This window comes from Bos javanicus, chromosome 29, assembly GCF_032452875.1.
Source record: "Bos javanicus breed banteng chromosome 29, ARS-OSU_banteng_1.0, whole genome shotgun sequence".
NCBI lineage: Eukaryota > Metazoa > Chordata > Mammalia > Artiodactyla > Bovidae > Bos > Bos javanicus.
The window spans coordinates 19977287-21130719 of NC_083896.1; the positions used below are offsets into that span (position 1 = coordinate 19977287).

Consider the following 1153433-nt stretch of genomic DNA (forward strand, 5'->3'; position numbering starts at 1 on the left):
ATTTAAAAAAAGGAAAACTTTCTCATTGCAATTACAGACTAAGATTTTTCATTAAAATAATATCTCTCTTAGTTATGGGAAATAAATATATGACATATTTATTTAAGGGTTATCAATATTCCTTATTAACATAAGGAAAAAATCTAAAAAATAATTTTAAAAAGAACAAAATTCCATTTTGCAATATAAATAAACAAAATTACATAGACTATATAGGACTTAGTGGTTTACAACAAGGACAGAGAAAATTATGTAAATAAATATTATGTGACAAAGCAAATAAATAGTCACTTGATACCACACTTCTAGGGTTTTAACAAGGATAATCACAATATTTATGACTTAGGAATCTTACCAACTATAAGCATAATACAGAACTATCGAGTAATTCTGTGTATTTTTAATTAATTTGATTAATTTTGATTAATTAATTTTAATTTAATTAAGTAATTAAAAGCAGCAATATTCTTTTAGATGTGAGAAAATTACAATGGCTGCCCTCTACATTCACACCAGTATTTGCTGAACATGTTCAGTGTATGAAAGGTTGTGTATATTCAGAGGATTTTACACATATGTACATATGATCATTTTTAATACATGGACATGTGCATGAACACATGCAAACTGTTAAATACATTGTGTATATGCTAATAACTAACATTTAAAGAAGGCTTATTACAATCCAGGTATTTTGTTTTTAATATATGATATTAAAATGGATGCCTACTATAATTATATAGGCATTCTTATTACTTTCAATTTTAAAATGATAAAAACAAGGCATATAATAGATAAAAAATATTCCTATGATTACTCAGTTTTTGAATAGTTGAATTGGGAATCCCCAAGAAGTTCAAATCCAAAGCCTTTGTTTTTAACAATTATGCAGTACCACTTCTAATATATACATATGCCCTCTACATGTTTGAATATTTCCATGTAGGGTAGTAGCAATTAGATGACTGAGACTGTTGGTGGTTTAGATGGTAAAGAACTGCCTACAATGCAGGAGACCTGGATTTGATCCCTGAGTTGGGAATATCTCCCTGGAGAAGGGAATGGCAACCCACTCCTGTATTCTTGCCTGGAGAATTCCATGAACAGAGGCTATAGTCCATGGGATCACCAAGAGTCAGACTTGACTGATCAACCAATACTCTCAGCTATAGCTAAGGAGATTGGATACATTCTGAGCAGTTTATTACAAGACAGCAAATAGAAAACCATGTTTAGGAAGGTCTCTGCAGCCCTCTAATAAAAGCCTCCACCACATACCTCAAACCCAGGACAAAGACAAAATAGATCAACCTTCTGAGGTTCCACTGTACGCTTCCACTATTTATGCCATCTTAGGGAACAACTGGAGGTGTCAGATAATAAGAGGGAGAGAAATAAATGACTTGGTTTCCTACTTGTAATCTGGAGATTCTCTGTGACAATTAAACAATATACACTAGGTTTTAGATAAAAGCAAAGAAACTTTTGGTGGGTGACACCAGGGAAGAATTAGCATTTTATTCTTCAAGTTATTGGTATATATTTGACCATCACTGACTGAAATTTCAAATACAATACACAGAGAACAGGCAAAGTTTTTATGTATTGTTTGTTTTAAACAAAAATAAACACTGTTTTTACTCATAAACACACTTTTCAAAAATACATTGAAATTTTTAAACTTAAAAAAAAATAGTCCGTGCTCAGAAATAGCCAACGCTAGTACCAATCATAAGAACATCCCACCTATTGTTACTGGGGACAAATGAGATATTTGTCCCCATATTAGCTAAGTTATGATTTCTCTAATAATGCACATTCTTTTTCTAGAATAGGCATATTGTGTATCATGTGACACATTTGTTTCCTTCATTTACATCCAATTTAAAAACACCTTGGATAGAACAGGATAATATATAAAATTCCTTTAGGGTTCTATGTATATGCAGCCCTATTGGAATTAATCCACTCTTTGGGCATCCCATGAATGGCTCCAATGTAACTCCTTAGTCTGGGTTCAACTGTGGCTAAATGAGCAGACATGAAGATGGACATAAACCAAGCCTGTGGATGAGGCAGGTATTGATGTCTACATCAAACAGTAGCTTTGGTAACTGTGAAGAGCCAGCATTACTATCTTGGGTCCCTGACTTCACACAAGAATAGTATCTAATGCTTTTAGTATCTTAATATGTTGTGGTTTTAGAGTTCTTGTGTATATAATCCTATGAACAGTTAAAAAATAAAATAAAATCACAGCAAGCAACCCAAAACGTATTCCACACATACTCTTACATTTTGCTGGATGTCATTAGACATAGACACATGCATGGATATGAGTTACCGCATATGACAGGGATCAACATATATAGGCACAGGCATGTGCTCAATGTATATACTAACAAACATGAATGTACCCAAATGCAAGAAACCACAAACAAATATAGAAACACAAAGCTATGAAAATGCCCACAATGGGACTATACAGAGTAATATGCGCTCATGGAAGGAGGCATCATATATTTATGTAAATACAAATACAAGTGGGATTGAAGATTTTCAGCCAATAGATGAGATCTCAAAGAATTAAACAGATGCATTCTCGAAAGGCATGAAATTTATTAAGGAACTCAAACACTAAAAACCCTTGGAATGTTTACCCTCCTGATGAAGTGATAATGAAAGAAGAAAATAATACTGTGAGGTCAGAAGGCATGTGCTAAGTGCCCATCAAAAAGCTGTTCTGCCTCTCAAGAGGAAGCGAGAGTTCTGATTTCCCTAAACTGCAATCAATTCTTCAATCCCTTACTCTGTGTATTCAAATTAATCTGAAAACACAAATGAGCCTCTCAATTTACTAGCAGGAGGTTAAATTTTTAGAAAATTCATTTTTCAAGGAGTCTAGAGTTCATCATATTCATGATTACCTAATTTGCTTTCCTGGACATGCAAAGTTATTCTCACTTAAGTAAGGGGAAGGAATAAAAGTACAGTCTGCACTACCGGAGCAAAAATTTAAAATAAAAATTTCTTTCAAACTCACTCAATTTTTCAAACATTCCCAGGCTTTAACATAACCATGTGCATAGTTCAATGGATGGACCCAAATCCAGTAAGTAAATTTTATTTAAACTCATAAAAGCAAGTATCCTTATCCACATAAATTTCAGGAATTAAGAGTATATCTTACAAGTGTGCTGGTGTATTAATCACCCCTTCATTTACCAACATCTCCCCTACACTTCTATCACTCTCAAAATAACATGCCCTATGGCTCCTGAATGGAGAGTCTACATTGTTTGACTTATCCAGGAATAGAACCACTTGACAACTGGGCAATATGGATGTTACTAGCTTACAGAGTCAAGGGGTTGCAAAGAGTCAGACACAACTGAGCGACTGAACTGAACTGAACTGAGGAGCTCTGGGGAGTTTCTGCTCAAATATCCTTGTAGTGCTTGGGATTATTATTGAAATAGCCTAAGGGGAGATGAGCTGAAATTCATAGGATGGATGTTTATCATCTTAGATGTAGTGCTCTCTTAAGGAGGGATAAGAGTAGAGCCTGGATAGAGGTAGAACTCCAGTTTTCTTCTATTCTTTAAACTTGAACAGGACCAAGCTGCTAAACATGTTACTAGGATAATGCAGATGAAACATTCTTCTAATAGTTGTATTTTACATGATAATAGTATTAAAGACCAGTTAGAATTAGGGAGAAAAACGAGCACATGTTCTAGCTCTTTCTTCTCTGTCTTGGTAGAGATACTACACATGGAATCTAGAGATCTCATTGTGTAACCAGGAGCACACTTTACTGTTCCTGTGTGGTAGAGAATGGGCCTTGTTTGGGATATGTGCACTGCATTACCTGTTCTTCTCAAGACACTACTGTGTCTAAATGGCATAGAGAAGGATGATGTAGCCAAAGGAATTAAGCAGTTAGGTTTGATCTATGATAGATCAAGGGGAAAACACATGCCCACATAATTTTCATTTGTTTTGATGCTGTTATGGTACATAGAAACCATTCCAGCCATAGTAAATTGGTCTTCTGATGTGCACACATACTCTAGAGGTATGGTGTAGAGAGTGAGAGAGAGAAAGACAGAGACAGACTGTTTTATGCTTAATGGAATAAATCAAGTTTAAAAAGCAACTAACCCAATCAACCTTAGAAGTCTTAGCTTGCACAGACTAAGAAGCAAAGAAATTTGTCTCAAATGATGCTGTCATTCTCTACCCATCACATTTCCAAAATTATTTTTATTTGAATTCCAGAATATTACTTTCAAATATTTTAAAGTAGTATCTGAAAAATTATAAAATTTCACTTTGGAGGTTTTGAAAATCTACATAGAATGTTAGTTACGCTTTAACTCAAAGCCCTTTTCCTCAGTGAAATGAGACAACTCAGACAAGTTCTGAGCTCTTAGTGCTAAAATCTTAATGCTTTTCTTGGTAGTAGTTACCACTGTTTCTAATTAGATGTTTAATTGCATGCTATGTTGTTTAATGGCTATCTCTTCCACCAGAATGTACGCTGTGTAAAGACAGGGCTCTAACTTTTTTTTTGCAGATAGTAGGAGATATTGATTAAACACACAAAGTCCAGCAACGTATTACCAGGTCAGAGTCCCAGTTCATCCTCTTACTGCAAGTGTAATGATGGACAACTTCTACAACATCTTTGTAATTATTTCCTCCTCTATAAGGAATAATATAGTATTGACTTCCCAGGATGCTATAAGGAATTCACAGGTAACACATCTCTTGAAATCCCAGTTATGAAAAAGACACATTAGAGTATGCTGCAGTGTGGTTCCTTCATTAATTTAAGCATAGATAATTACAATGATAAAATTCTTTGATCAATCAAACACTGTTCATTAAATCTGAAAATTAAAGAAAATGACTGATGACTGGATATCAATAAAAACCTTGTCTAATACCTTGATCTTACTGATAAAAATATCTTTGTCTGTTTCTGAGTGTGTGAGCTTCTCAGACTTAATGAAAACTTAGTGAAATAGTGTTCTTGAAATGTTCAATGTTTCTCAGGGAGAAAGGAAGAGATAAGCCTCAAATAATTATAACTTGCAAGTATCATGCTTTAACTATCTTATCAGCCTTGTAGTTATTATAGAAATGGACTTTCACTTTACAGGAATACAAAGTGGAAGTGAATCCTTGATGGAATTCTCTGCACCTTGCTCACATTAAAATAGCATTCACCCTACCTTGGCAGAAGAAGAACCACAGAAAATAAACCAGATGACTGCAAATGCTGAAATCAAAGAGAATTGCCCCTTTTCCTATATTACAGTTTAAAAAAAAACAAAAAACAAAAAACAGTCTTGTCATAGTATGAATAGAACTTGGCTTGAGAAGTTACCCAAGGAACAGCATTTCCTCTATGGAAACAATTTTATCTGCAAATAGTGTCAACAGGGTTTGAATGGAAACCTCAGCTGCACTCTAGGTCAAAATAGCAGAAACTGAACTGTCAGTGGCCCCAAAACCCAATACATAGGCCAGCCCCATAGAATGTACAATGCCAAGAGTGAGCATACCACTCTGGTGGGGGATGCTGATAAGGGTGCAGGCTATGCATGTGAGGCCAGGAGGTGCATGGGGAAATCTCCACATCTTACTTTCAATTTTGCTGTGAACATTAAACTGCTCTAAAAATTTTTAATAAAAAATAACCATCATGAAATTAGTAATAGAAGGAAACCTTCTCAACTTTATGAAGAACACACACATACACACACAGAACTCTTACAGGTAACATTATACTTAAAAGTGAATGCTTTCTCCCTAAGATTAGGGGTGTATGTGTGTTAGTCATTTGGTCGTGTTGGACTCTTTGTGACTCCATGGACTGTAGCCCTCCAGGCTCCTCTGTCCATGGGATTTTTCGGGCAAAAATACTGAACTGGCAGTGGCCCTCAAGCCTAATACACTGGCCAGACCCATAGAATGTACAATGCCAAGGATGAACATACCAATCCGGTGGGGGATGTTGATAAAGGTGGGTTGCCATTCCCTTCTCCAGGAGATGGTCCTGAGCCAGAGACTGAACCCAGGTATCCTACGTTGCAGGCAGATACTTTACCCTCTGAGCCACCAGGGAAGCCCAAGATTAGGAAATGCAAGAGCAAATTCCCATGGACAGAGGAGCCTGGTGGGCTGCAGTCCATGGGGCCGTGAAGAGTCGGACACGACTGAGCGACTTCACTCTCACTTTTCATTTTCATGCATTGGAGAAGGAAATGGCAACCCACTCCAGTGTTCTTGCCTGGAGAATCCCAGGGGTGGCGGAGCCTAGTGGGCTGCCGTCTATGGGGTCGCACAGAGTCGGACAGGACTGAAGCGACTTAGTAGTAGTGGTAGTAGTTAACAGAATGTTGCAAGTTCTAGCCAGCACAGTAAGTCAAGACAATGAAATAAAATGGTTACAGTTTGAAACAGTACTGTCCCTAATTGCAGTCAGCATGAGTTTCTATGTAGACAACTCAAACTTAAAACATTTAAAAATGAATCAAGTGCGTTTGTCTGGAGGATAAAATGTACATATATCTCATATAAATTGTATTTAGAGTTCAGAGTAGCACTAAATGTGTGGCCACTAACATTAAAAAATATAATACCATTTATATAGTCCCAAATGAAGTAATTAGCTGTCAGTTGGACAACAGATTTATCGGACTTGTATGGTGAAAACTACATATATGGAGAGAACAAGATGGTGGAGGAGCAGGTAGACATGGAGTACATCTTTCTCCGTGGATACATCGGGAATAAACCTTCAGACACAGAAGTGCTTGCAGAACACAAGCTGAGAACAGACAGGAGTACCTGACCAGCGGAAAAGAATATATAGAACCATGCAAAACTCAGTAGGACAAGGAACAAGGGGGAAAAATAGGAGTGTTAGGAGGACTGGACTTGCCCTCAGTGGGTGGGGGAATTGAAGCAGGGGTCTAATCCCCACATCAGGGCAATTGTCTGAGCCAGAGGAGAAACACTGAAGGATGAGAGTGAAACAGCTGATCTGTAGCAGCCTAAATGGAATGAGAATCAGAAAGTCCTTGCTGCAGCCATACATACCCTGCACAGGGATGCAGTATCCTGGAAGGCAAAGCAGCTGGGAGCTGGAGTTTAGGGATTGTGGAGCAGTCCCAGGGCGAGGACTGCTGTTGACTGTGGAGAGACGGATTGAGGGGGTGTGAGGGAGGAGACTGTGGTGGGAAATGCTTGTGGAGGAAAGCTGGGCAGCCATGGAAGCAAGGAGATACTGCTGAGTCACAGGTAGGGGGTGGAGCCTTCACCGTAGCCTCCCTCCCCCACACACCGGCATCGGCAGATGAATATCAGAGGGGCTGGCCCATCAAATGCCTGACACACTGAACTACAGAGCAGGACCCCACCCAGGGTGCTGCTCCTTTAAGTGAGTGATGTGCTGAACTACAGAGTAGAACCCCATCCAGGGGGGCCCCTCTATGTGTCTGAAGCACTGAGAGAGAGAAGAACCCCAGGCAAGGGAGCCCTGTAAGTGCCTGAATGGGCAGAGCTACGGAGAAAGACTGACCAAAGAAGCCTTCTGATTGCCAGCTACAAGAGGCTCAAAAAAGACACTGATAGGGCCATAACTCCTGTGGTAGAGCCAGTCTGTGTCCCTGCACACTTGATGCTGCCAGAGTCCCTGCAAGTCCCCAACACAGAAAAGGAAATAGTCAATCAAATCCAAGAGGCGCGAAGAGTCCCATACAGGAGAAACCCAAGGAGAAACACACCAAGACATATACTAATCAAACTAACAAAGACTAAACACAAAGAAAGAATATTAAAAGTAGCAAGGGAGAAGCAACAAGTAACATACAAGGGAAACCCCATATGCTTAACAGTTGATTTCAGGAGAAAGTCTGCCAGAAGGGAATGGCAGGATATATCTAAAGTACTGAAAGGGAAAAATCTACAATCAAGATTACTGTCCTCAGCAAGGATCTCATTCAAATTTGATGGAGAAATAAAAAGCTTTTCAGACAAACAAAAGTTAAGAGAATTCAGGACCTCCAAACCAGCTTTACAACAAATGTTAAAGGGACTTATACAGTCAAGAAATATAAGAGAAGAAAAAAGAGCTATAAAATCAACCCCAAACAATTAAGAAAATAATAATTATATATCAATAATTACTTTGAATGTAAATGGATTAAATGCTCCAGCCAAAAGACACAGACTGGCTGAATGAATACAAAAACAAGACCCGTATATATGCTGTCTACAAGAAACCCACTTCAGACCTCAAGACACATATAGAGTGAAAGTGAGAGGATGGAAAAATATATTCCATGCAAATGGGAAGCAAAAGAAAGCTGGAATAGCAATCCTCATATCAGAAAAAAATAGACTTTAAAATAAAGAAGATTACAAGAGATAAGGAAGGACAGTACATAATGATCAAGGGATCAGTCCAAGAGGAAGACATAACAATTGTAAATATCTTTGCATCCAGCATAGGAGCACCTCAATATATAAGACAAACACTAACAGACATAAAAGGAGAAATTGACAGCAACACAATAATAGGAGACTTTTAATACCCCACTCACACCAATGGACAGATGATCAAAATGGAAAATTTATAAGGAAACACAAGTCTTAAATGATACATTAGATGAGATGGATCTCATTGATATCTTCAGGACATTCCACCCAAATGCAGCAGAATACACCTTCTTCTCAAGTGCACATGGGACATTCTCCAGGATAGACCACATCTTGGGTCACAAATCAAACCTCAGTAAATTTAAGAAAATTGAAATCATATCAAACATCTTTTCCAACCACAAGACTATGAGAATAGATATCAATTACAAGAAAAAAAAAACTGTAAGAAACAGAAACACATGCAGATTAAACATGTTTCTAAATAACCAACAGGTTACTGAAGAAATCAAAAGGGAAATAAAAATTTCTAGAAACAAATGATAATGAAAACACAACTCAAAACCTAAGGGATGCAGCAAAAGCAGTTTTAAGAGGGAAATTTATAGCAATACAATCCTACCTAAAGAAACAAGAAAGACATTGAACATAAAACCTAACTTTACACCTAAAACCACTGGAATAAGACCAAAAAAACCCAAAATTAGTAGAAGGAAAGAAATCATAATGATCCAAGCAGAAATAAATGCAAAAGAAATGAAAAAAGCATTAGTAAAGATTAATAAAAGTAAAAGCTGATTCTTTGAGAAGATAAGCAAAATTGACAAACTTCTAGCCAGACTCATCAAGAAAAAAAGAGAGAAGAATCAAATCAACAAAATTAGAAATGAAAAAGTAAAGTTTACAATAGACAATGCAGAAATACAAAGGATTATAAAAGACTATTATGAACACCTGTATGGCAATAAAATCGATAACCTGGAAGAAATGGACAGATTCTTAGAAAAGTTCAATCTTCCAAGACTGAACCAGGAAGAAATGGAAATTATGAACAACCCAATTACAAGCACTGAAATTGAAGCTGTGATTAAAAAAAAAAAAAATCTTTTTTTTTTTTATGGCTTCACAGATGGCTTCACAGGAGAATTCTATCGAATATTTAGAAAAGAGCTAATGCCTATTCTTCTAAAATTCTTTCAAAAAATTACAGAGGAAGGAACACTTCCAAACTCACTCTATGAGGCCACCATAACCCTAATACCAAAACAAGACAAAGACAACACAGAAAACGAAAACTGCAGACTTGTTGGGAGAGGAGAGAGCATAAGCAATAGTGATGGGATTGGTTGAAATGGGGAATAAACAGATGGCTAAAGCAGGAAAATCCATAAATATATTTACAGGCTAAGAAGCAGCTTTTTTACTGTTATTAATAGCTATTCCATTTCATTGCATTGTAAATATCACTTCAGAAATGTGCCTAAATGCACATGAATTTTCACAGTTCTTTTTCTATGTTGGGATTACGTATAGCCCCAAACAGGAATCTATAGAGGTAATTACATAATTTATTGCTCAAGAACTCAGTCACTGGAAATTATTCAGGCTCACTGAAGGATTTCTGACATTCCACATTTTTAGACTTTTTTCCCCCTTCCTCTATCATGAGCAGATTCAGTCTGGAAATGGCATGGACTTGTCAAGGCAGCTCTCCTTTCCCCATTAACAAAACGAAACTTGACTAAATTTGTCAGAGTTTGTGTTCACTGAATACTCAAATTATTGGAGTTATAGTTTCAGGGTTCAGTTACTGAACTCACTTTAAGTTCTGTTTTATAACTAAATGAATAAAAATACAAAATTCCTTTTCCAAGTAAAACCTCTTTCTTTTCATGTGTTGTTGTTTAGTCACTAAGTCATGTCTGACTCTCTTGCAAACCCATGGTCTGTAGCCCACCAGACTCCTCTGTCCATGGGATTTCCCAGCCAAGAAAACTGGAATGGGTTGCCAATTCCCTCTCCAGGGGATCTTCCCAACACAGGGATCAGATCTGGGTCTCCTACATTGGCAAGTGGATTCTTCAGCACTGAGCTACCAGGGAAGCCCAAATATGTATACATGAAGCTTCATTTATTCTCCAACCTATGTTTTCCTCCAATTTTCTCCCCCACAAACTTTTATACACTACAAAAGATTAGGAAAAGGAATGTATCATGTACTCTTATCATTTTAATGTTCATTTATCACAAGACAGGAGACAGTCTATTTTATAAGTTTTCCCATTAAACCCTCTGAGCAAAAAACAGGGAGAAAGAAAAACAACCCCAAAAATAATTTATTCAGTTTAATTTGTGCCTACAGATTTGCTATCACATTACTCTAAAATGAAAGCTTTCTCTTAAAGGTAGAACATGAACGTTCTTGGCAATTACAGAAGGCTGTCCTTCAGTGGGCAAAGCTGTAAACAATTTTATGAAACTAATTTTAATACCCTGAGCTACTGCATCTATTCTCTGGCTCTGGATAGATGAGACCAAGTTCATTGGTATAAAGTCATTTTAATTATAATGTCACTCATCTCTCAGGTCCTGCGGGTGTGTTAGCAAGCCCTCCCTATATGCATTGTGCTCTGTTCTCTGGAGTTCTCTCTTGCTGTTGTTGTTGTTTAGTCACTGAGTCGTATCTGGCTTTGTGACTCCATGGCTGTAGCCCACCAGGCTCCTCTGTCCATGGGATTTCCCAGGCAAGAATACTGGAGTGGGTTGCCAGGCCCTCCTCCAGGGGGTTTTCCTGATTCAGGGATCAAATCCTAGTCTCCCGCACTGGCGGGTGGTTCTTTACCACTGAGCCACCACCAGGGAAGTCTGGAGTTCTCTTTGGCTGCCTCCAAACTGGATGACCTTCAGTCATGCTACAGGTTTTGGGGGCAGCTTCACAAATGCAGCTTGAATCTTCTAGAGAGTTCTAATGATTTGAGGATGGGTTGAGATTGCTGCTGCTGCTGCTAAGTCACTTCAGTCCAACTCTGTGCGACCCCATAGACGGCAGACCACCAGGCTCCCCCATCCCTGGGATTCTCCAGGCAAGAACACTGGAGTGGGTTGCCATTTCCTTCTCCAATGCATGAAAGTGAAAAGTGAAAGTGAGGTCGCTCAGTCGTGTCTGACTCTTAGCGACCTCATGGACTGCAGCCCACCAGGGTCCTCCGTCCATGGGATTTTCCAGGCAAGAGTACTGGAGTGGGATGCCATTGCCTTCTCCGTGGGTTGAGATTGGGGAAGATTAGATATTAATGTGCTGTCAGCCAATGTTTATTTTAGATTCTGCTTCTCCTCTCACTTTTGAAAGTCTTAGGTTAGCTCCCAGCATTTCACTCCCAAACTGTTACATTAAACCCTCTCTTTAATCTATCCATCCAGTCCAGTCAGTTCAGTCTCTCAGTCGTGCCTGACTCTTTGCAACCCCATGAATCTTAACACACCAGGCCTCCCTGTTCATTACCAACTCCTGGAGTTCACCCAAACTCATATGCATTGAGTTGGTGATGCCATCCAGCCATGTCAATTTCTGTCATCCCATTCTCCTCCTGCCCCCAACCCCTGCCAGCATCAGAGTCTTTTCCAATGAGTCAACTCTTCACATGAGGTGGCCAAAATATTGGAGTTTCAGCTTCAGCATCAGTCCTTCCAATGAACACCTAGGACTGGTCTCCTTTAGGATGGACTGATTGGATCACCTTACAGTCCAAGGGACTTGCAAGACTCTTCTCCAACACCACAGTTCAAAAGCATCAATTCTTCGGTGCTCAGCTTTCTTCACAGTCCAACTCTCACATCCATACATGACCACTGGAAAAACCATAGCCTTGACTAGACAGACCTTTGCTGACAAAGTAATATCTCTGCTTTTTAATATGCTATCTAGCCATAGTCAGCCTGTAAAGACATTTTTCTAAACCAGAGATTTTATCCGGTTATGTAATACACAAAATTAAATCAAAACAAGACAAAAAGTAATAACTTTTTGACCAAAATTATGACCTCCCATTTTACTATAGGATAACATGACTTCATAATTCAGTTTGTCTACATTTAGAACTTTTTATCCAAGAACACCATTGCTCAGTCCCCATAAGGTGCACTAAATGCAATAAACTCAGTTTGTTCTTCTCCTATGATACCCTGAAGGTTCACAATTTCCAAAACTTTGCTCAGCTCTTTCTAATGTGGTCCCATGGCTAATGACTGTCTTTTAATGATCAGTTTAAAGGACAAATCCCCAAGGCTAATAAATTCTTTGGAGTTAAAAGGTTATAAGCATGCTTTCTATCCTGCTATTTCCTCTGCTTCTCCACCATGGAACATAATCACATGACTTCAAAGTAACTAAGTCTAAATTTGTCTCCCACTTAAACATTCTTGTGTGTATAATACCAAGGAATGCAATAGATATATATGTATTCAGATACAGTGGGTAATTGATTAAATTTATGGAGAAACTACTTTCTAATTAAAGGAAACAAGAAATGAAAATGGTGAGCTTAAGAATTAAATGAGAATACAGTGAAAAAACAGGCACAGATCTTCAAAATACTTACCTTGATTAGTTAAAAATTCAGCCTGATTAGAAAAAGTATCTGCCTTTAGAAATTAGGTAATAAAATATGCTGTTTCATCAGAAAATTATGCACAAATTCAGCTGCTTCAATATGCGGTTTGCCCATTTAATTACACAAAAGACTGAGGGAGGAACACAGCTGGGTCTGTAGATTATGAAATGGGATGAACCACAAATTCATCTTTATTAAAATGATTAAGCATCATCTCACTTACATACAAATCCATCAATACTATCCAATAATCTGTTTATTTCTCTGCTTTCCGACAATAATCTACCATCTGCCAAAATGTGATAATCTAGCAGCAAAGTCATGCAAGATAACACCAAATCTATGTAGGTAAGGCAATCCAGCTCTAATTTGTTACCTCTTTGCATGAAAAATAGCACACAATTTATGATGGGAGGAGTGTTATACTGGTATGTTTCCAAATAATCAGCAGTGAAAAATCTGCCTGCAATGCAGGAGACATGGGTTCAATCCCTGGGTTGGGAAGATCCCTTGGAGGAGGGCATGGAAACTGACTCCAGTATTCTTGACTGGACAATTACATGGATAGAGGAGCCTTGCAGGCTACAGTCCATGGCATCGCAAAGAGTAGGTCAGGACTGAGTGACTAACCCACAGGGAGAAAACAGGTTTTGATCTGATGTGTCCCAACTGTGTCTAGTACTAGTTGTAATGAGTAAGTTAAATAACATACTAAACATACTAATCTAGCAATACTTATGGATTCCTAAAAGTTTGTATTGTCTCAGTTCAATTCAGTCGCTCAGTTGTGTCCAACTCTTCGCGACCCCATGGACCGCAGCATGCAAGGCTTCCCTGTCCATCACCAACTCCCAGAGTTTACTCAAACTCATGTCTATTGAGTCAGTGAGGCCATCCAACCATCTCATCCTCTGCCATCCCCTTTTCCTCCTGTCTTCAATCTTTCCCAGCATTAGGGTCTTTTCAAATGAGTCAGTTCTTCGCATCAGGTGACCAAGTATTGGGGTTTCACCTTTAGCATTGTATTGCCTAGGATAGTGAAATTAAGCACCAATAACAAACATTGAGATTACTAACTACAAAATTTGACATTAAAACAAACTAAAAAAAAAAAAAATCCAGCTACCATCTTCTACATTTGAATACTGAAAACACAAGAAATATCCAATATCAAAATAACTTAGCAAGCTTTAGATTAAGAAAGAAACAAGAAAATGATTCATGGAAAAGTCAATGTTTTTTCTCCTTATTTTTTCATTCCTTCAGGTTCTTTTTATGTTTTGGAGTGTAGAAAACATTATCACAAACTATTCCTTGTTTATGGATTGGGGTATTGGGGAAATACAGACAATCTCTACTGGTTTCTTTCCTTTTTGTAAAAATGAGTATAGTGATACTTATTCTTAAAATGTTGACAAGGGATCAAAGATATTAGGTGCAGCACATATTTGGGGAATGCATAGAAGGTACAAAACAAATGTGAGTTAATTCCTGGCCTATTTCTGAAAGTCACGATATAGTTGAAAAAGAGTTTGCATATCCCAGATTCAGATTTCTTTACGACTTATTGGCTGTCTGAACTTGGGAAATTATCTTTATCTGACAGCTGTTCTGAGTCTTTTTCTGTAAAGTAGATAAAATAATGTTTATTTTAAAGGGTTGCTGAAAGACTAGAGTGAATACAATATATGATGTCTTCTCATAACATACATTGCCCAAAGTAGGTAAGCTTAAGATTATCTTGCTCCCTTCCTGTTCTTTTCTCAGCCTTCCTTTCTTTCAACCAAAATGTCTATATGTTGACAATAAGTGCATGGGTCCCATAAGGGTGCAAGGAGCAATATTTATATTAATTTTGCTATTTTTGGTGTCATCAAATTGGGTAAAAGTAGCTCTCAGATCAGACTAGACCTCTGATCTACCATTTGGAAATTTAAAAACTATTTTATATGTACATCTTTGGTTTCAATGCAAGTATCCCATCTGGAAATTTATTTTTGTTGAATCAAATATGTATTAAAAAGGATATGTGCCAAGGATCCCTATAACTGAGGCTAGCAGCTTATTTGCTTGAAATGGCTTAAACAGGGCATGGCATCTCTTATTTTTCTTACAGTGATTTATTTTCTGGAATTAAAAAGAAGTGAATGTAAATAAAGCCAATAGAGGGATCTAGCCTCTGCAATGATTAACTGACAAGTCTTGGTTGAATTTGAACCTATGCTTCCTGTTGTTCTGTATTGCAAGACAGGCTTATTAAATTGAGTCTCTGAAGACTTTGTTCCTGTAAAAACCCTTAGAGAATATAGCAAATCAAAAGCAAATGCACAATTGGCAAACAAAAACTATAGCAAATGGAGCTAACTATGACAGAACAAAATCCAAATCCCCTGCCTATTAAGAGATAGATGAGGATAGACACTGAAATTAAGCATTTATTTTTCTAAGATAGTACAAAGGAGAAAAATTGCAATTATGTTCTAAGATATTTGGAAACTTGTATGTTGGAAGAATTTATCTGTGATGTTACCAGCATTTGTTACATTCATTACAAGGGACACTTTTGTACTGGTTAGCTATTGAGAAATCCTCAGACACTGGAATAAAAGAGAAAAAGCAAATTAAGAAATTACAGAAAGGAAATAAGATTCTGAATCAAAGCAATAAATATGAGGCCAGTTGATGGCAACAATAACAAACTGGGAAGGAGTACATGGGGTCTTAATACCAATCCTCTACTGACTAATCAAGTGACTCTGGGCAATCTACACTATCTATTTTCTCAAGTTTGTATGCAATTTATTATACTTGAGATATACATTCCCTCTAGCTTTAAGTATATGTAATTTCATTTGATAAATACTAAACATTTGCTGTGAAAAGTATTTTGATAGGTACTAGAAGGGAGTGCAATGATCTATATTGTCTTGTTCTCCAGTTTATTTCAACCTAAAGCAAAAAGAGACTATTTAGAGGTAATTAAATTACAATTAAAGTTGTATTTATGAAAATAGGATGAAGACCTATTTTCATAAATTCAACTGTACTCTTTGACTACAATGTAAGATGCCATGAAAGGAGAGCTCTGACATGTGGGAAAAGGAAGACAAATCGTTAGAGACCTCAGGATTGAGGGGAAAAGTAGTAGCAGGTAGGGTGTCCTATGACACCCCCACAAATAAGACACCCATTTCACTAAAGTAGTCGTTAATATGCTAACCTTACCTCTTTGGCTCTGAGCACTAAATAAATTAGGTATCCCTTTTTCTTTATACTTACCTGATAAGTATACTTACTTTATACTTATTCACTTAGTTATGGAATACTAATAGATACACTACTATTCCCTTTTCCCTCCTCTGTTTTTTGTCTTCCTTCTGCATGTTTGTGTTCTTTACCTGCTCTACCTCTAAACGGGAAAACAATTAAGCCAATCAAGCTTCACATCAAACTTTGGAGTTGATCTTAGTTAACACACAGGTCAGCAGACTGACATAGATGCAGATGGTGGATCCTTGAGGAGAAATGGGTCGTCCTTGTCTTCAGAGAGATGATATCTGATTTCACTTACATAAATGATTCCAACACCAAGCAAATTAAATACTGTAAAAGAGGAACAAGCAGAGTTGTGTGCTGAACAAAAAGGTTGAGAGCAAATCTCTCTGGGATTGTAAGAAAAAGTATCTTGGAAGGATATTATTTGAGATAGACTTTGAACGATAGGAAGAAATTTGACAGATTATAGCAGCAATGAGACAGCATAAATAAAACAATGTAAGTGAAGACAGGGAGGTCGGGGTTTATAATCACAATCAAGAAACAGTATGTCAAACAATTTGGCTACTACTAATAGAGGAGTAGATAATAGAGGGAAGATAATACTTGAGAGGAAGGAGATTCCAGTATTTGGCCAAGAGTGTGTTTACTATTAAATATTTCACGTCAACACTGCAGCAACTTGACCATGCGCACCTGTCACGCACACACATGTGTGCACACCGTCATTACGTTCCTGCCAAGATGATGCAGCTGCCGTTAATGAGAAGTAGGCGAATGGAAAAGATGTCCGCGGGGCAAATCCAGTTAAAGGGCTACTTAAGATCCTGAGGAGATATCAAAGGTCTGAACTAAGGTATTAAAAGTGGTCATGTGACAAAAGGATACTTCTCTTAAAAAAAAAATTTTGGAACCTTCATAGTTTGGAAAATTCAGCGGAAATAGAGATGAAAGGAAAGAGTATTCAGTTTAAATACAAAGCGTTTAAAGCATTTACAACTCTCACAAAAGATGGAAGCAGTAAAAAGCCAGAGCATGAAAAAGCCTCGAAGAAGCATTTATTCGAACTAGTATTTATTTCACATTCAATACACCCCTCCCCACCCTATGGCTGAAAACCTCTCTGTAGGATATAAAGCTATTGAGAACTGAAGCTGCTGCTGCTAAGTTGCTTCAGTCATGTCTGACTTGGTGCGATCTCATAGACCGCAGCGCACCAGGCTCCCCCGTCCCTGGGATTCTCCAGGCAAGAACACTGGAGTGGGCTGCCATTTCCTTCTCCAATGCATGAAAGTGAAAAGTGAAAAGTGAAAGTGAAGTCGCTCAGTCGTGTCCAACTCTTAGCGACCCCATGGTCTGCAGCCTACCAGGCCCTCGGTCCATGGGATTTTCCAGGCAAGAGTACTGGAGTGGGGTGCCATTGAAGAGGCAGAAGCAAACAATAACAGAAAAACAAATCTCTCCTGACCTTCACGACAAAACCTTAGCTACAAATAGGCTAAGTTAGGGAACGGAAGTCAGTCATATCAACAGGCAACAGAGCAATTTTAGCATGCTTTATTTTTGTTGAAATAATTGCAAATTGATTAAGCAGCCCAACTTAAAGTTGTATTTATTTTATACTAGTATAATTACTGAATCAAACGAAATAAAAAATAAAATTTATTTTAGCATTATTTTTTATTTCTCCAGGTTCTCAAATTCCTTGCTCATATCTTTATGTGGGCATATTTTACAGTTAAAATTACAGTGCCTGTACTTTTTATATTCTATTTTTCATGTATATAAATTATACATGGTTTTCATGTTGCATTGTGGGTTATACATTTATATTTTACGTTTCTGCACAATACTTTATTGATTAAATTTGTCAAAAAAATGTAAAATTATTCAGTGGTTGAAGTGTTAGGCTCTTTTTAGATTTTGATGATCAGAGTCGATAGCGTCAGTCTGTGTGCCATGAGCCTCTATTCTAAATCATGTCAATTGATCCCAGGCACCTTCCTATCTTTCAGGCTAGGCTATTAACTCCTGCTGAGAAGACATCTTGCATTATTTCCCACTGCATCTGTTGAAACTTGCATCTATTAAACCCTCCAAGTACATATTTGTATAATGTGTTTTTTCCTTTTCATCATTTATTAGCACAGGGAGAAGAAGAGACAGAAGCATGGAATGGGTAGCAGAATAAGGTCAAAATGTGGCAATTTACTAAAATGTGGCAATTTAATTTATTACAAAAGTATGAGTCCAAAAACATCTAATTGCCAGCAACTATGTGACAACATTATGGTAGGAACTTGAAATTTAAAAACTGGTCCTCAAAGAACATACAAACCAATTAATATTTCTTTTTATTTCCCTTCTTCCTTCCTAACAGTCACTGATACCTTTCAAGAGGTTTACTGCATTCTCATGAGATAAACAGTGTTCAGTTCAGTCGCTCAGTTGTGTCCCACTCTTTGCGACCCCATGAATTGCAGCACGCCAGGCCTCCCTGTCCATCACCAACTCCCGGAGTTCACTCAGACTCACGTCCATCGAGTCAGTGATGCCATCCAGCCATCTCATCCTCTGTCGTCCCCTTCTGCCCCCAATCCCTCCCAGCAGGAGGTAAGCAAATACACAGGCATCCTATGAATATATGGCATAATATATGCCCTACTTAATTTGGGGGCAGGTATATCAAGACGAGTTAATTGAACACTCCCTATCTGGAATTTGAGTATTGAACAAATTATAGAACATCTACAAAGGGTTGAGTACATTCATTCCAGTAAGGCATTGCCCTGATTCTCCAGCTACAAGACTTTTTTGTTTCTTTTCCTTTCCTTGCCTTCCAGGTTTCTGGAACAGCCTTTGTTCCAGTCCATTCCCAAGCTTGTCTCTCCTGTCCTTTCCTTGGCACTGTAAAATCCTGATGTTTGGTCAGTAAACTCCCTTGGTTTAACTTGTTCAGGATAATTTGGTTTGCTGGGAACCAAAGAGGTCTATTGACCTCAAAGAAAAAGGCTGCTCAGTGGTACAAGTTTACACAGGAACCACAAGAGGGATACCTAACCCAGCTCAGAGAGGAGTCGTAACCTCCCCAGGTTGGATGGTCCGTTTCAAAATATTTGCTAATTTAATATATACATGAAATACATATAATTGTTTTCATTAGCTTGTTTATTCATTGTATTTTCTTCTGAAAACACTGTGCATTTAAGGTAATCAACCTAGCTTTTCACAGACTGGGAGAAAAATAAATATGTCCAGAATATAAGCTGACATGGAGAATTAAGTGGAACCAGAAGTCACAGAACCTTCCAGAGCCTATTGAGCAACTCTGAATTAAATGGAACCAAAATTCACAGGCCCTTCCAGAGACCCCTGAGCAAACTCTGAATTAAATGGAAACAGAACTCACCGGGCGGCTCGGGACTGACAGCTCCTCCAGAAGTCCACTGTGCACCTTTCCCCTGTTAGGTTTGGTCCTCATGAGTGGTCACCGCTCCTTTACTGGGTTGCCCTCACCCATCCTCACAGCCTGGCTGCTCTGACCCCTCCTGCAACTCGGAGGCTGCAGACGCCAAACGGTTTTGTGTTGCTGCCTGTCCTGGTAGTGAAGGTGGAGCCAACTCCTCCTCCTCCTCCTCCTGGACCACCCACAGGTCTGCCCACTGGTATCACCTGGGCCTTGTTAAAGCGCAGCATTTTAGGCCTTTGGAGGTGGATTGTTAGTGACTCTGCATTTAACAAAGTTTTTCAATTATCTGTAGCTATATATATTCAGGAAATCAATCCTGAATATTCACTGGGGATGCTGAAGCTCCAATACTTTAGCTACCCGATGCAAAGAGCTGACTTGTTAGAAAAGACCCTGATGCTGGGAAAGATTGAAGACAGGAGGAGAAGGGGACAGGGTTGGATGGCATCACCGACTTGACAGACATGAGTTTGAGCAAGCTCTGGGAGTTGATGATGGACAGGGAAGCCTGGTGTGCTTCCGTCCAGGGGGTCACAAAGAGTTGGATACAACTGAGTGACTGAACGGAGCTGATATACATTTTATGTTGCTCCTTTCTTAAATTCTATTTCCAATATCTTTTCAAATTGGTAGGTGTAATTCAACATTTTTTTTAATGTAGAATTATGGTGCTATGGTACCATGGACATGACTGAGAGACTGAACAACAAATAGCTACATAACAAATCACTCGAAATCATAGATACTAACTAAAAAGAGTAGACATTTATGATCTCACACTGTTTCTGAGGGTCAGGGAACAGCTTTGCTGGATGGGCCCACCTTAAGTCCTTCCTGCTGCTGCTGCTGCTGCTAAGTCGATTCAGTCGTGTCCGACTCTGTGCGACCCCATAGATGGCAGCCTGCCAGGCTCCGCCATCCCTGGGATTCTCCAGGCAAGAACACTGGAATGGGTTGCCATTTCCTTCTCCAATGCATGAAAGTGAAAAGTGAAAGTGAAGTCGCTCAGTCATGTCCAACTCTTCACTACCCTATGGACTGCAACCTACCAGGCTCCTCCGTCCATGGGATTTTCCAGGCAAGAGTACTGGAGTGGGGTGCCATCGCCTTCTCCGTTAGTCCTTCCTAAGGCTGTAGTAAGATCTGGGCAAGGCTTGCCTGAACATTTAATGTGGTATGGCCAAAGGTAGGGCCTCTGCTCCCCATGGGACAACTCGGGTGCCCTTACAACGTGGCAGCTGGGGCCCCACAGCAAGTGGTCTGTGAGAGCCAGCAGGAAGTCCCAGCACGTCTAAAGTCACCAGTGCTGTTTCACAGGTTGGCCTCATTCAGGCTGGGCAGGAGGACCAGGGCCATGACTGCCAATGGGCAGGCTTATCAGACCAACATCAGTCTGCCGACCATTACATACCCATTATGGTTGAGGAAGCACTAACTTTTCGCAGTGCTCTCACCACCAGTGCATGGGGCTGGGAAGGTTTTTGAGATTCACTGGTGTTGGTGGCACAGGGCCTTCTTCAGGGCAACAGACTGCTTGCACTGGCAAGTCCAGGAAAAGCCTAGCCTGTCCCCTGCAGATGGCCGTGGAAAGAATGCATTACAACTCACAGACCCACTGACAAGTGGGGCTATTTGAAGAGGGGTGTGTGTGGGCTGGTGGGTGAGTGCCACTTCCTTCACAAGGAGTTGAAACACCTTACTCTCCCACCAGCATCTCCATTCCCCCACATCCTGTCAGCACTTGGTCTTGTCCAGTTTCTATTTTTTAACCCCTTTGGTGGATGTGAAATGAATCTCAGAGTTTTCATGTGCATTTCCAAGATTACTAATAAAACTTATTAGCCATTTAGATTTCCTTTGTGTGAAATGCCCATTTTTCTTCTACACTATTTCTTTTTTGACCATTGTCATCCTTCATATATTTTGGATATTAATCCTTTGCAGTTACATGTGCTACAAATAAAAAAAAAATTCTAATGCTGGGTAAAATTATCAGACTCTGAAGGAGATGTAAATGGCTGTTTAACTCTTCCCTGCTATGAGTATTCAAGCCCTAAATGGTGATTACTTGGGTTCACTCAATAGCCATAGCCTTGGAGGAGACTTTTCTTTATGAAAAATTAATAATGTATATTGCTTCATTGTAGAGGATTCTAAACACCCTCCAAATTATGATAATCTAAGGCAAACAGGTAGTCCTTGCCAGTGAAAGTTGTGTGTAGGTGTAGTTGTATGTATGTCAAATGTGTTTGTTGCTTAGCAACAGTGGCCCTTCTCATTTATGTGAGTTGGGGAGATCCCTTGTTGGGATGTGCTGAGGTGGCCCCATGTAGGAGAAATGAACCAGGATCTCTGGGTAGGGAAGACTTACTCCTGCACCTCAGGAGGCTTGGGGCTGGGTGCTTCTCCAGAGCAGCCCACCTGGCACTGTGCTAAGCATTAGTGGGAAAAGGCTGAGCATGTACTGTGTTTAGTTGCTCAGTCATGTCCAGCGCCTTGTAACCCCATGGACTGTGGCCCACCAGGCTCCTCTGTCCAACTGGAGTGGGTTGCCATGCTCTCCTCCAGGGGATCTTCCCAACACAGGGATTGAACTCAGGTCTCCCATATTGCAGGATGATTCTTTACTGTCTGAACCACCGGGGAAGCTGAAGAATACTGGAGTGGGTAGCTTATCCCCTCTCCAGGGGATCTTCCCAATCCAAGAATTGAACTAGGTCTCCTGCATTGCAGATTGATTCTTTACCAGCTGAGCTACCAGGGAAGCTTCCCTGATGGCTCTTATGGCAAAGAATTCCTCTGTTACTCCCCAATAAACTGAATTTTGCTGGCCACTGGTCTAGCCTTTAACTCTTTATTCATTAATAGGCTGAGCATGATGTGAGTGTGATCTAAAAAAGAAGCGCCCTCAGAGCTCAGAGGGATGCTGCTGGGATGATGGGAAGAAATGAGCTGAATCAGTAAGAGTATTGTAGCAAACATGAACAAATGTCCTGCCCTCAGAATGTGCAGAACCACCTGTAACCTCACATGGCAGAGAACCAAACGACAGCATTAGTGGAGTGGTCACGCTTTCCAGTTTTCTCACTCTTCTTGGCTCCTTACAGCAGGATCGATCTTTGAACTAAGTCTGTAGTGTTCCTGCCCAAGTAGGATGGTTGGGGGAGACTCTGGGAAATAAGGGAACTTCCTGTCACTGGCGGCAGGTGGGTGCTCCAGCAATAAACTGAATAAATAAAAATGAGTTAGTTGTGTTTGTACTCCAAGCTAGTAACGTGAATCATTCCAGATACACAATTCATTTCCACCAAGTGAATCATTACCCTTAGGGTCTTTCTCTAAATTTCTCAAATGTAGTCCCACCATGCCTGCAGTTAAGTGCAGTGTTTCTGGGAATATGAGAAGCAAAGTACACAGCCTATGCTATCTCTGAGAAAAACAGACCTGAAAGGTTGTAATGAGAACTTTGAGAAAGGAAATCTGCAAAAAACAAAAAGTAACTTTGTCAGTTTATCTAAAATTTTATTTTTCATGCTGAGATGCAGGCCCTTGTTAACCATATTGAGGATTAAGAGGGCTGTCTTAATGCTGCTGCACAGAATGGGGCAGCTGTGAAGAAATGACACCGTAACTTTCCAATTAAAACTGCCCATTAAGCAACTGGTATGCCTGACTTTTTAAGAGCACTAGAATTATCACATCCATTTAACTTTAAAAAATGTGTAAAATATAGTGACTACAACAGTTCACAATACTTTATTATACAATTGAATTTTTCCAAAAGAGTAGAACTTAACTGTTTCATCAGAGGGGAAAAAAAGATAAGTATATGTGAGTGATGGATGTGTTAATTCACTAGATGGTGGGAATTCTTTCACAACATCTACATATATCAAATCATCATACTGTACACTTAAACTATCTTATGATTTTGTTAGTTACGCCTCAATAAATTGGGATAAAAGCCACAAATGAATTCAAACAATGAGATTAAATAATTGTATACCACTTCTCTATTCTCACATCTTCTCCAAAGCATGACAAAAAAAAGATAAAAGTTAATTTTCTTAAATTTTAAAGTATTTTGTTTAAAGAATGACTTTAAAGAGTGCAAAAAATGAGCATGATCTTCAAAACTGTTCTTTGTTTAAAATGGTATGGCTAATTCTGAAAAGAACTTATACTGCTTTTGATAGTTTATTACTAGAATGAGATGTCAATGACCCTGGGGAAGTAGAACAAGTTTTGATGTCAGAAAAAAATAAATTCTGACCTTCACTTAGCAGTTAAAAGCAATGGTACCCGACTCAAACTATATGACTTCTCAGAGTCTTGTTTTCCTCATCTGCCAAATGGGGGCAATAATAACCTCAATGTAGGGCTTTTGTTACAAATGGAGAAAATAAGCATTAAATGCCCAGCAGCTATTAAAATAATACATAGGAGCAACTATTATTTGAAGACTGACTTCTGCAAATAAGTTTGTCTGAATAGAGATTTGTACCTTCCTCTGGGAAGGTGTAGGCCAGAGGATTTGAACTACCTATTCCAGTAATTTAGAAACATTTTAGACACTCAGTCCCTGAACTTTGAATATATCCTAGGACTCAAATCTAAGCTATATATTTAAATGTTCCATTAGTAATGTGTCTCCGGGTTTTACTTGCATTTTTGCTGAAAAACCCAAAGCCAGGTATTTAAATCTGCCTTGGAAAACATGTTAAATATTCTAAAAGTTTACCTTAAATGTTTTATAAACTGATCAAACTAGAATTTATAGTGAGGTGCTTGTCAAATCCAAATTTCTGGAAAAAAAAATGATACCTTTGCTATTTTCCATGTTCTTCAGTAGACTGCAAAGTATGCAACTTACACAAGTTATTTTACTCTAATTTTACCTATTTTTTGTTTAGTACACATTTTTCTACCAATTAAGTGAAACGTTATAAATGATATCTGAAATTCTTTATAAGTAAGTCAGTCATCCCAGTTGCTCAGTTGTGTCCAACCCTTTGTGACCCTATGGACTGCAGCATGCCAGGCTTCCCTGTCCATCACCAACTCCTGGAGCTTGCTCAATCTCTTGTCCATCTAGTCAGTGATGCCACCTAACCATCTCATCCTCTATTGTTCCCGTCTCCTCCTTCTAAGGAAGTACCTAACCTTCTTCTAAGGAAGTACCTAACCTTATAAGGAAGTACATAGCAGCAGCAGCAGCAGCAGCAACCTCATTAAGGAGAAAATATGTGAGACAGCGAAGAGAGCTGTGAATTTCAAATAATGACCTGTGTTGGTTGGAAAGGCAAAGCTGAAAAATTAGTTCTAACTCAGAGCTCCCAATTTCATCATATGAATAATATACATTAAATATTTATCATGTTCCAAATATGCTTATAAGCCCTTTAATGCAAACTTTCACTTAATTAACTCAAAACTCTGTAACAGAGATCAAGATTCAAAGTGTTTATTTGTCTACGTTCTTTAATCACTCATTCTGCTGCTTTTCCACTTTGCTACATTTGTTTAGTCACTCAGATCATCTGTTTGTGATCTTGTAAGTTCCAGTTTCCTTGCTACATGCAGGACCAAAAGAGATAAGATATACAGTTGATCCTTGAACACTAGGAGTTTGAAAGGCATGAATCCACTTATATGTGGATTTTCTCAATAATAAATACTATGGTATCATGGGACTCATGATTGGTTGAATTTGTGGATGCAACAGATTTATACAGCTGCCAATCTTTGTCAAAACTCACCTACTCGCTTACTCAAATTGGGTGCAATGCATATTGTCAACCAGGAATTCAAGGATTAGAAAATGATTATGGTATAAGTAGAGCTTTCACCAAATAAAAGTGTTGGTGAAGGCCATTGTCCAGCACGGACATTGAAATATTTCTTCATAAACTTGCTTACTATATCAACCTACAAGGTTTGTAGGTCTTCTGGCAAGGAACACTGTCTCCAGATATTGACAAAGACCACTAACTAGGGTAAGCAAATCACAGGGTGAGTACCATGAAATTATTAGCTCCACAAGGCACTTTTATTTAAATCTTCCAAGATCAATAAATGAAATGGAATTTCCAGAAAGCCAACCAAACTATGGGCAGCCCAAGCTGACTCCTCTTGTGATGAGGAACACAAAGACGAATGCAATTACTGAAACTGTGATATGTTAATTGATTCATCTCAGGAGTTCTCACTGAAAAAACTGTCAGCTTTTTCAGGGCAAAAATAGTGTCTCTTTTATCTTTGTAAACACTCCTCTATGGGAAGGGCCATTGAAAGAGATCCAGCTGCTCAGGTTAGGCATTGTCTGGAATGGGAACTCGTGTGTATTGTCCATGCTGCTGCTGCTGCTGCTAAGTCGCTTCAGTTGTCTCCGACTCTGTGTGACCCCATAGACGGCAGCCCACCAGGCTCCCCGTCCCTGGGATTCTCCAGGCAAGAACAATGGAGTGGGTTGCCATTGCCTTCTCCAATGCATGAAAGTGAAAAGTGAAAGTGAAGTCGCTCAATCATATCCGCCTCTTAGCGACCCCAGGGACTGCAGCCCACCGGGCTCCGCCATCCATGGGATTTTCCAGGCAAGAGTACTGGAGTGGGGTGCCATCGCCTTCTCCGGTCTATTGTCCATATTGAATACTAAATTACTAATGATTTAGAAAATAAAAAATGTTTCTTGTAATAAATATTATTAAGCACATATGAGTATATATTAAACTTAAGATATATTGAATTGTCCTTAAAAGGTCCATAGTGTGAGTGAAGACAGAGGTATAAAAAAGGAGGTTCATATCAGGAATGACTAAAAAAACATTGCATTAACTCTGACTAAAGCATTTATGATTGAAATACTCTTTTTTTCCTACTTTCTGAAGATATAGCTCTTCCTTTTGACAAGTTTTAATCTAAGAAGATGAGGTGTGTTTTTTTTTTTTTTAAAGGTACTGCAGTGGTTAATCATAGGTCTTTTCTATATACTCAAACTTAAGAAAAGGAAAACATAGCCAAAAAGTAGCATTTTCTTTAAAATCATGTGAGTGACTCTAACATCTAGTAATATCCAATGATACTGTGATCTCATTTCATATATATCTAAAAGGAAATAAAATCATACAAAAGTTTAATTAACACTTCTAAGTCCTTAGATGAAAGGTACTAGCAGAATATAAAGTATTATAATTATAATCCTAAAAATACAAGTTTTAATATGCTTTTCTATAGTTAAAGATTTAAGATTTGAGACTGTGTAATACCACACATCAGAAGGGCTGGCTATGATCAGGCACAAAGAGATAGTTCAAGTAAAATTGGTCACACTGATTCTGAGTTTAACTAGTAATGGAATTTATGAAAAATTATAAAAATCACAAAATGTCTTTTTGTGCTGAACTCCAAAAAATATGCCATTTGATGTTACTGTCTCAGGACTCTATTTGACTTACACTGGAATAAGAACAAGAAGGTGAGGAAGAGGAATACTGATTGTTTGGAATTATATACACTCCCTACAAATAAATAACTAATTTAAATTAAAATGGTACTTATAATGAAGGATTATTAGGTAGCAAAAATTTTTTTATTGATTCTGAAGATTATGTGAAGGCAAAACTTTATAGATTTATGCATTTTTAAAAGTTACATTTCAATAAGCATTTATTGAAAGCTGTTAGTGAGCACTCTGCTAGGTACTAAAAGGGATATATATTTCCAGTTAAAACTTCATTACTTTAAATTTGAAGGAAAGGAGAATTTATCATGTATTAACTATAGTAATTGCTTGTTAATAGTTGCTATACCAATTTAAGACATATTTTATTTCTTAATGTAACATTTCTTTAGATCACAACACAACTGTGGAATATTCTTAATGACTGAGGTTACTAGGTCACACTACCTCCTTTCTGAGAAACCTGTATACAAGACAAGAGGCAACAGCTAGAACCGGACATGGAACAACAGACTGGTTCCAAACTGGGAAAGGAGAACTTCAAGGCTGTATATTGTCACCCTGTTTATTTAACTTATATGCAGGGTACATCATGTGAAATGCTGGGCTGGATACAGATTCCACAAGCTGGAATTCCACAAGCTGGAATCAAGATTGCTGGGAGAAATATCAATAACTTCAGATACACAGATGATACCACTTTGTTGCCAGAAAGTGAAGAGGGACTAAAGAGCCTCTTGATGAAGGTGAAAGAGGAGAGTGAAAAAGCTGGCTTAAAACTCAACATTCAGAAAACTAAGATCATGGCATCCGGCCTCATCACTTCATGACAGATAGGGAAAATGTGGAAACAGTGTCAGATTTCATTTTGGGGGGCTCCAAAATCACTGCAGACAGTGAGTGCAGCCACAAATTTTTAAAAGACGCTTGCTCCTTAGAAAAATAGTAATGACAAACCTAGACAGTGTATTAAAACACAGAACTATCACCCTGCTGACAAAGGTCTGTATAACCAAAGCTATGGTTTTTCCAGTAGTCATGTATGGATGTGAGAGTTGGACCATAAAGAAGGCTGAACACCAAAGAATTGATGCTTTTGAACTGTGGTGCCGGAGAAGACTTTTGAGAGTCTCTTGGACAGCAAGGAGATTGAACCAATCAATCCTAAAGGAAATCAACCTTGAATATTCATTGGAAGGCCTGATGCTGAAGATGAAGTTCCAATAGTTTGGCCACCTGATATGAACTGGCAACTCATTGGAAGAGACCCTGATGCTGGGAAAGATTGAGGGCAAGAGGAGAAGAGGGTGACAGAGGATGAGATGGTTGGATAGGCACCACTGACTCAATGGACATGAGTTTGAGAAAACTCCAGGAGATAGTGAAAGACAGGAAAGCCTGGTGTGCTGCAGTGCATGGGGTCGCAAAGAGTCAGACACAACTTAGTGACTGAACAACAACAGTATTTCTGTATCATAATTTTAAAGCCCCCTCAGTCAGTTCAGTTCAGTCGCTCAGTCGTGTCCGACTCTTTGCAACCCCATTAATTGCAGCACACCAGGCCTCCCTGTCCATCACCAACTCCTGGAGTTCACTCAGACTCACATCCATCGAGTAAGTGATGCCATCCAGCCATCTCATCCTCTGTCATCCACTTCTCCTCCTGCCCCCAATCCCTCCCAGCATCAGAGTCTTTTCCAATGAGTCAACTCTTCGCATGAGGTGGCCAAAATACTGGAGTTTCAGCTTTAGCATCAGTCCTTCCAAAGAATACCCAGGACTGAGCTCCTTTAGAATAGATTGGTTGGATCTCCTTGCAGTCCAAGGTTCTCTCAAGAGTCTTCTCCAACACCACAGTTCAAAAGCATCAATTCTTCGGCGCTCAGCTTTCTTCACAGTCCAACCCTACATTGTATATAATTTAATGCAAAATTCATCTGCTACTGCTGGTGCTAACTCGCTTCAGCCGTGTCTGACTCTGTGGGACCCCAGAGATGGCAGCCCACCAGGCTCCCCCATCCCTGGGATTCTCCAGGCAAGAACACTGAAGTGGGTTGCCATTGCCTTCTCCAATGCATGAAAGTGAAAAGTGAAAGTGAAGTTGGTCAGTCGTGTCCGACTCCTAGCGACCCCATGGACTGCAGCCTACCAGGCTCCTCCATCCATGGGATTTGCCAGGCAAGAGTACTGGAGTGGATTGCCATTGCCTTCTCCAAAATTCATCTGAGTTCTTTTTAAAAAGATAATAAAGGAAGAACTATTTCTCTCTCTCTCAAAAAATTATTTCTATCTTTCCTAATATAGATGAGTAAGTCATGTTTGAGGACTAGTACATCATTCCCAGAATTTAGAAACAGATAACCTGAATTGGAATCCAAGATTCAATATTTAGTTGCTCTTAATAATGTTTCTCGAGGTACTTTTTCTCTGTGCTTCAGTGCTCTCATTTGTAAAATGAGGATAATAATAAAACATATAATTTAATAACTATTAGATGAGTTTACTCATGAAAAGTAATTAAAGTAGTACTTTCTGCACTGTAGTTTCCAGCAAATAATTATTTTAATTCATATTTAACTATTAAAATTATTAGGCTTTTAAAGGGATAAAACCTATTTTCTGTGATGTAATATGTAAAATACAAAGGCAGTTGGACATTTTTTGAGAGAGTCAGTGAACAAACGAACATAAGTACTAAGGAACGTTCATGCAATAGAAATTCAATTTTAACCTATAAAGGTTAGTTCATAAACATTAAAATAAATGTAGACTGCATAAATTAAAACTCATGGAGAATCTCCCTCAGGCTATTAAGATGGCACAGTAGCAGTTCCTGGACAATTAAATTTGGTGATTGAGGAAGAACACTTTATATGAAAATGGATTTATAATAAACTTGCTCTGCAAGTCAATGTCTTCCAGAAATTAATTCACTCTGTTTTGGATGGTCAAATTGAGAGAATAAAATAATTAAGGTCCTTAAGCTTGAATGTTAGTAACTTATACTTAGGTGTGAATGGGGAAAACTGTAAAGGGGACTGAAGGTAAGGAATTATTAACTAGGAGGGTGGATTAGAGGCAGGTTGTAATGAGTCATATTTAGACGATCTTGTAGTTGCTGAGGAATGGCTGGTAGTTTCTGATTGAGAAATAATGTAACACAGATTTGTGACTTAGACCGCAGAAGCCAGAAGAGCTTCCAAGGGGACTGGAGAGAGGGAAGAGATCAGGAGAAAGAGAAGTCAGGCATTCTGGAACTAGACTAAATGATTGATAAGCAAGACCAGATCTCATCCTGCAGCAATTGGAATAAAAATGAAAATATGAATTTAAAAGAAATGAACAAAGGTCATGGATAAGCAAATATACACTCTCTTCAAAGAAGTCCTAATTATTCCAAGATATCTAAGAGGTTCCAATTCTTCTAAGAAGTCTTATAACTTGTAGGACTTGGGAAGATGCAGGGACAGTTACTGGAAGCAAAACCTTGAAAGTGTGAGGCTCCCCTTAGATTGTGCCCACAAGGGATTTTAATCTCAAGTTAATCTACACTCAGCTTCCAATATGTTACTTTTGAAAGAAAAATTTCAAATCCTAAATCTAAGGTTTCTAGGACTCACTCTTCTGGTCTTCTTAGTCCTTTGGCTCATCTTCTTGGCTTTTAAATGCAGCAGATTTTGAAAACTCTGCCCTGGACCATTGTACCTTCTTGGTCTACACTCCTGCTTTCTGAGCCATCTCATCCATACCTAAAATCTCCACTACCCATCTTTACACAGAAACAAACGTATATGTCCTACCCAACTTCCTCTGAGTCCAGGAGGCTTGTATCCAATTGCCTATTTGCCATCAACTCTTCCCCACCTCCTTCTCAGGCTTCAGGTCTCAGGTAAAATTTTACCTCCTCAGTGTTGCCTATGTGACCATCATTTATGCAAGTTTCATTTGATATTCTCTATTCTAAAGTTATTATTCTTTCTTTAAAATTATACAAGAATTTACAAGTTTTCTCTACTTGTTTTTAAATCCCTAATGAAGAGTCAGACATGACTGGGTGACTGAACAACAACAGTGAAGAGAATAGTTGCCTTGTCTAGTTTTGTACCATAACAGTCTCACGATTAATTGTGTGAACACCTAGTTTCTAAACTATAGTTGTCATTAGGAAAGCCTTTTTTGAATGAATAATCAGTGTGGAGAAATTAATCATTTGCTAATGAGAAACATACTAATTAGGTGATAATTATAACATTTTGAGATAAGAAAGATTCAGATAAACAAATAAAAACCTGCTAACTTTCTGTCCAAAACAACCTACCTTATTAAGTATGCTTCCCTCAGCAATGTATACATTTTATTTGGATTATCCTAAACACCACTCAGTTTTCCTATGTAGTAGAATTTTGTTATCTCTGATCAAACTCTGATACTTATTAACTCCAACTTCCTTGGAGTCTTCCTGGAAGACAGGAATTAATATGATGTGATGGTAGTAAATTATAGCAATTATTAGCATTCACTCATTTTTACATGAAAAATTAATAATATGCTAAGAATCTTCACATTGAACAATGATTTGCTCCTTTCAAACAGCTGTAAATCTGACATGATGGTTAGAGTTTTACATGTGAAAGTCCATAACTCAGAATTTCACACGGATAAGTTTTGAGTAAGGCAGGATGAACTAGGGCAGACAATCCTTTAAGATCTTCTCTACTGCCCAGCTCCCACTATTAAAAATATTTCAAAATGCTGATAGAATATAACCAAATATAAATCTAAGCACAAGTGAAAGTAAGTGAAATCCTAAGTGCCAAAATAAAGAGGGACATAAAGGAACAAGGGAAAATGCAGGAGTTTGGGAGCAACTTGAATGACTCGTTAGCACTCATTCAGGCATGGAAGTTGGAGGTTTGGGATAAGAAAAAGATGGAAGAGGCTCCTCGGACCTGGGCCTGAATCCCCAGCACAACGTGGGACAAAGAAATGACCCCATTATTGCACACACTGCATCACTGAAACCATAGGACTAGTTTCTCTGTTTGATAAAATAATGCATCAAATTGTAGCCCTGCTTAAAATGTACCAGGGGTAGATTTCTAAAACACCCTCTGTTAGCATCTTTTAATAAATCTTTTCACTGTGTGGATCACAACAAACTGTGGAAAAATTTTAAAGGCATTGGAGTACCAGACCACCTTACCTTCCTCCTGATAAATCTGTATGCAGGTCAAGAAGCAACAGTTAAAACCAGACAATGGAACAATGGAACAATGGACTGGTTCCATACTGGGAAAGGAGTGTGGTAAGACTTATTTAATTTATATGCAGAGTATCATAATGCGAATGCCAGCCTGGATGAAGCTCAAGCTGGAATCAATGTTGCCAGGGAAAATATCAATAATCTTAGATATCCAGAGGACACCACCCTAATGGCAGAAAGTGAAGAGGAACTAAAGAGCCTCTTGATGAAGCTGAAAGAGGAGAGTGAAAAAGTTGGCTTAAAACTCAACATTCAAAAAAACAAAGATCATGACATCCAGTCCCATCACTTCATGGCAAATAGATGGAGAACAATGGAAACAGTGATGGACTCTGTTTCCTTGGGCTCCAAAACTACTGTGGATGGTGACTACAGCCGTGAAATTCAAAGATGCTTGCTCCTTGGAAGAAAATCTATGACTAATCTAGACAGCATGTTAAAACTGTTGGTGGGAATGCAAACTAGTACAGCCACTATGGAGAAAAGTGTGGAGATTCCTTAAAAAACTGGAAATAGAACTGCCATATGACCCAGCAATCCCATTGCTGGGCATACATACCAAGGAAACCAGAATTGAAAGAGACACATGTACCCCAGTGTTCATCACAGCACTGTTTACAATACCCAAGACATGGAAGCAACCTAGATGTCCATCAGCAGACGAATGGATAAGAAAGCTGTGGTACATATACACAATGGAATATTACTCAGCTATTAAAAAGAATGCATTTGAATCAGTTCTAATGAGGTGGGTGAAACTGGAGTCTATTATACAGAGTGAAGTAAGTCAGAAAGAAAACAACCAATATAGTACATTAACGAATATATATGGAATTTATAAAGATGGTAACAATGACCCTATATGCGAGACAGCAAAAGAGACACAGATATAAAGAACAGACTTTTGGACTCTGTGGGAGAAGGCGAGGGTGGGATGATTTGAGAGACTAGCATTGAAACTAGTATTTTACCATATGTAAAATAGATCACTAGTCCAGGTTCAATGCATGAGACAGGGTACTCAGGGCTGGTGCACTGGGATGACCCTGAGGGATGGGATGGGGAGGCAGGTGGGAGGGGGGTTCAGGATGGGGAACACATGTACACCCATGGCTGATTCGTGTCAATGTATGTCAAAAACTACTACAATATTGTAAAGTAATTAGCCTCTAATTAAAATAAATAAATTAATAAAAAAAAAAAAGCAGAGACATCACTTTGCCAACAAAAGTCCATCTAATCAAAGCTCTGATTTTTCCAGTAGTCACATATGGATGTGAGAGTTGGACCATAAAGAAAGCTGAGCACCAAAGAATTTATGCTTTTTAGCTATGGTGCTGGAGAAGATTTTTGAGAGTCCCTTAGACTGCAAGGAGATCAAACCAGTCAATCCTAAAGGAAATAAATCCTGAATATTCATTGGAAGGACTGATGCTGAAGCTGAAACTCCAATACCTTGGCCACCTCATGTGAAAAGCCCACTCATTGGAGAAGACCCTGATGCTGGGAAAGATTGAGGGCAGGAGGAGAAGGGGGTGACAGAGGATGAGATGGTTGGATGGCATCACTGACTCAATGGACATGAGTTTGAGCAAACTCTGGGAAACAGTGAAGGACAGAGAAGCCTGGAGAACTGCAGTCCATGGGTCACAAAGAGTAGTGTACAACTGAGTGACTGAATGACAACACATTCTCCACTTAAACAGCCAACTTCTTCAGGGTTAAAGTCATGACAGAGATCAATCCCAGTCCCTAGTGTTAGGTTTCTAATCAGGTTTGGCATGTGATTTAAAAAATCCTTAAGAACAGCTGTAGTGATAGAAGCAGCTGTTGTTGTCACTAGATACTCATTAGACATTGAACAGATGTGCTTTTTCTTCTCACTGACGTTGCCTTGTCAAGTTATCTAAAACAGTGTAAGAATCTAAAAAAGATGGGATAGAAGCATGGTGAAACATGCTAGGGAGAATGCTAAAGTGAATGAAAAACACATAGGAACTGATTGATTTTCAAATAACACTTGTACCTTTTTACATCATAATCATTCATGTATTTTCTGTTAATAGATATGAATACAAACAACTTGTCTCTGTTTCAACACTGTAAAATCAGCATCTACCTCAGTTTCTGAAACAAAGAAGGACTCAAAGGATTTTCTCAATGAATGATTTAACATACACGATTGATCTTTATTTTTTTTTCTTTTGTCTTTATGGCAGTGAAAGAAAGTTATATGTTATTTCATAGGCAAAGAAACATTAAATAGATCAGATTACTGTTTCTGTGGGTATCACTTTGAAACCTCCCTCTCCTTCACGGCTGGCCAGAAAGTCACAGATTGCTATGTCAGGAGTGATCTCAGTCAGCTGGTACTGAGTAATTTATTCATGTTCTCTTTTTTGTATATTGCTGTGGGATATTAGGGGGTAGAGTCACTGTGACAGAGTCAAGCATGTCCTGGACAGGATCCAAAGATGTGTTTTGAAAAGCAGACATGAAATGGTCAGATCAGTCAAAGAACAATGATGATTATTTTTGTCCAAGGACCACATTTTTATTTATTTATTTTTAAATTGGATTATTTTATTTTAGTTTTTAACTTTACAATATTGTATTGGTTTTGCCATATATCAAAATGAATCCACGACAGGTATACATGTGTTCCCCATCCTTGGCTCTTATCACATCCCATATCAAACAGTTTTGTCTCCGAAGATATGTGCCTGTGTGCATGTTAAGTTGCTTCAGTCATGTCCGACTCTTTGCAACCCTATGGGTTATAGCCCATCAGGCTCTTCAGTCCGTGGGATTCTACAGGCAAGAATACTAGAGTGGGTTGCCATGCCCTCCTCCAAGGAACCCCCAAACCCAATGATTGAACCTGAATCTCTCATGTCTCCAGCGTTGGCCAGGCTGGTTCTTTACCACTAGCACCACCTGGGAAGCCCATTCTAAGGAATAGTGTGCTTTAATTGATCTATCTTAAGCATAGATTAAAGAAAAAAGATATCACTGTACTCATATTGAAAACAGCATGCACTACTCAGGCTTGGTTTACCACGTCTCTATGTGTACGTGTGTGCTAAGCTGTTTCAGTCCTGTCTGACTCTGTGTGACCTTATGGACTGTAGCCCTCCAGGCTCCTCTGTCCATGGAATTCTCCAGGCAAGAACACTGGAGTGGGTTCCATGCCCTCTTCCAGGGGATCTTCCTGACCCAGGGATCAAACCTGCATCTCCTGCACTGCAGATGGATTCTTTACCACTGGGCCATACCCCAGTCCCTATAGCAGGATTTGAACATCTATTATACAACCTAACAGAATAAAATGCCCATTTCATACTGTTAGGTAAAAGTGTTTGACTCTTTAGGTCACTGTTTACCTTGAAATTCACCAGTATCAAATGCCATCTGATGATATGTGCTGTAAACTTCATACAATCTAATTTACCCAGGATTTGCAACCTGCTCCCCTTCCTTGGGGCAGTCTCGTCTTTTGAATGACCTCCATATCCCACACCAAAACAATAAATCCTTCCAATCTGCTTAGCAATTAATACTGAATGGCATAAAATAATTTAAATAAAAATTAGGAATTAAATAAATTAAATAATATTAAAATCAGATGCAATTATTAAAAAATCTTGTATAATCAGATCCCAACCATTTTTCAAATGTTATCTTTTACTCACTCTGTTCTTGACCATATTATCCTTTTTTTCCATATTCCTCAAACACAGTAATCTCACTCCCAACTCAGAGCCTCTTATTCTCCTGCCTGCAATGGTCTTGCTGCTGTAATTCACATAGCTGTCTCACCCTTTCTTGCTACTTTACAGTCTATGAGACTTCCCTTTTTCTTAGTTGATGTCTTTTATAGAACTCATTATCACTCTGCTTTATCAAAAATATTTGTGTATTTACTGTGCAATTTTGTCCCATAGGATATAATTTATATGCGGGCAGGTACTTTGTTGGGGTTCCCTGGTGGCCCACTGGCAAAGAATCTGCCTGGAGTGCAGGAGCCAAAGGATATGTGGGTTCTATCCCTGGGTCAGTAAGATCCCCTGGAGAAGGGCATGGCATCCCATCCCAGTACTCCTGTCTGGAGAATCTCATGGACAGAGGAGCATGGCAGGCTGCAGTCCATAGGGTCACAAAATGTTGGACATGACTGAAGTGACTTAGCATGCATACAGATACTTATTTGGGCATACTTCCTCTATTTCCTTCAGCAGTGATTGGCAAATAGAAGGCAGCCAGTAAATCAAAGAGAAATGTACTGAGATTGTTTTATTTAAATATCTATTTTTTAACTTTTCATTTTATATTGAAGTGTAATTGAGTAACAATGTTGTGATAATTTAAGGTGTACATAAAGTGATTCAGTTATACAAATGTGTGTATCTATTCTTTTTCAAATTCTGTTCCCATTCAGGCTGTTAAATAATGTTGAGCAGGCTTCCCAGGTGGCTCAGTGGTAAAGAATCCACTCACCCAATGCAGAAGACATAGCCATGGGTTCAATCCTTGTGTCTGGAACATCCCCTTGAGAAGGAAATGGCAACCCATTCCAATATCCTTGCTGGGAAAAACCCAAGGACAGAGGAGCCTGGCTGGCTACAGTCATGGGGTTGCAAAGAGTCAGACAAGAGTGAGCACTCATGCATGCATAATATTGAGCACGGTTCCCTGTGCTATAAAATATATCCTTGTTGATTATCTATACTAAATATAGCAATGTGTACATATCAATCATAAACATCCTTACTATCCCTCCCCGACACACCATAACCATAAATTCTTCCTCTAAATCTATGAGTCTATTTCTGTTTTGTAAATAAGTTCATCTGTGTCATTGCTTTATAGATTCTTCTTATAAACAATATCATATGATAGTTCTTTTTCTCTGTCTGACTTCACTAAGTGTGACAATCCCTAGGTCCATTCATGTTGATAGAAATGGCATTTTCATTTTTTAATGGCTAGTTCAGTCAGTTCAGTTGCTCAGTTGTATACGACTCTGTGCGACCCCATGGACTGCAGCACACCAAGGATTCCCTGTCCTTCACCAACTCCAGGAACTTGCTCAAACTACTCATGTCCATTGATCCAGTAATGCAATCCAAACATCTCATCCTCTGTTGTCCCCTTCTATTCTTGCCATCAACCCTTCTTAGCATCAGGGGCTTTTCATATGAGTTAGTTCTTCGCATCAGTGGCCAAAGTGTTGGATTCTCAGCTTCAGTATCAGTTCTTCCAATGAATATTCAGGACTATTTTCCTTTAGGATTGACTGGTATGATCTCCTTGCAGTCCAAGGGACTCTGAAGGGTCTTCTCCAACACCACAGTTCAAAAGCATCAATTCTTCGGCACTTAGCTTTCTTTATAGTTCCTTATAGTACAACTCGGAAAAACATCTATTTCTGCTTTATTGACTATGCCAAAGCCTTTGACTGTGTGGATCACAATAAACTGTGGAAAATTCTGAAAGAGATGGGAAGACCAGACCACCTCATCTGCCTCTTGAGAAATTTGTATGCAGGTCAGGAAGCAACAGTTAGAACTGGACATGGAACAATAGACTGGTTCCAAATAGGAAAAGGAGAACGTCAAGACTGTATATTGTCACCCTGCTTATTTAACTTATATGCAGAGTACATCATGAGAAACGCTGGACTGGAAGAAACACAAGCTGGAATCAAGATTGCTGCGAGAAATAGCAATAGCCTCAGATATGCAGATAACACCACTCTTATGGCAGAAAGTGAAGAGGAACTCAAAAGCCTCTTGATGCAAGTGAAAGTGGAGAGTGAAAAAGTTGGCTTAAAGCTCAACATTCAGAAAATGAAGATCATGGCATCCGGTCCCATCACTTCATGGGAAATAGATGGGTAAACAGTGGAAACAGTGTCAGACTTCATTTTTCTGGGCTCCAAAATCACTGCAGATGGTGACTGCAGCCATGAAATTAAAAGACGCTTACTCCTTGGAAGGAAAGTTATGACCAACCTAGATAGCATATTAAAAAGCAGAGACATTACCTTGCCAACAAAGGTTCGTCTAGTCAAGGCTATGGTTTTTCCAGTGGTCATGTATGATGTGAGAGTTGGACTGTGAGGAAGGCTGAGCGCCGAAGAATTGATGCTTTTGAACTGTGGTGTTGTAGAAGACTCTTGAGAGTCCCTTGGACTGCAAGGAGATCCAACCAGTCCGTTCTGAAGGAGATCAGCCCTGGGATTTCTTTGGAAGGAATGATGCTAAAGCTGAAACTCCAGTACTTTGGCCACCTCATGCGAAGAGTTGACTCATTGGAAAAGACTCTGATGCTGGGAGGGATTGGGGGCAAGAGGAGAAGGGGACGACAGAGGATGAGATGGCTGGATGGCATCACTGATTCGATGGAAGTGAGTCTCAGTGAACTCCGGCAGTTGGTGATGGACAGGGAGGCCTGGTGTGCTGCGGTTCATGGGGTCGAAAAGAGTCAGACACGACTGAGCGACTGATCTGATCTGATCTGATCCGATAGTACAACTCTCACATCCATACATGAGTACTGGAAAAACCATAGCCTTGACTAGGTGGACCTTTGTTAGCAAAGTATTGTCTCTGCTTTTTAATATGCTGTCTAGGTTGGTTATAGCTTTTCTTCCAAGGAGCAGGCATCTTTGAATTTCATGGCTGCAGTCACCATCTGCAGTGATTTTGGAGCCCAAGAAAAGAAAGTCGGCCACTGTTTCTATTATTTCCCCATCTATTTGCCGTGAAGTGATGGGACTGGATGCCATGTACTTAGTTTTCTGAATGTTGAATTTAAAACCAACTTTTTCACTCTCTTCTTTCACTTTCATCAAGAGGATCTTTAGTTTTTCTTTGTGTACTGCCTTAAGAGTGGTGTCATCCGCATATGTGAGGTTATCGATATTTCTCCTAGCAATCTTGATTCCAGCTTGTGCTTCATCCAGCCTGGTCGTGTCAGTCGTGTCCGAGTCTGTGCGACCCCATAGACAGCAGCCCACCAGGCTCCCCCGTCCCTGGGATTCTCCAGGCAAGAACACTGGAGTGGGTTGCCATTTCCTTCTCCAATGCATGAAAGAGAAAAGTGAAAGTGAAGTCGCTCAGTCACATCCAACTCTTAGCGACCCCATGGACTGCAGCCTACCAGGCTCCTCTGTCCATGGATTTTCCAGGCAAGAGTACTGGAGTGGGGTGCCATTGCCTTCTCCGTTGCATGATGTACTCTGCCTATAAGTTAAATAATCAGGGTGACAATATACAGCCTGGATTCACTCCTTTCCCAGTTTGGAACCAGTCCATTGTTCCATGTCCAGTTCCAACTGTTTCTTCCTGACTTGTATACAGATTTCTCAGGAAGCAGGTCAGGTGGTCTGGTGTTCCCATCTCTTAAAGAATTTTCCACAGTTTACTGTATCCACACAGTCAAAGGCTTTGTTGTAGTCAATAAAGCAGAAGTATATTTTTTTCTGGAACTCTCTTGCTTTTTCAATGATTCACTGGATGTTGGCAATTTGACTTCTGGTTCCTCTGTCTTTTCTAAATCCAGCTTGAACATCTGGAAGTTCTCTCTTCATGTACTTTTGAAACCTCGCTTTGAGAATTTTGAGCTTTACTTTGCTAGCATGTGAGATGAGTGCAATTGTGGGGCAGTTTGAACATTATTTGGCATTGCCTTTCCTTGGGATTGGAATGAAAACTGACCTTTTCCAGTCCTGTGGCCACTGCTGAATTTTCCAAATTTTCTGGCATATTGAGTTCAGCACTTTCACAGCATCATCTTTTAGGATTTGAAATAGCTCAACTGGAATTCTATCACCTCCACTAGCTTTGTTTGCAGTGATGCTTCCTAAGGCCCACTTGACTTTGCATTCCAGGATGTCTGGCTCTAGGTGGATGATCACCATTGTGGTCATCTGGGTCTTGATGATCTTTTTTGTATAATTTTTCTGTGTATTCTTGCCACCTCTTCTTAATATCTTCTGCTTCTGTTAGGTCCATTTCTGTCCTTTATTGTGACCATTTTTGCATGAAATGTTCCCTTGGTATCTCTAATTTTCTTGAAGAGATCTCTAGTCCTTCCCATTCTATTGTTTTCCTCTATTTCTTTGCATTGATCACTGAGGAAGGCTTTCTTATATCTCCTTGCTATTCTCTGGAACTTTTCCCTTTCTCCTTTGCCTTTAGCTTCTCTTCTTGTCTCAGCTATTTGTAAGGCCTCATCAGATAAACCATTTTGCCTTTTTGCATTTTTTTTTTCTTTGGGATGGTCTTGATCACTGCCTCCTGTACAATGTCATGAACCTCTGTCCATAGACTTCAGGGACTCTATCAGATCTAATCCCTTGAACCTATTTGTCACTTGCACTGTAAAATCATAAGGGATTTGATTTAGGTCATAGTTGAATGATCTAGTAGTTTTCCCTACTTTCTTCAATTTAAGTCTGAATTTGGCAATAAGGAGTTCATGATCTGAGCTACAGTCAGCTCCCAGTCTTGTTTTTGCTGACTGTATACAGCTTCTCCGTCTTTGGCTGCAAAGAATGTAATCAATCTGATTTAGGTATTGACCATCTGGTGATGTCCATGTGTAGAATCTTCTCTCGTATTGTTGGAAGAGGGTGTATGCTATGACCAGTGCGTTCTCTTGGCAAAAGTGTTAGCCTTTGCCCTGCTTCATTTTGTACTCCAAGGCCAAATTTGCCTGTTACTCCAAGTATCTCTTGACTTCCTACTTTTGCATTCCAGCCCCCTAGAATGAAAAGGACATCTTTTTTTGGTGTTAGTTCTAGAAGTCTTTTAATGGCTAAGTAATATTCTGTTGTATATAACTACACATCTTCTTTATCCATTCCTCTCTTGATGGAAATTTATATCTTGGCTATGGAAAACAGCTTTGCAATGAACATTGGGGTACATGCATCCTTTCATGAAAAGGTATCCAACATTACTAATTAATAGAGAAATGAAAATCAAAACTACAATGAGATAGCACCTCACACCAGTGAAAATGGCTATCATCAAAAAATTCATGAACAACAAATGCTGGAGAGGGTGTGGAGAGAAGGGAACCCTCCCACACTGTGGGTGTGAATGTAAATTGGTACAGCTACTATGAAAACAGTATGGACGTTCATTAATAAAATAAAAATAGAGCTACCATACAATCCTTCAATTCCACTCCTGGGCATATATCCAGAGAAAAACATTGTCTGAAACAAGATTGTTTTAAATCAGATGCTGAAGAAGAGTTTTCATGTGGTTCTATATTTTAAATTTTATAAGCAAAATTTGTATTCAAACTAGAATAAAGCTGCAATGTGTACTGTAGAACATGTGTATCTTATAAGCTATCGTAAATTGTATGCTGCTGCTACCGCTAAGTCACTTCAGTCGTGTCCGACTCTGTGTGACCCCAGAGACGGCAGCCCACTAGGCTCCCCCATCCCTGGGATTCTCCAGGCAAGAACACTGGAGTGGGTTGCCATTTCCTTCTCCAATGCATGAAAGTGAAAAGTGAAAGTGAAGTCGCTCAGTCGTGTCTGATTCCTAGCAACCCCATGGACTGCAGCCTTCCAGGCTCCTCCATCCATGGGATTTTCCAGGGAAGAGTACTGGAGTGGGGTGCCATTGCCTTCTCCGATAAATAGTATAAGCTATCATAAATAGTATAAACAATCATAAATAGTATAAACAAATTTTAAATTCACATATTAAATTTTCTTGTGCTGTAGACATGTCTAATGTGAACAGTAGTTCAAGAACCAATGTGATAGCCAAAAGAGAAATATTAGAGTAGAGGATTTTCATCTGGGAGAGACAACAGCTTGTTTATTTTCTAAGTTATGGCTAAAGGAGATCCAACCAGTCCATTCTGAAGGAGATCAGTCCTGGGATTTCTTTGGAAGGAATGATGCTAAAGCTGAAACTCCAGTACTTTGGCCACCTCATGCGAAGAGTTGACTCATTGGAAAAGACTCTGATGCTGGGAGGGATTGGGGGCAGGAGGAGAAGGGGACGACAGAGGATGAGATGGTTGGATGGCATCACTGACTTGATGGATGTGAGTCTGAGTGAACTCCGGGAGTTGGTGATGGACAGGGAGGCCTGGTGTGCTGCGATTCATGGGGTCGCAAAGAGTCGGACACGACTGAGCAACTGAACTGAACTGAACGGAACTGAAAATATACCATTTGTGTGGGAATAAGTCATCCATGACCCTAACTCCCAAGTTTCTACAAAATGGAAATCAATATATAGCAGAACTAATTTTACCTTTAACTCTTTAAGTGATTGCACACATTCCCCACAATGACTGTGCAAACCAGCCACTGGCTATGGAGCAATGGTGGGCAATGGGGATTGGAAGACTTTAAACTTGGATGCTGTGGAGCTCAATGTTGGGGGCATCGTGGCAGCTGTCTTTGTAACACTTATTCTCCTGGGAGCCTTGATTTTTGGCATCTGGTTCGCCTATAGCCGAGGCTACTTTGACAGAGCAAAGAAAGGGACCTCCAATAAGAAGGTAATTTACAGCCAGCCCAATGCTCGAAGTGACGGGGAGTTCAGACAGACCTCGTCATTCTTGGTGTGACCCTGGTCCAGCTTCTCTCCTGTCCTCAGTGCTTGCCTTACTCAGGTGCTACCAGACTCTGGCCCCTGATGCCTGTAGTTTCACAGGATGCCTTATGTGTCTTCGAGCCCCCTCAGGGGCCCCCACTTTTATCTTAGGTTGTGTTTTATAATAATTTCAGCAATGTGCACCTTCCTGCCTCCCTTCCTTTCCCACCACTGCTGAGTGGCCTGGGACTTGTTTCAAACCTTCTTGTCCCAGCCCTACAAGGGATCAGAGAGAAGTCCTGACTGATGCCTGCTGACCACAAGTAGACCACAAGAGCAGTGGGGTACTCACTGCCCCCTGCATGTAGTGGTTTTCAGATAGGAATCTGGAGTCTGGCTTCTTGACTCCTTCCTGCCGTGCTGAGGCCTGGTGCAGCTGTTCTAGAGTGGGGGCTGGAGACTGGAGCAGCTGGAATGGTTGTTTGGAAACGGTGTCGAGTCTCTGCCACCTCTGCAGGCCACTTTCTTCTGTCTTCCATGGGAAGTGCCACTGGGATCCTCCTGCATCATCCTCTTCCCGAACACAAGCAGACTGACAACTGTGTCTGTAGGGAAAACAAGACGCTGATCTGCAGATAAGAAAGCTGGAGTGGGTAGCTCAAGCTATCACCCTTCTCTTGGTTGGAAAAACTCGACCTGCCCTTTTAAGATATGTCTGCAGGGTTATGGAAATTTGTGTAGCAGTCAGTTCTGCTGAGCGTGTGAGTGTGTGTGTGCGTGTGTGTGTGTGTGGTCTTGGCCCTATGTTGAAATCTAGTGTTCCAGAGTCCTCTTGCGGTAGGAGGCGAGCACCTGGCTGAAGTGATGCTGTGCTCCAGGTTCTACTTGATCTGACTCACCCAGTGAAAGAAGACCACCCTCCCACCTCTGCCAACCCAGATGCGCTAGTACACTTCCCAGAGGCTACAGGAAAAGCTGCTCCAGGGCCTGAGGCAGGATTTCTCAAATCCTTTGGAGAACCACTTCTTTACTAGTAGTTTAAAGTAGTACTACTACTTTATTTAGAGGATAGGCGTAAGTGAGAGCAGGAGTGAGTGGGCTAGGCACGCCGGGCCCTGCTTCCCTCATCCCATCTGGACCCTTCTTTGCCCTTGAATCTATTTCTCCCTTTACCCAGTAGTCTATTTATTAACTAGCAAGAGGGCAAATAAGGGATCTTCTAGGATTGATTTTGCTAATTTTGTGGAGGATACTGAGCACCATTTCACCATATTCTGCACCCTTATCTGACTAACAGCCCCTCCCAGAACTGAGTTTTCTTTTCATCCAGGGTCCAGGAGGAAAAACAAAAAACAAATCATATTGTCATGCACCAATAAAAAATAAGCTTTCCAGATGGAAATAAAATCTAATTAGGCAATGAAAGTAGAGACTGTGAAACGGTTCAGTAAGAATGAAAATATCAAAGTATGTTTCAGCTTCCTGGTTGGGAGACAGGGTGGGAAGGAGTAAAGGGAGCAAAGGGCACAGGGAGGCAGAGGTGAATCATTGCTCTTGCAAGTCTGGAGCAAATGGTTCCTCACTCCCTAGGTCACTTGAGGAGTATGAGTCAGTAATTACCAGCCTTGGAATTTACTTCTCCAGCTAACAACAGCCCCTTTGAGCTGGAAAACACCTCATCTGCTTTCATTTTAGAATGTTAAAACTAATTTTTGTAATAAATGTTTATTTTTCACATTGAAAAAATAATAATAATAAATAAATAAACTTACTTTATCTCTTTTATTAAAATAATTGTATGAACACTGGACAGTCATTTAACATGGTGGCTCTGTTTTTAGAACATATGTTAGATCCTTCCAGATTTAGTTAGAACTAATCAAATCGTTATTGCTGTTCATTTGCAATTCATGTGCATGCAGTTATAACTGTGCTGTTCCTCAGTATCCTGTTAGGTAGTGACTGAGGAAGAAAGAGCTAGAATTTCACACCTCTCAGGTCTTATGAGTCTGTGTAAGTTGTCTCACTTCACTGTGTTTTAAGTTCATTATCTATAAATGATTAAGTCAATGTGAAATGTGAACTTTTCTGGCAAGTTGGTATGAGAGTCAAATGTTTTTAAAATTTTTAAAGTATAATAAAGAAAGCTGAGCACCGAAGAATTGATGCTTTTGAACTGTGGTGTTGGAGAAGATGCTTGAGTCCCTTGGACTGCAAGGAGATCAAACCAATCAATCCTAAAGGAATATTCATTGGAAGGACTGATGCTGAAGCTGAAGCTCCAATACTTTGGTTACCTGGTGCAAAGAAATGACTCATTGGAAAAGACCTTGATGCTGGTAAAGATAGAAGGCAGGAGAAAAATGGGATGACAGAGGATGAGATGGTTGGATGGCATCACCAACTCGATGGACATCAGTTTGAGCAAGTACTGGGAGCTGATAATGGACAGGGAAGCCTGGCGTGCTGAAGTTCCTGGGGTCGCAAATAGTCAGACAAGACTGAGCGACTGAAGTGAACTGACCAGAAAATTTCAATAAATTCAGATAGCTTAGGTAACCTCTGGGTAATCAAGATTTCTACACTGATGATGTTTCTACTGTCCTAGTAGCTAAGGCAAACTATAATTCATAAGGTACTACCCAACAAACAATTAAATAACTTGAGGAAACTAAAATCATTTTTAATTTTTTTATCTAGAGGTTAAAATTACACATATAGAGAGGTGCTGAGAAATATGCTGTAAAGTTTAAATGTTTTCATTATGTTTTGATTTATTTAATGTGTTTAAAGTGCAAATACAACATTCTTAGGAGATATACAACTAAAAAAGGTGAAAATATCTTGTAAATATGACAGAAAGACATGAGCAGACATTTCATCAAACAATAGTTTTTGCCCATCTGAAGTAGGCACAGCAATTCTTTCCAACTTTATGGCCAAAGTTTATGGTCCCCATAAACAACTTTGAGGAATTTCCTTGAATTCACTCACTATAGCAAAAATGAAGGTAAGCTCCAAAGTTTAAGAAATAACTGTTATCACAGAGGGGCAATTCTTATGATCTCATTTACTACTAATAAAGTAACTACAAGTTTATCGAGTTCTTTCCTTTGTTCTAAGTACTTTACATTTATCACATCATCTACGCTTTGCATGAGCTTTATGAAGGAGACTCCATTTTGCACTGAGGCATAAAGAAGTTTAAAATGTACATACCAGTCATTTAGTGGAAGAGCTAGGACAGGAAGGAGGTGAATCTGGGGAGGAGAAAGTCACAAATGGGAAGATGATCAAGTTAAGAGATATTTTTCCTTTACCCTTGTTCATCCCTATTCCTTATTCCTCCCTTTTCATGGCTAAATCTAATTCCAAAGAAGTCTAGTTCCTTCTTTTTCAATGAAATATTTCTTAACTAAGTCATCTCACACATAATTTGCTTTCAGAGTTAGATCAGCCTCGGGACTCAGCACTTAGTCATTCACTTATTTTCTAACGTGTAAGCATTTTCTGTGCCCACAGTTGGAAAGAGATTTGGATCCTAAGATATCTGGGTCTTTAATAGGTTGTTAAATATTAACTTACTATAAATATTCTGCAAGCTATTTTTTAATCAACATGACCTACTTGAGATTTTTTTAGTGTTGGTGTATATATATTAATTTCATTAGGTTCTGTATACAAATTCTGTATACAATTTCTTTATATGGAAAAAGAAAATATTTCAAATTTATTTGTCTTCTCACTGAAAGATATTTGAATGACTTTCTGTTTTTTCTTATTCTAAACATTGCTGCCATTAATATTCCTGTACAATTGTCTGGACATATATGAAAACTGAAAATGCCTTTTCCTCCCTCTTGGTCTTCAGGGTGGTTATACCACATAAGAGTGTTTTGTGATTATTTATTCCCTAGAATGGACTCCCCTGATGGCTCAAGTGATGAAGAATCTGCCTGAAATGCAGGAGATACGGGTTTGAACCCTGGGTAAGGAGATCTCCTGGAGGAGGGCATGGCAACCCACTCCAGTATTCTTGCCTGGAGAATCCCATGGACAGAGGAGGCTGGCAAGCTACACCTCATAGGGTCACAAAGAGTTGGACACGGCAAAGCGTGCATACATTCCCTAATATCCTGACCAGAAACATGTCATCAAAGTTTTTAATTTTTGCAATTATTTTGATTCATATTTTTCACATTTCTGGTGGGGTTGAGCATCTATTCTTTTCATAATGATTTAACTGAAACTTTTAAGAGAGAATTAGTGTGCTCCTCAATTACTTATACAAAATAATCACAAAATGTGGCAAACATTCAAATGAAAAAGTAAAACATAAACACCATGGAAGTCTCCCTGCATGACTAATTGTACTACCTCAGATCAGATCAGATCAGTCACTCAGTCGTGTCTGACTCTTTGCGACCCCATGAATCGCAGCACGCCAGGCCTCCCTGTCCATCACCAACTCCCGGAGTTCACTCAGACTCACATCCATCAAGTCAGTGATGCCATCCAGCCATCTCATCCTCTGTCGTCCCCTTCTCCTCCTGCCCCCAATCCCTCCCAGCATCAGAGTCTTTTCCAATGAGTCAACTCTTCGCATGAGGTGGCCAAAGTACTGGAGTTTCAGCTTTAGCATCATTCCTTCCAAAGAAATCCCAGGGCTGATCTCCTTCAGAATGGACTGGTTGGATCTCCTTGCAGTCCAAGGGACTCTCAAGAGTCTTCTCCAACACCACAGTTCAAAAGCATCAATTCTTCGGCACTCAGCCTTCTTCATAGTCCAATTCTCACATCCATATATGACCACTGGAAAAACCATAGCCTTGACTAGACGAACCTTTGTTGGCAAAGTAATGTCTCTGCTTTTGAATATGCTATCTAGGTTGGTCATAACTTTCCTTCCAAGGAGTAAGCGTCTTTTAATTTCATGGCTGCAGTCACCATCTGTAGTGATTTTGGAGCCCAGAAAAATAAAGTCTGACACTGTTTCCACTGTTTCCCCATTGCTCTCAAAATTAACCACCGTCTTGACATTCAACACAAGAGATTACTTTTGTTTCTATTTCATGATTTAATATATAAAATGATTTGTAATTTACTATTTGTAGCTATCACATTTGGTCAATATTGTAATTTGCAAATTTCTCCATATATTTCCATGTAGTCATAATTTATTTCAACTGCTATATTTTTATTTATATTGATATATTCTTTATTCATTAAAATTTGTATAGACATTTATGATTTATATTATTAATAATATAGTTATGTATAATACTGTTCAATGTATACTTGTTAGTTTGAATGTGCACACATTTCTGTTTCACATGTATATAAGTATATATTTAGGAGTCGGATTTACATGTAGAGGCAAAAGTATACATATGTTTTCAGTTCAGTTCAGTTCAGTCACTCAGTCGTGTCCAACTCTTTGCAACCCCATGAATCACAGCACGCCAGGCCTCCTTGTCCATCACCAACTCCCTGAGTTCACTCAAACTCACATCCATTGAGTCAGTGATGCCATCCAGCCATCTCATCCTCTGGCATCCCCTTCTCCCTCTGCCCCAAATCCCTCCCAGCATCAGAGTTTTCCAATGAGTCAACTCTTTGTATGAGGTGGCCAAAATACTGGAGTTTCAGCTTTAGCATCATTTCTTCCAAAGAAATCCCAGGGCTGATCTCCTTCAGAATGGACTGGTTGGATCTCCTTGCAGTCCAAGGGACTCTCAAGAGTCTTCTCCAACACCACAGTTCAAAACCATCAATTCTTCAGCACTCAGCTTTCTTCACAGTCCAACTCTCACATCCATACATGACCACAGGAAAAACGATAGCCTTGACTAGACGGATCTTTGTTGGCAAAGTAATGTCTCTGCTTTTCAATATGCTATCTAGGTTGGTCATAATGTTTCTTCCAAGCAGTAAGCGTCTTTTAATTTCATGGCTGCAATCACCATCTGCAGTGATTTTGGAGCCCCCCAAAATACATGTGTACATACATATATAAATATGCGTGTGTCTGTTTGCAAACTGGCTCCCAAACTCAGAGAGCAAGGAGGGACTGAAGAAAGAGTCAGACCACTCCATACTGGTAGGTGGCACGTTTGATAAGCAGGGTAATAGAAGAGTCCTGTCTTGGGCAACTGCAAGAGGAATATATCTCTGCATCAGCCAGCAGGAATCATTCAAAAGTTTACATAGAGGCCTTAATGAGGTTCAGTCATATACCATCCAGATGATCTCAACAATATATCCTTTCTTAGGCTTCATTCTTGAAATGGCTTCCACTGTGGGAAAGAGTGGGCAGAATGCATATCCCAAGGAGAGGGGAGGGTGTGGAGATTCCAGGTGACCAGATCCAGCTTGCCAGTCAATTAGCCATCATATCCTCTTGATGACTTCCTCTAATAAATATGTCTGTATGTACATGAGTCTACACACACACACACACAAACACATACACACTCCAGAATGGAATCACTAAGCCATACGTTATACATATGTCCAGCTTAAATAGATACTGACGATTTCCCAAAGTAGTTTATCTAGTTCCAATAAACTGAATTTATTGATGAATGGGTTAACATTCATATTTTTATAAAATCTAAACTTCCTCTCCATGAATTTAAATCTTTTCATGTTTACTCAGGTCTTCCATACACTTTAAGAATTACTGCATTGTTTATACCCTTTGAGTATTGATCAATATTTCTTTTTAAAGAATTCACACTTCTTATAATAGTTTTTTATTGCTGTTGTCATTAGTAGCTTTGATTTATATTTGACATTTTCTATTTTGTTTTCCAAACTAGGCTTTTATTTCTTTGAATTTTGTTTGATTCCTTTAATTTTTACTAACTTGGAACTTATAATTTTCTTCTTTTTCCTTAAGGAGCAAATATAAAATATCAATATGTAAAAGGCATGAATGTCTTCAGTTCAGTTCAGTCGCTCAGTCATGTCCGACTCTTCGCAATCCCATGAATCGCAGGACACCAGGCCTCCCTGTCCATCACCAACTCCCGGAGTTCACTCAGACTCACATCCATTGAGTCAGTGATGCCATCCAGCCATTTCTTCCTCTGTCGTCCCCTTCTCCTCTTGCCCCCAATCCCTCTCAGCATCAGAGTATTTTCCAATGAGTCAACTCTTCGCATGAGGTGGCCAAAGTACTGGAGTTTCAGCTTTAGCATCATTCCTTCCAATGAACACCCAGGACTGATCTCCTTTAGAATGAACTGGTTGGATCTCCTTGCAGTCCAAGGGACTCTCAAGAGTCTTCTCCAACACCACAGTTCAAAAGCATCAATTCTTCGGCTCTCAGCCTTCTTCACAATCCAACTCTCACATCCATACATGACGACAGGAAAAACCATAGCCTTGACTAGACGGACCTTTGTTGGCAAAGTAATGTCTCTGCTTTAGAATATGCTATCTAGGTTGGTTATAACTTTCCTTCTAAGGAGTAAACGTCTTTTAATTTCATGGCTGCAGTCACCATCTGCAGTGATTTTGGAGCCCAGAAAAATAAAGTCTAACACTGTTTCCACTGTTTCCCCATCTATTTTCCATGAAGTGATGGGACTGGATGCCATGATCTTCATTTTCTGAATGTTGAGCTTTAAGCCAACTTTTTCACTCTCCACTTTCACTTTCATCAAGAGGCTTTTTAGTTGCTCACCTCCGCCATAAGGGTGGTGACATCTCCATATCTAAGGTTATTGATATTTTTCCTGGCAATCTTGATGCCAGCTTGCATTTCTTCCAGTCCAGCGTTTCTCATGATGTATTCTGCATATAAGTTAAATAAGCAGGGTGATAATATACAGCCTTGATGTACTCCTTTTCCTATTTAGAACCAGTCTGTTGTTCCATGTCCAGTTCTAACTGTTGCTTCCTGACCTGCATACAGATTTCTCAAGAGGCAGGTCAGGTGGTCTGGTATTCCCATCTCTTTCAGAATTTTCCACAGTTTATTGTGATCTACCCAGTCAAAGACTTTGGAGTAGTCAATAAAGCAGAAATAGATGTTTTTCTGGAACTCTCTTGCTTTTTCCATGATCCAGCAGATGTTGCCAATTTGATCGCTGGTTCCTCTGCCTTTTCTAAAACCAGCTTGAACATCAGGAAGCTCACAGTTCACGTATTGCTGAAACCTGGCTTGGAGAATTTTGAGCATTACTTTACTAGCATGTGAGATGAGTGCAATTGTGCAGTAGTTTGAGCATTCTTTGGCATTGCCTTTCTTTGGGATTGGAATGAACACTGACCTTTTCCAGTCCTGTGGCCACTGCTGAGTTTTCCAAATTTGCTGGCATATTGAGTGCATCACTTCCACAGCATCATCTTTCAGGATTTGAAATAGCTCCACTGGAATTCCATCACCTCCACTTGCTTTGTTTGTAGTCTTGCTTTCTAAGGCCTACTTGACTTCACATTCCAGGATGTCTGGCTCTAGGTCAGTGATCACACCATTGTGATTATCTGGGTCATGAAGATCTGTTTTGTACAGTTCTTCTGTGTATTCTTGCCATCTTTTCTTAATACCTTCTGCTTCTGTTAGGTCCATACCATTTCTGTCCTTTATCGAGCCCATCTTTGCATGAAATGTCTCCTTGGTATCTCTAATTTTCTTGAAGAGATCTCTAGTTTTCCCATTCTGTTGTTTTCCTCTATTTCTTTGCATTGATCGCTGAGGAAGGCTTTCTTATCTCTTCTTGCTATTCTTTGGAACTCTGCATTCAGATGCTTATATCTTTCCTTTTCTCCTTTGCTTTTCACTTCTCTTCTTTTCACAACTATTTGTAAGGCCTCCCCAGACAGCCGTTTTGCTTTTTTGCATTTCTTTTCCATGGGGATGGTCTTGATCCCTTTCTCCTGTACAATGTCACGAACTTCATTCCATAGTTCATCAGGTACTCTATCTATCAGATCTAGTCCCTTAAATCTATTGCTCACTTCCACTGTATAATCATAAGGGATTTGATTTAGGTCATACCTGAATGGTCTAGTGGTTTTCCCTCCTTTCTTCAATTTAAGTCTGAATTTGGTAATAAGGAGTTCATGGTCTGAGCCACAGTCAGCTCCTGGTCTTGTTTTTGCTGACTGTACAGAGCTTCTCCATCTTTGGCTGCAAAGAATATAATCAATATGATTTCGGTGTTGACCATCTGGTGATGTCCACGAGTAGAGTCTTCTCTTGTGTTGTTGGAAGTGGGTGTTTGCTATGACCCGTGCATTCTCTTGGCAAAACTCTATTAGTCTTTGCCCTGCTTCATTCCGTATTCCAAGGCCAAATTTGCTTGTTACTCCAGGTGTTTCTTGACTTCCTACTTTTGCATTCCAGTTCCCTATAATGAAAAGGACATCTTTTTTGGGTGTTACTTCTAAAAGGTCTTGTAGGTCTTCATAGAACTGTTCAACTTCAGCTTCTTCAGCGTTACTGGTTGGGGCATAGACTTGGATTACTGTGATATTGAACGGTTTGCCTTGGAAACGAACAGAGATCATTCTGTCGTTTTTGAGATTGCATCCAAGTACTGCATTTGTAATTAGAGCTAAATATAAACCATAGCTTTAGTGTCTTTCTGAGTAATACAGGTGGGTAGAAATGCCTTAATTAACATATCCCCTTTCATCTTTTCTGTAGTCACTCTTTAACCATTTAATGAAGTGTGATGTACATATACGGAGAAGACAATGGCACCCCACTCCAGTACTCTTGCCTGGAAAATCCCATGGATGGAGGAGCCTGGTAGGCTGCAGTCCCTGCTAAGGGTCGGACACGACTGAGCGACTTCACTTTCACTTTTCACTTTCATGCATTGGAGAAGGAAATGGCAACCCACTCCAGTGTTCTTGCCTGGAGCATCCCAGGGATGGGGGAGCCTGGTGGGCAGCCGTCTATGGGGTCGCACAGAGTCGGACACTACTGAGATGACTAGTACACACACGCCAAACTTAACACATGCATAACTGACAACTAAATTAGAGATAGTCATAGAAAAACTAGAAAGGAGATCCTAGAGGATTTAAACTACAGTTTGAGAACTCTGTTACATTCTCAGTAAAGATTAGGAAGCTTTCAGCACTTTCTAACCTGAAGTCTCAAAACTGGGGTTAAGACTGCTTAAGAAATACTCGATCTGAGAGTGAGGAAAGCCATTTGACAATTAGTAAATCATTTTGTTGTGTATGTGAGAGAGTTTAATTGAGGAAGCAAAACAAATGGTAAGAAGGAAACAACCGTGATAGATATTCCAGTGCTGGAACTTGCAGGGCTCAATGATCGACGTAGTGTTGGTGTAAATGAGGAGGCATTTGGGTCTTCCCAGGTGGCACTAGTGGTAAAGAACTTGCCTCTCAGTCAGGAGACATAAGAGATGCAGGTTTGATCCCTGGGTCAAAAAGACCCCCTGGAGGAGGGCATGGCAACCCACTCCAGTATTTTTGCCTGGAGAATCCCCATGGGCAGAGGAGCCTGGCGGGCTACAGTCCATAGGGTTGCAAAGAGTTGGACACAACTGAGTGACTGAGCATACTTGTGTGTGAAGGAGGCAGAATTGTGGAATTCAGACAAGCTTTGACTTGAAACTTAGGGTGCAGGCATTTTGGTTTTTCTTTTTTTCAGGGGCAAGTAACCAACTTTCTGTCAGAAGTGAAGTTCTGGAATTCAGGAATAAAAATGTGTTATTAGGTTGAAATTAATAATTGTGTTATGAGAAGCATAGCAAAACCTGTGTGTATGAATGTGGCCACTGAAAAGAAGGTATAAAGAAAATCAGAGCAGAACGCACGGTGAAATTTTCAAGCTGTGGAAAAGTGAGTAGGGTGAGAAGCAATGAATAGGTGGGCAGATACACAAGATCAAAAGAGTGTCCCAGCTAATAACGACGAAAGAATGTCCACGAGGCAGCTGTGCCCAGTAAAAGATGCTGCAGAGAAGTCCAGGAGAAACATGTGAGAAGGGAAGTATTTAATTTGTCTTCTTAATTTATGCTTCTCTTTTATCTTTCTGCTCTTGTCTACAACTAAATTGTCTTTGAATTGTCACTTTTCCTTTCAGATATCAGGAATAGAAGCAGCTTAACAAGGTTTTTATGAAAGCAAAAGTGTTCGTTATTCAGTGGTGGCCGAGTCTTTGCAACACAATGGACAGAAGCTTGCTAGGCTTCTCCGTTCATGGAATTCTCCAGGCAAGAATCCTGGAATGGGTATCCATTCCCTTCTCCAGGGATTGAACCCAGGTCTCTGGTATTCCAGGCAGATTCTTTACCATCTGAACCACTAGAGAAGCCTATGGCTTATACACCTAGTATCAAAATTGAAACCTGATTAAAAATATGTATTGTAAACATTACCATATATTATCAGAATGAATTTACTATTTCCCTTATTTAGCAAATGTTCACTTATGTTTAATATAGAAAAATTACTTCTCTGTGCTCTAGAGTTATAGATAAGAAAGATAACTCCCTCTCTTCATGGAGCTTATGTTACAGTCAAAATACAGAAAATCACATATAAATATTAAAAGATAATAAAAGGTAGCAGTAAGTGTTATGAAGAAAATCAAGCTGCAAAAGCAATGTAGTAAGAAAACTGTAGTGGAATACAGTAAATTGATGAAAGTAAGTTTTAATCCCTCTATTTCATCACAAAATATTTAACCGCTAGGGATATTTATTGCTCTTGGGTGATTAAGGACATTTTTTCTATCAAGAGGTGAAATATGTTTCACTTTCTATTGCTCCTGAACTTGGCCACTTAATTTACATTAGCAAGTGATAGGTCTGCAGACATAATATAAGCAGATATTTCTTAGATGACTTGCATTTCGATTTTTCTATTAATATATCACCTCTGCATCAGCATAAAAAGACTTGCCTGAAAAATAAAGTTGCAGGATACCTACTATTCAATTTCAAATTGTACTATAAATCTACCATTAAAAAGGCAGCATGTGTAGTGGTGAAAGTATGGACACATAAATCAATGTAACAGAATCAAGAACCTAGGAACAGGTCCATGTAAATAGTCAGCTGATCTTTGAAACAAAAGCAAAGACAGTCCAATACAGAGTGAATGTGAATGATATTCGCAACAAATGATGGTGAAACAATTGGACACTCAAAGGCAGAACATTTAGCCTAGAAATAGGCTTTATACCTTTCACAAATATTAACCCCAAATAGATAATAGACTAGAATAAAAAATAAAAACTATACTCCAATATAAAATAAAAATTAAAAAAAATAAAAACTATAAAACTGGGAGGGAAAAAGTGAATAAACTCCCTCTGGTTTTGAGTTTTTAGATACAACATCAAAAACATGGTCCATTAAAAAATTATAAATTCTACTTTATTTCATAATTAGAAAATAATAAATTTATATACCAATGAATCATAAATGCATATTCTATGTGAAAAAAAAAACTGGCCTGAAAAGGCTGTATATTGCATGATTCCAATTATATTAAATTCCACAAAAGACAAAACTAGAGAGGGTAAATGCATCAATGGTTCCTAGGGGTTCAGAGGGAGAGGGACAGAGTTGAATAGGTGAAGCAGAGGGGACTTCTTTTAAGGAGGTGAAAATATTCTACATAATACTGTAATGGGGGAACACATGACACTAGCCCAGTGTCAAAACACAGAGAACTTTTAAGTATAAAGAGTGAACCTCAATGTATATGTTTAAAAAATCATTTAAGACATTGGGAATTCCAGCAGGGTATGAAGAATATAAGAAAACAATCTAGTGCATTATAAATATATGAAAAATGCCACTGAAGAGATTGGGTTAAAAAGATGCTGTCCTTAGTAAGTTTTGGAAATAAATGGAGTCTGTAAGACTAAAGGCAAAAGAAACTGTTCACAGACACTATACTCTAGTTGGCCAAGTTTTTTCTCTTAAAGGGGCGATTTAAGAATTATGACACTGGGATTAAACAATGAAATTAATTGATAAATGATAGTGAGATTTAGGTTTCCTCTTGTTGTGTGAGAATTTCCAGGAAATGAGTCCAGAATGATCCAGGTAGATATGCATTAGAGTTGTAGATATCAGAATGAATTCACGTTTTAAAGTATTTGCAGATAGTTAAATATAGAGATGCTTATATTTATATGTATATACACCTGGGTCCCTACAAACACATACATTTCTTTTGTTAGCTGAGTTGCACCATAAATAATGACATCTCAAGAGCAATAAATATCCCTACTGGTTAAATATTATTTTTTAATGCAATAAGAGTGGGCTTCCTATGGGGTGCTAGTAGGGAAGAACCTGCCTGCCAGTGCAGGAGATGTAAGAGATGTGGGTTCCATCCCTGGGTTGGGAAGATCCCCTGGAGGAGGAAATGGCAACTCACTCCAGTATTCTTGCCTGAAGAATCCCATGGACAGAGTCTGGAGGGCTACAGTCCATAGCATTGCAAAGAGTCAGACATGACTGAAGTGACTTAGCATGCTTGCATGTAAGCCCTAGGAGAGTATCAGAGCTTGGAGAGAAGGCAGATTCTGGGAATAGGACAAGAAATACACAAGAGAATCTTATAATGAAAAAATTAAGAAAGTACTCAAAAAAAAATAATAAACTCCTCACAATAATGTTATATGTCAAAAATATACTGGAACCAACTGAAACCAAAAGAGCTCCTAACTGCCAAAGCTAAAACAATTTGGACCAAAAAATAAATAATTTTTCTTTATAACCAAAAGTATAAAATAAATATCCATAACTTCCAGTGATAAATATCCATAACTTCCAGATAAATGATTAATGGGGAAAGAATAAATAAACTCTTGTGCATGAGAATTTAATTTACATAGATATTCTGTCTTCAAAGAGTTAGAATATAATTCTTCATTTCTTAAGTGTCAGCTATGCATGGTGACTTCTTTCCCCAAAGTAACGAAATGGGGACAAAATGAGTCACTTTATGATGTATAAATCTGAGAAACACTATCTTAACAATGTGATTAAATTCAGTATTAACAGTGGTTAAATCATGCTGATAGCATATACCCTTGACATTATGAAATAAAAATGATATTTTGCATCTGTGGTCTTTCTCTTGAACAGAGATAACCTCAGTTTAATGAGAAAATATCAGATGAATTCCATTTTAGGGGCATTTTGGAAAATACCTAACCAGTACTCCTCAAATTGGATTAGGTCATCAAAACAAGGGAAAATATGAGAAACTGTTACAGACAAAAGAAGCCTAAAAAGACATATTGACTAAAGGTAATGAGATATCCTGGATGGGATCTTGGGATAGAAAAAGGATATAAGGTAAAAAGTGAGAAAAAATGAATAAAGTATGAAATTTAGCTAATAATAATATATCAATATTGGTTCATTAATTATAAAAAGGTATAGTAATATAAGATGTTAATAATGAGAAAACTGGTTGTGGAGTTCATAGGAACTCTGAATACCACATGTCCCACTGCACAGTTGAGACCCAGTCTTCCTATCTTTGCCCATAATGACTGTACAAAACTACTTGTACAGAATCAAATTTCCCCTTTTCTCTGTCTGTGAATGTGGTGATTCCTGGGGTGCTCATTCCTTCTGGAGAGGAAGCTGAGCTGAAGATGCACCTTGGACCACAAGAACTGGCATTTAAATAGACTCTTACCATTTACTGGTTATGTAACAGGGGCAATTTACTAGCCTCTCTATGTCTCAGATTACACTTCTGTAATCTGAGAATCATGGCAGAAACCTCCTCACATGATTTTCATGAGAATTAGATTGGAAAGTGTGTGTAAAATGTTTAGAATATTAGTTGATACTTAGTATATAAAATGAATGTAAGTAAAATAATAAATAAAAATGTATATACTTTCTAGTTTTTCTTTTAAATGATGTATCATAAAAAGAGTCAAAATAGCCATCTAGAAAGCCTGTGTCCTGGCAGGGATAATAGATTCCAATAGGAATAGCAAACATGTCTTTAAAGCTACGGAGACACCAGCTCCCAGGATTTCCATTATTTAAATTGTTCGGAGCCTCAGTGAAGCTGGTTTAAACTAGCTAAGGGACTATGGGGGTTAGAACAGTACAGGAGGAATAAGTCAAAGTGATTACTGGAATTGTTGATAACATCCCACGTTGCGAAAGTTTCAATCCTATTCCTCAAAGAGTCATCTGTTTGCATTAATTCTTGCATTCGTCATAAAAATAGATGCTAAGAAAACATGATTTCAGAATGTTAAACCAACAGAAGACTCATGAGATTCAAGGGGCTTTATTATTTTTCTACTTGTTTTAAATGAAGTAAGCTAACTAAAAAATGAAAAATCCTATTATGAACTTTTATGCTGTTTATAGATTACAATATCATACAACCCCCATTCTTTTATATATAAAACTTCAAACACAAAGTCTTAACACAAATAAAAGCATAATAGGTACAGAGAAAACACAAATAATAAGATACGATATGGGCTTTGTGATAAAGATGCAAGGGGGTGGGGGGCAGGCACTTGAAAATTGCACTGATAAAAAGATCATAATGTTCAAGGTATTTGCTGTAGCTGAGTTTTAAATTTAGTTCCAACCTTCCTTGAGACCTAGTGTTTAGTAAAAATACAGCCTGTTTTACAATTCTCATTATCAAGGATAGAAAACATACCAGAAACATAGAAGGAACAAAGCCAAGCAATAAGCCCTACAAAAGGTCTTAGAAACCAAGGTCATAATTAAATTCAAGAAAATCAATTATTCCAGGAAGCAAGATATTAATAATATAATCCAGATTCATGGATCTTCTTACAAGGATAAAGCTGCAATTTTAATGGCTTTTGTCCCAAGGCACACAAAGTAGGATGAACAGTTAAAAGATCTTTTTCTCCAGTGTATGCACTGCATTTCATTCGCTCTCACTCTCACAGAGAACAGGCTGAAATACAAGCACAAGTCTGTCCTATACTTTCTCAGATGAAAGCCTAGACTATTTCTGTCATCACTGTATTCTTAACAGATGATGGCATCTGACACATAATAGATCTTTTTGTATAAATTCAACATCTGAAATGATTTTTTAAACTTCACTTGAGTAATTTGGGGCTAGACTGAGGGTATGTGGAGGTAGGCACATATTTCTTAGTACTGCCTAAATTCTCAGACAGTCTATCCATTGACAAGACTTGGTGGGGAAGAACAAAGCAATCAAAGCTAAGTATCAGCATATCCACAGCCACTTGAACAGTTTATGGCACTTTCTCCTGCTTGGAGACAATTAGGAACTGTATCATTGTAGAAGATCAAGTGGATCTGACTCTTCAAACATAGGTGAAAACAGATCAGGGGAATCTTGGTTCATTATAACTAGTGGCCTCTCCAAGTTGTAATCAAGTAATAATGGGATTTTCTCAAGATTTGGAGACTTTTAATAAAACATCTATCAGGAACTTTGGTATTGGCAGCAAGATTAAAAGAATTAAAGAGGCAGAGGAGTGAGGACAGGATCTGCAAAAAGTTTGTAATTGGCAAAAGTGAACCAAAGTCAGAAAATTCTAGAAGAAACCTTCATACACAAAAGGTTGTTATTCTGATTATTATTAAAAGCATGTAACTTGTCAGTTACCTTGGGGCCAAAAACAGTGTACAAATGTGCTTTGACACAATGATTAGAACTGTGAGCATTGTCTTCAGATTTGGTTGCAGTCACCCTAGAGGTACATAAGATTGTGGAAAGAAAATATTATACCTTCTCTTTCTTTCTATCTGTTCCTTCTCCTCTTCCTCCTTCTCTTTCTTCTTTCCTCCCTGTTTCTTTCTGTATTTATGTTTGTATATATATATACACCCACTCATATATAATATGTGTGCATGAGAGTACATGTATGTGAATAATCTGTTTATTTTTTCTATATGGGGAATTGTTTATAATGCAATAATATATATTTTATATAGAAATAATAACAATAAAGTCCTCACTTATTGAGTGGTATTATTAATATACACACAACATTGTTGTAAGCTTAACATGTATTAAACAATTCAATCCTCACAATGATGCTATGAAGTAGGTACCAATATAACCCATCTCTTAGGATGAGGGTAAGAGTGGCACCTATTGATATACTCGCTTAACCAAAGTCACAAAGTTAAGAAGTGGCAGTGCTGTAGTTCAAATGTAAGCAGTCTGTCTCCTGAGTTTGTGGTTCTGACCACTATAGGAGTATGTGTATATAATGTGTAATTAATAAAATGTGAACATATTTAGGGGTGTGTGCTCAAGTTTAGAGGGAATGACTTTTTAAAAATATAGAACACCATTCAGACTATCTTAATATACTTAAAATTAGTTATGTAATGAAGCTAATGAGCTAACAAATGGGGGTACTTAACAATGGCTGGAAAAAACGTTCTAGGATTGAAGTGCTATTATACATGATTCAGCTCCTTTATAAGTATTTATTAAGCAATGCATTCTTTTTGGCAGCACTGTGTATGCTGTGGCTAATTCTTGATATATACAGCACACATATACAGATGATCTCTGCTTGCTACTTTACCATCTTTTTGACGAGATAGAAAGTCAACTATCCCTAAACACTCACAGACACACACTAATATTAAAATCAAGATTAACTCTGACCCTCAGGATTTTTTGTTGCAGCATCTGGTGCTATCAACGATAATATCTTCTGATTAACATTGAGAAAATTGGCCTTGAATCACTAACATATGTGTAAGGAGCCAATTTCGTTTCTAAATTATGCAGAAATAGCTTAGCATAACATCTGGTTAATGTGCTACTAAAAATGAATTCCATTTTAATAGATAAAACTTATATAAGTTTTCTCCTTTGGGAGAAAGTTCAAATTGAATTTATTCAAATATAAGAAGTATGTATAATACACATTTTTGTAAGTGGAGTTATTTTTATTAAAATAGGTGTGTATTTATGTGACTTTTTGATACATAAAATATGAAAAATAAAATTTTTCTTATGATATCTTTTGTATCAATTACCTTTTTTCTTTTAAGAGAATATAGTTTTTTTCCTGTTGATTTGCTGATTGAATAATCGATTGATTGGTGTATATTGTGGGGTAATGGAGGAATTTGTTCCTCTCTTTTTCAGGGATGGATTTTGGATAAGACAGTCTCACACATACAGTGGTAGCCTATGATTTCTTAAATAGGTCAGTCTCATCTTCCACAAAATTTTCTGTGTTATGTACCTTAGAATTGATTAATTTGTAATACCTTATAGATGACTACTTTCAGACTTTGAGACACCTCTTATGCCCCTCTTTTTCTTTTAAATCAGTGGTGGGAGTATATGCATTGACTTAAGATGAATATTATATGTATACAAAGATGAGTGCATTTTTTTCTGTAGATAATTTGCAGCTTCCAAGAAATTTTCAAATGTATTGAGTATTAAGGGAAAGAAAAGAATAAATGTAATTGTTTTAGGTCAGTTTTAAATTTCTCAAAAAGTCGTTTGAGTAGTAATTAATTTTCTCAGAGTCAAAATTGTTACAAAGTCTAAACCACTTATTGAATGATTTCAGTTAACTCATGTGTAAAGTAGTTCCTTCAGATTAGGTTTGTTTTTAGTGTCCTTTCTGATGACAAGACCCTGTGTGTTTGCATTCATTTCAAAGGAACAAATATTTCCAGCTCATGTGAGGAGAAAAAATAATCTCAGATTGGAATTCACCAATACAATGGGCTATTTCAGCTTTCCACAGTCATTATTGGCTATCTATTAACATTTTAAGCACTGATAGATATTTAGAGATTGTCCATGGGATGATAGTATGGATTTCTATTTTATTATTGATGTTTTGAATAATCTGCATTTGACTTTTAGCTACTTTTAAAGAAATTATTCAGCAGAAAGATCTGGTAAACGCTGTCCCATGTAATTCCTTCTAGAAATCTGTTCCCTCTTTAAATGTATATATGTAACATGTGTATCAGATCAGATCAGATCAGTCACTCAGTTGTGTCTGACTCTTTGCGACCCCATGAATCGCAGCACGCCAGGCCTCCCTGTCCATCACCAACTCCCGATTGCATATTTACAGTGTGTTGTGGAGAGTTGGAGAAGGAAACGGCAACCCACTCCAGTATTCATGCCTGGAAAATACCATGGACCGAGGAGCCTGGTGGGCTACAATCCATGGGGTTGCAAAGAGTCAGACATGACTGAGCGACTTCTGTGTGTCTGTGTGGAGAGTATAAAATGATGGTCATAAAGTGTAGAATAGGTACTTTATAAAACTTAGTAATTTATACCTTTGCCTCCAAAACAATTTTCATGTCTTTTTCTCATCCAGAAGTATATTTTGGGAAAGCTTAAGGAATTCATTTAGCCTTTTTGTGAATTCCTAAAGTATGAAAATATTGTTTCCTATGATTATCACATAATTCAAAGAAGCTATGAATGTGAATCAAGAAATGTGGAAGGTAATTTGGGAGAGAATGGATATATGTATGGCTGAGTCACTCTGTTGTGCATCTGAAACTCTCACAACATTGTTAATCAGCCATAGTCCAGAATAAAATAAAAAGTTAAAAAAAAGAAACATGGCAGGTATTGAATGCAACTTCCTCATGATTTGGCATGAAGTACATGGGAGAAAGCTGAAGAAATTAAACTCTCAGAAGAAAGGCAGTTCATTAACCTTATTTTTTTGCATGAAGTAGAATTTTAGAACACTTTCATGCCTTTCATTTATTGAAAATGATCTCTTAATAAATAAAATGTATCCTGAACCCTCCTCCCTCCTCCCTCCCCATACCATCCCTCTGGGTCGTCCCAGTGCACCAGCCCCAAGCATCCAGCATCGTGCATTGAACCTGGACTGGCATCTCGGGGTTCAGGATGGGGAACACATGAAAAATAAAGGAATAAAAATTTAAAAAAAATAAAAAAAAATAAAAATATGATGTATATTATGGTAAAAAAAAATAAATAAAATGTATCTTGAGGGCTAAAAGGTTTGAACTCTGTAGGGCAGGCCTGCAAGCTGAAAACTCTCAGGCAGGATCTGAAGCTGCAGTCTTAAGGCAGAATTTCTTTTCTAGGAAAATAATCTGTTTTGCTCATAGAGACTTTTAACTGATAGGATGAGTTACACTCATACAGTTAAGGATAATCCACTTGAAGTCAAATTATCATGTATGTTCACATTTATAAAATATCTTCATAACACCTAGATTAGTGTTTGGTTGAATAAGTGGGTAATATAGCCTAGCCAGGGTGGCACATAAGATATCACAATTGGATTAAGTAATTTAATTAAATTGGTTTAAATTGGATTAAGTAATTTAATCCAATTGTGAAGCTGAAGCTGAAGCTGAAACTCCAATAATTTGGCCACTTGATGCAAAGAACTGACTCACTGGTAAATAGCTTAATATTAAAGGAAAATAGAGTAAAGTATATAGATAGGAAGAAATAATTCATAGATCATATTCCTACTACATTTCATTTGCATCAGAAAATTGTTGTTCAGTCACTCAGTCATGACTGAGTGGGCTGCAACTCCATGGATTGAGACTCCATGGACTAGAGCACGCCAGGCTTTCCTGTCCTTCACTATCTCCCGGAGCTTGCTCAAACTCAAGTCTATTGAGTCGGTGATGTCATCCAATCATCTTATCATCTGTCACACCCTTCTCCTCCTACCCTCAACCTTTCCCAGCATCAGGGTCTTTTCCAATGAGTGGGCTCCTCATATCAAGTTACCAAAGTATTGGAGCTTCAGCTTCGGCATCAGTCCTTCAAATGAATATTCAGGGTTGATTTCCTTAGCCAACAAAGATCCATCTAGTCAAAGCTATGGTTTTTCCAGCAGTCGTGTATGGATGCAAGAGTTGGACCACAAAGGCAACTGAGTGCTGAAGAACTGATGCTTTTGAACAGTGGTATTGGAGAAGACTCTTGAGAGTCCCTTGGACTGCAAGGAGATCAAACCAGTCAATCCTAAAGGAAATAAGTCCTGAATATTCATTGGAAGGACTGATGATGAAGCTGAAGCTGAAACTCCAATACTTTGGCCACTTGATGCGAAGAGCTGACTCACTGGTAAAGACCCTGACTCTGGGAAAGATTGAAGGCAGGAGGAGAAGGGGATTACAGAGGATGAGATGGTTGGATGGCATCACCAACTTGATGGACATGAGTTTGAGCAAGCTCCAGGAGTTGGTGATGGACAGAGAAGCCTGGCATGCTTCAGTCCATGGGGTCACAAAGAGTCAGACATGACTGAGTGACTGAACTGAACTGATTACCTTTAGGATTGAATTGTTTGATCTCCTTGCTGTCCAATGGACCTCAAGAGTCTTCTCCAGCACCACAGTTCCAAAGTTACTAGAAGGTAAATCATCCTTAAAGTCCGGACATTTGCATGTTTCTTTTCATGTCTCAGGAATTACAGTGGGACTTTTCAACAATACTTCTGATGTCCTTGTCTATATTTTCATTTATAGTAAAATGAAAACCTCAATCCTTCATCACAGATTTGAGTCAGTTGGATCCCTTCATCATGAACATTATTTATAAAACACAACAAACGAGTACTGACATCATAAAAGACGGCTATCAAAAACTTTCTGCACAATGTGTTAGGAATAAAGTTCTGTTTCATCTACTGTGGAATTTGTTGAATTCATGACACTGATAACATTTCCAGTGGGATGTCAGAAAAACTATCTAGGGACTTTCCTGGTGGTCCAGTGGTTAAAAATCTGTATTCCAGTGCAGGCGACATAGGTTGGATCCCTGGATGGGGAAACAGGATCCCATATGCAGTGGGGTAACTAAGCCCGTGCACTGATACTACTGAACCCACATGCTCTGGAGCCCATGCACCACAACCAGAGAGAAGCCTGCATTCTACAATGAAGAACCTGTGTGCTGCAACTAAGACCTGATGTGGCAAAAAACTAATAAATAAATAAGCAAACAAACAAATAAATAAAAATAAAATAATCTAAAATTAGGAAGTAGAATATCTATTTAATGAATCTTCAATGCAGTGCAGAGCTTAATTATTTATTGACTAGTCTGTTTTACACCTCTATAATGGCAAAAGTTAATATAAAAATTTTTGTTTAATGAGATATTGTGATGGTTAATTTGATTTATCAACTTGGGTAAGCCACAATGCCCAGATATTTGGTTAAACATTATTCTGGATGTTTCTGTTAAGGAACATTTCATCTTTATGGCTTAGAAGGACTAATGGCCCCTAGCAGACTGGTGAAATAGAGTTTGTCACTGTGATGTTAACATCTACCTTATACTCCTCTGGCTGTAAGACTATTTTACCCTGTGGGGTCAATCTCTTTCTGATTGCTGCAGTTTTAGAGTTGTAATAGAATATCTATGGTTATTCATTAAAAACTTTTTTTCTCTCTTGAAGAAGTACCTTTGATGAAGGTTTTTTACAAGGACTGGGAAATCTATGGATTGTTCTAGGCCTGACATTTTTTTTTTTTTTTGCTTCATTTTTACGTAGTATTGACACTACTTTGAGAAGTTCTTCTCTGCCAACATTGTTTTCTAAGAACCCTGGGGGAAACTTTATGCCTGTCTGAACATTTTCTTACTTTTATCTAAAATATGTTAAGAACTGTTGAGTCAACAGTAATCAAATATAAAACCTGGTTTTTTAAAAACTGTACAAAAGATTTGAGCAAATGATTCATCAAAAAGATATGTGAATGGCAAAGAGCACATAAAAATGTTCAACATCATTTGTCAACACGGAAATGTGAGTTAAAAATCATCATTAAATATCACCACACATCTATTAGAATGAAAAAATTAGAAAGACTGACTATACTAATTGCTTGAGAGGATATGAAGGAAACAGAAGGCTTGCACACACACTGCTGGTGAGAATGTAAAATGGTGCAACTACTTTGGGAAATAGTCATTTCATTTTTAGGTATTTACTTAAGAGGAAATGAGATTTATGTCTGCAAAAGATCTATACATAAATGTTCATAGAAAATTTGTTTTGGTTAAAAACTGAAAATAACACAAGTGCCCATCAACAGTTTAATAGACAAGCAAATTGTGTTATACTCATGCAATGCAACAGTGCTTAGCTATTCTTTTTGATACAACCTAATCACCCTTATGGCAGAAAGTGAAGAAGAACTAAAGAGCCTCTTGATGAAAGTGAAAGAGGAGAGTGAAAAAGTTGGCTTAAAGCTCAACATTCAGAAAACTAAGATCATGGCATCCTGTCCCATCACTTCATGGCAAATAGATGGGGAAATAGTGGAAACAGTGGCTGACTTTATTTTTCTGGGCCCCAAAATTACTGCATATGGTGATTGCAGCCATGAAATTAAAAGATACTTACTCCTTGGAAGGAAAGTTATGACCAACCTAGACAGCATATTAAAAAGCAGAGACATTACTTTGCCTACAAAGGTCCATCTAGTCAAGGCTACAGTCTTCCCAGTGGTCATGTATGGATGTGAGAGTTGGACTATAAAGAAAGCTGAGCGTCAAAGAATTGATGCTTTTGAACTGTGGTGTTGGAGAAGACTCTTGAGAGTCCCTTGGACTGCAAGGAGATCCAACCAGTCCATTCTAAAGGAGATCAGTCCTGGGTGTTTTGGAAGGACTGATGTTGAAGCTGAAACCCCAATACTTTGGCCACCTGATGTGAGGAGCTGACTCATTTGAAAAGACCCTGATGATGGGAAAGATTGAGGGCAGGAGGAGAAGGGGATGACAGAGGATGAGATGGTTGGATGGCATCATCGACTCGATTGGACATTGGTTTGGGTGGACTCTGGGAGTCGGTGATGAACAGGGAGGCCTGGAGTGCTGCAGTTCACAGGGTTGCAAAGAGTCAGACACGACTGAGCAACTGAACTGAACTAAAACCTTTAACATTATGTTTCCTTCTAGACACATTTTATTTCCTGGAAGAAAGCTTTTCTAAACAAGTTGGTAAGGTAAGTTATGGGTTCTTCACCCAGACAGCCCATGTGAAATCCCATTGCAAATATATACCATTAATTTCTAATTTGTGTACTAATAAGTATAGGCAAATATAGTTTCTTCATTATGTGCATTCTCCTCCTTCATTCAATATTTCAAGATTTTTACTAACAACCCATTAAATTGAACTCACTGTTAATTTACATATGCCTTTAGAAGAAAAACTTCTACCTTGGTCTCTCTGTTATTTTCTCCTATCCATCTTTCTTTTCTTTCTCCATGTCTTTATTCAGTGTCATTCTTTATTTAGCTGGAGAAAAAGTAACAAATATAATACAAAATAAGATGAAATCTCATACTTCATGAGAATCATACCAGTTAATAAACAGATGTCTCACATTTTTGCATTCATAGGTTAAAAAATAAGTATGTCTTACACACAGCAGCACACCAAAATGTATTTTGATGTTATATTTTAAGTCCCAGGAACTTCACCTTTACTCTTGGAATTTATTGTTGGAAGAGATATTTTGACCCAGGCAGTGGCCATTTCTTAGCTATTCCATCTGCTTTAAAGTAGTTATTGTCTTCGCCACTAACTTTTAGGACTAGGCAGGTAGGCAAGTCAGAATATATTATACTAAAACTTCAATACCAAGCATGTTGTGCATCAATCAATTATAAAGAGTTGAATTTTATATTGCATTTTTAGACCAACTAAGGTTGGTTCACATATACCAACTTTGGTATATGTGAAGATCACAGCCATATTGACATTTTGCTATATGCCTTGCTCTGCGTAATAGCCATTTGTAATAAAGCCACTTAGATCTTCTTTTGTCAATTGACTGTGCCAAGCTCTTTCCTATCTCAGGACCTCTGCATGGCCAGGGCTTCCCTGGTGGCTCAGATGATGAAGCATCTTCCTGCAATGCAGGAGACCCAAATTCTATCCCTGGGTCAGGAAGATCCTCTGGAGAAGGAAACAGCAACCCGCTCCAGTATGGACGAGGAGCCTGGCTGGCTACAGTCCATGGGGTCACTAAGAGTTGGACATAACTGAGTGACTAACAGTCCATGGCCATGTTTTTTCTGCCTAAAAGACTCTATGACTAGGAAAGTGTATGTGCTCAGTACTTCAGTTGTGTCTGACTCTTTACAGCCCTTTGGACTGTACCCCACCAGGCTCCTCTGTCCATGGAATTTTCCAGGCAAGAATACTGGAGTGGGTTGCCATTTCCTGCTCCAGGGACAATTAGGTATATTTACTGGCTAATCAATTCATTCTTTAGTTTTCAGGCTGTAATTCCATTTTCTCAAAGATACTCACCTCTGATCACCCCAATATAATTTTGGCATATAATTACATTTCTTTTAACATATTATATTTTTCTTCAAAGTGTGCTAACTAGGTGTATTATTATAATATGCAATCATAGCAAATTAGACAACAGCAGGCACCAAGCAATAGAATTGATGTTCACTTATGCTTGAATAGAGTCCTGGGATGCCCCTGTGAGAGAGTTTCTGGATAATGCAAAGTTCGAAGATTCAAAGGAATGTTTCAGGGTGACCTAGGTAATGACTATTTACCAAGTGTTACAGAAGCATTTCAATATTTTATGCATTCTCAATGGTATTCTGGCACATACTGTTATAATTCAAGTTTCCTTATCACAGTTTCCATTTGTCTCACTCTCTGTGTTATTGTTTATTGCCCATCTCTCTCCCTAGATAATACACTCCATCATAATAAAAGCAGCCTCTGTTTAATAACCATTTAAACTATAATAGCTAGAGATGACTAATGAATAATCAACTGTCTCTGATGCTCATGCTTCATACTCTACTACATACTATATTAAGAAAAAAAGGTTCTGTATTCTCTTTCAAAGCACCATAATTGTTTTCCAATTTGTGTATTTATAAGTAGGAAGACTCAACCTAGTCAAGCACTTGGAGAGCTTGAATTCACTCCTTAAACAGACCAGAAAATCCTTCTCTTGAAGCCATTATAGTTCATCACATAATTGACTTTATGGGAAATGGCTACACTTTCTTCTGCCAGAAACAAGAATAATGGTTTATTATGAACAATCCCACTAAGGAGCTAGGAGTAAAATGCATAACAAAATTTTATAGGTGTCAGAATTACTAAGTCAATGGTGAATATTTCCTATAGGTACTTTTATCTAGTTGAATATGGTTGAATGTGATGGTCTTCTTTACTGAAACAAATCCTCCTGCCATTTGACACACTTTTTGAGTGTATCAAGACAAAGTGTAACAGATGAACTGGATGTTTATCCCCCAAATTCTTGTAAAATGTTTAACAAAAAAATTGTCTCAAAGTCATCAGATAATTAAACCATCAAATATTAGGTTTTCAAATTCCCCATTATTCTGAAAGTATTGTTGTGTAATTGATTTTTAATAATTTAAGGAATTTTAATACATTCTTCTGCCTTGTTGCTTAATGTGAATTATTTATTTTCCACTGGGTTTACAAATGAAGCCAAAATATATACGATCAAGGAATCAAGATAAAATGCAAAATTCTATAAATTATCTGGAGCCTCAGAAATTTGGGGTACCTGGCAGAGAAGGATCAGAAAACTTATCAACCTGTGCTATGTCAGGAAGCATTTAACAGGAGGCTTCCTATGTGCTGTTTTGGATCTGTCAGGAATTCTCTGTTCCTTATTAATTCATGAATATTCAGGAATTAAGAGGAGAAGCAAGCCTCTCCCGGGGGGCTGAGGAATCCAGGCATTTCCTCCATTAGTTTTTCTATACAGTGATAAGTACCCTCTTCCTTTTTATGAACCATATGGTAAAAGTGATTATTTACAACCCTCTCTCTTTCATATGGATGACCTCATGTTTCCTTGATAACTTGTAAGTTTTGATTTTATCTCTGCTGAAAATAGCTATCTTGTAAGACAGTATAAATACCTACCCAATGTTGAATAAAACACCTTTGCTCCATCAGAGCTTTGGTCCCTGTGTCTTGCTTTCTCTCTCTCTCTCTCTCTGTCTCTCCCTCTCTCTCTTTTTCAGGCTGATCCCCTGGAGCGCAGAGGCTCTCTGAGTTCACTTTCCTGCCCGGGCTTCTAAGACCCTCTCAAGAAGGCGCTCTGTGCCTTCACCCCATTGAGAGGGCGTCTGAGGCCTCTGTGAACAGAGCAAGCCCCATGTCAGGCACTTTATTGGCTTTCTGTGTAAACCAAGGAATATCAGCCATTTTCTCTCTCCTTTATTTTCTTATTGGTCGACTCCAGACCACCACGTTCTGGTCCATTAAAGGGCCTCAACAGTGCTGGTATTTGCTTTCTTAAATAATAAATCATCTACTGTGAACTCAGTATGTTTTTCAAGAAACATATACATAGTGCTAATTATAGAAAGCCACATTTCAGGCAATTTAAAGTATTGTCACCTTTAAACCAACACTAAATATAAGATTCCAATTTTTTCTTTCTTCATGAAGTTCAAGAAGACTAAGAAGGGTATATAGCTAGTGACTTGAAAAAAACAAAATCTCCTTTTTCCCATACAATCTAAATATCCTTCTTCTACTTGATTTTTTTAAAATAACATCTATCTTTCTAATAAACCATATAAATGCATCTTTTGAAATTTTATTTCTTTGGTTACTAATCACTACCTATCTCCTTGATATATATCAAGGAGGTATATCAAGGTTATATATCTCACTTGAATATAACCATTATCAAGAAGAGATCATGTCTCTTTCATTCACAGATGTACCTTAAACATCTAGAACAGTGCCTGGACCATTAAAGGATCTCTATACATATTTAATCGAATGAACATATGATCATTACACCATACAACATATCATGCCATAGGAGGTAACTTTTAGGTTTTAAAATATTGTGCTAAAATTGATATCAAAACAGGTGCTATTGAGTTAGTACTCAATAAGTATAATATTATTATTAAAATACATAACATTTTTTGTAATTTAAGCACTACCAATTTATTTGAAACAGTTATCTTGTTTCTCAGAACTAAAAGTCTTTTCAATTCTTGGAGTCACTATTTACTGTTGAATAAGAAACTATATATTTATATATATATATATATATATATATATATATATATATATATATATAGTTTACTATATTGCAGGAATTGCAGGAATGTCAAAATGATGTGTATGTTTTGCTTGCATTTTCAAACATAATCAACTTAAACATTGATGTGTATGTTTTGCTTGCATTTTCAAATATAATCAACTTAAATACTGATTGAGGTTAAAAAAGTTTTGTGGTGTCAATAGCAACCAAGAATTATTTAGATGAGGGTATGACCTAGTATGAGTTTCTTCAGCATGTAACTTGGGGAGAGGGAGGTAGGGAATCTGGCTTAAGACTGCTGCATTCTGATTTATATATTTTAAAAGCCATTAATTTAATTAAATATTTTAATGAATAAGTGATGCTACATATTTATTTAATATGTCACATTTCCTGAGTGCACAAGGAAATACCAAAATGAAGACATTATTATTCTAGAAACAGATTTCTAGGAAGAGGACAAGGACCTGAGTTCTGATTCTGGCTCTTTTTCAAGCATGTAGACTTGAAAGTGATATTAGCTCTTGGTGCTTTCAATCATCCATCACTTATAAATGGGAATAATGATGACATTCTACATACTGGATAGGTAATACTGGTATTTCAGAATTAAGTTAGATCCTGTAAGTATAATATACTCAATAAACATAAAACATTTTACCAATATAAGGACTTTGTAAATTGATGATTTCAAACAGTGGTGCTGGGGAAGACTCTAGAGAGTCCCTTGGAGAGATCAAACCAGTCAATCCTAAAGGAAATCGACCCTGAATATTCATTGGAAGGACTGATGCTAAAGCCGAAGATCCAATTCTTTGGCCACCTAATGTGAAGAGCTGCCTCATTGGAAAAGACTGATGCTGGGAAAGATGGAGGACAAGAAGAGAAGGGGACGCCAGAGGATGAGATGGTTGGATAGCATCACTGACTCAATGGACATGAGTTTGGGGAAACTCAGAGATGGTGGAGGACAGGGAAGCCTGGTCTGCTGTAGTCCATGCTGTTGCAAAGAGTCAGACACGACCTAGCGGATTAACAACAACAAAATTAAACAGCTAAAACACGTTGAAAGTGAAAGTGAAGTCGCTCAGTCGTGTCCGACTGTTTGCGACCCCATGGATGGGAACCTACCAGGCTCCTCGGTCCATGGGATTTTCCAGGCAAGAATACTGGAGTGGGCTGCCATTTCCTTCTCCAGGGGATCTTCCCAACCCAGGGACTGAACCTGGTCTCCTGCATTGCAGACAGACGCTTTACCATCTGAGGCACTTGGGAAGCCCTAAAACATGTTAGTACATAAATAAAAATATAAATTGTGACACGCTATGCTATAGAGTTCAGTAACCACAACAATGACCTACTGCTGCTGCTGCTGCTGCTAAGTCACTTCAGTTGTGTCCGACTCTGTGCGACCCCATAGACGGCAGCCGGTCAGGCTCCCCTGTCCCTGGGATTCTCCAGGCAAGAACACTGGAGTGGGTTGCCATTGCCTTCTCCAATGCATGAAAGTAAAAAGTGAAAGTGAAGTCGCTCAGTCGTGTCCGACTCTTTGCGACCCCATGGACTGCAGCCCACCAGGCTCCTCTGCCCCTGGGATTTTCCAGTCAAGAGCACTGGAGTGGGTTGCCATTGCCTTCTCCGAATTACCTACTAAAACACACCAAAAAATGGATGAATCACAAAAACATAATGCAAGATGAAACAAGTTAAACCCAAAAGAATTTGTACTGAATGAATTCATTCATGTGAATACTCTAGAACAGGCAAAACTAACTATGGTGATAAAATCAGAGAAATATCTATACTGTTTGTGTCAGTGTTTATACAGATGTATACATTTATCAAATATCAAAAAGCTGTGCTCTTAAAAATTCGTGCATTTTTATCTGTAAATTGTTTCTTCAAAAAGATGAGATATAGTAGAAAAAACAGGTTTACGGTCATGATTACTTTAAATTGCATGCTTCATAATGAACTTAATAGTAAACATCTTTGCATTATACCATCTGAATATAATATTTCTCTGAACTTGGACAAGGCCTTTCAGCTGAATAGCCTAAAGATATGTTTCTGCAGATAGAACTTAAACCACATATAATTCACAAGAAAATTATCTGGTTTATCCCATTCTCTGCAAAGCCTGATCACAACCCATGTATTCCTACAAGAAAAAAAGCTGACACCCAAGGAAATGTTCTACTGACCCTTGAAATACTCTTCTTGAGTTCAGAGCTGTGATTTTGGCTTCAGTAAAAATTGCCCTATATAATTATAACTCCATTTCTTAGCTGTATTGCTTCCCCATGGACTTCTGAAAAGACTGCTTGATTTCCACTGGACTGCTTCATCTGTCATTGTTCTTTTCTTACAGTTAGAGAGGTTACATTCTTGAAACTAGAGCTGTCAAATAGGTTCAAAATGTTTACCTAGGCAGTCTTACAGCTGCTCATGTCAATTTTATCTCCTGCAGTTTCCATAGCTCGTAGGCTGCTCCTGTGTCATGATCTGGAATTCACACCTGAAAAGTAACAAATAAACTTCTTCAATTTGAAGTTGTTTTACTGGGCATGAGAAAATTTAAACTCCTTTTTCTGTTTAATCTGGGAAATTTAATAGATTAGACAACGCAAGGAGACTCTAGAAATTTTACTATTCCTCTTCCTCTGTTGTTGTTCAGTCACTCAGTCATGTCCGACTCTTTGTGACCCCACGGGCTGCAGCACACCAGGCTTCCCTGTCCTTCACTATCTCCCTGAGTTTGCTCAAACTCATGTCCATTGAGTTTGTGACACCATCCAATCATGTCATCCTGTGTTGTCCCCTTCACCTCCTGCCTTTAGTATTTCCCAGCATAAGGGTCTTTTCCAATGAGTTGGCTCTTCGCATGATGTAGCTTCTTCCTTTAATCATCTTTTATTCATGAATTCAGCCATCCACTTCTTCACTCATTTTTTCCATTCAGCAACTCAGCTACTTGCCAATTCATGGATCAATCCTTCCTTTTCCATTCTTTACATACCTGCAACTCATTATCTGCACATCCATACTACTGCATATCTATGCACTTACCCTCTACCTATCATCCATTTTCTATCCATCCACTCATCCACTTAACTCAGCGTCTACACAGTCATCCAACATTATTAAAACTGATTGTAACTTAGGCATTGAGTGCACTTAGAAATTGAAGGAATAAGAAAAAATTATATACACTTATTTTAGGCAAGAGCAGAGATGAAAATTTCCTTCAGTTAATAAAATTTTTGAAGTTGAAAATGACTTTCAAATAATTTTTTCAGTGTTCATCTCTTCATCTATGTTTACTTAAATCATGAATTTTCAGAGCAATGTAGCCACACAGGAAAAAACTACCTGTGAAATTTGAGGAAAATACATTGATACCCAGGCTCCACTTCAACCCTTCTGTTGCAGCATATCCAGCAATTTAACCTGCATATCAAATATTTTGATAACTCTATAAGGATTTTGGCACATAGCCCAGCACTGAGGCCCACAGGCTTCAGAGAAATCCTACAATGTAGTTTTCATTCAATACTCTGTTTTCATGGTATCCCTCAAGAGAACACAGACATATATATTTTAACCAGACTTATGATATAATATAAATCTCACATTGAGCAAAGATAAGCAACAAACTAATATAAATCAACATATTCAAAGTGTGTATAATTATAGTTCTTAAAAACACCACATGTTAATGAAAGGAGAAACAGTATGTTTTGTAACAAACTTACATTTCTTTAAAAAAGGAAAAGATTAAGTTTCTTTATCCTTAATTCTGTTTCTATTTTTATAAGAAACTCCGTCATTTTCCAGGAAGAAATAATACTGAAGATTTAATTATTTCAGGATTCTCACTTCAGATCAGATCAGATCAGTCGCTCAGTCATGCCCGACTCTGCGAACCCATGAATCACAGCACGCCAGGCCTCCCTGTCCATCACCAGCTCCCGGAGTTCACTGAGACTCATGTCCATCGAGTCAGTGATGCCATCCAGCCATCTCATCCTCTGTCGTCCCCTTCTCCTCCTGCCCCCAATCCCTCCCAGCATCAGAGTCCTCTCCAATGAGTCAACTCTTTGCATGAGGTGGCCAAAGTACTGGAGTTTCAGCTTTAGCATCATTCCTTCCAAAGAAATCCCAGGGCTGATCTCCTTCAGAATGGACTGGTTGGATCTCCTTGCAGTCCAAGGGACTCTCAAGAGTCTTCTCCAAAACCACAGTTCAAAAGCATCAATTCTTCAGCGCTCAGCCTTCTTCACAGTCCAACTCTCACATCCATACATGACCACAGGAAAAACCATAGCCTTGACTAGACGAACCTTTGTTGATAAAGTAATGTCTCTGCTTTTGAATATGCTATCTAGGTTGGTCATAACTTTCCTTCCAAGGAGTAAGTGTCTTTTAATTTCATGGCTGCAGTCACCATCTGTAGTGATTTTGGAGCCCAGAAAAATAAAGTCTGAGAGAATGAGATCTTTTTGTGAATGAGAAATTGTGAATTTAAAATCCATTGACCCTTTTTTATCTCTTCAGCAGAATTAATTGAAAGTCATCTGCTGCTTGGTGACTTCTTTTATTCCTTCCTTTGGAATTCTCTCCTGTGTAATAAACATTTTCCTCCACATAATCTCTGTGATAAGCAGAGCTGATTTATAGCCAAAAGCTTTCTTCCAAAAACATTTCTGGAACCCATCTCTCTGTCCTGCTTTCAGGATTTTATGAAAATTAGTCTGTAATTTACTTTGTAGATTGTCTGGAATCTGTCTTGCAAACCCATTTTCTATATGCAAATACAGATTTAGAATACAAAGATAAAAAATAGAGAAATAAAGTATTATATAACACTTTCATGGACTAAAGCATTCTGCTGATAAGTCTGCAAAGATAGGTAAGGGGTTGGTTTGTGGAGATCTTTGTATACCTGGTAAAGAGACTGAACATAGCCCTATAAGGTTTGGAGAGATAAGAGTGATTTGAGACAGGGGGAAATGGGCTCATTTGCATTTTGGACAGACAACCATTTAAGCTGCAGTACAGACCACACGGAGAAGACTGAATCAGAGGTACTTATGTGGTAGGCTCCTACAATGATTTGGAGGAGGTGATAAAGTCTAGAAAATAATAGTGGTTGTGGAAATGTAGAAGACTATTTAGAATGAGATGTTTATTTTACTTTCTATCATTATTTTTGTTACTGTGGTAAAGTCTGGGAAAGAATAGTGGCTGTGGAAAGGTAGAAGAGTATTTAGAATAAAATACTCACTTTACTTTCTATCATCATAAATATATGTGTAATTATTATTGAGATATATCTTACCTCTCCTACTTTTGATTTTCAGAATTAGACAAGTAAGATCATCTATTTCACTGTTTTTTGTTTTCCTATCATTAGAACAGCAGGGAGAAAAAATGTGCAAGGGATGCATTTTGACATCTGAATATATTGCTTAATCTCTAAAACTAGCAAATACTAATCTCTTCTGAGAAACATGCTTCTTGCCAGTAGCATCTGGCAGTTCATTCTGGAATATGTTTTCCAGGTAGCAGAAGACTTCGGATTTCACTGCAGAGATTTCAAGGGAAAGATTCTACCCTTGCTACTTTCAATATCATTGGCCCAGAGTCAGAACTTTGCATAGAGGCAACTTATGGACACATATGTCTCTTTTAAGTTTTTCTATATTTAATTTCAATTAAACTCCAAAAGCTATCACTACTAATGAGGAGTAAAAGCTAAGTTTTTTAAAGCCTGATATGCAACGTTCCCCAGTATCTTTAAGCTTCTACCAGGTCACGACTGGTATCTTCTGCTATTTGTTATACCCAAATTCTCCACATTCTCTCATGTCTGTATGTGTTTCTTCATGCCATTGCCTCTGCTCCAACTTCCCCTCCCAGTTCCTACATTTGGCTGACTTCTTCTCTTTGTAAATTCACTTCAAAGTTTAATTTCTCTTTGAAATATTTCTTATACACCCCAACTATTTCAACTCCTTCATACTATCCTCATAAGCTGTGCACGTTTCCAACTCTACAGTCTTTCTGTTTATTTTGAGAATCTTACAAATTTTAATGTATACAAGGTCAACAAATCAGCATATCAAGTTTGCTTAAGAGAGACTCAACAGGAAACCGGATTATTACAGCAAAAACTCTTCATGTATACAATCAAAATTAGAGCACTTACAACTGTTATTCCCAAAAAATTATAAGCAGTTGATAAAAAATATAATCTTTAAGATTTTTTTTTTCCAAACAGCTATTGGCAATGACTGAGTTAATGAACTGTATTTGGTTCTTGTTCTCAATATCCATTTTTTTCTCTAATAAATAGGCATGTAAAATCTTTACTTGGATAAAATATTCCAGTGATAATCTCATTTCAGAAAAACTATAATTGCTTTTTGATATATACTAGAGAATATGAGCTGAATCTTCTCTTGTATGGGTTTACAGAGATTTTGCTTCTATAATGTTTAAATAAACAAAACAAATGTTTTACCCCAGGTGAATTGAATAACTTGCTCCCACTGGCCTACAAAGGCAGTTATTTAACCACAGGAAAAAGAAAATGTCCTGGAATATAATTCCACATAACAAAGATTTAACAGTACAAGTTTCTGAGTTAAGAAGCTTCAACACATTTCTTGAAAGAGGAAAAATAGCTTTAAACTCAAACATTTTGAAAATTTCAAAAACTTTGACATTTTGAAAAGTAGATAGCAGTTCATTTGTAATGGAGAAAGAATATGAATTTCAAACATATTGCTGAATAGACGGTCTTACTTATGAATAGTAAGTAAAAGTGTTAGTCATTCAGTCATGTATGACTCTTTGTGACACCATGGATTGTAACCCACAAGACTGCTCTGTACACAGAATTCTGCAGGCAAGAACACTATAGTGGGTAGCCATTCTCTTCTCCAGGGGATCTTTCCAACCCAGGGATTGAACTAAGGTCTTCTGCATTGTAGGTCTCAAAGAGTCAGCCACGACTGGGTGACTGAACAACAACTCCTGAATTACAGATTCTTAACCATCTGAGCCACCAGGAAAGCCCTATGAGTAGTAAAATAATGTTTAAATGCATATACCCATAAACTCTCATTGAATCTGTCAAATAACACTGAACAACATATATTAATCAAATCCTTTACAGATAAAGTGATACACAAGCAGTTTTAGAGACCTTGCTATCTCATTTCGCAAATAATCAAAAGAAGTAAATAAAATCCACATCATCTGGATTCAAACAACATAGGTTGTATTTCCTCCAAATTGCAAGAATTGACAAACTATTCAGAAGAAAATGCTACATATATATAATGAATTCTAATTAGGTTAGTTGAGAAGACTATTTAAAATTATAAAGCAATTTTTCTCTAAGTTTTTTATCTGTCTCTTTTAGAATATAGCACAGTTCTGATCTTTAATGGCATTTTTTAAAAACTGTGGTATATTGGTTGCCTGGCTGCATGCATGAAGCTCTGATACAAAGATGTCTAACAGTTTATAAAAAGAATTTTTTTTACATATCCAAAATATATCCATGACTACACCTATTTTCAACTTCAGAAAATATTCATACTTTTAATTGTTAATATGTAGTGGAAAATGTAGGATATGTACGAATTGTGAAGTGGGTTAGGAGACAGTTCAATATGGGAGAAAAAGGAAAAGGCATCAGTGACTGTAGTTTCAGTCTGGCCTTGCCTTTTAACTGTGGCCTAAGTGCAGGAGCCCAGGATACTAACATGACCATAACAACTTCCTTTAATACTAAATTGTTCTTGTTCAGTCAAACATGTCTGACTCTTTGTGATCCCATGGACTGCAGCATGCCAGGCTTCCCTGTTCTTCACAAACTCCTCCTGGAGTTTGCTCAAGATTTTTTCCAATGAGTTGGTTCTTCGCATCAGGTGGCCAAAGTATTGAAACTTAGCCTCAGTCCTTCCAACGAATATTCAGTGTTGATTTCCTTTAGTAAACTGTTCTCTCCCTTCTTCCCATTTGCCTTTACCTCACCATTAGCAATGAAGTGATTTCTCATTTCTGCTGAAAACACAAATACTCCTGGAAATGGAAAATAAGTGCATGGTGGCCCAGAAGGCAAAGAATGCCTGCAATGCAGGAGACCCTGGTTTGATCCCTGGGTCAGGAAGATCCCCTGGAGAAAGAAATGGCAACCCACTCCAGTATTCTTGCCTGGAGAATTTCATGGACAGGGGAGCCTGATGGGCTACAGTCCATGGGGTTGCAAAGAGTCAGACATGACTGAATGACTAACACTTTCATGCATCTCTGACTCATGGACAAGAGTTTGAGCAAACTTCAGGAGATAGTGAAGGACAGGGAAGCCTGGTGTGTTGCAGTTCATGGGTTGCAAAGAGGTGGACATGACTTAGTGACTGAGAAACAACAACTCTTTCCTAAGGGATTTGAGAAACTAAACTAGGAGAACAGCGATAGAGAGGCTAGAAAACAAAACAACACAAAATGAAGCAATAGAAAGAAAGAGCACTAGGGGGAGCAGAAGAATGAGCAAAAAAAGAAGGTGATGACTACAGAGAAAAGATGTGGTTACTTCATTTATAGATGTGAGTCTGTGTTCTCAGTGGGCATCTAGAACATCAATTTTTGCCAGGAAAGAGACAAAGATTTTTTAACAGAAAGGGCTAGGTAAGGAGAGAATAGTCTGATTATGGTACACCGTCCTCTGACCACTGACATTTGAAATAATAGTGAAGGTAAATCCTTTTAATATTCTGTGTTGGCAAACTAAAAAAATAAATTTTATTTTCTCTGAATTATTAACTTGGGTTCATTGAATTAGATTATATCTTTGTAATATTACCTCCTACACTATTGTTTGATATTTGTAAACCATACTTAGCTGAATTGATGAATTAAATTCAGCACTAAATTGCTTTAACATGAGAGAAGAACCCCATTCTCAGGGAATACTAAACTTTAAATCCACACTTTAAATAAATAACTATGAAGACTAAGTAATCAATAACAAACACATTGCTGTACAATTCTTTATTAGGCAGCACTAATATATAATGTTGGTTCCAAATAGGAAAAGGAGCATGTCAAGGCTGTATATTGTCACCCTGTTTATTTAACTTATATGCAGAGTACATCATAAGAAATGCTGGGTTGGAAGAAGCACAAGCTGGAATCCAGATTTATGGCAGAAAGTGAAGAGGAACTCAAAAGCCTCTTGATGAAAGTGAAAGTGGAGAGTGAAAAAGTTGGCTTAAATCTCAACATTCAGAAAACGAAGATCATGGCATCTGGTCCCATCACTTCATGGCAAATAGATGAGGAAACAGTGGAAACAGTGTCAGACTTTACATTTTTGGGCTCCAAAATCACTGCAGATGGTGACTGCAGCCATGAAATTAAAAGACGCTTACTCCTTGGAAGCAAAGTTATGACCAACCTAGATAGCATATTCAAAAGCAGAGACATTACTTTGCCAACAAAGGTCCATCTAGTCAAGGCTATGGTTTTTCCAGTGGTCGTGTATGGATGTGAGAGTTGGACTGTGAAGAGAGCTGAGCGCCAAAGAATTGATACTTATGAACTGTGGTGTTGGAGAAGACTCTTGGGAGCCCCTTGGATTGCAAGGAGATCCAACCAGTCCATTCTAAAGGAGATCAGCCCTGAGTGTTCTTTGGAAGGACTGATGCTGAAGCTGAAGCTCCAATACTTTGGCCACCTCATGGGAAGAGCTGACTTTTGGAAAAGACTCTGATGCTGGGAGGGATTGGGGGCAGGAGGAGAAGGGGACGACAGAGGATGAGATGGCTGGATGGCATCACTGACTCGATGGACGTGAGTTTGAGTGAACTCCGGGAGTTGGTGATGGATAGGGAGGCCTGGAGTGCTGCAATTCATGGGGTCACAAAGAGTTGGACATGACTGAGTGAACTGAACTGAATATATAATACATCTAGGCATTAGTAAAAAAAATGCAGATATAATACACACCTAGATTTTATGAAGAAGTAAACATGTAATCATTCTTAACGTTTTCTCCTTGGAAGAAAATGTATGACAAAACTAGACAGTGTTTTATTTTTTTTAATATTAATTAATTTATTTTACTTTACAAAATTGTATTGGTTTTGCCATATACTGACTTGAATCTACCATGAGTGTACATGTATTCCCCATCCTGAACCCCCCTCCCACCTCCGTCCCCATCCCACCCCTCTGGGTCATCCCAGTGCACCAGCCCCAAGTACCCTGTATCATGCATCAAACCTGCACTGGTGTTTCATTTCACATATGATATTTTACATATTGCAGTGCTATTCTACCATATCATCCCACCCTTGCCCTCTCCCACAGGTCCAAAAGACTGTTCAGTACATCTGTGTCTCTTTTGCTGTCTCGCATACAGGGTTATCATTACCTTCTTTCTAAATTCCATATATATGCGTTAGTATACTGTATTGGTGCTTTTCTTTCTGGCTTACTTCACTCTTTATAATAGGCTCCAGTTTTATCCACTTCATTAGACAGTGTTTTAAAAAGCAAAGACATCACTTTGTCAACAAAGGTCCTTATAGTCAAAGCTATGGTTTTACCAGTATTCATGTATGGATGTGAGAGTTGGATGATAAAAAAGACTAAGTGCTGAAGAATTGATGCTTTCAAACTGTGATGCTGGAGAAGACTCTTGAGAGTTCCTTGGACTGCAAGAAGATCAAATCAGTCAATCCTAAAGGAAATCAATCCTGAATATTTGTTGGAAGGACCGATGCTGAAGCTGAAGCTCCAATACTTCGGCCATCTGATGCAAAGAGCCAACTCATTAGAAAAGACCCTGACGCTGAGAAAGATTGAGGGCAGGAGGAGAAGAGGACAAGAGAGCATGAGATGGTTAGATGGCATCACCAACTCAATGGATGTGAGTGTGAGCGCTGGGAGATAATGAAGAACAGGGAGGCCTGGCATGCCGCAGTCCATGGGGTCATAAAGAGTCAGACATTACTTATCGATTACACAACAACAGCAAAATGTTCAGGGAAGGCTAGATTTTTTTTTTTCTAAGCACCATGTTAGGTGAGATGCTCACACTGGAAAGACGGGAAGAAGTATCAAGAGTTTCATTTTTCTGAATATTATAATAATAACAAATTAATAGAATATAACTTCATATTATAAACTTAACTCCATATTATATTGTTTTATACCTCACACCTGAAGGTGTGTGGTAAAAAACTTAGCAGCAGCAGCAGCAGTTATATTATATATATAATAAATATAATATAATATATATTAATACAACACTAATATATGATTACTACTACTACTACTACTAAGTCGCTTCAGTCGTGTCTGACTCTGTGGGACCCCATAGAAGGCAGTCCATCAGGCTCCCCCGTCCCTGGGATTCTCAAGGCAAGAACACTGGAGTGGGTTGCCATTTCCTTCTCCAATGCATGAAGGTGAAGAGTGAAAGTGAAGTCGTTCAGTCGTGTCCGACTCCTAGCGACCCCATGGACTACAGCCTACCAGGCTTCTGCGTCCACGGGATTTTCCAGGCAAGAGTACTGGAGTGGGGTGCCATTGCCTTCTCCTATATTATATGATTATAATAATACAATTATACTATATATTATATACTTACAGTATAATATTATAATTATATAATTAATATTCATAACCATATATAGTATATATTTTATTATAATTTATTTTAAATTATTATATTTATTATATATTTTAATATAATTTCAAATTATATTTATTATGTATTTTTGAATTTATTATATTTATAATAAATATATCATACATAACAAATATTTATATTAAAATAATTTATTATAATTTAATATATTCATTACAATATAATGTATTATAGTTCAATATTATATTTATTATAATGTACTTTAATTAAAATGATATTATTATATAATATTTATAATATATAATTAATAATTATAAAATTATAATAATAAAATAATTATATAAAATATACTATATAATATAATGCAATATAACAATAAAATATAGTATATAAAACAACATAATAATGTATATATTTAATATACTATATAGTATATGTATATTATATAGTATACATATTATATAGTATATATATATATAAAATATGGACAGAGAACATACATATATATGCTAGAGGAAGCACAGGCTAGAATCAAGATTGCTGGGAGAAATATCAAAAACCTCAAACATGCAGATGACACCACTCTTATGGCAGAAAGTGAAGAGGAACTAAAAAGTCTCCTGATGAAAGTGAAAGAGGAGAGTGAAAAAGTTGGCTTTAAGCTCAACATTCAGAAAACGAAGATCATGGCATCTGGTCCCATCACTTCATGGCAAATAGATGGGGAAACAGTGGAAACAGTGGCTGACTTTATTTTTCTGGGCTCTAAAATCACTGCAGATGGTGACTGCAGCCATGAAATTAAAAGACGCTTACTTCTTGGAAGGAAAGTTATGACCAACCTAGACAGCATATTAAAAAGCAGAGCCATTACTTTGCCAACAAAGGTCCTTCTAGTCAAGGCCATGGTTTTTCCAGTGGTCATTATGGATGTGATACCTGGACTGTAAAGAAAGCTGAGTGCCGAAGAATTGATGCTTTTGAACTGTGGTTTTGGAGAAGACTCTTGAGAGTCCCTTGGACTGCAAGGAGATCCAACCAGTTCATCCTAAAGAAAATCAGTCCTGAATATTCATTGGAAGGACTGATGTTGAAGCTGGAACTCCAATACTTTGGCCACCTGATGTGAAGAACTGATTCATTTGAAAAGACCCTGATGCTGAGAAAGATTGAGGGCAGGAGGAGAAGGGGACGACAGAGGATGAGATGGTTGGATGGCATCACTGACTCGATGGATGTGAGTCTCAGTGAACTCCAGGAGTTGGTGATGGCAGGGAGGCCTGGCGTGCTGTGATTCATGGGGTCGCAAAGAGTCGGACACGACTGAGTACTGATCTGATCTGATAATTTATATTAATAAATATAAGTGCAAACAAATTTATAAATTCACATTAAATATATACATATATATTTAAATATGAATATAAATATATACATATGTAAATATATACGTATATATTTATATTATATAAATATAAATATCTATACTTATTTAAATTTATATATTCATTTAATATTTATTTATTTATTTATATATTTTATTTGAATATAGTTATAATAAATTATATATTTTATATTATGTATTTATATTTACAGAAATATATTTTATTATATTAGATAGAAATAATTACTTATTATATATAATATTATACTACATATATTATATTAATTCACATATTGTTATATTAATTTTTTTGTTATATTAATTTCTTATACTATGTTAAGATTGTATTGTTATTATTTATTTAAAATAAATAAGAATTATCAATACAATTAATAAGAAATTATTATATATTTATTATATAATTATATTAAATAAAATATAAATATATTAAAAATAAACTAATATTCAATATATTGATTATATGTTGTTGTGAATTATTATTATAATTATAAATATAATTTAGAAATGTTAATATTATTTATTATGCCATAATAATATATTATATAGTATGTATACTATATAATATATTATATATTATGCAGTAGTATATATACAATATTATATTAAACATTTATTTTTTATATATTACATTATATACTATAATATATATAATATTTAAACACATCATATATTATAAATCTATATGTTATGTGTACTATATATTATATATTACATTATATTATTAACATTAATATATTAACATATAAATATTACTATTAATAACAATATATGGATATTAATATTAATGTATTGATTCATATATTAATATATTGATATATATTATATAATGTTTCATATTGTATTTGTAATATCATACAAAAGATTTAATATATTAACATAATTAAGTAATAAATTTAATATATTGTAAGTATATATTTGAAATACAGATTATAATAATATAATCTCATTAATATTATCATATAATCATATTATCATTATATATAACAATTATATATCTTATATACAATTATATAATGTAAACAATCATATAGAGAAATACATATTATATAAATAATATGCATATTTATGTATATGTATATACTATAATTTATGTAATATTATATATATCTATCATTGTATTTAACTATATGTTATCACTTATTATAATATGTTTAACTATATATTATTACTTATAACACAATTATTAGTTATTATAATCATTTTAATGATCATATCCTTATAATAATTATATGATAACAATTATACGAAGGAAATTACAAGAAAGATATAAGAAAGATATAATTATAAGTAATAAGAATTATATAATTATATCAATGTAATCATTATAATTATATAAATAGTATAGAATTATTGAGATGATTATATAAACATTAAATGATTATATATATAATTACTACAATGATTATATTATTATACTTATTTGTTATAATTCTTAGTTATTATAATATTATATATAACTGTATATAATGTAAGATATTATAGATTTTTAAAATATATATTTTATGTAATATGTATAGTTATATATATTATTGTATATTATAAATTATTCTATAATGTCATATATTACAAGGATATATACTACAATTATATACTATGCACAAATGTATATATATGTATACAATATATATGTATATATTATATATATAAAGTACATAATATATTAGATAATACAATATAATCTACAAATATATAGTATAAAATGCATATAAACATAATTATAATATATCAGATCAGATCAGATCAGTTGCTCAGTCGTGTCTGACTCTTTGCGACCCCATGAATCACAGCACGCCAGGCCTCCCTGTCCATTACCAACTCCCGGAGTTCACTGAGACTCACGTCCATCGAGTCAGTGATGCCATCCAGCCATCTCATCCTCTGTCGTCCCCTTCTCCTCTTGCCCCCAATCCCTCCCAGCATCAGAGTCTTTTCCAATGAGTCAACTCTTCGCATGAGGTGGCCAAAGTACTGGAGTTTCAGCTTTAGCATCATTCCTTCCAAAGAAATCCCAGGGCTGATCTCCTTCAGAATAGACCAGTTGCTATTATTTTCTCCCATTCTGAAGGCTGTCTTTTCACCTTGCTGATAGTTTCCTTTGATGTGCAGAAGCTTTTAAGGTTAATTAGGTCCCATTTGTTTATTTTTGCTTTTATTTCCGATATTCTGGGAGGTGGGTCATAGAGGATCCTGCTGTGATGTATGTCAGAGAGTGTTTTGCCTATGTTCTCCTCTAGGAGTTTTATAGTTTCTGGTCTTACGTTTAGATCTTTAATCCATTTTGAGTTTATTTTTGTGTATGGTGTTAGAAAGTGTTCTAGTTTCATTCGATTACAAGTGGTTGACCAGTTTTCCCAGCACCACTTGTTAAAGAGATTGTCTTTAATCCATTGTATATTCTTGCCTCCTTTGTCAAAGATAAGGTGTCCATATGTGTGTGGATTTATCTCTGGGCTTTCTATTTTGTTCCATTGATCTATATTTCTGTCTTTGTGCCAGTACCATACTGTCTTGATAACTGTGGCTTTGTAGTAGAGCCTGAAGTCAGGTAGGTTGATTCCTCCAGTTCCATTCTTTTTTCTCAAGATCGCTTTGAGCAACTGACAAACAACTAATCTCAAAAATATACAAGCAACTCCTCCAGCTCAACTCCAGAAAAATAAATGACCCAATCAAAAAATGGGCCAAAGAACTAAATAGACATTTCTCCAAAGAAGACATACAGATGGCTAACAAACACATGAAAAGATGCTCAACATCACTCATTATCAGAGAAATGCAAATCAAGACCACTATGAGGTACCATTTCACACCAGTCAGAATGGCTGCGATCCAAAAGTCTACAAATAATAAATGTTGGAGAGAGTGTGGAGGAAAGGGAACCCTCTTACACTGTTGGTGGGAATGCAAACTAGTCCAGCCACTATGGAGAACAGTGTGGAGATTCCTTAAAAACTGGAAATAGAACTGCCTTATGATCCAGCAATCCCACTTCTGGGCATACACACTGAGGAAACCAGAAGGGAAAGAGACACGTGTACCCCAATGTTCATCGCAGCACTGTTTATAATAGCCAGGACATGGAAGCAACCTAGATGTCCATCAGCAGATGAATGGATAAGAAAGCGGTGGTACATATACACAATGGAGTATTACTCAGCCATTAAAAAGAATACATTTGAATCAGTTCTAATGAGGTGGATGAAACTGGAGCCTATTACACAGAGCGAAGTAAGCCAGAAGGAAAAACACCAATACAGTATACTAACGCATATATATGGAATTTAGAAAGATGATAACAATAACCCTGTGTATGAGACAGCAAAAGTGACACTGATGTATGGAACAGTCTTATGGACTCTGTAGGAGAGGGAGAGGGTGGGAAGATTTGGGAGAATGGCATTGAAACATGTAAAATATCATGTATGAAACGAGATGCCAGTCCAGGTTCAATGCACGATACTGGATGCTTGGGGCTGGTGCACTGGGATGATCTGGAGGGATGGTATGGGGAGGGAGGAGGGAGGAGGGTTCAGGAGGGGGAGCACATGTATACCTGTGATGGATTCATTTTGATGTTTGGCAAAACTAATACGATTATGTTAAGTTTAAAAATAAAATAAAATTAAAAAAAAAAAGAAAGAATGGACCAGTTGGATCTCCTTGCAGTCCAAGGGACTCTCAAGAGTCTTCTTCAACACCACAGTTCAAAAGCATCAATTCTTCGGCGCTCAGCCTTCTTCGCAGTCCAACTCTCACATCCATACATGACCACAGGAAAAACCACAGTCTTGACTAGGCAGACCTTTGTTGGCAAAGTAATGTCTCTGCTTTTGAATATGCTATCTAGGTTGGTCATAACTTTCCTTCCAAGGAGTAAGAGTCTTTTAATTTCATGGCTGCAGTCACCATCTGTAGTGATTTTGGAGCCCAGAAAAATAAAGTCTGACACTGTTTCCACTGTTTCCCCATCTATTTCCCATGAAGTGGTGGGACCGGATGCCATGATCTTCGTTTTCTGAATGTTGAGCTTTAGGCCAACTTTTTCACTCTCCACTTTCACTTGCATCAAGAGGCTTTTGAGTTCCTCTTCACTTTCTGCCATAAGGGTGGTGTCATCTGCATATCTGAGGTTATTGATATTTCTCCCGGCAATCTTGATTCCAGCTTGTGTTTCTTCCAGTCCAGCGTTTCTCATGATGTACTCTGCATGTAAGTTAAATAAGCAGGGTGACAATATACAGCCTTGACGAACTCCTTTTCCTATTTGGAACCAGTCTGTTGTTCCATGTCCAGTTCTAACTGTTGCTTCCTGACCTGCATACAGATTTCTCAAGAGGCAGATCAGGTGGTCTGGTATTCCCATCTCTTGAAGAATTTTCCACAGTTTATTGTGATCCACACAGTCAAAGGCTTTGGCGAAGTCAATAAAGCAGAAATAGATGTTTTTCTGGAACTCTCTTGCTTTTTCCATGATCCAGCGGATGTTGGCAATTTGATCTCTGGTTCCTCTGCCTTTTCTAAAACCAGCTTGAACATCAGGAAGTTCACGGTTCACATATTGCTGAAACCTGGCTTGGAGACTTTTGAGCATTACTTTACTAGCGTGTGAGATGAGTGCAATTGTGCGGTAGTTTGAACATTCTTCGGCATTGCCTTTCCTTGGGATTGGAATGGAAACTGACCTCTTCCAGTCCTGTGGCCACTGCTGAGTTTTCCAAATTTGCTGGCATATTGAGTGCAGCACTTTCACAGCATCATCTTTCAGGATTTGGAATAGCTCCACTGGAATTCCATCACCTCCACTAGCTTTGTTCGTAGTGATGCTCTCCAAGGCCCACTTGACTTCACATTCCAGGATGTCTGGCTCTAGGTCAGTGATCACACCATCATGATTATCTGGGTCGTGAAGGTCTTTTTTGTACAGTTCTTCTGTGTTTTCTTGCCATCTCTTCTTAATATCTTCTGCTTCTATTAGATCCATACCATTTCTGTCCTTTATCGAGCTCATCTTTGCATGAAATGTTCCTTTGGTAGCTCTGATTTTCTTGAAGAGATCCCTAGTCTTTCCCATTCTGTTGTTTTCCTCTATTTCTTTGCATTGATTGCTGAAGAAGGCTTTCTTATCTCTTCTTGCTATTCTTTGGAACTCTGCATTCAGACCTCTATGTCTTTCCTTTTCTCCTTTGCTTTTCGCTTCTCTTCTTTTCACAGCTATTTGTAATGCCTCCCCAGACAGCCATTTTGCTTTTTTGCATTTCTTTTCCATGGGGATGGTCTTGATCCCTGTATCCTGTAAAATGTCATGAACCTCATTCCATAGTTCATCAGGCACTCTATCTATCAGATCTAGGCCCTTAAATCTATTCCTCACTTCCACTGTATAATCACAAGGGATTTGATTTAGGTCATACCTGAATGGTCTAGTGGTTTTCCCCACTTTCTTCAATTTAAGTCTGAATTTGGCAATAAGGTCTGAGCCACAGTCAGCTCCTGGTCTTGTTTTTGCTGACTGTATAGAGCTTCTCCATCTTTGGCTGCAAAGAATGTAGTCAATCTGATTTTGGTGTTGACCATCTGGTGATGTCCATGTATGGAGTCTTCTCTTGTGTTGTTGGAAGAGGGTGTTTGTTATGACCAATGCATTTTCTTGGCAAAACTCTATTAGTCTTTGCCCTGCTTCATTTCATATTACAAGGCCAAATTTGCCTGTTACTCCAGGTGTTTCTTGACTTCCTACTTTTGCATTCCAGTCCCCTATAAAGAAAAGGACATCTTTTTTGGGTGTTAGTTCTAAAAGGTCTTGTAGGTCTTCATAGAACCATTCAACTTCAGCTTCTTCAGCATTACTGGTTGGGGCATAGACTTGGATTACTGTGATATTGAATGGTTTGCCTTGTAAACGAACAGAGATCATTCTGTCGTTTTTGAGATTGCATCCAAGTACTGCATTTCGGACTCTTTTGTTGACCATGATGGCCACTCCATTTCTTCTGAGGGATTCCTGCCCGCAGTAGTAGATATAATGTCATCTGAGTTAAATTCACCCATTCCAGTCGATTTCAGTTCGATGATTCCTAGAATGTCAACATTCACTCTTGCCATCTCTTGTTTGACCACTTCCAATTTGCCTTGATACATGGACCTGACATTCCAGGTTCCTATGCAATATTGCTCTTTACAGCATCAGACCTTGCTTCTATCACCAGTCACATCCACAGCTGGGTATTATTTTTGCTTTGGCTCCATCCCTTCATTCTTTCTGGAGTTATTTCTCCACTGATCTCCAGTAGCATATTGGGCACCTACTGTCCTGGGGAGTTCGTCTTTCAGTATCCTATCATTTTGCCTTTTCATACTGTTCATGGGGTTCTCAAGGCAAGAATACTAACGTGGTTTGCCATTCCCTTCTCCAGTGGACCACATTCTATCAAATCTCTCCACCATGACCCACCTGTCTTGGGTTGCCCCATGGGCATGGCTTAGTTTCACGAGTTAGACAAAGCTGTGGTCCTAGTGTGATTAGATTAGTTTTCTGTGAGTATGGTTTCAGTGTGTTTGCCCTCTGATGCCCTCTTGCAACACCTACCCTCTTACTTGGGTTTCTCTTACCTTGGGCATGGGGTATCTCTTCACGGCTGCTCCAGCAAAGCGAAGCCATTACTCCTTTCCTTGGACGAGGGGTATGTCCTCACGGCCACCCTTCCTGACCTTCAACGTGGGATAGCTCCTCTAGGCCCTCCTGCGCCCACGCAGCCACAGCTCCTTGGATGTGGGGTTGGTCCTCCCGGCCACCGCCCCTGGCCTGGGTCGTGGGGTTGCTCCTTCCCGCCGCTGCCCTTGGCCTTGGGCTTAGGGGCATGGGGTAGCCCCTCCAGCCCGTCACCCCTGGCCTCGGGCTTAGGGGCGTGGAGTAGCTCCTCCCGCCCGCTGCCCCTGGCCTCGGGCATGCGGCATGGGATATCTCCTCCCGGCCACTGCCACTGACGTCGGACGCGGGGTAACACCTCTCGTCTTGGCCCCTGTCCTCGGACGCTGGGTATCTCCTCTCTGCTGCGCCCCCTGACCTTGGATGCGGGGTAGCTTTTCTCGGCCGTTCCTACGCCATCGCAGTCTGCTACTCTCAGCTACTGCCCCTGACCTTGGAAGTGGGATAACTCTTCTTAGCCGCCGCCCTTCGGGCATGGGGTCCTCCTGGCTTCTGTCCCTGACCTCGGACATGGGGTAGCTCCTCTCGGCCGTGGTTTGGCACGCCCGTCGCAGCCGCCTGTGCTTTGGCATGAATGTTATATATCTTTGAACATAATTAAACTAATAATATATATTAATCTTATATATATATATATATAGTTATTACCCTGTACTAAATTTTTATGTGAGAAAGTCAAATAATAGATAAACATATGGAGTATAATTCTATTTTTGAAAAATACTTTGCAAAGTATATATGCATATGTTCTGCTATATGAAATTTCATAACATGAGGAAAAGTATATACTAATTTGTTAAATGTCAGAGTATATCATTGTGTGAATATATGGAAAATAATATAATTCTATCTTTAATTATAATTCATGTTTAGGTATTTAAAGATTGAGCAAGTATATATTTGTGGCCTAGAAGGCAAAATGCAATTTTACAAGAGCTTTGCTTGATTAGCTTATGTGATTCTGGATATTTTCACAGATTTATTGTTATTTATGTTACTTTATGGGCTTCCGTGATGGCTCAATGCTAAAGAATCTGCATGCAATGCAAGGCAGGAGACATGGTTCAATCTGTTCAATCAGTTAGGAAGATATCCTGGAGAATGAAATGGCAACCCACTCCAGTATTCTTGCCTGGAGATGCCCATGGACAGAGGAACTTGGTGGGCTACAGTCCATGGGGTTGCAAAGAGTTGGACATGATTGAGTGTGTGCATGCACACACACACAACACACACACAAAAACACACACAAACACACACAGACACTAGTTTGTATTATTTACAGATTTATGTCATTTTAATAGATTTTAACATCAATATCAAGTAATCTATGTATTTCAGTATAGATTTCAAACTTAAGTTTAAAAGAGGCACATGAAAAGATGCTCAACATAACTAATTATTCAGTTCAGTTCAGATCGGTTCAGTCCCTCAGTCGTGTCCGACTCTGCAACCCCATGAATCGCAGCACACCAGGCCTCCCTGTCCATCACCAACTTCCGGAGTTCACTCAAACTCACGTCCATCGAGTCGGTGATGCCATCCAGCCGTCTCATCCTCTGTCGTCCCGTTCTCCTCCTGCCCCCAATCCCTCCCAGCATCAGGGTGTTTTCCAATGGGTCAACTCTTCACATGAGATAGCCAAAGTATTGGAGTTTCAGCTTTAGCACCATTCCTTCCAAAGAACACCCAGGGCTGATCTCCTTTAGAATGGACTGGTTGGATCTCCTTGCAGTCCAAGGGACTCTCAAGAGTCTTCTCCAACACCACAGTTCAAAAACATCAATTCTTCGGCACTCAGCCTTCTTCACAGTCCAATTCTCACATCCATACATGACCACAGGAAAAACCATAGCCTTGACTAGATGGACCTTTGTTGGCAAAGTAATGTCTCTGCTTTTGAATATGCTATATAGGTTGGTCATAACTTTCCTTCCAAGGAGTAAATGTCTTTTAATTTCATGAAATGCAAATCAAACTACAGTGAGGTATCACCTCATACTAGTCAGAATGGCCAACATAAAAAATGTAACAGTAAATGCTGGAGTCAGTGTGGAGAAAATGGAACCCTGCCCCCCCCCCCCCCCACACACACACACTGTTGGTGGGAATGTAAACTGGTAGAGCCACTATAAAAAAAACTGTAGAATTTCCTTGAAAAACTAAAAATAGAGCTGCACTATTCATCAATCCCATTTCTGGGGATATATTCAAAGAAAAGCGTAATTTGAAAAGAAACATGCACCCAACATTCATTGCAGCACAAGTTACAATAGTCAGGACATGGAAGCAACCTAAACGTTCATGAAGAGAGGAATGGATAAAGTAGGGGTACATATATACAACAGAATATTACTCAGCCATAAAATAACAACAGAATAATACTATTTGCAATATGGATGGACCTAAAGATGTCATATGAAAGAAGTAAGACAAAGACAGAAACAAATACCATACGAAATTGCTTTTATGTGGAATCTTAACAAAAATGGTGCAAATGAACTTAGTTACAAAACAGAAATAGAGTCATAGATTTAGAGGAAAAATTTATGGTTATTAAGGGGGGAAAGGGGGGAAGGGATAAATTTGGAGATTGGGATTGACAGATACACACCACTATACATAAAATAGATAACTAATAAGGAATGACAATATAACAGAGAATTCTACTCAATATTCTGTAATGACCTACCTGTATGGGAAAAGAACCTAAAACGGAGTGGAGATACACACACATGTACACCCACACACATATATATGTAATCAATTCACTTTGCTATATAGGAGAAACTAACAAAACATTGCAAATCAACTATATTCCAATAAAAATAATTTTAAAAAGACACAATTCATTTAATCAGTGTAAAACAATGCTGCTGGTAACACATAAAAAAAAAAAAAAAGAACAAAATATGGAAAGGTTGAGACTGGAATGGATACTGTTGTGATTTTTGCTATCTACATTTGGGACCTGCTCCCTCATCTAAGCCCTCATCTAGGGTTTCCCTATTGGCTCAGTGGTATAGAATCCACCTGCAATGCAGGAGACTTGCTGGAGATGCAGGTTCAATCCCTGGTCAGGAAGATATCCTGGAGAAGGAAATGGCAACCCACTCCAGTATTCTTGCCTGGGAAATCCCATGGACAGAGAAGCTTGGGCTACAGTCCATGGGGTCACAAAGAGTGACATGACTGAAGTGACTGAACATGCACATCCCTCATCTAAACTGAAATTTGAATCTGTGGAGGATTTTCCCCTGGGTTTCCAGTGACAGAAATGGTGTCCTACTCATAGACTGTGTTCAACCAGTACTTGTCACTGAAGATGATTCTAGCCCTAAGAAGTGTCCCAAAATTCAGGGTCTTGGAGCGAAAGTGCTTCTTTTATTACCTTGCCTAAAAAATAACTAAACATCATAAATATTTTGAAAATCTCCTCAAATCTCTACTAGCTTGGTCTTCCTAGAATTTCTTGAAAATATACAAGAGAAAACTCCTATAATTACTATGCACTTGTATGAGGATGGTCATTCCTCTGATATCTTGAACACTCTAGAAAACCCACAGTGAATTTTAAAAATCTATTTCAATGTGCTGTCCCAGGATATTGTATCATTTAGGGGCAAATTAAATGCCCCTTCTATGGTGGTTCAGATTTCTCTTTCTTTCACTAGATTTGTTGCTTTAGTTGCTAAGTTGTCTCCAACTCTTTTGTGACCCCATGGAGTATAGCCCACCAGGCTCCTCTGTCCATGGAATTTCCCAGGCAGCAATACTGGAGTGGGTTGCCATTTCCTTCTCTAGCGGGGTCTTCCCAACACAAGGGTTGAACCTGTACCTCTTGTATTGGCAGGCAGATTCTTTACCACTGAGTCACCTGAGAAGTCCTTCACTAGACTTTATTGTTGTTGTTCAGTCACCCAGTTATTTGCAACCCCATGGAGTGCAGCACACCAGGCCTCCCTGTCCCTCACCATCTCCCAGAGTTTGCCCAAGTTCACGTTCACTGCATTGGTGATGCCATCCAGGAATCTCATCCTCTGATGCTCTCTTCTCCTTTTGCTCTTGATCTTTCCCAGCATCAGGGACTTTTCCAATGAGTCGTCTGTTCGCATCAGATGACCAGAATACTAGAACTTCAGCTTCAGCATTAGTCCTTCTAGTGAATATTCAGAGTTGATCTCTTTTAAGATTGGTTTGATCTCCTTGCTGTCCAAGGGACTTTCAGGAGTCTTCTCCAGCATTACAATTCAAAGGCATCAATTCTTTGGCAGTCTGCTTTCTTAACAGTTCAGCTCTCACAACTGTACGTGACCACTGGGAAGACCATAGCCTTGACTATGTGGGCCTTGGTTGGCAGGGTAATGTCTCTGCTTTTCAATACACTGTCTAGGTCTGTCATTGCTTTCCTTCCAAGAAGGAATTGTCTTCTGATTTCATGGCTGTAGTCACTGTCTGCAGTGATTTTGGAGCCCAAGAAGAGGAAATCTGTCACTACTTCTACCTTTTCCCCTTCTATTTGCCATGCAGTAGTGGGGCTGGATGCCATGATCTTAATTTTTTTAATATTTAATCTTAAGTCAGCTCTTTCACTCTCCTCCTTCACCCTCATCCAGAGGCTCTTTAGTTTCTCTTTGCTTTTTGCCATGAGAGTGGTGTCATCTGCATATGTGAGGTTGTTGATGTTTCTCCTGCCTATCTTGATTCTGGCTTGTAGCTGATCCAGCCCAGAATTTCTCATGCTGTGCTCAACATAAAGATCAAACAAACAAGGTGACAGCAGACAGCACTGTCATACTCCGTTCTCCATCTTGAACCAATCAGTTGTTCCACAAAGGATTCTAACTGTTGCTTCTTGACCTACATAACAGGTTATTAGACTAGCAGCCCCTTAATTTATTTCCTTCATTTTATTATTATCTTAATTCTTAGAGTTACACTCAGTGAACAGGATAAATTGAATTGTACTTGTTGAATAAATTAACTAAAAATACAATGGAGGGGTTTTAAACTCAGTCTGAGAAACTTCCATCTAAAACGTCAAATAAAGTCACAAATATTCACACCCCTGGTTACTCAGGATGAAATATAGTAGTTGTTGTTCAGTCGCTAAGTTGTGTCCAACTCTTTGTGACCCCATGGACTGCAGCATGCCAGGCTTCCTTGTCCTTCACTATCTCCCAGAGTTTGCTCAAACTCATGTCCATTGAGTCAGTGATGCCATCCAACCATCTCATCCTCTGTTGTCCATTTCTCCTCCTGCCTTCAATCTTTCCCAGCATCAGGGTCTTTTCCAATAAGTCAGTTTTTGCACCAGGTGGTCAAAGTATTGGGGCTTCAGCATCAGTCCTTCCAATGAATATTCAGGGTTCATTTCCTTTAGAACTGACTGGTTTGATCTCCTTGCAGTCCAAGGGACTCTCAAGAGTCTTCTCCAGCACCACAGTCTGAAAGTATCAGTTCTTCCGCACTCAGCTTTCTTTATGGTCCAACTCTCACATCTATACATGACTACTAGAAAAACTATAGCTTTGACTATACAGACTTTTGTTAACAAAGTTATCTCTCTGCTTTTTTAATATGCTGTATAGGTTTATCATAGATTTTCTTCCAAAGAGCAGCGTCTTTTAATTTCATGGCTGCTGTTACCATCCGCAGTGATTTTGGAGTCCAAAAAGATAAAATTTGTCATTGTTCCTATTCTTTCCCTATCTCTTTGTCATGAAGTGCTGTATATAATAGACTATCCTCTTAATTCAGATGTATTGAAAATAATACCATTAAAAAGATATATTGGAGAGTTTTCTCTAAATATAACATTCTAGAGATAGAAATATTAACAAAAATTCTACATTTGTCTGTATGCTGAATATATTTTTAACTATCTCCTTGGCATTCGGATCTCAATTATGAAGGTGAATTAGCATACTAGATGTAATGACATTAATTTTGCTCTTCTTTTAAGCATATCCAAAAGAATATAAGGTATATAAACATTTGTACAAAAGTATTTATCTTCATGTACAATTTTGTCATATAGAATATCTTAAAACTTCATGTTCAATAGTAATAATTTTATTTTTATTTATTTAGATAAAAGAATTAAAGGCATACTACTGCCTAAATGAATTATCTTCTCAGTTGATGCCAGAGGCTAAGTAGTTCTCAGGCTCTCATTATGCTTAATTTGTGTATAAAGTCCCTCATGACCCAGTTCTGTTGTGCTCTCAGGGCTCAACATCTACTTATTAAAAAATTCTCATTCATAAATCAAGGTTACAAGATTGATTAACTGTTTACTACCCACCAATAAGCATCTGATTAGTTTACAATGATTTTATTTGGTCAACTTAACAAGCAAAGTAATAAGACTGATCTGCCATATAGATGTGTTTATGCCTAAGTTGCTTCAGTCATGTCTGACTCTGTGTGACCCCATGGCCAGACTCCTCTGTCCATGGGATTCTCCAGGTAAGAATACTGGAGTGGGTTGCCATGCCCTCGTCCAGGGGATCTTCCTGACTCAGGGATTGAACTGGCATCTCTTGCATCTCCTGTGTTGACAGGCGGGTTCTTTACCACGAGCACTACTTGGGAAGCCCCACCATATGGGTGTGTGTTAGTTGCTCAGTCCTGTCCAACTCTTTGAAACCCCATGGACTGTAGCCCACCAGGCTCCTCTGTCCATGGCAAGGATACTGGAGTGGATTGCCATGCCCTCCTCCAGGGGATCTTCCTGACCCAGGGACTGAACCTTGGTATCCCACGTTGCAGGCAGATACATCACAAGGAAGCCCCATATAGATGAGTTCTATCCAATTATTTGTGTAAAATTCACATGAAATCATGCTTTCCAAAATATAAATCATTTAACTAGTCAGCTCTTGTAGAAGCCACATTGATTACCTCTTTATTAAGTTTGTATGTTTCATCTCTTTATCCTGTTTGTTATTATTATATTGTAGATGTATGCTTTGATGAGTACATATTATTCTCACAGCCATATCACAATGTAATTTTAGGATGTTCTGATTCTCTATCCTTAGTATCATATTTTTATGTAGTTATCCCATTTTAAAATTTATAATTAGCAGGGGTTTTTTTTAGAATAATTTTTAATGTTTGCAGTGGACCTTGAATACTGTGCAGTCCAATCATTTTTATTTAACTAACATGTAATGATTCAAAAAGAAAAAAAATGTCTTTCAGTTGTAGCAAAGATAAATTAATTTTCTCCTGTTCATTCTGTCAGATTCCAAGGTGATGAGGCAGCATAATGAGGGTTTCAGTAATATATATATATATATATATGTATTTTTGTAAATCTTTTAATAACAGTAAATGAAGGAAACTTTAACAGAGTATATATATTATATATACATTGTATATATACAATGTATATATATGTATATATGATATATATGCAACACACATCATGTTACAGAAAAACCCAAATGAACTTTTTAACCAAGCCAATAGTATTTTGTTCCATGTGCTTGAATTGGCCTAAGGAAGACTTTAAAGCCTAGACATGATTATCTAAATACCAACTTGCTGCTGCTGCTGCTGCTAAGTTGCTTCAGTCATGTCCGACTCTGTGCAACCCCAGAGACGGCAGCCCACGAGGCTTCCCCGTCCCTGGGATTCTCCAGGCAAGAACACTGGCGTGGGTTGCCATTTCCTTCTCCAATGCGTGTAAGTGAAAAGTGAAAGTGAAGTCGCTCAGTCGTGTCCAACTCTTAGCGACCCCATGGACTGCAGCTACCAGCCTCCTTTGTCTATGAGATTTTCCAGGCAGGACTACTGGAGTGGGGTGCCAATACCTTCTCTGAAATACCAACTTAGAAATGGGCAATTATTATGAAGCCCTCTGGCAGTCAGTAATTTTAGGTAAGTATGTAAAGCAATATATTTCCATCATACTGAATTTCATACTCAGGGATTAAGAGTTAAAGCAAAGATTCTCAAACAGATAACAACATAAGAGTCACCTGCAAGATTATGTAAACACAAAATTTCTTTGCAAAGCCCCAGCATTTCTGATTCAGTAAATTCCTGATGAGGCCAGAAATTTTGCATCTCTAACAAATGCAAAACTCTAACAAAGTTCTCAGAGAATGATAAAGCTACTGGTCCTAGGACCACACTTTGAGGAAAACTGAGTTAGAGATGTTTACTCCTTTGAAAGCTATTCAGAACTGAGCATAATTACCAGCAACCACAGCTGATCACAATGTAATTGAAAGTTATTGACACATGTAATAAAGAGGTGGGGAAAGATCTTGTCCTCAAGTCTCCTACTGTGACTTTGTTAATGCCAGCACTTCAGAGGAATAGATGGCACAGGTAAATAAAGAGAGAGGCTGACTCAAACAATTTACTAACAGAATTACACTTTGGCTGAACACTCAAATCAACCACTGAATAGTTACTGAATTGCCAAAACCAAAGAATAATGCTGATAACTGGAGTTTTTCTGGACTAAAGAAAACACACATTTCCCTCATTAGGGAAGAGATGTGCTCCACAACCCATTGTATGTGTAGTAAAAATTTATCCTTCAGTTCCAAGTCTTGGTAAACAACTTGTGTAAGCCTGCATGAACTTCTTTTTTTTTTTTCCCCATAGAAGCCCTTACCCATTCTCTCTGATGGGACACTATTCTGGGTTCTTCCAGAATCTGTGACCCCCAAATTGCAGTTCTAAGTCACCAAATAAACTGCCTTTTGCCTCTCAATAGTTCGCAGTTCTTTTGGTTGACATATACAAGTGGCTGGTAAGAGGGAGAAATGATAAGTCTGGATAAGAAGGGAGGTGGGTGAACTACCTAACACCCTCTCTATCAGATAAAGCCAAATCTTTGAAAGTGTTTAAGGGAAATCTCATCATCATATTTACACTTTAGAAAGATCAGTACTCTGGATTCTGAATTATGTATTCAATATTGCCTTTTATGGAGGACTTAGCAGTTAATTTATACATAGTGTTTATAGATAGAGAATGGGCTTCCTATGTGGCACTAGTGGTAGAGAATGCACCTGCCAATGCAGGAGACATAAGAGACGAGGTTAGATTCCTGCGTAGGGAAGATCCCTTGGAGAGGGGCACAGAACCCACTTCAGTAATTTTGCCTGGAGAATCCCACGGAGAGAGGAGCCTGATGAGCTATAGTCCAAAGAGTCACAAAGAGTCAGACATGACTGAAGTGACTTAGCACACACATACACGCATAGAGAATATTTTTTGTTTCTTTTGGGCCTGGTTGTAGTAGATTAATTGCAAATATGCTTCCAATTCTTCCCCTCTGTATTTATGCCCCTTTTAATAGCCTTTACAAACTCTCCTAAGAAGAAGAATCAGTTTGTCCACACCTCAGATCTGAGCTGGCCCTGTCACTTATTTTGGCCAGTAGGAAGCAGCAGGAATAGCTATGTGCTGGTTCCAAGAATAGGGCTCAAGACTCTCATACATTTCTACTCTTAAGGGTCTCATACCCTTCCCTCCGTCACCCTCATCAAAGCATATGCTAGTAAGTACCAGCTAGCATGCTGGAATGCTGGACAATGAGACCGTATGAAAGAGAGCTAGTTTATCCCAGCTTAAAGCATTTGAAACCAGGTAGCTCCTCCTTGCAATGGCACCCCACTCCAGTACTCTTGCCTGGAAAATCCCATAGATGGAGGATCCTGGAAGGCTGCAGTCCATGGGGTCGCTGAGGGTCAGACATGACTGAGCGACTTCACTTTCACTTTTCACTTTCATGCAATGGAGAAGGAAATGGCAACCCCCTCCAGTGTTCTTGCCTGGAGAATCCCAGGGACGGGGGAGCCTGGTGGGCTACCATCTATGGGGTCGCACAGAGTTGGACAAGACTGAAGCGACTTAGCAGCAGCAGTAGCAGCAGCAGCAGCTCCTCCTTGGCTTACCAACTGACCACATGCTCTTGAAGAGACCCAGCTGAGGTCAGTTGAGTACAGCACAGATGAAAAGAACTTTCAGTAGATAAATAGATTTATAAGCATGTAAAAATATTTCTTGTTATAAGCCATTGAAATTTGGTAGACATAGAAAGCATATCATTAAAGCAATGGATAACAATATATTGGCATTCCACAGTATTTTAGTATGTGATTTTATTTAATGCTATCTACCTTGCAAGGCAAACGTTATTATAGTCTATTTTTTAGACTGTAAATCTGAGGCTCAGATAGTTAACTCCCTTTCCTCATTGCCACTCTAGCCAACTACTGCTGGAGCCCAGGATCTTCTCTGGCAACTACATGGTCTTTTCAAATTTTCTCTTTTGAGGAAAAGAAAATGAAGCCAAGTATTTTAAATCTACAGTGTAACTCATGGAAAAATGAGCTGAATTGTAATGAACAAAACATGTATCCACTGATTTCAACATTAATGAGTTTTTATTCCAAGAAGATTACAGTTTTCACCAGGTAATTCAGTCCCTTGGGCAGACAATATTATTAATTATGTTTTACAAAGCATCCTTGTCCCTAGACTAGAAACTATGAAAAATAAATATATGATAATTAAAAAGGATTAGTAATTTCATCAGTACTAATGTTAGTACTTTCTAGTTAGTACTCTCTCCTCAGCCCACCCAATTAGGGAGCACAGTGAGTGACCACTGTGATGAAAAACACATATTTCTCTTCTCAATTTATGAGAAAATCAAATTATTTTGAAAATGTTATCAACATTATCATTTTCATTTTTTAGTTCCAGAACAAAAGTAGATGACACCACCCTTATGGCAGAAAGTGAAGAAGAACTAAAAAGACTACTGATGAAAGTGAAAGAGGAGAGTGAAAAAGTTGGCTTAAAGCTCAACATTCAGAAAACTAAGATCACGACATCCGGTCCCATCGCTTCATGGCAAATAGATGGGGAAACAGTGGCTGACTTTATTTTTCTGGGCTCCAAAATCACTGCAGATGGTGATTGCAGCCATGAAATTAAAAGACGCTTACTCCTCGGAAGGAAAGTTATGACCAACCTAGACAGCATATTAAAAAGCAGAGACATTATTTTGCCAACAAAGGTCCATCTAGTCAAGCACTAACTAAAGAGTACTAACATTAGTACTGATGTATGGATGTGAGAGTTGGACTATAAAGAAAGCTGAGTGCTAAAGAATTGATGCCTTTGAACTGTGGGGTTGGAGAAGACTTTTGGGAGTCCCTTGGACTGCAAGGAGATCCAACCAGTCAATCCTAAAGGAAATCAGTACTGAATATTCATTGGAGGGACTGATGCTGAGGCTCCAATACTTTGGCCACGTGATGTGAAGAACTGACTCACTGGGAAAGACCCTGATGCTGGGAAAGATGGAAGGCGAGAGAAGGGGACAACAGATGACGAGATGGTTGGATGGCATCACTAACCTAATGGACATGAGTTTAGTAAGCACTGGAAGTTGGTGATGGACAGGGAAGCCTGTCCATGTGACCCCTGCAGTCCATGGGGTCACAAAGAGTCCGATACTCTGAGTGACTGAACTGAACTATTTCCATGTTCACAAACAGTTGGATCCACTGAGTGACTGAAGTGATATAGTTCCATGTTCACAAGAAAAATGTGTTAGCTGTTTAAGCCACATTGATGTCCCCCATTTAAATAACAATGTTAGGTTCAATTACTGCTAATCTGTAAACATGATAAACCAAGGTCATTAGAGTTAACTTGTTAGCGGAACACCAGGCTTATTATTTTTTTTTTGCATTAATTGATACTTGCCAAAATATTTACTGCTTTGAACTTTTTTTTTTTTGTTGTTGCTAATATAATGCTTTGCTTTATTTATTAAAAATGGCATTGCTCTTTTTCTGTGCTATCCAGAGAGGGGTCAATACAGAACTGTTCTGGATTTATCTCTAAGTTTAAGGGAACCAGATCCCTTGATGTCCTACAAATGAAGGAGATGGCCTCAAACTGCTTGCAGCAGAAGCCCATTGGTACACTGAGTACCAATCAGAACAGTACATCTACGAAAGAAAAACTGATGGAATTACCTCATACAAGTAAAGAGGACATAGGAGAAGCTTGCAGCTTCTGCATTGTTGCTATGGAAAATGGGGCAGATGACAAGTGTTTTGTCCCCCGGGAATACCGGCCGGAACTGTACTGAAGTTTCTGCAGCCGACATTGCTGACTGCTTCACTGCTGGAACCTTCCCTAAGGCGATCCAGGTAGCCTTCTGGGAGCCATGATTTCCTGTGGTTTGTGGTTACTTATCTGGGCTGATTTTAAGAGCTGTCTTGGGTTAACCCACCTACCATCATTGTGTCACGCATACTCTCCTCTGCACTGTGTGAACTTTTCTATCCCTGAACAACAAAAAGGGAGCTCAGAGGATAGTTCTGCTGTGGTGGAAGAGGGAGGAGGGAAGTTCTGCGCATGCCTGGTATCATCTCGCGTGAGCGCCACATCATCTCGCGTGAGCGCCGGGGAGCAGGTCGGCCTGATCTCTGCCGCCACAGAGATGCGGAAAAGCGCGAGGCTGCTTGAAAGGCTGTGATCCAGGAGCAATTTTCGGGTGAATGAACTGCTCTAGCATTTACTGCTACTCGGCCTGAGGCTGCAGACAGGTCTGCAGGTGCCCTCTGTGCTCATCCAGCAGTTCTGTTCTGAAGACTGCAGCGCTCTAGGGACTGGACTGCAGCTCCCACTGCTTAGGCCACTAAACAGGTAGGAACGACCACAGAGTGGTCTTAGGTTGTTCTTCCACAGATTCTTAAGCAGATAATGTAAATAAGGTTGACATAAAACAAAGTTTCATTAAAAAATTATATCCCTGAATTAGATTCGATAAGATATGTATATGTATTATATGAATGTGTTTGGGTAATAGAAAAATGCAGGCACAGCTGTCATTGTATCTACCTTTTATTAATTGACACATTTACAACCGAAGGTATGTATCCCGTTTATTGACAGATTTAGATATGAGCAAATGAATAACCACAGTCACACGTTTTCATCATGCTAAAAGCTTTCTTTTTTAAAAAATATATTCTCTATATCTGTGTCTGTATTTCTACTTTTCAAATAAGATCATCTATACCATTTTTCTTGATTCCACATGTATGCATTAATACATGATACTTGTTTTCCTAACTTCACACTTGAAGTTTCACTTTCAGATTAACCTACATTGTATTTCTAATTCAAGTATGCTGCTGCTGCTGCTAAGTCGCTTCAGTCGTGTCCGACTCTGTGCGACCCCATAGACGGCAGGCAGCCCACCAGGCTCCCCCGTCCCTGGGATTCTCCAGGCAAGAGTACTGGAGTGGGTTGCCATTTCCTTCTCCAATGCATGAAAGTGAAAAGCGAAAGTGAAGTCGCTCAGTCGTGTCCGACCCTCAGCGACCCCATGGACTGTAGCCTACCAGGCTCCTCCGTCCATGGGATTTTCCAGGCAAGAGTACTGGAGTGGGTTGCCATTGTATAATGGAGTTCAAATAAGCTGATAAAACCTAACTACATAAGTTTCAGAATTCAAGTGTTTTCTGTCACATTATGGTTTATTTTTTGTTTCCCCAGGATTATTTGAAAGCAGGTTCTGGGGAAATATAAAAGCTCTCAATATTTTCCTTATTGTTTTAATCCAGAATACTAGACTTGGCAATGGTTTTGCCTATGGCATTGATTGGGGAATTTTTAGGATAAAAGTATTGTTTATCTGATTCCATAAATATGATATTAATATAGCTCTCTGAAGATGGCAAGAGACTATATACATGTTTGTTTCTCTGTGTGTAGTGCTTAGTGAATTTATTTTTCTCCATGATTTATCTTTTTACTCATAGCTATATAAAAGTTTACCTCATTTACAGTTATATTTTATGTTATTTCAATAACCATACTCTTTTTCAAGTTTTACAGCTGTTTTTACGGGACCTAGTCCTAAGGTTTATTCACCCTGATAATATTTCATGTTCATCCACCTTTTATTTAAATGTTATTTTGTTTGTATCTAAATATTTTGAAATCTTGTTACACTGTTCTCTAAAATTGATTTTTTTGAAAGGTCTCTGTGGTTTGATTTAGAGTTTACTTTCTTATAAATAGGTTTCTTATATGTCTTAGAATATGGGTTCCAAGACTTGTTCTGTGAGGAAATTTGTTTTCTGTTTGACCCTTAAATTTGCTTCTCTCTTCTATTCTGCTCACCTGTACCTGTTGAGTGGGATTGTGATTGCCTGCACCTGATTCCCATTTCCCCAGTCAGGAATTAGGTCTTGTATGAGTTTTAGGGCTCTTTATACAGGGAAATACTGTGAACATCAGAGGTTCATTCACCAACAAGTTAGTATCTCATCTTACCCACAAGTTATATGCTGTGTATTTATCATAAGTGTGAGATGTTCCTAAGTACACTTATTTTGTGTGTGTGTTGGGAGAAGGAGAAAAGGGAGGTACTTTTTACAAGTAAAGAAATCCTACTCTGGTTCTACTTCAACCTATGAATTCAGCTCTAGTGTTGTCTTGTTTTTGGCATATTTTTATCCCTAATCAATAAAAATCAATAATTTCCCTAGTTTATCAAAATTGAAATTGCAGGCTGCTCCTTCATTTTGCCGGAGAAGGCAATGGCACCCCACTCCAGTACTCCTGCATGGAAAATCCCATGGATGGAAGAGATTGGTAGGCTGCAGTCCATGGGGTCACTGAGGGTCGGACACAACTGAGTGACTTCACTTTCACTTTTCACTTTCATGCATTGGAGAAGGAAATGGCAACCCACTCCAGTGTTCTTGCCTGGAGAATCCCAGGGACGGGGGAGCCTGGTGGGCTGCCATCTATGTGGTCACACAGAGTCGGACACGACTCAAGTGACTTAGCAGCAGCAGCAGCCTTCATTTTGCAAAGTTTAGAGAACAAACTTCTGCTTTGACTCTCTCCTGCTTCTGACCTAAATAAACATTAATCTTGTTTTGTGGGGAAAAGTTTATTTTCTTACTATTCTGAAGGCTAGGAGTTTGAGATCAATATAACAATGTTGGTTTCTTATTTTTAAATTGAAATATAGTTGATTTATAATGTTTCAGGTGTACAGCTAAGTATTCAGTTATAGATATGTATTTTTTCTTTCTCTGGTTATTTTTATTATAGATTATTACAAGATACTGAATATAATTCCCTTTGCTATACAGTAGGTCCTAGTTTTCTGTGTTATATAGAGTTGTGCTGTCTTTATTACTAGTTAGATTTCAACCTGATGTCTGTTCTAATCATTCTTAATCTTGAGTAGGTCTTATAGGCAGTTTTAAGACAAGCTGCTTAGTTGTCTTTGGCTAGGAAAGGTTGAAGGCAGTTTGACACCAAAATCAAGATACCTTAATTAGCATCACACTTACAGGTACAAGCATCATCTAAGTATGCTTGCTTGTCTTATCTGCATGCTTTTGTTCGTAACTTTAAATCATAAACATACTGCCAGTTTGTCTTTTCTTTCTTAGATCTTTAAAAAGTGCATAGTAAAATTATAGTAATTCCATGCCGAGTAATCAAGTATGTTGTAAGGGGAACAGTGCCTACTTGTAGGAAACATGTTATGCTATATGAATTTTATCTTTTGAAAATCAGTTATATCAATATGAACTTCACACACGTGAATTAGTATTTCAGTTTTCCAGGCAGCATTACTTGTCTGCACAATGTTTCCACAGCATTATAAAATTGAATCTTTTAATAAAGAAACTTGAAATATTTCAAGCTCAAGGGTACCTTTCTATATACCTACACTGGCCTCTAATAGCATCTAAAATGTCACCATTAAAGTTATGTTCTTTATATATAGGTGTATTACCATACAGTCATTCATCTATTAAGCATTCATTGAGTGTATGAACCAGATATAAAGACATAATATAAAATACTTGACTGTTTACTGGAAAATGGACATAAATGGTATAATATACTAACCTGTAATAAAAGGCATATGCCACTATTTAAAAACCCTGACCTGCATGATGGAGACATTGGAGTGGGTGCCTGTGAAGATTTTTTCTTCCCTGAATACTCTGAATCTTTTCAACCTGAGCACATGGCTCACCCTTCCCTATAAGCGCTAGCATTCATCTCTTCCATGAAGGAAGAAAATGCAGTGACCTTTCCTTCATAACCACTGCTCTCTTTGGAACTTGCCTGTCTTCCCCTCCTGTTTCACGAGGTCTATAACTAGAGTTATGTCACAGCATAAACCAGCATGACAAGTGTGGAACATGATAGTGGAGGAAAAAGTCTAATACTCCAAAGGAGCTGCAAGACCTAACCAGCATGTATAACTTAGGATTTTCCACCACTCCCCAACCATAGGGACCACCTCGTTTATACGCACAAATCTACATTATGGTTGATCCAGGATAAATCACACTGTGGTAATAACAAGTGACCCTAGAATCTCAGAATCCAGTTGATTGACTGCAGTCGTGCTGGTTTATTTGCTATGCATCTACCAAGAGAAATCTGAGACTAAGCTCCATGAATTGAGCCTATGGGACTCAGTGTGTTAGAGCAGCCCCAATTGGAACAATGGTTCTCTTTATAGAGAACGTGAAGGAAGAATACACTGACTCTTAAATCTGCATCTTTAAAACTACTCACATCACCTCTGCTCATGTTTCATTGGTAAAACAGGACTCATAGCCCACTCTGCCATCAGCAGGGCAGATAGTTCAGAAGAACCAGGAAAAAATACACTTTACAGTCTGCCACATCTAGCTAGCTATTTTTAATGACCAAATAGTATTCCATGATAAGAATGTACACTGCTTAATGATTTCTCATAAGAATATTTTGGTTGTCTTACATATTTCATCATCACAAATTATGCTAAACAGAAGATGTATCAATATGTACATACTTCATCTACATATTTTTTAGGTTTGGTTTAAATAATATGAAGAAGATTGAATTCTCCTTCATATCTGAAAATCTTCAGATCGGCCTTTATATATCTGCCTTTTTCTCACATTTTTAAAAACTTTTTCTCATTTTTGTAAATAGATTCAGTCTTTCAAAAGTATCTGACAAAAATTCTTCTAAAATGTGTATCATTATGGTGGTAAGGGAGAGTACAGAACCATCTTTACCTTGGTCATTAAAAATGACCATTTTCATTACTACCAAGGATGGAGAGGAGAGGATGAAGGACAGGCTGCACTGCTCTGTTACTGCATTGCTCACCATTGTTTTATGTCTTCTCTTCTTGCAGACATAAATTATATAGAAGGTCAATTTTTTATAAGCTTTGTGACTGCCTTGGGTCTAATACTGACTTCTGATTAATTCTGAGATAACTTCTTTTCCCTCTTGTTCATCCCAAGTCCTGACACAGAGCTGATGTTTCCTGCTTAAATGGGATAATGCCATTCTTTTTCAGTTTTCAGACCAACATGCTTAGTGCTAATTTGTGGTTGTAACAGTCTATGCAACGTGAATTAATCACATCTAATATACAGGGTGAAATCACAGTTTACAGGTTCAAAATTAAATGTGTCATGTTGCTACATAAAGAATACAGTTTTTAAATGTGTTATGTTGCTCCATAAAGAATATATTTTTTTGACAGTTTTCAATTAGAAACATAAATATTCAGTTGCTGATCCTTCATTGTTAATGAGATGGGTGTTGAAATTATTTAAGGCCTTAAAGACAGTAATTGGTTGAGGGTTTCTGAAAATGAGGGAGAATGTGATGGGTATGTTTTCTTAAGCATGAGTGGAGGAATTGGACCTATATAAAAGTTGGAAAACCTCTGCTATGAGAGGAGAAGGAGAAGAAAGTGTGTGTGTGGATACTGGCTGATTTTAAGCTTTGATATAGATCAAATAGAAGTTTTCAGAACTGATAGGCTGAAAGTAACAGATCCTAATGGTTATGAATTAAACTGTAAGATAGGGATAACAATAGAATATATGTGCTTTTATTTATATATGCTTGAATCCCAGAACCACAGTATACTTTCAACATCACTTTGTGGACATGACACATATACTCTATTCCTTAGGTTACTCATTTTAAAATGGACATAATAATCTCACTTAATTATTTAGGTTTTCAGGAGAACTAAATGCTGCAAATGAAATATTATTGACAGTCAATAAATATGATTGCTTCATTGCTTTATCTTAAACTACTTTATTTTACATTAAAGATTTAATGAGCATGGCCCCACCCATCAGAACAAGACCCAGTTTCCCCTTCAGTCAGTCTCTCCCATCAGGAAACATCCATAAGCCTCTTATCCTTCTCCATCAGAGGGCAGACAGAATGAAAACCACAATCACAGAAAACTAACCAATCTGATCACATGGACTACAGCCTTGTCTAACTCAGTGAAATAGGAGCCATGCCGTGTAGGGCCACCCAAGATGGACAAGACATGGTGGAGAGTTCTGACAAAACATGGTCCACTGGAGAAGGGAATGGCAAACCACTTCAATATTCTTGCCTTGAGAACCCCATAAACAGTATGAAAAGGCAAAAAGATATGACACTGAAAGATGAACTCGCCAGGTTGGTAGGTGTCCAATATGCTACTGGAGATCAGTGGAGAAGTAACTCCAGAAAGAATGAAGAGATGAGCCAAAGCAAAAACAGCACCCAGTTGTGGATGAGACTGTTGAAGGAAGTAAAGTCCGATGCTGTAAAGAGCAATATTGCATAGGAACCTGGAATGTTAGGTCCATGAATCAAGGCAAATAGGAAGTGGTCAAATAGGAGATGGCAAGAGTTAATGTCAACATTTTAGGAATCAGTGAACTAAAATGGACTGGAATGGGTGAATTTAACTCAAATGGCCATTATATCTACTACTGTGGGCAAGAATCCCTTAGAAGAAATGGAGTAGCCATAATAGTCAACAAAAGAGTCCAAAATACAGTACTTGGATGCAATCTCAAAAATGACAGAGTGATCTCTGTTCATTTCCGAAGCAAGCCATTCAATATCACAGTAATCCAAGTCTATGCCCCGACCAGTAATGCTTAAGAAGCTGAAGTTGAACAGTTCTATGAAGATCTACAAGACCTTCTAGAACTAACACCCCCAAAAAGATGTCCTTTTCATTATAGGGGACTGGAATGCAAAAGTAGGAAGCCAAGAGTTACCTGGAATAACAGGCAAATTTGGGCTTGGAGTACAAAATGAAGCATGGCAAAGGCTAAGAGCTTTGTCAAGAGAATGCACTGGTCATAGCAAACACCTTCTTCTAACAACACAAGAGAAGGCTCTACACATGGGACGTCACCAGATGGTCAACACTGAAATCAGATTGATTATATTCTTTGCAGCCGAAGATGGAGAAGCTCTATACAGTCAGCAAAAACAAGACCAGGAGCTGATTGTGGCTCAGATCGTGAACTCCTTATTGCCAAATTCAGACTTATATTGAAGAAAGGAGGGAAAACCACTAACCATTCATTTATATCTAAATCAAATCCCTTATGATCATAAAGTGGAAGTGATAAATAGGTTCAAGGGATTAGGTCTTAATTAGATAGAGTCCCTGAAGAACTATAGATGGAGGTTCATGACATTGTACAGGAGGCAGTGATCAAGACCATCCTCAAGAAAAAGAAATGCAAAAAGGCAAAATAGTTGTCTGAGGAGGCCTTACAAATATCTGAGTAAAGAAAAGATGTGAAAGGCAAAGGAGAAAAGGAAAGATATACCCATTTGAATTTGGAGTTCCAAAGAATAGCAAGGATAGATAAAAAACCTTCCTCAGTGATCAATGCAAAGAAATAGAGGAAAATAATAGAATGGGAAAGACTAGAGATCTCTTCAAGAAGATTAGAGATACCAAGGGAACATTTCATGCAAAGATGGGCTTGATAAAGGACAGAAATGGTATGGACCTAACAGAAGCAGAAGATATTAAGAGGTGGCAAGAATACACAAAGAACTATACAAAAATGATCTTCATGACTGAGATAATGACGATGGTGTGATCACTCACCTAGACCCAGATATTCTGGAATGCAAAGTCAGGTGGACCTTAGGAAGCATCACTTCCAGCAAAGCTAGTGGAGGTGATGGAATTCCAGTTGAGCTGTTTCAAATCCTAAAAGACAGTGCTGTGAAAGTGCTGCACTCAATATGCCAGCAAATTTGGAAATCTCAGCAGTGGCCACAGGACTGGAAAAGGTCAGTTTTCATTCTAATCCCAAAGAAACGGAATGCCAAAGAATGTCAAACTACCACACAGTTGCACTCATCTCACACGCTAGCAAGTTCAGTTCATTCACTCAGTCGTGTCCAACTCTTTGCCACCCCATGGACTGCAGCATGCCAGGCCTCCCTGTCCATCACCAACTGCAGGAGTTTACTCAAACTCATGTCCATTGAGTCAGTGATGCCATTCAATCATCTCACCCTCTGTTGTCCCCTTCTCCTCCCATCTTCCATCTTTCCCAGCATCAGGGTCTTTTCAAATGAGTCAGTTCTTAGCATCAGGTGCCAAAGTATTGTGTTTCAGCTTCAGCAACAGTCCTTCCAGTGAATATTCAGGGCTGATTTCCTTTAGGATGGACAGAGTCCTCACTGTCCAAGGGACTCTCAATAGTCTTCTCCAACACCACAGTTAAAAAGCATCAGTTCATCAGCGTTCAGCTTTCTTTATAGTCCAATTCTCACATCCATACATGACTACTGGAAAAACCATAGCTTTGACTAGATGGACCTTTATTGGCAAAGTAATGTCTCTGCTTTTTAGTATGCTATCTAGGTTGGTCATAACTTTTCTTCCAAGGAGCAAGTGTCTTTTAATTTCATGGTGGCAGTCATCATCTGCAGTGATTTTGGAGTCCAAAAAAGTAAAATCTATCACTTTTTCCTTTGTTTCCTCATCTGTTTGCCATGAAGTGTTGAGACCAGATGCCATGATCTTATTTTTCTGATTGTTGAGTTTTAAGCCAACTTTTTCACTCTCCTCTTCTGCTTTCATGCAGAGGCTCTTTAGTTCTTCTTCACTTTTTGCCATAAGGGTGGTGTCATCTGCATATCTGAGGTTATTGATATTTCTCCTGGCAATCTTGATTCCAGCTTGTGCTTCATCCAGTGTGGCATTTTGCATGATATACTCTGCATATAAGTTAAATAAGCAGGGTGACAATATACAGCCTTCCCGTACTGCTTTCCCAATTTGGAACCAGTCTGTTGTTCCATGTCCAGTCTTAGCTGTTGCTTCTTGACCTTCATACAGGTTTTTCAGGAGGCAGGTCAGGTGGTCTGGTATTCCATTTCTTGAAGAATTTCCTGCAGTTTGTTGTGATCCACACAGTCAAAGAGAGAGCATTGCAAATGTCTAATTTAGAGATGTACTTTTTTGCTTTAAAGTCACAGGGGTTTTTAGCAAATGTCTTAAAGCTTTAAGGTCAGAGAGGTGTTGAACTAATTGATACACCACTGATTATGAACCTCCCTCGTTCTAGTCCCTATCTCACTGAACTTTCTGCCTGGGATTCTCTCTGTTATTGTTTCTGTCTCTTCCTGTGATCTCATTTCTTTCCAGATGTGTGACAACACATGGACTTTTAGGTCGGAGAGACACAGGTTCTGTCAATGGAAAACCAAATAATAACTCTCAAACTAAAAAGAAAAAGAATTTTATTTGAGCCACACAGGATTATAACCCAGGAAATACACTCTCAGAAGCTCTGAAAACTTTCATTGGTCTGTAGTTAGAGATGTAGCTTTATACATTCTTGTGACCAAGAATTCATATATCATATTGACAGGTTGGCCTTGTATATAAAGTTCACTGGAGAAGCTTTGGTCAGTTATGCATGTGCAGAGCAACCCTTTGGTCAATCCAATCTCCTGTAAGGGATGAAAAAGAAACATAAATCTTAAAATTACAATACTGGCATCTGATGAAAGGAACCATTTTTCTCAGGTTGATTATATGTACTTAATGCAGATGCACTTTGGGAAAGTTCCACCACAAAGCAGATCAGGTTATGTGAGGGTGTATGTGTTTAATTTTGACTTAGTTTTTCCTGCCATTAAAAAAGTCATGATTTTTTTCCTCATTCATTGTTTTACTTTTTCACCATTTATACCTTGTAAAACTTCAAACACTGTACCTTATCCTGTAAGTCTGTTTTTTCTTTTTCTTTTTGTCAAAATGAAGATAGTAATAACTGTCTTGCATGTTTGAATGATTTACAGGAGGTAAGGTATGTAATCCCATCATAATTTCCATATAGTTTCTCTATTGTGAGCAATAGAGACACAAAACTAATTTCCCAACCCTGTTCCCCTTTTGCAGTATACTGCAGTTTACAACAGGCATATAATATTGGTAAGCTACTTTTACATAGTTATTGATGATTTTTGAATAGATGCATATTGTTTTGAAATGAACACTAAAACTAAATGAAATATCTTTATCCTTATCAGTGTCATTATCTACAAGCTTTGTTAAACAACGTGCTGCATCATTTTTGCCTTACAAAGCTAGTCTCTCAGTCGTGTCTGACTTTGCGACCCCATGGACTGTATAGTCCATGGAATTTTCCAGGCCCGAATACTGGAGTAGGTAGCCTTTCCCTTCTCCAGGGGATCTTCCCAACCCAGGGATCGAACCCAGGTCTACCCGCATTGCGGGTGGAGTCTTTACCAGCTTAGCCACAAGGGAAGCCCAAGAATACTGGAATGGGTAGCCTTTCACTTCTCCAGCGGATCTTCCTGACCCAGAAATCGAGCAGGGGTCACCTGCATTGCAGGCGGATTCTTTACCAACTGGGATATGAGGGAAGCCTATAAAGCTAAAATATCATTCTATTGGTAGTCAGCTATTAGAAGAGTGTTGATAGAAAATAAAAAGTCTGTTCCACTGAAACTTAACTTCTCTTTTGTTCGATGACATTGTTGACATATCTATAAGTATGCAGGGAAGAAAATTCATTTAAAAATGCAGTGCTTCCCACAAAGACACACATTAATAGAATAGGAAATAATTAAACTGAAATGGTAGCTACCTTAAAAACTATATCATTAAAACGTATAGTCTGTTCACAGTGCTTTCTGTCTTACTTTTCTCATGAGCATTAAATTCCTCCCAGAGTCAAAGGACTGATAATGTTAACCCTGTGACAGTGCCTTGTTACCTCACCATCAAACAATCAGAGAATTGTGCATGAGTTCATCACATACCCTACCACCTCCCTCGCTCACCTTGCCTTTGAAAATGCTTTGCCAAAACCCTTGTGGGAGTTCTGGGTTTTTCTGTGGCCTGAGCCACCTGCCTCCTTGCATGGTCCTGCAATAAACCTTTCTCTGCTCCAAACCCAGACATTTCAGTTTGTTTGGCTGCATTGCGCACATGAACTTGCGCTAACATCAGGACAGGAAAAACTGAACCCTAGGGTAAATTTTGGATTTTGGGTGATAATGATATGTTCATCCTTGGTTAAAAAAAAGAATACCACTCTGGGGAGTGATGTTGAGGTGTTGATGACTGAATAATAGGGAGGCAAAACATGGGTGGGGACAAGAGGTATATGTAAAATTTCTGTACCTTTGTCTCAATTTTATTGTAAAACTTAAGTTGTTCCCCCAAGATAAATTCTTTAAGAAAATAAAGAAAAATTGAGTCAGAGTTCTGCCAGGTGATTCTCCTCCCTCATGTGGCTTTGGATGAAGTCAGTTGGACAATGAGATTGTCTGGAGCATCCAAGTTGGCTTTATTTGGTGCCATTGTTGGGGTGGCTGGGAGGGATGGGCTAATATGGATCTCTCAGTCAGAGATCCTATGCTCACTGTTCTCAAGGCACATGGACTTCTAACATCATAAGTCTTTCCTTCCAGTTAGTCTCATAGTCTCATAGAGGTGGGAAATGGAATTTGACAGTTTATTCAGACTTGGTCCCAAAACTCACACCGCCTTACTTTCTGAGCATCTTATTGGTCGAAGCAGTTAGAGAGTTATTGCAACAAAAGGGAGGAAAGGAGATCACAACTGTGGATATTAGGAGTGTCAAAGAGTATACAGAATCTTTAATCTAACTCTGTAAGACTTTATGTAGATCCCAGAGTACTGGAGGCAGTACATAGTTATAAAGCAGAACCAGTAAAGGCTATAAAAAGATGGCCATTGGCAGGAGTTCTTTGGGGATATGTAACACTGAATACATTTCAAATGTTCAGGGTCACTTTAATTCCCATAATGGCATGATATATAAATCCAAGGTGTGAATCTAAATGAGGAAGATAGTTGCTCATGGCAGGGCTTGACTGAGGTAAATCATTAATGCAGTTTACCCCATGGGGATCTGCTGACCTCTCTAATATTACACAATACTACAAGAATTCTTTTTTCCCCATTAACTTCTAATTTTATATTGGAGTTTAGCTGATTAGCAATACTGTGTTTTCAGGTGAATAGGGAAGCATATGCATATATCCATTCTCCCTCAAACTCCTCACTCATCCAGGCTACCACATAACACTGAGCAGAGTTCCATGTGCTGTACAGTAGGTCCATGTTGGTTATCCATTTGTTCGCTTTAGTCATTTCAGCTTTTTTAAAATCTTGTGAACCCACTATCAAAATGTACTTTCATAAACCTCTATGCACACCTCCCAGCATTCATCCTCAACCAGTTAAATCCTATTAATACTTTACAATCAAGAGTAACTCTTTTTTTTGTTGTCATCCTGTCTTTTTTTTTTTTTTAATTTTATTATTTATTGGCTGCACTGCATCTTTATTGCTGTGCACGGACTTATCTAGTCACACCGACTTCTCATTGCAGTCCGTGGCTTCTCTTGTTGTGGAGAACAGGCCCTGTGTTCTTGGGCTTCAGTAGGTGTGGCAAAGGGGCTTAGTTGCCCCGAGGCATGTAGGATCTTTCCAGGCCAGAGACTGAACTGGTTCCTGGTTTAATTACTGTTTTTCTGAACTCCAGTAGCTCACCAAGCCTACCTCTCTTAATCTGTCATGGGTATTGACGTTGATGTTGCAATTCCAGTCTTAGGTTTATAAAACCTCTAAACAATAGTGGACCACAGAGATGAGTATTCCATTGTTTTCTCTTTCTTAGAAGATCACTCATAGTGTTGAAAGTACTCGAAGAATGCTTGTTGGTTGAATGAATAATTAAACTGCTTACTCTTATAATCTGTCCACAGGATTTTTCAGGCAAGAATACAGGAGTAGGTTGCCATTTCCTCCTCCAGGGGATCTTCCCAACCCAGGTATCAAAACTGTCTTTTATGTCTCCTGCCTTACAGGTGATTGTTTACCTGCTGAGCCATCAGGGAAACCCTGTACTCAACTACAGAATGTCTATTGCTACTCAGTCATTATCTTCTCCTCCTGATAGCAAGCAGCTTTCCTTCAGTCAGTCCTTACTTACCTGTTGCTTTATCACTGTTCCCTCTTATCTTTTGCTCCTACTCTCACCATACCATAACTCAAAATACATAAAGAGCCCCATCATGAATCCAGGTTCTGACAAAAGACCACAGCCTTAGCCTCCTCTTTCAGTTTCTCCAGTCTAAGGATGAGTAGAGGCATCCTACTATTAATGATCCCTGGGCTTTCTTTCCATCCTTTGTTTGGCTTCTCAACTCTTTCATAACTAATTTTCTACATTAAATTACCTCCCACTTTAAGTAAATGAGGATGTTTTTACTTTCCTGTTTGTGCTTTGACATTTAAATAATTCATTTTTAAAAATCCATAACTTTCTTTGGAAATTGAAAGAAGTCATTAAAAATATTACTAAAGATTTATGCTGTCATAAAATCTGCAATTTTGAATTATTCTCAAGTCTTGAGAGCTAGATGCCAGAAAAGACTGCTTTACCAGAATTTCAGCTACTTAGAGTACTGATAATAATTAGCCAAGGAAACATTTAAGTTCAGTGACATCAATAATTAAATTTATTTTTCTTTGAATCTTGGTCCTGTGAAATATAGTGGAAGAGAATGTCTGTATAAAATATATACTTCCAATTAAACCTGTAGTCTACAGTGAATATGACGTTCAATGCTCCTCATTTCCTGGTAATTAACTAGCAATGTATTTTTTGACTTTATGCAGCATTTCTAAAAACATATGTGTATACACATATATACATATATATTTCTTTATATATGTCTATGTGTATTTTTTTTGCCTTTGGTTTTGTTGGGGGAGCATGTAATTTCCTCGGTTCTGTCTCATCACAACAAAAATTTGAAGCTGTAATGGACCAGCATTACAGCTCTTGGACAGACCAGTGTCAGACCAGTCCAGACAGATCAGTCTGGTCCTCGGACCTTCTTTTATTCTATTTTCACAGGCTTTTCCTTCCTTGTCTTTTAGCCACCACCATTCTGGACTCCATTTTCCTATTCTAACTACCTAACAGTTTCTTTAACCAAAGGTATGTACCCTTGTGACAAACATTTTAATTGCAAATATATGTTCAACAAAAGTTAAAATTGACCAGTTTGAGGGATATAATTAATATGTATGTATATTAATCATCAATGTGAATTTACATACATATGAATATATGGTATACATTATTCTTTAATTAAATAATCACTTATTGAGTCACTACTGTGTACCAGAAACTGAGCTTATAGATGAAAAGAAACAGAGACACAGCCCTTAAAGAGGCAGCATCATCTTTTAGGAGTTGAAATAGCTCAACCGGAATTCCATCACCTCCACTAGCTTTGTTCATAGTGATGCTTCCTAAGACCCACTTGACTTCTCATTCCAAGATGTCTGGCTCTAGGTGAGTGATCACATCATCGTGGTTATCTCGGTCATGAAGAGCTTTTTTTAATGGTTCTTCTGTGTATTCTTGCCACCTCTTCTAAATATCTTCTGCTTCTGTTAGCTCCAAACCATTTCTGTCCTTTATTGTGCCTCTCTTGCATGAAATGTTCCCTTGGTATCTCTAATTTTCTTGAAGAGATCTCTAGTCTTTCCCATTCTGTTTTTTTCCTTTATTTCTTTGCATTGATCATGGAGGAAGGCTTTCTTATCTGTCCTTGGTATTCTTTGGAACTCTGCATTCAAATGGGTATATCTTTCCTTTTCTCCTTTGCCTTTTGACTTCTCTTCTTTTCACAGCTATTTGTAAGGCCTCTTCAGACAATCATTTTGCTTTTTGCACTTCTTTTGCTTGGGAATGGTCTTGATCACTGCCTCCTGTACAATGTCATGAACCTCTTTCCATAGTTCTTCTGGCACTCTATCATATCTAATCCTTTGAATCTATTTGTCGACTCCACTGTATAATCGTAAGGGATTTGATTTAGGTCATACCTGAATGGTTTAGTAGTTTTCCCTCCTTTCTTCAATTTCAGTCTGAATTTGGCAATAAAGGAGTTTATGATCTGAGCCACAGTTAGCTCCCAGTCTTATTTTTGCTGACTGTATAGAGCTTCTTCATCTTTGGCTGCAAAGAATATGATCAGTCTGATTTCGGTATTGGCCATCTGGTGACGTCCATGTGTAGAGTCTTCTGTTGTGTTGTTGGAAGAGGGTATTTGCTATGACTCAATAGGAATGCAATTTAATAACCATCAGTTTTAATTGTGGAGGAGGCAATGGCACCCCACTCCAGCACTCTTGCCTGGAAAATCCCATGGATGGAGGAGCTGGTAGGCTGCAGTCCATGGAGTTGCTAAGAGTTGAACACAACTGATCGACTTCACTTTCAGTTTTCACATTCATGCATTGGAGAAGGAAATGGCAACCCACTGCAGTGTTCTTGCTTGGAGAATTCCAGGGATAGGGGAGCCTGGTGGGCTGCTGTTTGTCCCGTTATGGGGTCACACAGAGTTGGACACAACTGAAGCGACTTAGCAGCAGCAGTTTTAATTGAATGAATGAAATGATCATGCAGTTTGTTGTGTACCCTTGTATGTAGTGTATTATTATATGAAAAATCTTGCTGAAATTTTCAAACCCATGCCAGCAGTTGAAAGTTTAGCACCACACAACCTTGATAAAAAGAGGTTTTCCAGATAAAGCCTCAATTGATTAGAGGAAAAGCAGTATCAACCTGACGGAAGATGTTAACCACATTAGTAATGACCTGCAGCTTTTCGACCAACTGACAGAAGACGTTAATGTGTCAGGTACTTTATGCTGAACCTCAATTTTCATACCTTCTACAGTGAGAATCTGACTTTTATACCAACTGAAGAGTGCTTGTGATTATTGTTCTTATGGTAACTTGGTGTTTTCTTTGGAGAAAGTATATGGTGGTGTTGGCACTGCTATAAGAATAAAAGCGAAGAAAGAGAAAGTGAGAAATAGAAAAAAAAAAAAAGACAAAATGGAGAGAGAAGTTTTCTCAGTATATTACACTCAGGTATATGCCAGTTGGGACATTCTGTTTTTATGCTTGTTTGCCTTGTCTCTTCTAGAGCACCTATTTCTTCCTTTGTAATTAGCTAAATCTTATTAAGTTAATCCCTAGAAAAGACCATCTTTAGAATTAGACTTTCTGGGCTATCTCTAGAAAATTTTTCTTGATTTTTGCCAACCTCTATGAGTCTGAATTGTGGTTTCTTTTTGTACTTCCCTGGGACTGGGCTGTTTGGCAGCATTGGTAGTTTATACCAACCTGTATAGTTTATACCACTGGGCTTCCCCAATGGCTCAGCTGGTAAAGAATCTGCCTGTCAGTGCAGGAGATGCAAGAGACGTGGGTTTGATCCCTGGGTCGGGAATATTCCCTGGAGAAGGAAATGCAATTTAATAACCATCAGTTTTAATTGTGGAGGAGGCAATGGCACCCCATTCTAGTATTCTTGCCTGGAAAATTCCATGGACAGAGGATCCTGGCTGGCTATAGTCCATGCAGTCACAAAGAGTTGGACACGACTGAGCACACATGCCTACCAACCTGTATAATAATCACACACAGTCACATACATCTATTTCCTCCATGAAGCTGAGAACACCTAGGGCTCCCTTTTAAAGAACACCTGGTAAAGAATCCACTTGCACTGCAGGAGAACCCGGTTTGATTCCTGGGTTGGGAAGATCCTCTGGAGAAGGGATAGGCTACCCAGTCCAGTATTCTTGGGGTTCCCTTATGGCTCAGCTGGTAAGGAATCTGCCTGCAGTGCAGGAGACTTGGGGTCGATCATGGGTTGGGAAGATCCCCTGGAGAAGGGAAAGGCTTCACACTCTAGTATTCTGGCCTGGAGAATTCCTTGGACTGTATAGTCCATGGGGTCGCAAAGAGTCAGACCGAGCAACTTTCAGTTGCCTACTGTGGGCTTCCCTGGTGGCTCAGATGGTAAAGAATCTGCTGCACATGCAGGAGACCTGGGTTTGATCCCTGGGTCAGGAAGATCTCCTGGAGAAGAAAATGGTAACCTTCTCCAGTATTCTTGCCTGGAGAGTCCTATAGACAGAGGAGCTCCTGACTACAAAGGTGGTCTAATTCATTTCTTATCATGGACACCTACACTGCCTCATCTTAGTACATTACTTTTACACATTAATTCAACAACAACAGCAAAACTGACCACCGATTATAATTGGGCCTTGAATAAAGAGGAGGGATGCTGGTTAGTGGGTCCATCCTCACAGAGTTGAAATCTGCCTATATATTTTCAAATGTATAGTCAGTCCTTCTCTGGGTGGTTCTGCATCTGAGGAATCAGCCAAACACAGATTGTGAAGTACTGTAGTAGTGCATTTAGTGGGGGAAAAAGAAATCTGAATGTCAGGACACCTGAGAAGTTTAGTCTTGTGTTGTTTACGGGTCAAATTTATATATCAGGCACTATGATAGGCAGTGATTCCACAATGTTGACCAATGCCAGACATGTGAGTACCAGTCCTCATGACCTGTACAGATTGAGGAAAGACTCCTGTAAGCAGTGGCAGACAAATATATCACCTACACCAGCAACACCATCAATCACAATCATGAAAATCCATTTTTAGCTGTCTGGGGCTTCCCTGATGACTCAGTGGTAAAGACTCCACCTGCAATGCAGGAGATGCAGGTTCAAAACTGGGGTGGGGAAGATGCCTGGAGGAGGAAATGGCAACCACTCCAGGATTCTTGCTTGGGAAGTCCCATGGACAGAAGGAGCCTGGCAGGCTATAGTCTATGGGGTCATAAACAGTCCAACATGACTTAGGGACTAAACAACAACATAGCCATGCAGGAAGGATATCACTCATAAGCTTGATATTCTATTGTTTGGGTAAAAGTTTGCTTTCATTAAGCAAGCTCTTAAGGGCTTCCTAGATGGCTCAGTGGTAAAGTATCTGCCTGCCAAGCAGGAGATGCTGGAGACATGGGTTCAATCCCTGGTTCAGGAAGATGCCCTGGAGGAGGGCATGGCAACCCACTCCAGTTTTCTTGCCTGGAGAATCCCATGGACAGAAGAGCCTGGCAGACTACACTCCGTGGAGTCTCAAAGAGTCAGACACCACCGAGTGACTGAGCACACACACACGCATTGTGACCAATGACAGTGACCCCAGACTGGAGCATCGTAGTCAGTCAAATATCCTGAACCGTAAAGGTCTTTCTTAGGGCACAGGTGAAGAGAATAAGTACACTCAGGGTGAATTTTCTCCTATATTCATGCATGCTAACTTATAAAAAAGAAGCAGCCAAGGACAAAGTGTTTACATTTCAAAAGTGGTCAATAAAAATTGAAATAAATGCCAACCAAAGCTTTAAAGCAATTATAACTAAAGAGTATACTTTGGAAACTTCACAGGGAAGGGAGAAATCTGCCTGTTACTGTGAGCTCTTCTTTACCAGAATCTGCCTGGAGCATGAGAGACATGTTTTCAAAGATATTTTCTGCCTCTCATCTCCTAGATGATATTCATGACCCAGAGTAGCCTTAGAACCCCATGTTTACTCTGAGTCTCATGAAATCCCTCGATGACTTTTCCAGGAGGGTTTTTATGAGTCTAACTTTGTTAAGTTCCTCAATTTCAGAAACAAAGTACTTTCAAAGTTGCTCAGACTAAGATGTCAATGCTTTTCAACTTTCTCCCTTTCGCTCTCTCCTTCCCCAGAGCTCTATTTCAAATATTTCTTCCCCTTAGGACACTGTTTCAGGTATTTGGAGATTTATTACTTTTAAAGAATTTATTGATGTAGTTACATATTATTTATTGAGCACCTACTATACACCAGACACTCTTCAAGATACTGAGACTACATATTTGAGCAAAACAGATTATATTCCTGCTCAAACGGAGCTTATTACATTATGACAATGAAAAGTTTATCTTGACATCAAATGTGAATTTTTATGAGGACTAAATAACTACTTATTATTTAGAGTAAGTTTTAATAAGTTGACTTTCACATTCATAAACTAAATAGATGCAAGCAAAGAAGTAAACAAGAAACAGTGTGCAATGGGACAAGCTAGTTTGTCTGTGATATTCTTATATTATCAAGAACTTCAGAAATCTTGTCTTTTATAGTACTGATGCATAAGTACAGAGGTAACATACTAAAAGCAAAATGCTTGATGGTACCACAAACCTCATTTCTAAATGTTACCATTAATCATTTAGATCATGTGTTTACCTTTACACCTAGAGGTTATATTTATAGAAAGCTTATGTTGAGAAATCCTTATATTTCAACATGATTGTTGTAAAAACTGTTATCTTAAAAGACTGTTTATCTGCTTTTTCAATGTCTTTTATTATAACCTTAGAATAGATGGTAATTTTACAAACAATCCTTTGTTCATGTTTTTGCTAATTGCTCTAAGAGTATTGCTGTCAGGTAAGAGGATATGGACCCATTTATTGGGTACAACCATTATAACTCTCTTTATATTATGTTACCCATTTAAAGAGCAGATACCTATTTTTAACAAAAAGCAGTCATTATGTCAGATTTATTGTTCATGTAGACACCAGTTAAATTTGGCAATTTTCTCACCTTTCTCTCTGCTACCCCAAACAATCCTTTAGTGTATCTGTACACAATTTTGTGCCAACATTCTACTAGGGAGTGGGGGAATGTCTTGAGGGCAAAAGCTTCCACTTAGCTCAGTCGTCTCTACTGGATTGTGTGTGTGTGTTGTCTTTCTTTCTCTTATTTATCTCTGATTACTTGACACTTAATCCTTGGATAATATGCTGAAATGGAAAACTAGAATAGAAACTATTTTGGGACACAAAAAAAAGCATCTGTGAGTGACTAAGAGCCAGACAAACCAATGCAGTTCTAATAGGACAAAGAGGATTCACTGATGAGTGGAGAAAAGACCCAGAATCTAGGCAAAACATTTTGAATTTCAGGAAAGGACTAAGACCAATCCAACATTTACAAAGTACCTTTTCTGTATTTTTCACTGCCTTATGCAGTGAGAATTTTTAATTGAATTACACTCTTGCCCACCTAACTTCTATAAAGGTTATTTGACTTTTGTTTTTCAAAGTGCAGAAATTGAGATCAAGATCAAATATAATTATTCACCCAAGGTCACACAGCAAAGGGTTATATACTGAGCTGAAATTTGAAACAAGATATTTCTGACTCCAAAAGGAACCTATTTGATTTCCTTTTCGACTTCACTGAAAGGTGTAGTGACAATGTTTGATCTCTTAAAGTTTAAATTGAGGAAGACTCCACTAGAAAGTTCTCTTTAGGAAGCTTTACTTATCCTTGTTTAACTTACATCTGAAAACATTAAGCCACAAACACAGTATCTCATGCATGGTACTTTTGCTTTTGGTTTGGTGTTTTTGTTATTTTTAATAGCAACAGTTAAGATTTATTGACTAATATTATTAGTATGATGGTTCCTGGAATACAACAGTATAATGGTTCCTGAAATATATAACGGTATATAGTCAGTGTACTTTTATAACAGTATAATTGTTCCTAGAAAAACAATTCTATATATACATATATACTTGTTTATATATGTATATATGTATGTATGTATATATATTGGAGAAGGAAATGGCAACCCACTCCAGTGTTCTTGCCTGGAGAATCCCAGGGATGGGGAGCCTGGTGGGCTGCCATCTACGGGATCGCACAGAGTTGGACACAACTGAAGTGACTTAGCAGCATGTATATATATGTATATATACACACCTTTAATCCTAAAACATGCATTCCTACAAGACAGCAACCTAGGTATTATCTCTCTTTCATATATGAAAAAAATCAAAGCTCAGAGAGATGAAATGCTTTACCCAACTTCACACAGCTGATGACTGCAAACTGTGCTGTTGGAGGGTCAAACTGTAGTGTTTGTACTGGAGGTTAACAAGAAGTCATCAGAGCCCTCCTTGTTAAAAGCTTCAGGATTGTAGGGTAAGCCCCGACAGTTTTGTTTTTATTCCCCTTTTTTGTAAGGCAAATGTTTGACTTAAACTTTGATTGCTGAGGTATCCATTTCAAAGTGGTGTTCAGTTCTAGAGAGTCAGTGACAGGACTAGATAAAGGGCCAGGCTTCCTCCCCACACCGGGGGTCCTTGGTTTTAGAGATCTTGGTTGGTTTTGATAACTAACCATTTAGGCTCAGTTTCTTTTCTCTTACCAGGCTTTAAATACCACTCCTGCATTTTAAATTCACCAATAAAGAGTGAGCCTTTGAAAACCTAGGCCCCACCCTTGACCACAGTAAAAGCAGAACCCTAAGGAAAACCCCTGGTTCTCTCTCAGCTTGTGTGTGTGTGTATCTGTGATCTCACTGTGTGATCCCAAGTATGCCCTGTAATTTCTAGGTTTTATAAAAAATAAACTTCTTTTTTCTTAATGTACTGACAGTAATTGCTAAAGGGTGTCTTGAAATCATAATATGAATCACAAGAGCTGGTCCAATCACAGCCTTGGTTTGATAGTGCAAATATTTAATAAATAGAAGTACCAATACAGTTGGGAGACCAGAAGGGGGAGCTCTCACACTCTCCAGTAATAGCAGAGCCCCGCATGAAGCAAATCTCTTCTTTCCTGGCAAAAATTCAGCCTGTGAAAAGTCATGCTCCCTTTGTTTACGCTAACCCCCTCCCAACTGATTTCCCTTGTGGCTCAGTTGGTAAAGAGTCTGCCTGCAATGTGGGAGACCTGGGTTCAAGCTCTGGGTCAAGAAGATGCCCTGGAGAAGGAAATGGCAACCCACTCCATTATTCTTGCCTGGAGAATTCCATGAACAGAGAAGCCTGGTGGGCTAAAGTCCATGGGGTTACAAAGAGTTGAAGATGACTGAGTGACTCACTTTTACATCCCAACTGCATTTTTAGTTTAGTCGCTCAGTTGCGTACGACCTTTTGCAGCCCCATGGACTGCAGCATACCAGGCTTCCCTGTCCATCACCAACTCCCAGAGCTTGCTCAAACTCATGTTCATGGAGTTGGTGATGCCATCCAACCATCTCATCCTCTGTCCCCTTCTTCTCCAACCTTCCATCTTTCCCAGCATCAGAATCTTTTCAAATGAGTCAGTTCTTCGCATCAGGTGGCCAAAATATTGGAGTTTCAGCTTCAACATCAGTCCTTCCAGTGAATATTCAGGACTGATTTTCTTTAGGATGGACTGGTTGGATCTTGCAGTCCAAAGGACTCTTAAGAGTCTTCTCTAACACCACAGTTCAAAAGCATCAATTCTTCAGTGCTCAGCTTTCTTTATAGTCCAACTCTCACATCCATACATGACTACTTTGACTAGACAGACCTTTGTTGACAAAGTAATGTCTCTGCTTTTTAATATGCTGTCTAGGTTGGTCATAACTTTTCTTCCAAGGAGTAAGCATCTTTTAATGTCATGACTGCAGTCACCATCTACAGTGATTATGGAGCCCAAGAAAATAAAGTCTGTCACTCCATTGTTTACATATCTGTTTGCCATGAAATGATGAGAGGGGATGCCATGATCTTCGTTTTTTGCATTTCCCCCTCTATAAAAGTGTTCTCCTTCCCGTGCTGTGCAAGGACTTGAATATGGCTCCTTCTTGTTGGAGACACCAAATTGAAATTCTCTCCTGATCCTAGATAAACCTGTCTTTGCTGGTGAAGTATCCAGCATTCTATTTCTCTTAGGCCAACAATAGACTTAGACTGGTGGAAAACAAGGATGAATCTGATTTTATGAAACAAAGACACTTGATACACTGCACAAGCTAACAAGGCTCCTTCCTCATTTAGCATCTGTAAATAGATATGGCAAAAAATATTTAAGGACATGTGGTATTTCCTATGCAGAAAAAAGCTACACAATATAACACGAGACTATTTTAGGAATTTTCTTTTCATTACACTAACTCAGTTATTTAAAATAAGATGTTTATTGCTGTCTTTTAGTTTAAACATTAGAAAATGTCCAGGACACAGTTTTCTCATTCAAGGGAAATTCAATTTAGACATTTAGTCTGTGTTTCCAGGGGATTAATTTTGACCTACAAAAAGAAGACAAAATCAATTCCATTTTCTCTTTAGAATTATATAAATATACAATATAAGAATTGGACAAAAATTTTTAAGATTATCTGGTTCAGTGTTCTTCACTTCTTTTCCTTGGACCCCTAAACATGTATAAAAGGGTTCTACGTTTGGCCTAGAGAATTCTGGCCCCATTTCAATGAGAGAAACTTCTCTTTTATCTGTTCTATTTGAAAAGATTCTGTTTGTAAAACAGGTACTGCTACCGGAAAAATACATGCTGCCTAGAAAACTATTCACATAAGTTCATACACCAGATTAGACAACAGTTATTGAAGATAGGTTAAATGGCAAGAGGCAAACAGCTAGCTAGTATCAGAATTAAAAATGGGATGTCATTCTCCTATTCTTTAATTCAGTGCTCTGCCTCTGAGAGTGATACTTCATTGCACTTTTTTTGGGTTGTCTGTTTTACTAGATAGCATCATATTCTCTAATCACTGAATTAAACTTCTTGATTAAGTCCATGAAAACAAAAACACTGAATGAATTGTTCATTAGCACAATTTCTTTTATAAGCATTGCTATAATTCTCAAAGTTGGCATGCATTAGAATCACCAGAAAAAGAAATCATTAAATCTGTAGTCCTGGGCTTCCATATCTTGATATTCTGATGGAGTAATGTCAGAAAGAGCTTCGGAATCTGTGTGTGTGTGTGTTTTGTATGCACTTTAGTGTATGGGATCCTCAGTTATATTTTGAGGCTATTAATTTAAGAAATACATTTTTAATGGTTGCTGTTTCCCAAATCTGGTTGATTATAGACTCCTCTAGAGAGGTTTTTAAAATTATGGATTACTTAGCTAAAATGATTCACTTAGACTCTTTAAATCTGAGATTTGCATTTTTAAAATTTTAAAGAAGCAAACAAGCAAGCAAACTAAAACAAACAAGCAAAAACTAATCTTTGAGGAGTTCTGATTGGGGAATTGATGTTAGTTGACAATATCGTGTACCTATGGACTTTGCTGGTAACTTTCTACCAAGTAAAGCATCATGCTATGTTTTTAAAAAATTAGACATTGCAAGGTATCACTTTAAATTACATTTTAGGGCAAAGCCAATTTTTGTCTTTAAAAATAAAGTTAACATTTGTTTGGAGCAGTAACTAAGTTTACTTTCAGAATTACTCTGTAGATTTTTTATCATGCTATTTTTGTAACATTCTTGTAATTCTTTGCAGATAATAACAAATAAGTATGAGTAACTTTATAGTGGCAAGATATGTATAAACTAGGCAGCAAGTGTAAGTAAAACAGCTTTTTTTCCCCCCAAAGTTAGAGGAGAGGTTAACAAAACACTTTGTAAAATTACAAAAGAAAAAAAAAGCTTTTCAGGGCAGCAGCACCTGACTAAATATGCCACTTTTCCAGTTGAAAGTTTCATTCGTTAATATCAACCAGAATGGCTCATAGTTTGTTCTTCAAAATATGGTCAGTGCTCCATATGCACTAGAATCACCTTAGCACATTTCAGACATTAAAACTGTTGCTTGGCAACTCGGTATGCTGAGGGACAGTATAGGGATATGACAGAAGTAGGATGGCACAGGGCTGGTGAGAGAGCAACAGGTGATTCAGGATATAGGTGGTCAAAGTAGCATAAGATAGGATTAGGCATCTAGACTGGAGGTCAACCTATTTGGTTTGAAGCGCCAGCGTTGTTGTAGCCACGTGTTCCGGGAAACAGACTCACTCAGAATAACGATGCAGATAGTGGAATGCAGTTTATTACACTGGCGGGCCCAAGGCAGAGTCTCCTCTTAGCCAAGGACCCCAACCAGCATTTGTGAAAATCTTTTATACCCCATGTGTCCATGTCCTAACCCACCACTTCAAATTCCTTGAGACTTACATAAACCAAGGAAAATACAATCCCAATAACCCCATCATCCACGTGCTATGTGCTCATGTGCTCAAACAGTCAAACAATTAGCCAATAATCAATAAACCCGAGATTACACTCCAAAAGATACAGAAAAATTTATGGCCGGTCTGGAGGAAGGGGTGACTAGTGTATGTTTTCTCTTAGACGATGAGTAACCTAGATACGATCTTCAAGGTTCCCCTGTCTGGAGGGGGTCTTATCCTTTTGTTGTTGTTTTCATAGGCACTAAATGCAGAGTTCAGAGTCCATTGGAAAGGTGGCCAAGCATGATCATCATGAACAGGCCTAAGAGGGAGTCCAGGCCCTATGAATTCCTTCTTCAGCATAGCCACTTGTTACTTTATTCACAGAACCTGGAGTGAGGTGTGCGTTGAAGAGTTTTGAATCTAGTCATTCCCTACCATGAGCCTGTGTGCTAAGTCGCTTCAGTTGTGTCTGACTCTCCATGAAATTCTCCAGAGAAGAATACTGGAGGGGTTGCCATGCCCTCCTCCAGGAGATCTTCCTGACCCAGGGATCGAACCCACATCTCCTATGGCTCCTGCATTGCAGGTGGATTCTTTGCCACTCAACCACCGAGGAAGCCCATTCCCCACCATACTCTGGGTAAAAGCTAAGCATCCAGAAGTCATCAGGTACTGTTGTACCCTCTGCCCTCAAAGGCAAGCACAACTCTGATGCCTCTTTCTACGCTTTTGTTCAGTCTCTTCTCTGAAATCTTTCTCTGACTATCTGCCTGGAAATCCCTGTGTATCTTAAGATCCAGTTCAAATGCCACATATCTTTTGTTGTTCTTTTCCTTGAAACCTCTCTACTTTGCATTTCTTTAAATGCATAATTCAATCCTACACATTTCTATTGTATAATTATACTGTTGAGGAGGGGAAGTTTCCCCTCTACCTCTCTGAAGTTCTTTTGTCTGGACTAATAATACTGACAGAAGACAGATTAATAAGAGAAAAAGAAACAAATGTTTATTCATGCATACAGAGTTCCTGTAGAAATGGAACCTAAGAAGTGGTCAAACCAGGCAGCTTTTGTGCTTTTTAGGTAAAGAAATAATAAATTTGTGAAGTATTGACAGGACAAAAATTTTAGGCTTTAGGTGCTTAATTAGAACAGGATTTAAGGAAAGTTTAGGCTTGGATAGTAAATTGGTAAAGATTAACAAGATTAGCTCTGGGTGTTCTTTGGAAGGAACGATGCTAAAGCTGAAACTCCAGTACTTTGGCCACCTCATGCGAAGAGTTGACTCATTGGAAAAGAGTCTGATGCTGGGACGGATTGGGGGCAGGAGGAAAAGGGGATGACAGAGGATGAGGTGGCTGGATGGCATCACCGACTCGATGGACGTGAGTTTGAGTGAACTCCGGGAGTTGGTGATGGACAGGGAGGCCTGGCGTGCTTTGATTCATGGGGTCGCAAAGAGTCGGACACGACTGAGCAACTGAACTGAACGAGATTAGCAAGGTTTGTTTATACAGGCTTCTCAGCCCTGAATTCCATGTCTGGTGATAAAAGTGTCTTACTTTCCAGCACAGGGAGGGCACGTTTCACATGGGAGATTTTTTTTAGCTTTCAGGAAGAGAGAGATGAGGGTCAAATGATGAGGTCAAACTCGTTTCTTAATTTCCTTTAATTTGAAATAATATGCCATAAAGGTGTATTTTGGGATGGCCTGCCCATGACCCCAGCAGTATTAACCCTTGATTTTGTCATATTGAAAAGGAAAAGTTAAAATTCTACCTAACCTCCTGCTCCTTCTGCCTCTGTAACTCAGCTTGCTCCTTGCAAAGTCTGGATCACGTAGGTCACATAGTCTCAGAAAGTGGAAATTCACGATACTAAGAACTGGAGCTTATCTCACTCATCCTTGTCCTGTTCTTTGTAATCGCCCAGCCCCTGCAAACCTGCTTAATCATGCCTGTCCATGTATAAAAACTCTGTAACCCCTTTGTTCGGGGCTCAGAGCTTAGAGTGTTAACTCCTCTGGGCCCACTGGCATAATAAACCTGAGTTCTCCAGCTCTCTGAGTGTGGTGCTTGGTTTCTTGATTACTGGTTTCTGCAGCAGTATTAACTAAGGAAATTGGTATGAAATTCGTCATTTATAAAATGAGACATTTTAACAGTACCCATGTCATACAAGTCTTGGGAGAATTAATTGAAATAACCTATATAAAGTGTTAAAGTGGTGTCTGTCATGTGTTCTGCAGACACTAGCCATTAACTGCTACTATATGGCACTTACTATCTTGAACTAAAGTCATTGGTCTGTATCTGTTTTACTAACTAAACAGTGACTTTTTAAAGAAGGAAATGTGCTTAAGTATAAATGAAGAATGTACCAAGAACAGGGAGTTGTTTATAGTTGTTAGTAAATGCCAAGTAGATATGATGAAAATATAAAAGTAAAAATTCTAGGGCAATGCTTTCTAGCCTGGAATTAGTGATATGAGAAATCAGGATGATAAGGACCAAGTGTTTTGTGAGGGTGTCTTTCTAGGACCTATACCATCTAGACTGCTTTTTTGTCAAGAGTAGAAGAGTTTGCAAATCTCATATTTTGTACATAATGTATTGGTTTGCTAGGATTGCTGTAACAAAGCACCACAGCTACTGAATCCAAGCTCGGTCTGCTCACCACCTGAGAGGCCAATAATTTGGAGAAAAGATGTTGAGGTAAAGAATAGCGGCCTTTATTTGGAAAGCCAGCATCTGAGAAGATGGTGGGGTAGCGCCCTAGTGTACCAGCTTATTAGGGTCTGGATGCCAGTTTCTTTTATAGAACAGAGTGGGCAAGGAGGTGAGGAAGTAAAGTAAAAAGGCCATTAGTCTTGCCAAATAACTCTAGGCTTGGCCAGCATGGGGAGGGGTTGTGTAAATTTCTTCTTTTCTGCAGCCATTCACCGGTGAGCAGGGTTCAAAAGTCTTCCTGTGAGCTGAACAAAGGCACTTTAGAACAAAGGTACTTTATTTTAACTTTCAGGAGACTGGCAGTTTTCCCTAGGCAGGCCGTTTTGTATGCTTATAGCTACAGACAGCATCCTTTCAGCGATTATAGTAACAAAAGCAACAAAAAGCAAAGGTTAAATAAAGGAGACAGATCTAACAATGGAATCAGGTTTTGCTCTTCCCTGTGACACCACCACCTAAGTGTATCAAACAGAAATTTCTGGTCTCACGGTTCTGGAGGCTAGAAGTCAAAAATCAAGGTGTCAGCAGAGTAGGTTACCTCTGAGGGCTGTGAGGAACAGTCTGTTTCATTGCGCTTCTCTAGCTGTTGGCAACCTTTGGTATTTCCGGGCTTGTAGAAGCAAAACCTGAGTATTTCTTCATCTTCACATGATGTTCTCCTTATAGTATATGTGTGTCAGGGTCCAAATTTCCCCTTTACCTAAAGGCACCAGTCATATTGGATTAGGGTCCACTTGAGTGGCCTCATTTTAACTAATCATATCTGCAATAAAACTTTCACACTTCAACCTACAACACAGGATGGATATTTTTACACAGGATGTCCTATGTAAATTATTCTCTGTTCAGATAATGCTACGTTGGAAAAACAAATCAATTCCCAAGGCCATTCTACTCAAGGGTCATTGAGATTTCTCAGATCTAGAAGAACATACCCTATTTTCATGATGCATTTTCTTCTGTATCTTATTTTCATAAAAGCTTGAGTCTGCTCTCTGCTTTTACAAGAAGACTTAATGGACACATTAGAGTCCCAAGGAATTCTGCACAAGTATAACGAGAATACATATTTAGGTATAATGAGAATATTTGTTTCACAGAGTGGCACTAGTTTAATGTAAATTCTGCTGAATGACTAGGCCAAGGGAATTATTAAGTTGCTATTGCAGAATATGTTTGGATAAAATTTAACTCACAGTATTTACCCTGGCAGCAGAAACATTTTTCTTAAAGTTGAATTAAAAGAAAAGACATTGAAATTATGTATTGTAGTAAACCTTGCTTTTGACATTTGATGTCTCTGAGAAATGGAATATTTCCTGCCAAATCAGTAAACAAGGATGTCACAGTCATCAGCAATTCCAAGCCTCCAGGGAACTCAAGAAGGAGAATACCTGTACACTCCGGCAGCCACTGAGCTACAGCCGTTCCTTATGTGGAGCCCTGAGGAAGTCAGAATGTGAGAAATTGCCCCAGATAGCTAAGATGCATATGAAAGGAATGATTTCGGCAAGCCCAGACACTTGAATCTTCCCATACATAGAAAAGCCCTAAATTCCTTTAACTTGAGATAACTAGTTTTCTTTATTTCCCAAAAATACTTCTGATGCTTGGACTACCTGCCCTTTGTTGCAAACTTCTATTATGTATAAAATGATGCCTCCCCCTGCCTTTTCAAAGCAGTTCTCTCAAGGCTACTTGAGATGGCTGTCTCCCAGGGCTTCATATCCTAAAAATTCCCACCGAATAAGACACAACTCTTAAATTTTAGATTGTGGCTATTTTTTTAGTTGACATCTCTTAGGGACACAATGCAGAGCTGAGGAACATTAGATCAAGTTGCAGAGCTCTGCATAATTCACTGGTATCCAGTGAATACCAGTTTCAGTAGTCATTTACTCTGCAGCTTTGGTATGACATATCTGTATGCAATCCTTTTTTCTTTTTTTCTCTATTTATTTTTCTGTTAAGCACCAACCTTAATGAGTTTCTGAAAACAGTTCTACCATAGAAGACTAGGGTGATTTGGTTGAAGATTTGGACAATTGTGATGTGTTTGTCTTGTGTTCTTTTATAATATTCACAGGTGTAATCACAAAGATTACAAAGACTTTATTTTTTGGGGGGCCCAAGAATTCCGGGAGTTGGTGATGGACAGGGAGGCCTGGCATGCTGCCATCCATGGGGTCGCAAAGAGTCGGACATGACTAAGCGACTGAACTGAACTGAAATCACTGCAGATGGTGACTGCAGTCATAAAATTAAAAGACACTTGCTCCTTGGAAGAAAAGCTATGACCAACCTAGACAGCATATTAAAAAGCAGAGACATTACTTTACCAACAAAGGTCCATGTAGTCAAAGCTATGGTTTTTGCAGTAGTCCTATATGGATGTGAGAGTTGGACTATAAAGAAAGCTGAGCACCAAAGAATTGATGCTTTTGAACTGTGGTGTTGGAGAAGACTCTTGAAAGTCCCTTGGACTGCAAGGAGACCCAAGCAGTCCATCCTAAAGGAAATCAGTCCTGAATGTTCATTAGAAGGACTGATGCTGAAGCTGAAACTCCAATACTTTGGCTACCTGATGCAAAGAACTGACTCATTTGAAAAGACCCTGATGCTAGGAAAGATTGAATGCAGGAGGAGAAGGGGATAACAGAGGCTGAGATGGTTGGATGGCATCACCTACTCAATGGACACGAGTCTGAGTAAACTCCAGGAGTTGGTGGTGGACAGGGAAGCCTGGTGTGCTGCAGTCCATGGGATTGTAGAGCTGGACTCGACTGAGCAACTGAACTGAACTGAATCACAAATATGAGGATTGCAGTCATTCTATAAAATTGAATGTGAGTGTTAAAGTCATCTCCATTTTACAAATAAAGCAATGGATGCAGAAAGAATTTTTGTAAGTTCCTCAGACACCTATGTTTAACAAGTGACAAAGCCAGAACGTGTACTTCTGAATCCATTTACATGACCACTAAACTATTATAATTTTTACTGTATGAGATAATTAATCTTTTTTAAAATTTATTTACTTTTTGGTTGTGCTGTGTCTTTGTTGCTGTGGGTAGGTATTCTTTAGTTGTGGTGGGCAGGGGCTAATCTCTGGTTGCAGTGTTCAGGCTTCTCATTGTGATGCACAGACCCCAGGTTCCTAGGCTTCAGTAGTTGCAGCACATGGGCTCCGTACTTATGGTGTGTGGGTTCCAGGGTGTGGGCTTCAGCAGTTGCCCCAGAGGGGCTCAGTGGTTGTGGCTCATGGGCCATAGAATGTGTGAGCTTCAATAGTTGTTGTGCACGGCTTTAGTTGCTCTACAGCTTGTGGAATCTTGCCAGTAGAGATCACACCCATGTTCCCTGCATTGTCAGGTGGACTTCCATCTATTGCACCACCAGTTGTTCAGTTGCTCAGTTATCTCTGACTCTTTGTGACCCCATGGACTACACCATGGGAGGCTTCCCTGTCGTTCGCTATCTCCTGGAGTTTGCTCAAACTCATGTCCTTTGAGTAGGTGATGCCATCCAACCATTTTATTCGATACCACCTTCTCCTCCTGCATTCAATCTTTCCCAGCATCAGGGTATTTTTCAATGAGTTGGCTCTTCATATCAGATGGCCAAAGTATTAGAGCTTCAGCATCAGTCCTTCCAGTGAATATTCAGGATTAATTTCCTTTAGGATTGACTGGTTTGATTTCCTTGCTGTCCTAGGGGCTCTCAAGAGTCTTCTCTAACACCACAGTTCAAAAGTATCAATTCTTCAGTGCTCAGCCTTCCTTGTGATCCAACTCTCACATCTGTACATGACTACTAGATAAACCTTAGCTTTGACAATACAGATCTTTGTTGGCAAACTGATGTCTCTGCTTTTCAATACATTCTCTAGGTTTGTCATAGCTTTTCTTCTAAGGAGCAAGTGTCTTTTAATTTCACAGCTGCAGTCACTGTCTGCAGTGGTTTTGGAGCCCAAGAAAATAAAGTCTGTCACTGTTTCCATTGTTTGCCCATCTATTTGCCATTAAGGTGATGGGACCATATGCAATGATTTTAGCTTTTTGAATGTTGAGTTTTAAGCCAGCTTTTTCACACTCCTTTTTCACCTTCATCAAGAGGCTCTTTAGTTCTTCTTCACTTTCTGCCATAAGGGCGGTATCATCTGCATATCTGAGGTTATTTCTCCCAGCAATCTTGATTCCAGCTTAAGCTTTATCCACCCTAGCATTTTGCATGAGGTACTCTGCAGATAAATTAAATAAGCAGGGTGACAGTATACACCCTTGATGTACTCCTTTCCCAGTTTGGAACCAGCCCATTGTTCTAATTTGGAACCAGCCCGTGGTTCTAACTGTTGCTTCTTGACTTGCATAGAGGTTTTGTAGGAGGCAGGTAAGGTGGTCTGGTATTCCCACCTGTTTCAGAATTTTTCACTGTTCATTGTGATCCACACAGTCAAATGTTTTAATGTAGTTAATGAAGCAGAAGTATATGTTTTTCTGGAATTCTCTTGCTTTTTCTATGATCCAGCAGATGTTGGCAATTTGATCTCTGGATCCTCTGCCTTTTCTAAATCTAGCTTGTACATCTGGAAGTTCTCAGTCACATACTGTTGAAGCCTCGCTTGAAGGATTTTGTGCATTATGTTACTAGCATGTGAAATGAGTGTTAACTGTGTGGGAGAAGGAAATAGCAACTCACGCCAGTACTCTTGACTGAAAAATCCCATGGACAAAGGAGCCTGGTAGGCTACAGTCCATGGGGTCACAAAGAGTCGTGCATGACTGAGCGACTTCACTTCACTTTTGAATGTTCTTTGGCATTGCCTTTCTTTGGGATTGTAATGAAAACTGACCTTTTCAAGTCCTGTGGCTGCTGCTGAGTTTTCCAAATTTGCAGGCATATTGAGTACAGTGCTTTAAAAGCATCATCTTTTAGGATTTGAAATAGCTCAACTGGAATTCCATCACATACCATAAGGGAAATTCTAATTCCATATAATCTTAAATTGATAAATAATGTATAAAAGCTAACTTAAAAGGAAAAGTAAGCTCATCCTGAAATTTTAACCAGAAACAATTAGAGGAGTTCAACAATTATTCAGAAATGTTCTTTGAGCTTTTACCTTGTGCCAGGCCCTATGCTACTTCTGGGTTTTTTGGTATGAATAAGGCAAACAGCAGGTGAGCTCTTAGGTACCTGAATTTGAGGTCAAAGGGAAGGAACAGTAAAAAGGAAGCAAAAAAAATTTGCTTCAATATTAAAAAAGGAAGTAAAAGAGATGATATGACCCAAAGTTTCCTGGCAGAGAGATTGCTTTAAATAGGGTGTTGAAAGTTCCCTTTGAGAAAGTGATATTTGGGGTGAAACTTTAATTATATAATTTTGGTTATAGGAGACACCTAAGGGAAGAGTGCTTCAATCAGTGAGTAAAGCAAATAAAGAGGTAATTTGCTTGGTGTTTGCAACACATATTAGAGAACTCTGCATTGCTCCCAATTATCAGGATCAATTTCAGGAGACTTAAGATTGAGGACAGATTATTGCTGCTTGTTCCTTGAATGCCACGACATAAGTCTTAACAGTAAAATGGGAGGTCACCAGCTTGTGGTTCCATTTTAATTAAATTTGGGGCTCGTAGGACTCTAACTCAAGAGATCAAGCTCTCCTTGAAAACCAATTAAGGTGATTTCTAAGTAATCAATAGAGGGTCATCTTTCTTATGTACAAGTGTCTAGATATTTTGCCTACTTATAGAGCAATGTGTCATCATATAGTTACGCAGTCTCTTTATGCATATATAATTATATTACATATTTAATTTTACATTGAATAAGCTGACACCTGCACTTTTAATCTTCTAGACTCTGTTCTACTTATTCTTTTTCTTATAACATTTATCACTGTCTAACATTCAATATAATTCACATATTTAACCATTTTTACTTATGGGGTTCCATGCTCTACAGAGTATGAACTCCACAAGTACAGAAATTATCTTGCTTTGTTCAGTAATGTAGGGTCCAGAAAAAATGCTTGATACATGGCAGGTAGTTTATAGATGTTGAATAAATTAACAAATTAATAAATGAATTAAAATGGTGTTTAGAAACTGGATGCAGATTCAAAACTGTGTTTGTGTATGTACACACACACACATATATATATATACACATACACACATGGAAGGAAAATGAAAGGGATGAGTATTCTAGAGAGATTCCTATACTTGAATTAGGTCATCTCTTAAGCTGTCTTATGGTTTAACAATCTATAATTACATGTCACAACAGTTTAGTTTAATACCTACCTTTAAACACACTTAAATATATAATACATCCAAATATATATATATATATATATATATCAGTATGTATATGTATATATAAAATACTCTAGGTTAATATTTTGTTAAATATTTTTTAGTTTTACTTTAAAATATTTTTATTCTTTTCATGAAACTCTAAAATGTATCCAGGCAAAATGAATGAGCTTTACATTTTTGGTAGCAGTTTGTTCTTTGAGATTTTATAAATTCTCTGGGAATTTAGACTTAAAGAAAAATAGTTTAATTGAGTTGATTGTATTTGCTTTGTGAACGTGCAAATACACATTGCACATTCACATATTGCACCGAAAACATCATTTTATGAAAGGCAAAGTCAGCCTATACTACGTTTAAACTTGGAAACATTAGTTTATAAAGGTTATGCTCAGTCTATGTAACTGTCCATATAAAAAAAACAGTCCTTGTCCTCCTATAACAATATACATAATAAATTTTATTTCTTTATGATTAAAACTGTCCCTGCTTATATCTGAAATTTATACTTTCATACAAACTTAGCAGATCTTTTAAGAGAGAAATAATCTACAGTCAATATGCTAAAGTATTAACAACTTAGTGCAGCGTTGAAATAGGAATCAAAATCTAAACTCTAACCGAAGTCTTTAGCATGTTATTTTTCCCTTTCTTAATTTTTTCCATTTACAAAGATAAAAAATGTATCTCAAAGAATGTTTGTACTGTGCTTTACCCTCAGAATAAGTGTTACCTCCAGAAACACACATTATCATATATGTACTGTGACTCATGCTCTTTTGAAAGCAAAACAATACTCATAATTGAGGACATATTTTACAAAAGTTTCTAAAAATAAGAATTTGGTTAAGATTTATTTATTATGATTATAGCCACTCTTATTTACACATAGAAACTTTTACAGAATGAAATATTTGACTACCAACATTTTGGACTAAAAATGTCTTTTTTCTGCAAACCTGTAAATCTTTTGGAAACATCTGTATCCTGTTTCTGACTCACTAATGCTCATAAAGTAAATCAATCTGATACGTATCATGTTGGTTTGATGGCTGGGGAGAGTCTTAAGTGATACTTGGCGACATGTTTTTATTCTGTTTATATGTTTAGACTCCTTAGAGACAAAGAAATAAACATATTCTGCCAGAAATGACCATGAGAAATCATAATAATTTTAAGGCAAACCAAATTTTATGCTACTTTTTTTGTTCCAATATCAATAAAACTAAAAGATGATTAGTAAAATCACAATGATAAAAATAGTTAAAAGCAGAGATTCTGGAGCCAAATTCTTTGAATTTTAATACAGAAACAGTAGCTGCATAATTTTAGGGAACTTATTATTTCTCTCAGTTTTCCCGTCTCTAAAATGGGTTAACAATAGTACCTGTTACTTGGTGTTTTGTTGAAGAGTGAATAAGTTAAATTAGGCTTTATTTAGAAACATATCCAGGTTTTTATTAGCATATAAGACTTAGAGGAAGGTGGTTAATTAATTTCTGTAACTCCAGGCAAGCCCCTGACTTCTCTGCCTCTGAGGTTCTTCAACTACAAAAGAGAGAAGAGTGGGCTGGAATCCTTTCTCAGAGAAATGAGAAGGCTCTGTCTTAAGCAAAGGTTTCAGGACTCCGGTTCCTGTGCTTTCAAAGAGTTCTGGGCCAATATTGGAGCTGGATTGGAAAAAAAAATATATATATATATATATATATATATATATATATAGTTGTTGTTGTTCAGTTGCTCAGTCATATCTGACTCTTTGTGACTTCATGGACTGCAGCGCACCAGGGCCCTCTGTCTTCTACCACCCTCCAGAGTTTGCTCAAATTCATGTCCATTGAGTTGGTGATGCTGTCTAACCATCTCATCCTCTACCACCCTCTTAGCCTTTTACCTTCAATCTTTTCCATCATTCGTGTCTTTTCCAATGGGCTGACTTTCCACATCAGGTAACCAAAGCAACATAATACATAAAATATTTAATAAAAATATGGACACTACTGTGGCATTTTAGAAACCTTGGAAAGAGAACATAGAAGAAAAACTGTGTCCCAGTATCAAAGACAGGTATTCATATCTGAAAGAAACTCACTGAGGCTGTGAAAATTGCCATAATTACTAAATTAACTTCTCTAATAAGTAGAAAATGTATTTTGCAAGATGTAGGGAATGGTGAGACATGTTCTTCAAAGTATTTTATTTTATGCCAGCCAGAATGTAAGACATAACTAAGCACATTTTAGCCTATGCAGAAAAGTCAGTTCTCAGATAAGAATAACTCAACATTATTTGAGACCTCTCTTTTCTCCTCTATATAACTGAATGCCTATTACTCAAGAAGGCTGGCCACAGTGACCCTTTTGTGAAATATCTGTGCCAGAATAGAAAATTCCTTTTCCTAAAAATGTCAGTGGACCTATAGGCTGTTATTGATGGAAGTACAACATATACTCTCTAGAAAGACATAATAATGTCCATGGCCAGGCGAACTTGGGGAGACTGAATAAGGCAAGATTAAGCAGGTTTATTTGTGGTTTATCAGGATCTCTGATACATGCTTGACAACCATAATGCACAGTGTGTTCTGTATTTATGGAATACATCCCGTAGATGTGATCACATAAGGGAAAATGATTATAGTAAAAAGCCACTTGGCTTTTTGGCATCTGCCCAGTGTGGACTGAAGTTCTGCTTCTGTCTCTTATAACCTTGGGCAGATTACTTAACACTGAACCTCCATCTTCTCGTCTATAAATAAGAGATATGGGTATATACCTTGCAGTCCTGGATCATCATTGTCTTTTATATCTCATATGAAAGTGACTTGTAAATACATTGTTAACATTCAGAACAGACTTAACAGAAGATATTTTATGAACTTTACTGTATCAGCACTGTATCTGAATATATAACCTCAAAAGAACTTTTTAAAATTTAACCTAAGTTCTCTTCTGTGTTTCTTGACTTTTCTCACAGCTTCTGTCGGAAATCAGTTCTCTCCATTTTGACAGCTTCATATTTACTTCTCTGCTGATTACTCAAAAATCTATATCTAGAACTTTATCCTGGTCCTGCTTCATATTTCTAGAACCCTGTTCAACATCTCTTTCTGGTTGTTTAGTTAAATCTCTAAATAATTTCAAATCTTTCATTTGTTGTGCCTTTTATCACCTTCTGTATATTATAGTTACCTTGAATTCATCGTAACTGACCTGAGATTTATTTATTCATTTAAAACATATTTACTGAGGTAAAGAATCCACTTGCAATGCAGATCCTGGTTTGATTCCTGGGTTGGGAACATCTGTGGAGAAGGCATAGGCTACCCACTAAGTTTTCTTGGGCTTCCCTTGTGGCTCAGCTGGTCAAGAATCCACCTGCTATGTGGGAGACTTGGGTTTGATCCCTGGGTTGGGAGGATCCCCTGGAGAAGGGAAAGTCTACTCACTCTAGTATTCTGCCCTGGAGAATTCCATGGAGTGTATAGTCCATGGGGTTATAAAGAATTAGACATGACTGAGCGACTTTCTGGAGAAGGCAATGGCAACCCACTCCAAGCCTCTTGCCTGGAAAATCACATGGATGGAGGAGCTTGGTGGGCTGCAGTCCGTGGGGTTGCAAAGAGTTGGACACAACTGAGCAACTTCACTTTCACTTTTCACTTTCATGCATTGGAGAAGGAAATGGCAACCCACTCCAGTGTTCCTGCCTGGAGAATCCCAGGGATGGGGCAGCCTAGTGGGCTGCCATCTTTGGGGTCGCACAGAGTCGGACACAACTGAAACGACTTAGCAAGCAAGCAAGCAAGAGCGACTTTCACTTTCACTACTGAGAATCATGGTCAACCATTAAGAAGTTTTTAAAACCTATCATAAATAAGATAATTTCAGTTGGCTAATAAGATATGAAACAAAATATATGTCCATGTAAAAAGCATAGCTGGGCTGGAAGAAGCACAAGCTGGAATCAAGATTGCTGGGAGAAATATCAGTAACCTCAGATATGCAGATAACACTACCCTTATGGCAGAAAGTGAAGAGGAACTAATGAGTCTCTTGATGAAAGTGAAAGAGGAGAGTGAAATAGTTGGCTTAAAGCTCAACATTCAGAAAACGAAGATCATGGCATCTGGTCCTATCACTTCATGGGAAATAGATGGGGAAACAGTGGAAACAGTGTCAGACTTTATTTTTCCGGGCTCCAAAATCACTGCAGATGGTGACTGCAGCCATGAAATTAAAAGATGCTTACTCCTTGGAAGGAAAGTTATGACCAACCTAGATAGCATATTCAAAAGCAGAGACATTACTTTGCCAACAAAGGTCCATCTAGTCAAGGCTATGGTTTTTCCAGTGGTCATGTATGGATGTGAGAGTTGGACTGTGAAGAAAGCTGAACACCGAAGAATTGATGCTTTTGAACTGTGGTGTTGGAGAAGACTCTTGAGAGTCCCTTGGACTACAAGGAGATCCAACCAGTTCATTCTAAAGGAGATCAGTCCTGGGTGTTCATTGGAAGGAATGATGCTAAAGCTGAAACTCCAGTACTTTGGTCACCTCATGCGAAGAGTTGACTCATTGGAAAAGACTCTGATGCTGGGAGGGATTGGGGGCAGGAGGAGAAGGGGACGACAGAGGATGAGATGGCTGGATGGCATCACCGACTCGATGGACATGAGTTTGAGTGGACTCCGGTAGTTGATGATGGACAGGGAGGCCTGGTGTGCTGCAATTCATGGGGTCGCAAAGAGTCGGACACGACTGAGCAACTGAACTGAACTGAAAAAGTATAACAGAGTGCTGAGGACATAAAGAGTAATAAATTGATATAAATAAACATCAATAATAAGTACACAAAAGCAGTTAAATTATTCGTAATTATTATTTATTAGTATAGAATAATGTTATTAATTCTGTTAGTGATATATTAATAAAGATGCTGCAGAATATTCAACAGAGGAATTTAACATGGTCTGACCATCTGGTTGCACTACCCCCACTTGTTTCCTTTTCTCTGAACTAACATAAAGAATCATTTGAAGGTTTTTAATCTAATCCTGTTGCTTCAGCCTCACTGTTTAAAACTTTTCTATGGCTCATCATTACAATTAGGGAAAGCTCAAATGCACTCTCTGCTTACAGAAATATTTGTAACTTGGACATTGCCTGCCTCTTGAACCCATGTTATATGTCTCTCTTAAAAGATCTCTAAACTCCAGCTACACTAGAGCTCCTGGGGTGGTGGTTCTCCATGAAAAAATTTCATTTGTTGGTTTTGCTTCTCAGAATGAATATAACATCAATAGTGCCAATTTGGAGTGGTTTCAGCCTTCTAATTAGATACCCTATTTTTATCCAGGTCGAGCTACACCATTTGCAAATCCCAGTGTGAAATGAAAATGTAAGCTCATTTATTTATTTAAAACAAATGTCTTTATAGAAATGGACTAATGTGTAAATCTTTCTTCCTTTTCCTTGTGGTCTTTCTCTCCACTCTTGGGGCCTCACAAGTGCTGTGTGTGAACAGGGTGGCAAAGATCAGCAGATATGCACATTGTGCATCATTCCTCTGCTCATGTGCCTGCTACATTGTCCCATCAGACTTCAGTTACAAAACAAAGTCAAAACCAAAATTTTCAAGAATGTCAAGAAACAAAAGCAGAGCACTGACTAAATGCTTTGGGCCTTTTGGGGCTAAGTGTGGGCCCTTTCGAGCAAAGCTGTGCAGTTGCATGGGTCCCATACCCATGAAGCCGGCTCTTCTCCCTGCCAAACTTTAGATCGTCTGTTCTTCTAAGTGCAGTATGAGTGATCCTTTAAATGTAATTCAGGTCATAGTCAATGACCTTTCCTCATCCTAAAAAAGAATGCTTTACTCACCTTTTTATGACTAACACCTATTAAAATGTCTGACATACTGAAGATTTAATAAAGAATTGATGAGTAAATATTTAATATGATTAGGTTAAGTTAACAGATGAGTTTAAATGCAACAGTACATTGGGTTTCTTTGGCCTTTGTATTGACCAGAACTCTTGGTTGCAAATGACAGAATCCAAATTTACATTGGCTTAAGGTCCATCTAGTCAAGGCTATGGTTTTTCCAGTAATCATGTATGGATGTGAGAGTTGGACTGTGAAGAAGGCTGAGCGCCAAAGAATTGATGCTTTGGAACTGTGGTGTTGGAGAAGACTCTTGAGAGTCCCTTGGAGTGCAAGGAGATCCAACCAGTCCATTCTAAAGGAGATCAGTCCTGGGTGTTCTTTGGAAGGAATGATGCTAAAGCTGAAACTCCAATACTTTGGCCACCTCATGCGAAGAGCTGACTCATTGGAAAAGACTCTGATGCTGGGAGGGATTGGGGGCAGGAGGACAAGGGGATGACAGAGGATGAGATGGCTGGATGGCATCACTGACTCAATGGACGTGAGTTTGAGTGAACTCCGGGTGTTGGTGATAGACAGGGAGGCCTGGCGTGCTGTGATTCATGGGCTCGCAAAGAGTCAGACACGACTGAGTGACTGAACTGAATTGAACTGAAGGATATAAAAATATTATCCATCCATGTAACTATGAAGTCTTGAACTAATTTGTTTGCAAGTATAGCTGGTTTCAAAGACTCAAATTGCATACCTACACTCTCTTTCTCTTGAGTTTGTTCTCTTTAATGTTTTTATTCTCAAAAAATATTCACAGAATAGTAATGTTTGTCCCTTTTCGTTCTAGATTTTCATCCTATTATCTTTTTACTCAGTTAAATGAGAACTTTTCCATCTCAGTACTTTGAACAGAACTATTAGACCTAACTCTAGTTGACCTAAATTAAATCACATGCCTATACCTGAACGAACAACTTTGATTCTGTTGGATCAAGCTTGGACCACCATAAGTGGTAAAGTTCCTTAAGTCTGCCGTTGTTTAACCAGAATAGTGATGGGTTTGTGTATCTTCATCTTGCTCCATAAAGCCAGACTATTCTCTATGATGCCTGTACCAGTGCATCACACTAGTAACTTAATTTAGAAAAATTGTTAAACAAATATTTATAAGTATATTTGGGTAAAAAACCTTGGAAAGATATATATTTTGTTTATAGAGTTATTATATCTCCAACCTGAAAAAAGAAAATAAGCTCCTAGATTTGAGAATATCTAGAAGATCAAGGATGCATGACAACCATGTCTATAGACCACAGTCTCTCATCATAAATGGGGGTGTCAGAATAAGTCTATACTAGCTATTCAGGAAGCAGGAACACTTGATCTGTTTATCTAGATTTTCCCACTGGAGGTATCTGAGTTTATTTGGAAGTTGAAAACTTGTTGTAGAACAGGGAGTTGAAGCCCAGTTACTACGAAGGATTTAATCAGTCAGTGAAGGGTTCCTTTTCTATGCACAAGAAGTTTTGTCCCTAAAAAGATAAGATAATATTATTGAACTCTGGGTTAAGCTCATAACACTTATTAAATATTTACTATGCACCAGTCCCTATGTTTATTCACATAATTTTTCATAACTCTGAGATAACAATAGTAATCGGTTCCAAATAACAACTGAAAAACTTGTCTTAGAGAAGTTGAAGAATGCAAATCAGGTCAAATAAAGATGATGACAAAGATAAATACATTGCTTCCAGGACTATGAAAAGGATCTCCCTTATCCTTGTCCTTCTCTGTGCCCTTGAATCAGGCATATTTTCTTACTTGCAGGAGCCCTCCTTGGTGTAAATATTATCAGTCTAATCCTCTGCTGAAGGGCATGTATGGCAGGTTATATACTTTCCACCTTTAGAGTTTATTTAAAGTTGGGAGAAATTTGTACTTGAGACCTAACATAATTTTTTTTTTTTCCCTCTCATTCTAGAAGTCTCATTTTCCTTTCCACTCCAAAGGCCTAGAGCAGTTATGATGCCAGGCACACTCTCTTCCTCATATACAATGAGGAGGGCTAGGCTGCATGGTGTCATGTTCTCTGATATGTCTGTGTTTAAAAATAGAGGATGCCATAATCCACAAGAAGAATTACCAGTAGTAGAATTGGGACATGGTAAAAAGTTACTAGGAAAGATTATTTGGGTGGAACATACCATGCCAGCTTCTATTTTAAGTTGGCTCTGTTCACTGGTACTTGGTAGTATGGTTGATGACTTTTCCATGAGGAAAGGTTTCTTTAGCAAAAATGCTTCACTTTTACTTAGATCTGCTTAGGACTTCTATGGTGGCTCAGATGGTAAAGCATCTGTCTACAATGCGGGACACCCAGGTTCGATCCCTGGGTCGGGAAGATCCCCTGGAAAAGGAAATGACAATCCACTCCAGTACTATTACCTGGAAAATCCCATGGACAGAGGAGCCTGGTAGGCTACAGTCCATGGGGTCGCAAAGAGTCGGACACGTCTGAGCAACTTCACTTTCACTTTCAAGATGTCAGCTCAAAACTATTGACTAAAATTCACATGAATGCTTTCTACCCATAAATGCTGGTCAATGACTAGAGTTCTTTTCATGACTTTAAATGTCTTTAATCATAGTTATAGGTTAATAAACCTATGCTACTACCCTAAGCAATGATTTGGAGTCTTAGATATATAAGATAGATATATCTGATATTTAAACTCAAACAGGTATTAGATTTGGGCTTTATTGTTAGAGGTTCTGACCACTTCCTAGTTTGGGATCCTGTGTAAGTCAGGTAGCCTCCCCCAAGTCTCAGTTGCTTCTTTTTCACAGTTAGTATTGATTGTCATTATAACTACAGCTCAAGATTGTGACGACAGTAAAATGTAGAGCACATGAATGTGCTGAAAATACTTTAAACGCTAGATGCATTTCAAAAGAGGACTTCGTATTCTTAGCTTTTGTGTGCAGATGTTGGTGTTATAATGAAAAGGTCCCTAGGCTTTGGAGATTGCCTGAATTCAGAAATAACTGCATTTATATTCTATGATGGGCAAACCACTTTCTTCTGTAAAGCCAGTTAGAAACAACCCAGCACATAGTTTTATCATGTGCAGCAAATGAAATATATGTGTGGATCACTTAGCAAAACGCCTGGGACATAGTAGAGAGTAAATGAATGTTAGATGATGATGAGGATACTGAGAAATGTTTTCTAAGTTCTGCAGTCACCAAGCATTACTTTGTTACTTATAGGACACTGTTTCTAATAGTTATAATATATTAGCCATGCAAAAAAAATGCTTTGAATATGAAAAATATTTCAAAATCTGCCAATTTTCATCTTTTAATCATAATTAATTTCATCAAGATACACAAAAATATCCCTTTTCTGCTAAGCAAAATGCAAAGCTATAAGTTTCAGATTAATAGATAATATCTGGGGGCTTCATCATTTAGATGGAGAAAAGGATGGCAGCCCACTCCAGTATTCTTGCTTGGAGAATCACATGAACAGAGGAGGCTGGCAGGCTACAGTTCATAAGATCGCAAAGATTCGAACATGACTGAGCGACTGAGCCTACACAGTCATTTAGAATGCATTGTGGTTGATTTACTAAAGAGATGATTTATGTATATATGTATTCATCAAGGAAGACTTCATCTGTGTTTCACCCAGACAGTTAAACTTTTATGGGATTTTGTTTTAAAACCATTAGGTCAGTTTTCCTTCTTCCTGGACTGATTTACCAGCAATGTTAAACTAAACTCCAGTAAGTTAAGGGAATTAAAATCATGTTAAAAGGATTCATCACTTTTTGCAGATGTCAAATGGGTTTCAACTCATTACTCAAACCCAATTGAGACTGTCTGCCTGGATTGTGGTGCTGAAAAGAAATCTGAGTTCTTGGAAAAACTGAGTATCATGATGGAAGAGAGCTATGTGCCATGGGAATGTGGGTATCACAAGTGGAACTATGTAATCACAGATTTGTCACCTCTGATTTGTATAGCATAGAATGGATAAATGGAGGCTTAGAGCGTCTCATAACATCCGGAAGAAATAGCTTCTTGATATCATCCACAGAGATAGTCTCTACAAATGAGTTTTATTTCACAGTATTTGTCAATATTAAGCTTAATTCCCAAGGAAGAACTGAAAGTTGTAGAAATATACACTTGACATTTTTTTTTTTTTTGCAAATGGCACTGATTCTAGCAGCAACTTTTACTTTAGGAAAGTTTTTGTTATTTCTTTGTTGTTTATTTGGCTTTCTTTCCATTTTAAATAGACTTTATTTTTTAGAGCAGCTTCACATTCACAGCAAAACTGAGCAGACTATACAGAGATTTCTCATTTTCCATGTACAGCCTACTCCCACCACACACATCATCCATTATCAACCCTCTGCACCAGAGTGGTACCTATGTTACCATCAGTGAACCTACACTGACTCATCATTATCCCTCAAAATCCATCATTTACTTTAGGATTTACTCTTGTTGAACTATTAAACTACACTGTTTGTATTTTGCTGTGTGTTTGTGCATGTGTGCATGCTAAGTCGCTTTAGTTGTGTCTAACTCTTTGAGACTCCATGGACTATAGTCTGCCAGGCTCCTCTGTCCATGGGATTCTCCAGGCAAGGATACTGGAGTGAGGTACCATGCCCTTCTCCAGGGTATCTTCCTGACCCAAGGATCAAACCCATCTCTCTTATGTCTCCTGCGTTGGAGAGCTGCACAGCACTGTGGGGACTGTCCCACTTGGTCTTTCTTCTGCCCCGATTCCTTTCATTGTTGTCAGGTCTGCATTGTTTTCTGAGGTCTTTCCTCTGCCCACTCCTGCATCCTTCTTTATCTTTCATAGGTGTTACCTGTAACAAATCTCCTGTACCTCTGAATCTATCTCCGTATCTGCTTCATGGAAGACCCAAATTGACACAGTGAATCTTGAAAGGATATCAAATGACCCTGAAAGAATTTATTATTTCCAGTCTGAAGAAGGGTATTATTTCTTGGCTTAGATATGAGAGCTGACCCTTGAATAGCATGGGTTGAACTGTGTGGGTCCACTTATATCTGGATTTTTTTCAATAGTAAAGACTAGATAACTACATGTCCTGAAGCTGGTTAAATCTGCAGATGTTGTATTGTAGATATGAAGGAATTGCATATACAAAGGGCCAGCTACACATTTTAAGTGAATTTTATCTGTGTGGAGGACTGGCACCCCTTACACTCTGTGTTGTTCAAGGGTCAACTGTGCTTTATAAATTCACTGACTTAAATGTGCTGATTTATACATATTCAAAATTTTACTGTTGCATTACAGTATACAGGGATACAATGAGTTAATGTCATTCACAATATAGTATTTGTAAAACTCGATCAGCCTTGATCAAATTAAGGATTAAGTTGTAATGGGTAGATCACACTGAGTAACACATAGAATCATCTTGTCTCAGTGACACAATGGTAGAAAAAATAAATCTACTTTCTCTAAAACAAATCTACTTTATCTAAAACAAATCACCCTCATTACTATTGGTCATATATTAGTTATGTTACATATCCTTACAAATAATCAGATCTGACAAATTTGTATTGTCCCGTTCACCTTTAGGTCAAGGAGACTCAAGAATTAGTAGTGCAAGCTAAACAAGTTTTTTCCAAGAACTACTGAGACTTTCTTGGAAAATGGCAGATTTTGAAAAATGGATACATTTGACCTTTATATACCACTTAAAATTGACTGCTAGCCCACCTGCCTATCTCAAAGCATCCTTTCTGCTAATATCTGATTGTGGTTGCAGTAGTTTTTGTGAATAGAACCACATCACTGCTTTAACTAGCAAGCCATTTACAGTAAAGTGGCACCCTGGATGAGACCTTATTAAAACAGAATGTACATACACCTGGGATTTCTGTGATTGAGAAGTATGAGCACAACGACTGCACTTAAAGAACATGTATTCCCTGGAGACTTGGTGCTTTTCTTTTCAAGTAAGTAGAAGTCTGAATGTTATTAATGGGCAAGGTCAAGCAGGTTATAGACACCTGTACAAACAGCAGCTATTTGAGGATAATAAACTCCTTCACTGGAGAGTTCAAATTGATGATATCTTTTTTGGGGATCCCAAAGAAGACTTGCTTAATTTATCTATCTTGAGGAGCATTGCAAAGCTATTTTCTTGTCATAGACATTTCACACCTGAACTTCAGAGTCACCTTGTGATCTTGTCAAGACTTTAACAACTATACTATAAGACAGGAAAAGAATTGACAATGGACAGTAAAATTGAAGTTATTCTTTAGTTAAGGCAGTACAAAAGTCTGTGTACAAAATTAAATATTTTTGTGTGATATAGCTCATTTTTAAAATACTTTGGCTAGGGTAAAGAATCCACCTGCAAGGCAGGAGACAGAGGAGACTGTTTGATCTGTGGGTCAGGAAGATCCCCTGGAGGAGGAAATGACAACCCACTCCAGTGTTCTTGCCTGAATTGTCCCATGGACAGGGGAGCCTGGCAGGCTACAGTCCAGAGGGTCGCAAAAAGTCAGACAGGACTGAGTGACTAAGCAAGAACATACAATTACCACTACTAGCAGTAAGCCACGTCTGTGTTGCTAGTGCTTTACATTGTATCAAGCAAATTTTTATCAATTAACTAATGGTGTTCATAAGAACCTTCTCAAGGCAATTTATTCCCATGTACATTTAAAACTTTAAACTTACTCATAGTTTATTAATTTTATTAACTATGCCTCAGTTCTTTTCTCTATAGAGGACATCCAAACTGAATCACTGTGAGAGTTTGGTTAGACACTTCCACTTTTCACTTTCATGCATTGGAGAAGGAAATGGCAACCCACTCCAGTGTAGTTGCCTGGAGAATCCCAGGGACAGGGGAGACTGGTGGGCCGCCGTCTGTGGGGTCACACAGAGTCGGACATGACTGAAGTGACTTAGCAGCAGGCTGGAACAAAGTAATTGCATGACAAATATTTATTTTCATTTATTATTATTTATAAAGATAAGAAAAAATGAAAATAATTGGAAGAGTTTTTTAAAGATGCTAAAGAGAGACATACGAGTCCAAATGACATTTTCACACGATTTAGAATTTAAAATTAAGACAGGTATTTCTAAATCACATAATTTAAGTCATAGATACAGAAACTGCCCATTTTTTTCTAGAAACTTTCTCTACTTTTTCAAAAGGGGTAATTAAAAGGTGTTCTTTTTTTTTTCTAATTTTATTTTATTTTTAAACTTTACATAATTGTATTAGTTTTGCCAAATATCAAAATGAATCCGCCACAGGTATACATGTGTTCCCCATCCCGAACCCTCCTCCCTCCTCCCTCCCCATACCATCCCTCTGGGCCGTCCCAGTGCACCAGCCCCAAGCATCCAGCATCATGCATCGAACCTGGACTGGCAACTTGTTTCCTACATGATATTTTACATGTTTCATTGCCATTCTCCCAAATCTTCCCACCCTCTCCCTCTCCCACAGAGTCCATAAGACTGTTCTATACATCAGTGTCTCTTTTGCTGTCTCGTGCACCGGGTTATTGTTACCATCTTTCTAAATTCCATATATATGCGTTAGTATACTGTATTTATGTTTTTCCTTCTGGCTTACTTCACTCTGTATAATAGGCTCCAGTTTCATCCACCTCATTAGAACTGATTCAAATGTATTCTTTTTCATGGCTGAGTAATACTCCATTGTGTATATGTACCACAGCTTTCTTACCCATTCATCTGCTGATGGACATCTAGGTTGCTTCCATGTCTTGGCTATTATAAAGAGTGCTGCGATTAACATTGGGGTACACGTGTCTCTTTCCCTTCTGGTTTCCTCAGTGTGTATGCCCAGCAGTGGGATTGCTGGATCATAAGGCAGTTCTATTTCCAGTTTTTTAAGGAATCTCCACACTGTTCTCCATAGTGGCTGTACTAGTTTGCATTCCCACCAACAGTGTAAGAGGGTTCCCTTTTCTCCACACCCTCTCCAGCATTTATTATTTGTAGACTTTTGGATCTCAGCCATTCTGACTGGTGTGAAATGGTACCTCATAGTGGTTTTGATTTGCATTTCTCTGATAATGAGTGATGTTGAGCATCTTTTCATGTGTTTGTTAGCCATCTGTATGTCTTCTTTGGAGAAATGTCCATTTAGTTCTTTGGCCCATTTTTTGATTGGGTCGTTTATTTTTCTGGAGTTGAGCTGTAGGAGTTGCTTGTATATTTTTGAGATTAGTTGTTTGTCAGTTGCTTCATTTGCTATTATTTTCTCCCATTCTGAAGGCTGTCTTTTCACCTTGCTAATAGTTTCCTTTGATGTGCAGAAGCTTTTAAGGTTAATTAGGTCCCATTTGTTTATTTTTGATTTTATTTCCAATATTCTTAGAGGTGGGTCATAGAGGATCCTGCTGTGATGTATGTCAGAGAGTGTTTTGCCTATGTTCTCCTCTAGGAGTTTTATAGTTTCTGGTCTTACGTTAGATCTTTAATCCATTTTGAGTTTATTTTTGTGTATGGTGTTAGAAAGTGGTCCAGTTTCATTCTTTTACAAGTGGTTTACCAGATTTCCCAAAAGGTGTTCTTAACGATAATTAAACTACTGAACTTCCTTGGTGGTCCAGTGGCTAAGACTTCTTGCTTCCAATGCAAGGGGCCTGTGTTTCAGCCCTGGTCGGGGAACTAGATCTCACATGCTGCAACTGGAAAAGATTCTGCATGCCACAACTAAGACTTGGTGTAGCCAGATAAATAAATAAATTTTAAAAATAATTAAACTATTAAAGAGTATTGTGATAACCCTCAAATCATTAGCTAAAGAGTGATTTAGTTTATAGTGATTTACTTTATATGTTTATGTAAATTGCTTCTTCTTTGTGTGTCTTCTCAACTACTCATACAACTCATACAACTATTCATAAATACCATTCCCATTAATGCCAAAATCATAGCACAACTGTTTCTTATAGGAAAGTTAATTACTTACTAATCTTGAGTTACATAGTTTTGATTGAGAATATTCTGATTAATTTGTCTTTCTCCACATTTCTCTTCACAATCTATGAAGGAGTTTTATAGCAAAAATATAAAATGATGTTAGTTTGTCAAAAACTATTTATGCTGATGACCTTTCTATGCATTTCCATGTCTTCCCCTTGGGGACAGTTGTCCAAGCTCAACATTCAGAAAACTAAGATCATGGCATCCAGTCCCATCACTTCATGGTAAATAGATGGGGAAACAGTGGAAACAGTGAGAGACTTAATTTTGGGGGGCTCCAAAATTACTGCAGATGGTGATTGCAGCCATGAAATTAAAAGACGGTTACTCCTTGGAAGAAAAGTTATGACCAACCTTGACAGCATATTAAAAAGCAGAGACATTACTTTGCCAACAAAGATCCATCTAGTCAAGGCTATGGTTTTTCCAGTAGCCATGTATGGATGTGAGAGTTGGACTGTGAAGAAAGCTGAGCACCAAAGAATTGATGCTTTTGAACTGTGGTGTTGGAGAAGACTCTTGAGACTCTCTTGGACTACAAGGAGATCCAACCAGTCCATTCTGAAGGAGATCAGCCCTGGGTGTTCTTTGGAAGGAATGATGCTAAAGCTGAAACTCCAGTACTTTGCCCACTTCATGAGAAGAGTTGACTCATTTGAAAAGACCCTGATGCTGGGAAAGATTGAGGGCAGGAGGAGAAGGGGACAACAGAGGATGAAATGGGTTGGATGGCATCACTGACTCAATGGACATGAGTTTGGCTAGTCTCCGGGAGTTGATGATGGACAGGGAGGCCTGGCGTGCTGAAGCTTATGGGGTTGCAAAGAGTCGGACATGACTGAGCGACTGAACTGAACTGAATATGAATTAAGATTCCTCTTATGACCAGACAGAAGGATTCATTTGAATGATTCATGTAGCAAAACTGAAAATAGAAAAGCACATGAAAGTGATTACTTAGAACATATACCAAGTTAGATATTAAGAAATTATTCTGAGTTGATGTTATAAATTACAAGGAAAAAAAAAAAACTATCCTAGCAGCTTTAGTCCATTGTTAAGTACACAACCCATCTCCAGGGTCTTCATTATAAATTCCTTTTCTTATAGCACATCTTTTCCTCCACGGTTATCCACAATTTTATTTATTTTTTTCTTGAGCCTGAAAGACTTTCAGATACAAAACTCACTCTAATGTGGGATTCTCTTTATATTCTCTATCCTGCCTTTATGTACTTGAAAAGAAAATGAAGCATATTGGTTTATAGTTCCTTTTCTGGTAGAAAGATGGGGGTTTGAATTTCAAAAAGAAATTACATTAAAAGAAACAAAAATTGTGGTGATGATGACAAGTATAAGTACTAAACAATTCACTGAAGTAGAATTTAAATGTTGGTTGATAACCATAAGTGGGATGGCAGAGGGTGACTGATTTAAAAATGTTTTAAGATACTTTATAATGTTTTGAAGCCAGGAAAATACAGAACAAATTTATATTTCAAATTAAGTATTACATTAAATATTTAAATATCATTAATAAAATAGAATCTATAAATATCAAGGAATTAAAAAGAAAATACAAAATAAAACTCAAAACGGGATAGTGTATCAGTTGGGGTTCTCTAGAGAAACAAAAGAAATGGAATGCACATACAAACATACACAGAGAAAGGAAAAAAATAGATTTACCATAAAAAATTGGCTCATATGTTTAGGGAAGCTAAGAACTCCCAAGACCTTCAGTTAGTAGAGTTCCAATCTGAATCCAAAGGCAGAAGATAACCAGTGTCCCAGCTCAGAGAGAGGCAGAGAAAGAAGCAGCAAACTCTTCATCTCTCAGACTTATTGTTCCATTCATACATTGACAGATCACCTGTATCGAGGAGGACAATTGATTTATTCAGTCTACAAATTTAAATTTTAATCTCATATATAAACAGTTTCACAGACACACCCAGAATACTGTTTCACCAGTATCTAGCCAACTTATGATCCAGGCAACTTAACACAAAAAATTAACCATCACAAAAAGTGAAAATACCATTGCTTGATTCAGGAGGTAATTAATCATGTGTATAGGTGCATCAGAAATCAGTAGGCTATACATTTAATATTGATGTCTTTTATATATTTTATGTGAAAATTAAAATGTTAGTCACTCAGTTGTGTTCAGCTGTGTGACCCCATGGACTGTAGCCTGCCAGGTTCCTCTGTCCATGGAATTCTCCAGGCAAGAAAACTGGAGTGGGTTGCCATTCCCTTCTCCAGGGGATTTTGCTGACTCAGGGATCAAGCCTTGTCTCCCACATTGCAGGCAGATTCTTTACTGTCTGAGCTACCAGGCAATATATTGTTTGTATACCTTAATAAAGAAAATAAAGCAATAAAAGAAAACAGAAAAGGTGCTGAGAAAGCAGAATAAAGGTAAAATAAAGTCAGGTGATAAAAAATAATTCCAAATATGACAATAAATTTTAAATTAATAAAGCCCCAATTTTAAAGATATAAAGTTTGGGCAATAAAAAATCTAAGTATATAATTATTTGTAAAAGATTCTTAGGATGTAAGTTCACAACTATTTGTGAATTTAAAACTGAAAGTAACATTTCTTGTAACACAAATTAAAAGGAAGCTTGAGTAGTGGTTGACAGTGTGGACTTTGGAGCTAGACTGCCTGGATTGCAATTTTTGCACTTATAAATTTTGTTGAAATGGTAAAATTGCTTACCTTTATCATCTGTAATAATAATCCAATAACCATTGGATTATTTTGATAGTAAGAATAGCTATTCATCAGTTTATTATGAGAATTAAATACAATGATACATATAAAGCTACTAAAAAGTATTTGTCCCAAAGTAGATACTTGAAAATTTGGAGTTATTGTTATTGTGGTTAGTACTATTGTCATCATCAAATAAAAGAGACTTTATAGCATCATTAGATATAAAAGAACACACACCCACATATATAAAATGAATATTTCAGTTTATTAGAAGATGTAGAATTCTAAACACATATGGATCTCATATTCTCAAAATACAGAGCGCACATATGGACAGAATTAAATGGTGAAGGACAGATAAGCCTGGTGTCCTGCAGTTCATGGGGTCTCAAAGAGTCAGACACGACTAAACGATTGAACAACAACAAAACAAGTAAACAGTCTTATCATAAAAGTAACCATAATGTTTCTGACTTAATAGACAAATGACTAAGTAAAGTTATAGGATATTTGAGAAAAAACATTAATACACTGAGCTGTTGATACTTGTTGTTGTTGTTCAGTCCCTTAGTCATGTCCAATTCTTGGCAACCCCATGGACTGCAGCACACCAGGCTTCCCTGTCCTTCACCGTCTCCCAGAGCTTGCTGTAACTAATAACCATTGAGTCAGTGAGGCCATCCAACCATCTCATCCTCTGTCGTCTCCTTCTCCTCTTGTCTTCTATCTTTCCAGCATCAGGGTCTTTTCCAATGAGTCACTTCTTTGCATCTTGTGGCCAAAGTATTGGAGCTTCACTATCAGCATCAGTCCTTCCAATGCATATTCAGGGTTGATTTCCTTTAGGATTGATTGGTTTGATCTCCTCGCAGTCCAAGGGACTCTCAAGAGTCTTTTCCAACACCACAGTTTGAGAGCATCAGTTCTTCAGTGCTCAGTCTTTATGGTCCAACTCTCACATCCATAGACGACTACTGGCAAAACCATAGCTTTGACTAGACGGACCTTGGTCACCAAAGTAACGTCTCTGCTTTTTAATACGTTGTCCATTGACATAGAGCTATTGATATAGATGCAACAAAATCAATATAACAGAATTCATATATTTAATTAAAGCATTCCTAGAACAGTTATATGAATTGAACATCAATTAAGCTGAAGAAATCCTGTATCCACTTTAAAGAATTATGCAAATCTCATTTTCTTAACCCAATAAAAATAGCAGAAACAATTTAAAAAATAATGAAAAAATTAGATAAGTAAATACATGGCTAAATTTTTAAATTGCTCTAATAACTTATTCAAATAAATCACAGTGGAAATCAAATAAAAATGAGATAATACTGAAAATGCTTAATGCTATTTTTTGGTCTATGCTATTTTTTTTTCTGTGAAATATAGGGAAATCATTTCTGAATTCAGCGATTCATTTATTCCAGGGAATTTCTCTATTTTATCTTGAATTTCTTCCATTTTACAATTATTTATTCTTCACTCTGTTCTCTATTAAATTTTATTAATTATGGTACTGTATATTACTTTCTGTCATCTATATTTCACATCTATGCATGGGTGCGTGTGTGCTAAGTCACTTCAGTCCTGTCTGACTCTGAAACCCTGTGGACTGTAGCCCGCCAGGCTCCTCTGTCCATGGGATTCTCCAGGCAAGAATACTGGAGTGGGTTGCCATGCCCTCCTCCAGGGGATCTTTCTCACCCCAGGCGTTGAACCCTTGTCTCTTATGTCTCCTGCATTGGCAGGCAGGTTCTTTACCACTAGAGCCACCAGGGAAGCCCTTTCATAGCTATAATTTGATCAATATTTAATTTGAACTATATTTTCAATTTTTTCACTACATTTTGCAAGACTATTCCTTAGGGATCTGACTAGATGTTCATAACAATTTATTCTCCATTTCTTCTGCCTACAATGTGACTTTCATGTCCATTATGCCTTTACTTTTTTTTTTTCCTACTTATTTTCTTATGTTTTCTACCTCAGTTTTCTTTTATCTCATGAACAAACATACTTATGCTTGTTTTCCTCTTTTATAGAAGCCATATTTCTCCAACTCACTGGGAACCAAAAGGTCATAATTTTCAACCATAGTTGCTGCACAATTACTCTAATGTGATTAGTGTGCATTCTTTATTCACCTGTTGGTTCTCTATCAGATTCTATTTCTTCTTTATTTCCTCATTAATGTTGATACAGGACACATTATTGCTTATTTGTGGTTATTACTTGTACTTAAGGAGCTTTGTTTTTCTTGGTCTATTATTTATTAAAGGATGTTCTTAGTCATCAAGGAAATAACCTGTCTCATCATTAATCTTGGATTTTCATTATTATCTCTCGGCCTGTTTTAAGCAACATTTTGCTCTGTGGATATGTGATCATTACAACTTGTCTTTCCAGAATGTGGTTTTGTATTGTGCCTGTTTTCCAACTTCATCTAAGATATTGTTTCCGCTTTTTTGTGTTTTCAATTGATATTATAAAGACGTTCATGGCTGAAATCACTTACATATCAACTTAATGAGGTTCCATCTTATTACACTTGACTGCAAAAAAATTGAGTACATTTTTTTCTCTCTAAGCTTCTCACTGTGGATCAAACAAATGTACATATTTTAAGAGATTGCTCACAGTATATGAGTGTGAGTGTGCTGGAATTTTCCAAGACATATAGTTATTGAAATAAATATACTTTCAGCTGTTAGTATTTGCTGGAAACCTGTTTGTGACCAGTATGTCTAATTATAAAACTATTTTCTAAAGTTGAATTTTTTGCCTGCATTATGGCAACCCACTCCAGTACTCTTGCTTGGGAAATCCCATGGGCAGAGGGGTCTGGCAGGCCATGGTCCATGGGGTTGCTAAAAGCATAGACATGAGTTAGCAACTAAAAAACAACATACATTTCAGCAGAACCAGTATATGACATTATGACCTGGATCCAACCCTTAGGTAGAAACAGATCTTAAAAAATTGTAAAACCATCTCTAAAATTCATGATATTCACCTGCTATCTGTGTTTATATTATATTAGCATAATAACTGTTATTCAAATTGTTGTCATTTACTTTAAGAAAGTGTGTCCTTTACTGTAATAGCAAAAATAATATTTGCTTGTTTCTGGATCTTATCAGTTAATGGTGTATTAAATTTTCCAAAATGTTCACTTTTAAAGATAAATGAAATAGTAGAAATAAATTTATTATTAAATAATCATTTATTATATTAAATTTATTTATTAAATTAATATAAATTTATTTATATAATATAGTTTATTATTAAAAAACAAACCATATCATTTTTGCATTCAAAATGTTGAGCTTTATCAAATAATGTAATATTTTTCTTAAGAATAAATGGCCCAACAAATGGTTACCAAATACTCTTAAAGAAAAGAACTTAGAAGAATTACAAAAGAACAGAAATGAACAACAATAATCTTGGAACCTTGAGGTACATGGCACAAATGAGTCCAATTGTTTACTATTCCATTCATTCTCAAGTTTTTTCTTATTCTTTCTCATTATCCACTTGCAAGGTATTTAATTTTTATTAACTTTATCTTGCTTAGTAGCAATCTTATGAACAGTCATAGGATTATGGTGAGGATTCAACAAGAAAATCTCTGTGAAACATTCAGTGCACTGGCAATTACACAGGAATGGCTCAGTAAATAGTAAATAAGCATAACATCAAACATAGTATCCACAACAAGAATTAGAGAAGAGGAGGACAAGCAGGAGGAGAATTACAATTTTACCCACTCTACATTGCATAGTGAATTCTTATTTTATCTCAGAAGTTAATTTTAATACCCATCCCTTGTGAAATCCTCATGAAGTTCACTGTACAGAGGCAATCTTCACTCTGTGAGAACTAATCTCTCTGTGTTCCCTATGTATCTTGTTGTTTATTGACTTTTAAAAACATTGTGTTGTCTTATGACTATTTTTATGCATCTTGGTTTTCTCCAATAGATTGGATTATAGGAGGACTGGAAATTTGTATTATATAGTGTTTGGTCGGAGAAGGAAATGGCAACTCACTCCAGTATTCTTGCCTGGAGAATCCCGTGGACAAAGGAGGCTGGTGGGCTGCCGTCTTTGGGGTCACACAGAGTCGGACACGCCTGAAGCAACTTAGTAGCAGCAGCAGCAGCAGCAGCAGCAGTGTTTGGTCTCTAACACTTGTTCCCTGCTGCATTGAATACTCAGTAAGTTTAGATTTCTTTTCTTCTCCTGGTGAGTTTCATTCAATTCAAAAGAAAATTGTCATTAACACAATAATTCTCAAGTTAAGTATCATTGAATCAGACCAGTGCATAACTTTGGATCTGGAATATATTAAATGTCAAGTCAGAGTTCCAGTAATCTGCATACATTTTGTCAAAGATTAAAAGCAATTTTGGAATAACTGGGAACAAAAGTATAACAAGGACTTGACCTAGAAATGTGAAATCGTCTTCACCTCCTAGGGTGTGCCTCCACACCACACACCCTACCTCTTAATGTCAGTTATTTTCTCTGCCTCCTTACCTGTTACCAGGATCTCATAATTTTGAAGCCAGGAACTGCCTTCTTTTTGGACACTCCTCATATGTATCATGGAGAAGGTAATGGCTCCCCACTCCAGTACCCTTGCCTGGAAAATCCCATGGACAGAGGAGCCTGGTAGGCTGCAGTCCATGGGGTCGCTAGGAGTCGGACACGACTGAAGTGACTTAGCAACAGCAGCATATGTATCACTCAGCATCCTTTATCGACATGAAATGTGTTCTGGCACATCAGTTAAAAATTACTAATGACTTACATTTGTGTAGTGCTTTCAGTGTATATATGTGTATATATTATTGTTTTACTTGATTTTTAATCAGACTGATTAAATGTATCAGATCTTATATCATCCATACACTATCATGTGTAAAGTAGATAACTAGCAGGAAGCTTCTGTATAACATAGGGAGCCCAGCCTGGTGCTCTGTGATGATCCAAAAGAGTAGGATGAGGAGGAGGGAGAGGATATGTACATAATTACGACTGATTCACATTGATGTACAGCACAGACCACCACGACATTGTAAAGCAACTATCCTCCAATAAAGAAATCATATAGAATGGAAAAGGAAAAGGCTTTCAGAGATTTTTTTTTTAAACCATATTTCATAAAGAGGTAGCTTTAGATCAAAAGCAATCTGGTCTTCTGGCATCTAATTTTATTTTTGTTTATAAATGCCAGTTACTCTAGCCTGTATTTCCATAGTAACTTTGACATATGGCATAGCAGTTAGGATGCTCTGTTCTGTTGTATTGTTGATTATGCTTATGTTAAATGTACATGTATATCTTTTACTTACAAACAGCATGAAGATAAACATATGTTGTTTCTATCACAGTTGATTGAATTAAAATTAAAGTTGTTGACTTCTTTTAAAGAGAACATTTTCATGCTCAGCATCATTTAGCATGTGACTTATGTGGTAAACCTTTTGAAATTAGAAGATCAAATATGTATAAAACACAGACTGCTTTACAATCAAACTGGGGGAAAAAACTTACAAAAACAGTTAACAACTGCAGGCATTTATGGTAAACTGCATAAAAATATTGTGATAGGAGCTTAGAAGAAAGAGATGGATGTGCTAAAATATTTGAAACTGTAGAGATTGAGCTGGATGCAAAGATGATTAGAAAAGATTGGGTAGAATTTTTTTTTATTTTGTTTTTTTTTATTATTATTTTTTACTTTACAACATTGTATTGGTTTTGCCATACATCAACATGCATCCGCCACGGGTGTACACGTGTTCCCCATCCTGAAACCACCCCCTCAACCTGCCACCTCCCTCCCCATAACATCCCTCTGGGTCATCCCAGTGCACATCGCAGCGCTGTTTATAATAGCCAGGACATGGAAGCAACCTAGAATTTTTTTTTTAAATCAGATAAAGTGACAACTGATATGTGTTTTGGACAGAAAAGATGATTTCCCATGATGAGTAACATTCAAAGAAGGTACTTAATGTCAGAATTTCCTTGAAATTATAGAAAAACCCAACTGGGGAGATATCATAACACTTGCCAAAGAAGTTTTGAGTTTTAACAGCTTTATTGACATATTTTCATCTCTCCCACATCAAGGATTATAACTTCTGTCCATATACATTCCTTCTGCTTCTTAAGGAAATGTTCACCATAGACTCATCTCTATCTAGAGTCCAAGAATATTCAAGTCTCTTCTATATTAAAAGATAAAGAAATCAAAGCACAAATGCTTGACATCTCCACTTGGGTATCATGAGGCATGTCAATTTCAGCAGACTCAACATTTGAATGTACTTTTTCTGCCCTATCTTGTCAAAAGTCTTTCTTGCAGTGTTCATTTTTTCTGGTCAGTTTTCCTGAAAAAATCATTTGGTCAAGCCAGGAAGTTGAGCATTTTCTTTGGACACTTTTTCTCCCTCAACAATTTCTACTTCATTCCACCAGTAATCCTCTCCTTTTACCAAATGTTTGCCAAATCTGTCCACTTTTCTCCATGTTCACTACTAGCACATTTACACTAGCTCCATCCACCATTTCTTACCTGACTGCTAATATAATCTCTTGATGCATTGCATACATTTTTACTTTCTCCAATCATTTTGCCCCACGGCCAGCCAAATATTTTAAAATGCTAACCTTATTTTGATTTTGTCCCATTCCTGTGTCCATGACTTACCCATTTATTCTTCCTTTGGAGCACTAACTTACGCTTATTCATCTCATTTGCCGCGCAAACTCATTTATAATTCAGGACTCATTTTGTATGTGACTTCTTCAGCAGAACTAATTCTCATATCTTAACCCTATTATCAATACCCACTCCTTGTCAGTGTCTGTTGTTTTGTTGTTTTTGTTGTTTCAGTCTTTAAGTCACGTCCGATTCTATGACACCGTGGACTATATAGCCTGCCAGGTACCTCTGTCCACGGGATTTCCCAGGCAAGAATACTGGAGTGAGCTGCCATTTCCTTCTCCAACGGTTCTTCCTGACCCAGGAATTGAACCTGCATCTCTTGCATTGACAGGCAGGTTCTTTACCAATGAGCCATGAGGAAAGCCCTGTTTCATTAGGATTGGCTGTGTAACATGATGTTAATTGATATCATCAAGTCCCAGGGTCTGTACAGACAAGGTTTATTTTCTCACTCTCACTGTGTGTTCACTGTGTCTTGACTTTAGAGATCTGTTCCAGAAGACAAGTTAGAGACCCCAGGTGGTACAGACTGTACCATCTTCTGACTGCAAAATTTGTAACAAAAATTCCCCTAGGCAACGTTGGCAGGAAAAGTGAGGGTCTGTAGAAGGCTTTAAAGATTATCCCTGCCTAAGAATACATGGGAGACCCATCACTTTTGCTCCTATTTTTTGGCCAGAACCAGTCAAGTATTTGACCTAACTTCAAATCAACTGGGTAATGTAGTCCTCTGGGTGCCAGGAAGGAAGAAGACCTGGATACAGTTGCACATTATTAATATCTACCTCTCTTTCCTTCTGCATTGAAATATAAGCTGCTTAAGAGCAGTGACCTGGCTTATTTTTCTCACTGCTCTACATGGTACAGTGGGCTTCCCCAGTGGCTTAGTGGTAAAGAATCCACCTGCCGATGCAGGAGATGTGGGATTGATCCCTGGGTGGGGAAAATACCCTGGAGAAGGAAATAGCAACCCAGTCTAGTATTCTTGCCTGGGAGAAATTCCACGGTTGGAGGAAACTTGATGACTACAGACCATGGGGTTGCAAAAAAGTCTAACAAAACATATATTGCACAAATAAATGATGTATCAATTAATAGAACAAACTCTTGGTTCCAGTCACCAAGCCTATAACTTATCAGCTGAGTGTCTGTTACCAAATTAAATTTTCCTTGCTTCAGCAGTTATCTATAAAATGGAGATAATACTGTACCTACCCATCAGAGTTCTTATAATGATATTGTATTTTAAAGTGTCTAGGTCATTACAGGTTTATATGTATTAGCCGTTGTCACTATTTTTATATTTGGTAGAAACACAAATCATTAGTGTACAAATAAATACATATTAAAATGTAAACATAGGGACTTCTCTGGCAGTCCAGTGGTTATGCAGGGGGCACAGGTATGATCCCTGGTTGGGAAACTAAGATCCCGCATGCTTCACAGTGGGGTCTTACAAAAATGTAAATATATCTGAGCAACCAATACCCAGATTATTGTTGTCATCTACCTCTAAAACAATGGTTTACAGAGTATTAGAACTAGTATAAGCCTAATATCTTTGTGTTGCATATTAGGACACGAAGAACAAAATAAGTGGATTAATATTTCAGTGTTCACTCTACAAGTTAATGACAATAATCCCTAAAATGTCTAAATCCTTTCTTTCTTATTTCCTTTTTGAAAAGTCAGAAAAAATCAAAGAATTCTTCATCTGTTTTTTTGTTCACTAGTGACTTAATGTATTTTACCCGGAAATCCACAAATTTGAACAATTGTAATACAAATTATTTAAATGGTGAAGAGAATACTAAGAAAAATAATGATTCTGGTATCCAATTAAAAGTGCATCAATTTAGTCATTTATGCTATGATATTGAAACAAGTTTATGTTCACTTTTAATTTGGGTTTATCATATTTTGATCTTTACTCAAGAGCATTAAGTCACATGGAATTATCTTGAAAATTGGTTTTCTCTACAAAAGTTTAAAGAACCTTGAAAATCCAAGCTCTCTGAAAAGTAATTTTCATCACATTGTTCTCTTTATGAAATAGTTTTGTTATAGTTGATTCAGCCAAATATTCGAATAGTGTCCTATACTGAGCATACCCTAGCTCTGAACCAAACTTAAAAATGTTATCATTAACGTTGTCTTCATTAATAGATTTTTATATTGTACACAGTACAGTGACACTCAGGAACTTCCAAGTTTTAAAATAGACAAAGTAAAATAAATGATAAGCAGCTCAGTGAAAATTGTTTTGATTATCCCCTTGATGAGATAATTTATATTCTTGGTCTAATGTACTATTCAATGCCTTTCATGAAACCCAGCACCCAAGCTGTTTTATTAAGAATCATTATGTGAGAAGGAAGAATAGGCATCATTTGTTAATCATCATTTTAATTCTACTGTTATGTTATACCCCATGGATATCCCAAACAAACACAAATCAGTGAATATAATCCAGATGATCCAATTGTTACATCAAAGTTTTAAAATATTAGTGTCATAAGAACGTATCTTAACACCAAATGAAGAAAAAGCAAAAATGACAACTGGCCAAACCTACTTTTCAGGTGTATAATAATATTTGATTTTTTTTTTAGCATCAGAACCTCATTCAGAAATGGTGAAAAATGAATTTTCATGGTGATATTCAAGCTGATCACAGAAAAAAGAAAGGAAAATGTAAATGTATTGAAAAACTACAGTTTCTCTTAAAATGTTTTTAGATTTTTTTTTAAACATACAAATGGATCAAAATTAAAAGCAGCTAACACAAATGGAAATCAACAGTTCACTTTTGGTCTTTGATCATGCTTATTGAATAATTTTGATCCGAAGCCATATTATCTTAATTTGTGACTATACAAAAAAACCGATGATGTAATTTTATTGTTTTTGTTAATGTGCTCAAGATTTTTAAAAAAAAACTGAAGTAGGAAGATGTTTTATCCTAATAGAACAAAATGCCTAAGGTAATGCTTGTTTAGTGGTGGTGTGTGGAAGACAGAAAAGTTCAGCAAATAATTCCTCAAAGACAAAAATCCATGTAAAGTTTTTGGGGAGGGGACTTTCCTGCTGAAGTAGTGAGTGCCAGAGTCTCAGGCAGCGCTTATTTTGATATGCATTAGAAGGAAAAAGAAGGTCAATGGGGCTGAACTTAGAAGCAAGTGAAAGAGGTGTCAAGAAATAGGATTGGACACATAGGCAGGTACCGTATAATTTAGCATCTTGTAGGCCAAAGTAAAGAATTAGATTACATTTTCTGTGCAGTTGGAAGCCATTGTAAGGTTTAAAAAATACAAAGCCCTGTGCTGGTCCTTAAGCTTGTCAGATACATGTTAATTATATAATGTGTTAAACTTCACTTGGGAGAAGAAACTGTAACATATTCAAAGTTGGAGACCTTGTTCCAATTAAATGTAATTGCATCTGTAAAAAAAATTAAAAAATAAAAAAAAATAAAAACAAACAAACAAAAAAAATACATGACATGAACAATTAAGATCACTCAGAGGAAGAAATCCAATTCTAAAAACCTGAGTTGTGCCCTCATAAACAACATACATTTTAAGTAAATTAAATTACTATATTTGTTGTTTGATCACTAAGTGGTGTCCAACTCTTTGCGACCCATGGACTTCAGCAAGCCAGACTTCTCTGTCCTTCAGTATCTCCCAGAGTTTGCTCAAACTCACATCCATTGAATTGGTGATGCCACCCAAACATCTCATTCTCTGTCACTCCCTTCTCCTCCTGCCCTCAGTCTTTCTCAGCATCAGGGTCTTTTTTAGTGAGTTGGCTCTTCACATCAGGTGGCCGAAGTATTGGAGCTTCAACTGAGCATCGGTTCTTCCAGTGAATATTCAGGGTTGATTTCCTTTAGGATTGACTAGTTTGATCTCCTTGCTGTCCAAGAGACTCTCTTCTGTAGCACCACAATTCAAGAGTATAATTTTTCAGTGTTCAGCTTTCTTTATGGTCCAACTCTCATATCTGTACATGACTACCAGAAAAACCATAGCTTTGACTAGATGGACCCCTAAATAAATGTAATTATGCACCAGAAATGTTTAGGATAAATGTTCAAAAGACTTCATTCTAGTCTACTTAAATTACATTTATTGGTTCTATTATGGGCCTAGCATACTGCCTATTTAATAATGGTGTCCAATATCAGTTGCACACCTGAATATGAGACAAAGATAGGTTTATTGGTTACAGGAGGAACAGTAACTCAGCAGGTATAGTTTTTCTGAGGTATAAAGGAAAGATCTGAATTTATTGAAATTTGGCTTAAGAAGTTTGGCTTAAGGCAGGTTTTTCAATACAGGGGTTTGTGGTATGAGTTGGAGGGGTAGAATTTGAGGGCTGGGGGGTGGAGTGAAGCTATTAAGGTTGGATAAAGATCATGATATAAGAAAGAGATTCTAGACATAGAACAGCAGGAACAAACCTGTAATTGCACAAGTTGGCTTAAATACTTGTTACAGTGAGGCAGAGCTAATTCTATAGGGAATCATGGGACCTCTCAGTAAGGGGGTGTTAGGAACTCTTTATTATAGGATTGGGGAGAGTGCTAGGTGACTTATAGGTGGGTCCAAGAGAGTGGCATCGCACTAGATGACATGCTTTCAGGAAGTGAGGTTAATAATGTGAATAAGTATCTCAATAATCTTAGCCAAGAAGAGAGAAGACTAATTTGAGATTAAAATTTTCATAGGTAAAGGAACAGTAGATTTCATTTTAGATAAAAGAGGGAAATATATGGTATTTTTTTAATGCAAAGTTGAGACTCTAATTAATGGTGTCTATTAATGTAATATGGGCTTCCCAGGTGGTGCTAGTGGTAAAGAATCTGCCTGCCACTGCAGGAGATGCAGGAGACACGGGTTTGATTCCTGGGTCAGGGAGCTCACCTGGAGATCTAAAGCAGTAAGGTTTGTGCTGTGGACTAAATTGTGTTCCCCCAAAATAATATGTTGGAAGTTCTAACATGTGACTGTCTTAGGAGATAGAACTTTTGGGTGGTGCTGCTGCTGCTGCATCGCTTCAGTCATGTCCAACTCTGTGTGACCCCATAGACGGCAGCCAACCAGGCTCCCCTGTCCCTGGGATTCTCCAGGCAAGAACACTGGAGTGGGTTGCCATTTCCTTCTCCAGTGCATGAAAGTGAAAAGTGAAAGTGAAGTGGCTCAGTCGTTTCTGACTCTAGCGACCCCATGAACTGCAGCCTACCAGGCTCCTCCGTCCATGGGATTTTCTAGGCAAAAGTACTGGAGTGGGGTGCCATTGCCTTCTCCATTTGGGTGGTAATTAAGGTTAAATGAACTCATAGGGGTAGGGTCCTAATCCAATGTGACTGGAGTCTTTATATGAAGAGAAAAATCTCTCCTCTCTCTCTCTCCCAAATACACACATACCCACAGCCATACTCCCCTGCCACCCCTACCCCTCCTCGAGGAAAGGCCATTTAAGCACACAGCAAGAAGGTAGCTATTTGCAAGCCAGGAAGAGAACCTTCACCAGAAACCAGCTATACTAGATTTTGATCTGGCGCTTCTCAGCGTCCATAACTGTCAGACAATAAGTCTCTGTTCTTTAAACCACCCAACCTGTGATAGTTTGTTATGGCAGCCTGAGCTGACTAATGTAGAAGGTTGGGGAGATAAATTCCTCGTCCTGCTATCTTTACATTATAATTGATTTGGAGCAAGTTATTTAATCTCTTTGAGTTTAGTTTCCAACAGTAAAATAAAAATAATAAATGATGCTTTATGGTGTTTTTGTGAGAATCAAAAAAGACTATATGGTTCTTGGGAAATAGTGGATGTTCAGCAATTACGAAATTTCCATCAATCAGGTTACAGATGGTGAACAGGGTCTTAGGTACACAAGACACATTTGTGAAAGAAACAAATAGCTCCTGCTCTGATGAAGCTTACTGGATTCTACATTTTTCAGTGAAAAGATTAGTCCTGCTATTATGTTTAAAAATTTTTTCATGCGTAGTCCTGTGCCCAGTGTTCAATAAATGCCTGCTTAATGAAAAAGACATTTTCTTCTCATTGTTAATGAAGGTGTTTCCTATACACTATTTGTGTGATTCCATTAAGTGTAGTGTAAGAGGTATATATTACAGTGCTAAGCAAGTGTCTTCATTTTAAAGAGTAACACAAAATACTCATTCATAATTTAGCCTGCATTTGTGTATTCAATTTCCCTCAGCTTTTTTGAAGGGTTTATATTTCCTGCCCTGAATTCTACTGAAGAATGCAATGCTAACTTTTTGAATGTCCAACATTAATTTGGGGTGATAAGGGACTACAGTTGACCCTTGAACAACCTCGAGCAATGTGGGGATTAGGAACACAGACCCTTATAGTAAAAGATCCTGGTATTGTATTATAGTTGGTTTTCCATGTCCTTGGTCTGGCATTCTCAGTAGATTCAACCAACCACAGATTATGTAGTCTTTAGTATGTATGTATTGAAAAAAAAAATTTGTGTAAAAGTTGACCCAGGCAGTTCAAACCCATGTTGTTCAAGGGCCAACTGAATAAAGTTTGTCACTCAGAGAAAATAAAATTCATCAAGTTTCTTCTTTAAAATAACAACTCTCACAATCTGCAATAGGAAGCAGTATATTATGAATTAAATGGAGAAGATATCGACTGTAGTATTTTTCAAATATTTTGGCCATTGATGTTGTCTTTTTAACATGTATTCTCTTTATTGAAAAAAAGGCCAAATACAATTGAGCGAATTTGTTTACATGAAACTTTAGAACAGGTGAATCTGAAAGTAGATCACCTTTGGATGGAGGTAGGCTTTAAATAGTTTGAATTATACATGAGATAACTTTTAAGGTGGTAAACTGTTTTATATACATATTATTTTAGTGTTTGTTGCACATATACATTTGATCAGATTCATCCAGCTATAGGTCAGAAGACATTTGGTCCATGCCAAAATGTTCTTGAAATTTGGTCTTATCTAAAACATCCAGGAGCATATTTGGTTTTGAATGGAATCTTTTGACATGGACCAAATTTCTCCATGGACATTTTGAACAGTACCAAATATAACCAGATTTCAAGGACCTTTTGATATGGAGCATATGCCTTATGGGTAAAGTGTCTATGAGGTTTTTGACAGGACTAAATGTCCTGCCAGGGTTTAGAATACTTTAACTACTGTGTGGAAGGTCTGCTAAGTTTTTTTGCACACATATGTTACAAATAAATCACAAAATCCTATGCTTTCCCTTCACCCTGGTTCACTGGCTGATGTTCTGCACCAAGTAACCTGCAAGTACAGCCACATAAAATTCTGTGACATGCAAACCTGCCCCTCCCACATCTTTGGAAAGAGTTGGTTGTTATTGTTCTTTTGTTGCTAAGTCTTGTCCAACTCTTTGTTACCCCATGAACTGCAGTGTGCCAGGCTTCCCTGTCCTTCACTATCTCTGAGTTTGCTCAAACTCATGTCCACTGGGTCAGTAATGCCATCCAACCATCTCATCCTCTGTTGTCCCCTTCTCCTTCTGCCCTCAGTCTTTCCCAGCATCTGGTTTTTTCCCAAAGAGTCAGCTCTTTGCATCAGGTGACCAAAGTATTGGAGCTTCAGCATCAGTTCTTCCAGCAAATATTCAGGGTTGATTTCCTTTAGGATTGACTGATTTGATCCTCTTACTGTCCAAGGGACTCTCAAGAGTCTTCTCCAATACCATAGTTTGAAAGGATCAGTTCTTCAGTGCTCAGGCTTCTTTATGGTCCAACTTTCACATCCGTACATGACTACTGGAAAAACCATAGCTATCACTATATGGACATTTGTCAGCAAGGTGATATTTCTGTTTTATATATGCTGTCTAGGTTTGTCTTAGTTTTTCTTCCAAGGAACAAGCATCTTTGAATTTTGTGGCTGCAGTCACCATCCAGCGTGATTTTGGAGCCCAAGAAAATAAAATCTGTCACTGTTTTCACTTTTCCCCCATCTATTTGCCCTGAAATGATGGGATTGGATGCCATGATCTTTGTTTCTTGAATGTTGAGTTTTCCATCAGCTTTTTCACTCTCCTCTTTCAACCTGATCAAGAGGCTCTTTACTTCCTTTTTGCTTTCTGCCTTTAGGGTGGTATCATCTGTATATATGCGATTATTGATATTTCTCCCAGCAGTCTTGATTCCAGCTTGTGATTCATCCAGCCCAGCATTTCACATGATGTACTCTGCATAGAAGTTAAATAAGGGTGACAATATACAGCTTTGACATACTCCTTTCCCAATTTTGAATGAGTCCATTGTTCCATGTCCAGTTCTAACTTGCTTCGTTAAGAAGCATACAGATTTCTCAGGAGACAGGTAAGGTAGTCTGATATTCCCATCTTTTTAAGGATTTTCCACCATTTGTTGTGATTTACACAGTCAAAGGCTATAGCATAGTGAATGAAGCAGAAGTAGATGTTTTCTGGAATTCCCTTGCTTTTTCTATGATGCAGTGAATGTTGGCAATTATATCTCTGGTTCCTCTGCCTTTTCTAAATCCAGCTTGTACCTCTGGAAGTTCACATACTGCTGAAGGTTAACTCAAAGGATTTTGAGAATTTCCTTGCTAGCATGTGAAATGAGTGCAATTGTCTGGTAGTTTGAACATTCTTCGGCATTGCCTTTCTTTGAGAGTGGAGTGAAAACTGACCTTTTCTAGTCCTGTGGCCGTTGCTGAATTTTCCAAATTTGCTGGCATATTGGGTGCAGCATTTTAACCCTGTCATCTTTTAGGATTTTAAATAGTTAGGTTGGAATTTTTTATCTGAGGCTTCTTTGTTTTATCCAAGGACAACCTCCTTAAGATGGATGTTTTGTTATTTTAGTTTAAAAATGTTTAGAAAGAAAAGATGTGTTGCTTTTCTTTCAGCTTTAACTTTGTGTTAAAGGGAGAATTGTCTTTGTTGTATATGACCTCACTGTTAGATGAGAACTTGGTAGAAGTTGCAAATACACAATGTTGGTCTGTCAAGCTCCTTCAATTCTAATGTACCCATTAATAATAAGAGTTTGTTAAACAAATGAAAAATGTCAGAAGAAAATGCAAGACAATGTAGGAAGTTGTAACACTAGACCCAAATAGAACCAGTCCTAGTAATTTAGAATATATGGCAATGTGAAATGTGAGCCTAAGCTTTTGTTACAAAGGGAATCTTTTCACATAATGCAATGGTTGTTTTCCTGTTATAACTCACACTGTTTTTAAGCAACACCTTCAGGACAGACTCACAGTTAACCATAAAAATTCATCTTCAGATCAGTAGGTACTGTGTTGAATTTCAGTCTCAAATTTGTAAGCAGCTGGCTTTGTGACTCAGAGTTTATCATTTGTCTGCTCTGAACTTCATTTCCCTCCTTTATGAAAATAAGGGTAAAGACAAGATTGAGGGCAGGAGGAGAAAGGGACGACAGAGGATGAGATGGTTGGATGGCATCACCTACTCAATGGACATGGGTTTGGGTGGATTCCGGGAGTTGGTGATGGACAGGGAGGCCTGGCGTGATGCAGTTCATGGGGCTGCAAGGAGTCGGACACGACTGAGTGACTGAACTGAACTGAACACCATTGTTTTTGAGAAGTTTGAAATTTAAAAATTGTTTTCCTCTTTAAATTTATCAACAAAGAAAATTGATTCCTCTGTAATTTGAGCATTGTGAAATCTCTTATTTATCTTTATTTTATTTAAAAAATTATTGTACAGGGTACTGTGTTGAAGTAATTGAGTAGAAAATGACAACCCGTTCCGGTATTCTTGCCTAGGAAATCTCATGGATGGAGAAGACTTGTAGGCTACAGTTAGTGGGGCCACAAAGAGTCACACACAACTGAGCATGAGTACAGTAGGAAAAAATGTAATATGGACATAAGCAAAAGGATTTGCTATATTCTACGTGATCTTAACCGATGGAGAAATTTGTATTCTGTTTTCATGAGACTTTGAGAATTCCTATTTGTCAGAAACTATATTTATTCAATATTACTAATCTTTCTGGTACATTTTCTTCTGTTTTTGCTTCTGAATGCAAATATATTTAATGAGACATATGAGCAGTATTCTGGGACCTGTAGCCTGAGCCCTATCTGATGGATAGTTAAGCGTCACACTTTCTCTATTTCTTATTTGTCTTTTTCACTGTGGATTTGGGGAACACTCTTCTTTTCTTATCTCATTGCACTTGGGAATTTATATTGGAACAAAAGAGCAATTTCTCCCAATTTAATTTATTTAGAAAACAGTCATCTGACTTTATTAAAACACCCAGGTGTTTTCCGTTCCTATAGTATCAGTTTTCTGTAATCTACAGAGATGATGCATCTTCCCGAAACATTGGGTTTCTGTTTCCTGAGTTTCTCAAAACAGTTTTCAGAAATTAGTTTATGAAAAGCAATCCTACACACAGTGGGTGTTTAAAATGGTATTTCCAATGAAAACAGTTAAGTTAGCCAGCTTATCAGATGTTTCAAAGGAACATAATAGAAAAGTTATTTATTTGAATGCATCAGTCCTGTGCAGCATTTGTATTAGCTTTCCAGCTCATCTCATAGGAAAAATATACTTTATTAATCTATATCTGCACTTCTTAAATTTCATAAATGTTGTCTTGAAAGTGTTCATTCAGTGAAGGAGAAAGGATTTGGGTGTTTCTAAAATTGAGGTTCATGCCAAGTAATCAGCTGTTGATAAGAATGTCATCAGGCTGTATCATGATTTTATTTGAGAACAACTGAAAAGTTCCATGAAATACAGTTTTAAGGACTAAAGTAGAAGAAAACAGTAGCTTTATACTAAGTGGGGAAGGTTCCCAGGTTCCAATAGGAAGTATTAGAGCAAACTCTTAATTCCATCGTAGGATCAATACTGGGGTACTGAATCAGATTTGAGATTCATAAGGTTATAGAGAAATATGAAGTTCTCAGACTCAGAATTTAAACACGATTTTTTAAATGAAGTATTCATATTGCATATTTTGGTGGAGTTAATGAGATGAAAGCATGTTATCAAAAAACAGTACCTTGATTTGATTTTAATGGAAAAATGAGATCTTTGCAAATTTATAGACTATGCTTAATGGAGATCTTACACTGAACTATGGTGTCATAATAATGGCTTGCTGCAGAGATAAAAGCATAATTTGCCTGACTTCTGACTCAAAAGGTGAAATAAAGAGCACAGCAAGATGGAAATAGTGAGCACTCTGAAATCATTAAGATTTCATTGGATTTACATCCTGACTCACTGTGAGCTGTTGTGTGCCTCCAGAATGAATTTTATCTTCTCAATTCAATTTTTTAAGGTATAAAAATGGGAAGACTGCTACCTCCTTTCAGGAATGCCTTGAAGAATAAATGAAATGATGTAGTCAACACACCTAGGATGGTGTCCAGGGCTTCCCAGGTGGTGATAGTGGTCAAGAACCTGCCTCCCAATGCAGGAGACATAAGAGACACAGATTTGATCCCTGGGTCAGAAAGATCCCCTGGAGGAGGGCATGGCAATCCCTCTTCCAGGGAATTAGAGGCTTCCCTGGTAGCTCAGCTGGTAAAGTATCCACCTGCAATGCAGGAGGCCCTGCTTTGGTTCCTGGGTTGGTAAGATCCCCTGGAGAAGAGACAGGGTACCCACTCTGGTATTCATGGACTTGCCTGGTGGCTCAGATGGTAAAGAATCCACTTGCAATGCAGGAGACCTGGGTTCGATCCCTGGGTTGGGAAGATCCCTTGGAGGAGGGCTTGGCAACCCACTCTAATATTGGGCTTCCCTGGTGGCTCAGACAGTAAAGTATCTGCCTGCATTGTGGGAGACCTGGGTTCGATCCCTTGGCCTCAAGATCCCTGGAGGAGGGCATGGCAACCCATTCCAGTATTCTTGCCTGGAGAATTCCATGGACAGAGGAGCCTGGGAGGCTACAGTCCATGAGGTCACAAAGAGTTGGACACAACTGAGGAACTAACACACAAAACACGCATCTCTAGGCAGACATTAAGGCATTGGGTATTAAAGCAAATACCCTGGCTTCTTTGTGTGTGTATTCTGGCAAAGAGGATGGACAAGAGATAAATACAGTTGACCAATGAACAACGGGTGACATTGCTTTACAAGTTGGAAACATGCCTATAACTTTATAGTCAGATCTCAGTATCTCTGGTTCTGCATCTATGTATTTGACCAACTGTGAATCAGGTAGCACTATGGAAGAGCTTACTGGAAAAATCTGCCTATAAGTGGACCCATGCAGTTCAAACCTGTCATTCAAGTGTCATGTGGGTATAGTGAAACACCAAGAAAAACAAATCTGGGAAAGAAGAGAGCATGTAAAAGAGAGCCAAAAAGGACTCTCCGGAGGTATTTACTGAGGAGGGACTAGAAAGAAGTTAAGGGGGTGAACCCCTAGGGGATAAGGCCTTCAGGCAAAGCCAGGGAGGAGCAGCAGGACAGGAGACAATGAGACAATGTATTAGAAATGTGTGAGGGTCAGGGAGCCTGGAAAGGATGAAACGGGGAAGATCACACAGTTTTTTGTTCTTTTTTAAGGTAAATGCATTTTATTTATTTATTTAAATGTTTTGGCTGCACCATGAACCATGTGGGAAGTTAGTTCCCTGACCAGGGATTTTTTTTTTTTTTAAACTAGATAATTTTATTTTATTTTTTAAATTTTATTTAATTTTTAAACTTTACAATATTGTATTGGTTTTGCCAAATATCAAAATGAATCCGCCACAGGTATACATGTGTTCCCCATCCTGAACCCTCCTTCCTCCCCATACCATCCCTCTGGGTTGTCCCAGTGCACCAGCCCCAAGCATCCAGTATCGTGCATCGAACCTGGACTGGCGACTCGTTTCATATATGATATTATACATGTTTCAATGCCATTCTCCCAAATCATCCCACCCTCTCCCTCTCCCATAGAGTCCAAAAGACTGTTCTATACATCAGTGTCTCTTTTGCTGTCTCATATACAGGGTTATTGTTACCATCTTTCTAAATTCCATATATATGCATTAGTATACTGTATTGGTGTTTTTCTTTCTGGCTTACTTCACTCTGTATAATAGGCTCCAGTTTCATCCACCTCATTAGAACTGATTCAAATGTATTCTTTTTAATGGCTGAGTAATACTCCATTGTGTATAGGTACCACAGCTTTCTTATCCATTCATCTGCTGATGGACATCTAGGTTGCTTCCATGTCCTGGCTATTATAAACAGTGCTGCGATGAACATTGGGGTACACGTGTCTCTTTCCCTTCTGGTTTCCTCAGTGTGTATGCCCAGCAGTGGGATTGCTGGATCATAAAGCAGTTCTATTTCCAGTTTTTTAAGGAATCTCCACACTGTTCTCCATAGTGGCTGTACTAGTTTGCATTCCCACCAACAGTGTAAGAGGGTTCCCTTTTCTCCACACCCTCTCCAGCATTTATTGCTTGTAGACTTTTGATCGTAGCCATTCTGAACACCTCCCATAATATTGGAAATAAAAGCAGAAATAAACAAATGGGACCTAATTAAACTTAAAAGCTTCTGCACAACAAAGGAAACTAAGCAAGGTGAAAAGACAGCCTTCAGAATGGGAGAAAATAATAGCAAATGAAGCAACTGACAAACAACTAATCTCAAAAATATACAAGCAACTCCTACAGCTCAATTCCAGAAAAATAAATGACCCAATCAAAAAATGGGTCAAAGAACTAAATAGAGATTTCTCCAAAGAAGACAGACAGATGGCTAACAAACACATGAAAAGATGCTCAACATCACTCATTATCAGAGAAATGACCAGGGATTAAACCTGCACCTATTGCATTGAAAGCTAGGAGTCTTAACCACTGGACTGCCAAGGAAGTCTCATGAATTTTTGATTTTTTTTTTTGGTATAAATTTGAGAGAGGACTTAGTTTGAATAAGAAAGTCATATAATCTGGTTTGAAGGCAATGGCACCCCACTCCAGTACTCTTGCCTGGAAAATCCCATGGACGGAGGAGCCTGGCGGGCTGCAGTCCGTGGGGTCACTAAGAGTCAGACATGACTGAGCGACTTCACTTTCACTTTTCACTTTCATGCATTGGAGAAGGAAATGGCAACCCACTCCAGCGTTCTTGCCTGGAGAATCCCAGGGACAGGGGAGCCTGGTGGGCTTCCATTTATGGGGTCGCACAGAGTTGGACAGTACTGAAGCGACTTAGCAACAGCAGCAGCGGCATAATCTGTTTTATGTATTAAACTACCATTGTGATTACTTTGTGTAAATAGGCTTTACCACTAAGAGCAGCAACAGGGAGACTAGTTAGCAGGTTAATGTAGCAGAAGAGGTGAAAAATAATGGTGGATTAGACATAATGTTTTTGCAATGGCTGTGGTGAGATGGATTCAGTGATGTGATAGATTTTGAGATTGTAGTTGACAAGATATATGCTAATGGAATCACTGTGGAGTGTGGAAAAAAACAAAAATCGTCAAGGATGATTTCAGGTTTAAAGCAGTTATCATTTTGGAGTGTTTACTGTATGTCAGAATAGTAATTCAAAGAGGTGGGTATAATTATGATTAGTATCCCCATTACAGAGTTAAGTTTCCAGAGCCTGTACACTTACCCTCCATAATAGAATACCTTTTAGCAAAGCTAATATTACTAGCTAATAAATAGCACTCCTTAAAATATGATAAAAATAGCAATAATACAATCTGGTATTTGTGTGTGTGGCAGCTTTATAAAATTTAAGGTTCATGGAAGGCCCTATGAATATTCTTAACAGTTTAATCTGTTCTCTCCTACAAAAGAAGAAACTATCACAATTTTTACCTGGGCTGAAAGGAATTACTGAGAATGATTTTATTTATGTGTATTTTCCTAATGAGCATTTTGAGCCAAGAATAAAGACTAGTAGCTATTTCTAATTATTTTAAAAAGTATATGGTCTGCAATTTATTATTTTTTTCTTCTCTTTTTTATTTTTAATTATTTTAATTGGAGAACAATTACTTTGCATTATTGTGATTTTTTTTTTTTTTGGCAATACATCAACATGAATTGGCCACAGTTATACCTGTGAACTCCCCTCCTACTTGCCTCCCCACCCTATCTATCTGGGTTGTCCCATAGCACCTGCTTTGGGTGCCCTGCTTCTTGCATTGAACTTGCACTAGAAATCTATTTTACATATGGCAATGTACATGTTTCAGTGGTATTCTCAAAAATCATCCCACTCTTGCCTTCTCTTGTGGTGTCCAAATGTCTGTTCTTTACATCTATGTTTCCTTTGTTGTAATTGATTAACGTTTCTTCAACTGACTAAGTTATTTTTACCAATTCATTAGCTCCTATCTCAGCCCTGATATTAGACACATCCTAGCAAATACTTTCGGAGAAGGCAATGGCACCCCACTCCAGTACTCTTGCCTGGAAAATCCCATGGACCAAGGAGCCTGGTAGGCTGCAGTCCATGGGGTGGCTAAGAGTCGGATACGAACGAGCGACTTCACTTTCACTTTTCACTTTCATGCATTGGAGGAGGAAGTGGCGACCCACTCCAGTGTTCTTGCCTGGAGAATCCCAGGGACGGGGGAGCCTGATGGGCTGCTGTCTATGGGGTCGCACAGAGTCGGACACGACTGAAGCGACTTAGCAGCAGTAGCAGCAGCAGCAAATACTTTGGACAAAAAAAGATACTTAGTGCATTTACAAAAAATGCTTTTATTCCAAGTATTCCTCAGATTTCCTTTTATCAATTCAAATTAGTTCAAATCAGTTAATGTAACTCTACAATTGCTTTACTTTTTCAAACATTTATGAATTTAATAAATATACCTAATTACTTCTATTAATAAAATATACTATTGTGCATTCACAACCCACTCCAGTATTGGGCTTCCCTGGTGGCTCAGATGGTAAAGAATCTGCCTGCAATGCAGGAGACCTGGATTCAATCCCTGGGTCAGGAAGATCTGCTTGGAAAAGGAAATGCCTACCCACTCCAGCATTCTTGCCTGGAAAATTCCATGGACGGAGGAGCCTGGGAGGCTGCAGTCCAATGGGGTTGCAAAGTGTTGTGCACAACTGATAACTTTCCCTTTCATTTTCATTATTATAATATACTAAAAAGTTGTTATCTCTGAAGCTCAAACTGTTGATACCTCGGTTAGGATGTTCCAGCAGTCTGCATATTCTGTATTAACTTGATAAACTGCTGTAATTCCCTGGACCATAGATGCCTCATAATCAAATATTTCTTCAAAACTAAAATGCAGCTTTCTAAGTAGAAAGGTAACTTGAAATAAAGAATAATGTACATTTTTCAGTTGTTTACTTTCTCAACAGTGTGACTAGTCCTCACCTTGCTGCTGTTGCTGCTGCTAAGTCGCTTCAGTCGTGTCCGACTCTGTGCGACCCCATAGACGGCAGCCCACCAGGCTCCCCCGTCCCTGGGATTCTCCAGGCAAGAACACTGGAGTGGGTTGCCATTTCCTTCTCCAATGCATGAAAGTGAAAAGTGAAAGTGAAGTCGCTCAGTCGTGTCTGACTCTTAGCGACCCCATGGACTACAGCCTACCAGGCTCCTCCATCCATGGGATTTTCTAGGCAAGAGTACTGGAGTGGGGTACCATTGCCTTCTCCGAGTCCTCACCTTGGTTTCTAGTAAATCTGGACAAGGCCTTTGGTTTCCCATAGCAATGTCCTATACAAAATAGCTTTGCCGAAATAAATTCTGCTTCTAATTCAAGAAAATGAGCAGTTAAGAACTGGTGATAGGCTAGAATGTGAGTCTCTTTGTAGGACATACACCCTCCAAGTTGTCTCATGCCACACTGTATGGATAGGACACAGCCCCCAAAGTCTGTGTGCACTTATCATCATTGTAGTCATACGTGTAGAGGATTTTACCCTCATTTAAGAGATGAGAGAAATGGGTTCACATGCCACACGTAGAAGCAGTGGTCTGAGTAGCTCAAAGCTGCATTTCTGGAACAAGTTTAAAATTTTCACCTCACCATTCCCTAGGGTGATCTAGGGAAGTTCATATGCTCTCTGCCTCTGAGTTTTTCCAATGGCAAATGAGGACAACAATACGAACAACTTAAAAAATTATGAAAATTATATAGTATGATAGATATAAGACCTTTTATCATATTGTGCAAAATCAAATTATCAGTAAATGTTAGCTTTTGTTGTTCCCAGCAATTTATGCTGATGTCACAAAGTCAGTACATGGTTAAACTAGATCTTAAACTTAGGCCATTTTACTCTGTAGAGTTTTTATTGGCTCTATACCACAGCTGCTTTTACACAAATCATGTACTTTATTTTTAGTCATGACCATTATTTTGTATTACAGGAAAACTTTACTGCTACAGGGATTAAGAGATATTCTATCAGTACTATAATTCTTCTTTATATCATGCTATACTTGCTGAATGCTAGGACCCTGGCTAAAGTTGTGAAGGTTACATCCCGGTTCTACAGTGGGCTGGTAATACTATTTTAACTTCTATGCATGAAAATTTTCTCCTTCAGAAAATAGGGACAAATATCCAAAAGACTTCTTTTGGAAATTAAATGAAAAGTAGGGTACGTATATATGAATATTATATATGTGCATGCAAATTGATATATGTATACATATGTATATACATATATAAAGGGCTTCCCTGCTGGCTCGGCAGTAAAGAATTCATCTGCCAGTACAGGAGATATTGGAGACACTTGGTCCATCCCTGGGTTGGGAAGATCCTTGCAAAAGGAAACGGCAACCCATTCCAGTGTTCTTAACCTGGAAATCCCATGGACAGAGGAGCCTGGTGGGTTATAGTCCATGGGGTCTCAAGAGTTGGATACAACTTAGTGGGGTGAACTCTGGGAGTTGGTGATGGACAGAGAGACCTGGTGTGCTGCAATTCATGGGGTCGCAAAGAGTCAGACACAACTGAGTGACTGAACTGAACTAGTGACTAAACAGCAACAACAATGAACATGTATGTGTATGAGTGTCCCACATGTGAATCATGGTATGGATTTTGTATGGAATATGTTACATAAATATGAAATCCATACCATGAGTTTTCCATATATGAATATAAAATTCAAACATAATTCACATGTGGAATCCTCCTAAATCCTAAGTAATATAATCTAGTAAAATTTTTCAAGTTTTTGACATGGGGTATACTAGCTTGAACCTGAAGATCACTTTCTATTTTGGAATGAACCTACCCTGTTTTGTTCTGTTTTTGAATAAGTTTAGCTGGTAGGCTGCAGTCTGTGGGGTCGCTAAGGGTCAGACATGACTGAGCGACTTCACTTTCACTTTTCACTTTCATGCATTGGAGAAGGAAATGGCAACCCATTCCAGTGTTCTTGTCTGGAGAATCCCAGGGACGGGGGAGCCTGGTCGACTGAAGTGACTTAGCAGCAGCAGCAGCAGCAGCAGCAGCAGCAGCAGGGAAGCAAATGGATGTTGGTTTCTTTCAAGATCTCATTTATGAACTAACCTTTTCTTGATCATTGATGAGCTATATAAACAAGCATCTCAATGATTGATGAAATAAATTGATCACAGTTTTTGTGATTGATCACAGAATGATTGATCATAATGATTGATTACAAAAATTCAAAGAAGGATTTTAAGGTTCAAGAGTATATATCTTTATTTCCTTTTTATAAAACTTTTGACAGTCTTGTATTAACTATCTAATTACTCTTAAGTGTGGCTGAAATGTCATCTTATAATAAAACATACCTTCTGGTGACTTTTTGAATTTTAGAATAGCAGCTGCTTTCACTGCTTGCTTTCTCATGTGTTTTCCTGAGTGATCCTCCCAATAACACTGAAAAGTACCATCTGCATGTTGTAGGTGTAAAAATTAAGGTATACAGTAAATAATGTGACTGTGTTTTAAGTGATTACAAGAAAAATCAATCTTATGTTTTTCTAGGTTGGTATAGCACCTTTTTTCCCTATGCTAAAATTGATCCTGTATTCATATTATTATTAATTTTGAAAGCTCCTAAACTTTGCAAATCTACCATAAAGCCTTAAACAATGATGCCATTGTCTGTTGATTAAATCTACTAATCATGTGGGGCTCAGTTAAGTTTGAATTTCATTATCAGGTATTGTTCCTGGCTGGTGTTTTCTGATTAGGTCATAAACTGCTGACAAAGGATTGAGACTGTCTTGGTGTTTGTACCTCTCTTTGTGTATAGATTGATACCAGTGATATGATAATTATATGGCATGTCTTTCAAGACTGAATGAAAATATCTAGGATTGGAAAGACATAGATTTCAGAGCCATGCTAACCTGAGTTTAAATCTGATTTTTGCCACTGCTTATCTGAGTGACTTCTCATATTCTAGCTGTGTGACTTTAGGCAGTGTTGAAGTGAAGTGTTAGTTGCTCAGTTGTGTTCGACTCTTTGCAACACCATGGACTGTAGCCCTCCAGGCTTCTCTGTTCATGGAATTCTTCAGGTCAGAATACCAGAGTGGGTAGTCATTCCCTTCTCCAGGGGATCTTTCCAACCCAGGGATCAAACCCAGGTATCCTGAATTGTAGGTGGATTCCTTACCATCTGAACCACCAGGGAAGTCCATTTCTTCATCTATAAAATGTGACTAATAATCTTTTTCTACCATAGCCATTACAGAAATTAAAATAACAAATTTATGCCAAATGCCAGCATTCCTGACTTATAAAAGGTGTGCAAACATTGTTAGTCTTTCCAATTCCATCATCTTTTTATATTTTAAGATAAATTTATTTCAATAAATAATTTTATTTTCAAACCAGTGTTCTACAGAACCACTAATGCTCTTGGTTTTGGATTCAGGTTATTCAGTTAAAAAAAATAAATATGACTTTCATCCTTATAAGTGAATTTTGTTCTTTGGCTCTTATTTTCAATCAGAGTTTTAACTCTGCACTTTTCATTTAAATAATCTTAAAAAGATTTTGCCATGAAATTCATCTGAATATATAAAATATATAAGAAAAGTATGAATGAGTCTGTATACATATTGCCTTTTAATAATCATAGACCATGAATATATAAGATGGATAGCCCCTAACAGCTTTCTGAGTGATTATATAAAGCTTTTGAATCCAAGTCATTAGGAAAATGGATGGTGGACAGCAAAGAGCCGTGGGTTATTGACATAGTTGGAAGACGTATTAAAAGAGAGAGCTGAAACTGGGTGGGAGATGCAGTATATAATCCACCTGCAATATAAGCAGTATATAGCTATTTTTCTAACTATAAATTATGCCAGCGGGCTCCTTTTAAAAATCAAATCTAATCACACTAAACTCTATGCTTTCAAAACATTTCTCAGGGTTTGTGTGTGTTATCATAAATTATGAAGTCAGAGAAGCTTATTTTGAATAAAAGTCCTGATTCTAACAGAGATAAGCATGTGAAATGAAGTAAGATCCCATAGCACTTTTTAAGTGCTATATCTTAGTTTCATTGTTTGTCCCGATTTCATTGTTTATAAAATCAGGATAACATTCATTTCTAATATACCCATCCTTCAGTTAAAAACAAAACAACAGTGAAAACAGACCTCCTTTTGTGCTTTATTTATGAAATAACTTTTATAATGAATCCAGTCACCTTATCTGAGCTCTTTATTTTTCAACTTTCTTAGCTCCTGATACCACATGTTCTGTCTTTATCCTTTGCATCTTAGACTTGATGGTTTAAAATGCTCCTCAGATATTGTTGTAGTTATTTCTGGAAACCGTGATTTGAACTTGCTTCACCTGCTTCCTTTTGATCTGGATAAAACACTGGCAGACTATTGTTGCCCAGTCGTGGCCTACCAGATTTCCCCAGCTCCCACAAAATGGACAAATTCAGAAGAGATTGAAAATTGAGAAGTTGAGTCATAGCTGTTTTCAAATGAGTACAAAAGGACTCACATCCTATAAAATTTCACAGGGCTTATCTTAGACAGTGACGATGTTAATGTTAATGCCAAACCTAAATGAACATGTTCAATTGCTCAGTCATGTCTGATATAAACATGAGCCACAAACATAACTTTATAATAGTTTCCTCTTTCCTTTCCTGTGAAATGAAAACCAACAATATCCTTATCCTTGTCATATGACTTAAAAGCATAGATTGATTCCTTATAGTACTTAGCTTTTAAGCCTTCTAAGCATCAACTTTCCTTTGCTAGCTTAGTAGTTTTCTTGTAAAAATTTAGAAAATAATTTATAGTTATCATATTTGACTCATTAGGGTTTTATACTGTTTTTCTTATTCTGACTGTAACAAAAAAAATCCATATAAATCGCACAGCAAGCATATATTTATTTTATAAAGGGAAACCTGCAACTCATTGTGATGGAAACAAATAATTTATGATCAACTACTGCTTCTCCTCCATCTTATTCCTCCTCATCATCCTCTTTACAGGATAAACTTAGCTGTTAAACTAGGTCTTCTTAACGTGTACTGCCTTATTCCAAATCTCATTGTTTCTTTCTTTTTTTTTTTTTAGCTTTAGCTTTTTATTTATTTATTTTTTGATTTTATTTTATTTTTAAACTTTACAATATTGTATTAGTTTTGCCAAATATCAAAATGAATCCGCCACAGGTATACATGTGTTCCCCATCCTGAACCCTCCTCCCTCCTCCCTCCCCATACCATCCCTCTGGGTCATCCCAGTGCACTAGCCCCAAGCATCAGGTATCGTGTATCGAACCTGGACTGGCAACTCGTTTCTTACATGATATTTTACATGTTTCAATGTCATTCTCCCAAATCTTCCCACCCTCTCCCTCTCCCACAGAGTCCATAAGACTGTTCTATACATCAGTGTCTCTTTTGCTGTCTCGTACACAGGATTATTGTTACCATCTTTCTAAATTCCATATATATGCGTTAGTATACTGTATTGGTGTTTTTCCTTCTGGCTTACTTCACTCTGTATAATAGGCTCCAGTTTCATCCACCTCATTAGAACTGATTCAAATGTATTCTTTTTAATGGCTGAGTAATACTCCATTGTGTATATGTACCACCGCTTTCTTATCCATTCATCTGCTGATGGACATCTAGGTTGCTTCCATGTCCTGGCTATTATAAACAGTGCTGCGATGAACATTGGGGTACACGTGCCTCTTTCCCTTCTGGTTTCCTCAGTGTGTATGCCCAGCAGTGGGATTGCTGGATCATAAGGCAGTTCTATTTCCAGTTTTTTAAGGAATCTCCACACTGTTCTCCATAGTGGCTGTACTAGTCTGCATTCCCACCAACAGTGTAAGAGGGTTCCCTTTTCTCCACACCCTCTCCAGCATTTATTATTTGTAGACTTTTGGATCGCAGCCATTCTGACTGGTGTGAAATGGTACCTCATAGTGGTTTTGATTTGCATTTCTCTGATAATGAGTGATGTTGAGCATCTTTTCATGTGTTTGTTAGCCATCTGTATGTCTTCTTTGGAGAAATGTCTATTTAGTTCTTTGGCCCATTTTTTGATTGGGTCGTTTATTTTTCTGGAGTTGAGCTGTAGGAGTTGCTTGTATATTTTTGAGATTAGTTGTTTGTCAGTTGCTTCATTTGCTATTATTTTCTCCCATTCTGAAGGCTGTCTTTTCACCTTGCTAATAGTTTCCTTTGATGTGCAGAAGCTTTTAAGGTTAATTAGGTCTCATTTGTTTATTTTTGCTTTTATTTCCAATATTCTGGGAGGTGGGTCATAGAGGATCCTGCTGTGATGTATGTCAGAGAGTGTTTTGCCTATGTTCTCCTCTAGGAGTTTTATAGTTTCTGGTCTTACGTTGAGATCTTTAATCCATTTTGAGTTTATTTTTGTGTATGGTGTTAGAAAGTGTTCTAGTTTCATTCTTTTACAAGTGGTTGACCAGATTTCCCAGCACCACTTATTAAAGAGATTGTCTTTAATCCATTGTATATTCTTGCCTCTTTTGTCAAAGATAAGGTGTCCATATGTGCGTGGATTTATCTCTGGGCTTTCTATTTTATTCCAATGATCTATATTTCTGTCTTTGTGCCAGTACCATACTGTCCTGATAACTGTGGCTTTGTAGTAGAGCCTGAAGTCAGGTAGGTTGATTCCTCCAGTTCCATTCTTCTTTCTCAAGATAGCTTTGGCTATTCGAGGTTTTTTGTATTTCCATACAAATTGTGAAATTATTTGTTCTAGCTCTGTGAAGAATACTGTTGGTAGCTTGATAGGGATTGCGTTGAATCTATAAATTGCTTTGGGTAGTATACTCATTTTCACTATATTGATTCTTCCAATCCATGAACACGGTATATTTCTCCATCTATTAGTGTCCTCTTTGATTTCTTTCACCAGTGTTTTATAGTTTTCTATATATAGGTCTTTAGTTTCTTTAGGTAGATATATTCCTAAGTATTTTATTCTTTCCATTGCAATGGTGAATGGAATTGTTTCCTTAATTTCTCTTTCTGTTTTCTCATTATTAGTGTATAGGAATGCAAGGGATTTCTGTGTGTTGATTTTATATCCTGCAACTTTACTATAATCATTGATTATTTCTAGTAATGTTCTGGTGGAATCTTTAGGGTTTTCTATGTAGAGGATCATGTCATCTGCAAATAGTGAGAGTTTTACTTCTTCTTTTCCAATTTGGATTCCTTTTATTTCTTTTTCTGCTCTGATTGCTGTGGCCAAAACTTCCAAAACTATGTTGAATAGTAATGGTGAAAGTGGGCACCCTTGTCTTGTTCCTGACTTCTCATTGTTTCTTGCTTGAATTATTATTTTTATATTTCTGTTTCTACCTTCATTAATCCACTGTCTACATGTCCAATTTTACATCTTCTGTTTTGGTTTTTGTTTTTAAGATTCAGAAATTTAAAAAACATGTTGAAATGGTTCAAGGACCATAAAAATGACTCATATTCCTAATTTCAAAATAGTTTGTCTTAAATATTTTGATATATTTGCTTCTAACTTTGTTTATTTATATCATTATTTAAAAATGTCATTAGGGTGCTATATGAATGCAGTCAGTTCAGTTCAGTTGCTCAGTCATGTCTGACTCTTTGTGACCCCATGGACTGCAGCATGCCAGACTTCCCTGTCTATCACCAACTCTTGGAGCTTATTCAAACTCATGTCCATCTAGTCAGTGATGTCATCCAACCATCTCATCCTCTGTCATCCCCTTCTCCTCCTGCCTTCAATCTTTCCCAGCATCAGGGTTTTTTCCAATGAGTCAGTTCTTTGCATCAGGTGGCCAAAGTATTGAAGTTTCAGCTTCAGCATCAGTCCTTCCAATGAATATTCAGGACTGATTTCCTTTAGGATGGACTGGTTGGATTTCCTTGCAGTCCAAGGGATTCTCAAGAGTCTTCTTGAACACCACAGTTCAAAAGTATCAATTCTTTGATGCTCAGCTTGCTTTATAGTCCAACTCTCACATCCATACATGACTCCTGGAAAAACCATAGCTTTGACTAGACAGACCTTTGTTGGCAAATAATATGCTGTCTAGGTTGGTCATAGCTTTTCTTCCAGGGAGCAAGTGTCTTTTAATTTCATGGCTGCAGTTACCATCTGCAGTGATTTTGAATGCAATAGCTTTCTTTTAAAAAGTAGATCATTGTAAATAAAGCTGATTTGGACTTTCACTGGCCTAATATCATTTAACTGAGCACTTTTTAGAGGCAAAGTAGGTTAACCAAAACCTCCAGCTAAAATAAAGCTTTCATCAGCTTGTAACTGATGTATACAGGTAGATTCTGTTTTATGTATTATACTGTGATCCCATAGATGTAAATCCCTCTCATATTCTAAAAGCTTGCTGAATATCCATAACTAAACATACTTCTGTCCAGACAACTGACAAGTTGTCATAGTTGTCCAGACAACTTTATGTCTTTGTTCACAAAATCCTACTCTGTAGGTTCCTGAGAAATACTGTAGGAATCTTTTAGGCAAAGATGATTCTGCTTCTTTCAAGACCTCTTTATGATCCTTTCTCTGTTATGGAAGTTTTCCTAGTGTTCTGAAGTTGTGAATTCTGTGTAGTCTCACCTGCTAGATTTTGAAGACCCTGAGAGCAGAGGGGTTTTTTCATGTTCATGTTACTCCTCAATCCAAAATGATATTGGATGATGGATCTCAACATGCTTAATAGTATAAAAAGTAGATAAAATGAGGATGATGAGTGCAAAGGATAATGGATGAGGTCAGTAAAAGTTTCAGCTTGGTATTTATTAACTTATATAATACAGTTTTAGGTAAGGTAATAGGGAGTAGGGATTAAAAAGTGGCAATGTTTCACAGGTTTCCTTCAGTGCTCATCTAATTCAGTAGATTTCCAGAAGTAAAATATTTGTTCTAGAGAGGAGATACTAAGAAAATGTTCTGTTGAGAAAAGTTAGATTTTAGAATTTTTTTCAAGTGCCTTTTCAAGTGTTGATACACATTGTCCTCATAGGAAGAAAAATAATAAATGAATTGTCTGTTTCTGTAAACTATTTAGCAGTTGACAGTTCTAAAATAATTTCTTAAAATCTTGATCAAATTATACAAGAGTATTTTTGCTTGTTGTTTTCAGTTTTATGTAACCCCAACTGGAGTATTTTAATTCCTTAAAGTGCAGAAAAATGACAACTTACTGATAGACAATCAATGTGAGTTTAATATGTATGTAGAATTAACTTGGAGAAACTATAAGTAATCATGTTTCTGGAGTTATATTGATTTGGTATTGGGGACTAATTTCAATAATTAACAATACTATAGTAATTCAATTGCAGTAAGATTGATATTAATCCAGTAAAAGGAGATTCGGTTATTTTGTGCTTCTAGGTCTTTAGAATTAATTTAACTATACTCATAGATTAGTTAGCTAAAGATTGAAGGAGAGGAATTGATTGATTAGAAAAAAAAGGCTGAATTGAGGAATTTGATTAGCAATGTATGTATGTGGCTGTGTGGAAATACTGACTGATGACTTTTTGGAGAGACAGAAACTTTCACCAATAACAGAGCCAGCCTATGGGATACCAGCTGACCAGCAGTCAGGGACTTTTAACCTCAGTCAAGCCAAAAGTTTCCTTGAAGAGCTATATGGTAGTCTTACCCCTTAGATCTTCAGTACATTAAATGACAAAAGTACTTTTATTGAACTTGCCTGTGGTCTCATTTTGATTAAAAGTTCTTCTTCAGCATTTCAATGTGTTTTACAGCCTTGCCAGTTACCATCTCACTGCATATGGACTAATTTAAAAGATAAGTCACATGCTTAAATGTCTAATCCAGATAAAAGAGTTCTGATGAAATGAGTTCCAGAGATAGAATTACTTGGTGTCTCTTAAATGGCAGTATTAATCAAAAAGAAAATCTATTAAATTGGATGAAATAAAGGTCACTGTGTATCTGTCAGCTTTTCTAGGCAGCAAACAAATACAAAATTCTCATGGCTTAAGATATGCACATTTTCCCTCATGAATCTCTAGGTTAGCAGAAGTGTGATTGAGAATGTAGTTATGTTTCAGGCTACAAGTCAAACTTAGGTCTTTTCAATATGTTTTATGCTGGGGATCTGGTCAAAAGCAACCAAGATTTTTTTTTTTCCTTGCAGATTGGAATATAAATGCTCAGCACATTTTGGGTCCCTATTTCTGTCAGTTCCATTAAGAGTTCCATGGTGAAAGCAAGTCACATGACCAAGGCCAAGATCAGTGAAGGGAGGAAGTAAATTCTGCCCATAATGGGAGGAAAAAGCAAATAAATTTTTGTTGATCAATTGCTATACTTAAAATGGATAACTAACAAGGACCCCCTGAAACACACAGGAAACTCTCCTCAATATTATGTAACAACCTAAATGGGAAAATAATTTGAAAAAGAATAGAAGTATATGTATAACTGAATCACTTTCCTGTACACCTGAAACTATCACAACATTGTTAATCAACTGTACTCCAATATAAAATAAAAAGTTGAAAAATAAAAACTTTATCACATGTACTTAGTAAGTGAACTCAAAATAATAAACTGGCATTTTCAATGCCAATTTATAGGGAAAAACAAAATAAAATCTTAAAGTATTAGTTCACCTGCCCCACCTACCTGAGACCATTTACTGGGAAAAATTTTAAGAGTAGAGTAAGTAAGGTAAGAGAGATTGCTATGGAATCACTGAAGTGAAACTGCTTCTAATGTCAGAATAATGCATCTGGCCACTCTGAATAGTTTATAAGCAGAAATTGTGTTTATTATTATTACTTGATTTTTCTTTGGAGAAAATCACTATATGTAGCCAAATACCCAATATTTACTTTTAGAATAATGGAATCCTGAATATGCGGTCACAATGTACCAGAATAAAGACTGCATTTCTCAACGTCCCTTGCAGATAGACAAGTGCCAACTTTCTGTCAGTGAGATGTAAGCACAATAGATGTGTGGAAGTTTCTAGAAATTTTGGAGTTCAGCAGACATGTTCAAAGCAGAACAATCATATGAAAAAGCAAGGGCCCCTGAGGACTTTGTAAAAGAAAGCCCTGAGCAACATAACATCTTAATTTTACCTGAGGAGAAATCATAGTAGCAGCACGAACTTGGGTGTCTTGACTCTTGCGTTTTTATTCTTTCTCTTCTCTCTACTTTTCTTATCGTGAACTTGTGAAACCTTTAAGATTTTCTTGCCTGCTTATTGCTGTTAGCATGTAAGGACTGTGACTATAACCTTACTTGCATAAAATTTAACTTGTAAATATTGATGCTCCTTGCTGGTCTTCTATTAACAGTGACTTCACTAGATTACTAATTTCAAGCTAGTAACTAGAAAGTAATTAGAAACAATAAACTCACCTAAAATTCCATGTTCAGGAAATATTCACTGTCCAAAGCTGTTTATCTTTTTTGAAAACAATTGTATAAGATATATTTTAATGATATATGTGAGAGGATTGTGTCAGCCATTCCATGTATTTATTCAAATTAAAAAACATGGGGAAAAAAGCTCTCTTTCCAGTATTCTATTTTCATGAGGTATAGTCATGGGAACGCTTTAGATAGTGTTCTGACAAATAGTTACTACATTCCTCATGGTCAATATTTAATGGAAGTGACAAAATGATGTATATGCTGTGGCTTCATAAACTCACATACCACAATTTCCAGCAGATATTATAGCACCCTTTGCTGACTTCTTTTTCACCTGGTTAACTCTGGCTCACCTTTCAATCTTAGTTTTAACATCACTTCCTCTACATTTCTAAAATCTAGGTTGGATAGTTTTACTATTTGCTCTTACGGTCCACTGTATTGTTCTTGGTAAGGAAAATATTCTATTCTACTGTAACAGTCTCTTCTACCTTCTCCGTTTCACAAGAGTAGAACCTGTTTCTTATCCATTTAAAGTATTATCACTGGGATAATGATGTTTAATAATTTTACTTTATAGAATACATAAATAAAGCACTATATCAGTGAAAGCTAACTGAAAAAAAAAGGATAAAACTTTATATATACAATACTACTAAGTTCCCAAAAGAAACTATTCAGAAATTGTTTAATCTCTATTTCATACATAGGATATTGGGGATTTAAAGTAATCTACCCAAATTATTGTATGATGGAGCCACAGACATAACCTCTATTTTGTATCAAAAAGCATAGCTTTTCTTCATCACCGACTATGACCTCCACTAACTTCTGCGTCTGTTTTTCTGTATCTTATATGCTTTTGGATTTTAGCCTTATATGATTTTTTCTCCTTTCACATTCTCTATCAAATCTATTCCATAACTTCAGCCATCCTGTTTTTTCATGCCTGGTTCTCCTCATCTTCCCAGTTTTAGCCCTTCATCCTCAACTTCATGCTGGAAATTTCAATTTAAATATTTTCTTTAAAAATATGTATTTAATTAATTTATTTGGCTGTGTGGATGTGGGGTCTTTGTTGCATCATGAGGGGTCTTTCGTTGCGGCACACAGACTCTAGTTGTGACACACCAGCTTGGTATTTGCAGCGCAGGGCCTTAGCTCCTCCACCATAGGGGATTTTTGTTCCTGACCAGGCATGGAACCTGTGTCCCCTGTGTTGCAAGGTGGATTCTTAACCACTGGACCATCAGTGAAAACCTGGAAATTTCAATTTATATATCTCATATCATCTCTGGCAGAATTTAAAATAAATAAAACCTATAAAATCAGTTTTATATGATATAGAAAGATGAATATGATAAAGGGACAGGTTATCTTTATTTGTTAAATTTGGAAGCCATTAATCAAAAGTGAAGAAATTATCTTTAAATTAAAGGGATCCTCTTTCACTGCCAGTATAGCTAGATCAACAGAGAATGATTATACAATTTGGAGAGAATACACAGAGCAAATAGCAGCAAGCTCTGGAGAGTAATAAGAGGCAGGCAGATTCTGATGGTGAGTGATCTGGAATGTTTCCTTTTTTCAGCTTATAACATCAGGATGGTGATACTGGAGGGAAAATAATAGTTTCTCTGTCCTGTTACTAGGATACCAAGTCACAGCAATCATGGTTGCTGGAAAGGGGCATGGGGCAATCTCAGAAGGATAAAAAGAACTGGAGAGGGATCTTTCAAATTCTGCTTGCCCGTATCTCTGCCTTATGGCAGAAGAATGCATGCCAAGAGGTGATATTTGAAGAGATATAAGCACAATTATGGAACAAACCATGTGGTTTTCCAAAAGAACAGCATTCCAGTCAAATAAAATTGAATTGAGAGAAGACTGGACTTATTTTGAGTTTCAGAAAGGTCAGAAAGGCTATTAATCATGAAAGCGGAAAACAGTGGCACAAAGAAGACGAGATCAACACCAAATCTTTCAGTGTAAAGAGAAACCATTAGATGATTTTGAGCAAGACTAAAACATAATTTCACACATCTGGCTGAAGTTTAAACTGTTCAATATACAAGGCTAAATGCTGCAACAGAAAAAGTTTTAGAATTCTGTTCTAGTAGCCTAGGCTACAGGCTAAGGAGATTCTTAGATGCAGTAATAACTTGTTGAATTCAGAATGCACTTTGAACCTCTAGTATACAAACATGGTTTCAAACTATGCTGCAGTAAGTAACTTCGGAGAGATTACCCTAACAGTGCTGTGATACTTCACTTACTTAAATTGCATTCAAATCTAAAATCAGCTTCCTCTTTGACACTGATTAACTCTGAAGTGTCATCTTGGGAGGTATTCAATAAATGTTCATTTCTGAATGCTGTTTGTATTGTACAAGCATCCAGACTACCTGATCAGACTGACAAAAATTTAAATCCCTTCTTATGTTACTAGCTCTGTAAGTTTTGGCAAATTAAATAGCCCTCCTTTCCTAATCTTATCATGTGGGAAATACTTTTACCTTAGTCATTGTCCTCAGCATTAATTGGGACTATGTATGTGAAACGCTGGACATGGTCCCTGGCACTTGGTAGAAATTTAACAAATAAATGACTGATTATATTCAATCATTTGATACTAAGAGAATTGTCATTGAATATTCATGGCATGAATTACTTTCAAGGCTTTAATGTAAAACATTTTATGAAAGAAAGTTATCTTGATGTGCCCAGTGGTCATTTATTTTCCAAGCAACTGACAGAATGACTGGAATAAGAAGATACCACGCCATGAATATAAAAGAAAAGAAAAATGCCGTGTCTTAAATTCTGCATTATTTTTCTTAAAGAAGTACTCTACAGTGTATAAGATCTAGATTATACAAAAACCAGGAAACCATAATAAATAATTTTAACAAGCTCCCTACTCTAAAAAGTACTGTTCCCTATTTTGAATCTTTCAAGAAGATTTTATGAAATTTGACTCAGATGCACTTGAGGCATTACTGGAAGGATATGTGATAAAATTCAGGACATATTAGAGCCTCAGGCTAGACGCTGGTAAAGTGATAATGATATGGTTAGAGGTAGCAAGGAATACTACCTTTCTTCAGAGCAGAAACATATGGTGTTAGTTGGAGAAGTCAGTGACCATGGTGGACTCATCACTATGTCTCTTGGTCTTGCTTTTAGAAATTGCATTAAGGATTATTTAATAAATTGAATAGTATATGATAAAAATTTGCCATATTCTTTTATTTTCTCCTCACCAGTTTGGGGATAAATAAAAATTGTGAGTCTAGAACTCATGAAATTTGAAAGAAAGTCTCAATCATGATTATAATTGAAAAGAATCTTGAGAGGAAAAAAATCTTAGTGATTCTAATCAATTGATTATTACTTTTTTCAACAAGCTAAAAGAGAAAATGTAGATCTTTGCATTTGGATTATTATAGACATAAAGAGCACTATTAGAGGTCAGCAATTTAAACACATTAAATTTGTGTTTAAATGAAATCATAAATGACCCTTTTCTCTGTTTTAATTGATGTATAGTTGATTTAGAACCCTCCTGCCAATGCAGGAGACATAAGAGACATGGGTTGAATCCCTGGGTCAGGAAGATCCCCTGGAGGGGGGCATGGCAACCCAATCCAGTATTCTTGCCTGGAGAATCTCATGGACAGAGGAGTCTGGTGGGCTACAGTCCATGGGGCCACAAAGAGTCAGACACCACTGAAGCAACTTATCATGCATGCACATGCATTTTATCAATAAAAATTCTAATAATTTTTTTCAGCCCTTTAATGGTCTGTCTGTAGCTTCTGGCAGCAAAAACCATTGTTACAGCAGTTGTTCTACTATCTTAGAGTAATGACTGTGATAGTCCTAATGATGGTGATGAGGGTACTATAAACTAATGATTCTCAAACTTGTCTGCAAAACAGAATCATCAAAGGTATCTGTTAAACACATTAATGACTACATCAACAATTTTGATTCACAATGTTTAAGGTGAAAATTAGTATCTCATATGTTTTTTTCAAAATATTTTGTTTTTAATTTTTAGAATATTATGTTGTACAACAGAGTGAATCAGCCATAATTCTACATGTATCCCCTCCTTGAGCCTCCCTCCCGTTCTCCATCCCACTCCTCTAGGTCATCACAGAGCACTAGACTGGGGTCCCTGTGCTATACAGCAACTTCTCACCAATTACTTATTTTATACAGGATAGTGTATATGTGTTGATGCTCCTTTTTCCATTCATCCCACTCCTCACTTCCCCCACTGTGTACAAGTCCATTGTCTACATTTGGGTCTCCATTCCTTGCCTACAAATAGGTTTATCAATAACCATTTTTCTAGATTCCATATACATGCTTTTATTTTAAGAAATGAGTGGTTTTCTTGTAGCTAGTATTTAAAAGCAATGGGTGTAGATAATTTTCAAGGACTTGAGCCTGTATGATGTTAAGCATGTTTTAGCATATTTATTGGATATTCTTTTCAAACATTGTGCAATCTGCTCATAAAAAATATTCACTTTCACTTTCTTATGGACTAATTTCTTGGTAGTCCTAAATTTGAAAAGAATTAAAAATGAATTCGTCATCATCATTTATTAATATTCGATTTTACTGTAACTTGTTTGACTTAATATCTTTCAGGAAAAAATGAGAAAGTCAGAATATCTAAATATAATGTTACATAATAGTAAAGGGTAAAAAAGTTCATTCATTTTTATTTTACAAATTCTCTAAACTGAGATATTGCTAGCAAAAAATACTTTTTTTATTAAAAAATCTTTGCATTGTTACTCTACCATATAATTTAGTACTTCACATTGATAAAGCCTGTGATTCCCTAAGAGAATTAAAATGATGTTAACAGTACTTGTTTTTATGATTTAAGGTATGTAAAGATCTTAGACATAGAAGGAATTTAAGCAACCTAGTTCTTACTCCTTATTGTTTTGATTCACTATTTACAAGATGTGTTATCATTTTAAGTTAGAGCCTTTAAATTGTTTCCAATGTAAATGAATATAAGGATAGTATCAATAATTGTTTTAATGAAGTTGTTATAAGGGTCAGATATGAAAGTAAATATAAAGGTATGGTCCATGATAAGTATTTAATGAATGTTCTAGTTATTTTAATATTTTATATTTTAAGTGAAATGACTTTTGTCACTGCAACAAAAAGTTTCAATTAATGTCTAAAAAAGGCAATATGGTTAAATGGAAAAAATGTTGACATGGTATAACAATCATAACACAAGTGAGTCTGAGAAGTGGGTCTTCTTTTATCAGCTGTGTGACTTGCTTTATATATATATATATATATATATATATATATGTAAAAAATGATTATAATAATACCTGAACTGCTACCCTACCTCATTAAAGTGCTCTGAGGTTTACATCAGGGATTGCATAGTAACCACTGATGCAAACTGTCCATTATGTTTTCATGTGTTTCCAGAGTTCTCACATAACATGTTAATTGGAATAAACATCTGTCAGTACTGGAAAGTCACCAATCAAGACAGGAGAATAAAAGTGAAATGGTAGTAGCTTTCATTGAAAAAGCACCTTATGGTAAAGTTTGGAAGTAAGGTGATGTAAGACAGAAGGTGCAGTTTGGGTGTGTTAAATTGATGAGGGAAGATATAGTGGGAAGATACATGAGGGAAATCTATGCTTGGCTTCTAGCTTCAGAAAAATTCTGGAATTCACTTTTGGTTTCTAAAATTCCAGAAATCTGAAGTAAATTAAAAAAAATTATACTAAATTATTGTGCCCCTCTGATTATTTGTAATGAATATCATTTTCACCAATAATATGCAAATAAATTGCTTAAAAATTGCTCACATTATGAAATTCATGCTTTCATTTGTTTTTGTGACTCTCCTGCTCCAATTAACTTCAGGAGATCATACAGAGTAATTTATGGCAATTACTATAACCTAGATTCAAGAAAAAGATGAAATTCTTTAGCAGCCCATCACATTTATGTTCATGGGAAAGGTTTCTAATATTTGTGCCTATTATCTTGTGAAATTGTTTTTTCATGGCAAAGACTCTATAAATCATAAGTTCTAACAAATGATTGCTTTCTCACAGCATTTTGAGTCCCAGAGGTGCTCAGGGCAACTGGGTAACTGACAAGATTTGAATACAATTTTTACACAGTATTTTTGCTGTTTATAGCATGCAAAATACAATATTTGTGATTTCTCTGAGTCTATTACTGACAATATAATTTCACACTATTTCCTTGTTGTTTTATGTTTTATATTACTTTAAAATTTAGAATTCTATCAATAATGATTGCTTTTTATCTAAGTCATAGGAAATAGTGTGTTTGTATAAAATCAGGTTCCTTGTAACTGGGAACAAATGGAGTGAACCTAGCAATTGTTCACTAGGATGGAATGAATTGACCCCTAAGTTGGGCCCATGAAACACTGCAAGACTTTCATTTAGTTGGTTTTGCTGTTATGTCAGTTGAATAAAACACATTCACATGCCTGATAAAAATATGTGCATAAACTATCTCTATGCTAAGTTGCTCAGTCGTGTTCAACTCTTTGCAACCTTGTAGACTGTAGCCCACCAGGCTCCTCTGTCCATGGGATTCTCCAGGCAAGAATACTAGAGTGGGTACCCACTCCTTTCTCCAACAGATCTGCCCAACTCCAGCATTAAATCCACAATTCTTACATCTCTTGTATTGGCAGGTGGTTTCTTTTCTACTAACACCATTTGTTGTTAATATATTAGCTTATTGGATAATTGTCACCAGTCTTCAATATAAACAGTAAATCCTAAAAGTCATAGTTGAACCCTAGATTGAATGTCCTTCACTTACTTCTTCAGATAAACCTTCTACCATTTTCTGCTGAGTGGTGCTAAGGGTGGACTACATTCATTACTCCTAGGTTTCTGGTTTCTGACAGGGAGGAACAATAATATGTAGGATAGAGAGAAACTAATGAGGTCTGGAAATTCATTTCCTTAGCTTCTTCCCCTGGAGAATTTCCCCAGGAAACAGCATTTCTAAGGTCAAAGACCATAATCCTGCTCCACTTGTATCTGAATCCCCATTCAGATTAATTCTTTCCAATGGTGGTTCAGATGATTAAGCATCTGCCTGCAATGCAGGAGACCAGGGTTCAGTCCTTGAGTCAGGAAGATCCCTTGGAGAAGGAAATGACACCCCACTCCAGTATTTTTGCCTGGAGAATTCCATGAGCAGAGGAACCTGGCAGGCTACAGTCCATGGAGTCCCAAAGAGTTGGACATGACTGAGGGCCTTTCACTAACCCGTAGGATGGTCATGGTGCCCTGCTGAACTTGCCTGTGTGGTTTACCCTCATCCTCACACACCTTTGAAAATAGTCTCCTTAATATAAACTCTGTAAATTACCTAAATTGATAGCTTTTTTCCTTTTGCCATGTCTAGGACTGATACAACCCATGTTTTGTTTTGTTTTGTTTTTTACTGTCATTTCTTTAAACACAAAATGTTCATCTTCTTCTGGACTCTCTTCTACTTTCCATATATCGTATCTTGATATACAACATTAAAGAGATGAAAATATGAATTCTGAGAATCATTGTAGATTCCTTCCTCTCTTGGACTCTTACAATCAGCATCTTACTGCTGGTGGTTTATTGAATATGCCCTCAAATGTGGTTCCTTACCTTGAAATGCCTTTTCCTTATCTGTTTTCTTGGAAAACTATTTTTCCTTCAAATTGAAGATCAGATAGAAGTTCTTCCATTTAGCTGTCTTGAAAGTCTTCTCCCATTCCAAGTTCAAATAATCATTCCTTCTTTCTTTAGATCTATATTTTTGCTTTTTATTTTACTCTTATCACATCATACTGTATTTTGTTTACTTATATATTAGTTTACTCAAACCAATAAGATGGTTCCTTGAAGGTAGAAATAGGTCTTACTCATTTTTCTACCCCAGAAGATCAGCCTAAAACTTGATATGAAGTAAGTGCTCAATAAGTGTTTTCTAAATAAGATTACTATAAGTTAATATAGAGTTTATTGTCTTCTTGCCACTTCTGGGGTTGTTAGGATACAGCTGATTTCTCTGGGTGAACATCTTGACTGATACTGTTTACCCGGGGCTGGTGGTGGAGAAAGGGCAGCAATCAGGAAATCAAGTGGGTAAGAGATACTGAGATCTCATATTCCAGCATACTCTCCAAACTCCAAAACCCTGGATTCTTTTATTTTTGAATTAACTTTTATTGGAGTACAGTTGCTTTACAATGTTGTGTTCTTTCTATTTTATAGCAAAGTGAATCAGCTACATGTATTCACAGGTTCCTTCGCTTTTGTATTTCCTTCTAACTTAGGTCACTACAGAGCACTGAGTAGGGTTCCTGAACTATGCAGTAGGCTCTCACTGGTTATCTATTTTGTACATAGTATCAAGAGTGTATGTATATGGAATTTAGAAAGATGGTAACAATAACCTGGTGTACGAGACAGCAAAAGAGACACTGATGTATAGAACAGTCTTATGGACTCTGTGGGAGAGGGAGAGGGTGGGAAGATTTGGGAGAGTGACATTGAAACATGTAGAATATCTTGTAAGAAACGAGTTGCCAGTCCAGGTTCGATGCGCGATACTGGATGCTTGGGGCTGGTGCACCAGGACGACCCAGAGGGATGGTGTGGGGAGGGAGGAGGGAGGAGGGTTCAGGATGGGGAACACATGTATACCTGTGGCGGATTCATTTTGATATTTGGCAAAACTAATATAATTATGTAAAGTTTAAAAATAAAATTAAAAAAAAAAGAGTGTATGTATGTTAATCCTAAAGTTCCAATTTTTTCCACCCCCTGTCCTTGATGTCCCTATATTTGTTCTCTACATCTATGTGTCTATTTCCATTTTGCAAATGAGACCATCTAAACCATTTTTCTAGATTCCACATATATGTATAAATATTCGATATTTGTTGTTTCTCTTTCTGACTTATTTCACTCTGTATCACAGTCTCTTAAAAAACCCTGAATTCTTGTATGTTACAGAGATTGGCTATAGTAGATACGCTCTTCTTGACTTATGGAAATTTTAGTGATTCCTTTCCTTTGATAACATTTTTTTAAAAATAGCCTATAAAATGAACCAAAATATAACTATGTTGACAGATCCTAGAAAACTGAAATTAGAAAATTAGCATTTCCCAGTAAGAAACATTTATTGAATCTATTCTATTCATCTAGTTTATAAGTTTATAGAAATAATCACATTATTAAGTATCACTTGCAGTTTGAAAGTGTGTAGTGACAATATTATAAAGTTTACAAGATAGTCCTGTTGTTCCAAATAAAATCATTTTTAAAAAATTATTGATCCCTTACTATATAGTAGGCTCTGTACCTAAGGATCAGGACAGTGGTTCTACTTTTCATGACCTCATCATGATACAAGGGCAGAGGGGAAGGTACACAGATAGTTAGCCATGATAATGCCGTGACTTTAGTGATAGAGTCTCATGGATAGAATTATGGAGAAACTAAGATTTGCCATTCCACCTTTTAAAGAAAAAGATGCCATGACTTTTCTCCAGCAAAATGAACAATAGAAGTATTTCAGGAATATTGATGCTCCCAAACTTTAGACAAAGGAAAAAGCTGGTAACTTTCTCTCTTTTGAAATTATTGCTTTTATTTATTTATTGAAGTATAGTTGATGGATAATATATATGTTGTATATATTATTAATATGTATGTTACAAGTGTACAACATAGTGATTCACAATTTATAGCAGTTACACTCCATTTATGATTATTATGAAATACTGGCTATATTTCCTATGTTATATAATATATCCTTGTAGCTTATTTTATACCTAATAGTTTGTACCTGTTAATTCCCCACTCCTGTGTTGCCCTTCCCCACTTCCTTCTCCACACTGGTAACCACTAGTTTATTCTCTGTGTGGGTGAGTCTGCTTCTGTTTTGTTATATTCACTGGCTTTTTGTACTTTTTAGATTGAAGAGGCTGTTCTCCTTGTGATAGTGTTCACCTGTGTTACACCCTATCCCCAGCTTAAATTCCCACAGATACTCATTACGATCACTCCCTTGCATTTCATGCTAAACTCTTTTTCATTTATTTTTACTCCCCTGGCAAGATGACAGCCCTCATAACATTCAACTCGGTCTATTCTGAGCTGCAGCTGCACGTTTCCTGGGAACAGTGAACGGATTTCATTCTGAATTCATTATCACTAAACACTGACCTCATGTGGGCTTTAATATTGCCCACTGGCCATATGATAAGCCTCATACCTGTTTTTCCCCCTATTCTTCTAGATGACTGTTCCATTTCCTTGTCTCTTCCCAGGTTTCCAGCAACAAGTCCTCTCTCTCATTCTCAGGTGATGATCTTCTTCTCTACTTAATGAATAAAAATCAAAGCATCCTGAACAAAACTCTACCTGCTCTAACTTAGGGTTCACTTCTCCAATTCCAAAATCCTCAGTTTCTTTTTTCTGATGTTAAATTTTTTTTTTCATAGCATAAATCACCATTTGCACATCACTTTAAGAAAAAAAAATTAACTTCTATACCTCAATTGTCTAAAGCAGTTCCACACTTATGGTAATATTAATAGCAAAATAGCTGTAGAATGGATAAGGGAGATGGGTAATGCTTTGTACACTAAGATCTAGGAATCTATGAGGGTGCTATGGGCTGAGGGAGGGAGCAGAAGTTATTCTGGCCTCCACACCCATTCCCAGCAGAACAGCTTCAAATCTGTCAGCGTTATCCTCAGCTTTCAGGTGTCTGGCTTGGGTGATTCTCCCAACAGAGCATAACCTGCACAGTGTTTCTCAGTTTGCAGTACAAAGAATCTTCTAGAGGACAATAACAAAAAATATAGACTCCCATTCCCTGACTCACCAGAAATTCTAGTTTGGAAGTTCTGCATCGTAAGGAATTCTGCTCCAGGTTGTTCCAGGTCTAAAGTTTGAGAAACACTGCCTTCAAGAATTTAAGACAACATTTTAAACGGGATTTTAATTCCACTACTGCAAATATTTATTGACAGATACTGTCATTCCAGCATCACAAAGGCAACGAAGGGCCAGCATTATCACCCTTACTGTTTTTATTTTCTTTTCAAAGCCATGCCCCTGCATGCAGAGTTTAGAACCGTCTCAAATTTGGGGTAAAGGGTCAATGTCTTAAATAATTACAAAAGAAAACAAGTGATTAATCAGCAAAGTGAAGATTTCCAAATAATGAAATTTGCTACTTTCTCTAGCGTCAGGAAAAGCATCCATGCCTCAGTTTTAATTAACATTAAATACATCTGTAGTATCATGTACCCCTAATATATCATTCTTCGTAGCTCAACACTCAAACTAATTTAGGGAAAAAATAATAATGGATTTGGGAATGCACTTTCTTCAGAAAGCTAGAGTGAAGAAAAGGGCAGACTTAGCAAGAAGTCAGTTCCCTTTCAGAGAAGGCAATGGCACCCCACTCTAGTACTCTTGCCTGGAAAATCCCATGGACGGAGGAGCCTGGTAGGCTGCAGTCCATGAGGTCACTAAGAGTTGGACATGACTGAGTGACTTCACTTTGACTTTTCACTTTCTTGCACTGGAGAAGGAAATGGCAACCCACCAGTATTCTTGTCTGGAGAATCCCAGGGACAGGGGAGCCTGGCGGGCTGCCGTCTATGGGGCCTCACAGAGTCGGACAAGACTGAAGCGACTTAGCAACAGCAGCAGCAGGTCCCTTTTGATACTTAAGCATGCTCTGGTAACCTCAAATTGAGAAGCATGGATGACAAAGAGTTGATCACATCTCACCTAAGGATTAAAAAAAAAAATGAAAAGTTTTACATTCTCAGGAAAAAAAAAAGTCTTACATTCTTATGAAAAACAAATTACTTTCATTTGCATATTAGTGAGTCATCATTATTGAGATGCTAGACATCACAGGAAATGACTGAACATCATGGTTGTGACTCCAAGATGAAGTAAATCAGTAGAGGGGGCTGTAAGCAGAAGAAATCACTGGAGGAGAGAACTTTGAGCTCTTGTAGCTACTCATGACTGACTCGTTATATCAAGAAGGTCCCAGATTTGTGGGACAGGAATAGAGATGCAGACATAGAGAAAGGACTTGGGGACACGGCAAAGGAAGCGGGGGGAAAATTGGCAGATTAGGATTGTCATATAGAGATTATTTTATACACATATATGCACTATATGCACACATATACGTACGTGACACACGTGTGAAATAGATAGCTAGTGGGAAGCTGCAGTATAGCACAGGGCGCTCAGCTTGGTGCTCTGTGATGACCTAGATGGGTGGGGTGGGGTGAGGGAGGGAGGTTCACGAGGGAAAGGAGAGATATATAAATATATGTGTATATATATGCTTTTAGCTGGTTCATGTAGTTTTACTTAGAAACTAACACAGCATTGTAAAGCATTTATACTCCAATTGGAAAAAAACCAAAACAAAACAGTGAACAATAAGGCCCTACTGCATAGTACAGGGAACTATGTTCAATATCCTACAGTAAAGCATAATGGAAATAAAAATAAAATATATATATATGCATGTGTAATATACATATCACTTTGTACAGCAGTAATTAGCACATTATAAATCAACTATACTTCAATAAAATATAAAAAAAGGAAAAAAATCCCAGATGATGACTCTCAGCAAGGATAGTGATTCTGATTCATAAAAAGGCCCAGCTGTAAGAAGCAGGATAATTTATAAATGTTTCAATGTGTGAGAAAGGCTATAATCAATTTGCAAGTTGTGACAACAGTGCCAGAGGAAAAGTCTCATAATAAACAGGGAAGCGATCTAGCACCTTTTAGACACCTCTTCTCATGTCTATGTATTTCTCAAATGGTCACTGGTACTTCCGTGATGCCTCCAAAAATGCAGTACCATTTTTCATTTATTCATCCCTTTATTTATCAAGTGTTTATTAAACTTAATAAACAAGGACTTCCTTTGTGACTCAGCTGGTAAAGAATCCGCCTACAATGTGGGAGATCTGGGTTCAATCCCTGGGTTGGAAAGATCCCGTGGAGAAGGGAAAGGCTACCCACTCCAATATTCTGGCCTGGAGAATTCCATGGACTGTATAGCTCATGGGGTCGAAAAGAGTCGGACATGACTGAAGAACTTTTACTTTCTTTTCCTTTCTATTAAACTTAAAATATGACTGTATATATAACTCACAGCACTGGTACTGGCATCACAGTTCGACAACATTCTTATGATAGTCTCTATTCAAAGGAGGGATGTTTTTGCCAATTACTAATTACTAAGCCTGTTATTTTGTATATGACTCATTCAGTATAAGAAAGCCAGATTTCATTCCTTCATTTATGGTCTTATAGGCTGTTTAAATGTGTACTCCTGTGTTTCCCACACCTTCCTTCATTTTTCTCCTATTCCTCTCATACCATTCATAAGCACACAAACATATATACACATACATAAAAACAAGTGCCATTCTGTCCACTCCTCCATGTGAATATGAAGATGAATCCAAGAATCCTGCCAAAAGTTACCTAGATCTTTCAGCTTTAAAAAATAAGATCTATTTCACTTAGCATAATATCCTGCAAGTTCGTCCATATTGCCACAAATGGCAGGACTTCCTTTTTTAATACTGCACAATATTTCATTGTATATGTATATTCCACATTGTTTTCAACTTTTCATGTGTCAGTGGACATTTCAAGTTGTTTCTCTGTCTGAGATCTCATGCATGAATGTGGGAATACAGATATCTATTCAATATCCTGATTTCATTTTTTAAGAGATATATCTAGAAGTGGTATTGTTGGATCATATCATAGTTCTACTTTTAGCTTTTTGAGGAATTCCCATACTGTTTCTTATACTGGGCTGGCACCATTTAAATTCCCACCAGTAGTGTAAAAGATTCTGCTTTCTCTACATCCTCACCATTTGTTATCATTATGCTAGTAAAATAAGCCAGACACCGAAAAACAAGTACTGCATGTTATCACTTAAATGTTTAAAAAAAGTAGAATAGTGGTTGCCAGGGACAGGGTGCAACAGGAAATAGGGAGATATTGGTCAAAGACTACAAACTTTCAGCTATGCAAGGTGAATAAATCTAAGTTGAATGTGCAATATGGTGACTATAATTTACAATACTCTATTGTATACTTGAAATTAGCTAAGTGAGTAGATCTTAAGTGTTTTCACAACCCAAACAAATTTTTAAAAATAGAAAGAATGAGTAAGCTATCTATGTGAGGTAATAGCTATGTTAATTAACTTGATTATAGTAATCATTTCACAGTTTATGCATATAAGAAGACATCAGGTTTATCACATTATCTATATACACTTTTTATTTGCAAATTCTGTCTCAATAAAACTGAAAAATGAATGAGTGAATGAATGAATGAGTGAAAATAAAGACTAGACTAAGGTCCCTCTGTTGCTAGGGGGGATCAGAAGCCCTATGCCAAGGTCAGAGTTCAGTAGAGAAATGAAATGAAGGAGAATTGTATTTCTTGGGCATCTTAGATACCAGTGCACAGGTGACTGTGATTCTCTCAATCCTTAGCACCAGAATGAGGAGGAAACAGTTACACTCTCTGGTTTTTGGGTCAAGGACATCACCACCAGGGGCCTTGCTGTGACCAGCTATGATGAGTCGCCTTCGGACCCTACAAACATCCACTGTTAGGGCTCCTACTACTGTTGGATGGCATCACCGACTCAGTGCACATGAGTTTGAGTAAACTCTGGGAGTTGGCGGTGGACAGGGAGGCCTGGCATACTGCAGTCCATGGGGTCACAAAGAGTCGGACACGACTGAGTGATTGAACTGACTGACTGACTACTGATAGAAATATATTGTCTGTGTGCAGTTCTGCTCCTGCTTTCCCTCTGTCCCTGATGGAATTGGTGTTCTTAGGGACATCTTAATAAGGCATGTTCAGTTCAGTTCAGTTGCTCAGTCGTGTCCGACTCTTTGCAACCCCACGAACTGCAGCATGCCAGGCCTCCTTGTCCATCACCAACTCCCGGAGCCTTCCCAAACTCATGTCCATTGAGTCGGTGATGCCATTCAACCATCTCATCCTCTGTTGTCTGCTTCTCCTCCCGCCTTCAATGTTTCCCAGCATCAGGGTCTTTTCAAATGAGTTAGCTCTTCAAATCAGGTGGCCAAATATTGGAGTTGCAGCTTCAACATCAGTCCTTCCAATGAACACCCAGGACTGATCTCCTTTAGGATAGACTAGTTGGATCTCCTTGCGGTCCAAGGGACTCTGAAGAGTCTTCTCCAACACCACAGTTCAAAAGCATCAGTTCTTCGGTGCTCAGCTTTCTTTATAGTTCAACTCTCACATCCGTACACGACTACTGGAAAAACCATAGCCTTGACTAGATGGATCTTTGTTGGCAAAGTAATGTCTCTGCTTTTTAATATGCTGTCTAGGTTGGTCATAACTTTTCTTCCAAGGAGTGTCTTTTAATTTCATGGCTGCAGTCACCATCTGCAGAGATTTTGGAGCCCAAAAAAATAAAGTCTGACACTGTTTCCACTGTTTCCCAATGTGTTTGCTATGAAGTGATGAGACCAGATGCTATGATTTTAGTTTTCTGAATGTTGAGCTTTGAGCCAACTTTTTCACTTTCCTCTTTCACTTTCATCAAGAGTTTAGTTCTCTAGAACTCATTAGTTCTTCTTCACTTTCTGCCATAAGGGTGGTGCCATCTGCATATCTGAGGTTATTGATATTTCTCCCGGCAATCTTGATTCCAGCTTGTGCTTCCTCCAGCCCAATGTTTCTCATGATGTACTCTGCATATAAGTTAAATAAGCAGGATGACAGTATAGCCTTGATGTACTCCTTTTCCTATTTGGAACCAGTCTGTTGTTCCATGTCCAGTTATAACTGTTGCTTCCTGACCTGCATACAGGATTCTCAAGAGGCAGGTCAGGTAGTCTGATATTCCCATCTCCTGAAGAATTTTCCACAGTTTATTGTGATCCATACAGTCAAAAGCTTTGGCATAGTCAATAAAGCAGAAATAGATATTTTTTGGAACTTTCTTGCTTTTTTGATGATCCAGTGGATGTTGCCAATTTGATCTCTTGTCCTCTGCCTTTTCTAAAACCAGCTTGAACATCTGGAAGTTCATGGTTCACATATTGCTGAAGCCTGGCTTGGAGAATTTTGAGCATTACTTTACTAGTGTGTGAGATGAGTGCAATTGTGTGATAGTTTGAACATTCTTTGACATTGCCTTTCTTTGGCATTGGAATGAAAACTGACCTTTTCCAGTCCTGTGGCCACTGCTGAGTTTTCCAAATTTGCTGACATATTGAGTGCAGCACTTTCACAGCATCATCTTTCAGGATTTGGAATAGTTCAACTGGAATACCATCACCTCCACTAGCTTTGTTCCTAGTGATGCTTCCTAAGGCCCACTTGACTACACATTCCAGGATGTCTGGCTCTACGTGAGTGATCATACCATTGTGATTATCTGGGTCATGAAGATCTTTTTTGTATAGTTCTTCTGTGTATTCTTGCCACCTCTTCTTAATATCTTCTGCTTCTGTCAGGTCCATACCATTTCTGTCCTTTATTGAGCCCATCATTGCATGAAATGTTCCTTTGGTAGCTCTGATTTTCTTGAATAGATCTCTAGTCTTTCCCATTCTGTTGTTTTCCTCTATTTTTTGCATTGATCACTGAGGAAGGCTTTCTTATTTCTTTTTGCTATTCTTGGAACTCTGCATTCAAATGGGTATATCTTTCCTTTTCTCCTTTGCTTTTCACTTCTCTTCTTTTCACAGCTATTTGTAAGGCCTACTCAGACAACCATTTTGCTTTTTTGCATTTCTTTTTCTTGGGGATGGTCTCGACCCCTGTCTCCTGTACAATGTCATGTGGAAGACCATAAAACTACCTGACTACCAGAATCTGATATCATTGTCTTCCCAAAATGATTCAATTTGAGAAAGACCTGTCCCTTATAGTAAAAGATGTGAAGGTAGATTCCCAGTAAGAATGCTTGGCACGCTAGGTAGAGATTTTTGGTATGGATGACTGTCCAGACCACCCCAGCAGGTGAGCTGTACTCTATTGATCTGTGAGCTGCAGTTAATAATCTGGGTGTTTGGTTAGACTACTGACAGGCCTCAAAATGACCTATAAGGTGAGTCACCCTGTGGGGCTGAGTGAAAAGTGAAAGTCACTCAGTCATGTCCTACTCTTTGCAACCCCATGGACTGTAGAGTCCGTGGAATTCTCCAGGCCAAAATACTGGAGTGGGTAGCTGTTTCCTTCTCCAGGGGATTTTCCCACCCCAGGGGTTGAACCCAGTTCTCCCCCATTGCAGGCGGATTCTTTACCAGCTGAGCCACCAGTGGGGCTGAGACATTTGGATAAAAACCAACTTTGTTCCCAATAAATTTATTAGATTACCCATGTGGATAATAATAATTGCCCATGTGGATACTTACCAGAAAAGTGTCTACACTGAAAAAAGAAGACATAACCAAGGAATAGAACACTTTTTTAGCTAAATGCATACAGTGAATTTAAGCTCCAGATCAAGTATGTGCTCAACTCACCAATTCCAATTAGTTGCTAGATCCACCAGAGAAAATGCAGATACAGTCTTAGACAGGGCCTACATGCATGGATTGCCACTGGAGTTAGAAAGTGTCAAAATGGTTGGAAAAGCTGTTCAACCACCTAGGCCCTGGGTAATGCTAAAAAACTGTCCATGGCTAGATCCATGGAGACAAGTCTAGCACATTCTCAGCTTGTAGATTGTATTGAGTTTCTCATTCTGTCCAGAGGGCACTGGATTATAACTGCAATCAACACTTTCTCTGACTTTGGCCTAGTCACATGCATAATTCCATTTACTCTGGCCACACTGTCCAGACCTTACAAGACCACATTTGTTTTCTTTTTGGTTTCTCAGAGCATTACCTTCTATAATGACCCCAGATTTACATCTCAGATTATTCAACAATGGGTCCTATCCTGAGGTAGACAATGGATCCTCTGTGCTTCAGTTCAATGCAGAACCACAAAGGTGATTGAGTAGTGTTTAAATGAACAGAAAAGAGACAAGCTTAGGTGGCTGAAAGAAAGAGACAAGATAACCGAAGCCTGAACTACATATCTCAGGCAAGCAATCCTGAAATCCCTGAAAATCCCTCATTTGTAACTTGCTTAATCAGTTTATCTTTCCCCTTCCTTCAACAGCACACCCTCAGTCTCTATGGAGGACACTACAAGAGCCTTCCATCACTTTTGACCCCTTCTCAAAGACTGGGAATTTAGGGTAGCTACAGGAAGTCCCTGACAACCTTCACATTGTGAACTTTCAAAAATGTGAATGCACGTGTCAGCTGCTGTAAGCCAGCTGTTATACTGTATTACTGTACTTTTCAAGGTACTGTTAAAATTTAAAATGGCAACCTGTTCCTGATAAGGTTGGGAGCAAGTGGAACTACCGAAGAGGGGGTGTGGGATCTGTGTTGCTGTGGTAGCAGCTTTCTCGTCTCCTATACTGCCTCCCGTCTTAAGGTGTGATTGCCATTCCTCAATGGGCACCTGAATCATTGAAGCCGACAAAGTCGATTAATCCATTATTAGGCTGTTCTCTACCCCTGAGGACCGATCTTCCTGCTTAGGGTGATTTTAACCATCATCCAGGTCTGCTAGTGCCTCTGACATATTCACTGATTAGGCTTATACCCCCACAATTTCTGGCTCATTTGAGTCTGTGATGAGATGCCTTATGGTTCTCAGTTGGATCCTGAAAATCAGGACATAGATTTGAAGAGGTAGACTCCATGCGTAAATCCTATCTGTGATTTTTCAGACCTCATTATAGGCAAAACTTTGCCTGGAGGGCCTCATGGAAGCAACCCTTCCTACACTAGAACTGGTACACAGCTGATGCACTGCAATATTTTTGGAGGGAATTGTAATCAAAAACTCAGGTCCTGCAAACCTTGATTTGGTCATGCACATAGCTATCTTCCTAGTCCAGTTGCCTCCATTGGAATGGCTTCTAATTTGGGACTTCTGCTGAGTCAGTTTTCTCTACTCTATACTTTTTCACTTCTATTTCTTTTCCCTTTCTCCCCGCTATGTCTCTGGGTTTATTAAAAACAGTAGGCTTTTGTTCAAGTGTCCTCAGCAGTGGCAAAATTCCCCCAATTGCATTGTGTAATCTGATCCTTGCCTGACAGGTACAGTTCTATTGGGAAAATGCAAAATTCAGGGCTAGTACTTCTTTTTGCCTCTTGCTTTCACTGTGGCAGCTCTATAGTTTCCTGAAAAGTTGATAATAATAATTTTTTATTTTTTTATAATTTATTTTTAATTGGATGATAATTGTTTTCTGTGTTGCATTGGTTTCTGCCATATATCAACATGAATCAGTCACAGGGATTCATGTGGCTCTTGGACCTGTCTCCCACCTCCCACCCCATCCCACCCCTCTAGGTTGTCACAGAGCACTGGATTGAGTTCCCTGAATCATACAGCAAATTCCCACTGGCTGTCTGTTTTACATATGGCAATGTGTATGTTTCAATGCTACTATCTCAATTCATCCCACCTTGTTCCCCTGCTGTGTCCATAAGTCTGTTCTCTATATCTGTGTCTCTATTACTGCCCTACAAATAAGTTCATCTGTACTATTTTTCTAGATTTCATATATATGTATATGATATTTTTCTCTTTCTAACTTACCTCACTCTGTATAACAGGCTCTAGGTTCATCCACCTCACTAGAACAGACTCAAATGAGCTCCTTTTATGACTGAGTATATTCCAATGTATATATGTACCACTCTTCTGTATCCATTCATCTGTGGATGGACATCTAGGTTGCTTCCATGTCCTGGCTATTGTAAATAGTGCTGCAATGAACATTAGGGGTACATGTATCTTTTAGAATGGCTTTCTCAGGGTGTATGCCCAGTAGTAGGATTGCTGGGTCATATGGTAGTGATAATAATATTTTTAATCAGGAAAAACTAGTCTCTACTATACTATAATATTACTTCTAAAAGATATTGCTTTGGGGAAGTTTGAATCTGCATAACCTTAAGATAGACCATTCAGAAATAGCTCAAGTCAGCATTATAAAAATGTAATTTATATATTTTAATTTAAATTTAATTTTTCTTCCTTTAGAAATCTGGGATATTGTATACAAATCCTTTTTGTTACATGATTTGGCTGACATGAGGTAACAACACACTCATAGAAAAGAAAGCATATTTAGTTCTTTGGCCCATTTTTTGATTGGGTCATTTATTTTTCTGGAGTTGAGCTGTAGGAGTTGCTTGTATATTTTTGAGATTAGTTGTTTGTCAGTTGCTTCATTTGCTATTATTTTCTCCCATTCTGAAGGCTGTCTTTTCACCTTGCTAATAGTTTCCTTTGATGTGCAGAAGCTTTTAAGGTTAATTAGGTCCCATTTGTTTATTTTTGCTTTTATTTCCAATATTCTGGGAGGTGGGTCATAGAGGATCCTGCTGTGATGTATGTCAGAGAGTGTTTTGCCTATGTTCTCCTCTAGGAGTTTTATAGTTTCTGGTCTTACGTTGAGATCTTTAATCCATTTTGAGTTTATTTTTGTGTATGGTGTTAGAAAGTGGTCTAGTTTCATTCTTTTACAAGTGGTTGACCAGATTTCCCAGCACCACTTGTTAAAGAGATTGTCTTTAATCCATTGTATATTCTTGCCTCCTTTGTCAAAGATAAGGTGTCCATATGTGCGTGGATTTACCTCTGCGCTTTCTATTTTGTTGCATTGATCTATATTTCTGTCTTTGTGCCAGTACCATACTGTCTTGATAACTGTGGCTTTGTAGTAGAGCCTGAAGTCAGGTAGGTTGATTCCTCCAGTTCCATTCTTCTTTCTCAAGATCGCTTTGGCTGTTCGAGGTTTTTTGTATTTCCATACAAATTGTGAAGAATTTGTTCTAGCTCTGTGAAGAATACTGTTGGTAGCTTGATAGGGATTGCATTGAATCTATAAATTGCTTTGGGTAGTATACTCATTTTCACTATATTGATTCTTTCAATCCATGAACATGGTATATTTCTCCATCTATTAGTGTCCTCTTTGATTTCTTTCACCAGTGTTTTATAGTTTTCTATATATAGGTCTTTAGTTTCTTTAGGTAGATATATTCCTAAGTATTTTATTCTTTCCGTTGCAATGGTGAATGGAATTGTTTCCTTAATTTCTCTTTCTGTTTTCTCATTATTAGTGTATAGGAATGCAAGGGATTTCTGTGTGTTGATTTTATATCCTGCAACTTTACTACAATCATTGATTAGTTCTAGTTATTTTCTGGTGGAGTCTTTAGGGTTTTCTATGTAGAGGATCATGTCATCTGCAAATAGTGAGAGTTTTACTTCTTCTTTTCCAGTTTGGATTCCTTTTATTTCTTTTTCTGCTCTGATTGCTGTGGCCAAAACTTCCAAAACTATGTTGAATAGTAATGGTGAAAGTGGGCCCCCTTGTCTTGTTCCTAGAGGAAATGCTTTCAATTTTTCACCATTGAGGATAATGTTTGCTGTGGGTTTGTCATATATAGCTTTTATTATGTTGAGGTATGTTCCTTCTATTCCTGCTTTCTTGAGAGTTTTTATCATAAATGGGTGTTGAATTTTGTCAAAGGCTTTCTCTGCATCTATTGAGATAATCATATGGTTTTTATTTTTCAATTTGTTAATGTGGTGTATTACATTGATTGATTTGCGGATATTGAAGAATCCTTGCATCCCTGGGATAAAGCCCATTTGGTCATGGTGTATGATCTTTTTAATGTGTTGTTGGATTCTGATTGCTAGAATTTTGTTAAGGATTTTTGCATCTATGTTCATCAGCAATATTGGCCTGTAGTTTTCTTTTTTGGGGGGAATCTTTGTCAGGTTTTGGTATTAGGGTGATGGTGACCTCATAGAATGAGTTTGGAAGTTTACCTTCCTCTGCAATTTTCTGGAAGAGTTTGAGCAGGATAGGTGTTAGCTCTTCTCTAAATTTTTGGTAGAATTCAGCTGTGAAGCCGTCTGGACCTGGGCTTTTTTTTGCTGGAAGATTTTTGATTACAGTTTCAATTTCCATGCTTGTGATGGGTCTGTTAAGATTTTCTATTTCTTCCTGGTCGAGTTTTGGAAAGTTGTACTTTTCTAAGAGTTCGTCCATTTCTTCCGCGTTGTCCATTTTATTGGCATATAATTGTTGATAGTAGTCTCTTATGATCCTTTGTATTTCTGTGTTGTCTGTTGTGATCTCTCCATTTTCGTTTCTAATTTTATTGATTTGATTTTTCTCCCTTTGTTTCTTGATGAGTCTGGCTAATGGTTTGTCAATTTTATTTATCCTTTCAAAGAACCAGCTTTTGGTTTTGTTGATTTTTGCTATGGTCTCTTTTGTTTCTTTTGCATTTATTTCTGCTCTAATTTTTAAGATTTCTTTCCTTCTACTAACTCTGGGGTTCTTCATTTCTTCCTTTTCTAGTTGCTTTAGGTGTAGAGTTAGGTTATTTATTTGACTTTTACACATTTCTCCAAAGAAGACATACAGATGGCTAACAAACACATGAAATGATGCTCAACATCACTCATTATCAGAGAAATGCAAATCAAAACCACTATGAGGTACCATTTCACACCAGTCAGAATGGCTGAGATCCAAAAGTCTACAAATAATAAATGCTGGAGAGGGTGTGGAGAAAAGGGAACCCTCTTACACTGTTGGTGGGAATGCAAACTAGTACTGCCACTATGGAGAACAGTGTGGAGATTCCTTAAAAAACTGGAAATAGAACTGCCTTATGATCCAGCAATCCCACTGCTGGGCATACACACTGAGGAAACCAGAAGGGAAAGAGACACGTGTACCCCAATGTTCATCGCAGTACTATTTATAATAGCCAGGACATGGAAGCAACCTAGATGTCCATCAGCAGATGAATGGATAAGAAAGCGGTGGTACATATACACAATGGAGTATTACTCAGCCATGAAAAAGAATACATTTGAATCAGTTCTAATGAGGTGTATGAAACTGGAGCCTATTATACAGAGTGAAGTAAGCCAGAAGGAAAAACATAAATACAGTATACTAACGCATATATATGGAATTTAGAAAGATGGTAACAATAACCCTGTATATGAGACAGCAAAAGAGACACTGATGTATAGAACAGTCTTATGGACTCTGTTGCAGAGGGAGCGGGTGGGAAGATTTGGGAGAATGGCATTGAAACATGTAAAATATCATGTAAGAAACGAGTTGCCAGTCCAGGTTCGATGCACGATACTAGATGCTTGGGGCTAGTGCACTGGGACGACCCAGAGGGATGGTATGGGGAGGGAGGAGGGAGGAGGGTTCAGGATGGGGAACACATGTATACCTGTGGCGGATTCATTTTGATATTTGGCAAAACTAATACAATATTGTAAAGTTTAAAAATAAAATAAAATTTAAAAAAAAAAAAAAAAGAAAACATAAGACTTTAGATGAAAGAGGTGATAATTTACTTGATAGATTGTAAGATGTTGAGTCATGTTTACCAGTAGGTAGATTTGTGTAGGTTAAAAATATCACAAAGAAACAGAAACGTCTTTAGTTTCCTCCATCCATGTGTTTGGATTTATTGATGGATTGATTGACTTTTTTACACAGGCAAGTCCCTCTAAAGGACACGAAGGGTGGTCGTCTTGTCTGGCTTCATCTTCTCTTTGCCTTACATTTTGAATTAGCATCAGTAAATTTGCCCTTAGAAGTTTCCAGGAGGAGAGGACATGCTGCTAGTTTTTTATCTTTCTAGCACTCTTGTTTCACTGCCTTTGGAATGATTGAAATGATAAATTGACCTCAATGCTCTCAAGTAGGTCAGGTTAAGACATCTTCCTTCTCTCTCCACTGTTATTATCACTTAGTTGAAAACTCTTAACTTTTCAAGGCTCCTATCAAATGTGGCTAGCAGTATTTTAACATCTGAGTTTATTCCTAGAGCTGTGAAGTAGGCCCTTTGAACTTTAGGAAACTCAAGGTTATATTTCCAGGGAATTCTGCATTTAAAGTTTCAGATCATGTCAAAGTAATATTAAAATGGAACAGCCCATACTACTAGCTGGACACCATACTATATTTTTCTAGTGATTGACTTCTTCCTTCTTCTACATGCCTACTGTCCTGCTTTAATAGTGAATGATCAGTGCCATTGGCAGTCAATCCCTTCACTCATGCCCTAGTCCTATCCCCTCATTCCTACTAAAGAACTTGGATCCTGTGTTTCCTCTCGCTTTCCTGCATCATCAAGTTTATCTTTTCTCTTTGATCTTTCTCAGCAGCATAAAGAAACTATTATAATTTCCATCTGAGGCAAAACAAATCACCCTCCATGCAAACCCTACCTTTTGCTTTTGCTTTTCTTTTTAACATTTGTCCTAAAATTTGTCTGTAATCTGTATTATAGATTGATAGGTGATATATATTGAAAATTCCTTCCTTCCACTTCATATTATGTCCCTCTTAATTAATCAGGCTGTGATTCACTTATGCTGACAGTTGTCCAGGAACCCAGTGTCCTCCCTATTGTTAATTACAATTGTGATTTCTCAACCTAGGCTATACTTAGACCATCACCAGAAAAATGACTCAGTTAAGCCATCCTTCCTCCTTCAGATGTCTTTCTTTGACCCAGCAAGATCCTTTCATGTTTTGTTTGGTTTTGGTTTTTCTCCTGAGTCTAACAAACCCTTCTGATTCTCGTTTGATTTATCTTCATATCTTGTGTGTGTGTGTTAGTCGTTCAGTTGTGTCTGATTCTTTGCGACCCCATGGTCTGTACTCAGCAGGGTCCTCTGGCCATTGAATTCTCCAGGCAACTGGAGGGGTTGCCTTTCCCTTCTCCAGGTCATCTTTATGACCCAGGGATCAAAACGGGGTCTCCTGCATTGCAAGCAGGTTCTTTACCATCTGAGCCACCAGGGAAGCTCCAATAATACTGGAGTGGGTGGCCATTCCCTTATCCAGAGGATCTTCCCAATCTAGGGATCCAACCCAGGTCTCCCACACTGTAAGCAGATTCTTTACCATCTGAGACACCAGGGAAGCCCTGTCTTCATATCTTGGGTTTTTACAAATGAAAGTTTCCTGGCACTTATTTTTTTTCTTAATTTTATTTTATTTTCTAACTTTATAATATTGTATTGGTTTTGCCATATATCAAAATGAATCCACCACAGGTATACATGTGTTCCCCATCCTGAACCCTCCCCCCTCCCCATACCATCCTTCTGGGTCGTCCCAGTGCACCAGCCCCAAGCATCCAGTATCGTGCATCGAACCTGGACTGGCGACTCGTTTCATGTATGATATTATACATGTTTCAATGCCATTCTCCCAAATCATCCCACCCTCTACCTCTCCCACAGAGTCCAAAAGACTGTTCTATACATCAGTGTCTCTTTTGCTGTCTCATATACAGGGTTATTGTTACCATCTTTCTAAATTCCATATATATGTGTTAGTATATTGTATTAGTATTTTTCTTTCTGGCTTACTTCACTCTGTATAATAGGCTCCAGTTTCATCCACCTCATTAGAACTGATTCAAATGTATTCTTTTTCATGGCTGAGTAATACTCCATTGTGTATATGTACCACCGCTTTCTTATCCATTCATCTGCTGATGAACATCTAGGTTGCTTCCATGTCCTGGCTATTATAAACAGTACTGCGATGAACATTGGGGTACACGTGTCCCTTTCAATTCTGGTTTCCTCGGTGTGTATGCCCAGCAGTGGGATTGCTGGATCATAAGGCAGTTCTATTTCCAGTTTTTTTTATGAATCCTTTTCTTTTCAACCTATGCTAACTCTACTATTATGTTACATAATCTCATTAAAACATTTTTTTTATGTGAACCATTTTAAAAAATCTTTGTTGAATTTGTTACAATATTGTTTCTGTTTTGTGTTTTGGTTGTTTGACCAAGAGGCATGTGGGATCTGAGCCCCTGACCAGGGATTGAACCCACATCCCCTTCAGTGGAAGGTGAAGTTTTAACTATTGGACTTCCAGGGAAATCCCCATATTTTTTAAAGTCACCTGTATTTAATACCTGTAGATGTATATATCATCTATCTAGACTCAACTCTAGATAAATATATCCAAGTGATTACTCATGACCTTAATTTATTAACAGTCCTCTCAAACTTAACACATATCCCCTTCAAACCTACTTCACAATCAGCCTTATCATTTCTGTAACAATTCCATTCTTCCAGTTAATACTTAGAATTATTTTTCACTTCTCTTTCTTAATTGCCATATCCAGTCCATAAAAATTGTCTTCTGTGTTATCAAAATATATCAAGAATGTGACTAGTGAGCATTTCTCTTCCCTGCACTGAACCATCCTGCTGAAGCTTGTATTATTTCCTTGTGTTACTATAGAGTGGCTACCTAATTGTCCTCATTGCTTTTCCATTGACTCCTTTGGTTTACTCTTGACTGAGCAGCCCAGGTGATTCCCTTAAATTATAAATCATAATTAAATGCTTCCATTTCATTCAAAATAAAATCCAGTCTTAAAGACCTACAGAATCTGTCTCTGTTTAACACTTGGACCTCTTCAACTATTTTTCTTCGTGCTCAATCATTATGAGTGACACAGACTTCCTTGCCATTCCCCAAGTCAAATGCCTTAAAATTTTCTCCACCTATATCTTGCTTTCCCTGAATAGCTACTTGCATTGCTCCCATATTTCCTTCAGGTTTTACTCAAATGTCACCTTGCTTTCTAAGCCATTCCCAAGTACTCTGTTTAAAATTCTGTCTCCTTTCTCCAAACCTCTGTTGCAATTTCCCAATTTATTATTCTCCATAAAATGTTTCTATTAAAACACTACAGTTTATACATAATTTATTTTTATTGTTTTGTCTCACTTCTGTAGAATCTTGCATTGTCATCATTTGAGACTCAGTAAGTAAAACAGAATAGCAATCCACACCCAGATCTATAGATTCAGTATCTGCATTTAACAAGATCCATAGGTGACCCATGTACACATTTTGAAAGTACTACCCTAGAACTATCATGAAATAATGTATATTAATCTGTTTCTTTGACAGCCTGGCTTATAGAAGGTACTCAATAAATATTAAGTAAATGAGTAAATGAATTCCAGTTTCAATAACATCTCACAATTATTCAATCTCAGATTCCCCTCTGCCAGAAAGGATGGACAGTGAGGATAGGAAATGATGATACTAAGTGCTTTCAGTGTATTAGGAGAATTAACTGATCTGAATGCCATTGATTTTGATGTAGGACATGTTCTTAGGTGGTAGATTGAAAGCAAAAATCCAAAATGTAGCTTTTCAGATCAGTGTCATATCCTTATATAGTCACTCTCATTTATTTCTCTGTGAAGTATTTTAAATGGCAAAACATATAAGCAGTTGAGCTGAGAAAGTTATTAAAATATATAAGAGAAATTAAGAATTTCATATTGAAACCTCTGAGCCCAAAAGCAGCTAACCTGCAGAAGGCAAATTTTGATTTGAGCTTTGGGAGGCATTTATTGCTTTACATGCTCCAAGCTGAACCTAATTATCTCATAAATAACCAAGCATGAACACACAAGCAATGATCCTCTTAGGCCAAAATTAAAGTAGTCAAAACTGATTAAGCTGAAATGAGGAAATGTACCCATGGGCTTGTTTTTCAAAGGTGTAAACTCTTCTTTTTTATTTCAATTAGTGGTATTTTCATTTTTTTAATAAAATTTATTATATCCACCAGTTCTGCTAACTTGGGCCTGTTGATTGCATACTTTTTTTTTTTTTTTCTGGAGACTTGTAAAGTCTAATGTGGATTAGAATAAATACTTTAATGACTTATTTCCTCCTACTACTTTTAGTGAGTACTTTCCTCCCTGTTTTCCACTTTGGGTCACCATTTGGACTGGAAAGCAGCCATAATCAACGCTATCACCCTGTTACATTAAAATTTTTTTAAGACTTTGCTACCATTGATAAGAAATAATATCTTTTAAAATTATAGACATTCACATTTATTCAAAAATAAGTACTACTAGAGAAAAATATGTGAAGCTACATTTCTATATTCAAAGTTTTCAATATATGAATTGAAACATTTATAATTATATTTTGTTTGGTGCTTATATATCATATAGAACAGCAATATTGTTTACAAATGAATGAAACAGAATAAAGAACAATAAAACTCCTGTAGGTTAACACAGAGAAGATGAGAAGATCAACAAAATAAAAAGATCAAAGTAAAACTAACAAAGGAAGGCAAATTATCATTATTATTATTATTTAGGGCTTCCTAGGTGGCACTGGTGGTAAAGAACGCTCCTGCCAATGCACAAGATATAAGAGACATGGGTTCAGTCTCTGGGTCAGGAAAATCCCCTGGAGGAGGGCATGGCAACATACTCCAGTATTCTTCCCTGGAGAATCCCATGGACAGAGGAGCCTGGCAGGCTACTGTCCATAGGGTCTCAAAGAATCAGGCACGATTGAAGCAACTTAGGACATTATTATTTAACAGATCAGAGAGGATCAACTGAGAGAGAACTCAATGCCTTAAACAGTTAATAAAATTGTTAACCTTCCTAGACTTGCTTAGGATGTTACAAAGTGGAATGTATTCTGCACTAAATATTTTTTACTTTGGAGAAGTTTCTAATCAACTACGGCCTCCACTGTTTCTTCTGATCTAGAGTTTATAATCTATGTCATGAAACTCTCACTCTTTTGATATAATAGGAGAGAAGAGAAGAAATATATGAAAGTATTGTACATAACTGGATAGGCTAGATTTGTATAATGTTTCAACATTAGGGCTGGGGGAAACATGGCAAAATAATTTTGTCAGTGATTTTTGCTCAGCTCCCTTTAAATTACCTGAGATCTCAGCCTTTTGACATCATAAAAATGTAATTTGAAGGAAAGAAAAAACAAACATCATGACAATTTATTCCATCTTTTTTGTTACACAGACTAGAAAATTTAGGCCAAAGTATATACAATGTTTGCCCAGAGTTGCACTAGTGAATATGAAAACTATGATGGTTAATTTTATGTTAACCGTATCTTTGTCCTGAGGAACCCAGATAGTTGGTCAAACATTACCCTACATATATCTGTGAGAGTTTTTTAGATGCGATTATCATTTAAATCTGTAGATCCTATAAAGAAGATTGTCCTTCCTTAAGTGGGTGGGTCACGTCCAATCTACTGAAGGCTAAATAGAACACAAGAGCTGGCTTTCCTCCTAGTAAGGGAGAATCCCTCCTGCCCACTACTTTCAAATTGGACAGTGACACTTTCCTGCCTTCACACTAACACTGAAACACTGTCTCTTCACTGGTCTCGAGCTTGCTGACCTTTAGACTAGAACTATACCCTTGGCTTTCCTGGGTCCAGCTTGCCACCTTATCCTGCAAGTCTTCGAACTTATTAGCCTCCTTAATCATATGAGACAATTCTTACGATAAATCTAATGTATCCATCTTACTGGTTCTATTGCTTTGGAAAACCTGGATAATACAAAAACCAAGACAGAGCCCAAGGCTTTTGATTTTTAGAGGTTTTTTTTTTTTTTTTTAATCATCCCCTCCTCTACTTTCCATTAATTCATACTGAGAAACTGCCAGGCAGACAGCTTACCACTTTACAGAAAGGACCATTATGATAGATTAACCTTAAAAAGCACCTGATGGACTCTTTTTACCTTCACAAAACTCTTGGTCCCCAATGGTAAACAATCTTTCCTTTTTTGAAATCCCCAGATCACTTCCTTGCTTTTGTGTGGCCACCCAAAGGCTGCCAATTAGAACATTTCCCCTGCTTCAAATACTCCCAATTTAATGTAACAATCTTATGCTGGAATTTATGTTGAGTCATTGATGTTCCAAATATTTTTCTAACCTATACTGCTCCTATCTTCTGGGACTCCAATTATATACTGGTGGAATTATTTGACATTGTAAACCAATTTTAGATGCTCTCAATAGTTTTTATACACATTTTTTCTCTTTCTGTTTAGATCTGAAAATTTTTCTTTGAACTTTCTTCAAAGATCCTTTTCTTTGTCATCATTGCTTAATACATTCTCTTTTCCCTATACCTAGCAGAATACCAGAGCATAAAAGTATTCAAAAGCATTCATGAACAAATAAATAGTGAGAGGAAAAAAGTGAATTTAAAACAACCTGAAAGAAGGTGGTAAACTTTGTTATCATGAGAGGCTTTCAAACTCCTCTATATAGATGGATCTTGCAGATTATCCATATTAATGATATGTAACTACTTTTAGACATTTTATATCTTTCTTTGGATTTCTCTCACTAGATGCTGTAGTCATGAATTATGGTTGTATATTTTCCCCTCCTGAGATATGATACTCATCTAAAAAATAAAAGAGTTACACATTACATTTGTTTACTGAAGAGTGATATTTTTTAAAATCCCTTTTACTAATTACCAATAACATAAACCCAATCCAATAAATGGCACAATGGTGAAAAGTCAGATTATTAATCTATATATGAAGCCAAATATCAATTTTCCAAGCATATCTAGAAAGTGGTTGAGTACAATAAATTTGAAAAGACAAAATTATGGATGCACATTCCATACCTCCCTTCACCCTCCCTTCTCACCATGCCTCAGGCTGTCTTTCTGTGTTTTAGCTATTAAAAGGCTCTGAGAAATTTATAAGGAAGAAAATTGTTTGATGGCATTTAAGGCAGAATTTTCCAAACTTACTTAACCACTGAGTGTTTTTCTGCTAGAATATCTATTATTCTCTCTTAGTAATATAGTCTTTAAAAATATACTACTCGATGTTTGGTTGGGACTGGCAGCATAGCCATTACCTGGGAACTGGTTAGAAATGCACATCTCAGGTCCCACCCCAGATCTCTTATATCAGAATCTTCATTTTATTTTATTTTTTTAAATTTTATTTTATTTTTAAACTTTACATAATTGTATTAGTTTTGCCAAATATCAAAATGAATCCGCCACAGGTATACATGTGTTCCCCATCCTGAACCCTCCTCCCTCCTCCCTCCCCATACCATCCCTCTGGGTCGTCCCAGTGCACTAGCCCCAAGCATCCAGTATCGTGTATCGAACCTGGACTGGCAACTCGTTTCTTACATGATATTTTACACGTTTCAATGTCATTCTCCCAAATCTTCCCACCCTCTCCCTCTCCCACAGAGTCCATAAGACTGCACTCCTGATCTTCTATATGGCTTACTAAATAGCAGTTTATTAGCAACCACTGCTTACGCTAATTTTGTTTTTCACTGCTAAGTCCAACCATTGAGCTAGATGACTTGTGAAACTTTTAATTTGTTCCCAAAGGCTGCAAGATAGCAATTTACACTTTGACCGTAAACTGTTATTCATAGAGGAGAAAGGAAGTGAAGTTTCTAAGCTTCTTACACCTCCAAAATCACTATACACATCTAAATATCCTCTCCCTTAAGGTGAATTCTGCAATTTTGATTTTTGAATGGTTTGACTTTACAGTTATTTCTGCATTTCCTATTTATCTTGTCTTCTTGGAAAACAATATAAAGAAGCAGGAGTTTCAATCAATATATTACTCCATTGAGAACTGTGACAAGGACATTCAGGTCTGGACATAAAGTCAAAGCCATTTGCATACTCAGTGCCCCATATCAGCTGCTGTGCCTCCACCCTGACTGACTGGGGATGATCTTTGCTACAACATTTCCTTGGTGTAGTTAAGAAATTTCCTTGACTGTATAACTCATAAACTGAACCTTGACCTTACAAAAATAACTAAGCTACCCAACATCTTCTTAATAAAGTCTGTTTATGATTAAACTAGTCAGTGCAGGACCTATTATTTGCAAATAGAATTTTGACTGATTCAGAAGTCAGTGTCTTTCCTCACTATTTTCAAGGTCATTAAATGCTCTTCTTAAGTGAGGTATGCAATAGCTCTGTATATTAAATAATAGATTAGAACAGTGCTAGGCATACAGTAGATGATGAATAATTATGGATTGATTGATATTTACATTACTGGATTACTGGCTCTTTATAAAGGTTGTCTTCTGAGAGTAATGTTAAAAATTTCCTACCAAGTTATCCAGATCTATAATAGATTTAAGAATGTATTTGGAAAGGTGTTTTATCCTCTAAAGTCTTCTTTTTTTCATTATGATACCTTTATATCCCCAATAGCAAATGAAGAGTCTGATGTAATAAGAGACTGTGCAGAGTGTTATCACTGACGGTTCATTTCCAATTTGCTACCTATGCTGTACTTTATGTCACAGCCCTGGCATTTCAGTGAATTGATGCAGTTTGAGTGTTCAACTGGCCTATTTGCTTTTCAAGAAAAAAAGAACAAAACAGTGTCCCTTTCAAATGGTTTTAAACTTTGCTTATTGTTCTGCAAAACAGCTTATAAAGATTGCATGTGAAACTGCAGATCAGCTAAGCAGTATCTAGGCAGCGGTACCTAAACTTTAAGAGTTTGAGAACAAATGACGAGTGGTAGGTTTGGTTCAATATATCTGAACATAAAATTTGTAGATGCCACATTCTTTTGGTTGGTAAATATTGCCAGGTGGACAACTGTAAGCCCTGTAGGGAAAGGTGATGATGCTACAGTTAAACTGTATGACATTTTAGACCCTTTCCCCATGTTTCTCTACCTTTTTCTGATTCTATGGAATATATCACCTGGGGTTCCCTGAATTTGCCTTCTGTGTAGGCGTTAGCTGGTAGGAGACACTAGCAAGAGACTAGAAGGTAAAAGAGAAGCAAGAGAAATTGATGTCCCTGGTTCTGACCTCAGAAGAGTCCCTTTGCCAAGTGCCACTCTGATGGCTTGTTCTTATTTCCAGTTAAAGCTTTATTACAAGGTTTGGCTAATACCTCCTTCTTGAGATTCTCTCTTCAGACTTAGTGATGGCAGCTACTCCCCACCACTGCTAGCTTCAGGATGCTTCAGTATCACTCTAACTCGGTATCTAACCCCGTTAAGTAACTGTATTTAGTCTCTTCATGAAGTTCTGAAGTGAAGGGCTTCCCTCATAGCTCAGTTGGTAAAGCATCCACATAACTTTATTTAATCTCTTCATGAAGTTCTACTCCATCTCTTTTGACTGAGCATCTGTTTTTCAGCAGGGACATAGTCACTGGTACCAGGAATTGATCTGGGAAAACAGACCCTGAAAATAAAAATCTGGGATTGGTCTGATCATATATTTGATGTATATCTTTCATAATAGATTAACTGAGTTGTTGGTAATGGATGGCTTGCAGTGGCATTGTGATTACTTACGTTTTCCCTGCAGTTGGATGAAAAGTGAAGTGAATAGAGGGCAAGCTGCTAGAAAATAAAGTGTCTATGGCACCCGGACAGTATGACAATGGCCATTTAAGAGAAATGTGGCATTGACTCTGTTTCTATCAAAAATAGAAAACATATATAAAGGAAATGATGAAGTTTAAAGAAAATTACTGCCCAACTCAAGGCACAAGAGGAAAATCAGAAAGTCTCTACAGCAGGTTTAAAAAATTCTTTATTGCATGTAGGTACAAAGTAGATGTGACCTGTCAGTCTCAAGGCTTGAATGTGTTTCAAGGTTATAGAAACAAGTTCTCAGAATTGCCAGATCTCTCATTAAAAGTACAGCAATTGTGGAAAAGGAGCTAGCTATGAGAAATGAAAGGGGGCATTTAGGAAAATACAGACAAGGTGAACTTTCTTTGCAAAAGAGACATATTTCTACTTATTCCTATCATTAACAAGCCCTTAGAGAGCTGAATCCAACATAGATCAGAAATGGAAGGCCTTTTCTAATAGGACCTAGATTAATAATGAAAGAGTTATCAGACTTTAACAGTTTGAATATGAAGGAGATTGGGGAACATATAGAGGAATGAATTCTAAAGATATTGAAACTATAACAATAAAGGAAATCAAGAAAGCATAAGGAGAACCGAATCAAAATAATGTGATAAGACTGAATCAACATGAAATTTAGTAAGTTGGTTCAAGCACTTGGAAGTGGCTTCAGTTGTCATTTATGCCTCCTCATTCAGAAGAAGCAAAGGAAAAAGGAAAGATATACCTATTTGAATGCAGAGTTCCAAAGAATAACAAGGAGAGATAAGAAAGCCTTCTTCAGTGGTCAATGCAAAAAATTAGAGGAAAACAAAAAAATGGGAAAGACTAGAGATCTCTTCAAGAAAATTAGAGATAACAAAGGGAAAAATTCATGCAAAAAAAAGCACAATAAAGGATAGAAATGGTATGGACCTAACAGAAGCAGAAGATATTGAGAAGAGGTGGCAAGAATACAGAGAAGAACTATACAAAAAAGATGTTCATGACCAAGATAACCATGATGGTGTGATCACTCACCTAGAGTCAGACATCTTGGAATGCCAAGTGAAGTGGGCCTTAGGAAGCATCACTAGGAACAAAGCTAGTGGAGATGATGGAATTCCAGTTGAGCTATTGCAAATCCTAAAAGATGATTCTGTGAGAGTGCTGCACTCAAAATGCCAGCAAATTTGGAAAACTCAGCAGTGGCCACAGGACTGGAAAAGGTCAATTTTCAATCCAATCCCAAAGAAAGGCAATGCAAAAGAATGTTCAAACTACCACACAATTGGACTCATCTCACATGCTAGCAAAGTAATGCTCAAAATCTTCCAAGCCAGGCTTCGACAGTACGTGAACTTGGAGATGTTCAAGGTGGATTGAGAAAAGGTAGAGGAACCAGAGATCAAATTGCCAACATCCATTGAATCATCAAAAAGCAAGAGTTCCAGGAAAAAAAAAAATCTATTTCTGCTTTATTGACTATGCCAAAGCCTTTGACTGTGTGGATCACAACAAATTGGAAAATTTTTCAAGAGATGGGAATACCAGACCACCTGACCTGCCTCCTGAGAAATCTGTATACAGGTCAAGAAGCAACAGTTAGGACTAGACATGTAACAACAGACTGGTTCCAAATTAGGAAAGGAGTACGTCAAGGCTGTATATTGTCACCCTGCTTATTTAACTTATATGCAGAGTACATCATGAGAAATGATGGGCTGGATGAACACAAACTGGAATCAAGATTTCCAGGAGGAATATCAATAATCTCAGATATGCAGATGACACCACCCTTATGTCAGTAAACGAAGAACTAAAGAGCCTCTTGATAAAGTGAAAGAGGAGAGTGAAAAAGTTGGCTTAAAGCTCAGCATTCAGAAAACTAATATCATGGCATCTGGTCCTATCACTTCATGGGAAGTAGATGGGGAAACAGTGGAAACAGTGTCAGACTTTATTTTTTCGGGCTCCAAAATCACTGCGGATGGTGATTGCAAGCCATGAAATTAAAAGACTCTTGCTCCTTGGAAGAAAAGCTATGACCAACCTAGACATCATATTAAAAAGCAGAGATATTACTTTATCAACAAAGGTCCATCTATTCAAAGCTATGGTTTTTCCAGTAGTCATGTATGGATGTGAGAGTTGGACTATAAAGAAAGCTGAGCACTGAAGAACTGATGATTTTGAACTGTGGTGTTAGAGAAGACATGTGAGAGTCCCTTGGACTGCAGGGAGATCAAACCAGTCAATCCTAAAGGAAATCAGTCCTAAATATTCATTGGAAGGACTGATGCTGAAGCTGAAACTCCAATACTTTGGCCACCTGATGTGAAGAGCTGACTCATTTGAAAAGACCCTGATGCTGGGAAAGATTGAAGGCAGGAGGAGAAGGGGACAACAGAGGAGGAGATGGCTGGATGGCATCACCGACTCAATGGACATGAGTTTGAGTAAACTCCGGGAGTTGGTGATGGACAGGGAGGCCTGGCGTGCTGCAGTCCATGTGGTCATAAAGAGTTAGACATGACTGAGTGAATGAATGAACTGAATTCAGAAAAACGTGGAATGATGAACTGGTGGAATGGCCTTCTAAAATTTCTGTTAAATACCAACTGGAAGAAAATGCTACACAAGATAGGAGCATAATCCAAGGGGGCATGATATGCACCTTATATGTGCAGATAATACAGAGTTTAGTCTCTTCTGCAGCTACATTACCCATGTCTGGAAGCTGAGGAGTAGAGATGAGTGGCCACTGCCACCTCATATTTCACTTAAGGAATGTTGTTTCTTGTTATTTTAAGCTTTAGCTTGGTGACTTTGGATGACCTAGCAGAAGATAGTCATGGCATGTGATATTCCACATACATGCTGCTAACCAGAGTTGTGGAAAAGGAATCATTCTGTTGGTCTGAGTGATTGGTCCTGTCTTGAAAACAAAAATAGAATGTCGTGTCACTACATTCACTACATTCTCTATAGATAGAGTCACTACAGGACTCTGTCTATAAATTAGCAGGCTCAGCAAGTACATTTTTTGGTTCATTATTGCCTTGTGTCTGTGACTTCCTGTCATCTACAACTGCAGTGAATACAGTATTTCCCATATTCCTGAACAAGTTTAAACAAATGAGGACTTTGGTTCTTAATCTCTGCTGCTGCTGCTGCTGCTAAGTCGCTTCAGTCGTGTCCGACTCTGTGCAACTCCATAGACAGCAGCCTACCAGGCTCCCCCATCCCTGGGATTCTCCAGGCAAGAACACTGGAGTAGGTTGCCATTTCCTTCTCCAATGCATGAAAGTGAAAAGTGAAAGTGAAATCGCTCAGTCATGTCCGACTCTTCTCGACCCCATGGACTGCAGCCTACCAGGTCCTTCTGTCCATGGGATTTTCTAGACAAGAGTACTGGAGTGGGGTGCCATTGCCTTCTCCGTTTTAATGTCTGTATGTTAACAAATTACCATTAATTAAACATACATGTATAAAAGTATGTAAAAACTTATGAACTATGTGATAAAATTTCTAAAATTGAACTGGTAGCTCAACCAAAAAAAAAAAAAGACTGAAAATATTGTTCTGTATTATGGTAATATCATCCACTGAGTTGGTCATGCTAGGAACCTTGATTCCTTTCTTTCCCTCTCTCCTTACATCCATTTCATCCATGGGCCTTATTGCTTCTGTCTTGAAAATACATTCTAAATCTGATCACTTCTCATTACCATTAAATTTACCAACTTTATTGGTAACTGTCACTTGTCTCTTCTTCACACTATACAGAGCAATGCTTCAACTACTGAAATCATAATATGTCAACTCTCTTCTCATATCTTCCAAAGTCCAGCAAGACCAGGTGTGATCAGACTACTGCCTCTTCCTTTCACTTCATATGTATCAATCTTTTTACTCATTCTGGTTTGGCCACACCATTGTCTTGAAGTTCCTAGAACATTGCAGGCTCATTTCCAACAGAGCCTTGGCCTAAAAGACTGGCTCTAGGTCTTTGCATAACCTTGTCCCTTCACTTCATTTGAATAACATTCAGCTTTCATTTGTGACCTAATTAAAGTGCAAGCACTTTTCTCATTACACTCCAATCTGTTTTGCTACTTCGTTTCATAGTATACATCACTTTCCAAAGTGTAATAGATTTTTACATATTTTCTTCTTTATTTCCCACCTTCCTCACCAAAATATAAACTTTGTGAAGTTAAGCAATTTGTCTCATTAATTTCTTTTTTTCCAATAGGTAGGATGGTGCTTGGCAATTTTAGATGTTCAGTGTTATTCTCACAGATAATTTACTGTCTCTTTCATTAGAAACTTTAAGGCTCTTCTTCATTCTCTGTTATTTTGGTCAAGGCATTAAATCCCTGACCTATTTTTTACTTGTAAAAATGAGAACAATTCTCTTTTTTTGATATCTGTGTTGGTGTATGCGACAGTGAATGAATAACAAAAGTTTTACTTTGTAATTTTTACTTTTATCAGTGCTATCCAGAAATATGCAATTCTTTCATTAAACTATAAAATACATAGCCCTAGACCTTTTATCCAATTCACTTCTCTCAGTTACCGGGGTAGCTTCACCCTAGGCACCAAGTCAATTTTAGGGAAAGTACTAATGTTATTAAAAGTTTAAACCCCTGTTAAAATTGAGAATGTACATTTTGCAAATAGTCATGCTTTCCTGCATGGCCTGTCTCAACTTGGTACTTTGATTTTAGCCTAATCCATATTAAAGCAGTTTGTTAAGAAACAAAATTTTATTTTACAATGAATAGCTAAAATTCTATTGTCATTGGATTATTAGATGATACAAAGATTATCAATGAGAATCAGTTATAAAATAACTCCAGGTTTAATCACCTGCTGAGACTAATTACAACTTTATCTTAGGTAACTATCATAGTTTTTGCATCAAGTATCCAAATAAATAGAATTGATTAAGCAATTCTGTAAAGTTAACCATGTTTTATAATTTATGCAATTCATAATCAGTGAAAATGAAATGATAATTTATTACAGTTAAGGGAGCTAGATGTAGCATAGAGAACCAAGATATTTTTGATTTCGTAATGCTGAGCTCGAATTCTGGCAGACTCATTTCTGATCATGATAATGGTTAGAGGAATAATGAAGATCATCTGAGATAATATTGCAGGAAAGCCTAGCACGAGTTTTGGCACAATAAATGGTAGACATTCTCTTCTGTTACTGAAGTTGAATATAGTAAACCGTAGACTTTTAAAAACTGAAAGTCTATTTGTTAGATGATTTGCCATTTGTGAGGATCAGTACTCCTAGAACCTGAAAATAAATATGTTGCTTGAAATAACAGCATTGGAGGTTTCTTCTCCTTTCTAGTTTATGCTTATCATGGTTTTATTATCAGGAAAAGCTAAACATACATAAAAATAAATATAGATAAATTTTTCATGATATAAATATTTGTCTTTAGAGTAACTTTAAAATAGATTTATTCTTCCTATGAATGAAAACTTATTATATTGGATACAGTCCTATAGAAGATCAGGAAATCTATTATGTTGGCTAATTTTAGGTATAGGCATCCTTTACTGTGCTATAGGGTGTTCAGATATTTGGTCAAACATTATGGGTTTTTTTTTTTTTTTTTTGTGACAGAGCTTTTAGATGAGACTAACATTTAAATCTGTAGACTGAATTAAGCAGACTACCCTCCCTAATATGAGTAGTCCTCATCCAATCAATTGAAGGCCTGTATAGGACATAAAGGCTGACCTTCACCAGAGTAAGAGAGAGTTCTTTTTTCCTGATAATCAGTAAGACATTGGCTGTTTTCCTGCCTTTAGAGTCAACCTGAAACATTGGTTTGACTGATCCTCAGGGCTTTGGACTCAGACTGAAACTAAACCATTGGCTGTCCTGGGTCATCTCCAATTTGCAAACTCACCTTGAAGATCTTGTGACTTGCCAGCATCCTAACAGTATTAACCAGTTCCATAAAATTAAACTCTCTCTCTTTTCTTTCTTTGTCTCTCTCTCTCTCACTGTATGCCTGTGTGTGTGCTAAGTCACTTCAGTCATGTCCAATTTTTTCCACCCCGTGGACTATAGTCTGCCAGACTCCTTCTGTCTATAGGATTCTCCAGGCAAGAATACTAGAGTGGGTTGCCATGCCCTCCTCCAGGTGATATTCCCAACTCAGGGATGGAACCCACATCTCTTATCTCTCCTGCACTGGCAGGTGGGTTCTTTACCACTAGTGCCACCTGGGGACATATATATTTTGTTGTATATATTGTATTGTTTATATATTAATATAGCCCAATGATATACATACACATTCCATTGGTTCTATTTGTTTGGAGAAACTTGACCAATATATTTACTTATTAGAAAATGAAATAATTGATAGTTTAATTTTCTGAGAAGTAGGACCACCATCACTGATATGCAGTTTATAATAATAGCTGAACCAAAACTACTTAGAATGCATTTTAATAATGTCTGATGTACAACTTGATATGCATTATCTCTTTCAATCTCCATAAGCATCAGATCAGGAGGCTATAAAAACCTGCCTGGTAAAGATGAAGAAGCTGAACAGTAATTCATTTTAGGATACTCTGTGTCCTAAAGCAAAAAGGTTGATTAATATTAAGACTGCCTAATCAAAAAATAAAAACAAACCTACTTTTTCTTACACTAATTTTCTCTTCAGGGCCTCTAGATTCTTAATATTAATTTAGATGTAGACTTTACTTATTAATCCATTTGTCATTGGAATAACGATCTTATCAGTTCCATTTGGATACCTCCATAATCTGAGAACACAGGCATTTCTCTCTGGACTGCATGGATCCAAACATTGACTAGGCCATTGGTCACCTTTAGAAATATAATAGTAAGCAATCGGAGCTGTACTATCACAAAGTTCTTAGTCTGAAACTCCTGCCGTATATTTTATGACATTCTTTGCATGAAATATCCTCATTTGAAGCTTGTGTTCTATGTTGTGAGTGTTTTATGTCATGTGTTCTTCTACTGAATACACTGAAATTTAGTTTCAATTTATAGCATTCTTGATTTCAACAGAATAAAAGAGAATTAAGTCATGAAGTTCCATGGTTCCTTCAGTTGTTCCTTAGCAAGTCTGGATGAGAAACCATTGTTAAGTCTTCCTGATGTAAAAAGTGAATATTATAATTTACTTTGATCATGCAAGTGATTTTCTTTTCATTCTGTCTTCTTAATTTGTAAAATGCCAGTAGTGTATCACCTTTTCCAATGTGAAAGCACTTTGAAGTGGACATAAATCAGTGTTTTTCCTTTTCTGAAACATTTTTTAAACATTTTATATCATTTCTGAGATGCTTTATTGCTATAGGATACATTTATTATGATGAAGAGAAATAATAAGCTATGATACTTATATGCTACTTACAATTTCCAAAATAATTCTTACCAAATCATCACTGAGAGACTTTATTTTCTTGGGCTCCAAAATCTCTGCAGATGGTGACTGCAACCATGAAATTAAAAGATAATTGCTCCTTCGAAGAAAAGCTACGACAAACCTAAACAGTGTATTAAAAAACAGAGACATCACTTTGCCAACAAAGGTCCATATAGTCAAAGCTATGGTTTTTCCAGTAGTCATGTACAGATGTGAGAGTTGGACCATAAAGAAGGCTGAGCACCAAAGAATTGATGCTTTTGAACTGTGGTGTTGGAGAAGGCTCTTAAGAGTCCCTTGGACTGCAGGGAAATCCAACCAGTCAATCCTTAAGCAGATAAACCCTGAATATTCATTGGAAGGACTGATGCTGAAGCTCCAGTACTTTGGCCACCTGATGCAAGGAGCCGACTTATTGGAAAAGACCCTGATGCTGGGAAAGATTGAAGGCAGGAGGAGAAGGTGACGATAGGATGAGACGGTTGGATGACATCACTGACTCAATAGACATGAGTTTGAGCAAGCTCTGGGAGATAGTGAAGGACAGGGAAGCCTGACATGCTGCAGTCCATGGGGTTGCAGAGTCAGACATGATTGAATGACTGAGCAATAACATCTTCACATAATGTTCATGTACTTCTGTACACTCATGAATAGATCCCATGAACTCTTGGGAATATAATCTGTCTGCATTTAAGAATCTCAAGTTAGTGGGGAAGATAGAGGGGGAAAGGTAATTGAAACAGTGTGATGAGTGTTGTTAACTCTGAATTCTTTAATAGCACCTAGGAGGGACTTTGTATCCACATAGGAGTGTTTTTTCTAGAAGTAGAAAAAACAAAGGATTCTTTGAGAATATTATATATGCATTTGAAACCAAAATCTGACAAGTTTTACTTAAAATAAGTTGCAGTGGAAATATGTAAGGCAGGGTCAGAAAAGTGGCAAAGGCATGGTTGTGAAGAGATAGTTAAGAGTGCAGATTCTGGAGCCAGAATGTACAGGTGTGTAAACTTAGGTTGGCTTTGTACAACTTGCACAACCTTGTACCTCATCTATAAAATGGGGACAATAGCAGGATATACTTTCTAGAATTTTTATAAGTATTTTATGAATCAGTATATGGCAAACAGTAGTGACGTGACACAGTAAGTGTTCAGTGAAGGTATCCTCCCATGGGAGTAAGAGGAGGGGTATCAGTAGTGAAGAAACATGAAGCTCCCAACAGGGCGGATTTTTTTTTATTTTTTACATTTAACACATAAAATTGCAGAAAAATATGATGTCTAATATTTAAACAGTCCTTTCTGTTTTTGATACCTATTATCTCTTTCCATCCTTTGACTAAAACATAACACAATAAACTTCTTTGTAATGTAATTTAGGAGGAAACTGCTGCCTAAGTATCTCTGAGTTGCAAATAGTCTCAACTCTTTAGTGCTGTTTGGCAGTGAGAAAAAGAGTAATTTGGTCAGATCCTCTTCTCTTAGCACTTTCAGGCTACTTTAGATCCATCTGAGCATGATACAAAGGTTACAGAAGTTATACCTCCCAGACACCCAACGACTTACATACGAGGATTTCCAAATAAGGACCTCCATAAGACTCAGCTTCACAAATAACATGTTGTCATTTAAAAATGGATGCTGCTTTCCATGTGGGATTCCTACATGACCTAGAAAGTTCCCCCTTTGTTACAACTCTGCCCCTGACAGAATAGCACCTTTAAATCAGAATAGGTGTTATTTTATGCTTTGCCAATTCATTTAACCCAGCTTTGTTTCCATGCATAACATAATTTAATTTTGTGATAAATCCCTGATTCTCAGAATATTTGAAATTGAATACATTTAAATATTAAACTCTCCAGCTTATTTCATCAATGTATGTTGGTGGAAAAAAGGATTAAAGGTAAATTTTTGAGAACTTTTGAAATGACCAGAACTGGTCTATGCGTAGTAAAGACTATAAACTACACAATTTAACTCTATTTTTGAGTATGACTTTTTTTTGTAGTTGTTCGGTTTTTTTGAAATAGCTCTTGCCTTTTTCCTTCTGTTGTTCAAAGAGATAATGAAAAAATGTGAATGTTCAAGGCAGACATTCTTAACATCAGGACAGTTGCACAGGAAGGATACAGGAGAGTGATCCCAGCTAGTGTTCCACATACACTGTTAGCATCATCCACAGTGACTTTATTTCCAGGTTCACATAGCATGTCAGAAATGCTTGGCCTGGATAATCATACTTGTATTATTACTTCTGGTATTATTAACTTAATGTCTGTTTTCCAACTGGACAGCATTCTGTGAGTTTAAGGATTATAGTAGTTGGATTTATATATCTATCCTCAGTATTTTTATATGCATGTCTCATAATTGAAAAATAAGCATTTGCTGGATGAATGGCTGAATAAGTAAATGAATTAATTTACTCAGCCTCCCTTAAATATGTCTCAGTCCCCTGTTTTTTATTAGCATGGTTTTGCAACCATTACCTGAGTTTGCTTTGTTCAATTTCCTTTTTTTCTTTCAAGGCTGCTTATAAAACAATTCTGCCATTCATATCCACTTACCTCAGTTTTCTTTTTTGATTTTCCCTATGCATGTTTTTCTTTCTTTTTTACCATTCTTTCTAAATATAGCTAAATAGATTAAAAAAAAAACTGGAATGCAATCAAATTGGGTATATATTATGCAGGTGAAGTACTTCAGAAGGGCTTTCACAAGGGAGGTATGTTATTTAGAAAATGTCCTGTGATAGTTGTAATTGATGACTGTAGTTCAGGGGATGGACTTACAATTATAATAACCCTTATCCACCACTAATGGAGAAGGAAATGGCAACCCACTCCAGTATTCTTGTGTGGAGAATCCCATGGACAGAGGAGCCTAGTGGCTTACGGTCCATGGGGTTGCAAAGAGTCGGACACAGCTAAACAACTAACACTATCCACCATTAAACATTTATTCGGTTAAGTACAGTTGTGAGCACAAAGTGTATCTACCTCCCGTCTTTGAATGGCAAGCCAAATGAGTCACTGGGCATTATGGTGAAAATAAATGAATTCTTCATTGTTGATTGGAAACAAAGGGCACAGATGTTTTAACTGCACAGACAGAATTTGATCTGGGACTGTAAAAGCCAAGAGGACAGAGTCATCTTTCAAAACCACAATGTAGCAGGTTATATCAAAGTTTAAGAAGAATTCTGCAAAATAAGATTTGTTGGCTGGAGCATGTAAGGATCACTGTTTCTAGATTTTCTATTTTGAGCTAGAAGCTGAGACATCTAGACCTGTCAAAGAAAAATACCAATCCTTTTGTGAATAAATCTTCATTCTTCAGTGGGAAAATAATGTAATTCACTTTACATATATTGAGTACCTAAAATATATTCTACATAGACAGTTTCTGTACTTGAGAGCAAGAATGATATACTTACAGCTAATCAAAATATAAGACATAAAGTTGTCATTTGTTCCCACTCCCAGATTAAAACCAGGTTTAACTGTTCTGTGACTTCTGTTAGAGTACAATTTATCCCTTATTTTTCTTTGAAAAGAAATTTATGCTGAGTTTGTAACAATATTAAATTGCTTTTCCCCAAATAAGGTTCATATTATTAATTCGCAACATTCAGCCTGAATTTTTCTTCCTGAGATACAGATGAAAGTAATCCATCCCAAACTAGTAAATGGATGAATTAGAAGTTGGTAGATTTTGCTCATCCCTCTGAGAGGTTTATCTGGACAACCTTTTCCATTTGCTATTAATGGGTATAAATTAATGGAAACAAATCATCTCTTCTCTTTCCTGTTATCACCCTTAATCTTTTACAAACTTAAAAAAATTTATTGGAGTATAGTTGTTTCACAATGCTTGTTAATTTCAGCTATACAACAATGTGAATCAGCTATATGTATTCATATATCCCCTCTTTTTTGGATTTCCTTCCCTTTTAGGTCAATGCAGAACATTGAGTAGAGTTCCCTGTGCTATACAGTATTCTCATTATTTATGTATTTTATACATAGAAGTTTATATATATCGGTTCCAATCTCCCAATGCATCCCACACCCATTTCCCCTCATTCGTGTTCAAAAGTCTGTGTTTCTTCTTTATGTCTGTGTCTCTATTTCTGCTTTGTAAATAGATTTATTTGCATCATTTTTTAGACTCTACATATATGATATTTGTAAATTTATTTGTTTTTCTCTTTCTGACTTACTTCACTAGGTCTGACAGTCTCTAGGTCCCTCTTAGCTCATTTCTTAACTTTAATTGCACTACTATTTATGGACAAATCATTGTATCTTTTGTTAGCAAGAGTTTTTCTTTGAATTTCTACAGCAATATTTCTATTATTATCGGACTTTACCCTGGGTATGAAGATGCAGCTGGTCTGACAGAATAATGAATCCTTTAGGCTCCGAAATCCTTTATGTCTTTGCCTGGACAGTCTACTTTTTTTTTTTCTCTTTATTTTATACAAAGAGACAAAGAGAAAGGAATTTTTTTTTTTCCAATTCTTTGAGTTCTCCTAGGTTTGGCTGTTTCTGATAATTTGATAAAGATCATCTTGAGAGACAAATACACTTTAATATTCATTCTGTTCTTTTTCCATTCTCCATGATTAATATCAGCAAGGCAAAGCTCTTTAGAGTGAAACCTTCAAACCAATCTTTGGCTAATTCCTACATGTAATGGCCAAATAAAGGTTGAAAGCAAAGCCTTATTGGGAGGTGAGGGAGTTTTCCATATGGGTATTCAAGGGATTGAAGAGTCAAAGATAGAAGGCAAAAAGAGAAGGGGCTGACAGAGGATGAGATGGTTAGATAGCATCACTGCTTCAATGGAATTTAATTTGAGCAAATTCCAGGAGGTAGTAGAGGATGGAGGAGCCTGATGTGCTACAGTCCATGGGGTCCCAAAAAGGTGAACAGGACTTAGCAAGTAAACAACAACATTCAAGGGAAGGCTTCGCAGACACAGTAAAATTCTGGAAGGGATTTATGCTTTCTATGTTCAAACAAGACCAAGAAGGTAGTGAAACTGGAGGAAAACAAAAGACGAGAAAGTTTGTCAATGGTGGTCAGCAAAGTCAAGTCTTCTCAGCCACTGTAATGACTTTGACAGTGTATCTATCTCCTGCTTTGAGCATTTAAAGTCTTTGTTGAACACATCCACCCCCCCCAAATTTTTTTAAAATGTGGAGCTCAATGATTTCTCTCCATCCATCCTGCTATAAAGATGACACAAAGGATATATGGAAGTTTTCATGTTGATGCAGATTTTAAAGGGGTAAAATTTCTCTTCTACTTGCTCCTGGAGCTAATCCATTAGGGTTATTTAAAGGAATGAGATTGTTCTTTAGGAATACTCTTCTGTTTGAAAGTGTTGTCAATGTTATTTGCTTCCTGTAATCACAACTACTTTCTTATGTTGAAGGCACTCATCCCAAATCTACACAATAAATTTTCAAAATTTAGGGTATGTAAGATGTTACTTCTTATAATGCACCTAATTTCTCATTTATTTCTTTATTAGCTCTGTAATTTATCATGCCTGGACAACTCTGGGACCTTGACTATGGAAATCTAGAATGAATGGTTCACTATTTATACATGGCAGGAGCTGCTTGGATGCCATACATTAAAGCACTAAGCTATGTCAGTGGAGGCTGTAGATGTTTTAGAGGTAGATGAGCAAATCAAAGGCACACATTCTTTGATTGTAAACTGATTTTACCTCTGAGGTTTCTAAACCCTACTACTGTTTCTTCTTAGTGTTATGAATATTTATAATAATTTGGTTTACCATCCTCTGAAGTGAGAAACTGGTGGGAGCTTTCTACTTTACAAATTCAGTCCTGGAAAAGCCCTTTTTTATTCAACAAGTACTTTTGATAGTTATTATGTCAGACTTCCGTTCAGGTGAGTGAATGAAAGTAGCTCAGTCTTGTCCAACTCTTTGTGACCACGTGGACTGTAGCCTGCCAGGCTCCTCTGTCCATGGAATTCTCCAGGCCAAAATGCAGAAGTGGGTAGCTGTTCCCTTCTCCAGGGGAATCTTCCCAATCTAGGGATCAAACCCAGGTCTTCCACACTGCATGCAGATTCATTACCATCTGAGCCACCAGGGAAGCCCAAAACCTAAAGGCTGGGCTCATCCTTTAGGTACTGGGAATAAAACAGCAAAAAAAAAAAAAAAAAAAGTTGTTATAAAGACAATTTTTTATATTATTTGGGTTTTTTTCCCCCTTGAAACTTTCTCCTCTCCATTTTTTTAACCTATCCAGACACACATAGTAATCAGAAGTTAATGCTTTTTGGATTCAATTCTTAAATTAAGAAATTGAACTATTTTATTATTAAATTTCTGGGAGGTTTCTTTAACTTCTTTCATTGTTATTGATTTTCCTTTCATATTTTTTTAATAATGTCTAAATAATGTTTCACTTTGGATATTCCTTTTAATTGTGTTCATTTTTTCTCAAGAGTTTGCATGTATATAATCTATTATTTCTCTTTAGTATAAATTACAGTGCTTTGTTTTAAGATAATATCTTGCACAATATTTGTCTTTTTTTCTTTATTATTTTTGCTTTATATAGTGTGTTACTGTTAGAAGCTGTCCTAAAATATCACATTAATTTTTATACATTTTAAAAACAAATTTATACAAATTTTTAAACATGTCAAGGTTGTCAGGGAGGTAGAAATTTTCTACTACTATGTTCTTCCAGCTGGTCTAATAATTAAATTGACATGAGATAGGTTAACAAGAAAAAAAATCAAACAAGTTTATAATATGCACACATAGGAGAGACCCAGGAGAACTGAGTATCTCACCAGTGTGAAGGTAGTGACTTGAGACAAAGAGAGGAAGACAATTTACATAGAGTTGGAAAAGCAAACAACTGATAAACAAATGTTTACTGGGACAAACAGGGATGGTGAGACATAGAGATGAATAGATAAAGAAGTTGTGATACATATGTACAATGGAATATTAGCTGTAAAATAGAACACATCTGAATCAGTTCTAGTGAGGTAGATGAACGTAGATCCTGTTTTGCAGAGTGAAGTAAGTCAGAAAGAGAAAAACAAATATCGTATATTAACACACACACATATATAGAATCTGGAAAAATGGCACTGTGAACCTATTTGCAGGGCAGAAATAGAGATGCAGACATAGAGAATGGAATTTGGACACAGCAGGGGAAGGAGAGGATGGGATGAATTGAGAGAACAGCATTGAAACGTGTACATTACCATATGTAAAATAGATCGCTACTGGGAAGTTGCTGTACAAAACCAGGAGCTCAGTGCAGTGCTCTGACAGTGTGGCGGGGCAGGATAGGGTAGGAGGTGAAGCTGGGAGGCTCAACAGGGAGGGGATATATATATACTTATGGCTGATTCATGTTGTATAGCAGAAGTTAACACAGTATTATAAAGCAATTATCCTATCACTAAACATAAATTAAAAAGAGTTTTAATAAATGAGCTTTGCTAGGTTGCTTTCTGTCTACACATCTAGTTCGTACTATAGTTTCTATGGTGATAGCTCCCTTATTGGAAAAGATCCTCTACATTCTTTTAGACAATTGGGGGAAGGTAAAAGGAGCATCCTGAGTTTTGGTGGCCATAATAGTCATCAGCCTAAATTGACCCTCATGTCAAAGAGACGCAGTTTGGGGTGGAACATTTTGCTCCCCTATAAGATAAGAAGATGTAAAATAAAGTGCACATATATTAAATGTACTTCTCATTATATTTATACCTGTAGAAACTCATAAAACTAGTACCCACAACAATATGTGAAACATCTATAGGATTCTACATGCTTTCTCTCAAATATACCCTAAAAATATAATCCCTCTATTCTTTCTTATTTTTTAATTTTATATAAATGAAATCATGCAGCATTGTATTTTTATCTTCAGTTTATCTTGCTCATATTAGGTCTGTGAAATTAAATTAATCTATACATTTTTTAAAAAATTACATTTGTGAAGTACATGGTTGTATATGAATATATCACAAGCTTCTTATCTTTTTAACTGTTTGTGACAAATTGGACTGTTGCAGTTATTACTATACACACACACGTATATCTACTGTGAACTTAACCGGACATTCATTTTGGAGTGCAACTTTGGGGTCATAGTATAGGCATATGTTTATATTTGCAGATCAGGCCAGCAATATATGAGTTTAGAACTCACTGGAGAGCTTCATTCAGTTATTTTTATCTTTATCTACTTCAGTGCATAAATATTGGTATATCTTTGTGTTTTTACGTTGCATTTTCCTAATAATGTTATCAGAGCTTCCCTGGTGGTTAAGCTGGTAAAGAATCCACCTGCAGGAGATCCAGGTTGGATCCCTGGGTTTGGAAATTCCCGTGGAGGAGGAAATGGCAACCCTTTCCAGTATTCTTGCCTGGAAAATCCCATGGATGGAGGAGCCTGGTGGGCTACAGTGCATAGGGTCACATAGAGTTGTACACAACTTAGAGACTAAAGCCATGATAATGCTATCTACCTTTTTTCCAGGCTTATTGACAATCTGAATTTTCTTTTTTGTGATGGCTGATAAAGATCTTAACCTTTTTTTTTCTGTTAGATTATCTCACTCTTTCTTATTGACTTATAGGAGATTCTCTCTAATGACCAAATTCCTTTCTAGGATAACATGTCAGGGCCTGGCCCGCTCCAGATTTGATTCTTAGTACATGACCATGGATAAATTAAACACCCTGATTCTCAGTTTCCTTATATTTAAAATGAAATAAGATCAATCATTCCTTTTGTATAACTGATTTTTTTAGAACCAAAATAAGATAATGTATGTGTAAGTGCTTAGAAAAGTCTAAGTTCCTCTAAAACTGTAAGGGATTGCTTTGAATAATAAGTATCACAAAATATTTTTACATGAATTTTAAAATGGGTGACATTGTTTCAGTGCTTACAACTCTTACTCTAAGACAATAAAAAAAGGTCAATGAAACATGGTCTAAAGAATATACTCTGAGCTTCACTGAATCTTTGTTATCAAATCTTTACACACTGATAAAGTCCATGCTTGGAGAAATGCAGGTGACCTCTAAAGGTACACTGCTTACCCCAGGAGAGAATAAATCAATACTTCTTTGCCTTCTCCACTTTTAGAGGTCACCTGCATTCCTCTGCTCATGGCCCTATCCTCCATCTACAAAGCCAGCACGAGAGTACCATCTTGAAAACCTCCTCTTATCTCTATTATCACATCTCCTCTGACTCTGTGCTGCCTCTGTTTTATAAGGACTTGCTTGCTTGCTTGCTAAGTCGCTTCAGTCGTGTCCGACTCTGTGCGACCCCATAGACGGCAGCCCATCAGGCTCCCCGTCCCTGGGATTCTCCGGGCAAGAACACTGGAGTGGGTTGCCATTTCCTTCTCCAATGCATGACAGTGAAAAGTGAAAGTGAAGTCGCTCAGTCGTGTCCGACTCTTCGCAACCCCATGGACTGCAGCCCACCAGGCTCCTCCGTCCATGGGGTTTTCCAGGCAAGAGTATACCATGCTGCCACTGCCACTGCTGCCAAGTCGCTTCAGTCGTGTCCGACTCTGTGCGACCCCATAGACAGAAGCCCACCAGGCTCCTCGTCCCTGGGATTCTCCGGGCAAGAAAACTGGAGTGAGTTGCCATTTCCTTCTCCATTTATAAGGACAATTATGGTCAAATTGAATTCACTCAGATAATTCAAGATAATCTCATGTCAATATTTTTAACTTATTCATGTGAAAAGTCCCTTTTGCAAGACAAAGTATTATTTATAGATTTTGAGGATAAGGATATAGACATCTTAAGGGGAGATATGATTCTGTCTACCAACACATATTAAACCAACCAAGAAGATGTGAATTATTTTAACAGTGGTAATAAGAATAGACCAAGTATTGCTACTTATAGAAAATAAATATTACCTCACACCATATACCAAAATAAATTTTAGAAAGATAGTTTTATGTAAAAATTATTCATAAACATTTGGAAAAAAATATCATCAGTAACTTATCTCAGGTAGCCCAGGACTTTGAAAGCATAAAGATTAAATTTAATTGTAAGTGAATAACTATGCTACTAAATGTATAAATATATAAAATATTATGTAAATAAAATGCCAACTATATATAGATAAGAGGAAATGATAAAAAGGAAATAGTTACATTACAAATAGTATTACAACTAATTTATTAATCTTTTGCAGTCATATCTTATAAAATAGTGAACACTTAGAGTGTTCTAGTCCTGATGGAGCTTGCTTCTAGGATAAGAACTATGAAAGAAACTCACTTTTGCAGTTGAGAGTAGTTAGAGGTGATGGTCTAGGGAAATCTCCTAGAGAAGTGATATTTAAATTCTGATCTAAAGGAAGAGATCAAGACAAGAATTTGATACCTCGACAAAAGCAGGCACAGTGGACTTGAGACAAGAAATGCCTTGTTTTGTTGAGAAATCTAAAGCAGACCAGGATGGCTGAGAAGAGGGAAGAAAGTAGGAGGCTTATTTGAGATAAGAGTAGAGAGGTGAGCAGAGGCCAGATCATACAGGGCCCTGGATTATATTTAAGGTTGTGAATTTTACGAACAGTGTGATAACAATAGTTTAAAATGCTGTGGTGTATAATTTAAAAGTTCTCATCACAAGATAGCAAATAAGTAACTGTATATGGTGATGGATGTTAGCTGAATTTAGAGTGGTAATCATTTTGCACCATATACTTAAATTATTGTGTTTTACACCTAAAACTGATGCAACATGTGTTTTATATCTCACTTTTTAAAAAAGATGTACGTTTTAGTCTAAGAGTAATGGAAATCCACTGAGGGATTAAACTATAAAGTTTCAAAATACTAGTTACCTATTATAAGTATTTCTGTGACTGCTGCATTTAAAATATAGTTTATCATAGGTAATTTCATGCAAAGATGAGCTCAATAAAGGACAGAAATGATATGGACCTAACAGAAGCAGAAGATATTAAGAAGAGATGACAAGAATACACAGAAGAACTGTACAAAAAAGATCTTCATGACCCAGATAATCACGATGGTGTGATCACTGACCTAGAGCCAGACATCCTGGAATGTGAAGTCAAGTGGGCCTTAGAAAGCATCACACGAACAAAGCTAGTGGAGGTGATGAAATTCCAGTTGAGCTATTCCAAATCCTGAAAGATGATGCTGTGAAAGTGCTGCACTCAATATGCCAGCAAATGTGGAAAACTCAGCAGTGGCCACAGGACTGGAAAAGGTCAGTTTTCCTTCCAATCCCAAGGAAAGGCAATGCCAAAGAATGCTCAAACTACCGCACAATTGCACTCATCTCACATGCTAGTAAAGTAATGCTCAAAATTCTCCAAGCCAGGCTTCAGCAATATGTGAACCGTGAACTTCCTGATGTTCAAGCTGGTTTTAGAAAAGGCAGAGAGGAACCAGAGATCAAATTGCCAACATCCGCTGGATCATAGAAAAAGCAAGAGAGTTCCAGAAAAACATCTATTTCTGCTTAATTGACTATGCCAAAGCCTTTGATTGTGTGGATCACAATAAACTGTGGAAAATTCTTCAAGAGATGGGAAGACCAGACCATCTGATCTGCCTCTTGAGAAATTTGTATGCAGGTCAGGAAGCAACAGTTAGAACTGGACATGGAACAACAGACTGGTTCCAAATAGGAAAAGGAGTTCGTCAAGGCTGTATATTGTCACCCTGTTTATTTAACTTATATGCAGAGTACATCTTGAGAAATGCTGGGCTGGAAGAAACACAAGCTGGAATCAAGATTGCTGGGAGAAATATCAATAACCTCAATATGCAGATGACACCACCTTTATGGCAGAAACTGAAGAGGAACTCAAAAGCCTCTTGATGAAAGTGAAAGTGGAGAGTGAAAAAGTTGGCTTAAAGTTCAACATTCAGAAAACGAAGATCATGGCATCCAGTCCCAGCACTTAATGGGAAATAGATGGGGAAACAGTGTCAGACTTTATTTTTCTGGGCTCCAAAATCACTACAGATGGTGACTGCAGCCATGAAATTAAAAGATGCTTACTCCTTGGAAGGAAAGTTATGACCAACCTAGATAGCATATTCAAAAGCAGAGACATTACTTTGCCAACAAAGGTCCATCTAGTCAAGGCTATGGTTTTTCCTATGGTCATGTATGGATGTGAGAGTTGGACTGTGAAGAAGGCTGAGAGCTGAAGAATTGATGCTTTTGAACTGTGGTGTTGGAGAAGACTCTTGAGAGTCCCTTGGACTGCAAGGAGATCCAACCAGTCCATTCTGAAGGAGATCAGCCCTGGGATTTCTTTGGAAGGAATGATGCTAAAGCTGAAACTCCAGTACTTTGGCCACCTCATGCAAAGAGTTGATTCATTGGAAAAGACCCTGATGCTGGGAGGGATTGGGGGCAGGAGGAGAAGGGGATGACAGAGGATGAGATGCCTGGATGGCATCACTGACTCGATGGACGTGAGTCTCAGTGAAGTCTGGGAGTTGGTGATAGACAGGGAGGCCTTGCGTGCTGCGATTCATGGGGTCGCAAAGAGTCGGACACGACTGAGCGAGTGATCTGATCTGATCTGATCCTGATAATTTAACAAATTTCTAGCCACTGAGATATCCATATAGATATTTTTCATTATGTAAATCTATTTGAAAGAGGCAACAGAAATGCAACTCATAGATTATGGCAGATATCTTCTCCAAATGTTAATCATGAATTTAGGGGAAATCAAAACATCTTTTAATAAAATATTATCAAGAATGCAATACATTCAAAATGCTATATTCTATAGCCAGTAAAATGTATTTTTGAAGAACAGTTAAAAAGCAGAATGGGATATTTTTCATAAATAAATGTTACAGATTGGAAATCAGATCACAGTACTATATATGTATGTGGCAAATTCATTTTCTGAGTACATTTATGTGAGGGTACAAACACACACAGACACACACAGACACACACACACACACATATATATATATATATATATATATATATATATATATGTATGTATCTCTATCAGTCTCTGCATTTGTTTAGCCATGTATAACTTCCAACAGACTGTCTTATTGCTATGGCCAATGTTTCCAAACTTCTTTAGGGTCATTAACCATTCATCCAAATGTAGATATATTTGCATAGTCAAAATCAATTGAACATGTATGTAGCTATCCAGAAAACACAGACAAATGGTCAGAGCAAATGTGATGTCTTGGGGACTAAATGTTGATCTGCTAAAGTACCACCAGCTAAAATATAAATAGAAGAAAAGAAAGCACAGCATTTGAAAGGCTACTTTCCTCCCAGGGGCCAAGTTTTTTTTTTTCTTTCTTTCTTTCTTTGTTTTTATAAATTTTTGAAAGAGAGCTATTTTCAATCCCCCCAAAGATGTCACATAGTATTTATATACATTTTATATGATATGAAACCCAAAAATATTAAATCATTTTTTAAGGACCCATACCAGCTAGGATGGTGGAATTTTTGGAATTTGAACTTGTTCTTACCTAATGATGGTGCGCTGAAGTCTAGATTGTCTGGAAGGACAACTGAATTCTTAAAATATTAGTCTCCCCAAAAATCACAAGCAAAAAAATTCCAGGACAGGCACACTTAATCATATTCAGAACTGTTTTACCTAATTATACAAATTGCATTAAAGTTGCTTTTGTAACAGGCCTGGTGACAGCAGAAACACCCTTATCCAGGTTAGATAGACGGTAAAAATAGCACAGATGGAGATGGTCCTGAAGTCCCAAGTAGCGTGATTCAGTCTCAAATGCAGATGTCAGACTTTACTGGGATGTGTTTTATCAGCCAAAATAGAAGATATAACTGTGAAGAAATTTCTGACTCCTTCAGAACCTGTCTTTAACATTTATCCTTTGCTTTCAAATGTAAGCTAGAGAAAAAGGGTGATTAATTATGGCCAAATAAAAATTATACTGCATACTAGGCTTTGTGGGAACTTCTGACCCAGGCATGCTATTTTTCAGTTCCCGTACTAGTGTTAATCACTTTAACCATCACAATCTAGAAAAATAATTGAAAAATAAAAAGGAAAGGTTTATAATTTTGCTAACAACTTAGGATCTCTCTTCATCATTCTCATGCCTCAATTCTACATTCTGTTTCTTTTTATATGTCCCACTCTTGTTTTGCTTGTCTTCTGATTTATGTCTTCTTGTAAACAGTGCAATCAATTATACTTTAAAACCAACTTCCGTGTTATTTACATTGTGTAGTTCAGAAGAATTATAGTCTGTCTTTTAAAAACATGGTCTCAAGGGGAATGTTACCTGTTTATATCCTTGACTTTGCCTTCCAAATGCTCATTTATCACACTTTTTCTCTTTAATTTTATTTTACCCGTTAGTCATTTCAGACTCAGTCAATAAGGCAGCTTTAGGAAAAGAGCATCTGGTATCATTGAAGCTGTAAACATGATCTAAAGAGTTTTGTTCTGCAGCTGTCCCAGTCATCTATCAAATATCACTCATGGTGACGTGATGTGTCATTTATACTAATGTATGTTACAGCATTGTAAATGGAAATGCCAGATTGAACTTTTTTTTTTTTTTATTTTAGCCTTGCAAGCAATTCAGACTACCAGAAGCATAAAATGCCTAAATGTAAACTTCCACATTTCAGAGTGTAAATTTTTTAAAGTTAAAATAATACAAAGAGTCAATTTTCATAAAAGGAAAAGCAAGCGTAAACATACACATTGGATAATGTTCACGCTTGAGAATCATAAAATGAATGTTTATTAAAATAGCCCTGTTACTATTTTTACATGAGCAGAATTATTAGAAAATCAATTAAAATACACATTGCTAACAAAGTTTTAGTAAAATTGAAGCATATACTATCACTAGTATTCAAATTAGTATACATTTTTTCAAAGAAATAAGCTAGAAAGTCACAATACTTCTAAAGACATACATGTATAAATACATAGTGATCTGACCACAGAAATTTATTCTGAGGTAATAGCTTGACAATTAAATATGCTACAAAAAGATGCTTATAAATGAATCATCGATCATTTTTAAAAAACAAACTGAATGTAACTAAACCTCAAACACTCTGAAATGGTATATTAGTACCATTACTGTTTACATGGCTGTTAAATATATAATTGTTAAAAGACTAAGAAGAAACTTTTGTAATGTTACGTAAAATTATAACATTTAGCTGTATGATTATCACATTTCCCAAAGCAATACATAGTGGGAATATAAAAAAAAAATAATGAGATACTTTTGAAAGGTTTGGTTTTAATATAGCAAAATGGTACACAATGCATGTATGTTTTGGAATTTGGGAGGGAGAAGGAAAGGTAACTGTTCCTCATCTCTATTTTTAGCTCCTAAGTATAAGATGCTGTTGCTGTTTGGTTGCTAAGTCATGTCAGACAGTTTGTGAACCCATGGACCGTAGCCCGCCAGGTTCCTCTGTGCATGGGATTTCCCAGGCAAGAATACTGGAGTGGGTTGCCATTTCCTTCTCCAGGGGATCTTCTTAAGCCAGGGATCGAACTGGCATCTCCTGCACTACAGGTAGATTCTTTATCACTGAATCACTTGGGAAGCCAAAATACAACACCTTATTTCATAAGGCTATGAAGTGAGCTTGGCAAAGTCTCAAGTCAAAACCATTAAGGACTCTGAGTGAGTGGGTGAAGTGAGAGAAAGTTGCTCAGTTGTGTCTGATTCTGTGACAGCATGGACTATATAGTCCATAGAATTCTCCAGGCCAGAATACTGGAATAGGTAGCCTTTTCCTTCTCCAGGGAATCTTCCCAAACCCAGGAATTGAACCCAGGTCTCCCACATTGCAGGCTGATTCTTTACCAACTGAGCTATTACGAAGCCTTTTAACAGTCCTAAGTGAACCATTTACACGTTTAACTCTTTATCCATCTTTCTTTTCTGCTGCTGCTGCTGCTAAGTCGCTTCAATCATGGCCGACTCTGTGCGACCCCATAGATGGCAGCCCACCAGGCTCTCCTGTCCCTGGGATTCTCCAGGCAAGAACACTGGAGTGGGTTGCCATTTGCTTCTCCAGTGCATCAAAGTGAAAAGTGAAAGTGAAGACGCTCAGTCGTGTCTGACTCTTAGCGACCCCATGGACCGCAGCCTACCAGGCTCCTCCGTCCTTGGGATTTTCCAGGCAAGAGTACTGGAGTGGGTTGCCATTGCCTTCTCCGTCTCTCTCTTCTAGGGTAACCAATTATTCTGATTTGTCCGAGAGAATTTTCCTGTTTTAGCAGTAGAGGTCCCAAGTTCCAGAAAAACTTCAGTCCTAGGCAATAGAGGATGAATTGGTCACTCTAATTTTTTTCCTTATGCTAGAATCCCACCCATTCCTTTTGTATGGCAGGAGTCTCCAACCCTTCCTGAATAATAATCAGGACTTCCCAGATGGTGTTAGTGGTCAAGAACCTGCCTGCCAATTCAGGAGACATAAGAGAGGGGGGTTCGATCCCTGAGTCAGGAAGATCTACTGAAGGAGGAAATGGCAACCATTCCAATATTCTTGCTTGGAGAATCCCATGGACAGAGGAGGCTGGCGGGCTACAGTCCATGGGGTTGCGAAGAGTTGGACATGACTGAAGTGACTGAGCACACATACATGCTCAGTATCCATGTGCAAATATTATAGCCAGCATCTTTGCCCATATGTCACTATTAGAGGTAATGCTTGTTTCCTTAAATGTGCTGGACCCCTTCCTGCCAGTGGGAGTAGAATGCTAGTGGAGCTGGTGGAGTTTGGGAGATAAGAGTTGAGTTGGAGAAAAAATAATAGAGTCTTTCACTCTGTCTGTGTTTGTTTTTGTCTAAAACAAAGTAGCTCATATCTCAATGATTTATTATTTCCTCAGCCCTTCCCTGGCATATCAAGTATATGGAAGAAAATCATATCTTCCTGTTGGATAGAGTTTTACTCTATTTCAGTAAATTCATGTACTTACCTTATTTTACTAAGAGGGCATTTACCCTGTTGCAGCTGATTATTATTATTTTTTTCCCCACAAATCTTACCTTCATTTACAACTAGAGATAAGCCAAACTTGATAGTCCAAGGTCAAGGCCAGCTGAGTGACTCTTAAAGTTTTAAATCATTAAACAATACTGTTTTACCTTTGTAGATAATCATTACTAGTAAAATTCACTACATGTTTTAGGATACATACTGCTACTGCTAAGTCGCTTCAGTTGTCTCTGACTCTGTGCGCTCCCATAGACGGCAGCCCACTAGGCTCCCCCGTTCCTGGGATTAGGATACATAAATGCATTTCAAATATAATCATTACGAATTCCTCGTTTATTGCATGTATGAAATTCTTAAACTAACTTAACGATTAATTGTTTTCCCTCTACCCACCTGACCCCAGCTTTCTTTCTTCCCCACTCACATCTGAAACTTCACATGATATCTCTTGCTACATGAAAATCAGAGTTGAGGGCTAAGGGGTGAAATATGGAATAGTGAATTGCTTTCCCCCTGAAGTCAACCTTTCAACCTAACTTAGGTTACATTTTGCAAATACTCTATGGTTAATCTGGATCCCCAGTGCACGGGAATGTAGCACTTTGAGAGAACGTGTATGTCACAACTCTTGGCTCATAGAACAGTTCTATCATGATGCCATTTATCCACACACAATTAAATCAAACCTAACGTACAAATAAGAAAAAAAGTAAACAAAATCTCTTCTAGAACACAGCACCTTTCTTTTTCCTTCCTCCTTGTTGATAAGCTTTAACATTTTCTTCTCTGATAATTTGTGTTGATTTTCATAAAATGCTCATCACCAAACTTGAAAGCACGAATATAGGTTTTTATGAATAAGTGTTGAATCATTTCTAGGTATTTGATGAATGGCTCGTCTTCTAGAATGTTCATACCTGCAAATGGTCTCTTTCTCCCCTCTTTCTCCTTTCCTTTCTACTTCCTTTTCTCTCTTCTTCTTCTCTGTCTCTCTGTACTCTGTCTTTCTCTCCCTCTGCCTTTCTCTCCCCTTCTCTGTCCCTGTCTCAAAGACAAAATTCAACATCCAAGTGCAGTGTTCGAATTAGCATCAAATATTTAGGAAAAAAATAATCCACCTCCACATATTCTTTATGCATCTATAATTTTATAAGAGTTTGATTTGGTTTAAAAATTATAGCAGACTGGATTCAGGAATGTAATACAGGAATGTATTACAACTGAGCGTTTCTATTCTTTTAGCTTTCTAGTTGGCTTAATCTGCAAGGTTACTAACAGTATTACTTAGACTAACTTAAGCATACTTAACCCATCCAGCACAGTGCTGTGGAAGGCATCCTGGGTATATTTCCAAGGACATAATGACATTCATTCTCTCAGAGCTTTCCCCTGAAGGGAAGTATGTTGGCAGCCATTATTCTATTGTCGACTTCACTGGATGCAGTTGAACAGATGGCCAAGTTTTTAAGAAATTTGAATCAGAGATTCAGAAATATCCTTTGGCTCAAACAGGGGAAATGTAAACTGAGTGTTTTAAATATAGAGAAACAGAAAAAGCCTCTCTTTTTGAAAAAAACTATATGAAAGGAGTATCTCAATAAGAAATGCAGAGAAAGGGAAAAGAGATAGCAGTGGCAATTATCTGAATACTTTTCAATTTGAGATATTAGTAATAAGTAATCCCAACTCTGTTTGGGCTTTGAAAGTATCTCAGATTCCTTCCAATAGATTTCTCTTTTTCTTTAACTACTTTAAGTAGTTTCCTGTAACCTGCAATCCAAGCACCATGAAATAGGACAAAAGCCTAGAAATAGTGGATACTCTATAAATGTCAGTAAAACTGCCATCTGGTACCACAAATGATTAGCTTCTTTTTCAGAAAAAAAAATTTGAAAGAAAAAAATTTTTTTGACTGTTTTTCCAGAATTTGAGAATAAGAATTGTCTATGGAGTAGAGAAGCTAGAACACAATGTTTATGACTGTATCCTACTGTGATAATTATTATTCCTTTTACACCTTCCCACCACAACACTAGTTCCTGATGGCCAGCCGTAATGTGGAAATGTGCATGGAAAGTGATCCTAGAAAATGGAGCCGTCCAGCAGAAAAAATTGATACAAGACTATGCAGCACAACATTCATTTAGTATGAATCAATAATGGACAAAATCGGACACTTTATCAATAAGGTCAGGAAAAATGAGTCAGTTGTGGTTAAACATCTTGATGTGTTCCCACAGGAATTCCTTTTTTCACATAACACTGTGGGTCAATGTAAAGGGAATTAGTGTTTATTGAATGCAACATAATATGAGTAATTGTATTAAGAAATTTATACACTGTCTCCTGAAACATTCCCCAAACACATGCAATTGGTCATCACAGTTCCCCTTTTTAGATATATGGCAACTGAGGTTCACAGAGACCTGTGCAGTTTGCTTCATGTTCGTGTGCAGAAATAGGTATTAAATGTGTCACTGCAAGATTAAAGGCAAAGTTAAATATTTGAAATATTTGAAATCTACACCAATAACCATCTGAAACCTTCTTGCCCAAAAGACAATGATAGCAATTTAAATGTTTTAACTACAGCCCATAATATAATTCAGTGATCTAGTAAAAACCATCATATAATTAAACATCAGGGTCCATAGGCTCTTACCTTCTGGCAAAGTAATACTCAGATTATGGTATCAGACACATTTGAATTTGTAACTTGTTTCTGACATACACAAGCTGTGTGACTTTTGATGAACGATTTTAAAGCTACATTTTCTTGCCTACAAAATAGGGGACATGAATATTTATAACTCACAGATTTGTTGTGAGAAGTAAAATGAGAGGGTAGTGATCTGACTGTGCTCAGATCAAATATTAACATATTAAGCAACATAATGAGAACCTACTGTATAGAATAGAGAAATCTACTCAATGTGGTGACCTAAATAGGAAGGAAATCCTAAAAAGAGGGGCTAGCTGATTCACATTGTTGTACAGCAGAAACTAACACAGCATTGTAAAGCAACTATACCCCAATTAAAAATTTTTAAAAAACCGTATTAACATATAAATTCCAGTTATAATAATTATGAGAAAGTTTAATATATATAAATAACATATCCATGTGTAACATGAAATATTTAATATATAATAAAAATATTTTATATATGTGCACCTATATTTATATATATATGTTTATTCCTTATTTAACCTAGATTTGAAAAAAAGATAAAGTTAATGCTCAAAGGTAATAACTATATGAGCCTAGTTTTCCAGATAATCACTCCCTTATATTGCCTGTACAATTTATTTTCTGTTTTATAAGTTCTACTGTATATGTCTTTTTGTAAATTTCCACAAACCCTTTATTAAGATTCAATTTAAATTTTCAGTAAAGAAACATTGCATATGATAATACTATTTGTGAGGTAATTGTAACTTTTAGTATATTGGAGATAATTATTTTGAAATAAAAATATTTTCTGTCTCCACAATTCTATGAAATACATTAAATCCAATGAATAATTTTTCATAAAACAAAGAACAGTTCTTCATCACTTTCTCACTTAATAATAAACAGTTATTAGTTTTTAATAATATTAAATTATTATTATAATTTACTATAATTATTATTATAATATTTATAATATAATAAATATAATATAATATATATTATAAATAAATATAATATAATAAAATTATTAATTTTAAAATTAAATAAATTAATAATATTAAAAACTTCAGTTCAGTCACTCAGTTGTGTCCAACTCTTTGCTACCCCATGAACTGCAGCAAGCCAGGCCTCCCTGTCCATCATCAACTCCCTGAGTTCACTCAGACTCACGTCCATCAAGTCGGTGATGCCATCCAGGCATCTCATCCTTTGTCATCCCCTTCTCCTGCCCCCAATCGCTCCCAGCATCAGAGTCTTTTCCAGTGAGTCAACTCTTCGTATGAGGTGGCCAAAGTACTGGAGTTTCAGCTTTAGCATCATTCCTTCCAAAGAAATCCCAGGGCTGATCTCCTTCAGAATGGACTGGTTGAATCTCCTTGCAGTCCAAGGAACTCTCAAGAGTCTTCTCCAACACCACAGTTCAAAAGTATCAATTCTTCAGCGCTCAGCTTTCTTCACAGTCCAACTCTCACATCCATACGTGGCCACAGGAGAAACCATAGCCTTGACTAGACGGACCTTTGTTGGCAAAGTAATGTCTCTGCTTTTGAATATGCTATCTAGGTTGGTCATAACCCTCCTTCCAAGGAGTAAGCGTCTTTTAATTTCATGGCTGCTGTCACCATCTGCAGTTATTTTGAAGCCCCCCAAAATAAAGTCTGACACTGTTTCTACTGTTTCCCCATCTATTTCCCATGAAGTGATGGGACCAGATGCCATGATCTTCATTTTCTGAACGTTGAGCTTTAAGCCAACTTTTTCACTCTCTTCTTTCACTTTATCAAGAGATTATTTAGTTCCTCTTCAGTTTCTGCCATAAGGGTGGTGTCATCTGTATATCTGAGGTTATTGATATTTCTCCCGGCAATCTTGATTCCAGCTTGTGTTTCTTCCAGTCCAGCGTTTCTCATGATATACTCTGCATATAAGTTAAATAAGCAGGGTGACAATATACAGTCTTGACGTACTCCTTTTCCTATTTGGAACCAGTCTGTTGTTCCATGTCCAGTTCTAACTGTTGCTTCCTGACCTGCACACTGCTTTCTCAGGATGCAGGCCAGGTGGTCTGGTATTCCCATCTCTTTCAGAATTTTCCACAGTTTATTGTGATCCACCTTAGTTGGTTTTTAATATTATTTCACCTGATTTCCTAGATGCCGTCCAGGCAAACTGACCATATCAAAACATATTCAAACCTACCAAGGGCCTCTCCTTAAACAAGCTTGACTAATTTAAAAGAAGTCCCTGATGATGTATAGTGATGGTGGGAATTGCATTATATTAAAGTTAATATCAGACAAAGCTAGCAATATTGGCTTAATTTACTGTAATCCAAAGAACTTTTTGCGTGAAGTTTTCTGGTAAATTGTGTAAAGAGATTCTTGTCTAATGATGCAAGAGGATGGGAAACCTAGTCATAGAATTTCATGGCTGAGAGTTGTACAAAATCATTGTGCTTAATAGAGTATTGATTGGAGCAGGTAGAAATATGGAGAAACAGTTGGAAATATTCCCAGGACATCTGAAAATCTAAGTAGTGTTTCATTTAAGATTTTAGAAAAGCATGCAGGCAATTCTCTTAAGAGTGTTGTCGCTTCATTTCATGCTGTTCTAAAGGAATAAAAATGCTGCTGTGTGATAAGTAAAAAGAACTGGAAGCACAAGTTCCTCTCGGCTTAGCAGAGTTCAGAGAATACCAAATGGTACTTTGAGCAATATTAGTCTTTTAATTTTCCTTTGATTTGGTTTGCTTGTTTTCCCTGCAATTCATGGATAAAAATAAGGCTTTTGCTTCTGCTTCCAGTTCTTTGTATGGCTACACACTAAACACTATCCTCTTTGATCATAATTTTTTTGATCATATCCTCTTTGATCTCATTTCATGGCTGCAGTCACCAACTACTGTGATTTTAGAGCCCAAGAGGAGGAAATCTGTCCCTGCTTAAACTTTTTTCCATTCTATTTCTCAGGAAGTGATGGGACTAGATGCCATGATTTTAGTTTTTTTTTTTTTTTTAATATTGAGTTTTAAGCTGGCTCTTTCACTCTCCTCCTTTACCCTCATCAAGAGGCTCTTTAGTTCCTCTTGGCTTTCTGCCATTACAGTGGTATCATCCACATATCTGAGGTTATTGATATTTTTCCTGACAGTCTTGATTCCAGCTTGTAACTCATCCATCCTGGCATTTCGCATGATGTGTTCTGCATGTAAGTTAAATAAACAGGGTACAAAATAAACAGCCTTATCGTACTCCTCAGTTTTGAACCAGTCAGTTGTTCCATACAGGGTTCTAACTGTTGCTTCTTGACTCCCACACAGGTTTCTCAGGACACAGGTTGTTATTAGGTTGTTACTATTTGGTTGAAAGAATTTCCAAACCTGATTAAAACTGTAAATTCTTAGATCATAGTTCAGGGCAGTCTTAATTAAAATCTCAGTAGAGTTTTGATTCAAAAATTTATCAGCTTATTATAAAACTATGGTGAAATGCAAAGGATGTATAATGAAAAAGTTTTAAAGTAAAATATTAGAAGAATAATGCTACTGTTTTCAAAACTTTGATAAAGAAAATAGTATTACCATTACTGAAATAAGAATGTAAAAAAATAAGCCAGAGAGAGACAGATAAATACTGTATGATACGATTTATAAATGAGGAATCTAAAAACAAAAGACACGTGTACCCCAATGTTCATCGCAGCACTGTTTATAATAGCCAGGACATGGAAGCAACCTAGATGTCCATGAGGAGATGAATGGATAAGAAAGCTGTGGTACATATACACAGTGGAGTATTACTCAGCCATTAAAAAGAATGCATTTGAATCAGTTCTAATGAGGTGGATGAAACTGGAGCCTATTATACAGAGTGAAGTAATCCAGAAAGAAAAACACCAATACAGTATACTAACGCACATATATGGAATTTAGAAAGATGGTAATGGTAACCCTGTATGCAAGACAGCAAAAGAGACACAAATGTATAGAACAGTCTTTTGGACTCTGTGGGAGAGGGAGGGATGGGATGATTTGGGAGAATGGCATTGAAACATGTGTGATATCATATAAGAAATGAATCGCCAGTCCAGGTTTGATGCAGGATACAGCATGCTTGGGGCTGGTGCATTGGGATGACCCAGAGGGATGGTATGGGGAAGGAGGTGGGAAGGGGGTTCAGGATGGGAAACACGTGTACACCCGTGGCGGATTTATATTAATGTATGGCAAAACTAATACAGTATTATAAAGTAATTAGCCTCCAATTAAAAATATATATGAAGTGAAGTGAAGTCGCTCAGTCATGTCTGACTCTTTGCAACCCCATGGACTGTAGCCTACCAGGTTCCTCCATCTATGGGATTTTCAAGGCAAGAATACTGGAGTGGGTTGCCATTTCTTTTTCTAGGGATCTTCCCAACCCAGGGATCGAACCCGGGTCTCCTGCACTGTAGGCAGACGCTTTTACCATCTGAGCCACCAGGGAAGCTAAAAACAAAAGCTCCAACTGATAGAGAGTAGAATGGTGGTTCCCAGGGATGAGGATAGGGAAAAGGGGAGAGTTTGGTAAAAGGGTATAAACTTTGAATTATAAGATGAATAAATTCTGAGGATCTGCTACATAGCATGTTGACTGTAGTTCACTGTACAGTCTTGTGTACTTGAAATTTGCTGTAGATACCTAAGAAGACAAAAGACCTGTACTCCCAAAACTGTAAGATGCTGATAAAAGAAACTGAAGACAATACAAACATATGGAAAGATATACCACATTCTTGGTTTGAGAGAAGCAATATTGTGAAAATCACTGTACTATCCAAGGCAATGTACAGATTTCAGTGCAGCAATCCCTATCAAACTACCAATAGCATTTTTTACAGAACTAGAATAACCATAAAAAATCTTAAAATTTGTAAAGAGACACAAAAGACACTGAATAACCTAAGCAACAGGCAGAGAACCAGAGATCAAGTGCCAACATCTGCTGGATCATCATAAAAGCAAGAGAATCCCAGAAAAACATTTATTTCTGTTTTATTGACCATGCCAAAGACTTTGACTATTTGGATCACCATAAACTGTGGAAAATTCTTCAAGAGATGGGACTACCAGACCACCTGACCTGCCTCTTGAGAAATCTGTATGCAGGTCAGGAAGCAACAGTTAGAACTTGACATGGAACAACAGACTGGTTCCAAATAGGAAAAGGAGTACGTCAAGACTGTATATTGTCACCCTGCTTATTTAACATATATGCAGACTACATCATGAGAAACACTGGGCTGGAAGTAGCACAAAATGAAATCAAGATTGCTGGGAGAAATATCAATAACCTCAGATATGCAGATGACACCAGCCTTATGGCAGAAAGTGAAGAGGAACTAAAGAGCTTCTTGATGAAAGTGAAAGAGGAGAGTGAAATAGTTGGCTGAAAGCTCAACATTCAGAAAACGAAGATCATGGCATCCAGTCCCATCACTTCATGGCAAATAGATGGGGAAACAGTGGAAATAGTGGCTGACTTTATGTTTTTTGGGCTCCAAAATCACTACAGATGGTGACTGCAGCCATGAAATTAAAAGACGCTTACTCCTTGGAAGGAAAGTTATGATCAACCTAGACAGCATATTCAAAAGCAGAGACATTACTTTGCCAACAAAGTTCCATCTAGTCAGGCTATGATTTTTCCAGTGGTCATGTATGGATGTGAGAGTTGGAGTATAAAGAAAGTTGAGTGCTGAAGAATTGATGCTTTTGAACTGTGTTGTTGGAGAAGACTCTTGAGAGTCCCTTGGACTGCAAGGAGATCCAACCAGTCCATCCTGAAGGAAATCAGTCTTGAGTGTTCATTGGAAGGACTGATGTTGAAGATGAAACTCCAATGCTTTGGCCACCTGATGCAAAGAGCTGACTCATTTGAAAAGACCCTGATGCTGGGAAAGGTTGAAGGCAGGAGGAGAAGGGGACAACAGATGATGAGATGGTTGGATGGTATCACTGACTCGATGGCCATGAGTTTGGGTAAATTCTGGGAGTTGGTGATGGACAGGGAGGCCTGGCATGTTGCAGTCCATGGGGTCACAAAGAGTCGGACATGACTAAGTGACTGAACTGAACTGAAGTGAACCTAAGCAATCTTTTTTAGCCTTAGTGAAATCAGATTCAGAGTCCTACTGTACAAATTTTTATATAAGGTAGATAGGTAGCTACGTAGATAGAAAGAACAAAAGAAAGAAGAAAGAAAATAAAATGTATGCCACTTAACAGTACATTTTCATCAGCTTAATATCTCTAAGAAGAGGATCATATGTGATTCTAAGTCATGATTAAATTGAAATAAACTGGTTATATGAAGCAAATTAACTGTGATAGGTTCAGTGTTCAAGCACTTCTTGAAACTACTAGTGAACCAGTTCTTTGTATCCAGACTACTTGTGTGTGTTTTGGGGGAGAAAGGTGTAAAGTGGATGGTATAATGTAATGCCTGGTACAGAGTAAGCACTCAGTAAATGGTATCTATGGACAATTTTCATAGCTCATTTTAAGAACTTTTTAGAAATACAGGTTTTCACATCTACATTTTATTCCCTTCTCGTCACTCATAATTCCCCAACTCCTAATTTTATGCTTTAAATTTATACTCATCTGTTTTATTGAATACATTTCTTTGGAACTCAAAATTTTAGTTTAGGAAATAAAAGTATAGAAAATACATGCATATACATTAAAAAGTGTTGTTATACTGGTGATAAAGATTAAATTATTTGAATATAGAAAAAGAAAAAGCATTCTGGAAATCACACTCTACCATATAAAAGCCCAAAAAGAAAAGTGAGAAAACAACAACAAAAAAATAAACCAAAAAGTCTTAATGGAAGAGGAAAGGAGTAAAAAACCAAACGTATTCTCCTTCAAACTTCAGACACAATGTCTCAAATAATAAATGTTTCTCAGTAACTACATCAGCAGAGCTCATTTAAGCACAAAGAAAATTCAGAGATCCACCCAGATTCAAGATGAACATGGCCTCTGAGGCCATGCAGTCCAATTTTTTATGGTTTGAACATTATATTTTACTTGTTTCATATTATACTTGCCCATCTGTTTTTAAACATGAAATAATAGGAACAGGCAAGCTAAATGGTCATCACAGAACACAGTCATCAGTAAACCAAAGCTCAGCTTCACCAGGGCTTGCCCTGTGAAGAATCCATATAAATTTTCTGCATGATAATGTATGTTTCTGACCAAAAAAAAAAAAAAAGGGTGAAAGATGCCATTTGCCTGACTCTCCAGGTATGGTTGTAAAGCAAGCCAAACTTTCATCTAAATTTTTAAAAATGCTTGGATATTCATTAAGAATAATAAGTTTGCTTTTGGCAAATTGAACTTAGACAAATTATGCATCTCTACCATTTCTAGTATATCCTCTCAAATCTTAGTAAAGACTTTTCTAAAATCTGTTGGATTGGCAAATACTGAGCCTTACTATACATCTTAAATACTTACTATACATCTTACACTGAAAACATTCTAAAAATGAGCACTGTCCTTTTGCTATAAGATCGTCCACACACCATATTAACTCTAGGGATCCTTTCTTGATATGCTGTACTAAACATAACAATTTGTTCCTCTACTTTCTTTCTTTCTTTTTTTTTTTTTTAGTTCAACACATAAGCATGAATTTTCGAGTCAATTCAGGTCTTATGTCCTTCACTTAAGGTCTCATGGTCTCAGTAAACACATACTACCGGTAAGATAAATTTTTGTTGATTAGAAATATGTTTAGCTCTAAGGTACAGAGTGTTTAACTAACAGCTGCTTAAAGATATAGGTGAATTTTTCTCACCAGGAATCTTTGAAATTGTTTGCTGCAGTTGTTTGCTCTGTTTGCTGCTCTGTATTGCCAGTAGGAATGCAACCTCTTTCACTGTTTCTTCTCTACCACGCTTAGTGATTGGATTTTGTCCTCATTTTTGTTCTTTCATGGTCATAGGATGGCTGCTTTCATATACAGATTACACATTAACATAGTATGGCTCTGTCCCCTTAGCAAGAAGCAAAGCTTTTCAAGACTTCTCTCACTCTTGTTGGCAGGTTTTCAGTTACATACCATTGTCCAGAATTTAGTTATAGTCAATCATATGTCAAGAGAGGCTGTAAAATAAGGGAATATGGTTCCTGAAATTGGCTTAGAACACTAGTTTTCCATCACATAGAAGGTGGCATGAAAGGGGAAAGTGTATAGATTCCTAGCAGTGTAGTCCACGATTTATAATAAATAGTATTTATTCTATAGGGCTATTATGATAATTTTATGAGAACGTATAATTATTTGTCACAAGCTGTGTTTATAATGATTTGTAGGGCCATGATTTTAGCTATAGATTTATACCTGCTTTAACCAATCATACTATGTTCTACTTAAGGATAGGAGCTATATTTAATTCGTTTATGTATGTTTGGATACCTCACACTATTTAGAATAATGAAGATGAAGGCCAAGTATTGGCAATTATAGCTTTTACATGTAAGCATTTATTTTTTTCTGTCTTTTAATTTGTATTACCTACCACTTTATGTCAATCAATATTTTTGTAAAATTTATAATTATACTGCAAGCTTTGTGAGGTTTAGCACTATGGGTATTCCTATCTTTGTTAACTCTTCAAATTATCAATGTTCTTTGTTTAAAAAAAAGACAAACATATTGGCCAAGAATATCTCAAGATCTTGCAGAATTTATACTTGACATTTGTAAACAAAAGATCAAGTTGCTTTACTCAATTCCCCAACATTATATCACCTTTATCTTTAGGAAGACAAAGCCTCTGGTTTCCTCCTGGCCTCATAGAGAGTTCACTGACTTATTCCTTTTTCAAAGAGTTGTATCCTATGTACTTTCTCTGATCATTAAAGAAAAATACATTTTTTGTGACAGAGGGTGAGGAATTAATTACAAGGAAGAATTGACATTTTTATTGAATATTGGCCAAGTGACTACGAGCTACATTTTTTTTAAAACATTTCTAACTCAGAATAAATCAAAGTAGAAGATATTATTAAAGACATAACCTTCCTGCAATCAGAGGAGGAAAATGATAGTGATTTGTGAAGGGAAGGAACTGGCAAAACAGGTCAAGTCATAATAGACCACACATCTAATAGATTCTTTTGAGAAAATTAATAAAAACTTTTAGAAAAATTCTAAATTCCCTACCCTTTTTAATCTCTGAAATTTATTATTATGTAAACTATGAGGGCATAAATATTTATTGCGTGGCAGAGAGTAAGAACTTAATAAAAATTATTGAAGTATTAATAAAATTCAAATGTGGAAAAATCCAACTAAAACTGAGAGAAAAACGCCCACTTCCAGAGGATGATGCTACTTATTTTTTAGATCAATTATGCACGCCCATCTCTGGGAATTCTGCCAAACATATTTAGTGATGCAACTATATCAAAATCCAGAGAACGTACTTTCCATGTTTGCTCTTCCCCAAGTTTTGGTAATTACCAGTAATCATTAGAAAGTTGGAACACACAAAAGACAGTAAATGAAAACTAGTGAGTTGATGGTAAACAATATAAGATACAAATTCAGTGCCCAGAGGTTCAAAATCTCCTTGTCTTAAAAAAATAAAATGTGGTCTTTACATATATCAATTCAGAATAAGTACATAACAACAATAACAACAAAAAATCACTTGACATTTCAGATAATTCAGATAATGTAGCATTAGAGGTTGTCACTCTTGGTTCTGACCATAGAACTCATTTAGACTTAACTTCAAACCCCTATGACTTCATGGAATGCTAAAAACTTTTGTCATATCCCTGAAAGATGGACACATAGCCTCTGGCCAAACACTATGTTGAAATTTAATGATGGTCAAACCTGGTATTATTAAAAAATCTAAGTATGTACATTTCCTGTAGGATTTAGTTACTAGAGTCTAGGGTCTCAATGTCAGAGAAGGCAAAATCCAACAACCCCATGACCTAATGCTCTCTGAAAATGACACATTTCATTCCACCTCCTTCCATATTTCTTTCTCATTGGAGAGTTAAAGAGTTTAACCAACTTGCTCTTAAAAGTCCCTTAGTCCCATGATGTGTGATACACAAGAAATGAGGAACACTGAAAACTGAGAAAGAAACTTTTAACTTAAGAGACTATGAGTCATATTGACTTACAGAGTTCATAATTTTAATGACATTTATTAACAACAGATTTAACATTGACATTTGTAGACCTCTAACTTTTTAGATAACCTGAGATAATCTGCTGCTGCTGCTGCTGCTAAGTCACTTCAGCCGTGACCAACTCTGTGTGACCCAATAAATGGCAGCCCACCAGGCTCCCCCGTCCCTGGGACTCTCCAGGCAAGAACACTGGAGTGGGTTTCCATTTCCTTCTCCAATGCATGAAAGTGAAAAGTGAAAGTGAAGTCGCTCAGTTGTGTCTGACTCTTGGCGACCCCATGGACTGTAGCCTACCAGGCTCTTCTGTCCATGGGATTTTCCAGGCAAGAGTACTGGAGTGGGTTGCCATTTCCTTCTCCATGAGATAATTTAGATAACCTCAGATATGCAGATGAAAAAACCCTTATGGCAGAAAGCGAAGAACTAAAGAATCTCTTGATGAAAGTAAAAGAGGACAGTGAAAAAGTTGACTTAAAACTAAGATCATGGCATCTGCTCCCATGCCTTCATGGCAAATAGAGCTCCAAAATCACTGCAGATGGTGACAGCAACCATGAAATTAAAAGACGTTTGCTCCTTGAAAGAAAAGTTATGACCAACCTAGCATATTAAAGGTCTGTCTAGTCAAAGCTATGGGTTTTCCAGTAGTCATGTATAGATGTGAGAACTGGACTATAAAGAAAGCTGAGCGCCAAAGAATTGAAGTTTTTAAACTGTGGTGTTGGAGAAGACTCTTGAGAATCCCGTGGACTGCAAGGAGATCCAAACAGTGCATCCTAAAGGAAATCAGTCCTGAATATTCATTGGAAGGACTGATACTGAAGCTGAAACTCTAATATTTTGGCAACCTGATGCAAAGAACTGACTCATCTGAAAAGACCCTGATCCTGGGAAAGATTGAAAGCAGGAGGAGAAAGATACAACAAAGGACGAGATGGTTGGATGGCATCACCGACTCAATGGACATGAGTTTGAATAAACTCTGGGAGTTGGTGATAGGCAGGGAGGCCTGGCGTGCTGCAGTCCATGAGGTCACAAAGAGTCAGACACGACTGAGTGAACTGAACTGCACTGAACTGAATTTTCTAGAACAAAGCTTCACACACAATTTATGTAGCTATATTTGGCTCTAAAGCATTTTCTACATCGTTCAATTTAATTTTAATTAATTAGTATCACCAAAAAGTTGGCTAAGAGCCCAGTACACACAGAGGTAACTCATAAATACTAATTAGTAAACTAGCAATATCTATCAGAGAAGTTAGGAGTTTGCTACTGAAAAGAGATTCCAAATCCCCCATGGAAAGCCTAAATATGACACACCCTGTGAGGCAATCCACACCCACATTGGGAGGTTCTCAGATGGGCCCTTCCAACTCACTCTTTCTCCAGCTAGAATAACTTCCTACTAATTCATAATTTTATCAGTACTAGGATTGGCCATTCTGAATGTTTTCTCTTGACTCTGATTGCTAAAGGCAGAAGATAACCACCTGCCAGGACCTCTCTCACTCAAGATTTTTCCCTATTTTTGGAGGTCTGAATTTCCCTTCATCAAAATCCGTTATATCTAGGTTATATTTAAGTATTTTATTATGTCAGTGTCCTTGACAAGTTATCTAGAAATTCCTTGAACATGAAACATGGCTTTTCATAATCATATTCAAAAATCATATTTCATATTAAAAACTCAGTGAAGGACACTTTTTTTTTTTCATTTACAGGATTAATATTTCAGAGGTGTGAAAGAATAACAAAAAAGGTCATAAAAAAGGTCAGGGTAACTAAAAGATATTTCTCTCCAACCTGTAAAGTTTTGCTTTCTTTGTTTCTTCTAAAGCATATCTTGATGGTGCCACATCACTGAAACAACTACATGTTGATTAAAGCTTAATTCGTGCTTAATTCATGTTGGTATCGGAGAAGGCAATGGCTGCCACTCCAGTACTCTTGCCTGGAAACTCCCATGGACAGAGGAGCCTGGTAGGCTGCAGTCCATGGGGTCTGGAAGAGTCGGACACGGGACATGACTGAGCGACTTCATTTTCACTTTTCACTTTCATGCATTGGAGAAGGAAATGGCAACCCACTCCAGTGTTCTTGCCTGGAGAATCCCAGGGATGGGGGAGCCTGGTGGGCTGCCATCTGTGGGGTCGCACAGAGTCGGACATGACAGAAACGACTTAGCAGTAGCAGCAACAGCAGCAGCATGCTGGTATAAAGTGACTATTATTTCCTTCAGGAAAATAGTGGACTAAACAAAGATACTCTTATCCTTATATAAATGCCAACCAGAATTGAAAGAGACACGTGTACCCCAGTGTTCTTCGCTACACTGTTTAATAGCCAGGACATGGAAGAAACCTAGATGTCCATCAGCAGATGAATGGATAAGAAAGCTGTGGTACATATACACAATGGAGTATTACTCAGCCATTAACAAGAATACATTTGAATCAGTTCTAATGAGGTGGATGAAACTGGAGCCTATTATACAGAGTGAAGTAAGCCAGAAAGAAAAGCACCAATACAGTATACTAACGCATATATATGGAATTTAGAAAGATGGTAACAATAACCCTGTATACGAGACAGCAAAGAGACACAGATGTATAGAACAGTCTTTTGTACTCTGTGGGAGAGGGAGAAGGTGGGATGATTTGGGAGAATGGCATTGAAACTTGTATAATATCATATATGAAATGAATCGCCAGTCCAGGTTTGATACATGATACTGGATGCTTGGGGCTGGTGCACTGAGACGACCCAGAGGGATGGTATGGGGAGGGAGGATGGGGGTGGTTTCAGGATGGGGACCACATGTATACCTGTGGTGGATTCATGTTGATGTATGGCAAAACCAATACAATATTGTAATTAACCTCCAATTAAAATAAATAAATTTAAAAAATAAAATCATCCAGGGAGGTATTTTTAAAACTTAGTGCCTTGGTTGCACAACAAAGTGAATATACTTAACACTACTGAACTGTATGGCAAAAACCACTACAATATTGTGAAGTAATTAGCCTCCAATTAAGAGAAATAAATTATTGTTTTTAAAAATGAAAAAAAAAATGCCAATCAATGTATATACATACACACACATATATATTTATCTCCTAGTTTTAATGATTTTAAATAAAACATTTAAATAGGCTTATTTAAATCGTAAAAGCAATAATAGAGAACAATTAATGCATTATGTGTATGTGATCTTTTGCTGGGATCTTGCTTCAAATGCAGCCACAGCTGGAGCAGTCAGAGCTGATTAATTAGTGAGTCCAGGAGGACACAGGGCATTAGTGACTGTCACACCCTGGGATATTTTGGGGAGAGCCTCAATAACATAATGAATAAAATTTGCATATTTTTTTCTATAACTTGTAAATAAAATTACAAAGAAATTGGCCTCAAGTATTCTCAAACATATGAAAGCAAATTCAGTTGTAATTTGATAACCCAGAAATGCTTCCAAAATGTTTCATAGCCACTTCACAAAACAGAGCATTTTCTTGATCTATCAAAAAATACTAAGTATTCCCATGGATAAAAATAACATGTGTAATATCCATATAGTAAACATCTATACTAGACATTCCTGAAGGAAGGTTATTGATTTTTCAACCTGACATTTACCTTAACCAATGACCGTTTCTTCCTCATCTCCATATTTGTATTAGTATGAATAAGCATATTATTGATTTGAACATATATAGAACAAGTATTCACTGTTTAAAGCATTGTCTTGTCGATTTGAAGTAGTTCTATATTCAGGATCATGAAAAAAGTAACTATACTTTCTGCACACATGGCACTGAGTCAGACTTCTTAGCTGCCTACAGCTTTGGCAATTGGACAAAAATTATGGATCCTCTCTTGTGAAGGTATGTGCAGTCTCTCCCTGGAGGAAAAAGAAGTAGCAGTGTGTTTGTGTGTTCAGTCATGTCCAACTCTTTGCGACCCCATGAACCATAACCAGCCAGGTTCCTCTGTCCATGAAATTTTCCAGGCAAGAATACATGGAGTGGTTGGGATTTCCTACTCTGGGGATCTTCCTGAACCAGGAATTGAACCCACGTCTATTGAGAATCCTACATTAGCCAGTTTATTCTTTACCACTGAGCCACCTGAGAAGCAACACACACACATTCTACCATATAAACCCATGCATATACCATCTGTAAGAAATATCTTGGTAATTCCTGACCTCCTAAGATCCCATAGTCCCAAGTTTTACAACCTCTCATATAGGGAGGCATTTATGTTGTTTATTTTAGCAGAAGGCTAGACATCCAGTTAATTTAAAAGAAATAGCGATCTATTGTGGAGAAGGCAATGGCTCCCCACTCCAGTACTTTTGCCTAGAAAATCCCATGGACGGAGGAGCCTGGTAGGCTGCAGTCCATGGGGTCGCTGAGGGTCAGACACGACTGAGCGACTTCACTTTCACTTTTCACTTTGATGAATTGGAGAAGGAAATGGCAACCCATTCCAGTGTTCTTGCCTGGAGAATCCCAGGGACAGGAAGCCTGGTGGGCTGCTGTCTATGGGGTCGCACAGTCGGACATGACTGAAGCGACTTAGCAGCAGCAGCAGCGATCTATTGTAATTTGTGTTCCTCAGAAGTTAACAGTGAGGTGACAGTTGGGCATAAGATGCTTATTAGGTGTTTATTCCATAAAGAGTTATGGAAGCAGAATCAAATAGAAGTTGAACTGTGATGCATATCAATCAAGCGTTGGCCAGTCACGAAAGGACCTCTGGAATGAATGTTTCCATCAGAGTTGTCTTAAGACAGACTAAAACAGCTGGGGCTCTATGCCTCTGTCTCGTTCAATCACTGCATGCAGGTTGCCCCGAGAAATACATGATGTCCAGTGAAGTGAATGACCCTGAGGAGCCGACACCTGGTCGGCGAACTACAACTCCCCCTGTTGGACAGTAGCTACTTTCTTGGAGGAATATGGTACTGTCATTCTCACAGTCAGCCATGATCTTTTCAGTTCCTTATCCCCAAGAGATCTAAGTCCCTGTCTATCACATCCTTCCCAGCCTGGGATGGCTGCATCTCTTAATTTACAACTAAAATTAAACGTGGAGGTACCAAGAGGCAGCCAAGTACATCAGCTGGGTTTCAGGGGTATTCCTGTTTTCCTCTGTTGTAAAATTACAGCCCTGCCACCTCCCGAGTATCATGATCAATTACCTTTGCTATGAGATGTTTCTTATTTTTGCCTGCTGGTCCTTTGATACAAAATGCCCAGGTGATATCCATAACTTACAATTTTAGTTATAAGTAACACTTATGATTACCTCTGGAGAACTTGTTCTCCCATTAGAGAATGGGAATTTCTAGCATTATGGAAAGCAGGATTCCAGAGATGGGAAACATAATGTTCACAAATGTCTCACTGAGAATTATGGAATATAGGGCACAACTTCCTACACCTGTCGCTTCTGGGATCCATATATTCTATTAGGGAAACAGTGACACAGAGTTCTTCAATCAGTCCATGCAGTGTCAGTCCACTCTTGAAAAAGACTGCCTCTGAGATGGTGGTTCAGCTGTGACTTCAGTAGGCTATTGCAGTCTTCTACCAGGTCAGCTGACTTGGGATAATGCAATGTATGATGTCATAGAACCAGAGGCTCACATGAGCATGGGTACTCTCAGGTATCTCCTTTCCTTCAAAATACCTGCCTGATCTGAAGCAATATTATTTGGATTCTCCTGCTAATGGGACAATTATACAACAGACTCTCAGATATTAGTGCCATCTAAAAGCCCAAAAGGCCCACTGGTAATTGTATCTATTCCAGGAAGAGAGGTGATAGGGATGTATGTAATCAGCTTGGCACCAAGTGACTGCTTAGTCACATCCCAAGGACAAGCTCCGTATCAGAGGTTCCACACTGGCTCTGTGGCTACTAGTTTAGACATTTGACCGCATCCGTAACTATATTAGCTACGGTAGTAGCAGTCCATGCTGTTAGGCCAGTGCACAGCCTCAATCTTTACCATTGTTCACTTAGCTCGTTTTCCATTGTGCTGTCACCTGACTGTCCACTAATAGTGTGGCTGAAGTCACTCAGCTAGATTGTGTTCCCAGAGATATTAAGTGCCTCTTTCATGGTAGATACTCTCTGATGGGCATTGACATATGAGACAAAAAATCTTTACACTTTATGCTCATGTCCATATGTCTATTCATAAGACAGTTTTCCATACTTCCATGTTCATGATCTTCAAGTCCTTCTGCTTCAGCTCTCTGAGCAGCCAGGCAAACTATTTTCCTTCCGTGAGTGGACATGTACTCTAAATTTGGTTCTAGTTTCTTCCCAAATAAGGCAGACAAAAAAAAAAAAAAAAAAAAAAGGAAGACAGACAGATACACTGCTCATTGGGAAGATTTTTCCTTACCTCTGTCTTTCAAGGCCATTTTACTTGTGGATATGTATTTTTCAGCTTGCACACATACAAAGAGAGATCTTTATCTGTAAAATAAGTTCAGGCTTTTTCTTTCTCCAGCTGAATACAGGGGATCCCCTACAAGGTATAGGCATACGTTGATGAAGGGCACTGATAAAAGAGTAATGCGTCCCACAGTAGCCTGGGCTACCTGCTCAGTTCTCTGGAACCTTCTGGTCCTATTCATGCTTTTTAATTTCGGATATATCATTTCCATTATACAGTGTTTTGTTACTGAGCTACAAAACCTTATGATTTGGTGGGTCTAAGAAGGATGTAGTTCATGATGGAAAGTTCCAGATACATGGCAGTACATGGCTCAAAATGAGGTTAGAGGTGAAAGTAGCCACCAGATCATAGTGTCATAACCCATGAAGAGTATTTCTTGTCTTGGAAATTTGACTTGACAGCTAAAAGAATGGATCCCTTTGCAGTGGGAGAAGTATAAAAGTGATATTCAGAAGCAATAAGATAGAACCATTGCTAAATCTAGTCACCACAGAAAGGTGAATGGCTAGACAAGACTGAGAATGAAAGATACTATGAAAAGAGAAAGCTTGTAACACACGAAGGAGATAGAGTTAATAGTCGTTCCCTAAATCTACCCTGTCTCCTTAAATATTGTAGTTCCAATTCTAGTTTGTATATGCTTTTATGAAGATAAATCTAGGCTTTCTTGCTCTAGTGTGAATAAATGTTTAGAGGTGTACATGTCCAATCCAGAAGGGAAAATTCCAGCATTTAAAGAGTCAGTGCAGAAGAGGAGGGATCAGCAAGAAAGACTGAAAGTAAACAGTCATAGAGATAAGAATAAAACAGGGAGAACGTGTAATAAAAGTCAAGAGAAAAAAATTTCCTTAAAAGAGATTTAAATGAAAAGTATACATCTTTAAAGCACTCAAACAACAGAGAGAGGAGTCTAAAAAGTCTAACATCACCCAGGGAGGAGGAGTACAGATGGAACGTACTAAAGAAGGGAATTTATACTGTCGCCAGAAAGCTGAACAGCTTCAGCATCCAACCAGCAAAAAGGGACCATGGATTATTAAGATGCAGTGAAAAGAAATTTTATATGTATTAAAAATTAATCCATTGTCTAGTATGTGGATGAGATCAATGGAAAAGACAACATCAAATATTTAATGGTCATGAATTCTGTGTCAGGCAATTTTCATAGCATAGAGTATAAGAGTACAGAATCCAGAACCAGTCTGTCTGGATTCAAAGTCCAGCTCTATCAGTAACCACAGTGAGATCTTGGGTAATTTAAGTATCCTCTCAGTTTTCTTGATTTAAATTAGGAATAAAAGCAATATTCACTGCCTGTCATTGTGAGATTTAAGTGTGCTTCGTAGGTAATTCATTACATGTTGTTATTTCTACATTATGTCATCTTTATAGTAACTCTGAGATGAATAGCATCTCCATATAATAAAGAGAGAAAAAAGCTCAGGAAAGTGACTTCTGAAATATCTACCACCGATATATAATAGAGCAATAATTCAAGTCTGTGTCTTCTTATTACAGAACTTGGGTGTTCTCATTCTGTGTTGCAGTCTAAGAAGGATAGCCTTTATCCAAGGCAAACAGACACAGGTCGTTACAATATCCATGAGACATATGCTAATAAATCCTTCATCCGGGAAAATCTACCAAGAATTTCTCTAAAATGCTGTTACAAATGAGTCAAATAAAATCATATTTTCTAAGCAACTGCTATGTGCATAGCTGTATTAGACTCTGGGTGAAGATGATACAGGGTCCCCAAGGATTAAATGTCAAAGCAAAACTGAAGTATGGAAGAGAGATGTTCACTTTCAATGATATCACTGGAATAAAATTATTGGAATCCATCATCTGTTCCAGAATCCATCAAAGTGTGGAAATAAAGCTTGTGTAGTACCTCAAGAGGAATTCTGGTTTTCAAGGGCAAATCCAAAGTGATCAGGACCTGGGAACATATATAAAGCATTTCAGTCCTCAAGGAAGACTTCTTTAAAGCATTAAACTAAACTGCTGCTTAGCAGCTGAACAAAAATAAGGGAGAGAAAATGCTAGTGTTATGAATTTTATGTTATTCTCAAATAATTCCCGTTCTTTAGAAGCAAGAAGTTACTTTAAAGCTTTTCTAAATAATTGGATAACTAGGGACTTCCCTGGTGGGCCAATGGTTAAGACTTTCCTCTCTTCACAAGGCTCTCATTGAAAGACAATGCCAGAAATCTCATTCTTGTAATAGTATTTGGTTAAGAATTAAGTACAGAGAAGAGCTCAAGCAAAAAAGTAAATAAGTAAATTAAATAAAAGTCATTAATTTTTCACAAAATGTTAATGATCCTTTTTGCTAAAGGAAAGAACCAGTGTAGAAATTTTGGCATAGCTAAAAGTGAAAAATAAGAGCCAGGAGACTGACTGTTTCTGTCAGGGCAGTAGAAAGTAGGAGACATAGACATACATTCATCTATTAATGCTTCATCTATCATTATTAAAATGAAATGCAAACATACACAGTCCAGATTAGTTTTTATCATAGATAGCCACAGAATTAAAAACTGTTCAAGTCTGAATATTTTCACTTTGGGTACATGGAAGGTGAAAAGAAAGTGGTTCATACATGACTAAAATGTACTGAATCCAAACTCCTATGCTCTACGAGAGTATTACCTCAATTTTCATAAGGAATATGGTAATTTCTTTGGAGATACACCAAGTTCAGACTGGTTACAGCTAAAACATGAGATGTAATTAAACAGGACATTATTGAATTTGTGGTAGAGATGAATCCATAAATTAAAATCTCAGCTGTGAAAAAGCATTCTGAAATGTTTTTCAACTCTTTAGGTTTTAACTAATAATTTCCAAGAGAAACTGGATTTCCATCAGTGACCAGAAATTAAAAAAAAAAAAAAGTTTCTTTTCTCCTCTGACTTTGTTATATAATAATGACAGGGAACTATATTTGTTGTGCACAATTAGGAACTTTTAGAATTTTTAAAGATGTTTTTCATTTAATAATCCACAGGGGATTTTATTTAATAACATCAGGATGAGTATTGTGGCAGTTAATAGAAAAAGTCAGTTGAATCAGATCCAGGTCAGATCAGAACAATCTGGGAGGAAATTAAGAAAACAATCTCATTTATGATATAAACAAAAATAATAAAATAACTTAGGGATAAATTTCAAAGAGTCAAAAGACTTGTACACTAAAAATTATAAAGCACTGCTTCAAGAGTTAGGAAGACACAAGTAGAAAGACATTTTATGTTCATGGGTTAGAAAACGTAATATTGTTAAAGTAGCCATTCTACCCAAAGCAATCTACAGATTTAATGCCACCCCTACTCAAATCCCAGTGGCATTTGGGGAAAATAGAAAAACAATGCTAAATTTAATATGGAGCAGCAAAACCAAAACAGCCTTTTGAAAGAATGAGGCTGGAGGCCTCGCAGCTGCAACTCCTGACTTCAAATCAAAATATGTTACAAAGATGCAGTAAACAAATGAGCTCTGTGCTAGCATAAACAGAGATTGAGACCAATGAAACAGAAAGAAAGCCCAGGAAAAAACCCACACACATGCAGTCATAGAATCTTCACAAGGGTGCTGAGAACACAAAATAGGGAAAGGAGAGTCTCTTCAAAACGTGGAGCTGGGAAAAGTGGATATCCACATGTAAAAGAATAAATCCTTACAAAACACTATACAACAAAATCAATTCAAAATGGATTAGCGATTTGAATGTATGACCTGGAGCTGTAAGTTCGGAGCAGAAAACATGAGTGCATCTTCATGACAGTGATCTTGGTATGTATTGGTTATGAAACCAAGAGCACAGACAACAAAAGCAAAAATAGGCAAGTGGGAGTACATGAGCTGAAACATTTCTATATATCAAAGGAACAAGAAAACACAGTAAAAAGACAATGTGTATGCAGACGGGGAAAATATTTGCAAGCCATACATATGATAAGGAGTTAATATTCAAAATATATGAGCAACTCATACGACTATGTAAAAAAATGCAACTTGATTTTTTCAATGGACAAAGAACTGGAATAGACATATCTTCAAAGAAGATACACAGATGGCCAAGAGATACGTGAAAAAGTATTCAACATCACTAATAATTAAGGAAATACAAATAAAAGATACAGTGAATTTTTGCCTCACATTTATTAGGATGACCATTATCAAAAACACATAACAATTAACCCATGTTGGCAAGAATGTGAAGAAATCGGAACCCTTATGTTACTGTTGGTGGGATTGTAAAATGATGTAGCTGGTATGAAAAACAGTTTGCAGCTTCCTCAAAAAACATTTTTTAATTGAAATATAGTTAATTTACAGTGCTGTGTTAGTTTCAGGTACACAGAATATATACATACATATATGTATATATTTGTTTTCAGATTCTTTTCTGTTAGAGATTACTACAAGATGTTGAATATAGTTGCTTGTGCTATACAGTAGGTCCTTGTTGTTTCTCTTTTTTACATATAGTAATATATATCTATTAACCCCAATCTCCTAATTTATCACTTCTTCCTTCTACTTTTATAACTGTAAGATTGTTTTTTATGTCTATGAGCTTATTTCTGTTTTGTAGATAAGTTCATTTGTATCCTTTGTGAGATTCCATATAGAAGTGGTATCATACAACATTTGTCTTACTCTGATTTACTTCACTTAGTATGATAATAATACATAGTGTATATTCATACACTCATGCTGCTGCTGCTAAGTCACTTCAGTCATGTCTGACTCTCTGTGACCCCATAGACTGCAGCCCACCAGGCTCCCCCGTCCCTGGGATTCTCCAGGCAAGAACACTGGAGTGGGTTGCCATTGCCTTCTCCAATGCATGAAAGTGAAAATGAAAGTGAAGTCACTCAGTCATGTCTGACTCTTAGTGACCCCATGGACTGTAGCTTACCAGACTCCTCTGTCCATGGGATTTTCCAGGCAAGACTACTGGAGTGGGGTGCCATTGTCTTCTTCCATACACACATACATAATGGAATATTACTCAGCCATTAAAACAAATGAAACAATGTCATTTGCAGCAATAGAGATTATAAAAAATTAAAAATGGAACTACTATATGGCCGAACAATTTCACTTTTGAGTGTCCAAAATAATGAAAAACAGAATCTAGAAATGATATTTTATTCTTATATTCATTGCAGCATTATTCACAGTAGTCAAGAGATGGAAACAACTATGTCCATTGGAGGCTGAGTGAGGTATACACATACAACGGACTATTATTCAGCTTTAAAAAAGAAAGAAACTCTCTCTGTCATATGCTACAACATGAAGGAATATTTGAGGACATAATGATAAGTAAAATAAGCCAGTACCAGAAGACTAAATATTACATGATTTCACTTGGATGAGGTACTTAAAGTGGTAATACAAAAGCATAAAATAGAATCATGGTTGGCAGGGGCTGGAGAATAAAGGGCAGGAAGGTGGATTTTTGGTTCAGTGATTATAGAGTTTCAGCCATTCAGCATAAAAAAGTTTATATCTGCTGTACAACCACATGCATATATTTAATAGTACCATATTGTGCATTTAAAACTTGTTAGATTTTAAGGAGGCAAATTTCATGGGTTTGTTACTAAAATTTTAAAAAGCTTACAAAAATTTCTAAGGCACATTTCAACTTTCTAAACATTAGGAAATAAGTGAGTTATCAAAAGGTAATGAAGATATCCAAAATTTAAATGATATACCAGTGAAAAATATTCTTGATATAAATGTAAAGCTTAATCTTGAGTCTAGAATACATGTATATATTTGAATACAAATTCAGTTCAGTTCAGTTCAGTCGCTCAGTCATGTCTGACTCTTTGCAGCCCCATGAATTGCAGCACGCCAGGCCTCCCTGTCCATCACCATCTCCTGGAGTTCACTCAAACTCATGTCCATCGAGTCGGTGATGCCATCCAGCCATCTCATCCTCTGTTGTCCCCTTCTCCTCCTGCCCCCAATCCCTCCTAGCATCAGAGTCTTTTCCAATGAGTCAACTCTTCGCATGAGGTGGCCAAAGTACTGGAGTTTGAGCTTTAGCATCAGTCCTTTCAATGAACACCCAGGCCTGATCTCCTTTAGAATGGACTGGTTGGATCTCCTTGCAGTCCAAAGGACTCTCAAGATTCTCCTCCAACACCACAGTTCAAAAGCATCAGTTCTTTGGCGCTCAGCCTTCTTCACAGTCCAACTCTCACATCCATACATGACCACAGGAAAAACCATAGCCTTGACTAGATGGACCTTTGTTGGCAGAGTAATCTCTGCTTTTGAATATGCTATCTAGGTTGGTCATAACTTTCCTTCCAAGGAGTAAGCGTCTTTTAATTTCATGGCTGCAGTCACCATCTGCACTGATTTTGGAGCCCCCAAAAATTAAGTCTGACACTGTTTCCACTGTTTCCCCATCTATTTGCCATGAAGTGATGGGACCAGATGCCATGATCTTCGTTTTTGGAATATTGAGCTTCAAGCCAACTTTCTCACTCTCCACTTTCACTCTCATCAAGAGGCGTTTTAGTTCCTCTTCATTTTCTGCCATAAGGCTGGTATCATCTGCATATCTGAGGTTATTGATATTTCTCCCAGCAATCTTGATTCCAGCTTGTGCTTCTTTCAGTCCAGTGTTTCTCATGATGTACTCTGCATATAAGTTAAATAAGCAGGGTGACAATATACAGTCTTGATGAACTCCTTTTCCTATTTGGAACCAGTATGTTGTTCCATGTCCAGTTCTAACTCTTGCTTCCTGACCTGCATATAGGTTTCTCAAGACAAATACTCAAATATATATTGACTTAGAATACATTTTTTCTCATCTTCCAGACAGTTCTTACTTTCCTCCTCATCTCCCTTTCTAACTGGAGTAGATTAGCTTTTATCATTTTATGTGATAGAGTTCCAAGGAAAGTCCAAATGAGATTTCCTTTGATGAAGGAAAAAAAATCTGTACTTTATGAAATGATTGAAATTAGTTGGTTCTAGAACTTTCTTTTACAGATAAGGCGTATAAAATCCAGATAGGTTTTGGATTTGTTCAAGATCGTGTAACTAGTTAGTTGATTCTCAACTCAGAAACTCCACTCTTGCCAGCATTCTCTCTGTATGTAATTGATTTCACCTCTATGAAACAGAGTAGGACTAAACAATTGGAAAATCATTAAGATAAGACATTATAACAGGTTCAGTTCAGTCATTCAGTCGTGTCTGACTCTTTGCAACCCCATGAATCACAGCACGCCAGGCCTCCCTGTCCATCACCAACTCTCAGAGTCCACCCAAACCCATGTCCATTGTGTCGGTGATGCCATTCAACCATCTCATCCTCTGTCGTCCCCTTCTCCTCCAGCCCTCAATCTTTCCCAGCATCAGGGTCTTTTCAAATGAGTCAGTTCTTTGCATCAGGTGGCCAAAGTATTGGAGTAGCAGCTTCAACATCAGTCCTTCCAGTGAACACCCAGGACTGATGTCCTTTAGGATGGACTGGTTGGATCTCCTTTCAGGCCAAGGGACTCTCAAGAGCCTTCTCTAACACCACATTTCAAAGCATCAATTCTTCAGCACTCAACTTTCTTTATAGTCCAACTCTCACATCCATACATGACCACTGGAAAAACCATAGCCTTGACTAGATGGACTTTTGTTGACAAAGTAATGTCTCTGCTTTTTACTGTGCTGTCTAGGTTGGTCATAACTTTCCTTCCAAGGAGTAAGCGTCTTTTAATTTCAGGGCTGCAGTCACCATCTGCAGTGATTTTGGAGCCCAGAAAAATAAAGTCTGCCACTGTTTCCACTTTTTCCCCATCTATTTCCCATGAAGTGATGGGACCGGATGCCATGATCTTAGTTTTCTGAATATTGAGGTTTAAGCCAACTTTTTCACTCTCCTCTTTCACTTTCATCTAGAGTATAACAGGTAGTAAGAAAGAAAAGAAAACTCATGTCCTTTCTCATAGAATTCCCATTGATAAAATCTAAATGAGTTTGCTTAGTATTTTGAAAAAGATATGAATACACATTTACTTACAAAAGAATATGAAATGTTTAACTATAAACATAAATCTGAAGTATATATAAAGTGAACCAAGAATAAGGATAGCAGATAATTATTTCTACTAGAAAAGAAATATTCAGGAAAATTTTCAAAGAAGAGGTAATATTTGAAATGACAACAGATTTTTAACAGGAAGATTAGGACAGAAGGCCATTCCATGCAGATGAATCATGAACAAGTATATGTACTATTCTCATCATTACTCTGTGGTGTCAATCAGGGGCTAGGGCTCTATCGTTGCTTTTAATTCTCACAACCAGTCTGTAAAGTAAATGCTATTTGTCCTCAATCCATAAGTGAACAGACTGAAGCTCATGTAAGGTTGCTGCTGCTGCTGCTAAGTTGCTTCAGTCGTGTCTGACTCTGTGTGACCCCATAGATGGCAGCCCACTAGGCTCCTCTGTCCCTGGGATTCTCCAGGCAAGAATACTGGAGTGGGTTGCCATTTCCTCCTCCAATGCATGAAAGTGAAAAGTGAAAGTGAAGTTGCTCAGTCATGTTTGACCCCTAGCGACCCCACGGACTGCAGCCTACCAGGCTCCTCCATCCATGGGATTTTCCAGGCAAGAGTACTGGAGTGGGGTGCCATTGCCTTCTCCGTCAGGTAAGGTTAGGGAGTGACAAATAACTCTGAATGATACCCAGAATATCCAATTTGGATTAAAAAAAAAAAAAATCTCAGAAAAGTTTTTTTTTTTTTTTTTCCTCTAACCGCATTTTCTAGGTCTAGTTTCACATACAGAGTTAACAGTTTTTTTGCTTAGTACAAGACAGGCAAAGTGTCCTGAGGAAATCAGTAAGTATACAGAGAAAGCAAATGAGCAGAAGTGCTATCAGAGTTGTTGTACTCCTGTTTGCATCCTCTTCTGAGGTCCATTACTTCGAAGAGCTGGGCAATGTTTCTCATCACCTCTTCATCATGATTTATGAACCAGAAGGAACAGTAAAAAGATGAGTTCCAGCAAAAACAAGCAGAAGGGAGCAATTAAACAGAGATTATTTACATGAGAAAGAATAATTCTAAGAACTTTTATAACTATTGGCAATGGTGCAATTAAAAAGAAACAAAGAGACTGTAATTTATTAATCTCCAGAATTTATCAGAAGTTAAAAAATTGACTTCTAAATTATGAGATCAGCTGCAAAGTCCACTGTGGGCTAGGAATTCTATTGTTGCTTTAGATTCTTACATCTTGTAAAGTAAATGCTGTCTTTACTCAATCTGTAAATGAACAAGCAGCTCAGATGGGGTTGAATACGAAAAACCGTTATGTGTTTATTCATTCAGCGTATAATTTTGAGCACTTACCGAGTGACATGCATCGGTGTAGATTCTGGGGATAAAATTATGAACAAAACACACAATCAAGCATGTGAGGGTATGTATGTGGTGAGGGGGAGAGGCATACAATAAATAAGTATGCCAAATGTAGTGTTTAGGTCATGTTAAGAACTATGCAAAAGAAATGCATAAGAAAATAATTGGGAAGTGTCAGGGTGGTTAGGGAAGACATTATTTTAGGATGCCTTTTGAGTAAGAGAATGAAGGAGGAAATGAGAGAAAAAGAGGAGAGAAGATTAAAAGGTAATGGAATCAATTCATGTGGTGTCCTTTAGGCCATTATGCCATTATGGTGATTTCATCCCACAAAAAATTAGCTAATTGGTTGTTGAGGAAAAGTATATTTTTTTCAGTAAAAGATATTTATTCTGACCAGGGAAAAACATAGATGAGAGATAGATACAGATACAGACAGTAGCGTAAGAAAGTAAATCACAACCTTACCATCTTAGATGTGCGTGATAATAGCAGAAAATTTCACACATTTTAAAAATGCTTTCAATCAAAGAAATACCAAACTCATATCCTGGAAAAATCATAATTCAAAATTGAGCTGATGTACTCAGCCTAACATGGTAAATTTACAGGAAAATTGCTTCAGATAAGAATGCAGTAAATTGTGTGTAGCAATGCCTGTTCATCTCTTTTAGAGTTCCCTGTTGGGATCCAAAGAATTAATTTGACATATATCAGATAAAAAGCAGTAGAAAATGGAGACATGCCTAGCACTGTTACAGACTGTCAAGTTAATGTGATGAGTCGATGGTTAATGTAATGTCCCCACCACTTTTCCAAGGAGTGGCACATAATCTTTAGTACCTTTCATAGAGAAAGAATGTGTAAAATGTAGGATGCAACGCTTTTGCTGAACTCTGCATAGATCACTGGAGGACTGTGTTTCAAACTGAGGGATCACGCCTGAGTTCCAAATCATCATATCAAGCAGTCTGGCATGAAAGAAGAAATAACCACTCTGTGATTTGAGGTCTGACTAAAGGAATTGTAGAAAACTAGAAAATGGAACAAGTGATATATTAAATCTAAAAGGCTATCCTGAAAGAGTTTAAAAAAACAAAACAAAACACTTATTTTGATTAGCCCTAGAAGAGTTTGGGCTAATTGAATATAGGTAATAAAGATGTAGATTTTTGCCTTAATATAAAGAAGAGCTTTATAATCACTAGAGTTATCCAGTAATGAAGTAGAGTAGCAAAGATACTAGTGACCTAGTAACTGAAGATATTTGATCTTGATAAACATTTGGAAGAAATATTGTTGGGCAGAGTTTCTCAAACTAATATGCATATGCATCCCCTGGGAATTTTGTTTAAATGAAGATTATGAAACTGTATGTGAAAGCAGAGGTTGGTTTTCCATTCCAGACAAGAGTCTATGACACCCATACTTCTAGTCCACTGCTCATACTTCTGGTAGCAAATTTGTAGAGCTAGTAAATGCACTTCTTTGTAGCTTGGCATAGGTGATCTAGTTTTTCTTTTTTTTTTCTCCAGTCTTGAAACTTTATAGACATTGCTGAGCATGCTGTAAACAAAGCTGCTTTCTTCTTAGGAATTCTCTCCTTCACCCTCACCAAAGCAGAAAATCTTTTAAGTCACTCAAGGAAAGTGAATTACCTTGTCTAAAGAGGAAGAAATCCCAAATACAGTGTTTATTAACATATGTGCATTTCTGCTTTCTCTATTGACTTTATGACAAAAAGAAAGTTAAGATAGGTCTTTTTCCTATAACCTTTTAGAGATATTCTTTTAATTTTTGTTAGTCCTGCATTGTCTTCTTTAATATTGTTGGAAATAAAACCTTTTACTGAGATATTTGCATTATCTAATGCTGAAAGGCTATATGGATTTTGACAAATTGCATGTGACAACTAAAACATTGAAATATTTCTAACATCCAAATCTTTAGTTGGGATTTTTTTCCCCTCTTTCATGGCCCAGATATAATAAAGACCAATTAAAGCTTTGGCCACTTGGCTGTGGATGGGCAATGACTTATATAAATCTTATAAACAAGACCATCAGAGCATAATCCCTTCATTTAAAAAAAGAAGATTCTGTCAATTTAGTTTGACCATAATTAAATCTTTCAGTTCCCTCAAGGAAGTGAGTGGCTGTTTTTCTTCTACATGATTAATTTTGGTTATTTAACTTCACCTAAGGAACATCAAGAAACAAAAGAGTAAACACTTTAAAATAGTGTGCAAAACCTGTCATAGTATAGACACAGCAACCGACTATTCTTCCTTTCTCCATTCTAAGGCTTCAAACAATAGTTGGGAAAATATTATTGTTTCAACAGTATTATTTTCGAGTGTGAACAATACTATCCAAGCAAAGAATTCCAGTTATATTCAAAGAAAAAATCTGTACCATCCTTTCCAGAAAACTAAAAGGAGATATTCTAAACTAAATCTAAGAAAGGCTCTCATTATGACAGAGGTTTCCAGACTGTCTGCTGCTGCTGCTGCTGCTAAGTTGCTTCAGTCGTGTCCGACTCTGTGCGACCCCATAGACGGCAGCCCACCAGGCTCCCCTGTCCCTGGGATTCTCCGGGCAAGAATACTGGAATGGGTTGCCATTTCCTTCTCCAGTGCATGAAAGTGAAAAGTGAAAGTGAAGACGCTCAGTTGTGTCCGACTCTTAGTGACCCCATAGATGGCAGCCCACCAGGCTCCTCCATCCATGGGATTTTCCAGGCAAGAGTACTGGAGTGGGGTGCCATTGCCTTCTCTGTCCAGACTGTCTACTAATAGCAAAACTATAAAGTGCATTAGTTGGCTTCCCCTTGAATTACAAACAAATCATGATAATCTGAAGTAAGGAACTAAGTTTCAGCCTTTGTGTTTAAGCAAGCGGAAACCATTCTACTGCTTTTGGAATGATGAAAAGGATATTTGACTTGGGAGAATTCAGGTGACAGTTAAACTTGATTCACTTTGTAGGTGGAAAATAAAACCATATTTCCTCTGGGTTTAGATGTCAATCGATGAAAATACAATCCTTATAAATAAATAGGGTTGCATTGTGTCATTTATTCTTTGCCTGCTTCAGAAGGAGTCTGTCACAAAAGCATTGTGGAAGATCAATTGTGGAGCAGGCTTGTGAATCAGAACACAATGATTTTTCTGAAACAGACTCTAAATTGAAAGAAATTTAAACATTTATTGCTCGGAAAATATTTCTTACAGAAATATGTGTGAAAAAAGATATTTTGGAAAATAAACAAGACAGTCTTTCTACCATAAAGTATAAATTTACTTATAAATTAAAGTATGTAATTATGTATTTATATATTATATAATGTATAAATTTATACACATACACCTATGTGTACACACGTGTATGTGTGTATGTACTACAGTGTACATATATACCTACATATAAGCATCCAAATTTCTGATCTGTTCATATGCATATATATACATGTACATGTATATATTATATATATCATCATATCTGTTCATACACATTTATATATATGTGTGTGTGTGTATGTGGCTGTAGCAGACATTTTAAGGTTTAATGAAAAAATTTAAAAATCAGAATGTAATGGTCAGGCAAACACCAAGTACCATATATCACCAGAATTAACCAGGGAGGCACAATCCATGTTTTAAAGTTCTTTCTGCTCTTGCCTGGAATATCCCATGGATGGAGGAACCTGGTAGGCTGCAGTCCATGGGGTCGCTAGGAGTTGGATACGACAGCGACTTCACTTTGACTTTTCACTTTCATGCATTGGAGAAGGAAATGGCAACCCACTCCAGTATTCTTGCCTGGAGAATCCCAGGGACGGGGGAGCCTGGTGGGCTACCATCTATGGGGTCACACAGAGTCGGACACGACTGAAGCGACTTAGCAGCAGCAGTGCTGGAATCAGAGATAACAGCACACTGAAAAATCAATTTTATTCCAAAGAGTCTGTACTTTAAAAGAAAAAAATTGTTATCTAGAAAATGTTTCAGATTCAGCATTAACTTGTAATTAATTGACTTTACTGAAGATAACATCCATAGTTTAGTCTGCTTAATCTCTATTCCTACTGCTTATAACCAACTAAAGAGGAGACTATTATTAAAAGGGTGATACAGTAAAGAATCTGCCTGCAATGTGGAAGATCTGGGTTTGATCCCTGGGTGGGGAAGATCCCCTGGAGGAAGGCATGGCAACCCACTCTAGTATTCTTGCCTAGAGACTCCCCGTGAAAAGAGGAGCCTGGCAGGTTATAGTCCATGGGGTCACAAAGAGCTGGACACGACTGCGTGACCAAGCACAGCACAGCACCCAGGAGGCAGGATGACTCACTTGGAACTATCCATAATGCTCAGGACTAATAGCAAAGCCTCTTTTGACTCAGCCCTTGAGGACAGTTATACATTACTAGATTTGGCATTGGTACCAAATACAAGTCAATGATATACTGAAAATCTTCAAAAATATGAGTTTTAGAAATTTCTATAGGATAAAAATTAGACTGATTCCAATTCCATATGACTCATTTCTGCCACTTTTTTATTCTGTTCTTAAAATATACAGAGTTATCACAAAAGATTTCAGTGACATCAGAGTACATGGTTTGTTGACTAGGCTTTTGCAATTTTTATGCTGTCAAATCCATTTATTTTTCTTTTATGAGGGTTAGTGTCTCTTTGGAATACTCTCTTTGCCTCAAGACTACACTGTTATATACATGATTTTATAAGACAGTTTTAATTTTAGATATTTGATTAATACACAGTTTGCATTTTTTTGATGTAAGTAAAATAAGTTAATTGGAATTGCATTGAATATAGTTATCATTTATTACAGTTAATTCTCATTCATTATTCTCAGACACAGAGTTTAAACTCTCTTTTTCTGTCAACTCTCATTTTTAATTCTTATGATCTTTTTATGCATTTGGATTTAGTATTTAGATTATCTGTGTTTTTAAGAAATTTATATTTTAGAAACTCTAGCTTCGGATGGTGTTTTTCTGTTTGTTTTATTTGCCTGTTTTTTTCTTTCCAGCACTTGTTTCGTCTCTCTCTGGTAAAATCATCTTCAGCACACTGACTTTCTTATGTTCTAAACACCTTCCCTGCCCTAACCCTATTGCATTCAATTGTGTTGCTTCTCTCAAAGACTCTAGCCCTCCATTCACTTAGCATTAGATATGTCATAGTCCACACAGTCTTTAATCTAGGAATTTAAACTTTTATAGATTAAATTAGTTTGGAAACTGAGGGATCAGCTCCATTGCACTTGTCACATCTTGAAGATGCTCTCACTAGTTATGTCCTTCTAGATTTCTGACCCAGTTCAAGTATCATATCTCTATGACGCCAGGATCTTCAGCCCTTAATTGTTAGGCTATCCTTACCTCATTTCCTTCCAAGAAGCCCTTTACTTTTTCCAAGTAATTAGAGTCTCTCTTTTTCTTTTTTCTTGGCTGGAAACCAAATAATTCTCATAGGCATGCAAGGTATAAGCTCTTATGGCTGATTTATGTTGCTGGAATGGCAGAAACCAACACAACATCTTAAAGCAATTATCCTCCAAGGAAAAATAAATTTTGAAAAAAGGTATAAACTCTTTGTGGATTGGTGTGCATGCTGTTAGTTTTGTTTCAGCAGTGATTTTTTTTTTTTTCATATCAAGTGTGATAAGGATTCCTATTTATGCCCAAAAACTGTTTACATGCTTTTTCTTAATGATAGAAATCTGAACATTTAGTCATATGCCCACATATGTATAGTCACATGACAGTTTTAGTCAATAGAATTCAGATATCACTAATATGTGCTATAGAGGAATATCCTTAAAGGGAAGGTATTATGGGCTAAATTGCATCCCCCCAAAACTTACATTTCAAAATCCTAAGAACACAAATACAGCAAGTGTGTGTCCTTTTTTGTGACTTTTTAATTCCTGTTTGTCAAAATGTGAAAGCTATGACTAAAACTTGCATCATCCTCTTGAACCAAAAGGAGGTAGCTACATATACAGGATATATAAGGAAGAGGAATGTTGGTAAATTGTGGATGATTATTGTAATGAGCAACAGAAACTTAAAAATCTCTTTGATTATGACAGATTTGTCACAGTATCCCTGGAACTGACATGATTGGCCAACCTATTACAGTTTTACTTGAAAGTCCAAAGTCTGGTGAACACAAGTCTTGTTTCAAATGATCAGAGATTTCTGGATCCTGTACCAGTTTCCAAGCTTGAATCAGTTTACAAAGTCATCCCTTTAGAAAGAAAGGGAAGATGGGTACCCTTGAAGAAGAAATGCTGTTCTGCCAAAAGGGTATTCTTAAATCTTCCTTCTGGTCTTTCCCCAGTGCATCTTCATCATATATCAGGGTGGTTATGTATTGGGGAAGGATGAATAATGAGTTTTATGAGATTATTGAATGTTGACTTTGAACTAACACTAAACACTCAAATAAAAAAGTGCCACCAGCCAGTATAGGGTGTTATGAAAGTCACATGATTACTGGAGTTACCTTAGGACCATCACATGGTGGATGTAGAGGGACTCCGAACTCACACTATGGTTATTCAATTCTAATGTGCATCCTTGGAACAGATGTACGTAGCAATTAGCAGAAATCCCACTTTGGTTACCTGACCTATGGTAGAAGACGTATGGAAGCTCCTAGATTTGTCTCTAACTACCAAAAGAGCAAAGCAAAAGAAATACTACTGTCCTAGAAAGAATGGGAGATTAATTTCACCATCAGTAATTTGAATTATGCAGTTTGGTGATTCCAATCACATTCCAATTCCACTTGCTTATTCTCCTGCACCAAAGACAACTGGATCTAGGAGAAAGACAGTGGGTTATTGTAAACTTAATTGAGTGGTGACTTCAATTTCAGCTGATACTCCAGTGTAATTTCTTTGCTGGAGCAAATCAACACATCCTAGCACCTGATAGTCAAGTATTGATCTGGTAAATGCTTTTTTTTTTCTCTGCCTGTTAGTAGGGACACCAGAGACAGCCTGCGTAGTGCTAGCAGAGCCAATATCAAAGCTTCATTCTCTTACCCAGAGCTGTGTCAATTGTATCACAAAATAAACCATGGGGACATTGATCCCTTCTCTATTCCATATGGCATGTGTATTCATTATATTGAAGATGTTATGCAGACTATAGTTGATGAGTCAGAAGTGACAACAAACCTAAATACCTTTATAAGACTTGTACTTAAGAGTAAGAAATAAATATAGAGAGAGTCAATTGCCTTTCACATTCATAATGTTTCTAAATATGTGCATATATATGTAGTTTAGTTATACAATTGTATGTTTATTATTAATCTATCATAGATATATCTCTTCTAAGGTAAAAGGCAGCACAATACTGAGTAAGCCTCTTTGAATTTTGGAGGACTATACATCCATGTTGGACATGCTATTCTAGCCCATTTCCCAAGAAACCCAAAAAGCTGACACTTCTAAGTGGAACTCAGAGAAGGAAAAGTCTTGGTAATGGGTCTTGGCTAATGAACAAGCTATTCTGCTTACATAGCCATCATGGACTCTGGAGATGGTGATTTTTGAAGTCTGTATATGGAATAGGAATGCTGACCAGAGCCTCTTGTATGTCCCTATGTGGTGATCCTAGCACAGATCTTTAGGATTTTGCAGCAATGCTATCCCTTTCTCTATATATAACTATTCTATGGAAAAGCAGTTTCTGATTTATATGGTCTTAGGAAAGGTGGAAAGCTTTCCTTGGTCTATTAAGTTATAATGTGACTTCCTTACCCAGGTAACCACATTGCATAGGGTGCAATGTGGGGCATGCCCAGCAACCCTCCATCTAGTGGGAGTGCTATAGTTCTTATCAGGCTCAAGCAGATCCTAAATGCATTAGCAGCTTGATTCATTTCTGTGGCTGCTATATCTTCTTTTGTAATTGGTATCAACAGTGCCTATATTTCTTCCCTATTTTCAGCTGTAGCTATTGCTTGCCTAACCTAAATTATTAATCACAGATGAGTGCTAACTATGTAGATCACTTCCGCAAAGCTTGTGAGAGAATCACAAAGGAAGCAAAAGGCACCCACTTTGCATTCAAAAGGAAATACATAATTAAAAACACGAATATATAGATGCATGCATTTTCCTTTACACAGAACTAGTATTTCAAAGTAGTCAGTGTATTTTTATTGTTGTATTTTCAGCAAAGTACATAAAAAAGCAGTTGTCCCTTTTTGAACCATCTGTCTGTCCCACCAACTTCTCAAATTTTCAAGGTCTATATTATTTAGTAAAGATGAGTGCAATACAAATCAAATCTTATTCTGTAGAAATAAGCACACACGTGCCTACACACGTGTAAGGTACATGTCCAAGTATAACAGAGCTTGAAATACAGAATATTACAGATTATAGCTCAAGATATACAATCTTATCTGTAAAAGCCCAAGCTGTTATTCTATTCATTATGTGAAAATATGATAATTCATTTTGATCAAAATGTAACATTTTGATCAAGATGGAAAATCGATAAATAAAGATAAGCAGTGTGCACCATCTTGAGGATGCATTTTCCATTAACCCAGAAGGTTGTACCTCCATCCCCCACATTTTGAATGAAAGATCAGGCTGTCTGTACTGAGAAGTAACTTATATCCTGGACCTTACCATCCACTTCTTACCCAAATATAAGCTTGCATGCAAGGCCCCAGTTTTTCAGAGTTCCCCTCTAATTATTATCAGTGTAGCCAATATGATAATGTTGTCTTAGATAGAGATGGCTCAGGCATTTTCAGAGTAATCAAGGCTGGGTTACTAAGATTCTGGAGTACAGCCCAGGCATCAAAAACATCAGACATATGCTGTAAAGTGATTCAGTGAAGGTATAGGTTTGATGATAATTTGGCATCAAAAATGTTGAGATCACAGTTTGGAATATTGTTATGGTATCACGGAGGTATGAGGACAAGAAAATTGGGGATCAGAATTTTGTAGTCACATAAATCTCCCAAATACATAAATTGTTTCTAAGATGAGTACAAGAATCTCAAATTAAATTCTGTAGTTTAAAGACTTCAAAAGTATTGGCTTCCTTTGGAGTAAAGAAAATGTTTAGGACTACTATCTAATGTTCTGCATTCAATACTTTCTCCTCATAAAATTAGCTCATTTCATCCAACCATCAATCCTTTAATTTAGATGCCATTTTCATTATTCTCACTCCACCAGTAAGGAAATGAAGGCACAGAGAACCCATCTAATTTGCAAAGATTGCAAATCTAATAAAGGTATGGAGTCTGGAAGCAAATGCAAAAATTCCACCTTCATAGTGTATGTGCTTAATCACTCTGCTATTTCACATGTAACTATGGTTTCAGTGGTTAAGATCAGTAATACTTTTGCCTTTTCTATTAGATAGTACAAGGCTGACAAAAGGTTCCTTAAGATGAATGAGTAATAAATGATGAAAAATAGAGAACTTAGAGACAGAAGGGAGAGATAGATGGAATGGAAGTTCTTCCCCAAATCAGATACAGAGAAGAATTTAAGGCTATGTGATTGACCCTGTTTCTTGATAGAGAAATATTATGATACCTCAAATATGCAGATGGCACTACTCTAATGGAGTAAATTGAAGAAGAACTAGAGAGCCTCTTAATAAGGGTGAAAGAGGAGAATGAAAAAGCTGGCTTAAAACTCAGCATTCAAAAAACTAAGATCATGGCATTCAGCCCTATCACCTCATGGCAAACAGAAAGGGAAAAAGTGAAAGTAGTAACAGATTTTAATTTTCTTGGGCTCCATAATCACTGCGGATGGTGACTGCAGCCATGAAATTAAAAAATTCTTGGTCCTTGGAAGAAAAGCTTTGACAAACCTAGACAGCATATTAAAAATCAGAGACATTACTTTGCCAGCAAAGGCCTGTGTGGTCAAAGCTATGGTTTTTCTAGTAATCATGTACGGATGTGAGAGTTAGACCAGAAACAAGGCTGAGCTGAAGAATTGATGCTTTTGAATTGTGGTGCTGGAGAAAACTCTTGAGAGTCCCTTGGACAGCAAGAAGATCAAACCAGTCAATCCTCAAGGAAATCAATCCTGAATGTTCATTGGAAGGACTGATGCTAAAGCTGAAGATTCAATACTTTGGCCACTGGATGCGAAGAGCTAACTAATTAGAAGAGACCCTGATGCTGGGAATGATTGAAGGCAAGAGGAGAAGGGGATGGCAGAGAATGAGATTGTTGGATGGCATCACCAACTCAATCAACAAGTCTGAGCAAACTCTAGGAAATAGTGAAGGACTGTGAAGCCTGGTGTGCTACAGTCCATGGGTTCGCAGAGTAAGACACGAACGACTTCAGTTCAGTTCAGTCATGTCCGACTCTTTGCGATCCCATGGCCTGCAGCACACCAGGTTTCTCTGTCCATCACCAACTCCCAGAGCTTACTCAAACTCATGTCCATTGAGTCCGTGATGCCATCCAACCATCTCATCCTCTGTCATCCCCTTCTCCTCCTGCCTTCAGTCTTTGCCAGCATCAGGGTCTTTTCAAATGAGTCAGTTCTTCTCATCAGGTGGCTAAAGTATTGGAGTTTCAGCTTTAGCACCAGTCCTTCCAAAGAATTCAGGACTGATTTCCTTTAGGATTGACTGGTTGGACCTCCTTATAGTCCAAGACATGACTTAGTGACTGAACAATTAAGGTACCAATATAGACTTGCCCTCCACACTGATCTCGGTTAAAGTCATATATATGTATGTTAAATAGTTTGGTATCATAGATATTTAACAATTCTTTTAAAAACATTTTTTTATTTTGTTAAAATACACATGACATAAACCTAATGACTCTTGTAAAACTGCTTTCTCATTTTCAAGATGAAATAGGTATCTACCATGTTTAATTAAAAGCTAGATCAGATTTATGGTAAATTAAATGATTTCAATAAATGATCATTTTTTTTTCTATTTTTCAAAATGGTTTGAATGGATAGCACTATATAAACAAGTGTAACAAGCTGTCCAACATAAGCTCTTGTTTTTATCTACAGTCAAACAAGATGCTAATACAGACATAAAGGAAAATACACAAAGATGTCACATGTCTTTCTAAATTCCCTGTTTTAAAGTACAGGGATTGGTAGATGATGAGCTGTTTACTTCAGCATCAATGTGGACTGCAAAGAAACATGTAACAGCCACTTTGGCTCAGGCAGCGATAGGAAGATAGTGGACTCAAAGCCTCTGTTTACACAAATGAGGACACTGAAATCTGTAAGGCTGAAAGAATTGCCTGGTGTCTCATAGCTTGTTAGTGATGTAGGCAGGATTTGAATAGGAATATCTGGGATGCATGTGGCGTGATTTTTTTTTTTTTAACTAAATACTCAAAGTATACACCAGATAGTAACTCTCTAGGAAATAAAAGCTATAGTAAAAAATATAGAGGGCTAACAAATATTTAAATATACAAATAAATATATAAAACAAAAAAAACCAAAAAACAAACTTTTTCACATGTTGGAATACTTTGGTGAATAAACTATCTAATCCCCATGAATACTCCCTTGCTTCATGTTGTTACATACTTAGGGTCATTTTTATCCATAATGTACTTTATATGAACTGTAATCTTTATATAGACATAATAACAATAATAACAGCTATTCCTCAAAATAAAACCAAATATGCAAATAAGCGAAGACAATCTGCCTCCATATATTTACAAAAAAAAGAGAAACGGGGGCGGGGACAAAGACAGAGACATGGGGAGAGAGAATTGTGAATTTTATAGCATTATTCACAGTTCCAAAAATGTTCCATGCATTTCTTATGAATCCTTTATACGTACACTCCATTGCCACTTGTACTTGTTTGAATAAGTGGTTAACAATGCAGTTTTCCTATTTAATCGATCATAAATGCTTGAAAGTTAATTCCTCTTTGTATATTTATTTACTCATAATCTGCAATTAACACCTGAACTTCAGAGACTTTATCAATTAATCTTGGTTCCCTACTAGCTAGTGCCATGCTTGGAAACTACTAGATTAAAAAAATACGTTCTAACTGAAAAGTACTTTATAAAAGTTGAGCTACATATTGTCAATGAAATAATTTAGTTTTAGCATGAAATTAAGTATGTCAGTGTTCATTTCATTGATAGTCAATTTTATTATTATGACTAAATTGATACAAAAGTTCTTGTAACTCTAAAACAGAATTATCATGAGCTATGAACTATTACTGAAGAATTAGATTCAAACATGTGATTAGATTCAAAATAGCAGTACCAAAAGAAACAGATGAATTAATTTAAGTGTGCAATTCACTACAAACTCATTGATATAGATGCACACACATACACACAATATTTATAATTATATGTATATGTATGTGTATATAATTACATAAAATGACAAAATTATCTAAAAATGCACATATATCTTTAATTTACATTGCCCCCCTCTTCTAGACAACATTCGTACCTACATAAATTACCTGAAACAGATGTGAAATCCAGAAGGAAAAAAAAAATGTCTTCTGAAGAGTTATGAGGGCTCTACGCTAAAATCCATGCACTTTACTTACAGAAGAATTTATGAAGACACTTCAGGTAAAACCTTTTTAGCCTTTTGGTAGAAATAAGTCTAAAATATAGGGCCAATTGTTCTCTCAGTCCAGGGAAGATTAAAGTGTAGGCAGTTATACTGTTGATGGCAAGAAGTGAAAATTGACTGTGGCAGACAAACAGAACCTTAGGAGTTCCCTGGTGGTCTAGTGGTTAGAATTTGATCCTTCATTGCCATCCATGGCTGGGGTTCAATCCTTGGTCTGGGAACTGAGATCCTACAAGTAACAACAAAAAAAACACCCCAAAACAACTGAACAAACCTAATGTGGGAGAAATATAAAGAGACATAGATAGAGCAGCGACAATGACAAAGAGCTGAGAAATAAGAAAAAGGAAGGAAGAAAGGAAAGGAGGGAGGGTGAAAGTGAAGGAAGGAAGGAGGAAAGAAGGAGAAAGGAAATATTTAGGGAATCAGCAGAATAAGGTCTTGAAAGCCAAGCAGTTTGGGCCATGTAGAGAATGGCCAATAGTACTGGTGTAGGGGAGGAAGAACTTTTCCTTGATCCTTCTAGGCTTAGTTTCTGGGGGCATGTGAATTAAACTGATAACAGACAAATTAACAGGAGGAGAGACATGCACATCTATTAATTTTTAATTTTAAATATCCAGGAGCATCACAGAAAGAAATGACTACCCAAAAGATCAGTGAGATTTGAGAGCAAATATAACATCTTAATAGAAAGAAAGGGGGAAGAAAGGCTACTTAAAGGAGAGTAAGTGACATTTAGGAAACATTAATGAGTCCTTAGGAAAACAGATGAGAGCTATGATATATTTATGTCCATATCTGTCTGGGCATGATGCCTTCTTTCCTCTCCTGTGGTAAGAGGCAATCTTCCCTGGGAAATAAAACTCTAGGGGAGGGAATTTAGGACAATTGAGTTCTTTTTTGGAGAGGATCTGTTTTTAGGTAATAAGGGAACTTTAGAGAAAGCTTCTTCCTGCATTTGTTGATAATCAGATGTCTTCAGCTCAAAATATTTTTTATGCCATTGTGGCAAATTCTGGACCCATTCATTTGGCAGCCCAGTGATTCCTATAAACATTATCATTTGTTGTAGAATATATTGAAGTTCATGAGGGCCCATGTCAAGTAATAAAAAAAAAGTACTTATCAATGTGTTTTGCTTAGAAAGATGAAGTACTGGTTATAATTAAAAAGAAATTTTCAAAACCAATGTGATAAAATGTTTTGGTGATTTAACATTTAAGATGCCATTACCATCTAATAATATTTGGATATTGATGTAGTGATTAGCAAATGCACATATGTATTTTCACCTAATATGTTACTTACTGCTTATTTGTGTCTGAAGGTATTTAGCATAAGTGCAATCCTATTATAATATTTTCTAAACACATTAAAGCTTTCAAATATCATATATTAATGATATATGCACTTACCTACAACAAAAGGAAAAAGGTTATGTGTAATTAATATGAGTTATTGATGTTGTTTAGTCACTAAGTGGTGTCCTTTGTGACCCCGTGGATGATAGCCTGAAAGGCTCCTCTGTCTGTGGTATGTCCAGGCAAGAATACGTGGGTTGCCATTTCCTTCTCCAGGTATCTTCCCAACCCAGGGATTCGACCTGTGTCTCCTGCATTGGCAGGCAGGTTCTTTACCACTGAGTTACTAGGGAAGCCTTTAGTTAATATATCAATTGATAAAACCAGAAGTTTTCTGAATAACTTAAGCAAACTCAACATGGTAATCAACCTATTGAGCTCTTTCCTTAAGTGACATAAGTCACAGGTCAAACTCAAAATCCATCAATCTTCCCAGGTAGTGAAATGGATGTTAAATCCAATTGAAATAGCTCCTTTGTCTTGTTTACACATGTTTATGCCATATCTTGGGCTTCCCTCATAGCTCATTCTGTAAAGAATCTGCCTGTGGTATAGGAGACCCAGATTTGATTCCTGGGTTGGGAAGATCCGCTGGAGAAGGAAATGGAAACCCACTCCAGTGTTCTTCCCTGGAGAATTCCATGGACAGAGAAGCCCTGTGGGCTACAGTCCATGGAGTCACAAAAGTCGGACACGACTTAAGCTACTAAATCATCATCATCATGATGACATACCTTGAACTTTGTTAAAATCCAGGAGCATCTTTGAGAATAAGCAGATTTTTATTTCTTCGGCTAAAAACTGATTGCATTCATATAGTCATTTTCTTCAGATACCTTCCTTTTATCTTTGAATAAATAATGGCCTGAAATGTTAGCATCAACCTACAGATTCAAAGAGGGCTTCTCAGGTGGCACAATGGTAAATAATCCTCTTGCCAATACAGGAGATTCAAGAGACGCGGTTTAGATCCCTAGGTTGGAAAGATGCCCTGGAGTAGGAGATGGCAACCCACTCCAGTATTCTTTCCTGGAAAATTCCATAGATAGAGAAGCCCTGGAGGGCTACACTCCATGGGGTTGTAAAGTATCAGACATGACTGAGAACTCGTGCACGGATTCAAAAACTGTGCAGAGTAGGAAGTAAGAATTTTAAAATTCAATTCTGAATTGAAGATCAATGGACTCTAATCAGGATATTATTTAGAATATACTTGATTTACACGATAAGTTCACCCTTTGCAACTTGTGAAATTATGGTGTAGGACACCCTACATCCATCTGCAACTTTGTATTTCCTGTTTAACTCCTAAGAGGGTCAGTGATCTCTCAGGGTTTCATATTTATTTCTCAGGAAAGGGAAAATACTTCATAATTTTCATGCTCAACAAATTCCTTTACTGAACACCCAGAGGACTTGCCTCTTTATTTGAGCCTTGACATTCACCTTGTAAGAACACTACATTCATTAATTCATCACGAAAATAGAATTGTACTGTAGCACTTTAAAAATCAAAACTGTAATCTACAAGAAAAGAACAGGGGATAATAATATCTTTAATATCTAGAAAGATACAGTAGCTATTAATTGTTCTTTCATCACCTGGAATTGAGCTGTTACATTCTTCAGTGAACCTTTCTGAGCCTGTCACTTTGTTAATTTCTGTGTTGAGCCCTTATGGTATAACAATGAACAGAAGAATACTATTCTTACCCTCTAAGAGCTTGCAGTACAAAAGAAAGTGAGAAAAAAAATTAGATGTTGCACAAGTCACCATCTAGTTACTTGTAGCTTTCCATCAAGTCTCTAATGAGGAAAAGAGAGTCATAAGATTATGCAACAGAGTTTCTAGTTCAGAAGAATCTTACAGGAGAAAGCCAAATTTAAAGTAAGACATAATATATTTTTGTCAGGAAAAATGTTCTGGACAGAGAAAAAAAGCCCATGTTCAAGTCTTGGGATGAGAACATCTTGAGAAGATTGAGGAGCAATATTAAAATTGGGAAAACTGGATCACAGAGAATGAAGTTAGGGAGGGCTGTAGAAGAAGAAATGATAAAGCTGTTGGTCTTTAGAAGGAAAGCCGTTGGAAACAGAGAGGATTTGAGCAGAGTGGAGAAACTGGATAGAAGGAGAAGGCACCAGGGGTAGTGAGAAAAATGAAAGTTGCTCAATAGTGTTGGATTCTTTGTGACCCCATGGACTACACAGTCTATGGAATTCTACAGGCCAGACATTCCCTTCTCCAGGGGATCTTCCCTACCTAGGGATTGAACCCAGGTCTCTTACATTGCAGGCAGATTCTTCACCTGCTGAGTGGGTAGCCTATGCCTTATGCAGCAGATCTGCCTGATCCAGGAATCGAACCAAGGTCTCCTGCATTGCAGGCAGATTCTTTACCAACTGAACTACCATCTTGCAGCTATCCCTTCACCTATAAATGAGATGAGGATATCTTAGCCCTTGGGCAATAGCAGAGATGTATAATTTCATTTAAGACAGTTAAAATTGCTAGGACACGATCATTGACTAGACATTGTGGTGAGAATGTACAAAAAATAATAATATCGGTAATATCGAGGACAATTTCCAGGTTTCTAGCTTGAGCAAATGAGTGGATAATGATCATGTCAAAACAAATTTTTAAACCTGTGAGAGATAGACAAATAATTAAATTGCTAATGCAGACTTACAAGATTTAAAGATCTTAGAGCAATGTTTACTCTAATTTCATAGATACCACTAATGAAGAGGCACAGGTGAAGCAGAGAAGAATGGGATATCAACACTGTTTATACTTTATTTCTTGACAAATTAAGTTCTCTTATGCTTCTTTAACAAAAGAAGACGCCATGTATGTATATGTGTGTGTATCCCACTCAAAAAGGTTAAAAACCTTGGGGTTATGAAAGAATGAAATATGCCATCTTACTCTGATATTTAAATAGCATGCATTTCCCAGATTTCAGTACGTCTTTTTTCATTTTTTTGTTTTTGTTTTTTAGCTATAAGCAGTCCAAGATGAACCAGATATAGTTCACTAAAAATATTCTGTAGATATGGACCCTTCTGGTACTACATAGTATTGTGTCTTTACAAAGAAATCTGCCATTTGCATATTTAAGAGCTATTGACCAGGTTATGTTTTCTTTTTTGATATTCCCCCAGACGAAGGCACTCAGTGGCAGGCCTGCTAATTCTTTCTCACCCATCGAGCATAAGATCCTTAGAAATTATCTCTGTTATTGCTTTCGTAAAGAGTATATACTGGAAATAATGAAGACCTATTTAAACTTTGCCACAGCATTAAATTTTTTTATAACTTGCTTTCAGGTGTATGGTCATTAGTTGCTGCAGTAACCCTGTGCAAATGCAGTATTGTCATTTTACGAAAGAAGACTCTTAACACCCAGGGAGGTTAAGTAACTTACCCAAAGGAATTAAGGGTCAGAGATAGTGCTTAAATCCATTTCTGACTCCAAATTCAATATTCTTTTCTCTGTATTATACTGCCTCCATGCTAGTCATAGATTGTACATTTAAACTCTAAGGAAATATAAATGCAGCATTATATTAATTGGGGGATTGAATTAGATACATTTGAAAGAAAATACCATTAAGCGCTTAGTCTTATCTCATTTCAGTTGTCATTTCAAGAATCAAGAACCTGTGACTGATTTGTACACTGTAATTATTCATAATTATTTTCCACTTGCATGAAAATGGTGATGAATTTAGAACACATTATAGGAGTTAGCAAAAAAGAAAATATATGAATGGAATCTCATATGCTAAGGATTATCTTATGATGCTTTATGCTAATTGTGCAATTGCAAATTCACTTGTGAAACATCTCTAAGATTTCCATATATCATCTTTGTTACTACAAAGATATTTTTGTTTGTTTGTTTGTATGTTGTTAAGAACAGATCATTTCTATGTACCAATCTGGAAAATCCAAATACAGAGAATTCAATTTCCAACTTGTGTTCACCAGTCTACAAGCAATTTTCTGATGTAAGTGGAGTGTCCTACAATTCAGTTCAATTCTGACATTATCTACTTGGTGATAAAATCAGGTCCTTCAGGTTAAGGGCTCAGTTCTACAAAACTTCCTGCTTTCCACACCTCAGAATCTAGTTACAAGTTCAAGTTGTTACCTGGGCTTCTGACTGACCAACTACGGATAGGATAATCAGTAGTCCCCTCCTTAGTTTTGATTAGTTTGCTCGAGCAGCTCATAGAACTCAGAGGACATTTTGCCTTACTAGATTTATCCATTTATTATGAAAGGATACAACTTAGGAAAAACTAGATGGAAGAGATGCACAGGGCATGGCATGGCGTGTTGGGGAGAAAATCCTTTACCTCTAGGTTTTTTGGCTGACCTAATAACCAAATCAACATAAGATGGATTAACAAGAGAAAAACGAATTTAATTATGCACACAAGGGAGTGCTGCGAAAACAATGAGATTCAAGGACAAGTCAAACAATTGAGCCTTATATGCCATCCTGAGCATGAATGAGATAGGGGCCTGAGGCTTCACAGGGGAAGAGGGTAATTCATGGGATAATAAGAAGACCAGATGGTTGGTAATTAGATGTCTGCTCTGACATACAAATAAGTCATTCACATTAAAAAAAAAAAAAAAAACCTCTGGTAATTGCTCTCTTCTGGGGCCAAGACACCTACCTAAATTATTTTAGGCAATTAAGAAAGAGTAGCACAGTTGGTCGGAGAAGGCAATGGCACCCCACTCCAGTACTCTTGCCTGGAAAATCCCATGGATGGAGGAGCCTGGTAGGCTGCAGTCCATGGGGTCACTAGGAATCGGACACGGGTGAGCGACTTCACTTTCACTTTTCACTTTCATGCATTGGAGAAGGAAATGGCAACCCACTCCAGTGTTCTTGCCTGGAGAATCCCACGGACGGGGGAGCCTGGTGGGCTGCCGTCTATGGGGTCACACAGAGTCGGACACGACTAAAGTGACTTAGCATAGCATAGCATAACATAGCACAGTTGGTAAAGAAGTTACCTGCCAATGCAGAAGATGCAAGAGAGGCAGGTTCGGTCCGTGGGTCGGGAAGATCCCCTAGAGTAGGAAATGGAAACCCACTCCAATATTCTTGCTAGGAAAATCCTGTGGACAGAGGAGCCTGGTGGGCCTCTGGGGTCGCAAAGAGTCAGACATGACTGAGAATAGCACACATGCAAGAAACAGGTAAAATTTTTCTTGAGTTTGCAGGGTTTTCTTGCCTTTACCTCAAAATAATTCTCACGCCAAAGGGAAATACTGGGGATGACAAATTTGACTTTCCTTCACAGGGAAAGGGCTCAGAGCTTCCACACCGTCTCCGTGCATGTCACTTTCCCCAAATCTCCATGTGTCCACCAAGCTGGAAGTTTTCCAAACCCTTCATTTTGGTAGTTGGTTCTCCTGGCAACCAGCTGCCATCCTTGAGTGTGGTCCAAAAGTCACCTCCTTAACACAACAAATGACAGTGACAGTGAAAGTCGCTCAGTTGTGTCCAACTCATTGTGACCCCATGCGCTGTGTAGCCTGCCAGGCTCCTCTGCCTATGGGATTCTCCAGGCCAGAATACTAGAGTGGGTAGCCGTTCCCTTCTCCAGGGGATCTTCCCAACCCAGGGATTGAACCCAGGCCTCCCTCATTATAGGTGAATTCTTTACTGTCTGGGCCACCAGCCACAACTGTGATACCACCATAAAAGATGCCTTTAATGTTCTCAGTACCTAGGAAATACATGGGTTTGATACCTGGGTTGGGAAGATGCCCTGGAGGAGGGCATGGCAACCCACTCTAGTATTCTTGCCTGGAGACTCCCCATGGACAGAGGAGCCTGGTGGGCTACAGTCTGTGGGGTTGCAAAGAGTCAGACACACTAAGTGACTAAGAATAGCACCTGGGAAATTCCAAGAGCTTTAGGAGCTCTGTGAAAGAAGCAAAAATGATGACTATATATATATATAAATGCATATATATATATATATCTTATAAATTGCAATATTACATGCAGTTTTTTTTTTTTAATAATTCTTTTATCTAAGCAGCTCTTTAGACCAATATAACCATTAGTGACTTTATGGAAGAAAGAGCAATCAATCATTGTTCAACCATTGAACAGTCTACATTTCTGTATTTGAAATGCTGAATTGGAATACAACATTTCTGTATTTCTCCAAAAGACAGATTTTGTGTAATGTTTGACTTGTAACAAGAGTCTGGAGGGTTCAAATTATGCTTAAACTAGTTGTCTCAAGTTCTCACAGGAGCGGTTAAGAGCTCTGTTATTCTTAGTCAGTGTGTCCCAAACAGATTTCAAACTGATGAAGTCTTTTCAGTATAGATACACTTTTTCTTTATAGAATAAAGCAGACTTCCTTCTACCCCATATATGCACAGACAATGTTCCCAATAAAACACACACCCACATTGTCTCTCTCTCCCTTTTCAATAGTGTTTGTGGGGTGAGTATGTCTACCTTCACTCCAATACAAATGGATCACTCAGTTAACAAGGATCCATTTGTAGGGTTAATTCTCAGAGACACGTCTTTGTTTTGTCTTCTTTGGCTTATACTCGGTTCATGGAACAGTTTGACATTTATTTCAGCTTTGGCATTGACTGTGAGAAGACATTAGCACTTTTCTAGTTAATTATATTTTACCCCTCAGAAGTATAATTAAGATAGCAAACTAAAATTGGTGCTAGTGACTATTGGAGAAGTGAAACTCTATACACTCCAGTATTCTTGCCTGGAAAATTCCATGGGCAGAGGAGCCCGGTGGGCTACAGACTGTGGGGCCTCAAAAAGTCAGACATGACTGAGTGACTGAGCACACACAACTACTTTATTTAAGTAAGAAACCAAAAAAGCATTGAATGAAAAGCAAGAACAAGCTAACTGAACACCACTGTAACCAAAAACTGCCAGTGAATGTTTTATGTACAGATTATTGTTGTATTTCCTGTTGAGCGGTATTGATTATAATGTGGTTTAGGACATACCACGTTATAATATGACTCTTTGGCATATTGAAACTTGAAGCTAAAGGGATATAGGAAATGGTATGTGAAGGAAGGACTTTCCAATTTTCCCAAGAGGCAGGTCATAAAAACTAGGAAGAACTTTCTGATACTCTCCTGATGCAGTCATAAAAGATTCATGGGAAAGGTGATCTTCTTGTACCTGAAGGAAAAGGAGCATTCTTATCGCTGAAGATGAAGGGATAGACAAAGGAGTCTGATGACCAAGCCTCAAGAAGGAAGTTGGCTCCAGATGACTATGCTTAGCACATAATCTTTGTTCTATCACATCTTTCCAGGATGTTCCATTCCTCATCAAAACTCTTACAAAAGCATTCAGGCCTAACTGTGTCTTTGGATCTTTATTTGCTCACGAAGGCTTCGGTGTTACATAAAAATTATATCAAATAGATTTATATGCTTTTGTCTTGTTAATTGTTCTTTTGTTCCAGGGGTCTCAGTATTTAAGAGTAAAGGGTAAAGATATTTTTTCCTCCCTTACAGCGTCCGGTGACCATGAAAGAATGGCCGAGACTTGCTCTGGAGCCTGCAGTTGGGATTCTGGGAAAACTAGCAGACACTGAAAGGTAAGATCAACTCGCTTGGGTCTCTGCCTGTCGAGTCCAGTGAAAGTCAAAGGTAACAATTTTATATTGTCATTTCCTTTCAAATTTAGACTAGGAGGAAGATAATTGTAAAAAAATAGTTCTTTGGATTGTGGCTTTGGGATACCCACTGGTTGTTTTCCCTTCCAGGGACAGCTACTGCTTTCTTGACTGTGTGTACCCATGCATAGCTGTGTGTGTGTGTGTGTGTGTGTGTGTGTGTATGTGTATGTGTGTATGCGCATGCCTGAAAGTTTGGCATGTTTTTCTGCCTCTCAGGGCAGGCAGTTTGTCAGTTCTTATGTTTATGAGGTCAACCATCAGGTTGGGAACCCCAAGAATATGGTCAAACAGAGATTTGGGGTGCATCCGAATAACAGTCTAATGTACTACACATCATTGCCAGCTCTCAAGGGGGATTTTCTTTTTTATTTATTTATTTAATTATTTATTTATTTATTTTTAAATTCTATTTTATTTTTAAACTTTACAATATTGTATTAGTTTTGCCAAATATCAAAATGAATCCGCCACAGGTATACATGTGTTCCCCATCCTGAACCCTCCTCCCTCCTCCCTCCCCATACCCTCCCTCTGGGTCGTCCCAGTGCACCAGCCCCAAGCATCCAGTATCGTGCATCGAACCTGGACTGGTGACTCGTTTCATACATGATATTATACATGTTTCAATGCCATTCTCCCAAATCTTCCCACCCTCTCCTTCTCCCACAGAGTCCATAAGACTGTTCTATACATCAGTGTCTCTTTTGCTGTCTCCTACACAGGGTTATTGTTACCATCTTTCTAAATTCCATATGTATGCGTTAGTATACTGTATTGGTGTTTTTCTTTCTGGCTTACTTCACTCTGTATAATAGGTTCCAGTTTCATCCATCTCATTAGAACTGATTCACATGTATTCTTTTTAATGGCTGAGTAATACTCCATTGTGTATATGTACCACCGCTTTCTTATCCATTCATCTGCTGATGGGCATCTAGGTTGCTTCCATGTCCTGGCTATTATAAACAGTGCTGTGATGAACATTGGGGTACACATGTCTCTTTCCCTTCTGGTTTCCTCAGTGTGTATGCCCAGCAGTGGGATTGCTGGATCATAAGGCAGTTCTATTTCCAGTTTTTTAAGGAATCTCCACACTGTTCTCCATAGTGGCTGTACTAGTTTGCATTCCCACCAGCAGTGTAAGAGAGTTCCCTTTTCTCCACACCCTCTCCAGCATTTATTGCTTGTAGACTTTTGGATCGCAGCCATTCTGACTGGAGTGAAATGGTACCTCATAGTGGTTTTGATTTGCATTTCTCTGATAATGAGTGATGTTGAGCATCTTTTCATGTGTTTGTTAGCCATCTGTATGTCTTCTTTGGAGAAATGTCTATTTAGTTCTTTGGCCCATTTTTTGATTGGGTCATTTATTTTTCTGGAGTTGAGCTGTAGGACTTGCTTATATATTTTTGAGATTAGTTGTTTGTCAGTTGCTTCATTTGCTATTATTTTCTCCCATTCTGAAGGCTGCCTTTTCACCTTGCTTATAGTTTCCTTTGTTGTGCAGAAGCTTTTAAGTTTAATTAGGTCCCATTTGTTTATTTTTGCTTTTATTTCCAATATTCTGGGAGGTGGGTCATAGAGGATCCTGCTGTGATGTATGTCAGAGAGTGTTTTGCCTATGTTCTCCTCTAGGAGTTTTATAGTTTCTGGTCTTACATTGAGATCTTTAATCCATTTTGAGTTTATTTTTGTGTATGGTGTTAGAAAGTGTTCTAGTTTCATTCTTTTACAAGTGGTTGACCAGTTTTCCCAGCACCACTTGTTAAAGAGATTATGTTTAATCCATTGTATATTCTTGCTTCTTTTGTCAAAGATAAGGTGTCCATATGTGCATGGATTTATCTCTGGGCTTTCTATTTTGTTCCATTGATCTATATTTCTGTCTGTGTGCCAGTACCATACTGTCTTGATAACTGTGGCTTTGTAGTAGAGCCTGAAGTCAGGTAGGTTGATTCCTCCAGTTCCATTCTTCTTTCTCAAGATAGCTTTGGCTATTCGAGGTTTTTTGTATTTCCATACAAATTGTGAAATTATTTGTTCTAGCTCTGTGAAGAATACCGTTGGTAGCTTGATAGGGATTGCATTGAATCTATAAATTGCTTTGGGTAGTATACTCATTTTCACTATATTGATTCTTCCAATCCATGAACATGGTATATTTCTCCATCTATTAGTGTCCTCTTTGGTTTCTTTCACCAGTGTTTTATAGTTTTCTATATATAGGTCTTTAGTTTCTTTAGGTAGATATATTCCTAAGTATTTTATTCTTTCCGTTGCAATGGTGAATGGAATTGTTTCCTTAATTTCTCTTTCAGTTTTCTCATTATTGGTGTATAGGAATTCAAGGGATTTCTGGGTGTTGATTTTATATCCTGCAACTTTACTATAATCACTGATTAGTTCTAGTAATTTTCTGGTGGAGTCTTTAGGGTTTTCTATGTAGAGGATCATGTCATCTGCAAATAGTGAGAGTTTTACTTCTTCTTTTCCAATTTGGATTCCTTTTATTTCTTTTTCTGCTCTGATTGCTGTGGCCAAAACTTCCAAAACTATGTTGAATAGTAATGGTGAAAGTGGGCACCCTTGTCTTGTTCCTGACTTTAGAGGAAATGCTTTCAATTTTTCACCATTGAGGATAATGTTTGCTGTGGGTTTGTCATATATAGCTTTTATTATGTTGAGGTATGTTCCTTCTATTTCTGCTTTCTGGAGAGTTCTTATCATAAATGGTTGTTGAATTTTGTGAAAGGCTTTCTCTGCATCTATTGAGATAATCATATGGTTTTTATTTTTCAATTTGTTAATGTGGTGTATTACATTGATTGATTTGCGGATATTGAAGAAGCCTTGCATCCCTGGGATAAAGCCCACTTGGTCATGGTGTATGATCTTTTTAATGTGTTGTTGGATTCTGATTGCTAGAATTTTGTTAAGGATTTTTGCATCTATGTTCATCAGTGATATTGGCCTGTAGTTTTCTTTTTTTGTGGCAACTTTGTCAGGTTTTGGTATTAGGGTGATGGTGGCCTCATAGAATGAGTTTGGAAGTTTACCTTCCTCTGCAATTTTCTGGAAGAGTTTGAGCAGGATAGGTGTTAGCTCTTCTCTAAATTTTTGGTAGAATTCAGCTGTGAAGCCGTCTGGACCTGGGCTTTTGTTTGCTGGAAGATTTTTGATTACAGTTTCAATTTCTGTGCTTGTGATGGGTCTGTTAAGATTTTCTATTTCTTCCTGGTCGAGTTTTGGAAAGTTGTACTTTTCTAAGAATTTGTCCATTTCTTCCACGCTGTCCATTTTATTGGCATATAATTGTTGATAGTAGTCTCTTATGATCCTTTGTATTTCTGTGTTGTCTGTTGTGATTTCTCCATTTTCATTTCTAATTTTATTGATTTGATTTTTCTCCCTTTGTTTCTTGATGAGTCTGGCTAATGGTTTGTCAATTTTATTTATCCTTTCAAAGAACCAGCTTTTGGCTTTCTTGATTTTTGCTATGGTCTCTTTTGTTTCTTTTGCGTTTATTTCTGCCCTAATTTTTAAGATTTCTTTCCTTCTACTAACTCTGGGGTTCTTCATTTCTTCCTTTTCTAGTTGCTTTAGGTGTAGGGTTAGGTTGTTTATTTGACTTTTTTCTTGTTTCTTGAGGTATGCCTGTATTGCTATGAACTTTCCCCTTAGGACTGCTTTTAAAGTGTCCCACAGGTTTTGGGTTGTTGTATTTTCATTTTCATTCGTTTCTATGCAAATTTTGATTTCTTTTTTGATTTCTTCTGTGATTTGTTGGTTATTCAGCAGGGTGTTGTTCATCCTCCATATGTTGGAATTTTTAATAGTTTTTCTCCTGTAATTGAGATCTAATCTTACTGCATTGTGGTCAGAAAAGATGCTTGGAATGATTTCTATTTTTTTGAATTTACCAAGGCTAGATTTATGGCCCAGGATGTGATCTGTCATGGAGAAGGTTCCATGTGCGCTTGAGAAAAAGGTGAAATTCATTGTTTTGGGATGAAATGTCCTATAGATATCAATTAGGTCTAACTGGCCTATTGTATCGTTGAACGTTTGTGTTTCCTTGTTAATTTTCTGTTTAGTTGATCTATCCATAGGTGTGAGTGGGGTATTAAAGTCTCCCACTATTATTGTGTTATTGTTAATTTCTCCTTTCATACTTGTTAGCATTTGTCTTACATATTGCGGCACTCCCGTGTTGGGTGCATATATATTTATAATTGTTATATCTTCTTCTTGGATTGATCCTTTGATCATTAGGTAGTGACCATCTTTGTCTCTTTTCACAGCCTTTGTTTTAAAGTCTATTTCATCTCATATAAGTATTGCTACTCCTGCTTTCTTTTGGTCCCTATTTGCATGGAAAATCTTTTTCCAGCCTTTCACTTTCAGTCTGTATGTGTCCCCTGTTTTGAGGTGGGTCTCTTGTAGGCAACATATGTAGGGGTCTTATTTTTGTATCCATTCAGCCAGTCTTTGTCTTTTGGTTGGGGCATTCAACCCATTTACGTTTAAGGTAATTACTGATAAGTATGATCCCGTTGCCATTTACTTTATTGTTTTGGGTTCGAGTTTATACACTGTTTTTGTGTTTCCTGTCTAGAGAATATCCTTTAGTATTTGTTGGAGAGCTGGTTTGGTGGTGCTGAATTCTCTCAGCTTTTGCTTGTCTGAGAAGCTTTTGATTTCTCCTTCATATTTGAATGAGATCCTTGCTGGGTACAATAATCTGGGCTGTAGGTTATTTTCTTTCATCACTTTAAGTATGTCTTGCCATTCCCTCCTGGCTTGAAGAGTTTCTATTGAAAGATCAGCTGTTATCCTTATGGGAATTCCCTTGTGTGTTATTTGTTGTTTTTCCCTTGCTGCTTTTAATATTTGTTCTTTGTGTTTGATCTTTGTTAATTTGATTAATATGTGTCTTGGGGTGTTTCGCCTTGGGTTTATCCTGTTTGGGACTCTCTGGGTTTCTTGGACTTGGGTGATTATTTCCTTCCCTATTTTAGGGAAGTTTTCAACTATTATCTCTTCAAGTATTTTCTCATGGTCTTTCTTTTTGTCTTCTTCTTCTGGGACCCCTATGATTTGAATGTTGTAGCATTTAATATTGTCCTGGAGGTCTCTGAGATTGTCCTCATTTCTTTTAATTCGTTTTTCTTTTATCCTCTCTGATTCATTTATTTCTACCATTCTATCTTCTAATTCACTAATCCTGTCTTCTGCCTCTGTTATTCTACTATTTGTTGCCTCCAGAGTGTTTTTAATTTCATTTATTGCATTATTCATTATATATTGACTCTCTTTTATTTCTTCTAGGTCCTTGTTAAACCTTTCTTGCATCTTCTCAATCTTTGTCTCCAAGCTATTTATCTGTGATTCCATTTTGATTTCAAGATTTTGGATCAATTTCACTATCATTATTCAGAATTCTTTATCAGGTAGATTCCCTATCTCTTTCTCTTTTGTTTGGTTTGGTGGGCATTTATCCTGTTCCTTTATCTGCTGGGTATTCCTCTGTCTCTTCATCTTGTTTAAATTGCTGAGTTTGGGGTGTCCTTTCTGTATTCTGGCAGTTTGTGGAGTTCTCTTTATTGTGGCATTTCCTCGCTCTGTGTGGGTTTGTACAGGTGGCTTGTCAAGGTTTCTTGGTTAGGGAAGCTTGTGTCGGTGTTCTGGTGGGTGGAGCTGTATTTCTTCTCTCTCCTTTTGAAGACTTGTGTTGCTTTTCTGGGTGCCTGATGTCCTCTGCCGGCATTCAGAAGTTGTTTTGTGGTATTTACTCAGCATTTAAATGTTCTTTTGATGAATTTGTGGGGGAGAAAGTGTTCTCCCCGTCCTACTCCTCCACCATCTTTGATGTAGTCACAAGGGGCATTTTCTAGGTCTTTCTTTATGCTACCTTTGGATATGATTATGAATCTTAGGAGGATTGCTTCTTTTGTACCCTCTTTGGAGAAATCTCTTGCATCGATTGTCAAATAAATAAATAAAATTGTTATTAGCTTTGGTTTTGAGTCACTCAATAAATATACCTTAGAAAAAGAATTCAGTAGTGCCAGGAATGTTTACTGCTTGTCCTAAATACTGATTACAAGATTTTTGAAAGGATGTATGTGTGTGTATGGGTGTGTGTATGTATGTGTATAAATGTGTGTGTGTGTGTGTGTGTATATATATATAAGTCCTGTGGTCAGAAATGGACTAATTTGAAGCTGATATCCAGAAACTAATAGGAGCTATTTTTTAAAAGAATCTCTGTTCTCTTTATTTGATTCTATTCTTCCCGTGGGAAATTCCGAGTTGACTTAAACCCCCTTCTCAAACCCTTGCTCACTATGTGTTCTGGCAATTCTATCCACCTCTTTTTTGTTGGCATGATTTCACTCAGGATAAGTTTGACTTTCATCACCTTCTTTGGGAAACTGAAGATCTCTCCAAACTGAATACCCTGAGATCTCTTCCTTCTTACTGCTGCTTCTCCTCTTTCTCTCCATTGCCACCTTAGATCTTCCATTCAGTTCCTTTGAACCCCTTGATATGTCCCCCTTCAAATTCCTACCTCCCTCATCACTGGGTCTGTCCCTGCCACATCATCTCTTTTCTGCTTCAGTCCCTTAGCTTCCAACAGTCCTTTTAACTGTAGGTCCCATACCCTTCACTGGGGATTTTTAAGAAACCTCTGAACACAACTACCTGAAGATGAAAAAGAAAAAGGCTAATTGGAAATAGATTGGGTATTTTATCTTCTTAGATAGCTTTGGAGACATTCAGACAACTGCTTGGTGTCACCTCGGTCACTTGCCTGGAAGGTTGCCCACAGCCTCTATAGATTCCATCTCATGTTGTGCTCAGTCATGTCTGACTCTTTGCAACCCCATGGCCTGTAGTGTGCCAGGATCCTCTGTCCATAGGATTCTCCAGGCAAGAATTCTGGAATGAGTAGTCATTTCCTCCTCCAGGGAATCTTCCTGATCTGAGGATTGAAACTGCATCTCTTGCAAGTCTCATGCATTACAGGCTGATTCTTTACCACTGAGCCACGAGGCAAAGAGTCTTAAAAAGCCTTCTCAACAAATGTCAATAAAAAAGCATTAGCCCTGATATTAAGCAGTTAATTTTATCTTGTCCCATTAACCAGGAAAAGAATTCAGGTAACAGTGTAAAGTGTTTTTAAATCAGTGAGTTTGTATTACTATGTTGTTAAAAATAAATGATCTTATTTATTTATTATTTGGCTCTGCTGGGTGTTCACTGCTCTGCAGGCTTTTCTCTAGTTCCGGCGAGCAGGTGCTACTCTCTAGTTATGGTGTACAGGCTTCTTAGAGGAGCCTTCTCTTGTTGTGGAGCACAGGCTCTTGAGCTTTCAGGCTTCAGAGGCACATGGGCTCAGTAGTCACGGCTCCCAGGCTCCTGAGCACAGGCTTAGCAATTGTGGCACATGGGCTTTGGTTCAGACATGTGAGATCTTCCTGGACAAGTGATTGAACCAGTGTCTCTGGTGCTGGCAGGCAGACTTTTTATCACGGAGTCCTATTTTATTGACTCATAGTTGCATTTTAAAAATGAAAACCTTAGGATGCCTGTATCTGTATGTTTCTGTATGTCTCTTTATGTGTATGTTGTAGATGTGTAGTGTTATCCTATCTGCAGGTGGTATCACCAAATTAATCATAAAACCCATTAGGGGAGTTTCATTTAATTGGCTAAAAGATAAATGAGCAATTATATAAATTAAATACTTCTAGGACAGTTGGAAATATAGAAACAACCTCCATTTTTTTAAGTTCACATGGTCTGAGATAATCTGTGATAAATAAAGCTAGTTTTAAAATTGTCAGGAAAATAAGAAAACAGGTATGTCTCCAAACTTGTTAGCATTAAGTGTAATGAAGACATATATATTTTTTCTACCCAGGTAAGCTAAGCTTATGATGCCTCTGTGAGATGTGGAAAATTGTAAAGCTATAAATCCAACCTAAAAGCAAAGTGCACAGTAAAAATAAATTGCTCAATGCATGCCAAAAGCAGCCGTTAAAAAAAGAAAAAAAAAAGGAAGAACTATATGTTTAACTTTTAGGTTCCTGGCTTCTATGATATTTTTGATAACTTGCCTTATTTGTTAACAGGAAAAGTAACTGAGGATGATAACTTGCTTTGTTTAATGTCTCATGAAATTTTCTTGGGTTATTCAAGCATAATTGTTAAGAACAAGTTAATTAAATAGATATAAGTGGGATAACAGTTTATAAATGAGCTTTTCAACCATAATTATGTTTTACATCTATTGAAAGTCATCTGAAAAATCTTTTGATGACTTGAAACCTTAAAGCTCTACCAAATTAAGTTAAATAATGAATATTCATTGGATATCTAGATCATTTCTAAATAAGATGAAATACTGCAACATTAATTTCTGAATATAAATGTAAGTTTATCTACTTTTCACATTTTAGTACAGAGGAACTGAAGATATTTTGGTCTATTAAAAATACCTTCTATAGTTCACAATTGCATGCTTCCTAGTTTTCGCTGAAATTTAAGACTACTAAGAATTAAAAATGTTAATTGACAGATGTAAATGAAACCAGTAGAAACCACAGGATGAAGGAAAAGAAACTACCTTTTTGTTAAAGCTAATGAAAGTAATTTTGTCCTCGTTTAATGGTTACTTACAGGTTGTTTCAGAAAAAAAAGGGAGAAGTAAAAAGCAAAATGTAAATGGATATAAAAAGTTGAAAAGAGAGAATCTTATTTTACATGATCAAGCTGCTAAGATTGGATGGGTTTATTTATAAAGATTTGATTTTTAAAAATTAGCTTTACTGTTAATCATACTGATGCAAGATTACAATTTCCTTTTATTTCTCTGTTAAAATTGCAGGGATTTATTGACTTATTGGTATATTCTAAATAAGAGATAGTAAAATATTTTTCTTTATCTTTTGAGTTTATTTGACTAGAAAACAAATACTCTGCATTATATCAAAATAATCTGTTTCTGAGTAATCTGATTACTTAGGACAAGTGGGCATTCTCAACATTAAGAGACCTAACTTTTGTTCACAACTGTTTAACCTTCAGTATTTGCCTTAAAAATTTTTTATTATCACTTTGGTTAACTAAATATTGTTTTATAGTGATCAGTGATCCTATTTAATCAAATGTTTAAACTTCTTTGACATTTTTGATGACTTTCCCAAATTAAAATCTAAATGGAACCTTTTTGTTCTTGAACAAACTGAAATTTCCCAGAGTGCCTCAGGGATGTCTCAAAGGATTTGTCTCTTATCTTGTAAAGGAGAGATCTTAGACTGATTGGATTTATTTGGTATAGTAAATTATGTGGAAAGCATTATCAAATAAACAAGATGACAGTCCTTCTTTGAGTATGTGTGTGTATAAATGTTACTAATATAGGTATCCCAGAACCTCTGCAAAGTTTATAAAAATTTGCTGATATCCTCATTGTCCCATTATTATGTCAAAGTGCTATATGTAACAGAAATAACTAAAAAAATAAGCCAGAACTTTAAAAAAATGTCATAGTCATGATAGACAGTGAAGATGGAAAAACTCCTTGATAAGAAGAGACTAAATAGACAGAAAACTGTACTCAACATGTGGGACCCAGGATTGGACCCTGGACCAGAAAAAAAATGGCAGGAGTCCAAAAATGGGTCAAATTTGATTGTAGATGAATTAGCAATCTATTAATGTCAATTTTCTGGTTTTGCTACTTTTTCAGTGGTTACATAAGATGCAACATTTGGGAAGTTAAGTGAATGGCAGACAAGTGCTTTGTATTGTTTTTTGCAACTTGGTATGTTTGAATTACTTTTAAAATAAAAGCCATTTGCCATTTGAGAATCTTTCTAGTTTTTAGAGATGAGATGAATAATATACGAGCAGATTTAGTACATACTATTAATTTAATCTATGAATTCAAACATTAAGAAACATGCACATATGCATATATCTGTAGAAAGATAGATAAAACCAAGATACCACAATGTCTAATTTTTAACCAAATTTTAAAAATTAGCAAATTTATATTTGCTAATATAAATTTAGAATTTAGTGTTAGAATTTGTCATATAATGCAGTATTTTGATATTAAGTTATTCTCCTGTGTGTTTCTAAAAGAATCATTAGCACACATTTTGCTAGAGTGGAATCGTCTATTTTGTCTTCTCCATTTCTTTCTGGCCAAAGTAATCTCAAAAATCTTATCTCAAGTAAGTCAGCTAACCTACACTGAATACTTCTTTCTGATTTCAAGAGAGTTTTCAGGTTTAATGTTATTTATTCTCAGGAAAGAATTAGAAGAAATCTACCGAACATCAAGAAGGACTAATAAACCATCAAAATACTGCTTATTACAATGTGTTGTTGTTATTCAGTCCCTCAGCCATGTCCAACTCTTTGCAACCCCAGTGAACTGCAGCACAGTTCGCTGCTTCCCTGTCCTTAACTATCTCCTGGAGTTTGCTCAAACTCATGTCCATTGAGTCATTATTGCAATGACCCCACCACTAATATGTTCATCAGATATGCATAAGTTATCTCAGAGGAGTCATTTCTATAAATATTTGATAGGGAAAATATTCTATTTTCTTAGCAATACTTGTTAAGTGTTAAATTTGCTAAATGCAAATATTTTGTTGATGATATGTAATTATTAATGGTCTGGGATGTAGATGACAGAGTCACTGGACAAAGAATTTTTTTTACAAGATCTTCATATCCTTTCAGAAAAATTGAGACAGTGAAATTTTTATTTAAGATGAATTAGTTTGTTTCCTAAGGAGTAATACAACTAATATAAAAATACTAGTAAAAACATTGAAGTAGAAAATGCTTTGTGCTCTAAAGGGAGGCTAAGCATTATAAGGAAAAAGTGTTAGGGCCAAATGCAAGAAGTAGAGTCTTAAAATCTTTGCTAATAAGCAAGAAGGATTTTTGCCAGAGGGCAAACTACTTCTCTCCAGTAATAAATTAGGTTGTCTTAACTGTGACAGCATTACAGAACTGAAAGCAAGCAAGCAAATGTGTAAGTCAACTTATCTAATTGCTTGGTTTTATAGATAAGATATAGCCATAGAGAGGTTAACTACTTTGCTCAGTTAGGCATCAGAAACTTTGGACTGCCATATCACACAAAATAATAACACTTCTAGTTATAATGATGGTTTATAATCATCCTTTTCAAACATTTTCAGCATGCCCTCATCCACACTTCCTCAGTGGGTATTTAGTCTGTATGGCTTCGGTCAGATCTCATTTTATATATTTTAAATAACTGGCATAGAAGTGAAGTTTAAAGCTAGAGGTAGCAAATGTTAAGTATGCTACTTTTGATTTATGAAAATGAGAAAAGCCCTAAGGCTGAGAGAAGTAAAGTCTTTTTATTTATAAAGAACAGTGAGGTGAACTCTCAGCTTTGACCTTTTTAATACTCTTGTATTGAAAGCATTGTGTGCTGTTAGAGGAGATGCATTTGTGAAATTCCAAGTGTTGGTGTCTGCCTAAACTGCTTGAAACCTTCTATTCTGTCAATGGGTATCAAAACATACTTTGCAGCATCTATTGTGCCCAGAATTGTGCTAATTGCCCAAGTTATAAAAGGAAGAAAATTACACAGTATCTCTGCTCTCCTTAAGTGTACAATGTAATAGGGGATGGTAAGATAACAAAAAGTCATTGCCACAAAGCTTTATTTGTGATCTGCTATGTAAAGTACATTGTATCATTGTGTATAGGAAGGGTGCTGGATTTAGTTGACTCTTGCTAAAATAATGATGCATAACAAGCTACTGTGAAATTCTATGCCTTCTATTTATGATGGAACAATTGATTTTGGAGTAGTCCTCTCATCATAGGTACCCACAAATCTGTACGTAAAAGATAAAGCAATGTATTTTTAAGGAATTGGACAATAAAATAAAACCCTGGTAAGATCCAAGGGGAATCATAATTTGAAAATTAAATCCTTTAAACATAGAGGGACTTATGTAACATTCTAGGCTTTCAGAAATGTTTCCTAACATGATAAAACCAAGAATACATAGTTAGAAGTGATCACCCAGTAAAGAAACTGTACATTATGACAAAATCAACCCTTTTCTGAGGAAAGACATAGATTTCAAAGTCTTTACAATATAAATGAATAATGCCCAATGTACAACACTTAAAAAACCAATTATAAAAACTAACAAATACAGGGCATTGACTCCCACCATAAGCAGTTAAAATAATTAGACAAAATACATGAAATGTCCATTTTTATATCGGCCAACAGGCAGTTGATGAAATCTCTGAACTGAGCAAATATTACCTCTATGTTAGCTCTTTCTGTATGGAGGCACTTTATGCTTCAAGGGGAGGTTGTTGAAAACTAAGTTGAACATGGCAATCTTAATGAAATAAGGAAAGTATATATCAGAGTTCAAGGGAGCCAGGAATTATTCAGGAAAAATACCTGTGAGGAGAAAGCTACAGGGAGAAACAGTTCCAGAATTCTTGGATGTCTCCCTAAGTTTAGGCTGTAACAAGTGATGGTGGCTCAGAAGACCGAGTGACTAATACTTTCCCTTTGGGCTCGGGGATTGTTTTTTCTGAAGGTCTTTGAAAACAAGCAGATATAAGAATTTCTTCTTCCCCTCTACTATTTATATAAAAGCAGAATAGAAATTCACGAAAGGAAAGTTTCCCTGCTCTATTTTCTACCAAGAATGATAAAGGCTAATCCATGGAGACAAGTGCCTTATCAGTGGAGAAGGTACAGACTTACAGTCTACGAAACTTTGCTCTTTTTTACCATGCTTTTTCTGACTACCTTTCTTCCTATAACTGACCTGCCCCAAATCTTTCTTTTTTCTGTCTTTATCTGAGGGATAGTATGTACGTCTGAGGTCCAAGCCACCTCTGAGAGTCACTCATTGTTTTCCCCAAGGAATCTCTCATGCATACATGAGGTATACTGTTAACAAACTTTCGTTAGTTTTTCTTTTGCTAATCCATCCATTGTTAAAAGGGCTCCAGTCAAGAATTCATAAGGGTACTAAAGTCAGGAACAAGACAAGGGTGCCCACTTTCACCATTACTATTCAACATAGTTTTGGAAGTTTTGGCCACAGCAATCAGAGCAGAAAAAGAAATGAAAGGAATCCAAATTGGAAAAGAAGAAGTAAAACTCTCACTGTTTGCAGATGACATGATCCTCTACATAGAAAACCCTAAAGACTCCACCGGAAAATTACTAGAACTAATCAATGATTATAGTAAAGTTGCAGGATATAAAATCAACACACAGAAATCCCTTGCATTCCTATACACCAATAATGAGAAAACAGAAAGAGAAATTAAGGAAACAATTCCATTCACCATTGCAACGGAAAGAATAAAATACTTAGGAATATATCTACCTAAAGAAACTAAAGACCTATATATAGAAAACTATAAAACACTGGTGAAAGAAATCAAAGAGGACACTAATAGATGGAGAAATATACCATGTTCATGGATTGGAAGAATCAATATAGTGAAAATGAGTATACTACCCAAAGCAATTTATAGATTCAATGCAATCCCTATCAAGCTACCAATGGTATTCTTCACAGAGCTAGAACAAATAATTTCACAATTTGTATGGAAATACAAAAAACCTCGAATAGCCAAAGCAATCTTGAGAAAGAAGAATGGAACTGGAGGAATCAACCTACCCGACTTCAGGCTCTACTACAAAGCCACAGTTATCAAGACAGTATGGTACTGGCACAAAGACAGAAATATAGATCAATGGAACAAAATAGAAAGCCCAGAGATAAATCCACGCACATATGGACACCTTATCTTTGACAAAGGAAGCAAGAATATACAATGGATTAAAGACAATCTCTTTAACAAGTGGTGCTGGGAAAACTGGTCAACCACTTGTAAAAGAATGAAACTAGACCACTTTCTAACACCATACACAAAAATAAACTCAAAATGGATTAAAGATCTAAATGTAGGACCAGAAACTATAAAACTCCTAGAGGAGAACATAGGCAAAACACTCTCTGACATACATCACAGCAGGATCCTCTATGACCCACCTCCCAGAATATTGGAAATAAAAGCAAAAATAAACAAATGGGACCTAATTAAACTTAAAAGCTTCTGCACAACAAAGGAAACTATAAGCAAAATGAAAAGACAGCCTTCAGAATGGGAGAAAATAATAGCAAATGAAGCAACTGACAAACAACTAATCTCAAAAATATACAAGCAACTCCTACAGCTCAACTCCAGAAAAATAAATGACTCAATCAAAAAATGGGCCAAAGAACTAAATAGACATTTCTCCAAAGAAGACATACAGATGGCTAACAAACACATGAAAAGATGCTCAACATCACTCATTATCAGAGAAATGCAAATCAAAACCACTATGAGGTACCATTTCATGCCAGTCAGAATGGCTGTGATCCAAAAGTCTACAAGCAATAAATGCTGGAAAGGGTGTGGAGAAAAGGGAACCCTCTTACACTGTTGGTGGGAATGCAAACTAGTACAGCCACTATGGAGAACAGTGTGGAGATTCCTTAAAAAACTGGAAATAGAACTGCCTTATGATCCAGCAACCCCACTGCTGGGCATACATACTGAGGAAACCAGAATTGAAAGAGAAACGTGTACCCCAATGTTCATCGCAGCACTGTTTATAATAGCCAGACATGGAAGCAACCTAGATGTCCATCAACAGATGAATGGATAAGAAAGCGGTGGTACATATACACAATGGAGTATTACTCAGCCATTAAAAAGAATACATTTGAATCAGTTCTAATGAGGTGGATGAAACTGGAGCCCATTATACAGAGTGAAGTAAGCCAGAAAGAAAAACACCAATATAGTATACTAACGCATATATATGGAATTTAGAAAGATGGTAACAATAACCCTGTATACGAGATAGCAAAAGAGACACTGATGTATAGAACAGTCTTTTGGACTCTGTGGGAGAGGGAGAGGGTGGGATGATTTGGGAGAATGGCATTGAAATATGTATAATATCGTATATGGAACGAGTCACCAGTCCAGGTTCAATGCACGATACTGGATGCTTGGGGCTGGTGCACTGGGACAACCCAGAGGGATGGTATGGGGAGGGAGGAGGGAGGAGGGTTCAGGATGAGGAACACATGTATACCTGTGGTGGATTAATTTCGATATTTGGCAAAACCAATACAATATTGTAAAGTTTAAAAATAAAATTAAATTAAAAAAAAAAAGAATTCATTAGGGTAGAGGGAAAGTATTTTTCCTCCCTTGCAACTAAATAATGTTATATATTTGTAGACAAAGACAAGGCCGGTAAAATAACAACTGTTGGGATGATCAATTCTTTGAATTCATACAAAACCGGGAGATGTTAAACTCTCACCGGTTGAAGTGGTGATTCAAACTCCAGAATAGTCATGTCTTAATTATAGTGTTCAACTATTCTGTCTACTTTAACCCACGTAGTATAAAGATGCTCAAGAATATAAATTAAGGAACATACAAAGAGGAGAAATAAAAGGTATAAAAAATTAAATAGAAGTGTTGGAAAAAAAACAAAAAACTTTTTTATCATAGGATGGGACCAATAGATAGGACGCTGCAGACCAAAAAATAATTTTGAAGTTTGAGAGTTGAAAAAAAAAAACAAAACACAAAAAACCTGTGAGATAATACAGCTAATAGATGTGTACAGAGTCACAGTAGAAAATGAGGGAAGATGCAGCAAATATACTTGAATAAATAATGTTATTACAGTTTTTTTAACTTTCATGGAAACTGTAAATCCACAAATCCAAAACTGTTTAATAAAAGTGAACCAGGGTAAGCGCAAAGAAAAAATTATCAGGGCAGTTCAAGTTCAAAATGAGAAAATCCAGTCATAAAAGGAAAATCATAAAGTCAACCAGAGAAGAGACAAATCATTTGCAGAGGAAAAAAATGTAAGAATTATTACTTAATTTTCAGAAACAATACAAAGCAAAGAAAATGAAATGCCTATAACTTGTTAAAAGGAAAACAAAATATGTCAATGTTGAATTTTTTGTCCATGAAAACAGCATTTAGAAATGAAGCTGAAAGAAAGATCTCTTGCAGAGCAAAAACTACCTGGAAAATGTGTTTCCAGAAGACTTGCACTTTGAGACATATTAAAGAAAGTACCTTAGACTGAAGAAAATGAGACAGTTGTAAACTTTGTTATATGGAAAGAAATGAAGAGTACTAGGGATGGTAAAATACATTAAAAATATACAATTTCTTCATCTTTTTAAAAATACCTTGAAATACAGTTCAGCTAAAGACAGTATAAATGTATTTTGTGGGTTTATATCATGCGGAATTCAAATGTCTAATAAATACAGCTCAAAGGGTGGGAGGAACAAATGGAATTAATTTCATAGCATGCACAAAGTGGTATGATATTATTTGAAAGTAAACTGTGATATTGTAAAAAATGTACAACTCCTAAAAATACAGCATAATAAACGAGCTAAGAGTGGAAACAAAATGGAAGCTAAACATCTTTACACAATTAATTCAAAATAAGGCAAAACTCAGAAAAATAGATGTGTTCACTTCTGGAGGAAACATAAAATGATGCAGCAACTTTGGAAAACAGTCTGGCAGTTCTTCAAATAAACACTGTCCTAAGACACAACAATTCTGGTAGGTATACATCTGTCCTCTTCTGTCTGACTTTTAACACTTAACATAGTATTTGCAAAGTTCATCCATGTTGGAACACATCAGAATTTCTTCCCTTTTGAGATTGAATATTTCACTCCATGTATATACCACTGTCACTGGAAAAGTCCCTGATGCTGGCAAAGACTGAGGGCAGAAGGAGAAGAGGATGTCAGAGGATGAGATGGCTGGATGGCATCACACATGATTGATGTGCCCCATATCCAATGCAGTGGACATGAACTTGGGCAAACTTTGGGAGATTGTGAGGGACAGGGAGGCCTGGAGTGCTGCAGTCCATGGCTTCGCAGAGTAGGACACGATTCAACAACTAAACAACAACAATATATCACCATGCTTATCCCTGTGGCTAAACACTTGGGTTGCTTCCACTTTATTAACTATTGTGAATATTGTCTCTGCATATATAGGTATACAAATATTCCTTTGAGATCCTACTTTTATATCTCATGACATAGCCAAAAGTAAAACTGCTGAATCATATTAACTCTATTTTTAACTTTGTGAGGAGCCATCAAACTGTCTCCAATAGCAGCTTTACCATTTTACACTTCTACCAACATTGAAAAAGATTCAAATATTTCCCTCCTTGTCAAAACTTATTAGTCCCAGTTTTTTTTAGCTATCATTTTTTTTTCAGCTTATGTTCCATGTATTTTTTCCCATGTAGTTCTGATGTTAGGTGGGTGTATGTTTATAATTATTGTATTTTTCCTAAATGACTGATCCTTCTATCCCATTCTAAAATATCCTACTTTATATGTAGTTACTTTTAAATTTTGCTTGTAAACTGATTTTGTCTGATATTAGTATAGTAATTCCAGATCTCTCATGTCTGCCTTCTGCATTTTATAACTTAAAAAAATATTCATTTGCTTTCAACCAATTTTAAAGTGCATCTCTAATACAAACAGCAGAGTGTTGGATCATTGTTTATTTTATTCAGTCTTCTAATCTCTGCCTTTGAACTGTTTAATCCATATATGTTTAGGGTAATTAGTTACAAAGTAGGATTTATTTGTAAATTTGCTAGTTGTTTTCCACATGCCTTTTTTTTTTTTGGTTTCTCTACCCTCCATTGGACTTTGCTGGTAGCTCAGATGGTAAAGAATCCACCTGCAATGCAGGAGATCCAGGTTTGATGCCTTGGCCTGGAAGATCCCCTGAGGAAGGGAATGGCAACCCACTCAAGTATGCTTACCTGGATAGAGGAGCCTGGTGTGCTATAATCCAGCAAAGAGTCGTACATAAAACTGAGCTACTAACACATATAAGCATACATCCCTCCATTAGTACCTTCTTTTATGTTAAATATTTTCTAGTGCACCGTTTTTAATCCAGTTTTCATTCCTTTTACTATTTTTTTCAGTTACTTTTCTTAGTGGAGTACCTGGGGATTTGCAGTTGACTATTATAATCTAGATTAGATCGATACCATTTTAATTTCAATTGGTATACAAAAAACTGCTTCTGTAATATTTCCATTGCCTCCTACTTCCTTTGTGCTATACTCTCATAAAAATTGCATCTTCATTCATTACTTTTGCATCAACACAGATTTCTAATTCTCTGTACACCTGTCTTTTAAATAAGGTAGGATAAAATAGAGTAATAAACAAAAAATATATTTATACTATGTGATTTCTGTTACTGATGATTTTTATTTCTTCATGTAGTTTTGATTTATTGCCTACTACCCTTTCAGTTCTGTCTAAAGATTTCCTGTGGTATTTCTTGTAGGGCAGTTCTGCTAGCAACAAATCTCTCAATTTTACTTATATGTTAATGTTTTGATTTTTCCATTACTATACCCACTTTATTGCGTATAAAATTCTTGGTTAACAGGCTTTTTCTTTCAGTGCATTGAATATTTCATCCATGGCCTTCCGACTTCCATAGTTTTGATGAAAAATAGGTTGTTAATGCTACTGAAATCCCTTGAAAATGTTGAGTCACTTCTCTCTAGTTCTTTTCAAGAGTTTCCTTTTTTCTTTGGCTTTACATAGTTTGGTTATGGAATACTATGTCTGAATTTCTTTGGATTTAAACAAAACAGAGTCCATTGAACTTCTTGCTGCTGCTGCTGCTGCTGCTAAGTTGCTTCAGTCGTGTCTGACTCTGTGCGACCCCAGAGACAGCAGCCCACCAGGCTCCTCCATCCATGGGATTTTCCAGGCAAGAGTATTGGAGTGGGGTGCCATTGCCTTCTCCGATTGAACTTCTTAGGTGTTTAATATTTTTCATCAAATTTTATGCCATTATTTCTTCACATATTTTTTCTTTCCCTTTATCACTCTCTTTTCTTCCTGCAAATGTCTATATTGGCACACTTGATGATGTCCCACATGTCTTCAAGACAGTAGGTAAGGAGACATTTTAGTAAAGAGATCTGCAAATGTAGAGGCCACAGGCAGAAGCAGCAGGAGCACAATGAATATAGTAGAAGATGATGGGAGAACAGGGCCAGTATCAAAGATGTACCACTTTGCTGTGATTGGTCCATCTCAGAAGGGCTTTTGATGCTCTATGTTACTGTCATAAAATCATCAGTGATTTTTGAACAATGACTCAACGTTTTCATTCGGCATCTGGCCCTGCATATTATGTAACTAGTCTTATGGTAGAGGACGGGTTTAATGGGACAGACAGGAACTAGAACTCAAAGAACCCCTACACTGAATCTTAAAGTGAGATAGCCAGACATTGAAGTGTATAAAGCAAGGGAAAGTTGTGGTCTGTTTGTAGAGTGGCAAAGTGGTTAAGAATATCAACTCTGAAGTCAAACTGCCTGGGTTCAAATCCAACTCTGCTACTTAGTAGGTATGTGATTTTGGATGATTTACTTAAATACTTTGTGCTTCAGTGTCCTCAGATATAAAATGGAAAAAAAAGGATATAACTTATTTCACTGGATGTGGTGAAGATGGGGTTAAAACACGAAGTGGTTCAAAGAATTATAGATACCTTATAAGAACTTATATAAATGTTTGTACATATTTGCTGTTATGATTAGTAGCACTAGTAGGGTTATTGCAGTGTGTGTTGTAGGGTGTTGCCAGTCATGTTGCTGGAAGGCAATGAAAACTATAGGGAATGTGGGCAAATCTGAAATCTCCAGAGGCCAGATTTTGTAGGTCTCTGTGGTTTATAGGGAGACGTTTAGATTTCAAGTAATGAAAAAGTTGCAAATAATGCTCTAATTTGCATTTTATTCTCATATTTTCATCTCTTCATTAAAGATTTAGGGGAGGATCTCCATGCAAAGGCCACTAAAAAAAAAAAAAAAGGTAAATTTAAAAATTCTTGCTGCTTCTTTAGGGAGACAAAAGAGCTGAATTCAAAGCCAGCTGTATTCTCTAATCTTCTTTGAAGACAGGGATGGGCCTGAGGCCATCATTTTAATATATGCAAGAAGTGGTCCAAATTCAGGTTCCATAATGACCTACTCAACCTGTAAACTTGTTGAAAATATTCATATCGTAAGCCCTTTCACAATCATCACTAATGACCTATTTGTTACTCCACACTACTTCTCTAACAAGGGCGGAGGCAAACTTCTGGCTCCTACAATTCATTTCCCTCCTTAACCTCCTTTAACCTCCCTAAAGTTTTTTTTTTTTTTTTCAGGAAAAGGAAGGATTTATTACTTGTAGCAAGTAAAGAGAACACCACAGACATTTCCCAAAGCAGTGTCTCTCCCAAAAGCAAAATTGGGGAAGTTTTAAGCTAAGGGTACAGTATGTTCATGACAGGGCTTGGGTGGTAGACAGAGACCCAGCCTTAGTTGACTGAAGTCACGTGGGTCAGAAAAGGCCAACATCATCATCCCTTAGGTTCTAGCTTACCTGGTGGTTGAGTCAATCTTTACCACTGAAAGAGAACTGGAGGTCTTTACAACTGATATGTTATCTTTGCTGTTATTACTTTTCTTGCCTCCTAACAGTTGTTTGTTCCTGCCTTCTTTTGTTCCCTTAAGATTATTAATTACTAGATGCCAGTCCAGGTTCGATGCACGATACTGGATGCTTGGGGCTAGTGCACTGGGACGACCCAGAGGGATGGTATGGGGAGGGAGGAGGGTTCAGGGTGGGGAACACATGTATACCTGTGGCGGATTCATTTTGATATTTGGCAAAACTAATACAATTATGTAAAGTTTAAAAATAAAATAAAATTAAAAAAAAGATTATTAATTACTGAGGCCTTTCCAAGGGCTCACTACAGTTTTAATTTGTCCACTAAAAGATATTTGGGGGTGCTAGTCAGTTCAGTTGCTCAGTCATGTTCGACTCTTTGCAACCCCATGGACTACAGCACGCCAGGCTTCCCTTTCCATCACCAACTTCCAGAACTTACTCAAACTCATGTCCATCAAGTCAGTGATGTGATCCAACAATCCTATCCTCTGTGGTCCCCTTCTCCTCCCACCTTCAATCCTTCCCAGCATCAGGGTCTTTTCTAGTGAGTCAGTTCTTTGCATCAGGTGGCCAAAGTATTGGGGTTTCAGCTTCAGCTTCAGCATCAGTCCTTCCAATGAATAACCAGGACTGATTTCCTTTGGGATAGACTGGTTGGATCTCCTTACAGTGCAAGGGACTCTCAAGAGTCTTCTCCAACACCACAGTTCAAAAGCATCAATTCTTTGGTGCCCAGCTTTCTTTATAGTCCAACTCTCACATCCATACATGACTACTGGAAAAACCATAGCTTTGACCAGACAGACCATTGTTGGCAAAGTAATGTCTGCTTTTGAATATGCTGTCTAGTTTGATCATAGTTTTTCTTCCAAGGAGCAAGTGTCTTTTAATTTCATGGCTGCAGTCACTATCTACAGTGATTTTGGAGGGCCCCCCCCCCAACAAAAAAAAAAGTCTCTCACTGTTTCCATTGTTTCCCCTTCTATTTGCCATGAAGTGGTTGGACTGTATGTCATGACCGTAGTTTTTGGAATATTGAGTTTTAAGCCAACTTTTCACTCTCCTCTTTCCCTTTCATCAAGTCTCTTTAGTTCTTCTTCACTTTCTTCCATAAAGGTTATGTCATATGCATGTTTGAGTTTATTGATATTTCTTCTGGCAGTCTTGATTCCAGCTTGTGCCTCATCCAGCCTGGCATTTTGCAAGATGTACTCTGCATATACATTAAATAAACAGGGTGACAATATACAGCCTTGACATACTCCTTTCCCAATTTGGAACTAGTCTGTTGTTCCATGTCCAGTTCTAACTGTTGCTTCTTGACCTTCATACTGATTTCTCAGGAGGCAGGTCAGGTGGTCTGGTATTCCCATCTCCTGAAGAATTTTCCACAGTTTGTTGTGATCCACACAGTCAAAAGCTTTGGCGTAGTCTATAAAGCAGATGTTTTCTGGAACTCTCTTGCTTTTTTGATGATCCAACGGATGTTGACAATTTGACCTCTGGTTCCTCTGCCTTTTCTAAAACCAGCTTGAACATCAGGAAGTTCATGGTTCATGTACTGTTGAAGCCTGATTTGGAGAATTTTGAGCATTACTTTACTAGCATGTGAGATGAGTGCAATTGTGCGGTAGTTTGAACATTCTTTGGCATTGCCTTTCTTTGGGTTTAGAATGAAAACTGACCTTTTCCAGTCCTGTGGCCACTGCTGAGTTTTCCAAATTTGCTGGCATATTGAGTGCAGCACTTTCACAGCATCATCTTTCAGGATTTGGAATAGCTCAACTGGAATTCCATCACCTCCACTAGCTTTGTTCGTAGTGATGCTTTCTAAGGCCCACTTGACTTCACATTCCAGGATGTCTGGCTCTAGATGAGTGATCACACCATCATGGTTATCTGGGTCATGAAGATCTTTTTTGTACAGTTCTTCTGTGTATTCTTGCCACCTCTTAATATCTTCTGCTTCTGTCAGGTCCATACCATTTCTGTCCTTTATTGTGCCCATCTTTACATGAAATATTCCCTTGGTATCTCTAATTTTCTTGAAGAGATCTCTAGTCTTTCCCATTCTGTTGTTTCCTCTATTTCTTTGCCTTGATCACTGAGGAAAGCTTTCTTATCTCTCCTTGCTATTCTTTGGAACTAGCACCTAAATTCTGTGGCTAAATACAAAACCCACTTATCCTCCTGTAGGGGAAAATAAAACCACAGTTCAAAATAATTTACAATAGCTTACTAGTAAAAATATTGAAACCAGTAGCTTCCGAAAGGGACTGCTGCTCTGGAGATCTCATTATAGTCATCCTCCATGGCAGTCAGTTGGGTAAGTGGCTAGAACAATCATTAGTGCTGTCAGTAACCACATTCAGTTTTAATACATCCAAGTCAGAAGGTCTAGCAAAGCCACTGCCTTGCCAATTTATTGACTTTGTCTGGCTTGTTTATTTCTGTGTAACAAGTGGAACTGGGGAGATTAGCAATATTGTTTCATTACTGGCTGAAAGCTGCAGTATTTGGAAGATAGTTCGGACACATTTTCTTCTATGAAGACCCTGTAAGTGTACTGCAAGGAAAAACCTTAGAACAGGGAAGTTTCACTTGGTAGATCTCATATAACATGAAACTGGGACAGTTCTAGGACGTAAGGAATAGTAATTATACAGGTAGCATGTCATATATATACTACAAAAACTTTAGCTTCATAGGTTCATCTTGAATAAAAATAAAAATACAGAGTCCTCAGCTCGAGGAAAACAATCTGCTTTAATGTTTCTAGAATATGGCTGAGGAATCCTTTGTAATACTAATGTAAGATTGCAAGAAGAATGCACATTAAAAGTGGGGTAGGCATGACAACAGTGACTTTCTTTCTGATTCTGGTTTCATGAACCTTGGGCAAGTCAACTAAAGTTTTCAATCACATTCATCATAATCTGATAAACTAATTTACTAATTTATATATATATATAGGAGAAGGCAATGGCACCCCACTCCAGTACTCTTGCCTGGAAAATCCCATGGGCGGAGGAGCCTGGTAGGCTGCAGTCCATGGGGTCGCTAAGAGTCGGACATGACTGAGCGACTTCACTTTCACTTTTCACTTTCACACATTGGAGAAGGAAATGGCAACCCACTCCAGTGTTTTGCCTGGAGAATCCCAGGGATGGGGAAGCCTGGTGGGCTGCCGTCTATGGGGTCGCACAGAGTTAGACGCGACTTAGCAGTAGCAGTATATATATATATATATATATATATATATATATATATATTTTTTTTTTTTTTTGCTAAGACTCACCTATCCTTGTTTCAGATTATTTCATCATTTAGGAAAAACAATACTATTTTAAAAATTATTTATTTAGTTATTTTTGGCTGTACTGAGTCTTCATTGCTGCATTCAGACATTTCTGTAGGTGCTGTGAGCAGGGCCTACTCTCTAGTTGAGGTGCATGGGCTTCTCCCTGAGACGGTTTGCTTTGTTTTGGAGCATGAGCTTTAGGGCGTGCAGGCTGCAGTAGTTGTGGTGCATGGGCTCAGTAGTTGGTGGCTCACAGGCTCAGCAGTTGTGGCACATGGACTTGGTTACCCTCTGGCATGTGAATCTCCCCAGACCAGGGGTCAAACTGGTGTCCCCTGCATTACAAGGTGGACCTGTAAGCACTGGACCACCAGGGAAGCCCCTATGGCTATTGTGTCTAGAGTTTATTATTATTTTTTTTATCTGTGCTCATATTTTAGTAAGTAGATCTATCAGAGATTTTAGGGAAATTTGGATGCAAGAGAGTAAGTGCCAGTGCTCGCAGCTCCATAAAACCTAAATGCCCTAACACCCTTTTCTTGTTTTAAGTAACTTACCCAAAGCTAGTAGGCCAATTTTCCTCCAAGAGACAGACCCATGCTCTGCACTGAGATTTTTTTTTGTTTTTTTCAACTTTCAGATGAGTCTCATTTCACTTTGATGACAGGAAAGGATTAAAGACATCTGGGACAGTGCATTTTACATTTATTTACTCAACTTGTCTTCATAACACCTAATTGTGTCAGACTTTGGAGATATGACAGTGAAGGAAACAAAGAAAGCCCTGCTTTCCAGGAGATTACATTTTAGAAGCAGAGAGGAAGAAAACAAATACACAAACACATGTGTAAGATAATGTCATTTATTGAGACATTTTGTGCAGAGAAGAGGTGAGAATAGATGGTGATGGTAGCAGAGTGGTAGGAATAGGGGTACCATTTTAGACAGGAGAATCAAGGATAATCCTTCTTATGTGGTGAAATTTAAGAATAGAACCAAGTGAGCAGAATAAATATTCAGAGGAAAAACATCACAGTCGGAGGCACCAGCAGGTACTAAGATGGGACAGGAGCATCTCAGCAGGTTCAAGGCACAGCAAAGAGGCCAGTGTAAAGGGAATTGAATGAGCTGTGAGGCAGTGGTCAGACATAAGGCCAAGAAGGGGAGACCCAGCACTTAAGGGTCTAGTAGACCATGATGAATTTAATGGTTTTTAAAAATAGAATTCTCAGTGAACTTAGAAACTCTTGGATTGCTTTAAAAAGAGGAATGTCATGTTGTAACATCAAATTGTTTTCTATTAATAAGGTAAAAGTCACATCATATAAAATGTACTATTTTAACCATATTTAATTGTACAGTTCAGTGGCACTAAGTACGATCATTTTACTGTGCAACTCTTACCATCATCTATCTCCCCAAATTTTCACCTTCCTAAACTGAACCTCTGTCCTCATTAGATACCAACTCCTCATTCCCTCCCTGCATTCCCCAACCCCTGGCCCCTGGTATCTATAAATGTACTTTGACTCTATGAATTTGACTGTTCTAATTATAAATGGAATCACAGTATGTATCTGCACCCAGTGTATACTAGAATGCCTTTTTAAGATTAATAAATGTCCTATGAATAGACTGTACCTTCTGTTTTTCCCAGTGCTATGCACTAGGTTCTCACTAGTTATCTACTTTATGCATGCTGCTGCTGCTGCTAAGTTACTTCAGTTGTGTCCGACTCTGTGTGACCCCATAGACGTCAGCCCACCAGGCTCCCCTACCCCTGGGATTCTCCAGGCAAGAACACTGGAGTGGGTTGCCATTTCCTTCTCCAATGCAGGAAAGTGACAAGTGAAATGAAGTCGCTCTGTCGTGTCTCTTAGCGACCCCATGGACTGCAGCCCACCAGGCTCCTCCATCCATGGGACTCTCTAGGCAAGAGTACTGGAGTGGGGTGCCATTGCCTTCTCCCATTTTATGCATAGTAGCATCTATTTTATACATTGTGTGTGTGTGTGTGTATGTTCATCTCAGTCTCCTAATTTATCCCACCCCTCTTTGCCCTCCTTGGTCTCCATATGTTTGTTCTTTACATCTGTGTCTCCATTTCTGCTTTGCAAATAGGAGAATCAGCATAGACACAATGTAGTGAATAGATTGTAAAGTATAAAAACTTTGTATTTAATGAGTGTGTTCATTATAAGAATTCCAAACTTTTCAAGGGGCATTTAGGTCCACAGAGACCTTATCTCATTTACTCTTTCAAAAGAAATTTGAGGGCACATCAGGAAGTAGTCTGTTCACATACTTTCCTTTAATAAAGGGAAAATGGGAAAAAGGGAGGGTATAAAGAAGTCCACTAGGCTTTGAAGCTTTGAAGTGGGGATGAGGGAGGATTGGAAAGGAAATTTGATGCTTCTATTTCCCAAAAGAGAATAAAAATCTAATTTCAAAAAAGTAATGAATGTGTGTAAAATCTTTTCTACCATAAAATCTGAAATGAGGCTTGGTTTTGATTAATGTTTTATTGGTGTTTTAAAGGCCCAAGAAAGACTACAGCTGGGCCTATGTAAGTTTAAAACTGGCAAAGCCAAAGAACCATTTGGAGCACATGTATTTTTCTTTTTCTATAAAAATACCATTGAAGCATGTAAATATTTTTATCCATATAACTACTCACCTGATTTTTGACAACCAGTGTCCAACATCTACTGGATTATAGCCTCCCATACATCTTACTGAAATCATTATGGTTGCAAATTAGGTAAATAAACTTCTTATCCCCCCCAAAAAATTATTCATTACCTATTAAGATAAAAACAGTCTGGAAAATAACTTATGCAAGAAGAATAAAGGATATAATTACATTCTTATAAAATTCTTAGGAAACAAACAGAATCCTTTAATTAGTATTTTTTGATTCTCAACAAGACAGAAATTAGATGTTTATAGGAGAAAATTTGTTTGAGGTTATTGTGTAAATAAATGGAGAGACACTTTGTGCCACTACCCAGGGATTTTTAAAAGGATGATAATATTTTGACTCATCCATATTAATATGAGTTCAAGATAGTATTACGTTGAAAAATCCAGTCTTTTTTTTCCAATAACCAAAATAAGAGTTTCTTTTAAAAAAGACAAATCATTCCTCCTGCTAAGTCTCTCTCTCTCTCTCTCTCACACACACAGAGAGATATACTGTATATGTGTCCAATTTCAAATGCATAATAATCTTCCTGTTGGGCATTTGTGAATATATGCATGTGTGTATGGATACCTTTAAGATAGATATAGGCAGTGCTTATTAAGGGGTTACTGTTTGTCCTATTTGTATGATCACATTTAATAAAGGAAATAGCTGTGTTATCATGAGGTATGCCAACTTATTATTTCCAATTTACTGGCGAATGTGCTAAAACACACAGAGGTTAGCTAATTGTTTGAGGTAACACAGTTAAGAAGGTGAACAAAGAATTTAATGTGAAAAGCCTGACTGCAAGTCTTTGCTCATAATCATATTGTCACACTTCTAGTGTAGTTATGAGTACACTCTTTAAGGGTTATAGATATGCACCTGGTGAAGTAATTTTTGGGAATCTGACCTGGAAGTGTAGTATATTTTGAGTCACAAAATTGAGACCCAAGCTCAGAAAGGCTTCTGAGGATTTCCTAAAAAAGATTCTACCATCACCACCATGCCTGCCCTAACGCTTGGCCTAAGCAAAGCATACAGGGCAACCTTCAGAGAGCAGTGGGTTTTCCTTGTTTATTAATCTTGAAGAGAAGAACAGGCAACATTTATATCTATGGTATGTTAAAAGAACAACAGTTACCTGTCAGGTCACCTGGTGAAGTAGGAGTTTCTAGAAACTGCACAGTATGAATTAATCAGAAAAATCTATCTTTAGATTATCTGAGGAAAAAAATGTGCAAAGCACCCCAGATCTTAAGTATAAGGCAGTTAACCGTGGCAGTTGTACCATGGAGTAATTAGTATTTCATTCTGCAAATTGCACACACAATTAATTAAATTTTATTCAAATTTCAAATTAAACACATAGATAACAAAGGAACAATTCATTACTTTATTTAAAAAAAGTGAGAACAAGACAAACCTAAGAAAATATTTCCTCATATACAGACACTGATTTTTTAAAAGTGTAGTGATTTCAAAGTAATCTATACCTGGAAGCTTCTGTACCAAATTCCTGTCATAAGAGCATTCTCTGATTAACATTTGAGGTAGCTGAAATACCTCCCTCTCTTCGATCTTATGTTCTCGTCTTATTTCTCTAACAGTGTAGTGCACCTCGCTTTAGGACAGTCAGAGCAGGCAGTATAACTAAGAGTGTAATTACTCACCTCGTTTTCCCCAAATAAAAAATACTTTGGTCACTATAAGGATAGTTGGAAGATTTTTTAGAGGCTCCATACATAGGAAACCATGCAGAAAGAATTCTCTTTCGAACATCCAGTGAATAACTCCAATTCCCTACTCTAGGTCTAACTGTAGACAAATGAGAAGACATAAAACGGTACATGAAGCAAGCATCTGTATTTGAGGGATGGGGATAATTTTCCATATCAAATGACTGATATGCTAATTTGGTGTGTCCATTTGCACAACCTGGATCAGCACAGTGTATTCACTGCAACTGCACTGGCTGGTCATTAAACTATATACACTTTCATCAAGGTATGTATTTACATGTATAGAAATGTAAACATATGAGAGTATTCATAAATTGAATTTATGCATCCATGAATTAGAGTGTTCACAAGTACCAGAAATCATGAACGTATAGAGAAATTACTATATTAATGCCTACAATAAGCATGTGCAGACAGTGTGCACAAATGCATACAGTGCACATACGTGTGTATGAAAAAATTATTATTTTTTATAATATATTTTTTATATATTTTATATAAATTTATATAAAATTATATATAATTTTATAATATAATTTTTTATAATAATTAATAATTTATAATTAATATAACCCCACTATTAGGGTTCATTTAATGATGATCGAAATATCTAAAAGTTATTAGTGAACTCCAGTATCCTAAACTTGAAATGCATAACCCTCAAATAAGATGATCATGAAAGGAGAAACAGAAAGTGAGCTTAACATAGCAGAGGAGAAAAATCTGCCCTAAATCTTGATTCCAAAAACTAGTCTCTGTCTCCATTATGAGATGAATAAGGATGTGTCTTCAAGGGTTCATATTTTTCCACCATTTTAATCTCTTTAATTATGACCAGGAGTATAAAATGTGAGAAGCTGTTTTCTTTTGCAATGATCATAGTGTTCATTTCACCAATTTGATACTATCTAATTTACTTTTTTGAACATACCTACCTGATTTCTGTCCTCCTGATTCAGAGAAAGCTTGTTCTCTATCTCAAACCCTTCCAAAGTTGCAAACATTACTTGGGCTAATATGCAATTAAATACTGATAGCTACATATTCATCCTGTAACAAATGACTGGAAATGCGTCTAGTAAATACATTCAGTTTTATTTATGCCTCATCTATGCATCTACTTCAGAGGGATTTGTCACAGAGTAAATGAATGGATTTAAAATGTGCTCTTAATTACCTGTTCCTTTTATCCATAATGTCCCTATCTCTTATCCACATTGCACTGCTCCTCTTTCACTATGTTAGAATCACCTGGTGAAGGCATTCTCAGGGGGTTTCATAAGCAAAATGTCAGCAGCCTGTTTTACTCCTATTGGAAATGTGACCATTTCAAGATGTACATTCTCTGCCAAGTGTACACTAAGTTTTACAGACTGTATTATTCCAATGAAAGGTGAGGTTTGGGGATTTCCAGCCCAAATGATCTTTAAGTTTTGGGACCAAGATTAAAGATACCGGAAGTGGTCAAACTGAAATTTGCAGGAGAAAAACAACCATGTCACCTTGAATATGCTGTCACTTTAACAGGAGCCTAGCAAAGACTCATCCTCTGCTCCATTCCGTTGCATCCATTAACCTTGAGCCAGAACCTCTGCTTAGTATCTATCTCTTGATTTACTGGGTACTTCATCATGAAAAAAGTGGCAAAGATGAGGCAGAGTTAGAAAGAGGACGTGACCCACTACAGGATGCTGTCTCTTTTTCTCACCCTTGGTAGACACACTGCCCAAGGAAGTATGCCCATTTGGCAGTTAATCAGGTGCAGCAGTCACCGGATTCTTCCAGGAGCCTCACGTAAAGTGCCTGATTTTGGGGGGGAAATATATTATATTATATGACCTTCCCAAGATGCCGTTATGTCTACATGCTATTAAGTGAAACAGTGTTCTCAAAGGAAATAAGGAATTTAGGAGTGAGGAGGGAAGGAGGGAAGGGGGTACACATACACGCAGCACATTTACTTTATTTCTGATGCAAATACTGTAACAGTACAAGATAACCCTGGTCAACCATCATGATTTTGAATGTATGGTGTTTCTGACAGAGAGAGAATATAAGTGAAATAAAATTTCTATTTTTCTGCAAGAAAGCTACATTTCATTGTCATCTATACCTAATAGACTTATGTATGTTAGCTTTCAGGGAACAGAAAACAATGCTAATTTTTCCATATGATGCTTTCTTTTTTTGAACAGCGCTAATTCACAGCTGTTTCGAATACAAACATTCACTCTCAAATATTGCTAGCTAATATCTGAGAATCCTATGAAATTTAATTTTGAAGTTTCAGACATTCATGAAAAATATTATATATTCATTAAAATTAGTTCAATATCATTTTCTTAAACTGCACACAGCTATGATACACTCATACCCACATCCCACCCCATCTTGTGCTGTAAGGAGAACCTTGGGTAGCAGTCACACAGTTGTCTGTGTCCTTCCTTCATTAACATCGTCTCTTTCTCTAAAGTGTAAGCTCCATGAAAGCATTTGCAAGAGAGACAGTGTAGTGAAATAGTTAAGCACAGGGATTTCAGAAACTCAAGTCAGATCCACAGGCACTTCCTACCTCTTACTAGCTAGCTGTGTTGCTGCTGCTGCTGCTAAGTCGCTTCAGTCGTGTCCGACTCTGTGCAACCCCATAGACGGCAGCCCACCACGCCCCGCAGTCCCTGGGATTCTCCAGGCAAGAACACTGGAGTGGGTTGCCATTTCCTCCTCCAATGCATGAAAGTGAAAAGTGAAAGTGAAGTCGCTCAGTCGTGTCCGACTCTTGGCGACCCCATGGACTGCAGCCTACCAGGCTCCTCCGCCCATGGGATTTTCCAGGCAAGAGTACTGGAGTGGGGTGCCATTGCCTTCTCCTACCAGCTGTGTAGTCTTGGGCAATTCAGTTAACATTTTTCTGTATCAGTTTCCTCATCTGTGAAATAATGACTACTGTAATATCTGTTCTACATAATCCTGAGAATCAGTTCAGTCACTCAGTCACGTGCGACTCTTTGTAACCCCGTGGACTAGTACGCCAGGCTTCCCATCACCAATTTCCCGAGCTTGCTCAAACTCATGTCCAACAAGTCGGTGATGTCATCCAACCATCTCATCCTCTGTCGTCCCCTTCTCCTCCTGCCTTCAATATTTCCCAGCACCAGGGTCTTTTACCATGAGTCACTTCTTCTCATGAGGTGACCAGAATATTGGAGCTTCAGCATCAGTCCTTCCAGTGAATTTTCAGGACTGCTTTCCTTTAGGATGGACTGGTTGGATCTCCTTGCAGTCCAAGGGACTCTCAAGAGTCTTCTCCAACACCACAGTTCAAAAGCATCAATTCTTCAGCACCCAGCTTTCTTTATGGTCCAACTCTCTCAACCATACATGAGTACCAGAAAAACCATAGCTTTGAGTCAGACAGACCTTTGTCAGCAAAGTAATGTCTCTGCTTTTTAATATGCTGTCTAGGTTGGTCAGAGCTTTTCTTCCAAGGAGCAAGTGTCTTTTAATTTCATGGCTGCAGTCACCATCTGCAGTGATTCTGGAGCCCAAGAAAATAAAGTTTCTCACTGTTTCCATTGTTTCCCCATCTATTTGCCATGAAGTGATGGGACTGGATGCCATGAACTCAGTTTTTTGAATGCTGACTTTCAAGCCAGTTTTTTTTTTTTTTTCCACTTTCATCAAGAGGCTCTTCAGTTCCTCTTCACTTTCTGCCATAAGTGTGATGTTATCTGCATATCTGATGTTATTGATATTTCTCCCAGCAACCTTGATTCCAGCTTGTGTTTCATCCAGCCCAGCATTTTCCATGATGTACTCTGCATATAAGTTAAGTCAACAGGTTGAAAATATACAGCCTTGACATACTCCTTTCCCAATTTGGAACCAGTCTGTTGTTCCATGTCCTGTTCTAACTGTTGCTTCCTGACCTGCATACATATTTCTCAGGAGGCAGGTCAGGTGGTCTGGTATTCCCATCTCTTGAAGAATTTTCTACAGTTTGTTTTGATCCATACAAAGGCTTTGGCATAGTCAATGAAGTAGATGTTTTCTGAAATTCTCTTGCTTTTTTGATGATCCAACGGAGGTTGACAATTTGATCTCTGGTTCCTCTGCCTTTTCTAAATCCAGCTTGAATATCTGGAAATTCTTGGTTCATGTACTGTTGAATCCTCACTTGGAGAATTTTGAGTATTACTTTGCTAGCATGTGAGATGAGTGCAATTGTGTGGTAGTTTGAACAATCATTGGCATTGCCTTTCTTTGGGATTGGAATGAAAACTGACCTTTTCCAGTCCTGTGGCCACTGCTGAGTCTTTGAAATTTGCTGGCGCATTGAGTGCAGAATCTTGAGAATACTAATGATAAAAAATGAAAACCATGGCTAGTATATATTATGTGCAATATTAATATTCATAATTTCTACTTTTGTTTACTATTGGGCCCTCAAAATAAGTGGATGGTAGGCACATTTTAGAATCTCAAAGAATATGTAGTGAATGAATGACTGACTGACTAGCTGAATGAATGGAGAGGGAATCATTGAGATCATGTTATTCAGTGATTTTCACAACACCTTAGACTTCGACTCCTTTTCTCCACTAAAAGTATATGCAGAATGTTAGCCCAGTAAATAAATTGTATGAAAAAATATCTATTCTTCTTTAGAAATACTGTTGTTTAGTTGCCAGGTCATGTCTAACTATTCGTGAACCCCCATGCACCACAGCATACCTGGTTTCTCTGTCCCTCACCATCTTCCAGAGTTTGCCCAAGTTCATGTCTAATGAATTAATGATGCCGTCCAACCATCTCATCCTCTGTTGCCATCTTCTCCTTCTGCCTTCAATCTTTCCCGGCATCAGGGTCTTTTCCAATGTATCAGCTGTTTGCATCATGTGGCCAAAGTATTGGAACTTCAGCATCAGACCTTCCAAAGAGTATGCAAGATTTCCTTCTTTAAAATTGACTGGTTTGATCTTCTTGCTTTTCCAGTCTTTTCCAGTATCACACTTCAAATACATTAATATTTTGGTGCTCTACCTTCTTTATTGTCCAGGTCTCACATCTGTACGTGACTACTGGAAAGATCATAGCCTTGAGTACATGGACCTTTGTCAGCAAAGTGGTGTCTGCTTCTTAACACACTGTCTAGGTTTTTAATAGCTTTCCTGCCAAGAAGCCATTGTCTTCTAATTTCATGGCTTCAGTCACAGTCCCAGTGATTTTAGAACCCAAGAAGAGGAAATCTGTCACAGCTCCCACCTTTTCCCCTTCTATTTGCCGTGAAGTGATGGGACTGAATGCCAATATCTGGATTTTTTTTTTTTTTTAATATTGAGTTTTAAGCCAACATTTTCACTCTCCTCCTTCACCCTGATCAAGAGGCTCTTTAGTTCCTCTTGGCTTTCTGCCATTAGAGTGGTATCATCTGTATATCTGAGATTATTGATATTTTTCCCAGCAATCTTGATTCCAGCTTGTAACTCATCCAGCCCAGCATTTTGTATGATGTACTCTGTGTATAAGTTAAATAAACAGGGTGACAATAAGCAGCCTTGTCATACCTTCTTTTTCAATCCTGAACCAGTCAGTTTTTCTATACAGGGTTCTAATTGTTGCTTTTTGACCTGCATACAGGTTTCTTAGGAGACAGGTAAGATTGTCTAGTATTCCCATCTATTTAAGAGTTTTCCACAGTTTGTTACGATGCATACAGTGGCAGGCTTCAGTGTAGTCAATGAAACAGAGGTAGATGTTTTTCTGGAATTCCGTTGCTTTCTCTGTGATTCAGCACATGTTGGCAATTTGATCTCTGGTTCCTCTGCCTTTTCTAAACCCAGTTTGAATATCTGGAAGTTCTCGGTTCACCTAATGCTAAAGCCTAGTGTGGAGGATTTTGACCATAACCTTACTAGCATGGGAAATGAATGCAGTTGGCTTGTGGTTGAACATTCTTTAGTACTTTAGTACTATTTAAGCCCTAGGCCTAAGAGCTTAGTAACTTATACTGAAAGAAATCAAGTGACTTGTGCTAGTTCAGGTAAATGTCCCAGCTGGGTTCCAATTAAAGAAACATACATGGCATATGAGTGATGTGTATTACACTAAGCTGTATTCCAAAATTCATCCAGGAGCGCCATATCTACAAGCTTTCCCATAGATATGGTTCAGCAGTAAAGAATTTACCTGCAATGCAGAAGACACAGGAGAGACAGGTTTGACCCCTGTGTCAGGAAGATCCCCTGGAGAAAGAAATGGCAATCTGCCCCAGTATTCTTGCTGAGAGAATTCCGTGTATACAGGAGCCTGGTGACTACAGCCCACAGGGTCACAAAGAGTTGGATGTGACTGAGCACGGAAGCATGCACCTATCTACTTTGCTTAAAGTCACATCTATAGGCCCAAAGAAAAACCTTTCAGATAAAAATGCAAAAGAAAAGTAGCCCAAAATCAAAATAAACAAAAATATATTTATTGTCTTTTCCTAAAAGATGGTGTCATGATTTCCTGTTATATACTAGAGCATGCTATCTTATTTCCTTCTTCCCTGGATGCTTCAGGTTCTGAATTCATTCATTCAACAGATATTTGAGCAGCTTTTATGGAACAAATAGTTCTAAGCACTTGAAACTCATTTGCAAACAGACAAAAATCTCTGCCAACATGGAACTCTATTATAAAAAAACAAAAAACAACACTAAATACGGGTTTTCTTGGACAGAGGCAAAGAGAGATCAAAGAAATTTCCAGGATGAGATTTCAAAAAATTTCTTAGATCATGAAACACAGAAGCAAGTACTATTTTAAAAAGTTAATACATGTTTTTCAATTAGTTTATGTAGATATATACATAATAGTCTTGGAAACAAACATTTATTGAGCAAAAAATAGGCCATTTTCCGGTACCTTTTATTCACCACTTGACCATCAATATTATGTAATGTAACCCAGATGAATGAATAGTTTGGGGAAATTTAAGAATGTATACATGACTAAGAAAATGTCCCCTAAGTAGCCGTTTTCATTAGTCTCTCAGTCTGACCAGTTAACCTTGCTCACTGGTGTCACTAGTAAGTTCAACCTCTACTTCAGGTAGTGCTGATTATATATTTGTAGTATCTGAGCTACAAAAACAAAAGATTCCATTTTAGCGAAGTTCACAAATACTGTTTTAATCCAGCTATCCACACTGTCCATCTAAAACAGTGAATGTCCCAGTCTTAGCTTTTTAAACCAGTATACTTTATGAAACAGATGCTGCTCAAATAGCACTTCAATGCTAAATATAGGATTAAAGAATGAAAAAAATTCGTCATGGACATTCAGTATTCAAAGATTTGAGATCACACAGAAAACCACATCCAGGTGAGTTAATTTTTCGCTTTTCATCTTGAGAATGTTGGCACAGGATAGATATAGGCAGCTTTCATTTAGGTCTTACACATTTTAGGCACTAGTTTACACAGTTAATGCATATAAAAGGAAACACAAAATCCAAAACCAATTTCCAACTTAGAATGAGTATACAGCATTGCTTAGTTTTTGAAAATAACTAGAGATAATAGTTGTGGTAGTACCTATATTAAGTTATTCCATTGGAAAATGTGTTTGTTTCTCAATAGGAACCAATTTACATTCTGCAAAGCATATGTAATTTTTCACTGCTTACCATTACAGTACATAGTAGAACTGTACTATCTACAGTCTAAATTCGGTTACTTTTTTTTTCCATATGCAGATAACTAGGCTACAAATGTTAGCCCCTCAAAAATAACATCTATTTATATAGAAGTTACTTTAAAAAATAAGAAATGTTAACTCTCTTATGTACAAAAGCCACACGTTTGCTATTTTAAACCAATTAATGGATTGAGATAAATAAAATGCATTCATAAAGTCAAGTAATAGTACACACTAAAAAGAATTCTGTGATTAACTGTTAAAAGGATTTTCTAGAATATTTCTTAAAAATGTTTATGAAATTTTTCTATCACAAAAGTTTTGTTTTTTTAACAAATAATGCAGTGAATACACCACAGTAAACTCCATAGGATGAATAATGCTACCTCTTGTTAAAGAAGAATGTGTACATTATAATCAGTCAAAGCCCACTTGATCATGTCAGTAATTAAGAGAAACAAATTGATTATATTATTATGGACTAGAATAGGAATTCAGAGCATAGAAAAAATAATTTACAGATGAAGCTGTTGATTAATATTAAGCCAGATTCTCTTTCATTATGTTACCCTCTAAAATTTTCAGAAAAATACCAGAGTGACTCTTTATTATTTCAAAGACTTCTCAAGACATACACAGTGAAATGGTGATTAACTTTCCATAGGATCCCTATGAACTAGGACTGAAGTTGGAGCCATGGGGGGAGAAGTAGGAAAGTATACCTAAATTAAACTAAATTATCTACTTCCCTTTCATAAACCTTTAGAGATGGTTAAGAGTTTGTTGGTACAGTATGAAAATTACAAGAAATAAGACTTGGGAAACTAGCAATATTCCATCTCATCGAATCAAATGATTTTTAGAGCTGAGGAGTCGGCAAGAACTTCAGGCTTGATCACTTCTGTCCTGATCATTTCACCCCAAGACTCTACAAATCATCTATAAAACTAGTTATCTTTCTTAGGTACCTTAGACATATCTTAATGTCACATTATTACTTAGACATATCTTAATATGTCACAGTATTACTTTTACTGTTAATGATAGTTTGGCATTTCTCCAGATCACTACATTTCTTTGAATATGTCATTGTGATCAAAGTTGGGCCGTTACATCCCACAATTTAAGTTCATCTATTGATTACAGATTTTATTTTATATATATGTAGCTTGCCAGCATATTGTGCTCCAAATTAATTGTGGCTTGGCAGATCTATTCTAAAAAAACAATGGTTTTATGTGCTTTCTACAGAATGAGTCTAACCAACAGAAGTGAATATATTTGGTGCAGACAACCTAACCACATCATTTAACCCATTAATTTTAGTCTGTAAGTTTGATCAGTATCAATTCCTCTTGCTTGAGAGGAAGCAGACTATTCAAGAGTGAATTTATTTGATCAGTGGTACTCTCTGATTTTGAACAAATTCCTGGAGATAGTGAAGGACAGGGAAGCCTAGTGTGCTGCAGTCTGTAGGTTTGCAAGGTCAAACACAACTTAGCAACTGGATAACAATTCCTATGTAGAGTCCCAACGTCAGAGATTCCCACAGCCATTGATTTAATGATAATTTTTTTTTTCAAAATATACAAATTGGGGTTCATTAGTTCTATAAGGCTATTTACTTTCAAGTCTCCATTTTAAGATGTATACTATCTGCTTGCATGTTTGTATCCCAGACCCCTCTTCCCATCCCACATTCTGTTACCCAATTTCATATCTAAATTCACACTGAGCTTGATTTGTAACTTGGAGTAATCCAGCAGACAACCATAAGGGTGTGTCCATAGAATGCCAAAAATCTAATCAATTGTGTCAGTAACTTAGACATTCATTCTTGATATTTTGTCTGCATCATACTAAATGTATTTAATGAGTTTTCTTAACTGACTAAACCCCTGGCATTATTAGACATGGCTCTAAATAATAATGAGAATAGCAACTAATGCCATCAAACAAATGATACATTCGGAACAGTACAGATTCCAACCTTAAGAAAAGTGATTCCAGTTAACCAGCATGGACTAAAATATGGTTTCAAATTGTATTCTAAGGATGTTAAGGATCTGCAACATTTAGTTATTCTCCAGTTGATTAAAAAAAACAAACAAACAACTAGATCAGGGAAATACTGGCTACCCAAATTAACCAGAAATATTAAATGTTATTTTGCATTTGAGTTGTAAAAAAGACCAATTTATACTGGGCAACTTACTAATGACAATGACGACTTGTGACTGCGGATATCCATTTTAATTAGGTTATTGCTTAAGGATCATAATTGGCCTGGAATCTTTTGGAAAACTTGTAGACTACTTTATAAAGTTACATAAAATTGTGAAAAAGTTGCATGCTTTAAAAACTTAGTATTTCCATCAAGCTTGTGGTCTAAAAAGAGTATGAATACAAGAGCAAATGGATGTTTTTTAACACAGTTTCTTGGTATTTACAGTAATTTTTTTTCTCTATTTGCTGTCCCTTCTGGTTTTTTTTCCTCATCACATTCAGTACAAGGAGGCACTGCTTCATCCTGTCAAACAATATGGAAAAGATAATCAGACTAAAAAATGTTTAATGTAAAAATTAAACAATAACTCAACTATCTCAACAAACATCTTATAGAAAACCAAGGCAAGGCAGAAAATAAGTGTTAACACTTATTTATGTTAACACTATTACTTTGTGAAAGCACATAAAATATGTTTTACAAATAGAAAAAATTTCAAAAAAGTTTTGAGAAAACTTTGGCCAAACCATTCAAACTTTGATTAATCTAACCCCCAAACTGAAAAATGTTGTGTTAAGTAAAATGAAAAGACCCTGATGCTGGGAAAGATTGAGGGCAGGAGGAGAGGGGGACGACAGAGAATGAGATGGTTGGATGGCATCACCGACTCAATGGACATGAATTTGGGTAATCTCTGAGAGTTGGTGATGGACAGGGAGGCCTGGCATGCTGTGGTTCATGGGGTTGCAAAGAGTCGGACACAATCGAGCAACTGAACTGAAGTGAAATGACTCTTAATAATTGCTATGATGCAATATATTTGGTCAAATATAGAACTTCTAGATAGAGTTCAGAATTAAGCTCCTGAGTTATGTTTGTTTTGTGGCGGATACGTATGTCTTTCTACCTTCTGTTTCTCAAGTCTTCATTTATCTTCTTTGTCCTCTAAGAATGTAAGTGTACTTTTTGTTTTCTGTTTCCTTTTGTTTTGTTCCTTGGTTGCGGGGGAAGGGTAGGACACTTCCCTTGCCCTTGTTCTTCTAGGACTTCAGCTAATCAAATCAAAGCTTAGTGGCAGGCACAGTGGCCATGGAAAGGTCCAGAGGCAATAGGTGAAAAATATATCTTGTATTAGGTAATACAGCATCCTGGCTTCAGCTAGAGCAAGAGAGAAAATCATAGAACCCACGAGCTTCAAAAAAAGTATTTTCTGACAATCAAAACAAACAACCAAACAAAAAAAATACCTGTGGGACAGGTGATGATTCTGCAGTGTCATTGTTTGGAAGATTTTCATCATGCTTCATAGAACAGGCCGTGTTCTCCTGAAAAAGCTGCGATTGAAAGAAGGTCAGTGAAGTTAAATGAAGGAAAGGAACAGAAAATCTCGCTTGAAATCTTCCCATTGGTAAATTTCCTTCACTTTGAGACAAGCTGAAAGGTTAAGCGAGGGACAAAATGATCACAACATGACTGAGATCCCAGGGAGAGGGCAATTATTCACAGTCCATTTGGGGATCTCAGTCATGCTTATGACAGACAGCTACTAAAAAAGAGCTCTATTCCAATGAAAAATTCTTTCTTTGCAAAAAGTTTTTAAAAATAAAGAGTTGCACAACTACTATATTCTATTATCCCTGATGTATCTAGACTTTTAAGATTTAAATATATTCATGGTCTATATGCCTGCAGTAACATCAAGATTGCAAGCCAGAAAACAATGTAAACATTATGATCATTGTAAAAAAAATAAATAAATAAACTGAAATCACAATTAAATGGAATCAGGAGACCAAAAGGGGAGCTCTCATATGCCACAATAGTAGAGCCCAACAAGATGAACACAGACTCCTCTTCTTTCCTGGCAACAATTCAGCCCATGAAAAGCCAAGAACTCTGTTTCCTGTAGCCCTTCCAACTCTCTTTTCCCCTCCATAAAAAGTCCTTTTTCCTTTGCTTTGAGGGGACTTGGACCTTGCTCACCATGATTGCAGACGCCCACACTGTAATTCTCTACCGATTCCAAGTAAACACATAATTGCTGCAGACATGTCTGTCGGTCTGTCTGTTTTGCTCAACATCAATCTGTCTAGCAAAAAATCTTCAACACTTTAAAAAAGATTATATTTCTGCAAATAAAATCATATATTTCACTAACCAGGATATCCCTTCTTACTTACTATCTTCCATAGTCTTAAAGAAAATGACTTACTGGCAGCATATTCCAGTTGGCTTTCACTTTCATATTAACCAAGGGTTAAAAGTATTGAATTTATCTTCCCTCCATCCCTCTCTTCCTTCCTTCCTCCTCAGTCAGCCTCTTTCCCCTCATCTTTTCCTCACTGCCTCTCAATTCTCCCTTTATCTCTTCCTTTCATCATTTTTTTTTTTACTTAAACACATTTTTAAAATAAATGTCAAAACTGTTTAATGTAAGAATATGTACTTTTTAGTGATATCTCTATAATCCTTTCCCTGTAGAAAATGTATAAAACAGAGACGGGGAGTCTAATAGTTCATGGCCACTGTGTAACTCTAACCTTGAACAAGTTAGTCTCTTTGAAGTCAGACAAGGAGGATACCTGATTTGAACTGTAACTTTCCCTAAATTCTAGGAGTGGATGATAACTAAAGAAATTGTGTAGGATATTTAACCTACTCCAATTCAGATTTGAAGGCAAAGTTATTCTCACCTGCTCCCTATTATTACTCTGCATGGCTCCTGACTGAACGTGCAGCATGTGACTTTACCCTTCTGTGTCTGTGTAACATGCTCTCCCCTCTACACCTTCGTAACAGTCCCTCCTCACTGTGAGATCCTGAAGAACAGCTAGTTTCTCCCTTCCTAGCACATTATTTTCACCACTAGACAGGCTCATCACACTTTCACTAAATGTACAGTGCATTGACTATACATTGACACTAAATGATTTTATATGTATATGTATGTCTGATGCCTCAATATATTGTAAGTTCCTTGAAGACAGAGCCTACATTTTTCAGCCCTAGATCCTATTAGATAGCAAATGGTCATATGTAATCACTGAGTTAATAATAAATGAAAAAAAGGAACATTGGCTATGAAAATATTTTAGTCCTTTCAAATTTTCTTAAGTGCCTGAGTTTGTCAAATGATGAGATTTAGTTATATTTGATAAGATGGTTGTACATAGCCCCTTCTTCAAAATAAGTCTACAGTATATAGAAGAGTAGTCAAAACTTTGAGTGCCTTAGTCCAAAGAATTTTAGGCAGCTACATGAGGAATCTTCTGTACTAATTTTTCTTTTCTTTTTATGTTGTATGGGTTTGAGTTAGACCCAGAAACTAGAATTTCTCTGGAATATTACAAGTATTTTGTTTTTATTGTAATAGTACAACTGACCTTTGTTTTTATTATACTTGCCTTCAGCCTTGGAGGGGGAAAAAAACCTAAACAAATGTACAAAATCAAGCTCAAAATGCAGAAAATAACATGCAGAGTATAAGGCTTCCCAAAATATATTTTTGAATAGTGGAGTATATAAGTTATATAAGTTTGAGGAAAACTTTACTTGAACATTAAACAATGGTATTTAAGGTAGTTCTTCTCAGAGTCTTTAATACAAAATTTCTTAAATCTTTGGTCTTGAATGATCTTCTCATGGGGTGCTTGTTAAATATAATACTCCTGGGTGAAAATTCAGTCTTATGAATATAGGGCTTGCATTTTTAATCAGCAATCGAGCAATTCAAATGAACAGTGAAATTTGAAATCCACTTCTCTGTAATGTATAAAAGCACTATAAATCTCTTAGGAGATATGATATAACCATTTCCTAAATCCATTTGACCTCAAAATCAGTTTTTGTGTGTGAGGTATTACTTGAGGTCATTGTCTTGAGACAGATACCATAGGATTTATGGTGGAGTATGGTAAGCACAGCTGACTAGTTGAGACAAGCCTTTGATCATCTGAACAATGAAAACTTATTAAGTTTCAACTTTAAAGAAAATATTATGTGGCTGGAAGACAATTCTAATCTTTTTGATACTTTGATCTTAAAATGAACACAGCCTTTAAGTTTATTTTTTTGTGTGTGCCTCACAGGCATCGTGGAAACTTCGTGAGATGGGGTTCATAAAATTCCTACTGTTATTCAGAAAGACAACCGATTTAAGCACTTCTGAAGGCACAAACCTTCAAAATACTCTCAATTAGATAAAATTCATCAACCTGATGAGTATTGTACCTGTTTCTAGAAACTCAAATGGAGATTGATCAGGAAAGTCTGCACAGATTCAACTACTTCAATGTGCAGCTCAACTATTCATTATACAGGCGACCTAGCTGGGTCTGTAAATTATGAAATGGGATGAGCCATGAACATATCTTTATTAAAGTAATTACGCACTCTTTCTAACATACACTTCTTCACCAACACCTCCAGAATCACCAGTTTGTTTCTGTGCTTTGGGTACAGATTACTATCTGACAAAATGTTATATTATGGCCACAAAAGTACGCAAAGTAATAACAAATTTAGTTGAGACAAGCCCCTTTAATTATTTACCTCTGTGTGGAAAAAATACATAATCCTACCATGTTGGTGCAGACTCTAATACTGGAGTATCTTTAACAATGGTCAGGATTCTCATTTTAATGGCTTGGGAGTCATGCACAAACAAATTTGAGTCCCAACTCCATCTCCTATCTTTATAAGGAAAAAAAAAAAAACCTTTATGTTTTGTTTTGGGGTATACCCAATTAACAGTGTTAAAATCTCAGCCATACTTATACCTGTATCCATTCTCCCCCAAACTCCGCTTCTATCCAGGCTGTCACATAACATTGAGCAGAGTTCCCTGAGCTATACAGTAGGTCTTTGTTGGCTGTCCATTTTAAATATGGCAGTGTGTACAAGTCTGTTCTAAACTCCCTAACTATTCCTTAACCCCACCCTCACCCCCTGCAACCATAAGTTCATTCTCTAAGTCTGTGAGTCTCTTTCTGTTTTATAACTAAGCTCTTTGTATCATTTCTTTTTAGATTACACATATAAGGGATGTCATATAAGCTTTCTCCTTCTCTAACTTACTTCACTCGGTATGAAAATCTCTAGGCCCATCCATGTTGCTGCAAATAGCGTTATTTTATTATTTATAAAGGCTGAGTAATTCCAATATCTTTGATAATGAACTTTGAGGTTTCTGATATTTTGAGGTTTCTTTGATATTTTACAGAAAAATAAGATTAAACACCAACAACAGATTTTGACATCAGAACAAATAAACCAACAAGCAAAATCCACTGCTAGTTTCAGTGATATTGCAAAGAAGGAATAACATTTTAATACTAATATGCATAAAGGATCAAATATCGAAAGAAATTATTTTTGAGAACCAGAGAGAGAGAGATTGTCTCATGGAAAATCTACTAATATTCTGTTATTTGATATTAAATGTCAGTTTTCTACATTCCAATACTGTTGAAAACTTCATGACAGGCCAGTACTTGTTAGTGAAATGATGGATGGGAAATACCAATTTGACTTCACTTTTCCTTCATTTGTGAAATGGGGATAATGATGCATACATTCAAAATTTCTGACATCAAGTGAAATGATTTAATGAAGGTAACTCAGCTAGGTGAATGGAGTAAAGAGTCCATTGGGGTTAGAATTCCTTTAGCTCTTATTTGGTGGGTACACTGGGGAAAGTTACTTTATCTTAAGGAGGTTCTGATTCCTTATCTGTAAGGTAGGCAGAATGATCCTTACCTGACAGGAGTTTTGATGAAACAATTTATGCAGTGGTTTCTAAAGGAGTATTTTGCATGTATTAGATGCTCAATTAGGCTTAGTTCCTACCCTTTCTTTCCCTTCCTAAGCTTCTTTACGTCAAAATTTCTCCATTTTGTTGAAAAATACTTGTATCAGAATAGAAACACAGCTGTTCAGTCATTTTAATTTTCAGTCGTGCTGTCAACATAATGACCCTGGTCATTGGATGATGCTGACATTGCCAAAGAATGTATGGCTGTCCTTGATCCTTTCCTGTTCATGATTTAACAGGGCAGGAAAAATGTCAGCTTAACCAACCACCCATCTTCCTTGAGACATCTTAACCTTGGAGAATGCCTTTATCCTTCCTGAATTTTCATTTGTTTTCCTCCTCAAGGCAGAATCAGCAGATCAGTCTAACCAACTTAAGCATTCAGGTGCTTCAGAAGGTTTTCATTAAGGAATGTTCACATCTTTGGCTTCAGTGCAAATATCCCATTTAGAAAATATGGAAAGAAAATTGTATATTTAGAATGACCTTTGTTACAGGGCACCATGAGTAAAATTACTCCGTAATACTGTTGCATCGGCATCCATTGTGTGTTGTTAAGCGGCCTTCAAGGGCCTGAAGCTGACACTAGCCCCCAGCGCCATCCTCTATTGCGTTTCCTAGGTAACAGCCAGCAGAGACACAAGGAAGTGTAAGGTCCTAATGGAACTTCTCCAGTGCTGCTGGTAATACAGGTCCTCCTGTTTCTCGGCTCCTTTGCTTGTGAGACCCTTAGGTAAGAACCCTGGGAAGCTTACTGAAGCTCTGCTACTGCTCCTTTCAGTTTGAATTGACCGATCCAGCCTACCCTGGAACCTCAAGCCCTCCACACCAACCCTAACAGAGGCATATGCCCCAGGTCCTGCTGCTTCCTTTTGGCCTGGACACTCCCATGTAGCTCAAGGAGGAATGCCTTGTGTTCCTCCAGGACCTGTGATTGGCAAACCTCTGTATTTCAGTTTCCCTGAGCTTGAGGTCTTTCTCAAACCTTGGGGCACCATCTAATACCTAGGGCTTTACTTAACAAATGTTAACAAAAACCAAAACAGGCACTATGATAGAGTAAAAAAATTACTGGAAAGCCTATAAAAGAAAAGCCTCTTTTGCATTTTGTTTAAGTTACACTCCATTCTGCTTCTGAAATAAACAGTAATACTTTAAGAATTAAAGCAGATGAGATGATTTATCAGAGATTCATTTAAAGTCTTCTCTGGGTTTTAATCTCTGATTCTGTTGATTAAATTAACTTTGTTAATGGTATTGAGCACTTGGTTCTACTTCACAAGAGGCATTAGTTTTGTCTCTGATGACTTTTCTGTATACACTAAAAGAACTCAAAATACTTAATACAAATGCATTCTGGGCAACCTGAAATTCTACCTAGAAAAAATACATCTGACAGTTAAAAGGTCCAATTCGTTCTTCATATTTAATTATTATCTGGGACAAGCTGGGGGCTAAAAACAAACATGATTTTCAGAATATATAAAAGAAAAAATGAAATTAAGTATCAAGTTTTTAAGAAACATTGGCTAAATTTTTCTCTCATGCGACTTTTGAGTATGAAATGCTTTTTTTATTATAGAATGATACTTTAGTACTGTTTTAATATTTAAAAAGGCAGAAACTGGAAGAAGTTCAAAGCTTAAAAATGGAATGTTAAATCAAGTTGATGGTAGGTAGTGGAGGAACAGTGGCCTGGGAGGGAGGCAGGATCTGACACTGATGTTCTCTGTTACCAGGCTCACCAGGCTCCTCCAGGCAAGTTGCGTTCCCTCTCTGAACCATAATTCATTCATTACATGAAATAGTTCAAATTTGGAAACAGGAAGCCCTAACTTCATCATTTTAGATATTTTGGAAAACTATTTAAAAGCATCTGTTATGATTTGCATTTTGCTTGGTTCTGAAGGAAATATCAATACTTTTATATCTGTCCACAAATTGCCTATTATCTAATGCAAAATGAGAACCTTATACATATAATCACCTTGCAAGAGGGATGATGATATGGGATAAACACTCCAAGCACTATGGAGACCCAGAGGATAAAACCATTTTGTCTCAGAAAAGGTAAGAGAGGTCAAGGAGTTATCAACAAGATTAAGCTTTGTATTTACACGTCACTGTTTGATCTATTTCCTTATAATAATTGTTAACATGCTTATTAGGCTATTTATATTTACCAATTTACCAAATTATAAGTTACCCATTATTCTTATGGTTTCTATATGGCATCTGGTAAGAAAGCATACTTAAGTTTACATTTTCATGATTTAAATTAATATGTTATAGGAGGGTAAACATGGAATGTTTAATGTAAAAAGCAGAAATTTATTCTAAAGACCTTAGGTAACTGTCCTTCTCATATGATCTGGAGGCATGCCTGTTCCTTCTTAAAAAAAACCACAGGAGTACAATGAAGAATGCCTATTACGAAGCCAACCTCTTCAGATGGTCTGATGGAACGTAGCCCAGAATGACAGTGGTGCATGGTCACTCAGTCCAATTACAGCAGGGCATGACTCTCCTAGAAAATTTTTGTTAATGTAGTGTCTGCCAACAATTCATCAGGGCATCAACTGTCACACAATGAATATTGGATATAATTGTAAACTAGAACTTTTAAAATCTCCGCCAAAATTGTTTTAATATGAAAATGCTAGCGTAAGTTTCTACTAGCAGCTCTAGATTTATTTCCTACACACTTTATGCTCTCATTTTCCTAGACAATGCTGTGCTGTTGAATAAACTCCCTTTGGTAAGGGACTTGCAGGCAGGTGCAACGGCAAGATTCTGAGTAAGGAGTACTTACAATGCTAAATATAAGCCATTGTTGCCTTTCATTTCCTCAGCACATTAAGAAAAGTTAAGTGTGTGCTATCTAGAGGAGTCAGAAACATTATAAAACACACACTCCTTTTGTGAAAATTAACATAAACTGCTCAGTATCTTTAATTCTTGATATGCTATTAAACAATATGAGGCACATTTGCAAACTGCAGGAAAATGGGATAAAGCAGGTACATCCTTTGCTTTCTCCCTGTGACTACAAAATTATCATTGGAGCAAAACTACTTTCAAGGGAACTTAAACATTCCCCAAAACTTGTAGTCCAATATGTTGTTATGCTTTTGTGGATCCATTTCAAGTTTTCTACATCCACGAACAAAAGGGCCATTTTCCTAGGTGACCCTGCCTGGTTGGATAGGGCAGGAAGTAGAACATATCTAAGAATATGCATGGGCCCTAATTCCAAGATATACCTTGTCCATACAAGATATTAAGACCATGAATATGAAAACTGCAGAGTAAATTCAGACTGAACTAAGGACATCCATAATAAAACCAAACACTTCTAATTAGTTAGTATAGTTCTAGTATGGTTAATCTCTATGACTACAATCATCATGATAAACCTATAAGAAATAAACATTAAAGATTCTCAAGAATGTTTAACAGGAAATACTGATGGAAGAAAATCTAGGAGGGTTTATTCAAATAACACACATTCCTGGTCTGTGCCCTAGATCTACTGATTAATAATCTGTGGAGTGAAGCCTTAGCACAAGCAGTCTGATTTGAAGATAGTTGATCTGAATTTTATAGAAAAGGGATCTGAATAAAAAAATCACTTGCCAATAAGTGACGTGTTAGGAAAACAGCACAGTGGTAATTTCCAGGTTCTTTCTAGTATATTATTTAGTCTTGGGTATGACCAACAGAAATCAAAATGAATCACCTTTGCTATTTATTGACTAAGAAATTGCATGTGTTCCCATCAGCACTCAGTGAGGTTGCTGATCATAGAATCCTTGAATAGAAAGACATGCACTCATGATAGCTCTTTTCCTCTACTCTAAGGCTCCATTTCCTGACTACATCACAGAATGGTGGTTTTTCATTATTTAATTATATAATATACCATGTCTTCTATTCTATGCTAATTCTATTTTCAGAAATTTTTCATTGAGTTCACTTTAATATTTGACTGAAATATTCACCTTTTTATAGCTGTTTCTATTAGGTGCATCTGGATCTGCCCTAAGAGTGAATCAGACAAGGTTTTTAAATGATGGCTATTCTGACTGATGTCAGGTGGTAATTCATTGTGATTTTTATTTTCATTTCTGTATAATTAGTGATGCTGAGTATCTTTGCATGTGCCTATTGGCCATCTGTATATCTTCTTTGGAGAAATGTCTATTTAGGTCTTCTGCCCATTTTTCAATTAGGCTTTTTTTTTTTTTTTAAGGTTATTGCATTATATGAACTGTTCATACATTTTGGAAGCTAAGCCTGGTTGGTGGCATTATTTGCAAGTAATATCTCCTGGTCAGTAGGTTGTACTTGTTTATGGTTTCCTTTTCTGCACAAAAGTTTGCAAGTTTGACTAGGTCCTGTTGGTTAATTTTTGTTTTTATTTCTATTTCCTTGGGAGACTGATCTTAGAAAACACTGGTACAATTTATGTCAGAGAATGTTTTGCCTATGTTCTTTTCTAAGAGTTTTATGGCGTCATGTCTTATAATTAAGTCTATGAGCCATTTTGTGTTTATTTTAGTGTATGGTGTGAGGGTGTATTCTTACTTCATTGATTTACATTTGGCTGTCCAGCTTTATCAATACCACTTGCTGAAGAGACTGTCTAACTCCATTGTATTTTCTTGTGTTCTTTGTAGAAGATTGATTGACTATAGATGGCTTCCCAAGTGGCTCAGTGGTAAAGAATCTGCCTGTAATGTAGGAGATATGAGTTCAGTCTCTGGGTCAGGAAGTTCCTCTAGAGAAGGAAATGGTAACCCACTCCAGTATTGCCTGAGAAATCCCATGGTCAGGGGAGCCTGGAGGAGCCATGAGGTCGCAAAAGAGTCAGACACTTTTGGGTTCTGTATTCTGTTCTGTTGATCCAAATTTTAGGTCAATACCTTGATGTTTTGATTACTGTCCCTTTGTGGTGGGCTTCCCTGGTGGCTCAGTGGTAAAGAATCTGGTGAAGAGACGCAGGTAAAAAGCCAGGTGGGCTATAGTCCATGGGGTCGAAAAGACTGAGACACAAGTTAGTGATGAAACAACAACAAGCTTTGTAGCACTGTCTGAAATCTGGGAGGGCTATGCAGCATTATTTATAATATCCAAGACATGAAGACAATCTAAGTTTCTAGATGAATAAACAAAGTGTTCCATAGAGAGGAACATATGTGTATATGATATTATTCAGACATAAAGTGGGAATTCTGCCATTTGTGACAACATGGATAAACACTGAAATACAAAGAAAAAAAATTAAAATCAAGAAGGCAAAATCGACAAATAGTATACATGGGAATCCTCATAAGTTTATCAGCTGAATTTTGAGCAGAAACTCTGCAGGCCAAAAGGGAGTGGCAGGATATATTTAAAGTGATGCTGTTATTAATCAAAAGAAAGCTGAAGTAGCCATATTAATTTCAGACAAAGCCAGCTTCAGAGCAAGAAAAATATCAGGGATAAAGAGGGACAGCTGTATAATAATAGAGGGGTCAATTCTACACACACACAAAAAAGTACATAACAATTCTTAACAAAAATACATCTAACAACAGATTGTCAAGATATTTGAGACAAAGCTAATAGAACTGCAAAGAGAAACAGAACTGAACCACTACCACCAATGAAAGTTTCAACACTCTCTATCAATAGTGGACATATCAAGTAAGCAGAAATCTCCAAAAATAGAGTTGACCTGAAGAGCACTACAAATCAAATGGATCTAACTGATATTTATGGAATACTTCATCAAACAAGAATAAAATACAGATTCTTCTCAAGGTAACATGGAACATTAGACAGACTGCATTTGAGCAAATGTAGAGTATGCCATCAGACTGTAATGGAACTAAACGACAAATTACAGAAAGATAGCTGGTTGCTGTATGGAACTCTGAAGTATTGCTCAATTACTCTGCAAACCGAAAAGCTGTATTTAAAAATACCTGCTATCTTTTATTTATTTATTTTTTAAATTTTATTTTATTTTTATTTATTTATTTATTTTTTTGTGTGTGAAGGAATGGAATTATCTCCTTCTTTATTTTTTATTTTTTTTAATTTTTTAAATTAATTTTATTTTATTTTTAAACTTTACATAATTGTATTAGTTTTGCCAAATATCAAAATGAATCCACCACAGGTATACATGTGTTCCCCATCCTGAACCCTCCTCCCTCCTCCCTCCCCATACCATCCCTCTGGGTCGTCCCAGTGCACCAGCCCCAAGCATCCAGCATCGTGCATTGAACCTGGACTGGCATCTCGTTTCATACATGATATTTTACATGTTTCAATGCCATTCTCCCAAATCTTCCCACCCTCTCCCTCTCCCACAGAGTCCATAAGACTGTTCTATACATCAGTGTCTCTTTTGCTGTCTCGTATACAGGGTTATCGTTACCATCTTTCTAAATTCCATATATATGCGTTAGTATACTGTATTGGTGTTTTTCCTTCTGGCTTACTTCACTCTGTATAATAGGTTCCAGTTTCATCCATCTCTGTTCTATACATCAGTGTCTCTCTTACTGTCTCGTACACAGGGTTATTGTTACCATCTTTCTAAATTCCATATATATCTGCTATCTTTTAGAAAGACACCATTAAGAAAATGTAAAGACAAGAAACATCCTGAGTAAGAGAAATATTTTCAAATCATATATCTGGTAAAGGATATATATCCAGAATATGTAAGGAATCTTGCTACTTATTACCAAGAGGACAGACAACCTCAATAAACATGGGGAAAATATCTGAATAGACATTTCACCAAAGAAAATATGTCAGTTGCTAATAAGTATATAAAAAATACGCTAAAATTTTTAACCATTTGGAAATTAACAGTTAAGCCTGGAATGGAATTTGATTTCAGACTCCCTAGAGTTTTATTTTTAAGCAAAAATTCAGAGAATAACAAGTGGTGACAAAGATGTCGAGAAAACAGAACTCTCATAATTGCTAATTAAGGTGTAAAATGGTACAGCCACTTTGGAAATGTCTGTCTGTTTCTTAAAAAAGTTAAAGTATTTACAGTATCCTATTCTACTTTTGGGTATCTACTCAAGAAAAATAAAACATATGTCCACTTGAAGATGTTTATGTAAATGTTCATGGTATGATTAATTCATAATAGCCAAAAAAGTGGAAAAAATCCAAAAGTTATCAGCTGGTGAATGGATAAGGAAAATGTGATAAAACCATACAATGGATTCTTTTCAGAATACAAAAGAGCAAACTACTGAAATATACTATAATATAGATGAACCTCAAAGTCATTATGCTACATGAAAAAGGGAATACAAAAGGCCACATGCTGTATGATCTTTGGAAATCTATGGAAAAGGCAAACCTATAACCAGTAGAAACTAGGTTAGTGGTTGTCTTTATAGAGATTAACTTTAAAAACGGGCATGTGGGATGTTACTAGGAAGATAGAAACGTTCTAAAACTGGCCTGTGGTAATGGTTGCAAAACTTGGTAAATTAAATAAATGCATAACTGAAATATACACTTAAAATCTGTGGTTTTTACAGAATGCAAATTGTTTTTAAAAACTGTCATATTTTTCACAAGCAGTTAGCCCCACTGTGCTAATTTTTGTTCATTCTAGTTATTAAGACAGCACAAATCTCTCCTGTAAAGGAGCAAATGGACAAAAATTAACTTAAAATTTCTCCTATAGTAGTTCATTTTATTTGAGAATAAAACTATAATTGTTCCAGTCAACCAAGATGAAAATAGAGACTCATATTAGACTTCATCCTTATTCTTGTATCTTTGCTTGAACTCACAATTCTGGGGATTTCTCATTCTGATATTCTGTTTATTTCCTGCTTTCAATTATTTGTTATTGGCTTCGTTCAGTTCCCTATTTTATCTCCCCTTTTATTATTTTTTAAAAATTCCTCATTGGGTAGTTTCTAGATTTTTTAATTTCATAGAGCAGAAAAACACATTAAATGGAAAATTTATTTCCATTTGTTTTCTAACTCTTAATTTTGTCAAGTAAGGCCACCAAAATTAAAATTTAACTCAACAACTACCATGTATTTTCTTTCTGTAGAAAACTAAGTAGCACTGATTAGTTTGTAATTAAAATATTTTATAAAAAAGCAGTGAAAATACTTCAAAATACACATGAAATATACAAAACATAAATGTGAAAAAATAATTGTGTTAGGTTCTCCAGGGAAACAGAACTAACAGAATATATACATAGATATATGAGTTTTTTTTTTTTTTTTTAATAGGAATTGACTCATGCTGTTATGGAAGATGAGACATGCCATGATATGCACTCTCTAAGCTGGTGAATCAGGAAAGCTGGTGGCATAAAATTCAGTGCAAGTCTGAAGGGCTGAGAACTGGGGTGAGTGGCCTGCTGGTATTAAGTCCCTGAGTTGGAAGGCTTCATGAACAGGAGCTGAAGAAGAAATATGGCCCAGCTCAAAGGGAAAAGAAATTATGTTTCTTCTATCTTTTTGTTCAATTTGGGCCTTCTAGAGATTAGATGCCTGCCATGTTTTTGAGGGAAGATCTCTTAGTCTACTAATTCAAATGTTAATCTCTTCTGGAAATGCCCTATCAGACATACCCAGAATTAATATTTTACCAACTCTCTGGTCATCCCTGAGCTCAGTCAGTTTGATGCATAATACTAGCTATCATGAGGCCACCTCTTGTCAACCTGGCACAGAGATGCACTTATTTACTCATATTCAGTCTCCAAACAAAGACAATAAGAAGGTTATATTTTTGCCAAACACGTTAAAACTATCTTTCCTACAACAGAAAATGCAGCAATCCTTTTACCAGAAAAGGAGGTAAATTTCTTATTTTTCCTTTATGAAATTATGTTTTGATACCTTATTTGGATATTCAATTAAAGCAATTCAAATTGAAGCTTGAATCTCCAGCTTGTTGGAATCAAGATGAAGCTATTTTCATGTTGCTGTATTGAAATGGAAGGAATGCATTTCATGATATTTAACACAAATCAGAATATTTAGGGTGAATTTGGACAAGCTGAGTAAGGGTAGTTCTCATAGATCCAAAGAGCCCTTCACTTTTTCCTGTAAAGTGGAGAAAGCCATCAGAATTATTCTCTTACTATTGGGGAAAGCTGGAAAGGAACTATGGAGCTTTCTATGATTAAGATTAATTATACTCTGAGTACTATAGCTTGGGGAGATGATGGCATACTAGCTCCCTCATGGAAAGCTTAGCTATGGACAAAATCGCACATCAATTTCCTGATCAGTTTCACAGTCCTGCTGCTCTTAGATTTGGTTGCAAAATAAACAGAGGGTTCTGGGATGTATCCCCTCTACCTACTATCAAAAGTGACATCATAGACTTTTCATGGCTACCATTACAGAGCCTCATTTAGGCATTGCTGTGAAACTCTTGTTACTAAACAACATACTAAAGGCATTATGTCTTGTTTAAACCAATCTTTTTCAAATTAAGGCTCACAGACCATCTCTTTCAGAATCCCTTGGATTGGAAAGTGTTGTCAGGTCCATGTTTAAAAAAAAAAAAAAAGACAAATTACCTTTAGTCCCCTTTACTTAGAATTTACTGAAGAATTTTTCACAATCTTTATTTTTAAAAGCTCCTCAGATGATTTTAAGAATCATGTACATATGAGATACATTGTTAGTAAAACTAGCCTGCATATTATAATTACTTGGTCATCAGTATTTTATAAAAATCCTCCATATGATACTACAGGGAGGATATGGCTAAGAACTACTGATCTAGAACTGGAAAAAAGATATTCACAATAGTCTCACTCACTCCTACTGCTTACACCTGGCTTATTTCACTCCCTTATGTTATTCACTTGGCCTTTAAATGTAACTGAGCCTGCAGACTATAAATATTGAGCACTCTCTGCACTGGCAAGTGTGGGTTCTTGGAAGTAGAGACTTCAAAGACTAAAATCTAAGGAACTGGGATCAGGTTAGAGAGAGAGCCATCATGCTGGTACAGGGGGAGGAAGCTTTTTGAAGCAACCCAGTTGGGACCTCCACCAAGGTAGTAGCTGCTTACGCCACTTACTGAAGGGAGAGGAGCTACTGGTGACAAGGAAGGGCAACAAAAATAGAGTGGAACAGACAACAACAACAACAAAGAATTTATATCTCTCTCTTGATAAGAAAAGTACACCAAAAGATTGCTTTGAGGAATCTTTGCAAAACACATAGAACTTTTCAAGGTTTGCCTTAAATGGGAATATTTTGTTTGTTAAGTTTGATCAAGTCCTGGTTCTTCTGTTATTTCAGATGTTTTGGCCACTTTAATACATGAACAATTTGCTCAAGGCACAGGTATACCAGTACAAGTGCAGGAAAAAAAGCAATGGAATCCCTCCTAATCCAAAGGCTCAGAGCAGGACATTTAGGGATCAAGCCTGAGCATTACCCTGAAGGGTGCAGGCCGGAAGCTTCCAAAATTCTAATTTGTTTCAAAGTTTGTTTTTTTTTTTTTCAATCGATATATCATTGGCATGTAACATTGTATTAGTTTTAGGTATGCAACATAATGATTTGATACATGTATATACTGCAAAATGATTTTTAGGTAGTTTTAGGAAACTGTATCAAGAAAAAACAGCCTTAAAATTAACCAGTGGTCTTATCTCTTAACTGGACATAAACATGTGAAAACCTAACTATATCCCTGTGTGCTAAGTCGCTTCAGTTGTGTCTGACTCTTTGTGACCTTATAGACAGTAGCCTTTCAGGCTCCTCTGTCCTTGGGATTCTTTAGGCAAGAATACTGGAGTGGGTTGCCATGCCCTCCTCCACGGGATCTTCCCGACCCAGGGATCAAATCTGTGTCACTTATTTCTCCTGCATTGGCAGGCAGATTCTTTACCACTGGTGCCACCTGAGAAGCCCATATCCCTAATTCAAACCAAACTCCTTAGCTTGGGAACCCAGTGCCCCTCCTACTTAAGTCCCAAATTATCTTAGCCACATATCCCACCATTTTCTGTTCGATACTCTCTACTCATATTCTGATGTTTTCTTGTCTCTGATATTGACTCACACTATCAAAACCCTATCTGTTCTTCACTATAGCAAAAATAGTCCTTCCTTCCCCAAACCTTCTTGACTTCTTCTTCCCTTGGAAGTAAACTGCAGAATTTCTACTTCTCATTAACCTTATATTCTAAATTTTTGGTTTTGAACATGTTTCAACATAAGATGTGAAAGACAAATTGCTGAGAAATTAGTATTTCTAAATTTACTTTGGCAGTCGATAGAGGAAAAAGAGATTGACTTGGTTAACTTATTTCTATTCTGCCTTATTTCCTTTGCTATCACCTGATTTCTTTTTCCATGATGAATAGTTTTAGCAGACACTTTCCATTTTGTCAACTAGATTAAAGACTATCTTTGAATATATTAAATACAACTGACATTTGCCATTTTTCAAGCCCAGATATGACAGATCGGTAATTGTGCCAAAGTTCCAGAGTTTAAATTTCATTACACTTCTTAGAGTAAAAGCACAGAGTACAAATTCCTCATTTCCTGTTGTCATTTGAAGGGTAAAAATTTCCCTTCCTCTATTGTAATATCTCTGTAATTCAAGGTTTAGTTGCTTTATGGGGAGAATACTATTGAATCACATTCTTTGTTTGGAGTTGTGTTTGCTTTTAATATTTTAACAGCTTCCTGTCATGTAACTCTGGGAATGACCACCTTATCTCTCTGGCAATTCAAGTTTATGAAAGTGAAAGTCACTCAGTCGTGTCCCACTCTTTACGACCCCATGGACTGTCCATGGAATTCTCTAGGCCAGAATACTGGAGTGGGTAGCCAATCTCTTTTCCAGGGCATCTTCATATTCCTAATTGTCTTACAATTGTCTTGCAATTACACCTATTAGAATAACCACATGATTGATATCTAAAGAACATCTGCATTATCAAATGAAAAGTACAATGTTTAGAGAGCAGAAGTGAAAGAAAAGTGTTAGCTGCTTAGTCATGTCCGACTCTTTGTGACCCCATGACTGTAGTCCACCCAGCTCCTCTGTCCATGGAATTCTACAGGCAGAAATACTGGGATGGGTAACCATTCCCTTCTCTGGAGATCTTCCCAGCCCAGGAATCGAACCTGGGCTTCCTGCATTGCAGGCAGATTCTTTTTTTTTTTTTTTTTTTTAATTTTTATTTTATTTTTAAACTTTACATAATTGTATTAGTTTTGCCAAATATCAAAATGAATCCACCACAGATTCTTTACCATCTTAGCTACCAGGGAAGCCCTTAGATAGTAGATATTGCATATAAATAGACACCTTCATGGTGGCGTAAACTAGGATTTTAAAAATGCTTATGTCCATGTTTTCATGTTGAATGTTGTTAAAAACATATAAAATTAATCTTACAATTTGAGTGTCGCACTCAGGGGTACTGAGTAGAACCTCTTCCTTTGTAGTCTCAATTTGTGGGGTTTCATTGACTTCAGTAGTGATTTCTTGAGGCTGGAGAGAAAGAGAACATTAAGAGGGAAATAGTTTCATCAAAGAATTCCTAATACATTTGTAAAACATGCTATAATGGCAACCACACTGAATGAAAATGTGTACATATCAGAGACCTTAACTGTACCTTAAATATTAACTATGAAATTGAATGAAATAATTTCTATTCAATTTTATAGGAGTGCTGTCCAGTAAGACTACTTTCCTACTGCAAATATTTATTTCTTGCATAATAAACTTTTAAGGATTCTGGTTCTTCAAAAAAAAAAAAACCAGGAATCCTATCTTTCCTCTTTATTTTAACCTCATATCTATCTGGGAAATAATTAGTACACATCTTATTTTCTTAATAGTAAATATGATATTTTCTAATATCTCACTGTAAGTTACAAAAAGAATTATGTTGACTCCAATGCTTCACCTACCAATCAAATACTGTTTTATACCTCAAGAAACCCTACATATTACTCTAAATGTCTTTGTCCTACTTTCTACACAGAAATGCACATGATCCAAATTGGGTCATCGAAACCTTCATTTTTGGAAGTAAATACTGACTAGATTAAAAAGAGGTTATAAATAGATAAAAATTAATATAAAATATATTAATTTAAAATTTATTATAATTTAAAATTTATTTTAAATATATTTATTTTAATCTATTTATTTTTAATAGATTTAATAAATCTATATATTAAATAGATTTAATAAATCTATTAGATTTATTAAATCTATTAAATAGATTTAATAAACCTATTTATTAAAATCTATTTAAATTTAATCTATTTATTTATATCTATAGATATAAATTAATATAGAATATATTAATTTAAAAATATTTTAAATTTATTAATTTAAATATATTTAAAAATTAATATAAATATATTAATTTCAGTAAATTCACTTGTCCAAGTTGTTTCTACAATGAGACACTTCTTATGGTTCACATTCCCAGTCTTCTGAAGCAGCCTCTGTTTCTGTCCATCCTCAACTTTGTTACTTCTGCCTTCTCCCAGATAGTATGAGCTCCTGACGGTCTACCATTAAAATCTCCTTCATTTAACTTGGTAAGGGTCAATATTTATTGCTTGTAAACACAGATGTTAATGATACTGGGAGTCAAATCAACAAAATAAAACTGTCAGAACAACATAAGAGCTGAGATAGAAACCATTTGCTACAGAAACCAACAGGAAGGAAAACTAACCCAGCTAGGTAAGCTGTAAAAAATAACAGGTTCACCAATGATGGAGATTACATTTAAGAGTAAGTATTGAATATCTTCCTTAAAATATAAATATGCCCATATTGAAAAATATTAATGTTCATTAATTATATTTTCTTATGCAAATATTGTACATTTATGAAAGTGCTTCCAGACATTGGTGGTGAGGTTTAGGTAAGAAATATGAGCAGAATAAAAGCTTTTGTCTATCTACCTATCTACTTTTGTAGGCCTTGGCTAACTTGGATAAGATCTAAAAGGGGCTTCATTTACTATTAAGTTCACAAAGAGCAGGTGGGAAGAATGACAGTACCATTTTCCTCCTCTGCAAGTTTGCCAGAGTCTACCCTTGTGCTTCTATATTTCACAACTGGGTTGCCTGGTTTGTCAACTTCTGCATCTGTTTACAAGAGTTATTTTAACTTGCTTAAGGAAAGAAAATTACATAAATTAATTTCTTTTAACGACTGGAGGAAATTATACATCACTTCATCAATGTGAGCAATAGAGCACGAAAAGTTAAATTACTTTAAATACAAAAACATAATATTTCTTTTTAGAACTAGTTGCATTAAACATAATACATGCAATCCTTAATGTAGGCATTTGCTGTCAGTGAAATAGCTCTTTCTAAAAGAAAGAAGCCTTATTGAATCTGATGAATTAACAAAGAATGGGAACTGGCTTTGGGAAATTACAGTATATTTTGGCGTTTAAAAACATGTGAATTCTGTTCTGGATTAGCACATAAATAAATTAGGGTCTTAGACACTACATATGACTTTGGAGGGCCTGTTTTCAACTGCCATACTAAATTAGGTCAAGAACACCTAAATTGCAATATTTTTGTTGCTGTTGTTATTTGTTGTTTAGGATAGTTTTAGCATCACAAAAAATTGATAGGTATAGGGACTGTCCATAAAGCCCCAGTTCTCACACATGCATAGGCTCTCCCATTATCAACATCATTCACCAGAGTGGTACAAATGTTACCAAGGGTGAATGTACATTAACACATCATAATCAGTGAATGTCCATGGTGTATATTAATATCAGGATTCACTATTAGATGAAATTCTATAGGTTTGGACAAATGTGTAGTAACATATATCCATCATTATGCTATCATACATAGGATTTTCACTGCTCTAAAAATCCTCTGCGTTCTGCCTATTCATCCCTACCCTCCTCACCTTTGGCAAACTTTAGTCTTTTAATTTTTTCCATAGTTTTTCCTTTTCTAAAATATTCATAGTTGGAATCATACAGTATAAAGCCACTTCAGATAGGATTTTTTTCATTTTGTAATATATATTTAAGGTCTCTCAGTGTCTTTCTTATGGCTTGGTGGCTCATATCTCTTTAGTGGTGATAAATATTTCATTTTCTCCATGTACTATCATCCAGTAATAGATGGATTCACTGGTGAATTCTATCCAACAATTAAAATAGTTAATTTATAGCAATTATTTTCAAGAAATTCCTCTCAATTTCTTCCAAGAAATAGAAGAGGTGAGAACACTTCTAAACTCATTTTATGAGTCTAGCATTACCCTAATACTAAAACCTGATAAGGATACCATGAGAAAATAAAATTATAGGCCAATCCAACCAGTCCATTCTAAAGGAGATCAGCCCTGGGATTTCTTTGGAAGGAATAACGCTAAACCTGAAACTCCAGTACTTTGGCCACCTCATGCGAAGAGTTGATTCGTTGGAAAAGACTCTGATGCTGGGAGGGATTGGGGGCAAGAGGAGAAGGGGACGACAGAGGATGAGATGGCTGGATGGCATCACTGACTCGATGGACATGAGTCTGAGTGAACTCCTGGAGTTGGTGATGGTCAGGGAGGCCTGGCGTGCTGCGATTCATGGGGTCGCAAAGAGTCAGACACGACTGAGCGACTGATCTGATCTGATCTGATCTGATTCTTGATGAGGGATTCCTTGTTGACTCATTGGTAAAGAATCTGCCTGCCAATATAAGAGTCATGGGTTCAACTTCTGGGTTGGGAAGATCCCTGGAGAAGGAAATGGCAACCAGTTCCAGCATTCTTGTCCGAGAAATCCCATGGATGGAGGAGCCTGGCAGGCTATAGTCCATGGAGTTACAAAAGAGTCAGACATGACTTAGTGACTAAACAAGAAAAATAACTCTTGATGAATATGGGTTCAGAAATTCTCAACAAATCTTAGCAAATCATATTCAACAATACACTAAGCAAAACAAAACAATCTAATTAAAAGATGGGCTGAAGATTTGAACAGGCTTTTTCCCAAAGAAGTCAAACAGGTGGCCAACAGGTTCATGAAAAGATGCTCAAAATCACTAATTATCAGGAAAATGCAAATCAAAACCACAATGAAATAGCACCTCACATCTGTTAGATCAGATCAGATCAGATCAAATCAGTCACTCAGTCGTGTCCGACTGTTTGCCACCCCATGAATCACAGCACGCCAGGCCTCCCTGTCCATCACCAACTCCCGGAGTTCACTCAGACTCACGTCCATCGAGTCAGTGATGCCATCCAGCCATCTCATCCTCTGTTGTCCCCTTCTCCTCCTGCCCCCAATCTCTCCAAGCATCAGAGTCTTTTCCAATGAGTCAACTCTTCGCGTGAGGTAGCCAAAGTACTGGAGTTTCAGCTTTAGCATCATTCCTTCCAAAGAAATCCCAGGGCTGATCTCCTTCAGAATGGACTGGTTGGATCTCCTTGCAGTCCAAGGGACTCTCAAGAGTCTTCTGCAACACCACAGTTCAAAAGCATCAATTCTTCGGCATTCAGCTTTCTTCACAGTCCAACTCTCACATCTATACATGACCACAGGAAAAACCATAGCCTTGACTAGACGGACCTTTGTTGGCAAAGTAATGTCTCTGCTTTTGAATATGCTATCTAGGTTGGTCATAACTTTCCTTCCAAGGAGTAAGCGTCTTTTAATTTCATGGCTGCAGTCACCATCTGCAGTGATTTTGGAGCCCAGAAAAATAAAGTCTGACACTGTTTCCCCATCTATTTCCCATGAAGTGATAGGACCAGATGCCATGATCTTTGTTTTCTGAGTGTTGAGCTTTAAGCCAACTTTTTCACTCTCCATTTTCACTTTCATCAAGAGGCTTTTTAGTTCCTCTTCATTTTCTGCCATAAGGGTGATGTCATCTGCATATCTGAGGTTATTGATATTTCTCCTGGAATATTGATTCCAGCTTGTGGTTCTTCCAGTCCAGCGTTTCTCATTTTAAAGGCAAGGACAGTGACTTTTTCAGCTCTGTAACATTTCACCTCAAGGCAGACTGAAGGAAGGTATTTGATGAACAGAAACATCATGGAACTCTTCAGATGAGGTCACATCTGAACTCTGTGAGGCTCCACCTTTTGAGTAAAGAAAGTAAGACTAATGTCCTCCGAGTCACCAAAATAAAACAGGTAGAGCTAGTGATTTAATCTAACCTATCAGATGCCAATTTTATGTTCTTTCAACTCCATCTTAATACTTCTCTACTAGGTGTCATAGTGGTTGACAGGATGTGTCAGCCACTTACTTAAATACTATATAAGCCCCCATTTCACCCTCAAATCACATAATTTTCTGCAGGAGTCTAGTTTCTGTATTATGAGACACTGGTAAAAAGAGGATATCTATAGAGTATTCTTGAACTTAGGGTCTAGTTTTCTAAACTATGCTTTAATTTCATTAAAGCTTGCTTTTTGAACAAAGTATCAATAATTGCTTTAATAACATTAAAGAAAATAATGGATGTAAAAGTTATGCTCTACTTGAATGATACAAATACCCATATGTGTTAATTAAAGTAAACTTGCCAAACACAGCATTTTATTTTTCTACATCTTCATTAATTTTGTTCTAGTAAATATCTCCTATGGTTTTATGTATTTATAGGTTATTGATGGAGCAAATCATCAGCAGGGGTGGCATGCTTATCATCCAATCACAATCTTCCCAGAATCATTCCTTCTTGACCTTTAATTCATGGACTAAAATGAGACAGAGTGACCAGAAAAAATGTCTGTAATGATAACTAAAAATATTTTGGGAGGAGATGGCCCAGAGTGTTAAACAAGTTGAAAGGACAATGCTTTCTCCTTGCTCTAACTTCCTCTCTGTCCTGAACATAAGGTAATATGGTACAGTACACATACACACACGCACACGCAGAGCTTAGAAATTATAAACAGTAAAAGCCTAGGATAGGAATTGTGCATGAATGCACAGCTAATAATCAGCCATATTGATAATGCTCCAAACATGTTTCTATGTTGGTTGGTGGACCTATGTGTATTTGTTTTACTATTATGTACACAACTTAGGTAAACACATAAAATAATTAAATGTTATATCGGTTATGAAGTATCTCTATGGACAAGTGTCAATAGATTGAAATTGTTGAAATATGAAATTGTTCATACTTTGTTAATGTAAAATGGTTCAAAAAAACATTACACATGGTATCATCCTATTCTGTGAAAATATATTAAAATGAATATGTACTAAAGTTTCTGAGAGAAAGTATGAGTTCTTTTTTCCTACTTGGTGGAATTATGAGATTGTTTTATGCTGTTTTAAAATCTTTTGCAGTTTTATTTTTTCTGAAATTATTTATAAAATGAAAAATGCTAAAAATTATAAAATATTGTATATAAGAGCAAGATTTATTTTAGTCCAAAGAATTTTAAGCAATGTGATGGAGAAATTGAAGCTAGAGACTTGACTTGAGGACTGTTCTTATAGAATCAGATTTGACATAAGGAAAAGAGGATTTGTATCTCAGAAAAGGTAAAAAGAAGAGAGTTCTAAAACAAAATGACGTTTGTGAGAATGAAAACTAGTATATGAACATGCTTTAATGATAAAAAATAGTGGAGAAATCAGCTATGTCAAGTAGTTGGTAGATTTGACCTCCAGACTGAGGAGTGTAGACTTTGTCCACTAAGTAATAGAGAACGTAGATGGTATATAAACAATATTGAACACCTTGATAACTGTAGACATACTTACTCACAGGGTTTGTGTTTGTAACGTCAGTCTTTACCACACAATTCAGTTAAATATGTGTACACACACACAATTTTATACAGTATAAAAATAACACCTATGGAAATTGAGAAGGAAAAGTCTTCATGGGAAATTCTAAACTTAATTTCTAAAAAAAAAAAGTTGGTAATAAATTATAAAGTAAATGGAACATAATTGCATACATTATTCAAGATAATTATTCTAAATCATGAAAAATAAAATATTAGTGTTTCTGAAGTTTTGAATATGAATACTGCTCTACTAAATGAATCACTAATTATTCTACAAGTAATACATGTTTATTAATATTTCAAAATGACATATCTTTATATCAGAAGAATCATTTAACAATAATTTATTTTCTGAATAATAATCAGTAAATACACTGCTTATGCCCTGAGGTATTGCCAATAATTTTCAGATCCTAGAATAAATCAGGAACCTGACTGACCTCACATACATGGATGTGTGTGGCCCATATGTGTAAGGAATATGATTTGAAAATGGGTTGGAAGAGTGCACGGATATGTTCTGATTAAAATTTGGAACAATGGGGTTAATTTAGGTGGGAGTAAACACTTATTGATTTAAAAAGTTGAAATAAGTATAGAAGTAAGAAAATAGTCCTGTTTGCTTTTTCTTCTATTTTTTGAGGAGGTGCATGACAATAACAGTCTATATTTATAGAGTCCTTGCCATGTTTTAGAAAAAGCTATGTGGTGATGGCACCCCACTCCAGTACTCTTGCCTGGAAAACCCCATGGACGGAGCAGCCTGGTGGGCTGCAGTCCATGGGGTCGTGAAGAGTCAGACTTGACTGAGCGACTTCACTTTCACTTTTCACTTTGATGCATTGGAGAAGGAAATGGCAACCCACTCCAGTGTTCTTGCCTGGAGAATCCCAGTGACGAGGGAGCCTGGTGGGCTGCCGTCTATGGGGTTGCACAGAGTCGGACACAACTGCAGCGACTTAGCAGCAGCAGCAGCATGTGCATTACATCTCTGTAACAAACTATGTTACTTTTTAAGAATAAAGAAACTACAATTCAAAGGTTAAGAGACTTGCCCAAATTCAACAAGCCAGTAAATGATAGACTTCATTCAAATATTCAGTTTTTAATCATACTGAATCCTAATAGCCACTTTAAAAATTAGGAAAAGTTGATATTTTAACTCAATAAGCTTAAGTTTTTTAAACCTACATTTCTTATAAAATGCTTTCCAAATATAGCATCTCTATACTAATGAAAAACATTAGAAAAACCATATTTACAATACAGCAGTTAATCTCCAGAGATTAAATGGTTTGTAATTAGTAAACTTTAATTCATCTGAGACTTTCCTGTTAAAGTTTTAAATGCATTTCCTTTCATCTCATTTTATTGGAAATACAAAGAAGCTAAAGTTTACTGTCTAGCAGTATTTCTTTAGAAACACAGAATGCCCAAATAACCTTCAACTTCTCAATCTAACCTCATTTTCATAACTTTCTAAAAAGAACGTTTAAAACAAAGTTTTTTAAACTAATGTCCATTGGTATTAAATTATAGGTATTATTCTCTGTAGACTGTCCACTTCTTATATACAATTAAGAATTCTGCAAAATCCCAAATGATTAAGGACAACTGATTTAAAGTATTTACATCCCTTCACAAATAAGCATCTTTGCCACAACCATTAAACACACTCTCTTCCTTTTTAAGTTGTAAAATGTATGTTATTCATTTACTCAAAAACTACTTTTGATCATGATGTGGCCAGAATATGGCAGACAAACCATATGGAACACCCAGTCCAATGGAAGAACTGCATGTAAAATAAGTACTTCCAGGAAACTTTAATTAAATACAATTTGGATAATGACTATGAGTTAAGGGAACAGCACACAGTAGGGTGAGCTGACCCATCTGGAGGGTCAGATAAGTTTTCCTGAAGAAGTGGTATTATAAACAAGAACTGAAGGATGAGCAGTGCCTGCCTCCCCAGGTGAAGGGGCCAGGGAAAGGGTCGGAAGAGGCATGGGACTGAGGAAGGAGGACATTGAGGATCCCAAAGAAAGCAGTTGCACCTGGGAAAGGTGAAAGCCATGAAGCATCCATTAGAGTGCAAGGCGCAGATGTCTCAGTGTCTGCCTAATTCTACCTTCCAACCTAGATGTTCAGCTCTGCTTTCAAAGTCATCCACATTACCTCTTTGTTCCCCACCTCTTTTCCTCACAGATTCCCTACATTCCCCTATGTTGCATCCTCCAAAATGCTGACAGGGCAACTGTAATAAAAGCTAAGCTGAAACAAATAATGCTGATCTTCCTCCATTGGCTCCCTCCTATGTTCAGGTTAAATGAAAATTCCTGGGTCTGGAAACAGAAGTTACTATAAAACCCGCTCTTTAACCTCTTTCTTTGGTTACCCAGTTTCTCTCTCCCTCTGTCCCTCTCCTCTCTGGGTATGTTTCTCTACATTTCTTGTCTTTCTATTCCTTCTCACAAGTGTATATGAGAAACACACACACACGTGGGTTCACAGAAAGTGTTTTTATGTCTTCCATTTTCATAATAGTTCCTCTCCTGGCTCTGTCTGTCTGCCATGGTTATTTCTTCTACTTTCCCCTAAATTGTTTTCCTTATACATTTCCACTTATTTTTGAAAATATAATTTTAATATAATCTGCACTGTAGAATATTCCTGAAATCTGTCCTGTCTGCGCTTTTGTGGTATTATTCACAAAAATCCACAATCCAATCTAAGCATAAAAACACACCAGACAGATCCACAGAGAGACAGTCTATAAAATATCTGATCACTAGTCCTCAGAAGTGTCAAGATCATGGAAATATAAGGAATGAAACACTGTCAGACAAGAGGAGACTGAGACATGATGAGAGATGCAATGAGGTTCCCTGAAATGGATCCTGAAACAGGGGAAAAAAAAAAAAAACCACCAAAAACAACAAGTAGAAAACCTGGTGAAACCTCAGTTAGGTCTGTGGTTTGGTAATGGTATTATACGATTGCCAATTTCTTAGTTTTGACAACTATGTCATGGCTATATAAGATGTTAACATTAAAGGATGTAAAGGAAATATAGGAACTCTGTACTATCTTAATGTTTTTCTAAGTCTAAAGTCAATTCAAAAGAAAAAAAATTTAATGAGGATAATAAGTCTTTCTTTTAGAGACTTGTATCAAATAAGTTCATATGGGTATAGCAGAATTCAATAAAAATGCCAGCTACCATTAGTATAATTACTAGTAATATTAATTGCTAAAATTGTCATGACAAATATACATTAATTTAATAAAATAATTAACATATTATTACACATGGTTATTGTTAGGTGACCTTATGTCTTTGAACACGTAAGTATGGCAACATTTTGGCTACCGTACATATGTTCAAAATATGAGTTTATTTCAAAGCACAAGCAAATGGCAAAAAGTGACAAAAAAATAAAAGTAGGAAATCAGGCAGTCTTAAGTGAATTTTTTTTCACATATTTTAATGTTGAAAATTAAAATATTTTAGCTATTTTGTGCCAATGAAATATTAAGCATACGGAGAAGCTAGAGGAGGTCTGTTTTTAACATCATGGAAAGTGAGAGTGTTCATTGCTCAGTCATGTCTGACTCTTTGCAACCCCATGGATTGTAGCCCATCAAGCTTCTCTGTCTAAGGGATTCTCCAGGCAAGAATACTGGAGTGGGTTGCCATTTCCTTCTAAAGAGGATCTTCCCAATCCAGGAATCGAACCTGGGTCTCCTGTATTGAAGGCAGATTCTTTACCAACTGAGCCATGAAGTAAAAGCTTAATGAGACTAAGGCCATGTTTCTGATTGTCTCAGTGCCATGCAATGCAGTTTGAGATTCTACTGGGCCATTGCTGGGGTTCGGCAGCATCAGTGAGGAGGAAGTGAGGACCAACAATTCAGGGAGAGAGCAACACCTTCCTAATTGTGAAGAGTGGCTCTAGACAAGCGTCCAGCATTTATAATGTCAAAAGGGTGTGACAATTTCAGGCATAGCTGGGCAACTGTGTGGGGAGGTTGGCAACTGCTGCTGCCAAGTCACTTCAGTCATGTCCAACTCTGTGCGACCCCACAGACAGCAGCCCACCAGGCTCCCACGTCCCTGGGATTCTCCAGCCAAGAACACTGGAGTGGGTTGCCATTTCCTTCTCCAATGCATGAAAGTGAAAAGTGAAAGTGAAGTTGCTAAGTCTTGGACTCGGACTTGGACTCGGACTCTTGGCCACCCATGGACTGCAGCCTACCAGGCTCCTCCGTCCATGGGGTTTTCCAGGCAAGAGTACTGGAGTGGGGTGCCACTGCCTTCTCTGGAGGTTGGCAGGGACGGATTTCTGTCAGTCAGATGAAACAGCATTACTGGCAGCAGGTAGTGAAAGCACCATTATCATTACACTATCTTATTCAGTCACAGATTCAAGGAGATGTAGGGAGTAGGAGGATATTGCTTTTTGTCCATTGAGAGACCTGGGAAACATCACTCGGGATTTCTTAAGTGCTCAGCAAAGCAGGTTGGCATTCATGGAAGGACCCTAATTCCAGTATTAATGGGAAACTGAGTCCCTAATCTATGAAAGTAAGATGAATTCCAGTTTTAGAAACGGTCAATTTTGTAGAAAGAGAGTAGGAAATTCTGCTCCTGTGTCTTTTTAAAAGCAACCAGCGAACATCCCTGTTATCTACATCCTTCGATACCAAGGTGCCACAGGTGATACGGAGGGTTCTCCAATACACGTCTTAACTGCATCGGAAGTGATTCTGGGATAGATTACAGCCTGGTAGTAAATTTAGCCTTAGAGAATGAGCAGTGGCAAAATTAAAGGCTCACAGGGATTCAATGAATTCACTAGCCCTATTCTGTATTTTGATCAAGGTCTGGACAATAAGATTTTTTATTTAAAAAAATAAAACTTTTGTTAAAAAAAAAAACAAACTTTTTTGGTATGTCTCAGATAACTTAAATACAGCTGTTGTATCATCATCCATGAAAAGGACAGTCAGGCATTCATGGCTTTTATGTTTTATTTTAAAATAAAATTAGAATATTTTATAAACTATTGGAAACTAAATGGCCAGAACCTCCGGCTTACTTTTCCATTGACACTACTGTAGCCTCAAATGGGATAATTAACACAAGTAGAAGAAAGTACTAAAGGTAAAGCTGTTCCTATCATGGATACTGAAATTCACAATGTACTCATGACTAATGATGAAATATGAAAAGCACATATGTCTAATATGAAAATTCATAGCCACTGCTGTCATGAAAATATGTTTATTCTCCATGATAGAATAATTTTATGGATATGAACAGCCTTAGAGACAGATATGATTGCTCATGGACACATTGTAATTTGGCTAATGTGGAATCATTCTCTTTGCAAAATTCCTCATTTATTAATTTATTCATTTGTTTGTTCATCCATCCAACATTTGCTGTTAGTCACAGTATATTTTAATGAGCAAGGCTTCCCTGGTGGCTCAAGTGGTAAAGAGTCTGCCTACAAGGTAGGAGACACAGTAGACGCAGATTTGTTCCCTGGTTTGGGAAGATCCTCTGCAGGGGAAATGGCAACCTCCTCCAGGGTTCTTGCCTGGAAAATCCCATGGACAGAGGAGCCTGGCGGGCTACATTCCATGGGGTCAGGAAGAGTCGGACACAACTGAGCACACACGTGCACAATGTATTGTGATGAGCATTAGAGGAACTCTAATAATGAAGATGGAGAAGGCAATGGCACCCCACTCCAGTACTCTTGCCTGGAAAATCCCACAGACAGAGGAGCCTGGTAGGCTGCAGTCCATGGGGTCGCTAAGAGTCGGGCACGACTGAGCGACTTCACTTTCACTTTTTACTTTCATGCATTGGAGGAGGAAATGGCCACCCAGTCCAGTGTTCTTGCCTGGAGAATCCCAGGGACGGGGGAGCCTGGTGGGCTGCCATCTATGGGGTCGCACAGAGTCGGACACGACTGACGTGACTTAGCAGCAATAATGAAGATATGCCCCAGCCCCCACCCTCCAGCAGTCTGCCGCTCTGAATTAAACCATCAGCCATGATGTGACATTTAGTGGCATTATGGCAAATTTCCAAAAGCATCAATGATTTTAATTTTTTAATGGAAATATCAGCTCAGTTGATAATCTCTTGCCTACCATGAGAAGCTAACACTAACTGAGTACTTGTGAGTGTGCTGTACATCCATTATCATATATCCTATAATGGGTCAGTATCCAAAATCACTGGGTTGGCCAGAAAGTTTGTTTGGGTTTTTCCTGAAAGCTGTTACAGAAAAACTTGAATGAACTTTGATATAAAGAATTCAAACAACTCAACAGCAAGAAAACCCAACAATTCAATAAAAAATGTTCAAAGAGTCTAAACAGACATTTCTCTAAAGAAGACATACAGATGGTCAACAGGCAAATGAGAAGCTGTTCATCATAACTATAAGGGAAATAAAAATCAAAACCACAATAAGATATCAGCTCACAAGTATTAGAGAGGCTCTTATTCCAAAAAAAAGTTTAAAAACGCTAACTTGTAGAGATATATAGATATACACACCCCTAAAGTCATCACAGCATTATTTATTTACAATAACCAAGATGTGGTAACTACTTAACTTTGAGTGCTGAAGAATTAATGCTTTCAAATTGTGATGCTGGAGAAGACTCCTGAGAGTGCCTTGGATTGCCAGACCAAACCAGTCAGTCCTAAACAATATCAACCCTGAATATTCATTGGAAGGATTGATGCTAAAGCCCCAATATTTTGGCCACCTGATGTGAAGAGCTGACTCCTTGGAAAAGACCCTGATGCTGGGAAAGATTGAAGGCAAAAGGAAAAGGGGCGGAAGAGGATGAGATGGTTAGATAGCATTATCGACTCAATGGACATGAATTTGAGCAAACTCTGGGAAATAGTGAAGGACAGGGAAGCCTGGCGTGCTGCAGTCCATAGAGTTGCAAAGAGTCGGAGATGACTTAGCAACTGAACAACAATAATACAGTGCAATTTTATTTGAACACAAAATAATAAAATCTTGCCGACAAATACCAATTACCATATGATCTCTCATATTTGAAGTCCGCAAATCTTTTTAAAAAATGAAAACAAACACACTTACATATACAGAAAACAGATTGGTGATTGCCAGTGGAAGGGCATGGGGTGTGAAGATTGGAAGTTAATTGCATGGTAACAGATGGTAACTAGACTTATTGTGTTAATCATTTTGTAGTGTATACACTACATACAGGGCTTCCTAGGTAGCTCCAGTGGTAAAGGATCTGCCTGCCAATGCAGGCAACGTGAATTCCATCCCTGGGTCAGGACGGTCCCCTGGAGTAAGAAATGGCAACCCACTCCAGTATTCTTGCCTGGAAAATTCCATGGGCAGAGGAGACTGGTGGGCTACAGTCCAAGGGGTTGAAAAGAGCTGGACATGACTGAGCATGAGCAGGAGCAAACCTGAAACTAATATAATGTTATGCACTAATTTTGCCTCAATGAACTAAAAATAAACCCCCCAAAAATCTCAGTTGTCAATGACCCAGTTTTGAGACCTAAGATGGGTTACTAGCCTCCATGACCCTCAGTCTTCCTCTCTTACAACATCAGAATACTGTCAGCGCCACTTCACAATGTTTTTCTTGATTTTAACTGAGAAAATTTGTGTAAAGCTGTCAGCAGCAAGTCAGTCACCCAGAGTGCTCTATACATTTTGTGTTGTGATAACATAAGAAGCACTGCATATTTAAACATCTATTGTTTTTGTTAGCATATCTTTAAGATTCTAAGTAATGCGCATTTTTGAGCAGGCAGTTTGTTGCACTAGACTTGGCATAAGAAACCTGGATTTTAGTTGAAGTTCCCTTTTTAAGTAAAATGGTTATAGTAAGATGCGCTCTATTTATTGTGATGATCTAATAAAACACCTAGGCAATAGCCATAAAGAACTATGGAAATTAAAATTCTCACTATCATTATTACTATTGAACAACTGGAACCATAGTTGGAATCCATGCAATAGCCTTCGAAAGGGAAAAGTTAGCTCTTGGAGTATAATTGATGTGAATAACTTCCTGGTTACATACCTGCAGACACTCCAGAAATATTCTTACTTTCACAAAGAGATCAAAAACGGCCACAATATGCCAAAGGAAAGTCTAACACCAGCACTCTAGGGAACTCAAAAACACTGTCTATGATTTCTTGAAATCCTGAATATCGATGCATTTTATATAGAGATGAAAAGCAAGGATACTACTTCTAATTTTCTTTGAAACGTTTAATTCACAATGCACTGAGGGTGGATCAAAATGATAAATAATTTTCTTGTCTTTTGCCAGTGCTGGCACAAAAATGTGTAATAACTTTCAGCGAATATCAAGATGTTTCCTATTGCTTTTGTAAATTCTTTTGTGGGGATTCTTTTGATGAACGTTGAAATTATTTTCTCATTGTCAAACTCCACGTAGAACTGTGTGATGGACACTTCGGTAGAGAAGGACACAAAATAATATCTTATTAGCCCAAATAATCTTGAAAATAATAATATATAGCTTATCCTTACAACAACCTTTTGAAGAAAATGGTACTATTATTCCCATATCAGTAGGAGCGAATTGGTTTAAAAGTTGCATCTGTTACACAGCTGAGGAGTGGCAGAGCAAAAATTCACATCCAGACAATTTGGCTTTAATATCTACTCTCTTAAACACTAGATACACTACATGCCAGGTTTTATGCTATAAATTTAGCCTTTTAGTTAATTAGGCTCATTGTTTTATATTGCTAGCTCTATTTCACAAAAAGAATAACCACAGTCTTTGCTTCAGTTTCCAACATTTTACAAATAACTGGCTAAATCCAGGATTTATAATTGGTCTGTTGAATTCCAAATTCTGTGCTCTCACACACATGATTCTTGGCACTGGGTATCTGATGTTTAGTCACAGATGCCAGCACAGGTTTCCAGGACAGCAATGTTAAAGAGAGAAGCCTGCCAATTCAGGATACCCACCTAATGGAACTTGCTAATGCCTGAAAAGGACCACTGGGAAGAAGTATAGGCCTGCTAAGGATCAAATTTTCATTGGAAAACTGTAGGCCATGGAGTATATTATTCTTTTTGAACTCCTGTCCATCTACATAAAAATTCATCCACACCTTCATCTTTTCCAACTTATCTCCCCTCTCAGAAGCTATATGTCCCTACTCCACTCCACATCCAACTCTCCACCTTGTGATCATATTCATATTCCTTAATGCTGCTTCTGAATTTTAAATCCTTATTTCATATCTCAGACTTTGTCTTCATTATCTTTTTCACATTCTTCACTCTATATCATACTAAAAATGTACATAATCTTCCTGCCATCCTACTAAGTCCCCCAAAGATTTGTCCCCTCTCTTCTCAGCTAATTTCCTTAGCATAATCATCTAGTCTTCCCACCTTCACTTCCTCACATTTTCCTTAAATTTTTGTGTCCTTTGCATTTCTCAAATTCATTCCCTGTTCCTTTCCTGCTGCTACTGTCTCATTGCTCTTATCAATAATATTATTCTCCCAATAATTTTGTTTCTATTATCTTATCCTATTCTTTCTATGTTACTACTGGAATTAGCTTCTTAAAACTAGAATCTCATCAGGTTCCCCTTGTTAAAAAGCTTCTAGTAGATTCCAAGTTAATGCAAGATATTCAAGTGAATGAATTCCACCAGAGAGAAGAAAGGAAATACTGTCAATAAAATGATCACAGGAAGCTGAGTAAGGGCTTCTCTGGTGGCTCAGTGGTAAAGAATCTGCTTGCCAATGCACTGGATTCAATCCCTGAGTCAGAAGGATCCTCAGGAGAAACAAATGGCAACCCACTCCAGTAATCTTGCCTGGAGAATTCCATGGACAGAGGAGCCTGGTAGGTTACAGTCCAAGGGGTTGCAAAGAGTTGGATACAACTGAGCGGCTAAAGAGCAAGCAACAACCAAATTGATTAAATTCCATATGGATGTCCTTTTCTTTTGCAAGTGTTATAAGGAAATATCTCATAGTTTTTTTTTTTTTTTTTTTTTTAGGATTAAGATTTTACTGCATCTAAAGAGACAAAAGAAAGGTTAGATGAGAATTTCTAGTTTTAAAGAAAAAATCTCTTGTATTGATCACCAATGGACAGGAGGTTGAGGGCTGTCTTACTTATGAATACCCAACTGGTGATGAGAAGCAACACATCTTTAACATAACTTTATCTTTGAAGATACCATGAAAGTCAATACTATCTGATGAGCATCCAAGAAATTCTAATGAAAATACAGGACAAGAAAATGGAACAAGTCATCTGGTGGTTCTCCCACCATCTCTGGTGTGTAATAACCCAGCCACTCAGGCAGTTTGAGGAGTGGCAGTGGCCCTGCCGCCCAGCTCATGAAGGTTCAGGGGTATCCAGGCCTGGGGCACACGGCAGGAGCCGTCATCACCAGGATGCCCAAGAGGAAGGAAGGTCTGATCTGTCAAGGGTAGTTGTGATCAAGCCTTACAAGAGGAGAGTGATGATGGTGTCATTTAACCTTCTACCACAAAAGTGTAAATAAAGTCAAAAAGGTGGGCAGAAAGGATGAATCTTCACTAAAAAAAAAATGTGCAAAGAAAAGGATAAAGAGCCTCAAGTGACTAACCATGATAACAACGAAGATTTAGCTGTGGAAAACAGAGGAACTAAAAAGGAGAGTCCAGTATCTGATGAAGTAGGTAGAAAAGGCCAAGTCTGATTAATGTCGTGTGGGGCTTCCCAAGGATCTCACTGGGTAAAGAATACACCTGTAATTCCAGAGACACAGGAGACCTGGGTTTGATTCCTGGGTCTGGAAGACCCCATGGAGGAGGGCACGGCAAACCACTACAGTATTCTTGCCTGGAGAATCCCATGGATAAGAGGAGTCTGGCAGGCTACAGTCCATATGGTCACCAAGATTTGGACACAACTAAAGCAACCAAGCCCACATGTACTTACCACATATAATCACTGGTTCCCATCTCCCTTCTAAGTACAATCCAAGTGAATATTTTCATCAATTATTTTGTAAATACAACCTTTTTTTTTAGTAGTTCTAGAAACATTTTTTAAGAAGGAGAAAATCTCACCTCATCACTTTTTTTTTTTTTTTTTAGTGTAAGTGCTTCACTTTTAAGAGGTTAACTCATTTGCTGGTTGCCATTGGTGGTGGTTTTTGGTTTTGGTACAACCAGAAAAGAGCAACATGTTAAGTATGGGAGGTTTTTGTAGTCTTGAGTGTTAAATATCCATAGGTAGGGCAGTAGCTTTTATATCCTATAATACTTAGCATACTAAATGACAATTTGTAGTTACAGTTGTGCATTGACTATGCCTTGAATATTTACATTACTTCTATTCTCATTTTTTTTTAGTATAGTTGTTTCCTACAGAAAATCACTCTTTGATTGTGGCTCTTGTCAGAATGACATGTTCTCTATAACATCCTTGGTGGCAGTAGTCTAATTTCCCTAGTAACTTTGTTATTGTGTTGTGAAAGATTGAAAATTTGAATCTGTAGTATATATGATATTAAACTGTTAATTGGTGAGACTTATGATGTAATAGTTTATCAAAACTTGAAGATGTAGGTACTTGATATACTCTTAAGAAAAATTTGCTTTTAAATGTCAGGCTGGAAAGTCACTGCAATAACTGTTTAAAAGAAATTATAACTACATGCCTTTTAAAATTTCAGTTCATACATTAAGAAATGTGTACAAACAATAAAGTCTCAATTATAAAAGAAAAGAAAGGAAAATGCAAACTGGTGGTCATTCTTTACATAAAAAATATTCAGTAGCATTTTCTCTGAATATCAGTATGCTTTCCTAGACTTATGTATATTAACATTTCTAACAAAAATGTCTTGTTCCTATTTTAATTTCAGAAGGATTAAATGAATTATATCCTTATGGAGCTAACATGTCTTTAAAATAAGTTCATAGAGATATCCAAATAATCAATTTCTCTATGTAATATTTTATTACAGCATACATGTACCAAGAATGAAGAAGAAATGAGAATTTGGTTTCAGACCATTTCAGGGTACATATATGCACACCAGTAATAAGAAGAAAGCATTAAAGGGCCTTTGTTGTTTCCATTTTTATCTTTACCATATTAAACAATACTTTGGCCACTTGATGTGAAGAGCTGACTCACTGGAAAAGACCCTGATGCTGGGAAAGATTGAGGGCAGGAGGAGAAGGGGACGACAGAGGATGAGATGGTTGGATGGCATCACCGACTCATTGGACATGGGTTTGGGTGGACTCCGGGAGTTGGTGATGGACAGGGAGGCCTGGTGTGCTGCAGTTCATGGGGTCGCAAAGAGTTGGACACAACTGAGCGACTGAACTGAACTGATATTAAACATATGTCTTATAATTTATAGTGTTAGTTTAAAATATTTATGTGCATATGTAATATATATGTTCATACAGTAACATGTAAAACATTATATAATATAAACTTAATTTCCTTGCCACAAATATGCCACATCTACTGGGAAGTAATTAAAAAAGCAATTATGATTTCCTAAGACCAAAAATGAAACCCAAACAAAATTCCTTAGTTGTAGTATTTTATGCAAATATTTTAGACTCATGTTTTCATTTTTATTCTCACAATAACCCTGGGCATACAAAGATATAAAACATATTTCTGTAGCATGGAAAGAACATGGGCAGCTGCTTGGTATTACAGGTAACTAAATGGTTAGCTAAGGACAGAGAGCTGGTAGAAAAACAGATCTTTATAAAACTGAAAACCTTTGGGCTAGTTGGGAAATCTCTTCCAGAAGCAGCAAAGTGGGGGGAAAGGACAAGCTTACTTCTCCACTGTGTTGTTTAGTTTTTAAATCATGCCTGAGTCTTTGCGACCCCAAGGACTGTAGCCTGCCAGGCTCTTCTGTCCATGAGATTTTCCAGGCAAAAACACTGGAGTAGGTTGCCATTTCCTCCTCCAGGGATTGAACTCGTGTCTCCTGCATTGGCAAGTGGATTCTTTACAAGTGAGCTACCTGGGAGAGTCTTTTCCTATTCCTACAGTACAGATTTTAATACCTCTCAACCTTGGCTGTAAACATGAATAATCTAGGAGCTTTCAATAATCTCCAAAACTACCCTGTGCTTCTACTGGAGTACAATAGAATTGAAAATATTGGCATCAGGTGTGAGCAAAGCTCCCAATGATTAAAAAATGCAGTCTAGGTCGAGACCCTTTGTCTGGTAATTCCAGGTGCACTTCTTTGAGAGTTCTTAGAAATTACTTTGCAACAGATTTTTGGCAGGAAAAAAACAGGGAAAACAAATCCACCTTGCTTTAAACCTCCAGGCACCAAGCAGAATGCAATTTTCACTTGGATGCCTTTAAGCTCCTGAATAGGACTACTGTTTGCCTGTTGCCCTAAAATGATTTTGGCATTTCTACCAAACTGGAAAAAAAAATAACAAATCATCCTTGTCCAATTAAGTTGATGCCACAGCTGTGACCTTTACCAATGTCAACTGCAGCTAAAGTTGACTTTGAATTGCATGGAAAGAAAAACAAAGATAGAAGATGGTGACTCCCTGGGATGGGAATGAAATAATGAACTTTCATAACATAATTTCATCATTTTCTTATCTACACTGTTTTCTGAATTGCTTCTTCTGCTGTCTTTCAATAGTCTCCTTTCTTTATGACATTTACTATTGTGATCGCTGACATTAAATGTATTGTGAGGATTCATCCATACTTTTTTTTTAATAAGCCAGACTTTATTTTATTGCTACATTTCCCCCACACACAATAGGGTGCATTTGCTTCTGCCTACCTTTTCTATTAATATAATACTGGCAAGGTTTAGAGTTGTTTGAAAAACAAAAAGCAAATCTGGATTGATCCTCTCTTTACAAAATAGTTGATTTCTTTATACTGCAACAATTCAGCCCCTCCAAATACAAAGCTTCCAACAGGCAAAAAATCAGGTGTCACAAACTATGGTTTAAAAATATGCAGGCAGCAGGCACTGTACCTGTGCGTTTAATATACCTGCATTCTACTGCTACTCCAAACCAGCTACACTAACAGCAGTCCTTGGAGCATCTAGATAGAATTTTAGTCCTGATGGCAATATGTGATTGTTATAGAGTCTAACAGGATACCTGGGTTATGCCTTTGGCCAGCCAAGTGGGAAGAGTATGCAAAGACCACATCTAACTACAGCAGGTCTTCAAGCTTACTATCCTGTCACAGTTTATAAAGGTGAGGAACTAATTATTGGGAGCTGCACAGTCACAATGGCCAGAGAACAAATATACTCCTACAGTGCGTAAGATCAAGTCAACAATCTTGTGGATCCTTGATTGTCTCTGGATGTGATCTCAAACACTTGAATAGGACGTTTTAAGTATGCTGGGAGACAGTTATCAGAATGTTTAGGTATCTTTGTTCCTGAATACCATGTAACAGGGCTCACCTCCATGTTACTTCTTGCAATAAGCACAGAGGGCAACTCCTTAGAGACGACTTATTATAGATACGGAGCCTCGGAGAGTTCAAGGAGTGGGTAGGCTCAGGACCATCCAGGGCTGAGCAGAAAATTCTACAAGCCAACTAGACAGCCCTAAGTCTTATCCTCGTTCTGAGAACATTTCACTTCGGCTCCAAGTCCGCTTTGCTCCAACTGTGCGGTGACAGACATTTGAACTCATTGGGTCTGAAGTTAAAGATATCCACTAACCTGTAGGTCTCTTCTGGATCAGTGGCATAGAAGAGCCCCCTGCATAGAAGAGCTGAACTTTGTTGGCCAGGCACTGTGCCTCAGCATCATTCAGAAATGTGGAATCCATTTCTGCTGTCATTAGCACTATACTATTTTCTTCCTTAAGTTCAGGGTAATGATATAGAATCAGCTGACTGGCCGCAGCTTCCCCTGGGATCTGAATATTTATAAGTGCAGTGAAGTGGAGTTCAGTACCTGTCCATTGCCGGACAAAAAACTCATAACCTTCCCTTCTTGGTAGGCCACACAGAAATGTTGGACAGGACTAAGCCCGGTTCCAAATCAAATCAAACTTTTATTTAGGAATAACTGCGTAGACTGTTCTCTTTTGCTGCAAAATACTGCTGCCAAATCTGTTTTATTTCTTCGGCAGTTTTGTCTTTCACCATCTCAATGTTGAAGATTGAACTGAGAGTCTAGTCCTTAGTGAATCCTCGGCTCACAGGCCGTTTCCCCAGTGTCTTCTGTGCCACACATGTGATAAAGTCCCCTTGCTTGGAGTGCCCCACTGGCTGCTTGCTAAACTCACTGCGCTTCTCTCTTCAGGACTCAAAAGCAGCTGAGTCAGACCTGCACAACTGCTGGATCTTTTTGCAGTAGCGGCCCTAGAAGGGGTTGGCCTCGAGCACCTTTCCGACCCCGCTGCCAATGGCGCCCCTGGCGGGCCGGCCGGAGCTGCGGCGCACCGGGATCACTGCGAGGCGACAGGAGCTCCAGGCCCAGGGCGGGGCTGCGAACTGCGCACAGGCCACCCTAGAGGCCGGGCCCCCTATCACCGCGGGAGCCACGGCCGTTCCCACCTCCTCCCTCATCCATACTTTTATGCTAAAAAATTGTAGCTGTGCTTATTTGAATGTGTTCTTACGTCTGCACAGTGAAACTAAGTAGTTTTTGTTCAAAGTAATATCCTGCCAAAAATCTTCTCCAACTATTATCTTCATTTCCACATATATTAATAGTACTTACTTTGAACATTTATTGACTGTTTTCTAGTATGAGACACTATTACACATACTAAATGCCCTATGTTAATTTTCTTAATCTTCACAACAATTCGATAAGGTTGTGCTGTTATTGTCTTCATTTTATATCTATGGGAGCACAATCTAAGGGGTTGATCAAAATTTCAAAATAAGAAAGTCTTAGAAAAAATATATTTACATCGTAGCTTTAGAGATATCAGCATGATATAGTAGTTTTGATACTGTTATTTGCTTTTAGTATACTTTGCTTATTGTAAATGTATATAATTAATATTTAATAGTAAGTGTTTAATAACTAACTAGTACAAACTCTGAAAATTTGTGTAACCAGCTTTTATAGGTATGTATGAGCCATCTCCCGGAGAAGGCAATGGTGACCCACTCCAGTACTCTTGCCTGGAAAATCCCATGGATGGAGGAGCCTGGTAGGCTGCAGTCCATGGGGTCACAAAGAGTCAGACACGACTGAGCGACTTCACTTTCACTTTTCACTTTCATGCATTGGAGAAGGAAATGGCAACCCACTCCAGTGTTCTTGCCTGGAGAATCCCAGGGACAGGGGAGCCTGGTGGGCTGCTGTCTATGGGATCGCACAGAGTCGGACATGACTGAAGCGACTTGGCAGCAGCAGCAGCAGCATGAGCCATCTCCAGCAGACCGCTGGAGTATTCACCGTTTTAAAACCAGATTGTTTCCTCAGCAGAAACTTAAGCTGTGGGTCTAAATGACTATGCAGCAGTCATGCTCCAGAATTTTAAAAAAGTACCAACATGTAAATTATTTTTTAATCTTTCATCAGTAAATTCTCATAATATTGTACTCAATTAATGAAATCTGTAGCTTTGAAAATCCACACTGAGTATATAATTTGTATGTGAAGTGCATATGTCTATTGGGATCATGTATACACATATATACCCACATACATGATGCAATAAAAACCTGCCTACATTATCTAGCCTTCTGGGAAAAATAAAAATAAAATGACATTTTGGGGAAAATTTTGCATTTTTTCCAGATATAGGTTAAAAATTGCTTACTTGGATTTGTTTCACAGATTTCAGGGAAAATCATTCAAATACACTTTTCAAAGAAGAGGCAGATTTTTTAAAAATGTAGATTAGAACAGCCATATATCACATGTATAATCATAAGGGATTTGATTTAGGTCATACCTGAATGATCTTGTGGTTTTGCTTACTTTCTTAAAGTCTGAATTTGACAATAAGGAGTTCATGATCTGAGTCACAGTCAGCTCCCAGTCTTGATTTTGCTGACTGTATAGAGCTTCTCCATCTTTGGCTGCAGAGAATATAATCAATCTGATTTTGGTATTGACCATCTGGTGATGTCCCATGTGTAGAGTCTTCTCTTGTGTTGTTGGAAGATGGTGTTTGCTATGAGCAGTGCGTTCTCTTGGCAAAACTCTATTAGCCTTTGCCCTGCTTCATTTTGTACTCCAAGGCCAAATTTGCCTGTTATTCCAGGTATTTCTTGGCTTCCTACTTTTGCATTCCAGTCCCCTATAATGAAAAGGACATCTTTTTTGGGTGTGGGTTCTAGAAGGTCTTGTAGGTCTTCACAGAACCATTCAACTTAAGCTTCTTTAGCATTATTGGTTGGGGCATAGACTTGGATTACCGTGATATTGAATGGTTTGCCTCGGAAATAAACAGATCATTCTGTCGTTTTTGAGATTGCACCCAAGTACTGCATTTCAGACTCTTTTGTTGACTGTGATGGCTACTCCATTTCTTCTAAGGGATTCTTGCCCACAGTAGTAGAAATAATGGTCATCTGAGTTAAATGCAACCATTCCAGTCCATTTTAGTTCACTGATTCCTAAAATGTCATTGTTCACTCTGCCATTTCCTGTTTGACCACTTCCAATTTGCCTTGAATCATGGACCTAACAATCCAGGTTCCTATGGAATATTGCTCTTTACAGCATCGGACTTTACTTCCACCACCAGTCACATTCACAACTGGGTGCTGTTTTTGCTTTGGCTCCATCTCTTCATTCTTTTTGGAGTTATTTCTCCACTGATTTCCAGTAGCATATTGGGCATCTACCAGCCTGGGGAGTTCACCTTTCAATGTCCTATCTTTTTGCCTTTTCATACTGTTCACGGGGTTCTCAATGCAAGAATACTGAAGTGGTTTGCCATTCCCTTCACCAATGGACCATGTCAGAACTCTCCACCATGACCCATCTGTCTCAGGTGGCCCTACATGGCATGGATCATAGGTGCATTGAGTTAGACAAGGCTGATGGTGGAGACTGACCAAGGGGAAACTGGGTCTTGTTCTGATGGGCAGATCCATGCTTAGTAAATTTTTAATCCAATTTTCTGTTGATGGGCAGGACTGTGTTCCCTCCCTGTTGTTTGACCTGAGGCCAGACTATAGTGGAGGTAATGAAGATAATCTCCTTCAAAAGGTCCCAGGCACACTGCTGCACTCAGTCCCCCTGACCATGCAGCAGGCCACTGCCAACCCACACCTCCGATGGAGACTCCTGGACACTCACAGGCAAGTCTGGGTTGGTCTATTGTTGCACTAGTCAAGCTATGGTTTTTCCAGTAGTCATGTATGGATATGATAGTTGGACTATAAAGAAGCTGAGCACTGAAGAATTGATGCTTTTAAACTTTGGTATTGGATGAGACTCTTGAGAGCCCCTTGGACTGCAAGGAGATCTAACTAGTCAATCCTAACTGAAATCAGTCCTGAATATTCATTGGAAGGACTGATGCTGAAGCTGAAACTCCAATACTTTGGCCACCTGATGCAAAGAACTGACTCATTGGAAAATGCCCTAATGCTGGGAAAGATTGAAGCAGGAGAAGGGGACGACAGATGGTTGGATGGCATCACTGACTTGATGGACATGAGTTTGAATAAACTCCAGGAGTTGGTGATGGACAGGGAAGCCTAGTGTGTTGCAGTCCATGGGGTTGCAAAGGGTCAGACACGACTGAGCGGCTGAACTGAATTGATATCACGTGTATCAAGGAAATTAAGAAAAATTATGATTTGTAATGCTCATGTCACAACAATGACCTGAGATAGGCACTGAGGAAACTGAGGCACAGAATAGGAGCTTATTAAGTGAGCAAAGCACACACACATGTACATAAAATACAATTGCCAAATACAATCTTTTCAAATACAATATATTTGAAAAGATAAATAATATAAGCAAAAGAGACATGCCAGAGAGGCTTTTAATGCTAATTTGTAAAACAGAATGCTCTATGGTATATCAACTTAGATTTATTGAACTTTATCTTAAATAATTAGATATGTTATCATTATTTTAAGTGAGCATTTTTTAAACTACATGCATCTAAATGCTTCCTGTGTTTTCCTGTGATAAACCTAGAGAAATAATAATATATATGTATTATTTATTTCCATGACAGGATACATATTTATTAATAAGTCAGTTAAAGTAACAATTAATAAGCCAGTTAAAGTAACAATCAGTAATTTCTTCCATATATTCAGGGTCATAAAGAGCCCAGTTTTAATAATGAGCCTAATAAATATACTTTAAGTTGGAGACAAGTGTCACGTGTCCATAAAATCACAAAGCCACTTTGCCCAAAGTCACTGGACTTAATACGGTTGAATCTTTGCTTCTCCCTTAAACTAACCTGAAGTGGAGGGAGTATGTGGCTTTATGATAGGTGGCAGAGATTGTGTAAGGTAGCTGTACACTTAACCAATAATCTGTTTCAATAAATTTACCAGGTTTTTTTTAAACATAAAAATATATTAGTATGCAACTTTCTTCCCTGAGTTTAGTTGAATTAGAACAAAACAAAACAAAACACTGTTTTCAAAGGAGGATCAGAGAGATGTAAAGATGAAAAATGTTGGCCTAAATTTTTTGAGATCCTTCATTACATAATAAAAACAAAGAAGATAATATAAAATGGAAATACTTATTTCAAATGATTTTAACAGAAAAAGAAGGTTACACAGATTAACCTGTTTTTGAGAAGTCAACCTGTTACAGGAGAAAAACAGAATGGTAGATTTATTTTGTTTTACCTAATTTTGACTCTTAATCCTGAAAATAGCATTTCCCTCATCTACAGATTGGCCACACCCCCAGTCCTGTATTGGTAGGTATTTGTAACAGTGGTCCTCAGGGTTTTTTGCCCACCATCCTCTAGCTCACCATGGATTTGCTTTAGAAGTTGGACTCCTCTCTATAACATTTATTTCAATAGCAAGTGATCCTGAGGCAAGTGATGAAAGAATTGCATCTTCAAGTATACTGCCTGAAACTAAACTCCTTTCTTTAATAACAATTTCAGATTGTCAATATTTATTTAAAATTAGAGCTTGCAAACTGAAGGTTCTGATGATTGAAACAAAAGTGGAACTGAAATGCCCTCTTTTGTCCTGTATAAAGTAGAGTGATGGCAGGGATTTGCTTAAGGTGTTATTGTTTAAGTTGCTAAGTTGCATCCAACTCTTTTGCAACCCCATGGACTGCAGGCCACCAGGCTCCTCTGTCCATGGGATTTTCCAGGCAAGCATACTGGAGTGGGTTTCTATTTTCTATTTCCTTCTCCAGGGGATCGTCCTAACCCAGGGATGGAACCCATGTCTCCTGCATTGACAGGTGGATTCTTTACTGCCGAGCCACAGGGAAGCCCTCCTAATCCCCTAGGGAGCTCTTAAAACCTAATGATGACTGGAGCCAAACCAGGAAGAATTTGTCTGAGGTGAGTCCCAAGTATTAAGACTTTTTTTAAAAAAAAATAACTATCCCAAGTGATTCTAATGTACAGTCACAGTGTTGAGAACTACAGGTTTAATTTCTGAAAAATGTATCCACTTTTGTAAGGATGGTGGTTATACCCTGGAAGAAAGTATTTTCCATAATAAACCCCTGGTGAAAACTGGAATATAATACAAGATATTTTCTTATAATATTGTAAAATAATTATGATAATAATAATTCTGCCTAAGAAACACCTTGTTCTCTTATAAAGAAAATTTGTTTTCCAACATTCTCCAAGTGACTATGAAGACTTTACAAACTGGGTTACTATCTCCTGTTTACATCCTGATTTTTCAATGAATTTGCTATCTTACTTGGATTCACTTTGATGATAATACGGATTGAAGTCAAGAAAGTACCTTGGCTGTTGTGCTTACATATGCAGTCCTGGTGTCAGTTATCATGGTTGGGACTGATAACTGAGTTCGATATGGCCTGAAGGGATTCAAATGGAGAGGATGCTGATCGCGGAAAACAGTTGAGAGGCAGAGTTGCACAGTCTCTTTCATTGCTTTCAGCTGTGACTCCTATAAAAACAAGAGAGATCACAATTTTTACATGTGCTTCTGGTCATCGTTCACCTGACAAGATTCTCCCTTTCCTCCTAGCCTATACTCAGTCCCCAAATGCATATTAGTTTTAATACATAATTGCCCAACATAAATTCCATGATAACATGCCATGGAATGCACACTCAGTCTGTTTTTTAGGAACTAATGTGTTTCATGATATCTTTTGATCACTGGAATTCAGAGACATAGCTTACATTTTTCCCCCTTGAGTTGACATGATTTCAATCATGATACCTTGCTGGCAAGGAAATATACTTTAGAGTCACTCTAAATTGGATTCTTTTAGCATCTGCCATCTTTATCATAAACCTCCTTTATTACAAATCACTCCTCTTGTGATGTAGGCTTTTTCTGTGTTTCACAAATCAGCCTGTATCTTCACTCAATTAATGCTAAAACTCTTAATTCCATGGGTCCTGTTAAGTAGTAGGAGTTATTCAGATATGATTGTAAGTGCTAATCAAACATCTGTGAAACTGGCATTATTATTCCTGTTTTACTATGAATGTAACAAAATTCCAGGTTCTAGACTGTTTTCTTCTTTTTAAATTTTTACTTTATATTGGAATATATTTTGGTTTACAATGTTGTGTTACCTTTAGGTATACAACAAAATGATTCAGTTATACATATACTCTTTCATTTTCAAATTATTTTCCCATATAGGTTATTACAGTATATTGAGTAGAATTCTCAGTGCTATATAGTAGGGTCTTATTAGTTATCTCATTCATATAACAACAGTGTGTATATGCTCATTTCAAAGTCCTAATTTACTCCACCTTTCCCCTTAGGTTAGGTAATCATAATTTTCTAAGCCTGTGAGGTCTATTTCTATCTATAAAATAAGTTGATTTGTATCATTTTTATATTTCACAAGTTGTATCGTATGATGTTTGTATTCCTCTGTCTGATTCCCTTCACTTAGCATGATAATCTCGAGGTCCATCCATGTTACTGAAAATGGCATTATTTCACTTTTTTTATGACTTAGTAGTATTTTGCTGTATATATGTACCACATCTTCTTGATCCATTCCTTTATTGATGGACATTTAGGATGCTTCCATGTCTTGGCTATTGTTAAGCAGTGCTGCAATGAACACTAGGGTGCATGCATCTTTTTGAATTATGGTTTTCTTAGGATATATGCCTAGGAGTGGGATAGCTGGATCATATGGTAGTTCTAGGTTTAATTTTTAAGGAAACTCCATACTGTTCTCCATAGTGTTTGTACCAATTTACATTCCCACTAACAGCGTAGGAGGCTTCCTTTCTCTCCACACCCTTTCCAGCATTTATTGCAGAACTACTTTTTCTTTAGGTTTACATTCCAAGGTAGAGTGAACTATATAGAGACAACCATCTCCAACTGCCATCCAACCTCCAGATCCCACTGCTAAAAATATTTTAAATTGCTTATAAGGTTTTAAAATGATGTAAAGTTGAGTCCCAATGACAAAGACATCCCCAGGTACCAAAATAAAGTGAGAGACACAACCTTGAGGAAATCTCATGGTAACACAGGGGTAACTGGGGGCAAGCATATAGACCCTAGTAAGACAATACCATATGAACATCCACTTCAAGATATGAAATGTGGCCTCTGGGGCAAGAGAGAAGGAGAAAAGAGAAGAGTTGCTGGAGTCTTATCCCTGGACAAACTGGCACAATTGGCGTTTACCCTTTTCGTGTAGTTCCATGTTTGGATCATTGGGTCCAGTGGATCAATGAATCAGTGAAGCAGGAAAGTCTGTTGTCTTCTCCTGTCACAGTAGTATACTCCCAACAAAACTACTGCCTTTTGTATCTGATGTCAGGAATATATCTACAGATAGCATCCCCTCCTACTTACTGTCTCCTATACAGCCCCTGGGGTCAATTTCTTGAGAGTGACTATGGCTTTGATTTTTCCCAATGTTCTCTGTTTCCTACTAATATGTGGTATAAGATTTATCTTTAAGATGAGAGTGTACGTTGCTACAATAGCAATTTAAGAAATCTTTCTTTTTGGTCATATCACGAGATTTTTAAAAAAGGCAACAGTAAGAACAGCAACTGGAAATATACAAGAAACAGGACATACATGTATTTCCCTCACATTAACCTTGCCCTGTCACATTTCATAAACTTCTGATAAGAGGAAAATAAAAATCTGATAAGAAACAGGATGGAGGGGCTTTGTTAATTGGACGGGGGGAGTAAAGTTGAATAATAAACATATTCAAAATGGTCCCTTTTATTTGCTGAGTAGCTAGATGCCTGCTATGGCTGATTATGTTTGTTTTCTTTATATATTTTATCACTCATTTTAATTTGTTTATATATATAACTTGTCTGTTTTGTTCAGAACTGTATAGGTAACACCTAACACAATCCCTGACACACGAGAAAGGACACACAAAATTTTTTAAAAAATAAATACCTAGTTGAAAATGTTATTTCTCTTTTGTCAGGGAAAGAAGCTATCTCAATAAAAGAAATGAAGTAATGATTCAGATTACCCTTCCTATTGAGTCCTTGTTTTAATCTTGGATGGCCCTAACCTTCTATTACTGCAGAATAAGTGTGGATGCTGTTCTCTGGAGTGAGATGTTCCAGGTTCCACTGAACAATTTGAGTATGTTTTCTGTTTCTCATAATATAGTTAGATAATGGAAATAGAACTAATGTGACGACGTCAGGCAGGTCTTGGCCAGGACTCAAAGTTAACATAGCTTTGAAATGTAGATTTTTCAATGTTCAGATAATGCAGGAAGTTATTTGATAGTTATTTGATTCACTGCATTCATATCATGGCTCCTCTCAACACAGTATATATATATAAAAGTTAGATCTACGACAGGCACAAAATATATATGTATATGTTGACATAATAGACAAATTCCTGAGCAACAGGTAAACTCAGATGCCAAAAGTAAACAATGAATGGCATCAAGCTAATACTTCATTTTAAGTAAACATTCTTTAGGCAAGACAAAATTCCCAGTGGAGCAATTGATACATTTGAACGTGGGTGAAATCATCTCATCTGCTCATCCAGGCCTCCTGACATTTTCAGGGTCACCTCGGAGAGCAGAATCAACAATACACAGATGTAACCTCCAGCTCCTCACCTTTCATAGCCATTGTAGTAAGCTATCTTTCCTCTTATCTTTCAACCTATTCTTAATCTCATAGTTTTTTACTTCCTCTCTTTTTTTGGATCACAAGCTTGTGAATTGGCCTCCTATATTAGATTCTGGATTCACTCCTTCATTACACTGTAGATTTTTCCTGCCAGAGACCACAGATTTCTGTGAACAATGCTTCCCTAATTTGTTCATCTTTCTATCAAAAAAAAAAAAGCTCACATCTTTCCAGTTAGTCCCTCTAACTAAATAAAGCCTGTAATTGACACTACTCAGGTTTGGCTTGGCCCATCCATGAGCAAGGCCAAGACAATGATTTTACACCACAGTGTCATTACATTTTCATTTATACTGCTAGCTTTAGTCTGTTTTAAAATTGCAGGTAAGGCCACTGTTCACTTTGAAGTTCACTGGAACAGGATGTCACCTAATGAAATGTGATGTGACTTATACAAAGTATACTTTGCCCTAGATCTTACAACATATCCCCTCTGAGATTCAGCCTTATTTTTGCCCTTGATCTTCTTCCCACACCAAACCACATTTCCCATTTCCTTTGCCACCTGATAATAAAATGCAAAGTCTTTAAGGATATCCTGCTTGTCACAATGTCCTTTGTTTATAGTCCATCAAACGTTTCAAGTTCATTCTCATGTTCATTTTTCAAGTTCATTCTCACCTTTATACTTGCTGTTTTCTTTGCCTGAAGAACTCTCTTTCCAAATAGCTACATAGGAAACTTCTACTTAAAATGTATGCTTCAGCTCACATATTATCTTCTATGAAACATAATCACTGATTACTCTGTCAAAGCACACTTCTATCTCAAAGTCTTTATCACATAGGTTCTTAAATTACGTCTTTTGCAGCCCTTGTCATCAGTGCAAATTATGTTATTGTTAATATGTTTATTGTTTTATCTATTTCTATTTCAGTGTTGGGAAAAGGTGTTTGCTATGACCAGTGTGTTCTCTTGACAGAACTGTTAGTCTTAGCCTTGCTTGATTTTGTACCCCAAGGCCAAACTTAGCCTGTTACTCCAGGTATCTCTTGACTTCCTACATTTGCATTCCAATCCCCTATGATGAAAAGGACATTTTTTGGGGGAGTTAGCTCTAGAAGGTCTCATAGGTTTTCACAGAACTGGTAACTTCAGCTTCTTCAGTATCAGTGGTTGGGGTTTAGACTTGGATTACTGTGGTGTTGAATGGTTTACCTTGGAGATGAACTGATTTGGTCGTTTTTGAGATTGCACCCATGTACTGCATTTCAGACTCTTCTGTTTACTATGAAGGCTACTCCACTTTTTCTACGGAACTCTTTCCCACAGTAGTAGACAAAATGGTCATCTGAATTAAATTCACTCATTCCCATCCATTTTAGTTCACTGATTCCTAAAATGTCAATGTTCAATCTTGCCATTTCCTGCTTTATCTCATGCAATTTATCTTGATTCATGGACCTAACATTCCATGTTCCTATGCAATATTATTCTTTACAGCATCAGACTTTACTTTCACCACCAGACACATCCACAACTGAACATTGTTTCTGCTTTGGCCCAGCCTCTTCATTCTTTCTAGAGCTATCAGTAATTGCCGTCTGTTTTTCCTCAATATGAAGAGTATAGCATGCAAAATGTTGGGCTAGATGACTCACAAGCTGGAATCAAGATTGTCAGGAGAAATATCAACAACCTCACTCTCATGGCAAAAAACAAAGAGGAACTAAAGAGCCTCTTGATGAGGGTGAATGAGGAGAGTGAAAAAGCTGGTTTAAAACTCAGCATTCAAAAATCTAAGATCATGGCATCCAGTCCTATCACTTCCTGGCAAACAGATTGGGAAAAAGTGGAAACAGTAACAGATTTTATTTTCTTGGGCTCAAAAATCACTGTGGATGGTAACTGCAGCTACAAAATTAAAAGATATTTGCTCCTTGGAAGAAAAGCTATGACCAAACTAGATAGCATATTACAAAGCAGAGATATCACTTTGCCAACAAAGGTCCATATAGTCAAAACTATGTTTTTTCCAGTAATCATGTACAGATCTGAGAGTTGGACTGTAAACAAGGCTGAGTGCAGAGGAATTGATTCTTTGGAACTGTGGCGCTGGAGAAGACTCTTGAGAGTCCCTTGGACAGCAAGGAAATCAAACCAGCCCATCATAAAGGAAATCAACCCTGAAAATTCATTGGAAGGGCTGATGCTGGAGCTGAACCTCCAATCCTTTGGCTACCAGATACAAGAGCTGACTCACTGGCAAAGACCCTGATGCTGGGAAAGATTGAGGGCAGAAGGAGAATGGGGCAACAGAGGATGAGATGGTTGGATGGCATCACTGACTGAGTGAGTGGACATGAGTTTGAGCAAACTCTGGAAGATGATGAAGGACAGGGAAGCCTGGCGTGCTACAATTCACGGAGTTGCAAAGAGTTGGACTAGACTTTGAGACTGAACAACAACAACTTTCCCAGTAGCATATTGGACACCTTTGACCTGGGGGGCTCATCTTCCAGTATCATATCTTTTTGCCTTTTCATATTGTTCATGGAGGTCCATAACATTGTAAAGGAGGCTGTAATACAAGAAGGCAAAGTTGTTGTCTGAGGATGCTATACAAATAGCTGAGGAAAGAAGAAAAATGAAAGGCAAGGGAGAAAGGGAAAGATGTATTCAATTGAATGCAGAGTTCCAGAGAATAGCAAGGAGAGATAAGAAGGACTTCTTAAGTGAACAATGCAAAAAAAAAAAAAAAAAAAGAGGAAAACAATAGAATAGGAAAGACTAGAGGTCCCTTCAAGAAAACTGGATATATCACGGGAACATTTCATGCAAGGATGGGCATGAAGAAGGACAGAAACAGCAAGGACCTAACAGAAGCAGAAGAGATTAAGAAGAGGTGGCAAGAATACAAAGAAGAACTAAACAAAAAAGGTATTCATGATCCAGGTACCCATGGTGGTGTGATCACTCACCTAGAGCCAGACATCCTAGAATGCAAAGTCAAGTGGACCTTAGGAAGCATTACTGCAAACAAAGTTAGTTGAGGTGATGGAATACCAGCTGAGCTATTTAAAAGCCTAAATGATGTTGCTGTAAAGTGCTGTACTCAATATATCAGCAAATTTGGAAAACTCCACAGTGACCATGGGAATTTTCATTCTAATCCCAAAGAAGGGCAATGCCAAATATTGTTTAAAATACCATACAACTGCTCTCATTTCACATTCTAGCAGGTAATGCTCAAAATCTGTCAAGCTAGGCTTCAGAAGTACGTGAACTAAAAATTTCCATATATACAAGCTGGGTTTCAAAGAGGCAGAGGAACCAGATATCAAATTGCTAACACTGGTTGGATCATGGAGAAAGCAAGGGAATTCTACAAAAACATCTACTTCTGCTTCATTGATTACACTAAAGCCTTTGATTCTGTGGATCTCAGCAAACTGTGGAAAATTCTTAAAGAGATGGGAATACTAGACCATCTTACCTGCCTCCTGAAAAACCTGTATGCAGGTCAAGAAGCAACAGTTAGAACTGGACATGGAACAATGGACTGGTTCAAAACTGAGCCAGGAGTAGGACAAGACTGTATATTGTCACCCTCCTTATTTAACATATATGCAGAGTACATTATGCGAAATGCTGGGCTGGATGACTCATAATCTGGAATCAAGATTGCCGATAGAAATAGCAACATCTTCAGATATGCAGATAATACCCCTCTAATGGCAGAAAATGAAAAGGAACTAAAGAGCCTCTTGATGAGGGTGAAAGAGGAGAGTGAAAAAGCTGGCTTACAACTCAACATTCAAAAAACTAAGATCATGGCATCCCGGTCCCATCACTTCATGACAAATAGAAAGGGAAACAGTGGAAGCAATGACATTTTATTTTCTTGGGTTTAAAAATCACTGTGGATGGTGATAGCAGCTATGAAATTTCAAGACCCTTGCTCTTGGAAGGAAAGCTATGATAAACCTACAGATGATAGTAAAAAGCAGGGACATCACTTTGCCGACAAATGTCTGTATAGTCAAAGCTCTGGTTTTTCCAGTAGTCACATACAGATGAGAGAGTTAGACCATAAAGAAGGCTGAATGCTGAAGAATTGATGCTTTTGAACTGTGGTGCAGGGGAAGACTCTTGAGAGTCTCTTAGACTGCAAGGAAATCAAACCAGTCAATCCTAAAGGAAATCAATCTTGCATATTCATTGGAAGGACTGATGCTGAAGCTCCAATACTTTGGCCATCTGATTCGAAGGGCCAACTCATCGGAAGAGACATGATGCTAGGAAAGATCAAAGTCCAAAGGAGGAGAGGGAGTCAGAGGATGAGATGAATAGACACCAACACTGACTCAATGAACATGAATTCAAGGAAACTATGGGAGATAGGGAAGGAAAGGGAAGCCTGGAGTGCTACAGTCTATGGGGTCACAAAGAGTTGGACATGACTGAGTGACTGCACAACACTGCAATGTAATTTCTTTGAGGGCTGATATATTTTAATTTTTATTATATATTGGAGCATAGTTGATTAACAATATTGTGTTAGTTTTGGGTGTACAGCAAAGTGATTCAGTTATACATATATATCTATTATCAATTTTTTCCACTTATGTTATTACAGAATATTAATCAGTATTCTTTGTGGTATACAGCTGGGCCAATATTTTTTTTTTGTAGTATCACTGGTTTCTAAATAAAGAAATATTTGTTAAAATATAAATAAAGGAAATCTCCAGAGGATAAGTTTTATAGAGAAAATAACGAACTATTTTTCATTTCACCCTGTATATTATGTAATATAAATATATTATTTTGGACATTAAAATACTAGTGCTTATGCTATAGCATATGTAAAACTTGTAAGAAATTATTATTTATATATGTTTGTAGGATGGTGGGAGATTTAGAAGCCATTTTTTTTCCCATCTGTATATGAGTAGTTTTCTCAAGAAAAATGCATTTTTGTGGGGATGCCTAGATACATATGGCAAAGACACCAGTGTCCTCATTTCGTATCTCCTTTAAAAAATTCACAAGGTAATATTCATGTCTGTCTTCATTTATTTACATGATGTGAAATCCTCAGAGAGATCTTTGTGCACCAATGGCAGTTGTCTTTGGAAAAATCATGGAGGACTGGGAATGCAAAGGCTTTCCCCTTCCCCTACCTTTATTTCACCAAGAAATTATGTCTGAATCCTAAAAGGTCATTTGACATATTGACATATTTCTCTGTTCTATATACTTTGGCCCTTCTACGTAGGATGAATAGCATGTACATTAATTTACGAAGTTAGATCTTCATCTACCTGTTTAATCAGTAACAATTTATTATGTTCTTGCCATGTGCCAGATACACTGTAGCAAGAAGAGTTCTTGTTCTTTTACTATTTTGTCCTGGGAGTCTGTGCAGATCACCTACCTGTGTCATCTATGATATAATAATGCATACTTTCCTGGGTCAAATTTTGTGAGGATCAGATGCAAAAGAAACTTCTAATATAATAATTTGAGAGATAGATTTTTCACACCATAAAGATATTTTTACATTTCAGTAGCTGAGGCTAACTATCATTCATCGAATCAATGGGTCTCCTGCATTGCAGGTGAATTCTTTACATTCTGAGCCATTGGGGAAGTTCCATAACATATTGCCATAAAATAACTGATTGTTTAGAAAACAAAGATTGATTCTTGGATCTTAAGATTATTATTGCTTTTATTGGGATAGTAATCTGACACTTCTTTCATGAGAAGTATGAAATGAGAAACAAGTTAGAGTGTGAAGATACTGTTTTCAAAATATTTATTAGGTATTTAAGGCTATTTGAGGCCCAGATATAATATTCTTTGGAACTAGACACATGAAGACAATTTTAAAAAGTCTTGTCTCATAAAAATGATGGAGAGAGGTGAAGAGCAATTTCATTAAACTGTATTTTTGTATCCATTTTTGAAGTAAGCGAGCATTTCTACCTGTCTTTATGACTACAGTTTACAAGTCTCATATGTATCTTATATGAGATTTGTTGAAATCAACCTCTGGTAATACGCAGTGCTTTTATAGTTCACTGTAGCAAATGGGTGACAAGATACTGACGGCTAAAGAGAAAAATTATCACAAAGAAGCAGTCTCTCTAGGTTCTCATTCACTAATAATAGTAATTACTATGCTTACTGAATATTTTTCATGTGCCAAGAATTCTCAGGACTTAACTTTTATGGATATATATAATTTTCCCATCATCATTATAAAGTGAATTTTATTATCATTCTATTTTATGGTGAAGTATAAAGAGTTTGAGGGATTTGAACACGATCATTTGGTGAACATCATATGAACATCATATGAACATCATATGAACACGATCATATGATCTGAACACAGACTGACTCTGGAGAACTTTATTAAATATTCCAGGATATAGTCTCTCATCCCAAATCTAGTCTGGCTTAGTGAGAGATAAGCAAATAGTGGTGGTGGTAGAAATGGGGAGGAGGAAGACATAGAGTGGATAAGACAAAGGAGGGAAAATTATTTTATCTTCAAGTTCTGTGGCTCAGGACAAATTATCAACTCCGCATGTTATCATGTGACACCACTAGTTTTTATAACACATGTACTTAAAATATACGTACTCACTCTTCATGTTTCTCTGACTTTATGGCTCCACATATAATTATTTCCTAATTTTTGGTGCCCAACAAAGTTGTGAGGGATACAGTGTTTTCTGTTTCTCATAGCACCTGGTGCAGGGTGGTCACACAAAAAACATTTCAAACCCATTTAGTCAGTGAGTCACTCACTGACTAAATGGGTGACTCACTGACTAAATGGGTTATTTTAAGTCACATCATGGGAAAAGTTTAATGTTATGAAGAACATTCCAACAGTCACAGTTGTTAAATCTAAGAAGGGGGCCAGTCTGCCTCAGAGTCTTGGAAATCTAGTGTCTTTAGAATGTAAAACATACTGCAGAGATTTTGCCAGGGATATCAAAGAAAGGAAATATAAAAAGATGATCTAGTTGGACTTTCTGATTATATATATTGCTGATTTTCTGATTCTATCAATTCCATAAAGAATCAGTTCCCATTTAAAAAATAATATTATGCGGCATGAGTTGGATATGGTAAGAAATTAGCATAATTGGTATAAACTTCTTTCCTAAAGTTAAAAAAAAAAAAAAAAACAATTCCTAAAGCTGGAATCTTGGTAAAGTGAATTATATTTGAACTAGTCTACAAAAATGTAGGCAGGCTTCCCTAAAATTATTAACTATTACATTAAGTACTTGGATACATATAAAATGAGACATGTCTCTTGTTTTCTTTATATTGATCTTTATATTGATCAGATTGATCAGATTTTCTTTATATTGATCAGATTGCATTCTCTCTTTATATGTCTAGAAATATTTTTATTGTGTATAAATGAACCAACAATTCCCCATATGATATAAAGAGAGGGTCTATTTTTCTACTGTTAGAATGATTGCTAACTCCAATCTAATCAAGAATAGATTTCAGGCAAAAGATGCATTGAAAAGTTGTTTAAATGCAGATTATTCCAAAATTGGCCCTGTTGCCTCAGCATAGACTTTATATGCATCTGATTGAGAGCAATGTGGGTGTTTGTATTTCCAAGTCTGAAACACTATGATTTAATTTTCAGTCAGAGTTCCCTGTATTAATATTTGCTAGTTATATGTTCTAAAAATTAGATAAAACTACATTGGATGTTCAATAAATGGGTGCTGAGTGAACAGAGAAATAATTTCAAAAATCATTTTACCCTTTTCTTCAAGTGAACTAAAGAAAAAAAGGAATATTTACTTCTTATAGTTTTATACAGCTAATTTAAAAATGAAAGGAAGCCTTAAGAAATTTTGCCAAATACCATAAAACCAACAGAACCATAATTCTAAATTTTATGACTAATTCCTCCCTCTATATTTTTATTTCTCTTTCTATATACCCGTGCCCTATTCTCCATGTATGTCTCATATGAAGAGCATTGATAGGCAAAGGTAGGTATCAATTAGGAATTGTGGTTTCTTTCTGAGCATATATAATTGTAACACAATGATACATTGACAAAAATAAAATGAAGTAGATGAAATAAGATAAAAGAAGGCAAAGAAAACCTTTTGGAATTAATGCTGATGAAAGTACAACTTTGTGAACTTTAAAAATGTGACCTTTATGGTATGTGAGTTTTATTTCAATAAAGCTGTTATAAAGACAGAATGCTAGCTACTCTTGCATTATTTTTGCATAAACAGAGGTGCTAAGAGAGCTACATTCTTTGATGTCTCTTCCTCCAGAAACTTAAAATTTCCAAAATAAAAACCATCAGTGACTACTTTCGTTTGCTTTACAACTCAGCCATGCAAATTTAAGACATGGCATCTTTGTTGATGCTTTAAAGTATGTCTATTCATTATGTTATAGAACAAGTGTACCAGTAAGGTGAAAAATAAAACCATGCAATCATCACAGAGCCTCCACCTTAAGTATATTTACTGGAGCATCAAAAATAAGAACCATCTATAACCATCTTGCAAGCACAGCATCTGGAACTGCACTGATGAAACAAGGGAAACAATGAGTACACCCTAGCTTCATCTGCTACAACCGAAGTCGTGATGGCTCATGGGTGTAATCAACTTACCCGGTCAAGAGCTGCTTTCTCCAGTTCATTTTTTGCTACAGCTAATTTTTGTTCCAGATCAGTAAGCTGTTGGGCCTGTAAAATGAGAGAGGTAAATATTTTTTAGTAAGTTCTATAATCTTCCCTCTCCACTTTAAATATCTGTCATTCACTGCCAAAGAATTTAAAAAAAAAAGAAAAACTATTGAAATTCATTTAGAATTCAAGTTAAATATATCCTATTATGTGGTCATTTGTTTAAGCTGCAGAAAATGTTATTCCAGATGAATATGCACTAAATGCTTCACTGGATCAAAACATATAGTTGCAAAGTTCCAGCTGAAGTCTTTGAAAATATTTGTGATACAAAACCATCAGTTGTGTTTCTAGTCGTTATGGACTAAATTTTGCCCATCCCTAAAACTCATGTTGAAGCTCTACATTCCTTCCCACAGACCTTCTTAGTGTATTTGGGAATAAAGCCTTTAGGGAGGTAACTGAGGTTAAATGAGGTCATAAAGGTGAGGCCCTAATCCCATAGAATTGGTGTCCTTATATGAAGAGGAAGAGATACCAGAGATCTCTGTCCATCATCACAAAGAGGCAAGAATCAGTGGGAAGTCACCATCTGCAAGCCAAAAAGAGCTCTTACTAGAAACTGAATCTGCCAGCACCTTAACTGCAGAACCATGAGAAAACAGATTCTGTTACATCACCCATTCTGTGGTAGTTTGTTAAGGTGCCCTGAGAAGACTAATACAATAGTATTCACTTAATTTTTTTTCTTTTTTTTTTTAGTATTGCTGCTAAGTCGCTTCAGTCATGTTCGACTCTTCGCAACCCCATGGGCTGCAGCCCACCAGGCTCCTCCGTCCATGGGATTTTCCAGGCGAGAGTACTGGAGTGGGGTGCCATCGCTATTACACCAATACAATTCTATCCTACCATATATCTGTATCTTTGCAAATATCACACCTATATTGTTAAAAGAGACTCAGATTTGGAAGACCTGTTCTCAAGTCCTGCCTCCACCAACTGCTAATTACTGTATATACTAGTTACATACTGATGAGAAGATGCTCTGCAGGCTCACAAAGGGCCTGCTGCTGCTGCTAAGTCACTCAGTCATGTCCAACTCTGTGTGACCCCATAGATGGCAGCCCACCAAGCTCCCCCGTCCCTGGTATTCTCCAGGCAAGAACACTGGAATAGGTTGCCATTTCCTTCTCCAATGCATGAAAGTGAAAGTGAAATTTCTCAGTCGTGTCCAACTCTTAGCGACTGCATGGACCGCAGCCTACCAGGCTCCTCCATCCATGGGATTTTCCAGGCAAGAGTACTGGAGTGGGCTGTCATTGCCTTCTCCGCAAAGGGCCTGCAGAAGGGCCCAAATCCCTCATCCTCAGAGCCTCTCTCTGCCTCTCACTTTTGCCCATCTCTTACATTTTAGCCAATGAAAATCCTTTAAAACTGGAAGGAGCAAGGCTTGCTCTGATGTTCTTGTGAGGCAAGGGGGTTGAGTTCACTTGGGAGAAATCAGAAGAGGGGGCTTATCACTTCTGCAGTGACCAGGACATCCCCACTCTGGATCTCCATCCTGGGCACTATGATGCTGGGCCTGGAGCAAGGCTGTGTATAGCCAACCAGCAAAGTGCCTATTTGTCTGTTGCTCTTCATTTCTCTCCCTCACAGTCTGGGAAATAGCACCCTGCACCTCTGTCCTTAATTAACCTTTTTTCTTTTTCCCTAGAGTGAGCCCTAGGCAGGAGAAGAGGGTGAGGATATTTTTCTTGATTATGAAAACCTATATACATTCTTTGGGTGCATGCATAGTTTTCATCCCCTAAACTGATTTGTGCTATTTTCCACACTTGACTCTCTTGGAAAAGTATTTTCCTGTAGGCAACTGTAGTCCTTAAACAGGAACCTAATCATGTACATAAAATATACATGAGCACTTCTAAACATCTAATACTGTTTAAAAATAAATCATTCTGAGTAAGAGAGCGAGTGAGAGAGAGGGGATGAAGAGAGTTGTTTTCAATTTGAGGCACCTACAAGTGAGTGGACACTCAGACACTCTGAATACTAGACTCTCCTTTGACCATGTTCTCCTGTTTCTGATCACCTGACCCCACATCAGGAGGGCTTTGGGACTATAAGACTCAGTCTTGCAATCCTGGCCTGGTCTTGGGCCACTCTGCTGGCCCTGAATCGCTGCTGCCCTGGTTCCAGCCACATTCCTCAACCACAGAGCACTCCAGATTTGCTCTCTGACCGTGCCTGCTACCATGGGCCCTGCCAGAGCTAGCTTCTGTCCCTGGGACTGAGTCCCAAAGTAAGGAAGAAGAGTTGCCCTTCCATCCATTCCCAGTTTCTAAGCCTATGACAGAAGTTAGGGAAGACACAAGAGGGACAGTGACTGGGCCTTAGTGGGACAGTGCTCATCCCACACCCCACTGTGGCTGTAGGCTCTAGGAGAGGTCCCTGGAACTTGTGTGTGATGAGGGCAAGAGTGTCAGCACCAGCCTCAGTGCCAATCAACCATCTTGGTCACCAGCCACCCAGAAATCCCCTATGGTTTGAACTCATTACTCCGACAATGTACCTCATGATGTTTTCTTTCTTAGGGACCCCTTTGGTGGGCAGCTATCCTCCTCATGATGCTGTCATTCATTATCTGCAGTCTAGAGGGGGTCTGCATAGATATAAGTCCTCCTGCCTTCATCCCTCCCCCTCCACATGTGGGTTTCAGCCCAAATCCTGTCATCCACACTCTCACTGAAGGATGAATTCAGGGTGGACAATGATATGGTGATTCAGGGACCCTGTTTCAGAGAAGGTGGGATGAATTCCAACAGAAAAACCATATATGCCTTCAAAAGCTTATTGCCATGAGTTCTCAGGATTTCAAGTATTTACTTCTACTAAGAACTCATTGAACTTGGTAAAATCTACCCAAGAAATCTTGGGAGACAAAAGCTTAGAAAAATATTAAGAAAAGTATTCATAGGATTGCAGGTACTGACTCATATTATCATACTTTGGTCTTAGTTTTGAAAAGATCAGCTACTGGATTAGATCATAGGTAGTATTTACAAAACTATAGGAAATAAATACAGTTCTGTGAGTTTTAAATCATCAGAAGACTTAGGAAAGGCAGCAGAATTATCAGACAGTGAATTTTATCTGTTGTAAGTGATTTATTTTCTCAATTTAACTCCCATGAAAAAAAACAGGTAGGATTACTTAAGGGGAGGTAGTCATGAATCTAGAGTAGCTTTCACTTACATCCAGTCCATTGAATAAGTATCTATGAAGTGATTAATCTTTTTTCAGACTAAGAAGGAAAAATCATCTACATACAGAGGTTGAAAATACATATGAGGTAGCAAGCAGATAAAGTGAAATCATGAGATTCTAACTGCTAAGCTGAGAGTGTGTATAAGCTGCAGCAAAGAACAGCGGAGGGGTTTTTCATAGTGGCCTGAGAAGTCACAGTGTTCTCCTCATAAGACTAACACCAAACGAAACTGTAACAGTTAATTTTTATATATTTTCTCATTTGAGATTTTGTACACAAGAGGCTAGAGTCCATATAATAATTCTTAATTTACTTAAAAGTTATGCTGCACAACTTGAGTTTGTATAGACCACAAAATACTGGAACCTGGTTTGGCTCTGCCATCCAGCCTCTTAAGTCTGGAACTGTTCCTAGCTGTTTTTCTCAAGGATCTACCTTAAATTGGGTAAGATTATAAGGATGAAATGAGTGCTGTATTTACAGCAAAAATCATATATATATTTTTTTTTCTTCAAAGAAACAGACATGCATAGTCATACTGAATGAAGGAAACAGAAAGGACATGATGTTAGGGAGATGCATTTTATCTGAGATTTCAATGAACCATTTTACAAAACTTTGGCAAATACACACATCTGCAAGGTTCTAATTCATTATTCATACATCATGTGTGTAATTCAATATTTCTGGAAACTCACTGGGACAAGGATTATATTAATCCTTCCCCACTTCCTTCCCTCTAGGTTAGAAGGTCCAGTTACCTTCTTTTTAATTTTTGGTTGAATTTCCCTGAGGTTTGTGGAGTATGAAAGTATTTACAACTCAAAAGAACCTGAAACAACTTTAACACTAAATGTATTAGAATCTTAAACATAAATCAAAAACACGAGGTCTATGGAAAACACATGTGTGTGTCTTGTGAATGGGATGTGAAGGTAGATTATGAGTAGTGAGAGCAAAAGGAGGCATTGGTCATGGGGCCTATGGAGCTCTATCCATTTGTCCAGATTGTGCTGCAAATTTGCTCCAAGACTTCTGGCAGCCAGGTATTAAAAACAAATTGATAAAAAGAAAACTACAGGCCAATATCACTGATGAACACAGATGCAAAAATCCTCAAAAAAATTCTAGCAAACAAAATCCAACAACATATTAAAAAGATCATACATCATGACCAAGTGGGCTTTATCCCAGGGATGCAAGGATTCTTCAGTATTCACAAATCAATGTGATATACCACATTAACAAATTGAAAGATAAAAACCATATGATTATCTCAGTAGATGCAGAGAAAGCCTTTGACAAAATTCAACATCCATTTATGATAAACTCTCCAGAAATCAGGCATAGAGGGAACATACCTCAACATAATAAAAGCCATATATGATAAACCCCCAGCAAACATTATCTTAAATGGTGAAAAATTGAAAGCATTTCCCCTTAAGTCAAGACAAGGGTGCCCTCTCTCATCACTACTATTCCACATAGTGTTGGAAGTTTAAGCCACAGCAATCAGAGAAGAAAAAGAAATAAAAGAAATCCAGATTGGAATAGAAGAAGTAAAACTCTCACTGTTTGCAGATGACACGATCCTCTACATAAAAACCCTAAAGACAACGGCAGAATATATTTAGAGCTAATCAACAAATATAGTAAAGTTGCATGATATAAAATTAACAGACAGAAATCTCTTGCATTCCTATACACTACTATGAGAAAACAGAAAGAGAAATTTAGGAAACAATTCCATTCACCATTGCAAAGAAAAGAATAAAATACTTAGGAATACATTTACCTAAAGAAACAAAAGATCTATATACAGAAAACTATAAAACACTGGTGAAAGAAATCAAAGAGGACACCAATAGATGGAGAAATATACCATGTTCGTGGATCAGAAGAATCAATACAGTGAAAATGAGTATACTGCCCAAAGCAATCTATAGATTCAATGAAATCCCTATCAAGCTAACAGGATTTTTCACAGAATGAGAACAAATAATTTCACAATTTGTATGGAAATACAAAAAACCTCAAATAGCCAAAGCAATCTTGAGAAAGAAGAATGGAACTGGAGGAATCAACCTGCCTGACTTCAGGCTCTACTACAAAGCCACAGTCATCAAGACAGTATGGTACTGGCACAAAGACAGAAATATAGATCAATGGAACAAAATAGAAAGCCCAGAGATAAATCCATGCACCTATGGATGCCTTATCTTTGACAAAGAAAGCAAGAATATACAATGGAGGAAAGATAATCTCTTTAACAAGTGGTGCTGGGAAAACTGGTCAACCATCTGTAAAAGAATGAAACTAGAACACTTTCTAGCACCATACACAAAAATAAAGTCAAAACGGAGTAAAGATCTAAATATAAGACCAGAAACTATAAAATTCCTAGAGGAAACCATAAGCAAAACACTGTCTGACATAAATCACAGCAGGATCCTCTATGACCCACCTCCCAGAATATTGGAAATAAAAGCAAAAATAAACAAATGGGACCTAATTAAACATAAAAGCTTTTGCACAATGAAGGCAACTATAAGCAAGGTGAAAAGACAGCCTTCAGAATGGGAGAAAAATCATAGCAAACAAAGCAACTGACAAAGAATTAATCTCAAAACTATGCAAGCAGCTCATGCAGATCAATACCAGAAAAATAAACAACCCAATTAAAAAATAGCCCAAAGAACTAAACAGACATTTCTTCAAAGAAGACATACAGATGGCTAACAAACACATGAAAAGATGCTCAACATCACTCATTATTAGAGAAATGCAAATCAAAACCACAATAAGGTACCATCTCACACCAGTTAGAATGGTTGCTATCAAAAAGTCTACAAACAGTAAATGCGGGAGAGGGTATGGAGAAAAGGGAACCCTTTTATACTGTTGGTGGGAATGCAAACTAGTACAGCCTCTATGGAGAACAGTGTGGGGATTCCTTAAAAAAACTGGAAATAGAACTGCCATATGACCCAGCAATTCCACTGCAGGGCATACACACCAAGGAAACCAGAATTGAAAGAGACACGTGTACCCCAATGTTCATTGCAGCACTGTTTATAATTGCTAGGACCTAGATGTCCATCAGCAGACAAATGGATAAGAAAGCTGTGGTATATATACACAAGGGAATATTAGTCAGCTATTAAAAAGAACACATTTGAATTAGTTCTAATGAGGTGCATGAAACCGAAGCCTATTATACGCAGTGAAGTAAGTCAGAAAGAAAACCACCAATACAGCATATTAACGCATATATATGGAATTTCTAAAAATGGTAACAATGACACTATATGCAAAACCCAAAGACACAGATATAAAAGCAGACTTTTGGACTCTGTGGGAAAGGCGAGGGTGGGATGATTTGAGAAAATAGTATTGAAATGTATATTACCATATGTGAAATAGATAAACAATCCAAGTTTGATGCATGAAAACAGGGCACTCAAAACTGGTGCTCTTGGACAACACTGACGGATTGGATGGGGAGGGAGGTGGGAGTCGGGGTACAGGATGGGGGACACATGTTCACCCATGGCTGATTCATGTCAATGTATGGCAAAAACCACTACAATACTGTAAAATAATTAGCCTCCAATTAAAATAAATTAATTTTAAAAGACAGCAACAAATTGTTGCCTCCAAAATTGCCCATATCAGAGTGAGTAAACATACCAGGGACAATGGGGCAGGTTTTTCCAAGCAACAGGTTCTAATACAAAGTTATAACAAACGGATGATCCAGCGGATGTTGGCAATTTGATGTCTTGTTCCTCTGCTTTTCTAAAACCAGCTTGAACATCTGGAAGTTCACAGTTCAAGTATTGCTGAAGACGGGCTTGGAGAATTTTAAGCATTACTTTACTACCGTGTATTATACTGTGTATATGTACATAATACCTCACTACTGCACTCATCTCACACGCATTACTTTACTACATGAACCGTGAACTTCCAGATGTTCAAGATGGTTTTAGAAAAGGCAGAGGAACCAGGGATCAAATTGCCAACATCAGCTGGATCACGGAAAAAGCAAGAGAGTTCCACAAAAAACATCTATTTCTGCTTTATTGATTATGCCAAAGCCTTTGACTGTGTGGATCACAATAAACTGTGGAAAATTCTGAAAATTATGGGAATACCAGACCACCTGACCTTCCTCTTGAGAAACCTGTATGCAGGTCAGGAAGCAACAGTTAAAACTGGACATGGAACAACAGACTGGTTCCAAATAGGAAAAGGAGTATGTCAAGGCTGTATACTGTCACCCTGCTTATTTAACTTATATGCAGAATACATCATGAGAAATGCTGGACTGGAAGAAACACAAGCTGGAATCAAGATTGCCGGGAGAAATATCAATAACCTCAGATATCCAGATGACACTACCCTTACGGTAGAAAGTGAAGAGGAACTAAAAAGCCTCTTGATGAAAGTGAAAGAGGAGAGTGAAAAAGTTGGCTTAAACCTCAATATTCAGAAAACGAAGATCATGGCATCCGGTCCTATCACTTCATGGCAAATAGATGGGGAAACAGTGGAAACAGTGGCTGACTTTATTTTTCTGGGCTCCAAAATCACTGCGGATGATGACTGCAGCCATGAAATTAAAAGATGCTTACTCTTTGGAAGGAAAGTCATGACCAACCTAGACAGCATATTAAAAAGCAGAGACATTACTTTGCTAACAAAGGTCCTTCTAGTCAAGGCTATGGTTTTTCCAGTGGTCATATATGGATGTGAGAGTTGGAGTATAAAGAAAGCTGAGCACCGAAGAATTGATGCTTTTGAACTGCAGTGTTGGAAAGACTCTTGAGAGTCCCTTGGACTGCAAGGAGATCCAACCAGTCCATCCTAAAGGAGATCAGTACTGGGTGTTTATTGGAAGGACTGATGTTGAAGCTGAAACTCCAATATTTTGGCCACCTGATGCGAAGAGCTGACTCATTTGAAAAGACCCTGATGCTGGGAAAGATTGAGGGCAGGAGGAGAAGGGGACGACAGAGGATGAGATGGTTCGATGGCATCACTGACTCGATGGACATGGGTTTGGGTGAACTCTGGGAGTTGGTGATGGACAGGGAGGCCTGGCCTGCTGCAAGACATGACTGAGCACCTGAACTGAACTGAACTGAACTAGTGTGTGAGATGAGTGCAACTGTGCAGTAGTTTGAGCATTCTTTGGCATTGCCTTTCTTTGGGATTCAGAGAAGGCAATGGTGACCCACTCCAGTACTCTTGTCTGGATAATCCCATGGATGGAGGAGCCTGGTAGGCTGCAGTCCATGGGGTCGCTAAGAGTTGGACACGACTTGAGCGACTTCCCTTTCACTTTTCACTTTCATGCATTGGAGAAGGAAATGGTGGCCCACTCCAGTGTTCTTGCCTGGAGAATCCCAGGGATGGGGAAGCCTGGTGGGCCACCATGATTGGAATCAAAACTGACCTTTTCCAGTCCTGTCCAATGTGTACAATAAATTCATAAAAGAGATGTTTTCAAATGCTCAGTAGGGTGTACTTGGTATTTTGGTGAATGGATAATAATAAGATTGCTATTTTATGTATCATTCAATGCATCTGCTGCTGCTGCTGCTACGTCGCTTCAGTCATGTCCGACTCTGTGCGACCCCATAGACGGCAGCCCACCAGGTCCTCCATCCGTGGGATTTTCCAGGCAAGAACACTGGAGTGGGGTGCCATTACCTTCTCTGTCAATGCATCTATTAGTATATATATGAAGTGTATGCACCCTGCTCAGCAGCACTAACATAGAAGCTGTGGATAGTACTAAAGAGATATAACACAGAACAAAACATCATCACCATCATCTCTACCTTCCAGTTTACCACTGAGTTAAAGAGGTAGGAAGTCAAAAAGCTCTACTTGCTTCTACTAACTGTCATAAAAGTATAAAGTTGTAGCACCAAGATTATGTTTGGCCATCATTCTTTGATGCTACTCCTGCTCACTTCAACATTAATACTTGGGAGTAATTATAAGAGACTTGGAATTGAATGACTAATATATGTAAAAGGACCAAATTTAGATCTCAAGTTACACAGGTATAGCTTAGCATAACATCTGGTTAAAGCACTATTAAAAGTAAATGTTAATATGTAAAAAATTAAAAGGTTCAGTAAAGTCTTTACTGAGAAATAAGAGCAGACATATTTTTTTTCTCAAAATTAAATTTTGTAAGTATCTTAGTGCCATTATGTGTACGTGTATAGACATCAGCCATACATTTTAGGCTTACATATCTCAACACTCAGTTCCAGAGATGAGGAGGCGATTTCTTAAAGAAAACAAATACTCAACTCCCTAGCCAAATGACTGTAGTGGGTTTAAGTGAAAGTCGCTCAGTCATGTCCAACTCTTTGGACTCTTTGGACTATACATTTCGTGGAATTCTCTAGGCCAGAATACTGGAATGGGTAGCCTTTCCCTTCTCCAGGGGATCTTCCCAACCCAGAGATTGAACCCAGGTCTCCCACACTGCATGCGGATTCTTTACCAGTTGAGCCACAAGGGAAGCCCAAGAATACTGGAGTGGGTAGCCTATCCCTTCTCCAGGGGATCTTCCCGACCCAAGAATCAAACCAGGGTCTTCTGCATTGCAGGCAGATTCTTTACCAACTGAGCTATCAGGGAAGCTGTAGTGGGTTTAGACATCTAATTAATGTCAGGCCAGAGACAAGAAGATATTTACTGGTGTATTCTGTAATGAAAGCTGCCTTTCTGCCTTTGAATGAATAAAAAGTATATTCTCTTTCTCTGGATAGCATAATATGAGGATATTTAAGTCTAAGCTTAATAGGCATTATTTATAAAACAAGAGAGAACAACATAAGGTTAAAACCATCCTATAGAAGAAAGAAAAGCATATAAAATAGTAATATATATATATATATGTATATGTACAAAAATACAAAACAGGATACACACACACACAAATTCTGTTGACTTATAAAACTTCACAATCAAACCACATCTGAAGGTAAATGAACCTTGTACTTTTAATTACTTGTATTTAAAATGAGTAAATAACACTCATTTTTATTAATTAAATGATTATATATTTATATTTTTGTTATTTAAAAATAAAATGATTCAAAATGTCTGCTTCTTGACCAGTAGCTGGTCTTTAACTAGTCCTTCTTCCATAAACAATGACAAGCTAATTATGCCAGCCTGTAAAACCTGAAATATGGGAAACTCAGTAGGTAACACTCGTGACTATGGATTTCTACCTGAGGACAGTTTCCTGACCGAAGGGCCAAGGACTGAGTCCACACAGATCACTGTAGCTGCACTCAACTCTGGAGGCAGATACCAGAGTTTGGAGCAAATTAAATGCCTGGAGTATCTGGGGCAGGGCATTAGAGAAAAGCGAGGATAACAGGACAGGGCCTCCTAAAGTCAGTTTGTTGAGGAATGTTCCTGCAATTCCCTGGCTGAGAGTTGGGCTGCACTTACACAGAGCAACATATTACACAAGGCTAACCACAAAGTAACTGTTATATGGCTGACAGCAGAACAGAGACAGTAGAGACTGAGCATTGCAGAAGGATGTGAGCATTCTCTAGACATTCATAAACCTTATTAACACCACAGGCATCAAAGTGACAGCCTTTAGATTAATAGCCTTTCACTAGGGAAATGGCTGGCAAACTACAGCCCAAATTCCAAATCTGGCCTACTGCCTGTGTCAGTAAATAAAGTTTTACTGGAACACAACCACCTTCATTTATTTATGTGTGGTGTAGTTGTTTTTGTGCTACCATGGTGGAACTGAGTAGTTGTGATAGAGACCATATAAGTTTGCAATGACTAAAATATTCACTGTATGAGAATTTATAGGAAAAGTCTTCTGAGTCCTTTTGTATTACAAAGTCTACTTTAGGCTTGTCTTAAAGTCTAAATCAAAACCTAGATACAATTCTGGGAGGTGAGACTGGGGGAAATTTTTGGAGATTTAGCTCAGTCAAGTGAGAGGACTTAAGTTTTATCATGGACTCTTCATATATCTGCAATAACAAAATATAAAGCCAACTCTACATCAAGTTAAATATCAGTGTTTAGCTGTATTATTGGACAAAACTTAATTATGTTCAGAAGAAGATAAAATACAGAATCTCTGTAACACATAAATGACAATGTCCAGCACAAAATAAGATCTTACCAGTATTCAAAGAAATGAAATGTATGAACCAAAGTTGATGATGGTAGCCAAACTCTAGATGGCTCATGTGTTGGATATAATAGGAAAATACTGTAAGGCCAGTCATTGGAAATACTATCAAAAAATTAAAGGTAATGTTGATTAATGAAGGGATAGATAATCTTAGCAGAAAAACTGTATTATAAAAAAGAATCAAATGGAAATTCTAGAAAAATAATTCACTGGATTTATCAAATGAAAATGACATGAGAAAGATCTACTAAATATGAATGAAGTGATATCAACAGAAATTATCCATTCTGAAAAGCTGTGAGGAAAAAAATCTCTGAAAAGACATGAATGGTCCCAGATATCTATAGAACAGCATTAAAAATAATAACATGTTTGTGAATAATGGAAGAAGAGTGTAAAAAAAGAAAAAAATCACTTAAAACTTTGAAAAAAATGAAAAATGTGAAAAATCTTTTGGTAAACTATACAACATTACTGAAAGAAATGGCAGAAATTCTAAATTAGTGGAAAAACATTATCATATCTATTAATTGAAACATTAAATTCTGTTGAATGGAAATATTCAAGTCTTATGATATCTGTGCTCCCCATATTAATTTATAGATAAAATGCAAATCAGGTTAGCATTCTTATAAGGTTTTTTTTTTTGTAAATTTATTAAACCACCCCTAAAAACTATACTGAAACAATCTTTTTTTTTTTTTTTGAAACAATCTTTTAAAAAATCACTGGAGTGGCAGGACTTATGCTGTGTGATTTCCAGACTAACTCTAAAGCTACAATAATAAAGACCGTGTCGTATTAGCAAAAGAATAGACACATACTGAAATAAAAGGGAAGAGAATCCAGAAATCTACTCAAGCATACAAAGTCAACTGAAAACATACACAGACATTTTGTTTTTGAAAAAGATAAAAATGCAATTCAATGTGTAAAAAATAATTTCAACAAATGGTGATAAAGGAATTGAAGATTATGTAAATGTGTATGTAAAATTATGTTTGACCTTTTCTTTACACCATTCACAAGAGCTAATTTGAAATGAAATATAGACCTAAATGTAAAATATAAAGGTATAGAACTTCTGGAAGATAATTTTTATGACCTTGAGAAAGGCAAAAATTTCTCAGGTAAGACTAAAACGTCCAAACATAAAAACAATTGATGAATTAGACTATCAAGGTAAACATTTTCCTTTTCAATAACTGATAAGAAGTATTTGCAAGATATATATCAGATACAGAACTTGAATGCAATGTATATAAATGAAATAAACTCAACAATAAGAGTATGAGCAACCAGTTTTTTAAAAGGGCAGAAAGAACTGAATAAGCTGATGCACAAATGACAAATAAGCTTATGGGAACACGATCAACACCAATAATTATCAAGTAAAGCAATTAAAACCACAATGAAATCTCATTTCCTTCTCTAGAAAACTTAACCATAATATTTTGGTTAATCACTAAAACTCTCTGAAAAATTACTCCAAGAGAGATTATCGACCTTTGGGTCAGAGTTGCTGCATAATCTTGTCCACTTACTGTTTGAGCTCAAATTCCTTCAGTAAAATAAGAATTTTAGAGTAGATTATTTTTAATATATTTTCAAGATAATGGAATTTATGATTTCTTGGGTGCTTTCCAGTTAATGTACTAGAGTAAGCAAAATAACATCTGATTATATTTCCTAACTTACAATATATTGTTGTCAGTCACTCAGTCGTGTCTGACTCTTTGTGACCCCCTCAGGGCTGCAGCATGTCAGGCTTCCCTGCTGCTGCTGCTAAGTCTCTTCAGTCGTGTCCAACTCTGTGAGACCACATAGACAGCAGCCCACCAGGCTCCCCTGTCCCTGGGATTCTCCAAGCAAGAACACGGGAGTGGGTTGCCATTTCCTTTTCCAATGCATGAAAGTGAAAATTGAAAGTGAAATCACTTAGTCGTGTCCAACTCCTAGCGACCCGTATCCATCATCAACTCCTGGAGCTTGCTCAAACTCATGTCCATTGTGTCTGTGATGCCATCCAACCATCTCATCCTCTGTTATCCCCTTCTCTTCTTGTCCTCAATCTTTCCCAGCACCAGGGTCTTTTCCAGTGAACTGGCTCTTTGCATCAAGTGGCCAAAGTATTCGAGCTTTAGCATCGGTCCTTCCAATGAATATTCAGGACTGATTTCCTTTAGGATTGACTGGTTTGTTCTCCTTGCAGTCCAAGGGACGCTCAAGAGTCTCCTCCAACATAATATAAGCCATATTTTTAGTATTCTATATACATCTTGTCTAGTCAAAGCTATGGTTTTTCCAGTAGTCATGTACGGATGTGAGAGACGGACCATAAAGAACGCTGAGCACCAAAGAACTGATGCTTTTGAACTGTGGTATTGGAGAAGACTCTTGAGAGTCCCTTGGACAGGAAGGAAATCCAAGCAGTCCATCCTAAAGGAAAGCAGCCCTGAATATTAATAGGAAGGACTGATGCTGAAGCTCCAATACTTTGGCCGCCTGATGCGAAGAACTGACTCATTAGAAAAGACCCTGATGCTGGTAAAGATTAAAGGCAGGAGGAGAAGGGAATAAGAGAGGATGAGATGGTTGGATGGAGTCATCAACTTGATGGACATGAGTTTGAACAGGCTCAAGGAGTTAGTGATGGAGAAGGAAGCCTGGTGTACAGAAGTCCAGGGGGTCGCAAAGAGTCGGACACAACTGAGAGACTGAACTGAACTGATATACATTTTGCATTGCTCCTTTCTTAAATTCTATTCCCAATATCTTTTCAAATTGGTAGGTGTAATTCAACATTTTTTACGTAAAATTATGGTACTATTTTATTAATGGTTTCAGTAAGTAGAAAGATATTTGCTAAATATCAGTAATCTATGATTTTTTTTTCCCTCAAATTGCTTTCAAATTCTATAATCTCATGTTTTAGATTTCACTCAGAAATTATTTCAAAAACCTTTGGAATTCATTCAGCCTTTCTTTGATTCACTGAACCATGAACATATTGCTTTTGATAGTAATCAAATTTTATCTTTTATTTCTGGGCAACAATATTCCAAAGAATCTTTGATATGAATCAACAAACTTCACATGTATTATATTTTGCCTCCTCATAAATTTGAGTGCAGGTCTGAGGATAATGCTGATGAAATTAAGCAATTTTATGCCAGATTAATCTCATATATAACTCACTATGCCATTCATATTACTAAGAAAATAACTTCTTAAATATAAAATGGAACTAGTATTGTGCATATAGATTTGATATCAAAGAAAAATTGAAAAAAATAACTGGAGGCAGAGAAGAGGAGTGATTTTTCCACCTATTCAGTGTTTACCATTATAGATTAGACAGTTGCCACAGGCAAATCATCTTTAATGCCCAAATATCTTTTTATATATTTTTGTTCTTTAATCTTGGGAATCATGATAGGAGCCTCAAGCTACTTTCCTGAAACTCCATTTAGCTTTTTAGACCCTAACTAACATGTCCTAACTCTAAACTACCTACCTAAAAACTCTAAAACATGGGGAAAAGTATCTGGAAATTTTTTTCACCATGACCAAATAAAAATTGATGAATTAGACAATTTAAACATCTTGCTTTTCAATACAAACAATTAAGAGAATAAAAATTCAAGTCATGACTGATAAGTATTTGCAAAATATATATCAGATAAAGCACTATAATGCAAGTTATATAAATGAGATATATAATAAGAGTATGAACTAGTTTATTATTTATTATTAAAAATAAAAATGTTTACAACAAAAAATAAATAAATAAAAATGTTTGCCATCATGAAAGATGGATGTCAGGTGCTTCCTTTCTTACACTCATTGAGGAGTTTCTGTGATCTATACAAACTGGCATTGAATACACTGCTTTGAGATATGGTCTAGGAGGGCATCATTTTTCATTACTGACTTCATGAGGGTAAAACCTTTTGTAAGTTACTGTGAATCTATTTTGTCTTTGTATATACTAAGTTTTTTTAAGAAATGATAATTCCTAGGAGTGATGGGTCCAGATCATACTATCTTATGTAATTATCAATTTGAAAGATTGAGAAGAAATGATGGTTATCTGAATCGTGCCTTTCTTAGGCAGAGATCATCAAGTCAATATATACGTGCATCTGTTAAAATCCTGGATGAGAAATAGTCCTCAAAACTACACAGTTGGCTTTTGCTGATTAATCATAGAAATTAATAGATACCTCAAACAGTTGAGGAATGAGCATGAGGAAAGGAGAAAATACTTACTTTTGTTTACTGTATTTATAGGTATTTCTTATACTCACATATATTCTCTTATCTAATAATAGTCTGTTTTCTTCTTGTTCTTTCTTGGTTATCATCTAATGAAAAATATATCTTTATAATGTCTACATTGTGGAAGATGCATATAGATTCCCATACATTACCTCAAAAATTTTATCAACCTTCAGAGGTTAAATAATATTAACCACATTTCACAAAAGAGGAAACAAAATAAACAAGGGACTAGAAGGAAGTTTTGGTACCAAAGTGTCTGATGCCAAATATACTGTAGTATGCTGCTTTTGTACTAATGATTCAAAAGCTAAATTGAATAACAAGCCAACAAACAGGAATTCTTCCTGTGTGTGAAGTACATCACAAATGTAAGCTATTAATTTGGAATGTATATTATATTTAGATAAATTATTTAAGATTATAATTTATTCATTTTATTTTTTAAAAAATCTGTCTCCACTTTTAATAATGGGATGCTGTGAAAAAACAGCATACTATCATACCCATTTAAAGTGAGGTCATTTTATTTTATATTATGTGTTTTCGTACATATAATTTCTTCACTATATCTTTCTCCTCTTCCACTCAGTCTTTCAAGAGATATTTACTGTAAGCCCAATCAATTAGGGTAATACCAAGGAATGTTCAAACTACCAACCACAGTACAATTGTCCTCATTTCACATGCTAGCAAGATAATGATCAGAATCCTTCAAGATGGGCTTCAACTGTACATCAACCAAGAAATTCCAGATGTACAAACAGAATTTAGAAAAGGCAGAGGAACCGAAGATCAAATTGTCAACATCAGCTAGATCATATTAAAAGCAAGAGAATTTCAGAAAAACATCTACTTATGCTTTATTGACTACCCTAAAGCTTTTACTGTGTGGATCACAACAAACTGTGGAAAATTCCTAAGGAGATGGAAATACCAGACCATCTGACCTGCCTCCTGAGAAACGTGTATGCAGGTCAAGAGGCAACAGCTAGAACCAGACAAGGAAAGTAGACTGGTTCCAAATCGGGAAAGGAGTCCATCAAGGCTGTATACTGTCACCCTGCTTATCTAACTTACATGCAGAGCTCATTATGAGAAATGCTGGGCTGGAAGAAGCTCAAGCTGGAATCAAGGTTTTCTGGAGAAATATTAATAACCTCAGATATGCATATGACACCACCCTTATGGCAGAAAGTGAAGAATTAAAGAGCATCTTGATGAAGGTGAAAAAGGAGAGTGAAAAAGTGGGCTTAAACTCAACATTCAAAAAATGAAAATCACAGCGTCTGGTCCCATCACCTTATGGCAAACAGATGGAGAAAAATTGGAAACAGTGGCAGATTTTATTTTAGTTGGGGGGGCTTCAAAATCACTGTGGATGGTGACTGTAGCCATGAAATTAAAAGAAGCTTGCTCTTTGGAAGAAAAGCTATGACAAACGTAGACGGCATATTAAAAAGTAGAGATATCACTTTACCAACAAAGGTCCATATAGTGAAAGCCACAGTAGTCATGGCAGTTGAAAAAAGAATACTTTTCCAGTAGTCATGTAAAGATGTGAGAGTTGGACCATAAAGAAGGCTGAGTGCCAAAGAATTGACGCTTTCAAACTGTGATGCTGGATAAGACTCTTGAGAGTCCCTTGGACAGCAAGGGGATCAAACTGGTCAATCTTAAAGGAAATTAATCCTGAATATTCATTGGAATTACTGATGCTGAAGCTAAAGCTCCAATACTTTGGCCACTTGATTTGAAGAACTGACTCACTGGAAAAAAAACCCTGATGCTAGGAAAGATTGAAGGCAGGAGGAGGGGACGACCGAGGATGAGATGATGGATTGTATCACTGATTCAATGGACATGAATTTGGGCAATCTCCAGGAGATAGTGAAAGACAGGGATACCTGGTGTGTGTCAGTCCATGGGGTAGCAAAAAGTTGGACATGATTTAGTGACTGAACAACAACAAACATTTCATAAGCTTTATATGCCTTTAAGTAGAGGACCTCCCACCCTTCCTCCTTGCCTCCCTACCTTTATTCCTTCTCTCCTTCCCTTTCTCACATTTTCATTTACCGGATATTACTTTCTGTGCTCTAAGATCAGTTACGAATACAACACAATCAACACCTCTAACTCTATGAAGCTGACAGTCTAAAAGGGTACTTAAGCATTTCTGCATTCACCACTAAAGCTATCAATGTGTCTTTCACATAGTGAGACAACATTATATTGATTTTCTATGTGGTATTCCAGGAACTCCAACTTTACTAGTAGAATTGTACCTATTTTACTAAGCTGTCGGAAACAAATAGATAGCTTGACCCAATGGATGACATGATGTCTCATTAGCCTTCTTTATAGTTCACTGAATGAAGTGTATTCTTATATACCTCAGGGTCATCACATGTACCTGTTCTTTGTGCCTGGAATCATGGAACATTCCCCACTACCTTATTTCCCCTGATCAAGTCCTCCTCATCCCTTAGATTCTGGTTGAGGTGCCAATTACTCATCAGAGAGATACATTTCTGAACATTTAAGCATAATGGTAGTATCTTTTAAAATATTCTCTTGTGAAATATTATATTTTCCTTTCTATTACTTTCACTAGTTGTGATATTCAAAACACAAAATGATTGCTCTGGTACAGACATGAACCAGTAAATATGACTCTCCCCTCAGTGCTGGAGCAGGGTTCTGGGAGCTTTCTGCTTGACAGGTATCAAGCAATCAAACAGTCTGTAAGCAGCAGCATTGTGGCAGCTCCTAAGTGGTTTGCCACTCTCCCACAGACTCAGCCAGGAAAGAGACATGAGCCCAAATCACTTTGGACAGTTTATTATTCATATGCAAAGCATAAGGAAGATCAGCATGGCATTGGCAATCCACATCGTCAGAATCAGTGGAGGACATCAAACCACAGTTGCCATGTGACAGACAACACAGGCGGAGGTTCTCTCTGCCACTGTGATACAACTCTAAACTACAAGAAAGCAGTTTTATAGCTTTCAGCTTTACCCAAAGGAGGGGGATAGGTTTGATATGGAAAGTCTTATGCCTCACTGGCCTCAGGAAGGCAGACAGGATGTTATGCCTTTTGGAGTCTCCTGTGAGGTATGGAGGGAAATGAAGAGTAGTTTGTCAACAGCTGCTAACAAGACAACCTGTACTTCTGTGTTCCATGGAGGATCACAGGGCATTCCACCAAGACCTGGGTTACACTCCGATTAGCCTTTTGGGGAAATATGCAAGGTCATCAGATGGTCATGCAGAGCCATTTTGCTCCAATAAGTTTTAGTCATTTATTGCTGAATGACAGCTGTGTGTGTGTGGGAAGGGGGGTGGGGGGTGGGTATACAATTCCAGGAGAAGGGCCAAGATGTAGGAGACAAAAGTTATTTTCCAGTTATTGTCATATTCACAATAGGAACTGCTTCCATTTTGCTAAACAGATATCTGTTAAAATTGTGCTGGGTACCTGGTGGATACGTAATAAATACTGAATGAACAAAAGTGCAAATGAGTAAATTTGACATTGATACCACACACTGTACTAACATAACAGGTTTCTTACCTTTCTCCAAGCACTTATTTTTTTTTTAAATGATTCGTGTCTGAAGAGCCTCAGTATTTACAAGAACTCTCTATTTATTTGAACATTTTGAGGATTTCTGATTCTCATTTTAACAGTCCAAACAATGCTCCTCTAGGGGCCTTTTCAGTCTATCATGTAAATCTCTTATTTTGGCAGTTAATGGCCATGTCAGACAATGGCTGCACTACCTTCTAACAGGCACAGGAATTGATGGTTTATTAACATTACTGACAAGAGTGCTGAAGGGACAGTGAATTAAATCCAGCACAGAATTTTGTAGGTATCAGGATTAAGTCAGTGGTAAATATTTTGAATAGGGTTTTTTTTTTCCCTTTGAGAATCTGCCTGAATGTCATAGTCCCCTCTATTTGTGTGAATCTTCTTGCCATTTGAAGGCTGGATGAAGCCAATTGTTTAATTTTGTCACTGCCAAAGTACGGCAGCTGCTCTGCATACTTGTTCCAAACATCCTTTCAAAATGTTTATTCCACTAAGTGAATTCTGTTGAAAGCAGCAGGTACTGACATGTCTACAAACCAGCTTGTCAAATTTCCTACTCTTCAAGATGTGTACCTTTCTCCCTTTAAACTCATTTTAATGCATTTTACTAGGGATTTTCAATGTATTTCCAAGGCCTCTTTCCCAACAGATCTCTTTTGTTCTTTTCACTTGAATTTAAAAGTGGAACCAGAAGACATAGGATTTGGCAGTTACCCAGGGTAAGCTACACTCTAGGGAATACCTAAAGTCTTAGAAGTGTGTTATGCACCCTGGAATGAAACAAAGAGCTTTGCAACCTATGGCAATATCTATATATCTATTCTGTATATCATCCAACTATATATAACACGATTCATGTTTTTTTAGCACCTTTTACTTTTTAAACACATATTAAATAGTGCTCAGTATATGCAATTCAAGCAAGTTCTAAACAATTTACACATATATGTAATAGGTAAAAAGATGAACAAATAAGTCTTCTTTTCTGGTTTTATTAGATGTTCAAAAAAGTTTGTGGGGATCCAGCAAAGTATACAGATAATACATAGAAGAAAAAAAATTCAAACTCAGATTTTTATGATTCCAAAGCCCACTCTTATCTGTCTCAAATTCTTCCCCTCTTTTAATTCTTGGCTCAAGTGTTACCTGCTTAAAGAGTTGATTTTAGACTTTTAACATTGCAGACTACTTTACTTCCCATTTGAAATTCCTCATCCTCTATTTCTCTCTATTTTTTCTTTTTCCTTTACCACTTAACCTCCTAATATACTATATAAATTACTATTTCCATTTATTGGGTATTGCCTGTCACACCTACTTGAACATAAGGTCTACCAAGTAAGAAGCTTTTGTTCACTGATGAACCATATAAGCACCTGGAAAAGTGCCCGGTAATATTAGTCTGTCCAAAAAAATGTGCTAATTGAAGCATTATCTTTACACTGTAACATGACTTAGTCTTTGTAAGGATATTGGAAACACTTTTAAATGTGAGCAGGGCATATAGTTGGTGTTCAACAAAAGAAAAAGATAATGAAAATAACAAGAATTTATGTTATGATTAAAAAGAGATTTCTTCATTTTTAAGTTAAGCTACTACCACATTATTTAATATTTAGTCATCTTATTAGCAGATCCATAATTCTCCTCAATCTCAGTTATCAGTACAACTGCCAAATTGTTAACAAAATGATGACTTGTATTCAAATAAATTCAATGTGGTGACACAAATATTTATCAGTTATCTATCCTGTGCTGGTCAATATGCAAATTATGAAGAATATGAAGATGTGTAACATACAGACTATGCCCTCCAAGAAGGGGTACTGTATGGGATATGTCATGCATAAACCAGCAATTACTTCCCATATGAAACAGGGTATGTGTTACAATAGAGAATGGAATAGGTTTGGGTAGGGTATTTCAATTCTGACTTACTATTAATAAGAGTCCTGAAACATAAAATACTTCTGTCTTGTCTTTCCTTTTCTATTTAAGATTACCAGAAATACACTTATTTTTTCAAATCTTCAATTTTTTCATATGCAAAATGGGAAAAATAATACCACTGAAAAGTTATGGAATATTTACTATATGCTAAGAATTGTGCTGATACTTAAATATTATTTGGCTAAACTTTGCAAAACTCTTTAAGTATTATTTTTACAACAATTCAGCAAAGGAGGCAAGAAAACCTTAAGAAGGCTTTACCTCTGTGGCCCAAATGTGCCTTACGAGAATTTGGTGGTAGGTACTCAGATTTATCTGCTTTATTGACTATGCCAAAGCCTTTGACTGTGTGGATCACAACAAACTGTGGGAAATTCTTAAAGAGATGGGAATACCAGAGCCCCTGACTTCTTGAGAAATCTGTATGCAGGACATGAAACAACAGTTAGAACTGGCTATGGAACAACAGACTGGTTCCAAATCGGGAAAGGAGTATGTCAAGGCTGTATATTGTCACCGTGCTTAATTAAATTACATGCAGAGCATATCATGCGAAATGCTGGGCTGGATGAAGCACAAGCTGGAATTAAGATTGCCTGGAGACATATCAATAACCTCAGATATGCAGATGACACCATCCTTATGGCAGAAAGTGAAGAGGAACTAAAGAGCTTCTTGATGAAAGTGAGAGAGGAGAGTGAAAAAGTTGGCTTAAAACAACATTCAGAAAACTAAGATCATGGCATCTGGCCCCATCACTTCATGGCAAATAGATGGGGAAGCAATGGAAACAGTGACAGACTATTTTGGGGGGCTCCAAAATCACTGCAGATGGTGACTGCAGCCATGAAATTAAAAGACACTTGCTCCTTGGAAGAAAAGTTATGACCAAACTAGACAGCATATTAAAAAGCAGAGACATTACCTGCCAACAGAGGTCTGTCAGTCAAACCTAATGGTTTTTCCAGTAGTCATGTATGGATGTGAGAGTTGGACTATAAAGAAAGCTGAGCACCAAAGAATTGATGCTTTTGAACTGTGGTTTTGGAGAAGACTCTTGAGTTCCTTGGAATACAAGGAGATCCAACCAGTCCATCCTAAAGGAAAGCAGTCCTGAATATTCACTGGAAGGACTGATGTTGAAGCTGAAACTCCAAAACTTTGGCCACCTTATGTGAAGAACTGACTCATTTGAAAAGACCCTGATGCTGGGAAAGATCGAAGGCAAGCGGAGAAGGGGACAACAGAGGTTTGGATGGCATCACCGACTCAATGGACATGAGTTTGAGTAAACTCTGGGAGTTGGTGATGGACAGGGAGACCTGGTGTGCTGCAGTCCATGGGGTTGCAAAGTGAGCAGACACAGCTGAGCGACTGAACTGAACTGAACTCAGATGCTTGATTCCAAAACCTTCATGCAATTAAGACTACTGATCTGAGGTTACGTAAGATAATGGACAGCTTTCTCCCAAATTATTATGCTGTTCAGGGCTTCATTGAATCCCAAATGATAGTAAAATGTAATGGCACATTAAACTTCTCCTTCACTCTACTTGACCAAGAACAAAAATGCTGAAATACAAACTAGATTTTTCATGTGAGAAGCATTTCATGAAACCAGAATACATAACACAAAAAGAAAACAAGAAGCTTTCAAATCAATGTCTTGGTTAATCAAATTTTCATGTGAAGGATGTCACAGTCTTAAAAATTTAGGGCTGTTCAATACAAACAACCTGACAAAAATAATGACTCTAATCCTTCTGTGGGATTTCCTTCTTAGTAAAATAGTGCCGAAATAGTTTCTTCTAAAGCTTACATCAGGAAACGAATGCAAAAAAACTGACGTACAATTTTTTTGAGTGGCCTTTGGAAGAATTTTCTGGTAGAGCTGTCACTTTGGTTTCAGCAAAACGGGTCTTTGTAGCCCAGTTCATTAGCTATATTGCTTCTCTATAGACAATAAAAGAACTGCTCACATTTTCTGTTTGCCGTACTCAGATGTCACTGGTCTCTCCTCACATGTAGAGAAGTTACATGACTTGTAATTGTAGCTGTCAAAATGAGGGTCAAAATGTGTATTTCACTGTCTTGCAGCTATCACTTAGCTTTATGTACTTAGCCTCCAGGGGGTTCAGTGTAGTCCTGTGCCAGTGATTACCATCTAATTCTGAGAAACTCACACCTGGAGAATGAATGAATAAAGCTCTTCTAAATAACATATTTTTACAGAACGTGGAAAATTTTTTTCTGGGCAATCTGGTAAATTAAATGTTGCATAGAGATGTTATAAAGTTTACTGTTCCTCTTCTTTAGGTATCCCCTATGGGTCATTCATTCACTCAGCTCATTCAGTTCAGTCACTAGTCAACTCATCCACTCATCATTTATCCCTTCACTCGCACACCCTTGTCCTATTATCTATCCATGCCTCCATGGATACTCATATATCCATCCACTTATCCATCTCTGCCTTCATCCACCTTTCTGCTCATCTACCATCCATTATGCATCCATTCACCTACTCAACCCAGTAATGCAGCCAAATAGCTCAGGGTGGACATTTGAAATACAAAGAAGAGCTACATTAAGCTCATCTTAAAGATAAAAGAAGAGAAACTTAATCTCTCTTAGAGAATTGAAAAGGATATTTGGATTATTTCCAAAGATTCTAATCTTTTATACACATTTAAATCATGAATCCTTGGAGTAATGACTGCGTATGAAAATAACTGCTCTCCCACCCAAACCACCTGGGGCAGCGTCTCAAGGGTCTTAGCATGGGCTTTAGTGTTTTGAAATATCTGTGTGCAAATTTCAATTCCAATCTATTATTAAGAACCACTGTCTCTGAGGAGTACACAGTGTGGCTTTCACTAAGGACCATGATTCCCTTGGCTTGCCCCACTAGAATATGCACATTCTAACCTATGCTTAACAATAGTATAAATCCCTTACATTCCCAAGACTGAGGTAACCTCAACATCAAAATGTTACTCAAAATATTTCATAAATGTAGCTGCTTAAATTAAACCAGTATGGCCACTGGTGTTAGTGAAGAGAAAGATGTATTTTAGGAATGCTTTGCGCTATGTCTGTAAATAGAAAATAAACCCAATCTGTGTGTGTAGTTTCAGAAGGAAGTTTCCTCTTTACTCTCCAAGAGTCAAGAACACACAAGTAGTTTCCTCAGTCTTCTCTCCACTGTTTTTCACTCAGGGAATTGAGGAGGTGTGGATTTTATGAGTGATGAACTTTCAAATTTCTAAAAACTCATGAGTTTGTTTTTTTTTTAAATACTCAGAGGCTTGTCCTTTTATAGCCTTTTAAAAATCTTTCTATCTTGTGACTGTTCCGCTTTAAAAAATGAGGGCCCAGGGCACAATTTTTGCAAGCAGTTGCGGAGTCATTCCCTGCCCCGCTCTTGGGATCTTATACATGAAGATGTGTTTTGCATTGTAGCTGGCCTAATATCTGCCTCACATATCAATTTATCTTATGCAGGTGTGACTTAAGTGGCCTGGGGTGAGTGAGGGCAGTAATACAGGTTTCAGATATGGCTTTTGGTAGCCACAATCCCACCTTCTAAATCCTGGAATAAGCATGTTTTAGATTTCCATTCTTTTGATAGCTGTAATATTTTTAATTGGTTCCAACCATAAAGATAAAAAGTATCATTTTAATAGTATCTCCAGGAAACCTTTAAGTGATATCTGTATACTTACATATATATGTATACATATATGCATATTGAAACTAAAGATATATTTATATACATATATAAAATTTCAGCACTTTTTGAAATGTGACATGACCAAATAGATCATATGAGACACTTTCTCCATCTTCTCAATTTATTCTTCAACTGGAATTACTATGGAACTGTAGAAGAGATCAGTTTATCAACATTTGCTCATAAGCCTGATCCCTGCATAATCCTTCGTATCTCCTTACCCTTCACCTACCACATTCAGGTTATGGCCAAGTCATCTACAAATCACATTCTCAGTATCTTTCAACTTTGTCCATCCTCTCATTTACACTTTAGCTTCTTGGTCCACATTACTACCATTTCCACCTGGATTGCTTCAATAACCTCATGTGTAGAAAAATACTTACATGGGCAAGATTGAAATTGCTAAATTTACAATCATCTGTGTAATAGTTTGGAGATTGGATTTTGGTAAGGTTTCCACTACTCACTATTTTTTTTTTCTAATTTTATTTTATTTTTAAACTTTACATAATTGTATTAGTTTTGCCAAATATCAAAATGAATCCGCCACAGGTCACTACTCACTATTAAGAGTGGCTCTGTGAGCCATACTCTTTGTGCAAACAGTATGGATTATGCTGAAAACCTGCTTTCCTTCTGGGAGTTTGGAATCACTGTATGTACTAGGCAGAGGTGCACATGTCTATGTGTCTAGCCCCCAGTAAAAACCTAGGACTCCAAGATTCAGGCAAGCATTTCCAACAGAAAACATTTCACCTGTATTATCACACCTACTGGCAGGAAGGAAGCACGTCTATGTGACTTCACTGAAAGAGAACTCTTGAAATCTATTGCTTGTGTTCTCAGCTTTTGCCTTTATGTCCTTTTCCCCTTTGCTTACTTATCTTGCTCTGTATCTTTTGGCTTTAATAAGACCATAGTCATGAGTATGACTAGATGCTGAGTCTCATGAGTCTTCCTGTAATTTCATGCAACCCTGGGAAGGTCCTAGGGACTTCCAACTCATCTTTGAACTGGTTTTCCTTCCTCTAAGTTGCCCTCCCTCCAAAAACAAAACACGTCTCTGTGATTATTTGCCCTGTAAATGTTTTTTTTTTTTAGTAAACTTTTAATTTTATATTGGAGTATAGCCAGTTAACAGTGTTGTGAGAGTTTCAGGTGGACAGCAAAAGGACTCAGCCATACATATACATCTGTACATTCTCTCCCAAACTCCCCTCCCATCCAAGCTGCCACATAACATTGAGCAGCTCCCTGTGCCCTTTGAATATTTTGATTAAAACATTTCAATTTGTTCTACTACTATAGAACTAGGGTTGACAAACTTATTTCTATAAAGGGCCAGATACTTTGGAGGGTCATATAGTCTTTTCACATCTACTTAACTCTGTCCTCGAAGCAAAAGCAGTCATAGACAGTAAATAAACAAATGAGTATAGCTGTATTCTAATACAAGGTGATTTTTGGACATTGAAGTTAAATTTCATATAATGTTTACCCCTACTGAAATATTATTCTGCTTTTTATTTTTTAAAATCGTGTAAAAACACAAAACCCATTTCTAATATTCAGGCTATACAAGAATATGTAATGGCTATAGAATTGCCTATAGCACTATAGCATTAAGTATAGAGCAGTGTCTCCAGACCTGAGAGCCAAGAAAGAGGACAGAGTGCTAATGAGTTTAGAACTTGATTGCATAGAATTGGCTATAGTTTGTTCACCACTCTCCTAGAATTAAAGACAAAATCCTGAACATACCCTAAAAGCCCCACATTATCTCAGTACAGCTGACTTTTGAACAACAGATATGAATCTGTATAGGTCCACTCATACTTGAATTTTTTCCAATAATACGTACTACAGTACTATAGGGTCTGCAGGTGTCTGAATCAGTGGATATTGAACTCCAGATAATGGAGGGTTGACTGTAAAGTTATAAGTGGGTTTTTGACTGCACAGGGTTGGCACCCCATCCCCACGCTGTTCAAGGGTCATCTGTTCTACCTACTGCTCTCTCACTCTGCCCTCCTTCACCTTGGCTGTTACACTCACAGTAAGCTCACAGATCCTGGAGTTCCATGCTCACTCTACTTCTGGGTGGTTGGCATCCATAACCCTCTGCTTTGAACGCTTCCTCTAGTCAAATGGCATTTGGTTTTTTATTTCATCCCAGCCATCCCTTCCGAATTGTAACTCCAAGGAAACAGATAACACCATTAACTCCCTGAACACTGGGTACAGGTTTGTCTCAGTACTTCTTATTTGTTAAACCCTTTGTTTAACTTTTTGCTCAGTATTGTTTCATCTAATAGGTCATATGCTACATGTCGATAAGGTATAGCATCTGTTAGTACACTTTGTCCCTCCAATACTTTGTACAGTATTTGGCACAGGGTTTTCTCTCAAAATGCATGTGTTGGATTAGCTCATCAATATTTATGGTATGTTTGGTGCTTACCTAGTTACTAGAGATACAAAATAAAATGTAATTGAAAAGTTAACAGATATTAACTTAGGTGAAAGAAATATATAATTTAAATGTAATTTAGTAAACACTGAAATATACATATGTGTATATATTTATATGGCTCATTAAGCCTAGAGGAGTGTCTCCAGACCTGAGAGGCAAGAAAGAGGAGACAGTGCTAATGAGTATGGAACGTGATTGCATTTTGGAGGCTAAGTAGGGGTTGGTGAGATAGATGAATAGGAAAAAAACTGAGGAGCTTAGAACTTGAGAATGCAAACAGAAAAAAACAAGACTTTTAATATAATACAGGAAGACAGAATGGCCCCATACCTCAACCTAGGGATTCAGGAAAGGTTTTAAGGAGAAAATAACACCTGAGCACTAGTTTTAAAAATGAGTAAGAATTGACCAAGTTTTCCAGAATGGTGGTGTGACAAGCCCTGTGACATCTTCAATGAAATAATCATTTGACAGATGAAAAATATTCTTTAAAAAGCCATTTAAAGTCAATAATGGTGTATAGAAAATTAACAAATGAATATTTTAAAAACTGACTAAATCTTGTTCATAATAACTAGGTCTATGGCAAATGAATCACCCTCTTGTTTAGTCTCTAGCTCTGCATGATGGAAACTTAAGTGTGCTACTCTAGGAGAGTAAAGCCAAGAAGACAGAGTTCCCTCTCCCCTAAGCTAAGTCTGTGACTATGGTTTCACCCTGTCAGGAACAGGCAAACAGTGTTTCTCACCAGCCTGTAGCACTGTGTGATGAAAGCTGTATTTTGAGTATAACAAAGAAAGAATGCTGGGACTTGATCCTCCCCAAACCCCCATCTCAGCTCAGAATGCCGAAGCTCTTCCCAGGGAGGAGCAAGCCAAGAGGACCAGACGCTAACCGTTCTCAGCCATGCCCACTAGCAGAGCAAGCCACTCAGGGAGAAATGGGCGGTTGTCTTTCCCTTCAGCCCAGGTGCAATGGTACATAGTTTCTGCCCAAGGGGAGAAGCAGGCCTTAATGATCATGAGCCCTGCAATATGCCTGGAAGTGCTGATTTTAGAAGGGAGCTAAAATAATTTCATGCCTGAGGTCATTGTAGAAAACAAGGAAGGGGTTTAAAAAGAAAGTGGTGACCTCCTGATACTCCTAAGAAAAAAGGAAACCACAGAGCAGCCAGAAGTTTCACAAAGAAAACTGGGGAAAGAGACAGTCTGAAAGAGTCCTCCTGGGATTACTCACAATTCTAGGTGTCAAGACTATATACACATGTACTGGGCTCACTCACTCAGGATCAGTTAGAGAAAAGCATAGACAGATTGGAAGGGTTTCCTCAGTCACAAGCAGATTCATCAGCCAAGGGCAGAAGTCTCAACAGCACAAAGGGCTTAGGTACAACTTCTGACCAAACACCAAAAAAAACAAAAACAAAACTACAAGCCCCTCTGACCCAGGACAACTCCCAGGAAGCAAGGTTAATGAATAAATCATAATCAAGACTGATGATATGGAGAATGGAAGACTATGTCCATGCTAAAGGCTGTGATCTATTCAGATGAAGTAAAAAGGAAACTTTCAAGGTACTAGTTCCTGGATGAGTGAGTCAAACTTTTAAATTCCTTAAGCTATGAACTCAGCTTATTTATACCTTTTGAAGGTTCAACAGTAAAGGGTGAACATCTTTAACCAACAAGTTCATTATGCTAAACCAGGAGGGGCTCCTGGGTAATCAATCTGAAAGGAAAATCTGAGCAGGACCATCCAAGGCTATACAGTGAAGGAAGAAATAGGCTTCATAGATTTAGTTTAATGAAATCACTAAATAAAGAAATAATGAACAAGCAAACAATAACAGCAAGTCTCAGGAGAGGCAGAGAATCAATAATGAGATTCAGTACAATATATTATCTAAAATATCCAATTTTAAACAATAAAATTGTACAACATGCAAATAAAAAAGAATGTTTATCTAATACACAGGTTTAAAAAAGGCAAGAGGAATTGTCTTTGAGGCAGCCCAGACAGTGGGCACAAGATGAAGAATTCAAGAGTTATTATAAAACATGTTAGAAGAAATAAAGGAAACAATGCTTAAATAATTAAATGAAGATATGATAACAATGCCTTCTCAAACGAAAACAGCAATTATGAGACTGGAATTATTCAAAAGAATAAAATGAAAATTATGGAGTCAAAAGTACAATAACTCAATGGAAAAAAATCATGAGTGAGCTCAACACCATATTAAGAAACAATGAAGACCAGAAGACAGTGTGATAATGTATCCAAGAGTGAAGGAGAAAAAGCCACCCAAGAATCTTATACACAGTAAACCTATCTTTCAAAAAGGAAGATAAAATATGAATATTCCTAGATAAAGGGAAAGAAAAAAGAATTTGAAGCATTCTTTATTTGAGCTAGTAGGTCTGAAACCCTCAACTTCGTTTTTTTAGACCTAAAGCAAGTGATGAAAGATTCAAATACACACGGGAAAAAAAGGAGCACTGAAAAGGTAATTAGTGATTATAAAAGAGTATATTTCCATCTTTTTTCTTCTTTTAACTAATTATAAACAATCGCATAAACTATACAGGTATCCCTTGCTTTTCAGAATCTCACTCTATGCCACTTTACTTTTATGAAAGATACTACATTAGTATCTGCTTTTCCAAACTGAAAGAAATGTGAATGTTTTATCTCAACTCGTTTTGTGCATCCACTGGCAAGATGTGTCCTAAGACAACTGCTTTTTCACATTATTCCATATCAGCTTAGGGAAAGTTTCATATAAATGCTCTACTTTCCAATAGCAGAGGAAACTAATATACATACACACAAACAAACATATATACATTATACAAACACACACACACACATATGTGTATATTTAATGTGTGTGTGTTAGTAGCTCAGTCATGTCCAACTCTTTGTGATCCCACAAACAGTAGCCAGCCAGGCTCCTCTATCCATGAAATTCTCCAGGCAAGAATACTGGAGTGGGTTTCCATTTCCTTCTCTAGGACATTTGCTGACCCAGAGATTGAACCTGAGTCTCCTGCATTTCAGGCAGGCAGATTTTTACCATCTGAGCTACCAGGGAAGCCCAAAAGAGAGGAATATACATAAACATATAGGTATAGATATATAGATACATAAATTGCATTGTTGGTCATGTAACAAATAGAAATGTAGTATATTTGACAATAATAGCATATAAGAGAAGTGGAAACAAAGCTGAACTGTAGTAATAAATTGATAACTTTGGTAACTTAAATTCACAGGAATAGTGAAAATAAAGAGAAGCTGACATCTCAAATAAAAAGGCTAATAAAATGCATTCTTAAATTCTTTAATTGCTTTACTTTCTTCTCTCAACTTCTTTAAAGACAAAAGAGAAACATGGTTAAAATATGAATAAAAATAATAGAGAAGAGTGTGTGTGGAGAAAATGAAGCTATATAGGTGTAAGTTTTCTATCCTTCACTGGAAATAGTTAATATGAATCCAAAGTAGATACTGATAATTTGAGGTGTATTGTAAGCCCTAGAAGAAGCATTAGAAACACAGCTCAAAAAATATAGTTAATAAAAAGGAATTAAATTATTACATTAGAAGATATTTCATTATACAAAAGAAGACAATAAAATAAGCACAGCAATAACAAAGTAGTCATGAGGCACAGAAAATAAAAAGAAAGGTGACATACACTTAAATTCAAACATATACATAACACCAAGTGTGAATGCATAAAACCATTCAACCAGAATACAGAGATTTTCATACTGGATAAAAGAAAAAGAACCAAATCTATTTGACTCAGTATTATTCATAATATCAAAAAGGGGGAAGGCTATAATTTGATAACTAGCTATACTCCAAAATGAATGAAACCTGAAAACATACAAAGTCGAAGAAGCCAGGTATGAAATACCAAGTATTGTATGATTCTATTTGTATGACTTGTTCAAAATGTGAAAATCGACAGACAGAAATCTAACAAGCAGTTTCCATGGGCAAGGGGTGAAGGAGAGTATACAGTAACTATTAATGGGCATGCATATCTTTGATATTTGGCAAAACTAATACAATTATGTAAAGTTTAAAAATAAAATAAAATTAAACAAAAACGTTTTAAAATTTGATTCTGGTGATAGCTGTAGAAGTATGTGAATAAAATGAAACCCCTGAATATTTCAAATCAAATAGATTAGTTTTATACTATATTATATATGTCTCAAAACTTTTAAAAATTAAGAATTAACAAAGGGAACAAAAAAGGATGAAAACACAAAGAAAAACATCTGAAGAAAAGCATAGATAAGGTATGGAAAATTACAAGAAATGCAAGACTTCCATGATTCAGGGTTTGATGTCAATGAAGAAATAGCAGGTCAGGAAGCAACAGTTAGAACTGGACATGGAACAACAGACTGGTTCCAAATAGGAAAAGGAGTACGTCAAGGCTGTATATTGTTACCTGCTTATTTAACTTATATGCAGAGTATATCATGAGAAATGCTGGGCTGGATGAAGCACAAGCTGGAATCAAGATTGCTGGGAGAAATATCAATAAGCTCAGATATGCAGATGACACCACCCTTATGGCAGAAAGTGAAGAGGAACTAAAGAGCCTCTTGATGAAAGTGAAAGAGGGGAGTGAAAAAGTTGGCTTAAAGCTCAACATTCAGAAAACTAAGATCATAGCATCCGGTCCCATCACTTCATGGCAAATAGATGGGGAAATAGTGGAAACAGTGAGAGACTATTTTTGGGGGCTCCAAAATCACTGCAGATGGTGACTGCAGCCATGAAATTAAAAGACGCTTACTCCTTGGAAGAAAAGTTATGACCAACCTAGAGAGCATATTCAAAAGCAGAGACATGACTTTGCCAACAAAGGTCCGTCTAGTCAAGGCTATGGTTTTTCCAGTAGTCATGTACGGATGTGAGAGTTGGACTGTGAAGAAAGCTGAGCGCCGAAGAATTGATGCTTTTGAACTGTGGTGTTGGAGAAGACTCTTGAGATCCAACCAGTCAGTTCTAAAGGAAATCAGTCCTGAATATTCATTGGAAGGACTGATGTTGAAGCTGAAACTCCAATACTTTGGCCACCTGATGCAAAGAGCTGACTCATTTGAAAAGACCCTGATGATGGGAACAATTGAGGGCAGGAGGATCAGGGGACGACAGAGGATGAGATGGTTCGATGGCATCACTGATTAAATGGACATAAGTTTGGGTAGGCTCCGGGAGTTTGTGTTAGACAGGGAGGCCTGGCATGCTGCAGCTCATGGGGTCGCAAAGAGTCAGACACGACTGAGCGACTAAACTGAACTGAAGTAATAGGTAGTGATGGTCCTTGCAAACCATCTAAGGAGGCTGGACTTTATCCTATAATGGCTAGACAAATAATGATGGATTCAGAAGTGGAATATGGACAAATTTAAATTTTAAACCGACAACACTTCTTTTGACAATGTGGAAGAAACATTGAAGGAGTAACGTGTTGAAGTCAGGGAACTCTGCCACTGACTCTGCAAAGGTGAAGAAAGTCTGAACCAACACAAAGAATATTAATATGAAAAAAACATTTAGAAGGAAAATTTTACAATTACTCTTCCGTGTAGTTATAAATAAATGTGTAGTCATATTGGAAACATCTCTCTGCTTATTCTTATAGGCTTCTGAGTTCCAATTAGTTAAGTAAGATCACCTGCTTCATTCCTTGTAGGTTTCCTTATTATGAAAACAGCAGGGAGGAGCATGGGAGGATGCATTTTGACATTCAGTTATACTGCTAATCTTTGGAACTGGCAAATAGGAGTCTATTCAGGGAAATGTGCTTCTTGCCAGTGGCATCTGGCAATTAAGGCTGAAATGTGGTTTCCAGCCTGCAAATAACTTAGGATTTCTTTGCAAGATTTAAAGCGAAGAATTGGTACTCACTGCTGTCTATTACAATATGCTCAAAATCAAAATTGCATAAATGTAGATATGAGCATATGATGTGCATTAATGGTGACTCTATCCACATTAATCTTCAATTAAATTCAGCAAAGCTAATAAGTGGTAAAGTTTAAACCCCTGAACTTGGAATACAAGGTACTCCAATACCTCACTTAGATACACCTTTCTGCTCTGACTCCTTGTCTCAGCTTTTTCCAGGTTATTGCTAGCTCCTTTTACTATTTGTCAATTTCAGATTTTTCATGCTCTCTGATTCCTCAGACCATGCAGCCAAGCCTCCACATCTTCCCTCCAAGAAACTTCTCCAATTTTATACCTGCATAACTACTTCTCTTCCCAAACTCAGGTGAAATGTCAACTTACCTTCAAAATGTTTCTTAAATGCTCCAACGACAATATCAACAACCATCCTCAAAAGTGATATGACATTTTCCAATTTTTCTTCTCTCTATATCAATTGTCATATATTTCCAATCTGTCTTTATACATGACATATGCTTACTTTATAAGTATGTGTATGTGAATATATAATCTTATATATGCATAATTTAATTGCAATTCATAAAACATAATGTTTGACTGCATGGGGTCCTGGAGTCAGAATGCTTTAATCTCTTAGAGACACACAATTACTTCATCTGAAATCTGTGGTTGATAATGAAGGAATGGCCTTAAAGCAGTGGTTCCCAAACTTGTCGGTTTATTGAAGGTAATTGGAAAGTGTAAAAATATACTTTGCCCCATTTCCAGACATTTTATTTAATTGGTATGGAGTCAAGCCCGGGGCTTTGGAATTTCTTAAAAATTTTTTTTCACATGATTCTAAGGGGCATGTAAGTTTGGAAACCACTGCCTTAAAGGAAAGATCATATATAGTCATGTAAGTATGTTAGTAGCATATTGGTCAGTATTTGACATTTAAAATAGTAATTGCTATTATTATTTGTGGAATTTTTGAATGAAAAACTATACCTTATTATTTTTTAGCCCATAGCATATAGGTGAAGCAATTAGTGCAGGAACAGCAGCATGCAATTTTTTTATTAGATAAATTAGAATAAATCAGTATTAGATGAATTCTTTTCACAAAAAAAGGAGCTTTTACCTCTATAAAGAAAGGTTGCAGACACACAGATAATTACAGTAAAACCCAGCACGGGACAGCTGAACTCAGAGCACTACATTACAGTAGCATAGAAGAGAACTGGGCAAAAAACATTTTCCTTGATTGAAACAATATGTTAATGGAAGAAAAGATGAAGGAAGAAGAGGCGGGTAAGAAGAGGTAACATTTATAAGGCACTGAAGAAAGATATGAGCTCTCCCAATTTTACAGATGAAGAAATTAAGACCCAGAAGTTGAAGTTGCCTAAAATCACTGTAGTCAGTGGCAAATTTTTTGCATAGTCTAGTTTCAAAGTACCTAAGTGTTGCATTGCAGTGTAAGAGCAAGGAGTCATAGCATACGCCTAATCAATAGAGTTGTATGTGGACTTCCCATGTAGAAACCCATGAATGAAGTGGTGTGTTTCTGCACTGCTCTGGGTATGCTTCTTACCATCATTGGTCAGTTCTCAGCTCAATCATCACGATGTTAAAAACAAATTATGGTGAAACTGAAACAACTGAATATCAATATAGAAGAAAAGGTCCTCCCAATTCACCAACTCATACTTTATGCAAAACTCAAGGAAGTGGACCACAGACCTAAGTATAGGGCCGAAAAATATAAAATGTCTAAAAGAAAACACAAACCTTGCCCAAAGAGGCAACACTTTATGACCCTGGATTAAGCAAATATTTCTTAGATAGACAAAAAAAGTTTTAATATCAAAGGAACATTTATAACTGATTTAATAAAAAATAAGACATTTTTTTCCTTCTATGAAAGTCACAGCTAGGAAAATGAAAATTCAAGCCACAAAGTAGGAGGCATCACCTGCAAAATATACATCTGATACAGAACTTCTACCTAGGATAAATATATAATAACTATTAATATTCAGTTATTAGAAAACAATCCAATACACAAATAAAACACTTTTATAAAAAGAACAAAATATTTAAATAGACATTTCAAAGAAGATATATAAATGTAAAATAAGCATATGAAAATTATTCAATATCATTAACCTTAGAGAAGTGCAAATAATAAATTATTATGCTTGATGAAGATACATGATTAGAAAGGTCAAATTTAAAAGACTGACCAAACTAGTATTGGCAGGAAAGTAGAGTACATTGATACACTCTACTGCTAGGAATGCAACTCTACATTCAATTTAGAAAACATTTGGCAGTTTCTCACAAAATTAAACATAGCAATATGACCTAACTATCTTACTTCAGAATTTACTCATGAACAATGGAAATATGTGTGCACCAAAGACTCCTGTTTGAGAGTTCATAGCAGCATTATTCACAATAGTGCCAAACGGGAAACAACCAAAGTAATGATTAAATGGCAAATGGAGGGAAAAACAGTACCTCTCAATCTTCTCTCAGCCTTGCCTATGAGCAACATTAAAAAGGGGGGGGGGGCAAAAAATTTATATTTCTGTCTGTATATATTAAGAAAAAATAAACTAGAAAGGAAGATGAAGGCAGTTGCTGATTCACATACATTATCTATACGACCAACACTTCTACAGAGTAGTAATGATTTTGCCATTTTACAGCTGCAAAAACAGCTCAATGAGGTTATTCAACTCAAGAGTAGAAAGTCTGGATTCTACCTAAGTTAGTGTTAGAATCACAAAATCATGCTTATCAATATTATGATGAAAAGAATGATCCTGTTTTTTAAACAATAATAGATAATACTAACTGCACATTTAACATGTATCAGATACTATTGTATCATTAGATTCTCAAAAAAGTGTATTATATAGAAGCTATCATTAATCTCATTTTATAGGTGAGAAAAAAAAAAGGACATATGTTTACTTATCTTGTTCAAATCCATACTGAAATTGACACAGAAGCCTGATTCCAGAGTCTCTGCTACTAACTGATGCATAATCCTATCTCTTATATGGGTTGGAGATGAAGATAGTAAGAACAGTTGTGAATAAAATACAGGCTTACTAAATGCCTAAAATAGGTAAGACAGATCCAAGTGCTCCCATTTTTCCTTAATACCCAGAATATTTTATTCTACTTCTCTTTTCATAGCCTAGTAGATAATTTTAAATGAGAAAAATTTTATACCCCATTAAGTAGCAATACAGTTTCCATTTTCATTAAATTGCTTATTAAAAAGAAATATGAAAATATTAGATTGTAATGTGGGTTTTTATATTATTTTTGGTCTGCTGTCTGAGAATAATGCTTCTATATCATCAGTCTTCTTTCTTCTCTCCTTTTGTCTTATACCTACTTTGAAGTCAGAAGACATTTTTAAGTCATTAACCAGTTTAAAAAAAAACAAAAAACAAAAACAGAACCAGAACCTATAGGCCTGCTGATCAGTCAGAAGCACCTACTCAGTGTCAAGCTGCTGCTGGCATACACCTCACTGACTGGAAAGATAAGCCATGGCCCAGGCCCCATGGGAGGAGGAGAAGGAATCCGAGAGATCCGAGAGGGAAGCTGATATCCAAATACAAACCATCAGGAAATGGACCATTTTTCCCACTAACAAAGAGAAGCAACTATTCATAAAATTGTTGACACTTTCCTCTCAAAATTATTATTTTCTTTAAAAAAATTATTGGGTGTATTTGATTTACAATGTCTTAAGTTTCAAGTGAGAAGGCAACGGCACCCACTCCAGTACTCTTGCCTGGAAAAGCCCATGGATGGAGGAGCCTGGTGGGCTGCAGTCCATGGGGTCGCTAAGAATCGGACATGACCGAGTGACTTCACTTTCACTTTTCACTTTCATGCATTGGAGAAGGAAATGGCAACCCACTCCAGTGTTCTTGCCTGGAGAATCCCAGGGACGGGGGAGCCTGGTGGGCTGCCGTCTATGGGGTCGCACAGAGTCGGACACGACTGAAGCGACTTGGCAGCAGCAGTTTCAAGTGTGCGGTTATACATATACCTTTAGAGTCTTCTCCCATAGAGCCCATTACATAGTATTGAGTAGAGTTCCCTGTGCTGTACTGTAAGCTCTTTTTCTGTTTTGAAAGATTTATTTACTCATTTATTTGTGGCTGTGCTGGGTCTTCTTTGCTGTGCGCAGGCTTTCTCTAGCTGCAGCACACAGGAGCCGCTCTTCTTTGCAGCTCACGGCTCCTTTTTGAAGTGGCTTTTCTAGGGCATGCAGGCCTCAGGGGGTTGTGGTGTATGGGCTTAGCTGCTCTGAAGCATGTGGGATCTTCTCGAAGTAGGGATCAAATCTGTGTCCTCTGCACTGGCAGGCAGATTCCTAATCATTGGACCACAAGGGAAGCCCTACAGTAGGCTCTTATTAGTTGTCTATTTTATATACAGTAGTATATGTATGTCAATTCCAGTCTCACAATTTATCCCTCCCCTCCCTTATCCCCTGGTAACCGTAGATTTGTTTTCTATATCGGTGATTCTACTTCTGCTTTGTAACTGAATTTGTTTGCATCCTTTTTTTTAAGATTCCACATATAACTGATGTCCTGTGATATTGGTCTTCCTGTATCTGACTTACTTCACTCAGTACAACAATCAAAGTGGAGTTATTTTGTTCTTTTTATGGCTGAGTAATATTCCATTGTTTTTGAACTCAATGGGGTTGCAGAGTCAGACATGACTTTAGCAACTGAACAACAACAAGAGATTTTGATGATGGCCATTCTGACCATGGTGAGGAGATACCTCATTGTAGTTTTGACTCGCATTTCTCTAATAATTAGTGATGTTGAGCATCTTTTAATGTAGTCAAAATTATTAATATGCCCATTAATGCCCCTCATGATTTGGCATAATTTTGTCTTCTCAATCTCTTCTAGCTTCCTTCCACATTTACCATATATTTCAAAAAGTTCCTACGATAACTTATTAAATAGCGATGTATGTTATGCTGTTTTCTCAAGAAAGATAGCATTCTTCATTTACTGAATCTTCCCTCCTTTCCTATTTCCTTCATTTCAAAATATTTACTGAGTAAATGTCAAGCATAGACTTTGTTGCAATGCCCTCAAGATCTAACCCAATGTCACTCTTCCATGATGCTGGTCCTGATGTAGTAATTGACCTACTGATCTCTCTCATGCCCTATCTTCCAAGAGTGGTAGATAAGATTCTGTGTATTCTAATGACATAACTAGTTTTTGCTTTTGCATGGTTATAGACACTGCATGATAGTATTGTGCTGTTTGACAACTTTTTCTGTTTATAAATATGCACACAGCTTACTTCTTTTTCATATTTAATGACAATATATTATGTCACTGCACTGTTATACTTGCCAATCTTTCAGTGTGCTCCTGACTATGGATAAGTGCCTGTATCTGCATCTATGACTGAGGGATTTCCTCCACCCCATCCCCAACCACTAAAAGGCATTCTGGCCATGCTCAGGGCCAGTGGGAAGTGATGAAGAATTATCACCACCTTGGAACAGGCCCCAGCCTGTGACTCTTGGGAATCAGCATGCCACAAGCGTATTATTCTAAAGTGTATGGTCTCATTTTCATATTTTTCCCATGGAGCTGTCTCACTCTCAGTTGTGGATGCCTTGATAATGGACCCTTTACTGACCTTCTTTCCTTCCCTAACTCACTTCCCTAGTCTCCTTCTGGTATCCCTTTCACCTCCCAAATAAACTAATTTTGCTTTGGGGGCGGGGGAAGCACTTACCATACTTCAGGAAAAAAAAAAAAAAAAACACTTACCATAATGTATTAAGACTAATTATAAACTAGCCTATCTCCTTTACTGAGGGAGTCCAGTCAGTTTTGTTTCTCTTATGTCTGCTACAAAATGTCAGCTATGATCAGTGTAAAGGAGGGCAGGGGGAGGAGGACAGATGTTAAATAACAAATGCAAATACCTGCTTTCCAAGGTCCATATACAAAAGAAACATTCGTTAAGTTAACTGAAAAGTCTGAAAGGGAACTCAGATCATCTCATTTCAAATGCTCCTTCATTCTCTAACGCAATGTCTAAAGAATTTTTAAATTAAGAAAAAGAAAAGTAAAACTCTTTAACATCAGATTAATTAAATGCCCTAGGGCCTCATAGACCAATAGAGTCAGCACTGCCTAAGGTCCTGCTTGAAATGCAGAATTTCAAGCCCCATCCCAGGCCTACGGACTCAGAATATCCTTTTAACAAGACATATGGGTGGTCCCTGCATTATGTTAAAATTTATGAAATACCAACAGACCATTCTCATTCAGTAAAGCTGAGTATCATTATTAAAATAACCATAATTGAATAGGCAGTCTATAAGACTGTATTTGATTACCACCAAACTCTTACAGATTAACATTAAAATCCAAGCAGTATGCAAATAAAAGGGCTCAGATAAGTGAAAACATCACATATAAGATCACAGTTATCCACAATGCACCTAAAATATGAGCAAATTCAACACATGAAGAAAGGGGGAGTGTTATAATAATGAGTTAACACAGTTTCTGCTCAACTTGAAACAAAAAGAAAAAGACAGAGGACTAAAGTCAGTATTATTATTTTAGAAGATTTTATAGATTTTAATGAATAAATTATCAGTATATCAGCATATCAAATTTGTCCAAGATAAAAACCAAGCAAGAAACCAAATTATTTAAAGCAAAGGCTTCTTACATAACTAACTAATGAGATTAGAGTAGAGACAGTCTCCATTTATTATTCCCATAAACAATACGTTAAAGGCAGTTTGAAAGAAGAAGACTATCATCTTTCCCATCTCTGTTCCAAACAATGGTCAAGTGCAATTATATTAAGAAATTGCATCTAGTTCTTGGTCTCTACATCCCATTTTTTTAAAATAAAAAAACTTATGTAAAGCTTTATTAGGAAAAAAATGTATCCCAACAATTTCATTTCTAAAAGGCTTTATCATTTAGTATTTCATTACTATATAAATACTTTAAAAATATGAGATCTCTCTAGAATGTTCTGAAGATCCTTTTGCCTTTGTATATATGTGTATGTGTCTGTGTTTGTATACACACACATTTGCCTAAAATGAAGAAAATGAACTAACTGTTCTTCTCCAGGCTTCCCAAACAACTCTATATCATAAAGTTTTATATATGCTGTGGACTACAAACCATGAAGGTTTGAGTCGAAAAGTTATGACATAATTCTTGAATGCAACTAAGAACAATAGTTTCACTCTGAAAAAGTGATCTAGTATTATCTAAAAAAATATATTTCCCTCTGGAAATAAAAGACAAAAACAACTCATTGATAATGGAATGGTTATAAGATATTTTACAGAATTAATTTGATATACAATCTCATTTGATCCTATTAAATACCTCTGAAGTGTGTGTATTGATCTTATCCACAGTTTACTGACAGAATTGATACCCAACAAGGCTATGTGACTAATTAACCTTAATTTCCAGGTAAGAGAAAGATGCTTCCCTGATAGTTCAGTTGGTAAAGAATTCGCCTGCAATGCAGGAGACCCCGGTGTGAGGATAAGCTACCCACTCCAGTATTCTTGGGCTTCCCTTGTGGCTCAGCTGGTAAAGAATCTGCCTGCAACATGGGAGATCTGGCTTCAATCCCTGGGTTGGGAAGGTTCCCTGGAGAAAGGAAAGGCTACCCACTCCAGTATTCTGGCCTGCAGAATTCCATGGACTGTATATTCCATGGGTCGCAAAGAGTCGGACACAACTGAGCGACTCTCACTTTCAAGGGAAAGAAATAATAAAGAACACAGATCCCCTGACTGCAAGCACATACTATTTTTGTCACATCAAGCTACATTCACTAAGGAAGAAGAAATACACAAAATAAATATTCAGTAGATGATGCTTAGGGTTGACATAAGACTTTTTACACATAGATTGGTCAAAGTTGTAAACTAGTCTTAGCTGTGCTGTTTTCTCTTTCTCTTGTAGCCTGCAAAGCACTCTTAGGCCCCACAGTAAGTGTTTCTTAATTGTGCCAAGTTTTATCTAACTTGCTGCAAGAAGCACTGAATAAGCTAAAAGATTTCACCCCAAATATTACATAATCATAGAGTTTCTACACATATATAATATATCCCATATGGATTTTTCCAGCCTCAGGGATTCTTCATACTCTACTTCTAGAGGAGTGGAGTAGCAATGGTTGGGGCAGGATGGGAGCATATGCTAGTCATGATTTCACAAAAGAGAAGATTATTGGTGGTTGCTGGAGGCAGTGGATGGGAGGTGGATGAAATAGGTAAAGGGAGCCATATGGTACAAACTCCCAGAAAAATTGTGACTTTATTTTGTATTTTTAGGTTTATTGTGTATCGCTTTTATTTAAAAAGTAAATGTTATTCTATCTTATTAAAAAAATAGAACTTGAAAAAAAAAAAGTCATGGGGTTGCCATGCATAGCATGGTGACTATAGTTAGTAAGACTGAATTGGATATTTAAAAGTTTTTAAGAGAATAAATCTTCCTTAAAAGATCTTATCACACACACAACTGCAATTATTTATGGTGATGGATATATACTAGACTTATTCTGCTGATCACTTTGTGGCATATACAAATATCAGATCACTATGTTGTACTCCTGAAACCAACACACTGTCATTTGTCAAGTATGCCTCAATAAGAAAAAAGGAAGAGATTACGTGATTGGGAAGAAAACTGAAAAATGTGTGCTAGTGACTGTAAATGGTGGCTTTGGCTTAAGGAGCATGAATTCTGAGCATTGAAATGAGTTTCATTGCCTACTCAAATAATGCACCCCACTTCACCTCCCCAGGTTATTTCATCACTAGCAGTAAACTGAGTTCTACTCTTGGTTAAGAAACCACAAATATTTTTCAGACTGAGAAACAATTACATCATATAATGAAATTCTCCTTCTGAAGGCGTCTTAGTGGTAAGGGCATGAAGAATAGAAAGGGCAATTAGAGACAAAGAATAAGGAAGAAACCACAAGAGGAGACTGGGGGGGAAAAATACATAACTTTTTAGAATGAGCTTGGCATCTCTGTGGGAATCAGGTATATAAAGAAAATACACTTGAGTGTGAGAAGGGGATTCTTCGATAATCAGAATTCTGTAAGAAGGAAAACACCTGCTTTGGAATGTTGTGAACCCTAATCACTGGACATTTACAAGCAGAGTCAATGCCTTTAGGGACGTGTGTGTGTGCTCAGTCGTGTCTGACTCTTTGTGACCTCATGGACTAGAGCCAACCAGACTCCTCTGTCCATGGAATTCTTCCAGGCAAGAATATTAAGAGTGGGTGGCCATTTCCTCCTCCAGGAGATCGTCCCAACCCAGGGATCGAACCCTTGTCTCCTCCATTGCAGGTGGATTCTTTACCACTGAGCCACCAGGGAATCATTATATTAGGGATAATAGCCAATACTGTGCAAGAACTGGAGTTTGGTGTGTTATAGGATCCTTCTAATGTGAAGGCTCTATATTGTTGAAAATTTATGTAACAAGTTAATCTGATATGTTTTTCAAATGGGGTTTGTTAAGTTAGAATGACAATAGTAGGGAAGAAGATACAGAAGAAGACTCCCAGGATGCACTACTAACAGATTCTGCTCTTGCCTTCATAAGCAGCATATTCCTTTTCATAAACTATGAAGTTTATGGAGAATTTTCCTATTTAAAATTATTCTAAATTGTTTCTGTTGCAGCAGCTTTCCATTCAATTACCTTCAGAGGTAACTGTTTTCTTCTTTTTTATTATGCGTAGTTTAAGAAACATCCTAGTAACTGAGCAACAGCAGTGAAATGAAATGAAATGGAATGAAAATTTAGGTTCACAAATATGCTTCTTAAATGTCTCCTGCCACGACAAAGGAGAACATCTAAATGTCTTACCAAAAGAAGTACTCAAAGGAGAACAAAAATCTGCCCTTGTTTTCTAAAATTATGGTTGGCTTCACTGTTAAGATAAAGGATATAGAAAACAAGGCATTTAAAAACTGTATGATGCATGAAATTGCTGTGTGTTTTCTTCATTGTTCTTTTCATTTTATATTCAAAATAAAGAATTATGTTTAGCACAGAGATAGTATTGTAATTGCTTTCTATTTTAATTAGAGATGAAAAGCTATCTGGGGATGGCACATGTCCCTGAGCAGTACGCCTAATGCTCAAATTGACTCTATGAAAGGTTATAATTGCTAATCTATAATTTCAGAACTTAAGACAACTTCTGATCAGAAGTACAGGTTGAACTTTTAGACTACTCAGAAGAAACTGATGTCTCTCACTGAAAAAAAAAAATGTTTAAATGTACTTAAAATAGAAGCATTTATTTAGGACCTAAAGAAAGGAGTGCAGCAATTGCTGGCTGTTGTGCCTAGAACTGAAATAGCAGTCTCCCTGTCAAGTGCCACAGAAAAAGGTGATTTTTCCCAAAGGTCTCATGATGCCATTGTTCTATATATGATCCAAGCAGGTACCTGTGCCAAGTCAGCTGAACCTAGCAAAGACTGAGGGCCACTCACAGTGGGAGGATAGTTTGATAAACCCAGATATATATGGAAAATTATGGATAGAAGAAGAAGGGGTAGCAAAGGTCAGCAGTTCAAGGCTCATTCTAGTATCTTAGACCCAAGAAGAAATGTTCTAGGGCGGGTCTAAAGTTCATTGTACTCACTTAGATTTTTTGCAGAAAGATTCACACTTATGCCTTATTCCCTAAGTGGGCTTCCCTAGTGGCTCAGATGGTAAAGCATCCGTCTGCAATGCAGGAGACCTGGGTTTGATCCCTGGGTTGCAAAGATCCCCTGGAAAAGGAAATGGCAGCCTACTCCAGTATTCTTGCCTGGAAAATTCCATGGACCGCGGAGCCTGGTAGGTCCATGAGTTCGCAAAGAGTCGGACACGACTGAGGGACTTCACTTTCACTTATTCCCTAAATTCCTTAGCCTTTAGACCTTTTCTGTACAAAGACTTTGCAACGTGTAATGGTTGTCATTTGCTACAATGGTAGGGAAATAGTGAGCAAATACCGCAGAGTCTCTTTCTAGAAACTGGAGACTGGCTACATGCAAAATAGTTAGAGCTCATTCAGGGATGGCAGATAGATACCAACTGTGACTAACATTTAGGAGTTGCTTGGAATGAGAATGATGCCCAGACTAGATCTAAGCTCAATGGAAAAGAACCCCATGAATCATTAGCAAGGTAAAAGATAGGCAGGCACAGGGTATGGGGTGGGGACACACACAGAGATTCACTTTTTTAAAATGTATTTACAATACCTGGCTTAAGCCACTTAACGTGTTTTATTTTCCTATGTGATAGGCCATAACTTTTTATTCAAATTATGAATTAATGATAAAATGTGATTAAAGTGGTAAAATTTAAAAATATTATTTAAAGTTATAGAAATTTTATAAAAATAATTTCTAACAGAATCATCAACCTGGCAGTTATAGAACACACCTGAGTTTTCTAATAAGTGAACAAAGAAAGAAAACACAGAAACTTGGAATAAGCACAATATTCTCAATAACAGCCAGAGATGGCTCTGCTTATCACTGCCTAAACATGCTTAACGTGGTAGAAGGTGAGGGCCAGGATGTAGAGCAATGATTCCTAAACTGTTAACTTTTGGATATGTATAAATCATTTGATAATCTAATAAATTATATAAGCTCCTCTCCAAGAAAAGTGCCATATGCAAATCTATAAGAATTATGAAAAAATTCTGAGGAATCAATATCGTCCTGAAATTCATCCACTGACTTTAAATCCCTTTGAAGTGTGAAGGAATCTTGGTCAAATGGAAAAAACCCACTTTGCTCAGTGCCTGACAGATAATGCATTCTCAACCAATAATTTTAGAGGACTGAATGAACATGAAGTCTGGAACTTAGACTGAAGTTCTGTAATCACAGTAAGTCACTTTATAAAGTTCTGCATTTGGCTTCTTTTAAAGTCCTGCACTTTTAGTGACTTTCAGTATTTGGAATATAATTTTTGGAGAAAAATTAAAGTTTAGTAGACTTAAATTTGATATGACTTCTGCTAAGAAACATGCATATATTTAAAACATTTAAACATGCATATATATTCCATTATCTGGTGAACAATAAGAAAATAAGTCAGGCTAGTTGGCTTTATGTTTTAAAGCATGGGGGAGGAGCAAGTCTGAAAAGTTGGGTTGATTTGGGCAAGGTCAATTAAATTTCTCCTTTTTTAACCACAGAACATACTTTTAAAACAATACTGTAGTTTTAAAAACTAGTAGAGTAGATAATACAAATATAGGGAGTTAGAAAAGAATCTGCTGTTTTAAGCAACTACCAATTCTAAACTGAAAACATCTTATTTTTGTAATAAAAATCATTATATTTTCAAGCAAATGCATTGAATATTAGTTTCTGACAGATTATTTTTATGTGGACAAGTTATATTTCCATCTATGCATATTTGCCTTTTTAATACTTTTTAAATTTAAAATATTTTTTAATTGGAGGGTAATTGCTTTACAATGTTGTGTTGGTTTCTGTCTTGCAATAAAGCAAACTGGTCATAATTATATATATATATATATATATATATATATATATATATATATATATATATATCTCCTTCCTTTTGAGCCTCTCTACCCCACATACCACCCCTCCAGTTCACAGAGTGCCAGGCTAGGCTCCTTGCATTATACAGCAACTTCCCACTATTTATTTATTTTATATATGTCTCTATATATATTTAAGATGCTTACTCTTTGGAAGGAAAGTTATGACCAACCTAGATCGCATATTCAAAAGCAGAGACATTACTTTGCCAACAAAGATTCATCTAGTCAAGGCTATGGTTTTTCCTGTGGTCATGTATGCATGTGAGAGTTGGACTGTGAAGAAGGCTGAGCACCAAAGAATTGATGCTTTTGAACTGTGGTGTTGGAGAAGACTCTTGAGAGTCCCTTGGACTGCAAGGAGATCCAACCAGTCCATTCTGAAGGAGATCAGCCCTGGGATTTCTTTGGAAGGAATGATGCTAAAGCTGAAACTCCAGTACTTTGGCCACCTCATGCGAAGAGTTGACTCATTGGAAAAGACTCTGATGCTGGGAGGGATTGGGGGCAGGAGGAGAAGGGGACGACAGAGGATGAGATGGTTGGATGGCATCACTGACTCGATGGACGTGAGTCTGACTGAACTCCGGGAGTTGGTGATGGACAGGGAGGCCTGGCGTGCTGTGATTCATGGGGTCACAAAGAGTCGGACACGACTGAGCCACTGATCTGATCTGATCTGATCTGATATATATATTTAGTTTATATATGTCAATGCTACTTTCTTAAATTTGTACCACCCTCTCTTTCCCCCACTGTGTCCACAAGTCTGTTTTCTATGTGCCCTTTTAATTTTTGAGTACAGTAGAAAATAGTTCTGAAAAGTATAATCTATAAATCCCCCCAAGAATCAAAGTAGAAATATAACTGTGAAAAATGTGACATAGTGGAGTCACAGGACTTAGATTAGAATAACACTCTGCCACTTACTAGTTCTATTATTTCAGACAAGTCTTTTACCTTCTCTTGGTCTTGTTTTTCTGATACATGATAAGGTGACAGTGTCACATACCCTGAGTGATCATAGACTTATTTTGAGGCATGAACGGATGGCATCACCGACTCAATGGACATGGGTTTGGGTGGACTCCAGGAGCTGGTGATGGACAGGGAGGCCTAGCGTGCTGCGGTTCATGGGGTCACAAAGAGTTGGACGTGACTGAGAGACTGAACTGAACTGAGGAAACATTAATGTAAATTGTTTTGAAATGACCCAAATAACAACAAAAAGTAAGTATTGATAAATGAAATTAAATGGATTACGTTTCAAAGTAAATGTTTAAATTGCCCAGCAATCATTTTTATGGCAAATTAAAACAGTAATTTTCATTTTATAATTTCTCAAGGTTTGTTACTGCTTTATTTTATGTATTACTTAATCACTGCAATGAACTGAACTGTCTCCCCTAAACTCATGTTGACAGCCTAACCCTCAATGTGACTGTACTTGAAGACTGGACCTATAATGAGGTCATTAAGGTTAAATGAGGTCATATGGGTGGGACCCTGATATTGTAGGATTAGTGTCCTTGTAAGGAGAGACATCAGAGAGCTCGTTAGCTCTCCTCCATGTGAGGACACAGGTTTCTAACAGAAACCTGTCAGACTTACCCCAGATTTTCCAGCCTTTAGAAAGTGAGAAAATAAATTTTTGTTCTTAAGCCACTGGGTCCAAGTTACTATTTATGTCAGCCTCAGTAGACCAATATATTTACTTAAGTGTTAAGTCATTCAGTTGTGTTCAACTCTTTGCGAACCCACGGACTGTAGCCCACCAGGCTCCTCTGTCCATGGGATTCTCCAGGCAAGAATACTGGAGGGAGCAGTTATTCCCTTCTCCAGGAGATCTTCCCGACCCACGGATCCGACCTGAGTCTCTTGCATTGCAGGTGGATTCTTTACTGTCTGTGCCACCAGAAGCCTCTTTCATTTATTCTTGTTTCCTTAATGAGAATGCCCAGTTCTCTGGATATGTCCAAAAAAGCCTTAATTAAATACATTTTTTTTTCTTAATACACTGATGGGATAGGGAACTATGGTTAACAATGGGGTATTGTATCATTCAGAACTGCTGAGAGTAGATCTAAATCACTCTCTTATACATACAGAAAAACAGTTAACTATGTGAGGTGAGGGTTGTTAGTTATTTTAATCTTGATAATCATCCCACACTGTATATGTGTATCAAATCATGTTGTATCCTTTAAATATATGTGATTATTTTTGTCAGCTACCCTCCATTCAAGTTAAAAATCCAAATCCAAAAATAATGTATATCAGGTATCAATAACATTACAATTTTTCAATAACTTTAGTGAATTACTTTATAGTTGGATACATGTTCAATAAAAACTATACCTCAAGTTAAAAATAAGAAAACATTTTTCATCAAAGCATGAATTAAAATTGTAATACACAATTTTTGTCATAATACACAGTTTTAAAACTTTTCATTTTGTGTTGGAGTATAGTCGATTAACAATGTTGTGTTAGTTTCAGGTATACATCAAAGTGATTCAGTTGTATATATACATGTATCTATTGTTTTTCAAATTCTTTTCCCATTTAGGTTGTTAAATAATATTGAACAGAGTTCTCTGTGCTATAACCAACAGAAGGTCCTTGTTGGTTATCCATTTGAAATATAGCAGCCTGTGCATGTCAGTTCCAAACTCCCCATCTCTTCCCTCCCTCCTCTTCCACCCTGTAACCTTAAGTGTGTTCTGTAAGTCTGTGAGTGTGTTTCTGTTTTGTAAATAAAAGATACGTTTATAAATTATGTAAAAAAGCAGAATGTATATAATGTACATATTATGATTATTAACAGATACATATATTAATCACAAAGCAGATATGCCTAATACAAAAGGAACTAAATAGTGATATAAAAATAATATAGAATATGAATACTAAGTTAGAAAAAGTGAAAAATAAAATAATTGTTAAATATTTTATAAACCCTATAGTACATATAGAAATTGAATATAAATTACACAGCACCTTTGGTTTGGGCTACTTAAAAACAAAATTCTTTCTTAATATTTATTTAAATAAAAATTTCAAAATATTGAGTATGTTCCAAGTGATGGGTTTTAAGTGTTTGGGGCTTTTATTTGTTTGTTTGGCCTTATACATTTAGACATGTTTTGACATTTTTCTATAATGAGAAAATAATACTATAGAAATTAAAAAAATAGATATATGTAAAAGTAAAACAGAATAGCACAATGGAGCATAGGTATTCCAGAGAATGTCAACTCCAAATTGAATTAAGGAGGATAAAAAGTACTCAAGTCCTGGGCAAATAATCTGAAGATCCTCACTTCTTTCCTTAATATAGAATGTTTACTGCTGCTGGCTGCCTTTCTCAGTCAAAAGTCAGCCCTCAAACATTAATAAGGACACTGAATTTATCAACCGGCCTTGCAACTGTCAGCACATTCCATTATTTTTAAGATAAAATTCATGTGCTTTAGTGGTAAGCACTGCTCCTTCACATATTATCTTCACTAAAAACCATCAAATCTATTCAAAATTGAATAGATGCTCAGGAAACTACTTCAGGGAAATAAAATATTCTACTACTTATCTCAAGATTCAGCAAGTTATTACCAAAAATATTTTGTGGACTCATTTGAATAAGTGCATGGATAGATTCTGGTCACAAAATTATAATGTTTCTACTATCTACTGCCCTGGCCTACATATTCATGTGCATGTACATATGTAGGTATGTTTTCATTCATTCAATTAACATGTTTATACAATACCTAAAATGTGCACTGTTGATACAAAAGTTAGCAAATGAGATGATATAAATGTAAGCTGTCCCAAGATGAGTGAATGAGTACCTTACAGCAGAAATTGTCTGGGTGGTTCTCCATTAACAATTTAGGTTTCTTAAAAAAAAGCAGTTTTTCACAATAGAAGTTGAAAACACTTAAGTCTCACTTTTATACATAGATGCACACCCAAGTTTGGGGAGACTTCTTAAAAATGTACTTCCTTTATAAAAATTATGACACTTAAGGACAAATGTTTCCCCCACACCCTTTTCTTTGACTCTGTACACAGTGACATAGATCTTTAGCCACTATCATTGTACAATGAGGAATTAAAGTTTAGAACAAGTCAGTTATCATGATATGAAAAAGTCTGAAATACAGAGAAACAACTCCGGGTCCTTGCTGACATAGTTTAGCTACTAAATAAGTTAATTTAGCTAAAAAATTGCCATGCTTCTAGACCTCCTGCTATTGGATGTAATAAAAACCTAGAGATTAAATTGTTTGGGAAGGGAATATGGGATGACATTCTAATTTATGCAACTTCATGGTCTATTCATATGCAATCACCTGATTGCATGTATAAGTGTTCTTCTCAAATTGACATAAAATAACAAGGCTTACAAATAATGTCTCACATTTTCAACAAATCCTGATTTGGGTAATTTCTGAAAGTTGATAAATTACTAATCTATATTTGAAAAAAGTGAATTTGTTAGTCACTCAGTCATGCCTAACTCTTTGCAACCCTATGGACTATAACCTGCCAGGCTCCTCTGTCCATGGCATTCTCCAGGCAAGAATACTGGAGTGGGTAGCCATTCCCTTCTCCAGGGAGTCTCTCTAACCCAGGGGACTGAGCCTGGGTCTCCTGCATTGTAGTCAATTCTTTACCATGTGAGTCACCAGGGAAGCCCAAAGAGCTGTCATACAACAAAGAAGTAAATCATGGAAAATTATTGGATCTTCCTATTCTTTTCTCCAAACTTTTCTAACTCTTCAATTTGAGAATTGATATTCAAAAAATTTAAAAAGCCTCATATGATCTTCTATCTTTACATAAATCTCCCAGCCTAATACCGCAAACTTACCAGCTCTAGGGAGCTTGGAATTTTTTTATTATATTCCTAATCTTATTGTGTTGAGCAAATCAAACAACTAGACATTTCTTTGCAAATATAAACATGCACACACAGTTGGTTTTTTTCCCCCAATTTCAATTATTTGTTGTTGATGACTGCAAAAAGCTAAAGCTGAGCTGAATGTAACAGTCAAGATACCCTGAGCGCGAGTCTCAGTATGAAAGATTGATGGTACACAGGAAAACATTAATACCTTGGATTTTCCTCTTTTATCTATCATATACAATGAGCAGAGGGCTGAGAGTCAGAGAGCATTAATGAGAATTAGTTCACATTTTCCTTGGTGTGCTAAAGAACATTTTGTTATAAAAGAGGTTAAAGGAATGACAGGAAGCATGTTTATGAATGACTGAATGGTAAAATATTCCCAGATTCATGACTTGCATGGAATAAGAATTTAATAAATATTGGTTCTCATCATAGGAACACCTTTGTATGACTCTAATCCAAAAGTAAATGTGTCAGAGAAAAGTGAGAAGTTATTTTTTACTGTTTTCAACAGAAAAACTAAAGAATTTTCCAAACATTAAATAACATGAAGAATTATCTCAAATTAAACCTGAAGATAGATTGGAATGATCACTGTAGTGGAAACATTTTTGAAAAACAGATATTACACACAAATTAATTTACATTTACTTATTAAACAAAGTATTATTCCTAGTACGAAAAGCCTAATATTCTATTATTCTACTGCATTTGGGAATGCAGGTGTACCACAAGCACAAGTAAAGGCTCAGCTTCTCTGCTCAAGGGAGATAAAAGGAAGTATCTGTATTAGTTTCTTTTTGCTGCTATAACAAACTACTTTGATCTCAGTGACTTAAACAACACAACTTATTCTCTTAAGAGTTTGGAAAGTCAGAAGTTTGAAATGAATTTTACGAGCAACATCAGTGTTGAAAGGGCTGTTTATCCCAGAGGCTATGTGGGAAAATCCTTTGCATTGTCTTTCCTCCTCCAACTTCTCCAAAGGTTACATAATCCGTTTTTTTTTTTTTTTTTTTTTTACTTAAGCCATCCTGTATTACTCTTATTAAAAACGTGTGCAATATACTCAGTATACACCTAGATAACTTAGGATAATCTTCCCACCTCAAGATCCTTAACTTAATGACATCTGTAAAGTCTCTTTTGCCATAAAATATCACATTCACAGGTTCTAGGGATTAGCAATGGATATATTTTGGAGGCCATTAGTCAGTTAACCATAACCATAGTTTGTGATAGATGTCTACCTACAGTCTTGTAAAGGAAAGTATAAATAATGAAAATCAATCAACCATGATTAAATATAAAGATTATAATAAAGAGACTAATGCAGGGATCTCTGAAAGTCAAGAATGTAGGTCGCCAGTGAACCTGATCTCTTGAAAAGTGTTCAATATATGCTCACTGTAATGTAAAAGCATTCTGAAAGGCAGTATTCCTCAATGTTGAATTACAGTAATTGAAGTTTACAAAGAGACTTTAAACACCTTGAAATGAAGTCTGCCTTTGATTAAGAATGTACCCAGGAAACCATATCTGTATTTATCTCCATTAATTAAGTAGGCAATAAAATGAAAGCACCTTCAATTCAGTCAAATATAACTCTAATTCCTGTGAAAACCTGGAAATTAAATTTAAGCTAAATAGTATTATAGTTTAGGTATTGAACCAGCCAGCTGGAGGAAGTAGGGAGAAAGATGCTTACCTTAAATAATAAATCCTTCTTCCCATAACGAAGCTCCTTCAGCTGGGACTGAATTTTTTTTGACTGTAAGAACAAAAACATGAATTAGAGACTTAATTTCATTTACATTTTCAAATGTCAAGATTAAAATTCCTTTAACTGCACAAGAATGAACTTTGCAGCCAAACAAAAAAAGAGTTCAACTAGTCTAGAAGTGAAAGAGAAAAGCTTAATCTCTGCTTTGGGAGTCAGACATCCAGCTATTCTAGGCAGGAAGAAAAAACAGAAACCTGTTCAAAGAAGTGTACTGTTTAAAAGGTAATATTTAAAGAAAGTGGCTTATTGTTCCTCTCCTCAACCCTCCCCCGCAAAATTCACACACACACAGAATGAGTCATCTAGGCATACCCACTGAAAGATGAACTCCCAGGTTGGTATTTTCCCAATATGCTACTGGAGATCAGTGGAGAAATAACTCCAGAAAGAATGAAGAGACAGACCCAAAGCAAAAAACAACCACCTAGTTGTTGATGTGACTGGTGGTGGAAGTAAAAAATCTGATGCTTTAAGAACAATAATACATAGAAACCTGGAATGTTAGGTCCATGAATCAAGGTAAATTGGAAGTGGTCAAACAGGAGATGGCAAGAATGAACATCAATGTTTTCGGAAACAGTGAACTAAAATGGATAGGAATAGGTGAATTTAACTCAGATGACCATTATATCTAATACTGTGGGCAAGAATCCCTTGGAAGAAATGGAGTAGCTTTCATAGTCAACAAGAGAGTCCAAAATGCAGTTCTTGGATGCAATCTCAAAAATGACAGAAATCTCTGTTGGTTTCTAAGGCAAACCATTCAATAATACAGTAATACAAGTCTATGCCCCAATCAGTAACGCTGAAGAAGCTGAAGTTGAACAGTACTATGAAGACCTACAAGACCTTCTAGAACTAACACGCAAAAGATATCCTTTTCATTATAGGGGACTGGAAGTCAAGAAACACCTGGAGTAACAGGCAAATTTGGCCTTGGATTACAAAATGAAGCAGGGCAAAGGCAAACAGTTTTGCCAAGAAAACACACTGGTCATAACAAACATCCTCTTCCAAAAACACAAGAGAAGACTCTACACATGGACATCACAGATGGTCAATACTGATATCAGACTGATTATATTCTTTGCAGTCAAAGATGGAAGCACTACACAGTCAGCAAAAACAAGACGAGGAGCTGACTGTGGCTCAGATCATAAACTCCTTATTGGCAAATTCAGACTTAAATTGAAGAAAGTAGGGAAAACCACTAGACCATTCAGGTATGATCTAAATCAAACCCCTTATGATTATATAGTAAAACTGGGAAAATAGATTCAAGGGTTTAGATCTGATAGACAGAGTGCCTGAAGAACTATGGACGGAGGTATGTGACATTGTACAGGAGGCAGAGATAAAGACCATCCCCAAGAAAAAGAAATGCAAAAGGCAAAATGGTTGTCTGAGGAGGCCTTACAATAGCTGTGAAAAGGAGAGAAGCAAAAAGCAAAGGAGAAAAGGAAAGATAAACTTATTTGAACGCAGAATTCCAAAGAAAAGCAAGGACAGATAAGAAAGCCTTCCTCAGGGATCAATGCAAAGAAATAGAGGAAAATAATAGAAGGGGAAAAACTAGCGATCTCTTCAGGAAAATTAGAGATACCAAGGGAACACTTCATGCAAAGATGGGCACAATAAGGGACAGAAATGGTATAGACCTAACAGAAGTAGAAGATATTAAGAAGAGATGGAAAGAATACACAGAAGAACTATACAAAAAAGGTCTTCATAACCCAGGTAACTATGATGGTGTGATCACCCACATAGAGCCAGACATCCTGGAATGTGAAGTCAAGTGAGCCTTAGGGAAGCATCACTATGAAAAAGCTAGTGAAGGTGATGGAATTCCAGTTGAGCTATTTCAAATCCTGAAAGATGATGCTGTAAAAGTGCTGCACTCAGTAATGCCTGCAAATTTGGAAAATTCAGCAGTGGCCACAGGACTGGAAAACATCAGTTTTCATTCCAATCCCAAAGAAAGGCAATGCAAAAGATTGTTCAAACTACCATACAATTGCACTCATCTCACACAGTATCAAAGCAATGCTCAAAATTCTCCAAGCCAGGCTTCAACATAACATGATACATAAATTTCCAGATGGTTAAGCTGGATTTAGAAAAGGCAGAGGAATCAGAATTCAAATTGCCAACATCCGTTAGATCATCAAGAAAGCAAGAAAATTCCAGAAAAATATCTACTTCTGCTCTACTGACTACACCAAAGCCTTTGACTGTGTGGATCACAACAAACTGGAAAAGTCTTCAAGAGATGGGAATACCAGACCACCTGACCTGTCCCCTGAGAAATCTGTGTGCAGGTCAAGAAGTAACAGTTACAACTGAACATGAAACAATGGACTGATTCCAAATTGGGAAGGAGTACGTCAAGGCTATCTATTGTCACTCTGCTTATTTAACTTATATGCAGAGTACATCATGCAAAATGCCAGGCTGGATGAAGCACAAGCTGGAAGCAAGATTGCATGGAGAAATATCAATAACCTCAGATACACAGATGACACCAACCTTATGGCAGAAAGCGAAGAGGAACTAAAGAGACTCTTGATGAAAGTGAAAGAGGAGAGTGAAAAAGTTGGCTTAAAACTCAACACTCAGAAAACTAAGATCATGGCATCTGGCTCCATCACTTCATAGCAAATAGATAGGGAAACAGTGGCTGACTTTATTTTTGAGGCTCCAAAATCACTGCAGATTATGATTGCAGCCATGAAGTTAAAAGACACTTGCTCCTTGGAGGAAAAGTTATAACCAAACTAGACAGCATATTAAAAAGCAGAGACATTACTTTGCCAATAAAGGTCCCTCTAGTCAAAACTAATGTTTTTCCAGTAGTCATGTATGGATGTGAGAGTTGGACTATAAGGAAAGCTGAGCGCTGAAGAATTGATGCTTTTCAACTGTGGTGTTGGAGAAGACTCTTGAGATTCCCCTGGACTGCAAGGAGATCAAGCCAGTCAGTCCTAAAGGAAATCAGTCTTGAATATTCATTGGAAGGACTGATGCTGAAGCTGAAGCTCCAATACTCTGTCCACCTGATGGGAAGCACTGACTCACTGGAAAAGACCCTGATGCTGGGAAAGATTTAAGGTAGGAGGAAAAAGGGATGACAGAGGATGAGATGGTTGGATGTTATCACTGACTCAAGGGACATGAGTTTAAGCAAGCTCTGGAAGTTGGTGATGGACAGGGAAGCTTGGCATGCTGCAATCCATGGGGTCACAAAGAGTCATACATGACTGAGCGACTGAATTGAAATGAGGTATATCTATACATATACCTGCAGATATATATTGCTCAGTTTCACTGCTTATTTTTAATTTTATAAATTGTTAAAGATTAAATAAACATGAGTTTCAGTTGACAGTCAAGTTTATATTTGGTTGTATATTGAATATAAAGGGGAGGTAGCAAGCAAGTGTTTCAAGAGGTGAGGGAAGTAGCTAGAATGCTAAGAAGTTAAGGTGAACAGTGTTTGTTAAGATAATAAACAGTGTTTATTAGGATAATGCTTTTTATGAGGACTATTACAAACAAAAAAGTGTTTGTAAGAAAGACATATCTCCCAGCAGACATGTTTGTCTACTGTTTGGAAGACATTCTGGTGAGCCACAGATGGCCGATTAAGCATTCCTATTTTTCCAGAGCCGTCCCAATTTCAAACATTCTAACATTAGGACCTCAATTATTTGTCTTTATCCATCTAAGATTATAGGTTCTGATTCTTCAGCAGGATTAAAAAGAATACATGGAAATAGATTATCACAGTTACATGAAATGATATTTGAAAAATAGGTTAGTGGGAATGCAAAATGCTATAGTCATTTGGGGAAACTGGTTGATAGTTTCTTATAAAATAAATTAGACAGAAATTCTTTGTAGGTATTCAAGCAAGAGAAATGATAATACATACATAAATGCTTAGTACTTTTATCCATAAGAGTCAAAAGCTGGAAATAACCCACATGTCCCTTAAGTGGTGAACAGTAAACAAATTATCATACGTACATGAAATGGAATGCTAAAAAAGAGTGAGCCATGTTTTAAATTTAAATATTTTAAATATTTAAAGAATAGCAAGAAGAGATAAGAAAGCCTTCTTCAGCGATCAATGCAAAGAAATAGAGGAAAACAACAGAATGGGAAAGACTAGAGATCTCTTTGAGACAATCAGAGATACCAAAGGAACATTTCATGCAAAGATGGGCTCGATAAAGGACAGAAATGGTAAGGACCTAACAGAAGCAGAAGATATTAAGAAGAGATGGCAAGAATACTCAGAAGAACTGTACAAAAAAGATCTTCACGACCCAGATAATCATGATGGTGTGATCACTGACCTAGAGCCAGACATCATGGAATGTGAAGTCAAGTGGGCCTTAGAAAGCATCACTACGAACAAAGCTAGTGGAGGTGATGGAATTCCAGTTGAGCTATTCCAAATCCTGAAAGATGATGCTGTGAAAGTGCTGCACTCAATATGCCAGCAAATTTGGAAAACTCAGCAGTGGCCACAGGACTGGAAAAGGAACACATGTATACCTGTGGCAGATTCACTTTGATACATGGCAAAACCAATACAATATTGTAAAGTTAAATAAAATAAAATTTAAAAAAAAAGGTCAGTTTTCATTCCAATCCCAAAAAAGGGCAATGCCAAAAAATGCTCCAACTACCTCACGATTGTACTCATCTCACACGCTAGTAAAATAATGCTTAAAATTCTCCAAGCCAGGCTTCAGCAATATGTGAACCATGAACTTCCTGATGTTCAAGCTGGTTTTAGAAAAGGCAGAGGAACCAGAGATCAAATTGCCAACATCTACTGGATCATGGAAAAAGCAAGAGAGTTCCAGAAAAACATCTATTTCTGCTTTATTGACTATGCCAAAGCCTTTGACTGTGTGGATCACAATAAACTGTGGAAAATTCTGAAAGAGATGGGAATACCAGACCACCTGATCTGCCTCTTTAGAAATTTGTATGCAGGTTCAGGAAGCAACAGTTAGAACTGGACATGGAACAATAGACTGGTTCCAAGTAGGAAAAGGAGTATATCAAGGCTGTATATTGTCACCCTGCTTATTTAACTTATATGCAGAGTACATTATGAGAAACGCTGGACTGGAAGAAACACAAGGTGGAATCAAGATTGCCCGGAGAAATATCAATAACTTCAGATATGCAGATGACACCACCCTTATGGCAGAAAGTGAAGAGGAACTCAAAAGCCTCTTGATGAAAGTGAAAGAGGAGAGTGAAAAAGTTGGCTTAAAGCTCAACATTCAGAAAACGAAGATCATGGCATCCGGTCCCATCACTTCATGGGAAATAGATGGGGAAACATTGGAAACAGTGTCAGACTTTATTTTTCTGGGCTCCAAAATCACTGCAGATGGTGACTGCAGCCATGAAATTAAAAGATGCTTGCTCCTTGGAAGGAAAGTTATGACCAACCTAGACAGCATATTCAAAAGCAGAGACATTACTTTGCCAACAAAGGTTCATCTAGTCAAGGCTATGGTTTTTCCTGTGGTCATGTATGGATGTGAGAGTTGGACTGTGAAGAAGGCTGAGCGCCAAAGAATTGATGCTTTTGAACTGTGGTGTTGGAGAAGACTCTTGAGAGTCCCTTGGACTGCAAGGAGATCCAACCAGTCCATTCTGAAGGAGATCAGCCCTGGGATTTCTTTGGAAGAAATGATGATAAAGCTGAAACTCCAGTACTTTGACCACCTCATGCGAAGAGTTGACTCATTGGAAAAGACTCTGATGCTGGGAGGGATTGGGGGCAAGAGGAGAAGGGGACAACAGAGGATAAGATGGCTGGATGGCATTACTGACTCAATGGACGTGAGTCTGAGTGAACTCCGGGAGTTGGTGATGGACAGGGAGGCCTGGTGTGATGCGATTCATGGGGTCACAAAGAGTCGGACACGACTGAGCGACTGATCTGATCTGATGTTTTAAATAAAATCTGAAATATGTAACAATATGGGTGGATTTCTAAGGTCTTATACTATGTATTCACAAAAAAAGCTTTATTTTGTAAATTACCATATATATGATATCCTAGAAAAGACAAAAGACTAGGTTGTAAATCAGGTTACTAGTTGACATGGGCTGGGGGGGTTGATGGTAGAGATTATAAAATATCAAGTGGGAGGTTTAGTTGTTTTTGCTGTTTAGTCACTAAGTCTTGTCTGACTCTTTTATGACCCCATGGACTGTAGCCCGCCAGGCTTCTCTGCCCAAGGGATTTCCCAGGCAAGAATACTGGCTGCTGCTGCTAAGTCACTTCAGTCATATCCGACTCTGTGCAACCCCACAGATGGCAGCCCACCAGACTCCTCTGTCCATGGGATCTCCAGGCAAGAGCACTGGAGTGGGTTGCTATTTCCTTCTCCAGGGGATCTTCCCAACTCAGGGACTGAACTCATTGTATTGCAGGCAGGTTCTCTACCATTGAGCTATGAAGGAAGCCCTTAACTTGAATATTGGTCAAACCCTCAAAGTATATAGATAAATGGGATTAATTCTATGAAAACTATACCTCAATAAAATTCAATTTTTGTTTTAGCTCACCAAAACAGCTACATGTGAAATATTAAGTTGAACATTCTGTAACACCATATACAAAACTAAACCAAGAAGAATTAAAGACCTAAATGTAAGATCAAATACTGTAAAACTTTTGGAGGAAAATACGCAGGACATAATTCATTGCAATGTTTTTTGGATCTGTCTCCAAAAGAAAAGAAACAAAAGTAAAAATAAACAAGTGGCACCTAATTAAACTGAAGAAGTTTTGCACAGCAAAAGAAACCATCCATGAAACTATAAGATGTGAAACGATGCTTAACGTTGCTAATTATCAAGAACATGCAAATCAAAACCATAAACAGATACCACCTCACATCTGTCAGAATGGCTATCATCAAAAAGTCTACAAGTAACAAATGTTGTTAAGGATATGGAGAAAAAAGAACCCAAGTATACTGTTGCTGGTGCTTTAAGTTGGTGCTGCTGCTGCTACTGCTAAGTCGCTTCAGTCGTGTCTGACTCTGTGTGACCCCATAGACGGCAGCCCACCAGGCTCCCCTGTCCCTGGGATTCACCAGGCAAGAACACTGGAGTGGGTTTCCATTTCCTTCTCCAATGCATGAAAATGAAAAGTGAAAGTGAAGTCGCTCAGTCGTGTCCGACTCCTAGCAACCCCATGGACTGTAGCCCACCAGGCTCCTCCGTCCATGGGATTTTCCAGGCAAGAGTACTGGAGTGGGTTGCCACTGCCTCACTACAGAAAACAGTATGGGAGTTACTCAAATGAGTAAGAACACTAATTCAAAAAGATACATCTTCCTAAATGTTCATAGCAGCATTGCTTCAATAGCCAAGATATGGAAGCAACCTAAGTGTCCATCAAAGATGAATGGATAAAAAGGATATTGGTATAAATATATATAATGAAAGTCAGACAGAGAAAGACAAATACTCTATGTTACCTGTTATATGTGGAACCAAAAAAACATAAAACAAAATAAATCTAAAAAAACAAAAAACAGACTCACAGGTATAGAGGACAAACCAGCGGTTCCCAACAGGGAAGGGGTGATGCGGAGGGGCAAGGCAGGTATATAGGATTAAGATATACATGCTATCATGTATAAAATAAATTAAGTATCAAGGATATATTGTATAGCACAAGCAAACATAGCCATTATTAAATAAAATATAAAATGCTGAATGCCTGTTATACACCTGAAACTAATAAAAATCAATTATACTTCAATAAAATAAGAGAATAGGATAAATCCAGTACACTTTCAGTTTAGATGCAGGATTTAATACAGTCTTCATTTCTTGACTATGTTTTTCAACTTAGGTTTAAAATTTAGTAATGAAATGGTTGTTAAATTTTAATGTACATAAGAATTACCGGAAGGGCTTCTTAAACCACAGATGAAGTCAGTGAAACTTTTCTATATGATACTGTAAGGGTGGATATATGTCATATATTTGTCAAAATCTATAGAATGTACACCACCAAGAATGAACCCTAAACTAAACCAGGGACTCTGGATGATAATCACGCATCAGTGTAGTTTCATTGATTCTAAAAGATTTACCATTTTGGTGGAGGATGTTGATAATGGTGGAGGTTATGTGTGGGGGCAGGAGTATATGGGAACTCTGAACTTTCTGCTCAATTATGCTATGAACCTAAAACGTCTCTAAAAAATAAAGCCTATTGAAAAACCAAAAAATAAAAGTAGCTGGTTATAGTGCCTAGTAAATTACATGATCCTCATGGAATTACTATATCCTAGTAAACAGTGCTGATATGAAAATCATCTTTAATAAGTAAATCCCACTGATATTTTTGAAATATTGTGCTTTTCTAAGCATTCACTGAATGCTTATGAGTCTCTCAGTTATCAAACTGCAACTGTTATTCAGTTTACTTTTATATTCAGAGTGTTTCCAACCATGCAAAGTATTTTAGCTGGCAAAATGGGGGACTGTGTTATGATGGTGTTATAATTACTAACTCATCATTTAATGGTGGGAGCATCATTAGAGTAGAATCTTGAAAATGTTGTAAATGGCACACCCTTGAAAGGTTCAAATATTAGAAACAATTTTTCACAGACATTCCTTTCAGGAGCCAACTGAATTGATCTGCTGAATTAAGAAAATGAAACCTCTAGGAATTCGTAAATAAGAATACAGAAATAATACGTCCTCTAAGAAGCTAAGATGAAGACAATATATGAGTCTTTCTTGAACTAAGGGGCTAAAAACTATAGGTAGACCCAGGTCGTCATTGTTGGTTTTCATTCTTCTGTTTGTTTCTAAACACCACACACGCCTTCTCCTAGGACCACCTCTTTTACATGTACCTGGGTGCTGTGTGAACTCTGGGAACATGTAAATTGTCACAGAATATAGCTTCAATTCAGATGGTCCTTATTCAAAACAGCTCCACTTGCTTACCCTCTTAAAGGTAATATTCAAAAACTGCACACTTGGTATGCCATATGTCTAGAAACTTAGCAAATATAAACAATATGGGAGTCTATTGATATCCAAATAGAAAAATACAGTGGAGAAAATAAAATACACAGGCTCATATCTATATGCCATTCAGTTTTATTTCTCATTTATGGAGGATCAACCTTTCAATTTCAATGTATTTAACAGCTCTATTCATTTCATATATAATATTATTGTAAAGACATTATAAGTGGATAATCATATTGCATGCTAGACTCTCAATAGTGACTTATACATGTCCACCAAGGAGTATTCTCACCTTCTCTAATTAAAAAATCCCAAATTCTGCATGGGCACACGAACACCAACCTAATGGCCTTTTCCAGGTTCCTACAAGTTAGCACATGAACACCAACCTCATGGCCTTTTCCAGGTTCCTACAAGTTAGCTAGGCTTGTGACCTAGTTCTGGCAAATAGGATACAAGGACATACGTGCCATTACTTTCTAGATAGACTCCTAAAGATCAATGTTTATGAGTCACAAGGTAATATTTCCTGTTCCTTCTGCTAGAAGGTGATAATATCAGGAAACAGCTTTTGGAATTAAGAGGTGGCTCCATATTTAGGAGACGGTAGAAGTTGTTCACCAGCTCTGTGCCTTGCTTCTAATCTGCTATGGGGAAAGGGATAAACTTGTGTTAGACTGTTTTTCTTCTACCTAAACCTGTCTCTTTCCCCCTTCCTTTCACAAGTATTTGGTTTTCACTGAAGACTAACATGCCTGGGCCTTATCATTCATAGGCTTTTCATTATTATTTTATTTTTTTTGCACAACTAGTCTTTTTGTATGCTCCTTTGAGGCTCCAACTTAACACATTAAGTGCAGTCTCCTCTCCTTGAAGTATCACTCTACTATGACACTATTTCTACTCTCTCTTTACTGTCACTAAGGATTACTGACTGTGAGCTATGTTTCTACATTACAGATTTCATTTGGAAGATCAGGAAAAGAAAAAATGGATTGTAATTAAAGCTGAATTAAACAGAATGACGTTTTCCCCCACTTAGGGGGCAATATTGTATGAGACAGTATTTTTGTCCATCTAATAGAACCAGTGAATTTATTTGTTTCTTTCATTTTATGTTCAGTCCTAGAATCCTCATTTTGCCACTCTAGTCTCCAACAGGTACAGACATCACATTGTTGATGTTGTTGTTTAGTCCTAAGTCATGTCCACTCTTTGTCACCCCATGGACAGTAGGCTGCCAGGTTCCACTGTCCGTGGCATTCTCCAGGCAAGAACAATGGAGTGGGTTGTCATTCCCTTCTCCAGGGGATCTTTTAGATCCAGGGATTGAACCTGCCTCTCATGCACTGGCAGGAGGATTCTCTATCACCACATAGAGGGTACCAGAAGTGAAAACTTCATGGACTTGCAGGTGTTTGCTAGTAAGGAACTCTTAATAATCCAGTTAAAGAAGGAATCCAGAATATCATTTAGGAAAGTAACACTTCAGTGGCCTAACATTTTTTCTATTTGGTGATGAAATGTTAAAACATCCAAAATACCTAAAAGTTTGAAATGTGTTTTTATTTTCTTATTCCAATGTTTGCAGTTATTTTTAAGGGAACAGAGTCACCAGATGTGTTGGGTTAAAAAAAACACCTGGCACTAATACTGTTTCTATTCACTTGAAGCTTTAAGAAAGGAAAACATACTCACCTCTTCTGCATGTAGGCCACATAGCTTGTTTCCAAACAACAGTTTGTGTTTCAAGCTTTTATTCTGAGAAAAGAAACATACTTTTATTTTTAAGAAGTTATAAAATATTAACAATTTATTTAAATTATGTCAGCAGTGCTTCTGGTTTGTTCACAGATAAGTCCTTCATGATATGAGATGTAGCTGATTTTCATAAATTGAGTAGAATCTGTACTATAAAAGATTGTTTTTTTATTCAACAAAAATTGATGGATTTGATGTATTGGCATTAACACAGTTATTAGAAAATATGGAACTTTCTTTGGTCTTACATTGAAATCTGTTTATTGTTATCTATGCTGTTTTCTAAAATAATTTTGGTTTCAAATTTGTAGTTGATACTAGTTTCTGAAAGCTCCCTCTAAACAGCAAGCATTTACTTCTACCATCAGCTGGATGCGCATCAACTTGGAGTCTAGTTTAATAGAGTCACGGATGCACTAGGGTCTAAATTTCCTTTAAACAATATGGTTTTAGAGTTCTCCTGTTTCTGACACCTGTGCATTGCATGCAAAGGGCATTTTGATGCTCAGAAACCATTTCTTCTTCCAGGCCTCATAAGAGTACTCTGTCTGCTGGACTTGACCTAGAGTCATAGACAAATGTTTGTTACTTCAGAAATGGAGGCACAGTGTTAGCCATCTGAATCTAAACCCTTAGAATGTGTCAGCTACATCTCCCTCGTGACACTCGGGCTTTTCTTTGTCCCATAACTGAGTACCTTCTCTTCTTTTAGACAGGAAGGATAAAAGAGAGCAGAAAACTCTGTAAAAACTCACAGGATTTAGACTTTATACTGTTTCTACAGTAGCAAACAATGTAATGGAAAGTATATCTCATACATAACTACTCTAAAGAGAGTCAATTTGATGAGCATCATAAGGAAATTGAACTAAATTTATGCAGTGTGAATGAATAACTCAATGAACGAATACATCAAATTTAAGACTTCTTCACACACAATTCCCACCTGATTATGAACATAGTTTCCTATTTTATTTTCCTGTCATGCAGAGTGGTTATAGCTCCCTCAGTTGGAAAGAATCCTTTGTCTAACTTTTCCTCTTCAAGTATGAGTTGAAACTCTAAAAAACTTATTTCAAATTTAAATACCATGAATTTTTTTATACAAGTGAGGAATTATCTTGATTCATTTAGTAATGGGTTTTTTTTTTTTTTTTTTTTTGCAAATATCTGTACTCATCATACAGCAAAACACAGATTAAGGTTTTTTTTTTTATTTTTTTTTAATTTTATTTTATTTTTAAACTTTACAGTATTGTATTAGTTTTGCCAAATATAGAAATGAATCCGCCACAAGTATACCCGCATTCCCCATCCTGAACCCTCCTCCCTCCTCCCTCCCCTACCCTCCCTCTAGGTCGTCCCAGTGCACCAGCCCCAAGCATCCAGTACCGTGCATCGAACCTGGACTGGCAACTCGTTTCATACATGATATTATACATGTTTCAATGCTATTCTCCCAAATATCCCCACCCTCTCCCTCTCCCACAGAGTCCATAAGACTGATCTATACATCGGTGTCTCTTTTGCTGTCTCGTACACAGGGTTATTGTTACCATCTTTCTAAATTCCATATATATGCGTTAGTATACTGTATTGGTGTTTTTCTTTCTGGCTTACTTCACTCTGTATAATAGCTCCAGTTTCATCCACCTCATTAGAACTGATTCAAATGTATTCTTTTTAATGGCTGAGTCATACTCCATTGTGTATATGTACCAGCGCTTTCTTATCCATTCATCTGCTGATGGACATCTAGGTTGCTTCCATGTCCTGGCTATTATAAACAGTGCTGCGATGAACATTGGGGTACACGTGTCTCTTTCCCTTCTGGTTTCCTCAGTGTGTATGCCCAGCAGTGGGATTGCTGGATCATAAGGCAGTTCTATTTCCAGTTTTTTAAGGAATCTCCACACTGTTCTCCATAGTGGCTGTACTAGTTTGCATTCCCACCAACAGTGTAAGAGGGTTCCCTTTTCTCCACACCCTCTCAAGCATTTATTGCTTGTAGACTTGGATCGCAGCCATTCTGACTGGCGTGAAATGGTACCTCATAGTGGTTTTGATTTGCATTTCTCTGATAATGAGTGATGTTGAGCATCTTTTCATGTGTTTGTTAGCCATCTGTATGTCTTCTTTGGAGAAATGTCTATTTAGTTCCTTGGCCCATTTTTTGATTGGGTCATTTATTTTTCTGGAGTTGAGCTGTAGGAGTTGCTTGTATATTTTTGAGATTAGTTGTTTGTCCGTTGCTTCATTTGCTATTATTTTCTCCCATTCTGAAGGCTGCCTTTTCACCTTGCTAATACTTTCCTTTGTTGTGCAGAAGCTTTTAAGTTTAATTAGGTCCCATTTGTTTATTTTTGCTTTTATTTCCAATATTCTGGGAGGTGGGTCATAGAGGATCCTGCTGTGATGTATGTCGGAGAGTGTTTTGCCTATATTCTCCTCTAGGAGTTTTATAGTTTCTGGTCTTACGTTTAGATCTTTAATCCATTTTGAGTTTATTTTTGTGTAAGGTGTTAGAAAGTGTTCTAGTTTCATTCTTTTACAAGTGGTTGACCAGTTTTCCCAGCACCACTTGTTAAAGAGATTGTCTTTAATCCATTGTATATTCTTGCCTCCTTTGTCAAAGATAAGGTGTCCATATGTGCATGGATTTATCTCTGGGCTTTCTATTTTGTTCCATTGATCAATATTTCTGTCTTTGTGCCAGTACCATACTGTCTTGATAACTGTGGCTTTGTAATAGAGCCTGAAGTCAGGTAGGTTGATTCCTCCAGTTCCATTCTTCTTTCTCAAGATAGCTTTGGCTATTCGAGGTTTTTTTGTATTTCCATACAAATTGTGAAATTATTTGTTCTAGCTCTGTGAAGAATACCGTTGGTAGCTTGATAGGGATTGCATTGAATCTATAAATTGCTTTGGGTAGTATACTCATTTTCACTATATTGATTCTTCCAATCCATGAACATGGTATATTTCTCCATCTATTAGTGTCCTCTTTGATTTCTTTCACCAGTGTTTTATAGTTTTCTATATATAAGTCTTTAGTTTCTTTAGGTAGATATATTCCTAAGTATTTTATTCTTTCCGTTGCAATGGTGAATGGAATTGTTTCCTTAATTTCTCTTTCTGTTTTCTCATTATTAGTGTATAGGAATGCAAGGGATTTCTGTGTGTTGATTTTATATCCTGCAACTTTACTATAATCATTGATTAGTTCTAGTAATTTTCTGGTGGAGTCTTTAGGGTTTTCTATGTAAAGGATCATGTCATCTGCAAACAGTGAGAGTTTTACTTCTTCTTTTCCAATTTGGATTCCTTTTATTTCTTTTTCTGCTCTGATTGCTGTGGCCAGAACTTCCAAAACTATGTTGAATAGTAATGGTGAAAGTGGGCACCCTTGTCTTGTTCCTGACTTTAGAGGAAATGCTTTCAATTTTTCACCATTGAGGATAATGTTTGCTGTGGGTTTGTCATATATAGCTTTTATTATGTTGAGGTATGTTCCTTCTATTCCTGCTTTCTGGAGAGTTCTTATCATAAATGGATGTTGAATTTTGTCAAAGGCTTTCTCTGCATCTATTGAGATAATCATATGGTTTTTGTTTTTCAATTTGTTAATGTGGTGTATAACATTGATTGATTTGTGGATATTGAAGAATCCTTGCATCCCTGGGATAAAGCCCACTTGGGCATGGCGTACGATCTTTTTAATGTGTTGTTGGATTCTGATTGCTAGAATTTTGTTAAGGACTTTTGCATCTATGTTCATCAGTGATATTGGCCTGTAGTTTTCTTTTTCTGTGGGATCTTTGTCAGGTTTTGGTATTAGGGTGATGGTGGCCTCATAGAATGAGTTTGGAAGCTTACCTTCCTCTGCAATTTTCTGCAAGAGTTTGAGCAGGATAGGTGTTAGCTCTTCTCTAAATTTTTGGTAGAATTCAGCTGTGAAGCCGTCTGGACCTGGGCTTTTGTTTGCTGGAAGATTTTTGATTGCAGTTTCAATTTCCGTGCTTGTGATGGGTCTGTTAAGATTTTCTATTTCTTCCTGGTCGAGTTTTGGAAAGTTGTACTTTTCTAAGAATTTGTCCATTTCTTCCACGTTGTCCATTTTATTGGCATATAATTGTTAATAGTAGTCTCTTATGATCCTTTGTATTTCTGTGTTGTCTGTTGTGATCTCTCCATTTTCATTTCTAATTTTGTTGATTTGATTTTTCTCCCTTTGTTTCTTGATGAGTCTGGCTAATGGTTTGTCAATTTTATTTATCCTTTCAAAGAACCAGCTTTTGGCTTTCTTGATTTTTGCTATGGTCTCTTTTGTTTCTTTTGCATTTATTTCTGCCCTAATTTTTAAGATTTCTTTCTTTCTACTAACCCTGGGGTTCTTCATTTCTTCCTTTTCTAGTTGCTTTAGGTGTAGGGTTAGGTTATTTATTTGACTTTTTTCTTGTTTCTTTAGGTATGCCTGTATTGCTATGAACTTTCCCCTTAGGACTGCTTTTAAAGTGTCCCACAGGTTTTGGGTTGTTGTGTTTTCAGTTTCATTCATTTCTATGCAAATTTTGATTTCTTTTTTGATTTCTTCTGTGATTTGTTGGTTATTCAGCAGGGTGTTTTCATGCTCCATATGTTGGAATTTTTAATAGTTTTTCTCCTGTAATTTAGATCTAATCTTACTGCATTGTGGTCAGAAAAGATGCTTGGAATGATTTGTATTTTTTTGAATTTACCAAGGCTAGATTTATGGCCCAGGATGTGATCTATCCTGGAGAAGGTTCCATGTGCGCTTGAGAAAAAGGTGAAATTCACTGTTTTGGGATGAAATGTCCTATAGATATCAATTAGGTCTAACTGGTCTATTATATCATTTAACGTTTGTGTTTCCTTGTTAATTTTCTGTTTAGTTGATCTATCCATAGGTGTGAGTGGGGTATTAAAGTCTCCCACTATTATTGTGTTATTGTTAATTTCTCCTTTCATACTTGTTAGCATTTGTCTTACATATTGCGGCACTCCCGTGTTGGGTGCATATATATTTATAATTGTTATATCTTCTTCTTGGATTGATCCTTTGATCATTAGGTAGTGACCATCTTTGTCTCTTTTCACAGCCTTTGTTTTAAAGTCTATTTTATCTGATATGAGTATTGCTACTCCTGCTTTCTTTTGGTCCCTATTTGCATGGAAAATCTTTTTCCAGCCTTTCACTTTCAGTCTGTATGTGTCCCCTGTTTTGAGGTGGGTCTCTTGTAGACAACATATGTAGGGGTCTTGTTTTTGTATCCATTCAGCCAGTCTTTGTCTTTTGGTTGGGGCATTCAACCCATTTACATTTAAGGTAATTACTTATAAGTATGATCCCGTTGCCATTTACTTTATTGTTTTGGGTTCGAATTTATACACTGTTTTTGTGTTTCCTGTCTAGAGAATATCCTTTAATATTTGTTGGAGAGCTGGTTTGGTGGTGCTGAATTCTCTCAGCTTTTGCTTGTCTGAGAAGCTTTTGATTTCTCCTTCATATTTGAATGAGATCCTTGCTGGGTACAATAATCTGGGCTGTAGGTTATTTTCTTTCATCACTTTAAGTATGTCTTGCTATTCCCTCCTGGCTTCAAGAGTTTCTATTGAAAGCTCAGCTGTTATCCTAATGGGAATTCCCTTGTGTGTTATTTGTTGTTTTTCCCTTGCTGCTTTTAATTTTTGTTCTTTGTATTTGATCTTTGTTAATTTGATTAATATGTGTCTTGGGGTGTTTCGCCTTGGGTTTACCCTGTTTGGGACTCTCTGGGTTTCTTGGACTTGGGTGATTATTTCCTTCCCCATTTTAGGGAAGTTTTCAACTATTATCTCCTCAAATATTTTCTCATGGTCTTTCTTTTTGTGTTCTTCTTCTGGGATCCCTATGATTTGAATGTTGTAGCATTTAATATTGTCCTGGAGGTCTCTGAGATTGTCCTCATTTCTTTTAATTCGTTTTTCTTTTATCCTCTCTGATTCATTTATTTCTACCATTCTATCTTCTAATTCACTAATCCTATCTTCTGCCTCTGTTATTCTACTATTTGTTGCCTCCAGAGTGTTTTTAATTTCATTTATTGCATTATTCATTTTATATTGACTCTCTTTTATTTCTTCTAGGTCCTTGTTAAACCTTTCTTGCATCTTCTCAATCTTTGTCTCCAAGCTATTTATCTGTGATTCCATTTTTATTTCAAGATTTTGGATCAATTTCACTATCATTATTCGGAATTCTTTATCAGGTAGATTCCCTATCTCTTCCTCTTTTGTTTGGTTTGGTGGGCTTTTAACCTGTTCCTTTATCTGCTGGGTATTCCTCTGTCTCTTCATCTTGTTTAAATCACTGAGTTTGGGGTGTCCTTTCTATATTCTGGCAGTTTGTGGAGTTATCTTTATTGTGGCATTTCCTCGCTCTGTGTGGGTTTGTACAGGTGGCTTGTCAAGGTTTCTTGGTTAGGGAAGCTTGTGTCGGTGTTCTGGTGAGTGGAGCTGTATTTCTTCTCTTTGTTCAGTCGCACTGAGGGGAGGTAGGGAGGGATGCTGCAAACAAATAACACTGGCGTTTGCTCGCAGTGCCTCAGCCACACTGGGTTTGCCCCCAGTTCACGGCACGTGTAGCCTCTCTGCCCACGCTGCTCAGGCTCTAGGTTGCTCTACCGCGAACCATCCGCGGCCCGCCCTGGGCTGCCTGTACTTTCCAGGTCCAAGCCTCTCAGGTTCAGGCACTCGGGTAGTCCTCAGAGGTGCAGACTCTCAGTTGGGCCTGCTTTTTGTGCCCTTCCCAGATCCGAGCAGCTCAGGTGATGAGGTGTTTTGCGCGCGCGCGATTGCTGCAACTTATCGCCTCCCCGCCGCTCGGTTATCTAGTTGTGCACCGGCACACCTTCTCAGGCAGATGTTGACCGTCCAGACCCCCAAGAAGTTTTAGTTAGCAAAGAAGCCTGCTTACAGTTTTATAGATAATGTCTCTCTGGGGCTGCGATTGTCCCCTTCCGGCTCTGGCTGCCTATCACCGGAGGGGGATTGTCTGCTGCCGGCTATCTCTGTTCAGTCCTTTATTCCATGCGCTGGCCTGGCGGTGTCATAGGTTAGGGCTGGCTTTTTGCGTGGTAGATATCCCACAGTCTGGTTTGCTAGCCCAAATTATTTCGCTCAGATAGTGCTCGGGGTATTCAGGCCAGATTCTTGCGATGCAGCCCGCGCTGCGCCTCCCTGCCCAGCCCCCGCTTGCTAATGGCGTATGCAGGCATCTGCGCTGCTTCTCCGCTGGGGGAGTTACCATAGGGCTCACAATGTGCGGGTTTTAATTATTTATTTTTCCTCCCTGTTATGCTGCCCTCTGTGCTTCCAAGGCTCGGCACAGATTCGGCAGTGAGAAGGTTTCCTGGTGTTTGGAAACTTCTCTCTTCTTAAGACTCCCTTCCCAGGACGGAACTCCGTCCCTCCCTCTTTTGTCCCTTTTTTTGTCTTTTATATCTTTCCCTACCTCCTTTCGAAGACTTGGGTTGCTTTTCTGGGTGCCTGATGTCCTCTGCCGGCTTTCAGAAGTTGTTTTGTGGAATTTACTCAGCATTTAAATGTTCTTTTGATGAATTTGTGGGGGAGAAAGTGTTCTCCCCGTCCTACTCCTCTGCCATCTTAGCTCCTCCCCCCAGATTAAGGTTTTTAAAGTCTTTAATGTATGGTATTCCTGTATCTAAAAGCTCAGAAACTACAGTAAAGAGACACATACTTATATTTTAACTCCACAGTATTGCTCAGTTTGTAGGTTAAAAATTACCCTTGTTTTCCTACGGTACATGTCTATTTATGATATTTTTGACACAGGGGATGTTAAATTTTTTTATTAAATTGTCTATTTTTCTTTTTTGATTTCTCTCAGTTTTTAAATATTAGGTATATATCTTCAGTATCTCTAGAGATTTGTTGTTCAATTAGATTTTCATCATTCTAAGGCTAGAGGTCTTTAGTGGAAACACTGGTAAAATTCAATGTTAATTTTCTGGTTCAATAATTATAGTATCACTGTAGGTTGTTATATTAGAGGTTTTGGGGAAAGGTACATGAGAACATTCTATATTAATTGGCTACTCGATGTTTGTAATGTCTTTTTGGATCTGATATTTCTAACCTGCTTTAGCACAAGCAGCAATAACAAATGGGACGGCCTCAAACTAAATAACTTCTGTACAGCAAAAGAAACCATCAACAAAGTAAAAATAAAACCTATGAAATGGCAAAAAAAAAAAAAAAAAAAAGGGTACAAATAATGTATCTGATGAGTTAATATTCAAAATATGTAAAGAACTCGTACAATGCAACAGCAAACAACCAAATAGTCTAATTTGAAAAACTGGACAAAGGACATAAATTGACACTTCTCCAAGAAGATATACAAAAAGCCAACAGGTATATGAGATTATCCTTAACATCAATAGTCGTTAGGGAAAAGCAGATTGAAACAATAGAGTATTGTTTCATGCTTGTTGGAATGGCCATCATCAAAAGACAAGAGATAACAAATGCTGGCAGAAATGCAAAGAAAAGGGAACCTTGGCGCTGCTGGTATGACTGTAAACTGCTACAGCCACTATGAAAAACAGTACAGAGGATCCTCGAAAAATTAAACACAGAACTACCATATGATCCAACAAGTCTACTTCCACCAAAGGAAAAACTAACTTGGAAAAGTATCGGTACCCCCACCTTCACAGCAGGATTATTTATAATTCTGGGCCTGCAAACAACCTAAGTGCCCACTGATGGATGAACGGACAGAGAAGTTGTGGTATATGTGTGAGTGTATGTGTGTATATGTGTGTGTGTGTGGTTAAAAAGAAGAAATGCTTGTCATTTGTGAAAACATGGGCAAAATGTGAAATGAGGTAAGTCAGATAGAGAAACTTAAGACCGACCAACCAAACTCACAGAAAAAGAGATCAAACTTATGGTTACCAGAAGTGGAGGGGAGAAGGAGGAGGAATTAGAGAAAGATGGTCAAGAGGCAGAAATCTGAAATTATCAGATAAATATTATAGTACTAGGAATGTAAAGTGCAGCATGATACCTGCAGCTAACTCTGACGGATGACATACAGAAAAAAATGTTAAGAGAGAAAATCCAAAGAGGGCTGATCACAAGGAAAATGTTGTCCCTTTGATCGTTCTTTTCTTTTTACTATATCTGTATGAGAAGATGGATGCTTGCTGAACCTATTGTGATAATCATTTCACAATATACATAAAGTAAACCATCATGATGTACTCCTTGAATTTATACAGTGATATGTGTCAATTAATTTCCAATAAAACTGGGAACAATTATTTCAAAATAAAAAGTTAAAATATCTAAAAAACAGGAATATTAAATAAATAAAATTGAGACAAGCTGAGTGAAGGACATCTAAAGGCCTTGTGTGTTAATATCCATACATGAGTAAATTTAGAAAGATAATAAAGCTAATAATATATTTCTACTTAAAATTTAATACTTTAAAATTTACCATACTATTTAAAATTTACATCTTCACTTAAAGATTTTACCCCCTTTCTTCTTTTTCCTTTCTTCCTTCCTTCCTTTCTTTTGATTTTTTTTCTTTCATTTGTTCATTATGTTTAATTCTAAAGTGATACAGCAGTGAATATTTCTTTTCAAACGTGTGTGATAGACTTGGACAATGCAACTATATTAGCACAAGGAAGGCTGTCCCACATGGATACCCTGTGGCCATCCCCAAAATGAGCAATGATTATGCTGTGTATCCACAGGCTGCTCTGGCAGTTGATAATTCTGGGCATCCATGCAAACAATATGTTTCCATTAAGATAAATATCATTTCCAGAGCTTAAGAACTAGACTATTTAACTATTTTGAAATACATCCAGAACTGAGGATAATCAATTATAATCACCCATAATGGGGCCAATTGTGGGATAAAAGTAAGACTTGCAAGACCCGTACTGAGATTTTTCTTAAATGACATATTTTTCAGAAACACAGATGGCACAGAGCACTGGAGAGGGAACACTGACTCCCAGAAAATTCGCTGATTTAACCTTTTCATTCAGTGCTGGTGATCACACCTCTTTAATCTCAGAAAGAATTAAGACTTGCTATTTCCAGTAGTCATGTACAGATGTGAGAGTTGAACCATAAAGAATGCTGAGCACCAAAGAATTGGTGCTTTTGAATTTTGGTGCTGAAGAAGAATCCTGAGAGTCCCTTGGACAGCAAGGAGATCAAACTAGTCAAACCTAAAGGAAATCAATCCTAAATATTCACTGGAAGGACTGATGCTGATGCTCTAATACTTTGGCCACCTGATGTGAAGAGCCGACTCATTGGAAGAAACCCTGATTCTGGGAAAGATGGAAGGCAAAAAGAGAAGGGGGCAGCAGAGGATGAGATGGTTAGAAAGCATCACTGACTCATTGGACATGAGTTTGAGCAATCTCTGGTAGATAGTGGAGGACAGAGGAGCCTGGTATGCTGCAGTCCATGGGATCTCAAAGAGGTGGACATGAATGAGCAACTGAACAACAACAAATCATTCAGGCATTAAGAACATACTCTTTACAATTGTGTAATCAGACATGTAGCATTTTATCTACCCTCTAAACGATGGATCTCATCCCTATCAAATTGGATGATGCTTTCAGAAGGCCTAAAATAACAACTTACACATGTAATTATGCCCCAAATGCTAGGATACAACTATGAGTATGATTTGCTGGGACATAAGAAAAAGTAGATTAAAAGAATCATAAAATGTTTAGGTGTCTGTTTTCCCTGCCTATCAAGCTTATACTATCCTTTTTCTAATAACTAGATCCTGATTTTTCTTGTGAGAATCATTTTTCCATGCTAATTCTAAGTGGCTGTGTGATACTAACTTTACCCACTCTATCAAGGGAAAGGATGAGATTCGAACTCAGCCAATCAGAGGCTTCATCCACATTTGGTAAAGTAACATAAAAGCTGCTGATGAGACTCAAATATAAAATTTTATTTTCAATTACTTATGAAAATGTACTGAGGGTCATCACTACATCACAACTCAGCTGAGACTGAATATAACATAGAAAAAAGAACACATGAGTTTGGACAGAGATATACTGAATTCTGGTGATGCTGATGGCCCCTCTATTTCCCTTCACACTTATCTAAAGCTAGTATATATAATCCTGGGTTCTTCAGCTATATGCTTCTAGCTCCAGCTTCTCTGTTCACTTAATGTTGTACTTAAATCTTTTTGTCCACCCTATCTACATAACTATAATTTTGTCAATATCTTAGGATTCAGAGTGGTAGCCTCCCCTACACCAAATCCAAACATCCAAGCTTATATCTAATGCTCATGCTTGGATCAGGATGTGGGCACAGAACATATCCATCTATTTTGGCTTCACTAAATGAAATACAGACCCTACTTACTACCTACTAAAGGAAAGTCTCCCAGATGGACAAATCTGCACAAATTTGGAGTTGCTTAAAACAAATGTCCCAACAACCTTCTTGGGAACCTAGTTTCTTGAAAAACTACCTAAAATGTCACTCAATATCTCCTCTTGTCTATATGATAAAACTCAAACTCAAATATGATAATAACAAAATGTAATAGGTAGATCTGTTAATCTAGTTTTGAGTTTTGCCTCAAACGTAAAGCATCACATTTTCACTGCAGCTTGCATGGTAGCTTGGGCTTCCCTGGTGGTTCTAGTGGTAAAGGACCCACCTGCCAAAGCAGGAGACATAAGAGACCTGGGTTCGATCCCTGAGTTAAGATCTCCTGGAGGAGAGCATGGCAACCTACTTCAGTATCCTTGCTTGGAGAATCCCATGGACAGAGGAGCCTGGGGGGCTATAATCTATACAGTTGCAAACAGTCAGATATGACTGAAGCAACTAAGCATACACACACATGCTAGCTCAAATCCGACATGCATTCAACATACATACAACATACATAAATCTAGCCTACCTCTATTCATTTTGCCATAGGAAATGTAAAAATTCTAAAATTACTATGCATGTCCATTTTACATAGTACTTTCAAATGAAATTTGAATTTTTGTTTGCAAGGAACAGAAACCAATAATGGTTCAATCAGGCAAAGCATGAATTTATTTCATGTAGGATAGAGAACACTTCGGGAATGAGGCTCAGAAAATAGGCAGGAACCAAGTAGGAGGAGGGTTCTGTAATTATGAGACAGGAATAGAATTATTTTGACAATTGAAAAAGAGGCTGTACATCAGTGTACTTAATTACAAGGTAGGTTGATGAGGTCTCAATGAATTTTCATGGTGAAAGTCAAAATCTGGGAACACTTAGGTTTGTCAAACATAATAAATTATGTAAATATGCTTATCACATTATTTTCTGGATTTAAATAAAATATACCACTGCTGCCAGGCAGATGAAAACATGTGTTAATGTCTTCAATGTGCAATTAAGTATAAACCAAAAGTAAAAACACCTGCAGTGGTATTCAAACTAAAACCAGAGAGTGCTGCGTCTCACGGCAGGTAGCATCTCCTTTTTAGAAGTTTCTAAAACTGCACAAACCACTATATAAGAATGCTTGTGAGCCACATGTTTCAATTGAAATGTTTTTTAAATGCCTGAAAAAAATGGACATGTTCTTTCAAATAGAGTTGGAACTCAAAACATTATATCCCATATAAAGAAAAGTAACAGTTTCTGAGAAGTATGTGACAAATACTTTGCTTCTAAAGTATCTGCAGATGTTATAATATTTTACAAATCCCCTAAGAGTCTCTTATTGAGCACATCTCAGGAGAAGGATGGGTTACTGGACTGGTATAAACCATGAACATGTATTTCACCAATTTGTGGGATGCACAATTTTTTCACTTTTTAATGTTTCTGAAATCAGGATGTGGTCTACAATATTTGGCACTTTTCATTTATTATATTTTTGGGTCCCTCCACCCCAAGAATGCTGTCAAATCACAATCCACTCTACAACTGATGACTCTTTAAAATTTAAAGATGATTTTTGTTTTAAAATAAGGAGTGAAGAGATCAATAAAGAAGAGAAAATATCCTCCCATTTAATAAAGCTCAGCTGCATAGGAACTGCATAAAATATGAAACATATAAGGTCTATTTATTCTAAGCCACACAAAAGGAAAAAAGTAGAATTTCAAAATGGATGAAAATAAAATTGTCTATAAAATAGTTTCAAATCTATAATGGAGAAAAACGCCAAAGGGAGTCAGCCATTTCTATATAATATAAATGCAGAGCTTGGACAGCTGAAGCACATTTGGTCAAAAAAAGACTTAGATATTCTCTTTAAAATTACACTAAAACATAATGCAAGCAGCAAGAAAGATAGCTGAAAACCAAACAACACTATTTTCTCAAGTAATTTCCTTGTTTAAATGTAATGCTATGACTTAATCTGTATGTAAACTAATTGCTACTTTAATCAAGATTTACATTTTTACAGAATGATTTAGAATAGTAGACATGAGTGGCAGGATCATTCTGTAAACACATAAAACCACCCTCAGCCAAGTGACGGTAGGGACCCCAGAGAAGCTTCAGCCTCGCCAACTTGAACTCCAAATTGGTTAAAGGCATAACAAAAGTTGTACAAGTGCTCAAAGGCTTCCTCGACAAGGTTATCTCCGGAACAGGATGGCATACTGACCTTGGCTCTAATTCATTAGAAAATGTATGAGTGCTTCATGAGAATTTTATTCTTAGCTTAGCACCATACTAGCTTTAATATTCAGTGTCACGAGACAATGTTGACATATGTGAAATAATGAAGAATATCTAGGTCATCTCAGATTTCTTTCAGCTTCAGGACTATTAAGAGGGGTTATGAGTTGGTGACTTTTTCTGATGACAGGTAAAAAGATAGTTTTAATATATTTCAATTTACTGAGTATATTAATTAGATATCCTCTGAACTGGTTGGCCTCATACCTACAAGATCACTTTGCAAACAGTAGACTATAATATGGCACAGTGACTGAGTTAGGACAGAACAGCTCAGTTCTGTCTAAAAACAACTGTATTTAAATCTCAGTTTTTTATATGCTCTGTGGTTTTTGATGCCTCTGTTTTTCCTCTCATAAAACTAGATAACTGTTATGACCAATGGAGTGGTTGTATTAAGTGAGATGGCATAAACAAAACATTTATAACAGTGACTGTCACACAATAAGCACTCAATAAATATTAGCTCTTATTATTTCAATGAAGTTCAGTTTGTCTTGCAAAAAATAAGAACTACTCTTCTTGAAGATTATGACAGCACTCTAAGAAGGTTCAGAGTTTTGAAATCACAATTTTTATATATAAATACTTATTTTAGCAGGTGACATACATTTCTAGCTCTTGAGTCCTCTAATTGTTCTTAGAGATAAAAGTTTATTGTGGAGAAACACTGCTCTCAATAGTATTTCTCTATATGTCTTATTTGGTCTTCTTTTAAAATAGACAACTCTCTTGGAAATAGAACCTGCTTCTGCTGTCATTAAACACCCCCTTCCTTTACCAGACAGCTCTCATTCTAATGGGTTAAAAAGTGTTGCTAAATAAATGAGATGCCATTCATTCCAGAAATAACTTCATTAAATAAAGCATTAATACTCTTATCAACCTTTATAGAAACTTTTTATGTACCAGGAATGGAGGCAAAACAACCCCTCTCTTCAAGAAGGTCACATCCACGGAGGAATCTGACAACAGTAGCAAGCCTCCGGGGAGGCATCTACTCAGGCAATGACACTGAGCTGCTTCTAGATGTGCAAAAGTAAAGTCGCTTAGTCGTGTCCGACTCTGCGACTCCATGGACTGTCGCCTACCAGGCTTCTCAGGCGACAGTCCATGGAGTTTTTCAGGCAAGAGTACTGGAGTGGGTTGCCATTTCCTTCTCCAGGGGATCTTCCTGACCCAGGGATTGAACCTGGCTCCACTGCATTGCAGGCAGATGCTTTACCATCTGAGCCACAGGGAAGCCCTAAATGGGCAAAGGATTCAGTCAAATAATAAGCAATGGCAGGAGAGAGAGAAGAGTGTGTGTACTAGACCCTAGGATTCTCAAGAGTTGAAAGATAAGATGGGAGAGGGGCTTTAGGGTTAGTCAAACAGGGCCCTGTAAGCCACTGAAGCCATGACATTGGATGTTTAGCATGAAAGTCACATGATCAGATTTACTCTTTAGGAAAATAAAGCAGGAAGAATTCTGGATTTCAAATTCATTAAGATATCTAACAGTTGTCCCCATCTCCCCATCCCCATATAGGTCTACTTAGCAGTTAAGTTTTAGGCAATATTTTATTGGGGGAATTAAACTCATACAACTCAGAAACAAACAAACAAAAAAAAAACCTCATTAAAAATGAGTGAGGAACTGAACAGACATTTTCCCAAGAAGACATATAAATGGCCAACAGGTACATGAAGTGCTCAACATCACCAGTTATGACAGAAATGTAAAGCAAACCACAACGAGGTATTTCACACCTGTTAAAAAGGCTGTTATCAAAAAGACAAGAGATAGCAAGTGTTTTTGAGGATGTAGAGAAAAGGGAATACTATTGCACTAAGGGTGAGAATGTACATTAGTGCAGCCATTATGGAAAACAGTATGAAGTTTCCTCAAGACCATTAAAAATGGAGTTACCTTATGATCCAGCAACAACACTTCTGAGATATATCCAAAGGACATTAAAGCAGGATATAGAAAAGATACCTACACTCCCATGTTTACTGCAGCATTATTTGTAATAACCAAGATATACAAACAACCTAAGTGTCCACCAATGAATGAATGGATAAATTATATATCATAATGGTTATATAGTGATTTACTCATATACACATACATACACTTGGGAGTGTTATCCATTGATGAGAATGAAGGAAATCTTGTCTTTTGCAATAATACAGATGGACCTTGAAAGTATTATGATAAGAAAAGTCAGATGGAGTAAGATAAATACTGCATAATATCTCCTATGTGGGATCTAAGAAAAAACTGAATTTGTAAGAAAAGAGAGTAGAATAGTGACTATTGGGAACTAAAGAGTTGGAAAACTGGTCAAAAAGTACAAACTTCTAGTCAGAAGATGAATAAGTTCTGGGGATCTAATGTACAACACTGTGATTTTATATATAATGATACTGTATCATATACAGTTGCTAGAAGAGTAGGTCCAAAATATTCTCATCACACACCCAAAAAAGAAATGGTAATTAGGTGAGCTGAAGGAGGTGTTAGCTAATCTATGGTAGTAATTATATTGCAATATATAAATGTATCAAGTCAACATGCTATACACCTTAAACTTAAGACAGTATCATATTATAATTATACTCAATAAAAATGGGGCGGGAGGTGGGGGGCGTCCACTGAGTATTGAGAGTGTATGTTTAAACTAGCATTTGCCGAATGCTTATTTTGCAACAGGTATTGTACAAAGTTACTTTACATATGTTATTTCATTGATTCTTTGCAGCAACCCTACAGGCAAAAAATTCTAAATCATCTCCATTTTAAAAATGACAAACCTGAGGCTGAATGATGTTATTTAGCCCACTCATGTTCAGCAGCTACTAAGTGGTCTAGCTGGGATTTGTCCAGGTCTAATCTCTGCCAGAACCCATGGTCTTCATCATGTTGTATAGTTTTTACTCATTCTCAGCTTGGGGATAAACAGCAAATAATGAAGACAAGTCCTGGATTTCTACTGAATAATGTGTGGGCAATAACCAGAATGTACATAAACATGGAATCGGTCTTTGAGCTTTCAATTCTAGACACATACACTTTTCAGTTCAGTTCAGTCGCTCAGTCGTGTCTGACTCTTTGTGACCCCATGAATTGCAGCACGCCAGGCCTCCCTGTCCATCACCAACTCCCAGAGTTCACTCAAACTCATGTCCATCGAGTCAGTGATGCCATCCAGCCATCTCATCCTCTGTCGTCCCCTTCTCCTCCTGCCCCCAACCCCTCCCAGCATCAGGGTCTTTTCCAGTGAGTCAACTCTTTGCTTGAAGTGGCCAAAGTATTGGAGTTTCAGCTTTAGCATCAGTCCTTCCAATGAACACCCAGGACTGATTTCCTTATACTTTTACCAGCCAATAAAAACCCTCTAGGCAATAAAATAAATTATGGTTTATAAAATAACTTTGCCCCTAGAGCAGTCAGAAGGCAAAGTAAATTTGTTGTGAAATCACTAGAAAACATCAGCTAATTCACTTGGAATTACTCCTGAGTATATGCTCTTCCTGATTTGCCCACTGAAGACTTGAACACCTGCCACCTTCTCTCTGCAATTCTATTGGGAATTCCCAGCCCAATAAAGCGAGCTCATCTTGGGAGCCCATCTGAGCGACTTAGAGCAACTGAGAAGAAATCTCCCTCTTTCTTTGACTTTGTGAGAACACTGAATTCTCTTTCTGGAGTTTTACCAAAATGAATTTGACCGAAATGGAGGAAATCTCAGGCACAGGACGCAAAAAAAAAAAAGTGTTAGAATATATTTTCCACAGTCAAATACAAGCAGTACAACTGCATAAAACACAGCACCGCTGTGCCATAGCTGCCACCTCATCCCGTCAGGCCAGCCCTCACCTTCTGGCTCTCTTTGCCCCTGCAAAGGCCACACCGAAATGTGGGCACCCCATCCCTCCTACACGTCCAGGGCCCAACGGGAGCAAACTCGCACGCTCAGAGCCCAGTTGGTGGGTCCTCCCCAAGTTCACCTACGGAAACTGTTACAGCTTTTACTTCCTCTGGATAGTCAAGTGCGGCCTTGTCAGTGCTCCGCCAGGGCCTTGGGCCTACCTGGGTGGGGCCGACCGGAGGGCCTCACTAAACCACTGAATACGGAGTAGCGGGAGGCAGTGTGGACACAGGTGACGGCCCCCGCTTCCTTCCTCAAGGCTCCACGTGCCCCACTCCCAAAGCTGTGCACTCCATGGAAGACGAAGACAGAGGAGAGCCGGTCTTTGGTCAATGGTATATCAATGCTGCGCTCCCCTGCTAGAACGCACTGCCAAGCAAGCTTTGACACTGCCTGCCACCCACCTCCCCTTATTCACAGCCACCAATACATCCTGTTCATGTAAAACAAAGCAAATTTTTTTTTTCCTTTGTCAGATTAAGAAAAAAAATTATCTACACTAAATTCTTTTTGTTAATTTTATTTACTATCTTTCATAGCACTAGGGATTTTATGTATTTTGGAATTTGGTGTGCAGATTCATTTTGTATTGGGTGTCTTATTTATTCATACTTTAATTTCCTTTATTTCTGCTCATAAGTACTTGCCTAGTAGTTGTCTTGTTGGGTCTATCTGCTCTTCAGTTTCTTTCATATTTGCAGTACTAAAAGAGTATGCGCTGAATGCATGATCTTGTGGCTTAGATCAAACATGCGAAGGGTGTTCACAGAGCAGTTCCAGAGGGACAGTCATGCAAAAGCTCCCCTACTTATGATTAGCAACAGTACCTAGAGTGCCTGTAAGGCACTTGGAGGTTGCATCTGTGTTCAGAGTGCACTCTGAATGCTGTGGACAAGGAAGCTGCTCTCATGACAACACAGAAGCATTTCATGGCAAATTTACCTCTCTCCACTTCAAATTTCACTATTAAAGTCAGAACCTCGGTTTTGATTTGTCATTTAATCATTCATTTATTTCTTCTTTAAATATTAAATAACTGCTCCTCTAACCCATGTATGGTGGGTACAAAGGCATTAATATATGTACCGATGCTCTATATCATATGTCATTAGGGAATTTCAAATTAAAACATCAGTGAGATACCACTGACTATAATAATGGCAACAATTCAAAACACTGACAACACCAAATGTTGTCAAGAGTTGTAACAATAGAAACTCTCACTCCCTGTTGCTGAGAATATAAAATGACACAATGACTTTGGAAGACAGTTTACAATTTCTTGTAAAACTATATATATATTCTCTACATATGATCCAGCAATTGCATTCCTTGATGTTTACCCAAAGGAGTTAAAACTTAGGTTCACATAACCTTCACAAGGATGCTCATGCTTTACAATGAGCTTTATTCATCATTTCCCAAACTTGAAAGCCACCAAGATATCTTTCAGTAGGTGAATGAAAGAAATGTGGTACATCCAGACAAAATATTATTCAGCACTGAAAAGAAATGAGCTATCAAACCATGAAAAGCAAACTTAAATGAACATTACTAAATATAAGGAGTCAACCTGAAAAGTACACATTCTATAGCAGTCCAACAATATGACATTATGAAGAGGTAAAATTATGGAGACAGTGAAAGATCACCATTTGCTAAGGGTCTGAGAGAAGGAGAGATGAAGAGGCAGTGAAATTATTATTATTATGGGATGAAATTATTCTGTATGAGACTGTAGGAATGGATTATATAATTACACATTTGTCAAGACTCATAGAATATACACCACCACGAGTAAACCCTAACATAAGCTTTGAACTTTGGGTGACAACAATGTGTCAAAGTGGGTTCACAGACTACAACAAATGAACCACTCTGTGCGGGATGCTGATAGTAGAGGAAGTGTCAGGTATATGGAGATATAGGGTGTATATGAGTATCTACTTTTTGCTCAATTCTGTGAGACTGAAACAAATCTAAAATATAAAATTTATTAAAATAAATCTGTTCAACTTTATTAAAAACAAAACAATATCTGGTTTCACAATCTACAAAGCAATCAGATCAGATCAGATCAGTCGCTCAGTCGTGTCCGACTCTTTGCAACCCCATGAATCGCAGCACACCAGGCCTCCCTGTCCATCACCAACTCCCGGAGTTCAGTCAGACTTACATCCATCGAGTCAGTGATGCCATCCAGCCATCTCATCCTCTGGCGTCCCCTTCTCCTCTTGTCCCCAATCCCTCCCAGCAACAGAGTCTTTTCCAATAAGTCAACTCTTTGCATGAGGTGGCCAAAGTACTGGAGTTTCAGCTTTAGCATCATTCCTTCCAAAGACATCCCAGGGCTGATCTCCTTCAGAATGGACTGGTTGGATCTCCTTGCAGTCCAAGGGACTCTCAAGAGTCTTCTCCAACACCACAGTTCAAAAGCATCAATTCTTTGGTGCTCAGCCTTCTTCACAGTCCAACTCTCACATCCATACATGACCACTGGAAAAACCATAGCCTTAACTAGATGAACATTTATTGGCAAAGTAATGTCTCTGCTTTTGAATATGCTATCTAGGTTGGTCATAACTTTCCTTCCAAGGAGTAAGCGTCTTTTAATTTCATGGCTGCAGTCACCATCTGCAGTGATTTTGGAGCCCCCAAAAATAAAGTCTGAGACTGTTTCCACTGTTTCCCCATCTATTTCCCATGAAGTGATGGGACTGGATGCCGTGATCTTCATTTTCTGAATGTTGAGCTTTAAGCCAACTTTTTCACTCTCCACTTTCACTTTCATCAAGAGGCTTTTGAGTTCCTCTTCACTTTCTGCCATAAGGGTGGTGTCATCTGCATATCTGAGGTTTTTGATATTTCTCCCGGCAATCTTGATTCTAGCTTGTGTTTCTTCCAGTCCAGCGTTTCTCATGATGTACTCTGCACATAAGTTAAATAAACAGGGTGAGAATATACAGCCTTGATGAACTCCTTTTCCTATTTGGAACCAGTCTGTTGTTCCGTGTCCAGTTCTAACTGTTGCTTCCTGACCTGCATACAAATATCTCAAGAGGCAGATCAGGTGGTCTGGTATTCCCATCTCTTTCAGAATTTTCCACAGTTTATTGTGATCCACACAGTCAAAGGCTTTGGCATAGTCAATAAAGCAGAAATAGATGTTTTTCTGGAGCTCTCTTGCTTTTTCCATGATCCAGCGGATGTTGGCAATTTGATCTCTGGTTCCTCTGCCTTTTCTAAAACCAGCTTGAACATCAGGAAGTTCACGGTTCACATATTGCTGAAGCCTGGCTTGGAGAATTTTGAGCATTACTTTACTAGCGTGTGAGATGAGTGCAATTGTGCGGTAGTTTGAGCATTCTTTGGCATTGCCTTTCTTTGGAATTGGAATGAAAACTGACCTTTTCCAGTCCTGTGGCCACTGCTGAGTTTTCCAAATTTGCTGGCATATTGAGTGCACCACTTTCACAGCATCATCTTTCAGGATTTGGAATAGTTCAGCTGGAATTCCATCACCTCCACTAGCTTTGTGCATAGTGATGCTTTCTAAGGCCCACTTGACTTCACATTCCAGGATGTCTGGCTCTAGGTGAGTGATCACACCATTGTGATTATCTGGGTCGTGAAGATCTAGGCTGAAATAATCAGTATATTCACCACTTAAAATGAAGTATATTAGATCTTCCATATGAAATATATATTCTTTGAGGAGAATCAGCATGATTGTTTAAGTAGTTGGATATTACTAAAAGTTTATTAAAACTTTATAAATATTAAGTTTGCTTTATTATAAAGTGGCCTTATACCACAGATCTCTCTTTGAAATTTCCAAGTAGCAGTTTAATCAATAAGAACTTAAGATCATGTGTTAAACTACAAATATCCTTTTTGTCACTTATTAAAAATGAATAAGCACATGGAATAATGGGCTGGTTCAAAATTGGGAAAGGAGTATCTCAGGTTATATATTGTCACTCTGCTTATTTAACTTATATGCAGAATACATTATGTGAAATGCAGGGTTAGATGAATCACAAGCTGGAATCAAAGATTGCTGAGAGGAATATCAATACCCTCAGATATCCAGATAACACCACCCTAATGGCAGAATGCAAAGAGGAACTACAGAGCTTCTCGAAGAAGGTCAAAGAGGAGAGTGAAATGTGTGTGTGCTTAGTCACTCAGTCATGTCCAACTCTTTGCAACTCCATGGACTGTAGCCAGCCAGGCTCCTCTGTCCATGGGGATTCTCCAGGCAAGAATACTGGAGAGGGTCACCATACCCTCCTCCAGGGGATGTTCCCAACCCAGGGATCAAAACCAGGTCTCACGCATTGCAGGTGGATTCTTTATCAGCTGAGCTAACTTATATGCTGAGTACATCATGTGAAATGCTGGGCTTGATGAAGCACAGGCTGGAATCAAGACTGATGGGACAAATATCAATAACCTCAGATATGCAGATGACACCACCCTTATGGCAGAAAGTGAAGAGAAACTAAAGAGCCTCTTGATGAAGGTGAAAAAGGAGAGTATAAAAGCTGGCTTAAACTCAACATCCAACAACTAAGATCATGCCATCCAGTCCCATCATTTCAAAGCAAATAAATGGGGAAGCAATGGGAATGGTGACAAAATTATTTTCTTTGGCTCCGAAATTACTGCAGATGGTGACTGCAGCCATGAAATTAAAAGACGCTTGCTCCTTGGAAAGAAAGCTATGACAAACCCAGACATGCCCATTGAGTCAATGAAGCCATCCAACCATCTCATCCTCTGTTGCCCCCCTTCTCTTTCTGCCCTCAATTTTCCCAACATCAGAATCTTTTCCCTTTGATCAAATTCCAGGAGATAGTGAAGGGCAGGGAAACCTGGCATGCTGTAGTCCATGGGTTGCAAAGAGACGCAACTGAGTGATTGAACAACAGCCAAGCATACAAAAGAAAAAAAAAATAGTTTTGCAAATTGAGTATTTTTACAAATGTACAATTTTAAGCAAGCAACATTTTACAATCAATTGTATCTGTCTTGCTGTATCTCATCATTCAATGAAACCAGGGTAGGCAAGACCTGAGTAGGGAAGCTGGAAGAACGCTCAGTTGTGTCTGACTCTTTAAGACCCCATGGACTGTAGCCTACCAGGCTCCTCCGTCCATGGGATTCTCCAGGCAAGAGTACTGGAGTGGGTTGCCATAGTACTATGGACATGCATTATTAGCATCAGCAAGGCAGACAGACTTTACTCTTTAAGGGCTGATGCAGCAGCAACGACGACTGTGAAACTCAGTGTAACTCGACCTGCCTCACCTACAAGAACTTTTCAGGTGGTGCTTATACAGGACATTGCACGTGCACGCTTTTACAAACGCTCTCAGCTGTTACACAACCATGTGTTTACAACTTGTGGGGAGAGAGTGCCTGACCTCCGTAATATTGGCTAATTTGCTCTCTCCCTACAGTATCTATATTCCTTGGTCTTTATACTCATACCAACAGCCCCCCTTCACTTACTCATCCTGCCCACCTTATAGACACAGAGATAGTCAGATCTAGCTTTATCTCTGTTCCATTGTAGAAACCTCTCTTGCTAAGACATCATTTCACCTCTGTTTTTTTCCGCAAGTACTCAGTCATTCCTTTTTACTATTGCTAAATATTTTTACCAGGAATAATTTTTATTTCCCTTAAGTTAAAATCAACAAACCTTCAGCTGAAAGAATTGAATATAACTGAACTTTAAATGTGTTAACTCATTTAAGTCTTGATGTATCATAAAGTACATTATGAATATTCCAAATAATAAAACCCATGTAACAGTGAAGTTGAACAGTGAAGCTGGGCACTGAAGAATTGATGCTTTTGAACTGTGGTGTTGGAGAAGACTCTTTGAGAGTCCCTTGGACTGCAACAAGATCCAGCCAGTCAATCCTAAAGGAAATCAGCCCTGAATATTCATTGGAAGGACTGATGTTGAAGCTGAACTCTAATATTTGGCCATCTGATGCGAAGAACTGACTCATTGGAAAAGACCCTGATGCTGGGAAAGATTGAAGGTGGGAGAAGAAGGGGACGACAGAGGATGAGATGGTTGGATGGCATCACCAACTTGATGCACACAAGTTTGAACAAGCTCCGGGAGCTGGTAATGGACAGGGAAGCCTGGCATGCTGCAGTCCATGGGTCACAAAGAGTTGGACACGACTGAGCGACTGAACTGAACAGTGAAGTAAGGACACAGATTAGGTGATTCTCTTAACTCACAGGGCAAATAAAAAACAAAGCCAAGATTCAAACCCAGGTTTTGACTTCCATCAGATCTCCTGTCTCCATGGTCCAGGCTCATAAAAACCTTATCCCTGCCTCCCACCCCCAAATGCAGCTATGTCCGTAACAGAGGAGGAATTCTCACCTGTGAAGCAATTATTGGCATGTTATACAAAGCACTTTCCACAACACAGACATGTCTGAAAGAATGTATTGCTGTCTCGAGTGTTGCCACAATGGAGAAGAAAGGAGGCAGAAACGCTTCCTCTTAGAAAAAGAAACCAAAAAACCCAAGCAGCTAAGAAATGCCCAGCACTAGACAAAGCCTCAGTTACAATAACAAACAAGATGTGGTCTTTACTATCTAGAATTTTATAATCTAACCTCTATGTGGATAGCGAATGAGAGGAACCCTACGACCTTGAAAGATATCAACACAGAAACAGTTTGTTTGCTTACCTACCAAACTTTACTAGAACTTCCTGTAAGCCAGTGGGCCTCAAAATCTGTTTTCTGGATGAGCAGCAACTTCCCAGGTGGCTCAGTGGTAAAGAATCTGCCTGCCAATGCAGGAGATGCAAGAGACGCAGGTTCAACCCCTGGGTCAGGAAGGTCCCCTGGAATAGGAAACTCCCACTCCAGTATTCTTGCCTGGAGAGTCCCACAGACAGAGGAGCCTGGTGGGCCACAGTCAGGGGGTCGTAAAGAGTCGGACATGACTGAGCACCGATGCAATCAATGCAAGCAGCAATCGAATCACCTGATACTTATGGGGCCCCCAATTTACCCAGAACTAACCAAATGAGAAATGCTGAGAGTGTGGTCTGGCTGTTTTAACAAGCACTTCAGGTGATTCTGCTACTCACTCAAGTTTGAAAAGCACTGCTGAAAGCAATGTAATAACTCGCCCCCAATTTATAGAGACACAATCCAGTGGGCATTCCATTGTCTGGCTTTGTGCTCACAGCAAAATCTCTCTAGTTCATATCATGCAGACATAATTTAAGTTGACTGCTCCCATTCCTTCGCCTTCACCACCCCACCTTGAATGGTTTTAAATAATACATATTATCTAACACATGGCTACCTTCAAATGTTCCCTAGCATTGTTGCTAAGCAGCCCTCTCAAATATGGTAAAAGACACACACATAAATCTTTCTGGCTGTAGTACTGTGACGGGGTTGTTTTTCATGACGATGGGAATATGATTCAAAAAGCCTTCAACAAAAACCCTGCAATGTACACTCTCCATGAATAGTAAATCAGCCATCCAAATAACCTTTCTAGTATCCACTTTCACAGACATTACCTTTGTATTTTGTAAGGGCCTTGGAACTCAACATTGCCCCTGCTTGACTGGTGGTTATGTTTCCCAGCAAATCATCAGGGGCCTGATGCCAAACGTACACTGGGCTAGTGTTTCCTACTCAAGGTCTTATGGCCTGGAGATCACTCAAATTCCACTTAAAGTTTAGAGCTGAAGTCAGTTTTTCTGTATATCTCAGTTATTCTACTAATCTTAGCACAGTATCTTTATCATAGAGTCAGTGACTTATAAATAATGACATAAATTATTCAGTAATTAAAATCATTCAGTTCAGTTCAGTCACTCAGTCGTGTCCGACTCTTTGCAACCCCATGAATCGCAGCACGCCAGGCCTCCCTGTCCATCACCAACTCCTGGAGTTCACTCAGACTCACATCCATCAAGTCAGTGATGCCATCCAGCCATCTCATCCTCTGTAGTCCCCTTCTCCTCCTGCCTGTATTTACAAAGTTGCAGGCATTTCATCATGCAATATACATCTTGTGGTTCTTCTAATAGCCTTAGAAGGGAGGCACTAGAGTGTTCATTTTACACTCTAGTATTCATTTCACATCATAATATTTCACTGTTCTAATCCTGGGTACTTATTTGATGCATGTATTAGAACAAACTGGGTTTAGTTTTGCATGGTATGGACTCAGAAGAGCAGAATCTTACACAAGACACAAGTTTCTTTTCTCTGCCTTTCTAACACATAAGTCAAAGCCATGTGATTATATTCCTTGGAGATCTTAACTTCTCTGTTAACTTCTTTGGCTGTGTTAACCAAACAGACTGGACTGTTTGGTCCATGATGTCTGCACCACTGCATTTACATTCTACCACCAAGGAAGGGGAAAGAAAAGAATAAATTCGTTTCCTTTATGGCTACAACCTAGAAGCTATCAATATCTCTTTTCCTTATAGAACAATGGCCAGAATGAGGGCCTGGTAACATGGCTCAGCCAGTTGCAAAGGAGGTTGGGAAATGTTTATTCTGGGCGTCAATTTGCTCAGATTAAAGTGGAGTATCTTTTTAGAACAGAGACAACAGCTTTGGGGAAAAAGCCATCAATATTCGCCACATTCGATCACTCATCTCTCACCTTAATTCAGAACCTGGATCTTAATTCTTAAAATATGAAGTGAAACGTGGTAAATAACAAATCTTTATCACTAAAGTTAATTAACAGAACACATGAAAAGCACCCTTTTCAGCTGAAAACGTTAGTGCGTCTAATGCCTCACACTCTATGAGTCTGCAAAAATCAATTAAGTATGAATTTTGTTCCCAAGCCACTTACTACCCATCTTGGGAGTAAGCATCATAGATAAAGTGTTTAGTCGATATTTCGCACATTAGGATCCTCAAGTCACCTTTAGAACCACATAGAGCATTTAATAATAAATCAGAATCCTGGTTCCTGCCTAGACTGGGTGAATCAGAATCTCTGGTAATGTGGTCCAGGAACCTACATTTTAGCATTATTCTCAGAAGAGTCTCACACACACTAAACTTTAAAACCACTGCAGAGTGAGAGGAAGAAATGGATTCCAATTCTTTCTGGTTCTCTCTTATGACCTCCTATTACGGTCTTTCTGCAGAATCTCCAGGTTGGTCTTTCTATGCTTATTGATTCCTGACAGGTGTTAGAGTTCAACTATTATAGAAGGGAATTATATAGAAATCACTTAAAACAGTCAAACTTTCACAGTTATTATCTCATGCAAGCTTCTTAACAACACTGAGAGGTAGCTAGCAAAATCCAGTATTACTATTCAAAAGACAAGTAAATCAAAGTGACACTCAGAGGGGTCGAGAAATTTCCACAGTGCTACACAGAAGCAGCTGGTATTGTCCCCCTGCTTGTTTACTTACGTGCAGAGCACAGCGTGTGAAATGCCAGACTGAATGAAGCACAGGCTGGAATCAAGACTGCCGGGAGAAATAGCAATAACCTCAGACATGCAGGTGACACCACCCTTATGGCAGAAAGTGAAGAGGAACTAAAGAGCCTCTTGATGAAAGTGAAAGTGGAGAGTGAAAAAGTTGGCTTAAAGCTCAACATTCAGAAAATGAAGATCATGGCATCCAGTCCCATCACTTCATGGCAAATAGATGGGGAAACAATGGAAACAGTGACAGACTTTATTTTCTTGGGCTCCCAAATCACTGCAGATGGTGACTGCAGCCATGAAATTAAAAGATGCTTGCTCCTTGGAAGAAAAGCTATGACCAACCTAGACAGCATATTAAAAAACATATATATTACTTTGCCAACAAAGGTCCGTCTAGTCAAAGCTATGGTTTTTCCAGTGGTCATGTATGGATGTGAGAATTGAGCTATAAAGCTGAGAGCCAAAGAATTGATGCTTTTGAACCGTGGTGTTGGAGAAGACTCTTGAGAGTCCCTTGGACTGCAAGGAGATCCAACCAGTTCATCCTAAGGGAAATCAGTCCTGACTATTCATTGGAAGGACTGATGCTGAAGCTGAAGCCCCAATAATCTGGCCACTTGATGCAAAGAACTGACTCATTGGAAAAGACCCTATGCTGGGAAAGATGAAAGCAGGAGGAGAAGGGGACAATCGAGGCGATATGGTTGAATGGCATCACTGACTCAATGGACATGAGTTTGAGCAAGCTCTGGGAGTTGATGAAGGATTGGGAAGCCTGGTGTGCTGCAGTCCATGGGATCACAAAGAGTCAGACACGATTGAGCGACAGAACTGAACACAGAAGTGGATGTAAATCTTTATCTGACCACAGGTACTTGCTCTTCTGCCTCTTTGTACAACAATCTCACAAGGAATAAGAAGGTTGAGGGCATAACCCCAAGCATAATGCCCATTGGGCTTCAACTTTGCCATTTGGACCCATGAGGATGTTCATCTTGATGCCTCTTCCCTCGAAGCCTGTAATTTATCCTAACCAGAAAGCCTACTTACAGAAAATTTTAATGTTGAAAATAATAACTAAGGTTTAAAGGTTTTCCTGAGGAAAGAAGGAAGGATTACCGAAAGCCTGCCCCCAGCACTCATCTAGGCTCTTCACATAATATAGATATAACAGCTCACACAACTCGCACACCAAAGCTTTTTTCCCTCTCTCATTCTGACTTATCTCTCACTGGGCTTACAGTGCATAAATAATCAACCTCATTGACCTTTATTTTTTCTAATTATATTCAACAATGTAAAAAATGTTCATTACCTAAGGAAATTATGAATAGATGTAGGATTTCAAAATCCCTAAACGCCACTTTGCTTTCAAAGTCTGGAGAGACCTACAGCTTGAACAAATCTTTTTCCCACTTTTGAGTCTTCTTGTGGTGTGCCTGCTGTGCCCTGTGCTTGTCGACTAGGACTGGGGTTTTAAAGCATTTCAGTCTGTGGATGGGCTGTCATCACATCTGTCTTAATTGCACTTCCATCTGCTCATGTGGTGTGCACCTGTACGGGCTGATTAGAACAAAGGAAAAAGCCTTCTACTATTGCTCTTACAGTCAAAACCAAGATATTCCACTGTTTATTTGATATATTTGATAGGGTGTTGGAGAGAAAAAAAAAAAAACATGGAATGGAATTCACAAGGCTTATGTTTTAGTCCTGGGTCTCCCTTTTACAAGCTGTCACCATGGATTTATTTGTACTATGACATTTCTAAACCTCTGTTTCTCCATTTACAATTATGTTTGCCTTGTTTCTATGTCAGTATGAGAAAAAAAGGAAAGTACAAGTGCTTAGTAAATATAAAAAATGCCATTTTGCATATGCCCTATAGTCATATATCATTGAGACTGAATCAGAAATTAAAACAGGGTGCAAGATTCTCCTCAAATACAGCTTCCTGGTTAACTTAAAAAATCCATATGTGTTTCTACTGCTTTTGTATACTGAAATTACTCTCCATTTGGATAAGTATAAAATGGGGGATCAGAGCAGGAAGAGAGGCGTACTGAAGAATTGATAGGTAATTAACATTTTAAATATGCCTTCTAATCTGCCAAAATGTGTTAATCTCCTTAAATAGTTTAATAGATGCACTACTGAGCTGCTGCAGCCAGGGCAGGGAACAAAGTGCTTAGATTAAGGAGTACAGCTGAGACCGAAACAAACAGAGCAAGCAAATAGTGTGAAATCATTCCAGATGGACATAAGTACCCATAATTAGTACCGAACTTTGTGCAAAGGATATGAGAGGGAACAAGCCTCCTTCAGAATGCTACTGAATTAGATTAGCACTGGTATGTAAGGTAGATTTTCAGTAATTTTAAGTAAATACTGAGAAAAGTCTGCAATCAATAATAACGACTCAGATATAAATAAGTAACCCAGTGGAGTGATGTGGGGAAAAACTGTCTGGACACGTGAAAGGGAATCAGAACAACTTCAACATTTATTATAACAAGGAGGAAGATGGTATAAGAGTGGGAAGAGGGGAGCTGAGACAAGAAGAAAGGGAGTGGAAGGGGAACAGAAGCAGGAAGAGGAGGGGAACCAGAGAAGACCAGAATCAGATACAACTAACATGAGGAAGTCTAGGTTTCCATCATTTCCTTAGTAAAGCAGATAAGGAATGAAGAGATATTTGTATAAATACCTGTGATTCATTACAGTTTGGGAAGATTACTTCTTAAAGTAATTACACATTACACATAAAACTCACCCAAAATGTGGGTCAGTCATTTTCAAAGAAATGTTTACACTGACTTCATGAAGTTCTGAATTAATTTTTCTGGATGCTATTAAACAATTCTTAATGTGGGTTCTATAGAATACCAGCCCTATGGAATAGTAATTGTGATAACATCGCAAACAATTCTATGAGAAATAAATTTGAAAACCATTTCTCTTTACTGAAGGACAGCCTGGAATTTGATTTAAAGGGAGTCTGGGGAGTCTTCAGAGGCAGACTAGAGGTACTTCCAAGGGAAGTACACTTTTCAGGCAATTAAATTCAAGACTGAAGTATCCAGTGGATATACATTCAGGTTGACAGCACAACTTGCAGAATGGGTGGTCTTTGGAACTAAGTGTACAGGACAGCTGGGGTTGATGGTAGCAGACTGATGACAGAGATGACTAAATTTTGAGACTACTAATAACCAGATAAAAAAGGAACACTGTATTAGTGGTTTAAGGTCATAATCAACCATTTCCACAGAGGAGATTGTGGTGGTTGAAAACCTCACTAATAATCAACCTAATTCAAATTCACGAGAGACAACATTTTTATGCACCATATTTGTTTAAAAAATCAAGGGAATAGTAAGCACTCAGGAAGAGAGAAAAAGTGAAAGTATAGTGAACAAGTATTTTAAAAATGACTAAACATATAATTTGTCTAGCACTTTTGGAAAATAATTTGACAATGTATTTAACTGTCTTAAGGGTCTTATTACACTGTAACTCAGTATTGCCATTTTTTTAAAGAATTAGCCCAAACAATAATATAGGAGCAGGAAGCATGGATTAAAAAGTTGTTCATATCTAATATTTTATAATAATGTAAAACCTAGAAACAAATACTTTTCAGAAGAGATGGTTAACTGAATTAATTCATCCCTTGACCAAGTTATTTCCTTATTGTTTCTATTACATTTACATTGTAATCTGTGACACAAACAGAGAACAACCACCATTGGATTTCCTACCAAGAAAATGATCAGGATAAGGATTCTAATCACACAAAGATTTGTATTCAATAAAATATATTATATACACTAGAAAGCCCCTAAGACTTTTGTATAAATGATAGTGAGATGGGAACAAGCAGGAAGGCCAGAGGTCCCCAAGCAGCAGGAGGAAATAAACTGCAAGTGGCGGACGTTTTTTTCCCTTAGCTACACATAATTAAAAGTGGTGTCTTTTAATTCTGTGTTGACCACATGACCACACCTGGTTCTGCCTTGAGCTAACCAATGCGGTTTTTCTCATGGACATGTTTTTCTTAAGCTATGTTAATGAAACTATCTATTTGCTTTGGAATTTGCCTTTCTTCAAAATGGTTCCACCTAAGACTAACTTTTTTCTTTTCTCAAACCTTGGGCTGACAATGACTCAACAAACCAGTATTCCTGTGAATTGTTTTATGGCTGGTGGATGACACACCTCGTGCCATCCTATCTCAAAAATGCATATTGTGGGTGAGGGGCCGGTGAAACTCCGTCAGCCTCGAGGTGTCTCTCTTATCTGATTAATAGCTTTCTAACAAACATAAAACTCCTTGCTAAAAGCTAGCAAGGGGGCACTCTTTCTGTTCCCTTCTGATGTCTATGTCAGAAGCGTTCCTAATCTCTACATTACATTTTAATAAAACTTTGCTACACAAAAAACTCCAAGTAGCTCCAAGTAGTCAAGTCTCTGACCCTGGATTGAAATTCTCTCCTCCGGAGGTCACAAATCCCATAGTAACACATAGCTTGCAGCACCAACCTTTCAGTAGTCTGTGACAGAGATTAAAACAGACCAAACTTCTTGGGAATTTTTTGAGCCAGCAGCATCAAAACATAGAAAATTAAAAAACAAACAAACAAACTTGTGGGAGATTTATTAAGTTTCTTCACTCAAATCCTTACTCAAAAATCGGGAAATTCTACCTCTGAGAGACAGTTTTCTAGGTTGCAAGTAACAGAAATAGATGCCTGCTACCCTACAAAAAATGTTTGTATGTGTTTATGTACATATACATAGACGTATATATAGGAACTGCTAGACTCAAAGATTTTGATGGTATAGTATGGTTGCAGGATGAGGCTCAGAAAATATGCACCAAGGTAACACTACAGCTCGGAGAAGGCAATAGCACCGCTGCCTGGAGAATCCCAGGGACAGAGGAGCCTAGTGGGCTGCCGTCTATGGGATTGCAGAGTCGGACACGACTGAAGCGACTTAGCAGCAGCAGCAACACTTCAGCCACTCTTAAGGGAGGGGTTTCCCAGGTGGCTCAGTGACAAAGAATCCCTCTGCTAATGCAGGAGCCGCAGGAGATGTGGGTTCAATCCCCGCTTTGGGAAGATCCCTTGGAGGAAGAAATGGCAACCCACTCCATTATTTGTATTAGGATAATCCAATGGACAGAGCAGCCTGCTGGGCTACAGTCTGAGGGGTTGCAAAGAGTCAGACATGACTGAGTGACTGAGCATGCACTTGTAAGGGATCCTCCAAAATATTCTCTAAGTATTCAAAATTCTGGTAGAACACGTATGATCAGGAGGTTTAAGTAATACGATTGTTCAAGAGACAAATAGCAGAAGAGTCTGCCTTCCCTCAGCGCCTGTAAACAGAAGGCAACAGAGGCGGTAATAAGACTACAAACAAAGGAAAATTCCTCCAGATGGGAGAATAAAATGCAAATAAGATAATGAGATAGATTAAATGTGCTGAAGCCAAAAGTTGACAAAGTTTACTACAATAATCTCCAGGGTTGCTTTGTACTAACCAAGGGCAGTTACCAAAACCATAAAATATTCTACTCACAAGATGATGCTCTTTATAATAGCAAATACAAGCTTTCCTTCCCTTTATAGGAGGTCCCTGGACTCTTTCATCCAAGATTCATTATCTATTGGATCATACTTATATGACTTGCTAAATAATTCTATTTAGGTTGCTTTTTTCTATTAGGTTTTACCTGCTTATACTTGGTTTATCATTTCATTCATCATCTGGGTTATTATCTCCAGTTTTTGCTAAGCTGTCTCACTAAGAATGAAAGTCAGAGTCTATGGTGGTAATATCCTTTAAGAGGAGACATAATTTTTTCACTCTCTTTTTCTAACCAAGTAGCAAATTCTCAATATTATCTTCTTATTTAAGATATATGATGCCTCCTCTTATCACTGATGTCTATTAATAATTCTGAAAATATCTGTAAAGAGAATTTCCCTAAAAAGATAACATATTTCAAATACTATATAGATTGTGCCTCAAACTGACTTTAATCTTAATTCCTACAGCATTTTCTGTAATTCTGCTATATACTTGTTTGGAGCTTGGTTATGAAGATGAATGAGTCCTGCCATCTGACTTCAACCTACAATATACTGAGAAATACAGACATAGATTGAACATGCTATATTACTGACTCAGTAAATGGTAGTTATTGATATTGAAGGAGGAAACAGAACAGATTCCGTCAAGAAAGCAGGACTCTATCTTGGGCTGGACTAAGGACTTTGAGCTATATGCCCAGTATCTATGGAAAAGACAAACCAACTGGAAAACCAGGCCCCAGGAAGGAAGAGCCCCACAGCTCGTACCTAGACTCTTCATCGCCTAAATGAATACCCTAATTATCTGTGTAACCGAATAGAATCATAAATTCTGTTATGCTTATTGGGGTACGACCACCGGCTTATTGATAATTGTCCACTGTTAACTACCTAGGCTTAAGGCATATGGATCACAGTTAACTTTCTTTTCCTTTGTTCAGACTGCTGCTGCTAAGTCGCTTCAGTCGTGTCTGACTCTGTGCGACCCCATAGACGGCAACCCACCAGGCTCCACCGTCCCTGGGATTCTCCAGGCAAGAACACTGGAATGGGCTGCCATTTCCTTCTCCATTGTTCAGACTAGTTTCAGGGAATTTGGGGAGGTGGGTTTGGGCATGTACACTTAGGGTATATAAAGTTTTCACAAAAACTGGTTGGGGTCCTTGGCTAAGAGGAGACTCTGCCTTAGGCCTGCCAGTGTAATAAACTGTACTTCATTATCTGCATTGTCCTTCTGAGTGAGTTTGTTTCTCGGAATGTGTGGCTACAACAATATCAGCTAGGATTTGTGGAATTCAGGGGAGGGAAATTTCCATTTCTGGGAGACTGGGAAGGCTTCTCAGAAAGGTTAATACTTACATTTTACTTGAAATGTCACAGTAGACCTCTCCTTCTCTCTCTCTCCCTCTCTCACACACACACATACACAGAGCCATAATCTAAATATAACCTAACTTCTTTTTATCTAACCTCTCCTTTAGCAAGGGCAGGCTAGCACTGAAGCTGAAACTAGGCATGGCTTAGAGAGAATGAGAGGGAAATTTAGAAAAATTTGCAACCTGGACAGAAGTGACTCAGGAATTAAGAAAGTATCTGAAATGTGCAGTCTGATGAGGAAACAGTAAGAAAAAAGAACAGCTTTTTGTAGTAATATACATCTTTTTCCATGGGCAAGAGAGGAGATTTAAAATGTTTCATGTTAGTTTGGAGAAGGCAATGGCAGCCCACTCCAGTACTCTTGCCTGGAGAATCCCATGGACAGAGGAGACTGGTAGGCTGCAGTCCATGAGGTCGCACCGAGTCGGACTCGACTGAGTGACTTCACTTTCACTTTGCACTTTCATGCATTGGAGAAGGAAATGGCAGCCCACTCCAGTGTTCTTGCCTGGAGAATCCCAGGGACGGGGGAGCCTGATGGGCTGCCGTCTATGGGGTCACACAGAGTCAGACACGACTGAAGCAACTTAGCAGCATGTTAGTTTGGGGGGAAAGTAGGGATGGCACTATACTTAGATTATATAAGATTAAAACAGAGAGGGTGGGAATGTTTCCTTAAAAGAAGAAAAAAGAAAGTTTAGTTTCACACAATGATCAATGAAATTAGTACCCTTCTGTTTAAAAGACTCTAACAAATTTGCTACTCTCCAGCACTGATACCATTTTATGCTCTGCAATCCATGCTTTCCTCTCAATTGCTTTGCCAGTATGTGTGAGGATGAATGCTTTTAATTCTACATCTGCTCAACTTATCTGAACAGCTCTCAAAACTCCCAAAGGAAGACTTTGTCATAGGGTGGAAAATCTTCTGGAATAGATTCCTGAAGATGATTTGGGAAAGGCCCAAAAGGTGCTGGGCAAAAAAATAAAAAAAAAGATAAAATCAATAATATTTGTTATGTGAACAAGTTCTTGGAAGGCTGTTGGCTCTTATAATTCCCTCTATTTTGTTGTTCTGCCATTCTCCTGATTACATGTAGGAGAAAGCATCGTTAGGTAGCCAGGATCTTTAACATCCGCTTGACACCATTGAACTAAAGAGCCTCTTGATGAAAGCGAAAGAGGAGAGTGAAAAAGTTGGCTTACAGCCCAACATTCAGAAAACTAACATCATGGCATCCAGTTCAATCACTTCATGGCAAATAGATGGGGAAACAGTGGACACAGTGGCTGACTTTATTTTCCTGGGCTCCAAAATCACTGCAGATGGTGACTGCAGCCATGAAATTAAAAGATGCTTGCTCCTTGGAAGGAAAGTTATGACCAACCTAGACAGCATATTAAAAAGCAGATACATTACTTTGCCAACAAAAGGTCCGTCTAGTCAAGGCTATGGTTTTTCTAGTCAAGGCTATGGTCATGTATGGATGTGAGAGTTGGACTATAAAGAAGGCTGAGCGTCGAAGAATATGCCGTGGTCTTGGAGAAGACTCTTGAGAGTCCCTTGGACTGCAAGGAGATCCAACCAGTCCATCCTAAAGGAGATCAGTCCTGGGTGTTCATTGGAGGGACAGATGCTGAAGCAGAAACTCCAGACCTTTGGCCACCTGATATGAAGAGCTGACTCATTTGAAAAGACCCTGATGCTGGGAAAGATTGAGGGCAGGAGGAGAAGGGGATGACAGAGGATGAGATGGTTGGATGGTATCACTGACTTGATGGACATGGGTTTCGGTGGACTCTGGGAATTGGTGATGGACAGGGAGGCCTCGTGTGCTGCGGTTCATGGGGTCACAAGGAGTCAGACAGGACTGAGCGACTGAACTGAACTGAACTGACTGACACAATTGGTGGAGAAGGAAATGGCAACCCACTCCAGTATTCTTGCCTGGAGAATCCCATGGACAGAGGAGCCTGGTGGGCTACAGTCCATAGGATCACAAAGAGTCAGACCAGACTGAGCGACTAACGTACACACACACACACACACACGTACACACACACACACACACACACACACACACACACATGCAGTGCTTCATTAAAATGTAGCCAAAAGGAAGAATATGGAAAAACCAAAGATGAGAAGTAATCCAGACCATCAAAATACAAATGAAAAGTACATCTCATGCATTCCTGGGAACTTCAAATCTAAGTTTTCCCACTGTTTGGAGTCTTCTTTTATCATAAGAGAGAACACAAGTGATTTATATTGACTGGTAAAAGGAATCCTTCCTCCTTCCTTTGGTGAAAACGTACTTTTAATTTATCCTCTTAAAGGAAAAAAGAAAGACTATGGTCCATAATTTATACTATCTCTTAATTGGGTCGCCTAGTAACACTTTAACATTTTTTTTTTTTACATCAGGAGACCTTACTCAGCTTCTTTCTGTTGGCTATACTGCTTTCCTGGGAAACAGGTTTAAAGACTGGAATTAATACCATTAGCAGCAACTGTCCACCTCAACGTGACCTCAATCTATTTCTAGGCTCATCTCCCAATAAACTGCTGGGAGTTGTGAGAATCTCATTTTCTAATTAAGTATCCTAATCAAAGTATTTCTCAAGCATTGTGGTTATATTTCTGCCATTTCCTACACTTCTGCACTGACTGAAATCCTCAGAAGTCCACCAAGCTTAACAAAAATATCATTTCTATGAAGCTTTCCTGGTTTAGAGACCAGATCAGATCAGATCAATTGCTCAGTCGTGTCCGACTCTTTGTGACCCCATGAATCGCAGCACGCCAGGCCTCCCTGTCCATCACCAACTCCCGGAGTTCACTCAGACTCACGTCCATCGAGTCAGTGATGCCATCCAGCCATCTCATTCTCTGTCGCCCCTTCTCCTCCTGCCCTCAAGCCCTCCCAGCATCAGAGTCTTTTCCAATGAGTCAACTCTTCGCATGAGGTGACCAAAGTACTGGAGTTTCAGCTTTAGCATCATTCCTTCCAAAGAAATCCCAGGGCTGATCTCCTTCAGAATGGACTGGTTGGATCTCCTTGCAGTCCAAGGGACTCTCAAGAGTCTTCTCCAACACCACAGTTCAAAAGCATCAGTTCTTCGGCGCTCAGCCTTCTTCACAGTCCAACTCTCACATCCATACATGACCACAGGAAAAACCATAGCCTTGACTAGACAAACCTTTGCTGGCAAAGTAATGTCTCTACTTTTGAATATGCTATCTAGCTTGGTCATAACTTTCCTTCCAAGGAGTAAGCGTCTTTTAATTTCATGGCTGCAGTCACCATCTGCAGTGATTTTGGAGCCCAGAAAAATAAAGTCTGACACTGTTTCCACTGTTACCCCACCTATTTCTCATGAAGTGATGGGACTGGATGCCATGATCTTCGTTTTCTGACTGTTGAGCTTTAAGCCAAATTTTTCACTCTTCACTTTCACTTTCATCAAGAGGCTTTATAGTTCCTCTTCAGTTTCTGCCATAAGGGTGATGTCATCTGCATATCTGAGGTTATTGATATATCTCCCAGCAATCTTGATTCTAGCTTGTGTTTCTTCCAGTCCAGCATTTCTCATGATGTACACTGCACATAAGTTAAATAAACAGGGTGACAATATACAGCCTTGACAAACTCCTTTTCCTATTTGGAACCAGTCTGTTGTTCCATGTCCAGTTCTAACTGTTGCTTCCTGACCTGCATACAAATTTCTCAAGAGGCAGGTCAGGTGGTCTGGTATTCCCATCTCTTTCAGAATTTTCCACAGTTTATTGTGATCCACACAGTCAAAGGCTTTGGCATAGTCAATAAAGCAGAAATAGATGCTTTTCTGCAGCTCTCTTGCTTTTTCCATGATCCAGCAGATGTTGGCAATTTGATCTCTGGTTCCTCTGCCTTTTCTAAAACCAGCTTGAACATCAGGAAGTTCAAGGTTCACATATTGCTGAAGCCTGGCTTGGAGAATTTTGAGCATTACTTTACTAGCGTGTGAGATGAGTGCAATTGTGTGGTAGTTTGAGCATTCTCTGGCATTGTCTTTCTTTGGGATTGGAATGAAAACTGACCTTTTCCAGTCCTGTGGCCACTGCTGAGTTTTCCAAATTTGTTGGCATATTGAGTGCAGCACTTTCACAGCATCATCTTTCAGGATTTGGAATAGCTCAACTGGAATTCCATCACCTCCACTAGCTTTGTTCATAGTGATGCTTTCTAAGGCCCACTTGACTTCACATTCCAGGATGTCTGGCTCTAGGTCAGTGATCACACCATCGTAATTATTTGGGTCGTGAAGATCTTTTTTGTACAGTTCTTCTGTGTATTCTTGCCATCTCTTCTTAATATCTTCTGCTTCTGTTAGGTCCATTTCTGTCCTTTACCGAGCCCATCTTTGCATGAAATGTTCCTTTGGTATCTCTGATATCTTGAAGAGATCCCTAGTCTTTCCCATTTGTTGTTTTCCTCTATTTCTTTGCATTGATCTCTGAAGAAGGCTCTCTTATCTCTCCTTGCTATTCTTTGGAACTCTGCATTCAGATGTTTATATCTTTCCTTTTCTCCTTTGCTTTTCACTTCTCTTCTTTTCACAGCTATTTGTAAGGCCTCCCCAGACAGCCATTTTGCTTTTTGCATTTCTTTTCCATGGGGCAGATCTTGATCCCTGTATCCTGTACAATGTCACGAACCTCATTCCATAGTTTATCAGGCACTCTATCTATCAGATCGAGGCCCTTAAATCTATTTCTCACTTCCGCTGTATAATCATAAGGGATTAGATTTAGGTCATACCTGAATGGTCTAGTGGTTTTCCCTACTTTCTTCAAGACCCCCAAACAGCTTCTCCATTTTTTTCACATTACACATCATCTTGAGAGATGCATTCAGCTTCCCTACTGCACAGCCTCAGTGGGTTACTGTATCCCTTTTGCTCTAATCCTCACAGCAGGTAGCACAGCACTTCACACACAGCAGTGTTTGTTTGATAAACATTATCTGTTCCATCACCTCTTTCCGATAGATTTGTTAAAGAAAAATGGGGCTGTTTGCACGTTACTAAATGGATCATTAAATCTGGTAGATGTCACTTTGCTTATAAAAAAGCTCTTGAACAGTCTTCCCCTTGGAACCTCTGGTTCCAGGCTGGTTGTCATGGCCAACAGAAGAGTCACTGTAGGTTTCGACAAGATATATGTCTAATTCCCTTCCCTGATAGGGAGGTGATACAGAGAATTACCCTCATGAGATAATTTCAGTTCTTCCTGTGAACCAGGAATTGTGAAGAACTCTTTAGTTATGTCTTATAAGGATGCTAGGGGAGAACTAAGAAAGGTTCATGACAATTTGCAAAGAATAATACAAGGCAAAATTTAAAATATATCATTCCACAGGGCCAAAAAAAACTCCTAGAAGTGCGTGGTAAAGATATTTGGCATGAATGAGGGGGAAATACGAGAGAGTCGGTGGCAGCAAGGGTGGAAGTGGCTTTGGATAGTCACAGAGGCGGAGTGTTGAGCCACGCTACACCTGCCATGCCCACCAGCCTGCGTGAATGGGCTAACCACGGACAGCAAAAGGGACAGGCAAAGAAGAAGCAAAATGTCTGGATCTTTAGGATCAATCTTTAAAAATCATTATGTACTTAATATTTGCCGTGGGCAGACTGAGCAGGCCAAATGTTTATATACTATTACATGAAAGTCACTCAGTCACGTCTGACTCTTTTGTGACCCCATGGACTATACAGACCAGAATACTGGAGTGGGTTGCTGTTCCCTTCTCCAGGGATCTTCCAAAGCAGGGATTGAACCCAGGTCTCCTGCATTGCAGGCGGATTCTTTACCACCTGAATCACAATATACTATTATTCACCATTATTAAAACTTCTCAATAAATATTTTAAGGTAGATTAAATGATGGTACTTTGAAAATGAGAACAATGTAAGTATTAACTAACAGAAATAATAGTTAACAATTTAGTAAGAACTTTCCAGGTTCTTAAAATTCTTCTCAACATCTGACACCAGTTTTCAGGTGAGAATATGTTAGAGCACCTAAGAATCTCTCCCCCATGCGTGATTGTTTAAATTCACATTCTTCTGGGAGATAATGATAGAAAGCACTGCACCATAATGCTGACATTATTCTCCTCTTCAATGTGGTTTTAATTTATATTTTCTTAATGAAAATTTTAATGTCCTTATTAGTAATTTGATTATTTTCTTTGAAGGAATGCCTATTCTTTGCTCACTTCAAATTGAGTTTCCATTATCGAGTTGGAAAATCTATTTATTTATTCTGGATACAAGTCCTTTATTCAGTATGATTGGAAACAGTTTATCTCATTGTACAGGTTGTCTTTGGAGAAGGCAATGGCACCCCACTCCAGTACTCTTGCCTGGACAATCCAATGGATGGAGGAGCCTGGTGGGCTACAGTCCATGGGGTCTCTAGGAGTCAGACACGACTGAGCGACCTCACTTTCACTTTTCACTTTCATTCACTGGAGAAGGAAATGGCAACCCACTCCAGTGTTCTTGCCTGGAGAATCCCAGGGACGGCGGAGCCTGGTGGGCTGCCATCTATGGGGTCGCACAGAGTCAGACATGACTGAAGTGACTTAGCATAGTATAGCATACAGGTTGTCTTCTTACTATTTTGTTTTCTGAAGAAAAACATTTCAGTTTTGATGAAGTCCAATTTATCTTTTTTTTTACCTTTTTATTTGTTCTATATCTAAGAAGCTAAACCAAGGTTACAAATATTTACTCATGTGTTTTCTACTAATTTTTATTTTTTATTTTTAGCTCATATATACATCTACGTTTCGCTTTGACATAATGCCTGTATGTGATATCTAGCCACAGGGAATGGAGTAGTTCTTTTCAGTGTAGGATTAATGCCAAATTTGAATTTAAGGAATAAGGATGAGCTATCATACTAAGTCAGAAGACAAGCTTCCCATATGCCCCACAGTGGGAAGTCCTCCAAGTGTCATTTACATCCAACGCAAATGTGGTACACTTAATAACACAAATCTTAAAACATGGAAAACTATTGTAATCCATACTAAACTTATTTTCTTCAAAATCATTTATAGACTATAATTAATACTGCAAAAAAAAGTCACATTATTTAACCTCTGCTACTGCTAAGTCACTTCAGTCATGTCTGACTCTGTGCAACCCCATAGACGGCAGCCCATCAGGCTCCACCATCCCTGGGATTCCAGGCAAGAACACTGGAGTGGGTTGCCATTTCCTTCTCCATATTTAACCTCCAGTACCCCTTTCTCCCAATGTTCTAATTAAAACCTACATTTTATTCACTTTCAAAAATGTCTTTCACCTCCTATGTTAGCTAAATCGTGTGAGAGCAGGGCACTGAGCGAGAGGAATAAGGAAATAAGAGGGTAAAGAAATGTAGTATACGTGGTCAGATGTGGTAACCTCTACAGTAAATGCGCACATGCATAGAAAGTGATCTGGAGCAAAGAGTAATTCATCCTGTTTAACTCAGTTTCCCCCTCTTTCATATTAATTTAGGCCTTTATGAACTTTGTTCTATTTAAACGATAACAGCATGTGTAGTTTTTTTTTTATCAACTCTGTACCACGTACTTATGAAACCTATTAGCTGGAAAAAGGAAGCAGTGAGATAACCATTGAGAGTGAAGCGGTAGAAACGGAACAATGGCGAGCAGATACAGATGTCTGCATGGAGCAGGGCCATAACAACTGGGGCTCAACTGTACTGTGGCTATTGGTGGGCTTACAGTGGAGGTAGGTATGAGACACCCAATACAGTATATATAACAAGCCACAGAAATGTGACTGAATCCAGCTATTATGATTGATGAGTGATAAGTGTGTTTTATCTCCCAAGAACATTGCTTCTCAAAATGGAGGTGAGATAAGCCAAAGAGTGAAGCCCTGAGAGGGACATGCAGACAAGGATCTTAGAAGGTTTTGCTTCTTTTGTGTATTTCTTGCTGTTCTTGTTTGTCTCCTCCCCTCAAAGAGTGCAGGCTCAGATTCACTCAAACTATACCTCATCCTGCTTTGCACAGGAACATCCCTAAGGATTATACTGTTGACAGGCTTTTTATCATTCAAAAGGAAAGGATGTAGCTATATTTTCTAACTTTATACGGGTCATTAAAGTTCTTTGTATTTTGCAACAGCTCTTTAGTTTTTCCAAATGCTTCTGGTGAGACAGTCAAGACAGGGAGATACACAGAGAAATGTGACATTATTTATTATTCCAATTTTTCTAGGTGTGATAACAATTTCTTAGAAACTTTCTCCCCCAGTGAGAAATGAGAACAACTTTGTCCTAGTAAGTTACTTGAGTTGCCCTGGAAACCATTCTGCTGTCTGAAAAGAATAATTTTATCTTTAAAGAGAGCATCTTTCAAAATAGTGAATACAATCTTTCTGGGAAAAGAAGGCAGAAAAACAATTATATTTTCTATTTGGGGGATGGAATGAAGCTAGAATGACAAAAATTCATTTTCAGAAAGACAGGAAAAAGATGCTTCTCTAAAGATGTGGTGGTTTATTCACTAAGTCATTTCCAACTCTTTGCAACCTCATGGACTGTAGCCCACCAGGCTCCTCTGTCCATGGGATTTTCCAGGAAAGAACACTGGAGTGGGTTGTCATTTCCTTCTCCAGGGAATCTTCCAGACCCAGGGAATTGAACCTGGATCTCTTGCACTACAGGCAGCTTCTTTACCATCTGAACCACCAGGGAAGCCTTCAGAAGCATGCTAAATGACTTTAAGCTGCAACTATTTCATGGATTTTACTCGAGTTCACTCTTGAATGCAGCTCAAGATAATAAAATAATAATAGTTCACAGTTACCAAGTGCTTATGTTACTGTGCCAGGTACTATCCTAAGTGTTTCACATATATTAACATTGTCTTACATTTACAATTCTAAAAGGTTCTGTACCATAAAACACAGAAAGAAAAATAATTCATTTTTAAGAATTTGTAAAGGGACAGGATTCTTCTACATTGAAAATTTGGTTTAGAAAGACTGAGATATTATCTTCTGTTGTACAGCCTCAATAGTAAAATGCATGAGAAACAAGATTTTGATTCAATATAGAGAAATGTTTGATTATAATTAAGCTGTCTCACATAATTTTATTTTCAAACACTCATGGTTTTCGTATTAATATTATGCTAAAATTGTGGGGAAGAATTCACTCATTATCTATTTTCTGATTCAAGGAAAGGATTCAAGATTCAAGATTAAGGAAATGTGTTCTAATAGGTTTTGTTAAAATTTATTTCTAAAATCAAATGGGGGGGCCTCTTTTTTTTTTGCTTGGGAAGAATTCTAACAACTCAGCTTCTTCAGTGGTTATGTCAATTCCCTTTATTTCTTTTTTAGTCAGTTTTGGTAAGTAATTATACATGTCTGTACATATTTGTTTAACTATTAAAATATATTGTCATACAATTTTTTCTTGTTTTATATTTTTAACATCTTTTGAGATTTATAGTTACATACTTCTTTTCACTTATTAATATAGTCATTTATTTCCATCATCTTCTTGACCAAATCTTTAGAATCTATTTTACTAGATTTTAGAATTTATCATTGTTTATTTTCCTTATATTTCACTAGTGTCTTCTTTTTTGGATATTATTTATTTTCTTAGGTTTAATTTATTATTTTTTTTCCTTTTCTAACATGTCAAGTTGGATGGTTGGATCATTATTATTTTAACTAATCTTTTTAGTATAAAAATTGAAAAAAATTTATTGAAGTATAATTGGCTTACAATATTAGTTTAAGGTGTACAACAGAGTAATTTGAAATTTTTATTGAATATACTCCATACAAAGTTATTATAAAATATTGACTATATTTCCTGTGTTGCACATTACATCCTTGTGATCTACTTATTTCATATCTGCTGCTGCTGCCGCTAAGTCGCTTCAGTGGTGTCCGACTCTGTGCGACCCCATAGACGGCAGCCCACCAGGCTTCCCTGTTCCTGGGATTCTCCAGGCAAGAACACTGGAGTGGGTTGCCATTTCCTCCTCCAGTGCATGAACCTGAAAAGTGAAAGTGAAGTCGCTCAGTCGTGTGTCGGACTCCTAGCGACCCCATGGACTGCAGCCTGGATTTTCCAGGCAAGAGTACTGGAGTGGGGTGCCATTGCCTTCTCCGATTTCATATCTAATAGTTTGTAATTCTTAACTCCTGCCTTTCACCTATTTTGCCCTCTCCTACTCCTGTTTTATACTCTGTATCTTTGAGTCTGTTTTCTATTTTGCTACATTTTTGTTGTCTCATGTTTAGATTCCACCTATCAGTGAAAACATATAGTATTTGCTATTCTGTGTCTGACTTCTTTCACTAGGCATAACCTCCTCCAGGACCATCCATGTTGTTGCAAAATTTTTCTTTTTTTTTTCTTTTTTTGGCTGAGTAAAACCCCATTGTATATACATACCACATATTCTTTGTCCATTTCTCTGCTGATGGAAACAGGTTGTTTCCACATTTTGACTATTGTGAATATGCTGCTATGTCCAGTAAAGGATTAGTATTCAAATAGTATTCAAAATATATAAGTAATTCATTTAATAAAAACAAAACCCAATTAAAAATGGAGAGAGCACCTGAATAGGCATTTTTCAAGGAAGACATATGAATGGATGGCCAACAGGCACAGGAAAAGATGCTCGACATCACTAATTATTAGGGTAGTGAAAATCAAAACCACAACAGCGCATCACCTCACATCTGTCAGAATGGCTATCATGAAAAAGACAAGAAATAACATGTTGGTGAGGATGTGTTAAAAAGGGAACCCTCATGCACTGTTGATGGGAGTGTAAATTAAAAATTTAAATGTATCTTTCTCCTAGACTATTAATATAGCTACATTATACCAACATTAACATTGTGTTTTCATTACTGTTGTTCAGTTGCTAAGTTGTGTCAGACTCTTTGTGAACTCATGTACCACAGCATGACAGGCTTCCTTGTCTTTCACTATCTCCCAGAATTTGCTCAAATTCATGTCCATTGAGTCAATGATACCATTCAACCATCTCATCCTCTGTTGCTCCCTTCTCCTCTTGCCTTCAATGTTTCCCAGCATCAGGGTCTTTTTCAATGAGTTGGCTCTTTGCATCAGGTGGCCAAAGTATTGGAGCTTTAGCTTCAGCATCAGTCCTTCTAATGAATATTCAGCATTGATTTCCTTTAGAATTGATTGGTTTGATCTCCTTGCAGTCCAAGGGACTCTAAAGTCTTGTCCAACACCACAGTTCAAAAGCATCAATTCATCAGCACTCAGCCTTCTTTATGATCCAACTCTATATCTACACATGACAACTACAAAGACCATAGCTTTGACTATATAGACGTTTGTCAGCAAAGTGATATCTCTGCCTTTTAATACACTGTCTAGGTTTGTCATAGCTTTTCTTCCAAGGAACAAGTGTCTTAATTTTTTGGCTGCAGTTATGTGTACAGTGCTTCTGGAACCCAAGAAAATAAAATCTGCCACTGTTTCTACTTTTTCCCCATCTATTTGCTATGAAGTGATGGGACTGGATTCTATGATCTTAGTTTTTTGAATGCTGAGTTTTAAGTCAGCTTTTTCAGTCTCCTCTTTCACCTTCACCAAGGGGCTCTTTAGTTCCTCTTCACTTTCTGCCATTAAAGTGGTATCATCTGCATATCTGAGGTTGCTGATATTTCTCCTAGCAGTCTTGATTCCAGTTTGTGAGTCATGCTGCTGCTGCTAAGTCGCTTCAGTTGTGTCCGACTCTATCGGACCCCACAGACGGCAGCCCACCAGGCTCCTCCATCCCTGGGATTCTCCAGGCAAGAACACTGGAGTGGGTTGCCATTGTGAGTCATACTTCAGTTTAAATATTTTTTAAAAATTTACCATTGTTTCTTCTCTGACTAATGAGTGATTTAAAAGTATTTACTTATAAACAAAAAATATATATTTTTGTTACTGATTGTAGCATAATGGTAAATACAGTGCTTGGCAGGTTACTAAATTTAACTTAAAGTTGAAAACAATGTGTATTCTCTAATTGTTGTATGAAGTGGTCAATGTTTGCTTATTGAATTAATTTTGTATTTTTACTTAGTTAAGTGAATTAATTGAATTAAGTAAAATTTAAATAAGTAAAAATTAATAGAATATTGTATTTTTAACTGTATTTTTTAAAGTGTACATGTTCATTGACTTTTTTCTCTGATTAACTTATTACATACTTGATTCACACATGTTTGTCACTCAATCAGGTCCGACTCTGAAACCCCGTGGACTGTAGCCTGCCAGGCTCCACTGTCCATGGGCTTTTCCCAAGCAAGGATATTTGAGTGGGTTGCCATTTCTTTCTCCAGGGATCTTCCTGACCTAAGGATCAAACCTGCATCCCCTGTGTCTCCCTGCATTGGCAGACAGATTCTTTACCACTGAGCCACCTGGGAAGCCGCACTTGACCCATGAGTAATATCTTAAACTCTTAATGGCCATGCTGCTTTTATAACTTCTAAAGGTATTAGTAGCTTCACAAATGTTTGGAACTATTACATCACTCTTGAAATGTATATTTTCATATTAAATAAAGATCCTGTTAAAATGATTTCTGTCAAATATAATTTTGTCTGGTATTAACTTACTTACAACAACCTCATTTTAGATAGTATTTCCTGATATATTATATTTTTTCTATTTTTTTATTTTAAACATTGTGAGAGTTGGACTATAAAGAAAGCTGAGTGCTGAAGAATTGATGTTTTTGAACTGTGGTGTTGGAGAAGACTCTTGAGAGTCCCTTGGACTGCAAGGAGATCCATCCAGTCAATCCTAAGGGAAATCAGACTTGAATATTCATTGGAAGGACTGGTGCTGAAGCTGAAACTTCAATACTTCAGCCACCTGATGCATAGTACTGACTCATTGGAAAAGACCCTGATGCTGGGAAAGATTGAAGGCAGAATGAGAGGGGGATGACAGAGGACGAGATGCTTGGATGGCATAACTGACTCAATGGACAGGAGTTTGAGTAAACTCCAGGACTTGGTGATGAACAGGGAAGCCTGGAGTGATGCAGTCCATCGGGTCACAAAGAGTCAGACATGACTGAGTGACTGAACTGAACTGAACTGAAATATGTTGAGTACTTATACCACATATTAATATTTTAAAATATAGTTGGCATTATTCTAGATATGTTAAATGAACGTTTTAGTCTATTTGCACTCATTGTAATAATGTGTTTAATAGTGCTAGTGGTAAAGAAGAACCTACATGCCAGTGCAAGAGATTTAAGAGAAACAGGTTTGATCCCTGGGTCAGGAAGCTCCCTTGGAGGAGTAAATGGCAAACCACTCCAGAAGTCTTGCCTAGAGAATCCCATGGACAGAGGCACCTGGTGGGCTACAGTCCATAGGGTCACAAAGAGTTAGACATGACTGAAGTGACTTAACTCATAGCACATACTATACTAATACTTACTTTAAAGGCTTCAAAGTCTCAGGTGAGACATTATTATTATCACCATCACTACGTTTTTGCAACTCAGAAACTGCAGAAGCAGAAAGTTTTCCTTTGATGTTCCTTTTATTCTCAGCCTTAACTTTGGCTGTGGGTATAATTCCTTTGAGTATCCTAGCTTCATTCAAGGGCTTATGTTTAGCCGCTGGGCCCAAGGTCTAGAATATCTATGTGTCAGTTAATCCTGTATGTGGCATTTGCCTTTAGGATACTCTTGACTTCAGGTTCATCTAGTAAATTTGTTTCAATTGTTCATCTGCACTTGGGAATTGATTTTCTCTCTCTCGAGTTTGAAAAGCATCTAAAATAATATGCATTTTAATTTATGAAAAATCTACATGCACTGAGCAGAACAATTCTACTGAATATATAATTCATTACGTGGTCAGAAGTGGAATTCCACCTGCTACTGCTTCACTTCTCTTTGACTTCATACCTATAACGTCTGCCCTGGAAAAAGACCCTTCCTAACAGTACCACACACTGTGTCATTCTCATAGAAATTAAGGACACATGATGGTATTTTAAACCCAATGCCTCATTTTGCAATAAATAACTGGTGTAACTCTATTTGTTACCAACCTGAAGAAGAGTTGAGCCTTTTGGTTACTGTTGCACTGACATTTTGGTTAGTAAATATATGGCTCTTGATGTAATTAACCAGGTTTATTTAAAGGACATAGAATGAGACTTGACCCAAATATCAGGTCTTTAGAAATATGCTTTCTCTGTTGTCATTTATTTAGTACATTTGTAGGCTTGGCAAAATTATTAATGCTCTGGTCTTAACCTTGACTTATACATATGAATCACTTGTGGATCTTTATTATTTTTTTTTAAACAGTCGTTAAACCCCATCTCCAAATATTCTGAGTAAATTCAGGAGTAGAGCCCAGAAATTCCCTAGAGATTTTAAGGGAGAGGCCTAATGTACATAATTTTAAAAGGCTTCATGAGTAATTCTATTTTCAGACAGGACTAAAAATTACTAATTTAAGCAACATGCCTAGGACTTTACTATCTGCAAAAAAGGATTATAGATTTAGATAATTGTTAAAACTGCTTCCTAATCTTATACATTATGATTTTCTCCAATCCTTACTAGAGAGCTTTATATTTTGAACAAAGAGCAGAATAAGATACCATAGTATCAGAGAGCCACTAGGTTTCTTTCAGACCTTTCCTATAGGAAGCTGTGCCCCTTTCCAGTCGGCTGCTCTTACAGAGCATGCTGATATTTGTCCTGAACTGGAAGAAACCTTATTCTGATTTAAGCCCAAGTGTGGGAAGCACAGAGTTTGTAAGAAGAAAGGGTTGAAAAGGATAAGAATGAAAGGTACCAATCGGATTTTGAAAAATGTATTAAACCAACAGTGTACAGATATGGGGCCTTTAAGACTTTGCTTCTTGAAAAGACTGCTGTTTAAATACAATCTGAGAAAAAATAAAAATCACTCCTTATCCTTCCACACATATACAAGGTTCTGTTACATGAAATTAATAAATATTTGTCATTTTCATGACACTATCAGTGTATTGAACTGCAAGGAGATCCAACCAGTCAATCCTAAGGGAAATCAACCCTGAATATTCACTGGAAGGACTGACACTGAAACTGAAGCACCAGTACTTTGGATACCTGGTGCGCAGAGTAGCCTCATTGGAAAGACCATGATGCTGGAAAAGACTGAAGGCAAAAGGAGACGGAGGCAGCAAAGGATGAGATGGTAAGATAGCATCACTGACCCAACATAGGACATGAATCTGAGCAAACTCTGGGAGACAGTGAAGGACAGAGGAGACTTGCATGCTGCAGTCCATGGGGCTACAAAGAGACAGATACGACTTAGCAACTGAACAACAACAAATCAGCATTATTAAAAAGGGACAGGGAACCACTTTTCTTTTCTCTCTATGGCAAAATATGACAGGAGCCAGACATCATGAACTTTGAGCCAAAAATCAATGCAGGTTTTATGATAAGGGTCATGTCCATAAATGTTTTAATTAGATTACTGTGTCATCAGCATCAAGAAAAAGAATTAAGCCTCATTCCTATTACATTCTACCTAACTCACTACTATTTTGATTTCCTCCTCTGGATCGTGAAAAATCATAAAACAGAGATGATCATAATTTGACTGTCATACAAAAGAAACCCTAGAGTGTACAATGTCTTCAATGCTTTCTTCAGTTCAGTTCAGTTGCTCAGTTGTGTTCGACTCTTTGTGACCCCATGAATCGCAGCATGCCAGGCCTCCCTACCATCACCAGCTCCTGGAGTTCACTCAGACTCACGTCCATCGAGTCAGTGATGCCATCCAGCCATTTCATCTTCTGTCATCCCCTTCTCCTCCTGCCCCCAATTCCTCCCAGCATCACAGTCTTTTCCAATGAGTCATCTCTTTGCATGAGGTGGCCAAAGTACTGGAATTTCAGCTTTAGCATCATTCCTTCCAAAGAAATCCCAGGGCTGATTTCCTTCAGAATGGACTGGTTGGATCTCCTTTCAGTCCAAGGGACTCTCAAGAGTCTTCTCCAACACCACAGTTCAAAAGCATCAATTCCTTGGCACTCAGCTTTCTTCACATTCCAACTCTCACATGCATACATGACCACAGGAAAAACCATAGCCTTGACTAGCTGGACCTTTGTTGGCAAAGTAATGTCTCTGCTTTTGAATATACTGTCTAGATTGGTCATAACTTTTCTTCCGAGGAGCAAGTGTCTTTTAATTCCATGGCTGCAGTCACCATCTGCAGTGAATTTGGAGCCCCCCAAAATAAAGTCTGACACTGTTTCCACTGTTTCCCCATCTATTTCCCATGAAGTGATGGGACCAGATGCCATGATCTTCGTTTTCTGAATGTTGAGCTTTAAGCCAACTTTTTCACTCTCCACTTTCACTTTCATCAAGAGGCTTTTTAGTTCCTCTTGACTTTCTGCCAAAAGGGTGGTGTCATCTGCATATCTGAGGCTATTGATATTTCTCCTGGAAATCTTGATTCCAGCTTGTGTTTCTTCCAGCCCAGCGTTTCTCATGATGTGCTCTGCATATAGGTTAAATAAACAGGGTGACGATATACAGCCCTGCCGTACTCCTTTTGCTATTTGGAACCAGTCTGCTGTTCCATGTCCAGTTCTAACTGTTGCTTAATGACCTACATACAGGTTTCTCAAGAGGCAGGTCAGGTGTTCTGGTATTCCCATCTGTTTCAGAATTTTCCACAGTTTATTGTGATCCACACAGTCAAAGGCTTTGGCATAGTCAATAAAGTAGAAATAGATGTTCTTCTGGAACTCTCTTGCTTTTTTGATTATCCAGCGGATATTGGCAATTTGATCTCTGGTTCCTCTGCCTTTTCTAAAACCACCTTGAACATCTGGAAGTTCACGGTTCATATACTGCTGAAGCATGGCTTGCAGAATTTTGAGCATTACTTCACTAGCATGTAAGATGGGTTTCAATTGTGTGGTAGTTTGAGCATTCTTTGGCATTGCCTTTCTTTGGGATTGGAATGAAAACTGACCTTTCCAGTCCTGTGGCCACTGCTGAGTTTTCCAAATTTGCTGGCATATTCAGTGCAGCACTTTCATAGCATCATCTTTCAGCATTTGACATAGCTCAACTGGAATTCCATCACCTCCACTAGCTTTGTTCATAGTGATGCTTTCTAAGGCCCACTTGACTTTCACATTCCAGGATGTCTGGCTCTAGATGAGTGATCACACCATTGTGATTATCTTGGTCATGAAGATCGTTTTTGTACAGTTCTCTTGTGTATTCTTGCCACCTCTTCTTAATATCTTCTGCTTCTGTTAGGTCCATACCATTTCTGTCCTTTATCGAACCCATCTTTGCATGAAATGTTCCCTTGGTATCTCTAATTTTCTTGAAGAGATCTCTAGTCTTTCCCATTCTGTTGTCTTCCTCTATTTCTTTGCATTGATTTCTGAGGAAGGCTTTCTTTTCTCTTCTTGCTATTCTTTGGAACTCTGCATTCATATGCTTATATCTTTCCTTTTCTCCTTTGCTTTTCGCTTCTTAGTTTCATAAGAATTCATATTCTTTGAAAGGAACTGCATTTTAACAGTAAGATTCCTATGAGCTGATAAGTCATCAGGCTGTATTCAGAACATTTACAATGATCATTTAGCTGTGACAAAGGATTGCGCAAAGATAAAAGCCTGAGGATTTTTTCCTCATCAATATTGTATTGTATTATAGTACTAAATTCAGCAGCACATGCAATTTGGGATATTAATAATTCATAACTTGATTATCTTTAGCATAATTTTTCATAGTATCTCAGTGTCTGCAGCCTAGAAGGTTTAGCTTCCCAAAAATAGATCATTTCTTAACAAAAAAATGATAAAAAAGTAGAACAAAAATATTTAATCTGCTTGTATGCGCCTTATTTCTGAAAATAGTACACCATCAATGAAACCAACTTAGTGATCAAAAACCAAGTTTGTGATTAAGAAGATTTTTTTTTTCTCCAAGGATATAGAAATACATAAAGTAGAAATCCTAAAGGATCATATCTATCAGAGTTGGAGTCAGCCCTTTAATAAACTACTTCCAAGAAAATGTATATGAAAAAAATGAAACACAGTTACAGGTGAAATTCAAATATGATAACTTCAGAAAATAAATACTCATGAGAATGAAATTTGATTTCCCCATATATGAAGCTGTAATGATAACTGTAACTAATCCATATGACTATTATTAGGACAAAATCAGATATAAAATAAAGATAGTGAAAAACAGGGAAGCCTGGTGTGCTACAGTCCATGGGGTTGCAAAGAGTGGGAAATGACTTAGCGACTGAACAACAACAGCAACAGATAAAAATTTTAAAGGTTTAGAACAATGCCTGGAACCTAAAAGCTAACAGTTAAGTAGCAGCAATGGTGGTAGGAATATGTAAGGGAAATGGTTTCTGACGGGGAATCCTAGTACAGGCCTGATGCAAGCTAAAAATTCCAAAATTTGTACTAAACCTTTTTGAATATATACATTTTTTTCAAGGAGAGAGTCCAAATCTTTTTTCATGCATTAAGTGTTAGTGGTCCCAATTTTTGGTAGCAACATTCAGAAAATGAAGATCATGGCATCTGGTCCCATCATTTATGGGAAATAGATGGGGAAACAGTGGAAACAGTGTCAGACTTTATTTTGGGGGGCTCCAAAATCACTGCAGATGGTGACTGCAGCCATGAAATTAAAAGACGCTTGCTCCTCGGAAGAAAAGTTATGACCAACCGAGATAGCATATTCAAAAGCAGAGACATTACTTTGCCAACAAAGGTCCGGCTAGTCAAGGCTATGTTTTTTCCAGTGGTCATGTATGGCTGTGGGAGTTGGAATGTGAAGAAAGCTGAGCGCCTAAGATTTGATGCTTTTGAACTGTGGTGTTGGAGAAGACTCTTGAGAGTCCCTTGGACTGCAAGGAGATCCAACCAGTCCCTTCTGAAGGAGATCAGCCCTGGGATTTTTTTGGAAGGAATGATGCTAAAGCTGAAACTCCAGTACTTTGGCCACCTCATGCAAAGAGTTGACTGATTGGAAAAGACTCTGATGCTGGGAGGGATTGGGGGCAGGAGGAGAAGGGGAACGACAAAGGATGAGATGGCTGGATGGCATCACTGACTCAATGGACGTGAGTCTGAGTGAACTCCGGGAGTTGGTGATGGACAGGGAGGCCTGGCATGCTGTGATTCATGGGGTCGCAAAGAGTCAGACACGACTGAGCGACTGAACTGAACTGAAGCACTCTTTTTATTTATTTATTTATTATTTTAAAATTAATTTTTACTGGAGTATAGTTTCTTTTACAGATACCTAAAAAAACAAAATCCTTGATGTACTGACTATCTCATGATGCTATATGAATGCAATTTAAAGGGGAAAATAGACATATTTCAACTGCTCTCTTTAATAACTCAGGGAGAAAACTATTGGGTTGGCAAAAAAGTTTGTTCAGGTTTTGCATAAGATGTTATGCTGCTTCTGCTAAGTCGCTTCAATCATATCTGACTCTGTGCAACCCCATAGACAGCAGCCCACCAGGCTCCGCCGTCCTTAGGATTCTCCAGGCAAGAACACTGGAGTGGGTTGCCATTTCCTTCTCTAATAAGATGTTATAGAAAAGCCCAAAAGAAATTTTGGTCAATCCAATGCTTTGGAGAAAATGCTGAAAGGTCACATAAATTGAAAATTATCAGCCACGAAAGTGAACTGAAATGCTGTTAGCTTGTTTCCTGAAGACAACAGCCAAACGCTATTCTCCTCCTCCCACAACCTACAAAATAAGGTCTTTGTTGTTGTTTAGTCGCTAATCCATGTCTGACTCTTTTGCGACCACGCCAGGCTCCTCTGTCTATGGGATTTCCCAGGCAAGAATACTGGAGTGGGTCACTGCTTCCTTCTCCAGGGGATGTTCCCAACCCAAGGATGCAACCAAGGTCTCCTCAGTTGCAGGCGGATTCTTTACTGCTGAGCCACTGGGGAAGCCCAAAGTAATAAAGGTCTTAGTGATAAAGACATTAACAGGCAGTGGGGACAGTGCATGGAAAGAGTCAGATGATTAGATTCAGAAGACCTGAACTGTGTCTCAGCTAATCCACAATCTTGGACAAGTGGACTTAACTGTCTCAATTCATCTCTAAAAAGAAGATAGGATAAATTGAGCCATATCTCCCTTACAAGGTTGTAAGAATACAATAACTTGGAATATATATTAACATTTTACAAAATATTAAATACTGCAAATCAGCCACATTTGCTCTAAACAGTAATGGCAACATATATCCATTTCTTACAACAAGGTAATGGAGTACACTAACTCCTAGAATTGTGGGTATCAGGTAGATGTAGTTTTACCTTGGTCTACTGCATAAGAACAATGTGATCTTGGGAACATCATTTAAACTTTCTCCCAAGTCTTAGATTGCATGTTAAATGACAAAAATATTAACATGTAATAAGTAGGGTTGTGGTATTTAGGGTGATTAAGGTAGCACTTGATACATACATGCTCAATATACATTACCTGTTATTATTGTTATTGCTGTTTTACAGAATTATCATGCAACTATATCTACAGTCTACTTTCCTTGTCTGGAAGAGATTAGACTACTCCTCACTGGGGTGTTATGAAGATCAAACACCCTGATAAGGAGAAAGTACAATACTAAGATGAGGATCAGCAAGACCAATTGCCACACACTGAGCACACAGGAGTCAAACTCCAAGCAGATCACTCCAGTCTCCAAGTCATTTAGCTTCAAAACAATCCACGAGTTATACCCATTTTACAGATAAAGACACCACGGTGGTGGTAAATTGAAACAATTTGGCAAATCTGGAGTTCAAAATGGTATCTTTCTGTCCTCAAGGCCTGAATCTACTCACCGCAAAATAAATCAGTGTGTGGCCCTCTGTGTTTCCAGGCACCAGATTCCCCTTTGAGCCACTGTTGTCCCACAAGTCATTTAAAAAGTGGAGAGCAGGTGCCATGCTGATACATTTTATCCACAGTGCACATCATTATCTCATAACATCCTTACTTTTGTCCTTATTCCACGTGCCTTGGCTAATAATGGCTTCCTCTCAACAGCTTCTCAGACAACCCATAAATAGTAACTTGAAGGCACATATTCTATCCTGTCTCTTCAGAAGCCTCAGCCAACACTCTATTCATCCTGAGTAACCACTTCTCATCCAAAACATAAAAACCTCCTCTCTTGTACGTTCAGACATAAATCTCTTCTTTAATATAGTCTAATAAATTGATTAAAAATTTTGTATATAATGCCTATAAATAAAAGCACAAAAACATAAATATGGTGCATTAAAAGAGACCTACTCTATGTCAGAAATGACAGGGAACAGGGAGAGAAGGGTAGAACACAGAAGCAAACTAGATGGAATGAACACAGCAGGATTTTATTTCTACCTACCATTCTTGATCAGCCCAAAGGCTACCAATGGTTGGTATTTCTGTGAGTGTTGATGCTGTCAGTATTTTCATTATTATTAATTTTATAGTTTTAGACCCTGAAAGTAACACAGATTCCAGGTAGAGTTAAAGGAACGTTGATCTTGCTTGAACCATTTGAGAGTCGGTTGCCAATATAATGCTCATAGATATCTTAGTGTGCATGATCTACTAGCAAGGATATCCTCAAATGCCATAAGCATTAAAAAAAAAAACAAAAACTGATACATTGCTACCACCTAACCTTAGGTTCCATTCAACCTTTTTCCCATTTGTTTAAGTAATACCCTTTATTATACAGCCTTCCAATCCAGAAGTACATTTTGCATTTGGTTGTCAGGTTTCTTCAGTGTCCTTCAATCATCCTCAGCCTTTTTTGTAGATTTCATGACCTCTATATTTTCAAAGATTGTAAACTAGTTTTTTTCATAAAATGTCCCTTATTTTGGGATTGTTTGATATGTCCTCATGATAAGATTAAAGCTGTGCAATTTGGGGAGAAATATCACAGAGATAATGGTATTTTTCTCATTGCATCCTATCAGATGGCACATAAATCTGACATGCCCTTTTATGGTGATATGAATTTTGATTTCAGTCGTATCTGCTAGAATTCACTGCTATCCTAAGTAGGGATCAATAGATATTTTGAGGAAAAGTATTTTAGACTGTGTGGGCATCCTAATTCTCAAACTGCCTGTTGATTTTTCCCTTCCCTCCTTCCTCCCCTCCTTTCTTCCCCACCTCCTTCTTTCCTTCTATGCTAGATGTTGCATGGTTTCCTTTTAATGGTTTATAATCCATTACTATCATTATTGATTTTGCTGCTGGATTTTCCCCAAATCTGGACAGTTGATCTTTTCACACTGGCTTCTGTGTCCTCTTCTACACCCCAGTCATTATTTGAGAAATTTCTTATTTTCTGCTACAGTGAGGTTTTCTAGGTTCATCTTGTACTTTCCTTAATACCAGCACTGAAACTAGTTATATTCCTTCAAGCAACCTTATTTCTTTATAATGAAAAATACTATTTTGAAACTGGGAACTGGATTCTAAGGTGGGCTCATAGCTATTGAGGTGATCCCAGATCCTTCTGATGGCAGAACTCGGGATACATGGATTTATATACTTACTGATATATATTATACGTACATGTGTGTGTGCTAAGTCACTTCAGTCGTGTCCGACTCTTTGCTACCCTCTGGACCAGAGCCTGCCAGGCTCCCCTGTCCATGGGATTCTCTGTCCAGCAAGAATACTGGAGTGAGTTGCCACGCCCTCCATCAGGGGATCTTCCCAACCTAGGGATCAAACCTGAGTCTCTTATATCTCCTGCACTGGCAGACGGGTTTTTTACCACTAGCACCACCTGAGAAGCCCCACATTATATATGATATCTTTGCAAATGAACATTTTATACAAATGCACTTCCACATGGCCACACTCCAATCTTATGTCACAGGTTTTCTCCTTCCCAATCTTTATAACCTCATTCTCAGATAGTAAGAAACCTGCCTCTCTTTAACTTATATATTTAAGTGTTTGAGTGATGCTCTGTACCTAAGATTTGATATTGCTATTGCCCATCTACAGGGAAACCCTCTCCATTCCACGCAAGCTCAGTCTTGCTGCACTTTCTCCCCTCCTCTGTGATGACTCTCTTTTCTTCGCTCTGGCTCCCATCCCCTTTGCTCTCTACTTTGTGATAACCCACGTAAACTTTGTTGGTGTCTACCAAGCATGATATAATTTCAGCATTACTAGTTGGGAAATCAGTGTTTTTAAATACTACATTTCAATCTTTTTAATGTTCCTTTAAATTCTACTTGCTATAAAAACTTTATAAAATCTTGATGATACAAACAACAGTGACCACATAATGAGGGCTTCAGTTCAGTTTAGTTCAGTTGTGTCCGACTCTTTGCAATCCCATGAATTGCAGCACGCCAGGCCTCCCTGTTCATCACAAACTCCCAGAGTTCACTCAGACTCATGTCCATCGAGTCAGTGATGCCATCCAGCCATCTCATCCTCTGTCGTCCCCTTCTTCTCCTGCCCCCAATCCCTCCCAGCATCACAGTCTTTTCCAATGAGTCAACTCTTTGCATGAGGTGGCCAACGTATTGGAGTTTCAGCTTTAGCATCATTCCTTCCAAAGAAATCCCAGGGCTGATCTCCTTCAGAATGGACTGGTTGGATCTCTTTGCAGTCCAAGGGACTCTCAAGAGTCTTCTCCAACACCACAGTTCAAAAGCATCAATTCTTCCTCGCTCAGCTTTCTTCACAGTCCAACTTTCACATCCATACACGACCACTGGAAAAACCATAGCCTTGACTAGACGGACCTTTGTTGGCAAAGTAATGTCTCTGCTTCTGTGCTTACCAACAGTCTAAACTGTTGGAATACATTTTCTCATCTAATCCTCACTGGTGCTCAAACCAGATTCTGCCATTCTTGTTGACACCATCACTGTTCATATGCTAATGAGAATATTCAGGCTACCAAACTCATACATGATTACCATAGTCCTAACTTTGAAAGCTGAACAGCCAGAATTTGAACCAACTCTGATTGCAAATCCATGTGTTATGATGAGTGCCTCATGATATCTGCATATTTATCCAGAGGGCACTATGACCTGCTTAAGGTTTCTTTTTATCATTCTTGAGAATTTCAAAGTGAAAATTTATGAATAGTTTCTTGATAATTCATGAAAGTGTTTGACATAAGTTCAGTTCAGTATGGTTTTTCCAGTGGTCATGTATGGATGTGAGAGTTGGACTGTGAAGAAAGCTGACCGCCAAAGAATTGATGCTTTTGAACTCTGGTGCTGGAGAAGACTCTTGCGAGTCCAACCAGTCCATCCTAAAGGAGACCAGTCCTGGGTGTTCTTTGGAAGGACTGATGCTGAGGCTGAAATTCCAATACTATGCCCACCTCATGCGAAGAGTTGACTCATTGGAAAATACCCTGATAACTGGGAGCGATTGGGGGCAGGAGGAGAAGGGGACGACAGAGGATGAGATGGCTGGATGGCATCACCAACTTGATGCACATGAATTTGGGTCAACTCCGGGAGTTGGCAATGGACAGGGTGGCCTGGTGTGCTGCGATTCATGGGGTTGCAAAGAGTCGGACATGACTGAGTGACTGAACTGATTAGTAAGATTTATAATTAGTTTAACATTCACTTTGTAGATTAATAAATGTAAATAAAATACACACTACATTGGTATCAAATATATGGATGTGTATTCTATATTAAGGGATTTAAAGCACTGAGGTTGTTTATGCAAGGTTCCTAACAGTTACAACGTTTCTGTCCTTTCTGTGGTAGGAATACGAAATGTCAGGGGTCAGTAGGGTTTAAAAATGAGCATCTGGAAACTTGGATATTGAAGTAGCTCTGCTGATTTTTGGTTCTGTCACAGTGAGCAACATTTTCACCCTCTAAGCCTTAATTATCTTATCTGCAAACTAAAAGGTTTGAATTAGATTATGAAAGTGTATGGTAGCTATAAAAATTCAACATTTAATAAAATGTAAAACTTTAGTAAGAATCAAAGTGGTGGCACTTTTGAGAACAATAAATGTATGTGATTAACACAAATAATTTGCTTTCCTTTCTTATGGAATAGTAACTTCCTATGTTTCTTCAGAAGGAAAATGTGAAGGTAGGCCATAATAGCTGTCTCCACACTGTTAGGATTAGTGAAATTAATAGATATCAGCAGGGTCAGTCTAAGCCTACATTTAATCTTCTCTGAATAAATTAAATGCCTGTATGAGGGGGGCAGTGAGCTTTCAGTGGTTCTTCTATTTGCACAATATCATCAAGTAGGCATGTGGGCTCAGTTGCTTCACTCATGTCTGACTCTTTGTGACCCCATAGACTGTATAGCCTGCAAGGCTCTTCTGTTCACGGGGGTCCCCAGGCAAGAATACTGGAGTAGGTTGCCATGCCCACCTCCAGGGGATCTTTCCGACCCAGGATCGAACCCACATCTCTTATGTCCCCTGCATTGGCCACTAGCACCATCAAATCAAGTCAGGTGGAGTTTTTAAAAATATTGGTGTCTGAGTCCCATGACCCACAAAATCTGGTTCAGTTAGTCCAGAGGAGAGCCAAAAAATAAGTTGATTTGTATGTTTGTTTACACAAAAGAACCCCAAGTGATTTTGATTGATAACCAACTTTGAAGACCTCTGTGATAGAAGAAAAGGATCTCTGCTTGGGGATATCTAACTAGGAAACCAGATTATGAGTATCGGCCTTTGTAGAACTCTTAAGACTGAATGGCCTCTTAAACATGAAATGCAAAATATTTTTCACAACAAACTAAATATCACTTTTTGGAAACCAATTTTGTTCAGCAAAATTAATAATAGTGGTGTTTTGATTTGAGCAGTGTTCATTGGCTTGGTGAATATTATCTTTTAGAATACTCTCTTGTTCTACAATTAGTGCGCTTTTTCCCCAGTTCTCTAATCTGCAAATTCGATACGAGACACAGAGAGAGCTGTTTACAACAAAGTGTCCCGTTACTATTATTCCAAGGCACCTTTACAAAATTTTTTTTTAATCCTTCTATGTTTACTTATGCCATTGCATTCATTCATTTTTTTCTAGTAATGACTGTACCCAGAAGACCACAGACTATAGTTACAGGGTATCATGCAGGGTTCCCCTGGCTCAACTGCTTAATTTTACAGTTAAAGTCACTGAAGCCCAAGGATGTAAAGTTATTAGTCTAAAAATCACTCAAGGAGTTTGTCACAAATATGAAATCAGAATCCAGATCTCTGTCCTCCAAGTTAAGTGCTCTGTCCTTTAAGTCACAAGCATTACACAAAGTGCTAAAGTAAAATGGACTTGCTCTATTTATATTAAATAGAAACAAATGGTATTGCATACATTCAATTAAATAAGTGTCTTCTTTCTACTCTGAAAATATCTTTGAAACTTCTCTTTTAGGATTTATAGTAAGGCACTTTATAAAATGCAAACATATTCTAACTTCATTACTTTCTAATTATATATAGAATTTTATTTAAACAAGCATTTCTCAATCCTCAGTTGCTATGGATACTAATGACTTTGCACGCTTTGCCATTTTTGCATATTTTCCATGTTTCACTGTCTCTGAATGAAAAGAGAATTGATCATTAGCAATATATTACAGAAAACTAAGTTGTGGTATATAGTATTATATTTTTTATTTCCAAAGTAACTTCTTTGAAATGGAAAATACCCACTTGGAAAAATAAAAGCTGTTGTATTTAAATGTTTATGAAGTCTGTTCCATTACCTTAAAGACACATAGCAAGATGATGTTATTTATTATTTCATTTTGCTCTTGGTTGAGGGTCAGGGCTATTTCAGAGGATAAGATGATCATTTAATAAATCTACACCAAGTCCAATGATATTATCAACATTTTCCAGTGTGAAATCTCCTCTCGTATTTTGTTCTATTCATTTCTCAAGGCTCATTTTCTCAATGCTGGTTTCCATTATGCTATAGGCAGATTTGATTTCTCTTTTCTTCTATTATAAATAGCAAGTACTCTGCTATATTGCACCCAATTCTATTAAAGCAGAGCTCTTAGGAGATGAACACATTCATATTTCACTCATACATTAATTTATTAATTCTACACATATTTATTTTGCATCTAATATATAACTGCTAATACTCTAGGCACTAGGGATGAATCAGTAAATATAGCAACATGGTCCTCACTGGGACTACCTTCTCCTGGACCTCTATCTTGTTTTATTCCCAGAATCCTAAATGCCAGCACACACACAGTATACACAGTATTACACAGCAGATTTATGCATTACACACACTGCTTTAGCAAACAGAAAAAAAAGGGAAAGAAATTGTTTCACTTTGCACTTTTCAGCATTTTTGAAGCCTTCCTCTTCTCACTACAATGGGTTATTTTTTTATTTGTTTGTTTTGTTTTTTTGTTTAAAAGATAATAGATGAAAACAATAGAGGTACATTTATATATTTATTATTAAATGACATGCTGCAGTGTTCATAGAAATCAAATTCATACTTGACTCCTCTTCCTAAAGTCTTTATACCCAATATTAAGAGATAGTCAATTGCAGTGTACAAGTTTCTGGAGTATTTAAAATAATTCACAATTTTTGCAAATTTTCTTTTTTTCTCAAGGATGTGTACTACATTTCCTGTCCTTTCTTTCAAAGGTCTCTGAAGAGCAACTTGTTCTGATTTTACTAAAGCAAGCTTCCAACTTTATTCAGACATTCCATTTCAGAGATGTTAGTCACATTCAAGATGCTAATTAGTACCAAGAACAATGCTTACAGAAGTGACTCCAAAGTGATCACATGAACTCACTACAGGTTTCTACAGCAAACCTCTACAGACGAAGTTTACAGAACTGCTCTGCCTTTTGAGCTCAAGAGAAACATTGTGGCACTTGAATAAGATCTCATTTCGCTCCTAAGTAGTTTCTCCCACTACAGATGATACATGAAGTATCATCAATATGACATGGTAAGTGCTAGAGAGTTGGACTGTGAAGAAAGCTGGGCACCGAAGAATTGATGCTTTTGAAATGTGGTGTTGGAGAAGACTCTTGAGAGTCCCTTGGACTGCAAGGAGGTCCAACCAGTCCATTCTGAAGGAGATCAGCCCTGGAATTTCTTTGGAAGGAATGATGCTAAAGCTAAAACTCCAGTACTTTGGCCACCTCACGCGAAGAGTTGACTGATTGGAAAAGACTCTGATGCTGGGAGGGATTGGGGGCAGGAGGAGAAGGGGATGACAGAGGATGAGATGGCTGGATGGCATCACTGACTCGATGGACGAATCTGAGTGAACTCCGGGAGTTGGTGATGGATAGGGAGGCCTGGTGTGCTGCGATTCATGGGGTTGCAAAGAGTCGGACACTACTGAGCGACTGAACTGACTGAAGTGCTAGATAATCAGCTTTCTGTTTCTGCTGTTTGAGAAACAGTACAAACAATGGCTAAGAGGCCAGGTCTGGAAATAACTTGCTTGAGTCTGACTTGGAACTTTGCTTCTTACAGCAAGGCTTTGAAGAGGTCACAAAATCCAGTTTATTCATTTTTAAAATGAGGATAAACACTGTACTCAATTTTTAATGTTCTAAACATTAAATAATTTAATGTATTGAAATCTCATAACAATATCTGGTACTTTCCAACAATATTAGCTATTGCCATTCCTTAAGTATTTTCTGTGTGATGTGAGTCATTCACTGTACCAAATCCTATAGCCAGAGCAGTGAGGTAAACTTGGCTTTGACCCTCAGTCAGACTGTTATTCAGGCTCCCCTGGTAGTTCACATGGTAAAGAATCTACCTGCAATGCAAGAGCTGTGCTAAGTCGCTTCAGTCATGCCTGACTCTTTGCCTGACTACACCCTATGGACTGTAGCCCACCAGACTCCTCTGTCCATAGATTTCTCCAGGCAAGAATACTGGAGACTTGGGTTCAATCCCTGGGTTTGGGAAGATCCCCTGGAGAAGGGAATGGCTACCCACTCCAGTATTCTTGCCTAGAGAAGTCCACGAACAGAGGAGCCTGGCAGACAAATAAATGGTCAATTACTATCTAGTGTGACAAGTTTTCAGTTAGGAGAAATACAGGGACAGTGAAGGTATAAGATAGAGACTTAAACATAAGGGAGGAAAGAGGGGGCCTCGGGAAATTGATGAGAAGTGACCCTTGAGCTAAAACTGGATGGATGATTAAAGTGTTTTAAATGAATAATGTAACATGAAAGTTTATATCATAAAAGTAGTTTTGCAATAGAAGCAAATGTGTGGGCTTGATATTTTTTATTTTTTTTCTTCACAAAATTTATTAATATATTTGAATGATTTGAGTAGTTTCAATAATCCTTGACCAAATCACATCCTTTTTTCTACAGATTGTTACTGAGCCTTTAGGTTTATTTCTTAATATGTCGTTGCTACTCTCTCTCCTAAGAGAGGACTAATTTCCTATGAGAAAAAAGGCTACAATGAAAAACACAGTAAGTACAAGTTTCATCCATCCACAAATGTGTCTTACAGGAATTATGTGTCATCTGTTAACCCTGGGTTGATCAAATCATACTCACTGAGAACAGCAGGAAATTGTCTTTTCAAAGTCAGCCCTTTCATCAAATAAAAAAGCATACTGCCCCAAATCCCAGATAATCGTGTTCCTCTCTGGAAAGTTTAACAATACAGTAGTCTAATACTTTCATTTTGTTTGTACAATTTATCAGCATTTCTCTTGACAGATCTACATTCACTGCAGTGTCTACCCACTGAGGATGGACCTTGTCACAGCAATGATGAACACCCATTAATTATAAGATTCCAGCGTCACTTCTCCTTTTATAACTATCAAATTAAGTACTTTCAAAATACACACTTTCAAATTAAAACCCTTTGTTTATAAAAAGAAAGTTGTGCTCTTCTACTCCCTATTTTCACGATTTACTTTTGTGTGTGTGCTCTGGAGTTTTCCATTTACTTTATTTCCATCTTTTGTGACATTTCTTTCCCTTTTTGTTGATGCTACCCACTCCCAAATCTCTTTATTTTGCTAAGGTCTTGCTAAGCATTCTCTCCTCCCTCCACCTCCAACCCTGATCTTTCTTATTTCAATCCCATCTCTTCTCTGTTACTCCTACATTTCATTTTGTTTACCCTCTGAAGCAGGTTATTCAGGATAGTCTGCCTCCCTCTGCTTCCCTATTCATGGGGAATAGAGCAGTTGGCAGTGGAGCTTTTCTCTCTCAGCAGTCAGCTAGTTCATCCTGAAGGAAATCAGCAGGGTTTCATCATGGCAGGACCTCTCTTTCAAAAAGATACAGGAGGATATATCAACATCCTTGTTCTTTCCCTTTGATTTGAAGTTGAAAGCCAGGGCCACTCACTGTCTGTCCTCCTACCGAGAGCTATCTCAGAGTTTCACTTCCCTCCTACTTGCTGATTTTTATAAATCCAAAGTAAAAACACTGTAAATGGTAAACTGAAAAGGACCTAAAAGTAAATTGACCTTTCTTTATGGCCCTCTTGACCTTCTAGCCCACCCACAATTTTTTCCATCCCAGCTTGAAGGTTTCTGGGCAGCTACCTCTCCTCTGGCTTACGGAAAATCAACGTTAGGCTGACGATGAGATATCACATTTCTTAATTTTGCTTTTTCATTCATCAGGTTATGACATGTCAGAAGCTGATAAAAATACACCGACCCACTAAGCAAGACAGGTAATATTAGGAGATGCACTTTCTGCCATAGGGCTGGTAGTTGTGAAAAGTACCTGTAGAGGAGGAGATCAATAAGGAATATCAATAATTTCTTCCCAATTCCTAATTTGGAATTGTATCTTTTCTTATTTCTAAGTGTCTCTGAATGATGAATTTGGGATAGTAAACAAAGTGAGCTTTTACAAAGGCAGTTAGGCAAATACTTTCAGCTGTATGAAGCAGATTCTAAGCTGCTTATAGCCTTGAACATTGAAAACAAATCAGTCATTCCTTATTATTTATATATTTTCACTCAAATGCCTTATCATTGTGAGAGACTGAAAGCAAATATGACCTGATAGGAAAGCAGGAGAAAAAAGTTGCGGGGAAAACATAATAAACATTACTTTATGTAGCAATTATCATCAACAGTCATGAGGCAGAAATTCTTGCCTTCATTATTAAGGTTCACACTTGTGATTGTTATCTCTTTACAGTCTTCAAAATAATCATTAGGACCTCACTTACTTATCTATCATCCTATTTTTTCCTTCTTTAATTCTCTTCAGTTTTCATTCCTTTCTTCCTGTTTTTATTTTTATTTTTTTGATTCTAAAATTTGTGAAACTGGGTACCAAAACCTGTTAAGTTTCAGATCTATAGAACACATTAAATGTTGTTCAACTTGGTATAATCTAAGGTACAGTTCTCTATGGAAATTCCCTGTAGTCTAAAGTGTGGGTATCCATTTCCATCCTCCTCTGATTGTGCCTAACATTGATGGGTTATTCACAAAGCCTGGGTGTCCAAAGACAATTACTAAGGATTGTTTATAGGCCAGCACCCTCAAACATAAATTAATACAGATAAGAATGATTGGACTATTGGTTATAAGTGCAGAGCTCCAGATTCTATCCTCAAAGACACAGCCTATACCACTGTAAGTCCTTGCATGGTCTGGTGACCACCTACTTCTTCAGTCTCAACTTGCACCATGCCCCTCATTCTTTGCCTGTTTGAGTCATACTATGCTGCTATAATTCCTTTTGTCTCAAGACTTTTGAATATGCTGTTTCTTAAGAGTAACATGCTATGTTATTAATTAAGATCTGATTCCATGGCCAGAATACAAAGTCCATGAAGGCAAGAATTTTTCCCTCATCACTGTTGATGATAATTGCTACATAAAGTAATGTTTATTATGTTTTCCCCATGATTTTTTACTTTGTCTACAATTAAAATTGTTAAAAATATTTACATTATCTTGGACTTCAAGAAAGCAGAAATCTACCTGGTGTCTCTAGGTATAACCTCTGAGTTCTGATTCATTCTGCATCATTACTCTAGTTTCTGGCTAATTTATATTCACTGGTATTTAAATAATACAAACTAAGGTTCCTGACTCGAAACTATGCTATATTATATAGGTTTATAGATTAATCATCCAATATTCTGGATTATTTGTTTTAGCTAGTAGTCAAATTTACTCTTTTGCTTAATTTTACTATAATCAGCTATTTTTATCAGTCTTCTAATTGAAAAATCAGTGCCATTGTCATTTTTATTAGAGTAATTCCATATGATTTTGATATCCCCTTTTGCCAAGATATTTTTAACTTAGTGAGTTTCATATTATGGATACTTCATGTAAGCATCAATATTAGGTGTCTGGTTGGCCTAAGAGTTGGTATATTCCCATTTTCTGCTATACTACCTTAAGAAATACTATATTCCTTTACCTTGAGTCCTAAACTAAACAAGGTTACCTGTTCAGAAAATATTTTCATTTAATGCATTAGATATCATTTACTATTAAATTATTTAATAATTGTGTCTATCCATTGCAGAAATATCTTCAGGGAAAATCCAGACCCTTCAGTTTTAAGATTGTGAATATTACAATGGCAAATTGATTTGACTGTCCTATTATTGAAGTTTCTGTCAAGATACTAGTCATATGTGAAGGTGTTATTAAAGCTGTAAGAAGACTGAAAAATGGGGAAAAATAAAGTTTAATTCTCTCTTAAGAGTTTTCTAGTGTACTGCAAATTTACTCTGAAGAAGGATCTATATATATCATAGTATGTGTCTTCTGTATGATTTTTGAGAGTATAGGAAAAGCATAACATCTCAACTTACTGACAGTGAATTTGGTTTTCCTGTTCCTGTAAGACACACCATAGTCTCAAAGGGACATGACTACTACAACCACATTCATCATTTAGAAGACTATAGTTATAGTACACCAGTCTTCAGAGCCTGGTAACACAACCTAGAATGAGATAATACAGTTCAAATATTCCCAAATTATTTCCTAAGCCAATTGGTATCATAATATCAAAAATGCACTTCACTTAAAGTGTAGCTAACAAATAATAAAAGTGGGATATACTCCCAAGTGTGTAAGAATCTTTATAATATTGAACCCACTCAAAAGGGAGAGAAATTGGGGGTCTATATGTGGGGCTGCTGTGGAATATATAGGTAAGGAAATATTATTACTTTTTATATTCATGATTAGGGAAACTACTTTCACCCAAAGAAAAATGATAGTAGTAGTTGTTGTTGTTTTTTGGTAAATCTCTTCTTCATTCTTTGAGAACATAAAAGACTCTATTTCCTTTGTCCTCAGATGGTAGATATGCTCTATTGAAATCATTTTGATGTCTAGGATTTCAGTACCAAGGACAGTGTCAATTCTAGAGCCTGTTAAAGGGGGAAGGCTTCCCTCCTGGCTCAGATGGTAAAGAATCCTCCTGTAATGTGGGAGAACTGGGTTTGAACACTGAGTTGGGAAGATACCTGAGTAGGAATGGCAACTCACTCCAGTATTCTTTTCTGGAGAATTCCCATGGACAGAGGTGCCTGGCAGACTACAGTCCATGGGGTCACAAAGAGCTGGACATGACTGAGCAACTAAGCACACACTTAAAGGGAGAAGGGTGCACAAAGATACTGAAGGCCAGGTCGGACAGATTTTTCTTACTGACAAAGTGAGAAAACAGGAGGAAGAAGGATCATGAGGAGGAAGGACAGAGAAAGAAACAAAATGAAGCACAAAGTAATTGGGCTTTTAGTTCGGGGAAACTGATGTAGGTGATCTCGAAGAAACTATATTATAACAGTACAAATGACCCCATTAAGTTGTTGTCTTTAATGAAGTGAGGAGGTAGTGGGAATATAAACTTCTCTCATACTTTGATTTATTTAATAAAAACATTTCAAAGAAATATCAAATTACACTTTTTTAAAAAAAAGGAGAATCCGTATTAGAATTAGTTAGAAAATTTATATAATATCTGAGGCTAAATATTCTATTAATAGATACAACATTCTGCCTTGAATTCTGTGTGTGTGTATGTGTAGCTTAGCACATGAATCAACATGTATGTGCTTATGTGCCTAACCAAAGGATAATATATAGTAAGCAAAATTTTAATTTTTGTGTGCAAATACAAAACAATGTAATTTATTTTGTTAAATTACAACTAATAATTGAAAATGACTTATTGCTCAATATCACGGTACTGTGCATAAACAAAAAATGAGATTTTTGAAAGCATATAACTCATATATTATAATATCATAGAAAGCATTTTCTAAAATTCCTAAGAATCAAATTATATAGAATAAATATACTAAGAATATTTGAAGCAGAAACCTGCTGGGACTTATAATTTATTTAATTTCATCATATTAGAAGGCTTTAAAATTAGAAGTAAACTTTACAACCATCTAAATGAATTTACCTGATTAAACTAAGATTGGTATGATTTTGTCTCATTTCTTAGTACACTATTCATCAAGAAAAAAATAACAGCCATAACTCACGTCATCCAAGTTGTCTTCCAGGGCTCTTTCTCAGATATTACCATGTCTTTTCTAAGAAAAGTACCTCCAAGTTTTCCCTATCACAGTAAACAGTATTACTCATTTGCTCAGTCCCCAAACTTAGGAAAAAATCATTCATTTATATCTATATGTAAACATTTCCTTTGTGCCTTCAGCAGTTACCATAGATTTTTTTCCTAGAAAATGGCCAGCTCTCTTCATTTTCACTGTTGCTATCCCAGCCCAAGTTACTGTCCTCCTTACCTGGAACACCTCAATACATAAGACAAACACTAACAGACATAAAAGGAGAAATTGACAGTAACACAATAATAGGAAGAGACTTTAACACCCCACTCACACCAATGGACATATCATCAAAACAGAAAATTAATAAGGAAACACAAGTCTTAAATGATATATTAGATGAGATGGATTTCACTGATATCTTCAGGACATTCCATCCAAATGAATGAGAAGAATACATTTGAGAAGAATACACCTTCTTCTCAAATGCACATGGAAGATTCTCCAGGACAGACCACATATTGGGTCACAAATCAAACCTCAGTAAATTTAAGAAAATTGAAATCGTATCAAGCATCTTCTCCGACCACAACACTATGATACTAGATATCAGTTACAAGAAAAAAACTGTAAAAAATACAAACACATGTTTCTACATAACCAACAGATTACTGAAGAAACCAAAAGGGAAATCAAAAATTTCTAGAAACAAATGACAATGAAAACACGACAACTCAAAAACTATGTGATGCAGCGAAAACAATTCTAGTAGGGAAGTTTATAGCAATCCTACCTCAATAAACAAGAAAAACATCGAATAGACAACCTAACTTTGCACCTAAAACAACTAGAAAATGAACAAAAAAAAACCCAAAAATCAGTAGAAGGAAAGAAATCACAAAGATCTGAGCAGAAATAAATTTAAAAGAAATGAAAGAAACAATACTAAAGATAAATAAAACTGAAAGCTGGTTCTTTGAGAGGATAAAATTGACAAGCCTTTAGCCAGACTCCTCAAAAAAAAAAAAAAAAAAAAAGGGGGGGGAGAATCAAATCACCAAAATTAGAAATGAAAAAGAGAAGTTTTAACAGACAGTACAGAAATACAAAGGATTATAAGAGACTATTATGGACAACTATATGGCAGTGTTCTTGCCTGGAGAATCCCAGGGACGGTGGAGCCTGGTGGGCTGCCGTCTATTGGGTCGCACAGAGTCAGACATAACTGAAGTGACTTAGAAGCAGTAGCAGCAGCATACGGCAATAAAATGGATAACGTGGAAGAAATGTACAGATTCTTACAAAATTTCAAACTTCCAAGACTGAACCAGGAAGAAATAGAAATTATGAACAACCCAATTACAAATACTGAAATTGAAGCTGTAATCAAAAATCTCCCCCAAAACAAAAGCCCTGGGCCAGATGGCTTCACAGGAGAATTCTATCAAACATTTATAGAAGAGCTAATGCCTGTCCTTCTAAAACTCTTTCCAAAAATTGCAGAAAAAGAACACTTTCAATCTCATTCTACGAGGCCACCATCATCCTGATGCCAAAATCAGACTAAGACAACACAAAAGACAAAAACTATAGGCCAATATCACTGATGAACACAGATGCAAAATCCTCAACAAAATTTTAGCAAACAGAATTTAGCAACACACTGAAAAGCTCATACACCATGATAGAGTTGGGTTTATTCCAGGGATACAAGGCTTCTTCAATATATGCAAATCAATCAACGTGATATACCATATTAACAAACTGAAACATAAAAATCATATGATAATCTCAATAGAGGCATAAAAAGCTGTTGACAAAATTCAGCACCCATTTATGATTAAGTTCAGTTCAGTTCAGTCACTCAGTCATATCCGACTCTGCGACCCCATGAACCACAGCACGCCAGGCCTCCCTGTTCATCCCCAACACCCACAGTTCACCAAGCCCCTGTCCATTGAGTCGGTGATGCCATTCAACTATCTCGTTCTCTGTCGTCCCCTTCTCCTGCCCTCAATCTTTCCCAGCATCAGGGTCTTTTCAAATGAATTGGTTCTTTGCATCAGGTGGCCAAACTTTTGGAGTTTCAGCTTCAATATCAGCCCTTCCAATGAACACCCAGGATGATCTCCTCTAGGATGGACTGGTTGGATCTCCTTGCAGTTAAAGGGACTCTCAAGAGTCTTCTCCAACACCACAGTTCAAAAGCATCAATTCTTCAGTTCTCAGCTTTCCTTATAGTCCAACTCTCACACCCATACATGACTACTGGAAAAACCATAGCCTTGAATAGACAGACCTTTGTTGACAAAGTAATGTCTCTGCTTTGTAATATGCTGTCCAGGTTGGTCATAACTTTCCTTCCAAGGATGAAGTGTCTTCTAATTTCATGGCTGCAATCACTATCCGCAGTGATTTTGTAGCCCAAAAAAATAAAGTCAGCCACTGTTTCCCCATCTATTTCCCATGAAATGATGGGACGGGATGCCATAATCTTTGTTTTCTGAATGTTGAGCTTTAAGCCAACTTTTTCACTCTCCACTTTCACTTTCATCAAGAGGCTTTTGAGTTCCTCTTCACTTTCTGCCATAAGGGTGGTGTCATCTGCATATCTGAGGTAATTGATATTTCTCCCGGCAATCTTGATTCCAGTTTGTGTTTCTTCCAGCCCAGCGTTTCTCATGATGTACTCTGCATATAAGTTAAATAAACAGGGTGACAATATACAGCCTTGACGTACTCCTTTTGCTATTTGGAACCAGTCTGTTGTTCCATGTCCAGTTCTAACTGTTGCTTCCTGACCTGCTTACAGGTTTCTCAAGAGGCAGATCAGGTGGTCTGCTATCTCCATCTCTTTCAGAATTTTCCGCAATTTATTGTGATCCACACAGTTAAAGGCATTGGCATAATCAATAAAGCAGAAATAGATGTTTTTCTGAAATTCTCTTACTTTTTTGATTATCCAATGGATGTGGGCAATTTGATCTCTGGTTCCTCTGCCTTTTCTAAATCCAGCTTGAACATCTGGAAGTTCACGGTTCACATATTGCTGAAGCCTAGCTTGGAGAATTTTGAGCATTACTTTACTAGCATGTGAGATGAGTGCAATTGTGCAGTAGTTTGAGCATTCTTTGGTATTGCCTTTCTTTGGGATTGGAATGAAAAGTGACCTTTTCCAGTCCTGTGGCCACTGCTGAGTTTTCCAAATTTGCTGATGTATTGAGTGTAGCACTTTCAAAGCATCATCTTTCAGGACTTAAAATAGCTCAACTGGAATTCTTTTTTTTTTTTTTTTTAACTTTACAATATTGTATTGGTTTTGCCAAATATTGAAATGAATCTGCCACAGGTATACATGTGTTCCCCATCCTGAACCCTCAATTGGAATTCTATCACCTCCACTAGCTTTGTTTGTTGTGATGCTTCCTAAGGCCCGCTTGACTTCGCATTCCATGATGTCTGGCTCTAGGTGAGTGTGAGTGATCACAACATCATGATTATCTGGGTCACAAAGCTCTTTTTTGTACAGTTCTTCTGTGTATTCTTGCCACCTCTTCTTAACATCTTCTGCTTCTGCTAGGTCCATACCATTTCTGTCCTTTATTGAGCCCATGTTTGCATGAAACATTCTCTTGGTATCTCTAATTTTCTTGAGGAGATCTCTAATCTTTTCCATTCTATTGTTATCCTCTTTTTTTTTTTTTTTTGTATTGATTGCTGAGGAAGGCTTCTTATGTCTCCTTGCTATTCTTTGGAACTCTACATTCAAATGGGTATATCTTTCCTTTTATCCTTTGCTTTTCATTTCTCTTCATTTCACAGCTATTTGTAAGTCCTCCTCAGACAGCCATTTTGCTATTTTGCATTTCTTTTTCTTGGGGATGGTCTTGATTCCTGTCTCCTGTACAATGCCATGAATCTCCGTCCATAGTTCCTCTGGCACTCTGTCTATCAGATCTAGTCCCTTAAATCTATTTCTCACTGTATAGTAATTAACGGATTTGATTTAGGTCATACACCAGTCCATTCTGAAGGAGATCAGCCCTGGGATTTCTTTGGAAGGAATGATGCTAAAGCTGAAACTCCAGTACTTTGGCCACCTCATGCAAAGAATTGACTCATTGGAAAAGACTCTGATACTGGGAGGGATTGGCGGCAGGAGGAGAAGGGGACGCCAGAGGATGAGATGGCTGGATGGCATCACTGACTCGATGGATGTGAGTCTGGGTGAACTCCGGGAGTTGGTGATGGACAGGGAGGCCTGGCGTGCTGCAATTCATGGGGTCGCAAAGAGTTGGACACGACTGAGCGACTGAACTGAACTGAACTGATAAGTGAATGGTCTAGTGGTTTTCCCCACTTTCTTCAATTTAAGTCTGAATTTGGCATTTATGATTAAAACTGTTCAAAAAATGGGCATAGAAGGAACCTACAACAACATAGTAAAGGCCATATATGATGAGATTACAGCAAACATTATTCTCAATGGTGAAAAACTGAAAGTATTCCCCCTAAGATCAGGAATAAGACAAGGGTGTCCACTTACCACTCTTATTCAACATAGTTCTGGAAGTCCTAGCTACACCAGTCAGAGAATAAAAAGAAATAAAAGAAATCCAGATTGGAAAAGAAGAAGTAAAGGTATTTCTGTTTGCAGATGACATGATACTGTACATAGAATACCTTAAAGATAGTATCAGAAAATTACTGATCAGTGAATTTAACAAAGTTTCATGATACAAAATCAATACACAAAAATCACTTGCATTCCTATAAACCAACAATGAAAAATCAGAAAGAGAAATTAAGGAATCAATACCATTCACCATTGTAATAGAAATAATTAAATATCTAGGAATAAACTTACCTAAGGAGACACAGGAACTGTATACAGAAAATTATAAGACACTAATGAAAGAAATCAAAGGTGGCATAAACAGACCGAGAGATATTCCATCTTCCTGGGTAGGAAGAATCAATATTGTGAAAATGTCTATAGTACCAAATGCAATCCACAGATTCAATGTGATCCCAAGTTACCAATGGCATTTTCACGGAACTAGAACAAAGATTTTCACAATTCATATGGAAACACAAAAGACCCCAAATAGCCAAAGCAGTCTTAAGAAAGAAGAGTGGAGCTGGAGGAATCAACCTTCCTGACTTAAGATTAGATTATACTACAAAGCTACAATCATCAAGACAGTATGGTACTGCACAAGAAGAGAAATACAGACCAATGGAACAAGATAGAAAGCCCAGAAATAAACCCATGTACCTATGGGTACCTTATTTTTCACAAAGGAGGCAAGAATATACAATGGGGCAAAGACAGCTCTTCAATAAATGGTGCTTGGAAAACCGGACAGCTACATGTAAAAGAATGAATTTAGAACACTCCCTTACACCATACACAAAGATAAACTCAAAATGGATTAAAGACCTAAATGTAAGAGCAGAAATTACAAAACTCTAGAGGAAAACATAGGCAGAATACTTGATGACATAAATTAAAGTAAGATCCTCTATGACCCACTTCCTAGAGTAACAGAAATAAAAACAAAATTAAAAAAGTGGGACCTGATTAAACTTAAAAGCTTTTGAACAGCAAACAAACTATAAGCAAGGTGAAAAGACAACCCTCAGAATTGGAGAAAATAATAGCAAATGAAACAACTGACAAAGGATTGATTTCCAAAATATACAAGCAGCTCGTACAACTCAATACCAGAAAAACAAACAACCCAATCAAAAAGTGGGAAGAAGACCTAAACAGACATTTCTCCAGAGAAGACATACAGATGGCTAACAAACACATGAAAAGATGCTCAACATCACTCATTATTAAAGAAATGCAATTCAAAACTACAATGAGAAATCACTTCACACCAGTCAGAATGACCATCATCAAAAAGTCTACAAACAATAAATGCTGGAGAGGGTGTGGAGAAAAGGGAATGCTCTTGCACTGTTGGTGGGAATGTGAATTGATATAGCCACTAATCAAGACAGTATGGAGATTCCTTAAAAAACTAGGAATAAAACCACCATATGACCCAGCAATCCCACGCCTGGGCATATACCCTGAGGAAACCAAAATTGAAAAAGAAACACGTATCCACTGTTCATTGCAGAACTGTTTACAATAGCTAGAACATGGAAGCAACCTAGATGTCCATTGACAGATGAATGGATAAAGAAATACTGTTCTATACATCTGTGTCTTTTTTGCTATCTTGCATACAGGGTTATCATTACCATCTTTCTAAATTCCATATATATTGGTTAGTATACTGTATTGATGTTTTTTTTTTTTTTTCTGGTGGGTTCATGTTGATGTATGGCAAAACCAATACAATATTGTAAAATAATTAGCCTCCAATTAAAATAAATAAATTTTTAAAAAAAGAAAAAAAAAAGAAATACTGGTATTTATACACAATGGAATATTACTTGGCCATAAAAAGGAACACATTTGAGTCAGTTCTAATGAGGTGTATGAACCTAGAACCTATTATACACAGTGAAGTAAGTCAGAAAGAGAAAAATAAATATCATATTCTAATGCATATATACGGAATCTAGAAACATGTTACTGAAGAATTTATCTAAGGGCAGCAATGGAGAAACAGACATAGAGTATAGATTTATGGACATGGGGCGAGGGGAAGAGAGAGTGAGGTGTATGGAAAAAAGAAAAAAGAAACTACTGTAAAACTCATTCACCTAAATATAGGATTTATTTTTTTAAATCATGCTTACAGATTTTTTTCTCAAAAAATGGGTAAGCAGCAATATGGAGAAGTACTTTCCTAGATTTAAAACAATCACTGGGTCATAATGAATCAGAGAGGTGGACATGCTCAGATAATAACAAAAAGTACTATCCATTGAATAAGAGTCATTAGTAAAGAGAAGGCAGCACTGGAATATTAGACACTTCCTGAGACTTAAGATCTTAAGAAAATGATAACCAATACAAAGAATGGGGAATGGGCAAAGAGAGTCTCTGGCATCTCTGCCACTTAGGAAATAAACAAAACAAAACAAAACAACTTTCTCTTTGGCATAGTCCCAGTTGTCTGTTTTGCTTTGGTTTACTGTGCTTTTGATGTGATTTCCAAGAAATAATTTTCAAGACCAGTGTCACGAAGCTTTTCCTCTATGATTTATTCAAAGAGTTTTATAGTTTCACATCTTATGTTTAAGTCTTTAATCCATTTTGAATTTATTGGTGTATGGTGTCAGATACAGACCCACCTTCATTCTTTTGCCTATGGATATCTAGTTTCTCCAACATCATTTGTTGAAGATACTATCTTTTCCCCACTGTGTATGCATGCAGCTTTAATTCTGGGCTCTCTACTCCATTCTTTTGGTTTATATGTCTGTCTTTATGCCTGTAAATTAAAACAGACATACGGTTTTAATTACTGTAGCTGCTACACAGCAAAGAAAATAACAGAATGCAAAAGCACTGTAAGGAACAGAAAAAGAAATTGGAAACCATATCTGACAAGAGATTAATAACTAAGATACACAAAGACTCATACAACCCAATATCAGAAAAGGAAATTATTGAGAAATGTAAAACAAAGCCACAATGAGATAATGTGTATCAGTGAAGATAAAAAGATAAAAGGATTAAAAAAGATAATAACTAATACAATTATGTAAAGTTTAAAAACAAAATAAAATTAAATGTAAAAAAAATAATAAAAAACTAAGATAATTAAAAAAAAAAGATAATAACTGTTGGTGAGAATGTGAAGAATTTGGAACTCTTCTACATTGTCGCCAGGGACATAAAATGACATAGCCACTATGAAAAACAGTATGGATGTTCCACAAAAAAATTAAAAGTAGAACTACTGCATGATCCAGCAACCTCACTTCTAGGTATATAGCCAAAATAATTAAAATAATGATCTCAAACAGATAACCTTCTCAAGTACATCCCAGCATTATTCACAAGTTATAAAAACTACAAATTTTATAGATAAATGAATGGAGAAAGAAAAATTGTTATATAATACAATAAAATATTATTCAGATTTAAAAAGAAGGTAATTCTGCAATTTGCAATAACATGGATGTATCTTGACAGCATCATGCTAAGTGAAATAAGCCAGTACCAGAATGAATGATTACACTTACATAAGGAATCTGAATAATCAAACTCATAGAATCGGATACTAGAACAGCAACCATCAGGCACTGGGGGAAGGGAGGGAGAAATAAGTTGTTGTTCAATGGGTGAACATTAAGTTTCAGTTATGCAAGAATAACTAGTTCTGTGGATCTCCTGTACAGTGCAATCTCTATAGTCAACAATGTTTTACAATGCAGTAAAAAACTTAAGAGAGTAGTGAAAGTGAAAGTCACTAGTCATGTCCGACTCTTTGCGACCCCGTGGACTATACAGTCCATGGAATTCTCCAGGCCATAATACCGGAGTGGTTAGCCTTTCCCTTCTCCAAGAGATCTTCCCAACCCAGGGATTGAACCCAGGTCTCCCGCATTGCAGGTGGATTCTTTACCAACTGAGCCACAGGGGAAGCCCAAGAATACTGCAGTGGGTAGCCTATCCCTTCTCCAGTGGATCTTCCCAACCCCAGAATTGAATTGGGGTCTCCTGCATTGCAGGTGGATTCTTTACCAACTGAGCTATGAGGGAAATGAACTAAGAGAGTAGAGCTCATGTTAAATGTTCCTACCATAAAAAAGAGGAGGGAGCACATGAAAATTTTGGAAGGTGTTAAATTTGTCCGTGACCTTGATTGTGTAGATGGTTTCATGAGTGTGTGTGTGTATTGGTTGGCCAAAATTTTCATTTGAGTTTTTTTCATAAGATGCTACAGAAAAACATGAACAAACTTTTTGGCCAACTCAATACATTAAAACTCCTGAAACTGTATTTAATATATATGTGCAGCTCTTTGTATATCAGTTATACTTCAATAAAGCAAAACAGAAAAAAGAAGGTCTTTCACCTAATACACACACACATACTCTTATGATAAGAATACCATAATACCATAAAAGGATACATGCAGAAATAGATAAGAAAGGATGCCTAAGAATGGTATACAAATGTATGTCATGTGTGTTGTTCAGGAGGCTAAAAATAGCAACAAAAGCCTCTTAGGCTCTATTCAAATTTGGGCAGAAGGACAATGTAGGCCAGTTTTAAACATGACTAGATCATAGAAATAAAAAAGAAAGAAAGAAAATCATAATCTGACTTCAGACTTTTACAGCAAAGGAAATAATCTTTCAAGAGAAAAATAATAACCACTGAGGATCTGCTCTATTCCATATTGTGTGAGGCAATCCGCACAATGCTTTTGTATTTAATCCTCATAACAACTCTACACAGGTTACACCTTATCCTAATTATTTAAAGGAAACACAACAAAACCAAGCCAAAAAATCTTGGGAGATATTAAATAATCTGTCAATAAATGCATAACAAATTCACAGTTAAACCAAGATGTAAACAGAAGGTAATGACTCCACAATTTATATTATGGTATTAAATTAAATCACAAGATTTCAAATATCTTTATTGACACTGCTGTCGTATAATGTCATTATTTTTAATATGTGCCATGCAGTGAAACTCATTTGGAAAGTCTGCAGTCTGCTATACTTCTCTGTGACTCACCTGTAGTTTCCATCATTGTAAAAACTAATCTCATATTACTGTCTTTTCAAGGAACAAGAAAATAGGCTATTTTAACCTTAGAGGTTTTTTCTTTCTTTCTTTCTTTTTAAACTAACTATGTATAAGAGAATAGTCTGGAAAGTTTTAAGGTAGCATTGAAAGTTTTTTTTTTTTCCCTCCCCCAGTTGCCAGTAGCAAATAGAAAACTGCAACAAGGGAGGTTCAACTGAAAAAAATCATATTGTCATGTTTACTAAAATAATTCCTGCTTAGTAGCAAGATCTAAGATCAAACAGAGTGTGAGAACAGTGGGGTAAGAAGGTAAGTTCCAAGCATAAAATCAGCTGAAGTAGTGATGAACTTAATAAAATAGTTAACGAAAGCACGTGCTCATGTGTGCTCAGTCAGGCCCTACTCTTTGGGACCCCATGGACTGTAGCCCAACAGGCTCCTCTGTCCATGGAATTTTTCAGGCAAGAATACTGGAGCAGGTGGCCATTTCCTACCCCAGGGGATTTTCCCAACCCAGGGATCAAACCTGTGTCTCTTGTGTCTATTGCATTGGCAGGTGGATTCTTTACCTCTGAGCCACCAGGGAAGCCAAGGCATAGTATGGATTAATAAGGAGCCAGTATTTAGCACTCTCTTGCCTGGAAAATTCCAAGGACAAAGCAGCTTGGTGCACTACAGTCCACAGGATCCCAAAGAGCCCGCCATGACTGAGCAAGTGAGCACGTTTAGAATTCAAGACGCTGTTGATATAATGGTCTGCAGATAGCATCTGGAGAGCTGGACTAACTAATCCATTCGTTTCTGTGTGCACACATTAATTCTACTAGTAGCTATTGAAAATTCACTGTGTTTCTGGCACTTGTTAGTGATGGGAAATGTATACATTTATGTATGCCTCATATCTCAAAATGCTAATTAATGCAAGAAAGCAATAGCCTTGCCAAACAATTGGCAAATAATCCCCTGCCCCACAAGAGAAGAAAACATTTACACAAAAAAATCTATGTAGTATGTTATATTTGCTTTTTAAAATTTTGTCTTAAGACAGTATCTCCTTGAAATATGAAACAGTAAATTTTATCAACCATTATTCCTATAACACTGCCTGAAATGCATTTCAAGGTCATCTACACTTCTATTTGTTTTGCAAATAAATTTATTAGCCACAAAGTGGAATGTGAATCTGATTATCCATATTTTTTTCCCAAGCTCAAAACTTCCATTGAAATTAACACTAATTTTTGAACTTCAAAAGATTCCTCTGTCATAGATTCAATTATAATATCTGAAAAGGAGGTTGTTTTAGGTAACTTCGAAGAACTGATGCTTTTGAACTGTTGTGTTGGAGAAGACTCTTGAGAGTCCCTTGGACTGCAAGGAGATCCAACCAGTCCATTCTGAAGGAGATCAGCCCTGGGATTTCTTTGGAAGGAATGATGCTAAAACTGAAACTCCAGTACTTTGGCCACCTCATGCAAAGAGTTGACTCATTGGAAAAGACTCTGATGCTGGGAGGGATGTGGGGAAGGAGGAGAAGGGGACGACAGAGGATGAGATGGCTGGATGGCATCACTGACTCAATGGACTTGAGTCTGAGTGAACTCCAGGAGTTGGTGATGGACAGGGAGGCCTGGCGTGCTGCGATTCATGGGGTCGCAAAGAATCAGACATGACTGAGTGACTGAACTGAAGATCTTATTATTCTATGCCTTTCACACAAAAGATAGGTTGTTTTGTGTAAATGTTTCCAACTTGCTCATCTTAGTATTTGTCCTCTGGTCTTGGATTACAACACACCTCCAATCTAGTTATTTGAGCTGTCTCTGAATCATTCTTGCCTCTTTTCCCCAAATATTATCTCATTCAACAAGTCACCAAAGTCATCTGGGAAATGATTTTCAGATCTTTTTTTTTTTTTTCATTTTATTTTTAAACTTTACAATATTGTATTAGTTTTGCCAAATATTGAAATGAATCTGCCACAGGTATACCGGCTTTCCCCATCCTGAACCCTCCTCCCTCTTCCCTCCCCTACCCTCCCTTTGGGTCATCCCAGTGCACTAGCCCCAAGCATACAGTACCGTGCATCGAACCTGGACTGGCGACTTGTTTCATACATGATGTTATACATGTTTCAGTGCTATTCTCCCCAATCTCCCCACCTTCTCCCTCTCCCACAGAGTCCATAAGACTGATCTATACATCGGTGTCTCTTTTTCTGTCTCGTACACAGGGTTATTGTTACCATCTTTCTAAATTCCATATATATGCCTTAGTATACTGTATTGGTGTTTTTCTTTCTGGCTTACTTCACTCTGTATAATAGGTTCCAGTCTCATCCATCTCATTAGAACTGCTTCAAATGTATTCTTTTTAATGGCTGAGTAATACTCCATTGTGTATATGTACCACAGCTTTCTTATCCAGTCATCTGCTGATGGGCATCTAGGTTGCTTCCATGGCTATTATAAACAGTGCTGTGATGAACATTGGGGTACACGTGTCTCTTTCCCTTCTGGTTTCCTCAGTGTGTATGCCCAGCAGTGGGATTGCTGGATCATAAGGCAGTTCTATTTCCAGTTTTTTAAGGAATCTCCACACTGTTCTCCATAGTGGCTGTACTAGTTTGCATTCCCACCAACAGTGTAAGAGAGTTCCCTTTTCTCCACACCCTCTCCAGCATTTATTACTTGTAGACTTTTGGATCACAGCCATTCTGACTGGCGTGAAATGGAACCTCATAGTGGTTTTGATTTGCATTTCTCTGATAATGAGTGATGTTGAGCATCTTTTCATGTGTTTGTTAGCCATCTGTATGTCTTCTTTGGAGAAATGTCTATTTTGTTCTTTGGCCCATTTTTTGATTGGGTCATTTATTTTTCTGGAGTTGAGCTATAGGAGTTGCTTGTATATTTCACTAATCTCATCACTGCCAATTCCCTAACTTTCATTTTAGTCAAGTTTACCCCTAGTTCCCTTTCTGCCTAGTTCACTTCCCACGCAAGTATGAAATTACCCTCCTTAGAAAAAATCCAAATGCTGTACATCCTTATGTTAAACTCTGATGGCTTTACATCACTTCTGGCTCTAAACTACCTTCTTATTTCCATCTCTTATTCCTTTCCTAAGACTCCTAGGGCTTCCCCAATAGTTTAGTGGGTAAAGAATCTGTGTGCCATACTTGAGACATGGATTTGATCCCTAAGTCAGAAAATGACAACCCACGCCAATATCCTTGCCTAAGAAATCCCATGGACAGAGGAGCCTGGAGGGCTACAGTCCAAAGAGCCACAAAGAGTTGGACATGACTAAGTGACTAAGCATGTAATATTCCTTAATCCTGTCCCCTTCTGCTAACACACAAAGACCTACTATGCTTTCCTAAGCCTAACACACATTTCCACTTATCCATAGCCTCAGACATGCCCTTTCCTGTGCTTTCATTTCAGACTCTGCAAGGAAAGGCCAAAAAAGTCCATGAAAAGCTGCTCAACACTGCTAATTATTAGCGAAATGCAAATCAAAATTACAATGGGGGTAGCACCTTACACCTGTCAGAATGGCCATCATTAAAAAGTCTACAAACAACAAATTCTGGAGAGGGTGTGGAGAAAAGGGAATCCATTGGTGGGAATGTGAATTGGTACAGCCACTATGGAAAACAGTATGGGGATTACTCAAAAAGCAGAGCAAACATATGATGCAACAATCTTACTCCTTGGTATGTATCCCAAGAAAATCATAATTCATAAAGATACATGCACCCCAGTGTCCACTGCAGCACTATTTACAATAGCCAGGATATGGAAGCAACGTATATGTACATAGACAGAGGATTGCATAAAGAAGATGTGGCACATACACACACTGATATGCTACTCAGCCATGAAAGAGGGAAATAATGCCATCTGCAGCAACATCGATGGATTTAATGATTATCATACTAAGTGAAGTAGATCAAAGACAAATATCATATGATATCACTTAACATGAAGAATTTAAAACAATGATACAAATGAACTTAGTACAAAGCAGAAACATACACACAGACATAGCAAATGGTGGAAAAGCAGGGAGAGGGATAAATAAGAGTTTCAGATGAATATATACTCACTATTATATATAAAATAATCAACAAGGTCCTACTGTATAGCACAAGGAACTCTACTCAATACTCTTGTAATATTGGGATATTACCTGTAGGTTATTATAACATGCATGCCCAGGACAAAGCTGATGCCACCTCCCTGATGAAACTTTCTCTAAAGTCCACAGGCCAAGTGTTCTCTTCCTACTGTGTGTGTGTTCATTTATTATAATTTCCACACTTTATTTCAAAGGTTTCTCCTCTCTGTCTTACTAGGCTGAAGGCTCCTTGAGGGTACAAACTGGTATTTCTCTTGTGTATATCAAATACTCAGTAAATGTCAAATGAGTGAATTAGTTCCATTCCTACTCTCAATTGCCATGACTTCTTCATGAAGCTTTCCTGTCCACTCAATAAATGTATGAATAATTTTAATTTAACACCTAAATTAAGGTGGAATTATCACTCTCATTTTTATACTTAATTTCTTCTGCTGATAATTTATTCTGTTTCAGAGGAACAAAAAGAGCCACTTTGTGACAAAATTATTACTGTAGAAGCATCTCAGTGTTAAGCAACTGTACTTAATTTTCTGATGTATACTGCTGCTTACTAAAAAGCAACCATTGCCTCACAAGTCATTGTGAGAAAAAAACAAAAATATTTCTCATGACTGTGTGAAAGGAAAGTAGCTTCTAGGCAGGTGATATGAATTTGATTAACAGAGAAAATGACATTATATACTGTAATTGTTTTATGGTCTGTAAAATGTGAAAAGCAACTCATGATAATGAATTAACAAAGCACTCTAGATAAAATACAAAAAAATAGAAAAGTTTGAAACATCAGACATTATTATAAATGCATAAGAGTTTCTGGGCATAGATGTCAATAAAGACATACAAGTAACTAAACTAATACTTTTCATCTGTATTCCAGGTGAAAAGTGTTTGGATATTTGAGACCAGAAGTAGTTATTTCTTAGGAGTGTTTTATTCACACAAAAATTCAATCCTACCATTTTCTCACTTACTTTTTTGAGGTTATAAGGGATTTCCAGTGTTTTACATATATATATATATAAAGACTATATATACACACATATATTGACTTTAAATATATAAAACACTGGAAATCCCTTAGGTGGAATCAAGAGCCCTTCAGAAGCTGCTTCCTGTAACTTGCCCAGAATCTGGAATCATTTCCTGGTATTCTACACCTCACTCTCTCTGCTCCAGTCGTAGTTTTCCAAATCTGCTGTGCTAGCAGACTCTTTTCTTTCACTCCTGTTACATCTACCTCACCTTCCTTCTCAGAAATTAACAAATCTTATCTGAGTTACCTCTCCCACGAGTTTTGATATTCTCAGACACCCAGGTTTCTCCTGCCCTGTATGTCGATTGTACTTCTTAACAAAATGGCATTAATTTAATATTATTCCACATTTTCATTATTTGCATGTATGCCTTTTTAACATATTTCAAAAATACTGAACACCTGTATGAGCACTGGAGTTAAGGTAAATTAATAAAGCCACTATGGCTCCTGATTGCTGCAAGATTACAGACAATTGGGAAAGATGGACATTATGTAGCAATAGGCAAACCATTCAATATCACAGTAATCCAAGTCTATGCCCCAATCAGTAATGCTGAAGAAGCTGAAGTTGAATGGTTCTATGAAGATCTACAAGACCTTTTAGAACTAACACCCAAAAAAGATGTCCTTTTCATTATAGGGGACTGGAATGCAAAAGTAGGAAGTCAAGAAACACCTGGTGTAACAGGCAAATTTGGCCTTGGAATACACAATGAAGCAGTGCAAAGACTAATAGAGTTTTGCCAAGAAAATGCACTGGTCATAGCAAACACCCTCTTCCAACAACACAAGAGAGGACTCTACACTTGAACATCACCAGATGGTCAACACTGAAATCAGATTGATTATATTCTTTGCAGCCAAAGATGGAGAAACTCTATACAGTCAACAAAAACAAGACCAGGAGCTGACTGTGGCTCAGATCATGAACTCCTTATTACCAAATTCAGACTTAAATTGAAGAAAGTAGGGAAAACCACTAGACCATTCAGGTATGACCTAAATCAAATCCCTTATGATTATACAGTGGAAGTGAGAAATAGATTTAAGGGCCTAGATCTGATAGATAGAGTGCTTGATGAACAATGGAATGAGGTTCGTGACATTGTACAGGAGACAGGGATCAAGAACATCCCCATGGAAAAGAAATGCAAAAAAGCAAAATGGCTGTCTAGGGAGGCCTTACAAATAGCTGTGAAAAGAAGAGAAGCGAAAAGCAAAGGAGAAAAGGAAAGATATAAGCATCTGAATGCAGAGTTCCAAAGAATAGCAAGAAGAGATAAGAACGCCTTCTTCAGCAATCAATGCAAAGAAATAGAAGAAAACAACAGAATGGGAAAGACTAGAGATCTCTTCAAGAAAATCAGAGATACCAAAGGAACATTTCATGCAAAGATGAGCTCGATAAAGGACAGAAATGGTATGGACCTAACAGAAGCAAAAGATACTAAGAAGAGATGGCAAGAATACACAGAAGAACTGTACAAAAAAGATCTTCACGACCCGGATAATCATGATGATGTGATCACTGACCTAGAGCCAGACATCCTGGAATGTGAAGTCAAGTGGGCCTTAGAAAGCATCGCTATGAACAAAGCTAGTGGAGGTGATAGAATTCCAGTTCAGCTATTCCAAATCCTGAAAGATGATGCTGTGAAAGTGCTGCACTCAATATGCTAGCAAATTTGGAAAACTCAGCAGTGGCCACAGGACTGGAAAAGGTCAGTTTTCATCCCAATGCCAAAAAAAGGCAATGCCAAAGAATGCTCAAACTACCACACAATTGCACTCATCTCATACGCTAGTAAAGTAATGCTCAAAATTCTCCAAGCCAGGCTTCAGCAATATGTGAACCGTGAACTTGCTGATGTTCAAGCTGGATTTAGAAAAGGCAGAGGAACCAGAGATCAAATTGCCAACATCCGCTGGATCATGGAAAAAGCAAGAGAGTTCCAGAAAAGCATCTATTTCTGCTTTATTGACTATGCCAAAGCCTTTGTGTGTGTGGATCACAATAAACTGTGGAAAATTCTGAAAGATATGGGAATACCAGACCACCTGATCTGCCTCTTGAGAAATCTGTATGCAGGTCAGGAAGCAGCAGTTAGAACTGGACAAGGAACAACAGACTGGTTCCAAATAGGAAAAGGAGTACGTCAAGGCTGTACATTATCACCATGCTTGTTTAACTTATATGCAGAGTACATCATGAGAAATGCTGGACTGGAAGAAACACAAGCTGGAATCAAGATTGCCAGGAGAAATATCCATAACCTCAGATATGCAGATGACACCACCCTTATGGCAGAAAGTGAAGAGGAACTAAAAAGCCTCTTGATGAAAGTGAAAGTGGAGAGTGAAAAAGTTGGCTTAAAGCTCAACATTCAGAAAACGAAGATCATGGCATCTGATCCCACCACTTCATGGGAAATAGATGGGGAAAGAGTGGAAACAGTGTCAGACTTTACTTTTTTGGGCTCCAAAATCACTGCAGATGGTGACTGCAGCCATGAAATTGAAAGACGCTTACTCCTTGGAAGGAAAGTTATGTCCAACCTAGATAGCATATTCAAAAGCAGAGACATTACTTTGCCAGCAAATGTCCGTCTAGTCAAGGCTATGGTTTTTCCTGTGGTCATGTATGCATGTGAGAGTTGGTCTGTGAAGAAGGCTGAGCGCTGAAGAATTGATGCTTTTGAACTGTGGTGTTGGAGAAGACTCTTGAGAGTCCCTTGGACTGCAAGGAGATCCAACCTGTCCATTCTGAAGGAGATCAGCTCTGGGATTTCTTTGGAGGGAATGATGCCGAAGCTGAAACTCCAGTACTTTGGCCACCTCATGCGAAGAGTTGACTGATTGGAAAAGACTCTGATGCTGGGAGGTATTGGGGGCAGGAGGAGAAGGGAATGACAGAGGATGAGATGGCTGGATGGCATCACTGACTTGATGGACGTGAGTCTGAGTCAACCTGGGATTTGGTGGTGGACAGGGAGGCCTGGCGTGCTGCGATTCATGGGGTCGCGAAAAGTCGGACACGACTGAGCGACCGAACTGAACTGAAGTGAACAACAAAATGTATGATTGAGTATTAAGGGCTTATGAGAATATATTTCAGTTGTCAGACCAAGTATGGGCCAAAGAAGGCTTCCTGTGAAAGTGATGTTTAAGTTGAAGCTATAAGGATAAACAGAAGGAATGTTTCTTGCCTACCATATATCATGATATGTGGTCAGCTCACAGTAAATATTTGTTGAATGAAAAAGTAAATGATAAAGTAAAACTTTTCCTAAATTTTCCATATAATTTCTGCAAACCTGTCACATTTTTTTAACAAATGGAATGCTTAAAGTCTCAGGTTTTATCTCTTACATATAAAAATATTTTAATGCAAATTAGTTGAGAGAAGAATTCTATAATGACTGTGCATTGGATAGTGGTTATGAAAGCCAGAAATATATGTGATATATGAACTCCCAGTGCTATGCCAATTACAAAAATCCCATTTTTTTGGCTATGGGATAGAAATAAAGGGCTTCCTTCATAGCTCATATCATCATATAAATAAAATGTATCTAGTATTTTTCAACTTAGTTAAATAAGCTTAATCACTCTCACAAAGGCAAAAAAAAGCTGTTCTATCTGAATTTTCCTTAAGATGCAGTCACTTTTGTTGTCTGCCTTCTTGACACAAAGAACCTGATCATCATCTGCCTGGAAGACACATGCATCTTGTCATCTGTCTGCAAAGATTTTTGAAATTTTTGCCACTGACAGCTAACTCTGTTTTGACAATCTATTTAAAGGAATGGAGCTAAAGTTGTTTTAAAGGGCTAAGTTGCTGCCACTCAAGGTCTTCGGGGAATTTTCTAGCCTACGGCCTTCATATCTTTATTTAAATATAATGCGGCCCATGCCTGGCATTTTTCTAAAGCACTAAAGCAGTAAGCATGTGTAATCTGCCAGGAGGGACCAGAAAAACCCACTAATAAATCATATTATCTAAACATTTGGAAAAATGACTTGGGACATGTGTCCGTAACATAAACATATCACACAGTGTATGACAGGCCTCTACTTGGAAGAGGAAAATAAGCAGTACAAGAAATTGTGATGCATTTGCTAATTCCGTTTTTTGAACAAGGATTTTTTTTTTTCCACTCTGTGGTTGGATAAAACTGCCACATATTCTTTGTGCTGAGGACAGAGGCCTGGATGCTGTGCTGTAGACTTGAAAAGGTATCCATCCCTCACTTCATGGATTTCTCCAGCAAGACTGAATCTCAGAGCATCCTCAGTGATTTTGGAGAATCAACTTTGTTCTTCAAAATCTTGCATGCTCCATCTCTGTATTTTAATTAAAAAGTATGGGGGCTCTGAAGACCAAAAGGTCTTTTGAAGTTTGGATTTCAGATTTGAACTCTGTATGTATTCATCTATAATTTTTATTGCCCTATTTGACCTCTCTCAGACTGTTCCTCATTTGCACATTCAGTTCAGTTCAGTCACTCTGTCGTGTCCGACTCTTCGCAACCCCATGAATTGCAGCACGCCAGGCCTCCCTGTCCATCACCAACTCCCAGAGTTCACTCAGACTCACGTTCATCGAGTCAGTGATGCCATCCAGCCATCTCATCCTCTGTAGTCCCCTTCTCCTCCTGTGTCCAATCCCTCCCAGCCTCAGAGTCTTTTCCAATGAGTCAACTCTTCACATGAGGTGGCCAAAGTACTGGAGTTTCAGCTTTAGCATCATTCCTTCCAAAGAAATCCCAGGGCTGATCTCCTTCAGAATGGATTGGTTGGATCTCCCTGCAGTCCAAGGGACTCTCAAGAGTCTTCTCCAATGCCACAGTTCAAAAGCATCAATTCTTCAGCACTTAGCCTTCTTCACAGTCCAACTCTCACATCCATACATGACCACAGGAAAAACCATAGCCTTGACTAGACGGACCTTTGTTGGCAAAGTAATGTCTCTGCTTTTGAATATGCTATCTAGGTTGGACATAACTTTCCTTCCAGGGAGTAAGTGTCTTTTAATTTCATGGCTGCAGTCACCATCTGCAGTGATTTTGGAGCCCAAAAAAGTAAAGTCTGATACTGTTTCCACTCTTTCCCCACATTATATGCCTTCATATATATACCTAGTTATAAAGGTATACGTGGCAGAGTTAGAATTTGAAATACAATTTTAAAGATATTTCTCTCTTCTTAGTACACTTTGATAAATCTTTTAAGTTTATTATTATTACTGGTAATGTTTATTGCTTACAACAAAAATATGTATAATTAAAATATAAATAAGATAATGAAAATGGTCATCAGGGGAGTATCATTACTTACCAATATACCAAACATCAAATCTGAATCCAAAGATCTGACCTTATAGCACATAACTACTGTGCTGTAGAGTACTCAAGTAATTTGGTAAGAACTTCTCTTTTTAAATGTAATCCTGAGGGCAGAGATTATGTCTTAAAGCATATGCTAGGGTATTAAAAAATCAGTCCTTTCTTTCTTAGTTTTAGCTGAAACACTAATATAATTGTTATAAAGTGCTAAAAAAATATAGTGCTATGGAAGAAAGGCAAACTTTACTCAGAAACTATATCAGTTACATGTCCTTTTGTTACCCATTGCCCTGAAAATTTAAAATAGTGAGGGTACTTATTACTGTGGTTGTCATGAGAACTAAGGGAGATAATGTTTGTAGAGAACTTAACACCGTGCTTACCAGATTACTGAATGATGAAGTAAGCTCTGAATCAAAATGTTTGATTTCACAGTATCATTGTTTTTTTAATCCATCTTTAGTTAGGGCAAGATTTTTGTTGTATTGTCATATTTTGTGGGAATATATTAATAGCACGCTGTGTGCATACTTTGGAGAAGGCAATGGCACCCCACTCCAGTACTCTTGCCTGGAAAATCCCATGGATGGAGGAGCCTGGTAGGCTGCAGTCCATGGGGTCGCTAAGAGTCGGACATGACTGAGTGACTTCACTTTCACTTTTCCCTTTCACGCATTGGAGAAGGAAATGGCGGCCCACTCCAGTGTTCTTGCCTAGAGAATCCCAGGGACGGGAGAGCCTGGTGGGCTTCCGTCTATGGGGGTCGCACAGAATCGGACACGACTGAAGCGACTTAGCAGCAGCAGCAGCAGTGTGCATACTTAGTCACTCAGTTGTATCTCTGTGGCCCCATGGTCTGTAGCCCAGGATTCTCTGTCCATGGGATTCTCTAGGCAAGAATATTGCAGTGGATGGTCATTCCCTTCTCCAGGGGAAGTTCCTGACCCAGGGATCAAACCCAGGTCTCCTAATTGCAGGTAGATTCTTTACTGTCTGAGCCACCAGAGAAGTCCATATTAACAGCCCAGATTAACACTAATAAACCTGCTGGTATTGTTAATGAGATCAAAGTAATTTTCTGGTATAAAAATATAAAAATAAGTGCCACTAAATTTTACAAACTCTTGTCCTTATTTACCATGACTATATGTTTTAAATCTTCTTTATCAAGCTCTAAGCAGCTTAAAAACACTCACTTCCATTAATCCCACCATTCACTGCTGGAAACTTAATTTTTACCTCATTGATGTCAATAACAGAGGGATAAAAAATGTTAAAGTTGAAAAAATAAAATATGCTTACATGTTCCAGTCACCCTATTTGTAAATGGAAGATTTGGGCTCATAGAAGTCATGATGTATTTATTAGAAATAAAAAGAGAAGAGGAGAGAGATGTACAAACTAATCTCACCCCTTAGTAGAGCCCTCAGCAATCCCACTTGGCACTTAATCCATTATACTGCACTTAGCTATTAAAAATTTAAGTAAATCTGGACTTTATCCTGTGGCTCTAATTGTTCCATCTGGGATAGAAACTGAGTACACTGCCATGTTTTTATAAAGGACATTTTGACAAGATATTTTAATAACACACAGAGCATGCTGCTGCTGCTGCTGCTGCTGCTAAGTTGCTTCAGTCTTGTCCGACTCTGAGCGACCCCACAGATGGCAGCCCACCAGGCTCCCCCGTCCCTGGGATTCTCCAGGCAAGAACACTGGAGTGGGTTGCCATTTCCTTCTCCAATGCATGAAAGTGAAAAGTGAAAGGGAAGTTGCTCAGTTGTGTCCAACTCCTAGCAACCCCATGGACTGCAGCCCACCAGGCTCCTCCATCCATGGGATTTTCCAGGCAAGAGTACTGGACACAGAGCATAATGCACTTGAAAATGCATGTAAAACCTCTAGGAGGATAGTTCACTGAACTAAGTAGAGGCTGAGAGGTCTGGTGGATGAAAACAAACTCTTCTGTCTTTACTAACAGAAATGTTACTGTTTTAAGCTGCTAAAAGATGATCAGAAAGAAGCAAGAATCTTCTAGATACACTCTATCCTCAACTCTTATTTATACAGAGTTATTTAATGAATCAAACTGATTACTGATGGCTTTTTAAAACTCCTCACAAAAGGCAAGGCTTAATGTGTTAGGAAATCTAATTTACTATTCTTCAAAATGCCTAAAGCTAAACACTTGATTAAAACTTTTGGTTATCATCTCAGATATATTTTTGTAATTGCTTTCAGATGCATCAAAGTCAATATAGAAAATATTTTTAGAAATAGTAAAAACAATCCTGAGTGTAAGAATTAAAAATAGATGAGTGATTGATTTAAAATTCTTATACTTAAGTTTACAATAACAGCATTTTGTAATTAAATTACAGAAATAATGTTATAGGCCCATTGATATGTCATTTGCAAAAAACTACATGAGGGGTTTAATTATAGAGACTTGAATAAATTTTCCATTTTAAAACTACATGTTTAAATAACAGATCCTGTCCCCTACTCTCAAGCTAAGAAATCAATATAGTTCAAGAAATGCAGCTTAAAAATAACCATTGATTTTGCTCTCACATTGATTCCTGAATAATACTGAGAAATTCCCAATATACTAGAATCTAAATCTTTCTTCTTGAGCATGCTAAGCTGCAATTACCATAAGCTACATGGGGTTATGTGCTGAACAAACCATTTTAGCTCTGTGGGTTAATGAAGAATTAAGTTGAAAGAAGGGGAGGAGTTTCTCCAAAGATAAACTAAAAGGAAAACAGTTGTTCTCAAGGGAAAATTAATATCAGAAGCATTAATTATTTTTGAAAAATTATCTGAAAAATAATATCAGAAAAATTAATACAAGAAAAGGGAACATCCATATGCATCAGAAAGAAGCCAATTTTTTTCACATATGTAGGTATGTATGTATGTATGAGGACTACATACATATTCTCCAGGTGTAAAAAAGAGGCTCCTCTTCTCTCTCTGGGCTTTTTATGTTATTATATTTTGCCAAATTCCAGTTTATACATCATGTGAATCAAAATTTGCTTATTTCTTTTCTATGAAACATTTCAAACATCTGTATTCCCCTAACTTCTGGGCTTTTTATGACAAAAATCACTTGATTTTACATGTCATTCATTCCTCCTGAAGTTAGGGGAACACAGATGTTTGAAATGTTTCACAGAAAAGAAATAAGCAAATTTTGATTCACATGATGTATAAATTGGAATTTGGGAAAAAATAATAACAATAGTGTTACCAATTGCTTGCTATGTGCTGAACACTGAAGTGCTTTACAAAGATTATCTCACGTAATCTTCACGACCAACCACTGGGGTAGGTGATATTATCTCAGCTTTATAGATGACACCCTGTAAAGCCACAGAAAAGTTCAGAACTCTGCCACAAGTCACATAGTAGGAAAATGGATTTGAATACAAGCCAAAACCTTTGTTTCTGTCTACTATAGGTTGGTATTGAAGGAAGAAGTGTCTCAGTTAACAACGATTCAACAGTCAGACAAGTGAAATAGCACTGAGTAATTCAGCATGCTTGGAGCAAAAGCTCTGTTTCTGGAGTGACAGGCAAGGAAGGCTGCCTGTGCCATGTATATTGAGGATGGAATAAAGAAATGTAAGACTATAGGCCAAGAGATCGTATGGGAGATGAACACATTAGCCAATGTGAAAAACTCCAGTTCAGTTCAGTTCAGTTGCTCAGTCGCTCAGTCGTGTCCGACTCTTTGCGACCCCATGAATCACAGCACGCCAGGCCTCCCTGTCCATCACCAGCTCCTGGAGTTCACTCAGACTCACGGCCATCAAGTCAGGGATGCCATCCAGCCATTCATCCTCTGTCATCCCCTTCTCCTCCTGCCCCCAATCCCTCCAAGCATCAGTCTTTTCCAATGAGTCAACTCTTCGCGTGAGGTAGCCAAAGTACTGGAGTTTCAGCTTTAGCATCATTCCTTCCAAAGAAATCCAAGGGCTGATCTCCTTCAGAATGGACTGGTTGGATCTCTTTGCAGTCCAAGGGACTCTCAATAAGACAGTATTGATGCGACAACAGGTGATTAGCAAGATGCAGAGGAGAAAGGGTAGATAAGGTTTGGAGAGGGCCTGAAAGTGGTGAGGGGAGAAGGGAAGGACTAGAATGACTCCTAGGCATATTACCTGGGTAGCATGGTATAAACCTTTCCCTTCTCCAGGGGATCTTCCCAACCCAGGGATTGAACCTAGGTCTCCCGCATTGCAGGCAGATTATTTACCAGCTGAGCCACAAGGGAAGCCCAAGAATCCTGGAGTGGGTAGCCTATCCCTTCTCCAACAGATCTTTCTGACCCAGGAATCGCGAACCAGGGTCTTCTGCATTGCAGGCGGATTCTTTACCAACTGAGCTATCAGGGAAGCCCAATTTGTACGACAAATCCCAACAAAAGGACGACAGCTGTTTTCCAAAATCTAGATCTTTGGGTTTACTGCAATTCAGAATTTCATGTAATCTTTCCTTTATTTTTAAATTGGAAGAAAACAGCTTTACAATGTTGTGTTGGTTTCTGCCATGCAACAACTCAAATCAGCCATAATTATACATTTATCACCTCTCTTGAGCCTCTCTTCCCTCCCCACATCCTATCCCTCTAGGTTACCACAGAGCACCATCCCTGTGGTATATAGCAACTTCATGTACCTCTTTAAGATATGCATATGCTTAATGAAAGCATCACCTATTCAGAAGATATTTCTCTGAGAATGCATACCCCATTCCTTATTCCTTTGCTTGGGCAAAAATTAATTCATTTGGTTCTATTAGCAGTCTGAAAAAGATTACGTTCATCCCTAATCCATGAAAACTCACAGGAAAAATTTAATTTTACCTTTTCTTGTGTGACATTCAAGTGACCTTGCAACTGTTATATCACCAATATTTACATTAGCCCCATGAGATCTGCCAAGGAAAAATGTATTCCTATCTTTAAAGGGTAAAGAGAGGTTAAGTGACTCATCTGGGGAGCTGGAAATAATAGCTCACTCTCTGGAATCAGCTCATTATGTGTAAGAGCAACTGGCAAATGGCAACTGATATTTCATATGGCTTGAGCTGTTGGAGTCTGTCTTTATCAGAACACAATGAGCTCAGGAGCAGAAGAGAAACTGAATATGGCTTATTCAAGACAGGCATTTTTTTTCCCCTTAATTCTTAGCAAGCTTTGCCACTGACCTGTGGACTCAGTAAATAAGTTCAAGGTGATAGTCAACATCAGCGAAATAGCCAAGAAATGTGGAGAGAAGTGTTCACTATATAATACTTGATTTTTACATCAAACATCTTGTAATCCATTCCAATAAAATAAAGTGAAATATATTTTATAAGTTTCTAGCACTAAATAAAGGTATAAGGGCAAGTCTGCCATACATTAGGATAGGTTGATAAGCAACTCTGATGAAACACTGTAGCCCGCTTTCCTAATGAAGTAATTCATAAGTCCTGGGGAGAAACAAATGATAGATATGATAGCAAATGATAGATAGCTTTCTTTTCCTTGAATCACCTTTTTCTTTGTTAATTGGTTTTGTGTGGTTTCTCAGCTTCTCACACTCATTTGAATTTCTTCCAATGGTTCTGGCTCTTCTTTCTCAGTTTCCTTGGCAAATTCCTGCATTGCCAGACCTTAAAAGCTTGAAGTATCTCTTGGATCGCTGATCTTTTTTTATCTACACTCACTCCCTGTCAATGATTTTACAATGATGGTGGCTTGGGCCACAGTGGAGTGCCATACAGGGGAAAACAAAAGGCTGCATACTGAATATATTGTAAAGGTAGACCAAATAGATTTCCAGAATAACATACTATGGGGTATATATAAAAGAGAAACATCAAAGATGGCTCCATGATTTTTGGATCAACAACAGAGGGATTAAGCTGACATTAACTGTGTTGGGTAAGACTGTGAAGGAAACAAGTCTGTTCCAGCAGGAATCAGGAAGTGAGTGCTGGATATGCTACAGCTGAGAGGCCTATTATGTACTAAAAGTTAATTAGAGTCTTAACTAGCATTCAAAGAAGCAAAACCAGTACTATTGATATGGAACACAGATGTTATTTTAGGCATTAAACCTTTAGAAACATGGAGTGGAAGGTACTCTATGGAAGGCTATCACCTCTGAATCTGACAGTGAGCCTAAAATCCCCAAAGAATACCAAGGGCTGGCAGTCAGTAAAAATGCAAGAAGAGAAAGAAGGTGTGCAAGGAAAAGTAGAACTCTCAAGAACAAACCAAGACCTACAAAAAACAAATAGAACACATGTGGACAAACTGAGACCCTTGTTTATTTCTCACTGTCTCTGACTTCAACAATGAATGGTATCATCAGAAGCTAGAGTTCTCTGCCATGAAGATCCTGGTTCGGGACTCAGTAAGAGCTGTGAGACCCATAGAACCTAGTTGAGTGGCAAATCAGGGCCACTAAGCATGTGCTGTGGCAGCACGTGGCTTCCTAAGCTGACCTGCAGAGTGTAATGGCTACTGTTTTTCTACAGACGTTCACGTGGTATGCCCTTCACTTCCCTTAGATTTTTTCCTTGAGACCTTCCAAGGTCATCATTTTTAATTGCAATCCCACTCTCTCACAGTCTTCATCCCTGCTTTATTCTTGCCCTTAACACTTTTTATTTTACAATTTTTTACATCAGTTCAGTTCAGTTAAGTTGCTCAGTCAAGTCTGACTCTTTGCAACCCCATGAACTGCAGCATGCCAGGCCTCCCTGTCCATCACCAACTCCCAGAGTCCACCCAAACCCATGTCCATTGAGTCAGTGATGCCATCCAACCATCTCATCCTCTGTTGTCCCCTTCTCCTCCTGCCCTCCATCTTTCCCAGCATCAGGGTCTTTTCCAATGAGTCAGTTCTTCACATCAGGTGGCCAAAGTATTGGCACTTCAGCTTCAGCATCAGTCTTTCCAATGAACACCCAGGACTGATCTCCTTTAGAATGGACTGGTTGGATCTCCTTGCAGTCCAAGGGACTCTTTTTTTTTTATGATATTATACATGTTTTAATGCCATTCTCTCAAATCATCCTCCCCCCATTCTCCCACAGAGTCCAAAAGAGTCTTCTCCAACACCACAGTTCAAAAGCATCAATTCTTCAGTGTTCAGCTTTCTTTATAGTCCAACTCTCACGTCCATACATGACTACTGGAAAAATCATAGCCTTGACTAGATGGACCTTTGTTGACAAAGTGATGTCTCTGCTTTTGAATATGCTATCTAGGTTGGTCATAACTTTCCTTCCAAGGAGTGTCTTTTAATTTCATGGCTGCAATCACCATCTGCAGTGATTTTGGAGCCCAGAAAAATAAAGTCAGCCACTGTTCCCACTGTTTCCCCTTCTATTTGCCATGAAGTGATGGGACTGGATGCCATGATCTTAGTTTTCTGAATGTTGAGATTTAAGCCAACTTTTTCACTCTCCTCTTTAGTCCACTAGAATGAGAGTCGGTATATTGGCTATTTTGTTAAATAGTATTTCCTAATTCTGGCACATGATAGACATTGAATAATATTTATTGAACAAAATGAAGGAGCACCTGTTTTATGATTAAATGAAATAGCTTAAAAATTTTCAAAGCATGTTGACCAGGTGTTATGGAATGCTATCCAGAAAGAATGGTTCATACCTTCATGTACATCCTTAGAACAACTATGTCTATTTTAGCTCTTTGATTGAACCTTATGGATTTTAAAGTGCTTTTTAAAATATTTTACAAGACTGGCAATTTTATATGGCTCTACAAATATGCCAACTACAACTCGGGTGAGAAATTTAGATAAACCTATAAATAAAATTGATCTGTGTTATGTGCATATATGTGTGATGATTGATTTTTTCTCCTTTGACTTCCTGAGGTTTACAAACATAGGTATGAATTCCGAAATCTACAAACCAAATGGATACCAGTAACTTCATAATAAGCAAAACAAATTAACAAAAAATTAGAACTGTCAATGACCCAGGGCACAACTACTTGTAAATTTAAGTGTACCTCTGCACTTATAAATAGTTCCTTCCTTGGTGGCTCGGCAGTAATGAAACTGCCTGCCAATACAGGAGACACAGGTTCAATCCCTGGGCCGGGAAGATCCCCCTGCAGAAGGAAATGGCAACCCATTCCTTTATTCTTGCTTGGGAAATCCCATGGACAGAGGGGCCTGGTGGGCTATAGTTCATGGGGTCATAAAAGTGACTCGACTTAGCGACTAAACAAAAACCAAAAAAATCCTGGCACTCAGTACTTTAGTAAGGAAAACCAGTTGTGTGAACTCCTCTGTGCTTTTGCAGCATTTAATAGCTACTTTTACTCATGGCAAAAATATTAAAAGAAAAATTTAATATTTAAAAATAGTGAGTCAAGTTCTTATTTACACTTTTGTATTATTATAATTCATTTTTATATAGAGACCACCTAAGCAAATCCCATTGCTTCACAGGGACAAACTCACATGTACACATACACATAGACAAACCACACATGAGGAAAATTTAAAAAGTCTCTCTTTTTTCCCTTCTCACAGAGGAAAGTAAAGAAAAACATTATTTAAAACACTCATTTTAAGAATGTTAATTCTCACATGTTCCTCCCTGAGTTCATTTCCTAGCTACCTTAAGAATGGACTGTCTTAGTCTTACGTAGTCTATTTCTTCTAAACACTTAAAATATTCACAAATTAATGGAAAATGGTGAAGGAAGAAAATGTGTCCTTGGAATTTGAGGTGGTGGGTTCAGGAGAGATGCTAAAAGAGTGCACAGTTAGAAAAGAAAATCAACTCAGTGGTCACCTGTGTGGCATGTCAACCAATTGTTAGTTTGCGTCCTAGGTAATTCTGTAAGTTAAGATTATCCCCTTCTGACTCCATGTTTGAATGAGTCTGAGATTTGTATTGGAGAAGGAAATGGCAAGCCACTCCATTGTTCTTGCCTGGAGAATCCCAGGGACGGGGGAGCCTGGTGGGCTGCCGTCTATGGGGTCACACAGTCAGATAGGACTGAAGCGACTTAGCAGCAGCAGCAGCAGAGATTTGCAAAATATTCCAAGAAAATTCACATTTTTAAATTTATTCATACATTTGTTTGGTTTTACTCCACATTTTGTTAAAAAATGATTTGAAACCACTTTAACATAACACATTTAATAAATAATAGAGCTCACATGGAAACACTAGCTGTCTTTCATATCAAACTTGTTTTGCCAGCTAAACCATGCCATCCTTTCTCAATTTGAAAACTTGCTAATGACCAGGTAAGGATTTGTATTTCATCTTTCCAAAGGACCGATTTTACTGAGTTGCCAAAATAAAAGGACTGGACATCATTAGAACAATTTCTCATCTTTAATTTAAGCCAGAGTAATTCTAAATTACTTTGAACAGTCATCCTTTAGTTCTTGAGCCCTGGGCAGTTTCTTCAATGGTCATTTCTATAACTCAGTATGTCAGTGTTCATTTTGTTTCTTTAATTTTATTGATGGAAATTTCTATACAGACCTGGTTCTGTACTCTCATATTTTTCAACTTATATGAATTTTTTTCCAAATTTTGATTGTGAAGATGCTTTTTTTTTTAATAGGAAGAAGGATCCCATGTAAAACTATCTCTTTTTGTGTAGATATTTCTCAGCATATTTTTCAAATATAGTGACTCAAATATAGAGCATGACATAGGCTATATTATAGCTGTTATTACTCACACACACACACACACACAAACATGGACTTTCTTAATTTTAGAACTGATACTCAAGGTTTGTTACATGTGACAATATCAGATCAGATCAGATCAGTTGCTCAGTCATGTCCGACTCTTTGTGACCCCATGAATCACAGCACACCAGGCCTCCCTGTCCATCACCAACTCCCGGAGTTCACCCAGACTCACGTCCATCAAGTCAGTGATGCCATCCAGCCATCTCATCCTCTGTAGTCCCCTTCTGCTCTTGCCCCCAATCCCTCCCAGCATCAGTTTTTTCCAATGAGTCAACTCCTCGCAAGAAGTGGCCAAAGTACTGGAGTTTCAGCTTTAGCATCATTCCTTCCAAAGAAATCTCAGGGCTGATCTCCTTCAGAATGGACTGGTTGGATCTCCTTGCAGTCCAAGGGACTCTCAAGAGTCTTCTCCAACACCACAGTTCAAAAGCATCAATTCTTCGGCACTCAGACTTCCTCACAGTCCAACTCTCACATCCATACATGACCACAGGAAAAACCATAGCCTTGACTAGCCGGACCTTTGTTGGCAAAGTAATGTCTCTGCTTTTGAATATGCTATGAAGGTTGGTCATAACTTTCCTTCCAAGGAGTAAGTGTCTTTCAATTTCATGGCTGCAGTCACCATCTGCAGTGATTTTGGAGCCCAGAAAAATAAAGTCTGACACTGTTTCCACTGTTTCTACATCTATTTCCCATGAAGTGATGGGACTGGATGCCATGATTTTCGTTTTCTGAATGTTGAGCTTTAAGCCAATTTTTTTCACTCTCCACTTTCACCTTCATCAAGAGGCTTTTTAGTTCCTCTTCACTTTCTGCCATAAGAGTGGTGTCATCTGCATATCTTAGGTTATTGATATTTCTCCCAGCAACTTTGATTCCAGCTTGTGTTTCTTCCAGCCCAGCATTTCTCATGATGTACTCTGCATATAAGTTAAATAAACAGGGTGACAATGTACAGCCTTAACGAACTCCTTTTCCTATTTGGAACCAGTCTGTTGTTCCATGTCCAGTTCTAACTGTTGCTTCCTGACCTGCATACAGATTTCTCAAGAGGCAGATCAGGTGGTCTGGTATTCCCATATCTTTCAGAATTTTCCACAGTTTATTGTGATCCACACACTCAAAGGCTTTGGCATAGTCAATAAAGCAGAAATAGATGCTTTTCTGGAACTCTCTTGCTTTTTCCATGATCCAGCGAATGTTGGCAATTTGATCTCTGGTTCCTCTGCCTTTTCTAAAACCAGCTTGAACATGAGGAAGTTCACGGTTCACATATTGCTGAAGCCTAGCTTGGAGAATTTTGAGCATTACTTTACTAGCGTGTGAGATGAGTGCAATTGTGCGGTAGTTTGAGCATTCGTTGGCATTGCCTTTCTTTGGGATTGGAATGAAAACTGACCTTTTCCAGTCCTGTGGCCACTGCTGAGTTTTCCAAATTTGCTAGCATATTGAGTGCAGCACTTTCACAGCATCATCTTTCAGGATTTGGAATAGCTCAACTGGAATTCCATCACCTCCACTAGCTTTGTTCGTAGTGATGCTTTCTAAGGCCCACTTGACTTCACATTCCAGGATGTCTGGCTCTAGGTGAGTGATTACATCATTGTGATTATCTGGGTCATGAAGATCTTTTTTGTACAGTTCTTCTGTGTATTCTTGCCATGTCTTCTTAATATCTCAAAAATGACAGAATGATCTCTGTTTCCAAGGCAAACCATTCAATATCACAGTAATCCAAGTCTATGCCCCAACCAGTAACACTGAAGAAGCTGAAGTTGAATGGTTCTATGAAGCCCTACAAGACCTTTTAGAACTAACACCCAAAAAAAGATGTCCTTTTCATTATAGGGGACTGGAATGCAAAAGTAGGAAGTCAAGAAACACCTGGTGTAACAGGCAAATTTGGCCTTGGAATATGGAATGAGGCAGTGCAAAAACTAATAGAGTTTTGCCAAGAAAATGCACTGGTCATAACAAACACCCTCTTCCAACAACACAAGAGAAGACGCTATATATGGACATCACCAGATGGTCAACACCGAAATCAGATTGATTTTATTCTTTGCAACCAAAGATGGAGAAGCTGTATACAGTCAACAAAAACAAGACCGGGAGCTGACTGTGGCTCAGATCATGAATTCCTTATTGCCAAATCAGACTTAAATTGAAGAAAGTAGGGAAAACCACTAGACCATTCAGGTATGACCTAAATCAAATCCCTTATGATTATACAGTGGAAGTGAGAAATAGATTTAAGGGCCTAGATCTGATAGATAGGGTTCCTGATGAACTATGGAATGAGGTTCGTGACATTGTACAGGAGACAGGGATCAAGACCATCCCCATGGAAAAGAAATGCAAAAAAGCAAAATGGCTGTCTGGGGAGGTCTTACAAATAGCTGTGAAAAGAAGAGAAGCGAAAAGCAAAGGAGAAAAGGAAAGATATAAGCATCTGAATGCAGAGTTCCAAAGAATAGCAAGAAGATATAAGAAAGCCTTCTTCAGCGATCAATGCAAAGACATAGAGGAAAACAACAGAATGGGAAAGACTAGAGATCTCTTCAAGAAAATCAGAGATACCAAAGGAAAATTTCATGCAAAGATGGGATGGATAAAGGACAGAAATGGTATGGACCTAACAGAAGCAGAAGATATTAAGAAGAGATGGCAAGAATACACAGAAGAACTGTACAAAAAAGATGTGACAATATATTATAGATTAAATATTGTAGATATTCAACTTCTTGTTGAGTGGCAGAGGACATCTATATAGAAAACACAGTTAAATTTTACATTACAGATACGTTTATTCCTACAATGTGTACAATAGAGTAATTCTATATAAGAACTTTAATTAAATCAAGGTATTAGATTTTTTTTTAGTCTGGCAACCAAAGACTTTTGGAGTTTGAATTTGGGTTTGAAACTTTGTTTTTCCATTCCACAGATTGGCAGAGGAAGAATTAAATTTTCTAAGCCTTATTTTATCAGATAATATCTACAGGAAAGGTTATGTGAGTATTGGAATTTGCCAACCTTTAGAACCGAGTACACTGCAAATCTACTCAGAAGCTTAATAAATACAAGATAACATGTTAGTGACCTTCGCAGAGGCATGCACTAAACAGTATTATAATTTACACTGTGCAACCACCCCCTACAATTACTTGAACTAGTTGGGTTTAAGGACTTGGCATGGGTGCCTATATCATCTCTTTCCACAGTTAACTTCTGAATTCACAATTGGTGATGATTATATATGTGAAAGTGCTTAATAAGCTAAGAATTTCAAAATAGACATTTTAGCTTTCATTTCTATTGCTAGTGTCTTGTTTCACAACGGATCTGCCAAGCTGACATTGTAAAATGTAAACTTCCTATAAAATCACACTTCAAAACAAGGAGTGATTTGGATTCTATTTAATGAAAATGCTTTTATTTCTCTCCTGAACTCAGCTCCATTTTTCAGAGTAAAAAGTATAACTACCAGGCTCCATCATCCCCCATTGGGCTATAACCAAGGAGTGACTCGGTGTGTGGTATCCAGATCACCTCTCTTTTCCTTTTGGTCTATGTAAGTCACTCTTTTTACATTCTAATATGTTTAATAAAATTATTAATGAAATATCTCTGTTCAACTTTTATAGTTTTTTTTTTTTTTCTGTTAAGTCAACACCCAGCCTTGAAAAAACTAATTTGTGATTCCACAGATGACTGTATAAGAAGCTAAACTTACTAAAGAGAGACCCTTAAAGGACTAAGCCTTCTTAATAAAGTTTGTCTGGGGCGACTTCTTCTATATTCCACAGTCTTATTTCAGAAAACATATCTAAAGAAATAAAAACTACTTGCTAATTTAAATTGAATTTTTAAGTGTAAGGACATTGTCAATAGGACATTGTCAAATATCTGCTGACCACATACTTTGTGTCCACAATGATTCATCTTTTTTATGTACAATGAAAATTTTTATTTTAACGAACAAATCACTATCAACATATTCTTCATTTGTAAAAAGGAACAATTGGATTTGGGCAGTGAATTCCACACAATACAATGATCCCACACAATGTTCCATTGATTTAAGAACTGATGGTCTAAATAGTTTGAGAAAACTGGCATAACTGGTGATGTGTTGACAAACAAGTTCTAGGTGTGCTGAAGGTTGATTTATGACATTTGCCAATTTTTTGTGGTGTCAATATTCCCACAATATCCAGTTTCAAGCCATCAACAGTTTAGTAACTGACTCAAAGAATATTTATCAATCAGCTCCTACCAACCGATAAAAGCCAGTTTCATCATATCACTGAATGTTCCTATGCGGAAGCTACACAATCACAGATGATAGGAAAAGTCTTGGAGCACAACCCAGATTCTTCCCCAAAAGTTTCTGACCATTAAATATTCTTTATAAACTAACATCTATGTAACTCATGTTTACAGATCATCATGTTAGCCTATCCAAGTCTTCTCATCCAGGTGTTTCCATGCAAGTCTATTAACCACCTGAATCCTATTAACTATATTTCTTTGCTCTGGGGCTTTCTGCCAGAATACCGTTTTCTTGCTTATGTTGCAAGACATGAATATCATGGAACTGAAATCTCTGGAACCAGCGTCAGCCAATATCCAAGAGAATTTTTACAACGTCAACCAAAAGTTCTTCTAGGATGATTAAACTCCATGCATCTTAACTGTCTACCCTGCCTTCTTTGTTTTACTTCTTGATCCCCTCCACCATTTCTTCCACTTCCCACATTAAATGCTTAGTTTTGTATTTTTGTCTCAGGGTCTGTTTCAGGGAAAATTACAAAATAAAACACACAGTTTGGAAAATGGTGGGTTAGGAAATTTCAATGACTACTCTGGTTCTAATTTTCAAAGGTTTAAAATAACATCCAGAGATTATTTCTGACATCTTCAGACTATAAACTTCCAGTCCCTTTTATCACCATGCATGGCCTTTGTGGCCACTTAATAACTGTTTGCTAAGCTAATTTTTTTCTGAGAATAAAACCAAGAGATGTTGACAAAGGAAAGAGTATGAAGTCAGGAGGTGCTTCCTATAACTTTCCTATCTTTGGGGGACTGACCAGAAATTTAGGCTTTATCTGAACAGCTTGTGTATCTGCTGCCTCCTCACTTTGCCAATACTGGCCCTACTTCTTTGTCTCTTCTCTGGCACCTGCCTTGTGTGTGCTTCTGTATCTCACTAATTTTTTCCAACCTTTTTTTTTAATCCCAATCTTGATGGTTTCAAGTGTCAAATGATTAAGAAACATTCATTCCTCATAAATCCTTCCAATTCACCTTGAATACTTGTAGGAAAAACTTTTTTACACATACAACTATAAGGACACTTATTGAGACACTGCTAGACACTTGCATACATTATTTAATTTAGCACTTACAGAAACAATTTGGGGTAAATATTACTAAACCCATTTTGCAGATGAGCAAACAGGCTCACAGACATTAAATCATTTTCCAAACTTGGGACAATTATTAAATGGCAGAATTGGGTATTTTTCCTAAGCTCTTTTCATTAGATCACACCCTTTCTTACATTTCAAAAAATAACAATTAAGAAAATTGTGTGTATATCCCAGGAGTCAGGTAAAAATAGTCTAGTATTATATATATATAAATATCCAATGTAGCATTATTTCAGTCTTCTTCGGGAAGAAATATGGAGTTGTCCCAGAGCATCTCTTTCTTTAGCTGTGTTACCCTGGGACCATACACTAAGCCTCATTTATTAAAGAATAATATAATCATTATCATCATTATAATAATAATGACATGATATCCACAATATTATCATAACAGTTAAATTAACACATCAAGAATGTTTAACAAAATTTTCCAAGAATATAATACATCACCAAAACCTGAAAACTACTATTATCAGTGAACATATGATAGTCAGAACACATATAACAGATATTTTTAATGTTCTATATAAGAGACTTTGAAAATGCACTGAAGACTTGGGCTGTGGTGGTACTCAGCTCTATTTCTAGGGCAGGGAAATAATATTTCATTATCAGCCATAATTTTTAAAAATTACCCCTTCTGAGAATTTTTCTAGAAATTCTTTTATCAGTGGCACCTTGATGTAAAGGTTTGTTTGTTGATTCAACATGAGCAATAGTCTCTTGTGATACATAAAACCTCAGAGAAAATTGTTTTATAAATTAAAGCCTTTTTAGCAAATTTACATATTGGAGTCAAGTAAAATTAAAAAGGGAAAAGAAATGTCATGATGTAACCTGAAACAAAAGAGATTTTGGAAGGTTAAATCTATTCTGTATTTTTCCTACAGGTCATGTTGATCTGGTAGTAAATGCAAATAGAATCCACAGTGCCTTTTAGTTATAAATTTTATACTAAAAATATACAACCATAAAAGAGGTTCAACTAAACAAAGCAAAAGATGCTATTTGCAGGGTTTAAGGAAGAATTCCAGGAGGAACAATTTTGAAGCTCCTTATCAAGGAACTTTCAACCTGAGGCTGTGTGTGTGTGTGTGTGTGTGTGTGTGTGTGTGTGTGTGTGAGTCCCTCAGTCCTGTCTGACTCTTTGCGACCCTGTGGACTCTAGCCAGCCTGGCTCCTCAGTCCACGGAATTCTCCAGGCAAGAATACTGGAGTGGGTTGCCGAACTTGTATTAAAACTTGCATGATTTCCTCAAACTGTCTAAAATAAAGTTCATCCTGTCGGGTGCTGTTCAGTCTCTCAGCAGGGAAAACAATTTAGAGATGAATGGGCATATAATAGAGTTCTGCCAAAAGAACGCAGTGGTCATAGCAAACACCCTCTTCCAACAACACAACGGAAGACTCTACACATGGACATCACCAGATGATCAACACCAAAATCAGGTTGATTATATTCTTTGCAGCCAAAGATGGAGAAGTTCTACACAGTCAGCAAAAACAAGATCGGGAGCCAACTGTGGCTCAGATCATGAACTCATTTTGCCAAATACAGACTTAAATTGTAGAAAGTAGGGAAAACCACTAGACCATTCAGGTATGACTTTTTCAGCTTTCACATCATTCCTTCCAAAGAAATCCCAGGGCTGATCTCCTTCAGAATGGACTGGTTGGATCTCCTTGCAGTCCAAGGGACTCTCAAGAGTCTTCTCCAACACCACAAAAGCATTAATTCTTCGGTGCTCAGCTTTCTTTACAGTCCAACTCTCACATCCATACATGACCACAGGAAAAACCATAGCCTTGACTAGATGAACCTTTGTTGGCAAGTAATGTCTCTGCTTTTGAATATGCAACCTAGGTTGCTCATAACTTTCCTTCCAAGGAGTAAGCGTCTTTTAATTTCATGGCTGCAGTCACCATCTGCAGTGATTTTGGAGCCTCCAAAAATAAAGTCTGCCACTGTTTCCACTATTTCCCCATCTATTTCCCATGAAGTGATGGGACTGGATGCCATGATCTTTATTTTCTGAATGTTGATGCTAAAGCTGAAACTCCAGTACTTCGGTCACCTCATGCGAAGAGCTGACTCATTGGAAAAGACTCTGATGCTGGGAGGGATTGGGGGACAGAGGAGAAGGGAAGGACAGAGGATGAGATGGCTGGATGGCATCACTGACTCAATGGACATGAGTCTGAGTGAACTCCGGGAGTTGGTGACGGACAGGGAGGCCTGGCGTGCTGCAATTCGTGGGATCGCAAAGAGTCAGACACGACTGAGCGACTGAACTGAACTGAATGATTATACAGTGGAAATGAGAAATAGATTTAAGGGATGAGATCTGATAGAGTGCCTGATGATCTATGGAGAGAGATTCCTGACATTGTACAGGAAGTAGTGATCAAGACCATCCCCAAGAAAAAGAAACTCAAAAAAGCAAAGTGGCTGTCTAAGGAGGCCTTACAAATAGCTACAAAGAGAAGCCAAAAGCAAAGGAGAAAAGGAAAGACATGCCCATCTGAATGCAGAGTTCCAAAAAATAGCAAGGAGAGATGAGAGCCTTCCTCAGTAATCAGTGCAAAGAAATAGAGGAAAACAATAGAATGGGAAAGACTAGAGACTAGAGATCTCTTCAAGAAAATCAGAGATACCAAGGGAACATTTCATGCAAAGATGGGCTCAATAAAGGACAGAAATGGTATGGACTTGACAGAAGATATTAAGCAGAAGATATAAGCAGAAGATATTAAGAATACACAGAAGAACTGTACAAAAAAAAAAATCTTCATGACCAAGATAATCACGATGGTGTGATCACTCACCTAGAGCCAGACATCCTGGAATGTGAAGTCAAGTGGGCCTTAGGAAGCATCACTATGAACAAAGCTAGTGGAGGTGATGGAACTCCAGTTGAGCTATTTCAAATCCTAAAAGATGATGCTGTGAAAGTGCCACACTCAATTTGCCAGTAAATTTGGAAAACTCAGCAATGGCCACACGACTGGAAAAGGTTAGTTTTCATTCCAATACTGAAGAAGGGCAATGCCAAAGAATGCTCAAACTACCATACAATTGGACTCATCTCACACACTAGTAAAGTAATGCTCAAAATTCTCCAAGCCAGGCTTCAACAATACATAAACTGTGAACTTCCAGATGTTCAAGCTGGTTTTAGAAAAGGCAGAGGAACCAGAGATCATATTGCCAACATCAGCTAGATCATCAAAAAAGCAAGAGTTTCAGAAAAACATCTATTTATGCTTTATTGAATATGCCAAAGCCTTTGACTGTGTGGATCACCACAAACTGTGGAAAATTATTAAAGAGATGGGAATACCAAACCACCTGACCTGCCTCTTGAGAATTCTGTATGCAGGTCAGGAAGCAACAGTTAGAACTGGACATGGAACAACAGACTGATTCCAAATAGGAAAAGGAGTACATCAAGGCTGTATATTGTCACCCTGCTTATTTAACTTATATGCAGAGTACATCATGTGAAATGCTGGGCTGGAAGAAGCACAATCTGGAATCAAGATTGCCAGGAGAAATATCAATAACCTCAGATATGCAGATGACACCACCCTTATGGCAGAAAGTGAAGAACTAAATAGCCTCTTGATGAAAGTGAAAGAGGAGAGTGAAAAAGCTGGCTTAAAGCTCAACATTCAGAAAACTAAGATCATGGCATCTGGTCCCATCACTTCATGGCAAATGGATGGGGAAACAATAGAAACAGAGAGAGACTTTATTTTTTTGGGCTCCAAAATCACTACAGATGCTGACTGCAGCAAAGAAATTTAAAAAGACACTTGTTCCTTGGAAGGAAAGCTATGACCAACCTAAACAGCATATTAAAAAGCAGAGACGTTACTTTGCTGACAAAGGTCCATCTTGTCAAAGCTATGGTTTTTCCAGTAGGCATGTACGGATGTAAGAATTGGACTACAAAGAAAGCTGAGTGCTGAAAAATTTATGCTTTTGAACTTTGGTGTTGGAGAAGACTCTTGAGAGTCCCTTGGACTGAAAGGAAATCCAACTATTCTATCCTAAAGGAAATCAGTGCTGAAGTCATTGGAAGGACCGATGCTGAAGCTGAAACTCCAATACTTTGGCCACCTGATGTGAATAACTGACTCATTGGAAAAGACACTAATGCGGGGAAAGATTGAATGTAAGAGGACAAGGGGCCGACAGAGATGAAATGGTTGGATGGTATCACCGATTCTATGGGTGTGAGTTTGAGTAAGCTCTGGCAGTTGGTGATGGACCCGGGAAGCCTGGTGTGCTGCAGTCTACAGGGTCACAAAGAGTTGGACATGACTGAGTGACTAAACTGAATTAAAGTTTCAAGCCAGCTTTTTCACTCTCTTCCTTCACCCTCTTCCAGAGGCTCTTTAGTTCCTCTTCACTTTCTGCCATTAAAGTGGTATTATCTGCATATCTGAGGCTGTTAATATTTCTCCTGGTAATTTTGATTCCAGCTTGTGATTCACCCAGACTAGCATTTTGCATGATGTACTCTGTATAGAAGTTAAATAAGCAGGGTGACAATATACAGCCTTGTCATACTCCTTTCCCGATTTTGAACCAGTCCTTTGTTCCATGTCCAGTTCTAACTGATATTTCTTGGCCAACATACAGTTTTCTCATGAGACAGATAAGGTGGTCTGGTATTCCTATCTCTTTAATAAGAGTTTTCCACAGTTTGTTGTGATCCACACAGTGAAAGGCTTTAGCATAGTCAAAGAAGCAGAAGTAGATATTTATCTGGAATTCCCTTGCTTTCTCCATTAGGAGATAGCTATTATTACTTGTTCCATTTTATGGATGAGGCAATTGTGGTGCAAAATGCTAGGTAAATTTGCTATAATCACTAAGTGGGTAATTGATAGGGCTTATACTTGAACCCACTTCCGCCAGACTTGGGAGCTCAGACCTAAATCCTCTGCAGGGAAACAATGTGAAGTCACATGGTCTGAATGAATGAATAGCTTGTACAAGTTTCTTCCTTCTCTCTGTCCCTCAGTTTTCTCTCTGCAGTAAAAAGAGAGAAACTCAGAGGAATGTTGTAACAATTGAGTGAGTTCATGTAGATAAAGCTTGTAAAATAGTGCCTGGAATATTGAAAGGGCTCAATCAGGATGACTTATTTTTAGGCTGATGATAACCACATGAAGATGATGACAATGGTGGAGGACGAGGAGCAGAAAGAGAAGATGACGATGAAACACAGCTCTTGCAGTGATGAAACAGCTTTCAAGTGGGTGAAACTTGTACTGCTGTAGTCAAACTAAGCTTGTAAATTGCTTGTCCCTCAGAAATTCTTTTGCGGTTAGAAGCAATGTTAAACATACAGTGAAGAGGCTCACGTAGCCAAAGCAAGCCTAGCAATTCTGGGCACTTTTTACACTAGTGGAACTGCTTTTGCCACTCCTGCCAATGGCACCCCACTCCAGTACTGTTGCCCGGAAAATCCCAGGGATGGAGGAGCCTGGTAGGCTGCAGTCCATGGGGTCGCTAAGAGTCAGACACGACTGAGGGACTTCACTTTCACTTTCCACTTTTGTTGGGGGCCGGCGTGAGGCACTCTGCCCGTGGCAAAGGTCATGAGGAAGGAGGCTCGACATATGCAAAGGCGGGATCGAGCCTCAGGAGTCCCCCTGGAAATTCTCGAGCATCTACCCCCAAAACCAGAGTCTGCCTACTTTCCTACTTTGTGCTATCACCTATACCTCTGACTTTATGGGGGGCTGTCCCCCACCACCTCTTTCAGAGAAGGAGTTAACTTAGAGCTCCAGTTAATAATAATTCCTGGGTGTGATAGGAGTGTTTCAAACTTACAAACTCCTCTGAAGGTTCTCTAGCCTGCCTGACAGGCTTGTCTGGCCACATGTGATTGCTCACAGCCTCTCAACCGTGAGAGGCACGAGATGCTTTAAACCTTCTAAAAACAGGTTCTTTAGAGAAGTTAGAAAACCATTAGTATAAGTATAGTGGGCTGATTAGAAATTGTATTGGTGAAGGGTTTTTCATTTGTTGAGCCAATGTTTGTTGCTAAAACTCCACATCCCCTGCCCTTACACACATTAGTGAATATATAGAAGAAATAAGTATTAACCTTTGATATAAATCACGTTAGACCTTAGGCTAAGTAAATTCTTTCTTTAACTAAAACCCACTACACCCTCACTCTATAGGAATGTAACTTTATTTGGGTGGCATCTGTTTTAAGAATAATCACCCTTGGAGAAAAAAATGTTCTGGTTGACTGACCGCTGTCACAAGGAGAGGGTCATAAATTGTCAGCAGGCCCTGCTGGCCAGAAGATGATGTAACACCCCTAAGACCTCTGTATACATTTGTATGAAGCACCTGACTTTAATAAAAGTCAGGACTGCTGTCCCCATGTGACTTTTGTATAACATCTCAGTGTATAAAAACAGACTCTGGAAAATAAAGAATTGAGATCAGTTCCTCGAAATACTGGTCTCCCCATGTCGCTCTCTCTCTCAAACTCTGGCTGAGTCTCCATCTGGAGCGCGGAACCCGCTATGCTTACTAATTATGCCTGAGCTTCTAAGATCTGACCGGGGAGGCCTCAGTGTCTCCTCTCCTTCGAGAGAACAGAAGGATGCCTGCGGCCTACGTAAGTGGTGCAAACTTCTTGTCTTGAAGTTTTATTGGTCTCCCGCATAAACCAAGCTACTCAGCCTCTTTTCTCCACTGAATTTTCCTACTGAGCTATCCTCATTCTATTACTCTTTATATCTTTGATGAATATTTAAATAGTCGCCAACGCCGTCTCCCCTTCGAACACCCTGGATCAGCCGGGGCTGGACCCTGGCACACTTTCATGCATTGGAGAAGAAAATGGCAACCCACTCCAGTGTTCTTGCCTGGAGAATCCCAGGGACGGGGGAGCCTGGTAGGCTGTAGTCCATGGGGTCTCACAAAGTAGGACACGACTGAAGCGACTTAGCAGCAGCAGCAACAGCAGCCAATGATTTACAACACTGTTATTTAAATGGGAAATGCATCTTAGGTCCATTCCAGAAGCCAGACAGCTAACTCTAGCCCACAGTGCATTCTTCTGGAGCTCTAGGATAGCAATCCCAAACCCTTCTGGAACCAAGGACCAACTTAGTGGAAGACAATTTTCCCACAAACTGGGGAGATGTGAGTAATGGTGACTGACTGTTAATACAGACGAAACTTCACTTGCTCACCTGCCACTCACTCCCTGTTGTTATCTGATCCTCCTGGTTCAGATACAGGTCCATGGCCTGGGATTGCGGACCCCTGCTCTAGGAAATCCTTTCCCCTCTCCTAATGGGAAGCAGGGGATATGGACCCTCATAATGCAGGGTAGACAGCCCCAGGCTCCTACGGTTTATAAGGCCAGTCTGCAGAAGCAAGTGTGCACTTTCCATCTGAAGCTTCTAGGCTGAATGTCCCTTGTGCACTGTGATCTGGTGTTGCCCACAAGGCACATGAAAACTTAAAAGATTCCTCCCCTGTTGTGGAAAAAACTTGCAAGTTCCTCAGATCAAAGTAACATAAATATAAGATGCCTGAGACTTCAAAGAAAGAAGGTAATATATACTTCAATTTTTCAAATAAGAAAATAAACATACAAAAAACAAAGCAGCTGCATATTTCACACAGCATCAAAGCCAAACAAAGGATGTTTTAACAACACAAAACAATATAATCAAAGCCAAAGTCCGTTCATTATTACGGGTTATCATGTTTGGAAAACTGGTCTTGCTTTCAGATGTCCTCTTTACTCTGTATTTTCCTTCATGTCTTATCAGATATGGCCCCTCACTGTTTTCTCTCACTAATAATGAAGCCTTTAAAATGTCCTCAAGCAATAAACATAGATAAAGTGTAACTTGGTAAACAGTATTTAGCTTTTGCCCATAACTCTTATTAGTGTCTCATCAGCAGATTTCTAACAGATCATTAATGATTCTCTAATAAACACAACTCCTAAGCTAAATCACTGTTTTAGAGATATCCTGGGATGAGTCCTAAATGTTGTTTTATCTTAGCAATATGAAATTAAGATGCTTATGACAAAATGTTTTTCCCTTAAATTACCACCTTTTAACAAATGGGAAGCATGTTAATTGTAGACTGGCAAACTTACCAATAGGAGTAAGAGACTTCAGCTTTGGATTCTATCATTTGCTTTATGACCCTGGATAATTTTTAAACTCCCCGAGCTTTAGTTTCTTCATGGTAAAATGGGAAGAAAGAAATACTTACCTTGCAAAATTGTTTTTAGGATTCAATGAGATTATTTCCTTAAAAGCAAACCTTCATGCAGTGTGTACCAAACTTCAGGTACTCAAAAAAAGATTGACATTTTTATCACTTTCATTGACATTATCATAAACTGTGGTTTTCAAATTTTCTACTGTGACTGCCTAACAAATGTAACTGTAAATTGAGTAATCAGACTCTAGTTGCGGGATGCAATAAATTTTTTGATAAACAAAAGGGTAATTTTTAAAATGAAGATTTAAACTAATGTACAAAACATTTCTAAATAGGAAAAGCATTGAATTCATTAAGCCCCTTCTATGTTGCAGATAAAAGCTGAGCGCCGAAGAATTGATGCTTTTGAACTGTGCTGTTGGGAAAGACTCTTGAGATTCCCTTGGACTGCAAGGAGATCCAACCAGTCTATCATAAGGAGATCAGTCCTGGGTGTTCCTTGGAAGGACTGATGTTGAAGCTGAAACTCCAATACTTTGGCCACCTTATGTGAAGAGCTGACTCACTGGAAAAGACCCTGATGCTGGGAAAGATTGAGGGCAGGAGGAGAAGGGGACAACAGAGGATGAGATGGCTGTATGGCATCACTGACTCAATGGACATGGGTTTGGGTGATGGACAGGAGTTGGTGATGGACAGGGAGACCTGGCATGCTGAGGTTCATGGGGTCACAAAGAGACGCGAATGAGTGACTGAACTGAACTGAACTGATGTTGCAGTTAGCAGCAGCAGCTCCAGGTGGCTTAGACAAATTTGCCTGCAATGCAGGAGACACGGGTTCAATCCCTGGGTCAGGAAGATCCCCTGCAGAAGGAATATCCTTCTCCAATATTCTTGCCTGGAAAATTCCACGGACAGAGGAGCCTGGTGGGTTACAGTCCATAGGGTCGCAAAGAGCCAGACACGACTGAGTGAGTAACATAGTGCCATCTAAATATCTCCATGTCTACACCATTCCCTGCATAATAAACACACAATCTAAGTGTGAAAGTGCATGCTTGCTTTACAAACACAGAGTTCAGAAAATATGCACAGTTTCATCTTCGAATGTGATGATGATCCATAGGCCTCGGATATTTAGAAATTTTAGTGTCACATTTATCAGATACTAGATACTGTGCTCACAATATTTAACACTCATTGCATCCCACTGAGAAACTATTTTATAAAAACTAAATTAATACTTTCAAATGATAATAAACTTGCTCAGAGCTATTAAAATACTAGTCAAAGTGATGTAAGAATGTTAATGGGCAGACTCAAGTAAGAAAAGATACATTAGTTGGTTGTAAAGTTACGGGCAATGTGTAGCTGTGGAATAATGACCCTGTCTCTTATCAGTTTGTTTTTGTGGCAAGTAGGAAGCATACAAAAATGAGTATCAGGACACAGGCCACAAAAAAGTTATTTTAAACAAAGATAAAATTTCAGAATCTTTGATTATTTTATATTACAACATGCTAATTGATAAGGACTAATACTTATTAAGTTTCTACTTCTCAAGCACTTTATACATATGAATTTAACTCTTGTAACTACTCTGTGAATGGTACTATTGCTTTTTCCAAGTTCTTCAGGAAGTATTGAGGCTCACTGTGTTTGGATGGCTTACTGCATAGGATAAAACAAGGATACGTAGATAGCTTGCACTCTTCTTGAAAAGGATTTATTTTATTTATCTATGCATCTCATAGTCCATTCAACTAAGTTTTGCTAGATATATTCCTGGACGCAACCATAATCTGTGTACTATCTAAATCATGTCAAGTGTGAAGCAATACTTCACTTAAACAACTATTATAGGAATTTGCATTTTTACCATCTAAGGAAATTTCAGTAAAATTTGGACATAACAAAACTGAACCTAACCACAGTTTACCAGTAGCCTGATCACAAGCCAATCCTATGCTTTTTAGGCGCTGCCATCAGGGCCAGTGAGGGTTGTCTATACCTTCTGGATCTCCTCTTTTCCTACCACTTTTGCTCTTTATTTTCTCTCCCAATGCTCTTTCACGTATACACATGCATACTCATAATGGTTATCACTTCAAACTAAATAACGTTGTAGTTGTTATTAACTTTTATAAGAAAATTATATCAATTGGAAAAGTGAATTACAATTTGTTGTGGTTACTGATAAAATAATATTATGCTTATTGCCTATATATATATATATATATATATATATACTTTCTTTTTTACACACACACACACACACACACACACATACACATAGATATATGGCTTCCCCTGTGTGCTCAGTGGTAAAGAACCCACCTGCAATGCAGGAGTTGCAGGAGCCGAGGGTTCGATCCCTGGGTTGGGAAGATCTCTGGGAGAAGGGCATTGCAACCTACTCCAGTATTCTTGGAGAATTCCATGGACAGAGGAGCCTGCTAGGCTACAGTACCACAGGGTCACAAAGAGTTGGACATGACCGAAGTGACTTAAGCATGTATACATGCATTGGAGGAGAGCCAGAGAACACAGAAAAGTAGAATATGATAACCATAGAAAATTCTAACCAAATTATTAAAAATATAAACTCACGTGATCTTGAAGGAACATGGATTGCTTTGAATGTATCATTTGCTTTGAATGTATCATTTCAAGGTCTTGAAAACACCAGAGCAACTTTTAGGCCTAAAAATTATGCTTCTCCTGGTTTAACACATTTTTCACTACTCTGTGCTTTAAATGAATTATACCTGGCTCCAAATTCCAAGTTGTGCTCCAAAGTACAAAGCTTTGCCACATTTAAGAAAATTCAGTATGATTTTATGCACTGTCTAAAGCCAAGGCCATGGTCTGTGAAAAGAAAGGAATCCCTTGAGAACTTTCTGGATAGCACAGTAAGGAGTTCGGTTCATAACCACTTACAGGCAGTGGAACAAGGTCACAATTTCTGCAGAGTTGGCTCCCTGTAGCCAACCAGGATCACAGGGGCACGTACATGACACAGTGAGGTAATGTGTAACGCTGGGCTTGTTAGGGAGGAGAGATCCACAGTGCATCACACAGTTTCAACATAATTCAGTGTCTATGTTTCTCATGGCTTTCTCAATAGTCTGAGTTTGCTAGGTCCAAATTACACAAGAACATTGTAAAAATAGCGTAGAGGAACTACAGCACACTGAGGGACATATGTACAGCTCAGTAAAGAGCTCAGGTTTCAGTCTGAAGATCTGGTTTAGTTGTGAGATATGCACTAATCCCTCCCTATAAATTATCAGTGAAGTCATTTTCATATAGATATTAAGAAAACTATATGTAATAAAACTCATAAAAATGCTCTGTAAGATGTATTCTTTTTATGGTTATTGCTATTGCCCTTATCCTTTTATTCATACTTCTTATACTCTTTTAACACTATAGGTATCAAATACAGCAGTAAAAGTTAGTGAACTTTCTGTACATAAACATTTTTTTATCATCGGACTTCTACCAATTATTCCCAAGAGAAGACAATCGGAGCAGAAAACAAACACATGAAAAGAGAAAAGTATTTCTGAAGAACTGAAATCACATTTTTATATAACAAAAGTGATGACAGAGAGCACTAAATACTTGAACTCAGGCATAATGCTATGTTTCCATTTCCATATTTAAGTGATCACTATATTAATGATAAAGAAAAAATGATGAGCTTTCTTAATAAAATAGAAACACTTTGGAGAGTGAAATGGACTATGAGGTTAATAAACTGATTTTTAATTCTACTTTGTGGATGAGTTTTAATACTATTGAATTTACATCTACCACTAAATTCAGCACAAATAATCGAAGAGACAATCAAAGATATTATCCATAATCAAAATATTCCCAAATCCTAGAATCTTAGAATTAACATCTTGGTATAGGTCATAAATTCTTAATGGAAGAGGTGCCTTCCTTACATGCAGAAAAGAGGAGCATCCTTACTTCAAGGACAAAGGAAAACCAAAATGAATCCCAACAAACGGGTCTTGATAAATTTTCCCCAGTTTACTATAAACCTCATACTCCTCATACTATCATATTTCTACATGTCTGCCCACACTTCATCCAACCTAACATAAAAATGCACAGGTTATAATTGCCTCAAACTTCTGTGGACAGGAAAATTTGCCTGCCTTTTTAATAAGCTAAGAATGCTTTCTGCCATCCACGATTAAGCTCTTAGTCACTGTAATCCCCTTGAGGGGAATTTGGGTTGGAGAAAAACAGGAAACATTATGTGCTTTGGATGTGTGTGTATGTGTGTGTGTGTGTGTGTGTGTGTGTTAGTCACTCAGCTGTGTCCAAACCTTCGCGACCCCATGGACTGTAGCCCACCAGGCTCCTCTGCCCATGGGATTTTCCAGGCAAGGATACTGGAATGGGTTGCCATTCCCTTCTCCAGAGGATCTTTCTGACCCAGGGATTGAACCCAGGTCTCCTGCATTGCAGGCAGATTCTTTACCACCGAGCTACTTGGGAAACGTCAAGCTACTTGGGAAGCTCCATGCTTTGGATACTGGCCCTAGATAGTTAAGACGCATATCCCAGGAATAATTACAATGAACCTGATCCTCACATATTCCCATACACAGAAAGTACTAGGATAATGAACCTGAGGTGTCTTTGTGATTCTCAATAGTCTTTTGTGCTTAACTATATGTTTTTGGGGTAGCTTTTTTTCTATAGCAAAAAAAAATCTATATTTCCTGGCTCCTCCTTTACCTTTTTGGAGTATTACCTCAGAAGTATCTGAGAAGCTGTCTCATGGGCTGTAGTCTTCAGTAATATTCCTAAGTAAAATTTAACTCACAACATTTAGGCTGTGTGTTTTTCTTCAGGGGACATTTTCCATCTGTCATATTTGTAATGGCTGCCACTCTTCATCAAATCTTTCATTAAAAACCTGCAGGTCTGTTTCTTTGGGTTTTCATTCCCTTTAAAAGGCTCCTGTGTCAGGTAAAACTTCTATTTAATAAATTTCTATGCTTTTCTCCTGTTAATCTGTCCTTGTCAGTTTAATTTTTAGACAGGGATCCACAGAGGGTTGAAGAAAGCCTTTGCCTACCTTACTAACCCTTTGATGTTTCTCTTCTGCTGGGTCTTGGTTTAATGATACTTTCTTCTCAAACTCCATAACTTGCTAAAGGAACATGACAAGACTAACTTGGCCATGTTCTTTGGTTATATTCTTAACCTACTTTGAATCAGACAGAGATTTGACATTTTAAAAGGATGATCTTTACTACCTGTTACTTGAAAGGACAAATATGATGTCAGAACCTAGTTTCTTGTCAAACTCATCATCAGAATGAGTACTTTTTGGGTTTTCTATTAATACATGATTAATGGTAATCAAAACACAAAACAGAGAGGAGATATATGTAAGTGCAACTCCCCTGTGATTAGGTTTGAAAAAGATAAAATCTCTTTGTGCAGCTAGTAAAAACATGTTAGAATAGCTGCTATTGCCCAGAGGGTGTTTGATGTGTATTCTGGGGGTAAAATAAAGGAACGGACTTATGATTAATGAGTCATGTATTACAGGAAATAAGCCTGGCTAGACTATAGCCTTTGCATTTCCCTTAGCTTGCCTAAATTTTAGATACGCTTCCTAACTCTCTGCTCTGACCTCCTTTTACTTAGGGCATTTAATTTAGTAAGCTTGAATTATAAATTATTTTCTGCCTTTTTGAGATCTAAAAATTTTAAGAGCCTCTTTCCAGTCTTACAACTCAGGAATATCTTCCTCAGGGGCCTGAGGGCTATGTCTTTGAAACGGACTCATCAAAGAAGCCAACCCTATCTTCCACTCACTGTGGGAAGGCAGTAGCATAGTTTCTATGGGCCGTGATTAGCAAACATAGGTGGCCTAACCACAGAGAAAAACATTTGCAAACTTAGAAATAACTCACCCATTGATCGACCTCTTTCCTAACTTCCTGCCACTGTACTTCTCCACTAGTTCTCCCCCCAGAGATTAAAGGGCCTCCTGCCATTTGTCTCAGCAGAGCTGATTTCAGACTTTGTTCTGGCCTCTCTCCCCTATTGCAATAGGTTTGAATAAAGTTTCCCATGCCTGTTTTACTTTGCCTAATGCAATTTTTTTTTTTTTTTTTTTGCCAAGATTTGATCAGGAGTTGTTTTTTTTGTTTTTTTAATTTGTTTACAGCTTAAAATAGGGAGGAGCCATACAAATCTTTTCATTCCAGTCATCAGTCAGCAGAGCATATCCACAGGTAGTTGCAGGTAATGACATTAATGGATCCTATTTTGGAATTCCCTGGTGCTCCAGTGATTAGGGATCTGCAGACTCACTGCCAAAGGTCTGGGTTCAATTCCTGGTCTGGAAACTAATATCTCACAAACCGTGTGGTATGGCCAAAAAAAAAAAAAAGAATAGTATTTGAAAAATATATTTTAAAAGGATAATATTTACATGTGAAGGAACTGTCCATAAAGTAAATGTAGCCTCTCAGGAATACCCATAATTGTTTAGAAATAAATCAGAAAATTCTGTCAAAGGCGGTATATCTACAAAGCTGAGTGGTCCCATATTTTAAAGCTAACCTTTGAAACTTGAAAAGTTGAAATATCAATAATCACAAAATCAGCAATGATAACAGAGAAAAAAAAAAAAAACAATCTGACTTTGTCCAGTGTGTTATTTATATCAACACCAGACTGAATCCATTAGTGAGCATCAAAGTAAAGGACGGAGAAGAGACTTTCCCACAGTTAAGATGCTCAGCTAAAATTTAAACTCAGATCTAACAGGAATTCAACCATCAATGCAATGAAGACTATTACTTCAGAAAGTGGACCCAGCCTTCTAGGATGCAGGAAGCCAAGATCTTTTGGTTAAAAAAAAAAAATGGAGGAAATAAATTTTAAAGTGCCAGTCTTGGAAACTGCTTCAAGAGAAGCTCTCTATCCAGGTGACCTATATCTTTCACTGGAGCAGGTACCAATCCCAAGGATGCCACTGAATTCATGCAGGTAGAACCAGGGTGTGAAGTGAGTAGGAACAGCAGTAATACTGTGGAAAGGAGGGGAAAATGTGGGGCATAAGAAAATGTCAGAACTTGACTGAAGGAAATTATTGCTTAATGGTATATCTGGATTTTAGAGCCAGATAAACTTTGATTGAAATCCAGTCAAGCATGCTAACTTAACTCAGTTTCATTATTTTTTCCTGTAAGTTAGAATTTATAACATTTGCTCTACTGGGTTGCTATAAAGATGAGAGGTAATATATACAAAAAATCTAACACAGTATCCACCCCCATAGAGTAGGTTCTCAACAGATGGTACTAAAAGGTGGTACTTCCTCGACATACAAAGGAAGTCCTTAAAATCTGCCTTAACTTGAAAATATCATCAGACAAAAATGCATTTAACGTGACTAACCTATTGAATATCATAGCTTAGCCTAGCCTACCTCAAACATGCTCAGAACACTTACATTAGCTTATGGTTGGGCAAATTCATCTCAGACAAGACCTATTTTGTAATATATTGATGAATATTTCATGTAATTTATTGACTAATGTGCTGGAAGTGGGGCTTCCCTGGTGGCTCAGTGGTAAAGAATCTGCCTGCCAATGCAGGAGACGTGGGTTCAAGTCCTGGGTTGAGACAATCCCCTGGAGAAAGAAATGGCAACCTACTCCAGTATTCTTGCCTGGAGAATTCCATGGACAGAGAAGCCTGGTGGGCTATAGCCTATGGGGTCACACACAACTTAGAGACTCAACAACAACAAGGGTACTGAAAGGGAAAGACAAAATGGTTCTTTGGGATACAGAATTGGTTTTAAGTGTACTGCATATCACTAACTCAGAAAAAGACCAAAAGTCAAAGATAAAGGTGATGTTTCTACTGAATGCTTATAGCTTTTGCACCACTATAAAGTCAAAAAATTCATAAATCAAACAAACTGTAACTTGGGAAATGATTATTATAGACTTGTATAAAGTATCATATCCTTGAAAACAGAAGAGTCAGAAAGATAAGTTTCAAAAGTTAAATGAACTTTTCCATACACAGAAGAAATAATTGGATAATTTTAAAATGAAGGATTCCATTTTGAAACCTCAAAGATTAAAAAAAAAAGAAAGGAAAAAGAAAGAAGACATTGCTGTTTATTTGGATTGAACAAAGAGAAACTCACTCAGAAAGAACTTGAGCATTAGGAGAAGTCTCTGACATTTTCCATATCAAAGATTCTGCTCACTTTACTGCTTTTACTGTTTGAAGTGCGGATCACAGGAAAAATGTTTCTCCTAATTTCAAGACTCCAAATAACAGTACTATAGTTTGGAAAGACTAAAATGTTGATTCATATATCATCTCCCCCCTTTCCTACAAAAGAAAATAACTAGAAAAGTATTTATTTAAAAGGGAATAATTTAGTTTTTTTGATGGTCAATAAAAAAGTCTACTAGTAGCTACATTAATTCTACCACATCGTGAGATCCTGGAAAATATGGTTATTTAATCAGTTGTTCTTTGACCCCCTTATAACACAGACCCAAAGTTCTGGACACTTAACACACACATATTTATTAAATATGCTATTGAGCTTATCATGACAGATAATAAAATGTAAGAACTGCTTAGCAAGGTAGTAGTGATTTTCAGAAAAGAAAACTTTTAAAACTATTGTACACCTAAATAAAATTTGTACAGATTGAAAGACAAATAAAAAGTATTTAAAGAATGAAAGCATCTGTTTGTACTTAGAACAGTAAATACAATAAGTGATTATAATAAAGATTTTGGCATTGGCCTCTGAATTTTAAGCATTTTTTTCATATCATGATGCAATATTACTAACATATATTTACCAGTTATTCCCACAAATTTTGTATATATCATATAGAAACTGCCCTGGAGATATAGAAAAGGTCATTGTGTCCAACTGAAAGGTGTAGCTTTGATGTTAAATGTAAATTTATAATGAAAAAGATTCTTGAAAATGTGGTAGTCAAAAGCACAGGATATATTATCTGAATTTTGAATAAGATTTGCTTATTTAACCAAAATTGACAATAATGCAAAATCATAGATTTAGCATAGGATCACTAAGGCAGTTTGCACCTTTAAGATTCCATTATTCTTTTAAAACATTAAGAATTTCATATGTGAGAAAAAGAGTGGCATCAAAGATGATTACACATCATTTTATTTTAATAAATTCCACAGTTGAGGAAAATAGTAAGAGACATTGTTTTGGAACTCCTGTGTGTGACATGTCATTTAAACATACAAATACATATGTTAAAGAAGCATTTGTACATACATATCTGCAGTTCAAAGGAGTAGGCTGAGCAGAAAATATGAACATGGGAAGTTTATAGAAGGAGTATCAAATACTGGAACAGACAATGTGTTCTGCAAACAATTTCCTCAGTAAGTCATGAATAGAACATATAAATGGTAATTCTCATTAAAAATTACCATCTCTATCATACACTTTTATATTTGATAATATAATTTATTAAAAAACAATATTTAGAACAGTCAAAGAGATAAAGCTTAGGATTTCAGTTTCACACCATACTATGCATATATATATATAATATATATATATATATGGGTACATAGTCAATATTTATTGATTAAATACATATGTATGACACATTATAATTAAAGGGATAGACAAATTACTGAAGATAAAGAAGAGAGATGGAGATAAGATATAATTGGAGATGTAGCTAGGGATATTCCATATATATATTCAATTTCTGTTTCTCATCTCTTATTTTCACTCATACTTTCTGTAAGTCATGGTGCTTCAAGGGCTTGTGAATACATAACCAAACTTTCCTTTAGAGCTCACTGCCTGGTTCTAATTATCCTATCTTGTTTTTGAGGTTTCTTTGTAATTGGTGGAAATAACGTCTAGTTAGGGTAATTATGAATAAATCCAGGTTATTCCACTCAGGTGGTATCTCAGCCACCAGCTCGTGCAGAGATCAGGCCTTGCACAGAGGCCGGAACCAGCAGTAACAGGCTTTTGATATCAGTGATTATGCTGATGCCCCAGGTATACCATAATTAAGTATGCTGCATCAAAAAGCTAGATTCATTAGCTATAAGGGCAATTATTAAATATGAACCTGACTTTCTCATCTGTATTTAACATACTGCAAAGAAAATAAATATGAGGGAAGGACCTTGCAGAGGAAATAAATAGAGGAGGGTATTAAAAGCATAATCATGAAAACTGTGATTAAAAACAAAGAAGTTAGAAATAGTGAGCATTTTACCCCACAGTCCCATCAACTACTCATGCTGATACTTTAATAAATATAAATGAAAAGTCCCTTGGCAACAGTATGCAATTGTCTCTATTTCAGCATTAATCCACAATGATCATAATAATTATGGTGATTAGAGCAAACAATAATGAGATGCTGACTATGAGACAGTGATGGTTCACAGCACTTTCCATACATCTAAGTTTTCACTCTGTATCTGTGAGGTAAGTATAATAACTGTTTCTATTTTACAGTTGGAGGAAATAAGAATGAGCCTCCCCAAACTGCTGAATTTGCAACCAACACACATTCATCTCAATTTCTTTTAGCTTCAAATCTTAAATCATGGAAAAAAAATGCAACCAATACTTAAATATTGAGCCTGAGCTTTTGGGAGATATGAAATAGTAAAAAAAAATTTTATAGAAACTTAATTGGCCAGAGTTTCAGAAGGATGTCCAATTATAGCTGTTGAAATAATAAGTTCTTTTGTTAATCATTTAGGGGATCAAGGAGCACAGGTCAGAGCTTGTGTAACTTGAGTTAACAGGAATATCCAGTTAACCCACTTATTCCTCAATTGTGTTGATTGACTAGACCCAAATTAGGTAAGAAAAACTGTCAATCCTATTATGTTTTAGTGGCAGTCATTATTTCCCAAGTGTACAAATCCTACTAAAAAATGTACAAGCGGCATCATTATATTTGTTCATACAGCAGTTTTTTGCTGAATATTTATCAGAAAAATATCTAAAAGAAAATGTAGGTGAATATTAAACTCATTCCAGGGAAGAGATGGTCTTTCTATTAAATCATTAGTTACATAGGTATAGCTAGCTAGCTAGCTGATTGATAGATAAATTTCTTTGGGCAAGATCAAGTCAGACCAGATCAATCGCTCAGTCGTGTCCAACTCTTTGCGACCCCATGAATCACAGCACGCCAGGCCTCCCTGTCCATCACCAACTCCCGGAGTTCACTCAGACTCACGTCCATCGAGTCAGTGATGCCATCCAGCCATCTCATCCTCTGGCGTCCCCTTCTCCTCCTGCCCCCAATCCCTCCCAGCATCAGAGTCTTTTCCAATGAGTCAGCTCTTCCCATGAGGTGACCAAAGTACTGGAGTTTCAGCTTTAGCATCATTCCTTCCAAAGAAACTCCAGGGCTGATCTCCTTCAGAATGGACTGGTTGGATCTCCTTGAAGTCCAAGGGATTCTCAAGAGTCTTCTCCAACACCACAGTTCAAAAGTATCAATTCTTTGGTGCTCAGCCTTCTTCACAGTCCAACTCTCACATCCATACATGACCACAGGAAAAACCATATCCTTGACTAGATGAACCTTTGTTGGCAAAGTAATGTCTCTGCTTTTGAATATGCTATCTAGGTTGGTCATAACTTTTCTTAGGAGTAAGCGTCTTTTAATTTCATGGCTGCAGTCACCATCTGCAGTGATTTTGGAGCCCAGAAAAATAAAGCCTGACACTGTTTCCACTGTTTCCCCATCTATTTCCCATGAAGTGATGGGACTGGATGCCATGATCTTCGTTTTCTGAATGTTGAGCTTTAAGCCAACTTTTTCACTCTCCACTTTCACTTTCATCAAGAGGCTTTTTAGTTCCTCTTCACTTTCTGCCATAAGGGTGATGTCATCTACATATCTGAGGTGATTGATATTTCTCCCGGCAATCTTGATTCCAGCTTGTGCTTCTTCCAGTCCAGAGTTTCTCATGATGTACTCTGCATATAAGTTAAATAAACAGGGTGACAATATACAGCCTTGACAAACTCCTTTTCCTATTTGGAACCAGTCTGCTGTTCCATGTCCAGTTCTAACTGTTGCTTCCTGACCTGCATACAAATTTCTCAAGAGGCAGATCAGGTGGTCTGGTATTCCCATCTCTTTCAGAATTTTCCACAGTTTATTGTGATCCACACAGTCAAAGGCTTTGGCATAGTCAATAAAGCAGAAATAGATGTTTTTCTGGAACTCTCTTGCTTTTTCCATGATCCAGCGGATGTTGGCAATTTGATCTCTGGTTCCTCTGCCTTTTCTAAAACCAGACTGAACATCAGGAAGTTCATGGTTCACGTATTGCTGAAGCCTGGCTTGGAGAATTTTGAGCATTACTTTACTAGCATGTGAGATGAGTGCAATTGTGCAGTAGTTTGAGCATTCTTTGGTATTGCCTTTCTTTGGGATTGGAATGAAAACTGACCTTTTCCAGTCCTGTAGCCACTGCTGAGTTGAGGCAGGTGTTATAAATAAGAGACCATTAATATAACGTTCGCCAAAACATTTTGGTATCATGAGAAACTTTGTGTCTACACTAATTAGCAAGTAAAACATAATACAGTCCATCTACAGAGAGGTTGGGACTGTATTTGTTAGCTATGCTTATATACTCTAGCTTTTCCCATGGTAAGATAATAGAACACATTTCTATTATTTTCTTCTCAGTTTTCTGTTCCTATATAGAACACACATGCTGCTGCTAAGTCACATCAGTCATGTCCAACTCTGTGCGACCCCATAGATGGCAGCCCACCAGGCTCCCCCATCCCTGGGATTCTCCAGGCAAGAACACTGGAGTGGGTTGCCATTTCCTTCTCCAATGCATCAAAGTGAAAAGTGAAAGTGAAGTCGCTCAGTCATGTCTGACTCTTAGCGACCCCATGGACTGCATGCAGCCTACCAGGCTCCTTCGTCCATGGGATTTTCCAGGCAAGAGTACTAGAGTGGGGTGCCATTGCCTTCTTCAAGAACATACATACTTACTGTAATTGGGAAATAACATTTACCCTTTAAAAGGTCTTATTACATGTATGTAATATGTTAAATGTATATCTTTATTAATGAAATCATAAAAATATAAATCATGAAAAATATGCTTCTCGTTTTTAGGTTTCTCTGAGACACACATTATAATATCTTCGCAACTCTGAGAGCTTACATAAAAATGTATTTATGTAGTAAGTGACTTAGTACATAATGGGGACACTATATATTAATGTCCCCCATCATGAATTAGTACCCAGTGGGGGACACGTGTTCCCACCAGGCGAACGCAAGTTAATACAATGTTGTGCTCAGTGGCATGACTCTTGAGTCTACCTGAAGAGCTAGAACTTAGAGCTTCCAAACACAAACTCAAATAACTGCACTTGGAGAATGTTAACAGGATGTTATACTATGGTTTCTGTGAGTTATACAGAACTACTGTCAATTTGAAACAACGCGACCCCACAAAGCATCAGCATAGATTTTTAAGGCTCCAACTTTTCATCTGTGAAAGGAGAATGCAGGCTTCCCTGGTGGCTCAGTGGTGAAGAGTCTCCCTGTCAATGCAGGAGACTCAGGTTCTTCTCTGACTCAGGAGACTCAGGATCTTTCCTGGGAAGATCCCACATGCTCTGGGGCAACTAAGTCCATGCACCACAATTACTGAGGTTGTGAGGGGCGACTACTGAAGACTGTGCTCCTAGAGCCTGTGCTCTGCCACAAGAGAAAAGAAGAGCACCAGAAAAGAGCACAATGAGAAACCCACACAATGCAACTAGAGAGTAGCCCGTGTGTGTGTGTGTGTGTGTGTGTGTGTGTGCGCGTGTGTGTACCTAGAGCCTGTGCTGTGCCACAAGAAAAGAGCACAATGAGAAACCCACACAATGCAACTAAAGAGCAGCCCGTGTGTGTGTGTGCGCGTGCGCGTGCACGTGTGCGCTTAGTCGCGTCTGACTCCTGCCACCCCAAAGACTGTAGCCTGCCAGGCTCCTCTGTCCATGGAATTCTCCAGGCAAGAACTTGCCACAACTAGAGAGAAAGCCTGCGTAGCAACAAAGACCCAGCACAATAAAAGAAAATAAAATAAAATTGAAAAAAAAAAAAAAAAGGAAGGAGAAGGGCAGGCTAAATGCTGTCTGAAACCTCACTTTTGGTGCATATAATATTACTCAGGTAGAATCCTAGCCATAATTTTATTAGATATAAGGATTTCTTTATTTTATACAATTTTTCATCTTCATCCTAATCATATTATAATAACATGTTAGGATTGAACTGACCACAAGGATCATCTAGTCAAGTTCGTTAAACATCCTAATAAAATGTTAGACTCTTCTGCCGATATATCATTAATACTCCCAAGTAAACAAGGATGTCTTCACAGGTCACAAGCCACTTTTAATTACTCATTTCAACATTTCCAAATAAGGTCCACACTTTAGCAATTCACATAATGACACTTACAATAAAAACTGATGCACCTTTTACAAACATCATTAATCATAAATCCACCAACTCATTCATTTATTCAAACCTTAGATTGTTAACTCCTTCTTTGCACCCTGCTCCCTTCTTTTCTGCCCTGAAGAATTTAGAGTGTAGCAGTTCCTCAGAATGCAGCAGATAGGTTAACAGTCAGGTTAAAGACAGTTAAGACTGTTAAAGACAGTCAGGTTAACAGAAACTAACCAGCAATGTGATGGAATTCAAACAGAGAGGTAGTTACAGCCTGTGATGGCACAGATAAGTCAGTCAATTTACATCCGAAGTGTCTTCAAAATGGTGTCTTCACAGAGGTGTCATTCAAAAAGGAATTCTATTTACCTGAATTGTGTCTGACTGCAGGAAAGACATGGGTTTGGGGCATGAAACCTATAGACATTTGGAAAAGGCCCTACTCTTTTACTTTTACTACACTTTGGCAAAGCTGTGCAATTCTAAAAAGGATCAAGTTTACTGTTTCATAAAAAGCTGATCCCAAATGAGTTCTATCTAATATCTGGACACACAGTTTTATGCATCAAACTTATGTTAAAAAATAAATGTGACACAAAAGTAAATTTTTGTGAAGATTCTACCTTTCCATGGTCAGGAGCAAACAGTGCAAAAAGGACTACTACTTCACTTAATTATCAAATCACTATGGTCCTGTTTAGGTGGAGGACTCAGACACTCTTGAAAGGAATATGAATTTCATTAAGCCACAGTGTTTGCACGGCTTTACAGAAAGAGACTGCAATTTGTGATAAAAACAAATTAGAAATCCTGATTCATTATTGCTCAACAATGAATTCAGCTTGCTTTGAAAGGAAATGGATGATATGTTTACCTTTCTGTGACATAATCAATGAGCAACTTCCAAAGGCTGGAAGAAGAAGGTGTTTACAAAAAAATCTAACTGAGCCAACACTAAGTAAATACACTGATAACAGTGTACCCTTAGAATTTGTTATGGTCACCATTTTTTCAAAGGAATCTTCAGAGATTCCTAATTAAAAAGTAAGAAGGTTTGGGAGATAATTTTAATTTTAATGATGTAAAGTGATAAATATTTTAAACTGATGAGTGAAATACAAAGAAAAAAAAAGTGGAATTAATAGAAGATAGATGAATACCCAGTTAAGGAAACCCACCAGGAAAGCCTGCCTCTGACATTACTGGAAAATAAAAGTTCTGTATCAGCTAACACAAAGGAAGTGCTATGTTCTGTTCTATTGATTCTTAAGATATTAAGTGTGAAGTGACTCGCCTTTCGTCGCAAGCTCCGTGTCTGGGGACGTTTTTACTGTTACAATACCAGACAGGCCTAGGAACTGCACAAATGACACCGCTTATAAAATATATATTTTGTATATTTATCCTTATAAATTTAGATTTCTAAAGATCGTAATTTAGGAAGCCTCCTTCCTACCAAATTAGGTTTTACTCTCCATCTTACAGAATGTTGATCCTGAAAAGAAAAAAAAAATTCCCCTAAAAGAGAGGTATCCCTAGAGGACACAGGCAAGGTAGTCTTTAGTTATTTTTGTAAAAAGTTGCCATGTATCACGAACTAAATTAGAAACTGGGGATACATAGAGAACAAATAGAAACTTGCCCCTCTCTACCACAGACAAGTTCAATGCAGTGTGATAACTTTTAAGACGTGAGAAGTGTAGAGCAGAACCAGAGTATATAGAGCAGACACTGATCTAGTTCTGACAAGGAGTGCAGGGACGAAGCAGAGAGGTCCACAGATGTCGCAGGATAAAGATCCAGGTATGGAGACAAGACTGTGCCTTATCCCAGCACCAGTAGAAGACAAGACAGAGACAAGCTGGCAAGGTCTCTCGAATAAGGTATAGAACAGATCCTAAAAGTAAAGAATGTTTGACCTGAAAAGAGTTTCTGGACTGATCAAGAACTCATCACTTAGTTGAATGAATAAAGACAACTCCAGTTACTTGGTGAGAAAGAATTAACTATTTAAAAGAACAACTACAGTCTTCTGCTTTTTATATAGCCATGAACTCAGAGTTTTGATCATATCCACTGTCTATAATATACTCGTGTAGCCCTGACTAACTGAAAATCGTGCTAGGGGCTAGAAATGTGATACCTTGAAAAGTGAGTATGTTTCTAGCTAAAAACCATTTGTTCTATTACCAAATAAAAGACTGGGAGAATGGACATTGGTGGACATATGGTTGCTTCTACCACACTTGCCTTCTTTTAAATTCTGTTGGTGACCAGGAGAGGTAGTGACTAGAAGACAGTATGTCAATAGGATACATACATAAAGAATAAAATACATTTTTTCTGCTTAAATCTAGAAAAGTGTGAAATGCATGAACTTTTGAAATTGTCTATAAAAAGTAGTTTGAGATATACAGGTTAAAAAACTAAAATTTATCCTAAGCAAACTATCATTTAATAGCCCAATTGCAGCCACAGGAGAAGGCTATATTTTAATGTCTAAATAATTCAAAATGCTTATCAGCACAGTCATTTTGATATGAAAACTTACTCCTCAAACTTGGAAAATATTATAATTTTATTTGTAAATATGATATCAATTGATACTTGAGATTTTTGATGGTTTTATCTTTAAGTTAGTTTATTTAAAAATTATATCTAGTAACATCAGATAACTTTGAATTGTGAGTTATAATTCTGTCATCTCATTTAGAAAAAAAAAGGTAAATATAATTTTATTAAAAGCCCAGAGGAGTAGTTTTTCATCATGTCAACAGAGGTATGATTTTATCTAGAAAGAAAAAAATCCATGGAAACATAAGAGGTGTAACATCCAATGTAACAGAAACAGCTCTATGAAGAATACAAAGAGAGGTTTATTTTCTCACGGCTGTAGCAAGACTAGGGAGCTTACCTGCATGTGATATTTAGAAAGATGAAAAGAGACAGTTATTTAGGTGGTTATTTTCACATTTATTTCAAAGTCGATAGTCATGGGACTAGGAGAACTCCAAGGAGAGTGAGAAAAGCACCTTAAATGGAGAAGAAAAATTGAGTGCTTAGTTCCTCCTCCACTTTTCTAGCTCTGTGAAACTAAGCAGCTTGAAAAGTCTCTAAGAGTTCATTTTCCTTTTCTCTTTCTTCCATTTCAGAATATGTTCTGCTTCATGGCTGGATTGGGCAAAAGAACTTGCCACCAAGAAGTGCAAATACACGTGTAACTTATCAGCCATAGCGGTTCAATGACAGTGGCAGTCTTTATTCCTTCTTTGGTGAGAGATTCTTTACTGTTAAAATACGTAAATCTAGCAATAAAACAGTCAACAAGTACTTGTTTGGACTTGTTTCTTCTCCTTACCTATCATGAAAGCAGTACTTATTCCATCCTCTTATACATGCTTAAATGGATTCTCTCCAAAAATTTTTCTCATACAGGATTCAGAGTGCCAGGAGAAATATCAACAACCTCTGATATGCAGATGATACCACTCTGAAGGCAAAAAGTGAAAAGGAATTAAAGAGCCTCTTGATGAGAGCAAAAGAGGAGAGTGAAAAAGCTGGCTTAAAACTCAGAATTCAAAAAACTAAGATTATGGCATCCAGTCCCATCACTTCATGGCAAATAAATGGGGCAAAAATAGAAACAGTGACAGACTTTATTTTCTTGAGCTCCAAAATCAATGCAGATGTTGACTGCAGCCATGAAATTAAAAGGCACTTGCTCCTTGGAAGAAAAGCTATGACCAACCTAGATAGCATATTAAAAAGCAGGGACATCACTTTGCTGACAAAGGTCCATCTAGTCAAAGCTATGGTTTTTCCAGTAGTCATGCATGTATGTGAGAGTTGGACCATAAAGAAGGCTGAGTGCTGAAGAATTAATGCTTTCAAACTATGGTTTTGGAGAAGACTCTTGAGAGTCCGTTGGACTGCAGGGAGACCCAATCAGTCCATCCTAAAGGAAATCAGTCCTGAATATTCATTGGAAGGACTGATGCTGAAGCTGAGGCTTCAATCCTTTGGCCACCTGTGAAGAGCTGACTCACTGGAAAAGACCTTGATGCTGGGAAAGACAGAGGGTGGGAGGAGAAAGGGGCAACAGAGGATGAGATGGTTGGATGGTATCACTGACTCAAATTGACATGAGTTTCAGCAAACTCCGGGAGATGGTGAAGGACAGGGAAGCCTGGTATGCTAGAGTGCATGAGATCGCAAAGAGTTGGACACGACTGAGTGAACAATAACTAGTTGTAGCATCTTTACAACACTCTCCCCCATCCATATGCAGTCTGTGTCCTTGAGTAAAGACTACTTAAGGTTAAGGGATGGAACTCTTTTCAAGATAGGACATTATGATGGTTAGGCAGTAGGTTCCAGTGCTGATGTTGGTTTGGACCCTTGATGCAAAAAAGAGGGATAACAGGGTGAAAAAAAAAAAGTTGCTCAGTCATGTCTGACTCTTTGCAACCCCACAGACTATATAGCCTGTCCGGCTCCTCTCTCCATGGAATTCTCCAGACAAGAACACTGAAGTGGGTAGCCATTTCCTTCTCCAGGGGATCTTTCCAACCCAGGGACAGACCTGGGTCTTCTGCATTGCAGGCAGATTCTTTGCCAGCTGAGCTACCAGGGAAGCCCAGTGGAGTGAAGGAAGGACTGAGAAGCAAATACAAAAGAATGATGACCCTCAAAGACTGAAAACAAAGCAGTTCTTCCATTTTCTTGCAGATATAGAGAAGAAGATCATTTACTTAGTATCATGTGACTAAAGCTTCCCTAGTGTCATTTTTATTGAGAAGTTGAATGTGGCAAGTAAACATAAAATGAGAGAAGCAAAGATCCTTAATATGTTTGTTATGAAGGTGTAATTATATACAAGGGAGCATTCTTAACAAAGATATGGTAATGCAAATACATCATTCACGACTTGGGACTTGAAATGATTAAAGTATTACTTACATGCTCTGATCTGAGGGTTAGTTAGAAAATGAGCGAGGCTAACAGGGACTAATAGAAGTGTTTGATGGCTTTCTTTATACATTTTACTCTATCAGTCCAATAGCTCGTTACTCTTTTGCAACGAATCTTTCATTCCTGTGGGAAATCATCTAAATTTTGAGTCAAGTTGATCCCATCAAGAAAGGATAGAAATGTGACTCAGACTTGGCCAAAGTGCTCATTCCCTGGCCATGGTGACTGATCTGGGCATACAAACAATTTAGACTCTTTCCTGGGATTTTTCTGCTCATGCAATCTAAAAAGGCAGTCTCGCTTGGCTATTTTTGCTAAGCTGGTAGAATATTAGTCAAACAGTTTTTGGAATTCCTGTTTGCCATGTGGAGAGAGACACAATGAGAGATGGAATGAGACTGTCTATAAGTTATAGAGACAGAGTCCTGTCTTACCTTGGTATTTTTATTTAAATGAAGTATGGAATTTTAGTGTATTTGTGTGTTTAAGACTGTTCCCTAAGCAAATATTTGTCCATAGTATTGCTTACTGATGAACCCATTTTGCCACAGCACCCAATGAGAATAATAACTATGATGATGATAATAATTTCCTTTTGTTACAAGCTAAATGTCTAAGCATATGCTAAATGTCTTTCATATTTTGTTTTTTCATTTACTAAATCAATAATATTCTTAGGTGTTTAAAACTTATAAAATGATGTTTTACAGAAGATGCAAAATTAATAAACAAAACATTCCCCTTACCTGAAGCATGAGAGAATAATAGATATTCCTTATCACAGAACAGAAACAGTGACCCAGATGCAGTCAGGGGCACAGGACATAATTTCAAAGGAAAATTATTCCTAAAACTGGGGACAATGTTAGCATCTAGACAACATTCTCAAGAAGGAAGTTTGAACTTGGTGGAATTAACTGATTGCAACAGTAAATAAAATGAGATTTTAGGTAGACTGTAATCTCTCATAAGCAGTCCTGGTTTATTTCAGAAATGCTGAGTAAAAATTCTGTGTCCTTGTAAACCAGGAAGTTTGTTGTAATTGTATCTGATAGTGGAACTTTTCAGATTTATTTTTCTGTTTTTTTTTTTTTTTTACCCTGGCTGTATCAATCAGTTTGGCTGCTTCCAACCCATTTTTTATAACACATACTTACAGCATTGATTTTAGGACCAAAAAAAGTATTCTTTGCAAGTTAACTGGCCTGAAATTGGATTCATCTACAATCATTAAAAATTAACTACTTCCTTCACAGCAACTAAAAATCTTTTCATCTACAAGAAAACTTCTGAGGTATTCACCTTTTTTAAGCTTGCTTTCTTGATTATGAATAAATAGCCATAAGTTCTAAGCACTTTTCTTTTGAAACTCACCCTTCAATGATATTTTCAGTGGCCACCACACTGAAGATATTGCCTTCATCTGCCCCTTTACAGTATTTTATTGTAAAATGCTAATGCTAATTTCAATCTGTTTTTATGGTAGATAAACAAAATCCATGGCTCCTCTGTCCATGGGATTCGCCAGGCAAGAATACTGGAGTGGGTTGCCATGCCCTCCTCCAGGGGATCTTCCTGATCCAGGGATCAAGTCGGTGTCTCTTATGTCTCTTGCATTGGCAGGTGGGTTCTTTACCACTAGCGCCACCTGGTAAGCCCGACAAACCTTACATATGGATCTAAATAAGCAGTATGAAAAGTACTTCCATAGACAGATTCGCATCTAATAAAACTGTTTCTCTTTCACTATTAAAATATTGAGTAAGACTTCTACCTAGTAAAATGTTCCCTCCTTTCCTGTTCAAAAAAAAAAAAAAAAAAAAAGGCCTAAGCTGTTTACCTAAAATATATAAAATGGCATAGATGGTAGGTAGGTAGAGTTGTTTGAATTGTATCACCCTAAAATTCACATCTATCTGGAAGCTCAAGTTGTGTTCTTATTTATAAGAAATGTTTCTGTACATGTAATTAAGATAAAATCAGGTTATACTGGATGATGGTGGGTCCCAAATCCAATAACAGGTGTCCATAAAGAAGAGGAGAAAAAAAAGAGATTCACAGACAAGGCCACAGGAAGACGAAGAAGAGATTCTTGACAAGCTGAAGAACGTCAAGGATTGCCAGGAGGCACCAGGAAGTAGGAAGCAGTGAAGCACGATTACTCTCCAGAACCTTCAGATGGAGCACGGCCTTGTCGCACTTTTTTGATTTTAGACTTCTATCCTTTGAACTGTGAGAGAGTACACTCTTATTGTTCTAAGCCACCCAGCTTACGTTACTTTATTTCAGTAGCCCTAGGACTTAGTACACATGGGTTACAATAAACTTTAGACACTAGATACACAATTAACCAAGATAACCAGTTGGCCAACATCTCTCGGAAATAATCACTTTAATAAAGTGAGAAAGTTGTAATGAAATTATTTGAAAACATCTCAGGCATGTCCTGGACTCAGTACATATTTGACTCAAAATGATTAATCTGTAGGCAAGCATGAGAATCCATCTCAGAATGGTGACCCTGGAGCACTCTATCACATTATGAAATATCCCATCAGTTTCACTTGAGGGTGCTTATTGAGGCAAGAAGACAGAATAATTTATTTTACAGACACTTGCAGCCACAAGAATTGAACCAAAATGGGTTTTCTTCTTTAACTTTACTAGAGCTTTCTCTAGATCAGAGGTTATTGACCTTTATTATTTTTTGTTTCAGTCATGGACTCTCCCTGAGAATCTATATCCCGTCTTTGAAAAATACAGTATGTACTTTCACTTTTTTTTTTTTTTCCTGTTATCTAATAATCTCTGGATGGTCAGATACTCCATGATATCTTGCAGGGTCTCTAACCATCCCTACTGAAGAGAATAGCAAATTAGAGAAACTAGCTTCCATCTCCAACTGTGGACACAGTGGCCAACGTTTATTCAGTTTATTTAATTCACTGGTGCTAAGTATAGGCTTAAGTATGGCTTAAGTTTACTCTCATGTAAACCGAGTTCTGGCCCTGCGTTGTGTGTCTGAAAAAATCTGAATTATAACATTTTAGGGAAAATAAGATTATAACTTTGAGGAGTCAGCATCTAGTTGAGGAAATAATTCATACAAAATCAAAGCTAAAATCAGATGATAAAAGACAGGTAAGAGGCTACATATACACACAAAATATTGTAATATATACACATGTACACAAATGGATACTCTATAAATGTTACTTGAAGCATATCTCTCAACTACTCGCAACCCTTCAATGATGGCTTAACTTATATTCCAGCTAGTTGGCACAGACTCTAATTCTTTTTTAAGAAAAATTAATACACACACAACCACATTTTGTAACATTGTTTCCACAATGTGAGCAGTTTTTTCATAGTGTTAATCCCCTTTTCCCAAGGAAAAATTAAAGCAAACAAGTTAGAAATAAAACAAACAAATCCTGTCTGTTTCTAAAGTTCATTGCAGCTCTTGGGAAAACAAAACTTAGTTTACATTTTGCTAATTAGACATGATCCCTGAAAAATGTAGATACAGCAATTAGTTACATGGGTTAGATGTTATCCATTGTCTGATACACAGGGTTATGGTTATGCGATCCTGGAGTCCCCTGTGATGGAAAGGTAACGTTGGCTGGCAGCTTCTTAATCTTGGCAGAGGTAGCCCTGCCCTGAGAGAGCCAGCTCTGAGGTTTGTTTGTGGAGTTGTTCCTAAAGCTTAGTCTACAAACTGTATGTACACCTCTCCTAACACATTGCTGAGGTCTCTAAATGGCTTAATAAGTCATTTTCTTATCAGAGGTTGCTTTTTTTTCACATCTGAGAACAGTGACTGATACATGGCCCCTAAAAACCCATGTTTTACTTTTCCTATAACTGCATACGTGTCAATGGTTGTTTGGAATGCTTTGAAAATCCGCAGATCGGCCAGTGACTTGACCTCTAGCAAAGTTTTTTAGCCAGGCTTTATAACAATAGAAATAGATCAAAACATTAAAGAAGATTAAATCAGTAATTAGTAGGAGATAAAGAGGGCAGGTTAATATTTCAAAGTTGGGTTAAACTATATGAGTCATGTGAAAAACAAATGAGCAAAATAATTGAGAGACCAGAAAGAAAGAAAATCAGAGCCATGAAATAGTGCGAGGGAAAACCTGCTATAGAGAGTAGTGTTTTTTTTGCCACATCTAATTTCTATCACTGGACAGAGTAAGTTTCAGTTTTAGGTGTCTGACTTCATGATTACTACTTTTAAAAAACATGATTTCTTATTTTTATTCTTACCTTGAACTATCTTGAATAATTTTCATGGAAACAATCAATCATAAGCATCTATACTAAAACTAACCATCAGAGAAAAGAGTAGGGGTTGGGGGGTAAGCAAAATATCAATAATGTCAGATATGCAGATGACCGGAGAAGGCAATGGCAACCCACTCCAGTACTCTTGTCTGGAAAATCCCATGGACGGAGGAGCCTGGTAGGCTGTAGTCCATGGGCTCGGGAAGAGTCGGACACGACTGAGTGACTTCACTTTCACTTTTCACTTCCATGCATTGGAGAAGGAAATGGCAACCCACTCTAGTGTTCTTGCCTGGAGAATCCCAGGCACAGTGGAGCCTGGTGGGCTTCCGTCTATGGGGTTGCATAGAGTCGGACATGACTGAAGCGACTTAGCAGCAGCAGCAGCAGCAGCATGCAGATGACACCACCCTTATGGCAGAAAGTGAAGAGGAACTAAAAAGCCTCTTGATGAAAGTGAAAGAGGAGAGTGAAAAAGTTGCTTACAGCTCAACACTCAGAAAACTAAGATCATGGTATCTGGTCCTGTCACTTCATGGCAAAGTGAAAGTGAAGTGAGGTCCCTCAGTCATGTCCAACTCTTTGCGACCCCATGGACTGCAGCTGACCAGGCTCCTCCATCCATGGGATTTTTCAGGCAAGAATAGTGGAGTGGATTGCCATTTCCTTCTCCATTTATGGCAAATAGATGGGGAAACAGTGGAAACCATGGCTGACTTTATTATTCTGGGCTCCAAAATCACTGCAGATGGTGACTGCAGCCATTAAATTAAAAGACACTTACTCCTTGGAAGGAAAGTTATGACCAACCTAGACAGCATATTGAAAAGCAGAGACATTACTTTGCCAACAAAGGTCTGATTATGGTTTTTCCAATGGTCATGTATGGATGTGAGAGTTGGACTATAAAGAAAGCTAAGTGCCAAAGAATTGATGCTTTTGAACTGTGGTGTTGGAGAAGACTCTTGAGAGTCCCTTGGACTGCAAGGAGATCCAACCAGTCCATCCTAAAGGAGATCAGTCCTGGGTGTTCTTTGGAAGGGCTGATGGTAAAGCTGAAACTCCAGTACTTTGGCTACCTGATGCAAAGAGCTGACTCATTTGAAAAGACCCTGATGCTGGGAAAGACTGAGGGCAGGAGGAGATGGGAACGACAGAGAATGAGATGGTTAGATGGCATCACCGACTCAATGGACATGAGTTTGGGTAAACTCTGGGATTTGGTGATGGACAGGGAGGCCTGGCGTGCTGCAATTCATGGGTCGCAAAGAGTTGGACACGACTGAGCAACTGAACTGAACTGAACTCACTAATTTAATACAGAATATAATTTAATATAGTATTAATATATATTTTAATATTAATCTAATTCTAGTACTACTGGGCTTCCCAGGTGGCACTAGTTGTAAAAAAAATTCACCTGCAAATACAAGAGATGTAGGAGACACAGGTTCAATTCCTGGGTTGGGAAGATCCCCTGGAGTAGGAAATGGCAATGTACTCCAGTATTCTTGCCAGGAAAATTCCATGGAGAAAGGAACCCAGCAGGCTGCAGTCCATGGGGCCACAAAGAATTAAACAGGACTGAGCACAGTTCGAATATTTCCAGCTATGTGTTCCTTTAAAAAATTCTGAATATTATCGAACTTTCACATTTCATTAAGGAGTTTCGAACAAATCAGAAATGCTTGTCCCAATGCTTAATTCTTCCTCATATTTCAATAACTATGTATTATCCTATTTCTCCCCTGAGCCTTTCCTATGTCTAGGACCACTATGTGAAAGTCGCTCAGTCGTGCCCGACTCTTTGCAACACCATGGACTATACAGTCCGTGGAAGTCTCCAGACCAGAATCCTGGAGTAGGTAGTCTTTCCTTTCTCCAGTGGATCTTCCCAACCCCGGGATCAAACCAAGGTCTCCCACATTACAGGCAGATTCTTTACCAGCTGAGCCACAAAGGAAGCCCCAAATAACTGGACTGGGTGGCCTATCCCTTCTCCAACAGATCTTCCCGACCCAGGAATTGAACTGGGGTCTCCTGCATTGCAGGCAGATTCTTTACTAACTAGAGAGACTTATTTTATGCTATAAGAAACAACAGATAAAATTACAAAAATTAGAAGTGACAATGGAGAGAAGTTGTTTTAAATGTGCAAATCAAAGAGAATTCTAAGCTTTGGTGCAACTTTTCATATTTGTTATAACTATATAATACCCAAATACAAACTGCAAAATAAATAATTAAGTGTAAAAATGGATGACCTTGGCTCAGATCATAAACTCTTATTGCAAAATTCAGACTGAAATTGAAGAATGTAGGGGAAAAAAAAAACAACAACACTAGGCCATTCAGGTATGACCTAAAACCAATCCCTTACAATTATACAGTTCAGTTCAGTTCAGTTCAGTTGCTCAGTCGTTTCTGACTCTCTGCGACCCCATGAATCGCAGCACGCCAGGCCTCCCTGTCCATCACCAACTCCCGGAGTTCACTCAGACTCATGTCCAACGAGTCAGTGATACCATCCAGCCATCTCATCCTCTGTCATCCCCTTCTCTTCCTGCCCCCAATCCCTCCCAGCATCAGTGTCTTTTCCAATGAGTCAACTCTTATGAGGTGGCCAAAGTACTGGAGTTTCAGCCTTAGCATCATTCCTTCCAAAGAAATCCCAGGGTTGATCTCCTTCAGAATGGACTGATTGGATCTCCTTGCAGTCCAAGGGACTCTCAAGAGTCTTCTTCAACACCACAGTTCAAAGGCAACAATTCTTTGGCACTCAGCCTTCTTCACAGTCCAACTCTCACATCCATACAGTGGAAGTGACAAATAGATTCAAGGGATTAGATCTGATAGACAGAGTACCTGAAGAACTATGGATGGAGATTCGTGACATTGTACAGGAGGCAGGGATCAAGACCATCCCCAAGAAAAAGAAATGCAAAAAGGCAAAATGGTTGTCTGAGGGGGCCTTACAAATAGCTGTGAAAAGAAGAGAAGTGAAAAGCAAAGGAGAAAAGGAAAGATATACCCATTTGAATGAAGAGTTTCAAAGAACAGCAAGGGGAGATAAGAAAGCCTTTCTCAGTGATCAATGCAAAGAAATAGAAGGAAACACATAATGGGAAAGACTACACATCTCTTCAAGAGAATTAGAGATACCAAGGGAACATTTCATGTAAAGATGGCAACCATAAAGGACAGAAATGGTATGGACCTAACAGAAGCAGATGTTAAGAAGAAGTGGCAAGAAAACATGAAAGAACTATAAAAAAAAGATCTTAATGACCCATATAATCACAATGGTGTGATCACTCACCTAGAGCCGGACATCATTCACGAGACTTCAATCTTCTCCCCCAAATCCCTTTATACGCATATGATCTCCCTCACCGCTTCACATTTTGTTTAATCAATTTACCTTTTTATTTTCTTACTTATGAACAAAAATCTTCTGGGCAGTGGACATCCATATACTTTTACTGTGTAGAGTATGGATACATTATTTTGTTCAATTTCTACATAATGATTATTTGTCAAAACAATAAATCTAAAATTTTAAGGAATTCATACAAACGAGTTAAACTAAAAGCACTCAGTTTAGAAGTTCATCACTAGGTTTTGTTAGAGAAGTCAATAACTTTTTCCGGTTATCAATTATCATCTTGCAGATTTTCAATAGGATGAAAGTAAAGAGCAAATTTACTTATCAGACTTACATTTGGCAGTCATTACTTCTGAAGAGTTGTACTGCTTTTAGAATTATTCTAATCTACACACTAGAAAATTAATATTAAACTTAAAACATATCCCCTGTTTTTATTTATTTATTTTATTAATAAAATAAAATATTTTATTAATCCTCATCTGTACCTGTTATGAATAATTTATAGTTTGATTATGAAAAAGCTTCCTCACTGGTTGAATTCTAAATTAAAAAAAATTATCTATGATTAAAAGTTAACTGATAATACATATACAGAGATATAAATTAGCCCATGATCCTCTCATTATTATACAACCAAGTTTATATTTTTGTGTGTATGTGTATGGGTGTCTGTGTACAAACCCAGATGTATTTTCTTTCTGATTTTAATAATGGTTTTAATTTTGTTTTAAATATTCCTTTTACCTTAAATGACCCATGGTAACTTTTATTTTTTTTTATTTTATTTTATTTAACTTTACAACATTGTATTGGTTTTGCCATATATCAAAATGAATCTGCCACAGGTATACATGTGTTCCCCATCCTGAACCCTCCTCCCTCCTCCCTCCCCGTACCATCCCTCTGGGTCGTCCCAGTGCACTAGCCCATGGTAAGTTTTAGACTTGAGTAGTCTAGCCCTCTCTGAGCCCCAGTGAACAAGAAATTATCTAGTAAGCCCAGTGTTTCAGTAACTCTACTTTGCTGACATTTTCCACTATAAACATTAAATCCAGGAAGATTTAGACCTCAGGAAAAACATTATCAAGTTCATCTCATTAGACTTTCTTCAGAAGAGTTAGAGGAAAAAATCATTAGCAAGAAATGGAAATATAACAGAATCATAAGAAAGCCACTTAAAACTTTCCTTGTTTTCCTTTATCATTTTTTTGCATGTATGATAAATCATTTTAATGTAATAATCGGAGGACAAATGCTAAATCTTGATACCAAAACATTTATAAAGAGTGTTTTTCAACCTGGACATAAAAGTAGTATCAATTTAGGAATAATGTAGCTCATCTGTTGCTGCAATGCTTCAACAAAAAAACTGAAGAAGGAAAGAAGGGAGGGAGGGAGTAAGGAAGGAAGGAAAGTAAAGGAGAATAGTAATGGGTAAAGCAATTGACTGAGATTTAAAATTAACCTAGTGGGGTTGATCAAAGAAGATGCATGATTAATTATAGTTTAATTAATGGTTTAATAGTCCTACATAACTAACTGCAGTCAAGAAAAAAAGAAATAAAGAGGTGGAATATAAATGTGAAAAAATTTAGAAAATAAAGTAGTTGTATAACAAGATAGACAAAAAAATCAAAAGAGAAAAAAATGCACACAGCATTTTATAGGGTCCTTATATTTTAAAGACTGTAAGGAGAGTAGTTACAACTTATTTGCTTGTATTCAAGTCTCTTTAGTTTAAAATTATCTCACATAATTTTTTGATTCTAGATTGGCTTTTCCTAACATGAAGGCCATTTCTAATTAACTTTCTTCATCAGCTCCTGTGCCAGAATTATGTAGATAAATACATTTATGAAATAAACATAATTTTTAATATTGTCAAAACAAAATATTATTAGAAGGATAAATAAATTGGAGATTATGAACTAATAACATTGTCACATTTGTGATATCACATATCACACATATCACAATTAAATTAGGAATTATCCTCTCTGGAATTCTTAACCTTATAATTTCTCTCCATTAGTACACAGCTAAAGGCCAAAATCAAATGTGACCAATACTCTAAAGTTTATGGCAAATCAATATTTGTATTTGTGCATATTCTTTGACTTCCATAAAACTCCCAAAATATAAGTCTTACCTCATTCTGGAGATCTCGAATCATTTTGCTCTTTCTTTCCATTTCAGTCTTTAGAAAATTAATCTGAAAATAAAGAGGATACTATGTAGACGCATTTCACATTCATTTCTATAGCTTTTATGTTTATTTTTACAATTTTTGAAGTATAACCTAATGATTATCTCTGTCAACAAATATGGAAAAAGAACAAAGGATTAAAATTTTCATTAACCAAACTTTTATTGCCCAATTCATAAATATATCTGCTAATTATATAAAAATACTCTTTTTCTTATGTAATGAGATATTGTATTTTAATTGAGAAATGCACATTATGACTATGATTCTTTCACTGGTATAAAGCTTAATTTTTAAAAATATGGTTCCTAAACACAGCTAGAGTCTAGGGTTGGGCCTAGGAATTTCTTTTATTAAAACACTCTCCAGGTATTTCTGACACATGGCCAAGTATGAACGGAATTGCACAGTGACGCTCCTCACCTGAAGCATGGACCCTTATAAATACTGTGCTAAAGAAACCAAGAAGTTTCTGCCTATATACAATATTGTTGAAATCTATAACCAAATGGTAACAAAATCTAAATCAAATAATTTTTGATGGTCAAACTACATATAAAATAGAAGCAGAAGCCTGAGAACTATGTCCATCATTTCGGCCATAACAATTTTCAAAGTTAAGTCTGAATCATGAAGGTACTGACAGCAACCTGAAAATGTGAGTTATACTCATTTCAGTTTGATGGATAAAACAAAGTTATCACTAGAAGGACTTGATGACAATCAAAATTAGATATGTGTGCAAAGCAGTAGTATATGTCTCCCCCAAAATAGCTTTTATACCCATTTCTACTGCTCCGGGCTGGTATCAACTTACTGGTTACCACTGTTATGGGCCGGACCAACTCTTGTGGTTCTGTTTATCACTGCAAGATGCCTTCAGCAATAACCGTCAGGCAAGTTTGAAAAAAAAAATAAGGGTTTATGACTTACGAGTCCAGGAAATTACGTGGTATAGTTGGAGAGAGTTTGTGAGGAGAGAGAGCGAGAAGGAGTCCATGAACCTGGGGTTTTGCTTTTATTGGGGTGGAGGGTGGGGGCCTAGGGTTTCAGAATGTTCACTCTTTGTTGGTGACTTTAAAATATGAGTGGTGATTTAAAGTGCAGAACAGAAAATCACTAAACAAAACAAAAATCAAGAAGCCCCAAAGGTTATTTAACAAACTTAAATTAACCAAAACCTCTGGAAAGAAAAAAAAAAAAAAATGGCTCACTGGGGAGCAGAGGTGGGAGGTACAGCTGATTCTTCAAGTCAGTGGTTGGCAAAGTGTTTATTGGAGTGGTTGCCTCTTTAAGTGGCCACCACTACAATCAAATCTTTTTTTTTTAATTAAAAAATTTTATTGGAGTATGAGTCAGACACAAACTACAAAAAGAAATGCAAACCATCAGGACTTACAATACTCTACCTCAGTACTTAATGGGCACCAGAAAATTTTGGTATGTACAGATTTGTCTTTAGTTTTGGTTATGAACTACTTAAAGCTGTCTTGCTTGTATGAATAACCTGGTGTTTCAGTGATGCCATGAAAGTCAAAGTGTTAGTCGCTTAGCTGTGTCCAACTCTCTGCAACCTCATGGACTGTAGCCCGCCAGGCTCCTCCGTCCATGGGATTTTCCAGGCAAGAATATTGGAGTGGGTTGCGGTTTCCTTCTCCAGGGGATCTTCCCAATCCACAGATCAAACCCAGGTCTCCCACATTGCAGGCAGATTCTTTACCATCTGAGCCATCAGGGACCATGGGGACAGTGACTTCATACTATCTTATCAGTGATGCCATAATTTTCCCCAAATCCTCACATTTTGATACTATTTATTATATGTTCTCCATAACTAACACAACTTTAATTAACAGTATAATGAAGATATACTGCAATGTCAAGACTAAAAAAAGGACAGAGACTTGGGAATGCAATGTTCAATTATTCAGGACCTACAATACATTCAGAATATTCAAAAGTCATAGCATTTTGAAACCACTGGTCTAGAATCCCAGCAGGTTTTAAGATTCCTGGAAAATCAGAAGTGAAATAGTTCCGAGAGACAGAAAATAACACTTATTTACATTGAGTAAAGGATAGATGGCCATAATTCCTTATTCTTAATGAGAGTCAGAGCTTGAAGCTAATTCTTGCCTTCATACTAATTATGTCTCACTTAGGGCAAGTTAAGCCATAAAAATTAACAAGAGTGGTGAAATGCATCCAGAGAGCATTAATGGATTTAATTACTCCACTACACCTGATAGATCATCCTTTCTTGCTGTTTGTTAGGTTTTTCATACGGGACACAGTTTGTAAGATTTGCTACTCCATTATCTGCTTAGAGATCAAAACAGATGCTCACATGTTCATAAAAATTATTTGCAAATGGAATTAGATCAAGACAGCTTTATTTTTAATTTTCATTAAAATGCTTTTTCATTTTAATTTTCAAAATTCTGTCTTCTTTTATATTTTGTGATTTAAATGTACTATCACCTTCAAGTTTTATAACGTTTTACTATGGACTTACTGGGGATTCTCAGGTGGTGCTAGTGGTAAAGAACCACCTGCCAATGTAGGAGACAAAAGATTCGAGTTTTATCCCTAGGGTTCTGATTGCTGGGTCAGGAAAATCCCCTGGAGGAGGGCATAGCAACCCACTCCAGTATTTTTGCCTGGAGTGGAAAAAATATGGACAGAGGAGCCTGGCAGGCTGTAGTCTGTAGGGTTGCACAGAGTCGGACTTACTAATATGGGTATTTGCAACATCTTTTGCATAAAATATACAGTTTTCTTTTATGGAAAAAGGCAGAGTAATCAGATATGTAATCAAGGGCAGCACATAAGAGTATTTGCTCCTAAGTCATGACAATATTTACAATATCAAATCCAAATGTTTTCCCTCTAGTTGAGAATGAGCAGTTTAAATTTCTCACTGTCCCCTTCTTATCCAACATTAAACTACATCAACGAGAGTCTTTCTAGCAGAAAGAATAATCACTGAATTATTTGTAACAATTAAACTTATATACTTATTTAATCCTCAATAAGTAGAAAAAGCACAAACCTTTTGAGTCTTTACTAAAGTTTGGAAGTGAGGAGTCCCAGTAGTATGAAATCTATTTTTTTCTAGATTCTACCAGATATACATTAAAAAAACCCACATACTTCTACTAATTAAATATATTTTATTCCCATATTTGTTAAGCTTTCTGTCATTTATTTTTGTACTTTGACTTAGGACTTATTCATCATTCAACTCAAAGTACAAACACATTTCCTTCAAAAGACAAGTATTATTTATTTCCACAGGTGTTTGCATTCATTGATCTTGATGATATATTTTGTTAATATAATCTTTAATTTGCTCTTATAGAATTTTTACATGTACATTCATTAATAGAAAAATAGCTATTAATTTATATATATAGCCATTAATTGATTTTGGACTCATGAGTGATGATGTTCATAAAATTAGATGAAAGTTTTCAACCTTTTTTCTTTTTTTCAGAAAGTATTTGCCTATATTTGAAATTGGGCCTCAGATGGCGCTAGTGGTAAAGAACCTGCCTGCCAGTGCAGGAGACATAAGAGACTTGACTTCTGATCCCTGGGTTGAGAAGACCCCCTGCAGTAGGAAATGGCAAGCCACTCCAGTATTCTTGCCTGGAGAATCACAAGGACAGAGAAGCCTGGTGGGCTACAGTCCATGGGGTCACAAAGAATTGGACACAACTGAAGCAAATTAGTCAATATTTGAAATTAGCTGATCTTTAAAAATTGGTAGAAGTCACCTTCTAGCCCTGGAATATATGGGAAAAGACGTCTTTCAGCATAATAAAATTTTGAATGTATTCAGTTATTCAAGTATTACATTTCTTCTTGCAAAAATGTTAGCATTTTATATTTATTCATCTAGAAATTTACATGTACATTTTAAATGTACCAGTGACCTGTTGCTCATAATAACTTATTTTGTTTAATTCCTGTTATGACTATTAGCTCTCTTTTAATTAAACATTTTAAAATTGGAGTCCTTTTATTCTTAATCTTTCTCAAAGCCTATTTATCAGTCTTTTCAAATAACTTAAAAATCCTTTTTTTCTATTTTATTGTTGTCTTCACCAACTTTTATAATACTCTCTTTCTTACACTGATGTTTTGCTTTTTCAACTTCTTGAATTTTTGTTGCTAGTACTCTGTCTTTCTGGAAAAAATGCATGTAAAGCTCTGAATCTACCTCAACTATTACACTGGCACATAGTGTCTTCATTATTATTATTTCTTTACGTATTTTATTATTTCTTAGTAACTAAAGAGTTATTAGGAAATGTTTTATATATTTTCCAAACATAAGGAATTGTTTAACTATTTAAACATTTATTAAAATACATTGAAACTTTTGCTATCAGTAATTTTTTGCCTACATTATTCTTTCAATTGGAAATTTTATTTATTACAATTGTTTTCTTTCTATTGAGTAGATTAAATTTAGTTTCTATTTAAACTATATGCCAGATGACAATTTTAGGGTAATCATGCATGTTATTTTAATTTGAATTATTCCCCAAATTCTTCAAATAAGGAAACTTGCAGGTTAAAGAACTTAATTTTACAGACAATAGATGGACCACTGGGCTTCCCAGGTAGCTCAGTGGGTAAAGAAATTGCCTGCAATGCAGGAGACACGAGTCCAGTCCCTGGGTTGGGCAGATCCCCTGGAGGAGGGCAAGGCAACCTGCTCCAGTATTCTTGACTGGAGAATCCCATGGACAGCGGAGCCTGGCGGGTACAGTCCATGGGGTCACAAAGAGTCGGACATGACTGGAGCGACTGAGCACGCATGTACAGATGAACCACTAGGAATTTAAACCTGAATATTCTTATTCTGTGCTTCCCTGGTGGCTCACATGGTAAAGCGTCTGCCTGCAATGCAGGAGACCTGGGTTTGATCCCTGGATAGGGAAGTTCCTCTGGAGAAGGAAATGACAACCCACTCCATATGCCATTTCCATCTTGCCTGGAAAATCCCATGGATGGAGGAGCCTTTCTTTTCTTTCTTTCTTTCTATTCTTATTCTGTAGCACATGTTAGGTTATGAATACATTTAGGGAGTTTCTGGCTCAGTACAGTATTATGGGGTGGGAGAGGAAAATCCTCCCTCAAGATTCAATGCTGATTTTAAGAAAAGCACTAGAAGGGTTCTGAGACAGAACTTCTTCTCCCCACCTATGCATCCCTTGTCCCCATTATTCTGATACTTGGCTATTCTAGCTTTTGCTGAGCTCCTTTAAAAATTATAGCTTTCTTCTTTTGGGATGTTAGACACAGTTTGTGTAACATATTAGAGTAAACACAGGTCCATGCCTTGGCTTCTCTAAATATTAACTGTGTAAATACAAGCAACAGTTATTCACTTTCAGTAAAAAAAAATTAAAAAAAATAGTGTGCCATTTTGTTGTGAGAATCTGAGAAAATAGTATGTGTGGAAACTTCTATTCTGGTCTAAATGCCATTATTTATGACTGGGCTATGCACAAATTGAGATTAAATATGATAAGTCAAGACAGAAATGGGATTGCAGTTAGGGTCACTCAGTACACGGGGTCAGATTTTGAGGGGAGGAATCGACACAGTAGTGCTAAAAATGTGTCTGCTCTTTCATGTGACATGTGTGTCCAAAGAAGGGCTTCCTAGGTGGCACCAGGGCTGAAGAACCTGCCTGCCAATGCAGGAGACGTTAAGAGATGCGGGTTCAATCCCTGACTTGGAAGATCCCCTGGAGGAGGGCATGACAACGCACTCCAGTATTCTTGTCTGGGAAATCCCATGGACAGAGGAGCCTGGTGGGCTACAGTCAGTCCATAGAGTTGCACAGAGTCAGATATGACTGAAGTGACTTAGCACACGCATATGTCCAAAGAGCTAGACACGAGGCTGCACTCTATGTAGGTTTAGGTTAGCAGTGAGTGCTGCCATGGCATAACAGAGAAGAATAAAGGCACTCATCTTTACTGGTGGGCTGGACAGATAACAATGAATTTATTAACAGGATATAAATCTGCACCTAGGAAAATCCAGTCATTATTACAAAGACTGTCTCCAGGAAGCAGTTACTCCAGATGACAGACAGGGCTAAGTTTCAGAGGCAAAATTCTATACTCTAATTCAGATTATTCAAGGAGGCCTTGCAAAAGAAAGGCAGGCATTTCTGCCAATTCTCAAAGGAGATGGGGTCCCATATAATCAACCTGACAAACAGCCCCTATGTCGCAGAGCCTGCTGAAATCATTCAAACTGGCCAATCCTAGACCAGCTTACCTCGCTTAACCCCTTCCTTCCCACGGAAACCACCATAGAGGCTCTTGTCCACAGTGTCTCCACCTTCATTTGCCCCGGGACTGACCTGGGGCTTCCCTGCATGGTCCCAGGTCATGTGGCATGTCACCCTTCTCGGAAACTGTGGGAAATAACTATCTTTCCAAATGGAGTCATTTCCTGATCTGTTGCTCTTGTGTGCTCATGCTGAGTTGCTTTAGTCGTGTCTAACTCTTCATAACCCCACGGACTGTAGCCCACCAGGCTCCTTTGTCCATGGGATTCTCCAGGCAAGAATACTGGAGTGGACTGCCATGCCCTCTTCCAGGGGATCTTCTTGACCCAGGGATCGAACCTGTGCCTCCTGTGGCTTCTATATTGTAGGTAGATTCTTTACCACTGAGCCACCGGGGAAGCCCTTCTGTTGGTCTTACTATACCTTATAATTTTAATTTTATTATATTTATTATAATAAATATAATTATAATTACATAATTATACATATATAATATATATAAATATAAATATAATTTTAATTAATAGACTATACTTTAAAAAAGACTCAGGCCCTCAAATAAAATAAAAGCTTCAATCCCCATAAGTTGTACATAAAGGGGGAACAGGTAGAAATCTAGTTTTCAGCACTACTATCCAGACCACTCTCCCTCCTGCTTATGGGGAATATTAGTCATAAAAATTGAAATATGAAGGTCAAGTGAACATCATTTTGAGAGAGAAAATCTGGAGAGAAGATTCATTCTTAAACCTTGGGGTGTATCAGGATCACCTGTGGAGATGATTAAATAGGTAGATGGTGTAGCCCCACCCTTGAGAGACATCTATTCAGTGGTTGTAGGGCATGGCTCAGGGTTCTGTATAGCTTAACTTAGTTCAAGGTCACATCCCAAATCCAAGGGCTGCTGATATGGGGCCTGACACCAGCACTCCTGTCCTCAGTTTCTCATTCATAAATAAGGGTTGGGAATTAGTAGACCCCTAAGAAGCAAATACATATTATTTTTGGAATGAATGCTGATGAAGCACGTTTTATAATCTTGGTGATGATGTTTTATTTATTGTATTTTCATTTGTTAGAGGTGTGTTTGTTCAATAGTGATTTTGGGGGAAAAAAATAAATGAACAATTCTCCAGCTCCCAAGCAAAGGACACAAAAAAGAAACACTTACAGTAGCCTCTTGTTTTTCTGCTTTGTCAGCTGTCTCCTTAAGCTGACTTTCCAGGGCCTCCTGGAGAGCCTTCATTTGTTCTCTTGTTTAGGAGAAAACAGAGAGGAAAAGAGAGACATAATATAAATCTGTACACTATGAAATAAGATTTCACTGCACATATACACTTAGGAAACATAACTAGAAAGTATAGAGACAGAGTTAAATATACAGGATGCGTCTCAGGATTCTGGTAAAGATTACTGTCTCCCATGGAAGCTCGAAAAGCAAGCTGCATTTAAGAGCAATTGCCTTGCTCTTGTGTCTCATAAGAATCCCACTGTGAGAGCTGCATAATGTGTCAAATCATATCAATAAAATAATTAAGAGTTGGAAAGCTAATTTTAGTGACAGCATGCTAGGGTATGAATATGCTGTTCAGAAAAAAAAAAAAAAAAAACAGTTACCATAGACTTGCTGATAGGATAAAATGATCATTTCCTTGGATGCCCCAGTTGACTAAATCTAAAGCATTATGTTTTAGACATCTTGTGTAAGGTCTGAGAGTTTTTGTAAAGACAAAGAGAAAAAAAGACTTATTTCTAATGTGAAAGCTCATTTATTGGGGATAATAAAAAACACATGTCTTCACACATATGCACATTGTGTCTCAAGCTCACTAGGACATACGGACCCTGTCTCACATTAAAAATTACATACTTTCATAAATACGCAGTTCCTTCAAAGGTTTAGGATTTTCTCAATTATGACAGATTTTATTACCTTTCTGTGCCTTCATTTTATCATCTAAGCTATCACTTCAGACAGCAGATAACAGCATATGAGTGAAGTATGTGTGTTAAGTGTTGTCGTGTATTAAGTATGGCTAGAGGACTAAACTCCTTCAAAGCAACAGCAAAGACCAAATGAAAACCTAGCATACAGACTAAAATTCCCAGTCTAGAGCCAAAAGATAACTTCTGGAACAGAAATATTTTCTTGGTGTGTAACCACAATAGGGAGACTATGGAATAGGAGAGTATACTCTGAGACTCATTTTTATCCATCCATAAAATGGACACAATGACAGAACTGCCTCGGAGATTTGTAGTGAGGTTTAGAAGACAATAAGGCACGCAAAATACTTGGAAAATAATCACTCACTACACATGAGATCCGGAGAAAGCAATGGCACCCACTCCAGCACTCTTGCCTGGAAAATCCCATGGACGGAAGAGCCTGGTAGGCTGCAGTCCATGGGGTCACGAAGAGTCGGACACGACTGAGAGACTTCACTTTCACCTTTCACTTTCATGCATTGGAAAAGGAAATGGCAACCCACTGCAGTGCTCTTGCCTGGAGAATCCCAGGGATGGGGGAGCCTGGTGGGCTGCCGTCTGTGGGGTCGCACAGAGTCGGTCACGACTGAAGCGACTTAGCAGCAGCAGCAGCAGCAGCACACGTGAGATCACTGTCATAACCACTGGTACCACTAGAGGTCCCTGTGTTCATTCTTTGACTAGCACATCCTGCACAAACGCAAGCTGCTCTTTCCCGCAGAACTTAATGACGCCTCCAGTTTTCGTATCTAGAAACTCCTAGGTCACACTCTCAGTTTTAGGACTATCCGTGAAAGTCTATACGATTGTTGGAATCAATCTGGATGTTGTTTACCAAAGCAAAACATAATAGGGACAAGTTATAAAATAATTACAGTCACTTTGGTTCTTAGTTGATTTATGCGTGATTGGTTAAAACTTTAATATGCTTTCGTTTAAAGTGGATTTTAAATCTCAGTTTCCATTACAGCCTCAAATAGGTTTCATTTACTAAAACTGTTTATTAGAATGAAGCGTCACATGTGCTGACTGCTAAGTTGATTCAGTCGTGTCCGACTCTTTGCGACTCTATGGACTGTAGCCCACCAGGCTCCTCTGCCCATGGGATTCTCAGGCAAGAATACTGGAGTGGGTTGCCATTTTCTTCTCCAGGGGGTCTTCCTGACCCAAGGATTGAACCCTCATCTCTTAAGTTTCCTGCATTAGCAGGCAGGTTCTTTACCATAGGTGCAACCTGGCAAGCCCCCAAAGTGCCATATACGGATACTTAAAATCTGGATTTCCATGACTGCTTCTGATATTTTTTCACAAAGAACACTTGTGACATAATATAATATGAATGTCTACCTATATTGTAGGCTTATAGTACACCAGGCACTCAATAAACTTCACATCAAATTGTAGTATCTTATTGCAAATGGAAAACCGATGCATAAAGAGGTAGCGGAACTGTTCTGGACCATAAGTGCTCAAATTCTAGAGTCATTATAATACCTCTATTGAGGGAGAGAGACAGAGAGAAAAAGAAGGACAGAAGGATCCACGTTCTATTCCTAACGCTCAAATATTCAACAAGTATTGAATAAAAATAGAACAGGACTATCATGATCTGTGTGCTTAGTCGCTCAGTCATGTCTGACTCTTTGTGACCCCATGGACTCCTCTGTCCATGGGGATTCTCCAGGTAAGAATCCTGGAGTGGGTTGCCATATCCCCCTCCAGGGAATCTTCTCAACCCAGGAATCAAACTCAGGTCTCTGCCTTCGTAGGAGGATTCTTTACCATCTGAGCCACCAAGGAAGCCCAAGAATACTGGAGTGGGTAGCCTATCCCTTCTCCAGGGGATCTTCCTGACCCAGAAATCGAACCACGATCTCCTGCATTGCAGGCATATTCTTTACCAGCTGAGCTATCAGGGAAGCCCTAGGAATACTATATTTCCAACTAAAAACTTTTATATTAGAATCTTATAATAATTATTCATTACTTCTGGATTTTAAAATTCTCATTTTTATTTTTAAAGTGATACACATGTTTTAAATTATAAAATATAAATTTTATAAAATCCAATATATATACATATATATTCAAAAATACCCGTATACTGACATCTATAGGCAATGGGGAGTAAGAAAAAAAAAGTAAACTGCAAAAGCTGTTAACAAAAACTGGAGAAACAGAATTCTGCACATTTTCACAGCAAGGAAAGCTATCCACCAGAATGGCAAAGCAGTCCTTTTGAAACTGTTGAATATCTCCATCTACTCTTAGATTTTTCAAGCTTATTTCTGCACATTCTCACTGCTCTCATGCTTTAGGTGTCCCCAAACCCCCCAAACTTGGTGAGTTTTACTCCAATGAGAAATTCTTGCTGACTTGCTCAAGGACCATCCCTGTCCACCAAGTAGATTTGCACAGGATAGAGCTCTTCTAGGTCCCTATCTGGCACTGAACTGAAACTTGAATTCTAAAGAACTGTGACAGGCTTCTCCAATGCTGAGTATATTTCAGCATAGAATTGCATGGTTACAAGGAATTTTAAAAGGCAGCTCTTTCACACATCTTCCATTTCCAATTATAAACATAAAAATGCCTCACCCTACAGGAAGGTATTTTTTTCGAATGGTTACCAGCCTGTATTGCAGTAACATTACAGAAAGAAATCTTGCTGCTATCCCAGGCATTCTTTTCCTTTTCAGAGAACTCAATATAGTAAAATCCATTAGTACACAGAGTCCAAAACTGCTTTCTCAGAATCTCTATCCAGCAACCATTGTACAGCGTAAAATATATCATTCCTTTTTATTTTCAAGACATGCATGCATGCTAAGTGGCTTCAGTTGTGTCTGATTCTGTGGGGCCCTATGGATGGTAGCCCACCAGGCTCCTCTGTCCATGGGATTCTCTAGGCAAGAATACTGGAGTGGGTTGCCATTTCCTTCTCCAAAATACTGAGTACTCTTCTATCCCCCAGGATCTCTATTTTGTGGTTGCATAATCTCACTCCTCACACGTTATGGCTTAAAAGTCTCTCCATCAACTTGAAGATCCTTTTATGAATATTGCCTAGGCTGTCTAAATATTTTTGTAAATGTAAAAATCAAGAGTCAGTGCAACTTTCTCTCTCTGTCATGTAAAATTCTGTGTGCGTGTGTGCACACCCACACACACTCCTTTTTCTGTACCTCTTGGTGGAAAGACATGCTGCTGTACCTGGTTATTTATGGCCACCTCATATCCTCTGAGTTTACTTACTTATAATCTGGTACAGCTAAACAGAGAGATTTCATTAGTTGCTTCTTGGCACACAATTCCAAGAGGGAAATTCTAATTGATTCAGTTTTGTTTTGCTGGCCACCTTGAGCTAATTAACTGTATCCAGTGATATCAGAGTCAGATAAAAAGTAGTCTAGAGACCATTTCTCTAGGGAAGGACCAGGTAATAATCCCAGAGGACAAAGAATTACTGGGAATGGGGTATATACCTAGATGGCATCTGCAATACATTATAATCTTTCCAGCTCTGATAATACTTCTAAATTTGCAACCAGTTAATACTATTTATAGTCTGAGAAGGTTTTTCTCTTTTACTATTTATCTATCTCTCTTACTTTGGAAATGAGATACATAGCCTCTTTCACATTCAGATAATTATAATTTTTATATATCTCTAACGAAACAGAAAAAAAACCACATATCAAATGCATTATACTTTTGAGAAATCATCTATTGGTATGTGATTTATTTGAATTTTCCATTCTGACTTTGTCCATTACATAAGTTACGCATTTTAAGCAAATTTTATAGTTTTGGATGAAACTTGGAAAGCATAATTCCAAAATATTTGCTCCATTTAATCCACTCATTGAAAGACTTGGCCCATCATCTGCCATTCATATACCATGCCAAATATGATGATGACCTGAAATTCTTAATACTGCTAGTCATATTTTTCCTTGTTTGCATGGATATTTTGAGTGTCATGTAGAAGCAGCCTTAGATAACTTAAGAAAATAGCAGCAGACTAAAGGAATACATTTTTCCTTTTCCACATCATGCATAAGCCTGTCTCTTCATCTGTGTTTCTTGCGCAATAAGAAACACTGACGCTGTTGTCTTCACGCCCTGGGGCTCGCTGATGAGATCTCTCTGTCCTCTTCTCTAGGCTACCTTTTCTCAACCTGGTCTATGTCTCTTTCTTTCTGCCTTGAACGATGTTGTCAGAATAATTCCCCTAAAATTCATTTTACATGATATCATCCTTTTTCAGAGCTACCTAAATGAGCCTTCTGTTGAAGTCCACTTTCAGCCAACTTTCAAGAATGGCCCCCGTCTACGTATGACAGCCTCATTTTCTAATCTTTCCTGACTCACTCTGTCCTCTTCAGTCAGCGCAATCCCCTCATTGGTGTTGCACATGGATTATGCAGAAGTCATTTCTACTTTTATGTTTTTGCTAATTATCTTTTCCAAACGTGGGAGAGTCTGCAAAGCTAATAACTTTCAGTGACACTTGGTCTGCTTTAATTAGCTATTCCTATTGAAAATATGGCTTATAATTCTCCACTAACTCAGTGAACCACAAATGCTTATGTGTTTTAAAAGGTGGATGATTTCAAACCAGTAAAAATAGGTTAAAATTATGTACTTTTGAAAATATGCTCAGACCTATATTTTACATGAGATCTTTTTAATATTGGACTCTGGAGTGAATTTCATGTTCAACAAATAAAGATTTCATTGAAATACGAAAAGAGTCAAGATGAGATGCTCGATTTGGTATTTTTAACATGTCATTGCCTCAGTGATATGAGGTTTCTGGATCAAGAGGCAAAGACAGTGGAGAAGATACAAGACGGTAAGCAGAGGGTACATAGTGTAGTGCCTGCCAGCTTCTTAAACAGCTTTCTGCTTTGGAAGCAAACTAATAAATTTAGGTAAACTAACTTGAAAGGGTGTGACTGTAGGTAAGATACAGCAGAGCAAATTCCAATTTAATACAACTCTCAGCAGCTTGCTTAAGCATTTTGAGCAACAATTTCCCATTTATTGAATGGGGACAATAATAACTACTCTGTAATTGTATTGAAACAAAAAATGTATGTATATATATAAAACCAGCAGAGCCTCTAATAAATGTATAACAAATAACAAAGGCTAGCTCTTTTTTACCTTATAATACCTTGGTTTTTTTATGTGTTTGTTAGACAAGCAATTTCAAGTCATAAGGTTTTTTTTTTTAATTCTAGGTATAAATCTAGCTCATACTTCACTTCCTTTAAAAAATAAAGTAAGAGTAATAAAAATGTTCTAATTCTATTATGCTATTAATAAAATTACCCCATTCCTTACCAACCCAATTATCACCAGGATCAAGTTGTGATACTATTAAAAATGGCCCACTATGTCAAAGCTGTTGGATCTGTGTATTGATGGGCAGATTTATCTTATAAGATGGGCTCCATCTTATACGATAATAGAGGAACATACTCCAGATCCTTAATAGCTAAATTGAGATCTGCATATAGGTATGGTCACTATTAGCATCACCCATCATAAGGGAACATACTAGAAATACAGAACCTCAAGTGCCACCCTATATATATATATATATATATATATATATATATATATATATATAGTGATTTGAGCAAGATTCTCATATATTAAAATGTAAATAAGGTTATAAAGAGATGAATGCATTTAAAATAAACTTATGCATGTGAAGTTGTTGAATGAATTTTGGTGATGGGAAAAAAGAACTGAGAAAATGAAAGAACGCAGCCTTACCTTTGTTTCTGACCTATTTCCAGAAGCTTCTGAACATCAGTTTTAGCAGATATCTCATCGTTTTTCAAATTCTGATAAGAAAATTGGGAAAAGGAAGTCTTATTCAGGTGATAGATTGAAGCTGACTCTACTGTTGTGTTTATGGCACAAGGTGTGCCCTGAAATAAGAACGCGCAAATGAGGCTATGATGGCCCCTTGGCTCTCAGGACGCACAGTTTATGACACCAACTAGGGAAGGTGCTACAGTGAGTGAAAGGGAATGAACTGAGTTTCAGTCTTTAGAGTTTCAATGAAAGAGAAAGTACTCTCCAAATATCTAGGTGTCTTTTTAAATGAATATGCCTATCTTTTTGCTTAGTCACTCAGTTGTGTCTACTCTTTGCAACACCATGGACTGTAGCCCATCAGACTCTTTGTTCATGGGATTCTCTAGGCAAGAATACTGGAGTGGGTTGCCATTTCCTTCTGCAGGGGATCTTCCTGACCCAGGGATTGAAGTCCAATCTCCTGCATTGCAGGTGGATTCTTTGCCATCTGAGCCACCAGGGTAGCTCCATAATGGAATATAAAATATATTATCTGTTCTTCATTTGAAGTTTTACCATGTTCTCTGCAGGCATGTGAAACTTGTTTTGGCATAGTTTCTACAAACAAAGGGAGACATAAAAGACTTCTCTAAATAAGCTAAATAATAATACATTCAAAATCAAAGCAGTCAAATGGCATGTACCTATTTGGTTGTGTCTATCTATTATTTATAAGTAATGCATTAGAATACATGTAAAAAAAACTAGGACCAGTTCAAATTGTAATAGTACTGTATAGATAGTGGATTAAGGAAAAAAAATACCACCTCACTCATTAGTCTTTATTTACTCTGGCAAATTTAGCATTGATAGACTGTGAATCAAAACAGAGAACTGCACTGAGCTTTTCTAATTAGGTAAGCTGTCTTGTTAAGCCTTCCCTAAGAACTTTCTTATTTATACCCAATAAACTATTTAACATGGTAACAGATCCTTCTTGATGTTAAAAGTTGAAATAGAGACAATAATATTGTTTGTAGGAAGAGCAGCTATGACAAGTAAAACATTAACAAGAATGGCAAATGCTTTGTTTACTTAATATTTATTTAACATCAAAGGCATGGTGTCTGCCTTCACCAATTTTTCATCCTAAAGCTACGAACAATTTTCATACAGTAAGTTAAGTGTTCTGATAGGCATGTGGTAGAGTGAACTTCACAAAAGAAGAATCTTTCCTAAAATGATTGAGGTCATTATTAGGAAATAGCCAATAAAAGATGCTGTGTTTATTTGCAAAGAGTGCATGTATTCCACCTAAGTCGCTTCAGCAATGTCCAACTCTTTGTGACCCCATAGACTGCAGTCTGCCAGGCTCCTCTGTCCATGGAATTCTCCATGCAAGAATGCTAGAGTGAGTTGCCATTTCCTTCTGCAGGAGATCTTTCCAATTCAGGGATTGAATTGGAAATCGATCCCATGTCTCTTACATCTCCTGCACTGGCAGGTGGTTTCTTTACCACAGCATCACCTGGGAAGCCCTTGGAAAGAACAGCTTGATGAAGAAAACAGGATAGAGGAGGGTTGAGGGGAAATCACTAACCATCTAATTTACATTTCAAAGTGCATCATGGCCATATGGCCCGGGGCAGGTCACAAAATCTGCCTTTTAACTTCCTTGTGTGATAAATTGTGGGATTATTTCCAGAAAAACTACTTCTGCTTTACTGACTATGCCAAAGCCTTTGACTGTGAATCACAACAAACTGTGGAAAATTCTTCAAGAGATGGGAATACCAGACCACCTGACCTGCCTCCTGAGAAATCTATATTCAACTCAAGAAGCAACAGTTAGAACTGGACATGGAACAACAGACTGGTTCAAAATCAGGAAAGGAGTACATCAAGGCTGTATATCGTCACCCTGTTTATGTAACTTACATGCAGAGTACATCATGAGAAATGCTGGGCTGGATGAAGCACAAGCTGGAATCAAGATTGCCAGGAGAAATATCAATAACCTCAGATATGCAGATGGCACCACCCTTACAGTAGAAAATGAAGAAGAACTAAAGAGCTTCTTGATGAAAGTAGAAGAAGAGAGTGAAAAAGTTGGCTTAAAGCTCAGCATTCAGAAAACTTAAGATTATGGCACCTGGTCCAATCACCTCATAGCAAATAGATGGGGAAACAGGGGTAACAGTAACAGACTTCATTTTTCTGGGCTCCAAAATCACTGCAGATGGTGACTGCAGGCATGAAATTAAAAGATGCTTGCTCCTTGGAAGGAAGGTTATGACCAACCTAGACAGCATATTAAAAAGCAGAGACGTTACTTTGCCAACAAAGGTCCGTGTAGTCAAGGCTACGTTTTTTCCCGTGGTCATGTATGGATGTGAGAGTTGGACTATAAAGAAAGCTGAGTGCCAAAGAATTGATGCTTTTGAACTATGGTGTTGGAGAAGACTCTTGAGAGTCCCTTGGACTGCAAGGAGAGCAAACCAGTCAATCTTCAAGGAAAACAGTCCTGAATATTCATTGGAAAGACTGATGTTGAAGCTGAAACTCCAATACTTTGGCCACCTGATGCAAAGAGCCAACTCATTGGAAAAGACTCTGATGCTGGGACAGATTGAGTGCAGGATGAGAAGGAGACAACAGAGGATGAGATGGTTGGATGGCATCACTGACCCAATGGACATGAGTTTGAGTAAACTCCAGGAGTGGGTGATGGACAGGAAGGCCTGGTGTGCTTCAGTTCACGGGGTCACAAAAAGTCGGACACCACTTAGAGACTGAACTGAACTAACATTTAGATAAACTTGGGATTTCAAATTTAGGGCTTCCCGGATAACTCAAATGGTAAAAAATCTGCCTGCAATTAAGGGAGACCCAGGTTTGATCCCTGAGTCGGGAAGGTCTCCTGGAGAAGGAAATGGCAACACACTCAAGCATTCTTGCTGGAGAATTCCATAGACAGAGGAGACTGGTGGGCTACAGTCCATGGAGTTGCAGAGAGTTGGACACGGCTGAACAACTATTACACACAAAATTTAGAAAAGCCACAGAGGACAGTGGAGGATAGGGGTCCTGGCAAGCTGTAGTCCATGCGGTTTAAAGAGTCAGACACAACTTAATGACTGAACAACAACAGTAGATAGTTATTGGAAAACTCAAAGGGGATAATAGATGTGTGAATTAACTTTGCATAAATATGTTTATTCATTTGGCTATCTGCTATACTCTGGCATTGTAAAGGAAAACAGAATTAAAAAGTCACCACCTTTTCTTCAAGAAATCGAAAAAGTACAACATATGAGATAAAGAAATATAAAGGCAAAGAATAGGTAGACAGATGGGGCTCTGCAAAGTGTATGCAATTAAAGAGCAGGACAGCACTTAATAAATTATTTCCCCAGCAATAGTAGAGAAGTGAGATGCACATCTTGGAAAATAATTTTGATGACTTTGAGGATACTAAAGATTGATATGCTGCTGCTGCTAAGTCGCTTCAGTCGTGTCTGACTCTGTGCCCACCAGGCTCCCCTGTCCCCGGGATTCTCCAGGCAAGAACACTGGAGTGGGTTGCCATTTCCTTCTCCAATGCATGAAAGTGAAAAGTGAAAGGGAAGTCGCTCGGTCGTGTCCGACTCTTAGTGACCCCATGGACTGCAGCCTTCCAGGCTCCTCCATCCAATGGATTTTCCAGGCAAGAGTACTGGAGTGGGGTGCCATTGCCTTCTCTGAAAGATTGATATATCTAATAATTAATCAATACAATGTTTATTGACTGATGAGTATTACTAAGCCATTCAGGTGTTATGGTTACAGAGATGAACAAGACTTACAAAGATCATATCTTTATGAAGCCCTATTGGAAAATAAAATATGTACAATTAGCAATATTTACTCACTTATTAGATGTATGCCTTTGGGAAGTTTCTTTGACCTATTTGAATCTTGTTTCCTCATTTCAAAATTATAAAAAAGTTATCATAATTTTGTGAAGATATTGTTAAGGAGATTTAGCAAGAAAAAATTTAAAAATTCACCTTGTACAATGAATGGAACAAAATTTAAAAAAAAAAAAATTTTCAAGTACATTTAGGGATTGACTTGTTACTCTTTTAAAAAGGTAACTCTGTACAAAATGATACATTTCTTTCAAATAATTTCCTAGGCTGTAATTAGATGATGCTGTGAAAGTGCTGCACTCAATATGCCAGCAAATTTGGAAAACGCAGCAGTGGCCACAGGACTGGAAAATGTCAGTTTTCATTCCAGTCCCAAAGAAAGCAATGCCGAAGAATGCTCAAACTACTGCACAATTGCACTCATCTCACATGCTAGTAAAGTAATGCTCAAAATTCTCCAAGCCAGCTTCAGCAATACATGAATCATGAACTTCCTGATGTTCAAGCTGGTTTTACAAAAGGCAGAGGAACCAGAGATAAATTGCCAACATCCGCTGGATCATGGAAAAGGCAAGAGAGTTCCAGAAAAGCATCTATTTCTGCTTTATTGACTATGCCAAAGCCTTTGACTGTATGCATCACAATAAACTGTGGAAAATTCTGAAAGAGATGGGAATACCAGACCACCTGACCTGCCTCTTGAGAAATCTGTATGCAGGTCAGGAAGCAACAGTTAGAACTGGACATGGAACAACAGACTGGTTCCAAATAGGAAAAGGAGTTTGTCAAGGCTGTATATTATCACCCTGCTTATTTAACTTATATGCAGAGTACATCATGAGAAATGCTGGGCTGGAAGAAACACAAGCTGGAATCAAGATTGCCAGGAGAAATATCAATAGCCTCAGATATGCAGATGACATCACCCTTATGGCAGAAAGTGAAGAGGAACTAAAAAGCCTCTTGATGAAAGTGAAAGAGGAGAGTGAAAAAGTTGGCTTAAAGCTCAACATTCAGAAAATGAAGATCATGGCATCTGGTCCCATCACTTCATGGGAAATAGATGGGGAAACAGTGGAAACAGTGTCAGACTTTATTTTTCTGGGCTCCAAAATTACTTCAGATGGTGACTGCAGCCATGAAATTAAAAGACTCTTACTCCTTGGAAGGAAAGTTATGACCAACCTAGATAGCATATTCAAAAGCAGAGACATTACTTTGCTAACCAAGTTCCGTCTAGTCAAGGCTAAGGTTTTTCCTGTGGTTATGTATGAATGTGAGAGTTGGACTGTGAAGAAGCCTGAGCGCCGAAGAATTGATGCTTTTGAACTGTGGTGTTGGAGAAGACTCTTGAGAGTCCCTTGGACTGCAAGGAGATCCAACCAGTCCATTCTGAAGGAGATCAGCCCTGGGATTTCTTTGGAGGGAATGATGCTGAAGCTGAAACTCCAGTACTTTGGCCACCTCATGCGAAGAGTTGACTCACTGGAAAAGACTCTGATGCTGGGAGAGACTGGGGGCAGGAGGAGAAGGGGACAATAGAGGATGAGATGGCTGGATGGCATCACTGACTCGATGGACGTGAGTCTGAGTGAACTCCGGGAGTTGTTGATGGACAGGGAGGCCTGGCGTGCTGCGATTCACGGGGTTGTGAAGAGTCGGACACGACTGAGCAACTGAACCAAACTGAACTGAACAGGCTACAGGTCCAGAGAGACTGAGAACCCTGCAAATATTGTAAAGATGACCGCTTATGGCATTTCTTTCACTACATGCTTAGAAAATTCTCAGTGCCAGATGTTCTATTCCTCTAAGAAGGTGCAAGTTTCAAATATCCTTTGTTGTCTCATAAAATATTTGAATTTCCACTTAATGAAAAGGTACAGTTCTGGCATCGGCTTCCTATGGCAATCAATACACAGTCATTTTTATCCTCTACGTGCATCCCTGATGCTCCGTGTATACCTCCACCGTGGAACTGTCGTTCTGCACTGTCACCAGCACGCTACCTGTCACTGTGTCCTCTTGGAGTCTAAGTGATTTTTCTATTTTCATGTTCTCAAGATGTAATACAGCTTCTGGAATGTGAGCTTGGGTGTTGGCTTCAAAATAGCAGACCTATCTCCCAGCTGTCCTCGTGCTCTTAGTTTCCGAGCCCTTTTCTAACTCTGTTTTCTTACCTATAAAATGAGACTAATAATAATCATGCATAATTATCATGTGAAAATTAATTTTAAAAAATGAAGAAAGAGTACCTAACACAAGAGACCACATTCAATACACTGCAACCGCAGTGATTACTGACACCATCGTCGCTGTCACAGGACTAGAAAGCTAAGAACAATGGTGATTACGCAAGGTTCAGAAACGTGCTTCTGGGAAATAACTAACAGACCAGCTTTGAGTCAGACTGATTGTATTTAAATTCTGGCTTCCCTTGTGACTTTCAAGTAAGATTCCTCATGTATAACAAGAAAAATCACATTTATGATGCCTATTCTCATTGGTATTTTATGAGAATTAAATTCTATAACACATGCAAAGCTTTTGGGGTACACTGTATATTCAGTAACTACAATGTTAAAGGAAAATATTAAAATATATTCTCAGATATTTCAGAAACTTTTCTTTTCAAGTATAGGTATTGTGATTCACTGAATGTTAATCCATTTTCACAGATGACACTTTCCTTTGTGAGGATTTACCTGCTGTAGTAATGAGGTTTATCAAAGAATTTTCAGAACTATCTTTTGTGGAATTTAAAGTTCTCTCCTAGAGATCATTTATATATTCATTTAAGTCTTGGCCATAATTGCTTTTCATCATTTTGTAATATAAAACACACAGGGGTCAAGTTGATCTTAGAAGCTGTGAGAAACTGAGGGCTTTGCCAAGCACCCAAATTTCTCATTCCTGGATGCTTAGACTGCATTTTAAATGACATTTCTTTTCAAAGCTCATATAATAATAAATAATAACTCCCATGGTCAAGCCCAGGAATATATTCAAACTGGTAAAAAAAAAACATTGTGGAAGTCTTCATGTATCAGTCCACTGAGACAAACTAGGTGATTCCCTATACTTGGCTGCTGAGAAAATTAGTTTTCATCTCACCTGAAGGTTGGTTTTAATTCCATCAAGTTCTCTTGATGTCTTTGTCAGCTGACGGAGGATGGTGCTTCGCTCCTTAAAGACTCGTTTCAGCTGCTTTTCTAGCTCTTCATAGTCCTGTCTAACACAGAAAGAAAAGGCATGAGGGCCTCCCAAATTCTTCACTTGGCTCTACCCACTTTGGCCATGATCACAAACCCTTGCATTTTAAGCAAAGTCTAGATGAATTGAAACCTAATTATTAGGATGTTTTATTTTTATTAGTTCATCTAAAAAGGAATTTTAAAAAAAGCAGCTTAAAAACAAGATTTTATTTTGCATTGATAACTAGCCAGGCTAGTTTCCAGAATAACACTGCACATCTTTTGCATCTATAACATAGTATATCAGATACCACTTGTAAATACAGATATTTTCCATGACATCACCACACTTTTTTCTCAGGTCCTTCAAGCTTTACAGCAAGGCATTTGATTGGAACCAATGTAGCTCAGAGATTTAGATAGATTCTGACACTGGGGGACAAACTTGGGTAGAACCAGGACAAAACGGAGGGGGTTTTCTTCACCCTTGGTTTGTAGGAAATGAAGTCCACTGAAAAGGCATCCCTTTTCAAATTTCTACTACTACTAAAGAAGTATTGGACAAAGCAAAATGCTTCTAAAAATCAGTCAGTCACTATAGTAATTACAGTGAAGTTTGAACAGACTTGTTAACTATTATCATGAAGGAAAGACTTATCTATCATACATACATACATATGTAATTTTTTCCCTATTTTTCTCATATGGACTTTGCAAGATAACAAGGTAGGTACTTGGTTCTAATTTTGCCAATATAAAAGACGGAGCTCAGAAAAATTCACTATGCTAAGATCTTACGCAAGGAATGAATGAACAAGTATTTGTGTGTGTATCTGTATATGTCATAGCAAGTGTGTATGTGCATGGAAAAAATGTACACAAGGAAATAGTTGTCAGTGAAGCCTAGGAACTATACCTGATAGGGAAAAGTTAAAAATGATTAACTGGCATACACAGGCGGTTAGAGATTAGAGTCATGAATCCAAGGAAGACTTCCTGGTAAAAGTGATACAAGATATACGCAGTTTGATCTAGATGTCTATCAACAGATGAATGGATAAAGAAGTTGTGATACATCTATACAATGGAATAATACTCAGCCACAAAAAGGAATGCATTTGAGTCTGTTCTAATAAAGTGGATGAACCTAGAGCCTATTATACAGAGTAACATAAGTCAGAAAGATAAATATAAATATTGTATACTAACACACATATCTATATATAACACACATATATAACACACTTTTCACTTTCATGCAGTAGAGAAGGAAATGGCAACCCACTCCAGTGTTCTTGCCTGGAGAATCCCAGGGACAGGGGAGCCTGGTGGGCTGCCGTCTATGGGGTCACACAGAGTCGGACACAACTGAAGTGACTTAGCAGCAGCAGCAACATACATATATGAAATCTAGAAAGATGATACTGATGAATTTATTTGCATGGTAGCAATGTAGAAAAAGACATAGAGCACAGACCTATGGACACAGAGGGAGGAGAGAAGGGAGAGGCTGAGGTGTAAGGAAGAAGTGAAGTGAAGTCACTCAGTCGTGTCCGACTCTTTGCGACCCCATGGACTGTAGCCTACCAGGCTCCTCAGTCCATGGGATTTTCCAGGCAAGAGTACTGAAGTGGGTTGCCATTTCCTTCTCCAGGGGATCTTCCCGACCCAGGGATCGAACCCGGGTCTCCTGCATTGTAGGCAGACGCTTTACCGTCTGAGCTACCTGGAGAGAGTAACAAACTTACAATATGTAAGTTATCTATATGTAAAATAGATACCAATGGGAATTTGCTATAAGACTCAGGGAACTCAAACAGGGGCTCTGTAACAATCTAGAGGGGTGGGATAGGGAGGGAGATGGGAGGGAGGGGACGTGGGTGCACCTATGGCTGATTCTAGCTGCTGTTTGATAGAAAACAACAACAATCTGTAAAGCAATTATTCTTCAATTAAAAAATAACTTAAAATGAGCTTTGAAAGATAAGTAGAATTTAGCTATAGGGAAAGGAAATGCATGTATAAATACTAATAAAAATGAAAATACGTGTATAAATGTCAGAAGGTTTGGAGGAGGAAATAGTGGGTAATAAATCTGCTTCTGAAATGAGGATGTGAAGAATATGAGCAAAAGAATGCAAGTCTCTTAACATCATTAGGAGGATGAGCATTGTTTTGAAAACAAGGAGAAGCAACTGGAGAGTTTTAAGCAGGGACTGACCTGTCAGCTTTATGTTTTGGAAAGACTTCTCTGGCTACAAACTGGGAAATGCACTGGAGGAAGGAAAGATGTGGAGAAAAGTAGGCAGTGGAGGAAGTTACCATTGCAATAATCCAGGGAAAAGACTGTGTTCGCCTAATTTAGATTCAAAGCACTAGAGACAGAGAAGCTTGGATTGATTTCAGCAAAACATACAAAATTGAATCTATGATATATAATTAAAATTTTTGTATTCTGTGTGTATGTTACAAGGAAAGAGTGGGAAGGAGCTAGTCATTGATGTTGCCAAGCCCCTGGTTTAGGCAACAGTTAAATGCAGCCCTTCACTGAAAGAGAGTCCACTGTATAAACAGGTTTTTAGTGAAAATGGGGTTGACGCGTTCTGTATTCAACTTATAGGAAAATGGATCAAATTCTCTCTTTAGTTTCTTTGTCTGTAAAAGGCAGTGCTACATGACTGCATGAGATTGTTATATGTTACATGGAGCAACTTATATAAAACTTTGAACACGTAGGAGGTAATTCATTTTTTAAAAATATAAAATTTTTATGACTGAGGAATTTGATGAATTTACCATCTTTCTGCAGAATTATAAAGGAAATGGGTCTACCAGTGAGCTTAGTCATGACTAACAAATGAATGCCATCTACAATAGTTTTCTATTACAATTCTTTGCCTTTTCTCATTTTTTTTAAACACACGTTTCTAGCACTCTTCACTTTCTTCTTATTCAAAGGAAATTGGAATGCTCCACTGTAAGAACCTCAATATTTCTCCCTGGCTTTGAGACTTTCACTGATGAATCAGCCAGTAATAAGACAGCTATTAATGTCCCAGGTTTCCATTCAATCTCATTAGCAAAGTCAAATAATGAATAGCGAGGCACACAGTCATCTACGTCTAATTATACAACTTTACTTCATGACCTGATTTATCTTCCTGAATATCTGTGACAATAGACACATCTCCAAAATTATTTTAAGTGACCATAGTCAATCACAGTGTTATATTCCAAATATTGACAGTGTATTATATGCAAGATGGTCTTCTGTGTGTTCACTTTGCTAACCTTCAGAACTCTATAAGAAAAGCATTAATATTAATAAGTTCTAGTACTAATTCTATTTTACAGTTGAAGAAACTGAGTCACAGGAATAATAACTTCCAGTAACATATTAAGGAAGTGTATCAGTCTCCAGTATCCAATGTATTTGCCACCGCACTGGAGGAACACACTGATTGCCTAGAATTCTGCTATAATTAAAAGTTCACTGTGCCCATCACAGATCTCATTCTGTGCTATTTCTGCCATCACTGTTGCATATATAAGTTTTCAGTATTTGGATTTATTTGCCATTAAATAAAATTATAAATAGCATTCCTTTATTATTACTTTTAATCATCTTTTGGTTGGCGTATAATTGCTTTACAATGGTCTGTAATCAGCTTTGTGTACACATATATCTTCTCCCTCTTGGACCTCCCTCCCACCCGCTCCCCCATCCCAGACCTCTAGGTCATCACAGAGCATGAAGCTCAATTCCCTGTGCTATACAGCAGCTTTCCACTAGCTGTCTATTTTACACATATGTGCTAAGTCGCTTCAGTCATGTTCGACTCTACGTGACCCTATGGACTGTAGGCCACTAGGTTCCTTGGTATACGGTGATTCTCCAGGCAAGAATACTGGATTGGGTTACCATGCCCTTCTCCTGGGGATCTTCGAAACCCAGGAATCGAACCCGAGTCTCCTGCATCTCCTGCACTGCAGGCAGATTCTTTACAGCTGAGCCACTGGGGAAGCCCATCTATTTGACACAGATTTTATACATATATATATATATATATGTCAATCTTAATCTCCCAATTCATACCACCTTCCTCTTCCCTCCCTGTGTCTGAGTCTCTACTGCATGCATGCTTGTGTTCTCAGTCATTTCAGTCATGTCTGACTCTCTGTGACCCTGTGGACTGCAGCCCACCGCCAGGCTCCTCTGTCCAAGGGGATTCCATTCCTGCTCTCCAAATAGTTCTATTTGTGCCATTTTCTTAGATTCCACATATATACGTTAATATATGATATTTGTTTTTCTTTTTCTGAATTACTTCACTCTGTTTGATGGAATCTCGGTCAATCCATATCACTCAAATGACCCAATTTCATTTATTTTTATGGCTGAGTAATATTCCACTGTACATATGTACCACATTTTCTTTATCCATTCATCTGCCAATGGGCATTTAGATTGCTTCCATGTCCTGGCTATTGTAAATAGTGCTGCAATGAATACTGGGGTACATGTGTCTTTTTGAACTATGGTTTAATTCCATTCTCATATTTGGCCTTCAAGTAACTTCATGAAAAAAAGAGAACCAATTTTAATTCCTTTATTTTCTGGCAAATATAATAAGAACCATGAGGATACCACTTATCAGAAAAATAAAGCCAGAAGTGTTAATAATACAACTCTAGATTCAATCTTTCAAAGACATTATAAAAGACAAAACCAGTTACTCTGTAGAAGTAAATTACCTTGACAGAAGCATTTGTTACAATCTTATCAGATTTTCTAACATCTACAAATGAGTGTATGTTTATCTTCCAATACATGTTTTTTCCCAAGACAAAATGCAAAAAATACAATGTTCATGCAGTCATGTTTTGCAACTGACTTGTCTTGGAGCTTTTTCCATGTCTACACATATTAAAATCTGTTATTCCCATACAGTAATATATTTTGCTGCTGCTGCTAAGTTGCTTCAGTCGTGTCCGACTCTGTGCGACCCCATAGACTGCAGCCCACCAGGCTCTCCCATCCCTGGGATTCTCCAGGCAAGAACACTGGGGTGGGTTGCCATTTCCTTCTCCAATGCATGAAAGTGAAAAGTGAAAGTGAAGTTGCTCAGTCGTGTCTGACTCTTCGAGACCCCATGGACTGCAGCCTACCAGGGTCCTCCGTCCATGGTATTTTCCAGGCAAAAGTACTGGAGTGGGGTGCCATTGCCTTCTCCGGTAATATATATTACCACTGGACGTTTAAAGTGTTTTCAATTTTTCTTTCTTTCTTGAAAAGTAATGAAGTCCATATACATGGATAAACATATTTTTCCTAAAATATATGTTTCCATAAGTTGAAATATTTCACTTCAAAGTTGACATGTTAACTTTGATAGGTGTTAGTAAATTGCCTTCCTGTAAACTAGGCTTTGTTTCCTCATTATTATTTTGTGTTGTCACAATTTAAATTTTTGCAGTTCTGACAGTTCTTCAGGAAGTGGCATCAGCAGACTCAGCCTATTTTAGCATGCTCTGAGGATAAGGAAATGGCAACCCACTCCAGTGTTCTTGCCTGGAGAATCCCAGGGACGGGGGAGCCTGGTGGGCTGCCGTCTATGGGGTCGCACAGAGTCAGACACGACTAAAGTGACTTAGCAGCAACTTAGCAGTAGCAAACTAGGCTTTGGCTTCCAGGCAGCTCAGGTGTTAAGAATCCACCTGCCAATGATCTCTGGGTCAGGAAGACCCCTGGAATAGGAAATGGCAACCCACTCCAATATTCTTGCCTGGGAAATCCCATGGACTGAGGAGCCTGGCCGGGATCCAGTGCATGGGGGTCACAAAGAGTTGGACATGACTTAGTGACTAAACAACAAGGACAAAACTAGGCTAGTCTGCACTTCTCTTATCAGTGTATTCTGATAGTCTTCTCAACATGTTCACTGAAATGGAAATTGCCCTCCTTTCCTTTATGTATTTGTTGATATTATGAGTGAACATTGATATCATCTTTCTGAAATGATTTCCAATCACTTCCTCCCTGTTGGCTCAGATGGTAAAGTTTCTGCCTACAATGTGGGAGACCTGAGTTCAATCCCTGGGTCGGGAAGATCCTCTGGAGAAGGAAATAGCAACCCACTCCAGTACTCTTGCCTGGAAAATCCCGTGGACAGAGAACCCTGGTAGTCTACAGTCCATGGGGTCTCAAAGAGTCAGACACGACTAAGAGACTAAACTTTCACTTTTTCACTTCCAGCCTTATATGATTATATTGGGTTGGTGAAAAAGTGCATTCAGGTTTTTCCCTAACATTATATGGAAACCAGAACGAACTTTTTGGCCAGCCCAACATTTTCATTAATCAGTACTTTAATGAATACTTATATTTCTTCCTTTATAAGCTATCTGTTTAGGCCTTTTGAAAGTGTGAAAGTGAAAGTCGCTCAGTTGTGTCTGACTCTTTGCAACTATACAGTCCATGGGACTCTTCCAGGCCAGAATACTGAAGTGGATAGCCATTCCTTACTCCAAGCGATCTTCCCAACCCTGAGTTAGAACCCAGGTCTCCTGCATTGTAGGTGGATTCTTTACCAACTGAGCCACCAGGGAATATTCTGGGTTAGTGACTATATAAATTTTCTGGAGCTGCCGTAACAAGGTACCACAGGATGGGTGGCTCAGGCAACAGACATCTTGGTCTCACAATTCTAGACCCTAGAAATCCAAAACCAGGTTGCTGGTCAACTTCTTATGAGGGCTGTGGGGGGAGGATCTGTTCTAGGGCTCTCTCCATGGCTTGAGGATGGCTGTCTTCCTCTTATGATTCTTCACATTGTCTTCTGTGTGTGACTTCATGTCCAAATTTTCCTGTTTTAGAAGGACATCAGCCAGTCTGATTCAGAGCCCACTCAAATGATCTCATTTTAACTTGATATCTTCTGTAAATATCCATCTCTAGATGATGTTACATATGAGGGGTTAGGTACTTCCACATATGAATAACGGGTGAACACAATTCAACCCATAACAGTTATCTATTGATTTGCAGACTTCAGTTTTCAGTTGTTATCATATGGAAAATATTTTCAAAATCTGTTACTGATACTTCATTATCCCTACAATTTTTAAAATAACTATTTAAAATACATATTATTTAGAATATATTTGTATTTTCCCCACAAATAATCATGTCTGCAAAAAAAATGATAGTTTCTCTTTTTGTTTTCAATTTTTAAGTCTTTTACTAAGTTTTTTATCTTACTTTGCTATCAGAACCAAGAACCTATTCTACAATGCTCAATAGAATTGGTGACATAAATATTATTTTCTTTTTCCAGATTGTAGAAATGCTATAGACATCCTCTTCTTATTCTATATTGTAAGGGAAAGACCTTTCATTATCACAAATACGGTATTTACTACAGGCCTTTTTAGTCACTTTTTTGTGTGTACGATTAGTAATATTTCTTCCCTAAATTAGTACAATGACATGTAAAAAATTGTATGGTTTGCAGTATCCATTTTGGGGAGGTGTCTACAGATTCAATGCTTTAATATACTTTTAACTATTCAGATATCCTAACTGTCCCTGTGTAAACAGTAATAAAACACATTATTTTTAGGAATCTGTTCATTTTATTGTCATTAATTTAGTTCATGATTCTGGGGGTTAGCAATTTTGTCTGAGTGCCACTGGGCAGTTCTCTTCTTGACTGAGTTACTCTTGTTTCTTTGATGAGTTCTTGGGCAACTAAACAGCTCTGCCCTGTGACTGATATGATATTGTTTGTCAGTGAAGACAACAGGCCTATCCATATGTTACTCTTCCTCTAGCCCAGCCCATATTTCAGTTGGTTAGAGTTTTAAGAGAATTAACACAAGTAAAGGATATTTTTTTCAGGTTTAATCTTGAAATTGCAAAATGCTACATCTGCCATAATGTACTGGTCACAAAGCAAGTCACACTTTCAGTCCAGATTCAAGAGGTAAAGAAATATACTTTCGATAGGAAAAGTTTAAAAGTCATACTGCAAATTAGCATGTATATAAGGAGAAAAATGATTATGGTCATATTTGCAAATGACCTGGTACGTAACCCCATTGCTGAGTTAAGTTCCTGTACTTTATTTCTCAGGGATTTGTCCTATGAGTACTTGCCACCTTGTGCATTGATGGTTTTCCAATGTAGTCAAAGGGATTTTTTGTCTTATTTTTTTTTTTAGTTTTCCCATTAGCTCCAAAATTGTTTGACAATGAACTTGTCTATTTTCACTAAAGATGAAAGTCTGGGGGCCATTATTTAACAAACTATTGTTTTTTTAACCTCTCAAGGGTAATTAATTGCTCAACTGAATCCCACTTCTTCACCAACTCTGAATATATGAACATTTTTATTTGCAACTACCCGATGGGACGACAGAGGATGGGATGGCTAGATGGTATCACGGACTCGATGGACATGAGTTTGAGTGAACTCCAGGAAATGGTGACGGAGGGGAGGCCTGGCGTGCTGCAATTCATGGGGTCGCAAAGAGTCGGACACGACTGAGTGACTGAACTGACTGACTGACTGAATCTCACAGTCCTAGTTTAATTCTACATTATCTAAATTATTTACAGCATTATATTAGTTGATTTCTTATTTGCTTCTCCAAACCAATTAATGCACTGCTTTCAAATCAGACTTTCTAAACTTAAAGTTTTATTTGGATCAACTTATAGTTCAAAATATGGATGCTTCCCTAGGTTATATCAAGGTCAATGTCAAGGTTGCTTGTCTTCTGGCTTGAAATTATCTTCACAGTCCTTCAGTTTCCTTTGCTCAGATTTTCTTTGCTGATCTTTATCATCTTATGTGTCCTGTATTTTGCTAATTAACAACTAAAGAGAATTTCTTTAAAACATTTAAATGTGTTTTTCTTCGTTTGCATTTATATGAATAAACTGAAATTAAAATAAATTCCCCTAGTAATCATATATTAAATTCCTCCTAAGAGCCAAGACTCTCAAAAAACCTCATACTCTAGACTTACCACTTTTGATTTTACAAATGAACATAACACAAATACAACCAAAATCCTCTATATACATCAAGCCAGTCTCTTCTCTTTCTCTATTTCTCTTCAGAGTCTTATATTAACAGTATAATTTTAGATGTATGATTTATATATGTATGATTTATGTATATTTATGTATATGTCTCACCACAAAATTAAAATTTTTGATTGCACGAATACTGTCTTGTACTACTATTGCCTAGCATAATATTTTCTACTGACAATGTTAAATTGTACTTGAGCCCTGTGCTCCTGAAAACTATCAGTAGTTCAGATATTGACCCCAAACTTCTGTGTTCTAGGAAATATCTTACTGCCAAAACCAAGCCTTACCATATGACTTAGATAAGACTCACAGATGACTCCCTTGTTAACCTTTGACAAAGTCAAACATAGATCTGCCAAAGCCCTATCTTTGTCTCATAGATGATTAATAAACTGAAATATTGGCCCACACTGACCAATCTGTACAAAATGCCTGCTACTTCACCTGACCAAATTATTGCCAGGCTTTTCTCCAGCCCAAAGTCCTCTTGAAGGTTGTCTCATTTAAGAATTTAAGAAAGTACTGGAAACTTAAGCAAGCATCGGGGTATGAAACATCAAACCACCTTTCCCTAGCTTATCAAATCCTTCTGAGAATCAGGTGATGGTGAGGAAACACTGTCTGATCATACAACCTGCTCACCCTGTTCCCCCAAGCCCACTTCCCCTTTTATTTAATCACTTCATGGCAAACAGAGGCGGAAAAAATGGAAACGGTGAAAGACTTTACTTTTTTAATTTTCCTGGGCTCCAAAATCACTGCGAATGGTGACTGCAGCCACGAAATTAAAAGATGATTGCTCCTTGGAAGAAAAGCTATGACAAACCTAGATATATTATTAAAAAGCAGAGGTATCACTTGGCTGACAAACATCCGTATAGTCAAAGCTATGGTTTTCCAGTAGTCATGTATGGATGTGAGTTATGTGAACCATAAAGTGGGCTGAGCACCAAAGAATTGATGCTTTTGAACTGTAGTGTTGGAGAAGACTCTTGAGAGTTCCTTAGACAGCAAGGAGATCCAACCAGTCAATCCTAAAAGAAATCAACCCTGAATATTCATTGGAAGGACTGATGCTGAAGGTGAAGCTCCACTATTTTGGCCACCTGATTGAAAAGCTGTCTCATTGGAAAAGACCCTGATTTTGGGAAAGAAAGATTGAGGGCAGGAGAAGAAGCAATCACCAACTCAATGGACATGAGTTTGAGCATAGTTCAGGAGATAGTGAAGGACAGGGAAGTTTGGTGTGCTGTAGTCCATGGGGTTGCAAAGAGTCAGACATGACTTAGCAACTAAATGAAAACAATTATTTAACTTAATGTTTAAATTGTTCTGAATTGGGCCAGTGGAGACCTTTACAAACTGGCTCTTGTATCTTATGACTTGTTCTCATCATTTGAAAGTTTTCCTTACTCCTTCTGTTCCTTTGATGACCTACCATAACAAACATTCCTGAATGTTTATTTCAAATGCAAATACAATTAAATCAATGACATAAATGGAGTAGTCTTTTAATGTTTCAACATCATTTGAATTTTTTTTAGTTTTTATTTTAAATGAAAAAAAATAAAGCTATGTCAATGTTTTGAATACCTCCAGATTTAAACCTCATAAAATTCAAAGTTCTGAATTAGCATTATGAGATCTCAAGAAAATTTGCTTTTCCTCCAAAAAAGAACAAGAGCAACAATAACTGCCAAAATACAAACCTCCATTCAACCTGTCTGCAGCATTTCTCCTTATATATAAAGAAGCATTTATTAATGTTTTGGCAGCCAAAACTCTTCATTTTATTTATTCTTAAACTAATATCTAATATTTATTATGTACACGTCAGACATATGGTAGGTATTTCACACATATCATTAATTCTCATAATCGTTCTGAAATGTAGGTGATATTATATCCATTATACAAGCAAGAAAGAAGAGATTCAGAATAATATCTCCAAGGTCACATAGACAGTATATTATATAGGTGGTCTTCAACTCTAGATATATTTGATAACAAAATATTGCATTATGTAGTCTCATTATAATAAATGAACCCAGTAAATATTTTCTTGGTTCCTTCTACATGCAGAAAACGTTGGAAAAAATTATAAACATTAGCGATACATTATCCCCAATCCAATGGCTTGCAGTATTAGGTAAAATAGAACACAATATGGAAATGAGTATAACATATGGAAAAATGTGATAGTCTTAAGTCATTGTTGGAAAAGGAAATGGGTTGTCATTTCCTTCTCCAGGGGATCTTCCCTAGCCAGGGATCAATTCTGTGTCTCCAACATTGGTAGGTAAATTCTTTACCACTGAGCGACCAAAGGAGTCCTTGGGACTAAGGCATTAGGAGAGATCAACTTCAGGTTAATCAATCATGGAAAATTTTAAGGAAGAAAATATAATTTTGTTAGGGGTTGAATGATGCATAGGATTATTAAATGCAGTAGAGGGAAAAGATATCCTAAGCAGAGGGAGCAAAATAAATGATGACAATGCAAATGGGTAAGTGCTGAGTGCATGTAAATTGTAACTCAGCAAGTAATATAGTCTAAATTGCATACAGGGTACTTATTGGGCCATGGGGTAAAACCAGAAAAAGTTGGTAAGATTCAACTTATCAAAATTCTTAAATGCCATGCTCATGAGTTTTGTACGCTTTCTATAGGAAATTTACTGCTCTGTGAATCACCAAGGAAGGTCTATTTAGGAATACAGATAGTCAGATTTCCAACTCAAAAATATATCAAAAAAAGAAGTATTTAAATTATCCTTCCCCCAGTTGTCAGAGCTATTCCAAAATGTAGACTTTATTTATTCACAGGCAAGAAGACTGAATAAGAGTGACGTTAACTAGGCTTGGCCAGAATATTAAGCTGGCGACCACAGGGAATTGTATTCTGGGAAACGTTTGCAATGCTTTCCCTCAGAAAATTAAAGACAGCTAGACAGCTATAGAACTCCTGTGAATCTAGGCTCAAAGGCCATGGATTATTTTGCTAAGAGGCATCTGTGTTATCTGAGGCCATTCTTTTCCTATTCTTTGTATCAGTCTTAACATTCAATGTGACCACAAGGATATTTGCATAGTGATTTTCTTTCAAGGTCTGCCAATGCAAACTAAGAAAATAACCCAAAGTCCACTAGAGATCTGTGGCAGAATTCATTCTGGGTCCCTATGTAGAGAAGTCTAGAAAAGTATCTTTTAGGAAAGGAGGGACTCTCATATAAATATGGTCAAAAATGGAAGTATTGTAAGCCTTTTATCAAGATTTCTTGAAACTAAAATAGTCAACTCTTCTCCTACTAATCTTATAGGGGGATCTATTTATCTAGCCCTTAAGAGCATAAGGTGGAGGTGATGGAATTCCATTTTAGCTATTTCAAATCCTAAAAGATGATGCTGTAAAAGTGCTGCACTCAAAATGCCAGCAAATCTGGAAAGCTCAACAGTGGATGCAGGACTGGAAAAAGTCAGCTTTCACTTCAATCCCAAAAGAAGGCAATGCCAAAGAATGTACAAACGACTGCACAACTGCACTCATCTCACATGCTAGCAAAGTTATGCTCAAAATTCTCTAAGCCAGGTTTCAATAGTACATGAAGTGTGAACTTCCAAATGTTCAAGGTAGATTTAGAAAAGGCAGAGGAACCAGAGATCAGATTGCCAACACCTGCTGGATCATGGAAAAAGCAAGAGAGTTCCAGAAAAACATCTACTTTGGCTTTATTGACTATGACAAGACCTTTGACTGTTTGGATTACAACAAACTGTGGGAAATTCTTCAAGAGATGGGAATAGCAGACCACCCGACCTGCTTCCTGAGAAATCTGTATGCAGGTCAAGAAGCAACAGTTAGAACTGGACATGGAACAACAGACTAGTTCCAAATCAGGAAAGGAGTATGTCAAGGCTTCATATTGTCACCCTGCTTATTTAACTTATATGCAAAGAACATCAAGCAAAATGCCAGGTTGGATGAAGCACAAGCTGGAATCAAGATTGCCGGGATAAACATCAATAACATCAGATACACAGATGACACCATCCTTATGGCAGAAAGCATAGAGAACTAAAGAGCCTCTTGATGAAAGTGAAAGAGGAGAGTGAAAAAGTTGGCTTAAAACTCAACATTCAGAAAACTAAGATCATGGCATCTAGTCCCATCACTCATGGCAAATAGATGGGGAAACATTGGAAACAGTGACAGACTTTTTTGGGGGGGCTCCAAAATCACTACAGATGGTGATTGCAGCCATGAAATTAAAAGATGCTTGCTCCTTGGAAGAAAAGCTATGACCAACCTAGACAGCATATTAAAAAGCAGAGACATTACTTTACCAACAAAGGTCCATTTAGTCAAAGCTATGGTGTTTCCAGTAGTCATGTATGGATGTGAGAATTGGACTATAAGGAAAGCTGAGCACCAAAGAATTGATGCTTTTGAACTGTGGTATTGGAAAAGACTCTTGAGAGTCCCTTGGACTGCAAGGAGATCCAACCAATCCATTCTAAAGGAAAGCTGAAACTCCAATACTTTGGCCACCTGATGTGAAGAATCAACTCATTGGAAAAGACCCTGATGCTGGGAAAGATTGAAGACGAGAGGAGAAGGGGACAACAGAGGATGAGATTGTTGGATGACATCACCAAAGCGATGGACATGAGTTTGAGTAGGCTCCGGGAGTTGGTGATGGACAGGGAAGCCTGGAGTGCTGTAGTCCACGGGGTCGCAAAAGAGTCGGACATGACTGAGTGCCTGAACTGAACTGAGAGTATAAATTTAAAGCAGCATTAATTGGGGACCTCCCCTGGTGTTCTAGTGGTTAAGAATCCACTTTCCTTTGCAGGGAACTCGGGTGTTCAGGTTTGGTTCCTGGTCTGGGAACTAAGACCCCACATGCCATTGGGCAACGAAGCCCACACTGCACAACTAGAGAAAGCCTGTGCGCCACAATAGGGAACCTGCATGTTTCAATGAAGACCTGTTGCAGCCACAAAAAATAAATAAACAAAATTTAATTTAAAAGAAAATTAAAAAATAAAAAAGCAGCATTATTCACAGATAAATATCTGGAAATAAGAAAACTGAATAAACTATATATGTACACACACACACACACACACACACAGAGGCAAAGACTCTTGACCAAACTTCAGTTAGATTTCTCAAGCCCTCTTTTCTGCTAAGCTTCAAGTTTAGCATCATCCATCCTCATCAGATCTGCATCACCAAGATCTTACAAGAATGGATTCTGTAGCGAGAATCTTGCTAAATCAGCTTCGTCAGAACCCACTGCTCTCAGTATCTCATCATCTGATATCAAATCAAGTTCCTTATCCTCCACCAGTGCTCAGCTGATAGCTGACAACGTTGGCCTGCTTTCAGCAAGAATCCTGTCAAGTTAGGTCAGCCAGAACTCTCCCTTACCCCTGATGCTTCTTCTCGGTAATTTTCCCTCTACTTATTCCTTTCCTGCTCCTTAGCCATAAATCCCCATTTATCTAGGCTGTATTGAGGACTGAGCCCTGTTCTATACTGAGATCTCTTTCCCCAAATGCAACAGTTGCTGAATAAAATTTTTCTCTCCTAATTGCTGTCCAGCATGGGTTTTCTTTGACAACATGATGTTATTTTAAGATGAAACGATATACCAGTTAAAGCTATGCTGGATGACTTGGAAGGGCTTCCATGAAATATTTTTGAGTAATAAAATAATGATTGCTGCTGCTGCTAAGTTGCTTCAGTTGTGTCCGACTCTGTGCGACCCCATAGACGGCAGCCCACCAGGCTCCCCCGTCCCTGGGATTCTCCAGGCAAGAACACTGGAGTGGGTTGCCATTTCCTTCTCCAATGCATGAAAGTGAAAAGTGAAAGAGAAGTCACTTAGTCGTGTCCGACTCTAGTGACCCCATGGACTGCAGCCTACCAGGCTCCTCCATCCATGGGATTTTCTAGGCATAAGAATGATTAGTATAATGCATTTGTATGCTCATATATAACACTAACCATGATGAATAATGCCTGGTGTATGTACAAATATGTGTTTGTGTCTATGTGTGTGAGCATGAAAACATATTGGTTTAAGTTTAGACATTTGAAAAGGAATGAGTTAACAGAGGCAGAGGAGGGTTTCAGACAGAGGGAATTTAGGAGATCAAAGACAAGAAAACAGGAAAAAGAAAAAATAGACTGTGTTACCTTTATATAAAATTATGTGTACACACATATGTGTATAACAAACTCGAATTAAAGGTTTTAATTAAGAAATTTCAAAAATCAAAAATTGAGTTTTTCTAAATAAACAAACCAAAGAAGACATATGACTTTGATATCTCCATTCCCACACAACTGTTCCTCACAGCTAGGCAGGCCCTGTATGGATCTTTTGATATGTATTATTTTTTATGTTTTCTTAAAATAGATTTTCCTTATTAGAGGTAAACTACTTTACAATGTTGTTTTGGTTTCTGCCATACAGCTATGATAGTTAGCCATAATTATATATATATATATCCCCTCCCTCCTGAACCTTCTCAGAAAAGAAATACTTACTAGAGCAATACTTTGCAGATTTAAAATACAGGAGACACAAAAAAGGTATAAAAAATGGAAAAGAGCCACTGTCATGATGCATGTTTTAGCATATTCATTAAATATGAAATTTGAAAATATAAAATTTGAGTTCCAAATTTTGTCATTTAACCAGCTAGTCAGACATCAAGAGAATCATTGTAACTTTGGGTCTCAGTTTCCAGATCTGACATAAATAGATTAAATTAATATCACAGGTTGAGGAAAACTTATGAAAATACTATCAGTTTTGTCATATAAGGACAAGGAGAAATTTAAAATGAGAGACTTATTCTTCTCTGTTGAAAATAAGGATAAAGACCTTCTTCCCTCTGAATATTTACTTTAGAAAATTCAAGTTATTTCTGTCTCTTTGAAATACATGTAAATTGTCACTAAAGGTAAATAATCCACTAGCCAGCTTTAAAACCCAACAATATCCTTCTCAATTGCCCTGGGAACTATTTCTTTGAAATAGAACCATTGAGAAAGATTGCATCCATATCTCCCAGCTTCTGGGAGAGAGTAGGAGTCAGACTTCAGCAGGTACTTCCTTTCAAGATATAAAACTACTTCCTGTCACAGAGACGCACTGTTTATTTTTCCTTTGGATGAAGCCAATTAGCTAAAGCAGATGAATATCCCAACTACCAAAGACTTTAGGATGCACAATGTGTGACCAAGAGTACTACCAAGCCCTCTTAGTTGAGAACTAATTATTTTTCATATTGAGAAAATGAAATAGGTTGTATCTGCTCAGCTGTGTATCGATAAAAGGATGAGGGTCCTTTCTCTGTTTGCAAACTTTTAGCATTTTGTCTGTGATGCACATCACGTTCTGGTTTAGTGTTTATTCAATAATAAAAATAAGTTTTCTTTCTCTTCTATCTTTGTGGAGATGTTTTCTGGCTTGGGAAGACATCTAATTATATTTTCCCCAAAGTAGTCACTTAATCTCTCTAAAACAGGAGAGAGATAAGGAGACAGAGAATCCGATAGCGCTAATAATCACAACTGTCATTTGTTCAGCACATGCCTCGAAGGAAGTGTGAGATGGAAGGCATTGTCTCTCAGGATGTAAGCATTATGCCACACTGGATGTGATTTCTTAGAAGAATCCACCTCCTCCCTCCCCAGTGACAACACAGTCCTAAATACAAGACATTGGTGCATCAGATGTTCCACCAAAGAAATCGCAATGTATTTCTACATTTCTATTGGGCTAACTGAGATAAAAATTTAAGGATAACTTGGCCTTACATCCTAATTTAGAATTTGAATTATCTTCACTGTGATAGGTTACAAGGAATGTTTCTTAAACTTTTGTGGGTTAGTTTGTCAGCCTCTTTGATACTGGTACAGAAATATGAAGACGCTCCGAGAAAAATTTCTACACACTTGCAAATTGACAACATTGTACATAAAGATTTCACAAGGCACCAGGAAATGAACACACTGACACCAATGCAGCCTTTTGTTCATAAGCCATAGTTTCCTTACACAGGACTCCTACTCTCAAAGTACAGAGTCATTTAGGATCTTTAGTTACTTTGTTTTTGAACATCAAAACCAGATATAAGGTGATTATTGGAATCAGTGGTAACTTAAGTGGAAGACCGGCAAAGAGTTTACAAAATATTTTCCTAATGGGAAGTTGAGAAAAAACAAGAAGTACTCATCTCTGCAGAGTTTAGAATTCTGTGATGGGCAAGAGAGTTTATTCAAGGAGAAAAGATATTGGTCCCATTTCACCCTAGACCGTTTAAACGGTCACACAGAGGAAAGTTTTCCCTTACTGATGCTCCCACTGTAATGAAAGTAGGTAATGACCATAGTGACAGAAGTTAGCAACTACAGTATCTAACTGCTGCTGCTAAGTCGCTTCAGTCATGTCCGACTCTATGCGACCCCATAGACGGCAGCCCACCAGGCTCCCCTGTCCCTGGGATTCTCCAGGCAAGAACACTGGAGTGGGTTGCCATTTCCTTCTCCAATGCATGAAAGTGAAAAGTGAAAGTAAAGTCGCTCAGTCATGTCCGACTCTTAGCGACCCCATGGACTGCAGCCTACCAGGCTCCTCCATCCATGGGATTTTCCAGGCAAGAGTACTGGAGTGGGGTGCCATTGCCTTCTCCGATCTAAATAGCCATATATATACATTTGCACACATCACTAGATGTTTAGGCATGGTTGGAACTCTAGCCTGTTCTTGAGAACAATGTAGCTCTTTTATTTGACCCTACCTCCTCTCAATAAATATTAGGACGACTACTTCATTCAAGCTAACTGAATACAATTACTGTGTTGTCTTTTTTTTTTTTTTTTTTTTTACCAGTTTTGAGCTATGTCTGAAAATCAGAAACGTCTAAAACAAAGTTATTGCTGTTACTTTAATGGAATTCTTAGTCTGAAATGCATAGTTGCAATAATATGTGATACATTTATGCTAAATACATTCATTATGTTCAGTAGTAGTGAGAGGTTGGGTTGTATTCTTAACAGATAATTCAAGCAGTAGAAATCCTTTGTGATTAAGAAAATCCATACCAGAAAGGATGGCTACTTTAAAAGTGGTAGAAATTTTCAAAAGGGTTTTCTGTAACATTGGCATTGAAGGTGAGACTATTAATCACAGAGAAAAATAGCCCTGCCAATACTTGATCAATGTGTTAGGTTTTTATTAACTTCATGTATCTATACAGAAACTTCACTAGGCTTAGAGGAATCCATGGCTTTGTATTCTGTTTGATGCAAGAAATGAATCTTCTGCTTCGTGTCTCTGACTGATAGGAATTATATTGATTTTTCAAGCCTCGTATACTAAGTGGTTTCAGATGCTGCCATTCTGTAAGTTGTATCTAGTCAGGGAGAGACTCTAAAACGAGGAGAAAAAAAAGCTCTAAGGCCTGCAGGGTATCTCTGATTGTGCAGAGGGAAAACTCCAAAGGCATCTCAAGAATAATAAAATCACTACCTTTCATTTATATTAGCTTTATTCCTTTCAAGACTGCACAGTGATGCAGAAATTCCACCCTGCTGCTGCTCACTTTCACTCTAGAAGACAGTGGCAAAGGCCTGTTCAAATGTTAAATGGGTCAATCCCAGTAAGTAATAACCATAATTAACTTGGGGGCAAAAGAAAACCTTCTCTTCAGAGGAGTGAATTTCTATTATTACTTCCTGGGTAGGACTGAATCCTGGCTCATGTTTACTTAAACTTGCCCTGTTCTAAGGATCCGATAAACCAGCAGCTGAGAGAGGCAAACACTAGTGCAGGTATTTAATCCATGAGCTTCTCTCCATATAATCACTGTTGGTGGACAGGAAAGGCCACCCAACTAAACTCTCCCCATAATTCCTAATTCCTCCCTTCTGACTGCTTTTGAGGACCACAAATATAAGCTAAATGTGCAGAAATTTGAATGAAGATGCAATGAAGGCTGTGTGAGAGCTTACAGCTCTCACTCAGTAATCAGCTATATTACTGAGTGGCTCAGTGGTAAAACAAGCAGGTAAAACAAGTAGGACTCATCAGGTGGCTCAGTGGTAAAACAAGCAAACAAAGAAACAAAACTACCTGCCAATACAGAAGACACAGGTTCAATCCCTGGGTCAGGAAGATTCCCTGGAGAAGGAAATGGCACAACCCACTCCAGTGTTTTTGCCTTGGAAATCTCATGGACAGAGGAGCCTGATGAGCTATGGGGTCCACGGGGTCACAAAGAATTGGACATGACTGAGCGACTAAAACAAAACAAAACAAAAAAATCAGCAAAGGAGGATCCTACCTAGAAAGAGTTTTCCTAATGATTATTAGGAAGTTTGAAATATTGAATAGAATTCTTTATTCATAACTTTAGGCATAATTTGGTACTATATATGAACAGGCATATGATAAAAATGTAGATACATCTGGCAAAATCTGTTTTCCTCTCTCTTCAGCTTCATCTCCCTGACAGTTTCCTTCCTTACACTCTATATTTTAGTCAAAACATGTTTTGTTCCATTTCTTGAATACTCTATACTCTTTTATAATACCATGTCTCTGTATATGTTATTCTCTTCTCCTAGAATGACATTCAGATTAATTCTTAATTCTAGCTAGATAAACTCCTCCTTTTATCCTTCTAGAATGTGCTAGACATAGCTGTCCATACATTAGGCCTTCTCCCTTTTCTTAGTGGCAGAGTCAGACTACATTAGAGGTTGCAAATACCACATATATACTTTCTCAGCTTCCATTGCAACAGAGATAGTTATGTCACATGATGGATCCAGACAATAAGAGATAGGAAGAAGTCTCCAAGATCTTCAGATTTTTTTATTTCATATCACAAATAGAGATAAAAAGGAAATAGGATATGTAGTGGAGATTGGAGATGTAATATGTAACAGAGTTTAATCCATTTAGAAAATACATATAAATCATGATCTGTGTCTGTTAATCACTTAGTCGTGTCCGACTCTTTGTAACCCCATGGACTATAGCCCACCAGGCTCCTCTGTCCATGGGATTCTCCAGCAAGAATACTGGAGTGGATTGCCATTTCCTTCTCCAGGGGATCTTCCTGACTCAGGGATCGAACCCAGGTCTCCTGCGTTACAGGCATATACTTTACCATCTGAGCTATAGGGAAGTCCATAAATCATGTAGGAAATCCATAAATCATGATAACACTCTGAAAAATTTTAATTGTTCATCTAACAACATCTGACAACCAATAAGCTCTTCTGTATTTTCCATTTGGTGTTTTTTTCATTGGGATGTAATTGACAAGTAACATTGGTAAATAATTATAATTGTATATTATAATTGAAAGTAATATTATATTAATTTCAGGTGTTCAACATAATGACTTGATATTTGTACCTACTGGGATAGTATCACCAAATAAGTCTAGTTCATATCCAAATCTAGTTAATATCCAAGCCACATGATAGCTTTAAGAATGGTGATCTTCTGATGAGATGGAATAAAGACTGAAAAATATTAAAATACATATGAAAGAGAAGATCAGAAGTCTTGGCAACTCTCATATAGCTGACATTTGTTATAATAAAATAAATAATATGCTCCCAATATGCAATAAATATTATAATGACAATTTTATTCCCTGTCTTGCCTGGTCAAAATACTAGAAAAAGTGGTTAATGATCACCTTCGTCATCATCTTTTTCATGTGAGCAGATTATAAAACAGGGCATACACTTCCAGGCAATTTCTGTGCCTTAGAATATGACTATTCCTTCTCTCATCTGGGTAAGAAGTGTCAAGTGTAAGTCATTGCCCAGCTCACAGTAGAACATTTTCCATTGCCCTAGGAGCTAGTCTCACCCTGGAGGTCACAAACCTTAGTTTAAGCTTTGACACAGTACTTTCTAAAAAGGCAATCAGCAGTTCAGGACACTTTTTCTTTTTCAGCACTATGAGCCTATATTTCATATTTTACACTGCTGGCATCTTCAGTGGCCAATTTGTCATATTTCCACAGTTTGCATATGCCATTTTTATTTGAAATTATGCACATATCCATCAGAGATTAAGAACCTATTTTTGCACAGATTAAGTTGACAGCCAAGTTTGAAAATGTAAGATGTCATTTTTTGATGGTCCAGGAGCTGTAGGAGATGGTTATTAATCAAGGTGAGCAGCAGTGTCCGTGCACAACATCCCAACTGATGAAGGTCTTTTGCAATGTTGTAACTGCAGTTGTTCAGCTGCTTTCTACAAATTTCTGTTCTAACATCTGGGTAATTTACATGTTATCTTGTTGCTACCAAGTTGCTACTATAAATAGTTTTCAGCTGGCACAGCTGTTTTTTTATTATCAATATGTTTCAATAAATATACAGAGGAAAATCTAATTTCAGTAGATATTGAAACCAAATTTTTAAATCTTCCAGTCCAAGATCTTAAATACAATACTAGCTCTGTGATTTCATAAAATTTGTATTATCAGTTAGTCTTGACATCCAGATCTGTTTTATTTTTTATAAAATGATTAACAGGGTTGGAAAAAATTACAGAAAAAGACAATGGGACATTGAAATGTCTTGTCACACGTCCTCTTTCATGATTCCTCCTCTTTTGTTTCCGTCTACATCTCCTTTATGGGTTTTTAAAGAGGCAAGAACAATCTAAAATACAAAACTCTAAAACAGAACAAAATTTGCTCTAGAAAGGTAAGCTTTTTACTCTTTAATTTTCTTAATATTAGAGATCAGCTGAATGGTTTCATTTTATATTTTAATTTTAAGGAGGAAAATAATGGAGAAAACAGAGATGCCATGTATGTACAGCAAGAAAAGTTTAGTTGTATGTACATACAAATAAAAAACTGAAAGTCTGCATAATTGTGTCCCCTTTAGAAATGTAGTTGTCTGAAATTAGGGCATGTACGGATCTGAATATATGATTTTGAATCAATAATTATATTGCAAAGCACTTATTTTAAACTGCCTCATATATGCTCATTCAACTCACTGACACATATTGCCGACTCTAGTAAGGTAATAAAGTTCAAAGTACTTAATCCCACAAAGAAAAATAAAGTTAAAACAAGGTACTCATTCATAATCTGTTTTTGTTTTTTCTTTTACATACTGTGTGTAAGAAATTTTTAAAAATATATGTGGGAATAATGACTTGTGATATCTTTTTAACACAGAGAAAAACTATAGAATCTAGGATAGAAATATTGTTAATTTGTAGAAAAGGGAAAACAGACCAATAATGCACTGATTTTGCTCAGATTTCACGGCAAGCAGGGGATAGCAATAATACTTTAAAGGACATTTGTGACAAGCCCCAAAGTGCTCCTAGATGTAAAGATCCTCCCTCCATTCACAACAAACAAACCACTTGAAGAAGGCAGCAGAGACCCATCCCGAGTAAACAGCACTGAGCACAGTCTTTCAGGAGAATAACAAGAGAATGACTCTTCAATTGAAATCACACTGGAAATTGCTTGGTGAACTGAATTAGTAACTGTGTGTGTGTGTTAAGTTGCTTCAGTCACGTCTGACTCTTTGCAACCCTATGGACTGTAGCCTGCCAGGCTCCTCTGGGATGCCCAAATTAGTAGCTAGGGTCCTTCGACTCTCTAACTATCTTGAGGACAATAAAAGCTATTCCCCTTTAGTTAGTTTACTTTATGAACACCTTAGTATGGACCCTGAATGTCTGGATTATGGAACATGCCATGATTTAGCAGCAACTAGTGCTCATAGGAGCAATTTGAGATTCTAAGAGGCAAACTGTCACAGGACCATTTTGATTCTAGACAGGCAAATACTGCTCACAGTCATGAGAGGATTGGTTAAAATCAAACAAAAAAAGTAAGTTAGGTCAGCAATGATCTTCCTGAGGATGATAACACAATGTTAACGAAAAAAAAAGTATCCTCGATTATTATTATGCATTTGTTTGGGCTTCAGGACCCAAGACTGCTGTGGAGGATGGGCTTGGCCTTGGATGCCCAAGGAATAAGCTTCAGGGAGCCGCAGCCCTTGAGACCCCAGCATTCCGGGGCAGTGCCTCCTTCGGGCGCACCAGGCTGCCCTGGGAGTCCCCAGGAGCCATGCCCCATCAGGCAGCAGGGAGTCACCCTGAACAACCACACACCTCACATGCAGTGTGACTCTCCAGCTGCTAGTACTGACACTTCCACAAGCAAAAAGAAGTGTGACCAGGAAGAGGGGGTGGTCAGCCTTGAGTGTAGGGGATCAGGAGTGGTGGGCGAGCTCCCACACAAAGAGGAACTCAGACTGGGATGAGAGGGTCCTGGAGGAGGACAGCTGCTCAAAGAAGAGACGGGTTTTATAGAACAGCTGAACAGCAGAGGCTGTCAGCCAGGACCATTGTTGCAGACCTCTGATGACTTGTCCAGATAAGACTGCTTTTTTCCTTATGGGAGTTTGTTGTTGGGAAACAAAATGTATGATAACACATGGGCCTCTTGGTCCTTTCTGTCAGTTGCAGAAGCTTTCAGAGGACATTTGTGTATCAGTAATTATGTCTTTGAAGTAGGAGGCTTGCAGTGTTGATCTCTTGTTCTTATAGAAAAGGAGGTCAGCCTGGAGAGGTTGTAGAAGTTGGAACGTATATTTGTATAGCAAATAACAAAATCCTTTTAAAATTTAATCTGGTAGATGGCTTTTCTTTCCCCTGCTTAAAATGTTAATCATTTTCAATAGAACAAATCTTATATTAAAAAAAAAAATGTGAGGAGGGCAGGTCCTTTAAACCATTGTTATGACAAAACAGATGTTTAACAGCCCAGGTAGTCTGGCAAGGAGCTGAGTTTAGTGCTGGTGGGTCAGAGGTCTCTAGTTCTGTTTTTTAAAAGCAGCTAGAGTCTTCTGGGGAGAAGGCAATGGCACCCCACTCCAGTACTCTTGCCTGGCAAATCCCATGGACGGAGGAGCCTGGTAGGCTGCAGTCCATGGGGTCCCTAAGAGTCCGACACAACTGAGTGACTTCACTTTCACTTTCCACTTTCATGCATTGGAGAAGGAAATGGCAACCCACTCCAGTGTTCTTGCCTGGAGAGTCCCAGGGACGGACTCTGGTAGGCTGGAGTCCGTGGGGTCACACAGAGTTGGACACGACTGAAGTGACTTGGCAGTGGCAGCAGCAAAGCATAGTTAAATATAGGTTCAACTGTTTGTAGCTCTTCCTATAATGACCATATCATGTTTGGTTCATATATTCTCCCCTTCCCCTCTGAAGACTCCAAAGCATGGGATATCCTGACAATCTAGTGCCCACGTGCTTCAGTATTGAAATGCATGAGCATGGATGCCATGTGTATGTTTTGTGGCTGGGTGAGAAAAATACTTATCTAAGATCAGTGTTTATTTTTATTCTGACTAAATGTTATATTTATATCTAAAAGGTCAATCAGTTTGAAAAATCATATTCTCTTCTTTTCTACAACTCAAGTTACTAAAGCATACCTTACATCTACATGACTGAGCCCAGGAAAACTAGTTTCTTAGTTACAGACATAAAAAATATGATGAATGAGTCTTCACTAGAGCATTATGATGCCTGAAAACTCCTCTACGCTATCTATTTCAGTGTTGTTTATTTTTAATCACTGTTCTGAATAAAGCTTTCCAAAATCAGGCTACTCAGATGTGAAATCTCCCTGCCAAAACAAAACAAAACAACCCTCCCCAAATTCCCATGTCACTTTCTTTCTGACTTCTGTATTAAACTACTACTGAGTCCACCAGATTATTTATAATAGATACATGGATTTTTAAGATGTACTTAGTAACTGTTGGTGGCCTTGCCTGGTTGATCTCAGGTACTGGAAGTTTGTGAACTGATATAGAAATCAGTGGGACAAATCTTCCCACAAATCTGATAGACATGATAGACAGTTATATCAGGAGCAAAGGGATTTGTTTAAAAAAATACCTTCAGCAGGTTTACTGAAAAATTATGTGTTCTACCACTTCCACTGTTTCAATTATCTGACCTTGTAATAGTATAATCATGATGTATTACTCTTGAACTGCAATACTTTTTCAGTATATTCCAGGCTCCTTCTGTTTTCACTTGCTTGCCCAGCATAGATTTCATGTTTTGTCATTAAAACTTATATATTATTAATAACATACTTATTAATTATGTAGTAAATTATATATATGTATGCACATATTATATGATCCTTTCCTGTGTGGTCCAATTAACCAGTAAAACCTATCTGTTTGAACATAGATATTATCTCCTTTTCTCACCTCTGAATAAAGTATTCGGTGATGATGATATAACCAAATTGATCTTCTTACTTGAAATCAGAAATGGCAAAATCTACTTAGAAAATTCATATCACTTGACCATCTTGACACTTTATTCTTTTAAATCTCATCTTCTGGAATTACCAGTAAATTCAATTTCTTTCTTCCTTTTCCCCACAAATCTTACTCTCCCTTCCCTGGCAGCAGGTTGAAGAGTTCATTGAAGACACTGAAGACTTGGAGAAACAGCCTCATTTTCTTCAGGTCTAATCTCTACACTTGCATTCATTTATATACATCTTCTTTCCTTTTCCAGTGGAGACAGTTCCTTATCACCTCTAAGGCTTATGTCTTCACTGGTTTTAAAGACAAAATTACCTTAAACAGCTGGTTATATGCAGCCTGATTTCCTCACTTCCCATTCATTCTTAAATGCATTTCAATCTTGCATCAATATCCACTAATTCAGTAATTTTTTTTACAATTTTCAATTCCACAAATTATTGAGCATTAATTACTAATTCTATTAAATTCTAGAGTTAATTTCTTTTAATTCCTCAAAATATTGAATAGTCCAGTATGTCCACCACTGTTTAAAGTTTTAGGGTTATGGCAGTTTTTAAAATAAACAACAACAACAAAAAATTCCTAATTTCTTGAATCATATGCTCTAGTGAGGAGAGACATTTTATACACAAGTGAGTAAATCATATAATATTATGTGAGATTTTGAGATTTTGGTGAGTGTTAGGAAGAAAATTAGAGTAGGAAAGAAAATTATAGGGACTAAGGGTACCGGGTATGGTTGATTTGAAATTAGGTGGTCTGGGAAAATATTACTAAGATGGTGATTCTTAAGAAAAGATTCCAGTGAATGAAGCAAGTGGTCATAGAACAACCTGGAAAAGGGTACAGACTGGAGGAGTAGGATTGTGCCTGACACATCCCTCCCTCACTGACAGTTCCTACCATCATTTTGTTGTTGGCTTCTACCCCAACAACACTCTATGCTGTGGTTCCTCAAGAGAATTTGGAGAGAGTGCTCAAAATTCTCACTCTTTGCTTTTCATCTATATCTTAATCTATATGCTATCTTATCAAAGGGGTCATATTTATAAACTACCCACTGTCATATATTTTTCCAATCATAAAATTCCATTAATGTTATTTATAGAAATTCTTCAGTTCAGTTCAGTTGCTGTTGTGTCTGACTCTTTGTGACCCCACGGACTGCAGCACGCCAGGCCTCCCTGTCCATTGCCAACTCCTGGAGTTCACTCAAACTCATGTCCATTGAGTCGGTGATGTCATCCCACCATCTCATTCTCTGTTGTCCCCTTCTCCTCCCGCCTTCAATCTTTCCTAGCAACAGGGCCTTTTCCAATGACTCAGTTCTTCACATCAGATGGCCAAAGTATTGGAATTTCAGATTCAAATCAGTCCTTCCAATGAATATTCAGGAATGATTTCCTTTAGGATGGTCTGGTTGGATCTCCTTTCAGTACAAGAGATTCTAAAGAGTCTTCTCCAACACCACAGTTCAAAAGCATCAATTCTCCAGCACTCAGCTTTCTTTATAGTCCAACTCTCACATCCATACATGACTACTGGAAAAACCATAGCTTTGACTAGATGGACCTTTGTTAGTGAAGTAATGTCTCTGCTTTTTAATATGCTGTCCAGGTTGGTCATAACTTTTCTCCCAAGGAGTAAGCGACTTTTAATTTCATGGCTGCAATCACCATCTACAGTGATTTTGGAGCCCCAAAAAATATTTCCACTGTTGCCCCATCTATTTGCCATGAAGTGATGGGACCAGATGACATGATCTTAGTTTTCTGAATGTTGAGCTTTAAGCCAACTTTTTCACTTTCCTCTCTCACTTTCATCAAGAAGCTTTTTAGTTCCTCTTCACTTTCTGCCATAAGGGTGGTGTCAGCTGCATATCTGAGGTTATTGATATTTCTCACGGCAATCTTGATTCCAGCTTGTGTTTCATCCAGCCCAGTGTCTCTCATGAGGTACTCTGCATATAAGTTAAATAAGCAGGGTAATACACAGCCTTGACATACTCCTTTCCCTATGTGGAACCAGTCTGTTGTTTCATGTCCAGTTGTAACTGTTGCTTTCTGACTTGCATACAGATTTCTCAAGAGGCAGGTCAGGTGGTCTGGTATTCCCAACTCTTTAATAGAAATTCCTAGCATCTGCATTTATATTTTCCTTAATTTTTGGTCTTCACATCCTTAAATAATATATTTTTAAAATTTTTATCATATTTGTATCTCTACTACTTGATTCCATTACAGCTTTTCTTTTTTTTAAGTGTTTTAGGTTATCTTTATTTTTTATCAATTTATTTCAAGCCCCTACCAGAGTTAATGGTTCATGGAAGGTACACAGTAATTTTTGCTTAATTTTTCCACAACTGAAGAAATATGTTAGTATGAAGTAAAGAGAAATCAATCAAATTGTTAGGAACGAAATATACAATATTTTAAAGCATCAGAGTCTGCTTACATAAGTAATTGCAGTGACTCCTAACATTATGCTTAATGTTAACTCTGTGTGACAAGTGACGAAGGGGAAAAAAGTCAGAAATGAGCAGAAATATCTGTCTAATGCTTTAAAGTGAAAGGTTGTGTCTCATTGTCCTCAGAAGCCCTCGTCCTTGTCAGGAGATCTGTGGGTACAGTCTGACCACATCCAGTTGGACTAGGAAAAATTAGTTTTTCTTACTTCCTTGTTCTGCCCAACAGGGTCGATCTAATTTTCTTTAAATGCCAGTTTTAACAACATATAGTTCAGCCACCCCCGGAGAAGGCAATGGCACCCCACTCCAGTACTCTTGCTTGGAAAATCCCATGGACGGAGGAGCCTGGTAGGCTGCAGTCCATGGGGTCAAGAAGAGTCATACACGACTGCTCAACTTCACTTCCACTTTTCACTTTCATGCATTGGAGAAAGAAATGGCAACCCACTCCAGTGCTCTTGCCTGGAGAATCCCAGGGACGGGAGAGCCTGGTGGGCTGCCGTCTATGGGGTCGCACAGAGTCGGACATGACTGAAGCAACTTAGCAGCAGCAGCAGTTCAGCCACCCCAGCTGTGGCTTCTCGTTCTTATACACTAAAGCACCCAATCCTTAGCGTGGTGTTCAAAGTCTTTCATAACTGGGCCTCCAGCATTTCTTCCCAGAACTGAGCAATTCATAGTCATACAAGGAGCTTCCCCTCATGTTGAAGATGTGTATCTGCCATTTCCCCCAGAAACCTCTACACTGAAAGTATGCCCCAGTGTAAACTTTTCTCAGTTGCCCTATTCTTCCATTCTTCCTCCACCTCACAGGCTTTGCTTTTTAAGTGAAAGTGGAAGTCGTTCAGTCATATCCAACTCTTTATGACCCCACAGACTATACAGTCTCCAGGCCAGAGTACTGAAGTGGGTAGCCTTTCCCTTCTCCAGGGGATCTTCCCCACCCAGGGGTTGAGCCCAGAAGTGCATGCATATTTTAAGTTTCTACTCAAATGTGACCTCATCATAAAAGAGTTTGACCTTTCTCTGACAGCATGAAACCACTCATTTTATTTTCATTTTAGCACTAAAACACACACACATAATAATATTCTTGTTAAAAATAACTGAGCGATGCATAAATTCTTCTTCACATGTACTTTCCCTTCCCTGCCTCACTTCCTTCCCAAAGATAACTGTTGTCAATTTGAAGTATATATTTAGAAAGCTTTTCTTATGTATCACATAGAATTTAAAGGCAGAGGGTCCCCCTCCACACAATTAGGTCATGTCTTACTTATTCTAAAACTCACTTTAGTCACTTAACTATACACTTCTGATAGCATTTCACGGGTGAATGCATGAATTGCCCACATTAATTTAAATATTGTACAATACTCCTTAGAAAGCATATAACCATGGCTTACACCAAAGGATACTTAGAGGATCTCTAGATTTTTCTTACTACTGCTACTGCTGCTAAGTCACTTCAGTCGTGTCCGACTCTGTGCGACCCCATAGATGGCAGCCCACCAGGCTCCTCCGTCCCTGGGATTCTCCAGGCAAGAACACTGGAGTGAGTTGCCATTTCCTTCTCCAATGCAGGAAAGTGAAAAGTGAAAATGAAGTCGCTCAGTCGTGTGCTAAAATAAAGAAATACTTTGTGTGTATACCTTTTTGTATTTGTTTTTGCTTCTGTTGAATCAATAAGGTAGGTCCTAGACACTTGGAATAAATCCCTGGGAAGAAAAAAACAAAGACCATCATTGTGGAGAGGTAAAGGATGGACAGAACATGTAATGCTGAGTGGGACAGCTAAGGTAGGTCTCTTTAATACCAGAAGATTTGAGCAAAGGCCAAAGCAAGCAAACAAATTAGCTGAACAGATCTATGGGGGAAGAACATTCTAGACAGAAAAATAGGAACAAATCCTTAAGCAGAAATCACACCTAACACATTGCAGGAGCATCAAGGAGACCCAGGTGGCTCGATAAGTGAGTAACTGGCAATGAGAAGGAGAAAAGGACCAAGAGTCCAAAGAGCATGGGGCTTTTAGAACACTACCAAGCCTTTGCCTTTTAACTGGAATCTGACCATTGCAAGGTTTTGAGCAGAAACAAAAATATGTCAAATTTCTCCATCATATTGTATGACCACTTTACATTTTTCATCATTATACATATCTACCAATAATATGTATGAAAATGTATCTTTTTACCTCATTCTAAATATACTCTGGCTATTATCAACCTTATTTATTTTTCTAATCTGATTGCTTTATACCAGCTTTTTCCTGTAACTAGGGAGAGTAGACATAACTTTGTATATTTTTGGCCACTGTTATATTTTCTGTATCTGAATAACTTACTTTGTATTGATAATAGTCGGTTTTAAAATGCATTCATATATAATCCCTAAACACACTTCAAGGACAAGAAGTACAGTGAATTGGCCCTTTGTCTTTGCTTTTCTCTGATAAATTTTAGACTCCACTGAAGACCAACTACCTTATACACAATATCAAAATGAAGCCTTTTTCCAAAGGAATAATAAGTGAAATATGCTGTTTTTTTAATGAAAAACAAAGACAGTTTCCATTGAAAAATGCCTTATTAAGCATGAATATAAGATGGTGTTTCATTTTAACCAACATATAATTTAATTTCTTTCATGTTCATCAATAATCATCTATTTTAAGATAAAATATATGTGGAGGAGAAACTCAAGGTCATGTATCATATATTAGTTCTCCTCAAGTTTCCATCTTTAAAACACTTGATCCTATCAACGTTGAAGATTTATTGCTAAGACACTCCTGGGGTGGGGGAACTGTCTTTATGATCCATTATGCTAAAATTCACAAAAAATATTGTCATTCTAGTAATGTAACAGTGCAATAAATCATCGAATGATGCAGAAGTCCATGAGACGCTGTGATGCTTTTTCTTTTTCTTTTTAAAATAAAGACATTGATCAAGCATAAAGAGTGCAGGGAAACAGAAGAATGAATGAAATTAGAATATAAAATAAAACTCTAAAAATCAAACAGTATACTAAACAGAAGAAAGTCAGTAATTAGTCAGTTATTTCAATGGGACCTAGTGTACTAAAAATACAAAAAAAAAAAAAAAAAAGCAAAACACTTTTACTCACTTTTAGTAAAAAACATACAACTAAGCCTCTTTTAGTAAAATCCAGGAGAAACATAAAATGTAACTGTCACTTGAAAGTGAGTTAATGCCAATGAAACAAGTAGAAAAGCAGTTGTGAAAATCAAATAAATTCCCATTTGTAGCTATATGCAGGAGAAATGCCAAATGGTTTTAACCCAAATGCATTTTCCTTATTCTATAGATTAGAAAATAGTGGTTTAATAGTCTCCTAAATGAGAAGTTAAGAGAGATAATTAGCATAATTTGTGTTGGCTTCATCTGTATATTAGAGTAAGAAAAAAAATCATACAGCTTTAACATTTTTTGGCAACATGCAGCTAAAAGTCATGATGTGTGTTTGGTAAAATTTTTTTAGCTAGGTACTTTTACAATGAGGAAATTGTTCTAAGTGGCATTAAATGTGTTGTAGATACTAGATGAGGCTTCCTGGTGGTTCAGATGGTAAAGAATCTGCCTGCAATGCAGGAGACTGGCTTTGATCCCTGGGTCGGGAAGATCCCCTGGAGGAGGAAATGGCAACCCACTCCAGTATTCTTACTTGGAGAACTCCATGGACAGAGAAGCCTGGCAGGCTACAGTCCATGGGTCACAAACAGACACTACTAAGCAACTAACACTTTCACTTTTTCAGACACCAAATATCAAGATTTTTTGCAATTTGGGTTATACATACATATGTGTGTGTATATATATATTTACAGTGAACATAAAAGCAATATTTAGGCTGTTTTGGTTCTTTATATTGATATTGAAAACTTGGATTTGAAAGTGATGATTTAATGTTAGAAAGAGCCTCATATTCCTGGCGTGGCCTTTACTACTTTTCATGTGTGTAGTTTTACTGTCTGCTTGCAATTTTTTCTTTTGTGAACTTTTAGTATTTTGGTGTAGCTGGGACAGCGGAATCCTTGGGGCCCATCTTTAGCGCTTTATGCTTCTGCTTGATCCCAAGCCACAAGAGATTTAGATTTAAGAAGTTCCATTTGGCTGCTCACAGGGTGCCACTCATACAGTTGGCTCCCAGCAACGCTCCAGGCCAGGGATAATAGACACTGCATGCCATTAAGTACACAAAGCATTAGGACAGAATTTGGTCCTTTGTAAACAATCAGTAAATGTTTGCTTTTATTTTGTCATTGTTATTATCATTGTACGTTTAATTTTGGAAAAAAGGCAGGGTCTGTACATGACAGGTGGATAACCCCAGAGAAAAATGACATTGGCAAAGAAAAAATGTTTTAGATTTCGGTGTAACCAAGATCTAAGTGGAAGCCAGGCTCCAGATAGCAATATAAGTGGGTGCTCTATGCAGAGTGAGAGCTTAGATAAGAAAGTGGACACATTCCTATGAATGACCCAAAAGACCAACTGTTAAAGAGGCTGGGCGGGGAGAGCAGGAACTAAATGTTCATGTATGCTACTGGGACTATAAATTTGTTCAACCACTTAGGATATAGTTTATCAATATCTATTGAAGCCAAAGCTAGTGGAAGTGATGGAATTCCAGTTGAGCTGTTTCAAATCCTAAAAGATGATGCTGTGAAAGTGCTGCACTTAATGTGCCAGCAAATTTGGAAAACTCACCAATGGCCACAGGACCGGAAAAGGTCTGTTTTCATTCCAATCCCAAAGAAAAGCAATGCCAAAGAATGCTCAAACTACCACACAATTGTACTCATCTCACACTCTAGCAAAGTAATGCTCAAAATTCTCCAAGACAGGCTTCAGCAACACGGTTCAAGTTCACGTGAACCGTGAACTTCCAGATGTTCAAGCTGGTGTTAGAAAAGGCAGAGGAACCAGAGATCAAATTGCCAATATCCATTGGATCATGGAAAAAGCAAGAGAGTTCCAGAAAAACATCTATTTCTGCTTTATTGACTATGCCAAAGCCTTTGACTGTGTGGATCACAATAAACTGTGGAAAATTCTGAAACAGATGGGAATACCAGACCACACCTGACCTGCCTCTTGAGAAACCTGTATGCAGGTCAGGAAGCAACAGTTAGAACTGGACATGGAACAACAGACTGGTTCCAAATAGGACAAGGAATATGTCAAGACTGTATATTGTCACCCTGCTTATTTAACTTCTATGCAGAGTACATTATGAGAAACACTGGGCTGGATGAAGCACAAGCTGGCATCAAGATTGCCAGGAGAAATATCAATCACCTCAGATATGCAGATGACACCACCTTTATGGCAGAAAGTGAAGAGGAACTAAAAAGCCTCTTGATGAAAGTGAAAAAGGAGAGTGAAAAAGTTGGCTTAAAACTCAACATTCAGAAAAGTATGATCATGGCATCTGTTCCCATCACTTCATGGGAAATAGATGGGGAAACAGTGGAAACAGTGGCTGACTTTATTTTGGGGGACTCCAAAATCACTGCAGATGGTGACTGCAGCCATGAAATTAAAAGACACTCCTTGGAAGGAAAGTTATGACCAACCTAGACAGCATATTAAGCAGAGACATCACTTTGTCAACTAAGGTCTGTCTAGTCAAGGCTATGGTTTTTCCAGTAGTTATGTATGGATGTGACAGTTGGACTATAAGGAAAGCTGAGTATAGAAGAATTGATGCTTTTGAACTGTGGTGTTGGAGAAGACTCAGAGTCCCTTGGACTGCAAGGAGATCCAACCAGTCCATCCTAAAGGAAATCAGTCCTGGGTGTTTATGTGAAGGACTGATGTTGAAGCTGAAACTCCAATATTTTGGCCACCTGATGCGAAGAACTGACTCATTTGAAAAGACCCTGATGTTGGGAAAGATTTAAGGCAGGAGGCGAAGGGGACGACAGAGGATGAGATGGCTGGATGGCATCAGCGACTAGATGGACACGAGTTTGAGTGAACTCTGGGAGTTGGTGATGGACAGGGAGGCCTGGCGTGCTGTGGTTCATGGGGTCACAAAGAGTCGGACATGACTGAGCAACTGAACTGAACTGAACTGATTGAAACCAAAGATGTAGCTGTCCAATATAACCACAATTTTTCTCTCAAGAGAATACCCAGAAGGAAAGAATATATATATATGCCCACAATACTGCACACATGTGATTAGATTAAGTAACTTCATTTATAATAGGAAAAAAAAAAAACGAGAAACAACCAAAGTGTCTATTAACAGGAAAATGGATAAATAATTATAGTATAATAGAAAGCTATACAGCAATTTAAAAAAGAGAGAGAGAGAGAGAACAAACTATTGCCACACCCAGCAACTTGGAATCTCACAGACATTACATAGAGCTAAAGAAGCCAGATGCAAATGAGTGCATACGGAATGATTCTATTACATGATGCTCCTGACTGGCAAAACTAACCTCTGGAGGCAGAATCAGAGTAGTGTTATCTTTTGAAAGGGTGAGTGGATGTTCACTGGGAAAGGATACTGGGGAACTTTCTAGGATGTTAGAAATGTTCTATATTTTGATTTTGGTTGTGGTTATTTGAGTATAAAAGCTAATCTATATTTAATAAATGTATCCTTTATGGTATAGAAGCTAAATCTCATTTAAAAATAAAAATCTACATAAAAGAGAGGTTTGGGTAAGTTCTCCCTTTGAAAAAGGATAGAAATGCCTATCAGTTATTTAGTGATTTCTCTGTGTTAAATGCTGAATGAATTAATTCAAATATATTTAATACTTCAGACCAGGTCTGGAGCAAAGACATTCAGATTTCACAGAGTTTCAGGGAAGATTTTTGACTTACATGTAACTGAATAATTTAGGCCTAAATTGAGTAGGGAAGGGTCTATGAATACGTAGAGTGGGATAAAGGAGAAGATTAAGTCAACATCATAATCACCCCAGGTAAGGATGGGAGGTATGCAAATGAGTCCTGCCTTTTGAAGCAATTTAACAAACAGTTAAAGATACCATCCCACAATCAAACTCTACCAGACTAAAGCCCGTTTCTGCTTCTTAACATCTCTGTGCCCTAGGAGAGACTATACAATTTCTCTAAGCCTCAGTGTGTTCATTGTTAAATCGAACTAATAAAGTTACCTATCTCACAGGTTTATTGTGGGAATTAAATGGGTTACTATAGGTGAAGTATTTGAGACAGGACTTGGCAAATAGTAAATTCTATGTAATGTTAACTTGTACATTGTTTCTCAAGAATGACTGTTGGCTATAACATTAATTTTTCTACTTTTGAAATTCAGAGACTGATAAAATGCCCTCAAAACATGTTTTGGTGACCAATATAGGTTTGATAAATGTTTAATTTGCCAAACAAGGACATTTTAAAAGGAACTCTAAAATTATACCAATGTTATTTTATACAAGGACACTTTTCCCAAACATTAGGAACCCAAAGCCACAGTAAGAATATATATCTCTGTATAAACACTATCCTTTAAACAGAACCAATCTAACCTCATGGATAATTCTGTAACTCAGTAGTTTTTATTTTCTTTTCCTAATTTTATCTCAGACACAAGAAATCTTAATCATAGTCATTTATTAAGCACAACCCAGTTGATCCCCTTGGCATTTCAGGTGATAACTGATGTTATGCTGCTGCTGCTATGTCACTTCAGTTGTGTCCGACTCTGTGCGACCCCAAAGACGGCAGCCCACCAGGCTCTGCCATCCCTGGGACTCTCCAGGCAAGAACACTGGAGTGCGTTGCCATTTCCTTCTCCAATGAATGGAAGTGAAAAGTGAAACTGAAGTTGCTCAGTTGTGTCTGACTCTTCACAACCCCATGGACTGCAGCCTACCAGGCTCCTCCATCCATGGGATTCTCCAGGCAAGAGTACTGGAGTGGGTTGCCATTGCTAGGAAGTGTCAAACCTGAATTTTCATGTTTAATAATAAGCAACTTTGGGGAGGGCAAAGGAAAGTCAGGAATGGAGTCATTTTTTCAGCATAAAATGTTGAAGAGCTCCAGTTACAGAGTGAGGAGGCTGAGAATCAGTTAAGGTAACAAGAAGTACAAGGCATTCACCTAAAAGTGGCTGAGTTCTGCAAGTCACTGTGTTCACGAGTATTGGACAGTCCCTATTGCCAACAGAGCTAGACTCACGTGGAAAGCCAGTCTCCTGGAAGAAGTAGATATCCTGTTTCAAATAACAGATGGGAGACTAATTAGGTGGATAGCATAGAAGAGTTTCAATCATCAGGCAGCTGCAGATGTATTTAGGCAGATGTATTAATACTTACAATTAAAATAAGAACATTGTGGGAGAGTGATTTTGAAAAACACAATTGCTGGGATGACTAACTGTTTCACTGGGGGGCAGGCTCTTCATAGGACATATGGAAGGTGCCTCCAATTATCTCTGGTAACTGGAATGAAAGTAGGCCAAAGACATCTTTGAATTGCTTATGTTCAGGCACTGTCTCGTGAGCAACTGCTCGAAACACTAAATGTCACAGCAGTTAAACAGAATATGATGCAGTAATGAGAAAATTAGAAGTTGCAGCAAAAAGCTTCAAATGATAAAATAAGAAATTCAGTCAAAATTGTGTCTTCCAGAGTTCACATTTTTTCTTTTTCAAATTCCGCTGAAAGCATGACTACAAATTTTTTTTTTAAGGGGATTATTTAATTAATTTATTTATTTTTTTTTAATTTTATTTTATTTTTAAACTTTACATAATTGTATTAGTTTTGCCAAATATCAAAATGAATCCGCCACAGGTATACATGTGTTCCCCATCCTGAACCCTCCTCCCTCCTCCCTCCCCATACCATCCCTCTGGGTCGTCCCAGTGCACTAGCCCCAAGCATCCAGTATCATGCATCGAACCTGGACTGGCAACTCGTTTCATACATGATATTTTACATGTTTGAAATGTTTTATAAGATGTCCTTTCACTCCTTTCCTGCATACTGAAAATAAAAGCTTAGGATGAATTTCTCCAATCTCAATAATTACTAACATGTTTGATTTACCTAGACCTTCAACAATGATGAGAAAAGTAATTTCTTAACTTTGGGAGGAGTGAATTCAACAATATATGAGAGTGTCAATCAAATATGATACTCCTCATTTCCAGTTCTACTAAATATGGATTACTCTAATATTCACTTTAATTCCCCTTCAAAAATATTTGGGAGTATATATAAGAAGGACATTGGGTAGCCTAGACTCACAGTTAGTTTATTCAATAATTTATTCATTCATTCAACAAGAATTTATTATTATCCACCATATATTCCAGAAACCATCATTGTAGTAAAGATGATAATATATCAGTGAACAAACCATAATTTCTGCCCAGAAAAGAAAAAATCCCTTAGTCTGTGATATCTCAGGAGGAAAAAGAGGCATGATTGGGATGCTGTAGGAATAGAGTGGGGAAGTATCCAAGATAGACTATGCTGGGTGGGCATTAGAGTGTTCTAGAAGGAGAATCATGGTCAGTATCAGTAACAGCATGAGAGAGGAGGGAATGGATACTTTGTCACAGGTGGAAGATAAGAGCACACACAAAGATGCATGGAAGACAGAAGAATGTATGGACCTGCAGGGACCTACTGTCATTACAGTGAGGAGGCATATTGGGGAAGAGGTAAGAGATGAGAGGTGGTAAGTAGGCAGGTGCTAGATCAGGAAGAGCTCTGGACTCTGACTTTTGTTCCTAGAGTGACATGATCCCCCACCACCCCATCCCCACCAGGATTCATCTGAGCATTGGAAAGTATGTGCAAAACACTTTCCATTTCCAAAGAAATTTCTCAATGGACACTTAGGTAAGAAAGTTGTGCTTAGGATAAAGATAGGTTAAAGCAAGGATAGGTTTCAGAAATGTAAAAAGGGCAGGACTCTAGGAGAAAAGACAGCCAATAATGCATTCCTTGTATCTAATGAGTTTAGGGAATTATGTAGAAAGAAATTATTTAATATACATTGTATACAGTATTATGATGCTATCATGTTCAAATAACTTAAAATCCTCAGTAAAACCGCAGGGACATAAAATCCTTTGTTGATGTGGTGTTTTTAGGGAGTAAACTGAATAATGCAAAATGAGGAGCTATAGTGTGAGAATGCAAATTCAGCAAAAGAAGAAATTTAGAGCAAAATAAACATAAGCCTTTAACACTCCTAGAAACATTAATGAGGGTAAGGGTGCTGAGTTCTCTACATCTGTGAGATGGATGCTTGAGTCAATTTAAGGCTATCCAAGATTTCTTTAAAAATATCCAAGTATCCAAATAATTAAGGCTAGAGGCAGCAGGTATCTGATATTTGATCTACAGCACAATAACTGCATTACTAGAGGGAAGTTAACTATGCCTATTAATCCAGTCAACTAGAAAAATATTTAATATCCCAGGGGCACATGCAGAATTTTGTGTGTGGGGAAGTAAAAAATATAGCAGGAGGATATTAAACGAGAGAGCTACATAAAGTTGAAAAGGGTAGTTGAATCAGGAGCCTTAGCAAGTCAATGATCAAGATTCTAAAGAAACTAAAAAGATGATATTGCTTTACATCTCAAATGAATTTTAGCTTGTCTAAAACTTAACAAGTGACCTCTTTCAAGAAAATAAGCACTGGGACACTTCTCTGCAACTGAAGGATGAGAGAATATGGAGGCATTGCCTAACTGTACTTGCACAGGGACTCTAGTGATATTTGACAAGTGTATCTCTTCTCCCCACTGTACCCTTAGAGTCGCTCCTCAAAAAATGTTTTGTAAATGAACATTTTGATTTTGAATCTCCTGAAATATTTCCCCTCAAATAGCCCTCTCACACAAAAGAAAAAAAAAAAAAACTTGGTTAAGTAGGGCAAACATACATACACACACACACAGATAAATTGAATTTTAAATATATCACATACGTCACAAAGAAAGGTGAGAAATATGAAAGTGAAAGTTGTATACCTCTTACTTATCAGGAAATCTAATGATAACAGGAAAGACAAAATAAAAACCCATGTGTAAGTGGTGGCTTTCTAGGAGTGATATAACAGTTCAAAATAGTAGAAAGCATTCCCATCCTGCAGAAACCAAGGAAGTCTGCATGGAGATGACTTTTAAGAGGAACTATTGCCTTTCATTAACACTGAAACTAGACTCTGTGTGCAGTTTGGGTGATCTTATGAAGTTGAGTTGGGGAGCTGGAAGTTGAGATGGATAGGGAAAAGAAACTAATAGAGTTGATTGAAGGGACACTGAGGAACTAGAGACCAAAATAGCTAACGATCTTAGAAATAAAGAATATACCTCATAGTTGTCTTCCCATAAGGGAAGGGAATCAGTTGTGACGGTTAATTTAATATGTCAACTTGACTGGGGCACAGGGTGTCCAGATATTTGATTAAACATTATTCTGTAAAAGCTCCTTGATATTGGTCTTGTCAACGATTTAATGGATTTGACACGGAAGCACAGGAAACAAAGGCAAAAATAGACAAATGTGGGTGTTTACCTCAAATTTAAATATTTCTCTTCATCAAAAGGAACGGTCAGCAAAATGAAAAGGGAATCTAAAGAATGGGATAAAATATTTGCAAACCATATATCTGATGAGGTTTAATATCCAAAATGTATTAAGGGCCTCCTACAACTCAATAGCAAGACGAAACACAAATAACACAATTAAAAAATGTACCAAGGACCTGAAAAGATATTTCTCCGAAGAAGATATATACACAAATCACCAGGGAAATGCAAACCAAAACAATAATATCACCTCACACCTATTAAAATGGCTATCATCAAAAAATAAGAGATAACAAGTGTTCGTGAGGATCTGGAGGAAAGGGATCGTTGAATATCCTTGATGGGAATGTAAACTGATATAGCCACTATAAAAACAGTCTGAAATGTCCTCAAAAAATTAGAAATGGGATTACTATACGATCCAGCAATTCCATTTCTGAGTATTTATTCAAAGGAAATCAAATCAGAACCCTGAACAGATATCTGCATGTTCACTGCAGCATTATTCACAATATCCACAAGCACCCAAGATACGGAAAAGACCTAAGTATCCATTGACAGATAAATGCATACATAAAATGTGCAAGAAATTGTGCAATAAAACACTGCAATTTGGAACAAAATTTAGATGAACTTAGAAGGTATTATGTTAAGTGAAATAAACCAGGGACAGAAAGACAAATATGTATGATCTCACCTGCATATGGAATCTAATAAAGTAAAACTCATGGAATCAGAGACTAGAATAGTGATTACCAAGAAATAGGGAGATGCTGGCTAAAGTGCACAAACTTTCTGTTATACAATGAAAGAGATCTAATGTATAGCACAGTGATTATGTTAATAATTCTCTAATGTACAGAAAGTTTGCTAAGAAAGTAAATCTTCGGTGTTCTCATCACATACAAAAACAATGGTAACTGTGGGACATGATGTATGTATTAGTGACTTGATTTTGGCAACCATTTCATGGTATATACATATATTATCATTCTGTAGAACCTAAATAAATTCAATTATGTCAACCATATTTCAATGAAACTGGAAAAACTTAAATAATTAAAACAGAACAAAATATATTTTTCAGGATGGGTATGTGAATTTCATTCTTGGATGAGATGAACATTTGAGTCCCTAGACTGTGTAAAAGCAAATTACCATCCCCAATGTGGGTGGGCTTTAATCAACACCTAGAAGGCTTGAATAAAACAAAAAGGTAGAGTAAGAGAGAATTTTCTCTCTCTGTTTGTCTTTGAGCTAAGTAAGAAATCAGTCTTCTTTCGAATTTAAATTCAGACTGAAATTTACACCGTCAGAAATCCTAGTTCTCAGGCTTTTGAACTTGGATTGGAACTATACCATTGGCTTTTCTGGGTCTGCTGTTTACTAATTATAGATCTTGGTATTTGTCAGCCTCCATAATCATGTGAGTCAATTCCTTATAATAAATCCCTATGCATGGATGGCAAAGAGATTCAACCAGTCCATCCTAAATGAAATCAGTCCTGAATATTCATTGGAAGGACTGATGATGAAGCTGAAACCCCAATACTTTGGCCACCTGATTTGAAGAACCAACTCAGTGGAAAAGCCCCTGATGCCGGGAAAGATTGAAGGCAGGAGGAGAAGGGGATGACAGAGGATGAGATCCTGACTCGATGGACCTGAGTTCGAGTAGGCACCAGGAGTTGGTGATGGACCAGGAGGCCTGGCGTGCTGCAGTCCATGGGGTCGAAAAGAGTCGGCGCGACTGAGCGACTGAACTGAACTTATTATAATATATATGCATCTATTGGTTCTGTTTCTCTGGAGAACCCAGATTCATATATCAGGGTACTTTTTCTTCCAGTTCCTGTCACTGGCTGAGGGCTGCTGCTCCTGTGTTTCATGGTCTCAACTCCCTCAGGACTCAGATGTGCCATCAGTGTGAATCAGAATCACAGTGTCTAGGGCACAGACACATCATTTGTAACAACCAGGAAGACTGGACTAGGCCTAAGGAAATTGGATGGGGAGGGAATCTATAGGATAGAAGGAACAATACATAGACATGACATAGGCCTGAAAGTTCAAGGGAAATCAGGGACAATGTGTAAAATAGTTCTGAAGTCTAAAGGGAGTAAGATCTTGATAAAATAGGACTGGAAAAGGATAATCTAGAGGTCTAGTTTAAGTCTATTATTTCCCCTTGTAGACAATTAGTAGCAAATAACAGTTTTGAGCAGTAAAACAATGTAAACAAAACTAACCTTCAAAAAGGTCAGGTGAATAATCAGATGGAAAATGTAATAAAAGGGAAAAAAATATTGATTAGGAAGCCAACTAGAAGGTTACTGAAAGCATCCTGGAGAGAAGTTTTGAGGATTGAATTTGGGAAGGATGGAGAAAAACTAACACAAGAAAAGACACAAGAGATAGTATAGAGGCATTCTTTTTAAGGATTATCTAGTGATTTGACATACACAATAAGAAAAAAAAGGAGGTTTCCAGGTGAGGCTCTCCCCTGGGATCAAGAACTTAGGATAGGATCCTGCTTGCTGAGCGGAGATAACAATAAAGGGAGAGAGTGAGTGCTATTTTGAATCTTCTGTGTTTGCAAAGATGGTTAGACCTCCAGACAGTGAAAAGACATGATCTGAGGTTAATCATATTAGGCCTACTAAAGGAAGTGAGCTGAGCTAACTTGCAGGCAGTGACAAGGACAAGAGGTACTGCTGGCAAGTAGGCAAGGTGTGGGTGCCATTGAGGAGAAATTTATAAGATGTTTAAGGAAGCAGATAAACCGAATGTCCCTAGTTAAAAGCAGGAGACCATGCTAGGCAGCACTGAGAGATGAGCCAATAATCCTTGGAAATACACTCCCATCTATAAAGATCCGCTGATAGGAATTTGACAAGGGCAACGAACATTTAAGTCTTGACATCACTGGGACTTAAAAATAGTAGATGATGATCCATTCATGCCACTTGACTGTTAGTGGGGACACAAGAAGAAAAGGAAACAAAGCTTTAAAAAAATAAGAAAATGATGGGAAAAAAAGGGGGTGGTGGCTGGGGAAGAAGAAAACCAGAAAGGTTAAAGAAAAGGAGAAGCATGGTATCCACAGTATATTCTCCCCTCCAGGCATGCAAAATAGAGGGCATAGAGTTGCTAAGGCCCTTCTAGCAAAAGAGGAGTAAGGCTCATTATTTTTCCACTTTCTAAAGTTGCTCCTAGCTTCCCTGTGCTGCTCTGTAGCAGCACTAGACTTGCTTAGATGGCAAACATGTCAGAAGGTTTTTAAATCTTTTTAAAAGATCACCCCAGGGCCTCTCCTTCACAGAGCAGGATTAACAGTGCCCTGAAGGTGCTTCCTTAGTGGAAGTGCAGCTCTGGCATAACCTAGACTTTTCAATGTCTGGGTCCTTCTTTAATCACTTCGTTTCCTACAAGTGGAAAGAAATGGTCAGTGAACTGAAAGTAAATGTCCCAGAGTCAAACAGGGAAGTGAGATGGTAGAGAGAAGGATCTTCATTTCCTCTATTTTCTATCTGCAGGATTGCTGGACTACATTTCCTCATTGTGCTTTGAGATCCTTAACTGGAAATGTTTTGTTGTGAGACGAGGGACCACACACCTTTAACACAGTCATACTGACTGGCCAGGAACTTCACACGCCTGGTCTTAAATAATACTCACAAAATCCATACAAAAGACATGTTGGTGTCCATATTTTTCAGGGAAGGGAATTTAAGGCTTAGATTCTAAATGCAGTTGACTTGCCCAAGGATACAAGACTAATAAAAGTTTAAGGTAGTTTTGGACCCAGGTTTTCTGACTCCAAAGTCCATACTCTTTCCCACACTCAGAACCGTCTCTCAAACTATGGATGACTGTAACCCACCAACTGTGCTGTAAAACTAAGGGAGTTGAATTTGATGAATACAGATACTGCAACTTCATTAACTGTGCTTAAAGACTGTGTTTCTTAAAATCTGTGATCTTGAGAACCTTCTCAAACATTTCTTCACAGAGAAGGTCTAAGGCATTTTACTTACTTAGGGGGTTAATAATTATGGGAGTTCTGATCCAGCAATCCCACTGCTGGGCATACACAATGAGGAAACCAGAAGGGAAAGAGACACGTGTACCCCAATGTTCATCGCAGCACTGTTTATAATAGCCAGGACATGGAAGCAACCTATATGTCCATCAGCAGATGAATGGATAAGAAAGCTATGGTACATATACACAATGGAGTATTACTCAGCCATTAAAAAGAATACATTTGAATCAGTTCTAATGAGGTGGATCAAACTGGAGCCTATTATACAGAGTGAAGTAAGCCAGAAAGAAAAACACCAATAGAGTATACTAACGCATATATATGGAATTTAGAAAGATGGTAACAATAACCCTGTGTACGAGACAGCAAAAGAAACACTGATGTATAGAACAGTGTTTTGTACTCTGTGGGAGAGGGAGAGGGTGGGAAGATTTGGGAGAATGGCATTGAAACATGTAAAATATCATGTATGAAACGAGTTGCCAGTCCAGGTTCGATGCACGATACTGGATGCTTGGGGCTGGTGCACTGGGATGACCCAGAGGGATGGTATGGGGAGCCGGGAGGGTTCAGGATGGGGAACACATGTATACCTGTGGCAGGTTCATTTCGATATTTGGCAAAACTAATACAATTTTGTAAAGTTTAAAAATAAAATAAAATTGTAGTTGGAAAAAAAAATAAAAATTAAAAAAAAAAAAAAAGAGAGAGAGAAGCAGCATTTCTTCCAAGCCTCCCAAATCCAAAGCAATACCTCACTCCTGTGGCCCATCCAACTTTTACTTATGATGTCCCTAACTTATGACTTCATGTGTAGCAGGTGGTAGCAGGGATGCAATAGATGTTAGACTCTCAACATACCTTCCTGATGAATTATCTAGCCTATCTGGTTTGCTTGTAGTCTCAAATATGTTTTGGATTCATTTATATCTTTTTTTCATTAGATAGAGGTGAGCTACATTTAAGAATTATCTTCACTTTCAACACATCTAGAATTAACAGACTGAATATGTGCAACATTTACATTAATATGAAATAGTTTAACCTTAACTTTACTCTGCCCAGAATTCATAGTATATTTCAATTTATTTGTACTGCACACTCTTTGCATTAGTTCACCAAATATTATGGAACTAATTGGATGTGATTTGATGGCACTTTTCCAAGAATAAATTGCATTTTTGAAATAAGAAAACATCACCCTAAGCTAATAGTTACTCTGAATAAATGCAAAAAATATAAGTACATGTAGAGACATTCATAATTTTTCTTCAGCAACAAAGAAAAATTTCTGTCTTACCACAAACTATTTCCATTGGTTTTCCTGATCAATAGGACATTTTAAGAAATCTACCTCAAATAAGCAAAGACAAGAAGGGTTAATGACAATAGGAAATCTTCTAAGATGTTCCATATTCATTTTATGTTACTGTGAATATAGTGAAGACAGTATGAATAATACATTATATATTATACAGGGACAAAAATACAAATTCAATATGGTTCACTCTATATTTACATCTTTGTATCCAAATTAAGGAAGGCATGTTATGTTATGACTATGGATAGCAACAATTATGGAAAGTCAAGCATATGCTCTCATTTAAGATCATACAAGTTCTTAAGTCATCAAAGGATGATATATTAAAGGTGATTTATCTACGTTCAGTTTTCTTCTTTTGGTTCTGTAAGAAATATTTACACGACAATTTTTACTTATTAGAAAGCAAGCAAGTGGGCTAGACAAAGAAACACGTTGTAATCAGTGCTGCTTCATTCATTTCACTACAGTTTTTTGACAGGTTCTTAAAGTTCTTGAGCAAAGACTAAAGATGATGAACACTTTAGAGGATTATTTTGGAGCTGAATTAATCGCTTTACCCCTGTCTCACGTCCATAGATAGTGCAAAGGATCAGCTTCACTGATTTAGGGGGATTATTTATTTGAGAATCTTGGCTTCCTAAACGTTCCTAGATAATCTGACAATTTAGTGAAAATATGTTAGACTAATTGCACTTTACTTTCCAACACATATCACTTTTCATTTCCAGTGGATGTAATTTTAAAATGTCGTGAATGTAGAACCTTGAATTTGCATAATTACTTTTTCTTATTTACATCAGTGTTTCAAAATGAGGTGGTAACTTTCAGCATTTGTAATCACTTTGGAGAAGGCAGTGGCACCCCACTCCAGTACTCTTGCCTGGAAAATCCCATGGACGAAGGAGCCTGGTGGGCTGCAGTCCATGGGGTCGCTAAGAGTCGGGCACGACTGAGTGACTTCACTTTCACTTTTCATTTTTATGCATTGGAGAAGGAAATGGCAACCCACTCCAGTGTTCTTGCCTGGAGAATCCCAGGGACGGCGGAGCCTGGTGGGCTGCCGTCTGTGGGGTCGCACACAGTCGGACACGACTGAAGTGACTTAGCAGCAGCAGCAGCAGCTCCCATAGCATGTGTAATCATGGGAAATACTCATCTATTCATCTTTTTATTCCCTCAATATTATACAGTAATGCATATTATATGCACATAATAGTAAGTAAGGTTGCCACAATTTCTATAGCAAGTTTTATATTCTAGTAAAGGAGATAATTATACTAGTGATTATAATCTTAGCAAGTAAGGGCTAAAGCAATTACAAATCACCACATAAGCACACTGAAGAAACACCTATGGGTTATCATCATATCCTGAGACTCTCCCAAAGGTTGAGGGCAAAGTCCAAAAGTTGTACCAACTTTAAAAGAAAGGGAAAGTAATCAACATTGTAAATCAACTATATTCCAGTTTAAAAAAAAAATTAAAAAGAATGAAAATAACACAACTGGGAAAACGCAATATTAACTCATCAAAACTTTAAAAAATAAAACCTTAGATCTTTTTCAAATATCCATAAAATTGAAACAATAAAAAAGCAGTGTATCTTATGAGAAAAGATACTACTGTGGTTTTTCTCAGTGATTTATACCTAGCTCAATGCCTGTCACCTAGAAAGCACTGGTTAAATTTGAACAATTAATGGATAAAATAACTGTTGATAAATACTGAAATAGGCTTCCCAGGTGGCTCAGTTGAAAAGAATCACCTGCCAATGCAAGAGACACAGAAGACATGGGTCCGATCCCTGGGTCAGGAAGATCCCCTGGAGGAGGAAATGGCAACCCACTCCAGTATTCTTGCCTAGGAAATCCCATGGACAGAGGAGCCTGGCAGGTTACAGTCCATGGGATCACAAAAGAGTCAGACATGACTTAGCACACATGCAAGCAGGCATATACCAAAATATCTATTTCCATGTCTCAGTCCAGTGGTGTTGTCTGCATTATTAGTATTGTTGCTTTAAGTTATCATGTGTCAAACTCCTAATGTGTCATTAAAAACTTAGTACCTTATGAGGAAGTTATGATATAACATAAAAATAAACAAGATTTATAGAAGTTAAATAACTTGCCAAAGGTCGCCTAGACCATAAAGGTCAAAGCTGAGATACATTCTCTTATCCGTCTCATCCATCTCATCTGATGTGACCCACTCTTTTTCCATAACATTATGAAGTTCTTTCAACCAAAGCAATAACCGGATTCTTTCCACCCATATGTTATTTTATGACCCAGAGAAAATAAACCTGCTTAGCCGTGGCTGTCTCCATATAAGCTTATGGAAAATGTTACTATGATCAAAAGTTAGAAATGAAAAATACCTCTCACAACTCATTTCCTAGCTAGAGGACATAACACTTCGTCTAAATGCCAAGGATTGTTCGGTTACAGAGCAAGCTGGAAGCCTGGATGAAGCACTATATCTTATTTTGCAGAAAATAACCTTTCAGGAAGGAATAAATGCTTCTCAATGATGATATGAACTCTCTCACAAATAAATTCACCCCTCATCTGTCAAGCTTAAATTAACATTGGGAGATGTACTGTGCTTCTCAGAGGGACTGAAAGTCCTGCCTTTGAGTCAACCTTGATGTCTTCAAAGTTAATAAGCATATATTAAGATAAGAATCTACCTAACAGTCTGTACTATGGAAGTTTAATACTTTGGATGTTTTCTTCTTAAAAGGAAATAATGTCTACGCACTTGGAGCTTATACTGAGTAACTTAGAAGTAACAGGGGACATAAAACATAACATATAATTAGAGTCTTTAATAAATACTTGATTTTAGAATAGTGAAAACAAACACATTTGAAGTAGAGTTAAAGGGAGAAAATGAGGAAAAGCTGTGTGTCAGAGGTGGACATTCTGCTGTGGCTCGGGGTTCAAAATTGCATAGTAGAAAGTTTTGGACTGAAATTCTTAAAACTTAGTGAACAATCATCTAGGTGCTTGAGCATGAAAATGAAAGTCACTCAGTTGTGTCCGACTCTTTGGGACTCCACGGATTATACAGTCCATGGAATTCTCCAGGCCAGAATACCCACAGAATAGTGGGTAGCTTTTCCCTTCTCCAGGGGATTTTCCCAACCCAGGGATGGAATCCAGGTCTCCCGAATTTCAGGCGGATTCTTTATCAGCTGAGCCATAAGGGAAGCAGGTGCTTGAATTTAGGTATTAACTCTTTCATTCATTCTTTTTTGGTTCAGTCCAGTCGCTCTGCAGTGTCTGACTCTTTGTGACCCCAGGGACTGCAGCACGCCAGGCTTCCCTGTCCACTACCAACGCCCCGAGCTTGCTCAAACTCATGTCCATCGAGTCAGTGATGCCATACAACCATCTCATCCTCATTCAACCATCTCAAACATCTCATTTTTTTATTCATTCATAAAATTTATTGAATACTTATTATGGGCCATGCATTATCCCAGGCACTGGATATATTTTAGTGAATAAATATGTATGGTTCTTGCCTTTATGGATTTAGCAATAGTCAAGTAAACAAGTTAAAAGCAACAATCTACCTATTGACCCCTCTGGTTTCTTCCTGTCTCTTTCCCTCTTTCTCTAGATAGATAAACAAATACAGATACATGCATATGTGTATGAGGGTGTATGTGTGTATAAAATATACATGGGTAGTGGAACAAAATTCACCACCCAAAATGTCTCTCTCACCTGCAGATTATTTCTATTGAAAAAGAATCAAGGCCCAAAAGACTCAGGAAAAAAAACTTTGGCCTTCCCTAATGGCCTGAACTCCGGGAGTTGGTGATGGACAGGGAGGCCTGGCATGCTGCGATTTATGGGGTTGCAAAGAGACGGACACGACTGAGCGACTGAACTGAACTGAATGGCCTGAAATTTTTAGACAGAGGGTCAATTACAGGGATCAAGCTATCACCAGAGATGTCTGCAGTGAATATGTGTTGGGTATGGAGGAGATACTCTCTGAGTTCAGAGTCTAGTCTGTGTCATCTTGTCTCTTCATGGCCCAGCAAACATTTGTTCATCTAAAAGTTGCTTTTCCATCTATGTGCCTTTCCCTTTTTCAAAGTTCCAAACCACAACCCCAACGTCCCCTTTAGTCTTTAGTTGAAGATGGTATCTAAGGTAAGGGTTTCAGCTATTTTAGTAACTCAGTTTTCCTGGACCTCTTCCATATATGCATGTTATTAAACTTTGAACTGGCAAAGATTGAAGACAAAAGGAAAAGGGGATGGCAGAGAATGAGATGATTAGATAGCATCACTGACCCAATGGACATGAATCTGAGCAAAATCTGGGAGATGATGTAGAACAGAGAATGCTGGTGTGTGGCAGTCCATGGGATCACAGAGTTGGATACAACTTAGCGACTGAACAGCATCATTAAACTTTGAGGTTCCCCTGTTAATCTGTGTTGTAATTCTTAGATCAGCCAGAAGAACCAAGAAGGTACAAGAACATTTCTTTCTTCCCTAAAAACACATCTACAAATTGTGGCAAATAACTGACAGGGAAATAAACAAGGGACAATAAGGACAATAATTAGAGCTACCTAGACAGAATGGTTAGGAAAGATGTCGCTGAGAAGTGACATGAGAAGTCTTGAAAAATGTGAGAATGTCTGCTGTGCAAAGAGCAAAGACATTCCAGATAGAAGGAAGGGTAGGTGAGAAGGCTCTGAGACTAGAGCAATCGTAGGACATTTAAAGGGTTTACTGCGGCTGGAGGAATGGAGAAGGTAGCACAAGTGAGTTAAATGCAAGGTCATACCAGGACAAGATCAGACATGGATTTATGAGACTTGGAATAGTATTGGTACATTATTCTAAGAGCAAAAAAAAAAAAAGTGATTTTAGAGAGTAATTTGTGATTTCAAAGATTTTGATGGCTTGTAAGTGCAGAAAAGATTGGAGGGAGTTTGGAGTGAAAGCAAGAGGAAGTCTCCTACTCAGTGACGGGTAGCTGAGGATGGGGGCGTAAACTGAAACGGTGACAGGGAAAACAGACAAAAATGAACAGAGTCAATATATATTTGGAGGTAGGAAAATAGAAGGAGAAGCTTGCTCTGTCTATATCTTGTATTCTCGATAAAATTTTTCAATTGTGTTATTTATAAAATTCTCTTAGAGTTTTGGCTTTATAGAAGCTACAAGAGATTTTCATTAAGGAATATTACAAAATCAGATATTCCTAAGGAATTTTAGTGCTACTTCTGCATTAAATCAAATTTGCCTAATCGTAACTAGGTCATTCATTGTCTTTACCTAGTTTACTTTATTCATTGTCTTTACCTGTTAACTAGAATTAATAAATGTCCTATTTATTATATTCCAATTCCTTGAATTGCTGTTTTAATGATAGTGTAAACAGCTTTTATTTAAGGTTTTTGAGGTATGTTCTAACTAACGCTTTGGGATTTGGGGGAAATTTTCTAAAACATCCACTTAAGAAGGATATTTTCAACAGATTATCCATAAATAATTTATGTGATTTTTCAGAAATTACATCTTGGAGTCATTTGGGCTTCACAAGAAAAGTTTTAGCCTATAAAAACTACTATCTGAAAGCTCTTTCATAATCTAATATTACTTCACTAATTTATAATCTTGTTTTCTAATTCTGCCAGTTAAGATAAAGAATAAAATCTGTCATTGGCATTTTGTTTGGTTTTGTATGCTTTAAGAAAGATGAAAAAATAATAGGAATTTTATGGACTAGATACATTAAAAATAATAATTTTTAATGGCCAACAGGTATCTTTTAAAGAATGAAAAGTTTTCCTATTTCAGCATTTAAGAGTCATCACATATTAAAAAATAATTAATCAGATCAAAAGCTGATATAGTAGATATTAGGTAAAGGAATAACATTCCATTTTCAACCATGATGTTTCTATTTTGAAAATCCTTTACAGTGAACTAATTTTCTGCTGAATGATTCAACATTTATAACACTCTAAACATAATACTAAAATTCTATATAAATGAGCAAAAAGTTGACCTTGTGGAGATCACTTAATGATTTATAATAATAATCCAAAATCATATATAGTCTCTAAAACTACCATAAAAATGTCAGAAAACATTGAGTTATTTTCTATTCCTTGAACAGAAAACATATTTTGAAAACTTCACAGTACAAAGTTCTGAAATGCTAAGCATGTTTCTTTTCACAAGCCTGTAGGAGAAAACAGGGTCTATTTTTAACCTAGGCACTGGTCTATGGTACGAAATTATGGTTCAGATAACCCAATCCCATTTTAGAGCGTTTATTGATTTACTTTGTCCCTCAACTACAGCCTAGTTTTCTTAAAAGTGATTATAGGATAAAAAACAAACATCAAGGTCATGTCTGATGTGAAGACCGGACTGTATCATGCATGGCAGGCAGGTTTCAAAAGCTTGGCTCACTTCCTAGAAACTGGCTAAAAATTCGGGTCAGGCCATAACACATGATACATGAACAATATTTGTGGGTGAAAATTGAGTTTACATTTTTAAGTTAAAATCTCAACACTGTATTTCCCTAGATATATGGGGAAAACAGAAGACTCTCAGACTTAAATTAAAGAAAGTAGGGAAAACCACTAGACCATTCAGGTATGACCTAAATCAAATCCCTTATGATTATACAGTGGAAGTGAGAAATACATTTAAGGGCCTAGATCTGATAGAAAGAGTGCCTGATGAGCTATGGAATGAGGTTTGTGACATTGTACAGGAGACAGGGATCAAGACCATCCCCATGGAAAAGAAATGCAAAAAAGCAAAATGGCTGTCTGGGGAGGCCTTACAAATAGCTGTGAAAAGAAGAGAAGCAAAAAGCAAAGGAGAAAAGGAAAGACATAAACATCTGAATGCAGAGTTCCAAAGAATAGCAAGAAGAGATAAGAAAGCCTTCCTCAGCAATCAATGCAAAGAAATAGAGGAAAACAACAGAATGGGAAAGACTAGAGATCTCTTCAAGAAAATCAGAGATACCGAAAGAACATTTCATGCAAAGATGGGCTTGATAAAGGACAGAAATGGTATGGACCTAACAGAAGCAGAAGATATTAAGAAGAGGTGGCAGGAATACACAGAAGAACTGTACAAAAAATATCTTCACCACCCAGATAATCACGATGGTGTGATCACTGACCTAGAGCCAGACATCCTGGAATGTGAAGTCAAGTGGGCCTTAGAAAGCATCACTACGAACAAAGCTAGTGGAGGTGATGGAATTCCAGTTGAGCTATTCCAAATCCTGAAAGATGATGCTGTGAAAGTGCTGCATGCAATATGCCAGCAAATTTGGAAAACTCAGTAGTGGCCACAGGACTGGAAAAGGTCAGTTTTCATCCCAATCCCAAAGAAAGGCAATGCCAAACAATGCTCAAACTACCGCATAATTGCACTCATCTCACATGCTAGTAAAGTAATGCTCAAAATTCTCCAAGCCAGGCTTCAGCAATATGTGAACCATGAACTTCCTCATGTTCAAGCTGGTTTTAGAAAAGGCAAAGGAACCAGAGATCAAATTGCCAACATTCGCTGGATCATCGAAAAAGCAAGACAGTTCCAGAAAAACATCTATTTCTGCTTTATTGACTATGCCAAAGCCTTTGACTGTGTGGATCACAATAAACTGTGGAAAATTCTGAAAGAGATGGGAATACCAGACTACTTGATCTGCCTCTTGAGAAACCTATATGCAGGTCAGGAAGCAACAGTTAGAACTGGACATGGAACAACAGACTGGTTCCAAATAGGAAAAGGAGTACCTCAAGGCTGTATATTGTCACCCTGTTTATTTAACTTATATGCAGAGTACATCATGAGAAACGCTGGGCTGGAAGAAACACAAACTGGAATCAAGATTGCCGGGAGATATATCAATTACCTCAGATATGAAGATGACACCACCCTTATGGCAGAAAGTGGAGGAACTAAAAAGCCTCTTGATGAAAGTGAAAGTGAAGAGTGAAAAAGTTGGCTTAAAGCTCAACATTCAGAAAACAAAGATTATGGCATCCCGTCCCATCATTTCATGGGAAATAGATGGGGAAACACTGGAAACAGTGTCAGACTTTATTTTTCTGGGCTCCAAAATCACTGCAGATGGTGACTGCAGTCATGAAATTAAAAGACGCTTACTTCTTGGAAGGAAAGTTATGACTAACCTAGATAGCAAATCCAAAAGCAGAGACATTACTTTGCCAACAAAGGTTCGTCTAGTCAAGGCTATGGTTTTTCCTGTGGTCATGTATGGATGTGAGAGTTGGACTGTGAAGAAGGCTGAGCGCCGAAGAATTGATGCTTTTGAACTGTGGTGTTGGAGAAGACTCTTGAGAGTCCCTTGGACTGCAAGGAGATCCAACCAGTCCATTCTGAAGGAGATCAGCCCTGGGATTTCTTTGGAAGGAATGATGCTAAAGCTGAAACTCAGTACTTTGGCCACCTCATGCGAAGAGTTGACTCATTGGAAAAGACTCTGATGCTGTGAGGGGTTGGAGGCAGGAGGAGAAGGGGACGACAGAGGATGAGATGGCTGGATGGCATCACTGACTTGATGGACATGAGTCTGAGTGAACTCCGGGAGTTGGTGATGGACAGGGAGGCCTGGCGTGCTGCAATTCATGGGGTCGCAAAGAGTCGGACACGACTGAGTGACTTATCTGATGTGATCTAACTAAAATATCTGAAATGTCTCTCAACCAATATCTGCGGGGCAATGGCACAAGGGAAGCCTCTTGGATCTTGCATAAGGAAGTGTTGAATTATATGGGAGGAAGCAGGAGAGGAAAGAAAGGAAAGGAGGGAGAAGCCGAGATGGACACAGTTAATCCAACTCTGATCATCATTATCTTTTATTTTTGACATGTCCAAGACAATGCCATTTGTTGTTTAAGAAGATGGGGAAATATTTGTAGCAGGGGTCAGGCACAAATGTGTTTGCTCATTTAAATATTTATAAATAAAACAATAAAAATGATGTAAATGACACTTTGTACATGTTAAAGAAGAAAAGTCTTGATAATTTCTTGTCATTTACTTTGAATTTTACAACTGAAATGAGGAACAGAAACACACAAAAAGTGAATATTATTATGAACATCATCTGCAAGAAAGAACTCTGCTCACATTGTTTGTCCTTGTGGATGGGAAAGACTCAAGGAAACAGAATCTTTAGAGAAAAAGTTTGTGAGATCACATGGCAGCTGCCATCTGAAATCCATTCTTCAATCACAATCAGGGAGAAGTAAAATAGACTTTTATGCATTGTATCTGAGGGATTTATAAATTGCCGGGCACACCCAACAGTGTTTAGAAGTCTCAAAACTGGGTTCTTTCACTGTATTTTTGTGTATTTTGTTTTTGCACTGTTGTTATTATCTTCCCAATGTTTCCCAGTGAAACCGACAAAATGGAATGGTCTGGGGGCACCTCTAAGCAAGAGCATCACAGAAAGAGCAGACAAAGTAACTGTTTCATCCTGCAACCAAAGCACAGGGATGGAAGTATCCAAGAGAGAGTCCATGTGTTAAATTTTGTTTTTATTTTCATTAGTCTGGGAGGTGGGTGAAAAAACATCCTGCTGTGATTTATGTTACAGAGTGTTCTGCCTATGGTTTCCTCTATGAGTTTTATAATGTCTGGCCTTACCTTCAGATCTTTAATCCATTTGGAGTTTATTTTTCTGTATGGCATTAGGGAGTGTTCTAATTTTATTCTTTTATATGTAGCTGTCCAGTTTTTCCAGCATCACTTTTTGAAGAGGCCTTCTTCATTCCATTGTATATCCTTGCCTTCTTTGTCAGATTAGGTGACCATAATTATGTGGGTTTATCTCTAGGATTTCTATCCTCTTCAATTTATTTATTTTTTTTTTTCATACAGAGTGAGGTAAGTCAAAAACAGAAAAACAAATATTGTATATTTCCACATGTATGTTGAATCTAGAAAAATGGTACAGATTTTATTTGCAAAATGGAAATAGAGACACAAACATAGAGAACAAACATACAGCCACCAAGGGGGGAAAGAGGAGGAATGGGATGAACTGGGAGATTAGGTTTGACCTACATACACTGCTGATAGACATATAAAACAGATAACTAATGCGAACACGCTTTATAGCTTGGGGAACCCTACTCAGTGCTCTGTGGTGACCTAAATGGGAAGAAAATACAACAAATAAGATATAAGTATAATTGATTCAATTTGCTGTGTAACAGAAACTACAACATTTTAAAATAATTCTACTCCAAAAAAATTATGAAAAAACAGGGAACAGAGAAATTTGCAACTAGCAAAAGAAAAAGGTCACGGGTAATTCTCTCGGGCACATGGCAAAAGGAGATAAAAGAAGAACCAGAACCTGGTCCCATGACAGGTTCTTGGGATTGCGAGAAAGCAAATTAAATTTCAAGATGACCATGCTCAACAGTGTCAGATCTGTCTAATAAGCCACAATCAATGGTTACTGTGATAATTACAAATCAGGCAAAACAAATATTCAGCATAGTGACTTAATACATACGTAATATATACTGAGTTAATGATGAATGGCAATTTTCATCCCTTAATATTCATTTTTAAATTGTGGCTGTATACAAAGTTGTTTCCTTAAAGGAAAGGGATTGGGGATGTCAAATATTTCAGAATTTAAAACAGAGACAGAATATACCAAGGATTAAGCAACTGAAAGTTTAATGGTCATGGTAATGAGGAATTTTAGCACCCATATATTGACAGAAACCAAACTGTGGTAGACTGAGGAGTAAATGTGTAGAAAAGAAACTAGAGCAGTAAAGGAACCCTGAAATTGTTAAAAATAAAAGAAAATATAGGGAAAAGTATTTTGAAATTGACACTGGAAAAAATATTTATTGGAAATGACACCAGAAGTACAGGCAAAAAAAAAAAAAAAAAGACAAATAGGACTATATCAAACTAAAAAACTACTGCACAACAAAGAAAACAATTAGCCAAGTGAAGAAAAAGCCTATGTAAAGGAAGGAAATATTTTCAAATCATATATTTCATAAAAGATTAGTATCCAAATCACATAAGAAACTCCTACATGTCAATATCAGAAAAAACACCTCATTTTAAAGTGGGAAAAATATCTGAATAGATATTTCTTCAAAGAAGACATATGTACAAATGTCCATCAGGTATATTAAAATGTGTTCAACATCGTGGAAATGCAAGTAGAAACCACAATGAGATGCCACCTTATACTAAATGTTGGGATAGTTAGTATCAACAAGATATGAGGTAACAAATGTTGGCAAGCATGTGGAGAAAATGGAACTGTTGTACATTTTTGGTGGGAACGTAAATTGGTACAGCTATTAGTGAAAACAGCATGAAAGTGAAATTGCTCAGTTGTGTCCGACTCTTTGTGACCCCATGGACTATACAGTCCATGGAATTCTCCAGGCCAGAATACTGGAGTGGGTAGCCTTGCCCTTCTTGAGCGGATCTTCCCAACCCAGGGATTGAATCCAGGTCTCCCGCACTGCAGGGGGATACTTTACCAGCTGAGCCACAAGGGAAGCCCAAGAATACTGGAGTGGGTAGCCAATCCCTTCTCCAGTGGATCTTTCTGACTCAGGAATCGAACTGGGGTCTCTTGCATTGCAGGTGGATTCTTTAACAACTGAGCTATCAGGGAAGGCCAAAAACAGCATTCGGTTTCCTCAAAAAATGGAAATACTATATGATCCGGCAATTACTCTTCTGAGCATATACCCAAAATGAACTGAAATTAAGATCCTGAAGATGTATCTGCCCTCTCATGTTCACTGATATTTATAGGATATTTATAATATTTTATAATACTTATGAATGCAAAGCAGAGAAGGCAATGGCACCCCACTCCAGTACTTTTGCCTGGAAAATCCCATGGATGGAGGAGCCTGGTAGGCTGAAGTCCATGGGGTCACACAGAGTCAGACATGACTGAGCGACTTCACTTTCACTTTTCACTTTCATGCATTGGAGGAGGAAATGGCAACCCACTCCAGTGTTCTTGCCTGGAGAATCCCAGGGACAGGGGAGCCTGGTGGGCTGCTGTCTATGGGGTCGCACAGAGTCAGACATGACTGAAGCGACTTAGCAGTAGCAGCAGCATGAATGCAAAGACATGAAATAACCTAAATGTCCACAGACAGATGAATGGATAAAGGAAAGGTTGTACATGCATAACATGGAATTGTTTCTAAAGTGAATTGTTCTGTCTACTATATCACATGAAAGAACTTGGAAGATATCATGCAAAGTGAAAAAAAGCCAGATTCAGAAAAACAAATACTATAGGATCTCATATTACATAAGGAATCAAAAACAGTCAAATTCATAGACTACAATGTGTTTAACAAGGGGTTGAGGGAAGGATAAACTGGGCAGATGTTGGTCAAAGGATACCAAGTTTCACTTATGTAAGATGAGTAAGTCATAGAGATGTACAATCCAGCATTGTTCATATAGCTAACCATAGTGTCTTATAACGGAGAAGGCAATGGCAACCCACTCCAGTACTCTTGCCTGGAAAATCCCATGGATGGAGGAGCCTGGTGGGCTGCAGTCCATGGGGCACTAAGGGTCGGACACAACTGAGTGACTTCACTTTCACTTTCCACTTTCATGCATTGGAGAAGGAAATGGCAACCCACTCCAGTGTTCTTGCCTGGAGAATCCCAGGGACGGGGGAGCCTGGTGGGCTGCGGTCTATGGGGTTGCACAGAGTCGGACACGACTGAAGCGACTTAGCAGCAACAGCAGCAGTGTCTAATACACTTAAAAAATTTAAGATGGTAGACCTAATGGTAAATGCTATTATTACCAAAAAAAAAATACGGAAAAAACATTTACAGATGATGTTTATGTTTAAGGCATTGTTTATGGCACTTGCACAGGCATTCTAACTCATCAACACATATACATTAAATAGGTACAGATTTTTACATGTCGATAACACCTCAAAAAATAAAAAGGAAAATGGATTCTCAAAATTTTTACTTTTAAGTTAATGCAGTGCTGCTACCAAATAGCATTAATTTTGCCTTTCCGGGGACATTTGTCAGTGACCAGAGACATTTTAATTGATCTAAAACTGGACGAGAATTAACAATAGAGAATTATTTGGCCCCAAATTTCAAATTTTGACTCACTGTACAATTCAGAATATATGTGTAAGTGGGTTTAACATTTATATGTGTTAGTCACTCAGTCAGGTCCAACTCTTTGTGACCCCATGGACTGTAGCCCACCAAGCTCCTCTGTCCATGGAATTCTCCAGGCAAGAATACTGGAGTGTGTTGCTATTCCCTTTAGAAGTACAATATTTAATAAATCTCACTGTGAGAGACGTCTCTCAATCAAAAATGCAACTGTTTCAGAATCAGTTCAGTTCAATCATTCCATTGTGTCCGACTCTTTGTGACCCCATGGAACGTAGCATGCTAGGCTTCCCTGTCCATCACCAACTCCTAGAGCTTACCCAAACTCATGTCTGTGATCGAGTTGTCGATAGAGATGCCAACGATATCTATGTTCCAGAATACATTTTACTTAAACCCATTCACAACATTTGCTGTCAGTCTATTAATAAGCTCTAGGCATGCCAAACAGGGCTTCCCTGGTAGCTCAGCTGGTAAAGAACCCGCCTGCAAAAAGGAGACCTCCGGTTCGATTCCTGGGTCAGGAAGATCCCCTGGAGAAGAGAATGGCACCCACTCCAGCATTACTGCCTGGAGAATCCCATGAGTACAGAGGAGCCTGCTGGACTATGGCCCATGGAGATGCAGAGAGTTGGACACAACTGAGCAACTTGAAAAAAAAAAAAAAGGCCAAATAGAGTGTGCTGTTCTGTTTTGTTTTGTTTTGTTTTTTAATCTACTAACCACAAGTAAAAAGGAAAAAAAGACAAATAAATAAATGCCCCTAACTACTGCATTGATTGTTAAATTTAAATACTTCTCTTTCACTTATGTAGCCTATTGATTACATCAATTGCTTTTGTATCTAACAATTGTTAGGAAGGCCTCATGCTCTGGAAGGTGTAGCACACATATTTTAACTAGTTTAGCATGATACTCTGGCAATAGGAGTCTTCTTAAATTTTCTTGCATAAAAAATACCATCTGGCCAGTATGTCCATTAAAGTTACCCCACATTGAAAATGACATTCAGGAAGGAATGTTAGAGTCTTTGTGTAGGCAGTACTAAGTATCTTAAATTTTCTTTGAAAGTTTGTGTGTGTGTGTGTGTGACAAAAGATTACTTTGGTCAAGAAAGAAAAAAAAATCTATAGGGCTTAAGTATTTTGTTATATCTGTCTGAATATTGATGATTTCAAAATTAAATATTCATATGCAGACATGTTCATAGAACTATAAATGTTTATGGGGATAAACAGAGTTGTATAAGGGGAATTTCAGCAATCCAAGAAGAGAAATTTGAGATAAAATTTATAAATAAAACCCTAGAAATATATTAAACAAAAAAGAAATAAGATCTACAGGAAAAAAAAAAAACATTAAAAAACTACACAGATACAAAAATGGACTTGAATAGTTTCAAAGACATATTCCTGTTTCCTTGGAATGAAAGATTCATGGTGGTAAATGTATATTATTTCATTTACCTTAAGTTGATAATATGAATTGAATCAATATTAACTTGGGTTGGATTTTGGAAAAATCATTTTTTAATTATTCTAAAAATTTTTATGACAAATATCTACAAAATGGCCAGGACATCTATGAGAAGAAATAATTAAGAGGGAAACTGTCTTTGTAGGAAATGGAAATTAATTATGAAAAGGAATCAATTCAGATTGGCAGTGACTTGATTGCTAGACAGAAACAAGCACACTCAAAATCTGTAGGGGAAGTTGGGTTATTCACTTAGAAGTTCTAGGTGACAAATGCTTAGCCATTTTAAGAAAAATATAATAATAAACATTTATTCTACAAAAAGCAAAAACAAGACTGGGAGCTGACTGTGGCTCAGATCATGGAATCCTTATTGCAAAATTCAGACTTATATTGAACAAAGTAGGGAAAACCACTAGACCATTCAGGTATGACCTAAATCGAATCCCGTACAATTATACAGTGGAAGTGACAAACAGATTCAAGGGATTCAATCTAACAGAGTGCCTGAAGAACTATGAAGAGAGATCTGTGACACTGTACAGGAGGCAATGATCAAGACCATCCCCAAGAAAATGAAATTCAAAAAGGAAAATGTTTGTGTTAGGAGGCCTTATAAATAGCTGAGAAAAGAAGAGAAACAAAAGGCAAAGGAGAAAAGGAAAGATATACCCATTTGAATGCGGAGTTCCAAAGAATAGCAAGGAGAGATAAGAAAGCCTTCCTCAGCAATCAATGCAAAGAAACAGAGGAAAACGATAGAATAAGACTAGAGATCTCTTCAAGAAAATTAGAGACACCAAGGGAGCATTTCATGCAAAGATGGGCACAATAAAGGACAGAAATAACCTAACAGAAGCAGAAGATATTAAGAAGAGGTGGCAAAAACACTCAGAAGATCTATACGAAAAATATTTTTATGACCCAGATAACCACGATGGTGTAATCACTCACCTAGAGCCAGAGATCCTGGAGTGCAAAGTCAAGTGGGCCTTAGGAAGCATTACTACAAACAAAGCCAGTGAAGGTGGTGGGATTCCAGTTGAGCTATTTCAAATCCTGAACAATGATGCTGTGAAAGTGCTGCACTCAATATGCCAGCAAATTTGGAAAACTCAGCAGTGGCCACAGGACTGGAAAAGGTCTGTTTTCATTCAAATCCTAAAGAAAGGCAATGCCAAAGAATGTTCAAACTACCACACAACTGCACTCATCTCACATGCTAGCAAAGTAATGCTCAAAATCTTCCAAGCTAGGCTTCAACAGTATGTGAACCATGAACTTCCAGATGTTCAAGCTGGATTTAGAACAGGCAGAGGAACCAGAGATCAAATTGCTAACATCTGTTGGATCATCGAAAAAGCAAGAGAGTTCCAGAAAAACATCTACTTCTGCTTTATTGACTACACCAAAGCCTTTGACTATGCAGATCACAACAAACTGGAAAATTCTTCAAGAGATGGGACTACCAGACCAAGTGACCTGCCTACTGAGAAATCTGTATGCAGGTCAAGAAGCAACAGTTAGAACTGGACATGGGACAATAGGCTAGTTCCAAATAGGAAAAGGAGTACATAAAGGCTGTATACTGTCACCCTGCTATTTAACTTATATGCTGAGTATATTATGCAAAATACTGGGCTGGATGAAGCACAAGCTGGAATCAAGATTACCGAGAGAAATATCAATAACCTCAATATGCAGATGACATCATCCTATGGCAGAAAGAAAAGAGAAATAAAAAAGCCTCTTGATGAAAGTGAAAGAGGAGAGTGAAAAAACTGGCTTAAAGCTCAACATTCAGAAAATTAAGAATATGGCATCTGTTCCCATCACTTCATGGCAAACATTGGGGAAACAAAGGAAACAGTGACAGACTTTATTTTTTTGGTCTCCAAAATCACTGCAGATGGTGACTGCAGTCGTGAAATTAAAAGATGCTTACTCCTTGGAAGAAAAGTTATGACCAACCTAGACAGCATATTAAAAAGCAGAGACATTACGTTGCCAACAAAGGTTGTTATAGTCAAAGCTATGGTTTTTCCAGTAGTCATGTATGGATGTGAGAGCCGGAATATAAAAAAAGCTGAGTGCTGAAAAATTGATGCTTTTGAACTGTGGTGTTGGAGAAGACTCCTTGGACTGCAAGGAGATCAAATCAGTCCATCCTAAAGGAAATCAGTCCTGAATATTTATTGGAAGGACTAATGCTGAAGCTGAACTCCAATAGTTTGGCCACCTGATGTAAAGAACTGACTCACTGGAAAAGACCCTGATGCTGGGGAAGATTGAAGGTGGGAGAAAGGGAGAACAGAGGACGAGACGGTTGGATGGCATCACCGACTTGATAGACATGAGTTTGAGTAAGCTCCTGGAGTTGGTGATTGACAGGGAAGCCTGGCGTGCTGCAGTCCATGGGGTCACAAAGAGTTGGACACAACTAAGGGACTGAACTGAACTGAACTACATAAACCCAATGAATACTTTCTATAAACAAAGTGAAAATCTAAACCTGTTGGGAGCATGTTTTTGAAAAATTTTTAATGAAGGAGGTTTTTAGAAATTAACTTAAAACTCTAGAAATCAAAACAAGTGTATAATTATTTTAATTTAAAAACATAATATCTTTCCTAAAATAAATATGTGTGTATGTGTGCCCGGGTGTTCAAATGATAACAAACTAGAAAGTATTCCAAGGCAGCAATTTGTTAGGTGGTGTATACTGGACTGACGGGGTGGGAATTTGATGTGATAAGTGATTAGATTTAGGTCTCACAAACTGACGTCAGGCCTAGTGTCATTTGCTTATACCACCGATCTTAAAATTTTTACTTATTTGAAGCTTCAGCTCATCCTTAAAATGAGGATGATAGTATCACAGAGTTAATTTATAGTGTCTGTAAAGGTTATTGAGAGCATAATAATTTTTATGCAAGAAAAAAATACTATTTTTTAAATTTATTTAAGGTTAATAGCAGTGAAGAGGTCACAGAGCTCTTAGTTCCAGAGTTGCAACCTCAGTCCAGTGTTTTTGACTCCAAGCCTAATGTTGCTTATGTAAACACTACCAAAATGAAAATGCAAGAGTCTCTTAAGAAGCTTCTGTAAGAAACATTAGCTACACTACATTTTGTCCTTTTAATTTAAACTCATAGCATTGTTTTTAACTACAATTATTTATTGGAACAAGGGCCTACTAGATAATGCAGAGAATTCTAAGCAGTATTCTACAATAACCTATAGGGAAAAGAATCTGAAAAAGAATGGATACATGTACATCTATAACCTAATCATTTTGCCGTGCATCCGAAACTAACACAACATTGTAAATATTATACCCTAATACAAAATAAAAATTAAATTTTTTAAATAAAAACTTAAAAATTGCTATAATGAAACAGGGCTTTCCATATGGCTCAGTGGTAAAGAATCCACCTGCCAATGCAGGAGACATGGAGACACAGACTGGATCCCTGGGTCAGGAAGATGCTCTGTAAAAGAAAATGGCAACCTGCTCCATTATTCTTGTCTGGAAAATCCACGGACAGAAGAGCCTGGCGTGCTACAGTCCATGGGGTTGCAAACTATCAGATATGACTGAACATGCACAGAGCAGCTCATAATGAAATACATTTGCCTTTTAAATTATCAATATATCAGAATATAGCCAGATGGGCATACAATTGACTGTTGTCTCTATATACTTAGTATTCTATCATTATATATTTAAAGTAAAAAAATGCATAGCCAAGGATAGTTAAAGGAGACCTGATCAATAAGTAAGGTCTTCAGTTGAAATTTTTCTTCTACTCCCCTTTCTTTGGGACAGTTTTTCAAGATTCATGACCTAAGTAAAAGACTCTGCCTGTTTAAAGTCTAGGAAGAGTCTGGGTGACTATTTGATATAGCACTAACGAAACACGATTTGTCAAACACTGAACATGAATACTGTACTAATAAAACCAATGAGGCGTAGCTATTGGCAGTTACTACAAAATATGCCCACTTAAAAATAAACCAAAACATCCCATCTTCCACCCACAAACCTAAACACATGTATATATCCGAGGATGGCCATTTTCACAACACAGAACTTTGGGATGGGGGAAGAAAATTGAAAAGATTCACTGGTGGTTTCCTCTAAATGTTTCTAAGAATCATAGCATTAACTGTAATCCCCAAAGTTTAGTTCTATGAAAGTGCACAGATAACTAAAAAAAATCACTAATACCAATCAGGTAAGCATTTAGAGAGTCTAGACAGAATTATTACTATTATTTTATTCCAGGAATAGGATGGAAAGTACCAGGTAATAAGGTATACTTGAGTGCAACTGAAAACATCTGGGCACAAGAATAATAGATAATCTGGAAGAGAGGAATGTTGGATATGTGGAGGAAACGAACTGCTTGCTTTGTTTCTGGATAAGCCTGGGCACAAGTGTTGCTTGTCCTAATGCCCTCAATCTACTAATGAGAAAGCTGAAGTCAAAAAGAACATTTTTTCCAAGGTCACAAGGCAACTACTATCCTAGCCAAACCTTGAACTCAGTTCTGATTTCAAATTCTAGTGTTGCACCTTGCTGCCTGCCAGCAGCATGGTAATGAGATTCTATTTCACTAGGTACTTAACCCAGACTTTTTGCTTAAAGGGAAAATAATTTCATGAAAAACTCGTTGGCCTACATATTGTGAATAGCATTTTGAAACCTTTGGCTGGAAAACTGGACATTATTAATGTTTAACTTTCCAGGAAAATGCTGTGTATGCTCAAGTTCTAGTTGTACAAAGTCATACTTAACCCTTGCCTCCACTTTTTGTACATTTCGTATCCCATGAGAGAAGTTGAGCTAATCAGAGAGCAGGGGATCTGCTGTATAATTGACATCTATGGTTTTGCTGCCCCACATCTATTTTCCTTTTGAGGAAAACTATGTTACTTTATTTATTTTAGGGAAGTCACTCTTGTATGACTTTCTGTCACACAGAAAGCAGATCAATCAGAGGATTACACATGTCTGACTACAGTAATTAATTCAGGGATAGGTACACGAGCACAATCTTTCTTTAGTACGACTCAATGTTTTTCAAAAAGGGATATTCTCTTTCTGCATGTGTTGCCAGTTTGTGTGTATGTATCTATTTCCTTTCATGTCACTTTTCTCCACATGGAGAGAGACAACTTGAGAATAAAACTATAAGGGAAAAGATAACACCCATCAAATCCTGAAGCCATTCTTGGAGTTCCTGCAACCAGCCATGACTGAAGCCCAGCAGACTTATTCTGGATGCTGCAATGAGACTAATTCCCCTTTCCCTTTCTTCATTATTATTTATCTATTTATTTATTCATTTTTGACTGTGCTGAGTTTCCTTGCTGCGTGTGGGCTTTCTCTAGTTGCAGCGACTAGGGGCTGGTTTCAACATGTGGGCTTCTCATTGCAGGGACTTCTCTTGCTGTGGACACAGGCTCTGGGGTGCATGGGCTCAGTAGTGGCAGTGCACAGGTTTCGTGGCTGCTTGGCACGTGGAATCTTCCCAGACTAGGGATCAAACTTGTGTCCCTTGTGCTGGCAGGTGGGTTCTTAACTACTGAACCACCAGTGAAATACCAATCAATTCTCTTGTTATGCTTAAGTATTAGAGTTGAGTTGCTCTTACTTTCAAGCAACAAATTCCATGTGAGTACCAGCATTGAAACTATTGATTAAAAAGCTGAGAAAACCACAGCGGCTTTCTGTAATGAGTAAGTCAGATTTTCACTATGAACTCTTTAAAGGCCACATGTATTTGTCTACTATAGTACTCAATACTATGCTTGCTCTCCTGACACCGATATTAGTTGTCGTCAGTTTTGCTGCTTTATAGTTTTCATCCTGTAAAGTCTATTTATAAACTCTTAGGGAAAAAAGTATCCATCCTATGAATGCTCTTCATTCTTTGAGTTTTTGCATTGGAGGATTTATTGTCCTGAAAAGAGTCAGAAGACTTGAGTTTTAAGGTACGTGGATTGCTAAGAAGCAAATTCTGTTCAGCCAACACAAATAGCAGCCTTCTCAAGACCACCACTGAATTCCAAGGGCCCATCTGTCTGCTTAGAGGGTATGTTTTATATTTTTGACTAAGCCTATTTACCATTTGCTGTTTGCCTAGGTCCCTGGGTTGTGGGGAGTTAAATGTTCTTAGAAATCTGCACCTCAAGTCAGAAATCTTAGGAATGAAAACCAGCTCTTTGAACATACAAACTCCCCATCCTAACCTCTATTCTACAGAGTAAATAATCTAATTCCTTTAAAATAGCATAATTCATATTGAATGTTTAAGTTTATATATGGGCATACCTCAGAGATATTGAGCGTCCAGTTCTAGACCACAGCAATAAATCAAATAACAAAATTAATTGAGTCACATAGATTTTTTGATTTCCCAGTGCATAAAAAGGTTATATTTATACTATACTGGAATTTATCAAGTGTGCAATAGCATTATATCTAAAAAAAAGTACATACCTCAATTTAAAAATACTTTATTCTTAAAAATATAACTAAACATAATGGAAGCCTTTAGTGAGTTCTAATATTTTTGCTGGTAGATGGTTTTGCCTCAATACTGGTGACTTCTGAATAGTAAGGTGGTGGTGCTGAAGGTTCCTATGGCTGTGGCGATTCCTTAAAGTAAGACAATCATGGGTCTGGCACATTGATTGACTCTTCCTTTCCAGAACGATTTCTCTGTGGCATGAATGCTGTTTGGTGGCATTTTTGTTTTTTTTTCAATTGGAGTATAATATTTGGGTCGGAGAAGGCAATGGCAACCCACTCCAGTACCCTTGCCTGGCAAATGCCATGGACGGAGGAGCCTGGTAGGCTGCAGTCCTTGGGGTCACTAAGAGTCGGACATGACTGAGCGACTTCACTTTCACTTTTCACTTTCATGCACTGGAGAAGGAAATGGCAACCCACTCCAGTATTCTTGCCTGGAGAATCCCAGGGACGGGGAGCCTGGTGGGCTGCCCTCTATGGGGTTGCACAGAGTCTGACATGACTGAAGCAACTTAGTAGCAACTTAGCATAATGTTTGGGCTTCTAAGTGGCTCAGTGGTAAAGAATCTGTCTGCAATAAAGGAGATGTGGTTTTGATCCCTGAGTCAGGAAGGTCCCCTGGAGAAGGAAATGGTAACACAGCCCATTATTCTTGCCTGGGAAATCCCATGGACAGAGAAGCCCGGCAATTACCATCCATGCTGTTGCAAAAGAGTTGGACACGACTGAGTGAGTAAACAACAGCAACCTATTTTAAATAGGATAAAATAAAACCTATTTTATCCACAGTAGGGCCTTTTCAAAATGGGAGTCAGTCCTCTCAAACTCTGCCACTGCTTTATCAACTAAATCTGTGTAATACCCTAAATCCTTTGTCATCATTTCAGCATCTTAGCAACTTCTTCACAAGAAGTAAATTTAATTTCACCTCAAGAAGCCACTTGCTTTGGTCCTTCATAATCCACAACCAACTTCTTATCCTTTGAATTTTTTTCAAGATATTGCAGCAATTCATTCACATCTTCAGGCTCCACTTCTAATTCCAGTTCTCCTGCTAGATCTAAAACATCTGCAGTATCCATGAGAGTTGGAACCAATGTCTTCCAAACTCCTGTTAATGCTGGTATTCTGATCTCTTTCCCTGAATCAGAAATGTTCTTAATGTCATCTAGAATGATGAATACTTTCCAGAAGGTTTTTGATTGACTTTTCCAAGATCCATTTGAGGAATCACTATGTATGGTATCTATAGCCTTAGGAAATATATCTCTTAAAAATCAGACTTGAAATTTGAAATGACTCCTTGATTCATGAGCTTCAGAATGAATCAGTTACTAAGCATGAAAACAACATTAATCTCCTTGTATATCTCCATCAGAGATCTTGAATATCCACCTGCAATGTCAATGAACAGTGATGTTTTGAAAGAACTTCTTTTCTGAGCAGCATTTCTCAAAAGAAGGCTTAAAATATTCAGTAAACCGTGCTGTAAACAAATGTTTACAATAGCAGCTTTCTCAAACCCATCACTGAATTCCAAGTGTCCATCTGTCTGTTGTCATCAGCCTTTGTTGTTCTATTTATAGAGCAGAGTCGATTTAGCATAATTCTTAAGGATTTTTCAAATGGTAAATGAGTTTTAGCCTCTAGTAAGTTTGTCAACCTTTATGGGCACATTTCCTGGTGCTTCAAAACAATAATAATAGTAACATCAAAGATCACTGATTACAGATGACCATAATAAATATGATAATGATAATGTTTGAAATATTGAGAGGATTATTGAAAAACAACACAGAGACAAGAAGTCACTAAAAGGTGTTGGAAAAAATGATGCCAATACACTTTCTTGACACAAGGTTATCACAAACCTTCAATTTGTAAAAAATGCAATATCTGTGAAGTGCAGCAAGGTGAAGCACAATAAAGAGAGGTATGGCTGTGTTCAAGAGTATATTATTTGGGGATTTAAGTAAGATAATGTGTATTTTGCATATGCAAGCTAAAAAGTTAGGAGATCTCATGGACAATATTAATGTTATTATATATATATATATCTTTTATTAAAGTATGGTTCTCTATGTTTTCTCATTGTGTACTCACAAAAAAATCTGGCAGGAAAACAGGCTGAAAAGGTTAAGTGACTTGTAGAAAGCCATGTGCTGTGTTCTGTGCTTAGTCACTCAGTCATGTCTGACTCTTTGCAAACACATGGACAGTAGCCTGCCAGGCTCCTCTGTCCATGGGGATTCTCCAGGCAAGAATACTGGAGTGGGTTGCCCTGCCCTCCTCCAGGGGATCTTCCCAACCGAGAGATCATACCCAGGTCTCCTGCACTGCAGGTAGATTTTTTACCATCTGAGTCACCAGGGAAGCCATAGAGTAAGTGAAAATGGAGTAAAAACTAGAAAAATAAAACCACAAATAAAGGTCAGTGCATCTTTCCATCATGCTTTCCTTCTCCAACGTTTTCAATAAAATGATGGTTGTATTTTGCTTTGTGTGTTACAGCTGAAGCAGTCCTTCATCGTCTATATAATAGTAATAACATTAAGAGTGTTGATGTCCAAACTTTTGAGGACGGTTTCCTACATTTTCAGATATTTTTCATTATATTCTTTCTTATAAAATAAAAACTAGAGGACTGAGATTGAGGGGGTTGCTTACAGGTACCCAAGCAGTGTTTCTGTGTACTGTTAATAGCACTACTTAGAAAATTTGGATCTTTTATCATAATCAGAAAATTGGAAATGTTTAAAATTATTTCTTTGACTATTTTATTTTCTTAGGCATCTCAGTATTTCTCTAGAAATTTAGAGCTATGTTGAGATTTCATTTTTCTTTTTTGCTGATTGCTGGTAGAAATTTTAGTCTGGATATTCTATTTTATAAATATATATTCTAGCTTAATTCTTTCTGCAATTTAGAAACTTTTAAATGGCACTATTTTATTATTTATTTTATTGGAGAATAATTACTTTACAATGTTGTGATGGTTTCTGCTGTACAACAATGTGAATCAGCTGTAAGTATATATATATATATATATATATATATATATATATATATACACACACACATATACACACACACACACACACACATCTCTCCTCTCTCATGAGCCTCTCCCCCCCAAACCCCGCCCCCATCCCATCTAGGTCATCACAGAGCACCAAGGTGAGCTCCTTTAAAGAGTACCTATTTATTTTAAAATCTAGATATTCAAGCATAGGTTTAGAAAATATCTCTTTAGGTACTTTTTGAAAAAGAATTGTATAGGTAAATCCTATGATCTACAAATGTTGATTTTTAATGGGAAACTTTTATGTTTTATGGATATGATATTTTCCCACGTCTCTGAATCTAAGAACTGTGCTAATCTTAAAATCCTCATATTCACTTTATTAATTCTGTGTGTGTGTGTGTGTTAGTTTTTTATTAATTTGGGTTTGAGTTTGGTGCTTATTTACTGATCATTTTTATTCTTTTTTCCTAGAATTTCTGGTTATCTTTGATTAGATGTTACTAGAGTCTTTTAAATTACTTGTCTGTGGGCACTGGTTTGGTTTACTATAAACTGCATCTGCTGATTGTGAGAAAAGTGCCAAAATTACTGTGGAGAGTTAAAAGAAAGGAGGGGGTACCATGGGTTGAGGTCTTCTCTTAGGCATAGGCTGTCTCATCTTCCTTTTCTGGTACATGCTTAAGTTTAGGTATGTTTCTCTTTTAAGTATTACTATTTGCTTTCTTAATCAATCTCAAAGAAAATTAAAAAAAAAACTATATAATGAATTGATAAATGTCTTTTACTTAGGTTTACAAATGGTTAAATTTCATATCTGTGAAAGTATTAATTTAAAATGCAATAGCTAAATAATGAATCATAAGGGAAATGTAAACCTACGTCTTATCAGCCCAAGAAATAGAGTTTGATGGATATTTATAATAAGATGGACTTTCAACACAAAGGAAAACTGAGCTCAGTAGTTGTAACAACACTCGACTCCAGTGTCCTGGAAACTACAGCTGTGCTGACAAGGAGACAGGAGTGGGATACACAGGTACCTGCTGACTCAGCAGCCCCAGCTGTGCAAGGTGACATGCGATCCAGGCATCTGCCTGCAGCCCATGGAGCAGACCCACAGAATCTAACAAGAACGATAACTGTTTCAAAAAGGTGCCAGAGGCAGATGGGTTTCTAAGTTGGCACAATCCTCATGAAGTTTTATTCAACTTCCTATGCCAATGCTGGATTTATCTCCCAATTAGTAATCACACAGCACTGAAGCAAAGGAGTTCCAGCTGCAACTTTCCTGTGAGTTAATATTTTATTATTGCTTGCAGATTGGGCAGAACACAGAAACAAGGCAGAAACACATTTTTAGATTACTAGTGCATTCAATTTCAGAAAATGTGAAAAGAATGATGCCAAATATATCTGTATTTCTGCGTTTTAAAACATAGCTATACATGTAACTTGCTGGCTAAAATCAGTATTTTCTCTTAAGGTTAACCGTCTCTTCTTTCTAAAGATATGGCTTCAATGTCTTTGCTAGAGTAAGATTACTGAGCAGTATGTGACATTCATCCATGCAGACAATGCACTTCATTACTTTAACATATAAGAATATAGAAATTTTCAGTGTCGGGAGAAATAGATCTCATCTCTCAAACATAGGAATCAGTTTGCAGTCCAGGTCTTTATTTAAGCAGAATTATTTTATGTCTTTTATCATAAGATGCCCAAGTGATTTTTGAAAGTAGTCTAATTAAAAAGAGTAGAGTTTAGAAATATTACCAAACTGTTCCCCTCACTGCATCCAATAACATAATCAAGTACATTAACTGAAAGGACACTTTGATTAAATGAATGTTTCTGAGAAACTGAAGATTACAGTGACTGCATTTTCTGTTTTGGTATTGATAGTCTGTATACAGTCTTTCTAAAAAGACCCAGTGCACATTCTTACTGACAAAGAAACTCTGTAAGCCGGGATTATCTGTGTCCACACCCCCTCCCCAAGCAATCCAGAAGGAATTGAGAGTATCAGTGAACGTGGTTGAGTAAAAGTTTTACCTTTATTTTTGCTGACCTGTAGCTAAAATTTAGTATTTCCTTCCATTATGAATACTATCAAGTAATCACAGTAGCATTTCCTGTGACGCTGGCATAGAAGAAAAAAACACCTTCACATCACATCTCGGTGGTGGCAGATAATCTAAGTAGTATGCGATTCATGCTCATTAGTACTTTGAAATCACAGAAATTATCAGGCCCATCACTAGATCCTTCCATGAGTACTTCATTTCTACTGCTGCATACTTTAAGCCACAACCGTAGTGGTTTAAAACCACCTGGGTCAGGCATCCAGGCATAGTTTAACTGGGTCTCAGGTCTAAATTCATCTCACAGGGCTGCAACTGAACCGGGCTCGTAATCTCATCTGGGGTGCAGGATTTTGTTCCAATTTTGCATGGCTGTTTTCAGAATTAATTTTCATGCAGTTGTAGAATGCACAGTGATTTGCTTCTCCAAGGTCAGCAGGAGAGAATGACTCTGCTGCTTTCAGTCTCTAACCTTAGATCTTCTTTCAAAGGGTCCACTGATTAGGTCAAGCCCACCCTGGTTAATCCTCCTTTTGGCTTCTCAAAATGAACTGGTTATTGACCTAATTATATCTACAAAAATTTTCTTTCCACCTTTGCTATTCAATGTAACCTGCTCACAGGGGTGATCTTCATTGTATTTAGATGTTCTGTGCAGAATCAGGGAGAAGGCATCAGGGGCCAGGAATCTTGGGATCATCCTGGACTCTTCCTACCTACCATATTGCATAATATAAAAATGAAGAAGCACATGTATTACAATATCACAAATATTTTAATCATATTTTGCTAACTATATTTCAATAAATTGGTTCTTTTCTATCCCATGCATCTTATTTTATGTATTCAAAAGAATGACTCTGAGGCAATTTCCATTGGCTTCATCACTGCCAAAATGATTCATGGAACAAAAAAGATTAAAAATCCTTGTTCTAAAATCACACCTCAATTTCCTCAATTGCTAGGTCCAAAATGTAGAACCCACCTTGCTTCCGCCTTTGCTAATAATCTCATTTGTCCTGTCAGGTTTCCCTTCAAAATTTGTCCAAAATTGAATCATTTTAATCATGTCCACCATCCCCGAAAATTACACCTCCATTATCTCTGATGATTGCAAGAGCTTTCTAAATAGTCTTATTTTTCTTTTATTCCCATTTTTTTCTCCATATATCATTATCCTTTTCAAGTGAATTGAAAATAGCTCAGTTGTGTCTGACTCTTTGAGACCCCATGGACTGTACAGTCCATGGAATTCTTGAGGCCAGAATATTGGAGTGGGTAGCCTTTCCCTTCTCCAGGGGATCTTCCCAACCCAGGAATCAAACCCAGGTCTCCTGCATTGCAGGCAGATTCTTTAGCAGCTGAGCCACCAGGGAAACCCATCTTTTCAAGAATATAGATCAAATCAGACAACTCCATTAGTTTACCATTATGCTAAGAAAAAAAAATCCAATTATCATTCATCATGTCTGTGGAACACATGGCAGGATCCTTTCCCATGCCTTGCCCCCAACTCTGGGAAAGACTGCACACTCTAACCCCAGAACTTGAGGATAATTACACAGTAACATGGACTTCACAGTTCTAAGTATGGTTAGACATATTAAAGACTGGGAGGGTTATCTTGGATTGGCAGGTGGACTCAATACGATCACAGGAGCCACAAGCAAAGGACTAAAGGCAGCATCTGGCATAACAATTAACCAACACTCAACAAGGAAAGAACCCAGTCCTACAGCAGCATGCAACTCCGTTATCCCAGGAGCTGGAACAAACTTGGACACAGATTCTTTCTCAGAGCCTCCACGAAGGGACAAAGCCCTGCCAACACCTTGATTTTAGCCAGTAACACATGTGTCAGACTTCTGACCTACAGAAATGTCAGACAATAAATGTGTATTGTTTCAAGCCACTAAACTTGTGGTGATTTGTCACAGGAGTAATAGCAAACCAATACAATGTCCATGTAGGCCTAACTAAGCAGCCTCTGCCTTACCTCTAAATGGATTACCGATTTGTTCATTCTTCATTTACTCTAATTGGCCACGAGAGCTTTATATCTAGTTGAGCCTCTATGTTTCTGGTAACATACTGCAAAGCAATCGAAAAGTAATACAATGCGGGTATTTGATTGGATACTATTTAATAGTTACAGTTACAACATATCTTTCCTAGAAAGTTAGGACAATATTAGGACCAAGGTATCAATAGATGTCCCTTACTCATTTCAAATTTTACCTGTTTACATTTAAAGAATAATAAAACTTTTAAACAATTATGGCAAGTCAGTTATTAAATGTGTCTTTTTTTTCCTAAAGAAATAAACAAGGACTTTGAGGCCCAATAGAAGTTTGCTCAAATCTGATTAATTTTGCACAGGGGGCAAACCCTCAATTGTAAAACTAGGATAATCTTTAGGAGAACAGTTAGGGAAAATTCTCACAGAGTAGTGAGCAAGATCTGGAAAGTACTCAAAAAGGGTGAGTTTTCTAAGTGTATCCCAGGGATTGATAAGAAACATAGCACAGCATTTTGAACAAGTCACTGGGGAAAACATCACTTAGAAACAGCAAACCCCAGTGGACAGATCAATTTGTCACTACATTTCAAACACTGTCACTCTCTCTGGCATTTCAGGCCACACATTTGCTTCCTCTTGAGGTTTCCTATGCAGCACATAGACTCGGCAATGCTATCTCTTAACTCTGCACACATTTCTCCAGAATCTCAAAGTATAATGGGTAGAAACCTAATATTTTTAACAATTTTCATGCTCTTGCTTTTTATAACAGCTTCTTAAGTACCTGCAATCTAAAGAGATTATGCTCTCTAGACCCTGAATGTTTAATGTCACCTGGCAATCACTTGAAGTACATTTCCCACATAACCCACAAAATCCTCGACCCTCTAGTTATGCAAAACACTTTAAAACAGAAGCACTGCAATATAGATTTCACTGTGTCAGAACACACAGACAGCTGTCTCCCAAGTCCCTTGTTAGTTTTTTAAGGTGCTTGAAGTAATGAAATCATGCATAATTATAAGTCTACCCACATGCTTATACTTAACAAAAGACTGATTTTTGTCTTAACCCCTAACAAAAGTCCCTGTTGGCACAACTCAGCTCAAGGTCTTAATTACATCAGTGTGAAATTGAAAGGAGGAGGCCAAAATGAAACTTCTTTTCCATGTTTAATTGCCACTTCACAATAAAACAACTTTGTGTTTAAATGAATCATAAGCGTTTCTTTTATTTTTCTCTGCTGCACACAAGTCTTCATCTTTCAATACAGTGAAATTACACGGGAGTTTGTTTTTATTTGTTTATGGCTAATTTCATGACAGTTAGAGATGGTGATGGTGGTTTAGTCGCTAAGTCGTGTCCGACTCTTTCGACCCCGTGGATTGTAGCCTGCCAGGCTCCTCTATCCCTGGGATTTTCCAGGCAAGAATACTGGAGTGGGCTGCCATTGCCTTCTCTGGGGGATCTTCTCCACCCAGGGATCAAACCTGAGTATTGTATTGCAGGTGGTCTCCTGCATTGAATGTGGATTCTTTACTTGATTGAGCTACCAGGGAAAGCCTCCGCCATGGGTGGCATACTATGCATTTTCCCAGGATTTATTAAGGAATACTTGACAAACAGAATTCTCTCTATATATAATATATATTATATATATATATATATATAATTAAATTATATATATTTAAAGTATATAGTATGATGATTTGAGAAACATATACATTGTGAAATGATACCACAACCAAGATGATTAACACATCCATCACCTCACATAGTTAGCTCTGAGTGTGCGTGTGTGCTGAAAATACTTCGGATCTACTTTTAGCAAATTTCTTGTGTACAATATCATATTATCTTCATCTCAAAACTTTCTTCCAGGATCTAGCCACTTTTGTATTTCCTCCTGCCTCATTGTGCATTATTTTTCACCCTCTGCTCTATTTCCTTCTCATGTGCCCAACCTCAGGGGTTAGAAGGCACTAGGAATGTCCCATATCAGTTAAAAGACTTCTCTCCTCACTCTTTATAAAAATCTCAGCTTACTTTGTGGCTGTAAATGCCATGGCTATGCTAAAGGCTCTTCATACACATAGGAATTTTTTCCAGAATTCAACTTTTGTAGGGAAGTGACTATTGGCATCTTTACTTGGATGTGTAAATAGTTTGTAAAACATGGAAAGTTCTAAAACAAATAACTGAATGCCCTGCTTCCTCCAAACCTAGTGGCTTTTCTCTCACTATTCCTCCTCCAGGTATAACACCAACAACTTTTAGTTACTCAGATCAAAAAGGAAAACCTTTATAGTCTCCCAAAAGGAGCCAAAATATTACAGTGACTCTCTGAACCCAGACTTGGGTTCTCGTTCAAATTTCTCTTGAAGAGAAAAGGTCATTAACACTTACAAATAGTACTTCAGTGAAGAGAAATTTATGAAAAAGAGAACATGACTGAAGATTCAGATTGAGGGTCCTTTACATTAAGACCATTTGAAATTGGAAATTTAATAATCACATGGACTTCATTAAGCCAAAATCTTACTCACACCCATCTATTCAGAAGTCTTAACCAGATTCAAGAGATGCTCTAAGTGAGGTCAGATGGAGCCAACACTTATAGAGATCACCCTCTTCAAGAGAAGCTATTTTTGAAGAGAATTTAAAAAGTTAGCTAAGATCTGTACTATCCCTAATGGACTCTTTGCCATCCTGGGGGCAATGTGACCTATTTTGCCAGGCACTTTAAAGCCTGTTAGGACAGATTACACTGGAAAGACTCAGTCTGGCCATCCACCCGTAACTATTCCCTGGTTAAGGTCGAAAGAATGGAAATCAATTTTCTTTATTAAGGAAAGTTTTATAAGAAAGAAGAATATGTCAAGCACAGGTATCCTCTGCTTTTTGAAACTTTGCTTCATGCCACTTTGCTTTTATACAAGACTAGATTAGTACTTTTTTTCATTAACCAAAAGAAATTTGAAGAGGGTTTTGGCTTAGTAAATGTATAAAGCAAGTAAACCACATTCAGTATTTGTTTTGCCGGGAGCCCTTATAGAAGCAGGGCATACCCCATAAATAATCGATAAGTTCCTTCTCAGGAACTATACTCAGCATATCAGTATCATGTCACCAGAGCTTTAATCTATGTCTCTGAGCATCTGTTTTTATCACAATTTATTTTGTGCATCTTTTATCAAGCAATTACTTTATAATTGCTTCTGCCCTCTAGACCATTCCAGCTTACAAAAGTTTTCATAGAAATGCTGTACCTTCAGACAGTGGGGGAAACCTACATTTAATTATGCATATTCTTCCAGTAGTTTACCTTTCCTCAAATTTTAAGTAGCTTTTCAGGCTTTATGCTGGGTTATATCAATATTATAAGAGATTAGTGACAGGAAGGGAAACACATTTGAAACCCTAATGATGAGTGAAAATTAATCCCTCATTGATTGGTTGGAAAATATTTGGAGGGATCCATTAACAAATAAACATATCTTGTGGGATAGTTTTTGCTCAGTTGACTTCATAGGGTAGGACAATTTGAAAACAGTCATTTTACTTTATTCATAGTGTCCTTATAGTTTCAATTTCTAGTATCTACATTGTTTGCAGGATTATTACTAGATTCTAACCCAGAGCCCCCACTGTGGACTCTCACACTTTTGTGTCTGGCTCCTTCACCGTGGTGCATTCACTCACAGAGGATTGCAATTCCACTTATGCCTTAGCTTCTGGAAGTAAACTCCCATCTCAGGTTGAGCATATATGCCCATATAAATTATCACTGTGGCTCTGACAGTAATGAACCCGCCTGCAATGTGGGAGATCTGGGTTTGATCCCTGGGTTGGGAAGATCCCTTGGAGAAGAGCATGGCAACCCACTCCAGTATTCTTGCCTGGAGAATCCCCATGGATGGAGGAGACTGGCGGGCTACAGTCCATGGGGTCACAAAGAGTTGGACATGACTGATCAACTAAGCACAGCACATATGTAATCTACCTCATATCTTAGTTTCACAGTATGTTTAAAGACTGTTCATGTAAATTATTGGATGAGAACGAGGGAAGAAAGACTAGTGGCTACACACACCAGATTAGGCTGAATTATTTTATAACTAATCCTCTGAATTTATTTTATATATATACACACACACACATACACACACACATACACATAAAATATGTATATGGGCTTCCCTGGTGACTCAGACAGTAAGGAATCTGCCTGCAATGCAGGAGACTCAGCTTCAATCCCTGGATCAGGAAGATCCCCTGGAGAAGGGAATGGCTACCAACTCAAGTATTCTTCCTTGGAGAATTCCAAGTACAGAGGAGCCTGGTGGGCTATAGTCCAAGAGATTGCAAAGAGTTGGACACGACTGAGTGACTAATACACACACACAAATACATATATGAGATATAGAAGAAGAACAAAGGGCAGAAGGAGGAGGAGAAGGGAGAGGTGGAGACAGAGGGAAGGAAAGGAGGGCGAAGGGAAGGGGAAGAAAAAAAGGATCAGGGAGACAGAAACTGGGGAGGCTGAAAAATTAGATTTTTAATCTGGGGAAAAAAACTTTTTAGTAGTGCTAATTAGATGATATTGAAGATTGATGTTAGCAAGAAACAATTTTAAACTACATGAAATAAAGGGATGAATAGTTACAACTAGCAGGTTGCATACAAGGATAAACATGTAAATATATGTGCAGTTGACAGAAATGTAAAAAGTGGGTAAGTGTCTAGGTTCATAAAGACAAGAGAAGAGTAGCTTTGAGAATGTTGAATTGAAGATGCTATACAGGAAATTAAACAGCAAACCATTTCTGTTTCAGTGGTAAACATGAAGTTGGCATTAAGATGAGAATTAGATTACAGAAATAAAAGTCATACTAGAGAAGATAAGTGAAGCATGGAATTTGTGCAGAGGGAAGCTGGCATAGCCCACAATGGATTCTCAAAGGTGAAAAGGGTTGGCATAGCAAGTGGAGAAAGGCAGTTCAAAGGCAGTCCATTGAACAATGATGGAATGAAGACAGATGGTTTGTTAGAATTGTTTCCTCCAACCAGCTTGTCTCTTTAAAATGCTTGGTGGTTCGGGCCATGTGTACTCACCTTGAACAGCAGGGTTCTTAAGAGGGAAAGTGTGAGATTAAAATTTATATATATGTGTGTGTGTGTGTGTGTGTGTGGTTTGATATTTTGGCTAAAATAAAAAAGGCAAAATAATTGAAGCAATTAAACTCAAAACAACAGTATATCTTGAGATAAAATAAATAAAACAAAAAAGGAGCTCAATAATTTAGAGAAACTTAGATAATAGCATAAGCCACATACCCAAAGTGGTACTGATTTTTGTTTGTCTCCGTGTGAGTGATTTGCAATTAGTGAAATGTTTAGAGTATATGATTACATTTCTCTTTATTTCATCAAGTTGAAACCAATCTATGTTTTCATCAGAGAAAATAATTTCGAGAACTTCCCTGAGATTGTCATGTATTAGTTAGGCACTTATCCTTTGGAAAAACAATGCTATTAGTTTTCCATGATCTTTTATTCAGTAGGAATTTTCTTTTTTACTCATATAATTACTGGCTACACTTCAAGTCCTCATAACTTTATCTCACTATAAATTTATTAATTTATTTTACCAATTTAAAATAAAACAAACCTTAGTGATTAAAGGTAGTGATTAACGCAATGTGCTTGAATTTGTGTGTGTGCGTGCTAAGCCACTTCAGGCCTGTCCGAGTCTTTGGGACCCTATGGACCAAATCTCGCCAGGCTTCTCTGTCTGTGGGATTCTCCAGGCAAGAATATTGGAGTGGGTTGCTGCGCCTTCAACCAGGGGGGCTTCCCGACCCAGGGATCGAACAGCCCCGTTTCTTACGTCTCTTGCATTGGCAGGCAGGTTCCTTGCTACTAGAGCCAACTGGGAAGCCCCATGTTTGAATTTACTAGGGGCTAAATGCATGAAATAATGTCGGAAGATGCAGGAAAACATCTCAGACTGAAGGAACAACTGCAAAGGCCCTTGAGTGAGGATGAACTTAGCATATTCATGAAACAAAAAGAGAAAGTCATAATGAGCATGGAAAGGTGTAGAAAGAACTAAGATGGGAAACAATTGCTCATGAGGCTTTTGGCCCACCTATTTTTTTTTTTTTCCTTTGCTGAGGCAAAAGAGAAGCACAAACCACACACACACACCTCATAAAAACCCGAAATGTAGAATACATAACCCCTTCTACCAGAACTGAATTAAAACTGCAAAGTCTCTAGGTAAGAAAACAGTTAATAGTGCTATTTATTCATATGTAATTTAATACAACAAATGCTAAACTATAACATGAGTGTATGGAAGTCGAAAAAAACACTATTGCTTCTCATGACTACTACAGCATCTACTCAGGTGTTCATCTGATTCTCATTTCTTCATTTGTTTCCTGCTAAAATAACCATAATAAAACTGTTGGGTGCACAATGGCCTATGAATACCTGCTTTTCCAACTACCTTGCACCTTGGAAGAAACATCAGACACAAATATGGCCAATGAAACACCAGCAAAAGTCTTATGAAAACCTTTCATAGGAGAAGAGTAAGAGAAGTGATTGGTACCCTGCACAGTAAACCACTTTTTCTTCTTTGAGCATGAATGTGATGACGTCAGTAGAAGAAGTCATCCAGCATGAGATTACAAAATAGAAGAGCAGAGGTTCAAGTTCTATATGGTAAAACATAAAGACAGAAAATTTTGATGGTATCACTGACCTGCTGTACCAATGCCATTAACAATAAATCTCCTGATTTGTTTAGATGAGAATTTTAAAACTAAGACCTTGTTGGTTGGACCTTCTGTCATGTATAATTGAAAAAAAAAGTACACTAATACAGATTTTAAACACCAATAAAATGAATTGTTATAAAGGTCTGACTTTTTCTTGTTTTGAAAATCAAATATTAAAATTCCAGTTATGCTTTATTAACTGGCTCAGACAGTAAAGAACTTGCATACGATGCAGGAGACCCAGGTTTGATCCGAGGGTCAGGAGAATCCTCTGCAGAAAAGAATAGCAACCTACTCCAGTATTATTGCCTAGAAAATTCCATGGACAGAGCAGCCTGGTGGGCTACAATCCATGGGCTCACAAAGAGTCGGATATGACTGAGCAATGAACTTACACAGCCACACACTTTTAAATGTACACAGTGCTGGCACTCAGAGGTCAACAGACCTGAACACAGAAAACAGTATTGACTCAGCTCTTAGGAGCCAAACTGGGTCCTTAGATCTAGATCGATACAATTACCTCAGCAACACTATGAGGCTGGTGCTATTAACAATTCACATTTTACAGAAAAAGAACCAGAGGTTCCGAATGTAACCAGTCCAAGGCCACAGGGGTGTAATGAATTGGATTTGAATCCAGGTTTGTTTCCCACCAGGGAGCCTGCTTTTAATAATTGTTTGGTATAGCCTCCGCCTCCTAAAATGAATGAGTCATTTGATTTTAAAGGTTTAATGGACCAAATTATTGAAAGTTTATGTACACTATTTTTTATGGAAAAAAGAAAAAGACTAAAGATACACACACACAGAATTAAAATATTGAAGTTATATGCTCTTGTTTACTTTTTGAAGCTGTCTACATAACTATTCCTTAATACTCTCAAGAAATAACTGTAATAGCATAACAAGATGCCAAATATTAGCACCACTGAAACTGGAAACAGCCAAGTAATATATATGTTTTAATTTCTGTGAAAGCTGTTTTAAGGAAAGTGCTGACAGACTGTTATTAGACCAAACTTGCAGGTATTCTGCTAATTACATAAACTGGACACAGTATGCTTCTGTTTGCTTTGGAACCTGAAATTTCCGGAAATATTTGAACACAAGGATGGCGACAAATGTTCCTCTTGAGCTAAAGGTTCCCCAACACTACAGCCTAATTCCAATGCCCTGGGTACCCAAGAAACCCCTGATAATCTGCATTTTAAAGAAAGGTGAGTGACCACAGTTCTGCATCTTATAATTAGGCAAAGAACTAATTTGAAAAGAAAAGGACCATTAAACAAATGAGATACTTGTAGTATACTATAATAATTTAAAAAAGCACCAAATATATGAGAAGAAAGGTAATGCCAAATAATGCTCAAACTACTGCACGATTGCACTCATCTCACATGCTAGTAAAGTAATGCTCAAAATTCTCCAAGCCAGGCTTCAGCAATACGTGAATCACGAACTTCCAGATGTTCAAGCTGGTGTTAGAAAAGGCAGAGGAACCAGAGATCAATTTGCGGACATCTGCTGGATCATGGAAAAAGCATGAGAGCTCCAGAAAAACATCTATTTCTGCTTTATTGACTATGCCAAAGCCTTTGACTGTGTGGATCACAATAAACTGTGGAAAATTCTGAAAGAAATGGGAATACCAGAACACCTGACTTGCCTCTTGAGAAACCTTTATGCAGGTCAGGAAGCAACAGTTAGAACTGGACATGGAACAACAGACTGGTTCCAAATAGGAAAAGGAGTCCGTCAAGGCTGTATATTGTCACCTTTCTTATTTAACTTCTATGCAGAGTACATCATGAGAAATGCTGGGCTGGAAGAAGCAAAAGCTGGAATCAAGATTGCTGGGAGAAATATCAATAACCTCAGATATGCAGATGATACCACCCTTATGGCAGAAAGTGAAGAGGAACTAAAGAGCCTCTTGATGAAAGTGAAAGAGGAGACTGAAAAAGTTGGCTTAAAGCTCAACATTCAGAAAACGAAGATCATGGCATCTGGTCCCATCACTTCATGGGAAATAGATGGGGAAACAGTGGAAACAGTGTCAGATTTTATTTTTCTGGGCTCCAAAATCACTGCAGATGGTGACTGCAGCCATGAAATTAAAAGATGCTTACTCCTTGGAAGGAAAGTTACGACCAACCTAGATAGCATATTGAAAAGCAGAGACATTACTTTGCCAACAAAGGTCCATCGAATCAAGGCTATGGTTTTTCCAGTGGTCATGTATGGGTGTAAGAGTTGGACTGTGAAGAAGGCTGAGTGCCGAAGAATGGATGCTTTTGAACTGTGGTGTTGGAGAAGACTCTTGAGAGTCCCTTGGACTGCAAGGAGATCCAACCAGTCCATTCTGAAGGAGATCAGCCCTGGGATTTCTTTGGAAGGAATGATGCTAAAGCTGAAACTCCAATACTTTGGCCACCTCATGTGAAGAGTTGACTCATTGGAAAAGACTCTGATGCTGGGAGGGATTGGGGGTGAGAGGAGAAGGGGACAACAGAAGATGAGATGGCTGGATGGCATCACTGACTCAATGGATGTGAGTTTGGGTGAACTCCCGGAGTTGGTGATGGACAGAGAGGCCTGCTGTGTTGTGATTCATGGGGTCACAAAGAGTTGGACACGACTGAGAGACTGAAGTGAACTGAAGTATATTTTAACCAGTGGAAAGAATCAAAAGGTGGAAATTAACATCTGACTCTATCATTGTCTGTAAAGAAAGGTGAGTGCCAAAGAATTGATGCTTTTGAACTGTGGTGTTGGAGAAGACTCTTGAGAGTCCCTTGGACTGCAAGGAGATCCAACCAGTCCATCCTAAAGGAGATTAGTCCTGAATATTCATTGGAAGGACTGATGTTGAAGCTGAAACTCCAATACTTTGGCCATCTGATGCAAAGAGCTAACTCATTTGAAAAGACCTAATGCTGGGAAAGATTGAGGGCAGGAGGAGAAGGGGATGACAGAGGATAAGACAGTTGAATGGCATTACCAACTCAATGGACATGAGTTTAGGTGATGAGGCCTGGTGTGCTGCAGTCCATGGGATAGCAAAGAGTTGGACACGACTGAGCGACTGAACTGAACTGAACTGTATCCTTGTCTATGGCCATTCTCTTTGAAAATACATTTTCTTTTTCCTCTCAAATTTGTGACAGGCATAAATAGTCTGGTAGTAAGCTGAGAATGCAGACTATTATTGGACACAATGTCAGCAGGCTACACAGGATTAACACTGTATATAAATAGGCTTGGTATTTAGAAGAAAAAAAAATTAATTAGAGCTAGAAAAATAAAAAGACAGAAGCAAGGAAAGATAACAAAACACAGATTAGAATCACAAGTCTATGAAGTGATTTCCAATAAATAGTCACTACCCCTGAATCTTCAGTCCAAGACAAATATATGTATGCTGTATTTTTTTCGATTGTTTTGTATTGTTTAATCTTAAAGCTTCAGTAGCAATTATGTATTTCACTTTTGATGTTTTATTTGTACTGGGTTCTAGCAAGATTTTACTGAAGTGACAAAAAAATAAAAGAGGGGCCCAAACCAAACTAAAAAAAAGAATCAAGAAATTTATATACTGACACAGTCAAGACCTATCTTCCATTCTGATTTAGTCTTCTGTAATCTAATACTTGTTGATCTGGCTACTCAAATACTAGTGTCAATGTTCATGCCTATCTATCCCCTGTTTGAGTCCCCTGTTTCATTGTTATTTCATTTGCCTTGTGATCTGCATGTAGGGTAAAAAAAAATGTGCATAAAACAAATGATTTACTGCAAGTCAACTTGTTATTATTTTAGCCATCCATTTTAGCTGCATCTATGTGGTTTGGGTGGAGAAGGCAATGGCACCCCACTCCAGTACTCTTGCCTGGAAAACCCCATGGACAGAGGAGCCTGGTAGGCTGCAGTCCATGGGGTCGCTAAGGGTCGGACACGACTGAGCGACTTCACTTTCACTTTTCACTTTCATGCATTGGAGAAGGAAATGGCAACCCACTCCAGTGTTCTTGCCTGGAGAATCCCAGGGGCGGGGGAGCCTGGTGGGCTGCCGTCTATGGGGTCGCACAGAGTCGGACACAACTGAAGTGACTTAGCAGCAGCAGCATGTGGTTTGGGTATCTGACTTGGGAAAGGGGAGAGTATGTATGTGCAGCATTCTCCTTGATGCAACATGAACAGGAGGAGAATAACAGATGAGGATTTACCCTTCACTGCACAATTGCCAAGAGCAACTGAGTGGGCTATACTGAAGACCCCAGGAAAAGCAAACTCATGCTCACACTCACGCTCTTCTTACAGCCCTTATCTGAAAGTTGCACTTGCTCGTGTATAAGCAGGCTTAACAGCCAGGAACTGACATTGTAGCAACACAGGAAAGAGCTAAAAATTTCTTTTATCCACAGAAGACAATGGGAGGGTTGGCTGAAAAGTGTGTAAATCTAGGGTTTTGCACATTTTATTTTCAGAGGAAAGCAGAAGGAAGTGGAATTATTTTGCCTGAATACTCAGTCCTAGGATGGGAGTTACTGAAATCTATACAAGAGATGACTAGCTATGGAGGACAAATGTAAAAACTGCCTGCATGTTTGGTAATAGTGCCATGCGGAAGAAGAAAAACAATTCATCTTATGTGGCCCTCAGAGTTCAGACTGATTTGGTAGCAACTGTATAAACAGAGAACAATTAACACTTTTGAATGCAATAAAAATACTCTTTTAATTACAATTATCCCAAAGTGAAATGTGCAACCATGAGAAACATATTCCTTCCTATCACTGGAGGTATTCAGCAAGACTCTCCAACAAAAACTCTGTACAGATGTCCCATCTTAGATGTCTTTTCCAACAGTTAGTGACTAATTTGTGTACTAAGTATGAAATAAGGATAACGCGATTAATCTACCTTCTCCCACATGTCCTACAAAACAAGTGCTTAGGAGTTGTTCAGGATCACTTGACCAACCTTCTTATTGACTATTCACTGGCTCTCAAGGTCAATGAGTAGGGCCCGTGTAATTGGCATGAGGTAGGAAGAAGTGTTAAGGGTTACCAAAATCTACATTGTGCATTAGCGAAAAAATGAACACATCCCTACTGGTATTCATGTGGGGCTTGTATCTTTGTTTTGTAGTCTAATGGAAATAACCAGTTCCCAGTTCTGGCCTTACCAAAATTCATATATATATATATATATATATATATATATATATATATATATAAGCTCTTTTCATTTCTCTAGTGCAAATCAATCATCACATTTCCTGCTTTTAATTTTGAAGTATTTCTGAAATCTTGCACATTAATAATCTTTCATTCTGTATATCCAATTCTAATAATTTAGGCTGTCATCATAATTTGTCTAGACTTTAGCCATTCAGAATTCTCTTGATCTCCCCACTGTGCAAGTATGATGTTTAAATTCAACTATGAGCATATCATCCTCTCACATAAAACCATTTAATGGTTCCCAACTTTCCCCTGCAGAGGAACAAAACTTGCCACCCCTTGACACTTTGTTGTTCAATTGTTAGGTCGTGTCTGACTCTTTGGGACTCCATGGACTACAGCATGCCAGGCCTCCCTGTCCTTCACTATCTCCAGAGAGTGCTCAAACTCACGTCCATTGAGTCAGTGATGGCATCCAACCACCTTATCCTTTGTCATCCCCTTCTCCTTTTGCCTTCTATTTTATCCAGCATCAGGGTCTTTTCCAATGAGTTAGCTCTTTGCATCAGGTGGGCATAGTATTGGAGCCTCAGCTTCAAATCAGTCCTTCCAATTAATATTCAGGACTGATTTCCTTTAGGATTGACTGGTTTGATCTCTTTGTTGTCTGTGGGACTCTCAAGAGTCTTCACCAGTACGACAGTTTGAAACCATGAATCCTTTGGTGCTCAGCATTCTTTATGGTCCATCTCTCACATCCATATGTGACTACTGGAAAAAACCATAATTTTGACTATACAGACCTTTGTAAGCAATGATGCAGCTGCCTTTTAATAGGCTGTTTAGGTTTGTCATAGCTTTTCTTCCAAGGAGTATTTAATTTCAAGGCTGCAGTCACCATTTGCAGTGATTGTGGAGCCTCCCAAAATAAAATCTGTTTTCACTTTTTCCCCTTCTATTTGCCATGAAGTGATGGGCCCAGGTGATATGATCTTAAGTTTTTTGAATGCTGAGTTTTAAGCCAGCTTTTTCACTCTCTTCTTTCACCATCATCAAGAGGCTTTTTAGTTCTTTCTGCCATTAGAGAGGTATCATCTGCTTATCTGAGCTTGTTGATGTTTCCCCACTAATCTTGATTCCAGCTTGTGCTTCATCCAGACCAGCATTTTGCGTGATATACTCTGTATAGAAGTTAAACAAGCAGGGTGACAATATACAGCCTTGACATACTCCTTTCCCAATTTGGAACCAGTCCATTGTTCCATATCCAGTTCTAACTGTTGCTTTTTGATCTGCATACAGGTTTCTCAGGAGGTAAGATGGTCTGGTAGTCCCATCTCTTTAAGAATTTTCCACAGTTTGTTGTGATCCACATAGTCAAAATCTTTAGTGCAGTCAATGAAGCAGAAGTAGATGTTTTCCTGGAATTCCCCCTCTTTCTCTATGATCCAATAGATGTTGGCAATTTGATCCCTGGTTGTTCTCCCTTTTCTAAATCCAGCCTGTACATCTTCAAGTTCTTGGTTCACATACTATTGAAGTCTCACTTGAAGAGTTTTGAACTTTACTTTGCTAGTGTGTGAGATGAGTGCAACTATATGGTAGACTGAACTTCCTTTGGCATTGCCCTTCTTTGGGTTTGGAATGAAAACTGACATTTCCTTGTCATTAGTCAACTATTTTAAGTTTCTACCTTATTGACTCAAATTTTGCAAGTGTTTCTTAAGAATGCACACTCTCAACCCCTATACTATATTGTTGTAGTAAAATCTATGCCCTGTCTACGGTGGAATACCATGATGATTCTTTCCAGTTATTAGTAACTTTGAATAGAGGATGTTCTTACCAGACCAGAAAAGTATTAATGACACAACGGAGAAGTAAGCTGTGGCTGAATGTGTCTACAATTTGAGATGCTGATGCTTCTTTGGAAAAATATCATGTCTTCAGTTAGGGAGATGATACACTGTTTTCTTACAGCCTTCAGTCCCATTAGACACATAAGAAAAGCTTTCTGGCTCCCAGGTTATTTATTTATTTTGGGAGTAATTTATAGGCAATTTACTTCTTTTCAGCTGACAATAATCAGCAGCTCCAGAGTAGACTGTCACCCAGCGTGTTCCCTGCATCCTGTCTTATAGCAATATACTCCTGGCAAGGATGGCATGTCTCTCTGTAGTTCATTTTATTCCCAGCCCTACTTTTCTTATCATTCTGCAACATCACCAAGTGTTTGGACAGGCTTTCAAAAGCCTGCCTGCATCCCAGGCCTCATATTTCAAATGAAGTATCGCTGGGGTCCCTCACAGCATTGAAATCCACTTTGAATCAATGCTGTTGTGTTCCTCAAATGTCCTTCCTAACATCCTGTATTGATTTGCTCCAAGGTTCAAAGTTTCTTAAATGATAAATTTTCTTCTACTTTTTTTCCTTTAGTTTCTTTCAACTGTGTTATAGAAGACATTGAGCTAGAAATGCCAATATTCTGACATCTTTAAACAAACTAGCATGAGTTTAATTTAAACTGATAACTTAGGGGAAAACAGCATAATTTGTAAACAAATATATTAAATATAACATTACTTGACTGTCTAGTTTGGTGGAAAAATATGTTTTACTGTAGATTTAAATTTATTTATATATTATGGCACATAAATACATACCCATGATTTTCTGATCAGATGTTTGACATCTTTTATATTATATATGAAATGTATACACAAAATAAATTCTTTTGCGAGTGTCATGCTATGCAATGGCAAGATGGAAAAAAGCATTTGCATTTGGTTTTTGGTAGTAATTTTTAACAAAGTAAACGTAATATCATTTTTTTTGTATTTACAGAAATATGAAGTCAGATTGATGGAATTATTATTTCACTTTCATTTTGATAATAGTTTTTGAAGTAACAAGGATAACTTTATGTTATCTTTAAAGATACTATGGTGACTAACAAGCCAAAGCAGAGACTGATTTATTGAGAGACTGATTTACCACTGTGTTCATCTAATCTCTAGTGCCTATCCTTCATCTGTGCTAGACTCAAAATAGGCTGTTCAAAAAGAAACAAAAGAAATAGGGGAATCAATGATATCTCTAATTTTATGAAAACAGCTCCCTACTACTTCTCACTTGCAAAGTCAATTACCTTCAGGGAGCAAGCAGGCAGATAATACAAATAAAATGAGCAGACTGTGAACTATATTTTGAAAATTGCCTTATTACTATAATGTTACCTAATCCGATTTTTGGCTTTACTTTGTTAGATTTTGTTCTTAGTATTAATGTATAATTCTCAAAAAACTTAGTTACATATAAGATAACTTGCACAGAGAATTAAGTAATTTGCTCAAGACCACACTTCTAGTAAGTTTTGAGCTTTTCTGTGTAAAACCAAAGTATCCTATCTTCAGAGGCTATGTTCTTAACTCCTGCCATTTAATAAGCTAGTTTAGAATTTTGTCTTTTACTAGTTAGACACAAATATTTCACCATTTAAAATTTAAAATACATATTTATGTTTTTTCTCAAAATTGGAAAGACATCAAGTGTGACAGTTCTAAAGTGAATGACAATAATTATTCCATTACATAACTTACAGCAGAAGTTAATGGCTCATTTCATAAAAGAAAATAAAATTCATATTGTTGTAACATAACTGCATAAACACCAGTGGGCACATTTGGAGAGATTTATTAATTCATTTTGAGATAGAAAACATGTGATGCTTAAATATGTGAAATAGATCAAAATTTACAATATAAATTTTTCTACAAAAAGTCTTTGGCAATGGTATGCTAAGATTTTTTTAAAGTATATTTTGATGGGAATTGTTTCTCTTGCATGAATACTTTTATTTATATCCATAAGGACTTCTTTGTAATGATAAGATATACTATTACAACTTAGAAAATGTAAAATTACATAGTTTTTCCCACTATTTTTCCTCTCAGATATACTTTTTAGATTCTGATTGATTGATGTTTTTAATGCTGCTGCTGCTAAGTCGTTTCAGTCGTGTCCGACTCTATGCGACCGCATAGAGGGCAGCCCACCAGGCTCCGCCGTCCCTGGGATTTTCTAGGCAAGAACACTGGAGTGGCCTGTCATTTGTTTTTAATGGGGTGATTATGTAACTGAAATAGAAACTTGACTTTTTAGAGAACTATTTTAAAATTTTTGAATGGTATAATTTGTATATACTTTGCTAAGAATAAATCGACACCTAAAGTCAATCTTAATATATTTGGGTTTGGTTTGAGGTGACCTATATATCTAGTTTTATTTTTAAATGTTTGGAAGCATTGTGGAAGCTCTATTTTATTGTTTTTGGATGGAACATTTTTACATGTTCTCTACTTCTGAATGACTTTGAAAGTGAGCACAGGGTAGGTATAAATAAATTTGCAAAAATGCCACATACAAATAATGGTATTTTTACATGTGGTTAGTGTCAAGGAGACAAGATAGTTATTAGGGCTGAGAAAGGCAATTCATATTAAAATATGTGTTACTGCTGTTTGCTTAGATTTCCTATACGCAACCTATCATTCTTTAAGGTTCCAGTCTTCCTTTTCAAACAACAGCTCAAGCAATCTTTTACTCCTTTAAAATCCACTGGTTGTCATCGGTATTATTTTAAAATATACCACCTTGTGGAAGGAATTGAAAATCATCTCTTCCCAAATCAGATTAGATGAGTCCTAATGCACACACAGTGTCCGAGAGGTAAATGTATCTGAGTATTTCGTCAGTTTTTATATTCTGTGTGACACTATGCATTTCCTTACATGCTGAAAAGTCTGTCTCCTTTTTTGACTAACATCAGTGCACTGTAATTGTGTGCCTTCTCCACATACTTTAGGATTTGTGAGATACTGGAGCATATCTTTAAAAAAAATTATTTTATATTGGAGTACATTTGATTACCAATGTTTTGTTAGTTTCAGGTGTACTATAAAGTGATTCAAGAATACAACTTTTTTTGTTGTATGGACTTGCTTGTTGGAGATGACATCAGGGTCACCCTGATGAGCAGACAGGGATTTTCAAGCTCTGATTGGTAGAGAACAGGGATTTATACAAGGATAATCCTGTGATTCTTACATGAGATTTCTACAGACATACACCAAAAGGGCATACATATTCTCCCTATACTGTAGTTTGAATGGTATGGGGGAGGCTAGTTAACCATCTTCTCTCTTATATTCAAATTCCATGACATTAATTTCTTTACAGAAGACACATAGTCCAGACTTATTTTAAATTATTGGTATAAAAATACTCATTGGATCAGAAAATCACCAATACTTTTACAGCACTACCAAATGCCTAATATTTCCTATGTGCATTACAAACTCTGAATATACAGATAATTATTCTGTTTTGGTTTTACATGATAGACTCTTGATATCTACATGAGCTATTCTAAATTTGTTAGTATTGACATATCCTCACTCTGGAAACTAATATAAAATACCAATACCTATAAACGCCTCACTTCCATAACGACCAACACAAGCCTAGCTGTATCATTCCCATTTCGGACCACGTCCAGTGTCAGAAATAACAGCAGTTGACTATGTGCTAGTAGGGTCAGGTCCAGTGGTTGGTACATTATATTCATATGCTCTCTTTTTTAAACTAATTTGTATTCTCAGCTGAGAAGATAAATTTGTCACAGAAAACTTTGCCTTCCTTATAGAATTTACCAGATTTCTCTGTTGAATGTAATATACAATGGCATTATAAAGTAATCATAGTATAATCTGTTAACAACTTAATTTAGCATGTTGCTATGTATATGTATGTAAGTATATATGTGTGTGTGTATATATACAATCACACATATACTCTATTTTTATCTGCTACACGCAAGGCCAAACCAGAATGAGTTAATTACTTAAAAAACACTTTTACAGTAAATATTACATAAAATTATACTTATTTATATTTTAATATAATTCATATGTGTATTTTTAATTAATAAATTATATTTCTTATACAGTAGTATAACCTTATAATAAATATTATTATTTATAATAAATAAATTAGGACTCATTGCACCTAACTTGAGAAAAGAAAATAAGCACTTCAAGGACCATGATTCCAGGAAAAGTCTTAAATGTGTTAGTGGGTTTCCACAAAATAACAGAGAAGAAACCAATTCTCATTCTTATTTCCATGGAAATCCATGGTACGTTAGTGAAAAAGTTCCTGCAACGCTTTGACCAAGACTAAAAAGTATAAAGAACCAAATGCCATCATGTTTCTTAAGGTTAAACATAAGCTACAAACATAGACATGTTTCCTGTGTGTGGTATGTAGTGTGTGTGTGTGTGTGTGGTAATTTTACAAGAAATCATCTTTGCTCCAAATTTAAAAGCATGGAAATATAAAGTGTGTGCTAACCATTCCTGCTTCTTATTTCAGAGTGTAATTTACTTTATAATTTCTTCAACATGCATGAACTGTCACCAGCTCAAGTACTGCCAATGCCTGAAAATGCCCAGGTGGTATTTCATAGTCTAATTTGTCTAACCAGCTTTGACTGTGATTAGCTTACTCAGAATATAAAACAATAAGGCAATTCAGTTAAAAATACACGGACACACATATTGAGGGAAAGGGCGGCAGTCTCCTGCATTAGATGTGGAGAAGAATGAGCCTTACAGGATGTTCCACAGATTCACAAAGGAAGACCTACTGCCTGTCATCCCAGAAGCACGACATGGAAGGCTATCTCAGCCCAGCCTCCGATCTCACCTCTATAGACTCAAAACACCTGAATCTCTATTACTTCAAAGAGGTTCTATTCTTCAGCAAAGAGTCAAGTTATACTAACTCTCAGAGATGACTATTTGAGCCAGAACACTCATTGTCTATCTACTATGAGATATTTTTGGCACCCTGAGGAGTCAGACTAGCGTTAAAGGAAGAGCCTTGTCCTCCATAACACTGCCAGAATGAATACTGTCCACTAAGCAAGTCAAGAAGTTATCTTTTCAAGGCTGGAAAGCCTCTTTTCTATGAACATGTTTTTCTGATAGTCAGTTATTTGAAAATGGTCAAATTTTCCTGGCCTACCAGCTAAGGGCTTCCCCAGTGGCTCAGCGGTAAAGAATTCACCTGCAGGAGACGAATGTTCTATCCCTGGGTCAGGAAGATCCCTTGGAGAAGGAAATGGCAACCCACTCCAGTATTCTTGACTGGTAAATCCCATGGACAGAGGAGCCTGGGGGACCACAGTCCATGGGGTTACAAAAGAGTTGGGCACATCTTAGCAACTAAACAACAACCACTAGCTATGTAATATGTCTTTTCTTATGTCTGCTCTGAAATATTAAACATTGGTTTAAATTTTTAATTCTCAGGCAATAATATCTTGCAGATTTTCCTGTACTATGAAGGTATCTCTCTGTACTGCTTGTGTGCTCATGTCTTTATTAAAAGAGTTTTCAATGGATTGACTTACTTCTGTCTTTCCAGTGAATCAAAGTGTTAATTTGCTAACTTGTCTGCTTTATGTCAGTTAAATAACAGAAAGACCAAAACCATTTCAAAGTCTATTTAATTCAGGGTTGTCTCATTCAACCATGTTTTGGGAAATTATTTTCCCCTAAAAGAAACAATAATGATGACAGATTATATCTAACCTAAAAAGTGGAAGTTTGCTTTTCTTACAAAAGAAAAATTTTAGTGTTGAGACAAAATAAAAGCCTCTCTGATATGCTTAAAATGCAGAGCAAAGAATTTGTTATTTTAATATCTATATAATAGAGAATAAAGTATAACTTATATGGATAGATAATATTAAAGTTTTGTCTTGATAAAGTAGTAAATATTAAGAGACTCTAGAAACCCTCAAAGCTTCTTTATATAGAGCAGGGATTGAAATCTTTTTCTGTAAGGCCCAGATAGCAAATATTTTTTGGTTTGGCAAGGTGGAGTATCTCTGACATAAGTACTTAACTCAGCACAGCATTAGCCAGAGATAATATGAAAACAGATGAATGTGGCTGTATTTCAGTACAACTTTATATCCAGAAATAAGCAGCAGGCTAAATTTGGCATGCAGGCTGGAGTTTGCAGCTCCATAATATAAAGAAACTCAGAACATATCATTCTACACCACATATGAAATACCATGGTACTTCCTGTGGTCTGTTATCACACACTATCCTAGACTTTGAATCAAAGCTCGATTTTTTTTTTTTTTTTGGTCAGGATAAGGTAAAGCAGATATTCAACTTCAAGATGTCAATTAATCAATTTAATGTTGATCTGCATTTAGGAACTTGATGCCATTTTTTCTCTATTGATTTTAACAGGCATTTTGATGATGTTGACCAGCCTTCATCAAGAGCTGATGCACAATATCCTGTTCTTTAAAAATACCGGGCTAAAGTTCAGTAAAGGTCAGACGGATATCATCAAACTGCTTTTGTTATTTACAAAATCATGTGATTCATTGATTGTGGTCTCCCACCTCACCCACACAAACTGGTTGAAAGGTCACCTTCTCAATGATGAAAATCTATCAGGGAGAGAAGGCAACAGAATGAATAAAGGGGAAAATGTCATTCTAAGTCATTATGCAATTTCCCTTGGGAATGTATCTTAAGCCGTTGCATTTGAGAAGTAGCTTGTTTTCTCCTGCTTGTTTGTCAGTTTATTAAAATCTTCTGATAATTGGAACATGCTACAGTGATGGTTCCCAGATTTCTTCATAGATGGTAGGATGGCACAATTTAGAGAATATAAGCTCTTGGCATCCCACTCCAGTGTTCTTGCCCAGAAAATTCCATGGACAGAGGGACCTGGCAGGCTGCAGTCCATGGGGTTGCAAAGAATTGCACATGACTGAGCACAGCAAGGCATGGCTTATATTCCTTATTTTGGCTGAAACAACTCTCATGCTCAGCTATTCTCAGTGGGGGAAGATAACAGAAGTAGCTACCATTTGTTGAGGGGTCACCAGCAGCCACTCCTTTATAAAGCATTACACAGACCCAGCTTGAATTATAAAGATAACCATATGAGGTTGACACATTAAAACAGACGTTGAGATTCTAAAGATCTTAAATAAATTACTCATGGTTGAAAAGCTATAATGTAGCAACCTTCGAATCTCCAAACTCTGGCTCTTAACTACCACCTTCCCACTCCCTATATATCCAAAGGCAAGGCGACTGGAAACACTGGCATTCTTGCTGCTCACTGCATCTCCATTGTCCTGTACAAACACATTCTTCACTTCTCGCCACCCAGCTCTTCTTAGCTCATACCTCTTCTTCAATAGTATTTGTGGATTTGGTTTTTCTCCATCTTCAGCTGAGGGCTCTGGTCCCTAGTTAGAAAATTTTAATTTCTATGTGGATAACTACTTATACACATACCTACACACACACACACACACACACACACACACGAGTCTTTTCTCCAAGGCTTTTCCCTTAATTTCAGCAAATGGGGGATGACTCTGGACTGTGTTATTTCTCTCAAATGTTCCACTTATGAAATCTTAACCTCCAACATCCCATGTTCACCACAAGTATTCACTGCTCCTTTTCTCTCTTCTCTCATAAATCTTACTCTTCTTTACTGTTCCTTGATTTCATCATTTTACCACAATCTATTCACCTATTTATCTATTTCACTTCCTAAATACAGACTGCTATAATAATAACAAAAACATCACTGTTTTTGAGGAACTGTGTACTGTACATGGTATAAAGCACCTTACATTATTATGTCTGGGGTTCACAGAAGAGAGGCAAACCATGCATGACTATACAGGTAATCATAAAATAATTAGGATCAGAGAGCAGGTCTGCCTTTTCTACTCCAGGGTCCATGATTTTATTGCAACTATGTATTATCATCTCTATTATGTAGGCCCATAGGATCCATACTTTTAATAAAATATCATCATTACCATGAGCTCTCTTCTCTCTTATCCTTCAGGGAAACCATCCTGGAAAGCTCAGTTGATGAAATTATGAATTTACACATTTCATTCCCTTATCTTCTAATTCAATAGGATCTTGAAAGAAAGGATATGAAAAATATCTTCAACTTGCTATCCTTGATTAGGAGTTTTACCCCATTATATTGTCATCATTGGTTTATGACAAGGACGCTTTTGGGTTTGATCATTCCCCTCCTGGCTCTGGTGCTGAGTTAGAAAATTTTAATTTCTACATAGAAAACTATATGTAATTTTTTCTTAGCATTATGTATATACACACACACACACACACACACATATATATATATATACACAACACAATCTTTTCTGCCTCCTAAGTATGAGTTTTTCAGGCAGGGAAAAATTATTATCACCTTTATCCCAAGAACATACTAGTTACTCGATTGAATATTACTATCATTTAATAAATACATGAATAACATCAATGAACAAATACCACACAGACAACAAAATATGTGATTCTGGCACTGAGATCAGTATTGTCTTTACACCACTAAAGTAATGCTGGAAATTTCATTTTAGTTCTCTGGCTCTCAGTTTTCCTTTATTTAAATTATAAATAATATTCAGGCTGTCAGTATACTTAAAGTTAAATATATCTAAAAGGTATTTATAAGATGAAATAAAACCATGGATATGAACATCTTATATAAGCTATAACCACTCATAAAATGCCAAGTGCTAATATTAGGCTCATTTGTTTCTTCCTAAGTGACAAAAGCAAATCTTCCTAAAAGAGACAAAGCAAACTGATGCATGTAAGACAATATTCAACAACTAATTATTGAGCATTTTTAAGCATCGGGTGGAGAAGATGATGGCACCCCACTCCAGCACTCTTGCCTAGAAAATCTCATGGACAGAGGAGCCTGGTAGGCTGCAGTCCATGGAGTCACTAAGAGTCGGGCGTGACTGAGTGACTTCACTTTCACTTTTCACTTTCATGCATTGGAGAAGGAAATGACAATCCACTCCAGTGTACTTGTCTGGAGAATCCCAGGGACGGGGGAGCCTGGTGGGCTGCCATCTATGGGGTCGCACAGAGTCAGACACGACTGAAGTGACTTAGCAGCAGCAGCAACAGCAGCAGTGTTTCATGTGACAGGCATATACCGAAGACCAGATACATTTTCTAGCTCACATGGGATATACTGTCTAATTGGAAGATGCAAAGTAGGTCTTTTGTGCTTCTTCCATTAAACCAAGTCCCCTTCTGTGTTTCTATATTAAACTGTCATAGCAAAACAAATGGCAAAAAGAAAATCCAGAAAATAAATAAATTTTCTGTTTTGTAGTCAAAATAATAACAGATTCTTCCTCGAGTTACTCTGATTTCATCACTTAAGCCACTATAGGCTTACTTATTTATGGAACTCTTTTGAAGTCTTTTATATATTTTTCCCTTGAGTTTTTGTGTTTATAGCTTAGACTGAGAGCCGGGTAGGATTATGAACTAAGAGAGCAATAGTTTTTTGTTTGTTTGTTTGTTTTTTGATTCAGCAAATGTCTGGTTATGTCTCACTCTTCACAAATCTAAGGTGGTGTCTGTGCAGAATCCCTCCACCCCCACTATTGGAAAGAATTGAAATTGATGGAAGGTAGCTTATTTGCATCACTGACCCTCTTTGCAAAAATGGTTTTTCTTCTTATTTGCAATTCTGATTCCTGAATAATTTCTCACATATAATATAAGAAATGAGAAACAAAGTTTACATAAGAATCCTTCAGGACAATGGCTGATTCTTCTTGATGTTTGACAGAAAACAACAAAATTCTGTAAAGCAATTATCCTTCAATTAAAAAGATAAATAAAGTGGAAAAAGGAAAGAATCTTTCAGGGTAGAGATAGGCAATTCTGCCAAGTAAAGGGCAATGTGGAGGGGACAATAACTGTTGATTTCTCACAAAACTTGTCAAGTAAATTACACCTATTTCTTCACTTAGTCCTCATACCAATCCAAGGAAGTGGGTGTTATTATTATTCCTAGTTTTTTATTACCAGTTTAGCAAACAGGCTTAGCTCTTCTCAACAAAGAGAAAATAAACTTTCCAAGGTTACTGTGTGGATGAGCAGTTAGTCAGGATTTAAACTGAGAACTGAGGGGTCTTAAGGAACACTTGCTGTTTGCCAACTGGCGAGTCTACCTTCCTAAAGTATGGGGGGAGTCTCAGGTAGTGTTATCAAAGAGATACACAAAGAAAGAACAAGATAAGAAATATTTCAAGATATACCATTAGAATTTGTTTTACTTCTTTCAGATTTAAGGACAATTAACTCAAGCTAAGGGGTAGAATTGGGTAGACAAGGTTGTGCTACACAATTCTCTTCACAAGCTGAAGAGAAGTCAGACACCACAGAACTTGATTTGTAACTCTTTTGTGAGAATAAGGGAATCATAAAATATTTGAAGCATCAAAAAAGTTCAAAGAAAATATGAAATGGACACAGAAAAGAAGAAAATGAAATTAGAATCAACATGCTAATACTATGAGGAGAGGGCTTTAAAGTCAGATCCCAGTTCAAATTCAGGCAATGTTGCTACTGGTATAGACAGTTTTCAGTATTTAACAGCAAGTATGGTCACCTTGTATGTATTTACTGAAAATGAGAGCTGTGGTTCAGTTAAATTTCTGATAGATAACATCAAGACTTCACTTGTTTTTGTCTTAACTTACTTTGTAGTAATTTATTAATATCTCCAGTCCTATTGTGAGTTTGTATATGTGTGACAATGTGTGTGTGTTTGTATGTGTGTATGTGTGTCTCCCACTGAACTTATTTGTAATTATCGACCTGGGTCAAATGTTCAAACAATGTATGCTATTTGATTATTGAAATTAACTGTTTAAGAGTTTGGAGATCCTCGTACCATATTCTGGCATTGTCTGTCACCACATCCTTAATCTAAAATGGATCGCATTTCAGAGAATATTACATACTGTTATTTTGACATTTTGCAAGGACTTTCATCTTATTCAATTCATACAACTGCATGGAGAGATAGGCATTGTAGAATTCAATTATTTATAAATTATTTTCAAGTAAGTTCCTTCAGTTGTAATACTGCCTGATATTGTGCAAAAAGTGAAAGTGAAAGTATGTCTGATAGAATTCTCCAGGCCAGAATACTGGAGTGGGTATCCTTTCCCTTCACCACAGAATCTTCCCAACCCAGGGATCAAAATCCTTCCGTGTTGCAGGCAGATTCTTTACCAGCTGAGCCACAAGAGAAGCCCAAGAATACTAGAGTGGGTAGCCTATCCCTTCTCCAAGAGATCTTCCCAACTCAGGAATCGAACCGGGGTCTCCTGAATTGCAGGTGGATTCTTTACCAATATTACTATTACCTCCATTTTAAACAGGAGAAAATTGAGGAGCAGTGAGATAGAGTATCTTGTTGAAACTTAAACGATAATCAATATTACTGTACCAAAAAAATGCATCTCGACCTATTTGAAGATAGAATTTTAAAATTACAGACCTTTCATACATTGAATAAGAAAAGGGTAAGAATTCTTATTTCAGTTTTTAAGGTAAAGATCTGGAAAATACTTTTTCCTGATGTTTGTAAAACACACAGGTGACAGAATCAAATTCTCATCCTAAAAGCTTTTATTCCAATTGGCTATTTCCTATGGAATTACAAATAATTAGATTGTTGCTTTAGAGTCTAACTAAAATGTGTCTATTTAATTAAGCCTGAAACTAGACTCCACAAAACACTTTTGGCATTAGAGAAAAACCAAGTCAAGTCTTTTAAATAAAAAATAAAAACAATGCTTATTTTCATAAATATAGCTCTATAATACTTACACTATAAGAATTACTAATGATTTTGGAAATACTTACACTTTTTATAACTACTTTTTTCCAAACACATAATATAGAAATTCTACTATCTTATACATTCTAATAAGATGTCAGCAAGTACAAATAACTCATTTTTCAGAAAAACATTAATGTGCCTTTCATGTGTAAGACAGTGGACCAGGTGCCCTGAGGATAAGCAAAACCTGGTTTTGTTCTTCAAGGAGCTGTCAGTCAGTACAGAGCATGCTGTATATGTATATATAATAAGCTTTATGCAAAATTCTGTGCGGTGACAATTGCAAGAAATCCTATGAAAGGCGAAGAAAAGATAATTTGGACAATGTGGACAACGTAATGGTATGTTCTAGCTGAAACAAGATGCCAAATTTCATGGAGAAATTTTCATTTTATAAAATGAAATTTTGCTTAAATTATACAAGTTTATTCAGTAGTATAAAATTATAAGCATTTCTGCTTCCAAAAAGATGTAGAGTAGATGTATTTTTCCCTATTTATCCAAGTAATATATGTATATATATATATATATATATATATACACACAAAATATAAAACAAACATAATATCAATATTTATAAATATAAAACAAAACACACACACACACACACACATATATATATATATATATATATATATGTATATATACATAAAATAAACAAAAAACAGAGGAAGACTCTGAAAGACAGAGAGAGGGAAGCAGGTTAGTTAGCAAACCTGGGTCTGCCACTCAGGGAAGTAAGTGCTGGTGAGTTTCTTGCTTTTCTGTATATATATGTATCAGACTTGGAACTGTAAAAGCCACAACTCAGAAACTCCAAAGGAACAAAGAAATAAAAGTTTCAACAAAAGCTTACAGTCTGTAGCCAAAAAATGTGAAAAGGGACAGCTTAATAACATACACACACAGGCAGTGACCTCCCAAATACAGTCAAGTACAGTAGAAAAAAAATTTGTGGTCCCATCTTAATTCAAGCCAGGGAAAGACTTGTGAATAGCTTGACTTCCACACTTGCTAGGTTATACTGAAGCAGACCAAACCCTGCAACATAGTAGTGTCGGAGAAGGACTTTCATCCTCAGTGGGTCATGGCAATCTTTCCCCAACGTATCAATGAAAACTTGTGGGGATCCTGTACTTAACACCGAACAAGACAGCTTCTCCCATCCCCACCTAAGATACTGTCACATGTGGCCTAGCAGAGAGTCTAGACTTTCAGTGCTGCCCAGAGGTAAAAACGTCACACATAGCCCACCCTTGAAGTGATGTCATTGCAGGCTACATAGACAGTGAAAACTCACACCTCTCCAGCAGTAATAAGAAGTCCCCTTCTCCTCTAGGTTTCAAAGGAGGCTTAGTGGGGAATTGATATCGCTTCTACTACATGGCAATAACAAGGGATTCTTGTTACCTGGGTGGTGTCAGAGGAAGTATGCTAAAACAGATGATAAATAAATGATTCAGAGTTTCATAACATAATACCTAAAACCTTCAGGTTTAAAAAATATCATGAAAATCTTAACTTGAATAAGAAAGACAATACAAACCAACATTGAGATGATAGAGATGTTAAAATTATCTGACAGTGATTTTTCAAGAAGCCAAGATTAAAATGCTTTGGCAGGTAGTTACAAACACACTTAAAGCAAATAAAAAAATTCTCCTTTAATAAATAAAAAAGATAAAAAAGATGTTATACCAAAGAACCAAATAGAGTTTTATAATTTAAAAATACAGTAACCAAAATAAAAAATGTAATGAATAAATGCATTAATTCAAATGTAGAGTAAAGAGGGGAAAGGAAATAAATATATCAGCAAACATGAAGATAGAATAACAGTAACTAACTTAAATAATATAGAAAAATAGACTAAAAAATGTTATCAAAGCTTCAGGAACCTTTAAAACCATGACAAGACACCTAGCATTTCAGTCTCAACAACTGGTAGAATTACTACACACAAAATCTGCAGGAATACAGAAAAACTCAGCATCATCTATCAATAGGCTCTAATCAACAATTATGGAATACTCTATCCAACAACAGCAGAATGAACATTCAAGTACCCATGCGCCCTATACCAATATATAACCATATTATTTCCCATGAAATAAGCCTCAATCATTTAAAAATAATAGAAATCATACACGATGTGTTTGTTCTCTTATCACAAGGTAATCAGACTAGAGATAAATAACAAAGATAACAGGCAAATCTCTAAACACTTAGGAACTAAACAACATACTTGTGAATAACAAGAGGGAAAAGCACAAGCAATATTACAAAATGCAATAATCTTAATGAAAATGGAATTAATGCATATCAAAGTTACTTCATATCAGAGCTAAGTCTGTGAAATTTCATAAGGCCGAGAGGAAATTTCACACTAAATGCTTACACAAGAAAAGAAGAAAAATGTCAAATTAATAATCTAAGCTTATACCAACAGAATCTAACAAATAGGTTCAAAATAAACACAATTCAATCAGAATGAAGGAAATAATAAATGTAAGACCATATATCAAATTAAGAGCAATAGATAATACAGAACATTGATGAAATCAAAATCTGGCTCTCTAAAATGATCTAAAAAATGACAAACTTCTAGTAAGACTGCTTAAAAGAAAATAACACAAATTACCATTATCAGAAATAAAATAGAAATATCAGTAGAAACCATACAGATATGAAAATAGAATACTAAAAATAACTCTGCAAACAATTTGACAATTTGGATAAACTGTATCTACTACTTAAAAAGTTCACAACTCACAACTCACTTTGTATGTAACATATCTGAATAGTCTTATAAGTATTAAAGGCAATAGATATTTTTAATTTGTAACTTAAAATTTCCAAAAATAAATTGCCACCCCCAGAAGATGTCCTCACTGAAGAATTCTAAGTGTTTAAAGGAGTAATTAACACCAAATCTGTATTATATCTTACAGAAGGGAAGGGAACACTTCCCAATTTATTTTATGAAGCTAGTATTACCCTGATTATCAAAATGAGACAAATATAATATCTAAACACCAAAAAAAAAAACCTCCCCCCCAAAAAAAAATTACTGATCACTATCTTGCATGAATATAGACCAAAGTTCTTTCAGAAAATGTGAAAAAAAAGAATTTGGCAACATATAAGAGAAATTATACACCAGGATCAAGTGGTATTTACTCCTCAGATGCAAGACTGGTTAAACACTGAGAAATTACTTGATGCAATCCAACAGATTAGCAGACTAAAGAATAAATATCACACAATCATATCAATGTAGGCAAAATTTTTCTTTGACAAAATTCAATTCCCTTTCATAAGAAAACTCTTAGAGAACTTGAAATAAAGGAGAATCTCCTTATCTAATAATGAATATCTATAAAAAAAAACCACCCACAACTGTCTTTACAAGTATTGGTGAAAAACTTAATCCTTTACCTCCTAAGACTGGAAATGATGCACAGATATCCATCCACTCTTACCATTCCTCTTTAACATATTGCTGGATGTTCAAACCAGTGCAATAGGTAAGAAACAAAATATAAATAGATAAAGAAAGAAAGAAAACTGTGCTCATTTGGTGATAAAATGATTATATACACAGAAAATCTCAATTAAAAAAATCCTAGAAATAATACGTGAATTCAAAAGGTTGCAGTGTACAAGAATACAAAAATTAACTTTATTTATATATGTTAGCAGTGAAATGTTGACACTAAAATTGAAAATATAATACCATTTACAAATAGGAAGAAAAGAAATACATAGATATTTCTTAATACATCAAATCTAGCAAATGGTGTAAGAACTTTTATGCTCAAACTTAAAATGCTAACGAAAAATAACATTATTGTAAATAAATGGAAAGACTTAAATATTTCATGGATTGGAATACAATATAATAAAGATAGCTATTCTCTCCAAATTAAAACTCTATGAAATTGTCATAGGTATAGACATGCATGCTGTGCATGTGCTCAGTCACGTCCAACTCTTTGTGACCTCATGGACTGTATGTAGCCCACCATGCTTCTCTGTCAATGGAATTTTCCAGACAAGAGGGGGCTGCCATTTCCTACTCCAGGGAATCTTCTCAACCCAAGGATCGAACCCACGTCTCTTGAGTCTCCTGCATTGGCAGGTGGATTCTTTACTACTGAGTCACCGGGGAAGCCCCAAAGATGTACATATGGAAAGTTAAAATATGTAAAATAGATAAAAATACTTGTGAGAAGAATAAAGCGAGAGGGATTAGTCTACCCAGTTTGAAGACATTACATAACTACTTAAACTGGGAATATGTGGTGTTGGTGGAGGACGGACAGACATGTAGATCAATGGAACAGTATAAAGAACTAAGAAATACGACCAAACAAATAAGTCCAGTTGGATTTTGATATAGGTGCAAAGTGATTTCACTGGTGGAAAGATAGCCTTTCCAACAAATGGTGCTGGAGCAATTGGATATCCATGAACAAAGCAAAAACAAAAATAAAACTTGATCTTAAATTCTATATTTCATTCAAAATTTAAGTCACAATGAATCATGGACTTAAGTGTAAAATGTAAAAAAGAAAAAAAAAATTGAGAAAACAAAAAGCACAAGGAAAAACATAGTAGAAACTCTTTTGGATTTAAGACTGAACAAACACTTGATGCCAAAATTGTTATTCATACAAGAAAATAATTATGTTTTGTTTCATAAATCTTCAAGGTTTACGATTGTGTAAAAGATCATTAAGAGAGAAAAATATAAGCTATATAGGCTGGAAGAAAATATTTGCAAACCATGTGTACAACAAGAAGTAGAATTTAGACTATATAAAGAACTCATAAAACAAACTACAACTTAAAACATAAATCAAAATAGGAAACGTGCAAATGAACTAATGAGACATTTTGCCACTGAGAATACACAGGCAGAAAATAAAAAACATGAAAAATGTTCAACGTCATTAAAGATATACAAATTAAAAGCATAATGAGATATATGCACATACCTAACAGAATGGCCAAAATAAAATTTTGAAAAGTTGTTGCAACAAAAGCAAAGAATTGCTGGTGGGAAGGTAAAATGGTAAGACTGCTCTGCAAAACTGTTTGGCATCTCCATGGGAAACTAAACATACTACTACCATGTGACCCGGCAACTTCACTCCTCGGCATTTATTCCAAAGAAACAGGAACTTATGTTCACATTAAAAACTTGTTCACATATGTTCATAGCATCTGTATTGGTAATACCCCCAAATGGGAAGAAAAAAAAAAAAACACACACAAAAACAAACTGTGGTATATTCAAATTCCCAGCAACAAAACGAATAAGCTATGAATTTAAGCAACAATTTGGACGGATTTCTGGAGATTTATGCTGAGTGGAAAAAACAAACTCAAAAGTTTACATGCTGTATCATTTCACTAATACATCTTTCTTCAAACAGAGATAGTTTATAAATGGAGAAAAGATTACAAGGTTGCCAGGAACTAAGGGCAGAGGTGTCAGACTGAGGTAAGTATGACTATAAAAGGGTAATGCAAAGGAGTCATTTTGATGATGGAACTGTTGTGTATCTTAATGTTCTCTATGTCAACATCCTGATCATGGTATTTCATAACAGTTTTGTGAGAAGGTATCACTGGAGAAACTTGATAAAGATAATTGGGATTCCTTTTATTACCTTTGCATACAGATATACAATTATCTCAAAGTAAAAAGATCCCCTGGAGGAGGGCATGGCAACCCACTCCAGTATTCTTGCCTGGAGAATTCCATGGACAGAGAAGTGACCATAGAGTCACACAGAGTTGGATACAGCTGAAGCATGCACACACACACGCACACACAAAGTTTAATTAAAAATATATACATAAAATATATTTTGAAAACAGTGATAAAATTAACTGTCATTCCAAAATTAAAATTTCCTGATCTCTTTAAACTTTATAGAACCTGAAGAGAACTTGAAGATAATATTCATCTATTCTGTTACATAATCAACACACGTATTGAGGGTTATTATTTTATGCTAGTACTGTTCTGTATTCTTGTGATAGAACTATGCACAAAGCAGTTAAAGTCTGTGATGCCAGGAAATTACACTGAAATTGGGGACATAAACTACAAAGAAGTAATCAAATCAACAAGGTGGTTTTAAATGATAATGACTACAAAAATGAAGAAGGTGAAATAGAATGATGGTGTTACAGTAATGGGTGGAGACAGTGAATAAAGACTAATTTTAGGTGAGTCATCAGATAATGTTTTCCTCTGAAAACACAAAGGACTGAGTTATATGAAGTTCGGTGGGTAGTTTTTCCAGGAAATTGAAAACACAGCAGGAAAGCCTTAATCAGGAACAATTTTCATGCATTTGAGGAACACAAAGATCACTGTGGTTAGAACACAGTAAATAAAGGAGAAAGAAGCATAAAATGACATCTGAGAGATTGGCCAGGGCTAACTTAGGGAGGGCTCTAGTTTCCATAATGGAAATAAGTCATCAGTTAAAATATGTTGCAGAAGTCTAAGGAAAAAATACGACGATGGTTTGAATTATGGTGGGAGAGATAGTAGAGATGACGTTGTTTAAAGTTATGTTTTCTAGAATAGAGAATACTTATAGAAGATTGAATGGACTGGATGGGGTAGGAAGAGAAAGAGGAATCAAGCAAAATTTCTTGGTTTTTGCTTAGACAGATAGTTATTTTAAAATTAGATTTGAAAGATATAATTTACATATTTATTCAACAAATATTTATTATGATCTATTAGGCTCATCATTATGACAAGTTTAAACAGTTTAAAGAGTTTAAGGATAGCAACATGTACCATAGAGGCAAACAGAACATACACAGAGGAGGCAATTATCTGAACCTGGGAGATTAGAAATGACCTTGACATTTACTAAGAAAATAATTTTATTGGATCTTTAAGATACATAGAGTTTTAACATAGGGAGGGGGGTTGGAAGTTTTAACATAGGGAGGGGGGTTGGAAGTTTCTTAAAACAGTGAGTTTCTCAAAACAATGTAAAAGCAAAGATTTGCTAAATAGTGACTGAGTCAGAATTAGATACTTCTTTTGAATGATTGTTTTGTGATCTCTTACCATCATTCTCTTTGTAATGTATTTCCTTCAATGCTTTTTAGTTTTAACCACTGTATTGTTCTCTCCCTTTCTCAAGTCCTTAAGTCAGAAATACTCATTGTTCACATCTACTTGGATTTGTATTTCTAAGTAACATAGATTCAGCTAATTCTCCACTTCTATTGCTTCCTCTCATGTGCATTTCATATTCAATATGCACAGGTTTTTATTCTTCCAGAAATATGTGAAATGGGACTATTAATGTCAAAATTCTCTTCATTCCAAGCTTGAATAATGAAAATAGCAAATGTGATAAGTTTTCTTAACTATCTATATTAAGTTAGATATTTAACTACCTACATTAAGTTAGATAGAAAATATTCAGTTTTTTATACCATCATATTTTTTGGGTATGTTTATGATTTTAAAAGTACCCTTTTAGTAGTATTCAACAGATTAGAGAAGTGTGTGTGTGTTCAAATATATGTGTGTGTTAATGTCCTTTCTTGATCAAATATGAAATGATCTCCTATACGTCATAATTAAGTCACCCCTTTATTGTACGCGTATTTGAAAATCTTATTTGTTCTTGGAATCCAAAGATCAGAAATACACTATTTACCAGGCCAACTGAATTGGTAGCTCAGCTGATAAAGAGATCTCGGTTCGATCCCTGGGTCGAGAAGATCCCCTGGAGTAGAAGATGGCAACCCACTCCTGTATTCCTCCCTGGAGAATCCCCTTGGACAAAGGAGCCCGGCGGGCTACAGTCATGGGGTCATAAAGAGCTGGACACCACTAAGAACCTAAGCGCAACACAGTAGTTACAGTGCAGAGAGACAAACAGAGGTCTCCAGGTAACGAGAGACAGAGACGGGTGCTGCAGGAGACCTCTTCTGCAACATTCAGAGTGTGGTCCTAGAGTAGAACTGGCGGGAACACTTGGCCTGCGGATTCTTCAGAAAATATGTCAAATGCTTGTTTGCTAAAAACTAAATCCAACAAATGTCATTGCTGCTGCTGCTGCTAAGTCGTTTCAGTCGTGTCCGACTCTGTGCGACCCCATAGACGGCCTCCTACCAGGCTCCTCTGTCCCTGGGATTCTCTAGGCAAGAACACTGGAGTGGGTTGCCATTTCCTTCTCCAATGCATGAAAGTGAAAAGTGAAAGTGAAGTCACTCAGTAGTGTCCGACTCTTAGCGACCTCATGGACTGCAGCCTACCAGGCTCCTCGGTCCATGGGATTTTCCAGGCAAGAGTACTAGAGTGGGGTGCCATTGCCTTCTCCCAAATGTCATTAGGTGTCCCTAACTCAATAAGAAGCAAAAATGAAGTGAAAGAATTTAAAAAACTGGTAGATTTCTACAGGAGAAAGGGAGAGATGTACCTCACTGAAGATAGTTAAAGTAATAGGCCCAAGATACAGATTTATAAGCCTTAAAAGAATATGCCGTGGAATGGGCATGAAAATTGGTTTGCACAGAAGACATTAAATATATAACCAATTATGTAAAGAAACATGGATTAGATAATGAAGAATATTTTTATCCAACTGGAAACTTTCTATGCAGAAGAAAAGATATGAATTAAGTATTCACTTATTTATAGATATGTTGCTAACCATCAATTATCTTTGAAAGGAAACCATTTATAAAATTGCTGCAGTGTGCAAGCAAAGCTGAGCTCTAAACCAAACCATATTTCTCCCTCTGGGTCGTCCCAGTGCACCAGACCCAGAGGGAGGGTAGGGGAGGGAGGAGGGAGGTGGGTTCAGGATGGGGAACGCGGGTATACCTGTGGCGGATTCATTTTGATATTTGGCAAAACTAATACAATATTGTAAAGTTTAAAAATAAAATAAAATTTAAAAAAATAAATAAATCAAACCATATTTCTGAAAGTTGCCACTAGTACTAATAGATTACCTTCAATGTACAGAAACTGAAAGTAGATCACATTTAATTGAAATAAATGGTAGCAAAATAATCCTTTACTTAACAGAGAGAACTGATTAACATAGTCAAAGATTTCATTTTTTAAAGAAACTTTTGGCAGTTCTACAATTTTATTGTTCTTATACCACAGAAATTTTAAATACAATCTGCTCAAACTTAAAATAATTAATTTCAATCAAATTTGTTTCTCTCCTGCATTTTCTTTCTCTGATAATGACCCTATCCTTTTATCAATTTGTCCAACTGTGAAACTATGTAATCGACATTCATTTCTCTTTCTTCTAACTGACTGCCATCCAAATGATCACATCTGTCAATTTCATGCAAAATTTAACTAGGTTTGAATTCATTTTTTCCTATCCTCAAAATGATTCCCTGTTTCAACTTTCATCCTTGTTGACTTGGAATTTCATACTTTTTTCCAAACTGTCCTCTCTTGTCACATTTTATACTACATGGTCTTTGGAAACACATAAAATCATAGCATGCTCCTTCATGAACTTATCAGTGACAAATTTCTTGGCATCATATACATGTTCTGACTCAGGGCTAATTTTATATACCTTATCTCCTATGATTATTTTAATATTCCAATTACACAAAATTATATTCTATTTCCTAGAAATGCTGTGCTTCTATGAAAAACAGAACATATAAGTATCGATCATGGCTCTATGCATTCACTTTATCATTTATAAAATGACAAATATGGCAACTACATCTTGGCTAGTTGTGAGGATTAAAAGGGTTATTTACTAATAAGCATGACATATGAGTACTAGAATCTAGATATATGATGACAATGACTAACCATAATGTAGAAAAACAACATCCATAATTTTGTAAATGTTATTTTTATTTTCTAGTAACATCCTCCATTTTTACCATAGGTCACTACTTGGCAAACTCTGACTTAGTATTTAATACAATATAACAAATCTTGCTTGAACAAGATGATAGCACATCACACTACAACATTAGTGTTTATATTTCCCTTAGTGTATGAAATGTTTTGGAGAAGGCAATGACAACCCACTCCAGTACTCTTGCCTGGGAAATCCCATGGATGGAGGAGCCTGGTAGGCTACAGTCCATGGGGTCTAAGAGTCGGACACAACTGAGCGACTTCACTTTCACTTTTCATTTCATGCACTGGAGACGGAAATGGCAACCCACTCCAGTATTCTTGCCAGGAGAATCCCAGGGACGGCAGAGCCTGGTGGGCTGCCATCTATGGGGTCACACAGAATCAGACACTACTAATGTGACTTAGCAGCAGTAGCAGCAGCATGAAATATTTACAGACATTCTATGTCTGTGCATTCCTATAAGTAATGGAGGTAAAACAGTATTTATCTCACTGTATTTTATGAAGATTCGGAGAAGGCGATGGCACCCCACTCCAGTATTCTTGCCTGGAAAATCCCACGGACAGAGGAGCCTGGTGGGCTGCAGTCCGTGGGGTCGCGAAGAGTCAGACACGACTGAGCGACTTCACTTTCACTTTTCACTTTCATGAATTGGAGAAGAAAATGGCAACCTACTCCAGTGTTCTTGCCTGGAGAATCCCAGGGACGGGGGAGCCTGGTGGGCTGCCATCTATGGGGTCGCACAGAGTCGGACACGACTGAAGTGACTTAGCAACAACAACAATTTTATGAAGATTAAATAGGTTAACTATGTAAATTCCTTTGAATAGCAGACTGTTACGTGCTAGTTTTGGTTATTACTTTTCTCCTTTAAATGTTGAGCTCCTTAAGGGTCAAGATTAACATTAATATATACTCAGCAGTTAATACACCTTTGGTACATAGTAAAGATTGAACATTTTTGAAAAAATGACCCAATTTTTTTAATTTTGTAAGATTTAGAAATGTCAGACAAGAAAATCATATATATTTTTTAGTTTATATAGCCAAAAAAATTATGTCAAACAAGGGATACTTAAAAAAAGACACAAAACCTATCACAAAAGTATAATACCAATGTATCCATAGTAGAAAAGAAAAGTTATTAGTCCTAATTCCAATAATGTTATCAAAAGTTTTTCTATTATGTTCTTTTTCAGCTACTTAATATTTTTTGCTCCTCATAGCTATAGATATACAGAGAAGTTTTGCCCCTAAGTGAACCAACTCATACAATATGATTAGACTCAGTGCATTCTGAAGGGACTTATGTCCTTGGATGTCCTTTTTGAGCCACCATAAAGAAATGTTTCCTTGGAGGGCAAGGATGCCTGAATAGATTGATCCATTAATTTATTCATTAACTCATTCAACAAATGTTTACTTATTCATCTTTGATATATGTGAACATGTGTTCCATCACATATAGCAAAGTATGACTAGGATTTTAATGCTTTAGGGAGATTTGACATTTCACTTTATTTTGGATTATCATCAAAGATAGTGTTTGCTAAGCTTGATATTCTTAAATGTAAGAGATTAAAACATTATTTATTTGGCAACACACTCATTAAGATAAGGTTTTTATTAGATACTTATAAAGAACTGTTACCCTGCTTGTTTAACTTATATGTAGAGTATATCATGAGAAACACTGGGCTGGATGAAGCACAAGCTGGAATCAAGACAGCTGGGAGAAATATCAATAACCTCAGATATGCAGATGACACCACCCTTATGGCAGAAAGTGAAGAGGAACTCAAAAGCCTCCTGATGAAAGTGAAAGTGGAGAGTGAAAAAGTTGGCTTAAAGCTCAACATTCAGAAAACAAAGATCATGGCATCCGGTCCCATCACTGGGAAATAGATGGGGAAACAGTGGAAACAGTGTCAGACTTCATTTTTCTGGGCTCCAAAATCACTGCAGGTGGTGACTGCAGCAATGAAATTAAAAGACGCTTACTCCTTGGAAGGAAAGTTATGACCAACCTAGACGGCATATTAAAAAGCAGAGACATTACTTTGCCAACAAAGGTCTGTCTAGTCAAAGCTATGGTTTTTCCAGTGGTCATGTATGGATGTTAGAGTAGGACCATAAAGAAAGCTGAGCACTGAAGAACTGATACTTTTGAACTGTGGTGTTGGAGGAGGCTCTTGAGAGTTCCGTGGACTGCAAGAAGGTCAAACTAGTCGATCCTAAAGGGAATCAATCCTGAATATTCATTGGAAGGACTGATGGTGAAGCTGAAACTCCAATACTTTGGCCACCTGATGTGAAGAACTGTCTCACTGAAAAAGACCCTGATGCTGGGAAAAATTGAAGGTGAAAGGAGAGGGGGACCACAGAGGATGAGATGGTTGGATAGCATCACTGACTCAATGGACTTGAGTTTGAGTAAACTCCGGGAGTTGGTAATGGACAGGGAGGCCTGACATGCTGCAGTCCATGGGGTTGCAAAGAGTTGGACAGGACTGAGCAACTGAACTGAACTATAAACTAAAAATATACATAAAGTGAAAGTGTAGTCACTCAGTCATGTCCAACTCTTTGTGATCTTGTCAACTGTATATAGCCGCCAGGCTCCTCAGTCCATTGGATTTTCCAAGCAAGAATACTGGAGCGGGTTGTCATTTCCTTCTCCGGGAGATCTTCAGGACCCAGGGATCAAACTCACACCTCTGGCATTGAGGGCAGGCTCTTAACCATCTGAGCCAGGAGGGAATAAAAAAAATATACATAATCCTTCCCCAAATGAATTTTAAGGTTACTGGGGAAACACATAATAAACAAAAAGTTCATAATAAACATATAATTACAAATTGTGGTAGTGACATTAGAAAAAACAGAAGTATAAATTAATTTATATCTGTGCTTTTAGAAAGTCCTGTCCAGAAAATCATACTTAAACTGCCATCCTCAGGTCAAGTACTTTAGTTAAATAATAAAGACTGAACCAGAGAGATGAACCCTTGATGGGGGAGAGAACCAACAATTGAGAAAGATCAATATGACTGAAACTGAGCTAGTACAGAAAAGACGGAAGGAGATAAAGATGCAGAAGGAGTCAGTGACCAGACCACAAAGAACACAGAGGCTACAGTGGGGACTCTGGCACTGCCTCTAATGTGCACTTGGAAGGCAAGCGGAAGATTAAACAGGAAAGTGACTTGTTGATACGTCTTCCTTTCCCACTGTGCAGTGGGCCCTTGAGACAAAGAGATCTGTCTTCTTCATTCAATGGAAATACGTGATTTAATTCTAGTTCAGGCAGAACTGATGCCAAATCCAGGCTCCATCATTTATGAGCTTTGCAATTTGAAGCAAGCTTCTTAGAATCCTTATATATATTAAATATTCATTATTATTGTTAATATTACTATATCTCAATCACCTAGCACCGTGATTGGCCCATAGCTGCTGCCGCTGCTGCTGCTAAGTCGCTTCAGTCGTGTCCGACTCTGTGTGATCCCATAGATGGCAGCCCACAAGGCTCCCCGTCCCTGGGATTCTACAGGCAAGAACACTGGAGTGGGTTGCCATTTCCTCCTCCAATGCATGAAAGTGAAAAGTGAAAGTGAAGTCACTCAGTCGTGTCCGACTCTTTGCGACCCCATGGACTTCAGCCTACTAGGCTCCTCCGTCCATGAGATTTTCTAGGCAAAAGTACTGGAGTGGGTTGCCATTGCTTTCTCCAGAGTTGGACTGCATTTTATACATGATAATATACAGTTGCAAAATATTTGATGAAGGTGGGATACTGTAACCCAGGGTAGCACTTATATTAAGCAAGTTTTTTTTTAAGATAGTTACAAACAAAAGGTATTAAACACACACACACACACAAATTAGAATGTATCTATATCATATGGACTCCTTCCCCAACCCACACTTACATGTTTCTTTCTGCCCTTTACTACATTTTCATTAGTTCCCTATTTTATACATCATTTCAACTCTATTAATCAGCATTCAAAATCTTCACCAGAAAGCCATAGAGTCAGCCTTCTAAAGTTATCTAAAGTGCCTGCAGATGGACTGTAAAACACCTCAAGTTACTGTTGGTATAGCGAATTCCTGATGACCTTTCACTGGCCTTAGAGCAATAGACCAGGACCAGAAATCGAGTCTGATCTTTCCCAGCACTAGAAGCTAATCAATACCTCTTCGGTAACATGTCTCTTTGTGTAGAGACACAACATTCAATCAGCTCAAGTCACACTTTGTTGTCTCGTAATGACTCAATCTAAAATTCCCACGGGTCAGCTGTCCAGTAACGGAAGTGAGCAAGGAAAGGAGTTTTGCACTGTTGGCCCTTATCCAGAGAAAAGTCCCATCACTCATGCTGGCCAAGCTGAGTGCTCAGTGTTAAGAAATAGAGTATGTCCCTCGTAAGAATGTAGACACAAGGCTGGATATGTGACAGACAAAGTTTCAGCATCTTAACTAATCTCTGTAGTTCTGCTTTTCTTTAATGTAATACACAGAGGACTTTGTGGTTACTGTCTTCATGGGAGGGAGATAAGACTTCACGTAACACACAAGTGATGCTCACCAGAACTGACCATAGCACAAAACCCAGCTCTAAGTACCAAAAATGAAATGGCTACCACTCCCCATGATCTTGCATTCTCCCCACAATATCTACTTCCTAAATGCATGTTTTCCATCTTCATCACACTATTAAAATTTCCTCTCATTTGGATCTACAGAAAGTAGATGCTACAACACAGCATTATCTAGGAGACTTATGAGAACAGATTTCTTTGAAGTTCTAAAATAGTGCTAAGGCTGACAAGTAATAAACAAAGCTACCAGTGTGTGGTTGTCATAGGGTTCAGTTCAGTTCAGTTCAGTCACTCAGTCGTGTCCGACTCTTCGCGACCCCATGAATCGCACCATGCCAGGCCTCCCTGTCCATCACCAACTCCTGGAGTTTACTCAAATTCATGTCCATCGAGTCAGTGATGCCATCCAGCCATCTCATCCTCTGTCATCCCCTTCTCCTGCCCCAAATCCCTCCCATTAAATTCTACATGTTGCTTTTACACCTACTCCAAAATCCTGCATATTTTCAGTGTCAATGTCTTCCAACCTTTTTGCCTTTGGTTCTTGTTTCCAACCTTCACGACCTTCTTGATTTGAGAACAAAAGTTTATCACTGTGTATTTAACCCTCAAGGACATATTTATTCAGGCTCATCTCACTCTAGACCCAGCTTTAACTTCCCAGTGCTCTGTGCTAGAATCGCTCTCTGGACTTTCCTCAAGGAGCCGGTGATGAACCATGGGGACTGAGAGATGAAAAGATGGAAAGTTCTGGAATATCCACTCATGCTAACAAGTAAACAAATTAGGATAAAAATCAAATATTTGTACCTCTTAAATTTGTCACATGTGTGGTTCTATAGAATCCTCCCAGTAACCCCAAGATACATTTATAGGGTCATTTTACCGAAGAAAAAACAACCTTAAAAGAGCTTCAGTGACTTGTCATATTTTACAAAATAATAAGATTATTTTCAAACTCATATCTCATTTCATATGTTAATGTTAATCCTGATTACTGAAGTATAATGCATCATAAATTAATCTTCATCAAAATACACACATACTTTTCCAGATTCCAAAGTACATATTTGATGTGCATTCAGTTGCTCAGTTGTGTTTGACTCTTTGTGGCCCCGGGGACTGTAGCCTACCAGGCACCTCTGTCCATGGAATTTTCCAGCCAAGAATACTGGAGCAGGTTGCCATTTCTACTCAGGGAATCTTTCCAACCCAGCATCTGAACCCAAATCTCTTCTGTCTCCCACATTGGCAGATGCATTCTTTACCACTAGTGCCACCTGGGAAGCCCTCAGATATTTGATAATTAAAGAATTAAATGCTTGGGTAACATTTTCTGTTTTCTATTTAAGCATGTATGTGTAAGTGTGTGTATGTGTTTATGATTATAACTTTGAGTCAGAACCAGAGCAATCGTTAGCGATGAAGTTCAATCTCTTCTGGAAAGAGGGAAATGAAACTCAGTGAAGTTCAGTAGTTTTCTAAGTTTGTTCAACTAATTAGGAATAACTGTGACTTTAAGCCAGGAATTTGTAAGTCAATCTCTCTTTCTATTCTGACAGGAACATCATACTTTATTTGGGTCTTCAAATAACTTTTCTAAATGATGCCAAAAGATAATAGCAATATTTTACACACAAGAAAATAGACCAAAGATGGAAATATATAATCTAATCTTTGCCACTGACTATAGGATCACAGGGCTAGGTAGGGTCAAGGATAGGACGGAAACCTAGATCTCTTGTCAGCATTTTTCTCCACTGCACCACCCTGGTACATAACATTGTCCTTATATGAGGAAAAATATCATTTAAATATTTAGAGCAGAAAAAAGTGAATAATTTAAAACATACAATGTTGTACCCTGCTGCTACTGCTGCTGCTGCTAAGTCACTTCAGTTGTGTCCGATTCTGTTTGAGCCCATAGACGGCAGCCCACCAGGCTCCCCTGTCCCTGGGATTCTCCAGGCAAGAACACTGGAGTGGGTTGCCATTTCCTTCTCCAATGCATGAAACTGAAAAGTGAAAGTGAAGTCACTCAGTCGTGTTCAACCCTCAGAGATTCCATGGAGTGCAGCCTACCAGGCTCCTCTGTCCATGGGATTTTCCAGGCAGGAGTACTGGAGTGGGGTGTCATTGCCTTCTCTGTGTTGTACCCTATAAGAACTAAATTGAACTCATCAGATTAGGATTTTTTTTAAAAAGCCCTGATATTGGGCAATCTGATTTAAAAGATAGCATTAGTCTCATGACATTAATTGTTTAGGTTTTGTTTTCATGATTATTTTTTAATTCAAATTTCTGGAAAGTAAGAAAGTGAATTTCTGATTCACCATATAACAGCCACATTACTTAAATAAGGGAACTCTGGGTCGACACACTTGTTGATTATATGACTTCCCAAGCATTTTTGTTACACACAATATTTATGTTGGACTTCCCAGGTGTTGTTAGTGGTAAGGAATCTGACTGCCAATGTGGAAGATGCAAGAGATGTGGGTTCAATCCCTGGGTCAGGAAGATCCCTAGAGAAGGAAATGGAAACCCACTCCAGTATTCCCCTCTGGGAAAGCCCATGGACAGAGGAGGCTGGTGAGCTACAGTCCATGGGGTCACAAAGAGCTGAACACTGCTGAGCAGACACACACACATTTGTGTTATATAATTTGTGTCCACTGACATATGAAACAAGGTGCCATTTGAAAAGAGTGGGAATTATCAGTTACGACTGAACTAGTGCACAGCGTCTACTCTCAAGGCCCCGACCACCAGTGAAGAGAACTGAGACGGATCAGTCTTCACTGATGTCATGGTACACTTACCGTGACACACAGGAGGCACGACTCTGACCTTGTGATGAAGCATCCATGTAGGAAATTTGCTCTGAGTAGCAAGATTGTTTCATGAGAAGGGAAAATGCCATCTTTTAGTGCTCAGTTTTAGGAATTTATCAATGTGAGCATAAAAAATGACTCTAATCAAGGTTGTCAATGGAGTGGAAAGGGAAGGAAAGTAGGATTGATAACCTCTACCAGATTTCAGGCTTTCTGCTGAGCGTCAAATGCCTGATTTTATTTAAAACTCCTTGCATTAGTGGGAGGAAAGTGTCATTATGTACACTTTGCAGAGGTGGCTAATAAAGGTTAAGTTAATTACCCAAGTGTCTATAGCCAGTTTGAGCTGGAGCTGGAGTTCAAATTCTACTTGACGCCACATCCCATAAATTACATCTTCTAAAAGTCAATTGTATGGATCCCTGAAGCTTCTGAAAGTGTACGTTTCAGGTTTTTAAAAATGCCATAGTGTATTATATTCTCTCTGACCTAATCTTTAGTGTTTTCTTTCCTTTTGGTTCTTCACTAGGTCAGGGTCAGAACTTAGGAAATGATGCCTCAGAGAAGGGAACACATTAGAGCCTTTTGCACCATATGAAGAAAGTGACAGACATAGAACTCAAGCTATATTTCTAAGGCTGGTAAGATACATGGAGTCACAGGGGAGACCAGACAACCATTCTCACTTCCTAAAGCCATTCACATGGAGACACACACAGACGGCCACAAAGCAAAGGCCGCAAACCATTGTCTGAATTTTTATGTAAAGCTCAGTTCTTCTAGTAGATTAGGACATTGCTAGTTATGTGTATTTACCAATACCTCTATAAACAGATCATGGGATACTCATTCAAGCAATAAACTTTTTTGCTTAAATAGCTTTACATTTGCTGCCATATTCCAAGAAGACCAACACCCAAGAGATTAAAAGAACAATCTGCCAGAAACACAGAACAGGTCAAATGAAAACTTTTTCTAATACTTTACCATGGTACCCACACGAACCCAAAGGAGAAGGGATGAGTTTTAATAAAACCTATATTATGCCTGTTCTCTGTGTCAGCATCTCTATTCCTGCCCTGCAAATAGATTCATCTGTACCATGTTTATAGATTCCACATTGGGGGAAGGGATGGGTGGGACAGATTGGGAGATTAGGATTGACATATATACACTACTATGTGTAAAAAAGATAGCTAGTGGGGAACTTGCTGTATAAAAAAGGGAGCTCAGCTCGGTGCTCTATGATGATCTAGAGGGGTGGGATAGGGGCGGATGAGGGAGGTCCAAGAGAGGCAGATATATGTAAATATATAACTGATTCACCTCATTATACAGCAGAAACTAACACGATATTATAGAGCAATTATACTCCAATAAATAAAACCTATTGGAGAAGGGAATGGTACCCCACTCCAGTACTCCTGCCTGGAAAATCCCATGGATGGAGGAGCCTGGTGGGCTGCAGTCCATGGGGTCGCTAAGAGTCGGACACGACTGAGTGACTTCACTTTCACTTTTCAGTTTCATGCATTGGAGAAGGAAATGGCAACCCACTCCAGTGTTCTTGCCTGGAGAACCCCAGGGACAGGAGAGCCTGGTGGGCTGCCGTCTATGGGGTCACACAGAGTCAGACACGACTGAAGTGACTTAGCAGTAGCAGCATACCATCTTTATATCTTATAAAGATTTGCACTCTGCTGATCTAGAAAGCAAGATACTATATTTGGTGAGTAAAAATTACCATTTAAGATTCTACACTTTTAACCATTTATAGACAATTATGCTGCTGAACTCTGGCCCTAGCTTATAGTCACCTAAGAGTAAAAGTGCATTAATGAACCAGAAGACAGATGAGACTATGGATTTTAGAAATGAAACATGGAAAAGTGAAACCATCTTATTTCTCTTACTTACTGGATAAATGTGGGACAGTTCATTAACTTCTCTTGAACCTCTTTCCTTTCCCATAAAATTGGGAATAGGAATGTCTCTTCCACTGTCTCTGAGTGAGAAAAAAGAGCCTTGGACTTTTCTTTTCTGTTTTTCAAATTCTGCTGCATGGCTTAGAGCCTCTGCTTTGAAGCTAGCAGCCTTCCTTCCAGATTAAATTTGTAGCCCTGGACTATGATGGAGAAGGAAATGGCAACCCACTCCAGTACTCTTGCCTGGAAAATCCCATGGATGGAGGAGCCTGGTAGGCTCCAGTCCATGGGGTCACAAAGAGTCGAACATGACTGAGTGACTTCACTTTCCTTGACTATGATCAGGGATGAGATGAGGTCTATGTTCTTGGCTGAACCCCATCCAAAGCAGTGCTTCTACCACTAGGAGGGATAAGACAAAGCAGATCATAGCTCAAGTGCCACAACTCTTGATTCTTCTCAAAGTTTTAGTATATATCCACAAATAAATGGTTATCTTCTGTACAGTATCATAAGAATTTCCATGATTTTTTTTTAATCATTTTCAACAGTTATGGTTGCTTCTTTGGGGAGTGGGTCTACACAGATCCTCAAATAACCATTCCCAAAGTCATCTCTACCCTGTGTTTCTAAAATAATCTCCTCCATCACCTATGGAAGGTTGCTCACTCTGGCAGCAGATACTATCTTGCTGACACAGTGGACTATGGAGTACTTGTTGGGTACTCCAGCAAATACTGTCTTGAATCAAAGTGGTATTTGTACTACTGTACATATATGTAGGAAAAATGTAATTCCGAACAAGGTTTTAGCACTTTCTTTTTAAAAAGTTAGTATTTCATAAGTTTTTACTTGTAAAAAAATCCTGTATCTTACTGAAAGACTTCTTTGGGCTTAAGTCTACAGTGTTTAGTTTTATCATTGTATTTAATTGTATTAATTGTATTGTACTTAATTGATTAACTTTAAATTTCATGAAAGTATATAGAACAGTCCCCAGATGAGGGTGTGTTTGTGTGTATGTGTGTACATATATGAGCATTCTCACTTTAGGTACTTTTTCCTTGATTAAATATACAATCCTAATTCCTGAAACTATTCTTTAGAATATCTATTCATATCATAATTTGTAAAAATTTGAATCGCTTCTTCTTACTCTTCTTATGTCTTTCTGAATATATTCACAAAAGTTCACTCATTAAAATGAAATGATATTGTGGGTTTTTTTGTTGTTTTTCTTGTCTTTGATTTTATAAGGAGACATGATAGAGACATGATAGACACAAGATATTTTGCTAAACTATTTCTTTATCACAGAAATTTTGAGTTTTACTAAAAACCATTCAGTTTTTACACCATATAATTCTACGGTGCTTAATGATACTCTATTTTCACATTGTGGAATTGAAGAGGAACTAAAGAGCCTCTTGATGAGGGTGAAGAGGAGAGTAAAAAAGCTGGCTTAAAACTCAGCATTCAAAAAAACAAGATCATGGCACCCAGTCAAATCACTTCATGGCAAATAGATAGGGAAAAAGTGGGAAGAGTGAGATTTTATTTTCTTGGCCTCCAATATCACTGTGGACAGTTACTACAGCCATGAAATTAAAAGACATTTGTTCCTTGGAAGGAAAGCTATGACAAACCTAGACAGCATACTATAAAGCAGAGATATCACTTTGCCATAAACATCTGTATAGTCAAAGCTATGGTTTTTCCAGTAGTCATGAACAGATGTGAGAGTTGGAAAATAAAGAAGGCTGACCGCTGAAGAACTGATGCTTTTGAGCTGTGGTGCTAGAGAAGACTCTTAAGAGTCCCTTGGACTGCAAGGAGATCAAACGAGTCAATTCTAAAGAAAATCAACCCTGAATATTCATTGGAAGGACTGATACTGAAGTTCCAATACTTTGGCCACCTGATGCAAAGAGCTGATTCACTGGAAAAGACCCTAATGCTGGGAAAAACCGAAGGCAAAAGGAGAAAAGTGGTGGCAGAGGATGAGATGGTTGGATGGCATCACCGACTCAATGGACATGAGTTTGAACAAACTGGTAGATAGTGGAGGACAGGGAAGCCTAGCATGCTGCAGTCCATGCAGTAGCAAAGAGTCAGACATGAATTAGTGACTAAACCACAACAATTCACATTATGACAAGTTGTTCATTAATGCTGTGAATTCAGTGGGGACAGGGAGCAGTTTGAGCAGACAGATACTGTCAATCTTTTGATCTGTTATTTTGTACCTACTAAGGTGATGACTCTAGAAATTAAAATAGAGACAAAAAATAGATAGGTAGACAAATAGATATAAATTGATAGATAGATGTATATATAGATCTACCCCCAAGGAATTAGGCAAATATATGTTCATTAAAATTCTATGAGAAATCTAACATCATTTCAATAGAATAACTATACAATTTTTATTCTCTAATTCTTAAAATATATTTCAAAACAGAAGGAGAGAGGGTACTAGGAAACTATCTTCATTGTTTTATATAAATTCATTGAAAAAAAATAAACATTTTTTAAAGCTCAGATTCAAGGCATTATAATAATCAGAATAATAACTCTCCAAGAACTTGGTCTAATGAAGTTAATGTTCTTAGAAATAATTATGATTAGTTGTTTTATTTAATCTCTTGAGATAAATTAGAAATGATATTTGCTTATGGAAAGAGATTTCTTACTATAAAGTGGTTCAGATTAATATCTACCTCATAAACCTCTAACTCAGCATGGTCCTATCATGTTGATGGCACTCTATATGAGACATAATTTCAAAGTCCATTATTAGTCAGATCTTGGTAGGGAGCCCCTAGAGAGGAGAAGCCTCATTTCTGCTCTGTTCCAATGTTAAACGTACAGGCTGGTCTTTGGCATGATTTACAATATATATTTCCCGTCCTCTTTTGGCAGATCTCTCCAGCTTCATCATGATGAAATTTCACTTAATACTCTCCCCAAAAAGGTAAAACCCAAAGATAACTTTGGATTTTAAAAAACTATTTTATAAAATAGTGCCCTTAAACACTAGACATATTAAAATCAAACTGAGAACTGTCTCCACCAAATCATAGTGGCCATTTGGAGAAGATAAAGTTTAGAGCCTGGGCTTCTTAAAGGAAAAAGTCAAATAAGTGAACATTCTCAAGAATGATAATCTGGCTGCTGCTGCTGCTAAGTAGCTTCAGTCATGTCGGACTCTGTGCGACCCCATAGACGGCAGCCCACCAGGCTCCGCCCATCCTGGGATTCTCCAGGCAAGAACACTGGAGTGGGTTGCCATTTCCTTTTCCAATGCATGAAAAATGAAAAGTGAAAGTGAAGTCTCTCAGTCGTGTCCGACTCTATGCGACCCCATAGACAGCAGCCTACCAGGCTCCTCTGTCCATGGGATTTTCCAGGCAAGAGTACTGAAGTGGGTTGCCATTGCCTTCTCCGATGATAATCTTAGAAGTATTTAAAATTATTAATTGTAATGTCATTACTTTGGGAAACTTAAGAGGCTACAAATTTAATATGTGGCCAAGGTCAAACAAATAGCACATGGCTGAGCTAAAACCGGAACACAGTTGGTCACTGTCATAGACCATGCTATCCTCTGTGATGACTCCCTATGCCACCACTTTATTTCCACTGTCTTCACTTTATTCGCAGAATATCATTTAATTGCTGTTTCTGTATTTCTATAGGAGACAAAAAATGCATACTAGAAGAAAAAGCCAAATGGTATTTTAATGCCATTGTTAGCCTGAACTGTTTAGTTCAGTTGATTCTTGTTTAGTTATAGTTTAAAACTCCTGATTAGGAATACTATGTGCCACTTCTACATTGCTTAATATTGTATTTTTAGCACATATCACAACCTGGATCATGTTATATATGCAATAACTAGCTTTTGAATGAATTAATTTATCAGATAGTAATGCAAATACTACATGTAAGATACATGTAAAGTGAGAAATGAAGAACAAAAGATGAATAAAATAAATTATGGCTCCAAGGATCTCAATTTCAGTAGAAAAATTAAGGACTACACCGTTAAGACATGGCAGAAAATGTTAAGTATCATGGGATACAGCATGTTGCCAAAAATAGTAAAACTCCTTATTTCATATAATACTAAGCTAGAAGGAAAGCTAAACTAATGTTTCTTTATTGCATTGTAATTTACACAGAAAAATCTCAAAACCCATCCCCATAATTAAACATATTGTAATTAATATCCTTTAAGTCTCACCTTACAACAGATAAAACTCAGGCCTAGAGGCCTGATACAGCAATATGCCTAATATCCAAACATAAAAGAAATGATCAGAACAGAACATGAAACTAGGTTCTTTGATTGACTATAAACTCTATAATCCTATGTTTTTTCTTCCCTATTGCTTCACAGAAAGGTTTTACAGAAAACATGTTAGCTGGACCTAAACATAAGTTCACCCCTTGGATAACTGAAGCAGTAAATATCCACATCTACTTATAGGACTTTTTAAATAAGATCACATCGTCATTAATTAGAGTAATATAGACCCAGAAAAAATCATAACTAGATGCATGGTTATATGTTAACATAATATGTATCTATACTCTAGATATTTAAATGCTCCCCTTTTCTCTCACATTTTACAAAGTATTTCTTTGGAAGAACAGCATGGTCATAAGAAGAATCGTGTCCTATATTTCCAGATATACACAGTGTCTCCTGAATTCAAAATGTTTTAGTTTCTGTGACATATTTCTGGCTCTCACTTGGATGATATTCAAATGTTCCAAAAGAACATTAACATCTGGAAGGCTTAGATAAAGATTCCTCTGACATGTAAGCTAATGAGCTAAATCTTCTCTTAGAAACTGTCTTTCCCTTCAAATTCAAGAACCAAGCTGAGACTTTTTGGGTCACTCACAAATAACTTTTGGAATCAGACACTGGGGGCCGAGGCAAAGAGTGGATGCAAAGACTGCACCTCCTGAGAGCTTGCCTGCTTTCTACTCTGTCTTGGGATTTCACGTTTGAAAGCTCAAACCCTACACTTTCTTAAATGAATCTATCTCTCACATCATTGGAACCAAATATACATCTTTTTATTGAATATTTGGAAGGAAATGTACCATAACCATATAGAAGTGAAGCAAAAAGAGATAAGTGAATTTTTCTTTAGAAATTTGGACATTAGAGTAATTTCTAATCATTATGACACCCATTCTGGCCTTGCTATGAAAGAATTCCTATAGATTGTTCCACCCTTGATAACTGCTCTACTACAGAGTAGAAATTTCTATTCTTTGTGAAGCAAGAAGATGCCACCTTCTCCTCTTCTCACTCTACTTCTCCACCCAAGAAATGAATAACAATTTCTTTGAAGGGGGGTTATTCATATTGGCAGGTAAGTTTGGCATTTGAGGAAATGTGAGAGAGACTGGTTGTGGCTGTACATCGAAGACACGTTTCTAGCTCAGTATTGTCAATAAGAAAGCTAATATTTCCACTTTGTGCTGGTATTTTCAAACTGATTCTAGTTAGGAGGAACTCAGGACTGTGATTATTACTCTCAAAATTCAATATGCATAATATGAAGTGAAACATTTGAGAGGTAAAATCTTTCTGAACTCCAAATATGAATTTTCCAATAGGGAAATGCTCACAATACATTTCAATATATTCAAAGGTAGGTCTACTTTTCACTTTTTAGAAAAAAAAATCTCATGTGTTAAATAGTATCTGTATCTCTTCTTCTGTTCATGAAGGGACATATATGTATCTCTATTTATTTGTGAGCCTCTATGTCTGAACCATGATCAAGAATGGACATGTCTTGCTAAGTCAGAGGGATTTCAAATGATTTCAGGCTATTGGGTTTTTATCACTGGTAATTGCTAGCAATAATGGAGCTCATTTAATTTTTGCTCTTAGTATGCAGTGAAAAGCAACATATGCTTTTTATATGATAACATAAAATTTACTGGGTGGAGAAAATTCAGAACAATTTGGATAGACTACCTGATAAAGTAATACATGACTTCTTGTATTAAGCTTTCTTAGAAATGTTTGTTTAAATCAAAACAAAATTAGATTTACTCTATCATACTAAGTGAAGTAAGTCAGAAAGAGAAGGAAAATATCACATGACATCACATTTATACAATCTAAAATATGACACAAATAAACTTATCTATGAAATAGAAACAGACTCACAGACTTGTGGTTGCCAAGGGCAGGGGGCTGGGGAGGAGTGGGAGAAGGAAAGATTGGGAGTTTGGGATTGGCTGATGCTAAGTATAATATATAGAATGGACAAGGTCCTATATACTGTGTGTATAGCACAGGGAATTATATTCAATATCCCATGATAAACTATAATGAAAAAGAATATGGAAAAATATCCAACTGAATCACTTTGCTGTACATCAGAAGCTAATAAGAAATTGTAAATGAACTATATATCGGTAAAAGGTTTTAAAAAATTAAGCTATTAAGGAAGTTGATATAGAGAAACTAACGTAGTTGTTAAATTATTAAACATGAGGCAGTCAGACTGAGGTGTTCTATGCCCTGCTGGCCTAAGAAAGCAAAGTTAAATCTAAGCCTGCAAATGTCTTAAAGTTATGAAATGAAAACACTAAGAACAAGCAATTATAACTACAAACAGCTAACAGGTATTTTCCTTTCTTTGCTTCTGTACTTTTTCTACATAAATCTTTCTCTTGGTTCCTATTGTTTCAGTGCTATTAACCACTTCTGGTTTGTTGCCACTCAACTGCAATCAATTTTTGCTCAAAAAAATACTTAAAGCTTGTAAGATACCTCAGTTTATTTTTTAATTCAGGGAGACAGGGTTATTATTTTCATTCTAACTTCTCAGAGTTTATGCATTCACTGGCTCATTGCTACTTAGCAAATTATCACCAGTTTAATTGTTTAAATGATATTCACTTATTATTTCATTCTTCTATTGGTCAGAAATTCAATACCATATAAAGCTGAAATTTCTGCTAAGGGTCTCACAGGAAAAAAAATGAAGGTATTAGTAGGGTTTTGTTCCTTTCTGGAGTAGCTGGGGAAGAATCTGTTTCCAAGCTAATTCTGGTTGTTCCCAGAATTGAGTTTCTTGAATTTGTATGATTAAAGTCTCAATTTCTCTTATGTATACCTTTGCCATCTTCAACTTAGGAATGATTTATTGTATTTGTTGTTGTTCAGTCACTAAGTTATGTCCGATTCTTTGCGACTCTACGGACTGCAGCATGCCAGACTTCCCTGTCCATTCATGTCCATTGGGTTGGTGATGCCATGCAACCATCTCACCCTCTGTCACCCCTTTCTCCTTTTGCCTTTCATTATTCCCAGCATCAGGGTATTTTTCCAATGAGTCAGCTCTTTGCATCAGGTGGCCAATATTGGAACTTCAGCTTCAGTCCTTCCAATGAATGTTCAGGGTTGATTTCCTTTAGGACTGACGGATGTGTTGTATTATCACATATCAAATCTAATTTTCATTTCAGCCTTCAGCAGGGGGAATCTCTGCTTTAAAAAGCTCAGATGATTACACTGAGCCCAACCAAAATAAACCAAAATAATCTGGATTTTCAGGTCAGCTTATTAGTAAACTTAATTGTATTTGTGAAGTTCCTTTTGCCATATGGGCTATCAGGACATCTCTGGCAGCTCAGCTGGTAAAGAACACACCTGCAATGCAGAAGACCCCAGTTCGATTTCTGGGTCGGGAAGATCCACTGGAGAAGGCTACCCACTCCAGTATTCTTGGGCTTCCCTGGTGGCTCAGCTAGTAAAGAACCCACCAGCAATACAGGAGACCTGGGTTCTGTCACTGGGTTGGAAGGTCTTCTGGAGAAGGAAATGGCTATCCACTCCAGTATTCTGGCCTGGAGAATTCCATGGACTCTAGTCAGTGGGGTCCCAAAGAGTTGACACGACTGAGCGACTTTTACTTTCACTTCTGCCATATGAGATAACATATTCATAGGTGTAACAGTAGGTGAGGGTCACCCTGTTGGCAGAGTGAAATCCCGTCAACAACATCTAATAACTATATATAAGATATTTCACCTCTCTGGATCTTAATTTTCTCATTGAGCCCAGAAAGTTGACCACTTTTTTTAAGTAGGTCATGTGAATGAACGCAGTTAGCACACATCATGCCACCCATCCTTTGTCTTCATGCTTACTTTTATAGAGCATTTCCACAGAACTAGTCAAGGTATTAGGTCTTTACACACATGGCTTCATTTAATTTTAAAAGTGTCATTAAATGGCCATTATCTTCTTGTAGCAAAATTTGAGCACTGCTGTTAAGAAAACTTGCTGAAAAGAACACTTCTTCCCAGTGAAACAACTGGGAATTTGAATACAGATTTCTCTGAGTCCTGAGATTCTGGGGGCTTTCTTAGCCTCTAAAGCTCTAATCCTACACACATACACATACACACACACACACACACACACACACACGAGTTTCCTAATACTTTCATAACAATGTACCACAGTATTAGAAGCTAGAAATTCAAAAATCAAGGTGTTGGCAGGGCTATCTTCTCTCTTCTTGCTTTTGGTGTTTGCCAGAAATTATTGGTTTGTGGCAACCTAACTCCAATCTCTGCTCTGTTGTCATATAACAGTCTTTCCTCTGTGTGGCTATGCCTTCATATGACATATTCCCATCTGTGGGTGTCATTCCCTGTGTCTCCTATCCCCTTTCTAAACATACCATTCACTGGATTAAGGGTCCACCTTACTCCTCTATAAATAGATGGGAAACAGTGGAAACAGTGGCTGATTTTATTTTGGGGGGCTCCAAAATCACTGTAGATGGTGACTGCAGCCATGAAATTAAAAGACACTGACTCCTTTGAAAGAAAGTTATGACCAACCTAGACAGAGACATTAAAAAGCAGAGATATTACTTTGCCAACAAAGGTCTGTCTAGTCAAGGATGTGGTTTTTCCAGTAGTCATGTATAGATGTGACAGTTGGAATATAAAGAAAGCTGAGCACCAAAGAATTGATGCCTTTGAACTGTGGTGTTGGAAAAGACTCTTGAGAATCCCTTGGACTGCAAGAAGATCCAATCAGTCCATCCTAAAGGAGATCAGTCCTGGGTGTTCATTGGAAGGACTGATGTTGAAGCTGAAACTTCAATACTTTGACCACTTGATGCGAAGAACTGACTCATTTGCAAAGACCCTGATGCTGGGAAAGATTGAGGGCAGGAGAAGAAGGGGACGACAGAGGATGAGATGGTTAGATGGCATAACTGACTCAAAGGACATGAGCTTGCGTAGGCTCTGGGAGTTGGTGATGGACAGGGAGGCCTGGTGTGCTGCAGTTCATGGGGTCACAAAGATTTGGACACGACTGAGCGATTGAGCTGAACTGAATTGAACTTACTCCTCTCTGATCTTCATTTACATTAAGATCCTATTTTCAAATAAAGTGAAATTCACAAATACCTGGGGTTAGAATTTCAATAAATCTTCTGCAAGGGAGAGAACTGAACAATTGATATCTTTACAAGTTTACTTGAAAATGAAGAACAGTATTAAAATTATAGTTTCTCTCACCAACAAAATGTAATCCATACTTAAGGGTAAACAGTGAAAGTGAAAGCCGTTCAGTTCTGTCAGACTCTTTGAGACCCCATGGGTATGCAGTCCATGGAATTCTCCAGGCCAGAATACTGGAGTGGGCAGCCTTTCCCTTCTACAGGGGATCTTCCCAACCCAGGGATTGAACCCAGGTCTCTCACTTTTCAGGAAGATTCTTTACCATGTGAGCCACAAGGGGAGCCCAAGAATACTGGAGTGGGTAGCCTATCCCTTCTCCAGCAGATCTTCCCAAGCCAAGAATCAAACCAAGGTCTCCGGCGGTGCAGGCAGATTCTTTACCGATTGAGCTATCAGGGAAGCCCTAAGAGTAAAAACGAAAGGCAAATGATTCTGACTGATGGAGAACTGTAGCTTTATCCATGCAATACAAATGACAGAAATTTTTGTTTCTTAATGCAGTACTTAAGTTTAGTTATGTCACCAAAATACTAAGAATATTCTTAGCAAATATCTCAGTATATCACAGCTATATTGACTCTCAGATGATCCTTTAAAGAGAAACACAGCAAAACTGTAGAACATGCTAACTGAGGAAGAAGAAAAGAAAACAAAGAGACAACAGATGAGAATGAGGTCAAAGGTATAGCTGTTTAGCCTGTAGAGATGAAGGCAAATGGCTCATGCTTTCTATGTGTCAATTTGAGTATCAGAAGAGTCCAAAGCAGAACTGTTATTAGACAGGGTCTGGAAGTGCAGAGAGTAAGCTCAGGAGATGACAACTGCAGGCAAATGAAGGACAATTAAAGTGGCTCAAAGCTGACAGGATACTACACATTAGGGAATGAACTCTTGGAAGTAGTAGTCTGGTGGGCATTCACTCCTAAATTGAGAAGTGTGGTGATGATACACATCGTACCTGAGAATCTATAGCATGGCAGGTCATCCCCCTGGTTCTAATCTAGAAAAGCAGTTTTACTTTGGAATCTATGTGTTCATAATATGTTCCTAAGTTTAAACATCTCAAGAGTCAAAGGAAGACTATTTTCATGTCCTCGTTGCTTTGTTGATGGAGAAAATGTTTCTAAATATAAAAGAAGCTCAGCATTCGACAGCTAAGCACAAAGCAGATAATCCAATCGGTATGGTGTTGTTGCACTCAGTTGTGTCTGACTGCCTGTGATCCCGTGGACTATAGCTCACCAGGCTCCTCTGTCCATGGAATTTTCCAGGTGAGACTACTTGAGTGGGTTGCCGTTCCCTACTTTAAGGGATCTTCCTGTTCCAAGGATCAAACCCATGTCTCTTGTGTCTCCTGCATTGGCAGGCAAATACTTTTACCGTTGTGCCACCTAGGAAGCCCAGTTAGTATAACACCAAACAAATTTTGCAATCACTATCTACTTATATACTTGACAGTAGCATGTATGAATGGTTTGGAGAATGAAAAGCCACCATTTGGCCCTCTGAACAGACCCACAGAATTCACTGTAATTGCTACACCTACCCTTCACTGGCCCTGACATTCTGGAGTCAGCAGGCTCTCAGTGCTGGCAGCAAGCCCATCTTTGAAATTACTTCTCTGGAGGCAAAGACATTCCAGTGTGCTGTCAGCAGCTGCAGCGTTTTCATGAACCATAAGAATATGCTTTAAGACACAAAACCAGACAGATTTCAGACTACTGCAAGAATCTGTCTCTGAAGATGGTTGATTATCTGCCTTGGCATCATATTTCTCAATAATATCATTTTCTCTGGAAATTATTAGCTTATTTTCAAGGGCAGTATGAAAGCATAATTTTTGTTTTCTTTGAATACAGTGAGATACACATATTTGCATGTTAGTTTTTCCTCATCCTGACTTCCAACCAACAGGCTCAGATAGTACATTTTCCATCCACCTGATACCAAATTGTGCTTAGATATAAATCACACTGGCACTTCCATAAGAAGTCATTTATTATACCATCTCCCTGTTCCATCCCAGTTTTTTAAGACACCCTCCTATTTAAGTTTCAAAAGATGAAAGTTTTAGGCAAAATTTGGCTCTTGTTTTTATTTATTTGCTTAGTGTATAGTACCATGTGCAAAAGTGTTTCTATGGCTTATATTTTACTATGGCATTCATTTGCTTATTTTCTCATATGCTTCCTTCTGGATGGTTTTCTTTTCTGCATTCCCAGGATCTGGTCTAACAATTCTCTGTCTACAAGGCATAAAGCAAGTGCTTGATAAATGTTTGTTACCTGACTAAAGAATGAATTAATATCACTCTTTTTTACTCCAAACATCTATAATGTAATCCTATATAGAGTGGGCAGGGTGGAAGATGCCAGGAGTTTAACTAGAAGGACATTACAAGAAAAGTGCAATTTTATTGCTTTACTTATCATTAAACTTTCAGCTATGAGACAAAAGGGCAGTCTTAACATTCATCTAGAGCCTAGTGCTTTGCTAATTTTCATCACAAAAAGTAATTACTCTCTTTCAGTAGCTTATTATGTCCCATTCTGTCTCAATCTGATTACATCTGGACACTTAAAATTAACTCTCAAAGATCTTTAAAACTAATGGCACCTACCATATTATGGGAAACACCAAACATAGGGTCTGAAAGTCTGATACTTCAGAATATATATGTGTTTAAACCTCATCTAATGTCTGCACATATATTGTTTTGAACTGACATATCTCCTACTTCTACTAGTATTCCCAATGGCAATCTTTTATTGCAATTATCACTTCAATGTTGAAACAGATTAAAGGTATTGGTCCCATTTCCCACCAATTATAAAGTAGTATGATGACATAAGACAAATGGGTTTATTTTCATATTTTGACATTCTAGCTGAAAGCAGAGACTAAATTTCTTTGGATTTTCATTCTTTTTGAATAGGGATATCTTGAATGTTAATAGCAGGTCAAAACAATAAGAGATCACTTCTGTTAATGCTCTTCATGTGGTTTGAGTCTCCATTCTCATCTCTGGAGATCACTTGATTATTAATGATTTCTGAGTCAAGAATTTTAGTTTCTTATAGAATCTCTGAGGAACAGAGATCATTTTTGTTTACATTTTTTATTAACACAGACAGAACTACAGTTTATTGCTAATTGCCACTGCCTATGGATTACTGACTACTATTTTTATATCATTTTAGGTGCTCTATAATAAGGCAACAATCTCCATTAGTCAATACCCAACAAACTTGTTAATAAACTCCATGCTCCCAATAATAAATATCATATCTTCCTAAAAATATTCACTATATTTATCATCATTGATGATGGTGCTACTGTTCCCAAACTAGAAATACTTTCCTGAGATATTATTACTGCTTTAAAAATCTTACTGATTTCTCATGCGTCAGCTCAATACAACATGCTCCATGAATCTTACCTAATATCCTAGTGGAGAAGGAAATGGCAACCCACTCCAGTGTTCTTGCCTGGAGAATCCCAGGGACAGGGGAGCCTGGTGGGTTGCCGTCTATGGGGTCGCACAGAGTCGGACACGACTGAAGCGACTTAGCAGCAGCAGCAGCAGCAGTGGACATAATCTTTCCTTCTGTTAAGATACCCACAAAATTTGAAATCTGAATTTAGAACTTAATCTGATTTATATATGGTGATTTGTGGGAACATATGAAATAGTATTAGAATATACCATAATATTGATTGATATAGGAGGAAAAGTAAAATGCAGGCTATCAGTTCAGTTCAGTTCAGTCGCTCAGTCATGTCTGACTCTTTGCCACCCCACCAACTGCAGCACGCCAGGCTTCCCTGTCCATCAACAACTCCCAGAGCTTGCTCAAACTCATGTCCATCGACGGTGATGCCATCCAACCATCTCATCCTTTGTCAACCCCTTCTCCTCTGGCCTCCAATCTTTCCCACCATCAGGGTCTTTTCAAATGAGTCAGTTCTTCGCATTAGGTGGCCAAATATCGAAGTTTCAGCTTCAGCATCAAGCCTTCCAATGAATATTCAGGACTGATTTCCTTTAGGATCAACTGGTTTGATCTCCTTGAAGTCCAAGGGACTCTCAAGAGTCTTCTCCAACACCACAGTTCAAAAGTATCAATTCTTCTGTGCTCAGCTTTCTTTATAGTCCAACTCTCACATCCATACATGACTACTGGAAAAACCATAGCCCTGACCAGACAGACCTTTGCTGGCAAAGTAATGTCTCTGCTTTTTAATATGTTGTCTAGGTTGGTCATAGCTTTTCTTCCAAGGAGCAAGCATCTTTTAATTTCATGGCTGCAATCACCATCTGCAGCGATTTTGGAGCCCCAAAAAATAAAGTCTGCCACTGTTTCCACTGTTTCCCCATCTTGGCATGAAGTGATGGGACCGGATGCCATGATCTTAGTTTTCTGAATGCTGAGTTTCAAGCCAACTTTTTCACTCCCCTCTTTCACTTTCATCAAGAGGCTCTTTAGTTCTTCTTTGCTTTCTGCCATAACGGTGGTTTCATCTGCACGTCTAAGGTTATTTATATTTCTCCCGGCAATCTTGATTCCAGCTTTTGCTTCATCCAGCCCAGCATTTCACATGATGTACTCTGCATAGAAGTTAAGTAAGCAGGTAACAATATTCAGCCTTGCTAAAAATTTTTCAATGTTAGAACAAAGTTATTAAATTTATTCCATGTCTCTGGAGCCAAAATGATCCCAGGAGCAGGGCACTGACAGGAAGCTTTGTCCTGTGTTGACTATGCTACTGCTGCTGTTTAGTCACTTATCTGTGTCCGACTCTTTGTGACCCCACAAACAGTAACCCACCAGGTTTCTGTGTCCATGAGATTTTCCAGGCAAGAATACTGGAGTGGGTTGTCATTCTTTCTCCAGGGGATTTTTCTGATCCAGGGGTTGAGACTGCCTCTTCTATTTGCAGGCAGATTCTTAAACACTGAGCCACCAAGGAAGCCCATGCTAACTCCAAGCTGCTTGAAAAGAAAGGCAAATAAATATAATTTCTTCTATATTCCATTACCAGAATCATGGGCCATGTCTTCACTAAAGTAAACAAAGAGATTATCTTCTTTATAGTCCCACATTCACCTCTGCAGGGTGTTTTGACTCTGTCCTCAATTATCTATAAGCGGCCACAGTCTTGCCTTCCTAGTTGGCTTTTGTGAAGCATGGGCTTGTTTCCTAAAATGTAAAATTTTACTATTAAAGTCAAATATCTCAAAGACATTTGACTAATACCAACAATGTTAACACTTGCACTTTGGATTTGAGGTCCATTCACCATCTAGCAGAAACTGGACTGCATCCAAGCCTGGTTTGCCATAAAGTAATTTGCCACTGAGGAGAATGAATCTGAGTTACTACTGACCTGAGCCTAATGTAAATCAATGACCTAGAAAAGCTTTATGTCCCCAAACCAATTAGTTCTCCACTGCCTGTGCTTTTTGCTCCTGTTTGGAGCACCTGACATTTTGAAGCAATTAGAGGGCATCTGGATGTGCAAAATGCACTTTATGTTGGTATTTATCAGAGCTGAACTTCTGTGCTTCAGTCCAAAGGAAAAAGCCATCAGAACTGCCCACAAACTCTGCCTCTGTTGAAAGAATCTAATACTCGAACCCAAAACAATAAAGTAAATGGCAACGGGATCATACTTATTAGTAATTACCTTAAACGTAAATGGGTTGAATGCCCCAACCAAAAGACAAAGACTGGCTGAATGGATACAAAAACAAGACCCCTACATATGTTGTCTACAAGAGACCCACCTCAAAACAGGGGACACATACAGACTGAAAGTGAAGGGCTGGAAAAAGATTTTCCATGCAAATTGGGACCAAAAGAAAGCAGGAGTCACAATACTCGTATCAGATAAATTAGACTTTAAAACAAAGGCTGTGAAAAGAGACAAAGAAGGTCATTACATAATGATCAAAGGATCAATCCAAGAAGAAGATATAACAATTATAAATATATATCCACCCAACATGGGAGCACCGCAGTATGTAAGACAAATCCTAACAAGTATGTAAGGAGAAATTAACAATAACACAATAATAGTGGGAGACATTAATACCCCACTCACACTTATGGATAGATCAACTAAACAGAAAATTAACAAGGAAAAAAAACAAAACAAAACATGTATCTATAAAGCTCACTAAAGCAAAGCACAGTAAAATGAGGTATGGCAATAAAAGGCGTTAAATTTATCAAAAAAAAAATAATAATAAAGTGCTGAAAAATTAAAGCTGTCAATTCTGTAATAGATATTCATTGAAAGTATCTTTTGAAATGGGGGTGAAAACACCTTCAGAGAAATGAAAGCTAAGGAAGCATGCACGAGCTATAAAAAATGATAAAGTCCTTTATGAATGATGATAATATCAAAACAAAACTGGGAAATACAGGAAGGAGTAAAGAGCACTACGAACAGTCAATACTTGGATAAACATTAGAAACTATTCTCTTTTCTTAATTTCTTCATGGTAAACTATCAACATTATATTGTGAAATTTTTCAGAAAAAAAAAAAAGAATATGGTATGACATAGTTCTGTCTTAGATATTATGCTAGTGGGATGAATACTGAAAATAACTAAAGTACCTCATGGTACATATTTTCAAAAAAAAAAAAAGAAAAAAGAAGACCGTGGTGAGAATTTTTCTCTCTCTCTCTGACAGGGGGAGAGGTGAGACAGTAGAGGGGAGAAGTACTTTGTGGGATTAAGGAATATAAATAGTAAAAAAAAAAAAATAAAAAAATAAAAAAGCCTATGGTAAGAATGCAGTTTTTGTAATATCAGTAAGTTACCAACAAATGCTTTGGGTTAATGTTTGTTTTGTCACACATACAGTAACATATACTCACGAAATACACACTTATGCAGTATAGTGTGTGTGTGTTGTGTTTCTGTATGTGACATGCCCACGTTTCCTTTAATTTTGGAAAAACACATATCAATTCTGGAACTCAATGTTGTGGTACAAATTACAGCAAACATTTCCTTCAAGTGTTCAGAATTTTTCCCTAAAAATATTCAAAGTAAAAAAATTAAAGAAGTGGAGGACTCTGGACTCGATGCAGAATCAAGCTGCCTGGAGTCAAATTGTGGATCTACTGCTCTGTTGTGACCCCAGACAAGACCAAAGTTCTCACCTGGCTTCAACTAAATTTACAAAGCTTTACCTTCATTTTCTATGAAAATTATTAATGCACATTTACTTCTATTGAATGCATAATCCATTCATTTAGCCTTTTAACAAATATTTGAGCAAAAAATGAAACACTGAAATATTTTAAATAACCAATAAGGACCTACTATATAGCACAGGGCATACTGCATAATACACTCCCATAACATAAATGGGAAAAGAAAAAAAAAAAGAAAGAAAGAATCTAATAGATTTGGCCCTATATATTGACAAAGATTAAACCATCTCTTTGCAAGAATTTGAGAGGCACAATATTCCCTATCCCCACAACTAGTATTTTAATGGACTTTCAAAGTGTTCAAAATCTCAACACTCAATGCCAAATTTCTGTGTTAACTTATCAAGGCTAATGGATAGTACAAAATATCCATTTCTTAGGAGAGTTTAACATATAATTGGTAATTGTCAACGAGTATATAATGTTGTTTACATAATTGAGCCTGAGATTTATCACACTGCATTTGATGTATCACATTTCATAGGACAGGAAAAGTAGAAATGACATGTCTTACTGTGATACTCAAGTTTGGGGTCCTGTATAGTTTGAAGAATATGTTTTTTCTATTATATTGATGAAAACTGAATCTAAATGCTAAAGCAGAAGATACATAACCAACAAGAACCTACTCTATAGCACAGGGAACTCTACTCAATATTCTGTAATAACCCATATGGGAAAAGAATCTGGAAAAGGGTGGATATATGTATATGTATAACTGAATCACTTTGCTGATATGGGAGTTTGTCTATTTTTTTTTGCTCCAGTACTTGTAGATGAATAAAAAAATGCATAAGCTTTCAACAGTGCTATTAGTTACTGCCTTTCCAAACACTAACCATGGCTCTATCAAAACATTGTCCAAGGTTTGGAATTGTTAACAGACTCTTGACAGTGCTTGGCATGGACATTATCTTTGACATTTTCTCCTTTGAATCCCTTTCTTCTTGATCCAAATTTGTCACTTTCAACCACATAAATTAGTAAAGATCTAAACAAAACTGAATGTATTTTTATCCAAGTAATAATAATAAATTTAGAGATAAAGATTTTCCTTGTTTTTATTTTTAGGCATTTTCAAAGTGCTAAGTGCAAAGGGCTTTGGGAGAGATATATGGAAACAACGTAAATGTGGATTGAACCCTGCCCTCTGAAAGATGAGGTAATATATACTTTGACAAATTATAGCTTCCAAAGAGGGCCACAGCAACATTTTCCATTCCAATCTCTCTCCTGCACTATCACTTTTCTATTCCTTCAATGTGGAGTTTAATTCCCTTTCTCTTGAATTGGGGCTGACCTTAATAAAATTCACTAAAATTCAGTAGAAGTGATGGTCTGTAATCACTTCTACAGATCAGAAGGAGTCTGAAATTAGTCACTAAAAAGGCTTGCAACTTTTGTAGAATACTCTTGGAACACCCACACTTTAGACAACTGAGCTTAGAAATCCAGACTTAAAGTTGTAAAATGTCTAGGCTGAGTGGGTGACTAAGCATCTCACTTTGCCAAAAACTGTAAGGGGTACCTGGATGCAGGACTTTAAAGAATGCCCTGGGAAGAGTAGGACAGACTTGTCACTCTACAAGAAAAGCTAATAGTAGCAGTACAGACAGTAGGCTCAACTAAGTTCCCAGTCAACAAGCAAGCATCAGCATCTACCGGTAGCTATTGCACTGAGCTATCCTGACAGCCTTCAGTTGACATCTGACTACAACCTCATGGGAGACTCGAAGGAAGAACTACTGACTTGAACCCAAAGTGAAAGTGAAATGTGAACGTGCTGGTCAATCAGTCGTGTCTGACTCTTTGCCATCCATGGACTGTAGCCCACCAGGTTCCTCTGGTCCATGGAATTCTCCAGGCAAGAATACTGGAGTGGGTATTCCTTCCCTTCTCCAGGGAATCTTCCCAACCCAGGGACTGAACCCTTGTCTCCTGCATTGCAGGTGGATTCTTACTGTCTGAGCCACCAGGGAAACTCCAGCTGAATCTAAGACTTAAATCATGAGAAATGGCAACAGATTATTATTAGGACCGTGAAAGATAACAGGAATAATGGTACACATGCCAAAATATGTGATTGTAAATTACATTCATAATTCAAGTAATTTACAATGTAGAGAATGATAAAATATTATATGAAAGATGGAGATCTGATGTTAACTGAGAAAAAATGATTTTAGTTTAAGGGCCAGAGTTATCAGTATAAGCATTTTAAGGAATGTAGCACTCACATAAAGACTTGGACATGCAGAAATGGAGAAGGGACACTGAAGGTTAAAGCATTGCTGATACAGTGCAGAGTGAGAGAAAAAAGGATGGAAGTGATAAAGTAACAACGTGGTAAGAACAAAGAAATAATTAAACAAAGTTGTAAGTTAATTTGAGAATCATATGAGAGATCTTGATTGCATTTATTCAGAACACAAATGAGAGCCAGGCAGATTATATAGAGAGATTAGTGTATGGGAACGGGGCTTCCCTAATGGCTTAGTGGGCAAAGAATCAGCCTGCGATGCAGGAGACACAGGAGATATGGATTTGACATGGTGCTGGAGAAGACTCTCGAGAGTCCCTTGGACTACAAGGAGATCAAATGAGTTCATCCTAAAGGAAATCAACCCTGAATATTCATTGGAAACACTGATGCTGAAGCTAAAGCTCCAATACTTTGGCCACCTCATGTGAAGAGCCAAATGATTGGAAAAGACTTTGATCCGGAAAAGACTGAAGGCAAATGGAGAAAGGTGGGGGGCAAAGGATAAGATGGTTAGATAGCATCACAGACTCATTGGACAAGAATCTGAGCTAAATCTGGGAGACAGTGAAGGACAGGGAAGCCTGGCATACTGTGTCTATCGGGTCGCAGAGTCGGAATGACTTTCGACTGAAAAACTACGACAAGGGGGATGGGATTCATGAGGGAGGCTGAGTCCTACTGGGAGAGCATCATCACCAGCCCCTGAGGCTTGCCAAACATGAACTACCATTTAAAACTCTGCACAGGCCAAACATTCTAAATAGGATTCCCCATTTATTCCATTACTGTTTCCATGACATTTTGAAGCTAAGAAAAAGTTTCTAAAGGCAAAGTTTCATATTCATAATTGCTCAAGTCTTAACAGGAAAAAAAGTGAAAGTCCATTCGAAACAGCAGGAAACCAGAGAATGGGGTATTGTTTGACTTGTGTGCATCACTGATAGATGTCCGTAATGGCTCCTATTCTTAAAGCTACAAAGCATTCTATTGAAAGACTGGCCACATTCTGTGTAATTTTAGTTCTCTTTGCCGATCCCTGTTATTATATAGCTATGACTTTTAAAAGTCTGTCTTTTACTTTTACTTAAAAGTCTTTTACTACCTGTCTTCATACTAGGTAAAACCTTCCCTGGCAGCATATTCAGAAGGTCATTTCTACTGTGCTCTTTTCCAAGCCAGAGAGTGCTACCCAGACAAAGGTTCTCCCCAAGAATACTCCAATTGCTTTGGTTGAATTACATAGTCCATGCTGCAAATGTATTTCCTGATAGAGTTTAACATTCAGAAAATAGTGTCAGGGGTACTAAGTAAGACTGGGAAAAGTCTTCCAGATATATATCAGATCATTTATAATGTTGGCAATCATACTAAGACAATGAAAACTAAGAAAAATATAAAATTAGAAAAACATCATGAAACACAGTTTCTCTTAATATGCCACATGCTTCTGCTCATGTTGCTTTGGTTCTTTCTCTTAAATAAACAATTGCATTTAAAAACACTGTAACAGTACTTCTTAATAGAAAGTTGTTGGAAAGTCAAAATCTTGCATCAAGTGTGAAACAATTCACAAATTGTAATTACTAAGATGGGTGAAAAGAGCAAATCTGATCAAATAAAACACAAAGAAATGCACGGCATGACTTATTTGGAGTGCCTACGTTGGGCAGCGTGAATCTAAAGATCTTCACAATATTCCAATTAAAGGTTAACGGTAAAAAAAAAAAAAAAAAAGTGCTGATAGACAAATGGTAAGCATACACAGAATGTGCCCTGGTAGATTTTTCCATTTTCGGTCAAACACAGTTTGTTTTCTCCAATAGCTCTTTGTTAATCTACAGGAGATGAAGTTGGTATATGTAATAAAAACTGGTAGGTATTTGTTTTTAATTAAAAGATAGTAAGTCCTAGGTAAATCATTGCTCAAATATTCTTAGTGAATATCTTAGAAATAAATATTTTAGGAAGTCACTGCTGTTTCATATTTTACTGAAGGCCAGGGACACAACTGCCTTTCTAAAGTATAATCTGCTTTGTGAATATGATTTCACTCAACTTCACAGAATGGTATTCAGATGTTGTCTATTACAATCACAATTTTTTCAGATGGTAAAACAGAACTTCTGGGAAGTTACATAACTTGCTCAAGATCACACAACTGATGTGAAGCTCCAGTCATGCTCCGTATGAGATTTAAGAGATTCCACATCTTATCTGACTTCATGGAGCCAATCAAAATGCAAGGTCAGAATTTGAACAAAGTCAGATCTGAGGTCCTCTCTTACCTCGATTCCCCACTACCACCATTTAATCCTATTCATCTCTCCAAAGGAATGCAGAAGAACAGCAGTTATAACTAAAATATCTGGACTCCAGAAATGAGACGGGTAGGATGCAGCTGAGTTAACTGATAATCAAAACGATCACTATTCTAAAACCAGAAGGGCAGCAGTAGAGGTCATGCAAAGTGTTGGGCTTTGTATTAATACTTGGAGTGACTTGGATATGAAGCAAGATTCTGCCCTTCACTTAGCATGATGTCTTTTTCAAGTAGTCATCTTTTCTCCATTTTGGTTTCCTCACACAAAATGGGGCAGTGATTCCTATTTTAAAGAAGTAAGTGAAAGTGAAAGTTGCTCAGTTGTGTGCAACTCTTCGTGACCCCATGGACTATACTGTCCATGGAATTCTCCAGGCCAGAATACTGGAGTGGATAGCCTTTCCCTTCTCTAGGGGATCTTCCAAACCCAGGGACTGAGCCCAGGTCTCCCAAATTGTAGATGGATTTACAGCTAGTACACATATTATACATGTTTAAAAACAGTGATTAATAATATTTTTCTTGTATTTCAAATCTGTATAGAATCCAGAAAAGAAATGTGACTAGAAATCTCTCCATGTGTAACACATGCTGAAAATAAGTCAAGGTATTAACCAAGACATTCATGGAGGGAAAAACAAAAAAAAAGAAAATTAAAAAAAATTATATATTTTGAGAATGATTTTAGAAACTGTGGATACAGATAATATATTTCTTATTCTTAAATTATCTACCTTTTGAAAAGCTATGTAAATGATATCTATGGTTTAGAACTAAGGTAACAATTTTTAATAACATGGTTGCTATTTTTTAACTGGTACTTTATAAGAAAGAAGAGGATCAATCTTTATAAATTATTAATCTTTATATTTTATCTCTATTACAAGGAAAGATGATAGGGTAATTAATATAAAGTTAATTAAAATGATGACTAAAAGTTATTGGCACCTTTAAAAATTGAAGAGTTTTCCAGGTGGCACTAGTGGTAAAAAACCTGCTGCAGGTTTGATCCCTGGATCTGGAAGATCCCCTGGAGAAGGGTATACAATAAAACATTACCACCTGGTGAGGAAATATAAATGGTCGTGTACACAGTAGCCTTGTCACCATGTTAATGATAAGAAGGCACATTTTACATAGAGTCTCATATTCTGTTATGTCAGTCTCATATTATTCACACAGTCACACACCTTTGATTATTTATTTTGAGAAGTGAGTAGTTGATTCTACTGCATAATGTTCTATACAAAGTTCACACGATAAAAAGTGGAAAGTTGAATGCCAAGTACACATACAGGAAAATAAGGTTTAATTCTGGTGAATCATAGGAGAAAACAAAATTATTTTAAATGCACATAAACCACACTAAAATATTCCAAGTACTGAAACCCTAACTAGAATATCAAACTTCAGGAGAAAGCATTCTATTTTTTTTTTACCCCTCAAACCCCAGTTACTTTAGTGGTGAACATAGTTGCTGTCATATCATGCCTCTGATCCAGGGTTAGAATTGAGAATGCTTGGTTTGGGATTCAGTTCACTTCAGTTCAGTCACTCAGTCATGTCTGACTCTTTGCGACCCCATGAATCACAGCACACCAGGCCTCCCTGTCCATCACCAACTCCCGAAGTTCACTCAGACTCACATCCATCGAGTCAGTGATGCCATCAAGCCATCTCATCCTCTGTCGTCCTCTTCTCCTCTTGCCCCCAGTCCCTCCCAGTATCAGAGTCTTTTCCAATGAGTCAACTCTTGGCATGAGGTGGCCAAAGTATTGGAGTTTCAGCTTTAGCATCATACCTTCCAAAGAAATCCCAGGGCTGATCTTCAGAATGGACTGGTTGGATCTCCTTGCAGTCCAAGGGACTCTCAAGAGTCTTCTCCAACACCACAGTTCAAAAGCATCAATTCTTTGGCACTCAGCTTTCTTCACAGTCTGACACTCACATCCATCCATGACCACTGGATAAACCATAGCCTTGACTAGACAGACTTCTGTTGGCAAAGTAATGTCTCTGCTTTTGAATATGCTATCTAGGTTGGTCATAACTTTCCTTCCAAGGAGTAAGTGTCTTTTACTATCATGGCTGCAATCACCATCTGCAGTGACTTTGGAGACCCCAAAAATAAAGTCTGACACTATTTCTACTGTTTCCCCATCTATTTCCCATGAAGTGATGGGACCAGATGCCATGATCTTTGTTTTATGAATGTTGAGCTTTAAGCCAACTTTTTCACTCTCCACTTTCACTTTCATCAAGAAGCTTTTTAGTTCCTCTTCACTTTCTGCCATAAGGGTGGTGTCATCTGCATATCTGAAGTTATTGATATTTCTCCCCCAATCTTGATTCCAGCTTGTGCTTCTTCCAGCCCAGCGTTTCTCATGATGTACTCTGCATATAAGTTAAATAATCAGGGTGACAATATACAGCCTTGACGTACTCCTTTTCCTATTTGGAACCAGTCTATTGTTCCATGTCCAGTTCTAACTATTGCTTCCTGACCTGCATATAGGTTTCTCAAGAGGCAGGTCAGGTGGTCTGGTATTCCCATCTCTTTCAGAATTGTCCACAGTATTGTGATCCACACAGTCAAAGGCTTTGGCATAGTCAATAAAGCAGAAATAGATGTTTTTCTGGAACTCTCTTGCTTTTTCGATGATCCAGGGGATGTTGGCAATTTGATCTCTGGTTCCTCTGCCTTTTCTAAAAGCAGCTTGAACATCTGGAAGTTCACGGTTCACATATTGCTGAAGCCTGGCTTGGAGAGTTTTGAGCATTACTTTAGTAGCGTGTGAGATGATGAGATGAAAAGGCACTTGTTCAACATCAAATTATAAGCCAAATTGAAAATAAATGAGGCAACAGGTCAAGGTTAGACTGAGCGAAAATAATGTCTTTGCCAAATATATAATTTCAAGTGATGGTCTGACTTTTTTAATGTGGACCTATAATGATGTATGCACTTAATATGATTTAAAGAAAATGGGAAGCCCTTTTCACAAAAAAATTTAATCCAAGCACCAGTTTGAGAATAGGTTAATGTAAAGAGACATTTGAATTCTTTTCAGTGTTTTTAATTCTCCTTTCAGTTTATACAATGCGTACTAGAGCCTGCCTCAGCAATAAACTAAGATATTTGGAGGCTAGTGTCAGAATACCTTGCACTTGAAAAGCAAGTTAATAAATCAGAGATAATGGAATCAGTGAGCCGCAGGAACTTTAGAGAATGTCTAATTCAATCCTCTTCATTTTAGCAAGGAGAGATTAAGGAATTTTAAAGCAGTTTCACATACATCATCTCAGTTTGCTCACAGTAGCTCTGTGAAGCAGGGGACAGGTAACTAGGGAAATAACCCAGAACACAAGAGTTTTTGGTAGGACACAGGAGACAGCTGAAGACCTGAGAAACACCAGAATCTTAAAGAGAGGCAGAGAAATATCTAAAAATAACTAGAACTACAGTACATTTGTATAAGACCATCCCATGGCATGTCCAATTGCTGCAACAGTATTAGCTCTGGGATTTGTGGTGGGCAGAGTTTATCTATCTGAAGTGCGAAAGAAGAATGAGATGGGCAAATGGCAAATTAATAACTGAAATCCAAATACAACACACCAGCAATAGGGTAAGTAGGGATGTTTACTACTTCAGCTGCAGCTGAGGCCCCAGGTGGTTAGGAAACACAGTTGCTATTTTAAATATAATATATATTTTTAAAAATACCATTTATTTGTTGTTTGTTTTTAAGCGAGCCTGAACCAAGGATTTGGAGGTGGATAATAGGCTTAAGTGTCTTTTTCAAGGTCATGACGGATAGATTAGAATGCCAGGTTCCTTCCTTCAAATTTGTAATGTTTCCTTTTGCTATCCACATTTCCTTCAACCAGTTTTAAAAAATTAAAAACAAAATTCCCATTCTTTTGACATCCTCAAAGTAGTGATTAAATGAAATCACAAGTTACCACAGATTATGCATTATTTGTCAATCTCAGTTTCAGGGAAACTCTGCCATTGCTCACAGTAAGATTTCTCATTCACTGGCGTTTATTCCTTTAATGCCTCACCTTCTGGTATCTGTAAACTGCATGATCCAAGAGTCAACAGTGGCTCAGCAAAATGAAGCGATAGATGCCAATTCACCTAATAAGGGGATTGTTTCCTTTGGGGTATAAAGTAAATATTTGACACAAAACACACATTATAATTAGGGCTTCCCTCATAGCTCAGTTGGTAAAGAATCTGCCTGTGATGTAGGAGACTCCAGTTCGACTCCTGGGTTGGGAAGATCCCCTGGAGAAGGGAAAGGCTACCCACTCCAGTATTCTGGCCTGGAGAATTCCATGTACAGTCCATGGGGTAGCAAAGAGCCAGACAAAACAGAGCGACTTTTACTTTCACACATTATAATCGAAGGTAGGGAATAAAGATCAAATCTATAAATAGATTCATGAAAACTGAGCAAAGAAAGCAAGTTAAAAATTATCCTACCACACTAAAGTTTTCTGTATTTCTCCACATATTACACCTTGGACTCACCTGGCTGGACCCCTGTACTAGATGACCTCTCCTCCCTCCTTAAAAGGAAAATTCACGGGAACTACAATGTCCGGCATCCATGGGATACTTTCTCTGACCTATTGTTACGTCGCTAAATTGTGTGTCTGATTCTTCTGCAACACCATGGACTCTAGTCTGCCAGGCTTCTCTGTTCATGGGATTTCCCAGGCAAGATACTTAGTGGATTACCATTTCCTTTTCCAGGGGATCTTCCCAACCCAGGGATTGAACCCATGTCTATGCATTGGCAGGCAGATTCTTTACCACTGAGCCACCAGGGAAATGCCCTTCTCTGATACTTTGATACAATATGCACTGCTTACTCTCCTCTGATCCCATAGCATTTTTTACTTCGGTCACATATATTACATTTACTTAAACAACAACAACAATAACAGAAAAGCTATTTAGTTTGTTTTGAAGACAGAGATCCTATTTTAATATTTTATTAATTAATTTCCATCTCTACTATTATCTTCAGAACCTACTATGTACTCAAGAAAATAGTTACGTGTATTTAGTTATCACAAGATGCTTTTAGTTACAAATATCATTCTAAATATTTTCTTATAACCTTCATATTTGTATTTCACAGTTTCACAAAATTGAAAGTGACTCTAACTACCAGTGCCAGAAATCATAGACAGGAATAGTCTAAGAATGGTGATTTCCCTAGTGGCTCAGTGGTAAAAAAAAAAAAAAAAAATCTGCCTGCAATGTCAATCCCTGGGTGAGGAAGATCCCTTGGAGGAAGAAATGGCAATCTGTTCCAGTATCCTTGCCTGAAGAATCCAATGGATCCAGGAGTCTGGTTGGCTGCAGTTCATACAGTTGCAAAGAGTCAGACATGACTGAGCACACACCCTAGGAATTGTACGATCACAGAATATTTTTTATAATTATTTTTTTTAATTGAAGTATAGTTGCTTTACAATGTTGCATTAGCTTCTACTATACAGCAAAATGAAACAGCCATGCATACAAATATAGAGCCTTCCTTTTGGATTTCCTTCCTATTTAGGTCACCGTAGGGCACTGAGCTATAAAGTAGGTTCTCATTAGTTAACTACTTTATACATAGCATCAATAGTGCATATATGTCAATCTCAAACTCCCGGTTCATCTCATCCCTCCTCCCTTCGCCCTTTGGTGTGCATATGTTTGTCCTCTATGTGTGTGACTATTTCTGCTTTGCAAATAAGATCATCTGTACCATTTTTCTAGATTCCACATATATGCATTAATATATGATACTTGTCTTCTGTTTCTGACTTATTTCACTTGTATGACGCTCTCTAGGTCCACAAGGATTTTTAAGACTCAAAAGTCTAGGAAGAAAGCCTCCAACTAGATGTCTCTCTTTCTTTCTCTCTCTCTTTTTCTCTTATCCTAAAAGGGTATTGAAAATAATACCAAGCAGGAAAGTCTGAAATGACATATTTGGCTAAAACTATCAACTGATTCTGCCTTGTAAATTCCAAACCAATGCTCTTTCTCTACCCACACATTGTTGCAAAGTCCTCTGGCTCTTTCCCAGGAGAAACATTTTAAGTACATTCTCAAGGATAGGCTCATAAAGAAACACATTTCAACATAAGCAAAGAACATAGATAGGTTCAATTTACAATAATTGAATTATAACATGAAAGTTTTAAAATTAAGAAAGTATGTAACTGTACCCATTTAACTTCGAAAACAGTCATAATACAAGTTGTTTTGATGCATCAGTTCAGTTCAGTTTAGTCGCTCAGTTGTGTCCGACTCTTTGCGACCCCATGAATCACAGCACACCAGGCCTCCCTGTCCATCACCAACTCCCAGAGCTTGCTCAAACTCACGTCCATCGAGTCGGTGATACCATCCAGCCATCTCATCCTGTGTCGTCCCCTTCTCCTCCTGCCCCCAATCCCTCCCAGCATCAGGGTCTTTTCCAATGAGTCAATTCTTGGCATCAGGTGGCCAAAGTATTGGAGTTTCAGCTTCAGAATCAGTCCTTCCAATGAACACCCAGGACTGATCGCCTTTAAAATGGACTGGTTGGATTTCCTTGCAGTCCAAGGGACTCTCAAGAGTCTTCTCCAACACAACAGTTCAAAAGCATCAATTATTCGGCGCTCAGCTTTCTTCACAGTCCAACTCTCACATCCATACATGACCACTGGAAAAACCATAGCCTTGACTAGACGAACCTTTGTTGGCAAAGTAATATATCTGCTTTTGAATATGCTATCTAGGTTGGTCATAACTTCCCTTCCAAAGAGTAAGCATCTTTTAATTTCATGGCTGCAATCACCATCTGCAGTAATTTTGGAGCCCCCAAAAATAAAGTCTGACACTGTTTCCACTATTTCCCCATCTATTTCCCATGAAGTGATGGGACCAAATGCATAACATAGGGGATTACCCTGACTTATTTTTAAAGGCTAATTTGGGATAGTCAATAAAGTCATGTGCTTATTATTATTTTTTTTAATTTGCACTGCTCTACCTAAGTGTAGAAATTTTAATAGCTCAAACTCAACAAATATAATTGGGCTTTAAATTTATACAGTGAGTTAAAACTATTTAGAAAAAATCTGCTACAGTGTTAATAACATTCTAGAAGAGAAATACAAAAATCATAAGTCCTCAGAGAGTATTTGTAATTTAACCCTCCTACATAAGCAATACGGGGTTGGGTTCCCTAGTGAGGACTGGTTATTCCCCATGACTTTCACAATTTGAATTTTAACACTAAAGTCATCATCCTTAGTCCATTCAAAGTTTCCTGATTTAAAATGGAGTACTGAGTCATAACATTTACAAACAAGGTCACTTATCTTTTATTAAGCATGAAAACAAATCAAGATTTATTCATGAAAACGTGTGACTTTTTAATGATTATTGCCTTTTAAAAATTCAGGTCACTAAAACTAAAATAATAAGCTGATTGCGGGGAAGGGGGGTGGGGTCTGAGTTCATCTTAAGAAGATTTTGTTGATATGCCTAAGAAGATACATTTTTCATAGAATTTGTCTATAAAATGAAACTCCTCAGATATCTTAGGAGTAAATATCTGTGTGAATTTCATAAATAGGAGCACTCTAAAAACACAAAGTAAAACCAATAGAAGCATAATAGCTTCCAGAGTAGAGAGCTGAAGTGAGAGAGAAATACGAAATGAGATTATTGAGTTTGCGATTGGAACGACAAAGCTTAGTTAGGTCCACTGCTTCTACAGACTATGGTTGAACACATAGCTTCTGATGACTTATCTTTTTATTTCTATCTTGAAAACACTGCCTCCTTTCTGACAGTAATTATGTGGACTTTAGTCACTTGATTCTCCACAAAAAGGTATTTGAGAAAGAAAGGGATGGTAAAACTAATTTTGTTGCATTAGTAGGCATAATCAAAAATTTGGAAAAAGAATTTTAGAATGAATGGTAAGCATTATGGATAAATGAAAATGTACTTTAAAGTTTCCTGTGGTTGGTTCATTTCTTTCCCACTGAACTCGATTAATTATAAATTGGGCAATTTTTACCTCCATTAACCATCTAATATTTAATGTTAGAAGCAGCATTCTGAAATCACATTCCAATGATTTGATCTCCTGTGAGAGTAAATTGAAACCTTGAACAAACTAGGTCAGTCTGAGAGCAACTCCTTAAGAAAAATCCAATTTAAAAGAGAGTAAGGGAGTTGCATTTATCATTTTGTTCACCCCTTACCTGCATGTCACTTCTATGTTTAAGAGCCTAGAAAAGATTCCCAAAGATTCACAAAGACTTTTTTTTTTCAGGAGAAGATAAGGAATATACTAAAAAGTAGTATGTGGATAGTTCTAATGTAAAAATATTATATGCCATTTATTTTAAAAGGAGTGTGACAGAGACACAGACGTAAATAACAGATTTGTGGACACAGTGGGGGAAGGAGAAGGTGGGACAAATCAGAGACTGGCATTGAAACATATACATGACCATGTGTAAAATAGCTAGCTAGTGGGAACTTGCCATATAACACCAGGAGCTCAACCTGGTGCTCTGTGACAATGAAGAGGGGTGGGCTGGGGTGGGGGGTGGGAGGGAGGTTCAAGAAGAAGAGGACATGTATACTTGTGGCTGATTCACATTGCTGTACAGCAGAAATCAGCACAACACTGTAAAGCAATTATCCTCCAATTACAATTTTTTTTTAATTTATATAAATAAAACTAGCTTATGAAGTGCAGATATAAGAGGGAAAAAAACCTAAGATGGAAAAACCCTTTCTGATGGTTTAAGCAATGTTGTAGTTCAAACAATTATTTAAGCAATGTAGTGAGGCATAAAATGATGACTCAAGAAACTAACAGCAATGAAATTCAATTTGGACCTGACACTGACTATTGATTCACAAGCAAGACTCAGTTCTGAATTCTCACTTATGGCAGCTGGACAAGTCCAGTCAAATAAATATATGGAGCAGAACTTTTTCTTTAGAAATGTCAATATTGAGGCCTTCTTACTGTTTTCAGTCTGCAAGTCCATTAAACGCTGAATACAATCTGAGTCTGTTTACATATTTTCTCTACTTTTCATTAAAATTATTCATGTTTATAACTGTTCCTGTAATTTTACAACATTTAAGTCACTCAAAGAGAACTTCTAAGTGTGCCATGTACTTAGGGAAGCCTGGCTTGCTGCAGTCCATGAGGTTGCAGAGTCGGACAAAACTGAGCGATTGATCAACAACAATAAAATATTTAGTTAAAATAACAATCTAATGACATAAATTGCCAAAACTATGCTATATCAACATAGATTCACCCTGTGTTGTGCTTAGTTGTTCAAACATTTATTAGCAAACAGAAATAATTATTATATAAGAAACATGATTGAGAACTTGGTGGTGGCTTAGTCCGTAAGTGGTGTCTGACTCATGCGACCCCACGGACTGTAGCCCATCATGTTCCTGTGTCCATGGGGATTCTCCAGGCAAGAATATTGGTGTGGGTTGCCATGCTCTCCTCCAGGGGATTGTCCCAACCCAGGGATCGAACCCAGGTCTCCCACATCACAGGCAGATTTTTTACCATCTAGCCACCAGGGAAGCCTAAGATATCTTAAGATGATCTTCAGAACCTGTGTTGTTCAACTAGCTATAAATAGGAGAGAAGAAATGAAGAAAGCACATAATCAAGAAGGTTTGGGGAATATTTGGTTAATGAAGTTATACTTGATTCTGTCACTGTTCAATATGCTCCCATTCACTGATTTTTCAAGATGGGAACATAAAGTATAGTATTTCCAAAAGTAACTTGACCACAGAATTCATTTTCAAAGGATACCTACTAGAAACAGGATTCTGAATACCATGCTTCAGAAGTAAGTCTGGCCTAATTTAAATAATCGTGCAATTTCAGTTCCGCTGATGACCACAGAGGCAACAGGAAGCTACAGCAGAACCCCGGGGTTCCTCTCTTCCAGGAGGAAAGCAACACCTTTCCAAAAGAAAAAAGCGCTTTGTTGCATTCTTATTCCAAAAAGATTTAGTTAGAATCTAACTAAATTAGATTTAATTAGAAAGACTCAATAATTAAGGAGAGAAGTGTTATTTAGTACTGATAAGGACCTGGCCTTGAATCTCACCTAAGCATTGGAGGTAAGTTACTCAGTAGCGGCATTTAATTCATATGCTCCTTAATAAACACCATACAAAATCATAGGTAGCATGCTCCATACACATTTCATGTAATTTTATGTCACATGGCTGTTGTGTTTGATTTTGTATTTTGGGTAGAATGAGTGTGTCTGTTTTCATATCTTCTGACTAAAATAAACTATGAATTTCACAGGGAAAGGACTATCTGTCATCACCTATGCATTTTCAGACTTACAACTGTGCTGTTAACAAAAGCAGAGGCTTAAATAAATGATTACTAAATGGATTCTTCTGGCTCTTTTTCAAGTCAGTGCCTAATTTCCACTTTTGCAGTTTGCCTAAGACATATCAGGGCTCCCTGGGGGCTCAGATGGTAAAGAAAGTGAAAGTGAAGTCGCTCAGTCGTGTCCAACTCTTAGTGACCCCAGGGACTGCAGCCCACCAGGCTCCTCCATCCATGGGATTTTCCAGGCAAGAGTACTGGATCGGGGTGCCATTTCCTTCTCCAGGGGATGTTCCCAACCCAGGGATCGAACCCAGGTCTCCCACACTGCAGGCAGACGCTTTACCGTCTGAGCAACCAGGGAAACCAGATGGTAAAGAACCTCCCTTCAATGCAGAAGATCCAGGTCTGATCCCTGGGTTGGGAAGATCCCCTGGAGAAGGGAATGGCAACCCACTCCAGTATTCTTGCTTGGAGAATCCCATGGACAGGGCAGCCTGGTGGGTCCATGCTGTCGCAAAGAGTTGGACATGATTAAGCAACTAGTGTGTGTGTGTGTGTGTGTGTGTGTGTGTGTGTGACATATCACACACACTGGCAGAAACACATTACCCAACAACATTTGCAGGCAGTAGGGTAGGTGCTGCAGATACTGCTATCAGTACAGACCCTGTTACAAAGGAGGTCACACACATGTGTGCGCGCACACACACACACACACACACCAGAGCACATGTAAACTACTAACACATACAAGATAATTTGAATTAAGCAACTTCTCTTAGGAGATCAAAACAACTGTGGAAAAGTCATTACTGCAACAAAACATTATTGAGGACTCTGTTTGATCATGAGATATTAAGTCATTTATCTATATCTAACCACTTAGGAAGCAATAAATCAGATGTATAATTACAGAACTGAAAATGTCCAGCTGTTTTCTCCTTTGGTGAACAGATGTGGTTTGTTGTCATGGTTGTCAATTTTCAGCATAAGACTCGGTATTTAAATATGAAGAACAACTTTCTAATGTCTCAAATACTAAAAGTTTATTGGATATCATACCAGAATTAGGCAAATAATCCTTCAAGATAGAGGTTATGAGGTTTATGTGTGGGGTGGGACAGATTTTCAAAAAGTTGGCAAGTTTCATTTGATTCCTTCAGACATGTCCAGAGTTTGGTATCCAGATGGTGGGCTTTATTTTACCACAGTCTTTAGAGAGTCTAGTTCATTACAGATACTCAATATGTATTCACGTTTCTGAATTAATGAAAGAACAAAACAATACAATTAGTAGTAATTTAAAAGCAGATCACAGCTTGACCTTTCCTGTCACTCAACATAAAATTATTACCTGCTTTGTTTTCTTTCTAAACAAGTCTCAGCCAGAAAAACATGAAGAATGTTTGGTTTTCCTCTATTAGGGAGATATAATCTAGAATTTAGAGTTTGGATATGTTGAGCGCAGCGTACCAAATAAACTTTTTCTTGGTGATTAAGAATATTAAAATATCTATTAAATAAGATATTTCATAGCAACAAGTGGTAGTATATCCCGTTTCCTCACACAAATCTGCCCCATCTCAGTGTTCTGGCTCTTAACCAAAGTGCTACTCAGGCTCTTTGGAGTGCAATCCCTGTACAAAAATAGCAGGGCATGACGCAGAGTAGAGAATGAGAAATAATGTATTCCAGCTCCTGGTAAATGGCTAATAGATCATGCTGTAAATGGCTAATAGATCACGTTTGCTTGCTCGTTTTTAACCCTGTTGACTTTAAAATAGCCCTAAGCTATTGTACGTATCTAGAAATTGCAGTGAGCCAAAAATTTTACTGTGAAACAATACACATATTCTAGAATGAGTATCTATAATATATATTATATTATTACTATATATAGTATAATAATGTTTATATATTAGGTGCATATATAATTTTAGAATTATTATATATAAATTACTAGATAAACTTCGAGGAAGACAGGATGTAAGGCCAGAGGATAACTAAGGGTTGGCTGTAGAAACATCCATGAGACAGCTTATTGATATTCTCCTTCATGCTCTTTTTTGTTCTTCACCAATCTTAGCCAAATCTGAGAAATGCCTGTATGTGGTTGCTCTTATCAGATGTCTATTCTTCTAGACCCCCATTCCAAATGTATTTACATTTGGAGTATCTGGCCTACTTTTATATACCTTTTTATTCTCTTATGGTTGAAGACAAAATTAGTTTCATATACAACACTTCATACAAGGTAAAACAAATGTGTATATATACACACATACACACTTTAAAAAAATCACAATCCTAGACAAAAACAAACAAACAATTACTGGAGTCAAGTACACATTTTTCCAGACCTATGAGATGAATAATAGTTGTAAATTTACTAGAAAACCATAGTACTATTATCAATTACTTTCAGTGCCACTGGACATAATTTATGAAGTTTCAAGGGAGGGCAGGGAAAAAAACCAATGTGTATTGAGCTCTTATTATGTTCAAGGACTTGAGCTATACTCTTAATAATTAATTTTTATTTCATATAAAAAGTCAAATAAAACTGAAAGAAGAGATTTGGCTTAGTATAACTTATTTTTGTTATTTATTTACTAGGTCATGTCTGACTCTGAGACTTCATAGACTCTAGCCCATTAGACTCCTCCATCTGCAGGATTTTCTAGGCAAGAATACTGGACTGGGTTGCCATTTCCTTCTCCAGGGAGTCTTCCTAACCAGGGATCAAACCCAGGTCTCCTTCATTGGCAGAGGGGTTCTTTCTCACTGAACCACCAGGGAAGACCATAACTTATTTTACAAAATCCTGAATCAAAATTTTACAGTTAGATGCCAGATACACATGACTCTAAGTCCTCTGGTTTTAGTAACTTTCTATTTCCATCCACTTTAAAAATCTTCCTTTTAGTAGAAAAATATCTAAGGAATTGTCTCAAACCAAAATATTTCTTTGAAAATTATCTGCTTAAGACACACTTGGAAAACATTCATGAAAAAAAAACATAAGTTTATGACACACAAATGTGCTGCAATTAGATGATCTGTTAAATTACTGGCAGTGTTCCCATTAGAAGACATCAGAATTTGCTTAATTTTTTTATGAACCATTTTATTAGCATTATATGGTGGAAGTGCTCAAAGCTTATACTCCCCACCAAAAAATCATATGAAATAGAATAATGACTGTGACTCAGTAGGAAGCATGTCCAGTGTAGTTTAGAGAGGGCAGTCAGTAGTCCTCAGGAATTATCGGCGGACAGGTTTTGAATGCCTGCTCCACAAATGACCTGCTGATTTTCAGGGAAAGTGACTCAAGTGTCTGAGCTTCAACTCCCTCATCATAAGAACAGTACAATACATCTATCTCCCAACCTTGCTTGTTGTGAGAATCAAAAGAGAAATGTGTGAAAGAATTTAAGACAGAGACAGGTACACAGCTCAACACAGGTCAGCAAAGATTTGGAGACTCCTATTATTTTTAGATTATTGGTGCATCTCTTGCACTTTATGTAGTGCTTTAAAATGCACAATCCAAGATCATATGTTTTTTTTTTTTTTAAACGGCACTTTCTTCATCATTAAACCGTTCATCATAATTTCTTCATCATAATAACTTCATTATTTTGCCAGTGAAAGAGGGTGCACCCAAAAACTGACAAATGTTTTTTAACCTTTTGAAGAAATATTATGATGCTAGGCTTAGTATATAAAGCCCTAGATTTCTAAAATGTTTAACTATGCTGTTCAACATTGAGGTAAGCTCAAAAGGCCTCAGGGCTTAGGGAAATAGGTTTATAATTGGGTTCTATGTGATTGTTCAACATGTAACATCTAGGAAAAAGTCAAAATTATAAAAAATGAGTAATTTCCACTTTATTGTGCTCATTATCTATTTATCTATATATATATAGAGAGAGAGAGAGTAGTAAAATGAGTAACTATTTTCATCAATGGGAGAAATTCTGCTTGTAATACTAGAATAAAATTCCCAGCGAAATTTTTTAAAAATATATATTTTTCCCTATTAACAATATATAGCACATTGCTGAATGCATTTTGCTAATGAACACTTTTCAATTCATAAACTTGGGATAAAATTTATAATTTGGTGTGGAAGTCAAATGAGAGAGACTCATTAAGTCTGCAGAACCAATACCAAGTGTTGAATAATTCATCAGCTGTTTAACACATTTGCTAAAAAATGCAAATTAGTTTTATTACTAAGCTTATTCTACTTTTTTTCTATTTTGTGAAAGGATTATACATTTTCAATGTGAAATTCAAAACGTCTAATTGTAAAGTGATTAACAGGAGCTTTTGCTAATTAAATCAGCAAAAAAAGATTTAGGCTGACACTATACTAGGTACTCAAATTAAGGGACTGTCCCATTGCATTAAAGAGAGTGCATTTATCACAGATAAACTCTCAGCCTCTTTATTTGATATGACAGACAATAGAAAAAGAAGATGAATCTTTCTAGTATTATAGGCAACAGATACACAGCTGTTTTACTCCTAATTGCCTGGTCTACAACTTTTGAAACAATTAGAAAGGACTTAAACAATGCTGTCCTTAAGCTGAATCAGAATGTAATAAACAGTGTCTTCACAGTAAGTTAACTGGTCTTCCAGAACAAAATAAAGAAGAATTTCCAGATGTGTCTATAAAGACCTTGGATATATTCCAGATGTGGGTTGTATTTGAACATCAAACTATTAGGGGAATCTTAAAACTTTTTACACAGAAAATAAAACCAAGCTATCCAGTACAACTGTTTTAAGCAATCATAAAAAACCTGGGTACTTTAGTCTTTAACCAATCATTTTTAATAAATTTCATTTGGTAATTTACCCATATGTATTGCGTATTATTGGAGAAGGAAATGGCAACCCACTCCAGAGTTCTTGCCTGGAGAATCCCAGGGACGGGGGAGCCTGGCGGGCTGCCGTCTATGGGGTCGCACAGAGTCGGACGCGACTGAAGCGACTTAGCAGCAGCAGCAGCATTGTGTATTATTTCATACTGGTCACTAAATTGATTCAATAAGCATTGATATAATGAGCAGATTAACATTTTTGCCTGAAAAACCCTTGCAGCTTATTTTGTAGGTATTTCTGTGATAAAGACAGTCTATCAAGTTACAAGACTACTGCCTAGTATAAAATATGTACTTAAATAGTAAGGGATGAACTAACAAAATATACGGTAATTTCTGGGACTTCCTATTTTTCAACATGAAGTTTAGGGATTTATTATTATTAAGACAACATTTTATATTTTTTCTAAAGGGATAAAACTGCTTGTATTGATCTTTTCTACACTATAATGTTCCAGACAGATGATTTTCTTTTTAATGTTGTTACCTTTGTATTTTGTGGAATTTATTAACTCACTTGCAAGATACCACTAACTGCGATTCAGTTTACTACCAATATGCCGTCTGAACTTTGACTTCTAAACAAGGTTGGAAAACAAAAATCTGTACATTCACACTATTGTTTCATTTATATCATTATTTGGTAGCTGAGTAAATGGGTTTTTGGGTATGAGTTTGGAAAGCAAAGAATTAAAAGTTAAAACTACAAGTGTATTGAGCAGTGGCAATAAATTTACCCTGTATAATTAAGCAGAGAGAATTGTATTATTCCACGCTGTATAAATATGCAATAATGGAGACCGCTATTACTACATCGCTTCAGTCATGTCCGACTCTGTGCGACCCCACAGACGGCAGCCCACCAGGCTCCCTCGTCCCTGGGATTCTCCAGGCAAGAACACTGGAGTGGGTTGCCATTTCCTTCTCCAATGCATGAAAGTGAAAAGTGAAAGTGAAGTTGCTCAGTCGCGTCCGACTCTTAGCGACCCCATGGACTGCAGCCTACCAGGCTCCTCCGCCCATGGGATTTTCCAGGCAAGAGTACTGGAGTGGGGTGCCATTGCCTTCTCCGGATAATGGAGACTATAACCAATCAAAATTGCTATGGTCATCTTTAACACTATTTAATAACAGAAGGCAATTGTGTCCTATCTATAGAGTGTATTTCTTCTATTCTTGAAGTTTCAAAATGATCATTTGATATTTCAACTGCAGTTTATTCAAGAAAGTTTAATCTGTTGAATTGCAAAAAACTTAGAGGTTCCAGTTATAAAACAATATAAAAGTAAAATAAGTTAAAATATTCACATAGGTAGTATGTGCCAATGCATTTATTTAGCTTTCCAAGATCCTTCTGATTCCCACTGATTTAATGAATTGCCATACTTTTCAAATTCACATAATGAATCTTTTGACATAGTATTAATATAATCCTCTACTATTCTTTATATTATCAGTTGATTTAAGGCAGAAGCCAACACAATACTGTAAAGTAATTATCATCTAGTCAAAAATAGTATGTACGTATGTATTAGTCGCTCAGTCTTGTTCAACTCTTTGCGACCCCATGGATTGTAGTCTGCCAGGCTACTCTGTCCATGGGATTCTCCAGGGTAGAATACTGGAGTGGGTTGCCATTCCCTTCTCCAGGGGATCTTCCCAACCCAGAGATCAAACATAGGTCTCCTGTATTGCAATTCTTTACCATCTAAGCCACCAGGGAAGTCCAATTAAAATAAATAACTAAATAAAAAAAGCAACAAAAAATAAAATATTGATGTATGCCAGGGAAATGAAATAATATTCTATAAAATAAAGATCAGTAGTCCTTGTTTCATTGAGTTAGACAAGGCTGTGGTCTGTGTGATCAGACTGGCTAGTTGTTTGTGATTGCACTCATCTCACACGCTAGTAAAGTAATGCTCAAAGTTCTTCAAGCCAGGCTTCAGCAATACGTGAACTGTGAACTTCCAGATGTTCAAGCTGGTTTTAGAAAAGGCAGAGGAATCAGAGATCAAATTGCCAACATCTGGATCATCAAAACAGCAAGAGAGTTCCAGAAAAATATCTATTTCTGCTTTATTGACTATGCCAAAGCCTTTGACTGTGTGGATCACAATAAAGTGTAGAAAATTCTTAGAGAGATGGGAATACCAGACCATCTAACGTAACTAATGTAACATAACTAATTATTAGGGGAATACAAATAAAAACTGCAATGAAGTATCACCTCATGCCTATTAGTATGCAAAAAGTCTAGAAATATCTAGTATTGGAGAGGGTTTGAAGAAAATAGAAACCCTATACCCTATTGGTGGAAATGAAGATTGGTTCAGTAACTATTGAAAACAGTATGGAGATTCCTCAAAAAAAATTAAAAATAGTACTACCATATGATCCAGCTATTCTGCTTCTGGGTATTTATCTGAAAAATACACATACATTAATTTGAAAAGATATATGCACCCCAATGTTCATCATAACATTATTTATATTTAGTCCAGATGTGGAAATGGCTTAAGTCTCCATTGACAGATGAATGGATAAGAAGAAATTGTACATATATATATATATATAGAAATATATACAGGCTACTATTCAGCCATAAAAAAGATGAAATTTGGCAAGCATGGATGGACCTTGAGGGTATTAACCTAAATGAAGTAAGTCAGATGGACAAATACCATATAATTATACTCATATTTAGCATAAAAAATGAAAAAAAAAAGGGCAAAACACACACATAGAGAACAAACAGTGGCTACCGAAGGGGGTTGGAAAGAGGGCAAAATGAGTAAAGAGAATCAACAGTATGGTGATGGATGAATACTAAATTTTTGTTGGTAAGTATGCTTGTAGTACGGGCTTCCCTGGTATCTTAGATAGTAAAGAATCTGCCTTCAATGAAGGAGACCCAGGTTCAGTTCCTGGGTTGGGAACATCCCCTGGAGAAGGGAATGGCAATGTACTCCAGTATTCTTTCCTAGAAAATCCCATGGACAGAGGAGCCTGCTGGTCTACAGTCCATGGAGTCACAAAGAGTCAGACATGACTGAGTGACTACCACACACACACATCCTGTAGTATATACCGAAGTTGAATTATAAAATCATACACAGGAAACATATAATGTTATAAATAATTTTAAAATATTACTCAGCCATTAAAAGAATACATTTGAATCAGTTCTAATGAGGTGAATGAAACTGGAGCCTATTATACAGAGTGAAGTAAGCCAGAAAGAAAAACACCAATACAGAATACTAACGCATATATATGGAATTTAGAAAGATGGTAACAATAACCCTGTATACGAGATAGCAAAAGAGACACTGATGTATAGAACAGTCTTTTGGACTCTGTGGGGGAGGGAGAGGGTGGGATGATTTGGGAGAATGGCATTGAAACATGTATAATACCATATATGAAGCGAGTCACCAGTCCAGGTTCGATGCACGATACTGGATGCTTGGGGCTGGTGCACCGGGACGACCCAGAGGGGATGGTATGGGGAGGGAGGAGGGAGAAGGGTTCAGGATGGGGAACACATGTATACCTGTGGCGGATTCATTTTGATATATGGCAAAACCAATACAATATTGTAAAGTTAAAAAATAAAAAATAAATAAAATGCCAGATGCAAAAAAACACAAAAATGTTAAAAAAGAAAGTACTATTTCTTTTACTATAGATTCTTTTTTTTCCTGTTACAAAGGCAAGAAAAAAGCCTTCACATTAAAATAGTTTGTATATCTTGAATCTAATATTGAGGTGACTGATTTTTAAAATGGAAAATTTATTGAACACTCATCTTGCATTTCAACAAATTGGGGCATGTCCACAAAGAGTGAAATGAATTTACGTCAGCAAAGGCTAAAATATATAATTCACACAGGAAAGAGTATTGAAATTTATAGCCATATAAATATGTCTTGATGTTTCTCAGTCTCTCTCCTATATACCTTTTGACTTCTACAAATATATTCCCTTAACAGGTTTCTAAGACAGCCAGTAGGAATGCTAAAAGTTGGGGCTTCAAACTTACCACTAACTTTTCATATATAAAGTGTTTTGCCACTAAAGTATTTGTTTTTACTTTTTCTTTTATGTGTTAGGAAACTTAAGGTCAGATAAGAAAGGATTTATCTAATTATACATTTATAGGAAACAGGAAGAATAATATGGAAGGTAAAAACCTATCTTCAAATATTAAAAAACTAACATATGAAAAAATAAAAGTCATTCTATGGATTCCCATGGGATCATGATAGTATCAGTCAGTTCAAGATGAAAGTCTTAAACAAAAAAAACTACTATTCAAAGGAAAAAAAAAGATTCAACAGCTTAGGCTTCTTAAAGATCAGAGGGGCTGCCATGAGGAGCAGTGATCTTCCCAACTACAAAGATATTGAGAAAGAATGTGGCATTCCAATCTTGGTGGTGGTATGGAGAACAGATGCTTCTGATCAAAAGTTGCATCAAGTGTCTCCTAAGACACATTTCAGCTCTTAGGGTTTGTGATTTCTTATGTACAAAAAAGGTTATCTCCTTTACATAGTGCTTCTCAGGCAAAGGAATATTTGCTTAAAAAACAAATTTGAAATTGGCCTGTTCTTCTTGTCCAGATAGCCTTTCAGAGTTTTCCTGCCGTGTGTACCTATTATCCATCTCACCATACCCTAAAAGGCATCTACATACCATAAAAATGTTTCCTTGCTCAAATTTAGTGTTTGTCTTAGCAAATACATTTAACTCAAGTGCTAACTCCAAATTAGAGTTAGTATTTATCTCCAGATTTGTGTTATAAGTAATTATCTGTTTAGTTTGGGTTCAACATTGGGTGTCACATTCCTTAAGCCAGGTGTTAGGCATCTGCAGTGTAAATCAGCGAGCAAATTACTAGTTAATTTGCTGTGTAATGAAAGCAACACAGACATATGATTTAATAGGTTGGAAATATATATATATATAAATATATATATATATAATTGCCTTATGCATGTATTTGTTTTTTTCTTTACTCACAATTTTTGAAATTCAAAAATTATCTTTTTAATTTCTTGAGAAGAGACCCATTAAGACTCCTATAGTCTTCTACTGATTTTACTAGGCTTTTGAAAGCTTTATCCATCTACTGAGATAGGAAAAATATAGGGTGTAATTTTTAGACTGTTGCTTAGCCCCAAACGTTTCCCTAAGAATGATATGCTTCTAATTCCTTTCAACCATCTCTAGGAAAGCATTTTCAAGACTATGATGTGAGTATAGAAACAGTTATATAAAATCTCCATTATCTCTTTTTCCTTAATGGAGTGTAGTTGCTTTACACTACTTAGTCAGTTTCTGCTGTGCAGCAAATAAATCAGCTATGCTGCTGTTGCTGTTTAGTCGCTAAGTCGTGTCTGACTCTTTGCAACCCCACGGACTGCTGCACACCAGGCTTCTCTGTCCTCCCCTATCTCCCACAGCTTGTTCAAATTCATGTCCATTGAGTTAGTGATGCTATCTTACTGTCTCATCCTCTGCCACCCTCTTCTCCTTTGCATTCAATCTTTCTCAACATCAAGGTCTTTTCCAGAATCAGCTCTTCACATCAGGTGGCCAAAGTACTGGAGCTTCATCTTCAGCAACATGCCTTCCATGAATATTCAGGGTTGATTTCCTTTAGGATTGAGTGATTTGATCTCCTTGCTATCCATGGGACTCTCAGAAGTCTTCTCTAGCACCACAGTTTGAAAGCATCAGTTCTTTGGTGCTCAGATTTCCTTATGATCTAACTCTCACATCCTTACATGACTACTGGAAAAACCATAACTTTCATTATATAGACCTTTATCAGCAAAGTAATGGCTCTGCTTTTTAATATGCCATCTAGGATGGTCATAGCTTTTCTTCCGAGGAGCAAGTGTCTTATAATTTCATGGCTTCAGTCACCATCCACAGTGATTTTGGAGCCCCAAAAATAAAATTTGTCACTGTTTCCACTTTTACCATGAAGTGATGGAATCAGGTACCATGATCTTAGTTTTTTGAATATTGAGTTTGAAGCCAGCCTTTTCACTCTCCTCTCTCACCCTCATTAAGAGGCTCTCCAGTTCCTCTTCACTTTTTGCAGTTAGAATGTTATCATTTTCATATGTGAGGTTGTTATTTCTCTTGGCAATCTTGACCAGCTTGTGATTCATCCATCCAGGATTTCACATGATTTAGTCTGTATATAAGTTAAATAAGCAAAGTGATAATATACAGCCTTGACATATTCCGTTCACAATTTTGAAGCAGTCTCTTGTCCCATATCTGATTTTGTTGCTTCTTGATTTAATACAGGTTTCATGTGAGATAGTTAAGGTGGTACTCCCATCTCTTTTAAGAATTTTCCACAATTTTTCGTGGTCCACACAGTTAAAAGCTTTAGCATAATCAATGATGCAGAAGTAGATTTTTTTCTTCTGGAATTCCTTTACTTTCTCCATGATCCAACAAATGTTGTCAATTTGATCTCAGGTTCTTCTGCTTTTCTAACCTTAGCTTGTACATCTGGAAGTTCTCACTTCACCTACTGCTAAAGTCTAGCTTGATGGATTTTGAGCGTAACTTTTGCTAGCATGTGAAATGAGTGCAATTGTAGGGTAGTTTGAACATTCTTTGGGCTTTGTACTTATTTGGGCAATCATTATATATACACAAATACCCCCTCTTTTTCAGATTTCCTTTCCATTTTGGTCACCACAGAACATTAAGTAGAGTTCCCTGTGCTATACAGAAGGTTCCCATTAGTTATCTGTTTAATACAGATATCTGTTTTATACATATATATATATATATATATATACAGTGTTACAAAGCTCCATTCATAGTTCTTCAAGCACTCTATCAGATCTAATCCCTTGAATCTATCACTTTCACTGTATAATCAAAGAGATTTGATTTATGTCATACTGAATGGCCTAGTGGTTTTCCCTACTTTCTTCAGTTTAAGTCTGAATTTTGCAATAACGAGTTCACGATCTGAGCCACGGTCAGCTCCTGGTCTTGTTTATGCTGACTGTATAGAGCTTCTCCATCTTTGGCTGCAAAGAAAATAATCAGTCTGATTTCAATATTGATTTTGATATTGACCATCTGGTGATGTCGACCTGTAGAGTCGTCTCTTGTGTTGTTGGAAGAGGGTGTTTGCTGTGACCAGTGCACTCTCTTGGCAAAACTCTGTTAACCATTTCATTTCTGTTAACCTGCTTCATTTTGTACTCCAAAGGCCAAACCTGCCTCCAGGTGTCTCTTGACTTTCAACTTTTGCATTCCAGTCCCCTATGATGAAAAGGATATCTTTTGAGGGGTGTTAGTTCTAGAAGGTCTTGTAGGTCTTCACAAAACTGTTCAGCTTCTTTGGCATTAGTGGTTGGAGCATAGACTTGGATTACTGTGATACTGTAATATTGAATGGTTTGCCTTGGAAACAAACCGAGATCATTCTATCATTTTTGAGATTGCACGCAAGTACTGCCTTTTGGACTTTTTGTTGACTATGAGGGCTATTCTATTTCTGATAGAAAGAGATAGTCATGAGGAAAGGACAGAAATCCTCTAACTTAGCAAAGAATAATCATAAAGTAATGGCCAAAACAAGCTCAACATTCTCCTTGACTAAACTTTAGACAGGTTTCTTGCTGCATATGTGCTCCTAACCCTCCTTTTTTTATGGCATTTACAAACTTGCAGCTGTCAATTCTTCCTCTGCCCCGTTAAGCTGTAAAACTTCACCCAGGAGCTATCTCTGTCAAATATAATCATCAAGGAAGACAGCATCCCATTTTCCCATTATCTGTGTGAGCATAGGAACCTAACTGTGATAACTGTCCATTGGTCAATGTAGATGACCTAATCATACTGACCAGACTCCTTCCTAATACACTCCAGTACTTTACTACTAGTTCTCCCCGTGCTTACAAACTCTAACTTACACTTCAATCGAGCTCCTAGCTCCTTTCAATCACTGTCTTATTGCAGTAGTCTTTAATAACATATCCCTGGCCTGCTTAACTTTTCCTGTGCAATTTTACAGTAATTTCAGGGTGCTTATCATGGCCCCCCCTTAACTGTACTTTTATCATTATCCATCATATTTACATCTACATTTCTCTGGTCAATTTTCTTTTTCTATATTTGCATGGCAGATTGCTGTAGTTTGGAGTTCATTATTTTGAGTGATGTGTTCTCAATGAAGTTGCTTAGTATTTAAAATAATAAACTCATTTAATTTGACATTATTGTCGTATTTCATTGACTTGGTCTTGATTTCCTCATTTATATTATAACACAGATTTTGGATACAATAAGTGTCAAGACTCATGTTTCCTGTGATATATTTTGCCATATACTGGTAATTGTCATGTATGAGTGTTTCTTTTTTTCTTTACCACACACTGTCTTAAAAACTTTAGCTGCATAATCTATTTAAACCCCAAGTACTCAATGAAGTACCTCCCATTATCTGCTATGCAGAGGAGAAAATGAGAGAAAAAGATTACATGGTTTGTTAGTATGAAAACCTACCATCATGATCAGATTTATCTCCCATCATATACAACACTTCTAATCAGCACAGAACACTACTACATCGTCTTTTGTCCTTTTACCTTCCTCTCTTCCTTGTCAGGGTACCTCTCTCTTTTTATTCCCTTTCAATTTGCTTTCATTAGTTTTTCTCTGTCATCCTTTTATTTTCCCTGTAATATGCTAAGGACAGAAGATTAAAAATTCAGTTGATCAGGGATCCTACACTCAAGGCATTCACAATCTCCTTTCTTATCACATATGACATGCCATAAAAGGATTTTGATATCTACTCAATAATTCTAAATAAACCAATGAATGAAATAAATGAAACTTTACTTAACCTAAAGAGAGTTCAATTTCTGTAGCACATGTTTCTTGTTAAACATTTACTAAAAATAGTGTGTAACCTCTCAAGTCAATTTTGACTACAATTTTTTTGCAATCTGATATATTTACTTTATTATAAATGTTTTTGTTAACTATTAAGGGAGATAGGGAATGAACAATCATCAAGATTTGAGGCTCTCATAAAGATTTATTAAAAAGAAAACTTATACGGATAGACTATGCCTAATTGTTAATGTCAAAGATTGCTGCTTTAGAAGTAATTGACAAAATGATAATCAGAGAGTACCTAAGTTGCACATGGGAAATATTCATGCAAATAAACTGAGAATGATAATATTATTTTCCAATGAATCGTAGAGAATTGACTTTTAGAGTATACAGGTAAGAAGATAGATAAAGTTGGAAAAAGAGGGAACTGGTAAATGTATTTAACAGTAAGTTAAGTTAGTTATAAAGATAAATTACTTGATGTATTAGATATAAATATTATAATAAATTTTTGTTAACTTCTATGATTAATAGAAATATAATGAATATGATTAATCTTTAAAATATCATTTATTAAATCTTAAGAAGAAATCAATGATTATTCAAAGAAAACAGCCTATAAACAATAATGATACATCTCTTCACAGAATATTTAAGAGTTCATACCTCTAACATTTATTTGTTCAATCTAGATAGATTTTATGTAAATTTGCCTCAGTATAATTAGCAACTTTGCTATGGTGAATATATTAATTTACTTCTGTATTTGAAAAAAAATCAGCTCCTGCCCAAAATGACATCACTCTGTTTTTTAAAAACTTTTTCAAATAAAAATATTATGACACTGTTTGCTTACAATGTATAAATTATTATATTGAGCTTAATATTTTAAGTTATGTCTTTTTGAAAACTTGTGCCTCTGGTTTTGACAGAGACATTCTTTTCGGTATTTTGAGATGAACAGAAATTTTCACTCAGAGGAATTTTCAAGATTGTAAAATTAGAGCAAATTTGGGGAAAAGCAGCAGCTCTTAAAGAAAACGCATTATACTTTCTTTCAATATACCACAGGCATAGCATGTCTTGTAAATTCTGTTTCTTGATTAGATATATTGAAAAAATTAAAAATAAAAATGCAGATATAATAGTATAAGATTAACCCAATCTTATAATTAAGTAATCAAATATCTTGAAATCTACCTTGATCCTTCAGATGTAAAATAAAGATTTAAAAGTAAGAAATTATATATATATATATATATATATATATACACACACACACATACACACTTGTTTTTAAATATGACAAAAATAAATAATAAATGCAAATTTTGTGGCAGAAATTATAATAAGCAGTTTACTTAAATGTGTTTTTTATCCATTTAATTTATCCATTCCCCAAATTTGAAAATGATTATTGATATTATACCTTCTTTATAAGTGAAAAAAAATGAAATTCAGAGGTACTGTGATTCGTGTTTATGCCTGTAGTGATGCAGTTAGTATATAAATTAAAAATGACATCCAGTTCCAAGGATGAAACTTATAAACGGTGGCTTCAAGTACAGTTTGGTTTGTTCACATCATGAGAAGTCTGAGGGAAGGAATTCCAGATATGGGACGGTGGCTCCATGATGGCATCAGGAGTCTAAGACTTCTTTTTTCCAAAAGCTTGGCAGTCCTCAGCATGGGTTTTTTTCCTCACGGTGGAATTTGTCATGTAAAATCAATCAACTTTTATATTAGAAGAAAGAAAAGGAGAAAACTTCAAAGAAAAATGCTGTTATTTTACTCCATTTTAAGAAGCTTGCTCAGAAATGTTAGGCATTGACATCTTCAACTTGCATCTCATTGTTCAGAAGCATGTGATGTGGAACAAAATATACGCTTTTGTATTCACGCTTTTGCCGGCTTTCTAGGCGGCTCAAGTGGTAAAGAATTCTCCTGTCAATGCTGGAGATGTGGTTTTGATCCCCGGGTTGGGAAGATGTACTGGAGTAGGAAATGGCAATGTGTTTCACTATTCTTGCATGGAAAATTCCACGGACCAGAGGAGCCTGACGGGCTACAGTCCATGGGGTGGCAGAGTCAGATGCACGAGCATGTATGTACATTCGCACTTTGCTATCATCAACAATATCAGGATATAATGAAGAAAAAACCAAGACAATGTTTTGGGGTAACCAAATATCTCATTCCTAATTTTCAAGAAGCAGAGTTAGGATTTGAAACCAGATTTGTCTAATTTCAAAACCAGGGCTCAGTTCAGTTCAGTTCAGTTCAGTCGCTCAGTTGTGTTCGACTCTTTGCGACCCCATGAAACGCAGCACACCAGCTTCCCTATCCATCACCAACTCCCAGAGTCCACCCAAACCCATGTCCATTGTGTCGGAGATGCCATCCAACCACCTCATCCTCTGTCGTGCCCTACTCCTCCTGCCCTCAATCTTTGCCAGCATCAGGGTCTTTTCAAATGAGTCAGCTCTCCACATCAGGGGTCCAAAGTATTGGAGTTTCAGCTCCAGTCCATTGGAGGAACACCCAGTCCCTCCAAAGAACATCCAGGACTGACCTCCTTTAGGATGGACTGGCTGGATCTCCTTGCAGACAAGGGACATTCGAGAGTCTTCTCCAACACCACAGTTCAAAAGCATCAATTCTTCAGTGCTCAGCTTTCTTCACAGTCCAACTCTCACATGCATACATGACCACAGGAAAAACCATACCCTTGACTGTATGGACCTTTGTTGGCAAAGCAATGTCCCTGCTTTTTAATATGCTATCTAGGTTGGTCATAACTTTCCTTCCAAGGAGCAAGCCTCTTTTAATTTCATGGCTGCAGTCACCACTGGAGTGATTTTGGAGCCCAGAAAAATAAAGTCAGCCACTGTTTCCACTGTTTCCCCATCTATTTCCCATGAAGTGATGGGACCAGATACATGACCTTAGTTTTCTGAATGGTGAGATTTAACCCAACTTTTTCACTCTCCTCTTTCACTTTCATCAAGAGGCTCTTTTTAGTTCCTATATCTGAGGTGATTGATATTTCTTCCAGCTTGTGCTTCCTCCAGCCCAGCATTTCTCATGATGTACTCTGCATATAAGTTAAATAAGCAAGGTGACAATATACAGCCTTGACGTACTCCTTTTCCTATTTAGAACCAATCTGTTGTTCCATGTCCAGTTCTAACTGTTGCTTCCTGACCTGCATACAGGTTTCTCAAGAGGCAGGTCAGGTGGTCTGATATTCCCATCTCTTTCAGAATTTTCCACAGTTTATTGTGATCCACACAGTCAAAGGCTTTGGCACAGTCAATAAAGCAGAAATAGATGTTTTTCTGGAACTCTCTTGCTTTTTCCATGATCCAGTGGATGTTGGCAATTTGATCTCTGGTTCCTCTGCCTTTTCTAAAACCAGCTTGAACATCTGGAAGTTCATGGTTCACGTATTGCTGAAGCCTGGTTTGGAGAATTTTGAGCATTACTTTACTAGCATGTGAGATGAGTGCAATTGTGCAGTAGTTTGAGCATTCTTTCGCATTGCCTTTCTTTGGGATTGGAATGATATTCTTCAGATCAGATCAGATCAGATCAGTCACTCAGTCGTGTCCAACTCTTTGCGACCCCATGAATCGCAGCACGCCAGGCCTCCCTGTCCATCACCAACTCCCGGAGTTCACTCAGACTCACGTCCATCGAGTCAGTGATGCCATCCAGCCATCTCATCCTCTGTTGTCCCCTTCTCCTCCTGCCCCCAATCCCTCCCAACATCAGTCTTTTCCAATGAATCAACACTTCACATGAGGTGGCCAAAGTACTGGAGTTTCAGCTTAAGCATCATTCCTTCCAAAGAAATCCCAGGGCTGATCTCCTTCAGAATGGACTGGTTGGATATTCTTAGTATATGTTTAACCTTGAAAACCATCATTTATGACTCTTCTAGGTTTTAATATTCTGGAGAAGTTTAAAATTCTGTATTTCTTCATTTATAGTTAAAATGTTTCACTTTGTTTCTGTTTACTAATGAATACTTTGTTTTATTTTGCTTTCTCCACTTACAAATTTGTAATACTATTTATTCCTATAATTAAAACTTTTTTCCACCTAGATTATTAGTTTTGTCTTTTAAAAATTGTGATTTAGTAACCAGTGAAAACTTTAGAAGCACACCCTTAGTTAAGTCATCTGGTACTATATATGTGATAATATTTTTCCTTTTATTTGTTTTAATAGGTTATTCAAGAATATGTGATCCTCACAAATATTTCATTACTCTTGATCATTATAAATTTTCTTTGACTAGAATTTGTTTTGCTATCTACCCTGCAAATATTTACCTTTGTGTCTCATATGCAGGCACAAGGATGGTGAGTAGAATTTCCTCAGTTACTTTTACTATCAGAATGATTTGTGTTGAATCTCTCTTGCAACTTAAGCATCAAGGACATTTCTGAAACATTTCACATCTTCAGATCTTACCTTCTTTTGTTGACTCTACTACTCTGAGGCAAGCATATACAGCAAGCTTTCTTGTTACCCAGGTCAGTACACAAAGTTAGAGGATGATTAAAGTTATCTGTTTTGCATCTTAATGACAATCCAATTGTATGACAGAGGATGCCTTTAATTGTTACCTAAAACCTCATGCAAAGAGTTGACTCATTGGAAAAGACTCTGATGCTGGAAGGGATTGGGGGCAGGAGGAGAAGGGGACAACAGAGGATGAGATGGCTGGATGGCATCACCGACTCGATGGACATGAGTCTGAGTGAACTCCGAGAGTTGGTGATGGACAGGGAGACCTGGTGTGCTGCAATTCATGGGGTCGCAAAGAGTTGGACACGACTGAGTGACTCAACTGAACTGAACAGAAAAACTCTTCTTATCCTACTTTTAAGTGTAGTACACACAACAAGAAAAATAATACTCTGTGATTCCAATGGTTTCACCATTTTCTCCATGCTTTCCTTCTATTCAGATCTTAGACCACTAAATCAGGTAGTCTTAGCTGAGTTTTTTCCAGAGCTCATTGAGAAATTCATTTATTTATGCAACAATGCATATGTGCTCAGTTGTGTCCAATTCTTTGTTACCCTATGGAGTGCAGCCCACCATGCTCTGTCTATGGAATTTTCCAGGCAAGAATACTGGAGTGGCTTGCCATCTCCTACTCCAGGATATCTTTCGACCCAGGGATTAAACCTGTGTTTCTTGCATTGGCAGGTGGATTCTTTACCTCTGCACCATCTGGGAAGCCCTTATGAACAGTAGACCTAATTTATCTTAAATAAATACATTTACAAAATCATAAGAATCAACTAACAAAGTTTTTCTTTGGTAACCAAAACGAGAAAATATCCCTTGATTACACATTCTCAGAAGATATTATTAGCTGAAAAGATCAAATAATCACTTAAAATTGTTAGAAACTTTCTGTTGGTTGCAAATATAATTATTGATCTACATGCTATCTAAAAAGCAAAGTTCTGGTTTCCCCTTAGGTACTAAACCAGCTGCAGCTTCTAGATAAATGAGACTGACCAGTATGAATAACTGTCCCATTTTGCTCTGATTTCTGGCTTGGGGCATTCATATACGCTGTTCTTTCCACAGGCTTAAACAAGATCAGAATGAAATATTCAACATAAAAATACATCTGAGAATGTCACCTCAAAAAGGAATTATTTGTGTGACCTGTCCAAATTATTCAGTATTCTTTTAATAGCCCAAACAGAATGTTATATTTTTATAACATAATTTTGTAAAATGATGTCTTTAATGTCTTCTTATTATAAGCCTAAATCCTAATTTCAGTGCTATTAAAATCAAACCTTCCTTTTTAGTGATGCACTTTGTGCTAACAACCTAAAATCAGGTGGCTAGATGTCACATAATACTGGGTTTACTCTTTGTATGAGGAAGGAGAAAATCTTTCAGAATTTCAGAACTTTTACATTTGCATATTAAAGCCTGCAAAGCACAGTGAAAGAGTTCACACCTAGAACTCAAAGCTTGTTTCGTATTTGATTATAAGCCTTTGAAAGGAAAAATTATATATTCATACCTCAAGCCTTGCACCCTTCAATCTGGAAGTAATACTTTGAGAGAGGGAATCAAGTAAACAGCATAGTTCAGTGGATTAAAGTCAATTTAACAACTGTTTTTGGGTTTAATTTGAACTTTGAACTTAAAGAGCTAACACTTTCTCTAGGTTTCCTTATTTCTTTTAAGGAAAAAATGGAGGAGTTCAATTTGAAGACTAAGATATATTCTATTTAACCATCATTCTGCTTCGCTAATGACTCTAATTATAGTTATAAATGTATAATTCATAAATAAAGTGAAATAATATAAAAGAGTTAAATCATGGAGCAGGAACTGCTTGCCTTTACAATTATACTTTTTTAAAATTTTTCTTGTTCACACAACATATTAACATATCTTCTTCCATTATCCATGCTAATCAAGAAGACTTGGATTTCTGGAAATTGAGGTTAAGGTCAAATGACTAACTAACACAAAAATGCCTATCACCTGTGACTGTGATGACAATTTGAGGGACAGGAGAAGTACAGTGTAAGGTTGGCAATGTTGTTCAGTTGCTCAGTCTTGTCCAGCTCTTTGTGACGCCATGCACTGCAGCACACCAAGGCTTCCCTATCCTTCACCATCTCTCAGAGCTTGCTCAAACTCATGTCGGTGATGCAATCCAACCATCTCATCCTCTGTCATCCCCTTCTCCTCCTGCTTCTATTCTTCCCAGCATCAGGGTGTTTTCCAGTGAGTCAGCTCATCGCATCAGGTGGCCAAAGCATTGGAGTTTCAGCATCAGCCTTTCCAATCAATATTCAGGACTGATTTCCTTTACAATTGACTGGTTTGATCTCTTTGCCTTCCAAGGGACTCCCAAGAGTCTTCTCCAACACTACAGTTCAAAAGCACCAATTCTTTGTGCCCAGAATTCTTTATGGTCCAAATCTCACATCCATACATGACTACTGGAAATACCAGTTTTGACTATACAGACCTTCGTTGGCAAAGTAATGTCCCTGCTTTTTAATATGCTAAGTTGGGCATAGCTTTTCTTGCAAGGAGCAAGCATCTTTTAATTCCACAGCTACAGTCACCATCTGGCAGTGATTTTTGGAGCCCAAGAAAATAGTCTCTCAATGTTTTCATTGTTTCCCCATCTATTTGCCATGAAGTGATGGGACCAGATGCCATGATCTTGGCTTTTTGAATGTTGAATTTTAAGTCAGCTTTTTCACTCTCCTCTTTTACCTTCATCTAGAGACTCTTTAGTTCCTCTTCACTTTTTGTCATAAGGGTAGTGTCATCTGTGTATCTGAGGTTATTGATATTTCTCCCTGCAATCTTGAGTCCAGTTTGTGATTCATCCAACTATGCATTTGGCACGATGTACTCTGTATATAAGTTAAATAAAAAGGTTGACAATATGCAGTCTTGACACATTCCTTTCCCAACTTGAACCAGTCTGTTGTTACATGTTTGGTTCTAACCAATGCTTCTTGATCTGTATACAGGTTTCTCAGGAGGCAGGTAAGGTGGTCTGGTATTCATATCTCTTTGAGAATTTTCCACAGTTTGTTGTGATCCACACTGTCAAAGGCGTTAGCATAGTCAATTAAACAGAACTAGATGCTTTTTCTGGAATTCTCTTGCTTTTTCAATGATCTAACAGAAGTTGGCAATTTGATCTCTTGTTCCTCTGCTTTTTGAAATCCAGCTTGTAAATTTGGAAGTTCTTGGTTCACATACTGTTAAAGCCTAGCTTGGAGGATTTTGAGCATCACCTTGCTATTAAGTGCAATTGTGCAGTAGTTTGAACATTTTTTGGCATTGTCCTTCCTTGGAAATGGAATGAAAATTGACCTTTTCCAGTCCTGTGTCCACTGCTGAGTTTTCCAAATTTGCTGGCATATTGAGTGCAGAACTTTCACAGCATCATCTTGAGGATCTGAAATAGCTCAGCTGAAATAGCTCAGTAAATCCATTACCTCTACTAGCTTTGTCACAGTGATGCTTCCTAAGGCCCTCTTGACTTTGCACTCCAGGATGTTTGGCTCTAGATGAGTGATCACACCATCTTGGTTGTCTGGGTCATTAAAATCTTTTCTGTATAGTTCTTCTGTGTATTCTTGCCACCTCCTCTTAACATCTTCTGCTTCTGTTTTGTCCATACCGTTTCTGTCCTTTATTGTGCCCATCTTTGCATGAAGTGTGCCCTTGGTATCTCTAATTGTTTTGAAGAAATATCTAGTCTTTCCCGTTCTGTTGTTTTCCTCTATTTCTTTGCATTGGTCACTTAGGAAGGCTTTCTTATCTCTCCTTGCTATCCTTTGGAACTCTTCATTCAGATGGATGTATCTTTCCTTTTCTTCTTTACCTTCCACTTCTCTTCTTTTCTCAGCTATTTGTAAGGCCTCCTCAGGCAACCATTTTGCCTTTTTGCATTTATTTTTCTTGGGATGGTTTTGATCACCACCTCCTGTAACATGTTATCAACCTCTGTCCATAGTTCTTTAGGCACTCTGTGTATGAGATATAATCCCTTTAATCTATGTGTTACTTCCACTGTATAATCAAAAGGGATTTGATTTAGGTCATACTTCAATGGCCTAGTAGTTTTCCCTACTCTCTTCAATTTAAGTATGAAATGTGCAATAAGAAGTTCATGATCTGAGTCATAGTCACCTCCAGGTCTTGTTTTTGCTGACTGTATAGAACTTGTCCATCTTCAGCTGCAAAGACTATAATCAATCTGATTTCAGTATTGACCATCTGGTGATGTCCATGTGAACAGTCATCTCATGTTGTTGAAAGATGGTGTTTGCTATGACCAGTGTGTTCTCTCGGAAAAACTCTATTAGCCTTTGCCCTGCTTCATTTTGTACTCCAAGGCCAAACTTGCCTGTTCCTCCGGGTATCTCCTGACTTCTTACTTTTGCATTCCAGTCCTATGACAAAAAGGGCATCTTTTGTGCGTGTTAGTTCTAGAAGGTCTTGTAGGTCTTCATAGAACCATACAACTTCAGCTTCTTTAACATTACTGGTTGGGGCAAAGAGTTTTATTAATGTGAGACTGAATGTTTTGCCTTGGAAACAATCTGAGATCATTCTGTCAGTTTTGAGATTGCACCCAAGTACCGTATTTCGGACTTTTTTTGACTATGAGGGCTATTCCATCTCTTCTAAGGGATTCTTGACCTCAGTAGTAGATATAATGTTCATCTGCATAAAATTCACCCATTTCTACCCATTTTAGTTCACTGATTCCTAAAATGTCCATGTTCTCTCGTGCCTTCTCCAAGGGAGGCAATGACTGACTAAAATCATGTGAAATGTGACAGAGTTCTGCTTAGTCTTTTCAACAACATAGAAAATTATCCCTCACTTAAAACAGAAGAATTTGCGAATTTCATACTAACATGTGAAATTCATGTGCTCGGGGTCTCCTGAAGTTCAGTTTAGTGCCTCTAAAATTAAAAGAACACATTTGTACTGTAGGTACCCCATAAATATGTCCTTAATAAACTGATTGTTCGTAATTTTTTTCAATCTCATAGAACTTTCCATTTTTCCCTATGCCATAAAAGTAAACTGAATGTACCTTAAAGTGTATTTTATGAATCATGCTTTGATAATCCATTTGCATTCTTCACTTATTACTTGATTTCCCAATGATTTGTTCCAATTCAAAGAAGAGAAAACTGTCAGATGCATCCATGTACCTTGTCCTCTGTATGGGAGAATGTTTAAAGTTTTTTGAAGTGGTTTCATTCCATTTCCTTTTTCCAAAGGCAACTATCAAAAGATGATTAATCAGTTCCAGTCCATATCCAGGGCTCATGTTCAAGCCATCTTTTCAACTTGTCTGCATGAATGCTGTACCTTAGTTTTAATTACTTGATTCTTATCTTCTTCCTAGGTGCTATAATCACATCTTTTTATCATTCCTCATATCATGACTCAGGCGCTGATTGTAGCCTTTCCATATTGGTTACTGTTGACAGATTCTTGCACTTGTAGGCTCACTGCTGTCTCAAGTCCTGCTATAGTTGTGTTTCTTATTATCTCTTGCCAGGACTCATTTTTGAGATCAAAGTCTTACTTTTGAAATAAAAAGAGTATAATATATCCCTCTGGCTCCAAGTCATATTATACAGATAGGAAATGTCACTGAGTTACAGCCAAGACTCTAGCCCCCAAACAACAGTTATAGTTTCAATTCTGAGTTCTTTACCACCTTCCATGTTATGCTATAAAGCATACCCTACCAATTTAAATATACAGTGACAATGTTTATCAGTGTTTCAAAGCATTCCTACAAAATGCTTATTTTCCATATTTTTAATTATTTATCTAACCCGCCCTGTCAATCTTTGTGTTTTATACTTTTCTGTATCCCATTTTTCAAAGCAAAAAGAAAAACAAATCTACCACTCCACAGTGTGAAATGAAAATATCTTCTGCCATATCTGTGCTTCCCTGGTAGCTCAGATGATAAAAAAATATCTCCCTGCAATGTGGGAGACCTGAGTTCAATCCCTGGGTTGGGAAGATCCCCTGGAGGAGGGCATGGCAAACCACTCCAATATTCTTGCCTGGAGAATCCCCATGGACAGAGGAGCCTGGCAGGCTATAATCCATGGGGTCACAACAAGTCGGATATGACTGAGCATCTAGGCACACAATAGTTTCCATAATCAATAAACAATAAATGTCACAGTCATCAGCAATTTCTGGCCCCCAAATGTGAATGAGGGCTCCCAAAACTGTGATCCAGCAGATGCCACCACCCACCAAGGTGATTGCTGAGGAGACTAAGTAATGTAAGAAGCAGCCATCTGCAACTCCTTATGGCGAACAAGGAAACTGGATTTGGCCACAGATAGCTGAAGTGTATATGAAAGGAATGAAATCGGTGAGCCCTGAGGCTTGCATCTTACCGTATAGAGAAGCTAAATTCCTTAACTTGATATTTGATCTTTGATGCTCAGACTGCTAGTTTCCTGCTTAGGAAACTTGTAAATAGCCTGACTCCCCTCACCCCCACCTCCTTGGAATAGTTTTCTCAGAGCTACAGAGATCAACCCTGAATATTCATTGGAAGGACTGATGCTGAAGCTGAAGCTCCAATACTTTGACCACCTGATGGGAAGAGCCAATTCATTGGAAAAAATCCTGATGCTGGGAAAGATTCAAGGCAGGAAGCGAAGGGGAGGACAGAGGATGGTATGGTTGGATGGCATCCCTGGCTCAATGGACACGAGTTTGAGCAATCTCCGTGAGATGGTGAAGGACAGAGAAACCTGGCCTGCTGCAGTCCATGGAGTCACAAAGAGTTGGACATGACTGAGCAACTGAAAAACAACAACTGAGATGTGGTCTCAGTCTCCCGGGCTCAGAATCCTAAACATTCTCACCAAATAAAATAACTGTCTTTCAGGTTGTGGCTACATTTTTTAGTTGACAGCATAAAGTGCTCCTTCTCTAATCCTTAGCAACATTTTCACTCTTCATTTTTAAGCTTTCTCCCGCTCATATTACTTTCCAGCCATGTTCTTCTCTCTTCCTGGAGAGCTTTCCCCATGTTTCTTTATTAGGCAAACTTCACACAGCTTTCATAATTGTTAGGACTCTCATCTGTGTCAAATGACCCCCTTAGCATAGTACTATTTCAAAATTTTATTTCCTATTGAAGCACAGTTGATTAACGATGTTGTATTAGTTTTAGGTGTATATCGAGGTGATTCAATTATAAATATACATGTATCTATTATTTTTCAAATCCTGATCCCATTAGGTTATTACAGAATATTGAGCAGAGTTCCCTGTTTTACACAGTAGGTCCTTGTTGGTTATCTATTTTAAACATAGTAGTGAGTACATGTCCATCCCAAACTCCCTAACTATCCCTCTCCCACCCTTTTCCCCTTGGTGACCATAAATTCATTCTCTAGGACTGGGAGTCTATTTCTGTTTTGTAAACAAGTTCATTTGTAATCTTTTTTTTTTTTTTTTTAGATTCCATATATAAGCTTAGAAACAGTCAAGAGGATCAGGATTTGAATCCTAGCTCTGCTACTGAGATAATGGGCCTCAGCTACTTTACATGTGAAATGAGATAGGGTTAAGCCATTTATGCTTTTAAAAATTACATGGATCATTCTTAAGTTCACCTAGAATACAGTCTGATGTATTGCTGTGCCTTGACAGTTTTTGTCTCTGATCTTTTCTTTACACATTCATAGTGTGGTTTCTACAATGGAAATCTGACTTTGTCACTTTCTCCTCCTTTCAATCAGGTCTTTTTGTTCTCAGAATGAGTCGTGTTATGTAGCGTATTTAATTGTTTGACCTCCACTTATTTCTCCATGGGGCTTCAGGTGGTGACAGCGGTGAAGAACCTGCCTGTCAATGCAGGAGACGTAAGAGGCGTGGATTCAATCCCTGGATGGGGAAGACTCCCCTGGAGGAGGGCGTGGCAACCCATTCCAGTATTCATGCCTGGAGAATCTCATGGACAGAGGAGCCTGGCGGGAAACAGTCCGTAGGGTCGCAGGGTCAGACATAACTCAAGTGACTTAGCAGCAGCAGCAGCAGTACTCTCCATATCAAGTGCATTTTTTACTTGCTTTATAAAAGTATTTGTATTATAGCCCTATGTATATATTTATTATATGCTTATATCAAATATATTTATAATTAAATTATATTTTTTTCAAAGAAGCCCTGATTATCATATGTTCTTAGTTTAGCATAATACAGTTCCATATATTTTGATTTTAATTGTGGTCAATTATAACCTACAAAAATTTGCTTGATACATTTATTCTCCGGCAATTGATTATGGTGCCATGGTTGCATTGCTGTCTCTGAAGACTACTGTTCATTATGTCCATGTTGCTTCCAAAAGCATTATCCAGATATGTGACTGATTTCTTCACTTGCTAGACTAGTGTTTTTGCTTGTGTTTCAGGATGTTAGGAACCATGTCTAATTTAATAATATCTACAAACATGATGAGAAAAACTGCTTTCACAAATGTTTAAAAACTATTTAAGTAGTCAATTGAAATTATTTTAGTAATAACAAAACATTTATTTAGAATTTCACTTATCAATATGAACATTATTCATTACTCAATTTGATATATACCTTTTTAATGAACTAAACTAGTTGCAATTGACTTTTTTCCAAGTTTAAATTTTGATATTTCTTTTTTGCCCAAGATTTGAATTCTTTATGCTTTTGCTTGATACTTAATGCAAAATAACTCTTTTCCTTCCATTTACACTACTTCTTAATAAATTTGCATACACTTATGCTTTCTATTTGCTTCAACTTGACTGCAATGCAAGAGAGATTTCTACCCAGTCAGTATATTCTAATGTTAGTCACAGGCTAGAAAGTGATTTAGATACATGGTACTTTGCTCAGAGGGCTTCTCCAGAGGCTCAGCTGGTAAAGATACTCCCTGCCAATGCAGACGATGCAAGAAACGTGGGTTTGATACCTGGGTAAGGAAGATTCCCTGGAGAAGGAAATGGCAACCCACTCCAGTATTCTTGCCTGGAAAATTCCATGGACAGAGGAGCCTGGCTGGCTACAGTCCATGAAGTCGCAGAGTCAGACACAACTGAGCACACAGGCTTTGCTCAGAACCATAATCGTCGTACAGCCCTTAAAGTGTTAGGTTGAACAGGATATACTGACACTGTTAACTCACAAGTTGTTAAGATGCTGACATTTCCACCATATATTTATCATCCACTCACTAATTTTAAAAGAATTGTTTATATTTTACTAGCCAACCATAGGACTGCATTCTGGAGGCAAAAGAAATATGATTCTTGCTACCATACACCTGCATTATGATGGACAATAAAGATGAGTAAACAATTATAAACCAGTGGGGAAATTCAGCATAGTAAAGGAGCACAGCAGGTGTCCCTGTTGGTTCAGACAGTAAAGAACCTGCCCGTGCAGGAGACAGGGGTTCAGTCCCTGGGTTGGGAAGATCCCATGGAGAAAGGAATGACTAACCACTCCAGTATTCTTGCCTGGAGAATCCCATGGACAGAGCAGCCTGGTGTGCTACAGTCCATGGGGTCACAAAGAGTCAGACATGACTGAGTGACTAACACTCTCACTTTCAAAGGCACACAGATAATGTTCTCTAGATGCGCCACCAGGGAAAGGTTTTTGATTGAAATGGCAGCTAAGGTAAGACATGAATAGATAAGAGAAAATTAGCCAGGGAAAGATAGAGTGGAGAGGCTGGATGAAAACAGAGAACGTGCCAGAGAGGTATGAGCAAATGAAAAAGCTAGAAAGAATCTTGGAAGATTTGGGGAAAGTCTTGGGGAAGTAAAATTAGTACTAAATGGCCAGACATTATATAAGTGCAAGGATGCAAAGGAGTGACAAAGGATATGGTTGGAATAAAATCTTTGGCCTTGTAAACCATGTTTAGGATAGAGAAGCGTGTGACCTAATTCATACTGAAATATGATAACTGTCACTATGCTACACCATTATTTTTCAGGCAAATGTCCTATAGTGTGGTTAAGATACATTAAAAAAAAATTCTTTACTTACAATTCTGAAAAAAATGAATATTACTATTAACTTATAGCTAAGACCATATCTTCTAAAATTATGTTAAACAGTAGTCATAAAGGCAGGCATATGTGGTTTATGTACTGTTTTCTATGGTGTTCTGACCAACTTCCACCAGGTTAGGGAAACGTTCCTCTATTTTGCCAATTTGCTAAGAATTTGTATTGTTAGAAGGTATTGAAATTTGTCAATTATTTTTCTTCATGTGACATTCATACCTAGAAGTTGAAACAGCTCAGACCTACTATGTTAAATGCTGTTTGATTACATTTATTATATATTTTGTGTAAATTTAGCAGATTTAAGATGCTACATCTACATGTAGAAGAAAAATGGGCCTTCAGTTTTTCTTTTAGTTCTCTGTCATGTTTTGCCCACCACTTTACCCTCATAATGTAAACTGATTAGCCTTTGTCCTTTTTCTATTTTCTATAGGAGTTTAAATAATATAAAAATTAACTACTCTTGGAAAGTATGGTAGAATTCATGTATAATTGTAAAGATTGAGTTATTTGTGTGTAGAGACATCTGAGTTGGACTTATGTTTGTGTTTATGTTTGTTATGTTTGTTTATGATTTCTCTTTTAATCAGATATTTATTTAACATGATATTTTGTAGTATCCAAATAGATGGTTAAAAATAGATATTTTTTAGATCCTCTTGTCAATATTCTTGCCAAGATAATCCCATGGGCAGAGTGATAACCATTCTCAATTTGCTTACTGCTTCATTTAAATGCACATAAAATAGTTTCTATTTAGGCTTAAAGTAGTAAAAATCAGTATATTTATATTGTGCTTCAGTGAAGAAGTAGGCCCAGTGAGGAAAGACATTTGGGGGAATCTGTTTAGTAGGAAATCTCCTAGTGGCTCAGACAATAAAAATCTGCCTGCAATGGAGGAGACCCAAGTTCAGTCCCTGGGTCAGAAAGATTCCCTGGAGAAGGGCACGGCACTCCACTCTGGTATTCTTGTCTGGAAAATTCCATGGACAGAGGAGCCTGGTGGGATACAGTCCATGTGGTTGCAAATAGTCGGACATGACTAAGTGACTAACACTTTCACTTCTCTTTCTGTTTTAGTACACTAAAAAGATATCATTTGCTAACATTTAGAGATTTTTCAATAGTGGAATATATTCCTTGCCTCTAGAATTGGTCAAGTTGCACTGGCATCTGAGACCCACTGAGACACCTCAAGTCTAGGCTGATGCCTCAGGTCTGCACTGCAAGATAACCAAACACTCTTTCAGTGTTAGAATGTAACATCCCATTAAGCATCTCTAACAACCCATTTAGCTAGAAAAATCAGTCCCTCTCTTATAACTGTGTTAGTTAAATCTGAAACAGTGTGAGCATTGATTTCTTACCTAAACTATAGTATCATTTGTAGATATTCTTGTTTGTGTTTTACTAGTTTGATATCTTTTTGTTCCTCTTCCCAAGTATATTGTATTCAGATATACTTGACACAAAGCACTGTATAAGCTTAAGGTGTACACCATACCAATTTGACTTGCATACCTCAAGAAATAATTTCCATAATAGGTTTAGTGAATATCCATCATCTCATATAAGTACAAAAGAAAAAAAATGCTGGCCAAAAAGTTCGTTCTGGTTTTCCCTAACAAGCAAAAAAAACAACCCACAAATTAACTTTTTGGACAACTCAAAATTTTTTCTTGTCATGAGAACTCTCCTAATAACTTTCCTAAATAACATATAGCAGTGCTAATTATATTATTCATGTTGTACATGCCAGTATACAGATTTTAAAATAAGACAAAATGAAACTTCAAAATTATTATTTAACTCATACTTTAGCTTTATGTTTTAAATACATAAATGTAGGCAGGTCCTTTTTTAAAATATTTCTAGTTCACTGTCATCCCCCGTAATTAGTATCAGAAGAGTTAGCAAATCTGAGTCATTATAATGAGATTGACATGTTACACTATACTACAAGGAATTAGATTTATGAATGTTCTCAAAGCCCCAGCAACTTAAAATTTTCATATAATTTTATGACTATTTAAAAAAATCTCTCTCACAGGATATACTTATAGAAGTCAGATGTTTAATGAGAGAGTGGTTTTTCTCCTAAGTTTACTCATATTATTTTTCTAGCCCAGGGCATGGGGACCTCTTATTTCTCCATTCTAAATAGCAATAATTTTGTTTATGTGTTTTAAACAATCTTCCAACCTATTTATCAAAAGCTACCATAAACAGTGCCATGAACATTTAGATTTCTTCAGCTAAAAGTGTGAGCATTTAGAATCACACAGGGCTTCCCAGGTGCTGCAGTGGTAAATCAGCCCACCTGCCAGTGCGGGAAACGCAACAGACACAGGTTCAGTCCCTGGGTCAGGAAGATCCCCTGGAGAAGGAAACGGCAGCTGACTCCAGTATTCTTGTCTGAAAAATCCCACGCCCAGTGGAGCGTGGTGGGCTACAGTCCGTCGGTCTGCAGAGTCAGACGTGACTGAGCAACTGAGAACACGTGGTGGGGTCATATGATTCATCTCATTCAAAGTTTTCTTTTTCTTTTAAAACACAAAATGGTTCTATTTTAATACACAACCAAAACACAAAACACCATAGCAAAGTCTTGGCAATAAAATATGGTATTTCATTTGCACTGCAGGACAAACAGTCATTCAAAGTTTTCTACTTCAGTGACATTTGTATTTTGCTACCCATAAACACTGCAGTTCACATTGGCTGTATCTGTGCTCTTGGCCATTTTCAAATGAAATGCTAAAAAGTCTCCCTTTTTTTTCTTTTTTTTTTTGGAAGCTTCCAAATAGCTCTGGGATACTGCACAAAATCTAGGACATCTCCAACCACAGAGACATATGGTCACAGAGACATAGTCATACTAATTTGCGAATAAAACAAAGGTGCATTTAGATTTTTAGGACCTATGATCTACTGTGGTTCTCCCGTAAAAATACCAATTGGCTTGTTAAAGTAGCTAGACTAAGTCAATATATTCTTTTCACAAATTCATCCCTCATATTTTAAATAAATCAAACAAGTTTTCTGATTCTAAGTATCAGTTTCCTTATATGCAAATTTAAATGATCTACAGGATCATCTTATCATTAAAAGTACATATATTTCAAAAATAAATAAGCCCAATTATCCCTTAATACTTTTTGACACAATTTTTCCAAAAGTCATGAGTGCCCACTTTTATATCTGTTATAATGTCCTATCTTCCTAGACAAACAGGTAATAAAGATGTCCTCTTTTAATCAAAACAAAGAAACCCCATGAAACTAAGCAACCCTAACTCAGTTAATCAACCTGAACTAATCTCCTCAAATTTCACTGCTAAATAAAAGCCTTTTCCATTGATCTTCACCACAAACCTGTGAGGGACAGCTAAATTGTTAAGTGACAAAGCCATTCAAAATAATGACAGATCACCTATTTGTATAGCTGAAAGTGATTATAATTCAAACTAGCAAACTAGCATATTGTCAAAACCTATTTTGAATAATCATATATAATGCCCAAATGAGGGCTCTGTCCCAGCATTTATCCATATTATTTTGTTTCACTGACTATGAAAAGTGAGGGACTATATCCACTGCCTCTCTGTATACACACTTTTCATAATAGCTATAACTAGCATTATTTTTACAAGAAGAAATATTCTCCAAATTGATATTTACCATTAGTAAAAACATAACTACCAATTTGGTAAATGGCACATGGAAACCAAATGTTAATTCCCCTGGGCATACTTCTCCCCCATTTTTTGTGTCTAAAGGGGTGATCTTATCTAAAGCATCGGTTGTGGTCATCAATTCCTGACTTTTAAAATGCAACAGAGATTACCTTATATGTTCTGTCAGCTTTACATGTTAGAATCCCCCACAATTCTGGCATTCAACTCTGATGTTTTCTCTTCTAGAGAGGGGAACATACAATGAGTGGTATGGTAAGGAAGTGTGGAGGTAGAAATGGTAATACTGTATAGATATTTTGTTATATATCATCTTTAATTTTTTCTTTCATCACTGTTTTTTCTATTACTTTCAAACCTGATTATGTTACATGCCTTCCCGGGGACCTTTCTCTCTTTCCAAAATGTACTTACTATTGGGAAGGGCACACCATTGACTTAATAATTTGGCATGTTTATGTGATTAAACTCAATTAATTCATCTTTGATATACTATCTATTCTCTGAAATACAGATCTACTCTATTTCTTAAAAATGCATTATGATTACAATTATCAGACTTTTACTATGGTGACTTAAATTTAAGTGTTTCTTTAATGTAAATAGAAATCTAAAAATAGTTATGCCATAGATAGTGAAGCTATTTCATGATACTATTCGAATCTCAGGCTGTATGTATCTTTATGCCATCCTTGCTTGAAATACAGGTTTTTCATTATTATGCTTGCCACTTGATGATCAGAGATCACAAGACATGAAAGATCATACAACATGAAAGATCATTCAAAGGCAGGATTTGAATACAGATTTATTTTGCTCTTAATTTTATGGTTTTGTAAGTGTGATTATGCATATGTTAATGTGTTTAATCTCAGTTTTATATCTCCATCTATGTATTGCTTGTTTATGTTTTTGCTGTGTGTGTGTGTATGTGTGTGTGGGGGGTGGGGGTTAGATTTTGAGTGCATGAAAGAAATGTAGAAGTCCATTTTCTTTTGGAGAAGTGTCTACAAAATAAGCTAATGGAGAACACACACACAAGTAACTAAATATTCTATTTATTTTGGCTAACCCAGGTTGGCTTATTTACAATTTTTAAGATAAAGCAAGGTAGTAAATATAGTATTCATAATTAAAAGGTAGATTTTATTTAAAGATAAAGCTCGATTTTTTGGTAGTTCTTTTCATATGAAATGTTGATTCTTTTGCATTAAACTGTCATGGTAAGTGGTATTTGAAAAAGTATTTGTAATCATTTGTAATAAAAGTTCTTTTTTCATTTTAACGTCATAGACTAGAGTGAAACTAACTTTTAGAATATACCTTAATGAAATCTAACAATATTTTTTAAAAGTTTCTTTATTAGTAGTACCCACTTGTACTACTAAAAATAAAGAATCTGTGACTTGAATATATATTATATAAATAAGAGTAGGTGCATTTTAATACAAAAGTCCTGGGCTTAGTTCATTATACAATCTATATACCACCTTCTTTTTAAACACTTTTGAGATGAAGCACAAATCTAAGATACTACAGTACTATAGTATAAATACTATACTATAAATACTATACTATACTGTATTATAGATACTGTAGTTCAGTTCAGTTGCTCAGTCGTGTTTGACTCTGAGAGACCCCATGAATCACAGCACGCCAGGCCTCTCTGTTCATCACCAACTCTCGGAGTTCACTCAAACTCATGTCCATCGAGTCAGTGATGCCATCAAGCCATCTCATCCTCTGTCATCCCCTTCTCCTCCTGCCTCCAATCCCTCCCAGCATCAGAGTCTTTTCCAATGAGTCAACTCTTAGCATGAGGTGGCCAAAGTATTGGAGTTTCAGCTTTAGCATGAGTCCTTCCAATGAGCACCCAGGACTGATCTCCTTTAGAACGGACTAGTTAGATCTCCTTGCAATCCAAGGGACTCTCAAGAGTCTTCTCCAACACCACAGTTCAAAACCATCAATTCTTGGCACTCAGCTTTCTTCGCAGTCCAGCTCTCATATCCATACATGACCACTGGAAAAACCATAGCCTTGATTAGATGGACCTTTATTGGCAAAGTAATGTCTCTGCTTTTTAATATGCTATCTAGGTTGGTCATAACTTTCCTTCCAAGGAGTAAGTGTCTTTTAATATCATGGCTGCAATCACCATCTGCAGTGACTTTGGAGCCCCCCCAAATAAAGTCTGACACTGTTTCCACTGTTTCCCCATCTATTTCCCATGAAGTGATGGGACCGGATGCCATGATCTTTGTTTTCTGAATGTTGAGTTTTAAGCCAACTTTTTCACTCTCCTCTTTCACTTTCATCAAGCGGCTTTTTAGTTCCTCTTCACTTTCTGCCATAAGGGTGGTGTCATCTGCATATCTGAGGTTAGCAATATTTCTCCCAGCAATCTTGATTCCAGTTTGTGCTTCTTCCAGCCCAGCATTTCTCATGATGTACTCTGCATAGAAGTTAAATAAGTAGGGTGACAATATACAGACTTGATGTACTCCTTTTCCTATTTGGAACCAGTCTGTTGTTCCATGTCCAGTTCTAACTGTTGCTTCCTGACCTGCATACAGGTTTCTCAAGAGGCAGATCAGGTGGTCTGGTATTCCCATCTCTTTCAGAATTTTCCATAGTTTAGTGTGATCTACACAGTCAAAGGTTTTGGCATAGTCAATAAAATAGAAATAGATGTTTTTCTGGAACTCTCTTGCTTTTTCCATGATCCAGTGGATGTTGGCAATTTGATCTCTGGTTCCTCTGCCTTTTCTAAAACCAGCTTGAACATCTGGAAGTTCACGGTTCACATATTGCTGAGGCCTGGCTTGGAGAATTTTGAGCATTACTTTACTAGTGTGTGAGATGATTTTCAATTGTGTGGTAGTTTGAGCATTCTTTCGCATTGTCTTTCTTTGGGATTGGAATGAAAACTGACCTTTTCTAGTCCTGTGGCCACTGCTGAGTTTTCCAAGTTTGCTGGCATATTGAGTGCAGCACTTTCACAGCATTATCTTCCAGGATTTGAAATAGCTCAACTGAATTCCATCACCTCCACTAGCTTTGTTCATAGTGATGCTTTCTAAGGCCCACTTGACTTCACATTCCAGGATGTCTGGCTCTAGGTCAGTGATCACACCATCGTGATTATCTGGGTGGTGAAGATATTTTTTGTACAGTTCTTCTGTGTATTCCTGCCACCTCTTCTTAATATCTTCTGTTTCTGCTAGATCCATACCATTTCTGTCCTTTATCAAGCCCATCTTTGCATGAAATGTTCCCATGGTATCTCTAATTTTCTTGAAGAGGTCTCTAGTCTTTCCCATTCTGTTGTTTTCCTTGATTTCTTTGCATTGATCTTTGAGGAAGGCTTTCTTATATCTCCTTGCTATTCTTTGTAACTCTGCATTCAGATGTTTATATCTTTCCTTTTCGCCTTTGCTTTTTGCTTCTCTTCTTTTCACAGCTATTTGTAAGGCCTCCCCAGACAGTCATTTTGCTTTTTTGCATTTCTTTTCCATGGGGATGGTCATGTACAGGATCCCTGTATCCTGTACAATGTTGCAAACCTCCATCCATAGTTCATCAGGCACTCTATCTATCAGATCTAGTCCGTTAAATCTATTTCTCACTTCCACTGTATAATCATAAGTGATTTGATTTAGGTCATATCTGTATGGTCTAGTGGTTTCCCTACTTTCTTCAATTTAAGTCTGAATTTGGCAATAAGGAGTTCATGATCAGAGCCTCAGTCAGCTCCGGGTCTTTTTTATTGCTGACTGTATAGAGCTTCTCCATCTTAGTCTGCAAAGAATATAATCAATCTGATTTTGGCGTTGACCATCTGGTGATATCCATGTGTAGAGTCTTGTGTTGTTGGAAGAGGGTGTTTGCTATTACCAGTGCATTCTCTTGGCAAAACTACAGTAATATACAATTTCAGGGTTGTTTTAGAAAGACACTTCACAAAATGAACTTAATGAAGTGAGATTTATAAATTCAGTTGTAAGACTTTCAATAATTTGCATCGGTAAGGGCCATCAAAAGAAACAGTAGCATCTTTATTATAAATATTGTTTAGATGACATTGTTACAATAATTAGGAAAGGTGAAAGGTCCTAAGTGATAATTGTTTTTACTGCCATAAAAAAATTATCTTCTTGAAAGACTGATTTTTCCCTAATAATTAATTTATCGATGGTTTATTTACCTTTCCTAGATGTAGAAAGTTCAAGAACATTTAATATTCAATTACCTTCTATGTGAAGACTACTTATATTGTCCTTTTTTAAATCATCATGTTCTATTGCTAGATCAAAATATGTGTATGTGTGTGTATGTGTATATATTTTAAATGTAATATACATATAATGTTACTACAGTATTTAGGAAACATATATTTTAAATTTGTACTTCATCTCAAAAATGCTCAAGAAAAAGGTGGGATATAAAAAACTATTCTAGAAATCAACTTGATGAAAATACTTTAAAAATCCAACATGAACCTGTCATTAACATACTGCAAAGATTTAGAGACATGTGTTCAACAAACAGAAAATGATGAAGTGAAGCAATTTTCTTTTCATCACCACAGAGTTGATTTGGATTCAAAGACACTTTAGTACCTTTCATTTAACTAAATAGGTACACATTTTAAAAAGGAGTGATGTATGTCCTTATATATTTTTATGCTTTTAAAAAATGTTTTAAGGTATTTTAATATTTATAAATATTATTTAAAATAAAGTAGCAGAAAGATAGAGAGTAAAATCTGGGGTGTAAGGAGGAGACAGGCAAATGGATTTAATCTCTAAATAGTATGCATCAATTATTTCATATAATCCTAATACTTGGCAAGAGGGGTAATATCATGCTCTATGTTATATATATGCACACTAAGAATGAAACAGACAACTTAAAGAAATTGCTACAAAGAACTTATAAGTGGAAGCTTCAAAAACCTTTACAAAATTTTTTTAAAATATTAAGAGGCTCTTGACAAGACACAGAGAATAAAGAAGGGAAGAGTTAAATGGAAAATGTAACAGAAGTCTGCAAGAATAAATTTTATGTTCATATTTTTTTATACTGGGATACCAGAATATTTTAAATTCCATGAATATCCATATAAGAGTACATCAGAGAAACAGAGAAGACAGTTTGAAAGGTGAGTAAAATGATTTAAGACCTTGGAGGTTTTAAGCAAAACTAAGAATAAAACAACTAAGCATTATTTTGGCAAAATTAAACAGATATGAAAGTGTCAATTGCAAAGCAATATAAGATCTGAATGATTAGGAGATAACTATTCCTTATAAAAATATAAACGATCAAACACTTTGGAATTCTGGAGAAGGTAAGTCAAAAACAGATGAAATCTTCCACACGTGGAACTGAATGAAACTCCTTAAAACACAGTTAGCAACCTGGAGAAGACAGATCTGTAGAAGGTCTTGCTTCAGGGAATCCAATTTTTTAAACCAGTTGAATTTTAACATGACTAAGACTATCATTATTTATATTTATCTAATTTTATTTTGATATTATTTCTAAACAGAAATTTATTATATAATTTTATCTGAGAATTTAATTAATGAAAAATGCAAATTACATCCCAAACTGTGTCCCACAGTTGTATTAGTAAAAATATGGATTGATATATAAACAAGGATATTCAGTGATGTGAACAGAATAAACAACTCAAATGTCCATCCATTGGAGCCCCTATGGTACTTTATATAGTATTTAAAAAACCAAATACAGATCTTTATTTCTAGAAGTATTTTCTAGAGAGTTATACAACAGGTGTAATAAGTAGATAAGAATGTGACCAAAAGCAAGTATTTATTTTTACTAGAGAAGATACTGTACATTTATATCTGTATGTCATATATGTATATAAGTTGTGTATATATGCATTCAATGAGTAGTCTGATACCTAGCACATGAGTGATAGTTTAATCAAAAATCAAATTTCAGACCTAACAACTGTTACAGATGTCAAGCAGAAAAACTGGCAGGTAAATATGATAGTACTGATGTTATTAATTTAACTGGCTCTGAATCTCCAAAGTGATAATGATAATGTAAATCTTCTCAGTGAATTCATCATAACTGTGTGCATCACATTTGCATTTTTAGATGTCTTAGTATTAGAATCAGAATACTTTTGATGAACTAAACAAAGAAAGGTACCAGTATTAAAATCTGCAGCCAGAACATGAAAGGAAAAAAAAAGAACAAGAATTAAAGTAAGTTAATGGCCAAGGTTTGTAGGGATTTCAATCAAAACTCCCACAAGAAAAAAAAGTCTAAAATAAAAACATAATTTTGATATATTTTTATTTTTAAGAAGGTTAAAAAAAAAAACTCAAATGACTTCTCTTCCCAAAATGGTTTGGAGACCCATGAATATTTTGAAGATAAATGGAAATATTTATTACTAGTCTATAATAACCTATTAGAAGTACACAAAATAATATTATCACTTTTCAAAAAGAAAATAAAACTGAAAAATTTAAAGTATTTTATATATGGACTTATATAACTTGACAGATTATCATTATTTAACTTTTGACACCTAATTTTGTATTACATGTAAACTCTCTCAAATAACCATACGAATTTGCCCTATGATAAGAGATAAAGGTCACCATTTGTAAAGAACTGCTAGACTACTACCAGTGATCTCGAGCAAAACAATATTTTTATTTATCTAGAATTTAGAATTTGCCAGTTAAAAGCATTCAACCATTGATTCCTGACGTTGGATAAGCATGTATTAACCTTTGTTTAAGAGGGCACTATATTGATAGAAATAGTGTCTCTTCCTGATCATGAATACTAACTACTGAATGTGCTTTTTAGAAACCACTACTTGAGAATTTTTTTCAGGTGTCAGAATGTACAGCATATACTTTCAGGAAGATCATGATTAGCACTAATGTATTAGTGTTCATATTTTTTCCCCTTGGAAAACTAATGTTTAAAAAGTTTTTGCTACATGGTTGAATCAGTAATTTGATCTCGTGAATTGAGCACTTGAAAATGAAGCATGCCTACATTTATACATTCATTCATATTTTCATTCATTCACTCTAATTATTGAACAGTTATTCACTCATTCTAATTATTGAATACAATAAACATGTTTCTCAGCTAAATCTTGCATATAAAGACATAATGATAAAAATAGAGGTAGTCTATTTATAGAACTTAATGTCCCATGATTTTTTTTCAGTAGTCATGTATGGATATGAGAGTTGGACCATAAAGAAAGCTGAGCGCCAAAGAACTGATGCTTTTGAACTGTGGTGTTAGAGAAGACTCTTGAGAGTCCCTTGGACTGCAAGGAGATCCAACCAGTCCATCCTAAAGGAGATCAGTCCTGGGTGTTCATTGGAGGGACTGATGTTGAAACTGAAACTCCAATACTTTGGCCACCTGATGCAAAGAACTGACTCACTGGAAAAAACCCTGATGCTCGGAAAGACTGAAGGCAGGAGGAGAAGGGGATGACAGAGGATGAGATGGTTGTATGGCATCACCGAGTCGATGGACACGAGTTTGAGCAAGTTCCAGGAGTTGGTGATGGACAGGGAAGCCAGGCGTGCTGCAGTCTATGTGGTCCCAAAGAGTTGGACGCAACTGAGTAACTGAACTGAGAGGGGGAAAAAAACTCACAAAATTATATCAACAACTAGATGATTAGAAACTAAAATGAGTTCTGTGATATGGAGGATGAATATAGTGTGATGGAAGAAAACGACAGTTTTGACTGATTAGAACTGGAGGGTGGAAACAGATATCACTGAAGAAGACAGAAGCCAAATTATGTACAAAATCTAAGAATGTTCAGAATGTTTTGAAGTCTAATTTGGATGTAACCCAACATACTAACAACTAATGACCTACTATGTATAAAACACTGAAATCAAGAGGGAATACAATGTGACGTCAGATAATACCTGTGTCTTTCAGGACTTTATATTGATAGCAATTAAGAATTAATGTTCTTAGAAGCCAGAGAAGTAAGACTACAAAAGTCATGTTAGGTAATTTATTTGGCAGGATTCCAGAGTTTGAAGGGGTGGATATTGTCTTCAATACCTTTTAGCTCATCTTTACAGAAAGCAGACTCTCCAAGCTGCTTTGTTATGGTACTCCATAGAAAAGAAACAGATGGTAGAAGCCAATGAAATAACTATTTTCTTGGGCATTAATAAGGAATTTGGCTTGATCTCAAACAGGTCACTACCATTCTCCAAAAAGAAAAAAAGCTTCTCCAGGTTTTAATCATCATTTAAAAAAAAACACTATACTATTAACATATATAACAGCATTTTCAAAAATATGTTTCAAAGAACCTATGCTTCCATGAGATGTTCTTTGGTGGCTAAATAAATTTAGTAATTTCTGCATATTTATCCACTCCTTAGAGGTTCATCTGCATTAGTATATCAAAGATTATAAAAATTCCTGCAATAAAGAAACTTGTTTAACTTTCTTAAACCCAGCGTTTCCCTCAAGAGGATTATTTTGCTCATTTAAGGCCTATTAATATCTACAGAAACTAGTGTCCCTTGAAACATGCTGAGAAAGATGATTTTGACTCTAAAGAATCATTTACTTCCTTTTGCATTTTCAATTAGCCATCAGATTTTCATGAAAGGAAACTTTTATACTTCTTCCACCGAAGCAAAATGCCCCTACTTACTATGAATAGAGGATTGAGCCATATTTTCAATAACAGTCACTTTGAGAGACCTCTGCAAAGACATCTAACAGGGGACGGAAGTCCGGACCTGGGAATTTGCACTTTCCTGCTTCTTAGAATTCCGTGGTCACAAATCCAAACCCTTCAGCACTACCAATTATAAACCGCACTCCATTCAGTGCTGTTTGTATTCCGACCTTTGCCTTTGAAAGATTTTTAAGACTCTTCTCTGAGAAATTTTTAAAGCTCTACAGAAGACTGAAGCATTTGCAAAGAAAATGAGTCAGTGACCCAGAAGCAGACTGTTGAGTGACCCAATTTGTAAGAAAAAAAGATTATGCTCAGTGTAAAGACTGATTTTCTCAAGGCTGGATTAAGTGGGGTCTGTGTGTGTTTGTGTGTGGGAAGCAAGGGTGGGAAATAAAGAATAGAGGCACTGAAAGAACAGGAAGAAATTTCCAGAAGATGCTAACAAATAACAAATTGTGTGTGTATGTGAGAGAGCAAGAACCTACAAACACAAATCTATCTATCTATCTATGGATCCATAGAGAGAGACAGACAGAGACAGAGATGAAAAGGAGACAGAGATAGAGAGATTGTGATTTTTACCAAAGTAAAGGGAGACTTCTCACATTCTAGTAAAGAATTAAACTAGTATAGCCTGAAATATATATATATATATATATATATATATATATATCCATCCAGATATACAGCTACCTGTTAGACAGAGAATGTGATTACACCTCTTTACCCTTGAAGTTTGGAAAAACTACACGTGCGTGTTAGTTGCTTAAGTCATGTCTGACTTTTTGCAACCCCATGGACTGTAGCCCATCATCCTCTGTCCACGGGATTCTCCAGGTAAGAATACTGAAGTGGGTTCCCATGCCCTCTTCCAGGTGATCTTCCTGACCCAGAGATCAAATCTGTGTCTCTTACGTCTCTTGCATTGCCAGGAGGGTTCTCTACCATAGCACCACCTGGGAAGTCCCTCAAAAAAACTATTAATTTTAATAAATAAAACTGCTTTTGAACTAATATATACTTAATTAAAATTACTTCTTAAAAACATTTTATTTAGTAGTTGTCACTATCTATATTCTTATGGAGACATTCAGAGAGTCCCTAACTATTGTCTGCTCTTTTCAGCACATTATCAGATCAGATCAGATCAGATCAGTCGCTCAGTTGTGTCCGACTCTTTGCGACCCCATGAATCGCAGCACGCCAGGCCTCCCTGTCCATCAGCAACTCCCGGAGTTCACTCAGACTCACGTCCATCGAGTCAGTGATGCCATCCAGCCATCTCATCCTCTGTCGACCCCTTCTCCTCCTGCCCTCAATCCCTCCCAGCATCAGAATCTTTTCCAATGAGTCAACTCTTCTCATGAGGTGGCCAAAGTACTGGAGTTTCAGCTTTAGCATCATTCCTTCCAAAGAAATCCCAGGGCTGATCTCCTTCAGAATTTATCTCTCGTCCAGAAGATAAAAAAAATACTGAGGAAAAACAAAAAAGTATCTTCAGAATATATTGCTCGGATCCTCTTTGGCAATAATACTATTTGGCTCCTAGAACCCCACATGTGATAAGAGAGATATGACTGGAGGTTACCAAGGACTCAAATCGCTTTTATTTCAATAAAGATAAAAAAAAAGCATCAGTATCATGTTCCCCACAGAGTTTAGCTAGGGCAAAGACTTTGGGATTTCTATCCTCATGTTTAAGTGAACTAGTCCAGTCCATGTCGAAGGTCATCTAGAGAAGTGTAGAACCCCACCTCCAAGACACACAGTGGGGTCTCCTGAAGTACTGTCTAAATATTGCTGCACTGTGACAGGATGCAAAGGGACAGAGGGGGCACTTTGATGGATTAGTCCATTTCATTGAAGAACTGAAACGTCTGCCCCAGTGTGCCAAAAGCATCGAGGTAAGGTCTGGAACAGAAAGACAAGTCCTTCAGCAGAAATAAAATTCTGGTTATTCATCAGCTTCTAATACATCATAAGAACTGTCAAGCACTAGCAAGTATTAAAATAATTCAGCAGAATATTCTTTAAGCATGAGACACTAATTTAACAAAATCATGTGAAACATAGTTCAAATGTATATATATATATATATATATATATAGATATATATATAGTGTTTTGTAATCAAAGATCATGATGACTAAAATAAGCAGTGGAAAGTTATAACTGATAACTCTTAAATTGCCTTTTCTCATATTTTATCAAAAAGGTGAATAATGAGATTAAAATTGTATCCTCAAATCAAAGTTAGACCTCCTACTTTAATCATTAACTATACCAAAACCATAGCTTTGGGGGCAATAAATTACACCCGAATGAACCCTGGATGAATCAATGTTCAGTTAGAAATGCTCTGTCTGTAACAGAAGCAGTAATATACACTTTTCCCCTGGGTGTCATGAGTTATACACCTGATTAATTGCTACTAATTGATTTATTAGGTTGGGGTCCTGCAGGAAGTTAAGCACTTCATCGTAGAATGATTGCTTTAGGAGCCACAAAGAAATACAGATCAACCCATGAACATGATGGTATTTCCTTTAAATCAATGTTCATCCTCTACAGAAAAAAAGGTGATAGATATACAGTCAAAAAAGGAAGAACGGAGGAAAAAAGGGAGGGAGAGAGGAGGGAGGAAGGAAACACTTTTGAAGGAAACACTTTTAAAAGAAACATTAAATTGACCCTTTGGCATTTGGAGGGATTCCCTGGTAGCTCAGCTGGTAAAGAATCTGCCTGCACTGCAGGATACTTTTGGTTCCATTCCTGGGTTGGGAAGATTTACTGGAGAAGGGATAGGCTAACCCACTTCAGTATTCTAGGGCTTCCCTGGTGGCTCAGCTGGTAAAGAATCTGCCTTCGATGTGGGATACCTGGGTTCTATCTCTGAGTTGGGAAGATCCCTTGGAGAAGGGAACAGCTAGCTACCCACTCCCATATGGGAGACGTTAAATTGACCCTTTGGCATTTGGAAATATGTATGCTATTTTCATTTAGAGGTTTCATTAAAATCATGGGAAAAAGAAAAAAGAGCCCCTGTAGATGGATATCATAATATAAAATCTGAATAAAAATTAAGGTCAGCACTGTTTCTAAGTTATCTCCCCATACATGCTTTGATCCCACCGACTTCATATTTAAAGTCAATGTTTTTACTTTATACTCAAGTAATATATGATGAAAAATATATATATAGGATATCCTAGAGGGCCTTTGTTAAATACACATCTGTTGCCTAGGAAGATTACCTATACATGTGTGCATGTAACTCACTCATATCAGTGAGTTTTCAAAGCAGAAGTAATCTTTCCATAGAGTGAAAATTAGGGATAAAACATAGCGGTGTCTTTTAGCATGTCTATTATTACCTTCTTTCTCTAGTTTCATTAACATCAAGTTAATTTCCATTTTTTCAGCCTCTCATTAAAGGAGCCCCAAGCTGATCCTATCTATGTGCTTACAGTTACATGAACTAATTTTGCTGCCAGAAATAAGAGACAATATTTTGTACAAGTTGTTTCCTCTGCCTAAAAGTCAGCCCTTGGTTAGAGTCACATCTATATAAAGACATAATAATATCAAAAATAATATGAAATTAGAAATATCAGATAATCCCACTGTATTAATAGTCTCTAGGATTGTTTGAGGAGGATAATTATTTCGGAAAAAACAAATGCAGTAAACTTCCAGAAAGGCCTAATTTCATCAATATAAGACTGAACACTTCTGGTACCTGTCAGTATAACTGTAACCATTGTTATTAATATTCTCAAAATTAGTAGAGATAGGGAAATTAATATAAAAATGCTGTACTTTACATACCTTCATATATATCAGTGTTTATAATCATTTCTAAGTCATGGAATATTTTCTACACCCCCCAAATGAGCATGCCAAATATCTGTAATAACTAGAAATTAAGGATTTTTAAAATAATTTAATACTCCTACACAGTGTTTCTTAAAATATAGTATCCACACTTCACATGTGAAGGTTTTAATATGAGGATAAATTTTAAAAACATGGAATAGTTATATATTCATTTTATAGCTTCCTCTTTTGTAATGGTAAGTTAAATTTGTTTTAATTTATAGGCAGTGATATTAAGGTTTCTTTCAAAATAAATGTGCTTAAGTTAAAAAAAAAAAAGTTAGGTTAAAGTTCCTATTAAGGGAAGAATATTCCTCCATTTGCTGTTACAAGTTGACAAATAACCAGGAGGAGGCGATAATGTTGACAAAATCTGAGGGGAAAACAATACCAAAATATATCATTTGGTTAGACGAACAAAACCTAATTATATAACATCTACCATGTAACATTCTCCCACCAAGGTTGTTCGTTTTTTTTTTATTTTTTTAAGTTAAAATTTTTATATTGAGGAAAAAAAAAATATATATATATATATATATAGATTCACATGCAGGTGTAGAGAAAAACAGAGATCTCATGTTCTTTTTCTCCAGTTTCCTCCAATGGTAATATTATGTAACACTACAATACAACATCAAAATCAGATATAAAACACTGATATAATTCATATAGAGAATTACCACAAAAATCCTTTGTTACCATTAACCCACCTACCTAGTCACTTCCATATCATACCTAACATCTGGAAATGATTAATTTATTTCTAAATATTATCATTTCAAGAATGCTGCATGAATGGTATCATACAGTATGCAAACTTTTGGAATTGACTTTTTCAATCAACATAATTTTCTGGGAGACTCATCTAAAGCATCATGTATATTTGCAGTACATTCCTTTATACTGCTGCATTCTGTGGTATGGGAATACCACAATTTGTTTAACCATTTACTTACTGAGGATTCAGCTTTTGAGTATTGCAAGTAAGGCTGCTATGAACAAATACGCACAAGCAGTTGTGTGGGAATGAATTTTCATTGCTGTTCAACATGTCCCAGGGTGCAGTTCCTGGGTTACATGATAACTGAATGATTGCATATTCAGTTTCTTAAGGAACTGCACAGCTGTTTTCCAGAGTGGTTTTAGCATTTTACATTTATACGTGTAGTGTGCGAGTGAGACGGTTTCTCCTCAGACTTATCAGCACTGGATGTTGACACTCTTTTATGTTATTCATTCTGTTAAGGGTATGTGATACTACATGGTTGCTTTAGCTAGAATATACGTGAGGAATAATGATGTTGAGCATCTTTTGCGTATTTATTTGCCTCCTGTATATTCTCACTGGTGAACTGTCTGTCTACATTGTTGGCTATTTTCTCATGAGGTTGTCCTATTATTGTTGTGTTTTAAGAGTTATTTATATAGTCTAGATACTAGTTCTTATTGGATATGTGACCTGCAAATATTTTCTCTTCATCTGTAGGTTATGTTTTGTTGGTTTTAACAGGGTCTTTTGCAGAATAAAAGTGTTAAACTTTGATCATATTTATCAAATTTCCCTTTTACAGATTGTGTTTTAACATAGACTACAAGAGAAAAGCCTAAAGTCTTTTTCAAGTACACTTTCATTATATGTGTTTCATGACTCTGGGTTTATTCATAAGCCTTGAAAACTTTAGACTATTCAGAGGCAAATGTTTGTAATTCAATGACTTGAAGATCATGGTATAAGAACACCAGAAAAGGTGAATTATAACTTTATTTGATCCTCTGAAAGAAGAAAGTGAAAGTCGTTCAGTTGTGTCCAATTCTTTGTGACCCCTTGGTCTGTACAGTCCATGGAATTCTCCAGGCCAGAATACTGGAGTGGGTAGCCTTTCCCTTCTCCAGGGGATCTTCTCAGCCCAGGGATCAAACCCAGGTCTGAGTCACAAGGGAAGCCCATTTGATCCCCTAGACAGATATAAAACTGATTTAAATGACATGATACTGAAGGCCAGAACTTTTATATTCTCCTCATTGACCTAACAACATTCCCCATTCATTTTTATATATTTTAAACTGATGCACAATATTTCCTATTTAAATGTGGCAACTGTACTATTAGTTTCTTCCTACACAAGTGTGCCAAGGAATATGAGTTTATAGGCTAAAGTATAAAACATTGCTCTTGCCCAGTAGAAACAGCATTTCTATGGTATACAGTGGATTTCAGGAAAAGGGTGGATTGTTTTGTTGTTCGGTCACTAAGTTGTGTCCAACTCTTTGTGACCCCGTGGACTTTAGCAAGCCAGGTTTTCCTGTCCTTCACTATCTCCCAGAATTTGCTCAAATTCATATCCACTGAGTTGGTGATGCTATCCAACTATCTCATCCTCTGTTGCCCACTTCTCCTAACCTCAATCTTTTCCAGAATCGTGGTCTTTTCCAATGAGTTGGCTCTTTGCATTAGGTGGCCGAAGTATTAGAGCTTCAGTCTTTCCAAAGAATATTCAGGGTTGATTTCCTTTAGGATTGACTGGTTGGATCTCTTTGCTGTCCAACAGACTCTCAAGAGTCTTCTCCAGCACCACAATTCAATTGTTAGTAACTAAATTGATGCTTTTGAACTATGGTGTTGGAGAAGACTCTTGAAAAGTCCCTTGGACTGCAAGGAAATCCAACCAGTCCATCCTAAAGGAAATCAGTCCTGAATGTTCATTGGAAGGACTGATGTTGAAGCTGAAAACTCTAATACTTTGGCCACCTGATGCCAAGAACTGACTCATTTGAAAAGACCCTGATGCTGAGAAAGATTGAAGGTGGGAGGAAAAGGGGATGACAAAGGATGAGATGGTTGGATGGCATCACTGACTCAATGGACATGAGTATGAGTAAGCTCTGGGAGTTGGTGATGGACAGGGAGGCCTGGTGTGCTGTAGTCCATGGGGTCACAGAGAGTCAGACATGACTGAGTGACCGAACTGAACTGAATTGAAATTGTATGTAAAGAATTTGAACTCTAAATCAGAGAGAAAAAAATAAACTTTTTGAACTAGATGCCTCAGAATTCATCGAATGGAATCCTTCTAAAGCAGAGTTCTTGTCTATAAAGCCATTTTGTCAGGATGTTTCCTCAAAGCTTAAAGTTACATGAAGATACATCATCCTTATAACCAGGCCATGCCTGGAAAATCCCATGGATGGAGGATCCTGGTAGGCTGCAGTCCATGAGGTCGCTGAGGGTCAGACACGACTGAGTGACTTTACTTTCACTTTTCACTTTCATGCATTGGAGAAGGAAATGGCAACCCACTCCAGTGTTCTTGCCTTGAGAATCCCAGGGACGGGGGAGCCTGGTGGGCTGCCGTTTATGGGGTGACACAGAGTCGGACACGACTGAAGTGACTTAGCAGCAGCAGCATGTTATATCTCCTTGGGTGACCAGCACAGGAGACCAGGGGTTGTGACTTGAATTGCAACATACAGGCTATAATACTATATTTTAGTTTTAAAATATTTACTATTAGTTTTTGTAATAAAATGTAGCATTTAGCATCTTTATCACTTGGCAGAGGATAATGGAATTCGCCAGCTCAATTTCTGAAACACTTCCAGTAACCAAGAAAATTAATTTGAAAACTAGACTTCTATCCTATGTCAGCATCTGTCCAACATCTTTGTTTAGGGTAAATTAAATTCTGACTCATTCATGAGATAAATGAGTGCAGACATCAATTCAACTTTTCACTGCCCTCATGTTTCACCTGAACTCTGTTTAAAAAAAATGCATTAAAAGTTTTATTTTGTATTGTATAAAAATATGAATAACCTTTTCACTTTTACAAATGCTTTATACCCCACTGTGTCTAAGACCTGTGATTAGAGATATTTCACTGGGGTCAGAGTTAATGTCTTACAAAGTAATGATGCAGGTTTCTGATAAAAGCCAAGTCCATTGAATCTTTACCTACACAGGGAGATTAGGTAGGACCTCAATTAAAGTAATACTGTTATCTCTTATGGTTCATTTGTCTGTGAATACTGGTTACCAGGATCTTGATTTAGAGCTAAGCAGGCAATCTAAATATAATAACCTGACAAAGTGAAATCCATTACTAACATCTGCCATGTAACAGTCTTATTTATAAATTAACATTTCAAATTGTTTGCTTTTTAAATACAATGGAGCTTGATATTTTAAGCAAACTAATATGTATGAACTTATTCATTAATCACCATTAAATTTACCATATATGATCCCTGGTATATGAATAATTTATACAAAATGTTAAAGATATTATTGAATATAGGTTTTTTCACTTGTGCTTTTCCATGTTTTCTACATTGTCTACAGAGTTATAAAAATGAAAATATCTTTATTTTGAAAATTATATGTTTCTTTGAATAAAAGGGAGTTACTTCTTTAAGCCCCAAATTTGATGAGAATGTCATATTAAGCATAAACCATAGGGACCTAAATCTTAGAGGAAATGCTTTAGAGTTCTTAAAGTTAAAAAGCACTGTAAGGAAAAACATAATAAAAATCCACACCAGAAGAATTTTCACTGTATAGCCAGATGCTGATTGAAAGAAAGTCAGGAAAAGTTTATTACAGAATAATTTTTAGGACTATTTTTCAGATACAGTGAGATAAGATAATTGCTGAAACATTAAATATAGGTTGGTAGAGAGGAATTTGAGGGGAATCTTCAGTTTGAAATTATTATGTGGATGTAGGAAAAAAGAAATGATACAGTCATGCCTTTTGGACAGCTCTGAGTTTAAAGGTATATTTGTTAAGGGGTTTAGGCTCTATTGTGAAAGCCTCTTGAGCAAGTTGGTTCTATAGCTTTCTTTCAAAGCACTCTCCTCAACGTTCTGCTCATTGATAATATACTATCCTAATAAAATTAGCTATTTGTACTTATTAGAAAAACTATGGGCCAGTTTTTGCCAAACATTCAGTTCAGTTCAGTTCAGTCACTCAGTCGTGTCTGACTCTTTGCGACCCCATGAACTGCAGCACGCCAGGCCTCCCTGTCCAAAACCAGCTCCAGGAGTCCACCCAAACCCATGTCCATCGAGTCGGTGATGCCACCCAACCATCTCATCCTCTGTCGTCCCCTTCTCCTCCTGCCCTCAATCTTTCCCAGCATCAGGGTCTTTGCAAATGAGTCAGCTCTTCACATCAGGTGGCCAAAGTATTGGAGTTTCAGTTTCAACATCAGTCCCTCCAATGAACACCCAGGACTGATCTCCTTTAGGATGGACTGGTTGGATCTCCTTGCAGTCCAAGGGACTCTCAAGAGTCTTCTCCAACACCACAGTTCAAAAGCATCAATTCTTTGATGCTCAGTTTTCTTTATAGTCCAACTCTCACATCCTACGTCTCACATCTCACATGACCACTGGAAAAACCATAGCCTTCTTCAACATTCTCTTCCATTGAAAAGAAAAATCATTTCCAGTATTTAATTTGGTGATGTTTACAAATCAGTGTTCAAAGAAAACACACATACAAACTATAAGACACAGTTCACATCATTCATCCAAAAAAGTGTTTTATGACATACATGTCTTGAAATCATAGCTTTACTGATATTCAATGGATGTATCATTTCCCAAAAGGAAATCTGACTAGGAAAAGAAAGGTACCATCTGTTTTGAATTGAAAAGCAGCTGTTCCCTCATTGTCTGATCTGTTTCGCTGGAACTAGAGTTATTAAAGTTGTAATTCCAAATATATTTCCTTTTAATTAAAGTTGGGCCTCCTGTGAACGTTTTCTCGTTACTTTTTGAAAAGTAAGGTAGGCAATGAAAAATTCATTCATAAAGCAGGTTACTATAAGTATTCAAAGTATATCACAGATTTTCCTTCTTTAACTTCAAAATGATACATTTCTTTACCCCTTGACAAACATTGCCATGGAGACAATGTTAGTTTAGATTCTTTTTATTCTTCTATTGTCTTTCAAGTATAAGTTTATTGCTGTACAGCAGTCTCTTAACAGGCTACAGTAGTTTCTTAACAGTTTCTTAAAAGGTTACAGCAAATAGCAGTGCCCACTCACAAACATATGTAAGTGTGAAACACAAATCCAGAGAATTAAAAACATATTGTCTACTTTCAATGCTGCCCTTCATTCTAGAATTGAACATTGTGGCTGACACTAGGTGTACACAGAGCCAGAATCTTCAACCTCTTGATTGGACTGAAATCCTGAAAAACCCTTGGTACAGTGTTTGTCATAAAGTTCACCATCAGTCTAGGAACCAAGAACTCTACTAATCTTTAGGGAGACATACTTAATGATTTAACACAACTTCAGAAATAGAAGTTTCAATGTGATGATCGAAAAGATGATCCTTGATTAGAAGTTTTTTTACTGACTTGATGGACATGAGTTTGGGTAAACTCCAGGAGTTGGTGATGGACAGGGAGGCCTGGTGTGCTGCAATTCATGGGGTCACAAAGAGTCGGACATGACTGAGCAACTGAACTGAACTGAACTGAATTGCTTTAAGCTATCGTGTTAAGTTTCTGCTGTACAATGAAGTCAATCAGCTATTTGTATAGATATATCCCTTCCTGCTTGGACGTCCCTCCCCCAGCATGCCAGCCCTCTAGGTCACCACTGAGCACTGAGCTGAGCTCCTTAGAATCTAGAAATACGGCACAGATGAACCCAGTTCCAGGGCAGGAATAGAGACACAGACGTAGAGAATGGATGTGAGGATTCAGAGGGGGAAGGGGATGGTGGAATGAATTTGGAGATTAGGTTTTACATAAATAAACTTCTAAGTCTAAAACAGAACTTTCTTTGATTAACCTCTTCTCCCTACCACAGCAGAACAAGCCCTATCCTCTTGCTGCTTCAATAGCACTTAAGTACATATTTGTAGAGGATTTTATATCTTTTACTATTTATTAGGGATCTTTACAAGAAAAAAAATCTCCTTTGGGCTATATATTCTTAAAATGCAGGGTATCTAGTTAATTTACCAGTGAACCTACAGTACTATCAAATTAGTTAGTACTGATTCACTTTCCTTGAAACAAAAAACATTTTTTCAGTTACTTTTGCGTATCATTACATTTCTAGTAATTGAACACTAGTGTGTACCCTAAGCTCTTAAAAGAAAACAGGTGTTTAGAAAAAGGCAATTTATAAAATTTGAATTAGTAAATCACTGCTGTTGTCATAAAGCTTTAAAATCCACACTAGGAATAAAGAAGCTTCTTTTCTGTTGTTAACTCAAGGGTTTCCAAATTTGTTTCACAACAGATGCCATGTTTTCATACTCTGTAGGCACATATGGATTACTTCAAAATAAACTTTCTATAAACCTTTGAGCTTCCCTGGTAGCTCAGTGGTAAAGAATCCGCCTGTCAACGCAGAAGATGCAGGAGATGCAGGATAGATCCCTGGGTTGGGAAGGTCCCCTGGAGAGGGAAACTGAAACCAACTCCAGTATTTTTGCTGGAAAAATCCCAGAGAAAGAGGAGCCTTTCGGGCAACAGTCCATGGGGTCGCAAAAGAGTCAGACAGGACTTAGCGACTAAACAACAATTGTAAAGCCTTATCTTAATATGTTTCTCTGTCACATTTGTCATTAAGACTCAAAAGAGTTTTGTTGAGGCCTTAGGAGAGAGTTGTGTTCTGAAGATGGGTTTGCACATGTAATCTGCTACCATGTCTTAAGATTTAGAGTACTGTCACTATGACAGATGATTATCTCTTCAGAGGACTGTTAGTAAAATGTAACCCTTACTTGGTAAACTTTAGCATATTAACCCATTATCCCTACTGATACTCAAGCACAAGTAAATGTGTTGTTGACATAGTAACAAGTTTTAGCTGTCCACTTTTGAAAGAAGAGAAAACTACAGCCCAAACTATTCACAACAAGACTGAGTATGTTTACAGGTATTATTTTGGTGAGGTCCATGTTGACAAAAAATATTCTAAGATTTAAAAACAAAATTTCAATTTCTCAGATTAGACCAGGTCAAACTCTTTCTCTAAGTACAACTGCTTAAATATATTCAATTTAAATTATTATTTTAAACAAGACCTCTAAAAGTGACCCAGGCAAATCCCTCTTATTCAAATTTTGAATCTAATAGATGATATTATGTTTCTGATGATGAGTGCCCTGAACCAACTATAGAGTAGATGACAGAGCTAGGCCCTGATGACTCACAAATGAGATCCATATGTGATGAGATAAGTATTTTAGATCATTATGTGAATGTCTAAATAAGAGGGTGAGATATATGTAAGCCTGCTTCAAAGTGATCCAAATATAATATCACAGAGCTAAATATACCTAGGACTGTCAGATAAAAAAAGTGGAATTGTTCAGTCCAACAGCTAGGAAAAAGATTTAAAAAGGAATATTTTTCACTGGCTAAAGGAAACATGTAATGTGACTAACGAGCCACTACATAGATGTCCTTCAGGTAAATGGAGGATGAGCTATTAAGTCATAGTGTGTCTTGGATGACTCATTTCTCAGCACTGCTCATTTTCTACCTCCAATTAAAACTCACATGGATTGCTGTAAAAAGCCCCATTCTTACTCTGTTTGCTGAAAGACAGACATGTCTCTAAAATCTACCTGTGGCGTTGACCATCTGTGAGGTTTGTGCAAATCCTTAACTTCCCCAAGTTTTCGTTTCCTCAACTGTAAAATGATAAAAGAACTTATGCTTTGAAGTCGTAAGAGAATGAAATTGTGAAGAGTTACAGCACTTAGCACAATGCTAAGATCCAAACAATTATTTTTTTTCAAAAATGATGACAGCTGCCACTTCCATCATTATCATTATGCCTGGATCATAACTTGGCTGCCTAAGAATATTTCCCTGCTGAGGGGTAAGGCAATGACTGGAAAACATTCATATCTATCACTCTTGCATTTTTATTGCTCCTCAGTGACAGTACTGGAACTTTATATTTCAACCTCTTCTAGGTTTAACTAATATGAGTTATCTTTTCTCTGCTGACTTTATTTATTTGGGGATATGCTCACACAAAAAATAAGTATCTGATCTTTCAATGGTATGACTATTGACTACCTGACTGAAATATTCAGATTTTCTAAATCGAGTCAGGCCTAGGTTTCAGTTCCTTATAAGTGGAATTTATGTTGGTCTATGCTTCATTGTACCCCATCCCCACAGGCTTCAAAACAATAACTGAACATAGGAAAATGTGTGTGAGAGATAAGACCATATTTTCTAATGTCCTTTCCATTGTTAAAAGTTCCATTAAATATTATTCAGTAACTTACTGAATTTTAAATTTAAATTTATACAAAGATTCTTCTGTGCAATCTCAATGCTATATTGCAGTCTTTCTTTTATTATATATATATATATATATATGTATTTTATTATACACACACACACACACATATATATATATATATATATGATTCCCTTGAATGGGAAAACATAAAAAAACCACACCTGATTTCTATGACAGGCAGTGCTTCAAAGTGATGTTCAAATGTGATCATAGAAACAAATATTCATTTCAATCATTTTTCAATTCTGTCTTCCCTTCCTGTTGATAACTGTTCCATTTTCAAACATTCCTTTCCGTCATGCACTAATGATTTCTGGAGTAGATAGCAACTTTTTGTAAAATGTGATTCATTTAATTCTGTTGGTAGTAATTTTACTGCATCTTGACATCTAGCTGTCTTTCCACTAGATCTCCCCTGCTGAGAGTAAAATCCTTAAAATCCTACTATTCAAATTCTTCAAAATTAAAGATCTTAGATATTAGGTATTTTATGCATTTTAGTGCTACTTTACAGTCACACAACTGTGAAACTTTTGAGATTAGATAATAAACTAAGAAAACTAGTGAAACTAGAAAAAAAATTGGATATTAAAAGTAAAGCATTTATAGCTGCCTGACACCAACAGGTGTTGCTGCTATTGCTGCTGTTTTCATTGCTGTTGTTATACTGAGTTAGCAGAGAGAAGCAAAACTATAATCCAGGCCTGTGCTGGCAGTGTCTTTAGGTCTAAAGCTTGGCTAATGAAAAACTCCCTGAAAATTATGTTCATTCACAGATTTAAAAAGACCAAAATATTCTGAAAAATGAAGTTTTTTGGTTTTATTCAGTTTTAATCATTACTATAAATTAACTACGTTGAAGTAGTAATAATTTATTAAAGCCTGAAGTATAACTTCTCATATAACAAACCATAAATAAATGAAGTCCAAAGAGAACCAAGACATGAGAAAATGACACATTCTAGTACATGCACAGACATGTGCAGACCTGCTTCACTGAAACTATATCCTAGGAAAATACAAAACCTCTTTGTTAACAACATTTTGTAGAGACAGTTTAGAGGGAGCAGTAATAGGTCAATACTCCCACCGTGTTCACAATCCAGTCCTGATTCTGGAAATCATGCTTCCTTTCTTCAATGCTGTTCTTAGTAGATTTAAGCTCAACATGTTTTAAAAACATGAAAACTATAAAACTTTAAAAGAAGGATCTTTAATTAAAACCTTTGTCTTTCCACCTAAACCTACATCCAGTTCGCTAGATTCTCCCAGATGACAGACAGTATTATATGATAACATGCAGGGCTCTCCAAAATTCAAGACTCATTCAGAATAAAGTATTAGAGTATTTGAGTGGTGATGTTAACAATCCTTAAACATAAGTGTCTGAAGAACAACCATAATCAAAATATGAAGCAAGATGACAATAATGACTGTGAGAACAAGTTTATGAAGCCATTCTCCATTTGCTGACTAGCTTTGAACTAGGAACAAATAAAAAGTGGAAAGACCAAAAGAAGAACATTTCAACAGTTTGCACGATGATCTCCTATCATCTTCCGGTGTTTCAATCATCAACTTAATACTCTCACAGCTATATTAGAGACAGTCAGTAAACATGTTCTTTAATAATTTTTAGCAATTTCTTTTAGACCTGTTTTAGGTAGGAGGAAGAGGCTGCACAATTCTCTTATCCAGGCTAAGGTACTGTCTCATGCTTTCTTGAAGTAAAATATTTCTTGCTTCTGAAACTGTAATCTTCTAGAATCTCCCTGGAATATATCCTGACTTATCTCAAACTTCTAAATCAGAGAGTCTATGTTGTTGCTGTTCAATTGCTCAGTCATGTCCAACTCTTTGTGATCCCATGGACTGCAACACCCCAAGCTTTCCTGTGCTTCCCATCTTCTGGCGTTTGCCCAAGTTCATGTTCACTGCATTATCTCATCCTCTGATGCCCTCTTCTCCTTCTGCCCACAGTCTATCCCAGCATCAGGGACTTTTCCAATGAGTCATCTGTTCGCATCAGATGACCAAAATACTGAAGCTTCAGCTTCAGCATCAGTCCTTTCAGTGAATATTCAGGGCCAATCTCCTCGTTGTCCAAAGGACTTTCAGGAGTCTTCTCCAGTACCACAGTTCGAAGGCATCAATTATTTGGTGCTCTGTCTTCTTTACAGCCCAGCTCTCACAACTGTATGTGACCACTGGAAGACCATGGCCTTGATTATACAGACCTGTGTCAGCAGAACATAGTGTCTCTGCTTTTCAACATACTGTCTAGGTTTGTCATCAATTTCCTGCCAAGAAGCAACTGTCTTCTGATTTCATGGCTGCAGTCATAATCCGCAGTAATTTTGGAGCACAAGAAGAGGAAATCTGTCACTACTTCCACCTTTTCCCCACCTATTTTCCATGCAGTAATGGGGCCGGATGTCATAATCTTATATTTTTAAATATTTAGTCTTAAGCTGGCTCTTTCACTCTCCTCCTTCACCCTCATCAAGAGGCTCTTTAGTTCCTCTTTGCTTTCTGCCATTAGAGTGGTATCATCCCCATATGTGAGGTTGTTGTTTCTTCCGCCTGTCTTGATTCCAGCTTGTAACTCATACAGCCTGGCATTTCTCATGATGTGTTCAGCGTACAGGTTAAACAAACAGAGTCTATGTACCTAGTCAAATTCTCACTCAATTAAAACAGTTAAAGTAGTGGAGGATGGGTGGTTCCCTTGCCAGAGCTGGAAGCCAGGAAAGAGAAAGGGAGGGAGAAGATCAGAAAGAGAAATAGAGACAGAGACAAAGAAACATAGACAGAGATAGGTGTTTAAAGCCCACACTAGAATCAAGTGAATTCAGATTTCTCCATGATGATTTATGGAAAGGATAATACACCTTCAAGTAGCTATTTATCTGCGTGAGGCCAACTTGTAAGTATAGAATGTTATAATGGAAAAAATAGCTCTTTTATATTTTTCTTCAAAATATTCAAAGGGCTTTAACAGTTATGACTAAAGTAACAAGAACCTAGACTTTAGCTTTAGACACCCCACCATTCTGATTCCATCAATGACTAGCTGACCAGCTGACAGAGTCTCTTGCCTTACCTAAGCCATAATATCTCATTTATACATTGTATATATTAATTTAATTAGGCAAAATAGATTAAACATGATAATATCTAACATGTAAGTGCTGTTTAATTATTCTCTGTTAATATTTGTTATTTTATTCATTAACAAAATATGATGAATTAAAGACTTTTTAGTCACTTCATCTCAAAGAATCATTTCCCCTTCATTTCCATTTTATTTTCCAAGTTAGTAGACCCTTCATGGATACAAAGTGCTAAGTAGCCCACATTTCAAAAACAATTCCTGGAATATGTCATTTAAAAAGCCCCAAAATAAAGGGTTTCTTTATGGGAGGGAAATTACTTTCTCAGTGATAAAAGGCAGGATTTTGATGTAATTAAACAGAGCTTCTAGTATATCATAAATATTAAATACCAAAGGATTTTTTCTTTCTTCAGATGCAACATGAAAATAACTTTGAGCAGCAACATAAAGTCATTTTTCAATAAGTCAAGATAAAACATTCTTTTAACTACGTTATAGCAACTGATGAATTCAACCTTCTTAATGGATTAAAAAAAAAAAAAAAGAAATTGGCTCAAATAACTAAACTTAGGGTTTTCCTGGTAGCTCAGATGGTAAAGAATCTGCCTCCAAAGCAGATCTGGGCTCGATCCCTAGGTTGGGAAGATCCCCTAGAGAAGGGAAGGACAATGCACTCCATTATTCTTGCCTGGAGAATTCCATGGATAGAGGAGCCTGGTAGGCTACCATGGGGTCATGTGGGGTCCATGGGGTCACAAAGAGTCAGATGTGATTGAGTGACTAATACACACACACAAACTTACACAAGTGATTGATGTGCTCACATTGAAATTTTCAGAGTGAATACATATGTAAGAAAAAATAAGTGAGATTGAATACACAGGATAAAATTTCTACATGAAAACTATATAGAATCTTTAAACACTAGCAATAATTCTTTGGACAGGCAACTGATTTTTTCAAATATTTCATTTATATGGTTCAACATAGAACACTGAAAGGTAAATTTAAACAATCATGTATTTGTAGGGAGGATTACAAGAAAAAATAATATACATGGTAACAAGAAATTATCAAGCCCTGAAAAGAAGTCATATAGAGAATTTGGGGGTCGCAGAATTTCATATTCACAGAAAAACTACTCACACTTCACAAAAATAGCTTTAGGTTTTGCATTAATTTCCATAATTGAATGGTAAGAAAAGTAGCATACATTAAGTATATATAAGTGCCAGGTGTTTTAAATCTGTTAATCTTCACAACAGGACTTCCAGATTGGTTATTTTTCCAATTCAAATGAAACACATTATCATAAAGAATTTTCAACAGCTCATTCAAGGTCACATAACTAGCAATGTGGAAGACTAGGATTTAAACCCAGGTGGATCAGTCTCTATCTTAGGTCAGTTACCCCAAAAGTAAAGCCTACAAGGCCTCCTTTGGACAACTGATGTATCTCAATGAGTGAGTACTTTCAAAAGAAGGTGAGAACAAAAATGTTCAGCAAATAAGTGGTACCAGAAGAACACAGCTTCTCATGGTTCCCATGGAAGCTTGGAGCATGCATTGCACCACAGAGGTAGACCCACATGGTTGCTAACCGTGGTGATTGAGGATAGGGCACCCGAGGCTGGGAACAATGGAGGGAGAGGAAATCTAAATAGGCATGGGGTGGGAGTGAAATAGGGGAGAAAATTGATAGGGATAGACAGACAGACTCCATTAGTGCAGGTTAGGGATGAGAAAAGGTGTTGAAAGAGTGGATGAATAAAGCATATAATTAGGTGAAAATCTCATTAAGGCCATTTTTCTGTTATTTTTTAGGTTATTTGTAAGCTGTCAGTACCACCAAAAGCAATTGGTACCATGAAAAGCAATAGGCAAATGGCACCCCTAGTAAGCTAGACTAGGCACCAAGGTCTACTGCAGCCTCTAAATTCATTACAATAGTTATATTTTCATATGAATATTTCCCACGCTGGGAGGCTGGCTATCAGACCAAACTGATATCCTGTCAACTCCCTAGAATGTAAGACTCTCTATGTCATTTTTCTTGCTTCCTACATTCTAATATTCTCCTTCTCTTATGGAGGTTGGAAATTAATCATGAAAAACTTCTGGCCAATTGATTTCTCACCTCAACACAGGAAAGACCATATAGTTACTTTACAATTTTATACAGGGTGGAGGATGGAGCACAGTTCAGTTCAGTTCTGTCACTCAGTCATGTCTGACTCTTTGCGACCCCATGAATCGCAGCATGCCAGGCTTCCCTGTCCATCACCAACTCCCGGAGTTCACCCAAACTCATGTCCATCGAGTTGGTGAGGCCATTCAGCCATCTCATCCTCTGTGGTCCCCTTCTCCTCCTGCCCCCAATCCCTCCCAGCATCAGAGTCTTTTCCAATGAGCCAACTCTTTGCATCAGGTGGCCAAAGTATTGGAGTTTCAGCTTTAGCATCAGTCCTTCCAAAGAACATCTAGAACTGATCTCCTTTAGAATGGACTGGTTGGATCTCCATGCAGTCCAAGGGACTCTCAAGAGTCTTCTCCAACACCACAGTTCAAAAGCATCAATTCTTCGGCACTCAGCTTTCTTCACAGTCCAACTTTCACATCCATACATGACCACTGGAAAAACCATAGCCTTGACTAGACGGACCTTTGTTGGCAAAGTAATGTCTCTGCTTTTGAATATGCTATCTAGGTTGGTCATAACTTTCCTTCCAAGGAGTAAGCGTCTTTTAATTTCATGGCTGCAATCACCATCTTCAGTGATTTTGGAGCCCCCCAAAATAAAGTCACACATGGGCACATGTGTGTATGAGTATGTGTCTGTGTATGCATGTGTTTGTGTGTGTGTGTGTGTGTGTGTGTGTGTAGTGCCTGCTCAAAGGCAGATCTATCTCATTCATTTGTGACTCCAATAAAGTATCTGAATCTATTTGAAAATTATAAAATGCATTTGTGGATAGTGATAATACCTTAGTTATAATACATTATTTATATATAAATTCTTAATGTAAAATTTGCTTGAGTACACAAGTCACATAAAATTCACTTATGTGACAATTTTCATTGAAATTTATATAACCTTAAGATATTTAAGTATGGAAGATGGGCCAATGGCCCATCTATTTTCACTCACTTTTTACAACTCTTCTTAGAAGCTATCACTTTGAAATTATTATTATTATTAATTATAGTGCCTTTATACATAGCAGTTTTCTTCCTGAGATTTATTTCCTAAAACAGCATTTTTCCTGGATACATTTAAGTGTTGAAAACCACAGAAGAGTCATTTAGTTCTGTGACACCTTCTACAACTCTCTCCTCTCTATTCCCAGCAGTGGGACTCTTCTGTTTGGACATTTGGTCTCCTTCAATTCCACATTCTGCTACCCCATTCTCAGTTCTCCTGAGATGTAGAGACTGTTTTATTTGTTTAGGGTCACTCAGCTATGAGGCAAACTCACTTATTCTGAATCCATTCTTCTTGTGTTACAGTACTCTCAGTTTCACTATGAATGAGGAATAATGGACTCATCACCATCAACTATTTATATCCCTCTTTCTGCCAGTTTGTCTTGTATGTTCTTTTTATAGCAAGAAGAAAACAAAACAAAACAAAAAACAGTCACAGACTGCATTTCCCCCACCCCTGATAATCCAGTCTCCTCTTCCACAAACTCTACTTCAACGCCAGTGATGCACAGTGGGCATCTGTTTACAGTCTCTGTGCTCATCACTCATCTTTAAAACATTGTTTTCCAAAGGTCATTTTTGTTTGTTTGTTTTGCTTTTTCCTGATGCACTTCTTATTACAACAGAGAATCCTGACTATGCATGCAGAATGTACTACACTTGAAAACATCAGCGCACTAAATCGGTTCCATTCTCACTTTGCCCTCCACTTAGCATTCTGTCTAGCAACTCTTATTTTCCCAGCCTATCACCCTTGCATCACTTCTTTGGGATAAACACTCACTACATTCCTTGTTTGAAAGGTTATGGGTAGACAAAAGCTGTTGATTTCCTGAAAGAACAACTGACCCATTTCTACCGCAATTTAGCCTTTGCTTAGGACAAATGGGATTCATGGACTGATTTTTCATGGTACAATCTAAGCTTTGGAGTCAGAGTCTAGGGTCCAAATCTTGGCCCTGCAACTTACTATAGCTGTAAGGGATGATGGATAGAGACAAGTCACAGATGAAACACTGTTTTGTGGTACACAGGTCTTGAGTATATTTAAAAAAAATAATCTTTACACTTCCAATTCTTTAAGCAGTCAAAGCTGAACATAATTTAGAGCAGCTACTGATAAATTTATGTTTTCCAAATATCTTAAAGTACTTTAAAACACAGCTGTTGGCCTGGGACAAATCTCATTCATTTCTTTCTCTTACTTGCTACATTGATTATAAAAATAAAATGTTACCAATGATTACTACAGGATCATGACTAATTATCTCATGACTCTGTATAGACTTTCTGTTACCGAGTCCAAGCTCGCTTTGTTCATGTATGACAGGCCAATAAATCCAAGAGATGAGGTACTGAGGCAAGGAATGTGACTTTATTCAGAAAGCCAACTGACGGAAACATGCCAGGCTAATGTCTCAAAATAGCCATTTTGTCAGTGTCTGGATGCCAGTTTCTTTTATACAGCAAAGATGGTGGAGGGGGGTGCACGGGAGGTGAGAAAACAACGTAAAAAGCCCATTAATCTCACAAATATAACTTGGAATAGACAGCCGTGGAGAGTGCAGTGAAAGTGAAGGTGCAAGTCGCTCAGTCACGTCCAACTCTTTGTGATCCCACGGACTATACCGTCCATGGAATTCTCCAGGCCAGAATACTGGAGTCGGTGGCCTTTCCCTTCTCCAGGGAATCTTCCCAACCCAGGAATTGAACCAGGGTCTCCTGCATTGCAGGCAGATTCTTTACCAGCTGAGCCACCAGGGAAGCCTTGGCCAGAGGGTGTGTTAATCTCTCTCTTCCTTTAGGCATCCACAAGTGGACAGGATCCTGAACAAAGGCACCTTTGGTTTAATATTCAGGCAGAGGGGCAGAGTTCCTGAGGCAGGCCATTACATATAAACAGTATCCTTTTCGTGAACAAAAACAACAGGAAGCAAAGTTTAAAGTAAGAGATCCAACATGGAGTCATAATTGGCTCCTCCATGCAACATCTCTTTCTTGTATAGATGCTTCCAGTTCAGACATGATCAAATCAAGTCTTTTGTGAATTCAAAAGCAGGCAAAAGTGACTTCATTTTTGGTTAATTGGCATGTCAGTAAATACAACTTTCATTAAAAGACTCATTTTGACAAGACAAGCTCTATTTACTATACATAAATTAATGTTGAACTTTGTGGTAAATGTTAGAAAGAAACCAAATAGGAACTCAAAGTCACTGTGGCTTCCTTAACATTTGTGTTTGTGTTAGACATTTGAGACATTTGAAATGGAAAAAAAAAATCATTATTAATTTATATATTATTAGACAGCTTTATTATGATCAAATTCTGATGTTTTATGAAAGATTTATGCTATATTGGCAATAAAACATTAGCTTTAGCCTCCTTTGTCTTGACTGTACCATTAAATAGTTGTAGCACTTTTGATAAGTCATTTTGTATCTAGGAACCTCAGTTTATACATTCATAAAAGTAAGAGCTGCAACAGAGAAGACCCACTGAGATCTTAAATGTTATGATGCGAGGAAGGTTCTTAATGTTAATACTACTTATATTTGGCTGCCATCACAATTTGGTTTTTCAGCCTGTACCTACCACAACATGGTTCAGTAAGCCTGTGGAAACATCTAGCCCCGTAACCTCTTCCTTTGCTTCCAACACCATCTTGGCTTAACCTCTTTCCTTACTCAGCTTAGTATCCAAGATCCGCTATTTCAATCACTCTGTTGCCGTAACCATGGTATCCCTCTTCCCATTACACAAAACTGTACGAAAAATTAATTTCAACCCTCTTTTTCTTTTCCCTGAGGAAAAGGTGGAGACTTTGAAAAAATGGTAGCCTATGATAATTTAAGATACAAACATAAATAAATGTGGATGCTAGCTGAATATGTTCACAACGTGGTTTGGAGGTTAAGCTAAGTGGTAGACAAAATTTCCTTAAAAAAAAAAAAATAGCATGATTGACTTTAATATTTTAAAATAATCTATATCATATTCTTTCCATCCACAAAAAAACCAAGTACAAGGAAAAACAACAAGGCAAAGAGTCAAGCACATATTTGAGTATTTGTTACGTGTAAAGCACAATACGAAGCCATAAAATACATGTGAACCTTGCCGTTAAAGTGGTCACCTTCAGAACAGATGCACTAAGTTTAAGTCTGGACCATTTACTGACATTATTTTGTTAGTAAATATTTAGTAGTCACATAAAAATAATTAATTATAAATACCTCTATTTTAAGCTCAAATTATTCCCTAGTCTGGTTCCCATCTCTTAGCCAAAATTCCAGTGATGTAAGCTTTTACCTTACCTATAAACCCAAAGAGAAAATTTACCATCATCTGTTTTGCTTTGATTTTAATTTCTAGTGAGAGATGCCCATCTTCTACTCTGTTGTACTCAAAATAGGAAAACATTTTAGAGTAATGGGAACCATTTACCTAGCAGAAAATTTGAGAAGCAAACAGGAAAGAAGACAAAGTGAATATGACAGAGCTTCCAATATTCATTTTCCATTTGTCTCCTAGTAAGAAAAAAAACTGATTTACACCTGACTATATCACTGAGGCAAAGGGACTGCAAGTCTCAGCCTACCTTTTAACTGGGTAGTTAGTGTTGGTTGCTTAGTCATTTCTGACTCTTTGCAAACCCATGGACTGTAGTCCACCAGGCCCCTCTGTCCATGGAATTCTCCAAGCAAGACTGCTGGAGTGGGTTGCTATTCCCTTCTCCGGGGATCTTCTTGACCCAGGGATCAAACCCGGGTCTCCTGCATTGCAGGCAGATTCTTTAGACTTTGAGACACCAAGGAAGCATAACTATTCTACTATGGCTAGCAAATGAGAAATATTTGGAAAAGGAGGATGGTGTGCCCCTATACCATGCTGCTATTCAAAAGGATGACCTAAGTGCTCTTGGATCATAAAGGCCAGGCTCAGAGAGCAGAGAGCTGAAGGAGCCCGGGTCCCGCTGACAGGGCCAACAGGTCCATTAGGCTCAGTAGGCACAGTGCTTTCATGACACTTATGGGAGACCATAAACATTTTACAATTGTTTTAAAATAAAAAAAATAAGTGAACTTTTAGGCTTAAGTATATATAGTATTAATATGTCATCTTTATATCAACAGTAACAAAACATTATATATATATCTTTGATGGGGGTATGAGCTGATGAAGGTAAGCATACTCCAGGTCCAGAAAATTTACAAGGCAGGCCTGCTTGCTGTCCATGAGAATCAACTAGCCCTGCATTTCCTCCTCGAAGTATATCCTAGATGACAGGAAGATGGAACTTCTATTTTACTTAAGCCACTACTACTTGGAATTTTCTGATACATACCAAGAAATTGAATCTCAACTGATTAAAGAGGTAGGTACTCACACTGACTTAAAAAAGGTACTCAGTTAATACAGGGTGAAAATCATGTATGACCAAACATGTCAAATATTGCATATGGGCCACTTCCTTTAATATTACCAGGCTGATAGCATTTGCTTCATCTTTCAATAGCTATGTTACGGATATATGTCTGTGTTCCTCCAAAATTCATATGTTGAAACCCTAATCCTCACAGGGATGGAATTAAGAGGTAGGGCCTTTGGGAAGTAATTATATGATGAGGGTAGAGTCCATCGTGCTCTTATAAGCAGATACACAGACAGTGCTCCTGCCTGATCCACCATGGAGGGCTACAAAGCGAAGACCACAGTCCACAGACCAGGAAAAGTGCTCTCATTAGACACCGAATATTTCAATATGTTAATTTTTGGCTTCTCAGCCTCTAGAACTGTAAGGAGGAAACATCTGTGGCCTGAGTCACCCGATCTATGCTGTTCTGTTACAGGAGCCAAAGCAGACCAAGACAAAGCAACTCTTCCTCCTGTACACTCCAGCTTTCTAGGTTCCGAGCTAAGGTTGGTGTTGTGAAAGTGAAACTCAGCCCTGGCTCTGGGCCACCTACCTGACATTACTAACAGTCTCTTCATCTATAAAAAGGAGTCATTACTAATTGCTACACAGGATAATGTGAAAAGATATGAGCATGTATAAAAATTCAAATTTAAGTACTATAAAAATGTCAGACACGCTTGTCTCCCTTACGTAATGTCTTCCCAAGTCTGTCCTTGAAGATTCTTTTAAGTAAGGGCACATAGGGGAAATGGGCACATTATTAAAATTTCAGGGCCAATTCCGCTTAGGAGGCACAAGACGTGTAGGAGTCACTGTAACGATGAATGGGATCAAGCTTTGTTTGATTTACAAACAAAGTATATTTTCAAGAATAAGTTCCCCCCGCAAACTGTTAAATAACATGCATACATATATGATATAGACTATAAAGTATATGTGCATGAGTATACATACATGTATCTCTTTGGTAATTATTTTGGTATGAAGTGAAGCCAAATTATTTTAGACATCAATTTTCAGATGTCTCAGTCCAAGTGGCTTAAATCTAGAACAGAGATAACTGTACTATACTTCACACTTCGCAGTGCCATCTTCTGACTATCAGTGGAAGTGCAGTTCCAGTAAAACGGCAGCACTGTTTAACTTCCTAGGGAAAATCTGACTGCCATTATTATCACTATTATTATTTAACATAGATTGAGTTCAAACAATAAGTCTGTTATTTTTAACAGACTTTCTCTTTTTTTGTAAAAGAAAAAAAATGACACTATTCCTGACACTATTCGCTATTCATGACATGGGGTATTGTGAAGGTTCGTGTGCACCAGATACCTTGGGTCATGAATACACATTGCACGTATGTGGATACACACTCTAGTCCCATGTGATTCTCAGCAGATCCTTTGTTTCTGAACTACCTTCCAAATGCCTGACATCATAGATTTTAGTGTTAACGTTCACTGTATAAGACCCAGACTTTGAAGCTATGCCTATTAAATCACTGGCTCAAATTTCACCTCTACCTTAGTAATTTTGTGATTTTAGATATATTAACTTCTCTAATCCTCAATGTCCTCATCTATAAAGTACTTTTATGAAGTACAAAAGAGCATTAATTAAAGTAATCCTACAGAAATGTGTAGTACAGTTCTTACACATAGAAATCTAACAATAACCTTTAACTACTATTATCATTTAAAAAATTAAATTATGACTCCAGGCAGTAAGACAACTTCCCCAGGATCGCACAGGTAGAAAGGGCTAAGCTGCGGTTAGGGCAGGTCAGTGTGATTCCCACCATAGGTTTCTAAGCTCCACAGTTGAAGCCTGGAAGCCATCTGGAGCCAAACAGTAGGACACTACAAGTCGCTGGTGTGACTCTGAAAAACGACATCCACAAATAAAGACAGTATTATACAAATACACGATTATTTTTCTTTCACAATAAAAACACAATAAAATGAAATGTTTTTGCAAGAACTATAAAGAAAGGCTCTTTTGTCATATTTACTTGTGAGCTTAGAGCATGAGAGGAAGTCACATATTTATAACTTCTCAATGTGTAAATCAGAACACAGGAGGCTATTGCAGATTTAGGGTCATTCCAGTGTTGTACGTTACACGCTAGGAGGCGCCACAGCACAGTGATGGGCTAAAGGGCTATTGGGTGTTTGACTTCAGGCTCCACTACCTAGGACCCTAGGGCTTCCCTTGTGGCTCAGCTGGTAAAGAATCTGCCCGCAATGTGGGAGACCTAAGTTTGAACCCTGGTTTGGGAAGATCCCCTGGGGAAGGGAAAGGCTACCCACTCCAGTATTCTGGCCTGGGGAATTCCATGAACTGACTGTATAGTCGATGGGGTTGCAAAGAGTCGGTCATGACTAAGTGACTTTCATTTCACCTGGGAGTCTGGGGCTTACCTGGTAGCTCAGTTGCTAAAGAATACACTTGCAAAGCAGAATAATCCCCATAGACAGAGAAGCTTGGCAGGCTACAGTCCACGGGGGTCACAGAGTCGGACAGGGCTGAGCGACTAAGCGCAACAGCACCTGGGAGCCTAGCGGGCTATAGTCCATGAGGTTGCAGAGTCAGACAGGAAGTGGGAAGTGTTAGTCACTCAGCTGTGTCCGACTCTTTGTGAACCCCATGGACTATAGGCCTCCAGGCTCCTCTGTCCGTGGAATTCTCCAGGCAAGAATACTGGAGTGGGTTGCCATTTATTTATTCAGGGGATCTTCCTGACCCAGGGATGGAACTCAGGCCTCCTGAGCTGCAGGCAGATTTTTTACCATCTGAGCCACAGAGGAACAGGAGGGAGCGACTAACACTTTCACTTTTTACTTTCACTTACAACTTTATAGCCGAGGACTAGTAGTCTAATCCCTGCAGTGCCTTAGTTTCCACAGATATAAAAGGGAAGCAATAATAGCAACCACTTCACAAGTAAGTCTTCTGTGAGGATTAACCTAGTTTAAGATATGATCTGTTAGCTCTTCACTATTATCAAATCATCTTTCAATTTCTTTATTACTCCAGAAGAACTAATACTGCAGAGAAGATGAGAACTAAGACAGTATGGATGACACAGTTCTATATTCTATTTAATACATAAAATTAATTGAATCAATTTGATTTTCCACATCAGTCAAAAGCAACTGATGCTAATGAAGGTGAGGGAGATCAACATTTTTATCAGGCTAAATATTATTCCTACTTGGTCTAAAAACTCAAATTTCCTGCCCCAAGTAGAAGAACAACAGGCGTTTATATAGCTTCATGTGCAGATCTTAGTTTTCATCGCCTCTTTATCATATACCTTGAACTGATGAACGTGAAGAAGGATGTTGAGGTAAGTTTTCATTCTTTTCATTGTTATCTATAAGATTTCACCTTACTGTCAAGTACTTTCTAAATAGAGTTACCCCTTGATAAATCCATGTCATACAGTTTTATATCATTCAGTTTATTTGAGCATTTTCTCAGTCCTCTGTAGAAAAGCACAGGAGGCAGAGAATTATTTTCATGTAACTTGACTGATAAATGCAGCCTGGTATGTGACAAGATACTCATCTATTAAATTTATTTACCTACATGTGAAAATAGGTGTGGTTTTTGTCAAAGCAGCACTGTCTTTCCATCTTTGTGACTTCAGCTACAATGTCCACGTTAAGCAAACGTGCAAGATACCAGTGTTGTAGATGCTACAGTTTCAAATATTGGTTTTCAAATATTCCTGTGCATAGAAAGCACCCAAATTCCACATTCAAATGAAAATTCCTTGGCCCTTTCCTCAGAAAATCTAATCTGTCTGCAGTAGGAACGAGGAAGTAGACTTTTTAATGTGTCCCTGGGGATTCTGACTTAGGTACACTGAGGAGTATACTTCGAGAAATATTGGTCTGACACATATATGTTTTCTACATAGAAGTACTGAAATTAACTTGCAAATTGTGTACTTATATAATACGGTTCCAATTTATCGAGTTTAAAAGTAACAATTTGGCTCCTTAAGAATGTTTTCAATGTAGCCTGTCCCACATCATGCAAACTTGCAGCTACTTGCCAGCGCAGTTTAGTTTCAGCAATTCTTATTTTTAAGTTATTTTTTTCTTCAGTGTGAATTTATACAGAGATTAGACATTATGGGTATTGCTATAGTGTCATTCATAAAATGATTCTCAGAAATGATGAGCTAAGATCCAGGAAAATATGGACTAAGTGTTTAATTTGCCCAAAACTCCTCCTCTGTAGTGATAAAACAGGTTCAGGTACAATGTGTTACAAGAATGTAAGGGCTGAGTGACAGAGAGTAAGCATCTGGCATACTGCAAGGCAATGATTAGTCCTCAACATTACTGGCTGAATCTGTGATTCAAAGGTTGTATACAATACCAAATTAAATAAAGACCTAGATAAGGGATTCAATAGTTTTCTAAATTGTAGTGGCAGAAAAAAATGTCTGCCTCCATTTTTATACGAACATTTTTCTATGAACTTTTCTTTGGAGAATGAGCTCACATCTCACTTTGTGGCATCTGAAGATGTTCTCAACATTATAAAGCTTACTCAACCATATCTGCTTCTTGCCAACATGCCACTTCAATTTTTCATGCGTTTCCTTATTTCCTTTATAATTCAAAGGATCCCCCCTCCACCTCCCAGCCCCACCTTTCCTGTCTAATACTAAGGACTTAATTTACTGCAAAGGCCTGCACTGAATGACTGCTAGCATAAGGGAAGACAAAGTTAAAAAGAAAATGACAGAAAGCAAAAAAAAGAGGAAAGCTCATGATTCCAGACTTTCTCTTCTACTCCTACCATCTCGGCTCATGCATTCAAAGTGCCCTAGGTATTAGGGTTCTCATTTCCTTCTGACGTCCCAGCCCTTCTCCACCAGATCAAGACTAACCGTACCCCACTGTGAGACTGCTTAATTTTAAAATTTAGAATCCTCAACTTGTCCAAAGGCTTGTTTGTATTTATGCTGTCCTACTTTAAGATATATCTTTTGATCCTGCCATCTTAAACTTGAAAAATGAACTTTCTTTAAAAGCATTTGTGTGATACAGTAATATAATTTCAATAACTATATGTAACATTTAACTAGACTAGCAACATTATTAACAACACAATTTGGAGCTGTCAAATTCAGAACAGAAGCTAGATCATCATACTCATTTTCTATACTATTTTTCTTGAGGGTGTTGTACATGTTTAAATCAGTGTTCCTAACTGGAACTGATTAGGGTGATTTAGAATTGACTTTCACATTGGCCTCAAATCATCCACATGAGCTGGGGAAATGCATTCTCCATTCAGGTGTATTTGTTTGTTTGCTTGTTTTTATCTATACTAAGGGAGGATGCGGCTGAGTTCCAAAATCTGTTCACCAACACTTTTGAGATGGTAGGATGACATCATTGACACAATGGACATGAGTTTGAGCAAACTCTATGAAATAATGAAGGACAGAGAAACCTGGAGTGCTACAGTCCATGGGTTCACAAAAAGTCAGACGTGCCTTAGTGACTGAACAACAAAACTTTTGTCTTACCTACACCAAGTGTAAGTTTTTATTAAAGACTGCTCTTTCTGACATGCAAGTACATTCTGTTAGGGTAAAATAAAATCTCTCTGATCCTTTCAATCAAATGATGTAAAACTAGTAATATATTGAGTTGTATTTCTCTGTGCTAGACATTACATTTTATGTACGTTAGTTTATTTGATCTTCTTGACAAATCTATGAGAAAGGCAATGTTATCGCCTCTTCATTGATGAGAAAAATGTGGCTGTGTTAGTCATTCAGTCGTGTCTGACTCTCTGCGATTCCATGGACTGCAGCCTGCCAGGTTCCTCTGGCCATGGAATTCTCTAGACAAAAATATTGGAGTGGGTAGCCCTGCTCTTCTCCAGGGGATCTTCCCGACCCAGGGTCTCCCGCACTGCAGGCAGATTCTTTACCATCTGAGCCACAAGGGAAGCCCAAAGGGATGTTAACTGACATTTCTAAACTCATGTGGCTAGTATGGCTGACTCAGAGTCTGTTTGTTGTTCTATGTTCTTTGGATTTAACACATAGGATCCCACAAACACTTTCTGTAATCTCTACCTCATTAACCTCAAACTCTCACTGGGTAAGTGTTTTTAGAAGCTCAGAGTTGTGTGTTGAACAGTCTGAAGGATGTGCAACTAGAAACTCTTTTGATGATAAACAGGAGCAAGTCACAGAAAGTCACATCATCTATAGGGACATGAGATAAAGGCTGGCCTGGAATCTGCATTAGTCTTTGTCGATACCTTAGCTCAGCCGAAAGGACTACTTTAGAAGGCGCAGGCCATTGCATGCTTTTTGTTCCATGTTCTCCTAAGGAGCATTTTCACTGAGTTCAATTTTCTCCAGACCCTAGCCCTAGACGAATCATATCAGGAATAAACTATGAGTTTATTATTTTGGCTGTGTCAGTCAAGAACTTTGAAATTCACTTAGGGGAATGATTTACTTTGATTTTTAATAAAATATTAAATTTTGACTTCTTGAGGTATCTAATATAAAAATCAACACACTACACTAAATTTTAATTTCTACACATAGTAATAGCTAACATGCTTTAGGATTTCTTGAAGGACCAAAAATATAACGATGTGTATGCACTGAAATAGAACTTAAATATCCTTTCTTCAATCCTAATGGCATTAAATGTTGGGCATTATTATTTCCCATTTTATAGATGAGAAAGTTAAGTCTCAGAATAGTTAAGAAATATATCCAAAGGAAGCAAGTTAATGATACGCATGTGTAGAATAAAATCTATTACCACTTCACCCTAAAAAATGTTACTAACTATAAATTGTTGACAGGCTATGATGAAAGTATAGAGATATATAAACCAAACAAAATGTAATATCACCATAAATTAAAGCTAGACATGAACATATTTAGGAACTAAGATAGTTCAGTATGCTACTCATTGAACAATACCACACAGTTGCAGTATAGGTTTAATAGGAAAGGAATATGTAAGCAAATCTAGGAAATACACTTAAAGAAAAGAGTTTCAAAGAGAAGATTCCAAAGGTACAAAAAATATTCCCTTACAATAGAAGTCAAAAGCCAAGAGGAACCATTATTGGTGTGTCTCTTATAAGGTAAACTCTGTACAAATGTGAGAACTCATTTGTAATGCTGCTTTGGGTTTTGAAAATGCCCTGGGATCTTTTTAAAGCCAACTCATTCTTCAAAAAAACAGCTGAATACAGGTGAACAAATGGTGTCCAATTCATTATTGTAATTCCCTTTGAATATAGCCTGTTGTTCTGTCATGATTCTATCTGGTCAGAGAACTTAAATTACTTTATACTCTACAATAACTAGAATAGCTCTGGATATAAGGTAGGCAGCAATTATACCAATGCGGCTTACTTACAGAGGAGATGATGTGGACAGTGGTCATATGATAGAAGAGAGAAGCAGTGCAGAAAGTTCTGGGTTCTTGTTTTGGTTTCCTCTGGTCTCAGTCATCCTGGACCTTGGTTTTCTCACTTCTAATATGACGGGCTTTTGATGAGAATACAACCTTACATTCACAGCACGCTTCCCGATAACAGACTCTTTAAAGTACACTCAAAGAGATTAAAACACTCGAAAGCAACACCAAACAAGTCAGACATAATTGCAATGCAATCACTACCTATAGTATAATGATGTCTCCTAGTGTTTATGAAAGCATTTTCAGAGCACAGCGTTTATTTGGTTGAACTTTAGCTTGTGTCTGAATAAAATGGTTTACTTTTGATATTTTGTTTTTTGTATCTTATAAACATGAAGCAACATTTCTAAATGTCCCAGTAAACACATGCCCTTTTCTGATGCAGATTTAACATGATCTATGCCTTTTCTTTACCCTTAGCAGCAAATTATACCCTGTTCTATGATCCACTCAACTGACATACAGACACATATGCATGCACACAGCGTAATCTATGGCAGAAATATATACATTGTTTTCATTTAATGATCAGAATTCCATGGTACAACTATGAAGAGTTTGTGATAAATATATGCATGCTAGTTGAGAGCACACGATCTCTAGAGCTGTTTTCAAAGCTGGTTTAATATAAAGTCCCTTTTATGTGTTGTTTCTTAAGACATATAGTAGTTAAGCTTTTTCTATATTAACAGTTCTCAAACTGTTGTCAATAGTAGAAAAAAATATACATTTTCTTTCCATAATTTTCCTAAATGTCTATACTTTATAGAGTTTGCTGATGCATGATGAAATTGATTAACAAGTAGAAAATAAAGCTGTAGAAACTTTTATACCAATCTTGCCTATGCAGCTTGAACACATCCTTTTTTATTCATTGATGCTTATGCTCACGGTATTGACTTAAAAATGTATGCACTTAAAATGCAATTTAATTTACTTGTAGCTATATAAGTTAAATATCTAAGTATGTACTTTTGTGCTCAATTATATTCTACATGGTAAAAGTAAATGTCACAATTTTTCATGATGTTCATGAAAGTCCACAGCACTTGGCCGTCAAAACATATTTTAAAGAGCAAGGAGAGTTACCAGGTAATCCTCATTATTTCTCCTGCTTCCCCTCTTTTTTGGCAAACTTTTCTTTCTTTTGCATGATAACTGTCACTCTAGTGAATTTTGTGTCTTCCAACTGATTTGCAGCCAAGTTTTCATTTATTCTGCTTTGTCCAGATCAATCACAGAAACAAAAATTTCATGAAAATATTAACCATATAGTACTACCTGCATGGGCTAAATCTGTTAAGCACTTTTACGTTCCAGGAAATATGATAAACTATTTTTTTAGGTGTACTCAGTCTTTACCACAGCCCCCTCTTATTTTCTACATCAGGAAACTGCAAAAAGAGGATAAGCAATTTATCTAACATCACACAACTAGCAAATGTTGAGCAATATTAAAGTCAATTCACCTCAGTTCAGTACAGTCACTCAGTCGTGTCTGACTCTTTGCGACCCCATGAACCGCAGCACACCAGGCCTCCATATACATCATCAACCCCTGGAGTTTACCCAAACTCATGTCCATTGAGTCGGCGATGCCATCCAACCATCTCTTCCTCTGCCAATCCCTTCTCCTCCTGCCTTCAATCTTTCCCATCATCAGGGTCTTTTCAAATGAGTCAGCTGGCCTGGCGTCGGGCGGCCAAAGTATTGGAGTTTCAGCTTTAACATCAGTCCTTCCAATGAACACCCAGGGCTGATCTCCTTTAGGATGGACTGGTTGGTTCTCCTTGCAGTCCAAGGGACTCTCAAGAGTCTTCTCCAACACTACAGTTCAAAAGCATCAATTCTTCAGTGCTCAGCTTTCTTTGTAGTCCAACTCTCACATCCATATGTGACTACTGGAAAAACCATAGCCTTGACTAGACGGACCTTTGTTGGCAAAGTAATGTCTCTGCTTTTGAATATGCTGTCTAGGTTGGTCATAACTTTCTTTCCAAGGAGTAAGTGTTTTTTAATTTCATGGCTGCAGTCACTATCTACAGTGATTTTAGAGCCCAGAAAAATAAAGTCAACCACTGTTTCCACTGTTTCCCCATCTATTTCCCATAAAGTGATGGGACCAGATGCCATGATCTTTGTTTTCTGAATGTTGAGCTTTAAGCCAACTTTTTCACTCTCCTCTTTCACTTTCATCAAGAGGCTCTTTAGTAGTTCTTCACTTTCTGCCATAAGAGTAGTGTTATCTGAGGTGATTGATATTTCTCCCCCAATCTTGATTCCAGCTTGTGTTTCATCCAGCTCAGCATTTCTCATGATGTACTCTGCATGTACGTTAAATAAGCAAGGTGACAATATACAGCCTTGACGTACTCCTTTTCCTATTTGGAACCAGTCTGTTCCATGTCCAGTTCGAACTGTTGCTTCCTGACCTGCATACAGGTTTCTCAAAAGAAACGTCAGCTGGTCTGGTATTCCCACCTCTTTCAGAATTTTCCACAGTTTATTATGATCCAAACAGTCAAAAGACTTTGGGATAGCCAATAAAGTGGAAATAGATGTTTTTCTGGAACTCTCTGGCTTTTTTGATGATCCAGTGGATGATGGCAATTTGATCTCCTGATTCCTCTGCCTTTTCTAAAACCAGCTTGAACATCTGGAGGTTCACGGTTCACATACTGCTGAAGCCTGGCTTGGAGAATTTTGAGCATTACTTTATTAGCCTGTGAGATGAGTGCAATTGTGTGGTAGTTTTAGCATCCTTTGGCATTGCCTTTTTTTGGGATTCGAATGAAAACTGACCTTTTCCAGTCCTGTGGCCACTACTGAGTTTTCCAAATTTGCTGGCATATTGAGTGCAGCACTTTCACAGCATCATCTTTTAGGATTTGAAATAGCTCAACTGGAATTCCACACCTCTACTAGCTTTGTTCATAGTGATATTTCCTAAGGCCCACTGGACATTGCAGTCCAGGATGTCTGGCTCTAGGTGAGTGATCACACCATTGTGATTATCTTGGTCGTGAAGCTCTTTTTTGTACAGTTCTTCTGTGTATTCTTGCCACCTTTTCTTAATATCTCTGCTTCTGTTAGATCCATACCATTTGTGTCCTTTATTGAGCCCATCTTTGCATGAAATGTTCCCTTGGTATCTCTAATTTTCTTGAAGAGATCTCTAGTCTTTCCCATTCTATTGTTTTTCTATTTCTTTGTTTTGATTGCTGAAGAAGGCTTTTTTTATCTCTCCTTGCTATTCTTTGGAACTCTGCATTCAAATGGGTATATTTTTCCTTTTCTCCTTTGTTTTTCACTTCTCTTTTTACAGCTATTAAAGTCGATTACAAAATACTTTTTCTTTCGTTATCATCAGCAAAAGTTATTTCTAATACTGCTTAATTGGCATTATTTGTTCTTTCCTCTGTTCACACTTGAACCTTTGTTTAAAATATTGTTAATATTTATTCAACTTTATTTATAAATATTTATGAACATAACTAGATTCTAGGTATATGTATTTGTAACTAATTTATTATTTAATTGCCTTGATGCCTTATGTAACAACTAACTAACTTTTGATGTGTGATAATGAAAAGATCTCTGAATGTTAATATATGAAGATAAGTTTAAATGGATTTTTTTGGGGTTTTCTAGAGAAGAAAGTTTAATATTAAACATTATCTCCTTAAGCAGGGTACTTAACTTATTTAGCACTATTTATTAAAAAAAGATTTTCTTCTAGAAGTCAGTCAAAAATAGGCACCCATTCACCCAACCACACACCAACACTCTCATAACATACATGAAAAGCATAATTTCATTACATCCATATAGCCCTGCCAATGGTTGCCATGATTTTTGCTTCCTGGTGGGTAGATCAAGTTCTCTCTTTCAATTATATAGAGTTTTGTCTGGGACAATTGTACCATCAATTCAATTTGAGAAGTCTCTTTCGCTGGTTATAAATAAAATTTAATGCACAAAGATAGTCCCCAAATAAGTCATTTTAAAAAAAAAAAACTGCTATAGGAAACAGGCAATTAAGATGCACAAAAGGAATTTAAAAAGTCAACACATTTTTGTTAATATCCTCTTAGCCTAGAAAATACATTTCTCTAATGCAGTTACACAGAATGGAGCAATTTCTGCCAAGACATTTATGCTGGGTCATACAAAGGTGGGTAGAGTGTAAGACTTATTGTGTTCAGGGCTTGGGACAAAGAATATATATACTTCCACAGATCAATGTGGGGAAGTTATAGTAAGACTCCTACCAATATCAAATTTATTTTGTTTAAAAATAAAATATTTTGGTGCTTATTGGGTTATTACTATAACTCATCTTTCCTTTATCCTATCCATCAACTTGGTTAGATTAAGGGTGGGGCAAATAGGAGCCTGGGGCATCTTCGATATGTAGTACCATCTAATAATAGATTCCAAAATAAACACGTGGTATGACTGCTGGTCAGAGGGCCCAGGACACACCTCTAAGGTGACTCCTGTTGGGAGAACTATAACCGACCATCTGCTTAAAGTTCTTGCTTGATGGAAAACCACCAGAAGTCAGTAAACCTTCCCTCCTCCCTGCCATGTTCTCTCCCCATTAAGTCATTTAAAGCCAAAGGTATTAAGAGCAGAATCACAGCAGAAAGGAACAAGAGGTTCAGCAGAATAAAGTATGAGCCTTCTCCAGCACTCCATGGGTCCCTTTCACCAAGAACTTCTAAAGACTTTTTTCACCCTACTATTCCTTTCTATACCTATACTGCTTCTTTGTGAAGTGAATTGCTGGCTGCCTTCGAATAACATTTAATGCTTCTACAGAATAAGGCTGTTGAAAAAGTATAGTCAATCTACTCCGAAGATATATTTGCTTTCTTTGATCACATTTATTTGTGCATAGGTTAAATGGCTTTATGCATTAGCTACATTATTCATAACTTTAACTCATTAAAAAAATTTATATGTACTTTATAAACAGGAGAGACAATATGCTAGAAAATTAAACAGCTCTTTTTAAATCTATGAGGTTTAGCTGTAAAACAGAGAACAGTTCTTGGCTACTGTTGAAGGTGAACATTTAGCTTTCTTTCAGGACAAATTAGGCTTCCAGGGTGGGTGCTAGTGGTAAAGAACCCACCTGCCCATGCAGGAGACATAAGAGGCATGAGTTTGATCCCTGGAAGAGGCATGACAACCCACTCTAGTATTCTCGCCTGAAGAATCCCATGGACAGAGGAGCCTGGCGGGCTACACTCCATAGGGTCACAGACAGCTGGACACAACTGAAGTGACTTAGCATGTACACACACAGGACAAATTAAGTAGCTCTGACTGAGGGGCATAAATGTTCACTATGGTGAAAACGATGAATTTTTTTGTGCTTCAGCATCTAAGTTGCTACAGAAAATATAGGCATAAGAACAAACAAAAACAGAAAGCTATTCAAAAATTCATATTTAAAAGGCAGAACTGCTTTAGAGTTTTCATCCCTGTGGGTAGAATACTATTATATAGTAACCATCCTTCTCTAATTGCAGCATTTGCTTTAGTGAACACATCCCTTTACCTTAAAACAGAACTGAATTTAGCCCTATTGGAAGGGCTATACCCAGAAAAGAGATGTTGAAACAAATACACATCAAAAGTCTCAGATCTACATTTTTAATACTTTGAAAAGAACTTAATAATAAAAGACAAGTGATAATACCCAAAAGATATAGGAAAATCTTGAAACTGCCACCCTCTGCTAATACATTCAACACGACTGAAGCAGGTGAAATGCCTTTGGCTTCACGTACAGGACCACTGACAAGAAATGAAGTTAGCCAGAAGTCTTTGGCTAGAAAACCCACTCTCACAGGTGGCCATAGCTTAACTACAACAGTTTTTTTCTCAGCAGGACAATAAGCTCATCTCGACTAATGCAATTATTCTTGCAAACCTGTTCAGCTCAGGTTCTAACCCACACATTAACTGAATGCCTACAAGAACTCTTAATTATTACAAAGAGAATAGGCTTCTGCTAGAGTCCACTGAAATCATAAGCTCTTCTTGGCAAAATGACATATTGATAGTTCCAAATTCATTGTCAAGTTCTCAGATTTTCACAAAGTAGTCTGGGTATCCCATAAGATTAATTGTTACAGACTAATCACAATAATAAGACATACCGCCCATTAGGAAAAGTTTTACTCTTTTAGGCCCAGTGTGTTTTTTTTGTTGAGTGGGCAAGAGGGAAAATTTAAAGAAGACTGGTCAGTTTTCACATACCATAAACACTGCAGATATTTCCTATCTAAAGCAAGCCAGGAAAAAAAAAAAATAAAGTAAGCTAGGGACAGCTCATTCAGTTTTTGCTGTAAAATGTGCACTGACTATTTTAAAAATTTTTCTTTATAAGAATTAAGTTTTATAAGCCGATGGCTCTTTGTTTTTGCATTATGTAACCAACATTAAAACTTTGGAAGCTAGAGACTATAGAGTTTTCTGGGTCACTTAACTTATAGTGTCCTTAAAAAGCAAATGTACTTTTGGAACACTAAGGATTCACTGTACTTAAAAATCATTGTGGGCAGAATTTCCATTGTTTAAATATTTATAATTTTCTGAATATATTGATAAGCACCTACTCAAGTGCCCCAAACTTGGAGAATTTGCTTTCTCTAGAAGAATCCACAAGTAATTACTAAACCGTAACACAAGAGTTCAAAGTGGCAGGACACTTTAAAAAATAACTGTTATGCATGATTTGCACTGAATTGTTTAGACCTAGACACAAACATTAAAATGGGCTCTGTAACTGGAACAAGTTATTATAGTATCGGAAGGCAGTGATTTTAAAACCATCTGCATTTTGTGAATTCCAGTAATGAGCAACCCTAAAAGAAAATAAAGCATCCGATTTATATTGCATTTTAGCCTAGGAAAGTTACCTGGGTTTTGTTTGCAAGCAAAGACTAAGTTCTTCAACTCTTGGGGCTACATCAAACAGTCCTCACACTCAGAAGAAAGTTGGGGTACAAGAGCCTGATAGAGGGTGTGTCCACTAGAAGTGGAATCAAGAATTTCACTGCCCTGATTTTTCACAGATAATGACTTTCCTTTATACTTCTCAATTTCAGAATTAGATATAATCCTATTTCCTCTCTTTATTATCCACCAGACACATAATCAGATAATGTTTCCATTCACATAGATTTGAAAAGATTCTCATCCTGTGTGGGTCATTTTATTTTATAGTGGCCAAGGCAGAGAGACTGCTGCCAATATGATGTTCAGGCCATGCAGAAATAAAGGCTCAGTCCTGGGCAATGAAACAGTCCACCTTTGTTTTGCCCTTGTGGAAGAAGAATGCAAACCTATCACCAACTTTGGGACTTGATCAACAGTGGGGAGTCACAAAACTCTTTTCAATCACTGCATTTTAAACCTTCACTAAAAATAGCTCCTCTGTGCTTGGGCTTAATGTCCCATCTATGGCCAGTAATGGAATACACTACTTAATTGTTTCTGACTAGGGTCCTTGCATCAGCACTCTGAGAGTGTCTTCTAACTTTTAATCGCCTGTGTGCTCTTTAATTAGACCTGCTCACAGGACAGCCAAGAGCAGTCAGCCCACTCAAGATGTTAAAACAGTCTATTTCACAAGTCCAGGAACTTTTGTACATGGCTAACCATTTCCTAAGATTTGTCATTTTTTTCCTGTGCCTTAAAATCAGACACACTGAGGGGAGGAGGTCATCTCTGTGGCTATTGAGACAGCTCCAATGTACAGAGACACTGCTTGGTGACAACCCTCTCCTTGTCTATCGAATTCCCTTCTTTATGTGGTCTCCTATCCGCGTGTTATCTGTCGGCTATCACTAGGGCTGGAGGGAAACGCGTCTTTGAAAGGAATACTCGGTCTCCTCACTGGGAGGAATACGAGAATTTCTTTAAGGACTCGGATAACTAGAAAAGGGTTCCACTTCCCCAGAAGAATTTCAGAGTCGGAATTATAGAGACCTCCCACCAAGCCCTCCGCCCAACTTAGGCGGGAGATGCAAACGGCCGAGGTGTCTGTCCTTGGCCCTCACCGGTGACCTGCCGGCAGCGCCCCTCGCCTCGGGTCACTCACGCTCCCGGACTCACCTGGTGCCGAGGACCAGCGCCGGCAGGAGAGGCAGCAAGTAGTGCGCTGGGCTGAATTTCATGCTTGTCACCTGCCGGGGTCCTCCTTTCCTCGCTGCCTCCGCTCCCCCGCTTCCTCCTCCAGGTCCCGTCGCTCCTCCTCGGTGCCCGGCTCTGTCCCCGGCTCTGAGCCCTCTCCAGCAGCGGACGGAAGTAAACCGACAAACGGACGGCCGCCTCGCGAAGGCAGGCGCTGAGAGCGGGGAGTATCTTCGGGAGTGATGTCACCAGCGAGGCGAGCCCTGCCCCGGATTGTTCGGCGGCGCCGCTCCCGAGCCCGGAGGGCGCGCTGTCACCCGCGCCGCAGGCGGCGCGCGGGGCGGGAGGGGTGCCCGGCGATGGCCCCGCGCGCTCGGGCAACGGGCTGCGCTCACTCGGCTGCACGTCCCGGGCCCCGGGAGCTGGTCTTTTATTCCCGCTTGCCCAGAGGATGGGGAGGTGCGGGGCGGGGGCCAGGGGAGAAACCTAGTCTGCCAGTAACTGAACCTGCATCCGCGGCAGGAGGTGAGCCAGAATGCACTGGGGAAGATTCTCAGAGGCTCAGAGTCACAGGCAAGACCCCCCACCTGGTTAAAGCGTGTTTGGAAAAACGGTGCTCCGGAGGGAGAGAGTGTTTAAAACGTTAACTCGAATTACAAACGCGTAATGACTCGTCGGATGCGAATGGAAGGACTGGAGGAGTGAAGAGCGTCCAGAAATGCACCCTGAGCCCCTATCGCTATTGCGAGCTTCTTAGTCCGCAAAACGTGGACTGGGAAGAGGTTTCCGGACACTTAAGATGTCTGTGGCTTCTGTGTTTTGAAGATTTCTGATTTTCCTATAATTTCAGTTTATCTATTTGTACCACCAGCTGGCAGTGGGGTTGCAGCTCGTGGTGCCCCAGTTGCACACACCTAAAGGGTGGCTTGTCTTCAGGTGTGGAACTATAACTAAAGAAGTCATCAAAATATTAACGGTAATTAACTCGGAGTGGTAGTACTGGAAGGCAGAAGGTTTTATCTGTCTTCCCCACCCCCACCCCCCGCATATTTTCCAAATTTTCTATAATGAACACCTGATATTTACTAAGCTTTATTTTGAAAAATTAATAAGGGAAATGAAATAACAGAACTCTAACACAAAATAACATTTTGCAAGTAACCTAGAAAATAGAGCCAACTTTATCTAAGAGATGTTCAGTTCTAGGATATTTGTAACATGGTGTGTGTGTGTGCTTATGTGTACTCCAGCAGAGAATATGTATGCCTGCTAAGTCTCTTCAAGTCCTGTCCAACTCTTTGGGCCCCTATGGACTGTAGCCCGCTAGGCTCTTCTGTCCAGATATTCTCCAGTCCAGAACACTGGAGTGGGTTTCCATGCCCTCTTCCAGGGGATCTTCCCAACCCGGGGATCAAACCCACATCTCTTACATCTTCTGCATTGGCATGGCAGGCGGGTTCTTTACCGCTGCTGCTGCTAAGTCGCTTCAGTTGTGTCCGACTCTGTGCGACCCCGTAGACGGCAGCCCATCAGGCTCCCCTTCCCTGGGATTCTCCAGGCAAGAACACTGGAGTGGGTTGCCATTTCCTTCTCCAATGCATCCAAGTGAAAAGTGAAAAGGAACTCGCTCAGTCGTGTCTGACTCTTTGCGACCCCATGGACTGCAGCCTACCGGCTCCTCCGTCTGTGGGATTTTCCAGGCAAGAGTACTGGAGTGGGGTGCCATCGCCTTCTCCGTTACCACTAGCTATATATATATATATATACACACATACATATATATACACATATATATTTATATACATACACACATATACATATATACACATATACATATATATATATATATTCCAGCAGGATATCCTTGTTAAATAAATGTTTAAAAAGAACTACTGCATATATTATTTCATTTGATTGCTACAAGAGCCAATCTAGAGAAATACAAATAATTCCTATTATAGAGCTGAGGAAATATCTCATCAAGATCAGAATTTTAAAAACTGTGTTCTTCTAAATCTTAAGCAAATTCTACTGTTGCCTGGACTATCATACCTAGCATAACAAATTCAGTGATTAACACAAAGTTGATGTTCAGTAACTGCTGACATGCACCAAAGACCCTAGAGGGCAAAGGTCAGATGTTCTCCAGGAATTCCCATACAGATGGTTCAGCCTATATTCCATTTTTTTTCAGGGACTAGCCATTTACGATAAAATTCATATGAAGCATCCCCTTTAGTCTATTTTTTGAAGATACTATTTGTAGGAAAAATGCATTTGTTATAAAGCTTTATTTTAAAGAGGATACAAATTTAAAGAATTAACTTTCCAATTTACTGAACTATTTTTGTTTTTGTTTCTAATGGGTTTGAAGTTAAAACAGTCATATAGAACAGATATTGCTTTAAAACCCCAGGCCAATAAAACAGATGAATAATAACTTTTGCAAACTGGATACCACCCTCTTGGGCCATAGTAAGATCTACAACAGATATAACTAGGCATATACAAATCAACTCGCTTGTGAATTGCATGTCATTTACAAAGAAAGATTGCATTACACTTTCCTAAAACAGAATTCTGACTCCAAAGGAAAATAAGCATTTCAGTTTACTCCTGCCAGAATTATCTAACAATAGATTTGCTACTCAGTTTGGAAAGTGATCATTTGAGTTGTATACTCAATAAAGACATATGACTGCTTATTATATAGGTGTACTGGGGAATAATACCTATGTTTGTACAGCATATTTTTGTTTACCTATCAAGTTTGAAATTACTGTATATTAATTATTGGAATCAAGTGTAGTAGTCATTTCTATTCTCTTTTGCAGTTGAGGTAACTGAGTGGTTAATTTGCTCACGGCTCAGACGGTAAAGCATCTGACTACAATGCCTACCATGCCTACCATGTGGGAGACCCAAGTTCAATCCCTGGGTCGGGAAGATCTCCTGGAGAAGGATATCACAACCCACTCCAGTATTCTTGCCTGGAAAATCCCATGGATGGTGGAACCTGGTAGGCTACAGTCCATGGGGTCGCAGAGTCAGACATGACTGAGCGACTTCACTTTACTCAGTAAAATACAGTGGAGATGGCATTCAAATTCAGTCTGCATCACCTTAAAACATTTGTTTTCTTGAGAAAAAGGTTTCCTTTTTTCAATACACTTACATAAGATTTCCCCACCTTAATTTATATTACTAAATTAAATCACTAAATGTTCAACATAAAAAAGCAATCAGACTATTGTAGACTGTCAACCAAGAAAAGAAAGTACCAGAATGAACTTTGTTTAGACAATGTCTCATAGTTAGGGTGTGCCACTGTTTTGAAAATCAATGGTGAAAAATTGAAAGCATTTCCTCTAAAGTCAGGAACAAGACAAGGGTGCCCACTTTCACCATTACTATTCAACATAGTTTTGGAAGTTTTGGCCACAGCAATCAGAGCAGAAAAAGAAATAAAAGGAATCCAAATTGGAAAAGAAGAAGTAAAACTCTCACTATTTGCAGATGACATGATCCTCTACATAGAAAACCCTAAAGATTCCACCAGAAAATTACTAGAAATAATCAATGACTATAGTAAAGTTGCAGGATATAAAATCATCACACAGAAATCCCTTGCATTCCTATACACTAATAATGAGAAAACTGAAAGAGAAATTAAGGAAACAATTCCATTCACCATTGCAACGGAAAGAATAAAATACTTAGGAATATATCTACCTAAAGAAACGAAAGACCTATATATAGAAAACTATAAAACACTGGTGAAAGAAATCAAAGAGGACACTAATAGATGGAGAAATATACCGTGTTCATGGATTGGAAGAATAAATATAGTGAAAATGAGTATACTACCCAAAGCAATTTATAGATTCAACGCAATCCCTATCAAGCTACCAACAGTATTCTTCACAGAGCTAGAACAAATAATTTCACAATTTGTATGGAAACACAAAAAACCTCGAATAGCCAAAGCGATCTTGAGAAAGAAGAATGGAACTGGAGGAATCAACCTACCTGACTTCAGGCTCTACTACAAAGCCACAGTTATCAAGACAGTATGGTACTGGCACAAAGACAGAAATATTGATCAATGGAATAAAATAGAAAGCCCAGAGATAAATCCACGCACATATGGACACCTTATCTTTGACAAAGGAGGCAAGAATATACAATGGATTAAAGACAATCTCTTTAACAAGTGGTGCTGGGAAATCTGGTCAACCACTTGTAAAAGAATGAAACTGGACCACTTTCTAACACCATACACAAAAATAAACTCAAAATGGATTAAAGATCTAAACGTAAGACCAGAAACTATAAAACTCCTAGAGGAGAACATAGGCAAAACACTCTCCGACATACATCACAGCAGGATCCTCTATGACCCACCTCCCAGAATATTGGAAATAAAAGCAAAAATAAACAAATGGGACCTAATTAACCTTAAAAGCTTCTGCACATCAAAGGAAACTATTAGCAAGGTGAAAAGACAGCCTTCAGAATGGGAGAAAATAATAGCAAATGAAGCAACCGACAAACAACTAATCTCAAAAATATACAAGCAACTCCTACAGCTCAACTCCAGAAAAATAAACGACCCAATCAAAAAATGGGCCAAAGAACTAAATAGACATTTCTCCAAAGAAGACATACAGATGGCTAACAAACACATGAAAAGATGCTCAACATCACTCATTATCAGAGAAATGCAAATCAAAACCACTATGAGGTACCATTTCACACCAGTCAGAATGGCTGCGATCCAAAAGTCTACAAATAATAAATGCTGGAGAGGGTGTGGAGAAAAGGGAACCGTCTTACACTGTTGGTGGGAATGCAAACTAGTACAGCCACTATGGAGAACAGTGTGGAGATTCCTTAAAAAACTGGAAATAGAACTGCCTTATGATCCAGCAACCCCACTGCTGGGCATACACACTGAGGAAACCAGAAGGGAAAGAGACACGTGTACCCCAATGTTCATCGCAGCACTGTTTATAATAGCCAAGACATGGAAGCAACCTAGATGTCCATCAGCAGATGAATGGATAAGAAAGCGGTGGTACATATACACAACGGAGTATTACTCAGCCATTAAAAAGAATACATTTGAATCAGTTCTAATGAGGTGGATGAAACTGGAGCCTATTATACAGAGTGAAGTAAGCCAGAAGGAAAAACATAAATACAGTATACTAACGCATATATATGGAATTTAGAAAGAGGGTAACAATAACCTGGTGTACGAGACAGCAAAAGAGACACTGATGTATAGAACAGTCTTATGGACTCTGTGGGAGAGGGAGAGGGTGGGAAGATTTGGGAGAATGGCAATGAAACATGTAAAATATCATGTAGGAAACGAGTTGCCAGTCCAGGTTTGATGCACGATGCTGGATGCTTGGGGCTGGTGCACTAGGACGGCCCAGAGGGATGGTATGGGGAGGGAGGAGGGAGGAGGGTTCGGGATGGGGAACACATGTATACCTGTGACAGATTCATTTTGATATTTGGCAAAACTAATACAATTATGTAAAGTTTAAAAATAAAAAAAAAATAAAAAATAAATGAATGATAAAAAAAAAAAAAGAAAATCAATAACATGCCTCGAGGTTTGTTGACCTTTATGCATTTTCTGTAAGCATAAAAAAGACATCCAACTTATAAGGGCATAGAAGCATCAGTCAAGCACATCTTGGACAGTGAACATAAGTGAGATTGCGGAAATTCCTGCAGACTTAGAGGACTGAAATGTTATATTCTAAATTCCAGGATAGGCCTGCCTCCTAGCAGAAGACATTTATTCTTAGGGAATTCCAAGACCATAAGTCTCCATCACCCATGACATTCTGTCCAGACTGTCATAGGAAACTCAAATCCAGAATTGATTTTATGGCTTCAGAGAGTTGCTATACGAATGTTAAAAATGTAGTAGTGCAGATAGGAAATTGATTTAGCTGAAACCACTTGCCCCTATGCTCAGTCCCAATTAACTGTGAACTCAACAATTTGTAGTAACTATTCCAAGTCTGGATAAAAGACATGAAGAAAGCCCATGTGTTTACACTGAAAGGCTGGTATCTGGGAAATGCTGGAATTGGGAGACACAAAGGCTATTTTTCTAAACAGTTTTATTGTGAATTAATTCTGGCACCCAAAACAACATTTTAAAGTTTATAGGAACTTTCACAATGGTCTGGTGGCTAAGACTCCACACTCCCAAGGCTGGGGGCCCTGGGTTCGATCCCTGGTCAGCAAGCTAGATACCACATGCCACAGCTAAGAGTCTGCATGCTGCAACAAAGATCAAAGATCCTGCATGCTGAAACTAAGACTCAGTGTAGCCAAATAAATAAAAATGAGGCATATAAATCAGAGTTTTAAATATAATGGCAAGTTTATGAAAGCATTGCTATTATCTATTTCCAGAACGTTTCACCACTCCCAAAATAAACCCTGTACCTCCAGCGGTCACTCCACCCCTCCCTCCTCTTTTTCTCCCATCCTTGGCAACCTCTAATTACCATCACTGTGTGTGTGTGTGTGTGTGTGTGTGTGTGTGTTAGTCACTTGGTTACGTTCAGCTCTTTGTCCATGGAATTCTTCAAGCAAGAATACCATCATTATGGATGTGCCTAATTCTTGACATTTCATATAAACTGAATCATACTGTATGTGGTCTTATGTAACTGATTTCCTTAATATCACTTCAAGGTTTACCTGTGCTGTAGCTTGTATCAGTACTTCATTATATTTTACTGCTGAGTAATGCTCCACTTTACAGATACACCACTGTGTATTTATCCATTCATCAACTGATGCGCATTAACGTTGATTTCATGTTTTGCTTATATGCTATCACCATCATATAAAGGGTCCACAGTGAACATCTGTGTTCCATTCCCTTGGGTATACACCTAGACGAGGAGTTCCTGGGTCATATAATAATACTATGTTCAATTTTTTAAGAAATTGCCAAACTGCTTTCCAAAATAGCTGTATCATTGTACAGTCCCACCAGTAATACAGGAAGATGTCAATCCTTGCCAGCACTTGGTATTTTTAATTAATTTATTTTTAATATTATTACAGCCATTCTTACAGGTATAAAGTGGTATTTCCTTGTGGTTTTGATTTGTGTTTACCCGACTGTTAATCATACGGAGCATCTCTTCATTGGCTTATTGGTCACTCATATGCAATTTTTGGAGATATGTTTATTTAAATTCTTTGCCAATTTTGTCATTTTTGATTTACTTCTGAATTATAAGAGTTCTTTATACATTCTAGATAACAATTTCTTTACTATATGTATGATTTGAAAATGTTTCCTCCCAATCCATGGGTTATCTTTCTATTTTATTTGTGGTTATCATTTTCAGCGAAAAAGCTTTCAATTCTCATGAAGTCCAATCAGTGTATTTTTTTCTTCTGTTACTTGTGCTCTTGGTATCTAAGAAGGTTTTACTTCACTCAAGATCATAAAGATTTATGTCTATATTTTCTTCAAAGAGTTTTATTGTTCTAGCCTTGATGCATTTGGAGCCAGTTTTTATATACAATAAGATATAGGGATCCAACTTATTCTTTGCATATGGATATCTAGCTGTCTTAGCGTCATTCATTATAAAGGTTATTATTTCCTCCCATTTAATTATCCTGCTGTTTTTTCCTCTCTCAGAGTAATGTTTTCATCATTTCTGCATTTTCTTTTCTACTTTTAGATTCTAAACTCCAACACCCCCTAGAGTTTCATCCTTAATCCTTCTCTTTTAAAATTCAACATTTTTCTTTCCATAATGAACTTACTCTTTTTTCTTTGTTTGTTTGTTTTTGTTTTACTATCTCCAATATAGTTAATCTTTAGGTTAGATTTCTTCACTGAGCTCTACATAGATTTCTCTTGGGTACCTCAAAGTCAAACTCAATTGCAATGAACTTCTGTTCTTCTTCTCTCTGTCTGATCATCTTTCAGTTTATTCTTTCATATATCCATAAATTCAGTCACCCAAATCACTTCTTCCACATTTGGTCAATCAACAAATCCTATAAATTTTACTTCCTAAGTATTCCTTTACAACAATCACCAAGCTGCATGTTAAACCTGTTACTGTCTGTGCCGTGTATTCAGTCATATTCAACTTTTTGTGACCCCATGGACTGCAGCCCACCACACTCCTCTATCCACAGAATTTTTCAGGCAAGAATACTGGAGTGGGTTGCCATTTCCTCCTCCTCCAGGGGATCTTCCTGACCCAGTGGGAACCTCCTCTGTCTCTTGTGTTTCCTGCACTGTGAGGCAGATTCTTTACACTGTGCCACCTGGGAAGTTGTTACTGGGGCTTTATTTAGGGTTCATCATCTTTTGATTCTGAAGTATGTTCTTTACTCACAGGTGTATTTCCCTCATATGCATTTCCCCAGTATAATATATCAAAGCTGTAAATATTTTTTATTGCCTTAAAGATCCTAGGGATTTACTCTTAATAATATTTTCAATATATGTCTTCTCTGTGCTTTCTTTAACTTCCGTGTTTTATTACTAACAGAACAACAGGAGTTTTCTTTGATTTGACTTTACAATTTTTCACATTATTCCTTCTTCCAGAAATGTTCTCTCACCCACCTTACCTCTATGGTCAGCCCTCCATATCTATGAGTTCTAAATCTGCAGATTCAACCAAATGTGGATGGTAAATATTTGAAAAAGAAATTTTCAAAAGCAAAACTTGAATTTGCTGTGCACTGGCAACTATTTACATCCCATTTATATTATATTTACAACTATTTAGATGCCATTTACCTTGTATTGCTTCCCTGGTGGCTGAGAGGTTAAAGTGTCTGACTGCAATGCAGGAGACCTGGGTTCAATCCCTGGGTTGGGAAGATCCCCTGGAGAAGGAAATAGCAACCCACTCCAGTATTCTTGCCTGGAGAATCCCATGGATGGAGGAGCCTGGTGGGCTACAGTCCACGGGGTTGCAAAGAGTTGGACACGACTGAGCAATTCCACTTTCACTTTACCTTGTATTAGGTATTATAACTAACCTAGAGATGATTTAAAGTATGCTGGGGGATGTGCATAGGTTATATGCAAATACTATGCCATTAATTATATGGGATTTGAGCATGCCAAGATTTTGGTATTCATGGGTATCCTGGAACCAATACTTCCCCATAGTTACTGAGGGGTGACTACAACTTCTTTGAATTATTTGAGAATCACCAAGGCTACTACCTCTTTCTGGTATGTTGTCCTTAATCCATCTGTCACCACAAACTTGGTAAGGCCTTCCTTTTTACTGTGTTATGGTGTTTGACAGATTGCCATGATATTGTACTTACAATGTTACTTAGTAATTACATATTTCTGTTCCTCACTACAAGTCTAATAAAAATAAGAAAGGGGCACTCTCACTTTTCTCAGTGCTAAAAAAGGTGAAGATATTGCAAAAATTGTATTTTCATTTACTAAGTCAATCACTAATTTTATCTGTCACCCTAGCAGGTTAAAGACCTAAAAATTTTAACTGCTATCAGCCCAGCAATTAAAACTCCTAAAAAAAAAGTCTTATTGGCTCATTGGAAATATGCTTACAATTTTCATACTTACTGTTTTATTGTTGCTAATGAAAACTATCCAAAGGAAATTTACTGAGGCTGACTATCCTTTTTTTTTTTTTCCAAAGACAGAAGTAGAAGGCTAATACAACTGTCTTTTTTTTATACAAAAATAAAACAATAACAATAAACATAAGACAGGAAAAAGATCAAATTATATACTCTAGAAGAACTAGAGTTCTGAGCCAGTCATGCACACTGAATGCCTTTGATCCACTGAATTCACCACTTTCTTGTTATTTCTGCTGGTTCTCAACAATGGTAAGTCTGTGCAAGAGCCCTGGAGAAGGACTTTCCCAGGAAGGAAAAGACTCAGGGATCTTATCTACCTTATAGTTGTTGCCCTGGAAACAACCCTGTGTCCTCTTCTTTAATATCACCATGCATGTGAGTTACTCTGGGACTATGTTTATTGTTAAGTACCTCTTTCTTGGAGAAATAGGTAAATACAACAATAAAATGGTTGCTCTGCTTTCTTTTATCCAAATAAAGGAAATAAATTATAATTCTGCATTTGTCAGTTATAATGGGAATTCACCAGAGTACTGAGCCCTCAATGAATCTTTTCATAAACTCTTTTGTAATGAGAACAGCAATGCTTTAATGTATAAACTTTACATTGTTTTTACAAACAGTATTTTCATATTTTGCACTATACAAATGCATATTTTGCATTTTACAAATGACTCTCCCCTGCTGAACAGATCCATTTACTGTATCAGTTAAATCAATGATAACTTTTAAAAATCAATGGCATATCTTATTTCCTTTTGCTACCCACATTTGGCTATCTCACTAAATTTCTTAACAGATAAATTTAAGACTCAATTTAGTCTTTCTTCTATGACAATCTCTCATTATAGAACCACTATTAAACCAAGATTTCTAAGACATAATTTTTCCATGCTCACTCTATGTAATATTGGACATATGGTTTTCAAAGCATCCTCTCATCCAACATTATATTTAACTCAAAATATAATTAATGAGAATTATGCTTCCAGGCATGAAGGGATAATTGGTATAAGACTTGTCCTCCTACTACAAACAAATATAATATTTGAAAAAAAATGAAATGACTATTTCAAGCACCAAGAAATAGGAAAAGCAAGATCATAGAAAGTAAGTCCATGCTCACACCAGATTTCTCAAGAGGAACATTTTAACTACCACAGCACAAGAGGGTGGGGAACAAGAGAAACAATAGTCTTACTGAGACGAGGAGGCAGAGTTTTGATCTGCTAAAGTACTTAGGCTTTATGGGAAATAGTATCAGAGAAGCAGCAGCTTTGCTAAAGTCTCTAGAATACTAGATGGGGATTTACTATAGATTCTTGGCCAAGGACTGGGCTTTATAAATGCAGACCCGACTCTGAAAGGTCAAGTTCTGCTATCTTGCATTTGCAGTGTGTATGGAATACAGACACCAAAGTTCCTAACTATTGTGAGATACTGGAATTCTCATCCAGTCAGACTGGCAAGCCCTAACAGCATTTTACAAACACACCAAACATTCAGTTGAAATTCCAGAATTTTGGAGTAAGAGTCATCAGATTAGATCAGTCGCTCAGTTGTGTCTGACTCTTTGCGACCCCGTGAATCACAGCACGCCAGGCCTCCCTGTCCATCACCAACTCCCGGAGTTCACTCAGACTCACGTCCATCCAGTCAGTGATGCCATCCAGCCATCTCATCCTCTGTCGTCCCCTTCTCCTTTTGCCCCCAATCCCTCCCAGCATCAGAGTCTTTTCCAATGAGTCAACTCTTCATATGAGGTGGCCAAAGTACTGGAGTTTCAGCTTTATCATCATTCCTTCCAAAGAAATCCCAGGGCTGATCTCCTTCAGAATGGACTGGTTGGATCTCCTTGCAGTCCAAGGGACTCTCAAGAGTCTTCTCCAACACTACAGTTCAAAAGCATCAATTCTTCAGTGCTCAGCCTTCTTCACAGTCCAACTCTCACATGCATACATGACCACTGGAAAAACCATAGCCTTGACTAGACGGACCTTCGTTGGCAAAGTAATGTCTCTGCTTTTGAATATGCTATCTAGGTTGGTCATAACTTTCCTTCCAAGGAGTAAGAGTCTTTTAATTTCATGGCTGCAGTCACCATCTGTAGTGATTTTGGAGCCCAGAAAAATAAAGTCTGACACTGTTTCCACTGTTTCCCCATCTATTTCCCATGAAGTGATGGGACCAGAGGCCATGATCTTCGTTTTCTGAATGTTGAGTTTTAAGCCAACTTTTTCACTCTCCACTTTCACTTTCATCAAGAGGCTTTTTAGTTCCTCTTCACTTTCTGCCATAAGGGTGGTGTCATACCTTGGTATAAAAGATGTATCTGAGAACTAATGACAAAACTGATAACGTTTAATCACAAAAATCTGACAGTACTGTATCTTTACACCAGTAACTTAACTGTTTAGAGGGGAAAATTCAACATCCGTTAACATCCATTAAAGGAAGATGACACGATCTGGAATGTCTACTGTGTGTTCAGTACAATGCCAAGCATACAACTGAATTACTGGATACATCAAGAAACATATACAAGCACTCACATTCAAAAATAACAGTAACTAGTGGAAACAAAACCCCAAAACAACACAGATTTTGAAATTAATAGACAAGGATGAGAGAAAAATTTGGAGTATAAAAAAGAAACAAATTAAAATCGTAGAACTAAAAATATATGATATAAAAATACAAGCTTTTTAAAAAGTGTTTAATACTGAAAAATAAAGGATTAGTAAAATTGAAGACACATAAATAGAAATAATCCTAACTGAAGGAGAAACAGAATAATTGAAGAAATGTCTGAAAAGTATTTAGTGAATTGTGACATCATATCAAGTTGTCTAATAAACATATATTTGGAGATTCAGAGAGCTAAAAGATTAGGACCCATGGATTATATTTTTTAAATTACCGAAATGCTAAATGTGTTTTAAAAAACATACCTTTACATTTTCAAGAAGTTCTGCCAAACTTTTGCAGGATAAATCCAAAGAGAATGACACTTAGATATGTCATACTCAATTGCTGAAATGAAAAGAAAAAGAGCAAATCTTAAACAGGATTATCATATTCAAAGTAATCTCATATTCATGATATATTCTCAATAGAAACAATAGGGTGGAGAAGACATCTATAAAAATGTTGTAAAAATTCTGTCAACCTAGAATTTCATATTCAGCAAAAATAGCCTTAAAAATTGAGGGGAAAAAAAAGACATCTTCAATTGAATAAACCTTGAAGAATTCTTAAAAGAAAATCTGCTCTATCACATAATAAAACACTCTGGTAAGGTTGAAGAAAAATAATATGAAAATGCAAATTAATAAGAAAGAATGAGGAGTTCAGTTACTAGCACATATTTAGGTGAATACTAAAGGCTACAGTTTCTCTTATTTTTTAAGGAAAAAATAAAAACCAGTAACATTATATTCTGTGGCTTGAATATGTAAAATTAACATATGGCAACAATGACACAAAGGGCAGAGATGGTAGAATAATTATACTAATGGAATGATCTTTGTGCTGTTATAGGAAGTTGTGAAACATTGATTTTAAGTAGAATATAAAAAATATGAATGCATAATGTTTACTAAAGTAACCAGAAAACAAAGTGCAAATACATACATTAAGTATTCCAAAGTACAGAAACAGAACAATGATATAAAAGAAAGATTAAGTCAAAAGGAGGCAAGCATGAAAGAACAGAGGAACAATAATTTAGATGTGAGAAACGGAAAGCAAATAGTAAAACAGTAGACATCAACTATATTAACAATTAAAATTAAATGAAAAGAGCATCAGTTAAAAATAAGCAAGTATCAGATCAGATAAATATCCAACTAAAGGTTGCCCACAATTTTTTAAAATATAAAGACTAAAGAAAGAAAGAAAGAAAGAAAAATAATTGCATAAGTAAGCTTGAGTGATTGAAATCATAATAGATATGTTTCATGACAATAGACTATTACTAGAGATAAAGAGGTACAATTCATACTGATAAAAAGTTGAAACATTGGAAAAATGTTATAATTTTAATTGTGTATATACTTACAAACAAAAATTTTAAATAAAAGAAGAAAAGAGAAGGGACCCAATGGAGAAAAAAATAACTAAAGATACAGATAGATATTTCAAGAAACTATTCCAATAATCTATAAACAAATACACAAAACATCAGTTAGAATATACAATATTTGCTGAATATAATCAACTGCTGCTGCTGCTAAGTCGCTTCAGTCGTGTCCGACTCTGTGCGACCCCATAGACGGCAGCCCACCAGGCTCCCCCGTCCCTGGGATTCTCCAGGCAAGAACACTGGAGTGGGTTGCCATTTCCTTCTCCAATGCATGAAAGGGAAAAGTGAAAGTGAAGTCACTCAGTCGTGTCTGACTCTTCGTGACCCCATGGTCTGCAGCCTACCAGGCTCCTCCGTCCATGGGATTTTCCAGGCAAGAGTACTGGAGTGGGGTGCCATTGCCTTCTCCAATATAATCAACTAATCTTACCTAATTGACATTTATAGAACACCTCACCCAAAGTACAGAAAACATATTTTCCTAAGTGCACATGGAATATTAACCATGGCAGATAATGTGCCAGGCTGCAGCATAATTCTCTATTCATTAAAAAAAAAAAACTGAAACTTTCAGAACATATACTGTGATAAAATATAAATAAAGTAAAAATGCAATGTCAAAATTTCCAAATATTTTAAATAACCAATGAATGAAAGAAAAGAATAAATAACAGAAAAATTGGAAAAGATTTTAAATCTGATGAAAATGAAAACTACAATATATCAATAGTCATGTAATACAATGAAAGCAGTGTAACTCAATATATACGATACCATGCTTCCACAAAATGACTTGTATAAAAACATGTAAAACCGTTATATTAATAGTTATACAAGATTTGTAAACAATTCATATATATATCATAGCAATAATGGGTGCAAATTTGAACTTTATTCATATAATTTTAAAAATAAATAAATCACAGTTCAGTTCAGTCGTTCAGTTGTGTCTGACTCTTTGAGACCCCATGAACTACAGTACACCAAGCTTCCCTATCTGTCACCAACTCTTGAAGCTTACTCAAACTCATGTCTACCAAGTCAGTGATGCCATCTAACCATCTCATCCTCTGTCGTCCCCCTCTCCTCCTGCCTTCAATCTGTCCCAGCATCAGGGTCTTTTCAAATGAATCAGTTCTTTGCATCAGGTGGCCAAAGTACTGGAGTTTCAGCTTCAGCATCAATCCTTCCACTGAATATTCAGGACTGATTTCATTTAGGACGGACAGGTTTGATCTCCTTGAAGTTCAAGGAACTCCCTAGAGTCTTCTCCAACACCACAGTTTAAAAGCATCAATTCTTCAGGGCTCAGCCTTCTTTATGGTCCAACTCTCAAATCCATACACGACTACAGGAAAAACCACAGCTTTGACTAGACGGACCTTTGTTGGCAAAGAAATGTCTCTGCTTTTTAATATGCTGTCTAGGTTGGTCATAGCTTTTCTTCCAAGAAGCAAGCATCTTTTAATTTCATGGCTGCAGTCACCATCTACAGTGATTTTGGAGCCCCCCAAAATAAAGTCTCTCTTTCTTTCCATTATTTCCCCATCTATCTGCCATTAAATGATGGGAACGGATGCCATGATCTTAGTTTTCTGAATGCTGAGTTTTAAGCCAAGTTTTTCATTCTCGTCTTTCACTTTCATCAAGAGGCTCTTTAGTTCTTCACTTTCTGCCATAAGGGTGGTGTCATCTGCATACCTGAGGTTATTGATATTTCTCCCAGAAATCTTGATTCCAGCTTGTGCTTCTTCCAGCCCAGCATTTCCTATGATGTTTTCTGCATATAAGTTAAATAAGCAGGGTGACAGTACACAGCCTTGAGGTACTCCTTTCCCAATTAGGAACCAGTCTGTTGTTCCATGTCCAGTTCCAACTGTTGCTTCTTGACCTGCATATAGATTTCTCAGGAGGCAGGTCAGGTGGTCTGGTATTCCCATCTCTTGAAGAATTTTCCACAGTTTGTTGTGATCCACACAGTCAAAGAAAGTGCAAAAAGGCAAAACGTCATCTGCGGAGGCCTTACAAATAGCTGAGAAAAGAAGAGATGCTACAAGCAAAGGAGAAAAGGAAAGATATACCCATTTGAATGCAGAGCTCTAAAAAATAGCAACAAGAGATAAGAAAGCCTTCCTCAGAGATCAATGCAAAGAAATAGAGGGAAAATAAGAGAATGGGAAAGACTAGAGATCTCTTCAAGAAAATTAGAGTTACCAAGGGAACATTTCATGCCATGATGGGCACAATAAAGGACAGAAATGGTTTGGACCTAACAGAAGTAGAAGATATTAAGAAGAGGTGGGAAGAATACACGGAACTATATAAAAAATCACAGTTATAACCAAAGAAACCACATATTAAAAAGTTCATAATAATTTATTTCATATTAAGTTCAACAATAGGGACAAACAATCTATGGTGATAAAAATCAGGACAACTGTTACCAATGAAGGATGTTAAGATGTTGGTTACAACGGTGTTCAATATTCCAAAGCTCATCAAACTTTTAACATTTAACACATTTATCAGGTTTCTGTGGCATAATCATAAAATTTTACACTTAAGACCTGTGTATTTCACTTTAAATAAAATTTACTTATAAAATAGGTTTAATTTTGATAGTCATTTTTATATGTAATAAAACACTCACAAAGACATCATCCACTCAACCACCAATTAATCCATCCACACATCTATCCATACATTCAACGATATTTATTAATAGTATTCTAGTCAATTTTGCTAGTCAATTATTGATTATCTGAATACTTCAGAGGAACTTCAATGAATGTAAATATGAAATTACTAAGCGATTGTATACATTTTTTGAAAGAGAAAGCAAAATTTCCTTTTGAATGGTTCTAATCAAGCTTTTGAAATCATAGCTTAGAGAAGGTTCTGTGATTCTTTCCTTCTCTTTAAGAACATAATTCGTTCTATCCCACATAGTGCTGGTAAACATCTGGAGCCAATGAAATGTTAGAAAGTAATGGTAAGTCATTTCTGTTTTTCCTGTATCTCAGTTAACTCTTGAGATGATGCACTCTGGCTAAAAACTCAAATGCAAACTAATGAAAAACCATGAGCAGAATTTAGCAGAACTAGTCACTTGAACTACTTTCACATTCCTTACCAACAAAAACTGACTCTGTTTTATGTTGCTACACTTTAAAACAATTTCTTATGATCCAAGAGATTATCCAATATATAATATCAATCTGAGATATGACCTGATGTGTGTTTGCATTTTTTAATATTATAATTTATTTTGGGTACAGAATGTAACCTACTACTTGCTAAATTCTATTGAATTTTTAAACTGCAAAAACACTTTTAAAATTCATTCGGTAATTTTTATCAAGGATACAATATATTCTTTAACAAGAAGTATTAACTTCCACAGAATGTATGAATATTTACTAAGTGCTTTTTAAGAATACGAATCCATCTAATCTCACTGCAATTCTGTGGAGTAGACATTCTTATCTCCAGTATATAGATATAAAAGCTGAGCTCAGAAATGTATATAGCTTATCCACAATCATACAGTTAACAAGAATCAGCACTTGGATTCCAACTCAATTTATCTATTTTAGAGACAGGAAAATGGGAAACTTGTAAATAGCCCAAAGTCACTAATGGTCATGGAGAATGTGAACTCAGGCTTTCTCATTTTCAATTTTTTTTAATTTTTAATTAAAAATAACTTTCCTTATACTTCCTCCATGAACAGATTAATTTTTTCTTGATCTTCACTATTGATTAAAGTATAGCACTGTGTAAACTAAGTATACATCTTAAGATCCTTACTCATATTTTGATGCTTATTAGTTAAATTAATGCTATTCAAACATGCTAAGTGCCACATAATAGTCTGCTACAGTACAGTACTGGTTATAAACAACCTATATACAAGTTTTCTTTTAACTTATTGAGCTCTCTCATATTTAAACTATCTCTGCCCTTAAAGATGTTAGTGGTCTTCCCTGGTGTCTCAGTGGTAAGGAATCTGACTGCGATGCAGGAGATGCAGGAGAAGTGGGTTCGATCCCTGGGTTGGGAAGATCCCTTGAAGAAGGAAATGGCAACCCACTCCAGTATTCCTGCCCATGAAGCCCCATGGACAGAGCAGCCTGGCAGCCTATAGTCCATGGGGTCACAAAGAGTCAGACACGACTGAGCACACATGCATGTAAAGATGTTCATACAGTGTTTCCCCCATTCTCTGTGGTTAAAAGTGTCTGCTTCTCACTTTTATAAAAATGCACTACTTTGGTTTTATTTAAATGCAGTCTCTTTAAAAATCTATGGCATTAGAATAGTACTGAAGAAATTATCGACACATGATACTTTATTTGTCTGTTTCTAAAAAGTTAGACATTTTTCTTAGTTGTTCTTGCTTCTTTTCTTCAAACCCCAAAATTAAACCATACATTTTGCTAGTGATTGTGGTGTGCATTCCAAAGAGTCGCACCAAAAATAATAATCATTCTCAGTCACATTGGCAAAATCTTGCATTTTACTAAATCAGATACCCAACGTGCCTCTGTACATGATACTGAAATCAAAGCTGAAAATTTTATGTTAAAACCGAACTGAAAGTGATCTTATATAAGGATAATGACCACCAAATATTTGTTGCTCTACTACCTTCTTTGAGTAGGAAGTAAGTAAATGTGTATATGATACTTATTAGTATATAAGTCTACAGTAAGTCACCTACATATGAACAAGTGTCATTCAGAGAGCACATTTGTTAAGTCTAATTTGTTCTTAAGTCCAACAGAGTTAGTCTAGATACCCAAGTAACACAGCTGGCTATATCGTATTACACTATGTAATACTTCTCACACAAATAATACATTAAAAAACAGCAAACACACAGAATAAAGAAAACAGTTTTAATCTTACAGTACAGTACCTTGAAAAGCACAGTAATACACTACAACAGCTGGCATACACAGGCTGGCACTGGGTGAACAGTCAGAAAAGTTATTGACTGGAGGAGGGAGAGGAGACGGGAGGTGGTAGATCTGAAGGACTATTGGCAATAGGAGACGGAAGGCAAACTGCAGTTTCAACCATGCCTGGCACATGTTCTGGTTCCTTAATGAATTCAATTCTATTCACCCTTTTGAAAAAATGATCCAATGATATCCGGGTAGTAGCTCCTATTTTCTCATAATACTTGACACAGTAGCACTGGGTTGCAGTCTTTGCGTACCATTCTACATTTGGGTCCTGTGCCTCAAAACCTAACAGTGCCTCCTCAAATAAAGCAAGCCCCCTAGCCATTCCCTGCATTGTGAATCCCTTCAGGTTTTCAGTAATTTTGATGTAATAGAAAACTAATAGAAATTTTCTGATGTAGTATAAATTTCTTGTATCTCTTCATCCATTCTCTGGGCCTCCAGTTTCCATTAGGTCTTCATTTGTAAGCTCTTCATGTTGTACAGCAAGTTCAATGAAGTTGTCCTCTTGCAGATCTAGCCCTGGTTTCCTGCTGAGGATCGTTAAGTTACCAAAGACCTTTTTGGACTCCTCATCCATCTTGTCAAACCCATGAAAATCGTGAACAAACAACGACCAAAGATTCTCCCAAACCCATTCATGGCTATAGCTGTAACTTCACACCAAGCAAAGTTAATGTTTTCATGGAATTGTAGATGTTATAGGTTTTCCAAAACTGTTGCAAGGTTGTTTCTGATTCATCACTCACCTTTACTCCCTGACAAAAAGTGTGACATAAATAACATTTCTTGAAAGTCACTTAACATAACCCCTTGGTCCATAGGTTTTTATGAGCAATGTAGTATTTGGCGGCAGATGCATTACTTTGATGTTGGGATGAAGGTTGTCCATGAATAGGGTGTGTCTCAGAGCATTGTTGAGCAGCAAAATATGTTGAATGTGTTGTCCTTCCCCCAAGCAATATTTCTCTACCTCCAAGATAAAGTGGTGGAAATGCTATTCCTGAAAGTAGCCTGTGTAACCCAGAGCCCTTGGCTACACTTTCAGGGTCTCTTGGGTTCTCTGAACGATAAACTAAGAGAGGCTTCAGCTTCGTATTGCCAGAAACATTGCCACCAAACAACAGAGTTAGCCTATCCTTCGATGTCATATAGTGCAGCATCAACATTTCCTCTTTATTGATTTAAGTTTGGTCTGGCGTGCTCTTCAGTACAGTCCTGCTTCATCGACATTAAAAACCTGCTTAGGTAAATACATGCCTTCATCAATCATTTCTTGAAGCATTTCAGGAAATTCCCAGGCAGCACATATATCTGTGCTCACTTCCTCACCACTTAAATTTTATGTTGTGAAGATTGGCTCTAGCCTTGATCCGATGAAGCCAGCTATGGCTGGAATTAAAAGATGCTCCCTCTGATTCTTTGCCATGTATCTTCTTCAAGTTTTCATAAAGGCTTTTAGCTTTCTCTTGAGTCAGCATTAAGCTGAGTGGGACTCAACACTGATGCTAATCCTGCATCCACACCCACACACTGAGAAGTTTCTCCATCTTCTCTGTCTTCCACATGTCTTCCATACTATTGTCGAAAACACTGGCACAACAAACTTCATATATTCTGTGTTCTTTAGAATCATGCCAACGATTGATTCAATTATGTTATAAGTAAGAGTGACATCTACCATCTTTTCACCTCGCTTCACTCTCTCAATGTCTTTCACTTTTGTCCCATCATCATCTCTTGGTGCCTCTCAGCAGTATCAGCTACATCACTGCTGCTTCCTTGTTTGCCTCTGGACATCCTTAAAATAAAGATATGTACTACTGCACCCTACATAGTGCATGTGTGTGCATGTTTAGTTGCTCAGTCATGTCCAGCTCTTTGCGATCCACTGGACTGTAGCCCACCAGGCTCCTCTCTCCATGGGATTTTTCAGGCAAGAAAAGAAGTGGGTTGGCATTCCCTTCTCCACGGGATCTTCCCAACCCAGGGATCAAACTTATGTTGCCTTTGTCTCCTGCATTACAGGCGGATTCCTTACCCACTGAGCTATCAGGGAAGCCCCATGCACACATGCATAAGCTCTACACAGTATTGTACAGGAAAGTATACAAAAGCACAACCAATTGTAGAGGTTGTACGCACATGACAATGTATATACCAGACACATGAACTAATTTATGAGGCTGGACATGTGAACACATTCACATCTTTCAAAGTCTGAAACTTAAATGCTTTTATGTGGGGGACTTAGTGTCCGCACAAATACACATATACACAAACATATATATACTGTATATAGTGCATATTGTCTATACACATGAATATATATAATTAGGATCAGGTTCAGTCTTAGTGGATATTTGCTGTTTTTCCTGTTTGCTCTGCTGCTGATTCTCCTGCCTTTGTAAGTAAATATTACATTTCCTTTGTCAAATCACCTCTGTCTTCTCTCAGTTGGATTTGAATGGGACTGACACAATGTCCTGGTTTCAGAAGTAGGTATTCATCTCACTCACTATGCACCTATTCAGCATATTCTATACTCTGGTCACAATATTGGCTTAGGGTAGGCTACTGCAAGTATAAAGCCACCATAAATATAAATCCGTAACACATCAGTTCACCTGAAACACCACATCAAGCTATTAAGTATTTTCAGACCACTTTGAGCTTTCATTTTACTTGGCTTTTGTGGCTTCTATGGTATTCAAAAGGGTATCCGTTGCCAATCCCCTTCTGTTTTCCCTCCACTGTCAGTAGCTGGCTATGACAACCTTTTTATGGCAGACATCCACTACATTCACTGTTAACAGGTCCCCAGACTTCTTCCCCATATTGTTTCCCTAAACTTCCAGTTGTGTTTTCTTTCTTTTTTTCTGCCTAGAAATATTGAGATTTCTATTACTTTTAGGCATTGCTTCACTGGAATTATCTCAGGCACATTTGTCTTCAACTTTTAGCACTTCAGCCTCTGAATGTGAGAGTAACTGCAAAACCCATGTAATATTTAAGTCTGCATTAAGTTCAGGTATCTCTTTTTCATTTGACAATTCCTCTTAAATTTACATTCATTGTATTCCATTTTAATGATGTCTATGGAAATACGGTTGTCCAGTAAACAACTACATGAATATGATGAGACCTCAGCCATTCACTGCAAAATCAACTGGATTCACTAGAAAATGTACCTGTTTTAAAGAAACTGATTGCATAATTTTTTGGCTGCAATTGCATAAAAATGTAATTGGATAATAAAATTTGGTCTTTACAATACTCTCAAATTATGCAGCAAAGAAAAACAAGCAAGACATGATAGAAAAATGAAACACAATGAAGTAAATGACATCTGAGCTCACACTGGATGCTGATAAGGTATCTGGGATTTCAATATAGAACAAAGAATATCCATTTACTGTCTTATTACCACTATTGCTTCATATTCACTTTTAATCAAGTATCAGATATACTAGGTATATTGTTAAGGAATGGGAAGGAGTGGCATTTCCTATCAGAGACGGAACTTAAATTTTGTTGTTGTTGTTGTTGTTGTTAGTTTTTTTCCTTTTCTGACTTGAATGTATTAGTCTATGGGTCTCTCCTCATCTTCTATTTCTATTTAGGAAATTCTGTCTTTCTTTTAGTCAAGGATTTCAGATTCTTCTGATCATAACAGAGAGATTTCTTTTCTCAAGGTGACATGAAAGCATTTGGTGCACAATAGAGAGTGACTAACGAATCAAGGTTCACTGCACAGACAAGCTGCAATAATTTCGGTGCTGCCCTGTAGGGACAGAGTTGTGGTAGAGAGATGACTTTCTGCTCTCAGACTGTCTCCCTGAATTATATTTCAGGTATGAAAGGTCATCTGGTAGTTTTAGGTAGTAAGAAATGCAGATTAAATAATTTATTTGCTAGAGTATAATTGTTTTTATTTAAGTTATCTTGAAGATCTTATTATATTATTCAGAGGAGAAGTGCTGTGTGCTAAGTAGGCATAATTAAAACCAATTTATCTGAGACATGCATTCAGTTGCTAAATTGTGTCCAACTCTTTGTGACCCCATGGACTGTAGCCTGCCAGGCTTCTCTGTTCATGGGATTTCCCAGGCAAGAATACTGCAGTGGGCTGTCATTTCCTTCTCCTTATCTGAGACAGATGAAGATATAAATGAACTACTATTTGTTGAATACATTCTATGCATCAGACAGAATATAACATTCTTTATATTTGCTGCCACACTTAGTTTCATTTAACCTGCCCCCAAATCAACTTTGAATTGAAGATATAAGGGAAATTAAGACATTTGTAACACTTGGGGACAGGAACCTGGACATAGGTAAGTAGAACACAATGGTGGTTGAGCGTAAAAAGTAATACTTGTATAGTCTTAGGCAAATATTTTTAACTTGATCAACTGTAAAATGAGAACAATAATAATAATACCAATCACCTCTTAAAGTTGTAAAAATTGGGTGAGATCATGCATTTAAGACCTTAGTTCAGTACCTGACATAGGTATCTGACATAGGTTCATGACATAGGTGCATGCCCAATGAATGTTATTGACTGCAATGAACACTGTGATGAAGGGTAAACCCACATATCCACCTCTCTTCTGACAATGTCTGTTGCAGTGGCTCACAACTGTTTCTTTCAGAGGAAACTGTTCTTTACTGCCAAGAACTGCCCAAAGTATCCCATTCCATGGGTTGTTTTTCGCCAATTATAGGTTGATGTTTGGAAACCAAGGCTAAGTTGATCAACTTGGGGAAAAAAAAATCTGCAGGATGATCTCTAAACAATAAAGCTCCTCAAAGGATCCACTGAAGCTTTACTGGTATTTCACAACATGTTCTTTCTCAATGCTTTCCCTTGAAAAATGGAAATCAGTATATTCACCTCATTTACCCCCCAGGATGTCTGGAATATCATATAATGCAATAAAATTGACCAAACTGTTACCAGGTACCATAGAAACATAAAACATCATTTCCCTATTATTACTGTACTAAAGAGAGAGATGTTGACATAAGGTCTAACTTTTTATCTTAGGACATATCAAATGTGCAACTCTGCTTCAAGACAGCAATTAAAGACCTTGGATGGTTATGCAGCAAAAGCACTGAATACAAATTAACCCACACATTTTTTTTCTTTGTTGTTTATGATGGGTTAGGTCTATGACCTTGGATAAGTCAAGTAATACATCTGAGTTTCAATTATTTGCCACCTACTTCAGAGACAGATTGCATGATAAAGAGATGATGAGATCGTTAATGAGATAACATTTGTTGAGCCCTTTGAGATTCTTAGATGAAAGATGCCCCACGAAGAAAATACATGATCTTCTGTTATAAAGTTGGGGAAATAAAGCATAAAGTGGCTTCTCAGGCAAAACACATAATGGTGACAAATAAAATCAAGGTGTTGTTAATCCGCCAGACCTCTGTTTATATTCAGGGAACACAATTCTTAATCTTTTCTAGAAGTTTCAAGGGCAATCTTAACTAAGTCCCTATGTAAGTTACAAGTACCTAAGGACACACTGTAATGATAACAAAGGGTTTCTAGATTATTTTATAATCTCAATACAAAGTTGGAGTTAAAATCCCAGAATCTCATGTCAACTATGAAACCCTAGATCTAAAAGGTATTAGCTTTAACCTTGAGTTAGATTCCTTGCCCTTTTCTCTTTGTCTTATTTTGTAAATAACATGGCATTAATAATAGTATATACTTTATCGAGTTGTGAAGATTAAATTAGTAAAGAAATTAAAGCAGTATCTCCCATATGAGAATCACTCATGATAGGTTAGCTTATTTAAGTGGCCTCGTGTTAGTGTTAGTCACTCATTTGTGTCTGACTCTTCGTGACCACAAGGACTATAGCCTGCTAGGCTCCGCTGTCCATGGAATTTTCCAGGCAAGAATACTGAAGTGCATTGCCATTCCCTTCTCCAGGGATTTGTAGTCTAATGGGATCTCAAATTGAACAAAGGTCAAGCAGCATCTTGGGATAAATAGCACGATATTTTCAAGAGAGATGAGATGTGAATAATATTGCAACCGTGCCACAATACAGTATTGTGAAACTCAGTATTGGTTTCTCTCAGAAAGAACCTGCCTAAGTGAGTTTGAAAGCTGTAGTGAAAAGCGGAACCCATGATCTGAATCCAAATACACTAATTCAATCAGGTGGTTGAAACAGGGTCATGGCTTAGAACACACACTATACTATCACCTGGAGCTATCATGTTTCCTGACATCTGGAGCCGTATTTAAGACCTTCATGTATTTAGGGGGATTCAGCCTGGAGGTAACTTAAAAATATCACTTAGTTTCTTATAAAACTAAATCTTCCCATTATAGGCAAAATGAGGACTCTTTCTGATATATGTTAGCTATCTCATTCAAAGGAAATACCTAGATTTCACACAGGAAATTGTATTTGAAAACTGTCATGATGCAAATAGATCTATTCCCTAACTCCTTCAGCAAATTAAATTTTGTTTCTAGAGAAAGTAACACTAGTAAGCTGTTATCTTAAGACTTAGCAGTACCCTGATTTACTGTAAATCATTCAGTCACATATATACATATATTAATGATATTAACGTATACATATATATGTATGTTAATGATATTAACACTGAAATACACTAACAAAAGCAAAGAAATTAAGAAGGAAGTAGGAGTTTATTTCTAAAGACTTTTTCTAAGAACAAAGGACGTGTGTGTACTGTGTGCTCAGTTGCTTCAGTCTTGTCTGACTTTTTGCGCTCCCATGGACTGTAGCTTGCCAGGCTCCTCTGTCCATGAGAATCTCCGAGCAAGAATACTGGAGTGGGTTGCTATTTCTTTCTCCAAGGGAGCTTCCTGAGCTGGGGATCGATCCTACATCTCCTGCATCTCTTGTACTGCAGACAGATTCTTTACCCTTGAGCCACCTAGGAAGCCCCATGAAGTATAATGACATTGAATTAATTCAATTCTCCTTAGTATATGAAAGAACACAAGATTACAATATATAGACATTTATTAGATGCCTTTGATGATGGGAATATTTAAAATAATCAATGAGTCTTCACCAGGGCTAGGGCCTAGGGGCTGATCTCATTTAGATCCTTGGTGACAGTTTTCAATAAACTCTTTATTTCTGATCTCCCTTTAGCAGTCATTTGAATAATGTTTCATTATTCTCTTAGATTAAACTTTTGAAGTGAACAGATTGTTATTTAGATGAGATACATGTAAGGTACTATAATAAAATGACCACAAAATACAGTGGATTAATATAAGAAAGGTTTATTTTTCTCTCACATAATTTACAGAAGTGAATGACTCAGGGCTGGTAAGCACCTATCCTCAGCACATGGATTTCAAGGTTGCTTCAATTATTATGACTTCCAAAACAGCAGGAAAGACGAAGGAATGAACCTGACCTTGAAACAGAAAGTCATCACGTACATTAAATCCTTTGGGGTGTACATAGTCACAAAGTAAAAGATGTTGGAATATGCAGTCTCTAGCTGAGTAATCACGCAACCATTTAAAATTTGACTGTGACCCGTTTGCATTAGTACAAGGAAAAAAAAAAATGCATCTAATTGGTTGTTACTTGGATATATGGAAAGTTCAAACTATAGCTAAAGAAAATAAAAACGTGGGCATAAAAGTGATGTTAATCCAATGTTTTATACTTCTCTTTCTGTTCCTCCCTATTTTTTTCCTTTCTTCTAATAATCTTTTGACCAAAATGATTATTTTTTCATTAACATCTGTTGTACTTGGCTTCTCTAATATCGGTGCTTCTTGGTTCTCATCTGACCTCACTGACCAACCTGTCTCAGACTCTTTGTTGGTTTCTCCTCATTTCCCCAACCTGTACCTATTAACATGTCCCTCCTCTCCAACTTTTTCCATTTAAAAATTTACACTTAGGCTTCTCTGGTGGCTCAGTGATAGGGAATCCGCCTGCCAACGCAGGGGATATGGGTTCAATCCCTGGTCCAGAAAGATCCCCCATGCCTTGGAGCAACTAAGCCTGTGTGCCACAGCTACTGAGTCTGTGGTTTTAGAGCCCATGAAGCACAAGTATTGAGCCCAAATGAGACAACTACTGAAGCCTGTGCAACTAGAGTCCATGCTGCAAGAAAAGAAGCCACTGCAATGAGTAGTCCACACACCACAACTAGAAAATAGCCCCTACTCGTCACTAGAGAAAGCCCGTGTGCAGTAAGAAAAAAGACCAGCACAGTCATGAAAAAATGAACAAAAATAAATTAATCTTTAAAAAATATAAATAAGTTTACAGTAGGTCCTTAGGTGATATTAACCTCATAGATAACAACGTCTCCAGGTCTATGAGCTGATAACATTAAATAGACTCTAACTTGGACCACTCCTCTGCACACAGTATATCCCAGTATTTATTTAACATCCTCATTTGGATGTCAAAGAGGCATAACACAATTAAAATGTCTAAAACTGAACTTCTGATGTTTCCATACTCCAAAACTGCAACTCTTACTGGCTTCCACATCACAGTGCCACCACATCTCTATCCTTCAGCAGGAAAAGAAAAGAAAAATGTTGTCATAATTCTCTCTTCCTCTCACATATGTCCTTACACATTCACCACTGAACTCTGCCACCTTTCCCTTCCATCCTCAGTTCAACAGGTTCTGATGACCTCATTAAAACCACTTCAATCCAAGCTGTCTTCACTTCTCACACTTGTTTATTTTACTCCCTAGTTCGCTTCACGCACTCCTTATTCCCAAATTTAGACTTAAAGTGAGGAAAGTAGGGAAAAACACTAGACCATTCAGGTATGACCTAAATCAAATCCCTTATGATTATAAGTGGAAATGAGCAATAGATTCCAGGGATTAAATCTGACAGAGTGCCTGAAGAACTATGGATGGAGGTTCCTAACACTGTACAGGAGGCAGTGATCAAAAAGAGTTCCAAGAAAAAGAAATGCAAAAAAACCAAATGGTCATCTGAGGAGGCCTTACAAATAGCTGAGATAAGAAAATAAGTGAAAGACAAAGGAGACAAGAAAAGATACATCCATCTGAATGCAGAGTTCCAAAGAATAGCAAGGAGAGATTAGAAACCCTTCCTCAGCGATCAAAGCAAAGAAATAGAGGAAAACAATAGAATGGGAAAGACTAGAGATCTCTGCCAAAAATTAGAGATACCAAGTGAACATTTCACGCAAAGATGGGCTCGATAAAGGACAGAAGTGGAAAGGACCTTACAGAAGCAGAAGACATTAAGAAGAGGTGGCAAGGATACACAGAGGAGCTATACAAAATAGATCTTCATGACCCAGATAACCATGATGGTGTAATCACTCACCTAGAGCCAGACATCCTGCAGTGTGATGTCAAGTGGGCCTTAGGGAGCATCACTATGAACAAAGCTAGTGGAGGTGATGGAATTCCAGTTGAGCTATTTCAAATCCTTAAAGATGATGCTGTGAAAGTGTTGCACTCAATATGCCATCAAATTTGGAAAACTCACAGTCAGCCACAGGACTGGAAAAGGTCAGTTTTCCTTTGAATCCCAAAGAAAGTCAATGCTAAAGAATGTTCAAATTACCGCACAATTGTACTCATCTCACATGCTAGCAAAGTAATGTTCAACATTCTTCAATAGGCTTCAATAGGACGTGTACCAAGAACTTCCAAATATTCAATCTGGATTCAGAAAAGGCAGAGGAAACAGAGATCAAATTGCCAACATCCGTTGGATCATAGAAAAAGCAAGAGAACTCTAGAAAAACATCTACTTCTGCTTCACTGACTATGCCAAAGCCTTTTATGTGTGGATTACAACAGACAGTCTTAAAGATATAGAAATACCAGATCACCTTACCTGCCTCCTGAGAAATCTGTATGCAGGTCAAGAAACAGCAGTTAGAACTGGACATGAAACAACCAACTGGTTCCAAATTGGGAAATGAGTATGCCAGTGCTGTTTACTGTCACCCTGCTTATTTAACATATATGCAGAGTACATCATGAGAAACGCTGGGCTGGATGAAGCACAAGCTGGAATCAAGACTGCTGGGAGAAATATCAATAACCTCAGATATGCAGATGACACTACCCATTTGGCAGAAAGTGAAGAGAAACCAAAGAAACTCTTGATGAAACTGAAAGAGGAGAGTGAAAAAGTTGGCTTAAAACTCAAAACTGAAAAATCTAAGATCATGGCAACAGGTCCCATCACCTCATGGCATGGGGAAACAGTGGAAACAGTGAGAGACTTTATTTTGGGGGGCTCCAAAACCACTGCAGATGGTGATTGCAGCCATGAAATTCAAAGATGCTTGCTCCTTGGAAGAAAAGCTATGACATATCTAGATAGCATATTAAGAAGCAGAGACATTTCTTTGTCAAGAAAGGTGCATATAGTCAAAGCTATGTTTTTTCATGTATGGATGTGAGAGATGGACCATAAGGAAGACTGAGCCCTGAAGAACTGATGCTTCTGAACTGTGGTGTTGGAGAAGACTCTTGAGAGTCCCTTGGACTGCAAGGAGATCAAATAAGTCAATCCTAAAAGAAATCAGTCTGGAATATTCATTGGAAGGACTGATGCTGAAACTAAAGCTCCTATATTTTGACCACCTGATGCAAAGAGCCAACCTATTGGAAAAGACCCTGATGCTGGGAAAGATTGAAGATGGTAGGAGAAGGAGACGACAGAGGATGAGATGATTGGATGACATCACCGACTCTATGGACGTAAGTTTGAGCAAGTTTCGGGATTTGGTGATGGACAGGGAAGCCTGGCATCCTGCAGTCCATGGGGTCCCAAAGAGTTGGACAAAACTGAGTGATCTGAACTGAATTCTCTTTATAACACCTACAGTCTTTTTCAACACAAAAGCTAAAATGATTCTTTAAAAGTTAATTACGATTACATCATTCTGCTGATCAGAAACCTCTGATCAATTTAAACTTCAATCAAAGCAAGATGTTCCTTTCCTCTCTTTATGAACTCATCTTCCAGCAATGCTGACTTCCTAGTTCTTCCTTAAACCTGTCAAATATGATCCAGTTTCTGGTTCTTTGAAACTGTATTTTTCTCTGCCTGCAATCCTTTTTCTCCAGTTAAGCCTCAGCTGGATTCCTTACTTCATGCAGAACCTCACTGAAATTCCATGTTATCAGGGACTCAGGCTAGTTACTAATTTAATGCCTTAATCTCACACCCATCCTTTTCTGACCTACTTCTTGTTACTGCACATGATTGCTAAAAACTGTACTGCTTTTCTTTTTTCCATATGGATTTTTGTCGAGTCCTGACAATATGAAGCACTGGAATGAGAAGGCCAGAAGAAAGGAAGAAAAGACTACTTTTTCTTTATTCACATTTTTGTTTTCTCTGCAGTGGTTAAGTTCAGGAGAGTCTTTACTGCATTTTCCATGGTGGTGGGTTGTTCTTCCAGTTCCTGGGTGACCTCCAGAAATTTTCCTCTTTACTGTGGTAACAGACAATGCACTTGAGCAGAAGGTAGACACCTCTTCAGTTGGCTTAATGTCAATCTTGTGGGGTCCTTCCTCAAAATTTTGATTTTTCCTTAGCCCCAGAGGCAGCAGGTGCTTTTTGTAGCTCCTCTTGCTACCCTTTAGATTTTCTCCTTATCACTATCAGTAATTAAGAATATCTACCTATTTATTAATACTTTACATTAAATTTACTTTTTTACAAAACTGATGTGATTTGTTTCACTTGACTAGGTCTTTTCTGATACATTTACTCTGATCTATTTTCCTTTGTTATTTATCCACATGTCAGCTATTATGTATTTAGTTTTTTAGTTTCTTGATTATATTCCTAAATTAATATATTAAATTCATAATAGCAAGATCTTTTTTTTTTTTTCTTTCGATCATAATTTTTTACCTCCATTGCCTAGAATAATATCTGGTAGAAAAATATTTGTTACTCAATTAAAATGTATTGAAATAATGAATTTGTGGGAGGAGAGGCAAAATATCCTCTATTGTATACAGATTGTATAGGATGATAGAAGTTCTATGAAGATGCCTTAAATGTGCAGTCTTGGGTTGGGTTTTGTTGTCTTGGTTTTTCTACAAGATACTATAAAAAACCCAAATGAACTTTTTGGCCAACCTGATATTCATAATAATATTATTCTCAAGCATACTTGTTTTTTCTAAACATATATAGCTTGCTTCAGTTGTCAGCATAGTTCAGATCTCAGTATCTTAAATTAGTTCAGCACTTCATGCTTCTATTTAACATTTACTATAAATGAATGTTAGGAGGTCATTTTTGCTCATTAAATATCATCTTTATTTTTGTGTTTTTTCAGTTTCTTGGAATTGAAGTACAAATTTCAATACAATTATAAAAATTATATAAAACTTTCTTTAGGAAAACATGACTTATTCTACAAATATTTATGAACCAAAATACTAAAAGCTATATACCAGGTACTGAGGAAACATCTGGGAAATAGGAATAAAAAGGAGAGAGGAAAACAGACAGAGGAGGTGAGAAAATAAGAGACACGATGGAACTTAAAACCTCTCAGAAAAGACAGATATCATGTAGGTGACAAGTTCATCTGGAAACTGGTTGGATGGAGATGGATGTGGGGATTGTTCCAGAAAGGACATCCACATGCAGCAGAAATGACAGAGAACGCACTCAGCTGAAGAAATCAAAAAAGATGAGGTTGGCTAAACCACAGAGAATCAGAAACAATCATGGAGAATGATGAGATGTGTGACTTAACAGTAAAAATTCAGATTGCAGACAACTGCGTAGGTCCTCTACTACCTTATCCTAATGGAAGCCACTGAAAGATGTTAAATGGAAAATATTAGACCAAATCTGGAAAATTACTAGGATTGCAGTGTGCAGTATAGATTGGTGCACACTTAACCTATTTACGGGAGTCAAATATGGAGTCTGTCTAAGTAGGCCAGGCAAAATATCATGGTAGTGATATACGGCAATGATGAGAGGGATTTAGAGACACAAACAGGTGAAAGAGCTATTTAAAATACCAAATGCAAGATATAGAAATTGAGTGGAAAGTTGGATAAAGGACAGGATTCTCTGACTAGGTTTTTTTCCCACTAGACATAAGTGTTCAATCAATATGTGAATGGTTCAGTATTGATGAAAATGTTAGTGGCTTGAGAGTTGCATGCTCCCTGCCAGCTCTAAAACTCAGTAATTCAATACTTTATACATCAGTAGAACAACAACACAATTACAGAGAAAGAGCAATGAAAAACTAGAAACTATCGCCTCTTCTTTTTTATTTAGTTTGATTCTTCTCTACACAGCATCTCTGAAACTGGCTTAAAATTATAATACCAGTTAGTATGAAACACTGAGAACACAAGAACTGACAGGGCCTTTTGGTGCCTCATTATTTTTTTGGTTTATGTGTTCAGTTCAGTTCAGTCGCTCAGTCGTGTCCGACTCTTTGCGACCCCATGAATCGCAGCACGCCAGGCCTCCCTGTCCATCACCAACTCCCGGAGTTCACTCAGACTCACGTCCATCGAGTCAGTGATGCCATCCAGCCATCTCATCCTCTGTTGTCCCCTTCTCCTCCTGCCCCCAATCCCTCCCAGCATCAGAGTCTTTTCCAATGAGTCAACTCTTCGCATGAGGTGGCCAAAGTACTGGAGTTTCAGCTTTAGCATCATACCTTCCAAAGAAATCCCAGGGCTGATCTCCTTCAGAATGGACTGGTTGGATCTCCTTGCAGTCCAAGGGACTCTCAAGAGTCTTCTCCAACACCACAGTTTAAAAGCATCAATTCTTCGGCGCTCAGCCTTCTTTACAGTCCATCTCTCATATCCATACATGTTTATGTGTAAGTCCATGTCAATTCTAACTGTTTAATACTTTTTATAATAAATCTTGATAATAGTCATAACCACAATACAAATACAGACAATCTCATCTTTAACAAATAAACATCTAAAATCTACTTTGCTGTATACACTGTCAGAGAAGCTGGAACTGTATCAATGAACAAGACACATCTATGTTACTGGAGACTTAGTGGAATAAACAGATAATACACAAATTGATAAATGTGGGTTTGGCACATGGCTCTCTCCTTCACAGGTGATAATAAAAAGTGAAAAACATGACAAGAGGATTGAAAATGCTGAGGGATGGAGACAAGTTTATATTTATGGATCCTCTGCAACATTCTAGGTGATCTACTAGGTACTTACTGCTTTTTCTTAACATCCCCCAAAACAAGAGTTAGATTTTTAATATTTCTAGTAAGATCTTTGAGACTCAGAAACGTTAAGAAACTGTCTGACCACTGATACTCTAGCAGTGGAGGCTACAGCAAAAAGCAAATATTCTTAGCACAAAACCTAAAGACACTTCAAAAGAACTTTCAATAGCTACAATTCAATGTTCAAGGGATTTTCAGCTCATTTCATTATGCCCTGCAGAGTCAGCACAGAACCTCCAAGAGCACTAATCACTTGACACCAAGAGTACAGATATAGAGCGAGAAAGATACAAACTTTTTCAGAAGCAAGAGAAAAAGAAGCTTCTGGACAGTAAAAAAAAAAAAAAAAAAGTCACTTGCAGCAAAGTGAAAAGAATGTCTTATTTCACCACAACTATGGCAGCAGGAAAAAGAAGAGAAAAATATTTTCAAAAATGAACTTAAAAAAACCTAAAACTTAGCAGTAGGTTTTAACTTTCACTTTTCAATCATTTTTCCTGGAAAAATGAACAAATGCTCTGGACCAGTTGTAGGAAGTACATATTTATTAACTGGGTTCTTTTCTAAAAAAAAAATTTCCTACTACATAAATATAGAGCAAGAGATATAACAGATGCTCAAATGTTGTAGTGGCTTTATGAAAGCTAACAGCAAAGCATTAAACATATTTAAACACGCCCACAACTGCTTTGCATTTATATAGCACTAATATATTTGAAAAACATATTTTTACCATCACTGAAGTAAGTCTTCCCTACAAATCTTCTCATTTTGCAAAGGAATAATAAAATATCACAAAAAGGAACTAGTATTATTCTATTTTAGATGAGAAGACTTATGGGTTTTATGCAGCTCAACATTCTTATTTTATGGATCAGACATGAGGGTCCCAGAGTGGACAGCTGATTTGCTCGAGGTCAGTGGCAGATTTTAATCAAAAAGCAGTGCCTTTTTATTTCTAATCCTGAGCTTTTGTAGCTACCACTACTTTTATACACATGCAGTGCTGATGTTATGTGTCTATTGAATTACAGACACTTAAAAGCCTGGCAAATAGGAAGCAGCTAAAAAAAATGTTGAATGAATAAATTTTAATCTTTTTTTTCATGTCTCTAAACATCCTTCCTAAGTATGCCTATGGCTTTAGAAGGGGCAGGCTTATGCTCTCCATCGTTAAATCCTTTGAATACCACCCAAATAGAGTCTTACTTGGTTGTTCAGAGTTTTAATACCCAGAGAAGATTTTTTTTGGTTAGTCATGACTAAGTGACAATGAATGAAAATTCAGCCCATGTCAGATCCATTTGGCTCTTAGAAGGTGGAATAAAGGAGGCAACTTTAAAGAAGGTTAAAAATGAAATAGAGATAATATTTAATTAGGAGCTTCTATTTCTTGGGCTCCAAAATCACTGCATATGGTGGCTGCAGCCATGAAATTAAAAGATGCTCACTCTTTGGAAGAAAAGCTATGACCAACCTAGACAGTGTATTAAAAGCAGAGGCACTACTTTGCCAACAAGTTCAGTTCAGTTCAGTTGCTCAGTTGTGTCCAACTCTGCGACCCCATGTACTACAGCACCACAGGCCTCCCTGTCCATCAACAACTCCAGGAGCTTACTCTAACTCAATGTCCATCGAGTCAGTGATGCCATCCAACCATCTCATCCCCTGTTGACCCCTTCTCCTCCTTCCTTCAATCTTTCCCAGCATCAGGGTATTTTCAAATGAGTCAGTTCTTCACATCAGGTGGCCAAAGTACTGGAGTTTCAGCTTTGGCATCAGTCCTTCCATTGAATATTCAGGACTGATTTCCTTTAGGATTGACTGGTTGGATCTCCTTTCAGTCCAAGGGATTCTAAAGCGTCTTCTCCAACACCACAGTTCAAAAGCATCAATTCTTCTGCACTTATCTTTCTTTATATTCCAACTCTCACATCCAGACATGACTACTGGAAAAACCATAGCTTAGACTAGACAGACCTTTGTTGGCAAACTAATATCTCTGCTTTTTAATACGCTGTTTAGGTTGGTCATAACTTTTCTTCCAAGGAGCAAGTGTCTGAATTTCATGGCTGCAGTCACCATCTGCAGTGATTTTGGAGCTCAAGAAATTAAAGTCTCTCACTGTTTCCACTGTTTGCCCATCTATTTTTCCATAAAGAGATGGGACCGTATGCCATGGTTTTCATTTTCTAAATGTTGAATTCTAAGCAAACTTTTTCACTCTCCTCTTTCACTTTCATCAAGAAGCTCTTTAGTTCTTCGCTTTCTGCCATAAGCGTGGTGTCATCTGCATATCTGAGATTATTGATATTTCTTTCCGCAGTTTAGATTTCAAATTATGCTTCATACACCCTTGCATTTTGCATGATGTACTCTGCATATAAGTTAAATAAGCAGGGTGACAAAATACCATGCTCAGTAAATCTTTAATCCAACTTTCTGTTGATGGGCGGGGCAGTGTTCCCTCCATGTTGTTTGACCTGAGGCCAAACTATGGTGGAGGTAATGAAGATAATGGTGACCTCTTTCAAAAGGTCCAATGCATACCCCAGTCCTGCAGCAGGCCACTGTGGACCCATGCCTCTGCCGGAGACTCCTGGACACTCACGGGCAAGTCTGGGTTAGTTTCTTGTGGGATCACTGCTTCTTTCTTCTTGCAGACAAAGGTCTGTATAGTCAAAGCTATGGTTTTTCCAGTAGTCATGTATGGATGTGAGAGCTGGACAATCAAAAAGGCTGAGTGCTGAAGAACTGATGCTTTTGAGCTGTGGTATTGGAGAAGACTCTTGAGTCCCATGGAATGCAAAGAGATCAAACCAGTCAATCCTAAAGGAAATTAACCCTGAATATTTAATGGAAGGATTGATGCAGAATCTGAAGCTCCAATACTTTGGCCACCTGATGGGGCCAAAAACTGACTCATTGGAGAAGACCCTGATGGTGGGAAAGATTGAAGGCAGGAGGAGAAGGGGTCGAGAGAGGATGAGATGGTTGGATGGCATCACCTACTCAATGGACATGGGTTTGAGCAAACTCCAGGAAATACTTAAGGACAGGGAAGCCTGGTAAGCTACAGTCTATGGGGTCACAAAGAGTTGGGCGCAACTGAACAACAATTTCTGGCTAAATTAGCACTGGCTCCTGGATAGTTCCCCTAAATTCAAATCTCATGCCATAGAGAAAAGCACAGCTAATGATTCTAATAAATCACCGGAGACAGAGAGGACAGTTGAGCTTTTATGAATGGTGACTGGAAGATAGCCAGTTATCTCAGATAAGGGAAACGTTAGAGGACACCTTTCTATTTGTGTCTTTTTCTTTACCTGTGTTGTTCTAGGGAGATAATTGTCCAGGTTCCCAGAAAATGAAATCTAAGACAGAAGCTTACATATTATTTACTGCTGTTGCTGGGGAATCCAGAAGAGGTGAGGGAGATGTAGTAGAGACAGGAACCACTGCTTCTTCAGTTCATGGGCTATATATATATATTAAGAGTAGCCACATAAATTACAGACTTACTCTATAGCATTTCTCCATGAGCTTTTTTGAAAATTTATACCACTTTTCAGGTGACTCTTTAAATATAATAAAATATTCACTTCCAAACACAGTAAATAGGTACATCATAAAACTGATATTTTGAAAAACAAACAAACAAACAAATAAAACTGATATTTTGATATAGCTGCAAGTAGTAACATACTCCTCTGTCTAGCTGACCCAGCAGTTACTACTTACAATACATCTTATAGAACAAATCTGAATTACAACCTGTTTCAGTTCAGTTCAGTCACTCAGTCGTGTCTGATTCTTGGACCCCATGAACTGCACTGCAACAGGCTTCCTTGTTCATCACCATGTTTAAATTAACCCAAAGTTATTTTCTTTTTATATACAAAAGCTACAACGATGAAGAGTCTAGAAATTAAATATAAACAAACATGTAAAAAACAAAATCCACCATGACAAACAATTAATTTGTATGAGACACTATTTTTAATGTATAGTTGAAAATGCATGCTACAGAATGAGTAGAATAATATGTTATACTAAGATTACACAGCAATAACAATACCAAGAAATGCAGTGCCAGAGCAAATTCAGTAAGGGGAAAGTGGAGCTTTCCATATAGGATTCTGGCTGGAATTTGTCTTAACTCACAAAGTTGATATTGGGAGGCAAATTGTCTCTGGCTTAATATTTTAATAGATACTTACCCTAACTCACAAGTTAGGATAAGTATGTGTGTTTTTGTGTGTGTTTGTGTGAGAGAGAGAGAGAGAGAGAAAGAGAAAGAGAGAGAGAGAGTATATGTGCGATGTGTGCATATATGTGTGTAAAACATGCAAACAGTATAAAATTTGGATCCTAATAGGAGAAGGAAATGGCAACCCACTCCAGTGTTCTTGTCTGGAGAATCCCAGGGACGGGGAAGCCTGGTGGGCTGCCGTCTATGGGGTCGCACAGAGTCGGACACGACTGAAGCGACTTAGCAGATAGACTCCAAACAAAAAATCATCAAAAGTTAAATCTTCCAAGATATCTTGAAGTTTGTTACAAGAGCTTCTGTGTCTTTCTGGGTGCAGCCTCTTATGTAACACTGGCTGGGGATAATGTTTCCACATTTTAATGTGAGACAGACTGGTACCTCCTCACTTCAGGCTGTGTAGACTATCTGGCCTCTCTGGCAGGAGCCTTTGATAAGGAAAAAAAAATAAAAGAAATTGCCTCTGGACTCATGAAACTCACTATCCTTTTTAGCTCATTTGAGGGCATGGATGAGCCATGGTCCTGACCCCTGTCATATTATTTGTGAAGCAGAAGTGTGCAGGGAAAGTAACAAGACTGAAAACTCCATACAAATGTCATTTACCATTTGCAAGTAAGTGTAGAGTTGTTCTTAAGCATGATTTCAAAGGTAAAAGTGCAGGAAAAGCCTATGGCTGGAATGAAAGTGAAAGCAATTCTGTGCCTATACATACTATAAGAGGGCATCTGTCCCCTTTGGGAACTAGGCTATGATTGCAAAGACTCCAAGTTACTATTATAATATTTATTATAGCCTAGTTTGTAACGATTTTATTTGGCCTGCAGAAACAGAGTTATGGACAGTTGTGCGTCACCATTAGGAAAAAAAAAAAAAAAACAATGAGGATGGAATTGATCTCATCAATTTCCCTGTCACTAAAAACTTAGCATACTCCACGCCTGTTCTTTACCCAAATTCCTTGTCCTGGGTAGACCAATCAAAATGCTGCTTTTACTCATGGTTTTGTCTAAGGAAAATTGAAAGGCTCTTGGTGAGACAGAAGCATTGGCAGGTCTCTAGGTGGTTGAAGTCTAGTTTGACTCAACCACAGCAGCTTGAACCAGTGATGGGAATTTAACCCATCAGCCAATTTAGTACTGAGTCCAAGCTTGCTCTGCTGGCCACGCTGCAGGCCAATGAATTGGAGATGAGGTGTTGAGGCAAGGAATATGACTTTAATTAGAAAGCTGGCAGAATGAAAAGATGGCAGACTGATGTCTCAAAATAACCATCTTATTGGTGTCTCAGTGCCAGGTTCTTTCATAGAACAGAGATGGGGGGAGGTGATGGAGTAAAGTAAAAAGCCCATTACTCTTGCAAGTGTCTCTTGGAAGGGCCATCCTGGGGAGGGAGTGTGTTAATTTCTTCCTTCCTTCAGCCATCTACAGGTGGATAGGGTCCTGAACAAAGGCACTTTGGTTTAACATTTAGGCAGAGGGGTAGGGTTCCCTGAGGTAGGTTATTATGTGCAGACAGTATCCTTTTAGTGAACAAAAGCAACGGGGAGCAAAGGTTAAAGTAAAGAAACGGATCCAACATGCAGTCCATTCATCCCAGTAAAAAAAAATCTATTAAAATATTAAGCCAGAGACAATTTGCCTCCCAATATCAATTACCTTTCTCTCTGCCTAGAAGAATGAACAAGATGAATGAATAATGCAAGAAATTCCTTCTAGTTATGAAGGTTTCCCTTTCCTTCTTCCTCATGATGGATAGAATGTAAACTTAACAGCCAAACTGTCAGTTTTAATGTAACCTCAGCAACAGTTAGAACCAGACATGGAACAACAAACTGGTTTAAAATTGGGAAAGGAATATCTTAAGGCTGTACATTGTCATGGTGCTTATTCAATTTATATTCAGGGTACATCATGTGAAATGCTGGGCTAGATGAAGCTCAAACTGGAATCAAGATTGCCAGGAGAAATATCAATAACCTCAGATGTGCAGATGATACCACTCTAATGGCAGAAAGGGAAAAGGAATTAAAAAGCCTCTGCATGAAGGTGAAAGAGATTGAAAAACCTGGCTTAAAACTCAAGATTCAAAAAACTAAGATCATGGCATCTGGTCCCATCACCTAATGGCAAATAGATGGGGAAGCAATGGAAACAGGCTTTATTTTCTTGGGCTTGAAATCACTGCAGATAGTGACTGCAGCCATGAAATTAAAAGATGCTTGCTCCTTGGAAGAAAAGCTATGATAAACCTAGACAGCATGTTAAAAAGCAGAGACGTCACTTTGCCAACAAAGGTCCCTATAGTAAAAGGTATGATTTTTCCAGTAGTCATGCATGGATGTGAGAGTTGAACCATAAAGAGTGATGAACAATGAAGAACTGATGCTTTTGAACTGTGGTGTTGGAGAAGACTCTTGAGAGTTCCCTTGACAGCAAGGAGATCAAACCAGTCAATCCTAAAGGAAATCAACCCTGATTATTCACTGGAAGGACTGATGTTGAGGCTGCAGCTCCAATACTTTGGCCACCTGATGTAAATAGCTGACTCACTGTGAAATACCCTGGTGCTGGGAAAGATTGAGGGCAGGAGGAGAAGGGGGAAACAGAGGATGATATATTGGATGGTATCACCGAATCAATGGACACAAGTTTGAGCAAACTCCAGGAGATTGTGAAGGACAGGGAAACCTGGTGTGCTGCAGTCCATGGAGTCCCAAATAGTCAGACATGACTGAGTGAACGAACAACAACAGAAATAGGAGCCACATTAAGAAAGATATTCCTTGACACATCTTTCAGGCAGCTTTTGCTTCCAAATTCCTTTCACCTAGAGGAAATAAACTTCTCCTTTCTTTAAATCATCATTTTTTGAGGTTTTACTATTCTCAGTCAAAAATGATTTGGACAGTTCTTTCTGGCTGGTGGTCTGTGAGACAGAAGTGACAGCAGGCATGAAGGAGTGAAAAATCAGGACTATTATATTTCTTTACTTTAGAATTCAAAATGTAGTTTTGGAGAGAGAATCACTAGTGGGGACGGAAAAAAACAAAAAAAAAGGTAAATCAAGACATGTAGTATCAGAGGGCCTCTGCAATGATAATGCAAAGTCCTAAATTAAGTATCAAGAAACTCCTGATGCATCAGGGACTGCAAGACATCTTGACCTCTAGCAGAGCCTTGGATCATGAATCACCCTGTCTTCCTGAAACTTGGCAGTATAACGATTCCTGGAGTCCTATTAGATTCCAAACTCTTTACTATCATGTATTTCATTGTAATAAATACTTAATTTTAGGAGCAATCCTAAGAATAAAGAGAGCTTCAACATGTGTTTTCTTTTCACTGTGCTGTTAGGGTACCCATAAATACATGTATGTTCTCTGTCCCTTCCATATAATCCTTTGCCAAGACCAAAGGCTCTAACTTTATAGTCTCTCCAGAGCAGATCTTTCCCTTTCCTTTCTTGTCAAACCTTTAGGTAGACATGTACTTTCTACTTCCTAGACAACTGGCATTGGCTCTTTCCTCTGATTTCCTATTCCCCTTAAATCAGTATCAAGTGATATGTTTTATGGTTGGGTTAGAGAATGCTTCATCACCTCAGTTTGGGTTAACTATGCCATATAGGTTCACAGGTTGGACTATCCCATTTCTCCAAGCAAAACAAAAAGAAGTAATGACTCAAACTTTCCTCAAGGGTCCCCATAAATATATGTGTATGTATGTGTGTACACACACACACACACGTACACAAGCTTCAGTCTGACATTCAACATGACTTAACATTAGTCATCTTGGTAATCTGCTCTAGATTTACTGTCCCTGATACCTCATTCTGTGGCCTTTCCTATTTCTGTACTTTCTCCTCATGGTCATCCCTCTTTTAAGAGTATCTCATTTTCTCTTATGGACCTTCTCACTATGGCTGACATCATACTCATCTTCCAAGTCCCATCTCAAATAATTTCTCTATGGAGACTTTCTGCTTGGTCTCTCTCACCTTTCTATATCATATGTGATCTTTTTCACATTTGAAACACAATAGATTTTTATTGGTAACACTTGAAATAATAGTTTGTCATTCCAATACACTATTGAGTTTTTTTGTTTTTTCTTTTAAAGGACAGGGCCTATATCTTGATGTCTGCTGGGCAACATTGATAACTGTTTGGTTATGTGTTCAATTGAATTGAATGAGTCCTTACTGTCTTTATTTAAAATTTCCTCTAAAACAAAGTGGTGAGATTACAAGCAAAACAACTAACTTTAACCATGCAAAATACAGGGATTATAAAGAATACACCTTTTTAAAGTTCAGAATGTATGAATGAAAATTATAGATTAGATAAGGGAGGGATATATGGAGTCAATTTTTTAAATTGCATAGTGGCTGAAATGTTTGAGGAAATACAATTCCTTATCCTTGCTGAATGCATGAGATAAATAAGTCACATTCTTATCATTCATAAATCTTTTAATTTCTTTTTCTAAAAGGAAATTAGGAAATTCTAGAAGGATACTGTGAATTAAAGAGAAACACTGGAAATTTGAACTATTAATTGACTCCTAGGAAAACTCTTCTTGTGGAGAATGGAAATCATCTAAGGGTTGAGGAAAGAAAAAAAAATTGTGGCATTCATAAAGAGACAATACATGAATTGATTAATACAAGTTTTGTAGCAGGACCTGAGTTGAGAACCTGGCTCTGATGTTTCCTGTCCACAACTTTGGATAAATGGCTTAACCTCATTAAATGTGAAATGGCCAGCACTCTTTTTTTTTTCACTGGCGTTTGTGAGAATTAGGGGGAAAAGTGAATAGAAAGGATTCATTTATCATGCTGGGCACAGAGTTGTTGCTTCCCAAATTATTGTTGTTTGGTTAGTTGTCCCTATGTGTCCTTTATCTTGTGAACTAAATCAGATTAAAGTAAAAGGGATCCATGTCATGTCATCATGATTAGGAAAATTATAAATGACACTCATCTTCATTTAAGGACATCCTCCTAGCTCCTTTCCAAACATTCAGCAAGTCTTAGTATGCCCTAAAATATAAGTGATTTTCAGCAGGGAACAAAATCACAGTTAACTAATATACTGAAGATCCAATGAGGTTTTGTTGCTGATATACGATTCACTTAAACAATAGTAAGAGAAAGAGAATTTTCTAAATAGGCTTTAAAAGTATCTCTGTGCAATGAATTTTCCTATTTAAGAAAATATCTTAGGTTTACATTAATGAAGATCCTGGATCTTACCAAGACCTTTATGAGCTTATTATTGATAATTTAACCAAATCTTGTGTGCGAAGAAGAGCAATTCCCCCAGCAATTCATGAACCACCATGCTTACAGGAATAGGAACCCTTTCTTGTAACTTCCAATAAATATCTTTAACCTCCCTCCTCCAAATGAAGTAAATAATGATAAACTCCAAATGTCATAAGGCCCTCAAAACATTCCTGGTGCATCTATTTAAAATTATGAGTCAGGCTTTTCTATATAAATATTTCATAGCTCTAGAGTGACTATAATGTCCCTGCACTCATAATAAATGGGCAATTCGATATGTATTGTCAAAGTGAATGAACATCAGTCTTCTACTGCTTCCAAGTAATGGATGGGTTTTAATGTCCTCTTACTCTAGTCACTCCAGATGTGGACAGGATTTTGTAAGTATTATGAACTTTGTGAGTCTTCAGGGTGGAAGTCCAACAAAGGTAAAGAAAGGAAAGGAAAGTATTCTCCTACTAACCCTCTACCTGTAATGCTGCTACCTTTCTATTGTCCATAAACTAAGAAAGAACCAGGATAAAAAGAAAAGACGTCAAAGTCAAAGTAGGAGAAGCTATGGAATATACGTCCACAGAGTTTAAAAATGTGCATCCAATTTATATAAGATCTCGAATTATTTATTATTATTTGATCACAAATAGAAGAAACCCAGTGTAGTTATAGTAGGAGAAGGATGGAACAAGGAACATGAAAAATGAGGTAGAAAATATGCCTACTGTGAGAAGAATTTGAAACAAGTATCTAAAGACATCATGCACCCTAGGCAGTGAGCTCTCTCTGGGCCTCTTGCCCTGATTTCCCTGTGCATTGGATTCCTTCTCTTTCTTTCCAGAGACCACTCTCTTCACTCCCATGGGAGAATACAGCTCAGTTCTAAAGTTCTCTTTAAGTGAAGATATGGAAACAATATTATCTTTCTTAATCCCTCTATGTCGACCTCTGCACTCATCTTCCTACCATATACCTTTGTGTTTTATTTAAATCTTTCAGGACTTCCAATGGCCCAAATGGAGTCAAATGTCTACTCATGGTCTGCAAGCAAAGATGCTATTACAGAGGATCACCAATGATCAAACCAAGAGCATCCCTCACAACAATGAACTCAGGAGCTATGAAACAACACATCAGATTTCAAAGACCTAAGTAATACCTAGGAGATGGAATACACACACACACATAAAGTTTAAACCACCACTGAAAGATCCTGGAAAAATAGAAAAGATATATGTTTATTCTATTATTCCTACCAAGTACAACCAAAAACCCTGGAAAATGTTTGTCGTTCAGTTGTGTTCAACTCTTTGTGATCCCATGACTGTAAGCCCCACCAGGCTCCTCTCTCCATGGAATTCTCCAGGTAAGAATACTGGAGTGGGTTGCCATTTCCTTCTCCAGGGCATCTTCCTGACCCAGGGATCAAACCTGGGTCTCCTGCATTAGTGGGAGATGCTTTACCATCTGAGCCACCAGAGAAGCCCCCCAAACCCTGGAAGTTATATGTAAAACAATATAAGAAGACTACAAACAGTAGAGAGAAGACAGGGTGGGATATTATGACACAAGTAACAAAAGATTGGAGAGTGCACTGAGTACTTTTTTTGCCTCAAATATCCTACACTTGGAGCTGAGGAAGCTGGCAATGTAAAAATACCAACAGTCACACACAAAAAATAGCCCAATAGAAGTATGCTCTTTCTAGCCAAGATCAGGAAAGAGTCAGTCTAGCAAGAGAGAAAATGACTGGACAATAACTTCTCTAATCTAGTTTAATGCCACACACACACAAAAAAAGTGGTGGCTCACCACCGCCCTTCCTAGAAGGATTGAGTAGGCAGCTTAGACTTTCTTTGTAGTCTTACCCGCTCACTAGGAGGTTTCCAAAACATCTCACCACTGCAGTGTCAGAGAGGATCAAACAGGAAGCCGGGAGATTTATTCCCACCAGGAGGTATAGAATGCTCTCCACTTAAAAATATAATCTGTAAAACTCTGGGGAAAAATATAGGATGAAATCTTCAGGATTTAGTGATAGGCTAAGTTCTCAGCCTTTACATCAATAGTATGTTATTCATAAAAGAAACAAATTGATGAGAAGGACTTTATTTAATATTTTTAATATAAGTATTTCTCTGTAAAATTCCCTGCAAAAATCATGAAAAGATGAGCTACAGACTGCAGGAAAATATTTGCAAACTATGCACACCACAAAGGACAAGTACTAAAAATTGAAAGAACTCTCAAATCTCTACAATAAAAAATAAATACATACGTAAAACAATCAGAAATGGGAAAAAAACAAAACAGGAAGAGACATTTCACCCTCAAAGTTAAACAGTAAATGAGCATATGAAAAAATGTCCAGCATGAGTAGTCATTAGAGAAATTCAAATGAAAACATAATTATATTTAGTATTATATGTAGTATATGTAATATATGTAGTAATATATTACTACATTCTATCAGAAGGATGAAACTTCTTAGAAATTGATGAAAATCAAATGCTAGCAGGATGTAGAGAAACTGATCACTTGTACATTGCTGGCAAGAATGTCAAATGGTCCTGTCACTTTGAAAAACAGTTTGGCAATTGTTAAAAGAAAACAAAAGCGAAACATGCAACTAACATACAACTCAGAAACTGTACACCTGGGCATTTATCACAGATAAATAAAATAAACACTTGTGTCCTTATGAAAACATGCACACAAATGTTTAAAGAAACTTTATTCAAATAGCCCCAAACTGGTAAGAATCCAGATATTCTTCAATGGATGAATGATTAAACAAACTATGGTAGACCTATATCATGAAATGATATAAAGAAACAAATCATCCATGCAAACAACAACTTGGGTGAATCTCAAAGAAATTATTGAATTAAAAAAGCAAATCCCAGAAGATTACATATTATATGATTATATTAATAAAACATTCCTGAAATGACAAAATTATAGAAATGGAACAGTTAAGTGGTTCCTGGAAGTTAAGAAGGGGATCGGTTGTAGGAGGAAAGTGGGCATGACTAACAAAGGAAAACATGAGAGATTTTTGTGGTGATAGAATTCTGAGTCATGACTGCATCAATGTCAGTATTTGAGTTTTGATATTATGCTACAGTTTTTACAGAATATTACCTTTGGAAAATATTAGATAAATGGTCACAGGATCTCTCTGTATTATTTTAACTGAATGTGAATGCACAAGCGTTTCAAAATAAAAACCTTAATTTAAAAGATAAACAGCATTAAAAATATTGTGAACCACACAGGACTAAGAAAGTTGTCAAATAAATGCAAAAGAAATGCAAAGAATGAATCTGTGACTTTTGTAGATACTTTCTGTCCTTTGATGACTCAGAGGAAGTGGGAAAACTGCATAAAGTCTTGAAGGATAAGTCACTTATAAAAGGGGGGAGAAGTAGACATGAAATGGATTTCAGGTAGAATAACACAACTAACAAAAAGTGGAAAGAGGGGTGCATATGGCATGTGGGTTGGGGCAGTGGATGAGTGGGCATGCATGACTGACTGGCAGAATATATCCCCAAATCAGTCATTCAGAATATTCAAAGTAGATAGTTCATTTTTCACCCCAGATTCACCAAGTTAGGCAATAAAATTCTAGTATCACATACCACTTCCTTTCCAAAGTCTCACTGCTCATCAAATGAGTCCTTCAACAGATCATTCACCTTCCAGAAAATTCTCAAAATCCCAGAGCTTCTCTGACAGTCTCACTTAATAACACTTCATCACGACATATGGTCTTGATCATTTTACTTTAAGAATTTTACAGGCTTTACAAGTATTAGTTCCTGTGGGTATAATTGGAAGCTTCCTTTTGACCAAAAAAAAAAAAAAATCATGTTTTCTCACCTACCCCCCACTACTATTTAATTAATTCATCTCTAGAGACTCCCCATTGTGACAGCTAGGTTCTTTTCATGCCACAGGAGATTGTTTCTCAGCATGATGAGTATAGACTGAAGTTCTTCAAAGATGCATGTGTAATATTTTATAAAAGAAAGATGTTAAAAACCTATCATGTAAATAGATTTCTAAATAAATGAAGAGCTTGGCTAGACTTGAAAGCTTGCTAACACTCCTCATTTTCAGGAGAGGTTTCCTTGAGGAGAACAGAAGTATCATCTGTATGTTTTCTCTAATGTATACTTTTATACTTAATCTATACTTATTTCTGGGCTTCCCTGGTGGCTCAGACAGTAAAGAATCTGCCTGCAATGCAGAAAACCCGGGTTTGATCCCTGGGTCAGAAAGATCCCAGGGAATGGCTACCAGCTCCTGTATTCTTGCCTGGAGGATTCCATGAAGGAATCTTCATAGAGGGGTACAGTCCATGGAGTCACAGAGTCAGATACAATTGAGAGACTAATATTTTCAATTTCTTTCTTTTCAAACTTGTTTTTAGTCAAATTTTTCACCAAATAGCTTTAATCATGATAACCATTCATTTATGAAGCATTGAAAATTTATATAATAATATTGAAATCTGTTGTTTACCTCAGTTATAACTAGATAGTATCCAGTTACATGATATTACAATGTGTTTTTTAGTTTATTTTTTTCCATTCAGTATCTGAGTTATTATTAGGTTTCTAAAACTGAGATGGTGAAAAAAATTTTTTTGCATGGATTATAATCCTTTAGTATGACTATTAAATGTAACTTTTCAAAGCATTATCATTTATACTCTTTCATTTCATCTTCAAACAATTTTATCTGGAAGGAATTAGTCATCAAGTTTGACAGGTAAGTACAAGATGGGGACATTAAGATAGAGAGAGGTTTAGTGAGTTTCTGAGGCCTCACAGGTAATGTCAGACTTGGGGTGAAAACACTAGAATTGTATAGAGAGAACAGATGAGTGAACCAGCATTATGGACAATTAACCATGGGCCGGGCACCATGGTAAATGCTAGAACCAAATTTTATTTTTTTTATCAAGGCCAAAGCCCAGTGAACTACTGTTGCCATCTGTACTAAAGAATGTGATAATCAGAGGGATATATCAATTTCCAGAAGTCACTTTTCTAAAATGATGGGATTAAAACTGACATTTTATGACTCCCATTTCCAAATTGTAAACAATAGTAGTATTATCCAGAATGCATTACACATTTAGCATGTGTAAAGCATTAAGTGATTTTTAATGGCTATTGTTTTGTTTTCTGCAAAGAACGTTTGTCCTCCCTAAAATAATAGGAATGTGCCTCCCCATCCCAATTAGAACAGTTCCCTAACATTTTTTAAAAATTGAAACTGGGAGGGAAAAAAAAAAACAAAACAGCTTTTCTCCTTTTGGATCATGCATCTTTAAGGATATGAGTCTGGAATTAGGCAGCCAACTACCTTACATCATGAAGAATTTTGTCTGATAGAACAAAAACAATATTGAGGGAAAATACATTTAGAAGAAGCATATCAGATTTTAAAACCCTGTGTTTAAAGACCTCTACAATTCTAAAGGCAGATTTACTGCTATCTAGGCTACAGTTTTGATATGTTATCCAGTTATAACGGGTGTCATTTTTTTTTTTTTTGGTCATGCTTTGCACTTGCAATTTGTAGGTTTTTCCTTTTACTTGACAAAACTTTACAGATAGAAGATAACTTACACACATTGCTTCATTTGAACCTAAAACTACACCTAACATAGTCCATTTATTCATTCAGTATTATTGAAGTTTTATGCATCAGATACTATTCTAGGTGCTGAAGATACAACTGTGAAAAAAAAGGCCAAATGTTCTGCCCTTGTTTTCATTATAAGGTGAAAAATCTGAGTCACAGAGAATTCATGTATCTTACTGAATGTTTCAGTATTGGTAAGCAGCAAAGAAAGAAACTGAGACCAGGTGGATCTAAGGTTCAGAGTTCAAGTTCTCTTTGGATGAGAATGATCCTAATGAGAAGCTGGTTTCTCCCTTCAATGTGGTCTCTGCTGCTGCTGCTGCTGCTAAGTCGCTTCAGTCGTGTCTGACTCTTCGCGACCCCATGGACTGCAGCCTACCAGGTTCCTCCAGCCATGGGATTTTCCAGGCAAGAGTACTGGAGTAGGGTGCCATCGCCTACTCTGATGTGGTCTCTAGAGCAACTAAAAGTTTAAGTATGAGTTTTAACCCATGGTTCCCTAAAAGATGAGTATTACATGGCATGGGGAAAACTATGGAGTCATAAGACTACCTCTTATCAACCGAATGTTGTCTTCTTTGCTTAGTCAATTTAGTCTGCTGGGTCTAAGAAGGATAGAATTACAAGGGAAACTGATGCTCAGAGAAGCCACTCAGGGGACATTTACCATATTCAGTTGTATATCTCACAGGAATTCATTATCTCTCAGAGAGATATATGTTTAAGGCATCATATTTCAGATACTTCATCATGAGGTTGGAAAACTCCTAAAACCTAATAGGGATTCATAATCCTGCTCAGAGAGACATCAAATATGCTCAGTTTAGCAGTCAAAATTCCAGATTTTTCAAGAGTTTATTTAATAGAAAATAACATTTCTACGAATTGAATTTTAAGAAGTTCAAGTAAATAAATACTTAGCAACTAGAACTCAGGGTGATGGGAAATAAAACAGATTCAGGCTTTGTTTTATTTATTTATTTTTTTTTTTGGTACATCTTTCTAGAGAGATTTTTTTTTTGTGAGTGTCTCAACTCATAACTGTCTTTTTCTAGGTCTTTTAGTTTATATCTTCTAAAGAGAAAAACTTACTGACAAAGTGAAACTCAGAGTCCTTGCTTGATCTAATGGACAAAGGCCGGGGAAACAAGGTCATAAAACATAAACACGATTGCAATATAGACTCATAAATTATATTGGTCCGAGGATTCTGCAGGTGTTTACTTAAATTATCTTGATTTATATGACTCAGTGTCAATTTTATTTGATAGAATCATTTCTTCTCTGAAATATGTGGATCCAGCCTAAAATAACTTCCATAATGAGTCATGTTGTTATAAGCTATCTTAAGCCTGGTAGGGGTGGTAGCAATCACAGAGACCCAGGCTATTTAAGAAAAAGATTTATTTTTGGGTCAAATTCATGAGAGTTTAAGTAAACCATTCATCAAATGTTTACTTTGTAATAAGGGTCGGTTTTAAATTATGCAGCGCCAACTTTGTTCTTTCCCATTATGTCACCTTAGATTTGCAATAGCCACATGAAGTAGATATAACTGTTATTCCTTCTCTACTGTTTTTTTCTTTGTTCGACACATGAAGAAAAAGACTCTAAGAAGTTAAATATTAACACTTTGTGCATCCATAAAGCAGTTCAGGTGTATTAAGAACAGTCAAAAACAAGTGACAAAAATAAATAAAACAAGGAAAATTTATTCTAACTGGTCAAAATGTGACTTGAGTCTGGGAAAGCCAATCCCTAATATGCATACATTTAACAAAGGTTCTGAATATTTTAGCATTTTAAGGCTTCACCACGTAAATTCTCATATCTCTTACCACCTTATTTATATTCCACTCCCCAAGGGATAAAGTGCTAAATCCACACCATGCTGTTCAGAGCCCTATGAAATTTCAACCTTTTCCACCATTCTGTGTCATTGCTCAATCCTGCCACTGTGCATCCTATATTTCAGACACTTCAACATGTACTGTCACCGGAATGTTCCTTGAGCTCTCATGTCTCCATGCTCTCACTGTTATTAATCTTCTTCCTGAGACTCTCCCTCTGTCTTCCTCATTGTCTTTTCCTTTGCATCACTTCTCACAACATCCTGCTCTCCACCACCAGCTTCAGTTTCAACTAAAGAATTTCTTTTTATCATTCAAGACCTAATTCAAAGTCTGTTTTTTTTTTCAAAGTCTGTTTTAAAAAGCATTCTCTATTAATTTTCCCTTTCCTTCTCTAATATATATATATATATATATATACACACACACACACACACACACTCACTCACACACATACATAAATGATCCTGATTTTCATTCTTATTCCCTAAAGTGCTCATTTTGAGTATATATTACAGTGCATTTTGTCACCAATAGTGGTTTTCTTTTAATGTTTATGATTTTAGCTCTGTGAAAATAGAACTAGACTACTTTCATATATTTTTTCTTCTTGAGTGCATCACTTAGTGCTTTGTGAATATTAAAAGAATCTAATAAGTGTAACAGGACCTCCCTGTTGGGCCAGCAGTAAGGACTCTGCTTACCAATGCAGAAGACAGGGGTTTGACCCCTGGGTCGGAAAGATCCCCTGGAGAAGGAAATGGCCAAGCACTCCAGTATTCTTGCCAAGGAAATCCTATGGACAGAGGAGCCTGAAGGGCTACAGTTTATGGGGTCACAAAGAATCAGACATGACGGAGTGACTAAACCACCACAACCAATAAATATGGGCAAAATACAATTATTTTTGTTGAATGGTGATCAAAATTTTATCACCAGAAAGATAGAAACTAGAAAGACAGATTGATAGCTAGCTAAAATTCAAGCTTACATAATATTACATTAATAGCTTTAGCAAGAATTTCTTTTAAAAGGGAACAAGATTTGGTAAAAACGGTAACTTGAAATTCTTTGTGGATACGCAGTGGGATAACAAGAGCCTGATTTCCAGCCACCCTCAGAAAGTATGAAACTACCAAAGAATTAGATGAATCATCAAAGGTAGGAGAATTAATAGAAGAAGAGAAAGATAATTTTGAAACGATGGAACTGATCAGTGAAAAGTATGGCCAAAAGGTATCAAACATTTACTGTGTATCTGTGGTACCTAGTACTTCAACTGAAATTTAGTGAATATCTGCACTATAAATCTCTTCTCAGAGACTTCCATTTCTAGAAGTAGAGTGGTTATCCTGTAAAACCGCTGACAACAAAAACGCTCAGCATTCAGGATAATATATAGTAAACGTATTTCTAAATTTATGGTTGTGTTTACAAGAAAGCAAGGGAAATCAGAGGCTACCCTATAAAGTGAGAGTGCATTGGAGAGCTTTAAGCTATTGGCAATCTTAGTGACTAAATGACTTCATTTAATGGTTATGTGGAGATAAGGGATCATTGCCTTGGGCTTACATAAAGGAGATTTGAAACCAACATCCCCTTATACAGCTTCACCCTTGAAAGTCTCAATGAAAAGAGCAAACTAACAAAATACAACTCTAAAGAGGGAGAAACAGATAAATTGTCTGAGCCCTGAAGATGAGTAAGAAAAAAAGTTATTTCCCTAAGATATATTAAACAATACTTTCCCTAATAGTCACCAGTATTAAATTTACATTTCATGTAAATTCTATAAAAATTACTGTGGTGGTTTTAAAATACACAAATTATGGTACTTTTTCCTTTAGAAAGTGGAAATAATTTTCCTTCTTTGCATGTGGATTGTACTTATTGACTCATTCATAAGAGTCAGAATATGGCAGACATACAATCTGTGACATTTGAGACTGTGTCTTAAAAAGGAATTGTAGCTTCCTCTTTGTTCTCTCTTTTGAGTCATTCACTGTGGGAGAATCCCCTGCCCTGTTCTGTGGATACATACAAGTCTTAAGGAAAGCTTCATGTGGAAACAATTAAAACATCTGCTAGTAAGGAAGCAACTTAGCAGCAGCAGCAGCAGCAGTAACAAGAAGGTCTTTAAGGCCTTCTGCCAATAACTGTATGCTGCTGCTGCTGCTAAGTCGCTCCAGTCGTGTCCGACTCTGTGCAACCCCATAGACAGCAGCCCACCAGGCTCCCCCGTCCCTGGGATTCTCCAGGCAAGAATACTGGAGTGGGTTGCCATTTCCTTCTCCAATGCATGAAAGTGAAAAGTGAAAGTAAAGCCACTCAGTTGTGTCCAACTTGCAGTGACCCCATGGACTACAGCCTACCAGGCTCCTCTGTCCATGGGATTTTCCAGGCAAGAGTACTGGAGTGGGGTGCCGTTGCCTTCTCCCAATAACTGTATGAGTGAACAATATTGAAAGAGGATCCTTCAGTCCCACTAAAGTTTTCAGATGACTAACGTTTGACCAAGGCTTTGAGCCAAAACGATCTAGCTAAGTTACTCTTGAATTCCTGACCCACAGTAGAGACCAGGTATCTCAAAATGTACAAATGTTTTGGTGATACATTATAATAAATATTTGTTGTTTAAAGGTAATTTGTTGGGTTTCCCTAGTGGTTCAGAGGGTAAAGAAAGAATCTGCCTGCAATGCAGGGAACCTGGTTTCAATCCCTGGTCAGGAAGATCCTCTGGAGAAAGGAATGACTACCCATTCCAGTATCCTTGTCTAGAGAATTCTATGGACAGAGGAGTCTAGTGGGCTACATAGTCCACGGGGTCACAAAGAGTCAGACACGACTGAGTGACTAACACACATGATGATAAATCATAATAAATATTTGTTGTTTAAAGGTAATTTGCTATAGAGAAAAAGAATGTGAAATCTCACACAAAGAATTTAACTGAAAATCTCAGGCTAGGTTACCTGTTTAAAAATTTCTGGCAAAACCAGTCTAAAGCCTGGGCGAAAAAACAAATCATCCGGACAAACCTTCAGTTCAGTTCAGTTCAGTCGCTCAGCTGTGTCCAACTCTTTGTGGCCCTATAGACTGCAGCACGCCAGGCTTTGCTGTCCATCACCAACTCCCAGAACTTGCTCAAACTCGTCCATCGAGTTGGTGATGCCATCCAACCATCTCATCCTCTGTCGTCTCCTCCTCCTGTGTAAAGACAGACCTTACATTTACATAATTTCCTTATTTAAAGAACATAAACTCACAAACCAAATTTTAAAATGAAAGTGTCTGAGAGAGGAAGAATCAATCAATAGCTAAGAATAACAAAGAGTAGGATATAGAAGCTTTAAATAGAAATTATTTGCAAAGTTTATTTGGATGTATACAGAAATTTGTATTCCAAATTTAGAATATTGTTTCAAGTATAAAAGGGATATTTCTAAAAATGGACAATATTAGATCATAACCATTTTCAATAAACTTGGTGAGTTTATATTCTTTATGTCTTGTTTTTTCAACCATGATTTAATTACATTTGAATTCATTATTAATATTATACCTAAATACTCATAGGTTTTTAAAATTATAAACACTCTTCCAAATAACTTATGATCAAAAAGAATTATTTAAAATAGATACTGAAATATATACTAAAAATATTTAACACTGCAGACAAAATACGTATTTTAATATTTTGAAGTATGCCTAAAATGGTGCTTATAGTTAAATTTATAAGTATGAACATTTATGTTTTTAAACAAAGGCTAAAACTTGGCAAACTAAACTTCTGAGTTAAAAAGTAAGTAAAAAAAAATAACCAATAAATGTAAAAAACTATAATAAAGATAAATATTATTAAAAATAATCAAAGTGGGTTTGTTGGTAAGTTACTAAGTGGTGTCTAACTCTCTGTGAGCCCCATGTCTTTCACTATCTCCCAGAGTTTGCTCAAATTCATGTCCCTTTAGTCAATGATGCTAACTACTATCTCATCCTCTACCGCCGCCCTCTTCTCCTCTTGCCTTCAGTCTTTCCCAGAAGTTTATAAAGGTAATAAAATATATTTTATTATAATACTACACTTGAAAAAGGCCGAGAAGTGTCATTCCCTTGCAGATGAGTTGGTAAAGAATCTGCCTGCAATGCAATAGACCTGGGTTCAATTCCTGGGTTGGGAAGATACCCTGGAGAAGGAAATGGCAACCCACTCCAGTATTCTTGCCTGGAGAATCACATGGACAAAGGAATCTAGCAGGCTACAGTCCATGGTGTTGCAAGAGTTGGACAAGACTTTAGTGACTAAACCACCACAATACTAGAAACTCTAGTTTTAGGAAGAAAAATTCTGTAATCTTTTCAATATATTTACATATATTGAAATATATGTAATATATGAAATACATATGTTGGATAAAATCCAACACACAATATGCCTGTAAGTTCAGATGGAGATCAGCCCAGGAAAAATACCAGGGAGGTCAGATAAAAGAGAAGACTCTTCTGTTTAAAAGAATCAGAGAGTTGCTGAAACACTAAGTTAAAATGCTAAGAGCTAAAGTTCTGGAGAGGGACACGTACCAGAGAGGTCAGCTGACCTTCTGCTGGCTGATTTTCCTGGGGAATATTCGTTGATTCTGGGCTTTGACAGGAGGCTGAGAATACAGGCTCTACCTGGGCTGGTGAGAGTCAGACTCTGCAGCAGAGCTTTTCTTGAAATTATTAGAGAATCAATTGTCAAGGTGTCCAGTTATAACACTTGCTTGATACTCATGCTTCCTGGACTAAAATATCTACAAAGTTAAGCTAAACTTAAAAGCAGAGCAAGGTTTTGGCTGTACATAGAGCAGTTATTCAAACTGATAGATAAATATAATCAGGTAACTGAATAAAAGGTCAATATAGATAAATTTATTGCATTTCATGTATCAATATCAAACAGAAAAGGAAATTTGAAAAACAATGATATGTTTAAAAATCACACGCTAAAGGATCAAACAGCTATGAATAAATCTCACAAAAACTTAGAAGACCCTGTACTGAAAAAATACAAAATGTTATGGAGGAAATGAAAGGAAGATCTAAATATATAAATATTACAAGGATGTCCGTTTTTCCCCAAATTTAATTTAGCACAAATAAAAATCCTAGAAATGTTTGGAAACTGACAATGTCAGTCTAAAATATTTCTAATCATTCAAAAGACCAAGATAAGCCAAGGCCATCTTTAAGTAAAATAGCTATAGAACCACCAGATCCAAATAGTTAATATTTACAAAAACAGAGAAATAATTAAGATGACAGATTCAACACAAGTATAGAGAAGTGGAACAGAAAAGAAGTTTAAGAAAAAGAATCAAACATTTAATTTTCCATACAGCCATGCAGTGAATCTTTAATAAGTGATAACAGGTCAATCCAATACCAACATGGGAAAAACATGGAACTTAAACTCTATTTTTTTTAACCTATGAGAGGTAGGAAATGGTCCCCCAAAGATGTCCATGTTTCTTCTCTAGAAAATGTGAATATATTGCCTGATTTAGCAAAAGGGAATTAAGGCTGCAGGTGAAATTAAGGTGGCTAATCAGCTGACATTAAAATAGATTACCCTGTAGTATCTGAATGGACCTAATGTCATCACAAAGGTCTTTAAAAGTGGAGGAAGAGTCTGGAAGAAACCAACACAATTCTGTAAAGCAATTAACCTTTAATGAAAAAAAAAAATTAAACTAAAAAAAGAAAAAAAGTGGAGGAAGGGAGAGAAGAGGTCAAAGTGATGTAATATGGGGAGAACTCAACTTGCCTTTGTTGGTTTTGAATATGGAAGGGGGTCATGAACAAATACAGGAGGTTAGACTTTAGAAGATGGAAAAGAAAAGAGAGTCTCTCCCCTGCAGCCTCCAGAAAGGAATGCAGCTCTGCTGTACTCTGCAGTGCAGTGAGATCAGACTTAGACTTCTAACCTATGGAACCATAAGACAATACAATTATGCAGTCCTTGTGGCAGTCTAATAAGTCATATAAAACTAATATAATGCCATAGGCAAAAATCATTAATAGAGGAACTGTTAATCTAAACCAATTTATCAAAAGTAGGTAATACAAAGCAAACCAACATTTTTAAAATACAATATAGAATAGCTTCAAAATTTGGATGTAGACAAAAGTTTCTTAAACATATAAGAAAAGCACTAATATATAGAAACATAAAATACTGGTCTATGTAAACATTAAGTTAATTTTTTAAAAAGTCATAAAAAGAACAAGCCACAGATTGGATGAAGATATTTTGGAGTATATACAATCATCAAAGAGCTTGACAGAAGATACATAATGATATTCTACATCAATTAAACAGATCCAGACAACTCAATAGAAAAAAAAAATTATGAGCTATGATTGACATACAAAAAAGCTGCACATATGTATACATCTTGATAAGTTAAATGCCCTAAACTTATCATCTTCCTTTCTTTTTTTAAAAAGAATATTTAGCATAAGATTTATCCTTTTGCACACTTTTAAGTATATTAATGCAGGATTACTAATTGCATGTACTATATTGTATAGTGGGTTAGATCTCTAGGACCTATTCATCTTGCATAAGTGAACCTATGAATCTTTGATCAATATGTATTCCCCAAGTCTCACAATAAATGAGTCTTAGCTTTTAATAACTTTTTTTAGTATCGTCTCTTCACATTGTTGGTTATTTACCCAAAAATCATTTCTGTGTTCTTTCTTGTAAAAAGGAAAATTTTTTCTTTCTTTTTTTATTTGAAATCCACTCTTTTTCAAGGAATTCAGGAGTAAATCTTAATAATGTAAGATAATCAAGAGATTATATGATTCATCCTTCTAGGTTCCTATTAGAAAGGATAATGTGATCAAATTCTAGTCAATCCCTAAGGGGATCTTTCCTAGAAATTGATTAAGAGACTGTTTATCTTGAATATACTGTTACCACTGTAATAAGCTCTGAAAATTTTGTTCTAATTTTGTGAGCATGAGAAGGACTTAGCCAGCATGGGGGTTGTACCAGAGCAGCATGGTAGAGATCAACAGTCTGACTGACATCCTTAGGCTGCTCTATTAACCAATCTGGGATGCACACTGACTGTTTGGGAACTTCTGTTTATGAAGGTATAAAATGGCTTTACTAACTAAGACATTTTGCCATGATTTTTCCATTACTTGCATCAAAACTGATTACATTATCACACTTAATATAATACACTTGATGGTGATCACTGGGCTCAACCATTTCTTCAGCTTAACTAAACTTCAGACAGGTTACTTTCAGACTGGAAACCACAGACTTCCCTTTTTTTGGAGCATTTACTTTAGAAAACTTGCAGCTTTAAATTCTTTCTCTTCTCCTTGGCAATGTAAAACTTTCCGCAGCCTCTTGCCAGTTTTAAAACACAAGAAAGTGTTTCTCAAGGTTCTGGGAGCCATTCTTTGAAATATCATTTTATAGGACTTCCCTGGTGGCTCAGATAGTAAAGCGTCTGTCTACAATGCGGCAGACTTGGGTTCGATTCCTGGGTCGGGAAGATTCCCTGGAGAAGGAAATGGCAACCCACTCTAGTACTCTTGCCTAGAAAATCCCATGGATGGAGGAGCCTGGCTACTACCCATGGGGTCACAAAGAGTCTGACAGGACTGAGCGACTTCACTTTCACTTTCAAAAAAAAAAAAAAAGAACTATCTCTCAGTCTGTAGGACTGTGGAAACCCAAGTCAGATAGGAGCTACTTAGGAAAATAGATAACCTAAACACATTTTTTACCAAAATCCTCACTAACATCCCCACTTTTCCACTAGGTCTCCCAAGTGCTTCTCCTACCCCTTGTTTCAAGGGAGGAATTGAGTTCAGTTTCTCTCTTCTATTTCAACAGTCATGAATCCTGTTTGTCTTGTCTGGTTGTGTTTCCTACTGCTGCTGCTGCTGCTACTAAGTCGCTTCAGTTGTGTCCGACTCTGTGCGACCCCATGGACTGCAGCCTACCAGGCTTTTCTGTCCGTGGGATTCTCCGGGCAAGAACACTGGAGTGGGTTGCCATTTCCTTCTCCAATGCATGAAAGTGGAAAGTGAAAGTCAAGTCGCTCAGTCGTATCCGACTCCTAGGGACCCCATGGACTGCAGCCTACCAGGCTCCTCCATCCATGGGATTTTTCAGGCAACAGTACTGGAGTGGGGTGCCATTGCCTTCTCCCTGTTTCCTACTATACAGTATAATAGGGGAAAAAAGCTACATTGCTTTGAGAGTCAGAAGTCACGGTCCTGACTTAAAATAGAGCTGCAGCAAACAAACAAGCAACAAAACCCCCTCAAAATTCCCAGGTGTATTTATTTATTGTTTTATGGCTTATTCATGCTGAAGTTTGACAGAAAACAGCAAAATTCTTTAAAGCAATTATCCTTCAATAAAAAATAAATTAATTTTTTAAAATGTCAAATGTTACATTAAATATAACAGAGAACATCAAAACTAAATACAATTTCCTTCAAACAACGTATAGCCTAAGGAGTGTGGGAAAAAGAACTGAGGTAAGGAAACAAATAACAATACTAAAAGTAAGTGCATCTGAGATCCTGAAAGTTAAATAAAAGAGAGTCATGGGGATGTAAAGGAAGGAGAATTATATCCTACTAGGATTAGACTAGAGGTAAGAAAAGCTTTGATTAAAAAGGACATTTGAAATGGCACACATTATAAAGTGATGGGGGAAGAGATAGGATGGACTCTATGTGTATGCAACTGCATAACGCAGCTATAGAGGGAAAGATTAAAGCACATATATGGTCAGGGAAGGGCCTTCCCAGGTGGCACTAGTGGTAAAGAAATCGCCTGCCAACACAAGAGATATAAGAGACGCAAGTTCAATCCCTAGGTCGGGAAGATCATCTGGAGAAGGAAATGGCAACCCACTCCAGTATTCTTGTCTGGAGAATCCCACGGACAGAGGAGCCTGGTGGGCTACATACAGTCTATAGGTTCATATAGAGCTGGATGGGACTGAAGTGACTTAGCACACACACAGGCATGGACAGGGAATAGGAGAACGCAGTATATGACCAGCAGGATTGTAGGTTCCAGCTGTTTGAATCTGCAAAGTCATTTTTTATTGCTAAGCCTTAGTTTCCATTAAGCAAGGTATTTGGGCTGGATAATTATGAAGATATCTTTCAGTTTGAAAAAACTCACAATTTTATGATATATAAAGAGTTCAATTAGGTAAGAAATTATACTTCATTGTTTTACTTGCTTTAACTTAAACTATTAAATAATCTGCAAACATGTATTCATCAGAAAGGAAAAACAACTTTTGAAAGAAACTAAAAAAAAAAAAAAAAAAAAAAGGGAAAAGAGATTTTTGTCATCTAATAGCAAAGTGGCACCACATTACGGTTCATGGCTCATTGAGTCTGAATAGCCTAAGATGTTTCCACTCATTCTAGTCTAGCCAATCCTTCTTTGTTAAAAGTCACTGAAGTGGTATCCTTTGGTACTGGAGCCAAGCAGTTCCTCTTTGTCATGAATTTTGCAAAAGAAGAAAATTTATGCTGCTAGAAATGGAGAAGCAGCAAAGATTATTTAATTTCCACTTATTAAAATAATAATGTCATTTCTACTGTAGGAGGTCCAAGGAGAAAGTGATGAGGATACATTTCCAGTTTTCTTGTTTGTGTATTATATTTGTTGATTATTAATGGATGCAATTAACCAATTTGGGCATTAAGTGCTTTCCCCTAAATGGAGCCTGCAAGCAGCCCTTGAAATTTGGCACCTTAAAACAATAGTAGGCAGAAAAATGTCCTTATAAAGGCAGGATTTGGCTGCCGAACTTTTGATTCTCAACTCTTAAAAATTAAACCAAGTCAGTGCACTTGACTGTCACTGGTGTAATTTTTTTTTTTAATTCCTGTATTAGAAATGCATTCATTAATGATCTCTGGTTTCCTTACCTAATTAACTCACTGTTTAACCACACTTTAATCCACTGAAATTCCAAAGTAAGGATAGCTTTTGCTTGTTACATCCTCCTAAATTCTCACTGTCTAAAGAAAATAATCTCAGCATCAAAAATAAACTGTGACATGTCACATTAAATATGAATTTGTTTCTATTGACTTTCCACAAATACAGTGTCATACTCTAGGATGAGCTGTGAAAAGTGAAGTTATCCAAATATAGAGTTTAATCACATTTGATGTATCCTCACTATTCTTCCAGTTTCTCTTGTTGTATAGAGGTAATACTCATGATAGAACTGTCAGAAAGGGGAACATTTTTCTCAGCTGATGTTTGGTTATGAATACAGCTAAGCACCCTGCTTTACACCCTGTTACTCAATATTAATAATGTAAGTCTGATGAACTCAGAGGAATGCCCAGCAAGAGAGTCAAAAAAATGCAATCTTTCACTAAATGGTATCTCTATAAATCTCTAGAAGTCTCATTTCTTTATCTGTAAAAAGAATAAAAAATCAAAGAAGAATAATTTACATCCTTATAGACTCATACTATTTCTAATTGATATCGAGAGTACAAATGCTGGTAATTTAATTATTTTTAAACACAAAGTTGTTTTTTTTTAATAATGAAGTTCTGTGACTGGGAAAACTATGTTTATATTTTGCAAGTTAAAATATTTTTTCAGCTCTGTGACAGTTTTGTTGGGTTAAGCTGTTATTGTATCAATGGACATGTTATGAAGCGAAGGCCAATTTACTTAGGTAAGGGAGTGTTAAAATAAAGGGTAACAGCCCTCATTCCTGTGGTTAGTCATCTGTAGGGCATGCTTTATCTCTTCACTTAAAAAAATGAAAACTCAGTCTTGAAGAAAATATGAGGTGATGGTGATTAAACATCCTATGGGGAGGGTGGTTTCTCCTCTTGAATTTCTGTGGAGTGGGATAAGGTCAGACAGCAAAGATGGTAGGGCAGGATCACAAACAATTTTAATGCATTAGTGAGAATATGCTTGCTTATGATGTGGTGTGTTCTTTGCTATCTTGTAAAGTATTTCTGATGAGCTTCCCAGGTGACTCAGTGGTAAAGAACCTGCCTGCCAATGTAAGAGTTACGGGTTAGATTCCTGGGTCAAGAAGATCCCTTGGAGAAGGAAATGGCAAACCACTCCTGTGTTGCCTTAGAAATTCCGTGAACAGAAGGAGCTTGGTGGGCTACACAGTCCATGGGGTCTCTCAAAGAGTCATACATGACTTAGCAACTAAACAACAACAAAATATTTCTGATAGAATCAGATTACTTCAGTTGCATAATCTATCTCTTAGAAACCAATACATTAACAAAAGAAAAGAAATGAAAGAAGATTCCATAGAAAATATGCTTAAACTTAATGCTACTAAGAAATCTTTAGTAACACTGCTAGTGTGTATATGTGTGTGAACAAATGAGGGATTGCGAGTTTACTTATTCAGAAAATTATAATCTATTCTTGGGCAAGGTATTTCTCTAATTTGGGAACCATTTCTTTTCATTTGTGAATAAAATAAAAGGACAACTCATGGAATTCTAAACTTTGACTTACAGCATTATTAAAATGTCTTAAACTTAAATCACATGAAAGTCAAAGTGTTAGTTGCTTGGTCCTGTCTGATTCTTTGCGACCTCATGACTGCAGTCTGCCAGGCTCCTCTGTCCACGGAATTCTCCATGCAAGAATGCCGGAGTGGGTAGCCAATTCCCTTCTCTAGGGGATCTTCCTGACCCAGGGATTGAACCTGGGTCTTCTGAATTGCAGGTGGGTTCTTTACCCTCTGAGCCACCTAGGGAAGCCCTAAAGCACATGAAAAATTTCTAAATAGAAAAAAATAAAAAGTCATGGGTGACAGTCATAAATCCTAACTCACAGGGATTCATGAAAGCCACATGTTGTGACAAGAAGCAAGCCACAGAAACCTTTAAAGCAATTTCTAACATACATTCAAGAAACAGCTAATAACCATTATATAATTTAAAAAATGTAAAAAGAGGGAAGATTCCTAAAAGTATTTGATAAAACCAGTAGGGCACTGTAATCAAAACCATGATGGGAGAATATGAAAAAGGGAGTATAATAGGCAAATATATTTGCTATAACTACAAATACTTTAAATGAAATATTAAAATTGTGTGTGTGTGTATATATATATATATATATATATATATATATATAGAGAGAGAGAGAGAGAGAGAGAGAGAGAGGGAAATGACAACCCATTCCAGTGTTCTTGCTTGGAGAATCCCATGGACAGAGGACCTTGGCAGGCTACAGTCCACAGGGTCTCAAGAGTTGGACATGACTTAGCGACTAAACCACCATCACCATATGTGCTTATATATATTTGCTTATATAGGTACACAGACACAGGAAATATGGTTTATCTCAAGAAAAATATGGTTTATCTCAAGATGACAAACTCTGGTAAGCAGTTTGCTAGTGTGACCTTAAGAGTGAGGGAAACAGGCTTTCTCAAATGTTGGTGAGAGTACAAATTGATATGATCTCTATGGAGAAAATCTGTCAGTATATATTGTAATTCTAAATGCATACCCCTTTAATTTAGCACTTTTAAATTGTTTCCAATAAATAATCATACATATGTTAATTACATATGAACAAAAATATTTCCTGTAGTGTTATTTGTGAAAATAAAAGATAGACTGTGTCCTTATTCAAAAGAATGATCAAATAAATCATAATGTATCAACCTAATGATATTCTGCAAAACTAATCTGTTAAACAAGTTAAAAATTGGAAGCGCAGATAAGAATAAACTTCCTATATGTACAGTTAATGAAAGTTAAAATGCATTATAGTAGAAGATGCAATTATTTTTTGCAAACACACAATTATGTATATTAGAAAATGCATAGATTATATCTGAAAATAAATTTATTAACACTGCTTCTTGGGAAGAACCTGTCTGTTAGAGAAAGGAGATGTAGTATTAACCATGTCTTTTTATCTTCTGTATTTCTGTCCCTTTGACAACTGGAGCCCTGGAGATTCTGGAGAGGCTGCCTTTCCTAGGACTAGCCAATTTCTAGAGACAGTAAATGACTCATCTGAGAGTACTCCTTTCATCTGCAAACCAACCGATCCAAAGTCTTACCCTCACCATCTACTTTAACAGACTCTTAGACTCCAGGCAGAAGTTTTCCAGCTCTAATTACCTTAGGACAAAGTACCAGGCAACCAGGGACAATAGTTCATCCCAGAGACCCCTAAAATTATTCAAACTTGCTGTTGTTCATTGCTAAATCATGTTTGACTCTTTGCAACCCCATGTACTGCAGCACACCAGGCTCCCCCATCCTTCACAATTTCCTGGAATTTGCTCAAATTCATGACCATTGACTCGTGGTGCTGTCTACCCATCTCATCCTCTGCCACCCTTTTCTCCTTTTGCCTTCAATCTTTCCCAGCATCAGGAATTTTTTCGGAGTCAGGTCTTTGCATCAGATGGCCAAAGTATTGAAGCTTCAGCTTCAGCAATAGTTCTTCCAATGAATATTCAGGGTTGATTTCCTTTAGGATTGCTTTCATCTCCTTGCACTCCAAGAGACTCTCAAGAGTCTTCTCCAGCACCATAATTTCAAAGCATCAATCATTTTGCGCTCAGCCTTCTTTATGGTCTAACTCTCACATCCATACATGACTACTGGAAAAACCATAGCTTTGACTATATGGATCTTTGTCAGCAAAGTGATGCCTGCTTTTGATAAGCTATCTACTTTTATCTTTCCTTCCAAGGAGCAAGGGTCTTCTAATTTCGTGGCTGCATTCACCTTCCACAGTGATTTTAGAGCCCAAAATAATAAAATCTGTAACTACTTCCACTTTTTCCCTTTCTGTTATGAGGTGATGGAACCAGATGCTGTGATCTTAGATTTTTTTTAAAGCTGAATTTTAAGCCAGCTTTTTCACTCTCTTCTTTCACCCTCATTAAGAGGCTCTTTAGCTCCTCTTCACTTTCTGCCATTAGAGTGGTATTATCTGCATATCTGAGGTTATTGATATTTCTCCCAGCAATCTTGATTGCAGCTTGTGCTTCATCCAGTCTGGCATTCTGCATGATGTACTCTGCATAGAAGTTAAATAAGCAGGGTGACAATACACAGCCTTGTTGTACTTCTTTCCCAATTTTGAACCAGTCCATTGTTCCATGTCTGGTTCTAACTGTTGCTTCTTGACCAGCATACAGTTTTCTCAAGAGATAATTAAGGTGGTCTGGTGTTCCCATCTCTTTAAGAATTTTCCAAAGTTTGTTGTGATCCACACAATTAAAGAGTTTTACGTAGTCAATGAAGCAGATGTAGATTTTTTTATAGAACTCCATGATCCAACAAATGTTGGCAATTTGATCTCTAGCTCCTCCATCTTTTCTAAATTGAGTCTGTACAACCAGAATTTCTCAATTCATGTAATGTTGAAGCTTAGCTTGAAGGACTTTGAGCATTACCTTGCTAGCATGTGAAATAAGCGCAACTGTATGGCAGTCTGACACTCTTTGGCATTGCCTTTCTTTGGGGTTGAAATGAAAACTGGCCTTTTCTAGTCCTGTGGCCAATGCTGAGTCCAAATTTGTTGACATTATCAAGTGCAGCACCTTAACAGCATCATCTCTTGGGATTTGAAATAGCTCAGCCAGAATTCTCTAAGCTCCACTAGCTTTGTTTGTAGTAATGCCTCCTCAGACCCATTTGACTTCGCACTCCAGGATGGCTGGCTCTACGTGAGTGATCACATCACTGTGGTTATCTGGGTCATTAAGGCTTTCTTTACATAGCTCTCCTGTGTATTCTTGCCACCACTTCTTAATCTACTTCTATTACACCCTTACCATTTCTGTATTTTATTGTGCCCATCCTTGCCTGAAACTTCCCCTTCATATCTCCAGTTTTCTTGAAGAGATCTTTAGTCTTTTCTATTATATTTTCCCTCTATTTCTTTGTATCAATCATTTAAGAAAGGCTTCTTATCTCTCCTAGCTATTCTCTGAAACTCTGCATTCAGTTGGGTGTATCTTTCCTTTTCCCCCTTGTCTTTCATGTCTCTTATTCTCTCAGGTATTTGCAAAGTCTCCTCAGACAACCACTTTGCCTTCTTGCATTTCTTTTTCTTTGGGATAATTTTGGTCACTGCCTCCTAAACAATCTTATGAACCTCTGTCTATAGTTCTTCAGGCACTCTGTCTATCAGGGCTAATCCCTTGAATCTATTCATCACCTCCACTGTAAAATTATAAATGATTTGATTTAGGTCATATTTGAAGGGCCTAGTGGTTTTCCCATGTGTAGAATTGTCTCTTGGGTTGTTGGAAAAGAGTGTTTGCTTCCCTCCTAAATCTATTTGCCCTTCCCCTCCTATTCCTTTTGAAACCACTTTAAAGGCTCTTGTCAATCTTTAACCTTCACTTCCTTTGCTTTCTGGCATCCCTTGGTGCTACCCCATGTGGCCATGTGTGGAGTGGTATGGCATCCCCTCTGAGACCTGTGAGTAGCAATCATTTTAATGTCAATATTCTTCTAATCTGCTGGCCTCACAAGACTTGAAGAATAATAATACTGGTATTATAAGACAATGTAGGAGGAAAACATTTTATGTCTTTTATAATTTTTATTATTTTTCAAATATAGATATTACTTATTTAAAATACATTATAAAAATCTAAATGTCAACAATTTCTGGCATATATTAATATTAGTCAAAGTCTCAAAACAAATATGCTCTTTTTGCTGAAATATGGAAATATAATGTGAAAAATACAATTTCTAGCAAAACCTAGACAAAAGTTTTGAATGATATGCTGTTACTTAATGTCCAAGAAACCAATGTATCCTTGTCAATAAAAATATATTCAAAAGACTTGGGAAAAAGTAAAAAATGGAAATAGAGGACACAAAACAAGATGCTAAAAACTAGATTATGTTTATACACATGTTGATTCAGTGTGACAAAAAGCCAATTTCCTCCAATTTAATCCAGAGTTCAGTGGAATTCCAATTAAAATTCTTACTTGGTCAGAGCACTCATAGGAGTATAGAAGTCCACCAATAAATCAGTTGATTTTAAAGAAGATACCAAAAGAACTTATCTGTGGATATTGTTTGTGTGTTTAGTTGTTGTTTATTGTAGTGTGTTTAGAGTTGTTCAGTCATGTACAACTCTTTGTGACCCCATAGACTGTAGCCTGCCAGGCTCCTCTGTTCCTGGGATTTCCCAGGAAAGAACACTGGAGTGGGTTGCCATTTCCTAATCCATGGGATTTTCCCAACCCAGGGATCAAACATGTGTCTCTTGCATCTCCTATACTGGCAGGGAGATTCTTTACCACTGTACTACCTGGGAAGCCCAACCATTGATATTAGGGATTATAATAAAGCTAGAAGAGTTGAAATGATATAGTTAAGCACAAGAATAGACAAATTAAGCGATGAAACTAAAATGGGAGCCCAGAAAAAAAAGCTATCTCTGAAAGGAAACTTATATACAAAAGCTGTGTTACAAATAAGCAGGAAAGGATGAATTCTAATAAATAGCACTATCAAAATTACTTATCAATATGGAACAAAAGTAAACTTAGGTCATTAACTGAAAGCATTCATTCATGCACTCCAAGATTTATATAGCTTATTACAATTGTAAATACTTTTAAAATTTTGGAAGAAATTATTGGTGACTTTTATTTATTATATTGAGATGGAACCAATGATAAACAAAAGAGAAAAAAATAAATTCTGGTTTACTGGGCCACTCTCCACCTAAACTTCAGGATATTTTTTCTAGAGCTATTAGGGTTTAAACGAGCACTGGACTGGAAAATCTTAATTTGAGATTGAGTCAATGCAAAGGCTTATCTTATTTTTATAAAATTTTCAAGAGGGAAATGGGTAAATATTTTTCCCATTTTACAACAAGTAACTGAGGCACAGAAAGAATATCGATATGTAGGGGAATTATTATATATTTTAAACACACACTAAAAAGTAGAAAAAATGCCAGCCAGTAAACAATCTGGTATTATATAACACTACAATTATTATCTAGTTTTCCCAGATTTATTTCATTGTAAAATATGCCCTCATTCTAAAAATCGTAATATTTTGCTTCTGGAAAATTAACATCATATAGATTTGAAATAAAATAGGAACAATTGTAGCTCCACTGAACCACGTGCAACAATTTCAAATGTGGCACTAGCGTAAGATGGTGTTACAATAACATCAGTGAAAGCTACATCTGTACATGAGAAATCTTCAGAGCAAAATTAGCTCTAATAGAGAGTTGGCCAAAACGTTCATTTAGGTTTTCCCATAACATCTTATGGAAAATTTATTATAATATAAATGAGACTTGGATTGTGCCAAGATTCACCAGTTACAAACCATCTTCTGTGTTGTAGCATCTTTTCCCGCTTTGAATAGAAAATACAGTCAAAGATACCAACAAATAACCCTCGTTAAGCATATAATGAATAAAGCTTTTATAGCTGTTTCGAAGAACACGCTGAATCTCCTATATTGATTATTCTGTCAATAAAATAATCTTCAGTACATAAGTGGTTCAATCATAGATATCCATCAACCGGTTGGTTAATTGCTGTGAAAGCAATTTATACTAAATAGTACAGTCAAAAATTCTAGTGTATAGTTTAGACCGTGAGTTCCCTGAGGGATGAGGTTTGTTTTCTTACCATATCTCAAATATCCCATAACCACACAGAGCCCTGATGCATAATAAAAGTTCAAAAATATAAAATTGGTTTTCCACACACTAAAGTAATCTGTGATATAGCTATCCCAAGGCCTTTCTCTTTTGTCTTTTTATTTAAAATGAAATTCTGACTTTAAGCAAAATGATATCATTACTTAAGTTTTTAAAAATCTAACATAATAAAGCTTTTCTATCTATGTAAGCATCTGTGATACTCCAAGGCCTACATTAGGAGATTATATACATGTTATATAATGAAATTTTCATGACAGTTTATGAGGTAGGTCTTATTACTTTTCATTTTCAGGTGAGAAAACAGAAATGCATATAGCTTAAGCAATAAGTTGCCCAAATTCACATGGTTAGTGTGATTTAGGGTAGAATTCAGTCCTTTTCTTTATGATTTAATCATCATGCCTAATAGATGGTTCTAAGTAATATGGCTTCCTTTACTTGATATTTAAAGCACTTTGAATTTTTAAAAGGCAAAAATATTGACTTCCCATACTATGAGCTGTACGTTTGCCCTGCATCAGTGTTTCCTGGCCTGTTAAAGCATGTTTTTCTTGTTATTCTCAGTGGCCTCAATTATCTCATTGTCCAAAGAAAAAACAAAACAAAACAAAACTTCTACCATCCTCTAGTTAATCAAGCTCTCTAATTGTTCTAAGAACTACCTGTTCTTATCAAGTTTATTCTTTACTGGTAATCAGTGTAGCTATGAAATTAGAGACAGAAATCAAATTATGGGAAACCAAAGTGAGCATACTTTTAATTATTTATATTTAATATATTTGATTGTATTTGCCTATGAAAAACTCCCTGAATAAGCAAGCTAATAAATTGTCTGTTTATTCTAAAATATCATGATTTGTTATTCACATCATGGTTCATATCCACTGTGCTTTTATTCCTATTTTTGAAATTAATTCTAAAAGGGAAGATGAGTAAAAATGCATAATTCTTAAAAGTGAAACAGATTGCCAGTCCAGGTTCGATGCATGAGACGGGCTTCTCAGGGCTGGTGCACTGGGATGATCCAGAGGGATGGGATGGGGAGGGAGGTAGGAGGGGGGTTCAGGATGGGGAACACATGTACACCCATGGCTGATTCATGTCAATGTATGGCAAAACCACTACAATATTTTAAATTAATTACCCTTCAACTAAAATAAATAAATTAAAAAAATAAAAAAAAGGATACTTAGGATGATTTGCCTATTCTCTGAGACAAATTTGTCAGTTTAGGAGTTGGGCATTTTGTTTGTTTTTGATTTCTTTACATTTTCCAATTTTTAGTCTAGATCGGGAATTTAGATGCTAAAGAAAAATTACTTCCAAAAAGCAAAGAAATATGCAAAGAGATACTTAAAACAATAAGTATACTCATTTCACACAATTTTCTATTAATATGTTTTTCTAAAGCAATTCTCTATTTGATTATCTTTCACAATTATTTATTTCTAACAAAAAGAAGAGTGTAGTTCTTGCCACAAAGATACAATTTCTTGAATTTTTGTTGCACTTTGTATTTAAAGAGAAAATTTCTTCTCCAAACTAATTTAGATATTTTTTTGGTATTTTCCTGCACTGGCTTTCAGATGCTCCAGTTTGAAGGTTCTGTCATTAAAAATGTAAGCTCTTTGTATTTGGGAATATTTCAATTTTAACACAATTTGAAGCTTTGCTATGTTGCAAATTATTTTTACAAAATAGTGCCTGGGTACTTCTTAAAAATTATTTCAAAAATAGCATATTTTGATTGATGAAGTGCTTTTACATGTATTATCTTTTTCAGTTTTCATAACAACTCTATAAAATGAGGACATAGAAGTTGAATAGTGAAAAGTTTTGTCAATATTGTTACTAACTGGCAAAATGACAATGATCATTATTGTAATTAACTCATTAAATCAATAAAACATTTTGCCCACCACCTATGTAGGTCCTTTGTGATGTGGTAAACAATTTTTCTACTCAGCTACCCTTCTTCATTTTAGTATAACTAGCGTAAGGATTGCTGGGACTAAACCTAGCCTTAGTTACAGGGATTGGAAATCTATGGGCCTTTCCAATCAATGAAGTCCCACCTCCCTAACTAATTCTAGTGCTAGCTTCAGTTAAGGACTCATACCTCTAGTTTATGTCAATCGATAGCCACAATGACTGTCTCAGGAATAAGCTTTTCAGTCATGGTTGAAACCATGTATTTTCATTTGATATTTGAGGATGAGAGTCTTGCAATCTTGTTCAACCTAAACAGAAAATCATGTTTCTGGAGCTGATGTCAGCCATTAACAGAAACACAAGAGCAAGGTGACACTTGAAAAAGGTACAGCAGACTAGCTGAAGGTGCTGAATCAAACTGATGCTCCTGGCTACCATGCTTCTAAAACTGCAAGTCACTTGGGTTAATTTCCTCCATTGGTTAAGCCATTTTCCATTGGCTTTCCTTTTACATATAACTTAAGAACAAAGACACATTCTAATATTATGCTATTTACTCAGTTTTAAAGAAAGTTGCTTTTTCTTATACACAAAAGCAAGTAAAAACATTGTGTAATAGACAGTGAAAAGATTTTTAATTTATAAGGATAAAATGATGTAGCTTTATTGACTTTAACAGTATACCTTGTTATCAGTTTTTCCTACTGACTCTTTGCAGTTAAACACATGCTAAGCAGCAGTCTTTGCTGAAATAAGATTGTTGTAGGTGCTAATAAAATTCTCAAATGTCCATTCTGCTGTGATTAAGAAGCAGAAATATGCAAGACCTCAGTTTCTGCCAATTGCTCTCACTGATTACAATTGAAAGTATATTTGTCTTAGGACGGTTGTGAAACTGAAAATTACCACCCAAAGCTGAGGACACTTATTTGGATTAATAATAAAATGACTAATGAAGACTGGTCAAATATATACATGTTCACATTTAGAAGAACATCCATAAAGGAGATTTGCTGAGTTGAATAAAAATGAATAAGTGAAGTATTCAGCTGAGCCCATAACCCACCTCACAAGTTTGCTAAAAGCAGCCAAATAAAAGCAGAAGTGACTTGTGCTTGGAATGGAGCCCCTGATTCCTATAAACATAAGCTTGGAACCTACAAATCTCAGAATGTCAGATGACAGGGTAGAATTTGAATCTTTAAACTAAAATGTAACATGGAAACTTACAATACCATATATAAAAGTGATAGCCAATGGGAATTTGCTGTGTGACTCAGGGAACTCAAACAGGGCCTGTGTGACAGGCTGAAGGGTGGGATGGGGAGGAAGATGGGGGGGAGGTTCGGGAAGGAGGGGACAAGGGTGTACCTATGGCTGATTCCTGTTGATGTATGACAGAAAATCACAACATTCTGGAAAGCAAATATCTTTCCATTATTTTTTTTAATGAAAACAAAAATGTAATAGGTTTTTAAGAATCAAATGAACCAATGCCAAATCTAAGCAATGATGCATATGTAACTCAGCATGTAATGAATAAAAAGAAAACATGACAAGCTGAGAAGGTAAGGTTTGAGATACCTTAGAAGATATATACATGTAAGGTATGTACGTAAGTTCAGACAACAATGTAATTTAACAATTTCAGTTCCATCCCCCGCCACCCCGCTTAGCTTCTCATGACTATTTAAACATGTAGAACTACATTTCATACACCTGACATCCAAGTCTTTTCATTCGATTCCTCCATCATTCTGTAATAAGCCTTATCTGAAGTGTGCCATTCTCCTTGACCCATGAAGTTTTAGGCTGGGGTTGCTTTGGATCAGATAGGATAGAAGTTTTGCAGTGAATGTGCAGAGGATACTATGCTATCAATATCTCCAGAGGTGCCTATGTAGTATTTTTCCATCAATTTTTCTTCATACAGTGCAATTCACTCTTTAAATGTCTAGATCTTTGAATTAAGATAATTGTATGCAATTGCCATGGGGTTGCTAAGAGTCAGACAGGACTCAGCGACTTCACTTTCACTTTTCACTTTCATGCATTGGAGTGGGAAATGGCAACCCACTCCAGTATTCTTGCCTGGAGAATCCCAGGGACGGCAGAGCCTGGTGGGCTGCCATCTATGGGGTCGCACAGAGTCGGACACAACTGAAGCGACTTAGCAGCAACAGCAGCAACAGCAGCAATATAACCACAACAAACAAGAAACAGAATAGTCCACCACCCCTCCCCCCAAATTCCCTAAAGCATCCCCTTTTTAGTCAATTCCTCATCCCCACATCTAAGCAGGAAGTCACTGATCTATCTTCTGTTCTTACAATTTTGGTCCTCCAAAAATTCATATAAATGGACACACACAGTAACCTTTTGATTCTGGATTTAACTTATTTGAGATCCATCTGTGTCACTGCATGCATGAGAAGTCTATTTCTTTTGAATGCTAAGTTATAGTTCAAATAGTTCAAACATATTCCATTGTATTGAGGTACTACCTTTTAAGTAGTAGCATTTGGCTTATTTCAAGTTTATGGTGATTATAAATAGAACTGCTATACGTATTAAATTAGATTTCATCATATATATGTTTTGGTATTAATATACATTTTTAATTCTATTAGGTAAATATCTCAGAATGGAATTTCTTGGAAGCATAGTAAGCTTGTGCTTAACTGTATAAAGAAGTAGTTTTCGAGAAGAACTGTACCATTTTTCTTTCATATGAGAGTTCAGATCTATGCATCCTTATCAGTATTTGTCTTGTCAGTTTTGTCTTTTGTCTTCATTTGTGCTTCTCCATTTTCTAATAAATATGTAGTATATTTTCATGTGCTTATTTGCTATCTGTATAGCTTCTTTGAAATAGGTAATAAAATTTTTTTTCTTTGCTTTTATGTTATTGAGCAGTTTGTTTTCCTGTTACTGAGTTTTGAGAGTTGTTTTCATACAAATACTTTGTCAGTTACTTGATTTGCAAATATTTCTCCCCATCTGTTGCATTTCCTTTATTTTTCTTAACACTGTCCTTCAAAAATTAGAAATTTTAATTTTGATAAATTTATCAACTTATTATGATTTTTAAAAGATACTATCATGAAATTAAAAGACGCTTACTCCTTGGAAGGAAAGTTATGACCAACCTAGATAGCATATTCAAAAGCAGAGACATTACTTTGCCAACAAAGGTTTGTCTAGTCAAGGCTATGGTTTTTCCTGTGGTCATGTATGGATGTGAGAGTTGGACTGTGAAGAAGGCTGAGTGCTGAAGAATGCTTTTGAACTGTGGTGTTGGAGAAGACTCTTGAGAGTCCCTTGGACTGCAAGGAGATCCAACCAGTCCATTCTGAAGGAGATCAGCCCTGGGATTTCTTTGGAAGGAATGATGCTAAAGCTGAAACTCCAGTACTTTGGCCACCTCATGCGAAGAGTTGACTCATTGGAAAAGACTCTAATGCTGGGGGGGATTGGGGGCAAGAGGAGAAGGGGACGACAGAGGATGAGATGGCTGGATGGCATCACTGACTCGATGGACGTGAGTCTGAGTGAACTCCGGGAGTTGGTGACGGACAGGGAGGCCTGGCGTGCTGTGATTCATGGAGTCACAAAGAGTCGGACACGACTGAGCAACTGATCTGATTTGATCAAGTAGTTGTTTGTTGTTTTATTTATGCTTTTGTTTTTGACCACATCATGCAGCTTGCAATATCTTAGTTCCCCAACCAGGGATTGAAATTGGATCCCCCAGCAGTGGAAGTGGGGAGTCCTAACAATTGGACTGCCAGGGATGCTGGAAAATTTGAATACGCCTAGGTTAGAAAAAAATGAACCTGAATCCTTATTCTGTACAAAAATCTATAACTATAAAAATGACCAAAAATGGGAAAAATCTTTGTGAACTTGGGCTAGGTAAATGTTCTTTGATAAAATATCAAAATCATTTGATAAAATATCAAAATCTTACATTCTAACACATCACTGAGTAGGTACTTGTTTGGCTCACTAAGACACACTAACTACAGTTTTTTACTTGTTTTAAAATGCAAATATTTCTGACAAATGTACATTTAAGCAGCTGAGTTCATTTATACTTTATCATACAGAGGACTCTAAGGTAAATTTATTAGAGACAGCAGAGACGAGGAGAAGATAATAAACTGCCTATATTATAATTTGACTTCAAGTGAAGCATGTTTTCAATCTATATATACACAGAATACTTAGATACACTGTAAATTCAAGTAGAGTTCCGACACTTTCATAGCATGGAGTATATTAATAATTGTTAAGACCTTTATTGTGCTAGATAATACCACATTCACCATATGTTTGAATGTAAAATCTAAAAGTAAAATAATACTCATATATATTTTAAGAGAGTTTGCTTCTAGTGAGCTTAAACAAAAACATAATTATCAAATTATAATTTGTACCAAACCTTTGAGAAACAGATAATTTAGCAATCAAAATTAAAAATCAAATGTGAAGAGTTGTGGAGTCTATAGATGTATGAACATTGTTGACTGAGGAAATAAATTACGCAAAGAGTAGTTTACTAGTGAGAGTTTTCCTGAGCAACTGAAACCTGTAAAGTTCCAACAAACTTTTGAATAAAAAAGGGACAAATGTCTTCCACTTGCTTACTCGAAAAAATATTTTCTGAAAAAAGTAATAAATGAGCCAATTTTCTTTAGTATTTTTTCATGCTTTGCTTCTAGTTGGTAAGGTTACTCGGAGGACTTTTTTAAGACTTCTATTTATAAGCTCTTCTTAGCAACACAAATTAAAAGTTGACATTTCAAAAAAAATTAAAAGCTAAATAAGTTGTAATATTTGCTTTATTTTCTACTTTTAGTGTCAGTGTTTGTTGTGTTAAAATATTTTTGCAATATTTTTTTATCTGATTACCTCAATGAATGATTTTAGACAAAAAAAAGTAAGTTAGATAAGCTAATGCCCTCCCTTCCAAGGTGTACATATTTTAATCTCCCAAACCTGTGGCTATGTTCTGCAGCAACATAGTGGCAAAATGGATGTGGCGGATGTGAATCTGGTGTGGGGGATTACACAGGAGAATCCACCGTAATCTCAAAGGTATGTGTAGTTAAGTAAACACGAAGCCAAACATACTCTTTTCTATCATCATCATAAAATGCACATTGATAATACTTCTGGGGTTAAATGCAAATAATAAAATTAATAAATTCTATATATTTATTTGTCCTATTATCAGAGTTGCTACTTAGGTCATGCATAAGACTTCAGTAGGTTTCATTGCAGAAAAGGATGAAGTAACCTCCTGTTATTTTATACATAAGTAACATTCACTGCATGAATTCTATGAGTATTTCATAGTAAAGGCTTTACTATGTAACACTGCACTATAATAAGCAAAAAATCAAGAGGATATAGAACTTTACAATGATATTTTTTGCTTTATTAAACCGAGATTCCTTGATGAAAAGCCTGATATGGCAGGTCTAAAATAAATTAAAAGGTTTTCAATATGTGCAGTCTTAGAATTCCTTTGTGTTGGCTATAAAATGAATAAGGTATCAAAAAATCAGCTTCCGTTTAGGTGGAAAGTAAGGAGTCACCCATCCTCTCCCCACTTCCTCCATCCTCCAAATTCCAGATTCCTCATAGCAACCTCCAGTCACTACTTTTTTCTGCCACCTTGCGGCACATTCTCATGACTAATTCCCCAGTGCTAACATTCTCCTCACTGCTGACGTAGGGACACTAGCATTTGACCCTGCACAGGCCACAGTCCTACCCACACTTGGTAATGAAATTCACTCTACTGCAGACATTCTCAGCCAGTGTTCCTGAAGCTGACCCACCAAGTCAGAGAGTGGCTATGTCTGGAGTGTCCTTGTCAAGGAACCTTTCAGAATAAAAATCAGTCCTTATGAAAACCCCCCTCTGAGCTGGCCCCCAATTATTCATGCCCCTGGAATTCACATTATTTGTGGTCCTTCCCCTATTAAATTGAGGGTAGCTCTGTGTCAGTAATGGCAAATGGCAGAAACATTGTGTGTGACTCCCAAGGCTAGCTCATATACATAAAAGCAACCTCTGCCTTTTTCTGTTGGACAGCCTGTTCTGGGAGAAGCTAGTCACCCTGCCATGAGGACTTTTAAGAGCCCCTTGTAGAGGACCAAGCAGAGAGAAACAAAGACCTCAGAGTTGAAGTATCTCAGGGAAAAGGTCAAAGTAAAGGTGGTAGCTATACAACAGATGCTAGTCTTATTAAAGTATCCCCCAAAAACAGAGAAAAAGAGAGAATTATAAGATAAAAAGGCAAAGAAAACAATTTTTTAAAAAATGTTTTAAGTGTCAAACTAAGTTTCAAGTGCCAAAGAAACTATTACACTAAAAACTCGGGAGAGATTCATGTAGGCTTAACATACTCTTGAGTCACTATTTTTCTTTAATCAATAAGTAGTCTGAGAACACTACACTGCTTCCCAAGGAGGATATATTCCCCAATATCTACTACAGATATGGCAAACAAGAGAAAGGAGATGGAAAAAACTCACATAGATTGCAGTTAAATGTCATGGAGTGAAATGAGCACAGGCATTCATTACAGAAAGCAGAATTAGAGTTTAGCAATGGACCACTAGCCACCCCTAGGATAGGATGCTCTCACCTACATTTTTATTAAAAACAAAACAAAACAAAACTTGAATTCCTATATGTGCTAAGGTCCAGGTATTAAGTCAAGGACTTATAATTATTAATATGCACCCTTGTTGTAAGTAGAGATTCTTTCTGTGTTAAACACAAGCAGCCTTGCTCAAAGCAATTATTTGCTACAGTTTCAAATTGCCTTGAGTCACTGCATTTAAGCATAATGGTAGTTTAATTAATTTAATCACTGATTGATCTGTATCTCTGGCAGGGTGGCAAAATATATATTTTTATAAAACTAAATATGTTAAAAAATTGAAAGTTTATTAAATGTGTTCAAGTTATGCCAAATCAGGAAACATTTCTTTCATGGTTATGACCAGTCTAGAATAATTCATATTTGGATGGAATAGTTGCCTTAATTAAGGCAATGCTTTTTATTCTGGAAAAGTAGGAATAGGAAAAAAAAAAGGCCATCAAATAAAAATTTTACAGTTTCTAGTTTCCTTTTTGCCATTTCCCTTGGGTGTATATTTATATATTCAAAATGCTGTCCTTCTTGACTTAACAACTTTCCCTCCAAAGAGAAAGGTCAAAGACAAAGTTTCCTCAAGATGTCTTTTTTCTCCATCTCAGTCTTAAAGTTTATCTTTATACATATTTTTAAACTACTTCCCTCTGAACATTCTATAATGCTCAAATAGGCCTTTTGTTAGAGTCTGGAACTAAGTTTACCATAAATTTAAAGTATAGAAAATCATTATATTAGTATGTCTGTTCACAGATCATTTTTCTCATTTCTCATTCTTCTCAATCAACATATGAATTTAGAGAGGACCCACATCCAACCCACAGTAAAGTTGAATTATCTTTATAAGACCATAAATCCTCAAATTAAAAGCATACTTTTCAATTTTTCATTAAGAGGTAAATTTTAATAAATACGTTATACTAGTTTTTTCACAAATATCAGGAAATACATAGTATATTGAGGAAAATTGTATTTTATCCATTAAGTCTCTATATGAGTTACTTTAACTTCAGGTTTCAACTTAAACATCATTTCCATAGAGAAGACTTTAATCTCTCATTTGGTTTAGTTTCCTTGCTTTATAATCTCATATCAACCTCCTCTGTTGTGTTACAGATTTTCTTCAATTGTAATGATGTTATATCCCGATAAATCTATTGAAGGTTAAGAATGTTGTGAGTCAAAAATATATTTAATACATCTAACCTACTGACCCCAGTCCACGGGGTCGCAAAGAGTTGGATACGACTGAGCGACTTCACTTTCACTTTTGACTTTCATGCATTGGAGTGGGAAATGGCAACCCACTCCAGTGTTCTTGCCTGGAGAATCCCAGGGACGGGGGAGCCTGGTGGGCTGCCGTCTATGGGGTCGCACAGAGTCGGACATGACTGAAGCGACTTAGCAGCAGCAGCAGCAGCAACCTACTGAACAGCAAAGCTTAGCATAGCTTATCTTAAACATTCTCAGAATAATCACATTAACTACAGTTGGGAAAGAACATCTAACACCAAGCCTATTTTATAATAAAGTATCGAATATCTCATATCACTTATTGAATACTGTACTAAAAGTGAAAAACAGAATGGCTGAACGGGTACAGAATATGTGTATCAGTTGTTTTCGTGGCTGACTGAGGTGAGGCTCCTATTGCTATTAAGCATCACCAGAGAACATCGTACCATATATTACTAACCTGAGAAAAGCTCAAAATTTGAAGTTCAGTTTCTACTGAATGTGTATCACTTTTGTACCACTGTTAAGTGAAAAAAATTGTAAGCTGAAACATAGTAAGTCCAGGACCATCTGTAGTATCATTGCTTTCATACTGATTGACTTTCACACTCATCTATATCCATCCAGAGATAGAGATGACAAGTGTTTTTGTTCATCACTCTATCCCTTGTTTATAGGGTAGCAGGAAGCATGTAGTATGTGCTTGTTAAAAATGTAATATTCAAATGAAAGATAATGATTACCATTACAATGGAATGTTAAAATAAGTACAATGCATGCGTGCATGCTAAGTTGCTTCAGTCATGTCTGATTCTGTGGGACCCTATGGACTGTAGCCCACCAGACTCCTCTGTCCATGGGATTCTCCAAGCAACAGTACTGGAGTGGGTTGCCATGCCCTTCTCCATAAATACAGTAGCATAGGTGATGTCAGGGAGTAGACTTCAGAATGAGATTTGATTTGCTGAGCAGACAAGCAAGGCCAGGCAGGTATAATAGCATGTAAACAAATGGAGGTCTGCAGTCACAGCTAATTGTGGCACTGCAAGCAGGAGAATACGGCTGAGATGGAGAGTGCCAGGATATCATTTTAGTTAACAGGAGCTGGTTTTTGAAAAGCCTCCTATACCACCTGAGGAGTTTTCATTTATGTCTTAGGATGCATTGAAGAATTGCAAACAGGAGAGTAACAGGATTCATTTTTATGTGAAGGAAAGCAGACCTGCAGTGGATTTAACAGTAGGCAACGGTAACTGCTGTCGTTACCCTCAATGTCCAAACATCATTTGGCACACAAAATATGCAGACTGTGGAGTCAAACCTGCTATATCTCTCTAGTGAGTTATATGCACATAAACTAAAGAACATAAATTCATAATATTCCTGGAGCTCAAAATCATTCCTAGTTTCTTTGGTATTTCGTCTAGGGTGCTTTGTTAATTTACAATTTTACAATACTTTGCATATTGGAATTGCAAATTCAAGCCCATAAAATTCTTATGGCATGCAGTGTGACTCCATCCATTGATCTGATTCATCTGACCTTCCCGGAACTAAAATTTCTCTTTACATGATTATCACAGAGATTTTAAAATAGTATATTGCACCTGGAAGTAAGCACTCTTTAGGCACTTAACTTCTAAGTAAGTAACAAGGTAATCAGAAGGTTAACTTTCATCTTTGTTAACAAAATTGGTATTTCTGTAATAAAATACTCCCTAAAATACTTTAATTTTCACCCTGGCACACTAATAAGAAATAAAAAAATAAGCCATATGCATAAAATCATAGCATATCTTCATTGTTTTTCGTGATAGCACTAAAATTAAAATGAATCTCACATTTAATTACCTGAAGAGAATATCTATTTGAGGAAATTACAGCATCTTGCTGTTACAGTCTAATTCAATCATGAGATATTTATCAGATATACACAAGTTCTTCTAAGTATTATAGTGTCACAATGAAGAAAATCACATTGTCTGTGTCATAAAAGAGGCCAAAGGGAAAAGATGATCACAATAAATGTGGCAACTATTGTAATAGGCAAATACACAGATTGGCACAAAGCCTCTTATTTTAGAAAATGTCTCATGAGAATAGGCACCTATATCAGGGTACCAGGCTAAGGGCATGAACAGGAATTCATCAGACAGAGCCTAAGTAAAGAAAAATAGCCATGGAGTTAAGGAGATGGGAAAATGAATGCAAAGAGAAGCACAAAGTATGTGTGTGTGTGCACGTATGTGTATGCATGTGTGTGTGTGAACGCTGGGGTGGGGTCTGGACGGAGGAGTCATAGGAAAGTACCAAAAGAGGAGAGTGAAAACTTCGGTTAGAGCCAGGTCATGAAGACTCTTGGATCCCTTGCTTCAGGACATTCCTAGAAAGAATGAGTGAGCATTCAGGAGGCTGATAAAGGACAGGACTTGAGATACATTTTAATGACAGATTTTTTAATATGAAGGTTATTGGAGGGGGTAGAAGTAAAAATGATTTTGTGATCAAGCTCAAATAACTAGATTGGTGGGATGCGACAATTAAAGATCTCAGAGAATACATTTTTAAGAGTAGATGAAATGGGATAATAAGAAATAATGTAGAGATCAACAAGGCTTACCAATTCTTATTCACATTCCTAGGTCTGTTCTATACACAAAAGATCTTACTGAAGTTGAGCAAGCAGTGATGACTTAAATGCATAGCCTGAGCCCAGAAAATAGGAAATCTGTTTTAAGTCCTACTTTGTGAAGAAATGAAGAATGTATAAGCAAGCAAATCTGAGGTGGAGAAACTTTGGTAAGTCTTGTAGATATTGTTATGGGACAAAATTAGTGTGTCAGACACAAATGATACCTTCTCTTAAGAATTGCCAAAATCCACAGAGCAAGAATAACATTAATATACAGTTGGCTCACAGTATCCACATGGGAATGGTTCCAGACTTCCATGGATACCAAAATCCTGGGATGTTTAAATGGCTTTTATAAAATAACATAGTACAGTCTGCCCTCCATATACCAGGTTCTATATCCATGCATCCAACAGACTGCATATAAAATGTAGAATCTGTGGATATGGAGCACAGACTATAGATGTTGATTTTATTTCCAGATTAGGCAGAAAGTTAAATAATATTTGTTTGGACAGTTTGATTAATCTATTATATGAATTAATTAGCATTCTCTCTCACATTTGGCACTTGCAAGTGAACACTGTTCTCAGTGTTGTAAAAAGTACATAATAGGTGCTCAATAAATATTTATGAAAGGAATGAACATATAAGTGGATACATTGATTTCAAACAGTTTCTGCAAGCTGTAATACATTCAAAACACCGGTACATAAAGATTATTATTTAATGCCACCTACACTTATGTTATTTATGTTTAAAATGACTCAACCATTTCAGTTGATATTAATGGCATAGTTGACTAAAACCACATGTTATACTTTGTGGTAGTTGAGTTCAGCTCCCACCTTGGAGTTCTCAAGAATTATTGTGATTGATATGCTGATGGGGAGACTGACATACCCTCTGTGAGTCTAGCATTATTTAATCTGGGTTACAATCTGTTAGTTGCTCAGTCATGTTCAATTCTTTGCAACCCCATGATCTGTAGCCTGCCAGGCTCCTCTATCCATGGAATTCTCCAGGCAAGAATACTGAAGTGGGTAGACATTCCCTTCTCCAGGGGATCTTCCCAACCCAGGGATCGAACCCAGGTCTCATGCACTGCAGGCAAATTCTTTACCGTCTGAGCCACTGGGAAAGCCCCTAATAAATCTCAAAGAGAGTATACATTTTCTTTCAAGAATCAAATCTGTCCAGATGTTATGACTGTGTGATAGACATGAAAACTCATGGCAATCCTCTCACACACACATGGAGGTCTGGGTTTGTTTCAAACAGACAAAACTCTTTAATTATTGGGGTCTTTAATGTCACAATGTGTATAGCTTGATAACCATAAGAGGCTGGAAAATGTGAAATGTAGTAGAAAGAAAATAAAAGGACAAATAAGCATTGGCCATTCAAGGAAATCTAAATTTGCTTGCATCTTGGCTTGACCACTTACCAGATTATTATTCAATATATTCTTTTGTCCATTCATTCAACAAATACTTCTTAAATGTTAACTAAGTGCCAAGCACTGTCTAGGCTCTGACATGTAGCAACAAATCAAACATATTCTCTGTCCTCAAGGACACAACATTCTTGTAAGAGAAATAGACCACAATTTAAAAATAATTTCATAAAATACCTATTGCCATGAATAAAAACATAATATGACAGACATTGATGCATGAGGTGGAGGAAACTGTATAGAAAATTAGACATTCAGCACATGAGGCAATAACATTTTGTGTATATAAGAATGTATTTTCTTCAAGCCTAAGCTGTTACCATTTTGAGATAAAATCAGAATGATATGAAGTCAATTAAACAAAGTAAACAAGTTTACTTCTCTGTAAAGTTGCAATTATAATATATACTCGGTGAACTACCTCTACAGATTAAGAAGAACAGAATATGGTATGTGAGTCTTGTGGTGACTGACATATTTTAGGATCTTAAAAAAGTACCATCATCTTAAGTTGATGCTTACAATAGTGGTTGATGACAGTAGCACAATTAGTCAGTATTTAAAAATAGTAGATCTTAAAAAAGGTGTTATTACTGGAAGAAGTAGTTCAGAGAACTTTATTTGGAGTCTGTGTCTAGAACTGTGGTCCTCTTTTTCAGAGTTTGTCTACCTGTCTGGAATCTTCCCAGACTTGCTGGTTTCAAAATGGAACTTACCTTCTTAATCATGTTCTCATACCCTGAACTGACCTGATGGACTACAGATGTAATAATTTCATCTTGCCAAACTCTGGATTCGCCTGGCTCTGTTGAATGGGATTTATTTTATAGAATTATCCTTATTATTGAACCCTATATCTTTAGTGCCTCCAATGGCTCACTGGCCTCTTATGGCAAACTTTAAATACAGAGTGTCTCCTTTTTATCTTCAGTTCATTTTGCTGTCTATCATGTTTTCAAGCGCAGAGGGGAGCCTCCAGTGTTGAGAGAGCACATGTCTGAGATTACATAAATGTCCAATAAATTGGAAAAGCTAAGACAATTATGGAAACTCTGGATAGGAAAATGAAAGGTAAAGTACAGTCCAGTGATTCAAAACTGCATATGCTTGCCCTACACAGTATGCAATCATAATGAAATTACATTTAAACCAGATGTGTGAAGAGTTTTAATATAATTAGGAACATCAAAGGAAGGTCATCCTGGTTAATTGTAACATTCCTCTTTTTTAATAAGTTGTTGGTATTCAGTTTTTGAGTCTGTGCTGAATTATTCAGGACAAGAGTGAATAAGTTCTTCTAGGAGCAGCCTTCCACTGTAGAAAGTGTCCCTCCGTCCCTGAGAGTGCACTCTTTGCTTATAAATCAGGCATAAGTTTTTAAGAATATAATTCTAAGGAATGCCACATTAGTAGTTTACCTTCCATGGTGAAGTTTCAGGGCTTTAAGATCTAACTCTAGACTAGGCTCTTTTATTTTTAGGTAGACTAAGCCTGAAAAAGGCTTTCCTGGTGGCTCAGAGGATAAAGCATCTTCCTGCAATGTGGGAGACCTGGGTTCAATCCCCAGGTCAGGAAGATCCCCTGGCAAAGGAAATGGCAACCCACTCCAGTACTCTTGACTGGAAAATGCCATGGACAGAAGATCAGTCAATGGGATCACAAAGAGTTGTACACAACTGAGCAACTTCACTTCTTATGAAGTCTAAAAATGTCTTTCTCAATGAAATCCACATAAGGCAGTGTCTGCTTAGTTTTTGACAAAGGCAAACAATGACTCCCTCTGTCTTCTTCATTATTTCTTATGTGCTGCTCTAAGAACAGTGCCTAGCATCTAATGGAAATAACCTAAATATCCAATGACAGATGAATAGATAAAGATGTATTACACACATACCATGGAATATTACTCATCCATAAAAAGGAACAAAATTAGGTCATTTTTAGAGATGTGGATGGACCTAGAGTCTGTCATACAGTATGGAGTAAGTCAGAAAGAGAAAAACAAATATCATATATTAATGCATATGTGTGGAATCTAGAAAAATAGTATGTGGTCAGTCATGTTCAACTCTTTGCAACCCCAAGGGCTGCAGCCTGCCAGGCTCCTCTGTCCATGGGGCTATCCTGGCAAGAATACTGGAGTGCATTGCCATATCTTTCTCCAGGGGATCTTTCTCACCAGGGGATCGATCCCATGTCTCTCATGTCTCCTACATTGGGAGAAGAGTTCTTTACCACTAGTGCCACCTGGGAAGCCCAAGAAAAATGGTACAGATGCACCTATTTCCAGAGTAGGGATAGAGACACAGACATAGAGAACAAATATGTGGACACAGAGGGGAAAGAGAATGGTGGGATGAAATAGATTGGGATTGATATATATATACACACACACTACCATACGTAAGTAGATGGCTTCTGAGAACCTGCTATATAGCATAGGAAGCTCATAGGAAGCTCAGCTCAGTGCTGTGATGACCTAGATCGGTGGGATCGGGGCGGGAAAGGAGTTTCAAAAGAGAGGAGATATATGTATACATATAGCTGATTCACTTCATTGTACAGCAGAAACTAATACTGTAAAGCAATTATACTCCAATAAAAAATAATAAAAGGCAATCAGAATATGAATGCATTCTTGTGGAGTAGTGACTGTTAGAACATAACATAAATAGTAATGGAATTCAGTCAATGTGGTGCCATGCAAACCTAGAGGATTTTAGTGACTACTACAGCTCATTTTTTTCTATTATCTATCCCTTTAAAAAACAACAACAACAACAAAAAACTCCTTTCAATTTGTTTAGAAATGGTCCTAAATATTGTCATCTTCTATATGTTGATACATGCAATATGTATGGATAAAGTTATTCTAAAATTTGGAAGAAATAAAATCACTGATCTAAGTTACACAAAACTAAGTATAACATTTTCAAATTGGATAGCATCTTAACATCCTCTACTTGGATTCTCCCATCAACCCAGCACCTCCCACAGGTATTCATGCCCTTTTGTTTTAATTTCAAATTCTCTAGTATTGTTATTCTTGCTGATAAATCATAGTCAGAATTATTATTCAAAATACCTGGGCGGTAAATAAAGATACTATTTTACAGTTGGGCCTGAGAAGGAAGGGATGCCATCTTTAGATTCAAAATTAACATTTACTGTTGTGAATCTCAGGCTACGAAACTGATCATGAACAGAGAAAGTGGAAATCAAAAACTAAGTATTTTGATACACCTTATTTGGCTCAGGTAGAAAAAAATATTGTTCATAAATTACTTTTTCTGGATGGCAAATATAGTTTGAGAGTGGCTGTGACCAACTTATATTTGCATGTCATAGAACACACATAAGAGGCATCTTATAGATTATTGTTCTGTGCTTAGTCACTCAGTTGTGTCCGACTTAGCAATTCCATTGACTGTAGACCACCAGTCTGCTCTGTCCGTGAGGATTCTCCAGGCAAGAATACTGAGGTAGATGGCCATGCCCTCCTCCAGGGGATCTTCCTAACCCAGGTATGGAACCCAGGTCTCCCTCATTACAAGCAGATTCTTTACCATTTGAGCCACCAGGGAAGCCCAAGAATACTGGTGAAAGTGAAAGTCACTCAGTTGGGTCCAACTCTTTGCTACCCCTGGAGTGGGTAGCTTATCCCTTCTCCAGGGGATCTTCCTGACCTACGAATCGAACTGGGGTCTCTTGAATTGCAGGCATATTCTTTACCAGTGCAGATTATTGGATAATGTTAACTAAAGAAAGTAAGATACAGAGAAATATATACACTGTATATGCATTTCTATGAAGATTTTAAGACATGAAAAATTCAAAGATATTCGGTTTTTATGGACATCTACACGTGATAAACCTGTTTCAAATAGTCAAAGGAATGATAAAAAGTAATAATAAAAAGCAAATTCAAGAAACCAGCTACTTCTTGAATGGGAGACAGAAGAAGCGGAGATTGACTGAGGAGCCTCCTAGAAGAATATTATTTCTTACGTTAGCCAAGTTTAAGTTCAACAGAGATGGTAAGGGAGTCTTGAATTCACCACCTCCCAAAAACACTCTGTATTGCTGATCCTGTTCACAGCGCCAAATGTCTCGCTGTATCTCACTGTGCCCACTGTTCCCTGAACCCACAGCAGGCAAGGAACAAGCTAAGAGGCTGGGAGAAAATGCCAGGAACCCTAGGATCTGCAAATGGGTTTATTCTCTCCTGGCTGGCGCAGCAGCAAAAGCACCAGAGATTACAATAAGCACACACAACCCTTCAGGGCTTTACCAGGTGAAGCTTTTATGGCATACGACACAAAGCAGTCCGAGACCAAGCAAGTACCTCCTCACCAGGTATAAGTGATCTCAGCTGTTACATAATTGGCAAAGTCATTGTTTACAGAACATGGGGTGAGAGGGCTGGACCAGAGTACCTGACTGGCGCCATCTTGTATATTTCCCCACATACTCCAAACCTACAGTTACATATCCCACAACTGTCTCTGAAAACAAACAAAAAACACGTACAAACTGGCTCAGCAACACCTTGCACTGAGCAACGGACAGCAGGCCCACTGGGAAGAACATGGAAGAGGCCGGATCTCACCAGAAATCCCACCCCTGGCTGGACACCCACGGTCCCACAGTAGGAACAGGACACACCATCGGAGCTTCTCCCTGAGGACGGAAGGGTTTAAACAGCACATCAGGCAACCCAGCTTTTAAGATCTACATCTGAGAAACAGGCCCTCCAAAATATTGGCTTTTGAAAGCCACTGGAACTTGTGCCCACAAGACCCACACACCTGTCGCAATCTGAGAAGATTCTGACAGGCTCCTGCGCGAGGACTCACCCTCCCGGGCCCAGCGTGGAAGCATCAGATCAGAGTGAGCCCAGGCTTTGTGTGCCTGAGTCTCCTTCGCCTGCCGTGGAGTGTCGGCCTGAAGGCAGGCGACTGATTTAACAGCCACCTGAGGGCCCGCTGCGATGATCTCAGCAGGACAGCCAGACGGGCTGGCGGCCATCTTTGAGTGCTTCCAGGGTGTCAATATCTCCCCAAGGCGGCTTGTACGCATGTCCGGCACCCGGTTTTCCGCTTGGTGCCTGGTTTTCAGCTTGGTGGCGGGTCTTGTCTGGTTCCCAGTTTTACGTCTTGTGCCCTGTTTTTGCAGTTGCCACTAGGGGACAGTGCTCCATCTCTGGCACAGGTGGTAATCCGGCAGGAATATCTATATCCATGTGCTCTCAAAGCTGCTGTCTGCTGTCTCCTGGGTCGGGCTTCCAATTGGCCTGAATCAAGACTGAAATCTTCCCTTCTGGAACACCAGCAGATGTTCACACAGCTCTCAACTACTGAGCCACACTCAAAATTAAATAGGCTGCTTGGACAATTGCAAAGATATGAGAGAGAGCCTGTGAACAAGGCTGAAGGAGACGATTTATCGTCTCCATGAAGCCTCTCCTTTAAGACTGGAAGAGGTGGCTGTCTTACCAAATGTACAGAACGACACAGAGTCAAGCAAAATGAGGAAACAAACGAGTGTGTTCTAAACAACAGCAGCAAAAAGGTAAAAACCTCAGGAAAAACTTAGTGTACTCCCAAGTGTTTATATTACTATTAGTTATGTGTAACTTATTTTATATATTTGTTACTTTACATAGCTAAGTGTTACATGTGTAATTTGCTTTATATATATATATATATACACACACTGTATTAATTTATATAATTCAAATATTTCATAATTAAATTTAACAAGCCAATATATAAAATTAAAGCAGTATCTTAAAAGCATCTTTGCATCTATTAGAAGATAATTTAATGATGCACACTTTTGCTTAGGACATTTACAACCTTGGGACTTAAAAATATAAATCTGATTTAACACTTGTTTATTACTTTACTAACATTTTTGTGTCATAAGATTAAAAAGAAGTTTAATTCCTTGGGGCTTCCCTGGTGGCTCAGACGGTAAAGCATCTGCCTGCAATGTGGGAGACCCGGGTTCAATGCCTGGGTCGGGAAGATCCCCTGGAGAAGGAAATGGCTACCCACTCCAGTACTCTTGCCTGGAAAATTCCATGGACTGGGGAGCCTGGTAGGTTACAGTCCATGGTGTCTCAAAGAGTCGGACATGACTGAGCGACTTCACTTTCTTTCACTTTAACTCCTAAATGTAGGAGACATTTGTCTGTGTAATGATAAAATACTATATAGGAAAGCACAATAATGTACCTTATTAAAAAAAAAAAAAAAACTTTTTTACCTTCTAATACTTTCTACTCCACAAAACAATTATTTTTATAATGTTCCTTAATGTAAATATATAATGTTATAATTATAAATTAAGGAAAAGAAAGCTGCCTCTCTGACAATAAAGTTTTCTGAATAATTCAGTCACTGCATTTTTACAAAGAGAAACTTGAATCATGTCAATGTCAAAAACCACCACAATATTGTAAAGAAATTATCCTCCAATTAAAATAAATTAAAATGAAAAAAGATTAGTGACCAGCTTACATTCAAATACTCTGTTAGTCTAAAAGCTAGAATGATATAAATTTCAAAAATTTTCTTAATATTTTTCTTGTATAAACATACTCTGAATGCCATGAAATAAACAACTGTTTATTATAAAGGGGGAAAAGAAAAGACAGAGAAGCTTGGTCTAATAGATATCATTCATCTCTAACATTTTGTGATCTAAGCTAAAAAACCTCAAGTTTGATATTTAGTCTCTGACTCTCCTTTCTTATATGGTGTTCTAAGAAACATTCATAAAAATTTATTTTGCTCTCCAGAATAAAGCCAAAGGTATGGAAAGCATATTTGTCACTGAATAGTTTCAGAGGACACAAAATATACTGAGGCAAATGTCTTCTTAAGTCCATTAGCTGGAGAAATGAAATAGAGAATTACAAGAACAGAGGTCAGCCTCACAATTCATGTCTCTTTGCCCTCTTCACCTTGTTAGTCTGGTATTTTTGACAACTGCTAAGCCTATTGGTTATCCCTGTACAAACCAGTGCATTTCAAGTGTTCTTTGCTTTTGAGTAACGTGAGACAGCCTTTAGTGTGAGAAAGATTTCATTGTAGGAGTTTCTAAATGATAATAAGTTCATAATATAGAAGTGTATGCTGTGTTTCACACAAAGAGCATGTATATGTGTGTGTCTGTGTGTCTATCAGTAGCAAAGATGCAGGTGCAGAAAAACCTTTTTATTTCACATCATGTTAGCAATTTTATACCAACGTAAAAATATAAATGATGCAAAATATAATGGGCAGTCTCATGAGCTATTCTCCTGTGAGCTGTTTTCCTGTGTTATCCTAAGTTTCAAATCTATTACAAATAAGGAAATATCCCTTTCTAAGAACATTATACTATCAAGTGCTGCTTGGCAGTTTCACATGTGTTCAGTTCAGTTCAGTTTAGTCGCTCATTTGTGTCCGACTCTTTGCGACCCCATGAATTGCAGCACACCAGGCCTCCCTGTCCATCACCAACTCCCGGAGTTCACTCAAACTCATGTCCATCAATGGCATGGTGATGCCATCCAGCCATCTTGTCCTCTGTCGTCCCCTTCTCCTCCTAACTCCAATCCTTCCCAGCATCAGAGTCCTTTCCAATGAGTCAACTCTTCGCACGAGGTGGCCAAAGTACTGGAGTTTCAGCTTTACCATCATTCCTTCCAAAGAATACCCAGGACTGATCTCCTTTAGAATGGACTGGTTGGATCTCCATGCAGTCCAAGGGACTCTAAAGAGTCTTCTCCAACACCACAGTTCAAAAGCATCAATTCTTCGGTGCTCAGCCTTCTTCACAGTCCAACTCTCACATCCATACATGACTACTGGAAAAACCATAGCCTTGACTAGACAAACCTTTGTTGGCAAAGTAATGTCTCTGTTTTTGAATATGCTATCTAGGTTGATCATAACTTTCCTTCCACGGAGTAAGCGTCTTTTAATTTCATGGCTGCAGTCACCATCTGCAGTGATTTTGGAGCCCCCCAAAAATAATATCTGACACTGTTTCCACTGTTTCCCCATCTATTTTCCATGAAGTAATAGGACCAGATGCCATGATCTTAATTTTCTGAATGTTGAGCTTTAACCCAACTTTTTCACTCTCCTCTTTCACTTTCATCAAGAGGCTTTTTAGTTCCTCTTCACTTTCTGCCATAAGGGTGGTGTCACCTGCATATCTGAGGTGATTGATATTTCTCCTGGCAATCTTGATTCCAGCTTGTGCTTCTTCCAGCCCAGCGTTTCTCATGATGTACTCTGCATATAAGTTACATAAGCAGGGTGACAATATACAGCCTTGATGTACTCCTTTTCCTATTTGGAACCAGTCTGTTCCATGTCCAGTTCTAACTGTTGCTTCCTGACCTGCATATAGGTTTCTCAAGAGGCAGGTGAGGTGGTCTGGTATTCCCATCTCTTTCAGAATTTTCCACAGTTTATTGTGATCCACACATGTGTAATCATATTTAATCTTTACAACAACTCCCAACAATCAGTTGATTTTATTACCAGGAAAAATAGGTTAGGACTTGGCAGCCTAAGTAACTTTCCTTAAGGTCACAGCTGATAGTGACAAAGCAGACTCTTGAATTCAGGTCTAAGTCAAAACTACCCACTTTCTCACTGATTCTGGGAACAACCAATAACTTTAAGTCAATCCTCTGAGCAGAGTCCTTTCCACATTTTTGTTTAGTCCCTATTTGGCGTTTGGATGTTTAGAACTTTAATGTAAATCCAAAATTAGTAGAATAAGTTTTATTGAAACTATAAAATCTGTAAGCTGCAATATATACTTTTTTAGCCTTAATGTGCATATATTGCATTTCTAACAAGTTATTACTGATTTGAAAATTTGTTAACATTCCTATTTATGCTGAAAAATTATTCATGACAAAAAGACATATTCTTGAAGTTATATAGCTCACCTTTATCAGCCTATAAGACCAGGGTGACTTAATCCAGCTTTAATAATTGTAATAACCCTGGCTTTGACACTGAAACTAGTAGTGAAAAGAAGATTTAATTATTTTATCTAATTATCTAATTATGCTTTTTATTGTTTCTCTGCTCCCTTCATTAGACTCTTAGCTTTTGGAGAACAGAATTAAAGTCCTTTTTTCTCCTTTTATCCCCAGGACTTGGCACATCACATGGCTTGTATTAGATGCTTGATGCTTGTTTAATTAGTATTGCTTGAATGTTTCTGTGCATTAACTTTATTGAAGGAAAGTGATATTATTGAATATAATGATAAAAAGTAGTGTTATGAAAGATTATTAATAATGTCAATTCTATATACTGTATATAGAATTAACACATTAAAAATTAGTAGCCAATGAAAGCATTAGGTGATCATTTGTCCCAGTGTAAGTTTCTCACTGTTCTGGGTAGCATTTTCAACTGTCGCTTCCCTGATTGGACGAGCAGTTTGGATAGGCTCTAGTACCCTTGTTGCTGTCGTTCAGTCCCTAAGGCATGTCTGACTGTGACCCCGTGGACTGCACCATGCCAGGCTTCCCTGTGCTTCAGTATCTCCTGGAGTTTGCTCAGACTCATGTCCACTGAGTCAGTGATGTATCCAATTTTGGGTAAGACACCAGTCTAGATATCATGGTGAAGATATTCATTTAGATACAATTGATACTTAAATCAATGGACATTTGAGTAAAGTAGATTACTTTCCATTATGTGAACCTCATTCAATCAGTTGAAAGTTATTAGAAGAGATTAAAGTCATTGAGAAAAAAGAAATTCAGCCTACATACTGCCTTTAGACTCAAGTTACAACATCGCCTCTTCCTTGGGTTTCTAGCCTACCTGGCTGCCTTGCAGATTTCAAATTTGCCAGTCTCTACAATTCTGTGAGACACTGCCTTAAAAAATACATTCATATCCCTCTATATCTTTATCTATGTCCATATCTGTATCTATATCTATACCTATTAGACACCCATACACACACATCCTATTTATTCTATTTTTTTTTTTTCTGGAGAATCATGACTTCTATAACTGCTATATAGGCAATATTTTATCAGCCTTATTCTTAGTCTTTTCTTTGACCTTTACTTAGGAGAGTAGCGGTAACTCTTTGCAGTCCTCTCCCTTTTTACTTTCTTATGTCTGGCATCCTGAGAAGAAAACATCTATCTGTAATTGTTTCAAAGTAAAGCAGGTATTATGAGACATGATGGTTTCTATAACAACCTATTAGAAATAAGACAGTCCTAGGATTTTAAGACCAGTTCCATATCTCACTAGTTGCATAGCTTGAGTGAATTAAGCTAGTTCCATTATTTTTGAGACAGGGTTTTTATAATCATCAAAAATAATACATAATAAGTAAGGTCCTTAGCATGAAGTGAAAAAGAAATAATCAATATTATTATTGGCTATTTCATCCAGTCATGAAAATAAAGTCAGTGAAAGATTTCCTTATGTTTTATTAGTACTGCTACACTTATATTCCCTACAATAGGTTGCTACTTACATTGCAGGGCCATTTTACATTGATGTTTTTTAAATTCCCTTCTTAAAGATAGAAGGTTGATGAGTCAAGTTCATGATAGTTTTCTGGAACAGGTAATATGACAAAAGAGTAAAAGGTTACAAACAAGATTCTAGTGTATAGGAATTGTTTTGGTCCAACCTAGTCTATTAGCACAGATAATTACAAACTATGCACCATGGATATTGACTGAGGCCTTTTTATGCTGTGACAAATTCTGTTTTAAATGTCTGATATAGAGCCCTTTATTTTAGAAGGTATACCAGCAAGTAGGAAGCACTTTTAATGGTGCAGTCAGAATAGTTTTCAGTGAATCCCTCTTCTTTTCTTTAACATGTATCGCTGTGGATTGCATCTCCATAGTCTCTTGGGGCAGAGTGGCTCAAACAAAGCAAGGTTCACATCTGCCTTGGGCTCCTCTGTCTTTACATGCTGTTTTCACTCCTTCACTTGCCGTGATCCAAAATCCTACAGAAAAAGGCACTGGTATGATTCATCTCCTGCATGTGGATGTCTCAGCTCCACTGCTGTTGCAGTCATACCTATCTTACATCATGCTCACGACAGCATGCTCAATACAATGAAAGGAGATAGAACTAAAGACATTCATCACAGACACTAAAGGGTTCCACCTTTATGACTGAATAGTACAGTTTATGCCTTAGTCACAATAAATATAACCTGCTTACTGAAATCTGAATTATAGTCCTGAACTTTGGATTTTAAAGCTGAGACTTTTGCAAGATGTTGCTTCTCTATACCTTGATAAAATCCATGGTACCATACCCACTGTTGACTCCGTATCCAAATCATATTTAACACTTTCTTTGTTACTCACAGAATAAAGCTTTTGTTTACCATTCATTTTTATAGACAGGATGAGTCACACAGTGAGATGAAGGGAGATCTCTAAGGATATTCTTAAAGAAAAAAAAAGTCCTTTCTTGGTAAAAATGGAAAGCTATTTAATCCCTGCTCCCTTCTTTCCTATTTGGGATGCTCTCCTGTGAGAATGTAATGGTGGGAGATATAGTTGAAATATTGGCACCGTGAAGAAAGATATTGACAGTCTTCTTTGGACATCATGAAAAAGTGTGATGCCTCTGAGTTATTCATGATATGCTAAGTGACTGTACCAAAGCTAACGCTTTCTAATGCATATTTCTCATTGAGTGACATAGCATTTATTTTGTTAGATCTGTTTTAGTTGAAGATCATGTTTCTTGCAGATGAAAAATTTTCATTGATAAGTATGGGATCTAGTTCCCTTCTTGTTCCTTGTAGAGAGTTGAGACCTTGACTGGTAGATTGATATCTGGAAGCAGCTTAGGGGAGACAGAGATGGGTTAGGAGGAGGAAAAACTCTGAGGTCCAAATAGAAAAAAAAAAAATATATATGTCATTTTAAATCATTTTAATCTCAATAGTTATAAAAAAAGGGAAAACAGTGTTTTACATATAGTCCAAGAGGTACATTTGTGTAATATTGTAAAGTAATTGGCCTCTAATTAAAATAAATAAATTTAATTAAAAAAAAAAAAAAAAGAGACAAACCAAACAGTTTCAGAGAATCTCCAGAAAGAGGAATAGATACCAGAGCAAGGTCAAGTAAGGAAGTTAAATAAATCCAGTGAAAAAGCTAGGATGCCCAAGGCTGGTAGTAATTGGATTTCTTTCTACCACCAAAGGAGTTAGTGAGTTTACTGTGATTAAGAGAGATGTGTGAATTCTTGTTTCTAAAATCCAAATACCCTTTTAATTCCTCTTTGACTCTTATTACATATATTATCTTGAGTAAAGGAGAGTGGGGGGGTCACAGGCATCAGAGAGTTTCAGATATGTAATTCCCTGGTATCTTTGTAAAGATCATCAGAAATATCAGCCTTCTTGTCCAGCAAGTGAGGTGCCAAGAAAATACGTATGACAGTTCCTTATACTGCACTTAATAAAATCAAGTTAAAAAGCCTTGACTTACTGAGAATCTTCTATGAACTTGGCCCTGGAACTTTTACCTCTTTCAGCAATAATAATGCCATATTGTGTAAAGATTTTTATATAATTCACACACACTTAAAGGACACTCTTTCCCTTGAGCTACCTTATTCCTTTGAAAGTAATCTTGCACGTTTCAAATTCTGTAGTTATTTCTCTAACATAGTATGAAATAAACATCCATTGTATTTCTCCAGAGTGTAGTCATCAATAAGATTCTAGATTATAGAAATCCTCACTTAGAGTGAAATATTACTTATCCCTGCATCATTTGTCAAGCAATGTTGGAATTTATGAATAGATTCATCATCTGCTGCATCAATCTGGGTCATTAGTTCAAGCAACAGAAAACAAGTCTAGCTAATAGAAGCAGAAAATATATTCAGAAGTTACCAGACAGCTCTTAGAATCTTTAGGAGAGAAGTAGCACCAAAGCAGAGGACCAGTATTATAAATTATGGTGCCGTGCTGCCCTGGCACAAACACTAGCATTGTTTCCCCTGGGAAAGGACACAGGAGCTTATTCCATCTGCCTTTGGAAAGGTCACCCCTGATGCTTCTGCAATCTGCTTTAACTCATGCCAGCTTCAGCAGAAGAGCTTCTGGACGGTCCTCAATACTTTGCATCACCAGCATATTACTCAAGTTGGAGCTGAATGCCTGTGATTAGAGTACCCAGGGTTATGCCGATTAGTCTTACTGCTGGAGAGGTCAGGAGATTAAATATCTAGCATTTTATATTTTTGATGGAGGACTTTGTTTCATGAGGAAGAGTATTCCTAAATGCGGGAAAGAAATTCATAGTCTCAATTGCCAAATGAATGGCAAACATAGCAGCTAATCGTTTTTCCCCCTTTACTACTGATTGTCTGCTTTGGTTATAATTTCCTGTTTTCTGTGAGAAAAATAATATATTAATATAATTGATTCACTATCAGTGAGAAAATATATTCAGAGGGTGATTAACTTGTCAAGTAAATGGTACAGTCTTGCTTCCAACCCATGGAAGACTTCGAAACTCATCTCATTTCTCTGATTGCCTTCTGTGGTCAAGGATACATATTTAAGATTTTTGATTGTGATTATGACAACAAAATATGCTCTACTTAAAAGTTTAAGTAGAGTATACAGCAAATGGGTGATGCATCTGTTTCCTGATTTGTTGACCTCAACCTGAACCTGGATGAGACAAATGGGTATGGAACTCGTATCCCTGTCCTCTGGATGATTTCATACCTCCTTTCCAGCAGAACTCAAGCCAGAACTTCACATGAAACTGACAATAATGATTTGAGTCAAACGAATAGCCTGTTGTAGGATAAACTGTCTGTTCAGACCTGGGACTAAAGCAGCGATGACATTCACAAAGGGTACTCCTGCAGTAAGATAGGAAAATCTGTTAGGCTAATTAATGTCAGTGAGAGGTGAAGAAGGTTATGTGGCAAACAGGAGGACCGTATCTGGGGAGCCCACATGTGAGAGTGTGCAGAGATTTCCTACAATAACCAAGTCATAAGAGAGACTCTCTTGTAAGGGATTCTGGTTACAACATAGCACTCTATTGTCTCTGCTGATACAAGAAAAATACCCTCTCCTCTTCCCTTAAGATTTTTTTTATTAACTGTGACACTGGCTTGGCTACATCCATTGCAGAGGTCAGTGCAAAATGGAAATGTAAGCCTCCTTGTTCACACGGCAGCAAAACTATGCTGTTAATGGTAGTCAAATATGATGTTTTCCTTTCTTCAGTATCCACTCTCTTTCTCTACCTGTCATGGCGGGTTTTAATTATTAGATGGTTACTTGCTAAGTTGCTCAGTTGTGTCTGTCTCTTTGCGACACTGTGGACTGTAGCCCACCAGGCTCCTCTGTGCATGGGATTCTCCAGGCAAGAATGCTGGAAAGAGTTGCCATGCCCTACTACCGGTGATCTTCTCTATCCAGAGATCAAACCCATGTCTCTTATGTCTCCTGCACTGTCCGGAGGGTTCTTTACCACTAACACCACCTGGGAAACCCAATATTAGTTAATAGTATTCTAACTGAAGAAAAAAAGAAACTTTATTAACATAAATTTTACTATTAATCTTTGCACTGTACAATGTTAGTGTTAAAATGTTTTATATTTATTTAGATTTTTAAATGCTTTAGTTATAATTGTAAATGTTTTAATGTTAAAATATTAAGGGCTTTAAATAAGAACCTTATTTTTTAAGTTCCCCTGTTGGCTCAGCTGGTAAAGAAGCTGCCTGCAATATGGGAGACCTTGATTCGATCCCTGGGTTGGGAAGATGCCCTGAAGAAGGGAACAGCTACCCACTCCAGGATCCTGGCCTGGAGAATTCCACGGACTGTATAATCCATGGGCTTGCGAGTCAGACACTACTGAGCAACTTTCACTTTAAAAAAAAAATGTTTTAAAAATTATTTTTAAAAGTTTTAAATAACACTGAACTCTTGCAGAATCACTGAAACTCCACAATTTGTGTTTCAGAGCTCCTGGTGGCCTATGTCTTTTGTTCTTATCACAGCAGCAGGAATGCACACACTTTACCAAGGTCTTATTTATCCTCTTGATGGATGCAAAGCCTACGAATACTCTCAGCTTAAGTAAAGGACTGAAAGGGAAACAAAGTACAAGTTTCCCTGTTTCCCCCCTTTTTTCTTTCTGTCGTGGTTTCCAGATCACTGATTGGCTAGTACAGGAAAAAGAGATGAGTAGGAAAGAGTATGACCCGGTTACTTGGTTATTCATGCTTCTTAGAACACCACTGCTTTCTTTCTGGATTTGAAGCAAGTAGTAGATATAACATGCTGACCTTGTAGTGACTTTTGAGTGTCACGAAACTCATGGGTCTCCCATAATTCTGTGCTCACACAGCATCATGACGATAAAGGTGGCAGCAAGGGAGCAAGGCCAGGGTCAGACATATTGTGCACAACTTCTCTGTCCTCCTGCACGTTCCATTGTTCACCAGACTTTAGGCAGAGAAAGACAAGCTCAAAGATAGCTGTATTAAGAATTTAAAGGTGTCTCCATGAAGCTACACTGATTTCTCTGTAGGAGGCTCCCAAGGCAGCGTTTTTTGTGTCTATGTTGTTGTACTGAAATATCAGTCATTGTTGTCCCTCTCTCTCTCCCTCACCCCACCCTTGTTCTCTCTTCCTTACCCTTTGTCCATTTTCCTGGTACTTCACCATCCTGGCCTAAGTTTGAAAATTGAAGCAGAAAGTAATTAGAAGTCTTGGGTGCTCTGAAATCACACTCTTCCCTCACATCAACTTCAATTTTGGCCAAAGCTTGTATGGCATATACAATTAAAATCAGTTCTTATTTGTGAATATCTCTGTGCTTAGTCACTCAGTCACATCTGACTCTCTGTGACCTCATGAGCTGTAGCCCGCCAGGCTCCTCTGTTACTGGGGATTCTCCAGGCAAGAATACTGGAGTGGGTTGCCATGCCCTCCTTCAGATCTTTCCAACCCAGGAATCGAACCCAGGTCTCCCGCATTGCAGGCAGGTTTTTTACCATCTGAGCCAACATGGAAGTGCTAAATATCTCTGTCGCTAAGAGTCAGACACGACTGAGCGACTTCACTTTCACTTTTTACTTTCATGCATTGGAGAAGGAAATGGCAACCCACTCCAGTGTTCTTGCCGGGAGAATCCCAGGGACGGGGGAACCTGGTGGGCTGCCGTCTATGGGGCCACACAGAGTCGGACACGACTGATTTGACTTAGCAGCAGCAGCAGTATCCCTTATTAAGAAACCCTCAGAGAGTGTCACCCCTGGGATTCCATATATGCTCTGACGTGCTGCAAATGTGTAAAAGACAAGGATTCCTGTTCCCTCTGGCTGCCTCCTCTGTTCCTCTCCATAGGGCCCCCAGCTGCAGTATTGTACAAGTGCTGCGGGTGTACAGTTTACATGGCTGGACATTGTCTGTAAATCTCTTGGTCCAAATTTCACTCATCTCACAGATACTTACTGTAAAATTTACATCCCTATAAATGACACATTTTTCTGTAACATAAACATATTCAGACTAGAAGATAACTTACTTTACAGATCTGTAAAGCATCTATGAACTTTGATGTTTTGAAAGGACATGGAAATACCATGCTTCATATGAAGTGTGTTCCTGCGAAGTTCTATGCAAATCAAAATGTTACAAATCAGATTTTAAGGGAATTCAAGGAATGTGATATTTAAATAAATATAGTGAGTATATTTGTAAAAGGATAATTGTTCTCCAATATGTGTTCTTTGGGCATTTATAGTTTTTATTTATGGAAATTTTCCTGTACATATGTTTAGATAAGCAAATCATTTTATTTATACCATTTATATCTTTTGCTCTGCTCTGAGTATCTGTAACAAAGCTATGAGGGCCTCCCAGGTGGGAGCCTCCCAGATCCTCTCTCCATGGAATTCTTCAGCAAAGAATATTGAAGGGTAGCCATTCCCTTCTCCAGGGGATCGTCCCAACCCAGGGATAGAACTGGGGTCTCCTGCATTTCAGGCAGATTCTTTATTGTCTGAGCCAGCAGGGAAGCCAGAGGAATGGGTTAATCCCTGAGTTGGAAAGATCCCCTGGAGAAGGAAATGGCAACTCACTCCAGTGAAAAATCCCATGAACAGAGGAGCCTGGTAGGCTATAGACCATGGGGGCTTAAAGAACTCTGACAGGGCTTAGAAACTAAATAACAGCAATGTATGTTGAAATGAGATATCCCAATAGAAAACAGAACACCATTCATGAACTTTTACAACATCACACAGTGTGATTGTGATATTATTAAATGAGACAGAAATAAAAGGTACTTTGTAAAGAAAAATCTTTTTACTTACAAACTTTTATTTTCTCCTGGTTGATATCACAGATTTCAAAAATGTGCAGATAAATTCTGGGCACCTATTTCAGAGCATCGTTGTGCATTTCTAAAACTGTGTATACATTTGGAAGTGGATATTTAAAATTATGCAGAAGGCTTCAGTCTGACTGCAGAACTTAGTTTGACTGCGTAATTATAAGTAGGTCGATGGCTGACCTTTGCTCAAGAATGACAATGTTTTCCAGACTACACCATTCATTTTTTTGCTACCATTTCCTAGGAAAATGTAAACTGCTAAGGAAAGCTGTGTTTTGTTTTGTTTTTTCATTTCCAGTCTAACCAAATGTACAGATATTTTTTTCATTCTCACTCCTGCAATTAAAATGTCAAAATTGAGGTCTGAAACTTTGCACATCACATCTATTTATTTGTATCAAGAAAGAGACATTCATTTTAAAAATAATGCAGAAGCAAGTTTTGTATTTTATTAACATGCTTTAATATTTTAGGTTGGAATTTATGGATGCTTTGCTGAGAATTATTTTATATTACAATTTATAGATCAGTTCAGTCAGTTCGGTCGCTCAGTCGTGTCCGACTCTTTGCGACCCCATGAATCACAGCACGCCAGGCCTCCCTGTCCATCACCAACTCCCAGAGTTCACTCAAACTCATGTCCATCAAGTTGGTGATGCCATCCAAACATCTCATCCTCTGTCGTCCCCTTCTCCTCCTGCCCCCAATCCCTCCCAGCATCAGAGTCTTTTCCAATGAGTCAACTCTTCGCATGAGGTGCCCAAAGTATTGAAGTTTCAGCTTTAGCATCAGTCCTTCCAATGAACACCCAGGACTGATCTCCTTTAGGATGGACTGGTCGGATCTCCTTGCAGTCCAAGGGACTCTCAAGAGTCTTCTCCAACACCACAGTTCAAAAGCATCAATTCTTCAGTGCTCAGATTTCTTTACAGTCCAACTCTCACATGCATACATGACCACTGGCAAAACCATAGCCTTGACTAGATGGACCTTTGTTGGCAAAGTAATACCTCTGCTTTTCAATATACTATCTAGGTTGGTCATAACTTTCCTTCCAAGGAGTAAGCGTCTTTTAACTTCATGGCTGCAATCACCATCTGCAGTGATTTTGGAGCCCCCAAAAATAAAGTCTGACACTGTTTCCACTCTTTCCCCATCTATTTCCCATGAAGTAATAGGACCAGATGCCATGATCTTAATTTTCTGAATGTTGAGCTTTAACCCAACTTTTTCACTCTCCTCTTTCACTTTCATCAAGAGGCTTTTTAGTTCCTCTTCACTTTCTGCCATAAGGGTGGTGTCATCTGCATATCTGAGGTGATTGATATTTCTCCTGGCAATCTTGATTCCAGCTTGTGCTTCTTCCAGCCCAGCGTTTCTCATGATGTACTCTGCATATAAGTTAAATAAGCAGGGTGACAATATACAGCCTTGACGTACTCCTTTTCCTATTTGGAACCAGTCTGTTCCATGTCCAGTTCTAACTGTTGCTTCCTGACTTGCATACAGGTTTCTCAAGAGGCAGGTCAGGTGGTCTGGTATTCCCATCTCTTTCAGAATTTTCCACAGTTTATTGTGATGCACACAGTCAAAGGCTTTGGCATAGTCAATAAAGCAGAAATAGATGTTTTTCTGGAACTCTCTTGCTTTTTCGATGATCCAGCGAATGTTGGTAATTTGATTTCTGGTTCCTCTGCCTTTTCTAAAACCAGCTTGAACATCAGGAATTTCACGGTTCACATATTGCTGAAGCCTGGCTTGGAGAATTTTAAGCATTACTTTACTGGCGTGTGAAATGAGTGCAATTGTGCAGTAGTTTGAGCAATCTTTGGCATTGCCTTTCTTTGGGATTGGAATGAAAACTGACCTTTTCCAGTCCTGTGGCCACTGCTGAGTTTTGCAAATTTGCTGGCATATTGAGTGAAGCACTTTTCACAGCATCATCTTTCAGGATTTGAAATAGCTCAACTGGAATTCCATCACCTCCACTAGCTTTGTTTTTAGTGATGCTTTCTAAGGCCCACTTGATTTCACATTCCAGGATATCTGGCTCTAGGTCAGTGATCACACCATCATGATTATCTGGGTTGTGAAGCTCTTTTTTTGTACAGTTCTTCTGTGTATTCTTGCCATCTCTTCTTAATATCTTCTGCTTCTGTTAGGTCCATACCATTTCTGTCCTTAATCGAGCCCATCTTTGCATGAAATGTTCCCTTGGTATCTCTAATTTTCTTGAAGAGATCTCCAGTCTTTCCCATTCTGTTGTTTTCCTCTATTTCTTTGCATTGATTACTGAGAAAGGCTTTCTTATCTCTCCTTGCTATTCTTTGGAACTCTACATTCAGATGCTTATATCTTTCCTTTTCTCCTTTGTTTTTTGCTTCTCTTCTTTCCACTTTGCTTTTTTGTGTTTCTTTTCCATGGGGATGATCTTGATCTCTGTCTCCAGTACAATGTCACAAACCTCCATCCATAGTTCATCAGGCACTCTGTCTATCAGATCTAGTCCCTTAAATCTATTTCGCACTTCCACTGTATAATCGTAAGGGATTTGATTTAGGTCATACCTGAATGACCTAGTGGTTTTCCCCACTTACTTCAATTAAAGTGTGAATTTGGCAATAAGGAGTTCATGATCTGAGCCACAGTCAGCTCCTGGTCTTGTTTTTGCTGACTGTATAGAACTGCTCCATCTTTGGCTGCAAATAATATAATCAGTCTGATTTTGGTGTTGACCATCTGGTGATGTCCATGTGTAGAGTCTTCTTTTATGTTGGAAGAGAGTGTTTATTATGACCAATGTGTTCTCTTGACAAAACTAGAGATACTTGAGTGGTATTCTGTGGTTATTAACATTGCTTGGAGGTTTGTTGGTTCCTAGAGAGGAGGAATAGATACCTTTCACATTAAAATACTGTAAGATTTATATTAATAACTATGAATAGTGATGGTGATAATATTGGTAGTGATATTTGTGCACATTGTGTGTGTGTGTACAGAAGTCAGTATCTACATTTTTTATTCTCAAGGTTTCTATTATTAAAAATTGACTCCTGTTAGCTGTATAGCCTGAAAATATCTGGAGAGACATTTATACAACCTCTTGTATTATATTATAGCTAGTTTCTAATTTTCCTGGTTTTGATTCCTAAATGGCACAGGTTATTAAAATGGCACTGATTTATTAAAGAGTTTTACTTTCAGAAATGAACATTACTACATTTAAATGTCACTAGGTTTTAGAGACATTCAAATGTGAGAAAAATCTTTAGATCAAAGAAATTCCATATGTATTTATATCCTCAAGTATATAATGAGCTCCTTAGGGCAGAAATTGATCATTTTAATTTCCTTTCATTATTTTCAGATGGTGAAAAAAATAGGCAAATCATTACTAATCAAAGAAATGTGACTTATGTTTCTAAAGCAGGTAGTTTTGCTTTGTTTTTTTATGGCTTTTAATTTTTTTTCAATTTTTCAATTTTATGTTTGGGTCTCTCCTTGTGGCATATGGGAATTTATTTTCCTGGCCGGGAATCAAACCTATGTCACCTTCACTGGCAGCATGGGGTCTTAGCTACGGGACCACCAGGGAAATCCTTAGCTTTATTTTTAAAGTCTGGATATTTGTAGTTTATGTAATTGTGGTGTGTGAAAATTATTGATTGCATCTAAAGGGCTAACTAGTATATATAAAATAAGTTACAAGGATATATCATAGATGAAAGAATATAGTTAATATTTTAGCCAGTATGTTAAATAACTATAAATGGAATGTAATCTTTAAAAAGTATGCATTATTTATTGTATACCTGTAACTTACATAATATTGTATGTCAATTCTACATCAATAAAGGAAAAAGAGCTCTGTACCGGCAACTTTGGTGCATCTCACTGTTGTGCATCTGAAGCTGAGCACAGCACTGAGAGGAAGGTTGTTCCAATTGTGGACCTCAGATGGGGTGGACACCTGCATTGATAGCACGAGCAGGTTCCAAGACATGGGACTCAGGGCTAACCACCTACATGAGACATGTCTGCAGCAATAAGCAGATGATCATGTGGGAGGTATTGTCATTAGCTATGCCAGTCAGTCTTTGCTTTGACAGCAGCTGAGATTTATATACCACAACAGCTTGTTCTGAAGTAACAGACTTCAAGTGGTAGGAGGGTTTTTAGAATCCTGCAGGAGCAATGGACATATTGGAATTCTGAATTCACACTGGGTCTTTGGTGCTTCTTTCTGGATGTATCTAGGGGAAAATGTGTTAGGTGGAAGGCTTGACAATGGGGATATGAGTATGAGTTGGGTGCAAGTGTCACACTTGAGAATGTTAGAGGACAGTTGTTATTCTTTATTGTTCAGTCGCTAAGTTGTATGGAACTCTTTGAGACCCCATGAACTGCAGCACACCAGGCCTCCCTGTCCTTCACTGCCTCCTGGAGTTTACTCAAACTCATGTCCATTGAGTCAGTGATGCCATCCAACCGTCTCATCTCCTGTCACCTTCTCCTCTAGCCCTCAATTTTCCCCAGCATCAGGGTCTTTTCCAGTGAGTTGGCTCTTTGCATCAGGTGGCCAAAGCATTGGAGCTTCAGCTTCAGCATCAGTAGTTCCAATGAATATTCAAGGTTGATTTCCTTTAGGATTGACTGGTTTGATCTCTTTGCTGTCCAAGGGACTCTCAAGAGCCTTCTCCAGATGACAGTTATTCACAGCTTAAACTGTAAATCAGGATATTCCAGTCTTTATATGTTAATGTACTTAATTTTCACAATAATATTAAGAAATGAAAAAGAAATGCTGTCATTATGCTACTTTGTAAATGAGAAGTCTTTGAATTAGAAAAGTTAAGTAGCTTTCCCAACATGAACCCAGGTTCATCTGATTCTAAATTCTAGACTTTTGAGTCCCATGCTTTACTATTTACAACAATCATTGTTCTCCTTTCTGAAGGAGATGGAGGGGATGTTTTTGTTGTTCATTCTCAGTCGTGTCCAACTCTGCAACCCCATGGACTACAGCACATCAGGCTTCCCTATCCTTCACTATCTCCCAGAGTTTGCTGAAACTCATGTTCATGGAGTTGGTGATGCCATCCAACCATCTCCTCCTCTGTCATTCCCTTATATTTGAAAATTATTTCTACTGTTTTCATCAGTGCTATTTTGGATGCCTTGTCTTGTTAACTTTTTCCTTGACTTGCCACAAGGGGGCATCCTTAGAATTCTGAGGACAGGTGGAAAAAAATGAACAGTGGGAAGAAATCCTTGATTTCCCCCTAGACTCAAAGTGTGAAAACCCCTAGATTCTCAAAGGGTCCACCTCAAACCACCAGCATTAGCATTACTGAGAACTTATTTAAAATGCATATTATTAGATTGCTCACCACTCTACTGTATCAAATCTCCAGGTATGGAGCCCAGTAATTTGTGAATGTATTAACACACCTTTCAGGTGATCCTCATTCATGGCAAAAATTTAGAACCAGTGATCTCTTGGTTTTCTTATAGCAAATGTGTGCTTTTATTCATTAGTATTACATAGTTTTTCTTTAATTTTCCTACTCTCTGAGAGCCACTGCTTTAAAATTGAATATCTTTTTCAAACTGAGGATTATGACCTGTAAATGTACACATTATCAATTTATGGACCTGTAGGGAGAATATATAAGAGAATATCAAAGTATGTTACACTTTGTAAAAGAAAAGTCCCTTTGTGAAATTCTGTCTTTACATAGATCATGATGTAATATGTGCGTCTTCCTGTCCATGGTGAAAAAGCTACTGAATGGTTTGAAAACAAAATTAGATACACTGTCTTTTTTTAAAAATGTATTTTACTGAAGTACAGTTGATTTACAATGTTGTGTTAATTTATGCTGTAAAGGAAAGTGATTCAGTTATACATATATTAATATATATATTATTTTCATATATTTTTTCCATTATGGTCTGTCACAGAATATTGAATATAATTCCCTGTGGTAATAAGTAGGACCTTATTATTTATCCATTCAACGTGTAATATTTTAAATTTGCTAATCCCAAACTCCCAATCCATCCCTCCCTTCCTCCCCTCCCCTTGAGAACAGCAAGTCTGCTGCATGAGTCTGCTTCTATTTCATTGATACATTCATTTGTGTCATATTTTAGATTACACAGATATAAGTAAAGTTATATTTGTTTTGTCTTTTCTTTAACATTTTTAAGTTATTGTCTTTCTTTAAAACTGTATTTTTTGTATTTAATTATTTATTTATTTTTGGCTGTGTTGGGGCTGCGTTGCTGCATGGGCTTTTCTCTAGTTGCAGGAAGTGGAGGCTGCTCTCTAGTTGCAACGTGCAGTCTTCTTATAGTGGTGACTTCTCCTGTTACAAAGCATCGGCTCTAGGGCACGTGGGCATCAGTAGGTGTGGCTTCTGGGTCCCAGAGCTTAGTGGCTCCATGGCATGTGTGATCTTCCCAGATCAGGGATCAAACCCATGTCTCCAGCATTGGCAGACAAATTCTTTACCATTGAGCCACCAGGGAAGTCCCTGTCCTTCCCCTCCTGACTTAACTTCAATTAGTATGATAATCTCTAGTTCCATCTATGTTGCTGCAAATGGCATTATTGCGTTTATTTTCATGACTGAGTAGTACCCTCATATGTGTGTGTGTGTGTGTGCCTTTGTGTATGGATATCAGTTCATTTCAGTTCAGTTCAGTTCAGTTACTCAGTCGTGTCCACTTCCTTGCAACCCCATGGACTGCAGCAGGCCAGGCTTCCCTGTCCATCACCAACTCCTGGAGTTTACTCAAACTCATGTCCATTGAGTCAGTGATGCCATCCAACAAGCTCATCCTCCATTGCCCCTTCTCCTCCTGCCCTCAATCTTTCCCAGCATCAGGGTCTTTTCATTTGAGTCAACTCTTCGCATCAGGGGGCCAAAGTATGGAGTTTCTGTTTCGTCATCAGTCCTTCCAATGAATATTCAGGGCTGATTTCCTTTAGGATGAATTGATTGGATCTCCTTGCTGTCCAAGGGACTCTCAAAAGTCTTCTCTAACACCACAGTTCAAAAGCATCAATTCTACGGTGCTCAACTTTCTTTATAGTCCAACTCTCACATCCAAACATGACTGCTGGAAAAACCATAACTTTGAGTAGATGGACCTTTGTTGGCAAAGTAATATCTCTGCTTTTTAATATGCGGTCTAGGTTGGTCATAACTTTTCTTCCAAAGAGCAAGCATCTTTTAATTTCATGGCTGCAGTCATAAATTACAGTGATTTTGGAGCCCCAGAAAATAAAGTCTGTCACTGTTTCCACTGTTTCCCCATCTATTTGCCATGAAGTGAGGACTGGATGTCATGATCTTCGTTTTCTGAATGTTGAGTTTTAAGCCAACTTTTTCATTCTCCTCTTTCACTTTCATCAAGAGGCTCTTTAGTTCTTCACTTTCTGCCATAAGGGTGGTGTCATCTGCCTATCTGAGGTTATTGATATTTCTCCTGGCAATCTTGATTCCAGCTTGTGCTTCATCCAGTCTGGCATTTCTCATGATGTACTCTGCATATAAGTTAAATAAGCAGGGTGACAATATACAGTCTTGACATACTCCTTTCCCAATTTGGAACCAGTCTATTGTTCCATGAACAGTTCTGTTGCTTCTTGACCTGTTTACAAATTTCTCAGGAGGCAGGTCAGGTGGTCTGGTATTCCCATTTATTGAAGAATTTTCCACAGTTTGTTGTGATCCACACAGTCGAAGGCTGTGGCATTGTCAATATAGCAAAAGTAGATGTCTTTCTGTAACTCTCTTGCTTTTTTGATGATCCAGCAGATGTTGGCAATTTGATATTTGGTTCCTCTGCCTTTCCTAAATCCAGCTTGCCTATTTGGAAGTTCACGGTTCACATACTTTTGCAGCCTGGCTTGGAAAATTTTGAGCATTACTTTGCTAGCATGTGAGATGAGTGCAATTTTGCAACCCCACCATACAGCCTCCAGAACTTATACAGGACTGGGAAACAGACTCTTGGAGGGCACAAACAAAACTTTTCATGTATGTGTATAGGCTTCCCCAATGACTCTGCCTGCAACACAGGAGATATAGGAGATGGAAGTTCAATACCTGGGTCAGGAGCATTCCTTGGAGAAGGAAATGGCAACCCACTCCAGATTCTTTCCTGAAAAGTTCCATGGACAGAGGAGTCTGGTGGGCTACAGTCTAAAGGATTGCAAAGAGTTGAGTACAACTGAGCAAATAAGCATGTGCACACGTGCACAAACACGTATATGACATCTTATTTTTCCATTTATCTGGTGATGAACATTTAGGTTGCTTCCATGTCTTGGCTATTGTAAATATTGCTTCTGTGAACATTGAGGTGCATATATCTTTTCAAATTAGAGTTTGCTCTGAATGTATGTCCAGGACTAGAATTTCTGGATCACAGGCAACTCTATGTTTAGTTTTTTGAAGAACCTTCATGTTCTCTATAGTAGTTGCACCAGTTTATATTCCTATCAACAGTGTAGGAAGATTTCCTTTTCTCCATACCCCCTCCAGAATTTGTTATTTGTAGACTTTTTAAAGATGATCATCCTGACAGGTGTGGGATGGTAAAAATGAGATACAGTCTTGATAATATATCGCCATGACAGTGCCTGAGCTGAGAAGGATGAAGTGAATATAGGAGGAATGTTCATCTTAGCAGGTTAGAATACAGAGAAGGAACTTCGTCATGGAGTTCAGTACTGTAGTGAGGGTGTATACTGCTTACAAACAAAGCAAAAACAGATAAACATACAAACATCCCTAAGAATTCTGTAGCCCAGAATGAAATTTCCTGTGCAGTCTAGTAGGAGATAACTAATTTACTTTGACCTTAAGGGAAATATTTATTCCCAAACTATTTTAATCTAGGATTACTAAATATACTCCACTAATAAAAAATCTGACTGCATAAATATCTTCCTGCTGGAAAATGTTTACTGCATTAGGAATTCAGGTAACCCCATCATTAAGAAGGCATATTTTCCATTACATGCAGCAACATATGGAATCCTGGCTTATTTGTCTCTCAAAGTTTAGTTTGGGGAACTCTGCTACCAGGAGGTAAATGCATCTAGAGAATAAAAGCATCATAGTCTCTGGAGAGGAGAAACCCACTGAGACCCTATTTCAAAGTAATCCAGAGTGATTCTGTTTTTTAAACTGTTTTTTCTTTTCCTCAGCTTGGCCATTGATCATTTGGGTATAAGGTCCCTGCGCTAAATGCAGTAAGGCAGGCTTACATAAAACAAATTTAGATTTGTTTTTCATTAAGGGGCTAATAGGATCAGAAGAAAACACATATATTTTAATAAAAGTCACAGAAAAACAAATCAGAGTCATAAAAACATCATGGAAACCAAATTTCCACCATCTGTGCACACACTATATTTAGCAGTGCCCTACCTGGGTGGCAAAAAAATTATCTGATCTTGATATTCTCAGATCAATATGCACAATGATATTGCCATCAAAGAAACCAATAAGGTCCACAGCAAAGCCCCCCAAAACACACTTTGTATCTTATATGTGAAGTGTCTAACATCCAGATAAATATCATATGATTGAATACTGACTCCAATAATTGCTAGTAGAGTGAGTTCAGGGGGAAACATCGCTTGTCCTTTTAACCTCCAATTTCTTTTTCAACAAAATACAGATAGGGAGGAACTGAGAATAATAACTGAAGAGTGTAAAAATGTATAAGGATTAAATGAAATATATAGAAAACACTTGGAACCATGCTTGAAATATAGTAAGCCTTTATAAAAGATGCCTACCATTATTTTTTTCAATCAGTAGTTGTTACAATGAAAATTTAACCACAGCCAGAAAACCCACTTTCCCTAAACTATTTCATTCCTTTTTTAAAAAACATCTACCATGTACCAACCCTAGGCAATGGGTGCTGAAATGAATAAAATATGCTTTCTACTTTTCAGAAGCTCATTTTCTACCAAAGGACCTGCAAGCTAATAACTATAAGCAATATGATGGAAACTCTGATATGCCACATAAAAATGTTAAAGGAAACACAGTTAGAAAGCTTGAAGTAAAAGTTCCAGAGAGAAGCTGCATCTTGGTCAGGGTCCAGGGGCACACACAGGATTGGAGACACATGACTGAAGCCCTGAGCAAACACGAAACACCAGAACATAAGTTCCAAGATTGCACCTTTCTTCTCTTCAACTCATGATTTCTTGTCTTCTATTAGCAACAACCTGGGGCTCTTGAGAAAGACATAAGCAGCGTGAAGACCTTAATTCAGTGTTTACAGCAGCAGTTATAAAAATGTGGCCCATGGAGCCCTAGGGGGTCTTTAAAATTCTTTTAATAGGTTTGTCAGCAAAGACTATTTTCTTAGAAATACTAAGATATTTTTGTCCTTTTTTCCTGTGCTCATATTTTCCCTGATGATGCAAAAACAGTAACGGATGAACTGTTGGTGCTACAGCCTGAGTCAGCATAGTGGCACCAAAGTCTATTAATAGCCAGGATATTCTTCACTTAAATTGCTCTGAAGAAGAAGTGAAATTATTACATTAAATCTTAACTCCTTTTTATATTTGGGGCAATTAAACCAGAAGTATACATAAAACACATCTATTGCAAATAAGAGTATGATAGTTGCCTCAAGAAAAAACACATACTTGCTTGTTTGAGTTACAAGCTAAGTCAACCACCTTTTTATAAAAATAATAAAATACAATTTTTAGTTGAAAAGAACTAAAAACAGATAACCATGTTTAGACTTTGATGTTCAGACATTGTTTTTTTCAAATTGGTGTGAAGGAAACGTATCACTTCTAAATTTGGTAGAGCAGACTACTAAGGGAATGTAAGATGATGTTGTAAAGGAAGTTTGAGGTCAGGTTGCAAAATATTAAGGAGTTCAAGCAGTGTTCAGTAGGAAAATGTGAAAACACACACACACACACACACTAAAACTTAGGAGCAGGGAAGATCAAACTGACATTCTAGAGTAGCAATGGTTTGGTCAATGGTTTGGTGTTGAGAGATTGGGTCATGAACTAGGAAGCTACTGCTGCAAACCAGGTGCAGGAAGGTGAAGGTGTGGAGGAGACACGTGGCAAGAATGTGGTAGAGTGAAGGCACAATCTGATAGTACTAGGTTAGCCACAAGGGCATGTTGCTAGTTTGTGTTCCATTTTAGTATCTCACTTGAGAATAATTGTCAATTCTTACATATTGATAAACAAAGATAATTGAGATTTATGTTTAACAACTTATAATTCATCCACCATCGTTGTTTGTGTTCTGTTGTGCTTGAACTGTTTGTATTTTTATTTTTTGTCTTTGGTGCTACTTCTTTTGTGATGTTAAAACATTCAGGTAGCCATGACATAAAGGGGCAACTGTGTACTAGATAAACACAAGAGACTAAACAAACACAAAAGATGCTCCCCAAACAGAATTAGGTCTGCAGCAGAAAACAGATGACACATTTGAGTTAATAATTCAAGACTTTTTACTTACACAATAATTATACTAAAATTTGGTGGCAGGACTGGATGAAGCACAAGCTGGAATTAAGATCGGCATGAGAAATTTCAAACCTCAGATACGCAGATGACACCACCCTTATGGCAGAAAGCAAAGAAGAGCTAAAGAGCCTCTTGATGAAGTGCAAGAGGAAAGTGAAAAAATGGGCTGAAAACTCAACACTCAAAGGACGAAGATCATGGCATCGGGTCCCATCACTTCATGGCAAATAGATGGGGAAACAATGGAAACAGTGACAGACTTTATTTTGGGGGGCTCCAAAATCATTGCAGATGGTGACTGCAGCCATGAAATTAAAAGACTCACGCTCCTTGGAAGAGAAGCTATGACCAAGCTTGACAGCATATTAAAAAGCAGAGACATTACTTTGCCAATAAAGGTCCATCTAGTCAAAGCTATGGTTTTCCCAGTAGTCATGTATGGATGTGAGAGTTGGACTGTAAAGAAAGCTGAGGCTCTCTATACCAACGCATTCAACAGACAACCGCATCTTTGGTGCTGTGCCAGCCACATCTCTGAGACAAGATGGTGAAGGTTGGAGTGAACGGATTTGGCCTATTTGGGCGCCTGGCCATCAGGGCTGCTTTTAACTCTGGCAAAGTGGACATCGTCGCCATCAATGACCCCCTTCATTGACCTTCACTACATGGTCTACATGTTCCAGTATGATTCCATCCATGGCGAGTTTCACGACACAGTCAAGGCAGAGAATGGGAAGCTTGTCATTGATGGAAAGGCCATCACCATTTTCCAGGAGCAAGATCCCGCCATCATCAAGTGGGGTGATGCTGGTGCTGCCTATGTGGTGGAGTCCACTGGTGTCTTCACTACCATGGAGAAGCCTAGGGCTTACTTGAAGGGTGGAAACCAAGAGGGTCATCATCTCTGCACCTTCTACCGATCCCCCCAAGTTTGTGATGGGCGTGAACCACGAGAGGTATGACAACTCCCTCAAGATTGTCAGCAATGCCTCCTGCACCACCAACTGCTTGGCCGCCCTGGCAAAAGTCATCCATAACTACTTTGGCATCGTGGAGGGACTCATGACCACCATCCACGTCATCACAGCCACCCAGAAGACCGTGGATGGGCCCTCCGGGATGCTATGGCGTGATGGCCGAGGGGCTGCCCAGAAAATCATCCCTACTTCTACCGGTGCTGCCAAGGCCATGGGCAAGGTCCTCCCTGAGTTCAACGGGAATCTCCCCTGCGTGGCCTTCCATCCCCACCCCCAAGGTGTCCATTGTGGATCTGACCTGCCACCTAAAGAAACCTGCCAAGTATAATGAGATCAAGATGGTGAAGATCAAGGTGGTGAAGCAGGCATTGCAGGGCCCCCTCAAGGGCATTCTAGGCTACACTGAGGACCAGGTTGTCTCCTGAGACTTTAGCAGCGACACTTACTCTTTACCTTTGATGCTGGAGCTTGTATTGCCCTCAGTGACCACTTCATTAAGCTCATTTCATGGTACGACAATGAATTAGGCTACAGCAACAGGGTGGTGGACCTCATGGTCCACATGGCCTCCATGGAGTAAGGTCCCTGGACTCCCAGCCCCAGCAAGAGCACGAGAGGAAGAGATAATACTCAGCTGCTGGGGAGTCCTTGCCCCATCTCGATCCTCACCACACTGAGAATCTCCTGACCTCCAAACGGTTTCCATCCCTGAAGCCCTGAGGAAAGGGAGGGGCTTAGGGAAACTTGCTTTGTTGTGTACCATCAATAAAGGATCCTATACCCCCCCCCCAAAAAAAAAAAGAGCTGAGAGACAAAGAATCGATGCTTTTGAATTGTGGTGTTGGAGAAGACTCTTGGGAGTCCCTTGGACAGCAAGGAAATTCAACCAGTCCATCCAAAAGGAAATAAGTCCTGAATATTCATTAGAAGGACTGATCTGAAACTCCAATACTTTGGCCACCTAATGGGAAGAGCTGACTCATTGGAAAAGACCCTATGCTGGGAAAAATTGAAGGCAGGAGGAGAAGAGGACATCAGAGGATGAGATGATTGGATGGCATCACCAACTTGATGGACATGAATTTGAGTAAACTCCAGGAGCTGGTGATGGACAGGGAAGCCTGGTGTGCTGCAGTCCATGGGGTTGCAAAGAGTTGGACATGACTGAGCAATTGAACTAACTAACTTGGTGTCAGGGCAGGAAAAATATACAGAATAGTTTGATAATCCTGATTTCTTATGACAGTAGAGAAGTTAGGAGACCTAATTCTAAAATGGGAGAAAAAGTTCCACAAAGGGAAAAATGGTGTGGAGAAGATTAGTGGCTTTTGAAAGAAGGACACAGATTATGTGCTATAGAAGGAGTTAAGTAAAAAAAATATATGACCTTACTCCTGTCTCTCTTTTCAGTCTTCACTTGGGGCTCTGAATGGCCAAACTCACGGAGAATCTGAATTTCACTGATATATCAGCCCCAGGGCAGACAGCAAGGTAGAAAGGGTAGACACATCTAATTGTATAAGCAGAAGGCCAAGCTAGTTTACTTTGAGAATGTTTGACTTCACAAAAGCCAGCATCAGATGAGATGGCAGAACAAAACCTGTAATATGATAATTTACATATCTAAATTAAATATACATATATATTGCCTGGAGAAACCCCATGGACAGAGGATCCTGGTGGGCTACAGTTCATGGGGTTGCAAAGAGTCAGATACAGTGTGTATATAATACACACATATATATGTGTATTTCACTTTGTATAATAATTGGTTTAAAGTCAGCAGTCACAAGAACTAAGATTCTTAATCAAATTACCAGAAACACAATATCCCTCTAGAGCAGGGTTTCTCAACCTCCACACTATCCATATTATGGCAGGATGGTTCTTGGTTGTGGAGGCTATCCTGTAATTTGTAAGATGTCTAGCAGCCACCCTGGCCTCCACTCACTAAATGCCTCTGGCACCTGACCTGCCCAGTGGTGACAACCAAAAATGTCTCCAAATACTGTCAAAAATCTCCTGTGGGGTTTGGGGGGAAAGACACCCTTCAGTCATTCTTCCTTCACTGAGAAGCATTAAACCTTCAGTCTAGGCCTCCAGAGAACACTAGACCGTGCAGTCCATTTCAACATAGTAACTTGAGTAATCTAAGATGAACCTGTGTAGATTATACTAAATCTCACTCAAGAAGATTAGCTTGATTAATTTAAATATGCTTCCAGGTATATTTAAATACACAATCCCCAGGTCTAGAAAAAGAAAATATATTTAATTTTGAAAATCACAAAGGTATATATAAATATATATACATTTATAAAATGTATGTATGGAAGAGCGAGAGATTCAAGGCTTTAGTTAAAGGAGCTGCCATGTCAGAAGTCATATCATTCATAATCACTTCCATTTCATTATCACAGAAGTTTTTGACATTGTCAAGTGGACTGTGAAAAAGTGAACTGTCTGGTACTGGACCTACATTTGAAATGTCAGTGACAGCTGGCAGCTTGTTTGAGGTGGCTGTAACATAGGATAAGGACATCCCAGAAGCCATGTCTTTGGCAGTTCTTGGAAGGAGACTGTACTGAAGAGAAAAAAGATTTTCATATCTGTCTCTCAACCCAGACTCCCAGCTCTTAGGTAAGAGGGACGTCTCTGCTTGTTAAAACCGATAGCTTCTGATTAAAAACAGGAAAGGAATCATTTGACCTGATCAGTGGGGGCCAGAATTATCAAGAAAAGTAATCAGGGAGAAACAGGGTTTTAGGAACAAATACTACTTAATCTCCATTGCTTTTTGCCTCTCTTCTTTTCACAGCTATTTGTAAGGCCTCCTCAGACAGCCATTTTGCTTTTTTGCATTTCTTTTTCTTTGGGATGGTCTTGACTCCTGTCTCCTGTACAATGTCATGAACCTCCATCCATAATTCATCAGGCACTCTGTCTATCAGATCTAGTTCCTTAAATCTATTTCTCACTTCCACTGTATAGTCATAAGCAATTTGATTTAGGTCATACTTGAAAGGTCTAGGGGTTTTTCCCACTTTCTTCAATTTAACTCTGAATTTGGCAATAAGGAGTCCATGCTCTGAGCCACAGTCAATGACTAGTATTGTTTTTGCTGACTGTATAGAGCTTCTCCATCTTTGGCTGCAAAGAATATAATCAATCTGATTTTGGTGTTGACCATCTGGAGATGTCCTTGTGTAGAGTCTTCACTTGTGTTGTTGGAAGAGGGTGTTTGCTATGACCAGTGCATTCTCTTGGCAGAACTCTATTAGCTTTTGACCTGCTTCATTCTGTACTCCAAGGCCAAATTTGCGTGTTAACTCCAGGTGTTTCTAGACTTCCTACTTTTGCATTCCAGTCCCCTATAATGAAAAGGGCATCATTTCGGGGTGTTCTAGAATGTCTTGTAGATCTTCATAGAACCGTTCAACTTCAGCTTCTTCAGTGTTACTGGTCAGGGCATAGACTAGGATCACCGTGATATTGAATGGTTTGCCTTGGAAACGAACAGAGATCATTCTGTCGTTTATGAGATTGCATCCAAGTACTGTATTTTGAACTCTTTTGTTGACCATGATGGCTACTCCATTTCTTCTAAGGGATTCTTGCCCACAGTAGTAGATATAATGGTCATCTGAGTTAAATTCACCCATTCCAGTCCATCTTAGTTCGCTGATTCCTAGAATGTCTATGTTCACTCTTGCCATCTCCTGTTTGACCACTTCCAATTTGCCTTGATTCATGGACCTAACATTCCAGGTTCCTATGCAATATTACTCTTTACAGCATCAGACCTTGCTTCTATCACCCACCCATCCAACAACTGGATGTTGTTTCTGCTTTGGCTCTATCACTTCATTCTTTCTGGAGTTATCTCTCCAGTAGCATATTGGGCACCTACTGACCTGGGGAGTATATCTTTCAGTATCCTATCATTTTGCCTTTTCATACTGTTCATGGGGTTCTCAAGGAAAGAATACTGAAGTGGTTTGCCATTCCCTTCTCCAGTGGACCACATTCTGTCAGACCTCTCCACCATGACCGCCCATCTTGGGTGGCCCCACACGGCATGGCTTACTTTCATTGAATTAGACAGGGCTGTGGTCCAGGTGAACTTCCAGATGTTCAAGCTGGTTTTAGAAAAGGCAGAGGAACCAGAAATCAAATTGCCAACATCTGTTGGATCATCAAAAAAGCAAGAGAGTTCCAGAAAAACATCTATTTCTGCTTTATTGACTATCCCAAAGCCTTTGACTGTGTGGATCACAATAAACTGTGGAAAATTCTGAAAGAGATGGGAGTACCAGACCACCTGACCTGCCTCCTGAGAAACCTGTATGCAGGTCAGGAAGCAACAGTTAGAACTGGACATGGAACAACAGACTGGTTCCAAATAGGAAAAGGAGTACGTCAAGGCTGTATATTGTCACCCTGCTTATTTAACTGATATGCAGAGTACATCATGAGAAACACTGGGCTGGAAGAAGCACAAGCTGGAATAAATATTGCTGGGAGAAATATCAATAACCTCAGATATGCAGATAATACCACCCTTATGGCAGAAAGTGAAGAAGAACTAAAAAGCCTCTTGATGAAAGTGAAAGAGGAGACTGAAAAAGTTGGCTTAAAGCTCAACATTCAGAAAACGAGGATCATGGCATCTGGTCCCATCACTTCATGGGAAATAGATGGGGAAAGAGTGGAAACAGTGTCAGACTTTATTTTTGGGGGCTCCAAAATCACTGCAGATGGTGACTGCAGCCATGAAATTAAAAGACACTTACTCCTTGGAAGGAAAGTTATGACCAATCTAGATAGTATATTGAAAAGCAGAGATATTACTTTGCCTACAAAGATTCATCTAGTCAAGTGTATGGTTTTTCCAGTCATCATGTATGGATGTGAGAGCACCGAATAATTGATGGTTTTGAACTATGGTGTTGGAGAACACTCTTGAGAGTTCCTTGGACTGCAAGGAGATCCAGCCAGTCCATTCTAAACGAGATCAGTCCTGGGTGTTCTTTGGAAGGACTATGCTAAAGCTGAAAGTCCAATACTTTGGCCACCTGATGCGAAGAGTTGACTCATTGGAAGAGACCCTGATCTGGGAGGGATTGGGGGCAGGAGGAGAAGGGGACAGCAGAGGATTAGATAGCTGGATGGCATCACCGACTCAATGGACGTGAGTCTGAGTGAACTCCGGGAGTTGGTGATGGACAGGGAGGCCTGGTGTGCTGCGATTCATGGGGTCGCAAAGAGTTGGATATGACTGAGCGACTGAACTGAATTGAACTGAACTGAATTAATATTTTGTACTTGCTTCGTAAATCAATTTTTTTCACTGGAAGTACTATGAAAGTAAACTGCTCTCTTGGTTTCCATTATGATCATTTGCTTTGAAGTGTAGGACAAACAGAAGAATTCCTGTTTGTAAAAATAAAGATAGTTCTAATAATCAATTTGAAAATAGTATGCATTTCTGCATCATAAATCTTCATCTCTCTTAGCTCATCTGTGATGTGTTTGCTCATTTGAGTGTTGGGTTTTTGCTTGTGTCTGAGGGGTATTTGTTTGTTGTTATTTATATCTGGGTTGGCATCTCCATCAGTGAGACACAAACTCTGGATTTGATATGCCTCATCCTTCACAACTTCTTTTCTGTCCTTTATTAATACAGAGGCTGAAAAAAACAGTACTCATCCTTCAAGCCCACCTACCAAAGATAGTTTGCTTAGGTTTAAACAATTAGATGTAATTGAAAGTTGCCTATTGGGGCTTTCAAGATCCCTGTTTTAAAAGGATTAAATTAGCTGACATATCTCTCTTATCTTTTGCTCTCTTCTTTCTCTTCTGTGGGTAATCTATGGCTCTGGAAGTACACCATCCTTTTAGTAACCATAAAGTAAAAATCTTGAGAACAAATTACCTGAATGAAAAAGTAGAAGCTGGATTTGCTTTCCTTGGTTTCCCTGTGGCATTGCTATTCTTCTTTACTAGCTGGGACTCACTAGTCTTTGTTTTATAAGATTATTAAATTACACTTTTTTTTCTTATGTTGAGACATGATTTTGGGGGGTTTTATATCATTGGCAGATGAGCAAATTAATCTAGGGAATAAGACTATCCTTAAGTTAATTGAGAAGCAGTTATATATCAGGCCAGTGGTCATTCAGAGAATGTGAATTTGTAGAAATTTACAGAAAATCTTCAGCAGTCACTGGACTTCCCATGAATCAAGACATGGAAGGTAATGTAATCATATCAGTGCATTAAGATATGGAGAATGTTTACATCTTACTCATATTGCACACATATTTTGTCTGTTTCATATTCATTGTATAAAATATATAAATATGAATATATTTATTTCACTGGAATATAGGAGAGGAACATAAAAGGAAAGAAAATAGCTAACATTTTTCTATGTGGCAGAAATTATAAGGGACACTTTAAAAGCACATCATTTAATCTTTACAAGAACTTTATAGCATATGACTTATTATCTCGTGTTTTAGAGGAGAAAACTGGCATTTCCAGAGGTTAGGAAATGTGTCCATGGTTTTCAAATTAGCAAGTAAAATTACTCAAATTCCTCAAGTCAGATTTATTCCCCTAACACTTTACTGAAAGTGCTGTTGTCAAGGCCCCAAATAGCCTAAGCATTTTTGCTAAAATGAAGTCCTTTCTCTGTTCCCTTTTTGAGTTCTCATCAACATTCGCTACATGAATTTCCCACTTCTTCTCCCTGAATTCTGTCCTTCACCAGGTTTCTCATTATATTCACCTATTTCATTTCTCCCACTAGATTTGTTGTTACTTCATAGTCTTTGTAGTTTCCTGTGATATTTCCTTGTTAGCTTTACCATCTGGAAAGTTGAAATGACCTAGAGCTCAGGTTTTAGACCTCTTTTCTATCTTCTTCACTCTATTTGAAGATCTGACTCGATGGCCTGGCTTTAAATGTTATTTAAAAGTGGTTACTCACAAAGTTATCTTTCAAACTCAGTCTTTACTCCAGAAATTCAACTTGAGTAGCCAGTGGGATATTTGACAGACTCACTTGGAGGCCTTCCTCTTCCTCTTCCCATGTTTTCTCCATCTTAGTAAATGTCAGCAACTCCCTTGGAGTATCTCAGACCAAAGCCTGGGCTTCATTCTTGACCTTAATCTTTCCCTTGCACCTGACATTCAATCTATTTGTAAATTATTACAATTCTCCTTCAAAGCACTATGTAGCATCTATAATGGAGTCATTTGGTGCCAGCTCTTCTATTAGCATCTTAGTTCAAGTCCCCATTCTTTCTTGGGTCAGTCCCAAATTATCTCTCCAGTTATATCTTTACTCCCTTTGCTATTTTCCTTTAACTGCTTCAGCAAATCACCACAAATGTGGTGGCTTAAACCAGTACAGATTTTATTATATTTCTGGAGGTGCAATGTCAAAATGGGTCTCACTGGGTAAAATCATGCAGTCAGCAGGAACACAATCCCTCCTGAAACTCTAGATGAGAATCTGTCCTCTTGCCTTTTTCATCTTCTAGGAAATTTGGCTGTGACTCCCTCTTCCATCTTCAAAGCCATCAGCATAGCACCTTCAGATATGTCTCTGACTCTGGCCTCCCTTCCTTCATCTTTTAAGGACCCTGGTGATGACATTGAACCCATCTGGATAATCCAGTCTAATCTCCTCTCAAGATCCTTAATACAATCACACCTTCAAAGTCCTTTTTTTTTTTTTTTTTTGCAATATAAGGTGGCATGTGGCAAGGCATTATTCTGTCTACCACAGTCCTTTACAGTTTATTCTTCACACAGTGGTCAGCGTGTAAACTGTTCAGAGCCCCCCACGTACTTTTCAATCAACTTCCTTCTCACTGTTCAGGGGTGGCGTGGTATCAGCAAGCCTGTGCTTGCATGCTTGCATCCTTCAAAGGCAGTCTCAGTTTCTTCCAGCCTTCTGTTAATGTCACTGGTTTTCAAACCAGCTAAGGGGACTCATTGTTCTGGTATCAGACCGTAGGGCTGAGGTTCCTAACATATGGCTGGAACCCCTCACTCCCCAGGGAGAATCCCCCTGCCCATGATATCTCCCTCCTTTTCTGTGTCTCCTGGTAAGGGCATGGGTCCTGACCCAATCACTTTTCTGCCTTTCTACCTTGCTCCCTGTGGATCTTTCTTTACAACCTTGGTTGTAGAGGAGCCTTTCTGTCCATCTCCAGGTTGTTTTCAGCAAGAGCTGTTCTACATATTCATGTATTTTGATGTGTTCATGGGGCAAGGTGAACAGACCCACACATGTACATGCAGTTTCCACAGTTGCAATCAACATGTGCATGAAACTTATGCTTTTAAAATAAATAAAACTTTGCCCTGTGTCTGTGGTCTTTATAAGTGATTATGTTGAATTACTCTGTTGATAATCTACAATTCGCTATGCCGTTACTTTGTATTATATCTTTCTGTTGTCCTAATTATATGGATAATTATATGTCTGCTTATCTACTCATTTCCTTATACTTTATTTTATTGGAGATAAGCTTATAATAAATTTTGAACACACTATAGGAACAATAATAATATGTATTTTATGGCTTTTGCTTTGTGTTTTATCTTTTTTTCTTAAGATATTTTATCAATTTAAACACTGCCTTAAAAAAATGTACATGATGTCACAAGCATCAAGAGCTTACAAAGAGTATCTTGTTTACTAAGTAATCTGGGAGTCAGCTCACTTTCAGTGCTTGAATTAGCCAAGAATCAATTTATTTGAATGTCACCCTTCAGTTCATTTCTCTCTTTAGGATTTGCTAAATCTGACTCTACCATGAGTTCAAAGCTTTGCTTTCTCTGGTTTTTAAATTATGTATAATACCTGTATAATAAGATTACTACTGAAGCAAATTTTGAAATTCAGATCAGAGTTGGATTTGATTTCAAACATATATGCTAGAATGGCATTCTTCTTGCCACCATTTTGAATGTTTTAGAGGCAAGAATGAAAGTAAAACAGAATGTGTTGCCTGTGACTCTGTATATATTTTATAAAGAGAACTAAGGAAAACCTGTTTCGTAACACTTGAACTCTTATCCATTTCTCAACTGTGAGTGAATCAAGAGAGTAGAAATCACACTGTTAGAGAGATGTATTTGGAGAACTGTTCTGTGCTCTGAGTCCCTATGCACAGAGGGAAATAAGGCAGCCGCCTTCTGTCCCCTTGTTTAGCTTCAAAGGTTCCACATGATTAAGCTTAAAATACAGTCCCTATAGTGATAATAACGAAGAACTGATGACTGACACAAATCTAAAAAAAATTTAAAAAGGTCATTAACTCAGTCAGCCTCTGTTCTGAGGAACCTAAATGGCAAGACATTGGTGATAGTTCCCAGAAAGTAAGTCTTGTTAGAATTACCCGCACTGCCAGCATTAGGGAAGGCTAAGTCTGCCTAATTTAAGAGTTAATATCTAAACACTTGAGTATTTAGAGTAATGCTCTAAATGCCTTGCCTACTTGAAATACTTAGTGTGGGACAATTTTGGTTCACAGAGTGATTAAAATATAGAAATAAATAAATGTAAATTGCAATTCAAACTAACATGTTCTGTCTTTTAAACTGCAGCAGCGTATTTGTAGTGATTTTAGTAGCACGAAGCAGCTGGGGGAAAATCACGTATAGTTACACAGAGCTAGATTGAGCTACAAAGTTAACAGTTTGAAGAACATCCAAGATGGGTGTTTTGCAAGACCTTTATAACTGCGAAATGTTTTTTTGTCAATTTCCAATTTTCTTCAGGCTCTCACCCACCTCTCCATCAGATATTCCATCTATATAAAGTTTAATCATAATCTTAGCTTTTACATGTTTTTCAATAAAGAGACATAGATTTCATCACATCATGAGATTTGAAGTGAATTAAGTAAGGCACAAAATCCTTTGGATTTGCCTGTTGGGCATTTAGCTAGGATCTCTCATGGCTTAAGGACCCACTTCTCCAATCATTCTCACAGAGCATACGATTAACAGAAGTTCAAATGGCTGCATACAAAGAGTGTGTTCAGTCAATGGGGTCTGACTCTTTGCGACCCCATAAACTGGGACCTGCCAGGCTCCTCTGTCCATGGAATTCTCCAGGCAAGAAAACTAGAGTGGATAGCTATTCCCTTCTCCAGGGGATCTTCCCAACACAGGGATCGAACCTGGGTCTCCCATATTACAGGATTAATCTCTGGGTTGGGAACATCCCCTGGAGAAGGGAATGGCTACCCATTCCAGTATTCTTGCCTGGAGAATTCCATGGACAGAGGAGCCTGGACGGCTACTGTCCATGGGCTCACCAAGAGTTGGATACAACTGAGTGACTTTCACGTCATTCAAATGTTTTACAGTATTGTGTTAGTTTCAGGAATACATCATAGTGATTCTGTATTTGTGCAGATTATTTTCCAGTATAGATTATTATAAGATAATGGATATAATCCCCTGTGCTATACAGTATATTCCTGTTGCTCATTTATTTCATACATATTAGTTTATATCTATTTATCCCACAACCCTAATTTGTCTCTCCTCTCTTCCTTCACTCCTTTGGTAACCATAACTTTGTTTTCTTGTCTGCGAGTCTGTGTCTGTTTTGTATATATATTGATTTGTATTATTTTGTAGATTCCCCATATAATTAATATCATATAGTTTTTGTCTTTCTCTAACTTAATCATGAAGGATGTTATTCTCCACGTCCATCCACATTGCTGCAAATGGCAGTATTTCTCCCTGTGTTGTGTCTGAGATGTATTCCATTGTTTATGTATACTTGTTCTTAGTTTAATTTTCTGTTGATGAGCACTTGCGTTGCTTCCATATCTTGGCTATTGTAGATAGTGCTGCTCTGGACTTTGGGGTGCATCCTTTTGAATTAGTGTTTTTATTTTTTCTGGATCTGTACCCAGAAGTGGAATTGCTGGACGTATGGTAGTTTGAGTTTTAGATTTTTAAAGGAGCCTACATACTGTTTTCCACAGTGACTGCACCAATTTACATTCCCATCAACAGTTTGCTAGTTTTCCCTTTTCCCCACATCCTAACATTTGTTATTTGATCATAGTTTACTTCTGCAGTCTTGATGTTGGTATCAAACGAACCCCAGAGTAGCTAGTGCACTAGTATGAGAACTTATGGTAAAATTGTTAACTTTATGATGTAATTGCTAACTTATGATAACATTGATTATACAAGTTCTTAAAATCAGTCTTAAAATTCTTAAAATCAGTGGGCCAGTCCATGGATAGACTCTCTGACATATGATGTAGACATTTTTAATATAACACAACCCTTATGATTTAATAAAAATAGTATGTATCCCTTATTTGTTTATTTATCAAAATAAGACCATTGCAAAAGTGTAAATTGTCAGCTCGTCAAAGGGAAGGAATCATGTTCTACTTATTTTTGTGTGTCCAGTATCCAGCAACATAGTTTCTCATGCACATTTGCACTTCATACAGAATCTCTACTGAAATATTTAGAATATTAGAATAACAATAGAATATTTATCTTCATATCTTTTGTTGAATGTTGTCAATATGAAGATCTTATATTCATCAATATGCCATCTTCATTGTGAATTAACCAAATGCCAAGGATACGTTAAGCAACCACAACAAAGACAAAAGATTTTTTTGTAAACTCTTGAAATGTGCTGCTTTGTATATCTTTCCTTTTTTTAAAAAAAATTTCTCTTCCTAATAAATAGCTCTTTCTTTTTTTCTTTTTAATAAATAGCTCTTTCAAACATATCTGGATTTCACTTATTTCATTTCCCTCATTCCAATTAGATTTAGCAAATCCCAACATGAACTAAAAGCTTTTTAGAAGCTAAAAATCTGAAATGATTTCTGATAAAAGTGATGGAAAAAATATTATGACACCATTAACTATTCTTTTTCCCCAAGGATATTCATAGGGCTTTTAAATGTTACCATCAATGCATGTTTATGCTACTGTAAAGTATAAGAGCTCATACTGAAAGAAGAAAAGCTATTTTAACCACATAACGTAATAAACTTTTCTAAAATGGTCCTTTGATTAGCTGTTTAACCACATCTGATAGAGATTGCTGTGATGAGATTCAAGTTCCAAATTCCTTGACTCAGTGCGTGTGATGGGTTGAGGGAGGAAGTTAGTCAAAACATTTTATCCAACAAATAGCACATTTGTTGAAATATTTCAAACATTTCTAGCATTGTGTAATCACAGCTTACACCACAATACAATATAAATAAGAATGCTTTCTGAAATCCAGACTAAAATTCTACAGCCATCTGTTTTCCTAAACGTTTCATTGAGTAACAATGCAGTTTTCTAGCGGACCACATATGTGGTTCTGTTTTGTCTTTTGCCAATATTTACAAGACATGCAACTGAAAAATCCATAGAATTTGTCTGATCATCCCAATTCTGGGAATTACATGGGCAAGCCATGAAATGATAGACTGCTTTTCTCCTTTCCCCTACAGATTGTTCGTGTTAGTTTGCTAATTATCTTTTTTTTTTTTAATTTTTGTATTCAGTGCCAAGTGGCAGTGCATATTCATTATCTCTTATTGTTTAAAAATTAGAGTTGCTTGGAGAAACTATATCTTGAATTAAACATCTCCTGTCCAACCACAAAGGATGAGTTGTAAAGACTGAGATTTAGGAAGACAGGTGCCATTCCGTAGCGGCACAGTGGTCTCTGCCTAAACAGTTGAACTGAATTATATAACAATGGCATGGTGAATAAGTAGAATTTGGCTCAGAAAAAGGTTGAAATCTGAAACAGAGGCCAGTTTGGTCTCTATAGAATTGGAGATGTTTTTAAGAGAGCTAAATAGATATGATAAATATTTCCACTTTACCTTCATAAAATAATCTTTGAGCAAAAAAAGTTATTCAAAATAATCACACAGAAAACTTTTCTAATGGAACACAATATGTTTCTGTACTTTATCTGTGTTCTTTTCCTCTTCCTGAAGCACATAGTGTCTATCTACTGGTTGGCTCTTAGTATAGTACATCGTTTATACTTATGCGTGACTAGGACTTTCAGAGCATAATTTTCAAAATAGAATATTTTAAATTTTAATTCAAAATAATGATTCTTGGAATTCTACTTTTATAAGGAATTTTGACCTTTTATGATTGTCTTTTTTCTCCTTATTCTTTTTGGCTAGTCTCTGTACAGTTGTTTTCATTGCTTATTATCTTCCAACTAATGTCCAAATATTGTTTTTTGCAGTTGTGTTTAGTGTAAAATTGGAAGCATTTTTTGAAGTGCAGTTTACTTCAATATTAGTTTCAGATGTATAGCACATGGTGATTCAATGTTTTATATAGCTTGTACCCAATTTAAAGTTACTACAAAGTAGTAGCTATGTTCCCTGTGCTGTACAATATATCCTTGTTACTTATTTATTTTTACATGGTAGTTTGTACTTCCTGATCCCATACCTCATCTTGTCTCTTCCCCCTTAAGCATTTTTTGAACAAGGAAAACACTGTTTATTCACTGTGAGACAGTGTATGAAAGCAATAGGTAGCCTGATAGAATAAGAAAAATAAAGCTTTAGCTTCCTTTTAAAAATATAATTAAACAAAAATATATATCCATGGAGTATTTCAACAGCAAAATATTTATAGTCAGTACTTAAAAAATGACAAAGAAACTTAATCGTTTCCTTGCATTCAACAGAGGGTTTGAGAAAATGATGGTCACTGATGGAAGGATGGAAACTCTGAAGTTGACTACATTTTAGGTACCATCTTTTAGATATGCCACCAGCTCAGTGACTGATGGATTACTTCGTCATTCTTTATATTATGATTTTATATCTGTATTATCAGCTTTGGGACTTCCCAGTATATTATTACTTTAAAAGAAATCTGTCAAGTAAAATATTAATGAAATATGGTGGAAGGGAGAAGGGGAAACACTTCTTTCCTTTCTCATGTTAGCAATAAGGTTATGTGTTCTACCATTTTCATCCATACATTTCATACTAGATTTAAATAAGTAGACTGTCAGAAAGAATAGGAATGTGTTTTTCTGGAAAGACCAACCCTCCAAAATTTTATGGCATAAGACGAGAGTTGAAAATAAATAAAATTCTTTCCCTTCAACCTTGGCAATTATACCTTCTTAATTACCTGACATCCAGGCTTTTGTTTAAAATTCTTGGAAACCAGGGATATTGTGGCACTGAAAGACCTGGTTTAAAGTCCCTAGACAGTAGTCCCTCCATTTCTTCTTTATTCTCTGCTCTATCCTGGAAAAGGAATGACCCCAGCAGCATATTGCAGACTCCCCAGCCTGCTCTTAAAAGCCATCTTGGCAATTCTTTTGGCCTGAGGTTGCACCGCTGGAAGTGTGATCAACTTCAGGAGGACAGAGTTGGGAGAGAGCCTTGAGCAGGTGAGGGAAGCAGCTGCAAATATTATCTGCAAGGCATTGCCGGCTCAAGTGCTGGAATGGGGGCATGGAAAGAGCTGGAAAGGGTCCCTTTCCCTTCTGTGTCCTCCTTCTCCATGAAAAGGGGGGGACAGAGGAGGGGCAGAAGAGGACCCCCTGAAGTTTAGGAATCAGAGAAAAGGACTCTCTTACCTGGTTCTAAGGGCAGTTTTACAGGTAGATCTCAGATTAAAACTCCTTACTATTAATTATTAGTATTTACTCTGTCGACTAAAAAAAGATGCACAACTTGAGAGTTGCAAACTAAGTTTTATTTGAGGCACAATGAGGACTGTGGTCCGTCAGACACCACCTCAGAGAGCTTGGAGAGACTACTCCAAAGAGGCAGTGGGGGAAGGTCAATATATAAGATTTTGATGAAGGGGGAGTTCAGTACAATCAAGTGCTTACTTTACAAAAGGTTTTCTGCTAGTCACAAGATGAAGTCACCATGAAGCGATTTAGTGACTTTCTAGATATGAAGAGATGTAAGGATTGGGATCATGAAATCAGTTCCTGAAAAATGTAACTATCTAAAGACCTGTTCCACCAACTTCCATGGAGCCCAGAGTGCCTCAGTCTCCACCCTGAATTCCCCTCAGAGTGTGTTGAGGGTCAGCAGGTGCAGCAGCACAAGGCAGATGCCCTTGTTGCTGTTGTTCAGTCCCTGGCAGTACTCTTGGCAAGTGCCAGCTTGTAGTTGACAACTGCTGGATGAGTGTTTTAACCCTTCTAATCTCTAGTTTAAAGCAGAGAGACTAGCTTTGTTCCTCTGCCCCGCTATGTAATTGTTGCACAAGTTTGGGCAAATTACTTAATCTCTCTTTGCTTCAGTTTCCATCTGCGAGATGTGAGTAATAATGGTATCTGCATGGAGGGTGTAATGAAGATTGAGTTTGTATTTATAAAATGCTTAAAAAGTGCCCAGCATATGATAAACATTGTAAGTATTTATTTTAAAAAATAAAAAGCTTTACAACTGAGTATTTTCTTACATCCCTCATCTAATGGTTGCAAATATTTGCATGCAATTCTTAGCCAAATGCTTGATTCTTAATAAGTACACCAAATTATAACTAATATCATAGGTAACGTAAAAATAAAGAAAACATTGTGTCAAAATACATACTGTAAAATTAAACATCATAAACTGTTCATTTACTTACTGTTCTGTAGCAACCCACTCCAGTGTTCTTGCCTGGAGAATCCCAGGAATGGGGGAGCCTGGTGGGTTGCCATCTATGGGGTCACACAAAGTCAGACACGACTGAAGTGACTTAGCAGCAGCAGCAGCATTAGTATGAGTTTCCACTTTGATAGCCAAGGGATGTTTAATTCCCTTGTATTTCATTGACATTATCTTTATGAACATTAACATGAGTTAAAGGAAAATCTGTGTTAGGTATCCTTGTCATTGGGAACCAACTTGTTGACTTAGAGCATAAACACTATTGTCCAAATTGATGAAAACTACAAAGAGTGTAAGAAAGCATCAGTCCCTATTTTTCATCTGAAGCAATATCCTACCCCGAATGACAAATAATGAACCAATTTTATTTTCATAAAATAGGTGTATGTCTTGTTAAATGATATATTAAAGTACATGTCCACTGTACTCTTCTGAAAGTTACCTGAGATTTGAACTTCAGAACTTATAACTTTCTTATCTTTGAGTAATTTTTTATATTCAAAATGAGAAATGGTTCCTGGTTTAATACAACAGAAGATGGCAATTTGTCACCTTGAAGTTTCAGTACTTTCCATTTGCTTTGAATGAATGTCCATAAGATAATTTACTAAGATGCATGTGATTTTTGAAACATATTACTGAAAATACTGGATTAAAATGTCACTCATAATTCATGTGATAGAGATAGAGATGTTATACCCTCATTTAAAAGTTATTTTTTGAGAAAATAAATGACTTATATGTGCAGTGGTTGCTAGTTGAGTTCAAATGATTCAACACTGTGAATTATTAGTAATATTGTCTTAAATTATTTATTAGACATTTATATAGATATAAACATGCTTTTAACTTAAAATGTTTTCTAAATAGTCACAATTTAATAGTCTCACTGCCAACTGCTTTCTTAAAGTCATGACTTCTCTATCTCTAATTTAGAAAAGGTATAAAGATATCCTAGTGAATTCCAATTTTCTTTGAAAGTCATAAGTTAAAGGGCAAATGGGCAGCATACTTGTAGGCTTATACAATGTTTATATGCTTTTTACTTGTAAATAAAATAGTCTCTAATGTAGAAAAGATGGATTGAGACAAAAGATCTGATACTGACAACTAGTTCAGCTCAGTTCAGTCGTTCAGTTGTGTCCGACTCTTTGTGACCCCATTGACTGCTACATGCCAGGCTTTCCTGTCCATCACCAATTCCCAGAACTTACTCAAATTCATGTCCATCAAGTTGGTGATGCCGCCCAACCATCTCATCCTCTGTTGTCACCTTCTCTTCCCACCTTCAATCTTTCCCAGCATCAGGGTCTTTTCCAGTGAGTCAGCTCTTCACATCAGGTGGCTAAAGTATTAGAGTTTCAGCTTCAGCATCAGTCCTTCCAATGAATATTCAGGACTGATTTCCTTTAGGATTGACTGGTTGGATCTCTTTGCAGTCTCAAGAAAAAGACTCTTGAGAGTCTTGAAAGCATCAATTCTTCAGCACTCAGCTTTCTTTATAGTCCAACTCTTACATCCATACATGACTACTGGAAAAACCACAGCCTTGGCTAGATGGACCTTTGTTGACAAAGTAATGTCTCTGCTTTTTAATATGCTGTCTAGGTTGGTCATAGCTTTCCTTCCAAGGAGTAAGTGTCTTTTAATTTCATAGCTGCAATCACCATCTGCAGTGATTTTGGAGCCCCCCAAAATAAAGTCTGTCACTGTTTCCATTGTTTCCCCATCTGTTTGCCATGAAGTGATGGGACCAGATGCCATGATCTTACTTTTCTGAATGTTGAGTTTTAAGCCAGCTTTTTCACTCTCTTCTTTCACTTTCATCAAGAGGCTCTTTAGTTCTTCTTCATTTTCTGCCATAAGGGTGGTGTCATCTGCATATCTGAGGTGATTGATATTTCTCCTGGCAATCTTGATTCCAGCTAGTGCTTCATCCATCCAGCATTTCACATGATATACATTGCATATAAGTTAAATAAGTAGGATGACAATATATAGCCTTGACATACTCTTTTCCCAATTTGGAACTAATCTGTTGTTCCATGTCCAGTTCTACCTGTTGCTTCTTGACCTGCATACAGATTTCTCAGGAGGCAGGTCAGGTAGTCTGGTATTGCCATCTCTCTAAGAAATCCCACAGTTTGTTGTGATCCACACAGTGAAACGCTTTGGCATAGTCAATAAAGCAGAGGACTGACCACAAAGGACTAACTTTGACACTCAATCCAGTACTTTAAGAAAAGTTCATCTTTTAGAGTTTCATAATAATATGAAATACTTTTTAGTTTGATAGTACATTAATCACCTCATTTCTTACTTGCTAAATTTATTTACATTATTTCTATAAACATTTGTTAGAATTTAATAGCTTAAAAATCCAAATCTAATATAAAATCTGATAAAACATTCCCTTCTTCCATATCTAATATAACCACCTTTTCTCAGTGTTTGAATGCTTGTATGTTGCTTTTTCTCTCTATTTGTTCCTTTTACTGAGACATTTTATTAAATTACATATAGACGAAGAAAACATGTATATAATGCAAAATATATATTGATATATATATAAAATATTGGATATGTATATGTTCACAAATACATAAACACATATATTTATATAGAAAACAGAAATATTCATCCAAATAAAAACTTCATGAATATGTAATTTCAAATCTATTGTTATTTAAGAAGTTTCTGCTTGTTTTTCAAGGCAAGATATTTGTTCTCTTTTATAATTTAAAGTAATGGTCATGTGTTAGTTAATACCTATAAAAAATTATCTTGAAATATATACTGGCTTAAATATTGTTGATTTATTTTTTCTCACAATGGAGTGGTTCTTCTTCAGTTAGTGGGTGATTTCCATTTCTAATGTTACCACTTTAAGTGGACTGTAGTTTTGAAATATTAATCAGTATTACATAAGTAAATGAGGAAAGAATAGTATAAGTTGGGGTTTTGGCCAGCCAGAGCTGAAAATGAGTTGATCAGTTTCCTTGAAACTGTTGGCTAGAGCTCAGTCACATGGCCACACTCTGCTACTAAGGGGATTGTAGATGGAATATGGCTGTGTGCTCAGGAATAAGAAAAAAGATAATTTGAGTCTTAGGTACAGTAAATGGATACAAGAGATTTCAAGATACCTTAAAGTAACAGTACTGTTAAAAAATGCTTCTTAGTGTAATGTATATATTTGGCATAATAGTTTTATTAAGTATAAGTAGATATCTTTATAAAGCTAAAGAATAAATAATAAAGTTATAGCAATGATTTAGATACAACCATTTGAAAATTAATTGAATGTTGATAAATGGAAAAGAGAATAGCATGAGAAAAGTACCATAGTAAATAAAAAGGGTTAATTAGAAAATAATAGTGTGAGGGAGAAGAATTACTCTGAGGGAAAAATTACCATTGTTAGAAAAACAAGCAGAAAGTTGGGCTGTGTATATGAAAGGGTTTGAAAACAAACTTATAGTTTACATGCAGTGTAATAAGGACAACAGCAACAAAAGGCAGAGTAACCCTAGATGGTTGAGCTTCTTGCACACCCTGCAGAGACCTTTGGTTGAGGTGCAGATGGGATCTGGAATCCTAATTAGTCTATGCTGACTAACCTTGTGTTCAGGGAAAAGCTTATCAGCTGGGAGGAAACAGAGGGAGCATTTTCTTCACAAAAATGTCCTTTCTCTCTGCAACCACTAGAAGAGTAGGTTTGGTGAAAATTTCTCTAATGCCTCGGCAGTTAGCAGGCACTCTTAAATTTCCTGGTGCTTCCCTGATGGCTCAGAAGGTAAAGAATCTGCTTGCATTGCAGAAGACCTGAGTTTGATCCCTGGGTCAGGAAGATCCCCTGGAGAAGGGAATAGCAACCCACTCCAGGATTCTTGCCTGGAGAGTTCCATGAACAGAGGAGCCTGGCGGGCTACTGTCCATGGGATTGCAAAGAGTGGGATATAACAGTGACTAACTCTTAAATTTTCTAAAAGGCCTATACAGTCTAGTGGATACCTTAAGAATGGTGGGGAAGAAAAATAAAAGAAGGGTGTGTAAAATTTGCAAGCGAATGTGGTATCCCAGGGGAAGATCAAGATTTGGGTATTTTTGTCATCTGGGCTTAGATTACTACTTATGAAAAATGAGAGTGGACTAGAACTTTATTTTACTTTTTTAGCACTAAGAAACTATGATTTAAAAATATATCTATATATAAATCTATGTCATCTATATGTAACATGTATGTGTGCATGTTTAGTCACTCAATCGTGTCTGACTCTGTGTGACTCCATGGACTGTAGCCTGCCAGGCTCCTCTGTCCATGGATTTTCCAGGCAAGAATACAGGAGTGGGTTGCCATTCCCTTATCCAGGGGATCTTCCCATTGCAGGGATTGAACCTGGGTCTCCCACATTGCAGGTGGATTCTCTACCTTCTGAGTCACCAGGGAAGCTCCATATAATATGTGTGTGTTTAAATATACATATATGTGTGTATATATATGCTGTATATATGTATGTATAAGTATATGCTGTATATATATGTGTGTGTATGTATATATATAATATATATATATGTGTGTGTGTGCACATAATGTGTGTATATATATATGCAGGGTAAGATTGAATGCAAAAGGAGAGGGGGCAGCATAGGATGAGATGGTTAGATAGCATCACTGACTCAATGGACATGAATTTGAGCAAATTCCAGGAGATAGTGGAGGACAGAGGAGGCTGGTGTATGGAGTCTCAAAGAGTCGGACAGGACTTAGCAACTGAATGATAACAGATACATACATATATATATATATATATCCACACACACACACACACACACACACATATATATATGTACCCCATTATGTCTTTATACAACTTAGAGTCAAATATTTTGCTGTATGTTAATTGTCAAAAGTAAGACATTTATTTAATTGTAGAATCTTTATTTTCAAACTTTTGAATCTTACAGTTTATTATCATTAGGATCCAAATCTGAGAAAAATTTAATTGTTCTGACATAGAGATATATTTTTATTTTTCAATTTTTTCTCAAGGTCACAGGATAGATGTTAGTTATTTAAGATCACTTGGTTCAAAATTTAATTGGAGAGGTCAAAACGTTATTTTCTCATTTGATTAATGAAAAGAATGTGTTAATGCATGAACTAACCCTGTGGCAACCAGATACATTTTTAAGTTTTGATCAAGCAGCCATTAGTAAAGTCTCAGACTTGTTAAAAAACTAATTTATTTTTATCCATTGACTCAGGGAAAAGGAAACCAATAATGCTAGGCCCAATGTCCCAGGAGGTTTAAGAGTTGATTTCAGAACCCTTCAAAGATTATTTAATACTGTTGTTTATCATATAGATTATTTTAATGCCACTTTAGCTGCAGAATTATTCAGATGAAACATCAGTCCTGAAAGAAAGGATACATGGTCATTTATGATACTCATAGATTTTAAAATCTTGTAAAGAAATTAAATAAATGATTCAGTATTTTACTTTTTTTTTTCTCTTTCTCAATAGTTGATGTTCAGTTGCTAAGTCACGTCCAACTCTTTGCAACCCCATGAACTGCAGCATGCCAAGCTTCCCTAACCTTTACCATCTCCTGAAGCTTGCTCAAACTCATGTCCACTGGCTTGATGATGCCATTCAACTATCTTATTTTCTGTCACCCACTTCTCCTCCTGCAGTCAATCTTTCTCAGCATCACTGTCTTTTCCAGTGAATCATCTCTTCATACCAGATGGCCAAAGTATTGGAGCTTCAGCTTCATCATCAGTCCTTCCAAAGAATATTCAGAACTGATTTCCTTTTGGGTTGACTGGTTGGATCTCCTTGCAGTCCAAGGGACTCTCAAGAGTCTTCTCCAACACCACAGTTCAAAAGCATCGATTCTTCAGTGCTCAGCTTTCTGTATAGTCCAACTCTCACATCCATACATGACTACTGGAAAAACCATAGCTTTGACTAGATGGACATTTGTTGGCAAAGTAATGTCTCTGCTTTTTAATATGCTGTCTAGGTTGGTCATAGCTTTTCTTCCTAGGAGAAAGTGTCTTTTAATTTTGTGGCTGCAGTCACTGTCTGCAGTGATTTTGGAACCCAAGAAAATAAAATTTTTCACTGTCTCCACTGAGTGATGGGACTGGATGCCATGATCTTTGTTTTTTGAATGTTGGGTTTTAAGCCAGCTTTTTCACGGTCATCTTTCACTTACATTAGAAGGCTCTTTAATATTTCTTTGCTTTCTGCCATAAGAACGATATCATCTGCATATTTCAGGTTTTTTATATTTTTCCCAGCAGTCTTTATTCTAGCTATGCTTCATCCCAGCATCTCGCATGATGTACTCTGCACACAAGTTAAATAAATGGAGTGACAATATACAGCCTTGCCATACTCCTTTCCCAATTTTGAACCAGTCCATTATTCTATGTCTGGTTCTGACTATTGCTTCTTGACCCTCAAACAGGTTTCACAGGAGGCAGGTAAGGTAGTCTAGTATTCCCAACTCTTTAAGAATTTCCCACAGTTTGTTGTGATCCACCAATCACAGGCTTTAGTGTAATCAATGAAGCAGAAGTAGAATTTTTGGGGGGAGGGATAATCCCCTTGTTTTTTCTAGGATCCAGTGGATGTTGGCAATTTGACCTCCAGTTCCTCTGCCTTTTCTAAATCTAGTTTGTACATTTGGAAGTTCTCAGTTCATGTACTGTTGAAGCCTAGCTTGAAGGATTTTGAACATTACCTTGCTAGCATGTGAAATGAGTGCAATTATCTGGTAATTTGAATATTCTTTGGCATTGCCCTTCTTTGAGATTGGAATGAAAACTGACCTGTTCTTGGCCTGTGGCCATTGTTGAGTTTTCCATATTTGTTGGCGTATTGATTGCAGCCCTTTAACAGCGTCATCTTCTACGGTTTGAAATATCACAGCTGGAATTCGATCACCTCCACTAGTTTTGTTTGTGCTTCCTAAGGCCTGCTTGACTTCACACTCCACGACTTCTGGCTCTAGGTTAGTGACCGCACCCTCATGGTTATCCAGATCATTAATTAGGACCTTTTTTTATAGTTCTGTGTATTCTTGCTACGTCTTCTTAATCTCTTCTGCTTTTGTTAGGCACTTGCTGTTTCTGTCCTTTATTGTACCCATCTTTGTGTGAAATTTTCCCTTGGTATCTCTAATTTTCTTGAAGAGATCTCTATTCTTTCCCACTCTATTGTTTTCCTCTATTTTTTTGCACTGTTCACTTAAGAAGGTTTCTTATCTCTCCTTGCTATTTTTTGGAACTCTGCATTCAGTTGGGTATATCTTTCCTTTTATCCTTTGCCTTTCACTTCTCTTCTTTTTCAGCTATTTGTAAGGCCTCCTCAGATAACAGTTTTGCCTTCTTGCATTTTTTTTTCCCCTTTGGGAGACAGTTTAAAAAAAAAAAGTGAAACCTATATTCAAGATGAGCATTCTTTGTAAGATTATTTAAAGACAAATGGTGTGAGACAATACAACATATGCAATATAAAAACTGAACATTAGTCATATTTGCAAGAATCGGAAGACATAGAATGTAGTTCTGAAAAGTTAAAAATACTGTTTCCCCCACCAGCTTTAGTTTAAATGACATATTCTGCTGACTCTTATTCCCGAAACAAAAATTTAAATAGTGTATCAATTTATCAACCTAGTTTGAAGTTCTCTAATTCCATTAAACTCTCTCCTAGGAGAAGAGTCTTAAATTGTATTCATGTGGGTGGGTTAATACATTCTCTGACCTTTTCATGTAACTCCCGTGTGATGGTTAATTTTATGTGTCAACTTGACTGGACTAAATGATACTCACATAGCTTGTAAAACATTATATCTGAGTGTGACTGAAGTAAGAGGACATCCTTATTGACAGATAGGGAATTTGAACCAGAAGCCTATATAAAACCTTGTTATTATCTCCAGCCCAAACTCGGTTTAAATTCTTTATGATTATGTATGCAAAACCTAAATTTCTTTTTCCTGTCCACTCCTCTCTTATGTATTGTTTCTTTGGCTAATAATTGTGAAAGCTGCTTGCTTTGGCTGCTTTTTAGGTCCCATTTCTGTGAGACACAGCATGCACAAATTAAATTTTATTTACACCTGTTAATTTGTCTTGTGTCAATTTTATTATTAGTCTAGCCAAAAGGACTCAACCACTGTACGGTGAATTATTAATTCTAGCCAGCCATTTATTAATATGTATATTTTATATGTATGCACATTCTAATTACCACTTTTTTAAACATGAGTTTATGTGTTAATAATTTTAAATATGCAAATTTTCCTGTTCTTTCTTGACAGTACTTTTTTTCAAAACTCGACTATTATTTCCCCTAAGGTCTTTACATTAGTCTTTGATAGTGAAAGGTACTTTGTAGCAAGGTATTAGAGAAAAATATGGGCTTTAAAATTAGACAGACAAAGACTTGAATCCTGGCTCTCTCTCTTTTTTTTTTTTTTTTGTATTAGACAATGACTTAATGGTCCACTCTCTCTGAGCCTGATTTTTTATCTGTAACAGGAAAATGGTGAAACTCATAGACCTGATATGGTTATTAAATGATATGATAAATTAAAATAAAGTGTATTACCTTGACGATGATAAGCACATAAGTTATTAGCTCTCCTAATTTTCCTCCTCTTTAGTGGAAATTTATTGTATTTTGATTTAGACAAAAAGAGTATTCAGTCACATATCACAACTATTGATATTTTCTTCAATCTGTCTATTTTCACTATGCCTTTACTTTTTTTTTTTTTAACCATTGCTTTCATTGTGATTGAATTAGTGACGTGTAGAACAGCAAAACTCTCTACCTTTACACCTTACTCGTCTAAAACTCTGTTCCCTACATCATCTATCCACTAGATACCATCATCCACTAAACTTTGTTTAACATTTTTTTTTATCATTTTATTCTTTGATCAATGATCCTCAATGGCTCCCTGGGTGCTAATGCTGCCATGCCTAATTATACTACTGCTGACACTTTTGACTTTGTGGTACCTGGTCAATGTTATTTCCAGTAGATCCACAACATATAGCATTATCTTGCTTTGTCAAATGTTTTTTTTGTTTTTTGTTTTTTTAATTCTCAGATTATTTATTCAAGAATATTTTAATAATTTTACCAGATATTAATAATATAAATTTCACATCATAGTCTAGTGGATTCATGTTGATGTATGGCAAAACCAATACAATATTGTAAAGTAATTAGCCTCTAATTAAAATAAATAAATTTAAATTAAAGAAAAAACAAACTTTAATGTCAGACCATAAAGGCTTCATGACAAATTCAAGTGGAAGATACTGAAAATTTTGCAGATTTTGCTATATAACTAATTTTACTTTCTTTTTATTCTCCTCTTTCTGTGCTAATCTCAATCTGAGCTCTCTATATTTTTTTCTTTTTAATTTATTTTTTTATTGAAGGATACTTCTTTACAGAATTTTGTTGTTTTTTATCAAACCTCAACATGAATCAGCCATTGGTATACATATATCCCCTCCTTTTTTAACCTCCCTCTCATCCCACCCCTCTAGATTGATACAGAGCCCCTGTTTGAGTTTCCTGAGGCATACAGCAAATTCCCATTGGCTATCTAGTTTACATATGGTAATGTAAATTTCCATGTTACTCTTTCCATACATCTCACCTTCTCCTCCCCTCTCACCATGTACATAAGTCTATTCTGTATGTCTGTTTCTCCATTGTTGCCCTGCAAATAAGTTCTTTAGTACCATTTTTCTAGATTCCGTATATATGTATTAGAATATGATATTTATCTTTCACTTTCTGACTCCCTTCACTGTGTATAATAGGTTCTAGGTTCATCCACCTCATCAGAACTGACTCAAATGCATTCCCTTTTTATGGCTGAGTAATATTCCATTGTGTATATATACTACCACTTCTTTATCCATTCATCTGTTAATGGACATCTAGGTTGCTTCCATGTTCTAGCTACTGTAAATAGTGCTGCAATGAATAATGAGATACATGTGTCTTTTTCAATTTTGGTTTCCTCAGAGTATATGCCTAGGAGTGGGATTGCTGGGTCATATGGTGATTTTATTCCTAGTTTTTAAAGGAATCTCCATACTATCTTCCATTGTGGCTGTATCAATTTACATTCCCATCAACAGTGCAAGAGCATTCCCTTTTCTCCACACCATCTCCAGCATTTATTGTTTATAGACTTTTTGATGAGGGCCATTCTGACCAGTGTGGGGTGATATCTCATTGTAGTTTTGATTTGCATTTCTCTAATAATGAGCGATGTTGAGCATCTTTTCATGTGTTTGTTAGCCATCTGAATTTCTTCCTTGGAGAAATGTCTGTTTAGGTCTTTTCCCCACTTTTTGATTTGGTTTGTTTTTCTGGCCTTGAGTTGTATGAGCTGCTTATATGCTTTGAAAATTAATCCTTTGTCAGTTGCTTCAGTTGCTATTTTTTTTTCTCCCATTCTAAGAGTTGTCTTTTCACCTTGCTTATAGATTCCTTTCCTGTGCAAAAGCTTTTCAGTCTAATCAGGTCCCACTTGTTTACTTTTGTTTTTATTTCCATTACTCTAGCAGGTGGTTTGTAGAGGATCTTGCTTTGATTTATGTTGTTGAGTGTTCTCCCTGTTTTACTCTAAGAGTTTTATAGTTTTTGGTCTTACATTTAGGTGTTTAATCCATTTTGAGTTTATCTTTGTGTATGGTGTTAGGAAGTGTTCTAATTTCATTCTTTTACATGTAGCTGCCCAGTTTTCCCAGGAATACTTATTGAAGAGGCTGTCGTTGCCCATTGTATATTCTTGCATTCTTTGTCAAAAATAAGGTACCCATAGGTACATGGGTTATTGCTGGACTTTCTATCTTGTTCCACTGGTCTATATTTCTGTTTTTGTGCCAGTACCATGTCTTGATGACTATAGCTTTGTAATATAATCTGAAGTCAGGAAGGTTGATTCCTCCAGCTCCATTCTTCTTTTTCAAGACTGCTTTGACTATTAGGGGTCTTTTGTGTTTCCATATGTACTGTGAAATTTTTTGTTCTAGTTCTGTGAAAAAACTCCATTGGTAATTTGATAGGCATCACATTGAATCTGTAGGTAGTATAGTCATTTTCACAATATCGATTCTTCCTACCCAGAAACATTGAATATTTCTGCATCTATGTGTCTTTGATTTCTTTCATTAGTGTCTTATAATTTTCTGTGTTCTTTTGTCTCCTTAGGTGAGTTTATTCCTAGATATATAATTCTTTTCTTTTATTGATTCCTTAATTTCTCTTTCTGATTTTTCATTGTTAGTGTATAGAAATACAAGTGATTTCTTTGTACTGATTTTGTATCCTGCAACTTTGCTAAATTCACTGATTAGCTCTAGTAATTTTCTGACACTGTCTTTAGGGTTTTCTTTGTACAATATCATGAAATCTACTAACAGTGAGAGCTGTACCTCTTCTTTTCCAATATGAATTTCTTTTATTTCTTTTTCTTCTCTGATTGCCATACCTAGGACTTCCAGAACTATGTTGAATAATAGTGGTGAAAGTGGACACCCTTGTTTTATTCCTGAGCTTAGGGGGAATGCTTTCAGTTTTTCACCATTGAAAATAATGTTTTCTGTAAGCTTATCATATATGGCCTTTACTATGTTGAGGTAGGTTCCGTCTATGCCATTTTTTGAAGAGTTTTAATCATAAATGAGTGCTGAATTTTGTCAGAGGCTTTTTCTGCATCTAATGAGATGATCATATGATTTTTATCTTTCAATTTGTTAATATGTTATATCACATTAATTTGCATATATTGAAGAATCCTTGCATTCCTAGAATAAACCCAACTTGATCATGGTGTATGAGCTTTTTGATGTGTTGCTGAATTCTGTTTGCAAAAATTTGTTGAGGATTTTTGCATCTATGTTCATCAGTGATATTGGCCTGTAGTCTTCTTTTTGTGTGTTGTGTTTGCCTGGTTTTGGTATCAGGGTGATGGTGGCCTCAGAGAATGACCTTGGAAGTGGTCCCTCCTCTGCAATTTTTTGAAAGAGTTTTAGAAGGATAGTCATTAGCTCTTCTTTAAATGTTTGATATAATTCTCCTGTGAAGCCATCTGGTCCTAGGCTTTTGTTTTTTGGGAGATTTTTTTTTTTTTTAAGCCCTGGACGCCCCGGGGTAGGTTCGCGGGGCCACCAGGCTTCGCGCCGCCATCTTCCCAGCCCGCCGGCCCGCCCGGCCTCGCCCTTTTTTGGGAGATTTTTGATCACAGCTTCAATTTCAGTGCTTGTAATTGGGTTGTTCATAATTTCTGTTTCTTCCTGGTTCAGTCTTGAAAGATTGAACTTTTTAAAGAATCTATCCATTTCTTCTAGGTTATCCATTTTATTGCCATATAGTTGTTCATAATAGTGTCTTATAATCCTTTGTATTTCTGCATTGTCTGTTGTAACCTCTCCTTTTCATTTCTAATTTTGTTGATTTGATTCTTGTCTTTGTTTCTCAGTGAGTCTGGCTAAAGGCTTGTCAATTTTGTTTATCTTCTCAAAGAACCAGCTTTTAGGTTTATTCATCTTTACTATCGTTTCTTTCATTTATTTCTGCTAAGATATTTATGATTTCTTTCCTTCTACTAATTTTTGGGTTTTTTTGTTCTTCTTTTTGCGGTTGTTTTAGGTGTAAAGTTAGGTTGTCTATTCAGTGTTTTTCTTGTTTCTTGAGGTAGGATTATATTGCTAAAGACTTCCCTCTTAGAATTGCTATTGCTGCATCGCATAGGTTTTGAGTTGTTGTGTTTTCATTGTCATTTTTTTTCTAGTAATTTTTGATTTCCCTTTTAGTTTCTTCAGTGACCTGTTGGTTATTTAGAAACATGTTGTTTAATCCCCATGTGTTTGTGTTTCTTACAGTTTTCTTTTTCTTGTAATTGATATCTAGTCTCATAGCGTTGTGGTCGGAGAAGATGCTTGATATGATTTCAGTTTTCTTAAATTTACTGAGGTTCAATTTGTGATCCAAGATGTAGTCTATCCTGTAGAATGTCCCATGTGCACTTGAGAAGGTGTATTCTTCTGCATTTTGATTCAATGTCATGAAGATATCAATGAGATCCATCTCATTTAATGTATAATTTAAGACTTATGTTTCCTTATTTTTTGTTTTGATGATCTGTCCATTGGTGTGAGTGGATTGTTAAAGTCTCCTACTACTATTATGTTACTGTCAATTTCTCCTTTTATGTCTGTTAGTGTTTGTCTTATATATTGAGGTGCTCCTATGCTGGGTGCATAGACATTTACAATTGTTATGTCTTCCTCTTGGATTGATCCCTTGATTATTATGTACTGTCCTTCCTTATCTCTTGTAATATTCTTTAAGGTCTATTTTGTCTGATACGAGGATTGCTACCCCAGCTTTCATTTGCTTCCCATTTGCTTGGAATATATTTTTCTATCCTCTCACTTTCAGTCTATATGTGTCTTTAGGTCTGAAGTGGGTTTATTGGAGACAGCATATATATTGGTCTTGTTTTTGTATCCATTCAGCCAGTCTGTGTCTTTGGTTGGATCATTCAATCCACTTATATTTAAAGTATTTACTGATATATATGTTCCTATTGCCATGTTTAATTGTTTGGGGTTGATTTTGTAGATCTGTTTTCTTCTCTTGTATTTCTTGACTATATAAATCTCTTTAACATTTGTTGTAAAGCTGGTTTGGTGTTGTAAAGCTGAATTGTCTTAACTTTTGCCTGTCTGAAAAGCTTTTTATTTCTCCATCAATTTTGAATGAGATTCTTGATGAGTACAATTATCTTGCTTGTACATTTTTTTCTTTCAGTACTTTAAATATATCCTGTCAATATAGGCCTGTAGAATTTCTGCTGAAAGAAAATTTCAACTATAATCTCTTCAAAAATTTTCTCAAACCCTTTCTTTTTCTCTTCTTCTGGGACCCCTATGATTCGAATGTTGGGGCGTTTGCTATTGTCCCAGAGGTCTCTGAGACTATCCTCAGTTCTTTTCATTCTTTGGCTATGGTCCTACTCTGTAGTTCAGTGCATCAGTCACTTCGAAGGGCACCCTGGGTGGGTCCTGCTCTGTAGCTCAGTGTGTCGGGTGTTTGATGGGCCAGCCCCTCTGTCATTCAGCTGCAGATGCTGGCATGTCAGGTGAGAGAGGATAGTATGGTGATGACTCCACCCCCTACATGTGACTCAGCAGTATCACCTTGCTTCCATAGCTGTCTGGCTTTCCTCCACAGGCATTTCCCCCCACAATCTTCTCCATCACATCCCCTCTATCCATCTCTCCACAGTCAACAGCAGCCCTCACCCTGGGATCGCTTCACAATCCGTAAACTCCAGCTCCCAAGCCACTCTGCCTTCTAGGGAACCTGAGTCCCTGCCTGGGATATGTATGGCTGCCTCAAGGACTGTCTGATTTTCATTCCATTTAGGCTGTCACAAGTCAGCTGTTTTACTCTCAGCCTTAAATGTTTCTCCTCTGACTCAGACAGTTGCTCCTATGTGGGGATTGGACCCCTGCTTCAGTTCCCCCACCACTGAGGGCAGGTCCAGTCCTACTAACACTCCTGTTTATCCCCCTGGTTCCTTCATCCTACCACGTTTTGTTTGGTTCTGTATATTTTTTTCCACTTGTCAGGTACTCCTGTCTACTCTCAGCTGGTATTCTGCATGCACTTCTGTGTCTGAAGGTGTATTCCTGATGTATTATGGAGAGAGATGTATTCCACGTCCACCTACTCCTCTGCCATCTTGTTCTGCTGCTGCTACTGCTAAGTCACTTCAGTCATGTCCGACTCTGTGCGACCCCGTAGACGGCAGCCCACCAGGCTCCCCCATCCCTGGGATTCTCCAGACAAGAACACTGGAGTAGGTTGCCATTTCCTTCTCCAATACATGAAAGTGAAAAGTCAAAGTGAAGTCGCTCAGACGTGTCCGACTTCTTCGTGACCCCATGAACTGCAGCCTAAAAGGCTCTTCCATCCATGGGATTGTCTAGGCAAGAGTACTGGAGTGGGGTCCCATCGCCTTGTTCTAAACTCCAAATGATTTCTTCAGCCCTCATTCAGTTCCCAAATCTTTGTCTGGGATTTAGCCCAGAACTTCCTTGCAGACTTTTCCACATCCTGTAAGCAACATAAAGGGACTAATATAAGGAAAGCCATCAGAACAGATTCCTCTTTTGGTATGATAACTCTGTCTCCTGCTGCTGCTGCTGCTAAGTCGCTTCAGTCGTGTCTGACTGTGCGACCCCATAGACGGCAGCCCACCAGGCTCCCCTATCCCTGGGATGCTCCAGGCAAGAACACTGGAGTGGGTTGCCATTTCCTTCTCCAATGCATGAAAGTGAAAAGTGAAAGTGAAGTCACTCAGTCGTGTCCGACCCTTAGTGACCCCATGGACTGCAGCCCACCAGGCTCCTCCGTCCGTGGGATTTTCCAGGCAGGAGTACTGGAGTGGGGTGCCATTATCTTCTACAACTCTGTCTCCTACAAATGATCAAACATACCCTGGCTTTTGTCTTCATCCAAGCAGTAACCTCAGATATGCAGATGATACCACTGTTATGGCAGAAAGTGAAGAACTAAAGAGGCTCTTGATGAAAGTGAAAGAGGAGAGTGAAAAAGTTGGCTTAAAGCTCAGCATTCAGAAAACTAAGATCATGGCATCCGATCCCATCACTTCATGGCAAATAGATGGGGAAACAGTGGAAACAGTGGCTGACTTTATTTTTCTGGGCTCCAAAATCACTGCAATGGTGATTGCAGCCATGAAATTAAAAGACACTTACTCCTTGGAAGGAAAGTTATGACCAACCTAGACAGTGTATTAAAAGGGAGCGACATTACTTTGTCAACAAAGGTCTGTCTAGTCAAGGTTGGTTTTTTCCCGTGGTCATGTATGGATGTGAGAGTTGGACTGTAAAGAAAGCTGAGTGCTGAAAAATTGATGCTTTTTAACTGTGGTGTTGGAGAAGACTCTTGAGAGTCCCTTGTACTGCAAGGAGATCCAATCAGTCCATCCTAAAGAAGATCAGTCCTGGGTGTTCATTGGAGGGACTGATGTTGAAGCTGAAACTCCAATACTTTGGCCACCTGATGCAAAGAACTGAGTCATTGGAAAAGACCCTGATGCTGGGAAAGATTGAGGGCAGGAGGAGAAGGGGATGACAGAAGATGAGATGGTTGGATGGCATCACCAACTCAATGGACATGGGTTTGGGTGGACTCGGGGAGTTAGTGATGAACAGGGAGGCCTGGCATGCTGTGGTTCATGTATTCGCAAAGAGTCTGACACAACTGAGTGACTGAACTGAACTGAACTGAAACCTTTGTTAATTAGTACTCTACTTTTTGTCTTTTACTTCAATCAGAACCAACTAACCAAAATGCTAGGCCTTTTCTGAATTATGACAGTTTGCAGTTTATACTATAGAAATTATACTATAACAATGGCATATAACCATTTCAGTCATCTAATTACTTTTCATCCTTTATTATATTTAGTTTATCCAATAATCTCTGTTGAGTCTGGCTGCATAGAGAATAACTGGGATGCTTTCTCAGGCCTTGACTGGTAAACAGGCTCAGAACAGTTAAAATACTTTCTCAAGAACTTGCTCTGAGAATTCACTCTTATTACTCAGTCTCTTAAGATTTATCTTATCTCAGCAATAGCTTCAATTTTTTTTCTTGGCAGACTCCTGAGTAGACAGTCATATTGGTCCTGGGTTTATATGTAGCATCTAATCATTCTATAAAACAAATAAAACCTACAATCATATTATAGTTTCAAAATAGATCTCTATAATTTTGTATTTACTTCTTATATCTGCCTACTCTGGTAACTAGGAACCCTCTTGAGCATGCTAATGTTCCCATCCATTCATATAAGAAATAACATTGGTCACATACTATGTGTCAAATTATTGGTTCTTATCAATAAATAAAATGAAGGTTACGGATTTCATGTAGTTTTCACAGTAGTGAGTAGTTGGGCAAGGTGAAGAAGACAGACAACAATATGGCTGAGCTCACCACTCACCTTGGCAAAGATCTGAGTTCTCATCTATACAATGGCTTGTTTGCCTAGCCAGAGATGGAGTAAAAATCGATATTGGCATATCAGGCAGTATTTGTGTCTCTCATGCATTCCAAAGATCTTCACTCACATATTGTCCTGCCCAGTAGACTTTTATGGACGTGGTAGCACTAGCTATTTCATATAGATGAGGAAACTGTTAATCAGGGAGGTTAAGGAATGTGTCCTTCGTTATTGCCAAATTTATTGGCACTGAAACATAAATTGTCTAACTTTAAATCCCCTCCTTTCCATTTAGATCTTTTACCAAAAACCTCTGTTTAACTATTTACTTTTAATTACAAATTGATCTCTATATTTCTATCAATGTTACTTTCTTAAGACCAGCTTTCTAATGTTACTTTCTTAAGACGTATATCATGATGTTGTCCCTAAGAGAGCCTTATGTATATGGATGTCTATGTATGTATGTATATACCCACTCAGATATACTCAATAGGTATTCAATAATACATGTGGTTAGCTATTTCTACTTAGATTTTAATGTAGGGGACTTTCTAGGGCATAGTAGCTATATTTAGGTAGAAATTTTTAAAAGGCTTATTTTGTGTTAATTTACAAGCTAAAACTTCAGTGGCAGGTGTTATTTCTCTGCAATTTCCTTTCCTTTAACCAGGGTATCTTCATCCATAAGCAGATACTCATTTGTACAGAGTAGATACTTGTGTATATAATTACCAATGCTGAATGTACCAATAGGTGCACTGACTTTTAACTTATGATCGTTGCTAAATGTGTTTGGTTTTGCTCAGCTGTATTTTCTTTAAGTTTTGATCTGGCTCCTATGAACTTGGATATAATTGCTTTGAATATTCTCTTAATTGTCCTGCACATGTGATCTATTTAAGTGAGGAATGGATCTTGAAGAGAATCTTGGGCATGTGCACACTCTATCTTACAGATACCACTTTTCCTCTATATAGTAGGAAAGAACAAAACTACAATCAAAAATAATTTTTTGCCTGCCTCATCTAATATATTACTTCAATCAGGAAAGAGAAAGTGTCTGTAAAAAGAATACATGAAAAAAAAAGGGAAACATTCCTCTAATTTTTCAGAGTCTTCTACCCTATCTAAAGACTCCAAAGAAACAAAACTATTTTTTTTAAACTGTTTAATACTAATCCTAATCTTACTTACAATACACTTTCATTTTTTTATTCTAATAATCATAGAAAAGATAGTTATATGATAACAAATGGAAGGATGTTCTGGGGAAGAATTGAGTTTGTGGGAGAGGAAAGAAAACTTTCCTCTATCCTTCAGAGTTCTTCTGGCAGGTGTAAAACTTAAATTGACATGAGACAGATTAACAGGAGAAAGTAAAATTTAATTATGTACTTGTGAGGGTGACCTAAGAATATAGGGCTCAAAGACAAGTTGGGCAATTGAAGCTTATATGCCATCTGAGAGAAGGAGAAATGGATAAGGATTTGGGAATTAAAAGGGAAGAAAGGAAATTTGTAGGAAGGTGAAAAAGAGCAAATGGTTGGTAAATCATTGTTTACCGGGCCATATAAAACACGGAGGATCCAACAGGCTTTACTCAGTTTCCCCCAGTCTACAGCACATAGTTCATATTATACTCTAGTTATCTGTGGTGATAGTTCTTGGAACAGACCTTTTATCTAAATTATTTTAGGCTGTTAAGAAGGTGAAAGATCTCCCTAAGCCTTTTGTTTCTTCAAATCAATCAGCCTAAAATAATCCTCAAGCCAAAGAGACACATTTTGGGATGGCAAATTTTGTCCACCTGAAAGTGTAAGACTTTCAGCTTTAGAAAATACCCATAAGTCCAACTTTTAATTAGCAAGCCTATAAAATATTTTACATAAAAGTTTATTTCTTCAAAATTGGTCATTATAAGCAGTTGTCTGCCAGAGGATAGTCAAAATCTAAAGTTGTAAGTGCATAGAACCTCTCAACTATAAATTGGCACTGTCCATGGAACTATTGCCTCTAAGGGTGTTCGATCTATGAGACTTTCAATCTATGACAGAGAAATATTTTTATTTTTTAGTTTCCTCCAACACTGGGGACATATAAATTGATGAATGATCATTGTACTATTATTGCTTTTTAAGAGAAAAATACATTCTACAGGAAATACGGATAAAGAAGGTCAACCAGATCAAAAATATAAAGTGTCTGTTTCTTTTTTATAGCTATGTCTTTAGTTGAAATCTAAATGTATATGTGTTTGTGTATATACATATATTTATATACATAAAATTAAGATAAACATAAAATATTTTTGAAATGATTTCCATATTTAATCTTGAAAAGAAACAGAATCTGTTACCCTAAAATATGTCTCTTTAGCAAATAGATTATTTCAGGCTGATTACTTTTAAGAAATGGCAAAGATAGGAAACATTTTTAAAAACCCAGTACAAGTTACATGAAAGGGAAATCAACATGGATTTGGAACTGCTAAGAGAACTCTCAGAAATGGAGCAGGGAAGCCATTGAAGGAGCATGACTTGTACTCATTTCAGCCCCGATGGAATCTAAACTTTGACCACTTACTGTGTTAGTACAGGCATCCAGAACACCAGCACAGTGTCCAAGAAACTTAAAATCCTTCAGTTCAGTTCATTTCAGTAGCTCAGTCGTGTCTGACTCTTTGCAACCCCATGAACCACAGCACGCCAGGCCACCCTGTCCATCACCAACTCCCAGAGTCCACCCAAACTCATGTCCATTGAGTTGGTGATGCCATCTAGCCATCTCATCCTCTGTCATCCCCTTCTCCTACTGCCTTCAATCCTTCCAAGCATCAGGGTCTTTTCCAATGAGTCAGCTCTTCGCATCAGGTGGCCAAAGTACTGGACTTTCAGCTTCAGCATCAGTCCTACCAATGAACACCCAGGACTGATCTCCTTTAGGATGAACTGGTTGGATCTCCTTGCAGCCCAAGGGACTCTCAAGAGTCTTCTCCAATGCCACAGTTCAAAAGCATCAATTCTTTGGCGCTCAGCTTTCTTTATAGTCCAACTCTCACATCCATACATGACCACTGGAGAAACCATAGCCTTAACTGGATGGAACTTTGTGGAAAGTAATGTCTCTGCTTTTTAATATGCTGTCTAGGTTGGCCATAACTTTCCTCCCAAGGAGTAAGCGACTTTTAATTTCATGGCTGCAATCACCATCTGCAGTGATTTTGGAGCCCAGAAAAATAAAGTCAGCCACTGTTTCCACTGTTTCCCCATCTCATTTGCCATGAAGCGATGGGACCGGATGCCATGATCTTAGTTTTATGAATGTTGAGCTTTAAGCCAAATTTTTCATTCTCTTCTTTCACTTTCATCAAGAGTCTCTTTAGTTCTTCTTCACTTTCTGCCATAAGGGTGGTGTTATCTGCATATCTGAGGTTATTGATGTTTCTCCTGGCTGTCTTGATCCCAGCTTGTGCTTCCTCCAGCCCGGCGTTTCTCATGATGTACTCTGCATATAAGTTAAATTAGCAGGGTGACAACATACATCCTTGACGTACTTCTTTTCCTTTGGAACCAATCTGTTGTTCCATGTCCAGTTCTGACTGTTGCTTCCTGACCTGCATACAGGTTTCTCAGGAGGCAGGTCAGGTGGTCTGGTATTCCCATCTCTTTCAGAATTTTCTGCAGTTTATTGTGATCCACACAGTCAAAAGCTTTGGCATAGTCAATAAAGCAGAAACAGATGTTTTTTCTGGAACTCACTTGCTTCTTCAATGATCCAGTGGATGTTGGCAATTTGATCTGTGGTTCCTCTGCCTTTTCTAGCACCAGCTTGAACATCTGGAAGTTCATGGTTCACATATTGCTGAAGCCTGTCTTGGAGAATTTTGAGCATTACTTTACTAGCGTGTGAGATGAGTGCAATTGTGCAGTAGTTTGAGCATTCTTTGGCATTCTAATTAAATGCTTTTCTTTGGGATTGGAATGAAAACTGACCTTGGCCCATTTTTTGATTGGGTCGTTTATTTTTCTGGAGTTGAGCTGTAGGAGTTGCTTGTATATTTTTGAGATTAGTTGTTTGTCAGTTGCTTCATTTGCTATTATTTTCTCCCATTCTGAAGGCTGTCTTTTCACCTTGCTAATAGTTTCCTTTGATGTGCAGAAGCTTTTAAGGTTAATTAGGTCCCATTTGTTTATTTTTGATTTTATTTCCAATATTCTGGGAGGTGGGTCACAGAGGATCCTGCTGTGATGTATGTCAGAGAGCGTTTTGCCTATGTTCTCCTCTAGGAATTTTATAGTTTATGGTCTTACGTTTAGATCTTTAATCCATTTTGAGTTTATTTTGGTGAATGGTGTTAGAAAGTGGTCCAGTTTCATTCTTTTACAAGTGGTTGACCAGATTTCCCAGCACCACTTGTTAAAGAGATTGTCTTTAATCCATTGTATATTCTTGCCTCCTTTGTCAAAGATGGCTAACAAACACATGAAAAGATGCTCAACATCACTCATTATCAGAGAAATGCAAATCAAAACCACTATGAGGTATCATTTCACACCAGTCAGAATGGCTGTGATCCAAAAGTCTACAAATAATAAATGCTGGAGAGGGTGTGGAGAAAAGGGAACCCTCTTACACTGTTGGTGGGAATGCAAACTAGTACAGCCACTATGGAGAACAGTGTGGAGATTCCTTAAAAAACTGGAAATAGAACTGCCTTATGATCCAGCAACCCCACTGCTGGGCATACACACTGAGGAAACCAGAAGGGAAAGAGACACGTGTACCCCAATGTTCATTGCAGCACTGTTTATAATAGCCAGGACATGGAAGCAACCTAGATGTCCATCAGCAGATGAATGGATAAGAAAGCTATGGTACATATACACAATGGAGTATTACTCAGCCATTAAAAAGAATACATTTGAATCAGTTCTAATGAGGTGGATGAAACTGGAGCCTATTATACAGAGTGAAGTAAGCCAGAAGGAAAAACATAAATACAGTATACTAACGCATATATATGGAATTTAGAAAGATGGCAACAATAACCTGGTGTACGAGACAGCAAAAGAGACCCTGATGTATAAAACAGTCTTATGGACTCTGTGGGAGAGGGAGAGGGAGAGGGTGGGAAGATTTGGGAGAATGACATTGAAACATGTAAAATATCATGTAAGAAACGAGTTGCCAGTCCAGGTTCGATGCACGATACTGGATGCTTGGGGCTAGTGCACTGGGATGACCCAGAGGGATGGTATGGGGAGGGAGGAGGGAGGAGGGTTCAGGATGGGGAACACATGTATACCTGTGGCGGATTCATTTTGATATTTGGCAAAACTAATACAATTATGTAAAGTTTAAAAATAAAATAAAATTAAAAAAAAAAAAAAGAAAACTGACCTTTTCCAGTCCTGTGGCCACGGCTGAGTTTTCCAAATTTGCTGGCATATTCACAGCATCATCTTTCAGGATTTGAAATAGCTTGATTGGAATTCCGTCACCTCCACTAGCTTTGTTCATAGTGATGCTTCCTAAGGCCCACTTGACTTCACATTCCAAGGTGTCTGTCTCTAGGTGAGTGATCATGCCATCATGCTTATCTGGGTCGTGAAGATCTTTTTTGTACCGTTCTTCTGTGTATTCTTGTCAGCTCTTCTTAATATCTTCTGCTTCTGTTGTTGGGCTCTTATTCTACATAACTCCAGCAGGCTATCTCTTAAGAATAAATGTTTCTTTTCTGTTTCAGAGCCAGTCATAATTCTTGCAAGACAGATTTAACAACCTCGAAGCTTTGGCCTTTATAAGCCCCTGACTCTTTTTCCTGAAACACTCTTTCAGTTTTACCTAGATCTATGTTCCCTGGATTGCAATTCCTAAGACCTCAAATAAGTTTCTTTGTCCTCTCCAGCCTCCTGTTGATTTTTGTTCAACATTATGTGACATCAGAAGTGGGACTCATCTCTGTCTCTAATGCAAGCAAAGCACCTACAGGAGTCCTTTGTACTCTGTTGCCTCCTCATCAGTCTTGGATTACGAGGTAAGTGCTCTCAGTTCAGAACCTCCTATGTCGGTTGAGGTTCCAAGCCTTCATTTGATATCCTCTGTTGCCAGCTTTTTCTGGGAAGAGATTCCTTCACCTTGGTGAAGACTCGGTTATGTCATGTCTGTTTTTCAAGGCTCTGCCACTGGGCAGATGCTGTCGAGTTCTCCAGCTCATTTTGTTTCAAACATACATCTTTCCTTTTAAATGTCTATTGCATTGGACTGAAGTCACCCACAATTATCCAAAATTGCTGACCCACTCAGGGCACATTTGACATTCCTATGTCAATTAATACATCTGCTTATAGGAGGGTTATGTCTAGTGAATGAATGGAAGCTGTTGATTGAAAAGGTCCTCCTGATGATTTTTTAGAGTAGGCATAAGCGGGCAAGCAGATGCACAAAAGTTGTCTAAAGATCTCCACAAATTCCCATTCTCTTCCTAAATGTATTGACTGATACGATATTCAACAATGCATCTGGATGATGGCCTGATGAACATATACATAACTATTAAGGCCATTTTGAAAAAAAAAAAATTAAGGACCTGAAAAATAAAACTGCTAGTGTATTTAATTCTATCTCTATGGCAGGATTAAAGGATGACTTAAGTACAATATTCTTTAACATGGATTACTCTGAGATCCAATGAATTGACTGCTCTAGCTGAACAGATTTTTTGTGCTCTTGCCCATAAATCTAAGCAGTAAACTATCAGAACCATGGATTCTCAGATCCCAATGGCTAAACTTAGGAATCTTCAAATGAAACAACTGTCCAGTCCCCTTGGTTGATAAAGCCTACTAAAGGAATAATTAAAATCCAGTGAACAAAAAAATTAATAGTTGAATCATTAAAGTTGCCTTGGCCAAAACACTGTCTTTAATTTTGCTTAGTCTAAAATCTCCTTTAGGAAAAATTTGGTTGTTGCCATCCCCTACTACATCCAGGCTTGTCAACTTCATTAGATTTCTCTTTAAATGTACCTTGTTCACTCAGTTTGTGAGATTACTGAAGGGGAGTCTAGAGAAGAGATCTGGTCATCTGTTAATTACTTAGTCTTCATTTCTACTTTTTTGATCTATGGAAAAGACCAACATCTCAGGCAAGGTATTGTGTGATTGAAAGATTTGAAATATGAGCTAGGGCTAGAGATGCGTAGGGCACAGTGTTGCCTTAAGTTTATGACAAGACGAAGGGAGGGCTTGTGCAGAGAGCTCTTTCCTGCCAAAAGCTGCTTGCAGATATGCTTGTGGAAAGTCTTACATATTGTGGAGATTACTGTTGGTAATCACTGATCTACAAAAGTCTGCTTCCTACTTTCTAAGATAAAAACATTTACATTTGGCTGACAGAAAGCATAATGAAAATAATATTATACCCATGTGCTTAGTGATAATTGAAATACCTCATAATTTAAAAAAAATAAAAGAAATTAGGCAATAATATCAGTGAAAAATTGATAATATAAATTTTTATTCAGAGGAGTTAATGTTATTTTTGGAATCAGGCTTTTAATCTGATTGAGCTTTTTATAACCTGTATAAAGGAATGCATGAATTACAGTGTTCTCATTATTGAGAAGGCAGAAGCATAGCAGCTTCTAAAAGATGGAATTTAGCCAACACTCAATTCTGAAGGTATGCCAAATATATGTTGCAACAGGAGGACAAATGACTGAGAATTAAAATTCATATTTTACCCAGGCCAAAACCAAAGCCAAAGAGCATCACCATAGATTGAACTTCTGAGAGCAAAAAAAAAAAAAAAAAAAACTTTTCTGTACTCATGAAACTGATCATGGATGTTGTACATCCTTCTGAGATTTTTTCCTGTCATCTTTTCATGTAGCTAAACTGATATTCTACTATTATTTCATGCTCACAAGAAGTAAAACACCTCAAAAATCTCTAAGCTACTGTCAGTCTAAATAAAATTAAATGACTAAAAATTCTGAAAGGTTGGAGAGAGCGAGGACCGGATGATATAGGAGAATGGCATTGAAGCATGTAATTATCACATGTGAAACGAATCACTAGTCTAAGTTTGATGCATGCTACAGGGTGCTCAGAGGTGGTGCACTGGGATGACCCAGAAGGTTGGGATGCAGTGGGAGGTGGGAGGAGGGTTCAGGATGGGGAACACAGGTACACCCATGGCGGATTCATGTCAATGTATGGCAAAATCAATACAATATTGTAAAGTAAATAAATAAATAAAACTAAGATAAAAAAATAAAAAATAAAATAAAAGATAAATGGAAAAAAAAAGGAATAAAAGCTGGACTCAGAGTGGACTCTGCACCTCAGTCCAATAGAGGCTGCAGGTCCCCAACCCATTGCACTAGGAAAAAAAAAGAAATGCAATTACACTAAGTAAATATATGAAGGTTGGAATCATGATTTAATAAATATCTATTAGTTTACCCTATATTATTGCTTATATGTTAATACATTTGTTGTTACTTTTTAAAAAACTATTTAATATCTATTGCAAAGAGTCAGACACGGCTAAAGAGTCGAATGCAACTGAACAACTGAACTGAACATCTATTGCATGTATTTTACTTGATTGTTTATCTTTTGATTTCTCCCCTTGAATCAAGTTCTAGATGGGTGAAAACTTACGTCTCTCTTTCCTTTTGTAGCCAGTCTTCCTTATACATAGCAGAAGCTCATGAATGGTAATTTAACAGGAATAAAAGGAGTGTATCTTTGAACCAGTATTTCACAATACATACTTATGGTTTATAGAAGTATAAATGGATGAGCCAAATGACTGAATTAATGCCAATTAAATTGGCCAAATCTCTGGTAACAGTTAAGAATATTTTCTTGGTTTCTTCTTTAAATGGCCTAATATATTAATTTGATTTTCAAGATGTGGTTTAGTATTTCCTTATTTCAAAACTTATTTGACTGCAGATGTTTATGTCTATTTTTACCAATAGAATATATTATGCAGCTTTTATAAACTCTTGAAAGACTGCTACTTTGTAAATGTTTACAGGGATCTTGCTGTAACTAGAATAAAGCAATTTAAGTTTTATTTTAATTAGTCTTAGTGTAAAATGGGGTGGTTGTAGCAAAGCTAGGTCAATAGGGTTTTTCCAATGCTGTTAATTTATAGTATCACATTTTCTGAAGTTATGTCTTCATTATTTATCTTTTATTATTAAAATCCATCAGGTTTTCAATAAAAAAGATTATCATAAACCTCAGTGTTATAAACTAGTTGATACATTTTATTATTAAAAATAGATTTTCATTTAAATGCTTATATCATTAAATGAGTGAAGAAATCAGGTAGTCTTAAAATATACTTTGTTTGAGCCTATGTATAGCCTATAGAGTTACAACAGAGTGTCTTTCAGAGTCTATTTGATTTAGAATCTTGGTTTAATCAAGCCTTTAGATTATAATTCAAATAGCACACATATGAATCAGAAAGCATATTTTAAAAGTTTTATTTATGATATATTTTGTTATATACTCACATAAACAAATCAAATGAACAACATTTTATCAGTTTGATTAGTTTAGCTTAAACTAGCATCTTTGCATCTATGAGTCATGTTTTATTTTGGGCTTCTTCAGAAGTAGATTTTGATATGCAGATTAGCAAACAGTAAGTTTATTAGGGAACACCCTTGGGATCATTGCTGGTAGAAGGAAAGTGGGGACAGAATTGGACAGAGAAGTTGGGCCACAATGCCCTTTCTTTGGAGAACTCAATTTATTTTATAAAGAAGTCTAAAGCTGAGACAAGCCTTTAGAGATATCCTGAGTTGAGGCAAAGGGCCCAGAACTTGATATTCCCACATCCAGTAGCCGCTGAATGCATTCTTCCCAGCAAGGGATATGTTCTTGAACAGAACAGCTCTCTCCCTTTGAGGTGATTCTTCAAGTGAAGTCAGAACTGAAGCTTGTTCAGCTGCATTTCCAGCAGCCAAGCTTAGAGCTGTGCATTTCTGAAAAGAAATATGAGAAGGAGATATTAGCATCTAACCCTGTAAACTTTTGAGTCGTTAAAATCTACTTTTTTACACAGTGAAAACAACTCCTCCAAGAATCCAGTGAGCCTGCTTTCCTGGGAGAAACTTAGAAGATACAAGGTTAGAGAGACTGCCGGCCCTTTCACTGCAGCTGGACTGGACATACAAAGGACAGTGAAGTCATGTCCCTCTACTGTATACTCAGCTAGTCTATCACCTCTGGTGGTTTTGTGGCTTAGGTGTCACAGAGTCATGTATTAGAGACCCAACTCCTTATCACCATGACTCTTTTTTGTTAAGCCATACTTGCTTCTCTTGTCATTTACCATAAAAAGTGAGCTACTACTACTACTACTAAGTCGCTTCAGTCGTGTCCGACTCTGTTCGACCCCATAGACGGCAGCCCACCAGGCTCCACTGTCCCTGGGATTCTCCAGGCAAGAACACTGGAGTGGGTTGCCATTTCCTTCTCCAAGGCATGAAAGGGAAAAGTGAAAGTGAAGTTGCTGAGCCTTGTCCGACTCTTAGCGACCCCATGGACTGCGGCCCACCAGGCTCCTCCGTCCATGGGATTTTCCAGGCAAGAGTGCTGGAGTGGGCTGCCATTGCCTTCTCCAAAAAAGTGAGCTAGGGCATACCAAAATGCATCCAAATGAATCAACTGGGTGCCAATACATATTCTTCCCAGCCTACAGTGCGTAACGGTGTCCCTACCTCCTTGCCAAGAGAACAATTCCTCTTCTTACCTGATGGATCACTGACTTAGGAACCCTAGAGTGTTGAAGCCACAGCCATAGCTTTTGACTCAGTGGGTCTCTTTTGTTTTTCTCCTGGAAATAATATATTTCCTTTTTGGGAAATAGGACCTTGAAATCTATAGAACCCAGAGTTGCAGAAACAGAAAGAACAAAAATCCCCAAATAAGTCAGTGAGGTTAAGGGTATGTGGGGCCACTCCTGTCCACCCTGGGTTCCTATACTGCATATTCTATTTATTGGCAATACAGCACTGCATAAAATTCAAGTTGATTTAAGTTGTTCACTGAATCCTTAAGGATAGCGAAGCACCCTAGCCAAGTATTGACGCTAACCTAATTCTTTAGCTTTGCCTCCAAAAGGCATTCAGAGAAGTTTTTAACATTGGCATACTCTAGGTTCTGGAATATATGATATAAGCAGTAAATACCATGATCATCTACCTATTTTTGTGTATTCTTTGCTATTTTTTGTGGTTCCTGTGGTTTCATATAATGTGATACGTGATCTCATATCGATGGATCAGACATCCCCTAAGCCCTTAGGTGATCGTTCTGGTTGATATCAAACTCAAACATATATTTAGATCGTGTGCCTATCTCTGTCAGAATGAATGTTAGCCTCTTTAAGGGTAGAAGGGGTCAGATGAAGTGAATTTAGCATCAAGTGTGCAGTTGATTTTTTCAAAGGATCACACTGTATTAAGAACTTAGGTTAAGTTCTGTTGCTGGCACTAGTAACAAGAGCTAAAACTACCTTCGTAAGTAGAAACCCATGCCATTGGACCTACGCATAACCTCCATAGCTGCATAAATGTGCCAATATATGCACATAAATGTGCCAATTATATCAGTTTTGGGTGGTGGATTTCAACAGGCCAAATAATAGTGTCTACCTGTTTTTAGTGTCCCTTCTGTGAAGATGCTTCCCACTTAACATCACCTTGTAACACAAAGATCCTCTTATTGAATATTTTACTTATGTTACCAGAAGTGTATAAAGACAACAAACACATAAAGCCATATCCTATGATCTTTCCCTCCATATTCTGTTATTCAAAAGAATAGGCAGTTAAACGAGTAATGAGAATAATTTCTACTAGATTATTTTCTTCACAGTGTATTTGATAATTTTTTATACATTCAAATGTTCAAGCTAAGAGCACACAAAGGCCATAAATTTGATATTTATTTGACATTTACTATGTAGACTTTGAAGGTGTTTTTTTGTTTTTTAACCAGCCTTAATGAGATGTCATACATTATGAACAGAATCTGAAGATGTCAGGAGACTAATTTTATAGTTAGCTGCTATAATTTTATAGTTAGCTGCTGCTGCTGCTAAGTTGCTTCGGTTGTGTCCGACTCTGTGCAACCCCATAGACGGCAGCCCACCAGGCTCCCCCATCCCTGGGATTCTCCAGGCAAGGACACTGGAATGGGTTGTCATTTCCTTCTCCAGTGCATGAAAGTGAAAAGTGAAAGTGAAGTCATTCAGTCGTGTCCAACTCTTAGCGACCCCGTGGACTGCAGCCTACTAGGCTCCTCCGCCCATGGGATTTTCCAGGCAAGAGTACTGGAGTGGGTTGCCATTGCCTTCTCCTTATAGTTAGCAGAATTGCCTGTATCTGTTAAAAATAACCTGACATTATAAAGATGAAAAAATAACTTTTGCTGCAGCAGAGTAAAGGGAAAAAATGTGTTATGAAGATTTAAAAAGTTGACAATATAAAACATTTTTGAAATATACCTCAGTTTTGATTTAAAAATCAGTTGAAAATATGTGATGAACCCTTAAATTTTTTTGTAAGTGCTATCAATATAAACTGTTTTTTTTCAAGTAGATGTGTTTTTAACAGTTAATTCTTGCTCTTTTTAGCATTTAAGTAAAATCTGGAAAGCCATATACTGTTTAAAAAAGTATAAAATTAAAGCTGCTTCCTCTATTTTTAATCTATATGGCTTTGAAATTATGAGTTGCTCCAACTCATATTAAAATGTTACATGAATCAAAGTTATGAATATAGCATTTTATCTTTTAAATATTGAATATTAAAAAAATAACCTGGTATATGACAAATAGAGGACACAAACAAAAGTCACAACTAAAATAGGGATTTTACTTCAGATTTTATTTAATAACCATGAAGTGTTTATAATGTGTGTTGGGGAGGGGAGAGGGACTGTATGGAGCACAGACTAATAAAATACACAGTCTTTGTTCTCCAAAAGATTATAGTAATCTAACATAGAAAGGGTTTTCCTGGTTAGTCAGGCGGTAAAGAATCTGCCTGCAATGCAGGAGAACTGGGGTTGATCCCTAAATCGGGAAGATCCCCTGGGGAAAGGAATGGCTACCTACTCCAGTATTCCCGCCTGGGGAATTCCATGGACAGAGGAGCTTGGTGGGCTGCAATCTGTGATGTTGCAAAGAGTCTGACATGACTGAGCATCTAACACTTTCACTTTTCAACATAGAAAACATTTTATTATTGAACTTCTTTCTTTTTTCTTTTCCCTGTCTCCCTTCATTTATTTTTCCCCTTACTAAAATTTAATATTTAATGATTCCCAGAGAGTTTGCATAGCTGTGATACTGAGAAATTATTTCAGGTTTGGACAGAGGTCTAGCTTGTCTGGTCAGTGGTTCTGATCCTTCCTTAGCCTGAGGACTGAGCCCCCCTTTCATCCCCAGAAGAGAGGCATGATATCCCTATACTTCTAAAGCAGGTGTGGCAGCTTTTGTGCTGGGGAACAGATGCTATGGAAAGATAGATATTTAGAAAATGTCAAGAGGTGAAAATATAGTGATAAAAAAAACATAAAGAAGACTAAGTAAATGACAGATACCCATGTTCATGAATTAGAAAGTTCATCATTTTTAAGGTGTCAGTTGTCTCCAAGTTAGTCTTAGATTTTACACCATCTTATTCAAATTATCAGCAGGATTTTTAATAGAAAATGAAAGATTGATTCTATAATGTATACAGAAATTAAAAAAATAATTCAAATAGGCAAAACAAAAAATCTAAAGGCAAAAATTTAAGATTTATAGTTAATGATATTGAAATCCAACATAAACCAATAGTGATGAAGATTGTGAACTAAAAGTAGACAAATACAGAATGAAAAAATTGAGTTCAATTGATCACATACATAGTCAATTAATTTTCAGCAAAGTACCTGCAGTCTGACAGGTCCCCAAGATTATATTCAGAATTAATAATTTGTTAGAAGAACTCATAGAGCTCAGTGAAGTTGTTAAACTCACAGTTATACTTTATTACAATGGAAATATACACATTAAAATCTCAGTGGGTAAAGATACATATTGCAGGTTCCAGAAGAGTTCTAGGTGCAAGCTTCCCATTGTTTTCTTTCAATGGAGTCATTTACACAGTGTTTGTTTCTCCCAGAATGGAGTACTGTCAAATACAGAAGTTTACTTAATCCATGATGTCCTAGAATTGTATTGGGCACCAGAGAAATATGCATGACAGACTACCTCTGTGACTGCCCTTAGTCTTCAGTACCCCCAGAGGTCCAGATGATGCCACATGGTCCAAAGTTATCATTATAAAATGCGTTTTTAGTGTAGACTGTCAGGCATAACCCAAGGATCCCAGGTAAACAAAGCTGCTGTTATCAGGTAGGACATTCCATGAGTTTAGAGATCACCTTCGAGGAGTTGGATAAGGCCAAACTTTGTTTTGTTTTTTGAACATGACTAATTTTTTACTGCACAATTCCATGGTAATTAAATTGAGAAAATAAAGTCCTTTATAATAATAGATCTTGGATATATGTCCATGTGGAAGAAATGAAGCTTGAGCTCTATCTCATACTGTACACAGAATATAATCCCAAATCTATCAGAAGCATAATATAAAATTAAAATTATAAAATTCCTAAGAGTATATATGGCAAAAATTTATGACTTTGAGTTAGGCAAATGTTTTTTAGCAAACAAAAATAATAATTATATAAGAAACATAATTGAGAACTTATTTCATTAAAAAATATCTTCAAATGCAATTGTAAAAAAATAAAAAGAAAATCACTGATAGAAAATACTTGCATTATGTGTAACTTACAAATTCCTTGTATCCAGAATACAGAAAATTTACAGCTCAGTGATCCTGAAAAGATAAATACACCAATCAAAACCAAAAAAGATTATTGCATAAATGAATAATAAAACAATTAGTCATTGGGAAAATGCAAATTCAAACCACATTGAAAAGATCAACAATATCAAATATTAGCAAGAATATAGAGGGGCTGAATTTTCTAATATGCTATTTTTGTTGTTTATTCACTAAGTCATGTCTAAGTGTTTGTGATCCCATGAACTGCAGCATGCAAATCTTCCCTGTCCTTCACTATCTCTCAGAGTTTGCTCAAACTTGTATCCATTAAGTCGGTGATATTATCATTCATCTCATCCTGTGTTGCCCCCTTCCCTTCCTGCCCTCAATCTTTCCCAGCGTCAGGGTCTTTCCAGTGAGTCAGTTCTTCGCCTCAGGTGGCCAAAGTATTGGCGCTTCAGCTTCAGTATCAGGCCTTCTCATTAATTTTCAGGGTTGATTTCCTTTAGGATTGATTTGATCTGCTTGCTGTCCAAGGGACTCTCAAAGAATCTTCTCTAGCACCACAATTCAAAAAGCATCAATTCATAAGAGTGCAAAATCATGCTGCCCTTGGGGAAAAAGTTAATTTCTTTGAGAATTAAATATACATTGATCATAATACCCAGCAATTCTTACCTAGAAGAAACAAAGACATATATTCACAAAAATATTTTTTATAAAATACATACAACCACTTTATTTGTAACAACCTAACATTGGAAACAAACTGCATTTCCATCATTAGATGAGTGTATACACAAATTGAGGCATGTTTACACAGTGGAATATCATGCCTTAATAAAAATAAGATATCACAATTTGCAATGACATAATTGCATCTCTAAAACATTTTATTGAATGAAAATAGTGTGCTGAGGGAAAGACTGGATCAAAAGATAGCATATTGTGTGAAATTTTTATATGAATTTCTAGAACAGAAGACAGTAGTGACATAAAACAGTTGGTGATTATCTAATTTCATGGAGGGTGCATAGCAAAGAAGAATGAGAGAACATTGATGTTTGTTGGACTATTCAATAAATGCCATCCTGTCTGATGGTGTGTTATTTATATATATATATATATATATATATATATATGTATAAATATATAAACCACTCATATATATACATATGTATATATATATCAACCACTTATATATATATAAACCACTTATATATATGTTTATATATATACTTATATATATAAACCACTTATATATATATATAAACCGTTTATATGTATATAAACCACTTATATATATATATAAACCACTCTTATTTTCTAATTGCCCTACCAATTATTAGAAGCAGGTTTTGAAGTATCTACCAATAAATCTGGATTTATCTAGTACCTCTTTCTCATCTTTACATTTTTGTTTTATTATTTTGAAACTGATGTATACATATATAGGAGTGCTGTATCTTCTTGATATATTAATTATTCTATCATTATCTAGTGTCCCTTTTGTTCCTAGTAATTTTATATGTTTGAAATCCATGTACATAATATTAGTGTAGACTTCTAAATTATTATTTGAACTATATATCTTTTTTTTTAATTTGTGTTCTTTCAAATGTTTATGTCTTTACTGAAGTAGGTTCCTACAGACAGCATAGAGCTGGGTAATCTTTTTTATCCATTCTATGAATCTCTAACTTGTTCTTGGTGTTTTTAGATAATTTACAAATAATTATCAATATGTTACATTTTATTATGTACTTTACTTTGCCCTCTATTTCTCATTGAACTGATTCTTTTACTTTCCTTCTTGTGATTTACTTGAATTTTTTTTAGCATTCTATTGTAATTGATGAATATATTGCTTTTCATAGATTTCATGATTGCTCTCGATATTCATATTATTACAGCCTTACATATATGACTATATCAGCACTTTTAGTGAAGTGTAGCCACCTTACTTTTGTTCAGGTCAGCCACCTCTCCCTAATTTTACAACATAATTATATAAGTATCATTGTCTATTTATTCACTTTTTATATTGGGATCAAATGAAAAAGGAAAAAAAATAAAAGAATAATGCAGTATACTAAGTGTATTTCTTTGACTGGAACTGTGTTGTCTTATTTCTGTGCACTTGAGAAATTTGTGCACTGTAGATTTACCATTTAGAGAGGATTAAAAATCCATACATTGTCAAATCAGTTAAAAGCTCATGTATTAGGTGTTATCTTAGATTATATGGAAAATACTTTTTGTAATTTGCAACATTATTTCTTCCAGGAATACTATATATAATTGAGTGAACAACTTATTTCTACTTGATCTATCTAAGCCTGCTTATGATATAATGGATGACTATGAAGTAATAAATTTGAAGGTTTTCAAAAGAAAATATACAACTTTTCAGTGCAAGGTAAACAACACTCTTCCATTAATAAAGTTTTAGACATTATTTTAGTTCAGTTCAGTTCAGTCACTCAGTCGTATCCGACTCTTTGCGACCCCATGAACCACAGCATGCCAGGCCTCCCTGTCCATCACCAACTCCCAGATTACTCAAACTCATGTCCATTGAGTTGGTGATGCCATTCAACCATCTCATCCTCTGTCATCCCCTTCTTCTCCTGCCCTCAATCTTTCCCAGCATCAGGGTCTTTTCAAGTGAGTCAGCTCTTCACATCAGATGGCCAAAGTATTGGAATTTCAGCTTCAACATCAGTCCTTCCAATGAACACCCAGGACTGATCTCCTTTAGGATGGATTAGTTGGAACTCCTGCAGTCCAAGAGACTCTCAAGAGTCTTCTCCAACACCACAGTTCAAAAGCATCAGTTCTTCAGCAGTAAGCTGTCTTTATAATCCAACTCTCACATCCATACATGACTACTGGAAAAACCATAGCCTTGAATGGACTGACCTTTGTTGACAAAGTAATGTCTCTGTGCCGGGAGCCAGCACAGGAGTTCCCACCCATGACAAGGTCATGCAGGAGAGCCCTGATGGGCAAGGCGAGTCAGGGCTCGAGGGGCACCCCCTGGATCTGCCTAAGCATCTACCCCAAAAGCAGAATCTGTCTGTTTTACTATTTTACGACTTTTACCAGCTCCTCTGACATTAACAGGGGGCTATCCCCGACAACCTTTTCTCTGAAGGAAATCAACTTAGAGCTCTAGTTAAATAGCCTCCTGGGCATGATAGGAGTGTTTCAATCCAAACCCCTCAGATGGCTCTCTGCCTTGCCTGACAGGTTTACCCGGACTCCTACAGCTACGCATATGATTGTTTACAGTCTCCCAACCGTGAGAGGCACGGGAAGCTTAAGATATTCAAATAGTATGGAGCCTCTCAGAGAGTTAGAAATTGTTAGAATAGAACTAGTAGAAGATTTCATTGTTGAGCCAATGCTTGCTGCCAAGTTTCCACATCCCCTGTATTGTATCCTTGGAAGTGTATTAATATAGTTGGTATATAGAAAAAAAAAATAAGTAGTGATCTTGGTGCTACCAACTTTAGACTCTTAAGGTAATAAATTCTTTCCTTGTTGTAAACCCACTGCACCTCTGCCCTATAGGAATGCAACTTTATCTAACACCTTTGGAGGATGGCGCCAAACTTTAAAATAATTACTCTTAGAGAAAATAAGTCTTATGGTTGACAAACCTTTATCAGAGTCATAAAATATTAACAGGTCTTCTGGTCAGAAGATGGTGTAAATCACCTAAACCATTTGTATATGATAAGTTTGCAGAAAAGAAAGCCTGGTCTTGATAAGGATCAAAGACTGCTGACTTTGCATGAATTTACACTCCCTATTATCCTTTATGCACAACTTAAAGTATATAAGCTCCCTTTGAAAATAAAACTACAGGCCTTGCTCAAAGCTTAGTCTCCCCGTGTCATTCTTTCTTGCTTCCTTTTCTCTCCTTTTCTTCTGTTCTTCCTTCAGGGTGACTGACTGGAGTGTGGGGGCTCTCTGAAACCACTTACTTGCCTGGGCTTCTAAGACCCACTCAAGAAGGTGCCTAAGGTGGGGCACCTTCTGCTATTCGAGAGGGCGCCTGCAGCCTCTGTGGTCAGAGCAAACTTGATGTCACAGGTTTTATTGGCTTTCCGCATAAGCCAGTTAGTTCACCTCCGTCTTTTTCCTTTTATCTATCCTTTAATCGCCAACACCGTCCTCCCGAGGAAATCCCTGGATCCAACCGGGGCTGGACGCTGATATCTCTGCTTTTTAATATGCTGTCTAGGTTAGTCTTAAAGCTCATTTGAAAAGACCCTGATGCTGGAAAAGATTGACATCAGGAGGAGAAGGGGATGACAGAGGATGAGATGGTTGGATGGCATCACCAACTCAATGGACATGGGTTTGGGTAGACTCTGGCCATTGGTGATGGACAGGGAGGCCTGGCGTGCTGTGGTTCATGGGGTCGCAAAGAGTTGGACATGACTGAGAGACTGAACTGAACTGAATTAGGTTGGTCATAACTTTCCTTCCAAGGAGTAAGCATCTTTTAATTTCTTGGCTGCAATCACCATCTGCAGTGATGTTGGAGCCTCCCAAAATAAAGTCTCTCACTGTTTCCACTGTTTCCTCATCTATTTCCCATGAAGTGATGGGACCAGATGCCATTTTCTTAGTTTTATGAATGTTGAGCTTTAATTCAGCTTTTTCACTCTCCTCTTTCACTTTAGTGAAAAGGCTCTTTAGTTCTTCTTTACTTTCTTCCATAAGGGTGGTGTCCTCTGCATATATGAGGTTATTGATATTTCTCCCAGCTGTCTTGATTCCAGCTTGTGCTTCTTCCAGCCCGGCATTTCTCATGATGTACTCTGCATATAAGTTAAATAAGCAGGGTGACAACATACAGCCTTGACGTACTCCTTTTCCTATTTGGAACCAGTCTGTTGGTCTGTGTCCATTTCTGACTGTTTCTTCCTGACCTGCATACAGGTTTCTCAGGAGGCAGGTCAGGTGGTCTTGTATTCCCATCTCTTGAATAATTTTCCACAGTTTACTGTGATCCACATAGTCAAAGGCTTTGGCATAGTCAATAAAGCAGAAATAGATGTGTTTTTTTTTTTGGACTCTCTTGCTTTTTCGATGTTGGTGGATGTTGGCAATTTGATCTGTGGTTCCTCTGCCTTTTCTACAACCAGCTTGAACATCTGGAAGTTCACGCTTCACATATTGCTGAAGCCTGGCTTGGAGAATTTTGAGCATTACTTTACTAGCGTGTGAGATGAGTGCAATTGTGTGGTAGTTTGAGCATTCTTTGGCATTGCCTAGCAAATATCCTCTTCCAACAACATAAGAGAAGACTCTATACATGGGCATCACTAGATGGTCAACACCAAAATCAGATTGATTATATTATTTGCAGCCAAAGATGGAGAAGCTCTATACAGTCAGCAAAAACAAGACTGGGAGCTGACTGTGGCTCGGCTAATGAACTCCTTATTGCCAAATTCAGACTGAAATTGAAGAAAGTGGGGGAAAACTACTTGACCATTCAGATATGACCTAAATCAAATCCCTTATGATTATACAGTGGAAGTGAGAAATAGATTTAAGGGACTAGATCTGATAGACAGAGTGCCTAATGAACTGTGGACAGAGGTTTCATGACATTGTACAAGAGACAAGGATCAAGACCGTCCCCAAGAAATAGTAATGCAAAAAAGCAAAATGGCTGTCTGAGGAGGCCTTACAAATAGCTGAGAAAAGAAGAGAAGTGAAAAGCAAAGGAGAAAAGACAAGACATATTTATTTGAATGCAGAGTTCCAAAGAATAACAAGAAGAGATAAGAAAGCCTTCCTCGGTGATCAATTCAAAGAAATAGAGGAAAACAACAGAATGGGAAAGACTAGAGATCTCTTCAAGAAAATTAGAGATACCAAGGGAACATTTAATGCAAAGATGGGCTCAATAAAGGGCAGAAATGGTATTGATCTAACAGAAGCAGAAGATATTAAGAAGAGGTGGCAAGAATATACAGAAGAACTGTACAAAAAAATCTTCACAACCCAGACAATCATGATGGTGTGATCACTCACCTAGAGCCAGACATCCTGGAGTGTGATGTCAAGTTGGACTTACGAAGCATCACTATGAACAAAGCTAGTGGAGGTGATGGAATTCCAGTTGAGCTATTTCAAATCCTGAAAGATGATGCTGTGAAAGTGCTGCACTCAATATGTCAGCATATTTGGAAAACTCAGCAGTGGCCACAGGACTGGAAAAGGTCAGTTTTCATTCCAATCCCAAAGACATTATTTAGTAGCCAGGAAATAAATATTACTCTATTGCATTTGTATTATATATTTCCACCTCAACCCTCATTTTATGGTTTTTCCTTGTGATTTATCACCAGGATTATTATAAAGATTATAGAAGTATATGATTACAAAGAATATACAGTGCTTTAATTGCATAGATATAAATGAACTAAGTATATATAGCAAGTGAATATCAGGCATTGGGCTCAATTCACAGACGTTAATAATAATCCTTCCCTTGACTCTTCACTATCTCTGCACTGGGTGCTGGTTTTTAATTCTCTGTGTCCTAACAATTCCTGATGCCTGTGAATTGTGTTTGGTACATAAAGTTGAAATACTTATAGAGCTGAGAATGTAGAACAAGAGCTAGATTTGGCTGTTCTAAAAGAGATCTCAGAGGAATAGGTATCTTTAACAATTAGCAACAGGAATAGAGCCTTAAGAGTGTGTGTGTGTGTGTGTGTGTGTGTGTGTGTGTGTTAGTCATTCAGTCATGTCCAACACTTTGTGACCCAATAGATTGTAGCCTGCCCGGCTCCTCTGTCCATGGAATTCTTCAGGCAAGAATACTGGAGTGAGTAGCCATTTTCTTCACCAGGGGATCTTTCCAACCCAGGGATTGAACCTGGGTCTCCTGCATTGCAGGCCAATTCTTTTACTGTCTGAGCCAAGGAAGTCCATAGAGCTTTATACTGCTAAGTTGCTTCAGTCGTGTCAGACTCTGTGCGACCCCATAGATGGCAGCCCACTAGGCTCCTCTGTCTCTGGGATTCTCCAGGCAAGAACACTGGAGTGGGTTGCCATTTCCTTCTCCAATTCATGAAAGTGAAAACTGAAAGTGAAGTCTCTCAGTTGTGCCCGACTCTGTGCGACCCCATGGACTGCAGCCTACCAGGCTCCTCCATCCATGGGATTTTCCAGGCAAGAGTACTGGAGTGGGGTGCCATTGCCTTCTCCAATAGAGCTTTATAGGTGAAGATATAAGTAGGATCAATGAGAAAGAATTTCTCAAGGATCAACTGGAATAGCGAGAGCAGAACAGAGACATTAGTAAAGGACTTACCAGAGAGATGACATTTTATCTGTCTCTTAAGAGATGAATTCATTTATTAGACAAATTAGAGTGGAGTTTGGGCACAGAACAGAGGAAGGAAACCATACACACAAGTAAATGCCCAAGTAGAAAGATATGAAGCAAAATGCTATGTATAATAAATGGTATTTCCAATTCATATTTCAGTGAGGGTGGCAGTGTTGAAAAGATGGGGTGTCTTTAAATCATACACAGTCAAAGAGACCCATGATTGCTCATATACCACATGTCTAAATCTCATAAGTTATGAATTAAGCTGTTAAGTACATAGCATTTATATTTTCACAGTGGTCTGACAACCCAGGGTCTCATTTAGCAATCTCAGACTTCTTGAATTTCTTCACTAAAATGATCCAGAAAGACGAGAGGTTTTCCTTGTAGTTTACCTTTCTTTTGTCAAACACAGGTCCACCCTATACCATAAAGGCCTGTGTCCATGCTTTCAGATCCCGTGACTCAGTGACTTCCAGCACTTCACAGTCATATACAACATATTCCCCAACCATATAGATTACCTGTTGGGTACTGATGTGCCCAGAGGACAGCTGGAACACTACCCTCCAAAGCATGGGTTCTAGGGCCTTATATCTCATTATAATAACTTGGTCATTTTCCTACTGACTAAAGAGATACTGAAGCCTTTTAATGAGTGATTTGTATACATTTTTAATTTTCATATAGCTGTAAATTAGTGTTTAACATAAATGGGAATAATTTTCCTTACAAGGAAAAGCAATACTTGATATTGTTATTTTTCTTCAAAAGGCTTCATTTATTAAGGTATCACATGCTAAGTAGAATTAGAATTAACAGCCTACTAAATTAAGTGCTCACAAACATCTGTCATGTGAAATGTTCTATATATTTCAATAATGCCAAATAACTCTGTTAAGCTGGGGATTTAATTCTGCTAATGAGACATCCCAAGCTATGGAAGGAAAAAAATTGCCTCAAAGATATTTGCCTACTTTTAGACTAAGCTTCACACCACTGCTGCTTCTAGAATACTTTGTGTGTTCAGTCACCCAGTCGTGTTCAACTCTTTGCAGCCCCTTGGACTGTATCCTCCCAGGCTTCTCTGTCCAGACAAGAATACTAGAGTAGGTTGCCATTTCCTTCTCCAGGGAATTTTCCCAGCCCAAGGACAGAACCTGTGTGTCTTTCATTTCCTGCACTGGCAGGTGGATTCTTTACCACTAGCTCCACCTTACTTTTAGGTTTAAAAAAAAAAAAAAATGTGAAGAGGAAAGCTTGATTGGATGGACAGATATAGACCTGAAAGTGAAATCTAGGTAGCCTGGCTTTCAAATAGCATTGTCAAGATGCTCCTCTTTCATTCCTTAAGTATGTAGACTGAAACTCCAGCAATGTTTTTTTTTCTGAAAACTTGTTCACCCATGCTGTTACTCCTACACTAAATAAACATGACAAAGATGACAAATGATGGAATAATTTATATCTTAAAAAAGAAAATGTCAAAGACAGCAACTTTGTCATGCCTTAAAACTGCTGTATCTAGTGTATATGCTGGGAAAGATTGAAGGCAGGAGAAGAAGGAGATGAGAGAGGGTGAGATGGTTGGATGGCATCACCGACTCAGTGGACATGAGTTTGATCAAGCTCTGGGAGCTGGTGATGGATAAGGAAGCCTGACGTGCTGCAGTCCATGGGTTCACAAAGAGTCAGACATGACTGAGCAACTGAACTGAACTGAGCTATACTTAGGGATGAATGGGGGATTCATTTAATGAGTTAAAATATAAAGACATTAAAATCCCAATTTTTTATCAACATTAAGCATCCATTAGGATTTTTTTTTTTTTTTAACCATGAAACAATCTTTGTCACAAGGCTAGGTGGGTCACTGTCATCAGTGCCACTTTGTTTATTCTACTGGTTTTCTGTCACTCCATCATTCCTGGTAATGTAGTTGCTGAATTAGTTGTGTCTCCAAGGTGGCTCAGTGGCAAAGAAGCTGCCTGCCAATGCAGGAGAAGTGGGTTTGATCCCTGGGTCAGGAAGATCTTCTGGGGAAGGAAATGCCAACCCACTCTAGTATTATTGCTTAGAAAATTCCACGGACAGGGAAGCCAGGAGGGATACAGTCCATGGGGTCACAAAGAGTCAGACATGACTTAGTGACTAAACAACAACCAAGGTAGAATAAGTTAGATAGGTGACTGTACTCAAGTTCTAGTATCCTCATGTATACAGTGAGAGTTCTGGGACTGCAGTAGAATTTGAATCTTCCACCTTATGTGAATGATGATTAAAATAAGTTCTTTGGGGTGTGTGTGGGATCTTTTCACTTAGGTTGGAAGTCCTAACTGGCCTACTCAAAAGTGGACTCCCTTGTTTCATTTTTCCAAAGACAGTGGTAATTAAATTAGGACTATCAGTGATACTTTGTAAATGGGATGAAAGCCATGGACTCCCAACTTAGAAATATATATATATATATATATTATATATATATTTTGAGTGTATATATATATAGACTCAAAATTATGTCTGCAGATTCAGGGAGATCCTGCCCCTCTTGGAGATTATTCATAGGATCTCTTAAGTTCTTCAGGTCTCATTCCTTCATCAATCATGTTATTCAAAGCTCCCTAATACAGGATGATGTAAATATAGCTGCTAATTAGTAAATATTTATTGGATAAATACTAGTTTTCTTTGGAGAAGCAGATGAAGTATTTTGCTAAACTTTTAAAAAAAAATTAAATTACTTCTTACAAGGAACTGAGTCTCCATTATAAATTTTAAATCTATTTAAATATTGAATTTAATTAACATTTGCTGTGTTTCTAGTAAACATCTTATTTATATACAACTCCAGTATTCTTGCCTAGAGAATCCTAGGGACTGGGGAGCCTGGTGGGCTGCTGTCTATGGGGTCGCACAGAGTCGGACATGAACGAAGCGACTTAGCAGCAGCAGCAGCAGCAAACAATTAATGAGCAACTGAACTGAACTGAACTGAAACAGGTAATAACTTGGTATTTAAAAACATACAGTGTTGTGTCAGAATGGATTAGATTTGAATTGGTGAAACTGTGCTTCAGTTTAATAAAGTTCAGAATATAATATCTGGTTCATAAGGTTGTTATGTCAATCAAAAAAGTTAATGCATAAAACAATAACCAAATATCTGACATAATAAGTGTAAATAATATTTAGTTGCAATTTTTATAAGAAGAAAACATAATATACAAAAATTACTCTTTGCAGATATATGCTTAATAAAAAGTAACCATCAAGAAAGGTTACATTTAATACTAGGTACTGAAATTTACTTTTGTAGCTGAAAAGTAAACTGTGGTAAAGGGGTTATTTTGTAGAAATATGAAGTCCTCCTTTTTTTAGTTCTCTTCTTTCTAGGAGTCAGAGTAAGAAGAGTGGAAGAGAGATCCAACTGCAGTTTGATTTACATAGATTAATTTGGGCTAAGGAGCAATTACGTATTTAAGTTTAGCCCTTAGAGAGAAGTCCAATATCCATCAAACTCCTGATAAGACCACACAGGTTCTTTACCTTTGAGATCCATTTTCTACTTAAGCATTCATAGAGCTAAAATGAATGGGGAAAGCAAATAAGACTTACTAGTGAAGACTTGCAGATAATGTAATAGAATGAGTGTCTGTAGAACAGAGATCATTTTGGCACTTACTTTGTTATTTCTTGTCCAAAGAAGCTATTCTTAATATTTTTGTTTTCTAGTGGGAAATTATGTTTTGAAAGAACATATTCACTACTTATTCAAATAGCTAACTTTCATTCCTTTTTTAATACTATTGCACTAAATGTGCAAATCTATATCATTCAACCCACTCTTTGTGAACAGCTTGAAAATGCAGATAATGGAGCTAATTCAACTCCCAGATTTTTATTTTGTAATCTAGCTAGGCATCCAGAAGGCAAAGCATATTACATTTTTCTGCTTCTTTATCATTGCAGTTCCTCAAGGGATGTGCTGAATTGTCTCTGTTTTGCAGGATGTCCTAGGGGATTGAGGCTACAAATCTCATGCTCTACAGAAAAGTGATAACTTTCATAGCCAACATAGTCCAGGTGGATTTATTACATGGAAGTGTGACTTTGTATTTATTTGTTCTGCTTCTGTAAATTACAGTGTCTGTGGAATAGATCATCAAGGAGGCGGAATCATTCTCCTTTTATTTCTACTTGGCCTGAAGATAAAAGTTTAACAGATTCTATTTCATGTATAACTGTAGTTTAGAAGACTATTTCCTCATAAACACTGGCTACATTCAATGGCCATTTTTTTAATGTCCTTGAAGTAATGGTATTTGATCCCCTAGATTCTAACCTTCACATCTTTTCTCTAATTTTTTTTTCACATTTAAAATACTTTCCCACTTTATACATTTACAAAAATGCTGTTTGTGATTTAAAAGATTGTTAAAGCTTCATCTCCTCCATGAAGTTTTCTCTGACCACTCAATATGAAATAATCTTTTATCCTTCTCTGTAACATTTGTTGTCTGTGACATTCACTTAAAATGTACAACTTTTGCTTCTGTAAATTTCCATTTGGCTACTGTATGAGCAGTTTAATCTGTTGCTTTCTCCAAAAGGAACTTGTAAACTGTTTTTATCACAGAATTGTGTTTTACATATGAGTAGCCCTCCCTGTTCTAACTCCAAAGACAGCTGGAGGACTTTTTCTTGGTGAAACTCCTATTAAGTTTTCAAATTCCAATGATAGGCTAAAGCAGAGATTAGCAAATTATGACCTTGGGCCAAACCCATTGGCTGCTTATTTTTATAAATGAAGTCTTATTGAAACACAACCATATCTACTCATTTATTTACTGGCTATGCTGTTTTCTTGCTGGCTGAGTTGAGTAGTTGCAACAAAGACCATGTGGAGCACAGAGCCAAACATATTTACTGTTTAACCCTTTATAGAAAGAAAAACCGGAGAAGGCAATGGCACCCCACTCCAGTGGGGTTTTGTTGCCTGGAAAATCCCATGGACGGAGGAGCCTGGTAGGCTGCAGTCCATGGGGTCGCTGAGGGTTGGACATGACTGAGCGACTTCACTTTCACTTTTCACTTTCATGCATTGGAGAAGGAAATGGCAACCCACTCCAGTGTTCTTGCCTGGAGAATCCCAGGGACAGGGGAGCCTGGTGGGCTGCCATCTATGGGGTCGAACAGAGTCGGACATGACTGAAGTGACTTAGCAGCAGAATGAAAAACAAATAACCAATTCATAGAACATACCCCAACTTGGAGTGGCCCTTTTTCTCCATGCTAATCCTGTATCATCGGTGAGGCTAATAGACTTCCATCATTATGTCCACTATAACCCTTCCCACTCAATCTCTCCCCTTCTTGAGTAAAAGACCTGCCTTACTGGATCTTCTCAATTCTCTGAACCCTATAATTAAACTCAAGAAAAAGGCTTATCCTAGACATTGCTCTGCCCTCTGTTTAGAAGGCATTAAGGCCCAGTCTTCATAGCCACTTTTCCATATTTCCATCTTTTATGCCTCTACCACTATCTCCTGATGCTCTAGAAGCTCAGGAAGGAGAAGGAAAGCAGGAGAGTCCTGGCTCAGCTGAACAGGGACCATGCCAAGTGAGATGAGAAGATCAGATTTTTCATAACATTTTTCCTTTAGTAAGAAACATAACCAGAGTAAAAATTACAGAGAAAATTATAGACAAGTTTTCAATAAGGGGTTGTGAAGCTGAAATAAATTTTTCTAAACCATTATATTAAAAACTTATACCTGAAATTAAAAAAAAAATTAAAAAATTTAAAAAAATTTTTAAAAAAAATTAAATTAAATTAAAAAAAAAAAAACAACAAAAACTTACATTTCAATCAACTACCAGCTGGAAGTCTGAATTATCTTTTGGTTCTCTCTATAGAAATGTGGGTTACTAGGTGGGTTATAGAAGAGGGGGACTACTAGTATACAACTAAAAATGTAAATCAAACAGAGTTATAGAGGTGAGACAATTAAGTAAATGCTTTGGTTACATTATTTGGTGGGGGGGTGGATTTTGTAATTATTTGCTAGTTGCCAGATCTTTATACTTAATAATATGCTGTTATTTCTTTCATATTTCTTAGTAAGTATTCACTCTTATGTCCAATTTTTTAATCATATCACTGTCTTTTTTCTCCTTTACAGGCACTTCTCAAAATGTAGAGCCATTTGTGTTCATTAATTGCTTGGAGACTCCATTTGTATGCTTCAGAGGCACCCACATTCAACATGAGCATAGAGGCTCCCCACAGCCTCAGATCATTGTTTTTCTTCCTGTGCTTGCAAAATTTGAATGATAAGAACATCTATTCATTGGCCCTAAACACCAAAGCAGAATCTCTTTCTCTGTGAAACCTTCCCTCTCCTAGGCTGAGTTAGTTCCTCTCTTCTGAGTTCTCACAACTGCTTATACTGTCCTCTAACAAAAACTCCTTACCATGTACTTTCATTTTCTATTTATTTGTCCTCTTTCTCTTCAAGCTTTTAAGTCCTCTAGAATGGGGACTCATTATAAGTTCATCTTTTAGCATAAAGCCTGACTTATATTTGGCACTATGAAAGTGAAAGTGAAGTCGCTCAGTCGTGTCCAACTCTTTGCCACCCCATGGACTGTAGCCTACCAGGCTCCTCCCTCAATGGGATTCTCCAAGCAAGAGTACTGGAGTGGGTTGCCATTTTCCTTCTCCAGGGGATCTTCCTGACCCAGGGATTGAACCCCGGTCTCCCGCATTCCAGGCGGATGCTTTAACCTCTAAGCCACTAAATTCACTTATAAAGCTTTTTTTAACAAAAACACAAAAGTTAATCTTTATATCATAGATTGATTAAATGAGTCAATACGTAAATATTGGATCATCAGTTAGGTGTCAGTCTCTAATCTATGTGCTGGAAATGGAAGGCACAGCAATGAATAAGATGCAAAGTCTGCTTAAATTACAGGAGAAACAATAACAGATCAACTTCTCTCTTCCTAATAGTAATTAACTTTTCCTAAGCACTCATTCTGCTTTGGACGCTCAGATAAATATTTCACATACGTTAAAGGAAATGGCAACCCACTCCAGTATTCTTCCCTGGAGAATCCCAGGGACGGGGGAGCCTGGTGGGCTGCCATCTATGGGGTCGCACAGAGTCGAACACGACTGAAGCGACTTAGCAGCAGCAGCATCCTCATAGTGCAAGTAAATATTTTTTCTGTTATTAACACATTTCACTGATGAGAAAGCCAAGTCACTCAATGTGAAAGAAACCTGTTCAAAATTACCTAGCCAGTCAGTGGCAATTCTGAGCTTAAACCTGGTGATTTGGCTCCAATACCCACATGTTTCAATCATAAAACTATTGATGAAACCATTTGTGAGCAACTTCTGTGTGCACTATGTGTGGCAGTATTTTGGCTACTGCTGCTGCTGCTAAGTCGCTTCAGTCGTGTCCAACTCTGTGCGACCCCATAGACGGAAGCCGACCAGGCTCTGCGGTCCCTGGGATTCTCCAGGCAAGAACACTGGAGTGAGTTGCCATTTCCTTCTCCAATGCATGAAAGTGAAAAGTGAAAGGGAAGTCGCTCAGTCGTGTCCGAGTCTTAGCGACCCCATGGACTACAGCCTACCAGGCTCCTCCATCCATGGGATTTTCCAAGCAAGAGTACTGGAGTGGGGTGCCATTGCCTTCTCCGATTTTGGCTACTAAGAATACATAAATCCATAGGACAGTAGAATAAGACAAAATGGTGTTTGAATAACTAAAGATAGAAGTGGACTTCTATCCAAAATAAATTTATAATTTTCTATACAGTTTTTCATGTTTTTATGTAATGAAATACTTAAATCATGAATTATGAGTAGCATGCATTATGCAAATTAAAATCAGAAGAAAAAAATAGGTGAACATTCCCATTATATACAGATATTGTTTGCAAATTCCCATTCATTTCCTTCGGGACCAGGATTGTCCAATATAACTTTTTTTCAATAAATTTAAATAATCACATGTCACTCATTGGTGGTTACATTGGATAGCACCTCAAATTCATATATATTTTTTCTTCTGATTGTTTAATTGCCTACTTAAAATTTCACCCAGGCAATGTGATATTCTTAGCTAGACTCTCAGTTCTGGACATTCAGGTTATTCCTAAATTTCTGTTCTCAGAGCAAATTCTAAAATGAATTTTCTATGTATATCTTTTTCTGCTTTTGTATACAAATATGTGTATCTTGCCTGTCCTATGAAACTACCATTCATGTATACAATTACCTGATATTAACACCACTCTTTCTAAAACGTTGAAAAATTTTTATGAATTACTTCTGTGAGTGTAAAATTGAAGGCTTCCCTCATAGCTCAGTCAGTGAAGAATCTGCCTGCAATGCAGGACACCCGGGTTTGATCCCTGGGTCAGGAATATCCCCTGGAGAAGGAAATGGCGACCCACTCTTGTATTCTTGCCTGGAGAATCCCATGGCTAAAGGAGCCTGGGAGGTAAAATTGAGTTACAATTTCTATCAGATGCCATAATACCATAATGTTGGGCTTCCCTGCTGGCTCAGACAGTGAAGAGTCTGCCTGAAATACAGGAGACCTGGGCTCGATCCTTGGGTCACGAAGATCCCTTGGGGAAGGGAACAGCCACCTACTCCAGTATTCTTGCCTGGAGAATTCCATGGACAGAGGAGTCTGACAGTTACCTGCCATGGGGTCACAAAGAGTCACGAAGAGTCAGACATGCCTGGGCAACTAACACTTTCACTTTACAGTTGACCCTGCTAAAGATAGCACACAGTCTTTTTGTTAGTATTGTTTTCTGTCCTTTTAACCTTGCTTGAATCTATTGATCATTGTGCCTCCTCTTTGCTATCATTTTTGTAAAATACGTAATTATAACTGTCAGACTGAGTAATCTCTTTCTTAGTTTTGCATGTCTTATTTTTATAAAACCATCTATGCTAAAGTAATTATATTCCAATTTTTGAAAGTCTATGCTAACGATCAGCCTATTTTAATAACCACTTTCCCATTAAAACAATGCTTGAACTCAAAAGAGGATGGCTGTCTTAATAAGTTGATCTTTAGATGTTTTCAACAATCAGAGCAGATTTGTGAATCTTTGTCCTAAAAGAGCATCTAGTTTTGATCCCCTTAATAACAGTCTCCTAGCAATGTACTTCAAGGTTACTTTTTGGAGCATCTTGGCAAACTTAATCATACTTTTTACTTTTTAGTCTTGCACTTCCTTTTAATTTGCTGGGAGGCTGTTCTCAACTGATGATACTAGAAACAACACATTTTATTTCCTTTTATTAGTTACCTAAATGGGTTAGCACAGCATGGCCAGAAATTGGATTGTTTTTGTAGCACTTTTCCTAACCTAGGAAACCTTACATTTGTCTTTTTAATACCTTGAAATTTGCCTGTGAATTCTTCCCCGACCCTATATATATATATATATATATCATATATATATGATATATAGGTGCATGTATCCCTTTTTCTCATTGTATCCTAGCATATATCCTTCTTGATTATGGCATAAGTTTTTATTATATTACTTTCATGACATTCAGTCTGTTCTCTCTTTAATTAACTCATGCACACTGTTGCCAAACTAAAACTTAGGTCTATTATTTTATTTCTTGCCTAAAAATTCTTATAAAGCTCTTATTTTCCTTTTGGATACAGTTAAAATATTGGACATTGCATAGGATAGTAGAACAAATCCTAGAGATCTGAATTTAAATTCTGGCTTTGCCACTTAATGATATTTGATTTCAGATAAATAACTTTTGTAGATAATTCCATTGTAGGTATAATTGCCTCTCCCTGTGAAAGTATCAGAAAAGATAAATGAGATGATTCCTGGGATACCATAATAAGGCCAAGTAAATGTCTTTCTACTGCATTCCAATGATATCATTTTTATTAAGAAGTATTTCCAATATTTTTTCAGTTTGTTAAATTTTACTATGCCTTTCCCAGATTCATAGCATACAGTGTTCAACTTATTTGATAAATACATAAAGATGAAGAATAGTATATTTCTGAACTTACAGAACAGTATCTCTAGTTATGACAAAGACAAGGTGTTTGAGGTTCATAGAACAAAGGAGAGAGTTGCTAAGCATAAGACAGGTCAGGAGGCTGAGACCAGATGGCAAAAGTTATTGCTGAGAGAAATCGTTCTTAAGCAAAATGAATGACTATTAAGAATCTTTGATTGAAATTAAAACAGAATGAATTGGGTGATTTAAGCAATATGACTCTCTCGGAGAATGTGAATTGAAAGGACTGAAGGCTGAGAAGAGGGGTATACTCTTAAAGAAGCTACTGGAGATAGTGCAGAAGTGGGCAGTGGTACAAACAAAAATGGAAGAGTGAAGAGAAATCTGGCAAGTAGTTGTTGACTTGGTTATGATTGGATGGAGGTGTGGTTGAGCAGGGCCACAGCCGTAGAGATGGCAATCAGGTTTAGCAGCCAAACCACTAATGGATGACTCATTTTACTTTTCTGTAGCATTTCTTTATCTCTTTATGGATGCTCTATTCCCCAATGATGGACTGCATAGTTCTTAGTCACATAAAACCTGACATAAATTTATTTATGTTTTCCCAAAGTCTCTTTTTATAACAGAGTTGCCAATAAATGTTTGATTGATAAGTAAATGCTTGAAAAAATAAAAAGTTGTCTGGATTCAAGTAAAATCTTCTGGATATCAGGTGATCTCCGAGATAGATAATCATCAGTCTCACTTGAATAATACCAAATTATTCTCACTGAATAATAATTCACACCTATGATGAATAGTTATTTAATATGCTTCCAACCAAATGTTTACACATCTCTATTTTTGTTTTAACTTCTTTATGAAGAATGTTAGATTCATATGGACACTGGCATGATCAGGAGGGATAGTTCAGTCAACACACACACAGAGATTTGACCTTTCCTGGCAAAAGAAGAGAAAAGTGATCATTTTCACTTCCATGTATTACTGATGTCTTTTGTGGGCCAGGAACTATGTAAGTGCTGATATAAAGATGAAGACAATATAATTGTTAATCAACAAAATTTTCTATGGGCAGAGCCATAAATGTAAAAAGATAATTAGAATACAATGTGATAATGCAGGCTTGCTGGCATGAATGCATTCCAGGTACCACCATCCCCGTTCACTGTCACAGGCAGACATACACAGTCTTGCAGGGCTCTGTTTTTTGCTAATTCTGAACTCAGTTTCTTTCTCAGCAGATTCTTTCATGTAGCTGCTACCAATCATTTTACATTGACATGTGACTTGAAGCTTATTTGACATCAGTGTGGATTTCTTATACCTGATGTGGAAAAAAAGTGTTGATGAAACAAAGAACCTCTCTCCAATATTATTAACTCAGGCAGTTTCAGACTGAATAATGTTGATGTTTGATTCTCCTATTTTCATCTTCTTACTTGAGTGGATAGAACTGAAATATAGACACAACTGAAGTAAAGTGAAGTAAAAGTCACTCATTCATGTCCAGCTCTTTGCAACCTCATGGACTATAGCCTGCCAGGCTCCTATCTCCATAGAATTCTCCAGGCCAGAATACTCCAGTGGGTAGCCATTCCCTTCTCCAGGGGATCTTTCTGACCCAAGAATCGAACTGGGGTCTCCTGCATTGCAGGCAAATTCTTTACTAGCTGAGCTACTAGGGAAGCCCATAGATACAGCTATGTTAGCACAAATACAAATCTTGTAAGCCCAGTCCTTGTTGTTGCTCAGTTGCTAAGTCCTGTCTCTGACTCTTTGCGACCCCATGAACTGCAGCATGCTAGCCCTCCCTGTCTCTCACCATCTTCCTAAAATTTGCCCAAGTTCATGTCCCATTGCATTGGTGATGCCACCTAGCCATCTCATCCTCTGTCATTTCCTTTTCCTGCTCTTAATCTTTCCCAGCATCAGGGATTTTTCTAATGGTTCGGCAGTTTGTGTTAAATAACCAAAATATTGGAACTTCAGCTTCAGCATCAGTCCTTCAAACTAGTAATCAGGGTTGATTTCCCTTAAGATTGACTGGTTTGATCTTGCTGTCCACGGAAATATCGGGAGTCTTCTCTAGCACCACAGTTCGAAGGCATCGATTCTTTGGTGCTCTGCCTTCTTTATGGTTGAGCTCTCACAATTGTACATGACCACTGAGAAGACCATAACCTTGTAAGGACCTTTGTCAGCAGAGTAATGCCTCTGCTTTTTAACACTGTCTAGGTTTATCTTTGCTTTCCTGCCAAGAAGCAGTCATCTTCTGATTTCATGGCTGCAGTCACCGTTGGCAACTACTCTTACTTTGTCTTTAAATTCATTTTTATTGAGATATAATTTATATAACTTTAATTAGTTTCAGCTGTACAACCAAGCTCATGGGCACAGGGAGCAGATGTGGTTGCCAGAGGTGGTAAGGAAGAAGATTTCAAAAATTCTCATCTCAAGAGTTTTGTTTTTTCTTTCACCTAACTATGTAGGGTGACAGATATTAGCTAGATATCCTTTTTCTATATGCAGATTTTGTAGGATGCCCATTGAGGCAGAGATGGTTAAATGAGAAGTACTCACCACATTTACAGAGGAGCATCTTTTATGTTGGGCTTCCCTGGTTGCTCAGTGGTAAAGAACCTGCCTACCCAGGAGACTCAGGTTCAATCCCTGGCTCAGGAAGATCCCCTGGAGGAGGAAATGGCTATCCTCTCTGGTATTCTTGCCTGAAAAATGCCATGGACGGAGGAGCCTGGCAGGCTGCAGTCCATGGGCTGGCAAAACAATCAGACAAGACTTAGTGACTAAACAACAACAGTCTTTTATGTTACATTACGTACATCCTCATTTTTTTTTTTTCCCCCTCTAGGAGCTAAACCAAGCCATTTCCAATGCTCTTCACTCTATTTAGCATCTCTGGGTTTGGCATGCTTCTGAATTTTTTCTCATAAATACCCTTGACTGCAAAGAATCTGGAATTGATTTTCCCAGATTCATTAAAGTGAAGGAGATTCAATAATAAATCAAGGCTGAGAGCAGCTATTGTCTTTGTGAAATGATTATGTCTCAGGTCACATGTTCTCAGAAAGTCAGGACACTTGCCTGTGTGTATGTTGTTCTCCACAAATATGTTATATCATTGAAAGAAGAATTTGGGGGTCAGATAGATTATTTGGGGCAATTGATCCTTCATAGCCTTAGTGCCAAGAAAAGGGATACATATAGGGGGAGTTTAAAAGTAAGGGGAGAAGGCAATGGCACCCCACTCCAGTACTCTTGTCTGGAAAATCCCATGGATGGAGGAGCCTAGTAGGCTGTAGTCCATGGGGTTGCTAAGAGTTGGAAACGACTGAGTGACTTCACTTTCACTTTTCACTTTCATGCATTGGAGAAGGAAATGGCAACCCACTCCAGTGTTCTTGCCTGGAGAATCCCAGGGACTGGGGAGCCTGGTGGGCTGCCATCTATGGGGTCGCACAGAGTCGGACACGACTGAAGTGACTTAGCAGCAGCAGTAACTTCTGCCCTGGAGAAGGAAATGGCAACCCACTCCAGTATCCTTACCTGGAGAATCCCATGGACGGAGGAGCCTGATAGGCTATAGTCCACGGGGTTGAAAAGAGTCGGACACGACTGAATGACTTTTTACTTTACTAAAAGAAAGGACCATAATTTTAAAAGTGATAATTCTAGGATGTCAAGGAGTTCAAGAGGATAATGCCTGGGCCCTAGGAGTTCCACAGTAATTTATTTTCTTTTTTCTTTTTTTTTTTTACTGGATGTTGGAATGACAATCTAATTGCAAGAATAAAAATATAGTTCTTGTTTTCCCTGAGATCTGTAATTCAAATCCCTTTTCCAAATAATAATAGAGAACCAGGTCAGAATGGAGAAACTGAATTTTATGTTCATCTTACAGTTCATATTACAGTTTTGGATTCTGTAATGAATGGAGGCACTTTTAATATGATTTGTTCTTTATAGCTTATTTACCTAACTAAAGGCTTTGGTTGTGTATGTGTCTTTTAAAAAAATGAATCCCATGGTCCTATAGACCAGATAGATCAGAATCTAATAAACTCAGGGAGCTTATTAGCAATACCTATGCTTGCAACCTGTTCCTTACATGTTAAGATTCATTAGACCTGAGTTCAGATATTTGCATTTAATTTTAAATGTTCACCTAATAACTCAGATGTGCTTCCGGGATTGGAATCTATTTCAGTAACTCAAATTGCCATTCTATTCATAGCTGTAGTACCTCAGTAGTAGATACAATGATCATCTGAATTAAATTCAGCCATTCCCATCCCGTTAGTACACTAGTTCCTAAAATGTTGGTGTTCACTCTTGTCATCTCCACTTGACCACATCCAATTTATCTTGATTTGTGGATGTAACATTCCATGTTCCTATGCTATATGGTTCTTTACAGCATCGGGCTTTACTTTCACCACCACACACATCCATAACTGGACATCATTTCCACTTTGGCTCAGCCTCTTCTAAAGCTGTTTCTCCCCTCACTCTTCCTCAGCAGCATATTGAACACTTACTGACCTAGGGGGCTCATCTTCCAGTGTCATATCTTTTTGCCTTTTCATTGTTTTCATGGGGTTCTTGAGGCAAGAATACTGAAGTGGTTTGCCATTGCCTTCTCCAGTAGACATTATTTTGTCACAACTGTCCTCCATGACCCATCGGTTTTGGGTGGCCATACATGGCATGGGACGGCTCATAACTTCCTTGAGTTATACAAGGCTGTGATCATTTTGGTTAGCTTTCTGTGGTTGTGTTTTTCATTCTGGAGGCTGTGGGATTATAACTGTTGCTTCTTGATGGGAGGGACTGACTGTCTTGCTCTGGTGAGCAGAGCAATGCTCAGTAAATCTTTAGTCCAACTGTCTGCTGGTGAGTGGGGCTATGCTCCCTCCTTGCTAGTTGTTTGGCCTAAGATGACTCAGTCCTGGAGTCTGCAGGCTCTATGGTAGTGCTACTGGCGACATCCAAAAAAGACTGATGCCAACACTTGCCTTCCAGTACTGGTGCTGCCAGTATCCCTGTTTCCACAACAGGCCACTGCCAATCCAGGCCTCCACAGGACATCCTCAGACACTCACAGGCAAAAGGTCTTAATGACCCAGATAACCACAATGGTGTGATCACTCATCTAGACTCAAACAAACATCCTGGAGTGTAAAGTCAAGTGGGTCCTTAGGAAGCCTTACTATGAACAAAGCTTGTGCAGTTGATGGAATTCCAGCTGAGCTATTTCAAATTCTAAAAGATGATGCTATTAAAGTGCTGCATTCAATATTGCTGAAGACTAGAAAAGGTCAGTTTTAGTTCCAGTCCCAAAGAAAGGCAATGTCAAAGAACGTTCAGGCTACTGCACAACTGCACTCATTACACATGCTAGCAAGTGAAGTGAAAGTGCTTCATTCATGTCCTACTCTTTGAGACCCTATAGACTATACATTCCATGGAATTTTATGGGCCAGAATACTAGAGTGGGTAGCCTTTTCCTTCTTCAGGGGATCTTCCCAATCCAGGGATTGAACCCAGCTCTCCTGCATTGTGGAAGGATTCTTTGCCAGCTGAGCCATAAAGGTAGCCCACATTCTAGCAAGGTCATGCTCAAAATCCTTCAAGCTAGGCTTCAACAATACATGAATCAAAAACTTGTAGATGTACAAGCTGGATTTCGAAAAGACAGAGGGTACAGAGACCAAATTGCCAATGCCATTGGATCCTAGAAAACACAAGGGAATTTAAAAAAAAAAAAAAAAAAGACATCTACTACTGTTCTATTGACTATGCTAAAGCCTTTGACTATGTGGATCACAATAAACTGTAGAAAATTCTTAGAGAGATGGTAATACCGACTACCTTATTTGTCCCCTGAGATGCTTGTATGAAGGCCAAGAAGCATCAGTTAGAACTGGACGTGGAACAATGGTGCAGAGTACATCATGTGAAATGCTGGGCTGGATGACTCACATGCTGAAATCAAGATTGCCAAGAGAAATACAAGCAACTTCAGATATGCAAATGACACCACCCCAATGGCAGAAAGCAAAGAGAAGCTAAAGACCTCTCGATGAGGGTGAAAAGAGAAGAGTGAGAAAACTGGCTTAAAACTCAACATTAAGGAAACTGAGGTCATGGTATCTGGTCCCATGACTTCATGGAAAATAGATGAGGAAAAAATGGAAACAGTGCCAGACTATTTTCTTGGGCTCCAAAACCACTGTGGATGGTGACTGCAGCCACAAAATTAAAGACACCTGCTCCTTAGGGGAAAAGCTATGGTAAACCTTCACAGCATGTTAAAAAACAGAGGCAGCACTTTGCCAACAAAGGTCCATATAGTCAAAGCTGTGCTTTTCCAGTAGTCATGTATAGATTTGAGAGCTGAACCATAAAGAAGGCTGAACCATAAAGAAGGCTGAGCCCTGAAGAACTGATGCTTTTAAATTGTGCTGGAGAAGACTCAAGAGAGTTGCTTGGACTGCAAGGAGATCAACCTAGTCAATTCTAAAGGAAATCAATCCTGAATATTCATTGGAAGGACTAATGCTGAAGCTCCAATAATTTGGTCACCTGATGAAAAGAACTGACTCATTGGAAAAGATCCTGATGCTGGGAAGGATTGAGGGCAGGAGAAGAAGGGGCAATGGAAAATGAGATGGTTGGATGGCATCACTGTCTCAATGGACATGAGTTTGAGCAAATTTCAGGACATAGTGAAGGACAGGATATCCTGTCATGCTGGAGAGTTCATGGGGCTGCAAAGAGTCGGACACAACTTAGCAACTGAACAAGAACAACGACTAAGTGAGCTCTAGTTGTTGGATACTTGAATATATAAAGGGGATTCTAGTTGATTATGCTCTTGCCCCACCCCCATATGACCTGTATTGGGAATTGAGCATGACTTTTTTAAGCTGTATGGAAATGATATTTTTTTAAATTTTAAATTGCTATTTTCTAGTATAAAGATAGAGTAATTTTAAATGTTCACCTCTATGACACCAATATTTCCAACTTCCTATATCCATGAAATAATTCATTTCCCTCATCATTTCACTAGCAAATTATTTCCATTAACTGTCAGAGCTTATTCAGTTCCAGAGAACAACTTTCATCAGCTATTTTAGTAGCAAAGTGCCTTTTTCCTCTGAAGTATATACATTGTTAGATGTCTGCATTTTTTTTTCTAATTCCGGACCTGTTCCCAATCACCTTCCTCCCCAATAAAATGAGAATAGAGTACAGAGTTCTACAATATTAAATCAGAATATCAAACATTACCCTAAAGAGAGAAAATGGCACTTTAAATTTACTTTTATAAGTAAAATATTTTGTTTAGTAAAAGATCTTTAAAACTTAAAAATGAGCTACAGCAACCCCTGCTAGTAATAAATAATACCCAATCCCTTGAATTAATGATTAATAGTCATCAAAAATAGTAATACTAGTAACAATAAGAGGAGATAATGAATTATTTAAATAACTCTTAAAATATGGGAATTATCTGATCAGGACAATCAGAAATCTTGTAGTTGACAGCATAATCCATTTCCCACCTCTTAAAAGAAAGATCTGCTGAGGAATTGATGGAGACTCTAGAAAGCACTGTTAGGCTTTGTGCCCCTGATAGGAAATCAGTGTGGGTGGTGTTAAATTTATATAATTCTGCCTAGTGGGGAGAAAGATTGAGACCTACCTCAGGATGCAGGAAGGGAACATTTCTCAGTTGATGAGTCCCACTAAATAAATAAAAATATCATTATGTGTTTCTATCTCTAGAAGTTTCTTCCTATATGTGAATGCATAGTGGTGTCTCTAAGTGAATCTCACCAGGAAAAACCATTGCATTTGTCATTTTTCTTGTTTCTTCTATTAGCCAGAGTTCAGTCATGTAAATAGAAACATCTTCAGAATGTTTAGGCATTAAGAGATCATACCCAGGGAATGAGCTACTTAAAAAAGAACTGAAAGGGCTGGAAAAGTGGTCAAGGAATCTCACTCCTACCTCACAGACCTGGCAATAGAAGCTGAAAGTTGTTTCTGCCATGGATCAGGAAACTGTTCACAAAGTTCACAGCTGAAACAATGAAAAAAATGAGATTTATAATTAAAACCCAGAACCTAGTGTTACATCTCGGGTCTGAGAAAGTCAAAGGTGCCTGCCATTGATACAGAAAACATTAGGCTTCTGCTTGTCAAGTTGGCTTATAATTGGTGCACTGTGTCTTGGAATGCTGCCTAAAAAAGGTTCTAGAAAATGTAGAATCTTCTCGAATGTAGAGATTTCCAAACTCAACAGTATAAGGGAGAAAATCAAAAGAGATAGAACTGACACAATTCCTTTCTCTTTTTGGCATTAAGCACAGAGTTTCATTTGTACTTTTGCAACAATTATCTCTTCTCTAGAATTAATTTAAAAATAGGGATTTGTTATGGACAAGCACACTGTGCAATAGCTGGTAGAATTAAATATGATTAATTTGTAGCCACTGTCCTCTGTTGAGTTAGCTGTGTTGTGGTATGAAGAAATGTTTAATAGGGTAGTATTTGAATAGCAAATAGTTACAAATGATTGTTTTCAACTGTGACATGATACCATGGCAGTATCCATGAACTTTAGAAGTATAAATATGAATTATAGCTACCTTACTTACTAATTTGCATAAACTACATTTAGTTTTCAACTACATGTAAAAATGTCAGTTGACTATGCACTATAAAGATTGCAATTAGTATCAAGTAAAAATACAAACCAGGATGTATTTCCAGAGCACTTGCCACACTGTAGGTATCAACTCATTTACAATATTTTTTCTCTTTCTTTCTTCATGGAGAGTCAATATTATTGTGTGCTGTGCTGTGCTTAGTTGCTCAGTCGTGTCCAACTCTTTTTGAACCCATGGACTGTAGCTGGCCAGGCTCCTCTGTCCATGGGGATTCTCCAGGCAAGAATACTGGAGTGGGTTAACATGCCCTCCTCCAGGGGATGTTCCCAACCCAAGTATTGAACCTAGGTCTCCCAAATTGCAGGCAGATTCTTCTACTGTCTGGGCCATATTGTATAAGATAAGATTTAAAAAATCTAGAAGTTCAGCATTTTTATTTTAAGTTTTGAGGATAATGATGATTCTTTATTAAGCATAATCCATACTATTCAACACATACAGACCATTATTCTGTTTACCTGCTCTATTAACTAGACTGAAATGCATTCAGTTCAGTTCAGTCGCTCAGTCATGTCCGACTCTTCAAGACCCCATGAATTGCAGCACGCCAGGCCTCCCTGTCCATCACCAACTCTCGGAGTTCACTCAGACTCACGTCCATCGAGTCAGTGATGCCATCCAGCCATCTCATCCTCTGTTGTCCCCTTCTCCTCCTGCCCCCAATCCCTCCCAGCATCAGAGTCTTTTCCAATGAGTCAACTCTTCGCATGAGGTGGCCAAAGTACTGGAGTTTCAGCTTTAACATCATTCCTTCCAAAGAAATCCCAGGGCTGATCTCCTTCAGAATGGACTGGTTGGATCTCCTTGCAGTCCAAGGGACTCTCAAGAGTCTTCTCCAACACCACACTTCAAAAGCATCAATTCTTCGGTGCTCAGCTTTCTTCACAGTCCAACTCTCACATCCTTACATGACCACTGGAAAAACGAATTAGAAAAATCCATTGCTAGTCATAATGTTTTGTCAAAGATATGTTTTCTAGAAAGTAACTAACTCATGTAACTTTTCAGAATATCAGTCTTTTCCATGTTGCCATAATAAAGCCTATATCTTCCTCTTCTTTTGTGCTATCTTTTTTTAAGTATTTCTTGACTGCTCTGAACACAGTGTAGTCTTTTTTTAGAGTGCACATGTGGACAATCTCTGAGTATAACTTTTTATATTGATGATGTACAGATACTGTGGTCCCTGAGACAAATGTTAATGCAAAAACTTAAGTTTCCAGTATGAGAGATTCGTATGTATCACTGCTGCCCTTCTAAACCAATAATTACAAGTCCACAGGCATCTTGTTTAATGATGAGTAGACATTAAATCAATACTCACAGTTCATTGTTATTTCCAGCTTACCCCTTAGACTGAACACGCCACATTTTTTGGATCATTTCCTTCTCCTGATGTTTATGGCTTTTCTGAGGCAAACAATAATCAGATGCATGTTTCCAGGTTAAGAACCACAGTTTGTGGTTATGAAGAGGCAATAAGCATTCACATCATACAACCTCTGTTGCTCTCTCTCCCCTTGAACCTGTGCTCTTTGAGGTGTATACTTTAAAAATGTGTGATTATGTTTTCATGCAGATCTTTGGTCCATGCATTATTTCTGACAGGTTTATTTTCATTTTTGCGTGTACAGAATTTTTCCAAATTTGTAGCCACTTTAATTTAATGGATCATTTTTCTCTGTTGTATCCTCCTATGATAAACACACAGGGACAGTGGTACCCTAAACTTGGGCATTTAATCACTAGTTGTTATGCATATGGTTTTGTCTTCTGATTTTACCTTTTATATCAGAATCTTCAGGGGTTTTGAAAAGTCTGTTATAGAGCTAAAGGTATTTGTTCAGAGAGCACCAGGCGTTATTGGAAGACTGGTTATATCAGATCTAGGAATTAATATAAAATCTTACTTTATACATTAGTTAATCCCTACTTAGAACTAAGCAAATGAAATTGTTTGCTTTAAATAGCATCAATATGGGTGAACTAAAGGTTACATTTGAAATAAATAATACAAAAGTAACATAATAAAGAAAAAAACAACATGTATTGATTTTTTAAATATTTAATGGGTTGAGCTCCAGGCACATGCACACTCTGAAGGGACTTTACAACTTCATTAGCAGCCGAGTTTTCAGTATCTACTCTTGATAATATAAAATGTTGAAGACTCTATATTTGCACTTTAGGAGCATATCTGTTTGGGAAGACACAGGATATAAATTTATTAAAATGTAAACAGTAATGTATAAAGCAAAGCAACAACAAAGGTAGCATATTTATCAATTAACTAAATTGCATTAGCAGAAGGAAATGTGGCTTTTTAAAAAAGGAAAAAACCCTACAGAGATAGAGAAATCGCTTTCCATGGTAGTACCCCTTGCAGCCAGTCTGGACAGTTTGACCACTGAAAACTTCACATAGACCCCCACTTGTTTTAGTATACGGCCATTTGAGAAAACCCTCAGTCCTTAATTATAAACATGCCCTTTTCTATTAAAGTGTTCCCAACTCCTCTCTTGCACCTCTGAAAGGACCCCAGGACTTACAATGTACTCTAAGACCAAGTAAAATATCTCCTAAATTTTAACAGACCCACTTAATAGAACTGCTTGTCAAGCAGAGATTGTCTCAGCCTTCCTCTTTTTTACACTTTGTAAGTTGCTCTCCTCTATAATGCCAGTGAAACCCTCTTAAAGTAAAAGCAATGAGACATGAATTCCCTTGCAACACTTTAGGACTAAACATTCATTGTTGATTTTGTCTTGGACCTAGTTTTTTTCTCCAACAGAAATATTGGGTGACTTAATAATTTATATTAAATTCTTATTGCTGTCAATAACCAACACTTTTGTATTCTGTTAATTTAAGAATAAAATTTCTTCTGAATGATTTTCTGCCCCTGGAATACAAATCTGAACATTTTTGAAAAATATTATTTAGAAATATACTTTTAAAATAATCATGTCCAATTTAAAAGTGGAATTTATTTTTCTTGAGTGTTTAGCCAAAAAAATTAAAAACCCTCAAAAAATTAAGTGAATCATTGGAAGGACTGATGCTGAAACAGAAGCTCCAATACTTTGGCCACTTGGTGTGGAAAGAACCAACTCATTGGAAAAGACCCTGATGCTGGGAAAGATTGAGGGCAGGAGGAGAAGGGGGTGACACAGGATGAGATGATTGGATGGCATCACCAACTCAATGGACATGGGTTTAAGCAAACTCTGGGAGATGATGAAGGACAGGGAAGCCTGGCGTGCTGCAGTCCCTGGGGTCTTAAAGAGCAACTGAATAACAATGACAACTTAAAAAGATAATATTGTTAAACATAATTTAAAAAATCTGACTCAGGCAGATATAAAATAAACCTGTGTTAAGGATTTTATTTAACTCATTAATTCAGTAAGACAGCTGGCAAAATGTAAGAAATAATTCTATATAAAATCTAAATAACAGACATACTTATCAATCAGGAATACTGAAATGAATTTGCACATGACCCAGAACTAGATTTCCCTTGGATGAGGGGTATCAGTTAAGCTGCCACTAGAATGAACTGTGGAAAATTCTTCAAGAGATGGGAATACCAGACCACCTTACCTGCCTCCTAAGAAACCTGTATCCAGGTCAAGAAGCAACAGTTAGAACTGGACATGGAACAGTGGGCTAGTTCAAAATTGGGAAAGGAGTATGTCAAGACTATATTGTCAAGACTCCTATTTAACTTATATTCAGAGTCCATCATGTGAAATGCCAGGCTGGATGAAGCACAACTGGAATCAACCAAGATTGCTGGGAGAAATATATCAATAATCTCAGATATGCAGATGACACCACCCTTACGGCAGAAAGCAAAGAGGAACTAAAAAGCCTTTTGATGAAGATGAAAGAGGAGAGTGAAAAAGCTGACTTAAACTTATTTAAAAAACTAAGACCATCGCATCTGGTCCCGTCACTTCATGGCACATAGATAGGAAGACAATGGAAACAGTGATGGGCTTTATTTTCTTGGGCCTGGAAATCAGTGCAGATGATGACTGCAGTCATGAAATTCAAAAAAAAAAAACTTCTTCTTGGAAGAAAAACTATGACAAACCTAGACAGTGTATTAAAAAGCAGAGACAACACTTTGCTGACAAAGGTCCATATAGTAAAAGCTAGATATAAGAATAAATAAAAGTGACATCCTTCATTTTTAGAGGGAAGGAAGGCCCTTTCCCCTTCTTCCTTTCTTAAGAGTTTCCTAGGAGTCACAGTGAATCGGAGCCCACATGTCAATCTTTGGAATACAGATAAATCTCTCTAAGGATTAAGCCTATCAACAGTTTCCCCATTGTAGAGATGTTGCCAAGTTTTAGACAAATCACTTCAAGATATGTAAGAATATATCTTCAGAATTAGCTCAGAGATCTCTTGATAGATGTACAGATAGACCATCACAAGATACAATCCTTTGTCTAATAGGAAGGGAAAAGATATTATTGTTCTTCCTTCTGTTTTGCTATATAAAGTATGTGAGATTTTATTTTAACTTCATAATCACTTTCATGTTGCCTTCAGTATCAGTTAAGTCGCTCAGTCATGTCCGACTCTTTGCAACCTCATGAACCGCAGCACGCCAGGCCTCCCTGTCCATCACCAACTGCTGGAGTCTCCCCAAACCCATGTCCGTTGAGTTGGTGATGCCATCCAACCGTCTCATCCTCTGTCGTCCCCTTCTCCTCCTGCCCTCAGGCTTTCCCAGAATCAGAGTCTTTTCAAATAAGTCAGCTCTTCGCATCAGGTGGCCAAAGTATTGGAATTTCAGCTTCAAAATCAGTCCAGCATTAACAGATCTTTGTCAGTATAACAAATCATCATAAAAGATTAACATATCTTTTGTCAGTATAACAAATCACCAGACATGCTCAAGGAGCAGATGGCTCTAATAACTATTAATACTATCAGACCCTCAGCTATAAGTTGCTCTCAGATGTCAACACAGAACTTCTAAAATTTTTAATGAAACGTGGCTATGAAACCATGATTAGACACATGAACATTATACCCAAAATAAAATGCACAATAGAACAATAAAAATAAATTGAATTTGCTTTGTGCCACTTCTCCTGTGTTCTTACCTGCTTGCTATGGGTTTCCCATAAATCTGTTATACTATTATTAATAGATAATGAGGAGAAAAAAGCAGTGATAGAATCAAGCATGGAATTATTCAGTGAAAATCCATGCTAGAAAAAAATTTGCTGATTTGATGGCTTAACATTCTTGAAAGGAATTCTTCGGAAGGAAAATTTAATTTTCAGTTTGTCACCAAGATATGGATATATAGTATTTTGATTATACTGGCTTGTTTAAGTCCCAGATGTAATTTCTCAGCAGTTGAAAATCTTTTCAGATATTTTAAAAAGGTTTTTGACACTTCCTAAGTTTAGATGAAGCCATGCGCCACTGAAATAATCAATTTATGTTATTTTGCTAACCAATGACCAATAGGAACTATTTTTCTTTTTTGGTCAATTTTAGCTCAGCAAAGTAGGCAGCAAATCGCCAGGCATTCCAAAATGGCGTCTATTTATCAGCGTTTGCACTGAACACCTGTGAAGTCTAAAGTGTTCCTTATTCAGTGTATGCCTTTCGAACTCCCAAAATAACATTAAGCCTTTAAATATAGTGTCCTTATAGAAGATTAAAATTCAAGGCCTATTCTCTATGAATAGTAATGCTTATTAAACTGGCTGCCATTATATTTTAAGAAATAATAAGTACAAATGCAATGTGTATATTTAAAATCACTCAAAATTTAACGCATCAAAACCAAATGGGCTACATATAAAATATAATTTCTTCAAAATCAAACGAGCCAAATATAATCAGCTCTTCAACTTGGAAATCCAGAGTTGTGTATATATGATCTTTGGGCTGTGGCAACCTGGAAAAACATAAGCAGTCTTTTCAATATATAGTTATACAAAATCATTATTTGTTAAAAAAAAAATCACTTGAGAATTAAAAGAAGGTTAATACATTTAGTGAAACTGATTTGTGATAAATATGTAGTACTTCAGAAATAAGAATATTTTAAAGTATTTGAGGCAAATACTATCAGCTATTTACAATGAGTACCTAAACATGAATTCCAAATATTAATGATAATTTTGTATCTTCTGGAAAAGATTAAAGTATTGTACATATGTATGTTGTTTAATCAATGGATTGGATTATACAAAATGGCTTTGAAAAGAAGAAATGTTGCTCTATAAGGTTTTAATCATATTACGTGTATTGATTAGTGTAGGCTTCTTAGGTATTACGTAATTGTCTATGCTTTGTGGCTAGCCAGTAGCAGCAGCTCTTGTCATAAGAATGAGTGCTGTAGATTATCCCAAAGACCTATTCAATACTTCATTCTTTCCATTTTTGGTGGAAAAATTTTTACCTGAAAGTGTAAGTAAATTAATATTTCAGTTAAAAATATTTGAGCAATGATTGTATACATGCATAATATATTTTATGCAAAATAGAAAAACATAACTACTAAACTCTCCTTTTCTACCTTCTCACAAAGACTTCATTACCAGCTCCTTAAGCCAGACATTTTAAATCATTTCCTTTACTTTTGATATCTCAAAATCAATTAGTGTCTATAAATGTACTCTGATAAAAGATGAAAAATGAGCCCACTTATAGCCATGAACCCTCCCACTCATTTATCCATTTTTAATTGCAATATTAATTTTCTTATTGGTTATATTTATAACTTTAAGAGAAAATCTTCAATCAAAATTAAATGTCTCTTCACACACACTATTTTATTTATATATATATATACATATATATATACATATGTAGTATATGTACCATGTAGAAATGAACTTGTATATATATTATGTACCATAGTAGAAACAAATATGTGTGTGTGTGTGTGTGTATTTAACAAATGTACATATACATTTCATTTCATGTAATTTGACAATATTAGTTTCCCTACAATTTGCTCTACCTTATCTCCCCCTTCTATTTCTTAACTGCTATCAGTTATAGCATTGCTTTTGCAGTCTTTTTAGCATACACATTAACTTACAACTATAATTGAATCAGCTATGATTTGTCTACAAGTTAAATCTACAGATTGAAATAAGGCAATGAATAGCATATAATTCTAATTCACTGCAGAACTATGTACTGCTATTGCAATCTTTTGAAAGAAATATAAATCTACATTGCTAACCTGAACCACTCAAAATAATTAATCATCATTTCTTAAACTTCATCAATTGTTAAGACTCATAGTAAATTTTAGTTTACTTAGTAATTGAATCCAGATATTCTTACATAGATCATTTTGTTTGAATTTATTTTTCGGAAAGCTTCTTTTTATTTTCTTCTCCTACTATTTAATTTTATTTTATTATTATTTTTTTTTACTTTACAATATTGTATTGGTTTTGCCATACATCAACATGCGTCTGCCACGGGTGTACACGTGCTCCCCATCCTGAACCCCCTCCCACCTCCCTCCCCATACCATCCCTCTGGGTCATCCCAGTGCACCAGCCCCAAGCTTCCTGTATCCTGCATCAAACCTGGACTGGCGATTCGTTTCTTATATGATATTATACATATTTCAATACCATTCTCCCAAATCATCCTACCCCACCCCCCCACAGAGTCCAAAAGACTATTCTATACATCTGTGTCTCTTTTGCTGTCTCGCATACAGGGTTGTTGTTGCCATCTTTCTAAATTCGATATATATGCATTAGTATACTGTATTGGTGTTTTTCCTTCTGGCTTACTTCACTCTGTATAATAGGCTCCAGTTTCATCCACCTCATTAGAACTGATTCAAATGTATTCTTTTTAATGGCTGAGTAATACTCCATTGTGTATATGTACCACTGCTTTCTTATCCATTCATCTGCTGATGGACATCTACGTTGCTTCCATGTCCTGGCTATTATAAACAGTGCTGCGATGAACATTAGAGTACATGTGTCTCTTTTCCTTCTGGTTTCCTCAGTGTGTATGCCCAGCAGTGGGATTGCTGGATCATAAGGCAGTTCTATTTCCAGTTTTTTAAGGCATCTCCACACTGTTCTCCATAGTGGCTGTACTAGTTTGCATTCCCACCAACAGTGTAAGAGGGTTCCCTTTTCTCCACATCTTCTCCAGCATTTATTATTTGTAGACTTTTGGATCGCAGCCATTCTGACTGGCATGAAATGGTACCTCATAGTGGTTTTGATTTGCATTTCTCTGATAATGAGTGATGTTGAGCATCTTTTCATGTGTTTGTTAGCCATCTTTATGTCTTCTTTGGAGAAATGTCTATTTAGTTCTTTGGCCCATTTTTTGATTGGGTCGTTTATTTTTCTGGAATTGAGCTGTAGGAGTTGCTTGTATATTTTTGAGATTAGTTGTTTGTCGGTTGCTTCACTTGCTATTATTTTCTCCCATTCTGAAGGCTGTCTTTTCACCTTGCTAATAGTTTCCTTTGATGTGCAGAAGCTTTTAAGGTTAATTAGGTCCCATTTGTTTATTTTTGCTTTTATTTCCAATATTCTGGGAGGTGGGTCATAGAGGATCCTGCTGTGATGTATGTCGGAGAGTGTTTTGCCTATGTTCTCCTCTAGGAGTTTTATAGTTTCTGGTCTTATGTTTAGATCTTTAATCCATTTTGAGTTTATTTTTGTGTATGGTGTTAGAAAGTGTTCTAGTTTCATTCTTTTACAAGTGGTTGACCAGATTTCCCAGCACCACTTGTTAAAGAGATTGTCGTTTCTCCATTGTATATTCTTGCCTGCTTGGTCAAAGATAAGGTGTCCATAGGTGCGTGGGTTTATCTCTGGGCTTTCTATTTTGTTCCATTGACCTATATTTCTCTCTTTGTGCCAGTACCATACTGTCTTGATGACTGTGGCTTTGTAGTAGAGCCTGAATCAGGCAGGTTGATTCCTCCAGTTCCATTCTTCTTTCTGAAGATTGCTTTGTCTATTTGAGTTTTTTTTGTATTTCTGTACAAATTGTGAAATTATTTGTTCTAGCTCTGTGAAAAAAAAAAAAAAAGAAAAGAAAACTACAGGCCAATATCACTGATGAACATAGATGCAAAAATCCTTAATAAAATTCTAGCAATCAGAATCCAACAGCACATTAAAAAGATCATACACCATGACCAAGTGGGCTTTATCCTACTTTTTAAAATAATGAATATTTGTGTTATATATCTGAGATAACTTATTCTCTTAATCAAGCTAATAGTCACATACTTTTGTTTGCAAACCAGTCTTCTTGGAACATTCTAACCTCCAGCACAAATATGGCCCCATTTGATATCTAGGCAAGTTCCACAGCTGTTACTGTGATGTTTATGAACTCATCCCTGTGTTAGAATATTATTTTCTAACATTTTTTCTCATTGTTGGATCCTTTTTGATTTGATAATATTACTTACTGAACTACTATTTCTTTCCTCCAAAAAAAGATATATAAGAAAATGTTTTGAGTCCTTGAATCAGCATCCAGTTTTTTGTTTTTCTTTGTTGCTGTCCCACTCCAAATGGATATCATGGAGTAGAACTGATAAGTGATTAGCAGTAAAAGCTATGACACCAGAGGCTGGTATTCAAATCCTAGCCCTGCCACTTGGTGACCTTGGGAAAGTTACTTATCCCCTCTGTACTCAAGTCTTCATCTAAGACAGGAAATATGATGGTATTTAAATCAGATAGTACATGTAGAGCTCTTAGAAAATTGCCTGGCACATTATGCGATAGTATAAGTATTGATACTAGCTGTTAGTATATATGGTTATCAAGATCTAGGTTCAAGTCATCGTCTCTCAAAACATAAAAGCTAGTGTTTTGTTGGTTTTTTTTTGTTGTCTATTATGTGATACTATTGATAAAAAATCAGATAAGTCAGGTTCTTTTTCTTTTAATGTAATTTTTTTGTTTGTTCTCTCATCTTAAAACTTTTAGGGTGTGTGTGTACGTGTGATTGCCTTGGATGTGAAGATTTTGCCCTTATCATGCTCAGCCCTTGATGGACCTGTGATAGATTTGTGGCTCTTCTTTAGAAAATGTTCTTCCATTATTCTGAGACTTCATTCCTGGAATTTTTCCTCCCTCTTATTTTCTCTCTTTGTTTCTGTTTGATGTAGAGCAATAAATCATTCTTAATAATAAATAAGAGAGTTAGAAAAAAGTTTTAGAGGTGATAAACATGTGTATGGCATAGATTGTGGTTATGGTTTAATGAATGCATACTTATCTCGAAACTCATCAAGTTGTACATATTAAATATGCACAACCTTTGTGTCGATCATATCTCAATAAAGTGATATAAATTATACATATTATATATATAATTTATAGACCTGTTCTAATATCTACTTAATTTATTCAAGTCAGTTGAAATTTTAACCAAAATTGAGAAATCATACATATATACTGATTTAGGAAATCAAAGATATAATGTATATAACATATTTCCTATGTTCTAGGGATATAGCTGTGATCAAGACAGATGGTAATTTGGTCTCATGTACATAACATCCTGCTGATGAAATATCAGTAACCAGTAATGAATACTGTGAAGAAAATAAAGCCAAAATTATGTTAGAGATTGACTGAATATATCCTACTTTTTCTATTTCATATGTTGACTATTTCCTCATATTATTAGAAAGTTTTCCTAAATATCACTGTGATGCCTTTACAATATTTCATCATTTAGACCTATGTTTTTCCACCAAGGTCTGTTTCACCTCCAAGGGATATCTGGCAATATCTAGAAACATTTGTGATTTGCTATGACTAGGAGTAGCTATTTTATCTAGTGGGTAGAAGTCAGTGATGCTGCTAAACATCTTGTCATACCAGGATTTCCCCAGCAAATATGGTTGTTGTAGTTGCTGTTCATTCGCTAAGTCATGTCTGACTCTTTGTGACCCCATGGACTGCAGCCTGCTAGGCTTCCCTGTCCTTCACCATCTCCTGGACTTTGTTCAAATTCATATCCATTGAGTTGGTGATGCTATCCAACTATCTCATCCTCTGCTAACCAAAAGGAAATGAGGGTGGCAAATATGGTTATCTGGTCTGAAGTATCAGTAGTCCCAAAGCTGAGAAATCTTATAGACATAGCTTATGTTTTTAAAATAATTTTTAACATTTTTCTTTTACTTGAATTTGCTAAGGAGTTTTTATTTATTCTCATGTTTTCTGCCATGGATCTTGTCATCAATTAACATAATATTCCTGGCTTCTGTCTTCATCTCCTTATTACTTTCCTTCTCCCAGAAGTATCTGCCTTGATTGGTGAATTTGTGGGGGAAAACTGCACATGCAGAACTGTGTCTCTACCTTTCCTCTCCCTTTGTTAAACAACTGAAAGGAATTTTTTATTTGTGAGGTTGGAAAATGCAGTTTTGGTGTTACAGTCACCAAGAGCCTAACAACAGACACATGGCTTTTAGTGATATTGTATTGCTGCCATTATTCAGGCATAGACGGACTGTGTGTGCCTGTGCCCGGCTAAGCTCATGTAGTAGAAATTAGGCTTCAGTCAGATGTATTTTTTTCATGGTTCTCTCTTACTTTGTAATTCTAAGGAGGATCATTTAAATGTTGTTTTTTTTTTTTTTCCCCTAAGAATAACGCTTTTCTAAGACATTTTACATTGAAATAATTCATTTGGCGCTATCAAGATCATGCTAGTTCAAATAATTTGTCATCGAATTTCAAGACCAGGAAACTATGTGTTCAAAAACAGATCAAGCATTTGACAGGAGTTGGACATCTCTGAGAGAGTCGAAATAACTTCTTAATTCTCCCCTGTTTATATTGTCTCTGCTGAGTTTAAAAGAGTGAGTGATCCCAAGGCTGACCCTGGGCAAGAAGTTTGAGCCTCAGATTGTCGTTTAAAGTCCTTCACTTTTTGTCTCTTCTTTTCTTTCTAATCTTACACTAAATGCACTCATCAAGTGCTGGTTTTTTGTTTTGTTTTTTTTTTTTTGAGCCTTTTTGACTTACAAGGAGTCCTCCAAAACCACATTCCTCTCTCTTCCCCCTGGTCCTTTGCTCCAGCTGTTTGGTCTCTCTTGCCCTTGTGTAAACCTAAAGAAAAATCAGGAAACTTCAGAGCTAGTTCAAATTCCAAACTAAGATACTAATATTTGGCTTATATTGCCTTCCCTATACTTCTATTATTTCCTTTTACTTTTTTTCACATTCTATTTCCAGTGCAGCCACAGTAGACTGGAAAAATAAATATTTGAAAAAAGAATAATAAAACACGGATATGAGTCTGTGTTAGAGTCCCTGATGTTAGTCACCAATAATTCTTTCCCTCCCAACAACTAGTTACTGACCTTCTCTTCAAGTGGCAGTGTCTGTTCTCCCTTCCCTTGAAACTCAGCTGGTCTTGTGATATGTTTTATCTAACAGAATTTGTAAAAGTGACCTTCTAGTCCAAGCTCAACCTGTACTAGTACTGGCAGCTTCTCTTTCTGTCTTCTGAAACCAGCTGCTATATAGAATGTTCACCTACCCTGAGATCTTATGCTGCAAGGAAGCCAATTTCACTGTGAGGAGATGCCCAGTGGAAGAGCACTGTACTCAAACCTTCTTAGATCTTTCAAACTAGCCCATGCATCAGCTGGATGCATCTGAATCAGTAACCCCATCTGATGTCATGTGGAACAGAACCACTCAGCTAAACACATTCATTCCACAGAATTATATTGGTACTTATACCATTAAGTTTTTTGTAGGTCTGTTACTCAGCAATAGACAATTGAAAATGAATTGCTTAAAAGAAAAATAAATATGTAGAGAGGAGATTAGAAATAAAACCCAAACCAAGTGAAGATCCTCTTTGATTTTTTCTTTGTTAGCTATTTCTTGTTATTGATTGTTTTTATTTCATTAAATGCAAGGTTAAACATTTTGCCTTCTTCACTTTGCTAGTTCTAGGCTACTTAATTTCTATGTGCCTTAAGATCATGTTCACTAACATCAAAATCACAGACTTGTTGTGAGTTGAGCTACATAAGGAACTTGTAATATAATGTATATAAAACACTTAGAAAATTACCAAGTGTGTAGTAAGCCTTGGAGAACAGAACGGCAATCCCTGCAGTATTCTTGCCTGGAAAATTCCATAGACAGATAAGCCTGGTGGGCTACTGTCCATGGGGTTGCAAAGAGTTGGACATGACTGAGCAACTAACACACAGTAAGCCTACATGATTGTTTGCAATTATGATTATTCTCATTTTTCCTAAGAGATATTAAATTCAAAAGAGGGATGAGAAAAATTCAATTTTTGGAAAATTATTGCTTATGTTAAGCCTTAGATAGGAACATTCTTTTTAGATTAAAGTTCTGTGTAAGAAATTTCATACTAATTAGTGTAAAGAACTAATATACTTTATCCCATGGGTCTCCTTTTGCTTATTATTAAGATACTTCAAAATTCAGTTTATATTTAGAAATTTCAAATGTTTAAGATATTGAAAACTACTCATATTTGTTCTGTCTCTTCCAATTTTTCTTCAAATATTAATTATGCATTAAATTATGACAGTATCATTTAAACTTTTCATTTAATATACTCACTATGCCTATTTTATTTATTAATTAAATACATTAAATGTCATTGGCTTGAAAGTTGGTTTAAAACTCAAAATTCAGAAAACAAAGATCATGGCATGTAGCCCCATCACTTCATGACAAATAGATGGGGAAACAATGGAAACAGTGACATAATTTATTTTTTGGGGGCTCCAAAATCACTGCAGATGGTGACTGCAGCCATGAAATTAAAAGATGCTTGCTCCTTTGAAAAATAGCTATGACCAAACTAGACAGCATATTAAAAAGCAGAGACGTCACATTACTTTACCGACAAAGGTTGATCTATTCAAAGCTATGGTTTTTCCAGTAGTCATGAATGGACACAAGAGTTGGATTATAAAGAAAGCTGAGTGCCGAAGAATTCATGCTTTTGAACTTTGGTGTTGGAAAAGATGATTGAAAGTCTCTTGGACTGCAAAGAGATCCAACCAGTCAATCCTAAAGGCAATCAGTCCTGAATATTCATTGGAAGGACTGATGCTGAAGCTGAAACTCCAATACTTTGGCCACCTGATGTGAAGAACTGACTCATTTGAAAAGACCCTGATGCTGGGAAAGATTGAAGGCAGGAGGAGAAGGGGACGACAGAGGATGAGATGGTTGGATGGCATCACTGACCCAATGGACACGGATTTGAGTAAGCTCCGGGAGTTGGTGATGGACAGGGAGGCCTGGGTGCTGCAGTGTGTGTGTGTGTGTTGGGGGGGGAGTGTCTCAAAGAGACCCCTGTACACGACTGAGCTACCGAGCTGAAATGCTTTTATGATAAATGCATTGTTAGAGATTTGAAGAGATGAGGAATATAAAACTAAAAATCAGAAAAAATATCTCTGTATACAAGGATTTTTTTTTTTTTTTTTACTTTTAGCATATTATTGAATGAGTTTTAGTAACAGTCATCTTGAGGAATAATTGACATAGCATAAAATTTCCCCACAAACCGTGATATTTACTATGTTTGCAAAGTTCAACCGTTGTCTCCATGTTCTAATTCTGTAATCCCCCCAAGAAATGATTTTTTTAATTTTTTAATTTTTTTATTTTATTTTTTAAAAAAGTTGACAATTACAAAAATCACAAATTAATGTAATATAAAAATAAGAAATGCAGCAAACTAATGCATTGTGCCCTGGAGCATTTCACTGTGGTAAAAAGAAATCTGCTTAGAAAAAAATCAAAGGAAGGATTCCTAAAGAAATGACAAATGAGCTAATTTCTGATATGAAATAAAGGGTGCATATGTCTGTCTGTGTGGTATATACGTGTAATTCCAGATGTACAAAAATATATGGGAATCTGTGAGGCAAAGAGGTAGGTGAAGGTGAAACAGATAGGGTTCTGTGTCCTGTAAGTTTTTTTGGCTCAGGGATAGAGTGCAGATTTTATGTTTGAAAGACCACAGTGCAGGAAGATGGGTAAAAAAAATGTGTAGATGCACCAATAGAAAATAATTGACTAAATTACCATCTGTCCAACTTATACAATATTATGTAGCTAGTGAAAATAATGAGTTAGAAACATATGAATAGATTTCTAGGACTATCTATAAATTGTGAAGGGAGATACAAATGCAACAAATAATTAAAAGTAAATGTTTAACATATGTGTGTATGTATGTACACTAATTTTGTTGTGTGGTAGTGTAAAAATGATTACACGTTATAAGGTTCAAATGCAGTTCATTTATGTAACCCACTGAATGAGACACTCATAATACAGTGTTGTAAATCTCAAATTTTATGTGTACGGGCAATAAAAGGGTGCATTCCAGGGAAAAGTACAAATAATTAAAAGGTTGTTTTAAAATAGACTGATTATGCCAACGCATATGTGGCTAATTAACTTTCAAGAATATCCAATGTTAAAAGGGTAGTCTTTTCAATAAATATATAAATTCTAAGGTTCTAAGGTATAGTATGGTGACTATAATTGATAATACTGTATTGTATAATTAAACAGAGTACATCCTAAATATTCTTACCAAAAATAGTAATTATGTGAGGTGATGATGGTTGTGATGGATATGTTAACTCAATTGTGAGACTTCTTTCACAGTGTTCACATATAATGAATCATCACACTGTACACTTTAAATATAGTACAATTTTGTCAACTAAACCTCAATAAAACTGAAAAAATAATTAAACTAGCAAATTATGAATTTGTCCAATTTCTTTTTCAAATCGTATTCTAATATGAGGTAAGATTTAAGTGTGTTTGCATATCATATTCAAATGAAGGCTTTTAATTTACTTGATTTTGTAAGTTTTTGTAGATGTTGTACACTACTTTTTGATAAAAACACTCTTGTAAATTATGTCCCCAACCGGCGCACGAAGCACAGGTGGCTGCGACTGGCGCATGAAGCGCGGCCGAGAGGAGCTACCCTACGTCCGAGATAAGGGGCAGAAGCCCGGAGGACCCCATGCCTGAAGGGCAGCGGCCAAGAGGAGTTACCCCATGTCTGAGGTCAGGGGCAGCAGCCGAGAGTGCCAGGCTGCAACGGCGAAGGAAGGGCGGAGAGGAGCTACCCCACGTCCAGGTCAGGGTGAGGGGCGCCAGAGAGGAGCTACCTCACATCCGAGGTCAGGGGCGTCGGCCGGGAGGAGCTACCCCATGCCCAAGGAGCCGTGGTTGCCCAGGCACAGGAGGGCCTAGAGGAGCTATCCCATGTTGAAGGTCAGGAAGGGCGGCAGTGAGGAGATACCCCTCATCCAAGGTAAGGAGCAGCAGCTGCGCTTTGCCGGAGCAGCCATGAAGAGATACCCCACACCCAAGGTAAAAGAAAACAAAGTAGGATGGTAAGTGTTTCAAGAGGGCATCAGAGGGCAAACACACTGAAACCATAATAACAGAAAACTAGTCAATTTAATCACACTAGGACCACAGCCTTGTCTAACTCAATGGAACTAAGCCATGCCCATGGGGCAACCCAAGATGGGCGGGTCATGGTGGAGAGATCTGACAGAATGTGGTCCACTGGAGAAGGGAATGGCAAACCACTTGAGTATTCTTGCCTTGAGAACACCATGAACAGTATTAAAAGGCAAAATGATAGGATACTGAAAGAGGAACTCCCCAGGTCAGTAGGGGCCCAATATGCTACTGGAGATCAGTGGGGAAATAACTCCAGAAAGAATGAAGGGATGGAGCCAAAGCAAAAACAGTACCCAGCTGTGGATGTGACTGGTGATAGAAGCAAGGTCTGATGCTGTAAAGAGCAATATTGCATAAGAACCTGGAATGTCAGGTCCATGAATCAAGGCAAATTGGAAGTGGTCAAACAAGAGATGGCAAGAGTGAATGTCGGCATTCTAGGAATCAGCGAACTAAAATGGACTGGAATGGGTGAATTTAATTCAGATGACCATTATATCTACTACTGCAGGCAGGAATCCCTCAGAAGAAATGGAGTAGCCATCATGGTCAACAAAAATCCGAACTGCAGTACTTGGATGCAATCTCAAAAACAACAGAATGATCTCTGTTCGTTTCCAAGGCAAACCATTCAATATCACAGTAATCCAAGTCTATGCCCCAACCAGTAATGCTGAAGAAGCTGAAGTTGAACGGTTCTATGAAGACCTACAAGACCTATTAGAACTAACACCCAAAAAAGATGTCTTTTTCATTAAAGGGGACTAGAATGCAAAAGTAGGAAGTCAAGAAACACCTGGAGTAACAGGCAAATTTGGCCTTGGAATACGGAATGAAGCAGGGCAAAGACTAATAGAGTTTTGCCAAGAAAATGCACTGGTCATAACAAACACCCTCTTCCAACAACAAAAGAGAAGACTCTATACATGGACATCACCAGATGGTCAACACCGAAATCAGATTGATCATATTCTTTGCAGCCAAAGATGGAGAAGCTCTATACAGTCAGCAAAAACAAGACCAGGAGCTGACTGTGGCTCAGATCATGAACTCCTTATTGCCAAATTCAGACTTAAATTGAACAAAGTAGGGAAACCACTAGACCATTCAGGTATGACCTTAATCAAATCCCTTATGGTTATACAGTGGAAGTGAGAAATAGATTTAAGGACCTAGATCTGATAGATAGAGTGCCTGATGAGCTATGGAATGAGGTTCGTGACATTGTACAGGAGACAGGGATCAAGAACATTCCCATAGAAAAGAAATGCAAAAAAGCAAAATGGCTGTCTGAGGACGCCTTACAAATAGCTGTGAAAAGAAGACAAGCGAAAACCAAAGGAAAGAAGGAAAGATATAAACATCTGAATGCAGAGTTCCAAAGAATAACAAGAAGAGATAAGAAAGCCTTCTTCAGTGATCAATGCAAAGAAATAGAAGAAAACAACAGAATGGGAAAGACTAGAGATCTCTTCAAGAAAATTAGAGATACCAAGGGAACATTTCATGCAAAGATGGGCTCGATAAAGAACAGAAATGTTATGGACCTAACAGAAGCAGAAGATATTAAGAAGAGATGGCAAGAATACACAGAAGAACTGTACAAAAAAGATCTTCACGACCCAGATAATCACGATGGTGTGATCACTGACCTAGAGCCAGACATCCTGGAATGTGAAATCAAGTGGGCCTTAGAAAGCATCACTACGAACAAAGCTAGTGGAGGTGATGGAATTCCAGTTGAGCTATTCCAAATCCTGAAAGATGATGCTGTGAAAGTGCTGCACTCAGTATGCCAGCAAATTTGGAAAACTCATCAGTGGCCAGAGGACTGGAAAAGGTCAGTTTTCCTTCCAATCCCAAAGAAAGGCAATGCCAAAGAATGCTCAAACTACCACACAATTGCACTCATCTCACACGCTAGTAAAGTAATGCTCAAAATTCTCCAAGCCAGGCTTCAGCAATATGTGAACCATGAGCTTCCTGATGTTCAAGCTGATTTTAGAAAAGGCAGAAGAACCCCAGATCAAATTGCCAACATCTGCTGGATCATGGAAAAAGCAAGAGAGTCCCAGAAAAACATCTATTTCTGCTTTATTGACTATGCCAAAGCCTTTGACTGTGTGGATCACAATAAACTGTGGAAAATTCTGAAAAAGATGGGAATACCAGACCACCTGATCTGCCTCTTGAGAAATTTGTATGCGGGTCAGGAAGCAACAGTTAGAACTGGACATGGAACAACAGACTGGTTCCAAATAGGAAAAGGAGTACGTCAAGGCTGTATATTGTCACCCTGCTTATTTAACTTATATGCAGAGTACATTATGAAAAACGCTGGGCTGGAGGAAGCACAAGCTGGAATCAAGATGGCTGGGAGAAATATCAATAACCTCAGATATGCAGATGACACCACCCTTATGGCAGAAAGTGAAGAGGAACTCAAAAGCCTCTTGATGAAAATGAAAGTGGAGAGTGAAAAAGTTGGCTTAAAGCTCAACATTCAGAAAATGAAGATCATGGCATCTGGTCCCATCACTTCATGGGAAATAGATGGGGAAACAGTGGAAACAGTGTCAGACTTTATTTTGGGGGGCTCCAAAATCACTACAGATGGTGACTGCAGCCATGAAATTAAAAGACGCTTACTCCTTGGAAGGAAAGTTATGACCAAGCTAGATAGCATATTCAAAAGCAGAGACATTACTTTGCCAACAAAGGTTCATCTAGTCAAGGCTATGGTTTTTTCCTGTGGTCATGTATGGATGTGAGAGTTGGACTGTGAAGAAGGCTGAGCGCTGAAGATTTTTTATGCTTTTAGCTGTGGTGTTGGAGAAGACTCTTGAGAGTCCCTTGGCCTGCAAGGAGATCCAACCAGTCCATTCTGAAGGAGATCAGCCCTGGGATTTCTTTGGAAGGAATGATGCTAAAGCTGAAACTCCAGTACTTTGGCCACCTCATGTGAAGAGTTGACTCATTGGAAAGGACTCTTATGCTGGGAGGGATTGGGGGCAGGAGGAGAAGGGGACAACAGAGGATGAGATGGCTGGATGGCATCACTGACTCGATGGACGTGAGTCTGGGTGAACTCCGGGAGTTGGTGATGGACAGGGAGGCCTGGCGTGCTGCGATTCATGGGGTCACAAATAGTCGGACATGACTGAGTGACTGAACTGAACTGAACTGATGACATGTACATTGAGACTACAATAAAGTACAGAGGGTAGGAAGCACTTTCAGTATTATATTATAATAATTCTTCCTTTTTAATCTTAATCTTAAGATTTAATCAAAAATTAATCTTAAATTCAAGAATTTAAGGTGCATGGGATATATACAAACATTCTATCTGTAGCAGTACTTAAAGGCAAATAAGTTTGAAATAGTAACAACCCAAAAAATATATACTTCTGTTCCATAGTGTCTATGACTGCCTCTTTGGAAATAATTTAGAGTTCACATGCAATTTGGTTTATTCCTGCTACAAAAATTAGTCAAGTATAAACTTTACCATCTTTCCCTACCCTATTCCTCTAGTTACCACCATGGAACAAAAGATGAGGAATATGGACAGGAACAAGTGCACAGAAGATGAAGTTACTTTTTAGGAAGGATAAAAACATATTAAGAAAAATGTAATGTCTCCTCTTAATGTCAGAGTGTAAGCACCATTCTCAAATAGTTGTCCCCAGGCATTTTTCCTATATTGTTGATTTAAGGCAAAATCTTTTTAGAAATTGAGTTCACATATGTTCTATATTTGAAGCCTAAATATACAGCCCAATAGTATAACACTTAATTTTTTCAACAATTAGCAATAAACATCAATATATGAAGGGTTAACATTCATATTAACAGTGGAGCCTGGATTATAAGAAAGTGATAAAAACCCATCCCTCTGGTACTATAATTAATATTTTTACCAACTCCTGTAGAGAAATAACTAAAAAATAATTTAGACATGGTATAGAACTGTATTGTTAGTTAGGCTTAAGGAAACTATGTGAAGTATATACATCTATATTGAATTACAGTAAAATTAACTTCTACAAGCAATGCTCAATTATTTTTCATTTACTTTCTTACATTTTAGTCTGCAGAAACTTTGTTATAGGAGTCTAGTTGAATTTATTACATTTATCTATATATAAAGTATCATTTTTCCTTTTTTTGTTATTGTTAATGAATGAGCTTAGATGCAAACTTGGACAGGAAAAGCCATAAGTAAACATCCCTTCTTTGTTCACTTTAACTTTGTGAAAAAAACAAAACATAGGCTGGTTGTGCTTATGTTCCACAGGAAAAGTTTAATATCCATTATGTACCATATGTACCATTTAATATCCAAACTTATATGTTATGACTTGTAGGATATATGCAATTTATTTTGAAGATACTTTTGAAACCTTATTCACACACACACACACACACACACACACACACACTAACTGCTGAGTTTTCTTAAACTGTGTAACTAAAGCAGTCATTTTTGGTGGACACTTCATCTCTTCTTTGAGCATAATTTGTATCTGCCTTATTCTTGTCTTTCTATGTTCTCTTCTAGTTTTATGACCATTATTATCTGTAGGATTTACTCAGTGTTTTCTTAGGTACTTGCTTCTAGTAAAGTCAAATTTTAAGAGCCCTGTCTATGTCTATGAGCTAAGTTTCTGTCTCTGCTATTAGTGACACTGTTTACTGTCTCATTTGTTTATTAATATCATCGAATGCACATACTTAGGACATTGGAACCTTTTCCCCCATTAAGTTTTCAGTTCAGTGATTTCATTGCTGTATTCATCTCTCTAATTGGCCTAGTATGTGATTGTCTCACTGCTACAGGGAATGGATTTCACTCTTCCTCTAATATTCTCTTTGTTTTCAACAATAAGACAAATCTGACCATCTGTTGACTATCAGTGACTACCATTGTTGCCTCAGAAGTCATAGGTTTTAGTAAGTTTCATTTCCACTTCTCATTCTTGCCCAGGTTCCTAGATCTCATTTTTTCTTGCCTCTCATTTACCAAGAAAAGCAATTTTGCCTATTACCAAAATTCTAAATATAATTATCTAGAACTAGTTCTGATTATGCAAATTATTATCTAGTTCGGCAAATTATTACTATCTAGTTCTTATTATGTAAATTATTTCCCATAATTCTTGTCCAAACAATGATTTTACATAAGAAAAAACTCAGGAGGAATTTGTGTATTCCTATTGCAAGTGAATTGTTGAGGAAAAAAAATTTTTTTTAATCACCTGCTCTTGATACATTGAAATTTGTGTCTGCATCTTTAGTAAATTTGCATTATAAATAAATCCCCTTTTCCCAACCATACTCTCACTCCATAACCTTGGTCCCTGTATATATTATTTTCGATGTATTGTTTTAATATACAGGCTGTTCACTATTAAAATAAAAGAAAGAAAAGTTAGATTTTCTCAGCTGAGGTAATAAGACAAAGCAGTAAAGGAATCCCAGGGGTTTTCTTTTGTACTAGCAAAGTGCTTTTAAAATAGTTTCATATAGCAGCATTTATTCAGTTTTTCAAATTAACACTCACTGAACTATTCAGTATATTACTAAATAAAGTTCTGCAAAAACTCTGTGTGTCAAAAGAGTTAATTTTAGCACATATGCTATCTCCCACTTGAATATCAAAGAGGAAAATGAACCAACAAATGCTGTTTTATATATAGACTAGCATTTAGTTGCTAGATCAGTAGCATATGCAACTTGTTAGAAATGTAAATTCTCTGACCCACCCCCAAACTTCCTAAGTCAGAAACTGTTAAGGGTAGAGCCCAGAAATTTGTGTTTTGACAAGCTATGTGTGCTATGAAAATGTCACACTGAGCTCTCCTTCTGCATTGAACATGATTAATCAGCCCCCCATTTTTGTACAAAGCAGCTTCTAGCCAGTGACAGAGTAGAGTAGGTGTACTGCAGGAGCTGTATTTCCTCCTTTACGAGCTCCTTTAACAGGTAACTTTGGCCCTAGCATCAGTCATGCCAAAGCATTCTTAGAACTGTGCTGCAGTCCGGCACTCTTTATATCATATGTTCTTTCTTTCTAACTCTTTCTCGAAGTAAAACTTACATCTCTTGGCCTGAAAGATTTACCCACTTTTCTGACTCCTTTCCTTTCATCTTTATCAGACATCTCCTCCAATTCCTCTTCTGTACCTTGAATTTCATTTTAGCATGGGTCCTTCTCAGAGGACCCTAACTGCTCCAAGTGATACCAGAAATGATTAAAAACAAAAAACAAAACAGGAGATATAGATGGAATTTTGGAAAAACCAGAATTAACAATCAAGCTCTTTAGGTACTCTGTTGTGTGTTGAAGCTTGAGAACTAGTTTATAGACCTTTTCTATTTTTGTTATAGTTATCAATACTGAGTGTATCATAACCTTCACATTGAGGGGACTACCACGTGTTTTGTACTTGGGGGATTGATTCTTAGATGATGACTGAATTCAAACAGGAATTGACAAAGGCAATATTGAACTACATCTATTAAATTTTGAATCCAACTGAAGAACAAAGAGAACTGAAACTATCATCTAACATAACTCATGTTGCTATAGAATCTTATACAAGGTAAAGTGAATAAATCAAGTTAGAAAAGAACTCCCTGGGAATAAATAAGCTCTGAAATGATGAAAACAGAAGCGTATCCTTGTTTCAGACTTTTAACTAAATGACATTAAGCCTTTTTTCTATATGACCCTCTCAAAGCTTATTATCCTGAATCCTTGATTGTTAGATTACTCAAGTTATTGCATTCACAATAAACAAGCTGCCAGCCATGATTATGTGATATTCTACAAGGGAATACATCTTTTTGAAAGCCCTAAAGTACTTACTGACATCATGTGAGGACTTGGATTGTTTTATCTTTTAACTTTTCACTTTGTAAATATTATAAGAAGTGATATTTAGAAGTCTCACAGAATCTATTCAGAGGGAAAATATCCCTAATATTTTAAAATAAGTATGCAGTGAGAGGGGGTAGGAAAAATCATATAATGTTTTCTCATTTTCACAAATGCTGCCTGATGATATTCTTAAAGAGAGAAATATTTTTAACACAATTTCATACTGAATTTTTTTCAATTGTTTAACATTTTGCTTTCATCCTTTGTGGTCATGGAGGGCATGATTGATTCACTGTCTTCTGGAAATTGTTTTATACTCTAAAAAATAAAACTAAAAAAATGTCTACACTGGTACACAGGCATTTTCTAAATGACTATTGATTTCATCAATTGGTAAAACCCTTTCCTTTTTCTGTTTGTTTGTTTTGCAGATTTGTGTTTGCATATTTTTTAGTTAAAATGAATATTTTTATGCAAAAATATTACTGAAAATTGGGAAATAGGGAAAGGAGTACCTCAAGGCTGTATATTGTTACCCTGCTTATTTAAATTATATGCAGAGTACATCATGAGAAATGCCAGGCTGGATGAAGCACAAGCTGGAATCAAGACTGCCAGGAAAAATATCAATAACCTCAGATATGCAGATGACACCATTCTTATGGCAGAAAGTGAAGAGGAACTAAAGAGCTTCTTGATGAAAGTGAGAGAGGAGAGTGAAAAAGTTGGCTTAAAACAACATTCAGAAAACTAAGATCATGGCATCTGGCCCCATCACTTCATGGCATATAAATGGGGAAACAATGGAAACAGTGACAGACTTTATTTTTGGTGGCTCCAAAATCACTGCAGATGGTGACTACAGCCAGGAAATTAAAAGATGCTTATTCCTTGGAAGAAAAGCTATGACCAACCTAGACAGCATATTAAAAAGCAAAGATATTGCTTTGCCAACAAAGGTCCATCTAGGCAAAGCTATGGTTTTTCCAGTAGTCATGTATGGATGTAAGAGTTGGACTACAAGGAAAGCTGAGCACTGAAGAATTGATGCTTTTGATCTGTGGCATTGGAGAAGACTCTTGAGAGTCCCTTGGACTGCAAGGAGATCCAACCAGTCCATCCTAAAGGAAATCAGTCCTGAATATTCATTGGAAGGACTGATGCTGTAATGAAATTCCAATACTTTGGCCACCTAATGAGAAAAACTGATTCATTTGAAAAGACACTGATGCTGGGAAAGAATTGAAAGTGGGAGGAGAACAGGACAACAGAGGATGAGATAGTTGGATGGCATCATGACTTGATGGACATGAGTTTGAGTAACTTCCGGGATTTGGTGATGGACAGGGAAGCCTGTGGTGCTGCAGTCCATGGGGGTCTCAAAGAGTCAGACATGACTGAGTGACTGAACTGAACTGATTACTGAATAACTCATTTAACAAACAGTGCTTTTTTTTTTAAATCTAGATTTAACTACATTAAACACATAGGTAAAGTCAAAGTGTCAGTTGCTTGGTTGTGGCCAACTCTTTGAAGAACCCATGGACTGTAACCCACCAGGCTCCTCTGTCCATGGAATTCTCCAGGCAAGAACACTGGAGTGATTGCCATGCCCCTGTCCAGGGGATCTTCCTTACCCAAGAATCGAACCCCAGTCTACCATATTGTGGGCAGATTCTTTCCTGTCTGAGCCACCAGGGAGGCTCTTCCCTCTTATCCACAGGGGATACCTTCCAAGACCCCCAGTGAATGCCTGAAGCCTCAGATAGTACTGAATTCTCTGTTTTCCCTAAACTCTACACACCTATGATAAAGTGCTATTTATAATTTAGGTACAGTAACAGGTTACCAATAATAGCTAGTAATAAAAATAGAACAGTTATAACAAAGTATTCTAATAAAAGTTAGGTGAATATGGTCTCTTTCCCTTTCTCTGAAAATATCTTCTTATACAAATGGCACACCTTTTCCATCTTGATTAAGCATTCACCATTCACTGTGGCTGTAATTTTTGGATTATATGGATTTCTTTTTCCTTCTGTGCAATGTAACAGATAGAAGACTTGTTCTTACAATAGATTTTAGCAACTTTCAGCATACAATTTTTCATTTTCCTTATTAATTCAGGAACTTTCACCTTTTGACGTAAAGGAAGCATTTTAAGGTCTTTGGCTCATCTGAATGCCAGCAGCACTGCTTTTGGTCTTTGGGACAATTATGAGGTAAAATAAAGGTTACTTGAACACAAGCATTGCAATACTTTGACAGCTGATCCAGTGGATTTGATAAACAAAAAGGCTGCTAAGTCACTGTGTAAGGGTGTCTTAGAGATGAATCGTGTCCTGGGCAGGACAGAGTGGAATGACTTGAGATTCTATCACACTACTCAAATGATGCTCAGATTAAAATGTATGAGTTATTTATTTCTGGAAATTTTCATTTATTTAAAGACTGCAGTTGACTGTAGTAACTAAAACTGAGGAAAGCAAAACTACCTGGATAAGGGAGTCTATTGCAGTTTATGAAATGTTTTGTTTTGCTCTTTTGTTTTGGTATATAAGTTGAATGTGACCTACAGATTTGATCTATGAATTAATCTCAATTTCCTAGGTCAAACTTTCAACATCCTTCATCTGAATGATTTAGTTAGCAATTCAGTTTCAAAAAATGATAAAACATAAAGTTAATAGCTTTAGGTTCTATTGATGATGGTGAAAATATCCTGAGTGTTTGCATATGCCCAAACATATCATGGTACACATTAAATATGTATCATTATTTGTATATTAAAGAACAAATACTTTAAATCAGTTTTGTGTTTTCTGTTGACTAGAAAATTATGCATCTGGAAACAGGGGAATAACCCAGAGTATAACAGGGGAATTATGATATATATATATAAAACCTTTAAAAATAATGTTTATGTTAATACAATTTTTGAAAAATATATTGTTAGGATACAGAATGTATTTTCCATTTTTGATTTGGTACAATAGCTTGCTTATCAAGTGAAACATCAATATTTTTGCTGAACTAGATACAGTAGGCAGCTTCCCAAATATTCTAGAATAGGAAACATGAAAGACGTCCTTGTTTGCTCATATCCAGCACATTGCACTCTATTAAAAATATTAGTTTTTATAAATTGATGTATAAATGTATTGATGTTTAAATGTTTTTGCCTTTGCATAACCTAATTGAGAGAACTTTACCATTATATCCAGGCCCAGCTTTTTATTCAGTCTTGTTTAATATCAGAGTTGAAACTTTTGTGTCGATGGCCTCTTGGTGGCTCACCGTGTAAAAAATCTGCCTGCAATGTGGGAGACCTGGGTTCAATCCCTGGGTCAGGAAGATTCCCTGCAGAAGGGAATGGCAGCCCACTCCAGTATTCTTGCCTAGAGAATTCCATGGACATAGGAGCCTGTCTAGCTACAGTCCATGGGATGGCAAGGAGTCGGACATGGCTAAGCAACTAACACACACATTTGTCTATCAGTTATACTTCAATGAAGCTGCTAAAACAAAACAAAACCCCAGAAAAGTTCAGACTCTGATGTCAGATTTACACCCTATTATTTAACTGTAAAGTCTATTAGATGTTTTGAGATTTTTCTGTTCTCATTTGTATAATGGTTGAGAAATATAGTGCTAGTATGCAGACTGAAGCTCCTTTCATTTTAATGATATTATTACAGAAAGTTTGTGGGTTTATAAAAATCCAGATAACTAGAAAAAAAAATTTTTTTTAAGTCACATGGCTTCACAGGTGGCACTAGTAGTAAAGAACCTGCTTGCCAATGCAGGAGATGAAAGGGATGCAGGTTCGATCCCTGGGTCAGGAAGATCCCCTCGAGGAAGGCATGGCAACCCACTCCAGTACTCTTGCCTGGAGAATCCCATGAACAGAGGAGCCTGGTGGGCTACAGTCCATGGGGTCACAAAGAGTCAGATATGACTGAAGTGACTTAGCACACATGCACGCACTGCAGAAAGTTTGTATATTTATAAAAATTCAGATAAGATGAAAATCTTTTTCTAAAGTCATATGTATGACTAAATTAAAATACATTTAAAATATAAATGTATATTTAACTACAATAAATGGTCCTTGCTTTAAATTTGATTGTAATGAATCATGCTCTGGTGTTATCTTAAATCATATGCATCTTGTATTCTCTGAGGGAAATAAATTCTGTGTGAAGAAATTCAAAGGAGAATTTTGTTCTAGATTGTTATGAATTTCTCTGAGTCTTTTTTACTTGCATTTCCTATGCTTACTTAACAAATTTTTAAGTGCCTCTGATTTATTAGGTCTGTTTAAAGCATTCCAGAGAGTGTTCACATGGGAAAAATAAAACATCTTTTCTACTATTTTGTAATTAATTAAAATGCATAAATCTTAAGTGTATAGCTTGATATATTTTTATATATGTGTGTGCCTCTATAACCCTTAACTAACTCAAGATATAGAACAATTCCTTCACTCCTGAAGTTTCCCTTATGTCTCTTGCCCCTTCCATGTTATTATTCTGACTTCTGTCATCAGAAATAAGTGCTGCTAATTCTGAGCTTCGTTTAAATGGAATCATACAGTAAATGCCCTTTGATGTCTAACCTTTTTGTTTCCACTGAACATATAGATCACTCAGTTCAGTTTAGTTGCTCAGTCGTGTCCGACTCTTTGTGACCCCATAGACTGCAGCACGCCAGGCCTCCCTGTCCGTTGCCAACTCCTGGAGTTTACACAAACTCACATCTATTGAGCTGGTGATGCCATCCAACTAGCTCATCCTCTGTCCTCCCCTTCTCCTCCTGCCTTCAATCTTTCCCAGCGTCAGGGTATTTTCAAATGAGTTAGTTCTTTGCATCAGAAGGCCAGTGTATTGGAGTTTCAGCTTTGGCATCAGTCCTTCCAATGAATATTCAGGACTGATTTCCTTTAGGATGGACTGGTTGGATCTCCTTGCACTTACTAAAACTCTATAGATCACTCACTAAAACTCTTATTTTCTTGCAACATGTTTCATTAAACTTCTTTCATGTGTGCGTGCTCAGTAGCTTCAGTCATGTCTCTTTTTGACCCCACTGGGCTACAGTCTGCCAGGCTCCTCTGTCCCTGGGATTCTCCAGGCAAGAATATTGGAGTTGGTGCCATGCCATCTTCCATGGGCTTTTCTCAACCCAGATTGAACCTGTGTCTCCTGCATTGCAGGCAGATTCTTTTTCATTGAACTACCAGGGTGGTAGTGGTTTAGTTGCTAAGTTATGTCCAATTGTTGTGATCCCATGGACTGTAGCCTGCCAAGCAATTCTCCAGGCAAGTATCCTGGAGTGAGTTGCCATTTCCTTCTCCAGGGGATCTTCCCAACCCAGGATTGAACCCAGGTCTCCTGCATTGCAGGGGGATTCTTTACTGGCTGAGCTAGGAGGGAAGCCCTGAGATACCAGGGTAACAAGTGCTAATCTTACCATTTAAGTTGTATAATTACAATGACAATTAGCAATAATAGTTCTTTTGTGAAATGCAAATGAAATTTGATAAGCATGCCAGATTTCGATAATTTGGATAATGAGATTTGGAATATTTTGAGTTGATATTTAGATGAGATTTTGGAATTAGAGTTAGTGCTGGTATGAGTTTAGACCTTTGGAGATGCTGAGATGGGGAGAATGCATTTTGCATGTGGGATAGATTTGATTTTTGAGAGGAACAGAAGATGGATTCCCCAAATTTTTGTCCACCCAGAACCTCAGAATGTGACCCTACTTGGAAATAGGGACTTTGCAGATGTAATCAAATTAAGAGGAAGTCATGATGGATTAGGGTGAGTCTTAATTTCCATATGACTAGTGTTCTTATAGGAGGAGACAATACACAGATCTAGACATGGGGAAAAGGACACATGAAGATCTAGGCAGAGAATGTGTTGGTCGCTCAGTTGTGTTCGACTCTTTGCAAACCCATGGACTGTAGCCCACCAGACTTCTCTGTCCATGAGATTTCCCAGGTAAAAATACTAGAGTGGGTTGCCATTCCCTTCTCAAGGGGATCTTCCAGATCCAGGGATTGAACCTGGGTCTTCTGCACTGCAGGTAGATTCTCTTCTGTCTGAGCAACCAAGGAAGCCCAGGCAGAGAATGGAGTAATGCCAAAGAATGCCAAGGATTGCTGTGTGCTAGCAGAAATTGGAAGATGCAGGAAAGGATTCTTCCTTCATAGGGAACATGGCCCCATGGCCACCTTGATTTCAGACATCTAATTTACAACACTATGAGAAAATAAATTCCCTTTGTCTTTAGCCAGCAAGTTGTAGTAATTTGCTCTGATAAGCCTAGGGACAAAACCACATATTTTTGTTTTTAATTTTTGCTGGTTTTACTACTCATGGTGCTTTATGTCCTAGTGCAATTTAAATACTTTCTACAAGGTTAGTTCTAGTTCAGTCACTCAGGTTTAATGCCTTTCTAAAACACTTGTTTACAGGATAACTTTTCTTAGCTTTAAAACATTTTCATTTCTCACATTTTTTTAGGCCAAGTTCATTACAGTATTCTGGTACCAAGTCTTTTAAAATCAGAAATGACTATACCATATTATTCCCATTCCCAGTGGATTGCTTCCTTCTCTTCCCACAAAACACCTTCCTTCGACTTACACTTGCTTGTGATTCTCTCCTCTTAATCTTTACACATGCTATTTATCTGCCTAGATGCCTGCCCCCTTTTCTATACCAAGACCCAAACTCAAAGCATCTATATCTTGAAAGTTTCTCTATCTCTAGTTTTAATAACTTTGGTGGAATTTTTATGTATGTGATTTAAACATGTTATTTCAGCAGTTATCATATTGTATTTTAATTATTTATGTAGCAAAGCAGGTTTCTTTATCATCCTCCCTGGTACCTGAGGTTAAGGCAACCTAGCGGGCTTTGTGGTATAACTCAGACATTCTCTTTTTAAAAAATTCATATCAAAGTTTAACTTCTTAGTTGTGCTGCTAAAAGAGAAAATTCTGGGTGCATTTTATATTGTTTCTCTTAGACAAGCTCACTGTGAAGGCCTCCCCAACTACTTCTGTTGACCTTTGCATCTGAGAAGTCATCCTGCTCCCTTCACTTCTTCATTTCTATCCAAAAACAAGATATGATTGTCATGCTCACCTCTGATTCTCTTAGCTTTCTATATGTGTGTCATTCAGCCTTCCAAGCTCTTCCTTAGCAATGTAAGCAGAAATACTTTGACACAATCAGTCAAATCCTAGTCTCATTCTGAAGACTGCTCTCCCAAAGTGGTCTGATATAACCCACACCTGAATGAGTGGTTCAATCACAGAGATTGTGAGCTTGGATTTTCCATTTTGCATGTTTCTCAGACTTTCCTTTTACTTCTTCATATTCTCATTTGTCTGTTTCCTGGGCCTCTGTTTTTAGATTCTTTGGTGATACTAAATGATCACCACTAAATGATATTCTTTGGTGATACTTAGACAGTGGACTAAGAACTTCGAATGTCTTTTCTCATTTAATCCACACATTGCAATCCTATACAATGAATTATTCTGTAATCAATATTTTTCAAGTGAAGAAAATAAGGCTTAGAGTATCTTATGACTTTGCCCAAGGCCACAGAGCTAAAAATGTTGATCTTAAACATAGAACAATTTAAGTGTACTTTATGCTCTTGGGCTTCCCTCATAGCTCAGTTGGTAAAGAATCCACCTGCAATGCAGGAGACACCGTTTTGATTCCTAGATTGGGAAGATCCACTGTAGAAGGGATAGGCTACCCACTCCAGTATTCCTGGGCTTCCCTTATGACTCCGCTGGTAAAGAATCTGCCTGCAATGCGGGAAACCTGGGTTTGATCCCTGGGTTGGGAAGATCCCCTGGAGAAGGGAAAGGCTACCCACTCCAGTATTCTAGCCTGGAGAATTCCATGGACTGTATAGTCCATGGGGTTGCAAAGAGTCGGACATGACTAAGCGACATTCACTTTATGCTCTTAATCAGTATTTGCTTTTAATCAGTGGTATCAACAGCAAAGAAGCTCTCTAGAGGAGCATTTTTGTTTTAATTTCTTTTTCTTTTGAGTCATACAGTAATGGTGACTTAGTGATGGATGGCAAAAGATACTTCAGGTACAAAGAAGACTTGGCCTGGTTTTTAAGTACACCAAAGAATGCAGGTGCAGTTCTTCTGCAGCAGAACTATTATAAGATGCCTATAAGAATATGAACAGATGAGCAGAATATAATATTCTATAGAAATTTTGAGAGCAGTAATGAATAGAAGGAATTTCATAGAGATTGCTAAAAAGGTTTTGAATTATATTATCATGTAAATGATTATTAATGTTTAAAGCATTACATTGGAAATCCAATTTATAAAGCACTAAATTATTTGAAAGTTTGAATAATGAGTAAAACATATTTAAGAGTGAATTCATTGTTATAAGTCTGAAACATTGTGTTTACATGAAATAGTATTAAATATATTCACTAATATAAAATATGGCTTTACTTTAAGTTGGACTATAATTCATTCCAATTGTGAAGTAGATATAAAAAATAATGCATATAAAATATTTGCTTTTCTAAATAATGTTATAGTACAATAAACCAAATAAGTAACATATTTACTGGGTAATTCAGGAAAAAGAAAATGTTAGTATATAAAATCACCACATCCACCAGAAACATGCTTTTTTTTTATTCTTTACCTCTTTGTTCTTTATGGTATAGAAAGGAAACATATAGAGGCCCATATGTGTTATTATCTCAGGATTTAGAGACAGGGGCATATCTATCAGCAGAATGACCTCAGTCAGTTCAACTCTCTGAATACAGTCTTTCTCATTTGCCAAATAAGTGATAATGTAGCTACCTGTGTCAGATAAAATTAATTTTGACTGCAGAAACGATGAGCGAAATTAACAGGGCAGTCAGACACGACTTAGCAAATAAACGGCAACAACAAGGTCTGCTAACACACAAATGTGTTTATCTCTTTTGTAAATATCTAGGGTATGTAACCTGAGGCCATAGGCTCTTCTCTATCATTCCTGGGGTTGGCTTCCATTCTCATAATCCAGGATGTATCTTTCACATTCTAGAAAGCATAGCAGAAGAAGGGCAAAATTAAGACTTCCACTTACATCATATTGACCAGAACTCATTCTTGTGGCCACAATAAAGATACAAGGGGTGGCTGGGAATATAATCCTCATTCTGGATGACTCTGTGCTCAGCTTTTTAGTGGTCATGCAATGAAGCAGTATAGTATGTTTGTTAATGGCAAGAGCACTAACTCTGGACTTGTGTTACCTGAGTGTATAGCCTGGATTTGTCACTTGCTATTTGATCTTGGGAAAAATATAAATATTTCCAGTGTCCTCACTTCCTCATATGTAAACTTGAGATGAATTTGCTTTCAGCACTTACCTTGTAAGTAGTTCTAAAGATTTCATAAGTTACAATATGTAAAATGCATACATGCCACATTTAAATAAATGCCAGTAAGTGCTATATCTTAAGATTTCATCCTTCAGTTCTATATTTTTATTTGGCAACTTTCAATGAGCTACTAATTAATATAACTAGACACAATGCATATTTTTTTCCTTCCAAAGAACAATAAAATGTGTATAACAATATGCAGTATCCTTATTTTGTATTTTGCTAAAGGTAGCTGAAATAATTTTTGATCCCCAGTAAAACCATGAAATGACCCTTAGGGGCCACAAAAGTAGACCAGCAGATCCCTAACAAGGTCCATAGATAAAGTTTGTTAATTTTTAAATTTAACTATAAAAATGTATTTCACTCTGAAATTTCATTTTCATAATATAATCTAGATATTTTTTAATGTACTCAGGAATAGGAAACTTCAGAATTATGTTCACATTTATGATCACATTCATACCAAGATGTATCACTATTGGTAATGGCTTTACAGCAGTTTAAATAAATAGCCAATAATATAGCAACACCCAATTTAAAAGATAAAAATAAAATATCTTGTTCCTTAGCATTCACATTACAGTTTTTGAAATTTTGAGCCAATTTCTATATACCAGAGTTTTCTCCAAAATGGGGGTGATGATAATGAACTTAAAAAGCAAATGAAATGAACTATGTGTATAAAAAGATTTAGATTTATCTTACCTCACTTGCCTCATTCCATCAACCATAGAAGTAGTGATAACAATACAGATATGTTTTTATTAATTCACAATGGAGAATTTCATATGCCTCAAAACAAACTGTATCATCATAGGAAAAAGGCAGCTTTAGATTATTATAAAAATTCCCCTTATCAGAATTAAGTATTCAGGACTGCTCTCTTAAAGATTTTTAAGTATAAGATATCATTTCATAAGACATGATGATTATAGACAGCATTCTCTGTATTATTATATTGGAGTCATAGTAGAAAAATGTATTATCTGTTTAACAGGACCTGACGCTTTTATACACACACACACACACACATACACACACACATACACACACACACACACACATATGTTAAAGCAAGACAAGATTATTTAAGACACTAAGTTATCAATATGAAGTTTATAATCTGATAGTTTTCCTTGTGTTTCTAAAAATTAAGAAAATTGTATTGTAGTAAGTTGAATTGTCTAATCCCAAACATCTATGTCCATGTCTTAACCCCTTGTATCTGTGAATGTGACCTTATTTGAAAATAGGGTCTCTGCAGATGCAATTAAGTTAAGAATCTTGAGATGAGATCATCCTTGATTTATGGCTCTAAATCTATTGAATGGAGTCCTAGTAAGAGAGAGACTGATATTTGAAACCCACTGACACAAAATTAAAATTCATGTAAAGATAAAAGTGAAGACAGAAATGATGCATCTGTAAGCCAAGGAAGTTTGAGGATAGCAGAAACTGCCAGCAGTTAGGATAGAGGTGTTTTACAGCATTTATTTATTTATTATCTCTAAGTGGAGACTATCTTTTAGTTTGAGAGTTAGTAGCATAAGCAACAAATACTACTAAAAAATGTGAAATGAGACATTATAGTAGCTGAAACAGTGAAAGATGGCTGGAAAGAACCTGGAGAATATCTCTTCTAAACTACATTTTATGGATGAAGTCTATGTTTGGATTTGGTCTGTGACTGGTTTTCACTTCACTTAATTTTCCTTTTAGAAATTTCCCTTATGGAAACAGTGACCGACTTTATTTTCTTGGGTTCCAGAATCACTGCAAATGGTGATTGCAGCCATGAAATAAAGACACTTGCTCCTTGAAAGAAAAGCTACTACCAACCTAGTTAGCATATTAAAAAGCAGAGACATTACTTTGTCGACAAAGGTTCTTCTAGTCAAATCTACGGTTTCTCCAGTAGTCACGTGTGGATGTGAGAGTTGGACCATAAAGAAAACTGAGCACCAAAGAATTGATGCTTTTGAACTGTGGTGTTGGAGAAGACTCATGAGAGTCTCTTGGACTGCAGTGAGATCAAACCAGCCAATCCTAAAGGAAATCAGTCGTGAATATTCATTGGAAGGACTGATGCTGAAGCTGAAGCTCCAATACTTTGGCCACCTGATGTGAAGAATTGACTCATTGGACAAGATCCTGATGCTGGGAAAGATTGAGGGCAGGAGGAGAAGGGGATGACAGGGATGAGATGGTTGGATGGCATCACTGACGTGATGGACATGAGTTTGAGCAAGCTCCAGGTGTTGGTGATGGATAGCAAAGCCCGGCATGCTGCAGTCCATGGGATCGCAAAGAGTTGGACACAACTGAGCAACTGAACTGAACTGAATTTCCCCTAATCTGCCATCTTTACTGGTTAGTGGTGTCAATGGATAATTTAAAATCTTCACGAAGGAAAGAGATCAAGTGACTGTGTAACCCACAAACTAAATGCTTTCTCCTTAGAGATATAAATATTAGTTAAATCTGTACATTAATGATTCCAGAAATCATTTTTCTCAAAGCATCTATAATAAACAAAAGCTGGATTTTAAAAGAAACAAACAAAAACAAAATTTCCTTTGTCTCTTCAGAGGTTGCCAAGATGCAGTATAAAAAGATCATGGGTTCTTGCTTTTAGTCCAGAAATTCTTACGAGTTTTGTAATGATAATGTTTTCTCTTTCAAGGTCTTTGTGCACAGATGTTTCTGAAAGAAAAAGATTTAAGGAGAGATATTTTACAGCAGTTTTGCCTTTCAATATCTGAACACACTTCTACTCTATGGGGTATTTCTCTAATGTCTTCATCTTTGTCTTCATTTTCTGTCTTAGTAACTGATCCACAGGCTAGTGGCTCTTGGAACTGATGCATTTAGGCAGATTCAGGTGGTGGATGAGAGTTGCTAGGCAACCTCATCAGTAACAGCAAGGTTGCTGGGCTTCTTACTTGAGAGCCTTGTCTTGGGAGAATCTAAGGCAAAGACTGCTTCCAACTCTTCTTTCTTTAGGTCTTTAAAAAGAGAGATTTCAAATGAGTACATAAGGTACTTAAAAAGAATTAATGAAATAGAAAAACCCAGCATATCAATGTTTTATTTTCAGATTTTATTCTTTAAAAAAATTGACAAATTTTTAAATCAGTTCTATTACGATCTTTAAAAATATGACTTGAAAGAATAACATGTATTTGTAAATTCTTCTGGCCGTATTTTCTGTTTGTTTTTTTAAAAATATTTACTTAATTTTTATTATTTTTAAACAACCCTGTGGTTATGACTATTTTCTTTGACTCAAGTCATTCTTGTAAGATCTTCAATCCTAAAGAAATGGTACAAAATGAATAATTAGAATTTTATGTCTGTTATAGTATTAGAGGATTCAATTTTATGGCTATGTCTAGTAGATAAGTATTGATTATTAAATAGTTACAAGAGAAAGACTGAAATATTGCCACTTGAATTGGTTCACAGAAGTCATAATTTTTTGTACCTGATTAGAAGTCAAATCTCTACTTGAAGACCTTTAAATAAGAGAATTTCTCTGGGGAAGACAAGAGTTCAGTTTTTTTCTACTGTGCATTTCCTATATTCTGTTATTTTCTTAACACAAGAGGGAGGTTTAATTGGCTCAGAAATACATAGTAGATTGTTAATTGTGGTCTGCTCTGTTGGTACAATTCTGTTCATTATATTTGTTAAACCTTGAACCCAAGAAACTGATGAATAAGCATTCATGATAATTGTAGTAAAAGACCAGAAATGATATAAATATTATTCTTTCAAGACTTTACCAGAAGAATTTGAGCAGATAGCAAATGCAGGTTTTTTTTTTTAATTTAATTTTATTTTTTAACTTTACAATATTGTATTGGTTTTGCCATATATCAAAATGAATCTGCCAAAGGTATACATGTGTTCCCCATCTTGAACCCTCCTCCCTCCTCCCTCCCCATACCGTCCCTCTGGGTCATCCCAGTGCGCTAGCCCCAAGCATCAGTATCGTGCATCGAACCTGGACTGGCGACTCATTTCATAAATGATATTATACATGTTTCAATGCCATTCTTCCAAATCATCCCACCTTCTCCCTCTCCCACAGAGTCCAAAAGACTGTTCTATACATCAGTGTCTCTTTTGCTGTCTCGTATACAGGGTTATTGTTACCATCTTTCTAAATTCCATATATATGCGTTAGTATACTGTATTGGTGTTTTCCTTTCTGGCTTACTTCACTGTGTATAATAGGCTCCAGTTTCATCAACCTCATTAGAACTGATTCAAATGTATTCTTTTTAATGGCTGAGTAATACTCCATTGTGTATATGTACCACAGCTTTCTTATCCATTCATCTGCTGATGGACATCTAGGTTGCTTCCATGTCCTGGCTATTATAAACAGTGCTGCAATGAACATTGGGGTACACGTGTCTCTTTCAATTCTGGTTTCCTCGGTGTGTATGCCCAGCAGTGGGAAAAGAATGAAACTAGAACACTTTCTAACATTATACACAAATAAACTCAAAATGGATTAAAGATCTAAATGTAAGACCAGAAACTATAAAACTCCTATAGGAGAATATAGGCAAAACACTCTCTGACATACATCACAGCAGGATCCTCTATGACCCACCTCCCAGAATATTGGAAATAAAAGCAAAAATAAACAAATGGGACCTAATTAAACTTAAAAGCTTCTGCACAACAAAGGAAACTATAAGCAAGGTGAAAAGACAGCCTTCAGAATGGGAGAAAATAATAGCAAATGAAGCAACTGACAAACAACTAATCTCAAAAATATACAAGCAACTCCTACAGCTCAATTCCAGAAAAATAAATGACCCAATCAAAAAATAGGCCAAGGAGCTAAAAGACATTTCTCCAAAGAAGACATACAGATGGCTAACAAACACATGAAAAGATGCTCAACATCACTCATTATTAGAGAAATGCAAATCAAAACCACTATGAGGTACCATTTTATGCCAGTCAGAATGGCTGCGATCCAAAAGTCTACAAATAATAAATGCTGGAGAGGGTGTGGAGAAAAGGGAACCCTCTTACATTGTTGGTGGGAATGCAAACTAGTACAGCCACTATGGAGAACAGTTTGGAAATTCCTTAAAAAACTGGAAATAGAACAAATGCAGTTTTTTCTTCCATTTCTGTACTGCGTACATTAAGACAAATTTCCTCACACTCATTTTTATCCTTAAACATACTTCTTTATCATTCTTATAGGTGGGTATTCACTGAGTAGCCCCTGAATCCATTTCCATTTGCTTATAATGGAAAGGTAATATGGTGACTTAAGAGGAAAATTTTCCATGGGGAAAATACAAAATTAATTAGATAATTAGGAAAAAGGTCTAAATTGCCTTAAAAAAAAAAAACAAAAAAACAAGAAACTAAATCTGTTGGCAGAGGAAATATAGTTAGTGATTCTGTCTGTATAACCCCAGCAGATGGAATGAGTTTGAAATGATCTCCTCATGTGACACCAGCCTTTCTTCGCAACCTTATTGGCCATTGCCTTCCTAAGTAAACCCTCTGCAAAGGATGAATGATAAATGTAGGAATCTCAATTTCTTTAAATGCAGTATTAGAGTATACCTGAGACTATTATGGAGCATGTTTTGCCACATGAGAACTATTTTATTTTCATTCACTGTATGCAGGCAGCTCCCATGGTTCAATTTGTCATTTCAAAGAGCTCTTTGATAAGTTTGACATGAATTCAAACCAGCAGAGAAGTTACCATAAAGCATGCTTGCAAGAGTTTTTACATACACACAATAAAACCATATTGGTAAAAAAATAAAAAACTGAAGTTCCAATACTTTTGCCACCTGATGTGAAGAGCCGACTCACTGGAAAAACACCCTGATGCTGGGAAAGATTGAAGGCAAAAGGAGAAGGGGGTGGCAGAGGATGAGGTGGTTGGATGGCATCACTGACTCGATGGGCATAAATTTAAGTAAGCTCTGGGCGTTGGTGATGGACAGGGAAGTCTGGTGTGCTTCAGTCCATGGGGTTGCAAAGAGTCGGACATGACTGAGTAATGGAACTGCACTGAACTGAACTGAAATGTTTATTGGAGAGTTTGAGAGATTTCCTTCAGGAGCAAAGTGATGGAAATATCCATCACAAAGAGTTGGACACGACTGAGCAATGGAACAGCAACAACAACAAGAAAAAGCAACAGCCTCCTTAATGTAAGTTTTAGATTTCATATCGCAGAGAAATAAAGCTAGGTTATAGGAAAGATTTAGTTACACTTGGAGGTTTAGGACTGCCATTGTTGCCAACCTGTTACCAGGGAAGAGTTTATGCTAAGAATTAAAAGTGCCTCTCCTAAGCACTAAAGGTTAATGCTTCTATTAAATATTAAGAGAGGTATTGAACACCTAATGGGAAAAGGATGTATTATATAATAAGACATTAAAGAATTTGTTTTTAGAAATCAATGGTTCTATACTGTTGTTCTTACTGTTCAGCTATTTCTATGTGTCTTTTTTTTTTTCTATGTGTCTTAATTGCAGTCCCCAGAAAAAGACCCCACCTCTGTGCAAGCTGAATGATGCAAACAGATGTCAACCATTGACAGGACTTGCTTTGATCATAAGATTGTTCTTTGCATTTGTTAAGTTCTCTAGGAGAAGACAGTTGCACCCTACTCCAGTACTCTTGCCTGGAAAATCCCATGGACAGAGGAGCCTGGTGGGCTACAGTCCAGTGGGTCGATAAGAGTCGGACACGACTGAACCACTTCACTTTCACTTTTCACTTTCCTGCATTGGAGAAGGAAATGGCAACCCACTCCAGTGTTCTTGCCTGGAGAATCCCAGGGATGGGGGAGCCTGGTGGGCTGCGGTCTATGGGGTCGCACAGAGTCGGACACGACTGAAGCCACGCAGCAGCAGCAGCTAGGTTTTAAAGTATAAGCAAGATGAGTCAGCATTTTATAGTTCAGTGTTCAAATTTAGTTTCATATTTAAACATGTTATAAAGTTTCAGTGATACAATTTGAAAAAGATTCTGTGTGGGAAGCTGCACCCATAAACGCCTGGTCACCTTTGATGGAAGCTAGTTAGATAAGGCTATTTCAGCAGTGCTGAAGATCTTAGAGAAGAGTTATAGAAATAGATATAGAAAGAATTACACATGTTTAGGTGTATTGAATATTCTAAGCATGATGATACATTAGATGGAAGGAAAACGTAAAGGGACCTATTAAGGATGCCTCAGGTCTCTGTGTTATGTGTCCTTGACTTTTTAAACAAGGTATTTCTTATGAACAAACATGTACTTGATGTTAGTCCTATCTTAATTATAATTCCCTGCTTGTCTTGTCTTCCTCTTTTTGTTTAATTTTGAGTTCAGTTACAGTTGTTTGTTTTCAAATTTACAATTCTACTCTGTTTTCCTTTTATGGGTGATTAACCTTTTATTTTAACAAATATCTTTTAAAAATTGTTTCTTCTCTCACTTCTGTTTCTGAACAAAGCAAACCTTTTTAGCTGAATTTACTGTCTAGTGATCTCCCTACTGACATTCCAAAATCTATTGAAATTACTTAGAGGTTTTTTTTTTTTTTAAATTATATTCATTTTTTTCTTTCTTAAAGAAGTCACATTTAATTCTATCATGAACACATCAAACATTCTGCCCTAAAAAACTCTTGCTATTTCTAGATAGAAAAAAAAAAAAAAGAAAGACAGTACTCAAGGAAGAAAGTGTCAAATAAATCAGAGTGAAGAGCCCAGTCCCCACAAGAAAAAATTGGGAAAGTACAGTTTGATGTGCACAGAAGCCTGGGTTAGGTGCACAGATAATCACTGCAGTCGAAAAGAGACTGCATGAGACTGTACAGACGGCACCCTCTTCTTGGCTTAGCATATAGGATTCAATTAAAAAAAGAAAACAAAAACCAAAAACCCACATCTCGGGGAAAAATGTCAATAACCTCAGATATGCAGATGACACCACCCTTATGGCAGAAAGTGAAGAAGAACTAAAGAGCCTTTTGATGAAAGCGAAAGAGGAGGTGAAAAAGTTGGCTTAAAGCTCAACATTCAGAAAACGAAGATCATGGCATCTGGTCCCATCACTTCATGGGAAATAGATGGGGAAACAGTGGAAACAGTGGCTGACTTAATTTTTCTGGGCTCCAAAATCACTGCAATGGTGATTCCAGCCATGAAATTAAAAGATGCTTACTCCTTGGAAGGAAAGTTATGACCAACCTAGACAGCATATTAAAAAGCAGAGATGTTACTTTGACAACAGAGGTCTGTCTATGACTGTCTATGACTATGGTTTCTCCAGTGGTCATGTATGGATGTGAGAGTTGGACTGTGAAGAAAGCTGAGCACTGAAGAATTGATGCTTTTGAACTGTGGTGTTGGAGAAGACTCTTGAGAGTCCCTTGGACTGCAAGGAGATCCAACCAGTCTATCCTAAAGGATATCAGTCCTGGGTCATTGGAGGGACTGATATTGAAGCTGAAACTCTAATACTTTGGCCACCTGATGAGAAGAGCTGGCTCATTTGAAAAGACCCTGATGTTGGGAAAGATTGAGAGCAGGAGGAGAAGGGGACAACAGAGGATGAGATGGTTGGATGGCATCACCGACTCGATAGACATGGGTTTGGGTGGACCCTGGGAGTTGGTGATGGACAGGGAGGCCTGGCGTGCTGTGGTTCATGGGGTCGAAAAGAGTCAGACACGACTGAGCGACTGAACTGAATTGAACATGCACCTCTAGGGGCTTCCCAGGAGTCTCAGTGGTAAACAAATCCGCTTGCAGGAGACAGAGGAGACAAGGATTTGATTTCTAGGTTGGGAAGATTCCCCTGAAGGAGAAAATGGCAACACCCTCCAGTATTCTTGCCTGGAAAACCCATGGATGGAGGAGCCTGGTGGGCTACAGTTCATCGGGTCGCACAGAGTCAGACACGACTGAGCACACAGCACAACACAAAAAATGCAGCTCAAATCTTTGTTGTGCAAGGGTCAACTAATAGTGTAAGCGACCTATAGATTTTTCATAAATTTAGTTATGAAATTAGCTAATTTACAGAATTTTCTTATATTTATTTTAAAACTTAAAACTACATGTGAAATATTTTTTTTAATTATTTAAAACAAAGTATTTAGTTTGAAAATAGAGCTATCATTTGTACTCACCTAGAACTAAATTTGAAAATTTTAATTTTGTAAAGCGATCCATATTTTCTCCAAGAGTTTTACTGAATTTTCGTTTTAAAAAAAAAAATCCTCCCAGGGAAAGTGAATCAGAAATTATGTAGAATATGATGAGGATTTTTAAGATGATATCTGAAATTTGGTGTTTTTTGACTTTTTGTATTTGTTGATAATATCTTAAGATGAAGCATATTTTTTAGAGAAGTCTTTTCTAAAATACAAGGCTTTATAGAATTTTCATTTTCAGTACATTTAATTTATTTTAAATGTTTCTAGTGAGGAGATGTGTATCTTTAAAACTCTTTTCTGTTATACTGTGATATGTGTATGTATGTATATATATATGTATATATATATATATATATACACATATATATATATATATATAAATGTTGTTTTCCTAGTATAAGACAATAAACTGAATTACTTTGCTATGTGAAGGAATATTTAGTATTAGGATATATTTGTGTTGAAAGTGATTCTAATGATCATCTAACTCCTCTACTTTATTGTATTAATTCAGTCATTGAAAAGATATATTTGAATTATTGACTAAATGACAGGCATTATAAATATAAAAAATAAGCTACTGAAACCCTGCAAAGTTTACTAAGAAAACCATGAATAAACTAAGACCAAATGCTGTGAAGTGAATCATTAGAACCTAGGCACAGCTCCAGTATATTAAATTTTTCCCTGCCTTTTAACTGCCATGCACATTTAAATATTAAAAAATCTAACTATAGCTGCTAAAAACAGATCAAAGTCATCTGAAACCTTGGAATTATCCTAACCATTATAATTATTAAGTGAATTACAAAAAAGTTTTCTATTACTATTCAGTTATTGTCAGTCTTGTTTGTAATGACAAACTGAAATAAAATATATCTAGTCAATAGTCCGGAGAAGGCAATGGCACCCCACTCCAGTACTCTTGCCTGGAAAATCCCACGGACCGAGGAGCCTGGTAGGCTGAAGTCCATGGGGTCGCTAGGAGTTGGACGCGACTGAGCGATTTCACTTTCACTTTTCACTTTCATGCATTGGAGAAGGAAATGGCAACCCACTCCAGTGTTCTTGCCTGGAGAATCCCAGGGACGGGGGAGCCTGGTGGGCTGCCGTCTATGGGGTTACACAGAGTCGGACACGACTGAAGTGACTTGGCAGCAGCAGTCAATAGTCAGATGTAAGAATATGCTAATGCCTGAAGAACAACTGTTTGTTTTCTGTAATCTCGTGGTTTCCAAACTGGATGTGCATGTGCTGATATCTAAGGAAGCAAAATTAAAATATTCTATTTCTACTTATTTATTCCCTAAGTATAAGAAATCAGACATTTCCACTAGTTAGGATTTAGGTTGACACCAGCACCCTCATTAATTCATATTTTCTGCAGGTAGCATTATTGTTGTAATCATCTCCCCCAAATCCATACTGTACCTGTTTTTGTCCCCTTCCTCTATTTTAGGTAAATAAAGTATGTAATTAACCTTTTTGTGGGCCCAGGCTTTACTTTAACCAGTCTATACTGTTATTGCCACCTGGAGTGCTTCTGACTCACCTCTCTGTCAGAAAACACTGATAAAAAAAAGTGTTTCTTCTTTCCCTCCTCTTAAACGTGTTATATAGCAGGCTTCAGTTGCGATTTTGATTCTCCGTCACAATACAAGCCATGGAGAGTTTGAATAAAATGACTGATCTGAATGTGGGGCTTATCTGTTAACTTTTCTCATGGGATGTTAATCTTCAAAGCTGAAAATTCTTAAGGATGGCTATGTAACTATCCAGAGATTATACAACAGTGTTCAAAAATTGAATGCAGAAGTTTATCTAAAAGAAGCAGTTGGGAATACAGGGATATTCATGAAAGTTGGTGTTTCTGTAGTAAATGTTCAGTAACTACAGTAAAAATCTTAGAAATATTTGTGAAGGTCCCTAAACTTAAAAATGTAACTTGGGAAAAGTTAAAATGTTCACCTCATGTTATTCAACCTTTGCTTCAAAACTATTAATTATGATTAATTTCAATATAATTTATGTTCATAAAACCCTAGTAAAAATAGTATAACTAATAATAGTTTTTATTTTTTAATCTTAATGATCTGGAAAAGGCTATAAGATTCCATACCTGTGTATATCTTTGTGGGATCAGGAGTATAATTTTTAGTTTTTCTTTGCTTTTTTTTTTAGTATTTTGTTTCCATATCTGATTTAGGTATTTTTGCTTTTTAAAATAGAGTTTTCCTTTAACTTTATGACAGTTTGTGGCAAGGGGGGATCTGTCAGATTTAAATATCTACCTGTACATGTTTGTTTTTTAAAGTAGTAATATCAATAGAGGTTACTTAACAGCTTTAGTATGCATAATGGTGAAAAAATTACCCAATTTTAAAGTTCATTACTCAGATTTACTTTTTATGGTTATATATATTTTAATACACAAAAATCTTTGCAAAAAATAAAGGCAAACATTGATAACATGTAACTAGGTCCTATTACTCCATTTTTCTTGGAGAGAAGGAGTTTATAAGGAGAATGTGCTTGCAGCATTCCTTCTTATTTCTATTTTGTATCTGAATTTTCCACTTTTTTTTTTTGGCCACACCACATGGCTTTCAGTATCTTAGATTCCATGCCAGAGATTGAACCCTGGGTCCACAACAGTGAAAGTGTGGAGTCCCAACCAGCAGACTGCCAGGGAATACCCTGAATTTTCCACATTTTGGTATTGGGGATTGCACTATTCAAAAATGGTAGTGCAGTTGAAGAAAGAAATAAAATTACCCTTAAGAGCAGAGTCTGCTAGATTTCTTATCCAGCATGTGCTTCCTCAAGGGTTTCAAGAAGTTTGTGTATTTGTGCTGTAAGGTAAACAGCTTCCCAGGTGGTATAGTTGGTAAAGAATCTTCCTGCCAGTGCAGGAGACACAAGAGATGCGGGTTCGATCTCTGGGTCACGAATATCCCTTGGAGGAGGAAATGGCAAATCACTCCAGTATTCTTATGTGGAGAATTGCGTGGACAGAGAAGCCTGGCAGGTTATAGTCCATAGACCTTTGGCTTTGTTGGGGAGATAGTAACCATCCTTTTGCCATTCAGCTTGGCAGCCACTACACAGTGCTGCCAAATGAAAAGGAAATTGATTTCAAAACTGATGCCTGCTAGTGCAAGCATTAATCCATGTGATGGTTATTTTGACATTCATGTTTGGAACCACTTTTGTTTTAATTCACAACATACCAATGCTATGCCAGATCAGTTCAGTTCAGTTCGGTCGCTCAGTCATGTCTGACTCTGCAACCCCATTAATTGCAGCATGCCAGGCCTCCCTTTCCATCACCAAATCCGGAGTTCACCCAAACTCATGTGCATAGATTCGGTGATGATATCCAGCCATCTCATCCTTTGTTGTCCCCTTCTCCTCCTACCTCCAATCCCTCCCAGCATCAGAGTCTTTTCCAATGAGTCAACTCTTTGCATGAGATGGCCTAAATATTGGAGTTTCAGCCTCAGCATCAGTCCTTCCAATGAACATACAGGACCGGTCTCCTTTAGGGTGGACTGGTTGGATCTCCTTGCAGGCCAAGGGACTCTCAAGATTCTTATCCAGCATCACAGTTCAAAAGCATCAATTATTTGGCACTCAGCTTTCTTCACAGTCCAACTCTCACATGCATACATGACTACTGGAAAAACCATAGCCTTGACTAGATTGACCTTTGTTGGCAAAGTAATGTCTCTGCTTTTTAATATGCTGTCTAGGTTGGTCATAACTTTCCTTCCAAGGAGTAAGCATCTTTTAATTTTGAGCATTACTTTACTAGCACGTGAGATTAGTGCAATTGTGTGGTAGTTTGAGCATTCTTTGGCATTGCCTTTCTTTGGGATTGGAAGGAAAACTGACCTTTTCCAGTCCTATGGCCACCGCTGAGTTTTGCAAATTTGCTGGCATATTGAGTACAGCACTTTCACAGCATCATCTTTCAGAATTTGAAATAGCTCAACTGGAATTCCATCACCTCCACTTTCTAAGGCCCACTTGACTTCACATTCCAGGATATCTGGCTCTAGGTGAGTGATCACACCATCGTGATTATGTAGGTCGTGAAGATCTTTTTTGTACAGTTCTTCTGTGTATTCTTGCCTCCTCATAATATCTTCTGCTTCTGTTAGGTCCATACCATTTCTGTCCTTTATTGAGCCTGTTTTGCATGAAATGTCCCTTGCTATCTCTAATTTTCTTGAAGAGATCTCTAGTCTTTCCCATTCTGTTGTTTTCCTCTATTTCTTTGCATTGATCACTGAGGAAGGCTTTATTTCTCCTTGCTATTCTTTGGAACTCTGCATTCAAATTGGAATATGTTTCCTTTTTACCTTTGCTTTTCTCTTCTCTTCTTTTCACGGCTATTTGTAAGGCTTCCTCACAGAGCCATTTTGCTCTTTTACATTTCTTTTTCTTGGGGATGGTCTTGATCCCTGTCTCCTGTATAATGTCACAAACCTCCATCCATAGTTCATCAGGCAATCTGTCTATCAGATCTAGTCCCTTAAATCTATTTCTCACTTCCACTGTATAATCATAAGGGATTTGATTTAGGTCATACCTGAATGGTCTAGTGGTTTTCCCTCCTTTCTTCAATTTAAGTCTGAATTTGGCAATAAGGAGTTCATGATCTGAGGCATAGTCAGCTCCCGGTTTTGTTTTTGCTGACTATATAAAGCTTCTCCATTTTTGGCTGCAAAGAATATAATCAATCTGATTTTGGTGTTGACCATCTGGTGATTTCCATGTGTAGAGTCTTCTCTTGTCTTGTTGGAAGAGGATGTTTGCTATGACCAGTGCATTCTCTTGGCAAAACTCTATTAGCCTTTGCCCTGCTTCATTCCATATTCCAAGGCCAAATTTGCCTATTACTCCAGATGTTTCTTGACTTCCTACTTTTGAATTCCAGTCCCTTAAAATGAAAAGGACATCTTTTTGGGGTATTACTTCTAAAAGGTTTTTTAGGTCTTCATTGAACCATTCAAATTCAGCTTCAGCTTCTTCAGCATTATTGGTTGGGGCATAGGCTTGGATCACAGTGATATTGAATGGTTTGCCTTAGAAATGAACAGAGATCATTCTGTCATTTTTGAGATTGCATCCAAGTACTGAATTTCGGACTTGATGGAGTGATGCAGTGATGCAGTGACCATGATGGCTACTCCATTTCTTCTAAGGGATTCCTGCCCACAGTAGTAGATATAATGGTTATCTGAGTTAAATTCACCCATTCAGTCCATTTTAGTTCGCTGATTCCTAGAATGTCGATGTTCACTCTTGCCGTCTCCTGTTTAACCACTCCTAATTTGCCTTGATTCATGGACCTGACATTCCAGGTTCCTATGCAATATTGCTCTTTACAGCATTGGACCTTGCTTCTATCACCAGTCATATCCACAACTGGGTATTGTTTTTTCTTTGGCTCCATCCCTTCATTTTTTCTGAAGTTATTTCCCAGATCACCCCTATGCAATCTCATAAAACTTTCTCATTTATATCTCCTTCAGGACTGCTTAGATTGACAATGGTCTATTCCTTTGACCTGCTCCCAGGGCTCCTGCATTTCTCCACACCCTTATTAGTGGAACTGCTAATCCCTCTTACAACCTTTGGAAGCTTCCCCCAGGGACACAAAGTGATTTTCTATAAATTCCACCCATCTATATACTAAGTCATCTCACCTTAAATATATTCATATTAGTGAAAATGCACCTCATCCTTTCCACAAGATGATTTAATGGACAAACAGGAGCACTTGTACACTATTCAATTTGCTTATATGTGTGCCTGTATGCTCAGCTGCTCAATCCTGTCAGACTTTTTTGATTCCATGGACTATGGCTCACCAGGCTCCTCTGTCCTTGGGATTTTCCTGACAAGAATACTGGAGTTGGTCACCATTTCCTACTCCAGAAAACTCACCATCAAATAGTTATTATTGTTGTTTAGTCACTCAGCCGTCTTCAACTCTTCGTGAGCCCTTGGACTGCAGCAGGCCATGCTTCCTTGTTCTTCACTATTTACTGGAATTTGTTCAAACTCATGTCCATTGAGTCACGTCCAACCATCTCCTCTTCTGTCATCTCCTTCTCCTCCTGCCTTCAATCTTTCCCAGCATCAGGGTCTTTTACAATGAGTTGGCTCTTCGCATTAGGTGGCTAAATTATTGGAGCTTCAGCATCAGTTCTTCCAATAAATATTCAGTATTGATTTCCTTTAGGATTGACTGATTTGATCTTGCAGTCCAAGGAACTCTCAAGAGTTTTCTCCAGCACCATAGTCCAAAGGCATCAGTCAAGTAGTTAACATCTTGCACTTGCTGAGCTTTTTAGTTCTGCATACGCGCTCTATATTTTTATGTATAGCTCTTGGGGAGGATCTAGAACTCTGCCCCAAGATGGCACTGTTGTTTCTTAACTGCTCCCCTCCCTTGTCTCTAGATCACCTCCTTTCCCTGATTAGCAGCTGTATGAACTTACCCTTTGGAGCCCAAGGAAGTTCATGGAGGCTGAATGAAGCCTATTTCCTATAAATAAGGAATAGGGGGCACAGAGACATTTGTGCATAGGAGATCCAATGGGTCCTGCTTGGTTTCAATACCCCCTTTTCTTTGATATGACTCAATCTTGAGGAGAATAGGTATTAGACAAGAAAGGGACAGATTGTTTTAGACACAGATGTTAATCATAAATTCAGCAGAGGGACTTGGTTTAAGGGGGATCTGATTTTACAACCATAAAACACAATCAAAGTAAAACCAAACCAAAATCAATCACCTCCTAAATTGTCCTTATGCACCTTTGTTTTTGATTTCTTACTGTAACAACACTTAACATGAGATCTACCCTCTTAACAGTTTTGATAAGAGCTCAATACTGTGTTATTACCTTTTGCTGTTTAGTCCTTAAGTCCTTTCTGGCTCTTTACGACCCCATGAGCTGAAGCAAGCCAGGCTTCCCTGTCCTTCACTATCTCCTTTAGTTTGCTCAAATACATGTTCATTAATTTGGTGATGCCATCTAAGCATCTCATTCTCTGTTGATCCCTCCTCCTCCTTCCTTCAGTCTTTCCCAGCATGAGAGTCTTTTCCAATGAGGTGGCTCTTTACATCAAGTGGCCAAAGTACTGGAGCTTCAACTTCAGTGTCTGTCCTTCCAACGACTATTCAGGGTTTATTTCCTTTAGGATTGACTGGTTTGATCTCCTTGCTATCCAAAGGACCCTCAAGAGTCTTCTCCTGCCCCACAATTTGAAAGCATCAATTCTTTGGCACTCAGGTTTCTTTTAGGTCCAGTTCTCACATCCTTACATGACTGCTGGAAAAACCATAGCTTTCAGCATAGGGACCATTGTCAGCAAAGTGACGTCTCTGCTTTTAAAACACTTTTAGGTTTGTCATAACTTTTCTTCCAAGTAGCAAACATCTTTTAACGTGATGGCTGCAGTCATTGTCTGGAGTGATCCTGTGCTGTGTGTACTAAGTCACTTCAGCCGCGTGTGACTGTTTGTGACTCTATGGACTGTAGGCTGCCAGGCTTTTCTGTCCATGGGATTCTCCAGGCAGGAATACTGGGGTGGGTTGCCATTTTCTTCTCCAGGGGATCTTCCTTACCCAGGGGTTGAATCTGTGTCTCTTATGTCTCCTACACTGGCAGGAGTGTAGGGCCACCTGTGAGTGATTTTGGAGCCCAAGAAAATAAAGTCTGTCTCTGCTTCCACTTCCCCCCATCTATTTGCCATGAAGTGATGGGACTGGATGCCATGATCTTAGTTTTTTGAATGCTGAGTTTTAAGCCAGCTTTTTCACTCTTTTCTTTTACCTTCATCAAGCGGTTCTTTAGTTCCTCTTCACTTTCTGCCATTAGGTTAGTACTGGCCTATCTGAAGTTAGTGATAGTTCTCTTGGTAATCTCGATTCCAGCTTGTGAGTCATCCAGCCCAACATTTCACATGATATACTCTGCAACGGCAACCCATTCCAGTACTCTTGCCTGGAAAATCCCATGGATGGAGGAGCCTGGTAGGCTGCAGTCCATGGAGTCGTGAAGAGTGGGGCGTGACTGAGCGACTTTACTTTCACTTTTCACTTTCATGCATTGGAGAAGGAAATGGCAACCCACTCCTGTGTTCTTGCCAGGAGAATCCCAGGGACGGGGGAGCCTGGTGGGCTGCCGTCTATGGGGTCACACAGAGTCGGACACAACTGAAGCAACGTAGCAGCAGCAGCAGCAGCAACACTCTGCATATAAGCTAAATAAGTAGGGTGACAATACACCCTTATCATACTTTTCCCAATTTTGAACCAATCAATCAGTTGTTGCATGTCTGGTTCTAACTGTTGCTTCTTGACCTTTATATAGTTTTCTCAGGAGGCAGGTAAGGTGGTCTGGTATCTCCCACTCGAAGAATTTTCCACAGTCTGTTGTGAGCCACACAGTCAAAGACTTTAGTGTAGTCAATAAAGCAGAATTTCATGTTTTTCTGAAATTCCCTTGTTTTATCCATGATTCAACAGATGCTGGCAACTTGACCACTGGTTCCTCTTCCATTTCTAAATCCAGCTTGCCCATCTTCAAGTTCTCAGTTCACGTACTGTTGAAGCCTAGCTTGGAGGATTTTGAGCATTATTTTGCTAGCATATGAAGTGATCACAAGTGTATGGTACTTTGGACATTCTTTGGCATTGCCCTTCTTTGGGATTGGAATGAAAACTTAACATTTCCAGCCCTGTGGCCCCTGCTGAGTTTTCCAAATCTGCTGGCATATTGAATACAGCACTTTAATAGCATCATCATCTAGGATTTGAAATAGCTCAGTTGGAGTTCCATCACCTCCACTAGCTTTGTTTGTAGTAAAATTTCCTAAGGCCCACTTTATTTCACACTCTATGATGTCTGGCTGTAGGTGAGCCACCACACCATTGTGATTATTCGGGAAATAAAGACCATTTTTTAAAATAGTTTTTCTGTTTATTCTTGCCACCTCTTCTTAATCTCTTCCACTTCTGTTAGGTCCATACGATTTCTGTCCTTTATTGTACCCATCTTTGCATGAAATATTCCCTTGGTTTTTCCAATTTTCTTGAAAAGATCTTTAGTCTTTCCCTTTCTGTTTTTTTCCTCTATTTCTTGGCATTGTTCACTTAAGAAGACTTTCTTATCGTTCCTTGCTCTTCTCTGGATCTCTGCATTCAGTTGGATATATCTTTCCCTTTCTCCTTTGCCTTTAACTTTTCTTCTTTTCTCAGCTATTTGTAAGGCCTCCACAGACAACCATTTTGCCTTCTTTGATTTCTTTTTTTGGGGGATAGTTTTTGTCACTGCATCCTGTACTGTGTTAGGAAACTCCATCCATAGTTCTTCAGGCACTCTGGCTACCAGATCTAATCCATTGAATCTATTTGTCACTTCCACTGTATAATCCACAAAGGGTAAGATTTAGGCCATACCTGAATGGCCTAGTGGATTTCCCTATTTTCTTCAATTTAATTCTGAATTTTGCAATAAGGAACTCATGATCCAAGCCACAGTCAGCACCTGGTCTTGTTTTTACTAACTGTATAGAGCTTCTCCATCTTCGGCTGCAAATAGTATAATCAATCTGATTTTGGTATCCACCATCTGGTCCATGTGTAGAGTTGTCTGTTGTATTGTTGGAAGAGGGTGTTTGCTATGACCAGTGCGTTCTCTTAGCAAAACTCTGTTAGCCTTTGCCCTGCTTCATTCTGTAGTCCAAGGTCAGACTTTCCTCTTACTCAGGTCTCTCTTGACTTCCTACTTTTGAATTCCAGTCCCCTATGATGAAAACATCTTTTGGGGGTGTTAGTTATACAAGGTCTTGTAGGTCTTCTTAGAACCATTCGACTTCAGCTTCTTCAGCTTTACTGGTTGGGGCGGAGACTTGGATTACTGTGATATTGAATGGTTTGCCTTGGAAACAAACAGAGATCATTCTGTCATTTTTGAGATTGCACCCAGGCACTGCACTTCAGACTCTTATTGACTGTGAGGGCTACTCCATTTGTTCTAAGGGATTCTTGACCACAGTAGTAGATATAATATTCACATGAATTAAATTTTCCCATGCCTGTCCATTTTAGTTTTCTAACTTCTAAAGTGTCATGGTTCACACTTGCCATCTCCTGTTTGACCACATCCAATTTACTTTGATTCATGGACCTAGCATTCCAGCATCTCTGTGACTAAAGCCATGTTTTATTTGCATCTCAGTGTTTTCTTATTGCAGAGATAAACATGTCTCCCTTCTCTCATTGTAGGAACACCATCATTACAAATACTAATGCTAGTTTCCAGAATATCATTTTTTTAAGTGTTCAATAATTGAAGTTTTTTTTTTTTTACATATTTCTACTGTACAAATACATTTCTTTCAGATATTTTTTCATCAAATATTCCATCTAGTACTATCAACTGTGCATAGGGACTAGCATCTGCAAATTTGTCCTATATGCAATAAATATTTTTTTAAATCTAATAATCTTCTGGGTTTGCGTTGTCTTTATGTCATCTGGCATGTTGTCATTTCATGTTATAAGAGTTTCTTTCAGTAGTAAATGTTTTATTTCTTTGATGAATTGGTGTGAAACATAGCATTGAAAATTGCAAGTCAGCTGGGAAAATAAGCAATTTTGCATCTATGTGAGACATTTTGAATTTAACTGTTGATTGCAGTATTTTCCAAACAGCTTCTTGATCTTGATCTGAAAATGCAGTAAATGATCTCATAGAAGCATAGTTTTTCTTAATCTGAATTAAAAAAACAAATGAGCTGAAATGAGTTCAACTTTTTTTTTTTTTTCCATCAAATATTGGTGATCTAGTTGGCGCCATTGCATTATTTAACTTTTTCAGACAGATAAAACCCTTAGACTATGAAAGTGAAACGTACTGAAGAATATATATTAAATTTGAGATAGCCCTCACATATAATACTGTTTATTCTGGTGTGCAGTATAGGAAACATTTTATATTAATTTTCATTTAATTCTATAATTATTTTTAAATAATATAAATTATGGGCTTCCTTGGTGACCCAGTGGTAAAGAATCCACTGCTAATGCAGGAGACATAGGTTCGATCCCTGGATCAGGAAGATCCCCTGGAGAAGGAAATGGCAATCCACTCCAGTATTCTTGCCTGGAGAACCCCATGGACAGAGGAACTTGGTGGGCTACAGTCCATGGGGTCGCAAAAGAGTCAGACACAACTTAGTGACTAAGTAACAAAAGTATAAGTTGTATACTCATGTAAACATAAACACTTTGAAGAAGTAATTTTCTGGAGATACAAAGTTCCCCTTTTATAAATGATTAAGTTGAAAATTTTTCGATTAGTATTTTTACAAATAAGCACTGTTTGGTATTTTGGGAAACAGGTAGTAATGCATAGCATAAATCCATCATGAAAAATAAATTCATTAATTGTTAACATCAAATACAAAAAAATCAGTCACCATAATCAGTTATAGTTTGTATAGAAGTGTGTGATAACAAATACTACTGCCAGTGCTATTGAGAGAGATATGTCATATATGTAAACTGTTTACAAATGTATTGTGACAAATTTAGAATTACTTAGACAAAAATAAGCACTAAATCTTTTACACCTGCAAGAAAAATATAGAACTTTGCTTTCTAACATATCTAAAATGACAATCACACTTTCTTAGTGTTTGAAGAATAGTGTCAAGTTTGGGTGCTGTGTGATCCTAGAAAAGAAAAATCTAAATGCTGGGGCTGTGTATTAAATCTTTTATGCCCAGAGAAGGAAAAGATGATTAAATGTAGTCATTTTACAGAACAAGCCAAACAAGTGTTATTACAATTGTTGTAAAACTTTGAATGGTTGTTAAAATAATTTTGAATTTTTATTTCCAGTTTTTTAAGGAATCTTCACACTGTTCTCTGTAGTGGCTGTACTAGTTTGCATTCCCACCAACAGTGTAAGAGGGTTCCCTTTTCTCCACACTCTCTCCAGCATTTATTGCTTGTAGACTTTTGGATCGCAGCCATTCTGACTGGTGTGAAATGGTACCTCATAGTGGTTTTGATTTGCATTTCTCTGATAATGAGTGATGTTGAGCATCTTTTCATGTGTTTGTTAGCCATCTGTATGTCTTCTTTGGAGAAATGTCTATTTAGTTCTTTGGCCCATTTTTTTGATTGGGTCATTTATTTTTCTGGAATTGAGCTGTAGGAGTTGCTTGTATATTTTTGAGATTAGTTGTTTGTCAGTTGCTTCATTTGCTATTATTTTCTCCCATTCTGAAGGCTGTCTTTTCACCTTGCTTATAGTTTCCTTTGTTGTGCAGAAGCTTTTAAGTTTAATTAGGTCCCATTTGTTTATTTTTGCTTTTATTTCCGATATTCTGGGAGGTGGGTCATAGAGTATCCTGCTGTGATTTATGTCGGAGAGTGTTTTGCCTATGTTCTCCCCTAGGAGTTTTATAGTTTCTGGTCTTACTGTAAAAATTTATAAACATTGATATTTCATGGCCCACCAACCCATTTGTGGCTCACCTGAAATCTATATCATACTCAGTTTGGAAACTTTTTATTATGTATAACTTTACATAGATGAGAAATAATTTAAAAGGAAAAAAAAGTGAATCTTTACAAATAAGATATTTGAAATATTGTTTGGAGATTTTAAGTATAGTATACAAATATTCTCATTGGACTGCTTCCTACCACAGTTGACGAGAGTTTAAGAAAAAAAATACTTGTTTTGAATGGTAAAATATATATCATGTTATACATGAAGGTGAAACAAAAATATAAAATATCTTTGAAATATGTTGTTACCAAAATTTTAATGTTTATTCTGTTTTAATGTTGACAAGATATTTTCATAAAAACTAACATTGGAAGGACTGATGCTGAAGCTGAACTCCAATACTTTGGCCACCTGGTGCGAAGAACTGACTCATTTGAAAAGACCCTGATGCTGGAAGGGATTGAGGGCAGGAGAAGAAGGGGACGACAGAGGATGAGATGGTTGGATGGCATCACCAACTCAATGGGCATGGGTTTGGGTGGACTCTAGGGGTTGGTGATGCACAGGGAGGCCTGGCGTGTTGTGGTTCATGGGGTCGCAGAGTCTGACACAACTGAGTGACTGAACTGAACTGACCGTAGTTACACCTAGGAAAATCTTGTGAGGCAGGCAGTTATTATAAAGAAGAGAATATTGTCTCAGAATAATTCAAATAATTTCACTAAAATCACATGGCTTATACAATTAGAAAATACCCTGAAGTTTTAAAGTTTGCCTGAGTTTCACATAATCTCAGATTTGTTAAAATGTAGCTTGATAGTTGAGATGAATTCCTCATGAGTTAGCTTAAGTAGCACCAATTGATAATCATGTAGTGTGCTAAATACGGTGCTTGGTAATATTCAATTTGCATTGACAAACTGGCATTTAGGTTTTAGTCTGGATAATACATTTTCTAATACATAATAATAAACAATAATAAATAGATTGTCACCTTCATCCACCAGGTTTTGTACAATCTGAGAATATTGCATTGGTGTATTTCACTACCTCCAAAATAAATCCATGTGTCTATAATACCCAGATCACTTTACTCATACTCTAATTGACAATACTAATGGAATAATAATTTAGCATCATGCATGTATGTGTTTGGGTATGTGTACATATGTATGATATATTTTAAATCTATATATTATAAAATATTGTTAAAATGGTAATAAAACTTTCCTTCTCTTCAGGTTGAGACAATCTACTAAACACTCTCAGGCATTGTACAGAAGAATGTGAAGCTTAAGAGTCAGTCTTCCATTATAATTCTTTCTGTTCTACCCTTGATTGCTAGGTTTAACCTCATTTTGATTTCTTTACGTTACTTAACAAACGTTGTCTTCCTCTTTAAATCAGTGCATCCTCCACCAGGAAATTCATTCTGTTTCTTTCTGACCACTACTTCATTCTCTGTTCCATTATTTAATAAATTTGATACTTTGGCTTTCACATACAGCCTTATTCATCCAAGAGGGGAAAAACTTCATCCTTGACTGAAAACAGTGAAATATCATTCCCCATCAATTTACAGAAACTTAACCCAGGTGGCACTAGTGGTAAAGAACCTGCCTGCCAATGTAGGAGATCTAAGAGATGCTGAATGGATCCCTGGTTCTGGAAGATCCCCTGGAGGAGGGCAGGCAAACCACTCTAGTATTATTGCCTGGATAATTCTCACGGACAGAGGAACGTGGTGGGCTTCAGTCCATGGGGTCACAAAGAGTTGGACACAACTGAAGTGACTTGGCATACACACACACAACTTTCTAGCAACTTCCTAAATCATTCTTCATTGGTAATAACAGTCACAAAATGTGCTCTCTGCTTGTTTCATTTATGTGCATGTTGCAGACTTTGGAAGTCTGGCAGCTTCACTGCACACAAAAATATTAGGTTCACAAAAGAAAATATTTAGTATGTGATGTTTAAATGTAAGAACTCATGAATAGTTTTTAATAAAAACAAGCCATAATTCTAATATTAAAAATATTTTTAATTTTAGTTCTTCATTCAAAACAACAGTTACTTGTTCAATTAAAATTAGAAGTATAATTTTTATTATTCCTTTTTTTAACTTTCAGTAGTTATGTGTCCTTTTATATCTCCATTTCTTTGTGTATTGCTTCTTTATTATTTCACTGCCTGCTAACTGTACTTGGAATACAGTACTCTAGGATTGACAACTAGAACATATAATTTTCATAAAGATTATTTATCTCTTTAATTTGGGATAAAACAGAATAATGTTTCTAAGAACATGCAACACTTTTGCATTTTTACTGAAGAGGGATGATTATGGGATCTTGACATCATTGTAGCAAATAGAAATGCTACAGCATGCCAAAGGAAGTGTAAGATTTAATGGAGATTTTTCTAAAAGCATTTCAAAACAAATTTGAAAATGAGTAAACAAGGTTTTGGTTTTTGTATATGCTTTTTTCTAGAAATTGTTTTGTTTTGTGCACAGGTGGCCAATTATTCAGAGGACCTTGTAAAGCAATAGATTGTGTGATGTGCAAATAGAGATGGAAAATGGGTATCTAAGTATCCAGGTCAGTAAATTCTAGATACTACTGACAGACAGAAGGAATCAGAGGAAAAAACAGAAAAAATATAGGAGAAAAGCCTCATTTTGAATAGGACATGGAATGAAATAATATATCATAAAGATTTTAAACAAAATAAAAATCAACATAGTGAGCCTCTTGAGGATAAGGATTCCTGTTTCTCCACTGGTGTCCACTGGTGTATCAAGTACTAGTAACACAGGAAACACAATATTTATTTCATGAATGAATGAATAAGTAGATAAGAAGTAGTTGCCAGGTCCTGGCACGATGAAAGCCAGGAGATAAATCTCAAAAGAACAAAGGAAATTACAAAATTGATAGCCAAATATCAATCTAGGTAAACACCCTAAAGTAACCTGAGTAAAATCAGCCATGAAAGAGGTGAAGCTTCACTGACATTTGAATATCATTATATGATTTTAATTCTTAGCTACATATATATATATATATATATACTTTTTTTTCATGCCACATTTACATTCAACTTCAGTTCAGTTCAGTCGCTCAGTCGTGTCCGACTCTGCAACCCATGAATCGCAGCACGCCAGGCCTCCCTGTACATCACCAACTCCCGGAGTTCACCCAGACTCACGTCCATCGAGTCAGAGATGCCATCCAGCCATCTCATCCTCTGTCGTCCCCTTCTCCTCCTGCCCCCAATCCCTCCCAGCATCAGTCTTTTCCAATGAATCAACTCTTCACATGAGGTGGCCAAAGTACTGGAGTTACAGCTTTAGCATCATTCCTTCAAAAGAACACCCAGGGCTGATCTCCTTCAGAATGGACTGGTTGGATCTCCTTGCAGTCCAAGGGACTCTCAAGAGTCTTCTCCAACACCTCAGTTCAAAAGCATCAATTCTTCGGTGCTCAGCCTTCTTCACAGTCCAACTCTCACATCCATACATGACCACTGGAAAAACCATAGCCTTGACTAGATGGACCTCTGTTGGCAAAGTAGTGTCTCTGCTTTTGAATATGCTATCTAGGTTGGCCATAACTTTCCTCCCAAGGAGTAAGCATCTTTTAATTTCATGGCTGCAGTCACCATCTGTAGTGATTTTGGAACCCAAAAAAATAAAGTCTGACACTATTTCCATTGTTTCCCCATCTATTTCCCATGAAGTGATGGGACCAGATGCCATGATCTTCATTTTCTGAATGTTGAGTTTAAGCCAACTTTTTCACTCTACACTTTCACTTTCATCAAGAGGCTTTTTAGTTCCTCTAAAACAACAAGTTCAGTAGTACCTGGTTCAAGATCAATGTCAAGTTAAAAATGTTTTTGTTAACTCCTAAGAGTTCTGAGGAACTAGGCTTAATGGAGGGAGGAGTAAACATCCTATGGAAATATTTGCCTTAGTGACCTAAATGTAATGACCCTGATCAATTGTGTGCATATATGGACCCAGGGAAAGCAGAACCATTCACTGTTTTTAGCATATTAAACATTAGGTCCGAGGCATTCCATATGCAGTGACAAACTGTAAGATTTCCAACATATAGAAGGGTTCAAACATTTGCTTTAGAAGGTATACCTGTGGTGGATTCATTTCGATATTTGGCAAAACTATTACAATATTGTAAAGTTTAAAAACAAAATAAAATTAAAAAAAAATAAAGTCAACTTGCAGAATTTCAAAAAAAAAAAAAAAGAAAGAAAAGAAATTCTGAAGGTAAAGTGATTATGTGAACATAGGAGCAACAACTCCTTTCCACCTCAACTTTTCTGAGATAAAATTATTTCCTGTTACATAAATATGATAAAAGCCTGCTTCTCATAGTCCTCTTGAGTTCTTGAGTGGGCAGAAAACCTGTTATTTTAGTTATTGTAGTTAACTCTCCGATCACAAAGGACATCCCCAAAGGCCAATCTTGAATCCCAAACTTCAGCCACTGTGACATCTAGGGGGTGACACTTGAGATCTTTCACTAAAGAGGAAGCAACTCAATGACCTCTTCCTCTCTGGTTTCTGCACTCTGCATTCCTATTAGTGTTATGCTGTCTCATGACATCAGGAGCTGTTAAGAAGGAAGCAATATGCAAAGTCATGGTACTCAGTAACTACTGCAAATCATTATTTCCTTCTTTTTCTTTAAATCTTTATTTACTTATTTATTTTCATTTTTAATAACATTTGTTGCTTTTTTCTAATTTTATAAGCAATATGTATGCATTGCAGACAACTAGAAAAACATAGGAGCACAAAGTAAAAATTAACAATCTGTAATTTCTACCCCCAGAGATAACCATCATTAGCATTTTGATGCACTTTCTCCAAGTGTCTACATATATTGTTTAATTGAAATATAATTGATCGACAACACTATGTTCTTTCCAGGTATACAACACAGTGGTTTCTATACATTTCAAAACAATCACCATGCTGTGTCTGGTTAACATATGTCACTGTGCAAAGATACAGCAATTTAATTGGATATATTTCATTCCCGTTACTCATTTTTTTTGTAACTGGAAGTTTGTACCTCCTAATCTTGCTCATCTATTTCAGTCATTGCCCACGCCCTTCCCCTCTGGCCACCACCTATTTACTCTCTGTATCTATGAGTCTGTTCTGCTTTGTTATATGTATTCATTTGTCTTTTGTTTTATATATATTCCACTTATAAGTTAAGTGGTACTGTAAGTCTAACCAAATTATCAAAAATGGCAATAATTCATTAATTTTTATGACTGAGAATTATTTCATTGTGTATTGGTAGCTCAACAAGGAGCTGCTGCTGCTGCTGCTTCTAAGTCGCTTCAGTCATGTCCGACTCTGTGCGACCCCAGAGACTGCAGCCCACCAGGCTCCCCCATCCCTGGGACTCTCCAGGCGAGAACACTGGAGTGGGTTGCCATTTCCTTCTCCAATGCATGAAAGTGAAAAGTGAAAGTGAAGTCGCTCAGTTGTGTCTGACTCCTAGCGACCCCACGGACTGCAGTCTACCAGGCTCCTCCATCCATGGGATTTTCCAAGCAAGAGTACTGAAGTGGGGTGCCATTAAGAAACTCTACTCAATACTCTGTAAAAACCTATATGGGAAGGTGAGTGTGTGTTAGTCACCCAGTCATGTCCAACCCTTTGCAACCCCATGGACTATACTAGCCCACCAGGATCCTCTGTCCATGCAGTTCTCCAGGCAAGAATACTGGAGAGGGTTGCCATTCTCCTCTCCAGAGGATCTTCCCAACCCAGAGATTGAACCCTGTTCTCCTGTATTGCAGGTGGATTCTTTACTCTCTGAGCCACAAGGGAAGCCCTTATATGGGAAAATAGTTGATATATGCATATGCATAATTAAATCCCTTTGCAGTATACCTGAAACTAAAACAACATTGTAAATCAACTATATGCCAATATAAAATAAACATTAAAAAAGAATCTCTTCTGGATATTTGAAATTAAAAACAGTGATAATGTAAAAAAACAAAACAAAACAAAATGAAAAAAAAATTGGTGTCCAACATGGAGATGGTGCTCATACATATATGTTGAGAAAATAATCAAAGGCATATTGTGTATGCCTAAGACCTGTTGCTAGTGGCAACTCACAAATTCAGCCAGCGTTATTTAAAAACCTACTGTTTTGAGCCAGGTGTGTGCACCAGATGCTGAATGTAATACATTAAAATGTAAGACATGATGGAAACCCTCTGAGACAGTTGTGAGTGGGAAACCAGATGTAGTCAGGACAATGAGATGAGTGAAAATATGAGCCTCTCTATGTGAACACTGCAAAATGAGGGACGCAGAAAACAAATGTGAGATGGGCTGAGTACGCTGAGCTAGAGAAGACAGAGGTACCTAGTCTGCAAGGAAATAATATGACCACTGCTCCAGAGAGTGTCCATGTGCAGGCAAGGGAAGACAAAAAGCATTGCCTTAGAAACTGGTTACATTAGTGTCACACTTTCTCTAGTTTACAATGTTCCAGGCACACTTGCCTTTTTTCAGGTTATTCAAATAACCCGTGTTTTTTTTTTTTTTTTTTCTTTTTTTCCTTGCCTGAGAGCCTTGACATGCAATTTTCTTTGCCTTAAATATACTTTGTTTCCTTCCTTTCTGTTTGATTCACACCAGTTTCCTTTTAGTTCTCAGCTGAAATTGTATTTCTGTATAAAAAACTTCCCTCTCTTCTCTCTCTACTCGCCCCAGACACTCACTGCCCTCACTCTGATTAGGCCAGCTTGTCCTACAGTATATTTTCATTGGATTTCATAAATCTTAGTGGGACACTTACAATTAATTTTAATTTGTTGTTTCTTGTCTTAACTGTTTTATCGCTGGACTGTTAGCTCCGTGCTTAAAGAGGTTTTATCTTCTACATCAACAACTAGAAGAAGAATTTTGACAGAGGGCATTCATTAAATTTTTCTCAACTTACTCATGGCACATCAGCTTTCTAAAGTGTTTGTCCAAAGATGACAGGGTCCCCAAAACTGTTGACTGAGTTGAGTCCCATAACCTCAAGGGTAAAATTTGATAGTGCACTATGGAAAATTTTGAGCCACCTAAATAAATGGATGGTTGCTATTTTAAAAAGCTGAAAATTTAAGAACCCAAAGATTTTGGTCCACTAGCAATTTATGAAAAGTGATTGTTGTTGATGTTGTTGTTTTAGCATATGCTCAAACAACTCAGTAACAGTCATTTTGAATGCTGAGCAAAGATTTCTTTCTACTGATTTCTCCATGTTCCACCTACTCCCTGGATGTAATCAAGCTTTAGAAGATTCCATCCTTCCCACCCATGTCTCATTCTACCATCCTTGTCACTGAGCAAATGCAGTTCCTTTTGGCCAAGTCATGTTCCTTATGTCTATTGCTCTCTGGTCCTGTCTTTGATTTTTATTTTTTTTTTAATTTTATTTTATTTAACTTTACAATATTGTATTGGTTTTGCCATATATAAAAATGAATCTGCCACAGGTATACATGTGTTCCCCATCCTGAACCCTCCTTCCTCCTCCCTCCCCATACCATCCCTCTGGGTCGTCCCAGTGCACCAGCCCCAAGCATCCAGTATTGTGCATCGAACCTGGACTGGTGACTTGTTTCATATATGATATTATACGTATTTCAATGCCATTTTCCCAAATCATCCCACCCTCTCCCTCTCCCACAGAGTCCAAAAGACTGTTCTATATATCAGTATCTCTTTTGCTGTCTCGTATACAGGGTTATTGTTACCATCTTTCTAAATTCCATATATATGCGTTAGTATACTGTATTGGTGTTTTTCTTTCTGGCTTACTTAACTCTGTATAATAGGCTCCAGTTTCATCCACCTCATTAGAACTGATTCAAATGTATTCTTTTTAATGGCTGAGTAATACTCCATTGTGTATATGTACCACTGCTTTCTTATCCATTCATCTGCTGATGGACATATAGGTTGCTTCCATGTCCTGGCTATTATAAACAGTGCTGCGATGAACATTGGGGTACACGTGTCCCTTTCAATTCTGGTTTCCTCAGTGTGTATGCCCAGCAGTGGGATTGGGCAGTGGCAGTTCTATTTCCAGTTTTTTAAGGAATCTCCACACTGTTCTCCATAGTGGCTGTACTAGTTTGCATTCCCACCAACAGTGTAAGAGAGTTCCCTTTTCTCCACACCCTCTCCAGCATTTATTGCTTGTAGACTTTTTGTTCGCAGCCATTCTGACTGGTGTGAAATGGTACCTCATAGTGGTTTTGATTTGCATTTCTCTGATAATGAGTGATGTTGAGCATCTTTTCATGTGTTTGTTAGCCATCTGTATGTCTTCTTTGGAGAAATGCCTATTTAGTTCTTTGGCCCACCTTTAAGAACCCAATCATCAGTACCCATTTTTTACTAGGGAGTGATTTTACTGGCTTGACTGCTTTCTCCCCCTTCAGACTCTCCTTTTTTTCCACCAGGTCGCCTGTGTCTCCTCCCTAACCCTTCTCTACTCTACCCAACTCTGTCTTTGATTTTTAGAGTCTTCTAACAGATCTCAGGACAGAATGAAGCACAGGCTGGAATCAAAATTGCCAGGACAAATATCAATAACCTCAGATATGCAGATGACACCGCCTTCATGGCAGAAAATGAAGAAGAACTAAAGAGAGTCTTGATGTAAGTGAAAGAAGAGAGTGAAAAAGTTGGCTTAAAGCTCAACATTCAGAAAACTGAGATCATGGCATTCTATCCCATTACTTCATGGCAAATGGATGGGCAAACAGTGGAAACAATGACAGACTTTATTATTTTTTGGCTCCACAAACACTGCAGATGGTAACTGCAACCATGAAATTAAAGACGCCTGATCCTTGTATGCAAGACAGATTTAGAATAAAAGAAAAGAAAAGTTTTGACCAACCTAGACAGCATATTAAAGAACAGAGACATTACTTTGCCAACAAAGGTCCATCTAATCAAAGCTTTGGTTTTTCCAGTATATAGTCATTTATGGATATGAGAGTTGGACTATAAAAGCTGAGCACCTAAGAATCGATGCTTTTGAACTGTGGTGTTGGAGAAGACTCTTGAGAGTCCCTTGGACAGCAAGGAGATCCAACCAGTCCATTCTAAAGGACATCAGCCCTGGGTGTTCTTTGGAAGGAATGATGCTAAAGCTGAAACTCCAGTACTTTGGCCACCTCATGTGAAGAGTTGATTCACTGGAAAAGACTCTGATGCTGGGAGGGATTGGGGGCAGGAGGAGAAGGGGACGACAGAGGATGAGATGGCTGGATGTCATCACCAACTCAATGGATGTGAGTTTGAGTGAACTCCAGGAGTTGGTGATGGACAGGGAGGCCTGGCGTACTGCAATTCATGGGGTCGCAAAGAGTCAGACACGACTGAGTGACTGGACTGAACTGAACAGCTCTCAACTCTCCCTCCATAGTTCTCAGCGAATTTATCATTTGCAGTAATCCTGTCTACATTCCCTCCTCTTATCATATGTAATCTCTACCTGCTTGCCTCAATCCTCAACTACAACTGCATCCTCTAGGGAGAGGGGCACTTTTCTCCTTGAGAGGGGCACTTTTCCCTTAAGACAGACTTTTTATGTTCCTTTAAAATGAGAGCACTTTTCTCTCTCATATCCCAAAGTTGTAGAAGTCTAGAGACATTATCTGCAAATTTCAGGCTCCTTATCACTAATTTTAAGACAGTAATTTTTGTGTTGTTGCTCAATTGCTAAGTATTGTCCAACTCTTTGCTACTGCGTAGCCTGCAGCATACCAGGCTCCTCTGTCCTGCACTGTCTCCTGGAGTTTGCTCAGATTTATGTCCAGTGAGTCAGTGAGGCTATCTAACCATCTTATCCTCTATTTCTCCCTTCTCCTGTCACCTTCAATCTTTCCTGGCATCAGGGTCTTTTCCAATGAGTTGGCTCTTTGCATCAGGTGGCCAAAATATTGGAACTTCAGCATAAGTCCTTCCAATGAATATTTAGAGTTGATTTCCTTTAAGATTGACTGGTTTGGTCTGCTTGCAGTCCAAGGGACTCTCAAGAGTTCTCTCCGGCACCACTCAGCCTTCTTTATGGTCCAACTCTCACATATGTACACAGCTACTGTAGTACTTTTCCACCAGCTTAAGACAAACAACCCATAACAACCAAAGCTCTTCTGAAGTTCTTATCATTAATTTTACTGTGGTAGAATCAATCCTTCTTTGTTGAAGTCATCAAGAAAGCTACTGTCACCCATTTCCACTCACTGACAGTTTTGACAATTAAGCCCTAGACATTGTACATCCCAAATTTCTATCATCATTGCGATGATATGTTGTACATGTGGTTGAACTACAGAATAATAGAGCTTCAGTAGTCCATACTGTGTTCAAACCAACAAATTTGACCTCTTTCCTCTTCAACTCTTTCCAACTCCTTTCTTTTTACATATTTTTTTTCTTTTTGTCATTTCAAAATTCATCTCCCATTGATACACATTGGAACATATCAACTACTATGTTGTGGCATAATATTAAGACTGAAATGATGGTTTTACAGAGGAAATGCAAGACAGATTGAGAATAAAAGCCTTAAGTTTACCTTCTTTGCCTTGGTTATTGGAAGCCTTCAAAGCAGCTTGCCTTTGAAGGACCAAATAACTACTCATACCAGGGTCTTGTTTCCATTGAACTAACACTCCTAAGCTTCCTCACTGTGTTCTGGATGAATAAATGCTTGTTTAGGTTTGATGTGTGCTTGAATAACACAGAGCTGAAAAGTCTCTGCTTGCTTGCTTGCTCCTTGGAAGAAAAGCTATGACCAACCTAGACAGCATATTAAAAAGCAGAGACATGACTTTTCCAACAAAGATCCATCTAGTCAAAGCTATGTTTTTTTCCAGTAGTCATGTATGAATGTGGGAGTTGGACTATAAAGAAAGCTGAGCAGTGAAGAATTGATACTTTTGAAATGCAGTGTTTGAGAAGACTCTTGAGAGTCCCTTGGACTGCAAGGAGATCCAACCAGTCAATCCTAAAGGAAATCAGTCCTGAATATTCATTGGAAGGACTGATGCTGAAGCTGAAGCTCCAATACTATGGCCACCTGATAGCTGTGAAAAGAAGAGAAGCAAAAAGCAAAGGAGAAAAGGAAAGATATAAGCATCTGAATGCAGAGTTCCAAAGAATAGCAAGAAGAGATAAGAAAGCCTTCCTCAGCGACTAGTGCAAAGAAATAGAGGAAAACAACAGAATGGGAAAGACTAGAGATCTCTTCAAGAAAATTAGAGATACCAAGGGGATATTTCATGCAAAGATGGGCTCGATAAAGGACAGAAATGGTATGGACCTAACAGAAGCAGAAGATATTAAGAAGAGGTTGCAAGAATACACAGAAGAACTGTACAAAAAAGTTCTTCATGACCCAGACAATCACGATGGTGTGATCACTCACCTAGAGCCAGACATCCTGGAATGTGAAGTCAAGTGCGCCCTAGAAAGCATCACTACGAACAAAGCTAGTGGAGGGGATGGAATTCCAGTTGAGCTATTTCAAATCCTGAAAGATGATGCTGTGAAAGTGCTGCATTCAATATGCCAGCAAATTTGGAAAACTCAGCAGTGGCCAGAGGACTGGAAAAGGTCAGTTTTCCTTCCAATCCCAAAGAAAGGCAATGCCAAAGAATGCTCAAACTACCACACAATTGCACTCATCTCACATGCTAGTAAAGTGATGCTCAAAATTCTCCAAGCCAGGCTTCAGCAATATGTGAACCGTGAACTTCATGATGTTCAAGCTGGTTTTAGCAAAGGCAGAGGAACAAGAGATCAAATTGCCAACATCTGCTGGATCATGGAAAAAGCAAGAGAGTTCCAGAAAAATATCTATTTCTGCTTTATTGACTATGCCAAAGCCTTTGACTGTGTGGATCACAATAAACTGTGGAAAATTCTGAAAGAGATGGGAAGACCAGACCACCTGATCTGCCTCTTGAGAAATCTGTATGCAGGTCAGGAGGCAACAGTTAGAACGGGACATGGAACAACAGACTGGTTCCAAATAGGAAAAGGAGTACGTCAAGGCTGTATATTGTCACCCTGCTTATTTAACTTATATGCAGAGTACATCATGAGAAACGCTGGACTGGAAGAAACACAAGCTGGAATCAAGATTGCCAGGAGAAATCTCAATCACCTCAGATATGCAGATGACACCACCCTTATGGCAGAAAGTGAAGAGGAACTGAAAAGCCTCTTGATGAAAGTGAAAGTGGAAAGTGAAAAATTTGGCTTAAAGCTCAACATTCAGAAAATGAAGATCATGGCATCTGGTCCCATCACTTCATGGGAAATAGATGGGGAAACAGTGGAAACAGTGTCAGACTTTATTTTTCTGGGCTCCAAAATCACTGTAGATGGTGACTGCAGTCATGAAATTAAAAGACGCTTACTCCTTGAAAGGCAAGTTTTGACCAACTTAGAAGCATATTCAAAAGCAGAGACATTACTTTGCCAACAAAGGTCCGTCTAGTCAAGGATATGGTTTTTCCAGTGGTCATGTATGGATGTGAGAGTTGGACTGTGAAGAAGGCTGAGTGCTGAAGAATTGATGCTTTTGAACTGTGGTGTTGGAGAAGACTGTTTTGAGTCCCTTGGACTGCAAGGAGATCCAATCAGTCCATTCTGAAGGAGATCAGCCCTGGCATCTTTGGAAGGAATGATGCTAAAGCTGAAACTCCATTACTTTGGCCACCTCATGCGAAGAGTTGACTAATTGGAAAAGACTCCAATGCTGGGAGGGATTGGAGGCAGGAGGAGAAGAGGACGACAGAGGATGAGATGTCTGGATGGCATCACTGACTCAGTGGTCGTGGGTCTGGATGAACTCCAGGAGTTGATGATGGACAGGGAGGCCTGGCGTGCTGCGATTCATGGGGTCGCAAAGAGTGGGACACGACTGAGCGACTGAACTGAACTGATGTGAAGAACTGACTCATTGGAAAAGACCCTGATGCTGGGAAAGATTGAGGGCAGGAGAAGGGGACAACAGAGAATGAGATGGTTGGATGTCATCATCAACTCAATGGACATGAGTTTGAGCAAGCTGTGGGAGTTGGGTGATAGACAGGGAAGCCTGGCATGCTGCAGTCCATGGGGTCGCAAAGAGTTGAACATGACTGAGCAACTGAATGGAACTGAGCAGTCTCTGAGGAAAAGGCGCTCCAGTGCAAGAGGACAGATAGATTTTCTTTACTGAAAATAATACGGATTTTCCTGATTTCCCCCAAAGCCTTGCCTGGAAGGTTATTTTGCATTCCACATCTGAAATATCTAAAGTCCACTCTAGAGACTGAGCTTCCCGGGTGGCACTAATGGTGAACAACCCACCTGCCAGTGCAAGTGACATAAGAGCTTGATTCCTGGGTCAGGAAGATCGCCTGCATGAGGGTGGAGGCATGGCAACCCACTCCAGTATACTTGCCTGGAGAATCCCGTGGATAGAGGACCTAGCAGGGTCCATGGGGTCACAAAGAGTCGAACACCACTGAAGCCACTTAGTACACATTTACATTCTAGAGATTACCTAAATCAAATTTGTTTCCAAAAGGAGTAGAAATCTTCACATCTAGTGAGACAGAATAATGCAATTTAAAATTACCAATTTATTCAACTTTATCCAACACATTGTTAAATTTAGATAAATTAAGAAAATCAAAAGAAAAAAATAAAAGAAAGAAAAAGAATTAGTGTTTACTCAATTTTATGAACTCCCTCTCTTTCCATCAACAGTTAAGGAAAGCAGATATGGGAGTAAGTATCAACCTAGCCTCATTCCAACATGACTTATATTTTAGACCATACACAGAATAGAAGTGTTTCAGATCTGTTTAGTTCAGTCACTCAGTTGTGTCCGACTCTTGCGACCCCATGGACTGCAGCACGCCAGGTTTCCCTGTCCGTCACTAACTCCTGAAGCATGCTGAAACGCATGTCCATTGAGTCTGTGATGCCATCCAACCATCTTATCCTCTGTTGCCCCCTTCTCCTCCTGCCTTCAACCCTTCCCAGAATCACGGTCTTTTCCAATGAGTCAGTTCTTCGCATCAGGTGACCAAAGTATTGGAGCTTCAGCTTCAGCATCAGTCCTTCCAATGGATATTCAGCACTGATTTTCTTTAGGATGGACTGGCTTGATCTCCTTGCAGTCCAAGGGACTCTCAAGAGTCTTCTACAACACCACAGTTCAAAAGCATGAGTTTTTGTCGCTGAGTTTTCTTTATAGTCCAGTTCTCACATCCATAGCACCCCATTCCAGTACTCTTGCCTGGAAAATCCCATGGATGGAGGAGCCTGGTGGGCTGCAGTCCATAGGGTCGCTAAGAGTCGGACACGACTGAGCGACTTCACTTTCACGCATTGGAGAAGGAAATGGCAACCCATTCCAGTGTTCTTGCCTGGAGAATCCCAGGGATGGGGGAGCCTGGTGGGCTGCCATCTATGGGGTCGCACAGAGTCGGACACGACTGAAGCAACTTAGCAGCAGCACATCCATACATGATTACTGGAAATGCTCTGCAGTCTTCACTGCCAATACAATAGACCCTAGCCTCATGTGTTTATTGAGTGCTTGAATTGTGTTTAGTGTTACTGAATCATTGCATTTTAAATTTTACTTAAGTTTAATTTACTTGAATTTACATTTATATAGCATGTGTGGTTAGTGGCTACTATAGCTACATAGCTGGAAACTGTTTTTCAGAATTCAGTGCTTTTCCACACCCACACTACTGACTGGAAATTGTGAACGTTTTCCTCTTATTACTTCCTCTCCACAATATGCTGCTGCTGCTGCTGAGTCGCTTCAGTTGTGTCCAACTCTGTGCGACCCCATAGACGGCAGCCCAACAGGCTCCCCCATCGCTGGGATTCTCCAGGAAAGAACACTGTAGTGATATGAACTTCGTATAATTTACTTTTTGTCTACAATGATTCATATAGAGTCTGACACATTAAATGCTCAAAAATGTTTATTAAATGAATAACTGATGAATAGATAAACTAAAAAATTGCAACTGTTTCAATTATTTAAAATGTTTTACTAATTCAAGTGTCTTTAAGAATGTTGAATGGTCATGTTAAGCCTATCAGAATCCTATTACCTGTCCAAACAAAAAAAAAGACATAATTTTGTCATGTATCTATTTTTATAGAGATTAAAGTGTTTCTAAACATTTTATTAAAATGTCCTGAATCTAATAAAAACAAACAGATATTGAAATAAGAGATGCAATTTCTGAGGGTAGATTACAAGAGAAAAATAGATTACAAGAGGTATTATATCCTACTCATTTATGTGGGAAGATTTAAATTATTTATTCATCTGTCAAGGCTTTATGGATTATAGATGCATAGAATTAGGTAAATCATAATCTATGATTTGTGGTCATCTTTGAATTATGCTGTGATTCCATCCCTCAGAATAAAAGAAAAGTCCAAAAGCATAACCTACTTTGTAATTATTTTAGTGCTACTTACCTAATAAATTTTTGTAAGCAACATTTAAACATTGATTAAATAAATTATTGTGTCTCCATATGAAGAATCAGTTAAGCGTAATGCTAACAAAAATATAGTATATATAAGAAAATAAAGCAAATACAAGTTGAATCTTTGATAATATTCTATCTTTTAAAAATATATATTTTGTTCCTTGATGAAAATCTGGAAGAAAGTATATTGGGAAAAAAGTACTGTTATGTTGATTATAAATTTTGGAGGATCAGTTATTTTAAAATTTTGTGTGTTTGATATGTTAGAATTATATTTTTTGTAGTATATAGTAATTTAAGGGGAGATACTCATTGATACACAGAAGAGGTTGTAAAATCAAATATGAATTAGAAACTAATCCATGCAGATAAATTACACTGTTTAACATAAAAATGAAAAGTATTAGATTTCAGTTTGTCAGCTGAATTTTTAATGTGATGTTTTTCTTTCACTTACCATAAGATGTTTTACAAAAATCCATTTGAATGTAAGATCTTGAACCATTTTGAAAGATAGTGTCATTTTAAATGTGTTTTATTGAAATTGTACAACACAATGAGACAACAGATATTTATAAAATAAGCCTTATGCATGTGATAGTAGAGATGTTCACCAAATATTTACAGCTATCTCTGTTTGGAGACATGATAGCAATGTCTCTCATCATCCCCTTTTAAAATCAGGCATGACCATGTTAGCTGCAGTTGCCAATAAAATGTTGATGCAATTGACAAATGTCCTTTCCAGGAAGAAAACTTTGTGAGTCAGATGGTGATTTGTTTTATACTTTTCCTATATTGAGGTGGTTTTGGAAGCACACATGGGCTTCCATATATCTGAGTCTTTAAGTGACTATGATGATATACTACCAACCCTTGACATACCAGTAGCATGGGCATGACACATATATTTCCCTTATTAAGAATCTGGTAATTCAGTTCTGTGTAAATAAGAATTTCCATACAAAACCACTAAGTTTGAAAATGCATTTATTTCAAAAAAAAGAAATGTATAGCTCCAATTAAAGAGAGCATAGCAAGAGCCTGGCAAATCATGAATTAGAAGTTTCAATCTTATAAAATATATTATACTAATTGCTGTCACCCCAAGCTTATTAAAGCTCAGTATTCAGAAGACAAAGATCATGGCATCAGTCCCATCACTTCATGGCAAATAGATGGAGAAACAGTGGAAACAGTGGCAGACTTTACTTTTTTGGGCTCCAAAATCACTGCAGATTGTGACTGCAGCCATGAAATTAAAAGACACTTACTCCTTGGAAGGAAAGTTATAACCAAACTAGACAGCATATTAAAAAGCAGAGACATAACTTTGCCAACAAAGGTTCGTCTAGTTAAGGCTATGGTTTCTCCAGTGGTCATGTATGGATGTGAGAGTTGGACTATAAAGAAAGCTGAGCGCCGAAGAATTGATGCTTTTGAACTGTGGTGTTGGAGAAGACTCTTGAGAGTCCCTTGGACTGCAAGGAGATCCAACCAGTCCATCCTAAAGGAAATCAGTCCTGAATATTCATTGGAAGGACTGATGCTGAAGTTGAAAGTCCAGTACTTTGGCCACCTCATGCGAAGAGCTGACTCATTGGAAAAGACCCTGATGCTGGGAAAGATTGAAGGCAAGAGGAGAAGGGGATGACAGAGGATGAGATGGATGGATGGCATCACCAACTCAACGGGCCTGAGTTTGAATAAACACCGGGAGTTGGTGGTGGACAGGGAAGCCTGGAGTGCTGCAGTCCATGGGGTCGCTAAGAGTCGGAGACGACTGAGTGAAGTTTACTAAACAAGCTTACTACAGACAATAAATAGTAAAATCACACAAGGACTACATGGGATGGGTCCTGTAATGTTTAACAATATCTGGGCCGTACTGACATTTAATAATTATTAGTTAATAAACTTTCTTATCTACTGCTAATATGGCATCTAGGAATTGTTTTGTTTTTGTTTGCTTTTTAATATGAATTTTTAATTTGGCATACAAAGCAGCTTTATTTAGCAAATGAGATATGAAAAAACTAGGCATTGAACTTTTACGGACAGACCCCATTAAAATTTCTTTAGCACAGCAATTTAAGTTCAGATGCAATATAGGCAATGATGAGGAGAAAGGGGTAAATAAGCATAGATGAAGCCATAATAAATAAGCTTGTAATTATTTTATTAGGTTCATGAGTTCCCTAATATAAGAAGAGTAGGCTTCTGGGATATAATTTAATTTTGGATAATATTCATGACTTAACTATACTTGACAAAGCATCTCAACCATAAAAACCAGATAATTTAATGAAGAGTAAGCTTATATAAAAAATGTCATGTTTAATAGGCAAAAAATTGGACATATCATTGAAGAAATCAGGAAAAAAAAATTGCACTAAGGGAAAAAATGCTTTCAGGTAATATCAGAAAGGGGCTTTCCCAGGTGGCTCAGTGGGTAAAGGATCTGCCTGTAATGCAGTAGATGCTGGAGATATGGGTTTGATTCCTGGGTTAGGAAGATCCCCGGGAGGAGGGCACAGCAACCCACTCTGGTATTCTTGCCTGGAAATGCCCATGGACAGAGGAGCCTGGCAGGCTACAGTCCATAGGTCATCAGAAATATAAATGTACTCTTGATTCTTGGATAAAATCTTAACATATTACAAAAGTCTCAGTGTATGAGACAATTCCAAGAGGAGATAATTTCTAGTGAAACAGAGCTGTGCTTTATTTCTTTTGAAAAGAAATCAAATCTGAGTTAGATTTGAATTGCTGACTTGATAAAATGATAGATCATGTAATAGTCTTCCTGAGTGCATCTTTAGAACTGACAAAGAGATAAGAAAGAATAGTCTTTATTCAATTATAGCTAAAAGCAGGAGATGCGCACTGGAAATACCCACAGAAATAAAAACCCAGTATCATGAGATATCATTTTGCACCTGCCAATTATTTATATTTTATTTGTGTTTTATTTTTCATATATTGTTTATTGTATTACTCCACCTTCTTGTACCCTCTATTCCTGAATTACACTTGCAAAATCACACCATGTTGTAAACCCTGTGAGAACAAAAAAGCATGCTTTGTTTTGATATACCCCCAGGGTCTAGAACTGTGGTAATTAATGTATGTTGAATAAATGAATTTAGTAAAGATTAAAATAGGGCTTCCCGGTAGGGGAGTGCATAGGTAGTCTCCTACCAATGCAGGAGACATGGGTTCAATCCCTGGGTCAGGAAAATCCTCTTGAGGAGGAAATGTCAACCCATGCCAGTATTCTTGCCTGGGAAATCCAATGGACAAAGGAGACTGGCAGGATATTGTCCATCGGGTCTCAAACAGATGGACATAACTGAACAACAATAGCCCACTCTTAGCCTCTTATCCCAAAGATTAAAAAAATAAACCTCACCAGGATAAAAATATTATGAGGAAGCATCTACCATTAAAACTACTGTATAGTTTGGGCTTATATTCTTAGTCATCTATGTTCACATTCTTGAGAAATTTAAACTTGCAGCCTAGACCTTGAACTTGGTACCTTTTATTTATTGTTCCTTAAGCAAATAAGTATCCTCCAAATTTATATATTATTTTAGATTTTCATGGGTTTTAGGACAATTTATGTGTTTTATGTCACGTTATGTCTCAAATTGTTTAGAGCTGCATATTAACAAAACCTTTTGATTTGTGTGACAGAGTACCAGGAAACAGGGGTTTTGAAGAAGCCATCTTTCAAACCAAGGATCTAGCCTCCTACAATACTGTCAGTGTATTTTCCTCTGTCTGGCCTCCATCTCACTTCCAGCCTCTAATATGTCTTGTTCATAAAAGTTTACCATAGATTTGTATTCATATCTTCTTACAAGGTGCTGTAAAGACACACTACCTCCTCCAAATGATCTAAAGGTACAGAACTTAATTTTTCATATCTCATAAGATCTTTTCAGTTCAGTTCAGTTCAGTTCAGTCACTCAGTCGTATCCGACTCTGCAACCCCATGAATTGCAGCATGCCAGGCCTCCCTGTCCAACACCAACTCCCGGAGTTCACTTAAACTCACATCCATCGAGTCGGTGATGACATCCAACAATCTCATCCTCTGTTGTCCCCTTCTTCTCCTGCCCCCAATCCCTCCCAGCATCAGAGTCTTTTCCAATGAGTCAACTCTTCACATGAGGTAGCCAAAGTACTGGAGTTTCAGCTTTAGCATCATTCCTTCCAAAGAAATCCCAGGGCTGATCTCCTTCAGAATGGACTGGTTGGATCTCCTTGCAGTCCAAGGGACTCTCAAGAGTCTTCTCCAACACCACAGTTCAAAAGCATCAATTCTTTGGTCCTCAGCTTTCTTCACAGTCCAACTCTCACATCCATACATGACTACTGGAAAAACCAGGGCCTTGACTAGATGGACCTTTGTTGACAAAGGAATGTCTCTGCTCTTGAATATGCTATCTAGGTTGGTCATAACCTTCCTTCCAAGGAGTAAGCATCTTTTAATTTCATGGCTGCAATCACCATCTGCAGTGATTTTGGAGCCCAGAAAAATAAAGTCTGACACTGTTTCCACTCTTTCCCCATCTGTTTGCCATGAAGTGATGGGACCAGATGCCATGATCTTAGTTTTCTGAATGTTGAGCTTTAAGCCAACTTTTTCACTCTCCTCTTTCACTTTCATCAAGAGGCTTTTTAGTTCCTCTTCACTTACTGCCATAACTAGCTATTAAAGATATATATGAATCCTAGTAAAATAAACAATAATAAATATTTTTATTATGAAAATTTACCCAGGACATTTTGTTGATCACATTAGGAGACACCCACAGACACATACACACACACATAGAAGGAAAAAGAGTATATAAGATAAGATTAGCATGTGGTAAAATTTTAATCTTATTTCCCCTTAATTCTATTGCATACTGTAAGATTTTTTAATGAAGGTAAATTATTTATATAACATTTGCTAAAAATATCTATGCTAATTTTATCAAAGAAATACTTTTAATCTTCTGTTATATTTTCCCTTATGTTTTAGTGCTAACTTCTGATCTACTCAGATGCTAATATTAACTATGTGTACCCATTTTATTCTCTCAAAAATTTCATGGCCAAAATTCAAACTGAATAACCACCACGCACAAGGGCCTGTGCACTTTCTTTGATGCTTTCATATCCTTAATATGGGTGCATCTTAAGTTTTATTTTGGTTTCTAAAATTTTATTTTTAGAATTTTGTAAACTGTGCAAACTGTACTCATTTGCTTTTTTGTTTATTTACTTTTATTAATATTGGAGTATAGTTGATTACGAGTATTGCATTAATTTCAGGTGTACAGCAAAGTGATTCAGTTATACATATACATGTATCTGGGCTTCCCTTGTGGCTCAGCTGGTAAAGAATCTGCCTGCAGTGTGGGAGACCTGAGTTTGATCCCTGTGTTGGGAAGATCTCCTGGAGAAGGGAAAGGCTACCCACTCCAGTATTCTGACCTGGAGAATTCCATGGACTGTACAGTCCATGGGTCCACAAAGGGTCAGACATGACTGGGCGACCTTCACAGTATACATGTATCTATTCTTTTTCAAATTTATTTTCTCATTTAGATTATTACAGAATACTGAGCAGAGTTCATTCAATTTTTATTTATAGTTTTGCTTTGTTATATGTGTAAAAGTTTATTCTCTTTCTTGAGAGAAGCACAAGGACATTTCCAACCTGATGTTTTAGCATGCTCTTTCTTTCCTGTATCACTCCAGTCACAATGTTTCTCACACATATGAAGCATGTTCCTATGTCAGTGCCTAGCACATACTCTCTCTGGCAGAAATGCTCTAGACCCAAATATCCACATGATATCTCCCTTACCAGCTAAAGGTCTATGTAATTAGAACCTTCTTGGTGACACCTTCTTAGATGAATTTATTTAAAATTATAGAACCATCTGTTTGACTTTCAATCTAGCATCCTTTATAATCTTTCTTATTTATCCCAGGGATGCAAGGATTCTTCAATATCCGCAAATCAATCAATGTAATACACCACATTAAGAAATTGAAAAATAAAAACCATATGATTATCTCAATAGATGCAGAGAAAGCCTTTGACAAAATTCAATATCCATTTATGATAAGAACTCTCCAGAAAGCAGGAATAGAAGGAACATACCTCAACATAATAAAAGCTATATATGACAAACCCGCAGCAAACATTATCCTCAATGGTGAAAAATTGAAAGCATTTCCTCTAAAGTCAGGAACAAGACAAGGGTGCCCACTTTCACCATTACTATTCAAAATAGTTTTGGAAGTTTTGGCCACAGCAATCAGAGCAGAAAAAGAAATAAAAGGAATCCAAATTGGAAAAGAAGAAGTAAAACTCTCACTGTTTGCAGATGACATGATCCTTTACATAGAAAAACCTAAAGACTCCACCAGAAAATTACTAGAACTAATCAATGATTATAGTAAAGTTGCAGGATATAAAATCAACACACAGAAATCCCTTGCATTCCTATACACTAATAATGAGAAAACTGAAAGAGAAATTAAGGAAACAATTCCATTCACCATTGCAACGGAAAGAATAAAATACTTAGGAATGTATCTACCTAAAGAAACTAAAGACCTATATATAGAAAACTATAAAACACTGGTGAAAGAAATCAAAGAGGACACTAATAGATGGAGAAATATACCATGTTCATGGATTGGAAGAATCAATATAGTGAAAATGAGTATACTACCCAAAGCAATTTATAGATTCAGTGCAATCCCTATCAAGCTACCAACGGTATTCTTCACAGAGCTAGAACAAATAATTTCACAATTTGTATGGAAATACAAAAAACCTTGAATAGCCAAAGCTATCTTGAGAAAGAAAAATGGAACTGGAGGAATCAACCTACCTGACTTCAGACTCTATTACAAAGCCACAGTTATCAAGACAGTATGGTACAAAGACAGAAATATTAATCAATGGAACAAAATAGAAAGCCCAGAGATAAACCCACGCACATATGGACACCTTATCTTTGACAAAGGAGGCAAGAATATACAATGGATTAAAGACAATCTCTTTAACAAGTGGTTCTGGGAAAACTGGTCAACCATTTGTAAAAGAATGAAACTAGAACACTTTCTAACACCTTACACAAAAATAAACTCAAAATGGATTAAAGATCTAAATGTAAGACCAGAAACTATAAAACTCCTAGAGGAGAACATAGGCAAAACACTCTCTGACATACATCACAGCAGGATCCTCTATGACCCACCTCCCAGAATATTGGAAATAAAAGCAAAAATAAACAAATGGGTCCTAATTAAACTTAAAAGCTTCTGCACAACAAAGGAAACTATTAGCAAGGTGAAAAGGCAGCCTTCAGAATGGGAGAAAATAATAGCAAATGAAGCAACTGACAAACAACTAATCTCAAAAATATACAAGCAACTCCTACAGCTCAATTCCAGAGAAATAAATGACCCAATCAAAAAATGGGCCAAAGAACTAAATAGACATTTCTCCAAAGAAGACATACAGATGGCTAACAAACACATGAAAAGATGCTCAACATCACTCATTATCAGAGAAATGCAAATCAAAACCACTATGAGGTACCATTTCACGCCAGTCAGAATGGCTGCGATCCAAAAGTCTACAAGCAATAAGTGCTGGAGAGGGTGTGGAGAAAATGGAACTCTCTTACACTGTTGGTGGGAATGCAAACTAGTACAGCCACTATGGAGAACAGTGTGGAGATTCCTTAAAAAAACTGGAAATAGAACCGCCTTATGATCCAGCAATCCCACTGTGGGCATACGCACTGAGGAAACCAGAATGGAAAGAGACACGTGTACCCCAATGTTCATCGCAGCACTGTTTATAATAGCCAGGACATGGAAGCAACCTAGATGTCCATCAGCAGATGAATGGATAAAGAAAGCTGTGGTACATATGCACAATGGAGTATTACTCAGCCATTAAAAAGAATACATTTGAATCAGTTCTAATGAGATGGATAAAACTGGAACCTGTTATACAGAGTGAAGTAAGCCAGAAAGAAAAACACCAATACAGTATACTAACACATATATATGGAATTTAGAAAGATGGTAACAATAACCCTGTGTACGAGACAGCAAAAGAGACACCGATGTATAGATCAGTCTTATGGACTCTGTGGGAGAGGGAGAGGGTGGGGAGATTTGGGAGAATAGCACTGAAACATGTATAATATCATGTATGAAATGAGTTGCTAGTCCAGGTTCGATGCACGATACTGGATGCTTGGGGCTGGTGCACTGGGGCGACCCAGAGGGAGGGGAGGGGAGGGAGGAGGGAGGAGGGTTCAGGATGTGGAACGCGGGTATACCTGTGGTGGATTCATTTCGATATTTGGCAAAACTAATATAATATTGTAAAGTTTAAAAATAAAATAAAATTAAAAAAAAAAAAAAAGAAAGAAAAAAAGAGAGAGAAAAAAAAGATTAACAAATGTGCTTTTAGGGAGACATGTTGGGTGGGTAGTCTTGATTAAAAAGGGAGTCTATTATATAATAAAAGAGAAATGAAGCATTTACTTTTAAAAATAAATGAAATTATGTAATAAATTAAAAAAAAAAGAAATTTTCACCATCTGATATACTACATACTAAACTTTTTCTTTCTTATTGATTACTTTTCTCATTGGAAAATAAGTTCCATGAACACAGATATTTTTATCCAGTTTATCCATTGCTATATCTCTAGTCGTTTTAAGAGTGCTTTGTGTGTAATAAAGCCCATTTGAATAAATGGTTAAACTTTACTGTGAAATACATTAGAAACAGCTATTTTTTAAAAGGGTAACCACCTGAACAGGCATTGAATATTCACATACTTTATATGCCATTTATTATTTTCATGACTTTGGAAAAATACCTGTATATTTTTCAATTAACTTAGCTGTAAAATTATTCTTAGCTGTAAAATAATTCTGAATTAATTTAATGCAGGTAAAAAATACTTAGGAGGCCAGATACTGATTTCTAAATATCATCCTAAAGAGATCAGAGATCCTTTGAAAAAAATGGTTGGTTCCAAGGCTGGAACAGGGGAAGTAAAAATGAGCTTGGAATATCTTGTTGAGTTAGAAATTAAAACAGTGCTCAAAAAATTACATGCATAGACATAAAGATACAGGATTCTCACTGGCCAAATCTGGGGTAATTTGACCATTAAAATTAATTTAAGATAACCCCAGTGAATAAAATATGAACACATGTGTTTACAATGCTAGAAAGAAAGAAAGAGCTGTTAGTTGCAATATAATACAAATTAATAACACTCGATAGCATATTCAAAAGCAGAGACATTACTTTGCCAACAAAGGTCCATCTAGTCAAGGCTATGGTTTTTCCTGTGGTCATGTATGGATGTGAGAGTTGGACTGTGAAGAAGGCTGAGCGCCGAAGAATTGATGCTTTTGAACTGTGGTGTTGGAGAAGACTCTTGAGAGTCCCTTGGACTGCAAGGAGATCCAACCAGTCCATTCTAAAGGACATCAGCCCTGGGATTTCTTTGGAAGGAATGATGCTAAAGCTGAAACTCCAGTACTTTGGCCACCTCATGCGAAGAGTTGACTCATTGGAAAAGACTCTGATGCTGAGAGGGATTGAGGGCAGGAGAAGAAGGGGATGCCAGAGGATGAGATGGCTGGATGGCATCACTGACTCGATGGACATGAGTCTGAGTGAACTCCGGGAGTTGGTGATGGACAGGGAGGCCTGGTGTGCTGCGATTTATGGGGTCGCAAAGAGTCGGACACGACTGAGCGACTGATCTGATCTGAATAACACTAGAAAATATCAGTTTGGCAACCATCATAGAAATAATTGCTTCAGACAGAAATCATAAATGTCTGTTAAAATTATGAGCAAAAAATTGATGAGGAACTAGATATTTATTTACCCTGGCTCTAATTGTCTCTATAATTAACTCACTAATTACAAAGAGAAAAAATAATAACTTTAGAGTGGAGAAATCTTGTGGACACCGCTTAACCAAGTGATTCAAGTTGATGTCACCAACAATGGGTTGAACCAATATCCTGTGTTTTCTAATGTGATATACTAAGAAAGAGTTAGTATCACTTCTGGTGTTTTTGCTAAAAATGCATCAGATTCATCTGTTTATAACAAACAAAAGACAACCTTAAATTGAGAACAATCTACCAAATAACTGATGATCTCTCAAATAACTGATATGGGTTTGCCAATATAACAAGGTGCTGAAAAATATCAAGATAAAGAATGCAAACACATTACATATTAAAGGATGCTAAAGAAGCATAACTAAATTTAGCATATGATCCTAAACTGGATTGTAGATTGGGAAAGAAAAAGAGCCATGGAGAATATTATTGGAACAACTGATAAAAATTCAAATATAACTTGAAAAAAAATATATTTTAATACATCCTTGAAAAATGTTGAAAATCTTGAGTATAATTTTATACTCCCTGCTCCATGTCCACAATTGTGCATGCACACATTCAACCAACCACAAATAATGTAGTACCTCTGTAGCATTTATCGAAAAGTAACACAACTCAGCGACTGAACTGAACCGAACTGAAGTCCCACACAGTTCAAACTGCTATTCAAGTGTCAACTGTATAGATATATTCCTGAGAATCAGAGCAGCCAATTATGTTAATCCCAGTCTGAGGTCCAGAGAAAATGAGATGAGACATTCTGTATCAAGCAGTCATACAAGTATAAAAGGAGTGATTTGCTCCTTGTTTGTTCCGTTCAGGCCCTCAAGAGATCAAATGATGCCTATCCACACAGATGAGGACAATCTACTTTACTGAGGTCACTGATTACAATGTTAATCTCATCCAGAAATACCCTCATAAACACATCCAGCAGTGATGTTTAATCTAGGCACTCCATGACCAGTCAGCTTGATACTTAAAATTAATCATTGCAAATACAGAGTGTAGACTAGATAATAGAAATATCAATGTTAATATCTTGCTTTGATTATTATAGCTGTAGAAGTAAATAGTAAAATCTTTATGTATAAGATTCACAATATCTGCAATTTAATATCAACTGATCTAGAGCAAAGAGAACTGAAATAATAGAGCAATGGATCAATTAATGCATCTGAATAAAGGGTATAGGAGGGTTCTTTGTGTTACTTTTAAGTCTTAAGTGTTAGTTGCTCAGTCCTGCCTGACTCTTTGCAACCCCATGGACTGCAGCCCACCAGGCTCCTCTGTCCATGGAATTCTCCAGGCCAGGATACTGGAGTGGGTTGCCATCTTCCACCCAGGGACTGAACTCTGGTCTCCTGTACTGGAGGCTGATTCTTTACCCACTGAGCTATGAGGGAATATACCCAAATAAAAGTTATGGCAATTCTTACTGGGAAAAAGTAACATGTCTTATACCTCAATATGTGACTTGAACTTAATTCCATGAAAAGATGAATTAAGATATCACTGATTATTCAGGTACATAGGGAAGAATTATCTCTTATTAATACACTTAAAAATCCAATAATAATTAGAGAGTATTATATAACTTTAGAATTAAAGCTCACAATGTCCAGTAACATTAAATAACGCTTAGACCATGAAAAAAAAATTTATTGTTTGAGCTAAGAATTTTTACAGATAACAGAAAAATAAGTATTATTAAACTCCAATGTTATTTTTATCTTTTCAATGGAAAATGATTTTCATTCTGTGTAAGTAGAAAGTACATGGCCAAGGGTGAAAAAGTCTGAAGATATATGATTAGGGAACACTGAGCTAGATTTAAGGGTTTGGTTTTTAGGCCAAAAACATTGTCTCCATGGTGTTGAATGAAAGGGGAAATGCAGTTTTTTATAAAATATGTTGGCATTTAATAAACCATGGAGAATATGAAACATGTCAGAGCCAAGAGATGCCCACCTGCTACTTAGCCGCCTAAAAGAAATTAAGCAAATGCTGTAATCTATGGAACCACAAATTTGACAATACAACCCCCTTTGGATTCTGAAAACCATTTGTATGAATTTTATGTGAGATCTCTGAATAAATAAATTAATGAACCAGCATAGCTAATCTATTTTTTTTTAACAAGTGGTTCAGTTCAGTTCAGTCGCTAAGTCAAGGTAATAACTTAGATTTGGAGTAGCATGATTCAAAAATGCATAAAAATGACTTTCATTGTACAGTTGTAGATAATGGATAAATAAGGGCCAGAACTCATGGATATGGAAGGTTGACTTCCCAACACAATTGTACAGAGAGGACTTCAGTACCTGTCAGTTTTGACATCCCTCAAGATAGCAAGGTATGACTGTCCAGTATTTGTGTCACTGAAACCAGTATCAGCTAAAACTGTTAAAATAAAATTCATGTGACATCTGATAGCAAAGTAGATTTGTTACTTGAGAAACTCATTTGATATCAAATACTAGAATATTTCCAAGATCCCTTTTAATTCTAAAGCTCAAGATTCTCTAATGTTCAAATTTTTAGTTTTGAAAAAACTTCTGAAACATCATTTTCTTTTTTTGCATTTATTGGATTAGATAATGAGCCTTCTGACGCAAACATATGTAGCTTTATAAGCTCAAATGCCTTGTACCCTTGTAATAGTACTTTAGGAAATTATGTTCCACAGTTATGTTAATTATGTTTCCTCTCAATGGACTAACCACAAAAAGCCAAGAGCCTCTTGAAGTCCTCAATTTAAATGATGTTGCTTTAATGGCAGATTTGAAGACTCACTATATATTAACATGCAGATCAAATCCATATAGAGGCAGAGATTAATCAGTGCTTCTATTTATTATAAGTCTTTAACAGCTGAAACTGTACTTTTGTGACTGAGTCCTCTAAGTTGAAAATAATCCTGAAAACAGAAGCTTTTAATAATGTGTAGACTGTGTAATAAAATAAATATTTTTTAATAATATGACTACTTCCTGAGTGTCTGTCTTGCCCACTTGCATACTATCACAGGTCTGCTCTAGGAAGAGCCCTGGACAAACATATGGTGAGATCCATTAAAGTATGTAATCAAACCTTTTGAAAATGAATAAAGAATTTATAATAAAGTTAATGAAATTTGAAAAATCAAGAGTAAGAATTAGAAAAAGATGCTATAATTTGGGCATCACTTTTGTTTCCAAGCCTGTGTAATAAATATGAATACAGAAAATATAAGAATTTATGTCTTTATTAAAAGGGAGGAATCATATTGTTTATTTGGGGCAAAGCAATAATAGATACTGGATTATATCCACAATGTTTGGAACCCTCTTTTACCTCTCCTCTTACACCATATTTTTAAAATATAGTGAAAGTTGCTCTGGAGTCAATTAAATCCTATTAAATAAAAATTAAGTAATATTTAAATAGAACATTGGTATAAACTATCAAAATATTAACTGTGGTGAACTCTCAGTTGTGGCATTATGATGATTTAATTTTATTCTATATATTATATTTACAATCAGAAAAAAATAAAACATTTTAATTCAAATAATAAGAGGCAACTAAGTAGTAATTAAAAAAAAAAAAAACAGCACAGTAATGGGAAGAGTGAGCTAAAATTAAAATGAGGGTTTTTTTGTTTGTTACTAGAAATACAAATATTATGAATAATTATTTAAAGTACTTTTTATTTCAATGAGTTTGATTCATTGTTGGCCTGACTCACAAGAGGAAAAAAAAAAAAAAAAACAGTTGTAACAACAACAAAAAAGGACAAATTTATGGGCCTAGTATCCAAAGTTATTTATCTCTATTAATGTGTAATCAGTTGTTAACTCAGCATATATTTAATGAACTTTATTCTTTGTTAGCATTGTCTTGGATACAAGAGTTTAAAAGTCATAATCAGATTTCTTATCTTGAGTGCACAGTAGTTAAAAGAAAATAAAAACATCATAAATTAACATGATTGCGTTCTGTAAGAAGTGATTTCAGAGCCCAGAATGGAGAATAGACAACAAATGCTACTGCAGAGATGTGGGTTTGATTCCTGTGTTGGGAAGATTCCCCTGGAGAAGGAAATGGCCACTCACTCCAGTATTCTTGCCTGGGAAATCCCATGGACAGAGGAGCCTGGCAGAGTACAGTCCACGGGGTTGCAAAGAGTTAGACACGACTGAAATCTGCATCATTACATCATTACTCATGACAGTCTTTCCATGTATATCAGATCAGATCAGATCAGTCGCTCAGTCTTGTCCGACTCTTTGCAACCCCATGAATCGCAGCACGCCAGGCCTCCTTGTCCATCACCAACTCCCAGAGTTCACTCAGACTCACGTCCATCGAGTCAGTGATGCCATCCAGCCATCTCATCCTCTGTCGTCCCCTTCTCCTCCTGCCCCCAATCCCTCCCAGCATCAGAGTCTTTTCCAATGAGTCAACTCTTCGCATGAGGTGGCCAAAGTACTGGAGTTTCAGCTTTAGCATCATTCCTTCCAAAGAAATCCCAGGGCTGATGTCCTTTAGAATGGACTGGTTGGATCTCCTTGCAGTCCAAGGGACTCTCAAGAGTCTTCTCCAACACCACAGTTCAAAAGCATCAATTCTTCGGCACTCAGCCTTCTTCACAGTCCAACTCTCACATGCATACATGACCACAGGAAAAACCATAGTCTTGACTAGACGAACCTTTGTTGGCAAAGTAACTCCATTTCACATAGCTCAAATCCTATTGCTGGACATTTCCCAAAGAAGCTATTGTTTTGCTTCAACTGTTCCATCTGAGCAGAATGCCCTTTTACTTTGTGCCACAAAATCCAACTTCAATCCTTTTCATATTCTCTAAGGCTCAGTCCATAAAGAATCTGCCTGCAGTGCAGGAGGCCCAGGTTTGATTCCTGAGTTGGGAAGATTCCCTAGAGAAGGAAATGGCAACCCATTCTAGCATTCTTGCCTGGAGAATCCCGTGGACAAAGAAACCTAGCAGGCTACAGTCCATGGTTCACAAGAGTTGGACGTGACTTAGCAACTAAACCACCACCACCAAGTCCCGATTACTAGTTCCCACTACCTCATGATAAATTCTGTAGACATCATCTCCTTCCAGACCTGTCTACTCTCCTTTCCTCAAATAATTCATACTTTTCTAAACTGCCAGGTCATTTCATCCCTATTTAGTTTGGAGTTCTTATCACTTTACACTGTATTTGAGTTTATATTTACATAAATCATTTCCTCTATGTGGACATCAGGAAAACAAACCACTCTTCTCTTGTAAAGAACATATTTGACTGACAGCTTCAGCACCTGTCCTTCTAGATTTACACCACATTCAAACCAGGACTATACCTCCCACAAGTGGCTTCCAAACATTGACTGAGCATAGCACCAGTTCACTTTAGTTGCTCAATTGTGTCAACTCTTTGTGTCCCCATGGACTGCAGTACGCCAGGCTTCCCTGTCCATCACCACTCCTGGAGTTTACTCAGACTCATGTCCATTGAGTTGGTGATGCCATCCAACCATCTCATCCTCTGTTGTCCCCTTCTCCTCCCACCTTCAATCTTTCCCAGCATCAGGGTCTTTTCCAGTGAGTCACTTCTTCACATCAGGTGGCCAAAAGTATTGGAGTTTCAGCTTCAGCATCAGTCCTTCCAATGAATATTCAGGACTGATTTCCTTTTGGATGGACTGGTTTGATCTCCTTGCTGTTCAAGGGACCCTCAAGAATCTTCTCCAACATTGCAGTTCAAAAGCATCAATTTTTCTGGGCTCAGCTTTCTTTATAGACCAACTCTCACATCCATACATGACTACTGGAAAATCTATAGGTTTGACTAGATAGGTCTTTGTTGGCAATGTAATATCTGCTTTAATATGCTGTGAGAGTTGGGCTGTGAAGAAGGCTGAATGCCAAAGAATTGATGTTTTTGAACTCTGGTGCTGGAGAAGACTCTGAAGAGTCCCTCGGACTGTAAGGAGATCCAACCAGTCCATTCTGAAAGAGTTCAGCCCTGGGATTTCTTTGGGAGGAATGATGCTAAAGCTGAAAGTCCAGTACTTTGGCCACCTCATGCGAAGAGTTGACTAATTGGAAAAAACTCTGATGCTGGGAGGGACTGGGAGCAGGAGGAGAAGAGGTCGACAGAGGATGAAATGGCTGGATGGCATCACTGACTCGATGGACATGAGTCTGAGTGAACTCCAGGAGATGGTGATGGACAGGGAGGCCTGGCGTGCTGTGATTCATGGGGTCGCAAAGAGTCGGACACGACTGAGCCACTGAACTGAACTGAACTGAGGTTGAGCATAGCATAAGCAATAATAGAGATCCATTCTTTTAGGATGAAGGATGCTTCTGAAGGGAAAGCTTGGCTTGAGAATACACTTTTCCCTTTTCAAAATCTACTTGGGACTGGATTATAGACTGGGATTCTTCCTAACCAGTCCTCCCCTACCTGCTCTTTTTTCATAGTTGTCAGCACTGCAGTGTGGTATGAAAGCTTTCCCGATTTCTTATACTACCCCCCCAACCCCTTTACTCTCCCTAGGCTTTTCTCCCAGTATATGTTCTCATGTATAATCTTGTTATCTACTTTTCAGAGGACCTACAGTAAAACAAATGGAGCCAGAAATAGCAGTAGGAAGCAGGCAACAAGAATAGGTTTGGAGTCTGGCTCCCTCACCACCTCCCAGAAGGCACCATCCTGAGTCATTCAGTAAAGCACAGGGTGACAGCCCAATTATCACTGCTGGTGACCTGGGGAATCCCCCCTGGCACATTTGATAATACAAGAATTGAAAATGTATAAGGGGAAACGATGCATACAAAGCCAGCAGAGTTGGCTGATTACTGCTAAGTGGTTTTAATCAGAGACTGAGGTCATTAACGAGTAGTTAGGGCTTATATGTAGATCAGAGATATTCTTTGATAGCTTAAAGACATCTTTATCTCCTGAACTGGAAAAGCCAGAACAGCTGAACAAAAGCTAAACTGACAGATTTCCAGAGCTTTAGAGACATAAAAATGCCCAAGAAAGGTAGAGCTTTTACGTCTAGAATCCTAATTAGCAAAACTGGGACCCTGAAATGTGAATGGGGGTATCTAGGCGGGATCCTTGAAGAACTTAGCTCTGCTGATCTTCTTCAGATCTCAGAGAGGATAGCCACACTTCCCTAGTGCAAGCTCGTACTCCTCTGCTGGAAGGGGCTGCAGAAGTCTTGCTACTGCAGAGCAGCAGGTGTCTCCTTGGAAGCTACTCAGATCTCCTATCCTGTGACTAGACTATAACTTGAGTTAAATCTCAACAGGAACATACTGAGCCTAATGAGGGAAGAAACACATTATACAGTAAAGAAACTGAAGCAATTAATGTGCATGTTTGGACAGAGCCAAAACAATACTCTAAGGATGTAAGAATACTCTAATGATGTGATGTTAAGGGTATATGACCAAGCTGATCAGAATGAACAGAAATCCATTGACTTTTGTGCATATATAGAGGATTTATTGTCCATATATATAAGATATATATTTTGTGTAAGATATAGGATTTAGCAAAAAAAGACACAAAATGGAGTCAAATTGTTCTTTTATTAATTTTTTTTATTATTTTTATATGGATTTTGGAGCTAGATAGGTCTGCATTTTGCTAACGACTTCAAGTCAACTGCATGCTGGGAAGCTAGTTGCTTGTCTCTCAAAGCCTAGGTTTCCACAACTGTAAATACGATGTGGACATCAACATCGCTAACTAACAAGGTGGTCCTGAAAATGAAAGCAAGGAGCAAATCACTCCTTGTGTGACTCTTAGAAGCCTGGAAATCTGGAAAATAATGAAAGAAGTAATTTCTAAATTGCCTTGGCATTACATGGAGAAGAGAAGAGGGAGGAGGGAGTTAGAGGTGACCCAAATGAGATGAGGTGGAATCAATAGAGGAGAGAGTGGGCTAGCCAGTAATCACTTCCTTATGTGCACTCCACAACTGGACCATTCAGAGATGTTCACGGTGTTATACAGAGAAGAGAAGAAGGAGGAAGGAGACAGAGGTGGCCAGGAGGATAAAAGGGGGGAATGAAAAGGAGGGAGACAGATCCAGCCAGTAATCAGTTCCCTAAGTGTTCTCCACCGTCTGGAACACACAGAAATTCACAGAGTTGGGTAGAGTAGAGAGGGTTTAGGGAGGAGACACAGGCGACCTGGTGGAGAAAAAGGAGAGTCCAAAGGGAGAGAGAGCACTCAAGCCAGTAATCTCGCTCCCTAGTGAAAAATGGGTCCTGAAGATTGGGTTCTTAAAGGTACAAAATTGGTAACAAATACATAAAAGCAAAAATTAAAAATCTAGAGTAGAGTTTGGAATTTCAAAAATACAATGTTAAAGAAAAGAAGAAGGAAAAGAAAGAGAGGAAAAAACCAAACAAACAAAAACAAAGTCGCAAAAATTATAAAGAAAATATAGGTACAAAATTGATAACAAATACCAAAAAGCATAAATTAAAAATCTAGAGTAGAGTTTGGAATTTCAGATATACAATGTTATATAAAAGAAGAGAAAGAGAGAAAAAAAGAAAAAAAAGTCACAAAAATTATAAAAAAATATATAGGTACAAAATTGATAACAAATACCAAAAAGCTAAAATTAAAAATCTAGAGTAGAGATTGGAACTTCAAAAATACAATGTTAAAGAAAAGAAGGAAAAAAACAAAACAAAACAACAAGGTCACAAAAATTATAAAAAAAATATATATATATGAAGTTTGCTTTAAAAAAAATAGGGTCTTTTTTTTTTTGCAAAGTAATAATTGGTTATAAAAGTGAAAATTAAAGGAATATTAGAGGACTTAAATTTTTTTTTAATTAAAGAAAAAGAAAGAATGATCGTAAAAATATATCTAGGACTTTCTCTGGTTTTGTTGTGAGTATTGTGGGGTCAGTTCATTTTCGGCTAGTTCCTTGGTCCGACTTATATTTCTCAAGATCTATAGGCCCCTTCCTATGTAGTCGGTATTAACCACAGGGTTTAATCTATTGCCTGTAGCTTCCAAGGAGGTTCCCTCTGTTATAGCTTCTTCTGTTTGCTGGTCTCTTCAGTGTCTAGTTTCTGCCCTGACACAAAGGGGACGGTGGTGGACACTTTTTTTTTTTAGGCTCACTTGTTCAGTCGGGCTGTGCGGAGGGAGGGACACTGCAAACAAATAACACTGGCGTGTGCTCGCAGTGCCTCAGCCACAGTGAGCCTGCCCCTGCTCACAGCGCGTGTAGCCTGCCTGCCCACACTGCTCAGGCTCTAGGTTGCTCCACTGGGAACCATCTGTGGCCGGCCCTGGGCTGCTTGTACCTCCCAGGTCCAAGCCGTTCAGGTTCTCCAAAGAAGACACACAGAAGGCTAACAAACACATGAAAAGATGCTCAACATCACTCATTATCAGAGAAATGCAAATCAAAACCACTATGAGGTACCATTTCATGCCAGTCAGAATGGCTGCGATCCAAAAGTCTACAAGCAATAAATGCTGGAGAGGGTGTGGAGAAAAGGGAACCCTCTTACACTGTTGGTGGGAATGCAAACTAGTACAGCCACTATGGAGAACAGTGTGGAGATTCCTTAAAAAACTGGAAATAGAACTGCCTTATGATCCAGCAATCCCACTGCTGGGCATACACACTGAGGAAACCAGAATGGAAAGAGACACGTGTACCCCAATGTTCATCGCAGCACTGTTTATAATAGCCAGGACACGGAAGCAACCTAGATGTCCATCAGCAGATGAATGGATAAGAAAACAGTGGTACATATACACAATGGAGTATTACTCAGCCTTTGAAAAGAATACATTTGAATCAGTTCTAATGAGGTGGATGAAACTGGAGCCTATTATACAGAGTGAAGTAAGCCAGAAAGAAAAACAGCAATGCAGTATACTAATGCATATATATGGGATTTAGAAAGATGGTAACAATAACCCTGTATACAAGACAGCAAAAGAGACACGGATGTATAGAACAGTCTTTTGGACTCTGTGGGAGAGGGAGAGGGTGGGATGATTTGGGAGAATGGCATTGAAATACGTATAATATCATATATGGAAAGAGTCTCCAGCCCAGGTTCGATGCAGGATACAGGATGCTTGGGGCTGGTGCACTGGGATGACCCAGAGGGATGGTATGGGGAGGGAGGAGGGAGGAGGGTTCAGGATGGGGAACACATGTATACCTGTGGTGGATTCATTTCGATATTTGGCAAAACCAATACAATATTGTAAAGTTTAAAAATAAAATAAAATTAAAAAATAAAAAAACATATATATATAAAAAATAAATAAAATAAATTGCCTTGGCAAACACTCTAAAAATAAAGAGAATAAAGTGGAAATGCTGGAATGAGTATACTCTGTGAAATAAAAAGCCCACCAGAGTATTATGTTCCTTGGAAGCACCCAGAGGACACAGCCTTCACCAAAGCTACTGGAAATACTCTGCTGAGAGGGGATCAGCTTCACAAAAAGTTCAGTAATAACTCTCTGGTGTAGACAACTGCTGACAACAGGAGAAATGGTACACAGTTGGACTCATGAATATCTAATAAAATTATGGGACCCCATGTAATTGAGGTCACCTAACATCCAGAAGTCTGAAGACCTCAATCATTAGCAATATTAAAAATGAAGCAAAGGGAGCTTGATCTATAGGGAATTGTGGAAATGATTAATAGAGCATGTTCTCCCTGGAGGCAAAATAGATGAGCAGCCAACAAAGGTCCTACTTAACATCTGTGTGATTGTTTAATTTATGCATCAAATTGCTTGGCTCAGGGATACCCAGATAGTTGGTAAAACTACATTTCTGATTGTTTTCAGAATAGATTATATTTGAGTTGAAGAGGAAAGAGGATGACCCACCTCATTGTAAGTGGGCATTATCCAATCTGCTGAGGGCTTGAATAGAACAAAAATATAAAGGAAGGATACATTTGCTCTCTTACTGCTTGAGCGGAGACATCCATCTCCTCAGGTCAGTTCAGTTAAGTTATTCAGTCATGTCCCATTCTTTGCAACACCATGGACTGCAGTACACCAGGCTACCTTTTTCAATACCGAACCCCGGAGCTCCCTCAAACTCATGTCCATCGAGTCGGTGATGTCATCTAACCATCTCATTCACAGTCGTCCCCTTCTCCTCCCACCTCTAATCTTTCCCAGCGTCAAGGTCTTTTCCAATGAGTCAGTTCTTTGCTTCAGGTGGACAAAGTATTGGAGTTTCAGCTTCAGCATCAGTCCTTCCAATGAATATTCAGGACTGATTCTCTTTAGGATTGACTGGTTTGACCTCCTTGCAGTCCAAGGAACTCTCAAGAGTTTTCTCCAACACCACAGTTCAAAAGCAACAAGTCTTCAGAGCTCAGCTTTCTTTATAGTCCAAATCTCACATCTGTACATGACTACTGGAAAACCATAGCTTTGACTAGATAGGCTTTTGTCAGGAAAGTAATGTCTCTGCTTTTTAATGTGCTGTCTAGGTTGGTCATAGCTTTTCTTCCAAGGAGCAAGTGTCTTTTAATTTCATGGCTGCAGTCACCATCTGCAGTGATTTTTGAGCCCAAGAAAATAAAGTCTGTCACTGTTTCCATTGTTTACCCATCTATTTGCCATGAAGTGAGGTGACTGGATGCCATGATCTTAGTTTTCTGAATGTTGAGTTTTAAGCCAACTTTTTCACTCTCCTCTTTCACTTTCATCAAGAAGCTCTTTATTTTCTTGTCAGTTTCTACTATAAGGGTGGTATCATCTGCTTATCTGAGGTTATTGATATTTCTTCCAGAAATCTTGATTCCAGCTCTTGCTTCATCCAGCTTGGCATTTCACATGATGTATTCTGCATATAAGTTAAATAAGCAGGGTGACAATATACTGCCTTGATGTACTCCTTTCCCAATATGGAACCAGTCTATTGTTCCATGTCCAGGTCTATCTGTTGCTTCTTGACCTACACACAGATTTCCCAGCAGACAGGTAAGGTGGTCTGGTATTCCCATATCTTCAAGAATTATCCACATTTTGTTGTGATCTACACAGTCAAAGGCTTTGGTGTAATCAATAATGCAGCAATAGATGTTTTTTTCAAGTATTGTGTTGCTTTTTGATAATCAAAAGGATGTCAGCAATTTGATATCTGGTTCCTCTGCCTTTTCTAAATCTAGCTTGAACATCTTGAAGTTCACAGTTCACATACTTATGAAGCCTAGCCTGGAAAATTTTGAGCATTTCTTTGCTAGCATATGAGATGAGTGCAATTGTGTGGTAGTTTGAACTTTATTTAGCTATGCCTTTCTTTGGGATAGGAATGAAAACTGACCTTTTGCAGTCCTGTGTCCACTGCTGAGTTTTCCAAATTTGCTGGCATATTCAGTATATCACTTCAACAACATTATCTCTTAGGATTTGAAATAACTCATCTGGGATTCTACCACCTCCACTAGCTTTGTTTGTAGTGATGCTTCCTAAGGCCCCCTTGACTTCACATTCCAGGATGTCTGGCTCTAGGTGAATGATGACACCATCATGGTTATATGCATCATGAAGATCTTTTTTGTATTGTTCCTCCGTGTATTGTTGCCACCTCTTCTTAATATCTTCTGCTTCTGTTATGGTCCATAACATAATGGTTCATAGCATTTCTGTCCTTATTGTGCCCATATTTGCATGAAATGTTCCCATGGTATCTCTGATTTTCCTGAAAAGATCTCTAATTTTTGCCATTCTATTGTTTTCCTCTATTGCTTTGCATTGATCACTGAGGAAGGCTTATCTCCCCTTGCTATTCTTTGGAACTCTGCATTCAGATGGGTATATCTTTCCTTTTTTCCTTTGGATTTAGCTTCTCTTCTTTTCATAGCTATTTGCAAGGCCTCCTCAGGCAACTATTTTGCCTTTTTGCATTTCTTTTTCTTGGGGATGGTCTTAATTACTGCCTCCTGTATCATGTCAGTAACCTCCATCCATAGTTCTTCAGGCAATCTGTCTATCAGATCTAATCCCTTGAATCTATTTGTCACTTCCACTGTATAATCATAAGGGATTTGATTTAGATCATACCTGAATGGTCTAGTGGTTTTCCCTATTTTCTTCAATTTAAGTCTGAATTTGGCAATAAGGAGTTCATGATTTGAGCCACAGTCAGCTCTCAATATTGCTTTTGCTGACTGTATAGAGCTTCTGAATCTTTGGCTACAAAGAATATAATCAGTCTGATTTCAGTATTGACCATCTGGGGATGTCCATGTGTACAGTCTTCTCTTGTGTTGTTGGAAGAGGGTGTTTGCTATGACCAGTGCGTTCTCTTGGCAAAACTCTATTAGCCTTTGCCCTGCTTCGTTCTGTACTCCAAGGCCAAATCTGCCTGTTTTTGTCTTGACTTCCTACTTTTGCATTCCAGTCCCCTATAATGAAAAGGACATCTTTTTTGGATGTTAGTTCTAGAAAGTCTTATAGGTCTTCAGAGAATTGTTCAACTTCAGCTTTTTCAGCATTACTGGTTGGGGCATAGACTTGGATTGCTGTGATATTGAATTGTTTCTCTTGGAAACAAACAGGTCATTCTGTGATTTTTAAGGTTGCATCCAAGTACTGCATTTTGGATTCCTTTGTTGACTCTGAAGGTCACTCCATTTCTTCTAAGGGATTCTTGCCCACAGTAGTACATATAATGGTCATCTGAATTAAATTTCCTATTTTAGCAATCAGTAGATCAAGAGATGTATCACCTCCAGAACCACAGGAATCAATTTCTATAATAAACATTTTTATCTACCTATCATCTCCTATTGGTCTGTTTCTATGGAGACTGATGACTAATATGGTCTACAAACAGAAAAGGAGAAGAATGATAAGGCAGAAGACTTAAAGGTTAGTAGCCCCAGTACAAAGTTATGATCCTTTGACAATTTTCTGATTTAGAATCCATCAACTGGAAAGGATGAGTACTAGCTGTTCCCAAAACCAGCTGTAGTGATGGAAACTACATTTGTGCAATTTCTCTTTACCCTCCCTTGTCTAAGTTTTCCCCTTAGACAAATAACCCAGTAGGGATTATATATAGAGGCTGTTTGCTGACTGCATGATGAAGATGATTTATGCTCTACAAGTAGTGGCATGTAGTCATGAAAATGCACTGCTTAAGTCTACTGTGAGGTGTGTTGTTGGCTGATAGTTCCAACAGATTTCATGAAAATTTAGGATGGCATTTGTGCCAGGACTTACTGTGGTAGAGATGGGCTTCATAGGTAGCTCTAATAGTAAAGAACCCACCTGCCAATGCAGAAGAGGTAATAGAAGCGAGTTCCATCCCTGGGTTGAGAAGATCTCCTGGAGGAGGACATGGCAACCCACTCCAGTATTCTTTCCTGGAGAATCCCATGGACAGAGGAGTCTGGTGGGCTACAGTTTATAGGGCCGCAAAGAGTTGGACACGACTGAAGTGACTTAGCACGCGTGCATGTGGTAGAAATACTATTCTGGAGCATTCCTGTAAGATACATGATTCATCTGACAAGCAGCTCTGACACGTAGACTCTCTACTTACCTAATCAAACTTTCTCACAACTGAGCTGAAGTCTGAGACACTTCCTAACTGAATCTTTTTCATTCCCCTATTCTTCAAAGTGTCAGAATTATATGCTGGTTTGAACATTCTAGATGCCTTTTCATGTATTCTCTTCTTTATTTCCCCAAAGCCCCCAATAAATCTCTTGCACATATAATTGTGCCTTGATTTCTGTTCATCAAAGAATCTGAATGAACTAACAAGCCATAATAGAATATAAGAACATCTTGGAGAAGAAACCATGTCTTAACTCTCTTTTAAATGAACTCCATACCATGTACAAAGTAAATGTTTAATAGTTGCATGTAAATTTTACATATATATGTAGATAAAAACCTGTAATCTTTCATAATTACTTCCGTTCTTTACTACTGTCTATAGCTGTGATGTGACCTAACAGAGCAGCAAACACAAAGTTAAAGGATGAAGTAGTGTGTTAAAATCCGTAATTCTCTAATTTACACTCTTCGAAAAAGCTAAGAGAACATTCAGAAATTATTGCTTTAAATATGCTGAATAGTTTAGCAAGTAATCAGTACTATTTAAGTAGAACCTAAAATTCAGTAATTGTCGTGCTTTGGGAAAAGTTGTATTTGTTTACATAGATACATAAGACTTTTTTTTTAATTTAAATTTATTATTTTAATTAGAGGCTAATTACTTTACAATATTGTATTGGTTTTGCCATACATCAACATGAATCCACCATGGGTGTACACATATTCCCAATCCTGAACCCCCTTCCCACCTCCCTCCCCATACCGTCCCCCTGGGTCATCCCAGTGCACCAGCTCCAAGCTTCCTGTATCTGGCATCGAACCTGGACTGGCAATTCATTTCTTATATGATATTATACATGTTTCAATGCCATTCTCTCAAATCATCCCCCCTCCCTCTCCCACAGAGTCCAAAAGACTATTCTATACATCTGTGTCTCTTTTGCTGTCATTACCATCTTTCTAAATTCCATATATATGTGTTAGTATACTGTATTGGTGTTTTTCTTTCTGGCTTACTTCACTCTGTGTAATCGGCTCCAATGTTCATTGCAGCACTGTTTATAATAGTGCTTCCAGGACATGGAAGCAACCTAGTGTCCATCAGCAGATGAATGGATAAGAAAGCTGTGGTACATATACACAATGGAGTATTACTAAGCCATTAAAAAGAATACATTTGAATCACTCACTTGAGGTGGATGAAACTGGAGCTGATTACACATAAAACTTTGTACACACAATTATTTAGGTGGAGCCCAATAGGATGTCAGCACCACAACTGATAGTATGAAAAGATCTCTACCTATGGTGCTGTGAATTTGTTAGCCAGTGTTTCTTCTACCTGAAAGGTTGTGAAAATGAAGGGGAGAAAATCAATTATGAGTGAAATGACATGCTTAGCAGCTCTTTACTGCAGATCTTTTAAAGCTGCAAAAATTCTGCCTCAGGGCAAGTTACTGCCAGGCAGAATGTGAAAAATTACCTTTGGCAATTAACAAGTATTTATTAACTTCAGTAACCCTGGTATGAATAATTGTAATTACATAGGTATCAATTAACAGTGCAGCAAATGTAATTGTGTTGTTTTGGTGCAACACTGTGAAATGTCCCTGTTTTCTATTGTCAGGCTGTTATTTAGGCAGGTGCTGGAGAGATGTTTTATTTGTTTCCTTTGTCTTTTTTTGTGATACAGTAAATAATTAGACTTGGATATTATTCTTTTTACTATCAACATGCAACATAATATTTTAAACTGTCATTCAAGAGATTGATTGATTTTATAGCAAAGACATTTCACATAAGCTATAATTTATTTACAAAATTTTAAGTGTACAGTTCAATATTGTTTGGACTTCCCTGGTGGCTCAGAGGTAAAGAACTCCTGCCCATGCAGGAGATGTAGTCTCAATCCCTCGTTGGGGAAGATCCTCTGGAGGAGGAAATGACAACCCACTCCAGTATTCTTGCCTGGGAAATCCCACAGACAGAGGAGCCTGGTGGGCTGCAGTCCACGAGGTAGCAAATGAGTCGGACACAACTTAGCAACTAAACAATAACAACACACTATTGTTTACTGTAGAACTCTCAAATTTATTCATTTTGCATAACTGAAACTTTATACCAGTGGAACATCAATGCCTGTTTTCCCCTAACTCTAGAACCTAGAAACCATCTTTCCATTCTCTGCTTCTATTACTTCTTCACTTACTTTATACACATTGATTCATATGGTATTTTTCCTTCTGTGCCTGGTTTCTTTCACTTAGCATAATGTTTTCCAGGTTCATCTGTGTTGTCACATAAACAAGATTTTCTTCATGTTAAGGCTGAATGAATAGTCCATGTACTTATATACCACATTTTCTTTATCTACTCATCCATCAATGGACATCTATTGTTTGTTTCCAAATCTTAGCTACTTTGAATAATTCTGTAATCAGTGCAGCTATCTCTGGATTTTAGTTATTTTGAACTGAAGTGAGATTGATGGTACTTCTATTTTTAATTTTTTCCAAAACTTCACACTATTTTCCATAATTGCTGCACAATTTTGCATTTCTTTTTTTAAACTACTTAATTGATTTATTAATAATCACTGGCTGAATTCTTAATATGTCTCATTTAGCATGAACAATTTTACATTTCCATGAACAGTATGCAAAGAATCTCAATTTCTTCACCAACATTTGTCTTTATTTTAATAATAATTATTCTAACAGTTTGAATTCCAATCCCAAAGAAAGGTAATGCCAAAGAATGTTCAAACTACTGTACAATTGTGCTCATTTCACGTGCTAGCAAGGTAATGCTCAAAATCCTTCAAGCTAGGCTTCAACAGTACATGAACTGAGAACTTCCATATATATAAGCTGGATTTTGAAAAGGCAGAGGAACCAGAGATCAAATTACCAACATCTGTTGGATCATAGAAAAAGCAAGGGAGTTCTAGAAAATACATCTACTTCTGCTTCATTAACTACACTAACATCTTTGACTATGTAGATCACAACAAACTGTTTCAAAGAGATGGAAATACCAGACCACCTAATCTGTCTCCTGAGGAACCTGTATGCAGGACAAGAAGCAACAGAACAATGCACTGGTTCCAATTTCAGAAAGGAGTATGTCAAGCATATCATCACCCTGCTTATTTAACTTATATGCAGAGTACATCATGAAAAATGCTGGGCTTGAAAATTCACAAGCTTGAATAAAGATTGCCAGGAGAAATGTCAGCAACTTCAGATATGCAGATGATACCACTCTAATGGCAGAAAGCAAAGAGGAACTAAAGAGCCTCTTGATGAGGGTGAATGAGAAGAGTGAAAAAACTGGCTTAAAACTCAACATTCAAAAAACTAAGATCATGGCAACTGGTCCCATCACTTCATGAGAAACAGATGGGGAAAAATTGGCAATGTGACAGATTTTATTTTCTTGTGCTCCAAAGTAATTGTGGATGTTGACTGCAGCCATGAAATTAAAAGACATTTGCTCCTTGGAAGACAAGCTATGACAAACCTAGACAGTGTATTAAAAAGCAGAGACATTACTTTGCCAACAAAGGTCCATATGGGCAAAGCTATGGTTCTTCCAGTAGTCATGTATGTATGTGAGAATTGGACTATGAGTAAGGCTTAGTGGCAAAGAATTAATGCTTTCAACCTGCAGTGTTGAAAAGACTCTTGAGAGGCCCTTGGACAGCAAGAATATCAAACCAGTTCAATCCTAAGGAAATCAATCCTGAATGTTTATTGGAACGAATGATATTGAAACTGAAGCTCCAATACTTTGGCCACCTGATGTGAAGACCTAAGTCTTTGGAAAAGACCCTCATGCTGGGAAAGATTGAGGGTGGGAGGAGAAGTGAGCTACAGAGGATGAGATGGTTGGATAACATCACCAACTCAATGGACATGAGTTTGAGCAAACTCGGGGAGATAGTGAAGGACAGGGAAGCCTGGCATGCTGCAGTCCATGTGGTCGCAGAGTTGGACATGGCTTAGCAACTGAACAAGAACAGTAGTGAGGTGATAACTTTTTGTGGTTTTGTGGCATCATACTTCCTGGTTCAAAATATGTTACAAAGCTGTGATAATAAGAATAATATGGAATCAGTATAAAACCTGACATATAGATCAGTGGAACAGAACAGAACTCATAGAAATACCCCCACACATGTGGTCTGTTGATCTTTGTCAAGTGTTCCAGGAATGCACATGGGGGAAGAATAGTCTTTTCAACAAAGAGTGTTGGAAAAACTTGTTCTCAACATGTAAGGTAATGAAGTCAACTCCCATATCATACACAAAATCAACCTAAAATTGATTAAAGACTTAAATGTGACACCCCGACCTGTAAAACTCCTGGAAGAAAACAGAGGGGAAAGCTTCATGACATCAGTCTCATCAATGATTTCTTGAACACAAAACCAAAAGCACAAGCAACAGAAACAAAGATAGACAGATGAAATTGCATCAGTCTAGAAAGTTTCTGTACGGAAAAAAAAAAAAAAAATAAAAGAGTCAGAAGACAACTTACAAAATGAGAGAAAATATTTTGCAAACCATATATCTGATAAGAATTTACTATCTAAAATATATTTTAAAATTCCTACAGCCATGGGGTCGCAAAGAGTCAGATACAACTGAGCCACTGAACAACAACAACAGCTCAACAACAACAGCAACAAAAAATCCAAATAACTCAGCATGATTCTAAATAGGTTAGACCTGGCTGATCCCAGGTAATGCTGTATTGTTACCATTTAAAATAGGCACTCCCAAAAGACCTGGGCTATTTGAAGACTAATTTGGGTGACTTAAAATTAAGCGTATCATTGACTGAGTATTGAATAAGTTGTTTTTTATCAACTTGATTCTGATATAAATTTTGTATAACAAACCGCATCTATTTACAATGCACATTATGGTGAGCTTTGACACTGTGTGTACCTGTGGAACTACAGTTGCAATCAATATGCAGAACACTTTTATCATCCACAAAAGATTCCTCATTACACTTGCAGTCAGCTCTTAATCCATCCACAGCCCCAGGCAAGCTCTGTCATTATTTTATCACCATGTATTAGTTTTTATTTTTAAAGTTTTTGTTTATAAGTGGAATTGTATGGTGTCTGTTTGTTTGGATCTGACCTTTTCCACACTGCGTCATAATTTTAAGGTTTGTCTATGTTTCAGTTTGTATGGGTACCTTGTAACTTTATTGCTGACTAGTATCAAATTGCATAAATACATCAAGGTGATTTCATTCATTCACCTCTTATTAGATACTTGATTTATTTCCAGGTTAGCTGGAAATAGCTTCAAAGAATGGAAATAAAACTTCAAAGAATATGAAAACACACCTTTGTTTACGCATATATTCTCATTTCTCTTACCAAACTTAGAATAGATATATTGTAAATATTTAAGAAACTAGTGATATCATTTTACATTTCCACCAACTGCATGATTATTCCATTGCTTCATATTTTAATAAAGAGTTGATATTTTCAGTCAGGAGTTTCGATTTGCATTTCCGTAATTATTACTAACTTGGTATAACTTTTTTTTATGTGCCAAGAGTTTTATTCATGTATTTTCAATTGAAAAGTGTTCACATATATTGCACCTTTTACATTTGGTTGTTGTTTCTGTCATTGAGTGGCAAAAGTTGTACAAGGATATAGATATTCCTATGGAAGTCACTTGTCAAATAAGTGATTTGTGAATATGTGTTCCTAGACTCTCTCTTATTTCCCCATGGTGATTTTGAAAGAGTAATTTGTTTAATTTAAAAATGATTAAACTTATTCTTTTTAATTCATGCTTTCTGTTTGTCCCGTCTAAAATATCTTTACTTTTGCCAAAATCACAGAGATTTTATCTTTTTTTTTCTCTAGAGGTTTTACAGTTTTAATTTTTATACTTAGAACTATAATTTTAAACATGTTTTTCAGATAGTATGAGAGAAGAATTGATGGTTATTTTTTAAAAATATGGATATGTAGTTGTTTCAGTACCATATTGGAAAAAGCCTTTCTTTACTGCATTATGTTGCCTTGGTTCGTTTGCTGGAAATTATTTGACAGTGTGTATGTAAGTCTATTTTTGGAATCTCTATTCTTCCATAGAGCTTCCCTAGTGGCTCAATTGGTAGAGAATCCACCTGCAATGCCAGAGACCTGGGTTTGATCACTGTGTAGGAAAGATCCCTGGAGAAGGAAATGACAACCTATGCCAGTATTCTTGCCTGGAGAACTACATGGACAGAGGAGCCTGGAGGCCTATAATCCAGGGGTCACAAAGAGTCGGACATGACTTAGAGACTGAATCACAACCATTATTCTTCCATAGACTTATAAGTCTATACTGATGCCACATCCACACTGTCTTAATTTGTGTATCTCTTTAGTAAGCCTTAAAATTAGGTGCAAGTTCCAAGTTGTGTTGTTTTTTTAAATTGTTTTGGTTCTTCTAAAATATTTGTATTTCCATATAAGTTTTAGAATCACCATATAAGTTTTAGCATCCTACTGCAATTTGATTTGGATTAAATTGAATCTATTGATCTATTTGTGAAGAATTGTCATGTGAACAACATTACTATCTTTATTTAGATCTTTCATTTCTCTTAGTATGCTGTAGTTTTCAGTCCAAAGGTTTCATATTATTTATGATAATTTACTCTTAAGTACATTGTATTTTTCAGCTTTTAAATTACTTTTAAAAAGTAATTAATTTCATCTTCATATTGCTATTATTTTCTGCTAGTATAAAGATACAATTATATTTTTAAATATTAGCAATGCATTTGACAAACTTGCTAAAATTTCATATTGGAAATTAGATTTGGCAGCAATCATAGTGGTTAATAATACACACTCTGAAATCATTTACATCTGGGTTTACATTCTAACTCCTTCCCTTATCACCTCTGTGACTTTTGAGAAATTTGTCTAAGCAGTCCAAACGTCTTTTTTGTTAATGTATAATGTTAAAGTATAAGGCAAATATAAATCATACTGAGGGGCTTCCCTGGTGGCTCAGACAGTAAAGAATCTGACCGCAGTGCAGGAGATCCGGGTTCCATCCCTGGTTTGGGAAGATCACCTGGAGAAGGGAATGGCAACCTACTCCAGTATTCTTGCCTGGAGAATTCGGTGGACAGAGGAGCCTGGTGGGTTATAGTACACGGGGCTGCAGAGAGTTGGACACGACTAAGGGATTAACACTTTCATTTTTCCTTTCAAACAATACTGAATACCTTGTTGAGTTGTGAGGATAAAAACATTAGTTCTTATAAAGTGCTCATAAATTATTCTTTCAGTGACCCACACCACTTTTTGGCCACCAGTATCCTGCTCAGGTCATCCAATCTCCATCTTCCAGCAGTAGTATCTCTTTGCTGGAGGGCTTATCTAGCCACCTGAGGCTGCTTGCTTGTAGATGTAATAGATCAGAAGTTCTGGAGAATTATTCCTTGAAAGCTGCTGTGAACCTGTGATTGACAGAGTAGGTGGCTAAACATTTCAGGAGCTCTTTCTCTGCTAGAGTGGAATAACCTTAATAAGATGTGTTCTATATTGACTCCCAGGGTCTCCAGTAGGGTTGAGATCTCATCGACTAGAGTAGCAACATGTTTGATCATTCCCTCTTGACCGGTTTTCTTCCCTTCCCTGTCTCATAAAATATGGTTTGATGAAAAAAGTAGAATCACTATGAGTGAAATCAAAGAAAGAATCTATTATAGTGTTTAGAATTTACAAAGTTGTGAGAGCTGGGAAAACAATATAAGGAAGGTTATTGCCTCTGCTTTACTTGGGGACCTGAAGTTGCACTATGTCAGCAAGGCCTGGAAGTCGTGAAATGAAGTTTGATGTCACGAGAGGGAAAGAGATGGAGTGTGGAATCCATGAATACAGACTGGAACCCATGTTTGTCTCTCTGACCTTACTGGCACAGATGATTCACAGAAAAAGCTGGAGCTATTTACCACACAACTGTATACATTCAAGATGTATCCCACATTCTGAAAGGCTAGAGAAGAGATATCGTGGGATCAGCAGGAGGTGCAAACCTAGCTGCTGCCACTCACTACCCAAGTGACCCAATAGATCACTGAAACTTGGCGGAGCCACACAAATGCCTGGCATTCTCTGCTGGCCTCCTGAGCATGATAGCTGCTCCTTCACTCTTGCTTCCCAGTCTTGTGCACTTTTATCTTGCAGCAAACTTTAACCTGGGACCATACATGGAAGGTATGGTGGGAACTACAGTTGCCATGGTACAAAATCACCACCCCAAATAACATTTCCTTCATTTTTAAAATAAACTATTTGTACTCAATTTTTTTTTTTTTTGGAGTCTCTGAGTCTAGGGTGTTCTTCTTGATGGGAACCCAGTTTAAAATATTACTTAACAGAGAATATAGTAAAAATGAAAAAAGTCTTTGTTATCTAGGATCCTAGTCAAAGCAATAGTCCCTGATAATTGTCAATATAAATGTGTGGTCTCTTCATCTTCCATAGCCTACTGTCCCTGAAACTGGAATGGTTATCATATTTTAGTGTGTATGTATATTCCTGCTTGGTGTATATGTGTGAGTATCTATCTATACATATACCATTTTATAAATATATAGAAATATAGAGAGATAGATAGTCTTTTAGAATCCCATTCATTGAGAATATGATTCAGGAAGTACTTTAACAGTTAAAAACATCTATATGTTAAGTAAAAACCCTGGTTGGTTCTGATAAGGGTGATCCATGGACTACATTTTCAGAACATCTGATCTAATATATGCATGCTATGTTATGTATAGATCTTTTAAGTTTTACTATATACAATGAGGGATTGGGAGCAGGAGGAGAAGGGGACGACAGAGAATGAGATGGCTGGATGGCATCCCCGACTCGATGGACGTGAGTTTGAGTGAACTCTGGGAGTTGGTGACGGACAGGGAGGCCTGGCGTGCTGCAGTTCATGGGGTCTCAAAGAGTCGGACACAACTGAGTGACTGAACTGAACTGAACTGATATACAATGTTATAAGTGTTTTTAGGTTTTTAGTTTTAGATAACATGTGATTTTATCTATTTATACCTGATTCCAATGATGAGGAAGAAAAACAATAAATGAAAATAGAAAAGAAACTATTTTACATTTTTCCTCATCAAGAAATAAGAGATTGAATTATAGGACAGACACATACCTGAAATGTTTACCATTTTAAGCATTTCATCATATTATTTTAAAACACCTACATAAAAATATGCTTAAAAGGAATCCTGTTGTTTAACAGAAGACCATTTCAAACTCTCTCCATCAACTATCTCAAAATATACACAAAATTGTAAATTTAGCAACTATATTATAATTTCCCACCTTTGAGAAATAGTGTAATTGCTTGGCATTGACATTGTAGTTGGCAGGTTTAAAAAGGGAACCTATACAGCACTGCAAATTTTGGCAGGATTTCCTTTTCTTTCTACTCATACTATGCAAATGACAATCACAATCTAAGATACCAGTTCCAGGAAGGAGGTTATAATTAAAATGGATCATTGACCTCTTCTAAGAGACTTTCAGGATGAATTCTCCCTGTCTTATACCTGTTAACAGGTATAATAAAAGAGTAGGAAAAGAATAAAAGATAGATGACAGGCAGTGGAAATACTAACAGATAGGATATGCCAGTGAGGCAAATTTTATTTGAAGTTGGGTTATTAAAATGAGTGAAATGGAAAAAGAGTAGGCAGTCAATGGAAAGGGTGATGCTTTAAGAAGTTTGGAAGATGTGCAATTACTAGAATACAGAAGATAAGGCCATGGTGATGTACAAGGCTAACCTCAGTAATCACAGAATATCCAACACTCATAGTTTATGTTTCATCCATCTCTGTAAACTCTTTCTGATGGTATCTTCCTGATTACCCCAACTTTTTATTTATGATCCCTAGAATTCATAAAATGGCTTCAGCAAAGTTGCTTCTTTCCTAATGCCCTGTCTGAATTTCTCCTTTCTCACCCTAATAGAAAACCGGATGTCCTCTGGGGACACTGCATCACATACTAGTACAATTTTACATTTCAATTTAGAGAATATGCCAGCTAAATCTTATATTTGCATATGACTGTTACTTTTTCCTCCCTGCCATCCTCATTTGAAGCTAATTACATCAGATTATATCACCTTTATCATACCTTGTTCCTAGAATCTTTTATATCCTCCTTCATTTCCCAATAATGTTCTCTCTGTCTCTCTCCTCTCTCTCTCCCCCTCCAGTTCTCTGCTGCTACTGCTACTGCTGCTAAGTCGCCTCAGTCATGTCCGGCTCTGTGCGACCCCATAGACAGCAGCCCACCAGGCTCCCCCATTCCCGGGATTCTCCAGGCACGAACACTGGAGTGGGTTGCCATTTCCTTCTCCAATGCATGAAAGTGAAAAAATAAAGTGAAGTCGCTCAGTCGTGTCTGGCTCCTAGCGACCCCGTGGACTGCAGCCCACCAGGCCCTTCCGTCCATGGGATTTTCCAGGCAAGAGTACTGGAGTGGGGTGCCATTCCTACAACTCTAGGCTCTATCTCCTGCAACCCTCAATTCCCTTCCTAACATCACCATGGCTTTATCTTCTTCATTCTAGTAATTCCACATCTTCCAAACTTCTTAAAGCATCACCCTTTCCATTGACTGCCTACTCTTTTTCCATTTCACTCATTTTAATACCCCAACTTCAAATAAAATTTGCCTCACTGGCATATCCTATCTGTTAGTCTTTCCACTGCCTATCATCTATCTTGTATTCTTTTTCTACTCTTTTCCTGCTTTATCTTCAATAAGTTAATTGTCACTGTCCCTGTTGCCTCTATTTCTGTCTGAGAATTCATCTAACATACCTCCAGTCTGAGTTCAGTACTGCTGTTTCTTCGCTCTTTCCCCATCAATACAGAAAAATAAGCAAGCTAAAAACTGGTCTCAATTTAAATTTATAACCATATGAGCCTTCAGTAGATGCCACCTATTCTACTTACATAAGCTGGTGAATTCATTCTCCTACTCTCTTAGACATTTATTTCACACATCTTGACTCTTCAAACTTTCAACATGTACTCCCATGTCTCCTTCCCTTGAAGAGAATAAAGAAATCAGAAAAGAACATCCATATGTTTTAAGTACCAAATCAGGGAGGGTGATGTTTCCTCCTTCATTCTTTCTTAGGATTTCTTTGGTTATTTGGGGGTTTTGTGGTCCCATAAACATTTTAGGATTTTTTTTTCTACTTTTATAAAAAGTCATCATTGGCCTTTTGGTAGAGTTTGTGTTGCATCTATAGGTAGCTTTGGGTTATGTGAACATTTTAACAATATCAATTCTTCTAATTTGTGAACATGGGGTATCATTCCATTTATTCCTGTCTCTCCCAATTATTTTTACTGCTGTCTTATAATTATCAGTGTAGAGATCTTTCACCCCTTTGATTAAGCTTATTCCTAAGTATTTCATTGTTTTTGACATTATAGATATATTGTTTGGTATTTAGTGTTATAGAAACACAGATATGCAGATGGCACCACCCTTATGGCAGAAAGTGAAGAAGAATTAAAGAGCCTCTTGATGAAAGTTAAAGAGGAGAGTGAAAAAGTTGGCTTAAAGCTCAACATTTAGAGAACAAAGGTCATGGCATTCAGTCCCATCACTTCATGGCAAATAGATGGAGAAACAGTAGAAACAGTAGCAGACTTTATTTTTCTGGGCTTCAAAATCACTGCGGATGATGATTGCAGCCATGAAAGAAAAATATGCTTACTCCTTGGAAGAAAAGTTATGACCAACCTAGACAGCATATTCAAAAGCAGAGACATTACTTTGTTAACAAAGGTCCGTCTAGTCAAGGCTATGGTTTTTCCAGTAGTCATGTATGCATGTGAGAGCTGGACTATAAAGAAAGCTGAGCACCAAAGAATTGATGCTTTTGAAGTGTGGTGTTGGAGAAGACTCTTGAGAGTCCCTTGGACTGTAAGGAGATCCAACCAGTCCATCCTAAAGGAGATCAGTCCTGAATATTGGAACAACTGATGCTGAAGCTGAAACTCTGATACTTTGGCCATCTGATGCAAGGAACTGACTTATTTGAAAAGACCCTGATGCTGGGAAAGATTGAAGGCAGGAGGAGAAGGGGATGACAGAGGATGAGATGGTTGGATGGCATCACTGAATCAATGGACATGAGTTTGAGTAAACTCTGCGAGTTGGTGATGGACAGGGAGACCTGGCGTGCTGCAGTTCATGGGGTCACAAAGAGTTGGACACGACTGGGTGACTGAACTGAACTGAACTGATTTAAACTTTAAAACCATTGTTTGCAACTCACCTCAACATTTGTTTGTTTATTTACATTTCAAAGTAATCTATCAATTTAATTTTTAATTTCCTCAATAAAGTACACTTATTCAGCTAATTTCTTTTTAAATGTTTAAGGTTGCAATACACAAAACACCTTCAAATATTTCAGGTTAAGATACATTCCATAAAGAATAAAAATTATATACAACCTATGATTATGGATATGCAAATTTGTTGATGCATATATAAAAAACTGAAATGGAGCAAAGACAGCCACTATGGAGAATAGTGTGGAGATTCCTTAAAAAACTGGAAATAGAACTGCCTTATGATCCAGCAATCCCACTGCTGGGCATACACACTGAGGAAACCAGAAGGGAAAGAGACACGTGTACCCCAATGTTCATCGCAGCACTGTTTATAATAGCCAAGACATGGAAGCAACCTAGATGTCCATCAGCAGATGAATGGATAAAGAAAGCTGTGGTACATATACACAATGGAGTATTACTCAGCCATTAAAAAGAATACATTTGAATCAGTTCTAATGAGGTGGATGAAACTGGAGCCTATTATACAGAGTGAAGTAAGCCAGAAGGAAAAACATAAATACAGTATTCTAACGCATATATATGGAATTTAGAAAGATGGTAACAATAACCCTGTGTACGAGACAGCAAAAGAGACACTGATGTATAGAACAGTCTTATGGACTCTGTGGGAGAGGGAGAGGGTGGGAAGATTTGGGAGAATGACATTGTAACATGTAAAATATCATGTAAGAAACGAGTTGCCAGTCCAGCTTCGATGCACGATACTGGATGCTTGGGGCTAGTGCACTGGGACGACCCAGAGGGATGGTATGGGGAGGGAGGAGGGAGGAGGGTTCAGGATGGGGAACACATGTATACCTGTGGTGGATTCATTTTGATGTTTGGCAAAACTAATACAATTATGTAAAGTTTAAAAATAAAATAAAATTAAAAAAAAAAATAAAAAAAAAAAAATAAAAAAAGTTGATTTGCAGGGAAGTGCAAATTGTTTTTTTTCCTTTTGATTTTTGGTTTTTTATGATGCCTCTAGAATGCTTTTAAAACAAAACAGTATAAATGTAAATACCCTTAATATACTATTCTGTTTTCTACTCTCTTGTATGTGTCTACCTGATTATGTTCTGAGCCTAGAGAGATGGAGAATCAAATGGTAAGATCAGAAGGGGACTCAGAGGCAACCAGCAAATGGTTTTTGAAAAGCTGCTCACTGAACTAGGCATAATGGTAGCTACATAGTAATAAAGACACTGTTTCTTTAACTTAACACATTTAGGCATGTAAGAAATAACAGATTTTATTACTGCAATGCATTTTTTTTTTTTTTTAGTTTCTTTGCAGGTATCTAGTCTCAATCTGGCACCCCACTCCAGTACTCCTGCCTGGAAAATCCCACGGACGGAGGAGCCTGGTAGGCTGCAGTCCATGGGGTCGCTAAGAGTCAGACACGACTGAGCGACTTCACTTTCACTTTTCACTTTCATGCATTGGAGAAGGAAGTGGCAACCCACTCCAGTATTTTTGCCTGGAGAATCCCATGGACGGAGCAGTCCATGGGGTCGCTAAGAGTCAGACACCACTGAGCGACTTCACTTTCACTTTTCATTTTCATGCATTGGAGAAGGAAATGGCCACCCACTCCAGTGTTTTTGCCTGGAGAATCCCAAGGGCAGGGGAGCCTGGTGGGCTGCCGTCTATGGGGTCACACAGAGTTGGACATGACTGAAGTGACATAGCAGCAGCAGTCTCAATCTTATTCTTCCTTTGCCACTGAAACTTAAGCAGAAATAATCATACTCAGAGCATTTTAAAGCTTGAAGACATGGTGGAAACTGTTATTTTCAACTGTATCTTAGATACACGTCCAAAACCAGGAATAATCCAACCTACTAGTCTTCACATAGTTGCTTTAAAAATAAGCTAATAAAAGTTTTGAACTTTAAACACTCATAATTAACAGAATAACAATTTGTTCATTTCTGGATGTTGAACAGTATGCCTTCTACCAAAGACTGCTGCTCGAGGCAAGATTTAGCTTTCTTGTATAATTTATAGCCTTGAGATTTGGCTGTGTAACACTTCCTACTCACTGTCATTCAGTATTTTTGCCTGAGTTAATTACAGTACAGCACATTAAAGTCAAGTTGAGCTCAGTGGCCATCTAGGGCAGTAATTGTGAAAGAAGTCCAACGTGTTATTTCCAGGAAGAGTAGATTTTGCTTTATTATTGTCATGATCTTATAAATACTGGACAATAGTCCCATAACAAAATGTCTATAGGGAAAGAAATTGTATATGGCTCATTTTAAACATTTTAGCTTAAGTAGTAGTTTACAACATAGCTGAAAAGTACATCTGAGATTCTATTTCCACAGGTAAAACTGCCTTTTCATACCAAAACAGAAAATTAGTTTATTCTTTTTAATGCTTTCATAATACATCACTGTATACATCTACCTAAATTTATTTAAATTTAGCTGAGTGGCAGAAAGACAAAGTCCATAAACTGTCTATCTGATTTGGTAATTGGGAAGTCATTAGTGACATAAAATACCAGAATAGAAAGCAAAATTACATTGGGCTGATGACTGACACCAAGTGAGAAAAGATGCACTAATCTTTTTTGAGTCATGTGACTTGGAAGAGAAAAGATATTGAATCACAGCCAAGGGGAATTCAGGAAGACAGGATGACATAGAGAATGAAGATGAAATATTGTTGAAAAAATTAGATGAAAAAATATAAAATACATAACTTCTAAGTCACTTCAGTTGTGTCCGACTCTGTGCAGCCCCATAGACGGCAGCCCATCAGGCTCCCCCATCCCTGGGATTCTCCAGGCAAGATTGCTGGAGTGGGTTGCCATATCCTTCTCCAATGCATGGAAGTGAAAAATCAAAGTGAAGTTGCTCAGTCGTATCTGACTCTTAGGGACACCATGGACTGCAGCCTACCAGGCTCCTCTATCCATGGGAGTTTCCAGGCAAGAGTACTGGAGTGGGGTGCCATTGCCTTCTCCAAAATACGTAACAGGGACTGATAAAACTTAGGAAACATTAGATAGTAGAGCAGTGCAAAGAGAACTTAAAACTAAAGAAGACAGCACAAAAACCAGATATAAATGAATTAGGAAGCAGTGTAAAAAGCAGAAATAAAAAAAAAATAATGAGCAGATAAAGATTTGCACTTAGGCTATAAGACTGAATAATAATAATAATTTATAGGCCTGATGTTACTTGGAGTGGAAGTAGCATTTATAATCTTGAAGCAGAATTATTCTAGGGAATAATATTAATTCAAGAAGTATACTCTATATGTTCACGGTAGATATCTTTAGAAGAGGAACATGAATCATGACAAGTGAAGAAAGTGACTCAGTCCTATATACTTTTATCAGCTAAAATACCATCAACTCAAGAAAAAGATACAAATTTAACCCATGTTTCTCTTGCTTGAGATAGATGTTCAGTTCATTTCAGTTCAGTCGCTCAGTCATGTCTGACTCTTTGCGACCCCATGAATCGCAGCACGCCAGGCCTCCCTGTCCATCACCAACCCCCAGAGTTCACTCAGACTCACATCCATCAAGTTGGTGATGCCATCCAGCCATCTCATCCTCTGTTGTCCCTTTCTCCTCCTGCCCCCAATCCCTCCCAGCATCAGAGTCTTTTCCAATGAGTCAACTCTTTGCATGAGGTGGCCAAAGTACTGGAGTTTCAGCTTCAGCATCATTCCTTCTAAAGAAATCCCAGGGCTGATCTCCTTCAGAATGGATTGGTTGGATCTCCTTGCAGTCCAAGGGACTCTCAAGAGTCTTCTCCAACACCACAGCTCAAAAGCATCAATTCCTTGGTGCTCAGCCTTCTTCACAGTCCAACTCTCACATCCATACATGACCCCAGGAAAAACCATAGCCTTGACTAGCCGGACCTTTGTTGGCAAAGTAATGTCTCTGCTTTTGAATATGCTATCTAGGTTGGTCATAACTTTCCTTCCAAGGAGTAAGCATCTTTTAATTTCATGGCTGCAGTCACCATCTGCAGTAATTTTGGAGCTCAGAAAAATAAAGTCTGACACTGTTTCCACTGTTTCCCCATCTATTTCCCATGAAGTGATGGGACCGGATGCCATGATCTTCATTTTCTGAATGTTGAGCTTTAAGCCAACTTTTTCACTCTCCAGTTTCACTTTCATCAAGAGGCTTTTGAGTTCATCTTCACTTTCTGCCATAAGGGTGGTGTCATCTGCATATCTGAGGTCATTGATATTTCTCCCGGCAATCTTGATTCCAGCTTGTGTTTCAATTACTTGTAAATATTTCCTTGGTATATTTAGTCATATTATGATTTTACTTATAATTGAATGTGTAATTAACTATAACAATTGCAAGTCCCAGACCATGACTCTAGGGCCATGTGATCTTATGAATGAAAGTGTAAGTGAAAGTCAGTAGTGCCCGACTCTTTGCAGCCCCATGGACTATACAGTCTATGGAATTCTCTAGGCCAGAATACTGGAGTGGGTAGCCTTTCCCTTCTCCAGGGGATCTTGCCAACCCAGAGATTGCACCCAGGTCTCCTGCATTGCAGGTGCATTCTTTACCAGCTGAGCCATAAGGGAAGCCTGATATAGTGAATAAATATTACTTATTTAGGTGAATGACTGTGACCAACTTAATAGATTCTTGTGCTTTAGTTTTGTCATCTATAAAATGGTAAAAGTAATGCTTTTCCTTTCTTGCCCAAAAGGTTGTTGTGAGGATCAATTGATAATAACGTGTGTGAAAGTATTCTATAAATTGTTTTCAATACCATTATTATTTTGACTATAATAATAATTTTAAAAATTATTATGATGATAAGGTACTGAAACAAGAAGTCATCTTGAATTTACTGTCTCTCATAACAACATAGGCTTTTAAACTGCAGTAAAATTATATGCTCTGTAATTTACTCACCTATGTGTTGGGTTTTTCTATAATAGAGTCACTGAAAATAATTAAAATATACTAGTGCTGAATTTTGTAGGACAATATGACATCATAATTTCTTGGTAGATTGAAATACACATTTTATCCTTGGTAGATTGAAATATACTTTTGATCTCAGTAGTGAACCCTGAATAACTCACCCATTTGACTTTGTTCCTTTTTATAAATAAAATATTTCAGTTCCTTGATGTCCTAATAAAGTAACAGAATAGTTTAAATAAACATATGAAATAAACTAGGCCATATAAATTTTATTTTTTATCAGTAGGAAAAATAAGATTTGAAGCTGGCCAAACAAAAGGTGACAGATTTTCTTTTTTGCCTGGTGAACAGTTTCAAAAGAGCACAGATTAAATGAAATCTTATTAAGCATCTTGAAATAGATTTTGAACTGTAAAATGCATTGCTTTGAGGAACATCTTCATTTAGACTGTTTATAATTCAGCCTATTTAAACTTGCTAATGTACAAAATCTGTTACTTTTGTGTTTTGTTCTGTCTCCTACTTCCCATCAAGCAGAAGTTCTCTCCCAATAAATCCCCATGGAAAACAATGGTTATTTTCTTATTCTGCTTTTAAGCAACTCTAATTTATTGAATATTTACTTAAATGTTCATTGCCCTGTTAGAGCAATTTCCCATGCACTTCATGTAAAATTTATTAGTTTGATTACATCATACTTACATTCATATAGCTATATGCCTATTCATATATTCTCATATTAGGATATATTATCCATATTTTGGATGTTTTGATCAATCAGGCATCTACTCAGTAATTTTTTTACCTTTTTTATTCTTCATATTTTCCTCTGTGAATTACAAATGTATCCTAAAATTATTTAGTTTCTAATAACAGGCATAAGAGAAACCTTATTTTGTATAATTAGTCAAAATTTTTAAAAAGGTTGAGGAACTACAAAGCCTGGCTTATACTCATGTGGTTAAGCTAGTTTCAAGACAATAATTCAGCATGAAATTTGGAAGTTGCCTGTGTATAAATGAATGTATATACTTCTTTTATTGGGAAAATTAGGGGCTTTTCCCCTACAAAACAATATTTTTTATTATTTAGAAATGACAGCCATATGTATTTTATTAACATAAAAATATTGATACTGTGGGAAAATGTAATTTACATAAAGAAATGACACGTTGGATTTCTAATAATTGTTTCCAAATATCCACATATAGGAATTTAAGCATCAATGTATATTGTTTTCAGAGAAGGCAATGGCAACCCACTCTAGTACTCTTGCCTGGAAAATCCCATGGACGGAGGAGCCTGGTAGGCTTCAGTCCATGAGGTCGCTAAGGGTCAGACACGACTGAGCGACTTCACTTTCACTTTTCACTTTCATGCATTGGAGAAGGAAATGGCAACCCACTCCAGTGTTCTTGCCTGGAAATTCCAGGGACAGGGGAGCCTGGTGGGCTGCCGTCTATGGGGTCTCACAGAGTCGGACATGACTGAAGTGACTTAGCAGCAGCAGCAGCATATATTGTTTTGCAACTTTGTAAGAATATTGAATATCTGATAGTGTATGAGCTGATGTTACTTTTAAGTGTTATAGACACTTATAAGACAGTCTATTTGGGGGAGCAGTCTGTTCCTGGTTCTTACTTAAATATCAACAAAAATAATGTTTTAAAATGTTAATGGAATAGACTTCGTAATGGCTATCACAGAACTTGTGTTTGTTCTTTAATGAAAAACATAGAAAGTTAAGTTGTATTTTAGAACAGATTCAATAAGAACTTGAGTAAATTGAACTTCACCTATTTCAATATTCCCTAATACACCTCATATTTTGATGGGATACTCTTTGTCAGTTACCTAAAAGGAAAAATAAAGGTATAATATATTTGGGGACATGAAAAAAGAAGAAAGTAACATTAACTTAGCCCATCTCTCCCTTTTCCTGTCCTTGGCTTTAAGGATAACTTGTTAGGAAGGACTTTGTTCTCATATACTGCAAGTCAGAATGGATTCAGTGGTAACGGCTCCTCAAGGACAATGACTCAAGGGCACTAATATCTTCAAAGACTTTATTCAGGGGCAGTCTGAGATATAGGCTTGGGTGGTGTCCTGGTAGAACCAACTCTGGCTCTCTCATCTCCTCAGCTCCTGGTAGCTCCTGGTCTCTTCCTCTTTCCCTTATTACAGGTATGTAGGTTTGAGTGGCTTAGGGGAGAAGAGTAGTACTTTATCAGATTGCCTTTTTTCATTCTGCAACTTGGTCATAAAATTGCAGCTTGAATTGTTTTTAATAAACTGCTTTGTTTTAGCTATAGAAGCAAGTTTAATAAGTCAAAATATATTTAGAACTTGTTGACTATTAACAGATATATTGGATTCTTGAAAGATGTTAAAATACTCAGTATCTTATTTTAAAATCTTTGCTAAATAAATATACTTATGTTGTTATAAATAAAATAAAATAGTATCTGAACTCTAAATGTGTATGCTATAAGTTTTACTCTCCATGCTTAAGGAGGGACAATTAAAATAATATTATTTTAATATTTCATTAGGATTCAAGAGATAATTTTGAATGTGGGCACAGTAGTAGCTTTGCCTACTAGATGAGTGGCTTTGCATTCTCAATTATGAGCTGAAAAATTACTGAATAATATCATCTCACTTTCTCTTTAGTATCTAAATGAGTCTGTATATCAGTGTCTTTCATTCATACTGAATTAAACTACAGAATATTAGCTTTCAGAGTTTGAAGAAACTTTGAAGTTCATATAGTTCAAATATCTAATCAGTGTTTGATTTCTCCCTGTGTGCTTTATTTTTTTCTCTAATTTGCTGTTCAACTTGTTTGTTCCTCTGCATACATGTTGCTCCCATTCTTATAGTGCAAAGCATTAACTTAATGAATAATATAATTGTTAAAACAGACTTTAAAAAATATGTTCCTAGTGACTCCCACCAAATGATCTTCATTCTACCCTCTAGACAACACAAGTCGACTCTCATTTTTCTTCCACAGAGCAGTTTCCAGTATCTGAAGGCATTGTTAGTTGCTTCGTGTTCTCTTGGTTTGAGTTTGTCAAATGTAAATGTTCTTGAACTCAAGTTACTTTTCTTAAATAGCATTGCCAGAATTAGCTACATGATTTGACTGAGAGATTCCAAAAGTTTGGATACTAGGGCTCTATTCCTAGTTCTGACATCATCTTGTAGATTTTCCCAATTGTCTAGATAAGGGTGAGTATCAAACTGAAATTTTTCCAACTCCTCATGGAGATTTATTTTATAGTTTAAAGAGTAAGCTAAAATCCCAAAAAGGTAATAGTATATGTTTCCCCAGATTTGGCTTAAGAGAGTTCCATATGTTTTGCCATTTTATGCTGCACTGAAGAGATGCCACTCCCTCTGCTGCAAAAAGTCATTTGTGTTGCCCTTTAAATATCCTTCTCCCCAGGGCTAGAAATTCCCTGACTGGCATCTGCTATGGATTAAATTGTGACCCCTAAATTCTATCCTTGGAAGCGTGTATTTGTAGGTGGACAGTGGGTGCTGTTCAAGCATGTTTTTGGAACATTGCATGAGATAAGCACTACGAGTACTTTGAAGCACATGATTATGTGCATAGACCATGAGGGATCTTCTTCATGTGAGTCACTTTAGCAGGTCATATAAGCTGATGATGAATAAAAATTTTGGAGATAGACTGACCAGGGTTCTACTATTTATTAAATGTGTTATCTTGGAATAATTAATTTATATTTCATATCATAGAATCCTCATCAATACAATAGTGCAACTGTAGCATTCATCTTTTAGAGCTTCTGTGTGTATTAAAATAAAGATAGTGAACATGATACAATTATAGAATGACTGTCATAGTGCCTGGCATGTAGCTTTTTCAGTTCAACTCAGTTCAACCTTTCAGTCATGTCTGACTCTTTGGGGCCTGCCCCATGGACTACAGCATGCCAGGCTTCCCTGTCCATCACCAACTCCTAGAGCTTACTCAAACTGTCTCCATCAAGTCAGTGATGCCATCCAACCATCTCACCCTCTGTCATCCCCTTCTCCTCCTGCCTTCAATCTTGCCCAGCATCAGAGTCTTTTCCAGTGAGTGAGTTCTTCCCATCAGGTGGTTAAAATACTGGCATTTCAGCTTCAACATCAGTCATTCCAATGAATATTCAGGGCTGATTTCCTTTAGGATTGACTGGTTTGATCTCCTTGCAGTCCACGGGACTCTCAAGAGTCTTCTCCAACACCACAGTTCAAAAGCATCAGTTCTTCAGTGCTCAGCATTCTTTATGGTCCAACTCTGACATCCATACATGACTACTGGAAAAACCATAGATTTGACTAGTTGGACCTTTGTTGGCAAAGTAATGTAGCTTTTTGGCAGTCCTCAAAGAATATATCAGCTTTCTAAGATTTATATTGAGCAGTAAGTTTACAT

At 37.4% G+C, this 1153433-nt stretch overlaps 1 protein-coding gene, 1 long non-coding RNA gene, 1 other non-coding gene and 2 pseudogenes across 4 annotated transcripts; 2 read left to right on the forward strand and 3 right to left on the reverse strand.

The window, feature by feature from the left end:
• Positions 1-254712: 254712 nt before the first annotated feature.
• Positions 254713-254785, reverse strand: TRNAC-ACA (transfer RNA cysteine (anticodon ACA)). Its single transcript has one exon. It is a non-coding gene; the product is annotated as a tRNA-Cys (tRNA).
• A 78195-nt stretch (positions 254786-332980) lies between these two features.
• On the reverse strand, positions 332981-851892 carry LUZP2 (leucine zipper protein 2). 2 transcript variants are annotated; one of them, XM_061406186.1, is made up of 12 exons: positions 851312-851892; positions 620732-620849; positions 613680-613750; positions 607072-607153; positions 599525-599587; positions 457646-457708; positions 446831-446893; positions 394069-394143; positions 382036-382203; positions 354685-354780; positions 337685-337771; positions 332981-336740 (listed from the first exon to the last, which is right to left on the reverse strand). In XM_061406186.1, the coding sequence occupies exons 1-12, from the start codon at positions 851371-851373 to the stop codon at positions 336657-336659; spliced, it is 1032 nt and encodes a 343-aa protein (XP_061262170.1). In that variant the 5' UTR covers positions 851374-851892; the 3' UTR covers positions 332981-336656. The 2 variants fall into 2 exon arrangements, with proteins under 2 accessions (XP_061262170.1, XP_061262171.1); XM_061406187.1 differs by having other exon boundaries at positions 620732-620845; positions 851312-851614.
• Positions 375351-376492, reverse strand: LOC133241764 (ATP synthase mitochondrial F1 complex assembly factor 1-like; annotated as a pseudogene).
• An 86118-nt stretch (positions 851893-938010) lies between the features above and the next one.
• LOC133241100 (uncharacterized) lies at positions 938011-1006059 on the forward strand. The gene is made up of 3 exons (XR_009734517.1): positions 938011-938614; positions 1001669-1001797; positions 1005853-1006059. It is a non-coding gene; the product is annotated as an uncharacterized LOC133241100 (long non-coding RNA).
• On the forward strand, positions 962500-963592 carry LOC133241099 (glyceraldehyde-3-phosphate dehydrogenase-like; annotated as a pseudogene).
• Positions 1006060-1153433: the final 147374 nt, after the last annotated feature.

Coding starts and splice junctions, on each gene's coding strand:
- LUZP2 (XM_061406186.1), bottom strand. CDS start 851,373: ATGAAATTCAGCCCAGCGCACTACTTGCTGCCTCTCCTGCCGGCGCTG. Junction 607,154..613,679: donor GAAATAGGTCAGAAACAAAG/GTAAGGCTGCGT, acceptor CTCCTAAACAAG/AGAACAAATGAAGGCTCTCC. Junction 382,204..394,068: donor AGAAAGCAGCTCTTGACCGG/GTAAGTTGATTA, acceptor TTGTTTTTATAG/GAGTCACAGCTGAAAGCAAT.